Below are 1,153,433 nucleotides of genomic sequence, written 5' to 3'. Positions count from 1 at the left end.
GGGCATGAAGTTACAGAAGTCAACTATCTCCTCGGGAAGTCCCTGGATGCCTTGGCTGGAGCCCTGTTTTATCTTACCAGCATTGGGCGACTCTGTACTCTTCCACAAACCCCAACTTATTGTCGAGAACCACATCCCTGGCCAGGTCAGACCCTATCGGTGGGACCGAGGTGTCACTTACTCTTTGTTAGCTCCAGTTGTTGTTATAGGTATTTCATGGGAAAGACAGGGACAGCGGAATCTACACAGTTTGGGTTGTTGTTCATTTATCTATTTAGATACTGTATGTTTTCCCAGTGCCTATGATGGTATGTAATATTTGATTTTTCCTACCAAAGAAGAAGTGAGGAAAATGAGAACATAGGATGCTGGGCTAGGTATAACTTTCTTATATTTCCAGAAAACAGAGTTTTTCAAACTTTCCACTGGAGAACTTCTGTTGAGACTTGGGATTTGGGGGTATGGTCATTTGTAGCCAAATAAAAGCATACATTTCTTTGCAGTTTTGCATTTTATCTTAAAATGTCATGTAAATATTATATTCCCATAACACATCCATCCTTCCCCATTATGATGTACTGGGGTTATCACGTGATTTTGCAGACTTCTGGCTCAACACACAGGCCTCCTTTGTACACGAGGCCATCATGATTCTGGGACCTAGGAATGGATTATTGATTTACACATGAGTCACTTGAAAGATAGCTTTAAGCTTATCTATTTTACCATGATCAAAGAAAACAGCTTGTAAATCTTCCTTGCTTTAAAAAAAAATTTTTTTTTCCTGCATAGGTTAGCAGTTGGAAGATTTTAACATATGTCATAGTAACCACTTTGTGGGAAAATGCTCTTTAATGAAAGATTCTTTTGTTTACAGCAAGTTCCATAGAGAAAAATCATACTAAAGTATAATCGCCAACTTCTCCGGAGGGCAAAACCTACACAGGGGACTCTGAGGAAGGAAGGGAAGTAGAAGAGAGGGCCTGGTTATTTGACTGGTACAGGTTGACAGCGGGAAACTACCATTGGCTGAATATCTTTGTGGAAAATGGGGTTTTATTTTTAGAGCTACTTCCTTATGCACAATAGTACCTCTTGCTCCCAAGGCTGCGACCTCCAGCAATGCTCTCAGTTGCTCCCCTTCTTCCCAGGGTTTCTGGTTTCTTCTCCATCTTCAGCTTCTGATCTCTAGCACATTCTTTTCAGCTCATCCCAATGAAGGAGTTCAGAGATTCTGTCTTCCCATCCCTTCTGTCACTTCCTGGTTTTCTCCAGAGATGTTGCATCTTTAATGGAGTATCGATGTCAGGCTTTCCCTGAAGTCCTGACTCTTTGCTCACTTGGACTGAATGAGGGCCTTTCTCCTCACCCATTCTTGGCAGCCGGCACGCTCCTCCGTAACAAGGTTATGTTTGGCATTACCTTACCTGGGCAACAGTGAGGTTCCTCTCCCCCCGCAGCCCTCTGGCTGGAGAGCAACCCTCAGGCTCTTCCTGCCTCAGAGCCTGCTCTGATCCCAGCACTGCTCTTCCCAGGACCAAAAGGCATGGAACCACCATGGCTGGTATTGGTTTAGGATTTAGAATGGTTTCAGTGCTGGTAATGGTTCATTCTTCATGTTCTAATGGCCAGCCCTTCCATTTTCTTTCCTGGTCAGCCCAAGTTACAGCAGATAAAATATGTTAGTCACTTGTTAAAATTTGTTGATTTTGCTATGCCTCTGTTGGAGCACTGTAGTCGCAGAAATACTCAAACATGAGCCAAGAGGAAAAAATTGTGTGGCAAGCACCCAACTTTAATATCCTGTCATCTACTTCCTGTTTACTACCTAAGACTTGATGAACCTGTATGTGCTGCTGCCCGGGGCACATTGCAGTTACCAAAACCCCTGCCAGATGGCTACTTGGTTATAGAGGAGCAGGACTGCTCCTCTCAGACCTTGGGGACAAATTTCAGACCCTCACCTGCCAGAGTTATGTCCTGCCTGAGGGAGTTGGGAATTGGCTAGGAGGAAGGCAAACAGAAGCAGTCTCTTAACACAAAAGTTTACAGCAAAGGAAGTATGGCTGATGAGAAGAGCCATCGACTGTAATTTCCTGAGCATAATAAACTGTCCTGAAGGGGATAACTTCAGGGGCCACTTTGGAGACAGTGGAAACCATAGCTGGATCTGTTGCCTAACATCGGGAGTCAGGGATGGGAGAATGGTTGGGGGAGGAGACAGAAGCAAGAGGGGAAAACACTGGTGTTCCATGAGAGGAGCTCAGATTATGGGGAGAATGGAAGGAGAAACAAACTAGGTCAACTCAAAGTCCCAAGTCTTGGGGCATATGGGTTACTCAGTGGGTTAGAGCCTCTGCCTTCGGCTCAGGTCATGATCCCAGGGTCCTTGGATCTAGCCCCACATTGGGCTCCCTGCTCAGCGGGGAGCCTGCTTCCCCCTTTCTCTCTGCCTGCCTCTCTGCCTACTTGTGATCTTTGTCAAATAAATAAAATCTTAAAAAAAAAAAAAAGTTCCAAGTCTTGGATGGGCTGAGGTCCCATGCTGTACTCTGGCCAAGCCCTTCGATTCCCTGTGTAAAGTAGGGGTTGGGGGAGCCATTCAGGCAGGAGCATCTCACCCACCAGCCCAGCTTCAAACTCAAACAACAGCAGGGAGTTTGCAGAGCACGCATGATGACAGTGGCAGACCATCAGTGCAGCCTCATTGAGGAGAGAAGTAACAGGAGAGAGAAGGTGGTCCTGACTAGTAGAACGTTCCCTAGACTCCTTTTCCCACCAGCTCTGAGCTTCTGCTAACAACAGTTGAAAACAGTTACCAAAGATATGATGGGGAGGAGGCTGTGTTATTTATACTGTAACTGCCCACGGTCAGCTTTTCTAGAAAGCAACTTCAAAGCTTTCTACCCATCCATGAAAAATTGTGAATGGTCCTTTCTTTCCAAAAATAAATGTAATTTCATGAGGAGCGTATCCAAACTAACGAAGCTTTGTATCTGAGTCTCATGCCTTCACTGGATGGACCAGTTAAATGAATCGCATAGGGAGAGCCATTTAGAACTGGCCCCGTTGACAAATGCTCTTCATGAAAGGGGGCCTGGAGTGACATTGTACAAAGATGGTCTTGGGAAGCCAGGCCTTCACTGACGCTGGTCTGAATGACTCACCATTCTCTACATGTGAATGGGATTTGTTGTCTTGGTTACAGCTAACAGTAATTCATTTCAATGTAATGACATATATATATACATCAATGGTGACATCAGACTTGACCTCTTTATGTCTGAAAGGCACTGATGCCTCCCGTTGGAGGTCCCATTAGGGCATTATGAAGCACTAGCCTGCTTCGGGCTTTCATACAACCATCTGATTCATAGTTTTTGAAATCTGCTATGTGGCAGATACTAGGCTGTCACTAAAGATGCTGAAATGAAAAACTCAGTCCCTGCCCTTAAGGTGTTTAAAATCTGGTGGGAAAGTGAGACCATCCAGTCTACCGTACAGTAGGTCAGGGCATCTGGAATTGGAAGTCGCTACAAAGGCCAACCTTGAAAGGCTACACTGTTTAAAGAAGCAGGTCTAGCTTGACTCATAGGAAATGGAGTGCCTTGGTTTCCTATGGCCATTATAACAAATGACCCCCACATCAGTGGTTTAAAACAATACAAATGTGTTATCTTACAGTTTTACATATTAGAATTCCAACTATGGGTCTCAATGGGCAAAAACCAGGGTGTTGGCAGGACTTTTCTGGAGGCTCAGGAGAGAATCCATTTCCTTACCTTACCAGCTTCTAGAGGCTGCCCACATTCCTTGGCTTGTGGCCCCTTTCTTCCATCTTCAAGGCCAACATCGAAAAGACAACAATGCATGTCTCTGACCATTCTTTCATAGTCGTATCTCTCTCTGACAGTTGCTGGGACAGAACCCATGGAATCAGATTAAGCACACCTGGATAATCCAGCCTAATCTCAAGGCCAGGAAGGTAATCAGCTCTGCCCTCTACAGTAATGTATTCACAAGTTCTAAGGATTAGGATTTACATGTCTTTGGAGGACCATTATTCTACCTACTACCCTGAGGAAAAACTTGTCACCATACATCTCCTACGTGTTTATTCTGTTTTGAGCTGCTTTTTGTTTCTGGTTTTCTTTTTGTTTTTGTTTTTTTTTCCTAGCATTATCCCTTGGAGATGCTGTTTGTTATCAAAAGACCGTTTTCTGTGGTGGTAGATTCAGGGATAGGCTGCGTGGAGCCAAGGCAAGGGTTGTTTCAAAATTTCCTGGTAGAATGCACAGTTTGGAAAAGATAACTCAGTTTTAGAATTGATATTTGAAAAGACATTTTTAAACGTCATTCTCCCCTTATGCAAAGTATATATACAAAGTGCTAAAACAGAGGACAGAAGGTAACGCTCAGCCCCATTTTCTTGGCCAATGGCGCTATGCAGAGGGAATGCATTGCCTCTGTTATCTAGGATTGGGATCAGGGCCAGGAGGGGTGGGGTAGACACTTCCCTGGGGGGTTTTATTAGACTGTTTCAAAAGAAGATTGAAAAGCACTGAATTAGGCCAGGATAAAAGGCTTCTTACTAATCTCTCCACCTCCATGCTTTCTTCTGTCTAGCCCATTTTCCATTTTGTCCCCGCCCAGATGGGCCCTCCTATGAAGAGCTCTTTGCTGAGGCCTCTAATTCATATGGCAGCTCCCAGGGGGTTCCTGGCAATGCCTGGGATGAGGCAGATCCTCAGGAAATGTTTGCTGAATGAATCAAATAAAGGGAATTACTGCTGTTCAGGTCATTCCTCCTCACAGACCTGCCATGTCTCCCCATTATCTGCTGACTGAAACCTGGTTGTTTGAAACAGTCCCTCCCCTGCCCCCAAAGCCTGTTCTTCAGTCTTTCTCTCCCCATGTCTAGTTCCTTTCTTTTTAAAGAATGGTTTGCATTCATTTGGTAAGGGGGCCGAAACAAAGTGCCACAGACCAGGTAGCTTCAGCAATAAGAGATTTATTTTCTCAACAGTTCTGGAAGCTGGAAACTAGATATCAAGGAGTCAGCAGACGTGGTTTCTGCTGAGTCCCCTTCTTGGCTTACAGATGGGCGTCTTCTGCCCGAGTCTTCAGTGGTGGTCTCTCTGTGTTTCTGTGCAGATTTTGTTCTTAGAAGTTCGCCAGCCATATTGGATCAGGGCCCACCTGAGTAGCCTCATAGGAACTTGATTACCTCTCTCGAGGTCCTGTCTCCAAACATACCCACGTCATAAGGTGCTGGAATGTGGGACTACAACATGTGAATTTTTCGGAGACAGAATTCAGTCCATGTCAAAGGCCAGTCTCCTCACTTTCTTCATAAAACTTCCCATCTCTCTCCTTCCCATCTTCTCTCTACCAACTTTTTCCGCCTTGTATAATACACCCACACAGACTGTCTAAACTCATTTCTCATCTGAACAGCCATAGCAACAAATATATTTCTCGTGATGGCACTTACTACTTTTGACCTTGAATCAGATCACCTTATATTGTATTTTCTCTTGTCTTATACTACAGGTATTCTGGGTTTTAACAGGCATTTAACAGGTATTCTGGGTTACTTTCTCACCTGTAATGGAAACTCCTCCTGTACAGACTCAGTTTCTAACTAATGTGTGTCTCCCCTCACATAGCTTGATAGAGTGCCTTGAACATAGTGGATGCTCAAGAAATATCTGACGAGCGAATGAAGACAGTAGAAGATAACCATGAGGTAGTCACTTGAATATGAGATAAGTTCCATATATTATAGATGAATTTATTTCTTGCTTGAAAAATAGTTCTTAGAGGGCAAAGAACCAGAATCATGTTTAAGTTTGTGGTGAATAAACGCTTTCCGACAAGACTAATGAAGCATACCAGAAAAGCTGAGTGGTCCCAATGGCAGCGTAATTCAGAATGGCCGAGAGACAAGACATGTGAGTACAGCTGTTGAAAGCACCAGTTTAAGAGCTAGCCTTCCTGGCTTTGACCTTGATTGACTCTGTGACCCTGAAAAGCTTGTGGAAACTCTCTGTGCCTCAGTTTCTTCACTCACTAATTGAGGATTATATAACAATATGTGTGTGTGTGTGTGTGTGTGTGTGTGTGTATATATATATTTGTTTAATAGATATTAACAGATACATTTATTATATAAAATATATTATTATTATTATATACATACTTCTTCACCTCATAGGCTCCTCTGGTACTTGGACTAACATCTGGCATGTAGTAAACACTTGTAAATGTTAGCTATTATTGTCAGTGATTTCAGATGTTTTTAAAGTGTCAACCCCCTCCCAACCCCTGCCCTGCCACTCACATCCACCCCTTAAATGAGGATCATTATATTTTGGTGCGTGAATAAAGAGTTCTTCAAAACCATCACACTTCTACCCAAGGACCTGCAATTAGCCCTGGGTATAATTCTTTACGTGTGTCTGGACATTGGGGAAAGCAGGTAGATCTTGTTCACGTCGCGGATGGGCCTTTGTGAAATGTGACAGCCAAGTTCTTAATTATTCTTAGAAATGTCAGAACTCACTGGAAGCAATTGGGCTTGACAGTTCAAGGGCTAATTAACTCCAAATGCTGCTTCTTGGGTTGCCTCATTTGCAATTCTTGGTCACTTATTTTCTTATGTCTTTTTAGAAATTCCTTTCGCAGTTTTGTAGAAGGTGAGGATGCCGTGTGCAACAGATTTGTTGGTGGTGAGGGGGTGTCTGCAACACTGGCTCTGTGAAGCTGCCAGGGAGCTGCTGGTATGTGGGGGTGTCCCTGTTCAAGTCCGACCCCAGAAATGAAGAGGGGGGCCACAGTACATGCAGGACCCCCGCAGAAAATCACCCTGGCCCAGAACTGACTTCTTCTGGTTCAAGAGCAGGCTTCCTTAACCCCTCTCCCCTGACTCTCAAATGAGAGCATTTTCTTGGGGCCCGATTCTTAACCCGAAGCCCTCATTCAACACAAAGCAAAAATATGCTAAGTGAAGTAAGTCAGACACAAAAGGACAACTCTTACATGATTTCACTTACATGAAATATCTAGAATAAATAATCTCATAAAGACAGAAAATAGGTTAGAGTTTACAAGGGACAGGGGTGGGGTGGGGGAAGGGTGGTAGGCAGTGGGGCGTAGAGAATTAGTGCTTCATGGACAGGGGTTTTCTGCTTGGGGTGATATGATGGAAGGGTTTTGAAAATAGACACTGGTGCCCATAGCTTAACGCCATGAACGAAATTAATGTCACTGACTTATACACTGGAAAATCGTTAAAATGGCAAATTCTGTGTTCTATGTATTTTAACACGATAAGAATATGTTGAAAGGCAAAAGAAAAAGTCGCACTGTCCCCACTCCTGAGCCCGGCGTATAGAGTTGTTCGGACTCCCCCTGATGCACCAAATGACAAGCAGCCCACAGGACACAAGGTACTTGTGCCCCAGCCTCCATACCTTTGCACATGCTGTTCTCGCTCCCCGATATACCCCCACCATTCAGTATCTCTGGCAAACTGGCTCCATTTTTGGAAACAAGTCAGCTACTCTCATCTCTGTCTAGGGTGCTTGACCTCCTCCCTGCTCCCCTTCCAGAAAGAGCTGGTTACTTCCTCCTTTGTGTCATTTCGCACATCAGACTGTTGCTGGACAAGATCGCATTCTATCGTGCTTTATTTTCTCTTTCTGAATATCAAGTTATAATGCATACAGGGAAATTCACCCTTTCTGGTGGACATTTAGGGAAGTTTTAGCCAATGCAGTTAGTAGCATAACCAGTACCAGCATGGCTTTATCACCCCACCGCCAAAAGCCCCCCATCACACCCTTCTCCCAGCCCCTGATGACAACTATTATGTCTTGGGTCTCTCTAGCTCGGTCTTTTCCAGAATATCATATAAATGAAATCATGCAGTACATATCATGGTCTGTTGTGATTTTTTTTTTTATACCTGTCCCTTGTTTTAGACTTGAGCTCCTACCATCAGGAACCTTGCCTGGTTTGCCAAGCACAGTGTGGGGTCTGTGGTAGGGCCTTGTGCCGGTTGGTGAAATGAATGAGAACATGATGTTATCAATTGTTTCTGGTAGAAACAACCTCAGTATAGTATCCTTTGTTTGGGGAAGAAGTGGGAGGTTCCGGGCAGGAGTAGGAGCAGCTGGTAGCAAGACAGTCCCAAGCAGAAACCTCGGGGAGAGGTGAAGTTTGCGGGGCCCTTCCTTCCAGATGGCTGATTGGGAGAAGAATGCTTGAGGTGAGGCGATCAGCAACTAGCCGACTGGTCAGTACTGGTCACCTCTGAGCCAGCCCCAGGAAGCCATACCCATCAGCAGAGGCTCTACACTGGGCTGTCCGGGTCCCCACCCAGGACACTTCCTGTTTGCAGGCCCCTCTAGGACTCCAGGTCAGCCAGCCTAGGGGTAGCCTAGAAGGTCATCCAGGCAGTACTGAACAGCATCCTGGTGAGGAAAGAGAAACCAGGATGCTGGGGGTAGTGGGGTCCTGAGAAGCAGCTAAGCTTTGCCCTCGCCTACACCAGCTCCAACACTCCCCTTCGCCAAACACATACACAGTCACACTCATTCAGAGGATCCTTTTCCTGCTCTAATACTAGGCTGAAGTGGAGGGAATAAGGCATGACAAGTAGCCATGGGAGTTGCTATTTTCACGATGGTTCTCTGTTTTACCCTTCCTAGAAGACCCTGGGGAAATCCTCAACCCCACAATCTGATCTTGTAACTGTGACCTAGAAGCAAGAGCTGGCGTTCTTATATTTCTTTTCCTTCCATGCTTTATTAAATCTTTTATTAGTCCCTCAATGGGAGCTCCTCGAAGGCCAGGGGCATAACCAGTTCCCTGGGTCATTTTGCAAGCACATCCATTATTAAAGACAGGCCGTAACAGAGTCAGGCCCACGTGGCAAACACTAAATAAATATCTATTAAATAAGAGGATTCACTAATTCATGATCGACTAGTATAGATTATTGAAGCTTCCTACCTACATCTTTCTCAGACCTCAGTTTGGAGTGGCCACTGCCCCTAGAACATATCCCAGGACAGAGAAGGAAACAATTCACTCCTTACGGTATTTGTATTATGGTCCTGTATTATGGCATGGGGCTAAGTCTATTACTTCTTATTGCAACAATTGAGAATCAGCCTTAAGAATCACTTCAGAATTTTGTTTTCCTGTGGAAATGAAATTTCAAAAAAATTCCTATCAGGGACCAGAAGCTTAAGAATATTAAAAAAGAAAAAGAAAAGAAAAGAAAGAATATTTTCCAGACTTTTCATATTGGAAGTGACGTTTCTTTTTAAATTTGTAGCCCTTGCATCACCAAGCTCACAGATGTGTTTTCACTTTCTCTTTTTAACACTCAAGGCTGTCTAGCCGACAGAAATGAGGAAGTGAATTGGCCCTCAAGTCAAGCCGGTATTCCAGGTCCAGCCGTGCTGTTCAGACAGATCCCAGTCACATGTCCAGTGCTGTGATGGAATGGAGCCCAGTCTTCTTCCGGTGACGAGGCCACTGATCCAGGTCCTCTGCCCCAAATCACCCCCACGTGCCAGGGCATTTCAGAGCAATGCATCATACCCATTAGATTTGATTGATTGATTGATTCCTCAAGCATGTGCCAGGCACTAGGGGCGGACGTGCCACACTCATGATAAGTGAAGGCTGCCTGGAGGGAGAAAAGGCAGCTACCAGTCATCACTTGAAGGAACCAGAGGAAGATTCTGGGCCAGGGGCTTCACGGCCTTCCCCGGGGCCTGGGACTGTGCTACTATATCATTAGGCACCCCAGGGTGTCAAACGGAGCTGCAAAGGACCCTCTGCACCAGCTATGATCCCTCCAGCCTGAGGATCTCCCCACCAGAGGCAACAGGAAGTTGGAAAAGAGCACAGATTTCTTCTGAGCCAAATGAGCTAGCATCCCCATTCCACTCTGGACTAACTGTGAGATTTTCAGCAGGTTTCTAGAACTCTGTGAGTCTTTTCTGGAGTAAGGGGCTAATATCCTCTGCCATCCAGGAAGCTCAAAACTTCTCAGTGATGTATTATATTTAAAGAGCTCAGAAAGCACACAGGAGGCAGAATGCCCTTCTCACCCCATGCCCACCTCCTAGGAACCAAGAACCGTACAAAGCATGCCTACGTTACAGGGTGGGGACAACCCAAAACCTTACTATCAGACAGCAGAGGAAGCACATTTTAATAGGGACAGGAAATCAGGCAAAATCTGGAATGTGAAACCCTGCAGGGATTTAGGCTGAGGTTTGGCAATAACCAAACTGTGGGTAGCCCAAGGGCAATGGTTGCAGTGAAGGGTTCACTCAGACAGAGGAGGGGGGACAGGAAGAAACGAGGGTGTTACAAATAAATATGGTCCCCACACCTTGGCCTACAGCTAGCCCTACATCTGACAACGGTCCCTAAAGCTACAGCATGTGTGATGCTCCACTTGGGGGCAAAGCTTATCTTCCTTGTCAGTCCTGCACCAGCAGGACACAGGGGCTTGACTTCTTCCCTTGCTCCTCGCTCCTCTCCGAGACTGCTGATGTCCCCAGGGGTTCACCGAGAGCAAATCTGTGGCAAGCATTAAAGAAGTTACAGGGATATACTTGTAGGCAGTCTAAGGAAGTGGTCATTCATCAAGCCACAGAATCTAATTTGAAAAGCCATCTGCCTCTTCCCTCCATCAGGATGCTGTCCTGGAAGACAGAGCTGCCCCCACAACCACATCTCCTCGGCATGGGCCTAGAGAAGCCAGCCATCCGGTGACCTGGGGTAGGCAGGCATGCGCAGTGGGAAGGGACAGCTCCCCCTCCCCCACCGCCTGCTCCCGTGTCACGTGGTGAGGGGCGTGGCTCTGACTCCCGAAACCACTACAACCCCGGTCTCCTGGTGGGGATTCACTTCTCCACGCTGGGCCAACTGAACATTTTCACTCTGCTCCTCCCTATCCATTCTTTGCTTTGTGTTCTTGGCTGTTCAATTTTTAAAGGCCAGGCCAACCACCTGAATGTCTGTATATTCCCGGCATTCTTCTAGGAGAGCCTGTGTTCCTCTGATTGTATACAGGATACCTCCCCAACCCAGTTTCACGGAGGAGACACAAAAATCACCCAAAGTCTGGGGCTGATGTCACTTTGATTTACCCCAAACTCTAGACTTGATCTTGATAAGCCAAATAAATAAATGATTGATAGTCTTGCTACATAATTCAATCACACTAATCCCCATAGCAGGGAGCATTTGGTCAGGGTTGGCAATTTTTGCTAATTTAACAATTCTGACCCGCTCAGAGGTAGTACCAATAAGATATTGATTTCCCAGGGGAAATTTTCTTCTGATCATGCATACTGAGCTTGAAGCCTTTAGGCATATGCAGATTATGAGAATTTTTTTTCACCTGAAGCCATTTTTTGTTTGTTTTACTCTGACATTTCAGAGTGTTTATTATATTAGCCTGAGGAGATCTCTCCCCACTCTTTACTCTTAGGTCCTCAGTCATTTTGTCCTAACAGTGCGTGTGTTTTTTCCACTACCTTTGACCAGATCTCTAGAAGCAACAGATGGCAGCTGCCAGGGCTCTTCTTGCCCATAGTTCAGATTCAAGAACACAGGAAGGTATCTTTACCAGCAGAAAAGCAGGTGATTCAGTTTCATGCCACAAGCTTATGGAAAGGACATCTTTAAAGGATCACAACTATTATTTTCCCAATAAATCTCAATCAGAAGCTAATTACTAAGCATCTACCCACCATCTCCAAGGCACACATAGTTATATTAGATAGCCTGTAGCTAGTTAGATAAGACTCAGACCAAGATAGACTCTTCACTCTACACACCAAGAATAAATCAGTGAAGTATCATAAGAGATTCGCAAAACTTTAAGAAATCCAAATGTAAAGCTTCTTGAGTCTTTTAGCTATTGGCCTATAGGAGAAAGTCAAAGTGTAGGACTAATGTAAATCAGTCCCATTTGGACTGCTAGGGGAATGTTGCCTCATCTTTGTCACAAGGTTTGATTTGTGTTGTGCCACTCCCAGGGAAGCTGGATATGTGTAGAATCTGTTTGGGAACAGTAACCAGTGTTTGGAAACAGTTGCCAGTCCAATGGGGGTGAAGGTCTAAGTTTGGAGGAGGAGTTAAAGAGAGATCAAAATAAAGAGAGATAGGTGAATATGGTGAAGTTGTTTGCTTACAGTTTTGTACAGGTACATTGTTGGTTTTCTTCTTCTACTTTCTCATAGCACTAATAGCACTGCTACAGCCTTGGCTTAAAGAATGGGGAAGGCGGCAGAAAGCACTGGGAATGTTCTGGGTAAAGGGTGAGCACTGTGTGTGCTTGTCCTGGTCTCCCCCCGCCATTCCAGGCTGCCCCCCGACCCCCGGCAAGTGTCTGTTAGCTTATGATTCTAAGTGATCATCCATCACATACCTAAAAATCAGCTTTGCAGGGGCACCTAGGTGGTTCAGTTTGTTAAGCATCTGAATCTTGATTTTAGCTCAGCTCATGATCTCAGGGCTACGGGATCAAACCCTGCGCTAGGCCCCACACTGGGCAGAAGTCTTCTTGAGACTCTCTCTAGGTCTCCCTCTGCCCCTCCTTTTGCTCACACTCTCTCCATCTGTCCCTAAAATAAACAAAATAAAATCTTTTTTAAAAAACTTAGCTTTGGGGCGCCTGGGTGGTTCAGTGGGTTGGGGTCTCTGTTTTTGGCTCAGGTCAGGATTGAGTCCTGCATTGGGCTTTCTGCTTCTGTGGGGAGCCTGCTTCCCCCCACCCCTCTCTCTGCCTGCCTCTTTGCCTACTTGTGATCTCTGTCTGTCAAATAAATAGATAAAATCTTAAAAAAAAAAAAACAAAAAACCTTAGCTTTGCAGATGAACTTGCTCCAAAGCATTTGTGATAGCCTTTGATGGTAGAGTATAGTAAGCTGTCCTTTGAGGTTGAATTGTATCCACCAAAATGATATGCTCAAGTTCTAACCCCAGTTATCTGAGATGCATTTTAGAATGAGGGTCTTTGCGAGTATAATAAACTTAAGATGAGGTCATACTGCATTAGCGTGGGCCTTTAGCTGATAGCTGGCATCCTTCTAAGACAAGGGAAATCTAGTCACAGACACAGGCAGAGGAGAGGCCATTGTAAAGGTGAAGGCAGATGAGGCAGAGATCAGAGTGACGCATCTCCAAGCTGAGGAAGACAAAGATTGTTGGCAACTGCCAGAAGCTAGAAGACAGGCAAGGAATGAATTCCTTCTCAGATCCTTCCAGAAGGATCCAAACCTGCCATTCCTGTTGAAGGGAACCGTGTGTCATCCCAGAAGCAACACCTTGATTTCAGACTTCTGGCCTCCAGAACTGTGAGAGAACAGATTTCTGTTGTGTAAGCTATGCAATTTGTGGTACCATGTGACATTATCCCCAGCAGACTAATATGGCGGTCATCTGGCACAAAGGCCAACATAACTGGAACAAGCTTTATTAGAGCCTTTCCATGTCAAGGGAACACATTCTTTCCTAGGTGTTTTGGGGAGGTACATGCCTCTGTGCTCTTAAAAATATTAAGCGTGCATGTCCATACCCACATAAATTCACTACTCAGTTGTATTTCATCTAAAAAATACATATACCGGGGCACCTGGATGGCTCAGTGTGTTAAAGCCTCTGCCTTCAGCTCAGGTCATGATCTCAGGGTCCTGGGATCGAGCCCCGCATCAGGCTCTCTGCTCAGCAGGAAGTCTGCTTCCTCCTCCTCTCTCTCTCTGCCTGCCTCTCTGCCTACTTGTGATCTGTGTCTGAAATAAATAAATTTTTTTAAAAAGTCTTAAAAAAATACATATAGCTAGGGAGTTTCTTGTTATGAGGAAATTAATTAATTAATACATTTTCTCAGAAGAAGGTGACCCATGTTACATTTTTTTAAAAAGATTTTCATTTATTTATTTGTCATAGAGAGAGAGAGCAGAAGCACAGAGAGCTGCAGGCAGAACAGGCAGAGCAGGCAGAGGGAGAAGCAGGCTCCCTGCTATGGCCCTGCCCGATGCAGGACTCAGATCCCCAGACCCTGGGATCATGACCTGAGCCAGAGGAAGACACCCAACCTACTGAGCCACCCAGGTGTCCCCCATGTTACATTTTTAACATCATATTTCATAGCTCTGGTTCAGTGTTATTGCATTCTCTAAGAGCACCAGTCAACCCCAGACAGTGGGGACCCACACTCTTTAAGGCAGTTTGAGGAAGAGTGGTCATCCCTTGTGCGGTAGACTTAAGACTTAGATTCAGATCCACTGGAAATTGCACATATCCACCCAAACCAGAGGCCACATTCACCCATCTTGGTTTCTGCTACCCAAAAACATATAGACATCTGATTACGATTCAGTGATTTGCATAAATGAAAACTCACCCAACGACCACCTGGACCTCAAAGTTAATTTTGTTAAACTTAATCATCAGGCTTAAGGATTAATTATTTTACTGTTCGGTCTGATTTTCTATCACGATGTCATTTTTCATGGGCTCACTGAAAGAGCCACAGACTTGTGTACTCAATAGAATTCAATCCTGCTTTCCATACATTCTGTCCTATCATTGCTTTATTTTTGGCTTTTTGGTTTTTTTGTTTGTTTTTCTGGCTGTAACTGATCTAAATAAGAAGAGTAATAGGGAGCTTTTAAAAGTAATTCTATGACGGTTCATATTATCACTGGGAAATACATACAATATTCCTGTAAATGAAACAAGAAGAATACAAATCAGTTTATGATTCCTAATAAACACATTTTAAAACCAGCTTTTTAAAATGGGGAAATTTCATATAAACTCTTTAAAATCTTTTTGAACTAGACAGAGAGAACTTCTGGCATTTTCACAGTTGAGAACTTTATATGCCCTGGAATTAGCAAGAGAGACTGTCCATTGCTGGTCAGCTGGCCTGGCAGAATGAAAAAGGTAGCCTTTAAAAACAAAAGGGCTTCCTTTTTTTGTAGAAAGTGTGTTTTGCAGAAGATGGAATACATATTCATCATATATCTATATGAAATAATCCTGAGCATACAAACTGACATATATTCAATGTCAATGTCATAATGTCAATGTTAACAGGGTTATTTTAGGATGTTGGGAATAGAAATGACTTCTCTCTTTTAGCTACTCTTCTGTATTTTCTACAGAAATATGTCATTGTATTATAATCGCAAAATATAATTAATTGTTAAAATGATCTAAGAGCAAACCTGATGCTATGAAACATGTCCACAGACAGCCGGGAAACAACCACAGTTGACAGAACCTGCTGTTCCACTGTTTTCAAGGATGAGGAGTGGCCCAATTTGGGTGAAAAATGCTCACACCAAGGCCAACAGACAGGCCAGCAACAGCAGGCTCTCCAGGTGAAGCCCCAGCTGGCCAATGGCCTAAGACCAGCCTTTCCCAGGCTGGAGTGTTGTGGTGTCCAGTTGGCACCATTTTTGTGGCGTCAAGCTCATTTCGTCTTTAATCCCAGCCTGCTTTGATGTGTTCAGATGAAATGCTGAGAATTTTTAGAGCAGAGAAAGCAATGAAGAGTCTGGCTCCCCAATCTGTCCATCTGGATAGACACACTTTGAATCCAGAGAACTTCTGGCACCTTCACAGTTGAGAACTTCATGTGCCCTGGTATTAGCAAGAGAGACTAAACTATTTATCATAGGGTATTTGGCCTGGCAGGATGAAGAAGATGGTCTTCAAATAGGAAAAAAAAAAGTGTTCCTTTACTGTAGGAAGTATGTTTTGCAGAGGATATACCTATGGGCAGAAACATTAATCCTAAGGATATTAAAGGTGCTGCTGGGATGCTGAGGTGGCTCATTTGGTTAAGCATCTGACTCTTGACTTTGGCAAGGATTGTGATTTCAGAGTCCCAGGATTGAGCCCCATGTTGGGCTCCCTGCTCAACGGGGAGTCTGCTTATCTTCCTCTCCCTCAGGTCTCCTGTCCCCACCCCCCACCTCTATCTGAAACAAATAAGACTTTTTTAAAAATTGAAAAACAAATAAAGATGCTGCTAAGGGGGACTTTCATTCATTCATTCATCACTCACGCACGCATTCATTCATGCCACCAAGCATTAACGCGAGCTCTGTGCACTCGTCCTTAAAGCAGAGGTTCTCCAAGTGTGGACCCGGCAGCATCAGCCTCACCTGAGAACGTGTTAGAAACGCAAATTCTCAGACTCAACCCCAGAACTACTGGAGTACAGTCATGGGGATGGGGCCCAGCAATCAGTGCTGTGACAAGCCCTCCCCACGACCCACGATCCCCATGGACACTCAGGATTGAGGGCCACTGGTCTTGCTCACGGGTGTGTTACAGTAGGGTGGGAGGAATCAAGTATTTCAAGTAAAAGGGACATTAATAGGACATGGAGGGAGCTCACTGTTCTAGAGAAGTACAGTGTGTGGGGCTGTCCTTTGCCCGATGGACAGGGCTTCCCAAAAGTCATTTTGTTGCCCTGAATGCCTGGTTCGGTGGCAGCCGCAGTGTTTATTTCTGTGAGATTCAGTAATATCACTCTCTTAAAATGTCAGACAATATGCGATCTTCTCAATCCAATATGATATTGATTTGAAGTATTTTTTCAATTTACTTCTAGAATGAAGTCAAAGGACCCAAATTAAAAATATCTCTACTCTTTCTTGCTGATGTTCTCCGATCAGAATGTCTTTGTGCTTTTATGGAATGGCTGCAGTCCAGCCTCCATGGCCCAGTGGAAGTCTGCCAAAAGGTATTCTGGGAACTCGAAGTGGCTCTTAAAGATGTCACCTGATAGGTGGCTAGAGCCACACAGCTCCCTTGGAACAAACACTTTCCACTTACAATGACATCCACTTATTTTCTCTTTTCGTCTTGTCTTCTTTCTTCCTTATGGCACCATCCTTAGTTGGGAAAGCAGTAATTCTACCAACTAGCCCTCCTATCCAATTTAACAGGCCTGGGCCCAGCTGTGTGGGAAGCAAAGCTGCCTATGATGTGAGCCATGTTGGTCTCCTGGGTCGAAAGGACTTGCTCTGCGGGACAATATGTTGTGTCTCCCATGTTCTCTCTCTCTTGGCCGGAAGGGGCGTGGCTGTGAGGTTAACACAGCCATGCAGTGGCAGCTGGCCACTTCCTTTCTCACCTCCTAAGGGCTTCATTTTGGATCCTGTGCAAATAGCCATGTTTTGGATAGAATGTGTAAAACAATCCAACTGAAAGTCGCTTTCGTTGCATATATGGTAGACACCGTCCTCGTCGGTTTAGACAGGAGGGCTGAGGTTATGACTCCCTTTCCTATTGTGTGTCTTTATTTAAATTTCATTGCAGAACTTCATACCTACAGCTAGTCACAGCCATTGAAAAAAATCTAATCATGACCACTTATTGAGTGCTTGCAACATGCAAGGCATGATATTAGTGTTTTCTGATCTAACCCCAGGACAACTCTCTGAGGTGGGTTTTTTTTTTACCCATTTTGCAGTTATGGAAACTGAAGTTCAGAGAGGTTAAATGATCTGTGGAAGGTTACACAACAGGGAAGATGCGGGACTGGGATTGGAATTCATGTCTGACTCCCTCGTGCTATGATGCGTCTCTGATACGCCTACAGTGAAGGGGTAGAATGTGACAAGTAATTTGGCTGAACACATGATTCTGTGTTCTCTAAATGTGCTCTGGCCAGGGCTCAGACAAAGCAGTCTAAACTAATGACTACATCTCTGAGGTTTCTTATCAGCCTGAGTTTAATCAAAGAGGAATTTGCCAATGAACGATAGATTCCAGAGCTGGCAAATAAGTTCATCTCACTGATTATGATTATTTGTTAGTTGGTACCTGGCCTGCTGTGTTGAGAAGGAGTTGGAAGTCATATGTGAGCCCAGGGGGTAAGGAATGCTGTAACGCATGAGGCATATCTGTCCTGGTCTCAAGAGAAGCAATTACAATGAATCAGCTACCATATACATCCTATCTTTGATGTATCCTGCTGGGTGCCAGGATCTAAAAATGTAGGCACAGCCCCTGAACTTAGATGATACACTGAGACAATAATATTTAATTCATAATGAGGTATGATGAGGATAAGCTCAATAAAATGTGGTGTTCACCAATTCTGTGGGACTTGGGGACAATGAAACACCACAGTAGGTCAGATTGGAATTAATGATACAGGCATGCCTCATTTCAAGGAAACCTAATTTTGAAGGCCTGAACTCAACATGATAAACGATAAGGTTCTCAATTTTACAAAAGGATGGCTAAGATGTTTTAAATAATAGTATCCCACCACCATCCCAACACTTGCAAGAGGTTATTTACAATCCCCAGGACAGGGAGTCGGGCTGAGAAGCTTAACTGTTGGAAGACATTCCTTATTGGAGAGAGGTCGAGACTAGGCACTTATAAAGCTGAGACCGGAGTGTTAGAGAAGGGGAACCAGGATTCAGTGCATCAAAATTTAATGTACATGACTTTTCAAGAACAGATCTATCAAAGAAAGTCTTGGGTATCAATATTCTTGAAGAGAAGGAAAATGTCAGGGGATGAGGAAAGATCTTGATACCAAATCCTCATAGTCCGATCAGTTAGGCTGATCTTCACAACAGGAGCTCAGAAAGGATGATGCTGTCTTTGGTGTAATCCAGCATCTCCAGGAAACTTTGGCACATATGCAGCTAACTTGCCTCTGGAAACAAATCAGAGCCCCAGGGGCTTTGGGACTGCAGGTAACTCAGGGTGGAAGGCTTGCCCAACACCACCAGGGCCTCCCCAACCCATCTGTGGCCATCACCTGAGACAGGCTCTCAGGGACCAGACTTGAATGGGATGCTATCTACGTAAGCATGCTGGAATTTACAAGAGTTTTATATAACTTTGCTCAGAATACTGTGAAAAGTAGCTTCATTTTCTATCTGTTTCTGTATCTATTGGATACTTTCGACTGTTACAACTATGCAAGAGTTACTGTTCACTGATTAAAGAAATAATTTCATATTGAGAACATCTTGTACATTCAAAATAATTGGGGGTCTGTTTATATTTAGTGAACTTTCAAAGTACATCTGCAATGTACTTTTTACTACCAGAAGAAGGGGTTGACCAAATGGCATACAATTGGAGTTTGAAAGCCTGCAAAGCTAATTTGACATTTCGTTGATCATTAATATTGACTTTCCAGAGGCAGTTCTCTTCTGGGTAACGGGTCTTACAGAACATCCCAGATGTACCCAGTGCATCACGGAAGTAACCCTCCGAACAGGCTCCATGCAGGGCCAGGAAGCTCTCATTGATTGAGTAGATAACATTTTCCACATGGATGTGGAAAACTGGGAACATCAACAACTGTACAGGGCTGGTTTCTCCTACTCATTGAGAGGAATAAACCTGCAGGACAGCTGTATGCACCTATAGAAACTAATTTGTGCTCTCTGCAGTCTTGCATAAAATACTAAGAAGAATTAGGTTTACAAAAATCCCATTTAGTCCACGAAAGGACTTACCTATCCTTCCTCTAACAGTCTCTGTTTCTCTCTTCTGCTCTCCACATCTCTAGCCAAAGAAAAGAACCCGTCTTTTTCAGAGGCCTTTTCATAATATATGGTGAGAAATACATTTCACACTATAACCACGTACACATATTCATATATGTATTATGGAAACAAAATACCCATGAAAAAGTAGTTATCCTTATTCTATAGAATGTACTCTGACACTTTCTATTTGATTTCATTTTTTTTTTTTTTAATCCTGGCAGTTTGGAACATCTGAGTAAGAACATGATGGAAATGTTCTAGATCTGCGCTGTCCGTATGGTGGCCACTAGCCACACAGGGCTATCGAGCCCTTGGAATGGCTGGTGTGACTGAAGGGCTGGATTTTACATTTTATTTCAAGTAAAATTTAGATAGCCACATTTAAATTTAAATCACCCCTGAGGGTGGTCTCTGCCTAGGGACAGCATTCTCCCTGTTTGGGAGCATTTTCTCAAGCTAAACATTTACTAAAGCAATTCCAGTCCTAGGAACATACCCAAGGAAAGAAAGTAAGTGCCTATGTCCACTAAAGGACATATAATAAACACGTAAAATAATGGCACAAAACCCAGAATAAGCCCAAGGTTCATCACCGATAAAATTAAAATTTTTAAGTATAGTAATTCATACAATAAAATACTATAAAGCTGCCTCCAAAGGAAAAAAAAAACAATAAAGAACTGCTATCATATGGGTATAATGTCTGGGTGAAAGAAGCCAGACAGAAGAGCAAAGCTGTATGTATGATTCTGCTTACATGATGATTGAGAATAGTCAAGATTATTAACCTCTGGTTATCAAAGTCAAACAGTGGCTGTCTCTTTATTTTTTAATTTAATTTTTGTTTTCAGTGTTCCAAGATTCATTGTTTATGCATCACACCCAGTGCTCCATGCAATATGTGCCCTCCTTAATACTCACTACCAGGCTCACCCAACCTCCCACCACCCGCCCTCCAAAACCCTCAGTTTGTTTCTCAGAGTCCAGGGTCTCTCATGGTTTGTCTCCCGTTCTGATTTCCCCCAACTCCCTTCTCCTCTCCAACTCCCAGTGTTGGAGGGGGTGAATATTGACCAGGAAGTCACCTGGAGGAAATTCCTGGGGGGCTGGAAATGTTTTCTATCTTGATTCAGGTACTGGTTTTATGGATATATACCTATGTAAATGACTTACTATGCCATATGTGTAAGATCTGTGTACTTTAGCGTATATATTATACTTTGATAAAAAAAAGTTTTAAAGAACATTGGTTCCCAACCACTGAACTGATTGCATGATCCTCTCATGGGTTGGGAGCTGCGGTTTGAAGAACAGAGCTAAACAGACAGATCTCAACATCCCTCCCAAGAGCACCGTTCCTGCTGGAAAGGAAGTTCGCGGAGTTTTAAACAGTGTTTTCTTATTCCAGCCTGGATTTCTTTAAATTTGCTGCATGGCTCTCATTGCTGTTCTGCCTTTGCTTAGAAGAGCTGATTTAAATGTATATAAAATCAAATCAACTCACTCATTATCCCCGGTTTGTTTTTCTTCTGTTCTGCTTCTCCTGCCTTTACCTGCTTTGCGTGGTCACAGTATGAAGGCACTCTGTAAGCATGAGCTGGCACTTTAGTTCACCTTCTCCTCCTGCTGCTGCCTCTGGACCACTGACACAGAGACAGTGAACTCATCTAGAGGCCCACCGGCACAGACAACTGAGTGACAGGAAGTGCTGTCCTCCCTGCCTGGCCAGAAGGGCTTTGGGTCGGCACCACACTTCCTTAATGGCTGACGTTCCACCTAGCACTGCCTACTTGCTTACAGAGGATCCACAGGGCTAGACATGCCAGCGCCACAAGAGGCTCACTGGCCATCTGAAGGAAAGAGCAGAAACATCACAGAATGTTTGCCCATAAAAACACTGTGGTGGGAAGTGCCCAGGAAGAGAGAGAAACTAGCAAAGAGCACCTCAAGACCCAAGGGACAAAGAAGCAGGAGAGAGTGACAAGGTGGGAAATGCAAGCCTTGCCAGCATGGAGCCCAGGAAAAATGGAAGTGAACAGTGAATGAGAAGGCAGTTTGGGCAGATGCACACAGTGTGAGACCACCGAGGGAAAAAGTTGGGGAGCTCCTTAGGGCAATAATGAAGAGAACTGAATATTATTAAATGCCTATTATGTGTAGATTCTTTAATTATTGTGATCTCATTTAATTTTCATAATAACCCTGTGGGAAAAGTGACATTCTACCCATTATACAGATGATGAAGTTGAGACATATTTATGTTGAAGACCTTGGTCAAGGTGCATAACAATTCCTTGAGTGACCCTCTGCCAAGACAGTAATAATCTTCACCTGGACCATCCACTTCCAGCCCCACCTTCCCAGATCTCAAGTGGGCCTTTGAATTAAGGGAGCAGCAACTTAGTAAGGAGTAAGAAGCATGCTCCCTGATGTTTGGCAAGCAAGAGGTGATCTTGTGTGATTATATCCATGCTACTCCAGCAATTTGAGGCCAAAGAAGATTTCTGGGCTATTGGATGTTCATTCTGGTCTGAAAACGTTCCAAGAGGTTCTAGTTCTCTGTAAAGAGTCCTTAAAGTCCTGCCCAATCCAAAAGGATCTCTGGAAGGGCAGTACGAGGTGTTTCCTGTCCACTCTGAAGGGTATTCTAGAAGGCAGAGCAAATTCCTCTTCTAAGTTTTCCCAGGGACTTCCAAACCAAACTGTGTTGCCCTAAATCTTGATGTCTCAGGGCTTTCCACTGGAATTTCCAAAGTAAACCAGGAATCAAGAGAGTCCCTGCATTTTCCAGGATATGGGCATATTCTTTGGTCCAACGTTGGCAACAGTGAATTTGGTCACTGTTTGGTGATTTTGAGTCTAGATTCAGATTTGATTAATGGTTTACTAAGACCTACTAGGTGCCAAATGTAGTCATATATATTATTTCATTCTTTCAATAAGCCCAGAAACAGTGTGATTATTTCCATTTTATAGATGGAAATAAGAGAGATGAAGACATCCATCCGATATCAAACTGCTCATGAGTGGGGACTGGTCACCAAGTCCAGGTCCTCCAGGCACATGATCTGAGGCCATCCCATTGTGTTGCTCCTCTTTACATGGTGGGTCTCCAGTTGAGGGACCTTTACTGTATCATCATGATCCTTTCTTACCAGGCACTAAAAAGCTCATGATAGTCTGTTAGAGAGGAGATAAAGAAGGAGATAGAGAAGGAGATACACCCAACTCACTAAGAGTTCTATCTTTCAGATGGCTCATAACCAGCACCAGAGTGTTACCAGTGAGTGCCTGTCCTGCACCAGGTCCTCAGTCCTGACAGTCAATCTCTGATGTCATTTAGCTTTATGATAAGAATACAAATGGTGGTATGCCTGGGTGGCCCGGTCAGCTGAGCGTCTGCCCCCAGCTCAGGTCATGATTTCAGGGTCCTGGGATCGAGTTCCGCCTCAGGCTCCCTGCTCAGCCGGGGGTCAGCTTCTCCCGCTCCTTCTGCCCCTACCCTTCTCCTGCGCACACACTCACTCTTGCTCTCTCTCAAATAAATAAATGAAATCTTAGGGACGCCTGGGTGGCTCAGTGGGTTAGGGCCTCTGCTTTCGGCTCGGGTCATGATCCCGGGGTCCTGGGGTCGAGCCCCGCATCGGGCTCTCTGCTCAGCAGGGAGCCTGCTTCCTCCTCTCTCTCTGCCTGCCTCTCTGCCTACTTGTGATCTCTCTCTGTCAAATAAATAAATAAAATCTTAAAAAAAAAATAAAAATAAAAATAAATGAAATCTTAAAAAAAAAATACAAAATGTTATATACCTAGAGTTCATCCCAGTTACTCCTCAATCTTTTGCTACTTAAGATACCTTTGCGATCAGCCCAATAGAATCTTTAAAATTGAAGTGGTATGCTAAGAATCACTTTATTCCTGGTGATCATCATAGGGCTGCAAGAGATGGCATCTTGAGTAGTATTCTGGTCCCTTAAAGTAAAAGAAGTTGTATTTTTGAAGAGGGAGTCAGAATATATATATATATAGCTGATCCCTATCTGAGAAAGCTTCATAAAGTAATAGAACTAAAAATAGTCAAGTATTAACCAAACCTCAGTGGTTTCACCTCAATTTTCTCTAGAACATCTGGCAACCAGATGACAAGATTTTCCAGTTTTGTTCAAGTATGTATGAGGTAGATTATTAGCCACATAACAAATTAAATCCACCCTGCCAACATGGTTTTCCAGGTTTTGGGTCAAGCCTAACCATCCCTGAACTGTGTTCAAAGTTGGTGAATACCTCTTTTGTAAAATAGCATTGACTCCAATAGACCCTAAATGATCAGGCCTTAGCTCATTGGTGATCATGAGATAGATGACTGACAAAGTTTGGAGTAGGATGCAAATATTGTTCCCTTCTACTCAATAAGTAATTTTTCTGTAGGGCTTGGTGATAAACATTTCATTTACCACACTAGAAAGGGAAACTTAAGTGGTGTTTCTTTTTAAGTACATATAAAATACATATTTTATATAAAATCGGTATAATTTGATTATAATATATTTTTAATTACAAGAATTGGAGTGGGAAAAGGCTGGACATATAGTTATAAATATTTAAAAATATAATTCTCTTACATATGTAATATATATCATATGTAATTTATTACATAATTATATAAAATACCAGCCCCTTAATATGCAGAGTGAAGTTTCATGAAGATAAAACAATGGTCTATTTGCAGTAATGGCGGCTAATCCATGCAGAACAGAGAAAAGTTGAATTAATTTAGGTAAAACAAACAAAAATGTTTTTTGTTCTCTCTTTAAGATTCAGTCAGTAAGGACAACATACAAAATGTTGGCAGTAGAATTTTGTGATGTTTGCCATTTATATAAAAGTCTGATACAGTCAAATTTTTTAAAACCATATTCCAGAAAGCTGTCACCTGATTGTGTGAAAGTTCCGGGTTTTCATCATACATCCTTTGGTACAATTACGTTTTCAATTGTGCTGTTGATGCTGCCAGTTCACAGCTATATTTGTAGCATACGTGGGGAGTGAGAACGCGAGAAAAATAAGGATAATGAGTTTAAATGAAGTTGGCATCAATGATGGCTGTAGATCTTAGAAAAATGTTTCCTTTGCCAAGAAAAAGGAAGCTATTAAAGTGTGAATAGATCTCATAGAGAGTGTGTTGAAAATCCACTTGAAGTGGGTAGTGCGACTAACCACCAGCATCTGGGAAACCAGAGTGGTTGCTACGCAGAGTCAATGGGACCAATATGCCATCAGCCAGGTCTGAGGCCACGGTCACAGGCAGTGTTAGGCCCTTGAAACAGATAATGGACAACGATGCCTGTGGAGGCTTCACATAAATCACATTCAGCAGAGGGTCCAGGACTTTGTTTGAACAATTGCTTCCACAATCATGGGGCAGCCTGTCCTGATCCAACCACTCCTTTCTTCTTGTTATTAAAGCAACCCTGGGAAGACATAGGTTAGCAATTAATATTGCATCACTTTCTATTGGCATCCTCAAAGGTTTGGTAAAGCCTTTGTCTTTCAAGGGTGGAAGAGAGTTCTCAAAAATTAAAGACTTTTAAAAATTCACGTGAAGGTGAAGGATGGACTGAGACAAGGAAGTACTTACCATCCTCATGAGTGACAGACTATGTCTATACAAGACCAACCATATGGTGGAAAAGAAGAAATTATGTCTTCCAGATGTTTTATCTGCATAACATGAAAAAGTTCTTTGATTGAATTTTTCACTTTCATTCATGTGTTTGATGTTCTATGGACAAAGTCACAGATAGGAGAATATGAGAAGAAAATGAAAGGTGTGCAGAAATACATCATCAAAAATGCTTTTTGATGATAATAAAGTTCCCCTTTAATATTTCAGAGTTTCCTTCCAAGCAAGATTTGACAGGTTTGATATTTATATAAGACATACATTAACATGTTTTTTGGCCTTTAGGAACTGTTGATCTCAATGTCTAAAAATCAAAGAGGAGAGAGCCACAGACTGAGTTTTGGAATGTCCTCATCATAAAAAGCTTGCTCCTGGTGGTTGTTTTAGAAAATAAGCAAAGGAGAAGCTAAAGCAGGAAAACAAAGATTAAGGGGGAGAAAAATCATGAAGTTGGAGGGAATGTGTATAATAAAGGCAGCAGAAGCAGAAAAGCAGAGACACACAGCTATGACACACAACCCTGGAAAAGTCCTTGAGTTGGAAGCCTTACCATAGAGAAATTTGGATGTCAGGTTCAGGAGCTTGGGGAGCCATTCAATATTTATTTTTAATTTTTTGTTTATTGGAGTTATCAGTAATAGAATTCCTTCTGCCTCACCCAAGCTGAAAGAGAATTTAACAAGCAATATCAGGTAGCCTATAGAACCTTCAAGTGAGCCAAGGAGTCTGGCTCTAAAACTAGGTAACAGGAGCTACTATCATAAAAACACCACCAACACTCCCAAAGATCCAGAAACCTCCCACACCACCTTTGACAGAAGAATGGATCCCAGTATGCAGCTACCTCCTCGTGTTGCTGACTTCTGGTTCCACTTCTCTTGTGGAACCTGAAGCACTTGAGATCTTACAGAACAGAAATCATAAACCTGAACCTTAGCTGCAAGGGAGTCTGGGATATGAGGTTTCTCCTTGAGGAAGCCATTGACCCAGACGGTGGGAAAATGTTCAGCAATGTTGGGCAGCCTCTAATGAAAAATGTCCACTATAGAAATGAGATGACCATAGCTGTGCTTTAGAAAAATTAATTTAGCAGGATTTGTGTGGAAGGACTGGAATGGGAAAAGGCTGAACAGGAAGACAAGTTGGGATCCTGTTGGCAATTGTCCAAGGAAGCATTAATAGGATCTTTCATATTAATGCTGTTTGTGGTGGGAGCACAAGAGAAGGGGAAGATTCTGGAATCACTACAGAGATAGAATCAATGACATTTAGCAATGATAGCTGAGGTCAGTCGGCAGAAATAGGGAAGTCAAGAGGAGGTGCCACTCTGAAGGGGACAGTTGAGTCCAGCTTGGGACACAGCAAAGTACACTTGAGGTGGACGAATCCAACAGGCCATTGTAAAGACCCGGAGTTCCAGAGAGAAGTATCTAGATACAGGTATTAGAGTCACCTACAGAGGAATGATAGTTGAAAGAAAAGGACTCAGAAGGTACAGTTCAAAGTTAGTGCTTTTATTCCTTTCCAAAACTGGTTTCTTTTTTTGTACCACTGTTTCTGGTTGTCAGCTTTAGTGATTTTAAGAGACCTTAACCCGGAGCCTTTTCTCCCCCAGCAGAAGAGGAATGAGTGAAAGCCTCGTTCTTATCCAAATAACACATTCTTTTCTATTGTGAGGAGCCAGCTTTCAAAGGATTCCCATAGTCTTAGTAGAACTATGTCTTGGGGGTTAGAAGACTTAATTGTTTGTGTCCAGGTGACAGGATGGATCATAAATAAGGAAAACCAAGGCTGCTTTTATTGCGGTCATTTTTCACCTGGTCTGACAAAAAGCTAATGACACAGTTGGTAGATCAAAAGAGTCCACATCACAGGAGAGAAAGTTTCTGAATCTCCAACCTGGACAGGGCTCTATGTGAAAGGAGAGGGAGGGGCTTGTTCCCACATATTTAAAGTGCCACAAGAGCTCACAGCACGACACCTTGCTGTCCTACATTTCCACTTTCCAGTCTCCTAACAGTGAGGCTTTCTCTGAGGAAAAAGACCCTCTGGGAAGTGAATGGGAAACTTGTGACCCACAAAGAGTGAACTAAAAGGTTGGGACCAGCATTTTCTTTTAAATCAAGGGACACTTGTTTTGAAGGTTGAAACTGTCTCAGAGCGGCTGAGCTGTGGTGCTGGGATCAGGAACCCAGAGTCCCCGGGCATGGGTCAGGGTCAGGGTTCCCCAGACCCTGGAAGGATCCTGAAGCTGCACCTCCCTGGAAAATGAGGGTCAATCAGTTGCCCTGGGTTGGTGACCTGGACACATTGTCACTGCTACTGACTTCCTTCTGAAATCTCACCTCCTGATGTGGAATCTTCTTAGGAGATGCATTAGAGAGACCAATCCACCCACACAGGGGAACACCCTGCCCCAGAACCAACTCCTAACATGCCATTTATTTAAGACCATCTGCACAAGTGCCCAACGGGGAGTCACCACGGAGACCCAGTGGTTGTGTCTAGCCAGACACGGCTTCTCTAAGGGCAAACCACCCAAACTACGTACCATGGTACGTAGTAGATAGTTGAGCCCATCTTCGGAACTCTGTCTTCCCAGAATATCAGGCAAAACATAGCATTATTATTTAATATCTTGGAGCATCACAAATGTGCATTATTCCAAACAGTAACAAACATTGTTCCCGAGATAGAAAGTCCTCTGCCCAACTCAAAAGACACAATAGGACAGCATGGCAGGGCAGGGTGGGGTTTCCTTCAGGAGGCCAGATGGCTGAAGAGGGTCAGGACTGGTATCTCTGCTCTGCTTAAACTCCAATTGTATACTCTTTCTGCAAAGGTTCACAGACGGTTCTAGATGTGGTCACAGATTAGTAAAGGGAAAGGCAAAGACTTGCTTGGCAGGGCTTACACTTCTCAAGTGTTGACCTGGGTTTTAGATTTTTGCGACTGTAATTTTAGATGGTGTGGGACACTCAACAGAAGCCGCCTTAGAGGTGTCAGGAGACAAGGAAAGAATTGCTGTGGACGCGGTCCTCAACACTGAAGGCAGACAGTAACACACAGGGCAGAGCACCACGAAGAAATCAGTTGGTGGGATATGAATAGGAATGGATTCCTTTCTTTCCCAACTGGGGCATATTCTTAGACTTTTGTGGAGGCTTCTAGGTGCCCCAGTAATGGCTGCATTACCATGTTGACCCTCACAATGTCCCAAGGCACTTGGGCCGAGACTCAGAGTGCTTCCATCCCGCAGAGGCACCGTGGAGGAAAAAATGTGATGGTTCCTGCGGAAACCTTCCACATCTCCCAGCAGTGGCAGTAAATCTGGGGTCCACTCTTCTTTTCTTTTCTTTTTTTATTTTATTTTATTTATTCATTTGACAGAGAGAGATTCATCGAGAGAGGGAACACAAGAAAGGGGATTGAGAAAGGGAAAAGCAGGCTTCCTGCAGAGCAGGGAACCCGATGGGGTGCTCGAACCCAGGGCAGACATTTAACAACTAAGTCACCCAGGCACCCTGGGGTCCACTCTTCTGCCCCCTTAGGCATTAAGCAAAGCTACAGGAAGAGAGTAAGAAAGATTTTAGTTGGTACTTGGCCCTGCAAATCATGAAGTTTATCCCAGTGCTCTCAGAGGCAACCCCCAGAGGAAAAATCAGGATTACAAAAGGGTAAAGGTGTCAGAAGAGAGGAGTGAGAAGTCTGAGTCCTCAACTTACTCAAGAAAGGTCTAGGACAAAAAAGAAAGGGAGAACTTGGGGGTGGGGTCAGCACAGGACGGAGCTCCAGGGTGGCAGCCCCCTGCTACTCCTTGCTTCACACTAGCCAGCCTTATATAAAGATGTCCTTTACCCACCAGCACTGAGCAAATGTCCCTTCATGGGTGGTCTGATCTGGGCCATAGGTGGAGATGGAGAGAATAAGATAAAGACACTATGACTTCAGCCCACTAACCTTTCCCCTTATCCCCTGTCTGAGGGTGGTCTGGTTCTCCCCAGGGCTTCAGAGAAACCAAAGTGGCCTCCTTCTTAACAGAAGCAGCTGGAAGCTTTGCCTTTATATCTGGCCTCCTTCCTCTGACAGGCTGTTGGCCAACAGCACCGTTATATCTGCAGATGTGCTGACAGACCACAGAACACGTAGGTACCCATGACCCTCACCACAGCCCAGTGGGTGCTTATGGTCTTCATGTTCTCCGTGTGGAGCCTGACATCCAGAAGAGTTGAAGAGACGTGTTCAACACCTGAAGAAAAAATTACTAAAATCTAGATTTCTTTTAGCCCAGAGTGTGGCGGGGGGTGTTCTTGTCCCGGTTTGTGGACGGGGAAGCTGAGGCACCCAGGGCACACCCACGTATCTTGTCCTTGGACTCGGCCTTCAGTGGGAGGTATCAGAGGATGACGTTCTATACTACAGCTACATTGTATTGTTATCTGTCTACCAAAATCCAATTTCTCTCCCCCTGCCAAAAACTCTTGTCCCCTCCCAAGCATACTACTGCCATGCATACTCCTAAATGTACCTTTCTGCTCAAATCTGACCTATTCTGTGGTTGCATTAATTTGAGCAATGGTCCCCCACCAAAAATGAATATAATAATCATCTGGGGAGCTCTTTCAACACAAAAACACTCGTCTCAATTGGAGATTCAGTATAGCAGGAACGGGGCTGGGGGTAAGCACAGAGTGATTCTTTGCTGTTTCTGGGATAAATCAATCTATCCTTTCAATTCACCCATTACCCAACTGATCTAACAACAGCCAAGAAATGGGCTAGCAGAATCAGAATTTGTGGGTGGTGAATACTCATCCTGAATGTTTGTTCTTTCCCCCCTGTACGGGATAGGTCCATTTCTTTACCAATCACACAGTGCACGTGCAAAGGATTGGCTGTCCTGCCTCCACCCCACTCCCAGTGACACAAATTCCTAACCAGCGACTTCATTCTCCTGTCACGTGTCAGCCTAGCCAATAGGCATAAATCTGAGTCTTTCTGGAAAGGATCAAAATCACTTCTGATCTAATAAGTGTAAGGCTGAAGGAGCATGGATGGCTTTTCTCTCTCCCTTGGAGCCCTGAGCCCAGTAATCTAGCTGTTCTGAGGCTTAGCCTGAGAAATAAGAACTCTTTAAGAAGAGTCCTTTCTCTTTAAGGATTTTCAAAGACCAACCCCTTATGTGCTTATGTTTTCCCCTGACTTTTTTCCCTACAATTCCAAAGAAAGCCTCACATTGAGGAAAGCTAGAAAGGCATGATTCAGTGATGTCAAATGCTCTCAGGATTCTTCCTTCCAAAGTCTTTGTTAATTGTGCCCAGTATCTATAGTGATAAATTTAAAGACACCCGAAGCAGTGAAGCAGTGGGATCCCAAAAACACTAGACTATTGTATTGTCCCATTAAGTTGAAACAATGGAGCAGAGTCTTGAGCCTGTCTCCAGGGCAACTGGAAATGCCAGTCACCGTCAGGTGGGCTTTCTGATGAATCTCTTAAAATGGACTTCCATGTACTTGGTTATTTTAAAAATGGAAAAATTATCTCATAAGTATTTAGATAAAATTATGAATACTTTGAACCAAAAATAAATCTTCGCTTTAATCCTTTTTTGGGGGGACACTTTGTTGACCTGTGGCAAAATAAAATTTCTCAGATCAGGAGAAAGAAAAGACCCCATGAAAAACACAAAAGCAAAATATTAGCAAAAAAGAAAAAAGAAAAAAAAACAAGCCAAAAAACAAAACAACCAACATGCTCCCCTTTTTTTAACTTAAAAATCTATTTTCGTATTTAAATATGACAACATTGTGTAATGCTGGCATTCTGAGATGTCTTAAAATCTCTATTGCCAAAAGACTTCACTTTGTTCTGGACATCAGGCTTGGACCTTCCAGGAAGGCTGAAACAATCGGATGTAAGTGAGGAGCTCTTAAAACACAGCTGTAGGCCAAGAGCCCCCGAGGCCTGTGTAGGGGAAAGCATCATGGCATCCTTTTGGACACTCTGCCCCCAGCCTCTGAGTCTGATCTTGTCTCTCTCTGGTCCCAGCTGGTCCCCTGCACTCAGCTTTGAATCCTTGCCATGACCTCTCGTGCATGACCACACATTTTGGCAGCATTTTTCTTGGCTGACCTCAGTATTCTCTTTTGGATACAATTTTAAATCCTTGCTCTCCAGACACACTTAGGATGACTAGGAATAAGAACTTCTAGAGCTGTGCTATCCAAGATGGTAGCCATTAGCCACATGTGTCTACTTAAAAAACTTAAAAAATTGAATTAAATATAAAAATTCAGTTCCTCAGTCACACTAGGCACATTTCAAGTGCTCAATAGCCACCTTCCCTTCCATACAGAAACTTCCATGGAACAGTGTGGATTTAAAGGTATTCCTTATTTCATTCCAACCTCAAGGGATTGACCAATTTGACTTTAGTTAACATCTTCTCCAAGTTCTCCCAACTCAAGTAATAGGAAGCCAAAATCACTGGAGTCCGGAATAATCTTGTTAGTCTCCTCCTGAGATAGCTCCAGCAGTGGTTCAGAGTTCTTTCAGATGACTCCAGAATGACTACAGCACCACTTTGTCCATCTAGATATCTAAACATTTCAAACACAGCATAGCTAGATCATAAGTGATCTAGCTCATTCAGAGCAGCATGGAGAAGATGATTCAGAGAATAGCAGAATACCACGTTTATCACAACATGTATGGGCAGAGCCAGACCACATTAGTTTGCTACTTATTTGTCTATTTATTTGGCAGGGTGCCTGATGTTCCACCATTAGAGTTTTATTCCTTTGGGTGTTACAGGTATCGTCTTTTGTCTCTAGACTGGGACAGGGCATGTGGACTACGCTCGTGGGGAGGTGAGAGACAGAACTCTAGGGCAATAAGGGTAGTTGTTGATGTTCTCTTGACTTACTGCCACCTAGAAACAACCCTACAGGTGAGAGAGAGCAAGAATGAGGGCCAAGAATGTCTCCTCATATATCATATATGATGAGTGAGAAATTATGCTTTAATGTTACTTGTTATACACTCTGCATAGTGTTGGGTCCATAGATATTCAACACATATTTGTGTTGATAGATAATTCAATTTTTTTTAAAGATTTTATTTATTTATTTGACAGAGAGAGATCACAAGTAGGCAGAGAGTCAGGCAGAGAGAGGGAGAGGGAAGCAGGCTTCCTGCTGAGCAGAGAGCCCAATGCAGGACTCTATCCCAGGACACTGGGATTATGACCTGAGTCAAAGGCAGAAGCTTTAACCCACTGAGCCACCCAGGTGCCCCGATATTCAATTTTAAGAACAGTTTTAAGATGACTTTAGCATTAGAATCATTCTGAAGCACTTTCATCTACCCTAAATTTTAAACTAATCTCTTAAGTACCCAATGCAACTTTTTTCGATACTTTTTTGGCCTAATGAGTGAAAATCTTCTCTTCCTCATCCCCATCCCAAACAAAATTTCATTTTATTCACTCATTTGTTTATTTATTCATTCAGCCGCTATTTTGTGTACATACTCAAACACTGTCCAGTCTCTGCAGAGAATACAAAGTTGAATAGTACCACTTGGTCTAGAAGCTTGGTGGGTGACCATACAAACCCAATTTGGACCTGAATCTTCTAGAAGAGAAGATTCCTAGCTTTGCTATCTCTGTTTTGTAAACTCCATCCCCAGTCCTGAATCCCAGTCTTTTAGTTGGAATTCATCTTGGGTGCCTAACTAAGGAAAGTCTAATAAAGTCCACACCAGATGGAACTTTATTTCTCCTTAGGTAAAAAACCAGAGTTAGACTTCAGGACCAACATGGCAGCTCTTCAGAAATCCAGGATCCTGTCTTCTTGTTTCATCAACCTTATTCCACGCTTTCATGATCTAAGATCTACGTTCCAGATGACAGAAAGAAGAAAAACAGAAGAGCATCCCTTCACCCTTTGGGGGTTGCCTTCTTCTTAATCTCATTGGGCATAATTTAATCCCATGGCTGCATCTTGCTACAAAAGAGAATGGGAAATTCCATCTTTTTTCCATCAGGCTTCTGTTCCAAAAGAGAACATTTACAATGGGTGATGGGGGCAGGGGCGCCTGACTGGCTCAGGCATTCAGGGGAGCATGCAACTCTTGATCTCCAGGCTGTAAATTTAAGCCCCATGTTGGGTATAGAGTTTACTTAAAAAATAATAATAAATAAGGATGCGTGATAGAGTAGACACCTAATAATCTCTGCCACCTGTCACAGACTGTGCCTAAGGCACTGTCCCATCTAAGCATACTACCTTTGGAGGCAAAGGTAATAATCCATGCCCTCTGCTGATGGAAGCAGAAGTCATTAACCTTGAGTGATATTATTCACATCACCAACATTCTTTCAATTGTGCATATTGCAAAATTCTAATCTCATCTTCTGCAAGCTTGTTACTGTGACATAGGAATAAAATGGATGTCAGCGGACACAACTACTAAAACCTTCCATAGATATTAAGACAAAACTCTTGCAGGGGCAATAACAAAGTCATAAAGCATGAAAAGCTGTAAAATTAGAACATCTAGGTTTTTCATAAAAAGTAAAACAAAACATTAAATTGGTCATATTGACACCATGGTATTTTAAATTTCCAATTATCCTGTTAATTTCAATAGCTTAGAATGGGAAATGGAGAAGTAAATTAATGTTACCAAGAGAACCCTAATTTTTTAGACCATAACTTTGAAATAACTCTGTGTCTTTAGTTTTTACGCATAAAAGGAAGAAACGAGCACTGTGGAAAACACTAGCCTGTGGAATACAAAGACAAAGTCCATGGAGGCTTTGATGTTAATATATGACAGAGTTTAGAAAAAAAAAAAAAAAGGCAGCGGGGGGAACCAGATCAGACCTTACTTGCTGCTGTTATTCAGCTGGGGATAATTAAACCACTGCCAGGTTTCCCAAGCAGAGAAGAAAGGCATTTTCTCATGAGAAGAACAGTGCTTCTCTAAGTTCTGTTCAAATCATACCCTAAATACACTGAAAGAACTTCTCTTTAAATTGAGATTTATTGGGGTGTCCAGGTGGCTCAGTCAGTTAAGCGTCTGCCTTCAGTTCAGGTAATGATCTCAGGGTCCTGGGATCAAGCCCTTTGTGGGCCTAAGCTCCCTGCTCAGCAGGCAGTCTGCTTTTCCCTCTCCCACTGCCCCCCGCCCCAGCTTGTGCTCTCTCTCTTTCTCTCTCCCTCTGGATCACTCTCTCTCTCTCTCAAATAATAAAATCTAAAAAAGAAAGATAAATAAATTGTGATATATTGAAGATTTTAACTGCTTGTAGCCTATGCTTCATTTGCTTTTGCCCCAGTGGTTAATGTCAGATTCCTGCCCAAAGCAAAATCCCCTTCTCTTGTCTCCAAATGTTTCTGAGACTTCAGGTGTTCCCTGCACTTGTAGAAAAGCCTGGTTGAATCTCAAGAGGCAACTGTGGCTCCCCAGGATCCTGACCCTCCTTTCCCCTAATAGAGTGCCACACCTATAGGCCAGTGAATGGTGGTCATGTCCATGAGTGCTGTGGCTCCCCCAGTACCCTGCCAGCTCTGCTGGTCACTCGCAGGCTCTCCAGCCCCCCACCTCACTGATACAAATGATAGATTCCTGGCCAGTACTACCGGCCAAATCGGGAGAAAGATAAAGCACAACTGAAACTCAGCAGTGGGATAAGTACACAAGGGAGTTATAATCCTGTGGCAGAGACTTTTGTCTCCCAGTATCCCCCCCCCCTTTTTCTGTAGTAACAGAATTTTTGCAGGATAAACTAAAGAATATACTTTCTAGCCTCTTCTCCACTTAAACGTAAGAGAACATGACTACGTTCTGGCCAAAGAGATATAAGTGAACATGAAAGAAAGGAGTCCTGCCCCCTTTTTTATCCTTTTCCCTTTCTATAGGTGAAAATGTAAATGCAATGGCTGGAGCTCCAGCAACAGTCTTGAGCCATGAGATGACCTGGAGAATAGAAACTGTATACAAGAAAACAATTAAAAAAAAAAAAAGGAGTTTAGATTCTCCTGACACCACAAAGTGAATTCTTTCTCAGAAGTAACTATCTCTGGACTTACAGAACATATGAGAAAAGCACTCCGTTTTGCTGAAGTCACTGTTACATGTTACCAGCAGGTAATTTAATCCTAGCTTTATGGTACAAATAAGAGCTAACCATAGTCAATACAGCAGCAAGGTGGATTGGTTTTTCATCTTCTGGGTTCTCTATTACAATTTTTCTCCCCAGGCTCCCTGTTCTCTGATGCCTTCTGTCTGCCTTTGCACAAATGACCTCCAATGAAGTAGTCATGCTCTGAAAATTTTCCAGTCATTCTTTTTCTATACAGATTTACCAATCCTACAACCCATTCTTTCGGGATCTGGCAGGTGACTGAGTAGGTAATGTGGTAATTAAACTTATATAAGTTATTCATGTGAAATAACGAGTGTTTTAATTCTAATATAGCATTCTAATAGGGGATTGGGTGACGAGACTGGAGAAATGACTAAACATGGATACCCTAGCAGGTAATTATGGTAGGCATTTTCAGACAGGCAGGCTTTTTGACATTTGATATAAGAAATACAGTTCTGCAAACTGTCAGGCAGCTGCAAGGTTACATAGCACGTCAGATTCAATCAGGGTTCCCAAATGCTTATCTCAACTTGTTCCTTGTACAGCTTGCCCATATAAAGAACCACACCGATGGTGTTCAAAACAAGATACATGGAGCCTGGGTACGATGCATTGTGGAAGTTAACAGTTGGAAAACTCTTTAAGTTTTCAGAAATGATATTCTTTTGATTTTCCTACCTTGGAAATTAGAAAGAGTATTTGAAAATTCCAACATCCAACACAATGATATGTGTTGGGAAGCTTCAGGCTCCTCCCATAATCTCCATCAGCTAGCACTCAACCCGCCAAATAAGCATACAATCTAAGTGCAAACACCACTTCTAGACAAATCCAGGCCTTCCAAGACAACCATGACTCCCCAACACCCTCCCCTTCGCAGAAGATGGGGCTATCACGGGTCGAGACAATATCATTTTTTTTCCTGCATCAAAGTCAAATCTACTGATTATGTGTGGCGCGGTAGCGATTTATGGTTATTTCATCCTTTATGTTCATGGGCTTTCCTCTAGCTTCTTATAACTCGAGCTAGCTCACAGGGAACTGTCTACTGAGGATATGCGGGAGACCCCTGAGTCTTCGAATGCCGCCTGAGAAACCATCCACTCTTACCTAGACTCCATTGGCCTCGCTTCCCACTAGAAATATGGTAATTTGAGCCTGTGTCTTAGACCCTACAGCAACAGCTAATGACCAACATGTAATTGTAAACCAACTTCCTTGAAGATAGCAGTGAAATGTGAAGCAGCCCTTGGAAAGGAGGGAAGCAAGTAACCTCCCGGTGACCTCTTGTCTTTCCTTTCAGCACCCCTTATCTTGCAGCCGTCTGTCTTCCCCGCCTCGTTCATCCCGCTACTGTTTATGACAGTGGACCCCTGGCAGGAAATGAGTTAAAAAAAAAAATCTATCAAAATATCTTGTTACCCACAATAAAAATAATTGTTTTAGTTGCTGTCTCCTCTCATTTTCCACTTTGAGAAATGTCTCCAATTCTAGAATTGCTGTTATTTTTTAGGCATTCAATCCTCCGACCCCAACCCAGAGCATTGCTCTAGAAGCACGCCTTTTGACTGACAGGCACTCTCCTAGGCATTGTGGGGACGTATGAGTCATCTGGGACACCACCGCCCCCATTAGCTGGTCGCCTTGTGGGAGACAAGACAGGATGGATGAAACGATTCTTAAACAATGTCAATTGAAGATAATGAATAATGATGTCATGCTATGAACTCGTCCTTGAAACAATGTACATGCACATGCCTAAAAATAGAGCTCAGGTGAGTCAGGAGCTAGGTGGGTGGAGAGGTATTAGAACGAGAAAGGTCCAGCGAGGGCCATGTGAGCCATGGCAACTTCAGAGAGAGTTTGAGGCACTGCTGAAGGCGATTGCTTTGGCCAGAACTTGATCCTGTGAAGGTCTTTGTGCATTTTCAGTTTTCTTTCTTTCTTTTTTCTCTTTCTTTTTTTTTTTTTTTCTTTTTTTCTTTTTCCCCAGTAAGTCTAAAGAGAATTTTCAGTTTTGAGGCACTCAGTAGTGGTTAAAAGGAAAAGGATTCTCATGTATGCCCCTTCTTGCTTGTCGACTTGTGGGAAAGCCACTCAGGTTACTGCGTGGGAATGACCCTTCACCTTCTTTTGTGCCCACCTGCAGGAGAGCTTGCTTCTCCTCTTTGGCAAAATCCTTTGGGATTCAAGGAAAGGAAGGAAAGAGAAACACTTCCACTAAAAAGCTATTAGAGGGAAGGCAGTGAAAATGAAATGAGGTTTTAATCTTACTTCTAAGCCATATCATGCATATATAAGGTTTCATTCTAATCTTTCTGTAAATGAGTGATAATTTGGATGCTCTAAAGTCAATATTTAATTACCCCTGAGTTCAACATAATTTGTCCCTTTGAAAATGTGAAATTCTTGCCATTAGGAAGAAAAATCCAGTCTAAAGTAAGATTATGCTTCTGACTCTAGATTTAAATGAGGGTTTCCTTTAAACACAGTTTGAATTACTGATTTCATAGTTTATGACATTGTGTTAAATGAGGTAGAGAGTAAAAAAGCACACTGATTGACCATGTTGTGTGGCCCTCAATAAATGTTAAATTTATTAATGTATAACAAAACCATATAAACTATAATCTGCAATAATACAGATTTATTGAGCATTCCAAATTTCTCATTAACTCACCTTGTGTTTTTCCATTTAGATGAGCTTAAAGAGCATAATGGAAAATGTTGGAAAATGTTCATAGTTGTAGATTATCCTGGACTCCTGAAACTATTAGCTTGAGATTCTGCTTTAGAACTAATTATTCTTGGGGCTCCTGGGGGGGGTCAGTGGGTTAAGCCACTGCCTTTGGCTTGGGTCATGATCTCAGGGTCCTGGGATCGAGCCCCGAATCAGGCTCTCTGCTCAGCGGGGGGCCTGCTTCCTCCTCTCTCTCTGCCTTCCTCTCTGCCTGCTTGTGATCTCTGTCTGTCAAATAAATAAATAAAATCTTAAAAAAAAAAATCCTCAAGAACTAATTATTCTTTGTATCCTTTTGTAACCAGGCTCTCTCGGCCAAGAACTCAAACCTGCAACTTACTATTATCATACCATGTCAAACAGGTCTTCACTGACTGACAAAACCATTTTGCTTCTCCAAAGTGGGGAAGGGATTTTTGCAGATATGTATGGATAGAGGGTGTCTGTGGGCCATTCATGTTTAAAGAAACTGCTGTATGTAGATCTGAGTTTAACAGCTGTTACCTTTCAGACTTTCTTTAGTGAGTGATTAGCATCTTTGGCCATTTGCAGAACATTGTTGGCTTTACCAGACAGAAGGACTCTTGGTATAACTGAAACGTAGGGAAACCAAACTACTTTAAATACAATAAAGCTTTCAAACAAATCCCCTGGTTGCGTCTTTGCAAAGTGAAAGACTCTTTTACAAAGCCAATAATCACTTCCTAGTGCATGGGTTTTGCCAATCTGGAATTTAATCCATCAGATTTACTTAAAACAGGTAGACCCCTTCTTTACTTGCTACTCTGAGAGCTGGTCTTTTGGCTTGATTGTAATTTAAAGGATAAAAGAATCAAGATCACATAGCTCCAGTCATGCTGTGGTTTTGGCAGGGTTGATAATTCCTGTGCAAAGAGTAGTAATTTGGTGTCAGTGGAAGGGAACATAAGGTATACAGGTGGGCTGGTGGGACAAGGGGGGACTATGCCACAGAACCGTAACGTCAAGGTCTTAGCACAGCCAAAGTTAGGGTACCTTTGATTTTCTTTTTCTTTTTTTAAAGATTTTATATATTTATTTGTCACAGAGAGAGAGAGAGATCACAAGTAGGCAGAGAGGCAGGCCGAGGGGGGCGGGGGAAGCAGGCTCAATCCCAGGACCCTGAGATCATGACCTGAGCCAAAAGCAGACGCTTAACCCACTGAGCTACCCAGGTGCCCCACGATTTTCTTTTAATTTTACCAGGCTGTTTGGAAAAATTACATCCTACAAAAACAAACAGATGAACACAAAGCCCAATATTCCGCACAGCTGAAAAAGCGGAAAGAGTGGAAATAAACCTCTGATTCTGTTCATGGAGTGGTAGCAACAAGAGTGGACAAATTCAGCACAAAAAGAGGTGTCGGCAGAGCAAGGAAATATCTAAGTTGATGCTGTGAAACAAAACCAAGGAGATGGAAAAGGACAAAATGAGTTGCAGAAGCATGTTTTCCTAACCTGGAGAATAGAAAACCAAAGAGCCAGACCTTCTGCCCATAGAGAAAGCCTGGCCTGTGTGCTTTACATTTCTCCTTTGTGCCCCTCACTCACAGGCTTCTGTCTTCTGTTACCGCCCGGCAATCCTCCAGGGAGAAAAAGAATCTTGCTTTGCCCCTGCCAGACCTTCAAAGCAAACGTAGCCCTTTGTTTCAGAGCTCTTTCACCTTCACAAAATGCTGATACAGTTTCTACAAATCAGAGGAAATCTGATGGTGGGAGTGGGGGCAGGTTTTGCAGAAAAAGAATTTTCTTTCCTGCCACCAAGACAGGATACATTTAAAGTCATCTACTCTGGGATAAATGCTGATATGTTGGTGGCCTAGACCCTATATGCTTTAAGGATTCCTTTCTGGAACTCTGTGCCAAGCAATGAAGGAATTAGCAAAAAGAAAAAAATATATATTTTCCACCTAAATGCTGCTCCTTTCTCTAGCTATCTAAATGTTTCTCAAGATTTTTAGCTGAGTGTTCTTCAAGGTGATGTATTTTCAAAAGGAAACCTCTAATTCTGACTGTTCAGCTCAATCAACCTCTTTGAACTTTCCTTTTGGGTTCTCAAAATCCTCAGTGTGCTTTACTGCTAGAAATTGAGTGAGAGGGCATTTCAGGGGATCAATCAAAGATAATAGGAGGGTTCTGAGCTTTTACAGTTGAAAAGAATGCTGTTTTCAGAAATCGTGAACAAGAGCACTATTATGAGCATTTAATTATTTCTATGAATATATTACAAACTCTTCCATCACTAGAATGTAATAACTAAAAACTGCCTTATAATGAAATTTAAATGAACTTCATTCCATGAAATGAGACTTTAAAATCAGCCAGGCAAACAATGGTATTTTTTTTTTCCTGTTGGCTCCTCAAAACTCTTGCTCCATCAAAACACAAGAGGAATGTTGTTCCTGTCATGTAAGCATGCTATTAACATAACTTTCGTCAGAGCTCTGAGACCCTGGTTATGTAATATTTCCAGGGCAACTCCTCCAACTACTGCAAGGTTATTGTGAAATCCCTAAAAAAAAGACAGAAGGAGAAAGAAGAAAAAAAAATGAAATAGATTTGAATACACATTGAAAAGATAGGTGTTATGAAGGATTTTTAGAGGTAGAGGCGTCGATTATCCACAACATGAATGTCTTTATTTTTCTGTGGACATAGTCAAAATATAAATCTGCCAATTGCTAAGAGCTTTAAGGCCTGACACCTAAAAGTGTTAGATTGAGCTTGAAATATCAAAAAGTAAGAAAATTAATGAATGTTTGAAATGCCGTCGAAGTTGATTATTTAAGAGTTATGCAATTTCTGGACCTTTTGTTTTTCTTCCTGATTATGTCTGGACCTTAGGCCATTGTTCCTTAGGATCTCCCCAAGATGCTGGATTTGGCAAGAGAGAGGATAGGATACCAAGGTTCATAGGCAGGTAACTGTTCCAGCTCAGATAAAAATTGTAAAGGGAAATATAACTATAGAATGTACATACGTGGTGGCATGGCCTTATGATAGAACAATATGCAATCTTTCACTATAGTGTTTACAAAGAGTTATGATACTGACAAAGTGTTCATGGGAGTGAAAACAGAGGCAAGAATCCAAATTCCATGAGTACAAGCCCAAACATTTAAAAGAAATGGGGAAAAAAAACAGATGGAGAGGGAGCAAGGGTAGAGGTTAGGGTGGTGGGGAAATTTGTTTTCCTGGCTTTACGTTTTTTCGAATGTTTCTAATAAGGATATATCACATTTGTGGGATTCTTAAAGTTGTAAAGGATAAATTCGTGTCTGTGCATGCTTTTTCTGGACGCAGTCATTCTTAGTTAATCCTTTTGTCATGTTTGCAAAGGTTGGATTTAAAGAAGGCCTTTAGTTACAGATACAAACAGAGATTCCAAAGGACCATTATAGGTAAGACCCAGTTTCCCAGACACGGTGGCTCGGAAGGCTAACTTAGGCAGGATCCATCTAGATGTATTACTCGGTACCGTGTATGTATCTGTTACATGGCTGTCATGATTATTAAGGATTACCTTTTAATGGGTAAACAAAAGATACTCTTTTTATTCCTCTAGGAAAAACCAGATGGCTAAGAGTCTAGGGAGCAACAGCTTTAAAGGGAACACAGACAGAGAACAGAGGACGGTTGCAAAAGAGAGACTTGGTGTTTATTTCAATGGAAGCTGAGAATCAGAAGAGAGACCTTCTTCTTTGGGTCAGAGAAGTTGAAATGGGAGCCCAGCCAAAACTGGAACTGGAATCAAGGGCCCGGCAGAAACCCTGGTTTGGCATTCAGGAAGAACATCTCGGCCTAAAGAGGTCTTCACTGGATGGACAAAGATCAAGACTTCGATGGAGTCAGGCAGACATCAGGATGACGGTGGATGAAGACCGAGTGGACTTACGAGGCTGGAGAGAGCTCTCCACATCACAGTTTCTGAGTCACCTGAACCGAACTAGGCTCTATTTTATTACCTAGAACCACCCACCCTGGGACAGATCGCACTCTTGTCAATTACCATCTGGAAGAAAGTTGTTTTCATCACCATGTTCACAAAGACTGGCCTGCGTGTGTGGTTAGCATGAGGGTGACCTCCCCAGGAGAAAAGTACAGGCAGGCCGGGAGACTTCAAGACAGAGGGAGAAGGAAGACCTTCAAGCTCTTCAGGAGATAAAAGCAAGGACCCAGACTCCTTTGTTATTGTACCGTGCTCCTGGATATTCCTGCCATAAGCAGCTACGCTAATTAAATTGGCATTCCTTATAGCCACTGCTCTAGTTTCCTGGGAACATTCATATTTTGACATATGAGTTTGTCTCTGTAATACTATCAGTGCTCTTAAAATATTCCTTTTCCTTCTATGACCACCTGCTGTGGCCGCTAAAGGGGAACAGTTTGGTGGGCCTATAGACACTACCTTAACACATCCAGAATCCTCCCACCTAGATAGTTCAAGTCATTATCTTTTCTTACCCAGATAATGATTAAAAAAAAGGGTGGGGGGCGCCTGGGTGGCTCAGTGGTTTAAGCCGTTGCCTTCGGCTCGGGTCATGATCTCAGGGTCCTGGGATCGGGTCCCGCATCGGGCTCTCTGCTCGGCAGAGAGCCTGCTTCCCTCTCTCTCTCTCTGCCTGTCTCTCCATCTACTTGTGATTTCTCTCTGTCAAATAAATAAATAAAATCTTAAAAAAAAAAAAATCCTCCAGATGGATGTCCCTGCTTCCTCTCATACCCCTCTATAATCCTTTCTCTATATAGTAGTCAGAGCGATTTAAATAAAACCTAAGCCAAGCATTGACACTATTCTGCTGAAATCCTCTGTGGTTTCCCTGTGCATTAATCTCAAGCCACACTCTTTGCCCGGTCTCTGAAAACCTGCGTGAACTCCTTGTGCTGCCCTCTCCGCCGTCTCTCCCACCCTCTGTCAGGCTCCACCTGTCTCCCCATTTCTTGAACTCACCAAGCCTGTCTTGCCACTTCCTGATGCCTTTGCTTGGAAAACTCTAATCTCTACTTGCTCTCTCACTATTTCTTTAATTTGATTTTATCACAGATATATTTTTTTAAGATTTTATTTTAAGTAATTTCTATACCCAACCCGGTGCTCAAATTCCTACCCAGGATCAAGAGTCCCACTCTCTACCAACTGTGCCAGCCAGGCACCGCTATCACAGATATTTTTTTTTTTTAAGCTATGTTTTCAAATACAATTAGCATCTGGAACTACTGTGTAAAATCATAACATTTTGCTATGTGACCACAGTACTTCGCAACCGTGTCCAAGTCGGTCAGAGTGCACAGTGAGGTAGGCGAGGAGGGGGGTGGCCCCCTAAGACATCTCCTTGGTAACTGTACCCACATCCAGGTTCTGGACTTCAGTTTTCTCTGGGTTCTTTACGTGGCTTTTCTTCTCGCCATCACAGATGTCCCTCCTCAGAGAGAAGCCTCAGTCACCCAGTCTAAGTTAACCTCCTCCCATCACTTCATCCTGTCTCCCAATGTCATTTTATTCATAGCACTTAAGGCATTCTGAGGTGGCCATACTTACTTAGTTACCACATTCATTTTCAAGGGTTGCCATAATAAACTGCCACAGACAGGATGGCTTCCGCAACAGAAAGCTTTTTCCTTGTTTATTGAGATGTCATTGGCATACAGTGCTTTGTAAGGTTAAGGATACGGCATAATGACTTGACTCGTTTAGATATCACAGACTTATGTGGCAGCTTGCAGGAAAACCACGGCTGCCTTCCTCATGGGGTCACCACACTGTGCATGCATCCCTTCTGTCTTCCTGTGAGCCCTAATCTCCTGGTTTCAAAAGGTCCCCCCAGTCAGATTGCAATAGGGCCCATGCCAACGGCTTCATTTTAACATAATCACCTCTTCAAGGCCCATCACCAAACCAGTCACATTCTGAGGTACTGGTGGGACTTCAACATAGAATTTTGAGAGGAATGCGATTCAGCCCTTAACAATGATTTATTTGCTCTTTCGCTTACCTGTCTACTAGGACCTCCCCATACTAGAGTTTCAGCATCGCAAGGGCAATGATTTCTCTCTCATTCACAGCTGCAGCCATGATGCTAACACCATGTCATTTCATGGGAAGTGTGAATTGTTTGTACTAAAGCAGTGAACAGTCAGTGGTTTTGAATAATTTTTTTATTGCCTTTCCCCAATGTACCCTATTTTTCTGAAAGCTTTTTGTCTCCTAAAATGCACTCATAAAGTTTTTATTAATAGATTTTCTCATGAGATAATCAACACCATCACATTCCAGCCCAGACCCAAGAAATCTGACATTTGAGTCCCCTGAGCAGCCTTATCAGTCAGATGTATACAATTTCTATTAACCATTTTAAAGTGTCGAAAGTATCTCAAGGATCCCTCCCTCCTTTCTTCCTCATCACCATCTTTTCAGATCCCTGGTGTGAAGAAATCCGAGCTGGAAACCCAGTAGGTTAACCCTTCTGGGTTTTGCTCTAAATTTCTCTGATTATGGGACAGTAGATTCCTTCTATGACCAAACTGACCAAAACCTGAAAATGTCACCCTCTATGAGAATCATGTTTTCCCAGGTCTGTGGTAGTTAAAGCGAATTCCAGACCCTCACCCAGTCAGTGTAGCTGAGCTAAAAACAGGCTTCAAGGAGATCACTCACTTAGCTTAAAGAATCCATGGGGAATCATCCTATAAAAAAATGATCTATTTCAAAAACAGTAGGTCCCTTTGCTTTGAATGCTTTGTCTTATCTCGCAGTCAGCAAAAAGTTTTTACAGGAATGAAAATAAACACACCCATGGTGCTATAAATAAAGGGTGAATCGGGAGCTAGCTCAAAGGCATACCAACCCACTAAAGCATAGGGGATCACAAGACAGCTGTTCTGAGAGCCACAGCGCACCCCTGACAATGGAGGTACCGACGGTTTATAATGAAAGACTTTAATTTTATACTTAGACTCACAAGAATCATCACTACAGCAATTTGTTTGTAAACTCGAGGCTTCACACATTTGATTGCCACAGGAACTAGGACAAAAAACACACACCCACGTAGAAAGAACATACACATACTCTCATATAATTGGAGTTTATATTTTTGGGGAAAAAAAAAAGACCAACCTCCAGCAACACAACTGTCTCAACAACAACAACAACAAAAATGCATTATTATAATTGTGATTTGGCATATTCCAAGGGGATAATTTTAAATCAGAGTAAACCTGTCTCTTAATTTAGAGACCCTACAGTATAAGCCCCAGAGAATAACCCGATGAGGGGTAAAAGCACACTCGGGCTTCCAACAGAATCATCCTTCACTTTGTTCAATGTGCAGCCTGGAAGAGAACTTGAATTTGAAATTTGACAAAGACTTCTTTAGAATATTCTAAAAAAAAAAAAAATGAGCTTTGGGCCACTGGCTTACATATCCTAGCAGGATAGCGCTTGCTAGAAAAAGAAGGGCAAAAAGTCACAAGATCTGTCCGGGCCTTCTGAGCATTTTACAGCGTCAGCAGATGTGTTTAAGCTTGCCATCATTTTATTCTAATAAATGCTACTGGTGTGATTTGGTTTCAAATAAATGGTAAAATTTTATTCTGATCCCATTTATGCTTTATAAACAAAGCTACCTGTAATCCTATTTGTAGAAACTCCCTTCCAGGAATAAGACAAACCCAAGAAGAGATGTGATGGATAAATTATATCCTTACAAGAAAGTAAACTCAAAGTCCAGCATTTTATTAAGCCAATAACTTATTTCCGGGTCCCTGAGGCTACTTATCTGTTTTTGCTATTTATGGAAGAGAAGCATATATGCATGAACTAAGGAGAGAGAGGCTTATGTTCTTCTAGGATTTTAGCTCTGCCCGGCATCAGTGAGTTAGCGCAGACTGTCACACAGAACTTTTTCTAATTGTTACCTGCTTTTACCCTCAATCCTGCTCAGAATGAAACAGACTATATATATGAATCCCAGTGACCTTGACAAGGTTATCTGACTTCTGAGCTCTTTTCCTCATCTGTAAAAAATGGGCAGTGAGGTGACTTCATGGGGTTGTCATAAAGATTGTAAAAACTAGCATTCTTTACGCCCTAAATGATGCCTGACGCAGAGGTCATGTGGGGAGGGCTGGCGCCGTCCAGCTGTTTTTTAGCTGCTGTTCCCTTTTCTCTCCATTCTCCTCTTGTCTTTTCCTTCTCCTGTTCTTGCTTTCTGTATGCTTAAGACAGGCAGAGAAGTGTTGAATCCAGGAGAGTTTATGAGGAGTTATTCCACATTCTTTGCCCATTCTGCTATTTGATTAAAGCCTCATGCAGTATGAAAAAGGGCAAGTAAAAGAGCTTCACAAATTCATTCATATCCGTGACTTTGTAATTGGTGCGAATCCCCTTGTGCAAATTAACGAACAGCCTGGGTGTAATTTACAGATGGAAGTGTTGAGAGCTAGGAGGAGCCGGAGAGGCTCAGGGGAGAAGCAGAACCACTAAAGGGGGTTGCCTCCACACTTTGCCTCCTGCCCGGGGCATCTGTTCTTGTCGCTCCTGTGTTGCTGTTAACTTACTCTTTTGCAAACTTTACATCTGGGGGTACAGCTCTGTTTCTTTAATTTCTCTTCTGTTTATGTTTGACTTTTAAAAAAAGATGTACTTATTTATTTTAGAGAGAAGGAAGGAGAGAGCATGAGCAGGAGAAGGGGCAGAGAGAGGGGGAGACCAGCAGACTCCCTGCTGAGTGCTGACCACCCCACCCCACCCCCAGATCCTAGGACCGTGAGATCACCACCTGAGCCAAAATCCAATGTATCAAGAGTCGGTCGCTTAACTGACTGAGCCAGCCAGACACCCTTATATTGGACTTTTTTATGTAGCACATAGAAGTATTTGGGGCAAAGTGTGCTCTGAGCTCCTTAGATTGAGGGAAGACATGACTTTGTTAAAAGATAATGAATCATGGAGATTTTCAGTAATGAAAACTGCTGGGGTTCACTATTCAGATCTTCAGACTATCGTGTACAACGTGAACTGCTCCATCTACATCTTTGTTCAAATTGCAGCTATGTTTTGAAGTACTCACAAAATAAAGTATTGTAGGGAAATCCCATGTTAGATTGTTTATCAGTAGGCTATAACCTTTTACTTCAACCTTGCAGGTGATTTAAAACCCATGCATGTTTTCATTTTCAAGCTCAATTGGACAGTTTATGATTTCACTTCTGTTCTAAGATGGCAGACACAGATTCCACTAGCTAGACTTAGGAAATGTTCTTCTGGGGCTCTAAGGAATGGACAAAATTACTGTGTTTCTCTTCCATGAGCTCCGGATCTCACCAAAGTACTTATATTCCTACTTAAGGTCACTTGGGTATAAGATCAGGGATGGAAATGTGACGAAGGAAAAAAATGACAGTGGGAAACATGCAGTGAAACATTTCATGAAAAACCTACCCTCAAAGACAAAATAGAGATTTCATCTCCAAATCCCCACAGAATTTTGAAACTCTCAGGACTGGCCGTACCGAGGAGCCAGAAGCAGCTTGGCTTACAAGTCAGAAACATCCTAATTCCCCACTGACTCCATTTTCTTTGCCTACCCAAGACAATCCAATAAATCTTGTAAAGCAATATTTTCCCAACCGGAAGGATGCTAGAAGATTCCTAAGAGATGCAGACCCCAGTCACCTAGACTTCCTAGTTTCTTTGGCTTCACAATCTAACTCATAGAGTTTATTGAGCAACTACTATGTGCCAGATTGTGACAGCATATCAGGTAAAGCTAGGAATTTAGATGCTTCTAATATTTCCTTTATGTGAGGAATACCTGCCACCTTCTGACCCCCAGATCTTCACTTGGTTGATCCTTGTTTTAATTTAGTTGTCAGATCTTTTCTGAGAACATTGTCTTTTCTAAGGTCTCTGACCACCCACCCTAGAGCCACCCCCAGTCCCCTGCACCTGTCACTCTTCATTTCACTACTTTATTTTGTTTTTATTTTCTTGAAACATTTATGACTTCTTAAAATTATCTTGTATATTCATGTTTTTACTTTTTGGGTATATTAGCTGTCTCCCCAACTAAAATACAAACTTCATAAGAGCTGGGCCTTTTCTGCCCTGTCCATGTCCTCACCAGGGGTCTGACACTAGTAGGCAAAGGAAGGCCAAAACATAGTACATTCCTATGAAGGCCATATTCAAGTGATGCCCCTTGGACAAGGTGGTCCCCAGTGTCTTCCACTTATTATTTCTGAGGCTGAACCTATGATTGAGATTTGGGAAGTATATGGACTATTTCTGGTGAGGCACTGAGTTTCAGAGGATGAGTAGGAGTTAGTTGGGTGATGACAGGGGAAAGATACACCGAAAGAACAGCTCACACAAGGGTAGGGACCCCCGAAAAGTTCCCAGATTTGCAAGTTTTTTGTGCAACTGTAAGAGGCATTGAGGGTGAAGATAAGTAAAAAATTAATGAGGGGGAGAGGGAAGAAAATCAAGGAAGCAGGGACCAGACACGGAGGAAGACTAGCTAGGGGATTTGGGATGTGGTTGAAACATTTTTTTTTTTTTTTAAGATTATTTATTTATTTATTTGACAGAGAGAGAGAGATCACAAGTAGGCAGAGAGGCAGGCAGAGAGAGAGAGAGGAGGAAGCAGGCTCCCTGCTGAGCAGAGAGCCCGATGCGGGACTCGATCCCAGGACCCTGAGATCATGACCTGAGCCGAAGGCAGCGGCTTAACCACTGAGCCACCCAGGCGCCCCTGGTTGAAACATTTTTAAGCAAGGAAACAAAAAATATAGTGGGGAAGACTAACCAGAGGGTCCTGAGTGAATCAGACCTGGGTCCAAGCCCCAGATGCCCAGCTTCCAGGCCACGTGACCTACTGTCTGTGCAGCTCTAACACAAAATAAGACTAGAACTCACCTCACACACTAACTTTGAAGGTCAATTTATGCAAAGTTACTTTGCCTTGTGGTAAGCACATAAAAATGTGCAATCACTTTATGCTTGGATGATGATTATTGGGGACAACAAAATTGTTTGTACATTTTAGAAAGAGTGCTCTGGAATCAGTGCAGACTAGATGTGATAAGCTTTAAGATCTCATGACAAAAAACAGTTCACTTGGAGGGGCCTGGGTGGCTCCGTCCTTAACCATCTGCCTTCGGCTCAGGCCATGATCCCAGGGTCCTGGGCTCAAGCCCCTCATCGGGCTCCCTGCTTTGTGGAAAGGCTGTTCTCCCTCTCCTGCTCTCCCTGCTTGTGTTCCCTTTCTGGCTGTGTCTCTCTCTGTCAATTAAATAAATAAAGTCTTAAAAAAAAAAAAAAGCAAACCCCAACAACAGTTCATTTGTTTGTTTCTTTAAAACTTTATTGAAGCAGAGTGGATGCATAATGAACTATACATTTTAAGTATATTATTTGACAAAACACTTTAAGGGTATTTGGAGACCAAATAGGAAAGTTAATTCATTTTAAAATATACATAACAATGATGACCTACTATCGACCACTTCAAAAGAAATTGTTTTAATGCCAAAGAAAAGTTGGGAAAACATTCTCTACAAACAAATAGCAAATGTTTAAATTGGAATACATTACTTCATGGAAAAACCTACTGCATTATTTTCAACATTTTCCCACAGATCAGAGAAAGCCCTATCCTGCATTGGTGTTTGCAACCTCTGACATTCAGACTTTATTAAAGGGTATGAGCCTGGATGCAGGGAGGCAATCTGGGGGGCAGTTGGTCCCAGGAGGAGCTTATGAAGAAATGGACCCAGGTTATGGGAGTGGGTACGGAGATGAGGGTGATAGATTGAAGAAATACTAGGAGGACAGAATCAGTGGGAGTCGGATGTTGGAGGTGAATAATGGAAAAAGTCAAAGATGGGCTAACGGAAGAAGGATGTCCAACTCAGGAGAAGGAGGAGGCTTAGTGGAGAAGCATGTAATGCTTTGATTTGTCATATGTTAACTCTGGAGTCTCTGTGGGCCACCCTAATAGCGAGATCTGCTGGGCCATTGAGATGCATGGATCTGGAGCCCAGGAGAGAGGTCTGTACTTGTGAAACAAAACTGGACACCATCAGGTTCAGTGAGGTATTTGAAACCACTGGAGTAGAGGGTGTACAGAAGGGGGAGGGAAGAGCAGGGGAAGAAGAGCCAGGGGTATTTTCTTAATTAAGCTTCTCTGACCCAGGGAATTTTAATAAGCAGTCAGGAGAGAAAAGCACCATAAAAAGAAGCAGGTGAGATATTAAAGTTTGATAGGAACACCTCATATTTGTAGAGGGATGTAAAGTTTATAAAATTCTTTTTCATATATTGTCTTATTGAATATTTGCAATCAAACTCCGAGGGGAGAAGTACACCCACCCAGGTAAAGAAACAAAGACCAAAATCAATATTTAAGGATCAGATATTAGCATAGAAATTGGGGAAGAAGATGGGGAAGGAGCAAAGTAGTAGTTGGAAAATCCGGGAAGGGTGGTATTGTAGCAAACTGTGTGTCAATTTTTTAAAAGATAATGATAGTGAATGTTTCTAGAGTGCCTTTTATCTTTCAGACATTGTGCTAAGTGCTTTACAAAGGATTTCATTTGACCCTGAGAACAACCCTCTGAAGAAGATACTATTATTAACCATATTTTACAGTTGAGATGCTCACATTTGGCTCGGATTAAGTAAACTTGTTCACAGTGCTGTGAGTGGCAGAGCTGGACTCCAGTCCCGCCAGGTCTGATGCCAAACCCGTACAAGAGCAAAGGAGCAGCCATTATGTCAAGGACTCAGAGACCTGGTCAAGGATGACCAGGCCTGAAATTCGTCCACGGTATTTGGCAGTTCAGTATCTTAGCTCAAGAGTCTGGGGGAAGGAGGAGGGAAAGCAAAAAGGACGAATGCCACACTGGCATGGATAAGGCTATCATGTGTCATCTTGAAAAATGTGTGTCACCTTCATTACAAGAGGAGTCACTCTTGTGAGGTTGAGACAGCCCCACACCACAGCCCTGAGTGAGGGTTAGACGGAGTACACAGGACACACTCCCGTATACTTTAGAGAAGCTGATGATAAGGGAAAAAAGATAGTTAGGAGTGGGGCGCCTGGGTGGCTCAGTCGGTTAAGCTGCTGCCTTTGGCTCAGGTGGTGATTCCGGGGTCCTGGGATTGAGTCCTGCATCGGGCTCCTTGTCCAGCGGGGAGCCTGCTTCTCCCTCTGCCTCTGCCTGCGACTCTGCCTGCTTGTGCTCTCTCTCTGACAATAAATAAATAAGAAATCTAAAAAAAAAAGTCTTATAAAAAAAGATAGTTAGGAGTTAAAAAGAGTACTGAGGAACAAGGAGACTCTTTTAATTAATTAATTAATTATTAAGATGGAAGAGATGTAAGCATATTACCATGGTAAAGGAGAGTTTGCCTGGGATAGTCCCGGCTCCCTGGAAAATTGTCAGCAAGGTCCCCTTTCCTCTAGCTTTTCCAGGTTAGGACAACACATTATATGGTCATCCTAGGTAGAAGAAACTTGAGAGGGAGAAGCAGAAGAGAGAAGTGTTATTTGTTGGAACAAAGTTCTGGAGACAGAGGGAGTGGCTCTGGGTAGGTAGGAGGAGGGCCACAGGGCTTCCCCCGGCGCAGGAGAGCCATGAGGTGAGAGTAAATGTAGATGTTAACAGGTCATGGGCTGGATGTAAGTTTGTGAGATTTCTTGCTTGACCCTTTCCTCTGGGAAGTGAGCAGCCACGGGATTAGAGGTCAGCATTCAGATTCATGTTCAATTTGCTTTTCAGTCTGTTAGCTCTGAGGTCAATCTTTTCCCATAGGTGTTTCCATTGGTCTCCGTAATAAAAGGCAGACAGTGTGGGTAGATCTGAGCTAAGCATGAACCACTAGCTGAAAACATGTGCCCTAAAAGAAGGGAATTTATTCCTGTTACTATGGCTATGAAAATGTTAGCCCAGCAGCATAATAGTGTGAGACAGTTCTACACCACGAATGATTGAAAGTGTCTATCCTATTCCTTTGTCATTACAACAGCAGCTTATTACTGAGAGCTTACTATGTGCTAGCAAGAGTTCTATTTTAGATCTAAATTTTAGCGTAACATTGTAAACGTACGCACTTTTGTATTTTTATGACTCTCCCTTTTTTTTAATTGATGAGAAAATCCAGTAACTCATCCAAGTTCACACACCTAGGAAATGGCAGAACCCTTATTTAAATTCAGGGCTCACACTCATATCCACTAGGTTATCTTCCTCCTGCTCTCTGTCATTACAATTTGTTGATTTAAGTTCATTTTAGGTCTTCTCCTTTTATCTGCGGCATTAACCAAAAGTTGTCATTATGATACAAATGACCACTGAGACCCCCAAAAGAGATGAGACAGTAATCTGATGCGAAGGCTGCTGGCCCGTGGGACTAGAGGCACTGTTAAAGAGGGAATCGGTGCTTTGATGGTTGCTAGCCCTTTGAGACGGCCAGGCTCTGGATGCTCTGTGAGGTTTCTGGTGGGCATGCTCGAAGAAGCATGCGAGAACCGGATCATTCGGTTTAGGAAACATGGTCATAAAATCCAGCCATGTGGGCCTTTGCCCAGTAAGGCCTGATCAAGAAGTGGCTCTGCGATGACAGAGGCCGCTCTCTGGCTCTGGTCCTTCTCCAGCTGTGGTGAGCTCCCTGGTAATGCAGGGCACACTGGAAACATTCAGGAGCAAACACAGGGCTTTGGAGAAATCTCTCCAATTTGTTATTCTGCTCTCTTAAATATTAATATAATACACAACATGTTTGTTGATAGACAATGTCACTGTCTCCCTTGGTAAATAGGAAAACAATTACGACAGTGTGGGATAATTATGGATCAATCACTCAAAAAAACTAGTGTCAAAAAATGACTAATAGTAGAGGTTACTGGGGTAAAAAATAAATTGAATTTACAGTTCATGCCACAAGGTTAGTGGTAAGGAGAGTTCTCTTGTCAACACCGATGGGAATATAATGCTGATTTAAGATTTTAATTTGTTGGGTTTTTTTTAAAGATTTTATTTATTTAATTGAGAGAGAGCACAAGAGGGAGAGGGAGAAGCTGACTCCTCACTGAACAGGGACCCCAATACTGGACTGCATCCCAGGACCCTGGATCATGATTTGAGCCAAAGGCAGATGCTTAGTGAATTAAACCCCCCAGACACCCTGGGATTTTTTTACTTGGATAGATTTTTACTACTTTTGTCCTTAAAAATTTTTTTTCATTGAATAACTCTATGATGATGGGCTGATTTGTATGAGAATGAAAACCAAGAATAATGTGTTTTATGATACAAATTCAATAACACATCTTATGCTCCCTTGGTGTGTTTGTCATAACCTAACTCAAAATCATAAAATAATTCAACAATTACATAATGTCACTAGGAACCATTTCGTCTCTTTGTTTCTTGGAACATCTAGGAGGAAACTCATTCTTATGCATATTTGAAAATTATAGAGAAACTGTGGCTGCTTATCAAGAAGGTTTTATTGCTTCATTTGTTAAAAAAGATGGAGATGATAACAACTCTAGGTCCTTCTAGTTTTAGCTCTGGATCTTCAATAGGTGAGCAAAAGTAGGGTCAGGTCAAGAAGGAAAGCATTGTAGGACATTAGTAGGAGGCAGAACACAAGTACTACTTTTCTGGTGGCTGATGAATTCTTAGACTGCCCAATTCATATTGTTGAATGTTGAAAGAAAGACAGAGCTACAAATATGTTACTGTTAAAAAATATATTTTGTTTTTTGTCAAAAGTGAATCCCAGCCTTCACACAGAAATTGTCTTCTTTTCTGTTGGTGTATACTCTTAATCATGGAAGAGCAAATGAGTTAAGCCTTTAGTATCATTTCTGTGTGAATGAGACACACTTTAGGTCTGAGGATAATATGATCAGATCATCCCTGATTTTACAGAAATGACAGGAGTAGGAAAGTTCATCTCTTCAAAGTATGCATGGACAAGTTTTGGGGGGTACTATAGATCTCTGTCAGGCTCTGCGCTATAAAGATGAGTACATCCCAGCTCTGGCCCTTCAGGAGTTGGTAGCTGGGGTAGGTGGAGACCCAGCGCACAGAGGGAAAGGTGGATGTAGACTATGAGATGAATAACAAAGCTGCTAATCTGTAGCAAAACTTGGTGCGGTCTCCTCCATCCCTGATGCGGTGGCCCAGACACTGTGTTATGTCAGTATGTTTTTGGAACATAACTTCAGAATTTCATCAAATTTATATTTGTCCTAAGATGACCCTTTAGGGTTGAGAAAGTGAGTGTACAGTCCAAAAGCAAGCTCTCAAATGAGTGGTCTTCTGAGGAACTAGCAGGTGAATGGAAGTCCTGCTGCTGTCCTTGTGTTGCGTCCTGCATCTCTCTCCCATGTCCAGTGGGATGGAGAGGACCCTCATTTCACCCCACATCAGGGACGGGTCAACAGATGCCCCAGCTGTGAAGCAGGCCTGCTGGGCCTCGTCCTATACCTGCCCCAGACATTACCGCATTCGCTGCTCTGTTTCTGCTTTTTTTTTTTTTTTTTTTTAAGATTTTATTTATTTATTTGTCAGAGAGAGCAAGCGAGAGCGAGCACAGGCAGACAGAGTCAGAGGGAGAAGCAGGCTCCCTGCGGGCCAAGGAGCCCGATGTGAGACTCGATCCCATGACGCTGGGATCATGACCTGAGCTAAAGGCAGTTGTCCAACCAACTGAGCCACCCAGGCGTCCCTGTTTCTGCTTTCTTAAGTCAGTCCTTCAAAAATGTTTATTTCTTAGGCACAGAAAAAAGACTGAAGGGGCACCTGCGTGGTTCAGTCGGTTGGCTGTCTACCATGGGCTCGGGTCATGATCTCAGAGGTCCTGGATTGAATTCCCCATAGGGCTCCCCGCTGGGCAGCAAGTCTGCTTTCCCTCTCCCTCTGCTCTTCATCCTGCTGTGTTCTCTCTTGAGCACACTCTCTTTCTCTCTCTCAAATAAATAAATAAAATCTTAAAGGAAAAGAAAAGAAAAGAGATTGAAATCTTTGAAGTGCAAAATGAATAACCACAAAGCATAGGGGTTTTTTGTTTGTTTATTTTTGTGTTGTTTGTTTGTTTGTTTAGCTTAATAAATTAGCAAAGATAGCCAGGGCCAGCTCCCCAGTGTCTAAATATGAGGGGTTTTCTATCTGGTTGGAATGGGTGTGGGTGTGGGTATAAAGCTGTGTTTGCTATGCAATTTGTAGTGGGTTTTTTTTGTTTTGTTTTGTTTTATATATGGAGTGTATCTTTTTTACTTGGAGTGTACCTTTCCTTAGAGTCGGGGGGAACTGATGACATTATCCAAGAGGGGCTCATACCTCTCCCTGCCACCATTGTGCACTGGGGCTGTGTCAAGGGCATATGTATTGGACCAGAAACAGGTAGGTCTAGCTATAGATACATGTAAGGGCTGGAGGTATTAATGTGCTCAGTGTTCTCATTCATAGGTAGCTTTCTGAGCAGGGAAAGAACTTGGCCCTGTAGTTTAGGAACCGCAGGAAAGCTCACAGAATTTGACTTGGTAATAATAGTATCTGGACTCTGTACTGAACAAGTAATTCAAAATGCAGAAAGGTTTACATGCACAGAAACCAAATAACTGGGAACAACTCTCTGTATGTTCCTAAAAAAAAAATGATTTCCTAAATTGTAGCATACTGATTCCTCATTTAAAAGTGAGGAATAGGAAGGTTAGGTAGCCATTTGAAAACATGTACATTTTGTAATGCTTAAAAAATGAATTTTTATTTAGTATTACAAGAATAATATTACAAGGTAATATTATAAGAATAATATTTAATATTATTTAGTATTACAAGAAAAATATATGTATGCCATAAATATAGAAAGTCATGTAACCTGAAACCTGGAAGGAAATACATAAAAAGTGAAAATAGTTTTTCTAATTTCCTGAACTTCTGGAAATTAGAATAGTTTTTCTAATTTCCTGAATATTGATATTACTCTTTATTTTAGAAATAGCAGACAACCTGATGGTTTACGTAGAAGTCCTAAAGAAGTAAAACAAACAAACACCACGAGAACTAAAACAGAGGTTTAGCAAGGTTCTCAGAATACAAGGTCAACATATAAAAAACCAACTAACTGTATTTCTACATACTGCTAATAAATAACTGGGAAATTTTTTAAAAATTCATTTCTAATAGTGTCAGTAATAAATAAAATTCTCAAGAATAAGTTCCATAAAAGACATGTAGAATGTTTGTACTAAGAACTATCAAACATGACTGGGAGCAATTAAAGAAGACCTAAACAAATGGAGAGGGGTATCATGTTCATGGAGCAGAAACTCAATAGTGTTGAGATGTCACTTCTTCCCATATTGACTTATAGAACCCATGGAACCTCAATAGCAGCAGACTGCTTTTTAAAAATAGAAATTGACAAGTCTACTCTGAAGTTTATACGGAAATACTAGGCATCTAGAATGCCAAAACAATCACAGAAGAGAACAGATCTAGAAGACATATACTGCCTGACTTCAAGACTTGGATAGACAAAGAGTTCAATGGGATAGACCAATGCAGCCGAGCCCAGGAATGGACTTATTCTCATAGAGTCAGTTGATTTTAAACAAAGTTACCAAATAAATTCAATAGAAAAAGAAAAGTTTGGTCATCAAACAGTGCTAGAACAACTATAAAAATAAATAATAACATAAATATAAGAGCGGAAACAAAATAGGGAACACAAGATAATATCTTCATGTCCTGGAGGTAAGTAGGGAGACAGAATATCATTGAAGAAAAATACTGGTAACTAAGATTTCATCAAATGGAAACAATCATGCGTATCAAAAGATATTGTTAAGAAAATGAGAAGGCAAGCTAAACTGGGGAATATATTTACAAAGGACTTAGTTTTAGAATACCTACAATGGAATAAAAGAAAATGTCAAGAGAAAGAAAAATACTATATAATCTCACATTTATGGAATATTAAAAAAAAAAGCCTAGAGAAAATACATCCTGGGTTGAATATGTATCATGTAGTGGGATGACTGAAAGAATTTGTTTTTGTGGAACTTTGTTGGCAGAACAGGGAGTAGTCGAACAAGCACTATTTAAGGAGTTGGTTCTGGTCTCCCATGAAACTAGTGTCTTCCTGATCTGTGAAATGAAGAGTTGGCAGGTTTGACAAGCTCCAAGACCCCTGAAGAGCTTTTAAATTATGTGGATCCAAGAGGTCACATAACAGGACAACTAACTCAATACAGACAAAAGTTACCATCAGACTTTAAGGGCTTTCTCATTTTTCTATGAAAACAAATATTATCATGACACTTCCATTGGCTCCACTTGCTCTCACAGTAAATCCCAACTGCTTACTTAGCCTAAATGGCAAAGTCCTTGGGGATTGGCCTCCAGTTTCTCTAGTCCCACCCCACCCCTACTCCGAAGCAGCAACCTGAACCTCACTCACCTCCTCTGCCTGCACCCCTCAGCCTCTAGCCAGGTCTTGACCCATGCATTCTCTTCTCAACCACCCGGCTTGCTCAACGGGCCTTCACCTGGTTCAACCCCAGATACCTCACTGCTGAATTTGCCTCGTTGCCTACGTGCTTACCAAGTGCCCAGTGCTTATTCCTACAGCTCATCACATGGTATTTTAATTTCACATTATCTGTCTCTATCTCTTCCTAGACTCTGAGCAAACGAGAGCAATGTATTGAAAGAGAGAGACTGAGGCTATCAGAGGTGAGGTCAATGCCCTGGTTGCTAATGATTACAGTGGGGTGGGGCAGGGGGTGTGAGAGACAAGTGTGAAAGATTATTCCTTAAACCACTATGTCTGCGGCCAAAGGCCACCTGGACAAATCACGGTATCTCCAGGTTATCAGTCCTATAAAGCGAACCTGATGGGGAAAAAGGAGGGAAGCTGGATGGGAAGGTATCTGGCTTACCTTGTGTTTCTATCATGGTTGCACATGAGAATTACTTGGGGGAGCTTTGAAAAAATACCAGCTCCAGGTCTAGCCTTGGAAAGTCTGTCTTAGTTGTGCTAGGATAAGGCTCAGGCACTTGTCTTTTTAAATGGGTCCTCGTAACTCTTATGAGGATCATACTGAGAATCTCTGATTAGGGAAGTGTAAGGTTAAAAGGGCGGGCCATTTTTGCAGTGTGTGTAGGGGGGCTCCTGGGAGTAAAATTAAGTCAGCCGGAGTGTCCCATCTATTTCCATGATATACACGATTCAATTCTGCTCTTCAGATCCCAAACTCCTTCAGATCACAATTCTCAAACCAGAGGAACACAGACGTTCATTCTGCTCCTGCAAGAGTAAAGACTAAAGACTCACTAAATCAGTAAACAAATGATTTCTGCTTTCGGAGAAAAGACCTTGGACGGTTGCGGCAGGGAATTAACATTTCTTGAGACCCTCTTCTACATTAGTGGTCTTTACATTGATATTAGGGGGCTTCCTGTAGATTGTCTCAAGAGAAAAAAAAATGTCTAACTTACAAAATGAACTATTGAAATGATTCCTCCACTGGAACTAAAGAGGACCAGACCTGCCTTGGGCAAAGTTGGACAGAGGTGGCAAAGGTTGTCTTCAGTGCTCTTGCTTCCTTCCATTTCCGGCAGTCCTGTTGTGTCCGTGCCTCCTTGGCCCTAACACCCCCTGCCCCCAAGCATTGTTGCTGACCTTCCTTTGCCTCTTGTGGCATTTTCCTAGTCCCGGATCTTTAATAACTGAGACCGGACGGAATAATGAGATAATCAGCCCCAGTAATACTTGATTAAAGGTTACTGGTCTCACAGAAAGTAATACTTCTGTCTAGTTAAAATTCATGAGTTGGCTTGAGAAGGCCCTTAAGGAATGATCTTAAGATGGGAATCATTTCAGACCCTTTACATGGCAGATGGGGGAGAAACAGTTTTAACGGCTTCATTGAGATACAATTTACATATTATAAAATTCATGCATTTTGCAATAGCCAAAAGGTGGAAGCGACTCATATGTCCATAACGGATGGATGGATAAATACCTACAATGGAATATTTATTCAGTTTTAAAAAGGAAGGAAATTCTGACACATGCTATACAGGATGGACCTTAAAGACATTATGTCAAGCAAAATAAGCCAGTGACAAAAGGAAAGTTACTGTATGATTCTGCTTATATAAGGTACAAGAGCAGCCAAATTAATAGAGTCAAAAAGTAGAATGGTGGTTGCCAGGGGCTGGAAAGAGGACGGAATGGGGAGTTGTTCAGTGGGAATGGAGCTTGGATTCTGTAAGATGAAAGAGTTCTGTGCACGGATGGTGGCAATGGCAGTACCCCAGAATAAATGTATAGAGTGCCACTGAATTGTGTACCTAAAGGAGGTTACGATGGTTAATATTACGTATATTCTACCATAATTGAAAATAAAAAAATTAATTTGCCAATTTAAAGTGTACAACTTAATGGTTTTCAGTATACATACGGAGTTGTGCAACCATCACAATAATCTAATTTTTTAAAGATTTTTTAAAAATTTTATTTATTTCACAGAGAGATCACATGTAGGCAGAGAGAGAGAAGGGGAAGCAGGCTCCCTGCTGAGCAGAGAGCCTGATGCAGGGCTCGATCCCAGGACCCTGACATCATGACCTGAGCCGAAGGCAGAGGCTTAACCCACTGAGCCACCCAGGTGCCCCACAATAATCTAATTTTAAAACATTTTCATCACCCACCCCAATTCCCCCCAAGCCCTCCTCATACTCATGAGCAATCACCTGGGGAAGATATTTTTAACATGCCATAGGTGTCACTCAACACTCATAGACTCTTAGAAGGAACCTGAGAGATTTGGTCTTACCTCCTCAGATGAAGAAATTGAGGGTCAGGTAAGCAGAGTGTGTTGTCAAAGGTCACATAACTAATTCATGACAGAATCAGGTCTTGATTTTCTGGGAAGTTCTTTGTCTTGCTACAAAAATGCTGTCCCTCACTTTCTTCAAATTGATGCTTATGATAGACAAATAGTATCTGGAGAGATTACTGCTCTCCACTGAGGGCAACTGGGCTCTTTCTTCAGCCTCCCTTCACATCTGCCTGAGCTAGAAAGCAGAGAGGAAAAGAGTATAGTGGGGGAAAAATGGAAACTGTGTTCAATAATGCCCCCTGATGCCTTAATTACATTGGGGAAGAGTCATAACAAGTTTTACTGAAAATCATATCTCAGCCCCTCATAGAAGAATGACTGGAAACACAGCTAGGTGCAGGGATCTTACTTTTGAAGGATGTGGTGTTTATGTAGTGGAGACAGGGGCAACTGGCAACAAACAGCAACATCATGGGTCATCAATGCCAAGGTCCTGGGCTGGCCGTGGTGGTCACAATGCCCCTTGCTGTCTGGCTGTTGGAGAGTTGCAGAGGAAGTGGGGGCTGCAGCTTCTGCAAGTCTTGCAATCCTCTGCTTCCTGTAGCATTTAGGCCCAGCACGGGCTTGACCAAGGAAGTCATTGGATAAAAGTTGGGGTTAAGGGAGCAGAGGATAACTAACTTTGTGAGTGAAAGCCTTCCAAATGTGTTCCAGTATTCCTTTGGAACTCATTGTCAACTGAAGCATTTTCAACTGTCCTTATTTCCAGGAGGGCTGGTGGGGAGGGCCTGTGGTTGCTAATGGTAGGGAATGAGCAACCAAGTATGAGAGGCCATGGAAAATCATGTAGCTGTAGATCTGGAAATTTCTACACCAAGTCCTGAAGCCTAATTGTGAGATTTGGGCCTCTCTCTCTCTCTCTTTCTCTCTTTTTTTCTCTCCTCTGGTTTCTCTGAGAATTTGAGCTATCCTCCTCCTTCCTGGTTACCACCCTAACTCACCACAGGCTGATGTAGGTCGCTTGGAACGTCTCCATCTGGGCTACTCAAGAGGCAAATACTCTAAACTCCTGTGAGTTTCCACCCTAATGAGACAAACCTGACTGGAGAGACTGCCGTGGGGAATGACATAGGTTTCTAGACAACAAATTCCCTGAGGACAGTGTCTGGATTATTCATTTTTACTGGTGCCTAGCAGAGTGCCTGGATCATGTGTTTGCTGAATGAATGAGTAGTAACATTTCCTATCAGATGATGCATTATTACTTACAAAGTGATTTATTTCCCACACATTAACTCATCCTTGCAACTGCTCCTACCTTACCCCTGGAAGGTAGGCAGCAAGACTGTTTTATATATGAGGTCACATAGCTGTAGGTTAGCTTTCAGAGTCTAAATCCGTTGGCATTCTCATACAGGTGTCTTGAGACTGCCCTTGCTAAAATATTCTGCCAAAGCCCTGCAAGATCTCAATATGGATTCAGATAGACATTGGTGGATTCTGAATTTTGTTCCTAAATTTGGAATAGACATATTCTTCATCTAAATATAGTCTCACTAATGGTATGATTTTGTGCTATTTGCTAATCACTGTGGGTGTGTAGGATTTTTTATAATTATTACATTTTGAGTTACATAGAATGTAGGGGCTAGCCTGGTAAACTGGTGAATCCCCATGTAGTTTGTAGCAGCTATTTCCTGATATAGATTTGGCCTGATATACTATTGTACCTAATACAGTTTTTGGTGATTTCAATTAACTAGATTGTAGCTTTATGGACCTAGGTCTTCAAGAAACACATGTTCAAACATTCTCCCTCCTTAATGAGATCCTTGTTCCTGTTGAACTTCTGTGACCTTATTGGAAATCAATGATTGCTTCTGATCCTCCAAATGTAATGTTGAAAAGACCTAGATGAAATCACTATACAAAATGCTTTGAGATTGCAGGATGTGGAGAGCATGCTGTCATTAAAATGAATGATTCTGCTTGGAGGTAAACCGTATTTTCAGTCTGTGTGTATATTGCGCATGAGGGAATTTCTCTGTGCAGAATGATTTTCTCCAAATAATTCGCACGCTCACAGCACTGCTGGTAGCAGGTATCACCTAGCTCCTAGGTGCAGCTTGGCTAAAGCAAGCTTTCCTTTCCTAGCAACTGTTGCTAAGAGGGGCGTGGCTAAGGAGTCCAGCTAGGACGCGTTAGGCCGCCCCCCCCCCGCCACGACTACACTTCCCATCATGCTCGAGGGTGGTCTCCGTAGTGACGCACTGGGTGTCCGAGCAGTGGGGAGGAGAGGCGGGGGCGGTGGCGGCGGCAGCGAGGAGGGGCCGTGCTCTCCCCGTGTCCCCGACTTGCGCTCGCTCAGGCAGCTGCCGCCGCCATGTTGGCTTGAGAGGCGATGACAGGAGGCGGCTGCGGCGTTTGGGACTGAAAAGTGGAGGAGAAGGAGAGACAAAGCTCCGAGAGGAAACCATTCCCGGGCTGAGGAGAGGGAGGACCCGGCCTCTTCCGGGGACCAGCCGAAGTCGGCGTCGGAGGGGAGGGGAAGGTGGCGGCGGGGGGGAGGCGGAGGCAAGAGAGGAGCGCGGAGAAACCGGAGACGATGCGCAAGGAGACCCGACGCTCCCCGGAGGCGCCCGCGGCCTGAGCCCCAAGGGGCCGTGGGGTCTCCCACCCGGCCCGAACGCCCCGCGCCCCGCGCTCGCCGCCCCGGGCTTTCGCTTCGGCTCCCAAGTAGTTAAATGCCCTTGAGCGCGGGTTTCCGCGGCCCGGCTCCCAGCCCCGGCAGCGCGAGTTGAGCTGTTTCCCCGCGCCGTCCGCCGGCTCCAGCGCGGCCGCCACTCACTGCTCACGCGTCCATGTGTAGCCACATAGTTATCTATGTACATCCACGCTGGGGCATTTTCCTCCTGCTTAATGAGGACTTGACTCGGGAGCAAGTGTGAATCACTGCCGGGCTGGGAAAGGAGGAAGGCGGATTTAACCCCCTCCCACCCCGCTCCATGTCCGTGTGTCACTCGGCTGGGTCTACCTGGTGCGGCCGGTCCTGGGGCTGCTGCTGCCGCTGACGACGACGGGGGCTGCTGCTGCTGCTGCTGCCGCTGCTACCGTCCCGGGAGTTCTCTCCGGCTTCGGCCACACAGCTCCTGGGGATTGTTCTCTTCGCTCGGAACCTCGGTCAGGCCGGCAATTTGGCTCCGAAATAACTTATTTTTTGGAAGGCACATCACAAACCAATCAAGATCGTTAAGGTTGATTGCTGTACCTTGAAGAGTTCTCCTTTTTGTTTGTTGTTGCTTTTTTTGTTTTTGTTTTTGCCCCCGGTAAACATCTCTGGGTGTATATCAAACGGCAAGATGTCCAGTAATGTCCCGGCAGATATGGTAAGTGAAGGATAAGTTACGACATTCTTTGATTTAATTGTGGTTTCCAATCTTATTTAATCAGAAAAGATGCAGGCGTGGGGTGAAGGTTTGCAGGGGACTGTTGAAAAGCCACGGTGCTGGGAGATTTGGAGAAGTTGGAGGAGGTTCTGGTTCCCCCTCTTAGGAAGTACAGCTTTTAATATGGCTTTTCTCATTTGGTTGTGTTTTCTAAATCATCAAAGACAATGGAGAAGTAGGGGAAATGTGGCAGTGTAGGTCGAAGTGGAGAAAATATCTCCCTCTTTGCCAGAAATCTTTGAACATTTGTAAAGCTTCTGAAAACGTCAGTGACAGGAGGCAGAGCTGAGGACGGGTGTCCCTACTACATACAGAGGTAGGCAGGGAAACTGGAATCTTGTTCTTTGACACTGACGAGATCATTAATGCAGTAGAGACAAACTTGATATTTTCAAGAAAACGGACGTGTATGTCTTCAAGAAAAAGTCTGCTAGAATTTGCTGTGAGCTTTTTGAAATGTCTGGGTGAACAACCTTGGCAACAGAAATACTGAGATGTTTTGGAATTTTTGGAAATCTAGACTGACCGTCTATTGGTACTTAAGATTTTCCAGGACTTTTAGTACCAGATATTTAGTAGTATTACATCATTGGACTTTTAAAAGCTAATAAAACACAGTATTGAGCCTTGATCTTTGAATGTTGAGAACTTGAAACAAAAAGTACTATTGTTTCTTGATGCTTTTCTTTCTGTTTCTAAAGGTTAATGTTTGTTAATGTTCTGAGTCTGTTGGCTAACAGAACCCTGTAGGCTTACAGTGAGGGGAGGTGGTGGATTTGTGAGTTGAAATTTCACTTTGCAGTCCTAGGGACAAACATAATGCAATTAACAGGAAGATCTCTGAAGAATTGAAGTTAACATTAGTATTTGAGTGTTCGTGTATTCCAGTGAAAAAACAAAATTGAACTTGACCGATTAAATTTTTAAACGTCAGATAATTTCTGTAGGAGCGAACCTCATTTACAGACTTAAAAACCACCCTAACTGGCTGTAAATGGCATATTTTGACCTTGGTTTAAAGCCGTTTTGCTTACGTTTGATTTGCCATTTGATGTACTATTTTAATGTATAGGAACCACAGTGTTCTGTTGTGTGGCCACACAGCAACTTACACTCTCCTTCCTGAGTCTTAAAACTCGTGAATTGCCCCTTTAGTTTTTCCCTTCCCTCCTGGTGTGCACATGGGAGAATAGTCTCCTGACCGACTGAGGATAAGCTGGACATGGTTTCCTCTACCCCAAGCTTGAAGTTGCCTGGAAGGGTGTGTGGACTGAGTTGGAAAATGTTATTTCCCCTGTCTGATGAGTGTTTGGGGGGCTAATCGCTTACAGCACAGATTTGTTCTCTAAAGTCTCCGTTTTATATTGTCGGTGGTGCAAGACATGTTCACTCTATTCTGTCATAGAAATTGTAATGAAATAGATTTGTGTCTTTAAAACAGTGCCACTACTTTCTTTAGGCCCAGTGATGAAGAAAAGCTGGAATGTGCGTAGCATCAGTTAAAAATTGAAATGATTTGGGGAATACTGTTTCCAAGTCAGAAGAAGGTTCGGAAGCTAATGTTCAGAACAGGGGAATGGGAAGTAGTGGCAAGATTATATTAATAGGTACAATTATAAAATATAACTATTTCTGTTTTAGACTGTATTTTAAGGCCTTGATTCGGTGGTGCTTTGAGATCCCTTGATTAAAGGTGATATGCAAGGGCAAAGCAGTATTATGTAATAAACATATAATGCCCTGATGATGCTGTTTCAGAGTATGTCTAATCTACAGCTCAGATTAGATTGTTCTGAGTATTTTTTATGTCTCATTTTCGAATTGCTCAACTTGTTGGAAGTCTTGAGGTTTTTTTCCTATGTCACAACCTCTTAAGCCTTCATTTACTCTTACTTATATCGCATTTTTGCTTAAAAAGTACCTTTATTTGAGAAGTGCCTGCGATTCTCCACTTTTTGAAATATAACATTATATGGTTAAAAGTTGTTGATTAGATGCTTTTTGTTTTGTTAAAGTCTTCGTATCAGTAATTGACAGTTTGTGTTTACATTTATGACTTAAAGTAAGAACCATTTCAGCACTTTGAATCTTGAACAACCTTAGCCTCCCTACCCCCACCTCCTTCCACAAGCTGACGTTTCTTTTGCAACGTAACTCCTAACTGATAAGGATATGTACTCTTGGAAGTATGAATGCATACATTTTTTCAATGTGCAGTAAAATGTTCAAGTTTCTAATGGTGACAGTCTGTGCTATGTAGAAACAAATGTTACGCCCTTTTACATGTTAATGGTGCTTGTCCTTCTATAGGAAAATCCTAGTTGGGAGATGAGGTGGGGCAGTGAAATTATAACCTCTGTCATTTTTTCATTAGAGATAATTCATTGTTGAGCTACAGTAATTGCTAAATCAATTGAAGTTTTTGGTAAAGTCTTCATATGGCAATGATTGTGACTGACTTTAAAACCAATTTTTTTAGCATCTTTTTTTGTTTTGTAAATACAACTCCCATTTCAAATTTGTTTCTAAACATTCAGTTAAGTTCTTGTGTACCATAAGGAGTCTCTCTTTTTTTTTTTATAACCTGAATTCAGCAAGTTAATCTTTTTGGAGAGGAGTGGCACCCCTAGTGAATGGATTGCTATACTCTTTAAAAAAATTTACAGTTAGTACTTTAGCAATTAACATTCTGTAAATATGTACTATATATAAGTGTATTTACATAAAATATTGGTTTTTCTTTAGCTGTAAGTGATTGAGTTTGAACCAAAAGATATACTAGCATTCCAGTATAATAACTTACTTGTGGAAAAAAAAAACCATAAAAATACTGAAGAGAATATCATTGTAGTACATTGTATTTAAATGATTCATTTCCTTTATTTTTTTTTTCCAGCCCAAATCATAATTCATGATGGGGCAGTATTCATTGTTGATAATTGTAGGACGAATTATGCTAATGACTATAGGTTTTCTGAAAGAAAATGTTTACTCTTTCTGTTAATGGTAAGGCCTAAGCCTGGATAGATAAGGTGGTTAATTTTGTTTTCTGGACTGGGAAAATTATCAAGAAATAAATTATTTATAGGAGTATTATAGAAAACATCTGAGCTACTGTTTAGAGTTTTGAACTAAAATTATATTTTATGATATTTATAAAATTGAAAGCCCCTATGTAAAAAAGAAATTGACAGTGTGAGAATATTAGCAAAGCAATTCTGGTATTTGAAACATTTTAATTCATAAAACAAAGAAAAGCCCTGTATCTTTTTAAGCTATTAATATAGAAATTGTAATAGATACAACAATTTTTAGTCTGGGGTTAAGGATAAATAATGAGAATTTGAGTTTTTTCGTTGGTTAATGATTATTTTTTTTGTAATGTTATATCTCTTTTATTTGTGGAGAAATGTGGGAGCCCTCTGGTGGACAGGAAATTACTAAAATGAATTTCCTTTCAAATTGAACTTTTATCATTTTTCCAAGTTAAAGTAAAGTGACAGATGTAGAGTATGCCAGGGGACGATGTCATGCTAGAAAAAGGTCCAGAGAAAAGAAAATTTTTAACTTTGAAGAAAGAATATATTAAGATCTAGTGCCCCAGATATTCTCTTTACTTATAGCTTCTTTTAATTTTTCTTTCTCTTGCTGGAGCTCTTATTTCAAATATAAGTGGGGAAGTTTTATGAAGCTAAAGGGTAGATAATATGTTTACCTATGTAAACTTGTGACAATGAACAATTTAATAAATAATATAGCTCAAATGGCATGTTCTTCTAATTGTTTTACTTGAATATATCTTACATTTTATGTTCTGAATTAGACGTTTTTCATTAAGAAAACAGAAGACAATTTACTTCAGCTTTGAATGCCTTTTGCTTTCTGGCTCTAAATCCTGTTCCAGCTCATGTCCCCCTCCTGTGAAGATCGCTTTTAGTTCATTTCTAGCCCTCGAGTGTGAACCATTTTGTCTCAGTGTGTTTGAGAGTCTTCTTATACAGTGTCAAATTTATATGGATATCTGTCTTATATTACATCTCCCATGATTTTTAAAACAGACATTTAAAAGCCAGTGAGTGAGTTTCTTAACTCATGGAGCATTACTCTCTTTATTGTAAAAAAATAAATATTGTTTCCTATTACTACTACTGATTTTATGAAGTGTATGATGCCTGCTTCTGTTACTACTTTGAATATGGAAAATGTATTTTTAATATTAAATCTTGAAATTCTTTTAAATTAGTGGTTGGTTACTGATGGCTCTAATTTTCTTAATATGGAACAGTAGATATATTGTAGGAAACTCAAGTATATGCTTCCTAAATATATTCTTTAAGAATTCCTCTCATTCTGGGGGAAAAGCTGAAAGTGTCTATAGAATTCCTGGTAACTGGAATCCCTGAGGAGTATCATTCTGAAACAGTAAATTTTCTGATTTCATGAAGGTTATTTTGGAAACACCCGAATCTAACAAATAGGACTACTATCCTATTTACTTGAGCATGATATACTGCACATAATTCACCTTATTTTCGATGACCTAGAGCCATCATTTGAGTAATATTGATTCAGTTCAATGTATGTTCTTCGTTGAGTACTTCTCTGTGTAACATATGATTATTCTATAAGCTACAACTTCAGATCCTGAGCACTTAATATGGATTGTGAAGCTTTATGCCCCTTTACTGGGTCAATAAATTTACAAAGTGACATGAGGCAAGTCAGTTGAGATGTGAGAATAAAAATATTAGAATTCCTATTTATTATTTTTTGCTCCAAAAAGAGGAATTAAGCTTTTGTATTAATACATGGATTGGCTTTGAGGCTTTTCTGGGTCCACATTCAGATGGTTACAACAAGTGTGGTTTGCTGAGGGAACTTGTGTGAGTTCTGTAATGTGGAGGCCAACAGTAGCACATGACTTTCTCAAAGTTTTTGTGGTTTTTCTGTTACAGTATATTATATAGTTACTTTAAAAAATGCTTTTTAAAAGAATCTGTGATACTTTGAATTGAGATAGGGTGCAGAGGTTCACTGTCAGTGTTTAAAAGAGTTGCTAAAAAAAACAAGTAAAACTCAAAGCTGAATTACATATTTTTATTTCACAAAAGAGGAATATTATAGACGCTGATATTTTCCATGATGACAAGAAGCTATCAATATTATGCTACCTAGCAGATATTGTTGAGAAAACAAACACTAAGTTGTCTCTATAAGGCAAAATTGACATTTTAATCAATAAGTGAGACAGTATCTGTTTTTCAGAAGAGACTAAGGTTATAGAGAGAACATTTTGAAAACATGTTTAGACATTTCCAGTCTGTTGAAAAATCTTACGGAGAATTTCAGTGGACTTTGGACCCATTTGTTAGAAACCTAGAAACACATTCTACCAAGCTTTCAAAAATATCTGACATCAGGAAAAATAAAATTTTCATAGCACTGACATCTGGTAACTGACTTTTAACAAAAACTTGTGTATATTTGGTGATAGAATAGAAGAGTGATACAATTTAGTAAAACAGTAAGTGACATATTCTTCTGTAAAGATCGGTGCATCTTTGTGAACTAAGTTTTTCAGTTATGACTTAAACAACAGTTTTTAAAATATCAAAGTACGTTGAACTTCACAAATTAGGAAAGCAAGATTTTGAAAAAATAAAGAGACATATTGAATAATAGCGCTCTCACTTAAAACGTTAATAGCAGTAGCATTTTTAGTGATTTTAAGATCAAAACAAACGAGTATTTAACATAGTTAATAGTTAAAACAATATTAAAATCTTTTAATTTCTATTTTAGTATTTGTTTTACAATATTTATAAAATATTTACAAATGAATATACATATATTGGAGGTATATGCTCAAGTATTTTATAGTTGGTGTGTTCAAAAAAAAAAAAAAATTAAGAGCACCTGGGTGGCTCAGTCAGTTAAGCATCTGACTCTTGATTTCAGCGCAAGTCATGATCTTAGGGTCTTGAGATCAAAACCCATGTCAAGCTCCCCACTCAACCCAGTGTCTGCTTGGGACGCTCTTTCACTCTCCCTCTGCGCACCACCCCCCTACATATGTATTCTCTCTCTCTAAATTGTTTTATTATTTAAAAAAATAATAAAACAAAATTTAGAAGCCATTGTATAAGATGACTTCAGATTTTTGAGCATTTTAAGTTTTTGTGCTTGATATTTAGGTTTAATGTTTCCTGCCTTGACATTTTTGTGTGGTCAGTATGCCTACCTATTCCTCTCTAGCTATTTATAGTTGCTAATTCTAATTTGCTGTGGGTGTGGAAGGCAGATTTTCAAAGTTTATTAAAGTATATTAAGAACATCAAATGGTGTCCAAGTAGGATTTTCAGGAGTTGCCCTATAGTAAAGTGCATAATCTTTGTTTCATGGACTTAAACATGTCTGTTTTGGCTGCTTAGAGTTCTCTTTACTTGAAGGGCTTATTTTCTAGCTCTTAACTGTGTTTTGTTTTGCAGAAATGTAGGTTTTTGATAGTGAAGAACTAGGTAGATGATTTAGAAAATAAAATTAACATGTACAGCTTTATTTTGAGCACATAGGAGAGAGAAGGTAGTATTTGTTGTGCACTTGCTGCTATACTAGGCAGCTGCTTGGCATTTTACACAATAACATTTTATTTAATCCTCACCATGACCCTGGATAAATACAGTTGGTATATAGGGAAAGAAGCTGCAAGTGCCTGTCAGGAGGGGACCACCAGGAATGCAGAGGTAGTGAAACAAAGAAGGTTAATGACTTGCTGTAGTGAGGAAGAGCACACGCCTGAGAAAACCTTGCCTAGCCTCAGTAATAGGAAATGCAAAAAGTTTGGGGTAGGGTTTGGGTTGTGCTGAATGATTCTAATGAGAAACCAGGCAAAGTAGAAACTAGCTTTGGATTGTGGACTATGGGCCATGAAGTGGAGGTGGGTTTAGTAATTGGATCTGTCAGTGGTCTTTGTTCAGGAGGCAGGAGAAATGAAGGGGGCTGGGGCAGATCTAAGTCATTTTGGAACTCTAGTGTGGTGATGGGAGAAATTTTTGTTGCCTGTTGGTCTTCTGTTGGCCTTGTCTGTGTCTTTTAGAAACACCACAGTGTGATTATCAGCAGAGGTGAGTTTTACTTTCTCACAGTCTAGGTTTAGAGGGGATAAGGAGGTCAGAGAAGCTAGTGAAAAGCAGAGCCAGGATAGGAATTTGGGTCTGATGGCAATAGTGATAAACATGGGAAGTTCTTTCCCCCTACCATACCTGAGCTAAATCCCTGAGGCAGAATACCTTAGATTCCTTGCCCCAGGCATTCACCACTGGCTGGTCTGAGCTAGCCTGGTAGAGTAGAGATGACGCCTGTTTTGTATACCTTCCCCAACTACTATGTAATCTCTGGGTTGGAATGATTTTAATGAGCATGGGTTGTCTTATTGATTGCTAAAATAAGGGGAGTTTTCTTTAAATTTGTTGGAACTCTGAGTCTTATGTATATACAATAAAATACAGTACAATAGAATTTTTCTATAAAGGTACCACTTTTAATGTAGAAACTATTATTGCTTTATATATCTAACACAGATTTTTAATGGATTCAGTGCTTTCAGAGTATTTTGTTTTTGTTTTTATACTCTAGCTACTTATGTATGGTGCAGATTTTTTTTTTTTTTTTTTTTTTTTTTTTTTTGGTGCAGATTTTCTATTGACTGATTCAAACCCAGTAGCATTTTTTTATGGTCTAAATAAAATACATATGTGGGCAATTTTCTATGATGAGATTTTGAGAAGAAAACGTTCTTTCTGCTGATGAAAATTGTCTAAGTTAGGCATTATATCTTTTGTTTATCAACTTAAATTAAGATGGCAGTTCATTGTGTCTAGACAAAATGTTCTCATGATATATGTTCAGTTTTTTTCACTTTTATATGAAATTAGTGTTTTTGCCTTAGGAATATTCCTACTTCTATATGCTGCTTTTTTCATTTAGTTGTGTATTCATGAACAGCTATCCATACAAATAAGTATAGAACCATGTTACAATTTTGAACTGATTCTGATAGATGTACATAAATTGTTTAGCTAATTCCATATCCATGGGTATTTAAAAGCTATTATAAGCAATGATATAATGCATATTTTATTTATTTATTTTTAAAAGATTTTATTTATTTATTTGACAGAGAGATCACAAGTAGGCAGAGGCAAGCGGAGAGAGAGGGGGAAGCAGACTCCCCACTGAATAGGGAGCCCAATGTGGGGTTCAGTGATCCCAGGACCCTGAAACCATGACCCAAACCGAAGGCAGAGGCTTAACACACTGAGCCACCCAGGCCTTCCTATGTAATGCATATTTTAAAACATAACTCTATGCCTTGCTTGACTCTTCTTTTTTTTTTTTTTAAGATTTATTTATTTATTTGAGAGGGGGGTAGAGAGAGACAAGAGAGCGTGCTAGTGTGAGCATATGCCCATTGGGGAGGGGCAGAGGAAGAGGGAGGGAATCCCAAGCAGACTTCCGGCTGAACATGGAGCCCACAGTTCTGCTGGATCTTGAGATCATGAGATCATGACCTGATTGACTAGTAAAGATTTAGTTATCAAACTTATGATGTCTTCATAAAATAGGCTGGGAATTGTTTTTTGTTCTTTGTAATAAAGACTGTGAAGATTAATTTTATTTCATTCATAAATGTTTGAAAGAATTCACTGGTGAAGCTGTCTGGATTTTACTTGTGGGGATTGTTGAATCTATTTCATATATATATATGACTATTCACAGTTTCTATTACTTTTGTGTCGGTTTTGACAAGTTTTACTTTTCAGGAGATTTGTCTATTTTATCTAAATTTTCCAACTTGGTTTATGATTTTACATGCTTTGTATTTATTTATCTTGATGTTCATAGTATCTAGTGATACCTGCTTATTGATAATTTGTGTTTCCTCTTTATCTTGCTCAGTTTTCAGAGAGCCAATTTAATTTTCAATTTTAAAATGTTCTTTATTTTCTAATTGGTTCTGCTTTTAGCTTGCTTTCTTCTAGTTCATTTTTCTATTTTTTTTTTTTGAATTTGCTGTTCTTTTTCAAGTTTCTTGAGATGGATACTCAAATCATTAACTATCTTCTTTTTTAAATGTATGTATTTAAGTCTATGAAATTTCCCTCTAAGCAACTTTTCCAACAACTTTAGCTGGATCTCACAAGTTTGATACATCGTATTTTTATTTATCACTCAACTCAGAATATTCTAGAATTACCTTTGTGGTTTCTTCTTTGATCCATGGGTTATCCAGTAATCTATTACATAATATCTAAACATTTGGGGATTTTTTTCTAGCTATATTTTTTGTTGTTGATAACCAGTTTAATACAACTGTGGTCTAGGATTATTCTGTGATTTTACTTGTGTGCAATTAATTGACACTTGGTTTATGGCCAAGTTTTAGAATATTTGTGCTGTGCTCAGTGTCACTTAAGTCAATTATATTAATCATGTTTAAATCCACTGTATTGCTACTTTTTTCTTTTTTCACTCAATTGAGAGAAGTGCATTAAAATCTCCAACTGTGTCCTCTTCATTCTCTGAAATTTTGCCTCATATATTTTGAGACTAAATTACTGACTGCAAATAAATACACAATTATATCTTCCTGTTACTGTCATTCTCTAGTAATAATCTTTGTCTCAAAACTCATTTTTTTGGATGTAGTGTGCTTTTCTTTCGGCTTTTTCCTATCTTTTTACTTAAAATCTTTCTTTGTCCTTAGAGATGAAGATGAATCTCTTCAAGTATCATATAGTTGGGGTTTGTTTTTTATTAAACTTGATAATCTGTTGTTCTACATTTAATTGCCTTAATACATTTGGGGGGCTTAAGTTGACCATTTTACAATTTGTTTTCTACTTGTACTGTCATTTGTTTTAACATCCTCCCTCATTTCTTGCTTTCTTTTGGATTAATCAAACTTTTTTCCCCCTCATATCCTGGCTCTTAGCTTGTTGTTATAAATTCTTTTATTATTTCCTTATGGGTAACCTTAAGTTTGCAATTTACATCTTTAGCTTGAATCTGCCATCAGTTACTTCCTTTACCTTTTCCAGGAAAATGCAAAGGCCTTAAATACTTGAATCCCATATCTCTCTTCCATGCTTGGTTTTAGTTTAAACCTCCAAAGACGTCATTATGGTTGCTGTTGAGATAATAGTAACACTACGTAGTAGTAGTAGTAGTAATAACAATGTTGTTATTAAAATAGCCATTACTCATTTCACTTTATCCTTACATTTACCATTTTGGAAGCCTTCATTTCTTACTGTTTTGTTTTGTTTTTAATATTTTATTTATGTATTTATTTATTTGACAGAGAGAGAAGTCACAAGTAGGCAGAGAGGCAGACAGAGGGGGAGGGCGAAGCAGGCTCCCCGCTGAGCAGAGAGCCCCACATGGGGCTCAGTCCCCTAACCCTGAGATCATGACCCGAGCTGAAGGCAGAGGCCTAACCCACTGAGCCAGCCAGGTGCCCCCATTTCTTCCTGTTTTACTGTATTTACTTCTGGGTCATTTTCCTTTGATATGAGGAACTTTAGTATAACTTTGAGTGCAGGTCTTCTGGTGATAAATTGTCTGTCTTCATATGCTTTAAAAATGTATTTTTTTTACCTTCATTTTTAAGGGGTCTCTTCTTTCTGCACCTTCAAGTTATCTTATGACTTCTGGCTCCCACTGTTTCTGTTAAGTCAGCTTTTGGTTTTACTATTGCTTCTTTGAGGTTAACATATTTTCCTTTGACTGTGTTTTAGATTTTATCTTTGTCTTTGGTTTTCAGCAATTTTACTATTGTATGCTTATGTATGACTTATTGTAATTATTTGTAGAGTTTGTAGAGCATGTTGAGTCTATGGCTTGTTATCTTTTGTTTCTTTGGGCGTTTTCTTAGCTGGTATTCTTTAAATATTGTTTCTATCCAGTTCTCTCCTTTCCTTCTGAGACTATAGTTATATGTATGTTAGGTCATTTCATAGTTTCTACTCCCACCCCTACTCTGTGTTAGTTTGGATATTTTATACTTATTTCAACTTAGCATATCTTCTCTGTCTAATGTCCAGTTATACCCAATTATTGAGTTCTTGATTTCAGATTTGTATTTTGTATTTCAGGCCCCAAATTGACAAAGGCTTAAGTTCTCACAACATTTTCATCAGTTTTCTTGAGTGTATTAATCATTGTAATGTTCCTGTTTGATGACTCTGATACCTAGATTACCTATGAGCCTATTTCTCTTGCCTGGTTTTTGATCATTTGATTCTTTTTTGTAGGACTCCTGGTAATGTTTTATTAACATTGTGATGAAAAGTTATAGAGGATCTGAATGATGTTATCTTTCTCCAGGTAGGCTTTAATATTCTCTGACAGGCAGTTAGAAAAACATAGGTCACTTTGATTCATCAGTGTTTGATATGACATGAGGCCGAATTCCGGGCCATCAGGAAATTCAAATAGTCTTGAAGTACATAGCCCTTCTATGGTCTCACTTGAAAGTTTGGAGTAATTACCAAGATGCTTCTTTTTTGATTAGCCTTGGCAGTTTTAGGTACAGTGCACCCTGGAACAACACAGGTTTGAGTTGCACAGTTCCATTTACACATGTGTATTTTTTCTTCCTGTGATTTTCTTAATAATATTTTCTTTTCTCTGGCTTACTTTATTTGTTTGAATACGTACATAATATTGTTAACTTAAAAATTATTGGTAAAGCTTCTAGTCAACAGTAGGCTATTAGTAAAGTTTTTGGGAAGTCAGAAGTTATATAGATTTTTGACTGCTCAGAGATCAGCACCCGACCCCCATGTTGTTCAAGGGTCACCTGTATTGCGAGGCTGATGAAAGGCCTGCTTAAGTTTTTGTCTCTTCTAGTCTTTTTGCTGGGTTTTCCTGTATTTTAGTCCATTTTGTTTATGATTCAGCACATTTCTGGGAGGCAAAAACTGAGCAGAATGTTGGGCTTGTTCTTTAAAATTCTGTTTTATCTGAGATTCTCAATTCCTGGCTACCTTGGAAGTACAGAATTCCAGTTTCTGTCTTTCTAGTCCACTGAAACTGATGCAAACTCCAGGATGTTGCTTTCTGCTTGGCCTTTATGCCCTGTACTGATAGTTGGCAAATAACCCAAGGGGAAAAAGTAGAGATCTCAGCGTGTTTTCCTTCTCTCTGGGCTCTTGGCTCCTAATGTCCTGGTTCTCTTGATTGTCTTTCTATGTCTTCAAATAGCTGGGTTTGCTTGTTTAGTATTTTGCTGTTTTTTATAGTTTTCAGTGGGCAATATGATTGATACTGCTGTTCCCTCATAGCTTGACTATGGTCCTTCAGAGTCATCATCTGGCTCTTTCTTGTCCCTGAGATCTTCTCTCATTTGACTTATGAGGCTTCAGTAATATTGAGTTCCTCTCAGTTCCTCAAATAAGCTCCAGGCTCTTTTCCACAGCTAGGCTGAGTCTTTGTATATTTTAATCCCTGTGCTTGCAACACTTATTAGTATACTTCTGTGCCCTCTCTATATGGCTAATGCCTTCTTATTTTTTCTCTCCACAGAGATACTTCCTGACCGTATCTAAAGCTGAAGTCCCTTGCTCTCTGAGTTTATGCCTCTGGACTCATTAGTGTCCTCCATAGAACTTGTCACACTTTGTATTTATTTGTCTTTCCCAGTAGACCATAGATAGAGTCTGTGAGAGTAAATACGTTATCTTTCGTTTGTCACTGTAGCTATTATCTAGTATGGTTCCTTTTGTATAGTAAGTTCTTTGTGAATAGTTGTGTATTAAAGGAATACATGACTCTTATAGGCACTGTACAAAGCTTATTACTCGAGAGGTTTAATCCTCTAAGAAAATTCTCAGAACAAGCCCATTAGGTAGGTAGGTTCTAGTGTTAGTGTTAATTTATTCATAAGGAAAGTGGGATTTAAGATTTTGCTAATTTTCCTGAAGCTACCAGCTAGGTGGGCTTTTTGTGTTCTTGGATTGTTTTTTACTTCTCTAACTTTTGGACCTTTATTACCTTACTTATAGCATATCCTCTTTACTATGTCTTAATGCTAATTTCTGTGATTATACAAATATTCTGGTATTTTAACTTCAGCTTCTTGCCTTTACTTAACGAAGGATTTTTGCCGCTATCAAGTATGGTGAATGATTTTTCAAGCTATAAAATCTCTCATTTTATGACTGTAAATAGACTGTTACAATCAATTATATATATTTAAATATATTATATATATTAAGCACGTATTTAAAGAAAACATTTTGTCTTTTTTACTTAAAGGACTATTCAGTTATACGGATTTTTTTAAATGCTCAAAATAATAAAATTTCTGTGATAGGTATCATTTTATATCTATATTTATTAGTGTGATATAATAATCCTGCCCTTTTTATGTATTTGCATTATTCACTCAATCAGCAAGTATTTGTTGAGCAAATGCTATATGCCAGGCACTGTTTTAGGCTTTGGTGTACAGTGGTGAATGAAACAAAGTTTCTCTCCTAATGGAGCTTACATTTAAGTAGTAGGGAGACGACATTAAATAAGCAAGTAAAAAGTAGAGTATAGTAGGTGTTGGTAAGTACTACAGAGAAAAATAAAGCAGGAAAGGGGGTTAGAGAATGCTAGGAGAGTATGCCTGTCTTGGCCAGTTTTAAATATTGTGTTCAGGGAAGAGCTCACTAGGATAATGACATTTTTATATGGATCTGAAGGAGATGGGGAACAAGCCATTCAGTTATCTTAAGAAGTCATATTCCAGGCTGTGGGAATACTGCCTCATGATTTGTTATTTGATTGTCTCACTGTTTCTTCTGCCAGTCTTTACCTTAAATTTTTGTGTTTCTTACAAAACAAAAAGTGGTTTTTGTTTATTTTCCTTCTGTGTGAGCTAAGTGATTATTACCTTCCTCACAACTTTTTTCTTGCAACAAACATTTATTGGAGTCCTTTGTGCCAGATAGATTCTGTCAGTAGTTAGAGCTGATCAATTTTATTTAGTGTATCCCAAGTCCGTTTCCTCTAAATGATCTCCCACCACCTTCAACCAAGTCTTCATTCAGACATTGGTTCCCTTTATCCACTGCTATCCACCTTTCACTCAGGTTTGTCTTTTGAAAATACAGATCTCGTCCTTGGACTATTCCTCTTACTAATGGCTGGCTGTCACTTACAGGCCAATCCTGGCCAGACTCCTTAGGTGGTAGCATTAAGGCTCTTAGCAGTTGCCTTCCATCCATCCTCATCTCTTGCTTTTACCCCTTTGTGTTGTGATGAACCCCCTGCTTGACACAAATCTTTCTGTTAACTTTTATGCTTCTCTCTGAAACTTGCATAGACTTCTCTTTCTTTACCAAATGCACTGCCCCTCCTTTTTGCACCATTTGTACCTGAGACTTGTTCTCAATTGCAGGGCTAATTCTTTGGTAATATCTTAAAACTTTGTCAGCCACTCAGTCACCCTAAGTATAGCACATGCTGGAGGCTCCAAACCAAGTGACAGTTGAGGCAAAGCTGCCTTCTAGGAGGGACCGGGGAATTAGAGTAACAGGACGGATTTTTTTCCATCAAGTGTTGGCGGCAGTGTAAAGCACCAAGTCCAAAGAGATGGAGCTTACATCCTGGTTAGGGCTTAGCATCTCTGGTTCTGAGCCCAGAAATTTCTAGGTACTGATGAGTCTTAGCATTTCTTGGAGAACCATCATACCAGCAGACAAACAAGGCCCAGTCTACAGAAGTGCTAGATGAAAGCATTGGAATCCTAGTTAATTGGGCTGGAATTAATCTTATTACCTCTACGCTAGTACTTATAAATATTTTTAGCTGCTTCTTCTGCTAGATGGGTGATCTGCTTTTTGAGGGCCGAGAGGAGCCTTATCTTACTCATCTCTCCCTGTACCTAGCACAGTGCCTGTTATATAGAGAATACTCAGTGAATGTTGAATTAGCACTGCAGCTTTGTCCAGTAGAACTTTCTGCATTGATCAAAATATTTATGCTGTCCAGTAAGGTTGCTACTGGCTGCATGTGGCTTTTGAGCACTTGCAAAGTGGCTGGTGTGACTCAGGAACTAAATTTTTAAATTTCATTTTAATTAACTTAAATGTAAATAGCTATGTGTGGCTAATGGGTACTGCATTGGACAGTGCAGTTATATATGGTTTACATAATTAATTCTCTCAGTGGGTTAAAAAGATCACTGGGTTTTTGGCTTGTCTTCCAAATGGTCCCAAATTACTGAGCGTTTGGTTTTATTTTTTGTGTGTGATTTTTCTGTTCTCTTGGTGTCAGCATTAATTTTTTGCTGTTCTCATTATGTATGCTGTCATCAGCCTCTCTTTTAGCTTTTTGGATGTTAGTCTAAGTGGCATAGAAAGACATGTAATCAAGCTTATAGCATTCTCTTTAAAAAGAGCAAATAGTAGGAACCTAGGAGTTGTCTTTGACCTCTCTTTAACCCTAGTAAGAATGTGAAATTAGCCCTAAGGAAAGAAGAGAGGGCTGAAAATATAAATTAGTGTGCACATTCAACTGAAGAAAAAAATCCTATCAATATGACATTACATGAATTCATCAAGGGGGAGGTGGGACAGCCCAAAAGTACAATGCCTCCATTTAGAGATAGGAGAATTTAAAAATGAGAACAGGAATAGAGTTAAGGGAAAATTTTTTTTCTAAGTTTCATTATTATGAAAGCCATGCAAGGAAAAACTCGAAGAGGAATAGTGGTGGGCTACAGCAGATATTGCAAGGAGGTGAAGAATAAGGACTAATTGAAGTCCATTTGGGGTAATGTGGTGAAGGCTAAATGGATCTTAACTCATTGTCAAGTCTTTTACTGTGGTTAAAATAGTGTTTTCCTTGTAATTCTTCCATATTGAAGTGCTAGGCTTAGAAGGATTCATTATGGTCACTCTTTTTGAAGTCAGTACTATTTTTTAGTTTCTGTGTCCCACAGCTACCTTTTCTCAACCTTTTCTGTCAAAATGTTTTGCTTTGCTAGTGTAGAATCTGGATAGGCATTAATAGTACTTTTTGCTCTAAAATTGATTCTTTTTAATCCTGTACAGGTGAATTTCTCCATTACCTCATAGTAGGGCTGTTGTTTCAGTAGTGATCATTCAGTTCATGCTTTGATGCAGGGTTTACTAAGAGATAGTGGTTAATGGTTTTTTGTTGTTGTTGTTGTTAAGTTTCCATACCCAGAGAAAGACCGTTTTGCTAAAAATTGGGGCATCTTGCCTCTTAGGGGTGCTTTCACATTCCAGCTGGCATAGGAAGCAAGCAAATGGCTTTTTCATTTCCCGAAGTATTGTCTGCATTACTCCTTTGAGACTTAGGACAGGCAACTAAGGGGAAAAAATGAGGAAAATATTTTTCCTACATATCTTTATTCTAACGTAAAGACGAAGTCACTCTTAGGTTGTGCATAGTGCAGATGTAAGCGTATTGTGTTTTTATTTTCAAGTTAGGCCAAGACATGAGTCATTTTTGAAGTCTTTGTTACTCAATTAGAACCACTACCTATACAGCTGAAGTCTTCTAGAATAGCTCAAGTAGCCATTCCTGTTGGACGCAGGGGAGAGTCTGCCCTGAAATTGTAAAACTGCTTTCTTGTTTCCCAGGTGACTTGACTAACTTATGTAAGTTAGTGTTACCTGGGAAATGCACCAGATATAGTCACAAGTGCAAAAGAGATGTCTGAGAATGGGTACATCAGATAGTAAAGTGGCAAGAAGAATAGTGTCCGCCACTTCCATTTTATTTGAAAACAGCACAGTATATTAATTTTAGCTAAAGAATAACTTTCCTAATTTGACCGTCCTTGTTTTGTAGCATCTCTTTTTTAAAATAAACTATTTAGAAGGAAAGGTAATCATAATTATGCATTATTGAGTAGGTTAATGAGCTTGTCACTCAGTAGTAAATGAATATAATATCTTACATAGTAAAATGAAATGGTATTTATCCTTTCTGTGATCTCTTTTTTAATAAGATATATTTAATTATTTTAGAGAGAGAAAGTGCATGCATGCGCGCATAGGGGAGGAGTGGAGGTAGCGGGGAGAGAGAATCCCAAGCAGACTCCCTGCTGAGGGCACTGAGCACAACACAGAGCCCAATGCCAAGCTCTATCCCAGGACCTTGAGATCCTGATCTGAGCGGAAATCAAGAGTCTGACATTTAACTGACTGAGCCACCCAGGCACCCCCTTTCTGTGATCTCTTCATTTACCTGACCAGTATTTTCTAAAGAGAAGTATTTATCTGGTTTGTCTTATTTTGCCATTTTTTGGCCATAATCTGTTTATTTAGTGTGTTTTTATTTACGAATCTGAATTTCGTTGTTTTATTATTGTCTTATTCTAATTTTATACCTAATTAGAAAGCAGGAGAATTATTGTAAAACTTGTAAAAAAGAAAACATTTTAAAGAAAATAATGCCATTTATAAACCATTACTTAGTACGGATGCTTAATGTTTTTGCTTTCTACCCTCTAGCTTTTTTGAGTGTGGTATGTGTGTGTATGCAGTTGATGATTCATTTTAGAGTGTTCTGATTTGGAGAGGTCTTAAAGATCAAATTTAACTATGTGTAGGCAGTTTATATTGACTCATTAAAAAACCTGTAAGTCTATGAGTTTGTACAAAGAATAAAGTAAGTTTCTTTTTAACACATCATATGTATACCATTACTTTCTTTTAAGATGCAGTCTTTGTGGGCATTCTGTAGAGTCTAATATGAAAGTGTCTGAAAACATTTTGCTAATTTTAATTCAGTAATTTCTGTAACATCATATCAAAGCAAAACTTCACCTAAACCAGAGTACTTTAGTAGAATCAAAAGGAGGAGGAGTTCGAGTTTATTTATAGTTGAGATTTGCAGAAATGCTTATTTAATGGCTTTCTGATCTCACCAAAGGACTCAACTTTCTTTTCTTTCTTTCTTTCTTTTTTTAAACCCCCTCCAGTTAGTACTTTGCTTTATCCTATTTCTAGTTTGGAAATACATATATGGTATATGATAAGATCTATATATATATGTCTTTATAGTACACAAGATTTTTTTTTTAAAGATTTTATTTATTTATTTGACAGACAGAGATCACAAGTGGGCAGAAAGGCAGGCAAAGAGAGAGGAGGAAGCAGGCTCCCCGCTGAACAGAGAGCCCGATGTGGGATCGGGCCTGAGTCGAAGGCAGAGGCATTAACCCACTGAGCCACCCAGGCGCCCCTACACAAGATTTTTTTTTTTAAAAATCCTATACTTTGAATTTTGTTATAGTTTATTTACTCCCCTGTCCAATTGTCAAAAATAAAGTGAAAACAAATTCTAAATGTATGCTTTACAAAATTTATACATTGTGTTTACTTTTTAGAAATGACATTTGTGTAAAGATTATGACTTACTGAGTTTAGTTTCTGCCAGTTATGAGCTACTTTATTTGCCAGATATATTCAGCCAAGGCAGTGTATTCCAGTGGTGGTATTGTTAGTTAGATCAAAATCAGTAACATCAGCACTGTTTCTCAGTAGTCCTGAGTGAGGGATTTCTACATCTAACTGAAGTAATTTAGCAAAAGGCTTTAAAAAGACCAGTTGCAGTCACCTGGTGACTACTTATAAAATACTTTTGGTTACATCTAAATTCCTAAAGAGCATGTTTGTTAATGATTCTGTTTGGGGAATTTTTGTACAATCAGGTAATTCAGATTATGTATTTCTTTATTATGTCAGTACAGTACCATTAACCAAAAGCAAGTTTAAAGAAAGTTAAAGTTTTTGTTTGGCCTTGTACTAGAGAAATATTAAGGAAGTAAAATTGGCATACCAAACCTTATTATCTGTGGAATATATATTCAGCAAATAAAGGATACATTCAATGATTAAAGAATGAACAAGAAAGATGGTAGAAAATTCAAAGAAGTTAGCACATTCTTTTGGGAAGAACAGAACCTTTAAGTTCTGGGTGAAATTTAAGATCTGCAAAGAAGTAGTAGCACAATATTTATTTGAAAGGTTTTAAAGTAGCACAATATTTATATGAAAGGTTTTAAAGTTAGGTCTACCTAATAAACTTGCAGAATGGCTTTCTAAGCAATTTGATTAGTTATCCAAAAACTGTGATTACTGTGAAATGGCATAGTAGAACTGTAAATAGTAAACATAAACTCAGTCCTGGTATGTGTGCAGCTTTGCTATGTCATGAGGAAAGTATTTTCTTTTTCTCTGTGATGAATTTAGTGTAATAAATCAGATACGTCATCTGCAAATAATAGGTTTAAAAAGCACACAGGCCTCAGATATATTGAAACTTTGCTCAGATTTCAGTCTTTTGGAGCTTAAGTCATTAAGCCTTCTTGTCTGATTTATGTTATTTGCAATATGTAAAGACGGTTTAGATAAGCACATAACTGAGTGGCCAGATGGGCACTGTTCTAAGTGCATCACACATGTATTAATTCCATAACATTTCCCTAACAGTGTCATGAGTGGGGTATTGCTGTTACCCCCATTTTACAGATAAGGAAACTGAAACATGGAGAAATTATGTAATTTGCTTGTATCTGGAGGAGTCAGGATTCAGACCCAGTCCTTCTGTATCTAGAGCCTATTATGTAACAATGTAACATCTCTGGGTTTCTGGGAAGTTGTGTTATATTATTAAATACTACATATATTAGAAATGAAGCAGTTCATTTTATTTATGCATGTGGTAATATTACAGAGCAATATGGCAGCATTGATTCAGCGAATAATAGCAGAAAAGCTAAAGGATTGACTTTAATATCTGTAGTATGCAGTTAAATTTACAAAGCTAAAGGGCTGACTTTATTATCTTTAGCATGCAGTTTACTGTTTTTAGCATGGTTGTAACCTAACATGTTGATTTGAACAATGTCCACAGTTGATTTTTTTAGGTTGGAAGAACAAAAGTAGCTTGGAAAAAACTCGAGAAAAAACAACAACAACAAACCCTTTAATATAATGTTTTAAAATGTCTAATACCACTTGAAATATAGGAACCATGATTGTACAATAAACTCCAGGACTGCAAGGAATCTGGGAGTAGCCTAAAATTCATTTTATGTTACTATAAAAAGTCCGAGGACCTTTCAGATGCTGCTGGTCTCTGGTACATCTTTGTTGCTGAGTCCCTACACTAAAACGAGGATCTTTATTAAAGATGCTACTTCCATGTGTTTGAAGTACTGTAAGTTAAGAGACATTGTTAAGCTTATCCAAACACCATGAATCATTCTATTAAGTTTATTCGTCAGATCTTTCATATTTCCAAAGTGGTTGATATTTCATCCTTGCAGTTGTCTATAGGAAAATCTGGGGGGAAGGGGGTAGGGGAAGGGGATGATTGTCCTTCCTTGTAATGGAAGTCTCTGGCCTTTTTTGTTTGTTTGTTTTGTTTTGTTTTAAGTCTCTGGTCTTTTAATTCGCCTTTAATAAATGTTGCTCCTTTTGAGGGGTTTGGATTCTTTCTAAATTGTTTCTCTCCAAATTGTTAATACATTTCTCTCCTAACTCCCCCCCACCCCTTAAATTGATGTCTGTTCTGGTGGAATGAAGAGCACATTTTACTTTAGAAAACTGCTCTAAAAAAAGAAATCTACTTAATTTGCAGTACCCTGGTATTTTAATTTATTATTATAAGTAAGCAGTAGGTATCCGGGATGGGTTACAGAAAATGTAATATTATATCAGGTCTTCTAATTCCATGAATAGGTGGCTTAATTTTTTCCAAATACTTGGTCCTATTAAAACCATCTCCTTGGTTTATGGACTTGGCAGAAACTTGTGTTCACAGGTGGCTGTGTTTCTTTTGAACTATAACCATGTTTCTTTATTCCAGGACTTCTGGAATAGATACATACTGCAACAAAATAGTTAGTCTTGTTTGGCCTTTCCTCTTCAATCTTACACTGACTGCACGTTTTCTGTCCCAGAGCTAAGTGATCAGTTGTACAGTTTGACCCAACTCTTTAAGATTATAACGTTGAGAAATGGAGAGAATAGTATGATGAAACCACCTGTATCCATGTCCCAACTTCAACAATTAGCAGCTAATGGTCAATAATGTATCATCTGTAAACCTACTCTAGTTGCTCCTCCTGGATTATTTTGAAACAAATACCAAAATTATGGGTGATATTATATCATATATGATATGAGGATAATATGATATAGGATAATGACTCTTTAGAAACTACCACAATACTCATCACAGGTTTAGAATTAGCAGTAATTACTAAATTACTAATATTACTAATATTACCATTACTAAATATTATCGATATAAAGGTAAGTTTTTATGCTACCTTTTACCTGAAAATGCTGAAAAATTAACATTGCAAAACGTATTTAGCATTAAAGTGGTTTTTGTCTTATGAACATTGAGAAATAGAAAATCCATAGGAAAGTTCTTTTTAAATCCCACTTTAGACGATATTCTTAGAGTTCTCAGTTTTTCTCTCGTACATCAGAAAGAAGTAAAAAAAAAAAGTATTTTGACTGTACTGTCAGAATATATACATTGGCCAGTAATGTCAAGCACATACAAATTTGTGATATACGTATTTTGTAAAGTAGGATTTTTTTTTTTTTTTAAATAACAAGCTCTTTGAAAGGCTAAAGAAATTGCCACAAGATTTAGAAATAGTTCTGGAACAGAGAAATTTCTTTCTGATGATTGATTGGCTTTAGTTTGGGAAATCATTAGGTTGCTGTCTTCCTTTTTTATTGACAGGAAAAGGAAGAAAATAAATAGTATTTTTACCTCTGGTCAAGTGACCTAAATAGTTTGTTCTCTTTTTCCTTTGCTCTCTAATAGATTAGTATTTATTTAAATAATTGATGTTAAGTGTCCCTGAATTCCTGTGGTTTGAAGGCTTTCTCTTCCTGAGTGGAGGATGAGCATGATAGTATCTTTTTTTACTTTTGGTCAGTCTAAAATTAGACTTCTTAATCATGAATTAAAAAGCTTGTGAATGTATGTGAACTAGAGGTAAAATATGGCTGTATTCTTAATTCTTCGCTTTTTCTGCTTAACTTCCTTTTTTCACTCTTTGATGCAGTTAAGGGTTAATGGAGAGCTAAATATAAATGTTTATAAACAGCTCAAATTAGAAGTTATTTTTTGTGTAACTTTAAACTGAATAAAAGCAAGTGTTTAAAAAATTCTTTGAATCAAATTTAATTTGGAATTCTTGGCTTACAGAGAAAGCAGTTCTTTATGTCTGGTTGCCATTTACCAGGCTCCTGCTTTCCCATCTCTCAAAACCTTGACCCATTTCTGGACTGGAGTAGGGATTGGCCACATGTACTTGTGAATTTAACAAAATTGATCTTTTGTTGACTAGAGATTATTTTTTTCTCTGATTACTTTCCGCTTTTAGAGTTGTACCACAGATTGATATTTAAAAAATTAAAAACCTCTTGAAACCTTATCCTAATACATTTGAACTGTTTTGTTTATGGCCCCTTCTTGTGACTCCCTTGACTCTGTTCTCTCGTTCCCATCACTGCAACTAGCCTTTTCATCATAGCCCTATATCTCTACCCCCAAGGTGGGTAAGGGACTAAAGCAGTGACTAAAATGTGAGAACAAGCCCAAAATGGCTTAAGTCATATTTTTAAGAATTTAGGGTTTCTGCTCCCTCTACATGCCTGCCTGACAAGAAGCAAGGTAAACAGGGACACTGAAATTTAATTATTACAATTTATATTTTCATTCTAAGCATTTAGCATACTACTTTGGTAACTACTAATCTTTCCTTATTGACCTTCAAAATCTAAACTAGAAAATACTCTTGTTCCTTTATTCCAGAATTCATGCAGTATAGCAGACAGATTAAATTTATGTTTTCACCTTCTATTCATGATTTTAAAGATGGGAGTGGCTTAACATTTGGCATGGTAGCTTGGAATCAAACAGTCCTCAGCACAGAATGTCCAAGGATAAAGAGGACACATCATACCAGCATTACCACAGGCTTTGTCTTGCTCTTGAGGATGTTGCATGCCCTCTAGGTAACTTGTGTTCCATATCTTGAATCAAGAAATGATGCAACATAGGATAGATAATTCCTGATTTGCGTAGTGTTTATGTGTATAGCAATCCCCGCTACCTACAGCTTAGTCAGGACTAACAGAAGAGCAGCAGAGGTCTCCAAACAGCAAAAAAATAACACCAATTCTTGTAACGTTGATGAAGTTTATTACTAGAAGATTTCAGACTTCAGCATTGATGGCACTCTTCTAGATCCTTTTAAGTCAGTGTTGGTACTTTCATGTTAGAAATAGCTTAAAACTGATTACCTCAGTTTTAAGATTAAGATTTTGATTATCTTGATTATCATCAAGAGATCCACTCTCTAGGTAAGACAGAAATGCTGCCCAACAAGGCATCTTCTCTGAAAAAAACTCCTTACTATATTATTCATTGGTTCCAAAAGTAAATTCCCTAAATTCTATTATTATAGTCCCTAATCTAGTCAGTTTCTTCAGTACATTGCTTTAGCCAAGGGGAAGAAGGGAACTTATGCAAAATAACATAGTAACAGTAACATTAATATTAAGTAATACCAAAAAATTGTAGTATATTTACAGAGTACTTTACAATTTACAAAATGCTTTCATATTCTTTTTCTTTTTATTTTTAAAGAAGATTTTATTTATTTATTTGACACAGAGAGAGAGATCACAAGTAGTCAGAGAGGCAGGCAGAGAGAGGGGAGGAAGCAGGCTCCTTGTGGAGCAGAGAGCCTGATGTGGGGCTCCATCCCAGGACCCTGAGATCATGACCTGAGCCAAAGGCAGAGGCTTAACCCACTGAGCCACCTAGGTGTCCCTATCTTCTTTTTAAAAATAGATTTAGATTTCTTCTGAGTCTGAGAAAGGAAATCCTAAAAAGTGGCAAAATTCCTAGCATAGTGCCCCTGCAAGTTTAGGAAAAATATCCCTGAACACCTTCTTAATTGGTCCAAAAGGCATCATTGTATGATAAATATATCTACAGTGGCTATGCAGACTGATTATTTGATAGTTATTGAAGGATGCTAAGCATATCTGCATTAGAAATGTGTAAATTATGCAACTGTTCACAACTTGAGTTGACTTCAGAAGATAAAGCTGGTATAGGAATGTATAGGTTGTTTTCTTCATTGCATTCGAGTTCTTCAGACATCTTCAACTGAGTGCTTTTCTGTTTGGATTGGAGTCCATTTGATCAACCTGTGAATCATAGTCAGTTGTTTGCCCATGCATTGAACCTAACTTAGAGATAGATCTCATTGTGGTTCAGGAAGCACAATTGAGAATTTCCACAAAATGCCAGTAATGTTGCCTGAAAAAAAAAAATTTTTTTTTTAAAGAGTGCGCATGCACACGAGGGGGTTGGGAGGGACAGAGGAGGAGAGCGTCTTAAGGAAGCTTCATAGCCAGCACACAGCCTGAGATCGCAAGACCCTAAGCTCCTGACCTGAGCCAAAATGGAGAGTTGGACTTTCAACCAACTGAGCCACGCAGGCACCCCAACTGGAATTTTTGCCCTGTGGTTCTCATTTGAGAAGATAATTCATATTTGGGGCATTCAGAAGACTGAATATAAAGTTGTATTTTTAGTTTTGCTGTAGGTTGTGTATATTCCATGGCTTCTGGCCCTCTCACGTTTATTTGTTCAGGAAATTTCTAACTTAGTGAAGTAGTTTTAATGTTAATATCTTTTGATTTATGGCAGATTGGTAATTCATGGCAATTTTGTGGGGAATTTGTATTTATAATTTTATACCATTCAGACTTAGAGGATTTCAGAAATTTGAAGCAGGTTTATTTTAAGAAGTATCCCAACCCATCTCTCCCACTGCCCACCCCAACCCACTTCCCACTTGACTAACTCCTATTCTAGGTCTCAGTTTAGGAGTCTCTTTCTCTGGGGTACTGTTCTAGACCCTTTTAAGTCTGTGTTGGTGCTTTTTCTGTGTGCCTGATGACGCAAGATTTTTGTTGTAGTGTTGAGCTACATTTCAGTTGCTACTTTTTTGCCCAGAGTTAGGCCAGTTTATGTGGATTGGGAACTAACAGCATTCTTTAAATATTTGCCTAACATATATTTAATGGAAAAGGATAAATTTTTTGTAATGTTTTTATATAGGAACAAATACCTTATTCATTTCTACTGGTTGAAGCAAGATCAATTTTATAAAAATACTTGGACAAAACATTTCGCAAATCTTGGTAGTTTTAATTTATGATTTTTCTGAACCAGACAACTTTCTAGAGGGCATTTAAAATTTAGAAAAAATCTCTAACTGTTCACTTGTGGAACTTGAGCTCACTGCAGTCAAATAATGGCCAGTATATTCCAGTGTTGCCTTAGTGTCCCTTGTAGATCTGAATTCCTAGGCAACAAACAGCCTACCTGGGCCATGCTTTCATCAGACTCTGGTCTCTCCAATGAGAGCATGGGACACATCCAGCTTAGAAAAGAGTGGGTGTTCAGTAAATACGGGATTAACTGTTGAAAGAGTATTAGTTTTTCTGTTACCCTGTCCAAAATTTGGCTTGGAATTTCAGAAATAAAATTTTTACCATTGTTTCTTATTACATATTAGTGTGTATCTCTGTATATTAAGTGATTTATTTATGTGAAGAATAGAAACTTAGAGCAAACTTTCAGGTTGTTATCAAGAGTTTCATTTCTGGATTAAGTTTTCTTTTTGGTTCAATAGGAATTTGTTTTTTCTTTTTCTTTTTCTTTTTCCTTTCTTTCTTTCTTTCTTTCTTTTTTTTTTTTTTTTAAGATTTTATTTATTTGAGAGAGAGTGGAGAGAGAAAACAAGTAGAAGGGAGGAGCAGGCTCCTCTCCATCCCAGGACCCTGGGATCATGACCTGAGTGGAAAGCTTACCCACTGACCCAGATGCCCCAGAAATTTGTTTTCTTTGTAAGCCAAAAAGTGGGCTGTTTTAGTTAAGGAATGAAGAGTAAAATATGTGAATATGTAAAGATTTTGTTGCTACGTATGATACTTGAGGTAATTAGATCTACCGATTATTGGCTGTAAAATAAATAATTTCACAAACTCTATATCCAGATTACAGTACGTAATTTTTTTCCCCCTGAAGCTTCTAAGTTAGACCCAAAACTCATCTTTCCTCTTAGGTTGGTTGTATTCATTCAGAATAGGAATGAATTCCCATGAATAAATTGAGGAGCCTGATTTGGATTCTTTTGTTACGATAAACATTATTTCATCAGATAGGCAGAACAGTGTCACTAATATTCACCCATGACACCTTTTCCTCCAAGGATTTTCATCTTATTTCAAAATGATTTTGGTTTTCCTTCTCCAAAATATATGAGTATTGTGGTACGTTGATTAAAGTTGCTTTATTTTCACTGAAATAAATGAACTATGCATAGTGCAATAGAAAATGAGAAATAAATGAGAAAGAGCATTTTGAAGCATTGAATACAATTTTTTATATTTTCCTTAACTGAGTTTGCCTTTGTCTTGAGTTGTTTTAGTGTTTATCCAGGCTTTGATTCTTATTCAAGGTTACTTCTGAACTCATGACAACAAAAAAAAGGTGCGTCTTTCAAAAAGAAAAATAAAATCTGAGCAAAGAAAAAAGGGAGAATACTAAGTAATGGTGGGTAGAGTCCTGTTCCTGTAGACTCTTTACAATTATTAAAGTTTGGCTTTTATTTGGCTCTGAGCTTCCTGTGGGCAAAGAAAAATGGATAACTCTTTTATAGTAAGATTAAAATTGTAAAGCAGAACTTCACCAATTACTTAGGAAAAGGAAATTGTTTTTGTTGGCACTAAGTGTGAAATTTGTGAGATAGGTCTTTATAAAACAGACATCAAGAAATGTAGTAAGTAACTCTCTCCAAGTAGATACAATAGGAAGTTTTGAATATCATAAATCCTATTCACAATTTGTTTAAAAATGATTATTTAAAGAACAGCACTGTCAGTAAAAATATAATGTAACCAAATATATGTAATTTTAAATTTTCTGGTAGCTGCATTAAAAAGTGAATGGGTGAAATAATATTTTAAACCCAATATATAAAATACTATTATTTCAACAGGTAATTAAAATAAAATTAATGGTATTTTACAGGTTTTTTTTTAATACCAAGTCTTTGAAGTCTGTTTATAGCATATCTCAATTTAGATGTTAAATATTCATCAGAAATAACTCAATCTGTATTTAGATTTCATTACATTTACATTGATAATTATAGTTGAATATAATATGGGATATATTCAATATTATTAAGAAATGCAGCCCCTACAGTAGGAAAAAAAGAGGTTATTACAGTAAAGCCTAAAACTGCTTCGTTGACACAGAAGCTACTGAATAAAGCATTACTAATCATAAAACAAAAAAAAATGAATTATGAGTATGCACGTGTATCACTGAGTCAGGAGAGAGGACAAAGCCAAGGACAATATATCTTTTCAGACAATGGCCATGTATCCATAGAAGCAAATTTTAGAATGGAGTGTTTTTTAATACCTTTTTATATACAGTTTGTATTAAAGCTAAAGAACTCCTCACTTAGTATTTATAATGAAGCAAATATTTTGGTACAATTAAAAAAGGCATTAGACTGGGATCAGTAAATATATGGCACCCTTACATTTTAGCTTTGCCCACCCCTATGGTCCCCTAGCCATATACTTTGTCTATGATAGATGTGGGGTCACAACTCATGTTATACTCAGCCCAGAGATGGCTTCAGAATCCTTCTAAATGGAGCAGTTTTAGTATCTGCTATAAAGCGGTAGGAATTGGCAAGAGTTCTAAACCCTATTTTCCAGCCTGGCGTTAGATATTTTCTGGTTATTTTCTTTTCTAAAGTAGACTAATGTAAAGATTAGTATGTCATCAATAACCATGAAAGAGGAAATAACAACCCACTAACTGAGTAAAAGGCTTTTTTCCCTCCATGACACAGTTTTATCTAATTGAATGACTTCCGTGTAATTTACTAACTTAGGATGCAAGATGTTACTTAGGATGCCCACCAATTCATTTGAGAAAGGGATTTCCAATGTCCCTAGTTTTTTGTAAACCCTTCATAGTTTTCTTTAAAAAGTAGACTTGCTTATTAAGAGTGTATTTTTAAATCGAGCCTGTGTGTAATTTAATGTTGGATTAATTGAATGAAAATGGCATACAACGAGTATTTAAAATCATGCCCTATCATTTCAACTTCTTGAATGTTGTGAGGGTTCAGACATTCATTCAGTACAAACTGTGGCAGGACAAATTATGTGGAAATTTAGTAACAATGGAATTCATAATATTTCTTTCAGTTGTACTTTCTCAAATTGAAAGGGACTAATTTCTATGAAAAGATACAAAGCATTTGTAGCCATGTTTCTCAAAAAGAAGGCAGTATTTAAGGTCCCTTTTCAAAGTAGAAATGACCAGGATTTCATCCAAGAGGACACATGAGAATTTCTCAAGAGAGGGTCCAGCCTATAAATATAATTTGAAAAGTCTCCCTACATGATTTTAAATCTCTACTGCTTGAGGGACTCTTGAGATTTGGGAATTTAAAATTTGAGTTTATTTTTCAGACAGAATTTTAAGGTGAGAATTACTGTGGAAAGCTGGTGGGCCATTTATTTAATTGTTCTGTTGTCATGAAATAGCAGACATGTGTTTAGTTTGACACTTATGTTTTTCATAAATATTAGTGTTTCTGAGATTTTAAATATGCTTCAATCGTTTCTACTCTCTATGGAGTTTTTTGTTTTTGTTTTTTTTTATTTTAATTGTTTAGTTTAATTAAAATGGTCCTGTGCTTCTGGATCAGTTGACAGTTTTCATATTTAACTTTCTGGTTCTTTTGAATTAATTCTGATGCTTGCAATACAAGATTATGTGTTATCAAGTTGTTATGTATGTACGTACATGTATTTGTGGGGCCAGATACACTTATATTTTGTATGTCAGGTCAAAGCAATGTAGAATGATTGAATATATCTTAAACTCTGTTTTCATAATCTTTGTTGTTTATAAAAGTGTAACCATGCTTATTTTAGAAGTTTGGGAAAATGCAGAAAGGATAAAGTAGAATTTCAAAATCACTAATTATCCTATCAAAGGTATCCATAGTCCACAAATATTCATAGTATCCCAGAAATAAGAGCTATTAATACTTTACATGTTCCCTTATTTATCTTTCTGTCATGCTATAAATACAGTTTCATGTTTTGCTTTTTAAAATCAGCATTTTGGAATGTTCATTTTTTTCAGGATACTAAATATTCTTTAAAAACACTATTGTTGAGCCTTACTTTCATAAAATATATATATAAAATGTCTAGCATAGTGTTGACACGTTAATAAACATGAAACAAATATAAGTTCTCTTAGGTTGGAAAGGTCTACAGGTTATTTTGAGTCTAGTTTAGTATTCTAGCTAGTACATAAACAAGTAGTTACTGTCTTGCCCTCTGCAAGCATACTTATCAGGAAGGAAAACTTTTCTTTCTTTCTTTTTTTTTTTTTTTTAAGATTTTTATTTATTTGACAGATTACAAGTAGACAGAGGGGCAGGCAGAGAGAGAGAAAAGGAAGCAGGCTCCCTGGCTTGATCTGAAGATCCTGGGATCATGACCTGAGCTGAAGGCAGAGGCTTTAACCCACTGAGCCACCCTGGCCCCCCAGGGAAACTCGTTTCTTCATAAGCTAGCCTGCTTCTTTTATTTCCGGCGCTGATGATTTGCTTTCCTAAAATCACCTCCCATTGGTCCCAGGAATGCCCTGAGAACTACCAAGAATTAGTCCATATACATTCCTCAGTGACAGATGTTCAAGTCCCTCTGAAGGTAATTTTCATGTCTACTTTTCCCAGTTTTTGCATCTCTCTTTCCCCACCTTCTAACTTTTATTTTACTTACTAATGTAATTTTTAAAAAAAATCAGAGTAAGGTCAGTTAACCCAGTCTCCCCTTTTCCACACAGATCTTTTCTTTTATAGGTTCAGGTTATTCTTATATAATTTAAATCATAGCTTAATTTAATATTCTACTTGATCCCAATTCTGATAAGTTGTGGGGTTTCCCCTTCTATTCTACCATTCTTTCTGTGCAGAATACATACTTTAAAAATCATAATTAAGTTTTACTTTATTTTGTTTTAAGATTTTATTTATTTATTTGAAGAGATCACAAGTAGGCAGAGAGGCAGGCAGAGAGAAAGAGGGGGAAGCAGGCTCCCTGCTGAGCAGAGAGCCGGATGTGGGACTTGATTCCAGGATCCCGAGATCATGACCTGAGCCGAAGGCAGAGGCTTAACCCACTGAGCCACCCAGGTGCCCTTAACTTTTACTTTAAAAGATATAAGTGCTTAATATCAATAGGTGTTTATTAGCTTTTACTTTTAAAGAACTAATTAAAACATACCAGAATTCAACTTTTAATATAAATTTTGCAGTTTCAGCATTTTTTTTTTTCTAATACCAGATGAATCTGAGACAGTTCTAGCCTTTTCATTCATGGAAAGTTAAAAAAATGTTTTCAACTCTTTCCCCCACCCCATATGGGAATAACTCATAATAATAAATGAGTCACTGAATTTTTACATTCAAATTTTTAAAATCATGCCACGTAGACATAAACAATGTAACCATCCAGTTCAGGCGGCATTTGGTCACAGGTTTATTTAGGTTGATTTCTGACTGCTCATCCGTTAAAATTTCTAACACATGCTCATTACCCAGATAGCTAATGCCAGTTAACAATGGTCATAAACTAAAGCAAAAAAAACTAAAAAGAAGCTTAGTTTTATAACTGAAATATGTCATATCATAGGATATATCATATAAAATAAATGATAATCTTTCTTTGGTAGTGGTTCTTTGGTGTCTGCCTAGAGACTGATGAGCTTTTTTCCCTCAGCCTCTCAGTGTGCTAATTAAGAGAACATCATTTATTTGAATGAACACGTGTCTGTAGGGCACTGTTGCTAAGCTAGTTGACAGACTGGCTTGTATTAGCATACCAAAAGATTGGCTTGACTTTTTCCATCCATATTTTCCCATGTTTTAGAAATTTTTAATGGCCGTATTATGTTCCATCAAGCTGGTTTGCCATATTTTTCTTTTATCTTTTTTTTGGATATATTAAACCCATACTTGCCTTTTCATTTTTAAGATTTTTTAGAGGTAAAGATTTTTATGTCTTAACTTTGTTTCTTCTGCTTTTGTTTCGTAATGCCTTATATCAAATGAATTTTTAGGAGTGGAATCGATGAGTAAAAGAGGAAGAACATTTTTTACAGATTATAATATTAATCACCAAATGACTTTCTAGAAGTGTTTACACTGTTTGAGCTCCTCTCCTGAAATTTGTCCAACCATCAGCCATCGGAGCTCATTCATTCATGTGTCTAGAGTCAGAAGTGGAAATAAGAAGCTGAAATGTAAACCTCTTCTCATTCATGCAGTTAAAGTGAGAAGGGGAAATAAGCTGAAATTTAAACCTGTTAGTCGTAATATTTTTTTGGTATCTCTTGTCAAATATATAGGAGAGGAAGATTCCAAAACTAGTATTTCAAAGACATTTTAAAAATTGTTTGTGAAATTCAGGGCGTCTGGGTGGCTCAGTGGATTAAGCGGCTGCCTTGGGCTCAGACTATGATCTCAGGGTCCTGAAATGAGTCCTGCATTGGACTCCCCGCTCAGCGAGGAGTGTGCTTCTCCCTCTGCCTGTTTGTACTCTCTCTCTGCTTGAACTCTCTCTCTCTCTGTGTCAAATAAATAAAATCTTTAAAAAAATAAAATAGTTTGTGAAATTCAGTGACTTATCTGTTTGAATTGACTGTATTTGGAGAAGTAAAACCCTTAGATGATCATAAATATAAACATGACAAGGAATGACTGCTCAGCAATTGGACTTTGAAATAAGCTCTTGAAACCATTGGGTATTAGTATAGTCATTACTTCCCGTTCCCCTTCATCCCAGAATCGTTTTAGGAAGTTTTATCCTCAATCCATTTATTCTGCCATTGTATTAAATACTTTTACTCTTTGGACTTTTTCTTTCAGTATCCATATTTGTGGCAAGCCTTGTCCTTTAAGATCTGGGTTTATTTTGAAAGCAAGCAAAAGTCATTCAAAACAAAGTCTGAAATAAAATGATGATGTTAAATGGTGTAATATTTCTCTAGGCTAAAAGAAAAAGAAACATAGGTAAAACAATAAGGCAAAATTTGTTTATGTATATGACATGGAAAGGAGGTGATAAAGAACAAAAAAAGAAAAGTAGTCCTTAACTGGTCTGAAAATACTTTCAAAATGCGAATTTTGATTCCCCCCCACAATAGCAGCAATGGCCTATATTCTATCTAATGGGTTACCTGACACTCATCTGCATGTAAAAAGGATTTTTTTTGTCTTTTGTTTTTTGTTTTTTTGTTACAGAGTCATAATTTTATGGTCTTTCTATATGGAGCAAAGAAAATAAAACACAATAGTGTAATTTGTTGAATTTAAATACCATTAAAACATTTTTACTTAACCATAGAATATCTTCAGTTAGCATTTTTTTTCAGTTGATCTTATTTCAAATGATTTGAAATAGCCTTTTTTGCTGTGTAGTTTAAAAGATGAAGTTACTCCATTGCCCTGGATTTCTCCAAGAATGTGGTTTTGGTGATTCAGCAAGTTAAAGTGGTTAGTCAAGTGATATTGCCCCCTAGGAGACATTTGGCAATGTCTGGGGACTCTTTTTGTATTGCCCTTATTTCAGGGAAGGCCAGGTCCCACTGGCATCTAGTAGGGAGAGACTAGTGGTAATACTACACAGCCTTTTATGCGCAGAACAGCCCCTCACAATAAAGAGTTCATTCTAAAATGCCATTCATGGTGAGTTTAAGAAATCCTGTCTTAGCCTAAGGTCTTGGGCTCAGAGGTAGTCAGAGCTGTATTCAGTCTTCCACTTCACATTGGCAAGGTGTTTAAGCTCAGTTGAGCCTCAGTTTTCTCATCTGGAAAATAAAGCTAATAATAGCTGTTTAATGTAATTGTAGTTAGCATGGTTTCTGACATATGGTAAGCAGTCAGTAAATCTTATAATTGTTATGAGCACCACCAATAGTAATATAAAACATGTCAAAAACTACTAAAATGGTAAATTTTGATGAGTATTCAATGAGGATCGCACAGTTCAATTTCTTTGCTGAATTCCCTCTTTTGAAAAGTAATTCATTTATATAATCTCTGTGTAATAGCTGTGCTATAGCATATTTAATAGTTTTCATTTTCTGTGTATCTTATATGTGTTTCAAGCTACCTTATTCAGATTTAAATTTTCGGAATAACCATTGTTTAAAGATTGAAAAATTTATAGAATGATTGTAGATGTTCCGAGGACCTTGAGTCTTTGGAATAAGGATTGTTAGTAAGCATATGGACTGTAGCTGCTTCTTTTTAGAGCTACCTCTTCTGTCGTTGCAATAGAGACTGCATTGGTGATCATGGTAATCATGCTATTTTTCTCTTTCTCTCTAATGGCCCCCTGATGATTTTATTGACGTATGTTGGGGAAGATAATCAGCTGGTTCAGTACTTGTACCATGCCTTCATTAAGGATATTTAATAGTGCTACCAGAAATACCCACTCTTTGAAACACTGACTAATGGAGAGAGGAAGTAGAAGGAAGTAAAGACACAAATGCAAGAGATGGGATTGTGATTCTTGCCCTTGAGAAGTTTATAATCTAATTGAGGTGATAGAATTTACTTACATGTTTAATTAATATTCAAAGGATTTATAGGCTTAAATGTATGTTAACCTCACTTATAAGACAGGAAGTAACTGAGCAAGGTTAGGAAAAGGATAAATCGAGGGTTGCCATTTTATTTTATTGAAGCCGATTATTTCTTTTACGTAAATATGAGTCTAACAGCACTTTAAGGTCTTAGAATTTACAGCAAGTGTTCATACTTATTTTATTCAATCTTTGCAGTAGACATAAAAGGTAAAGTAATAGTTCTTAAAGTGCTTCCCTAATATGCATGTAATGTGAATGAAATTATGGATTTGAACATGTATTGGGGAATGTCTCTGTGGAGTACAAGAGTAATAATGTTTCCAGCACTGCCCTGGCCAGTGGACATGTGTTAGGAGACCTTAATGAAGATTAGCAGTGTTCACCAGGTAACTCTATCTTTTCTTTTCTTTTTTTTTTTTTTTTTTAAGATTTATTTATTTGAGAGAGAGCATGCCTGAGCGTGAGTGTGTAAGTAGGGGGAGGGGCAGAAGGAGAGGGAGAGCATCTCAAGCTGACTACTCTGAGCACAGAGCCAGAAGGGGGACCTGATCCCATGACCCTGAGATCATGACCTGAGCCAAAACCAAGAGTCAGGCACTTAACTGACTGACTGATTTCAAAAACTAAAACCTAAGTAAACTTTTAAAAAGAATTTTCTGTGTATAAAAACTACCCCTGCCACAGAAACTACCTCTGAGGGTTCCAGAAGCAACTCAAATCTTTAGCCAAAAGGCTAAAGATCATGGCTGAATTTTTATCATCTAATTATTTCTATTAGGCCAGCTCTAACATGCCTCTTCCTTTGCAATGGATTTTTTTTTAAGCTTTATCTTTTGTTTTCTGTTTTCTTCAGTAGTTAAGAATTGAACAGCAGAACTAAATTATTTTTGATGTCATTGAAAATAAAGACTTTAAAAACAAAACAAAACAAAACCCAAATACCTACTACTGCTACCACGGTTTTAAAAATGGTCCTCAGTATTAATTTTATAGCTAAATGGAAACTTTGACTTAATAGAGAGCTTAGAGTTTTAGTTTAACTTGTGATTGACTCAATTACTTTGATTGGAGCAATATTGAATAGGTTCCATTTGACCCTTGAACAACACAGGTTTGAAGTGCACGCACGAGTCCACTTATATGCAGATTTTTAAGAAGTAAATATATTGAGGGTGATGGGTGGCTCAGTTGGTTAAGCATCTGCCTTCGACTCAGGTCATGATCTTAGGGTCCTCGGATCAAGCCCTGCATGGGTAGGGGTTCCCTGGTCAGTGGGGAGTATCTGCTTCTCCTCCTCCCTCTGCCCCTCTCCCTGCTTGCATGCTCTCTATCTCTCAAATACATAAAATCTTTTTTTAAAAAGTAAATATATTAGAAAACATTTTTGGAGATTTGCGACAGTTTGAAAAAAGACGTGCAGATGAATTGCATAGCCTACAAATATTTTTAAAAATATGTTTTGCCATGAATATATAGAATATATATACATACTATTCTGTTTTATCACTTACTACCAGAAAATATACAAAAATCTATTATAAAAAGTTAAAATTTATCAAAACTTATGTAAACAAATGCAGACCATATATAGTGCCATTCACAGTTAAGAGAAATGTAAACAATAAAGGAGCAGTATTAAATCATAACTATATAAAATTAACTATAGTACATACTGTGCTACTATAATAATTTTGTAGCCACTTCTGTTTCACATTATCTTTCCATTTTTGATATCTATTGTTAGTAATACATGTAGCATCTATAGTGTTTTGTATCATATAAGATAGTAGTGATGTAGGTACTGACAGATGATTCATCATGTAAATAGATGACATAAGCTTACAGTATTGAGAAATATAATACTGTATATCGAATTTTTCTTATGATTTTATTAATAACATTTTCTTTTCTCTAGCTTACTTTATCGTAAGAATACAGTAATACATATAACATGCAAAATATGTGTTAATTGTTTATGTTATTGGTAAGGCTCCTGGTCAACAGCAGGCTATTAGTAAAGTTTTGGGGGCAGTCAAAAGTTATATATGGATTTTTGACCATGTTGGGGTGAGGAGATGGGTGCCCCTAACCCCCTGCGTTGTTCAAGGATCACAACTGTATATACTTAAAAGAAGCAATTTCAAGAACACCAGCATGATTTCAAGGAATTACATACTGTTTTCAGATAGATTTGATTACTCTGAAGTCAAGTCTCAAGACAAGAGAGAAAGAGGCATTGTTCCTAATTTGAGGGTTCACATGGTGTGATCAGTCATGTGTCCACTCCTCTTCCACCTGGAGGGAAATTTCCCACTAGTCTGTTCACTTATACCTGGGTTGAGAACAGGATTTTTATTTCACACTTTTGTCCCCACACAAGGTGGCCCAGGGATCCAGGACTGTTGACCTCAATTGTCCATGAGTTATGAGACCAACAAATAGTCCGTACACCCCTCGTCTTTGAGTCAGCGATTTCTTTTCCCTCTCATTTGGGGACTCTGTCTCTTCATTTCTTTCTCTCTTGTTTGAATCATCACTCAGCTTTCTCTCCATTTTCCAGCCCTTCACACCTGCCCCAATCTTCTTGTCTTCATGGAAAAACTAGTCCAGAACCATCCCACATGCATTGTAATACATTTTTCTGATTTGAACCTATGTTAGTACTTTGTTTGAATCTCTGTTTCTTGGGGTGAGGAGATGATGCTACCAAGATTTGTATTACCAAAAGCAGTCAGTTGTGGAGGGAAATTTACAGAAAATGAACAAATGAAAATATGAAGCTATAACCCTACCTCCCGTAACTATAACATACAAGACAACACTAAGAATTGGAATCAAATGTTAATTCAGTATATTTCTAGAGTGATTTTATAGAAGTTGTGGCAATATTTGTTTGCCCTTACAGTTAACTTCCTAACAGGTGTTTTGTTTTTAAAGCCAGAACAAGTCAGATTTATTTATTTAGGAAGCATATGTTTTGGAGATGAATGGGGCAGTTCAAGAGCTTCAGCTTACCCAGAAGCTTTGACATATAGTGATCCTGAAGTAAATTCTATATATATGTATGTGAGCAATTAAGTAAATAACAGTGAGGGAAGTAATAAAACCATTGAACTTCAGAAGATCCTGAAATATCAAATGAGTCATTTGAAGTAAAACCATGATGTACTCGAAAAAATTTGAATGCTCTGCAGGTTAAACTACTTAAAACTTTTTAATAGTTATAGGTAATTTAATGTAATTACTAAAAGCAGGGTTGAGTTGAAACCCAGTTCTGGTATTTCATAGCTCTTGGACCTTGGGCAGGCTCTTGAGTCTCTGCTTCAGTTTCCTCCTCTGTTAAACATGGGCATAATGATAGTTTTCCTGTAGGGTTGCCACAAAGAGTAAATGCTAGATTCAGGAAAAACATCTAGAAGAGGAGCACGCGCACGTAGTAAGTTATATGTGTTTGCGATTATTTTCACTGCATATTAGGTATATTTTAGTCATATTATTAGATAAAATAGACTCTTAGGAATTCTCTGGGAAATTGACAATGCATATATAGACTTTTTTCTATAGAAAAGTAATCTAGGTTACAAACAGTGGATTTACAAATGAAACCTTGGGACATAAAAGTTCATAAATTAGAATTGGTTAGGATCCAAATTATTTAGTATTTGCTAAATTAAAGCCATTAATAGTAGTTGTTCCCTGAAGGCACAAGGTCCTATATACATAAAAGCTTATGTAAAAGTGATCAAAATCACTATCTCCATTCATGAGCGAATAGCCTGAATACTTGGATGTGAAAAGAATTGTTTCTAGTATTCAAAGTTTAAGAGCGGCCAATAAGAAATTATTTTGGCTTCAATAGGTAAGAACTATAAACAGTAACTTTGGGTAGAATTGTGCCTTTGTTATTTTGTAGGCCCGATGCATTTAGTTTTCCCCCAAAACTGCTGTCAGAAAACATAATCAATGTGTAAGCCAATTTCACGACCTTAGAAGCACAAACTAAAGTGTACCTGCTAAATTCTCTTGCTTTTGGAGGTCTTGAATATTTAAGGATGCGCATAGTATGCCTGTGATAAGTGCCCAGTATATATTTGTTGTATGGATGAGTTTTCATACACAGTTAATCCTGTAAGCATGGGAGAAGGGGACATAGAATAATACCCAGGATGACCAATGAGTAGATAACTCGTGATAATGGTCCGAAGTAGGATGTTGATAGAGGGAATGGGGGCTCGGGATAGGGAAGGAATAGATGCAGTAAACACTGCAGAAGAAAAATTAATCAAACCTGGTAAATGAGTAGCTGTGGAAAAAATAATTGTGATCAAAATAACATTTAAAATCATATTCACTAGCAGCCTCCTTTGTTGAGGCATCATATGTTCTTCATATCTTCTTCTAACTTCTTAGATTCATTATCATATTCTCTACATTAACCTTTACCTGAGTACTTACTTTTCACCTAGCAAACAGAACTAAGCTAGACCAGGAAAGGTCAATATACACGTGGGCATGTGTGTGTGTGGTGTGTGTGTGTGTGTGTGTGTGTGAGAGAGAGAGAGAGAGACAGAGATGGGGGGGGTTGGGGGAGTGGTGTTAATAGAGAGTGCCTCTTAGCATTGTTGAATTGCTTCTGCAGAAAATTGGGAAAAAATGATTTTATTATATTACCTAAGATAGCAGCTTTTATGCCAATAGTCATACTTTATACAACTTTGAAGATGGATTAAGGACAGTACCTTAGGGACTGGTAATTATTCAAACATGAACGTCATGAATATTCTGAAAATAAAAGAAAATCTAATTTAGGAAATGAAAGTGATAGGAACACTGTCATTAGTTCTTATAATAAGAGGTCCAGAGACTCATTAAGTATCTTTCCCAGACTTTTATATCTGTTTTATGGTGTTAGTTACTCAGAGTTATTGTTGATATAAGTCAGCAACTCCTGAAATTTCTCACATATTCTTGCAGATGGTGTTTGATAGACAGGAACAGGCTATTTCACTCGTTAAAAAAAAAGCCCCAAAACATTGCTCAGCATCTAGTCCAAGTCCGAGAGTTGTTGTACTTAACTGAACTACATCAATTGAAGATTTCTGTCTCCTGGTTTCTTCATAACCTTACACGAATCTTCTTTATCTCTGAACCTGAATTTCTAAATTTGCAAAAAATATAATGTGGTATTTTCAGCTCAGTGCCAGGAGTCCTTTAGTTCTTGAATTAATTCTCTAGCAAGGATACTTCCTGCTCTTTTCTTGTCCATGTATTCAGATAATTATCTAATCTGCTCATAACAATCTTTCCTGTTTATAAATATTTCTTCTCTTGCTGTTAGTCATTTACTTTTTCCCAGGAGCTCACCTGACCCTTTCTTAAACTATTTCTTTGTGAACATTTCCCTTTTAGTTGTAATTTGTACTTTATTACTCTGTAGTTCTCTTTTTCCCTTCTTTGAAACCATCTGCTGTCATTTGTTTTGCTTTCTGTATTGTAATACTAAATATTTTTGATGTTGCTGGCTTTATATTTTATAACAACTTTTTATGAACTTTCAGGTTTTTCATGTGTGTGGGTTTTTTTTAAATGAATAGTATGCATTCACCTCTAATGATTAGCACTCAATGATTGTGTTAATTAACATTCTTAGATAGTATATCCTGCATAGATCTTATGCTGTATTTTACTGATTATTGTATCTAATGTTATTTGCTGATATGGATGCATTTATCATACTCGCTTGTTTTGTCCCCTGTTTGTTATGTAGAGCTCTGCTGCTGAATAATTCATCAGCCTAATCCTAAGTAAATCGATACATTATTTGTTAAAATTTCAAAAATTAATAAATAAATAATTAAAGCACGCTTGTATTCAACTAAGAATCCATGAGTATTCCAGAGACATTAATTTATAAGGGAGAGCCTCCATATTAAGAGCACATGAGGTCATGGCTATCTGGGGCACCACTAAGTGACAGTATCACTAGTCACAGGTTGAAGCAAATTGTCTATGCGGGCTGAATAGGACTGCAAAGCACAGACAGCCTGGAACAATTGTTTTCTTCATGGGCAGACAAAATGTATTCTTCTTAAATAGGAGAGCCTGCTATCACTTTTGAATAATGAGTTGACTGACAAACATATTGTAAAGAATAGGATGATTTTTTAAATGTCTTTTTCTTTCTGCCCTCTTCAGAGCAACTGTTTTTCATTACCACTGTAGTCTGTTTCAGGGCTTATATTCCATAATAGTTGTATATGGAAAATGGTGAGTCTGTCATCACCTAACTGTGTAACAGTAAAAAATACTAAAGTAAAATTTTTCTTGGTAATTATTGGTAATCTGCTTGTAATCTTGGTAATCTGCTTCCTGGTTATACTGTTATAGATACATTCTCAAAATATTTAAAGAATATTGTCTGTAGTCTGGCATATTCTGCTACATTATTCATTCATCTTCCAGCATATTAAGTACCTACTATTTTTCAGGCAAAGTAAATCATATGAGGTTAACTCTATGAATTAATTTAATATGCATTTTTCTTCTTTTGATTTAAAATGAAGATTCAGTTGGGAAACAAAAAACAGCCAAAGGCGTCTCATTTCCACAACTGTTCTTGTTGATATCAGTTAACAACTTCTGAAGGAAGAGAACTATAAAGAAGTTTCAAGATTGATTTACCACCCTCAAAGACCATGATTTAATTGGAGAGTTAAGACATATTTATAAAATGTATCTTGCTACAATAAATGATATGATATGTGTAGGATGACCTTATAATGTATTATGTAGGTTGAAATACTTTTGAGAGTAAAAGGGAGCACTGTTCATCAGAATAGTAATACCACAAGTGTAAATCAGAGTCGTCCCAGGCAAACATGGATATATAGGACTGCTTCAGCACATGCCCATGATTGGATAGAAACACTGAGTGAGGAAGGGGCAGTGCAGGCTAGAGTGGTCACATAGGCTTCAGAAGGAGGCAATAGAACTGAGTGAGCGGAATCAGGAATTCATTCCTGTGATTCTCTCTCAGCAGGATAGGATTTATAATGAATTTATCAATTTGGCTGGAATAGAAATTTGTTAAGGAAATAGTAGTTGGATTGGACTGAGAAGTTTGGACTATGAGCTATGAGATCTTAAGTTACTTAATATCAGCATCCCTGCTACAACAGGGAACTGGTAATACCTAGCTCCTAAGGTTGTATAACATAACTGTATACCTCATGCAAAGTACTATATACTTTTGACTGCTTTTGAGTGATCAGTAAGTGATCAGTAAATGTAAGTGTAGTGATCAGTAAATGTTAGTTACCTGTAGCATAATGACAAAATTTTAAACTGTCAAAATTGTCCGACAATGTGCAAGGTGAAGTTTGGGGATGAGAAAGGCAGCACAGAGAACTTGAAAGAATCTAGTAACCCAGTAAAGGGGGAAAAAGAGTAAACGATGACGCTGAGCCTTCAGGCCTGAGTAACCGAGAGACCAGAATTTAGCAGAAATAAGTAAGTCAGGAGGGATACCTCTGATTTAGGAAGAAAGAATTTTAAACAGATCAATTTTGAAGGGACAGCCGGCAGTTGAAGAAATGAAATTTGTGCCCCATGGAGAATTGGTTTGGGAATGTTCCACATAGGTGGCCATTGAATGAAGGGGGTTAGATGGGATCTCTGACAGAGTGTTGGAGAAGAAAAGATTGATGAGGGAACCTAGGAAAGCCCATATGTGGAGTATAAGAGGGAAAAGAACAACTGAAAGAGAAGGTCGAAAGCAGGAATAGTAGTATTCCCCAAAGCATGTTTTACCAAAACCTAGATCTGTGGGATAGTAACAGGTACTATGGGAAAGAAAAATTGGTTCTATGGTTAAATACTGCAACTGTGTTAAAATTAGATGAATTTGTTCACTGCAAGAATTCTCTGGGTTTTTAATATGTTAACATATATGGCAAATTTCCAAAACAGGAATATATGAAGCAGTGTTTTGCAAATTCACCTGACCACTGAACTGTTTTCTCTCCCAGAATACTTCATGGAGTGTAGTGTTTCAGAAAATACATTTGAGGAATTACAAAAACCTAATGAGGAAAGACTTTCAAGAAGGAAGGAATAAATTGTGTCAAATGTTACAGAGAGATTAAGGAAGATGAGAAAGGAGAAGAAGCTATTTCATGTCTTTTACTAGATGGTCGTAAGTGACCTTCAAGAGTATGGTTGAGTAAGTGTGGTTTCAATAGGCAGATTTATAGGGAATTAAAGATCAGAGTTAGTGATGAGGAAATGAAGGCACTGGGCTATTAATTCAAATAAAAAATGACTGATTGGAATAACCTGGTCATTATTGATTGCTAATGTATTCTACACATTTTTTTTAATCATATATAGTAGAATTGTTTTATTTCTAAATAGCATGCCTATTTTATATTAGAGCTGGAAGGGACTTTTAACAGTCATCTAGGACAGTCCCTCAGAGAACCATTAGTTTCACTTTTCTAGGGCAAAGGCACACATTAAAATTATTTTGTTTTCTAGCCACAGCCATGGCATCAAGTCTAAGCCATTTTCCAAAAAAAGATTATGGAAAAATAAGGCTTTCAAATGTGTGTTTTCAAGGTGTCCATCTTAATGTGAGTTTTAGTCAAATATTAAAGACCATCTCTGGAAATATCTTATCCTTTCATACAGCAGTGATGCAGGTATTTAATTCACAGTCATAACTACAAAAAAAAAAGGTCACTTTGGCATCCTCTAACAAAAGGTATAAATAGGTTATTTTAACATTTTTTATGATAAAATATTATGCCATAAGACTGATGACTGATTTTTCATTACACTCAAATGAGGCTCCACATCAACATATTATGCCCAACAAATTTGAAATTCAGTAAAGAAACTTTTTCAGCGGCTGCCTGTGTTAGCCCCACTGCCTGCTGAGGCAGTTGAATGCTTTATAGCAAATTCTGTACTGATTGTGTTTTGGTCATCTTTGTTTCTTCTGAGGCATCTTGCATAGTACGTTGTTTATAGTAAACATTTGTGTATTCCATCATTTGAAGTGTCATCTGAAAGTAGAATCATAGGTCCTTCTTCCCCTTATAGATTCACAAAGTCATTTTGGCATATGAAACATTCTGAGAAGTTTTGCAGTGAAGAAACTTGGAATATTTTTGTAAATAGTTTTTGGCTTTCAAATTGTAGTAAAATACACATAATATTTACCATCTTAACTATTTTTATACTTTGTATAAAGTGAAATACTTCATTATATCAGAATTACTTAAATGAGATTTCTCTCCAACTGTTTTATTATATTTCAGTAATTTAAAACATCAGAGGATCAAGATTAATTATTAATGGGGAATTATTTTTTCAACAAACCATTGTCTTTGTGATCTTAGCCATTTTTAAATGTACAGTTCAGTGTATATTTGTAATGCACAACCATCACTGCCGTCCCATTTCCAGAACTCTTTTCATCTGGCAAAACTGAAAGTCTGTAATCATTAAACATTAACTCTCCATTTCCCTTCCCACAGCTCTTGGCAGACATCTTGTTTGAATTTTTTAACCTGGCATTTCCAGATTTATTTTACAGTATATAAGAGTGCTTTTTTTTCTCTTAACATTTACTTATATTCCCTAGAAGTTCTGTCACTCAGAAAAATAGAATTAGTTTTCAGCTAGTGTGTAGCAGATTAAGGAGTATTTTGTCTCAAAAGTTGTATGAATCCTAAGAGAAAAGCAAGACCTTCTGGAGTGGCTATTTGAATAAGACGTAAGTCCAGTATTTAGGAGGATGTAGGGGGACCTTGGGAGGGTGTTTGGGGAGACACTGAAGTGTGCTAGAACAAACCGTGACCTCAGAGAGAAAACCTGGGCTGTACTCTTCTGCTTCACCAATAACTAGCTAGTCTCCTGGGGCCTCTTTTTTCCCTTGTCTATTCGCTATCTGCAAACTGGATGCATTCTGAGACTCCTTCTAGTCTTAAGTATTAAAAGTTGAATGAGTGAGGAAAATTGTAAAAGGCATGAGATTTAAAGTAGTACTGAGAATTTGATAATGGCATAGAAGAAGTATGAGTGAAAGAATCTGGGAATTGATACCCCCAGCAAAAGGGCAAGTACTCACCTTGAGGGGAATATGGTGCAAGGCTCAAATGATGACAAGCCCAGACAAATACAAGAGATAAAGAAATCTAAAAGATTCTTCCTGTGTCCTACCCTGTTTTCTTGTAGTTCTAGGTGATTAGAGGCAAGAGAAAGAACTATATAGTAGATACTAAAATAGGATGTGTCTAGAACTACTCAGATGAGATACTATCTGTAAGGAAAACTTCTGGTGTATAGTTGATATTCAGTAAATACTAATTTCCTTCCCCATGATTTTAGGCTTTAAGCCAAAAAACGTACACTGTCCTATTTCTACTAAGAACAGGAGATAGAGAACAGAAAATTGTCATCCTTCTGAAATAATGTGAACATAATGTTACGAATATAGGAAAAGGTACTCTCTTCCTTCCCCAGTGTCCTCCTTATTGCTTTGCCTTTGCCAGTTCTCTTTCTCCTATCTATCATTTAATATCTTCAGTGCTTGGTTGACAGAAACAGTTGTACTGAACGAACTGTTGTTCTTAATTAAGTGAGTCATAAGACCTGAAAGTCTTTCTCAAAACAAAGGTTTCCCTAGATACAGATCCAGTGTCCCAGAGAGACTACTTTGGTTTCATTCAAATTCACTATTTAGTTGATAGTATGTATAGGAAATTAGACAACTACACTTGCATATTGAAATCTGGTTAAAGCAGCTAGTTTGAATCCTATAGTCAGGTTTTAAAGTGATATAGAACTGTAATTCAATTTCAGAACCCACATGTTTTCTATTTACAGAATTTGGAACTTGAAAAATTGTAATTTTAAGAATAATTTGCAGGGTTTCTCAAGAAAATACATTGTTCAGCCTTCACATGAAATTTTAATTATAAAAAAGTCTCCCAAACTTATTTTAAAATAAATGTGTATTATAAAGTATTTAAAGAGAGAGCATTGTATTGTTGGTATAATGTGATCTACTTAACTAATGATGGTTATGAGGATAACAATGATTGATAACTTATGATAATAGCTAATTAGGCACTGACTGTGTGCCAGTGCCTTATAAATGCCTTATAAATTTTGAGTTACATTATTTGATTCTGAACTGTACTTATAAGAACCCAGTGGTTTCTTTGTTTCTTCAGTGATGAGGAAAAAAAATTAATCTACATTTTCTAGCTGGCAAGTAGGCTAATTTAATATTGTTGTTAATTCATTTGCATAACTCAACAGTTTCTTGTTTGTGTTCAGTGCTCAAAAAATAATTTAATGACGAAATAGTTGACAGGGTCATATAATTTAAAAAGCATTAAATGTTGAATTGGAATGTTGTTCTCTACCTGTATTTTAAAAATGAGTTAAATATTCTGGAAATTCACATGCCAACCAAAATGAGATGTCGTAAAAGTTTTACTTGGGAACTTAAACTGGAGAACTGTCTCGCCTCCCCTTTGCCTGTTGTTCAGGTTAGGTAAGTGTTTTTACAAATAAAAAGGAATTCCACTGAGTTTTTACCTATAAAGATTTCATATTTCATGTATATTAGAATCAACATCATGCTGAGTACTAAAAAGAATATAGAAAAAGATACTGTAGTTTCAATCCATTTAGCAAATCCCAGTGTACCTTAGTTTATGACTCCATAAACAAGTAAATTCATAGACAAGAATTCGGGTGTATTTTCTTAGAAGTTAAAATCTGTTTCCATGGATGCTTTATATAACTTCTTCATAAATAGGATTGCTGCTATTCCAATGGGGAATAGGAATGCTTCTTAGCTTCTCTAATTCTATTTTGAAATTCTTTTTCCATTTCTTCAAAAATTTAGTTTCATTATTTCATCTAGGAGGATGAGGCTCAGGAGGATTTGTTCATGCTGTCCTGTCTCAAACACATGTGAGCCAGAGCGTGTGTGGATTGGGGTGGGGAGTGTGGGGCACCAAGCATTCCATGCACAAGAAACCACCTGTGTAAAGGCCTTAAGACAAGTAAGAACTTGGCACTTTCGAGCAACTGAGAGAAGGTACCTGTGGTTGGACCATAGTGAGGGCAAGAGTGGTTGAGATGTTGCTGGAGAATAATATGGAGACATTGGTAAGGAGTTTGCTGGGACCACCTGGTTCACTTGACCCGAGTGGTTAACATCAAATATTGTGTTGTTAGCACATTCAGGTTCAAATCTTAGCTTGTCCACTTACTAAAGTCTCTAAATTCATTCCTACAACTCTAAAATGGGGTAGTAATACCTGTTTCAGAAATGGGCTAGGTGAGTCGTAACTAAGGGCAATACCCGAAGGACAGTAAAACCACACAATAAGTGGCAAGTGTTAGCATTTCTCCTTCTTTGTTCACTGTGCCATATAGACCTTACTCTGGAATGTCAGACTCACAGGTCCTCCTTTTGTTGTTTTAAAAATTAATTCAGCTAATATTTATGAGCACTTAAAATTTTATATCCTAGCTACCCTCTCCCCCATAATTATGTTTTTATGTCTTTCTCACAGCTTCAAGGTTACAAAATCCTTAAGGCACCAAGCACAGTGTCTGTTTCAGAAAATGCTTGAATAAATGAACAACTAAAAGAAAGTTTATGAAATATATGATTACCATATTTTAGCACTGCAGTTGTTTGAATAATTTGTTTTAAAACAGTCCTATGTGAAAAAAAGCACATTTCTCCCTCATTCCATTTTTCTGTAATGTTTAGTAAAAATTCAAAATATGTCATTTACAAATCTGTAACTCTAGGAACAAGAAAACATGCTTATCTATTTTTAAATTTATACATTGTCTTAAAATAAGTCACTGGTAGACTTATATCCTTTTTTCTAGATCAAGTAGCTATTTTCATACAATGTAATTTTTTAAAAAGCATTATTCATCTTCAAATGCAAATAAGAATAAGACCGACATATAATACTACATAAATCTTCAGCCAGTTGAGTGCCAGTTTTTTAAAACATCTTATTTGGAGATATTTATAGATTCACATGCACTTGTTACAAGAAACAGTACAGAGAAATCCCATATACCCTTCACCTGGGTTTCCTTGCTGGTACTGTCATCTTACATAACTGTAGTATAGTCTCAAAGTCCACAGATTCATTCAGATTTCTCCAGTTTTTCATGCACTTGTTTGTGTGTATGCATTTAGTTCTGTGTAGTTTTATCACATGTGCAGATTCATATGACCACTCAACCACAGTAAGAGACAGAACAGTTCATCCCAAGTATCCCTTGTGCTTCCCTTTTATAGATAGAGCCACCCCTCCCCCTTCCCCTCTTCCTAAAACCTCACTACCACTAACCTATTCTCCATTCCATAGTTTTGTCATTTCAAGAATATTATATATTTGGAGTTGTATAGTATGTAACCTTTGGGGGTTAGCTTTATTTACTCTGTATAATCCCCTTGAGTTTTAAATTGAGAGCTTTTGAAAAGTGACTTGCAAAGAAAGTCTAACATCTTTCCACTGGCCACTTGCGCTTGCCTTTTAGCAAAGAAAGGCAGGAATGAGCACTACAAAGGCAAAAATTTCTTCATTTGAATGTTGGGAATTCCTTCCCTCCTTCCTTCTTTTTAAGATTTCATTTATTTGATAGAATATACTAGGGGAGGGCGGAATTCCTTTTCTGATCAACCTGTTGATCTCTTGGTAGAAAACAGTCACTTTTCTTTTACAGGGCATGGTCTATCTCCATACTTGTCTGTTTCATTTCCAAAGACCACTCCAGTTCATCTTCCACTTTCCCTGTTTACTTCCTCTTTTTTCAGCCTGACAAGTTGAAAACAGATTGTTGTGTGAATTAAGTTCTAGAGATGTCTCTAGATTGTTATAGCCTGACAAATAGAGATAACAATTTGATCAAAAACTTCTTTTTTTTTTTTTAACTGAAATACATGCATAGGAGTTTGTGTCATTTCCATTGGCCTTACAGGAAATGATTAAGGTTGCTACCTCACTAAAAGTCTTGTTTGGATTTTTTTTTGCCTCAAAAGTAACTATGAAATGTATCTTTCATTTGGATAATCTGAACACCATCCCTTGGAAATTTTATTACATAATAGGAGCTCCATCTCATATCAAGTAATTCGGAGTCTTGATAAACAGTTTTATTTTTAGACAAGTATGTACATGTAGTGTATCACATTTTAAGCTGTAAATAAGAGTTGTTTTTAATCCATTGTCAATGTGTCAAGAATTCTAGGACCCCACAAGCAAAAGTTCTTTTAAGGTATTTTATTGACTTAGCATGGCTTCAAAGAAGTAAAAAAAAAATTTCATTAATATTTAATGGAACATAATCTTTTAAGGGAAACTAGCTCACATGTATAGGAATTGCCATACATTTACTGAGAGGAACTATAATTGACATTATTTATCTGAATGAGCTTGAGAAAGTTCTTACTATTATATAGGAGTAATTAAGTACTGACCACCCTGTGTATCCAGATGTTTATCTGGGTGATTGCTTTCGAGATTTTTTCTAAAGAAAGCATGGAAATTTAGTGTTTTCCTCCTTTGGTGTTAACAGCCCTAAGGTACACTTGCCTGTGTACTGAAGCAGATGTATACTTGTAGTCTCGGAGGAAGGTTGTCACCCAGACATAAACACAGGAACAAGTCCAGACTCATCCAATAATCTTCCATATCAATAATCCTGTCTTTAGCTTCATTTAAAAATTAGGCACAATTAGAAATAATTTTGCTTTTGAAAATGCCTTACTAAATTATAGTATTTCATATAAACATGTTACTGACAGTGAAGATCCAAAGCCTAACAAATTAAGCACTGAGGTGTTTACATGTTGGAACTATCCCTCTGTCCATACAACTACCAAAAAATGATTATTAACCATTCCCATTCTTTTTTTTTTTTTTAAGATTTATTTTATTTATTATTTTAAGAGTGGGGGTTGGGAGAGGGAGAGAGAATCTCAAGCAGAGTCCCTTCTGAGCTTGGAGCCTGATTCTGGTCTCCATCTCACCACCCCTGAATTCATGACCTGAGCTGAAATCAAGAGTCAGACCCTTAACCGACTGAGCCACCCAGGTGCCCCCTCCCATTCCCATTCCACATAACACAGCATTTGATAAAATGTCCAGAATGCTGAAACCTTCATTTGAATCTTAGTGCTGATCTTTCCAGTCTACATTTCCACTTGCTTATTGAAACGAAAGAAACTAAAATATTAGTCAACAAATACTGAACACCTACTATATATCACCCATTGTTCTAGGCAGCAAAAATGTTTCAGGCAATGTGTGACTTCACTCAGCAATTTAAGTTTGTGGGTTTATTGCTGTTATTTTCAATTTGGGACATAAACTTCTTTCCTGAAGCAGTCTTTAACTGATTGTCAGTTTTAGATTGTTTTAAATGTAATATTTGATGATTTCTTAGATTTATGTATTTATAGACTTAGAGTTTTCATATTTTCTTTTTTCCCTACCCAAAGGGGTAATTAAGTTCTCAGTAGATTTTGAAATCTTACCTTGCATCTTGTTTTGAATTTGTAGCCCAGAGCTCTACCATGAGTTACAAACTTTAATGTTTTCTGGGGCCAGGCAGGTATCATAAGTGTATGCTATGAAGAAGGCCAGTGTGAGTAAGTAGGGCTCAGTAGGGTCTGTGTCAAACTAAAACGTTTATGTCCCCCTGTAAACATTAAAAAAAAAAGTTTTTAAACCTGTCAAACACAGCGAAGGGCCCAAAGTTTCCAACATTCTGAAAATCTAGATGCGCATGAATTCTTTAGACCATTGATTTTGAAACACAAAAATGAAATAATCATTTTACTGGTAACAGTGATATATATTAGTTTTAAAATAAATGCTGGGAATTTTGCTGCATGAACGATTTATGGTGTGGGTGATGTGTATTATTTAGTTTAATATATTGTGGATACCTTTCCATGTCACATTATGTAGATCTATACCTCGTGTTGTTTAACAACTAGAGATTTCTATAGTAAGGATATACCATCAGCTATTTTTCCATTTCCGTATTGATGGATAATAGGGAAAGACTGAAGTATGCTTTGGCATTGTCTTTGCAGATTCTAAGAATTAAGTCCTTTTTCCTCCCCTTTTTCTTTGTTACTTTTAAACATTATAATTTGAATAAAAGCCCAATAGAGATTAGTTCTAAACTTAGAAGACGATTCTGAGAAAAAGTAGATTTATATCATTTATATAACTCTTAGGAAGCTTGAATTTAATTATTTTTTTTTTCTCGTTAAACACATGGCTGAACCATTATGAGGGGCATAATTTCTTGGACATTAATGGCTGAAGGATCCTTATATAATAGTTTGATTCCATTAAAAGATTCCATATAAATTCAAAGTATATAGTATATATTTATCAATATCACATATAAAGAGACAGCTATAAATAGTATATCTCTTGAGAACTGAAATTCATATTGTAGAGATCTTGCGTTCCTTGCTTTAAGAATCACTCATTACTTGTTTGTTTTATAAAATAAATAAGTGGTGCTTCCTTTTTTTTTTTTTAAGATTTTTTTATTTACTTATTTGACAGACAAGAGATCACAAGTAAGCAGAGAGAGAGGAAATGGGCTCCCCGCTGAGCAGAGAGCCTGAAGCCGGGCCCAGGACCCTGGGATCATGACCTGAGCTGAAGGCAGAGGCTTTAACCCACTGAGCCACCCAGGCGCCCTAAGTGGTGCTTTCTTAAAATTTAATCATTCTTATAAACTTACTTGAATTTTGTTCAGATGGAACTTAAAACAACTTTTTTAAGTTGTATTACTGTATTACTGATTGTATTACTTCCTGTATTACGCTTTGGTCTAATTTCAAATTTCATTCTGATTTAAAAAGGCAGCAAGAAATTCTTACTGGACATATAGAAAGAGCTTTTCACCTGGAATATAGATTTCTTTTTCTGTTATCTTCTAAAAAACTTTTCATGGAAATAGAATGCACATACAGTTAGAATATAATTTCTAGTATAGAGTCTAGTTCTCCTCCATCTAATGTGGGATCCAGTCACATCCCAGTAAATGAGAAATTGTTTGTGCTTTTAGCACTTTTCTAGAGGAGATATTTTATAACTTTCAGTACATTTGAGGCATTGGGAATGGCATTGGCCATGTTGGTGGTAGATAGTAAACCAGTGACCTGGCCTCTAAATGACTCTGTGGTAGGCACCAATTTATTCATTGTAGACTTGGCCATCTTAAAGATCTTCTGGTATTTTTTTAGAAGCAAAAAGTATTGGTAACTGAAGAAGAGAGCTTGGCTAACCTGGGACCAGGCACAATTCAAACCGGTACAATGACATTCTCTGTTGTTTATATATAAAGAAGCTGGGCTAGTCCCAGGACTCAGCTCTGGACTAGACTCAACTTTTGGGAAGGCCTTATTTCCTCTCTTAACAGAGGCCCAGAAGTATAGAAAATCCCACTTGCATTTCTGTAACTTATAAGGAAATGAGTGATGTCACGGTTTTTAAAAATAAATCATATAATTATGGATAGAGAAAAAAATTTAAAAATGAACATTTAGAAATGTTTTACAAAAGGTATAAACAGACATATTTACTTGGAAGTGTAAATTCACTGGACCACAAAAATTTTAATTCCATTATTTACCTTGGGTTATTCACTGAGGATGAATCTCTGTCCTTTGTCACTCATAGCTTCTCCTCTGCCCTCCCACAATAAATGATTGGGCGTTTGGATTTAACATATTATTGATTCCTCCTTTAACCATTGTAAAGTTCTTTACTGTTTCTGGTTAATTTGTTTACATTTGAATAATTTTTGTAGGATAAAAAGTTATATTGGGGCACCTGGGTGGCTCAGTGGATTAAGCTGCTGCCTTCGGCTCAGGTCATGATCTCGGGGTCCTGGGATGGAGCCCCGCATGGGGCTCTCTGCTCAGCGGGGAGCCTGCTTCCCTCTCTCTCTCTGCCTGCCTCTCCCGTCTGCTTGTGATCTCTGTCAAATAAATAAATAAAATCTTAAAAAAAAAAAAAGTTATATTAATTCATTGTTTTTAATTCATTATTTTTTCTAAGTAGATTATCAACTAAATTTTTCTTCTGTTTAGTGATGTGACCTGCAGCATCACCACTTTTGTTAGTTTTTCAGTGGAAAATATGTATGCTAAAGTAATAGTGATAACCTACAAAAGCCCAACTCTGAACATTGTTGGAGTAGTTAAAATATAAAAGCATAATGAATTTTGGTTTTCCTTTTATTTATTATGACAAACATATCTGCCCTCCCCCATATATTTAAACAGTGGAAATGAAATCATATGCCAAATTGTCATTCTTTAAAAAAAAAAAAAAAGTCTTTACAGAATTTAAATAGATAAAACCAGAAAATAGCATTAGTAATAGTTCAGAATGTGATTGAAATGAAAAACCTAGGAGTCATTTTTATTTACTTTCAAAATTTCAAGATTTGTATTAAAAGAATCCTTGTCTTCTTTCAGATAAATTTGCGCCTCATCTTGGTAAGCGGGAAAACAAAAGAGTTCCTGTTTTCTCCTAATGATTCTGCTTCTGACATTGCAAAGCATGTGTATGACAATTGGCCAATGGGTGAGTGGTGTTTTTCTCTTGAGAATGAATAATGTTAATTCTTTATGCCCTACCTCGTTTCACAAACATTTTGAAAAAGTTATGAAGACTTTAAAAAAAACAGATAATTGAGAGATTAGTCTTGGGAGTTAAAGGGGAAGGAACACTGTTATTTGTCACTTTGTTCTTCAGCTACTTTATTGCAAAATGGGGAAGGAGCCGGTATGCAAAATCTGTTTTTGCCTTAGAACCATTTTAATATGAATGAAAATTGTTTTTTTAAAAAAAACACAAAGTAGCTAACAGATGCACATAACTTTCATATCAGTAAATCTGTTTATACCAAAACACAAAGTAAAAGATAATAAAAATTATTTTTAACAAGTTAAACTATTTTCTCATTGGTCTATCCTATCTATAACTATAACCTATTTAAAATTGAGTTTGACATAAGTTAATCTCTAATTCATGTCACTTCGTGTGTCCTCTGAACGACAAGGGCGGCAAGAAGGTATAAAATCCATTTATGCATTGCATTTTCAAGTCAGTATCCATGACAAACAAAATTTGAGGGAGTCGAGGAGTGGTATTCTTACTTTCTCTGATTCTTTACCATGTGATAGGACTTTGCCTTGCCATCCTACAGTGAGTCTTTAGCTTGTTTTTTTCCTTCGAACTTTCCCTAAGTCAGCTTGGTCCTTTTTAGGGCATGTATTATAGTGATATCAATGTTTCAGCTGATTTAACTTAATTTTACTGGCCAAAGCAGTTTGGACTTTTAAGGGACAAGACTCATTTCAACAAAGAACACAGTGTATTCAAAATGAATCAATCAGATCAGTGTTTCTCAACCTTAAATAATATATGGAACTCCTTTAGAGGAAAAAATTCCTATAGATTCCCTAGTGCTGACTTAAATTATTTTTATTACAATTTTTTTTAAAGATAGAAACATAAAACCCATTTAAGATGCTTTATCCTTATTAACGCATTTACAACCATAAGACTAAAACAGATCTAGAAAGAGAATGCAAATATACTTCTAAAACCAATAATGTTTAAAGTAACAGCATTAATGATATATTTTTGCTAAAATCAACTCACTGCTTGTGCCATGAATATAGATAGTACTGTTGAGATTGGCATGCCTCTGCTCCTGCTTGCTCTACAAGGACCCAGTTCTCTGCAGATTCACCACAAAACCTTCATTTACATTGTGCCCGATTGTCATTTAGCCTTCACTTAGCAAGAATGCATTGTTTATGTATTTAGTGAACCTCTGTTCTTTTCTTACTAGCCTCTTGACAATTAAAGAAGTATGCTTGGCGCCATAAACTGCATATCTGGGCAATAAATCCAAAGACTGTAGTTGGTTATAAAATGATTATTTGAATTATCTAGATATTCTCTTCCAGATTATCATTAAAATGAAAACATGGTTTAAAACTTCTTGAGGAGGGCTTTCAGAACCATGCCTCTGTTGTTCTTGAACTCAGGATTCATAGACATACATTTAAGAAAAACTGATCTGGACAAATACTTTCAATTGACTGGATCTTTCTTCCCTTGATAATTAAGGGACTAGTCAATGTTAGTTCCTAAATCAGGTTAGAGGTAAGAAAGGAATTCAGAAAAGCTGAAGTAGACTAAACTTGGGGCTCTTAGGATATGGGAATTTCCTCATAGCCAGGCACAACAGTAACTAGGAAAAGCTTTTTTAAATACTTGTCTAATAGCGATGTTATACTAAATGTGATGTAGAAGATTACTTTTGTGATATGAGGAGGAGAGGGTAAAGATCAGTTTTGACATCTATGGTATTGTAGAAAAGATTACACAAGACAAAAAAGGGCAGTTCCTCTAAAAAATTCATGTTTAGGGAGCAGCATTATAACTTGTGGTTAAAAAAAAGTACTTTTACCTTCATAATTGTTTGACTTAGATATTAGAATTCCTTAAGAATTCCTGCAGGACTCAAATGCAGGTGTTTGTCATAAATAGTGTCCTAAATCAGTGAGCCAGCCAACTCCCAGCATTGGAAATTGATTTTATCAATCCCACCTTACTTAGTTTCACCACACAAATTTTTGAGCCCGGCCTTTCCTAAGTTTGCCACTTCACCCAGCAACTTTGGGCAATGCAGGGAAAACAATTTTTGTTTTACCTAAAATATTTAACAATCTAGTTCTACATTTTATCTCATAATAGGTCAGCAAATGTAAATATTTGTTGGCGCTAATAATGAAAGTATAGTAAATATTAAATCCAGTAGAAGAAAACACTTGGTGCCATATAATTTGGAAAGAGTTTTTCTTGGTCTGCTCTTAGGCAGTTTAGTGGAATATAGTTAATAGGTAGAATAGCTCTTACCAGCTCAGAGGTCCAAAAAAAAATCTGCTAAATATATGTTACCAGTTCCTGAAATGCCTCCTTAAAATATTGTCCTGTAGGTCTCTCTAAATTACAGATCCTCTGAGAGGAAAAGGTAGATAGCATATTAAACCCAATGAAGTATGTAGAAATCACAACACTCTGTATAAAATAGTGAAGTATGTAGCTTCAAGTTTTGCATCTCAAAAAAATACTTACAGATTTTTAGAGTATTTTTTTCTAATGAATTAGACACTGTCATTTGTCTTTATATGTATAGACACTTCAATCTTGACCTGGAATAGTCTGTTAAATGGTAATTTTGGGAGCAATGAATTCAGAGTAATCCATACTGAGGCTTAGTTGATCTTTCTTCTAGAAGAAGAGTTACTTGGGAGCACTAGTGTCAGAAGGCAACAGAGGCATACAAGTTGGGGAGGAAGGACCAGGAGAAAAAGCACCCGGGGCGGGGGTTGGGGGGTGCTAGAGAAGAAAGGACTCTGATTAATTTCTCCTGTCCCATTTCTGTTGTTCTGAGTCAGTGGGAGGCACACTTTTATCAAATTCATATTCATCATTTTGAACACTCAGAAGGAAAAGTGCTCTACTTACATCTATTCTGTCGCTTCTCTTCAGGATATTTTAAACTCATCCTTGTATTGACAGCTCCTTCTTTAGGAAACAAACACATCATACAAGAATTCTTGAGAAAGATGATAATGGAATTCCTCAAACCTTTGTCACAATCAGAGCTTAAATTATTACATCTACCAGCTAGTGAAATCACTAACCCTCTACCCTATCACAATATAAGTGTCCTTAACTCAGTATTTTAACAGAGTAGTATTCCATATTTCATTATAACAGAAGTTGTACACAAAATGAAATATTCTGCTACCCATATTCTACTCACCAGTTTGTTTTTTGATTTTCTTTATAAGTATATTTGTGTATACCTTATAATATTTTTCAGTTTTCTTCTGAATATTTTGGGTAAAGTGAACTTAGAGTAGTATCTTCTATAATGTTTATCACTTGGTTTCAGAAGACAGAATAATAAATCAATATTATCCAAAAGTAAACATTGTTAATTTTTTATTTTTAAAATTTGTGTTCTCTAGTTTTATTGAGGTACATTTTTTTGTTGTTATTCTATCAGTATATTAAAATCTTTGTTAAACTACTTGTCTCTAGCTTCAAATATATATTTTAACAGGTACAAAAATTGGAACATTATAGTATTTTCTGTTAATTACTGGTAATAGTAATTAATTTTCAAATGACATTTCTCTTTTCCTAGGATTAGATTTTCCCCAACTCGTTCATTTTAATCTTTAAACTTCAGGACTATAAACAATGCAATAATACCTTAACACTGTCTCGAAATACACCTAACAAGTTCACTGCTTCTTTTCAGACTGGGAAGAAGAGCAGGTCAGCAGTCCAAATATTCTACGACTTATTTATCAAGGACGATTTCTGCATGGAAATGTCACATTAGGAGGTAATAGTCACCTTTGTAATGGGATTTAATGTCTGTCTCATGGCAGTAGCATTCATTTGTTTGTTTCAATGCTGTTGGCTGATTTTACAAAAAAAAATTATTTCAAACTCATGAATTCTGCCTATTTTGGTAACTCTACTTCTTTACATTTTGCATTCTGTTGAATTTCATTTTAGCACTGTGAGAAGTATTTACTCCCTTATAAAATAAACTCTCTCTCCTTAGATGTAGGAATCCATACCTATTATTTTGTAATTTTATTGTACTTCTGGATACTATATGTTAGATGTAATAGTTTTAACTTAAAGCCAGACACACAGAGTAGGTAAAGTTTATGATAATGCATTTTCAGTCTGACTCTGTTATAATTGCCCATTTAGCAGAAATGAAGGTAAATGAGTTTCGCTAGAGAGACCTTGTAGTGTGAGGATTCAAAGAGCAGATTCAGAACCTGATCACTGGAGTTGTGCCTTGGCTCTGCTGCTTCCTGCTGTGGAATCTTGGGGAAGATGCTTAGCTTTCTTCATTGATAAAATGGGCTAACAATATTGCCTACCTCCTAGGGTTAAATTATATATTCAAAGCACTTAAAACAGTACTTGGCACACAGTGAACGCTTCTTTGGTATCACTGCTCTTTATATGTGATTGGAGACATATAGCTCAATAGTGCCCCCTTATGGGGTACATTCTCTACCATCAGCAGGTTTATTTTGTTTTTAGTTCCTGTTTTTCAAATATACTCTGATAATTAGAAATTTGTAGGTAAATGAAGTGATCCACTTTAATATTTTTCTGTAAATATAGTCTGACTTTTTTTCTCTAAACCTATCAATGAAATTGATCAATATAGCTGGGTGTTTGGTAAAGGTTGAATAACATCCAACTATGTGGTTTTTTTGGTCACAATTTTTCTTTTTAGTTTCCCTGTGTTCTTGAATGTGAATAATAAAGGAGAGAGTACACAGGGTCATGGTAATTATCTTCAAATACTGGAATGGCTGGTGTTGAAGAGTAGGCTAGCTTTGTATGGCTTGAGACTTGCTCTGTATAACCTTGAATTAGACTTAAGACCAACAGCTCGGGATCAAATGCAGACAGATACTATTCACTACAAAATAGAATTATTTGAGCATGTCAAGTTGCCTCAAGAAAGAATAGACCACTAAGGGAAAAGAGTGAAATCCTTGTTACTGGTTACATATAAGCAGTAGGTACAGCCATGGGTGGGGTTCAATCATTTTGTGGACCGTTAAACCAGGAGACCTGGGCATTCTTTGCCACTCTTGGGATTTTACGGTTCCAGTAAGTTTCAGATTTAATTTCTTTGTTACCAGGTTTCTTAAAACATAGCTCTGAATCCCCCTTTTTTGAGATAAAACTTTTTAGTTCCATAGAATTTCAGTCTACTAAAGAAAAGGTGTGATAACAGTCTTGCTAAGGATAAAGAAGATCAGCTACAAGTTTGACACTCAATACATTGCTGTTCATTCCTTCCCAAAATGTGATGGAGACTGTGGCATTCAGTCAGGAATCAACTAGGATACTTACTTAGAAATGCAGATTTCTACATGCTGGCTAGTTGAAGGAGAGCTCTCTCTGTCTCTGCCCCTTTCTTGTCCCCTCCCCTTTCCCCCATCGCCCAGTGTACTGCTGAACTGAAATCCTGGGTGATTTTTATGTGAGGCTGAAAACTCCTGTTCTGGGAGCACCTGGGTGGCTCAGTCGGTTAAGCCTCTGCCTTCTGTTCAGGTCATGATCCCGGGGTCCTGGGAGTCTGCTTCTCCCCTTCTCCCTCTGCCTGTCCCCTGCAACTCGTACTCTCTCTTGCTGTTTCTCTCTCAAATGAATAAATAAAATATATAAAAGAAAAAAAAAAGTCCAGTTTTAGATATTGTACAGAGTCAGAGTAGAAGCAGAAACATCCACAGTGAAGGAAAGAGAAAACCTTTTGAATTCTTCCTTTCCCTTCTTTGAAACCGTTATCATCCATATCCACTAATTCCAGTTAAAATTCAAATGGAAAAGAAAAATAATAATCCCCATCAATCAAATCTGTAGCCTCAAATGGTAAGCCACTCAGCAGCTTCCCAGGCCTGTCCAAACTTCTCTAAATGTACCTCTCCTCTCACTTACCTGTTTTCTGAGATCTGTCCTCCTCGCTTTCTCAAAATGAAGGTGATGATGAGGGTAGTATTGACTGCGTGCTTTCTTTGGCCAAAGCCCTGATCTACACAGTGGTCCTTGACTATTTCAGTTAGTCAGTACAGCTGTAAAGGACAAGTGATAGAATTACTGTCTCTGTTTGGGTAGAGGAAACTGAGGCCAGGGGAGCAGGTAGATGACTCGCTCATGACTCATCTCACATTGGCAAGTATTGGAGATGTGATTTTCAACCCAGATCCAGCTTACTAGAGTCCAGGAGATGATAGGAGACTGATATGCAACTTGAAGTTCAGTCTTTCCCAGTATATTTGACGAAAAACTTTATAATCCAAAGCTCTATTATTTGCATGTTAATGTTAAATAAGCCCTAGGGGATGATCCAAAAAAGGCCTCCTCTTATTTCATCAAGTATGTATTTATGGACCATCATACTTCATTTGAACTTGAGAACTTAAGAGAATAGACTAAATAATGGCTGGCCAACTTTAAGTGAGCTAGAAACTCACCTTGATTATGAATAATATTGAAGATATTTAGGAGCCTTTTTCAATCTACATGTTAACCACCATCCTATGGAGCAAGACTTAAGAAGCAGGTAGCAGGAGGATGGTACTTGCTAAGTGATAATGGATGTCATAACTAAATCATCTCAACTATGGAAATAACTTTAAAAGTTAGATATACTGGCTGCTTCTAATTTTACACACAGAATAACAAAGCAATTCACCATGAAACTTAACGTCTGTATTTGCTTAAGTGGTTCGTGGATACATGGTGTGTGTTATATCTATTCTGTGTCTGAAGCATTTCATAATAAATTTTCTTATTATGAATGAAAAAACCTTTTAAGTTAAGACTTGATTAGATAACAGTGATTATTAGTAATGCCAAGATAGTGGTTCTCTTAAATTAACTGTTTAAAGAAAATTGTTTTCTCATTGAAAAATATAGGGTTGATAATAAATATTTAAAATTGAGTTTGTTGCTTTTTCTATTTCTACATTATAGTTGCCTGTTCAGTGCAGTAATTTTATTAGGTGCTGCATATTAGACAGATAATTAGATTCAGAAACAAATGTCTCTTAATCTAAACTTTTCCCTAATCTAGAAAAGGTATTCTCAGAAACTTTTTTTTAGCTCCTTTTCTCCTCTGAAGGTTATCTCCAATATTAATTAATGACATATTTTCTCTCGTCCCCTTCCTTCAACAGTATGATTATTGGTGTCAAACTAAGGGCCATAGCTGGGCACAATAATTCCTGAATTGTTTCTGATAATATTAACCCAATTTCATTTTCTAAGAGATGCTCTCACTGGTAAGAAGTTCAGTCTGCTGAGGAGGTCCTGCAAAGAGCGATCAGTTCTTTAAATGGTTTCAGTTCTGATTAGTGATTTCAGTAGGTCAGTATATATGTAACAGACTATCTTCTGTTTTTCCCATAGCATTAAAACTTCCTTTTGGCAAAACAACGGTGATGCATTTGGTGGCCAGAGAGACGTTGCCAGAGCCCAATTCTCAAGGTAATCCTCACACTGGAGAGGCTTCTCGCTCAAGCTGCTGAGACAGGCACTCAAAAATGGTTCCGTGTTTTTGGACCTTCTGAGGGAAAGGAAGTTTTCATTGTTTATGATCAGAGCTTGTTAAGCAAATAACCAGACATCCTGGAAACGGGCTATAATTAAAACAGCTATAATTATCATTATAGCTTTTTAATTTAAAAAAATTGCAAACATTAAAAAAAAAATTCTTACTATGTTTGGATGCCCCCCTCCCCCCACCCCTTAATTTGAGCATTTTTATAAATCAGGCTTTTCTGCATTTTCTCCAGGTCAGAGGAATCGTGAAAAGACTGGAGAGAGTAATTGCTGTGTAATCCTGTAAACACTGTCCGCTACGTGTGCTGTGATGTAGTCTTTGTCTTTCATGCTGCTGGGACGGAAGAGACCCAACATTGCTTCAGAATCCCTTAGGGAGAGTCTGCCTGTAAACACATGGAACTGAATGATCTCATGAACACTGTCATCTTCTCGCATCAGAGTAAAAAGAACCAAGAACATTTTTCACTACGATTTTTTATTTCTAGTGTCTTTGTTTATGTTGAGCAGTTTTAAAATATGTTGGTTTATGAATGCTGTCAATCTCCGGGGGCAGAGTTAACAAGTTATCTTCCCTAGCGGAAGCCATTTTGCTGCCACAGAAACGTTCATCACCAGAACTAACAAATCAATATAGTTTGCACTAAAAAAGATTGACATTATTTTCTTCATCAGCAGAATTTGCAACATGGTTTATGGCACCTAGAAATTCTCAGAAATACAATATTCCACACTGGAAAACACTCAGCAATTAATGGAGTTAATTAGTGGGCCAGCTGGAGAGGGAGAAATGGAAAAGAAACTGAAATGTCGGGGGCGTTCTATCAGAGTCAGCCCCGGTGGCTGCACTGGCACAGAACACACAACTGAGTGTGACTGTTTTCATCGCAACACATGGAAAAACAAAATGTGCCTGCTGTTTAAAGCACTCAGCGGAGAGCTGATGAAACAAATTGCTTTTCCTTTCACACACGCACTCCTCAGTCACGCGGTCACCGAGTGCTTGTCCACGCAGCACAAAAGGAGTGCGAGTGCGCTTCCTAGCCTTAACGTGGGAGGGTCAATGCCATACTCGTAGACTTGCATTGCCGCGCAGAGATCATAGAAAACCTCATTTACTCATCAGTTTCATGTATTTGAAGATCAGCAAATTGAATTTTTCCATAATTATTGCTCGTCTGTAACTGTGTCCAGTGTCACACTCACTCATTAGAGTTCAAATGAATTCTTAAAATTAAAATAGTTCTCCATAGTAACTAATTTTGTTTCTTTATGTAGTTTGCATTTGGTATTAGTGCTTGCAATTGTATTAAAATCAAAAGCTGACTTTTAAGGCATCCCACATGATTGAGGATGCCATTCTTTTGTTTTGTACCAATAATTTAAAAATTGATATGCTAAACCAATTTGCACAGCACTAAAGCATGAGCTAGTTTCATCTAAACCTGTAAAAATATAAAAGATTTTATATTTTTTCACTGGGAAGAAATTCTTCCTGGATGAAATTACAAATATGTGTAGAATATATTTAATAAAAAACTTATAAAATACCTAACTATAGAACTTAAATATAGATTGGCGTGTAGTATATAGAACAATATTCCATATAAATAACTTTAGCCTTTATAAAAACGAAGTTGCAGGCTGACATTATGTTCTGTACTTAAGTAAGTGTCCATGACCCTTAAAAACATTCAGTGTAAATGGTTTCAAAAGGTCAGCTTTGTCTAAAGGTAATCAGGTTATTTTGTTCATTGTCAATGCTTTGATGAAAAGGCTTTATATGCAGTAGATCTACGAAAATACTGTTCATACTGATCAGAATTAAATTTGTATAGAGCAGAGTTTTAAAACGAATGTAAATAGCACCAAACATTTTCTTTCTGCAACCTGTACTTATAGATTCTTTCTGTAAACTAAAAAAAAAAAAATATATATATATCGTAGTGCATTTCAGTGCTAATTTTAAAGGTCTTGGTTAAGTCAATTATTGTTTAAACACCGTCTTATCCATGTTAAAATTTGTTTTCTACTTTTGTTTCTGAATCTTTAAGAAATTTGTTTAATATTCTCTTGTTAGTTTCAGGAGTATTCACAGTGTATCTTTGATATTTAACCTGGTTAATTTGCACACAGAGCAACAATGGATAGCATTATGCAGTCTCTGTTATCACTAAAATGTTGTATTCGGATGTTAAATATTTATATGCTTTGTTGACTAGCTCAAATGTGAATTCAGTTAGTGTTGACTAAAGAGGAAACTGATAGTTACTTAATTGGGCAATTAAGCCATTTATGGCTCTATTCTTCTTTTGTAAAACAAACTACTGGTAATTATTTTTAATACCTATTTTAATTCTAATTACTCTTCTGTCTTTCCAAAGTTAAAGACTATTAGTTAATTATGATTGAATTTTTATGATGGTTTAAAAATAATTATCTTTTAGTTTTCAATATATTTTTCTGTGTGTTCTCATGTTCTAAATTTCCCTTTTACAAGACCTCAATTTAAAGTTTGCAAAATGGATAAACCGGTTCATTAGTAGAGAAGGAATTATGTCGCTTAATTCCTGATGACATTAACATTGTTGTGCAAAATGGAGAACAAAATAAAATAGCAGTAAAATTATATACTGAAAACACCAAAAATTTAGATGCCTTAATAGTATATCCATGAAAATACTCAACTATCCCTTTGAAAATAGTTCCTTGGACTGCCTGAGGTTAAAATATGATTAATCATATCCAAGGCTACTATTTGAAGATCCCTCTGCCAAAAATAACAGCTCACTTACCGAGAGGTAAAGGCTGCATAGATCCGTAATGTAAATAAAGCCTGAATTATGGGCCTGTGACCCTGCCCAGTGCTTGGTATCTAACTCACCTCTTTTACCTAAATTATCCTAGACTTTGTTAAGTGTTCTGGACAAGGCAAAGCTTTTCTTCTTTATTAAAACCTCAGCATGTCTCCTTGATCTGAATTATTTGCTTTCTGTTCAAGATAGGTTGTATCTTATCCTATCATGAAAAATAGAGTATCTAACATCGTCAGTCACATTAAATGAGGTTTTCTCATAACAAACATTTATCCTTAGTTTTATGTCATCTTGACCAATGTTGCAGTAATTTCTGTTAGCTGATTGTGGTAAACAATGTTTAATGTGAAAACAAATTAAAACTTTCTTCATCTGTTGTAGAATATTTTCTTCTTTTAAATGACTTCTATTTGCAATTTTGGTGTATTTCCCTGTTCTTTGTTTCTATTGCTTTTCTCTTCAATTTATTTTTATTACATTCTCTAGTAAAATCACCCCGCACCAGCCTTTATTCTTTCATTTTAACCAAAATCAAAGAGAAGTGATCAATCAGAATTTAGCATGCCTTCACACCATCCTTATTGGTTATTGTCACTGGCATGTCTCCAGTTTCTTTCCATTACCATTTTGTAATACAGTCGCTTGTTAGCCGAGCCGCAAACAGGTAGGAGGAAGGCTTGAGAGAAGAGTATATAACCTAGAATCGTGCCTGAAACAAGTATAGGCAGCTGGCTGCTCAGTATGGTCTCCCTGGCCCCGGGGGCAGTGGGCTTCTTGGTCAGGACAACAGGTGACCGCTGTGCCTGCCCCCCACCCCCGCCAGCCTCCTGGTGCGCTTTCTTCCCAAGACTGCAGCACACATGAAGCTCTTTGAGGGACTTGGTGGGAGGGGCATGTCTTCTGGAAGAGTTCACCAGCAAAATTTATGAGAAACATACAATCCTTGGAGAGTCCAGTTTAAACCAGCACTAGAATATGAAAAACTTTCACTTACCATTTGGTGGTCTTTGACCATTCTATGTCAAATGTTCATCCTTTAATATTATTTTGTGTGTTCTGCCTCTTTTTCAAAATCACAACTTTCAAGACATACTGCGTAGTGACACCTGGGTGGTTCAGTTGGTTAAGCACATCTGTCTTTGGCTCCCCTCATGATCCCAGGGTTCTGGGATCAAGCTCCACGTTGGGCTCTCAGCACAGTGGGGAGCCTGCTTCTCCGTCTCCCTCCGCCTGCTGCTTCCCCTGCTTGTGCTTTCTCTCTCTGTCTAATAAATAAATCCAAAAGAAAAAAAAAGGCAGACAGTGAGGAGTGCTTCAACATACTCCCCTCTTGCACACTAGCTGGGTTCTGATGTTTTTACACCGTTTGACCCTACCCCTTCATGTGGCCCAGCGAAGTGTGTGCTTCTCCCATCACCAGGACTTAAAAAAGCCCATTCCCTTTGGTGCGGTCGGTTCAGGAGTGGGCATGGGACCTATCCTGGCAAGTGAAACTTGAAGGGAACTCTGCTGATGGTTTCTGGAGAAAGTTCTCACACCCAAGGCAGCCTTCCAAGAGTCTTTTGCCTCTGGACATGATTCTGTCTGGATGACCTGACTGAAGCCACTGTGGTCTGGGGGCAAAGCCGGTACCCTGAAGTTGCAGAGCAGAGGGAGAGAAAAACACCTGGTCCCGGAGGACATGGCAGAGCTGTGGGGTTTGCCCACTGTGGAGCCCGAGGCGCGCTCATAAATTTATTAGGGTTTTTCCCCACTTCCACTCATACATTCCTAATGATACATAGAAAGGAATACTAGACAGCAACATATACTCCAACTTTATGAAATTAGCTTGCAAAAGGAGAAAAATGATTCTGTGTTCACATCTCTCAAAAGTAAATCTCTGACTAGATAGTTGCCAATTATCCCGAAGGTGAAGGAAAACAGAATTCTTAAGACACCATCATGGCCACAGCCCAGCTCCACAATCATATTTTTTTAAACGGCACAAGCAGAAAATGAGAGTTTGGACATGAGATCAAGATGGAGATAGTAAGTGTCAAACACCCCTGTGCATTGTGTCAGAAAAGCCTGGAATGAACTGGCATTGACCAAAAATAATGAAAAGTACATGTTCACTCTGCTTGAAAGAACAAAGCAGGAATACACCACTGCTTGTCACTGGCTGGGCCTTAGAATCATTGAGGGAATATATATATATATATATATATACACTTTTTAAAAAAATATTGATGTCCAGGCCTCTCACATCAGCCAAATTAAATCTGCCTACTTGTGGCTTGGAGCTGTCGCCTGAATTTCTGCTGATGACCAAAAACAGAACCACTTCAATACCAGGAATACGAGGGAACACAGTGGAGGGGTGGGAGTCAGTACATTTCAAATGGGACTGGAAACCCAGTGAGATGGTGGACACAGGAAGCAGGGGCCAGCTACTGTAGGCTCAAGCACCCAGACCCAGACCACTAGCATTTCCCAATTTTAAGGGAACATGGGCGAAGGCCAATCCTGTTCTGTTGTCAGGAGCAGAGGGGAAGCCCCAGACCCTCTCCACTCCTAATGGCCTTGGCACATGCTGGGACCACAAGAAGGCCCAGACAGCCCTCTCAGTATCCTCCCCGCGATCCCCAACCCCCATGTGCCTAGAATGCTGCTTTGTGTTCCCCACTTCCTCTCCTCATTCCAGAAACCCTGTTACCTGGCCCTGCGGAATCCAGAATCCAGCAAAAGCCTGCCATATTGCCGCAACCTGGAAGTTCTTGTTCATCTTTGAACCCTCCCTTGAGGGTAGGTTACTACCCCTCGCCTGTAGTCCTAGAAGTACTGTGCTTTCAAAAGTGGCCATTGACTGAGTGCTTGCTTGGTGACAAATACCACTCTATGCTCCTGACCTGGGCTCATGCAACAGGTGACAAAACAGGCCCAGAGAAGTATAGTTTGTTTTTTGAACATCAAGGTTCACTTTCCCGGGCAGAGACTGTTCCTGAAAATATTCTTTGTTGTTCTCTTTTGTTTCTAAAATTAATCTTTGCCCATTGTAGATCATCTCATGACTACAGATGAGTATGAGGAGAAAGAAACTAACCCCATCATACAGTATACACACTTTAAAAAAATATATACACACTTTAAAAAAAAAATATTGATGTCCAGGCCTCTCACATCAGCCAAATTAAATCTGCCTACTTGTGGCTTGGAGCTGTCGCCTGAATTTCTGCTGATGACCAAAAACAGAACCACTTCAATACCAGGAATACGAGGGAACACAGTGGAGGGGTGGGAGTCAGTACATTTCAAATGGGACTGGAAACCCAGTGAGATGGTGGACAAAGGAAGCCAATTACTAGTATCTTGGTGAATTTCTTCTAGTCCTCTTTATTAATATGTACACATTAAAATAAAAACAACAGACACAGTATACCAAATTTATATACTATATAACAGACTCTGTATACTGAGTTTATATACTATTTTTCTTCTTTGACGTAAGTATATCCCCAGAATATTAAATCTCCTTTGAAAACATTTGTTGATAGCTATGTAATACTCCTTTTATAGGCATATCATTTTCATGTATGCATTTAATAAATGTATACTGTTAAAATTACATTGGAATAACACTACACCCTCACCAGCATGGCTAAGGTTAAACGGAATGAGCATATCAAGAGTTGGCAAGGATTTTAAGCAATGCTCATATATTCTTGGTGAGAATGTAATTTAGAACAACTGTTATACAAAACTATTTTGTGGTATCTACCAAAGCTAAAAATATGTATATCTTGTGACCTAAAAATTCTACTCCTAGATGAATACTCAACAGAAAAGAACATGTTTGTCCATAAAATACATGTACAAGGAAATTTATAGCCACTTTATATATAAACAAGAAGCAACCCAAGTGTCCATCCACAGTAGAATGGATTTTTAAATTATGGAATATTCATACAATGAAATATTATTAAGCAGCATAAAACAACAAATCTCTGCTCCGCTATGTGCAACATTATTAAAGGAAGAAGCCAGACATGAAAGAATACATGCTGAATGAGCTCATTTAGGGGAACCTGGGTGGCTCAGTTGGTTGGGCAGCTGCCTTCAGCTCAGGTCATGATCCTGGAATCCTGGGATCTCGTCCCTCATCAGGCTCCCAGCTCTGTGGGGAGTCTGCTTTTCCCTCAGACCTTCTCCCCTCCTATGCTCTCTCTCACTCTCAAATAAATAAATAAAATATTAAAAAAAAAAAGAAATATTGAACATGTGCTGAAAACACTCACCCCAGGAAACACACAGGCCATTGGGGATAGAGGTACAGTTGGCCCAGGGCACCTCCAAGCTTCATGCCCCTCACCCAGGCTTCTAATGATGGACACGTAGGCAATTTCAAACATTTCTACACATAACCCAATACAAGAAAATACGAAGAGGGTGCCCAGATGGCTCAGTCAGTTAAGTGTCCAACTCTTGATTTCATCTCAGGTCATGATCTTCAGGTCCTGGGATCAAGCCCCATGTGGGGCTCCACCAGGCTCCACGCTTGGTGTGGAGTCTGCTCGAGATTCTCTCTCTCTCTTCCCTGTCCTTTGCCCCTCCTTGCAATACTCACATGCACTCTCTTTTTCTCAAACAAACAAAAAAAGAATAAAGAAAAAAGGAATTACTGAGAAAATGTCAAATGTTTGACTATATGAAGAATGAAAATTTTAAAAATTTCCCCAACTTTGTATTTGAAAAATTACAAAACCTACAGAAAAGTTGCGAAAATGGTCCAGTGAAAATGTGTATATCCCTCATCAACGTATCCATCATTTGTTACCATTTTGCCACGTTTGTTTTCTCTACATATAATTGTATAGAGAAAGAGGTACTTGGAATACAAAGATACAAAGAGCTAGGGGTGAGTCCTGAGACTTTGAAAGTGCAGATCTTGTATCTCTTTACCTGGAAATCCTATGGTATCTATTTTCTAAGAAATATTCAAGAAATTCCTTTCATATTCAGGAAATTTAAAGTATATTACTTATAAGACAGCTGATATTGAAATTTCCACAATTGTCCCAGTAACATCCGTTAAGCTGCACCTCCCACTCCCTCCACCCGCATCAATCAAGTATCACACATGTCATTTGTCACATCACCTGATCTTTCTCCCAGGGGAATTCCCTGTGCCTTTTATCTTTCAAGATATTGATATTATTGAAGGGTCCAGGCTAGTTGTGCAGCCTCTCGAGAGACTTTGGAATGTTTTTACCCCTGCCTCCCTGTCCCTCTTGCTCCTGAGGGACCACTGTCCCTCCCCAACTGTGACTCTCCTGCCATCAGGCAAGAGTATCCACTAGCCTTTCTCTGTAGTCCACAACCGCACTGCAGGGAAATGGACTTCTGCGCTCTGGAAGTGGAGAGAGCCACTCAGAGGTCTTCAGTCTGCACTCAACGGCCGTGAACACAGACCACCCATCACACTCAGGGGCTGGGACCCATAAGCACAGTTGCCTAGGAAAGTACATCTAAACATAAGAAACAAACTACCAAGAGCACTATTATTGCTTTGAAATCTTATTCTGAGAACATTATATTCTAAAATTGAATTAAGTGAAACTGGAGAAAAGTGAGAGGAAAGTAAAGCCATGGAATGTAAGGACCCCAGTCTCTTGTATGGAGCCTGATTCAAACATGTTTTCTTTCCAGATTCTTTTCCCATTGCTGGCTCCAGGCAGCAGGGTGCAGAACATCTGTGTTGTACAAATATACCACAGTTAAAAATCCATCCTACTATTGATGAGCATTTGGGTTGCTTCTTGTTTATGAATAAAGAGGCCGTGAAGATTCCTGTATGTGTATTTTAAGGACAAACACATTCTTCTAATATATCCCTGTTTCACCCCCATGTTGGATCAGAAAATTGGGCACATGTATGACTTGGTAAGCTATGTGTGATGACTAATTTTGTGTGTCAACTTGACCAGACCGTGGGGTTATACCCAGATATTATGCTGGGTATTTCTGTGAGGATAGTTTTTGATGAGATTAACATTTAGATGAGTAGACTGAGTCAAGCAAATTTCTCTCTCTGATATGGGTGGGCCTGGTCCAATCAGTTGATGGTCTTAATAGAAAAAAAGTTGCCTGTCTCCCGAGTGAGAAAGAATTCTTCCTGCCTGATGGCCTTCAAACTTCCTTTGGACAACGACTAAAAACCGTACTTCCTACATTTCAAATCTGCTGGCTTTTGGAGTGGAGCTATACCATCAGCTTTCTCTGAGTCTCCAGTTTGCCAACTTCTGATCTTAGGACTTGCCAACCTCCCTAACTGCATGAATCAGTTCCTTATAATAAATCCCTGTCTCTACATGTACATGCATCCTATTGGTTATATCTCCTGGGAGAACTCCAACATACTATGCAGCTGATAATTCTTAAAGGGATAAAGATTCAGCCACGTGGGGGTGGGGCTGCTACCATAATAGCTCCCAAGGATGTGACATCTTTAGAGATTCCTATCTCACTATTTCTTTTTTGTTTAGCTCTTTATTTTTGTTGTCTGCTTTCCGTAGCAGGTTTGAACTCTGGTAGGTCTGCATGTTAGAATGTGTGGGATTCTTATATTCTTGACCTCAGTGGTCCAGCTGTATTACTAGAATATGCTGCAACCTTGGACAAGAAATCTCTTTCCTAAATATAATCAAATGTTGCCTGTGTCCTAAGCATTTGGTAAGCCACCAGGGATCCTGAGTGGACTGGAATGACTACTGCTCTAAAGAAGCCAATAGAAAGATGCCGAACAGTATTTACATGTCAGCAATTGTGGTACAACTTGAGAGATACAAGGGTATAGGCACAAGATCTCATGAGGACACAATGAGCATGTACAATTCAGGGATGGCTCCTTGGGGGAAGATAATGTCCAAGTAGAATCTTTAAATAAGTAGGATTTGTACATCATTGTTCAGTGTTCAGTCTTGTTCACAATACCGCAAAGGTAGAAGCTATCCAGATGTCCATCAACAGAAGAATGGAAGAGCAAAAGTGGTACTCTGTCCAATGGAATACTACTCAGCCTTGCAAAGGAAGGACATTCTGACACATGCTATAGTGTGGATGAGCCTAGAAGGAAGGAAGTAGACACAGAAGGACAAATACTACATGATTCTGCTTACACAAACGACCTTGAGGAGGCAAATACGTGGAGATAAATAGTAGAACAAAGGTTGCCAGATGCTGAGGGGAGGGGGGAACAGGGAGTTAGTGCTTAGGGGGGGACAGAAATTCAGTTTGGAAAGATGGAAACCGCCCTGGTGATGGATGGTGGTGATGGTGGCACAACGGTGTGAATGTACAGGATGCCCCTTAATGGCACACTTAAAAATGGTTAAAAAGATAAATTTCGCGTTCTTATAATTTTACCACCATAAAAAATAATAACAAGGGATTTCAAAAAGAGGAGTAAGCATAATATAAGAAAAGGAGCATGGCCGAGTGCCCAAGAGGGAAGGTAGAAGGGGGTGCACAATCAGAAATGAAGAGGCCATGAGAGCGGGCCACCTGGCTGGGAAATTATGAGTGGCTCAATATGCCTTCAGCATGGAAGGCATGACCTTCATGGAGGAATGAAGAAAGTGAGGGGTGCAAAGGTCTGCAAGGAATGTGACCTGGGGAACCTGGGGAGACCTGCCAATGACTTTGGACCTTTCTGGAGATGGTTGCTCAATTAGGTATCATCCACACTTGCATCACCCGGAATGAACTCTGGTCATCATCTTGGCACAATTCCGCCAGCCTTTCCATCATAATAAATTATAAATTATTGCTTTTGCTTTAAAAATCTTATTATCCAATCTCAGACCTATAAATACAGAGAACAAATGGATGGTTGCCAGAAGGGAGGAGGGATGGGCAAAATGGGTGCAGGAGAGTGAGAGACTCAGGCTTCCGGTTGTGGGATGAGGAAGACGGGGATGAAAGGCACCACACAGGGAATACAGTCAATGGTGTTGTGATGGCGCTGTGTGAAGACAGAGGGGAGCAAAGCCCAGCATCACACAAAGTTGTCCAATCACTCTGTTGTGCACCTGAAAGTAGCATTATGTGTCAACTCTATTCAAACTTAAAGATTTTAAAAACAAAATAAAACAAAATACGTTTTGTTATGAAGAATTCAAACAGTCCTAATGCAGAGACAACCTCAAGCCCATCACTCACAAATAAGAACATGGTCTGAGTATTTTCTATTTATACAGCTGGTGGAGATAGTTCATGGGCACAATCACTTTTACACACTTGGGATCATATCACAGAAGCTGTCTTTAATTTTTCAGGTATTTAGTATCAGTTGATAATATAAACCAAAGTGAAGCTGAAAGAATTACTAAGGTCATATAAAAGTTTTTCAGCACAAGAGGGCTTTTTCCCAAAAATCCCTAAAGGATTAAAAAGAAAGTGATTATGAAGGAGAAAGGAGAGGCTTGGTATTGTTTATTTCTGTAACTTTCTGAATCAGTTTCAGATAATACTGATTGACTCCTTTCTCTAACAGATGAAAATGTTCATACTTCTTCCATTCAACAACCCCTGAATTTTGTAGGTTGTGTGATAATTTCAGTATTTTCCAGATTCCTAAGGCATACCCTCTGCTCTATAATTACATGTTCTCATAATTATTTAGTTTTGACTCTATATTTAAGTGAATTCCATATTCACTTGTCAGTCTTTTATCAGAGCTTCCTTACCCTTGATGGCTTTTGTTTGTTTTGAAACCATGATTTATGTATCAGTTAGTAAGGTTTTCATGTAAATTTTTTAAAAGAAGACTCATGATACTGTCTAAAGATGTCTGTTGCCTTTACATTTGAATGGCATCTGGACAGGTTATAATAATCTTAGGTCACACTTTGTTTCAGAGCTTGGCAGACATTGATCCACTGTGTTGAGGCTTTGACGGCTGTGAGGCATTCTGAGGTCAGTCTCGTTTGTTTCTGTTATAGTTGATGGTGATCTTCTGGATGCCCAAAGTTTTCCTCATGTGTGCCTACAGTTCAAAAGCTTCTTCAGGGTAAGCCTTGGAATACAGCCTAGAGTATGGAAATCTCCAGGAATGTGGAGTTTGCTTTTAACCTGCACAATCAGTTCTGTCTGGGAAGTTTTTCCATATCTTCAAGTACATTTTTTTCTTCATTTGTCAATCCTATAGTTCAGGGACACCAATTATTCTTATGTTGGATTATCTTCATGTCTGCGCCACAGCTATTCTCGTCCCTGTTTGCTTTAACATTTGTGTCTTCTCCGTTTACATTCACTGAGATTACTGCAAGACTTCCTTCTGTGTCAGCATTTTGATTTTCAGCTATGTCTGGTCCTTTGGTTTTTAAATGTGTACCTTAGTTCTCTAATTATGATGCTCCGGAGTTTGGGGAAGGGGGCAAGAGGAGGCGGGGAATGCAAAGAAAGAAAACTCAGCTGCAGTGGTGTGCAGTCCCTGTGGAGAAGTTCTACCCTGCCCTCTCCACTGGCATGTCGCTGAGTGTCTGGAGTCAGGGTTCCCTCCATCTGGCTGGGGGCACTGTACACTTCCATTTGGGGCTACCCTCAGGGTTCAGGCTGCTCTCCCAATGTAGACATAGTCCTGAAATTCTCATTTCTGCTGCAGAATCAGCTCCATTGGTTACGTTCTCCTTTTTCTCCCCCCCTCAAGCTCCTCAGTCTCTCCCCTGACTCTTTGTAAAGTGCTCTTTCTGTTTGCTTCTCAGGCTACTAGAAACAAAGAGGGGATAAGAGCAGCACTGGCTGACTTATTGCTTCAAGTAGTTATTTGCTCATCTGCCTTCTGACAATCACATCCCATCTTTGACTTATCCTTCTTGTTCACTCATAAAGCATATATTGAACACCTACTACAAGCCACTCATTGGGAAAGACACTGAGAGTCAAGAACAGACGTTACAGTCTCTGTATGCAGTTTAGGAGTCACTTTGTTACCCATCTCGTCAGTCATCACACATTCTCAACCTGCTGTTAGTTACTACTCTCCTCCTCTCTACCCCCATCACTCCCACTCTGTGCCATCAATATCTCTGACTTTAGAATATTACAGCAACAATCTCCAAGACTTCTTGGAGACAAATCTATTCTGAAGAATGTTTTTCGATAAGTCTTTTCAAAATCACTGGCTTCCTAAAATACAGATTCAAAAGGGTACAATGCATCCTGATGTTTATAGCAGCATTAGCAATAATAGTCGAAGTATGGAAAGAGCCTAACTGTACATCAACAAAAAAAAATCCATGGCTAAAGAAGATGTGGTGTATTGTAGACACACACACACACACACACACACACACACAAGAATATTACTCAGCTTTCAAAAAGAATGAAATCTTGCCATTTGTAACAGCATGGATAAAACTAGTATGTATTATGCTAAGTGAAATAAGTCAGTCAGAGAAAGACAAATATCATATGATTTCACTCATATGTGGAATTTAGGAAAGAAAACAGATGAACATATGGGAAGGGAGGAAACAAAAAAAGGAGAGAGGGAAACAAACCATAAGAGACTCTTAACGATAAAGAAATAATCTGAGGGTTGATGGAGAGAGGTTGGTGGGGGATGGGGGATGCCATTAAGGAGGGCATTTGTTCTGATAAGCAGTGGGTGTTGTAAGTGATGAATCACTAAGTTCTGCTCCAGAAGTCAATATGGTTCTGTGTGTTCACTAACTAAAATTTAAATTTAAAAAAATCACCGTCTTCCTGACTTCCCTCTGGCCAAGAGCTCATCAGCGACCGTTGACTTTGGACCCCATAAACCCAAGCTCCTAGGAACAGCTCTCTGTCCTGGGACTCCAGGCCCTCTGTCTGGAGTGAACACTGTGGACTGGCTTCTCCAACATCCATTCCAAAACCTCCTAACTTTCCTCCCACAGCTGAACGAGTGAAGGCTAAAACCACATTTTCCAGACTCCCACACAACTGGGTTCCAGCTCTGATTTAGGTACCCCCTGTTGGAGGAGGAGGCACCCCAGGGATTTCCATGCAGAAGTGAGGTAGGAGGAAAGATAAACAGGGCCCAAAGCATCCACTCCACTGGCACGGGTTGAGGCAGGGGTGTGTGGTGGGGGTGAGGGTGGTTCTGGTTTGGAAGCAGTGTGTGCTGGCTGTGTGTCAGCGTCTTGTCTGGCAGCTTTCTGATCCTGACAGAGACCTCAGCTCTCCTGGAGCCCAGTCGGGGCAAGGCTGCAGGAGTCATTCTCGAAGGCTCAACTCAGAAACAACGGGCTTCTCCTTTCCCATAAGTGGGACGTGCGGCTGCATCCCCTCTGCTTACCCAGCTAGCATAGGCCCTGGCTTCTGTAGTCATCACCTCTGACCAACATACTCAGCTCGGCTTCTCCCTTCTTTTCAGGCTGGCCTCCCCCCTGGCCAGGGAACCACTCTATGTGCTCTGCTCCATGCCTGGTGGCTAACCCTCTCCCCCCGGGCCTCCAATTCCAGATCCAGAGCTAGCCCTGTCTCCTCTGAAGCTTTGGCCCCTTTCCACCGCCCCCCCTTGCCCTGTTGGGCCCCACTGGTCCTCTTCACTGTTGGGGAGCACCCGAATGACACAGCAGGCTGCCGTGTCACCTCTTCTGTTCCAGTTGTGATCCCAGAAAAGCTAGTCTTCCCTCTCCTCCGCCGTGAAATGGAGGCCTGACCATGTGAGCAACTCCTTCTCTTCCAGTTCCAAAGTCGTTGAGACTCTGAACCTCGCAGAAAAGCCACTTCCCAAGTCAAGAGAGCCAAGCTGCTCTTAAACACATTTCATGTCAGATTCTGTGGCGTCTTGATTTCCCGACACCTCTTCCCCAGGTCGGCTGTGCACATGTGGGATTGTTTATTTTAATTGGCGGGACGAAATCCCTGCAGCTGGCAGAGCCAGGCACCGAGGGATGAGGAGCAGCATTCTTCCTTAAGACCATTTCCCCCTCAGCGCGTTCCCGGTGTCCTAGACAAAGTGAGCAGCGCGCATGCGTCGGGTTACCCAGCTAGTCCGCCCAGCCCCCCGACCCCAGGCCTGGTCTGGCCAGGGAGGGTCCCGGACAAGCTCTTGTACATGTTCCACGGGACACGGACGACCAGGCCCAGACGACAGGCTCTGGCCACCGCGGCTCCGCGGAGATCAGCGCTGAGGAGCACCCCTGAGTGAGCTGGGGGGACCGACCTGGAGAGCCACGAGGCCAATGTGACGCCCTCAGTCGCCCTTCTGCTCCAGAAAAACAGGCTGCTCCGATTCCCTGGCTCCCGCAGGGCCTCGGCGGTCACTGGGAGGACGGGCTGCCACAGAGGAATAATCTCGGAGACCGTCCGCAGGTACGTTCAGCAGGTGGTCCAAGGACACTGGACCCCGCACATGCGCAGCTGCTTCCATACCAGTTTGTCCCGGCTCTTTTTAGGCGGCTCTACACCCAGGGGCCACATCCCCTGACTCGCGCCACCCGCAGGAAGGGCTTCCTAGAACTAGACTGGGGTAAAGTGATGTAAAAAGTGGCCAGTTGGAAAATGTCGATGCCTGCTTATTTATACGTCTTTATATATGTACCCCAAAGCGGCTACTTAAAATGAACAAAACACATAAGCAGATGACCTTTGGGTCACGGATGACTCCAGATTTGCCCAGTTTTCATCTGCTTTGACCTTTCCAAGAACTTGTTCCTGGGTTTATGGACGCGCATGCGCACAACTCGTGCCCCAGCCCCAAACCCACATGACTTGGAGACGCAGCACCGGCCTGGTGGTTCTGATTCTGGCCTGGCATCGCCTTGGCACCCTGCTTCCGGGGCTTGCCACCCACCTGCCTACACTGCCCACACTCCCTGGTCACCTCCCACAACTGGATCCACTCCGTCATGGCCCCCACTTTATCAGGGAGGGAGATCGGACAGTTCCTGAGCGGTGGGGGATGTCAGACATAATTATATCAGTGCCATAATTACCAAAGATGTTGAGTGAATTTGTCTCTTTTTCTTAATGAATTGCTTTGGCCTATTTATCAGAGGAGAGCCCAGTAATCTGTTCGTTGGCTGCCTGGAAACTCTCAGCTCTGTTTTATACCCATTTACAGCAACGATCTATGGCCTGCTTTTCTCTCCTCCTTGTCTGCACGGCTGCCCAGCCTTTATGTAACCTGTTGGTAATGTGGAAAAGGCACAGGCCCCACCGTCAGGCAGATGCGGTTTTTGAATCCCTGGCTTACCATAAACGAGTCAAATGAATGTGGGCATGCAATTTAACTTCTCAAAACATCAATTTCAACATGCGAAAATAGAAATGCAATACCTAGTCTCCAAGTGGGTTTTCTCTTTCTCGAGATTCAGTGAGCTAACGTCTGCACAGAAACCCACACCTGGTGCGTGCCCCAAAGATGTGAATTCCATTTCTGTTTTCTTTTTTAAATGAACCCATCCTAGCTGTGTTTTGCTTACGGGTGCATTTGCAGATACCTGTGAGGAATCCATCGTGAACAAAAAAATCACCATTAACATCCGGACTGTGTGGTGCCTGGCCCATAGCTGCTAGGATACCTGACTTGTAAGCAAGAGAACATTCAGAAGCTAGCCCTCAGCCGGATGGGGTAAGTGCATGAGCCACAAATGCAAATTGGGTCTCTAGCTCAGTTCCCCCAAACTGCTATGGGGATCCCCAAGGCCAGCTCCAAGGAAGAAATGTAGCTGTGGCTGCAAAGCATCCAGAATGGTCTCTGAGCTGATAAACAAGCTGATAAACAAGCATGAGAGCCAGAAGGACCCCAGCCTGGCCCAGGAACCCATGCTGCGCTCTTTGAAAATCTGTGCCTGCAAGTAGGTCTGTGTGGCTAAGTTTGAGGTATAAAGTACGTGTCTCCTCGTCTGAAGCCTTCTTTGGGTTAGGCATGACTTGGAGCAAACGGCAACGTCAGCACTCAAACACAAATGTTCGATTCCCCAGAGGTAGAACGAGGCATTCTGGGCGGTGCCAGAAATAGGCCTTTTTCCTGTCACCCAGAAGCCCGCACCATCTTGTCAGGAAGAGAGACAGCCCCCAGGGGACAAGCCACTGAAGAGAATCCCATTCAACAGTTACTTAGAGGAAGGGGAACCACGTAGCCCCAGGATGCCTGCTGTCTGAGGACACTTTCTGTAAGGCTTTTTTTTTTTTTTCCCATTCTGTTTATTGATACACACTGTGTCAGTTTCCTGGGGCTCCCAGAAAGTACTACAGACTGGGTGTCCCACACACAGAAACTGATTGTTTCCCAGTTCTGGGGTCCAGAAGTCCAAGATCAAGGCACTGGAAGGACTGGTTCCTTCTGAGGCAGTGAGGGAGAATTTATTCCATGCCTCTCTCCCAGCTTTTGGCGTTGGCTGGTCATCTTTGACACTCCATGGCTTATAGAAGGATTGTGCCGATGGAGGTCCTCATGGTCACATGGGTTTCTCCCCATCTGCAGGCCTGGGTCCAAATCTTCCCTTTTTTTAAGGACACCAGTCATTTTGAATTAGGGGCCCCCTAAGTTGCATGTTAGTGAAACTGAGGGGGACTGAAGTATCTGAGATTTTATTTACCAGAACACATGTTTAAAGTGCTCTTTGGCATAACTTCTGGCCTCTTTGTAGAGTAAAACTACACAGTCACCATGAAAGCTGATAGGCTATGGAACCCACACAGTCCGGTCTGGAATTCAAAATGAAAATGCTGGAAGTTTCAAATAATCAGTCATGGTAAGAGTATAATTTTAGTTTAAATTGTTTTGGAAATGTCTCGAAGTAAGGCTGTAATCAGCGTTCAGATGTTCATGAAGGATTGCTCTCCTCGTGAGGTTTATTAAAATTGTGTGGCATTTGATAGAAACAGCCTGAATTCCCATAAAATAAATAAAATAAAATGAACATCCTCTGGTGCACGGCTGAATGGTGTCCCTGTGCCAAATTCATCTGTTGAAGTCCTCACCCCTAGGGCCCCAGGACGTGACTGTAGACAGATAGGATCTTCACAGAGGGGATTCAAGCTATAAGGCAGCCTATAGGCCGGGCCCTAGTCCCATAGGACTGGTGTTCTTGTTAGAGGAGATTAGCACTCACAGGGGGAGCCCCCGAGAAGAGCACCCACACAGAGAAAAGGCCACATGAAGACAAAGGGAAGAAATGCCGCCAATGAGAGAGGCTCCAGAGAAACCAAGCCTGCCCACACCCGGCTCTCTTGACTCCTAGCCTCCAGAACTGTGAGAAATCAAATCTCTATTTTTGAAGCCTCTGGCCACAATTTTGTTGGGGCAACCGTAGGGAACTACTACATTCTTTGCTAGTTTAGGAGCCCCAGGGTTCTTGTTTGCTTGTTGGTTTGTACTTGGTTTTGCTTTGCTTCGTAATAGCTAACTTCAAAATAATACCCGAATCCTCACCTTTGTGCCCTCTCCCCCCACCATTTCCTCTTCCCGTGAAGCCCTTGTTATAGTTTGGAGTCTGTGAATCTATGCATCTAGAAGATTCTTTTTTTTTAATAAATCTTAGGGCATTATATATATTGTTCTACACATTCTTTTACTTAATTATATGTCTCTGGGATATGTTGTATTTTGACATTTCCTTATTGATATATTTTTACATTGTTTCCAGTGTTTGCTAAGAAAGCCTTTGTTTAAAAAAAAAAAAAAAAAAAAGCTCTTTGGGTCTAGTTGGTAGTTTATACAGTCCGGTTTCTTTTAACTCTTAGTAAGGGAACAGGAACAGTATTATCAGCTCGAATAAGCGGTCATGCCTTTGACAAATGCAAACATAACCAAATGTCCAAACCAACCATAACCAAAGTCCTCAGTTTAAGAATTCAATAGGGCCATATTCTTTAGTGGTTTCAGTGATAAAAACCAAAAAACTGAAACTCCAGTAGAACAATGCTCCTTTTTTCAGCACATACAACTTATACCCAAATCCAAATTGGTTTCTGGTTTATTGGTGCTTAATTCCTTAAAATGTTGATTGAGGATGGCGATGGCCAGTCAGGCCCAGTGGGACTCCACTTCTTTAGTCTTCAGCTACAATCTTGGAAAGGTACAAGGCCGGATGACCATTTGCATTTTATTGTAAGTTGGTGTGGAGCCGAATTGCTTTGCATTAGAATCAACTCCTAGGTTAAGAAAGGCTGATATCATTTATTTCAGACATCAAGTGACATACAAGGTGTGACAGCCCCTCTGATTTGCCTTTACCTTGGAGAGATTTAACTGTGTTTTACAACACTTTCAGTGCATACCATTGTTTTATTCTGTTTCCAAAGGGCTGTTACTTTAATGAGTCATGAATGTTTTGTCAATTATTATTTGCACATTCTACACGTTCAATTGAGCAGCAACTAGCTTTTAGTGGAAGCCTGCAACAAAAGCCAACACAGGAATCTGAAAGAATGGGTACCGATTAAAACAAATCTATGAGTTTCTTTTTTTTTTTAAATCAATCTGAGGCAAGCAGTGTACAGCAGGTCCTAGAGCAAGTTGGTAGTACATTCCTACTAGCTTGTAGTTAGAATACACGACTTCAACTAAATACAGTGATAATTTAGACTTAATTATTTTAAATATTTAGAGGATCAATGAAAATGTGACTTCTGTGGTGCTGAACACTGAAAGCAAGAAAAGCTTTCATTTTCGGTTGTCATTTACGCTCCCCTATCAGAGCTCTGTCCAAGGCGCCACCATGTTCTCAGCAGAGTCTGAATCTACCACGAAGCTGCAGTCAAAGACCATTGAGCCAGGCATCTGAAAACCTTCAGCAGTGGAAGCAGTGACAGTGACGTTAGCAGTAGGAGCAGGAGTACTCGTGACCCAACTTAACAACGGGAACATCTGTCATTAAAATTTTACGGGAATTTGAACTTGAGGTAAGCCTCTGTAGGTGTTCCCATAGATGAGGTTCTTGTCCCACCAACCAGTGGGTTAACCATCCTAGGAGGCAGACGTGAGAAGGAGCAGACCTTTCTCCATTTTTTACTGGGCTAAGAGCATGCTGCAGATGGGAGGGTGCCTCGGCGAGGGGTAACCAGTTCCGTTGTTGAGATCACTCTTCTCCCTCTGCAGCTCAGGACTTGGCTCTCAAGTTCCATCATGGTTCTAGGACAACACAAAACCAATTTGGCCCTTTTTCCTTTTCTCAGAGAGGCTGGGGCTGTGTTCTTGCAAAAGCACAATTTTGGGTGATTCTTGCCATGAGCTAGGGAGGCAGAGCCAAAAAGGCTTCGATGCCAGACTAGCAGGGTCTCAGTTCCTGGTTCCTATACTCAGTAGCTGTGGGATCTTGGCGGAAACTACTTGACCTCCATAAGGCCCAATGCCACCCACCACATAGGGTAATGTAGTGATTGAGACACCTGCCATATGTTGCATGAAGGTCTAGGCTCTTCCTCTGGTTGAAAAGTCACACGACCTCAGTTTGGATCAGACATTCCAACCCAGTCAAGATCAGAGCAGGTGAGCTATGACACCTTCATCCACAAGGCCGATCAAGGTCAGACTCCAATTAGGATCAAGTGTCATGTCATAAACAGGGTACCCAGTGGCTGGCCAGTCTCCACCTCTCACTGCTGTGGGCTGCTGGGGCCAGGCAAGAATAGTGATCACAGAACTGAAACAAAACAACAATGTGGGTGTGTTGTCAGTAACACTTTAGATTTATAATGAAGTATTAACATTAACACTGATAATATTTTATTTTATTTTTTTAATTTTTTTTAAAGATTTTTATTTATTTATTTGATAGACAGAGAGAGATCACAAGTAGGCAGAGAGGCAGGCAGAGAGAGAGCGGGGGAAGCAGGCTCCCCGCTGAGCAGAGAGCCCAATGTGGGGCTCGATCCCAGGAACCTGAGATCATGACCTGAGCCGAAGGCAGAGGCCTAAACCACTGAGCCACCCAGTCGCCCCAACACTGATAATATTTTAAAAGATTTTATTTATTTGAGATAGAGAGGGAGAGAGAGCACGAGGGCATGAGCAGGGGGAGGGGCAGAGTGAGGGGGAGAAGCCAATTCCCCACTGAGAAGGGAGCCCTACACAGGGCTCAATTCCTGGACCCCGAGGTCATGACCTGAGCCAAAGGTAGATGCTTAACCAACTGAGCCACTCTGGTGCCCCAGCATTAACACTGATATTTTCATGACTGCAAAACTTATTAAATAATAAAATCAGTGCAAACAAGTATTTTACATCTTACACACAGAGAAATTATAAACATATTACAAGTAGCAATAAAAGCACATATAATTGTTGTTTTATTATTCAAACATTAAATTATTAGGCAACCTCAATGAACACTGAAGTGTTTAGAAATAAGCCAAAACTGCATAAAAGGAAGAACACTTAATTATCAATAATTGTTCTTTCTTTTCAGATCTCAGTCGTAAGAAACAAATGGTCTAATCATATCACTGTTGATGATGAACATATTTTTGTTGAAATTTTTGCAGCTACTAGGAAAGCTCATTTTTCAACTTATGCTTATTCTAAGAAATTGTTAGAAGATAACTATGAACCAAATTCCATCTTCAAACAGTCTTGTCCCCTATTTGATAACTCCAAGGATTCTTTGAAATAACTTTTTGGGTTTTGTTGGGAGGATGGCCATCAGCAACTGAAAGTTATTGCTGACAGCAAGTTGTAGTTTTATTCCCCCAAAGACCATCTTGGTTTTATCTTTACCCTTTTCCTTTTGTTGCCTGTAGAGATTCTAATTCAGTTTCCATATTAATTTCAAAGCTATTCCACAGATATGCTACTTACTAGAAACTTTTATTATTGGAGTATGAATCTTCCCATAGAAATGTTCCTGCTCTAATGTCTTCTACAGAACTGTAGCTTTGTTCTACTTGAAAATTAATCCGGCATGGAATTCTCTGAGTATATCTTAAGACAGTGCATGATCCCAATTCCAGACTATTTAAATATTTTCCAAAAAAGGTCCACCAACACAAGTATCTATAGTTCAGTAGTCAAAACTAGAGCCCCAAGTGACATACTATTAGCTACCATTAATGCTGTTTTTATGCATTCATGCAAAAACCATTCCTTGAGCCCATATGATCCACCAGGTGTTCTGCTAGCCATTAAGGATAAGTGACAGATGTTATTATCCCTGTCCTTGTGATGCTTATGGTCTAATGTGAGGTGAAGTAAACAATTAAATGAACAAATAATTGCAAATAGTGATTTGTACATGAAGGAAACAACTGAGTGCTGGGGCAGAGGATAATGTGATCAGCAAAGGTCTTTCTGAGGACGTGACATTTTGGCTGAGTCACAACTCAAAGATAGCAACAAACGGGCAATAGAGGAAAGTGGTCCAGGCAGAGGGAAGAGTGAGTGCAAAGGCCCTGGGGCAGGAAAGAGCTTTGTGTATTCTAAGAGTTTAGGGATGGCCTGTGTGCCTGGAATGGAGTGAGTGAGCAAGAGGCAGGCAGGGATAAGATCATAAATTTAAGAGGAGATGCAAGAGGAAGCACCTGGGGGATTTGGAGATGATACTGACCTTATTTTCAATAGACAATCACTGAAGGATTTTAAGTTGTGAAGTGACATAATTTGCCTTTCAAAGAATACTCTGTGGAAAAGTGGTTGAAAGAGGCAAGAGGGGAAGTAGTGAGACCAATCAGGAGGCCGCTCAATTAACCACAGGAGACATGACAGTAGCTTTGACCCAGCTGGTTGTGTTGGAGACCACAGGGAGATAGGCTCATAGCAGATCTGTCTGAAGGACAGCCAGCAGGACTTGCTTTGGGGTTGGATAGAGAAGAATGGAAATGCAAGGGGTGAAGGATGGTCCCCAGAAACTTGGGGACATTAGTAGTCAGGTGGATGATGGCAGATGCTTCACCCTGAGGAGTGGGAAAGAGCCAGATGTAGACTGAGGGGGGTGCATCAAGGGTTCTGTAGGCCTGTTTTATCCATTAAGTTTGAGATGCTGAGGAACAATCAAAGTGTTTGAGATTGGTAAAGAGAATCACTCAGAAAGCAAGCATGGGGCGATGGTGTCCATGATCAAAGGAGTGAGACTGAAACAAAGTGAAGGTCAAGTCAAGCTTTATTTCGTACCAGCACCGAGAATCAAACCGACCGGCCGGGGCTGTCTCCTACAGAGAGAGCCCTCACCCCCAGCCTCACAGACTAGCTTTTATAGAGCAAAGGCCATGTGGTTGAGCCTGGCCAATAAGATTGTAACACACAGAGCAAGTTGTATAGTCATGTTAGGTCACACACAGGTGGCCAGTTGAATTACAATTTACCCTATAGTAGCTGTTTGAACTAGCCTATCACTCTGGTCAGAATTGGCACCCTAGTTTGGTGCCCAGAAGGCGGGGTTTACATTCTTTGGTGGTTAGGGAGATGTGTATGTGTGCTTTACTGATTGGATGTCTCGACCTGGCCTGACTCGTCCTTGCATTCTGGACTCTGTTATCTCCACCTGACTGACCCGTCCTTGTATTTGGGCTCTGTCCTCAGGGACTGGTTGATCATATTTTACTGGTTTCCCAGACTTGCTTTTAAGTAAGTTCCCCTGGGGGGCGGGCAGGGTCAGTTTAAGTTTTACTGAATAAGCAACACAATGGCTGTTTAACCGAGATGGAGTCGCTCTGGCTAAGTAGGCCCCTACAGGGAAAGACTGAAAGAGGGCCCAGACCAAGCCTTGACAGAGTCCAATACTGAGGGAACAAAAGGAGGAGAGAAGCCAGCAGAAGGGAACCACAGAAGGGTCCGTGCAGTGGAAGAAGAACGTGGACAGCGGGGTGCCCTCGATGCCAAGGGAATAGTGCTTCAAGAAGGAAGAGGTCGTCGAGTGTGTCCAATAGAGCGACATAAAGGCCATCAAGTACATTAGGTTGGGCAAAATGGAGGTTGTCGGTGACCTATCGAAGTAGTTTCAGAGTAAAGGCAGATATGGGCAGTGCCTAGAAACTCCGGGCAGTGGGTTGGTGCAGCCTGTGTGAACAGCTCTCTTGAAAGCTTGTCCTTCTTGCCAAGCAGGGGGGTCCGACACAGAGCCCTGTACCACTGGGCAAGAGGACAGTCATTTCCCCCAGTTAAGCACTCTCACTCCCTCAGCCCAGACACCTCTCCCAAACACCAAAGCCTCTTTGTCCCCCTTCATTGCCATCATCCTCATAGTTACACTGGTGAGGGCAGGAATGAGACGGAACCACTCGTTTTTGACCTCTAAGGTAGACATCTCTTGTTTTGTTGGCCCAGATCTCGTCTCGCAGTTTTTCTCACATTTTTCTTTTTCAAATTGTGTTTTGTTAAACTAACCACATTACCAGAAATTGCCAGTGGAGGCATATTGATCTTTCAAAGCAACGCAAAGCCTTAGGAAGAGATGACATGCTGTTATCACCATCACAGAATGGCTTTACTTTGTGCCCTCTGTGGTGGCCTGGGGGAAAGGATGCGTACTACATTTTAGAAAACGGATGGAAGGAATTTCATGAAGGGTACGATGCTAGAACACGAAGATTCCAGCTCTTACGTAACTGAAGAAGGATAGAAATTGCCTTTCAGGAACAAAAGGAAAGAAATGAAAGAAGATGTGACAAACTTAACTGATGCTTGTCACCAGCCAGTTAAACCCTCCTTTGCAGATCAGGCATCTTTTCTCTGTTTGCAGCAAAACTTCAAAGCCACAGGCTGGCGTTCTGCCATGAGAGTCACTCAGACCACAATGATGACATTTCTTGGAGTTCAGCATCCAACCCTCGTCCCTCTCTCTCTTCATCGTCCCCATCCTGTCACCAAAATGAAGAAAGATAGAAAAGGAGAAAGCTGTGTCATTTCCCCTTTTAAAGCTCCCTGGGCCTCCCAGGAATGTAATATATCCCCCAACTTTCCCTAAATCTCCAAGTCCCAACACTTCCAGGCAGTTATAAGCCATGAGAATCGGAAGACCCAGAAGAACATATGTCTTTTGCTTTAAAAGCTCTTGTGGAAAGTCCCCCCTATTCTACAGGGGGAAGAACACTATATGCTTTGTTCATTTTCTGTTTCCAATGCCTAGTACCGTGCCAGCTCCAGGATCGACAACCGTGTTTCTTTAATGAATAAACAGGCAAATGAGCGAAGCTTTCTAAGTGGACATATTCAAATGCTAAACACTTGGTCTCTATGTCCATGTGCTTCTACTGGCTCCTAAAGAACTTCCCTCTATTTGCTTTTGTATCTTTATTCCTGGGGAGCAAGAGAATCAAAACAGCAAAATGACTTTTTGCTGGATCACAAAGCATGAAAGTAAAAGTGTCAGAGCGTGGCAGGTCTGTGAGGCTGATGACAGCTTTGATGGGTTGACTTCTCTTCCAAGGTCTGGTTCGTAATCTCTCCATCCCTCCCCACCTCTCCACTTCTTTGACTCCCTGCTGCCCCGCATTCCCCCTGAGATTCTCTCTCTCCCTCTGCCCTTCCCTCTCATGCACTCTCTGGGGCTCAGCTGTGAATCCAGCTGCCTAACGTATAGTTCATGAAGACTAAATTCTTTTAGGATTACGTGAATTTCCTAAAAGACTAGGAAGATAAAAGATAGAAGATCCTTGAGCTCAAAGGAATAACACTGCATGTGACAATTTCCAAAGGGTGGGAGCAGGTGATTTAGGAGGACTTGATTGTCCCACCTCAAATTATTCCAAAATGGCCTCTATATATTTTGGCCATTCATAAGACCCAGTCTGCTCATTGCTCACTCTGATGGACCAAATTGGGTTAGGACCCAGAGTTGCAAGATCATTTTTAAAAAGATTTATTCATTTATTTCCGAGAGGAGAAAGAGAGTGCATGAGAGGGAAGGGCAGAGGGAGAGAGAGAATCTCAAGCAGACTCCATGCTGAGCACAGAACCTCATGTGGGGCTTGATCCCAGAACCCTGAGATCATGACTTGAGTTGAAACCAGCTGACCACACCCCACCCAGGCACCCTGCAAGATCATCTTTAATGAATATCTACCATTCCTGAACCCATCCATTCATCCATCTATCTCATTCATTCATTCATTCATTCATTCTCTGAAGGGCAGTGGCGAGTACAACAAGGACAGATCAGATCACTAGCAACTTACAGACTCGGGGGGAGAGAGAGTAACCAAATAACCCAGCAACTGAAAGAACCCCTCAGATAAAAGGAGTTTATACAGAAGAACCACAGAGGCTGGGTGGGTCTAGAGGTGCCTCCCAGAGGAAGGAGGAGTGGGAGTCAAGGGTGGGTAGAAGGAAGGCCTGATTGGAGAAGGAGCTCCTTGAAGGTAGAGAAAGCAGCTGGAGTGACTGCCATTCAGACTTCTGGGTATACAGTTAGCTGGAGATGAAGGCAGAAGCCAGGCCATTTAGGCTCTTGGGGACCATATTTAAGAGTGTATTCTTTATCTTCAGATCGATAGGAAGTTGCTGAAGGGTTTTAAGTGGGAGAACAGGGGCATCATCCTGCCTTGATACATTTTCAAATATATTCATGTGTTGCTGTGCTTTTCTTCTTTTGCATTTCTAAATCAGCACCTCTATTGCTGGGGAGAATTAAGACTGTGCTCTTCTGGATAGCAAAGACAAAGACAGTGTCAAGGTTCAGCCACTGACTTTCACTTCAGAGATAATAGTTGTAAAAGCCAAAGCTTTGATTTATAAGAGCAGAGCTTTTAGTGAATCCAAAGGCAATGTCCAGAAGAGATTGGGGGGGGGGGGCGATACAGTTTACTTAAATGAGTAGATAATAAACTGGACTCTCGGGGGGAGGAGGGGAGTGATGAGAAGCAGGAGGGCTGGGGCCAGAAGGCCTTCGTGGCCAGCAGAAACCGCACAGAGGGAAGTGTCAGCATGGAGACCCCGCCCCACATCTGCCCTGGCAAGCATCAGAGAGCCAGGTGGGAACCTAGCAACACCTGCCGACTGTCTACTTGTTGGAGAGAGAGCAAGGTCTGAAGGTGGCCGGGGACGAGGAGCTTTTTTTCCCCCCGCTGCCTGCACTTCACCCATCATTAGCTCCACAGGAGTGATTATCACCTTTCGACTCACACAAACTCTCCCCACCGGCTCAACAGCTCATGACACACATCAGTCCCCTGCCCTGAGAGAGAACAGTCAAACAGTAACCTAGCTCTCGTCAAATGGGGTACAGCGATGCTGTGGTTGGGAAAGCCCCCTCGTTATCTCTCCCGGGGTGAGAATAACAGAATCACTCAGATCGAGAGAGTGGTGAAACCCAGCCCTGTTATAAATGAGATTGGCCATTTTCAAAGGTTAACCTAGTTGCTGGCTGGAGAGCCGAGAGAAGCCATGCAAGGATGAATCATGAACAAACAATTCTATCTACCTTAAGAATCAAGGAGGCATTCTAGGTCTCTGGCTTGCCCAGCTAGGTAGAGTGTGGTGCCCTTTCTTTAGAAAGGAAACACAGGAAATGGAAAAGGCTTGGGAGAGGCTATGTGCTCAGTCTTGGATACTTGGTTTGAGGTGTCCTTGCATACAAAAGCGGCAGGAGCTACAGAGAAGCCTGATCTGGAGGGATGCATTTGGGAGATGATAGCAAAGACTGCCATCTACTTACTCCTTCTTCTTTAGCATTAGAACATCTCATTTTTAGCTGGAGCTGGGGTAGTCGCCTGGCTAAATTTTAGCCAGTGAAATATAGGAAGTGTCTATGACTTTCATGAAGTATCCTAACAGGATAGGGTGTGTCTTTCCTCCTGCTGTATTTCTCGCTGCTGGCAGAAATGTGGTTGTGGTAGCTTAAACCCAAGATGCCATCTTGGAGCATGAGGTAAAAGTCCAATGTTGAGTGAAGATGGCAGAGCAATGAGACAGAAGGAGCCTAGTTCCCTGAAAAGAAATACACTTTAATAGTGTTTTGAGTTACTGTCACCTCTAGTCAAACCCCATCCTAACAATCATCCTAACAACTCGTGAGAGCAAGGAAGTGCTGGAAACCACTGAATTTAATATCAAGATTCCAAGAAAAGAGTATGGAATCAGAAGTGAGGAGAGCCTAGGATGGAACTTCTGGTAGCTCCAACATGTCACCGCCAAGTAGAGGAGAGAAATACCTTTGACAGAGACAGAAAGACGCAGACTGAGAGATAGAAGCAAAGTGATACTGAAAGGATGAGAGTGTTTTGAGGAGGAAGGAGTTGAAAGTTGGAATCTAGCCGATAATTCAATGGCAGAGGGTATGAACAAAGTTCATAATATGACAAGGACATGAAGGCATCATGGTCTTTGAGCTAGAGAATATCCTCTGAAAGACTTAGGAGTAAAATAAGACTCTATTAGGGCTATTAAAACATAATTCCTAAAAAGAAAAACAACAACAACACATAATTCTAAATATTCTTAAACCACCAACTGTCCAGAGTACTACTGTTCAGGGTATGTTCAGATACCTTCTGAAAGAAGATGAGCAGAGGTGATGGGAAAAAATTGACGAGACTCAACATGACTGTTTTTCCTGACACATCAAGTTTTCCTCTCCACTCCACTCCCCACCTTTGCCCCAACCTCCGCCATCATTAGGCCTTCGAACAAGCTTCTACCTTGCCTACCCCTTGTCGTGGGCCCACACTGCTTCTCAGGTTATTGTCTTATGAAAGATACGAGAACTTCACTCTTTAGCTCAAAATCCTTCCAGGACTCTCCACTGACAATCTTGCAAAGTTTCAATTCCTTCATCAGGCATATTAATATTAGTCTTTCAAGATTCAACCCTGACTTTCTGCTCTCACCTCTCTTACACATGCTGCCTCGGTCACATCAGAATATGAACTCTAGTCACATGAGAAAACCTCCAGGGAGTACTACTCATCTGTGACTAGTCAGAATGAAAAAACGTAAAACAATGCCGCTTTAAGACACTAAGTTTGGGGATGGTTTGCTCCACAGAAGTAGATAATCAGAACAGAAATGGGTACCAGGAGGGGGATGTTGACATTAAAAACTTGAACCAGATGACATTGGCTTTGGAACGGGCCATGGCCTCTGGAGTTTCAGAAAGAAGGTTATTGGGGCCCATAAGAACAGTGAGAAAATTATTGGCAGTGAGAAAATCGTTACTGGAAACTGGAGAAAAGACCCGAGAGGTGTGGCGGTAGAAAGTTAGCAAGGCTGTCACCTGCAGTAATGTGGAAAAGGAAATATATAACTAATGGATAGTGAAACTGGCGAAGGAGATTTCAGGCAGGCTGATGAAAGTGTCAGCTGACTCTTCTCAGCCATGATTGATAAGGGGCAGATAGAAATGAACAAAAGGGGGAAATTGTTAGGTTTCAGATATAATTCAGAGTACATGAAGAGAATCCAGGACTTTCTAGGTTGTGTCTTTCTAGGTTCAAAATTAAACAGCTTGACATTTCCATCCTCCCCAGAGAGTAAGTTATTCACAAAGTAGGACAACTGAAGATTCTTTCAAGGATGTGGCTCTATTTTAAGACTTCAGAAATACTTAAGGGTGTGCCTCCTAGACCTCTCAGCTAGTCAAAAGATTTCTGAGAATTTTAACAGTGCCACACAGAATCCTAACTTTAAGCCCAAACCAGACAGGGTCTTGTCCTCAAAAATATTTCTGAATGTGGGTTTTGTAAACGCCACACAATTCCTAGGAAACCCACAATGTGTTTGTGAGTTTAAACTAATGACGGCACCATCACACTGGACCAGAAGGGGTAGAGATGATTGAAAAAATGAAAAGAAGCCTCTAGAGCCTCAAACTTATATGGACAGGAAGCAGGCTAAGGAAGCTCTTCAGTGGCAAACATGAGCCACTTCTTGTAGCAAAGAAAGGGTGATTCAGAGGACAGAATCATGGGAAGTAACTCACTGAAGGTAGGACATGACCCAAGATAGAATAAGAGGAATACTGCCTTTGGCTCAGGTCATGATCTCAGGTCCTGGGATTTAGCCCTGCGTTGGGCTCTCCGCTCGGCGGGGAGCCTGCTTCCTCCTCTCTCTCTGCCTGCCTCTCTGTCTGCTTGTGATCTCTCTCTCTGTCAAATAAATAAATAAAATCTTTAAAAAAAAAAAAAAAGAACAGGAGGCATATATATAGCTAGATTTCTGAATTACTACAGACCAGTGACTGCTATATGCCTCCCATTCCCCCTACTCTTTTTGAGCAAGAGTGTCTTCTAAGGGCTAAGGGTATCTTGTACACCTCATTGTTTATTGGTGTGTGTGTGTGTGTGTGTGTGTGTGTAGGCCCCCCCCATAGCCGGTCTTTAACTCACAGTATTCCTGTTGACAGGAAACAATTTGAGGAACCCCACCCAAGGGGGGAGCCATTTGTGCTTGCATTGTATTTAGATGACAAGATCTGGACTTTCCCATCAGATCCTCCTGAGTTTTGGGAGCATTGCAAAAGGGTTTGGATATTTTTGCATGTGGCAAGGATGTGAACTATTGTGCCCGGAGGGCAGCTGGGATTTTTCAGAGACAGTCACAATGGTATCTCCATCCCACAAACTGCACTGGGAACTCGCCACTCCCTCATGAAGGGATGAAGATTATTTCTCTCTTGACCAATGGAACGCGGCAGAAATGGTGCTGGGCCTCTTCTGGGCATGGCAGCTTCCATTCCCTCTTGGGATTCCCTGCCTGAACCCAGCCTCCATGCTGGCCCTCCGTGGGAGGGCCCACAGAGCCCTCCACGGAGGGGCCACAGCCAACAACCCGCATGAACTGTCAGCCACATGAATGCGCCATCTTGAATGTCCAGCTGTAGCCGACCCCTCCATGACTGTAGCCCCAGCTGACATCTGACCAAAACCATGTAAGGGATCCACATGAGAACAACTCACTGAGCCCAGTCAACCCGCGGAGCCAGGAGAGATAATAATAAATTGTTATTTTTACGTTACTAGGTCTTGCAGTGGTTTGTTCAGTCCTTAATACTTATTCATTGACTTTCCCACACAATTCACTGCAGCTTGGAATTTCTGAAGCAAGTAATGAAACTGGGAACAAACACAAATAATTTATACCACGTGCCAAACAGCTTTCTGGCTTTAGGTGATAGATGACCCACCTGTATGTGGCTTAAATTAGGGTTGGCAGACATTTTTGTAAAGGGCTAGAAAGAAAGTATTTTAGGCTTTGTCTCTGTCACAGCTATGCAACTCCGCCATTGCAGCAAAGGCGGCTGTGGTCGGTAAGTGAACGAAGAAGTGTGCCTGTTGCCCAAGAAGATTTCACTCATAGAAACAGGCCGCAGGTAATTTGGCCCATGGGCCATAGTTTGCTGACTCCTGCCTTTATTTTATTTTTTTTTTAAGATTTTATTTATTTATTTGACAGACAGAGACCACAAGTAAGCAGAGAGGCAGGCAGAGAGAGAGGAGGAAGCAGGCTCCCTGCTGAGCAGAGAGCCCGATGTGGGGCTTGATCCCAGGACGCTGGGATCATGACCCGAGCCGAAGGCAGAGGCTTTAACCCACTGAGCCACCCAGGCGCCCCTGACTCCTGCCTTTAAAAAGAACAGGGATTTATTATTTCGTAACCAGAATTGAGATTGGTTAATTCAAACAGATCAACAATATAAGCATGAACGTGGGTTCTCTCCACCCTTCTGCTCTGTCATCCCCGATTTTGTGGGTTTAGTTCTCAGGCTGGTCCCCAGAGGCGGTCATGAGGTGGCCGCTCCAAGTCCAGGCATCGCGTCCGAACACTCACATCCCCAGTGGGAAGAGAAGAAGGCTTCTCTGCGTCCTATTTAAGAACCACGACAGCTTTCCCAGAGGTCCTCTGGCACACTTCCATGCCTCATTGGCCAGAAGCGCATGGCACATCCATCGGTGAATCAGGAGCTGCCATGGACTTAGCCTTAGACTGACTCCTCAAGCTTCACCCCATCGGAAGCCTTGCCTGATACACGAACAAGGTGGGGTTCCCTCAGCAAGGAGTCTAGCTACGGGGTGTGTGGGGGGGACCAGCAATGGCCGCCAGCCACTCAGCAGGGCAAGTAGGGAAGGAAGAGACACAGAAGTCATAGCAGGTTTCAGACAGAGCAGGGGCTGGAAGATAAAAGTACAACAAGCCTTGGGCAACCTGGAAAAGAAAACAGTGAAGCAAAATAAAAAGATTCACTTCTGGGCAAGCATCCAAAAAGAAAACCGCCCTGGTGTGGGCTATAGCTGGGCGGAGTGGAGGACTTTGCCCCTGGACAGCCTCCCTTCCCTGGCTGGGGAACAGCCCCATGGAGCCCCAGGATGAACGGGGCTGGGGAAACATGCGGCTGACACAGAACACCACGTTTCCAGCTGCATGTGCCCAACCCAGCAGCCGGTCAATAAAAAATAAGCCACACCACCCTGGGGTTCTGGATGGGCCTGGCCATGTCCCTGGGAGACCCGCAGTTCAGCACCCCAGGCTCGCACTGGGGACCTTGGTCCACTGCAGAACCCCACCTGGTGGGGGGATCTGCAGGCGCTGGGAGTTTGAGGAGGGATGGCCTCTGTGGGACCTAGGAGAAGTTTCCTTGTTTACCGAAGGGCAGGGAGGGGCCTGGTGTGTTTGACGCAAATTCCTCCAAGCGGCAGCCTCTGGATTGCAGGGGGCAAGAGGCATGTGGTTCTCGGGGAAACCCGGGCAGACGGGCCTAGTCAAGGCCACATAGACAAAAGGCTCCAGCCCTTCGGTGATGGCAAACAGTGCCGTGTGGGCTGCCTGAGGGGGCACTCGAATCTCCACGCAGATTCTCCTGGGCCTTCCCTCCTTTGGTCCTGGCACCCTCAGCCCTGGGCCCCACACAGTGTGCCTTTGGCCTGCTTGTCTGTGCACTGCGCGCCACCCCCCCCAAACTGGGACTTCCTTATTTGGACTTTACCTAAGGCTGCGGCCATTCTCCGGCCACAGAAGGCTGTCATCCATGTGTCCACCAGGGGCGATAGGTGGCTGAGGCCGTCAGCTCTGCCAATCCCCTGGGTCGTTAGCGCCATGGATGTCATCTCTCCCTCACTCCCCTATGCTGAGCTGTGGCCTCAAGCTCGCAGGTTCGTGCACGTGAGCTAGGGGCCCGTCAAGCTGAGAAATCCACGATGCTTGTTTTCCCTTCAGTTCTGGCCAGATAGGAGCCTTGTAGGCAACGGTGGGCAGCAAACTTTTAGAAAAGTGGGGCCATGGGCTTGACCCTTCACTCTTACCACGTTCCTTCAGATGGGCCCTCGGCCTTGCAGGATGACTTTCTGGTGGAATGTCGCACGTCCTCAGCCTCGTTCTGGGGTCCCTGGCACATGGGCACCTGTCACGCTATATAGGCTGTGTGTGCTTTGTCTGTCTCTCCCACACCATGACCAGCTTTGTGAGGCTTGATGTGTGTTCAGGATCGTTTCTGAGCCTGGGAAGCACATGATAGATGTTTGACAAACAGATGAACAGATCAATGTCAGTGATGTTTCTGTTACATACACACTCCCCCCTCCCTTTTTAAAAAGATTTTATTTATTTGAGAGAGACAGACAACAAGCAGTGGGGAGAGGCAGAGGTAGAGGGAGGCAGACTCCCCTCGGAGCAAGGAACCCACAGCAGGGCTCCATCCCAGCATGCTGTGGGGATGACAGGAGCCAAAGGCAGATGTCGAACCGACTGAGCCCACCCCTTCCTGGCAACACCTCCCCCACACATACACACACCCACATTTCAATGACCCCAGAATCGGGTGTGTTGGAGAATGCTGGTGCCTTTTTTCTTTAACTAGCTAACTCCTAGCTCCTCTGCACAAAGCCAGGGAGCCACCGCCGCCGCCGGAGAGATTTGAACAGAGAGCCCTTGCCAGGGATCACCTGCTGACCTACCCCGAGGCCTCTGGGTTCCCCTGCAGCCATACCCAGGGCTCATCTGGCCAGGACCATGCTGATGTGTGCTGTCCTGGAGACGTGGTGGGACTCAGGAGAGGGGCCTCCCTCCCTCACTCAGGGGTGGCCGCCCTCCTCCTGTATCCTCCAGCAACACAGGCAGAACCCGGGTCCAGGCAACCTACAAGTCCCAGAAATCCTGCGAGGTACAGAGCTTGTATCGTTGCACTTCACACACCAGCTGTGATGGGAGGGTTTCACCCAGGCCATGTTATTGGAAGTGGGTCCCAGCCAGTCACCGTGCTCTTGTTCTGGCCACTTTTTTGTGCTCCTGGAAGGATGGCGTCTGTGAGGTCAGGCAGTTCACAGAGGCCAGCCCGAGCATGGGGGGCCTCAGGAGCCCGATCCTTGCCATGCCCCAGGTCATGAGCAAAGGGATGCCCAAGGCCACGGGAGGGCCCCTGCTTATGTCTTTAGACCCCCCAGCCCTTCTTTGGGAGGAAAGTCTGACTGGAAGTACAACCAGACGAGCCTCCCCTTCTGCATCCACCTCGTCCTCCTCAGCCTTGCATCCAGCCACGTCTGAGACTCCCGCCCCTGTGGCCCCCGTGGCCCAGTTGGGTGACTTGGCCCAGCGTCACACACAGTGCATGCCTGGACCAGCGAAGCACCCTCAGCTTCCACAGTAGCTTCTTCCTCTTTCCGGGAGTATCTGGGATGTAAACAGATCACAGGGGCCCTAAACAGTGCAGCTCTACACCTCATGTCGAAGAAGTCATGGCCAAGTTCCCTAAGCATCCGTCAGCCTCGTGTCTTCCTCTGAGAAACGAGGATGAAAACAGCAGCTACTTTTCCTGAGACTGTGGCAAAGACCAAATGACAGACAGCGTGGAATGCACTTTGCCCACTGCCTGGCACTGGGGGAGACTGCCTTTCAGGGTCCCCACCGGGGAAGCACACTCAGAGTGGTGTGCGTGAGAAACGGCAGGGCACCTCCCCTCTGCTGGCTCAGAGCCTCTGTGAGCTCAGTGTCTGAGTGCGGGTCACCTTGGAAGTGTGACCCTCCTCCCTCCTACTGCATAGGCTACCTTAGGAAAGTGGTATTTCTCAGAGTCTCTGTGCATGGGGCTCTGCTTACCCACACAGGAATTCAGCTTCTGGTTCCAAGCCACATCTGTCCCCAGAGCATGGCCTTCAGGGAACAATCACATTTGAGCAGAAAAGTTCAGCAGGGCTTTACCACACAACAGTGCAAACACACCACAGCCTTTACTTGTGCCAACATCAGCCTCGGCCTCCCCGTGCCCACCCCATACAGGGACTGCACTAGGCTGCCCGAAATGCGTAGTCAGACCCAGCTTCCCGGTCTCCCACCTTGAGCACCACCTGGGGGAATCCCGGGGGAATTCTGTTGTGCAAAAAATGTCAATCCCAAAAGGCAACGACCTCGTGATCGCATCGATTTAACACTATGGACACAAGCAAACAGAAACCAGGGTTGTGGTTTGCGGGGGTTAAGTATTGAGTGAGGGCTACGGAAAGACAACCTGGGCAACCCCCGTGGGGACTGAAATGTTCTGTGTCTTGACTGCATGGGTGTCAATATTCCGGTTGTGATTTGGTTTTTTAGAATACCACTGGGGAAAACTGAGTCATCTCTCTGAATTATTTCTTGCAGCTGCATGTGAACCTATAATTATCTAAAAATTAAAACTTTAATTTAAAAATACGCATAATGGTTATCTAGTTGGATCTGAAGTTTATAAAACAGCAACCGTGTTTACTGATTGCTCGCATCTGTTTATCTGTTTTGCTCATTTACTCATGCAATGTACCAACTGACCTATTTTACTGATAATAAAACTAGGTACTGGAAAAATTAAGGCCATAAAATGTTAGAGAGTCACTGCACCCAGGTCACCTCTGATAAGGACATATGGCACATTCAGGATTTGAACCAAGTGGGGCTTACTCCTCAAACCAATTCTAGGTACACTTAGTTAAGTGCAAAGATCACTGGCCAAGAGAAGACTAATTCAAAATTATTATTGAGAATTCCTTTGGGGGATGATGGCAATGTTCTGGATTAGATGGTTATGGTTGTACATATCTGAGGATGTATTAAAAACCATACACAGAATCGCATACATTAAAAAAGTAAATCTCATGGTTGTGTGAATTGTCTCTCAATTTTTAAAATCTATACCCTCAACAAAAAAGTTCTTACTGTCTGGAAATGAAGAAGCTGATCTTTGGTGGTAGTGGTGGTGGTAAGAAAATCTCCAAGAAAGAATTCACTTATTAATTAAAGTAGGAACCATGACAAAGACAAAGAAGGCATCTGAGGTCCTGCCTCTGGTGACAAGAAGAAAGGGGTAGGAGGAAAAGGAGGTCACAGAAGGGTGTGGAACTTGAGATAACAGCAGAGGACCTCTAGTAGACCATTAGAAGCCCACATTCGGAAGCAAGGGCACAGAGGTTTGGAACCCAAAAGCAGGCGAAATATCTCAGGGAGAAAGGATCAAGATGGTAGAACATTTATTAGGGAGAGAAGGTGGAAGGCATTAATCTCCAACAGAAAAATAGAGCTGAGCATGTAAAACCTGTCATCTCTAACCACAATTGTTCTTTCCTCCTACAAAAGGCTAAACCAGATCCATTGAGAGAACAGGACTCAGAAAAGCAGAGTAAGAAAAATCACATTCCCTGGGGAAGGACGTCACCTGGTTTCCCTCATCTACCTTTGTTATTGGAACGTTTTGGTTGTCCCAGAGGAGACTCTGAGCACAGAGAAGGCAGCTTCAGTGTGGAAAATTAATAGTCCTTTTTTTAAGTTAAAATATTCTAAAACCCAGATTTCCTTGAGCTTTCAAGTTAAACTTAACGAATCTTATTACTTTACTTACAAATCTATTTAAAGTCACTTGATTATTTACAAGAAGACTTCAGAACATAGTTAATTAAATTCTCTTGACCATTATGGTGTATCTTTATAATCTAAATAGATTTAATTTTCCTTTAAAATACATCAACTGTCAAATAAAACTTCCCTAAATATTTCAATAATGCTTACAAAATGAGTAAGTCAACCTTTATACATATGGTGAGAATTAGCTGCTTCTTCTTCTTTTTTAAAAAGATTTTATTTATTTATTTGGGAGAGAGAGGGAAGCAGGCTCCCTGTTGAGCAGAGAGCCCAATGCAGGGCTTGATCTCAGGACCCTAAGGTCATGACCTGAGCCAAAGGCAGAGGCTTAACCCATTGAGCCATCCAGGCACCCTGAGAATTAACTTCTCTTAAAAGAGGGGCCACTGGCTGCCTCAGAGGACCCCACAGAACCTAATAGCCTAGGAACAGCCTGTCAGGAGCTACTTTTAGGAGAGGCTGGGCTCAGAAAGGCAGCTGTTCCTCATAAAAAGCAAGAGAACCGGCCTGGAGAGGACGTGGTACAAACCTGCCCACAGGAAAATCGAAAGTGGTCTCTAGAATTGGTCCTATGTTAGGCCACACCTTGCAACAGGAGAACTGAGCAGAATGACCTTCTTGTACCTGATTCACATGTCAGATTTAGAGTACCATCCCTCTCTCGCCCTCTGTTTCTGCCCACCACTCAGCACATAAGTCCAGACTTGTGTCTTTGACTACCTCGGTCTCCAGGAATGGCTCCATCTCTGAACTTTGGTTTGTATACTCTCTCTCTCTCTCTCTCACTCTTCTTTAAATATTCCAGATGTAAATATCCTATCAACAAATTCGCACAGTTCTTAAAGTAATTTTTACCATTTTTAAAAGTCCCACAGTGCTTGTCACAGAGCTAGCCACACAGTAGAAACAGTATTCAACCCACACTCATCAACTGATGGGAGCCATAGTAACCATTGGTGGGGTAGCTATAATTCACTTTATTTTTTAAGATTTTTTATTTATTCATTTGACAGAGAGAGAGAGAGATCACAAGTAGGCAGAAAGGTAGGCAGAGAGAGGGGGAAGCAGGCTCCCCGCTGAGCAGAGAGCCATATCAGGCTCAATCCCAGGACCCTGAGACTATGATCTGAGCAAAGACAGGGGCTTAACCCACTGAGCCACCTAGGTGCCCCTATAATTCACTTTAAAACAGTTTGGTATAAACTGCAGGATATCATGCAGTTGTTGGTTAGTTCAAGGTTCAATTCTACGGAAATCAGTTTCATTTTTGGGAATTCACACTCCAGGAATATTGGATTGATCCTCAACCCAAAGCTCGGATACCCAAATCTTGAGCAATATCTGAGGCTTTAGGAACATGTAGGGTGAATGTCTGAAAAGCGTATTATTAGAAAAATTAGTCCCTAACAAATTAACATCATGAATATGAGAATGAACTTGTTGATACACGTGATCCTAGCCAAAAGGTCCAGAAGCTATGGACTTCACTGATGCAAATAGAGGTGTTCAGAACTAGAAGTTGGCAACAATATTTGAAGGACACACTCCCACCCTAAACAGAGGGTGTAAGTCTCGTGGTACCCATGGCCTGCGCTGTTCAGGACAACATTCAAGCCTTAATCTGTGAACAGCCCTGTGTCCAGCCATGGATTTAGGAGCATTCCTGAGCCTGATGCTGACCATGAATGAGACAGAGCCTGCATTAGAATGCTGTTGTGTCTGTGTGTGTTGGGGGAGTGGTCAGATGGGATAGGAGGTCAGAACACCTAAAATATGGAGACCTGGGTCACCTGCAAACTTAAAAATAGATTGAATGTACTATTTTGTAACTTTTGTTAATTTTTTTTTAATGACCGTGACTGCTTTTAATTATAAGCTGGTAGGAAGGTTGTGGGGAGGGCTCTCTCCCATCAACATCTACCAGAAAAGACCCCAAGAGCTGGGCCTGTGCATGGCCCAACAGGCTGCCCTCTCTTGTTTCCAGGAGCCCATTTTGGGAGGGTCTGACCAATGAAGGGGGTTCTGTGTTTAAAAAAAAAAAAAAAGCTTAGCAGGAAAAAATTCCTCTTTATTTTCCACAAGGGTCCTGGCATATCTCTGAGGGAGCGGAGGCTCAGCCTTGGGTTATGGTCCCCTCTAAATCCAGCAGAACTCCACATGAACACAAATGCCTTTTGGGTCAAACTGCCTTCAAATGGTACCCATTACACTGCTCTAGGAAACCAACTCTTGGTGACAGACTTCAAAACGGATTTCCCTTTTCCCACATTCGAATCAGTAGTAAATAGCAAGAGTTCAGATCCTAGGAACATTTACCAAACACCTGATATGCATAAGGCAGTTGCATGTATGGTTTCTCCTTTGCACCTCAGAGAAGTCTTGTGAGAAACTTCCTATTGTCCCCAGTTTGCATCCGAGGAAACAGAGGACTGAACAAAGACATTTTCTTTGCAGCAATTTCCATGCCTGATGCCCATTTGATGACAAGCCTCCTCCCTCCCTGTCATCTCTGAGCAATGACGCAGAATATTCGCTTGTCTGGCAACCCAAGGAAACCCAGATGCAATCCCTCAAACATATACATTTGGCCGGAGCCACGGGACAGTGCTTGCGATCCAGTCCAGAGGGTTCTGTATTCTTGGGGGGAACAGCTGGGAGGTCAGGAGGAGGCCACCAGTGTGCGCAGATGGTCAAGGCCCAAAAGCAGCAGCTCCAAGGCCAACAGGGAACCCCTCTCCCCGCCAGCTCGCCACTCACACTTCCACCGATTATTCACGCTTAATTTGATCGCTATTCAGGGAGGTGCTCAAAACTCACGCACACTTTATTCTGGATGAAATGTTGGACCAGAAGTCTGGGAGACTGTCATCACAGCTCCGCTGACGACTGAATCCTGCGTGCTCGGCCCACGCCAGCCGTGACCCCCCAGCAGAAAGCTGCTGGCGTTTAGAGCAGTGCACACAGCGCGGTCCATGAGCACTCCTGCTGTCTCTGGCTCTCCTCACAGACAAGGCCCTACCGGTAGTGTCAGCAAGTGCAGACCTTATAGTTCTAGGGCTGGGGATCTGTGGGCACTGATTTAATAAAAGGATAAACTTGGCCATTTAAAAAATAGATCTCTAAGACTATACTTCATTGGACTCTTGCCACGAGGGGAAAAAGGAGCCAAGTCTAGCTCCTGCTGTCAGTGGGCTGGCCGCCTTGGGGAGGACAGAAAGCTGGGACACTCCATGCCTTCTCCCAGGGAGACCCGGAGGATGTAGGGAGCTGGAACAAAAGGATCGAGGCACACAGAATTAGAGATGCTGCATCAAGTGGGACAGGTCAGGGAGGTGGTGGGAGGCCCTGGGGTCAGTCTAGGAATGCCAGTCCCTGAGAAAGAGCCTCAGAGATTGCCCTTGAATAATTCTCTGAACCCTTGACGCCACTTCAGCCAAGTCCAGGCAGTGGGGGGGCAGAACCATCTTCCGTCCTGGCTTCTCCATTGTGGCCAAAGCCTGAAAGTACAGAGGCCCCTCCCAAGCAGCTCTTGGTAGGAAGCAGAGAGGTCTCTACGGTAAAGGCCGACAAACCTGAGAGGTATATACTCTCCCAATGTGTGGAACATAGAGGGAAGCCAAAGGCTTGCACCCCAAGACTTCGTTAGGAAGCAACGGCCATGACTATGGGTCTAGTCCGGGTAGTAATGTGGATCAGGGAATAGCTGAGGTCTTAAAGCCCTTTTATGAACATGAACACAGGCTGACTATTAGGGGTGAGAGGCTGAGCAGTGTGCCCATGATTTTTAAAGCCTTCCCTTAAGAGTCAGGGTGACTTGGCTAAAAGGACGCGAAGGCAATCCCTTCCGATTTGCTGGGACAGTCAGCGTTTGCTTGCAATAGCTTCCCCTTTCCGTTGGAGCCCAGGGATGCATGGTCACTCTGCCTGCAGGAATCACTTATTTGGAAGTCATTTATTTATTTATTTTTTAAAAGATTTTATTTATTTGACAGAGAGAGATCACAAGCAGGCAGAGAGGCAGGCAGAGAGAGAGAGAGGAGGAAGCAGGCTCCTCGCTGAGCAGAGAGCCCGATGCGGGGCTCCATCCCAGAATCCTGGGATCATGACCTGAGCCGAAGGCAGCGGCTTTAACCCACTGAGCCACCCAGGCGCCCCTGGAAGTCATTTATTAATAGGAATCTGCACTCATATCTTTAAAAGAAAAAAAAAAAAAAAGGTGTGTGCTGACACCCATGTATTTGTTCAGATGAAAACCGCAAAGGTATTACTAACGGTGAGATGCAGGCAAGTTATTTACCTTTTTGGGGCCTCTGTGAATACTAGCTTGCAGGGGCTTGATTGGATAGCGCAGGGCAGTGCCTCTCAATTTTTAATGCATTTACAAATCACCTGAGATCCGGATAAAGTGCAGATTCTGTTCCAGGAGGTCTGGGGGCCTGAGAGTCTGCATTTCTAACATGCTCCCAGCTGATGCTGCCACTGCTTCTGGTCAGGGGACCGCACTCTGAGGAGCTGCCCTACTAGAACACCGTCCTATGCAGGGTCTTCCCAAATGCTGTGCCCTCCCACAGGAAGGATCCCCACCTGTGGCCTGAGTAAAGGTTCATTACATAGTATCAAATGGATTATATATATACATACATATATGAACTATAACATAGTTTAGGGTAATGTTGACAATTGATAAATGAGAGCTAGTTTTATTTCACCAATAGCATTGGGACAGGGGCGGGTAATACTTGATTCTTCTCTTTTCCTTAGACTCTTGGGCTAGTGGCTCCCCTGTGACTTGGGTCAGGGTGAGACTGTTTCTCTGCCCTCAGATTTGATCAGGGACTTTTCAGGCAGCCTGTATGCCGCATAGGGAGTGCTCCCTCTGGATCCCATGTGTGATGACTCCTCCCTCTGCTCCAATCCCCTGGACTCTCACTAGACCCATCCCACCGGGGTGCCAGGTGGAACATTCGGCAGACAACTGTGGGGGGCCACGAAAAGCTCTGTTTGAAGCTAAGAATTCTGGGAGATAACACAAGGCAGTGCACCCTGCGTTGCTGACTCCCTGCCTCAAATTCACCTAGAGGCTCATTTAAAATGCCGATTCCTGGGCCTCACCTCAAACCCATCTAAATGAGGTTCCTGGAAGTCGACTGGAGGGTCCTTTGTATGCTGGATTCTGAGACTTGCTTCTCTGTCAGCAGCCGGGTACGGGGCAGGGGTGCAGGAAGCATTTATGTGAGTTTGGGAGCTGTGGATGGTTCTCCTTGGAGTAAGGAATTCTGGAACATCTTTATGTTTTCTCCAGGGACATGAACACGAGTTCTGAACCCACCTAAGGAATCCATTTCCTTCCCTGGTGGTACAGAGATAAAACTTTTTCTCTTGGAATGCCACACCCATTTCAGGGCAAGCCCCTTCCTGGACCTTTAGGATGACACTGGAGATGTTGGTGTTATCTCGCACATGCAAGTTCCCTTGGGAATATGGAGGAATCTGGACACGAGCAACAAAGTGGGGAACCTCGTGCTGACAAGAAAACCCCAGCTTGCCAGCCTTGAGGGATCAGGTGGGCAATCGCTAGGAGACCCCTCTGCAGGGACTTGCCTTCCCTAGCAGGTGTGGGCAAGGACTATCACACCAGGAAAGAAGAGCCCCCTGCTCTATGCCAGACCTGCTGGCCGTGTCAGAGGCTGGGTGCTCTGACCAACAAACATTTAAGACGTTTTCCACACTCGTATGAAATTGATGCCTCCCCCCACCCCCATGAATGGATTTGGAGATTGTGCCAGAATCAGAAAAGTTTCTGTGGATTTCGCCTAGAATTTCAAGGGTCTGTAAATCCTACAGCTGGCTGGGAGCCTACTTTGATTATTTTTAATGCAGAAGAGGATGTTTTTGAGCATCTGGCCCCCAAATCGACTAAATCTGTCTATAGCGTTAATTGGTTCGGAAAGAGCTGGAAGACACATGGAGGCTGGTGGATGTAAACAGGAGAAAAGGTGGCAGAAGGGGAGCCAGATGGGTGAGCTCAGACGTAAAACACATACAAACAAAAGCTGCCCGAGAGAGCAGAGGGGCACATTTGCATCTGGGGTCCAGAGTGGACTGGCATGCTGGGCTGCCCTGGCTTGGAAGCATCCAAACCCAACGTCTGGCTCCCAGAACAGAACCTGTGTCTGAAGAGCAGGAGTCAAGGTCAACTTCCATCCGGGGCCACCCTTGACCACACAGGGACAGGGGGTCCCACGGGGGCCTTGCTGGTGAATTCACAACACAAAAAATCAGATGAATCATTCGGTTCCTTAGAGAGCTTGGGCTCAAGGCTGAGAGGCAGGGGTGTGGTCGGAGCCAAAGATGAGGGGCAACAACTTTTTGGTGACTTTATGTAATTGTCCCTTTTATGTGGTGACATTCCGAAGCAGCATGTAGCAGAGCATCTTGCACGTGGTGGGACATCAGTGCGTATTCGAAGACAGCGATGCTTCTGTTCGGCGATAAAGAGACGTCCTTGTTCTATAAAGCCTTGTTGTGGCAAGCAGGGAATAGTAGTTAGAAACATATCCCCTGATCTGTATCCCCTGCTCATCTGTTGAGAGCGTATCGTCCAACAGACACAACTTCTAGCTCTACCCAACAGAGACTATAATTAAAAAATAAGACATTTTTTGTTTGCTTACAAACACTGAAAACCCTTTCCAGGAGGATCAGGAAGAACCTGGGAGGGAGGGTGGAAGTGAGAGGTGACATTGAACGAGGCACCTGGTTAGCAGCACCAGAAATAATGACAATGGCCCTTTCAGAGCCATGACCATGACCGAGCCCACGAAGCTCCCGCCAGCCCCATTCTGATACCCTCTAGTTCACGACAGCCCCTTCACGCTTGTCATAACATCATTGTTTTCTGAGGCTGCTCCTTTTGGAGCTCCCACTGCACGCAGGCAAATTTCATGCTTCCAGGATGAAAAATAAAAATGCCAGTTCTCATCTCTTTAGGGGAAATTAGTCTTATTTCTCCCATAAATCACAAGCATGCTTCAGCTGTAAACAGCATTAGCAATTGTAGAGGTAAATGAACTGCGGTTCCCGGGGAGACCCGAGGTTCCAGATGGATTTGGTAGTTTCGACTTAGGGAAGGGGTGAAGTGGGGTTATTTCACCACTCCCCACTGAAGGCGGGGTGCATGCCTCTGCCAGGACGGCCCTGGTTTATGCCTTTGCTGCAGTGTAGGGATAAAGGGCACCAATCCCTGCCACCCGCCATGGAAAAAGTCTCAGTTTGGTTGATAAATTATCACTCCAGGAAAGCACAGATGAAGTAAGGAGCAAAGCCTTGTTTTGTGCAAGCAGCCAGACACAGAAGGACTCCTGTCACATGATTCCATGCGTACGTGAACATGAATATGCATTCCCTGTGAATTGTGAGGTTAAGCAAATCCATACAGACGGAAAGGAATTTAGCAGCAGCCAGGGTTTGGGGGTGTTGGGAGAAATGGGGTGTGACTGCTAATGGGTAAGGAATTTCTTTTGGGGATGAGGAAAATGACCTCAAGCCGATGATGGTGATGGTTGCAAGGCTCTGGGAATAGACTAAAAACCACTGAATCGTACTCTTCCAATGGGCGAGCTATACCATATATGAATTATATAGCTCAGTAAGGCTGCCATATTAAATGGAAAGTTAATAAAGAGTTAACCCACAGAAATGCTAGGAGGGACGATAAAAAAAGCTTGTGCTCTGTCTTTCTGCCAGTGGGCAAGCACTCTGTCCTCAAGCGCCTGTGTTTCCACCAGAGAGGCCAGTCAGTCATTCTGAGAGGATGTTGTGACTCTTGTTGGCCTCTGGAGGGCCCTTCACACACAACTCCTGCATTTTTATGAGGCTCATCGGAACCAGAAAAGGAGGGTGAGGTTCCCCACGGTTGGTCACTGCTGAGCAGCACAGTGTGTGGGTTGGCCTTGAAATGGTGGAAGATGTCAGTGGGGACCAGCATCCTGAAAGCAGAGATGAGCAGATACATTAAGAGTCTAGTAACAATGGGTGGCCAGAGGGAAAGTGGCAGAAGATTCTGATTGGGACTTACCCTTCTTCAATCATGTCCCTTACCAGTGGGCTCCCACTGAGGAAGGAGGAGTTACAGGTGATGGTGGAAGTAGGTATGGGGAGAGGAGTTTGTCTCTCCAGAAGAATTCGACCTAGTATTTCTTATGTAGCACAGAGTCAGAGTGGAGACAGATCTGCCCACTTTGGTCAGGAACTCTAGGAAGCAAAGGGCAGCAATGAAGAATCTACTTGGCAAGACGACCCTTCAGTCCCAGGTCCTTTGAAAGAGATTACAGGATCTAGAATACACCCAATTCCCAATCCGTCTTCCAGAATGGAGATCCTCGTTCAAGGGGAGGAAGTTGAACTTGAAACCTGGAAGAAGACTGAATTTTTACCTTGTACTCTTCTCTATCCTCAATCCCTGGAGACAGCCTGGCACTTTGCAGTGGCTGTTTGGGTGTGGACGATGCACACAGGGTTCGCATGAGCAAAAACAGCTACCTAGGTCTCAGACCAGGGTGTTGGGTCGAGACCTCCAATAGAGGGTGCTATATGCCTGGGTATAAGCCTGGGTCCAGCGCCAGAAGCATGGCTGGCATGGACAGATGATGGAGCTCTTGGCTCAGCGCAGACCCGAAGTGGAGATGTGGCATTGAGCACAGAGCTGGGGCAGCCGGTGAACTCAGTGACCATACACACGGGGCAGGGAGGAGACAGGCCCATTCTCCAGCCCGGGGCTTTCCTCAGCAGTAGGGAAGGAAAGCCAACCCTTTGGGTGGTGGAGAGGATCCACATGGGTTTTGTTCATCAGTCAATCCGCAAGTGTCCAGCGTGATGCCTGGTGCAGAGAAGGCACACAGTACATATCTCTCCCATGGACTGATTGAACACATGAGTTGGGAAAACGAATCTCGGCTGGACCATATTATTATTATTCTCAGACTAGATCTCCATACATAGGTTCTTCGGCTATACCTCTGGCCTTTGCCTTGTCTGTCTCAGAAACCAGAGTTACACCTACGCCTTCCCTAGGCCACCAGTGGGGTCTGACCCTGGGCTGGTCTTTCCACTGGATAGAGCTGAGCCCTGACAAGACCAATGGCTTTGCAAAGAGGGACATTTCTGGGAGATCAATCCCTACTCACCCATCCTCCCCACTCCCCAAACCACATGCAAAAACACAGGGTGGCCAGACCAAGGGGCAGCAGGGGAACGAGAGCAAAGCCCTCCCACTGGGGCCACAATGTCTTCAGGGGAGGGTGTCCATCTGACGTTGGAGATGCACCCAGAAGGGAATCCAGGAACCACCGAGGTGGGGCCGAATATGTCTGCTAGAGAGTACCTCCCCCTGTTGGCTCCTGCTTTTTCACAGTCTTGTCTGTTTTTGCCTTTGTTGCAAGTCCTTGATTTTCCAGTCTATCTTTGTCATGGTCAAGGACATCTGAAAGAAGTGTGCAGTCAGGATGGATGGGAGGGCTCCAGAATGAGGAAGCAGAGGCGCTACACCAGGCCACTCTCTTCCCACCCTGGGCCAGTGGCAAAGCACAGCCATCCCCAGGCATCCCCCTCCTGGCCACAGTCTTGTCTCTGGGAAGGTCACTCAGGGACAAAGTTCCTGAAAACAAAACAGGTGAGTCCCTCATAGCCAGCACATTCTACCTGAAAGGGTTGGTTGCTGTGGACAGTGAGAAAGAGGATCCGAATGGTTTCTTTTTTCTTGCAGGTTTGGAGTTCTCTGTAAGCCTGAGTTGTAGAAAGCTCCTGTGAACTCGTTATTTCTTCTCTTAAATTCTCTTGGAATGAACTCCACTGAATCTTTTTTTTTTTTTTTAAAGACTTTATTTATTTATTTGACAGACAGAGATCACAAGTAGGTAGAGTGGGGAGGGGGGAAGCAGGCTCCCCTCTGAGCAGAGAGACCCATGCGGGCTCAATCCCAGGACCCTGAGGTCATGACCTGAACCAGAGGCAAAGGCTTAACCCAGTGAGCCACCCAGGCACCCCTGAGCTCCACTGAATCTTAAGATGTTAGCACTAAAGAGGACAAAGAGTAAGACTTTCAAAGTCTCTCCCTTTATTTACAGTTAGAGAAAGCCAACAACTTTGGTGACCAGTGACTGACCCCCACCTCAATGCACACAGATACACCGCCCCCCTTCTCTAGGGCACACGCATGTGCACACACACACACACACACACACATGAAAGGGGAAGAAATAGTAAGAATGACTCTTCTGTATGTTAAACACCAACTAAAGATCATCATTTTGGCTCCTTGCTTTTGGCTATCCTGCTCACATCAGGGCGCCCTGTTGTACGCCATGGTTTTTCGTGCTAGTGGAGCCCTGTCGGCCATCTTACCAATGAGTGTGGAGTCCCAACCACCCGGTGCCTCCCCTATTCTTCAATAACTTGGAAATTGTTTTTAAGTGAAACTGAAAAGTCCCCCTGTAAAGGATGGGATTAGCCACCTGTGGAAATGGTTGGTGAACATGACCAAAGACATTGGAATCATCCAAAACTCAAGGTGACCCCAGGAGGAAAACTGGCCTGTGCTGATAATGCAGTAAGTGGGGTGCTGCTCATGCCCTGTTCAGAGGAGGGTGTTGAGCATCGCGGGAGTGACCCTGTGGGCCTAAGTGCAGCACAAAAAGAGGAAGTCAGTGAAGCCAAATTGATCATAACACCCCAGCAGAAAGGAAGTCTGCTGGCTAGACCTCTGCACCCTGCCTGGTAAGGCTGACCCCTCCCACCAGAGCTGGGCTGGGAGAAGGGGGCCCTCTCCCAAGGCCTAAGCTGGGAGGCCTTTCTTTCTAAAAATGAACTGCAGCCAGCCTTTGATGTTCTGCCCTGGGCTCTGCCTGTCTCTGTTGTAGTCCTCACCATATGTAGGTAACCCCTGATTCTCAGAGTGTGTGGGGATGGGGTGACTGGTGAATCAGGCCCCGAGACAAGGAACAGTAGTCTCCTATGTGAGTTTCCTCGGAATGGCTTCACAAATGAACAAAAACTTGGTGGCTTAAAACAATGGAAATGAATCCTCTCACACTTCTGGAAGCCAAGCGTCCAATATCAAGGTGTCAGCAAGGCCAACACACCCTCTGAAGGTTCTCGAGGAAAATCCTTGTTCTCTTCTTCTGGCTTCTGGTGGTTCCAGGCGTTCCCTGCCTCGTGGCTGCCCCACTCCATCTCTGCATCTGTCTTCATGTAGCCCCCTTCCTTGTGTCTGTGTTTCGAACCTTCCTCTGCTTTTATTTTCTGAGGACATCCATTATTGGATTTATGACCTGCCTGAAATTCAAGGTGATTTCATCTCAAGATCCTAATACTCGTTACATCTGCGAAAACACTTTTGCCAAATAAGGTCACACTCATGGGTTCTGGGAGTTAGGATTTGGGCATATCTTTTGGGGGACACAACTGAACCAATAACCACACCGATGCACACCAGGGACCCCTCTTCAGGTCTGTCAAGCAGTGCCAGACTCTGAAAGGTGCAGACTTTCTCAGGGAGAGCCAACTCATGGGACTCTCTGGGGGACAAACTGCTTTCACTGAGGATGACCATTAATGTTGCGTCTTGCCCTTACATTAAACTGATTTTGCCATTGGATCTGAAAATGCCATTTGTTAGGACCTGGCTGGCCCACGGCCTCTTCTTAGACCAAATATTCAGCCTTGAGGATCACATCACAGGAGACAGGACCTACTTTAATAAAAGGTGAGACAAATTTTTTCCTCTGCAGTTAATTTCTCAGCAACTACCTAGAAAGAAGCTTCTAGAGAAAGCTGGGCATGGAGTCCACAAGAAGCCCAGTTAAACTCGTTCATAAAACACAATTTCCTCATCTTTTCCCCTTAGGGGGTCATAAAAAGAATTTGGGCTAGCTCTGCCAATCCTATGTTGTCCTTCTGCTTTGGCTCTCAGCCCTGACAGTGCAGCTCAGTGCCTCCAGGATGGTGGCTCCTGCTAGGACAGGCCCCAGCCTGAGAGCAGGATCCTGCAAGAGCAGAGCAGATCAAGAGCAGAGAGCAGAGCCAGAAGCAAGGAGAAGTACTGAGAGGACACGTACTGCCGCTGAGTGCCTGGGACAGACATGAAGGGGCACAGCCTTTACTTACAGGCCGTGGATAAGTCCCTAGTCTCCAGAATCAGTCTGGGTTTGAATCCGAGATCTGCCACTGATCAATAGCTAAGTGATCCTAGGCCAACTCCTCAGCGTCCCCAAGCTTCATCTGAAGAATGGGTGGTTGAGAACATTGTTAATTTTCCAGGTAGACTGCTCAAAGTGTGCCTAGCTCTCAGTGTGTGTGCTCAGTAAGGGCCTGTTGATATAGTTATTACTACTCAGAGGAAGGAAACTGGTCACACCCCTTTATCTGACCCCCCCAAAGCTCAGGGCTAATGGATTGGAAACAGAACCAGGAACCAGTGCCCTCCACCCCATAAATCCCCACTTTCTAGCCTAATTGTCATTATAAATGTTTTTTCAAACACATAGAGACATTGAGACGTTCTCTTCATGATCAAATTTATGTAAAACACAAGGTTGGTTCTAGATAACAGGGAGCCAGGGAAAGAAAGTTTTTAGAAAATGCTCTGCCTTGTCTCCTGACCATTTGTCCTGGATATCTGGAAGAGTTTCTGCTGCCTTCTCAATCTGCAGCTCTCTCATTATGTTCTCTGAACAGGAACTAATTTCTCTCCAACAAAAGAGCCCAGCATGGCATGTGGAACATTTGACAGAAGGCCTGGCAAGTAGAACTCCGCTCTAGTCTGTGGAAGAAAGGACCAAATGCCTCCCACAGGCAGGGTCCCGACCACATAGCATGACAGGGCCCAAGACACACGGCACTCTCCCAGCTGGGAAGAAATCAGGATGAAACCTGCCTCTCCTCACTTCCCACACAACCCTGCAGGTATTGACGTGTCCCACTCACTCCTCACTTACCACCCCCTAATCATGCTGCTTTTCTTTCTTTTCCTTAAATGCCCAAGTTGTTCTCGTCTCAGGGCCTTTCCATTGCTTGTGCCTCCTGCTAAATATACTCTTCCTGGGACCTTTGCAAGGCTGGCCCCACTTCACCAATTAGGTCTCAACTTAGAGGTTGAGTTGACGGCATTAGGCGATGCCATCTAAATGCCAAATGCCCAACAAATATCTGCCATCCTTCATTTGCAAGTCAAGAAGCTTGTTTTCTTTTTCTTCTGTTGGGGAACAAGATTTTTCTCTCTCTTTGAAGGTCCCTCCAGCAGGATTAACTATCAAACTGACATGAGACAGCTTAATAGGAGAAAATCAAATTTAATTTTGTACCTACAGGGAATCCCCGCAGACCTGGGAATTCCAAAGTCAGGCAGGCAAAATGAGGTATATGGGTCCTCCTGAACAAAGGAGAAGAGGGTAGGGGAGTTCAAAGGGAAGGAATGCAACTCACAGGGAGATGAAAAAGAACAAATGTTTGGTCAAGAAATGTTTGCTGGGCCACTTGGAAACAATGGGACAAAGAGGACTTTGATCAAACAGGCCTTTCCAGGTCCCTCCCTGTCCACCATACCTAGTTCACAGTATAATGTAGTTATCTATGGGGCTAGCTCTCTTCCTGGAGCAAGTCCTCTGTCTAAATTCTTTCTAGGTGCTTGTTAGGGAGGGCCCTGAATCTGCTGGGATTTGATTGCTTTTTAACCCAACATAATCTTCATGACAAAGTGGCCCTCTCAGGGTGGGATGCCCTTGGCCCCTACACTTCACAGTGCTCTGTATTTTATGTTGTCTTTCTGTATATTTTCAAGTTTACTGTCTATCTTCACCTCTGTGGAGGGCAAGGATATATGTCCTGGCAAGTGGTATGTACTGTAGGGTTTCCTGCTTGCTGAGGGTAAAGAAGAAGGGGGGGGGATACAAAGACAATCTCATGGGTGTGGTAGCTACTGGACTGTGAATATCGTCTGGAGAGCTGAAGAAGAATGGAGCACCTTTTCGAGTGACGGCACCAGTAGAAGTGAGAGCTCTGAGTCTGGGATGATGGTGAAAGTTTTGTAAGCACAGTGGGTTCATACTGAGGTTTAGTGAACAACATCTACTACTATTGCTCTAGAACAACAAGTGCTCCCCAGGGCCTGGATTGGAAGAACAGTGAGGAATGCACCCAGGAGGGTTTTGGTGGAGTCCTGGAAGCCAGGGGAGAGGCCAGGGAACAGTAGTGGCTGAGGAGCAGAGCAGGAGACACAGGACCCTGGGGTCCTCGCTGTGTGCTGGAGCAAGCCTGGGAGCAGGAAGTGAGTCACCAGAGGCCCCCAGGGCAAGGACAAGCGGCTCCTCCAAAGTGAGAGCCCACAGTCAAGATACAAGCCCTGACTCTCACTGGGAGGGAGGCGTTCTTTAATAGCTATCTGCTGAGTGAATGGCAGGTGAGTCAATCAGAGAAGGGTGGGAGAGGCGAGCTCTTGCAGTGCTGATCCCTGGCTCCTCTCATGGAAGTGCATCTGCCTCTCTGCCAGGAACCAAGGTTGCTGCAGCTCAGCAACAAGTAGCCTGTGCTTCTCTTTCTCTTTGTGGGATTAAGCTGAACAGTTTACTCCCCACCTGTCTCTTTAGGAAACTGGGAGGATTATCTGGTTAATCTTTCCAAAGCTCTTTGTAGACCTTTCATACAGAATGTACCAAAGATTTCTGGAAGAGTGATACTGTGTTTTGGATTCATGTGGCTTTTTTCTTCAGGAAAACTTGGATGGCCTTATTGGTGATGGAGTGGGTTTTCTCACAGTATGGTTCCATTTCTGTTTTTTCACATCCAGAGACTTATAAGGTGAACCGTGTCTTTATGATCTTAATCAGGATCATTTACTCACTTATTGGATTGTCAGCCTTTTTAATTACTGTGTTGTAACAGCTCCTGCCATGTTCTAAATATAAACCCTTTGTCAGATATAGATATAGTAGAGATATGTAGCATAGATATAGCAATTTTCCCCCAAATCTATGGTTTACCAATTTTCTCAATGGTGTTTTTTCATGGGTAAAATATTTTAATATTATCAAGTCCAATTTATTCATCTTTTCTTTTATGTTTAGTGTTCTCAGTGTCTTAGCTAAGTCATCTTTTCCTCCTCTGAACTTGCAAAGATAATCTCCTATGCCTACCTCTAGGAGCGTTATAGTTTTGGCTGTTATATTTAGGATTATAATCTATCCAGAATTAATTTTGGGGTAGGGTTAAGTGGGGTCAAGATTGATTTTTTCTATATGGACATCCAACTGTTCCAGCACCATTTGTCAAAAACATTTTCCTTTTCTCCACTGAATTGCTTTGGCCGTCGTATCAAATACAAACTGATGATTTAATTGTGGTTCTGTTTCTGGACTCCACTGATGTACAGATATATCCTTATGCCAATACTGTACTTTCTTGGTTAATGTACCTTTGTCGTGACTTTGAAATTTTATTTAAAATTGTTATTATTTTACCATTTATAGTTATTTTAGGTAACTTTTGAATCTTGTTCAAAATTGAGTATTCTAAGTCCTTTGTACTTGCTTATAAATTTTAGAATCAGCTTGCAAATTTCTACAGTAAAAGCCTTCTTGGATTTGATTGGGATTGCACTGAATCCATTGACCAATAAAGAGAAAAACAACATAATAATGATATTGCTTTCCAAACTACATACATGACATACTTTCCTATTTATTTGGATCTTCCTTAATTTCTCTCAGAGGTGTTTGTATTTTCCAGTGTATACATCTTGAACATATTTGTTAAATTTATCTCTAAATATCTTGTTTGGGTATAATTGTAGTGTTGCTGTATTAAATTTCATTTTTAACTGTCCTTTTTCATATATAAAAATATATCTAATTTTCATATGTTAACTTTGTATCTTGCAACCTTACTAAATTTGCTTATTATTCCTAACATTTTTTCATGAGGTAGGGGGTAGATTCTTTGAGATTTTCTAAGTATGCAACCATGTCAAATGTGAACAAAGACATTTCTCCTCCTTTATGTTTTCCTTTATTGTACTGTTTAAGCCCTTCAGTACTATGTTGTACTGAAGTGGTAATAGTGGAAATCCTTGCTTTGTCCCCTATTTTAAGTGGAAACACTGAATTTTGCATCAATATGATGTTAGTTGTAAATTTTCACGGATGTCTTCTCTTAGGTTGTTATGAGCTGGACGGTGTTCCCTCACCTCAATGCGTGTATCGCAGTAACACCCTGCGCCTCAGATGGGACCATACGGTACGGAAGGCCTCCAGAGTATTTGGAGACAGGGTCTTTACAGAAGTGATAAAGCTAAAATGAATCATTAGAGTGTACCCTAATTCAACAGGACTGGTGTCTCTGTAAAAAGAGGAAATTAGGACTCAGGTGGATAGAGTGAATACCACGTGAGGACATAGAGAGAAGGCCATTTACAAGCCAGAGAGAGGCCTCAGAAGAAACCAAACCTTGTGACACTTTCATCTTGGACTTCGGGCCTCCAGACTTGTGAGAAAATAAGTCTCTACTGAGGAGGCCACTCAGTCTGTGGTACTTGGTTGTGGCAGCTCAAGCAAATAGAGACATTGAGAAAGTATCTCTTATTCCGAGTTCACTGAGAATTTGTATTTTTTAAACTTACAATCAAGTGTTGGATTTTGTCAATGCTTTTTTTGTTTTGGCTTCAACTGAAATGATTCTTTAAAAAATTCTGTTAATGAGGCAAATTACACTGATTAATTAATTAAAATAACTAATTTGCATTCATGGGATAAATTCTAATTGATCATGTTATACTGTTCTTTTATATATTGCTGAATTTGGCTTGCTAATGTTTTGTCAAGGATTTTTGTGTCTATGTTAATGAGGAATATTGGTCTGTAATTTATTTATTTTTGGTAGTATTGTTTTTTTTTTTTTGAGATTTTATTTATTTATTTGACAAAGATCACAAGTAGGCAGAGAGGCAGGCAGAGAGAGGGGAGGAAGCAGGCTCCCTGCTGAGCAGAGAGCTCAATGCAGGCCTCACTCCCAGGACCCTGGGATCATGACCTGAGCCAAAGGCAGAGGCTTTAACCACTGAGTTACCCAGAAAACCCGTTTTCTGGTTTTGATGTCCGTATCATTCAAAGTTGGTTTTGGTATCAGCATCATTCAAGGTTGAATCAGAGAAACAGAACCAGTAGGAGATGCATTTAAGACTTATTGCGAGGAAGATGTGATTGTAGGGGCAGATGAGGCAAGTCTGAAATCCATAAGGCCAACAGGAAGGCAGGCTAGGACTCCAAGGCATGAACTGAAACTGCAGTCCACAGATAGAATTTCTTCTTCCAGGAAACAAAAGCTCTGATCTGAGGGTCTTTCAAGTGATCAGATCAGGCTCACCCAGAGGATCTGGAATAATCTTCCTTGCCTAAAGCCAACTGATTATGGACTTTACTCGCATCTACAAAATATCTTTGTAGCAATCTTAGTGTTTCATTGAATGAACATGTCTAGTCAAGTTAGTGTATCAAAAATGCCATCATAGTGTTATGCTGGCCTCATTAAATGAGTTCGAAAGGATTTCCTCTTTCTATACTTTTTTTTTTTGAGATATCATTCATATACCACAAATTCACTATTGCGAAGTGTACAATTCTGTGGTTTACTGAAGATTTACAGAAGATTATTCAATGATCACCACCATCTAGTTCCAGAAAAGAAACCCTGTGTTCATGAGCAGTCATGAGCATTTACTCCTTCCCTCAGCCTCCTGGCAACCACTAAACTACTCTTTATCTCCAGGGGTTTGCCTATTTGGGACATCTCATGTTAATGGAGTCATTACAAATAGGTGGTCTTTTGTGCTGGGTTTCTTTCACTGAGAATAATATTTCCCAGGTTCATTCATGTTGCAGCAAGTATGAGTACTTCTTTCCTTTTTAAGTCTAAGCAATATTCCATTGTATGAATGTACCGCTTTTGTTTATTCATTCATCAGGTGGTGGACATTTGGGAGAGGGAGAGGGAGAAGCAGACTCCCTGCTGAACAGGGAACCTAGGGACAGGGAATCATGGGTGTGATCCCAGGACCCTGAGATCATAACCTGAGCAGAAGGCAGACGTTTAACCAACTGAGCCACGCAGGCACCCCTAAAATGCAATTTATTTAAATTAAAAACAAAAACATTTCACTAATTTCTCCCACCCCTCCACCCACCACCATCTCTGGCACACCAATCTGCTCTCTGTATCTATGAGCTTCATTTCTTGGATTCATTTGTAAGATTCCACATATAAGAGAGATCATACAGTATTTGTCTTTCTCTGACTTATTTAGCATAAGGCCCTTGAAGTCCATCCATGTTGTCACAAATTGCAAGATTTCATTCTTTTTTTTTTTTTTAAAGATTTTATTTATTTATTTGACAGAGAGAAATCACAAGTAGATGGAGAGGCAGGCAGAGAGAGAGAGGGAAGCCGGCTCCCCGCTGAGCAGAGAGCCCGACGCGGGACCCAATCCCAGGACCCCGAGATCATGACCCGAGCCGAAGGCAGCGGCTTAACCCACTGAGCCACCCAGGCGCCCCGCAAGATTTCATTCTTGATGTTATATCTCTTCTCCTCCTCCTCCTGTTCCTCCCCCCCCCTCCTTCTTTTTTGCCATTCCTGACTCTTGTGATTACCTCAGTATTTCTTGGTATTCAGTTTTTCTTCTTTTATTCTCATTTTAACTCTACTTTTTTGTTTCATTTTATTCATTTATTTGTAATATATTAATAGAGTAATTGATTCCTTCATTGGGAATCTATCTCTTGAATCTCACACCAGCCATTAAATTTCCTGAAGTGGCATGAGCAAAATTAGTAGAGGGAAGTTCCCTAACTCTAGGGAACTGGACCACAATAAAATGAGAAGCTTAGAGAAGAAAAGGAGATTAAAAGGTGAGCAGAGAGATGGAGGGGAGAGCCAGAGGAAAACAGGGCGTTGGCAGACAAGAGTTTCAAGAAAGAAGTGATGGTCAAGATGTGACTTGAATAGACAATTGTCCAAAAAAGACATACAAATGGCCAATAAGTACATGAACAGATATGTTCAACAACACTGATCATTAAGGAAATACAAATCAAAATCACAATAAGATACGAGGTCACACTAATTAGAATTGCTATTATCCATCCCTCTACCTCCAAAAAAAAACCCAGAAAGTAAATATGGGCAAGAATGTGGAGAAACTGGAAACTGTGCATTGTGGGTGGCAATAATAAAATGGTTCAACCACTGTGGAAGAGAATATGGCTGTTCCCCCCAAAATTAAACACAAAGTTACCATATGATCCAACACCCCCACTTCCAGGTGTGTACCCCAAAGAACTGAAAGCAGCTGACTCAAACAGAAATTTAAACACCAACGCTCATAGCAGCATTATTCACAATAGCCAAAAGGTGGAAACAAATAAAAAAGGCCATTGTCAGAATACTGGATAAGCAGAATGTGGTATATACTGAGAATATTATTCAGCCTCAAAAAAGAATGAAATTTGGATACATACTACAACACAGATGAACCCTGAAGACATGCTACCTTAAACAAGCTGGACCCAAAAGGACCAATATTGTACCTAGAGTAGTCGAATCCATGGAGACACTGGAAGAGTGGTGAGCGGAGGCTAAGTGTCAGTCAGAGTGAGGGGTTCGTGTTGAGTGAATGCTGAGTCTCAGTTTAGGATAATGAGCAGGTTCTGGAGCTGAATGGTCACGATGACTGCCACAGTGTGAATGCACTTATTACCTAAAAGTGGTTAAAATGGAAACTTTTATGTTAAGTACATACAAAGGAAGAAGTGCCAGCAAAGGCACTGCTTTCCTTATTTTCCAGATAAAGGAAACAAAACAGAGACATGGAGGAAACTACTCAAAGTTGCACCAGGAAAGGGCAGAATTCAAATTTGCACACACAGAGTGAGTTTAAAGGCTGTGGTCTTGACAATTCACTCTATCGTTTCTTTTTAAGGCATTTACTATGGTAATGTCTATAATAGCAGAAATATGGAAACAACTTAAATGTCTAAGAATACAGCTCAGTTGTGAACCATCCATTTAGTATGAGTATATAAAACCCTTAAATTTATGTTTGTAAAGAATTTTCTAATGACATGGATATTTATTTACCCATTAAGTAGAGAAATGGTGGCACACTAAAATGAATTTACATTATGAGCCAAGTTATAGATTTTTAAATATCCACACTTAGTTTAAGGATGTTGAGCACAAAAAGAAGGAATCCTATCCAAGTTATGAGAAAGTTATTTTAAACTTGTAAGATTTGAAGTGATTTCTTTTCCATCCTTTCCCTAGTGTTTTTCATATTAGTTACCCAACTGCTGTGTAACAAATTACCCCCAAACTCAGTAATTTGAACACACAATGAGTACGTATTTTCTCTCCCAGTTTCTTTGGGTCAAGAATTTGGGAGCAGCCTGACTGGGTAGTGGTTTTTTTTGTTTTTTTTTTTTTGTTGTTTTTTTTTGGCAGAGAGAGATCACAAGTAGATGGAAAGGCAGGCAGAGAGAGAGAGAGGGAAGCAGGCTCCCTGCTGAGCAGCAGTCCCTGCTGATGCGGAACTCGATCCCAGGACCCTGAGATCATGACCCGAGCCGAAGGCAGCGGCTTAACCCACTGAGCCACCCAGGCGCCCCCTGACTGGGTAGTTTTGACTTGCAATTTCTCATTGGGATCAGTCAGAGGTCAGCAGATGCTGCGGTCACTTAAAGCTTGACTGGGTTTGGAGGATTTGCTTGCAATGTGCCTCATTGCCATGGCCGGCAAGTGGGCTCCTCTCCACAATTATCCTTGAGTGTCTTCACAACGTAGCAGCTGACTTCCCCCAGAGTCTGGGCTACCCTTGAAATTCAGCAGAATGGCTGCAATGGCAATGCCTTTTATGACCTAGCCTCTGATGTCACACACGTTCCTTCTACAATATTCTATTAGCCATACAGACTCATTCTGAGTCCTGGAAGGGGACGACACAGGGGAATGAATTCCAGAAGGTGGGCATCATTTTGGAGGCTGGCTCCCCCAGGTTCACACTTTGTAAATGAAAGGATGGGAAACAGCTGGAGAGTCATGATTAGAGGTCTGGGTTCTGGAGCCACACTAGGTAGGGCACATCCTAACTCATCCACTTAAAATGGTTGAATAGAATATCAAAATGTAGGGGCGCCTGGGTGGCTCAGTGGGTTAAAGCCTCTGCCTTCAGCTCAGGTCGTGATCCCAGGGTCCTGGGATCAAGCCCCGCATCGGGCTCTCTGCTCAGCAGGGGGCCTGCTTCCTCCATTCTCTCTCTCTCTCTGCCTGCCTCTCTGACTACTTGTGATCTCTCTGTCAAATAAATAAAAAAAATTAAAAAAAAAAAAGAATATCAAAATGTATATAATTCGGAGCAACATACTTAACCCACATGCTCCTCACTCTCTTCATCTGTAAAACGAGAATGAATATAGTAACCAGCTTACAGGACTGTTGTAAGGATTTGATGTAAAGCCCTAGAATCCCACGGAACCCGTAGTAAGTGCTACGTAAGTATTGGCTATTATTATTATTACTATTATTTTTAAATGTATTTATTTATTTATTTGAGAGAATTTGGGGGGAGGGAGAGAGAGAATCCTAAAACAGACCCCCTTCTGAACATGGAGCCCAGGAAGGGCTCAATCCCAGGCCCCTGAGATGGTGACCTAGCCAAAAATCAAGAGCTGGCCACTTAACCAAGTAAGTTACCCAGGAGCCCCCTAGCTATTGTTATTTATTACTTTTAAAATCAGAAAATTGATTAATGAATAATCATTTTAAAGTTGTTTGTAGAGTATGATTCTAATCGTGTAAAAAATCTATGTATGCATAAAATGGAACTTCACCATTATGTTAATGTTACCTGTCTCTAAGTTGTGGGATTATGCAGGAGGTATGACTTTTACTGTTTTTTCCCCCCACCTATGCGATATCTGTGTTTTCTACAGAGGGAATTATTATTTTTATAATGAGAAAAAAATATTTTATAAACATTCATATGACATTCAGTACTCATTCAATTGTTTCTTTGTTTATATCAACAAACATGGAATAGGTGCACTGGAAATGATCTAGTTAAAAATTACTAGTTTCCCTCAACCCAGACTTAAAGTCCCCAAAGCCAACATCAGCAAAAAGAGCTGAGCTTCCTATCCGCTTGGGATGTATTTTTTCTTCCCATCAAAGTAAGTGGCAACTCCAAACTGGTAATAGTAACATGAAGCCTAGCAACTGCTTCTATGAGCTAAGTACTGTGGTAAGTACTTGAAGGGACTAGGTCTTCGTGTTTATTTTAATATTTACTAGCAGAAAGGAATCGGATATTGTGATTTTGTGATTCTCTATGCCTCTAGCTTTGTAGGCTCAACCCCAAAGAAGTTCTTGCACTTCCCCCAAAGCTGATTATACACCATAGGTAGCTGTCTATCCTTCAACAAAGCCATGTAGATTAACCACGTTTAAACAAGATTCTAGCCAAAGAGCTGGTAGGAAGCATGGGGCCAAGTGGTCAGGATCAGGCCCTGCCCGAAGCAGGTGGTTCTCCTTGGCACACATGACTTACCTTTAAGTTTTCAACTTTATTATGGTGAAAAGAAGATTCCTCTTGATTGCTACCATAAATCCAAATGGATTTACCTTATTTTACCTTTATTACCAAATACTTACCTTATTTTAAAATGCACTTCTTTTTTAAAGAAACTTTTTATTTCAGAATCATGAGAGTTGCAGAGAAAAATGACAAATACAGAGTTTCCAGATATCCTTCAGGTGCTTTCTACTAATGTTACATCTTTATCACAATGGTACATTTGTCAAAACTAAGAAATAAACATCGGTACAGTACCATCAATGGAACTCCTAGACACATCTGGATTTTATCCATTTTTTTTCACTGATGTCATTTTTCTGTTCTGAGGTCTCACCCAGGATCCTGCTCTGCACTTAGCAGGTCTCTTCAGGCTCCTTTGATTTTTTTTTTTTTTTTTTAAAGATTTTATTTATTTGACAGAGAGAGAGAGATCACAAGTAGGTGGGGGGGGGATGTAGGCTCCCCGCTGAGCAGAGAGCCTGATGCAGAGTTCAATCCTAGGTCCCTGAGACCATGACCTGAGCCAAAGGCAGAGGCTTAACCCATTGAGCCACCCAAGCACCCCCAGGTTCTTTTGATCCTGAGAGTTTCTCCATCTTTCCTTGTTTATTCATGAATTCGAGAGTTTTGAAGAATGTTGTCCAGATATTTTATAAAATGTTGCTTTTTTTTTTTTTAAATAAGATGTATTTATTTGAGAGAGACAGGGTGTGCATGTGAGCAGGAGGAGGGGCAGAAAGCACAAAGCCTGACGCTGGGCTCGATCCCAGGACCCCAAGATCATGACCTGAGCCGGCTGCTTAACCAACTGAGGCAACCAGGTGTTCCTAGAAAATGTTGCATAATTTGGGTTTGAGTGATGTTTTCTCTTGATTAGAATAAGGCCACCGGTTTGAGGAAAAGTCCCCAGAGGTAAAGTGCCTGAGGGGGAATTTATATTTTCCAAGATTATTCAAGACTTTAACACTAATGGGATGTTATGTACGAATTCTCAAGAGGGAAAGCTATTTCTTAGGGAATAAATTTCAAGGAAAAATACCAAAAGGTAACTTTCTCGTGTCTCCTTTGTTTTCCTATATGTTTTCACCCAGGTCACATTTGCTCATCGGATGTCTGAGTTTTCCTCAATGTGTGAAAGCTGGCTCAGCAATAAGGGTCTTGTAGCTCCTTCCATACTGAGCATCTTCAGTTGGGTCAGCTATAGGGGAAGGGGCTGGAGTCAACGATGATTAAGATAGGCCCCCACCCATCAGCTCACCTTTAGTTGGAGAGACAAAGTGTTGCAAACTGATCTAAACCAATTTGGTTTCATGATCATCAAGTCCCTTTTGGGGGATGGCAGTAGCTTCCAATGATTAGGGTATAAGGAAGGATACAGCTGTCCACTGGCCCACCCCCTCCTTACCAGGTGCTATGTTAAAATGAGGTCACATCTTAGGTCACTTTCTTTTTTTTTTTTTTTTTTTTTTAAGATTTGATTTATTTATTTGACAGACAGAGATTACAAGTAGGCAGAGAGGCAGGCAGAGAGAGAGACGGAAGCAGGCTACCCACTGCACAGAGCCCGATGTGGGGCTCTATCAGGACCTGAGCTGAAGGCAGAAGCTTTAACCCACTGAGCCACCCAGGTGCCCTCTTAGGCCACTTTCCACAAGGTGAACCAACTTTTATTAGCAAGCAAGTAAAAAACAATCTCTTAACCTATTCTATAATTTTGGTGAAGTTATTGGTCTCTGTTCTTTCAGACTCTCTGACACCTTGCATGAAAGTTCCACTAGAGACACAGGCAACTGCATCCCGACAATAGATCAACTCCATCAAATCAGATGGCAGAAGCCTCCAGTAAGTGCAGGACCCAGGGCTGAGTGGCGTTTAGATTTCAGGTTCTCTCTGTTCTGCCCACAAGAGGACAACAGATGCTATACAGGTCCTTCTGGTCCACTGTATAACCTGACCACCACCCATTCTATAAACTAAAAATTATTTCCACATCCTGTACTCAAAAAGCACGTCATCTGGTGCAGACTTAAATAAGAACATTTGAAGTTGGGCAACTTTTTAAAAGTTCACCTACCACCCTTGATATATTAACAAAAAGCACCAGGTTGTGGATGAATATTAATTCAGACACATATATTTCACTGTTAAAAAATAAAACACATATTTATTGGGGCGCCTGGGTGGCTCAGTGGGTTAAGCCGCTGCCTTCGGCTCAGGTCATGATCTCAGGGTCCTGGGATCGAGTCCCGCATCAGACTCTCTGCTCAGCAGGGAGCCTGCTTCCTCCTTTCTCTCTGCCTGCCTCTCTGCCTACTTGTGATCTCTCTCTGTCAAATAAATAAATAAAATCTAAAAAAAATAAAATAAAATAAAACACAAAAGTTGAAACAAGTTTACCATAGTGTGACAGGAAGAGACGAAGGTCTCTATAAAGTGGTGTGAAAGTCCAAGCATGGAGCTGGGAGGGGTCCTGGTGGGGGTCACAGTAGGAGTGTAGAAAAGTTTACTGAGGGGTAGTCTTAATCAGAGTGGCTTTTTATCAGGGGGCCCAGGAGAAAGGGATTCTGGATAGAGGGAGCCGCCAAGAAAGGGCACAGAGGCTAGACAGTGTTTGGTGTATGCATGATATAGGACTGCAGAGGGAGGGTGGTGATAATGGGCGCTGGAAAGAAAAGGAAGGTCCAAGTCTTGAAAGTTCCCGCAAACTGAGGAATATGGATTTTATCCAATGAGTAACAGGGAGCCCTTAGATTTTAAGTAGGGTTTTTAAGTACATGACCATATTTCTATTTTCAGGACATACTTGAGGACAGTGGGAAGCAGAAGGAACTGGAATTACAGTGACCAGTTAGAACTTAGGGTGATGGTTCTGGCAAGAGATGCAGACAACACAGCCAGTAAGGGAGAAATCATAAAGCCCTGACTCTGAGCTGGGCCCTATTCCAAGTATTCGCCATATATTACATCATTTCAACCTCACAACCTAAAGAAGCTGGTACCATTCTCATCTCATCTGAGAAATAAAGAAAGTGAGGCCCAGATCATTTTGTCAGATAAAATACTGGATGCCCAATTTTATGGAACCTCAGATAAACAAGGAATCCTTCAGGATAACTAGGTCCACGCAATATTGGGTTTGTTAAAGCTGGCACTCCTGGGTGCAGAAAGGTGAAGTAAGTTGCTCAAGGAGTCACAGCTGCCAAGGGGCAGTGCCAGAGTTGGAATAGGGGGGGCAGGTGGGAGCGCACGCTGGGCTGTGCCCTCCCCACCCCGCTGCCCCTGCAGGTAGAGGCAGCCCAGCTAGGCTGTTAGTCATCAGGCAGCCCTTCGTTTGCTCTTTCAATCTTCCTCAGAGGGCCTATTTTCTTAGAACAGGTCTACAAACCTCCCATAAGCCACCTTAATGCTTAGAGCAAAATCCGTGCCCTGTGACTAAGTAACTAAAATCCCCTGGATCTCCAAAGCTCTCTCTGCCCTAAGGGTTCTGAACCTTTTTAAAGGTTTCCAGTTCCTCTCTCCAGCTAAGCACCGTAATTAGGAACTTATTCAGACCGGATCTGTACACGATATGCATTTACAGCTCTACCTACCTGTTGTTACTGGCCTGGGATATAAAACACAGAAACATTTGAACAGATTTAATAAGGTTTCACCAGAGGTGCACTAGACAATTGTACTTTCAATGTTGGAATGTTTCAAGTATTCAGCAAGTGAATGCTGGGTGCTGGCAATGCAGTGAGGCCCCGGGACAGGATTACTGCCCTTAAGACATTACTTTTCAGAGATTCACGAAAAAAGACAGATATAAAAAACAGACCCAGCACAATGCAATGGATATTATGATAAGAGGACGCAGAGGAGGGGTCAGGAATCCACAGCTGGGAGCTTCAAGCTTGGCCTAAGAAAAAGATCTGGAGGGGCCTGGCTGCTCATACTGCGATCCTCAGACCTACACCACCATTGGCATCGCAATGGATGTTAGCAAGGGAGAGTGGGGACCCCACCTGAACCTACAGAATCAGAACCTGCATTTAAACAGGACCTAGAGCTGACTCCCAAGCACACTGAAGTTCGAGAAGCATTTCCTTGGCGAACACCAGAGATGGAGGAATACATGAAACTGATCTGGAAGGATGAACAGTTGTCCACGTGGGGTCCAGAAGCAAAGACCTTAGAGGGAGGGAACAGCATAAGCAAAAGCATGCAGCTGTGACAAGTAAGATATTCAAGAAATGACGGGAAAACCATGGTCTATCTAGAGCCCAGTAGTACATGGGAGTGATGGACAGGGAGACTGGAAAGACTGGCAGACAACCGCAGAGGGGGAAAGATTGGGGGATGGCTTTGTTGCCATGGTGAAGGGCTTGAGTTTTTAAATAGAGTTTTCCAATCGTATAAAGATGTGTAACTAAAAAGTACAAAATTAAAGAATAAGTGTAAGGTATAACGAAGACATTACAGACACAGCCACCTGTCATTCTCACCCTCCTCCGTTTCATTCACTTCCGTCCTTCCTAGACCTAACTACTCTTCTGAGTTTGGTGCTTAGCATTTTCTGATACGTTTTTATAATTTTCATACATATGTTTATATATGCAAAAACTATGTACTTGACTACAACTTGATTTTTTGCTTCAACTTTATGTTCATAGTTGAGGTTTATCTGCATTGATACACAAGGCTCTGGTTAATTCATTGTTACCTATCATACAGTACTTGTTTGGATGACTATGTCACTATGTCACTATGTCTATGTCTGTGACTATGTCTTTGTCCAGTCTCATAATGATGGATACTTTGTTTCCACCACAAACACTGCTTGAATAAAGGTATTAGGGGTCTCCTTGCACACATGCTTGAGTTTCTCTAGGAAACATTTCCAGGAATGGAGCTGCAAGTCCTCGAGTATCCTCTCCAGCTTTGCAAGATATCATCAGATTCTTCTCTAAAATGCTTGTACCGGTTTACACTCCTACCAAGAAAGTATGAAGGTACCTTTTTCTCTACATCCTCTCTATATCCTCTCCAACATTTTAAAACTGTCCCATTTTAAAACTGTGGCCACTTTGATGAGAGTGGGATGGTAGATCTCACTTTCCTTTATCTCACTTCCCAATAACCAGTGAAGAAGAACATGACATTTTAAGTTGCTGGTTGCTCAGGCTTTCTCTTTGGTGAATTGCCAGTCAATATCCAATGCCTGCTTACCTACTGGCTTGGTTGACTCATACCAATATGTAGGATTATTAACATATTCTGGATGCTCCCCCTTATTAGTTAACTGGACTTAAAATTTTTCTCCCAGACTTTGTTTACTTTCTCATGTTGCTTATGGTGTCTTTGGCCGCACTCAAGTTTTTAAATTTTGGCATAGTTGAATGAATCTCTGTTTTCCTTTGTTGTGTGTGCAAATCTTTGACTTTATTTCCTTCCTTGATGTTAAAAGATAATTGTACTAGATTTTTCTTCTAAAAGTTTTAAGTTTTGCTTTTCACATCTGAGTCCAATTTTTATGTTTTTGCTTATTGATAATCATTTGTCTCATGGCCATTTACTGAGTCTTCCATCCTTTCCCTCTGAGTTGCGCTGTCCCTCTGTCATTGACCATAGTTACATGGGTGCACTATCAGCTGCTGTTCTGTCCACCAGCCTGTGTGTCTTTTCTTGCTCCCATGCTACATGGTCCTACTGACAGAGCCTCATAACAAGGGACGGCATTGGAGAGGCAAAATTTTCAATAGCCCCAGTGATTCATTTAAAAAAAAAAAATTTATTTACTTGCCAGAGAGACAGTGAGAGAAGGAACACAGCAGGGAGAATGGGAGAGGGAGAAGCAGGCTTCCTGCTGAGCAGGGAGCCTGATGTGGGGCTCCCAGGACCCTGGGATCATGACCTGTGCTGAAAGTAGATACCCAATGACCGAGCCACCCAGGCACCCCTCTTTTTTATTTTTTAAGATATAATTTATTTATTTGACAGAGAGAGAGTGATCATAAGTAGGCAAAGCAGCAGGCAGAGAGAGAGGGGGAAGCAGACTCCCTGCTGAACAGAGAGCCCAATGTGGGGCTCGATCCTAGGACCCTGAGGGTCATGACCTGAGTCAGAGGCAGAGGCTTAACCCACTGAGCCGCCCAGGCGTCCCAGCCCCTGTGATTCTTGACCCTTTGCTCTTACACATGTACTTTAGAGTTACCTTGTTAAGTTCCACAAACTCAGATGTGGGCACAGATGCAAGCATGTGGACACACACATGGAATCACTGAAGAGATGACTTACGGCACTGAGCTTATAGAATAATTTGGGAGAGATCTGGGTCTTTGAGAGTCATGCCATCCACAAACACGGAGTAGCTTTTCCTTTGTTAGGACTTGTTACATTTTACTATATAATGTTTTATAATCTTGTATGTAAGGGTATTGCTCATCTTCTAATTTTTTAAAATGCCTTTTATTTTCTCTTGCTATTGTAAATGATTTATTTTAAATTATGCTTTCTAGTTTTTGTTATTTTTTTTGATGGTTTGTGCTTTCAGAGCAAGTAACTTATAAATATGAATTGATCATTATACTTATAAATATAAGTGGATTATTACTAGGTCCTGTTGCTGACTTACCTGTCCAGTGTTCAACTATTGATACAACCCTCTTGTACAAACTCATTTGGTCGTCTGCCCATTTACAAATCCTTCATGTCCCAGTCCCACTGTGCCAGATGGCCTCTTCCATTCACGAGCAGTTTCATCTTCTATTCCTAGAAAAAGCAATATTATTTACTTGTCTCCGTGAGTTCTGGATACATCCAAGAGTCATCTGTAAGAGCAGTGTTAGTTCAGTTAACCTCTTCAAGCAGCAAGGACTAAAGGAACCATCCAGGTGGCTCTTTCCACCTTCCAGATCAGCTCACAGGTTGAGAGCACATTCTATGAAGCTGCCCTGAACCCCTAGAGTCATGTCATTAAAACAAAGAGTTTCAGAAGAGATTTTTTTGCCCCTCTAGGTCTTCCACCTTCATTTTAACTCTCCTGCGAATGTAAAACACTAGAGGCAGGAAAACTGTGATCTGCCTTGCAGCCGTCCACCCTAAGGGATAACCTGGACCCCACATCTCTCAAAAGGAAAGTTTGTACTGGACTATCAAGTCCCCTCCTCTCCATCCATCCCCACACGGACACTGCCTCATTCCAGCTCCCCTTACCTGCTTTTGTGGACTAGTTTCCTATTGTTGCTGTAAGGAATTGTCACAAACTCTACAGCTGAAAACACTGTAGAGCTATCTCATGGTTCTGGAGGTCAGAAGTCCTATGGATCTCACTGAGGAAAATGAATCAACACTACCTTCTTTGAGGATGCCAGGGGAGAATCCTACTCCTTACCTTTCTATGTTGGAGAGGAATATGTTGCTTGGCTCAGGGTCCCCTTCTTCAAAGCCAGCAATGGCCAGCTGTATTACTCTGTATTACTCTGACGCTGATTCCTTCAACATTCCTTTCTCTTCCCTTTTCCCCTCATAAGGACCCTTGTGGTCATGGTGAGCTCACCTGGATAATCCAGGCTAACCTCCCATCTCAGGATCCTCTGTGTAATCATTTCTGCTAAACCCCTCTTGCTATGTGAGGCCACATATTCCCTGGGTCTGGGGATTAGGATGCAAACATTTTTGGGTGTTATTACTCTACGTACATGTGCTTAGGCCCATGTTTTTTAAGCTAAAAGTTGTGACTTTAATCCATTTCATGGTTTGGAAGCTGTCTTTTTTTTTTTTTCCAGTTCCATTGAAAAATAATTGACATATATCACATAAAAGTTTAAGGCAACCAGTAAGCCAGTTTGATTTACATCTATTGTGAGTTGATTACTGCAATATGGAACCAGCATTTAATGAACAGAGTGCTTTGTTTCTAGTAAGGTTTCATTGACTAAGGTTTTATATTGTTTCATGGACTTCGGGTTTCACATAGATAACATGCATACATATACAACTGTGTTTATGTGTGTGTGTGTGTGTGTGTGTTACTTGGTCAGTGTTATAAATATAAAATCTATTTCTCCTGGGAATTTTGATGTTTAAAAAAAAAAAGGAAAGCAACTCTGGAACTTACATAATAGCCTTCTAATTGGTCTTTCTGCCTCCAGGCTCTCCAATCCATCCTCCACACTGCTGCCAAAAAGTTGTTCCTACCAACTAATTGGACATGTCACTCTGCTGAAAAATCTCTAATGGCTCTCATAGCTGAGCTAGATACTCTCTGCTTCTGCTCCAGATCCACGCTATCCACTGTCTCCCGTAGGGCAGACCATTATCGACACCTTGGCTTTGACTTCCGTTGGGGTGTGGACAGGGGGAGGCACTGGAAAAGGTCAGAGGGCTGGAGGAGAGAAGTTTAGGGCACTCCTCCTCAGTTGCTTCTCTGCTGGGTAAGACCAGCTTCATGGGACCTGTCTAGCTGCAGAGTTTAACGCTCTGCTGGCATCATCTTGGAATTCTTATTCATTTTTGAACAAGTGGTCTTTTTCTTTTTTTCATTTTGCACTGGGCGCTGCAAGTTACATCACCAGTTCTGCTTTCAGGCCACACACTGTGGAGACAATGTCCCTTTACTGCACTGCTCCTGTCTGAGACCCCTTTCCTATGAATACAACCACTGGGGTCCAGTACCTGCTCATCCACCTGCCTCAGCAGTACTGGAGGTGATGACAGCTTCCTGCAGTTGCTGGTCCAGGGGTCCGTGGCCATCCCATGTGCGTTCTCTTTAGCCCTGCCCACCCTGGACACAGTCTCTTCATTAAATTTACTACCTCGCTTTCAAGAGTGTTACCTGTTTCCTCTCGGGACCTTCACTGATGGGCTACAGGATTATATCCACCATCTTGGCATTACTAAGACTTCACGAAGTAGGCCCTCCATATCTTGTAACTGATCTACCAACTTATCTTATTCACATGGTGACCCAGCTCCTACCTTCTTGTGGTTTCCACAAGTATGCTATTCTTTCTTAGGTCTTTAGTGTTCTTCCATAGAATAAAATTTCAGCTGGGCACATAGCTACACAGATTAAGACAACCTATCTCAGCTTCTCTTGCAGTAAGTGTGGCCATGGGACTAAATGCTGGTGAATGTTATGTAAGTAGAAGTTCTTGTGTGTGTGGCAGATTCCAGGAATCTTTCCTAACAGTCTCCTAGAATACTTCCCTGGCTGGTTCTTCTTTGTCCTTTCTTCCACCTTGAGGTCTGAAATGTTTATTTTTTTACTTAGTCATTTAAAGATTAGGCAGATGAAAAAATAATTTTGGGGGCACCTAGTGACTCAGTTGGTTAAGCATCTGCCTTTGGCTCAGGTCATGTCTCAGGGTCCAGGATGGAGCCCCACATTGGGCTCCCTGCTCAGTGGGGAGTTTGCATCTCCCTCTGCCTCTGCTGCTCCTCCACTTGCCCATATGCTCTCTCTCCACTTGCCCATATGCTTGCGTGCACATTCTCTCTCAAATAAATAAAGTCTTTATAAATAATAATAATTTTGGATATAAAAGATCTATTTTTTAAATGACATAATGCAAATACTCTATACCATAAAACAGATTTTAAAGCTTTTGAAAGTACCCATGTGCTAGGTATATGAAAGGTTAGATAGAGGGTATATGGGAAATCTCTGTACCTTTCCCTCAATTTTGCTGTGAATCTAAAACTGCTATAAAAAAGAATTTTTTAAAAGCAACTATTTTCTGCATATCTTCATAATATCTTCAAACTTTAAATACAAGAAATGCCTTGAGAAGTATATAAAGTATATAAAATATAGAAGTATATAAAATATATAAAGTATATAAAGGCCTTAAGAAGTATATGAAAAACATGTTCAAATAACACAATCTAATCATTATATTTTAAAACTAGAAATCACTACCACAAAATATCTCTAATTCTCTTAAATAATACACATATACCCATATATACACATCATACATGTTTCTGGGGTTAAAGAGAAAACCAAAATTGCATCAACATAATATTAAGAATATAGTCATAAAGAGGGGTAACTGGATGGCTCAGCTGGTTAAGCATCCAACTCCTGATTTCAGTTCAGGTCATGATCTCAGGGTCATGGGATTGAGCCCTGCATCGGGCTCCTCCCTGAGTGGGGAGCCTGTTGGAGATTCTGTCTCTCCATCTCTCCCTCTGACTCTCCACTTCCCAACCCCACCCCGTGCACACATATTCTCACTCTCTCTCTCATAAATCTTTTTTTAAAAAGGAATATAATCATAAAGAGACCATTACAGATCTATTTTTTAAATGGATGAGGATTCCAGTTCTGCTTAGACGTACCAAGCTACAAGAGAATGTTGCTTCCACCCCTAACAATGACAGAAAGGCTTGACGATCTATAAAATCCTATCTCTCTCTGGGATCATTTGAGAGTTAAGGTTGGAAGGTAAAAAACTGAATTAAATTCCAGTGGGTTATAAGCCTTCCAAGGAAGATGGGGCACATGGACCATTTCACCTTTGTCAGAGTACAGGAAGAAGAAAACAGCTCAAATGTAATGCATTCTTCAAGGCCAAAAGTAGACTAGACATGACAGTTTGGAGTCCCTGAGAGCCCTAAATGCAAGGTGCATTCAAACTTCCTCATCAACTCTTTTCTGTCGGTCTCTGTCAGATATTCACAAAAAAGACTGGGGCAGAGCAGGGGACCTGAGGGTGTTCCCTCCAGTGACACGCAGGCACAAAATCCTGCCCACTTGCCTGACATTTCTTTCCTGCCCTAAAGACCAAAGAGAAGAATCAGGGTTTCTAAGGAAGGAATAGAAGTAAAAGCTGTCTGATTCTGGGGCTGGGGAAGAACTCTGTCCAGGCAGTTGATCTTGAAAACAGAAGCAGTAACTCACTGCTGTTGGAGGAGGGGTAGGAAACCCTCCAAGCCCATTCCAGACAAAGGTACTGAGGACTGAGTGGAAGTGAGAGCCAATTTCCCAGGGGAAGGGTCATAAAACTATTGAAGCTGGGGGGAGGGGGGGTGGGAGAAGGGGGGTGGGGCTATGGACATTGGGGAGGGTATGTGCTTTGGTGAGTGCTGTGAAGTGTGTAAACCTGGCGATTCACAGACCTGTAACTCTGGGGATAAAAATATATGTTTATAAAAAATAAAAAAAAAACTATTGAAGCTAAGGTCTTGTATTGACACAAAGCAGAGGTCTGCTACCCTTGGGAGAGGGAGAGGGAGCTCTCACCCACCCAAGACCACCCACAAATACACTGCAAAGTTGTCTACCCTTGGGAATGGGTACAAGAATACTGAGAAAGCCCTACCTCCAAGGTTCAAGTGCATAGGGCCTTCCTAAGACTACAGATACACCTGGTAATCCAAGAACTTGCCCCTTTGCCTACCATTAACCTCACTGAGTAACAAGTGGCAGCCATGTATCCCTGAGGGAAGGGGAAGAGCATAGAAGAGAGACTCCCTCTGTGGCTCAGGTGTGCAAAACACTGAAAGCAAACAACCTGGCAGCTCAGTCCCCACCCTACATGCAGGTGCTTTACCTGGGTACTCTGAAACACGTACAGTATTGTGGGTAACTACAGTAACAACAAAATATTTTTATAGTAGTAGAAGAACTGTCAACCCAGACTTTTATATCCAGTGAAGCCATCTTTTAGGAATGGAGGTAAAATTAACCCATTCTCAGATGAAGGGAAATTCAGGTAATTGTCAACAGATATTCTCTAAAAGAAATGCTAAAGTTCCTTAGGCTGAAGAAATGATACCAGCAAGGAAATGGAATCCAGGAATGAAGGAGAAACAACTGGAGTGATAAATATCTGGGCAAAAAATACAATAGGTGACTTTTTCCCTCCAAAGTTCTTTAAAATATTTATGACTGTTGAGGGATGCCTGGGTGGCTCAACCAGTTAAGTGTCTGCCTTCAGCTCAGGTCATGATCCCGGGGTCCTGGGATCAAGGCTCACATTGGGCTCTCTGCTCAGTGGGGAGTCTGCTTCTTCCTCTTAGTCTCTAAAATAAAATAAAATAAAAATAAAATATTTTTGACTGTTGAAAACAAAAATTTATACATTATGTAGGAGGGTAATTTCAGTATATGTAGATAGAATTCATACAACAACTATAAAACAGAGGGGAGAGAATAAAGGAATCAATTTTTGTAAGCCTTCCACATTTTATTTGGAGTGCTAAAATTAGCTCTAAACTAAAAAGGTACATAAAAATCTTACAGCAATCACTAAGAATATAAAGAGAGAGGCGAGAGGCCAATAAATAAATTAAAACAGAGGCACCTGAGTGGTACAGCTGGTTAAGCATCTGACTCTAGGTTTTGGCTCAGGTCATGATCATAGTTGTGAGACTGAGCTCTGTCAGGCTCTGTGCTCATTGTGGAGTCTGCTTCAGATTCTCTCTCCCTCTGCCCCTCCCACTCATGTTCTCTCTCTCTCTCTCTCTCTGTTTCTAAAATAAATAAATCTATGAAAAATTTAATTAATTAAAATAGAATACTAAAAAAAGGTTTAGGTAATCCAGAATAAGACAGGGAAAAAAGGAACAGAGGAACAAGAATTTGAAGAGGCAAATAATAATATGGCCTATGTAAATCCAATTATATTAATACATTAAAATATTGAAGATAAGGCATCTAAGAATGCCAATTAAAAACTAGTGTCAAGTTGGATTAAAAACAACTGCATGCCATCTTATAAGAAATGCACTGTGAATATGATGATAATGACATTAAAAATAGAAAGATGGGAAGAGTTAGTCCACGTAAACACCATTATGAAATGTTGAGATGACTGTATTAATATCAGACAAAAGAAACTCAGAACAATGAAAATTACCTGAGATAAAGAAGGACATTACAGGGGTACCTGGGTGGCTCAGTGTCTGCCTTTGGCTCAGGTCATGATCCCAGGATCCTGGGATGGAGCCCAGTGTCAGGCTCCCTGCTCAGTGGGGAGTCTGCTTCTCCCTCTGCCAATCCCCTTGCTTATGCTCTCTCTCTCTCAAACAAATAAATAAAATCTTTTCAAAAAGAGAGAGACATTACATAATAATAAATGTTAATTTTCTAAGGCAATGTAACAACCCCATATGTGTATGAACTAAAAAACACAGTTCCAAAATAAATGAGGCTTAAAGAAGAAATAGCCAGGTCTGCACTTAGAGTTAGAGACTCAATACTTTCCTTTGTTCTATTTGATAGAACAAACAGATAGACCATCAATATGCATAGAGAAGACGTGAACAATGAATGCAACCTATCTGACATTTCCAAGTACTATACCCAAAAACAGAACACATATACTTTGCGAGTTCACATGGAACTTTCACTGAGACAGACCATGTTCTGTGCTCCAAGACTTACCTTAAATTTAAAGAAATTGAAATTATTCAAAGTATGTTCTCTGACCATAATGTAATAAAACTAAAAATTAATAGCTGAAAAATCCCCACATATTTTGAAATTAAACAACATGCTGCTAAAAACAGAACACATAAATCAGGAATATATTTCAAGAGAATTTCAACAAATTTTTGAACCAAATGAAACTTAAAATACAACATATCAAAATTTGTGGGATACAGCCAAACCAGTGTTTAAAGAGAAATGTATAGCATTAAGTGCTCACATTAGAAAAGTCAAATTAAACCTATTCCTAGCATAAGAAAGGAATTAATAAAATGAAGAAATCAATGGAATTGAAAACAGAAAAATACTAGAGAAAATCAATGAAATAAGAAATGGATTCTTTGAAATAATATTAAAGTTGATAAATCCCTAGACACATTAAGAAAAAAATGAAGATACAAATTACTGATCTCAGGAATAAAAGAGGTGACATCACTATGTGTCTTACAGATATTAAAAGAATAGTAACAAAATTAGGAACAATGTTATTCTAATACATTTCATGACTTATATGAAATGGACAAATTCCTTGAAAGACGTAAACTCTCAAAAGTCACTCAAGAAGAAACATCATTGAATAGCCCTATATCTAGTAAACAAATTAAATTTATAGTTCACATTCTTTTTAATTGACAGAGAGATGCACAAGTAAGCAGAGCAGCAGGCAGAGGGAAAGAGAAGCAGACTCTCTGCTGAGCAGAGAGCCCGATGCAGGGCTCAATCCCAGGACCCTGGAATCGTGACCTGAGCTGAAGGCAGCCGCTTAACCAACTGAGCCAACCAGGCACCCCTATAGTTCACCTTCTTCCTACAAAAACCATCCCAGACCCAGATAACTTCCCTGATAACTTCCACCAAATATTTAAGGAAGAAATAATACCAATTCTACACAAGTTCTTTCCTAAAGGCAGAGGAGGAGGGATCACTTCTCAATTCATATAATGACACTATTCTGATACCAAAACATGATAAGAGCATCACAAGGAAGCTACAAACCAATATCCCTCATGAACACCGGTGCAAAAATCTTGAGCAAGATACTAGCAAATGAAATCCAGCAAGAGAGGATGTCTTACACTCTTACAGACAAGGAAGTATTTTAAGACTACAGGAGACATTTGAAAAGGGCACAGGAAATGCCTTAAAAGAGTTCCCACTGGTCAAACTTGGGACAGGTTTGAACATCAAAAAGAATAATAACAGTAATGTTTTATTGTGTATGGAATAAGAAAGAACATGTGAGCTTAATACTGACACTAAAATAAAAGTACAGGAATAAAAGGGTTTCTTTACAAAAGCACACTAGCTGGTCAGTATAGATGGAATCCCAGCAAGTCTCAGGGTAGTAACTGCTCCAAGGAGATCACGAATGACTGCTGAAATAATTGAGCAAAATGTTCTTGGATACTGGATATTCACAGGGTGATGAGGTATCATCCTGCAGATTAATTATAAATTACAAAGATTTAAAAGAATTTTTACATTGGAGAGTTCTGGCAGATGACAACACAAAACAAGTAACCAAATTTATCAGTCATTGCTTCCAAAATACTGTATCATGCACCATCCCTAAACTCAATGACTTACAAATCATAGTCATTTATTTTGCTAATTCACATATCTGTGAGTTGGCTGGCTTTTGGCTGATCTAGGCTGGGCTTGGCGAGGTGGTTCTGCTGATCTTGGCTGGGCTCATTCAATTATAGCAGGGCAGACAGGGAGCTCTGCTCTAGGCTTGGCTGAGGCAGTTCTGATCACACGTGTCTTTTCCTACTCCTGGACCCAGCAGCCTGGTCCAGACATATTCTCATAGCAATAGCAGATGTACAAGAGAGCAGGTCCAACCACATTAACACTTCCAAAGTTGTTTTTTTTTTTTTTTTTAAGATTTTTGTCTTTTTTTATGTGACAGATCACAAGTAAGCAGAGAGAGAGCGAGAAAGAGAGAGAGAGAGAGAGGAGGAAGCAGGCTCCCCGCCGAGCAGAGAGCCCAATGTGGGGCTCGATCCCAGGACCCTGGGATCATGACCTGAGCCGAAGGCAGAGGCTTTAACCCACTGAGCCACCCAGACACTTCCAAAGTTTTTGTGTCATATCTGTTAACATCCCACTGGCCAGAGCAAGTCACATGGCTGAGCCTAGGAGCGGGAAATTAATTACACCTTACCGTCTCCATGGGATGGTGCTGGAAAATTATGTTTGACTTTGGTTTAATTAAAAGTTGAGGGAAAAGGAGGGGATGGAATTCAGAGATGCTAAGATCTCTTTGGGAGCTCACATTTTAGGATTGAACCAAATGGCTCTTTTCCCAGGAATGGGGCAAACAAGAAGGGAGATGGGCATAGAGCATGGGTTTTTTGCCCGCTTCAGGTCACTGGGGTGGCTGGAATGGTCCTGTCAATAATGCATCAGAAGTGCCCCTACCTGCAGCCTTAATCTCACTTAAGTTATCAGAGAAAAAAATATTCATTATATTTTATAAATACATAACCACTCACAACATATTCACATATTCATTCAGTATGTCATTTACAATTCAGAGTAATCATAGTGGTGTATTTTAAATCAAGCAGAGGAAGATACATAATAAATGCATGTATTTTTAGAAGCCTGGTTCAGTTTCATGGAAAAAAAAAAAAACATATAGCCGAGGGACATAATTGGAAAAGAGATGTAATTCAGTCGAGGCCAGAAAATTTAATTCATTCTAATATGTGTAAAAGAACAACACGGTGGCTAGAGATTTCTAACTTCATTTCACGTGATTCATAGGCTGACTCATTTCAGTGTGCTGCCAACATCAGGGATGGATTCTGAGGTGGCAAGGTGCTGCCCCATAATATAAGAATGAATAAAAATTCACATCACAGGTTCTATTATGAGGCTGTTGGTCTCTGCGGAACTGCATACGCAACCTCAGAGGAGACATTTGGGCAGCGGCGGGGAAGGGAGAAGTAGCCTGCTTAAAATGAAGCCTCACAGGGTTCCTGGATGGCTCAGTGGGTTAAGCCTCTGCCTTCAGCTCAGGTCCTGATCTCAGGAATTGGGCTAAGCCCTGAATTTGGCTCTCTGCTTGGCGGGGAGCCTGCTTCCCTACCTCTCTGCCTACTTGCGATCTCTCTCTCTCTCTGTCAAACAAATAAATAAAATCTGAAAAAAAAAAATGAAGCCTCATGTGTCTGAAATGGAATATTACGGACTCTAAAAATAGGTGCTAAGTAACCACTCTGTCAGGAAATGATGTATCACAAAGTTAAGCTTTCCGCTTAGGGAATGTAAAAGGACTTTTCTTTTTCTCCGTTGTGTTCTGTCTTACGGGGGAAAGAGTGCCTCTCAGAAAGAGAACTCAAAATCTGTACACGGGGATTCTGTACCTTCTTCATTCATAGCATTTTATTATTATTTTTTTAATGAGATGTTTTCGGATCCTTGAGCCGACAGTAGAGTCTCTGTTATATTCTTGGACCAGGGTTCTGGGGACCGGATGCCTATGAAGCCAAGGCCTTCACAACAAAATACCCACACCCCAGCCTCACCCTCACCTTCAACCGGTGCTTTTATCAGGTAAGTATTGCTGAATTATTCCTTTGAATTACAGATCATCCAAACGTAAGCCATGGCCAACGCTGACAGGAAAGGGAAGGGGTGTGGGTAAAAAGGATTGGGCAAAGGGAAGCATTATGGACTGAATTACGTACCCTCCTCCCCAAAATGCGTATGTGACACCTTAAGCCCCCATGTGGCTGTAGTTGAAGATGGAGCCTTTAAAGAAGTAATTAAGGTTAAATGAGGTTTAAGAGTGGGGCCCTAACTCAACAGAATTGTTGTCCTTATAAGAAGAAGGGACACCAGGACACTGGGATAGAGAAGAGGTCACGTGAGGACTTAGCAAGAAGGTGCCATCTGTGAGCCAAGGAGAGAAGCCTCCAGAGAACCAAACCTACCAACATACGCAACCTTAGAGGAGACATCTGGGCAGCGGGGAAGGGAGAAGTAGCCTGCTAAAATGAAGCCTCACAGGGTTCCTGGGTGGCTCAGTGGGTTAAGCCTCTGCCTTCAGCTCAGGTCCTGATCTCAGGAATTGGGCTAAGCCCTGAATTTGGCTCTCTGCTTGGTGGGGAGCCTGCTTCCCTACCTCTCTGCCTACTTGATCTTGGATCTCCAAACTCAGAACTGGGTACATGCCTGTGGTTTAAGCCCCCCAGTATGTGACAGTTTGCTATGGCAGCCAGAGCAGACTAACATAGGAAGTAGCACTTATTATTCATGCACTGGGTGGTGAACCCTAGGATAAACACTCAATACATGTCATTAACTTAATCCTTTAACAGGCCTGTGAGCTGGGTAAAAGTAGCTCAGAGGGCAGGAGCTTGCTCAAGGTCACAGAATGGCAGACTCTCTATTGGACCTCATGTCTACTCGATTTCAAAGCTCAAACTGTTTTTACTGCATTAGAGGTTCTCAAATATTGGTATGCTTCAGGATCATCTAGGGAGCTTGTTAAAAGTTCAGAGGCCTCTATCCCACCCAAGATTACTGAATGAGCTTGAGGCAGAGGACCCAGGCTTCTGTATTTTTAATAAGTTCCCCAGGGAAGGCTGGCACCACCCCACCCCCACCCCGCCCAACACCTAGTTCATGTGGCTATGTGAGGAAGAGTTTGCTGTCTGGTGGTTTTTCAATGCTGCATGGGGAGACCAGCAGCTGTCTAAGACCAATAAAGCTTGTTTAGCATCTTTCTCAACCTCTCAACTTCACAGGAACTCCAGAAGCTATAATTTTCATGAGCTTTTATTGGGGGAGGGTTGGTTTCCAGCAATGTCAATTTAAAATGCAAAAATCCACTCTGAATTGACACATGACCTTGGGTAATCACCTATACTGATGGTCCTTGATTTGCTGAGGTTGTCTTACTCTACAGTTTGGGCTATTCATGCTATGACTCAGAATTTTTAACATGGCCATTTCTGTGTTTTCTGACCTATTTGCTGCTGTCAGCCACATCCACTGCAACAAAGTTTCAGCAGGACAAAAATGCCAAATTGTTTTGGAAAGCTAATAACTGCTCCTTAATTCTTAATGTTTTATGAATTTGGAATTCTGTTTACTGTATTCCCATAAAGTTTAGTGCACCCATGGTTATTTCAGGCCACTGAATTATTATTTTGTGCAGGGAACCAGACAAATACCAGATATTCCTTCCCTGACAAGGCTTCCTGAACTGTCTAATTAGTTTCAAGGAGAAAGATACTCACTTGTACAAGCCAGCCCATTATTTTCTTAACATCAAGGAATATCCTTTCTCAGCATATGTCATCCCTGAAGCTGTGGATTTGCAGGGCTGTCTCACCATCAGACAGGAACATAATTTGCTTCTGCGTGGTATTTCCGAGGCCCGATTTCTTATTTCTTGTCCACTATTTTAAGAATGCGATGAATTCAGAAACTCAGTTTGGCTTCAAGGATTGTTAGCTATTTCCTAACTGTCCCTCTAGGGAAGGAGGAAGTAAGAAGAACGGAGAAGGCAAAAATCAATAGAGTCTGCGTGAATTAGCTCTCTCCCTCCATCAGACACCATGCACCTGAGTGAAGTGCAATCATGGTGTAGCAGAAGCCAGTGGGCATCAAAGTGCCAATCAAGCGCAGGTGTGAGGCTATGCGGGGCTCGGGCAGAGGCAGCCACAGGGAAGAGCTGACTTTCCGCTTTCTCGAAGCTCTTCTTTGCCAGGAGGAAACAATTACAGGAAGAACGTTGCTCCTCCAAAGAGTCTCTACAGAGAACAGCTTGCAGCACCTGGAAGAAAAATAGGCTCTGCTAAAGGAATCTATGTTAAGGGCACGGAACTATGCACCTTAAAATGTTGAACGTTACGGTATGTAGATTATTATACCCCGTTTAAAAGAGAGGCTGTAACTGGGGTGCCTGGGTGGCTCAGTGGATTAAAGCCTCTGCCTTCGGCTCAGGTCATGATCCTAGGGTCCTGGGATGGAGCCCTACATCGGGCTCTCTGCTCAGCAGGGAGCCTGCTTCCTCCTCTCTCTTTCTCTGTGCCTGCCTCTCTGCCTACTTGTAATCTCTGTCAAATAAATAAATAAAATCTTAAAAAAAATAAAAAAGAAAGGCTGTACCAGAAAAGAAAATACATTAAGGGATTTTGCTTTATATACACAAAACAGGAAGAGAGAAGTGTGAGGGAAGAGTAAGGAGACACACAGACAGACAGACATACACACATACACACATACACACATACACACACACACACACACGCATGAGCACGCACGCACAAGGAACCTGGAAGTGCCAGAAGACTGGACACCTGGCTCTCCACTCACTGTTTGCATATAGTATGTGTTTACATATCCCCTGCCACGTGTGGCAACTCTTACCTTATGTCAGGGGATTCTTATTCCTATAGAGTCAAAGGACAAAGAGCTTTGTCCCAAAGGCAGCCACAAAATGACAGGCTCCAGGATTTGACTAGCATTATTTATTGATTTGACTTATATTATCACTAATTTGACCTATATCTTCTGTTAGTACCCATAGGATAAAAGGGGACCCCTCTTTAGGCTGGATCATGGGACCACAGCCTTGCTCTCTTCCTCTGTGACCCATGCTTCCCTCAGCAGTGGCTCACCAAACTCATGACCCTTATGAAAAGCTACTTCACCTTAATTATAAACTAGTCACATTCACAGCATCTTTGGGCTCAGCTTCGGTCATAAAACCAGCCTCTTTGCTTAGCTTTGTCCTGTGTATGCCTAGGTCATTCAGGTTCCACTTCTCAGTCACCAGCCCTCGAGCCAAGGCATATGCTGGTCCTTCAGGCACAAGTGACCTAAAAGGTTCTAAGGACCCCATCTTGGGACCTCTGCCTACCTTGTTCCCTCACTTTCAATGTCCTGGCAAATCAGTGGGCACACAGTCTATGGCAAGTTTAACCAGTCATGGTTCTCTTCAAATATTTTCCTACTAAGGTCATAGCTGTCTCTCTCTCTCTCATTCAAGTTTTCCTTGCAGACATTCCTGTCTCTTCTAACCCAGGGCATCAGTCTTTTCTTCTTGCTGAACATAAGTGATCAATGCCCAGGACATTACACTTAACATTAAATTACATTTATACATATGTAAATATATGCATATATATGTATATGTACATATATGTAAATATATGCACATATATGTGTATATACATATATATATATGAAATGGTCTGGGAGGAGATACATAGAGCCAGAAAGAGTGAGTATCTCTGAGAAGGGGAGTGAAGCTAGAACAGGGGTCCAAGAGGAACTACTACTTGGTCTTTGCTATTTGTTTTTATGTGTATCTTTATAATTTTTAAATTAGCATGAAATGTTTGATGAGTGAAAAAAATTTTTAATTGCATGAAATAATTCTTGCCTGAAGCTAAGAAAAGGGGACACAGACATAAATAACTTAAGAGGATCAAATTAGCTCCCCAAGCCCTCATATTTGAGTCTACTTTTCTTAAAAATAATACACTGTGCAGTAGTAAGGATATGCAAAAAAAAAACAAACATAAAGAAGGTAATGATCCCAAGTCGTCCTCATTTAACTTAAGAAAACAAAGACTGCCAATACAATGAAAGTGTCCCCCCTACAACCTCTTCCTTGTCACCGCTACTCAACAATTACAAGAGAAGCAAGAACTACTTGTCATTCCATGACCAACATAGTAACTGATGTAGGAGCTGGCCTAAGTTTTGCAGATGGGAATTCCAGAAAATGCTTCTCAGGAAGCAGAGAGAAGAGATTTGAGCAAAGCCCTGGGCTGATTTGTTATCGTTTTGTGTTATCTGTATAATGCTCTCTTCCTTTGGCAAGAAGATATTAGTTGGGAGGATGTCTGAATCAAAGTCAGCAACAAGCTCTGTGGGCAGCAGCCCCCGCACCATGACTGGCCCTGCTCCCTGGGAACATGTTTTCCATGATCACTGTGTCCGCCGTGCCCATGGTAATGAGGAGTTGGCTGTCATCCACTCATTTTGCGTGTACGTCACGGCAGGCCACCTAATCAACATTCCACCGGAAGGCGGCTCTGTGACCCTGCAGTTGAATGACACTGTTGCTTTCCAAAAACAGTAAATCAAAGGAAATAGAGATTGCTGGTGAATGAAACCTTTTATGTTCTTTTTTATTAGCACTTGAAGTTGGGTTTTCTCCAGTATCTTTTTAGGGTCTGCAAACTCAAGTGTGATGGATATGTCTTTGGAAATTTGTGACGTAATTAAAGACTCTGTCCCCTCTGGATCACCTGCTGGTGGTTACAGGTGTTTTTCATCTTCTTTTTCTTTCAGTGGAGTTGATGAAGCCCAAGCTGATTTTACGTAAAGGATGCTCGCAAAGAATGGATGTAAGTGAGAACCACTTCTCCTAAGAGTGAAGATTCTGTTTCTGATCATTCTAACCATCACTCCCCCTATTTGGGGGGCCAGTTATTATTTCCAGCTTTCTTTGTTGTTCGTTTTCCTAAAAGAAATATAATTTAAATAATGCTAAGTACATTAATTTACAGCATGCAAGTGCCTGGTGATAAGGCTTTTAGTTCCCCTCAACTTTATAACTGTATCTAGGCCATAACATAAATTGCCTGAAAAGTACCTAGTGCTCTGCCAGTTGGCAGCATCGGCTTTACATGTCAATTTGAAAAAGTTTAGATGTAAAGCTATGACATACTCATACCAGAATGATCCCTGTTATGTTCCCATAATTAAAGAGAGGTGTTCACTAGGTCTGTCTTATCCATCCATCATGGAGTCAGAATGGGGAATGGAAGTGGCTCATTGATCAAAATATCAGAATTAGATTGATCTTGGTTCAGATCTCTTCCCTTAACACCATCCAGAGAGTTACTAACTTTGAAAATTAAGAAGACACACACAAAAATCAGGTGAACAACTGAAACATTATTCTTTCTATCTATCATCTATCTATCTGTCAGTCTGTCTATCATCTATATATCTCTATCTGGAATCATAATAATGACATGAATAATCATATACATCTTACTATGTAACTTACTAAAAGTTATGTAACTTACTAAAGTTATATAACTTACTAAATTTACTTAACTAACTTACTAAAAGTTAACTTAAATATAGCCAAATAACCAGATATACCACAATTTCAAATAACAGTTATGAAGAATGGTCCTGTCCCCCGCCTGCCCCTGTCCCTGGCGTAGGGAAGCCCTTGCCAGGGCACAAGACAATGGGGTCCGGCTGCAATAATCCTTTTCCTTCACCTTCCTAATTAAGTGTGTCTGATCCACTTCTCAGTCTCATCCAAATTTTATGCTGATGTGGTCATAACATTTGTCCTAACAAATCAGATAATATTAATGAGCTGTAATTATTTTACCCTCATTTTATAGACAAAAAATGAGGCCAGAGATGCTCTGACTTGCCCAAGATCCTGTTAGTCAGTGGTGAAGTCAGAGGTAGAATTCCAAATTCCTAGCCCCAGTGCACTATGCTTCACCCCAGAACACTCTTATCTTATAAGACTGAAAGATACTAATTAAGAAAACACTAATTAATGCTGCACTATGGGGAACTCCCAACAGTACATTAAGGAACATCAAGAGAAAACATATCCTTGAGTAGACCTCATCTTTGACATCACGGATCTTCTTTGAGACAGTAAAATCACAGTCTTAGGATGTTTTTAGTGAGGATCAACACTTGCTAAAAGACTGTTTCAGTGAATCGCAGAAACTCTGAAGTCCTGTGGATTTTGTACCATGTTTGGATTTGCCATCAATTTCTCAGTGACTGTGTTAGCATTTCAAGCCAGCTGGGGATAGGCCAGAAAATGAGAAAATTAGCTAGAAGCATCCAATGCCCTTGATTTAATAGCTGCTTTCATGGAGCTAACATCAGGCTCGTTTTTGACCAGTCATGATTAATTCTTGCAATGATTCAGTTCTCTTTTGCCGCGGCTTGTCTAAAATACTTGGCTTGCATAATCATCTGTCAGAACTTTACTGGTGAAAAAAAAAAAAGACTAAGACAACTAACTAATATAAAGGAAACTTTGTAGCCACCTCCACAGAATGAAGTTAAGCTCAGGACCCCGCTTCGCCTTCACCCTGAACTGGACTAGTGCTCATGGAGTTCAACTGTGCAAGCAGAGCAGACATGTAATCCTATCCAACTGAAGCTAACTGTCCTTTTCCCGTTGAGAGATGGTACCCCAGAAGCAGTTACAGTAGGCTGAGCTGGCCATTGCTCCAGAGGCAATGGGTTGATTGAGCCCCTCAGCCGCACTTTGCAAGACAGTTCACGAGAGGGAAAGATTATACCTCTACTTTAACATAATAAGGTTTTCGATGGGATGGAGTGGGTATACCCTCTTTGGTTTTATTCCTACGGTGTCTAAAGCTGGTCCTAATTCTATCTAGACTCCAGGGAGTGATCAGGGCTAGACCCCCTGTCTCTTGCAGGCTAACAGGGCTCTGGAAGATTCGTGAGGTGCCGCCCCCTGCATGGCTGGGTCCCTGGGATACAGTGCGGAGGTGTGGTGTTGGCATTTTCCACGGCACTGAAGCCGAAAGTCTACAGATCTTCTGAAGAGGACAGAGGGCTGACCAGAAAAGAGGGCTTAAGTTTACAGATTCCTATTCGAAGCCCACAGTCTTCCTGTAGATGAAGGGATTTAAATATACAGTGTGCATGAGACAGGCCATACTGTCCTGCGACCTCAAAAATAAATCCAGCCATCTTCAACCTCCAAGAGATAGCTTTGCAAGATGAAACACTTCTGGGGATGTTGTACAACAGCATGCATATGCTTCATTCACAATATTGAACTCTATACTTGAAAATGATTAGGATAATACATTTTGCTATTTTCATTACAATGAAACTTTAAATATTAAAAATAAGTCTCTTGGATGACCACTTTCAATTTCATTCACCTCCCTCGAGGTGCCATCTGCTTATTTATTTGATGCAACTATTTTTCTATGTGTTTACATACACACTTACATAAATAAAAAGGAATAAACAATTTGTGTGGATTTTTAAATTTAACATATATTACATTGCATGGCATATATTTTCATCAATCTGCTTTTTTCATAATGCTGGTATATATTGATCCAGCTTTTTTTTTTTTTTAAATTGCTACACCAACCCACAGTGTAGGAGTATAATATATTTAACCACACTACTTTTAATGGACATTAATGGTTTCTAATTTTTGTACTGTAACAATATCTCTTTAAGCTTATGTGAGAATATTTCTCTATACTAGATAGCTAGAAATGCATTTTTGGATCACTGGGTATGTGTATTTAACATTTTATACCACTGTGTTGCTATCCAAAACAGCTGAACCATCCACAGTTCAGGAAAATCCATTTCCCCACTTCCTCATTAACGCTTGCTATTATCAGTCTCTCCAATTTTTGCCAAACTGATGGTTGGAAACAATAGCTCATTCCTGTTTGATTTTCGTCTTTCTGAATGCTATTGAAATTGAAGATTTTTTCATTTAGTTGTTGGTCATTTGTGTGTTTTTCTCGCAATTGTCTTCCCACATCCTTTGCCCACTGCCCATTTTTCTTTTGTGCTTTCTCTTACCAAGTTGTGCTTTCTCTTACCAATTACTCATATATTCATCTCTTGTCTTTTAGAATATGGGTTGCAGATACCTTGTGCACCATTTATTTTCCAACAACATTTATTGAATTATTTTTACTTGGTAAAAATATATCAAAATATCACTTTTGTCATTTACTAAACTCTTGTATATACATAGGTCTGATTCTGGACTCTGTCTTTCGGACTCTATATTTAAGAGATCTGTTTCCCTCACCCTTATGTCACATTTTGAAAATTACTATAGCTTATAATGTACTTTGATGCCTTCAATACTCTTCTTTTTCTGGTCTGGTGTATACTCTCTTTCAAATGAATTTTTGAAAATATTTGAGATGGGCTGGAAGATTTGGGCTGGGAAAAGGAGTTTTGGCTGATATTGCAATGGATTTACAGGTTAATTTGGGGACAGCTGACATTTTAAATATATTGAGTCATCCAAACTAGGAACATGATTTAACTCTCCTTTTATTCAAATGCTCCTTTTGGTCATTTAATAAAATGTAACAAGTCTTATATTTTGCTTACTGGGTTTATTCTTAAAAATTGTAGAAGCTTTGTTGGTGTTGTGAATGGAATTTTTTTTCAATTACATTTTCTAATTGCCTTTGGTTAGCATACAGGGAAGCTATTACTTTTGATATGCTGATTTTATATCCATCCACACAGATACATTTTTATTGGCTAAATGGGTTTTAATGTATTCTTTTGGATTTTATGAGTGTATAATCTGTCAAACTATGTCAAAGACATTTTTGTCTTCCCTTTCCAATATTTCTATTTCTTATCAAATTGGCTAAAGTCTTCCAGCACAATGAGTGGTACAGCAGCCTTTTGCTGCTGTTGTTCTTTTATACCTCTAATTTTTTGCCATTTGATATGGCATTTGCAGTAGATCTCTGGCACATATGCCTATGCAGACAGACTTCCAATAAGAAATTAATGGCATTCTGAAATAGCATAATCTGAGAAGAATTTGTTTATGAAGGGAATAGAGTTAATCCTCATCATTCATGATTCCATATTTGCAAATTCACCTGCTTGTTAAAATTTACTTGTAACTATAAAGTCAATACTTGTAGTGCTACCACACTAATTCAGACAGTGTAGAGTGGCAAAAAAAAATTTGTAACTGACATGCACCCTCCCAGCTGAAGCAGAACAAGGCGGCATTCTTCATTCTTGTTTTTGCTCTCCTGCTGCAAACAAGTGTCTTTTCACAGTCAACTTGGTGACACCTTTTTTGGATGTCTGTACTTTTGTTGACAATTTTGCTCTTTAAAAGGGCCCCCAAGCATAGTGTTGAAGTGCTGTCTAGTGTCCCTAAACACAGAACAGCTGCAATGTGCTGAGAAAATGTGTGTGTTCATTCAGGCATGAGCTATAATGTTGTTAGCCATGAGCTCAATGTTCATAAACCAACAGCATATATTAAATAAGGTGTCTTTAAAAAGAAAACAGATGTAAAACGTGGTTCTGTATTGATCAGCTGACAAAAATGTTGTGACCAGAGTTTTGCAGGACTCTACCCCTATATTTCCAGGGGGAGCAGTGGTTTAGTATTCCTAATTCAGTGTTCTCCGCAACTTTATAGAACAAGACTACTGTAAATAAAGAGAATCTGTATTTACAAAGATTTGGGTGCAAAGTACCCTAAAGGCTAGTGCAGCAACCCAGGTCTTAGAAGCAGCGACATTTTCATCAACGCTAAGTCAAAGAAAGGATGGAGGCAATGATTACCAGAACCCGGAGGGCAAGAGTCCTGGGTAGTCAAATGTCCTGAGAGGTATAGTGACAGCTCAGGTGACCTTGCAGGGATGGAAAGAGAGGAACACATCCCTTGACCTCACTCCTCTCCTTCCCTCAGACTTCTTGCTGATGTTCCTATGAGTCAATTTCAGCAGGAAAGCAGCAGATGCAGCAAGAGACCAGAAGTGTTCATCTTATCTACACAGATGAGTGAGGGCTGGACTTTAGGGCACAGAAAATACAGCAGATGATGTATCAACTGAAAGTGAGATCCTTATTTCTTAATTGGCTGCTGAGCTTTAAAAAAAAAAATTACAGGGTTACGTGGGCGGCACAATTGTTTAAGGGTCTGCCTTGAGTTCAGGTCATGATCCCAGAATCCTGGGATCAAGCCCTGCACTGGGGCTCCCAGCTCAGTGGGGAGTCTGCTTCTCTTTCCCTCTGCCCCTCCTCCCTGCGCCTGCTGTCTCTCTCTCTCAAATAAATAAAATCTCTAAAAAAAGTTTAGGATTACGGCTGAATTTTATCAAATTATTTTTCAGCAACTATAGTTTCTTCCATTACTCTGTTAAGGCTGTCAATTATATTAACACATTTTCTAATGTTAAGCTACCTTGTGTTACTAGGATAATTCAACTTGATCATCTTGCCTTATCCTTTAAATATACTGATTCAATTTGCTAATGTTTTAGATTTTCGCATGAATAATCACTCTAATTAATTTTCTTTTCATTTTTGTTATCTTGGTAAATCTAGCCTCCAAAAATTAAATTGGAAGGTTTCCATTTTTCCTAGACTCTGCAGTAGCTTTTATTACATGGGAATTATCTCTTCCTTGAAGATTTTTTAGAACTCATAACATTTTCTGGGGGTTTTCTTCTTATAGCTTTATCGGTTTCTTCTTCCCACTTCACTTTCTTCCCTTGTTTTTCTTTCTAACATTATTCTTTAATTGCCAGAATACATGCGATTGCTATAACATGCACAAAATTTCACAATATGTCTTCAAAATAATGAAGCTTCCCCAACTCTTGCTGTCATTATCACCCACTAAGATGACCATTATTGATTAATCTGGGTTTGTCCTATCCCATCTTCACAACACTCACAGATATACGGAAATAGTGTTTCTTCAAAAATAGAACACACTATTGCAACCTCCTTTATACCCCATAAAAATATATAATATATATCCCTTCAGCTAACAAAGTATAAGCCTCCTGTATATCTCATGAACTATATAAAATATACATCCCTCAGCTACCAGAGAAAATATAACTCATTTTTAATGGATACATAATATTCCATTGTACATATATAGCATGATTTGATCAAGCATTTCCCTCATTCCTTTACAGATGGAGAGTTAGGTTCTCTTTCTTTATCCTTCCTCCCTTTTTTCTTCCACCACAAATATTGCTTCTATAAATATCTTTATAGGCCAGTACTTCAGTTTCTATAGAATAGATCCCCAAAAAGGGCAAAGTCAGAGAGAATATAAATTAACGAGATGTAAAACAGGACTCAGTTTTCATCAGAGGTCCCAAGAATCTGAGAAAAAGGTTTCACATTCCACATGCCAACGGATATGCTGGGCTTGTAAAGGTGGTGGTGAAAGCTGGTTTGGAAGCCTTTTGGCCAACACCCCCACGTAACAGTCAGAAGTCGGGATAGGAGAGGCAGGGGCTGAAAGACAGTTTCTCTGGAGAGAGTTCTTGGACAGCAGTGGCACCATCCTTCTCGTCACCCCAAGGGAAGCAGTGCTGGCATGTCCTTCCCACTTCAAGCTAGTGATGGCTTTTGGGAGACCACTGTAAGGACTCTGTGTGTGTCCTCTGGACTATAACGTCATGATGAACTGGTTTCTGACACTTGACCCCAAATAATTCTGCAATGAAGAGGTTGCCTGCCATCTGCCCTGTGCCTTGTTTCCACTGATGGAGAGGACAAGAAAATGTGGGTGATTCCCGAGGACCAGATTTGGTGTGTGTAGGATAAGGGAAGCCTAGAGCATGTTTACACCCTGCTCAAAAGGTGCCTGTGAAGTCAGGGGAATCTTCAAACAGAATGTGGAAGGCACCAGTCAGGCTGAGGTAGATATTAAATATGGCCCATGCAAGTGGCCCTCTGCATACTGTAGAAGTAATGACTGGAGGTTCCTGGGGGCCAAACCCTGAGAAAGCGCTCCGTGGGAACAGAAACGTCAGCTCTAAGGCTCTACCAAGTCCAAAGCGCACCCATCCCTCCTTTTTAACAGCAAGTACCTAGACCAGCAATACCTCTCCTGACCTCCTCATCCTTACCTCCCCTTCCCTAACTCCTGCCTGGGCCAGGAGTGGAGGCATGCAGGGAAGCAGAGGAGAAGCCGGACCACCCTTCCTTTCCCTCTGCAACACCTGCTGGGTGCAGGGAGAAGCTTTGCACAAAATCCAGGGTTTTGACTTATCTGCAGGACTGAACATATTAAATGTTCTTAATAAAAGTGACCAGAGAGGCTTTTTTTCTTTTTAAGCGGGAAAAAAAGTTATTATGTAAACTACCTAAAATTTTAACTAGAGAGAAGGAAAAAAAAATCATAGCAGAGGTCTGAGGGGCCAAGGAGGGAAGAGAAACAAGTTTCTTTTTCTTGCTTCCTTTGGTGGCCTGCTTCTTTACTATTAGGGGCAGATGAGTTATCTAGTGGAGGAGACATTGCCACACTGCATAAGTTGTAGCAAACCACACACCTAGTGGCAAATCATGAGAATACTTCTTTCCCTGAACCTTTGCTAAGGCTACTTATCTCCTCTATCAAAACCTGGATGAAAAAAAATTCTGTTAATTTGCTGCTCTCAGCTCACAGATAAGATCAAGTTCATCACAAAAGGACAGCATTTGGAGGCTGGACTGGACGTTAGAAATCCCAAAACTGAGAGAGACAGAGGGCCTCTCAAAGACTCGAAGTGAATTGTCACTACCGTTTATTTAGTAGAAGAATTCTTAGCTCTGTGCCATTCACTGGACACAAGATTCTTCCTGAAAATTCACCTTTTAAAAGGAAAGATAATCTGCTATGACCCTAAAATTTCTGGCAATATGGTCTCATCATATCAAGATCACTGATTATAGTTACTGGTTCCCACAGGATGCATCTCAAATATTTGGTGCTTTGATGTGCACTAACGTCCAGATATATTTAATGAAATCTCACTGACTTCTTCTCATTTCACTTTTATTTTGTAGCTTTCCCTAATTTGAAACCTCCCAATTGTTCACTCTGAGAATCAAGGTAGGACCGTTTGTGGTTGGACAGATGACAAGTGTGAGGGCAAAATGGTCCCCAACACGCACAGCTTTGTATAAAAGCCAGTTGCATAAGAGGCTGCCATTACATACATATTTTCTGAAAAATGTATCTAGCTTAGTGAGTTTTATGACTTCATGGTGCATAATTTCAAAGCCATTCACCTGTGCCTAGAAGGCAGAAGGAGAAGACTTCCCCTACGACCTCCCACCCATGCCTTCCTCTTCCTGTGGATCAGAACATGCCAGCCAATTGGACCAGAAAAAGAAGAACAACCAGGGTAGATTTTTGAAGAGTAAAACATGTAATTATTTACTCTCCCACAGAGGAAATAAGAACCGACACACCACAAGACATAGCGTGGGTTTCTCCTTCTGCAAGAGCCTGACTCTTCTTAAGCCTGTGGTATATTACCTCTCTCTCCCCACAAACACAAATTCATCCCAGTGTAGCTGGTCTTAACTCAGCACGCGTTCTTAGGATTTCTTTATGTCTGACATCCAGGGAGACTGTATAGATTTTGTATGGATTTTAAAGATATTTTACACAACGCGCATGTTTACTACGCAATCTTCTCAGGTCAGCCTCCTTCCAATTAATAGCATATTATTATCACAGTTGAATTTGTCACATACACATTTCTCTCATATTATCTACTCTGCCTATGGCCAAAAGTTAAATCCCAAGTCCTGCTGCAGGAATATAAAATAAATAAAGCGATCCAATTGCTTCTGAGGGTCGTTCATTATGAATCCCATTAGCTGAGACACAGGTGGCCCATGATGGGGCTCATGGACTTTTCTAACTGAAGAAAACCATTTTAGTTTTCACAGAAATACAGTCACTGATAGAGCTTAAGAGTACACATCTACAAATGCGAACACCTTCCTCTCCCAGGGGTATTTATTCAATACCTGCTCCGTGTTCTTCCAGCTGGAAGCCAACCTTTGTTTCCTCACAGCCCATCTCAAACACGCTCTGTCTCTTGCAGGACGACCGTGCCCTCACTTCCGCCCCTCACTGTGGTAGGACACACACCGTACCTACAGCGCATGCCCCGCCAGCGCTCCCAGACACGGCTTGGGCGCCACGCACGTGCCCACGTGCCCACGTCTGCCCGCTCGTCATCCACGTCACCACGCTCTCTATCGCCTTGGCAGTCACTGCTGCCTGCTCACGCTTTCCTGATCTTGATCTTGAAATCACCTCCTTGTCTTCCGAGCTTGAAGGCGACTACCCTTCCCTCCCCTTCGCTTTACTTGGTAAGTCTCTACTCCCTTTATTCGTTTGTTTTGTTGTGAATTTCAGCAATGTTGTACAGCTTGTAAAAACGTCCACCGGAACCGTGCCGTCTGTGTGCAAAGCCCTCCACTGCATCTCTTACCGCCCCCCTGTCTCTCCCAGGAGCCACTGCTAACAGTTGTGCATTCTTATCAGTCATACTATGCAAACAAACGTCTGCTTTTGTAGAGGTCTTTTACCCTGATGGGAACCTTTACACAGTTCTGTGGATTGCTTGTTTCTTTTTTGTTGTTGTTTTCAAATCATTCGAAAAATGGAAATAATATAGAAGCATATGCTATACAACATAAAAGCCTCCCTTGTGGTATATTTCCCCATGAAGCCGAGTTATGTCATCATTCTGGGTCACACACACACACAAAGTGATAGAGAAAAAAAGTTCATTATCCAAAAAAGCCCATAAAACTATTTGAATCTTTATTGAAGTCCCTTTTTTTTGTCTCTGCAACTCCTTTCCTCTTTACACATGTGTGTATCTGTGCACACGTGCCTCCCTGCCCCCGCCCCCGAGTACTGATGGACATTCAGGTTCCTAGCTGATGACTAGCAGCACTGCAGTAAACAGCTTCATGAATATCCACCTTTGTGACATGTGACTACTCAGCAGCACAGATTTTCAGAAGTGAAAATGCTGTATTAGCATTTAAGTGACATGCATTTAAAATTATATTAGATCTTGCCAAATTGCTTCTCAAAACAATTTGGTATCTCACTAGCAGTGAAGGAGACTATCTTCACATCCACATGAACACGGTGCTACCAATCTTTGTGAAGTTTTTTCTTTCGCCAATCTCATACATTTAAAGAAGGATCCAGTTATTTAATTTGAATTTTTTCCTTCCTTTTTTTTTTAAGGTTTTAATTTATTTGACAGAGAGGTATCACAAGGAGGCAGAGCGACAGGCATAAGGAGAAGGAGAAGCAGGCTCTCCGCTGAACAGTGAGCCCAATGGGGGGCCTGATCTCAGGACCCTGGGATCATGACTTGAGCCAAAGGCAGCTGCTTACCCGACTGAGCCTCCCAGGTGCCCTTGAATTTTTTTTTCTTCTGTTCCATGTTTTACAAGTATTGTCAATCAGCCTATTGTTTACCTTTAATTTCACTTGTGATGCGCTTCACTGTAAGGAAGTGGTTAACTTTAATGTTGTCAAACTTGTCAAGATTTGCCTTTATGTTTTCTTGTTCTCCTTTTGTCCTAAAAAATTCCTTCCCCAGGCTAAGCTTACTAAATACCTTTATAGTTTTATATAAATACTAATTTAAAATGTGCAAAATGGATGTGTGTGTGTGTCCATGTCTATGTATTTCTGGACTTTTTTTCCATAATGCTATGAATTTCAGCAACAATGCCACTGTATTGTAGTTACTATAGTTTTATAGTTTGTCTTGCTGTCTGATGTAGAAAAATTCCACTTTATTGCTCTTCTTGGCCAATTTCAGGAAACAACTTGTCAAAATCCATATTTAAAGTCCCAGAAATTTTTAGTTAAATCTCCTTGAATAAAAATTATTTAGAATCAAGTCCATAGGGAGGGCGGTGAACATCTCCTACATGTTTCTGTGAACCCAAAAGACTATGTGTACATGTAAAGTTGTGTGAATGCCTGGGGTTGTGCACACTCCCAGGAACACCTGAAAGAGCCATGTGTTCCTTCCTCTGGCTGATCTTCAACCTCTGTGTAAGCAAGAACTAGGGCAGAGTTCTTGCAGGAGCTTTGAAGATGTGTTTACACACACACACACACACACACACACACACACACACAACCAAAGAATGAGAAACATATTGGGTTCAAGGCCTATTAGCTTTAAAGGCATAAAGGTTAAGGTAGCTTTCCCAGAAATCCAACCCAGAGACTTCCATTGAAATCCCAGTGATCTGATCTAGGTCTTAATGCCCACATTTAACTATAAAGACATCTGGAAGAGTGAGTGTTTTAGATCCACACACTCCTGTTTCCCAGGAAGTCAGTGTTCTGTGCATAGGAATGGTAGGCTTATCATTGGCAGGGCAAAAAGCAGTACCTCCACAATGTATTCAATTTCTACTTCTTGTAATTATCTTGTAAACCAACAAACAGATTTTTCTAAAAGTCTGTGTGGTATGAGTTAGATGGTTACAGATTTTTTTAATGAGTCAATTAAAACAAGATTCTCTTTAGTATATTTATGTTCTTGATTATTGTTATCAGAAGAGATGTGTGAGGGGTGCCTGAGTGGCTCAGTCATTTAAGCACCTGTCTTCACCTTGGGTTATGATCCCAGGGTTCTGGGATCAAGCCCCACATCCGCTCCTTGCTCACTGGGGAGTCTGATTCTCCCTTTGCCTCTGCCCATCCCTCCACCAGTGTGCACTTGCTTGTGTTTTCTCTCCCTCTCCCCGGCGAATAAATAAATAAATAAAATATTTTTAAAACAAGGTGTTTTAGTCTCTTGCCATGATTGTGTTTTTTAGCTGGCAATACAAGTCCCTTAGAATGCTTTTACTGAGCATCCTAGTTAACACTCCTAAAACACTTGCTCTATATCAAGTACTGTTTTCAGTGGTTAACATACATATTAGCTAATTTATGTATCACCATAGCCTTATGAGCTTGATACTGTTACTATATTCATATTAAGGGACATATAAAGACATACAGAGATGTTGTTTAAGTTGTCCAAAGCAAATTAGTAAGTACTAGATAATAAGTACCAGAGTCAAGATTGCAACCAAGGCAATCTGGCTCTGGTATCTGTTGACTAATCCACTAAGCACCCCTCAAACCTGACCACCCATCCAGTTGTTCAGTATTTTAGGTTCTAGTCTGTTACTTTCATCCCCAAATTAGACATTACTTTCTTTTATTGTATACCATCTATATTTATTTATATTTAGCAATATCTTTGGTCACAATTTCTGGTCTCAGACATTCTAATTCCATCTGGTGTATTTTCTCCATCTTTCCTTAGAAGTTTCCTTTGTGGGTACTTCTTAATTTTCTCTTAGTACATTGAAATTAATTCACTGACTGTGTTATTGTCACTGAAAAATAAGATTTTACTCTCAGGACAGTTCTTGGTACGTAATCTGTTTTTTTTCCTTGCTGTTTTCTAAGTCTTCTTTTTATCTTTTAAGACCTACAGTGTCTCTGTGTTTTATCTAGCAGTGGACTTTTTTTTTTTTTTTTTTTTTTTTTACTACTTGAGGTTCATTTGGCTTCCTGTATTTGAGAATTTAGATCTAGAAATACTTAGAAAAAATCTTAGTCATATATCTTTGAAAAATTGTCTCTTTGTACACGCTAGAACTTACAACTGTCATTTCCTTGTTGTTTGGTAGAGTTTCATATTTTACATGTCTTTTATTTTTATTTTTTTAATTTTTTAATTTTTTTATAAACATATAATGTATTATTAGCCCCAGGGGTACAGGTCTGTTAATTGCCAGGTTTACATACTTCACAGCACTCACCATATCATATACCTTCCCCAAAGTCCATAACCCCACCACCCTCTCCCTACCCCCCTCCCTGAAGCCACCCTCAGTTTGTTTTGTGACATTAAGAGTCTCTTATGGTTTGTCTCCCTCCCGATCGCATCTTGTTTCATTTATTCTTTTCCTACCCCCCAAACCTCCAACGTTGCATCTCCACTTCCTACATATCAGGGAGATCATATGATAGTTGTCTTTCTCTGATTGACTTATTTTGCTAAGCATAATATCCTCTTGTTCCATCCATGTCATCACAAATGGCAAGATTTCATTTCTTTTGATGGCTGCATAGTATTCCATTGTATATATACACCACCTCTTCTTTATCCATTCATCTGTTGGTGGACATCTAGGTTCTTTCCATAGTTTGGCTATTGTGGACATTGCTGCTATAAACATTCAGGTGCACATGCCCCTTCGGATCACTACGTTTGTATCTTCAGGGTAAATACCCAGTAGTGTAATTGCTGGGTCATAAGGTAGCTCTATTTTCAACATTTTGAGGAACCTCCATGCTGTTTTCCAGAGTGGTTGTACCAGCTTGCCTTCCCACCAACAGTGTAGGAGGGTTCCCTTTTCTCCGCACATCCTTGCCTGCATCTGTCATTTCCTGACTTGTTAATTTTAGCCATTCTGACTGGTGTGAGGTGGTATCTCATTGTGGTTTTGATTTGTATTTCCCTAATGTCGAGTGATGTGGAGCATTTTTCATGTGTCTGTTGGCCATCTGGATGTCTTCTTTGAAGAAATGTCTCCTTATTTACATGTCTTTTAGATGATATTCCAAGTAATTCCTTTAGTTCACTAATTTTTTATTCAGCTGTATCTAACCTGCTCTTAAATTTTACTGCTTTGTGACACATTTTTGTCAGTTGTATGTGTTGCAAATACCATCTTCCATTTTTTGGCTTCCATTTATGTTCCCTATCTTTTAGTTTAATAATATCATCCTAATCAGGAGATAGTGGTAAAGCTTCACAGAGAGATGATTCTCTCCCTTACTTTGAGTGTAACTTCCAGAACAGGGAAGTAAGGACATCTGTAAATTTACTTCTCCAGAAAAACAATGAAGACACTGACAAAAACTGGCAAAAAATAACTTTTTTTCCAAAACCCTGGGAAGTAAGATCTTCAGCAAATTTATGAGTGCTTATTCAAGAAAAACAGCTGACTCTCAGTAAATGCAGTGGACTTGTGACATTTCAAGTTGTGTTCATCTCACAAGCTTTTCAGTGGCCTTGAAAACTAAATACAATAGCTCTGAAAACCAGCAACCTAACAGATACCAGAGGGGACAAAATGAGTATGGAGCTCCCAAAAGGACCACCCCTAAGAATTGTCACTACTCGATCTGTCTCTCAGCCTACTGAAAAGTTCAGCTCTCAGGGCTTCTTTTTCTTTGTCTTGTTCCTGATCTTAGAAGAGAAGCTTTCAGCTTTTTATCATTTATGATGGTAGCTGTGGATTTGTCACTTATACCCTTTATTATGTTGAAGTATGTTCCCTCTAAACCTGCTTTATTGAGAGTTTTTATCATAAACAGATGTTGAAATTTGTCAAATGATTTTTCTGCATCTATTGAGATCATAAGATTTTCATTTTTCAATTTGTTAATATGTTTTATCCTGTTGATTGATTTGCATATATTGAACCATCCTTGCATCCCTGGAATAATCCCACTTGATTATGGCATATGGTCTTTTATGTATTTCTGAATTTGATTTGCTAATATTCTGTTGCAGATTTTTGCATCTATATTCATCAAGGATGTTGACCTGTAATTTTATTTTATTTTATTGTGGTGTCTTTGTCTAGTCTTAGACAAACTGGTCCTGGACTTTTGTTTGTTGGGAGTTTTTTAAATTACTGATTCAATTTCATTGCTAATAATCAATCTGTTCAAATTGTCTTTCTTCCTGATTTAATCTTGGAAGGCTATGTTTCTAAGAATTCATCTATTTCTTGTAGGGTGTCCAATCTGTTGACATATAATTATTCATAGTAGTCTCTTAAGATCTTTTACATTTCTGCAGTATAGATTGTAACTCCTCTTTCATTTCTGATTTATTTACTTTGGCTCTCTCTCTTTCTTTTTTTGGGATATAAAATTCTGATTTATTAACATAACACAATAAAAAATAAAATTCTGATTTATTTATCATGCTGAAGATAATTTTTTTCTCATCTACTGTTCTTTTGATTAGAGGGTCATATACATGGTTTAACAGTTATAGATATTTTTTTCCTGATAAACAAGTTATAAAACAAATAGGTTTTAACAGAAATAATTTAAGGCTATTTTATCTACATAGCCCTTGAAAAAAATGTAAATCATATTATATATTAAGTGCCACAAGTAGGTTAAAAATAAAAGTCCCATATTTTCTTCCCAGGGTACAATGTAGCTCATTGCTTAAAAAAATAATTAAAAAATAAAGACCATTTCTTTTTTGTTTTTATTTTTAATTATTTTATTTGAATTCAGTTAGTTAATGTATAGTGCATTACTAGTTTCAGATGTAGAGCTCAGTCATTCATCTGTTGCATATCACACCATCGCGATATTCATTACATTACATGCCCTCCTTAGTGCCCATCACCCAGTTACCTCATCCCCCCACCTACCACCCCTCCAACAACCCTCAGTTTCTTTCTTATAGTTAGGAGTCTTTTATGGTATGTCTCCCTCTCTGATTTCATCTTATTTTATTTTTTCGTCTCTCCCCCTGTTTTGTTTCTTAAATTCTACATATGAGTGAAACCCTGTGATAATTGTCTTTCTCCAATTGACTTATTTCACACTAAAAGAAGAGAAAAAAGAGCAATGAAACGAAGAGTTGTTTCTTCAGAAACAACTGTTTCTGATATTTCTTCAGAAACAACTGTTTCATATATTTCTATTTTGATCTTTTTTATTTCCTTCTTTCTACTGACTTAGTTCCTTTAGGTGTAAGGAACTTAGATCATTTGAGATGTTTCTTGTTTCTTGAGGTGAGTCTGTATCACTATAAACTTCCCTCTTAGAGCTGCTTTTGCCAGGCCCCATAGCCTTTGAACTGCTGTGTTTTCATTTTCATTTGTCTAAAAGTATTTTTGATTTCTTTGATTTCTTCATTGACTTATTGGTTGTCTAGTATCAAATTTTTCTTCCTCTTTATGACTGATTGATATTCCATTGTATGGACATATTGCATTTTATTTATCCGTTTATCCATCAGTGGACACTTGGGTTGTTTCTCCTTTTAGCAACTGTTAATGGTGCTGTTATGAATGTTGATGTATAAAAAATGTGTTTGAGTTCCCATTTTTCATTTTGGGGGGATATATACCCAGAAATGAAATTGCTGCATCGTACAGTAGTTCTGTCTCATATTTTGAGGAATTGTCAATCTGTTTTCTAGAGCAGCTACCCCATTTTACCTTCCTACCAAAAGTATGCAAGGGTTTCGATTTCTCTATCTTTGCCAACACTTGTTATTTTCTGCTTGTTTGTTCTTAAAAATAATCATCCTAATGGATACAATCAATTAAGTTTTTAGTTTCAGTGGTTATATTTTTCATTTGTAAAGTATTCATGTTTTTCAAACTCCTATTTTATTTCATTAAGTAACACTAAATATAATTCTGAATGTTGTATTTCTCTATTTGAAGTTTTTGTATATCAATTTCTATTGTCTTTTTTACTTCTCATTTCACTCATGGTGTGTGTTTCTTCTCTGTTTAGTTTTTAAATTATTATTATGAATTTCTCATTTCCTTATGCATTTATCTGTGGGAATTCTTTGAGCTTTTAGTTGAAGGTGAGTTCCTCCAAAAAGGCTTTGTTTTTACTTTTATCAGCACCTGGGAGGACTTGATAATTTGGGCCTATTTTAAATTTAATTCTGGCTTGAGGTTGTTTAGATTCATAAGTAATATAAACTTGTACTAAAATTTATGTGGGGAGCAGACTGAGATTATAAATTCTTGAGACTTTTACCCCTTCAATGGACAGCAAGGTCAAGCTTTCTCCATTGTTTCTTTCTGCATGTTAGTTTTTATTTCTTTTTCACCCTAATAGAGAATATCACTCTTGTGTCCCATTTGAATGCAGGAAGGAGTGTCTCCTATTATATTTGCTATTTTAGAAGGCTTTCAGCATTTTTTCCCCCTTGCCTGAACCATAATTAAGATGAGAGATATTTTACATTCCTAGTGGTAAAATAAACCACAGCAAAGGTACAAATTCTTCTCAAATTATTTTGTACTTTAAAGGAAATTCCATTCAACATTCCAGAGTTATGTGTGGCAGGAAAGAAATATTGTAAAAGAATTCTAAGAATAAATTCAAGTGAAGGGGAAGAACTTGAGAAAGAATAAATAGGAAGAGGGAAGAATTTGCCTACTTGATATTGAGCTATATCATAACGCTCTCCAAAGGAAATAGTGTAATACATAACTAATAATAACTCAGCCTAGGGGCACCTGGGAGGCTCAGTCAGTTAAAGCAGCTGGCTTTGGCTCATGTCATAATCCCGGGTCCTGGAATCAAGCCCCATGTCTGCCTCCCTGCTCAGTGGAGAGTCTGTTTCTCCTTTTCCCTTTGCCTGCCCCTCCCGTGCTTGTACACACTCTCTCTGTCAAACAAATAAAATTTTAAAGAAAAATCTAAAAAAAAAATCAGCCTAAATAGCTTAGAAGTAGACCCTATAAAACATAAACTTAATGTATAAAGGAGAACTTATCACAAGTCAATGAGAAAAAGGTAGATTATTCAACAGATGCTGTTGGTCAACAGGCTATGTGGTGGGGGAGGTCTATATCCTCACTTTATTGTACATATTAGATAAACTATAATTGACAAATATAATTGACTATAGAAGCAGCTATAAAGTCATATATTGTATGAGTGACTCAATCTCTGGTCAAGAGAAGTTTCTGAAAACAAAAGAAACTGCAGACATAACATAAGGAAAAATAACTAGATAAAAATAGAAAGTTTGTATGGCAAAAGTCATAGAATTAAAAAACTATCACCTAGGGAAAAATCTTCAACATATAAAAAAGCGAAAACAATTTCTCTGTCCTTATGACATGTGACATTGCTTTGTTAAACTAAAATATTTTAGTTTCTGCTTTTTCCCCCAAACTCACTTATTTTCCACTCAAAATGTTGCTTCCAGGTATCAAAAGTGTGTCTGCTAACCTGGTAAAAGCATTATGACGAGATGCTTTCTTTTACTTCCTGTAAATTCAAGTCTCAATTCATTATAATGTCCCTTCAGCCCAAAGAACATTTTTAGTTTTAGGAAACACTAGTGCCAATCTGCTGGCAACAAATTCTTTCAATTCTCCTTTATTTGAAAATGTCTTTATTTCGACCTTAAGATATATTTTTTGCTGAGCACAAAATTATGGGTTCACTGTTTTTTGCATTTTGTTTATTTGTTTGTTTTCTAAAATGTCACAGTTTGTGATCTGATCAGAATCCATATTTTTTTTCCCATTTGTGGTATGTTCCTGCACTCCCCCACCTTAAAGAATATCTCTGAATTTCTGCAGTTTGACTAGGTAGGGTGTTTTTACTTTGTATTTGTCCTGTTTCTAGTTTGCTGAGCTTCTTGGATCTATAAATAAATACTTTTCCTCAAATCTGGATTTTTTTTGCCATTATTTCTTCAAATACCTTTTACTGCTAAGTGTGTGATTGTAGGCAGCAACAAGTTTATCTTAGGGCCGCATAGTGTGGTGAAGGGGCTGGGATTGGGCTGTGAGGCCCTTTGGACAAATCATTTAGACATTTAATTTCCTCTTCTCTAAGACAGAAAATTGTAATCTTCACCTTGTGGGATTTCTTTGAGACTTAAATAGAATGGTGCTTTATAGTGGCACTTTGAAGGTATGAGTAAATGATGTGCCTTATTCTGTTTAAAGCATTTCTCCAGGAGGAGAAATACACATATATCAACACATATATCTATTTACATATAATCAGTTATCTTCTATGAATATCCTAAAAGACTCATTTGTTGAGTTTCCTGGAAAAAAGCAAGGATTATATATACATATTCTGCGGTTTTCAGAGGGGGAAACACAGGAGTTCCCAGCGTGGGCTCTAGAGCTCTGGGAGACTTTGCAAAGGCAAATGGGCATGCACATTCCAGCTTGTGTTCATCAGCAACCTGCCTTTCCCCAGCTAGGAGAACTGGTCCATTCATCCTTGCTATCAAATATGTACTGCACATGAAGGAATGTGCAAAACCAGAGATGTCTGTATTGTAGTCTCTGCTACCACAAACAAAACAGTAGGACAGATTTACCGTCGGAATTAATGTCTTCCAGGTCTCTCAGTTATCATTGGTTTAATCTGACAGTTGTTTGCTTTAGACTTTGATGCTTTGTCTCTGTGTAATTTTCAGTACCAGAAAAGCAAAGGGGTTGTAACTGCAAGAGATATATAAGGTTTCTAAATTACCTATTTCACTTCTCTATGTTGCCTAGGATGCTAATGTCAGTTTGGAAAGGTTGGCTCATTGGGAGGGAATGTGTGTGTCTGTTGGAGGGGAGGGCTCCTAAATTGCTGTTTCCTGAGTGATTATTTGTGTTGGGCAGATGGAGAGCAATGCTAGAGATGAGTGGAACTGAATGAATTCTACCGGGAGGAAAGATGTGCAGATTAGGGGATAGTGATGACATGTGTTGGAAGGCAGGGGAAGAGAATTCATGTTAGGTGAGAAGAATGGGAACCTGGCCACAACATGAGTCTGCATGCTCGTTTGCTCATTCTGGGTGAACGAGTGTAAAAATGTATTGAAATGCTGCCCATGGTCTCTGCCAACATCGATTTGCATATTATTGTTCCTTTTGATTGGCAATATGTCCCATGAATGGCAAGAAAGTTTTGGTACAGACAGAAAGTCAGGCACCACTGCAAATATACTTGGGTCACTGTAGATTCAATTAAGATGTTTATCTTTCACTTGAAAAAAATTCTACCCACAGTCAATTAGTAAGTCAACCCTTATATTGACTGTACATCAGTGTTTTACATACAGGGCTTTAAAAACTTAAGATTATTACATGGGAACTGAGATAAACAAATCGAAGCATCTGCCCCCAAAGAAAGAAAATTCTAAGTAGAGACATTTGTACTTTTTGGTTCTGTGACAACCAGTTAGAATAACCACTGAGCCAACCTGATAGATGATCAATGGTGGAGTAATAAGCTATTCAGGACAACTAACAAATAAATCTGTCTGGTGACACTTAAATAGGAAATCGATTCAGAATAAAATATTCTTCTGAAAATTCTTTAAAACAAAACAAGATGAAAATTGGGACACCAGGCTGGCTCATCTGATTGAGTGTCCAGCTCTTGATCCTTGTCTGGCTCAGGTCATGATCTCAGGGTCTTGGGATCGAGTCTTGAGTAGGGCTCTGCACTCAGCAAGGGGAGTTTGTTAGAGATTCTCTCTCTCGCTTTCCCTCTGCCTCTCCTTCTGCCCCACCCGCTTGCGTGCGTGCACACTCTTACGGGCTCTCTCTCTCTCTCTAAAATAAATAAATAAATCTTTAAAACAAACAAATAAAAAAAAAAAGAAAGGAAAAGAAAACCCAAAAGTACAGCAGTGATCTCAGCATTATGGTATGCTGAGTTACCCAGTTTGATCTAGTAGGAGTGTGGGGTTGGCCTGCCTGAAGCTTACTGGCATGAGAGACAAAGGAAGCTTCTAGAATGGCACTCAGCCTAAGGAGAGAGAGTTCACGTCCGCAAGTTTGGTTCAAAGCCAGTATGAAAGAAAGAGGATATTTCTCATAATAGCCAGGTTGCTCACATTGCATCCTTCAGCCTTGTTTCCAGGATTTCATGGGAGAGGAGGCTAATTAATAGAAGGGGTAAGACATAACAAGTCTCCAGGCAGTGGGAGCACAGAGCAGCACTGGAGTGTGGTTTGTGCAAGTGTGTATCAGGACTAGCATAACTGAATATCAGGCATCTTTTCTCCACCTGGTATGAGCACAGGACAGATGTGACTGGGGAGACCTCTGGGTCTCCCCAGATGGGAGAATGCCCATGCAGTCTATAGATCCTTCTGGGCACACTGGGAATGGTTTGGGACACATCTGAGCAAGTAGAGGAATGGGAATAGGTAGTGCACAGCACTTTCTATTTTGTCTGCTCACATTCCTTCCATTTGGGAACTACCCCTTCCTCTATTTCCATGATACTGGTGGAACCACCATTCAACCTAGTCCCCGCATTGCCACCATGTCCCACAGAGGTACACATGTGACCCAGGCTAGCCCACAAGAGAATTCCATTGTGCCGGAATCAGGGAAAGGTGCATGTCTTGGGCTTATGACCCAAGTAGAGCATATCACAGTGTTTCTGTGGGGTTGATACAGATCCCATGCTGCGCCTCAAGGAGCATCGTTTCTATCCCTGGAGAGATTTGGCAGAAAAATATAGCTTTTAGGAAAACTGTAAGATGGAAGAAACAAGACAGACTTTGAGGACCTGACTTCAGCCTTAAGGCAAATCCTAAACTTTTCAGTTATATAACAATGAAATTTCAAAATTTCCCTACAGTTGCCTAAATTAGGTGCTATCGAGTGATTCTTGACTAACACGGAAAAGTGATCATTTGTTTCTGGTTTTGACTATTTCAAACTATGGTCAGATGTGACCAACAAAAACATGAATCTCAAAGAAAGAGGTCAGGGACAGATTGTTTTTTCCTCAGTTTTGTGCCCAATGTCTCCTAGGGAAATTGTTAGTGAGAACAGCACTAACATCCTGGGACACCTGGGTGGTTTAGTCGGTTAAGCTGCTGCCATCGGCTTGGGTCATGATCCCAGGGTCCTGGGACGGAGTCCCTCATCGGGCTCTTTGGTCAGTGGGGAGCCTGCTTCTCCCTCTGCCTGCTGCTCCCCCTGCTTGTGTCCTTGTGCAGTGTGCACACTCTCTCCCACGAACACATAAAACCTTAAAAAAAAAGAACAGCAATATTTATCTTTGGGCTTTTTAAAAAACTTAATGGTTTAATGTGATAATTGCTAAATATGATATGCCCAAGAATATTTCCTCTGAAGTATCCACATTTCCCCTTTCCTTAATAGAGTCTCATAACTTGGAAGTGGGGACACTGATCTCAAACAGACCACAATGTTCTCATTGCCTCTGTTTCCCTGAGAAATGGGGAGAAGGGTTAAAAAAAGGTGGAAGACGTCTTTGGGGGAATAAGATTTCTAATTTGTATTCAGCTGGAGAGGAGTTGAGAAAAGACAGTGGAGCTTTATCCTTTCCATCATTACGTCGGATAGAATCTATGATTCTTATCTGAAATCCCCTCAAGTAATTCATCATTCATGACTTAACAAATGTTTACAAGCCTCTTCTGGGCAGGCACTCTGCTTAGCACACAACCATGGACAGGTAGGACAGGGCCTTGCCTTTATGAAATTTCAGCTTAGCTGGGGTAAGATAGATAATTAAACAATTAATTTAAATGAAATGTAATGTGTGTTATGAATGGGGAAGTATGGCATGCTAATCAAAACCCTTAATAACAAGTGAGAAAAACCAAATTCAAGCTAGCGGAGGTAAATGACAGTGTAACAACCCTGGGTACCTCTGTCTTCAGGCTTGCCTGGATCCAGGGTCCCAACAATGTAATCCAGTCTCTCTGTCCCCATTATCCTCATTCCCTTACCTCTATCGCTGTCTGACCTTTGCTTTCTTCTATATCTTCTCAGGCAGGCTTTCTTGCTGGCAGAGATAGCCTTGGTTAACTCTAGAAAAACATCACCTTTAGTACCTGAAATCTCCTAAAAAGAGAAATCCTTTTTCTCCCAGTCCCCATAGCAATCTCAATTATTCGAAAGCTTTTTTGGGGGGTCTATGCTTACTACTGTGTCAATAATTGTGCCCCGAACTTTGAGGTTTTACTCCTGGCAGGTCCTGTTTGTGGGTCTATCTTGAGGCTGCTCTAAGAATCTATGAGGTGTACTCTGGAACATTTTTTGGCAATCCCTGCAGATAACATGTGTAGCTGGTTAAGAGTATCAAGAAAGGTTTATTGGAGGAAACTGACATGGGAAGGATGAATAACAATTCTTGTAACAATAGCTAACATGTATTGCCTGCTTGCTGGGTGCCAGACACTGTGCCGAGCAATTTATGTATGTATTCCCATTAACATTCACCACAACTTCTGAAGTAGGAGCGATTATTTTGTCCACTTCAGAGAAAAGGAAATTGAGGCACAGGGAAGTTAAGTAACATCCTCAAAACCCCACAGATAGTAAATGAACAGAGCATTAGATAAGTGAATTGGGAGGGGGGACGTTCCAGGTGGGGAGCTGCATGGGGGCAGACCCAGAAGTGCCTCTGAGAAGCAGGCTTGGTGATAGCTGTGAGCTTACTGGGGACTTTAGCATCCCTGTTTCTCCACAGCCCTTCACTTTCTTTCAGAGCTTCGTTTCCAGAGACTGATAAGCCCATTCAAGGACTAAGGACCCAGATGATAAATGGCATTAATTTCCCTACCTATATCCAGAACCTTGGCGTAGTGTTCTTACCAAACACCATGCCTCTAACTAAATGGGTCTTTTTGGGAAGGTTCACCATGGTGGCCTGTTATTTCAGTGGTTTTAACAGCGTTGCAACAACTACGTGGTTGCCTATGGCAGTTGTGCGATTCTATTTGGTAGATGGGCTAATCTTAGAGAGTAACTCAACCTAATTAATCTTTAGTTTTTCCTTGGATCCTGAATTTGTTGGTACTGCCATTCCCCGGGTGTTCCCCCATCTCCCTTTCCCCATGTTGGAGAACTGTTCCAGACATGGATCAAAACTGGTAACCACATTTATGGATGTCTTTCATTTTGTAATAGGTCCCCATCTCTACTGCAAGCACTCTGGGACCCAAAGTCTGAAACCATTATTTGGAGAAACATGGTATGCATGCATCACCCTAGAGCCTGATGATACGTCATCAGAAGTGGTATATTTCTATTTACAGAGACATTTGGAGAAGAGTCAGCTCTTAGCACCTGTTCTGCACAAGTCCAGAACCAAGTAATAGCTTGTGGTCATCATTAAGGACAAGCAATCTGAAATACCATATTGTACCGTGATTGGGAAAGATGAGGAAGAAGGTAACAGTGAGTGAAAAGACCATATTGAGATATTGTTGGAAGCCTTTGAGGTGGAATGACAACCATCTGACTTTTAGCCACCATGATATTCTTTGGATGAACTTCGCCTTCAGTACATGAACAACTAAGATCTGCTTTAACCTTGGCTTCTTGAGAGAAACCTCAGCCTAAGGTTCACTGTGATGCAGGAATTATATTAAGCATATTTACTAACCAGTACGGCACAGGCACCAATCCATTGGAACAGCTACGGGACCATAAACAGTGGTTCAGTTGGACCAGTGCCAGCCAGCTGAATCCCAGCCCCACCTGCGGTGATCACATATTCCCTTTTCACCTAAGAGACAGCACTCAATACCAAATACAAGACAGTCAGATGCCCCTCAATGCCAGTGGCTCTTAAGGCGGGGGTGAAAAGGGGGTGATTTTGCCTTCCAGAGGCCGTTTGGCAATGTCTGGAAACATTTTTAGTTGTCGGAGGGTGCAGCCATCACCTAGTGGTAGAGGTCAGGGATCCTGTTGACTTTCGTACAGTACACAAGGCAATGAAGAATTCTCTGGCCCCTGACATCAATAGTGGAAAGAGTAACAACCTCAGCTGGGTACTGTTACCTCAGCTATTACCACTGGGTAATAACCTCAGCTGCCCCACAGCTGCCCATGGCCTGCATAAGGACCAGTCTTCTGCAGACAGCCTTGTTGCTTTCTGCTTCTCAACTTGGGGATGTGCCCTTGGTTCACATTCAAAAGCACTTCGTAAATACTATGCCCCTGTGGCTTTTTTCTCCACTAAGCCTCTTAGCAGTCAGGGCATAAAATGATGAGGCATTAATGAAGGTATTCTGCTGCTATTTCCTTTTATGTGAAGCTTGCATTGACTGAAAAATATTGATGATAGTAATAATAATGATGGGTAGCCTTTATGGAGTCATTATTATTATGGTCCAGGCACTGCACACAGGGCCTTTCAGGCTTTTTCTCAACTCTTACAGCAGCTCATTAGCTCATTAGCTCTCCTCTATTTTTTTAGATGAGGGAACAAAGGCCTGAAGAGGTCAGTTACCTACTGAAAGTCCCCCAAGTAACTGCCACTACCACAAGTAACTGTTCTCAGCCACTGCATGGGACTTGTGGCCTTGATGGTCCATTCTCGTAGGAGGAATGTTCCATGTAAGAAGCAAATGCAGAGACCTCATCCCAAGGCTGTGAGGTGAGCGTAGTCAAGGTAGGCATGGCTAGGGATATGGGCACACCGCTGAGAAACCCAAAATGTCTTTGCATAAAAGTTCTACTTTTTTTTTTGCCAAGTAGAAACTTCTGGGATGTTTGTGTGAGCTGAGATCTCATACATTTTTTTTTTTTTTAAATTTTAATGCAGCAAGGAAAGTTTTATGAGCAATGAACATTTCCAGAGTGCAGGAACCACTGTGCTAGGTTTGGCTGAAGTTGGTATCTCCCTGCAAGTGACATGTCTTTCTAGAAATCCAAAAAAAGAGATGGCTTCTCCAGATCAAATTACTGCAGAAATTAGCTAAACCCCACAAAGGGTGATGCTGGTGAGCTGCCTCCAGGGGCTACGCAGAACCCTAATGTCTATAGGCAGACCTTCCTTGGTTGAGTCAGACAGGTGGAAAGGGCAGTGGAAGAGAGTTACAAGTCTGGGTGTCAGGGACCATGATGTATTCTTTGATTGCTGTTCTTAGTCAGAATGGGAGTAGGAGAAAGAGTAGGAGGATAGAGGAAAGAACACAGAGTAAGAGGAATCTAGTGTTTGTTGATACCTCCCCTTTCACACATCATCACATTTTATCCTCTCAACAATCAGTCAAGGGTAGAGAGTGTTGCCCTCTTTCAAGGAGACCGTAAGAGGTTAAATAACTTGATCAAAATCACAAGCTGATGAGCAATGGAGTCCAGAGTCATGCCCATGTCTGATGCCAAAGTTTGCTCTTTTCCCCACTCTGCCACTCTGCTTGCAGTGCGAAGTCACAGCTTTTTGAGGCTCATAGCAGAGGGCGCCCATCAGCTGAGAGCAAGTGGGCTGCCCATTATGGCAGCACAGCTAGGAGACTGCAAATGCTATAGACAAGGAGGATGTGGAGAATCTCGAAGGTTCTCCTATCATCTGCACTGGGCACAAGCGTCGAGTGGAAGAGAGCAGCTGTAGGAAACACCTTTATGGCAACAAATTGAGTGATCTGGTCTTAGGTGTCAAAGAGCCCCACACCGCCAGTCCGATGCCCTGACTGTGCCTCCACTTGGTCCTATGACCAGGATGGGCCCCGCCCCACCCTGATTCTGCACAACCAAAGGTTTGCGCTGCTGGTGCTTAGGTCCTGACATTTGCAGCCCTGACAGTCCTTTGAAAATAAGATTTCTACCATATATTAACTTGCTAGGGCTGCCATAATAAGGCGGGGGCCCTTAAACAGCAGAGATGTATTTTCTCCCAGTTTTGGAGTTAGGGAGTCTAAGATCAAGGTGCCAGCAGGCTTAGGTTCTTTTCTTTTTTTTCCCCCCACACATTAGAATTTTATTCTTGTGTACACATTTGTCTAACAGATAACAAATTTCTAGGCCAGGTTCAGGTGGCAGAAGAGCCTTTATAATTAGTTTATATTGTTTTGATCTGAGGTAGGCCGCAGACACAGTCTGGAGTGAAATGGGAAATAACATCTTTCTAAAGCCAGACTTAGAAATTCTGATGCAAAACTAAGCCAGACTTAGAATCTTCTGATGCAAAAGGTGAAGATCTTTCTTTCTTAGAATCTTAGATTCTAAGCCAGACTTAGAATCTTCTGATGCAAAAGGTGAAGATCTTTCTTTCTTAGAATCTTAGATTCTAAGCCAGACTTAGAATCTTCTGATGCAAAGGGTGAAGATCTTTCTTTCCTCTGGTCACAGGGCTGACTTATACCTGGCTACAAGGCCACCATTCACAGGTAGAGCCAAGAAAACAGGGTACAGACCCCTCACAATAAGACCAATCAATCGACTCATGTTATGGTACAGATTTCACAATTCCAATCATCCGTATTCAAAGGTAAACTTAACCGAACCCTTGTAGGATGCTTCTGCCGTCAAAACTGGGATCACTGCCATCGGTGAGCCCGCAGCTGTGATCAGCCATACAAGCCTGTGTCCCCCTTAAAGAGGAGTTGAAAGAGACTGTTTGCTGTGAGACCACAGAAATAGCATTGAGTCTAATATAGGTTGACCCATGCTCAAGTAGATTCTTTCTGCTCTGGAGAGTTAGTTAATTTTTCTGGTTATGATATTGATAATTAAGTTTTCCTTCTTCTTGTTCATGATTTTCCATCTAAAGCCTTATGCTGTCCTCACAGCAGCTGGCGCCTCCAGCGGTCTTCCCCCGCCATGCTAGGGCTCACTCCAACCTTTGCTCAACTGGCCCGAGTTCGGCCATCTTGGGCTGACACACGACCGAGGTGAAAGCTTAGTTTCTTTCTGAAGCTTGTCGATGGCCATCTTCTCACTGTGTCCTCACATGGCTCCTCCTTTGGGCTCACACATCTCTGATATCTCTCCGTATGGCCTAATCTCCTTTTCTTATAAAGATGCCAGTCATGTTAAATTAGGGCCTCATTTAATTTAATCACTTCTTTAAAGGCTCTATCTCCTGGGGCGCCTGGGTGGCTCAGTGGGTTAAAGCCTCTACCTTTGGCTTAGGTCATGATCCCAGAGTCCTGGGATTAAGCCCCCAGTCAGGCTCTCTGCTCAGCGGGGAGCCTGCTTCTTTCTCTCTCTCTGCCTGCCTCTCTGCCTACTTGTGATCTCTGTCTGTCAAATAAATAAACAAAATCTTTGAAAAAAAAAAAAAAAAAAGAAAGGCTCTATCTCCAAATACAGTCACATTCTGAGTTCTGGGGATTAGGACTTCAACATTAGAGTTTTAGGGGGACACAATTCAGTCCTTAACACACTTTATAATCCAGAACGTTCTCATGTGTTTTCTAAATTTATATGTCAATGGATATAGTATTGGACACAGTAAAAGTATGGGAAATTAGGTAAAAACCTTTTCATGGAGCACAAAAAACACTTTGGGAACCCAATAGGAAACATGTACCATTGGCCTTCACATTTGAAGCAATTTTAAACTGGAAAGGTGAGTGGGGATGATTCCTCTGTCTGTGCTGACTCTTGCCAGAGCTCAGGTTAGAGCTAACTTATTCTTAGTACTGGAGGGCTAGCCTGGCAAAGCAAGTCCAAGTCCAGGGCTCTAGTTAAACAGGGGCTCCAAAAGGTTTTCGTATGAAGAAAACATAATGTTAAAGAAAGAAAAAACATTGAAGGTGGGGTGCCTGGGTGGCTCAGTGGGTTAAAGCCTCTGCCTTTGGCTTGGGTCATGATCTCAGGGTCTTGGGATCCAGCCCTGCATCGGGCTCTCTGCTCAGGGGAGAGCCTGCTTCCTCCTCTCTCTCTGCCTATTTGTGATCTCTGTCTGTCAAATAAATAAATAATTCTTAAAAAAAGAAATTGAAGGGAATTGGAGCAGCAGGGGAAAAAATGGAAATGGTTAAACTTATTTATATTTGTTTATATGTATGTATATTTTAGAGAGAGCAGGCTTGTGGGGGGGGTGGGGAGGGGAGTGGAGAGAGAGGAGGGGTAGGGGCAGAGGGAGAGAATCTTAAGGAGACTTCACACACAGATGGCAGAGCCCAATGTGGAATTCAGTCTCAGGTCCCTAAGATCACCACCTGAGCCCAAATCAGGAATTCGTCCTTTAAATGACTGAGTCACCTAGGCACCCTATTATTTTAATATTTCTGTGTGTATGCAGGAGACAGGATATCCTCAACTTCTCAGAGCTCATGCTCTGGGGTCCCTGGTTATCTGGCACTAAATGCTTGAAAAGCTTGTCGATTTAAGGATGAAGGCATCGGTATTCTTTTACTACATAGATTTTGGGGGGAGGTGGGGACTGGAGGCAGAATTTTATCTTTTGTTTAGATTACAATTCTGATTTTTAATAACATCTATTGAGTTTGTTGTAAATTTTCAATGTAGAATATTGAGGTGAGTATACAAAACAATTAAAACTCCTTCTAGGGACAACATTTTTATATTTCCATCTTGTTTGTATATATTGTGTGTATAGAATATCTGCTTATCTACATGGATATAAGTGCATGTGTATATATAGAAAATTTTGCAGAATTAGCCCATTCTTATAATCTGAGTACTTCCCACAGCATTAAATATTATTTGAAAACAAGAAATGTAATGGCAGCTTAGTATCCTTTTCCATTTTATGAATAGATCTGAATGTATTTAATCAACTCTTCATATTTGCACACTTATGAACTTTCCTCTTTTGCTATTACAAATAAATTCATGTGGACATAAATCTTTGTGGGCATCTCTCACATTTTCTTACAGCTATATATTCTAACAAAGATATACATTGTAAGAAAGGCCCTTCTGCTCAAGGATAGGCACACTGTCTTTGTGGTAAAGAAAAAGCACTTTCTACCATAACACAGTCGTGTATACAGCTGGCTTCAAAGGTGAAATCGACTTCCTGAAAGTCGGGCAGAGATCCGATTTCATTCTCTGTTAGCTAAAGAGAGTCTAATTCCCTAAACCCAAGGGCTGTACTTTTCAATGCTCATGGATGCCAGGCATGTCACTGTCTCTTCCAAAGGGGTGATGTTTTGTCAAGGTGTTTATAATTCTTCCCAATCTAGCCCAGGGGAGAAAGTCCCTAGGATAGAAAAGCTGTATTAATCAGGTTTCTTTTGGATATAATTGACAGAGACCCAACACGAATGGCTTTGGCAGAAAGGAGTATCTCTCTGACTTCCCCAGGTGGACAGCCTCCGTGAGCACTGGAATGGGGACTTGGTGACTATTAGCACTCTCTGCATCTCTCACCTTAGACTTCTATGTGTCCGCTTCATTCTCTCGGGCTGGCTGATTCTCCACAGCTGCGATGATGGCTACTGGTGGCACCTGGCTGATACCTGTCCAGTTCTGCAGTCAGGGAGGAAGGAGACTTCTCTTCTTTCCAGTATTTCCTGTAGCCAGGAAATAATTTGCTTGGATCAGGGGCCTTCCACCCCCAACAAAATTTCAATGCTGACAGTGATGGGGTTCTGTGACCTGGTCGTTCCTGTTGAAGATGCAAGAGTAGGGGAGGTTGGGAGAGACAAGAGCAGAATCTCCCAAGAAAAGGGATAGTCCTGGTTCCAGCAGAACAGAAAGGAGCTGGTCAGGTAAAAGCAGAGGTCTTCTGAAGAATGCAGTGACAACTATGTTCTTTCCCTCCCCACCTGGACCCCCAGGGAATTAGGAGAGTGATGGCTTAACCACTCAGTCCTTACAGGGTCAACTACTGACAGCCTTTTCCTGCAAAGTTTCTGGTTGTAAGAACACTCCTTTATTATGAATGGTGAAATGCTCCAATTTAGCATTTGCATGACCCCACAAATCAGTCTAGTTGTTGAACATTAATAGTAATGTTCTCTGGGTATTTGTTATGGTTCCAGATAGGATGTTAAAGGCTTTCCATGAATATCGTCATTCATTCATCACCAGCACCATAATCCTCGTTTTAGAAATGAGGAGAGTGAAACTCGGAGGAAATGAGGTAATTTGTCTAACTATTTGTAGCTTAGCAGTAGCAAAGTCAGGATCTAAAGCCATATTCTTTAACTCCAGAGTCCACATGCTTAACCAATCCAGGAAGGACACAGTCTTCAAACTGCAGAAAATGAAGCAACTCCGTTTCTTTGATCTGCTTAATAACAACTACTGCCAAATGAATACTTTCAATATGTAGACCTATACCAAGTGCTTTACATATGTGTGTATACATATTCATTATGCACACACATATGCACAAGCATATACATATATACATATTCATTATATTACATATAAATGTAGATAATATAAAATAGTTGATCCTTCAGCAACATATATGTGGATTTTTTATATCCACATATATGTGGAAAACTGTAAAAAAACACATATATGTGGATATGTGGATATATGTGTTTTTTTACAGTATAGCACTGTATATATCCACATATATGTGGATTTTTTACAGTATAGCACTGTAAATGTATTTCTTCTTCTTTATGATTTTTAAGAACATTTTTTCTCTAGCTTACTTTATTATAGGAATGTAGTATATAATACATATAGCATACAAAATATATGTTAACTGACTGTTTATGTTACCCATAAGACCTCCAGTAAATTGTAGGCTATGAGTAGCTAAGTTTTGGGGGCACCAAAAGTTATACACAGATTTTTAACTGCCTGGGGGTGGGGTGGGTGGTGGTGGAGGGCATTTGGTCCTAGCCCCATTTTGTTCAAGGGTCAAATGGGTAGTCTAATTATATATATATACACATATATATGTATATATATATTTTTTTAATATATAATAAGTAGTATATATGTCAATGTATTTTATATATACATGGTATATACTATATACCATACATACCACAGTTTTAGGTTTATAAAAAAATCGAAGATTATATAAGGAGAGTTTCCATATACTCCCTTTGCTCCACTCAGTTTCCCTTATTATCAACATCTTGAATTAGTTTAGTACACTCGCTACAGTTGATGAGCCAACATTCAATCTTATTGTCTAAATTCTATAGATTTTTTTTTAAGATTTTATTTATTTATTTGACGGAGAGAGATCACAAGAAGGCAGAGAGGCAGGCAGAGAGAGAGTGGAGAAAGCAGGCTCCCTGCCGAGTAGAGAGCCCCATGTGGGGCTTGATTCCAGGACCCTAGGATCATGACCTGAACTGAAGGCAGAGGCTTTAACCCACTGAGCCACCCAGGCATCCCTAAATTCTATAGTTTTTTTAAAAAGATTTTTATTTATTCCTGAGAGAGAGAAAGAGAGAGGCAGAGGGAGAAACAGACTCCCTGATGTGGGACTTGATCCCAGGACCTCAGGATCACAACCTGAGCTGAAGGCAGATGCTTAACACACTGAGCCACCCAGGCACCCAATTCTATAGTTTATATTAAGGTTTACTCTTTGTGTTGTACACTCTGTGGGTTTTGACAAATATATAATAACATGTATGCACCATTACAGTATCATTTGAAGTAGTTTCACTGTCCTAGAAATACCCTATGCTCCACCTACTCATTCCTCCCTCCCCCCATAAACCTTTGGCAACTACTGATCTTTTTATTTCCCTATAATTTTGCTTTTTTCCAGAAGTTCAAATCATATAGTGTGCTGCTTCTTCAAACTGGCTTCTTTCACTTAGCAATATACATGTAACTTTCCTCCATGTCTTTTCATGGGTTGATAACTCCTTTTTTTTTTTTTTTATCAAGAAACAGTATTCCATTGACTGGATGTATTGCAGTTTATTTGTTCAGTCACTTATTTGAGGACATCCTGGTTGCTTCCAAGTTTTGGCAATTATGCATAAAGCTGCTATAAACATTTGCATATAAGTTTTTGTGTGGACACAGCTCATTTGGGTAAATACCAAGGAATGCAGTTGCTGGTCTCTATTGTAGGACTGTGTTTTGTTTTGTGAGAAATTGCCAAAGTGTTTTACAAAGTAGCCGTACTATTTTGCATTCCCATCGGCAATGAATGAGAGTTCCAGTTGCTTCATATCCTTGCCAGCATTTGGTGGTATGTGTGTTTTGGGTTTTAGCTATTCATTGGGTATGCAGTGGTATCTCACTGTTTTAATTTGCAGTTCCCTAATAACATATGATGTTAAATAACTTTTAATGTGCTTATTTGCCATCTGTATATCTTCTTCAGTGAGGTGTCTGTTCAGGTCTTTTGCCCATTTAAAAAAACTTTTTTTTTTCTTATTGTTGGGTTTTAAGAGTTCTTTGTATCTTTGTATATTTTCTCATTGTTGGGTTTAAGTGTTCTTTGTACATTTGTATACCAATATTTTATCAGGTATGTGTTTTGTGAAGATTTTCTCCCAGTCCACAACTTGTCTCTTCATTCTCTTAACAGTGTCTTTTTTTTTTTTTTTAAAGATTTTATTTATTTATTTGACAGAGAGAAATTACAAGTACACTGAGAGGCAGGCAGAGAGAGAGAGAGAGAAGGAAGCAGGCTCCCTGCTGAGCAGAGAGCCCGATGCGGGACTCGATCCCAGGACCCTGAGATCATGACCTGAGCCGAAGGCAGCGGCTTAACCCACTGAGCCACCCAGGTGCCCCAACAGTGTCTTTTATAGAGCAGAGGATTTTAATTTTAATGAAGTCCAACTTAATCAATTTTTTCTTTTGTGCAATGTGCTTTTGGTGTTGTATTTTAGGAAAAGTCATCACTAAACCAAAAAATCACTTAGGTTTTCTCCTCTGTTATCAACTTATGGCATTTTTTTCATTTTGTATTTTATACTTAGGTCTATGACTTATTTCGAGTTAACTTTTGTGAAAGTTATAAGATCTGTGTCTAGATTTTTTTTTTTTGCACGTGGATGTTCAGTTGTTCCAGCACCATTTGTTGAAGAGACTATGCTTTTTGCTCCTTTGTCAACGATCAGTTGGCTATTTTGTGGGTCTGTATCTGGTGTCTCTTTTTCTGTTACACCTTCACGCATATTTTTCTCCTCAGCTTTACCAACTACATATTTTTTATTGTCACCATGAACTTATGCCCATCTAGCAGGTGTTAAATCCTTATTTTGCAGATGAGGAAACTGAGGCTGAGAGAGGACAAACATAATTTCCCCAGGCCAGTGGCTAGACAGAAGTAGAGGCAAAGTTGAAAACCACGTCTGTCTGACTCTGATTCTCTGCACGTTTGTACTCCCCCATGCTGCCTGATGGTGCTAGGCTGGGACTTGGCGTGTCAAGCTTAACCTTACAAAGGGCTTTCCAGGGCCTGAATGCCAGAGTCTCCTTTCTGTACTGGTCTTTGAAATAATGCTTCATCTGCTCCTTGATTCTAATCAAGGTTGCCCTTTGCTCATGGTCCTTCAGGACCTGCCATGTGAGTCCTAATCTGCCTGAAATTTAGCTTTATTAAAAACATTCAGCCAGTTTATTTTTTTGAACTTTCCCCCTAACTTTTTGCTGAGATCTTGACCATAATTGTTTTTTCTCTGGCTCACACTGAATCCTTTTTGCTGTGAAGTTGCTTGCTTAAATTCCTTATCACTGAGATTCTCCTAACATCTTCCCGAAGACAAAGCCTGCTGGATTGGACTGCTAAACTGAGCATTTAGTTAAAAATCCTCTTGGTTAAGTTCTCCCTATATACCCATCAGTGCCTGGAACACTTGCTCTCAGAATTTACACATCAACTCTACATTCCCTCTCTGTGTTGCCCAAACAGGGCATCTCTACAACCTACTAAATTCTATTTTACTGCCAAGAGATTTAAAAAAAAATCTCACAATCATATTTTAAACACTAAGGGATAGGCTTCTGATAAGAGCACAAGGTTAAAAAAATAATACAAGGTTTATCACTCCCAAACAGAGATGAAATAGCTTGCAGAAGATAACACAGCAAATGAGATGGTGGAATTGAGATTCTAATCAAGATCTGGCGCAAAGGCAACGAGGATGGTCCTTGAATCACAGCAGGCTTCCTTCTGTGGATGGCTATGTCAGCAGGTGAAGGGGGCTGTGTGGGATTCAGGAAAAGCCCCAGAACAGGAGGCCTCCATAATGCAACTCGAAGGCATCATTTCACCACCTCACAATTGAAACTGTTTTAAAATAGCACATACCTAGTTGCTTATTATGACTCCAAACTGTTCATTTTGACACTGTTCAAAGTGCTTTACCAATATTAGCTCATTTCTCTGTGTTCATGAATATCTTTCTGAAGCCAACACCGTGCAGCTATGTATTTTATAAACTGCTAGTGTAGTTCCAAGACAGTTTCATATCCAGTAGCTGACAGTGAGTCCCAATTACTGACCAAAGACACTGTACCTGGGGGATGGAGGAGGGAGGGGGTTTGATGGTGTGGCCAAGACTCTGAGGCCATGAACACTGTGCTGTCATTTTTCTGTGCTTTTTGTTTTGTTGTGTGTGTTTGTTATTCACAAAGTTAGAAGGAGGCTGGCAGGATTAATCTATGACTCGCTCACGTCTCCCATGGTACAGATTACTGGATCTCTATAGGTTGTATTTCTTGTGTGGGGTTTTTGCAGCAAAGAGAGACAACAAAGAGGCAGCTTGTGCAGTGAGCACTGTGGGATTCGGTTCTAAAGTTTTTGCCATCTAGGGGAGAGTAACTCTGGAAGTAAGCCATTTTGACTAGCCAGCCGGTCAGGTGTGCTTGTGACACAGGCCGATTCAGGCTTCAGGGCCCTTCCTGATAAGGGGCAAGAGTAAGTTATTTATTAAAAACAAAGGAATAGCAATAATAAAATAATCCAATGACAAGTGAAGATTTACTTAAAAAAAAAAAAAAAAGAACTTTTGAAGTGCTTCCCAGATGTTTTATCTCTGGAAAAGGAGCACTGGTGGCGAGCTCGGTGTCAGCTCCCTGGGGCCCGCCGCTCTGGGCAGCACTGCCCTGCGGGCGCTAACCCGGACCCGCGAGGTTCCGGCTGTCAGAGGACCCGGGGATGCGATCGCGCCGCGGGCTCGGATTGGCGGAAAAATGGCAACAAGAGGGCGGAGCCGAAGCGAAGGCGCGGGGAATAGCCGCCGGCCCGGGGAACCCCAGCGCGGACACGGTCCTCCCCGCCCCTCCGCCCCGCCCCGGCCACCGCCTCGGGCCTGCCGTCCCGCCGCGCCGCGCTCCCATTGGTACCCGGCGGTTGAAGCGCGCGATTGGACGGGGGCTGCCGGGGCCGCGGGGCGGGAGCGAGGGGCGGGGGCCCGGCGCGCGGCTGATGAAACCCGGCGCCAGAGCCCGCCCGCTCTCCACGCTCCATTCAGTCGGCGCGGGCAGGTGAACTGCCGGGCGGGGCGCGAGGCCAGCCAGCGTCCGCTAACCGCAGCCGCAGCTCCCGCTCCCTACGCGCCGCGCCTCCGTCCGAGCAGCCGTCCTTCCAGCGGCGCGTGCCGAGCCCCTCCGCGGACTAGTCCGCATCCTGCCACCCGCCGCCCGCCCGCCGCCTCGGTGAGTGCCCGGCCCCCGCCGGCGCTAGGGCAGCTGCTCCGCCCCGGGTCACCTTGGAGGGGTCCCCGGCGCCGCGTGGGGCCGCGGGAGGGCGGCTCCGGGAGCGGCGTGGGTCCGGCGCCGTGGGTGCTGGCATCCTCCGGGGTGGGCAAGGGCAGGACGGGCGCGGGGCTGTGCGCGCGGGGCCGGTGCCCATGCGGCTGTCTCCTCCACCGGAGTCCATTTTGGTTCCCTGAAGGCGCGCGGCGTGGTGCATGATGCAACACCGAGTGAGTAAGCGTGGACGACCTGGCGCCGCCGTGATGCCCGCCGCGCGCGCCCGCCAGCGACCCCGCGCCGGGACCGTCCGGGTGGTCGCGGTGGGCAGGAGGCGGGACTGGCCGCATCAGCGGGCATGCGGGCCCGGCCGGGAGGCATCCGGAGGCCTGCCCTTACATGGCGCGGAGCAGAGCACCCCGCCCCGCCACGAGGTCTGCGATGTGTCATCGTCTTGGTGGGAGCCTGCCCTGTGGCCGCGGGGGTGGTCCCGCGGCAGGTGGCCGGCCTGGGCACAGCGGTGCACCCCCGCACCCTGCCTGCGGCGCCCACCTCTTATCCCTAGAGCTCGGGTCGCGCCCCGGCCCGCCTACACCTCTTGTCTGAGTTTCCAGGGTGATTTCGGGTAAGTTCCCCCCTGGGTGGGCTTCCTTGTAACCCGATTTGACACATGAAGGCTGAGTTCTTCAAGCCTTCCAGATGGTTTGGAGGGAGAGGAAGTTATTCCGGCTTAATAAAGACAACCTTTTCCCAGTGTGTTCCTTTCTGCGTAGTAGAAAACTTCCCAAACTGGGCAGGTCGAGCAGGCATTCTAAACCCGTGTGTACACAGAGCGGCCCTTGTGCTGAGTACTACTATGAAGTGCTATTTTAGCTCCTTCCCCTTTTCAGTGGGTGTGGGAGGCAGATACTGGTGGTATTTGTCTGGTGAGATTAGGGTAGTAGAGACATGTGCCTCCAGGAAGAAAACTGCACCTCCCAATACACATGGTGGGGCTCTCTCTCTCTCCAGGGAAGAAACCTAGACTTATGTTCTGTTCCAGGTGTAGTTATGGGAGGAGAGGGTTGGGATTTCAGTCCCTGGTATATTTCCTTAAAAATGTGCTCTTTAGGGACACCTGGGTGGCTCAGTGGGTTAAAGCCTCTGCCTTTGGCTCCAGTCATGGTCCCAGGTCCTAGGATCCAGCCCCACATTGGGCTCTCCGCTCAGCGGGGAGCCTGCTTCCCTCTCTCTCTCTGCCTACCTCTATGCCTACTTGTGATCTCTGTCTGTTAAATAAATAAAAATTTTTTAAAAAGTGCTCTTCAAAATTTGGTCAGTGGAGAACTTTTTGTTGGCTTGTGGCTGAATTTTCTAATTGTCTTTAATTTGAATTATAATTTACTTGGGAGTTGATAGTAACATTTCTTGCCCTTTATGTTTGGTTCAGATAGTAGGAAACCATGATACATTTATTCCCCTGATATTTTTAGTTGGTCTCAGTGGAAATTATCATTATTTTTATATAAACACACCCTTCTGTCATTAAAACAAAAGGTCTTATTTAAGCCACACAATCAAAATAGACGTTAGGGGACAAAGTCAACAATGGATTAACATAGTTTTCAAAGGTTTAGCATATTACAATCATGTTAATCATTATAGATAAATTTAAAGAGTGTCAAAGGAGTTCTGACTAAGCAAACAGGACAAAACTTAATAGAGATCAGAAATATACGCAGTTGGTTGAATCTGGATTTGGGCCAAACGAGTGCTCTTATCTATATAATAATTTGCTTTAGAAGGAAAAAGGCTTGGAAGGCAAGATTGCCAACCCTGGGGAGCTTGTATTCTAAGACACATGTTAATTATATTTGGTATAAGTACATGCTTATTGATTGTTCTAGTCTGGAGCTTTTTTTCTACTAAGATCAGTAAAAATATGTAATTATGTTGGAGGGCCCAGTATTATGTCTAATTGGATTAATCCTTTTTCATTATTAACCATGTATTTGGAGGTATTGGTTTATTAATCCTATGGGGGAATTTGAAATAAGAACAAGTAATGGAGAGAAACATTTTTCTATATCCCAGATGCATCTTGTAGCTGTTTATCATTTTATCGGGTTCAGGTCCAAGCAGGACCTGTGGATGGGACCCTAGTGTTATTCTGTATGATTGGTCTCTTCACACCTGGGGCCCATCAGTATCACTGCCCTCTTCCAGTTGAGGGCAGATCGCATGAACCATGAGGACTTTGCTTTTACTTTGGATGAGCTGGAGAACCCTCCGAGGATTACTTTAAATGCTGCATGGAGATTATATGGAGGTGCGGGAAGTGGGCAGGCATAGAAGCAGGGAGAAATGTAACTTAAGTCTGGAATACAATCCAACTTCATGTTGTATGTGCACAAGAGAGAGTGACCATATGTCATTTCCTTGAGCGGCGATGGCTTGGGCTGGGGTGGTAATGGTAGAGATGGGGGCGGGGGTTGAGTTCTGCTCCACCTGTAGACTTAACTACTTGTTCCAACTGTAGATTTTAAAGGGAGACTCAACAGGCTTGGCCCGGGAAGTTCACGTGAGGTGTGAAAGGTCAAATGCGATTCCAAGAAGTAGAGCTGCCATATGGTATTAACGAGATGGGAATATGGAAGAATGAGCATGTTGGGAAGGACTCTTCTAAAAGTCACAACTGACTTTTTTTTTTAGACATTTCTGTTCTCAAGGTTGAACTCTGTCTGCTCAGGGGCCCCTCTCAGGTGCATGACTGCATTGTAGCAACCGGCCCCAGTATGGTGGCTTCCTTCTTTTTCACCTAGCTGTCTTGCTTCCTTGAACCTAATGTAGGGATCTCTTGGTGCTTGCAGACTCCCTGTGCCCCTCTGCCACCTTCCAGTAAGCACCTTGGCTGTGGATTTGTCCCATGGCCAGGACGGGGACCCTCTGCCACACGAGGTATACCTCCTTTTTCATTCTTGGGCCTTCAGGGCACCTGCTTCCAGGGGTTTCTTGTGTCTTGGGGCAGTGGAATTGGTTCCCAGGCCAAGGTTGTATCCACCACAAGGATTCAGGTCTCTTCCAGCCACAGAATAGAGGCGTACTATCTCCCATGGCAAATTAACAGCCCTGTAGTACATCTCTCTCCTCTTTGTCCATAATCTTTCTCCCCTGACTCCAAAGCATCTTTGAAAAGAACCATCCCTGCAGTTGTTAATACTGCATTGGAATCTGTCATGGGAGGTTTAGTGCGTTTGCCACCTGTGAGTCAGAAGAACAGGTGACAGATTGGTAAAACAGTTTGGAGGACTGCTAAATATGTTCATCCCACTCGAAAGGCATTCCTTCAGATCTATGGCATTGGCAGAGCTGTGAGGAAGGCTGGTTACTTTACCCTTGGTCTGGAGTCCTTCCTTCTAGGGACACCAGCTCTAGGAAAGACATTTCTGGACACTGGAATCGATTCTGGCATAGGGTTGACCCATCCTGCCACACCCAGTCTTTCCTTTGGCTTTTCCCCTCTGTTGATTGTCAGTAAGGGTTCAGACTGCCAGATGGTACATTTGGTGACCGAATGGCGTGAATGAATTCGAGTCATGTGTGGTTAGGGGCCTTTCCAGCTTCAGTGCAGGCTGAGGTGAGGTGCGTTGAAAGGAAGGAGGCTGCTTTGGGAGCTGAGGACAGGTAGGAGGCATGCTGGGAACAGCGCCCCTGTAGGCTTATGGTGTCTGGCTTGGCCACTCTGTGGGCAGCCCGCTAGAGTGGCATTCAGACTCTCAACCCCGTGGACTCGCTCTATCCATAGATGGGGGAAGCCTTCCCTCTCAGCCTCCGGATAACGAAGCTCACAAAACTACGAATTCCATAGTATTCTTTGGATGAATAAAGGTCCCGGAATCAATATTGAGAATTCTTTCATGAAGTAAGTTTTTTCTGTTACCAGTCTACTGTTCTGACTATGGCAACCAGAAATCAAGCTCAGGGAAGCCTTCAAAGGCTGCTGCCAGGGGATTGTATCCAAAGGTGGAAGAGAGGATGTCCCACAGCTTCCCTGAGCTTGTGCGTATTTCTCTGTCCTCTCTCCCTTTCTCCCGAGTGGATCGTGAGCTTGTTCTTCCCTTTTCTGGAGGCACAGAGGGCATGGACAGCTTTGTTCCCTTAACGTCCTGTATTTCTCCTCTAGTGCTTTCTCCAGAATGTTTGTTCAGATCACTTGACTGTGAGAACGAACACATCCTTTCCCATTTGTTCAGGAGTGGGTCCTACCCTCTCAGTGCTCCATGTGTCACGAATTCTCTATTGTAGCGACCAGCTCGAAGTACTGACTCTGGGCTGCCGGGGAGTGGCCTCTGCTCCGCGTGGCCAGCCTGAGTTCTCCAGGGATCATGGGCTGTGGGGGTCACAGGAGAGGCCAGGGCCCCTTGTGTAGAAGGGGCTGGGTCCCCAAGTGGGGTCTACTGACAGGGTCAGTGCCTTTTCTAATGTATTCTCACGTGTAACTTCTTCACCATATTGTTTGCCTAATAATCAGCTTCTCCTGCCTATCTTACAGGATCGAGAGGATTTAAGTGAGGTATAATCTATGTTATGTTCTTGACACAGCTTCTGGCACGTATCAACAGCTTAAAATAAGTGTTAACTATTGTACTGGAAAGAAAAGTCAGTTCTTTGGTTTAGATGTGGAGGAAATAATTCTTGTAACAAGTTTGTTTTGCTCTCCCATTCTGCCAAGGGGTTAAAATATAATCCCTTTTCCTTGGAATTAGATTGCTGGGGGTGGATGGAGTGCCAAGGTGTTGGGGGGACATTGAGCCTCTGAGGCATCTGCTGACCCAGGTCCAGGATCAGTGAATGTGACCTTAGTTCCTGTACCATTGTCCCCTCTAGCCCTCTGGGGCTCTGTTCACCACTGACCTTTTACATTTGGGGTCATGGGGAGCATTCTGTAGCCTTTTTGCCACAATGGTGAAGGGAGACGTGAGAGAAAGAACTGTAGTCTCTGGGCCTCTGCTGGCTCTGACTGCCTTGATGACCTTGAAGCCTTAAACTCTTTGGGGACCAGGGACCTCCCTGGGTGTGTGGGGAGTCAGATTCCTTTCAGTCTCAGATCCATACACTTTGGGTTTAGCCACTCCTCTGGAAAGCTGAGCTCATGGCTCCATTCCTAGTGCTTGCTTGTCAGTGTGTGTCTGTGTGCGTGCGCATATAACACCGAGTAAGTGTGTGTGTGTGTGTGTGTTTGGGGGGGCTTATCTGCCCTCATCATAGTCATCCTGACACATTTTGTCCAAATTACCCTGATGGCTTTGGGTATAGAAACCAAAGCCAAACACTTCCACCTCTGTTTTCCATCTTATTTCATCCCTTTCCTGGAGGTGACAACAGAAGGTCCCCTAGGGCCTTGGGGTAGGGGTGCTAGGCACCTCCCCTGGGGCAGCAGGGGAACAAGGGAGCAAATCCACGCTTACCCACTCTTGCTGTTGCTTCCTTACAGTGTTGTAACTGTTGTCTTCCTATCTTTAGGTCTCTTGGAAGTGTATCTTCTATTGGTCAATGAAGTGCCATTAACCAGAGTCTGTTGCATCAAATAGGAAAGAAGGGAGAGGCCGGGACTGGGTATGATCAGGACTCACCAGTGCTTACTGAGTGCTCACTGTGTGCTTGGCACTTCATGTGTTCTGGTAATCCTCACAGCTGCCCAGTAAGGTTGGCAATACTGTTTTGAGTGATGTGAAGCAGAAGCTCTGAGAAGTGACACAAGTTGCCCGTATGTATGCACTTGGGCAGTAAGTGGCAGAGCGAGGACTTGAACCCTAGGGGCCTGGCTCCGAGTCCCGACCATCAGTGTGCCTTGGGTGTGCGGGTGGCAGCCTGTGCCAGGTGCCCGCCTCCCCTGGGACTGTGTCCTGGCACGCCATGTGCAGCGGGTAGTGCCCGGCCGGAGATATAGCACGCACACTCGCCGCTGCTCGGTCCCTCGCTCCCCCTTGCTTCTGAGTGAGCCCTGGAGTCGCTCCGCTGGACAGCACCCTGCTTTCCTTCCGCTCCTGCCAGCCTGGAACGCAGTGCAGAGCTTTAGTGCCTATAGACAGCCATGCGGGGCGCCAGCCAGACCTGGAGCTGCTGGTGTGTGTGGCGGACACTGGCGAGGTGGCAGGCTTCCTGGGTCGCGGTCTGGCATCCTGGTCAGAGCGGAACTGGATGTGGTACTTGCTGCCCAGGCCACGGGGAAGCCCTGTTTCACTCCTGCATGTCGGGCCATCTGGGCTCCAGGAGAGCCCTCTGCAGGACGTCCTGCGGGAACTGGGAACTTCACAGGGGGGCAGTCAGCCTCCTTCTGGGGACCACATCTTGACTGCTGACTTCCCTAGTGTGCTGTGGTAAGCTGCCCCAGCCAGGGTAGCAGTCAGGGCCCTCAAGCTGGCAGTTGTTGCAGGGACAACTTTATTACTTCTCCTGCCTTTCTCTTCCTTTTCTCCTGGCTATTCCTGCCTTGTTTGCAAACATTGCAAACTTAAAGAAAAGTGGCAGGGGCAGTGCAAGGAGCTTCAGTCTACCCTTTTCTCAAGTTCACCCCAGTAGTTGTATTTTGCTTCTTCTACCCTTTCTATGTAGGTATCTACGGCTCCATCAGTCTGTCTCTACACACCCATATGTGTTTTTTTCCTGAATGATTTGAGACAGAGCTGAAGACATCATGCCCTTTTATTTAGACTCCTTCACCCTATAGACTTCAGTGTGTATTTCCTAAGAATAAGGATGTTCTCTTGCATAACCAGAGTATGATACCCAAATGAGGAAGTTGAACATTGATTCACATTATTATCTAGTCCACGGTCTGTATTCGACTTTCAGTTGTCCAAATAATGTCCTTTATGGCCATATATATGCATAAATACAATTTTTGTGTGTTGGGGAGAGGATCTTTCAAAGGAACTATGGTCTAAATTTCTATCTCACAAGCCTCTTTAAGAAAAAATGTTTCTGAAAGTTTGAATGCTCATTGTGAAAAATTTGGAAACTACAGAAAAATGAGAGAAGGGGAGAATAAAAATAATGTGGAATTCCAGCACGGAGGCTTAGCGCCAGGCTGGGTGGAGGGCTTGCGGCAAGGTAGGTGTGGACAGCTTTTGCACAGGAGACCTACACCCCAGACACTCAGGGCAGGAGCCCATGGTGTCCTTGGGCTTTGGGGAGGAACAGGCTCCCTGTCTGGAGCAGAGCAGAGGGGAGTGTTTTTCCTGCTCCTGCCCACCTCCTGCTCAGGTTGCCCACCTGAGCAGGTGAACTTAACCACCTTGGGGTAGGGGAGGGTGGAAATCATTAGTGAATACCCAGAACTTGTTCAAGATGTGAAAAGAAATGATGCATGTCCTGCCTTGTCCAGTATATACCCCTGACTTCCTAGACCTAGCAGAGGGGGGGAATATGGTCATGGGCTTCAATCCAGAGAAATGGCGCTACCCTCTTGGCAAATACCTGTGGTTTTTTAACGTGCTTGTTAGGCTCGCCTCTTGTTGAACCTCTTGGGCCTCTGTGAGCGGGCCAGTGGAGAAATAGGAGGTGAAGTTCTAAATGGTGAATTTTGCTCTTTGTCTGTGACTTTGCTCCCCAAAAGTTCTTGGGGGAAGGTTTCAAAACTTTTCTATGAAGTGTAGATCTTGCTCCTGCATTTCATTTATCCAGGCTGCCCTCTTTGTCATCACGAGTGATAACTGAAAGGGGCTCACTTCTTTGGGCCCTGGAAGGGGTCTTCACTGAGTAAATCTGGACTCTAGAATGGTTTTGCTCCAAGAAGCTGCTATCACCTTGTCCATGGCTCCCCATCCTTTTGTACCTCAGTTTCCCTGAGCTGTAAACCTGCATTATGTGTGAAAAAGGGCATCTGCAGGGCGGGATCAAAAGCCTCAAGTGTTTTTCCATGTGTTTATTTTTTCTTCTCCTGCACCAGACCCTCTCCTTGAAGGAGCTGGCCTTGAGAGTGACAGGGTGGGCAGCCGCCCAGACTGTGGACACCCTGCTGAGGCCACGGAACTCCTAACCTGGATGGGCCAGGACTGGAGAGCTGCTCTTCAAAGAAACCCTTTGAAGTGCAAACATTTCCTTTCCTGAAAAGAAGGGAAATTGAAATGAAAACCTATTGTTCTGTGCAGACAATGTTCTCTTGGATCAAAGAGAGAATGAGGCTTATAAAGGGAGATTCACAAATTAGTCCTTAATGTGGTGCATGGTGATGAAGGTGTGACTGCATTGGTGTCCACTGCCCACGCTCTGTGAGTTGGTAAGAACGTGTTTTCCTCCCCTACCTAAGGTCCTAAATCTAGGTTTTTCATGCTGTATTTAACTGTCTTGTTTGTGCTTTTGTCTTGTGGTAAGCATTTAGAAATGTCTTTTCGTAAATTGACACCATCCAGGATGGAATATTATGTAGCCAATGAAAATGGCATTTTCTCCCCCCCCTTTTTTTAAAAGATTCACTTTTTCATTTTAGGGGGGCTGAGGGGCAGAGGGTGAAGGAGACAATACCAAGCAAACTCCCTGCCGAGCATAGAGCCCAAGGTGGAACTTGATTCCACAACCCCGAGATCATGACCCAAGCTCCAAAAGTTAGACGCTTAATGGACCGAGCCACCCCGAAAATGGCATTTTCAAAGAATACTTGATCTTATGGGAAAAACTTTGCTGTTAAAAGTGAAAGTAAGGTCTGGATGCAGTACTGTTGTGTTCATTATTATGTTATCTGAGATATATATTTGCACAGAAAGGAAACACTGTTAAAATTGGACTTCGGTTTGTTCACTGATCTGTGTGTAGCACTTAAAATAGTGCTCAACAAGTCCTTGTTGGGTGAATATTTACATAATTAGTAAAAATAATATTTTTTTACTTTTATTTTTTTTTTTAGAGAGAGTGCGTGCTCTTGGGGAAGGGAAGGAGGAGCACGGGGAAAGGGAGAGAGAATCTTAAGCAGGCTCCATGTTCAGTATGGAGCCTGACTTGGGGCTCCATCTCACAACCTTGAGATCAGGACATAGGCCAAAATCAAGAGTCAGACATTTAAACGACTGAGCCACCCAAACACCCCAATAAAACAGCATTTTAAAGGCGGAAGATTTTGGACTAAATAGTAACATTTTGGCAGGTGGAAAGAACAATACATTATTTTAAGTTTGTTGTACTGCTGCCCTGACATTTCAATTTGGGGTTTATTTTGTTTTTCAGTACAAATATGTTCCACATTTTGTACTTTGGTACAAATCATACTGAGAATGAGTGACTTTGACATTTCTAGTTTTGGAAGAATCATCTTCTGTTGAAATTAGACTATCAGAATGTTAAAGTTTTTCCTGGGTTGGCTATGAGGCACTTTCACAGATTGGGTAAAATCGTATGTTTTCATATACTCTCTAGCTGATGTACCATTGGAGCAGCTTATCTTGTCCTGTTGTTTTTGCCGGGTTTGTCCAGGATGTCTTATTTTTGAGTATTAATATTACCATGAGACATTGGATGTACGTTGGCCTGGTTTTGTTTATAAGTTCTTTAAAAAACACAGCATCTCACCTTTACCTGCAATGTAAGTTAGCTTTGAAAATGGCCCTAGTGTTGGTGGATTTTTGCAGGGCAGGTGAATGGTACAGCCATCCGTACCTGGCCTAGGTGAGATCATTTCATTCCTGTCAGAAGGACACAGGTTCTTAGTTTTCAGAGCTGCATTGGAAGCCTTTCCACCGTGCCGTCTGCACAGGGTTCTGGAAGCCTGGTCTTTGGGAAGTCTTCCTTGGGGCTGTTTGCGATAAACTGGTGGCATCCACACACTGGTTCTCCTGTGGATGGCAGCTTTCAGACTCCTGCGGCTGCAGTCCATAATAACAAATCAGTTTACACCGTGATCAAGTACACATATCGGGGCACACCATGTCTAGAGATTAAAATGAAAGTTTTCATGAAGCGTCCTTCATTGTTGTACCTGCCGTGCATCCTGATAATTTTCCTTTTCTATTACATGTTTAAAAAAAAAAAAAATCCTGCTGGCAACTTGCAGTTGGGCATGCTAACCTGCAAACCCGCCTGTCCCCCGCCCCCCGCCCCCTTGGTGGCCTGAGTTTCAGGTTTGCTGGGCTGGGGAATGGGAGGAATTATCAGTCCAGGCCGGTTTGGACAAAGGCATTCAGGGGGTAGAGGTTTCCTTTCGTGGTGATTTGAGGGTTTCTAACTGAAATGGATATTCTTTTTGGTGATGATTCCCAAGCAGGTGAACAGGGACACAGGGCAAGACCTGTGTGAGTTCCCGGTGTGGTTTCCTGCTGATGCAAACGGTGGGCTCGGTCTTTTGCTCCCCTCACGTGCTAGTGCTTTTGAAATTGGCCTGGTCAGGTTTTTTCATGTGTGGTTTTTTTAGAGATGGCCTGAACGTTTGTTAATTCTAGCACTTTGAAAAGTCTTTTTTGAGTATATTTTATTTATTGTGATTTGAAGAAGAACCTATCTGAATGATAAGCCTTTCAGAGTTAAAGATTTATGGGAAGATAAGGGAGAAAAGATACTCTAATAGAAATACTGATTTTTGGACTTTTAAGTCTGATGGATTAAAATTGAACAGAGCATTGAATATATAATATTAGTAATAGCGGTCATATCATTAAATAGTTTGCCTTGAAAACTTTGAATGGATTTTGCATAAACTTAAATCTTGCTTGAGAGTTGTTCGATTTATTTATTTTTATTTATTTATTTTTTGCTTAGAAAATAAATATTTTTTAGGTAAGAAGCCTGTGTACATTATTTTATTTATTTATTTATTTATTTATTTATTTGGGGGAGTTAGTGATGGTCAGAGGGAGAGAATCTCAAGCAGACTTCCCGCTCAGTGTGGAGCCCCATTTAGGGCTCAGTCCCAGGACCTGTGAGATCATGGCCTGAACCAAAACCAAGAATTAGATGCTTAACTATCTGAGCCACCCAGGTGCCCCTGTGTATATAATTCTTAAAACAATTGTAAATCAAGGGAATTGATTCTGTGAACTAGAGCACAGTAACAGAACAGAATTAGAACAAGATAAGTTGCCTGCTTTGTTGAAACATTGTACAAAAGTCTGTCCTTGTTTCTTGTAAACTTCTCTTATTTATTATGCTTCTCAATAATAATAAATTTATTGTAAGAATTCAGAATACTTAGTTTATAGTCTTTCAAAAATTCATCTGGGGGTGCCTGGGTGGCTCAGTGGGTTAAGCCTCTGCTTTCGGCTCAGGTCATGATCCCAGGGTTCTGGGATCGAGCCCCGCATCGGGCTCTCTGTTCAGCAGGAGCCTGCTTTCCTTCCTTTCTCTCTGCCTGCCTCTCTGCCTACTTGTGATCTCTGTCTGTCAAGTAAATTAAAAAAAAAAAAAATTCATCTGTAAGAAACAAATATTACTACCGCTACTGATACTATTAGGGAAGAATCCTCATGAACTTAATTTTATGCTCTTATATATGTTAATATTATGTGACATATGGGATAATCTGTTATTGTATTTGCATAACACATCCCTCGTAAATCTTTAACCCCAATTTGTAGCAGCTGGTTTTGTTAAAAAAGAAAAAAACAAAGCACTTTTGTCAGGAGACATTTCTTTCTTTCTAGAGAGCAATCTTGGGTGATATTTGGCAAGAACACTCATTAATTCTTTGAGTAGTCTGAATTAACTAGGAAGAATGTCTCACTAGTCTCAGAGTTGGATACCATTGGAATTTTGGAAATTATTAGGTGTCGTTCGTGGCCAGATTCAGTCCTAATTACTGAAGGACTCTCTCAGGTCTGGGCTGATGAGTCAGGCAAGGGAATTGCCACCCTGGATTTCTTGGGTGATTTTGAGTGAGGGCAAGAGGCTGGGGAGGAGAACATACTCTGCACAAAGACATTCCTGTTGCTCCTGGCTGGCTGTTAATTGTATTGCCTTGACAATCTGCAAGGGAGTTCTTGCTGAATCACCTCAGAGAGCCTTTGAGCTGGTGGGAGGTTTGGAGCCTCTTAGGGGAGTGTTGGCTCCCCAGCAGGGGTCTTTTTCCAGTGAGGTGTGTGACTGTGTGCATGAAGGAAATAATATTTGCCCTGGAGAAATGGTGGGAGCAAGAATAGAGAGAAGGGGGGTGATCCCTCCATCCTGATGCTTTGTAGGAACAAGCAGCACTGTCCCAAGTTCAAATGAGTAACGACTCAGAAACCGCCATTCTCTCCCTTTCTAGAATTGCTCCTGCTACTAGACAGAAGCTGCTCTTGAGCTAACAGGACTTTATGGCTCACTTTATTCTGTGTGTGGGCATGGATATAGGCTCCTCTAAAATTCTGTGGCCTGAAACCATAGTCCTGCTAGGTCTGGACATCCACAGGAGGCCCGCACTTACAGATGCACTTGTACACTAATCAGATAAAAACTTAAACTCAGGGACGAGACTAACCGTGTCATATTTTGTAGCGCACAAAGCAAGAGACTTCGACCGTATTGTGTATGTTGGATGGATTTTGCAGTATGCCCCTTACTTACTACTTTATTCTTCCGTCACTGTCTAGAAATCATGGAGGTAGGCACACACGTGGATTAGGCAGATGTAATAGGGCAGATGTTAAGGAGAGAGCAAAGGGATGCATTTCAATAAGTATGTAAGTTAAATAACTTGCATAATGAAATAGTGCTTTTCGTAGCCTTAAGGTCAAACTTCAGGAGGCTCTAAACTACCTAGACCAGTACACACGCATACAGGTCCTTCCCTGGAGATCTCCCAGAAATGCAGATCTGATTCAGCAGGTCTGGGGTCGGCATTTCTAACTGACTCGTGGGACCTCTTGGATGAGCAGGCATCTGCCTACTGCTAGAGCCTGGAACTAATCAAGGAGACGTAAGCTCCCAAAGACAGGGCCTGGGCACATTTGTCTTTGTGGCTCCAGTACCTGGGGGCAGTGCTTGGTATTGAGTAGAGGCTCAAAAGGTAACCTTTTCAAGAGCTCAAGCAGTTACTGTCCCAGAGCCCACAGGCTTCAGGGCCCCTAGGATGGGAAGGGTGTGGGGGCCCACTGGTATACTCATTTCTGACCAGCCCGATTATCTGTTTACAGCCAATTGCAGATAGGAAGTGGTAAGTCAGATCGTAGAGGTGGGGCTTCTAACCCTGGAGACAAGTGATAGCTGGGGCCCTAGCAGTAGAAAGGCAGCAGAACAACATAAAAGGAGATGCAAGAAGTAAATAACCAGTGTGGTTTGGGATACTTAAGCACAGCGGCCCCCAGCCCTCCCCACTTCAGGATGTCTATGTGCACAGTCAGTTTCCCTGTCTGAGAACGGGTGAAAGTTACAGTCTCTCACACTGTAGACTGTGTTGAGGTTTAAATACACCAAGTGAGTTGAGACTCTTGCCCAGTATTCCATAAATGTGAGCTATCTATTTTGTATCAGGGTTGATATAGAAAGGGCATAGAAAGGGTTAATCCTCAGCTATCAGGGAGGTTTCTGCCAAGTGAGAAATCCGGTTCCAGAGGCTGCACATACATGTGTTATTACTTGGCTGGTGAAGGAGTAGGTGTAAATTAACATGCGAGGCGATTCCTCCAGAAGGCTGGGGAGTGGTGCAGTGGGCTCAGGAGAGGTTCCTGCTTATTCTCTCTTAGTCAGGAAATTCTTCATGCAAGAGATGAATGTCAGGAACTTTCTAATTAAGGGGCAGGGGGAGATGTGCCAAGGGATGGGGCATGGCGGTGCCAGAGTGGGTATGAGAGGCGAGGTTCCACAGCCTCTGCTCAGAAGATATTGAGCCAGGATGCCACTTAGCAAAGGAGGGCATGCATTTGAGTGGATGCTCAGGTATTTAATCTTGCATTTCCTTGTGGTTGATTCAGAGCATTTGCAGAGATGGATGGCTGAAGGTCAAAGGGGTGCTCAGGCACAGATCCCATCCACCTCCCAGAGGCACTAGGCTTAGCCAAGGGGAGAGACTTGCCTTTGAATAGTCGGGGAAGAACTTGGCTGCTTTTGATAACCATTCAGTTAGAGGCTCTGTGCCTAGTACACATATTGGCATTGGGGCATTTAAAGTTTAAGAAAGAAGGAAAGGCAGAGCAGTTTCTTAAAAAGCTTTGGTACAGTCCTGTTCCTCCATGTTTCACTGCAAATGCTGTGAAAATGTCCAGAAGTCTTCCAAAGTCCTTGATCTGAATGGTATTCTTGCACCTCTTCACAGGGTGGGAAAAAGGGTGGTGGGGGGGTGGGGAGAAGCCATGGGAATGTTATTAAATTCCGTGTGTATTTTTATTTTTTTTTAAGATTTTATTTATTTATTTGATAGATCATAAGCAGGCAGAGAGGCGGGGGGAGGAGTGGTGGGTGGGAAGCAGGCTCCCCACTTAGCAGAGAGCCTGACGTGGGACTCGATCCCAGGACCCGGGGATCATGACCTGAGCCGAAGGCAGAGGCTTTAACCCACTGAGCCACCCAGGCGCCCCTGTGATTTTTATTTTTGCTGTGTTTCCTGGGTTCCTTAATTCATATGCTTATGAGAAGTCTTTCTGTCAGACGGCATATAGAAACATCCTTTACATTTTTCTATGAAATTTGACACTTGACATCACTTCTGTAAACACTTGTGAGCCATGACTGGACCTTCTTGGGAGCTCTGGGGATGGCGGTGGTGACGGTGGGCTCAGTGTGTGGGATTGGGGACTGACCCATGCCCTGTACTCCATGCCCTTTGGTAGTTTCTGCCTCTTGCCTCCCATAGGTGTTGCCTTTATGATATTCCATGATGGCCTCTTTTCTTTGGGACTATCAGGTTTTATTTATGGCACCTCATACAGGAATGTGGAGGGTGGTTTGCAATCAGCCTTTTTATACTTTTCAGTCTCAAGAAACCTGCACATTCTTTATTTGTCTCACCAGGCAGTAAGATGAGCGACTTATATTGGGTGAAACTTTGCAATCTGGTCTGTGAATAATCACTTTGCTTTTTAGCACTCGTCATGTTGGCAGAGATAGGTCTCTAGTTAAGCAGAGTGGCCAGGTAAGGAAATGAAGGCATGTGCTAAGGTGTAAAAAATGCCTTGTAAAGAAGAAGGTGCAAGTTCCACTCTTCATGCACGTCTGTGTATTGTCTGAACACCACAAGGGGTAACTTCTGGAGTAGGGGATGTTTTATGAACGTGCAAGGAAGTCATGTGTGGTAGAGGGACAGCAGGTGTCCTCAACACAGCCTGGGGAAAGGTGGTTAGCTCCTGGAGCCCTTTGTCCTTTGTTGCCTAGACACAAGGTCCTCTTTGGGACTCATCACATCATCCTCTCCAACTGCCCCCTGGTTTGAGCTCCCCCGTCAGTCCTCCATGCCACTGGCCTAGCCATGGACTAGTGCGGTTCTGGGCAAGACTGAGCACTCAGGGCCCCATTTTCTGCTTTTGAATTTAGAAGAGATTGGGTTAGGATACTGTCTTTGGGGGTTTCCAGTCCTTAGCAGGAAGTTGGTGACATTGCACAATTATGGAGCCACTAAAAAGCTCCATGAGGTTTGATGTCTATACTATAAAAAGTAGGTGTGGAGTGGGAATAGTGGTGATCTGCTATAGCAGAAAACAGAAGGTGTGGTGTTAGGTTGGTGCGAAGATCTTGACTCAGAAGGGTCACCTTGCCTGTATTAGCTCAGAAACAATGAGCTAGGCTACTAGTGCAGCCACGGGAGCACAATGGCTCCTGTAAAAAAAAAAAGTACCAGGTAACCAGCACCCACATGGTCTGCCCGACTCCCACTGGTTCCCCCCCTGGGAATGCTCCAGAAGAACCATGCTGGTCACAATTGTGTGTTTCCTAAGCTCATTTCTGGAAAGAGTGAGCAGTCCTGGACGCATGTTCATGGTCCCCTGCCGGGCTGGTGGCTGTTTATCCGGAGACAAGGGCAAGAACTTCCTAGCAGGGGCAGCCAGTTGCTGGGGTCAGGTGCTTGGCAGCAGTATCCAGTTGTGTGGGGCGTCTCTCGCGGAGGTTTTGGAATGTCGGGATAGGCCATGAGAAGCTTTAGTCCCAAAGGATCTCCCTGGGGAAGGAGCTTGAGAGAGGTGATTTTTCAAAGGACAGCCAACCATACACATGAAGACAGACACAGGCCCCATCACGGGAGAAAGTAAGCAAGCTGGCCCATGTTAACCCGCCTGGCTTGAGTTGGGCATGGCCTCTCAGCAGCAGCAGCAGCGAGAGTGGTCCTCTGCTGGAGGCTGGGTTTCTGGAAAACGCTTGCCGGTGTTCTTGCTTTTGCTTCGCCTCTACCTCCTCGGAGAGACCTGTTTCTCCTCAATGGAATGAAGAAAGAGGTCTGATAGAGAAGGTTCCTGCTACCAGGAACCGTGTGCAGAGAAAAGGGAATATGGGACTTTTTAAAGTTTGCTGCTTTTGATGGGTTGTGACAGAGAACAGTACTGAAGTATTGAAGGGTCACTGCTTTGCTAGTGGTGGTGAATCTTCCCGGGACATGGAGCGCCTGACTTCCAGGAGGAGGTGGCAGCTGAGACCTGAGGGTCAGCTGAGAGCCTCACATTAGTCTCTGCTGGGAAGAAGCCTTCCCTTTGTCGCTGTTCCTCAGCCCTCGCCATGTCCTGGAGTAGACTAGCTTAGGGACAGATGGTGGGACACCTGGCTCCTTTCATGGGCTGAACTGCAAGGACCCTCTTCTAACGGCGTTCTGCCCAGGGTCCTTTAGATTCACCCTAGTGGATGCGATCCGGCTGATGACGGAGCTTTCTCAGTTAGATGTGCAGATGTGTGTGTATAAAAATAACACACCGGTGAATTGAACAGCGCACACTCAGCTGTGCCACCGAGTTCACGTAAGGTTCAGAGGAGGACAAAGGATGGCAGATAGTCAAGTTTGCAAAAAAGAAAAGACTTCGCTTGTACAGCTGAAGTTCAGATATCTTAAATATCTGCTCTCTGGACAGAAATCCGATAAGGGTTGTATTACAGAAGAAGGGAAATTTCTAGTCTGTAAGTCCCCAAGAAGGCTTTGCTTTTGTTTCAGAATGGAGGGGGAGTTTATAAGACGGTTTGCTGGAAGATTTGGGACTGCCCGGTGTGGCAATGCCAAGGGAAGGGAGTTTGATTAGCATCTGAAACTCCCTGCAGGCCACGGCCAGATGAGCCGCAGATTGCTCAGCCAGCTCTTGAAGTTAGGTTGTCCCTTGTCCAGACTTTCACATGTCTTAGAATACAAAGCAAATCATGCTTTCTGCCTCTGGTAACAAATTGACAGAAGCAGAGGGAGTAGAGGCCAGAAGGGAAGTGGGCTCAAGAAGAATGTCGTTATTGATAGGTGGGGGGAGCCAGGGGTGTTCGGAGTTTATCACCAATCTTTTGCAAATGCTATCATGGGACATGCCTGCTAACAAAGCAAGCTTTGTGGCCAAAGACAGGACTCTTGGCTGGAGTGCACCAAGTCTGACTGAGATGTTATGTCTTACGTTCTTGGCTCTCCAAAGCTGGGCTGCTTGACATTTCGGACAGGAGCAGGACAAACTCTGGGCCTAGGATGCCCATCCGAGTTGTCTTATTACATTCTGTGGTCCTTATAAAGTGAGTTGCAGCCGCAAGATGGACACAGCCCCCTCTTGGCACTGAATACCTGCAGATTCCCCAACCCTATCTGGGTGTTCCCTTCCATCCTGTCCTCCCTCACCTGGGACCTGAGAGGGCTGTGCCCACACAAGCACGGCAGCCCTGACCTGGTCCTCACCTCTTCGGCAGCTCTGTGTCTTCCGCGCCCGCTCCCACCCCCCAGTGCAGTGCTTTTAATTGGCTTGTGCATTTGGCTGCAAACGTGGGAGCCCACTGAGCGAGTCTCCCTGCTCCGGCTGACCCTGACCGAGCTGGGTGGGAGTATGGAGTTAAGAGCTGGAGTCCAGCCAGATTGCTGGCCAGAGCTATGGAGAAAGCTCGGGATGCCATCAGGAGCAGTTCCTACTGGAGGGAAGGTGGCCTCAGAGAAGAGGCACAGGAAAGGAGAGCCTTCAGCCCCATCTGACTGTCAGGTTCACTGCCCCTTTAACCAAAGCAAACCCATATGCTATGTATAGAACTTTATTTGAATTCTAGAATTGACCTTGTGTTTCACTGTTGATAATTCATAAAGTTTCATACTGGCATTTAAATGTAGATCATTAATTTAAGAGCTCAGCAATAGACATGACAAGACAGGGCTAAGGCCTCCTCCAACTTAGAACTACCTGGATGGACTGTGGTGCCAGATAGGCCTGGGTTTTGGCTCTGGCTCCAGTGCTGACCTTGCACAGGGACCTGCTCCAAGCCTTGCTCCGCTCATCGTTCAGATAGATACAGGCTTTCGGGGCATCGGATAACCCAGGGAGCGGCCGACCGGTGCTCTCGGCTCACAGCTACATCCTTAGCTGTCAGGCAGTGGATGTTGGTTCCCTGTGTATATCACTCCCCAGTTTTCTGTTTACCTTCTAATGGTGGTGGGGATGGTACATTTGTTGTCCAGAAACGCACACCACAATATATGCTCCTCACCCAGGGTTCCTCAGCCAATGAAAGGTAAGAACCATCAGTGCAGGTCCAGCGGACAGCTCCCTTGCAGCTTGGGTATTCTGCAGGATACACATGAAGGCGTGTTGGTGTCAGCCATTGGAAAGAGGGGAGAGTTGGGGATGTTAAGAAACATGTCAGTTGCATTAGCTAATTCCTAACTGTGAGAAAACTGGTCAGTCTTACATATCTGAGGTAGCTAATGGTTCTTTCTGTAGAATGCTTTTTATTTCTTGCCTTTGCCCGTCTCATGAGTTGATGGTCTTATTCACAGTAGCAGTAGGCAACATTAAGCATTAATGATGTTTGTTGTAGGTTAATAGTAGAAGGTGTATCTTCAGCTCTGCCTGAGGAACTGTGGAGCCTTTTTCTGGAAGTTGTAAGGCAGGCATGTGGCTCCTCCATGTCAGGACAGAGATCTTCCCTTTGGACCAGCTTTGAAAAAATTAGTACTAAGAACATAGACTCCATTTGGAATTTAAATCTTTCAGGCATTGGTATGAAAAACCTTTGAATTTAATTTGCACATAAACTCCCTTTCAGCTTAAGTCTTTTAACTAGGTCATAAAATACCTAGAAGTCTAGCGGAGGCATAGAGTGTTTGTTTTATGCCAAGAATTAGCATATCCATAAGCTAAATACAGCTTTCACTTTGTCCGGGCACGAGTTTGTTTGTAATTTCTAAATTTGGGGCCTTGTAGCACAGTGGAAAGTTCCACAGTAGCAAAGCAAATAAAGGGTTGGTTCTTTTCAAAAATTCCAAATATACTGTGGACTTATCCTAAGTTAGAAGTATACAGTACTCTTTATAAAAATATATGTCCCCCCTCCCTTTTTTTCTTTTTCTGAAGTTTATTGTTTTAAGGCGTCCCTGGGATTTCTTCCAGCACAGATCAAGGGAAATTGGTGCAGGGTTGAAAATACTTTTATGTTTAAATAAGAAAATTGTGTTGTTCTTAGATGTTTGTTTGATTAAGGGCTCCCATAACTAAGGAACAGTTACAACAGTTACATAAAGGGGCATAGGAAAAAAATGGCATTCTGAGCTAGATTCACTTTAGTTTGGAGGTGGTGGCCTTTCTTCTCTGCTTTATTCATGTGAATCTTAACATGTGCTTCATCAGGCAGCATTGCAGGTGTTTTTGTTTGTTTGGTTTAGGTTCTGCCCAGACACTTGTGATTCCTACCACAAACAATCCTCCACTGACAAACTAAAGAGCAAAGACTATTAGCTCCTGTGGTGATGGCCACAAAGTGTTAAGATTCACCCCAGGCTCGTGTTTTCAATAATCATTATGAGAATTCAGATTTTTAAAACAAACTCTTCAAGAAGTATAGAATCCATTCATTCATTGAGCAGCTATTGCTTGTGTGTGGAAGGTGCCAGCCCTGTGTTACCAAAGTGCTTGCCCTTTATGGGGCGGAACTCCTGGGGTTCTCTGCAGATACCGCCTTTGCGGCAAGCAATTGGCTGAGAACCCTGTTTTGTTTTGTTTTTTAAATATCTGATAAATGGATTTTTAAATTTTTAAATTATTTTTAAATTTTATTTTAATTTTCAGTGTTCCGAGATTCATTGTTAGAACCCTGTTTTTTTAATGATGAAACCAAGGAGAGTAAATGCCGTGTTTGATCTGAAACCAACTTTGATCTGAAAACTAAGCTCTTACTACTGTCCTAAGACTGCTCACAGTTGCCTCTTTCTAATGTGATTCAGTGAACTGTCATCATTCCTCACCCCCATTATCTCTCGGAAATAGTTCATATGGTTGGCTGTTCCCTTTTCCCGCAGACGCTCTCCTTTTCTGGGTCTGCGGCAGAAGGCTCCCTCCAGCCCGCGTGCGAGGGCGTCACCACTCAGCTGCTGGGACCAGGGAAGAGCCTTTGTGGGGAGGCAGTCAGGACATTGGGGCTGATGGCTGTGGGCAAGGAGGACATGTGGTGGGGCTGAGGTGATCAGGCCTGAGCCGTCAGCACCAAGCTAGGGTTATCAGATTTCGCAAATGGAAGTACTGGAGGCCCCATTAGATTTTAAGTTATAGATAAGCAATGGTTGCTTTTCTAGCATAACTTTTTTTTTTTTTCCTCTAAGAAAAGTATTTTTTGGCATGCTTAGGTCACCATTGTGATACATTGGAAAGATACTTACACTAAAGCTTTATTCTTTGCGTGAAATTCAGATTAATTAGGTTTCCTATATTTGGTCTGGTGGCTCTCTGCCAAGCTAGCTGAAGACCTTCTGTGTCGTGGCTCCTGGAACCTTCCAAGGGTGAGGGTGTGGCCGGCCAGGAGACACATGGAGCCACACTCCTTACTTCAGAAGGTCCATCTGCTTGTGGACTTTTCCTAGAGTTGCTCTCTTCCTCTCCACTCCCTTCTTAGCCTCCCAGAATGCAAATGTTCCCCACAGTCTCTTACCTGCCTTGCTGTCTCCCAGGGAGCTCTGACCCATGAGCACGCCCCTCTCTCCGGGAAGCCCCATCCGGAGCCGTCATGTCAGACTCTCATGCGCCCAGCTGCTCGTGGGCAGCCCCGGGGGCTCTGCTGGACACTCCGTTTTGATCTGAGGATATTTTGACTATGTGAATATACACGTTTTCTTAGCAATATCGTCACAGATAAATTGTTGATGAATCTATTTCCCTGAGTGAATTTCAGTTTTAAGTCAGTTAAGTTTCTTTGGAGCACCTCTTAAATTTTGTATTTTTTTCCTGAAAGTGCTCTCATCAGGTTAGATTATGTTCCATTTACATTTTCAGGAAAGGTCTTCTGCATCTGTCAACCATTCTCTGTGGCCGACTCTACTCAGTGTAGCTTCTGCTGCTGTGTGTTCTGTGCCTCTTGTTTCTTCCAAGTCTGGTTTTATCCTGGATCACATTTTGCAGAGTTGGGTTTTTCAAACTGAGTTGTCCTCTGTTGGTTGTGTGTACGAGTTAATTGTCTCTAGATGGTCTGTTTGGTCTACCATGTTGCTCATTCTTTTCTCTCATAGGCTTCTAGCCTGTCGGTGTATTACGAACGGACGCAGAGAGAGACTGGTGGGCTCAAATGGTCAGGGCCTCGGTACCTCGGGCTGGCCTCACTCTCGCCTCAGTCCTGATGCTTCCAATCCCAGACTTAGGATTCGCCTCCCAAATGTGTTTTTCTTGACATCACTTCTTAAGGAATCCTCTGTGTCCCTGTCAAGCGTACTTGAGGTTTTAGAGTTCACTTTGACTTGCTGTCATCCCCTGCCTCTAATGTCCAGTCATTTATTGCATCCTGCTGACCCTCCCATTCCCCACATGCCTCTTCCTTTCGAGTCCCACTCCTATGGCAGTGACCTCAGCAGTAGTGGCTTTTGGCTTCCCAGCCCTCCATTCTTCGGAAATCCTCCTGTGTGTTCTCTTGGTACGTTTTTCCATACTTCCTTTCTGCTCTGTTAAATGATAGGCCCCCCCCGGGACAGGAACCCCGTAGCTTTCTCCACACCCTGCAGTTCCTCACGGAGTGCACAAGCCGTGGAATGCTCAGGAAGGGCCTCCTAGATGAAGGATCGTGTGCTGCCAGAGGGCCTGGGGCTGGGCTTCAGGACAGGGCTTCTGAGGGCGTGGGTGTGCCCAGGCGTGAGAGCAGGCAGTCGGCTGTGGGCCTCCTCACCTGCCTTTGGCACCTCGTCACACCGCCCACAGGTAACCTCAGCGCTGGGAGCCGGTGCCTGCTTGGCCAGTGGCCATCTGGCATGCTTCCCAGCGACATTTCATTTGACCTTTCCTTTGAAGAAGGGTTTTGAAGCAACACTGTACATGTAAAGGTCAACAAAGAAGAGTGGATGATATGCCGACAGAATGTGAGTTAAAAGGCAGGAAATGAGGCTGCTTGATATGACCAGGTTGGAGGGGATGAGCGGAAAAAAATGCCCCCGAAATAATTCTTTAATCATTTGTCTTTAGAGACGTAAAGTGGGACATGGAAAACAAACATTTCCATTCAATGTATACACAGTTTGGCAAAACAAATAACTGGGCTTTGTGAGCGTCCAGACCTCCCGGCAGGAGGAAAGCGGCCTCTTGACTGGGCATTCTTTCCCCACCAGAGTTCAGGGTGGAAGAAGTCAGAGGAGCTGCCCCAGTGGTAGAGCAGGTAAAGCAGAGCATTTTATTTTTCTAAATGAAAGCAAAAACTTACAGATTTGTCCCAAAAGCCAAACTAGTGAAGAGGTCTCTGGGTGGCTTGGTGTCGTCCAGGGGAAGGACCCGCTGCCTGTGCCACATGACCTGCTCATTTTTAAAGGAGTGCTTGCTGAGTGTTTCCTGGTGTCCGAATGACATGGGGAGGTCTAGGACGGCCGGCTGTGGTCCCTGCCAACCCCCAGCAATGCACACAGCAGAGGAGATGTGTCTCAGTGCTACAGAAACCAGGATGTTTCAGTCTTTTAAAATAAAAATCAGTGGCTAAAAACTCAGTTATTGTTAATTATACCATTTATATAAAATTCATATATATTCTATCCATTGGTCTTATCTTTTTGATAGTTTTAAGCCAACTTAAAGATTTCTAGGCAACAGCCCTGAAGTCTTTTACCATCTGAATAAGGGAAGATAGAAATAAATCAGTCAACTTATCTTTATGGTTTCAGCTATGTATTTGAATAGTGCCTTGTCAATTACTGAATACCTTCGTATTATAAAAGTGCAGTTATTTTGAGTACGTGACCTTCACATCACTTCGCAGGCTGGCTGGTAGTAAGATCTTTCATAAATTAAGAAGCTAATAAAAACAACAGCAAACATATAGCACTTACTGTGTGCCCGGTGCTCTTCAGGGCAAATGTTAATTCATTTGGACCTCTCCCAAACTCTGAAGTGTCACTTAGTACTACTGTCCTCATCTTGCAGAGGGAAAAAAAGGAATCTGGTCTTATCTGAGACTTTAATTTCTGTCTCCCCTCTCTGTTCCTTGGCTCTCGCAGACGGGAGAAGCCAGGGGTGGGCTGAGGTATAGATGAGGTAAGTAGTATCCTTATCTCAGTTTTCAGGTGAAACAGAGAAGTCTGGTGACTTGCCCGTGATCGCACAGCCGAGGGCAGGCAGGGCTCCTGATTCCTCAGGTCAGTGAGCAGGTATAAAATGGGACAGAGGAAAAAACTTTTCCCTCTCAGTATGCCTTCAGGTCAATAACGTAGCTTGCTGGGAGTTGCCAGGCCTTCCCACCCAGGCGCAGGGAGCTCTGATGTTCTCTCCCACGCTAGGCTCCTAGACAGAGAATGTTCACAAGAGGGACGACTGCCCGCAGCCGCCATTTCATTTTATGCCGTAAAGACGTGGTGAATGCGCCTGCCTAGGGATTTGCACTCAGGCAGGAGGTACTGGGTAGTTGGCTTTGTTGGCTGGTCCAGGTGATGGGCTGATATGCAGGAGGCTGCGGGTCAGGAGGCCTTCTGCACCCGACCCTGGCCTTCTCCGTATCGTGGGACTGGGCCGGCTGCGGACAGACTTGAGGGTGGCCTTGCTGTGTTGGCGAGGGCACCGTGGGGGTGGTATGGAGGGTGTTGCTGGCCAGCCACGGGGTGACAGAGGGGGCTTCAGGTTGGGGGGAACCTGGCTGAGTAAAGAGCATTTGGGGCGACACTCACACAACTGCTTAGTGACTCCCACACAACCGCTTAGAGCTCCGACGAGCACCACAGCCTCTCTCCGAGGCTCAGTTTTCTCATTGTTGATTGGCTGTGCGTCTGAAACTCCGAGCACAGAGTCTGTGACATACCAACTGCTCAGATTTTATTAAGTTGAAGGCTTAGGAAAAAAAGCCTTTTTAAAATGCGGTGTCTTGTTAAAACTCATCACTCGACTCTCTCTGGGCATTTTTGAGACCACACTAGGTCTAGGGCAGCTCGGGGGCAGCTCACTTTGGAGGAAGAGGGTGAGTCATCAGGTGGTCCAAGCCCCGTCCAGCTGTGCAGTTCTACAATAGAGGCATTGTGCTCCGAGTAGGCCCAGGCGGCCCACATTCCCAAGGTGGCAGAAGCAGCTGCAGACATCCAGAGCTTGCTGCCCCTAAGGCCGGAGTCATCAGGGCCCCCACAGGGAACAGATGGTGCTCTCAAGCTGGGTAATTGGTGGTGAATTTAGTAAAGCGACTATTTACAAAGTCAAGGCCAAGGTTAGGGGTGGTCCGACCGTGTTAGTGGCGTGGCCTGGCCTTGCCAGGGGGCCCTCAGTGGCCCCCTACCCTAGGCCTGGACAGACAGGGGAGGGTTTGGTGACCACAGCTGGCTGTGTTAGAGAGTGTCTTCCTTCACAGAGTCTCTCTCCTCCTGCTGGCCCTGGAGAGCTCAGGGTGCACACAGGTGGGCTCCCGGTATGTACTGGAGAAGGGTGGAGGGTCCCTGGCTCTGGGCACACAGAAGAGGAGGTGATTTTAGGTGTTGGAGGACAAAGACCATTTAGGTGAGTTGTGTATCCTGACATTTTGGTTTGCTTTAGATAAGACTCAGTTCTTAAAATGTGGTTCAGATGAGGACAGGGGTTCATTTTGAAAACATTTAAACTGATGGCTTCTTTGGTAAAATTCCTTCAGTTACTTAGAATCCTTAAGACCTGCATGCAGGTGCTTCTCAGTCATTCAGTGTGTCTGGATTTGGGTTGTCTCACTGGTAAACTTAAAGGAATGGGTTAGGGCAGGGCTTAGCAAACTGGTCTATAAAGGGCAGGTAGCAAATGTGTTAGGCTTTTGGGGCCAGATGTTTTGAATGAGAATCTTTCTCTTCCTCTTTTTCATCCTCCTCCTTAAAAAAAAGAAAAAGGAAAGAAAATTTAACTGTGAAAACCACTTTTAACTTCTCGTCGGTAACAAAAGTGAGCCACACGCTATAGTTTGCCAACACACAGACCGTGTCTCTGTTTCCCTAAGTGCAGTGTGTGTACCATGTGTGCAGTTTGAGGGAGGGCACAGACAAACATTTTTATCTTAATAGTATGCTAAGTAGCAATGGATGTTCGAAAAAATAGACACGTCTGTGCTCACTACCTGTACAACTGTAGCCATCAGGATCTCTGCAGGAAACAGACGGCCCTTCTGCTGGGTAATGGAGCTGAACTGAATATTTGAGTTCAGATCATTTTGGCGGGACTCCATTTGAGAGTAATACAAAGCTTTCTACAAAAAATATTTAAATTACGGAAGAGGTAGATACCTTTAAGGAAGGATATTATAAAGAACGGTATGCACGCTACAAAGATAACCGCAAAAACTCACGAAGGAGGTGTGAGAATAGATGGGTTTGGAATGTATTAAATTTTCTTGTGACTCTTTCCTGCCACTGGCATTTCTTGATGATTTTTTATTTGGGAACTGTTTTACACAGATGAAAATGTTCTCAAGAAGTGCCTCAAGAAGAGATTTTGTGTAAGTTAATGGGAGAAAACAAGAGGACAGAGCCGTTTCTCAATTGAGTCCCGGCTGATACACATGGCAGGCGTGTCTGGTGCCCCGCCTGCCTTGCTCCCCTCTCTCCCAGGGAGAATGGTTCCCTGGGTGGGAGCCCTGTGGAGTCCTAAATCACATCCTGCCCCCTTAGGTTTCCCTAAGCATTCCTGTATAGAATTGCTCTAACACAGCCTGCTATTTCGCCCCAGGAGAACAAATTAAGTCTATCAAAGTACAGAAATTCAGAGGGCAAGGCTTGCAAGTGCTTGCTTAATTCCCTCTGGTAATCACTGGGCTGGCGCAGGCAGGCTCCTCTTTTCCTGGACCTGTGCCCCTCCCCTGGCCACATGCAAGACTTATTTGTCTCCATCGGCTTCCTTAGAGCTGCCGCAGGGTCGGGGACATGTCCATAGGAGGGCAGGGGCGGGCTGACACCTGCCTGCGTTGAGTTGTACCCAGGGCTTGTAAATGCCCAAGAGAGTAGTATGAACTCACTTGTTGGGTGTGCCTGGGCAGACAAAGGGCTGCCTCCAAGCCTCCTGAGCATGCCAAACATTCAGTGCAGGAAGTATCCCGAAATTTGTTTCCCATACATTTTTCCTTCTAGCTCCCCAAGTTGGACATGTCTTTTCCCTGCCTCACTGGTGATTTATCTGTCTTGGTAGCGCACCTTGATGATCTTTGGAAATTCTGCACTAGTGCGGAAGAGACCTTATTGGATTTTTTTTTACTGCTTGATGATCTTTCACTTCTGATCAGCTATGAAAACCTTCCCATTTTCTCTGAGATCCAGGCCACATACGCACAGAGTGAGGGGTGTTTCCCTTGTATCCTGTTGGAACTCAAAGCTTAACAAAGTATATTATGTAATGGACTGTACTCTTCTTCAGTTTTATTATCCTGTGCCCTGTCACAACGAAGTATCTTGGCCATGTGTTAGGCCTGGAGCTCATGTTTGCCGTGAAACAGAATGAGAAAAGACCTAGTGCTTGCAGGGAAGGTGTATTACGCCAGAGATAATTGCCCATTGGTGAAACGCTCAAAGCAAAATGACTGTTACGTACCATAAACGCCTTGTGTAGGGAGGTGGAGCTCCTCTTACCAACTGCAACCAGCACTGTAATTATTGATTTCTGGGTCAGAGGGTCAGAGGTAGAATTTTGACTTGGGGTGGAATTGAAGTACATGGAGAAAGTGCTGCTGTTGCATGGAACTTGCATGGAAATCCTGGGATCTGCCCAGGTGCCCTTCGTAGGAAACCATGCCGCTGTCTTTGGTGGATTGGGCTCCTCCTAGCTTTTATTATTTTTTTAAACAACTTTATGGAATACAATTTAGTACCATAAAGTTAATCCATTTAAAGTATAAATTCAGTGTTTTTTTTTTGTTATAGCCACAGTTAGGCAACTATTATCACAATTTTAGAACATTTCCATCACCCCTAAAAGGAAGCCTATGTGCACTAACAGTCACTCCGCATCCCTATTCTATCCCCTTCCCAGCCCTAGGCAACCATTAATCAACCTTCCGTCTTTATGAGACATTTCGTCTCTCGTGACTAGTGTCCTTCCCTTAGCGTGGTATTTTCAGGGTCCATCCACATGGTGGCTTTTGTGTCAGTGTTTCACTCCTTTGTAAGGCTGAATAATGCTTCATTGAATAGGTATTTTGTGTTTTATTTATTCATCATTTGATGGACATTAGGGTTATTTAACCACTTCTTGGCTATTCTCAGTCATGCTGCTGGGAACATTTGTGTACAGGTTTTTGTGTGGATACATGCTTTCGTTTATCTTGGTTGTATATCTAGGAGTAAATTGCTGGGTCATATGGTAAGTATTTTTTTTTTTTTTAGGAATTTTCTTAGTTGTTTTTTTTTTTTAAAGCAACTCTGTTTTTTGTTGTATATTTTGAAGTGTATATTTCAGTGGCATTAAGTACACTCGCATTGTTGTGCAGCCGTCACTGTGTTCCTCCCCATAGGTTTTTTTTTTTTAATAGTGATAAAATATACTTTTATTTACTTTGTTGAGTTAGAGGGTTGTAAAAAAAATTATTGCTAAAGTAGATATCAGGCAAACAGAAAGGTGCTTTAGAAAGTCCAGTTACCTTGGAGTTTATTTAAACTAAGAGGAAAAGGTCATAATGTTTTTATGCAATACATACTTGGTTCTTTAAATAACCATTGTGACAAATAACAGAAAGAATTATGGAATGCTGCACTTGTGAGCCATACAAAACACCAACATTTTGGATTGTACATAATTTAAAGAAACGTCTCAAACACTTTTTGAAATACTGTAGTAGCCAATACACAGAGGCATGCTGTAGGTGGGCACAGGAATACAGTTTATAAAAGAAAGAGAAACATCACACCGGAACTACTCAATTTCTTCAAAATCACTGAGCAAGAAAAGCAACATTGAACTTCCATACCGATTTTACACAACTTTTATACAGTACCTTGACTTAAATCCAAGACTTTCCTCCTCTATTTTTGGTAAACAACTGCATGGTAAACTTAGATGACTTTTCCCCCTGGATTTTACCTGGGAGTGGCCTTTTTAATTTTTTATTTAAAAGAGGGCAGGTTTGGCACTTTTATTCTGATGTCACCAATGTTAATATTTCTTGGGATCTCAGGAAGATTCATATTCTTTACAGCTGATACAGCATGGGCTGGAGCTCCCGCTAAGCCAGCCTCAGATTTCTCCAGCTTATTTTGTGCATCAATTTGAGTAACAATCTCATTCATGTTGGTCTCCAGCACCATTCCCCCCATCATCATTTCTGCAAGAATATTGTGAACCTTGTCTACGTGGAAAATTAAATCCAGTTCACAGACATTTTCAAAACACTTGTCTAATGTTTCCACAAATACTTGAATTAGATCTAAAATGCCAAGTTCACTTTCTGAAGAATCCACACAGAAGACAAAATATAATGTTGCATAATGTCAGTTTGTTATCAGATCAGTTTGTTATCAGATCCTCCAATTAACAATCCTCCTTCTAGGAAATTACAAACATTTTCATCTCCCTTAGATACCAAATGGAATGTCTCCCTGATGATTTGCTGTTGTGTATCTTCACTGTAGGGCTGGTAGAACTTGGAGAGCCATGGCTTCCCCTGGTTGTTGAAGAGGAGGATCGCCTTGATCATGGCTGAGTCGGGCCGACGGGGTGGGCGCTGGGGGCCAGTGGGGGGGCGGGCGCGTGAGCCTCGCCTCAGGATCACACCGGTGATCCTTCCCCACTCCCCATAGGTTTTTATGAAACAATCAGCACGTCTCTTGGCCCCCAGAAAAGAGAAGTAACTTTAACTTTGACTTGGCAAAGGGAAGGATTAATAAAATGCCAAGTCACTGCCTTTTGAGAGGTAGAACAGGTGAAGGGTCCTTGGCTCAAAACCATAGCATCTGTCTGCATGGATGCTACTGCTTTCTTTTTTCTTTCTTTTAAACATTTATTTATTTATTTTAGAGAGAGTGTGTGTGGTGGGGAGGGGCAGAGAAAAAGAGAAACCCAAGCAGGGTCTGTGCTGAGCACAGAGTGCAATCTGGGGCTCTGTCCCACAACCCTGAGATCAGGACCTCAACTGAAACCAAGAATCAGAAGCTTAAGTGACTGTGCCATCCAGGTGCCCCTGGTTTAAAAAAAAAAAAATGTTGGTTAAGAGCAGCACTAGGGAGGAGGTGGGTGACTTGAAGAGGCTGCCTGAGAACTGGGAGTAGGGGAACTAGAGAGGTGGCTACTGCCTGTATTCTCTGGGAGCGATGACGCTGTCCTTCCCAGGCACCTCTCCAGGCACACAGCATGAGTTCAAGAGCCTTATTTTCCTGCCTGGGCCCTTACAGGTGGCCCAAGAGAATCCTGAATAGAAGGGATCATTTGTAGCATTTACTGAGTCTCAGGAGAATGTATCAGTGTAGGGCCAAAATACGTGTGTGTGTTTTTAGGGGAAACCAATATAGAGCTAGAAGAGATCTTGGAGAAGGTTTGCATGGACCATGGACAGGAGAGCCTTGACTTCCTTCTGTCCATGCCTTGGTGGGCTGGCCCCTTTGCCCTCTCGGGACCCCCTTGTGTTTTCCCACACCTCCAGATTTCCATGCTGCTCAGCCCTGTCTGGGGAGTGCCTACCTTCTTCCCTCAGCCTCGCCAAACCTTCACCTTGGCCTCTGTCTCCCCTGACCACTCCTTCCTGGGTCTGTTGCTCTGAAATTCCCCCGTGTCTCCTTTCTCTGCTGCTCATTTGGAGAATACCCTGTGGTTTTTGTATTGTATGTGTATGTTTCGTGAGTACCTCTTTTTTTCAATAATATGTCACTTCCTTACTGGCAATGATTGTATTTTATTAAACTCTTTGGGTTCAGTTACTGGCAGAGAGAAACAGAGGGTAAGTGCCACAGTCTACCCCCGCAGCTTGTAGTGAGATAATACTTTTAAAATATTGACAAACTGTGTAATTAAGAACTGATTATTCACACATCAAACAATTGTTCCCTTCAACTGGAGAATTTCTTAAAATAGCAGCTTCCCCTGGCTGCATTTATCTATTTATATTGCTCATTAGCTATTTGGTGGAGAAATTTCAAAACGCCAAACAGGAGCCAGTGCATATGCAGAACGGGATGAAATGAAGGCAGAGTATTTCTGAGATGATATCACTTATTCAGGGACAGTCTCCCAGGAGTGTAAGTACTTTAAAAAATACAGATTATATTTATATGCATAATCTCAATTTATTACTGTTTTTAAACAATTCCATGAGCTGTGCAGTAGTTTCCTCTTGGGAGAAGTGAGGAAACAGTTTCAGAATAATTTGCCCGAGCTCACTGAGCCGGTCAGTGGTTGAGCAGAGTTTGAAACCAAAGTCACCTTGAAGACCTATCTTTGCCGCCTCGCTCCCTCGCATCTCATTGCATTTGCTAAGTGGGAAGATCCCCCTTATGTCTGATTAAAGTTTTACTGTAATTATATCATGACCCACTGCCGTGGGGGACCGATTATACATTCACGTAGATTTTCAGTAGCATTAAAGGTAATGGAGCGTCCAAGTGGCTTTGGAGTCAGGTGCGCGCAGGTTTGAACCAAGGCTCAGCTTTAAAACTACTTTACAGGGCTGGCTTGCCCTCAGTAAGATGGGTGCAACAGCTGTGTAAACGTCAAGGCCTGGTTTGAGTGTTAGATGAGGTCGTGTACATAGAGCGCCTTACATGGGGCTGGCACCTAATAGCCATTTCATTGGAATGTGAGCCATTCTTCCTGTTCTTGCCTTGGGGGATATGGCTGGCTTCAGATGCGAATGCATTACTCCAAATGGAGGCAGAAGTCAGAGGCTGGTTGGTGAGAGCTCCGAAGGGGGAGGGAGGCAGGTGGCAGCTTGGAGAGTCACTTCTCTGTGCCGCCTCACCCCCCCCCCCCCCCCCCCCCCCCCCCCCCCCCCCCCCCCCCGGCAGCACCGGTCCTCCCCTCTCTCTCCTGTCAAACCCATGACAGCCTGGGGGCACTTCTGCATTAGGTGGTGAGTTGGTTACTTCCAACTCTGAATTTATTATTTCGTTTTTCAGATCTCAGGCATTAAGAAATAGAGGTTCATGGCTCCTTGGCAGGCAGAAATCTCAGGGAGAGAAGTGGCCATCCTCCTATGCTGAACACTGCCTCGTCTCTGTGCTTTCTCAGAGCTGCAGAGTAGAGATATCTTTCCGCTCCAACACTGAACCCGTGTTTTGCAGAACAAGAGGACTGTTTAATGAAGTGGCAGTGGGATCTTTCCGTCACGGTGGGGTCCTTCCCTGAGCTCCTGCACCTCACCTGTGAAGTGGGATGAGGCATTCTTTCTGCGGCCCTTGTGAGCACGTGGGACTCAGCCTGCTGGTTCCTTTCTCTCTCAGGGGACTTCCCTGGCCATCCCAGCTCTTCCAGGTTTGACCTTCACCTTCCAAGCAGAGTCATGCAGAGTGCCTGGGTCTCCAGCCTTCTACAAGATACCAACTCGCCCTTAGGAATGAGAACTCATTAAAAAGTGAAGCATGGCTTAGTCACCCGTGTTTTTTAATTGTTTACTCTTCCCTGTCTTCTGCTTGCCTCTTCGTTATTCTCAGCCCTGGTTTCAGGACAGTGGAGGGTTCTTCAGCAATGTTGTGACAAGGTTTCACTTTCTCAGTGAATATGCTTGTTTGCAGATGTTATTGGAAGCTTTAAGAAAAAAAAATCTTAAACCAGTTCACTTAAAAAAGTCCATAGAACACTTTGCAGCAGACAGTTTCACACAGTAAAAGGCACGCTTTGTCTCCCTCAGTGCTCTGTTGGTACATCTCTGCTGCGGACGCTGCCCCGAGCGCCATAGGATGTTGAGTGGTGTTCCTGGCCTCTGAGCACTAGATGATGACAACACCCCCCTGCTCCTGACTTGTGGCAACCACAGGTATCTCCAGGCATTGCCAGATGCCCTTTGGCAGGAGCATAAGCAACCTTGGTTGAGAATCGTTGCCCTATAACCTTAGACCTGGCCCCTCGCAGCTTCTCTTGCCACCCTTCCTCTTCCCTTGGCATCACCAGGAGACATAGGCCAAGGGGGAAGAACGGCCTTCACTGGCCTGTTGCAGTACAAAGAAGATTTGGGAGGGCTTTTTGTGGAGTATTTTGCCTCTTGGTGGAAGGTTGAGTCATCAAATTGTGAGTCCAGTGACCTTTACCTTGGTGTAGAATGGCTGGTGTAGTTTTAATTATTGAAGGATTGTGGGGAGGATAAATATCTTGCTATTTCCTTGACCACATTTCCTTTACCATATGAAATTTTTTCCCCTCATAAATTTTATAGAACCACAGATGTCTATATGGAGTCTGTGGTCTTTCAAACAGCATTTAGGCTGTAGTGTTATTGCTGTCTCAGGGAGGGGACAGAAACTGGTGTAGGTCTCCAGTTCAGGTAGGATTCGGGTGGGCATTGGAGATTGGAAAAAGAGGTAAGGCATTCACATTCTCAGGTGGACGCTGGAATCCAGTGTGTGAGTTTTCCTGGGAAATCACTGAGTAGCAGCTGTGAAGCCCATGGTCAGGGGTAAGCCCTTATCATTGAGAAGCCGGGAAGCAAGCACGTGTTAGGTGGTCATGGAGCTGTGGTAGTCCCAAATGTGGGTCCAACTGAAGCATAGGGGAACGTGATCTGTCAAAGTATTGTGGTTTCTGGCGCCCTGCAGGTCTGCTCCTTGGGAGTGAATTATTTCAGTTAATAAGGGTCTGGCCATTCTGGATAGACCTAAAATGTGGTTTTAAGACTGGGAGGCTGAAGGAGAGAGCAGGGTTGGCTCCCATGTTCCTGTGGACCTCTCTGCGGGGTGCAGGCACAGCCGCTGGGGGGTTCCATGCTTGATGTGGTTCCTGCAGTTCCCACACAGCAGGCTCCTCGTGGAGCAGGGGATGGAGTCTGAGAGTCTCTGGGCACAGGGTTGGATCCTTCCCGGATGCCTGGAGGCCTGCCCCGCTGGCTCTGGGGACATTGCACGCTCCTTTCTGGACTTCAGGCTTTCGTTCCATTCTCCACTTCTTCCCTTGAACAGAAAACTGATGTCTGTTTAACTACTTGGCAGCCTCTTAGCCTATGCTCCCTTTTACTTTTTTTAAATTTTAAAAAAATTTTCAAAGATTCTTTATTTATTTGACAGAGGGATAGCACAATTAGGCAGAGCAGCAGGCAGAAGGAGAGGGGGAATCAGGCTCTCTGTTGAGCAGGGAGCCCGATGTGGGGCTCGATCCCAGGACTCTGAGATCATGACCTGAGTCGAAGGCAGCTGCTTACCGACTGAGCCACCCAGGCACCCCTGTTCTCTTTTAACCACCAAATATCTTAGGCTGAAATTTGAAAACTATTCATGCCAAAGAAAAGAATTAATCAGGGTTTGCTTTTTTAAACTACAAATGCTCCCCTGCCAGGATTTGGACATCCTCCGTGCCCACTCAGGGTCTGGCTTGGCCCTTCCATAGGCACTCAGCCATTCTGAAGGAGCTCTTGGTTCAAGTCAGTAGACATGATAGAGATCGCCTAGTTGCCTTGAACTGTGCTCCCTGTAGCTTTGTTCCTTACCACAGCCCTAGCATCTGCCCTTCTTGTGGGGTGGAGCACATATTTGTGTCACTGGAGCGCCTCCTGTATCTGAAAATCTCATGGAATTGCTTTAGGAGAGCAGAAGCATGCTTCTTCCAGTTACTATTTCACCCGTTCTCATTTTTCAAAGAGGGGCTTCCAGTCACAGAACCTAAGCTCCAGGAAGTCAGGGGTTTGGGTCTGATCAGGCCCCTGTTGCATCCTGGTCTCTAGAACCATATCTGGCACCCAGAACATTTGTGGAATGAAGAACAGCATAAAAACACACTCATAGGCAAAGCAGCTTTTAAGTTGCCAGAAAGTTGGGCATTATGTTTAAAAAATGGCCAAACATTTTTGGTGCTTCATCAGTGTACCTAATGAAAAGATCTGATTCCTTCTGATATCTAAACTGTTCCATAGAAATATGCCTCTGATATCTAGACTGTTCCATAGAAATACACCATAGAAAAACGTGCTGTTTTCATGTTGCTGTGCATACATACGCCCTGTCCAAGTGCCGGGTGCCCCCATTACACAGAGCCCCGGTGTCACGGCCTCACCTTTCCAGGCCAGCTCGTCCGGTGTGCTTGCTGCTGGCTGTGTTTATGAAATACAGGAGATCAAATCCTTCAAGTGTGAAGTGTATGTAGCATTCTCATTACTCTGTTTTTTAAAAAAAGTGAGTTGTCAAATCTGCTGAAATAGAATAAATCAGCTAGAACATTCTTGGATTAAAGAAAAGCGGTACTAATGAATGTATTTGCTATGCATTCCAATCCTATTAATCCTGATGAGTTCAGCCTGGATTAATGTATGGCATGCTTTTCTTCAGGACCTCTGAGTTGGGCATTAACTGCTTGTATACCAGGACAGGAAAGTGTGAGCAGAGTTTTGTGACATGAGCTTGGATCCAGCGTGGCCATGTTCGCTTGACTGGACAGCCCAGAATGCAGCAGTTCTCAAACCGCTTGGTCTTGGAACCCCCCTGTGCTCTGTAATTGTAGACTGTGGAGGACTTGAAGGAGTTTTGCTTATGTGGGTTGTATGTATAAATGCTTATCATGTTACAAATTAGAATCTAAAACAACTTCAAGTGTTTATATACTAATCCATCTAAAAATAACAACAGTAAATCATTTTATGTTAGCATAACATTTTTATGGAAAATACCTAGTTTCCAGAACAACAACAACAACAGAAAATTAGTAAGAGTAGCGTCATTTTATATACTTAGCAATCTTTTTAATGTTCAGCTTAATTGAAGACAACTTGATTCTTATGTCTGGTTATGCATCAGTCAATTTTGATGTGTTGTTTTAGTTGTAATATATAAAGAAAATGTGACCTTGGATAGGTACTTGGAAAAGAAAGAGGACTGCAGGAGTCTTTATGGACAATTATGGGTATTCTTTTTTGATACTGCACGAAAACTTGAAAGGAGATAGTTGGTTCCACAGTAGAATCTGAATCCATACTGATAGGCTTTTTTTTTTTTACTGGAAAATGGGTCTGTTTTGTACATTAAAAAAAAATCCATTTTCTCCTTTGAATCAGTCATTTTTCCATGTATGATTTTGTTTCAGTGAATTACTGTCTTACTGAATTACACAGATCTTCCAGAGGTGGACAGATTTTATCACGTAATTGTTTTCTAAAAATCACATTTGTTAGTATCACCACCAGTATCATCAGAAAATTCTCTTAAGTTTTGAGAAACTTTCAAGTTCTGGGTGACGGATCCAAGTTTCCCAAAATTTTAAGTTGTTTGTTTGTTTGAAAGGTCAAATTTATCAATGGCAACCAACATTATCAGTTGTTTTTCTTCTAGATTCTGCTCCTTTTATTCCAGATAGAGATCCGATCATGGCTCTTGGCTCTCTCCCTTCCCCAGAGAACAAAGTGTAGTTTTCTTGGCTTGGCCATAAGGGCTTGCCCCCATCTCCCGGCGCTTTGACAGTTTCCAGCCTTGTTTCCAGCCTCCACAGTTTTTTGTTTTGTTTTCTCATTCACTTAAAACCATACACATTTATTGTCTTCCAGTTCTGGATGGAGATCAGAAGTCCGAAATAGGTCTCACCAGGCTCAGGTCCAGGTGTTGGCAGGGATGTGCTCCATTCCTAAGACCCTGGAGAGAATTTGGCTCCTTGTTCTTCCCAGCTTCCAGAGGCTGCCTGCCTGCCTTGACTCCTGGTCCCCTGACACATTCAGAACCAGGGTGGCTGATGGAGTCTCTCACATTGCATCCCTCTGACACTGACTCTCCTGCTTTCTCTCCCATCTTGTAGGGACCCTCACTGATTCTATCAGAAAATCCTCCTATTTCAAGGTCAGCTGATTAGCATCTTTATTCCTCTTGCAACCTTTATTCCTCCTTGCCATGTAACCTAACCTAGTCACAAGTTCCTGGATTTGGGATTTGGACTTTTGGGGGGGTGGGCAGTATTCTTCTTGCTGTCACATTCAAGCCACTCTTTTTTTACATTCAGCTCCTGCTCTGTATGTGTTGGCTAGACTCATCTTCTAAACATTACGTCATCGCATAAGCCTCTTCTCAAATCTCCAGGTGGAGCCCTCGGAGGTGGAGACCCCCATGTGAGCCACACCATCTTGGTGCCCTTGTCCCGGAAATGTGTCTGTATGTCTGTCTCCCCTGCTGGACCGTGGCCCTCTAAGGGCCCTTGTGGTTTTTGGCGCATGAGAGGGAACAGCAGTGTGTTGTTTGTTTTGGGCTGTGTTTGAGATGCTACGGAATGAATATCTGTTTCTTTGGTATGATAATGGCATACCAAAAGTGCCGTTCTCAGGTTACCAAAGTGCTTAGAGGTCAAGTGTCATGGTAGCTATCATAGCTCACTCTCAAGTGGCTTCTGAGAACAGTTTATATTTATATAAAGATAAAGAAGATAATAGCAAATGTTAAAATTGGTGAATGTAGGTGAAGACTCTGTAAATGTTCATTTAACTTTTCTGAGGGTTTGGACATTTTCAGAACAGAAGGGGAGGAGAATGGAGTATTGATGTGGAATGAGTGCAGGTGAGGATGGAGTCAGATTTTGGTTGTGGGAAATCCGTGTGCTGCTGCCGAGGTTCTGGAACTCTCCGCGTTGATTTGCATCTTCTTGTGCCTCTTTGGCATACTGATAATCCTCTCTGGGTTCACAGTGGTGCAGATTGTATTCAGGAGGCTTCATTAGACCCCTCCAGCTCCTGGACAAGCCCATGAGTGTGTAAAGTAGAAATGGTAAGATGGAGGAAATGAAGGACTGTGTGCTACTCCTCGACAAGCCTCTTCCTAGGATGCCCCCTTGTGAAGGTGACTGATCCCACTTGCAGACGGTGGTGACTCCAGTCACTCGATCGCATTCGTTGTGGGACTGTAGGGCACTCCGCCAGCTTGTCACGAGAGCACACATCCTATGTTTAGAGCATCCCAGCCCATCCTGGTGTCTGCCGAGCAGGGCTACACTGGAGCCCATTGGGTAGCTGCTCTGGGAGAGTCTGCTGCAAAATGCCTTTCACGGATGGTGTCCCCCTGTTTCCTAAAGGACCCAGCTGAGGCTGTCTGCCTCTGCTGGTCTCAGTGCTCAATGCCATTTTCAGAGGGGGGATTTACTCCCCTCACAGCTCCTGGCGAGGGCCTCAGAGCTTGTACTCACCTGCCCCTATGTCCTAGATCTGTGGAGGTGGCCTGTCTGGCTGATGCTTTGATACCATCCTTGTTTGAGATAGGATCATCACCGATGGAGGTCACGTTGTAGGATCACTGGTTTGGAAGCCACCTTGTCCGGTTTCTTGTCTTGTTTCCCACCCAGTGGTGCTTCACTCCGACCCTCACCATCTCAGTTACCATGCCATTCATCTTTGTAAGGTGGGGTGTCCTTCCTGCTGCTGAGCAGGATGGAGTCATCCCTCCTTGTCGCAGCCAAAGGTGTGGTGGGGCCAACAACCAACCTGATGGGGCCTAATGATTCTTCTTTACTTTCCAGGAGCAAGAAGCTCCCGTCTCATCCCTCCTGAGACGTCTTTGCTCCAGGACCCAGGTGATCCTCAGGTGACGAGGTGACGAATTCTTACGTCCTATTTCAGGTACATTCTGCCCACCTGCACATCCTGCAGGACCGTCTCTTGGGTGCTAGAATATATTGTCCATTTAGTCCTTCTGTTGGCTGTTGACTTTATAGGTTAAGGGACAGCTACACTCTATGTCATCATCTTTTAAAGCTTATGACTACTCTGCCTTTTCAGAGTCCTCTAGGTCTTCAGGCCCATCCACTCAACAGAAGACAGATGTTTCTCCTCGCTTTCATGGTTTTATTAAATTCCTACATTTCCTTCAAACAGAACTCGAAATACCCTGCAGATGACAAGGCTTCTGAACAGAGGCCACCAAGGCATGCTGTGGAGAGATCTGTCAGAGCCTACCCCTCCATCCTGGTATAGATGCTGGTGTGTGGCATGGTGTGTGGGACTTGGTGGGACCTGCTCTGGGCCAGGGCCCCTGTGCAGTAGTCCTGATGCACTGTGCTGTGGTCCTGCCTTTGACTCTTGGAGCCTTTGCTTCGCAAGGTCAAGGGCTGGCTCCAGTTGCCTTCCTGCTCTCAAGCTTTTCCTCTTGCTTCTACCCCCTCATTCCTCAGATTTTCCCTCTTTTACTTAGGGATCTTCCTGTAGCTTGTTCTTGGGTTCAGGTGCTGTAGTGATCTGCCATAGGTCAGTGTATTTCAGGTGGGTCCTGGGAGCCCCAGAGTCCTGAGGAGGCCAAGGAGCCAGGCAGGGAAGGTGGGGGAAGGTCAGGGCTAGCCAGTGGGGCACAGTGTCTCCTGTCTGTCTGTGTCAGAGTGGTTCCAGTTTTATCTGATTCTCACAGTTGGGTTCAGCAGAGGAGGTGGTTTGGGAAAGAAGGGTTCTTCTATTAAAATAGTTAAAAGCTATCATTCCGGTTATTTTTTGATTGAAGTAACAAGTTCACCAAGTATGGGCACTTCATTGTTATTGTCACTATTTTGTGCATTTAAAAAAACGGAGGTAAAGTTTTTCAGGCATGTGTGTTTATAAAAGAACCTCACCTGATGCTTCTCTCTCTCTCTCACATTCTTACAGTCCTTTGGGCCATTCAGACTCTTAATTCCAAATATAGCTCTATCAAGAATGCACCTATAATCAAGGTCATCCTTCATCAGAGGGACTTTGCAGGGGATATGGCCCATGACCTTTGCCACAGGGAAGCATCTTCAAGCAAGTGGCCTTGAAATTAGGAGGGCTCCCCATGGCTTCTATGTCCTTGGGAGACTCCCCCCTTGTTAATCAGGCTATTGCAACTGGTCAATGTCAGAACGAAAGTGTAGGTTACCAGGTGCACTTTTGTGAAGACAATCAGGAAAACTGGATCCTTGCCAGCAGGGTCATGGGAGGCTATCCTGCGTTGTGCCAGAAGCCATTGTGGACCTCGGATGTCCTTTTCTTTCCTTCTCCTTTCAGGTCTTATTTAGTAAAAGTGCTTAGAGTGAGTTCATTCTGCACTCTTCCTCCTCTTCCTGCAATAGGCAGATGTGTCTGTGCTGTCTTAACAGACTATTTTAGAACCTCTTCCTGTTACCAAATACCAGAGCTTGGCCTGTGTGTGTGTGTGTGGAGGGGGGTGGTGCTGAGTGTTCACCTTGGGGTGAAAAGTCTACATCAGATCTGTTTCTCGGATCAGGACACTGCGACAGAATGCGTGGGGAAGCCATCCTTGGTTCTCAGGCCCTTGGGCTTTGTCGTGAACTGCACCTAAATCAGGGGAACTAGAAACCACCAGGAGGTAGGCCCTTCTTGAGTGAAGAGAGTCCTACCAGGTGCCAGATGGTGACAGAGGTGGTACGCCCCCTGGAGGCTTTTTGGTCTCTGCCACATTTGTTTGTGCTCCTTGGTTTATCATAACCGTCTTCCTGCCCAGAGGGCAGGCCACCAGGTCGCTTGGTTCCCTTCCCTGGTGTTTCCTCAGCACCTAGAAGGGCGGGGAGGCATAGAGTAGGCCTAAGGCAAATATTTGCCTAATGCTTTGATGCTTGCTTTAGTCTTCCTTCCCAGACTGTGTGCACTCTGAGCCCAGGGAGGGTGCATTGCTTACCTTTATCTCTCCTATAACTCCCAGGAGAGGGGCCCGGGGCAGACACGCCATTCTGTCAAAATGACATAATAGTCATTTAATGCATGCCATTTTTCCAGAGGAGGAAATGGCTTTCAGATCACTTAGACTTAAAGAAAAAATAGTTGCAATTCAAGGAAACGTTAACGCCACCATTAAAACAGAGAAAGTTAAAGAAATGTTGGGCTCTGGTTTTTAGCTTCTTGAAGATTTAAAGAGAGAACAGATGCAGACTCACTCCCTGCCTCATGACTGGACCACGGGAGAATAACAAACCACCAACCCAGAGGCCTGAAACAACACCCATCTGTTTCATTGTTCCTGTGGTCAGAAGTCAGGGCACAGCTTGGCTCACAAGCCTAGAGTCAAGGTGTTGACTATGGTTTGGTTCTCATCCGGAGGCGTGGCTGGGGTAGAAGCTGCTTCTAAGCTCCCTTAGGTTGTTGGGCAAATCCATGTCCTCAAGGTTGTAGGACCCCAGAGCCCTGGCCTTTTGCTGGCTGACATTCATGGCCATGTGGCTTTTCCAAGTGTGGCTCCTTGGTTTGTTAAGCTGGCAAGGAGAGGCTGCTAGCAAGATGGAGCCTGATGTCATGTCACGTAATCACCGAGTGACGTCAGTACCGTTGCCATGTTCTGCTGACTAAAAGCAAGTCCCAGTTCCCCCACACACTCAGGGAAACACCAGGAGTGGATCGTGGGGCCACCTTAGAGACTGCCGACCACAGATCACCTTCTTGAAAAGCGATTGCCATCTACTGTCCATTTTTGTGGAAAGTTATTTTAAAATGCTCCTTTGTTTTCTCCAAAATGACCCATGCTTTAAATCCTTTAAAGGATCACAACTCTATAGGGTCCATTCCTTCTTCTAACCCACTCGGATGTCCTCTGTGCCGTCCTGACCCTGCTGGGTGGGGGTTGCCCCCAGAGCGCTCCAGTCCACAGCAGGAATGTCAGGTGAAGTTGCTGTTTGTGGAACCTGGCTTTGGATTCCACAGTCCAAGCTGGTTTGGAACCTGGCTGTAGTTTGTCACAGTGTTTGTGTAGGGAAATGTGGTCCTGAGTCTCAAGTGTGACTTACTGGCTGTGAACTTTTAGAAGGCAAGACGCCCTCCTAGTAATTTTTTTTCTGTGGCAGTGTCTATGTAGACAGCGTTATTTGGGGCGTAAGTTGTGATGTCTGTGGGTTACCCTTTAAAAATTCCTTAAAAATAACAGGAGTCTGTGCTGTGTCTCCTCATTCTCTGGAGATGTGGACCCTGATTGTTATAAAGCAGTCACCAAAGAATGGAGAGTTTCATGAACGGCAGTCTGGATGATTGACTGTTGTTACATGGAGAGGCTGTGGGGTCACATTCAGGTAGCATTCTGTAGGGGACAGGGTGATTGGATTGCCCTGGAGTCTTCCATGAAACACAGCAGGTGGCGCTGCCTGGGACAGAGGATGCATTGGTGCTCCATCTCACACACTGCAGGAGCACCCGCACACTGAATGCTACTCTCTTGTCTGGTGCAAGGAGCGACATTTGTCCAACTTCCTGGGCTGCCTTGCCCATCTAATGGCAGCCTGACCCGCTGGTAGTCCTCCACCAGCATTTGGTGGTTTGCTCCAGCATTTTGTGGTGCACGGACCCCTGTGGAACTGGCCATTTTCTTCCGGGACTTCAGAGTCATTTCTCGCCCAGAGAACAGAGACCATTCTGGCCCCACATAGCGGAGGTTTCCTCCCAATATATTCTGGAAGGTAGATGAGTGCAGCAGGTCATTGCCGGACTTCAACAAGGAAGGTAGCTGGCCGCACAAGGAGGCTGTGACATCTCTTTCAACATTTACATGCTTTTCTTTTTGGGATGAGGGCTTGCGATTTTGGCTACTGGTAAAGTGTCATTACAGGAAGACCAACCATAAAATGCGGCATTTCCTGCTGAGGGGTTATTCGCGCATGACATATGCCACATAGATAATTCCCATGGTAACTGTGGGTGTGTGGAGTCTGTGTATCTTGGGGCTCTTTGAGGAGAAAGCCCAGACAGGGAGCAAATGGCAGGTGAATGTGAAAGATTAGAGCCTTTGCTTGTGCAAAAGTGCTTTATTAGTAAGATTAAAATATCATGCTCAAAGGCAAACATAATTGATTTGCTCCCCAGAGAAAGAAGGCTGAGCCACGAGCAGTCAGCTGTCCCGGTGCTGTTTCCCTCTCCACTCTGTGTTTCCTGACAAGACCAGAGCAATCCTTCTAAGAGAAGGTTTTTGAGATGGTCTTCCTTCGCTTAAAAATTTCACGTCTGAGTGTCAGTTTCTCAGCTTGCCATTCAAGACTCTAGTAAAAGGATGGTCCTGCCCCACCCGCCTGTCCACCATGGTCACCCCATTTCACCTGGGTCATCTGATGTGTGTCACAGGCAGTTCAGTGGGCCTGTGCCTTCCCTCCCTGGTCACCTCAGCAGTGACATGTGACCCACAAGACGAACTCATGTCCCTCATGGGTACACAGAATATGCACAAAAACACACATGCCTACGAGTGTCTCTCTTTCAGCTACTATAAGCTCTGAAGAACCTCTGAATCACTCCTTTTTTCCCCCCTTAAATCTCTTCGTTGGAACCCATGTTGCCTTTTCTGGTTTCAGTCTGCTTCCCCAAATTTGATACAGACTTCGGCTCAGAGGATGCGTAGGAACAAGGCTGGTAAGAGGTACGACGAGGTCTGCCTGTGACAAACCCTTTACTCGTGGCTGTTTTTCTAGGTTAAAAAAAATAGCTGAATATTGATAATTTCATATGGTTCAACCTAATCCTGTGTTAAAGACTATTTAATTAGACTCCATGGCTTATAGCACTGGGGGACTCTTCCGGTCCTGGAGGTAGGGGTTGATAAAGGTTGTGGAAGAATTTCTTCTTTGTTTTCTGGGTTAGCCCTGAGTGGGTTCCTTTCTTTTCACATTCACTTTTGGAAATTTCCAAACATGCACAAATGTAGGGAGAAAGCGTAATGAAATCCCATGTACTCAATTATTCACATCTCCCAGGTAGACTCTTGACATGGATTTAACTTGTCTTTGGACGCTTATGCCTTCCTTTTTTTCCACTTGTTTGTTTGTTGGTTTTATTAGAATATTTCCGGGGCGCCTGGGTGGCTCAGTGGGTTAAGCCGCTGTCTTCGGCTCAGGTCATGATCTCAGGGTCCTGGGATTGAGTCCCGCATCGGGCTCTCTGCTCAGCAGGGCACCTGCTTCCCTCTCTCTCTCTCTGCCTGCCTCTCCGACTACTTGTGATTTCTCTCTGTCAAATAAATAAATAAAATCTTAAAAAAAAAAAAAGAATATTTCCTTCCCCTTAACTCAGAAGCAGTCCACACTCATAGAAAAAATTATCCATATGCAGAAAATAAAAAATGTCCTTAATCACCTGTTGAAAGACAACTACTTCAGTTTCCTTTCCAGGCCATTCTTCATATAAACTCATATTCAGTATGTTATTATTATTTCCCAGAGGTGCTATTTCATGTTTCTCTCTCTCTCTCTCTTTTCTTTTTCTTTCTTTTTTTTTTTTTTTTTGGACACTTTCTCCCTGCTTTTTTAAGGGATATAGTATCTCCAACATAATATCTAATCCATCTGCTTTGGCCTGCTCTTTCTAACACATACTTTTCTAAGCCTTGCTGTCTGTATACTTTCCAGAACATTCCCTGAAGCCTTGGTTGGGTGCTGGAACCCAAAATTCCCACCTTTCCTCACTCCCAAATAAAGTTCCTATTGCCTCAAAGCCCATGGGTCTTGCCCAGCAGCTGGAGGGAAGTAGGTGGATTATGTTAATTTACTCCACCATTTGAATAACTAATTGACTTAATTTTTACAGAGGAGTTGTCATTCAAGAAGAGGGTGTCACTTAACCCTTGTGAATCTTTTATTTGTAGGATCAGGTGACCCATTAAGAATTGTCAGAAGCATGGAGAATAAGTTTGGTCGAAGTTGAGTCCATTTGGCACCTGGCATAGATAGGGTTTCTGGAATCCAATGCATATATATATATATATATATATATATATATATATACATGCATATGCGCGTGTGCATGTGCATAAACTGCCTTCTAAACTCCACTCTTACTCTCCTGAGAGGAGTAACAATGCTACTGTTGGTCTCTGGTGGGGATTAAATGAATTTGCAATGTGTTTCTTTTGAGGAGCTGGTGTAGAATGTTCCTTGTTTCCCAAGAACCCTAACCTCTTTGTGAGTCTGTTCTCCAGCTCAGTTCAAGGAGCTGGACCTGATTTTTCACAGCTGCTTTGTCTACCTTGGAACCAGTGCATTTCTAGAAATTCCAGGTTTTTTTCACAGAGTTGCTTGTGACCGTGGGAAGATGGGGAAGCGTGGAAATTTACTGGAACTTGGTGTCTAAATCTGTGAACTGCCCGGGTTTGTTGAGTGAATGCATTAGTAAATGTAAAAATAATGGGACTGTGAGTGTGCAGTGAAAGATCAGTTTTGTGTGGAATCCTCTGCTTTGCTCCAGGTCTAGATGCCAGTTCTCCTTGTGCTTTTTGTAAGAGGACAGTTCTGGAAGGAGCTACAGAAAACTCTTTCAGGATACCTTGGAGGCCTAGAGAATTAAAGAAGCAATGTTGAGTTAGTAAGTTTGAATTCTGATATTAGGGGAACTTTATTTAAGCATTGCTTTTCTACTTGAGAGACAAACATATAACAGCTTTTAAGGCCCAAGTGAAGTGCTTAACAGTTCATGTAAAGCTGACTTAATTAAATCCCCCACTCTGCAGGACCAGGCTCCTGTTCAGTTCTGGTTAATCAGCATTGTACTAGAGATGCTCACAGAGTTTGTAGCTCACTTGGCTTCAGATTCCAGATACAGAACGTTTTTGTCACATACAGCAAAAGTAGGTATGATTAAAGGCATGTATTAGAGGAGCTCTGAGCTCCTGATGGAATGCGTGTTTTTGTCGTAATGCATTTCTGTACACGGGGCCAGGGCCTCTGTCCTGATAAAGGACAGCCTTCCCTAGTGATGGAAATGCCATCCAGAGACATAACTACTGTCTAATCACATCCTGTTGGCTTGAAAAGGAGCATTTCTAGATTGTATCTGGGTATCTGGTTTTTGTGAAAATGTGCTTCGTAGTTCTTCCCCTGGCTTCTTGTTTTTTATATTATTCTTCAATTTGACTAGATAATATTGAAAAGATTTGACTATAGCTAAGTTGGGCAAGTATCTGTGTCAAAGCCTCGCTTAAAGACAGCCCTGACGGCGGGAACCCTTCACTGATGGGGATTACCTGCCTTCTGCTACCGGGAAGCAGAGACAGCTGACAGTTTGCAAATTGATGTTTTGAAGAAAGAAATGAGAATGAGGAATGGCACACCAGAATGCCGACTGGTGTGGCAATAATAGCAGCTCTTTGCATTGGAAGAATAATGGATTTTGTTTTTCAGTGAGCTCTTTAATGCGATGTCTCATTTGACCCTCATGTGTACCTGCAACAATGGGACAACAGTGCTGTCTCATCTTTAGATCTGGAAACTGAGGGGCACCTGGGTGGCTCAGTGGGTTAAGCCTCTGCCTTCAGGTCATAATCTCAGCATCCTGGGATTGAACCCACATCGGGTTCTCAGCTCAGCAGGAAGCCTGCTTTCCTCTCCCTCTCTGCCTTCCTCTCTGCCCACTTGTGCACTCTCTCTCTGCCAAATAAATAAATAAAACCTTTAAAAAAAATCGTTAAAAAAGATAGATTTGGAAACTGAGAACCCCAAACACTGACTTAAAGATAATGAATTACAAAAGCCTAGGCTGAGGGTGTGACAGGTACTCAAGCTGTCCCACTGTGGAGTGGAGTGGGGAAGCTGTCGCTCAAGGTGAGACAGGAGATGGGGATAGAGCACACCCCGAGACACTTTCTTGTGAGGAAAATGGGAATTGTTTCAAGGCTTCGTAGACAAGACTATGTTGCATAGGTTGAATTTGAACCCAACTGACAACTTTTTACATTTTTGTTTGTTTGGAGAAACAGAAACATACTCTTTAGTAGCTCAGACCATTAGATAGAGAGACCCTCCTGAGTTGTTGGAGAGTAATGGCAGTGATTACCTAAGATGACGGTCGGTTTCCTATCTGCTTCCTAACACCGAGTGTCTGCTCTGGGTGCTCTGTAGGATGTGGTCCTGTGAACACTGCTCCGTGCATCCTGTGTGCTAGGGGATGGAGGAGCGCTTAGGCGCCACTCTCGTGGTGGGACACACAGAGACCTTTCCCTCCGCCGGTCAGCCCCGCTTCCTGCCCCTGCTTCTCTCCTGTACCAGCTCTCCACACCCTCCGTGCCTGTTCTTCAAACCTGCAGATCCTGCTTCAGAGGATGGGGCAAGTCTTTGGGGCAGAAAGACTTGGGCTTGAACCCTGATTCCATTGTTCACTGGCTACATGCTCTTCGGCAAGAGAGAAAGTCAAAGGAATGACTTGGTCTATGGTGGGCTGGGCATCATTCATTTAAAAAAATCTTACCATGTGATTCTCTTGCACACCCAAGGTTGTGAATGACTGTTTTCTGGTAATGCTGGGTTTCCTTATTTCTGGAATGCAGAGTATTGCCAGATAGATAAAGTGGTGTGAAGATTAAATGAAATAATTTATCTAAGGGATCTTTCATTTGGCTGATGTTCCAAAATGTTAGTTGTTATTAACTAGTGCTATTTGTTTTCTGCTTTAGAAAGTTAACACATCTCATCACAGGCATTATGACAAATACAGAAACGAAGAAAACAACATGTAATCTAAAAGATTATCTCAGTGTTTTGGTCCTTTACACACCCCTCCCCCTCACCTACGTGCTCACTGGGATAATAAAATGGGCTTTTTTACTTGATATTTTCCCAGAACATTAAAGCTGTTGAAAACGCTTGTCTGCCTGCATACCATTTCGGCAACAGATTTGCCCATGACAGATCTTGTTCTAGTTCTTTGGTTAGTATGGCACTGTCCACTCTCAGCCCCTTGGGTGCATGATCTGCTTGGGTCTCTGTGCTTCGTGAGCTCATGGGACTGTGGCACCACTCAAAGCTACCACGGAGCCTGGTTCCCTGCGCCTTTGTGTTCCTTGCCTGGCTGAGGGCCCTCTCATGGTCAGTGTCTGCATTCCTGTTCGCCTTGCTCTTTGCCATTTCTGCTTTGGAAGCTCTCTTGAGTACTTTCCTTTTCCCTGGCTGACTTCCTGACCTGTGCCGGGAAGCTGTGCTGCCCTGGTGGGTGTGCACCCGAGGTGGGTCCTCATGGCCGCCTCCTGGCCTGTCCCCCTGTGGCTTGGAAGTCAAGACCGAGGGGCAACACCTCTACTTTGCTGCCTCCTCCTGCTTCCCTCCGTCCAGCAGCTCTGCTCCACTGTGCAGACAGACTCAGGGCTTATGGCCACGTGTCGGGCTGTCCACACTGCTGCTGATGGGACATCAGAAGCTTCCGGCAGCTTTCTGCATTTAGCCCTGTGGAATCAGTAGAAGGAGGCAAGCCATGGACGGCTGGGCTCCTGGGGCTTTTTCTGATATGGCCAGAGTGTTAAAGTCACCGAGATTTGGACGACGGGTGGGCGCTGTGAGGGCATGTGATCACATTGGATCTTGTGCCTGCCCATGCCAGTGAGAAGCCACGTTATCTGTGGCCTGTGATAGAAAAGCATAAAGCATCTTTATTACTGAGGCTTCCGATGGAAGCAAGGAAATGCACAGGTGGACTTACGGACCGTACGCCTCTGTCCTTGCCTAATGAAATCACACGTCTTTTCCTCAGGAAAGGACAGGTGTCCCATACTCTTTAAAGATTTGCATTATGACACTCTGCTATTACAAAGTACTACTTGTTTTTTATTAACCGAAGGAAATCGGAAGATTTTCGCGTTTACAAAATAAAGTCAAAAAGCAAAAATGGCATTCAGCATTTGTTTTGCAGCGCCAGAGCTCTGAACTGTATCTGTGAGTAGCTCTGCTCTATCTCAATTTTCTTGGTGTATCCATTAGCAAGATGTGTCCGAAAGTGTCAGAAAAGACTAATGGAGGTGATTTTTTGGGGGTCTGGGAACGCTCAACAAGTTTTCCATGTAATTAATGGTTGTTTCTTTGCTTTACACCGTTTCACTCATGAAGGGTTCCATAACAACACGCTACTTTCAGATGGCAAGGGGGGAGGCCTGAAGTGGCCTTTGAGATGGACAGTGAGACCTTCTCCTTTGGAGTTCCATCACCCGATGGGCCCAGCTTCTGGAGCTGTCGTGTGTGCTTACCTCTTCCCACCCTGACACTCAGCTTCCTGGGGTGGGACCATGGGTTTATGCATTTCCATAAATCCTGGCTGTGTTGAGCTTAGGGCATCAAAATGGAGTGAGATTGGTGAGATGTGGTGGGATTTAGTGTAGCTGTTGATCATTGTACAGATTCCTCCCCACAAGAAAGGATGACCTAATCTTCAGATAACACTTTCAAAACCTCTGTGGCAACTTTCTGCATAAACCCCAGCAGCAAGAAGTTCATAACAACCCACCATTGTGGGAATTTGAACGATTAGATTAGGTTTATGCAGATGGGTGTTCTTTCGTCTCCCTGTTGGTTGAATGACCACCTGTGGGGTTTCAGCATGAATAGAAATAGTGGCATAATGTGTACAAAATCCTGACAGTTGATGCCACTCAGAGAATATAGTTTTATGCTACTTCTAGGGAGATGGAAAGGATATTCCTTAAACTTGAACCCAGGACATGGCAATTATCTCATTTTCAGCTACCCTGCTACTTGGAGACCCGTGCCTTCCCTGGGCCATCCACTCCGGTCCTCCCAGTGGCATTTGGCTGCATTGTTTTTCCAGCGTCTTCCAAGGGAACTGAGCTTGCCCTTACCCCCAATGGCAGGTAGTACTTCAGCAGTAACCAAGACACGAGCATCACTTGTATGCCAACTGCACGGCAGTAGTAAAAACTAAATAAGAAAAAAACAAAAAGAAAAGTAACCAAGGTAAAAATAGTGGGAAGTCTCCTGTCACAAGTCCATTCTGTGCTCCCCATGCCGTGTTCACAGAGCAGTTCCCCTGGGCTGCAGGGGGCAAGGAAGGGGCCCAGAACTGTCCCTAGAGAAGAGAGATGCTGTGTGCCCATTTAGGGGAATTGAATTGCGCCTGTCTAGTCACATTTTGTACTCAACAAAGACTTCCCTTTCCACATTACGCTTGAAAACCAGTATCTGTATCTAGTTATGCAATCCAGTAAACTGCCCCCTTAAGTCGAAGAGGGTACTGCACCCCCAGCATTAGGAAGTGAGTTCCTTGAGCAGGTTTCTGGCTGATAGGCGCGTGCCCACCTGTTGCTGGTGGTTCATGGGCATTTGTGCTCCCCCTGCCCCCACAGCTCTGCACGCCCTGGGGGCTCGTTTTGGCCTGGCACGATCATGGCACTCTTGTTTGCCTTCTGTTCTGAGGAAGCTCAGAAGTGTGTCCCCCGCATATGTCTGGGCTCCAGTAGCTTTTGCTTCTGCTCCAGACAACAACGGACTTTGGAGAAAGGTGTATAAATTATGGACCAGCCCTTCCAGAGCCCAAGACAGAATGGGTCTTATCTTTTAGAGGATGGCAGATGGCTCATCCCACCTAACCGCCTGGGCCCCCGCTCACTCTGTGAAAGCCCAGGAAAGAGGATGCTGTTTAATTGCCCTGTCCTTGCCTTGCACTGGCTTTTATTGTTTGGGGGGTGGGGTGCACTTACTTTAGGCAGAGGACTTCTAGGAGGGGCAGTAGGCACTCTCTAAAGGTCAGTGGCATTTACCAGTCAGGTCAAAACCGGTGTGCGTCATAAGGAGCTTCCCCCAATCCGCTTCTCTTCCCTATGAGATTCCTGTCTACCTACAACACTCCCCTCCCTGCCAAAAAGGATGTCCAGGAATGATTTTACAGGGATTTTGCACATCCCCTAGTGCAGCCTCTTCTGCCAAGGGTTGTATTGAAATGTGGCCTCTTTAACTCATTATTCAAGCCATTGTTTCCTGAGAGTTTTGTTAGGATTTACAATCTGACTTGAATAAATCCAGTTAATCCCCTAAGGAAGAAAGGGAGAAAAGAAAAGGCAGTTCTAGGAGGAATTACACCCTGGGCTCTCTCACCAGTGCTGGTCCTTCCCCAGGCCCTGGGGCCCCAGCAGGTCTTGACTCTCTGGGAAACCTGCTTGCCCCAGGTATCCCTCGTAGCCTCACCTCATAGCCTCGGAAGCAGGCCAGCATGTGGTCTGCTGGGCTCTGTGCTTGTTCTTCCCTTGCTCACAACGCCTGCCCTTTTCTGCTCCTGTCACACCCTCCTGTCTGGGGTCTTCCTGCTGCACTACGCTCCACAAATAATGTCGTCTTTCCTCACTTCCTCCCCACCTTCCAGCACAGTGATATCATTTCCTTCCCACCTGGAATGCCAGGGCCCTCGATGAGCACTTGGGGCCCAGTGCCTTCCGAGCTCCATGACCTGGTTTGACCCTCGACTCTCAGAGTTATTTTTCCTCCTCTTTATAATGAGATCAGAACATATGACTGTTATTCCTAGCTGAAAACTTCTGGGTCTTGAAGAAGCTTTTTTTTTTTTTTTTTGGTCTTCTCTTGGCCAGTCAGATGAAGTAGAGAGAGGCCGGTTCCCATTCCTGTGTGACCACATGGAGCGCCATGGCCAGGGGCTGGGGGTGGGGGTGGGGGGTTGCCAGACCACTCTGTGCCCGGTGGCTGAGGCTACAAGGTGTGGGCGGGCAGTCGGCTTGTGGGTGGTTAGGTATGGACTTTGCTAGATCTGTCAGTCGCCGGTTAGATTACTGTGTTTTCTGGTGTCTTGATTGTAGCAAGGTGAGGTCAGTACCCATCCATGGATGATCAAGATGAAAAAGCAATGATGTTTTTTTCCACCTCAGTAGCTAGATAGCTTCTCTCTGCACAAGCTGTTTTTTTTTTTTTAAATAAACTCTTTAGTTCAGCACAGTTTTAGATTTATAGAAAAATTGTGGCGCCAGTACAGAGTTCCCATACTCTTCGCACCAGCTTCCTCCATTGCTAGCACCCTACATTAGCGTGTGCCCCGATCTAACTAATAACCCTACTTTATTTAGATTTCCGTAATTTTCCCCGAGATCCTTTTTCTGTTCCAGGACCCCATGCAGGACCCCACATGACATTCAGTGGTCATGTCTCCCCAGGCACCTCTTGCTTGTGACAGTTTCTCAGACTTCCCTTGTTCCTATGGCCCTGAGGGTTTTGAAGAGCACTGGTTAGGTGTTTTATAGGATGTCCTCCATCTGCCGTTTGTCTGGTATTTTTCTCCTGATTGGATGGTTTGGGGAGGAAGATCACAGAGGTCAAGTGCCCTTCTTGGCACATCCCATAATCAAATGTTTGTCGTGGTTGATCGTGGCCCCCTGGTCTAGGCAGTGTAGGTAGAAACCTAGTTAGGTTTCTCCACTCTTTTCTGCCCTTTTCAGACTGGCCTCTGTAGAAATAAGTCACGTGTGCAGGCTACTTGAGGCTAGGGAGCTCTGTTCCATGTCTGTGAGGGTGGGCGCTGGCATCCTGGCCCCTTTGGGACGAGCTGCCCAGGCAGGATTGGCCTGTGTGTTAGCGGACGGGGAGTGGTATGTTGGCACAGGGTGCGGTCCGTGGTCTGCACTCATCCTGGGACCTGCGCTCGGCTTGTTCCGGGTGACACGGGTTGGCTGACAGCAGCTATTGGTGAATGTGTGCCCTCTTGTGATTCCTGCTCAGAAGTGGATCCTCTAGCACATTCTCCTAACATTTTAGTCCAGAAGAAAAGGGCTTCCTTGGAGGAGTAACAGTTACTCCTAACTTACAATAATTCAGCATTTTTTCTGTTCTGGACCTGTATTAACCTGGTTCTTGCTCTCAGGGGATCCAAGGAAGGTCTAAAATAGCATTGCCGGGGCGCCTGGGTGGCTCAGTGGTTTAAGCCGCTGCCTTCGGCTCAGGTCATGATCTCAGGGTCCTGGAATTGAGTCCTGCATCGGGCTCTCTGCTCAGCAAGGAGCCTGCTTCCCTCTCTCTCTCTCTCTCTGCCTGCCTCTCCATCTACTATCAAATAAATAAATAAAATCTTTAAAAAAAAATAGCATTGCCATTGCTATTCAAGGCATCTGGGTTTTAATAATTAAAATATGGTTGGGGTTGTCTTCCATAACCTCATATTTGGAATAACATCTTGCTTTTCCAGGGGAATTGCGAGATTATTGAGGACAAGAATTATGTCATTAATTTGTGTTTTTCATACTGTGCAATTTCTGCCTATAGACGGCTCTCCCTTAAGAGCTGCAATAAATGTGGAAGTTCAGAGACCTCAAAGTCAAGGCTGCTGGAGGAACTGGCCTCCTGGGCATTTCTGTCCATGCTGGTTAGGCCTGAGAGGGGTAGAAGTCATAGGTGGATGTTCTGATGACCAGTTGTGGAATTCTGAGATGTAAAATATTTTAGCCGTCAGTGATGATAGAGGACATGGTGGCTGTCTGTGTTGCAATAGGAGGAGGTTAATGCATTGGGTAAAAGGCAATAATAAACGCTTACATTCTTTTTCTCTAGCAGAATTGAACAACACGATGGGGTGCAAAGTTCTGCTCAACATCGGGCATCAGATGCTGCGGAGGAAGGTGGTGGACTGCAGCCGGGAGGAGAGCCGGCTGTCCCGCTGCTTGAACACTTTCGACCTGGTGGCCCTGGGGGTGGGCAGCACGCTGGGTGCCGGTGTGTATGTCCTGGCCGGAGCTGTGGCCCGTGAGGACGCGGGCCCCTCCATTGTCATCTCCTTCCTGATCGCAGCGCTGGCCTCAGTGCTGGCCGGCCTCTGCTATGGCGAGTTTGGCGCTCGGGTCCCCAAGACAGGCTCAGCCTACCTCTACAGCTACGTCACCGTTGGGGAGCTCTGGGCCTTCATCACTGGTTGGAACTTAATCCTCTCCTACATCATCGGTAGGTCCTAGGAGGCCTGGAGCCTGCCCCCTTCCCTCTCTGCTGTTCTCACCTCCAGACCACAGCCATGCTCTCCTCTGCTCCCTGAGTGGACCGAGACTAGCTCCTCTCTACGACTGCCCTCCTCCCTTAACTGTTGTACATGCTTCCTTTCCCCTTTGTTAGGGGGGCCTGCCTCGGGGGTATCGCTCCTCCTTCTGGTATGTGCATCGGACCTAGTGGAGATGAGCCAGGCCAGCAAGAAGGTCAGTCCTGTGAACACAAGAAATGGAGGTTCAGTGCGATGTCCTTACTGCTTAAAAGGAGTGTAGTCCCTTTCAGTATTTTTGATTATTGATGACTAGAGTAAACATATCACTGATAAAGGAAAATTTAGGAAATACAGAAAAACGCAACACAGAAAGTAGACATTGCCGAATCTGACAACCCAGAGAAATTAATGGTTATCCATTCACTCCTTCTTTCAGCAGCTATTTCTTGAGCTCCTCCTCTGTGCCAGGCATTATGCTGGATGTTAGGAACACCATGGAAGGAGAAGACAATCTCTATTCAGAAGAGTTTAGGGATCTATTAATATTTCTGTCAACTTAAATTTTTTTTTGTCCAGTATGTCTCTTTATTTATAAAACAACATATAATAAACATTTCTCATCTATTAATGGTTTTTCCATAGTAATATTCCAAATGATTGCATATCATTACGTAGTTTTATGTATGTAGCATAATTTTTTAGGTGTTCTCCTAGAGTACTTAGATTGTTTCCAGTTGTGTAATTATTGTTATAAATAGTTTAATGTCATTTAATGTCTTCCGGCACGGCCATGATTTTTTTCCTTTAAAATAGTCTAAGAAGCAAAATGTGTAGGTCAGTGGGCCCGTGTCTTTTAAGGCCCATGTTGCCTGCAATCCTCCAGACGGCCACAGGCTGTCTTCCTCACATACTCACTGACCCTGAGCACCAGCATTAAAAACAACCAACAAACAAAAACACTCAAAATATAAAGTCTTCTTAGTATGGTAGGTGAAAAGCTATTGTTTCTTTTGATGTTGTTTGTATTTTGGTTACAACCAAGGTTGAACACATCTTAAAAGACTTAAACGAGACTTAAAAGAGACAAACACCTGAATGTAAGAATAAGCAAAGGATATGAATGGCCAATTCCTACAAGTAGAAGTATAAATAGGCTCTAAACATTCCATTTCTATTTCAGCAAACTTTTTGTAATATTTTCAAAACACAATAAGACGTGGTAAGTGGATCCCAGTAGGCTCCTGTGTTCCCTACACTGGGAATGGCGTAAGGGTCTATGTGCTGCCTGAGGGGATGCGGGGCCCAGGGGCTGTGTGGGGCACCTGCTGCCGCTTGCCCGGCTGGCGGAGGGCTCCTGCCACGCTCTCTGAGCAGCACCTTCCCTCTCTTTTCTGGAGCTCGTGGTACCTAATGACAGCCAGCATAGCTTATGCTTCTAAGTTTGAAAATACAATTCATAATTTTTTTTTTCAGTACAGCACTAAAATTTATAATCACAAATGCTCCTGCAAGCTCAAGTGTCTGAGTGGGAATGTAGCTGTTTTAAATGGGTTGTTATGTTCCCTTCGGATTTACCTGGGCATAAAACAAAACCTGAGCAGGAATCGCCCTCTGCTTCTATACCAACAAAGGAAAGACTCTTTGCCAGCGTGCTGTTTGCTTATGTGAAACTGACTCATGCATGTGCTACTGTGGGTCATTCTCGGCCTCAGCTTTTGGGAAGGGTAGTTTTTCTCAGCAAACGTGGGTTTTTTGAAAGCTATGTTTCAAAGATGGGGAGTGAAGGAGGCCAAGAAGGAAGGCCGGGTAGCCCCTCTCACCCCTCACAGTAGGTTTCGGAGCCTGATCAGCTGTGGGCTGGCCTCTGTTGGGGAGAGGGGAAGACCATTTTTTTCCCTTGGGCTGGCGATGAGCAGAACTCATAACAGCCTGGATGCTGAGGATGAAGACACATGGTTAAATTTTTGAGTTGTCAGACACACACTCAATAGGAGACCCACTAGCAACATTGAATCTCGTCCCCCAGCCATATTCTATGGGTGATCCAGACCACAGTCACCGGCGAGGTCCCTTTTGAAAGGAAAGGAAAGTGCTCTATGTGAATATTGGAACTGTAGTGACGTTTCCTTGAAAAGCAGTGATTTGATTCAGGTTGAAAGAGCATGCAGTCAACAGCTGTTGGCATTTGGGGTGCTGTGTCCGTTTGTGATCCTCAGGGTGGGGACGTGGGATGGAGAGGAGGAAGGCTGGGCTGTGGCTGTGGTCAGACACTTGGGGACCTGTGGGCAGGTAGTGGGAGCCCAGGTTTGGGCACAGAGCAGCAGAGGGGGCCGGCGCCAGCTCCGGGGTGAGCAGGTGACTGTTGCTGAGGGGGATGGTCAGCACATGTGGATCTCCTTGTTCCATTCTTACTGGGAGAACAGCATTCCCTGGTGGGTGGGGACCCTCAGCTCTGCTGTCGGGAGGGTCTTAGAAGAGAAGCTTCCAGAGCTAGATGTCTCAGGCTGCCCACCATAGTCCCTAAGTAGATCACGAAATCAGCTTCATGGTTTGCCACCAGTATTTCTTTTAATAATGAAATAAAATAAGTAGAGTTGAAAAATACCACCAGCGTGCCCCTCAGGTGCTAAGGGTAAATAGCACTGTTCTGCAAACTGTTGATTATTCAGTTGTATATTGGAAACACAGTACCGTGAACATACTGGGTTGTGGTGGGAAGTGTGTTTCTCTCCGGGCCTGTGAGGCTTCCCCAGCCCCATCACTTTGCTGCAGGCACTAACTGAGCCTCACTTCTGAGCTAGCACAGACCGGGGTCTGCCTGCCGCCACTGGGTCCCAGCGCATCGTCCACGACCCCTGGCATGGTAGCTGTGAAGTGGAGCCTGATGACAAATGCTGTTCATTGTTTTCCATCAATTTCCTCTGGTGCATCTGTTTCATGACAGGTACTTCAAGTGTAGCGAGAGCCTGGAGTGCGACGTTTGACGAGCTGATTGGCAAACCCATCGGGGAGTTCTCGCGGACGTACATGGCTCTGAATGCCCCTGGAGTGCTGGCCGAAAACCCAGACATATTTGCTGTGATCATCATTCTTATCTTAACAGGTAAAGCCACGCAGTGGGACACCTCGGTTGGGGTAAGGGGCCTGAAGTGCAGGGCAGGCTCCCATGAGGCCCCTTTCTAACTTTTCCTCATCTTCCTTTCCCCTCCTCTTGTTTCTTTCTGTGACGAATGCAGGCATCTTGTTGGTCTTAGCCGCTTCTTGTACACACAGGGTGGACCCATTGACTAGCTGTCAAAGCTGCTTGTCATTTAATTAAAAAAAAATCTCAGGTATTTGTATAGCTATTTGTAGAGTGGGATTTTGTTAGTATGGTGGGCTTTATTGTTTAAGTGACCCAGGAATTCCCCTGACTTCGTGGAAAGCATTTGTAAAGGGAAGTGGCATTCTTCCTCGGGGAACAGAGAGGGGAAGAGGTCGGGCTGGGCACCAGTATGCGCCTTGGATGCTCGAGAAGTCTTGGATGGTTTTACACCTAACAGCCAACAAAATGCCCATTAAAGAAATGTTTCACGGGACATTGGGGTGGCTCAGCTGGTTGAGCGTCTGCCTTTTGCTCAGCTTATGATCCCAGGGTCCTGGGATTGAGTGCTGCATCGGGCTCCCTATTTGGCAAGGAACCTGCATCTCCCTCTGTGTCTGCCTGTGCTCCTCTGCTTGTACACTCGCTCTCTCTCTCTCTCTTTCTCTCTCTGTGTCAAATAAATGAGTAAAATCTTTAAAAAAAAAATTTAATGGCAGAGTCACGGGTACAGAATTTTAAAATTACAGATAGTGCTTGAAGATGACTGAAGGCAGCTTCCTCTTAGTGATGCTTATCCGTGTCCCGGCCTCGAGGATGGGAGTTTTTTTTCCATGTGGCACTTAACTGTATAAGCATTAAGCTGAATGCAGATAAATCCCCCTTTGAGACTAGAAGATCTTGGATGGGTTCTAAAAACAACATGCCTTATTTTACGCACCATGTAATTGAAATCATCTTGCATAGGACAGTCTCAGCAGTATTTCTGGTCCAGCTGGCAGGAACGTGTATCAGAAATTAAGTTTGCACTGGGAGATTTTCATAAACACGAGAGGGAGGGACGCCAGAGAGAAATAGAGCACAGCACGAGGAGGTGTTCCCTGTGATTAATTGCTCACTTCCCTTCTAGCACCTTCATTTCAGAATCAAATCTTCTATTGTGAAATGCATTTTTTTATTTTAAGTTTATAAAAGGTGCGCATGGCAGGGCAGCAGTCTCAAGTCATAAGTGGTGGTCACCTGTCACTTGGACACCTTTCCATGTCTCTTTTCTTCCCCAGCCAGGAGTTTAGCCACAGCAGTCCCCAAATGGTGTGTGTACCCACAGGTGATGATGTGGCCTAAGTCTCCGAAACAGTGTTGTCATGTGGTTTCCATGTGTTTTTATCACTTGGGTCTTTTTACTTTTTTTAATGTGAGTTTATGATCCATCCGTAACTTGTCTAGCTTAGACGTCGTTTTACATGCACTGAATCTGATGACGAACCTTATGGTTTGTGGTGCCGCAATCACAGAAAGCTGCCATTGCTCATACTGCTAACGTTGCACGGTGAATCTGAATAATCTTCCATTCTACCAGCAAACTCACTCAGCCAGATGTCTCCTCCTTGGAGAAAAAAAAAAATCCCACTGTGCCCTCAGGGGAGTCCCAGGAAGTTATGTCAGTGAGTGGAGAGGGTGCCGGGAGAGGGCCTTCTCTTCATCCCTGGGAGGGGGTTGTGCTCCAGGAGGGTGGGCTATGGTGTTCCCTATCGCTGCAGTCCTTGGGTGCCTGCCGGGTGGCACCCTTAGCTCCAGAGGGGGCCTGCGAGACCAACTTTGATGGCTTTGGGAACCACTGTGTGGACTTTGGTTAGTTTGATCCCTGCCTCTAGAAAGATGACTAATTCAGCCCCATTCCCAGAAGCTCACCGAAATCTTGGGAGGTTTGGTGTCGCTTGGATTCTTCTTAACTCACCCTCTCGTCCCATCCCTGTCCCTGTCCCAGGAAGGACTCCTCAGGCACAGAGTTCACACCATCAGGCAAAATTTTCTTGTTTATGCGCTTTTTCAGGACTTTTAACTCTCGGTGTGAAAGAGTCGGCCATGGTCAACAAAATATTCACTTGTGTCAATGTTCTGGTCTTGGGCTTCATAATGGTGTCAGGATTTGTGAAAGGATCGATTAAAAACTGGCAGCTCACAGAGGAGGATTTCCAGAACACATCCAGTCATCGCTGCTTGAGCAAGTGAGTTGTTTCTCCTTCCTCTCAATATGTGACATTGATTCGTACTTGGTACTTAAACAGACACGCACGTTGGGGGCATGTAATTGGCCAGAACACTACATGCCTTTTTTAAAAAAGTAATTTGAATTTGAATTATTTTTTTTTTGTGTAGTAAAATAGCCAAGGGCGTTTCTTTGGTTTGAAATTTTGTCAAGTTTCATTTCCCTGAACTCGACAGTGTATTGTCTGATAAAGGAAGATATTCAGGAAAACAAAATCTTCATTCTAATTCTGAAATTGTACATAGTTGAAGATCGTTGTCAGACTCCCTAAGTAATCTATTCCTCAAATTCTGTTTCTTGACCAACCTCTGAATTTGGTTTCAGAAAAGCTTTTCTCGGCAAAGCCATGGTGCTATCCCTTGATTATGATTCCTTCCTATTAATAACATAGACAGAAGAAGAAACCTGGAGGACTTTTATCACAGGCTTTTATCAGAGGCTTTCAGAATTACTGATTTATGAAAATGTGATTATAATAGTCTTTCTCCCACCCTCAACTTGGGGTGTGTCAGCCCTGAAAACCCCAACACCCTTATATTCTCTGACTCAAAATAACCAGGATGAGGGGCAGGTGACAGGCCTGCTCTTAGACCTGTGCTTTTTTAGGACCCTCAGGGAAGCCTCATCGACAAGCTCCAACTATCTAGAAAATAAAAGCCAAGCAAATTAGGATGTATCTTTTGGATCTTTTTAGGTCAGATTTTTTCAGGGGAATCTTATGGTCCTAGGATAGAGAATGGGGAGTGAGATTTTTGTCTACGGTTCTGTTGTAATTACAACCAAGGGTTACACAGCTCTGGTAAGGAGAGCTTCCTAAAATGCAGTGTCTTTAAAATGATGTCTCAGCCCCTGACATGAGTGGCCCAGGTTGACTGGCCCACGAGGCTGCACACAGGCTTGCAGGGATCCAACAGGTTGCTCCATCCCACCCTAGGATGGGGTCCTCCTCTGTGTGGTCAGAGCTGGGCTCTCCTCGAGGGAAAGAGGGTATGAGAGAGACTGTGCCCATGCTTTGGAGGGCAGATCCGGAAGACACACGTATGTCCCTTCTGCCAACATTCTGCTGGTGAGAATCCAGTGGGTGGCCACATCTAGCTGCAAGGGAGACTGAGAAATGAGGTCGTCCCACACTGGGGATCTGAGTGGTCACTCGTGAACTTGGTCTCTGGTTCAGGCCCAGATGTATCTTACAGTGATCTGGTCACTGGACAGGCATTGATGTGTGATGAGTTCACTACTAGAACACAAGCAGGAAACTGTTGAATGTATGACATATTATATGGTTAACTGTTCAAATAAAAAAGAGTCTTCCTTTTGGAGACTAAATCACTACAGAGAAATGAGGATTTAAAAAAATTTTTTTAAAGACTTTATTTATTTATTTGACAGGGAGAGAGAAAGGTCACAAGTAGGCAGAGAGGCAGGCAGAGAGAACGGGGAAAGCAGGCTCCCCGCTGAGCAAGAGGCCCTGATGCGGGCCTTGATCCCAGGACCCTGAGATCATGACCTGAGCTGAAGGCAGAGGCTTAACCCACTGAGCCCCCCAGACGCCCCTTTAAATTTTCTTTTTAAAAGTGAGTTCTATGTCCAAGTGGGACTAGAACTCCCGACCCGAAGATCAAGGGTCACATGCTCTACTCACTGAGCCAGCTGGGCCCCGCTGAGAAATGAGGGTTTTTAATGTGGCATTCCTAAGCTTTCCTGAGTCCTATGTATGCCGGATTTATTGGTGCTCAGTATCTCAGGGTAGAATAAAGCCAGTTCAAACTAAGCTTGGGAGTAACAGTAGATTTTGAAAACTCGGGACGACTCTCTTGCTGGTGATGGTTCACAGGTCACGAATTAAATCTAGATGGCGTGTCTTTTTCCTGGTGGTCGATGGAGATTGAATATTATTGTTTTCATGAAGAGCTTGTTTGTGCCTGCTGATAGTCTTTCCTGTCCTGGGTAGTCCTCACACTCTGGGTCCCGGTGACAAAGGACTGTGCTGCCCCCAGCCCCCAGAGCCCTGCCCTGAGGTAGAAGGCTGCCAGTCTGGGGCACAGTTTGCTCTTTGATTTTGTCAAAACCTAGAAACTTCTTTCTTCCCCTTTATTTGCAGCCGTAGATTTGTATTTCTGAGCATGGCTACGTAGTCTTTCATGAAATTGCTTGTCTCTCTGAAATAATAGGGCATTTCCCAGCCAAACCATGCAGCTTGGAGAGCTTCAGCCACAGTTGGTGGCCGTTCTCACCCCACCGGGTTGTGATTTTGTGATCTGGTCTCCATGACTTGGCTGTGGACGCCCCTGTGAACCTGGAGTCTGTCTGTGGCTTGGCCTGGACTGGGAATATGACCCGACAGCCTGGTGGGTTCCTTGCCGCCTTCGTCTCCTGCTACTTCTGGCTTTCTTAGCCAGAGTCCTACAGATGGGCCACAAGTGTAGCAAAGGGTAAAGCCACAGCACGACTTGGAACCGTGGTTATGTTGCATATGGTTTCTTGTCAGGGAGGATGGAAACCCAAAAATAACATTGGCTTCCACGAGATAAAGGTTTCGTTCTCTTAAGTCAACATCTGCAGGTGGTCAGTCCAGCGTATGGCTTCGGTGGGCCGGAAATCCAGTTCTTCCGTCTGATGGCTCTGTCCATGGCCCACATTCCCAGCGTCACTCCAGGGTCCAAGATGGCGCCCAGCAGCAGGAAGGAAATGAGAAAAGGAGAGGAGCAGCCTCCCTCTCCACTTCATTTCCCTGATGTTTCTCAGGAGATGCGTATCTCATGTCTGCTCAAATCAAGGGGCCACAGCTCGCAGCTGGAGTTGGAGAAACACACTGTCTTTATTCTTAGTGTTCCTGTGTCTAGCTAAAATAATTAAGTTCTATTACTGTGAGGAAGAAGGGGGTATGGCTTTTGGGAACAACTAGCAGTATATGTCAGGGTGGCAGATGGAAGTCAGAAGAACAGAATCTTAGCGCAGGATGCTTTCCACGGATGCTGTGGGAAAAGGCCACGCGGGGGAGAGGACCTCCCGCATCCGCACCATGGAGGCTGCCTGTCAAGACCTCACCCCAGGCTCGCAGATGTGGTGGCCACAAGACAGCTTTTCTTTCCTGTGCCAGTTCCCCTCTTTGCTATCCTGGGTGACTGGCTGGGTGGCAGGCGGAAGAGCTGGGCAGCCCAGCTGCAGGAGTCGGGGCACCGGGCTGAGGTCTGGCTTTAACCTGCTCTGCCAGCTGATGTTGGCCGGGTGTGGGCCACGGCAGCCCCTGAGAGCTTGCTTCCCCGGGTCTTCGTGTGTTGGTGGCTAGATGCTGACTGGGCGCAGCCCCCACACGCGGAGAGCACGTCGATGACAGATTCACATAAAGAGCCTTCACAAAACATTTGTAAATGCTTTGGTTTGAGGCCATGTAGAACAGGTTGTGTGACTATTTCATAGCGAGCCGCTGTCCCGGGAGCAGAATACCCAAGTTAAACATCGAATTTAATTTTTTGAGTAGGTAATGTTTTCTCCTGGTTCATTTGTCATGATGTTATGAAAAGGTTTGTTTCGAGAATTTCTGTTCCCATTCCTTTCTTCATCTGCCTCATCTCCCACCCTGCCATGGGTAGTCATTTTTATCATTTCTGTGTGTAAGCTTCCAGCTTTTATTTGTATAAATACAAGCAACTACAAGTATGTATTTCTATTTATTTTGTATATTATGTATATAACTTTCATACATAATTTATGTGTATAGTCCCTCTCTTCTTACATAAAAAGTAACATTCTGTCTCCACTCTTCTGCACCTTGCATGTTTGCCTTACTAGCACATTCCACAGGGCTTTTGTACGGGGACTGTGTCCTTTGTTGTGGTGCGTGGAGTCTGAGCACCACGGGGCGATGGAGGATCTGGAGGAGCACCCACAGCTGGTTTCACGGCTGGTGGCTGCGGGAGCTTACATAGGAACAGCCCTTTCCCTGTGGCTCCCCTTCCATGGGATTCCTTCCCTCATCTCTCTCTGAGGAGCCGGGAAGGATGCCCTTGTCTTGTTCCAGCTCTCCATAACTCCGTGCTTTCACCGTTACTCCTGCTTCCCCCGGCTGCACGACAGAGGCATGTTCCAGCCCTGGTCGTCTCTCGCAGGGCCTCTTTTTGGGGTTGGACGTGTGTAACAGCAGTCCCGACACTCATTTATTCTTCGCGGCTGTTCCGTAGCTCTTGGTGTTAGAGGGCTTGTGGTGGCAGGCGGGCATCCAGAGGGTTTCCGTACCTGTCTGTCTGTCTGTCTGTCTGTCCCGGCAGGCACAGGGGAGCTGGGCCCAATTCCAGGTCTTGGCAAAGACGTTCCCATGTTCTAGTTGGGGGTCAGAAGTTGAAAGGGTCTGCCAGGAGCCCCTCTGATTAAGAGTCCCCCTCTCCTGAGCTATTTGACTGTCAACTGTTTTGTTTTAGGCTTTGGCCTCAAACATTTTATTATAGGAGTCAGCTCACCAGGGCATTCTGTGTTCTTTGTGATTTATGGATGTGGTGGGCACGTCCTGTGCCTTGCCGACTTACTTGTCCTGGGCCTCCATTTTTGTATTGTGGGTGGGGGTAACTTCCCTTTGAGTCTTGCAACAGTTTTTCCTACATCTCTCACTTGTGGGTTTCTTGGGGTTTCCCTCACGTTGCTACTTACTGAACTGCCATGAGTCCCAGATTGAGGACCTTACTCATGCTCTGACTTCCAGATTGTGAAATCAAGGATCCTCTAGAAATCAGTACAAGGGCTCAATCCCCATTACACAATAATTGGGACCAAAGTGGCTGTCTGTTTTATTAGTCAGTTGATGAATCCCTCTGAAAGCAAATTGGGCCAATGAGTTGCTAACCCAATTGACATCTGTTTATAGGACTAGAATATTCTGTATGGCTCTTCTAATGTTAGGAAGCCAGGTGGTCTGGGGCAGGTTGCCCTGCAGAGCTGGGCTGTCATCAGCCTGCTGAGTTAGGAGAGGCGATGGGAAGGTGGTGACCATTCTCTGGAAACTGCGACAGGACGCCTGCAGCCCTGTGGCCAGCCAAAGGCATGGCTGGTGAGGGAGGAGCCAGGCCATCCTTCCTGGGGCTGGGAATTGGGCTGTTTTTCAGGTGGTGGCAGCGGACCAGGGTGTACACGGCTTAGAGCCACTTCGTGATGGGCAGGGCCTGGAGTGGCCATCCAGAGTGTGAGTGGTGGCAGGCCGCGAGCTCATGTGGCTCTTCTCGGCGTGGGGCACACTGTTTCGAGTCAAGGTTCCACTTCGCTGGAACTATTTTCTGAACCGTAAAGGATTTCTGGGGCTGACAACCTGTATATGGCCGTATATTCATTACTTCAGCAATTATGTCCTGAGCCCCATCCATGTGCCCTTGCCATACTGAGCTCTAGTCCCCACCCATGTAGACATCCCTGTTTACCGTGTGCATGTGAGTGCTTGTGGGCAGGAACCATTCACTTTCCTTCACTGCAGTGTCTCTGAAAATGTTTGAGACTGCAGTTACTGGTAAATATCGGAGACTTTTTGCATTGTGTTCCTGGGGTGGGGGCCACACACCCATTTGGCAGCTCTTCATTTGACAGTCCTGGGAGAGAGGCCTCACTTGCTGGTTTCTTCCCTCTTTCCTGTTGGACACCCTGTGTCACAGTTTCTCCCCTGTCCCCAAAGCCAATATTCAGGGATACTTCTGGAAAGAGTTCAGTGGGTGCCCTTGTGGCTCTGGGCTATGTAAAGGAGGGAGGCCTGTGGCCCGCGGGGTCTAGGGACAGCTGCCTCGGGGATCATTTACTAGGCGTCTGGAGGGCCCCAGGCCAGCAGTGGCCAGGGGTGGAGGGGACACACTACTGTTGGGAACAGCTTTTCTTCAGGACTGTGAAGTGGGTGTTATGATCTTTGGCTCTTTTTCCCTAGTGACACAAAACAAGGGACACTTGGCGCTGGTGGATTCATGCCCTTTGGATTCTCCGGTGTCCTGTCTGGGGCAGCGACGTGCTTCTATGCCTTCGTGGGCTTTGACTGCATCGCCACAACAGGTACGGCTCCTCCCTGCCCGCTGGACGGGTCCTCCTCCCTCGTCAGACAGGCTGGGCTAATTTTACCCAGGGGTGCTGTTTTCCTTCCTGTGGGGCAATGCCGGCTGCTGCTCTTTCACACGTGAGTAACGTGTAGGTCTGTAGCTTCCTGCTAATCTTTTCCCCCCTTTTATCACTTCCCCAAGTGGCAGTGCCTGGCAGGAAAGCCTGCATCACAAACGTGACTAACTGGTGTGCTGCTAGGACAGGATAATGACAGCGTCGCTCAGCCCGATTTCATATCTGGGCGTCATCAGGGAGAAACGAGGCCATTAAAAATATTGTTATCCGGGTGATTGAATAGGCCGGGCTCAGTCGGGCCTCCTGAATTTTTTCTGCCAAAGGAAACAAGTCTTTTTTCCTTGGCTGAACCGGGGCCTAGAGGCCGAGAACACCCTCCCTGGGCACTATGGGTCCTCTGATCCATGCGCGGAGGGCCACCCATGGTTCCCAGAAGCTCGAAGACCCCGGTTCCCATGGGGCTGAGCACGTCAGGGGTGTCATTCGTGGGTGGCGCGGGCATCTTGTGGGGCTGGGGGGTTGCCCCTTACTGTCTTGCCCTCCTGGGCCCGATTCCTTGCTGCTTCTAGGTGAAGAGGTCAAGAACCCTCAGAAGGCGATCCCCGTGGGGATTGTCGCGTCCCTCCTCATTTGCTTCATCGCTTACTTCGGGGTGTCGGCTGCCCTCACACTCATGATGCCATACTTCTGCCTGGACAAGGACAGTCCCTTGCCCGACGCCTTCAAGTATGTGGGCTGGGAAGGTGCCAAGTACGCGGTGGCCGTCGGCTCACTCTGCGCTCTTTCCACCAGGTGAGGCCTTCGGCGGTGAGGCTCTCGGGAGGGTGAGAGGTGGTGGGCTGTGTGCGGCCTGACACACAGGCATGCCGCTAATCTCGCTTTTTTCCCCCAAAGAGCCAGCACCCCAACCCTGATGAGGTGGTTTCTCCTCCTGCTGTTAGCAACCATCCCGCAAGTTGTTCTTGGTATTTTCACCCTGAAGACTCTGAGGCCTACTTTCTGACATCTACTCAGCAAGGGTCTGGCTTGCTGTCCCCAGCCTTGGCCCCTACAGCAGGCCACCTCTTTGAACACTGTATTTTGGCCCTTAGTTTTATCATAAAGCGGAGGCTGCCTTAAAAAAGGGAATTAATGTCTTTTTTTTTTTTTAAGATTTTATGTATTTATTTGAGAGAGGGACTAAGAGTGAGAAAGCACAAGCAGAGCGGGAGGGGCAGAAGGAGAAGGAGAAGCAGTCTCCCCACTGAGCGGGGAGCCCGAATCAGGGCTCAATCCCAGGACCCTGGGATCCTGACCTGAGTGAAGGCAGACGCTTAGCTGACTGAGCCCCCCAGACAGCCAAGATAAAGTGGCTTTGAATAAGAAACATTTTGCCCCTGATGTTTGCTATTAGCCTGTACATACAGGAAACGTTTGCTAATCGTTGATTTACCACAGAGAAATCCTCATGAGCCCAGTGAGGCTTTTATATTCTGTTTGATTCAGCTAGAAATACTGTGGGAATAAATACAAAATTTCCTTTTCCTAAGAACTATGAAGAAGATCCCATGCATGTTTGTTAGGTTAAGCTGTTCTTTCACTGAGCACATACAGTAAGTGCTTTTTCTGGGGTTGATGCGATGAATTTTGTCTGCCAGTCATGGGCTTCCCCTAGTTTGGAGGGTGGCATTTCTCGGTGAGGAGTTCAGGGCAGCATGGTCTACCACGTAGTGATCACGTTAGGAGGCCTCTCTTCCTGATGGGATAGTGTTACATGTGCTTTTTGCCTTTCCCTCCCGTGCAGTCTTTTAGGTTCCATGTTTCCCATGCCTCGAGTCATCTATGCCATGGCTGAAGATGGACTGCTATTTAAATTTTTGGCCAAAATCAACGATAGGACCAAAACACCAATAATTGCCACGTTGACCTCAGGTGCCATTGCTGGTAAGAACTGGAACTAATCCCACCTGCCAGTATTTTAACAGTGGAGTTACTGCTAGTCCCTAGGGAAATACCTTGAATTGTGCTGGTCTGTGAGAAGTTAGAGCTGGTCTTCTTAACTTTTGGTTTTCACCCTTGGAACCTGATTTCCTGCAAGATAGCCACCCTTTTGACTAAAAGCAGAGGCCAGTTTTACAGAGGATGTGATGGAATTCTCAAAAATGTTTGAATCCTTTTATTATGATTATCCTCTCATTGGACAGAGCTTAGAACACCCACTATCCCTACAGAGCCACTTGTGTTTCCCATTTTCTGAATGTTCCTCAGTAGACTTTGGTGGGATGACACCTTCTTGCATGGTAACAAGCTGGAAGACTGTTTAGTTAGTACTGGAAGTTCATTCTCTGTGTCTCTTAGCCTGTGGATCCTCACGGTAATGAGAAGCCCTTAAGATCAGTGTTTTAGGTAATGTGCTACCTGTTCTCCAGGAGATATCGGGGGTGTTGCGGGGGAGGCCGATTGCTATAAGTTTATAATGGCAGGCTTAGAGAAGATTTATCTTATCAAGTATAAGGTTCCCCACCAAGAGGATGGTTTTGACAGCTGAAATCCATACACAAAGAACCTTGGGGCTCTGTGATATTCCAGGGGCCCCTGATTAAGAAAAGGGGAGCATCGAAGGACTGTGCTATTGGTTTTCTATATTTTCTCCCCCAATAATTGCTTCTCCCAGCCCCAAGAGACAGCCATAATCCAGCCTGTTGTACAGAGAGGTTAAGTGAGGGGGTATACCCACACCCAGGAGACCTGGCTTTCAGTTCCTGATTGGTTTTTATGCCAAAGTGGCTGGCTCCTTCCACGGTCTTTTTGGGATATTAGGACATATGATACCAGTTCACCCTCTGTACCGCAGGGACTAGTCAAATAGCCACTGGTAAGACATTTGACCATCTTAAATGAATGGATTGTTAATAGTATCTACCCCTTTATCAAAGTGTGTTTAGTATTGTGAATTAATGTCACATAACGAAAGAAAGCTAGTTTTTCATTATTTAACAAATTTGTTGTGTAATTGTACATTCTTGACCACGATCTCAATGTTCAGGTTAAGGGACACCACATGTCAGAATATGACCAATATATTTAAGAGATGAAGAACGGGAACTAGTTAATATTCTTTCAGGATTTACATGTAATTTGATCATATTAAAGACTGGACTTTAATTCCCTTCCTGTGCTGATCAGAGGAGCTCAAACTATAATCTTTAAAGTGACTATAAAGTACGTGCATTCACCAAACCAGGATTTACTCTTTCTTTTCATTTGGCAGGAGTGGTCAATGGGTATTTGGTTTTCTGAAATCACCCCACATGGAAAAAGTCTGGCTGGAGTTTCTTTGTGGGTGGGGACATAGGCATCTGCAGCCTGCACAGCTGGACACTGTTCTGACTATCCAGAAGGCCCGGCATTGCTCTTTGATCCTGTTATCTACCCTCAATGTAAATTTGTTTTAGTTGGAGTAGTCCGTAGGGGCTTGAGAAATATTTGTGGAAAAGGAATGGTTTTGTGTTTCTGTTTTAACTTGTGTTGATTGCCTATGATTTGAAAATACCCCAAAGTAGATCTATCCAAGTTGTTTAAATGGGAAACCAGACAAGTGTACCCATATAAATAGAGAGATAGACTCTCACAAAAATTACAAAAGATTTTCAAATAAGCATGCATGTTGTAGATTTTTATAAATGGGGTCATGGTAGAGGTACCAGTATTGTTTGGAGATAGCACTGCTTTCCATACTCAGCTGTCTGGGTTAGGAGCCCCTGTGGATCCTCCCAGAGCACTGGACTTGACCTCATCCACCTGCTCATCACTGTTGCCTACTGATGCCTGTGTTGGATGATATACTCGGGGAAGCTGGAGACTCTCTGGTCTGCCCACTTTGATGGTGTACATCTTTGCTGGGGTGCGCTGACCAGCGTATTCTCAGTGCGTGCCAGATGGATGATGAATGAATGGGTAGGTGATGGCCGAATGGATGGATGGGTGATAGGTGATGGATGGACAGAGGATGGATTGATCCATGGATGACGGGTGGATGGTTTGTGGGCAGATGGATAGATAACATGTAACTGTCTATGAGTCTGTGCAGTGCAGAGAAAGATGCACTGGGCTCCGCCACAAGAACCTAGTTGAGATCCTGACTTTTCCACTTCCTAGCTGTGTGACCTTCAATAAGTCTTCCAACATGTCTGACTTCAGTTTCTCTATCATAGTGTAGTGATAGCTTGCAGAGTTGCCATGACGATCAAGAAAGGTCCTGTTCATGGAAGTGCTCTTCATATAAATGTTAATTATTGTTACTATCTGCTGAGGACCGTTAATGTGATTTAATCCTGAGCATTTCTTCTCTTTAAGCAATGTCGTCACAGTGTCTTTCCATGGAAAGGGCTGGGGTGAGGAAGCAAGTAAAAGCAGCTCCCCCTGTATACCCTGGATCGTGGGTGGGTGGTGGTTCTGGCTATCTGTGATTGTGGGCCATCTGTGGATCCTGATGCTTGTCTCCTCCTCAGCTGTGATGGCCTTTCTCTTTGACCTGAAGGACTTGGTGGACCTCATGTCGATTGGCACTCTCCTGGCTTACTCTTTGGTGGCTGCCTGTGTGTTGGTCTTACGGTATGTATGGCTTTTCCGGATTCCATGATAGATAGTGAAGATGTACCCTGTTAGCCTTTTGAAAGTTCAGGTTAATGGTTTATAAGGTGTAATTTCAGGTTCTTGTTAGTTCCTTTGGGAATTGCCCTAGAGAGTGTGGGATTTGGTGGTTGAGAGTCTAGTCACAGAAAACATCATTGAAAAGAGTCAGGGGGCTCACCTTTCACTATCACGTGCCCTCATTTTTCTGGCGGGATGTTAGGAGGAGGGAGGTGACAGCTTCTCAGCCTAACTGTTGGGCCTGGTCCAGGGAACAGAATTTTTGAAGGCTTAGGGTAATGATTTCAGTTTGGTCCAGGGTCTTAGCTTGGAGGGTACTGGGGACTAATCCTGGTGGGAATTGGGAGAATCCTTGTATGATTCTTAGGGCAGTGCTGTCCTATAGCAACACCGCAAGCTGCCCCAAGAGGAGTCAGTCCCAGTACATGGCACTGAGTGGCCGAGGTGAATGTTGAGCAAGACTTCCCAGGCTCTGGCCGTGTCAGCTTTGTGGACGCTGGGCCAGCCCCTGGATGGCCGAGGTAAAGCAGTTCAGGGCCCAGGAGTGGTGCCCTGTGTTCTCAGCTCCCTCGGTGTACCCCCTTCCCAGGCACAGCCCTGGGCTCCAGCTGTCCTTCGCTCTGAAAGGACAGGGTTCTGCTTCCTCACTACCAGGAAAGGCTCAAGGGAACATTTATCATGAGAATATGGAGTCCTGGAGACTCAGTGTTGGTCACCTGGGAAAAGCCTCATTACTTCCTTTCGGGCATTTATACTGGCAAGGGCATTTACTCCATTTGTCCCATTTCAGGAATGCTTAGCACCTACTCTGTGTAAAACGGGCTGAACCTCAGCCGTGGCCGTGTAGCATTGGCTAAAACTAGTTTGCTAGTTCTGTGACCGTTTATTCCGTCCTGAGGGCTCAGCCCTGGAGTCTTCTCTGAGGTTCTCCTTACACTCTCATTTGACCAAATGGTGTTGACATAAGTGAATCAGTAAAAAATGGTTAAATATCTTTATGCTCACACTTAGATTAGATGCAAAATAATTCAGAAAGCACTCTGGTTTTCGTCGCTGGTAGAAAAGATTGGAGCTCTGTTCATTTTGGGTGGGAAGATAAGGAGCCTCGTTTAAAATGAATGCTTTACTTGCAGGAAGCTTATGTCTTGGAAATCATGCCACAGGCCCAGTCTTTCGGCCAGCTCTGTAAAGTTGTTTATTCTAAGCCATTTGGAGTTTTAAAAATAAATTGATGCAATTAAGTCTCACAAAGAGAATTTCTCAAATCCATCAGCTTGCCGACACATTTCTCTGGCTCTTGGCACCAAACAGGATCCTAATGTCACAGCTTCCTATTTCTGTTTGTACTTTTAGCTCCCTTCAGCTGTAGTTTTGTTGGAAGTGGCCAAATATTGTAAGCATCCAAGGGCCAGTACTATTACTCAGAGCAAGGGAAACCATCTCAGGATATTCCTTTGGGCTAGTTCATGGGGAAGGTCAAGTTGCCTCAAATTGAGACCCCAAGGAGGAGGGTATTGCCCAGAAGCAGAAACAGAAAGAAGCCGAGGACTCAGGTCTCCTCCTCTGTATCTACTTTGCCAGAGAATGCATCGTTCTGACCATCTTCTTCCCATTTTATGCCTTGTGTCCTGGGCAATTTACCTTTGAAAGCTTACTAAGAACTTGAGTCAATATGTATCCTTTTGCCCAATGAAAGCACATTTTGATGGTCACACAATACCTTTCTTTACAGGTATCAGCCAGAGCAACCTAACATGGTATACCAGATGGCCAGAACTACCGATGAGCTCGATCAAGTGGACCAGAATGAATTGGTGAGCACCAGTGATTCCCAGACAGGCTTTTTACCAGAAGCAGAACGGTTTTCTTTGAAAAACATACTCTCACCCAAAAATATGGAGCCTTCCAAATTCTCCGGGCTAATTGTGAACATTTCAACCAGCCTCATAGGTAAGAGCCTGCCCTTCCCTGTAAGGTGTTTGGGGTCCTGCTTGTTGGTATTGCAGGGTTTCTTGTCCCGGGTGGTGGAGGCAAGTGCTGGAAGGGATAGAGATAAGCATCTGTCTTGCTCCTGGACTGTGATGTCAGCTGCTCTGCCCTTACCGTAATTGGTGGCTGCAGAAATGGAGCCTCCCTCTCCGTGGGTTTTGGGGCTATCTGTGGGGATCTGAAAAAAGATTGAATTGCACCCCTCTCTCCCTCCTTCTTAGCAATTCTTATCCTCACCTTCTGCATTGTTGCCGTGCTCGGAAAGGAGGCTCTGACAAAAGCGGAGTTGTGGGCCATCTTTGTGCTTGCTGGATCTGTCCTCCTCTGCTCCCTGGTTACCATCATCATCTGGAGGCAGCCTGAGAGCAAGACCAAGCTTTCATTTAAGGTGAGCAGCTCTGCCCGCAGGGAACCTCCTGGTAGGCTCTGTGGTAGGTGCCCCAGATCCCAGGCCTCCTGCGCCCTGCGTGAGCTCTGCCAGGCCAGGCTGTGTGGAGCAGAGGGGCTGGCCGGCCAGCCTCAGGGACAACGGGTGGGGACCCGACCCTGGAAGAAGGCACCCCTCCCTGCTGTAGCTCTTAGGTGTCAGTGACGCAGCTCACTGCCGGGGTAGCTCACATGTGTCCATCTAACGTATGTGGCTGGCGCATCGCATTACTAAGCCTTGGAGGTGACCAAGGTGTCTGCATTTTAGCTTACACAAGTAATGAAGTAGTTCAGTGTTGGAGATAAGGAGAAGTCCCTCTTCTAGCCCCTTCTTAAACAGGAGATTAGCAAGAGGGGAAAATTAGAGTAGAGTCCACATTGGCACTTGGTAGCCTAGAACCAAACCCCCACCTATTAGAGTTTGCCGGTGCAGGGGTGCGGCTGTGCATATGTGTGTGGGTTGGGGTGCACTCACCTTCTCTTCCCCATATAAAGAGCGCAGTCCATCTGTTTCAGGGGTAGGGGCTTTTCTTAGGGCATTTTTGCTAAATGACTCAAAGGCAACACCCCCTGCACTCCACCCCCTACAGACTTGACAATGCACCCCCCTCACCCCACTCTTCTTTGCAGGTGCCCTTCCTGCCGCTACTTCCCGTCCTGAGCATCTTTGTGAACGTCTATCTGATGATGCAGCTGGACCAAGGCACGTGGGTCCGGTTTGCAGTGTGGATGCTGATAGGTATGTGAGGTCAGGGTTTCACTGTGATGGCCTCTCTTGGAGGCCCCTCTGCCCCAGGCCCCAAACCTGTCTACGCTGGTCATTTGTCTTTTCTACAACTTGTGCCTCTTGTCACTGAGCCTCTCTCATTTCCAATCTCAAAGCATAATGAAAACACATGTAGTCAGGGGTTTTCCCTCAGTGAGGAGCTCTTGTACATTGTGGGTCTCCCCTCCCTTTCAGATACTTTTCATTTTAATTGCTCTTGCCTGAGCTAGTTATGTCATGGCAAGAGTTGAAGGTAACAAAAACAAGGCAATGGTCTACTGTTCACAAAGCACCAGTCTATCTCCCTGGACCATGACCCTCCCCAGCCCAGCAAGCCCCTGCCCACTGGCCCATGTGGGAGATTTGGGGTCACCGTTTGGGTGCTGGCCCTGTTGTAGGTCACCCGTGGCCTACCCCCTACCTGGGTATCCAACCCAGGAACTGCAGGAAATGGACTCAGGCTCCTTCCTCAGTGCTGGTGACCAAGGAGTTTCCTCTCACCCTCAGTGTTGGTGACAAGAGCTATAACGCCAGGACTTTGTTTCTGCCAAAGCCTCCGCCCTGGGTCACCACGCTTGGGGGCAGATAGCTGCCGCCTGGAGATCCTTCTCTGCAGGCCTCACATTGTCTGCAAAGTGTGGCTTGCAGCCGGTTGGACAGACGTCCCCTGTAGAGCCTTCCTGTGGGAGAGCTGGTCAGTGTGTGCAGTCGTGTGTGATCGGCACACATTCCTCCACACCGCAGGGTGAGGCACACATTCCCCTGCGACGGCGGACGACCCCTGTTTTAAGCGTACTAGACATGAGTCTTGGGCTCCAAGCCGTTAGCTTAGTTCCAGGGCTTTGAGGCCTGCCCTCCTTATGTCTCTGGCATGAAGGTTGCCTCAGGGCCAGACGACGGTAGTGCTTGAGCGGATGGTTAGAAGCTCAGATCTCTGGGCCCCACCGAGGGACCTCTGGAGTCCTGGACACCAGAACAGACTGAACTCCTGTGTTACACACGCTTGCAGGCGACTTGAATGCCGCCTCCTATCTGACAGCCACATAAGTAGAGAAAACAGAGACAGTGGGCTTCCGGAGGCCGTGCGAACAGCTTGGGGAGCCGTGATGCCCGTTGGAAATCCCACCCTGGCAGGGAGCAGCACGGGCCCATCAGTAGCTCCAGGGCACAAGCTGGGTGGCGAGCAGATGAAGCTGCGGGATCAGCACTCGTCCCGGGGCCCCTAGCCTAGCTGCTCCCCCTGCTCAGGATCCAGCCCAGTGTGAGGCTCTCCAGAAGGGCATGTGCCCTTGCTGCATGTAGAGGTGGGAGAGCTGCTTTTGCAGATGTTAGTCAAAGTTGTGTCATTTCTCCGAGGGCAGAAAGTTTGCCCGTGGGGGCTGCTTGTGCTGGGTTCGGGCCCAGGACAGGCAGCGTGGAGAGGCTTTCCTGGGTGGGCTCCTCCACCAGCTGTGTTCACATGCGCGCTCTGCTCTCGGCCTGCAGGCTTCATCATCTATTTTGGTTATGGTTTGTGGCACAGCGAGGAGGCTTCCCTAGCCGCTGACCAAGCAAGGACTCCTGACGGCAATTTGGACCATTGCAAGTGACATGCAGCCCCTCCCTCAGAGGTGACCACAACCCCGAGGGATGCCCGCAGAGGTCCTGGGAGCACCTCACTCTGTCCACCAGTGCATCAGGACCCACCCACATCTACACAGCCCCAGTGCAGCAGACGCTGCAGCTACCTGAAACGCAGCCTTAGCCCACAGCCCGTGTGTCCTGCTTAGACTCGCTCCGCAGCAGGTGCACAAGGGCCCGTCATCTCGGACAGCTCCCCAGCAGGGGCCGCTTGGCCACAGCTAGCCACCGCGGCTCCTAACACCCCTCTGAACATGGAAAGTGGCCCCGTCCTCTCCATCTCCGTGTGCATGCTGCTGTGTGCTCAGGCAGAATGGAAGTCACTGTTTCTCGTCACCTTGGGAATCCGGGCCTCCCTCCCTAGGGACCATTCTGGTATTAAACATGTGCACACTCCAGACTCTCCATAGCCATCTCCCCAGGTGGCCCCCAAGGCCGGCCGCAGAGGCAAGGTGAGTACTCCAAAACATACGTCCCCAGAAGTCTTGCCCCTGGAGCCAAAGGACAGCAGTTTACCTTAAAAAGGAAAAGCAAGACTGGTTTCCTTCTCCCATTCCTGTTCCCTGCGTTGCTTCCAGAAGAGGCTGTGAGGACTGTAAGCTCTCTCCTCCTTCCCCTTCCAGTCAGGGGTTTTGCTGCTACACCGGACAGCCCCGCACACTCCAGTGGTGCTAAGGGCAGGCGTTTCCGTCACTGACCAGGAGGAAGGGAGCGCCGCTGTGGGGACGCGGCAGCAGGACCAAGGCAGGGCCGCCTCTCCTGGTGCCCAAGTGTGGGGACCTCCCCCAGCCGCACTCTCTCGCTCCAGACCCCAGGCTGGTTCTGGCTGCTTCTGGTATCTCTCGCCAACAGTTGTGTGTCCCAAGCAACTGGAGTGTGGCACTGCATTCCTGTGGGACTGGCCTTAGATTAGTAGAGCTTAGAACGCTGTATTCTGTGGGTCTTTGCCAATCACTAAATCCTGCCCTCTGATGCTTGTGGGTTAGCATTTCGAGTCTTGTAAGGTTCTCAAGGCAGGTGTCCACTCATTCTGAGGTGACAGTGGCCGGCCCTGCTCGCTGCTTCTGGTCCCAACATGATCTGTTTGGCCCCTCCTTAGATAGAATCAAACCGAGTCCTCTGTTAGCATCTGCGAATCACTCCAAATTAAGTTGGCACTTAGTGTTAACTTGGAAAATGACCAAATATTTCCTTGGTGTGTTGTTGCAAGCGTGGGGTCTGCGCGTGAGAATGTGGGGGTCATACTGCTGTCCAAGCGTTGTGGATTTGTATCTGGATCGTAACCTGGCCCTGGACCCCCTGCCTCTGTCAGTCACAGAGCCAGCTTGGGTCCCTGCAGCTCCGTGCTCCGTGCTCCCTCCCCGGACCCTGCAGCACCCCACACTCTCACCCACTCTGCGGAGAGGAGCCCAAGGAAACGAGAACACTGACGCAGTCTTCCTTCCCATGAGAACGTGACTTGGGAGACAGAAGGGCCTCACGTGAACTGGAGGGGAGGGAGGAAGGCATGTGGACACCCTAGAAAATGTAAATGCTGCTTTGCAGCTCAGACTCCCACTTCTTCCCTCTTGTCCGACCTTTGACACAAATCTGGTAGAAATAAGCCTGGTAAATTGACGGCACTTGTCTGATCTCCCTCAGTAGGTTCGGAGAGAATTGCAAGAATTTGTGGGCCAGCCAAATGGCAGGGTCGGTCAGTGGAGGGCTGGTGGGCCGGTGGCCAAGAGCTTGGCCTCTGCCCCAGGCCCTGATCATCTGCCTGGAAGCTTTATTCTAAATATCATTTGTGAATGTTATAGAGGGAGGAGCATAAGGGCTCAGAGCATGGGTTTCCAAAGAAAGGTATTTAAATTTATGTAGATTGGTGCTGTATAATATTTTGATAAATATTAACTTATTTCATGGGGTTTTGGTTGTCTGCTGTCTTCTTAGAATTTGTTAGCTATTTGTTTGCTTGATTTGTCTGTTACTTTCCCACATAGGCAAAGAGAACTTGAGGGAAAGGTAATATCTGAGAAAAGTGTAGGGGAGAGAGAGAAAAAAAAATTTTTTTTTACCTTAATATCTTTTTCTGGCTGAAATTTCTGTGCAAGACAGCAGGCAATAGACTGTATACAGATGACATTTCAGCTGGCAACGTGTCTCCTTCTGCCGACTGACAAGATGTGTTCGCTGATGCCATCCCACGGAATGCGAAGCTCCTGGAGTGGGAGGGTCCTCCTTCCTCACCCCAAAGTGGGAAGTGCCTCCAGAAGCCTCGGAAAAGGACACCTGAAGGTCCCGCAGAGAAATAGTTGTCATGGTCACTGTGCTTTTATGGAGACTAACTTCCGTTCAGTTGCCAGGGGTTTTTTTCTTCTGTGTATGAGGGTGGTAATGTAAGGAATGATGTTTGGGGTCAGTCTCCCCAGCGCTGTTAGGCTTTTTCCTATCCCATCCTTCATTCCTTCCCCAGAAATAAACACATACACGCGCCGGGGCATGCACACACACAGGCAAGAAATAACCACCAGAAATGCCCAACAATTGGCCTCCCTACCCCCCAAGCGAGAATATGATTATCAGTTTCATGGCTTGGCCAGTATTTTCTATACCATCAGAAATTCCACACTTCTAGAGACATGCCCTTTGGAAATGTTGTGTCTGCTTTTATCTGTGACCCAGTTGCAAAAAGCCATATTGGTAAGACCCATTTGTGTCAAACAAGTACCCCTTCCTGCCTCCCGAAGTGCCCTCTGCCCTTCTGTTTTTGTGACCCCATGAAGACTCACAGAGAAGCCAACAGCAGGGCCTCAGGACCTCTGCTGATGATTGAGGAGTGTGAGGGGTCTCCAGGGAAGCAGTCAGACCCTGTGGGCCAGTGAGGCTGAGCCTGCTTCCTGGAGGGGGCCTTGGGCAGGAGATAGGGCCTTTGCATTCCCTCACCCCACCCCACCAGCTCACACCCCTTCCACCCAACTTGGGGCCTGATTTGTTTTTCCAAACCTGTAAGAGTAGATAGGGCCATTTTTCCTAGGGTGTTTTGGAAAGACTCTAAATCAATACTGTTGTCAGAACCTCTCCCTCTCCAGCTCCCCAACCTGTGGTTCGGTTCCACTGAGTCATCTCACTTAAGAGATCGGCCTCCTGGTCCTGTGTGCTGTGGTTTGGCTATCACAGGCTGCCTGCCTGCCGTGTGTGCATATTGGGGGCTTCAGCTGCCCCCAGCTCTCGAGGCTCTGGCACACCCTGTTCTGTACCTTTGGCACAGCCTGTGTGTGCCCCCGGCTGAGGCCCCTGGCCCTTGCTTGTTGGGCTTCGTCCATGGCAGTGGGCACGAACTGAACTGCATGCCCTCCTTGCAACACCCAGCGGGTGTTCAGAGCTGAGTGAGTTCTGCAGTCTGCCCGGGATGGTCTCTAGCCTAACACTAGCCACGGCTGTGAGTCCAGGGTCCAAGGGTGGGTTCCTTGGGTGAGTGTGGACATGCCTCGGAACGGCCCCAGCCAGAGTATAGACGGACTCAGGCATTTTGGGGCCATCACCAGGAGAGGACACCTGCCAGCTCTGAGCCGGGACCGTCTTCTGATCTGCGTGTCTCACTTGTATACATCTCATCAAAGTTGATTGTCCTGTCAGCACCCAAAAGCCATGATCACCAAGATGGGAGTGAGGAATCTTCGTGCCAGGCCCCATCGCCGATGTGTTCTCGCACGGACAGAGATGTGTGTCTGCAGGCCTGTCTGCACTCTGCTGGCCATAGGTGTGCAACATTTGTGTGCCTGTGTGTGGAACTGTTACAAAGTTCTTGGCAGATAGAACTAAATATATGCTATGTGTGGTTGTTCTGTATAACTTCAGATATATGTTTGACATCATAATGAGAGTATTGTATGTAAGGCTCCTCAGGGAGTGAGATAGACATTTTGTCAGACTCCTATGGACTTTTTTTGGTAATGAAATGATTCACTGATCCAGTGCTGCAAGAAGCTACACTCCATATTTCATCATCATGGTTATGATGCCTGATGGGTTTTTATGGCAAAAGAAGAAAATGTCAACTGACTTTGATATTCGTCACTATAATCCAGTCTTTCTGTGCCCGTTGCTTCATGGAGCAGCAGTGCTCTTTTGAGTGGGACACTGACCGGCCAAGGGCCTCAGGGCACAGTTATCAAGGAACCCCCTTCCCCTGACCCCGATGGTCCTGTAAGTGTGTGGAACTGCCGGCCTAAAAACCCCCATGAGATCAAGACCTTGGCTGTGAAGTCCAGCAATTGATCTTCTCAGGGTCTCAGGGTATGAGCAGGAAGCAGGGCTGGGAAGATGTGCTTTGACTGTTAATTAATTAACAAGGTATACGATGTTGTGTTTCTTGATGACAAACTTTTTAAAGCTTGGGACTTATTTTCGATTTGAGAAGTTGTAATATATATTTAAAGTAAGTTTCCCGCTTAAGTTGTGCCTTCCAGCATCGATGGGTCTAAAGCACGGGATGATGATCCCAGTGAGGGCTGGTTTATTATCAAACCCACAGAGCTGTGGTTTCTCCAGTAAACTTTTTCTTCTACTGAACATGGAGCCATTATTAAAAGAATTGTGTTTCTTATTATGTAAATGGTATAATATTTTTGCTTGTTTGATGTTCTATTTTTCTAATAGTTTTCTTATAGTTTCTTATAATTGTAATACTAGATTTAGAATCTGATGCCCACTGCAAACCAGGCTGTCTCTGCTGGTCTCTCCTGTTTTTATTTTAAGGACAAGCGTCCATGTCCACCCCTTAAAAAAATGTGAAATTCTGCTCTGTATCCCATTTTTGCTGACAACACTGTATGTTGACAACTTCCTACTATATGTTGTAAAATCAGATTATTTTGTGGTACAGTATCTCATGCTTCTGCCAACTCTAATAAATTCTATGGCTTTGGCATGCACAGTGTGATCTCAAGACTACCGCCGGTAGGGTCCCCAAGCTTGGCAGCGCCTCACAGAGAGTTCCAGATCCTGCCCTTCCCTTCTTTAGCATCCTCTGTTTCTCCACAGCCGGATGTTGTGATGTTTCATTGGCCTTGGGGCATTTGGTGCAAATGCTCATTCCAAAGTCCAGTCCCTCAACCAGGGAATCCCCCAGCCCTCAGTTTAGGATCCTCTCATGCCATCTCCCCACCTCCCACTCCTTCCAGACCTGGCTTGGGTTTGAGCGGGGCTGTCTGTGCACCAAGATTGCTGCCCCCCAGGGGCATAAAGCCGCTCATCCACCGAAGCCCTTGGGTGCCCATGCGCCAGCCGCCTCGCACCACGTACACCTCAGCCCTGCCCTGTCCTCTGCTGCACACAGTCTGTGCAGGAGGATGGGGTGGGGGGAGGGTTGCAGCTGTCCCTGGGGCTGCATCTCTCCCGCATCCCCTCCACCCCCAGGGAAGGAAGCCTTTTCTTGGACAGGAGGCCGACTCTGTCCAGGGGTCTTAACTCTCAGACGCTACCAGGCAGCGATTCAATGACCAAACGGAGAAGTTGGTTGCCAGCGGAAGGCAAGGCCCAACCTGGGCGTGTTCTCAGCAGACACCGGAGCCCTAGGAGAGCAGGGCAGGGGGAGCTGCGGCCGGTTCACACCAGGTTTACAGGAGAATCAGTCTGCAAGCCAACCCCCGCCGCCCACCAGCGCCATCCTCCGCTTGGCACCAGGCCCCAAAGCTCGGACTGTGTGCCGCCTCCCTGCTCCACAGCAGCCAGAGTGTGCCCTGTGGCCGGGGCCGCGGGCTGGCAGAAGGCGGACCCCCGCAAGCGATCGCTCGGTGAGAGGTCCTGCCGACAGCTTGCAGGCGCCGGTGAGCCGAGCGCAGGGTCCCCGGCCCCGGGGAGTGGCCACGCGGGCAGATAGCGTCTGGCTTCCTGAGCCACCAGGCACCTAGAGCCCACCTCCCAGAACACGAGCCGGAGCTCGGTTCCCGCGGCGTCGCAGCGCCACCTAGTGGCCAGCGCGGGGTGGGCAGCCCGAGGAGCAGCCCCGCCCCCCCGGCCCCATCTCAGCCATCTCTTAGGGAGCCCTGAGCCCCGACTGGGGATTCCAGGCGGGAGGTCTGATGGGGAGCCACCTGGAGCAAGCTTTCCCTGGAAGTGTGGTTATGAAACACTTCTGGGGAGTCAAAAGCTGCCTCAAAACAGCTGGGCATCGGCAGCTCCGGAGGAATCCTCCCGAGCTCCTCACTAGGCTGCGTATTCCTGCCCAGCCTTGAAAACAACCAGACAGAGCCGGCAGGGAGGGTTGGGACGCCAACTGTGGGTAACCCTGTACGCCCTTCTTCAAAAGGGTACAGTTTAATTTTACCAAACTCTGGCTGCCCACTGAGCCGTAAACGCTGCTGTTGAATAAAATGCAATGTGAGTAAAGGCTCAGCGAATAAAAACAGGTGCCGCCGTTGCTAATGAAGGCAGCTCTCTGGCCAACCCGTCAGCTCCGGATCCCCGTGGCTCGGGACTGAGTTGGGGAAGAGATACCTGCAGGTTAGACTTTCCCATGGATGCTTGGAGGTGTTGCTCCTTGAAACAACGAAGTTACTGAGTGCCTGCGCTTTACAGTGTGGCAGGGGAGGGCCGATGGCAGCACGGCTCCACTACATTAATTTGGGTGCAGTTAAGACAAGAACACACTGTGCGGACAGCAGCAGCTGTACGGGGGTCTGGGAGTGGGTGCCTCAGGCCTGCTACCCTGGGCTGGAGGCACAGAGCACCGGGCGGGGCCCTTGGTCCCATGCAGCAGGCTGGTCCCAACTCAGAGCTGCACACCATCTGATCCCCACTCGGTGCTGGCACGGGTGAAACTGGGAGATGTGGTGAGTGAGGCAAAGGAGCCCATCCCTCCTGAGTGCATCTTCCCTCCCCGCTGAGTGGGAGAACCCGAGCTTGGTGGGGTGCTCAGGACACCTTGGGTGGCCCTGTTTTTGTTTCAGGAAGTTAAAAGACATTTCGCCAATTTAAGTGAATGAACACCCAGGAAAGGCTCCCAGCCTTTGGTGGTGGCTTTCTTTTTTTAAGTCTGGGGGCCCAAACTCTCCAACGGGCAGCACTCTGACCCTTGAGGACCATGGACGTGATGACAGGGTGTGGTCCCCGAATTGCCACTTGACAGCAGGATACGGATGCTGCATCATGGGCACCAGCCATGAGAACAGCTCTCAACTCCAATAGCAGGCGGCAAGTGTCCGGCTTTGAGGTATCGACCCACACTTAACTCCTCCACCACTCCCCTCCTGATGCGCCAGTCCATATCGCCCCTGCGGGGGTGGCGGGCACAGAGGAGGGCGCTGAGTGAGCTGTCTTCAAAGATCTCCTCTGCCTGCTGCAGGTAACCTAGGGGAGGGGCCGGAGCTTTCTACAGGCAGGAGGAAGCCAGCGCTGACCTCTTTTCCTACATGTGCCAGCGGGCGAGTCACTTCACTTTGGTGAAGTGGAGGTGCTGCTGGGCACCTTGTTTCCCTCGTGTGTAGGGGGAAGGACAGTGAAAAGTAATGGCTATAAAAGTGGAAGGCACAAGACACCCCGAAAGAAAAAAAGAAACAGTTTGGGACAGGTTGACCAGGTTTGATAGGTTGATGACGATTAAGATCGTTAATCAACAGGTAGTCAGCATCCACCATCTGAAGGCGTGGGTGGTTCAGAGGGAAACCACGGTGGTCCTGTCACATCCTGAAGTGACTTGACATGATTTATCGCCTGTATGGGGTCCCTTGTTCGGCAGCTGTTCTGGAGGGCGGGCTTGCTGGGGTCTCTGTAGAGTACCTGTTTCTCCCACATGCCTGCAAAACCCGGGGGGTCTCCCTTGGAACCCCAGGAAGGGCCAGGCCCACCTGGACACTGCAGGGTCAGCTGGCCAACCTGAGGCGGGGGAGGGGTGAGGGCAAGTGCTTTCGGGTAGAAAGAGGTGTCCCGCCTGCATTTGGGGGAACTACTCAAGAGCCCCCCAGGGTCCTGTGCTCCCCCCACACCAGGCCCCAGCCCCTCGGCTTGGGGAAAGAGCTCATGATAAGGAACTGCATGACAGTGGCCGTTGTCACTGGAGAGACAGATCTGTGTTGATCCAGATAAAACTGACAGGCTTTACGACACATCATACTCTCTTTGGGGCAGAACCATAGATCTATTTAGGTCTGATTTTGAAATCAGTGGTGAGGGGATCGTCCTCAGTCTTTTGTGTCCTTTTCCAGCCCTGTTCCTGCGGGAACATGCCCCAGCCCATGAAGATGGCCTTGCCAAGCAGAGCCTCTGAGCTTTTCCCGAGTATAGGGCAGGGCTGCTGGGGGGTCTTTGCTGGAAGACAGCTGCAGGGCCCCTGGACCTGCTGTGTCTGGGGAGAGGGGTTCTTGGTGACCATCAGTTGACCCTGACACACGCAGAAAGGGAACGTAGCCTGCCAAACTTCTCCCTGCCTGGGATCCCAGCCTCAATTTCCTGGAGTCCAACAGGGCCAGGCTGACAGGTACATCAAGTGCATATCACAGAAGGTCCCTCAAGTTCATTTTAATATGCTTCAAACACAAATATGCAACACAGAAACTGCAGGGGCCAGATAAATAAGGTGTGACCCCATTCCAATAATCACCAAGTGGGCCAGCCCATCAGCTCCCTCCCCTCCGCGGACATTCCCCCACCCTCGCCCCGGAACCTCATCCAGTGTGTGGAGGGCAGGGGTGGTTGCAGGGCTCAGACATGTCTCCCAAACACTAGGAAGAGGCTGGTGAGGGTTGGTGGGTCCTAGGCAGTGGGGAGGCTACAGCGTCGGTCTGTAGAAACCACTCCAGCCCAGGAGGAGAACAGCCGGGAGATTCCATGTTGAGAGAGGTCCGGGTCCTAATGGTGTGTGGGGCGGGGTGGGGGGCAGGGGTTGTGAGGATGGGACACAGCGTCTGCCGTGCCCCCATGTTTGAGGTTAAGAGCAACACGTGATGGGTGCCAACGACGAAGGAACGAAGCCAGGGCAATGTGGGAATTAGCTCAAGTACCGAAGGGCAGGGCTGGTGAGGGCAACACTTCAGTTCACCCAGTGAGGGGTTACTTAGTTCTAACATCACTATGACTTTGACTGCAATAGGCTAACACACGGTAGCACATTCTAACATAACACTGACTTCTGTATTGCTGTGTAACTGCGTTTAGCAGGTGTCCAAGTGGTTCCTCCCGGGCGGAGCCGAGCAACCGCCAAGCGACGTTTTCGAAGGCGGTGCCTGCTCATAGAATCAATAATTGTGTATTTAGTCAACGTGGCATGATCTACTCTAGTGGAATGCCCAACTCAACATCACAACACCATGCAGAGCTGCTAAAGGAAAAGAGACATGTTTCTTCAATGGGGATCTACTGTGTATGTCCCGAGGATGGGCAAAGACCCTTGGAGGTTTGCTAGAAATGAGATGTCCCTGAGGCCAGCAAGCCCAACCTTGACTCACACGAGGAACACAGACCGGGCCTATCTTCCGGCGGGCCGCGTGCGAGCCGAGCAGGCGGGGCCCCGGGTAAGGTGGCCCCTCCCGTGGAGCCATTGCCTCCTGGCTCTGGGGCCCTGGCACAAAGGGCATCCCTGCATGAGTCTGCTTGCCTCAGGCAGGCTCGGAGGCAGCCCTGTGCTCGGGACCATTCTGAGGGGCCGTCTGGAGAAAGTGCAGGGTCTTTGTCGCAAACAGGGAACAAAGGCATCGTTATCGTCACCATATCAACTGTTAAAACTACGTCTTTCTCTGTGTGTCATGCTCCTACCATACCACAGCACTACGGGGAGAGCGTTTGTTCACATTCTACGTCTACCTTTTCCAAGACAAATGCCAGTCCAGGAGCCAGGGACCGCCGGCTGGCCTTTCCATCAGGTTCCTCTGTTGGGAAGAACCTCCTGGGCCTAAGAAGGGACCTCTGTCGGCTGTGGTACTGCTTGGTCATCAGGCAGAAAATACGCCTGGCTTGGTTGTGTGATGGTCGAGCACAGCTTGGAACGGATCCCAGGATGGAAGGGTCGGTGTTCTGGAAGCCCCTGCTAGAACCCCTGAGCCATCTCAGAGTATAGTGATAGGGTTGGGTTATGGAACCAAACTGATGGGAGGCTGGTTGCCTATGAAATGGGGGCCTGTGGGTCATCTTATGGTGGGATGACCATTTAGAGAATCACATCGGAGCACCCCGGGGGGGATCCCGGAGGACGCTTTCCTACTCTGTGCTCCGTCCGAATACAGATCCTATCAGCAATTTCCCTTCTGGAGGATGGAGCGCGGACGGTCTTGGCCAACTCCAAGGTCATCCTCACCCTCACTCCAGAAGGTCATGCTCCTCCATATTTTCCGGAGGGTGTAGTAGCTTCATGATGGATTCCAAGATGCCACTTAGGAAAAAAGCAAAACTTGTGTTTACAAGACTGGGTGATTCACTGTCGTGAGTATCATCGGCAAAACTGCTAAACCCTTCAGGGCATCCTGCTGCTGTCCTTTAGGCACTCACGACAGGAGTATTAATAATCAAAACTGGCGAATGGAATAGTAGTGACCTCACATCATGTTGACTAAGAAGCAGACTGTTCCAAAGGCAGTTACCGTTCACAAATCGCTGGTGTTTGTGTTAGAGTACCACTTCGTGGTAGGCGGAAAGGCGCTTCTTCTTTGTATCTTTTTTTTTTTCCTTTTTCTATTTTGGGTAGAAATATTCCTGGGAAGCTAGATAGAAATGCATTTTCATATCCCAATAATTCTTAGGCACAAGTTAGAAAACTGCTGACCTTCACCAAAATATGTCAGCACATCATGTTATAAAAAAATGCAATTCAGAACCGCTGCATGTGTATATACGTGTATCTCAATATACACACAGATCGGTGCAGTACACATGATTATTCAATGTATATTCAAAACTGAGCTATTTGTAACTAACCTGAAATTCTGCAGTGAGAGTTCATTGCTCGAGAACAGCTGGGAGTTTCTTTCTTTTGGCTCTAACTACGGTCAAACGTTTGCACACCAGACACTACTGTTTACGCTTTCCTAAGTGCCAACACCAGGGCAGTCTTATATGAGGATCAGAAGAGGACTTTGCTTAGGACGCAGCTGTGCAGCTACTGAGCATGCGCGCAGGGCCCGCCGCGGGCCGGCCCCGGGTCATGACTCCCTCGGGGTGGAAGCTCGGGGTTCGCGGGAGCCACGGCTCCCGCAGGCTGCGTGGTGCGGCGTCATCTGGGCGTCGTGCTGACTCTGGCGGGAGAGGAGGGCCCTGAGGAGGAGCCACGGTAAGTGGGGGACGTGGGGGAGAGTTTCACTGGGCTCGTTGGGTCCCCCGTTTGGAGCTTCCAAAGCAGCTCTTCGTTAGTTCGGCTCAATCTCTTCTTCTCCTGGGTTTCCTTCTCGACGTATTCCTGGAGATTAGCATTTTCCTCCGACAGTTGTCTGCGTGAGGAGAACAAGAAACAGTCAGGTAGCAATCCTGCGGCGGCGGGGGGATTGGGGGGCACTGATCGTGAGATTCACCAGGCTGGTGGGCTCGGGGCAAGGTAGGAGGCGGTAGGCACCTGCGGGAGGACAGGGGCAAGTGGAACTGCGGTGACCAAGAGCCATGGGCTTGTGGTTTCCACTTGTCCCAGGAACACATCTGCTCCCAGTAGACTCCCCATCCCTCTGCCCCATCAGGGGAGGCGCTAGCTGTCCACCGGACAGAGCAAATGCTGAAGGCAGAAGAGGAAAGTAGGGAGGTGGGGAGCTGGTGTGGGTGTGCCGCCAGGAGGCTGGCAGTCAACGCGAGGACAGCACAGGACGGTGCCGTCGGCCTCAGGGCCCCTCCCGGCCTCCCTGCCCCTGGTTGGGGTCTCCATGATAGCACTAACTTCCCTGGCTGCAAAGGCTGATCTGTGCACCTGCCCGCCTGCTGGACCGGGAGTGCAGGGGGACAGGGACCAGAGCTGCCTTCTTTGAATCCACAGCGTCCAGCCGGGTGTCTGGCACAGAACAGATGCTCAGTTGATGTTTGTTGAGAAAAGGATGTGCTAAATGAAAAACGAATCAAGGCATCCGTGCCATCGGTCGTGAAGTGTGAGTTGCTCTATTTGTCATATTTTTTTTAATAAATGACAGCACCTGTGAGGAACCGAGAGGGTGAAGCCCATTATGTATTTTGCAGCTGGGTGAACTTAGCCCGGGCAGCCAGCTCACTTGGATCAAGCCTGGACTGGCTCTTTGAACCAGGGTGCCTCTGTGATTTCCTGGGGAGGCACAGTGGCTCAGGTAGAGCAGAGGCTCCGGCCCTCCTGCCAAAGTGGGGGGAAAGACCTGCTTCCCTTACATGGTCTCCCCTGTAACCCTCTGGGATGGGAATGGGCCGCCAACACCCCGAGGTCAGCTGTAGGGCAACATGTGTGAATGTGTGAAAGCATATGCGTGGGACCTGGGAGGGGGGTACACACAAGAGCATGTGTGCATTCGAGGGAGCATGACCGTGCAAGTCTGAGAGCGTGCACACGAGTGTGCATGTGTGTGACAGGAAGCACAAGGATGTGTGTGAGTGTGTGCACAAGTGTGTGCTTCCCCCAGTGACCCACGTGGATCCAATAAGGAGTACAGCTGAGGAGTGGGCCAGGGCTTGGGCGTGGGGCTCAAGGAAAGGGCTCTGTCCTCCTGGACAAAATGCAGGCACACCTCATGGTACCAGGCTTCCCTTTACTGAAACTTGGCAGACACTGTGTTTTTTTTCTAAGTTGAAGGTTTGTGGCAGCCCTTGGGAGAGCATGGCTGTCGGCGCCAAGCTTCCAGCAGCGCTGGCTCACTTCACGTCTCTTGAGTCATATTTTGGTATTGTTGCAATATTTCAAACTTTTTCATTCTTGTTATGTTTGTTAGGCTGATCTGTGGCCAGTGATCTTTGAGGTTACTACTGTAATTGTTTCAGGGTGCCACGAACTGCACCTGTACACGATCACAAACTTAACCAATGAATGTGTGTGTTCTGACCGCTTGGTGGACCAGGCTTTCCCCATGGCTCTCCTCTCTCCTTGGGTGTTGCCCTATTTCCCGAGACACAACAATATTGAAGTTAAGCCAGCGAGTAACCTGACAGTGGCCTCTAAGGGTTCAAGTAAAAGGAAGAGTGGCATGTCTCTCCCTCTAAACCAGGGTTTAGTAAGGAAGGCATGTTGAGAGCGTTGATGGGCTGAGAGCTGGGGCCTCTTGTGCCAAACAGGCAGCCCAGTCGGGAGTGCTAAGGAAAGGTTCTTGAAGGACATTAAAAGTGCTGCTTCAGTGAATACATAAATGATAAGAAAGTGAAACAGCCTTTCTGCTGATACGGAGAAAGTTCGAGTGGTCTGGAGAGAAGAGCAAACCAGCCCCAGCATTCCCTTAAGCCAAAGCCTGACCCCGAGCAAGGCCCTAGGTCTCTGTGATTCTGGAAGGGCTGAGAGAGGTGAGGAAGCTGCAGAGAGAAGTCTGAAGCTGCAGAGGCTGGTCCATGAGGTTGAAGGAAAGAACCAGCTCCGTAACAGAAGGTACAAGGTGAAGCAGCAAAGGCTGGGGGAGAAGCTGCAGCGAGTTCTCCAGAAGGTCCAGCTATGATAGTGATGAAGGCAGTTACACTCCAGTGTAGACAAGACAGCCTTCTACTGGAAGAAGATGCCGTCGAGGACTTTCAGAGCTAGAGAGGGGAAGTCCGTGCTGGCTCCACAGCTTCAGAGGACAGGCTGACTCTCACGTTAGGAGCTAATGCAGCTGGTGACTTCAGCTGAAGCCGGGGCTCACTGACCATTCCGAAAATCCTAGGGCCCTTCAGAATTACTCTAAACCTACTCTGCCCGTGCTCTAGAAATGGAACAACGAAGCCTGGGTGACAGCACGTCTGCTTACATGTTTTACCGAATATGTAGAGCCCCCTGTTGAGAGCTACTGCTGAGAAAAACGATTCCTATCAGAATGCGACTGCTCACTGACAACGCAGCCAGTCATCCCAGAGCTCTGACGGGGACATACAAGATGAATGTTGTTGTCGTGCCCGCTGACACAACAGCCATCCTGCAGCCCCTGGATCACGGAGTAATTTTGACTTTCAAGTCTTAGTCTCTAAGAAACACATTCTGTAAGCCTATAGCCATAGACAGTGATTCCTCTGATGGATCTGGACAACTGAAAACCTTCTGGCAAGGATTCACCATTCGAGATGCCATTAAGAACATTCATGATTGATGGGAAGAGGTCAAAATATCCACATTCACCGGAGTTTGGGAGAGGTTGGTTCCCACCGTCCTGGAGGACATGGAGAGGTTCAGGGCGTCCGCAGAGACAGTCACCGCAGAGGTGGTGGAAACAGCAAGAGAACTGGGGTTAGAAGTGGGGCGGGAAGATGGGCCCGCACGGCGGCCGTCTCATGATCAGACTTGGACGGACTGAGGAGCTGCTTCTCGTGGATGAGCCAGGAAAGTGGATTCTTGAGCTGGAATCTGCTCCTGGCGGAGATGCCGTGAAGACTGTTGCAGTGACCACAAAGGATTTAGAATCTTACATCAACTTAGCTGAGAAAGCAGCAGCAGGGTTTCAGAGATTGACCCCAGTTTAGAAAGAAGTTCTGCTGTGAGTGAAATGCTGCCAAACAGCATCCCACGCTACAGAGGAATGGTTGGTGAAAGGAAGAGTCAGGCGATGTAGCAAACTTCACTGTTTTAAGAAATTGGCACAGACCCCTCCGCCCCCCACAGCCTTCAGCAGCCCCCACTCTGATCAGTCAGCAGCCATCCTCAGTGAGCCAAGACCATCCACCTGCAAAAATGTGACAACTCGCTGGAAGTGTAGATGACGGCTTGCCTTTTTTAGCAGTGAAGTATTTTTAAATGAAGGTGTGTCCATTGCTTCTTTCGACATAACGGTATTTCACACTTAGTAGACTCTAGGAGAGTGTAAATGTGACTGTTCGTTGTACCGAGAAACCATTCATTTGGGGGAAAAGTCATTGGATGGCTTCACTGAAATACTTGCTTGACTGCAGTGGTCTGGAACCGGAACCACAGAAGCTTTGAAGCCTGCCTGGAAGCTGCACCTGGCTGATCAAGCCCAGACTCTGCTTGACTTTGCTCTGACAGTGGAGGGGAGGACCCCCGCATCCTTCCTGGAAGGTTGCAGCCCCTCAGAGCAGGGGATGGAGATGGGAACGGGGTTACTCAGAGCAGCTTCATTCGGCTGCAGGCTTCGCTGGCTTGGTCACTCCTTGCCGTCCCCACTGCCATGACCAGGCTGCCCCAGGACCACAGCTCGGCAGCCGAGGCCCTGTGGTCCCCGCGGCGTGTTTTCTTCTTGTCTTCCTATGCAACATGCCAAGAGCCTGTGTGGGGGGAAGCCTCCCAGCTCAGAGGAATGAGACGCAGTGGATGCCGGGATAAACACAGAGCCCTCCCAGGAGCTTAAGAGCAAAGCCGTGTTGTAGGTGATATGTGCTTCGTTAAGCTCAGACACCCAGGCCCACCTACCTTGTGACAACGGTGTTCTGGTCAATCCTTGCTTTGAGGTCTTCATTCTGCTGCTGGAGAACTTGGATCTTTTCTTCTAAGATAATGTTCTTTTCCGCCTACAAAGAAAGCAGTATAAGAGGTTCTCAGCGAGCCCACGACAAAGATAAAAGACCAGTGCCCTTGGCTTCTGACCTTTGGAGGATTATCAAGAATAGTGCTTTGTGGGGCACCTGAGTGGCTCGGGGGGTTGGGTGTCCAGCTCTTGATTTTGGGTCAGGTCATGATCTTGGGATCATGAGATGGAGCTCCATGTCAGGCTCCATGTCAGCCAGAGTCTGCTTGCCCCTCCCCCTCCTCACACACTTACTCTGGCTCTCTAATAAATAAATAAAATCTTCAAAAAAAAAAAAAAAAAGGAACAGTGCTTTGCAAACTGCAGTTTGCAATGTATTAATTAGTGGGTTGCAAAATCAAGTTAGAGAGATGTGAGTAGCATTTCTTTTTTAAGCAAAATAAAACAAAATATCAGAGTGCATTCTATATAGTAAAAGTATTTCTTATTCATATTTTAGCTATACATGTTTTTTACATATATGTGTGTGTGTATCCATCAGGTTCCTGTGTAGAATACATTTTTTTAGAGGTTTTACTTATTTGAAAAAAAGAGTGAGTGAGAGAGCACAAGTAGGGGGAGTGGCAGGCAGAGGGAAAGGGAAAAGCAGACTCCCCGCTGAGCAGGGTGCTCGATTCGGGCCTCAATCTCAGGACCCTGGGATTATGACCTGAGCCGAAAGCAGACGCTTAACTGACTGAGCCACCCAGGTGCCCCTAGAATATGTTTGTTACAGTGTGTGCTCCTGCAGTCAGAGACAAGTTGTCAGACGTGAGTGGACACCATCAGGACCTAGTGTGGCCGATGGCCTCTGGTTCTTCCTGACAGTCAACTGCATAGCATCGGCCTCCCTGGCCCCGGCGTGTATGCTCGATATGACATTCTGAATTAACGGAGGGATAGAAATATAAATAACATGGACACATTTTTTTCCTTCTGAGCGTATGGGCAGCCAGGAACCTGAAACCTGAGATGGGCTTGGTATATGATCCAAAAATAACATTTTCCATGGCTATTATTCTCCTGCAATTTATGCCTTTTTCTCTGTCTGTGTGTCCCTTAGGGCCTTGTGGAAGTACAGTTCCATTCTAAGATAAATTCAGAAATAAATAATAAATAATTAATTTATTTTAAAGGTTTTATTTATTTATTAGAGAGAGAGAGAATGAGAGAGAGAGAGAGAGAGAGAGCATGAGAGGGGAGAGTTCAGAGGAAGAAGCAGACTCCCCACTGAGCAGGGAGCCTGGTGCGGGACTTGATCCCGGGACTCCAGGATCAGGACCTGAGCCGAAGACAGTTGCTTAGCCAACTGAGCCACCCAGCTGCCCAGAAATAAATTATTTCTTGAAGAGAAAATGACAAATTCACTGTTGGGTCTTAATCTTTGAGGAGAACTGTCGCCCTTCCAGGACCAGGACTAGGGGTCAGAGCCAAAGGGCTGGGCTCTGTCCCACAAACTTCCCTACAGCCTTCATCTTTGCACTCAAGAAATGGGAAGTGATTACACTGCTTCTTGCTTTATGCCTAGAAAGATTTCTGGAAGGAGAAGTCATGACTGGTTGTAGAATGCCTGGAACATTCTGGCAAAAACCAGCCAAATAAACCCTAAAGTTTGTGGGGGACTAGACAACTGAATGCGGACGGCTCAGCCTGGAGGGTCGTCAGTCCCTGTGTGGGCCTGGCTGGGAAGGACAGGGCTCGGACCTTGCTGGGAAGTTCTGGGCTGTTGGGAGGCACCACAGGGTCACCACGGCCCAGGATGCTGGTTAGTGACAGCCATACTGCTGTCTGCCCCCATCCTACCTGATAAGCACGTGCGGTATGAGACGTCTGCAAGGAGCGGGGGTGCTAGATTAAAAGGGGACATGACAACTGAATTCAATAGGTGCATCTAGACCGGCTCCAGGGTTGAGAAATCCAGCTTCAAGGGATATTTCAGACACAAGCAGGGAACTTTACAAAGTAGATGAGATGATCCGTGACTGAGATGGCAAGTACGATCTGCTGGCTGGGAGAAAGCAGGATACAAAGTTCTCCCTGTGTGGGGCATGTCCACAGTACCAAGGAAAAGTTCTGGGAAGTACTAACAGCACTTGGAGATATATTCTAATTTTCTTGATTTTGTTTATCTTCTAATTTTCATAATGTATGTCTTTTCTTTTTATAGCATCAACTTAGATTTAAATATAACAGTAAAAAAGGGGAAAAAAGGTCTATCTGAGACCCTTAGGCCAACTTCCACATCAAGATAATGTCTCCTTGCAAGCTAGCTTCTCTGCTACCAACTTCGAAAGACTTGTCTCCAGCTCTAGGTTTTGCACCACCCTTGTGCCTGCCGGGGAGGGGAGTGAGCTCAGGGGGGCTCCATTTCCCCAAAGGGGCGCCTTTTCTAGTTCTGTGGAAGCCAGCTTGAAGGGGAGGCAGAGGGTTATGAGACCAGGCACCGGGGCCTGGGCCTGGATTCCCAACCTCTGGGTGAGATACGCCCTCTGCCTAGACCTCCATCTGCATCTGAATCTATGAAAGGAGACTCTGGATGGTACCTGCTCCAGTAGACTGCTGTCAGGGGTTAAAGAACAAAGACTTAAAGTGCTTTGCGCAGTGCCTGGCATACACCTCCGTGATGCTGCACTTACGTTGGCTTACCACCCGTCCCTCGCAGGGAGGAGGGAGGAAGCAGCAGTCCGCCAGGGGAGGAGGGATGGATGGGGAATGGAGGCTGCAGTTAGGAGGCCTGCCCAGTTGTGCAGTACAAGGCCACCTCGGATTCCTTATCAGAATTCCTCCCTTCCTAAGAAGGGTCTTGAGACTTGGCCATAGCATTTTCTGCTCAGGTGTCAGGGATGGACAGGGAAGGGCCCAGCCTCTGCAGACAGTGAGTGAGGACGTCTGTGAGGCCCACATGGCATACCACTCAGGTTACTGGGGCTCTCCCAAGGAGGCAGGCTGACTCACCAGTTTTTCCAGCTCAATAATCTTCTTTTCCTGCTGGTGTATTTGCTGATTCTTCATCTCTAATACCTGCTTCAGACTCTTCATGTCTTCTTCCAAGTGCTGATAGGGAGCCAATGCGATCTACAACAGCGGAGAGCAAGAGCTATTTACCAGGGGGCCCAGCAAAAGCCCAGTATTCCCCAGTGCCATGAATTCAGCAAAATCTAGCCTTCTGTAGCAAGCTTCCCGGGAGGCACTGGAGTGTGAATGTGAGCCCACTCACAGCCTTCCCTGATAAAGATGCTCACTGGTTTCCCACTGGAGATGCTAGGAGAAATCCAGCTCCCTGGGGAATGAGAGAGGTAAAGCTATCATCCACCAAAAAGTCTGGATTCTGGGAGGGCTGGATGTTACCAGCCCATCCCCCAATGGGAACCCTTGGGGTCAAAAGTCTAAATTCATCACTAGCTTTTAACATGGACCCAGACTGCTTGATTCACCAGACAAGTTGTGATTTGCAGGTCTCCCCTGGGCCCACGCAGAGTGGGGGTGGGGCATCCTTGTAGGGGAAAGGAGCAAAGTAGTTGAAAAAGCAGAAAAGGCACTTCAGAAAAAGAAATGCTACAGTGAAGTTGCTGGGTATAATGACAAGAACGACAACAACAAAATATAGGACATTGAGTCAAGAGTTCCCAACAAACCACCTTTTTTTTTTTTTAAGTATAAATATTACATGGGATATACTTATACTAAAAAAATTCACCTCTTTATAATTCAAGTTTAACTGGGTGTCACATATTTTATCTGGCAACCCTCCATCAGTGGGAGGGAGTTTTGCCAGCTTTTCCGGAAACCACTCCACTCCCCCCACTAAGGCAGGTGTGAGTGGTGCCCCCTGTACCAGTGCAACCAAAGCTGGGGGAGAATGGAGTGGAAGGGGGGGTCCCAGCTGGGGTGCAGAGCTCCCAGGAGCTCTGGGACAGCAGCTGGGGAGCAGTGTGCCATCTGGCAGAGATAACATGTCATTGGAGAAACCCACAGCTGTCTTCTGTGTCAGAAGAGACACAGACAGGGTACTGACAGGGACCTCTTCTGGCCGGCTGTCACTCCGGCCACAGATCCACACAGAGGTCCGTTCCAGGGAAGATTGCTGAGGGGACTCCCGGGGTGAAGCCCCCCTGGGAGCCAAGAGGCCTGGGGAGCATGACTACCTCCAGCTGTTCTTCAGTGTTCTTCCTCAGAGCCTCCTCAAAGCGTCTGGCTCGGTCCCGCAGAGACTGGCTCTGGAAGGTCAGTGTGTCTACCTGGTCCTGCAGGGAATGACAAGAAGCCCAGCTTAGTCCGCCGCAGACACAGTGGCCTGGGCAGCTATGAGGGAAGGGCTACCCGGCCTGGTGCACTCTCTGAGGGGTCAAGAGATCAGAGGCTGCTTGGATCACCTGTCCCACGGGCGTCACCAAGAGGGCGTCACATGGCATTGAGACTGCGCATGAAGCGTCCTGACCCTGGGGTGTGGGAGAACTCAGAGCAGGTGTCTCGACTTCAAGGTGCCTCCCAACATGAGTGTGCTGCCCTTCCTCTCCAAATCGGCAGCTTGTTGAAGGGAGGCAACACACCAGCCATGAGGCAGCTCTCTGTGTGCAGGCTGAGATGATGGTGATTCGGAGGAGGAACCATTTCCTGCCCTGGCTGCTGGGCCAGGTGCAACTGCCCTCAGCCTCCCCTGCAACCCCAGCAATGCCTGATCACTGCTGCCAGCAAAGGATGCCAGGCAGTGGGCTCTCTCGCAATGCTAGATGGTGCCTCGATTGCACAGAGTATCCCAAAGTTCTCCACCCCACGGCACCGTTTCTGTGACATTAAAATGAAGGGACTTAGGGTCTCCCCAGGAACTCTTCTGACAACAGAAACGGCCTCATCTCCCTCATTTTAAGAGCAAGGCATTGTAAATTATGTAATCCCACATAAAAACCCCGTCCTGGAGGAAGCCCTGGCTTGCCTGCTTTCTCTATCTCCCCAGAGGACCCTGTTCTGCAAACCATCTTTGGCAGGTGCTTTTTCCTCTTTTTTTCTTCTCCTTCATTCTTTATTTCCTTTTTTTGTTTGTTTGTTTGTTTGTTTCCAGTTATTTCCGATTTCATTTTTAAGAAAAAGAAAAGCCCCCACAGTGTCATTAAACACAAAGTCTGGTGCACTAGGGCGACAGAGTTGTCATGGGTGGTCTGCACACACACGGGAGCTGGGGAATGTAGATCCCAGCCCAGTGCAACCCCGGCTGGGGTCTGGCACAGTCACTGGGCGGTGCGGTCATCTTCTAGAACGGGATGACACACAGCTGTACCACTACCCAGCTCCCACACCAAACTTGTCCACACTGTCAAAACAATGAAAGACGCATCTGGCCAACGCCCCCTGGGGATGGATCTAAAATGTCAAACTGTGTTTTTTCTGCCTTATTCACCAGGACTCAAAATAGATCCACAAGCACACAATGGTGCCCTCCAGCAATCAGGCAGAAGAGACTGTTTTTCAGCTTGGGGTGGCTCCTTTGAGTCCAGTGGAGAGGCAGAAAGGCCCAGCTGGTGACCCAGCATAGCAAGGGCCACTCAGGAATTAACCAGTGGCGTGACAGTAACAGCAGTAAATGTAACAGTGCTGAAACTATTATGACAGTGACAGCAGCTCCTTACTAACATCTACTGTGAGCCAACCTAATGCTCTGCACTTTACATCCGTTACTTCCCTTAATCTGCTCACACCTTGAGGAATGTACTGTTATCGCCCCCATTTTACAGATGAGTAAAACAAGGTTTACAGAGCTTATGTGACTGTCCATGAGTTCAAAGCTACTAAGAGGAGGTACACTGGGCATTTAAACTCAAAGCTTACATCGCTTATCCCCAGACCTGTTGCCCTAAGCACCAGGAGCCCAGAAAGTTTGGCTTCAACAATCTCATCCTCTCTGTACCAAACAACCCAAATGAATTCTGCCCATTGAGCATTACAACCAAACTGTGTACAGTTCATGACAATTTAATGTTAGTGGCAGAGTGAAGACTCACATGTGATAGAAAACCCTCACTTCTTTTGGTTTTGGGACTGGAGGGGTTTGTTACATCACGATGTGGTCCTGGTTTATGTCCTGGCAAGGAGTGCATCTGATGGTATGGGATGTGGGGCACACGAAGGCAGTTTGGGGTTAGATGCTGCAGCTGAGCCATGTGAGGACTGTACGGGCAGAAGCATCAGCGGACGGATGGATGAAGAGGTAGGGGATTGGGGGGGGGTGGGCTCACAGCAGGTGGTTGCCCATTTTAAAACTTCTGCATATAGTACATTCAGTAGCTGTGACGCTGGTTAGCTCCACAATCCTGGGTTCTTTTCTTGGAGAGCAGGCTCTGTGCAATGAACATTGCCAGGGGAAAGTATACCCTCAAAGAAGCAAAATTCCTACAGTTTGTCTTACAGTTTTAGTCATCACCTTCCATAATTTCCAGATGTGAGTGCTCCTAATAATTAACAAATAATCTTGTTATAATTGAGGCAACCTTAGTTGGGAATGGAAGCCAGGCCACAGACCTTGCCCTTGCTTCCCACGCGGCTCCGTCCTATGGGTGGGGGTGGCCTGGGTCCCCAGAAGGAAGGAGGGAGAAGCACGTGACTGCGGAGAGCAGTCATTCTCCCCGTAGAGGTCAGAAGGAAGCCAGGCAGCTCCCTGGCCTCTGAGACCCACATTTTCTGCAGGTGGACAGTGGAAGGCAAAGAAGGTTCTTTTCATCTCACCCACCTCCAGGTGATTAAAGCCCCTTTTGTAATTCCCAGAACATATGCTATGAATGACCCCTTTATTCCCCCTGCCTGGAATGTTCTCCTCCTCAAGTCCTCCCTTTCGTTTGGACACAGCTCAGGTGCCCCTCTGAGCATGGCAAGTGGGGAGCAGTGTCTTGGAACTCCTGTGTGCTCACTAATGGTATCATTCATGGGGTGTAGGTCTGTGTTACCTTTCGTGTTGTCTGTCACTGTTCAGGTCACAGCTGTCTGAGCAGACAGTAGCTTCTCAAAGAGCAGGGAGTCTGTCCCATTTACCTCTATATTCCAGCGCTTAGTATGGAATCCAGTACCCAGCAGATGCTGGGTCAATGTCGGCATTTATCTAGATATCAGAGTTAAGAGAATGAATATTGACCTGTAAGGACAGCCGCAGCTTTTCAAAATTTTCTTCCAATTCTTTCTTTTCAAGCTCGTGGGTAGACATCAGTTCTGGAGAGAAGAGATCAGAGAGTCAAGTTGGTCTTTTGAAAAGGATCAAACAAGACTCTGCCAGACTTAGGATGTAGGTATATAAGGGACACTGGCCGATAGCTCCATACTTGGAAATCAAATGCAAAGACTAGGACAAAGAAGGAAAAGAAGGGAAAGAAGAAAGAAATGAGGGAGGGAAGCAGACAGAACACAATCGTGTAGGGGCACCTTGGTGGTTCAGCAGGTTAAGCATCCAATTCTTGATTTCCTCTCAGGTCATCATCTCAAGATCATGAGATCGAGACCCACATTGGGTTTTACGCTGAGGGTGGAGCCTGCTTAAAATTCTCTCTCTCCCTCCACCCCTTTCCCACTCCCTCTTAAAAAAAAAAAAAAAAAGCCACAATCGCGCTCACAAGCACATACACACCCGTTCTTTCAACCTGCTCTACCACCACTCCGTATCTATCTGTATCTATCTCCACGATACTTGTCATTCTCCAAGTTTTCCTCAGGTAGAACAGCTGGGTCACCAATGTTAAATCACTCCCCTTTCCACTATGATGCAGCAATCTGGGGCTGAAGAAGGTGGCCTTCCAGGGAGCGTGTTGCTGTGAGCGGCCATGCTGCCAGCCTGGGCTTGCTGGGGAATAGCTGTGTGAAGGGGGCCAGGGCTGCATCTGCAAGGACACCTTGGTGGCCTCTGAGCCACACTTTGGAAACAACAGATCTCAAAGATTTGCTTGAGCAAAGAATTGATATTAAGACACTCGGACAGAAGGAAGGACTAATTGAACTGCTTCCTCTTGGAGAGTTGGGAACAATTCTATGCTGTGAAAATTGTCATTCCAGTAATAATTTGCAAGTTAGGCAGAAAGAGATGTCATATAAGAGTTATTAGTGAGTGGATTCTATTTTCCTCCAGATGGAAAGAATCTTATTAGCTGGGTGAGGTGTATCTCATTCTAGCTACACAAGCAATTTGTTTTCATCTCATAACTGCATGGAGGAAAGGTCCCATTAATCAGCCAGGATCACATGCTTAGAACAGGAGAGCACTGGAGGCCAGCAATTATGATTCTGGCTGGCATGAGCTGCAATTAGGAAAGACTTTGTGGTTTCCACTGACCCAAATCTTTTAAGTAAGGATGGCAAAAGTCTCTAAGAAATCCAGTTGTTTATAGCTGAAATTTACATTTGGGGAAAAAAAAAAGTTTGTGCTGATTTCACTGACATAAAACCATGTAGGCTTCTGGTCCACGTAGCTCTGTCTACATGATTAGTTTTAATAGTCATCGAAAGCATCGCCCTGATCATAGTAATGAACTTCTTATCTATCATTAAATATGCCTATGTTCCCTTGACATTGAAATGACTTGGATGTGGTATCTAAGTGAGATTTCATTCACCAGAAAACTCTACCAGGTCTATTTTTATGAAAATACAGAAGAAAAGGCAGCAAGCACTGCGGTTCATTGCACTATTTCCATTCATATTCCCTTTCCAGAGACCATTTTCCTACAGTGCAGTGATGGATTTTAGAACACTTTCAGATGATCCCCAAAACCCAAGATAAAAGCTAGTACCTACTCTGGAGATGGTATAAACCATCACTAGTATCTATAATAAATTTCATTATTTTATGGTCATTACATTTTGTCCCATGCTTAATACTGTGCTCAAAGACAATGGTTCTCAAATTTGGCTGGATGTTAGAATCATCTTGGGTGATTTTAAAAATCCTGATGCCTAGCCTGCACCACAAAGCAATTAAATTAGAATCTCTGAAATGGGATTTACACATCAGTATTAAAAAAAAAATCCCCAGGTAGTTCCAATGTACAGCCAAGAGTGGGGATTGGTACTTTAAGTGGGAGACATGCTCTCAGGACACAGGTAATACATTTAAGTAGTTCTCAGGGAAGTACTCTTCCTGGACTTTTTTTTTTTTTTTTTTTAAGATTTCTTATTTATTTGACAGACAGAGATCACAAGTAGGCAGAGAGGCAGGCAGAGAGAGAGAGAGGAGGAAGCAGGCTCTCCGTGGAGCAGACAGCCCGATGTGGGGCTCGATCCCAGGACACTGGGATCATGACCTGAGCCAAAGGCAGAGAGGCCTTAACCCACTGAGCCACCCAGGCGCGCCCCCAGCCTGGACTTCTTCATGTACAAATAAATCCCAGAGATGGTAGGGCTGGTGCTTGAGGGAAGCAAAACATGAGTACTGATTGTCGCACAGTGGGCTTTGTGGTTTTCAAAGAACATTTAAAAAATAAATTTTAAAAAATCTGATGTTGGGGGCGCCTGGGTGGCTCAGTGGGTTAAGCCACTGCCTTCAGCTCAGGTCATGATCTCAGGGTCCTGGGATCGAGTTCCGCATCTGGCTCTCTGCTCAGCAGGGAGCCTACTTCCCTCTCTCTCTCTCTGCCTACTTGTGATCTCTCTGCCAAATAAATAAATAAATAAAATCTTCAAAAAAAAAAATCTGATGTTGGCCACAAATCAATGTGATACAACACATTAATAAAAGAAAGAAGAACCATATGATACTCTCAATAGATGCTGAAAAAGCATTTGACAAAGTACAGCATCCCTTCCTGATCAAAACTCTTCAAAGTGTAGGGATAGGGCACATACCTCAATATTATCAAAGCCATCTATGAAAAACCCACTGCAAATATCATTCTCAATGGAGAAAAACTGTTTTCCGCTAAGGTCAGGAACATGGCAGGGATGTCCATTATCACCACTGCTATTCAACATAGTACTAGAAGTCCTAGCCTCAGCAATCAGACAACAAAAGGAAATTAAAGGCATCCAAATTGGCAAAGAAGAGGTCAAACTATCACTCTTAGCAGATGATATGATAGTATATGTGGAAGACCCAAAAGACTCCACTCCAAAACTGCTAGAACTTGTACAGGAATTCAGTAAACTGTCAGGATATAAAATCAATGCACAGAAGAAATCAGTTGCATTTCTCTACACCAACAACAAGACAGAAGAAAGAGAAATCAAGGAGTCAATCCCATTTACAATTGCACCCAAAACTATAAGATACCTAGGAATAAACCTAACCAAAGAGGCTAAGAATCTATACTCAGAAAACTATAAAGTACTCATGAAAGAAATTGAGGAAGACACAAAGAAATGGAAAAATGTTGCATGCTCCTGGACTGGAAGAACAAATATTGTGAAAATGTCTATGATACCTAAAGCAATATACACATTTAATGTAATTCCTATCAAAATACCAACCATTTTTTTCAAAGAAATGGAACAAATAATCCTAAAATTTATATGGAACCAGAAAAGACCTCAAATAGCCAAAGGAATATTGAAAAAGAAAGCCAAAGTTGGTGGCATCACAATTCCGGACTTCAAGCTCTATTACAAAACTGTCATCATCAAGACAGCATGGTACTGGCACAAAAACAGACACATAGATCAATGGAACAGAATATAGGGCCCAGAAATAGACCCTCAACTCTATGGTCAACCAATCTTTGACAAAGCAGGAAAGAATGTCCAATGGAAAAAAGACAGCCTCTTCAATAAATGGTGTTGGTTTTGGGAAAATTGGACAGCCACATGCAGAGAAATGAAATTGGACCATTTCCTTACACCACACACGAAAATAGACTCAAAATGGATGAAGGACCTCAATGTGAGAAAGGAATACATCAAAATCCTTGAGGAGAACACAGTCAGCAACCTCTTCGACCTCAGCCGCAGCAACATCTTCCTAGGAACATTGCCAAAGACAAGGGAGCAAGGGCAAAGATGAACTATTGGGATTTCATCAAGATCAAAAGCTTTTGCACAGCAAAGGAAACAGTTAACAAAACCAAAAGACAACTCACAGAATGGGTGAAGATATTTGCAAACGACATATCAGATAAAGGGCTAGTGTCCAAAATCTATAAAGAACTTAGCAAACTCAACACCCAAAGAACAAATAATCCAATCAAGAAATGGGCAGAAGACATGAACAGACATTTCTGCAAAGAAGACATCCAGATGGCCAACAGACACATGAAAAAGTGCTCCATATCACTTGGCATCAGGGAAATACAAATCAAAACCACAATGAGATATCACCTCACACCAGTCAGAATGGCTCAAATCAACAAGTCAGGAAATGACAGATGCTGGCGAGGATGCAGAGAAAGGGGAACCCTCCTACACTGTTGGTGGGAATGCAAGCTGGTGCAACCACTCTGGAAAACAGCATGGAGGTTCCTCAAAATGTTGAAAATAGAACTACCCTATGACCCAGCAATTGCACTACTGGGTATTTACCCTAAAGATACAAACGTAGTGATCTGAAGGAGCACATACACTTGAATGTTTATAGAAGCAGTGTCTACAATAGCCAAACTATGGAAAGAACCTAGATGTCCATCAACAGATGAATGGATAAAGAAGAGGTGGTATATATACACAATGGAATACTATGCAGCCATCAAAAGAAATCTTGCCATTTACAATGACGTGGATGGAACTAGAGGGTATCATGCTTAGTGAAATAAGTCCATCGGAGAAAGACATCTATCATATGATCTCCCTGATATGAAGAAGTGGAGATGCAACATGGGGGGTTAAGGAGGTAGGAGAAGAATAAATGAAACAAGATGGGATTGGGAGGGAGACAAACCATAAGTGACTCTTAATCTCACAAAACAAACTGAGGGTTGCTGGGGGGCGGGGGGTTGGGAGAGGGGGGTGGGGTTATGGACATTGGGGAGGGTACGTGCTATGGTGAGTGCCGTGAAGTGTGTAAACCTGGCAATTCATAGACCTGTACCCCTGGGGATAAAAATATATTATTTGTTTATAAAAAATTAAAAATTAAAAAAGAAAAATTTGATGTTGGGCCACCGGGGTAGCGCAGTTGGTTAAGCATCTGACTTTTGTTTTGGCTCAGGTTGTGATCTCAGAGTTATGAGATAAATCCCTGCATCAGGTTCCGTGCTTAGCGTGGAGTCTGCTTGAGATCCTCTCTCCCTCTCCCTCTGTCCCTTCCCCTCATGCTCTCTCTCTCTCTAAAATAAATAAATACAACTTAAAAAAAAACCTCTATGTTAACTTTCAAACTCTTAAAAATCATTAATCTATTTATTGAATTTCATTGCTTTTAATATGCTTTAACAACCAGTTAACTAGGGAAAAAGATGAGGTGGGGAGAGAAATTGAAAAATAAATTATATATACTAATGGAAATGCATGTCAAAGGTGTAAAAAAGCTTCTTTCACAAAGTAATAATCTTAGTAAGACATGGTAGATGTTGTTACTGTTGTCATGACCCACAAAAAACCTCTACATATTGAAAGATCATTCAAAGTTACAAAAAGTATAAAAAGAAAGATTTGGAACTCCACGGGGAATGTGGTGTCCGAGTATGAGGTATGGAGACCTAGATCCAGCTGGACTCTGCTGTGGCTCTGAACACACCACAAGTGTGGAAAAAGCCCACCCATCCGGGGGTCGCCATTTTGTTTTAAAAGGCCACAAGACAAGGTAAAACACAGGATTTCCAGGCCTACTTTGAAAGAGTGGTTCTCCAGCTTTGAAACACATTAGAATGATCTCAGGAAGCCCACAGCAGCTACAAGGGATTCCCAGGTGGAACCCAGGCTGGTGTCCGTCCCCTGGCACAGCTCCTTGGGGTTCTCATATCCGGGCAAGTTTGACAGTAAATGCTTCTGAGGAAAGGAATAGTTATCTGGATGGATGCTGGATTTTTCATCTCTTCTTTCCATAAGAAGCAACACAAAAGACACACCAGGATGGAGAGGAAGGGGAAACGGGAAGAGGAGCAAGAGAGGAAGGGGGGCAGCAACATCTTGGCTTGCACAGCCCACCACAAAAGGCTGCCCACATCGAGGCTGGTAGCTACCTTGGACTTTGTGGTGGTGGTCATCCTGTAGGATCGCAATGGCTACCGTGTGGTTATTTTCCATCTCTAGGAGAGCAGCCTCATGGCTGGCCGTGAGATCTTCTACCTGGAGGAGAACACAGCTATAGTTACACACAGAGATGGAGGAATGGGTGGCAGGAGTGTCCTCGCTGCTTGGAGAACGCAGTTGGTATTCAACTAGTAGAGCGATCTGTGACCAAAACGTCGAGGACAAGCCATTTCGCTGAGGTCACATCCATCTTGGTCTTGCACCAAGGCAGGGGAGCCAGGATTTGGTGATGATGTGGTAGCCCCCTAAGTCAGGGGGCAGTCACAGGGAAGTCACCGCTTCAGCCCAGCTGTCTGTAGGAGGCTGGCAGCTCCCAGTAGGGGACAGCTGCCTGAGCCAGCTCTTCACTGCCCAAGGCCTAGCTTCTGGCCCACCCCCTTCCCACTCCCATTCCTTCTACCGAATCCATCATGGAGAAAATGGCAGATAAGGAAAAGAAGAGGGCCTTCTGCTGGATGGTTGGCTCTCTGTTACCCAGTGGCAGGTGGACAAGACAAATGGAGGGAACCTGCATTGGTTCCTGCGCTTAACTCTCACAGTGACATCACGAAGTAGGTATTTTTATGCCCATTTTATAGACAAGGAGACCGAGGCTTAGAGGGGTTTGAAATGTTTTGCCAAGAGCTTGTAATAGGCAGAGCTGGCCATCCTGCCTAGGTCTGTCTGACCCCGCTGGGGAAACTCTCTCAAACACACCGTTGTTGTAGCCTACCCCAGCAAGACCCTCACCGGAGCTTCAGGATGCTCTCCCCAGCGCCAGGACTGGCCGGCAGATCTGTGTGTGCTCAGCGCCCCTGCTCCCTGTAACCTTACCCTCCAGATCGCAATTTGGACTCCCTCTACCCCCTGCCCTGGCAATGTGGAACTACACTTGTTTCTCTGGCTGAAGGCACATTTCTAGAATGTAATCACAGGCAGTGTGGCTGCTCCAGGATTTTTATTTTGACCCCTCCTGATCTCTGCAAACCGCCCCACCCCCAGTGTGTTTACTGTTTTTGTTATTGTTGTGACTGTTGCTTTACCCTCCAATGGCTGACTTTAAGGAGTAATTTCAACACCACCCCCCCGCCGCCCCACAGTAGCAAACCAGAACAGCATTTTCCCAAAATTTTGTCAGTGAACCATTGTTATAAAACACCACCGTACCTTGCACTGTGCATGGGCACACGCACAAAACCAAAGTTCCACGATACAGCCGGTTCCCTTCCTCCTTGAAATCACCTGGTCTTAAAATTTCTATCTCACTTTTTTTTCAAAATGCCGGTTGCAAGTCATGAAATGTATTTCACGGCCTACCAGTGTATCAAAGTCTGGCATTTGAGAAACACTGAACCAAAAAAAGGGCCCAGGGCCTGACGCTCTTGGACTGACAGGTGAGAACACATTGCTTCTGGCAGGTAATAGCCAGCCATCTCTTAGAGTCCTTCCTTTTTCTGGGGCTGACCTTTGACTCGAAGGGAGGAAGGGCACTCCCCAATAAAGAATACCCACTCGGGGGGTGCCTGGGTGGCTCAGTGGTGTAAGCCTCTGCCTTCGGCTCAGGTCATGATCTCAGGGTCCTGGGATCAAGCCCCACATCAAGCCCCACATCGGGCTCTCTGCTCAGCAGGGAGCCTGCTTCCCCCTCTCTCTCTGCCTGCCTCTCTGCCTACTTGTGATCTCTCTCTGTCTATCAAATAAATAAATAAAAATCTTTAAAAAAAAAAAAAAAGAATGCCCACTCGGGAAGTGGATGCATCAGAGTATTTTTATTTTAAAATGGGAAGGATTCCCATTCTGGATAGTGTAATTGCATAGGAGAATTTGTCGGACTTCTCTTTCCTATGGAAAATGAGAACTTTTCACTGGCAAAACCAACAATGAACTCTACCGTGTGAGGAAAGCTGCCCAATCATATGCAGACGGACATGGTATGCAATGATTTGCTTTTATTTGCCGGTCACTCTTGATTAAACAATCTTTTACTTGAGGCTCAGAGCTATGAATGTACTCGGCAGAAAGGCTGATTACCACAGTACTTAATTGTCCAATTCCTGTTTATATGAGGTTTTCATAGCATCTTTGTCCCGAGCCTTTTAGTCTCCTGGAAAAATAAATCACTGATTTAAAAAAATGAAAAAGATGGAATATCTTTTCTTTCTGCTTTATTACTGATGTCAGTTAAGCCCATAGGACACTGTAGAAACAAGTAACTCCACATTATTTGGAGTTACGTTACCCAGTTTGGAATAAAGAAACATCTTTCATCCATCCTTGGTATGGTTCTAATTTATTAGGCTCTTATATAAATTGCCATGGTTGGTTTCAGGAAAGACAGATGAATGCAAAGGCTAGGTTCCAGAAAAGTCCCGTGTGCCCTCGGAGCTGAATATGCCTTGACTGGCAATTCTACGTTATGTTTGTGGCTAAACACATGCCCTTCTGGTTTGTTTGAAGGAGGGTCTTTGACTTACTGGTGATAAAATACTGCCCCCAATACGTGAAGGGCACGAGCTCTCTGTTACGGCCTCTCGGAGGTGCTTTTATGAATGAAATACTAAGTCTCTAACTCGGAAAGGGCATATGCAAGGAATGGAAGGCCCAGTACCATTTCAAAGGTACTCCCAGTTTCGAAGGGAGCCAATAAGCCAAAAATTGGGCACAATAATCCTTACTCTTCAGTATTTAGTAATTTCAGTAAGTTCTATACATCTTTATGGTTTTTAAGGCATAGAGAAAAGAAGGGGCTGTCCACTCTTGGCATGCCCTTTCTCGTCATGGTATTAATCCCCACATTTCCCATGGCTCCTGGCTTCTTTCTGGAGCACAGGTTCCCCCTCCGAAGCAGCCAGTAAGGTCTCTCAGCCTGAGAAGACTGGAAACCTTTTGAAGGCAAGTGAGGAGATTCAGACAAGTTGAACCAAGGGAAATACAAGGTCATTTTGGGCACACAGATCACCCAGTCAGAGGCTAAAGGCACTAAATTAGCAGACTTACGCTGGGTGAAGCATCCTTCTTTTCCATCTAGAACCCTGGGTAGGGGTCCCTTGAACCATACCTGGGCCACCCTTCTCTCTCTAGCAGGCAGAGGGAACTGTGGGTTGTGCCACAGAAGAGGCTATCGATGTGCCCTTGGAAGAGCCCTGGCGGGCCTTCCTTGAGGCAGCTGTTCCCTGAAGCTGGCTACACTCCCCCAGCTGCTTGCGTGGCTCAGCAGGGCTGAATTACAGCAGAGCAAAAGGTTGGAAAAACCACCCTCAGATGGGTAAGACTGCAGCTGTGGGGCCATTTGCAAAATACAGTTGTCTGAGGCTTTGGCAATTCACCTCGAAAAGACTGACCTTTAGAATGAGAAAGTCTCAGTTTCACTCATTAAACCCAAACCACATTCAACTCCCATCTGTGCCCACCCCAGACTCTACATTCATAGCTGGTTAGAGAGAGGGAGCCGGCCCATGTTTACTCTGCCCAGGGCTCTCTTGACATTCCTTTCTAGGTAAGGACAAGCCCCTCCTTCCCTTCCTATCCTGGTACAGCCTCCCAGCCAGACTGCCCAGTGTGACTTCATCGCGTCCCTGGGGTCGCTGTCCCCATGCAGCCCAGCACGTGGGCAGCGCTGCCCGGAAGGCCCTATCTTCTCTGCACTGCCTCCCCACTGCATGCAGGGGCTCTGGTACTGGAAGACAGCAGGCCCCCGGGGACGTCACTTGGTTTGATTAGGGACAGCGTGGTTTCTGCTGCTGGCCACTGAACACCAACCGCACATGACCGACGTAATGCAACATGATGGACAAAGTGGCCTCTGTTGGTCTTGATTAAGTGTGGGGAGGCTGAGCCTGCCAGCTAGTCTAAAAGGGTGATTTTTTTCCAGGAAAGGATAGAAAGTATGTCCTGGAGAGAAGGCTGGTGGGAACTCTGAAGAACCAGCACAGCCACTCAAGAAAAGGCTCTGCTCAGACTTTATTGAGCAGAATCCATAATGCATCTACGAACCCAGTGGTCCCCAGAGAAGAGTGACTTCAGGGCCAGGTCAGGGAACAAGACAAACTGACGAAGGGTCAGGAAGCACTGGGGTCAAAGGTCACAAATCTGGTCACTGACTACCAGGCTGTGTGGTTAAGTATCCATGGGGGACAGCCGCAGGCAGCCTGGAAGGAAGGGCGGCAAGCTGGACAGAGAAACCATGACGCTTGGGGTGCACAGGGAAAAGCATGTGCGTTGATTGTGAAAATCTGTCCTGCGTGCTCTATGTGCTTTGAGAAAGGAGAGCTTTGGCGATCTTTTATTAATGTGAAGCAAACTAGAAAATGAGAGCTGATTTTAATGACCTTTTACTCCTGCTTTTAAAATCAAAGTCCTACTCTATCTTGGAGGTCACCGAGGAAAGCCAAGAGGCTTTCCCCATGCCCCCCGCTCGTGCCCCTAACCAGAGACTGCAGGACAGGGCCCTGCTTTTACAGACCAATGATGCCAGGCCCCCTCAGCAATTCTGATTTAACTCCTGTGGGGTGAAGATGAGGAGGGGCGTTTTGTCAGAAGTTCAGGTGTAGGCAGAGACAGACAGTCTTTGCCCCTCCAGGCGAGCAGATGGCTGGATCTCTGCTACGGAGTGAAACTGCAGTGAACTCAGAGGTCAGCCTGCCCTAGCAGTGAATTCCTAAGTTGGGTTAAAGCCCCCTAAAATCCTACACGTTGAAATTGACACTGCCTCCCCATTGCCAGCCTGGGGCACTGGGGCACAAGGAGAAGCCAGATTGTTTAACTTGGTTTTTAAGGCTCCAGGAGCACAGACATGCTGCCACCTGCAGAGTTAGCATTGCCAAGTGTAGCTGTCCCTGATAAGGAAGACCCACAGGGTGTGGAAATCCCCACATGGGTAATTCACACCCCAGACCATCCAAATCTCCATGGTGGTCATGCCCTTGAGGCTTCTCCTGCACTAGACCAACGGGCATTGATTCTGTCTGCAAACTGGGAGTGCAGGACTGACATGCATTTCACCTTCCTCTCCACTGCCTGCGTGCTCTCTGCTGAAGAAGGGGAGGGTCAGGATAGCAACAGAACAATTCATAGATTTAAATCGCCATTCCTCACCCACCCTCAAACCAACAGGTTTCCATAGGTCAGGTTTACCCGCATAGAAAGTCTTCAGAAGCTATTTCCCTCATAAAGCTTTCCCCTCTCTTATAGCTGGAAGTAATCTAAATTCCTAAATGCGCCCTCTGTAATTCTCACCCAGTATTACGGTTCCTTGGGTCCTTGTCTCAGAACTGCCCCCGATCCCTAACCTGCAAGTGCACACGTTCTATATCTTGGTATCTCTCCCAGTCGCCTGCCATAATGCCTTGAGTGCAGTCGCATTTGCTAAATATTCTTTGCACTGATGAATGAATAAATGAATCTCTAGCTCTTATGAAGAATTGAGAAGAACAGAACTCAGAGCCTTCCTTAAGGTAAATCTTAAATGTGTGGCTTATGTAACTCATTCTCAAGGGGAAAGTCAATCCCTCCAATCCCTCCCAGTATTAAATCTCTACAAGGCTGCTGTGGCCCAGCCCAGAGGCCGGGTGAGAGCACATCTCCCAGTGAAACTCCGTGAGGCACCCCCACAGTGCCCCACCAGTGGACAGGCTCCACTCAGCTCTGGCTTCAGCTCTGTGGTTCCCGTACACAGCACCCCGACATGACCTCTGCTCGGAGGACTCCCTCTAGGCATCTTCTCCTCCTTGCCCCCTGGCATCTTCTCAACCAACCCCTAACTGCAGATCAAAAATCTTTTAGTGGCTACGGCAGAAAATACGTTCGTTCTGTGTAAAACGGGGAACGAACAGCCCAGGGATACAGAGGCACAGAACAAGTTGGTCTCTGCACGCATCTGAGAGGTACCGAGGGGCCAGGAAATCGGGACGGCTATGGACAGCAGCAGGTGCGAACACCTGCTCAGGGGAGCGCTTCTCCGCAAACTTAGGAGGCAAGATGCTGGGGCTCAGTTTCTGATCTTTGCCGCAGTGGGTAACCCTAGCTGCCAGCTGCTCTGTTTCCTGGGCTCAGGGTTTAATGCACCTCAAGCAGGCAGGTGTGTCTGGTTTCCACAGGCTTCTAGAAAAGGAGATCGCTAACCTGAGAAACCGAATAAAGGGCTGTCCAGTGGGAGATTTCCAATTACAATAGCAGTGCTTATTATTACTCTGAAATGATACTTGTGCCTTCTGCGTTCACAAGCCTCCGGGGACGGCCATCCAGGATGTCTGTCTGTAAGGTGTCCAAGGAGAGCAGCCTGGACACTCACTATAATGAAGGGCCGCTCAGCACACGCCCCAGCATACAAGAGCACTCTTCACAAATGCCAGTCTACTTCAGCGATGTCGCCGGCAGACGCCGTGAACTAACACACCTATTAGAAGCGGGCATTAGGGCATCAGAGCCTTGGAGGCTTGGAAGGAAGAGCAGAGGCAGGAGCCGAACTAGCTCTCAGGGGACCCATGTCTTGCTGCCCGAGCTGCAGTCCTGGAGGGGAGCTGGCTTGAGGGGGTGGGCATGACCCCGGGAACCCTCCCCAGTTGCTCCAGGGTGCACTGCCCTCTCCAACAAGACTGGCCCGCTGAGGTTAACTAGAGGAAGTCATCCCTCATTCAGCAGGTGCGAGCTGAGGGCAGGCATGGCACAGCGCATGAGGCACCGATAGACCTAGCCGAGAATTTGAAGTTCGTGCTGGACAGCATGGGACCCCAGAGCCAAACTGAGTTCCACCCTGACTTTTCTGTGCCCTGCCCTGTGAGTTCTGGCTGGTTATTTAACCTCTCGGTCTCGGTCTCCTCACCAGTAAGATGGGGGTGATCACAGTACCCACCTCGCAGGGCTGTTGCGAGGACTAGGTGAGTTAGTATATGAAGAGAGTTAAGAGCAGTCCCCTGGCGCATCACAAGTGCTAGGGGCATTTCCTTATGATAATCACTGCCCTCTGTGGAATATACAGATGAGAAACAGGGGACCTGAGTCAAAGGCATAGTTTGTTCAACAGTGATACGCGGCTAGAGTAGGGAGGAGGCAGGAAAAGTGCGTATGTGGTGGGGGAGGAGCTGTAAGTTTCGAGAAACAAAGAGCCTCATGGAGAAAGTGACTTTGGAGAACAATCTGGATGAGAGGGAAAAAGGGAGTCATGGAATGTCTGAGAGCATTCCAGGCAGAGCGAAAAGTACTCCCCACCCTCCCACCCCCCCCACCCCCCGCCGCGCCCAGTGGGAGTGTGCCTGGGAAGTAGGGAGCTGGAGGCCAGGGTGTCTGTGGGGAGAAGAGAGGGGACAGCAGGAAGAGGTCGGAGAGTGAACTTTCCAGAAGCTCACCTCCTGGAGTGGGGCTTCTTGCTAAAGCAGTGCTGGCTCCCCTCCACTTTGCACCCGTGTGTCCCGACAGCAGAGCCGGAGCCCCAGGCGGACTGACCTGCTCCTGGTGCTGACACCGGACGTGCAGCAGCTGGGCGTGGTGCTCCTCCTGCAGCCGCACCATCTCCGCCTCAAATTGCAGCTGCAGCCGCTCCTCCAGGTCCTGCAGCTCCGCCTGCTGCTGCCAGCCCAGCTTCCGCACCTCCTCCTCGAACCGCCTCTCCAGGTCCTCCTTCTCCTTCTGTAGTTTCTCGCACTTGGCTGTGTGGAAGGCTGGGGGAGGAGTGGGGGGGAATAACCCCTTTTAAACAATGGGTTACGGGACCAAAGGCATCACACCCAAGTGTCTTTACTCCCTACCGGTGGATCACCCTGGTCACCGTCACAACCTGTGCACATCCCCTGTGTAGGGGATGGGGACAACCAGGGCAAGCTCCTCTTACTCCTGCTTCTGGAGAGCTTCACTGTTTGCAAAGCGCTTTGCCCTCTACCACATTTGATCCTTACAACAGATGCTGGGTGTTGAGGTCGAACCTGAGCCCCAGGGTGCTCATGGGACTTGCCCAAGTGTGCGGAGAGAGAGCTGCGAAGGCAAACTTGGGCTTTCTGACCGCAAGCCCTGTGTACCTGGACTACAGCAGGGCGTCTCCAAGAGCCCACAGACCACAGCCATCAAGATACAGGGTATTGGTTAAAAATGCCCGCTCCTAGGCATGCTCTGAGTGGGTCAGAGTCCCTGGGGCAGGAACTCAGGATTTACTTTTCACAAGGTCCATGGTGACTCATGTCCATTGAGGTTTGGGACCTGAGTGTCCCTGGAATCTGGGGACAGGATGGGGAGGGGGTGGGGAAGTGAGGACAGAGAGGAGGGAGGACACGCAGATACTGAAGGCTGTTCCCTTGGGGCTGAAATGCCAGGTGGGACAATCTCAGAGAAAGTGCAGGGATGTGGAGCTTCACAAACCACCATTCTTCTCCGCCAGAAGGAACAACCGCTCAATACCCCTTGGCGTAGGCATGATACCCGGCAGAGCCGTGGTGTGTTTTCTGTGCAGGGGATGGGGACAGTGGCACAGCCCATACCCAGTCGCCCCAACCCTGCCCCTGCTCTGCTTAGCATTTGTGCTTCCCTAAGGCGACAGGCAGGAGTGACGGCTTCCATTTTCAAGATCGCTGCCTCCACTGATAACTGTTTTCAAGAAGGAGAAAAACAGCCTGACATCTATCTGCTCTGCTTAGGCCACCTGGAGTTGCTCACACCCAGCACACGCACACAGAAAGGTGCTCACACACAACATGTACGTTCCACAAACGCCCTCCGCTCTGCTCGACATGCTGGGGAAACACGGTCACGTACTTTGTAATGGTGTAAACGCCAGCTAAATGGGATCTGCACCGTGTGTGTGTCTGTGTGTGTGTGTGCACACGCGCGCACGTGCGCGCAGGGGGGGGGGTGGTCAGGAACACACACCCAGGGGAAGCGAGACTGCATTTGAAACACCCTGATCAGAAGTCCCACCCTAAAGAGGCAGCTAGTTCAAAGGCTCCTTTGTCATGTTCGGCTCTAAAAAACGTTCTTATTCAGCATAGGGATGTTTAAAAACATTCTTCCCCTGATGAGATGAGTGGTGGATTGGCTGGACAGCACGCAGACCCATTGCACAGTGTGTAAGCAGCAGGCCAGCCCAGTAGCCGAAGACCAACCCCAGCGGCCTTCCTGCTCTCCTGCTTCACCTGGCCTAGGGTCCCAGGTCCCGGCATGGCATCGGCTGGAGGATTCTGAGGCGTGGTCTGGAGAAGCAGTTTGCAGGATCTGCCAAGGTAATGGGGGGAGCCCAGGGTGGGACGGTGGGTGCTGTCCCCTCCAGGTGCGGGAAATCAGAAAGCGTACCGTCTTAGAGAATTTAAAAGCAATAACCAAATGGACTTGGAGAACTCTCTGCCTTTTAAAATTACCTGGTACCAGCAATTTTGAAAAATGTTAGTGAAAAATAATCCTCCCCAACAAAAGTTGGCCTAAGTTCCAAACAATTACTATAGTTACTGTTGCGGTTTTTAAAAATAATTTTTGCGCTTCCAAAAAAATCACGGAGAAAACTTGTATGTACAGGACAAATGATTGTACACATGACATTTGTCCCCTAAACGATTTGAGAATAAGGTGCTACCTGTTGTCCCACTAACCCTGAATTCCTTAGTGTATATTCCCTGCAAACAAGGACATTCTCCCACATGACTACAATGTATTCATTAAGATCAGGACATGGACCCCGATCCACAATCCAGTAGTGCCATCCAATGTTCAGGCCCACTGAGATTTCACCCAGTAATATCGTTTCTAGAGAAAGGATCCGGTTCTGAATCATCAAGTTGCTTTTAGGTGCATGGTGTCCTCACTCTCCTCCAGTCTGGGACAACACTTGGTCTGCTCTGGACTTTCTGGACCTTGGCACTTTTATTTTATTTTATTTTTTAAAAGATTTTATGTATTTATTTATTTGAAAGAGAGAGAGAGAGAACACACAAATAGGGGGAGCAGCAGAGGGAGAAGCAGGCTTCCCGCTGAGCAGAGAGCCTGATGTGGGGCTCGATCCCGGCACCCCAGGATCATAACCTGAGCAGAAGGCAGCTGCTTAACTGACTGAGCCAGCCAGACACTCTGAACTTGGCACTTTTAAAGACTAAAGGCCATTATTCCAGAACATCTATGGATTTGGTGTGTCTGATGATTCCTCATTCCTAGGTTCGGGTCACGCGTGTTTGGCATCACAGAAGCGGGATTGCATTCTCATTTGAATGTTAACCAATAAAAATGAAATTTCTTTTTCAACTGGGTGTGTAGTGAGTCGGGAAGATAATGCTTATTACTGATTATTGCAAGGTTATACGAGAAGTGATCCATGGTATAAAGGAGCAATGTACGAATGATCCATCTGGAGCGTTACATACACTAGGGATGTCCTTAATATTGTTGTCACCTCCACTGAGAGTCAATCTTTTGGGCAAGGTTTACCTAAGGGACAGATTTCTGGGGCTGCTAACAAATACTAGCGTGAATAACAGACTCAGTCTGAGGCTTTCTGGTGCCTGGTAGTGAGGTCGTGGTGGAAAAGGTTGAGGGTTCTCCCTTACACCTGATTGCTGGAGGCTACGGTCCCTATAAAAGGACCTGACAGTAACTAACAGCCAAAGGGGCTCTGGTCTGGAAGTAGCAGTGGGGAAACACTTGCTCCCAGAAGTTCTGGCTCACTGGCTTTAGCCTAGTTCTGGCTTTTCCCAAAGACCCTCCAGCCAGGGAAATTTATTAGCGGTTTCACCAGGGAATTTAGCTGGCAAATAAATAAATAAATAAATAGGCTCTCAAGATCCACAGACCAGGTAAGAGGTGTGTATATAAAGACAGGTTTATCCTGGGGTGACTAGATTTTATTTTTAAATTAAAAAAAAATATTTAAAGGATTTTATTTATTTGAGAGAGAGCCAGAGAGCATGCGTAGAGAGGGGAGGGGCAGAGGAAGTGGGAGAGGGAGAAACAGACTCTCTGATGACTGGTGAGCCTGACACAGGACTTGACCCCAGGACTCTGGGATCAGGACCTGAGCAGAAGGCAGACACTTAACTGACTGAGCCACCCAGTTGCCTCCTGGGGTGACTAGATTTTTTTAATAGCACAGAACAAAGACCACAGAATGTGCATTTAAAAAACAGTGATTGGGAAAAAATATAGCGGTTGATGGACTGAGACAAAGTCGAAATGAACCAGAGGGGCGCCTGGGTGGTTCAATTGGTTCAGAGTTGGGATCTTGATTTCAACTTGGGTCATGATCTCAGGGTTATGAGTTTGAGCCTCATATGAGGCTCTGTGCTCAGCACAGAGTCCGCTTGAGTTTCTCTCTCCCTCCGCCCTTCCCCCAGGTTGTGTGTGCTCTCTCTCTAAAATAAATAAATAAATCTTTAATTTATTTATATTAATTATTTTAATTTGGAGGCAAATAGAGGAGCTGTAATTGTACCTACACTGGGGAAGGATGGGAGTCATCTGACAGAAGTAGCAAGGACACCACTAGATGACGGCTGGGGACACACAGGTAGCCTCAGGGCAGTTTCTGGATTCCGGGGCCTGCTTGGAGGACATTCTTTTTCCTGTAATTTGGGTGGACTAACTTCACTGTGGTCTCTACCCCACATAGCATGCACCAGTGGATGGGGACAAAGTAGTGACAATATGTTTGATTTTATTTAAAATAGGTCTATAAAGCACTGCATAGACAGGTGACAAAGATGGCCAAAAGGTCATGATGGTCAGCACCATTCCTGATTAAGCATATGCAAACCAAAGTAAGAAACGATCTTTCATCAATAAGGCTACAAAAGATGAAATATTCTGATAACACAGGGAAGATCTGAGAAAGTAGAATCTAATGGACCATTCGTGGGAATATGATGGATAAGCCGCTTCCGAGGGCAAGAACATCTTTCAACATTGACATGCGAGGGGTGGGAGCCTTTGGGGTGTGACAGCTACAGAGCACAGGTTTTTTGCGGGAGTGATGAAAATGTTCTAAACAGATTGTGGTGGCAGTTGCACAACTGCAGATACACTAAAAACCACAGAATTGTACACTTTAAATGGCATGATAGGGAAAATACCTCCGAGGATTAATGTAGATTTTTTTATGGAAGGAAAGGTCATATTCTGATTGGAAAACATCCGTATAACAAGGACAAGGATACATGCTGGCAAAATGAAACAGAAATGCAAACCCCACCAATTCACTGTCTTACACACACGCACACATACACCGATACCTGCGGAACATGACGGAACATGAGGGAAGGGCAGAGGGAGAGAGAAACTCAATTCTTATTGCCTCTGAACTAGAGATAGAGCGAGTATATAGAGCTCAAATGAAAATAACAAAACATGCTAATCATGTATTTTGGTTTTGGTAAGTGCTATTTTGTATGGGAAAAAATTTATTCATTATATAGTACTCCTATCAGTGTTGTTAATTCTAGGAGATTTAGGCAGTAAGTTGACGCTACAGATTGTGTAGTTGGAAAGAAGCAGGTAGAAAGGTAAAGAAACAAATGAAAACCAATCAGTTCCCTGGAGAAAGAAATGACATGATGCCCTTGAAGCCTACAATTTTGCAAGTGCACAAAGTAGCTCTCAGATGGTGACTGCAGCAGGATTTGCTTTGGGGAAGCAGTCTGGGCTAGTTATAGAAATGATCAGTGCAATATACATGTGGGACAAATCCTGTATATAAAGCGATATGGGTAACCAGCAAAAAAAATTAGGTAAATCTTTTTGTGTCATTATGATATCTGTAACATATTATTAAACAAAAAAGGTATGATGCAGAAACAGTGTGATGATGTAATTCTATTTGGAATGAAATATATCTTTATTTCCACTTCCCTTATTCAGGGGGTTGTGTGCTTAATTATAGGACTCCAGGTCCAATGAACACCTGCAACAACATACATTTAATTAAAAAAAACTATTATTTCTTTATGTTTCAAAAGTTAAAAAAAATTAAAAATTACTATCATAACTGGGACACCTGGGTGGCTCAGTGAGTTAAGGGTCTGCTTTCAGCTCAGGTCATGATTCCAGGGTCCTGGGATCGAGCCCCACATTGGGCTCTCTGCTCAATGGGGAGTCTGCTTCTCCTTCTCCCTCTGCCCGCCACTCCCCCTGCTTATGCGCTCTCCCTCTCTCTGACAGATAAATTTAAAAAAACCTTTTTTTAAGAACTACTATCATAATGAAGAATACAGGGTTTGAAAAGGTTATGGCATCCAGTGGTCAGAACTAACAAGACTCTTCTATCTTACTTGTTATTTTATTGATATTAGTGGCAGGATGATTCATGGGACTGGGAGTCAGAGACGATTGGTTTTCATCCAAGAGCTGTCGCTGAACTACACTGTTGCCTTAAGTAAATCATGAGCTGTGAAACCCTCTGTTTTGCTGTCTATAAGGTGGCAAAGTAATCATTTTTTTCACATAGAGCTCCAATCCCCAAATTCCCAGTTGCTATTAGGTACAAGTGAGGGGACACCTCTAATTTTCCCATGCCGCCCTGTTGTAAGCCCTGAGCCTGCAGAAGACACTAGATAGAAGAGCAGCTGGGACCCCAGGAGGACAGCTCCAATAAGGGAGTCCCCAGAAAAAGAAAAGTCACATCATGTCTTTCTTCTGGTCAATCTTCAAAAATATATCTATTCGGACATTTTGTAGACAGATTAAGGTAGGCTAATTTAATAGCCTTACACAACATCTGGAGTCTTACTTTCGTTCATTCTTTCTTTTTTTCTATTCTCGTGAAAGCATTTGGTACATTATAGTGGGAGACACACACCATGATAATACATCCTTAGAACCTAGGAAGCTGAGACAATAATTTTGATTGGTTAATAACATATAACACTTGTAATTCACAAGCATGAGTTTGAAAAGCAAAAGCAGGATTAGAATCTGTGGTGCAGTTAAAGCCGAACACATAGGGCGGTGTATGTAAGAATGTATACGGTGGTGTGTATGTGTGCATATACACTATAAGACTATATAATATTATTAAAGCTGCATTTAGCACATCCCCAGATATGCATAATACCACGATACCAACCCATCAGCTGGTGAGTGGGACACATGAAGATGTAGGGATCCTTGGGACACTGGCAGAGAAAACTGCTGCGGCACCATTTGTAAAAAAAAAAAAAAAAAAAAGTACTGTGTTGGGGCGCCTGGGTGGCTCAGTGGGTTAAGCCATTGCCTTCAGCTCAGGTCATGATCTCAGGGTCCTGGAATCGAGTCCCGCATCAGGCTCTCTGCTCAGCAGAGAGCCTGCTTCCCTTCCTCTCTCTCTGCCTGCCTCTCTGCCTACTTGTGATCTCCCTCTGTCAAATAAATAAATAAATAAAATCTTAAAAAAAAAAAAAAGTACTGTGTTAACCACAGCTCATAATCAACTGAAAGGAGCGGAATTCAGTGAGTAAGATCAATTTCCTGTAAACAAATGGCTGATGGTCTTTCAAATAATTACAACTTTTTATCAGTTTGCCAAAGAGGTAGCAAAGATAAAAAAAAGATAAAGGTAAATACCACGCAGGCTCTACTGCTCAGGACAAAGGTATACGGAACGATATTACACTGCCTTCTGCATCATAGCAAGGGCTTTAGTGGACACAATTATAAAATCACCTAAAAATAAAGAAAGGAGGGCCACCTGGGGGGCTTAGTGACTGCCTTGGACTCAGGTCAGGATCCCAGAGGAGTCTCGCATGGGGCTCCTTGCTCAGCAGGGAGCCTGCTTCTCCCTCTGCCCCTTCCCCTGCTTGTGCTCCGTCTCTCTCTCTCTCTGACAAATAAATAAATAAATAAATAAAATCTTTAAAATAAATAAATAAATAATGAGAGACAATACTTTGTTTATAAGTATTTGTACAGTATATAAGTATTATAATAGTATAAGTATTAATAGTAACCTTATTATTTACTAATATACTTAATAAGTATATAATAAGTACATAAATAATAAGCACATATTAAGTATGTAAGAATCTAGTATATCCTATGTCAGTATCTAAGTATTATAAGAGTCACTGAATTCCTACACTGAGCTGTTAACCCCCAGTACCTCAGGATGTGACCATGTTTGGAGATAGGATCCTCACAGAGGTAGTGAAGTTAAAATGAGGGCATTAAGGTTGGCTCTAATCTAATCTGACTGGTGTCTTTACAGGACCCAGATGCCTGTGGAAGAAAGATGATGTGACAGAAGGGGTCCTTCTATAAAACCCAAGAGGAGAGAGGCCCCAGAGGAATTAGCACCCTGCCAACACCTGGGTCTTGCACTGCCAGCCTCCACGACTGTGAGAAAATGGCTTTCTGTTGTTTAAGTCCCCCAGCCAGAGGGACCTAGTTAAGTGCAGCCCTAGAAAACTGAAGGAGTCACCATCGTCACATACAGATGGAGCGAGATCCCACAGTTACAGAGACTATTAAGTTGCTTCTTTAGGGAGGGGGGATGGTTAATTAAACAGACATAACAACTTTCAAGGAAAAAAATTAAAAATTAACCATGATCTCCCTACATAGAAAAGATGAAATTTTCAATTGCAGGCTCCCTTCATAGCTGTTGCCGTGGTGTGAATTCTTAATATTCTATTAAGAAATGTCCTAATGCTTTTAGGAAGTGTCCTGATGCTTAAAATTTTCACGGCTTCCTTAGATTCTCTGTTGATGTACCACAATTTATACTCCTTTATTGCTGGAAATATGGTCCATGTCACCCATATATTATTTTGCTTTTTCCATTAGGATAACTCCCCCAGAGTGGAAATTATACGGGGTTAAATTTTATGAGCGTCTTTACACTGTGAAGTTCTTCATTTGGGTTTTTGTTTTGTTTTGTTTTTAATGCGGTGATTTTGTAACCAACGAGTGCCCACTAGGGGGAGCCATACTGCCTGAAAAAATGCCCTCTGGTGGCGAATGCCTTTGTCTGCACTTGTCGGATCCCAGGGACAGGCAGAAGGCTAACAGGGTTGGTCTGCAAACAGACTGCGTGAGTTCTGGCCACAGTGTCCTTCACAGCCCTACCCTCAGCTTCTCTGTAAGACCTTCGTTTTGATGAAAATGTCAAGGAGAGAGAAAAGGACATGAAAGTTCCATTATTGAGCAGAAAAGAGACAGAAGGAGTCAGGGAGAGTCCTTTACCTGTCTGTGTTCCTACCAGTGGGACAGGGTCACACCCACAGGCAGGCCGACAGTTAGTAGACAGTGACTGAACTTACTGAGCACCTGCCCTGTGCCAGCCCCCCCGCAGCCCCCCATTCCATGGCATGGTGTGAATAAGACATACGTCATGGGTGTCAGAAGTAAGTGAACAAAACTTTTAAATAGCAATGTTTTCGCTAGCTAAAGCTTTTAATAACTACAGAGAAGTAAAAGAAGGATGACACTAACAAAGGACCAGTGAAAGGGCCGGTTAGGCTGAGGCAGGATGGACCAGGGAGGTCTCTCTGGGAAGGCAACATCCAGTTAGTTGTGAACGACAAGAGAGAGGCAGTGCACGGAGAGCTGGAGGCAGGGAGACTCATGTGCAAGGAACAGCAAGTACAAAGGTCCTGAGCCCAGAATGTTTCGGGGTCCATAAGGAACAGAAAGACTTCCACGGGGCTTGAGTGTCCGTGACAGGGAGAGTAGAGGGAGGTGAAGTTCAAGACACAGGCAGGGTCAGGTGGTGCAGAGCCCGAGGTGTCTGAGGAAGAGTTGGGGCTCTACTCTGGTACAGTGGGAAGCCCAGATAGTCTCAAACGGGGGATAACAAGAGCTAAGTAAGCTTTTACAGGATCCCTCTAGCGGCTGCAGACTACAGGAGCCAAGGATGGGGACAAGAGCAGCAATGAGACGATACGTGTGGAGCCCTGACAGAGTTCATGGTGAGGGGAACTAAGTCTACAGCAGGCTGAGGGATGGATGGACAGGTGCTGTATTTGGGAGGCAAAGCCACCGTGACGTGCTCAAGGATTGGAGGAAAGAGATGAAGGAAGTCAGGAAGCATGAATCGGGTGACTGGTCTGAGCAGTGGGGGACAAGGGTGCCATTTGAGGAGATAGGAACATGGCGGAAGGAGTCCCACCAGAGAGAAACACCAGGCATTAGGCATCAGACAAAGCTCTCCTGGATTCATAGATGAATGCATACACACCAGAGGGCCCACAGTTCACAGAGGCTGGGGTGGGGGGGTTCTCCTCTAGTCCACCGTACCTGGGAAGGGCTTTCCCTTCAGGATCCTAAATTCTGACAAGCCACTTTAATGATGAACGAGGACAGGCTGTATTGCAGTGATTCGTAGGCTGTGGTCCATTTTATAAAAGTGTTGAGGTGTTCAAAGCCTGACATCTCAGGAGAGATTCCAGTTAGTAAATCTCTCCCAGGGAAGCTGGGGCAGTTTGGCAGCTGTGTTTTCCTCCCTGTGGGGGTGGACATGGTTTCTGAAAGAATCCACAAGATCTGGCCGTGGCAAGAGAAAGAGCATTTTCCAGATGTTAGGAGTTTTGGTAGCTATGGGACAGATACAGAAAGGTATCTTCCTGAGGTGTTTCACTCTGAACATTTCACTTACTTATAGGTCAAACTTTGGGAACACAGCCCCAAGAGTGGATGATGATATACAAGACACCTCAAATTCCCGAACATACGTCATGATGCGCCACAGCCCACTCCTCACCACTGACACGTTCACCCAGGACTGAGTGTGAACAAGTCTTCCTGTGCCCTGACCCTGAGAAGCACAGTCCCCACACACCAGAAGGTGAGGATGGTGGGTGCCGGGGCGGGGGGGAGGGCGGTGTTGTGGGGAGAAGGGCAAGTCCAAGGGGGAGGAGTTGGATGGCGCCTAGGAAGGAGAGGGGAATGGAATATTAATGTTTTAAATCTTCAGGAGCTGATTTTTTTCAAACATGGGCATTCCCCTATGAACTCATCTCAGCCTCTCTTCATTACTACCAAATACAACGGATCAATTCTAAGCAATAAAATGCACCACCTCAAATTCTTCCTACCCACAAATTTTTAGATATAGACGCAGAAGGACCAGTTTTCACGCAATCGGCCATAGCCCAAGAGTGTGTTTAGGATTAATGGAAACACCTGCCCGATGCCCTGGCTAGACCCATTGCCTTGACCAGTGGACTCCCATGCCACTTAGCAGAACACCAGGCCGCTCTCTGTAAACACATGCTTTCTGGAACAAGACTGAAGGATCCCTCCCTGCAGAGTCAGTCGGTGCGGGAGAAGGCAGCATGGGAAGCCACTCCTCTTTCAGGAAGCCTGGAGTGTTCTCACCTTCAGACTTCAGGTTATCCCAGTTCCTGGGAGGCAAGGCAGGGGGGTAGGAGGGAAGGAATGGGGCTGGGCTCCAGCCTCTGCTGACACCGCTATGGGAATTTTAGCACATCGTTTAGCCTCTCTGGGTTTCAACATTTTCATCTATAAAATGAGGAGGTAGGGCAGACACTATTCTGGGCTGACTATGTCCCTGATCCCCCAGATGATATGTTGAAATCCTAACCCCCAGGACACCTCAGGATGTAACTGCTTTTGGAGATAGGGACCTTGAAGAGGTGATTAAGCAAAAATAAGGCCCTGATTTAGAGGGACAGCTGTCCTTCCAAGAAGAGGAAGAGACAGCAGAGATGTGCATGTTCAGAGGTCAGGTGAGGACCCAGGGAAAAGACATCCACCTACAAGCCAAGGAGAGGGGCCTCAGCAGAAAACAACCCAGGGGTGTCCAGCCTCCAGAAGCATGGGGAAAGAAATTTCTGTGGTTTAAGGCCCCCTCTCTGTGGTGTTTTGCTAGAGTAGTCCTTGCAGACTGATTCCTATGGGCACTTGGAGCGCTAAGCCCCCTTCCTCTCCTAGCCTTCTAGAATTCTATGGATATTATAATGGTGACCCAGATCCTCAAGAAGAGTCTTCCTTGAAGAAGACAGGGAAGAGTATATGAATTTTTGTTATGACCCTCCCCCAATGGTTCCCTAAAGAGATAAGTTTCATCTGCAGGGAAAATGTACACAATCACTCAACTCCATGACATGAGACATTAAGAGTGATAACAGTTCTTGGCATGTGTATGTATTTTCATTATAAAGTTCTTTAACACACAACACTACCTTGTTTAATCTTCCCAGCAAATTTCCAAGCTGGGCAAAGCAGCCATTTCTGCTTTGATTTTATAGAAGAGGAAACAGAGGCTCAGAGGGGTGAAGTCACTTGTCCAAGCTGACACAGCTAGAAAGGGACAGCCAGGATCTGATCCATGCAAATTTCGGAAGTGCTCTTTCCAGTAATAACCGGACTGCTATTCTGCCTTATATTTTGGAAGAAGGGAAACAAAGAGATATAAGGAAAAAAGATAGAGAAATCCCAATCAGTAAGGCTCTTTCACAGTAAGAAAAGCCTCGTGCCATTTTGATGTGTTCTTTAAGACAAAGGATGAGCATTTCAACAAAGGGATAATGACTAATCTCGTAGGTACAGATAATGTGCAATGCATATAGGTAATCTTCTTGGTCTGAGAGGAGAAAAACACAAGGATGATTTATGGAGGCAAAGAACGAAATGGAATTAAGAGGGTGGTTATGATCATGTGTTTTGAAAAGCAAAACAATGCTGTCCACATGAGAACTAATAACATTACTGCTCATCAAGAGGAAATGGCTTGATGTGGAAAATGGTTTTGCACAGAGCTGGTTCTTCTTTTCCTCCAGGTTAATTTGGGCTTGTGGAGTTTTAAAGGCCTCTCCAGGGCACACGCTCATCTAACACACTCCACAGGGACCGTCCTGAAGGTCCAGCTTTAGATGGGACAGGTAATGGCTTCATGTGGTTGTCGGGAATATTTATTGCTTTTATTTTTTTTTTCCCTTTGCAAAATGGCATTGAAAAGAGGACCCTTTAATTTTATCTCAAATGAGTCCTTGTTACATAAATTGTACGAGTAACATCCTCTCTATGTAAAACATCCCTTTAGAAGGAACTTTTAATAGTGTCCTGGAAAATGTTTAAACAATATAAGCTGAAGTTCTGAGCTGCTCTTTACGATGGAGAAAACTTGCCCTACAGAGAGGTCTAGAAAATGAGCTCCCAGGACTCTATCATGTAAGAAGCCCCACAACTTGGAGTGACCCTATTCTAGAGCAAGTTGCTCACTTCAATCTTCTGTCCCAGAGTTTGGCTGGCCCCTGCCCCTTCTTTGCTCCTAGATGAGTATGAGGATCAAATGTAGATAATACATTTTAATGCATTTGGTGGTAATCGGCTTAAATATATTCCTTCCTTCCTTCAGGTTGTCAGATACAAGCACCACCTGGCCTTGGGTATTCTGTGTTCTCCACGGGATTTGGGAGATGCCTCTTTGAGGTTTTCCCAGGCCTGTGATCATCTTTATTTTCTGTCCAAGCCTTTACTGCCTTAATTTTTTCATAGGAATGGAATATTAATGTTTTAAATCTTCAGGAGCTGATTTTTTTCAAACATGGGCATTCCCCTATGAACTCATCTCAGCCTCTCTTCATTACTACCAAATACAACGGATCAATTCTAAGCAATAAAATGCACCACCTCAAATTCTTCCTACCCACAAATTTTTAGATATAGACGCAGAAGGACCAGTTTTCACGCAATCGGCCATAGCCCAAGAGTGTGTTTAGGATTAATGGAAACACCTGCCCGATGCCCTGGCTAGACCCATTGCCTTGACCAGTGGACTCCCATGCCACTTAGCAGAACACCAGGCCGCTCTCTGTAAACACATGCTTTCTGGAACAAGACTGAAGGATCCCTCCCTGCAGAGTCAGTCGGTGCGGGAGAAGGCAGCATGGGAAGCCACTCCTCTTTCAGGAAGCCTGGAGTGTTCTCACCTTCAGACTTCAGGTTATCCCAGTTCCTGGGTTGCTGTCTCTATGGTAGGGGCAAACCCCATTTAATTGGCAACAGTGTCTTGAATAGAACAGCCACTTTACTGCATCCGAGGGAATCATGACATCCTCGGTGGTGGTTTCCTATCAACCTGCAGACTGTTATAATTTATATGGTCACCAAAACTGAGGGAACATTCAGAAAAATGGCTTTCAACTAAAAAAATGAAGATAGCTGTACTTCACCGAACAGAGCCAGGATGAAATACAATCTCTGTGTGTGGAGCAGCCGGCATGGTGTCTGGCTGGCTCAAGGCTCGCCCTCACTGGGCGGCGTGCTGATGACTTCCTGCTCCGAGTGTGGTCCCCTTACCTGCGCGCTTATTAGACATGCAGAAGCTCAGGCCCAGGCAGATGGACTGAATCAGAACCCGCATGTAACCAAGATTCTGGGAGATTCCCATGAGAAGCATTGTCTGAGGTCTATGGGATACCTGAGGGCAGGCGGGAGGTGAGATGTCACCTTTAGTGGCGGTCCTCTCTCTGAGCACACAGCTGCCAGGTAGGTAAGGAACTGGCTTCAAGACTGTTGATAAAGCAAAAATTCTCAGTCCTGAAAACCCACAAGTACGTCCTTTGGCCACAGTTCACATTTAGTGAGGACGTGTGGCACCAAAGCAGCCAGCCTAGACCAAGACCTGCACGGGGGCTGCAGGCAGCGGGGTGGGGGGGAGGTGGCAGTCAGCATGGAGGGTGGTGGTGGATCTGGCTTCTTGAGCTGGTCAAGTAAGAGGAGGAGGGACTGATGAGCTTTAGAATACAAGCATGGAAAAAACAGCAAGTTAGAGAAAATAAAATCTAAGAGAGACCAGATGATGAACCACACCAACCTCTTCTCCTGGTAGGAAATAGGGGCTGGGTGTGTGATCCCAAACAAAACCCAGCAATATCATGAAAAGGTTACAATGTTAAGGGTACCTTCCTGACAGTGAGGTATAAAGTATACAGAGAGACCTGCCCCTGTGGCATTTCATAGAATACTGCAGAAAATACCAAGACAACTGTGTGTGACACAGTTGGAACATATGATGTGAAGGGGGGTACTTTTATTTTGGTTCTTTGCCTTGCCACCCTCTGGTGCTCAGAGATTGTGGAGAACCTTGGCTCACGAGCACAGGCCCTCCTGTTAGAGAAAGACAGAAGTTTCCTTGATGGTGGAGGCGTGAAGGGCTTACTATCTCTGGCAATAAATAAGAAGCGGGTCAGGTGGTGGTGGCCCATGCAGTGTCTACTATATCTGACAAATCTCAGTGGGATGCACTTGCTAGATGTAGGGGGTTCTTAAAGTGACTTTGAGCAAAGTCAAACTTAGAGAGCACTGGGAGAGATGAGGGATCTTAGCACACACTGACCCAGGGATGGACAGAAGGGAGCTTAGCACTAGGATCCCAGCTGGGTTGGAGGAGCCATCCAGCTGGCCTCAATAAGGGTATAGGTATCCTCAGTAGGGGACATCTGGAGATTCAGATCAAATCCACCTTGTAGCTCTTAAGGCAAGTTATGATGTAATTGCAGTTAGGGAAGTTCCTCAGTTATTCGGTCATTCTTAGTTAATCCTGTTATTGTCTTTACACAGTGCTGGGTTAGAGACCTCCTCCAAGTGCTGTGGCAGGAACATGGGCTGTAATGTCCAACAAATTTGGGCCTGAGTTTATTAGTTGATGCTTGTGTGAGGGGGATTAATCCACTGAGCCTCAGTTTCCTCTTCTGTAAAATGGGGTTCACACAGAGACTGCCTCTTAGGGTTAGTGTGAGGTTTACATGGAATAATTGAGTGTAGGTGCTTAGGATCTTGTTTGGTCTCTACTAAGCACAGGATAAATGATTAGTGATAAATATTAGCTGTTGATTATTTTGGGAGGGTCAAAGAATCATTATAATCTTATAAATGGGAATATTTTCCACATTTCATGAATGTTTGGCTGGGACAAAGGATAAAAAAACACACATTCCATGCACATATCTAGAGGGAGTGGGCCCAACTTGACCTCTGAAGGTAAGACTTGGGTACTCAATGAGGGTGTAGGAGGTCAGTGCTGCCCTAGCTAAAAATTATTTTCACAGTGTTTGTTATTATTGCTTTAGATTGCTGCACATCCATACATACATATTGTTTGAGGACACAGTTACCAGATAGGACCTGACAGCCCCATCCTGTGTCTCGTTAGAGGCTGGGGAGTGGCTGCCTGTATCAAAGCGAAAGCCTGAGATGACTGTGTCCACCTTACCTAATGGACCTGAGGATGGCTGGAGGCAATCCTCATTAGCAGAGAACTGTGTGATAATTCTTAGAATCCCTGAGAAGATAAGTTCCCCATTTTGTTGGCTAGTTAAAATATTACATGTTTGTTTTAAAAAACCGAATCACAGAGAAGCAGGAGGGGTTTCTCAATCACATGAGGTCCCAGAAAATGCAAACATTTCCTTCTCTTCCAGTTTCCCAGAAAAAGGTCTCATGTAGAAAGGAAGGAAAAGCACATCTGACCAGGAAAGGCACACCGTGGATGGCATCACAGCTAACAGGTACTGAGCCCTCTCCACGGGCTGGAGGCGCTCCTGAGTGCTCTACGTGGACAGGTTAACTGACCTTAACTGACCTGCTCAAAATCCCTACGAAGTGGGCAAGATCTCTACTCTGTGATCCTGTTTCATACAAGAGGAGCTGGAGCAGCAGAACCAAGTCAGTCCACATTTGTGGCAATCTCAAGTTCATGCTGCTACAGGGTTTTGGCAAAGCCAGAGGCTGTCAGACTTGAGTGAACATCAGAATCACACGCGAGGCTTGCGATTTAGTGGGTCTGGCGGGGGGCGGGGGGGGCTGAGAACCTGCATTTCTAACGCGTTCCCAGGTGATACGTCAGCTGCTGCTGGTCCAAGTAGCACGTTGAGAAACACTGCTATAAACATACAGCGCTTCTGTATTAAACTGTAATGCAGGCCATCTGAGGATCTTTTAAACATGCACACATTGATTCAGAGGTTGGGGTGGAGCGTGAGAGTTTGCATTTCAAACATGCCACCGGCTGGTGGAGGATGCTGCTGGTCTAGGGACCGCCCTTTGAGTAGCAAGGCCCTAGACCCAGTGCTCAGTACTCAGGCCTGTAGAGTGCTGCCTCTGCTGAGGGGTGTAGAAGACCCACAGCCTTGACCATCAGTCTGGTATCTATCCCAGGCTATAGAACCTGCTCATCGCTGCTACTCTGAGCCTCTGTCTGTCTGACCACACACCTATCTGTTCTCTCTTACCTGGCCTGAGATTCCCTTGCTGACCTTGAGCCTGTGTGTTCAGACTTAGCTCTGAGGCTATGCCCTCTTAGCTAGTTTGAGTCTAAGGATACTGACTTTCCTTCAAAGTTCCTGCCGGTGGCTTCCCATCTTTCTCCCCTCATAGTTGGAATCCTACAGTGACACCTTAGCCTCCCCATCATCATGCATCCTGGGCAGGATGGAGGCCGGTACGTGCTTGTAGCCTCCTCTCCACACCTATTTTCAGCCTCCCAGTATGTGCCTGTGACATACCCATGAATGGCCTGTCCAGGACCATGGCCTTTGGACTGTTCTCAGAGCTGGCAACCATAGACTCCACCAGCACTCCACAATGGTGGTCATTTCCATGCCCTTCACTAGGCCTTGGAGTCCCAGAGATGGCTCCAACTTAGCCTTCACCACCGCTCAATGTTGATCCCTTCAAATGCTCTCATTTCGTTGCTCAGAAGCAGCTACTTGGAGAAGTGGTTAAGAGGGTGCGTTCTGGGGTCAGACTGCCTTAGTTTGAACCCATTGTTGTGGTCTCAGGCAAGTTAGCTACCTCTCTGCTTGCTTCAGCTTCCTCGTCCATAAAGGACCCTCACCGGGCATGCAGCCTTGACTTCTACTTCACTGAGAAAACTGAAGTCAACAGGTGTGGAACCCTACAGTTTCCTATCCTGAAACTTAAAAAATGAATCTTTACTCTGGAAGATTGTGTCTTGTTGGAGGTAACCCTCCTTGTTGATTAGTTCTCTCACTCTCCTGTCTCCAACCCCTGCCTTCATTTCTTGCGGCTGCTGTAACAAACCTCTATAAAATTAATGGCTTAGGGCACTGGTGGCTCAGTGGATTAAGCCACTGCCTTCGGCTCAGGTCATGATCTCAGGGTCCTGGGATCAAGTCCCACATCAGGCTCTCTGCTCAGCAGGGAGCCTGCTTCCTCCTCTCTGTTTCTGCCTGCTTCTCTGCCTACTTGTGATCCCTCTCTGTCAAATAAATAAATAAAGGATCTTTAAAAAATTCACTTAAAAAAATTAACGGCTTAAAACAACTCAAATTTATTGTCTTAACAGTTCTGTGAATACAAGATGGGTCTCACCGGGATAACAACCAAGGTGTTGGTAGGGCTGGGTCCCTTTCTGGAGACTCCAGGGAGAATCCATGGCCTTGCCTCTCCCAGCTTCTTGAGGCTGCCTGCATTCGTTGGCTCATAGCCCCTTCCTCTGTACCACTGAGTCTCAAGGTGGCAGCCAGAGAGAATCCTCGAAGACTGTATCAGCCCCCTGCTCTTCTGCATGAAGCCCTCACCTCACTCAGGGTAGAGGCCATGTCACCATGATGGCTTGCCAGGTCTGCCAGTATCTAGGCCCCATGGCCTTGGGACCTCGGCTCTCCTCTCTCTCTGTTCACTCTGCTCCAGCTACACTTGCCTCTTTGCCACTCCTTGAATGCTTTGAGGACTGCGGTTCTCAAAGTATGATCCCCAGGCCAGCAACTTCAGCAGCACCTGATTACTTGTTGCAATGCTAATTCTGGGGCTCCACCCCCTAAGGGCTGACTCAGAAACTCTCAGTATTGGGGGTGGGGGCTACAATCTGCTTCTCCAGCCCTCTCCGTGGTTCTGATGCTAGAGGGAGGACTGCTGGTCCAGGCACATTCCCACCCCAGGGCTTTTGCACTGACAGTTTCCTTTGCATGGAAACCTTTTCTCCCAGCTCCTCCCCAAACACCCGGCTCTCTCTCTTTGGCCTGGCTCTCAGCCCATGCTTCTCCTCCAACTCCGCGATCAGCACTCCCCATCAGAGGTTTAAGGCTCAGCTCTGTGAAGGGCTTTAACCAATCTCTAAGGTTCAATCATTTTAACCTCAATCATTTGAGAGTACCTGCACCTTCTTCCTACACTTGCTACCTCCATGATACATCAGAGTGCTTGTTTTGCCTTTTGGTTGCCGATTTAACAATCATTTATGTTAAATTCTCACTGGTGAAATAACTGGCATGGCTTCTGCCTGCCGCCTGACCGGCCGTCTGGTGAACTCAGACTATAGGGAGAGCAAACACAATTGTCTGCTCTCCCTATAGTGAACCGTGAGGGGAATGAAGGGAAAACCCCGTCCTTCCAGTAGGTCTCTGCCGGATGTGTTTTGATGTACACTTTCTTCATGTCTGGATGTGTGTGTGTGTGTGTGTGTGTGTGTACACTGTGGGGTTGTTTCCTTAGATTAAATGATTTATTATCTAAAGTCAAGTCCTTTAAAATTCCCCCTATGAAGCCTTCTGAGTTAGAACATCACTGAAGAGAATAATCTTACAGAAAAGTAGGAAACTTTTCTCTGTACAGAAAACTTTCATCTTTTTTTTTTTTTTCCAGATTGCTGACTTGGAGAAAAGGTAGTGGAATTACATTAAATATGATGAAAGTTTTTGTGAACATTTTTTATGAAGAAAAAAATCAGTTTATCCCCTGATCTGACTAAATAAATGTCAAGAGGGAGTCCCACACTTTTAGCTTTTCCCGGACACCAAGCATCTCCGTCTGTGGTCCCTCCGGTCCCCCACCCCCCACCCAAGTCCACCATGATGTCACATCAATGTGATAGGGGAAGCCTTTCATGAACTAACCCCTGCTGTGAACAGCTGAAGAAGAAGAAACAGGGTTTGGGTAGAAAAGGGAAATAAAGCGGATGGCAGAGCAGGAGCAGAGCCTGTGCACAGAAGCTCTGATGGGAAGAAGAAAAGTAAACTCAGACCTAAACACTGAATGCACAGCCTGTTAGGGGCAGGGAGTGGGGCAGCAAGCCCCGGGAGCTGGTGCCTGTGTGTTTGGACTGTCTTAGAGTGAAGAGGTGCTTAGTCCTAACCTGGGAACCAATACATTTGAGTGGAGAGGCAGACAGTAAAACAGGACAAAAGCATTGTCTCTGAGCTGATGTGAGAGGTAGAACACTAAGGGAAAAGCAGGCATGGGTTTGGAGTCTGGGAACCCCAGTTCAAATCCCTGCGGTAGAACATATAACCCAGGGCAACTCGATGCTTGTTGCTCTGAGCCTCTGTATTCTCATCTGTAAAGTGGGCGTACCTCGCAGGCTATTTTGATTATTAGAAACCATGCATTTACCCTCCTGGACATTTCACAGGCATACAATAAATGGCAGCTCTGATTATGTAGGGCGCATGCCTTATCTGTAAGCATCTGCCACAAATCACAGGGAGAAATAGCCTGGAGTGCCTCTGGTAAGAGATGCAAATGGGAATCGATGTAAATGTGCAGAATGGCATAAACATTATTCTTATTTAATCCACTGTACTATTTTATTTAGTGATGAGTTTTTCTTGTAAACTCCATCTCCCCGCATAATTTCCCCATGTGACCTTAAGCTCCTGGAATACCAGATCTCTTGTGCAAGGTATTCAGAAACTAAACACAGTGCTAAACACAGCCCCTTTCCTTGGGTGGCCCTGGTCTAGTGACAGGAAGTGAGAATCGGATGGATGGACGATCATTGACAGCAATGTGACAGTAATACCATGTGCTATGGCCACAGAGAATTTGCCACTGAGGAGGAAGGCCCCGATAGGGCACTGTGGAGATAATGGTTTCCCAGCAAGCCTGGGGAGGTTGGTGGGTGAGGAAAAGGAGACCAGTTCAGGAAGAAGCAACAGAAGCTGGCAGGACTGGGACGGGGAGTAGCAGGAAGTGTGTGTGGGAGGGCAGACAGCAATCCTGGTAGGCGTGCTAGAAAGTCTGCATTCTATTTATTCTATCCAGGATATAAACCTACCAAAGGATCTTTCTGTATCATAGTGTTTCGATTTTCTGGATGAGACAAGAAAATTCAAATAACATGGAAGGAATATGGTGAAGAGTGATGGATCTTCTCACCCAGACCCCCTAGCTAGAGACAACCATGTTCTTCTCACAGGCAAACGTGGTCCTGGTGACTGATGGATTTTAATCAGGGAAGGAAGAGAGAATGGACTCTAGGGGTAGGAAGGGAGGCCAGGGGACTTGTGAGGAGGTTTTTGCAAAAGGAGAGACTACATCATTATAGGAATTCGAATGAGGACATACTTGAAAAGTACAGTCAAGAGGAGCTAGTGATTTGAGTATCGAGTATGAGGAGTGGGAGAAACGGTGAGGACTCCCAGCCTTCTGTGTTAGTGTATGCTATGAATACGCCGTCAAGAACAGGGACAAAAAGTTATGGTTGAGCATAACTGTCTCCTGTCTCCTTTTCTTTCTCTTATTCCCATACTTACCAAGTTTTTTTTTTTTTTTTTTTAATTGAAAGGGCTGCCATGCCAGTCTCCCTGGTAGTTCTGTGTAGCCACGTGACTGCTTGGGCCAAAGGAATGTGAAGAAGTGATACAGCAATGTCTAGATCATATTTTTAGAAGGGAGCTCTTTGCCCTCTACTTTCTCTCCTGCATTTTCCCTCAGACCCAAATGCTCTCCTTCATGCATCAGCTCCAAACATTCAGAGACCACGGCTTTCAGGACAGTGGAGCACACTATCCAGATGCATAGCCATCCTTGGGTCTCTCCATCTTTAGACCATTACATGAGAGAAAAATAGCCCTCCGTCTGAGGAGGGCTTGTTGAGTGTCCTACAAAATGGTACATCCATTCATGTGGGTGCCTCATTAGCTTAGCTTGTAACTGAATGAAATCAAGAACATAGAAGGAGAAGTAGAGATTTCATTTTGTTTTGCTTTGATGTGGGGAGTAGGGGTTGGGTGGAGATAAAACTATTTGACTATGAGGAGTGGTATTGCCTGTGATTCACCAAGAGATGACCTCAAGAGAGACCACGGCTGGGGACCTGGACCTGGGAGGGAACAGCTTACGTGGTTGTTGAAGCCATGGGAGTGGATGAGATCACTCCAGAGCTTGAAGAGACTAAAAAGGACAGAGGGCCAGAAAAGCATCAGGAGCAAACAGATACTATAAGCAGAAAGCCACTTCCTTCTTTTTATGTTACAATCATCTGCTGCCATGCCTGTTTTCCCAACTGATTATAAACTCTTTGGGTTCATGGATTAAAACTTACTGATTGCTGAGTGAAACACCTAGAATACTTTTACACAGAGTAGGCATTCAAAATTATCTTAAGAACAGCACCTCAAAATGTTTTGTATCTTAGCAATAGATTTGCTTTCTATTTTTCCTATTCATGACTGTAGACCATTCTGAGTCAGTCTGTAAGTGCTGCAATTTAGAAGACAGGTCACAAACACAAATGAGTGGGGCACCAGGAAGGCTCTTGGCAACCTTGAGTCTGTGTGCCCAGATGAAGGAGGTGGCAGGTGAAGGGGGTGGTGCCCAGGTGAAGGGGGTGGCAGCTGTCCAGTAAAAAAACAAAGAGCTCTCAAAAAAATGGGCAGCCAACACTTCACAAAAGACATTCAAATTGCCAGTTAGCACATAAATGTGTGCCCAGGTGGAGAGGGCGGCAGCTGTCCAGTAAAAACACAAAGAACTCTCCAAAAAATGGGCAATCAACACTTCATAAAAGACATTCAAATGGCCATTTAGCACATAAAAAATCTTCAACATCACTAGTGAACAGGGAAATGCAAATAAAGACCACAATGAGATAGCCTTCACACTCACTAGAATGGCTAAAACAGTAACAACAGAATTACTAACAATACCAAATGTTGACAGGACAGGGAGGAACTGGAACTCTCACTATTGAGCGTCTCACAAAATAGTACAAACATTTCGAGAACCGTTTGGCACTTTCTCCTAAAGTGACGCACACATCTATCCTATGATCCAGTAATTTATAATGTGGTAACTTAGCTGAGAGAAAGAAAACACAAGATTGTGCAAGGATATTCCTAACAGCCTTATTTATGAGAGCAAAAAAATAGCAATCCAAATGTCCACCGCAGACACACAGACAGATTGATTTTAGTGTGCTCATGCAAATGCAACATACTAAGCAATAAAAAGGAACACACCGCCGATTTACTCAGCTATGTGGATGAACCTCTCATGTGGAAGAAAAGCATCTAGGAACAGAAGAGTATAAAATATCTGATCCCATTTACAGGAGTTCCCAGAACAGGCAAAAACTGATCTATGTTGACAGAAATGAGAAAGTACTTGCCTTAGAGATGGGGGTGGGGGATGGAACTGACTGGAAAGAGGCATGAAGAAACTTTCTGGAGGGAGGTGAATGTCATAAATCTTATTTGGGGCAGTGATTACATAAATGTATTCACAGCAAGAGATAATCAAACTGAACATTTAAAAGTAAACAGATTAAGAAAAACAAAACGAACAGACTTTTATATTTATCCACGTGTTTATCCTTTTGATAATCTAAATTTAGTCCTGTACATCCAAATTCTTACCATTTTCAGAGGATATTTTTCTCAGTATAGAATTCTGTGTTGATTTTTTTTTCTTTTCTGTTTTCTCAGCACTTTAAAAATGTCATTCCAGTGCCTTCTGGCCTGTTTTGTTTCTGATGAGGTTACCTGTCATTCATCTCTTCATTCCCCTGTATGTAATGTGTGTCTTTAACTAGTTGCCTTGAACATTTCCTTTTTATCTTTGGTTTTCAGTAGTTGATGAGAATGAGCTCACGTGTGATTTTTATGTTTGTATTTATCCTGTCTGAGGTTCATTAGCTTCTTGGGTCTGTGGATTGCTCTTTTACTTATTTTTTAAATTTTTTTTAAAAAGGTTTATTTTTCTATTTGAGAGAGAGAGAGAGAGAATGGGGGGCAGAGGAAGAGGTAGAGAGAAACCCAAGCAGACTCTACACTGAGCGCACAGCCTGACATGGGGCTCAATCTTGCAACCCCAAGATCATGACCCCAGCCGAAACCAAGAGTCACATGATCAACTGACTGTACCACCAAGGTGTCCCATGGGGGTTGCTCTTTTAAACCAAATTTAGGGCATCTATGCCCACCATTTTTCAAGTATTTTTTCTCTCCAATTTTTCTCTCTCCCTCCTCCTTTTGCCAACCCAATTACACACCTGCTACAATCCTTGATGGAGTCCCAAAGGTCACTGACACTCTGCTCATATTTTCAAACTTTCTCTCTATTCCTTTTTTTTTTTTAAAGATTTTATTTATTTATTTGACAGACAGAGATCACCAGTAGACAGAGAGGCAGGCAGAGAGACAGAGGAGGAAGCAGGCTCCCTGTGGAGCAGAGAGCCCGATGCGGGGCTTGATTCCAGGACCCTGAGATCATGACCTGAGCTGAAGGCAGAGGCTTAACCCACTGAGCCACCCAGGTGCCCCTCTCTCTATTCTTCATACTGGATAATATTTGCTGATTCTCTCCAATTCACTGACCCTTTTTCCTGCAGTCTCCAGTCTGCTCTAAGACCTATCCAGTGGATTTTTCATTTCAGAGCCTCTACTTTGTGGTTCTAATGTTTCAATTTGGCTCTTTTTTATAGTTTTCATTTCTCTCTTGTGCTTCCCTACCAGTTTCTCATTGTTTGCTTACTTTTCTAAAAGTGCTTGAATATGTTTATAATAGGTTTTACTATTATAAAATAATAAAAGTTCCAACATTGTGTTATTTCAATATGCATTTCTACCATCTTTTTCCTTGATTATGGGTCCTGCTTCTTTGTATGTCTAATTTTAAAAAGTTATATGTTCAGCATTGTGGGTGATAGATCATAGATCTCTCCACCTTGGCTGGGCTGGAATTCCAATGTCTTCCAGCATGATACAACCTCTGACACCACCATTCAGCTCCCAGCCCTGCAGCAGCCGCTCTCTGCCAGGCTTCCCAGTGCACACACAACCTACCCTTCATTGAAGAACACATGGGAAACCCCTATGCAAATTTCTGGGGCCCTCCTCTACTCAGCTTACTCCTTGCCAGGCTCAGTTCCACAATTTCTAGCCATTTTAATCAGCTCGAACTCTGCTATCTGCTTCTTCAGGTAAGCGAGATGGTGGTCACCATCTCTAAAGCCCCGCTCTGTGCCAGGGTCTGGGAAGTGGCCCCAGGCAGAAAGCTGGGGTGAACATGGGACTCACTTTGTATGTTTCCTTTTTCTCAAGGACAGCAGGTCTGTGGTGCTCCCAGTGCTTGGGAACAGGTATCTCATATATTTTGTCTGTTTTTATGGCTGTGTACAGTGGGAAGTTGAGTCCAGTACTGTACTGTGGCTGGAAGCAGAAGTCTGGACATGGGTATTTGGTAAAAGCCCCCAGGTTATGCTAATAGGCTTCTATTTCCTTCCGTGGGATCCCCGGCTAAGAACTGAGTCCTAGGAAAGAACAGGTCATGGAGATGACTGCCCAAGGCTATCTCAGCAAGATGCCATTATTATTTCCAGTAAATTTTTTACTTTGGTCCACTCAACAGTCTTTTTATTAGAATTTTAGCTTTCTAGAGAGACTTGCCTATGAGGGATATATTTGCCACTATAAACTAGTAAACTGTTATTTTTTGTTTTCTCATCACTCTCTAGTGAACTTAGTTAAAAGTGTTTCCTTGAAAGTCAGAGTCCTTCCTGGTATACTTGCAAAAAAAAAAAAAAAAAAAAAAAAAAAAAAAAAAGCTGGATTACAGCAGACCCACGAAAGTAAATGCCCTGGACTCAACTGCTGGCCTGGCCTCTCCACCTTGGTACCATCATTCTGATTAGCTGAACTCTGACCATATTTGTCATCATGAGCTTTTGGTTTATTTAATTTTGTTTTGTTTTGTTTTGTTTTTAAGAAGATAGTCATGCTAAGGAGCCCTGAGCTCATGATCAGGTTTGTTATTACTGAAACCTAGTAAGTCCTTACTTTGTTACTTGCAACACAGAAATAGTCTGTTTTTCATCTTCTTCATCAGAATTAACTTCGACAAAACCTAGCTGAAGAAGTACAATTTTAATCAAAAGAGTGACCTGAATTACAAGCATATAATATAATGTAATTTATGGTACTTTGTTCAAATAAACTGCCAAATTAAGCAAATAGATTAATAGTACTCTTGGACACCTGAATATGGCCCTGGTGATATTTGTAGCTATTTGAATGCACGAGAATAACTCATCATGTCATTAGACAAGAAAAATCAAATGTTAAAAAAAGTCTGTGAAAAGAGAATCATTGGAGTCTTATATCCCAAACACTGCAAATAATTTAAAGAGTTTCATAAACACAACTCATCTCATAAATCCAAACTCCTTCCTCTTCTTAGGAATAGCCACATGGAAAATCTGTCTTTACTGCTTTTTCCCATTTCCCAATGGAGAGACCAAATAAATGACATCATTAATGCTGGTTTTGTAATTGATCTGGTGTATGGAAGAATCACTTCTTCATTCCTTCATTTCCTGTAAGCTCAGCTGTTTTACCCCAAAAAGCTTTTGCTGGATCCCTGTGTAGGTTACAACCCCTGCTCTGAGCTCCCAGACCTCTAGCCCCTTATTTAGTACACTGGATTTTAATTATCTGCTTATGTCTGTCTCTCCAATACATAAGGGTTCCACAAAATCAGAGATCACATCCCATTCCCCTTCCACTCCTGGAACACTGATGGGTACCTCTTCTGGGTTCAGTTAAGTTTATAAAGTGATGCAGTGAATGGTCCACATTCACTGCACTAAGCTCCGAGCCAGAGTACCCCACACAAAAAAAAAAAACAAGGGGTCATCCACATATGAGAAATTCATAAGTGGGAAGCAATTATGCTTGCATAATTGTCATGTCATTTAAAATACATATTTTACAAAATGCTCTTCAGCAATTTTCAGGTTAAATTGATAGCATGTCATGTCTTTCTCTTGTTTTTTAAAATTATCTTCCTTTGCTATTAGTTGAGATCTTATAACACAAAGGCAGCATGCTATGGGCATGGTGGAATGAGAGAAGGATCCAGCCCTGTCATTCTTTACAGTTACGTCGCTGGGGGTGTGCTTCTACTTTTTATGGGCAACATTTACTCACTGTTAAAACAGTGGTGGCATTATCTATCTTACCTATCTCTTAGGGTTACTATTAGGATCAAATGAAATAATATAGGAAAGAGCTTTGTAAACCATACGCCACTTTAAATATCAGATTTATAAAGTCACAACTTTTATGGAAGCAGCTGCTTCTGAGTTTCAAAAAGTTACTTATCCTCAGGGTAATCCAGGGCAGCCCTTGGTATCTTGAGCTCTTCTAGTCAGTCAATTCAGGTTAGTTAAGGATTAAACTGACAGAGTTAAAAATATTAACACGTATCAGAAGAGAAAATTATCATTATTCATAGTATATATTTTAGGGAATTACCAAATGGACATCTCCACAAAAAATAACTAGGATGTTCTGTGTATATTGACTTAAAAGTCCTTTATAACTATCAAAAAAACATGTTGCTGCCAATTGGAATAAATCATTGTCTCAGAGAAAGTAGCAGTTTGGTAAAATTGTAGCTGATCATGTATTTTCCATGGCAACCAAACCCAGCCTTTGGCATATTTAAGGGAGTCTGCAGTTTTGGTATTACTATGCACTGGTAAGCACCATTTGGGATGGAAACTAAAATGACTTTATGAAATTACATTTACTGGAATAAAATCTAATCATGTCAGTTGACATCACTGGTTTGAATTTTTCCCAGCTCAGAACTAATATCATTTCCCTATAGAGGGGAATGCATTTCCAGAACCTAGCCATGCTGAGTGGCTCATCTTGCAAAGAAAACAGTATATTTGAGGCTCTACTGTGATGCTCTGGTTTCTGACAGGAGACTAAACCTGTTAGATCAAACCCTCTTTCAAATAACACTGCTTACCTCCTTGTCAGAGAGCCTAGGTCAGTGATAGTACATACTGGGTCTCTCCCACTTTGTTCAGCAAATTTAGTAAGAGATCAGCTTTGCAATTCAGAGAGAGTTTTGCATCCCAAGGATTTTGATATATCGTGTTTTTATTTTCATTCATTCAGTATATTTTCTAAATGACCTTGTGGTTTCCTCTTTGACCTGTGTGTTATTTAGAAGTCTGCTGTTTAATTTCTAAATGCTTGGAGTTTTCCCAGATATTTTCATGGTACGGATTTATCGTCTAGTTGTTATAGTCCAAAACATTTAGTATGATTTCAATTCTTTTATATTTGTTGAGGTTCTTTTATGGCCCAGAATATATTCTATGTTGCTTAATGTTCCATGTGTATTTGAAAAGAATGCGTGTTCTGCTTGTTGAATGGAATGTTGTATCAAGGTCAATTAGGTCAAGTTGGTTGATAGTGTTGTTCAGGTCTTCTGTACCTCTACTGATTTTCTTCCTGCTTGTCCTATCGATACTGAGAGAAGAGGGAAGTCTCCAAACTTAATTGTGGATTTGTCTATTTCTCCTTTCAGTTCTATCCGTTTTTGTTGCATGTAATTTGAAACTCTATTGTTAATTACATCGGTATTAAGTACTGTTATGTCCTCTTGGTGAGCAGACTCTTCTGTCACTATCTTTTGGTAATTTACTGGTCTGACAGTTACTTTGCATGATATTAACACAGACACTCCAATTCTTGGTGTTAGCACAGCGTATCTTTTCCCCATCCTTTTAGTTTTAGGTTATTTATGTCTTTATATTTGAAATGTGTTTCTTTTAAGCAGCACATAGCTGTGCCTTACTTTTTTTTTTTTTTTTAAATCCAATCTGACAAAACTGTCTTTTAATTGGTGTGCTTAGAAGAGATATTTTTATAAATCAGAAAATGTGCATTATATTTTTGTGATCCCAAGATTCATTATTTTTTCTGAGATTCATTATTTTTTCTGAGATATCTTCTTGGTTTTGCATCTTGACTCAGGTTTTTTAAAGCTGTGAAAGGAAGGAAGACAGAATCCAATCTGACATTTAAGGGAATTATAGCACACTGAGCCCCCACTATTCTGCCAAACACTCTGCTAGATCCTTTGCTCTCAATCGCCTGGTGCGACAGGACTGTTTTCCTCCATCCATCTCACTAATGGAGGCAATGGGGGCCCCCTAGCACAGGCTGATAACAGCCCCCAATACACATTCTCCCCTTCTTCTTAGTAACAAAATAATTCACCAAGGTCACCAAGAAAAAAAAGCACATTTCCCAGTCTGATGTGGCAAGGTTTGCCTTGGAACTTAGTTCTGGCCAATGAGATACAAACTGCAGTATAGATCCTGGAAACTTTCCCCCAAAGGCAGCTGACCCACACTCTGTTTCTTTGTTCATTCCTTCCTCCACCCTATTACCTGGAATATAAATATAACGACTATAGCACCAACTGTCACACTGGGCCATGAGGAAAATGGGCACAGTCCTGGGGTGGTACAACAGTGAGCTGTAAAAGACCTGGGTCCCCTGGGGACTTTGTAGTATAAAACCATACCTGCCCATGGGAGCTTACCTCCTGATTTTTACATGAGAGGGAAGAAAAAAGAAAAGCCATCTATCTTGAGGAAGCTACCATTTTGGGAGGAGTCTGTTATTTGTCCTGAACTCAATCTGAATGGATATAGCCTCAGGCTAATTACAATCACAGTGTTATATAATTACACTGTAATTCCTATTTTGACAGATTCATACTAACATCTCTTACAGTTTTGTGGGAAAGTTGTATAGAAGTGGGAGAAGCAGCTATTTTACTTTGTTTATTTGATTTTTCAATTTGCTAAATTAAAAATGACCAAAAATCAAAATGGTGGTGGGGGTGGGGAAGCCACGGTAAACTTAGAATTCCAGAACCTGACTCCACCCAAACCAGCTGTATACACTTAGGGAAGTCACTTAATCCTTCTGAACCTCAAGTTCCTATAAAATAAAAATACCAACACCTACTTCCTTGAGTTGTCTGAAGAAGTAAATAAGACATATCATGAAAGTCAATCATCACATGGTTTCACGTATTTGTGAAACGCAAGGAATAACACAGAGGACATTAGGAGAACCAAGGGACAAATGAAGTCAGGGAATCGGAGGGGGAGACGAACCATGAGAGACTATGGACGCTGAGAAAAAAACTAAGGGTTTTAGAGGGGAGGGGGTGGGGGGATAGGTGAGCCGGGGTGACGGATATTAAGGAGGGAACGTATTTCAGGAGCACTGGGTGTTAACATGCAAATAATGAATCTTGGAACACTACGTCAAAACTAATGATGTACGGTAGTGACTGACATAACAAAATTTTTTTAAAAAGTCTATTTTGGGGGCGCCTGGGTGGTTCAGTGGTTTAAGCCTCTGCTTTCAGCTCAGGTCATGATCTCAGGGTCCTGGGATTGAGCCCCGCATCGAGCTCTCTGCTCAGCGGGGAGCCTGCTTCCTCCCTCTCTCTGCCTGTCTCTCTGCCTACTTGTGACCTCTGTCTGTCAAATAAATAAATAAAATCTTTAAAAAAAATGTCTATTTTGTCCAATATACACAAACACACACACAAAAGACATATCATGTAATAGAGCTTGCTAAGTATAAGCACTACGTAAAGACAAGGTCTTGTGATCATAAAACCAGAAGACATTTCATACATAAAATCATCTTGCAAATATACTTCCAGCGGTGGGTAGGTGTAGGTGTGTGTTGCTAATTATAAATGAAAATAAACTGAAAAACCTCCTCTAGTTAGGAACTTAAGAGCATAATAAATAACACCTCAGTGCTTACTGCCACAAACTTAGATTTCTATATACCTTTATATCAAAACACTCACAACTCTTTAATATCTCCTTTTTTAAATCATAGAAAACATTTAAGTATTTTTTTGCTTTGTTTCAATAAGCTGACTTGAATCAAAATGTATTTAATAATTTAGCTTTCTCTATAATACCTTAGAAACTTAGCCAGAGTGATTGCTTTGTTAAACATTGCATGCTTTTTAAAATTTATTATTTATTTATTTATTTTAAAGAGTTTATTTATTTGACAGAGATCACAAGTAGGCAGAGATGCAGGCAGAGAGTGAGAGGGAAGCAAGCTCCCCGCTGAGCAGAGAGTCAGATGCTGGGCTGAGATCATGACCTGAGCCAAAGGCAGAGGCTTTAACCCACTGAGCCACCCAGGTGCCCCTGCATGCTTTTTTAAAAACTGTATTTCATGTTAAGTGTTTTTAAAGTGTTCAAAAGAGATAAAAAGGCGAAGTCTACCTTAAGTCTGAAGCTGGCAGAAAAAGAAAACCTGTGTGCTGGACTTGGGATGGGGACAGCTAGAACAGACCTTGTTTGTAACAAGGTCAAGAGAGGAGGGTCTCATAGCTGGTGATGGAAGACGCACCGGAAGCAGAAGTTGGCTCTGTCCACCAGCATTAGGGCTTGGGGGCAGTGGCAGGTAAATAAAGCCAGAATGAGGGCTACTGGGGTGATCGAGAGCTTTGAAGACGAGAGGCAATTTCACACCAAATCAGAGAGTCCCAGCTTTGCGCAGACCTGAGGCAGGAATCCGGGGGAAGGTGTACAGTGGGGTTAGTGTTGGTCCACCTCCAACCTGCAGGACTTCTGGCTGAGTGAGCATCAGTGCACCTGGGAGTGTGAGCCAGAAGGCTGTTTAAAGCCGGCTGTGCATGCATGTTTTTTCTATCTGGTGGAGTTCATCTAATTCATAGATATGTTTTTAAGTAATTCATACTTTTCTTAAGGTTCAGGTTTCCTAATAAGGCAGCCTTGCTGGAGAGAGGACCATAAATACCCACCTGCTGGTGGTCAGTAACTTGAAGCATAAGATCTCGAAAGAAGATAATCTGTGTCTAAGAAGAACAGCTTATAAATCTATCTCAGCATTTACAAATATAAGTATGACCCTTCAATTATTCATTATTTGATTTCCCCATTTGGAGAGCACCACTTTTTCTAAAAATCGAGGTTTATATTTTAAGAACTACATTTTCTGGGAATTTTAAAGACGTGATTAAAAAATCAAATAGCTATTTCTAGCCTCTTTACTCTTTCTCCCCTGGATGTGGTGCTGGATTCTGGTCCCCTGGAGATCTAAAATGCCCTTCATCCCACAATCACTACTGTTTGGCTCTTCCGAGGACAGCCCCAGTTAAGGTCAACTCCAAACACAAGAGAAGACCCCAAGTCCCTGAAGGGTGACTTGAGGATGAGAAGCTTTCAAGAGGAGGATGAGCTGAGAGCCTTGTCTCCACATCCACAGGAGACAGGACGTAACACAGCTGATAGCAATTTTAGCCACTCCGCAGGGACTCGACTCCTAGACCACAAAATGCGCCACCCCAGACTTCACCCTGGTACATAATCGGGGATTCCGGTTTCTCCTCAGGTGTGTGTGTGTGAGTGTGAGAGAGAGAGAGAGAGAGATTGGGGAGAGAAGAGACGGGGGGCGAGAGAGAAGGAAAGGAGGGTGGGAGAGGGCGGAGAGAAATACTGATGGAATTTCCTCTTCATAAGGCAACCTCGCTACACGGAGACTAAATCCACCATAATCTTTTATCTTGGATTTATAGAAAAAATATCAGACAAACACAAAAACACAGAAACACTGGTGGAAGAAAAAGATGGGAGAGTGGTTATACTCAGTGTGGGCGAGGAAGGTTGTTTTGATTCTTCCTGGATGTATCTTGATATCTTTGTTAAAGGACTCAACTACCCTAAGATAAAGGGGGATTAAAAATTGGTTTACCTAAAAAAAAAAAAATAATAAAATTGTTTTACCTATTGGGGTAGCATTGATTGGGGAAAGGGGATTACCTTAAAGTTTAACTCTATATGAATATTAGAAAATAAAAATAAAAAAGGAAGAAACTAGACTAAACTAAAATAAAAAAAAAAGAAATTTAAAAAATAGAAATGCAAAAGGAAAACACAGGTGTATGTATTAAAAAATTCAGGTTAGAAGGTTATTATGGAATTTGATGTACTGGACATCTCACTGTGATGGTAAATAGGTTAAAAAATTATCTATATAAAAAAAAATGAGCCAGAATAGTGGGAACAAATTAAAAACAAAAGTTGTCCTATGAAGTAGTGGTGGTTGCTCTCTTGTCTTTTTTTTTTTTCCTTTCCTGGTTGGTATTCTGGGAGAGGGGCCTGCCACTTGGGTTTTCAGTCAATGATGTTCTCTGAGTTAAGTCCTCCGGCCCCCCTCAAGGGGGTGGGCTCTGAGGAAACTGGTGTTTTCAGGCTTTTGTTCTCTGGAGGTTTTTATGTTTGTTCACTTTGGTTTTTCTCTCTCACCTTGACAGTTTTTGATGGTTTTTGTAGGTTTAGAGGAAAGCAAACTGCACCCTGTTCTCCCTCTTAGAGAGAAGCCTCAGTCTGGCTGCAGAGCCCAAATAAATCCCCCCTTGGCCACTGGCAGAGCAGGTTCTCAGTCACGATCCCTGGGGACGCAGGATTTTTTGCTTGTACCCAAAACCATGGCAGAGGCGGCTGTCTGGGCAGCTCCAGACCACCAGAGAAGTTCCAAGCAGCAATTGCACACTGAGATTTTCCCGCTGGCCCCAGCTGGGGGCTGGGAGTACCTGGTCTTTCCGGTCTGAGAGCACCTCTCTCAGGGGAGGGCGCGGGGCATGACTCGGACTCTGATGGCACTGCAGGGCACTCGAGTGGGGACAGCAAAAAGGCTGTGCCTCTGTTGGCTGGCGAGGCTCCCAGCCCCTCACGGGAGCTGGGCCCCACACACTCTCAGGCGCGCTGTTGGCTTGGGGACCAAGACCTGGTTTCTCCGCCGCACTCTCTATGGCTCTGCGCCAGGGGTGGCTGTCCTGGGTCTGGGGACTTAAAACCCATATACACTATGGAGTATTATGCCTCCATCAGAAAGGATGAATACCCAACTTTTGTAGCAACATGGACAGGACTGGAAGAGATTATGCTGAGTGAAATAAGTCAAGCAGAGAGTCAATTATCATATGGTTTCCCTTATTTGTGGAGCATAACAAATAGCATGGAGGACAAGGGGAGATGGAGAGGAGAATGGAGTTGGGGTAAATTGGAAGGGGAGGTGAACCATGAAAGACTATGGACTCTGAAAAACAATCTGAGGGTTTGAAGGGGTGGGGGGCGGGAGGTTGGGGGAACCAGGTGGTGGGTATTAGAGAGGGCATGGATTGCATGGAGCACTGGGTGTGGTGCAAGGTTTACGCTGAAAAAAATAAATTAACAAAACAAAACAAAATATATCAAGGATCTGTCACATACAGATGAGTTTAGAACAAACGTGAAATCTATCCAAAGGATTCGTCCACACTTTGAGACTATATTCCCAAGAAAATGACACGAGGAAAACAGTAGTTTGCATAACACTGCAAATAATAGCCAAAAATGGGGAAAATCTAAGGGCTCCAAGGAGAGATGTAACTTCTAGTTTGGCAGCATGATTCAATGTTTCATATAACTTAAATGGTAACTGTGGAAAGTCTTTCTCCTCCCTTTTTTTTTTTTTTCGTTCTTTCATTCTTTCTTTCCATGAAAAGAGGGAACAAGTAGATTTTTTCTTTCCATAGGTGTGCAGAATGGGCCAGACCTGTGCTCTGGTCATTCACTAGGGTAGCAGGTGCTCAGGAATTGTGCTCTTTCCTTTCTTACAGGCATCTCTCCAGATCCTAGTCATCCTGCAAAGTCCATCTCAGACAGCCCCTCCTCCATGGAGCTTCAATTGTAAGCTACCTGAGGACACAAGTGAGTCTTGGTCACCACTGACCAGTATATAGTTCTAGGTCACAGCTAGCCCTCATGTTACCTTTGTGCAAATCCGGAAGAAGTGCTCCTTCCTCTGGTGGGAGTGGCCCCACGTCCGGGCACAGGGCTTGGTGAGTGGCTGAAATGTGGATGCATGTCATCCTCTACTAAGAGGGGGATGCCCCATTGCAGGGTACAAACGACCCTACCATCCATGGTGACCCTGCCTGGCCTGTGCTTTATCTATCCTAGGTGTTCAATAACCCAACCAGGGAGAAGGGAAGCTTGAGACTGGGTTATAAACACCCTTCCAGGCTGGCCAACGCATCAGGGAACTGGCAGAGTAAGCCATCTGGAGAAGACACAGAAGCTTCTGGACCCCCTAGCCCCAGGCCCCAAATATGCGTCCTACGCGACTGTGCAAGTCTTACATTTGGCTGTTCCTGAGTTGTGTCCTTTCTAATGCATGTAAGTCAAGTGTTTTCCTGAGCTCTGTAAGTCATTCTGGTGAATTACTGGACCTGCGAAGGGGGTGGTGGAAACCCCTGGATTTGAAGCCAGTTGTTTAGAAGCACAGGTGGCCCCTGGAGCGTGTGACCAACATGCAAAGTGGGGTGGGTCTTGTGAGAGTGGTCCTTAGCCTGTGGGGATGCCCTAACCCTGGACAGTTAGTGTTAGAATTGGATTCAGTTTGTTGGACACCTAGTCAGTATGGAAAAAATCTCCCACACACTTCATGTCAGAAAACATCACGCGTTAGGAGATGTTCTTGAAGTTTATGTAAATCAAGTGCCTACTTAAAAAAACTATTATAATCAGGTTTCTCCATCAGTGTGGGATAACATACATCAAAACCTCTGACTGAAGCACTAGTCAAAATATATACCTTCTAGACGATTCTGTGGTAGCTCCACCAGACAGGTCACAATTGAAAATGTATTGTTAAATATGAAGTGTGCCAGCAGACACACCAGGGATCCATTTCTGTGGTTGGTCCCTGAAAGCCCATCTAATGGAGCTGGGAGGGTCTCAGAGACGGACAGCCCTAGCCCGACAGGCCAACGTGAAGAAAGGGGGAGGATATTCTTTTCCTTTTTCTGGGACTCGGGCCAACTCGATGCATAATTTCAGAGCAGGTGGAATTTGTCCTCTGCATCTTTCCTTTCTGCACCCTTTCCCCTCCCACCTGGGCTTCTTTCCCTAGGCTCTCTAGCTGCCCAAAGCTCTCCACTGGGGGATCCCCACCCTCCCAGGACTACCCCATATTCCCTACAGCCCACTCCTTGTCTCTGATCAGAAATCCCCATTCCTTCAATGTAGTTCATTGGTTCTCAAATTTCACTGTACTTTATAAACAGTTGGGAATTAAAGGAAAACAAAACAAAAAAACTCAAGCCCCATTCTCAAATATTTTGATTCTGTTGCTCTAGAGGTTTTGGGAACTGTTATTTTAAAAAGCATTGCAGGTGATTCTAATATGCCCCAGGGCTGAGACCCACCTCCTGCCATCACCCCCTCCACCAGCTAAGGGGATTCTATCTAGATACCAAAACCCTTTGAATGCATTTATTCTTACCAAGGATGTAAACAACTGATGTGTACTTATGAGGAGATGGTGGAATTCAGGGTTCAAATACAACAGGTTTGAGTGGAATGTTTAGATCTGGGGCACAGGCCAGCCCTGTTCTGGGATCTGCAGTAAAGACTTCGAAACCATTCTGGTTGGTTGCTGCTTCTTCCTCTTCCATGTCTGATTTCACAACACATGGAAATACCAGCTCCCCCCAGCCTCCCCTCTGCTGCCCCTCATGACCCCACATGATGCCCCACTCCAGTGGCCCCCATCTGATTCTGCTGACAGGGCTGCTGCTAAGTAGACAGGATTGCCCACCTCTAGATGGGCAGTCTCTAGACGACCATTCTAAAATCAACTTTATAAGCTTAGTTCCCTTTTCCCTTCGGGGATATGCCCTGCTGGCCAAGATCTGAGAACTCGCAGACTTTAGAGTTCACAGTAGCTCCCCACACTGCACTGTCTGTCTTCTCTCACGAATGCAGGCTCTGCATTGGCTAAGGAAGTTGCAGCCGAAGCATCCACTGGGCTGAGTGAGGGGTAGAATGGTCCAGGCCCTGCTGTTGCCAAGGCCTTCTGCACCCCCATCTCACCCCACCGTTGATTCATTTGGCAGATGATTTCTGGTTCTATTCTTAGCGCTAGGGCAGACATCAAATAAGACTGAAATACAAAAACTCAGTGTACTCCTTGCGTGGTTCCTGCTGACTTCAGAAGCTTCAGGAAAGGGCAGAGGGAAGCAGCACTGGATTGGACACATCCCATCTGGTAGGATCAGGATGCACATCCCAGAACCAAAGCTTATCCGTGGGGGTGCCGGCATTGTTCTGGGGAGAAATTCAGGTGACAGTGGAAGATTTTGTCCTCTATTTTCAGATTCAAGGTGCTCCACAACTAATAGGGAATCTCCTTTACAGACTGCTTCATCAGCATTACCCTCTTTAATCGACTTTCCTTTTTAGGAAGGGGAACCTGAGGGACAGAGAGATTAGCCAGCTTGCTCGACCTGAACTTGGGTCATTGGCCTGCAAAGCCCATGCTCAGAACCACTAAGTCGCAGACAGTTTAAAAACTCATTTGACAAACACACTCACTCGTGGCCCTGGGCTTCCCGGGAGCCCCTCTCACAAACTCTACCCCGCTCCGCAGGCCTTCCTTGGGAAACCTACTGTATAGGGAGGGGCTCAGGCACGGGGGCTCCTGGTCAGGGGATGGCCAGGGGCAGAGTCCCCTGCAGCTGGGTAGGGATCACACACAGGTAAGGCTAGGAAGGAGGAATGGTTCTTTATGGCTTTCCCACAGGGGCCTGCTCTCCCCAGAGGGGAGAAAAGCCCATCATTGACCTATCTCAATGACAAAAGAAGCAGGAAACTCACAGTGAAGTAGAAATCCTCAATTAAAAAAAAAAAAAAAAAAAGGAAAAAATAAAGGGGAGGGGAGAAGGGAAAACTGTGTCTGGAAATCACTGTGGGGTCCACTGCACGTCTCAGGCCCACATTCCCCAGGGACGTCTGGGCTTCCGATTCAAGGCCTGTTTGCATGGCTGGCCTGAAGGAAAAGGTGCGATGCCACCTGCCAAGGGTGGCTGGGACCGTTCAGGTCCCTTCACTCGTGAAGGGAGCCACACCTGTGCTTGGTGGGCTGCCCGCACGACCACATGGGTTGCAGGTGAAGTGTTCTCTGTAAAGAGAAGAGAGCAGGCCAAGGGGGAAAGGCCACCCTAATTTCACCTTTGCTGACTGATTCCTGGGGAGACAGCCGAACACATCCCCAAGAGACACATGGGATCAAGAAATTGGAACACAGAGGACTACCTGGGTGGCTCAGTCAGTTAAGCAGCTGCCTTTGGCCCAGGTCATGATCCCAGAGTCCTGGGATTGAGTCCCGCATCTGGGCCCACCCCGCCTGCTCAGCAGGGAGTCTGCTTCTCCCTCTGCATGCTGCTCTGCCTACTTGTGCTTTCTTCTCTGTCAAATAAATAAATAGAATCTTGAGGAAAAAAAAAAATAAGAAATTGGAACATGGAAAATAGTTGGTCTGCGCTTTGGGTTAGAGGTGAAATCCCATCCATGTCTTGGACAGCCCCAGTCTGGGGACCATCCTGTCATCTGCAAGGTCTCTTCTGGTTCAGAGTGAGTATACCATCAACTAGCCAAAGACTAGGAGTTTCGACATGAACCCTAGCATGTTTAATCCGTCCAGGCTCATGTTTCCGATCTCGTTTTATATCATAGCATGTCTCATGGCTACGGTAGCAGGAAGCCTTGGGATATCCGCAGAGACAGACTGCAGAGAGCACCTCATGTTACCCAGCAAAGCTCTGCTGCTTCCTTTGGAGCTCTGCCTGTGCCGGGGGTACCAAGACGCAGGGGTACTGCTCCCAGCACACCACACTGACAGATGTGTGTGCTGCCATCTGCAAAGAGTGCAGTCGAGGCCAGATTAGTTCCACCGTGAACTGTTTATGAAGCTGTCCTTGTAACAACAGAGACAAACAAATTACGGCTCCCTGCAAGGCTTCCCTAACCCACCGCTGTGCTGGGAAAGATGCTTCATTTTTCCATGCAGCCCTGCCCTGGCTGATCACAGGAGATATAATTGCTTTTGTTAACACACATTCACAGGTATCAGGAAAAGACAGTCTTTAGGCTCCTCATTGTCAATGCCCTACTTACCAACTTCATCCCTGATGTTTGCAAGCTCGATTGACAGCTCTTTTTCTTTCACAAGGACACTTTCATTCTGCGAAGACAAAATGGATACCGAGAGTCCCCTAGTTTTATGCTAGATAAGCATTTTCATATGTTTCATTAATGCATCATATTAAGCAAATATTTCTAAGTGTAGCCCATAAGGGGGCGATTTTCTCATTATATGAGCATAGAAACAAATCACAAAGAAGAGTCTGACTCGTTCATTTGTATCACATTCAAATCGCAAAGCTTGCAATATAATAATAATACCCCTGGTTGTGCTTTTCTCTGTATTGTTCTCTTGTCTACATCGTCCTACAATACTTTGTGAGCCTACGCCCCGCACAGTAATCACCTGGTAGGTGTTACGATCCCCTGTTAACTGTTATCACTAGTAGGAGATTTTTGACCATGAAGACATCCATGCCGTACTTCTCTGAAGGGAAAATGCTTATTTTACCATCTGTCCTCTTACACTTACCCTTTTGTCCATACATACATGGTCAGCTACCTAATAATGAACAGAAAACGTAACATGAAACAGTTTTCTTTGTAAGGAGCCCAACACCAGCATTCAAGGTTTCCAAGTTTTTTTGTTGCATTTGTCTGCAGCACTAGAAGGAACAAGAGGAAAAGTCCCACTTAAATGCTCCTTAGTACAAAGGGCGTCATATGTAATTAAATGACTGCTAAGTTGTTTACAGATCATATGTCTTCCCTGACATAAAACAGGAGTCCCTGAAGAAACGCTGAATTTGTAATCTGGGTTACGGAGCCACCAGAAATAGTGACATGTGTTATACTTTCATGGTTACTAATAATAACGAGGCAAGGTGAGCTATATAAATCCTCTTCACGTTAGAGATGTAGGCCTTCACAGAAAGTCTCTTCCTTCTGTAGAATGTACTCCCAGAGCAAACATTTCCCAAAAGGGAAGTGAAGCTAAAATGTGTACCATATATTTAGCATGAATATTATCAGGGTGTTTTTTTTCTTAACCTCCTTTGACTCCGACCACAGCCCCTCCAAAGAACCGGTATCCAATGGAAATCAGCAGTGCGCACCATCTTATGTCTGTGGCTGTGGTGTCTACATCCAGGTAACATGTGCTACGTTGGGTCGATGGGATGAATGGTCCCAGGTTATCCAAAGGGTGTTTGCTATGCAATGTCATAATGTCACAATACCTAAGTAAAACTCTATTTGCATAATAAACTGAGAGCTATTATAGTTGCAGCCATCAATGATTCTTAGCTTATGTTTTCTTTTTTAAAGAATAATGTAGCAAAAATAAATCCTCTGAAGGACGGAGGACTTCCATTTTATTCGTGAAGCCTCATTCCTTTCATCTCAGCCCACAGTATCTTTGTCTTTCCTGAATTTGAAAGCTAGCAAACACACCTGAGAGTAGATGTTTTCCTAATCACTAAACAATGCTGCCTCTATGTCATGCCCACCGCACAGGGTCATTATGAGGGTTGAAGAAATTAATATGTGCAAAGTAGTTAGAAGGTTGTCTGACACTTAGCAAGCTCTATATAAATGTGAGTTGTTATTCTAACTCTGTTGTTTTCCCTTCATTTCATTTGCAACTGGATAATATCCTACAGATACTAGGGACTTCTCCATATTTAGGATCTAAATGTGTTTAGAATGGGCATATTCTTCTGTTCTGTTTTTTGTTTTGTTTTGCTTTTTAAAATACCTTTTTGGGGGCACCTGGGTGGCTCAGTTGGTTGAGCGACTGCCTTCAGCTCAGGTCAGGATCCTGGAGTCCTGGGATCGAGTCCCACATCCGACTCCCTGCGCAGCGGTGGGGTCTGCTTCTCCCTCTGACCTTCCCCCTCTCATGCTTACTCTCTCTCAAATAAATAAATAAAATCTCTAATACCTTCTTGGGGCGCCTTGGTGGCTCAGTTGGTTAAGCATCTGACTCTTGATTTCGGCTTAGGTCATGACCTCAGGGTCCTGGGATCAAGCCTTGTGTGGGGCTCTACACTCAGCACAGAGTCTGCTAGTCCCTCTCCCTTTTGCTACTCCCCCAACTCGTGCTCTCTGTCTCAAAAAAAAAAGGCTTCTCGGCTCTGACCTGAGTCTATTCTAAGTTTGAAGTCTGGTTAACAGGGAAAGAGTGAAAGAGTTCAATCAGGCAGATCACAGGGATTTTCTATGCTTGTTCTAACTCCGCATAATGTGGCCAACTGATATTCAACTTGTTACTACAAATTAAGAAAATGTGGTATTCCAGAGAGGGTAAATTTCAGTATCTACCCTGAGATAATCTTTTTTTTTTTTTCCAAATATGGAATGGCTCATGGATTTGCATGTCATCCTTGCTCAGGAGCCATGCTAATCTTCTCTGTACCCGAAATAATCTTAAACTAGTGAAAAAATTAACTTGTTTCTACTATCAAGAATAATTTTTTGGGATGCCTAGATGGCTCAGTCAGTATAGCATGCGACTCTTGATCTTGGGGTTATGAGTTCGAGCCCCATGTTGGGTGAAGAATTACTTAAAAATAAAATCTTTAAAAAAAAAAAAAAAATAATTTTTTTGATCCTCAGTTCCTAAGCACAGCCAGAGAACAGAAATAAAGCTGACCATTGCACAACACAGGTTTGAACTTCCTCGTGATTTTTTAAAATATTTTCTTTTTCCCAATTTATTGTAAGAATATCATTATCTAATACATATAGCATACAAAATATGTGTTAATCAACCATTATCAGTAAGGCTTCTGGTCGACAGTGGGTTATTACTCATTAAGTTTTTGGGGAGTCAAAAGTTATACACAGATTTCTGGTTGTGCAGGGGGTCAGGGACCCTAATCCCCGTGTTCTTCAAGGGTTAACTGCACTATACTTATCCGTCCCAAAATAGCATTATTCAAGTATTCACAGTGAGACTGCCGAAAGATACAGACTTAGATGAGCTTAGGCAATGAACAACCAGAACTTGAAACACAACAAACCAACTCTAATTTCTAATGCTCTCATGCGGGCCAACACTTGCCTCAGCTGAAACAGCAGCACCGTCTCCCAATCTGGTCCCAGGGAAAGAAGCCCTGAGTGGATGTTAGCAGTGTCCTGTCCAGCCATCTCCCAAATGACCATAGATCCCTCTATACTTTCCAGTCACAGGAAAATAAGACATTTGAGGAAGGAGCGGCTTAGAGGTCCAGTAAGGAGGACAGGCCTCAGCGGGAGACAATGCTGATGATGGTAGAGGCTGCCGGTGACCTTAGACTTGAACCACTTTGATGAAAAGCTGATGCCCAAACTTCCCACCAGGCCTATCCCTCCTATCTTTGCTTTAGGAAAAAGACGCCAAGAGAATATAAGAAGCAAAAAAAAAAGAAAGGGAGTAGACTGGAAGAGAAGAGAGATGGAAGGGGAAATAGGCAGGGGCCAGGGGGACTACAGATCCAGCACCCTCTCCATTTTGGGAGGCAGCGAGGGGGAAGCCTGAAGGAAGATAACCTGACCCCACCGGCCTCACCAAACGTTTGCAAGCATGGCCTGTAAGCCTGTAATACAACCAGTTTCAAACTAGAGTCCTCAAGTGGCGTACTAAAGAAGGACTGATCAGCTGCCAAAGACTAGCAACCAACCTGAAGATGTCAACGTCAAGGAGAACTAAACTCTCGTAAGGTCTGACGAGTTACTACACTTATATTAGTGTGAACCTTTCCAAACACTTCACTCTGCCAGGCACAGAGCTGGGTAAGCCCTTGACCTCGCTTAGTCCTCCAAATGCTGTCAGGTGGGCCCTGGGTTCTATTTCCTAGTGGAGAGAATTGAACTGGGGCTCCATGGCTAAGCAACCAGCCCCTGCATGCCTGGTTAGTAAACGGTGAAGCCAGAGTCCATACTCTTTGCTGAACACTGGGAGGGCCTCCTCCTCCCCATGCTTATACAGACACAGCATCAAGATCCAAATCACATGGATTCTCAAATGGGACCTGAGCACAGTTTCATACCTAACTCTGAGTGAGTCAGTGTCAGCTCCCGACTACTTTAAAAAAAAAAAAAAAAAACCTTGGTTGGATTCACACCCATCCTACCCCTAGAACTACCATCCCGTCTCCATGGTATTGATTTATGGGTCTCGTGCCAGTACCTGTCTGGTACAGCATCCCAGGGCTGTACGACCTGCTAGGGTAGCTATTCTGTTTTCCCCGTCAGCTTGATGAGGGAGCAGGAGGCTGGCTGAGGACAAAGCAAAGGCTGGCACCTAGCACCCCCCCCTTCATCCGCTCCCCTCCATAGGTGTAGCATTCCTCAGGCACCCCTGACTGCCATAAAATGATAAATAGTTAACTTGCTGAGATCACAATCCTACAAGACAGGAGTCTCCCTTGGTTTGCAAATGTCCTTGAGATTACAACAAAGAAGTTACCTTATCAATAGCCCAATTTCCAAAGACAAAGAACTCAGTTTCTCAAGCCTAATGTCACCCTCCCCTCCATAAAAAACCGAAGGAGGTGGAGGTAGAAGGAAAAGTAAATAAAGTTAAATTTCTTCTAAACCTAAATCTCATTAACAAGGATGCTTGATAGCAGGAATGTAACATTCCACCAGACTTCCAATTGTCTTTACTTGATAGCAACTAAGCCTTCAATATCCTGATAGTATTCTTTGCCCCAATAGCCCTTCTGAACACCCCTTTGTCCTCACCTACCCAACTCCTGTGTATATAACCAACCACCCCTAACAACCCGCAGCAGCAGCTCTTCCTGCCCACGGGTCCTGTCCCCGTGCTTTAATAAACCACCATTTTGCACCAATGACGTCTTAAGAATTCTTTCTTTAGTCGTCGGCTCCGAACCTCCTCACCCCACCGAACCTGACTTAGGTTCTGGGACTTCATCAAGCTGTCCCTAACCCCTTCTGGGGGCCCGCTAATTCATTCCTCCTGAAGATGCTGGCTCAGCCCAGCGCCACTTGCTCAGGCCAGCCTGTGCGGATTGGCGACAGTCCTTCCTTCTTAAGTGCTTGGTTTTGAAATGATACCAACTCTTCTAATTTATGAATTTTCTGCATCAGTGAAGTCACTTTTTGTTTCCTGCAGAATGACGTAAGGCTGCCCTGCGATGGAGTGAGTCAACAATGAGAACTGTAGGAACTCCCTTCCTTAAGGCAAGAAGGGAACCTCACGAAACCTTCCTTCTGTTCTCTCCGCCTGCCTCTAAGTTACCCTTCCACCCATCGTGGCTCAACAGATTCCAGCAGTGATCTTGCAAGACCCCTAGGTTCTGTTGAGTACCCAGGAGGAAGGCCGCCCCAAAGGCTCCCTTCAAAAGGATGTCATGCCACTGCTCCCCTTCGCTCCCCAACCTAAGCCAGTCCAGCGTGATGACATGGTGGGATGAAATTTGAGCAAGGCCTCCTCCGAGGGCCCAGTGTGAGATCAGTGCTTCCCTACATGGGGAACGAGTGGAAAATTCCTGACTGGTGCCAAGCACATGAGCTTCTGCTTTCACTCCAAAGGCCTAAAAATAGAACACAGTATTAACCATCCAAACTAGCTGGGTGATACTGTCCAGAAATCACCAAGTCTAAAAGGCCATTCCTCTGCAATTACTGTTTACTCTAGGACAGGCTTAACTGGAAATGGACCCTTGGGGAACATTCATCTAAGCCCCATACAACAGCTGTGTCTTCTTAGCCACCTCTTTTATTTATTTGGTCACGCGCATACCCCTCTGTTGCACACTGAGTTCTCTATTCTCTTTAGCGTGATAGGCTGTATTCACAGATGGAATCTGAGATGAGCTAGCCCCATAAAACATCCAACTCTCCCCCTCTACCTCTAGCCTGGAACAGACCACCGCAAGTCAGCTACAGCTGACGCCTACATTTCTTCTCAGGTTTGGCTCTCCGTGCTAAGGTGCTCACAGACCTTGCGGGGGGAGGGTGGGCACTGCTTTCCATCTTTCCTAGTGACACAACCCTGGCAAAGCATACAACCTGCTAATCATTCCACTAGCTTCAAGTAACTGGGTACGTGGCCAAGCCCGAAGCCAGCCTGCCACATGCTGTTACTGTAATGTGCTCGGTCAACAGGAGTTATCTGTTCAGTTGGCCGATGTTACCCATGTGAACTTGGTGGTAACAGAAAGTGAAAACGTCCCTCCTTGTTAGCCTCGCCCATGCGATTCTACCCTTGGGCATCTGCCACCTAAGCTCCTCCTTGAATCAGAAACCAACAGAACACTCTGCTTCTTATTAAAGCTGAACGTTGGGGGAACGGAGGTATCTTCACCCCCAACCCGTCAATCCAGAAATAGGGAATCCATACAAAACAGCACTGCTTTACTCAGTGCCTACCATGTGCCAGGCAGACATACCAGGCAGGATATTTCTGCCTTCAAGGAGTTGAAGAGTCTCCCAAAGAGTCAGTAAGTGAAAATACAATTATAAAACAATGCGTCAGAACTCAAGCCCGCGGGGCTGTCTCTGGAGAATTCCTGAGCGGAGGATGAACATGCAGGAGGAATGTTGGGAGCCCCCGGGTGAAAGCCGGGAGGATCCTGACACAAAACAGTACTGGAGGCTATTTCTGGGAACCTGTGTCACCTCTATCATACAGGTCCTTCTCTTTCTCTCCCCTGTTCCTGCCTCTGCTCTGTGATTCTCCATGAAGGAGCTCTTGATCAGCTACAAGGGGGCTGATGACAACTTCATAAAATTCACTACAATTCTGAGTGTTTTAACCAGCTGTCCTCTCCTCCAACCACACACACACATTGAAAATAGATACATGTTGGGGCATCTGGGTGGCTCAGTTTAAGCATCTGCCTTCAGCTCAGGTCATGATCCCAGGGTCCTGGGATCAAGACCCATATCAGGCTCTCTGCTCAGTGGAGAGCCTACGTCTCCCTCTCCTGCTGCCTGCTTCTCTGCCTGCTTATACACACTCTCACTCCCTCTCTCTCCCCACCCTCTGTCAAATAAATAAATAAAACCTTAAAAAAACATTAAATTAAATTAAAAATAAAAATAAAAATATATACATGTAAGCCCACAGACTCCCAACTAATATCTCATTTTTTTTTCTGTCCTTTTACCCTGCCCTGGAGTCAATGCAGGTCAAACCAATTCAACTATGCAAGCTGGGCCACCTTCTCACAGGCTAAACACAAGAACCACACGGGGAATTAAATAAGACATCTATAGAATTAAGCTGTTTGAAGAAACTTCCAGATCTTTTTTTATTGTGCATTTCTGAAGTTCAAAGTGGACATTCACACACATGAAGTTACAAAGAGGTTAAGTTTTTCATTCTTCCCAGAAACAATACTGCTTTTCACCCATGGCTCCATAAGCTCAGATTAGGCTTTAATTCTACATGGCAGAACTTTGTCTTCCTAGGGAAATATTTTCTTTTGTATTTGAAAATGAACCAGTCACTAGGTGACATCAACAGAGCGCGTACGTCTTCAGTGTTGTTTTCGTACCACCTTTGTGAATGCTGCATTCATTTTCAATATTAATACTGGGAAGATTGGCCAGATTCATAACATGGCTCTGTGGAAAATTCCTTTGGGAGGTGGACTGACCTTTTGTTTTTCATTTCAGTTATTATGGCTTTAAGGCAGCATCAATGCCCTGCTTTGACTCAGTCAATAAATATTATTTTTTCACCCATAATTAATATAAGGCACTGTATTTTTGTGTCTGCTTTTCTACTCTGCAATAAAATTTAATATAGACTGGTCAAGGGAAAGTATCCCTCACATTTAATATTCTTAATTACATGTCAGTGTCTACTTGTGTGCAAAATAAACAAAACCACATCTTGCTTTAAAAGAAATCAGAAAGACTAAACTTAGGGTGCCTCACCCAGGCTTTTTCCTGTGTATTGGTGATTACAAAATATCTAGCTTCCTAAGATGCTGTACTTAATAAGGCAAGGCCATACCCCACCTGGATTACTGATCAACAACTAGAAAGGACAGACTCTTAGGGGCCGCAAGGTGAAGGAATGTGAATCCACGGAAGTAATGCTGGGACATTCTGGATCTCAGGGAAAGCAAAAGAAAGGAAAATGAGCCAGTGCCATGATTTTTAATTCCTTTATGCACCCCTACAGAAGTTTCTTGACCTTCCTGGATTTTATCTTATCACTTTCCCAAATTTATTACTGTCAGGTACTAGATGCCTGAGTACAGTGAGGTGCCTTCTCCCAACCCACACCCCTCCCAACAGTGTAGAGAAAAGACCAGCCTTTGAGATTATAATCAACACATGTAAGATTAGGGTGGAAATATGCAAAGTAACCCCCAAGGGGATATAGCACAGTACCTAAGCCAGCAAGACAAGGTGATTTGTGGAGAGAGCAAAAGGAGCTTAGAAAAGGCCATCATCGGGGCGCCTGGGTGGCTCAGTGAGTTAAAGCCTCTGCCTTAGGCTCAGGTCTTGATCTCAGGGTCCTGGGATTGAGCTCCGCATCGGGCTCTCTGCTCCTTGGAGAGCCTGCTTCCTCCTCTCTCTCTGCCTGCCTGTCTGCCTACTTGTAGTCTCTGTCTCTCAAATAAATAAATAAAATCTTTAAAAAAAAAAATCTGTATGTTAGTAAGTTTAAAAAAAGAAAAGTCCATTTGTCAAGGCAGGTGACAATCACGTAGCCTTCTCAAGTACATTTCCGGCTGGAGGGGTGATGGGACACGGACACATAGGCTCTGAGGCCACTGAATGCCTAATGACCATAACTTGCTGGCTCAGATTCCATTCTCATCAAAGCTTCTTATGAAGCTGGACTTTTGACTCTAAAAAGAAATACATGTTTCTCAGGCTTGTTATCATTTGTTTGCTTGTAAGTGACATTTCTTTTTCTTTTTCTTTTTTTTCTTTTTTTAAAGATTTTATTTATTTACCTGACAGACAGAGATCAGAAGTAGGCAAAGACACAGGCAGAGAGGAGGAAGCAGGCCCCCTGCTGAGCAGAGAGCCCGATGTGGGGCTCGATCCCACGACCCTGAGATCACGACCTGAGCTGAAGGCAGAGGATTAACCCACTGAGCCACCCAGGCGCCCCAGTGACATTTCTTATTGTTAAAAAAAAAAAAACCAAGTTGGCACTCTAGTTTACATCCAATTTATCTGTCTCAATAACTCAGTGCTCTTAAGAATGATCAGCTCTGGAAGGCTAAGTGTAAAGGGTTTCTGGGTGTGCAGGAGTGCTGGCTGGATCCTGCACCCAGAGTTTGAAATCCATCTGTGTGTCCAATGGCCTTCCCTGGTTACACCTTTCCTTTCAAAATACCTACAGAAAGAGTCTTTCTATACATTGACTCTCTGTTCGAAATCCCAAGATGGATTTCTACTGCTTATAACTCAAGTTTAAAAACTGGCTTTCTGGCTTTCAGCCTGGAAAATATTTCCCGAACACTCCCTGTGTGCCTGGGTTTCCCACTGTGTTTACTCTCTTCTTTCATCAAACGGGGCTAACGCACCTTGACTCATGCACTCCTTGCTTAGAATTACATTCCTGTTCCTCACACAGTTCTTTAAAACTCCACCCCCTTCCTCAAAGTGTAGTTCATGTTGCATTTTTTCCAGGAAACCTTGCCCAAGATTCCAGCATGGGTTTCTCCTTTCCCTAGATTTCAGAAACAGGCATGGTCAGTATCACACGACTTTCATACTCCAGACTTCTACACATGTATTAATTGGTTCACATGTGCTATTTTTGCCTCCCCAGCTTGTAATTTCTCTGGGCAAGATGGAAGTACGACCTACCAAACTGGTCAACTCCTCAGGGCAGGCTGGGCCCTTCTGAGACTTCTTTGCAGCCCCCATAATAACTGGGCAATAAATCTTGTAGATACTGTAAACCAGTGATAAATATTGTCCATGAAGAGATTTTTTGAAAAGCTGAAAATACATATAGCACAATCAGCTTTAAAAAACCACTTGTTCATTTAACACATTTTTATTTATTTTATACTTCAGGCAAGATTCTGTACTTTCTCCCAGTAAATAAAGGCAAAAGCAGCATCTTCGGGTTTACATTTCTTAGACTCATCTCTGAAACTATTACTTTAAAGTATCTTTAATTGTCCCACGACTCTTTATAGAACATATTGAAGCTACACTGTAATTAGAAATTGTTTTAACATTTCAAAAATTGAGTTCTCAAAATTAAGTTTTTTTATTTTGTGCCCATATAAAGTTCTGGGGAAATGTTTCTTTCTTTCTTTTTCTTTCTTTCTTTTTTTTTTTTTTTTTTGTGTGGTTGATTAGGCTGGTCTAAAGGAAGCAAGACTTATCAATTATTTCATCAGGCCTCTTTGAAATGTTGATACTGGGATTGTTAGAGCTAATGAACAGACTGGTAGATTTTTTACCTTGGAATTTAAAGAAGCTGGAGACTGGAGAGGAATCCCGTAATACCCTCAGCATCCAATGCCTGGCCCTATAGGTAACCGCTGAATAAACAAATGATTTTGGCATCCTGCCTGTGAAGGTATCCTTACGGGCAGTCAACTAAATAAAACAATGGCTTTTTTTAATTTTAAAAAAGAAAATCCTCAATTCCTAAGATGAGCACCTATAACTATGTGGTTTCAAAACCTCCCTAGGGATATGCTCTGAACTATGGCAAAGGAAAGTCAAGACATATGGTTTATACCTAATGAGAAAGTTGACAGATGGCAGTTTTTAAGTTTTCGTCCGGAAAGAATAATTTGGAATAAGTTTGAAGTTGCAAAGTAGAAACATTTAAAAGTTAACTTAAACATCATACTACTAAAGAGAAGACATACTATTTGACTTCCAAAATCTCCAAATTAAAGAATGACACAGGGATGATTATTTTCAAGAACTTGATTTGAAACCCAAAAGGAGGACGGAGTCACTTTAAACTGTATTTTCTCAAAGAAGGCCTGAGGATGTCAGCTTCTATTTCTAAAACCTTTGAACCATGACTTAGGAATCTGGACATTGTAATGTTGTTGTACATTCAACAAATTCTTCCCTTTTATTACAACTACCGTGATAAAGCTTCTTTCAACACCTTTTGGTGACCACTTCTCTTGAAAAAGGGCTTAATCACTTCGATATCGGATTTGCAGTTAATGGAGTGCAAATGTCTTTTATTTGTATTTGTTAAAAGCTCATGAATGTGTATATAAATATTTTAGTGCATACTCATGGTAGTAAAAGCAAAACCCATTGAAATAGTTACCCCTACTGGAACCAAAGTACGGGTAACTTTTAAAATATCAGTGTAATTTTCCTAGGTCAAAGTTCATAAACAGAACTGATAACGAAGATGTTCCCAAGTGACCTCCTTGTAATGAGTTTTATATTAGGCTATTTATTTTCCTTCACCTGGTCACACACTATACCTCAAGCTATCTATAAAGCCAATGCCCATGTGGGTAGGGAAGAGGCAATTTCAACCCTTTATTAGGTCCCATTTCATGCATCTTGGAGAAATCCAAATGTATGTGAGGAAAAAAAAAATCACAGAGACAAGATTTCGTGCTAACATAATTTCTAGTAATGAAATTAATAGCATCTCCCAACCTCTCTGTAAGCTCAGAAGCAAATGTCAAAAGCAAAGAAAGGCTTTGTGTTGGAATTGTCATACAGTTCTCACTTGCTCCTGCTCTATTCTCAGGTCCCTGGCTGTGAATTTTCCTTCCAGTGAAGACTCGAATACACCCTCGGACTCCAGGGCTGCTTAAGGTTTTGCCTCTATGTTATTCACCCCTGTGTGATGCAAAGAGGTCCAGTGAGGACAACAGCACCCTGCTTTCTTTTCTGACCTTAAGAATATAAATTACAAGGATGGATGTGGTTTATAAAAAAGAGTGGCAAACTTTCAAAGTTAGCAGTTGGCCAAAAGAAGCATGTCTAGCTCATCTAAATTCCCCACTGGAGCGTCTGGGGTTTCACAGGTACATTAAAATGCATTAGGAATATTCCAAGGATTTCTTGGCAGTCTGGATTTCAAGATGTTTGAGCGGAGCCCTGCTGTTTTGGGCAAATGCAACAGCTGCATTTAAGACTGTAGGAATAGAGAATTATGTAAGGCACTGCAGAGTAGGTGAGACCAAATATTTCTGCAAAAGGCACTCACAATTCAGCACACTGGAACCCGTAAGGGCAGCCTTGGGCTCACCAACAAAGCGCACACACATAGGAGGGGAGAGAGACAGAGGTGGCTGGCTCAGGCTTTCTCTCTGCTCTTTCAAAGGAGGGAGGGGAGAGGAGGGAGGAGGAAGGCAAGTACCGTCTTGTCCAGGCACTGAAGGCAGTTATAAGGCTTGGAGCAGCAGTGGCCCATCCCGGCAGGCTGGCTGGCAAGGGGCCCTCCTTCATTCAGCGTGTCAGCGGGTAATTCCTAAGGCGAGGTAATGGCTCAGGCGAGAGGGGTGCGCCGCCGGGAGCTGTCACAACTTCCATGTGGTCCCCTCGGCTACCTTATTTCTCCTAATAACTTCAGGAATCCGGAGCCGGAGGAACGGGAGGAGGAGCGCAGCGCGGCGGCGGCGTTAGGCTCCTGCTGCTGGGAGGGGCAGGGCGGGAGCTGGGAAGGGAGGGACAGGCGGCTGGGAGGGTCACTTTGCCCCACGAATCCTCTGAAGGAGGCAAATCAATAGTCGCAGAACCAGCGAGCATTTCCCAGCGCCAGCTCCCTGGGAGGCCAGCCGCCTGCCCTTCCCGGGCGCCGCGGCCGCTCCCACCCTCCCCTGAGCGCGCCGATGCGCCTCTGCGCGCCGCAGACACGCCTGGAGAGGACGCAGGAAACACAAAAGAAGAGCCTGGTCTTCCAGGGGAACTCTGGACTGAGCCCTGCGGAAGGCGCCGGGAGGGACTGGGCTCTGCTCAAATACAGACTTGCTGTGTTCCTGAGAAGTACAGAAACCTACAGGCGTGAAGTGTATGGTCTTTCCTCCATGGAGCTCCTCCTCTGAGACCTGCTTGCTGCTGGGAACCACTCATTTTCAAATTTGCCTTATTTGATGGTATCTTTGTAATTGAGATATCAGTGTAGAATCGCTTGCGGAGGTAGACGTGCACAGACCATTCAAGTGGTTTAAGTAATTAAAACTGGGGTTGGGGGCAAATCTTTCTGCTGGGCATATTAGTATAAAAGCCCTAGAGGACTTGATCTTTCTAGGAGATGAGCAATTTTTCAAAACAGTTAAAAATCAGAAAGAGAAGGAGATGGAGGCAAAAGCCCCCCCCCCAAAGAGATGTGGAATTGAAAACATATATATTTATGTAATCTTAAAAATAAAAGAGGCAAATAAAAATAAAATAAAAGAGGCAAATGTTTACGAGGTCAACTTGGTAATTCCTGATAACTCAAAGAAGAAACCCTGCAATGTACCACATGAAGAAATGTACAATTACCCCTTGGCCCGCTAAATTTGTAAGATTATGAACAGACAATAGTTGTAAAAATTAGATAATTTTACTAACTTGAGATCTTCCAAGGAGGTTTGAATTAAGGAGTACAAGCTATTTCAATTTGCTTGGAGAGAGGACAAGGATATTTGGTGATCAAATACAAACAGACTGAAAAGTGTGCCTTAAACTTGAAAAAATAAGTTCAAACCTTTCTTCAAAGCTCACCGGTAAACACTTGGGTAACAACTATACTCAAAAAAACCAAAATAAAACAAAAACCTAACAGGTAACTTAGCACAGTTGTTTAGGAAGGAAATATGGCTGTATGTACCAAAATTGTATGTATGTATTTAAATTAAATTCCTATCAAAATTTTAAATGTATATCTCCTACATTAATACTCATGTAAATATGCATAAGGAAATTCCATTTAGCACTATTTCTAACAGCATAAAAATGGGAAACATCCTAGATATCCAGCACCTTTCCACCATATGGAAACATTGTTGAATGAGGAAATAAACTTTTATAAAACACAAAGCCAAACTATACACACAGACCCATTTGTAAATGTCCAAAAGAAAGCTTCTGGGAAAATGCACACTGTTCAGAGAAGAACATCTTACCCTTGGGAAATGGGAAATAGGAGTAAGGGAGCAAATTTCCACTTTTTTTTTTTTTTTTACCCTCTTGCCAGCGTGTTTGTGTGTGTGTGTGTGAGAGAGAGAGTTTTTAATTAATTAATTAATTAATTAATTAATTTTTATTGTTTCAAAATAGAGGAGGCTGGTGGAAGACAGTGAGCACAGCCCAGGCTAGGGCATGTCAGAGGCAAAGCCTCCCTCCCTCTCACACAGGCTTGCTCTCTGAAGCAGGAAGCCTGGACACACCTCTCAGAGGGAGAGAAGCTCATGTCACCCTGAGCTGAAACCTGCACGGAGAGCTGTTCCTGGGACTTTTGAAACCTTGGGAGAAGACCTTTCTATTGCAAGGAGCAGTGCCTTGTTGCACCCAGGTTCACAGCAGCCCAAAGGTGGGAACAACTCAAGTGTCCACTGACTGATGAATGGACAAGATGTGATTTATTCATACAGTGAAATATGATTCAGCCTTAAAAAGGAAGGGAATTCTGACGCATGCCTCTACGTGGATGTAACTTGGGGACATTAAGTGAAGTAAGCCAGTCATGAAAAGACAAAGAGACTGTATGATTCCACTTATAGGAGGTACCGGGAGCAGTCAAATCCATAGAGACAGAAAGTAGAATGGTGGTTGCTAGGGACTAGGGGGGTGGGTATTTGCAAGATAAAAAGAATCCTAAAGATTGGTTGCATGAAATGCAAATGTGAGGCATGCCCCTGAGCTCAAGTCCACTGAAATGGTTAAAATGGTAAATTTTTTGTCATGTGTATTTTAACCACAGCTATCTATCTATCTATTTTAAAGTGGTGGTTTGCGTTCTACCTGGAGACAGACAGTCCTTGCACAAGAGGTACCTATCTGATCAAGTCACGGATAGAGCAAAGCCACTGCTGTAGAAGGAACCAGCAGGACCTGGGGAGGTGCTAAGAAGAACCACCATAATGTACTTCTCCCCACAGTAATGTAAAGCACGATTTCTTTGGCACAATTGTCTTTCTGCACCTTAGGAAACTGTTTCTTTCTCCATTAGAATGTAGATTGCACCATACTAGAAAATTACTTCTTGTTCTTGGATGATGCATGGGAACGCTTGCCCACCCAATGGCCCATGGGAGATTAGGGTGGGATTCAGGAGACTGCACAAGAAAGCCAGGATTCAGCTCCCCCCGCCCTTTAATTCACAGCTTATTATTTTTAACACTTACTAATAGGAGATATTTAAAACCACTGTACTTTTTAATTTGCATTTCTTTGCACAAGTAATTTGTTCCTTAGCAATACGCATTTTCTCTTTTGTGAATTATGTATCTATAGTCTTTGCCTGTTGGTATCCTAGGGTTTTTAAAGTTATTTCTGTAAAGCTGCCTGAATTTTCTTTTTTTATCAGTTTCAGAGGTAGAATTTAGTGATTATCAGTTGCCTAAAACACCCAGTGCTCACGACATCAAGTGCCCTCCAGCTTCCCTTCTTGTGCAGAAGGCAGTAAGCGCAGGCGACTGGGGTGGCCCAGCCCATCCTACAGGGAGTTGCTGAGATCACAGGCATGGTAAGATCTCAGGGCAAATAACCAGGATTTTGAGAGATGCACTAATGTCCTAGAGTTGTGCCATGTTTCTTTCCTTATACGTTAAAAAGCTTGCAATCTACTCAAAAATGGAGAGATAAATACAAAGGACCTTCATATACCCATTTCTAGTTTCAACGGTGGCAGGCGAGAATTCTACCACCGAACCACCAATGCTCTGGTTTCAACAGTGGTCAAGATTTTGGCACATTTCCTCTATTCCCTTTTTTTCCTTTTTTTTTTTTTCCATGCCTCCAACCCCCAGATTCAGCAATTACAGAGATTTTTCTTACTTTATTTCCATGTGTCCCTTTGATTTTCTTAAAGTATTTTGAAGCAAAAACCTGGCACAGTTTATTATGCACTGGTAATAATTATGAACATTTTTATATAATCACAATGTCATTAAAACACCAAACAAACACCAAACAATACATCCTTGGCATCTAATGGCTACTTCATAACAAAATTTTCCTGATTTCTCAAATTATTTTACTGGTTTAGCTGATTTTCTTGAGAAACTAGGTCCACAAACTACACTTGGTGTTGTCTCTTAGACCTAGTTTGTTAACCCCAGTGCCCTCCCCCGCCCTCCCTTTTTTTTTTTTTAAGATTTTATTTATTTATTTGACAGACAGAGATCACAAGTAGGCAGAGAGGCAGGCAGAGAGAGAGGGAATCAGGCTCCCCGCTGAGCAGAGAGCCCTATGCAGGGATCAATCCCATGACCCTGAGATCATGACCTGAGTTGAAGGCAGAGGCTTTAACCACTGAGCCACCCAGGTCCCCTACGCCCACCCCCCCTTCCTTTCTAAGCAACCCCCAGCCCCGCCCCAGGAGCTGACTTGCTCAGAAACTGGGTTGACTGGCCTGTAGAATGTCCCACATTCTGGTTTTGCCTCTTTGCTTCCTTTGTCATGCCATTTCCCTTGTACCTACATCCCTGAAATGAAATGTTCTTGCGGCTGGATGAGATTCAGGTTTCATTTACTTGGGCAACAATATCTCAGCTGTGATGTTGTGTGCGTACTATATTATATCCCACCAGGAAGCACATGATGTCTGGCTGGCCCATTTTTAGTGAGGCTACAGTGGATCCGATGTGACAGCTTCACCTCCTCCTTGTAAAATTCCCCATCAACCTTTCCTCTGATGGTTTCATCTGTTAGTGATTATTCCTGAATCAATTATTTCACTGGGACTTAGAATAGGATGTTCTGATCCCATCACACTTCGGCATTTACTAGCTGGAATTTTTTACCTAAGAAAAAATTTTTCATCATCGACTAGAGTGACTTCAGTTCCCTGCAATACAGTTTATTACAGGAAAGATGGGATCAGTGCTCAATCCTTTCAAGTGCCAATTTTTTGAAGGAAGACTTGGTGTTGTGATGGTACCCAATGAGGTTGTTTTCTTTCTCTCATGCTTTCAAAATATCATTTATAAACATATTTTTATGTTAATACTCACAATGTGTCTTAGTCAGTTGCCTTTATTATCCTTTCTAGATGCTCAGTTGATTTCATCCCTGGCCAATGAGAGCACCTTCTTGTTGGTCCCTGTGCTCTTTTAACACAACTCTACACTCCTCATCTTCTGTATCCTCGGCTCATCTCGGATATTTCCTGTTCAGATCTGGGAGCTGCCATCCCCTCCATGAGCCCTGGCTCCTTCTAGTTGGGAATGAGAATTAGATATTAAAATCCAGTGCCGGGGCACCTGGGTGGCTCAGTGGGTTAAGCCGCTGCCTTCGGCTCAGGTCATGATCTCAGAGTCCTGGGCTCTCTGCTCAGCAGGGAGCCTGCTTTCCTCTCTCTCTCTGCCTGCCTCTCCATCTACTTGTGATTTCTCTCTGTCAAATAAATAAATAAAATCTTTAAAAATAAATAAAATAAAATCCAGTGCCTGTTTTTTGTCTTTTGAGGGCCACCTGGGAGAAGTAAGATTTTCCTTGCAGGAAGTGACCACTCCCCACCCACCGCCCCCAGACAAAACGTCCTTAGAAGAGGTCACTGAAGAAATCGGGATGGGGTCCTGGGCTGGGGATAGGAAATGACAGCTCCTTCCCTTGGGCCTTTAGAAGTGGAAAAATTGTCAGTGAAACTTCCTTTGAGGGAGATAAACTGGACATGTAACATGGTAGCAAGCCCAGGGCTAGGGAGGGAGGTACCCTCCACCAAAAAAGGCTCACTAAGGAGTCTCCAAAGTGTTTGAATATCTGAAAAAAAAAGACTGAACTTCTTGAAGGCATACAGAATGGGGGTTTAGACTACTGTAATTTGGCATAAAAGGAAGCTATGACCTCATAGGCTGATGAAATCTGGGACATTTTAGTTCTCAATATTTTAAAAAGTTTGAGATGGTTTTAATTCTTTGCATATTTTCATACACTGGAACAGGAGTGAGCCTTTAGAAAAGTTAGAAGTTCTGTTGGCATATATCTTCAGAGAAAACCTTATAAATGCTCTATGTTTTAGAGCAATAACTAATTTATTTTAATTTTTAAATTGTATTTATTTTTATTTTTTATTTTTAACCAAAGATTTTTATTTAACTATATTGTTTCAATTTTGATAATAATCATACACTATCCTTAAAATTAAAAATAAATTTGAAAATTTTTGAAAAATATTGTCACTATGTACTATAACAAAGCTATATAAAAACTGGGAAAATGTATGTTTTTCATTCATTTTTAAAACTTTTGAAGTTTGAATTTTAATTTCTCTCTCTCTCTCTTTTTTTTTTTAACCAATGATGAATATTCACTGATTATTAACAGATACCAAGCGCTGTGCTCAGGGCTTGCAAAAACCCCTCCTGAAACCCTCACAAAACCATATGAGATAAGCCCTATTATCCTCTGCATTTTGCAGACAAGAAAACGGACGCTCAAAGATTGCACAACCTAACCTGCCAGGTGAACAATAGAGTGCAGTCTTCAACCCAGATCTGACTCCAAAGCTTACTCCCTCAGCTACTGTGTTTTACTTAACTGCATTGCACTTGTTGAGTTCAAGGCAGTTTTTTTCTTAAATCTGTAAGCCATATACAATTGCCAGTTTGTGTTATGTTTTAATCTAGATAAGGGATCTGAGCATATGAAAATATAAAAGGAAATTCAAACACATTTATGAAATAAATATTTTCAGAACTTGGAACAAGCATCTCTACTGTAGTTTTTTTTTTTTTAACATACATCTACAAACCCATGCACAAATCACTTTAAATTGACATAGCAGAAACCATGTGTATGAGTCAGTGTTAAAATGTTCAATTTTATTTTTTCTGTTTGTCTTCCTTAAAGTTGGACTTCCTTACCCCTCTCCCACCCATGATCACCAGAGTAAGGTTCAAATCTCCTGCTCAGACTGGACTCCCCTGTCCCAGTCCAGCCACTTCCCCTCCTCTGCCCTGATCCTCCCATTTAGAGGAAATTTTCTCCTCTCTGTGACATCATGACATTCTGTAACCTTGCTCTTTCTTTCTTTCTTTTAAAGATTTTATTTATTTGACAGAGAGAGATCACAAGTAGGCAGAGAGGCAGACAAAGAGAGAGGAGGAAGCAGGCTCCTGGCTGAGCAGAGAGCCCGATGCAGGGCTCGATCCCAGGACTCTGGGATCATGACCTGAGCTGAAGGCAGAGGCTTTAACCGACTGAGCCACCCAGGCGCCCCAACCTTGCTCTTTCTAATGACATTCTGCTTCACGTGGTAGTAATTGCTCCTATCTGTCTTCCCCTAAATATCACAGCCCCCTTGCCGTACCTCACTTGTGTTCACACCCATCACACCCACAACACTAGCAAGCTGCCTGGACAACAGGTCCCAGAGACATTTCCTGGGTAATGCGGGATGGGACTTCCAAGAAATCAAACCAGATAAAGGCTTTCCGGCAGAGGCATTTTCATATTTTGTGCAGTTTGTAAGCCATGGGGTCGCTTGCAGGAGGTTGACGAGGTAGAAACTGTATCACTGTCTCACTATTTATTTCAAAAGAAAACCATGAAAAATCCTTATGAAAGAGCCTCTTACAGATTGTCAAGGCAACCATCTGTTTATTTTGGTTCCACAGTCTATGCCCCTCCTTTTCCCATGCATCTAAAATACGAGCTGCAGTTCTCACACTGGATTATAGCAAAGGGGATCGCCAGGAAAATATGCGTATCTTTTACCAGACACAATCCATCTAGAGATTTAATGCAGTGGGACCAGGCTGAAAAGGGAAAATACAAAACAGAAATCTTGAACTGGAAATGATAGGGGCTTACGATCACCCGCATACAGACAAAAGATGCTCTCAATTACCTTTGATGTAATACCCAGGATTTAGAATATTAAAGCGATAATATGAAAAAAAGAAACAAATGACACATGTACTATTCTGTTCTTAGAGACTTGTAAAAACAGAGTCATAAAAATGGCATTTCTCTGTAATATCCAAGTAGGAAGGTTGCTACTTCTGTAGGACAATCTTTTTCCTAGTCTGCTGGTCTTTGGCAGTAACTACTATTTTTTTTTCTGTTAAGTCAGTGAGCAGGGTGACTACAAGAGACGCATCTTCCTTAAGTTTCTGCATTATATTCAGAAGAACTGACAAGTCTTCGAAGAGCAGTGAAATTCAAAATGATCTTTACTAGCTGGATAAATAAGATGGACATGATTGGAAAACTGATGGGTAGAATCAGATACAGAGATGGGAAATAGCTGGCAGAGCCCCAACCTGTATCTGTTCATCTGAACCATATCAGATGAGAAGGCTGATCCCAGAGGACATAGAGCTGAACCAACAACCTAGCTGCCATTATTTAAAAAAAGGATGAAAGAATAGGGACATTTGAGTGGTATCTGTGACCGATCTAGGATCCATTCCAGCGCCCTCACCCTCCTTATTCTATTGTAGGGCAGCAGCAATTTCCCCAAGACTAGACTGGGGCCACTGTAGAAAGGGAGAAATGTGTCACTGATTTCAGCATATAGCTTCTTACCTTTGGTTAAGATTAAGATTGTTCTTGACCCCTCAATGAGGTTAAGGTCCTCAGAGAAACCTCTATTTTTCCTTTGTAGCATTCCTCATTAAGGCAATTAAATAGTTATCCCATATGTTAAATGTCTGTCTTCCTAGTAGGTCACCAGCTTCATGAGAGTAGTGACCCCATCTGCCTATAAAGATATAACTATATCCTTAGCACTTAGCACAGTGCCAGAGACATAGTAAGTACCACTAAATGTTGAATAAATACATTAAAGGTTGAGTAGATTTACTCTAGTTAAGTTGAAGAACTTCAGGATAGCAAGACCTGCTGATATACAACAGCACAGCTATTGCTTTAACATCTGGAGGGTATTTAAAACCTTTGAAGAACCGTAATCCTCAGGTCCAATGGCCTTAAAGATAGATCAATAATCTGACCATCTCCTACTCCTCTGCTGTAAGTATCCTGGTCCAAGCCACCATCCTATCTCACTTGGATCATGGCAATAGTCTCCCAACTGGTGTTCCTGTACCTACGTCCAGTCTATTCTTAACAAATTTGACTAAAAGTCAAAGTGAAAGTCACTAGAAGTGAAAGTCAGAGTACGTCCCTCCCCTACCCTCTATCCTCTGATGTCTTCTCTTCCCTTCTCTTCTCACTCAGAATGAAACCCAAAATCTTTTCAATGGCCCTTCATAAATTGGCCTTCTTTTACCTCTCTGACCTCATTATCTAGCCTTCTCCCCATCAGTTAGCACAGGCCATGCTGTGCTAGCAGAAGGCCATGCTGGCCTTCTTACTGTACCAGCAACATAGCAAGTCTTTTCCCATGCTGGCATCTTGCTCCCATTGATCCTTATGCCTGGAAAACCCTTTCCCCAGATGCCCATATCTTGTTCCCTAACCATTGTCACCTTCTCAGTAAGCCTTTTCTTAACTACATATGTACATTTACATCATATCCTCATCTACTCCAGTACTCCCTACACCTTTTTCCCCTGATTTTCTTCTCCGTGGCACCTACCACAACATGTTTATTTGTTTGTTTCTGTTTACTTCTACTTTTGTTTAATTCACTGGGATTTTGGCAGTCTGTCACTGTTATATTCACCACTTTGAATGCCTATTAGGTGTCTATTAGGAGTACTACCAAATAAATATTTATTGGGTTAATGAATAAATGAATAAAGGCTGAAAAGTGACTCAAATTAAAGAGAAAAAAGGTAAAAGGTACAAATAATGTCTTTAAGAAAAAGGAGGAGGCACATTCTACTGATACGGTAAAGATACAAAAAAGAGAAAGAATAAAGACAATAGAGCTATGTCCATAGCTCCAAACATTTCTTCAAAATTGACAAGGCATAACAAAAAGGAAAAAAAAGGATACATAAAAATCACATTCTCAACATAATTTATAATTTAATAATATTTATTTAAGAATATTTATTTAAGAATATAATTTAAGAATACAGAATGCTTAGATCCAAGTGTGGTCTAGCAAATAAAAACTTGTAGGTATGTATGATCTCAAGTGGCAGTCTTTGCAATGAAGAGCTGATGGGGAAGCAGAAAGGCACAAATGAAAGGAGAAATACCTTACGGCAATTAGGTGGTGATGGGAAAAGAAATTTAGAGGGAAGTTTAGGGCCCTGCAAGATAAAGAACATTAAAAAATCAGAGGAGACAAATCCCTGGCTCCACTCAATGCCCCCAAACCATTCAAGAATCCGTACTTTGCTACACTGATGGAAGAGGGCATTACTACAAGAAGAGCCCAATCCTACAAAACTGGGCAGAAAGCAATGAATAAGCAAATACAGACTTCTTACAAATAATCCTAGTAAGATCAAAACTACCTCCACTGATTAAAATTCATGGAAAACAACCATGAAGCAGAAGAAAACTATACAAGAACACTCAAAACTGAATTCAACATATAAAAAATAGCATTTGGAGACATGAAAGAAAAGATTTTACATGAGAAATGCATGCACTAAGAGCACAAATGGACAAAACCAGGAAATAATAAAAAGATAGTGAGTTTCAAAATGGAAGAAAAGATAATTATCTCAGAAATGAATATTAAATTACAAGGTGCCCAACAAAATAAAATTATTTAACAAAGATGCTTAGGTGGATCATTTGGTTAAGTGCTCAACTCTTGATTTTGGTTTAGGTCTTGATTTAAGAGTTATGAGATCCAGCCCAGTGTCAGGCTCCACACAGGGCTTGGAGCCTGCTTAAACTCTCTCTTTCTGTCTCTTTTCCTCTGCACCCACCTCCCCTGCACACACCTGCTAATGTGTGCCCATGACTCTGCTATCCTTTCCCTCTGTCTCAAAACTTATAAATAAATAAATAAGGAATAAATAAACACAAAACAACTTAATTTTTAAAAATGTGTAACAAGGATTTTCTACAAAGTCAAGCTATCCAAGTATCAAGGCCATAGGAAAAGTTGGGAACACATAGGACGTGAATCTTTTTTTAGGAATAACATAGAGCCTAGAGTATGAGGTTCATCAGACTAAGAGGTGACTGGAAAACTTGCAGCAGAAGAACTGATGTGAACATTTATAAAGAGGATTGTCGACCTAAGCCAAAAACAAATGTAAGAACAAGGGTAGAAGACTGATGTATAAATGCTATACATCATAACAAATAGAAATGATACAAATAAAAACTGGTAAGGGATGGAAGAGAGAATAAAGAAAGTAAAATAATCTTATTGGTTTTCATGTGGACAACAGGTGGGAGTTAAGGATCTAGTTTTAAATGACAAACCAGATGGTCAAACGTTACCTAAGAAAACGAGGGACTTTGAACATTCTAAAAGGTGTAAGTATTAACATAACAATGTGAACAAAAATAAAATGCTCCTAAATTCTATTCTTTAAAATTATAGGACCATAGGGGCACCTGGGTGACTCAGTCAGTTAAGCATCAAACTCTTGGTTTCAGCACAGATAATAATCTTGGGGTCATAGGATGGGGCTCTGAGTTGGGCTCCATGCTCAGCATGGAGTCTGGTCAAGATTCTCTCTCCCTCTCCCATCTTCTTCCCCATCACCTCCTCACACAGTTGCATGCACTCCCTCGCTCAAATAAATAAATATCTTTAAAAAATTAAAGAAGCAACAACATGAATGGACCTTATGTTAAATGAAATAAGTCAGACAGAAAAGACAAATATTGTATGATTACACTTATATGTGGAATCTATAAAACAAAATAAAACAGAAATAGACTAGAGTTACAGGAAACAAATTGGTGGTTACCAGAGAGTGGAGGGGTTGGGTGTGGGCCAGCCACACCCATTTACAAATGGTATAAATTTCCATTTACAAAATAAATAACCCATGGGGATGCAATGTATAGCATATGGGATATAGACAATAATATTAAAATAACTTTGTATGGTTATAGATGGCAACTAAACTAATTGTGAAGGCCATAAATTAAAGAGCAAAGAACACAAATTTTTAGAAAAAGCAGAAAATATAATATAATACATGCAATTATAAAATATTATAATAGAAACTAGATCTAACATATCAGCTATATTGATAAGTGTGAAGGACTAAATTTACCAATTAAAAGCAATAAGATCCTCAATTTTGCTTAAAATGTAAAACCCAATTATATGCTATATCCTCCAAATATATAAAACAAAATGATTCAGAAGAGCAAAATATAAGTAGATGGATAAAGGTATTCCAGGAAAATGGACACAATAACAAATAATAGTAGCAATCCTGGTGTTCAACAAATAAGAATTCAAGCCTAAAAGTGTTAAAGATAATGAAGAAGGTAACTTTTATTGCTGAAATCCAAGTATACAATGAAGATATAATACTTATGAATATCTATGCTCCAAAGAACACGGCAACAAGATCTATGTAGGAAATTCACCATTCCTAGGTCAAGACAGATTAAGTGGACAAACAAAACAAAACAAAATCAGTTAGGTAGGTCTTATAGATATATACTGCACTTTGTATTTTGATAATGTAAGTAAACATACCTTTTTATCAAGGGCTTTTGAGCCATTCATAAAAACTGATCACTAGGAAAATATCTGAAGGTTCCATGAATCAAAAATATTACAAACAAAACTCTCTGATCACAATGTACTAAAGTAGGAATTATTTTTTTAAAGATTTTATTTATTTATTGGACACAGAGAGAGAGAGATCACAAGTAGTCAGAGCGGCAGGCAGAGAGACTGGGAGGGAGAAGCAAGCTCCCTGCTGAGCAGAGAGCCCAACTCAAGGCTCAATCCCAGGACCCTGAGATCATAACCTGAGCAGAAGGCAGAGGCTTAACCCACTGAAGCCACCCAGGTGCCCCTAAAGTAGGAGTCCTTAACCAATGAAATAAAAACAGAAATTTTAAACAAAACTAAAAACAAAGAGGTCATCCATTTGAAAAATTTAAAAAGCCTCCTATGTGACCACTCTTACATAATAGTAAAAACACAAAGTGAAATCAGAGTTGTCTTTTTTAAGCACAAAAAACAAAAACACTAACACATGGGATACACTTAAAGCAGTTTTTGGAGAAAAACTCATAGCAGGAAATGCTTTCTTAAGTAAAAAATAAAAGGGTGTAAATAAAAGGATATAAATACTAAGCTGAAAAAAAACTAGCAAACAACAACAAAGTAGACAAAAGAACAAACTAAGAAGGAAATAGTAAAGACAAAAGCAGAAAGTAATGAAATAGAAAATAGGAAACCAGTAGACTTAATTGAAAAAACAAAACAGCAAACCACTAGCTAACCTGAACAATAAAAATAGAGGGAAAGCACAAATAAAATAAAAAATAACAAAGAGTGAATGGAGATAAGAATTCAAATCATAAGAGGCTTTATTGCAGACCTCTTTACAAATATATTTGCAATTCTACCTTAAATCTATTATTATTATTTTTAAGATTTTGTCAGAGAGAGAGGGAGAGAGAGCATAAGCAGAGGGAGTGGCAAGTAGAGGGAGAAGCAGGCTCCCTGCTGAGCAAAGAGCCTGATGCGGGACTTGATCCCAGGACTCTGGGATCATGACCTGAACCAAACACAGAGGCTTTAACTCACTGAGCCACCCAGGAGCCCCACCATGTAACTTTCATATAAACAAATGGTATCTAGAGAAAATATGGAAGAGAAACTCCAATTTACATTAACAACAAAGAAGATTGAATATATAGGAATAAAGTTACCAAAAATATATAAAACTTATAGGAAGAAAACTTAAAATTACTTTAGAAAGACATAAAAATAGGCAAATGGAAAAGCATCGCCCATGACTAAAGGGTGCTTCAGCATTCTAAAGATGCTGTAAAGATACAGCATTCTCAGTTAATTGATGCAATCCTATTAAAGATACCAACAAGCCTTCGTATTATGGAGTGAGACACATTGATACAAGATTATGTGGCAAAACAAACATGTAAGAATATTCAGGAAAATATTAAAAAAAGAAAATCTATGCCAGGGGACTAGACCTATCAGACATTGAAACATACTACAAATCTTGTAAAATTAAATAGTGTGGCATGGGCCTATGAATAGACCAGAGATCACAGAGCAGTAGGAGAGAACAGGAAGCCCAGAAATAGAAGTGAGGATGGATGGAAATTTAGTATAAAATAAAGATGGCATCTCAAATCATTGTGACCAAGATAAACTTTTAATAAAGGAGGTTGGGTAGCCATTTGGAAAAAGATACAATTAGATCTATACCTCATGTCATACCCAAGAATAAACTTCAGATGAATCAGAGGTCTAAATTTAAAAGAAAAGCCAAAAAAAAAAAGTTCTGGAGAAAAAAAAAAAATGAGTGGATTTCTCTATAACAGTAGTGTGGGAAAGACTCTAACTATGACTAAAAATACAGAGGCAATAAAAAGTTTGTATAATTTTTTTGTAAGTTTGAATGGTAAAAACTACCATAGACATCATCAAAAAGCAACTATCAAACCAGAGGAAAATATTTGTGCATGTGTTACAGATAAAAGGTAATATTGCTAGTATATAAAGAACTCTTTGAAAATGAAGAATCATGGATAAAAAACCCAGAAGAAATAAAGGATGTCAATAATTTATAAAAAATAGAAAAATAGCCCTTAGACATAGGAAAATTGTTCAAAATTTCTTGTAATTAGAAGAATGCAAACTAAAACAACCTTGAGATACCATATTTTACCCACTGGATTGCTAAAATGAAAAATATGATAATATATTTGACTGGCAAAACTTTGGGAAATACTCTCTCACGTTGCTGGTGGAAATACAAACTGGTACAAATCTTTCATGGGAGGGTTTGGTAAAATCTAACAAAACTATAGATGTTCTGACTTTTTGACCTAGAGATTGCACATCTGGGATTTTACTCAAGATAAATTTTTAATGACACACAACCTTGTTCATTACAACATTGTTTGTAGTCAAAACATACTAAAGAACAATCTAAATGCCCATTTATGGGAGAATGGTTTCCTAAGTTATGATACATTCATGCAATGGAGTTCTATGCAGTTTTTTTTGTTGTTGTTGTTTAAAATGGAATGAAGATTTATATACGCTTATTTAAAATGAGTTGTAAAAATGTTGCTAAATGGCAAAACAGAAACAAAAAACAAGGAGCAAAAGAATATCGATACTGGTAGTATGCTATCCTCCAAGTAAGAAAAAACAAAAGGAAATAAATATATATCTTTTCCTTTCTAACAAGGATAATGGACAAAACACTAATCTCACCCCTCTAGGGTGTTGATGGGAATGAAATAGAAAGAATGAGGAAAGGGAGTATGATAGAAGGGATGAAGAGAGCAGCACCTCTTTAAGTATACTTTCTCATGTGTTCTGAGGGTTCAAGTCATGTCAATACATCACATACTCATTAAAACAAAGAAAGAATGAAAATCAACAGGGATATGTGGGCAACTCAAAATGGTATACATTTTTGTTTTTGTTTTTGTTTTATGAATGAATAACACGCCTACACTGAAGCAAAGGGGGAAGAAGAAAATACAGTAACTTTGGAACACATTATCTTGACTACATGTTATAAGGCTAAAAACAGCACTGTATGCAAGTGGGTGAACAACTGAAACTACTTTGTGTTTATTCTAAGAAAGAGTGAAAAAAAATAAGTATATTGTAGACAATGAGAACCATGATTCTCACTGTTGAGGAGAGGCTAGAATAAACTCTAAAGTGCTGGGTTAGAATTGGAGGTCTCAGAACAAACCCATGTCTTAAACCTAAGTACATAGAAACTTGGTAAACGACATTGATTTCATTACACACAAGTGAGAAAAGGATGGATTTTGGGGGAAGGATGGTGTACCATTTAGTTTTGTTCTTTCCAAGACACAACAAGGTACAAGCAATAAAGAAAAATGGTAAGTGGACTCCCATTAAAACTAGAAATTTGATTATCAAAAGACACTAAAGACAAGGTGACAATCAGGTCAGAAACTGGAAGAAAATTATTATAATACATAAAAATTACAAATGATGAGTATTCAGAATATGTAAAATTATATCTAATCAGTAAGAATAAGACAGCACAATGGAAAACAGAACAAAGAATCTGAAGAAGCAATACTCAGAAGAGGAGACCCAAATGATTGGGAAAGATAAAAAACATACTCAATCCATAAATAATCAGTGAACACAAATAAAAACTACCATGAGATAACAATTCACACCAGCAGACAGATAAAAATTCGAGTCTGATATGTCTGTCTTGGTCAGGATGTGGAGTAAAGTCCACATTCATCATAGTTGGTAGAATAAATTAGTATAACACTTTGGACAACAATGTGATTGATTATATGAGAAAGCTGAAGATATATACACACTTTGACTCAGTCATTTCACTTCTAAACATATACCTTAGGGAGAAGTTTTTGTACATGTACACAAGTTGACATGTTTAAGAATGTTTAGTTCATTCTTAACAGTGAAAAATGAAAAAAATCTTAATTAAATACTGGATATCTTAATATGGTATAGTAACACAGTGGAATTCCATACAGCAGAAAAAACAGATGAATAAGATAACATGAATCAACATGGAAACATATCAAAATCATGAGTTTGTGTGTAGGATGATATATACAGTACAATGTTTCTGTAATCAAAAACATGCAAAAAGCAATGTCACATATTGATTGTGTTATAAATATTTATGTGGTAAGAATATAAAAAACTTTTTGGAGTTGTAATACCAGCTTTCAAGATGGCCCCCAATGATTGTCCCTTCTGGTATTCATTGCATTGTGAAGTCCTGTCCCACACTGTATTAGGGTTGGTCTCTGTCATGAATAGTTCATGGCAGAAATGATGGTAAGTCACCTCCAAATCGGGTTATAAAAAACTGTGGCTTCCATCTTTAGCAACCCATTTTCAAGTTCTCTCTGATATGTAGCTGGAGGGGGAAGCAAGTTTCCATGTTGTGAGCAGCCCCAGGGAAATGCCCACAGGGTGAGGACTGAAGTCTCCCACGAGCAAGGAACTGAGGCCTGCCCACGTGTGAATGAGCATGAGGAGTATTCTTAGCCCCAGCTGAACAGGGAGAAGTCTCAGACAACAGCCTGACAGCAACCCCATGAGAGAGCCTGAGCCAGAACCACCAGTCTCGACCAGCTAAGTCTCTCCTGCACTCCTGACACTCCTCCTTTGCTCCTCCTCGCCTCCCCCTCTCTCTCTGTCTCTATCTCTCTAAAATAAATAAAATCTTTAAAAAATTGTGATGCTTATAAACTTTCTAAAAAGCCCTCATATCTGGATAATAAATACATCAAGAACAAGTTGTCAATATGCTTTAAAGCTGAAAAAATTTTATATGGGTTCTGGTAAAATTATTTAATTAGGAAACAGATCAAAATACTTAAGCCATAGCTACTTAACATGATTATAAAGTGCTGATTATTCAAATGAAATCAATTAGTCACAAATTCCCCCAAGAACATAAAATTACTCCCTAGTGGCAGAAATACTGGCAATTTACTCTTTCGTTAAATACATGCTGGGCTATTTTCTTTTCCTGAAAATATGGCAAGCAACTGAATATTTACTAATCAGTTTATACAGAAAGATCAGTTCTACAAGCAATATAGGAAAGGTGAACCACAAGAAAAACTTCTTGGGGCCTTAACTCCACGTAGAATTTTTTTTAAACAGAAAAAACAAAACAAATGTCCTGTCATTAGTGAGATTGTCACCAGTGGCCCCTCACCTGGAGTTAAAGATTCCAGGAGAATGGGCTATCAGGAATGCAGAAGGAAAGCTGGCTTCCCTGCTTATTAGAAGTTTAGCTTAAAACCCCAATTTTGAGCATATCTACTTTTTGGTCATTGCCCAGCAATTTTTCCTTGCCTTCTGTTTTGTTACAAGCACAGGCACTAAAGGGAAGAGGAGAAAGCACATCTGGTCTCTACCCAATCTTCATCCTTTCTTTGTTATGTTCATAATCGAAGTCTACACTCCAGAAATGGTTCTGGAAGGCTGAGATGACAAGGGGATGACACAGGTGTTGGTGAAGAACTGAAACTCCCGGTTAGGTGGCCTCAGTCTGGGGAAAGTAAGCCATGAAAGCCTTCTGTGGTTCTAAGGGCAATGTTCAAATGGTGTCTCGGTAGAAAGAAATGAAGCTTGGATCTCAAGTCAAGTTACTTGCCCTTTATTTTGCTGACCCTCTGACCCTGGAGAGCATCTAGAAGATTTTTAATAGGGAAGGGACATAAGACTGCTGTTTTAGGTAGCTCCCTCTGTGAAGCAATCAAAACTTGAGACAGTTGACACACTAGACATACATGGATGGAATGTCCTTAAAAAGATAAATATAGATGTAAGAATATATATTTATGAGGAAAAAATTGGAGAGGAAAAAAGGCAAGGAGGGTTTATTAGTCCAGTATATGCAAACCAAGTTATGTATATAATGTATGATGTATAATTTTACAGAGTAAAAAATACTGTTCATGTAAAGAGATTTATTATGAGGAATTGGTTAATGAAAGCATGCATGTTGAAATGCCCCACGATCAGCTGTTTCCTAGCTGGAGACTTGAGAGGGCTGATCCTCTGGTTTTCATCTGAGCCTGGAGGCCTGAGAACCAGGAGGGCCAGTGTTTCCATGGAGCCTAAGGGCGGAAGAGGAGGGTGGACAGTGTCCCAGCTGAAGGCAGTTAGACAGAAGGAATTCTCTCTTACTCAGCCTTTTTTGAGTAAAAGGCTGTTTTGGATCAACTGACTGGGTGAGGCCCACCTACATTGGAAACCGCATTCTGTTTTAGGCAGTCAACTCTTTCAAGTGTTAACCTTATCCAGAAACATCCTCGCACATACACCAGAATTATGTCAGAGCAAATATCTGGGTACTCAATGACCTAGTCAGGTTGACATAAAATGAACCCTCACAGAAGGTTTTGATAACTATGGTGCCAAAATGAAACAGAACAAACAAGGTTAGGAGAATGGGGGCAGGAAACTGATGAGCGTTATCTGGGATCTGAAACCACAGGCAAGATGGTGGATGTACAAAGTGGGATGGTCAGGGCTAGAGTTTGGGGTCACACATGTAGTGACCAGGACAGGATTACCCAGGGATGAGGTGAGAAAGAGTAAACCAATTAAAAAAGAGAGTGAGAGAAAAGGTAGAAAACAAGGAAAATCAGAAGAGTGTTTATCAGAGGCTAAGGAAGTAGTTTCCACAATTCAGGGGTGACCACAGTGGTCAGCGAAGAGATTCAGGTTAGAGACTGAAAAATATCCTTCAGTTCTGGCAGTCAGGCTCTTGCTGAAGATGCCATCCTTCAGTGAAAGCAGTGCCCACAGGGAAGTGGGAATGGAAGCTGACAATGGGTGGAGGCAGAGGGGGGACGTGGAGTGCAAGCGCTGTATTTTTAGGAAGTAAGCATGTTTGGAACATGAGACCAGTTGGGAAGGAAGGAGAAGCTAGAGAAATAAGTGACCAGGGACGGTGAGTGGAACAGGGCCCCAAAGCAGTGGCCAGGAACTCTGATGAAGAGGACAAGCATGCATGTGGGGCCAAGGGGCAGGGGGAGAGGAATTAAATTAGAATCACAGGAATGTGCTACTCATCCTCTGAGACTGATGATAAACAAACAAGAATTCATAGAGATGTATATGATTTTGTAGGGGAGCAAGGGTGGGAGAAACTGGGGGAGATCATGCTTAATAGTCTTATTCTTCATGAGGAGGTAGAGGGCAAGGCCTTTTTTGCTGAGAGAGAGGTGAGCCTTTCATTTAAGAGGGTGGGTGGAGGATATGTCTTTAACTCCCCTTCTTCCCTTCCAAAGTTCAGGTTTAAGTTTGTAAGTATTTATTGGAAGGAAATACAGAGAAGTGAAAAGACAGTATCACAGACCAACTTCCCAGAGGACTGGAATATATAGAAGACTTAACAGCTCTGAATGGCTCAATAATATAAATTATTCAACAGGCTGTCCTTGCGATCTTATCATCCCTCAGTAACAGGTGTTCCTTGCTTCCTCCTCTTGCTACTGTGCTATACGAGCAATTCAGCATTTCCCTACACTTTCTATTTGTTTTCCTGCAACGGCTACATTTCCTTTCTCTTTCATGTTTTATACTTACTCATGGATTGCATTCCTTGCTGCTTTCTCTTTTTCAACTTTGGGTTCTCCTATCATCTGCTGACTTGATTATTATACCTCAGAAACAAAGTCCTTATGAGGGAGGCTCCTTTGGTTCAAACAGACATTCTCTAGTACAGCACATGCCACTGGATAGAGTCCTTGTCTCAGGCAATGGTCAGATTTGTTGGGGCTTTGGGGTGGTTTCGGTACGAACCATGGTGACCTAATCAAAAGGCACTCAAATATCATAGGTAACCCTTACAGAGGTGGTTGTGAGCAGAATTTAAAAGGAGTAACAAATCCATGCTTGGATTTCATATTCAGAAATGTGCAGAACTAAATGAAAAGGATATGGATAATATCTGCAGTGCATATTATAGGTAAAATGCTAATATTTCTAATATGTTATTTATCATAAATCAAAAAAGCAAAAGACAGCCAGAAGGGGACAAAGTGGAACAGAGGATGTGGACATGCCCTATCTCCTTTGAAGAATAGCAAAGAGCATAAGATTTGAAATTTTAAAAAGGTATAGCCATGCCTACTCTGCCAATGGACCATGTGTACCTCTAAATTACTAAGCATGCTATTTTCTGGGGAGAGAGTACGCTTAATACTCTCTTGATAGGAATGAATGCAGTTTAGCCTTAATCCTGGCTATTGTTGACAAAGGGACATCTTATGACCCCTCATTCAGTACAAGAAAGAAAAAAAGGCCAGATTTCAGATTCCAGAGTAAATGATAATGTGCTCTGATTAGATATTGCCTTTTCAGTTTATTAAACAAATGTCACAGTAATAACATCACAAGATCTACTCTTTCCCAAAACCTTGGGTCTTCACCTCTTCATAATTTCTGCGCTGTCCAGAGATATTCTTAAGGTCTCCAACACATTCATGGGTCCCTCAGATGCAAAGTCCACATCATTATGTCTTCTTTACTGCTGCCCTCTCCATTGTCTTACTGGAGTTTCCCGTTCATACTTCATACTTGCTGATCACTTGCTCATATATACATCTATTTCCGGATACAACATTCCTTCTTCCAAGTCAGACCTGCTTTCTGAGATTATTTTTTTCTCATTTGGAAGTTCATTTATTGACAGCCAGGAGATGGATGACATCTAAAGTTGTCTAAAAATGTCTTTTCCCCCCCAATTGTTGAAAGACAGTTTCACTTGGGAGTTCTGTAGCAGGCGGATGGGTAATTTTTCCCAGCATTGTTTATTCCACTGTTCTCTGATCTCCATCATCTCTAAGGAGATAACTCTCAGTCTGTGTTGCTGTTTTTTTAAATTAATTTTTTATTTTTTTAATTTCTTTTCAGTGTGCCAGAATTCATTGTTTATGTACCATACCCAGTGCTCCATGCAATACATGCCCTGTATAATACCCACCACCAGGCTTACCCAACCTCCCACCCCCTGCCCCTTCAAAACCCTCATATTGTTTTTCAAAGTCTGTAGTCTTTCATGATTCATCTCCCCCTCCAATTTCCCCCAACTCCCTTCTCCTCTCCATCTCCCCATGTCCTCCGTGTTATTTCTTATGCTCCACAAATAAGTGAAACCATATGATAAATGACTCTCTCTGCTTGACTTATTTCACTCAGCATAATCTCTTCCAGTCCCGTCCATGTTGATACAGAAGTTGAGTATTCATTCTTTCTGATGGAGGCACAATATTCCACAGTGTATATGGACCAAATCTTCCTTATCCATTGGTCCATTGAAGGGCATCTTGGTTCTTTCCACAGTTTGGTGACCGTGGCCATTGCTGCTATAAACATTGGGGTACAGATGGCCCTTCTTTTCACGACATCTGTATCTTTGGGGTAAATACCCAGTAGTGCAATTTCAGGTCTAGGGAAGCTCTATTTTTAATTTCTTAAGGAATCTCCACGCTGTTTTCCCGAAGTGGCTGCCCAATTTGCATTTCCCCCAACAGTGTAAGAGTGTTCCCCTTTCTCCACAACCTCTCCAGCACACGTTGTTTACTGTCTTGTTAATTTTGGTCATTCTAACTGGTATAAGTTGGTATCTCAATGTGGTTTTGATTTGAATCTCCCTGATGGTTAGTGATGATGAACATTTTTGCATGTGTCTGATAGCCATTTGTATGTCTTCCTTGGAGAAGGGTCTGTTTATGTCTTCTGCCCATTTTTTGACATGATTATCTGTTTTGTGTACGTTGAGTTTGAGAAGTTCTTTACATTGATGCAGAAAAAGCATTTGATAAAATCCAGCATCTGTTCCTGATTAAAATGCTTCAAAGTATAGGGATAGAGGGAACATTCCTCAACTTCATAAAGTCTATCTATGAAAAACCCACAGCAAATATCATCCTCAATGGGAAAAAGCTCACAGCCTTCCCGTTGAGATCAGGAACATGACAAGGATGCCTACTCTCACCACTCTTGTTCAACATAGTGTTAGAAGTCCTAGCAACAGCCATCAGACAACAAAGAGAAATAAAAAATATTCAAATTGGCAAGAAGAAGAAGAAGAAGTCAAACTCCCTCTCTTTGCAAATGACATGATACTTTATATGGAAAACCCAAAAGACTCCACCTTCAAACTATTAGAACTCATACAGCAATTCAGTAATGTGGCAGGATACAAAGTCAATGTACAGAAATCAGTTGCTTTCTTATACACTAACAAAGAAAATACAGAAAGGGAAATTAGACAATCAATTCCATTTACTATAGCTCAAAGAACCATAAGATACCTAGGAATAAACCTAACCAAAGAGGTAAAGGATCTGTACTCAAGGAACTACAGAACACTCATGAAAGAAATCGAAGAAGACACAAAAAGATGGAGGACCATTCCATGCTCATGGATTGGGAAAAAAAAAATTGTTAAAATGTCTATACTGTTTAGAGCAATCTATACTTTTAATGCCATTCTGATCAAAATTTCACTGGTATTTTTCAAAGAGCTGGAGCAAACAATCCTAAGATTTGTATAGAATCAGAAGAGACCCCGAATTGCTAAGGAAATGTTAAAAAAGAAAAGCAAAACTGGGGCATCACGATGCCTGATATTAAGCTTTACTACAAAGCTGTGATCACCAAGACAGCATGGTACTGGCATAAAAACAGACACATAGACCAGTGGAACAGAGTAGAGACCCAGATATAGTGATCAACCATATGGTTACATGGATCAACTCTATGGTCAAATAATCTTTGACAAAGCAGGAAAAATATACAGTGGAAAAAAGACAGTCTCTTCAATAAATGGTGCTGGGAAAATTGGACAGCTATGTGTAGAAGAATGAAACTTGACCATTCTCTTACACCATACACAAAGATAAACTCAAAATGGATAAAAGAGCTCAATGTAGGAGAACACAGGCAGCAACCTCTTTGACCTCAGCCGCAGCAACATCTTCCTAGGAACATCGCCAAAGGCAAGGAAAGCAAGGGCAAAAATGAACTATTGAGATTTTATCAAGATCAAAAGCTTTTGTACAGCAAAGGAAACAGTCAACAAAACCAAAAGACAACTCACAGAATGGGTGAAGATATTTGCAAACGACATATCAGATAAAGGGCTAGTGTCCAAAATCTATAAAGAACTTAGCAAACTCAACACCCAAAGAACAAATAATCCAATCAAGAAATGGGCAGAAGACATGAACAGACATTTCTGCAAAGAAGACATCCAGATGGCCAACAGACACATGAAAAAGTGCTCCACATCACTCGGCATCAGGGAAATACAAATCAAAACCACAATGAGATATCACCTCACACCAGTCAGAATGGCTCAAATTAACAAGTCAGGAAATGACAGATGCTGATGAGGATGCAGAGAAAGGGGAACCCTCCTAAACTGCTGGTGGGAATGCAAGCTGGTGCAACCAGTCTGGAAAACAGCATGGAGGTTCCTCAAAATGTTGACAATAGAGCTACCTTACAACCCAGCAATTGCACTACTAGGTATTTACCCTAAAGATACAAACATAGTGATCCGAAGGGGCACATGCACCTGAATGTTTATAGCAGCAATGTCTACAATAGCCAAACTATGGAAAGAACCTAGATGTCCATCAACAGATGAATGGATAAAGAAGAGGTGGTATATATACACAATGGAATACTACGCAGCCGTCAAAAGAAATGAAATCTTGCCATTTGCAAGATGACATGGATGGAACTAGAGGGTATCATGCTTAGTGAAATAAGTCAATCGGAGAAAGACAACCATCATATGATCTCCCTGATATAAGAAAGTGGAGATGCAAAATGGGGGGTTAAGGGGGTAGGAGAAGAATAAATGAAACAAGATGGGATTGGGAGGGAGACAAACCATAAGTGACTCTTAATCTCACAAAACAAACTGAGGGTTGCTGGGGGAGGGGGTTTGGGAGAGGGGGGTTATGGACATTGGGGAGGGTATGTGCTATGGTGAGTGCTGTGAAGTGTGTAAACCTGGCAATTCATAGTCCTGTACCCCTGAGGATAAAAATATATTATATGTTTATAAAAAATAAAAAATTAAAAAAAAAACTAATAAGAAAAAAGAGCTCAATGTGTTGCTCTTTTCATAGATACTCTCCCCACTGCAATCCCCATGATTGCTAGAACAGTCTTCTGTTTGTTTTCTGTGTTCAGCAGTTACACCACACAGTACTTAGGGAGTGTATTTATTTTATTTACTTTGATTCTTTTTTTTTTTCAGTCTGAGGATTCATGCCACTTATTAATTCTGAAAAATTCTTGGTTATTATCATTTTCAGTAATGCCTCTCCCAATTCCCTCTATTCCTTTTTTTCTGGAATTCTCATGACATACATTGGTCTATTTCATTCTGTCTTCCAAGTCTCTTAATCTCATTGATATTTTCCATTTTTTTTTTGTTCTTTTGGGCTACATCTTGTGTAATTTCTTCAAATCTGTCCATGAATTATCTGTTCCAAAGAACTCCCCTATTAAGTTTCAATTATTATATTTTTAAGTTTGAGAATTTCTACTTGATTCTTTGATCACTTTTTACAGTCTCTAAATCATATTTTGGATTCTGTCTCTTTAAAAAACCCATAATATGCATACTTTTTTTGGAACACTGTTTATGATCATTTTAATATTGGAAATCTTCTGGACGTGGTTCTGTTGTTTGTTATTTCTGCTGACTTTAATATGAGACTTCTTGTGGATGTGTTTTGTGATTTTAAAAAATATTGTGTGCTCCTCATTTGGAACTCTATCCACAAGAATTCTTTGAGGCCTCATTTGAGGATGAATTCCTCTTGCGAGGTTTTGCTTTTCTCCAGACCCCAGGTCGTTTCAGATTTAAATTTTTGGCTTACAGTTTTTTAAGATTAGGCAAATAGTATAACGAGGAACATGTGGGCTGGCCAGTGGTCCAAAATTATTAGGAAAATTTTTCCAATTTTTCTTCGTACCAATGTGATCTTTAAATTTCATTTTAAAATTGTACAGTACAATGTATCCAATACGCAGAGAAGTATGGCAATTAATACAAGAGAGATGTGGACATATAATAATACCAAGATCAAATCAATGGTTTTTGTTTTATTTGTTCCACTTTTTTTTTCTTTCAAATTTAAAATTGTTTCACAATTCTCTTTCTTTCTTGGAAAAACATGTCAATTTGCATTAGCAAAATATAAAAATTGCGTTCAAAGAGATTGAATACATGAGCCAAGATAATGATTTTATTTGAATACATATTAACTCAGTTATTTATGAGTAGGATTAGGGATTTGCATTAGGGCTTGAAGGGAGTGGTACGCATTTGGAATACTTGAGGGGAAATGGAGGAGAGGATAAAAACAAATAAAAGGGTTGATAAGCAACAGCCCCGAGAGCACCACCGCCGTTGGAAGCTCACAAACAAGGACCCATGGGGCAATGTCCACATATGACTGTGGAGTTCTTGGTGCGTCTGGCAGAAGGACAAAGAGCTAGGGAACCCATAAGCAGAGTTTCCAGAGTGCTTCTCAGATTTAAGGTAAATACAAATCTGGGTATTTTGTTAAAATGTTGTATTTTGTAGAAAGGGAAATACCCAGACGTTCTGACAGAATTTGGCTGCAAGGCCATGGTAGACACTGATACCCACTTTCCAGGTGTACCCCCTATTAGATTAGGAGCATATGGAAGTCAGATAATGGCATTGTGAACCAGGTTCAAATAAAAGTGGGTCCCCGGAGTCCTTGGACCTCCGTGATTATTTCCTTAATTCATAAACGTTATGATCAGAATGTATGTACTTAGCAATTAACAGACCCCTCACATTGCTTCTTTTGCATGCAAAGTAAGAACTAGTGAAGGAGCAGTCCATAAATTGTCTCACCCTGAGTAAGGTAGCAAATTACAAACAGAATTGTATCCTAGAAGGAAGGGCAGAGGTTAGTGCCACTCTCAAAGACTTAAAGGATGCAAGGTCACTGTTCCTCATCATATCCCCTGTTTGTGTGTGTGTGTGTGTTTTAAGATTTTATTTATTTGTCAGAGAGAGAGAAAGTGCACAAGCAGGGGGAGCAGCAGGCAGAGGGAGAAGCAGACTCCCTGCTGAGCAAGGAGCCCAATGCGGGACTTGATCCCAGGACTCTGGGATCATGACCTGAGCTGAAGGCAGATGTTCAACTGATTGAGCCACTCAGGTGTCCCTCATGTGCCTCATTTAATTCATCAGTCTTGCCCCTGGGAGGGGGCGTGGAACAGACGGATCATGGTGAAACACACTGCCCCACCATAAACCTAACCAAAGAACAGGCTGACTACACCTGGTGTGGTAATATTTACTAGAGTGGATGAACATAGATTCTGGTGTGTCATATGTGGCTGTTAAGTTAGTAAAGGCAGTCTTCATGCCAATCAGAGCAAAGCATCTGAAGCAGTTAACCTTCTATGGGATGAACAACATTACTGAGTTAAACCATGCCCCACCATCTTGATGGTTCTTCTGTTCACTGTCATAGTAAGGTCTGTGGACTTAGGCCATGGAAACATCTGCAGAATTGGGCCACTGAATTGATGAAATCATATTAATCCAACCAGATGGGCAAAAAGTGGCAAGTATAGTGAAGTTCTTGTTAAGACACATGTGGTCCAGAAGGAAGTGATAAACTCTTCAACGATACAGGGAGTCAACACACTGATAATGTTTTGAGGGGCACAGTGGTCTATGGCAAGGCCCAACATTTCCTCCAAAGTAAAGGATCACTTATTGTACCTTGTACTTCCTAATGTTAGGAAAGAAATAAAATCCTTGGTAAGCTGCTTTGGGTTTTGGAGGCAGCATATTCCTCACCTGGAAATGCTGCTATGGCCCATTTACTAGGTGACATTCAAAGAATTCTGGAGTTGGTCTCAGCCATCAGAGCTCCTAAGAGCTCCGCCATTTTGCTAGCTGGCTTTCCTTGCTCTCTTACTGGTTTTCTTGGCACACAATTCACTATAATTCATATGCTCTCAGATCTGTGTCTCAGACTGCTTTTGGAGCACTCAACCCAAGACCAGTTCATGGAAGGAATGAGGTAGTTACAGGTAGGTGGGGGAGGGCTGGGTTTTATTTGATGGTCAAGGAGTACAGCAATGAACACAAACCACTGTTATATGAAATTGGCCTCAAGTATCCTAACTGGATGCAGATCCTGGACAGGGGCTGCCTCACGGGCCTGGGTAAGGACTGCCTCCCAGTGAGCAAACAGTCTGAAAACCTCTTTCCGTTCCCTGGACGCCAGCCTATCATCTCCCCAGTAGCATTTAGTTTTAGGAACTGCACACATGCCGTACACATATTTGGAGAAAATAGTTCTGAACAGAGGTGTCTCAGTCCTTCCTGCAGTCCCGTGTGGCTGACTTGGATTTCTTCCTTGGATTCCACATAGGCACGATGGTAGCTACATAATAAATCCTTCTTGATTTAATTTCATTTAAAAACTCTATCTAGCATCAAGCACTGTGATAGTCACAATCTTCATTCCCAATATTACATTTTAAAAATATATGTTACAAATTGTGTGGTGTTTTGTAATAATTATTTTCATGTCATTAATTCATTCAACAAATATTACTCTATGTTTTCTATACATCAGGCACTATTCTAGGCTAAGCTAATAGTGACTCTGGGATTTTTGCCACACAGCATTTTACTATACAGATTTAAATGCCAGAGAACCGGAGTTATTACAGATTGATGGTATATTCTCTGTGTTTGTGTTTTTGAGTGTTTTGGGAGGTGGCACTCTTTCCTTCTTTAGATTATACGCTTCGAGATAATGCAAACCATGTGTCTGTGCTTTTAAAAAGTCTTTCATCATGTCTGGCACTCTTCTGTCCCCAGTGGGTGACTGACTGACATCTCAGCCACAACTGAGGACAAACACATAAAAATACAAGTTCTTAAGTCCGCAAACAATTACGATTAGTTTCATGAGGCTTGTAGAAACAAGACCCCGAGACTGTCTCAGTGTAGTTGGGTGCCATTTAATCCATTTCAAATCTGACAGCATGAGAGACAGACAAGGACTTTTCTCTTCTCTTCTCAGCTTTCCACTGATGAATTTTGCAGGGCCCCAATTTTAAAAAGATCTGAAAGACACCATATTTTGAAAGCACAACACGACAATATTTCCCCTACATAATGAATATATTAATGAATTCTGACAGAAAGAGTTATGTTCCTGTCTTCTTAAAAAAGCCATTTAAGCAAAACAAGTAGCATCCCCTGAAGGGTTTGTTAAGTTGCAGTACAGCAGAGCCTAGAGGCCTGATGATAAATATGGATTTCAGGCAATCTGATTAATAATCCTGGTCCTGCCATGCATAAACGCCGTGGATTTTCTTAATAAAGCAAAACTCAGCTGGGACTCCATAAGTACCTCTCCAGCGAGGACATCTTGCCTTCTCAAGTGGCCCCATCCCCCAGTTTTCTCGTCTCACTAAACAGCACCACAAATCACTCACCATCCAGACCAGGAACCAAGACGGTATCTCTGATTTCTCTCTTTGCCTTCACTGCCTCCCTGAAATCTAATCCACCCACACTGTTCGCTCCACCTTCACAATATATCCAAATTCACTTTTCATCCCCTGCACCGTCCTCCTGGTCTGACCCACCAGACCTCCTACTTGGGTTATGTTCCCCATCTCTAAACTGATCTCCCTGCCTCCCCTCTAGCCTCTCCCCCGTCGTCTTCCGCAAAGTGGCCTGGGTGTTCTCTCAAACACATAAATCAGTTCATGCGCTATCTATGTGAAAACCACCCAGCGGCACTTACCACAACAAATAAGCCACTTGATGGATGATCTGAGTCCTCCGTAATGCTTGAGCTTTATTTGCTTCTATTTGCCCCCTTATTCCTGGCATGCCAACCACACCTTCTTGTTATTTCTCGAACACCTCAAACCCATTATTGTCTCAGGACCTGTGCATTTCATGCTTCCTCTGGCTGGAACATTCTTCCCTCCACGTTTTCACAAGGTTGAATCCTTCATAGCATTCAAATCACCTCTTCTCTGATTACGGCCAAGTAACCCACCCGACCCTCAGATACTCCTTATGCCATCACCCTGGCATTATTGTCTTGGTGGTATTTATAATCATATGAAATTACATTATATTGTACCTGTGTTTATGTCTTTCCCACTAGAATACAATGTCATGAGGACAGAAACTCCACCTTGGCTCTCCAGAACCTAGAACAGTGCCTGGTATCCTGTAGGCATTCAGAAATATTTGTTGAATGAATTAATGATATGAAAGGAATCATTGTAAAATGATTTGTTGCATACTTTAAAAAATGTAACATTAAAAATAAGATTGTGCGGGTGCCTGGGTAGCTCAGTGGGTTAAGCTGCTGCCTTCGGCTCAGGTCATGATCTCAGGGTCCTGGGATGGAGTCCTGCATCAGGCTCTCTGCTCGGCAGGGAGCCTGCTTCCCTTCCTCTCTCTCTGCCTGCCTCTCTGCCTACCTGTGATCTCTCTCTGTCAAATAAATAAATAAAATCTTCAAAAAAAAAAAAAAGATTGTGACTCTCACAGTGCTTAACAGAGACCTATTTTTAAAATTCTATCAAACTCAGGAAGGATTGGTGGCACAGTTACATGTGCTCATCACAGTACTGCCCTTGTGGACAAAATCTAATGGGAAAACAACCTGAGTCCCATCTTCAGTGTCACCCAAGAACTGTGTCCTCAACCCAGGTAGGGTCTGGCTCTTGGTGATTGGTTGGCTACATGACAAGGGAGGGAAGAACTTGACATCTCACGGAGATTCTGCACATAGATCACAGGGAGATCTGCAGACCCACCAGTAATAATTAGGAAGTTAACGAGTTAATGGTGAGGATCCATTTTGGGGAGAGAAGGCTAAGCTAAAAATTTTCCAAGGTGATAGTTCCACTTGGTCTCCACAAAACACAGTAATAGGTTTGCTCAAGGTCATTCCAGGGATTACTGTCAGAAAAGGAAAAAACAGAGGGCTATGGACTTTCGACTCTGTGCCACTTTCCAGATCGAAGTTTGACAAGCTGGGCAATATTTTGGACAGGCCTAGGGATCACTAGAAACTGCAACATATCAAAACAATAATAAAGGAATCTAGAAGTTTTGGTAGACTACAAGTTGTTACCCTGCCTTCTTTGTGACTTTGCCTCCAGCTGGCCCTGGAAAGAAGACGTGTGTAGTTACGTTACCTTCACTCACACTTCATTGAGGAATCCTGCAAATATGTTATGTATGGATTTCTCCAATTCAGTCCATGAAAAGGAAGAGACAGTTTTTCTTTCTTTGACTACAACCATTTTGGATTCCCGAATATCTACTGTCACTGCACAGGTGATACACTTAAAACCATTTTCAAGTGTACAGTTCGGTGGCACTAAGGACATTCATATTGTCATACAACCACCACCATCATCTCCAGAACTTTTTAGTCTTCCTGAAATGAAACACTGTCCCAGTCACACACTAACTCCCCAGCTCCTGGCCACCAGCAGCCTACTTTTTGTCTCTCTGAATGGGACTACTCCAGGTACCTCACACACACCCACTTCTCAGTTTTATCAATTGCTGAGCTAGGTATGTTTTAAAATGTTACTGCACCAAAACTCACATAAATGGGGGCACATGGGTGGCTCAGTGGGTTAAGCCTCTGCCTTCGGCTCAGGTCATGGTCTCAGGGTCCTGGGATGGAGCCCCACATTGGGCTCTCTGCTCAGCAGGGAGCCCGCTTCCTCCTCTCTCTCTGCCTGCCTCTCAGCCTACTTGTGTGCACTCTCTCTCTCTCTCTCTGTCAAATAAATAAATAAATAAAAATCTTAAAAAACAAAAACTCACATAAATGTACAGCAAAAGTGTGAAATTTACGGTATGTAAAGGATTCCCCAATATATACTTGACTTAATGAAAATTCTTGCTTGATTTCTCCAGGACCAGATTGGTCCAGAGAGGATGTGATGGGAGTTGAGGACTCTTGTCTCAGCTGAATGTCCCTGTGGTGTGGGGACTTGATTCTGTTTTCCCAGTGCTCTGCAGAGATCTTGAAGACCAAAAGTGCACATGTGACAAGGATGAACTTGGAGGACATCACACTGAATGAAAAGTACCAGATGAAAAAGGACAAAGACTGTGTGACTGCACTCATCTGAGTATGAGCAGTAGTCAAATTCACAGGGACAGAGAAGAGAATGGTGGTTGCCAGGGGATGGGGGGAGGGGAAACTTGGAGTCAGAGTTTAATGGTAACACAGTTTCAGTTGGAGAAAATGAAACAGTTCTAGAAATGGATGGTGGTGAAGATTGCACACAGAGTACTTAACACAACTGAATTATATGCCTTAAAATGGTCAAAGGGTAAATTTTGTTTTATACTTTATTTTATTATTTTTATATTTATATTTCACAATTAAAAACTGAAAACATTTGAAAAAGAATGGAGAGTGTTATGAAGGTCCCTAAACCTCTCAAGGGTACTCCCAATCTAGGATATTCTGCCACTCCCAAAGCTGTCTAAAGATCAGACCTACCTAACTTAACCCTCCTGAGCAGTACACACTGCATGTGACCACAGTAGAGTTCCTGTCACACCATCACCATAGCAGAGGACTGGGGAAGGAGTAACCCTGGTATTGTGACACTTGTTTCAGGTGTAACCAAAGCTCTTGGGGTTCCATTGAGCCTTAAACCAACCATAACTATGAATAACTCTTCAGGGATTTCTCAAAAGTAATACCATCTGGTAGATGGTAGAACCATCTGTAGTGGCTTTGCTCCTAGCCAACACCTATTTCAGCCCAATAGGAACCCCAAAACATCTTTTCAGGCTCAGTGTGAGAGCAGCTCGCAAACCCACTGTTTGATCAATTGATTTCACTCACAAGCTATTCTTGATGCTCTCATAAACCCCTAACCTGTTTCCCTATACTTTTTTCCTTCCAGAAGTTTGTATTTTTTAAAAAAAAGGACTACTGTCAAAACAACCTTTGGTTTCTCCTTTCTATTGGTAAAAGGAAACTATGATTAAAGCTTAGATCAATTTCAATGAGAACAGAGGCATCGAGTATGTAACCATGTGCATGAGATCTTAATAAGCTTAATTTATAGGTTGTTACTGTTATGAGAAAAAAGGGGGTGTGTAGATGCAGGTGGCCCTTTGTAACGGCAGTAAGAAATACTGCTGGGGGTGAGACAATAGCCTTGAGCAAGTTATGTACAGTAGTAAGACATAAAAATGGATCTGCCTTTTTCAGTTCATATGGATACAGGAGCTGAGAATGTGTCCACCAAAAATCATACACCAATGGAGTCAAACTCAAATTCTACTCAGAGGTGATAATCCAATATAAGTCATTCATAAATCTAAATGTCCTAAGACATTTTCCCTATTTGCAATGCCGGCAAAGGTGGTTTAATTATTTTTCAGTTTTAAAATAAAATGACCTGTAATGGGAAATTCAGAATTGACTTTGATGATTATAAAGAACAAACCTTTGGGAAAATGTCTATTCATGTCTTCTGCCCATTTTTTAATTGAAGTATTCATTTTTGGGGTGTTGAGTTTTATAACATCTTCATATGTTTTGCACACTAACCTTATATCAGATATGTTATTTGAAAATATCTTCTCCCATTCCATAGGTTGCCTTTTAGATTTATTGATTGCTTCCTTCACTGTGCAGAAGATTTTAACTTGATGAAGTCCCATAGTTTATTTTTGCTTTTGTTTCCCTTGCCTCTGAAGACACATCTAGTCAGAAGTTGCTATGGTTGATGTCAAAGAGGTTACTGCCTATGTTGTCCTCTAAGATTTTAATAGTTTCCTGTCTCACATTTAGGTCAATTTTGCATTTATTTTTGTGTGTGGTGTAAGAAGCAGTCCAGATTCATTCTTCTGCATACTGCTGTCCTGTTTTCCCCACACCATCTGCTGAAGAGACTGTCATTTTGCCATTACATTGTCTTTCTTCCTTTGTCAAAGATTAATTGACCACATAGCTGTGCGTTCATTTCTGGGTTTACTTATGGCTTTTCTATTCTGTTCCATTGACCCATGTGTCTCTTGTGCCAGTTCCGTGCTGTTTTGACCACTACAGCTTTGTAATATAACTTGAAGTCTAGAATGTCTCCAGTTTTGCTTTGCTTTTTCTTTGCCTTGGCTATATGAGTTCTTTTGTGGCTCCATACAAATTTTAGGACTGTTTGTTCTGGCTCTGTGAAAAATGCTGTTGGTATTTTTTTAATTTAAATTCAATTAGCCAACATATAATACATCATTAGTTTTTGATGTAGTGTTCAATGATTCATTAGGAGCTGTTGGTATTTTGATAGGGATTGCAATAAATTTGTAGATTCTTCTGGGAAGAATAGACATTTTAACAATATTTGTTCTTCCAATCTATGAGCATGGAATGTCTTTCATTTGTTTGTGTCTTCTTCAATTTCTTTCATCAGTGCTTTATAGTTTTCATGGTACAGGTCTTTTACCTCATGGTTATCTTATGGGTTTTGGTTCAATTGTAAAATGAGACTGATTCCTTAATTTCTCTTTCTCTGACTCATTATTGGTGTATAGAGATGCAAGATTTCTGTACATCGGTTTTGGATCCTGCAACTTTGCTGAATTCATCTGTCAGTTCTAGCAATATTTTATGAAACTGTTATGAATTGCTAAACTGTACACCTGAAAATAATATTAACCCTGTATGTTAACTAACTAGAATTTAAATAAACACTTAAAAAATAAACAAAAACCTCAGTTTTTTGCTGTGTTGATAACTAAGAAACCAAAATAAAATAAGAAACTCAAGCTCTCTGTGTGTAGACAGAGGCAGACTTTAGATCCTAGAGAACAAAGATTATTCTCAGTAATCTCTTTGCCTCAGTAGATTACCAAGGAAAGCAACTAGATGCCATTTTGTTGGCCTCCTATCTGTAGACATGATCTTCAGAGCCACAGGGCTGCAATTTCATAGGCCAGTATGACAAAGTTCTGTGCCCCAGTAAATGCATGCACAGTGAAGCATCGGCACCATCATATGGATGTGACATGTATGCGCTATACATCTAGGTGTGACAGGTGAAGAGAGTTCTCGGTTTTTATATTAATAGGTGTAAATGTCAGTAACAGGATTTTAAAATGCTGACTGCTGTTAGGACCTCAGTTCCCTAGACTGTGGAATGTACCATTTCAGTCTCGGTAAATGGCATCATCATCAGCCACCCAGCAAAGCAATCAGAAGCCAAGCTCTCCCTAAACACCTCTCCTAAGCAGCCCCAGTGCCAATGCTGCAACCAGTCCTACTGACTCCTACCACCCAGGTATCTCTTCATGTTATCTGCTTCTCCCCACTCCACCGTTATCCAGGATGCTGTCATCTCTTGGATCCTCACTGTAACAGCCCCCTCCCCCACTGACCTCTCTGAATTCATTCTCTCCCTCTCCCTCCTAGGAGAGGTCAGCTCTGCTCTTATGTGTCCCCACTGTACCATGTGCCACTCCACGGGCCCACCTATTATAGTTCTGATCTTACACTTACCTGTAAATTCAATGAGTTGACTTATAACCTGTTACCCCCTCCCCACCAGCTCCATCCCCAGTGTCTACCATCCTGCCTAGCACACAGCGGGCTCTCAATAAATACCTGTGGAAAGGAGAAATGAAAAAGTCAAGATTCTGGGGATTTAAATGTTTAAATCCTTGGAGTGGGAGGTCTACCAAGACATGTGGAAAGACTTATGGGCAAAAAGAGCTGGTCCAGAGACACTTCCCTTGGTATATGGGTGGGAATAGTCCTATCAGGGACAGTGAGACTGCTTTCCATATAGCTCTAAGCTCTGCCACACATTCAGGAAAGAGCTGCCATGACTTTTCTATTTCTAAAACCTTTATTTAGAATGCAGGCTTACTAGAGTTACTCTCTTCTGCGGGAATAATTGGGCAGCTGGACTCAGTTGCTGAAGTATATGATTATGTGTACATATACCTGAAATGAATATAACACTGTATGTTAATTTTATTTGAATAAGAAAATGTAGAAAAAATTCAACTTCTCATTAAAACTTGCTGACAAACACAACATGACGAAAACTCTGTCCTTGACCAAACTTTAGTCCAGCTCTCATGAGTCCTCTTTATGACTAGGCTTCTGTGGACCTTCTTTTTAGCATGCCTAGCACCCTTTGGCCACCAAGAATCATACTTTATTAGTTTCCCAAGAATCCCCCCCTTCTCTGATATCTTATCAATCACCTTTCACATCTGATCAAATTGCTCATCACACCCTTGATACCTGATGGCCTTGGGCTGCCTTCAAGAAGAATCTAGTCAAGTCCTTTTAGCAAGAATCCTCCTGCCCTTGAGGTCTTCTCTTGGTAGTTTTCCATCTCCTCCTCCCTCACTCTGCTCCTAGACTGTAATTCCCAAGCTATCTTTGTTGTATTTGGAGTCAGTCCAGTCTCTTTCCTCTGTAGTGATAGTCATGATATCTGTCATGGAAGTCCTGAATAAAATCGTCCTTACCATTTTCACAAGTAGCAGAACAAGTGTTTTGTTTTGTTTTGTTTTGTTTTCACAAAAGGAAAGCTTTACCTGGTGAGGGTCCTACACTTTGGTGTGTTCTCTCATTTGTTTATTCTACCCATTCATTTATTCAAAGCATTCTAAGTAGGTAATTCTTTCATCCTTCTCACAATCAGTGAGGGCCTCTTGCAAGAACAGGCTTCTTTTGAAATAAGCTCTATGTAGTGAAGCGGGGTGCTCTGTTTGAGACCTAGTCTACCTTTCCCAGTGTGGAAAAGTGCTGGGAAGGATTTGATCCAAAAGCTAAAATAACCGTGATTTTCTCTGAACTGGTGGGAGTCTCTCTTCTCTTCTGGCAAACCAGCCCTGAAGACTTGAGTACGGGGATACGGGGACCCACTGCCAAGTGTGGCTGTGATGGGGTAGAGAGCTAAGGGAACTCTCTACCCCCCCTTTTCTGAAGGGTAGAGGAAGACAAATAAGGAAAGTCCTGGAGAAGGAAGCAACCGAAACCTTCTTGGTTATCCCCGACATCGGTACCTATTGCCCATTCTCTACCTGGGAACTTGGGCAACTAGATCAGGACAACTCAGTTATCTGGGAGTGTGGCATGTCCTGCACCCAGGGCTGTCCCACCATCATTACTCAGAGGGCAGGGTCAGGCCCATAGCGTTACCCTAGGGGCCAGAGGGACACTGAAACCAGAAATGATCTTCTGGTTGGACCATAAAAGAACATGTTTTGGGAAAGCATTCTGATAGAATGACCTTGTGTTTCTTAAAAAATGTTGACTTTATTTTCAGCCTGCCTTATGGGGCTCCTAAGACTTTATCTCATCTTGATAAACTGTACTCCGGAAGCTAGTGTGGTCTTGTTCCCTGCTGGACACTGAGGCCCCAACACCACGTCTGGCACACCTTTGACAAAGAAGAAGAAATTAAGGAATGGATGAATCTAATGGGTTGGGATTAAAATCCGGTCCCAAAACAGGTGTTACAAACTGATACAGTGGTTCCCCCTGCCCCCCAATCGTATTTTTAAAACTACACCTAAATGCTTTTAGGCCACTAGACTACTTAAGCAGGAATTAGAATCTGTTTTCAGCTGGAAATAAGTAAGGTTAGATGGCTTCAATGAAGACAGGCTGGTCATAGGAGCAGGACCAGGAGCATTGCTGGCTGGGGTCCAAGCCTGGGGATGCCATGTTTGACTGGTTTGCAAACTGAGCAGAGGAGGCTATGTTTTGTGGAGGCATTGGCTCTCTGCAGTATGTGTCCCTGGAGTGATGTCAGCAGCTGTGGCTGGACAGACCTCATGTACCCAAGCTGTTGTCAGGACTGAGATAAGGGAAAATCCATAGAGAACATGATACTCAGCAATCACAAATGGCAGAGGCCTTGGTTTTCATGCTGCAGCTCTCAAGGAACACAGACGAGTAATGGACATGGGAATTCTTTCGAGCTCTTCTCATCGACTCTTTGGATTCCCACTCTCCGGACTGGAACAGTCCCCAGAGTGTGAATGCACACGCAAAGTTCTGCATCAAGCAGAACTTGGATTACAAAAATATGGTGCTTTTACTGAGTGCGGACGTAAATCATCGTTATATCAGAAAGGTCAGATAATATCAGGAGTCTGATGAACATAAGATTTCCCCTGGGCTTGGATAAGTAAATGGAACCCATCATTACTTTGTTTTGTTATTAAAAAAAAAAAAAGTCTCTTCCAGGAGAAGAGATGATTATTCTTTTGGCTGTCACATTTCCCTTGTTGCTTTTCTCTCACAAAATATATTCATGCAAAGAGATGTTTTATAAATACACACAGATTATATTTCTCTCCTTCTTTGGGAATTTTGCTGCGGTGCACTGAAAAATATTCCTTAGCGCAAATGCATTTTTCAAAATGCAACCCGTACTTGAGGTTTAATTATATACAATATAGGTCAACTTATTTTAAATGGGCCCCAAAGTGACTGTCCCTGAACTAGTTTTATGTTCCGCGCCAGTAAGTTTCCCTATTACTGAGACAGAGTGGACAGTTAGAAATTAAAGACAAATGCTTCCTCTCTGCACGTGGCCTGTAGATGATTTCCAAGACAGTGTTAAGCTGAGGGAACCAGAAATGCTGATCTGCCGGGTGTTAGTCTCCTCTTCTAGCAGATTGGGAAGCAAGTCCTCCTTCAGCATAGACCATGCCCACAGCTGCTGTCCCACTCTGTTCCCATATACATGCCTTCTGAGGGGCTCGAAACCCATGCCTTCTGAGGGGCTACACCGCTTCTGACCCCTGCAAGAGGGGACAAAGACAGCAGGGCTGATGGGACAGGAGTGCAAAGCTGAGAGTCCCAGAATGAGAAATATTCTTTACACAGACATAATTTTTATTCAAATCAGAAGACATTTTTCCACATGTCTGAAAATTTGAGAAGGGCTGCTGTTCAGTCTTTCCTTAGAAGCACATTTCTGCCTTGGTTATGTATGTTCCTTCGCATGCAGGGTCTCCAGGTGAGATCACAGAGTCACCCCCAGCAGGCGCCCCCATAGTCTCATAGATAGGACTGCGTGGAAATGGACATCATCTCCATTAGACCCTCACATCTATGTTAAAGTTTCATTTTTGCCAATTGCTTAAAGCCTTGCATGAGGAAAAAAATATATATAAATACATACACAGACTTAATTTTCATGTCATTTGAACTTGTGTTTACCATTTTCAGTGAGTGACCTGTCCTTTCCCAAGACCAGATGCCAATGAAATAGAAAGCCAATTCTAAGAATACACATCCTGTCTTCAGATACATCAGTTAAGAGGCTGGACTCTGTGACCCAAAGCCATCTCATGTCCACAGTGCCCATGGTTTTAAGAGTGCTGGTTCTATTTAACCTACTTGACATCTTTGCCTGACGTCTCAGAGCCACTTCAGACTCTCTGTGTCTGACAACCCAATTTATAAACCTTTGCAGAGACCTCTTGTCTCTTCATTTCCACCTCAGCGAATGGCACCCCCATTCACCTGGCTCCCCAGCCAGACACCTAGACTTCAGCCCTGACAGCTACCTTTTCATGACCCTATTCCTTTTTTTTAGAGTGGCAGGAAGGAGAGGCAGAGGGAGAGGGAGAGAGAGAATCTTAAGCATACTCCACACCCACCCAAAGCAGAGCCTGATGGAGGGCTCAATCTCACGACCCTGAGAGCATGACCTGAACCAAAATCAAGAGTTTGATGCTTAACCAATTAAGCCACCCAGGCGCCACTACCCATATTCCAACTCATCACCACTCCCTACTCAACTTTCCTCCTAAACATCTCTCCAGTCATCCATAAACTTCTGTCCCCACACCCGTCATGTTGGTCCCAGCCACCACTAGCCTCTCCCATCTAGACTACTTCCACAGCCTCCTGGTTGGTCTCCCTGCACATCTGTTCTCGAAATATGAGTCTTCTCAGATCACTATGTGGAGACTTCCTTTCACTTTTAGATAAGGACCAGGATCTCCATCATTGGTAAGACTCTGGACGATGTGGCCTGTCCACCACCTTCCCAGCTCCAGGCTCTATTGGCCAACACTCACCTCCTTCCACTCTATAAACCACCACATCCCCTCCCCTCTGGGGTGATTTTTGCACATAGCCATATCACCCCAACCCAATGTTGGCAATTTGTTCCCTGACCTCCTCCTTTATTCTCAGAGCCCACATCCCTGATCTCCCAGACTAGGTCATAGACACCACTACTGCTTTGTGTATTAATTACTGTGGCAACTTGACCCATCCTTCTCCCAGAATCTGAGCTCTATGAGCACACAGACCTTGTCTGCTTTGTGCCCTGTTGTATTCTTCTGGGCACAGTTCTGGCCCAGAGCAGGTACTTGATGAGTATTGTTTGAGTAGACAGTCGTTGTCATGAAGTGTAGCATATTTGAGCCACGTTCACATACACGGTCTCAATTCACCTTCATAAGAGTCTCATTTTACAGATGAGGAAACAGAGAGAGGTTCTATGAATCTCCCAGGTTACAGTGATGATAAGGATTGGGGATGAGTCTGGTTTTCTGATCCCCAATTCTGTGCTGTCTCTGCTGTCTTCTCTCACTTTCATCATACTAAGTGTCATGCTAAAGGTAAACTACTAGAAAGCAGCAGAAGGCAGCAATGAAAATGGGCTTTACCTTGAAAACTACCTTGCTCCAGATTTCAGCTCTGTCTTGACTTACTTATGTGACTTCATGCAAAGCAATTCACCTCTTGCTAATGACAGTGCCCACCACAAGGTTGGGGAAAGGACTAAACAGGACTATGGGCAGGGAGCCCATACCCAAGTGCTTGGTGCATGGTAAGCATAGAAGAATGTTAGCTAATGAGAATGACAGGGAAATAGTACAAGAGTCCCTCTTAGTTCTAATGCCTGTAAGTAATTCCTAGTATTCTGGCAGGTTATATTCCATCCTTAACTATGCTATATGCTATAAACTCTATAGCTTCTGATTACATAGTAACCAACCCCTTTGTTTCATTGCCCTAGAAATCTTAGCCATTTTTCTTTGTTGGCCACAGTTGCAAACTTTCTCTTTGCTCAGTCTCGTCTACTTTATGTGCTCCAGATTTTTTTCCTGGCACAGAGCTTCCACTCTGTTCCTCAACTCCAGCACCTCCTGCATCTGGGCAGAAGCCCAGAAATCCACCCCGTTAGGACCCTTGCTATAGATTTCTAGCAGCAGCAGAAAAGATTCTAGCCAGCTGCAGATTCTGATTTGTGCTGTTCCACTTCTTTCTTTCCTCACTATGTTCAATCCTCCTAAAGTCAAGGTAGTTTTTCCTAGAAGGGAATGTGAAAGCAGACAGTCACAGCTATCCCCAGCAGCGGTGATATTTTTTTATTCTGTAGCAGCGTAAACTGACCTCTGTTTCTTCTTTGCTGATAAAGGGGAGCGACCCATAAGTCATCTTGAATCCATACTTGGATGCAAACTATTACAAGTAGAGGTTTATGGCACATCCAACACTCTACACCCCCCTGCTTATGCCAGAGAAATGAGTATGTTGGGGGAATCCCCCTTCCTCTTGGGAACTCCTCTCTTCAAAATCTGTTGTTTTTAAAGTTAAAGCAGATGTTAATATGTAATGTAATTTCATATTACAAAAACAGCTTCCTGGAATACCAATAAGGTCAAGGTTTGAGACTTTTCTCTAGTGTCAACTCAGACTTATAGCCACCCAGTGGCAGGACGAGCTGGCCACACGGATGCCAGCATTACTGTGTCCTTCTCAGGCTCTCGACCTCCCCTGCTGTGGGATAGAGGTCCCATGAGAACTGGGTGACTGGTTATCTTCTTGCTGTGTGAGAGTGCTGTGGAACAGAGTCGAAGAACACAGGTTGAGGGCCAGGTGCCTTCAATTCCTGGCTCTGCTGGAAGTGTTGGCTAACTTAGCCTCTCTGGGCTCTGTTTTTCCAACTGTGGAAAGAGACTGCCTCATGTACATGGCTGTAGCTATAGCTCTGGGACCTCATCTGGCAGCTAGAACCTATTGCCGGGGCAAAAAGTTACTGAGGCCACCATTGTAACAGTTTTTTTTTTTTTTTTTAAGGTATGTTATAGATATGAACTTCAAGAATTCAAAAGTATTAAAAAAATCTTACGCTCTGCCCTTAATCTCTACCCTTGAGCCTCTCTTTTCCCTCTGTATTGGGAAACATAATCTAGTTGCTTTTAGGTGAGAGCGAATTCCATTTGTCTCAAGTTAGGTTTACATAACTCAGCCACTTTCTAGCTTAAAAACCCTCCTCCCAGGGGTGCCTGGGTGGCTCAGTCAGTTGGGTGTCTGCCTTGGGCTCAGGTCATGATCTTGGGGTCCTGGGATTGAGCCCTGAGTTGGGCTCCCTGCTCAGCAGGGAGTCTGCTTCTGCTTCTCCCTCTACCCCCTCTCCCCACCTCCCTGCTTGTGCTCTCTTCTTTTTCTTGTGCTCACTCTCTCAAATAAATAAAATAAAAAATTTAAAAATAAATAAACAAACATAAAAACCCCCTCCTGGCTTTTTCCCCTTTCCACTCCATCCTGGGTTGATCCCAGGGGACTCATGACACTGATCTTGGTAAAGCAAGGACTTGCTGGCTTCTGGTTCTCCTTCCATCTCCTTTCTGGGCTGGCAACCTTTGAGCTATGACTCTTCTGGAATAATCCTGGGAGTGTGACCTTTCACATCACACCTGCTGCTGGGTAAAATTATACTTAAAGGTCTGTGGTCCCTGGCTCTGTCCTCACAGCATCCTAGAAGGACTGAGGCCTCTATTTGTTGGGTTCATGCTGGTCTCCTTCTCTATCTTGTATTGGAAGATTCTCTATTTCCTGAAGCTTGCAGGATACTTGTTCTGCCCTTACTACCACTCTCTAGCAACCTCTGTTTCTACACTGTGGCTGCAGAGAAGTCAGTAAGGTTTGCAACTACCAGGAGTCCAAGTGGAATGAGCAAGGTAAAGGTCCCCACCACTCTGGGATCCCCTAAATTATGGTGGGGCTTCCACTGAGTTTCAGTCCCTCCTCTAGGACTCAGCCCTGAGGCAGGTGCAAACAGACTAAGGCTGAATCTTTAGATTCTTCTGGAACCTTATTTCTCCTTTCCAGCATGGATAATTGCACTCTAATTGAGGGAGAATGGGAAGCCAGACATTAATTTCAGCCCCTTGGAAGACTTCATGGTCTCTCAGGTTTTTCAGGATGAAGCTGTGAATATGTGTGCTCATTGAGCTCTGTGGCATGCTATGGGAAAGGTGCCTGTGTGCCCAGATGCCCAAATCAGGGGCAATAAATGCTTTGAATAGTACTTACCACAAATGAACACTTCATACCATGTTCTACTACAGATGCAACCTATTTCCATACAGAAGTGAAAAAATCACCCCCACCAAGCACCAACTACATTTGCCTTTCCTATAAGTTTCAACCGAGTAAGGCTTAAAGGACAATCAGAAAATGATGCTTTTTTCTTTTTTCTTTTTAAAAAAAATTTATTTTAAAAATTAACAGAGTAAAACTGACTATGTTGTGTGTGCATATGTTGTATGTGTGTGTGTGTGGTTCTATTCATTTTAAAATATTTCTAGATTTATGAAACTACCATTGCAACCAGGACACAGAAAGTTCATCAGTCATAAAAAGTCTACTTTGCAACCCGCCCCCCAACTGACCCTTGGCGACTACTGATCTACCTTCTATCACTATAGTTTTATCTTTTAGAAAATGTCATATATATGGAATCAAACAACATGTAACTTTTTGAGACTCCTTAGTTCACTCAGCAGAATGCCTCTGAGATTCATCTAAGTTGTCCATGTATTAATAATTTATTCCTTAAATATTTGTTGAGTCTGTGGGAATATCCCCTATTTCATTCCTAAAGCTGGTAAGTCTCTCTCTCTTTCTTTTCTTTCCTTCTCTTTGTTTCTTTCTTTCTTTTCTTTTTCTTACTTTCTTAGCCTCATGATAGGTTTATCAATTTTATTAACAGTCTCAACCAGTTTTTGGTTTTATTGAGTCTCTATTATTTTTCTGTTCCCAATTTCATTGATTTCTCTCCCTACCTTTATTATTTCCCTTAATTTGCTTACCTTGAAGAATTTTAGTGCTATAATTATGCTATATGCTATAAACATATATATTCTTTTCATTCAGTGTCTTGAGGTGGAAACTTAGATTATTGATTTGCAAACTTTCTTCTTTTCTGAGAATTTAATGTTATAAATATCCTTCTAAGCACTATGTTAGCCATGTTCCACAAATATCTGAATGTTTTATTTTTATTTTTCCTCAATTTAAAATATTATCCAATTTCCCTACAAAAAGACTGGGTTTTGGCCCACGGGTTATTTAGAAGTATGTTATTTAATTGCTAGATGTTTTAAGATTCTCCTGTTATCTTTCTCTTACTGATTTGTGTCTAACTTCATCAAAGTCAGACAACATACTTCACATCATTACAATTTTTTTTTAAGATTTTTATTTATTTGACAGAGAGAAATCACAAGTAGATGGAGAGGCAGGCAGAGAGAGAGGGAGAAGCAGGCTCCCTGCTGAGCAGAGAGCCCGATGCGGGACTCGATCCCAGGACCCTGAGATCATGACCCAAGCCGAAGGCAGCGGCTTAACCCACTGAGCCACCCAGGCGCCCCAATTACAATTATTTTTAATTAACTCATTTTATGACCCAGAATATGGCCTATCATTGGCAAATGTTCCTTTCTTATACACTTGAAAAGAATGCGTATTCTGCTACTGTTGAGTAGAATATTTTATAAACAACAGTAATATCCTGTTGGTTGATGGTGTTATTCAGTTCTTCTATATCCATGTTAATTTTCTCTCTACTGCTTCTGTTTATCATTGAGAGAGGGATGTTAAAATCTCCAAACATAATTTTGGATTTCTTTTTTATCCTTTCAGTTTTCTCTATTTTTGCTTGATGTATTTCAAAGGTCTGTTGTTAGCTACACAGGCATTGAAGATTGTTATGTCTTCTTGGTGAGTTGGCTTTTTTATCATTATGTAAGAACACTTTCCACCCTGGTAATATTTCTCTGCTCTGTCATCTACTTGTTATCAGTGTCTGATATCAATACAGCCACTCCAGTTTACTTCTGATCTGTGGTTCCATGTTATATCCTTTCACTATATGTGTGAGTGTGTGTGTGTGTGTGTGTGTGTGTGTGTCTTATTGACAGCATATAACTGGGTTATGTTTCCATACATACTCTGACAATCTTGATCTTTTAGTTGGCGTGTTTAGACCCAAGGTCAGTAAGCTTACTATAAAAGCCAGATAATAAATATTTTGGACCTTGTGGCCTTTATAGTCTGCTGCACTACTCAGCTCTGCTACTGAAGTGAGAAAGCAGCTGTAGTGAGTATAGAAAGGAGAGAGTTTGGCCATATTCCAAGAAAACCTTATTTACAAAAACAGATTTGGCCCATGGGCTGTTGTTTGCTGAAATCATTACATTATATTTAATATAGTTATTGGCATGTTTAAATTCAGAGCTACCATTTTATTCCTTCTGTTTCTTCCTTCTGGTTTTGTTCTTCTTTTTCTACCTCCATGCCTTTTTAAAGATTATTTGAACATTTTTTGTACCCAATTTTAACTTATTCATTGAATTTTTGGCCACACCTCTTTGCATAATTTTTTAGTTGTTGATTTCAGAACTACAATACACAAATTTAACTTCTCACAGACCAGTTAAAATCAGTATTTTACTACCATGAGAAAGAAATGAAGAAAACTTACTGCCACATAGATCCCTCTGCCCAATTTCCTCTGTGTAGTAATCTTGTGAATCACATCTACATATGCCAGAAACCCCATTAGATTATTTTTGTTTCCAGCTTTTACTGTATTTTATTTTTTAAATAATATGTAAAATATTTCATTTATTTGAGAAAAAGAGAGAGAAAGAGAGGGCTTGAACACAGCAGAGAGCCAGAGGGAGAAGCAGACTCCCCGCTGAATGGGGAACCTCATGTGGAGCTTGATCCTCAAATTTTGGGATCATGAGCTGAGCCAAAGGCAGGTGCTTAACCAGCTGAACTAGCCAGGTGCCCTGATTTTACTACGTTTTAAAGAACTCAATAGGAAAAGTATACACCCAGCTATTTGTTATTTCTGTTGCTCCTCATTCCTATTGCTCTAATTCCTTCTGGAACTTGGATGGGTGTCATTTCCCATCTGTCTGGAGACTGGTATTTTAGATTGGGTCTGCAGACAAAAAATTCCTTTATGTGTCCTTCATCTAAGACTGTCTTTCTTTCACCTTATTTCTAAAGGATAGCTTCCCTGGCTACAGAATTCTCGGTTGATGGTTGTTTCTTCCAACATTATGAAATGTTCCACTGTCACCTGGCCTCCATGGTTTGTGATGAGAAGTCTGCAGTCATCTGAATTGCTGTTCCTTACAGGTAATATTCAATAAGGAATTTGAAATTCCTTACAGGTAATAATTTTTCTCTGATTGTTTTCAGTATTTTTTTTCTTTGTCTTTAATTTTCAGCAGTTTGATTATGGTATGTCTGGGCATGGATTTCTTTGAACCTGTTTGAGGTTTACAGAGCTTCTTGAATCTGTAGGTTTATGTCTTTCCCCATTTTGGGTGATTTGGGCCATTATTTCTTCAAAATTTTTTTTTCTGCACATACTCTGTCTCTTCCTCTGGTACTCCTATGACAGAAATACTAGGCCTTCTAATATTGTCTCACAGGTCCCCGAGTCCATTTTTAAAACCTGTTTTCTTTCTATTGTTCATGTTGGATGATTTTTAATGATCTACAATTTCACTGACTCTTTTTCCACTGTCTTCTCTATCTACCAAGTTTTTTATTTTGGTTCTTGTATCTTTCAGTTCTAAAATTTCCATTTGATTCTTCTTTATATCTTCTATTTCTTGGATAAGACTTTCTATCTTTCAATTCATTTCATGCATACTTGGCTTTACTTCTTGGAGCATTTTAAAAAGTGTTTGAATTTAATGTCTTTGACAAATAAATTCAATATCTGTATCATCCTGCCTATTGGCTGACTTTTCTCATACAAGTTGACATTTTCCTGGTTCTTTATATGTTGACTGATTTTAGATGGTGTCTTGGGCACTTTGAATTTTATAATATATGACTCTGGATCCTGTTTGAATCCTATGGAGACTTGATGGTAGGCAACTGAACAAGAAGAGTTCAGGCTACTAGTTTCATCCAGCCTTCTGTGGGTTGTGCTTCTAGTGCCAGTTTAGTGTTCAAAGCCTTTGAAGTGCCATTAGAATCTGCCTCACGTGTGCACAAACAATGGCCAGTCTGGCAGGTGTGTAGTGGCCTATCCTGGAATCCAGTTCTCAAAGTCTATGTATGGTATTAGGGTGAGATTCACACATACATAACTCAGGGGTCAGCCCAGGGGTTCATAAACCAATGTTAAAGGGTCATTTTCCCAAGTTCCTTCATCTTCCCAATGCCTCAGTTGTTTCCAGTTCTCTGGGGCTGCCCATTTTCATCCTGCATCCAGAAAACTGGGACTTTAATTATCCCACTGTGCTGTGTACCTCTCACCTTATGCTCATATCTGTGGCTAAATGACAGATGTGTAAAGAGGGAATAAAAGCAATGGGGATTTGCCTCACCCTCTTGGAATACAGCTCCTCCAAGCAGAGAGGAAAGCTCCCCAGCCTCAGGATCTGGCTTTGGCAGGTTCCTGCTGCCACCACTGCTGCAGTCATGACCACAGGCCATGTGTAGGTAAGGGGTAGGAGCAAATGAAGAAAGAATAATTTACTTAACTCTCCCTGAATACTAGGAGTTCTTTTTCTCACTTTTCCTGAAGTCCCCTCTGCTCACGTCCAGTCTATTTCCAGGTAGACTACACTGAGTGTAGTCCAGGAGATATTGGAGAGAAAAACTTGTAAACTCACACTAGTTCTGTGACACTTCAAATTCTGGTCTTCTTTCCAGTCTACCTGAACATATTACTTCTCAGAATTCTCAAATAGTTACTCCATGCATTCTGTTCAGGTCATACAGCTGCATTCAGTGGGAGAGATGGGTTGGAATGTGAGTTCTCTATCTTGCTCAGAACCAGAACTCAATTTTGGATCTTTTGGATCACTTTCTTAGTCTTCCTATTGTGTTTTCACACAAGAAATGGTCATTATGAAGGTTGCTTATTGTCAAAATATAAATGAGGATCTGAATAAGAAAAAAATTCTGATCATTTATAAAAGAAAAATTTCTGAATATCTTAGGTCTGAAAAATTGCTCAGGTTTTTACTTTTGGGGGGAAATATAGCATCTCATGGATCTTATTTAATAGCCATCTGGGGCACCTGGGTGGCTCAGTGGTTAAGCCTCTGCCTTCGGCTCAGGTCGTGATCTCAGTGTCCTGGGATCAAGCCCTGCATTGGGTTCTCTGCTCGGTGGGGAGCCTACTTCCCCCTCTCTCTCTGCCTGCTGCTCTGCCTACTTGTGATCTCTCTGTGTGTGTCAAATAAATAAATAAAATCTTTAAAAAAAAGTAGCCATCTGAATCTGTTTCATGACTTGTCCTGGGCATGGCAGAAAGTCTTCCAAGGATGGGATGTCTCGAGGGGTGGAGCAGAGTCCCGACCCTCACAATTAATCTCAGTATAGCCAACCTCACAGTTAATCTCAGTATAGCTACAGTTGTTACTTAATTTAGGTCAATAAGAAACCAGTAAGGTACAAGTGCTCCTTCACTCACAGTGCCAAATTACTGAATGAAGCATGTTTTATCATTGCAGCAACTGAACACTGTCCTTCATTGATTTGTCAGAAGTGTGACGTCCCAGCATGAAATCAAGATGCTATTTTGCCCTGAGATTTTGTTCTGTTGCCATTGCCAGACATGCAGGGATAAGGAAAATCAAAGCAGAAATGCTCTCACCTCTGCCTGAGAAAAGGTTGTGGGTTAATACCCCAGTGGTATTGGAGAGAACTGTCACTTTCCATGCAGCCCTAGTCAGAGGCAAGGGCTGCATTAAATGTTCGACCTGGTTTCTTCTTATTGTAATGCTGGTCAGCAAAATGCCTTTCTGTGTTATTTTGACCATGGTAAATCAATTTGATGTTTTTGTCAATAAAATATCATGGTTAAAAAAGTGGAAAGAGCACGTAAATTGGAGGCAAGAGGCCTTAATTCTATTGCTTACTGGCCATCAGACCTTGGGCCAGAAACAACTTCTTTTTCTGTTTCTTTTTCTGGAAAATGGGAATACTCCCTTGAGCTCTCCCACCTGTCTTTCTGCTAAGAGAACAAAATGAGGTGCTCTGAAACTCTGCTGTGGGATATCTGGGATTTTTAAAAAAGATTTTATTTATTTATTTGACAGAGATCACAAGCAGGCAGAGAGGTACGCGAGGGGGTGGGGGTGGTGTGGGAAGCAGGCTCCCTGCTGATCAGAGAGCCCAATATGGGGCTCAATTCCAGAACCTCAGACCATGACCTGAGCTGAAGGCAGAGGCTTAACCCAGTGAGCCACCCCAGTGCCCTGGGATATCTGGGATTTTCTTGAGGCGATACCCTGTATCATATCCCCTTCTTTATTCTGAGACTTTCCAGGTGTGTGTTAAATACTGATGCATGAAATAAAAAACAAAATGTTATGTGATCAAAGCAAGCTGAGTTATCTATAAAATGGGCATCAAAACATCTACATTAGAAGGTTAATGTGAAAATTAAATGAAACAATGTAAGATATATAAAGGTCCAAGCAGCACCCAGGATACATTTGATGTTTATTATTCCTATCCCCCACCCCCCCAAATCCTGAAAGCTTTATAGAAGATTTTTGAGATGAAAGCAACAAGGTTCTCAGGATCGCAACAAGTGAACATTATCTGAATGCAAAAGTCACTAGACCCAAACAGAGTCAGCCTAAAATACCAACAACTACCTTAATGCCTTCCTTGTCTTTGGAGAATTGACCCCTTCATCATTATAGTGCCCCTCTTTATTGCCAATAAACTTCCTTGTTCTGAAGTCTGAGTCTCAAATTAGTATAGCTATTCCCTCTTTCTTTTGATTAGTGTTAGCGTGGTATATCTTTCTCTATTCCTTTACCTATAATCTGGGTCTTTATATGTAAATTGAGTTTCTTGTGAGTGGGTGAGCCTCAGTGGGCCAGTGGCCACCCCACACTCCTGCTGGCTACAAGCAAGCTCCTCAGAAGTGGGGGGAAGAGGGCAAGTGCTTTCATACCAGCCTCAGCCCCACTTAATATTCCTGGTCACCTGCTGGAAGGGACCTCCATACTGCCTAGCAATGCCCTGTTTCTTGGACCCCCTGAAAGTCCTTCTGCCCCACTAGCTCCGCCCACTACCCCAACTCTGCACTGCATGGCCTGCCCACCTCAGCACACCTACAGGGGCCCCCTCACCATTGAAAAAGCAGAAACAGCAAGTGGTGCACCCCATCTTAGCCCCCTGCCATTAAATCCACAAACAGGAAAAAAAAAAATAAATAAATTTAGGTTTCTTGTGGACACTTAAGTTTAAAAACATCATATATATATATAAATACATAATAAAAATATATAAAATAAATATAAAATTTAATATATAAAATATATTACTATTATATAATAGTATTAATAACATAATATTATATAATTATAATAATATAATATTATATAATAATATTATACTTATATGGATATATAAAATTTAATATAAAAATATAAAATAAAATAAAAATATATTTTATATATATATATATATATACCCACACATATTTTTTTTTAGAGGGAGAGAGCATGAGCAGGAGAGAGAGAATCTTAAGAAGGCACCACACCCAGCATGGAGTCTGATGGGGGGCTCGATCTCACAACTGTGAGATCATGATGTGAGCTGAAATCAAGAGTCAGACTCTTAACCAACTGAACCACCCAGGTGCCCCACTATCTCTGTATTTTAACTGGTATGTTTAGACCACTCATATTTGATGTGGTTATTGATAGACTTGGATTAATATCTAACCATCTTTTCCATTTGCTTTTCTAGGTACTTTTCTATTAATTGCATTTATTCTTTCTCCTCTCCCCCTTTTCTTGGGCCTCCTTTGTGCTTATAACATAAATATATCATTCTGTCTCTGTGTTACTTTTAAAAAGAAACAAGGGGCAAAGTCAGTTAAGCATCTGACTCTTGATTTCAGCTCAGGTCATGATCTTAAGGTGCTGAGACTGAGCCCCTTATCAGGCTCTGTGATCAGCATGGAGCCTACTTGAGAGTCTCCCTCTTCCTCTGCTCCTCCCCTGTTTTCTCTCTCTTTCAAAAAAACATATATTTAAATTGAAACCAAAATTGGGGACATACTTTGAGCAGTTATATCACCTCCTATCTATTGTGTTAGTACAGACAGTATTTATGGTGATAAGTCTCTGTTTCCAAGACAACACTGTAATGTAATAAAGTCTCAACACTTTTGAATTTCAAATGTTTCTCTTTCTGTTCCTGGTAGATTAAAAGTGGTGGGCTTTCTCTCTCCAGGAAGTAAATTACAGATACAGACTATTTGACTCTTGGGTTTGTGTGAAATGTAATTGCTTTTATGAATTATCTCATAGGCAAACTGCTTGCAGTGTACAACATTTGTTTTAGTTTTGCAGTCTCAGTAATTTGATTGTCAGGAATAAAATGAAAAATAAAAGTGGTTGTGTGTTTTTAGTTTCAGACCCAGTTTTAATGAAGCTTGTGGAATAGACGGGTCTGTAGTTCACGTGTTCGTGAACAGGAGGAGGGCAGCGCTTGCTTTTTGTAAGATTTCTGGGAATTTACAGTAGTGTTTGGCATGTGCTCTTCTCTCTGGGCACAGACTTTCACTTCCAGACATTGCCTGTAGATGTCACCATTGCCACTCCCAGGGTAAAGTGCTTGGCTTCAAGGTATTAAGGAAGAAAGCCCAAACTCTGAAACCAGCTGATTGTGGAGAAACCAGGACAGTCTGGTTGTCCTTGCCTGTTCACGGGCTCTCCTCTGAAACTGTCAAACTCCTTCTGTATCACTTTCATCCTCTGTCTGGTACCTGGTATTATAAATCACTCTCCCCCTTGCACAAATTCCTCCCTCATTTGCCTTCTGTGAGGTGGGATTCTGCTGTGTTTACCACTCTTTTCTTTGTTTCCCTCTGGCCCTCACAGGAACGCTGTTGTCTTTGTCCCTCTGTATACACTCTCTTGTCACTCTCATTTCTTTCTATGTTGCTTCTATATAAACGGATCCCAAGTTTTCTAGAGCTTCTTTTTTCTCTCTTGATATCTAAACCCATGTTTACCTCCCTAAGAAGACTCCAGGATCAGAAAACAGAAAGAATCTTGAAAATCAACCGAGTTGGGGGCAGGGGTTATACCAGGCATGGAGGGAGGCAACATAGTCAGCACAGACAGAATGACAGTCATCCTTAATTGAAATAATTTAGAAGCAGAAATTCTGAACCATAGTTAACTATATAAAAAATAGAAGCTCCTCCCACCAGAAATTCCTAAGAGAATAAGAGAGACCTAGGATGCTCCTGAAATGAGGAGTGGGACTCTAGACAACTTCTTTTGAACCTTAAAGATACATGTGATATTTGAGTTAAAAGCATATTTTGGGGAAAAAAATGCCTATCCCTAAGGGTCCTTTGGAGCTGGATCTTAAGAGTTCCTGGATACAGAGTATGCAGTTCCTAAGACACTTAGGAGAGAACCCATGACGTCTTTAAACATTTCTGAGTTATAAACACAGAATAGCTCTAAAGTTCTTAACACTTTCCATGTCACAGTGTTGTGATTTTTGCTTGGGTGTTGTCGGGGTTGGGGTGGGGAGGGTTTATCACTCATCCTCTAGAACATCTTGTCCTAGTTCAAGCCTCAACGAGCTCCCCAATTGGTTCACCGCCTTCGTTCTTGGTCTTCTATCTACTCTCTCCTCCCACCAGACCCCTGATCCTCATTCTGTCCCTCCTCACCTCTTGCCTGGATTATTAGCAATACTAGCAGAGCCTCCTAATTGTTTCCTTTCCCTGGATTTTTCTTTCTACCGTCCATCCCATATGCCACTACCATAATGATCTTCCTAAAATTCAGCTTCAAACACTTTAGCCAAAACTGTCCAAAACTCTCAGTGCCTCCTGACTGCTCCAAAGAGAGTCCCCTCTCTTCACTTTGCTGTTCAAGTCCCCAAACCCTTCTGCCTCATTCCTGCATGTCATCAGTCCCAACTCCAAACTTTAGGCAAAAGACTCTCCCCCCTTTATAGAACTGTCCTGTCCTTTCCCAGGGCTGTACCACCTGCAGCATGGGATCCCTCCAGCTCCACCTGATGAAATCCTATTGCTGTTGGAGGCCACTTCATAAGCATCTGTCCTCTCTGACGGACCCCAGTGACCCTGGCTGGAGGAATAGCTCCTTCCTGTGTCTCCCTTAGTGCCCTAAGACGTCCACGCATCATGATCTGAACAAGTGTATCTCCTCGGGAATTAGAAGTCAGAGTCTGGGGGCGCCTGGGTGGCTCAGTGGGTTAAAGCCTCTGCTTTCGGCTCGGGTCATGATCCCAGGGTCCTGGGATCGAGCCCCGCATTGGGCTCTCTGCTCAGCAGGGAGCCTGCTTCCCCCTCTCTCTCTGCCTGCCTCTCTGCCTACTTGTGATCTCTGTCTGTCAAATAAATAATAAATAAAATATTAAAAAAAAAAAGAAGTCAGGGTCTGACACGTAGTTTTTTAAATGTTCCATTTAACAAAGAGGTGTTAGGTAAAACAGTATGGTCAGGGTGGACAGGGAAGTGTCCTTGTAATGGGACATAATTTGGACTGTATGTGGGTTGAGGAAGAGGCAGAATGCGAGCCATAGAGGGAGGCTCTCAGCATTACTCTCTGCAGGCAACAGGTGTCTCACGCAAGTCCATGCTCCCCACTCTTGCCCCTGGTGGAAAGGCACAGAACAATCCACCATGACACCTGCCCCTTTCAGGAAGCAGACAGATGTCAAAAGGAGGCAAGGAGAGGGCTCAGCCTCATTAGGCAGCTTTCTCTCTCTCCCAAGTAAATAAATAAACAAATCTCAAAACAATTAACAATAACTGAGATTCAGAAAAGTTAACAAACTCCTCTCTCACAGGAAAGAGTCTGGAGCTGAGGCACCCATATCTCCCATCTCCCAAGCCAGTATTGCTCCATTAAAGTTATCATTCCAGGGTGCCTGGGTGGCTCAGTCATTAAGCTAGCCTGCCTTCTGCTCAGGTCATGATCCCAGGGTCCTGGGATTGAGCCCTGCTCCCTGCTCAGCGGGAAGCCTGCTTCTCCCTCTCCCTCCACCTGCAGCTTCCCCTGCTCTCTCGCTGTCTCTGTCAAATAAATAAATAAAACCTTAAAAAATAAAGTTATCATTCCTTTGACTTTCTTTTACTTGGAGGGATGCTTATAGCAATTCATTTATTTTTAAATAAATTTCCAGTGACACAGAAGCAGAGACCGTCAGAGGGCATGGGTCTAGATCAGTTGAGTGGCATGGCCTTGTGACGTGCCATTTCCACTTGATTCTGCTGCCTCCCTGGCCTAGAGGAAAATGACACCAAATTCTGGATCTCAACATATTTTAAAGGCATGCACTTTTACTACAGAACACCTTTAACCAACTGCTGACCAGGCACTGGGGAAAACTTCTTCCTTTCAAAAGCAGCAAATGAAACTCATCTTTCTTCTCCCTTGGCATCCATCTGTATTCGAAAGGGGTATCATTTAATTTAAAAAAGGAAACTACTTATGACAAAGTATAAAAGATGAACTGAATGGGAACAAATTCTGCCTTAGTCAAATATCTATTGTTTCCTTATTTATTTATTTACTTTTTATTCTGTTCAGTTAGCCAAGATATAGTACATCATTATTTTTGATGCAGTGTTCAACAATTCATTAGTTGGATATAACACCCAGTGCTCATCACAACACGTGCCCTCCTTAATACCCATTAGCTGGTTGCCCCATCCCTCCAGCCCCCTTCCTTCTGTAACCCTCAGTGAGAAAGGGGAGCCCTCTTACATTGTTGCTGGGAATGCAAGCTATTATTTCCTTATTATGAAAGTTATGATTTTATCAGTGAAGCTCTTATTAGGGACCAGTACTGGGTATCTTCCGAAAAAGCTGAGAAGACTTTGCAATTTTAAATTTTATTTTCTACCTACCATGATGTTTTCCATCATGGACATCTTAGGCCAGGGGTTCTTATGACTTCAAAGAGCTACTTGGCTTGGTTGGGAGTTCTACCTTTTGATACTGGGAATATATTGAAGTTTGGGGGCTGTGCTAAGAATTTCCTTAGGCTAGAACCATAAAAGTAAAAGCAAATATTCACTGTTGTCCCAGGAAAGTACTGTAGCCACATTTACTTTGGTGACACATAACATTCTTCCAGAACAGCTATCACTGAACCGTCCATATACTAATTTACTAGCATATCCCACTAGTTACATGCTGAAGGATCATCAGAAGTGCTTGCAGTCTCTCTAAACCTTCTTTAGTCAAGGTAAAATTAAGGGAAGAGAAGATAATCACAGAGCATTATCTGTAAGGAGAGGGACACCAAACACTATATTTAAATGGTCGTTTTTTTGGGATTTAGAGAGCAACAAAGAGCTTACTGCTTTCAATGCTGATTCAGCTCTGAGAGCTCCACTCAATGGAAAAGTCTCTAAAATACAAAATCCTTTGGCTGGAGGATATAATGGCTTCTCCCCTGTGTTTGGAGCTCTAGGGCAGACATTTATCCTGATAAATCCCGGGGTTTTAAAATCTGAATGTAGCAAATGGCCAAAGCCAGCAAGCATTTATTTTATGGAGGGATGCTCTGCCCGTCTTTTTCTCCTCCCCTTAGCCCACACCCTACTCTGACCAAACAACAAAGCCAGGTGCTCTGGAGCATAAAGATGAATCTGGGTGGTCTTCCTGATGAGGAGCTTTTGACCTGTTACAGAGTAATTACCGCATTTTGGAAATGATTCCTGAGTGCCTAGGTCCCTATTCATAAATCATTAATATACCAGGAGCTTAAAGAGAGGCAGGACAACAGACTTTGAGTGTCCCCTTCCCCCTTATGCATATGCTCTTCCGTTATCTTTACCCATCTAGAATCCCACCCGTATCCATCCCGGCTCTTCCAAGTCTGCTTCTTAGACCACTCACAGTGGCCTTCCCATTCACAATAATTGGGCTTGCGCTTGTGCACATAATCCCCTTTTTATGGCAACAGGTTAAATATTGCCTTAGACAGTTTTCTGGTATCATCCTGTATAAGTGTTAGCTTTGTGATAACTGTGGCACTTTCTGTTTCTTCTAATTATGTTTTTTCTCCTTAATTACAATAAAGGCATCTTGAAGGTAAGAGAGGGAGAGAAAGAGATAGCACATAATCTTGTGGAAAAACATGGGTGTTGAATATGGAACAACCTGTCCTGGTATCGTGGCTCCCATCCCTTTCTAATTATGTGGTCTTTATTTATTCATTCATTCATTTATTTATTTATTTTAAAGATCTTATGTATTCATTTCATACAGCGAGAGAGGGAACACAAGTAGGGGGAGTGGGAGAGGAAGAAGCAGGCTCCCTGCTCAGGGCCTGTGGGCCCGATCCCTGGACCCTGGGATCATGACCCAAGCTGAAGGCAGACACTTAACAACTGAGCCACCCAGGGGCCCCTAATTATGTGGTCTTTGGAAGGGCTACATAATCTCCCTAGGCTCAGTTTCCTCACCTGTCATATCTAGACCAGGCAGGGTTGTTGTGAGGGTTATAATAATATAAATATTATAAATATTTATATAATATATATTATATAAATTATATAAATGTTATAAATATTTATATAATATAATAATATAAATATTATAAATATATTATATATAATTATATATTATATCTTTTTTTCCAGAAGATTTTATTTATTTATTTGACAGAGAGAGAAAAAGACCACAATGGGGAATGGCAGGCAGAGGAAGAAGAAGAGGGAGAAGCAGACTCTCCACTGAGCAGGGAGCCCGATGCAGGTCTTGATCCCAGGACACAAAGGCAGACACTTGACTGACTGAGCCACCCAGGCACTTTTATGTCCTATGTATCTTATGTATAGCATATTACATATATTGTCATATTTACAAAATATGCTATATTATGTATACATATATATACATATCAAATATATCTAAAGTGTGTAGGACATTGGAGATGGTCAATAACCAGGAGTGATATTCTTTTTAAGGAGTTCTGCCTTTTGCTTTTTTTTTTTTTTTTTTAAGATTTATGTATTTGACAGAGAAAGACACAGTAAGAGAGGGAACACAAGCAGGGGGAGTGGAAGAGAGAGAGGCAGGCTACCTGCTGAGCAGGGAGTCGGATGCATGGCTTGATCACAGGACCGGAGGATCATCACCTGAGCCAAAGGCAGACCTTTAACAACTGAGCCACCCAGGTGCCCCTGCCTTTTACTTGTTGAATCCTCCACGGAAACATTCATAGGGTAGAAACAGCGTTAATAAAAATCTACCAACAAAAGTGAGTTGAAATGCTGAAGTTGAAATATATAAACTATATTTAAAAATATACACCCTAACTAACAACAGAAACAAAGATGAAGTGAATAGTGAATATAGCAAAATGTTAATATGTATTAAATATAGATGATGGGTGTTCAGATGTTGTGCTTTCTACCCTTTTGAATTTAAAATTGTTGTTTGATATAAGGTCAAACAGTAAAAGCAATATATATATATAGTACAGGGGAAAAAGAAGGCTGATGCATTATGAGTTTTATTATAAGCTTATATAGTACACAAATGTTTGACATTAGTTTTCAACTCTTTTATGCCTAAACTATTTAATACTAAATTTTAAAAAAACAAAACCCATCATCTACTATCACATTTATAAAGCCAAAGATAAAAATGATGCAAGTCAATTTGAAAAATACTGAAAAATATAATAAATCTTACTAAAAATAAGATAAATGCACCCTCAGATGTAACTTGTATAAAACCTGATGGTACGTGGCAAGGCGCACCACTTAACAAGGGACCGTCATCTGGATTATTTCCCGGATTGGCCACCAGGGGCTGCTAAAGAGTAGCATTCCCGGAAACCAGGCAGCAAGAAAAAGATAAAAATCATTCAACTTGACCGTAAGAAGTGCAGAGTCCGAGAGTGATGCTCATTACTACACCACCCGGAGGTCTGGCACCACAGACTTCAGCAGATCTGTCTGGCCTGTGGTGAGGACGATGCCTTGCCGCAGGGGCGGAGCTGCCTGGAACCAGAGCAAGCCTGAGGCTGCTGTTAGCACCTCAATGTGGCAGCTTGGAATCCCTGGACACTGGGCTCAGGCTGTTCCCAGCTGACAATTTTCACAGCTGCTCTGCCAGGAGCTGTAAAGCATGGGGACGGAATGGAAGATTCTTATCTAGGCTTCTATCTCCTTTTTTCTAGGGACTTCACATACACGGAGACTTACTCTCAATACTTCCTTATTGGTATCAGCACATTCTGGAAAAACATACAGAGCAGCAGCTGAATAGCTAGACTTGAAAATTATTTCCATCCTAAAGTACACTCCAGGCCAAACTCTTTATGAACAAGTATAGCAAAAGAAGAAGAGCTTTGTAGGTCTAGTCTAGGTCTTATTCATCTCAACTGAGAGTAAAATATTTGAGGGCACAGTCTTGTCAGATTTCCTCATACTCAAAAAGAAGGTTTTGCTCAATAATTATTTGAAGTAACTTCACTCATTCATTTATGACATTCTCACAATAACCTTGTGAAGCATTATTAACCATATTTGAAGTTAAGGAAACATAGACTCAAGGATGACCAGTCAGAGGGGACTTAGCTAATGGAGCCGGAGCAAGGGCAAGGATATTACTCCTTTTGGTGATGTGATGAGACTCAGAGAGGGGCAGTAACTTGCTCAAGGTCTCATCTGTAAACAGAGGCGAAGAGAGAGCTGACTCCTTGCTGGTCCCATGCCCTCTCTACCATGCCATGCTTTACAGACAGATCTGCTACGGTATAGAAATAATACAGGCGCAGACTTCCAAGACACATGGTTGAGCCTTCTAACCACAAAAGAAAAGAGATACTGCCTTTTCAAGCTGGCTATGGAGGTGTGCCTCTGTTTTCCTAGGTGCTCCCACCCCCACCTCCCACCTCCTGGTCTAATCTGGTACCACCGGGCAAATTCTCAAATCAACCATCTTAACCATGTAGGACACATGGCAGCCTCTGTGGAAACCACTTCTGTTCAATTACAGACTTTTTTTTTTTTTTAACACGCCCATTTTTAGTTCTGGGGTTTATCTGGGGAGAGACTTGAGATCAGAAAGACAGAAAAGCACACGACGCTGTGTGGGAGGTGAAATGCCATGGTCGTTTGGGAGGCCTGTCTGGGGTTGCTGGTTGTGATTTACTGAAAAGAACATGAAATTCATGTCTTCCATCCATCTTGCTGAAATGTCATGCTGAGTGCAACTCGAGTAGTAGGGAGGTCTGAAGGTGATGCCTACAAATCACCTGCTAGACCTTTGTGGTCTCTGATTTAAGAGCCATGTGTATTCTGTGGAAAAATAAAACTCTTGGTCCATGGGCCAACAAGGAATATTCCGGGTCATAGAACTACTTAACTATGGGGAACCAACCCTTGATTTCTGCCCAGGAACTCTCTTTTCTGCCATAATGCCATAAATGGGGTCCAAAAGTTCCAACTTGGGAACACAGCACGTATTACCAATATGTTATAGCAATGTCTGTTGATATGTCTAGCCATGGAAACATCTCTCAAGGATTGGTTACATGATGAATACTGGGTGATGTATGGAAGAGTTGAATCATTATATTATACACCTGAAACTAATGTAACACTGTGTGTTAATTATAGTGGCATTAAAATTTTTTAAAAAAGGATTTGTTAAGACAAGTGTAGAAGTAACAGAAGAGCAGAGTAATGACATCAATGTTATCACTGACCCTTGATGGACAACCTCATTCTTTTCTCTTTATTAAAGATGTGACAGTCAGAGGAAAATACATATCAAGCTAAAGAACAGAAGATAGGCCTCTCTTTCTCTCATAAGAAAACTGCTCAATATGAACCATAGCAAGTCAGGCCCTTGGCCCCTCCAAAATGTGCCTGTAATTTTAATTCTTACAGGGTTGGGTGTAGAGTGACCTGAGCTTTTCAAGGCTGGCACCCATGATATACCTGCCGGAAAGGAAGGTATGCAATTCAAAGTGGTCATTCATTGTGAACATCATGGTTGGGAAAAAGGCTGAAACTATGGGTAAAACTGAATTCTGTTCTTCTTGTCTTTCACTACACCAACAAATTGCTAACTGTGTCTTTCTGCTGAAAGTCTCAAGCGAAACAGAAAACAACCACCACAGCAAGGCAGGCTTCTGTACTGGGAGGGGTGGATGGGGGTGCATAGGATGTCCTCCATACTTTAGTGTTCAGGTGGTAAACAACACCAGGGATGTAGGGCTATTTAACATTCTTCTGCTTTTCTTCTTTAAAGTAGCCAGACACTTAGCTAGCTCATTTTCTTATTTGGAGACAAGCATTTGCAAAGTATTTTTACTTCTTCCCATTTATAGTTACCAGAAGGTCCATATATGAAACTCAGAATGCCTTATGGGTTTTTAACATGCTGACTCATAATGTTTAAACCTCGAAGGTAAATGTTCATCTTCTCCCCCAAACATGCCTTGGCTATTTCTTGCTGGAACACAAATGCATTCCTTCAGACGCCAGGCTCCCCTTAACCTCTGTTCCACAACGACTAATGGGAAAGCTGAGCTACATCATGGCTAATAACAGACTCAGTGTGTGGATGGCTCCAGGAGCCTCTGGACAACTTCTCTGCTGAGAAGGAATCAGCTCTCTGCATTTTCAGAGAAACCAAAAGAGCAGAGAGGGTGCTGTCCACCCCATGCTGCTCCGTGAACACCGTGAGCATGGCCCCAACTCCTCTGTCACGATGCCCCCAGACCTGGCACATTCCATCTCCTTCCAACAGCTATGGTGGAACAGCACAGTGGTCCTGCCTCCCTTTTATTTGAAATGTGAGGAAATTTTAGAATTTGGCCGTTTCGTCCCTAAAATGACAATCTCATGTTCTGTTTTCTTCCAAGATCTCACCTTCAAAACATTCATTTATATCTTCTTTGTTGTTGTTTTACAAAACTTTCCCTTTTGAAATCACGGTTACTCAGTCATTCTTCCCAGACCGATTTCTCTCACACATACGTATAAACTTGACTTCCAGGACGTTAGATACTGCTGCTGGAGATTTGTATGACCTTCTGAAAATCAGATCGCTCTCTAACCCTAAACCCAAACTAAGACTCCCCCCCTTCACCCCCCCACACAACTACCACCATCACCACCCTCTTCTCCAGCAAAAAGCCCCTCGACATTCCCGGAACATGGCCTCACCTTTCTGGAGAAATACTGAGTGGACACGGCGAGCGCCTGGAAGCCGCACACGGCTCTCCGCAGCTCCCCCTGCACGAAGCCCAGCTGCCGGGCCTGCTGCTGGCACCTCTCCTTTAGCCTCTGGACCAGCTGTCGCTCAGCTTCGCGGTTCTGCAGGTCTGGCTTGGGGGAAAACCCATTTCGGGGCGCGGTAGTCCTCTGTTTGGGGTATCCTGTAGAGAAAAAACAGAAACAAAACCACAAACAGTTGCTTCGTGAAAAAACATTCATCCCAAATGTGACAAAAGCTCTTGGGTACAGAAGTTTCATTCAGAGCACGTGGCTGAGAAGGTTGGTCATTTGGGTACTGACAAGAAAAAACAGAAATGGACTTCCAAAGTTTCCTCCATTTATGTGGTTCTCAGCTCAGAGTTTCACACTTAGGAAAAGATTAACAGACAAAACGGTCAGCTTCCTTCCAGCTCGCTGCATTTCTTCTAGGTCTGCTTAGAGAGACGGAGGCAAGTTCTTGTTTTCTGTTCTTTGGACTTTTGAGGTTTTTTGCTTTTCTCCTTCAAGGGGATTACTCTATAAAAATGTCTATGGGAAATAAGTCAGTCAATCCAGCTTGAAGTCCGAATTAGAACCTAGCGGCCTTTGAATTGGGCATCCAGGAGTAATGCCCACGCGTCTCCCTTCCCTCGCTTGCTAGCATTGCTCTACAGACCCTCTCTTGGTTATGAGTCAAGCCATACCTCTCATAACCTCTGCCCCAGGGATTTCTACTTTAAATTCCTACAGCCTCAGTGTTCTCCAAGATATTCCCCCCACGTGTTCACTCACGCCACCCCAGGGCTAAAGGTCCAGTCCAAGCCCCCATAACCTCCACCTTCTACTGGGAAGCCCTGCTTCTTCTCATCTTTCCCTGCACCATAGTCAGAATGATCTTTATGAATAAGTACTCTATGGTGACTAACATAACATAATAAAAAATTAATTAAAGAAAAAAAAAAAACAAGGTTTAACCTTTCGTCAAAAGGAAAATAAATAAATAAAGCAATCCTTGACCTGTGTGTACCCCTCCCTGCTGTTGTGCTCCACTGAAGTAAAAACGAAGCGCTCCTTCCTTCCCACGGCCCACAAGTCCTCTGATGTCTGCCTCCTGCCAGGAAAACAGTAGGTGTGGGGAGGCCACAGAGGAAGGAACCAGAAACTCCACCTAGTGCTGGGGATGGGGTAAGGGATGTTTAAGGAGAATGACTATTAATTAGGTGGAAGGTTGGGGGGCAGGTAAAGCAAGGCCCCTAGGAAGAGCTCACTGATACGCAGTGCACAGGTCAAATGGTCAAAGACTTGGGGGGTGAGCGAGAGTCTCTCTCAGAACCCCCGTGCTTCCGGTGTGAGGCTCAGACCCAGCCTGGCACCCACAGAAAGCCTCGGTGGGGGACGGAGGACCTCTATTCCCCAAGAACATTCCTTCCTTTCCTCAAGTAGAGAACATGATGTGGTCACTGAGCACAGAGCCATAAACAAACTTTAATATTTCAAAAGTTCTTTTGTCTCTCCAGTCCCTCCAAAATATCAGGAGTAACACAGAAAATAAATCAGACAATGGTCACTTGGGTACCCGATCTACTGAGAGACAAGGGTAGCAGGCTTAATCTATTGAACACTTCAGTGCCCTTATCTTTTAAGGGCAAAAAATGGTTAACTGATCTAAACACTTCTTCTGATTGTTAACTTAATGGCAACTGTGCTAATTTTAATTAAATCTTCCTCTTCTTAAGAAATCATCAGAGATTGTAAAAAGCAAGCTCACGTATGGCATATCTTCAATTATTATGGCTTAATGAAGTAGTAGAATGTGAAATTAATGCCTCTTTAAAATGATCTTTATGCCAGTGGAATACATAATAATCCAGAAAATTCACTTGCACGTTGCAGGCAAATGAATTTTAATATGTGCTCCATCCTGATATCCTCAATACTGATAACAAAAGAAAAATACTTATCAATGAAATGTGTGAGGTTTTACTGCTGCCTGCATTAAACTCAAAGACATAGCCTAAGACCCAAGGTAGATATTTTCATGATTACTGTTTTCCAGGTTACTGGTGGAGCTGATTTTATAAAACACTCCAGTGTTTTAATTAATGTGTTGGGGTACCAGGTGCCCTACACCATAATATGTATCTTATACATGTGTAATAGAAGGCATATCTTTTAGAAATCTAAAAGAGATAATGAAAGATACTTCTAGCTCAGTGAATTACAGCTAATTGCAATCTACAGCGTATAAAATCATCTCTGAATTTGTGCATATTGTAAGCACTCATTTTGTGTGGTTTTGGCTGTCAGATTTTTATCCTGTTATTATTATTATTACTATTCTTTTCATCATTAGCATTAGTATTGGGTTAGCAACGATATTCAGTGATGAATGGACAACATACAGAAGGATTTGGTGAACCCTATTCTTGGTGTTCACTGATACCAGTATTATTGTGATATTGCTTTAATTCCCACGTTCAAAAGTCCCGTGTTCTACTGAACGCCAGTACACTCAGTCCACATTCTACTCATGGGGCCACCAAATGAGCCAAGACAGATGTTCCCCTGAGAACATCAGCTTTTGGTATCAACATACCAAGTGTAAGATTTGCAGCTTTCTGACACCTTGTGAAACAAATCTTTGTTAGGGACTCCTGGCCAGCAACACATTGGCCGCCAACAGCACAGACTAAGACTCAGGCCCCGGCGCTAAGTCTTATTGGAAGGAAACCCAGAGACACAAGGTTGGTTGTGGAGTCGTCTGTAGCTTTAACTGAAAAGGGTCCTGCCATTTTCTAGATGGATTGGCGAGAAGTCTGTCTAGAACCAATAATCATTTCATTGCCAGTAGCGCATTCTGGGGCCTCGCCAGAACCAGTATTCTTCCTTGTGCTGTCAATGTGTGTTAAGTACTTCTATAGTTAACTCCCTGAAGTATTGTTCTGTCACTTACTTTCCTGTCCACCCACATGTCATACTGTTCCCAGGACGCTACGTGAGGACGGCTGCATGGCCTCATCGACTAGAGAACTTATCTTGGAGACAGAGAACTTATGTTGAAAGAAAAATGACTGACACACAGCCAGCTTCACCTGTTTCACTAAAGATTAAGGAGAATTTTGTTTGTTTCTACTGTCTTCTCCTAAAAGCCAGCACATAATGGAGCTAAGATGCCAATTGGCTTTGGAAGTGAGGCTTAGTTAAGGGAACATGACAGAAAACTTGCAGAGGGCAGTGGCGCCATGGAGTTCACGGAGCACATGCTTGGCCCTGTGATGGGATGTGCGGATGGTGCCTTACTTTTGACCTCCTACAGCCATGTGTCTCTGGAAGAGCCAATGAAATGCTTTAACTGAAGGATATGCTGTGCCACCTGAGCACACTTCAGGTGCTGGAAGGTTTTGTTATCATCTCCTTCGGTTCCTTGCAGTGTTTATATTACTTCCAGGGTGGCTGAAGTTTCTAAGTTTTGAAGGCATGCCCCTGACCTCTCACCACAGTCAGACAGAGCCTATTCCCAGGTGTTTGGTCTCTTTCCCAAGAATTGGTCTCCTACAATAGCCTTCTGATTTCCACTCAGTTGAACAAGGAAGCTGATTTAATGAATATAGACCTTCCAAATAAGGCTTATTGATGGTTTTGGAGTCTTTAAATGAAGTGGAAAAGATTAGAAATAACCAGTTTTTTACTGACTGGTTCTGGTAGTCTTCCTAACTCTTCATGAGGCTTATCCCCTCAGCAACTCTTTGACATGAACTATATGAACAGAAACACCTAGACCAGTGTCTTGCCACGACCTACAAATGAGAGCTGATTTCATATGCACACTTCATGTCTGTGTTTTGTGGGGAAGCAAAATATTGGACTGCTTTTATTGAACACCTACTCTGTGGATGACCTGTGTAGTAAGCCCCAGGGGGAGGGCACAGCAATGAGGCCCCATCCCTGACCTGAAGTCATCCATGGTCAGAGGGGACCCTGCTGCGTCTGGATTCCACATTTCTAACTCCGTGCCCTCGGCTTTTCCCACGTCAGCACACTGCTGTCATCTCTGACAGATCTCACAGGTTTGGGGCATACTCTAAATCCAGAACATCCTCCCGTTATCTCAATCTCCCCCTAATCCCAACTCCTCTTCAGAGATCCTACTGGCTGAATAACTCTGATTAGGGGCAGATAGAATCTGTGATGATCCCAGCAACAACTGGTAGCTCAGAGGAAAAAGCCAGTAACCTTAAATTCTCACAAAGGTGAATGCAAGCTGTTTGCGTGCAAAGGCAGAGCACTGGGGAGAACGCAGCCCTTGAAAATGGAAAGAGAATATTAAAAATTCATCCGCAGCCACCCGCTCACTATCTAGAGGATTCTAATGGATGGAAAAATGTGGTTTAATCTTAAAGCTGGAGGCTTAACTGACATGGTAAACAAACAGGCAGCACTGGAATCTGCCTATTTACAACATCTGAGAAGGCCCTTGACCTTAACCCTTGTAAATAAGAATGATAGGACGCAACTTGGATAGATAACTTCCTGGCTTAAGGAAAAAGCACTTCATGAGTTTCGCCAACGTCCTAGCAGAAAGGAAATCTGATTCTTGCAAACAGGCACCAGCAGACCCCTTAGGAAGCACAGGTGCCCAGTTCTTCATGGTCTTGGATAGGCTTTATTTTTCTTAAATGGATCTAAATTTATTCCGGAAAATTTTGCCAGGTAGGACACTATTTTCCCATCTAGTTCTGACATTTGTTTCCCTGAGGTTGGCGAGTGGTGGGGGAGGTGGGCAGCAAATGGCGCGAGGGTAGGAAAATTCCTTCCAGCCAGTTCTGAGCATGAGTGAGGGCAGGAATGACTAAAATGGGTATCAACCAGTAATGCTCTAGAAAGGAGACTTTCTCATTTCCCTTTCCGCGGAAGGCGTAGATTCTTTGCTATACTGATGTATAAATGGACTTTAAAAAACCCCAGGAAGTTATAATCAGGGTTTCCAAAGCCAACTATGAAAACTTTGTCACTATCATCCACTCTCCAGGCAAAATAAAAATTGACATAAAAATATTCTCATTTTCAGGAAATTTCTTATTATTTATAAGAAGTACAAATATCATGGTAAATGTGAGTGTTTCTCCAAGGGTTAAAAATCATGGTTTAATAGTATTATAACATTGCTAAAATTTTATATTAAAATAGAGAACTGCTTTTTGCCAAGATGGAATGAGAAGGATCAAACTTAGCCTCTGATCTGAAATTAACCCCAAAAAAAAAAAAACCCTCAGTCAAAATAGATAAGACTGTGGTTTTCTAGATATCAACATTAGGCAATGAAGCACAGAGATCCCTGAGCTGGAAAGCAAAGGAGATGATCAGCCAATTTCCTGGAGTGACTTTCAAGACCAGGGAATGAGGCTGGGACCTTGTGGTTTCCCTAACTTGAGAAAATGGAGTGGAGGGCTCACGGAGCCGAAGGTACAGAGGAGAACATCAACACTGAGAGAGCACTGTGGACACGTGCAGAAGCTCCCCTTGAGTTTTCGGACAAGGGCATGACTGAGAAGGAAGTATCCAAGGCCAAGGAAAAAAATTTCACAAAGGACTACAGGGAATAATTCCTGTGACCTTATGGTGGTCCAGAATCTGTTCCTGTTTTCATCAGCCAGAGTGGAAAACCTCATAATTCATGAGCAATAGGTTGAACACCTAGAGGGGTAGTTAGTAAAATTAGCTCTGGATTGATCCCTCGTTAACCTGCCTAACAAAACTCCTTCCAAGTAACATAGTTTTATTTAAGAATAAAAGCTTAAGAATAGTTACAGGAATATAAAAAATCCACTAGCCAACAAGGAAAATTTTAGAATGTCTGGCATCTGAAAGAATCCTCAGGCATGCAAATAAGCAGGGATATATAACCCATAATAAGGAGAGATGTGATCAATTGAAGCCCACAAGAAATGACACAGATGATTAACAGTTATTTGTAACTACATTCCATATGTTCGTGAAGCTAGCAGAACTGCTGAATATGTCAAGTACAGACAAACCAGATTTTTTTTAAAAGGCCTAAATAAAAATTCTAGAGATTGAAAGCTCAAATGTCTAAGATGAAAAATACACAGAATGGGATTAAGAGTAGATGTAGACATGACATAAGGAAAGGTTTTAACATGAATGTTCAAAGCAGCATTACTCAGAGTAGCCCCAAACTGGACACCGCCCCAATGTCCATCCATTGATGAATGTAAACCAAATGTGATATACCCCCGTAATGGAATGTTATTCAGCCCAAACCAGGAATAAAATACTGATTCGTGCTTTGACATGAATGAACCTCAAAAACATTATGCAACATCAAAGAAATCAACATAAAAGGCTCCATGCTACACAACTCAATGTTTATGTAATGTCTAGAATAAACAAATCCACTAAACAGAAAGTAGAATAGTGGCTGTCAGGGGCCCTGTGAGCTGAAAATGGTCCCTAGCTGACAGCCAGCAAGGAGGCAGACACCTCCGTCCTTCAACTGTCATGAAGTGGTTCTATCAATAACCCAAATGCATTTGAGAGTGGATTTTTTCCCTAGAGCCTCCAGTCAAGAACTTAGCCCAAATGACATCATGATTTCACCCTTGTGATACTCTCAACAGAAAACCCACCCACACCAGATCTGGGTATCTAATCTACAGAACTGTGACCAGTAGAAGAAACAAATAGGTGTTATTATTTCCAAAAAGAAGAAGGAAAGGAAAATTAGCAAGTATACCATAAGAAAAACTCTCCAAAATGAAACACACAGAGAAAAATGACTGAAAGAAATGAACAGTATTGGAGTGCCTGTCAGTTAAAGATCTGCCTTCAGCTCAAGTGGAGATCCCAGGGTCCTGGGATTGAGTCCCGTGTCAGGCTCCCTGCTCAGCAGGAAGCTGGCTTCTCCCTCTCTCTCTCCCCCTTCCCCTGGCTCATGCTCTCTCTCTTTCTCTGGGTTTCTCTCTCTCTCAAATAAATAAATTAATAAAACCTTAAAAATAAATGAACACTGTTATCTTTGGATAGAAGCTGTGGTCAACTTCAAGTGGCCTAAAGTTTGTACAACTGGAGTCCCTGAAGAGGGCTTAGGCCTGAACATTTCTGAAGAAATGATGGGCAATAATTTTCAAATTTTGTGAAAACTGTATATTCCAGCTCTAAGAATCACAACAAACCTCAAACACAAAACCAAGAAAAAGAAGATACCAAGGGGTAATGTAATCACATTGCTCAAACCAGTGATTAAGAGAACAGCTTCAGAAGAGCCAGAGTAGAAAAAGACAATTATGAACAGAGAAACAGTGATAAGGATAGCAGTGTGTTTTCACTGGACACCATTCAAACCAGGAGACAGCAAAACATCTTTAAATAGTTCGGGACGGGGGGATGCTAACCTGAATTCTGAACAAAGTGACAGTACTTACGAGAAATTAAGGTAAACAAAAACAGAAAGATTCCACCACCAGAAAAGATCCACCACCAAGAAAGACAAAGAAAATTCTTTAGGTAGAAGAAAAATGATACCAGATGGAAATCTGGATCTGCATAAAGGAACAAAAAGCACCAGAAATGAGAACTATGTGAGTAAATCCAAAATAACACTTTTCTTTTTCTTTTTTTGAACTTCCCCAGATGAAAACTTATTAAATAAAACAAATCTTACTTAAATTAGTAAGTAAAATAAATTAGTAATATAAATTTAATATGTATGTTAATCTGTTTCCTTTTGAGATACATTTTTGTTATTGTTCTCTTTTCATATTTAAAATTTAAACTTTACTTAACTATATCCAATTTCATTTTTTGTTTTTTTTTTTCTGGATATTCTGATATTTTTTATTTGCTTTTAACTTGATCTAACTGTTGCTTAACAAATTTTTAAAACTTTTCTTTTGCTGGAATATTTTTAAAAAATATTTCAGCTAGGGGACGCCTGGGTGGCTCAGTGGGTTAAAGCCTCTGCCTTCGGCTCAGGTCATGATCTCAGGGTCCTGGGATTGAGCCCCCGCATAGGGCTCTCTACTCAAGTGGGGAGCCTGCTTCCTCCTCTTCCTCTCTGCCTGCCTCTCTGCCTACTTGTGATCTCTGTCGAAGAAATAAATAAATAAATAAATAATTAAAAAAAAATTTCAGCTATTAATTTCTACAAGTAGTGTACCATGGTTAAATAATCTCTACTATTTCTGTTTACGATAAATAAGTCCTTTTTTAGCTTGATAACTAGCTATTTTTTCTTTTTTTTAAATAGCAATGGTTTATTAAAGTTACTAGTTAGACACATTTTTTTGTTCTTTTGAAATTTAGTTATGATTCTTTTACTTTTATTTTTATTTTATTTAAATTCAAGTTAGTTAACATATAGAGTATTATTAGTTTCAGAGGTAGAATTTCATGATTCATTAGTTGCATATAACTCCAGTGCTCATGACTTCAAGTGCCCTCCTTGATGCCTGTCACCAATTATCCCACCCTACCACCCATGTCCACCCCCCCAGCAACCCTCAGTTTCTTCCCCAGAGTTAAGAGTCTCTGGGGAGCCTGCATGGCTCCGTCAGTTAAGCTTCAGCTCAGGTCATGATCTCAGAGTCCTGGGATCAAGCCCCGAGTTGGGTTCCCCACTGAGTGGGGAGTCTGCTTGTCCCTCTCCCACTCCCTCTGCCCCTCCCCCCCAACTCATGCTTGTGTTCTCTCTCTCAAACAAATAAATAAGATTTTTTAAAAGCATCTCTTATGGTTTCCTCCAGCCCTGTTTTTATCTTATTTTTCCTTCCTTTCCCCTATATTCATCTGTTCTGTTTCTTAAATTCTGCATATGAGTGAAATTATATGGTATTTGTCTTTCTCTGACTTATTTCACTTAGCATTATACATGCTAGTTCCACCCGTGTCATTGTAAATAACAAGATTCCATTCTTTTTCTGGCTGAGTAGTATTCCATTGTATATATATACCACATCTTCTTTATCCATTCATCTGTCAATGGACATCTGGGCTATTTCCATATTTTAGTTATTGGGGTAATGGTTGCTATAAACATTGGGGAGCATGTGTCTCCTTGAATCACTATTTTTGTATCCTTTGGATAAATACCCAGGAGAGCAATTGCTGGGGCATAGGGTAGCTCTACTTTTAATTTTTTGAGGAAACCCCATACTGTTTTCCAGTGTGGCTACACCAGTTTGCATTCCCACCAACAGCATAAGAGGGTTCCCCTTTCTCCATATCCTCACCAATATCTGCTGTTTTCTGAGTTGTTAATTTTAGCCATTCTGACCTGTGTGAGGTGGTATCTCATTGTGGTTTTGATTTGTATTTTCCTGCTGATGAGTGATGTTGAGCATTTTTTTGTGTGTCTCAGCCATTTGTATATCTTCTTTGGAAAATGTTCATATCTTCTACCACTTTCTTGACTGAATTTTTTTGTTTTTTGGATGTTGAGTTTGATGAGTTCTTTATAGATTTTGGATATTAGCTTTTTGTCTGATATATCATTTGCAAATATCTTCTCCCATTTGGTAAGTTGCCTTTTAGTTTTGTTGATTATTTCCTTTGCTGTGCAGAAGGTTTTTATCTTGACGAAGTCCCAAAAATTCATTTTTGCTTTCATTTCCTTTGCCTCCAGTGATGTCTTGTAAGAAGTTTCTGTGGCTTAGATCAAAGAGGTTGCTGTCTGTGTTCTCCTATAGGATATTGATGGAATCCTGTCTCACATTTAGCTCTTTCATCCATTTTGAATTTATTTTTGTGTATGGTGTAAGAATGTGGTCCAGTTTCATTCTTCTGCATGCTGCTATCCAGTTTTCCCAACATCATCTGTTGAAGGGACTCTTTTTTTCCCTGGGGTGTTTCCTACTTTGTTGAAGATTAGTTGACCATTGAGTTGAAGGTCCATTTCTGGGCTCTCTACTCTGTTCCACTGATCTATGTGTCTGTTTTTATATCAGTACCATACTGACTTGATGATGACAGCTTTGTAATAAAGCTTGAAGTCAGGGATCGTGATGCCTCCAGGTTGGTTTTCTTTTTCAACACTACTTTGACTATTTGGGATCTTTTCTGTTTCTGTACAAATTTTAGAGTTGTTTGTTCCAGCTCTGTGAAAAAATGCTGGTGTTATTTTGATAAGGATTGCAGTGAATGTGTAGACTTCTTCAGGTAGTATAGACATTTTAACAATATTTTTTTAAGATTTTTTAAATTTATTTGACAGATAGAGATCACAAGTAGGCAGACAGGGAGGCAGAGAGAGGAGGAGGAGGAAGCAGGCTTCCTGCTGAGTGGGGCTCTATCCCAGGACTCTGGGATCATGACCTGAGCTGAAGGTAGAGGCTTTAACCCACTGAGCTATCCAGGTGCCCCAACAATATTTTTTCTTTCAATCCATGAGCATGGGATGTTTTTCCATTTTGTTGTGTCTTCCTCAATTCTTTCATAAGTGTTCTGTAATTTTCAGAGTATAGATCTTTCACCTCTTTGATTAGGTTTATTCCTAGGTATCTTATGGTTTTTGGTATAATTGTAAATGGAATTGATTCCTTAATTTCTCTTTCTGTTGATTCATTATTGGTGTAAAGAAATGCAACAGACTTTTGTGCATTGGTTTTATATCCTGCGACTTTGCTGGATTCTTATATCAGTTCCAGCAATTTTTTTAGAGGAGCCTTTTGGGTTTTCTACATAGAGTATCATGTCATCTGTGAAGACTGAAAGTGTGAGTTTTTCTTTGCCAATTTGGATGTCTTTTATTTCTTCTTGTTGCCTGATGGCTGAGACTAAGACTTCCAGTATTATGCTGAACAGCAGTGGTAAGAATGGACATCATATGGTTTCACTTACCTGTGGAGCATAAGGAATAACATGGAGGACATTAGGAGAAGGAAAGGAAAAGTGAATTGAAAGAAATCAGAGGGGGAGCTGAACCACAAGAGACTGTGGACTCTGAGAAACAAACTAAGGGTTTTGGAAGGGAGGGGGCTGGGGGGATGGGTGAGCCTGATGGTGGGTATTAAGGAGGGCACTTATTGCATGGAGCACTGGGTGTGGTGTATAAACAATGAGTCTTGGAACACTGAAAAAAATAAAATTAAATTAAGATGTTTAAAAAAAAGATAACTTAAAAAAAAAAAAAAAAAGAATGGACATCCCTGTCATGTTCTTGACCTTAGAGGAAAAACACTCAGTTTTTCTACACTGAGGATGATATTAGCTGAGGGTCTTTTGTATATGATCTTTATTATGTTGAGATATGTTCCCTCCACTTCAGCTTTGTTGAGGGTTTTTATTGCGTTAAGGATGCTGTATTTTCTCAAATGCTTTCTCTGCATCTATTGAGAGATCATCTGGTTCTTATCCTTTCTTCTATTAATATAGTGTATCATGTTGATTGATTTGTGGATGTTGAACCATACCTGTAGCCCAGGAGTAAATCCCACTTGGTCATGGTGAATAATCTTTTTAATGTACTGTTGGATCCAATTAGCTAGTATCTTACTGAGAATTTTGCATCCATGTTCATCAAGGATATTGGTAAAAGACATTTTTCTTATTTAAATCTCCTTGAAAGAAAACAGCATTGATAACCAACAATGTAGTATAGGTTTATGGTGCATGTGGAAGGAAAGGGTTTGAGAGCTTGAGAGCAGCACAGATGCCAGAAGGAGAGAGACGGAAGCATACAGTTGGAAGATTCTTAGAGTTGGCCCTTGAACAACATGGGGATTAGGGGTAATGATCCCACATGCAGTTGAAAATCCATATATCACTTCTGGTGATTCCCCCCAAACGGAACTACTCGTAGCCTACTGTTGACTAGAAGCCTAACCGATGACATTGATTAACACATTGATTGACTAACACATATTTTGTAAGTTATACGTAGTAGATACTGTAATCTTACAATTAAGCAAGCTAGAGGGAAGAAAAGGAAATTAAGAAAATCATAAGAAGGAGAAAATACATTTACAGTACTGTATTTACTGAAGAAAAGAAAATTGGCATATAAGTGGACCCATTCAGTTCAAGCCTATGTTGTTCAAGAGTCAACTGTACTATATGTGAAGTGATACAATATCACTTCAAGCCGGAATGTGAAAAGTTAAAGATAGAAACTATGAAGCCTAAAGCAACCATTAAAATAACTCAATAAGATACAGAGAGCTAATTCATCAATAAAGGGAACAAATGGAATAATAAATATTCAGTTAATATAAAAGAAGGCAGTAAAATAAGGGGGAAAAAAAGAAAAAAGAACATGTGAATTGGATAGAAAATAACAGGAAGGTGGTAGACTTCATCCCAATCAAATCAATAACATGATATGTACACCAAAGGCAGAGCTTTCAGATGGGAGAAAAAATAAAGGAGCCATTTACATGCTGTAAGAAACCACCCTAAATATAAAGAAAAAACAGATGAAAAGGAGAAGTATGGAAGGAGGTATGCCAAGCTGAACTAATGGAAAACTGGAGTGCACAACTAATACAGAATAAAGTAGATTTTAGGGGAAAAAAATACTACCAGGAATAAAGAGCTTCATTTCCTAATGATAAAGGGGGCAATTCATCAAAATGATAAGCAATCCTCAATGTGTATGTACCTAGTAGCAGAGCTTCAGAACACAGGAGGCAGATAATGATAGAACCGAAATGAGAAACAGATAAGCCCACGATTACACTCTAAGATTTCAACAGCTTTTTTCAGTTATGAATAGAACCTGTAGACAGAAAATCAGTAAGGATATAGAATACTTGAACTATGCCATCAGCCAACTTGACCTATGGCATCTGTAGAACACTTCACACAGATACAGCAGAATAGACATTTTTCTTAAGTCTGTATGAATCATTTACCAAGACAGACTTTGTTGTGAGTCATAAAACATGTCTCAATAAATTTAAAAGGATTCAAGTCCTCCAAAGTATGTCCTCTAACCACAGTGGAATTAAATTAGAAATAAAATCACAAAGGTCTCTGCCAAGTCCCAGATATCTGCAAACACAATTCAAAATAATCATGAGCAAAGAAGGAATCATAAAAGAAAATTTGAAAACAGTTTGAATCCAATGAAGGTGGAACCCAATATATCAAAGTTTGTGGACTATAGCTAAAGCAGGGAATAAAGGGAATTTTTTTTGTACTAAACGTACACATTAGAAAAGAAGAAAGATTTTGAACTAATGATATCAGCTAGCTAAACCCAGCTGAAGCCCAGTAAAAGAAATCAGGAGCCCGATGTGGAGCTCGATCCCAGGATCATGAGATGGTAACCTGAGCTGAAGGCAGATGCTTGACTGACTGAGCCACCTAGGTGTCTCAACTTTAAATCTTTCAGAAAGAAATGTCGAAGAAAATCTTTGTGATCTAGGGTGACACAAAGATTTTTTAGATAACCTCAAAAACATGGTCTATAAAAGAAAAAAAATATCAGTTGGACTTCAGGAAACTTAAGAATGTGTACTCTTCAAAAGCACTGCTGGGAGAAGGCAAAACAAGTGTGGGGCAAGATTACAAATCATGTAGCTGAAAAAAATTGTATCCCAAGCACATAAAAACTCAAAATTCAACACAATGGGAAAGCAGCCCAAGTAAAAATGCAAAATACTTGAATAGATGTATATTTTTTAAGAGAGCAGGAGTGGAGGGGCTGGAGGGAGAGGGAGAGAGAGAATCCTAAGCAGGATTCTTGCCCAGCACAGTCTGAAGCAGGGCTCGATCTCACAACCTGGAGATCATGACCTGAGCTGATATCACTTAAGCAGACACTTAACTGATTGAGCCACCCAGATGCCCCTTGAATAGATATTCTATCCAAGAACATATACAGATGTCAAATAAACTAAAAAGATGTTCAACATCATAACACCATTAGTTATTAGGAAAATGCTGGTTAAAACCACAGGCAATATCACTTCATACCTATTACAATGCCTTTAATTAATTTGACCATACCAAATACTGGCAAAAATGTGGAGGAACTAGATCTCTCACACACTACTGTTGGGGATATAAAACGGTACAACCACCTTGGAAAACCTTTCAACATTTTTAAAAGTTTAAACAAATAACTGCCATATGACTTGGGCATTCCTCTCCTAGATGTTTACCAAGAGAAGCGAAAACAGATGTCCCTATCAAGACTTGTACAAACAAGCAGAGCAGCTGTACTTACAATACCCAAATCCTTGGGGTAGAAACCCAAAGGTGCCCTAATGGGTCAATGGATAAATTGTGGTATCTGCACACTGAAATTTTATTCACCAATAAAAAGGAATGGCCTACTGCAAGTAATCATGCTGAATAAAAGAAGCCAGAGAAAAGCAGAGCACATACTACATGATTCCACTTATAGGAAATTTTAGAAAATGTAAACTAATGTATAGAGATAGAATGCACCTCCCTTTGTGGGGTGCAGAGGGATAGGGGCAGGATTACATAAGGACGCAAGGATACGTTCTGGGATGACAGACATGTTTGCTATCTGGATTGTGGTGATGGTCTATGTACATTCGTGTCACAATGTATCAAATGGTATGCTTTACAAATGTGTGGTTTATTAATTATACCACATGGAAGATTCTTTGAAACTGTAACACTGCACACTTCCCCTTGTTCAATATTTACTTGGTATAAATATATTTCATGTTTAACCTTTCAATATTCTTCTGTTTTAGGTGTGTACTTTGTAGGCAGTCTAAAGCTGGATTTCACAGCGTATACCGTGCACTTAATAAATACTTTTTGACTGTTCAATAAGGGAATCCAGGCTGGTAATCTAAATTTTTGATTTAACCTAGAGAATTCAGTTCACAGACCTTCATCATGACCTCTCTAAGTTCATTTCTCAGGTCTTGCTCTGTCTTCCAACTTCCCCTCTCCCTTCCTTCCTTTTAGCCTTCTTTTTTCTTTCTCGCCTTTTCGCCTTCACTCTCATTGACTGAAATATTTTCCCCCTCATTCTAACCTTTCCCTCTCTACTGGTTCAGAGCTATATGCTCTCTTTTATTGATTATCCTAGAAATTTTAGCACATATAGTTTGACTGAACAAAGTTAAAAATTACCCAATACCTTTACTCTCGGCCCCTGGAATTGAAGGACCTTACTCGGTGGCTTATTTCCTTGAGTGTATAATGATGTTTACGTTTTATTCTGCTGTGTGCACACAAGAGCTACAGCGTGTTAAACTGAATTTTCAGACCACAGTGGCAGCATGGATTTCGGCTCTGAAGTTGAGGCAGGGCAGATTGGGGGTGAGGAATCCCTAATGGAGAACTTGTCTCTCTTCCCTACCTTCTCTCAGAGCCAAAGATACAAGAGACTAGGCTCGTCCTATGGGTGAATTTTCTTTTTCTTCCTAATTCATCCAGTGAGAGTGTGGCCCTTTGGAAATTTCAGATGTATACACGGTCCTCCTCCCCGCCAACCTCTCACCCTATTTAGGCACATAGTTTTGTCTTCTGACCCTCTACCGTGGGGCTTGGCTTCTTTCCTGTATATTTTCAATTAACCGGAAATATTAGCTAGTTCTCTATTCTCCAGGCTTTCTGGTTAATAGAGTAGTGACTAAGAATGCAGCTGTGGGATTCAGAGTGGCTGGAATCTAATTGAGTCTCTACTATTTATTTCCTGTGGCTTTGGGCAAATTAATGAAAATCTCTGTACCTCCATTTCCTCGCATGTAAAAGGAGAGGCAATAATCATGCCTGTCCCAGGCCTTGCAGGCATGGAATAAATTAATACATTTAAAGAGCTTAGACCAGTACCCAGTGTCCTGGGCTACAGTAAGAACTCAAACAGTAGCTGCTATTATTGCTACATTTTTGTGCCTACAGAAAACATTCTGACGTTAGACTGCATTCTGTTCTGCAAAGGGGTAATGCCTCACGATATGAATTTTCATGATATGAATGATTTTCAACTCTCAAATGATGTTACCTAGTTTATTCATCTCTAAAGGTAAATAAATGCTTTCCGTTGATGAAATTGCAAGTATTTGATATCTGTTGTTTCTCAATTTTTATTCTTTTTAGAAAATATGATTATCTCTGGAGGTTAGATTTTCAGTCTGTTTTTCGATTATAAACTATTTCTACATGCTGTCGGAATAGCAGATACTCCTACACGAGAAGATTCTACCACTTAAAAGTAGCACGGTAACATTTCTTTTTTTTTCCAACGTGAACCAGATGATGATGCCAACAGCTGGTTCATTTCATCTCGAGTCAGAACACACCAGTGTAGTTACGTCAAGCTCTGGAACGTATCACACACATCACATGGGCTGGCACTGCTCTATTAATGACACGTGAACCAAAGAAATTACAAGTCCAAGCCTTCTCCCCAAATGGCACCGATCATATTGCTTAAATACCTGGTGAATGAAGCTTGGTGGCTGAAGTCACAGCTCTCTTAGGAGATGAAACAGCAGGTTTGTTAACATCTTGATCTTTCTGTCCTTCTTTCTTTGATCCTAGACCTAGTTGAAAGAGAGAAAAAGAAGGAAAAGAGCTAGTTATAATTGAAACGGTAACACAAGTTGTTTGTGGCAAGGGAGGCTTCACAAAAGGCAAAGGGAACAAAGTAATATTTGGCTGATTTGTTGCTATGGTCACCACCCCCTGTGCTCCTGGGAGGACATACGCAATTACAGGAAAGGGAATTTCCTTGCAGTGGTCAGGGGAATCAGCACACTGCTGCCGCTTCTGACTTGATGAAAAACACCCTGTCTCTGGGGGGTCACTGCACCCCAATGACTCTGACAAACTATCTGGGAATTAAACTTTTAGCCTCCTCAGCCACCAACTCAGTCTGCCCGCCTCTTCCTGCCCCAACACATTTTTCAGAGGACACAGATGGAAGCTGGAGCCGAACTCAGCTGCTAATGACTTCGGCATCCCTGAGACCCGAGCCACGGGGGACGTGGTCTGCTTCTAATTAATTTCCATGCAGCTGGGCCACAGAGGTGACCTGGAGAGCCTCTGAGCTTTCTCAGCTGCAGCTGAGCCTTCGTGGGACCTGCTGGCAGAGCTGGCCCCGGCAGAATGGGTAACCTGAGCACAAGCGATATAAGGACAGCATGTTCTTCTGTCCGGGAGCACAGCGCCGTTTCCTTGTGTATGCCGGCCACAGATCCTCATCTTCACATCATCTTCGTCAGAAAGGCCAAGGACCATGGATGGAGGAGTAGAGAAATAACCCAGACCTGGACGTACCCAGACCTGCCTCCACAATTTATTATGTCATTTTAACAGTAAAGCTTGGGGATGGTTCCTGAGATACAGAACATATCCCAGTTCCCACTTCCTAAAGCCTGTTACCTCATTCCTCTTCCACAGCTGTTGGTGGCGATTTGATGGTTATTCTTCTAGACCTCTTTTTAGGTTCTTACAAATATTATCTACACAAATACAAACACAAGTGTTGGCTAGCTAAATGAATCATATATGGCAATTTCTTTTTACCCATCCACACTTTTAAAGATCTTTTTCCTATCGGTGTATTTATAGATCTTTTGAAAGTGCCACATATAAGTAGACCAAAAAATGCATTGTGATTTATTTCCCCACCATCCTACTGATGAGCATTTCGATTGTTTGCAAGTTTTAGTTATTTAGATAACGACATGTGCTATAATACACATTCTTCTACTTGTTTCTTTGTATACAGGGACCAGTATCTTTACAGGAAAAATACATACAAGTGTTTTTGCTGGATTAAGAGTCTGCTCATTTGTTGTATTGCTAGACACAGTCCGGCTGTCTTCCACAAGGAACTAGAAATTTATGCCCCAGCCAGGAGCGCATGAAGCTAACTCTTTCTGCATGCCTCAGACCCTACTGACATCAAAGCCTCAATCATTTTCACTTTTGCCGAACACTTAGAGTCTTTTCATATTGGTCATGTGCATTTCTTTGTTTGAAAATAGCCTAATTAAATCCTCTGCCTATTTTTCTTACTGATGTATTAGGAACCCTTCGTGTATTCTGGATATTAATCCTTTCTTTGTCTGCTATATAAATTATATTTTCTAGCCTTTCACTATTTGAAATTTATCTATAGTATATTTCATTGGACTGTGATTTTAAATTTTAATATGTTCAAATATATCAATTTTCCCCTTTCTATAAAAGCACCATTATAGCTGATTTATCTGTATGTGTGCATATGGATATATGATGGTGGGGAGAGATTATTCCAGGAGTTTGGAGAGAGGGGCAGGTATGTGGATCCAACCTCCCCATCTTTCATTCTTTTCTGGCCTGACTGGGCTCCCATTTCCCCCCACACCATCAGACCTGCCTCACTACCCCTTCATCCTTGCTCACCGGCTTTCTACTCATCCACGCACACGCCTATCACCATCTCTGCTTTACTGCTTTTCAACAGACTCTTTTTGTCCCGTTGATTGAACCCTTCTAAAGCCTGAATTCTCTCTTGTACTTCTCCCCCTCTGCTTTTTTCCTTCCTACTCTCAATATGCTTCACAGCATTTAGTTAACATACCCCCAGTCTTTCACATCACAGTAAGTGGCACCATCATTCACTCACTGTGCTCAGGCCCCAACACTAGGAGTCATCTTTGTTTGTGTCTTTTCTCCCTACCCCTCTTCAGCCCATTAGCAAAGCTCATTGTTTCTCCTCTGAGTACATCCCAGGGCTGCCCTCTTCCCTCCCCTCCCTGCCTCTGCACAGCCCAATGCTACCACTTCCTTGTCCTCCCCCACAAGAGCCTCCTACCTGATTTACTGTTCCTACTCCTGTCCTCTGCAGCTTATTCTCCCACAGCAGCAGAATAATTATTTCAAATCTAAGTTAGCACAAGTGATTCCCAATCTTGAAATCCTCCGATCACCTCCCAGGATACTCAGAATGAACTGTAAACTCCTTGTCACATCTATGAGGCCCTGGAGACTGCCTCTAGCCAACAGAAATAGAAAATGAGCAGCTTATATCATGTTAAATTTCCTAGTAACAACATTTAAAAAGTAAAAAGCGTAATGAAATTAACTGTAATAACATTTTTATTTCACCCAACATATTCAGTATCACTCTAACATCTGACACTGACCGCATTTTGAGTTCTCAACAATGGCCCATGAACCACCAGCCACCATACCCAGTAGCTCAGCCCCAGATGATGTGATCTCCTGCCTATGCCACAGACACTGTGGTAGCTAACTTTATGTGTCCACAGGACTGGGCCATAGGGGGACCAGATGTTTAGTCAAATGTTACTCTGGGTTCTAGATTAGATTAAATTTAAATGGTAGACTGAAAAAAGCAGACTGCCCTATCCAATGGGAGTGGGCATCCTATGATCCGCTGAAGGCCTGAGCAGAACAAAAGGCTGGCTAAGAAGGAACGCTGCATGCCTGACTGCTTGAGCTGGGACATCAGTCTTCTGCCCTCGGACTGGAACTTACACCACCAGCTGTCTCTGGGTGTCTGGCTTGCCCATTGCAGACCTGGGGACTTCTCAACCTCCATAAATATGTGAGCCAATGCCTCATAAGAAATCTCTTTTTATATATAAAGTATTTACTTATGATAAGAGATTTTTTATTACACAATACATAAATTATATATATTATAGCATACATATTTTCTATATAGTCTGTCTCTCTTTAAAATGTATCCCATGCACATGTATGCATATCCTACAGGTTCTGTTTCTCTGGAGAGCTCTAACACACACTTGGCATCATTTTGCCCCTGCTCACTCCCTCCGGCTATACTATAGTGCAGGCTGTGCTGAAGCCACGCCTCCTCCCATTCTCCATTCAGCTCCATTTAACTGGAGTTCCCTCTGCAGAGAATATGCTCCCCTGAGATCTTGAGCACAGTCCATGCATCCATTCATTCAGGTCTCTGCACAAATGATAATCCTCAGAGAGGCCATGCCTGATACTACAGGTTAAACAGCCCTCCTGCCACTCTTCCCTATACTTGCTTCATTATTCTTCATGACATGTATTGTACCCATAACACATGATACCTCCTCTGTTTGTTCATGGTCTGCCTTCCCCACTGGAACGTGAGTGTCAACCCTAGGACCACACTCGTCCTGGCCCAGTGTGGTCATTCAGTCAATTCTGCCTCCTGTCCCCTCCTTCCCACTGGGCTTCTTTCAAGATGTCCTGTCCAGGCACATGAGGGCTTACAGAAGGCGGGAACCTGGGTCCTGAAAAACATCACCTCACTCCACTGAAGCCAGACCCACCCTTCAGAGGACCCCATCTATGGCTCACTTTACTCTTCGCATCCCGCCTTCTGCTCAGATTTTAGGCATCAACAAATATGGAAAACTAATGAGACTCAAGGGAGTTGAAATGTTAAAAGCCAAAAGTATGCATTAAACACATTATTTCAAAAGAAAATTAAACATGAATATTTATTCAGTGTTTCAGTATTTTTTTTTTCATCCTTCATGGAGTGCAATTTGGCTGCTTCTTTCAAAAATTTAAATACTGATATACTTGACCTAGCAATTCTGCTCCTAGAGATCTCTCTTTGGAACCTCTGAGTGTTACCTTCCATGGCTGTCGAGGTTTTGCTGCTGTGCTTAAGGGAAAAGGTTATGTGCAATGAGACTTCATACGTTATTCACAATAATAAAGGAGAGTAAATCATCAAAATGCACACTGGGAAATGGTTAAATAAATGGTGATATATCCATACCATGTACTTTTATGCAGCCATTAAAAAGAATGAAGTAGTTCTATATTGTACCAGCATAGAAGATGTCCGTGATGAAGAAAAGAGCTAGCTATGGTCCCATTTTTATACCACAAAATATTATCTGTATTATATTTTATATAAGAAGATTTGAAACAAAGGCACCAAATTGTTAATAATGGTTACCTCTGAGCAGCGGGATTGAGGAGATATTACTTTTTATTTTACCCTTTTTTATGATGACCACATGTTACTTTTATAATGAGAAATAAACAATAAGAGCAGTGAAACCAAAACCAAAATGAAAACAATCTGTCTGATCCATGAAAGGATGAGGAGAGAAAATGAACTTATGCAACTAATTCTGTAAGAACAACTTTGATGGAAGGTTTCACGGTCCCTCCTCCAGGAACACAGTGCTGCCTAGAAAATTGCTGCATGGTTCTGGGAATTCTTGATGGCACAGAAAATCACAGCAATTAGTCAATGCTTTCCGTACTTTTTCCAGTTTTCTTGCAATCCAGACTCAGCCTTAATGATTCTGAAGTGTACTGTGGGCTCTCACCTAAATCTAAGATGGCTGAGCATCTAGGAATGCCAGAGTGGGTTGTGGTCTCGTGATTTTCCTCCTGTCCCTCTGGGCAGTCTCTCTCTTCTTCACTGCAGCTTCCACCTTTGCCTGTACTGGAGGAAAGCTGCCCCAGAGTCTTAGCTTTCTCCCATCCACTCCTCTGGATGTTCTCAACTGCTCAGTAGGCTTGCATTCCTAAGTTGCCCATGCTGTTGGACATCAATTCTGTCATTTCCAATCCAGATGGGCCCAGACCTGTTTTTAGCTGCCAACTAGACATTACTACAAGCTACTAGAAGACCAGGTCACCATGCCCCACCTGGAACGAATTTTCTTCTTCTCAAATACTCCTCTTCCTAGATTTTGTTTCCTGGTCAGTCATTCCCCTGGTTACCGAAACCAGAAGCCAGCAAGTCCTCTTCTCTGTGCTCCATCAGCCATTACTTGTCTGTCCCATAAAGCAGCTCCTGAATCAAGCCTGGTCCCCATTCCCACTTTTTACCCTAGCTCAGTTCTCATCATTTCTCACTGGGACAGCTGGAAATATGTAAGTGATTCCTCAGTCCCCTCTCTCACCATCTTCATATTTACCTGGCTCATCCTTCTTACCAGTACCAGGAATATCTTTCTCAATCATTACGGAGGCTCCATGATTTTCCTTTTAAAGCCTTTCTAAAGCTTTCCATGGTCTTCACTAGAGAGTCCCAACTCAACGGCATGGAGTACACAAGCTCCAGAGTTCTGCTTCCTCTGCCATGGGCCCCTGCAGTGACAATAATTTCCATGGGACATCCTGTCTTCACCTGGGCTGTTGTCTCTGGCTGGAGCACCAGATCTCTCCTTTGTCAGCTTTGGCCCATTCCTGATCATCCTCAGATTCAGCTCACCTCTTTTCATGGAAGGCTTCTGTATTATCCCCTGTTGCCACTGGGACAGATGACCACAAATGAGTGGTTGAAAATAACACAAATGTCTTCTCTTACAGTTTATGGAGGCCAGAAGCATGGAGTCAGCCTCAATGGGCTAAAGTCAGTGCACCAGCAGAGCTGATTCTTTCTGGAAGTTTCAGGGATATATCTATTTCCTTGTATTTTTTAGCTTCCAGTGTTTCTTCATGTGTGGCCACCTCGACCATCAAGGCATAGCACTCCGATCTCTGCTTCCGTCCTCACATCTCCTTCTCTAATGGCTCCCACCTTCTGCTTATCAGGACCCCGGTGATTACAGTGGGTCCATCTAGCTAATTCAGGATGGTCTCCCCATCTTAAGACACTTAACTTAAGCACAGTTGGAAAGCCCTAGTGGTCACGGAAGGTAATACTCTGCGGTTCCAGTGACTAGGGCATTATTTAACCCATGATAATATCTTCTGTGTCTAACTGAATGAATAAATGAGGAAACTCTTTTTAACTTGCCAAAAGCACACTAATTTCTTGGTCCTTCCTAGTCTCCTGAGTCCCTATCACTTCTTTATGAAGCTTTCCTTATTTTCTCAACTCCTTTTGAATATTTGTCTTTCCTTAAACCCTGTTCAGCCTTCCCTATTTCCCCTAGTGCAGACTACATATCTCTAGTGGACATCTCCTGTTTGGCCTGATCAGCTTCTTTTAAAGCACCTATGCTCACATAAGGGGGACTAAATGGAGGGGGACTAACACTTCCCTCCTCATGGGCCATGTGAGGTATGTGTTGAGCCGGGGGGGGGGGGCGTGCGCTGACACACCTGGATCTGGAGGGGGGCCTGTGACCCAGGCCTGCCCAGTCAGAGCTCTGCATCACATTGGCGTGATAGACCATCCTGGTTTGAGAAGGAAAACAAAACCCAGATTGAAATAATGAGAGCCTTTAATTTAGAAATTTTGCTGGAATTACTAGAAAAGGATTCTTTTTTTGCTAGATGCCTGAACTGGTAGGATGTAAGCCTGAGCTTCCCTTGACTATCTCTGACTCTGTTTAGGAAGAGCCTTTATGGGCACCAGCCAAGAGAGGGGAACGTAGGGACAGGAGACCAAAAAAAAAAAAAAAAAATTCATGATGTCATTGTTTAAGGATCTGGGTACAGCCGTATCTCACATTAGTAATATCACCTGAACTTTTCAGTTACGTGATCCCAAATCCTTCTGACCTTTTGCATTCTTTTTTTGGGTAAGCCAGTTTGATTAGGTTTTGGGGACTTGCAATCAGGCAAGGCCTGAGAAGGTCCACTGGAGAAAACAGCTCCTTAACAGATCTATATATGCTCATTTCTTATGGGTTCATAATTGGCCAAAGCTAATTCTTGTGTACCTCAGGCACCTAGAGACTCAAGAGCTATATAAAAGAACATATGTATACAAAATCCAGAGCCCTCTCGTGCTTTGGGGGAGAAAGGAAGAAGGCGCCAGGAGGGGGAAGAAATGCCAGCCTCATTGGAATCAAAGGATGAGATCACAGTTTTGATTTGAAGCCCTGTTACTGATCAGATCCACCCCAGACAATGACTGTACATTCAAATGGTCTTAAAGTATTAATGCCATACACAGAATGCAGCAAAAAGCCTCCCAAAGGTCTAAGTTGAAGGCTTCTGTCTGGCAATCCATATACAGTTGCTCAGGGGAAAAAAAAAAAAGAAAAATAGTGTAAAAGCTCAGTTTCTCACGTGGACAAGACCCTCCACAGTGACATGAGTGACTATTGCAGCTGCGGGGAGAAGATCCATTTGGTGTTTTATTCCTGAGCTGGACATCATAAAAATAACTAACACCTCCTTCATCATGGATGCTTAAGGCAGAGACCACTAGTCAGGCTGCCTGGGAGTCACGAGAATATGAGGAAGGCTGCCCCGTGGAGAATGATGGGCTTGCTCTGAGAATGAGGTTGGTATCTTAGAAACAAAATATGATGGCAAATGACAGTGGGTCACTCAGAGCACCTTGAAATGGGGAAAAAAGAGATTTAAGATAATGGTTAGAAGAATGCTATATATGTTTTCATAAAACTGAATAAGCACGTTGAAAAAACTCAAAGGGGATTTTCACAGGCTCTGAACCTCACACACAAGAGGCCACATGTGTGTGTGAGTCAATCTCAGTATAAGGAAGGAAAGACAGGAAACAAAAAAGGATAAAGAAATTTACAGAGCAACAGACTTCATCTCCCACCTGTCTGACATTCACACACTATGCACTTGTCAAAGCTGACCCACTCCCAGACAAGGAACATGCAAAACCATGGAAGGAAGGTGGAGAGGAGCCAGAAGAAAACTGAAATGCGAATGTGGCGACAGCGCAAGTAATTATTATAGAGCCAGCGTAACCGAAAAGAGGTAAATAGGGAAAAAACGAAGGATGCAATCATGGAGCAGGGATTCTACTGTTACTCATGAGACAGATGGAATGTGGGAACATTTCAAGGGAAGATTTATAGAGTTTGAATAGAATCAAGCATAAAAACATTAGATAGGAATGTACCGCATAATATATTGCCCTGTCCCGTCCCCAACATAGGCTTACTCATTCATTATTAAGCACCAGATACACATCAGGCACTGTTCCAGTGAAAGTCAGTGGGATGAGCTGTCTTGGAGGTTATACTTCCATTGAATGTGCATATTCATGTTTATAAATGCTGGGAACTAGCTTGCAGTTGCCTCCACGTGTATGATTTCACTTTACCCCATTTCTAAACTCTGTTGCTGTTGCTGCTGGTATCATTACTTTGCAAACGAAGAAAGTGAAGGTATGGAGGTTGTAACCTGTCCCCATTTACCAGTCCATAGCTGAACCGAGCTCCGGACCTGTGACTTCCTGCTGTTATTTTATCCTGCAATTCCTTGCAATGGCCCCAGTGAGTCCTGAAACATAAGGAATCCTATGGCCTGTCTGCCCACCTGTACTCAGAAGGACAACGAATCCAGTGAGTCTGACCCCCTGTGAGAGGTAGGATAGGGCCCAGGTGAGAATATTCAGAGTGGAGTCAGGGGAGGGGGCAGGAGCATGTAGATGCCGAAAGTCTTCTATTTGGGGCAGGGACTAAGAGACCTAAGAACAGCTCGAGACATTTGCTTTCTAAAGCTGGAGGCCAATGAATCCCTACCTCCTTTCGACCCCATGACCCAGCCTGGGGTGGGTCTTTCTGTGTTCATAGTACTGGGCATGTGGTAGTTTTAGTCTACAAACCCTCATCTTCTGAGTTCTGGGAAATCTCTTGAAGTGGTACTCGGGCAATTTCCTCCCTTCTGACTTCTCTTGTTTCCCTTTTTATGGAACTCATATTATTTGTACTCCAAATTTATATCTGTCATTCAATCAATCGATAGAATTAAGTACACCCCCCCCCACACACACACATCCATCCTATACATAAATGTCTCTTTTGGGTTCTCTCCCATGCACAGGACACTCAGTACACTCAAAATTGAACCTGTTACCTAACAAAATGTGTCAGTCCTGCCTTCTCGCAGTAAATGTGTTTTAGGGTTAAACCAGAAACGTCGCTTTCATCCTCACATCCTCTCTTTTCCTCACTTCTTCGCATGTAATAAAATGCCAAGTCCCGTGAAATATAAGCACATCTCTCTCTTAAATTTAGTCCACTTCTGTTTTCATAGTTATCATAACTTCATTCAGACCGGTGTCACTTCTCTCGCAGAATTCTGGAGCAGCCTCCTTCAGCCTCTGGTCTCCAGTTAGCTCTGTTCCTCCTTATCCTTCAGATCTCGACCTAGAGGTCTCTAGATGCTGCTGTCATGCTCTGTGGCCACACGTTTCTAATACTCTAGACCTTCTACCTGTCTACATTCCCCATTAGACAACACATTACAGGAGAATTACCCACTCAGTAAACATTCATAGACAAATGAGTTGGTATTATTCCTAACTAATTATGTTCTTCCTCTGGGGGAAATGAAATCAACCTTCAGATCTGACGGATTCCTGACATTTTGAAATCTCTTATTTTCTTCTTATTCCTTCTCCTGTACTTCTCTCTCCCTACCTAATAAACAGGCATGTCCTAAGTGAGTTACGAGAAATCCCTTTACGCACAGTTAGAAACAAAACGAGTGAAGCTCTGAATGTGACAGAAGGAAACAACCAACTCTCCCGGGGCATCATGATACCGCATGATCTCTTAGGTCCCGAGGAAATGTGAATAAGTCAGTTGCGGTGGGGAAAATGCTTTGTATTTTTGAAACTATACAAATAGAGATTAGGGCTTTTTACTCATTGTGGCACTTTCAGCGACGTGAGGCTAAAAGAAAGAAATGGTCTGGATTATTTGTCTCATTCGACCTAAAGATTTACTTTCACATTAATTTGAAAGCATAATAAAATTGTGCTTTTCAGAGCTAACATTTTCTGTACTTCAATAAAAGTCCCTATCATGGTCTACTTAGAATAAGTACCCTCATGTTAGTATTCTGCTGTTTTACTCCACAGGCTCCAGCAGCCCTTTCTCATTTTCTGAACTATTTATTCCTTAAAAGATCCTTCACATTCCTTTACTCATTCATTCATCGTATATTTATTGGGTGGCCCCACTTTATATGGTACTGGCTGCTATAGATTCCAAGGTGAAAAGACAAAATCCTTTGTCTGAAAGTCCCCAAATTCGTGGGACATGTAAATAAGTAATGACAAGAGAATGTAGCAAGTGCCAGCCTGGAGGCCTGAGTCAAGATTTCTCTCTGGGAGCTCCAAGGAGAAGCCGGGTAGGGTTTCCCCAAAGAAAGTTACTCTTGAGCTGAGATGGAAGTATGCAGAATTGCCAAGAAAGAAAGGGTACAGTCAGGATGGGGATCATGTGCAGAGATAGAAGAGGGTACGGGCCAGCCCACTCAGGGCCTACTGGAGTCTGAGACTGGAAGCTTTAATTCTTGGGTCCAGCCTACCTTGTCTCTGGCCCTGCCAGCATCTCCCACTTCACTAGCAAGATGAATATTCTGTTTCCCTCCAGCATTTCTGAATTCCCCTGAAATCCAATGCAAGGCTAAAAATTACCATGGCTGAGTTACATACTTAATATGCTACATATGTACTTATGTCCTTTTTTATACATGTGAAATTATAAATGAGATTGAGGTTACCAGTGAATGGAATGATGACTAATAAAAAAAAGAAAAAGGAAACAGGAAGTTAAACTGTTACTGGCTGCTGCTGCATGGAGTTTAAGTTTTCTGACTAAGGAGATAGATCAAGACTCAGTCGTCGCATGTCAATAAATATTTAAATACGTTACTTCCATTTTTATAAAATGTTACATGTTCATTGTAGAAAAATGAGCAAATGCACTTTTTCTTCATTTCTGCCATTTCCTCACCTAACAACAGCCACTATGAACCCACTGAAATGCATTATTTCAGACCACTTATATGTGTATACATATATTTTTCTTAATATTATAATAGTTTCAAGCACTTTCTACTGTGAGACATACTACTTAGAACTTAGTAATACTGTTTAACAAGTAATTGAAAGCAACCATTCATGAAGTCGTCACACAGGTCAAGAACTGGAACATTCAGACATTACTGGCATCCAAAGCTCATCATGTCTCAGGCTTCTTCCTTCTCACTCGAAGCCACTGTCATGCTCGTTTTGGTCATGATTCCTTGCTCTTCTTCATAGTTTTGCTACTCCACATGCAACCGTAAGCAATATCTTAAGTCTGCTAAGTCTTAAACTTTTTATCAGTGAGACCATACTGTAAATATTTTCCTGCAATTTGTACTGAACATTGAACATTGAAACATTCATGCAGCCCTAGTCCATGGTCACTGCAAAACAGTGATCCGTGGTGTGAATATATCACAGGGTAGCTGTTTGTTCTGATGGAAATTTGAGTTATAAGCAGTGCTCCTTTGAACATACTTGCTGTGTCTTTTGATACGTGTGTGTGCACGCATCTCTCATAGACATACACACAGAATTCTTTTTTTTTTATTTTATTTATTTATTTGACAGACAGAGATCACAAGTAGGCAGAGAGGCAGGCAGAGAGAGAGGAGGAAGCAGGCTCTCCGCGGAGCAGACAGCCCGATGTGGGGCTCGATCTGAGGACACTGGGATCATGACCTGAGCCAAAGGCAGAGGCTGTAACCCACTGAGCCACCCAGGCGCTACACACAGAATTCTTAAGTCAGGTACAAACATTGTAGGGCAATGCCACAGTTTCCCAAAGTGGCTATGCCCATTTCCCTGTTTCCTGGCTAGACTGAAGAGGAGCTTGTCACGTACTACATCTTCACCAACCCTAGGGAAGTTCAGATTTTAAAAGGTTGCCGTTCTGATGTGTGTACATCCCACTATGATTTGAACTGCATCCTCCTGGTTACCGATTCAGTTCAACACCCTTTTCAGATATGTACGGGACATTTGTTTTTTTTTTTCTTTTGTGGAATATTGGTCAAGTCCTTTGTTCCTTTTTTGCCTGCTTTGTTTCGCACTGACTTGTACAAGTTCCAATATAATTTTGTGACCTTTTAAAAAGAACTTAATACGTTATGATCATCTTTCAATGAGAATACTCATCTACAATATTTTTCAAATGGAAGTTATTACTAATTTGGTAGCTTAACACAAAATTGAGAGGTAGACATTCTAAAACAAGGAAATGTGGTTAAAAATACCAATTATTTTAGGGGCACCTGGGTGGCTCAGTAGGTTAAGCCTCTGCCTTCAGCTTGAGTCATGATCTCAGGATCCTGGGGTCGAGCCCCGCATCAGGCTCTCTGATCAGTGGGGAGCCTGCTTCCCCCTCCCTCTCTCTGCCTGCCTCTCTGCCTGCTTGTGATCTCTCTCTGTGTCAAATAAATGAAAAAATCTTAAAACAAATTATTGGACATATTTAAGTTGGAAAAAAAAAGAAGTTGGAGTTGGAAGTAGGAAGAAGACATTATGGGGAGGAGGTTGTTTTTTACATTAGCATATCTGTTTAGGGCCCTGATGCTCAGCTCTATTGTTTGCTTAGTTGTGTGACCTCAGGCAAGTTTCTTAAACTCTCTGAGCCTTGTTTCCTCAGGTGTAAGATGGGAAATAATAACCATAGCCTCCAACACTAGGGAAGAATACAATGGTATAGTGCATTAAAAGTGTTTACCATGGGTCGCGTGGGTGGCTCAGTGGGTTAAAGCCTCTGCCTTCGGCTCAGGTCATGTTCCCAGGGTCCTGGGATCAAGCCCCACATCAGGCTCTCTGCTCAGCAGGGAGCCTGCTTCCCTTCCTCTCTCTCTGCCTGCCTCTCTGCCTGCTTGTGATCTCTGTCTGTCAAATAAATAAATAAAATTTTTAAAAAAGTGTTTACCATAATGCTAGGCACTTTTAAGCATGCCAAAAAACAGTACTTACTAACAGTACAACAAGTTAATAATTATTATAGGTATTTGTCTAGAATCTATAGATTATAAGCACTGTACTGGTGTATGAAATCATTAGTGAATGAGGTTGCTGTTATTCCCTTTTCTCCAGTGAGATATCCAAGGTCAGAAGGGTTCAATAATTAAGTCAAGGTTACATAGCTATTAGAAGTGTGACCACAACTGGAATCTACATCTAACTTCAAAACATATTCCCTAGTTCCTCTGCTGTCCAAATTCTACATGATAGAAATTTACTGTAGTTTATTAATAAAGTTGTTCCATTCACTGGAAAAATTACATGGAGAAAGAAATGTCCAAGGTGGCTTTCATTTTTTTAAAACCTAAAGAGGTATAGCCAGTTAAAAAAAAAAAAAAGATCAAATTTTAAAATTTCAAATAAAGGTCCTAGAATTCTACCCACCCCCACCGCCCCGGTCATGTGCAAAAACGTGTTGCATGCTGGCAGCCAGAGCAGGCTGGTCCTCTGGTGGATGGTGTTGGTCACAGCTGCCATGTGAGGGGGCTCACTCACTGTCCGAATTACCCAGAGCCAGGGCTACAAAATGGGCACCAGGTGCAAGTGAGAGCTTTGTAGTCTGCTGTCCAGGCTTGAATTCAACCCTGACCTCTGGTTTTGTTGCTTTGGGCAGATTACTTGATTTCTCTATTCCAGCTTTCTAATCTAGAAAATAGGATTAAGAAGAGTACCTATGTATCATGGGATATATATGAGAAATGAGATGATGGGTATGCCTAAGTATACAGTAAGTACTCAACAAGTGCTGATGGTTATTATCATGGTTGCTCATCACTGAGCCTCACCTCGATTTGACCTGTATGACATTGAACCCATGGTCCCAGCTCAGATCCACAGCATGACTTTGTGATGTTGGTTTAAGTTGCACATATTGAGTAATCAGACATTCTACTCTATCCTTTCCCCAGCTTTCTCCTGTCATGTAGACTGCTCAAGAGGCAGAGTTTCTTCTGGGGCCAGAGGACTCTGTATTTCAGAGTCCCATCTCCAGTGGCCATTACTGGCTTCTCACCTACAATATGGGGCCCAGGTAACCTCAGGGAAGCCATAAATAAATGAGGTGACACATGGTTGCCAGCAAATTACTTTTCTTTATCTGACACAAGCATAGTTCTAACCACATTTAGGCTTCTTGGGGTCTCATCTTTCCTCTAAGCCCTTATATAACAAATACGGCTTCCTTCGTAAGAGGAATTCTACTTGATCTTCTTGTGATATTATATATTCTAAAGTCCTACATCTTAATCAACGTCATATTTAACCAACCAATCTCCCAATAGATAAATGAATGTAGGATGTTAGAAAAAGAAGAGGCTTTGGAGGGAGACCTCAACTAAAATCTTGAGTTGGCTACATAGTAACTCTGACATTGGGAAAGTCAGCTTTCATCACTTTTAAGAAAAGAGGAAAGAGATACTCCACAGTCCTGCTCCTGTGTTTAGGAAGAGCATGAGTTTAAGGCAATTAGGGCAGAGTCTAGTACTTAATACTAGGCAAAAAATTGTAGAGATCATGTTCATGATGATGGTGGTGGTCATCAAGATGGTCAAGACTTGGGCTAGTGGAGGACTCATCATAACTAAGCAATCAATACATGGTCATCTTGAATGAGAATCAGATGTCTGGAAAGTGATTGGGAGAAGCAGGGCAAGGAGAAAGGCATCATAGAGAGAAAAGTTTGAATGAGGAAAAGCACAGAGACATAAAGTGCTTTGGCTTATTTAGGGAACCAGCAGTGTAATGTGGTGTCATGGAAGAAAGAAGGCTAAAGTGTTAGGCAGGCACACTCAGGAAGTGCCTGTGCCAGGCCCAGTGACACCATACCCCACAGGGTTAATGAGTTTAAAATGGTCACCAGTAAGACCTCCATGGACCTCCCCCTTCTTCTTCAGAGGAACATTAACCCTATCTTTTAGAGGAATGGGAATGAAAGGGAAGAACTCTGGCTGGCCTAGACCCATGGCCTCAACCACTTGTGGCCAGATGGACCACAGGGTGTCTGACAGTTACCCCGCCTCATTATAATATTAAAATCTCCACCCAAGAAAGAGTATAAACCTCATTAACATAACATGATGCACGTATAGACATTTTTCCTAAGTATGCATGTACCACCTAATGGCTACCTCTACATGCAAGAACAAGACTCCCTTTCTAAATATTTATCCTAACCCTAAACAAAAGAAACCCACTCACCCCACTTGGGGAGTCATGGCTTTGTAAGTTATTCCCCTCAACCTCATTTGCTGCAAGTAAAATTTACTCTGTGCCCCAACTCCACCTGGGGTAGTCTCTGCCTACAGCTCACCGAGGAGCAAAGTCAAGTTAGTTGGGTTACACACAGAGTCTGGATCTGTGCCTGGAAGTAGGGGGGGACCCACTCAAAGGTCCTAAGCAGGGGTGAAACAGGATAAAATCTGGGTTTAGAAAGGTGAAAGGCTGCTGGTAGCAGTAGGGGAGAGTGACAGGGAGGGATTTAGATGCCTATGGGCTAGGCTGGTTGGGTGATTATTGATTAGTAAAGTGTGGGGTCCAAAGCAGTTACAAATATGCTGATTAATGGATTAAAAATAAAAGTCTGAATACTTTCTAATGTCCAAGAAGTATGCCATTCTTCTTCAGTTATATTAGAAAATGGATGACTGGCATTTGTCTCTTTCTTATATTTGCATTTTTTTCAACTCCCCATGAAGATCATAATTAGTATGAGGCAGTTCACCAATGTAAGCTAGCCAGTAGAATACACAAATCTAGAGAGAAATGGAAAGTCTTAAACACTGACATGTAATTAAAAGTTCCACGTTCATCGTGCTAAGAGATCACACGACATCATGGTAGTGATTTGCATAACAACACATTTAAAGCACCGAAGGCAGAGTTGTGAAACACATAAATGTCAGAAATCACAATGGAAAACGCAGCTCAGAAAAACCATTTGCATTCATTACTGCTGGGCCAGCTCCCGTAGCTCTTCGAGGCTGACAAGCAGAGTGGCCAAAATACCAGGTGCATAACCTTTTAGATACGTGCATATACTCTTAAACGAAAGTTGGGTTTTTGTGCCCTACTTTTGAGCATCCACCACAAAACAAAAGGTTTCACAACAGCCCACGGGGTGGCTTAATATCGAGGTGAGTCATAGCATTTTATAAAGTCTCCTCTGGGACTATGGGTTGTCCCCTAATGCTTCCTAAATTGTCTATAATAGTCTTATTGTTTTAATGAAGGAATTTGAAAGACAGCCAAGGAAGACAAATATTTCTTTCCCCTTATGGGATCATTCTATGGCATTTAATCAATTATAATTAGTAAACAACACTCTAGCCCACTAAACTGTCAACAGTGGATGAGGTCATCAAGAGTTCTAAAGCCAAGTGCCCTAACAACAACAACAACAATGAAACCATTCCAAGAACCTATTTAAGGGACAATTTTTGCATAATGATTAAAACCAAGGTGGCCTCAGCAATAAAATCAGAGATGTTGAAGCAGTTACAAATTTGCTGTGTCATTTCTTCTTCATGTGGTCTTTTGACTATACCATAGCCAGCAAATTCCTCCATAAGAGGTGTGCAGGGGGGAAAGGTGTGTGAATAGCTTTTCAATTTCAGTTCTAATTGTTAACAGCCCTAGTCCATGATTTTGAGGGGAGTACGCCTCAGGAACCCTAACACTGACAAAGATGAAATTGCTGTTTCACCTGCATGGAATGCTGTTCCCCACCACTGCTCTCCGGTACCTTCTACTGATCCTTTAGGTCTGTGTCTGTGTGTTTTCAGCACACTACGTTGTCTATATAATATGCCTTCATTGTACACTCATTCCCCTTTCACTGCATAAATATAATTACATAATTTAGCATGGAAGTACAACATTCTATGTTTTTCTCTTACACCCTCAGATCCACAGGGACAAAGACTGCTTGTCTCATATATATCATGATTTCCCCAAGTATCCAGCACAGCACTCAACTCAAAGAAAGGGCTCAGTCAATATTTGTTGAGAGAGCAGATGCTCAACAACCAAATTCGGCCTGTCCTCTCCCCACAGATGACTGTGAGTTGACACCGGTGTCAGAACTTGTGATTAACAGCACTTCTTGGCCTGCTGTGAGGGGCTAGGAACCACCCCACTGCCGGCCAGGAAGAGCAGCAAACAGTTCTTCTAGGACACCCAGCAATGATGAAGCAGACAGCTCCTCTTTCCAGACATTCCATGCATCATCCCAAGGTGTTTTTCTGTCTCTGTGACCTCATGCAAAGGAATGGTCTCAAACTTATTGTTTTTATTTTTCTCCATTAAAGATTCTTTCTAAACACTTCGACTCTGCTCTACACTCCTCTATCCCCAACCTACTGCAGCTCCCCTGTTGGCTTCACAATGACAAATACGTTGAAGCTGTGTTTGCAATGGAGACTCAGCCTCAGGCAGAACACAGTCAACACAATACAATAGCATGGTCTATACTGAAAAGCCCAACACAGCTTAGCTGCTTTGAACTTGCCTCCTTCAGGGGCCACTCCAGGGAGGTTTCTGAACACTCCTGAGTCAACATGAGCTTCCATATTGTGAGGTGCCATGACTCATTCACTATCAGAATAACAACATGTTCTTGGAGCTACTTCTTTTAAAAGAGCATATATCACAGGCTACAGTAAGAACAATCTTCAAATCTTCTAGAACTAAGATTCCAGTAGCAGCTAAAGTGATCCTTTCACCTGCCCTGTTTTTTTCCTAAAGCGGAATATCTTATTTCATCAAGCTCTTCCTCAACCTCTTCATTTAAGACATGCTCAGAAAAGAGAAGGAATATTTGGCCAGACTAGAGGGATGGCGGGAGCACCCGGTGAGTAGCTCTCTCTGGCCCACACGCACGTCGAAGGCTCAGTAAACACACACTGTAAGACTGTGGACAAAATACTTAGATTTTTAAATGATAGTCTCCCTGGAAATACTTAAACTTGTGGAGTTTAATTCAGAAATAACAATCTGCTTTTAAAATCATAAAATGGAATTCTCATAATACAAGTGGAGTTTCTGTAGCTTGCAGAGTAACAGCCTCAGTATTCCCAGACCTTTTTTTCCCTCAGACAACAAGCTACCAACTGTTCCTTTTCTATATAACAACAGGAAATCCTTCCATACCTTAGGCTGAATAAAGTAATTTTATTTTCTATAATATATCATGTCAACAACAGAATCAGAATGCATATTGACCAAGAAGTAATCGATCTTCAGATCAATATTTTCAACTGCAAGTATTTTCCTCTTTGCTACAACAGTTGCAAACCAGTTTGAAGAGTCAACGAGTGAAGTTATTGATGTAAAATTATAGGGATCAAGGCACTGTTGAGATTTTGTATTTGAAATAAACCACAGAAAAACTTTTCATGAGAATTTTGAGAAAAAAGGACTATTGAAAAACCAAGGCTACACTTCCAAAACTCTCAGGAACCTTCCTTTTGCACACCCATTGATAAGATACTCAGTATTTTTTTTTAATGATGAGCATTCAATCTAAAACTTGCTGTTGTCATTGCACTGATGTCAATGAGGTAATGATCATGATTAACTTAACAGGAAGATAATATTATGGGAGTGGGTCATATTTTACAGCTCCAACCATATTCAGTACAGCTTAATAGCTCACAGCCTGTGTCTGAAAACCCAGGGAAGGAAGGGTATGGGTAGACCATAGAATTATTGTAACAGGGTTGCCTCGGTGGCTCAGTTGTTAAGTGTCTGCCTTCAGTTCAGGTCATGATCCTAGGGTCCTCAGGTTGAGCCCCGTATCGGGCTCCCTGCTCAACAGAAGCCCATTTCTCCCTCTCCCAATCCCCCTGCTTGTGTTCTATCTCTCGCTGTCTCTCTCTCTCTCTGTCAAATAAATAAAATCTAAAAAAAAAAAAAAAAAGAAGAATTATTGTAGCAGGTCTGAGAAACTCTTTGGGAGGTCACTAGCATTGTCCTACAAAGAAGAACTCAAGTCTCTAAGATGTAATTTTCAATGGTAGTTATTTCAATAAAATGTAATTAACTGGCCTCCACTGGAGTAAGACTATTTAAGGAGCATGGCACAGAGGTTAAGTATGCAGGTTTCAGAGTCAGACAGACCTAGCCTGATTCCCACTCTACTATACAGAAGCTATATGACCGTGGGTGGGAGGTAGTTATCTAATGTTTCAAACCTCCGTTCTAGAATTAAGTGAGGCAGAGTATATCAACTTCTAACCATCCTGCATGGTACATAGAGGATGCTTGATAAATAGATCTTTAAAAAGGAACAAAAGAACAGGAAAAAAAAAGGACTTAAAAAACAATTTTGTTACTTATATGCTTGGTATCTGAAACATTCTGCATCCTTCCAATCAGCAACAGAATACTGCACTTAAAACAAATTAATGTCAACTTCTTTGTCATCATAAATTAAACCGAGACAACTCTCCCTTGGGAGAGCCAGACTATGCATATGCTAACCATTTCCTTCTATGGCTTCTCCAAACTGTTGCTTATTGAGGAAGATTCCATAAAGGCACTCCTAGATCATATTATTTTAGTTTCAATTTAAAAAACCTCTTCAAACAATTTCTATTTAATATTGTATCATTGATTTAATTGACTTATGGCTATAAGAAATAGCTACTAGTCAAATTATGTCATGTGTAAAGCCATATTCCAGTGTGACTCAGTATTCCCATTTTTAGGAACCTATCATAAGAACACACATGCATGGGGATGGGTTCATGTAGTAGGCTTGGGCTATTCAAACACTGCCCATTCTCAGGAAGGGCCTGTTTTAATAGACTGGCCCTTGGCTGGCTCCTGCAAGCTGAGCCTTTGGAATGTTCTGACTGATAAAGTGTTCTCTAAGCCTTCATGAAGCCTTGAGTCACACTCCACCAGTTTGCCTAGATGGTTTGCACATTCAGTAGGTGGTACATCTCTGTGACTGACCCATAATAAAAACCCTGTACAATCAGGCTCGCGTGCTATGCTATTACACATCACTGTGGGATCAATTAAACACATCCGTGATATTCCACTGAAGGGATTCTTGGAAGCTTGTGTCTGGTTTCTTCTGAATTCTGCCCCATGAATTTTCTCCCTTTGCTTTTTCTTCTCTCCTCTCCCCTCCCCTCTTTTCTTTTTTTTTTTCTTTTCTTTTCTTTTCTTTCTTTCCTCCTTTTCCTTCCTTCTTTCTTTCTTCTCTGGATCCTTTCACTGCTATAAATTGTAACAAGAAATAAAGCAACCTCTGGGTCCAGTGAGTACTTCTAGGAAATCATCAAGCCCGTGGGGGTCCTGACAAACCCAACAAAATGTGCTTTTGCAAAATAAGTTTATTGCAATTAATTGTTTCATGATATTGAAACACTGAAAACAGTTTAAATGAACAGGAGATAAACAGTTCTACAAATTAGGGTAAATCGATATAAAGTTTTTGTAATATCACTAAAAGCAGCATTTTCATATATTTATCATGACATTGCAAAATGCTTGGGATATAAAGTTACCTGAAAAAAAAGCAAGATCCAGAACTATATGTAAAGCCTCAATCTAAGTATGAAAAATTTCCCTACTTGTACAGAAAAAGACTGGAAGGAACTATGCTCATATATATTAGAGGCTATTCATGGACAATGAAATTATGAAATATTTTATTGCTTCCTTTTTTTCTATATTCTTCATGCTTTCTCCTCAGAGCAAATTATTATCCCATTTTTACTGAGTTATTTTTATATATTTCAGTGATGAATGAAAGATATGTATGGAAGACTTCTAACAATAGAGAAAGAAGATTAAAACTGAAAAATGAAAAATTTCTTCTTATTACAACTTCTCCTTTGTTGGATACCACTCTGCTAATAGCTGTTAACAACTTAAATGATAGTTTCTACACTTTTTCTATAAATACGCAAAAAAGCATAGATGAAAAAGATCTATTTTTAGTTTGGGTTTAGCAAAAAAGAGATTTTCTGCAGCTTTTTTTCCTTTAACAACGTACTATGAACATCTTTCCATATAGAACTGTCTCATTCTGTTGAAAGATTACATAACAATCTAGTGAATTTATGTATCATAGCTTATTTAAATATTTTGATACTGACAAATATTTAGATTGTTTCCAATTTTTTAGTATTATAATCAATGTTGCAAAAAAAAGTTCTTGTACTTACATCATTGCTGTCTAAGCAAGAATTTTCATGTGAGAGATTCCCAGAAGTATAAACATTGGGTTACACATTATATACACTTAAATCTTCATGGATGACAAACTGCCCTCTAAAAGCTTATACAAATTTATATTCCTATTAATGCTACTATAGTGTTAATTTGCCATATTTTTACTAATGCTGGTTAAAATAAACCTTTTTAATTTTTTCTAATCCAAATGAAAATGATGGTATGTCACTAAAAAAAAAAAAAACCCACTGAATGTATTTAGTTTCTAATGTTTTTGAACATCTTTTCATATGTTAATGGCTTTTATTTTGTACTTCTACTGTGTGAACTGCCCATTAATATCTTCTACCTATTTTTTCCAATTGAATAGTATTTTTTGTCGTTTGCTTTCATGTAACACTTTCTTGCAACATTTTCATTGAGTTTATCTTCCTAATTCCACGATGCCTTTCATTGTAGAAATAATTATTGAAATAATTATACAAACATAATTAAGTTTTTATATAGTTAAATCTATCAATTTTTAAACATTTCTAGGTTTCTTTCTTTCTTTCTTTCTTTCTTTTTTTTTTTTTTAAAGATTTTACTTATTTGTCAGAGAGAGAGTGTGCGTAGTGAGCACAAGTACAGGGAGCAGTGGGTAGAGGGAGAAGCAGCCTCCCTTCTGAGCAAGGAGCTCCATGAGGAACTTGATTCCAGGACCCTGGGATCATGACCCGAGCCTAAGGCTGACGCTTAACCAAATGAGCCACACAGGCCTCCCTCCAGGTTTCATATCATGTTTAGAAACGCTTTCCCTATTTCAAAATTTTAAAACTACTTTTTAATTATTTTATTGTCAGAATAGCTATGTTTAAGACAAAATTGTCACTATGTTGTTCAACATACACATTTTTTAATTCACAGAAATAACTCTTAAAATCTTAAAATTTGGACTAAGAAACAAGCTTCTCTCTTCTGAAGAAGTGACATGATCCCCTACTCTGTTGTTTTTTTTTTTTTTCCATCCCAGATTGTTTCTTCTTTTGCTCTTGTGGTCAGGAAACTCTGGGCCTAGTTTTATCAGGGTTTTCTTTTTTTATTAATTAGAGTTTTATTCTTGAATCTGTGTTATTCTGTGCCCGTTACTGAATGCTACATTGGATCTTTTCTGAAGTTAGGAAGCAGTTAAATTTTAAATAAATTAGAAAATGATTAAATAAATAACAAAGGGAAAGTGATTACATGAATAAAAAATAAAAATCTATTATATTTAATTTAAACTTTTTCAGGTCATTGTTCTTAATCCACTTTATTATGAATTCTTGGTCTGCTAGAATTAACTGGAATCCTACTGATAAGATTATGATCTCTTGCTATCACTCTATTTATTAGTTCATAATTGTTTACCTTATTGTGAGCTTCTTAAAAACTAGAACCATTTTAATTATCCCTAAAGTCAAGTCACCCTGTGGCTTAAAATAAGCACTTTGATGTTTCTTGAATGAAAGAACCAGAAAAAAGTCACTCACAAAAAGAAAGCTCACATCAGAAATCTAGTTTAAAGACTACAGCCAAAGTACTCTCCGGGTATGTTCTATTGTGGGTATGTGTTGTATCTACAATTGTGGGTGACAGTAATTGAGCAGATGCCCTAAAGATACAAGAGTTCTGCCATCATTAGCCTAGACTCACCAAGGGAAAGAAGCAAAACACTGTTAGAAATGTTTCCAATAACATGGTTTAAAACAAGGGTTGGCATTATCTAAGTAATTAAGAAACCCAAACCCCTTGCAGTCCCAAGAAATCCAATTATTTGGGATTTAATTGTAATCTGTATGCCTACCTCCTACTTTTTAAGTAGCAGATGACACAAGGCAATGTGAAAACTGATTTTGTTTCCAAAACTAGATTTTATTTAACTTAGACATCCAAACCAATGGAATAAATGCAAAGCTAAAATTCAGTGATAAAATTTTTCTTTTACCAATTTATTGTTTCATATCCTAAGTCTTGGTTTGCTTATCTGTAACTTGTAAAATAATACTTTTCTCCCTACCTCTCAGAGTTTTAAGACAAAATTAGATTTAGTACATTAAAATGTATTTTTTTAAAGATTTTATTTATTTATTTATTTTTAAAATTTGACCAACATAGATCACAAATAGGCGGGGGCTACGGGGGAAGGAAGCAGTCTCCCTGCTGAGCAGGGAGCCTGATATGGGGCTCGATCCAGGACCCTGGGATCTTGACCTGAGCTGAAGACAGAGGCTTTAACCCTCTGAGTCCCCCAGGTGCCCCTAAAGTGTATTTATAAGTAATACAAAGTAGAAGAGAATTCCTGTTATCAAGATCACATGGCTTTCAAAAATCTGTCATGTGGTTGAAACATTTAAAAAATTAATGAAATTTTATGGGCCTCAATAATGTCACTTCCTTTCTTTCTCTCCTCCACACCTGACGTATCTGATTTCCATTTAACTGGACTTCAACTAAAACAACCACTCTTTCAACACATTTTGATCTATTATTACATAATACCTTCAGTATATACTAGAGATGCTAGTCAAGTCAGTTTCATGTATTCTATTGATCAGCTTCAACAATGTGTAATATACAGTGTTGTTTCATGTTCTGTAAACACACTCACTCCACCTGCCATCATCCTGAGTTACTTCGAAGTAAATCTCAGAGAGCCTATCATTTCAGGTGTGAATGTTTAAAATACAACTTTTTAAAAACATAACCACAATTACTACATCATGCTTAAAATACTAGCCGTAGATTTACATTTCCTCAGTTATCTTCAAACAAAGTTTTTTGGGCGTGTTTATTTGAACTGGAATGCAAAATAAGATCCATATTTTGCAGTCCCCCTCCGTCTCTTTTTACTCCCCCAAATTGTTTCTTGCTTCTTGTTTTTTTATCATTTTTGTTGTTGTGTAAATCAGTTGTTTTGTCCTATCACATTTCCCACCATCAGGGTCTGCTAATTCTATTTCCATGGCACTATTTAATATGCTTCTCTGCCCTCGTGTTTCCAGTAAATTAGTAGTTAGATCTAGAAGCTAGTTCAGATACATTTTGCCCCCAAAACTAATTCACAGACAATGTACAGATTTTCATCAGTACAGTTTATAACACCCAATTGTATCTTTTTTACCTTCATCCCTGATTCACTAGCAGCTGTGAAAAGATATGCTATCCTATCTTGTTAACCAGAACACTTTTATAAGAGAAACTTCCCTTTATTAACCATTTCGTTGTGTTGAGGTACAGACCGAACAGAAGCTGAAATGTTCTATTATTTTCCCTATCTACCAGCTTTCAAAAATAACAGGTGGTTTCCAAGCATTCTCCAAAATGATGAGTTTCTGCCTATCTTTTGTATCATTATGCCTTTGTGGATATACATATATCTTGGTGAATATTAATCTGCTGCAGCTGTTATCTTATTGCTACTCAAACTTTTTTTTTTTTTTACCAGTAGGAGTTTATTCGGTTTGACACTTGAGTCCTTTTGATAGAACTCTAGCAGTCTTTGAATTCTTCTTGGCTTTCTGGAAAGGAAAGATGCTCTACAGGTCCCCGCAGAAGCAGGCATTTCTTCAAGGACCCCTGTCTCCCTCTACTGGGAAAATGTATTTAGATATCACAGTCTGGGCACTGTTTATGCCCTTTATTCTTCCTAGTCTACCTTTGGAAAAGATTCCTAGAAGTGGCACTGCTAAGTCAAAGAACAAAAATGCTCATGCGATTTTATTAGATAATGCCAAATTCCCTGCACCAGACATGCCTTAGGTTGTGTCCCACCCATGACGTATGAGGGTGCCGCTTTCCCTGCAGCTTCCCAACAACAGATGTTTTCAATCTTCTGGAATTTTGCCAATCTACTAGGTGATATATTATAGTCCATTGTAAATTTACTTTACATTGTTCTTATCATGAGTGAGGTAGAATACCTTTTCTTTCTTTCTTTTTTTTTTTAAGTTTTATTTATTTGAGAGGAGAGAGAAAGAGCACAGGCAGGGGAAGGGGCAGGAGGGGTGGGAGAAGCAGACTTCCTGCTGAGCAGACAGCCCGACATGGGGCTCGATCCCAGGACTCTGAGATCATGACCAGAGCGGAAGGCAGATGCTTAGCTGAGTGAGTCACCCAGGCGTCCCTACATTATCTTTGCATGTGGCTTTTTCTAAGAACAACTGCCCAAATTCCTAGCCTATTTTTCTACAACAGTGGTTCACAAAATATGACCCCTAGATCAGTAGGAGTAGCATCACCTGGGAATTCATTAGAAATGCAAATTCTCGGGCTCCATCCCTGGTCTACTGAATGGGAAGATGTGTCCTACTAGAAGGTGATTTTGAGGGCCTATCATTACTTGATAAAAGCAAGGTAGAGAAAAGTATGTACAGTAGACTACATTTTTCCTAAACAATAGGGACATTTTATACATGTAATATTAATAATTATTATTAATTACTGAATGAAATACTCTAGGGATAAGGCCCACTAATCCATGGTCTAACAAGCCTGACAGATGATTCTAATACCCGAAAATTGGAGAAACTTGCCTAAAGGGTTGACTCCATGTCTGTATTTTAACTTCCCTTAAACTTGCCTAATTATTTTCTATTGAAACTAAGGCCAAACGGTTAGTTTGTACACTGGAACTGAGAGAGTCAAACACCATGTGGCATTCATACATGCGTTGGTTGGTGTATCCAACCTTGAACGAGTAGATGTTAGGGATCACTATAGATTACTGTGGCAGGCAGCGGGGATACCAGGCTAAAACAACACAGACATGGTCCCTGGCCCCCAGAAGCTTTCCTTCCACCGAGAGAGAACAAAATAAGTAATTTAAGTCTTACCAAAGAGGGTTCCAAGGTGCTACTGCATCCTAGAGCAAGGGGCTCCTGCTAGTCTTGCAGTCAGGGAAATGCAAATTAAATGAACATTGAGGTAGTACTCTATTCCCATCAGATGGACAAAGGATCACACCTATTCCTTACAGGGATATGGGCAGACATGTAAACCACTACAACAACTCTGAGAAAGAATCGAGCATTACCTATCAATGCATCAAACACAGCCATCCATTCCCAGGAATCAGTCACCAGAAAGAACGCCTCTCGTTCAAGGCCATTTGCTGCAGCATTGTTCATAGGGGCAAAGCTAGTTACAGAGTGAATGTCCACAGTGGGGACATATGAAACATCATGTTATATCCACACCAGGCAGCCACTGAAAAGAATGAGCCACACCATGATTTGAAGGTGTTTCTATGATGTACTCTTTGAATAAAGAAAGCAACATGTAGAAAAGTGGGGATAATAAATCCTCAGTTTTAGAAACTCCCATAGGCCCACATGTGTATGCTGTACATGATTATTTGAGGATAGAAGAAAAATACGGAAGACTAGATACCAATATGGATAAGCCTTCTACAGTGGATGAAGGCTCAACATACGTCTTCCCTTCTTCTTTGTGTACTTTCCTATCGTGCAAGAAGGTGGAAGGCTCAGAATTGCAAGCTCGGGCACCCCGCAGACAAACAGATGTACTTGGGTGAGATGGGGGCCACATGTAGGCTGCCTCGACAAGCTTTGTTACACCTTTGCACCAGCTGACAACCCTGCTTCAGGTCACTGGCTTCCTGGGTGTGGAGGGGCAAGTCATCCCTTCTGCTGGCCTGGATCCAGCAGAAACAGCTTGGTTCTGGAGTCCTTCTCAGGTAGCTGCTACTCCTTGGATCCCAGCTTTGGAGGCATGAGCCTGGAGCCAGGGGTGTGGAACAGAACTCCCAGATCCCTGGCCAGCGGCTCGTGTGGGGTTCCATGACTCACCCCTGGAGGTGAAGTTGGAAGCTTGGTGCTATAGTCCTTCCAGTGATTTCATCCACGTGGGGCTCCAGAACCAAATGCCAATCTGCCCTAAAATAGTTTGATTCTTTTTTTTTTTTTCCTCCTTGCAATCAAACTACATGATTCAATAGGTTACCAGCTGGGGGAGGAGTGACAGTTGTGAGAATTTAAACATATGAATATAAGAAAGTACCTTGAAAATAGTGGTATATTGTTGTTATTAATTTAAATGCCATTTAAAACTCATCTGTCATTCCATCTAAGTAACTGATGTACAGGGGGTGGGGGGGCTTTGAAAAGACTCTTTAATGTAGGAAAGGCACTCCACTGTGGGGTTTCTCCAGGGCACACAGTCTTACCAGCGGGTGTAGATGTGGATTTTGGTGCCGGAAGCAAACTCCTGCGGGGTGTTGTCACACTGGGGGTTGCTGGAGGGGCCGCCCGGCTGGCCCCCTTGGGTGTGTCTTTGGAAGGCAGAGCTGCCTTCAGAACCGGCTGGTCTTCATTCCCAAAGGTTGACCCTGTGGGAGGCAGACAGTGTGTTAATTATAACCTCATGAAAAATGGATGGACCCTTCTTGCCATGTGCAATTGCCAGCCAATCCCAACACCGTCATCTGCTTTAGAGCTTGATCTGACTCTTGGTGAGTGGCCTTGAAAAACGTTTCCCTGGGACCAGAAGTGGAGAAGAGCTCCCTTTAATCACCACAGCAAAGTCTGTCATTCAAATCCTCTGTGCAAGGGACACCACAAAAGACAAAAGCAGCCTCTGAAGATTTTATACATGTATGTGTACATACACACACGCACACATACACACACACACACACAATTTGCTTATGTGGATGTGTAACTGTACATATGTACAATGTGCATTTATTTGATAACTCACAGAAGATGAGCAATCCTATTTTTGAAAACCAGTGTGTGTGACCCAGGAGAGGTGAGAGTAAGAAAAAAGACTCGTGCATGGGCTGCTGCTCCAAGAAGCTTATGGAGAACATCCTGACTTGCAAGTTATTTGACCTTCAGAACAAGAAGCTTGGGGTAAAGGTAGAAGGGTATGGAGCATGGGGCCAAAGAATCTCTCTGACACCCATGAAGTTTTTTGCCTGAAAAGCTGAGGTATCACCAAACTGTGAAGCCCTGAATTAGAGCCTAGCTTATTGCAAAGGCATATGATGCCTATTGATATTTCAGTTTACTATTCAGTATAGAAACAGACTCTATGTCTAAGGACAGTTTGTTTACAAAGGACTGCTCTAACACTCTGAACATATGGCATACTGGGATATGTGTCAGGTTTAAATGTACAAGGCCCCAAGTTTTCTTCCAGATCTTTCCAAACCTACTGTGGCTTATACATCTGTCATCTCTTAAAGACAATGACACCATCATCTATTCCCTGTTAAAGGACCAGTCTTTTAAGTATACCTCTGAGTACGGCTGAAAGGCCTAACGCACGAAATTAAGCTTGAATGTATTGGAACCACGGCTTGTTTGGAATTAAACTATCCAGTTAGAAACGTGACCATCTACCGTGGAAAATATGCAATGACAGCTGGAAGAAGTATACAGAATTTTAGCAAAAGATTAAATTTTTTGTTTTTATCATTTTAAAAGGATAGGCATAACATTTTATTTAGATAGGGCCTGCATTAAATGATAACATTATTCAAATGGCTTTAATATTCAAAACATCCAGGAATTTTATTCAATCACTTAGTGTAAGAGATTACTGATTTCCTCCCTCTGAAGACCTGAAAGTCCATTTAAAATCGGTGAGATTTGTTTTGTTTCTGAAGAAAAGCATATTTAGGAAAGAAAAAATAAAGAATGCCCTATTTCCCAGCACAGAGCCTATGTCCTACAGTTCTTTTCAGGTCTGTGCAAGCTTTTCCATAGTTCTAAACAGGGCTCAAGAATGCATTAGATCTATGCCAACAGAACAAATGCATCGAAACTTCATGAAAAGGATCTGCACTGTATCCTGAATGTCGAATACAGAAGTAAGCACCTGTTTGATTATAACCTCATGAAAAACTTCTTCAGGAAAATGGACATCATGAACCCGAAAAAAGTAAGTCTTAGCTTCTGAATCATTCAGAGGGCTCACTAGTCCAATCCCAGAATCTAGAGGCTCTCTGGAGGTTCGCAGGACATTATAGATGGAAGGAAGGGGCCACTGGATGGATTTCACATGGAACTCTGCACTGCTTAGCTAACCACTGACATACTGCTGGAATAATCTACTCACTAAAATGTGTAGTGGAAGCTGAATTAAACATTAAAAAGTTTCATACGGAATCTTTCACTTAATTATTAAAGTTTCTTAAGAGGGAAATGTTTTGTATCATTTGTAAAGTTCAAATGCCCTTTTATCAAATCCTCTTGCACCTGGCTTCATCCTCAGAGGTGAAATTTATTATTCAGAGAACATGTCAATTTAGAGATTTGGCAGCTTTCCAGGCTGGGAAGGCAGCCTATTTGAAGTACGAAGTGTCAAGGAAGCTATGTGGGTGAGGTACGCTCCTCTGAGAGTGGTCTTGAATTAACAAAAAAGAAAATAAAGTAAAATAAAATAAAATAAAACTCTATTCTTGTCTATCATTGTGGGACCCGACTGGCAGTTCACAGTATTGCTCTTTGAAAACCAGCTTAAGGCAGCTAGTAATTAAAGACCCATTATTTAGGAAATGAAAAGTACTCAGAATGGCTGCTGAATTCTAGAACCGTTCTGGCTACTTCACAACCATGCAGGCAGCATTAAACCATTGCTTGATAAGAGGAAGAAAATAACTGGAAATAAACAACAATTTGTGTATGAGCCAGAAAAAGAGTGGCGGTGTCTCACAAGTCTAATCCAGTCCCCGAATCTGGCCTGAACGATCTAGGCTATCCCCTGGATGAAGGGTGGAGTCTGAGGAGAAGGACAGCCAGGGCTGTTTCTCCACCTCCCACCTCTCTGCCCCTGCATTTCTTCATCCGCAAGTGGGGACACTGGGCATGGACCTCACAGAGCCATCGCGGGAAGTAAAAGAGTTAATACAAGTGGATTTTTAAGTGTCAAGGCAAGAGTTAGTGCAAGGAAAGGGTGGTGTCTGGTGCATAGTGAGCTCTTCTGTGTTAGTTACAAGCACACATGGGCTAGTTTTTAGTTCAGCGGTTGGTCATTACAGCAAGTCAGTTTTTCGTGGGGAACTTGGAACAAATCCAGGGACTAATATCAGGTGGTGCTGCTCCAAGTGAAAAGAAAGGAAACACTAAAATAAATCTGACAGCAACTGCAGGATATAAGGAAATATAGTATGATTGTCCTTAAAAACCTATGACGAGCTACTTGAGACACAGGAAAAGGGGAGAATCAGGACATAAGGGACCACCGGGCTTTAGAATATTGGACGCTGCAGGTTCCACTCTGAGCAACACTGTTGGGACCCAGGGCATGAGCGTGGTATCAAAATGGCTGTCTGAACTGCCTGTCACAATTCGCACCCACCACAGGTACTGACTGTCAGACCTTAACGAATGAATGAAATTGGTTTTAATTTATATGTCTCTGACAGGCAGTGAGGTGGAAAACTTTTTTCAAATTCAAGTTTTTTCTTCCATAAGATACCCACTCATAATCTATGCCCTTTTCCTACTAAAGTATTTTATTTTCCTAATTGACATATAGGAGGTGTTTTTTTTTTTTTTAAATATTCTGGATATTGATCCTCTCTAGGTATATATTTCAAATATCCTCTCAGTCTTTGACTAGCCTCCACAGTGATGGTACCTTTATTCAGAAGTCTTTCATTTAATTAATTAATTAATTTATTTATTTATTTATGCTTTTATTTACTTACTTGACACAGAGAGACAGCGAGAGAGAGAATACAAGCAGGGGGAGGGAGAGAGGGAGAAGCAGGCTTCCCGCTGAGCAGGGAGCCCTACTCGGGGCTCCGATCCCAGGACCATGAGATCATGACCTGAGCCAAAGGCAGATGCTTAACTGACTGAGCCACTCAGGCACCCCAGAGGTCTTTCCTTTTAATGTAGTTGATTTTTCTCAGTCTTTCCCCCACTTGATTTGCACCTTATGTGTCTTAGTTTTTCATTGTCTACCTCAGATAATAAAGATTTTCTCCTATGTATTCTTCTAAATGGTTTAAAACTTTGTTTTGCACATTAGATCACTAATTCACCTGGAACAGAGCGCGGAGTAGGGGCTGGATGTGTGGTTGCTATTTTCTATATAGACAGCCAATTATCTCAGCCCTGTACATTGGACAGTCCATCTCTTCTGCAATATCTGTACTTCCTTCTGCTGTGTGTCAAGATTCATACAGGCCTGATTTTTAGTGCAAGCTAACAGCCGCCAAATTGAGGTAATCTAATAGGGTGCCTGGGTGGCTCAGTCAGTTAAGCATCTGCCTTTGGCTCTGGTCATGATCCCAGGATTCCATCCTGGAATGGATCCTCAGGATGGAGCTGAGCGGGGAGCCTGCTTCTCTCTCTTTCTGCCCCTCCCCTCCCCCCTTGCTCATTCTCTCAAATAAATAAATAAAATCTTTAAAAATTTTTTCAGTAATACAACATAACAAAAGTTTCTCTCTCAATCATGAATCGTCTCATACAGGCAATCTGGATGACATGCCATCCTGGGGAGCTTTAATCCAGGCAGGAGCTCAGGGACTCTGGCTCCTTCCATCTTGTGTTTCTGCCCTACTCTGGGTTTCTCAAGAGACATTAATATGCAGCTGGCATATGGGGAGGAAATGAATTATTCATGGAAGAATTTTGGGGGGTCAGGCCTGGAAACAGAGTGTATCACTTCTGCCATGAGTCTAATGGCTGGGAAATGTCGCTTAGTTTATGCACAGGAGAAAAGGGGAATCATTGGGTAAACACCTAACCCATTCTGCCACATGAGGCTCCATTTCTGAACTCTATATTCTGTCTCATTGATCTCTTTCTCTATCACTATACCAATACCATAGCAGATATATTTACTGTCATGCAAGACTCGTACTGGCATATTGAACCAGTATAAGACAAGTACCTCCAACTTGGTTCTTTTATTTTACAATTGTCTTGACCCAAATATTGGGTCATTGACCTTTCTCTTACATATAAATTCTAGTATCTACTTGTCAAGCTCTAGGAAAAGTGGCCAGAATTTCCAATTAGATACGATTACATCTTCTTTCTGAACTGCAACATGCTTGAAGGAAGAGCAAGCACAGACCCCATGAAGAACAACAAACCTTTGCTGAGCACCACTTATACTCTAGGAGTCATGTTAGATGAAAGAAATACAAAGAACATGGAGTTCCATGAAAAAGCAAACACCAAATAAGTTGTTCTATAAAGACGCAGCACTAAATGACACAATAAAATAATAATAACAAATAAATAAAATAAAAAGAGGCAGCACTGGTCCTTAAGGGATCAAAATCTGGGATACTTTGGGTTGAAGCAATATTGGCATCTAGTGGGTAGGGCTGTTAATACCTCTGTTGAGAAGACATGCAGAAATATAAGAGACCATGGAGAAAAGGGGCTAATAATTGTTAGCTGAGGGGTATGAGGACAGGGAGAAAAGATAACATTTTTTTGTAAACAGTCATATGTCATAAAGGGGATTTCTCTACACCATTCTTAACTCTGTGAGTTGCCAGCTTATTCTCCTTCATTCTTTCCTTTTAAATGCCAGTGGTGCACCCTGGACTTGTTACATTATCACCACTGAAATATGAAGGTATTCCTCTGATCATAGAAACTAAAGGACAATAGCCTCCTATTTCACTGCTGGACCCTGGCCATCTTTTTGTAAATACCCAAATCATCATATCATCAACTTACTGCTTGGAAGGTAAGCTCTCCTTCATTAGAGGTATATGTAAGGTATATGTTCTGCATGGTTACAGACTCCAGCCAGGTCCAGGTGAATATATAAACCAAATTGTGTTGTATTTTTCTCTTTAAACCACCAGGTTTGTTCAGCACTGAGAGTCCTAGGATCAAGTAATTTCTTTTCTCTTTCCAGTACCACTCCTAGAGTTCCTTCCCTGCAGTGCTTACATCCCTGAACTGATGGATCAATTCTATCAAAATCCCATGGAGTTGAACCCCTACCTCACACCATATGCAAAAACTAGGATCAAAGACCTGATGTAAGCACTAAAATTAGTGCTTGTGTTTTCTTAGAAGAAAACACAAATGTAAGTCTTAATGACACTGGGACTAGATAATCATTTCTTAGATATGACACCAAAAGCACAAATAACTGAAGAAAAAATAGATAAGTTAGACTTCATCAAAATAAAAGTCTCTGTGCATCTGAGCATACTATTAATAAAGTGAAAAGACAGCCTACAGAACTGAAGAAAATATTTCCAAATCACTTATCTGATAAAGGTCTAGTATCCAGAATATATAAAGAATATTTATAACTCAACAATAGAGACAAGTAATTCAATAAAAAGTGAACATAGAATTTGAATAGACATTTTTCTGAAGAATATATACATATGGTCAAAAGCACATGAAAAGATGGCCAACAGGGAAATACAAATCAAAGAAACCATGGGAAACCCACTAGGATGGCTATAATAAAAAAGACAGACAATAGCAAGTTGTTGGTGGAGATGTGGAGAAACCAGAACTTCATACACACTGGTGGGACTATAAAGTGGTGCAGGTACCTCTGATGGCATAAGACAGAAAAAAAAATTCCTCCAACTCACTATTGCAGTCCATCCATTATAGCAAAACAGCAAGTTCAGACACGAGGAGGATGATACTCAACTCCTCCCTGAACCCCTTCACCCTCCTCATCTACTCTCACAAAATTAGGTGTAAGTCTGAGCTTCTCTGTCTGACACCACAGAGGGAGGAAGACACAGGCAAATTCAGGCCACAAAAGGTGGTCCTAGAGGCAGGCACTAGGGGGAGGATGTGTGAAGGTACAGGGCACCTAATATTCCCCTGCGAAAGAAGGAGAGATGTCTACTCCACCTTCTCAGACAGGTAATTCTGGCTATGGCTGAGGTCAAGGAGAAAAGTTGCGTTTTGTGATACATATTCCAATGTGCTCTTTCACTTCTTCATATATTGGAATGCCAAGAAGTTCACTTGATTCTTAGAAAGAAGAAAGAATGGCAATGAGAGATAGATGCTAACCAGACCAGAATGAGGTTCTTAAGAGGAAGGCTGTGGAAGAAAAGCAAAATTGTTATTAATAATATGAAGGCATTACAGCCAAACCTTAAGAAACATGTTTCATTGATTTTGAATATTTATACATATTATAATGATTAAACTACTCTCTTCACTGATTTTTTTTTTTTTTTTACAATTCTCGGCAATCAAGTTGTATAATGTTCTGGCTGCATGATTGCCTAATTGATGCATATCTCAATGATTTAGCAGTAGTTATCACTCAGTGGCAAAATTTAGTTTAATTATTAGAGTACCAACTGAATATTTCATTTCCCACCTTGTGCATATTTTAACCTAGGTGTTTTATTCACACATTAAAGAGCTAAAGGGAACCCCCTATCTTAGCATTTCACCAAAGTTAGTTCTTTTTGAAAAACTGAAGTAGACTAAGCGCCCTAGGTTCCAGGCTCTACACTAGGCAGGGAGCTCAGGGCAGACATGGTCCGACCTCATACAATGTACCTTTTCCAAAAAGGGAACACCCAGACCACAAATAGGTACACAGACTGAAAGAAACACAGGGGGCAGAGCTAGAGGGAGACTCAAGGGTGAAGATCAAGTATTTGGAGAAGGCGTCCTAGAGAAGAGACACCTAAAGGAAACATTTCTCTCAGGGGCACACTAGCACCGGGAACTCTTTTATTCTTTAATATTAATGATATCAGCATCGTTCTAGAACCTTAGGATCAGAGTGCCAAAATCATCCTTGAATCTTTCTTTCCCTTTCTTCAACCAATGCAAGTCAATATGCTTCCATTTCCATGCCAGACTTCATATTTCTATTCCGGCTCTGCTCCTGTGGCTAGCCTCCAGGCAGTCCCTTGTCACCTCTTGCAGAGACAATGGTGTCGACTCCTCTCCTCCACCCACCCCACGCCATTCAGTTCAGCCTCTTCACTGTGCCCTGTTGTTCTTCCCAAATAGAAGTGGCTCGACATAGTCTTCCAAGTACCTCACAAACTGTTTTTTGCTGTTCAAACCTTCCCTTATGTGGTCCCAGCTGTCTTCCCTGCCTTACTTCCTGATCCCACATCAAGGGCAGTATAAACTGGAGGCAGGATTCCCCTGGCACTTACTGCTCTGCTAGAATTAAGGCTCTTCTTGAGCCCTGCTGTACGAAAGAAGAAAGCAGTCAGTGCCACAGTGTCCTGGGGCAAGCGCTTCCTGTCATAGACACCTCTTTTTCTCAACTTCTGAGACCACGGGCTCTTGAAAAGCTTCGCATGTTCCCCAACTGCACCCGTGAATGTAGTCACGTGGAATGAGCACAGCCAAGGTGGGCATTTGTTGTTTCAAGGGTGGGATTGTCTGTGGTGAGGTACGGTGGGGTTTGAGCACTTCTGAAGACAATAAACAGAAAGGCAAACATCAGCACTTAGGCAAAAATGGGTGAAGGGGAGAGGGAGGTAGAGGCTTCCAGGGGCAGAAAGAATAAGTCCTGGGGATGAAAGGCACATCCTAGGGGATAAGTCAGTGTTATTGAAGTGATGTGGTCTGGTGACAGAGGGGAGCTCCACTCCCAGGAGCACGGCATAGCGTATAGACCTGTGGAGTCACTGTGCTGTACCTGAAGCTAATGGAACAGTGTGTGTCCACCATATTCAACTAAAAATTTTTCTTGGGAGAGGAGTCAAGATGGCGGCGAAGTAGCAGGCTGAGACTACTTCAGCTAGCCGGAGACCAGCTAGATAGCTTATCTAAAGATTGCAAACACCTGAAAATCCATCGGCAGATCGAAGAGAAGAAGAACAGCAATTCTGGAAAAAGAAAAACAACCACTTTCTGAAAGGTAGGACCGGCGGAGAAGTGAATCCAAAACGAGGGGAAGATAGACCCCGGGGGAGAGGGGCCGGCTCCCGGCAAGCAGCGGAGCAACGGCAGCACAAAATCAGGACTTTTAAAAGTCTGTTCTGCTGAGGGACATCGCTCCAGAGGCTAAACCAGGGCAAAGCCCACACGGGGTCAGCGTGGCCTCAGGTCCCGCAGGGTCACAGAAGGATCGGGGGTATCTGAGTGTCGCAGAGCTTGCGCGTATTGGAACGGGAAAGCTGGCTACAGAGAAAGAGCCACAGTAAGCTCGCAGCTCGGGGTGACCTTGAACCGGTCACAGGCTCGGTGAGCTCAAAGCGCGGCCGGAGGTCAGGCAGACGGGAGTAACTGGGCGCTGTTCACTGAGGGCGCACTGAGGAGTGGGGCCCCAGGCTCTCGGCTCCTCCGGGCCGGAGACCAGGAGGCCGCCATTTGTATTCCCGTCCTCCGGAACTCTACGGAAAGTGCTCAGGGAACAAAAGCTCCTGAAAGCAAACCTGAACGGATTACTCTGCCCGGCCCCTGGTAAGGGCGGTGCAATTCCGCCTGGGGCAAAGACACTTGAGATCACTACACCAGGCCCCTCCCCCAAAAGATCAACAAGAAATCCAGCCAAGACCAAGTTCACCTATGAAGAAGTGCGGTTTCAATACCAAGGAGAGCAGCAGAATTCCAGAGGAAGAGAAAGCAAAGCACGGAACTCATGGCTTTCTCCCTGTGATTTTTTTTTTCCCTGTGATTTTTTTTAGTCGTGCAGTTAATTTTTTTTTTCTATTTCATTTTTATTCTCTTCTTCTGCTAAAATTTTTTAAAACTTTTACCTTTTTCTTTTTTAACGTTTTTAACTAGTTTATCTAATATATATATTTTCTCATTTTTATATTGTTCTTTATTCGTTTTCCTTTTTTAAATTCTTTTCTTTTTTCTTTTTTCTTTCTTTCTTTCTTTCTTTCTTTTTGAACCTCTTTTTATCCCCTTTCTCCCCCGTCACAATTTGGGATCTCTTCTGATTTGGTTAAACCATATTTTCTTGGGGTTGTTGCCACACTTTTAGTATTTTACTTGCTCTTTCATATACTCTTATGTGGACAAAATGACAAGGCAGAAAAATTCACCACAAAAAAAAAAACAAGAGGCAGTACCAAAGGCTAGGGACCTAATCAATACAGACATTGGTAATATGTCAGATCTAGAGTTCAGAATGACAATTCTCAAGGTTCTAGCTGGGCTCGAAAAAGGCATGGAAGATATTAGAAAAACCCTCTCGGGAGATATAAAAGCCCTTTCTGGAGAAATAAAAAAACTAAAATCTAACCAAGTTGAAATCAAAAAAGCTATTAATGAGGTGCAATCAAAAATGGAGGCTGTCACTGCTAGGATAAATGAGGCAGAAGAAAGAATTAGTGATACAGAAGACCAAATGACAGAGAATAAAGAAGCTGAGCAAAAGAGGGACAAACAGCTACTGGACCATGAGGGGAGAATTCGAGAGATAAGTGACACCATAAGGCGAAACAACATTAGAATAATTGGGATTCCAGAAGAAGAAGAAAGAGAGAGCGGAGCAGAAGGTATATTGGAGAGAATTATTGGGGAGAATTTCCCCAATATGGCAAAGGGAATGAGCATCAAAATTCAGGAGGTTCAGAGAATGCCCCTCAAAATCAATAAGAATAGGCCCACACCCCGTCACCTTATAGTAAAATTTACAAGTCTTACTGACAAAGAGATAATCCTGAAAGCAGCCGGGGAAAAGAGGTCTGTAACATACAATGGTAAAAATATTAGATTGGCAGCTGACTTATCCACAGAGACCTGGCAAGCCAGAAAGAGCTGGCATGATATTTTCAGAGCACTAAATGAGAAAAACATGCAGCCAAGAATACTATATCCAGCTAGGCTATCATTGAAAATAGAAGGAGAGATTAAAAGCTTCCAGGACAAACAAAAACTGAAAGAATTTGCAAACACCAAACCAGCTCTACAGGAAATATGGAAAGGGGTCCTCTAAGCAAAGGGAGAGCCTACAAGTGGTAGATCAGTAAGGAACAGAGACCGTATACAGTGACAGTCACCTTACAGGCAATACAATGGCACTAAATTCATATCTCTCAATAGTTACCCTGAATGTTAATGGGCTAAATGCCCCAATCAAAAGACACCAGTATCAGAATGGATACAAAAACAAAACCCATCTATATGTTGCCTCCAAGAAGCTCATTTTAAGCCTGAAGACACCTCCAGATTTAAAGTGAGGGGGTGGAAAAGAGTTTACCATGCTAATGGACATCAGAAGAAAGCAGGAGTGGCAATCCTTATATCAGATCAATTAGATTTTAAGCCAAAGACTGTAATAAGAGATGAGGAAGGACAATATATCATACTCAAAGGGTCTGTCCAACAAGAAGATCTAACAATTTTAAATATCTATGCCCCCAATGTGGGAGCAGCCAACTATATAAACCAATTAATAACAAAGTCAAAGAAACACATAAACAATAATACAATAATAGTAGGGGACTTTAACACTCCCCTCACTGAAATGGACAGATCATCCAAGCAAAAGATCAGCAAGGAAATAAAGGCCTTAAATGACACACTGGACCAGATGGACATCACAGATATATTCAGAACTTTTCATCCCAAAGCAACAGAATACACATTCTTCTCTAGTGCACATGGAACATTCTCCAGAATAGATCACATCCTCGGTCCTAAATCAGGACTCAACCGGTATCAAAAGATTGGCATCATTCCCTGCATATTTTCAGACCACAATGCTCTGAAGCTAGAACTCAACCACAAGAGGAAGTTTGGAAAGAACCCAAATACATGGAGACTAAACAGCATCCTTCTAAAGAATGAATGGGTCAACCGGGAAATTAAAGAAGAATTGAAAAAAATCATGGAAACAAATGATAATGAAAATAGAACAGTTCAAAATCTGTGGGACACAACAAAGGCAGTCCTGAGAGGAAAATATATAGCGGTACAAGCCTTCCTCAAGAAACAAGTAATGTCTCAGGTACACAACCTAACCCTACACCTAAAGGAGCTGGAGAAAGAACAAGAAAGAAACCCTAAGCCCAGCAGGAGAAGAGAAATCATAAAGATCAGAGCAGAAATCAATGAAATAGAAACCAAAAAGAGAGTAGAGCAAATTAATGAAACTAGGAGCTGGTTCTTTGAAAGAATTAATAAAATTTGATAAACCCCTGGCCCGACTTATCAAAAAGAAAAGAGAAAGGACCCAAATAAATAAAATCATGAATGAAAGAGGAGAGATCACAACTAACACCAAAGAAATACAAACTATTATAAGAACATTCTATGAGCAACTCTACGCCAACAAATTTGACAATCTGGAAGAAATGGATGCATTCCTAGAAACATATAAACTACCACAACTGAACCAGGAAGAAGTAGAAAGCCTGAACAGACCCATAACCAGTAAGGAGATTGAAACAGTCATTAAAAATCTCCAAACAAACAAAAGCCCAGGGCCAGACGGCTTCCCGGGGGAATTCTACCAAACATTTAAAGAAGAACTAATTCCTATTCTCCTGAAACTGTTCCAAAAAATAGAAATGGAAGGAAAACTTCCAAACTCATTTTATGAGGCCAGCATTACCTTGATCCCAAAACCAGACAAGGATCCCATCAAAAAAGAGAGCTATAGACCAATATCCTTGATGAACACAGGTGCGAAAATTCTCACCAAAATACTAGCCAATAGGATTCAACAGTACATTAAAAGGATTATTCACCATGACCAAGTGGGATTTATTCCAGGGCTGCAAGGTTGGTTCAACATCCGCAAATCAGTCAATGTGATACAACACATCAATAAAAGAAAGAACAAGAACCATATGATACTCTCAATAGATGCTGAAAAAGCATTTGACAAAGTACAGCATCCCTTCCTGATCAAAACTCTTCAAAGTGTAGGGATAGAGGGCACATACCTCAATATCATCAAAGCCATCTATGAAAAACCCACCGCAAATATCATTCTCAATGGAGAAAAACTGAAAGCTTTTCCGCTAAGGTCAGGAACACGGCAGGGATGTCCATTATCACCACTGCTATTCAACATAGTACTAGAGGATCTAGCCTCAGCAATCAGACAACAAAAGGAAATTAAAGGCATCCAAATCGGCAAAGAAGAAGTCAAATTATCACTCTTCGCAGATGATATGATACTATATGTGGAAAACCCAAAAGACTCCACTCCAAAAGTGCTAGAACTTATACAGGAATTCAGTAAAGTGTCAGGATATAAAATCAATGCACAGAAATCAGTTGCATTTCTCTACACCAACAGCAAGACAGAAGAAAGGGAAATTAAGGAGTCAATCCCATTTACAATTGCACCCAAAACCATAAGATACCTAGGAATAAACCTAACCAAAGAGGCACAGAATCTATACTCAGAAAACTATAAAGTACTCATGAAAGAAATTGAGGAAGACACAAAGAAATGGAAAAATGTTCCATGCTCCTGGATTGGACGAATAAATATTGTGAAAATGTCTATGCTACCTAAAGCAATCTACACATTTAATGCAATTCCTATCGAAGTACCATCCATCTTTTTCAAAGAAATGGAACAAATAATTCTAAAATTTATATGGAACCAGAAAAGACCTTGAATAGCCAAAGGGATATTGAGAAAGAAAGCCAAAGTTGGTGGCATCACAATTCCGGACTTCAAGCTCTATTACAAAGCTGTCATCATCAAGACAGCATGGTACTGGCACAAAAACAGACACATAGATCAATGGAACAGAATAGAGAGCCCAGATATAGACCCTCAACTCTATGGTCAACTAATCTTCAACAAAGCAGGAAAGAATGTCCAATGGAAAAAAGACAGTCTCTTCAATAAATGGTGCCGGGAAAATTGGACAGCCACATGCAGAAAAATGAAATTGGACCATTTCCTTACACCACACACGATAATAGACTCAAAATGGATGAAGGACCTCAATGTGAGAAAGGAATCCATCAAAATCCTTGAGGAGAACACAGGCAGCAACCTCTTCGACCTCAGCCGCAGCAACATCTTCCTAGGAACATCGCCAAAGGCAAGGGAAGCAAGGGCAAAAATGAACTATTGGGATTTCATCAAGATCAAAAGCTTTTGCACAGCAAAGGAAACAGTTAACAAAATCAAAAGACAACTGACAGAATGGGAGAAGATATTTGCAAACAACATATCAGATAAAGGACTAGTGTCCAGAATCTATAAAGAACTTAGCAAACTCAACACCCAAAGAACAAATAATCCAATCAAGAAATGGGCAGAGGACATGAACAGACATTTCTGCAAAGAAGACATCCAGATGGCCAACAGACACATGAAAAAGTGCTCCATATCACTCGGCATCAGGGAAATACAAATCAAAACCACAATGAGATATCACCTCACACCAGTCAGAATGGCTAAAATCAACAAGTCAGGAAATGACAGATGCTGGCGAGGATGCGGAGAAAGGGGAACCCTCCTCCACTGTTGGTGGGAATGCAAGCTGGTGCAGCCACTCTGGAAAACAGCATGGAGGTTCCTCAAAATGTTGAAAATAGAACTGCCCTATGACCCAGCAATTGCACTACTGGGTATTTACCCTAAAGATACAAACGTAGTGATCCAAAGGGGCACGTGTACCCGAATGTTTATAGCAGCAATGTCCACAATAGCCAAACTATGGAAAGAACCTAGATGTCCATCAACAGATGAATGGATCAAGAAGAAGTGGTATATATACACAATGGAATACTATGCAGCCATCAAAAGAAATGAAATCTTGCCATTTGCGACAACATGGATGGAACTAGAACGTATCATGCTTAGCGAAATAAGTCAAGCAGAGAAAGAAAACTATCATATGATCTCCCTGATATGAGGAAGTGGTGATGCAACATGGGGGCTTAAGTGGGTAGAAGAAGAATAAATGAAACAAGATGGGATTGGGAGGGAGACAAACCATAAGTGACTCTTAATCTTACAAAACAAACTGAGGGTTGCTGGGGGGAGGGAGGTTGGGAGAAGGGGGGGTGGGGTTATGGACATTGGGGAGGTATGTGCTTTGGTGAGTGCTGTGAAGTGTGTAAACCTGGCGATTCACAGACCTGTACCCCTGGGGATAAAAATACATGTTTATAAAAAAATAAAAAATTAAAAAAAATTTTTTTCTTTAATGTTCTTTGTCTTTCTGCCCAAACACTATGATCTTTCTCCCCAAGAGGGTCCCATTTACCTAATCCTTTTCTTCTCTAACACATTTCAAATTTTGCTTTGGTCTCACCTTAAGCATGAATCTCTGGGTTTTTTAAAGTTTGAAAGGCTAATAGGTAAGTGGTTAAACTGCCTGGGTTCCAACCCTGGAGCAACTTCTTACTAGTTGTCTGACCTGGACAAGTTGTTTAATTTCCCCGTGCCTATTTCATCATCTTCCAAGGGGGGATAATAGCAGTACCTACCAGTTAGAGTTGTTGTATTGTAAAAGTTATTACATGTTCAGAATCAAGTGTTCAGAATAGCGAATGGCACGCGTAAGTGCTCAGCAAATGGTAACACTGACATCTGTCCACTAATCCCACACGGAGCCTCATGTGAAGCCCATCAGCCCCATCAGCCTATCCCCTCCTCCCTCTTCTTCCAGCCCCCCATCTCTCATGGCTTTGTATCTTTCCAAGGCATTAACTGGGATCCCTTCTGGGGGTCTGGTTCTGAACAGGCAGCTCTAGGGAACTGTGGTTCTTTTGATAGCCACCTTTCCTCAGTAGCCTAAGTCCTCATGAAAGAAAGAGAAACATATTGTCTGTTTCGCTACTTCCTCTCGACCTAGAGCAAATGGTGACTTCTCACTAAGCCAGGAGAGGGCCTCACAGTCTTTCTTAACACACACTCCAGGAAGCCAATAAATGATCCCAGCCCTGGACCAGAGAACATACATATCTTCATACCGTATCTTCATATGCTTACCACCCTTACTGGGTGGGACTTATCCTCATACACTCAGCATTCTTACTAAGTAGCAGGGCATACTTCTCTAGGTCAGGGGCTGTGGGGGAGACGATTCCTGTAGGGCCAAACAAACTTCCTGGACTCCTGAGGCAAGACCTCAGCTCTTAAACAGCTTTTCCAGCTGGGCTGTGACAGAAAGATTAACAGTAATAATAATAAAAGTACCATATAGCACAGTCATGAACACTAGAGGCTCTGTCCAAATTCAATGCCAGATTAGAAAGTTACTAGTAACATTTTCTTTAAAAAGAGCGTGTGTTGCGGTGAGCCTGGAAGTTATGCACAACTAATGAATCGTTGAATGATACCTCAAAAAATAATGATGAACTATATGTTTTTTTTAAAAGCTAATTAAGCCTCTTTTATGAAATGGCTTCTTAGGTACCCTCCATCTTTAGGTTACTCTAAAAATAAAAGGAGAAAGTGAGCATTAAGCACTTTTGCCGCATGTCTTATACTTGATAAATGGGAGCTCTCATCGGCAGTGGGAGCCCCGGCATCTGCAGGTAAAGCTCTCTTCTCAGCCGGTTTCTTCAAGCCCCCTGTCTATCCCAATGATACCAAATAGCACCACTGTTATGAGATCCTATTCCCTGCATCCCTGTGGAAGTACCCTCAAGACATCCCTAACCCCACTAGATCCCCAGCGAAGTCGATGGTTTTAGCGAGTAGCGAAAGCCGCCATCAACAGCATCTCCGCCTTGGCAGATTCCTACCGCCCCAACAGGCAGTTTTCCCAGTGCCCCCTAGGCCAGGCATAATCCCCCATGTTTTCTTCTTTTGACCATGATCACAACTACAGCATCGCAGAAGAGAAAAATACCCCCAGTTGTCTATCCTCTCGCTGCCCCCAGGCACCCGAAAAAAAGCTCCCACTTTTCCCTCCAGAGTCCATACTAATAGCAAAGAGGGTCTCTTTTCTATTTCTTTGCAGGAAATTGGGGGAATTGGGGTGCAGGTGAACTGATGAAGTGCGATTCAGAATGCAGGAACACAAATGTCAGAGGGAAAGCAGGCCTGGTGAATGGTCTCCCTGAGTCCCCCATCTGAGAGACCTGTCATATTCTGTCACTTGGGCAAGTCCATAAGGCCTTCACAGCCTGTTGTTTGTTTGTTTGTTTGTTTATTAAAGATTTTATTTATTTGACAAAGAGAGAGAGCACAAGTGGGCAGAGTGGCAGGCAGAGGGAGAGGGAGAAGCAGGCTCTCTGCTGAGCAGGGAGCCCAATGTGGGGCTCGATCCTAGGACCCCGGGATCGTGACCTGAGCCAAAGGCAGTGGCTTAGCCGACTGAGCCACCCAGGTACCTCCCTTCACAGTCTGTTTAAATGTCTCCTTCAGTATAGCATCTTCTCTCCGTTCCCTTCTAGGTAACAGAGCTAGTCTAAGGAAGACCCAGCTGGTTAACAAAGAAAGCAAAGGCCCGGGGGTAATAAAAGCATCTCTCTTAAAACCCACAGACGTAGCCAAGGAAGATGAAAGCTGGCATCCCCCAGCCCAAGACTTCTGAACTCTCAGCACACAAATCACTTAAAACTTACTTTTAATTTGAGAAATTCTCTTTAATATTTACTGAGTCACATTTGCAAAGGAGAGGAGGTAGTCAAATATTGATGGAGGTTAGTTACTTAAGAGACCGAGGGCTAATATGGCACATCAGGAGAATTTGGGGTAATTAAAAGCAACTTTTTACCATTCCCCTTTTATATCAATTAGACCAGTTGTAACAAATCCCTTTTCCCTATCTGAAGTGCTTAAAAGCTTGAGCCATCATCCATGAACACTCTGGTTCATCACTGTGTGAATCTTTTAGTAGTTAATACCTTGGGGAAAATATTTAAACTGGAGCATTTTAATTATACACTTAATATGGGAGTTGTTAAAAGATAAGAGCATCTGATTTGAACTCAATTTAAATTCTGCTAAAGTTATTAATATGGTATAAGAAATTATAGGAATGATCAAGGGCTTCTGTACTAGCTTTTATTAATAGAGCAACAAGAAAGTTTAGCTGTTCCATTTCTATAGCTCGGGTCTGGTGCTCTATTATCGTCTCCTTTTTTATGTCACAGATTTAATTAGCTGTTTCCAGGTACCTGGGGGACTTGTGGATTATTCCATGTCAAACACGGCTTTAGTGAGCCACAGTATGGCAGCAGACCAAGATCAAACCCTGAAAAACAAGTCAAATGTTGAAAAGTGGCTCAGTGCAACTGAGCCCCAACCTCCTTTCCCATATATTTATCAACACTAGAGGGACTGCGAGAAGCAGTCAGATTGTACCATCTAGCAAGAAGTTGTGGCACTCTTAAAAAGAACCTTCCTACTTAGTAGTTTCTGGGGAATACGAAACTTTTAAGGAGCAGAGCCTCTTAGGAGATGACTAGCATATTGGCTTTAAGATGTGTCAACTTGTAAAGCAAAATAATATTCATCCCTTGGTCTCTACGAATTTTCTGCTTAGCAACATCGCTGTTCTCTATCCACTAGATACCAATAGCATTCTCTCCCTGCCCATCCCCAGATTGTGACAATCAAAAACTGTCTCCAGATGTTGCCAAATATCCTTTGGGGACAAAAACCATTCCCAGTTGAGAACCACTGCTCAGGAAGAAAGACTAAAACATTTAGGCAAAATTGGAGTATTTACTTGTCTTAGTGGAAAGTATTTACTTGTTTAGTCTCATTAGACTAGTGATCTAACATCTTGCTGGGTTGCCTTGATAACTAATTTTTTAATAATTCTCAATAGTGAATTTCTGGTTAACCCGTTGGATAAATGAGGACTATATAAATATGCTGCTTTGATATTTAACGATGTTTTAATAAAGCTCCCCTGCTTTTCCTATGTACACTCAGCTCCATCTCCATGAAGACTGGGAAGCTGGGCTGCAATCTTCATATTTCTGGTGGCCTCAGTCCAAAACCTTGAACCTCCAGAAGCTGCACTAAAGTCCAAATAAAAATATCTTGAGAACATGCATAGCAACTGATGTCAACTGAGATGGCATGGTGGGGGGGACCCCAAAAGGAGACAAATGGTGACGCTCTTTGATGGGTTTAAATCATCATGGTTTAACAGAGAAGTGTCATTCCTTGGAAGCATCTCACTGAGAAATAAACAGTTTTTGAAGCACTAAGATTGGTGGACTTACAAGTCAAACCAAAAGCAAAACCCTTTGGTTTCCTTTGGCTGTCTGTGTATTTCTGGCTATTGGCTCGGAGGAAAGAGGACCACGGTCCTGGAACCCCATGAGAACATGGAGGCCCTGAGACAACCATTTTTCACCCATGTCCTCAAAAGAAGCAAGCACGACTGGGATCAGCAGATCATGCATTTCGTATTTCATACCGGTAAGCACTAAATAAATCGTAGTCTCCCCTCTCCAGGGTTCTGAAAAACATTATGCTCATTTCTTAGCTTATGAACACAGTCCTCTCTTGAAAGCCTTTTCTAATACAAAGTTTCAAAAACTGAAAGTCCTATTTCCATTCTTTTTTATGGGCTTAGCTATGTCTGGGACGTGCTCTCCCCACCATCATTCGTGTCAAATAAAATCTGCACTATTTAAAGTCTATCATAAAATCATTCAAGCATCATTCAAACTGTTTTTGCAAATTACGATAACCTTATAAATGGACTTTACAACCCCTTTAAAGCCTTCCAGATTTGTGAGATATAAGCAAAGGCTCTATTTATTTATTTATCTATTTATTTTTTTTAAAAGATTTTATTTATTTATTTGACAGAGAGAGATCACAAGTAGGCAGAGAGGCAGGCAGAGAGAGAGAGGAGGAAGCAGGCTCCCCGCTGAGCAGAGAGCCTGATGCAGGACTCGATCCCAGAACCCTGAGATCATGACCTGAGCCGAAGGCAGTGGCTTAACCCACTGAGCCACCCAGGTGCCCATAAGCAAAGGCTCTAGTTGGCCACTTCACACAGGGTATTTCCTCAGGGAAGGTGCCAGCAGCCTCCACCTTAAGCCTAAGGCAGTGAAGCCAGGCCAGTCTCTTGCCTTCCAGATTTTATGAACCTCTGAAACCAAGCTTGTGCCCCACCTCCACCCCCCCCCCCCCGGGGGGAGCTTTGACTATTGTGCTCATTCCTCTCTCTCCCCGCATCCTGCAAAAGAGCCAGTCTTGGGCCAGATAATGGTGAGGGGGCCACACCAGACCCAGGCAAACACCTAGGTCTCCCCGAGTCTCTGATGGGCAGGGCATCACACCATCTGTGCTGCATCTGGGAGTCACTATGCAATCATGCCTTCTCCCCATGTCAGCCCACAACCTGAGCAAGGACCAGCAGATGAGTTCCCTTAACCTTTTTGGTTTTGCTGTTAAAAAAAAAAAAATCTAAAAGACTGGAGAATGTTTGTAAATAGAAAACAAGTATAAATACCTATTATTCATAGAGTTCAAAATTCATAAATCAAGGTTTATAAGAGGAAGTGTTTGAATTCAGAGTAAAATCTGGATTCTTCATTAGTCATAACATATGGCTGAAGAAAACAGAATCGTGAGAAAGCTTTGCCTTAATTAAGGGGCAGTAGCTGTGGGCCTGGTAGGTATGGGTAATAATGCCCAGAACCTTGTTGTGTTCCACCCTGAACAGTAACACCCCAAAGGCTGTGTGTGCAGAAAGGAAAGAATGGGAGAGTCTGTAGCCTTGGGGCTCAAGCAGTCTTGGAATAAATTGTTTCCTAAAATATGTATGAAATGCAGCACCTGCCAAGGTCTCCTTCCCTACGGAGGTTTCTGGTGATGTGGTAGACAGCAGATAGGAACAAAATGCTGGGCTACTCCAGCGAGGAAATCTTTTTATTTTAAGTAGTGGCAAATTCTGACCATAAATGTGATCAAGGCGTGTGTGGTAAGCAGGATTTTAAGAGGTTTCTCAAGATGCCTGGTCCCTGGAGTACATCCCTTGCATCATTCCCAGGGTGGTGAATATGATGGACACTACTCCCATGACTAGGTCATGTTACATGGGGCATTTGCCATCAAGAAATGGAGAATATCTGGGTGGGCCTGACCTAATCACATGTGTCCTTTAAAAGCATAGCATCTTCTCCAGTGGAAGGCAGGAAAGAAAGTCAGAGATTCCAAGCAGGACAAGGACTCAATACAGTGTTGATGTCCTGGAGATAGAGGGAACCAGTAACAAGGAAGGAGGGCAGACTCTGGTTGCTGAGGGTAATTCCTGACTGATGGCTGGCAGGAAGAGGGGGAGCTGAGGCCTAGACCTGCAAAGAATAAATTCCGTCAACTGTATGAGCCGACAAATAGATTCTTTCCCAGGTGTCGAGGGCGAATGCTCTAGGGGCCCGGAGATCCGTCAACCGCAGAGCTTTGCAAAATGACGCCTGGCGATTTGCCAGAAGGTGTGTCTAGAGTGACTGATCATAAACAGGAAGTAATACCTATTGGCTGTTGAACTATTGGTATGCTGTGGGTACTTGGTAACAAGCTTAAGATTGGTGGATGCATATCGCTGTCTATGCTGATTGGCTTAGCTTCCCTATATAAGCGGTGGCCATATGAAATAAAGAGCCCGCTTTTTTGGAAACCCAACTGGACAGAGGGTCGTTATTATCGCTGCTGGACGGCTATACCCAGGGCCCTGGAGAAGAGATTTCAGCCCTCCTCAAACCTGGATTTCAGCCTTTGAGGTCTTAAGCAGTGAGCTCCATTCTGCCATATGCGAGCTAATAAGCAGGCGCTGTTTCAAGTGGCTAGATTGGGGGTGCCTCTGTCCGGTTAAGTGTCTGTCTTCAGCTTAGGTCATGATCTCAGGGTCTTGGGATCAAGGCCCATATTGGGCTCCCAGCTCTGCAGGGAGTCTCTCCCTCTACCTCTCTACCTCTCCCCTGGCTTGTGTGCTTTCCTACCACCTCCTTGAATAAATAAATAAAATATTTTAAAAGTTTACCAGGTTGTGGTAAGGCAACAATAGCAAACCTCTGAAGGTTCCTGGTGTACTGGGCAGGCACACATGACCAGAGCTAGTCCAGCCTGGTAAGAGGAAAATGCGGTTCAGAGGAAGGCAGGGACAGACGGGGACCCACCCTGGCCACAGTGCCCCACATGGACTTGTCGAGGCAACGCGGACCCCCTGAAGCCGGTGACCCTAATAGAAAGTGCACCTATGCTACACAGTCTCAGAGAAACCTCTCAATCTTCCCGAATCCAAGCTTCCTCATCTGTAAAATGGGTTCTGGTACAGACTTAAAGAAATAAGCCAGATCAAGTCCCCAGCAGAGTTCCTGGGGCAGCAGATACTCACTGAAGGCTACCTTCTCTCTCGCTTCTAGTCTCTTTGCCATCCTTCTCGTTCTAAAACACAAAGCTAATCATTTCCCAGTTGCCAACCATTCAATGATTCCTCACCTCTAATGTAGTAAAATCTAAGCTCCTCAGGAGCTCCGAGACCAACCCCCTCCTTGCATCTTATGGGCCAACCATACCGGACTAGTTACCATGCTGTGAATCAGTCATGCTGGGGTTTGGTGGCTTTGTTGCCTTTAAACAGGCAGTTCTTTCCATCCTGAGCACATTTCCCACTCCTCTCCTACCAGATGAACTTTGTTTCATTCTTTAAAACCCAAGTCAGGTATTACAACTGAAGTCAACCGTTCTGAGAAGGTTGCAAACAATGGTCCTTCCACCATGCTCTGACGTACCTAAGTCCTCGGCACACTTATCTACATGTGGACTTGCCACATGGTTGTGTTACCAAGTTCAGGCTCAATCCTGAAGGAAACAGAAAGCCACTGAAGGGTTTATTCAAAGCAATGACATAGGTGTTCGTTTTGGGAAGATTGCCACAGTCATGGAGTGGGAACATGGATCTGACTGGGACAGGACTGGAGACAAAGGAATCATCTGACGCTGTCTCATTACATTGGTGAGACAAAGTCAGGATCCAAATGAAGTAAGACCCATCATAAAGAGTACGGGGGTACATTAACTGTTTTGGAATAATGATGGGAAGAAGACAACTTCAGGGAGGAAACATTTAGAAGCAGGTGAGAGGGGCCCACAGCTGTGCCCACATAGCATCACTGGTTTGAGAAGACCAGCTGTTCTAAGTCTTTAAGGGTCTACAATGTTTTCATGAGCCCTAATTTGGACCGGCTCCAAGCTGTGACAGGATCCTGAATGAGGCGTGAGGGAAGTTCATTTCCCTATAGAGAAAACCGGTTCAGGATCAATTAAGATAGGAACAAATCATGGCAATTATAAATGACTTACTTGTCCTTCAGTAGTGGAGATGCTGTTTTCTTTTTGCAAAGTGTCACCCATTTTGAAACACTGGTATTAAGTCTCCTCTTTCTTTCCTTCTCTGTTTTTAGCGAATGAAATACCAATCTATTCTGTTCAAGATAGTCTCAGAGCCATATATACGTACAGATCTGATAAACACCTCGGTAGTGAGAATATAATGATGATGATCAAAGGCACCACCCTCTACACCCCCCTGCCCAGGCTCAGCCTGAGCCCCTCCCTGTGGCCCCTGTGCTCTGAGCTGCTAGCACTGGGGCTCAGGCTCACCGACCTCCCCCCACAGGAGCTGGCACCAAGGCCCACTTCAATGCCTTAGTACGGAGCACTGTGCCTTCCTGGGGAGCTGGCTCAGGGCCAGATGTCCCAGCATTGGCCTCCAGATTCCTGCTCTGGAGTTGCTGTCTGGCAGATACAAAGACACAGCCCTATTATCAACTGGCTCTTCCTTGCTCTCCGCCACCGACTGTCATTTTGATAAACTCTGCGCATAGCTGGGACACCAAGTACCTTTCGTTTCTGATTTATTGCTTGATGCTACACTAATACTCCAGTCCCCTTCTAAGGGAAAGCCTGCCACTACTCTGATGTCAAGGCCTGGGAGAAACAGGAGCCCGTACTGACCAAAAGGTCTAATGCTGGTCAAATATTTTTATTAAGCACCCATGTACATAAACTCAGTCTCTAATCTTCTGCTCATTTTGCAAAAACCGAAACTAAGGCCGGGTCATTTGAACCACACCAGGTTACAAAGGCAGTAAATGCAAACTTCATATTGAAATCTGTCTGACTCCAAAGTCCCAGTCCTTTCCACAATTCAAGCCAGCATGTCTGGAAACCAAAGGTGGCTGGGCCTGGTATCTATGAGTTCACCATCAAGACATCCCTCTCCCCACACCCGGAGTTCCCACTGCCTCCGGCCAGCTCCCAGGCTGGGGCTGACAGCTACCACACAGCTCTGCCTCATGGACAAGAGTTTTGACCAGAGAACAGCGCTCTCCTGTCTTCTTCAAATCTCAAAAGTGGAATCCTAGGATTTTAAAGATTTGGTCCTTTGGAGAGGTTTTTAATTCCTCACAGTGTTACTTAGTCTTTGATTTGATCTTCGAGACAAATGTATCAGCATCACAGAACCACACCATCAAATGAACGGAGGAGAAATTTAGAACCGGTATTGAATATGGGTGAGTTCTTTTACCTTTGTGTGTAAACAGTCAGAATTTCAATTCTGGGATGACAGTTTGACAGATGGACCCCAGGGAGCTGCAAGCAATCAGCTCTCTAACACAGGAGGAAATCCTTACTTAAGCTTGTCTCAATGAAAAAGCCCCAGGATTAATCCCCCAAACAAAGGCCAAGGTTGATCCCCATCCTTGCCCTACCCCAACTCTTCATCTCCACTCCAGGGAGGCGGCTTCCCTTGCCAGTCTTGCTTACACCTGCCTCCAGCTCTGGGGGTGGGAGGGGGTGGGGATGGGGGTGCAATTAAAGTGGTGCATTCCGAGAGTATTAACCTAGGAACAGCTTAATGCTGGGGCAACGTTGCGCTGGGGGCAAAAATTATTTTGCTGGTAAGCTAGGGGATTTTCAGAATTTGGCATCTCTCAGGGGGAAAAAAAATCAAAGAACACATTTGGTTCAAGTAAGCAATTCTGTGCGAGGAAAAAAAACCTTTTAAAGTGCTGGCATGGGTCTTATAACTTTAAAATGACTGAACAGGGGAGAGAGAGGGAGAAGGAAGGAAGCAAGCGGCCTGTGAGTACCTGGGTTGACTCCTGGCTCAACGGGCCACTCTCTAGCTTGGGATCAACAGCACTGAAAGCGGAAAGCACGCAGAAGGAGGTGAGGTGGAGGTAATCTGAGCTGGCAGTGTTTGCATATTCTGGGAAGTGCTACCCTATTTTCTTGTCACAAGGAAGGAAACACTGGGCCAAACACGAAAGCTAAATGGATTGGAGGGTTAGAGGAGGTAAGAGGCACTTACTTTTAAACTTAGGTGGGAGTGGGAAAGTCATCTCAGAAGGGAAATCCCACTGCCTATGCCTGTAAAATTTGGAGAAGGTTTAAGGGTAAGCCTCTGTGAAGCTGCAGCCAATGGGTAAGTGTCTCCATCTTCCAGATAAGAAACCTCAGTGTCATGAAGCCTTAACTTGCATTGTACTCTAGGTCAAGGCCGCTAGACAGCCAAATTCAGCCGCCTGGTCCTGCCTTAAACAGTTCTCAAATCCATTCTTCCAATCCATCCCACAGCCTGGGTCTGGGTCCAGGCCATGCTATCTCTGTCTTCCTATCTGTTGTTTGTTTGTTCACTCATTTCACTCATTCACTCATTTATCTCATTCAATAGACCCCTTCTATGCCAGGGGAAGACCACAAAATGCAAGTCCCAGTGGAACCAAATACAGCACAAGGAAGACATTACACATGTAATAACACCAACAGCCCCTCCCCCCCGCGCCCCACCAACTTTGTCTCCACTCAGATTCCCTATTTGATTTAGTTCTTTTTTCTAGTTCTTTTCCACAGCTTTTCCTGGCTCACATTTATTTATTTATTTTGAGGGGGTTTCACCCTGTTAGAATGGAAATCTGAAGGATGTTGTCTGTTTTGTTCACTGATACAGCTCAAGCACCTAGAACCTTGCCTGGTTCGTAGAAGACATCTGTTAAATATCTCTCAAATGGATGAATGAACATGGTAAAGCCTATAGAGGAAAAGTATAAGAGATTTTGGGAAAGAGTAACTATAAATTCTAACCTAATCTGGGGATACGGAAGGTCTGGAAAGACTCTTCAAAAGTCACATGGAGACTGAAACCTGAAGGATGAAGTTAGCTAAGAAAATAGGGTGAGAAGCGTTCAGGGAGGTGGGGAGCATGTGCAAAGGCCCTGTGATGGGAAGGAAGGATGGCAATATCAGGAAATGGTGACACGAAGGATGGGGGGTGGTGATTCTGGGTGAACCTGAGTCTGGTAAGGCAGGACCTAGACCACAGAGGCCTGTAGATTATGGTAACATATCTGGCTTTCAACCTAAGAGCTATGAGAAGCCACTGAAAGGTTCTCCCAGAGGAGTGACAATCTCATGTGCATTTTCCAATCATTTTTCACTCTGGTTTGGGGAGGAGACAGCAGGGCAGTTATGGAGAGAGAGGTATGTTTTTGTGGTAGTCCAGTCCTGATGTGAAAGTCATAATGGGAGAGACAGACAGGAGGACAGATTCAGGAAACATCCAGCAGGTAAAATGGACAGGAATTGGTCGTGAATGGATGTGGTGGAGGAGGAAGTTCTGGCAAATGTCTCCCAGGTGTTTGCCTTCAACAGCCTGTAGGATGGTCATATCACTTAGAAAACATGTCCTAGGGCAGCGGCCGATTGCTGGGAAAGAGGGCAAGTCATAGATTCAGCCTTGGGTGAACAGAGTTTCAGATGCTTGGCGTCATTCAGATAGAATTTTGAGAGAAATACTCCATTTCTGCTCAGACCTTCCACCCTCAGGGAAGTCTTCCTGAACCATCCTCAGAAACACCCTCGCCCAATTGTATGGAGCCTCTACTACCACGGCAGACCCCCCAGCAAGGACTGTATCTGTTTTGGTTGCTGCCATATCCCAGCATCTAGAACTGTGCCTGGAATACAGTGAGGACTCAGTAAAATGTATCAAATGAATAAAGGAGCTCAGGACTGCGCTGGAGGTAGAGAGTGGGAGTGGGCAGTGAATAGAGATCCTCCAAGGAGCCAGTGGATGGATAAGATTATTGGAAGAAGGGAAAGGATCCAGGATAAAACCCTCAGGAGAAATGAGAGAAAAAAAAAAAAAAAAGACACCCAAAATGTAAAAGAAGGTGTTTATAATAAAAGTCCCAAGGAGGCACATTTAGTAGATATATTAATCTCTCTCCAGATTACCCTTCTGGTTGAATGTTCTTCCTGCTCTAGCTCATCAAGAAATTTTCTTGCAACACCTAAAATCTTACTTCCATTTCAAACCAATGTGTCCTCTCTGGTCACTCATCTTTTCTCAACATGCAATCCCTGTGGTGTACTCACTCAGTGCGGCCAGGACACTCTGCGTAGAAAAGGTTAATTCCTGGGGTGAGTCCCAAAGGTTTATGTTTATGTATTATTATTATTGTTTGGTTATGTGATGTTTTAACTAGACCTGGTTTAAAAACTCAGAAAATATAATGTATTCAAGTAAATAAGTATTTTTTTGTGTTATGTTGGTCACCATAACAGTAAGTATTTTTTTTTTAATATTTTATTTATTTTTTTGACAGACAGAGGTCACAAGTAGGCAGAGAGGCAGGCAGAGAGAGAGGGGGAAGCAGGCTCCCCGCTGAGCAGAGAGCCCAATGCAGGGCGCGATCCCAGGTCCCTGAGCCGAAGGCAGAGGCTTAACCCGCTGAGCCACCCAGGCGCCCCACAATAAGTATTTTTTAAAAGACTTTATTTATTTATATGAGAGAGAGGGAGTAGGGGGAGGGCCAGAGGGAGAAGGAGAAGCAGACTCTCCGCTGAACACAGGATCCAAACTGGGGCCTGACCCCAGCACCTTGAAATCATGACCTGAGTCGAAATCAGATTCTTAACTACCAAGTCACCCAGGCACCCCATAAACAAATATTTCGTGCTCCAACTAGAGCCATGCCTTGGAAGTACTTCTCCACCAATCTGGAGAAAAGGGATTATTATAAGTGCAAAACTAGTTTAGACAAGAGCTAAGGATGAATGGACAAACAAAATGTGATACTTACAGCCAATGGATTATTATTCTGCCTTAAAAAGGAATGAAATTCTGATCCATGCTACAACATGGATGAATTTTGAAGACATGCTAAGTGAAATAAGCCAGTTGTAAAACACAGATGCTCTATGATGCCACTTAGAGGAGGTACCAAGAGTAACCAAATTCACTGAGACTGAAAGCGGGAAGCCTGGTGGCTGTCAGGGGCTGGGAGGGAGGGGAAAGGGACAGGTAGTGTTTAATGGAGACAGAGTTTCAGTTTGGGAAGATGAAAGAGTTCTAGAGACAGATGATGGTGATAGCTGTTGAACAGTGTGTGAACGTACTCAATTCTACTGAACTGTACATTGAAAAATGGCTAAAATGGCAGGTTTTATGTTATGCCTATTTTACTACAACTGAAAACATACAAGCAAGCAAACAAGCCAAAAACCTCATAACACTCCAGATGAGAGGCATTACTAGCCTGATTTCACAGGTAAGAAAGCCAAGGCTAAGTGATAATAAGAAACTCACCTGAGTTAGGTGCCGAGCTCTGGTGTTCATTTCATGGTGAATTATGTTGTTTGTACTAACTTGGCCAAGAGATCTGGTGTTCCCACTGCAATTTCTGACCAAGCATCATACACAGCTTTAAACTATAAAGCACATATAGTCACCTATTTCTTTTCCTTCACTTCGAAATGTCAGTGAAAACAGGGAGCATCTCATGAAATTTGAAAGACCTGGTGACTGAATGTCTGATGAACACTCGCCCCAAGACATAGGTTGATGCTATCGGCAGGGGAGTAGAGCTCCGTCGATATGGGCAGTCTGCTCAGTCTATGGGGATCTCACACCTTCTCAGCACTGAACATTATTTTTTTTCATGGGTAAGTGTTAAAATGGAATTTATGGATGATAAAAAAAAATTAGAATTTCTTGGTACTTAACTAAGAAATTTTCCAATGTATATTCAACTTGTAATTTTATCTGAAGAGACTAGAGAATGATGCCGGTCAACATTTTTTCAAACTGAGAAGATATATTTAAATGAAATTTAAATTCAAATTTCCAAAAGCCTAAAATCAACACCATTCCCTGCCCTCTGAAAATGAGGGCGAGGAGAGAAAAGTGAGCACCTCCACGTTCCGTGGACCCCAGTGTCTTCAGGCCCTCCCTCTAATGAGGCACAGTGCCTCCATGGGGAGTGGAACTCAGCGAGAAGCTCACAGGTCATCTCGGTGCAAAATTTGGCCATGCGGGAGAGAGAAAATAATTCTGTTGTTTCCAAAGACTTCATGGATGAAGACAATGGGGCAACTCTTAACTTTTCAAGTAAATGAGAAGCACATTGTTCTGAACAGCTGTGATCAATAGCCCTGTTCTGAGGCCTTTAGGAACGTGTGCTGGTAGTGAAGCTCATTGATTTTCCTGTTCGAAATCGTAGAGCCAAACTCTCTGGGATTTTGGTAACAGAATAAAATGCTCACTGGACAGGTCAGGAGTTTAAGAGTCAGTGCAATCACAACATAATGCAAACATTCTCCATAAGCATTTTTTTTCCTCTTTCTCTGTTGAGAATACTATTTTGTCACCTGTTTGCCCCTACCCATTTCTATAAAAACCTCAATATTTCTCTTGCTTAATTTCATTGCTTACAAATCCAAGAGCCCTTCAGCAACCGTTAACTCAGAAACTTGTTCCTAATGATGTGAGTGTTGGGAAGGAAGAAAGCCACAGCCGGGTGCTGGGTGGTTTCAGGACGGTGATGTCTGTGGTTGTCTCTCTCTTAAGAACCTTCATTAGTGACCACAAGAGCTGCTCACTCACTGCTTGGCAGCACACCCTAGATTACCCGGCTCTTGCCTTGTCTCTGAGTTCCAAGTCTTGTGCACTGTGAGATCCAAGCCAAGGAGTTCTGGGAGCTTCTGGTTCTTGACATTCTTTTTGGGGGGACACTGGAGGATCTGGATTACCTAGGGCCAAGGAGGCTAGTCTCAGGGCACTCCCAGATAAGTCCTTTCTCTTCTCACAATTTCCATTCTCAGTCTCTGGCCCTGCCACCATATCTGTCTCCTTGCTTGCCAGAAATTTCACTGCATCTTGTCCTCTGTAAACCATCCACTGGGTCAATACTTCCAAAAGCGCAGTCGCTCCTGTACCACCGGTGCTATTTTTGCCACCTCTTTTTGCTGCGCAGCCATTATTTACTGAATATTCAGAAAATAAACTCATGTTGTAAAAACTTAAAATACATTTTTATAATGGGTCTTATATCACAGCATAAGCACACCACTATCATTTTCCATAAATGCAAAGTAACTATTCAGTGAGATGCTAACGAGACCATATTAAAGTCTAGCTCTATCCCTGAGGCTTATTCTCTCTTTTTCTCTGCTGGGGGAGGGGGGGAGACTATCTTGTGTTGGAGGGGGTCTTTAAGGAATGGCAGCAGAAATGAGGACTTTCTCCTTATTTAGCAGTAAGGACAGAAGGAAAACTGAAGCAGGAATCGAGTTCTTCCACTTAATGGTCCCTGTGACCTAATGCAGTTCTCATTTACTCATTGCCTAGCTATGAGACTCACTTCCCTTCCACACCAGCTCTGCCTAGAATACACTGTGGACTTCCTTGCTTACCCAACACGGATCTCTTGGAAGGATTCCTTTTTCCTCTGCAGCCTTCTCCCACCCTCATTCCAATGCTCCCCTCATTCCAACCCAACCCATCAAGGAGCTGCCACCTTCTTGTGAAATTCTCCACTCACCTGAGGACCCACCTTTCCTCGTCTCAATAATCCTGTCCCGCTACGACAACTATTCCATCTTATTCCTCAAAAACCATGGCATCAGGCTCATCTTTTAACATCTCAAGTGAAGCCCCTAACAGGATACTTCCAAAATCCAAATAAATAATCCATCTAATACTCTAACCTAGTAGTTCTTTTACTTGTCTAATCCGACACACTTATTACTTTTAATCCATCTCGTTCAAACTTAACCACAGCCAAGCACCCCCACCTTGGACCTGATCCATATTAGACCATAAATCCCAATATGCCACACCTGGAAGTTTCCCTTCTTCCAGTGTTCCCTTGCCCCTAACCTCACAAACATTTTACTGGATGGAATCTCAGGGGCCCATTCAGTCTCCATACCCTCGTGTTTTCCCAATCAGCCTCCTCCTGCTTTACTTGCTTCTCTGCTTATCCTAGATTCCGTGGCTGAAAACCGAACTGTTCCATCAGTAGGGTCTTTCACTTCACCGTCCCATCCTTACGGAGGCCCTTTTTGACAAAATCAGGCCCTGGATTATGAATACTAAGTGTTTTCCCTCCTTGCTTTTGGGCAGCGGGAGGAAATGGCCCGCCCATGTCCATATATCTGTGTTAGAGCTGCAGTAACCCTTGTGTCTCTGACTGCAGAAGGGCTGCGAGCACCCGTGGGCCACCGCTTATCTGCCTGTCCACTCCCTTCAGCGTGTATTTCAAAGTTTTGCCTCTTTTCCCAAGCCATCTAACCTCAACACCCCGCCCTGTGCGATTCGCCTCACCCTTCAGTTGACCAAGTGGAGGTAAATAGGCCCATACCTCTTCACCTTCCTACTTCTGCAACCGTAAACCTGTCTGCGCACACAGCCACGCTCACCTCTGGTCTCAGATTCAGACACCCTCCTCTGAGTCGAGGCCCACCCCTCCACATTGTTATTAGTCCCATCTGCTACCATCTCCTTTAGAATATCATTCCATCAATTATCTCAGGGCTTTTCAACCCTGCTGCAAATTAGGATCACCTGGGGAGCTGCACAAAGTGTATGAACATCTGAGCCCTACTACCAGACCAGCTGCATGTGAGTTTCTGTTCTCCTTAAACAGCAAACCCCTTACTGCTCCCAGCCAAGTGGTTCCAATAGGCGGCTGCGGCTGAGAACGTCTCATCAGTCCTTCCCTCTTCTGTCTGCAACCCTCTTCCTTCCCTGGCTTTCTGCTTCAAGCTTATAAACACTCTCAAGTCGGTTATATTGAAAAGAAAATCTTTCCTTGATGTTCAGAGACTTCAAGACTTTAATCCATAAAGCTCTTGAAAGAGTGGCCCTTACTTGAGATCCTATCAATCACAACACAGCAATTTCTTTTTTTTTTTTTAAAGATTTTATTTATTTATTTGACAGAGAGAGATCACAAGTAGGCAGAGAGGCAGGCAGAGAGAGAGGAGGAAGCAGGCTCCCTGCTGAGCAGAGAGCCCGATGTGGGACTCGATCCCAGGACCCTGAGATCATGACCCAAGCCGAAGGCAGCAGCTTAACCCACTGAGCCACCCAGGCGCCCCCAACAACCCAGCAATTTCTAAAGCCACTACAAAATGGTTTCCCACATCTCAAAGCTCTGAAAACATGTGTAATCAATAGCCTCCACATTCCCATACCTAGGAGACATGTTTAATCTCATCCTCCTGGTCTTTCCGTTGCATTTCCTGCTGTCCCCCACCTTGACAGTCTGCCCAGGGGCTTCTGTGGCTCCCCTCTGAGGGACAGAAAAAATAATTCTTCGAAGGCAGGGATGATGACATATTCCTTTTTGCATCTGCAGGACCTAGCACAAAGATGCTCAATATATGTTAATATGAACAGAAATAGAAACAGCAGGGCTTCCAAGTGTTTTCTACCTTGGAAACCACCCGGGGACAGGTTGGATGATAACCAGGGTAGTGAGGTAATTCAGAGAGGGAAAGGGACACTGAAATAAATATACACTGTTTTTGAAATATTTATTACCAAATAATCAGTTTTAAATTGTAATACAGTCCTATTCTTTTTTTTTTTTTTTTAAGATTTTATTTATTTATTTGACAGAGATCACAAGTAGGCAGAGAGACAGACAGAGAGAGGGGGAAGCAGGCTCCCTGCTCAGCAGAGAGCCCGATGCGGGGTTCGATCCCAGGGCCCTGGGATCATGACCTGAGCTGAAGGCAGAGGCTTTAACCCACTGAGCCACCCAGGCGCCCCTGTAATACAGTCCTATTAGCTGCATAGATAAAATGTGATATATCCATAAATTTGAATGCTACTTAGCAAAAAAAAAAAAAAGGAATGAACTACCAATACATATTATGACAAACCTCAAAAACATTATCCTTGGTGAAAGAAGTCAGACACAAGAGATGATATACAGCATGGTTTCACTAAGCTGAAATTTTCAGAAAAGGAAAACTTATAGAGATAAAAAGCAGATACCTGGCCGGCAGCATAAATGGGCATCAGGGATTTTATCAGGCAAGTGAGGAAAACGTGATAAAAGTGGATATGGTGTAAAACTGAGCAAATTTACTAAAAGATCATTGAACTGTGCACTTGAATTGGGGAATTTCATGATATGCAAAACATACCCTCATAAAGCTGTTAAAATTAGATACAAATTTTTTTCTGTTTATAAAAAATAGAATCCAGTTTTAATAAAAACTACTTTCAAAAGTAAAATTACTTCTTAAATTTCAAAATAACACATATCTAAGATGACCACTAAACCGAATGGGACAATGAGGTAAGCAGAGGTGAAGGACAGAACACATCACAGACCAGCAACTCTCTGCCAGCAGAAACCGGCTGGTCTCTGGGACTAACGGGACAGAGCACCAGGGAATAAGTCAATTTACCTACTGTGTTAGCCCAACACCCACCATTTTTCCTTCACTTAAGAATTAAGCATCTGTTATATCCTAGCCATCATCCTAGATGTTAGGGATAGAAGATGAGTAAGGAAGGGTCCTTGCCCTACAGACACTTGATAGCATACAGGACAAAAAAGACTTAAAAGCAATCCAATGCAAGATGTGCTTTTTTAGAAATATGCACTGAGTAGGTAGGGGTTTGAAGACAGACCAAAGTGTCAATTCTACTTATGAGGAGGAGGAAGGCAGATCATAAGGCTTCCAAGGGGAGGTGACCCTGGAAGGAACAAGAGGGCAAGCTAGCATATGGCAGGCACTTTACAGGGCACCGGGCATGGAAATCCCTGTCCCTCTTAAGTGAAAAGGCAACAAATGAATACGCCTTTACAAAATGAGCTGATTGCTGAGAAAAGGCAAGAGTAAGGTGTTGGGTGGCCTGATTTTCATTTAAAGTTGCTACAGGAGTATGTCAATTACAGAGTTAAGAAAAGAGAAACCGAGGGAAGTGGAGAGCTCTAGGTAACACAGAAGGTGGCAAAGCTCAGAGCTGAGAACAGCCTCTGGATAGTCTAACCCAGGTCTAGGGCGCTTTCTTGTTGAATGATCTCCTTTTCATAATTACAGATTAGGACAACTGCCTTTGATTTATGTTAAGTTTAAAATTATATTAACTTTTTTTTCTCTTTTGTCAATATTATAATTTAAAAACAAATATTTTAACGTCTTTTAAAAAGCTAGCAAGAAAGAGAATGGAGGAATGAGGCATCTCTTGCCATTTAAAAAATATATATAATTTTTCTTTTCTGGAAGGTTCGCTTTTATGTATAAAAGTTCTCATGAAATTATCACACCTACTGACTCTTAACCAAAAACCAAAAAAAGCAAATCAAAGGTAAAAGGACAGATTAGAGGTAAAAACAAAAAGTTCATCGAAAGTACTCTTTCTGAGATAAAAATCCCAAGGAAGGTAAAAATTGCATTTGTTTGCTGAGAATACTCATCCCATAATCAGAACCTCACCAGGTGGGAATTTTAATCACACAGGATCACTTGGCACTGAATCACTTACTGATGACAATACACTGAAATTTTAGAGTGCACTGAGAATCCAATTAAAGAAAAAATTAATCTTTTATTTATTTTTGCCTTACACTGACAAAAGCTTAGCTCTAAGGGCTACAATTGTGATTCATGCCGTGCAAAGGCAATTAAATAACAGCAAAAGTGGGAGCAAACTTACTGGGCACTGGAAGCAAAGATCAGATATTCACTATCATGCTAAGATTCCTTCCATCATCATTACAATGGTATCAAGCTTGCAGATGGCTTCTACAGCAGCACATCAGGTAGTTGGGATTTCATAGGCTAGAATTCTTAGTGTTGACAAGAGTGCTAATTAGGCCAGAGTTGTCAGCACACTGCCTATGGGGGTTGGGAGGGGGCTGGGTTTACAAACACCTCTGCGGTAGATAATGCTGGGGACCAGATTTAGACAGCGCTAGGAATAATAAAATGTATCTTGATGAAACACTGGTCATGTTGACTGCAATTCTCAAGGCACCCGTGGTGTCTGTTCACTGACTGGGCCGCTGAAACAAAATTATTTCTCTTTCCAGAAGGACTTGCAATCCAAACCTGACAGGTTTATCTTGCTTTGACTTCAGACTTTCCTAACCCTGAGAGGTCTAGAGAGGGGCTTCAGAAATCCAGAAACCATGTGCACATTGAATGAGTATTTTCCTGAGAATCAGGTCCATAGGTTTTTGTTTGTTTGTTTTTTAAGATTTGCAAAGGAGTCTGGGAGCTCCCCAAAATTTGAGAATCTCTGGGAATGCACCCACATCTCTCTAGTTGGTGAGTTCAACCCCAAGAATCCCACAAATGGCCTGTGACCCTAGTTACCCCAAGTAGCACAGAAAGAAATGCATACTCTGGGTATTCTAAACTCGCTCTGTCCCTCCCACTAGATCATGAATCCACTGGCGATGAAGCCTCCAATGCAGTAACAGCCCTGTGATGGGTTCTCAATAAGAATCAGTTAGATTTAACTGAAGCGAATTAGTAGAAGGAGCTATGTCATGTATAGATCATACAGCTATATATTTATAGAGGCCCCAAACCAAACCATTAATCATGGGATGAGTGTGATCATTAATCCAGGCTCCCAGACAAGGGTGTGCATGGGCCTAGAAAGTAGGGATGCTCTTCCCTTTGTTTCTCAAATGTAAAAAATGTGGATAAAATAGAGCAAAATAATTCTTAAGCCACATATTTGAGCTGAAACCAAGAAAGGGAAATTTCCAGCTATAAAACATCAAGAAAGAATCAATATCCCAGAAGCAAGCAGGAGTGGAAGCCGAATGACTCAACTACCTACCATGCCTTTTGTGGGGTCCTGACAGCTCTGTGGGAGAGTCCAAACCACAGACCACAGGAGCCTGGACTGAGCTACTCACCTAAAACAAGACATTCAAGGACCAGAGGATTCTACCTTCACCTTAGAGAATCAGCAAAGAAGCTTGCGGCTTGTATGAGGCCTGGGTAGCTGGGTCACCAGATTAATCAGAGCCCCTTGGCCTGAAGTGGGTTGGATACTGAGGCACAGGAAACCTGGACTGAGAAATGATCATAAAAATGGATCCAGAACTAGCCAAAGTCCCGGGGGGCCCTACTGGAGACACAAAATCATCTATAAGGGTATTTCTATGACCCAGAGCACACAGGAATGTTGTGGAAAGCCACTACACAGAACATGAGCTTACAGTCCATAAATTAAAAACTGTTAAAAAACTTTTAAATCACTTCCAATGTTCACTGTTTTATATAACTGGACATAAATACCTAAAAGAAAAGGGAACCAGATCTACTGGAAAGTTTTTATTTTTTTTTATTTTTTACTTTTTAAAAATTGCCTTTTTTTTTTTTTAAGATTTTATTTATTTATTTGACAGGGAGCGAGATCACAAGTAGGCAGAGAGGCAGGCAGAGAGAGGGGGGAAGCAGGCTCCCTGCTGAGCAGATTGCCTGATGCGGGGCTCGATCCCAGGATTATAACCTGAGCCATCATGACCTGAGCCAAAGGCAGAGGCTTTTACCCACTGAGCCACCCAGGCGCCCCATCTATTAGAAAGTTTTTAAATGGTTTTCGAAACAACTCTTAGATTAAGTAATCATCAAAACCACATGAAGACAGCAGACCTCTAGGAATAAACTATGCTTTTTTTTCCTCTATTCATCTTTCTACCTATTTCCTGCTCTTCCCAATGCACAATAAGAACTGGAGATTTTCTTGCCTGACAATACCTTTCTCTGTTTCTATTTCTCATAGTGCTGGGACTAGACTTTTCTAATATTGTATGGGATTTGGGTTTGCATTTTGAAAGGAGTAACACAGACCTTACTACTGCCATTTATTAGAAACTAGTTAAGTCTATTCTGGCTAGGAAAATTAGTGTTTTTTACTGTTCATCCTAGCTTTCTGAGCGCTTGAGTCCTCAGGAACCTTGTGGGAAAAGGTGATTGGCTGAAATTCAGGATTCTGTGTCTTTGTAGTTCTAGACAATAATATGATTAAATAGCACAATCTCACCCTAATTGTTTAATAAAACCTACAGAATACCCTCAAAGATATATCAGGATGAAATATACCTTCTGTGCTAAGAGAGAATGAAATAAATAAAGTAAACAATGAAGAGAAGAGGCTATAAAAAGTGTAAGGAAATATGCCCCTGGAAAGCCAAAAGGCTGATTTAAAGACTTGAAGAAAGTAATTAACTAGGAAAAATGAAAATAAAAGATTGATTAATAAATTAGTTATTTTTTTTGAGAAAACAACCTCATATGCACTACAAACCTCTAGTTAGCCAAAAAAACAAAAAAACAACCCTCCCCACAAAACAAACAAAAAAACCCCAAAACAAACCAAACAAACAAATATAAAACATTGGCTATATGAAGGGAAGATGGAGAAAGAACTCTGTTCATGTGTTAGGGAATTTGAGCAAGGTGGGTAATTTTGTAGGAAAATGTGTTATAGAAATTAAGTGGGATACTTACATAGGCCAAAAAACAAAGGTGTAAAGTCCTGCAGGCGAGGTGAACATAACACCAGGCAAGGTGGGCACAAGGCAGTATTTATTGAAGGCACCCTCCGGTGAAGTTTCAGGGCTCAGGAGAAGGGGAGCCAGGAAAGTCGCACCGAGAGGAGGTGGGCACCCTCCGGCGAGGTTCTTCAACTCCGGAAAGGGGAGTGGGGGAAGTCGCACTGGGAGGGAGTTGGCGGGGGTCTTTTATTGGGCCAAGGCAGGGCATGGGCTCACATCCATATTTGGTGATGGGAAGGTAGGAGTGAGGGCTCCTGATACTTCTGTCTCCTACAGACGTGACCTGGGCGTACACCCTTTTGGAGGGAGAGTCTAGGGTTAAGGAAGGGGGGGGGGACTGGAAGATGATGACCCTGGCGGTCATTCCTGTTATTCTTCCTGCATTCCCGGAACCGCCTACCCAACAAAAGGAATCACTAAAGAGCTGGAAATTACTGATTTGTAATAAACTCCAGGCCAAGACAGTTTCACAAGTGAATTAGAAAGAAACAGTATGCCAATTGGTTCCAGAATACAGAGAAAAATAACTCAGTATTAGAAAAATCTTAAAAAAAAAATGGACTACATCAAAAATCAAGGAGAAAAATTACAGGAATCTGTTGATTATTGACCAAAGCAAATACCTGACAAAATTCAACATTTATTCCTGATTAAAAAAAAAAAAAAAAAGACTGAGTAAAAATGGAATAGGGATAATTGGTTAAAATGACAAAAGTATGTATTTCTCACCATTAGCTTGAACCATTAAGATTTACACTAGAAGCATTTCCTAAAAGCCCAAAAATGTAATAAAAGTATTCATTTACATCATTATTTAATATGACTTAAAAACTGCAGCCAAGTTTTGAATATTGGAAATGAAAATTAATTATTATTTGCACATGATATACTAACATACCTAGAGAGTCCAAAAATAACCAACTGAAAATATAATCAGCAAGCATTCAATTAAATGATGAGCTAAAAATTCAAATAACATAGTTTTCTTAGTTTAGGGAAGAACATAAAAGATCTCCTTCAAACAATTTACAAATAAATTTTTAAAAATTATATACACATTTAAGAAAATGAGACTAATAATAAAAAGAAGTACTAATTCCTCTTTTGGGGAGAAGTGACCTTGAAAAAGTGGTTGTGACAGCCCTTCTTGAAGAATAAATTATGAGAGTAGCTGGGGGCATGCGGAATAGAAGAGGAAGAGTAGAGGGGGGTGTACCGCCACCAGGGATAAATGCTACAGTATTATATGGCGTGAAATAGGCAAATCCTTAAAATGGAGAGCCCAGAAGGAGAGCCCAGCAGGTGATAACAGTGGTATTACAAACTGATGAAATAAGGACCTATTCCCTAAATGTGTAATTGGCTGGTTATTTGACTCCAGATCAAGTTTGACCCCATTCTCAGGCTTTCCACCAAAACAAATTCTGGCTGAACCAAAGAGTTCTATTTTAAAGACTAGAAGGAAACTTGGCTGAGCAAAAACCAAGATCTGAACCAAAATAAATAACTGAATATGCCAGGAAAGGGAAAATCTTTGTTAGCAGCATTAAACAACAACAAAAACAGAATTAAAGATATATACATTTTACTACAAAAAAATAAAAACTTAAAACTCCTGCTGTAAATGAAATTAAAAATATAAACTATATATGTAGGAAAAACATTTATAAAATATAAGATACACGTTTTTACTAATCCTAAAATAAACTTTCTATAAATTAATAGGAAAAAGATGAACATCCAAATAGAGAAATAGGTGAAATATACATAGGTAATTTATAAAAGAAGAAATACAAAAGGGCAATAAATGTGAAAAGACAGACTCATGGTTAATCAAGAACACACAGGTAAAATTATGTGATATCATTTTCTCCTCATATGACTGGCAAAGATACAGAAGTCTGACAATAGTGAGTGTTGGTGTCAGTGTGTGGAAACAGGCAAACTTGTCCATGCTGGTGGAAGTTTAGTGACCTTAGCATAAGGAAATTTGGCTAATTATATCAATTAGCATTTTGCATAATCCTTGATCCATTTAGAAGAATCAATCTACAGAAGGCAACTGGTCATATACAAAGTTGAGGTATTGTTAATAACAGTGCAAAAACCCCCAATAATCTCCCCCCTACACAAAATCAAAGACATGCATTAAACAGAGATTTCAGTTTCCAGTTCAGAATGTGAGGAACTTGGAAGTCATCACTCCCACCCACACAGCAAGAAATAGCTGAACTTCAGATCAGCAATTCTTCTTAGATCCGTCAGAAAACCGAAGTCACAGGGCAAACAACTTCCCCCCAAATTGGAGAGTTGACAAGCAGATACGGAGACTCACAATGTCCCAGAGCAGAAGCCCGCAAGCAGGTATCTCTCTAGAAACCAGTGTAGTGGTATGAAGACCCATAATGTAACTGGGGGGGTTATTAGAAGCTTAGTGGGGACATGTTTGAAAGTTAAAAACTCCAGTGATATTCAGTCTTAAGGGAGCGCATACACTTCTGTGAGTTTCATTTACCTCCAGGAGTCCTAGCAAGTTTTCACCCTGATAATCAGAGGAAGAGCCCATGTCCTTCGGCCAGTGGGAGGGGCGAAGCAGGCATTTTTAAAATAAGCCCAGGGCCTTGTATTCTTCTTAACAAGGCCTGCCTGCAAGAGAAATACTTGACCAGAGCCTAACCAACTGATTGCTAGAAACATGGATGTTAAAGGCTCATGAGGAACATGTTACTGGAAACTAGGGGGAAAGTGATTGTTGTTATAAAGTGGCAGAGAACTTGGCTTAATTGTGTTGTGCCATGTTGTGGAAAGTAGAGATTGTAAGTGATGCATCTGGATATTTAGCTGAGATGAGTTCGAAGCAGTGTTGAAGGGGAGGGCTGGTTTCTCTTTGCTATTTATAGCAAACTACAAGAGGAGAGACATATATTTAAGAAAGAAGTATTATGCAAAAAGGAACCAGAACTTGAAGATTTGGAACATTCTCAACCTATCTGTATTGCAAACAATGAGGAATCATGAGCCAGAGAGAACATGAAAGTGGCAGGTAGACAACCACTGCTTAAGGGCAGTAGGCATCCAAGTTGTGGGGCCAACCAAGCATCTGAGGAGAAGTCTATTAGTCTAAAAAATAGCAAAAGTAATTAAATAAATAAAAATTAATTCTAGAAACAATCTACATGTTTTCCAGTAGGAAACAATGGTAGAATCACACAACTGAACACTACGTTGTCATTAGAGTGTGATACATGGTCATATTCATCAGTAAACAATCTCCTGTCAGATCATATTATGTTGCAAAACTGCTCATGTATTATGACACAATCTTTTACAAAATTAACTATCCTCTGGTTTATGTGCTTATGTCAATATAGAGCAAGGTCTGGAAGAACCAGGCAGTGGTCAGAGGGGGCAAGGACCATGCTTGTCTGTACATCACTGAATCCCCAACACCCAACCTGCACAGAGTAGGTGCTCAATAGACGTGTCTGAAGGGAAAAGTTGAAATAAATTCTTTTGTATAGTTGTGTATACTGTTTGACTTTTTTTTTTTTTTTTACATGAAACCATATTATCACTGTAGTGGAACAGGGACTGGAAGCTATTTTCACTCTAGAAAAGTCTATCTACATACTTTAGAGTAAAACTGGTGATTGGCTCTTGACACTGTTTGAAATTCATTGAGTAACTGCTCAATTCCCTATTTTATCTTTGAATGTAGGTCCAGCCCTACGTAGCTTTTCTTTCCAGAAGCACCTTACAAAAATAATTGCCTATTACTTCTCTTCACCATGTGAGGTACAGCGGTGGCAATATTCCATTTCAACGGTTCAAATATCTTTTTTTCAGATGAGAATAACCTTCTGAAATGGGAACGACTAAAATGGCTTATTTTTTTTTTCCTTCCAAAGCATTCAAAGCAGTTGTATTCCTTCTTTTTCTGTCCACATCCTGGCGATATGGTAGATTTACCTCTCCCTTTCCAAATGATGGCAGAAATGTTTCCCTGGAAATAGCAACTTCTTAGAATTAAAAAGCTGAGATTGGATCACCACAAATACGGCATGTCTGTGTGCAACTGAAAATACAAAGTCACATTTCTGCCAGCACACACTTTGAATTACAGCTTGTCATGGCATCTCCAGTGGACTACTGTTCACCATTAGCGATAATAAAATTGCTTATCTTTGTGCTTCAGCTTATTAAATTGATATAAAAAATCTATAATGACATCAATATTGACTACAATATTATCTAATTTACTTCTAGGAAAATTTACGTTGGGCGCATTGTCTGATTCAGTCCCAAGAAGCCAGTGGGGTCAGGGGTCACCATCTGCACTGGTGGCATCCTGTCTGTTCTCCCTTCAGGACTCTGCCTGGGCCAACTCCACCCCTTACGCACCTACTCCCCACCATGCCAGGCTCAGGATGCTTCCACATCACCAACAACTTTTTTTAAAAAGTGCAAAAACCGAAACCCTCGATAAATGGCACTGGGCAACAATAGTTGAACCATCTCCAGTTGGAAGGAACAGCGTGGAAAGAAAGGTTAAACTTTGTTTACCTAATTTCTAAAAAGGCTAACAGCAAGGCCAACATGATTGTGCACACACCTTTCCCGGGATATTCGTCAGCTCTGCTGTGAAACAACCTCAGAGTCAGTCCAGCCCAATGCCTTCATGTACCTCTGGAAAGGGCACTCTGAAAGTTTAGGACACTCACTGTCAAGTCTGTCTGGGTTCAGCTGAACCACAACATTAAAAACAATAAAAACAAAAAGCAATTCTAAATTCAAACACCCTAACTCTTATGAGGAATGCTGTACTCCTAGAACAGGTCATGTGGACATTTCTCTTGGAATAGTGTTATAAAGTAAGAAAAACAAAACAAAACAAAAACTAGCTACTTGAAAGAAAGCAAAAAGTGGGTGGTAATTATACTGCTTAATTCTAGTTCTGATAATGTGGGAAACCCAGACAGTACTAACTCCCTCTTGTCTCCCACAGTCATATCACTTGGGATAAAAATGAGAAAACATGGCTAGAACTCCTCAGTTAATTCAGGTAAAAAGCTGGGCATTTACAACCACCAATCACCAGACCTTGAACATTTTTGCTTTCACTATCTGGTTATAGCAGGGTTTTGCACTAATGGTACAGATCAAAAATATTTTCTACTAAACCTATAATGTCCCGAAATGGGAGTCAGGAGTCTAATTTCTGGTCTGAATTATTTCCCTCATCTGCTGTTTATTTTTGATAAGCCCTAAGGTTCCTTCCAGCTCCAACATTCTTAGAGTCTATGATCATTCAATACCAAGGTTCCAAAAGGACACCTGCAAGCCAAATCAGCCCAAAGACACATTCTATTTGGCCCAACCAATGTTTTTGGAAATTACAGAATTGATTAACAATATTCAAAATTGAGGGATTTCACCCCAAATCTGAATTTCTGGTTTTTCTTTTTGTTGTTGTTGTTTTAAATCACAAGATCTGGAAACACTAAATGATCCCCGGCTGGAGCTGGGCAATGGCTTCCATCCTTAAACAAGACACTGCCTCTTCAGTTTGCCACAGTCCCACTGCTCTCTACTGTCCACACAACTCAGAGGTCAAAGTCAGTTCCCATCAGTTGTCATGCTATGATGCTTCTCTTACACTTGAATGGAAAGAAGTGAAAAATTTCTTGTATCCATATTAAAAGCAGAAAAATGGCAGATTCAAAGAGCTGAATGTGCCATAAAAAATGTGAGAAAGTAATATTCTTCACTTCCGCATAAAAATATGGTGGGTGTTTAATATGCAAATAAGCGTGTCTGCACTGGAAGAACACAACATAAGCTGCCACTTTGAAATGAACCACAATAAATGCTGGCATTTGTGATGAAAATTAGTAAAATGAGAAAGCGACCTATTTTATTTGTTCCTATTAGACACGATGAGATGGGTTTCTGAAAGTGAAGGAAATGTCTGCCGCAACTCTGAAGGAATGGATTGGGTGAAAAAGTGTCTGGGCATTCAGCCTCTTAGGGGTGGTGGGTTTACAAAAATGTGTATTGAGTGTAGCTATAGTTATGTATTCTGAACAGGCAGGAATGACCTTGTATAAATGTAAGTGCAATCTGAAACAGGTGTTCAGGATATTGACGAATTAATAGAAACTTACAAGCTATATGAAGAAGACAAATCACTTGAGATATTTTCTAGTGCGACTGATGAGAGCATCGTAAGCCACATTTATTTGTGGGGCAAAGACACTTTGGTGTGACTGAATTCTTAGACATGGTGCTCATGAAACGGCAGCAGGAAATTATTTTGGTAGGTTGAAAAAATTTTAATGATTTTTTTTTTTAAGAATTTTAGCATAGTAGGCATATCTAAAGATAATCTTTCTGTGGGTGGTAATTTCATATGTCATCAAACAACATATTCACGTTATGTTATGTAACATTCAACAATATTTTTTTTAAGATTTTATTTATTTATTTGAGAAAGAGGGGGAGAGAGAGAGAGCAGGGGAAGAAGCAAAGCGAGAGGGAGAAGCAGACTCTACAGTGAGCACAGGGCCAGACGTGAGGCTCAATTTCATGATCCTAAGATCATGACCTGAGCTGAAACCAACAGTCAGACACTAACTCAGAGGTATCCCTCAACAATATTTTGAAGAAAAATTTAAGTCACTTTATTGACTAACTCACCAAGAAAGGCTTTACCCTGAAGAGTTAAGAACAGAACATAATAAAATTCTAAGTTAGAAACAGTCCTATGGCTTGAACCATAGCAATTCAGTTCTTGGCTGGATGAACTGGATATATGATACAGTATTTAGCTGTGCTATATAAAGTCAGGTAGTAGTGCTGGATTTTTTTTTTTCAGTGTTGAAAGGAATAAATTTATTTTCATCATGCAAGCAAAACTGTGATGGTGAAAAAGTAGATCAAAGACGTGGCATTCTTGGTGATGCTACAACTCATCTAAAATACTTTGAATGCTCTTCTGTTTAGATACTCACAAGCAACACATGAATATAGGGATTGACGGGTAAAGTCATCCAGTATGAATGATTCAGTTCATCTTCCTATTCTCTAATCAGTCTCCAGAAATTAAAATGAGGGCCTGAACTCTAGTCCCCAAATTGTAAAGTTGAAAACAATTCCTCCAAGTTGTTATCTGACTTCAAAACTTATGAGAATAAATTACCAATGTGTAATTGACATTTTTCATTATTATATGTGTTCAGTCTGCTTCTGATTATGAAGGAGTTAGCTTGTATCAGGTCAACTTTCCAAATGAAAATATCAACAACCATAAAAAATATACAAAATAAATAATTTAGCTTCTTGAAAGCATTAGAGAGCAATTAAAGTAGCCAGGATTTGAACAGACAACACACCAGCATGAAGAAAAACACAGAAGATGTTTTTCTTAGATTCTTCCTGTGCTTTCTCCTCTTGGAGTCTTTGCTGATCTGTAGTACAGAGCAGCAACCTAAGCTTCCAGCAGTCTCACAAGGTGATATTGTCTGTTTTTTTGTTTTTTGTTTTTTTGTTTTCCTTCTCAGATTTCGGTTATTTGGTCCTCTCTTCTGGAATTCCTGGTAATTTTTAAACATAATGCTACTCTTTGTATACGAAACATCTTAGAGACAATGTTTTCTCATCAAGAAAGGATCTAGTTTTTCCTGGCTGCCAATAAGAGAATAGGCAGATGGACGATCAGATTTAGACAACATAAATAAAGAAGAAACGTACACAGATGAAAATGAGCCACCTCTGGAGACAGTAAGTTTCTTATGGTGATAGGCCAATGTCCAGAAATTTGACCAAGCACTCTGTGGAAGTGTTTCATAAAGGATTATGGTATGTGAAGTATGGCTGGATTAAATAATCCTTGAGATTCCCTTACAAAAATGATTCTGTGGATTTTGGGTGGCAAATAAACTAACATCCTAAAATGAGACAAAGTATAACCCAAATATCCAAATTCAGCTAGATTTCATGTTTCTAAAGCAACATAAAACAGGGAACAGATTCATCTATATCTCTGTTGTTAGCAATTATATAGCTGTTGTAGAAAGGTCAAGGGGAAAGGAAATTGGATTTAATATGGTACATATTAAAAGTATCCTTGATTCTGGACCATGGCAAAGCAGATCAAGAAGACAGGCTGTTCTTATTCATGACCAAGAAGAGAATAAAGGAAAAGATGAGACCAACGTGCTTTACAACAACAACAAAAGAATGGCTCAGATGCAAAAGTTACATAAAAGCTAGAGGTCAAGACATGATTAAAACCAATGACCAAGATGGAGCTGAAGAAAAAACCAGGATTCACTGCCAAAAGCTAGAGGTCAAATCAAGTGATGCATCAAAGGTAGGAGAGCCGTCAGAAACTGAGCCTCAGAACCAATGTACCGAAGTCTAGTGAGCCTTAAAAATGACCACAGCCAGGGCGCCTGGGTGGCTCAGTGGGTTAAGCCTCTGCCTTGGGCTCAGGTCATGGTCCCAGGGTCCTGGGATGGAGCCCCACGTTGGGTTCCCTGCTCAGTGAGGAGCCTGCTTCCTCCTCTCTCTCTGCCTGCCTCTTTGCCTACTTGTGATCTCTGTCAAATTTAAAAAAAAAAAATGACCACAGCCTACCTCCGTCAAGAAGCCCTTTTATGGGGGCGCCTGGGTGGCTCAGTGGGTAAAGCCACTGCCTTCGGCTCAGGTCATGATCAGGTCCCGCATCGGGCTCTCTGCTCAGCAGGGAGCCTGCTTCCTCCTCTCTCTCTCTCTGCCTGCCTCTCTGCCTACTTGTGATCTCTCTCTGTCAAATAATAAAAAAAAAATCTTAAAAAAAAAATAAATAAATAAATAAATAAAAGAAGCCCTTTTATGTTCACATCGTGGCAGAACCAAAAGAACTTCCCAAGAGTGCAGGTATGTTAGCAATTGGAGGCAGTGTAGTGGCTTATAGCCCTTACATCTTTACAGTATAGATGCTGCCATGCCTGTGTACAAGACAATGTCCAACAGCTCATAGGGCAATGCTGTAATGGGGTAATGAAAATATGGGGCGCCTGGGTGGCTCAGTGGGTTAAAGCCTCTGCCTTCGGCTCAGGTCATGATCCTAGGGTCCTGGGATCGAGCCCCACATCGGGCTCTCTGCTCTGCAGGGAGCCTGCTTCCTCCTCTCTCTCTCTGCCTGCCTCTCTGCCTACTTGTGATCTCTGTCAAATAAATAAATAAAATCTTAAAAAAAAAAAGAAAGAAAGAAAATGTAAAGCCACCTAGCATGAATTTTCCAAATTTGTAAGAAGGAAGACAATGCGTTTATTTAAAATTTGTATGACATATATATACTACATATACATTTCCAATTCCACGTAATTATATAAATGCAATATTTCCTTCTCTTTTTTGCCCTTTTTTTCTGTTTCCATGCCTCTCCCTCTATCTTTTTTTGCTTCTCTTGTCCTCTACTTTCGCTGCATCCTTCTACTGCAGGCAGCCTGTTGATTTACTTACTTCCTCATGCAAATGTCATTATTTCTAAAACATACAGAAACATATAGGGTTATTTTGTCATCAGTCATTTTACATAAATGTCCTCTTATATGCACTTTTTTGCATTTTGCTTTACTCATAGATAGTCCTTCAAGTCATGTGGTAGAGTTCTAATTCATTCTCTCTCTCTCTTTTTTTAAGGTTTGTTTATTTTAGAGAGAGTGTGAGTGATGGGAGGGGCAGAGGGAGGAAGGGAATCTTAAGCAGACTCCCCACTGAGCATGGACTATGATGCAGGGCTCACTCCTACCATCCTGAGATCATGTCTTGAGCTGAAAACAAGAGCTGGATGCTCAACAGACTGAACCACCCAGGTGCCCCAATTCACTCTCTTTATAATCAAATTGGCAAAGTTGATGATGAGGTGGCCCCATGATTAATAATGTATTCTATCACTTACTTGTTGAATGCCATTCATTAGTCCAATTTTCCCCATGTAGTAAATATTGTTGGGTCGGTGGCTCCGGGAATGCAGGAGGAGCGAAAGAAATGACCGCTGGGGCCGCCATCTTCCAGCCCCCTCCCCCACCCCTTCCTCAACCCTTGAGGAAGGATGTATGCCCAGGTCACGTCTCCATAGGTAACCCGATACCTTTGCAGGAAACAGAAGTATCAGGACCCCCACCCCATACCCTCCGATCACCAAATACCCTACCATATATGGATGTGAGCCCATGCCCTGCCTTGGCCCAATAAAAGACCCCCGCAGACTCCCTCCGAGTGCGACTTCCCCGACTCCGCTTTCCAGAGTCGCAGAACCTCGCCGGAAGGTGCCCATCTCCTCCCGGCGCACGACTTTCCTGGCTCCCCTTCTCCTAAGCCCTGAAACTTCGCTGGAGAGTGCCTTTAATAAATCCTGCCTTGTGCCTACACTGCCTGGTGTTGTGTTTACCTTGCCTGCAAAACTTTACAAATATCATTATACATATATTTTACTTAGTAATGCTTTTACTTCTAGGAGGCAATTCCCAGGAGTAAGACTGCCAGGTGAAAGGGCACATATATTTTTAGTGTTAACAGGTACTGCCAAATTGCTTACCAGAAGGGCTATAACAATTCACAAATGTAACAATGTAATTCTTTTAATATAAAACTGGATATATTTTGGGAAAAAAATGCAAATTTCACATTATTTTTTTGGAAAACATATAAACCAACAATGAGTCATGGGACTTTGAGCCATCCACACCATAATATTCTCTAGGAAGTGGGCTTTCCCTTCTCTGATATGTTTGAGAAGTCCCAGATTACATGAGAGAAACAGTGGGTTAACCTGTAGGAATGGTATGTAACTCTTGTTTGGTGGCGTGTACAACAGCAAGCCTGACACCATTCCACTTGGGGGACAAAATAACTTCTCTCTCAGAGATTAGAGTAATAGCAGCCCCTCCTGTAATTTTATCCTCCTGTCTTTGACAGAAGAGAAGACTCAGAGCCCAAGTAGCACAAGTGTTACTCAAACTTTTCTCAGCATGATGGAGAAAAAGATGTCAAGGGACAACTTCTTAGCTCCTCCCTGGCTGGAAGAGAAGCCAAAAGGCTCATGTCTCTCTCTGCAGTCACGGGAAGCAGGGTCTTAGGTCATCTGCCTTAACATTACAAATACATCCTCCGTGAGACAGATTCAACAGATGGCTGGATCTATTGAGATCTCCATGTTTCCTGAGATAACAGGGACTTTTCTGTTTGCGATAAAGCCACCTCTGTCACCTCCAGATCAGGATCCCAGAACTAAGTGAAGAAAAGAAAGAACTCAAGGATTTCTGCTATCATTCAAAAAACTGTAACTGCTTTTCTTGAAAGAATTCTAAGATCCAACATCATCTTTACAATGGCTTAGTTTTAGCCTTGAAGTAAAGCTTTACAAGTCACAGCGCTTATCTGTGTGGTTGTTGATTTTCTCTATATATTCAAATGACTTTCTTTGGCTATGCAAAGACAGAGAGATCCCTTTTCCTCAGCAAAGATTTTAATATTAAAGAGGCCTCGGGTGTAAATAAAAGCAATTCAAGCTTTTAAGAATTTACTTCCACATTCTATGAACCCTGATGATCTCTACTGAATTCTACAGTCTTGGAAGCTTTGGAGGAAAAAAAAATGTTTATTTCATGTTTAAAATTTAAAAAACATTAAAAAAAGAGAAAAGAATCTAGACCTTGTTTTGGGAATTCACAACGGAGCTACCTTGAAGTATCAAGTGATGGTGCGCTTTGACAGTGTGTCTAGCTCTCTGAATTCTTCATATGAAAAGCTTTGATATTTTAATATTAAAAATCTAGTGGTGTCATCTTTTCCTCTCCATGGTATAAATGAGAACATGAAAAGCAACTTAGAAGTTTAGCAGTTAACTTTGGCCATAATGTCAAATATTATTTGGCAGAACCCACAATAAATTATCCCCAAGTATTTTACACCATTTTCATCATTTAAAGGTGCAACTTTTTATTGAGCTAAAAGTGAACATAAATCTGAGAGATCTATGAAGAATCTGTAATGTTATCTTTTTTAATCTGAGAGGGGTTGTTTCATTAGCATATTCTAAGATAGGCTGACATGATGATGATGAGATACAGGCTAATATTAACTCAGCAAAACGCCACAAAAGTGCAGCCAGCACTAACTTAAATTTAATATAGCATTTCGGGAGACACATCCTTAATTCTAACAGACATACCAATTACAGGTTGATTCTATTGTTCCACTAGCATCGTGGAGTAATAAAAACAGAGAGTTTATTAAAGAGAAGCAAAACTTATTTACTTCGACTGTTGACAAATTGTTTAAAAACAATTACACAGGCTTTAGTACATCCTGGATATGAATTACTCTTAATTATAAATGTCATCTTATTGTTCTTGTTCCAAAAGGCAAACCAGATATTTAGTAACAGAAAGTATTCTTTCCATCAGCAGATGAACACAGTGATAATTTATCACCAGCAAAGCTGTTAGACTTTCTGACACCACCTTACCTAAACTGGTAAAAACACTTTGATGCTAATTTGGTAAGACAAGAGAACTAAAGAGAATTCATCTCAGTTATTTAAATCCTGTCACCGATGTCCATGCCTTATGGCCCAGATAAACTATTCAGATGTCTCTTTCTAATCATGCTTCCTGAATTAATCTTTCAGCTGCTGGATCATGATATGATTCACTGAAAGAATACCACCCTCCATTCTACGACCATAAAGACAGATGGAAGCAAGGGTTGAAAGGATACAGAATTGTACTGTGGTGATAGACAAATGTTAGGATAACACCATACAACTTTGAAAATTATTATTTTTTTAAAATCAGGTTTGAGGACAAGTCGAGAAAGCAAAATATAATCACACTTTGATGTATATGCTCTGCTCCCAACATATGCCAACGACAGATTTAAAATATAAATAGAAGTAACCATGGTCATCTTCCAAATGAAGACAGAATTGTGAATCAGAATTTGAACAGAAAAGGAAGCTGTGGGAAGGACCCACAAGGCTCCCAGTCTGTAAGAAGGCTCCTATGGGACGAGGGACACACACACGGCTGCACTGTCTGAGGCAGTCATCAGAGAAGAAGCTAGCCTTGTAAAGGATGCTGAACAAACCTGCTGCTCACTGCAGACCTACAGAAGTTGGAAGAAGCAGATAGAGCCTGATGACCAGGAACCAGCAGCCCCCTCACCTCCCATGATGTACAAGTATGGTGACTGGATCAGAGATAATAGCACAGGGACTCAAATCCCCTGCCTGGGAAGACCTCATTCTGGATTGGAGAACCCAGAGTTTGGCAGGCAGACACAACCATAAATAAGGAAGGTGAACATGGTGAGAAAAAGAAAAACCACTGTAACAACTAAATGAGCCAGCCTGTAAACAAAAGCTGCAAAACACAGTAACACCTTTAATGCTAAGAAAGACAGCCACCAAAATCTACAGTTTACAGTGAATGAGTTCATTTTACAGACTAGTCTGACAAAGGTTTAAAATAAGTATTTTCTGAGAAATAAGTTAAAACATACCCATTTTAAAAAAAAACAATTAACAATAAGACATTATGGGATGAGAAGAGGCAAAAATGAAACAACATATGGATACAGAAGGGAACTGATTGGAATTTTTGGACATGGAAAATTTAGCCATTTGAATAAATAAAGCCAGTCCATATGGGATTAACTCTAGTCTGGATAGTAGAAATGAGATCTGGTGAATCAGAAGAGTTCTGGGAAATCCATCACACTACAAAAAGACAAAGAGGTAAAGAGAATAGTTAAGCAATCTGAGATGAAATATAGGAGAAATATTTGAAGAGATAGCAGTTGGGAAATTATAAGTCACCCTTTTTGAAGGACCTTTTTGAAGGACCTTTTTGAAGTAAATTACAAAATGTTACCAGGAGACATTAAAATACATTTGAATATAGGCAAGGATATACCATATTCAGGGAAAAGAAAACTTAATAGCATAAATATCAGTTCTCCTAAATCATTCTATTAGCTCGAAGAATGACTGGACAAAAAGCCTAATGCTTTTATTTTTTAGCTGAACAAGTTAATCCTGGATTTCACATGTAAGAACAAAGGTCCAAACATAGGCAAGATGGTAAGAAAGAGGAGTGAAAGAAATTTCCTTGCCAGACCTAAAAACTTAGCATAAAGCCATAGTAATTAGGACAGTGCAGTGTTGGCATAAGAATAAGGAGACAATCCTACACACATGTAAAAAGTGGTGATGTGGCAATGAAACACGGGCATGTATAAAGACAGACTCCTCAATAAATAGTTCCTGGATTACAGGCTATTTCAAAAGAGAAAAGTGAGGGGCGCCTGGGTGCCTCAGTGGGTTAAAGCCTCTGCCTTCAGCTCAGGTCATGATCCCAGGGTCCTGGGATGAAGCCCTGCATCGGGCTCTCTGCTCAGCAGGGGGCGGCCTTCCTCCTCTCTCTGCCTGCCTCTCTATCTCCTTGTGACTCTCTCTCTCTCTCTCTCTCTCTCTCTGTCAAATAAATAAATAAAATCTTTAAAAAAAAAATAGACTATGTATCCATCAGCAGGAGAATGGATATGCATATTGGAGTGTATACCAGGAACAACATAATGTCCATCAGGAAAAACTCAAGCTACATATCAATATGGATATATTTCACAAATATTGAAGAATTTTTAAAAAGTAAGCTGTGAATATTACATTTAGTCTGATACCACTGGTGTAAAAGTTTAACACATGTAAGAAATACATATTTTAAGTATAGGTACAAGTATGTGTGGCAAAATATGAAACGCAAGCCAGGGGATGATAAGCAGCAAATTCACGACGGGAGAGGGGAGTGGGGTTGACAAGATGTTCACAGGAAAATCCAACTGAACTAAAATGTTTTATCTCCTTAAAAATCAAATCATGAAAAGTATTACTATCTGTTAAACATTTCTGGTTGGAACATGGGTGTTTGTATTATTCTTTATACTCTTCCGCATGTTTAAAATAGCTCTTTATTTAAAAAAAAAAAAGATGAAAGAAATCCAAAAGTGTAAAGTCTTCACATTTTCTGATCTGTCACAGCTGCAATAGTTCAGTTTGTGTAATGTCGCCTTGATTATTCTGACAGCCTCTGTGATTCTGGGCTTGTAGCTCTCACATTCATCTTCCTCCCTTCCCTGTTGCCAGAGTGAGCTCTTTAAAACATAAATCTGATCACATTACACAGGTCAGCCTGCAGAGGAATGGTCTTTCTGATTCTCTGTAAGCACGCAGCCTTTGATGCAGCCCAGACATCCACGTCTAGCGTCATCTCCCAAGTTGCCCCTCATCTGGTGTTTCCAAAATGCCAATTTCTTTTAGTCCTTTTGAACACATTACACTGTTTTGCTACTGTCCTTTTGTTTCACTGTCCTGAAACACGGCTCTGCCTTTGCCTTCCTCAGCATGAACAGTTGATTGGTTCACGCTGGGTTGGGAACCCTCCTCCTGCCTCCATGGAGCTTTTGACTGCCTCTTTTTTGGAATTTGACACTTTGTGTATCTTTCAACACCAGTCTGAAGGATGCTGACTTATTGGTTACTGTAGTTCTTCAGACTTATACAGTGCCTGGCCCAGAAGTACTTATTTTTTTTTTTAATATTTTATTTATTTGACAGAGAGATCACAAGTAGGCAGAGAGGCAGGCAGAGAGAGATGGGGTAGGGGATGGGGAGCAGACTCCTCACTGAGCAGAGAGCCCAATGCAGGGCTCGATCCCAGGACCCCGGGATCATGACCTGAGCCAAAGGCAGAGGCTTAACCCACTGAGCCACCCAGGCTCCCCTGGCCCAGAAGTACTTAACTGAATCGAACGGGGTGTTCTATATTTACTGCTACTTTGCTCTTTCTTTTCTGGTTCTCCCTGATTCAGTATGCTGTCTCAGTGCATAAGAAAACAAGAAATAAACTAAGGGACAGGGGTGGTCACTCTCCTATCAGCTCCTATGTTGGTTAGAAACCAAAGAGAGACGGTCAAGGTATATTTTAATAGGATTTCTAAAGGTAGAAGACTGGAAATGACCTCTTTCCAGTGTTCTCTTCATTGGCCTACAATGTAATTTATGCTATTGATTCAGTCTCCCAAAGAGTTCATCTTGGAAGAAAATATGGAATGCATTGTTTGGTTAGATCCTCTCTTCCAGCACTTCCCCATAGCATCCTCCTCCCACCGCCTCCCTTCGCACCCAGCATGCCCTGCTGCCATTCTCTTACCTTTCAGTTGACCTTCCCTGCGTTTCATCTACTCTGGTCCTTACATAATGAATTAAACTGTAGAGTGCTGTTTCCAGAGAGACCGTAGGCAGCTTGACAGACTATACGGCCACAGAGATAATGTACCATTTAGGTTTAGAAATAAATGCCTGAAATGTGATGTATGGGAAATGTGACAGGCTTAGCATTTTTATGGGGCAGGTTTTGTGTCCTGAGCAGAATCACACACTGATTATTCTGTCTACTTACTAATCCAGATCTTTTCCAAAACAAATGTCTCACTAAATTGGACCAAAATATTTAAGATCTAGATGAAGTTTATGAGCATACACACAAACTTAATTACTTAATTTGACTGATTTACCACTCAATAAACTTTACCCAAGTACCATCAGTGCTATAATAAAATACTATGGCACAAAGTAAAATTTGAGATTTATGTTCATCCTTATGGATTTCTGTGCTATTAACATCCTCTCCCAGCTTATTTACCACTTGGGAAATAATTCACTGCATTATGCTCACCGCTTTACTGACAAATATGTTTTTACAGAGGCCATGCACAGTCTTATTCTCCTTGTATTGGAGACTTCACTATGGTGAGAGGGAAGGTATAGAAATTGATGATAATGCAAGTTCATAGTCATGACCAGCTACCACACAACCACAGTCATTCAGAAAAATCAGGGAAGACACTCAGGGAAAATATACCCATCCTTCTAGGTCTTAATAGGAAGGTTCTTGTGAGCAGGGATAATTAGCTCCATCTCCAGAATTTCCCAGGCTTATCATCCGGTGAGAAGCCTGTGGGTTCAGCATCTCCTTGATCCAGCTGTAGTCTCTTGGGCATAACGGCCCAGTCATCCTATAGCCCTAACCCACCAACTGCACTCTAGGTAGCCTGCCTTCACAAGCGCTGCAAAAGAGTCTCCAGAAGCATAGAGAACACAGATATATGTCCCAGCTGCCAAGATATCAAAATCTCAGCTATGCTGATACCCAGGGAGATAGGCTTTAATTATCACCTTCTACCTTAACAACTACTGCTCATCACTGTTTTTATACCTGTAATTCTGTTCCTCAATTAGATTCCCTGTGAGTCAATTAGGTAAAAAAAAGACAAGAAAGAAAGAAAGACAAACAAACATTTGTACATTGGAGATGTTAGTGGCAGCGATGGAATGCAAAGCCACTGAGACGCTGACATTTTTCCGCCATTTTCCCATTTTTCTACAGCTTATTGTTGTCTAAAGAGATGCCCTCAAACTCCAACTGGATTTCTGAACTCCCAACAACAGCGTGACTTATAACGAATACAACTTGGGCAAGCTGAAGCCCTAGGAAACTGTGGAAGGAATATTCGAGAATGTCTATGACCATGATCTTCTGGGCTTCTCCACTTGCAGCTGTGCAGCAGCTGTAAGGTGGTGCTACTGGCTTCTGCACAGGACTCCGGCAGCTCTTCCTGAGTGAGCACACCTACATTGGCAAGCCAACAGTATGGAATCTTCTTAGGGTAAATCTCTTAAATTTGGTTGTCTGTATTAAAAGGGAAAAATGCGGAATGAAAGAAGTCTACTACGGTGATGATATAGATCACGGTAAATGTCCCCCTGCCAACCAGTAGTCAAGGTTTCACAGTCCAGGAATACCTGGAAAGCAGCCCTTTGCTGACAGATTGCCACAACACTGTCTCCCTGGAATGACAATAAACTAAGTTATATATGTGCAATGCTCTGGCCTGAGAATGACAGTGTGGCAATTAGAAAAATAATGCCAAGGGAGTACACCTCTCTTCAGGCAGCACTGAACTGCTGCATCAGAAACTAACATAGTGCATTTCCCTGTGCTCACCCATGCCCACCATCCACAGATGTCTCCAGGGAGTCACTGCCATGGCCATACTGAGGCCAAGCCAATTCCAAGACAGGCAAGTTCACCAATCAGCTCTTTGGCACGGACTTAGCAAAGGTGACAGAGCATGTGGACCATGGATTCTGGAGCTGTGTGACCTGGGTTTGAATCCCAGCACCACCACTTGCTAGCTGCATTAATCTGACAGGTTACTTAAGCTTAATTTACCTCAGTTTTTCCATCTGATTAATGGGTTTAAAATAGCATGTAACCCATCGATGGCAGAGGGATTGAGTTAATATGTGAAAAGCACTTGGTATTAAAAGTGCCATGTAAGTGTCAGGTATCACTGTGTTATTTTTCTTGTGACTAGAGCATATCAGAGCAGAGCAAACAGGTGGGTCCCTTGAGGGCTAATCACTGAAGAAACTTTCTCCTCCCGGCACCATGAGCCTAACTGCCTAGGGTTCTACTCAGCTGTGAAATAGAGCCTACCAACTCAAAGAACAATAAATTATGGCTTCAGTAAAACAAAGTGAAACAAACCACAAGATATATAGTTGAGCTACATAAAAGAGCAAAAGATTAGTCAAGTAAATTGGTAAATTAAATAATTAGAAGGGAAGTATCTCTTTTTTCTCCAGTGAATTCCTTTTTTAACTGCCCCCTTGCCAGGGCTAGAGAAAATTATTTTCATGTTAGGTGGATATTACCAGCTTTAATGGCTTAACTAAAACAAAGGTAGCTTTATAGTTTTATAGCCTTCATATTATGAGAACACGAAAAGTTATTATGACAGTTTAACTCATGGGACCATGGTTTAACATATATATTAAAAATCATAATTGTTTCTTTCCTGAGGAACAAAAAAGATCTCTAAGACAAAAAATTTACTTTTGGTTTTCTATCCTCTTTAGAAATTTCTAAAAGTTCCCAACAACGAATTCTGGGACCTAATGTTTTTGAAAATCCTGAACATTCTTTCCCATGGTCCTGTGAGCCACACCTTCTAGAGATGAAATAAACACATAATTTATAGATGTAGCCCAACAGCCCAGGCTCTTGTGGGGGTTTCTGGGGACCTTCTGCATAGTGACCACCCACTGGTGTTTCTCATTTTGATGTTTTCTGACTTCCAGAATCTGTGCATGGTCTGTTTACCCCTATGGTGCCTTTGCAGGGGGTCGAGGAATTTCAGGGCTGAGCAAGAAGGAAGATGTGACATGAGGGGGTTGTAGCACACACATGCATTACTGAATGGTGCTCTGACAGCCTTGCATGCAGGGGAGGCTTCTCACAGCAGGAGACTGTCCAGAGGCTATTATACAGGGTTGCTACTTAAAAGGGAGAGAAGGCAAAGGAACTCCTTGGGAAGAGAGGGATGGGAGAGGGACCTTGTGTCAAGTTGCTCCGCGGCACATTAGAAGTCTCAGTGTCAGAGTGCTCTGCAGGGCAGCAGCTGCTTGGAGTCCTCACAGCCCACAGCTCATTTGTGGTTTGTAATGTTGGGCACAGTTTTACTGGGTATGCGAAGCAGGCAGGCTCTAAATGGCTAAAAGTCTGCTTATTTTGGGTTTTCAAAACAATTAAATGTGTAAAAATTTATGTTTGGTGCTAGTGGGCTTTTGATCTAATAAGTCTCAGCCTGCTGTGAAGAAATAAACAGCTTGGGAGCCAAAATACAAAGGCCATTTTTGGCTCATTCACAGAACACACCTATTTGGCCAAAGGAACTACAAGAATTGCAAATGACAGTACAGATAAAGGGCTATATAAAGAACTTCTTAAGCTCAACACCCAAAAAACAAATAATCAATTAAAAAAAAGAGAAGAAGACATGAACAGATACTTCTCCAAACATGACATATGAATGGTTAACAGACACATGAAAAAATATTCAACATCATTAGCCATCAGGGAAATTCAAATAAAAACCACATTGAAATACCACCTTACAGGGTACCTACGTAGCTCAGTTGTTAAGCATCTGCCTTCTGCTCGCGTCATGATCCCAGGGCCCTGGGATTGAGCCCTGCATCGGGCTCTCTGCTCAGCGGGAAGCCTGCTTCTTCCTCTCCCACTCTCCCTGCTTGTTTTCCCTCTCTTGCTGTGTCTCTCTTTGTCAAATAAATAAAAATCTTTAAGAGGGAGAGAGAGAGAGATCACCTTACACCAGTTAGAATGGCAAAAATCAACAAGGCAGGAAGCAACAAATGTTGGGGTTGATGTGGAGAGAGGGGAACCCTCTTGAACTGTTGGTGGGAATGCAAGTTGGTACAGCCACTTTGGAAAACAGTATGGAGGTTCCTCAAAAAGTTAAAATTAGAGCTACCTTATGACCCAGCAATTGCACTACTGGGTATTTACCCCAAAGATACAGATGTAGTGAAAAGAAGGGCTACATGCACCCCAATGTTCATAGCAGCAATGTCTACAATAGCCAAACTGTGGAAGGAGCTGAGATGCCCTTCAACAGAAGAATGGATAAAGAAGATGTGGTGCATATATACAATGGACTGTTACTTGGCCATCAGAAAGGATGAATACCCACCATTTGCATCAACACAGATTGGGCTGGAGGCTTGAGGAGCTTATGCTGAGTGAAATAAATCAAACAGAGAAAGTCAATTATCATATGGTTTCACTTATTTGTGGAGCATAAAGAATAGCAGGGAGGACATTAGGAGAACAAAGAGAAACATGAAGGAAGGAAACCAGAGGAGACAAACCGTGAGAGACTATGGACTCCAGGAAATAAACAGAGGGTGTTAGAGAGGAGGGGGTGGGGGGATGGGTTAGCCCAGTAATGGATATTAAGGAGGGCACATACTGCATGGAGCATTGGGTGTTATATGCAAACAACGAAACATGGAACACTATCTCACAAACTCATGATGGTTACTAATATAACAATAATAATAATAATAATAATAATAATAAAAAGATATACATCTTCCTGACCAGTATAATTTATACTGAATGGCTAAGTCATTAAACCTAGGGACTTACTGGTAATTTCTGGTTCTTTTGCTATTCTAACACTTCACTTTTCTGAATAAAGCCATAGTTCCTGAGTGAGAAACTCATGTTTACTCCACTTCTCCTTGATGCCTTGCAGTTGAATCAAGTCTTAGAGAAGACCCATGGGAAGCACCTGAGTTCTTTGATAAAAATAAAGATTCTTGGATCCCAGCTGCCCAATCAAATCTGTATTCCTGGGAGGAGAAAAATCAGTAATCTCTAATTTTTTTTAAGTTCTCCAGGTGATGGGAAGCCAGGCTGTAAGCCAAGATCCTAAGAACTTCCACGGGGAAATGCAAGATGTGATTTCTGCCCTGAAGGAATTTTCTTGTTGTTTTATTGAAACAAGACAGATGCACTTTGGAAACAGAAGATCAAGGGAAAATCTTCCATTTAGGCAACATAAAATCATGAATGAAACCACAGAAGTCAGCACAGAAAGTCACCACAGAATGGGCCATTGAGAAAAGCACCATAACCTCTATCAGAGGTGTGTATTGGGAAGTAATGAAATATTCAGGCTGGTAAGTAGGTTGGACTGGAGTCATACTATAAAGTTGGTCAGAAAAGAGAATACTGACCAAGTGTGGCAGGAATAAGAAAACATCAAAAGATAGGAGAGTGACATCAACAAAATACCAGTCTGAATAGAAAGCCTCTTGCCAAGACCAATGGGTGCACAGAAATGAAATGAAAGACTTGCTGGAACTTTGCTATTAGGAGAGGTTTCCTTTTGTCATGAAATGCATACTTTTAAGATGCTGTACATTTGAAAGAAAAATAAAGAAAACACCTATAGAAGCAATGTACTACGTGTATGATTAGAATAGAAACTGTATCTGAAATACTGGAAGTACATGTATAATAAGAAAACATGGGGCTAATCCAAACTGAGATGTGCTATGAAGGGAAAATACATAGTATGGAACAAAAAGATATATATAACATGTCATATTAATAATGTTTATATTGATCACATGTCACAATAATATTTTAGACCTACTGACTTACATAAAATATATTACTAAATTAACTTCACCTGCTCCTTTTTACTTTTTTTAATGTGGCTACCAGAAAATTAAAAATTACCTACGGGGCACACATATGTCTACTAGGAAGTGCTATCCTAGAAGTTCTCCAGCTGGATTCTATGCCACCCCTGAGTATACTGGAAATTTCTTTCTGAAACATCTTTTAGATGGTAAGACTATAAACCCAAAAATAAGATGTTGTGGTAGCAACTTTGGCTCACATAGTCTTACCTCTGGATATTTAGGAAACTTTAGGCATTGATGCTTCACTTGTCCCATTCACATTGTTACTGACTAGGCAATGCATATAGAATAATTAAGGAAATGGTGTAAGGGACCCACAGTGCATCAGCCTCCTATGTTCCCAGAAGCTTTTATAATTATACTCTTCCTACCTGGATAGTATTCAAAACATACACAATTAAAAAATGTCTGTTACTGTTGTTTGGTGAATGCAAATAAGAATTATCTTTTAACATCTAGCAGCCAACTGGAGAGTGTTTTTCTTTTAAAACTAAGTTCTGCAAAATATATTATCAGTTTATATCTTAACAAATCATTGTTTGCGTGACTCCATTATTTTGCTTTTTCATCCTTGCTGCAAAAGATTTTTTTAAAAATCACACTGAGTGAATGAAAAGTTCTCTCACTTTCTCAGAATGGCATAGTCAGCTTTCTTACTTTGCAGTGCTTTGTTCAGTTGAGGATGTTATTTTTAAGGACAAAGCACTTAATTCCAATTTTGTGTACTATATATACTCACGACTTCTAGTCAAATGTTAAAATAAAAGTTTAAACAGAAGCGTTACAGTATCTGGAGGATAGATGCTCTGAAATTCTTTTCTTACCCTTTGCCCAGTGGAATAAGGAATTGCATTATTAAAGATACTGACCTACAATGAGTATCTAAATCTCTCTGAATAAAACTACATTACAAGGTCAAACTATCAACAAACAAGACATTTTAACATCTAAAAAGGGAATAATTATATCTTATATTGGCAGGGTACCTCAATTATTTCTAATATTTCATCTTTTCAAACCTTGTGAGGTAATTTAATTTTATTGATGAAGCATTAATTGATTTCCTTAAGGAAAGGAGGGAAATAAACACTTGTTGAAACTCTGTATGAGAATATGGATTAAGCACTTTCATAAAATTACTTCATTTAATCATATCTAATTCCAACAGCTTTGAGACAGGTGAAATTGACAATTTCTAGTTGACAATACAGAATCTCAGATGGCTAACAACATAATAGTGAGGAAGAAATTACAGATATCAGCTCAGTTCTCTTTGTTCCAAATCCAGTATTATTTCCAGTGCTATGAAACTGAAAGCATACAAGAATTACATTAACTCTTTTTAATACAATGAAACTACTATGAAAAGGAAAGCAATCAATGCTAGAAGACAGAAATGCACGAATTTGGAAATGAATCTATATAAGCATATCAGGGTTCTTAAAACCTTTTTTTGAGGGATAGCAGTAAGATTATTCATTCTGTGATTCAGTGGTTACTAAAGGAATAAAATAAGAAAAAAAAAGAGAAACAGATGTGGCAGGAAAGCATAAAGAAGAAAAATGCATAATAAAACCTTGGAGGGGTGTCAATGCATTCAGAGTAAGTCATACAGAAATGAGGACCATTTCTGTTCCAGTTTGTTCTAGCCCAGAAGGGAATTATACCAACAAGGTTGAGATGTCAACTGCAACCTTGAAATGGGGTAGAAGGAGGGAGCTAAGTTCTTGTTTCTTCTGGTTATTATAAGGCTGTCATTGAAGATTTTAGGGCAAAAGAATTTCAACATAGATTTTTAGTCTTTGTACAACCAGGTTCAGAAGTTAAACCAAATTAAATTAATTCTACTAAGAGGTAAAGCAAACTGCAATGGGAACTGAAGTACCGTCATGGGAATGTGTTGTGGCACGAAGACAGCTAGGAATGAGTAAGTTTCAGTGTAAAACTAGCTAACATTCATTTAGCAATAAGCATGGGCCAGTGCCTATAATAATAGCTTTATAAACATCTCATTTAATGCTCAAGGCAGTTTTCTTTCTAGGAATTTGTCCATTTTACCTACATGATCTAATTCTTGGTAAACCATTGGTTATAGGATGCCCTTATAATCCTTTTTATTTCTCTAAGGTTGGTAGTAATGTTACTCCCCTCTTCCATAGCTGATTTTAGTAACTTGAATCTTCTCTCTCTCTCTCTCTCTTTTTTGCTGTTTTTCAGTTTTGTTTTCTTTTTTCTAAGAATCCACTTTTGGTTTCATTGATTTTCTCTATTTTTTCTGTACTCTGTTTCATTTACTTTGTCATTAAGGCTTAATTATGTCCTTCCCTACACTTGCTTTTTATCTTTGTCTGCTCCTCTTTTTCTAAGCATAGAAGGCTATAGATTTGAGATCTTTCTCATACTTTAATATAGGCATCCACAGCTACAAATTTCCATCTAATTATTGCTTTGGCTGTATGCCATAAGTTTTTGTTTGTTTTATTTCTATTCATCTCAAAGTATTTCCTAATTTTCCTTTGTGATCCCCCCCACTTTTTTTCTTTCTTAAACTCATTGGTTATTTAGGAGTGTTTGGTTTTTTAATTATCCAAATTTCTTTCAGTTATTTATTCCTAATATTATTCCATTGTGATTCAATAACATGCTTTGTTGTTTAATCAATTTGAAATTATACAAAACATTATTGAATGTTTCCATGGCCAAATTAATTTATGAAATAAGTTGAACCTTATAATTAAGAAAATTAATTTTAAATTGATTAAGGCTTGCTTTCTAGCTAAACATATGGTTTGTCCTGAAGAATGTTCCAGTGCTCTTAAGAAAAATATATGTTCTACTGTTTATGAGAATGTCCTGCAGAAGTCTATTATGTCTAGATGATTTACAGTGTTAACAGTTTTCCATTTCCTTGTTGATCTCTCCAGGTGCTCCATCTATTATTGAAATATGAGTATTGACGTTTTCAACTATTATTGTTAAATTTTCTGTTTCTCTCTCCAATTCTGTAAGTTTTTGTTTCATGTTTTTCAGGGCTCACATTATTTGGTGCATATATGTTTATAATTGCTATTTCTCCTTGATAGATTGACCTTTTTTATCATTTTATTCTTCTCTCTAGTAACAACATTTATCTTAAAGTCTGTTTTGTCTGATATTAGTGTAGACACTCCAGTTCTCTTTTAGATACTGTTTGTATATCTTTTACCATCCTTTTATTTTCACCTATTTGTGCCAAAATTAAATGTCAAGTACTTCTTTTATAGATGACATACACTTGGATCACATTTTGTTTTGTTTTTAAATCCAGTGTTCAATTGCCTTGTAATTAGAGTGTTTAATCCATTTACATTTAGTATAATTATTGATAAGGCAGAATTTGTTTGCTGTTGCTATAAAATTATATCTTTTTTATTTCTCTCCTCCATTATTGAGGGCTTTCTTTTGGGTTAAATAGGTATTTTCTAGTTTACCATATTGATTCCCTTTTCTTTTATTGAAGGACTCTTTTTAGTATTGTAGGGAAGGTATAAGAGTGACAAATTGAGTTTTTGTCAGTGTGGGAATATTTAGTTTCTCCTTTATTACGGAACAGTAGTTTTGCTGGATTTTGGTTTATAGTTTTTTCTTTGAGCATTCTGTTTCATCTACTGCCTTCTAGCTTCCATGGTTTTTGATGAGAAATGAGCTATTAATATATATGAAGATCCCTTGAACTTGTGATGAATTGTTTCTCCTTTTAAGATTTTTTCCCTTTGTTTTTAAAAAAATATTATTTATTTTAAAGAGAGAGGGGCAAGTGAGTACATGTGATGGGAGAAGGGCAGAAAGTGGGGGGTGAAAGAGAATCTCAAGCAGACCCCCACTGAGCATGGTGCTTGACCTGGGGCTTGATCTCATGACCCTGAGATCATAACCTGAGCTGAAATCAAGGGTTAGGAGGATATGGACACAGGGCAAGTAAAAATGCCATAAAACTCATTGGTCTTACTGAGATCTGGCTGTTTTCTTTCTTTTCTTTTTTCTTTTAGAAATATTTAATTAATTTATTTATTTGAGAGAAAAAGTGTGCATGAGCAAGGGTGGGGCATAGGGGCAGAGGGAGTCTCAGACAGGGCTCAATCCCACGAGATCATGACCTGAGCTGAAGGCAGATACTTAACCAACTGAGCCATCCAGGTGCCCCAATTTGGTTGTTTTTCTTGAATCGACAGTCCCCAGGTTGTTGTAAGCCTTTGGTCAATTTATAGAACTCTGAAAAGGTTGACTGTGATCATTTTTGCCAGTGTTTTCATTGCTTTTATGAAGGGGAATATTTTCAGTAATCTCTCTCCACTCTTTTTGCTAACATTACCCAGTCAAGTTTTCACAAAAGTACCAAAGCAATTCAATGAGAAAGGGAAAGCATTTCCAAATATATTATATTTGGCTAAGTTAATAAACTGAGTATTTCTTTTAAAAAATGAACCTTGGGGCACCTGGACTGGTTCAGATGGTTAAGCATCTGCCTTCAGCTTAGGTCATGATCCCAAGGTCCTGGGGCCAAGCCCCATATCAGGTTCTCTGCTCAGCAGGAAGCCTGCTTCCCCCCTCTCTCTGCCTGTCTCTCTGCCTACTTGTGATCTCTCTGTGTCAAATAAACAAAATCTTTAGAAAGAAAGAAAGAACAAACCTTAACCCTTAATATTTACTATAGACAAAAATTAATTTTAAACTGAAAAGTTTAAAATATAAAATTTTTTTAAAGATTTTATTTATTTATTTGAATAAAGAGCAAGAGAGAGAGAGAGAGAGCACAAGCAGGGAGAGTAGGAGAGGGAGAAGCAGGCTCCCTGCTGAGCAGGGAACCCCATGTGGGGCTTAATCCTAGGACCCTGGGATCATAACCCAAGCCAAAGGCAGCTAGTTAACTGACTGAGTCACCCAGGTGCCCCTAAAATACAAAGTTTATAAGGAAAACATTAAAGAATATCTTTACCACTGAAAATAGCACAGGTTTCTTTGACTCAATACAGAAAAGAAAACTATATGGGTTTCCCCATTAAAGAAAAAAGCATATATTTTAAGATAAAAGAAACCATAAAAGAAAAAAGCATATATTTCACTCAAAATTTTAAAATTCTCTCATCAAAAGACACTGGTCATAAAGTGAAGAGACAAACCACAGATTATGAGAAAATATTTGTAAAACATTTATCTGACAAAGAATTTGTATCTAGAATATATAAAGAGCTCTTACAACTCAGTAATAAAGACAAACAACCAAATAACATGGAAAAGTGTTCTGATCAGATATTTCACAAAGGACCATATATGGAAAGTCAATACACACAAGAAAAAGTGCTCAACATTAGCCACAGGGAAATGTAAATTGAAACTGCAAGAAAATAATAGAAACTCACCAAAATGGCCAGCACTGAAAAGACTGACAGCAACAAATGTTGGCAAGAGTCTGGAACTACCAGAACACTCATACATTGTCACTGTGAGTATAAGATGATACAATGACTTTGCAAAAAGTCGGAAAGTTTCTTCTAAATCTAAGTACATACCAGGGGTGCCTGGGTGGCTCAGTGGGTTAAGCCGCTGCCTTCGGCTCAGGTCATGATCTCAGGGTCCTGGGATCAAGTCCCGCATCGGGCTCTCTGCTGAGTGGAGAGCCTGCTTTCCTCTCTCTCTCTCTCTCTCTGCCTGTCTCTCTGTCTACTTGTGCTCTCTCTCTGTCAAATAAATAAAATCTTAAAAAAAATGATAATAAATCTAAGTACATACCTATCTAGCAATTCTACTCTCATGGGTTTACTCAAAAGAGATGAAAACAAGGGTCTATCAAAAGGCTGAACATCCTTAAAACCACTAAATTCCAATGCAAAAGCAAGTAAACTAAGGACTTCTTGCCCCGAAGTCCTTTGTTTGGGGATTAAAAATAGTAACACTTTGCTTAGAAGAGCTATGGAGCACTGGCATTAAGACTCCACCTTCCTACAATTACAGTCTGCTCACATCAGGGCTGGGGTCCAATATGGTTAATGGGCAGACTCAGGGGTCTCTAGGAACTCAGGTGTTGATAAGGCACATGCAGCAGCTGGCCTCCCTGACCATCACATCATTCCAGAAAGGGTGTCAGTTTAGAGTGCCTGAAGAAAATTACACTTGTCCCCTATGGAAATGATGGACCTATCAGTGGGGCACTCTTTGCCACCTGGGGCTGACAAGACACACAGTTAGTAGTGAGGACCAACGTGCCGAAATGGTAACCACTGGGCTGGTCAGGAGAATGAGGTTGTGGTTGTCATGGCATCCATGCCTCACTCTCTGATGCTAGGTCTCCACAGTTTTTTGAAATGGTGAAAAGGGACAGAATTGCATGTTTGCTTTTTTGGGAAGATTTTAACACCTTTCAGATCTAGCCTACGAAAGAGAGGAGAGAGTGTTGTCACGGGTGAGATAAGGATTTTTTGAGGAGATACTAAAATGGGCAGAGTTAAAATTGAGTGGATATACATAAAATCACTTTTCAATTAGGCTCTTAAGACTTACCATGAATATCTATGTAATAGAGGAGAACATATTTATGGAAAATTACCCTGTCATTAGAAGACACGGGCACAAGTATACTAATGAGGTCAGAAGGCCTACCTGGAGACATCCCCTCTTACTTGGCACTGTCCTACCATCAGTAGCCAAATCTGATAACACATGACCAACCCTGTCTCCTTGTTCGTAACAGACTGGACCAGAGGTGACCGCAGCACTCAAGGAAAGCCAGTCTGTAAGTTGGTCGGTGACCTGTGACCTGGAACTAAATGATGAGTTGGGATAATTGGAAGCTTGAAGAAAATAGACAATAGATAGGACCACTGTGTCAAGTGCTGCAGATTTGTCTAAAGATATAAACATGTGTCCACAGATACCCATAAAAGTCCAGTCTCTCAGGAGAAAGATAAGGCACTTAGTTTCCAAAATTGTGAACTTAACTTACGATTTGCCAATGTAGGTCTGCAATTTAATTGAACCACAGCTTCTATCTTTGCCCTATATCCCATTTTTCTTTTTTTAATCTTAGGGATGTTTGCTTTTTTACAATAGTTGTGTTGGGCGATTAAAATCAATATTGTGTATATGTGTTCTGTGGCCTACTTCCTATGTGCTTGGAGGTCCTAGGGGTCAATGACCCACTAAGCATGTGCTTCATGAGGCATCTCATTGTGAGTGGAAAGATCAATCAGCCATGGCAAAGTGGTTATGAAAAGCCTTTGAGGAATAACTTCTCTCTCCAATATTAAAGATGCATAAATTATTCAACCCTATAGAAGAAGGTTTTACAGAGAAATATTCAAAGTTATTACAAATCACTTTTCCTTTTGAAAGAATATCTTCATTTGGAAAGCAACCAAAGACAAAATAGTTAATCAACCAAACTTAGGACTGAAAAAGCTTTCTTGTCACTTAACACATTTTATGTTCTGATTTCTGGATAAAGTTTGTTCACCTCAAACGCCTACATGGTATTGATGCTTAAGAACACAGCAACTGTTACTAGTTTTTAAAGAATTTATTTATAGCTCATCTATAAAATTTCTCCTCAGTCTGAGAAAGAAATTCCAACTGATGTTTTTAAATGAAAGAACCTGTTTTTATACACCAAGTGACATAAACCAAAAAATGTGTAAATCTAAACAACGTGGTCAAAAACTGTAGGTCTAGAGGCGCCTGGATGGTTCACTCAGTTAAACATCCTGGGATTGAGCCCTGGGTCCGGGGGAATGGGGGAGTCCCTGCTCAGCGGGGAGCCTGCTTTTCCCTCTCAATCTGCCCATCCCCATGTTCATTCTTTCTCTCTCTCAAATAAATAGGTAAAAATCTTAAAAAAAAAATCATAGGTACAAATTTTAAGCAACATTTTATCTACTGGAATCAAAGTGCAAATCAAACGTATTTTCAGATTTTCCAAATAAATTAAATTTATATAATTATATATATTAGTATATATAATTATATTAGATAATTATATATTAGATAATTGTATATATTATATAAATTTAAAAATCACTAATTTTTCAGTTTGTTTTTAATTGATTAAGAAAAATATTTACTGTGGTGCCTGGGTGGCTCAGTTGGTTAAGTGTCTGTCTTCAGCTCAGGTCATGATTGCAGGGTCCTGGGATCAAGTCCTACATCAGGCTTCCTGCTCAGCAGGGAGACTGCTTCTTTCTCTCTCTCTCCCTCTTCCCTACCCCACTGCTTGTTCTCTCTCTCTCTCAAATAAATAACTTTTTTAAATTAAAAAAAAATATTCATTTCCTTTTTTTCTAGAAAAACCCATGGGTTGACGATGCATAATGTCATTGTACAATATTTAGTTTGCTGAGACTAGGGATAGGAATTTCAGAGTCCCTAACTGAAAACCCCTCCTCAGTCATCCAGAGAGATGCTTTCCCTCTCTCCTCTAAGGAGAAAATTCTCCGTGGTTAGTATCACAGCTGCTGCTAAATATTTCCAATGTCATTGCCCCAAATAACCTTTTTTTTTTTTAAACAAAATTTGGTCCAGTAATCAGGACTGATCTGTTAAAATCTTAACTACCTTTATATTTAGGTTTGCTCATTTCTTTTCAGTCCCATACAACTACTTTGCATCAAACTACACTAATCCATGTTCATCAATCCCTTGTATGTGTTTAATGTAGAAGTAACCTTGGACAGTAATAAGAGGCTTATGCTTTCTAAATTCTTGGGCCTTTTCTTTTGGTTCATCAATACCCATGTGTTATTTCCCATTTTGACCTTTGGCCAATGTTCTATTAAACCAATGAATGCAAATAAAGTTATACTACAGAAATTTCAGAATGTGTGAGTAAAGATTCCCAGTCAATAGCACTGATCTCTGAAAAACAAAAAACAAGACAAAACCAAACCAAACCAAACCCAAAAAACACAGAAAACAGTGATGTAGGAAAGGCAAGGCAGACATCCACTCGGAGAGTTCACACATCTCTGGGTATGTATCACATCCAGCTCAGAATCCACTCTTGTGCCTGATACCCAATTTGTTTATATTCTGGTGCTCCTGCCTGATTTCCCTAACCTTATTAAATCTTATTCCATGAGTATAAATCCCTGCCACATAGTCCTAAGAGGCCACCATATTTTCCTATATTATCATGTCAAATGTGATTTTGTCAATTAGACTCTCTAGTCCCCAGTGCTTCCCACATAGCAAGGAGAAGAAAAAGCATTTGAGAGACTTAAAATCTATATATATAAATGAGAATGTCTTAAGTATATCTCCTAGAGAGATTAGAAGTCCTTTATGTTCCATTAAACCAATGGTTTTCCATCAGAAATGATTTTGCCTTGCAAGGCAGTGCCTAGAGATATTGTCTATCATCACATCTGGGGTAAGGGTGACATTGGCACCTAGAGGGTGCCAGCCAGGGATGTTGCTAACCATCCTATAATGTACAGGACAACATCCCACAGAAATATGTTGGTAGTACTTGGTACTTTAGTACCAAGTAGTACGAAGTACTAAGGACTTCAGAAAACTTGCTTTTACAGAATAATTCCTAACTCTATAGTTTTGCAATTCTTTGAGTATCTCTGAGCATTCAGATATTTTTAATTTTTAAAACTAATTATAATTCATTTGAATTTGGAAAACAATATAAGCAATATGATCATCTGAGTAGGGCTCACCAAACAATGCTGGCAAGGCAACAAAACTTAACAAGTTTCAATTTCATGGATATAAATGTTTTAGCCAAATTAAACAATTAAAAAGATGCGATTAATGCTGCTCAGTATTCAATGTGGCTTGACTCATAAGCCAAATGTCCAATAGTTCACTGTGAAGTTCTATAAATAAAAAGTAATAAATATAAAGCAAATCAGGTGATTAGAATGAGCTCTCATGAAGGTTCACAGGCCAGTGTCTGGACTCTCCAGATAAGAATACAGTTCTAAGACTCAGACCTTTTATGTTTTGCCAAGACTCCCGGATCCTAGAGGGATTTACTGTCATCATATATTCAAGGCTTTGGATCTCTTTTATTCTCAGAAAGAATGGAAAGAAAGCAGTGTATAAGAGGACTTAAAAGATTCTGGGAGATAACGGTTGAAGGTCTCCTTATGTCTAGATTCCCCCAGTGATGTATCTCAGGGTCCTCTTCTGAGCACACTTTGGGGGTTCTCTCTGATGTCACAGGCAGTCCCATTGCCAGAGCTATACTGACTCAGACTTAGAAGGACCCATTCCGGTCTGCAGATCATGGTTGGGTATTTTCAAGTGTTTTAGGACAGAATTCTCCAGGAAGGAAATGGGTTTACATTTTAATTTAAACCGATTGCTGTTCTTCCTACTCTAAAATCTATTTCAGAGTTGGCAAACAAGTTTCATTGTAAGTGCCAATTTCAATCTGTTGAAAGCACTGTGTAGAGTAGTGTAAGATTTCAGGCCCTGGAGGAAAGAGTTCTGAGGTCAGTCAGTGAAGGTTGGACAAGGAGAAGTAGCTGCCCTTTTAGATCAATTTCCTGTAACTTTCCGGAATGAGAGTTTAACATCCCACCCAGCCCTACAGCCTATAATGATTTTCTTTAAGTTATGATTATTATGTATAGTAGCTTCTTCTCAGTTGTTTTCCTCCTTTAAATGAATTCATTTGTCTCTTCCCTTTTCTATCTACACTTACTCTCCTTGTGATCTTATCCAGTCTCCTGGCTGGAAGGATGACTTAAAGCCTAATGACTTCTGAAATCTTATCTCCAGCCCAGACCTCTCCCCGCTAAACTCTAGACATGTGTATCCAATTGTCTCCTCTACCCGTATGTCTACTAGGCCTCCCAAATGTAAGATGTTTAAAAGTAAACTTCTGATTTCCCCCTCAAACCTCTTCCCTTCTCCAACATGGTGGCCATAAGGAGAGTAAGGGTGATATCTGGATAAATCATGGGGTGAGACGACCCACAGCCAAATGCCCAAGTATTGGGGCATGGAAGAGGTCTGAAAATCTTTTCACAGTTTCTCTAAAGGAAACAGAAGACAGTGGAGGGTAAAAAGTCACCATGTCTGCTAACAGCCATGATATAGGGCATGGGAAGGGAGGGTCTCAGGGCAGCTGTGGTGCCAATGAAAGCCACGAGATGGAGATGGCCCAGCTAACCCAGAGAGCTGGTTAAGCCCTGGGAGCAGTTCCATATGCCGCCTGCACCAAGAGAAGAGACAATGGAAACCACAGTGTTGCGGGTGCTGTGATCATAAACGCTGATATGAAAGGCCAATCAGGATGAGACCACTCACTGTGCTAGGACAGTATGTGAACCAGACATGTTTGTCCTTCACCATGATGTCACCTAACCTGCTCTCTGTAACTGACCAGTGGGGTAGGGGGGAGGTGAAAGAAAAAATTCTAGAGGAAAAAGCAGTGTAGTTATAGAGTTTTAAAACTGTACTGCAAAATAAATAAATAAATAAATAAATAAAAGGGAAAAAACCCTGAATGAATTGACTATTATCCAAAAGACATTTTTGACCCTCCAAAAAGAGCTATCTGAAGCAGCAAAACTGTATTATCTGTTATCAGCAGAAACGGCTCACGACTAAGTTGAGCTCAGCTATAGAGAAATGAAGGAAAATACGACTATCTTTATGACCAAGTTGGGACTGTAAATTTCAAACCCATTAAACATATAAAGAGAACATATAACTACACGTGGCTTTGGGTGAAAAGGCCAGTCTGTCTCTTCATACTTGTACTTCAATGTTTACAGAAGTTATAAATTGATAATATGTGTGAAATTTAAATAAATGCTCATCAGCCACCACAGGATGCAACCAAGTCTCTGTTCTAAGTTTTAAGAAAAAAGAGACATAAAGCATGTTACTGAGAGACTGTATAATTGAGCTTTGTACTTCCAGAAAGCGTTTGTTGATGTGCGCATGAAGCCAAAGGTCTATTTCTGTTAGTAATACCCTATTGTCTTGCTCAGAGGCAATCATTAGTGTGTTCAATACACCCAGTGATCTCACAAAACATGGGAAATATTGTAACCCTCTAATGCCACAATGCCTCCCCAAGTCATCAATGTCTGCACAAAGCAGCGAAGACAGATATCTACACAGGCTGCTTTCTTTGTTACCACCCTAAAGCAGCACCTTTGTTACCACCCTAATTTTTTTTCCAGCATACATATCAAGTGGAGACTATACATTGTCTAATGGTGATTGCAACAGAGCATTGTCATTTTCTCTTCTGTTAATGCCTGTGCAAGTTTCAAATGGAAATGGCCTATAATCATAAAGGGAGGGCCAACAAATCCACCTCCCTGGGGGAAGAGCAGAATCAAACCTCTCTCCTTTATAATTATCCATAAATATTTATGTTTTACTGCCCATTAATCTTTACATTCCAAAATAAGAGACATATTCTTATAATATGCCTTTATTCTTATAATATGCCTTTCATTATTCAAAGAAAAAAATTAAGCTTCATGTTTGTAATGTACAAATAACATTGGATTTCAGCATCAATGTTTCTGTTTCAAATAATTTTCGGCTTGTAATAAAAGAAGGGGAATTTTCTAAAAATAGAATTAAACCAGGATATGGTAAGAATCTAAAAAATATGATTCTCAGGTCCTGGATATGTATAAGACTTGCATATTCCACCAAGATTCAAACTACCCATTTGATTTATGAACGTGTTATTGGCTGAAAATATAACTGAGGCATAAAGAGACTGAATGATTGTCAGCCAAAGGAATAGTGGGCTGTTCTAATTTAAGGGCTGGAAAGATGCTGGCCAGTCCCAGTGCAGCATTTTACATCCACTCTGCAAATAGTTAATCCTTATAAAACATAAATCTTAGGGAACTTAATTTTCATGAAACACTGGCCATAAATAATCATCATTGCCCCTCTGAGACAAAGGAACGAGCCCTTCAATTTATTTCACCCAAGTTCTGCAATACTATGCAGAAGGGAAATTCTTGTCCACATCACCACTGAGTGTTAGAAGGAAACTATAATTTGCTGCAAACCAAATTAGGCAATAAAGTCCCTAATCAATGGAGGGCAAATATATTTATTAGGCAAATGTGGGGTAATTTTAGAATGCAGTACAGAATGAAGTTTGGCTGATCTTTGATTCACGGATCACTCATTTTTACAGTTCAAATCCAACCCTGTTTCCATGGAATAAAGTCTTCCTAAATTCCATAATTCAATATGGACAACCATGACAAAACTAATGAACAGAGCCATGCAAGGTACTGTTCTTGTTCTGATGGCTCACTGGTTTTTTTTTTTTCTTCTTTTTTATTTATTTTTTTTTAAATGTCAAGGCTTTAACAGTGTGAAGGATTTCTCAAGGGTAAAACAGTAAATAGAAATGTGCCAACTACCATGGGGCCTTCCTTCTTCTGTCATCAAGAAATTGGCTTCTTGATGATCTCAGAGGTAAACAGCATACATTAAGAGTACACCCAAACAATATGTCCCATTATGCAAAATAAATGGGCTAGGCATATCGTTACGTGTCCAGGTAGCACAGAAACATCTGGGATCAATGAAGCACAGTTTCCCATAAAGTAAAGAAAAGCTGATTTAAGGGGGAATGAGCATGAAATTACTATTAACTTATGGCATGTTGTTTCAAATTAATATGAAATCAAATGAAGTCAGACCACCTTTGCTGATGCAGTCTGTATTCCCCGAAGAAAACAGGGAAATACTGTCTAAATATTCACATAGGAAGAAGAGACTAAAAGTAATTAAAATCTGAGTTTAGGTCTAAGAGGCTATCAGAAGATAATATATATAAAAGATATGTTTTGCCGTGTTAATTTCAGGAAATAAACAAAGGGGGGTATTTTTAAAACAAAAGTTTATTTGAGGCACAAAATAAAAGTCAGAAGAGCAATATAATCTCTTTGAATGCAGTCATATTTTCTAAGAAGGTTTCGAATAATTCATCATCTTGACCTTCCCTGGGTGGGAATCGATATGCTATTTCCATCCTACTCATTCACCCTGAGTTATATGTTTTTTTCCTAACGAAATGGGAGATGTTTAACACAGTACCAAAGACCTCAATATCTCAGATTACTAAACTACATTTCCACTCATGGATGAAAAGTGCAGATAGCCAGGAAGTAACCCAAAATCTGGAGATTTATAAGTCAATATATAAATTACAATATGAGGTAGAACCAATTCTCAAATATTCAATGTCACACAGATTTCAGAAGTTTAGTTTATTTCCTTAAGACCATTAAATTAACATGGAGACCTAAAAAGAAAACAAAATAAACTGTAGAGCTGAAGCAAGTTGCTGGAGAATTGAAACCAACAAGCCCTTTAGCCTTAGTTACTTAGTTCCTACTCTGGGACGTGAAATGGCCAAGTATCCAATCCTTTCTCATTTTCTATTTGCAAATCGAGAAACCTTCAGAGTGGAATGTCTCACTCCAAGAAGAGAAGATTGAGTATACAGAGATACTGATTTTAATCTTTTACCAAATATCAACAAAGAAAATTAAGCTACTGAAAAAGAATTGTTAAAAAAAAAAAGAACAGGTGCGATTATTTTTAACCAAAACAAACAAGTCCCAGAGAAAAGAACTCACTAGAAGGGTGCCTGGCACATATGAGGCAGGCAGAAACAGAACAGACAAATGGGAGAATGTCATTCAATGATTCCTATGCTCTGTAACTGTGATGTAATCTATAAGCTCCATCCAAAAATGAAAACGCAAGTCCCCTTGTTTAAGCATTATTGCCGATTTCAAGATGGTGAGAGCTTAGCACTGAACCAAGCAGGGGGCTCTTCTGAATTCAGGGCTCAGTGTAGCTGCCAGGGGCATACACCAGCCAGGCTGGTCCTGTTCCTACCTGGATCATCTGAGCTATCTCCTGGGGCTCTCTCATGCTTCCAGACCATCCTGAATCTGAGTGCAGACACAGCTCTTTCCTCTTCCTTCCCCAAAGGTTCTAAACACACACACAGGGCTTCATCTTAATGTGCTCCTTTGGGTTTGGTCCTCAATCTCCTGCCTTCCTTTCTCACTGCAGAATAGTACGATCATGCTATCTCCACTCTGTACCCCAGCCACTTCTCACCTACTCCCAGATGGCTTCTGCCCCCTCCACAACTTCAGCACCTTGCAATTTCTAAATCCAATGGACACTGTTTATTTCTTACTCATATTTATATACATTTGTTTACCACACATGCATTCATTTATTCAACATATACTGTGACTCAGTTATGATGCTATATATTTGACAGTGTTGACAGTGGTCAAAAACAATAGTGCAGATGTGGGCAAACACACACAGACTGCTCCCAGTGGAGGGACTGTACCCTGACTTCCATGAAGCATTCTTCTCCTGAATTCCCTCCTCCCTGTCAGCCCTCCTCAACTCCCTACATTAATTCTTCTCCCCCCTGAATGTTGCCATCATCCAGATTCCCCAGTCTATGCCCTCTTTCTGGGGCTCTGACATTCCCACCACTTACACACCAATGGTTTTTATGGCTACATATTTACTGAACTTGACCTAGTTCTCTGCCTACATATCCACTTTCCTGCTGTCTATTTTCATTTAGATGGCCCACATACACTCCAAACAGAGCCTGTCCTGATCTGAACTCATCTGTTTGAGCTTCGTTTTCCTTCTCTTTGTAGAAGAGATCTGCTGCATGGATCACACCTTAATGTGATTTTGTGTGCTTGTCTGTGACCCCACACTAGCCTGGAAATGTCTCTTTGTCCCTAATACAGTGCCTGGGACTTGGTAGATGCTCAAATTTTTTTGTTGAGATAAACACTCTCCCTGCCTAGGGCTCTTTTTGTCATTTTATCTCCTTGAACGATTTCAAGCTTGAGTGTGCAATTGAATCTTATTATAATAAATTATAATGCTAATTTCAGTCAGAGCCAAGAATCCTAAATTGGAGAAGACACTGAACTGGACATTGCCAACATTTAATTCCCCATGAAATATCAGGCCTGACTAATCCTTTAATTCATTACACCATTTTGTTCAGTTTATTAAATGCTTCAATTTACTGGGTGACCTTTTCTTTTCACAGGCCAAAGTGCATTTACATGGACAATAGCAAGTCCTCGATGTATTGGATCCTAAATAAGTAAAACCATGAATTGTTTTGGTCCTGTTTTGATAAACCACTTTCAGGAGGAAAGAAGACGGTATGTTTGAGGGGGAAGCGACCTCAGAGATCATGGAGTTCTGCATCAATACTTTAAAAATGACAGGACTGAGGCTCAGTAAAGTGAAATGACCTGTCAGTTAGTAGCAAAGCAGTCATGAGATTCCAGACATAGATTCCTAATAGGAGGTGTTGTTTTCATGACCCGCATGACCCCCAAATCACCCTTTGTCTTCAAACCTGACGGCAGAGACTGCTGGCTCTTTCTCTATTTGCGCGTTCTCCTTTCACAGTGTAATATAACCCCATAATTTTAGTGTGGCACGTGGCCAGCTAGAAGAAAGAGAACACTTCTCAGCCTCCCCTGAAGTTAGGTAGGACCACATGGCTACATTCTGATCCAGGAAATGTTAAGTGGAATTGTGTTGAGCATCTTTCGGATACCACTACTCACTAGAATGCTGCCATAAGGATCAGAGTTCAGGCAGTCATCCTAGACCATGCGCTAGAGACACTGACCTGAAGCTGGCAGAGAAATATAATAGAAGGAGCTTGGCTCTCTAACGCCAAACCAGTAGAGTCTTCCAGATTCTCTAGGTCCCTTTCGCATTAGAGAAAAATGAATTTTATCTTGCTTAAGCCTTAATTTTTTTTTTTTTTAAGATTTTATTTATTTGACAGACAGAGATCACAAGTAGGCAGAGAGGCAGACAGAGAGAGAGGAAGAAGCAGGCTCCCTGATGAGCAGAGAGCCCAATGTGGGGCTCAATCCCAGGACCCTGGGATCATGACCTGAGCTGAAGGCAGAGGCTTTAACCCACTGAGCCACCCAGGCGCCCCTTAAGCCTTAATTGTTACGGATTTTGTGTTACAGGCAGACATCCCTAATCCTGACTGATAATAACCCACATGCCCTATCTTTTCCTCATTTCGCCTCCTCTACCTGTGGATCTCCCTTTTGCCACTACAATCAGGTCCATTTTATCTTCCTTATGGTTCAGAACAGCGTCATGTCTGCCCCTCCCACCACATAAATCTGTCACTGCTCACTCAAAAGAGGAAGTTGTCATACAGATTCTGTTTCAGCCTCATCACCTGTGCCTTCTACATCAACGGCACACGAAGTCTGCTGGTGTTGAGAATGCGTATCCTCGGCTCCTGCAAGATTCTTATTCACTAAATCAGGATTTAATTGTACTCAATATTCTATTTTTGTAGGACAAAGAGAACAATGAAACACTGCAGAAAGGTTTTTGACTAGAACCCAAATGAATAAAGATTCTTACCAGCTCTACATTAACTAGAAAGTCTAATTCACTAGAATCCCTCCCCGACCCCCACTCACCAAGCCTTCCGACAAAATCAAAATCCTGTATTAAAAAAAAAAAAAATTCTGTGTTTCCAAGTCATCCTGATTAAAATATGTACAATATCCACAGTTTACAGATGAAAAAGAGAAAAATGGAGAAGATATAGCATATTTCTAAAAGCCAAACCACCAGGCAGTGAACTTCTTATCTCTTCATGTAGACTGACAGAAAAGTGATTTTTGTTCCCTTTCAGTTCAAGCCTGGAACAGCTGCCACACTTTGGAAAGATGGTTTGTTTGCTTGTTTGTTTTTTAATCAATGGCCTCTCAATATAGAATTACTTTACTGCAACAGCAACAAAACAAGAGACACACACTTAATGAGGAAGAGAGCACCATCGTCATCTGGGGCTGGGGGTAAAACTGGGGTCCTTAGCATTTCTCCAAGCTGCCTGTTAGCCCTAATGTGAGCTGAGAGCCTCACCAGATACACCAGAACCTGAGAGCAAATGCCCAGCCCCATTCAAGAGAGTAGGGGCAGTAGGGAAACCAGATAGGTGAGCTCTGTGGGATATGGACTTAAAGTTACTAATACTTGTCCTCAGTTTTACAGACAAGGCATTTCTATATCCATCCTGTCACTTTCTTTTCTTTAAGATTTTATTTATTTGAGAGACAAAGAGGGAGAAGGAGAGGGAGAAGCAGACTCCTTGTTGAGCAGGGAGCGGAGCCCAACTCAGAACTCGATCCTAGGACCCCAGGATCATGACCTGAACCAAAGGGAGACACTCAGCTGACTGAGCCACCCAGGCAGCCCTTGTCCTGTCACTTGATTAAAGAAATTCAGCCTCAGTGTTTCTTTCTGGAATGATGACTAGGAGCATAGGGTTGATGAACGGCAAGTAGAAATTGACCTCTAATGCGTCGTGCTCAATTTTGTGTAAGGGTGTCAGTTTCATGGGGAAAAGTTAAATATAATAGTCACAGTGATAATAGTAAGAAGGTTATCGTGCAAGCTCCCTTGCATTTTGCAGGCAAATGCTCTACCACTGAGCTATACCCCCGCTCCCTCGCATTTTGGAAACCTATTATCCTATGTTTTTTGCTTCTCAGGTTGATTACATTCTTAGATGTTTTCCTCCACCTTTTCTAAATTAGTTGTTCTCCTCATAGTTGAGCATCTTCCTGCCCAAGGCTATCTGTCTGTTTCAAAGTTCTCATTTCTACAGGCTATTCTATTAAGCCTTTCTGTATTTCTCCATGCTCTCACTAATCACTGCTGTGGCTTCTCTTTGAACATTTTTTGATATATTGCCCCTCTGCAATGTTCCTTTGCAGTGACGCGTCCAGGGGTCTCTTAACAGGGAAACACTCAAGAGTTGACCAGCTTAAAAGACGAGGTACTATGAAAGCCCATATACAAAATGTCCAGTCTTCCTTCTGGGAGTGTCTGCTCCTTGCTTAGCATTACCTTTACTTCCTACAGATTTGGCTGGATGTCCTTGTAATGGATGAGAGGGCAGCAAGTGAGAAGTGGATGGAAATGTCCTCAACTGCTCATCAAAATGAAGTAGGCCAACAGAAAATTAAATATGTGTACAGTGAAGAAGTAGGCAAAATGAGGAATGTTTCTATATCGAGTGGAGCATACAGTCATACTTATATGTATAAAATATACACACATATCTAATTATCTATCGACCTACCTACCTACCTAATTGATTTATAATTTGCCCCCGGCCCCAGCACAGTCCCCTGTATACAATGCAGATATCCCACTAACACTTCTGACATACATGCAAATAACAAGCCTGTCTCATCTTTCTGATAGAAGCTTACTCCAGCAAATACTGTCTCTTATATTATTATTTTTTAAGATTTTATTTATTTATTTGACAGAGAGAGAGATAGGCAGAGAGGCAGGCAGAGAGAGGGGTGAAGCAGGCTCCCTGCCGAGCAGAGAGCCCGATGCAGGTCTTGATCCCAGGACCCTGAGATCATGACCTGTGCAGAAGGCAGAGGCTTAACCCACTAAGCCACCCAGGTGCACCGTGCCTCTCATATTCTAACATCCAATATAAAAGGATGAATCACATACTCCAGACCATTTGATTTCTAAACAACAATTTTTATTTTACATTTAAATGCTAAGAATCTGTTACCTAGAGATCCACACCCTTTCTGTGTGTTTCGCTTTTGTTTCTGTGAAATAGAAGGACATTATACCAGCGGGCCTATGGAACATCCCATCCTGGGGTTAATTTTCCACTTTATGATCAAAGTTCACTTTTATGAAATGCCAGGCGATGATCTATCCTCTTGTCTTTGCCATCTATGCAGTTTCAGGAGAATTAGCGAGGTCTACTTTGGATTTCATGTGCTGTTTTCCCCCCAACAAGCCCGGGGCACAGATATCAGAGCTGAGGCAGCTGTCTGTCAAAAGCGTTGGGCAGACAGATCACAAGCCTAACAGGAAAGTCACCTCTTTGGTGAGGACTCTCTACATATGATTGAGCTGCTGGTATCAGGGCCGGATTGACAAGCACATGACCTAGAAATGATAACGACGGTACATATTTTTTCACACACACGGATTAATCAAGTGAGAGGAGCCAAATGTGATGGTGTATGCAAAACATCAGCATTCTCCACCCCTGGGGGCAAAACTTCAATCGCAGAATCAGGGTTTCCCAGCTTGAATTCTTCCTCCTGCTCTGAACTGTAATGAGTGATCCAGGAATAACAGGAATAAAGATGAAGGGAGGAATGAAGAAGGGGCAATTTGTTCACAAGCCTGGAAATAAAATATTTTGGCTGTCAGTCCTGTCACATTTGAATGCCTAGCCCAGCTTCCTGCCTGAAAATGAGGGCTTCCTTGTTTGTTCTGGAAATTACCAGATAAACGTGGGTAAATTTAAGTAAGCGAAGGTACAAGCAGAGATTTTTGAATTGTGAATTCTGACCCTGGCTTTCACACTGCCTATGTATTGATAGGTTATTTAATCTCTTCAACTAGAAGATGAAAAGCGAAAGGCAATTGTGTTTCTTGAAAGAGTGCCGAGGGAGAGAATTCACAAAAGAACACTGGCTTGGACTGTCAAAGCCAAAGGTTTTGATAAGAACAGAGCATTATCTCATATTATTTACTGAGAGGCTGCAGAACGACGTGCTTTCCTAAGCACCCAGACGTGCAGCGCTCAGCTGAAGTCTAAAATGTCATCAACGTCTGTAATAAGCACAAATCATATTCAAGGGCTGTGAGGTTTGGAAAGTCAGCAGTTTCTTGTTTAGTGGCCTAAAGTCAAAGACAGTCATTTGCGTAACAAAAAATATTCAGATAATGTTCTGAATAAACTCTCCTCTTCATTTTCTGGGATTTAGTAGGTTGTTTTGGATTGTTTCAGTGTTAGCTCATTAATTTAAATATCAAATAAATTTGTCATAATAGGTATACTATGTGTCAGCTGATGTAAATGAAAATGATAGTAGCCCAACAAAATAATTTTTTGCTATTTATTTTTATTTATTTATTTTTTCAGTGTTCCAAGAGTCATTGTTTATACATCAACCCAGTGCTCTATGCAATATGTCCCCTCCTTAATACCCACCACCAGGCTCACCCATTCTCCCCACCCCCACCTCTCCAAAATAATATTTTTTACCATGTGCCTTTTGTTTTAATTGAAGTATAATTAACATATAATGATGTATTAGTTTCAGCTGCACAATATAGTGATTCAACAATTCTATATATTTCTCAGGGCTCATCTTGATAAATGTTCTCTTAATCCCCTTTATCTATTTCACCATCCCTCCCCCACCTACCTTCCCTCTGGTCATATTCAACTGGTATGTTCTCTGTATTTAGGAATCTGAGTTTTTTCTTTTTCTTTGATTTGTGTTGTTTCTTAAATCTCACACATGAGTGAAATCACATGGTATTTGTCTTTCTATGACTTATTTCACTTAACATTATACTCTAGATTCATCCATGTTGCTGTAAATGGCAAGATTTCATTTTTCATGGCTGAGTAATATTCCATTGCATGTATATAGCACACCTCTTTATCCATTTATCTATTAATGGACCCTTGGGTTGCTTCCATATCTTGGCAATTGTAAATAGTGTTGCAATAAACAGATGGTGCATGTATCTTTTTGAATCAGTATTTTCATTTTCTTTGGATAAACACCTGGTAATAGAATTGCTGGATCACATGGCAGTTCTATTTCTGATTTTTTGAGGAACCTTCATACTGTTTTCCACAGTGGCTTCACCAATTGCATTCCCACCACCAATACAAGAGAGTTCCTTTTTTTCCATATCCTTGCCAACACTTGTAATTTCCTGTGTTTTTGATTTTAGTCTTTCTGATAGGATTGAAGTGATATCTTATTGTGTTTTTAATTTGCATCTCCCTGATAATTAGTGATGTTGAATATCTTTTCACATTTTTCTGTTGGCTATCTGTATGTCTTCTTTTAAAAAATGCCTGTTTCGCTAAGCATGATACGCTCTACCTGTACCCCTGGGGATAAAAATATATGTTTATAAAAAAATAAAAAATTATTAAAATTCTAAAAAAAAAAATGCCTGTTTAGGTCCTCTGCCCTTTTTTAATTGAATTATTGGGGTTTTTGGTCTTGAATTGTATAAGTTCATTATATGTTTTATATATTAACCCTTTATCAGATATATCATTTGCAAATATCTTCTCCCATTCAGTAGGTTGCTTTTTTGTTTTGTTGATGGTTTCCTTCACTGTGCAAAACTTTTATTTTGGTGCTGTCTCAACAGTTTAATTTTGCTTTTGTTTTCTTTGCCTGAGGGGACGTATCTAGAAAAATGTTTCCATGGCTGGTGTCAAAGAAATTACTGCCTATGTTTTGTTCTAGGAGTTTCATGGTTTCAGGTCTCACATTTAGGTCTTTAATCCATTTGAGTTTATTTATGTGTATGGTGTAAGAAAGTGGCCCAGTTTCATTTTTTTGCATGTAGCTGTCCAGTTGTCCCAGCACTACTTATTAAAGCGACTATCTTTTCCCCATCATATATTCTTGCCTTTTTTTGTCATAGATTAGTTGACCACAAATCACCATGTCCCTTTTGTACTTTGGTAAAAAGGACACAAAAGCAGTGATTTTTGCTTCCCTCTTTTCTTCTGTTCATATACCCCTCTACTTCTTTTAGTATTATACATGCATGAATTTGAGAAGGTAAATGTAAAATTAGTTACACTCTTTATTGTGGTTTATTCTTAAAATATACTCTCATTTTAACTTGTCTGGTTGAAATAAGACAATTTGGAAGATTTAATTTTTTTTTAAAGATTTTATTTATTTATTTGACAGGGAGAGAGCACAAGTAGGCAGAGAGGCAGGCAGAGTGAGAGGGGAGAAGCAGGCTCGCCGCTGAGCAGAGAGCCCAACAAGGGCTCCATCCCAGGACCCTGGGATCATGACCTGAGCTGAAGGCAGAGGCTTTAATCCACTGAGCCACCCAGGCACCCCAGATTTAATTATTTTCTAATGGTCAAATTTAGAAGCCATGTAGATGTTCTTAGTTACCATATTTAGAGAAAATGCAGTACAATTCAACTTCCTTACAGCACTAAGCTAGTTTCATTTAGAAAGCAGTTTCTTAAAGAGAGAGAGAGAGAAAGAGAGAGAGAGAGAGAGAGAGACTGCATTATTAGAAGTACTTTGTTTTATCCTAGAGGAGAACATAGATAGTAACCTCTTCAACATCGGCCACAACAAGACATGTCTCCAAAGACAAAGGAAATAAAAGGAAAAAATGAACTTTTGGAACTTCATCAAGATCAAAAACTTCTGCACAACAAAGTCAACAAACAAAGAGGCAACTCACAGAATGGGAAAAAATATTCACAAATGACACTACAAAGGGCTGATATCTAAGATCTATAAAGAACTTGAACTCAACACACACAAAAGAGACAATCACATCAAAAAATGGGCAGAAGACTTGAATAGACATCTCTCCAAATGGCTAACAGACACATGAAAAAAATGTTCATCATCATTAGCCATCAGGGAAATTCAAATCAAAATCACATTGAGATATCACCTTACACTAGTTACATTGGCCAAAATTAATAAGACAGTAAACAACAAGTGTTGGAGAGGATGTGGAGAAAGGGGAACCCTCTTAACTGTTAGTGGGAATACAAGTTGGTGCAGCCACTTTGGAAACAGTGTGGAGAATCTTTAAGAAATTAAAAATAGAGGCTTCCCTATGAACCTGCAATTGCATTACTGGGTATTTACCACAAAGATACAAATGTAGTGAAAAGAAGGGCCATCTGTAACCCAATGTTCATAGCAGCAATGGCCACAGCTGCCAAACTGTGGAAAGAGTCAAGATGCCCTTCAACAGACGACTGGATAAAGAAGATATGGTCTATATATACTATGGAGTATTATGCCTCCATCAGAAAGGAAGAATACTCAACTTTTGTATCAACATGGACAAGACTGAAGGAGATGATGCTGAGTGAAACTTTCAAGCAGAGAGAGTCAATTATCATATGGTTTCACTTACTTGTGGAGCATAAGGAATAACATGGAGGACATTGAGAGAAGGAGAGGAGAAGGGTGTTGGGGGAAATAGGAGGCAGGAGACAAACCATGAGATACTGTGGACTCTGAGAAATAAACGGAGGGTTTTGGAGGGGAGGGGGGTAGGAGGTTGGGTGAGCCTGGCGGTGGGTATTAAGGAGGACATGTATTGCATGGAGCACGGGGTGTGATGCATAAACAATGCATCTTGGAACACTGAAAAAATAAAATTAAGTTAAAAAAAAGTACTTTGTTTAAAAAAAAAAAAGTGTTCGGTAAAAGTTTTTGTTACCACTGCATCAACTTTGTGGAAATTCAATTTCTCATGGTACTTATCTTTTCCCTGCTGTCCTTAGTAAGAAAAAATAAAAATGTGTAAGAGCAGTAGGAATAGCTTCTTTTTTTTGCTTTCACCCAGAATTCAGTGTTGTTAATGTTGCATGGATAGCAGCCAATTTCTAATCCACAAAGTTGATGCAGTGGTGACAAAAACTTTGACTGAACACATTTTTTTATTTTTTTATTTTTAAAACGAAACACTTAATGTCAAGGTACAGCTACTGGGGAAAACAGAATGCTGCTTTGACTGTCAAAAGAATGGCCTGGACACTCATCCTACTTAGAATAAGGATGCAGAGTTTTAAGTTTTGTGCAATATCTGTTTTTCTAGGACTAGGATTTTATGTTAAATAACGATACTTCTGGATTAGAAGCAGCCAATGTAATTGGCAGCCAAATAAATAAAGAGAAGATTCTACAGTGAGATGAGAGAGGGGCACCTGGGTGGATCAGTGGGTTAAGCCTCTGTTTTCAGCTGGGGTCCTGGGATGGAGCCCCGCATCGGGCTCTCTGCTCAGCAGGGAGCTTGCTTCCTCCTCTCTCTGCCTGCCTCTCTGCCTACTTGTGATCTCTGTCTCTCAAATAAATAAAATCTTTTAAAAAAGTATTAAAAAAAAAGGTAAGAGAGACCTAATGCACAGCACAGTGATTATAGTCAACAATACTGTATTATGTACTTTAAGTTGGTAAGAGACTAGATCTTAAATGTTCTCACCGCAAAGAAGAAAATTCTGTCACGTGCTTAAGGTGGTAGGTGTATTGAATTAACACGCTGTATGCCTTAAACAGTCATGTTATGTGTCGGATAGATCTCAAAAAACTGTCTCTGCTACAGGGTCTTCTCATCAAAACACAAACCCTTTATCTGAAACATAGAAAGAATTCTAAAAGAAATTTCTTTATATCGATGAATTAGCCACTAAAAAAAGGACTGGTCTCACAGTGATTGTCTTCACTTCCTTCCAAAATTTTTATTAAAGCGTCAGGATAGACAAAAGAGAGTATCATGATAAGCAACTCTTAAGTGACTCTTGGACTATATACAGGTTGAGAGAGATTATTAAACCATCTCAAATGTTCTAAAAGTGCAGCTCTGATAAAAGCTATGAAGGAAAGAATGCAAAGGGGATATCCTGTGTGTGGCTGGGGTTGTGCGTATGAGGGTTAATCTAGTGGAGAAGGTCAGGACAGGCTTTCCTGAGGATGAGATGCTTGATCTGAGATCTGTTAACTTTATGAAGAACAAAAAGAAACACATCTGGGGGTGGGAGCAGAATATGCAAAGGCCCTGGGTCAGCAGGGAGCATGTAAGCACCTGAGGAATGGTCAGGACTGCACTGGTGGACAGAGTGAGGGCAACCTGGCACTAGAGAGCAGAGAGGAAGCAGAACTCATGGTACCTCAGGGATCCTGCTACTTGGAATAGTTTTTATTCTAACAGCCATAGCAAGCCACCTAGGTTCAAGCTTTTCAAAGTTTTCCTGATTACAGAGAAATATTCAACTCTGTTCTTAAATATATAAACCTTTAAGAAGTTTTTCAGTACTTGTAATAATACATTTCTACCTCAAGTGAAACTTCTTTTCCATAATTTCAAGGGTTACATAGAAAAAAAATCTGTATGATTAATCTTTTCATTTATCATTACTAGTAGAGTAATAATTTTAAATTATTTTTACGTAAGGTGGACAAAAATTATTTCCTACTTGAAATTGATTCATAAGGCTAATACATAATTATTTGTGGTGTTAGGATTTCCTCAGGGGAAAAAATTTTTTTTTCATGAAAGTACTATTTTAAATATTTAGTGAAAGAATCTTATCATTAGTCATTTTCTCTTTGCGATTATGTCACCAAAATGCTGTAAATTAAATTCTCATGCATATTACCCCTAGACGAAGGATGGGAATTCCTCAAACCATATGACGTGATAGATTGACACGAGAAAGGGTTTTCTCCAAAAACGCTATCAATAATCAATTTTAAGACCAACATCCTCGAGTACCACAGTAGTTTACACTCACTGAAATCATTAAGATTTATGTAAAACACCTGTCTTCCCACCATGGTTCACATTAGCCAAAATTGCTGTCAAAAGTGTAAGCTCAGTGCATAGTGCTGCTGAATTTAGGACAGAAATAACAACACAAACCATATGAGCAAATAAAATGCCACCAGGTAAAAACAGTGCTGAAGAAGCCTGGAAAGCAAAGGAAGAAGGGACCCTGCAGTTGATCGGGGGCACAGGGTCCCTTCTGGTTGGGATTCCCAGGGCAGTGTGTCTCATGTGCTGTTAAATCCTGCTGTCCCGTTTCATCCTCCAATCCTCCAGTCATCTTGCCTAAACACCCATAAGCAGGTTTGGGTAGATCTTGTGGTGTCAGGTAAGAGAAATGCCACGTAACAATCCATTTATCTTCCCCTATTCTCTTGGGGATGGGGTTTGGGTGTGGGGGACCTGAACTACAGACTTGCTCTGGCTTCTCAGAGTTGTTTTCAAGGCAGTTAAGAAAGGGCAAGAACTGGAGGAATCAGCAATATTCAACAAAAGGGTGCTTGAGCTCTGGGCACAAGGATGTCCTCATCCACATAACGATCGAGGACTCATGATTCCTGGTGTGGAGGGAAAGATCACAGAGATTATTCTCAAACCCTTTCCCTCATAGATATAACTGCCTTCATTGTGAATTCCAAACAAGTCACATATGTGGATTGCAATACCGGTTATAAGGAGCTATAGAGAATGGGCTGCACATCCCTACATGGGCCTGCTTTGGACACCTGGACCACCTGGGGCCATCCAGGATGGACAGGCCCTTCTAGAGGTGCTGAAATGAAGTCAAACCCTGGGGTTCCTCTTCATTTAATCTGCCCAACCTCCATGTAACCATTCAAAGAGGCCCCAGAGCCAAACCCAGAGGGGAAGTGAACACACAAACGCACGTATGGGCACACCCACAGGAGCATACGTGTACACCGGTGTGCTGACCCATCTGCAGAGTGAGGCGAAAGGAAAACTGGGTGCTCCTTTAGAGCCTTACTAAACAGTCTCCTGTATTGCGAACCAAGTAGAAAAAGTTAATAAAAACTGACAACAAAAAAGTTAATAAAACTCGATACCCGCTTGCCTCAATCTGTTCCTACACAATTGTCAGCCTCATGAACCACCCCAAGGGGGGATGGAATGCCTGGCCACACGGACCAGGAACAGTTGGCTGTTTCCCATGCACAGTAATAGTGGGTCATAAACCAAACTAATGGCTTCTTTTAATTAAACATTTGGTATTGTTTGTTGTGATATTTTAAACATTATTATTTTTTTTTAAATTTTTTATAAACATATATTTTTATCCCCAGGGGTACAGGTCTGTGAATCACCAGGTTTACACACTTCACAGCACTCACCAAAGCACATACCCTCCCCAATGTCCATAATCCCACCCCCTTCTCCCAACCTCCCTCCCCCCAGCAACCCTCAGTTTGTTTTGTGAGATTAAGAGTCACTTATGGTTTGTCTCCCTCCCAATCCCATCTTGTTTCATTGATTCTTCTTCTACCCACTTAAGCCCCCATGTTGCATCACCACTTCCTCATATCAGGGAGATCATAAGATAGTTGTCTTTCTCTGCTTGACTTATTTCTCTAAGCATGCTGCATTACGAGATTACTTACTTGATTACCTCTGGTACCCAAGGTGAGCCTTGCTCACCTTGCTCACAGTACACAAAGGCTATACTGGACAAGATCTCACTTTTAGGGAGCGGGAGAGACAAGACACAAAGTATATTTTCCATGGCCTTCAGAATCCTTTTGGCTCTCTGCTCCTTCATAGCCCCCAGCAGACAAGAATCAGCTGTGTTAAGGACCAACAGCCAGCCTCAAGCACACTGGGTTTTATTGAGATCCTCCTGGGTTTGATGCACTCCAGTAACTCAACAGTCCACCAGAAAGCTGGACATGAGGAAGCTCTCATGTGCATTTGCCACGGCATGGATGGAACTAGATGTTATCATGCTAAGTGAAATAAGTCAATCCGAGAGACAATTATCATATGATCTCTCTGATAAGAGGAATTTGAAAGGCAGGGCGGGGAACCATGGCGGGTAGGGAGGGAGAAAATGAAACAAGATGGGATCAGGAGGGAGACAAACCATAAAAGACTCTTAATCTCATGAAACCAACTGAGGGTTGCTGGTGGGTAGTCATAGGGATAGGGTGGCTGCGTTATGGACATTGGGGAGGGTATGTGCTATGGTGAGTGCTGTGAAATGTGTAAGACTGGTGATTCACAGACCTGTATCCCTGGGGCAAATAGTACATTACATGTCAATTAAAAAATAAAAATAAATAAAAATAAAAATTTAGGTTTAGAAAATAAATAAATAAATACAGATAAAAATCTTTTGCTCACCATACCTGTACACTCTCACTTAGATTTATGCTGTCCCTTATCACCAAGAACCTTATCAAGTTAACAGTGACATTTTCACTTAAAAAGAGCCAGAATAATATGATTTAGAAAACACAGTTTTTATTTTCAGTGGACAAATGAGGTCTCTGTTTTAACTTGATCACAGTGGTTTGTATTTGCCTATTTGTTCAATAAACATTGTCAAAGGAACTGACTGTCCACACACAGACCACCGCTGAAGGGTTTCAATAAGCCCCTTAAATTCATTATATGATATATGAAGGTGCTGTTTAATATGATTCTACTCTTTGCTAGGAACAGACAACCCCCTCCCCCGAATGTGGGATACATTCAGACCCAAGCAGAAAAATTCCTGTCTCTAAGGAAATTAAATTCTGTTCCATGCAATAACAAAATAAATCAATTATAGAGTTATATGGTATGTGGACGGGTGGCATAGTGTCCTCCCAAAATTTATGACCATTGGGAAACTGTGAACATGACCTTATTTGGGTATAGGGTCTTGGCAGATGTAATCAAGTTATGTTGAGGTCATACTGGCTCAGTGTGGACCCTAAGTCCAGTAAGACTGATATACATATGAGAAGAGGGAATTCTGTACACAGAGAGAGACATACAGAGGGAAGACAAATGATGCTGTTGGGCCTAAAGTGGTGGGGGTTATGTTGACCTCATGTAGCTCACTGGTGGTTTCAGGATCCTTGGATAAAATCCTTATTAAAGTGGGTTCAAAAGAGAACGGAAGAATTTGGTACAATGAGTACAGACAACACTATCATAAAGTTTTGCTGAAAAGAGGAACAAATTATTAATGTTACCTTATAACAAAATACTGGAATATATCAAATTGGTCAAGTTCTTCAAGTGACCATATTAGTAATTAACCTATTTCTTATAAATACCAAGCCATAACAGAATACATATACTGTGTCATATATAAAAATAGATGCTAAATAATTATACAAATATATGCTACATCATTAATGCAAACATAAAAATTATGTAGCTTTTTAAATTGAGCTTTTTATTTTGCGATCACTGTGCACTCGCAAGCTGTCATAAGGAAGAATACAGAGAGATCCTGTATACCATACACACAGTTTCTCCCTGTGGTAATGTCTTGGAAAACTACAGTATAATATCACAACCAGAATATCACCATTAATACAACGCCCCAAAGTTCAAATTTCCCTAGTTTTACCAATATTCTCATTCATATGTGTATGTGTTTGTACACTAATTTTATCACCACCATAATTAAGATACAGAAGGATTGCTTTAGCTGTCCTGATAGGTGTGGGAAGTGACATTGTTGTTTTAATCTGCATTTTCCTAATAGCTAATGAACTTGAACGTTTTGTCACATGCTCATACACCATCTGTGTCTCTTCTTCAGTAAGATGGCTATTTGTGATTTTTGTCGGTGTTCTGTTTGGGTTTTTTTTTACTGTGGAGTTGTAAGAGCTCTTTATGTATACTAGTCCTTTGTTAGATGTGTGGTTTGCATATATCTCCTACCAGTCTGTAGCGTGTCTTTTCATCCTCTTTCCAGTGTCTTTTGCAAAGTAAAAATTTTGCATTTTGATGAGGTCTAATTTATCAATTTTTCCCTTTATAAATTGTGCTTCTGAAGTCCAATCTAAAAGTTATTTTCTTAGTCCTAGATCCTAAAGATTTTCCCCCATTTTTTTCTTAAAAGTTTAATGGTTTTATGTTTTAAGTCTGGAGTATGGATGTGCACATGCATGTACATATGTATACACACATATGTATACATACATCATTAATGGGAGTCCAAAACTTATTATAAAACTACCCATTGTTTTTTGGCATATGTCCTTCTACTCTTGTATTTGTGTTATAAATTTTATACTTCTATGTGTTTTCTAAAAGTTTACACACACACATATTCATCAATGTATGTGTATGTAAACTTTAAAAATACAAAATTAAGATTATATCACCTGACTCTGTAAAGAAATTTTATTTATTTATTTATTTATTTATTTACACAGCGTGAGCAGGGAGGAGGAACGGAGGGAGAGAGAGAATCTCAAGCAGACTCCACGGTGAGTGTGGAGCCCGACACAGGGCTCCATTTCATGACCCTGAGATCAAGACCTGAACCCAAATCAGGAGTTGCCACTTAACCAAGCCACCCACGCGCCCCTCACCTGAGCTTTTCAATAACAATCATGAACATTCTCTGTAACAACGTTTTCAAAGCTTCACAGTGTCCCACCATACAACTGTTCCAATCCGTTTACTATATATTCCATGGTCAGTTTCCAAAGTGAGGTTGTTTCCAAAGTGCTGCTCTACCAAACTGAGCTTCTACATTTTCTGGGCTCTGCTGATTTCTGCCAGGGTCTTCTGGTGATATGCCTACTCTGGAGGTGGGAGCTTGGAGGACAGGCCAGATGTGCTGAAGAAGAGACCCTGGTCTCTATCCTTGCTTCTCATTTCTAACATCCTGGGACAATGGGTTCCCTGAGTATCTTGAAATTTAAAGAATTCAAAACTCCAGGGGGTAGTGAGGAAGGCTGGGGACAAGGACACCAGAGCGGATTTGGAAGCCAGCCAGCTGGAAGGAGTTGTTTTTCCTTTTCCCCCACACTTGTCCCTTCTTGAGAGGTGGGCACAGCGTGTGGCTAAACCAGTGGACCGAGGCAGAAGTGACAGAAACATGTGCCCTCCTTATTTCTTTCAGACTTCCTGAATATGACAAAAGCCAAGGAGGTGTTTTTTCTTCTGTGGCTTCCTTGGTTGACAGAAAATAGCTCTCCTGAATTGTTAGGCTTTTCTCTCCCAGTCCAGCCCTCTCTATACTCCTGGTACTGCCAAGATCTGAGAAAACAGCAGTGATTTCCAGCTTTCCAGACTAGCCTGGGCTGAGCCCTGGATCTGCCATTTCCTACCTTCTAACTGGCAAAAATGAAGTAATAACTCACCTTATGGAATCATCCTGAGGATTAAATAAGTAAATAAGTGAAAAGAACCTAGTCCCCAGCATTTAGCAGGTCTTCTAGAATTGGCAATGTTTTGATCGATCTTGGGGATTCCTCCCAGGAATCAAAGTATTCAGCCTCTTGGGGGCAGAGACACTTAGGGCCAGCCCCCATGAAGGGAAGCATTTTGATTGTGCCTGTGCAACTGCGTTTGCTGTAGTCACTAAGACTGTGATGTTAAAATCCACCATGAGGAGGCGCTCATGCCACGAGTCAGTGTTGAGTTTTAAAGCCCTTCAACCTGGTTTTCATGTTTCCTTAGAACTTCTATTTTTATTGTCTTTCAGAACGCTTTTAACAAACTTGTTACAATGTTAATTGGTGTTTTGTCCAACACCAACCTTTCCTACCTTGTTTTGAGAGCAGTGATTTACACGTGCTCACCTAAGTGTGAAGATTCACCTTTAGGGTGTGTGTTGGAGATGCAGACTTCTGGCTTAGCCTTGCTGATTCTGACCAGTGGCCACACACAGTATTTCCTGTTTTGCTCCTGATTTAGGGAAGTAAGTCTCTCTAGGACAGAGCAAGATGTCTGAAGACTGTAGAGATCATGGTCAGGACAGGCAGTGTTGGGACTCAGTGTCATGGGTACTCTACCCCTTCAGGGTATGTACTGAGTTTGGTTACCATGGTTCAATGCTGAAACAAAAATATTACCATTTTCTACATTATGTAAAATCTGCATATTTATTTGTGGTTCCGTTTTTCACATAAAGATATTGAAAAATCAAAACCACCAAGTGTGGGTGATTATGTGGAGAAACTGGAACTCCCATACACAGATGGAGGGAGTAGGGCGAATTGTCAGAGCTACTTAGAGAGCATTTTGCTAAATTAAGAAAGAGTGGAGATGTGGAGATGTGCAGGTGACCAAACAATTCCACTTCTAGACTCACAGAAACAGTCACACACACACAAGGAGATGAATGCAGGTAAGCTCATTAGAGCACAGTTTGTAACAGCCCCACACTGGGATCAAACCTCAATGCCCACAAGAATGAGGTGAAATAGACACGAAGGAGTTTGTCAAGCGTCACTGCAGTAAGAAAAATTAGAGCTGTGGGTATGATGAACAGGGATGAGTATCACAAATGATGAACAAAGAACGGAATACAGACCCTCTGATATCTCTATCTAGTATTTAAAGACAGGATACTCTATGTTATGCGATGATACACGTTATTTCCATGATGTGCCCAGGAAGTATACGCAGCAGTGTCAGACTCCAGGGTGCCTTGGGAAGGGGCTCTGGGGAGTGTGACTGGGAGAATCCAAGGGGCTTCCCCTCTGTCTGCACTGCTTTATGTATTTCAAAGGAGATTTCAAATAAATTTGGCAAAAGTTAAGATTTACTCACTGTGAGTGCCAAGTAGATGGATGGTTGCTATTCTTTAGTTTTCTGTGTTTGGAAAACCTTAGAATAATTTTTAAAAGTGATCAATACAGATATTTTGCAATTCTAGGTACTACACTAGGTAGTGCAATTACCTAGGTAACCGCACTAGGTAATAATTCTTCTCATTCCAAAGGGCTAGGGAGCTTATGAGGCTCTCCACCGGGATTCTCAGGGTAGCCCTAAAGTAATCAAAGGGAAATGGCTCTCTTTGAAGCTCCAAGCAGCCAGTGACCCACTCTAGATCACACATCCAGCAAGAGGAAAGGCTAGGATTCAGACTCAGGTTCCAAACCTGTGCCTCTGCTCCCTCTTCATCCAACACCCTTCTAGACCCCTTTGTTAGTAATGAGCACTTCAGTGTCTTGTAGTGCATAATCTGAGATAACCTGAGAGTCTTCTGTCAATGGCAGGTAGAATTTTCATTTGATATATTCAAGCAATATATTCAGGGTCATATAGTAAAGCAGTGCTGGAACCTGTAACTGCCACCAATGAAACACTTTTGTGATTTATTCTTTTTTAACCACTGTCAACCTGTCAGTTTTTAGAACTAAAAACTAGGTTTATAAACATTTATAATCCAATTCTTAAAAATACTTTAACATAATTTGTTGGTTACAAGATTATTTGTGATCCTGAAAAATGGCAGCATCCTAGATTAATTAACAGTAGGGCAAGGGCAGGTAATGAACTGTGCCATTAACGTTTTAGTCATGGAAGTTGCAGCAATGGGTGAGAGTAGTAGTTAGCCAGTGTGCCTGTGCACTACTTACGGCTAGCATCCATTCTGATTAGTTCCTGCCCATTGCCTCCCAAGTCAGCATCTGTGGTCTGCCAGTTGTTAAATATCTCAATATCACCCCACTGTGATGCAACACCAAGTGGGAAAAAAACAGAAGTCAAATTTTATTATGCTATGATTACAGTCATAGGACATATGTATACATATAAGAAATATCTGTACACACACAATTGAGTTAGGTGGTAAGAAAACTGGACAGATATGTGAAGAGAATGAAACTGCACCACTTTCTTATCCCATACACAAAAATAAACTGAAATGGATTAAAGGTCTAAACGTGAGCCCTGAAGCCATAAAACTCATAAAAGAAAATATAGGCAGTAATCTCTTGCAACATATTTATAGATATGGCTCCTCAGGCAAGGGAAACAAAAGTAAAAATAAACTATTGAGACTACACTAAAAAAAAAAAAAAAAAGCAAAAGCTTTTCCACAGCAAAGGTAAAGGTAAACCTACTGAAATGTGAGAAGGTATTTACAGGTGATATATCTGATAAGGACTCAATATCCAAGTTATATAAAAAGCTTATAAAACTCAACACCAAAAAAAGCACCCACAAAAACAAAAACAAAAAATCATCTGATCAAAAAATAGACAGAAAACCTGAATAGACAATTCTCCAAAGAGGACATACAAAAGGCTAACAGACATATGAGAAAACAGTCGGCATCACTGATCATCAAGGAAATGCAAATCAATAGCACACTGAGACATCACCTTACACCTGTCAGAGTGGCTAGTACCAAAAAGACAAAAACAAGTGATGACAAAGACATGGAGAAATGGGAACCCTTGTGCACTACTGGTGGGAATGCAAACTGGTACAGCCATTGTGGAAAACAGCCATGGATTTTCCTCAAAAAATTAAATACAGAAATACCATATGATCCAGTAATTTCACTAATAGATATTTGCCCCCCCAAAACACTAACTCAAAAAGGTATAGGCACCCCTATGCTTATTGAAGCATTATTTGCAATGGTGAAGATAGAGGAGCAACCAAAGTGTCCATCAATAGATGAAGAGATAAAAAAAGATGTTTGATTTATATTTATTTACACTTTTAAATATATGTATGAAAAAATATGTGTGTGTGTGTAATATTACTCAGCCATAAAAAGAACGAGATCTTGCCATTTGCAATAACATGGATGGACCTATGTTAAGTGAAGTTAAGTCAAAGGAAAAAGAGAGGGGTGCCTGGGTGGGTTAAAGCCTCTGCCTTCGGCTCAGGTCATGATCTCGGGGTCCTGGGATCGAGCCCTGCATCGGGCTCTCTGCTCAGCAGGGAGCCTGCTTCTTCCTCTCTCTCTCTGCCTGCCTCTCCGACTACTTGTAATCTCTGTCTGTCAAATAAATAAATAAAATCTTAAAAAAAAAAGAAGGAAAAGACAAATACCATATGATTTCACTTACATGTAGCATCTAAAAAATAAAACAAATGGACAAACAGACAGACTCATAAATAAGAGAAGTCGGGGTTGACAGAGGGTGAGGGATGCGTGAAGTAGTTGAAGGGGATTAAGAGGGACAAAATTTCAGTTATAAAATATGTAAGTCACAGAGAAGAAAAGTGCAGCATAGGGAATATGGTACATGATACTGTAATAGTGTTGTATGGTGACAGATGGTGACGACACTTACTGTGATGAGCACTGAGTACAGACTGTGTGGGATACCTGAAACATGCAACATTGTATGTCAAATGTACTTCAATAAGAAAAAAGAGTAATGTTCTGAAAGAAAAATATGTCTACACACATAGTTGAGTTCGAGTGTTAGAATTCCTGGTGGTTTTCCCTCGACAATGCAAATTTTTTACAGTCTTACACTGATTTTGTAATTTGAAGATTAAATATTGGAATCCTTTTTTGGATGGTATCTAAGTTCTGAGTCTGCTGCTATATGATCCTGTCTTTCCCTTTTCACTCCATTCTGCTTGTCCCGTGAGGGCACAGTGTGTGTGCTGAGGCACTGAAGCCTGGCTGGCGTGTCCCTGGAAGCTGGCAAACAATGGGTCTACTTTGTTTCCAGTGATAAGATCAAAGTCACTAGACTTACTTTATGTGTTTCTATTTTGCCAAGGGCACTACAAATTATATAGAGATATGGAAAGACCAAATGCTATCAGTCCCTTTTAATGAAATTCTGATCCTGTTAAGCTCCCCCCTTCACTCGAGTTTTATTTTCTTATTTTCCCTATTGGGGGGTGAAACTCACACAACTCTTCAAGACTAAAAAAGCACATGGAAGAAAATACAGTTTCATCCACTAAAGGTAAACCTTTCAAATCTTCTAAACCCTTGTGATGGTATTATATTTTATCTTGATCAACCTTCCTAACCATGAGAATGCATTCTTACAATTTGGAGAAATGAAATTGGAACTTTAAAGTATAGGACCAGTTTTCTTGTTTCAGATCCCTGTGTTTAGGATGCCTTGCTCATCTCATGGCATTTTATTCCATCAGCAGGAGCCGGCATCAGTGAAACTAACATTCTTTTTCACTTACAATGTTGATACAGGCTATTTTAATGTGACTTAATCTTTGTACCAATGATTTTTCTTCTCTTCTGGAAATAATCGGTTTCATAAAAATTATAGATTCTATATATACAGTTATGAATTGTTAATAGGTAATACATAAAACCCAATCTAGCCTCAGCCATATTAAATAATTTCAAGTGGGATAAATCTATCAGACAATTAACTATATAAGCAAAAGCTGTAGCATATGGCATAATGACAGGTCATTTGAATTCGTTTCATGCATTGCTTTTCCTGCAGAAGTATCTAGTAACGTCCCGGTACTTGGCCTTTTATCTGGCATTCTAATATTAGCTGTGCAGAAATCCCATTCTAAACTATCACTGCAAAAGTATATTATTTATGAAATTGATTCCTGGCACATTGTGTTGGGAGAAGGTTAACGGTTCATTGATTTAGCCAGTGGAAGGATTTGCTATGTTTAATAATGCATAAGATGATGGCCTTTTAATTCACTTATATTTCTAGAAAGACCATAAACTTCCACAATATTATAAGCAAGATAAGTAAAATGATTACATAGATTAGTTCATGTTGCTTTTAAATATTTGAAAAGCATCTGCAAATTGAAGAGTAGCCAAACAAATGAATTCAGATATTAAACAATGATACAGTTCATGATGAAATTCCATAGTTTAAAACTTGTTTTCCCACAAATCTTAGATGTCCTCAATGAAGAATTTATTTTCTATTAAATTGGTCTACAAAACACAGTATTTGTGTGTAATTTTCATCCTTAGAACCAGTGAGTACTGTGACAGCAAAGTCACAGTTGGAACACCATCATAATGCACAGACCTCCAACATCTGAATACTTTAATTTGCCTCCCACCCTTCAAGACCTTTTGAATGAGGAAGATTAGAATTGTTCAGGAGCCTATGGCTGGCTTTTCTTCCAGCCATGTGGCTACACTTTCGACTCTTAAAAAAAACCCTACAGCTCTATCTGTCTATGTTCCTTCCAACCAAATAAAACCCAGAGACTCTGAAATGTTACAAGATAAAATACTACCTAATCCTTTTTCTTTTTTTTTTAAAGATTTTATTTATTTATTTGACAGAGAGAGATCACAAGTAGGCAGAGAGGCAGTCAGAGAGTGAGAGAGAGGGAAGCAGGCTCCCTGCTGAGCAGAGAGCCTGATGCGGGACTCGATCCCAGGACCCTGAGATCATGACCTGAGCCGAAGGCAGCGGCTTAACCCACTGAGCCACCCAGGTGCCCCCCTAATCCTTTTTCAACCAAAGTGAAACACTGTTAAATAAACTAGAAGGGGAGGAGAATTGGAGAGAATAAGGGAGGGGCATACCATACTCAGCAAGAGCCAAGCCAGAGAACAGGCAGAATGGGGTCAAGTCCATGGCATGCAGGCAGAAGCCGAGTTGGGTTGTCCCAGAGCAGGAGGCAATGCTGAGAAAGGGGGAGCCACCAAGTGTCGGGCACCCTTCTCTTCCAGGAGATGGAGGCACACAGTGGGAAAGTGTTATGGTCCAGGAGTCTCTGGGCAGCCTTTTCAAGCATTTGTAGTTTTAATACTAGATCAGGAGAGGTTCCCCATGATGGTAGAGAGATGTTGGCAGAGTGGCAGCCAGAATGTGTGTGTGAGGGTGGGTGGGGCAGAGTGGAATGGGCTAATTTGTTCTCAAAGGAAATAAAATATGTTAACAGTAATGACATGGCAATTATCCTGTCCTGTCTAACCAGAAAATTTAGCTTCTCTTTGAATGTACCACTACAGTTCACCCAAGTGTCAAGAACCACCAGCCAATTTAAAAAGAATTCTGGACCCTTAAGTGGAAAGCATTTATGGAATTCATCTGGAACAACTCAAATGTTGTGTGTGTAAACTTGAAATTCACAGGGTTAGGGGATTCTTCCAAGGTCACACAAAAGATCAGTCTCCTAAACCCATCAAGCTCTTTCCTTTCACACATTAAGCCTCCCAAATAAGAAAAATGAAAGCATCTCGATCATACTTTCAGGAAATTCCTCTCTATCCTAATGGCTCTTAAAATATTTATTATGGTGATTATTTAGTCCCATTCTTTAAAGAAAATTCATTGGAAACAATCGATTCAAAGTGAGTATTAGCATTGTGCATATAAAATCCTCTTTCACATGCTCTATGGTCTGGAATCCAGGAAGAATCTGGGTGCAGATTGGGACTCCGACAGACCTTTGGAACTACAGAAATCATACATGATCAGTTAGCTGATGGTTCCCATTTTATCGGCTACATAAGTTTTCCAAGGAGAGGGTTGGTATGTGGATATCAAAAGGTGCCAACCATTGAATTTAACCTAAAGAATGTTCCGAGGCTCATCAGATGAACATTACTTCCCCCTGAATGTACTTCACTGATGGTTAATGAGTGTGCCTTGAATCACCTAAGTAGCAGATTCTGCTTTGACCTCATGACATAGAGGCTGTATCTGAATTTCTTTTACAATGGGTATCATTACAACCACCTTGCTAAAGTTAACCAGAGTATCTGCATCCCTTGTGGCTACCTTTTAGTCCTTCCTTTGATAGCTCATTGGTGTTTCCATCCTGACTGGATGGACTGCCCCACAATAATAATTCCCCAAGGTATTTGTTCTTATTCATTCATTCATTCACTAAACATGTATTGCATACTTAATATATCCTACACTACATTAGGCATTCTGCACAAATTATCGTTCATCCTCAAAACAGTCCTGCAACATAGATTCCATTGTGCTTCCCATGTTAATGATGGGAGACCAACGAACTCAGGTCTGTGTACAACAGTGCACCCCAGTCTGCTTCACCAAGAAATGTGAAGATTACAAGCCAAATGTCATTAGTCTTCATACTGGCCCTCATTCACACTTGCATAGGTACGAAGTAGCCTTTCTTGTTGGATAATTTATTTTTCCCAGTTGCCAAGCAAACATTTTACTCCTGGAGTGTTTACCCAACATTAAAAAGGAGGTCTGATGTGGAGTTCAGAGTGGCAAACACTGTGCAATTCTAACATAATGATGGCAGCTGCTACTTTGGTTGCATGATTACCTAGAATATGAATTGTTTAGTAATTTTTGTTTTAAAAACATCTGTAAAGAGCTGACATCTTTGGATCAAGAAACAGGAGTGTAAATCTGTTTTAAATTATAGTAAGTGCTTCTCAAAGATTTAATTCCCAGATTCGTTCTTAAAATGATCTTGTTTCAAACTGAATAAGAAAACCAGGCATTGATAAGTATTAGCAATGAAATGCCTGATACCCCAGTTGCAAAAGTAGTAATATGTCAAGAATATTTGCGTCTCATGTTGTGGCTGCGCACTTCGGCCAAGGCAAAGGGGAGACCCTCAGAGATCATGATTCCCTCTTGATTACAAAGGTACTGGTATTCTTTGAGTAGGGGAAGGATTTATTTGACACTTTATTTTAACATGAATTTTTATGAAGTGAGTTAAGTAATGAAATGAGAGATCTAGAGACCAAAAACAACAATGAGGGTTTACAACAAATGCAGAGGCAACACTTCATAAGACAGTGGGAGACAGAGTAGGTTACGGCATCACTCCCCTGGGTCAGGTGGACCAGGCTGCAACTTAGGGACAGACGTTTTGCCCTGGTGTCTGAGCCAACCATGTGAAGGTGTATGTTTTGTGTTACCGTGAATTGGTTATGTTTGCTTTAAAATGATTTAGGCTGACCGTATTTACTATTGTAGCTGAAATACAAGTACACACAGAGAGATCTCTATGAAGACATTGAATGTTTTGACAAAAATTACAGAGGTGAGTTCCCTAAAAATTTTATAGTATTCTTAGAAGACGATGAGAGGGCAGGGTGGGGGACAGTAGGCAATGTAACACTCTAGAAGCATTCTCTGCTGGGCTTACTTCAAACCTGTTTTTAAGAGCTCTTTGGCTGAAAAGAAAACTAAACTGAAACTTCACTTGTATCAAAGTTCATAAATAAAAGCAATGAGATTAAGTGGCAATAATAATTACCATAGTAATTGTTCTCATTGCTCTTATTTGTGAACTTTGATACAAGGTAACAGCAGGACAACAAAGTACAACATGAGGAAGACAGTCCTACCAGGTCCAACAATGAAGCCATCCAGTAACTTATATTTGAGGCTGTAACCAAAAGTGCCAAAGAGGTAGATGAGTAACATACCTGATAACCTCCTGAATTTGTTTCTGATATACTCTTTGTGGAGAAACCTCTAGTACATTACAGTGGCAGACAGACCCTAAGGTGTGACCATGCCTCGTAACTCTATCTCCGCTGTTTACGAACTGTGTAGTCTCTTGATCTTGAACACAGGTAGGACCTGTGACTTGTTTAAAAGGAATAAAATATGGCAAAGGCAAGGGAAGGTTGTCTGGAGATTAGTTATGCTACACAGTGTCCGTCTCAGATGGGAGCAAGAGTTTCTCCTTGCTGAGTCTGAGGAAGTAAGTGGTCATGCTGAGCAAGGCCATGTGGCAAGGAGCAGATAACTTTTAGGAACTGCAGGGGACCTCTAAGATTGCAGGTGGCTTCTAGGAGCCAAAGATGGCCTCTAGACACCAGCAAACAGCCCCAAAGCTCAGTTATATAGCCTCAAGAAAGTAAATCCTGTCAAGGACCTAAGTCAGCATGCAAATGAATTCTCCAGTTGAGTGTCAGGTGAGGAAAGAGCCAGTCAACACCATGACCACAGCCCTCTGAGACCCTAAGCAGGGAACCTGGCTGAGCTGTGCAGTCACTCTTGACCTATGGAGATTGAGAAATAAGTTTGGTTGTTTGAAGCCACTAAGTTTGTAATTTGTTACACAGTAATAGAAAACTAATACGATTACTTACTCGAGGGGCGTATAGTCACATCTGTTTACTTTTCTATCCTTGTCACTGGACTATGAGCTATTTTAAAAAAATAGGGGCTGTGTCTGGATTTACTTGTATTCCTTACTCCCCTTGGTGTCTGACACACAGACAGTAGGCGTGTGCTGAATGAACAATGAATCGACGCATGAAAGAACGGATATGGCGCTGTGGTGTTCCAGGGCATGTGCTGGCTACCATGACACACTGCTCTTCCCTCTCATATCTCTTGGTTAGTCAACATGCTGAGGAAACTGAGCCTATTTCCTTTTCTCAGCAAGTCATTTATCTTCATTAAAATGGAGCTGCTGTCCTATTTTCTGGTCATACTGTTTGATCAGATCCTTCTGGAATATTTTTGTAGAATTCTCTGTGGTTTTTCCCAGTCTACATAATTTTAAGTCATCAGCTACTTCAATGAGCTAGCTACTTTCCTGCAACTAATTATTTCAAATGTTAGGCACCAATTCCTGAGGCACCCCATTAACTTCTTTCTATGAGGGGAATTTGCACAAATTTCCTTTCTCTGAACCAATTTAAATCCACACGAGAGCTTGATTTCTCATTCTGTCATTAGCAGTAATAATTGTATTCAGATTTTGGATGATGAAAATAACTTAAACCAATTATTTTGTTTATTTGTGTCATACCCAGTGATAGCCTTGCTATGTAATCCCCATTTTTTAGATAAGACAAGAGAGACAGAAAATGGTTTTGAAGTTAACGTGTAAGTCACGTATTTGTTCATCGAATAATTTAAACATTGACAATATGGAGCACCATACTTCGAAAGGAAGGAAGGAAGCCTGACAGATCTGTCTTGTCTGCCTTATTAAATTCTAAGCTCTCCTGTTTTACTTGTGCTTTACCTGTGTCTTCAATTTTATTTTTTCTATTAATATTTCCACACAAAAAGCTAGACAGAAGCCTTCATCACCTTATGCCTAGAAAAATACATCTTTCTGTTTGTCTTTGTGCTTCTAGTTTATCCTGGCCTTTGTTTATCCAACTCAGGACTTAGAGAATATCTTGCTAAGCCCAACTGTAATGCTTCTGAAGACCTTATAAGTGACTTTCTTAGGCCTATTATTCAAAACACAGGTATTTTGGTTCGTCAAAGACCCTTTCAGACATGTCATTCACCATTCCTTCCCAATCTAATATTCTCCATTAATTTTTTCCTTTATTTCATAACCAAGAATTCTCTAGGTCAGCCAAGATAACCAGCCTACTGCCTCCTGAAGCAAAACTCCTCATCTCCTTGCATTCTGTGCCATCCCTTCAAGCTAACGTGGCCCCCGGCTTGTGCTTAACAATCTGACTTTTCTATCCTCCCCTAAAAGTAGGTACAACATTCACCTGTGATTCGCCTTTCCTACTCTCATTTGACCTTAACTCTTTTTCTCTCCTACATCTGAACTTGCAAAATGTGCCTGTATTTTTATCAGCGGTCCCTGGGCCAGCAGGACTAGCATCACCCAGGAACTTCTTACTGGAAACACAGCATTTTGGACTCCACTTCAAAAGCACTGAATCAGAAACACTAAGGGTAAGTCCCAGAAAATTGTTTTTACAAGCTCTCTACATGACACTGATGCACTTTAAAGTTTGAGGGCCACGGACTGATACATGCATGTAAATATATAAGGAAAAATATCCACGCGCACACATATGCATACACACACACATACAAATTCCAAATGGTTTGTCAATGTAAATAAAGCTAGATGCCCATTTATATTGTAAGCTGTTTCAGATGGCAGGAAACATAAAATTTAACTAGTATTATGATTGTTTTTTTGAATGCCCATTGCAGCTAGAACAGTTTCTTGCACAAATTCAATGCTCATTACATATTTGGCCAAATACCACTTGACTCTTTATCTTGGTTCATGAACATTTAAGCATCTTTGACCAAAAGGGCACACAGGAAAGAAAATAAATGAAGCACATTACTCCTATTAAGTATGTATTTGCAGCTCTGATTAAGGCTGGGAAGACCAAAATTTGTCCTGCACACATAGCTCTTTGTCACGGGGTTCCTACACACTTGTGTAATTACATCTTCTTCCCAAGGTTCCTGTCACACTGAGCTGTTTGGTACCTCCCCCAACAGCATCTCTAGGTATAACTTCTATGTGGAATGTCCCTCTCTTCTGTTCCCTGTCTGCCTGGTAATTCCTCTGTACTCTCCACAGCCCATGTCAGGAAGCTTCTCTGCTCCCCATTCCATCAGAGTGAGGCACCCCTCCCTGTGCTTCTGGAATACCCTGTATTTAGTCCTATTCAGTCACTAACCATACTCTGTTGTGAAAACATTTCCACCCATCTGCCTGTTCCACTGCATCTCGAAGCCAGAGCTTCCACAGTCACACTCCAGGGTGTGTCATATAATTGGTGCTCCACATTTATGACTGAGAAAAAAAAAACAACCAGTTAAGATTTATGTCAGGTGTAATTAAGTTGGCTACACTTTAATTTCCTCAAGAACCAAACATGAATATATTTCATTCTAGCAACAAATTTAGGTTCAGAATTAGAATGGAATTTATTTCCTTAGGTCCCTGAAGGGGCTGGGGAGACCCAAGGTTGTCTCTGTCCCACTCCTGATACCTAGTGCACGCGGACACGGACTCACTCCAGCAGGCAATACCAGTGGTCCAGAAGCATGACGTCAGACTTGGGATAAGCAAGTTCATAGAACTTCACTGTACTTTCAAGTACAAGCTGCCGCCACCATGGAGATGTTTGCATACAGCTGGCTCCCACGAGGAAACCCCTTTGACTGCCCACCACATGGGTTTTACTTAAAATTGTTCACACCATGGGTTGTCACGCCCAGCAGAGCATTCTCTATTGACTGGGAGTTTCTCATCCCTTCACAGGGCATGCAGGCGGGCAGAAGTGAACGAACAAACAAAGACACCTTTGGGTGATCATCTCCCATGCCAGGAAACCCTTGGTCTATCACTTGGGGACGGAGAACAAATTGTTCAGAACACCACCAGGCACTAGCGAGCCATTCCAAATTTAGCCGCAGCACTGAGGAGTAATTCCTGTTCTCCTTCACTATCTCTGGCAGGCTGTCTGACAGGACACGGGACCGCAGAGAGGTCAACCTCACAGCGAAGTCATGTTTTCCTTGGCTCACTACGGTCTGTGAGCAGTGCCAGAAAACACAGGGGCGCTCGGAGCAGCCCAGAGAGTCTCTGGGGCCAGTACCCCTGTGGGAAGTTTACCTTCACCTTCAGTGGGCACTGGTCTTTTCTTGGCTTTTTCCTAGAAGTCTGAAGACTCCGAATGTAACATTTTTCCTCATTTATTTTTTTTTTTTAAGAATTTATTTATTTATTTGACAGAGAGAAATCCCAAGTAGGCAGAGAGGCAGTCTGCCTTTTTAGTGAATAACTCTACAATGGCCTCTAAGTGTTCAAGTGAAAAAAAGAGTTGCAGGTCCCTCACTTTAAGTGAAAAGCTAGAAATGATTAAGCTTAGCGTTAAGAAAGTCCGGACAGGCCAAAAGCTGGACCTCTTGCACCAAACAGATAGTCAAGTTATAAACGGAAGAAAAAGTTACTGGAGGAAATTAAAAGTCCTACTCCAGTGAACACACAAATTAGAAAGTGAAATACCCTTACTGCTGATAAGGAGAAATTTCAAGTGGTCTGGAGAGAAGAGCAAACCAGCCCCAGCTTTCCCTTAAGCCAAAGCCTGAGCAAGGCCCTAGGTCTGGGAGGGCTGAGAGAGGTGAGGAAGCTGCAGAGGAAAGTCTGAAGCTGCAGAGGAAATTCCGTTCAAGGTGAAGCAGCAAGGGCTGGGGGAGAAGCTGCAGCGAGTTCTCCAGAAGGTCCAGCTACAACAGCGATGAAAGCAGCTACACACTACAGCAGGTTTCCAGTGTAGACAAGACAGCCTTCTACTGGAAGAAGATGCCATCAAGGACTTTGAGAGCTAGAGAGGAGAAGTCCGTGCTGGCTCCACAGCTTCAGAGGACAGGCTGACTCTCACGTTAGGAGCTAATGCAGCTGGTGACTTCAGCTGAAGCCGGGGCTCACTGACCATTCCGAAAATCCTAGGGCCCTTCAGAATTATGCTCAACCTACTCTGCCCATGCTCTAGAAATGGAACAACGAAGCCTGGATGACAGCACGTCTGTTTACAACATGGTTTACCGAATATGTGACGCTCCCTGTTGAGAGCTACTGCTGAGAAAAACGATTCCTATCAGAATGCAACTGCTCGCTGACAACGCAGCTGGTCATCCAAGAGCTCTGATGGGGATGTACAAGATGAACGTTGTTGTCATGCCCACTGACACAACATCCATCTAGGAGTAACTTTGACTTTCAAGTCTTATTCTCTAAGAAACATTCTATAAGCCTATAGCTGCCATACACAGCGATTCCTCTGATGGATCTGGACAACTAAAAACCTTCTGGCAAGGATTCACCATTCGAGATGCCATTAAGAACATTCATGATTGATGGGAAGAGGTCAAAATATCCACATTCACCGGAGTTTGGGAGAGGTTGGTTCCCACCGTCCTGGAGGACATGGAGGGGTTCAGGGCGTCCGCAGAGACAGTCACCGCAGAGGTGGTGGTAACAGCAAGAGGACTGGAGTTAGAAGTGGGGCAGGAAGATGGGCCCGCACGGCTGCCGTCTCATGATCAGACTTGGACAGACGAGGAGCTGCTTCTCGTGGATGAGCCAGGAAAGTGGATTCTTGAGCTGGAATCTGCTCCTGGCAGAGATGCCGTGAAGACTGTTGCAGTGACCACAAAGGATTTAGAATCTAACATCAACTTTGCTGAGAAAGCAGCAGCAGGGTTTGAGGAGATTGGCTCCAGTTCTGAAAGTTCTATTATGAGTGAAATGCTACCAAACAGCATCACAGGCTACAGAGAAATCATTCATGAGAGGAAGAGTTGATTGATGCGGCAAACTTCAGTATTGTCTTATTTTAAGAAACTGGCGCAGCCACCCACCCTTCAGCAACCAAACCCCTGACCAGTCAGCAGCCATCGACATCAAGGTAGGACCCTTCCCTGGCAAAAAGATTATGACTCACTGGAAGCTCAGATAATGGTTAGTATTTTTTAGCAAAAAAGTATTTTTTAATGACGGTACGCACATTTTTTAGACATAATTGTATTTACTGCACATGTAATAGACCACCGTATCATGTAAACACAACTTTCAAATGCAATGGGAAGTCAACAAAATTCATCTCTTTTTTGTGCTATTCGCTTGTTACAGAGCAAACCTGTAGTATCTTTGAGAGATGCCTGTATTCAAAATCTAAGCGTGTTCCTGCTCCCTTCAATAGCAGCTTCCAGGGAATGCTCAAATCCTGCTCTCTTCTTGGACGTTATCTTGCCCACCTTACAACAGGAGCAAACCCTATCTTGATCCTCCTGCTATGGCTAAGCAAAACTCATGGTCACAGAGCACTCTGAAAAGATGAAGAGCAAAGTTTCCATGATAGCAGTGATTAACCAACAAGCTGAAAGGGCTACTCCAGTATTGACCAGTGTCCTGGGGTTTCATCTAAGTGTAAAAATAAAACCAACCCTCCTATGTAACAGGAGAACTGGCCCATGATTTCCCCTATTCCAGACCTCCATTTTCTTTCCTTTCCTAAAAATTACATGCCCAGAAGTTATTTATAATTGGAATTTTATATACCCCTTGATCACTTTCACTCATTTTTCCATACCCTCTGCTCTGTCTCTGACAACTACACCAATCTATTCTCTGTTTCTACAAGCAACTTTTTTAAGATTCCACATATGAATGAGATCATACAGTATTTGTCTTTCTTGTCTGACTTATTTCACTTAAAACAATATTCATCCACATTGTCATAAATAGCAAGATTTCATTCTTTTTATGGCTGAATAATAATCCTCTGAGTGTGTGTGTGTGTGTGTGTATCTCATATTTTCTTTATTGATTCACCTATCAATGAATACTTAGGTTGTTTGCCTGTCTTGGCTACTTAAATAATTTTGAAATGAACAGGGGAGTGTAGAAATCTTTCTGAGACAGTGATTTCATTTCCTTCATATTTATACCCAAAATGGAATTGCTGGATCATAGGGCAGTTCTATTTTACATTTTTTGAGGAACCTCCAAAGGTGGCTGCACTAATCTATATTCCCACTAAAAGTGCATTAGGGTTCCCTTTTCTCAGCATCCTCACCAACACATTATCTCTTGTCTTTTTGATGAAAGTCATTTGAACAAGTACGAGGTGATTATCTCTTTGTTGTTTTGATGTGCCTTTCCCAAATGACTAGTGATGTTGGGCACCTTTTCATGTACCTGTTGGCTATTTGTATGTCTTCATTGGGAAAATGTCTATTCAATTCCTCTACCCATTTTTTAATCAAACTGTTGTTTTCTGTTGATGTGTTCTGTTGTATGTGTTCTTTACATACTTTGGGTATTAACCCCTTATCAGGTATATACTTCGCAAATATATTCTCCCATTCTGTAGGATCCCTTTTCATTTTGTTGGTAGCTTACTTTGCTGCACAGCTTTTCAGTTTGATGTAGTCTCAATTTTTTTTCCCCTTTTGTTGCCTTTGCTCTTAGCGTCAAATTAAAAACAAAATCATTGCCAAAACCAAGGTGAAGGAGCTTACCTCCTATATTTTCTTTCAGAAGTTTAATGGGTTCAGGTTTTATATTCAAGTCTTTTAATCCACTTTGGGTTGATTTTTTTTTGTGTAGTGCAAAACAGCATTCTTTTGCGTGTGACTATCCAGTTTCCCCATCATTTATTAGATTATCCTTTCCCCATCCTTCATCATAATTTAAATGACCACATATAACTCCATCGTGTTCTGAAGACAGTATTTCCTACTTCACAAAATTAGCACCCCACACCAAACATAAACAAAAGGGGCTGCCAAAACCATCATCCTAGGCACAGAATAACTTCCTTTACTAGCCATGGCTCATTTTGTCCTCCTGTCACTCACAGTCACCTTCCCCCAGCTGCTGAAAGAGCATGCTTCCCCAACCAGGTGGAATCTCATTGTTTAAATAACGATGATATGCAGAACACCAGGAAAATGCATTCTAAATAGATGACCACCTGCATTCTGTTGCATAGGGAAGTCGGTCTTCAGAAAAGGTTGCCATCATGAACCAAAATTTTTGGCTTATAACTCCAATTGTGAAAAGAATAATAGGGTACTATCCTATAAAGTCTGGGCCCTGGTCCAATGACAGAAAAACAGAACTATAGTTCTCTCCAATAACACAGCTAAATGACAGCCAGTCCTTTCTGAATCTTAATGTCATTCCACATGAAAAAACAGAGTGCCAGAGAAAAATGGTTCCATGACAATCCCTGGGTTTATGAGTAACCACAGTACTAAATATTTACAAACCAGAGAAAGTGTACAGAGGTCCATAATTCTGTAAAGTTGTGCTTGCCACAACATTTGTAATAAAGAAATGCTCTACAAGGCCCCATGTTTAGGGCAATGGTTTGAACAAAGCCTTTGTTTTATCATTTTCAATCTCCTTTCAAACTGGAGCCATCTTTTTTTTTTTAATTTTTTATTTTTTATAAACATATATTTTTATCCCCAGGGGTACAGGTCTGTGAATCACCAGGTTTACACACTTCACAGCACTCACCAAAGCACATACCCTCCCCAATGTCCATAATCCCACCCCCTTCTCCCAAACCCCCTCCCCCCAGCAACCCTCAGTTTGTTTTGTGAGATTAAGAGTCACTTATGGTTTGTCTCCCTCCCAATCCCATCTTGTTTCATTTATTCTTCTCCTACCCACTTAAGCCCCCAGGTTGGAGCCATCTTTTGATTTAGAATATAAAAGCATCAACAAGGAGACGTTTCTTCTTTCTTCAATGTCTCATTTAATCATGAATATATATATATATATATATATTTTTTAAGGTTTTATTTATTTATTTGACAGAGAGAGAGCACAAGCAGGGGGAGTGGCAGGCAGAGGCAGAATTCTGCAGGCTCCTCTCTGAGCAAGCAGTCTGACATGGGACTCAATCCAAGGACTCTGGGATCATGACCCGAGCTGAAGGGAGACCCTTAACTGACTGAGCCACCCATGTGTCTCAATCACTGAATATATGTGTATGTGATCATTTTTACATATGAGTGAGACACAGGAGAATCAAAGCTGTAAATGGCCCTTTTTGATAAACAAAGATGAATGCAGTATGGCATTCTTTTTTATGTGTACTAATTGCACAAGTACTACAGGACTGTCATCAAAAGTTTTAAATAATGGTAAGAAAAAAAAGAAAAAATTAAAATTGCCACAGATTAAGAGATATTCACTATCTGATTTGGGGTAGTGACATTTATCTTCATCTTTGCTCATGCAGACATTGACAGGATTTTTCTTTCCTTTTTATTGAGATATAATTCACATTCCATAAGGGAGTGCTCTTTAAAAAAAAACAGTATTGAGATTTCATCTATATTCAATGAAATCTATTTTTTATCCCTACATTCTAGGGTACTTTACAATTTAGAAAACGTGATAATCCTGAAGATCTCTTATACCCAGCCCTTCCTCCCCATCTGGCCACTGTCCGGTTATGGCACCCGACACCTGTCCCTGGGCTACTTTCTGGTCTCCTCTCCTTTAGTTTCACCTTCCCCAATCCACTCTCTATACTGTCATTCCTGTGGTCTTTTTAAATTCACCACTCTGAGTCATTCCTTACTGAACCTTCTTTCACAGGGTTCCGTGCACTGAATGGTTGCATTACCTCTAGTACTGAATGTCTTGCATGGCGGCGCACCTCTTAGGGTCTCATCCTTTTGGCTTTCCACACATCAGGCCTCTGTGAATTCACAGTGCTATTTTGTCTGTTCCATCTGAAAAATTCTGCTTTTCTTTCAAGCTAGTCTCGCCTTCTTCCCCCACCTTTCCAATGTCCCAAGCAAACTACACACTTCTCCCATAGGCTCACTTTCTCAGTACACACTTCCCTTAGAGCATCTTACAAACGTCTGCTTCATTGTTGCTCGCCCCAGCTGACTGCAGCTCTCATAAACTGGAGATGAGGTCTTTTCAGGTTGCTATGTATAGCTGTACTAAGCGTGTGGCATACAGCAAAGAGCCGATAAAAGCGTTTGTTGAATAGATTAATGTTTTCTCTCCAGTTGTACTGAGGAGTAATTAACAAGTATAATTATATATATATATTTAAAGTGTACAACATGATGATTTGATATATGTATACATCGTGGAATGACTACCAAGGTCAAGATCATTAGCACAGCTGTTACCTCATACAGTTAACTCTTTTCTTTTTTGTGGTGAAAATGTTTAAGATCTAGTCTCAGCAACTTTCAAATATATAATACCATGAATAATAACTACAGTCACTATTAGATTCTCGGAACTTATTTTTCTTACAACTGATCATTTTTACCTTTTGGCCTGCATCTTCCCATTTTGCCCCCATCCTCAGTTCCTAGCAACCACCATTCTCTTTGTTTTTATGAAATTGACAGCCCCCCCCACTTAGATTCCACATATAAGTGAGATTATACAATATTTTCTTTCTCTGTATGGCTTATTTCACTTAGCATAATGCCAGCCAGGTTTATCTATATTGTCAAAAATGGCAGAATTTCTCTCTTTTTTATGGATAAAATGTTCTGGGGTGTGTGTGTGTGTGTGTGTGTGTGTGTGTGTGTGTATCACCTTTTCTTTATCCATTCATCTGTTCATGGACACTTATGTTGTTGTTTCTGTATCTTGGAATTTTCATATTACTTCATATTATTTCATATTATTGTAAATAATGCTACAGTGAACATGGGAGTGAAGATATCTCTTGGATAGTCTGTTTTCCTTTCCGTTGGATATATATCCAGAAGTAGAATTGTTAAATCATATGATAGTTCTATTTTTCATTTCTTGAGGAACACCCCTACTTTTTCCTTAGTGGTGGTACCAGTTTACATTCCCAGCAAAAGATCACAGAGATCCCTTTTCTCCACATGTTCACCAGCATTTTTCATCTTATCTCTTGTCTTTTTGATAATAGCCATTCTAATAGGCATGAGGTGATACCTCACTGTGGTTTTGATTTGTATTTCCCCATTAATGATGTTGACGATCTTTTCATGTACCTGGTGGTCATATGTATGTTTTCTTTAGAAAAATATTTATTCAGATTTTTTGTCCATTTTTAAATTGAGTTGTTTTTTTTGTTTTGTTTTTGCTTTTGGATTGTATGGATTCCATAAATATTTTGGATATTAACCTCTCATCAAACATGTGGTTGCAAATATCTTCTGTAGGCTACCTTTTCATTTTGTTGATACTTTTCCTCTGCTATGCAGAAGTGTTTTAGTTTGATGTAGAATGCCTTTTTTCTTTGTGTTGTCTTAAGTTTAAGGCATAATACTTACATCTTTAATCATTTTAAGTTTTGTGTATGGTGTAAGATAGGGGTTCAGTTTCTCCAACACCATTAACTGAATTTTCCCATTGTATATTCTTGGCTCCTACATCCTAAATAATTGATCCTATACACATGAGTGTCTGTTATACGCCACTAACATACTGTTTCGATTAGTGCTATAGCTTAATACTATAGCTTGAAATAAGGAAGTGTAATGTCCTCACCTTTGTCCTTAGTTCTCAATATTGTTTTGGCTATTCAGGATCTTTTGTGGTTCCATACAAATTTTAAGATAGTTTTTTCTACTTTGGACAAAATATCATTGAATTTTGATAGAAATTGGATTACATCTATAGATCATTTTGGATAATATGTACATTTTCACAATATTAAATTCTTCCAATCCATGAGCATGGAATATCTTTCCATTTATTTGGGTGTTCTTCAATTTTTTTCATCAGTGTCTTTTAAGTTTTCAGTGTACAGGTCTTTCACCTCGTTGGTTAAATTTACAGTTAAATAAATCAGTTTAATTTAATTTAAAAAGTCTTTTATTATTTCTATGGTGTTGTAAATGGGATTGTATTCTTAATTTCTCTTTGAGGAACAGTTCATTGCTAGAATATAAAAATGCAACATTTTTGTTTTTTTGTTTTTTAAAGTAGGCTCCACCTCCAGCCTAGAGCCTAATATGGGGCTTAGAACTCATGACCCTGAAATCAAGAACTGAGCTGAGATCAAGTGATGCAGAACTGACTGAGCCATCCAGGCACTCCTGCAACTAGTTTTTGTATGTTGATTTTGCATCTGGCAATTTTACTAAATTCATTTGTTACTTCTAGCAATTTTTTGGTGTAGTCTTCAGGGCTTTCTATACATAATAATCATATCATTTGCAAACAGGTAATTTATTTCTTCCTTTCTAATTTGGTTACCTTTCTTTTTCTTGCCTAATTATTATGATTAGAATTTTCAGTACTAAGTTGAATGGAAATAACAAGAGTGGTCATCCTTGCCTTGTTCGTGATCTTAAAGGAAAGGCTTTCAACTTTTCATCACTGAATATGAGATTAGCTCTGGACTTGCCAAACATGGCCTTTATTATGTTGAGGTACCTTCCTTCTATAATTTGTTGAAAATTTTTAATCATGAATGAATTTTGCAAATGCTTCATCTGCATCTACTGAAATAGTTTTATAATTTTTAATCCTTCATTATGTTAATGGCAGATCACATTTAATGATTTGGGTATGTTAAAAGATTTTTGCATCCTAGGGATTAATCTCACTTGATCTTGGTGTATGATCTTTTTAATATGCTCTTGAGTTCCATTTACTAGTATTTTATTGAGAATTTTTGCATCTAACATCATCAGGGATATTGGCTTATAATTTTATCTTCTTGTGGTGCCCATCTTCTTTTCTTTTTTTATTCGGCCTATAATTAACATAGTGTTATATTAGTTTCAGGTGTAAAATGCTCATCATGATAAATGTACTCTTAATTCTTTCACCTATTTCACCCATCCCCCCCAACCACCTCCCTGCTGACAACCACTAGGTTGTGCTCTATATTTAAATCTGGGTTTTTGTCTCTCTTTAATTTGTTTATTTATTTTATTTCTTAAATTCCACATATGAGTGAAATCATATGGCATTTTTCTTTCTCTGACAGACTTGCTTCACTTAGCATTATATTCTCTAGGTCCATTTACGTCATTGCAAATGGCAAGATTTTATTCTTTTTATAGCTGAGCAATATTCCACTGTATATATGTATATGTATATTGTATATATGATACTTTCTTTATCCATTTATCTATTGAGGGACACTTGGGTTCCTTCCATATTTTAGCTATTATAAATAATGTTGCAATAAACATTGGGGTGATTTATCTTTTCAAATCAGTGTTTTGTTGTTGTTGTTTTTTACAATTATCTGGTGCACTTTATCAACTGTGGGAATTTATGTAGATAACCAACAATTTAACAAATGTTTAATATTTAACAAAAAAGCCTTTATGTACATTTACTTTACTTTGTCCAACCAGAGGAAGCTTTCAAAGATAGTACCTTTGGAAAAAACCTTTTTATATTATTCTATTTTATGTCCATGAAAACTTGAGAACTCAAGCTTATAGAGTTTGGCAACATTTTAAAGACATATTTATCTCCTATTTTATTTTCTTTGGATAAATACATAGTACTGGAGTAACTGGCATATGGTAATTCTGTTTTCTGTTTTTTGAGAAACCTCCATACTGTTTTCCATGGTAGCTGTAAGAGCTTCATTCCCACCAACAGTACACAAGAGTTCCTTTTTTTTCCAAAACCTAACACTTGTTCTTTCTTGTATTTCAGGTTTTGGCCATTCTGACAGGTGTGAGGTGATACCTCATTGTGGCTTTGGCTTGCATCTGCCTGATGATTAGTGATGCTGATCATCTTTTCATGTGTTTGTTGGCTACCTGTATAACTTCCTTTGAAAAATGCCTACTCAAGTCCTCTACCCATTTTTTAGTTGGATTATTATTTGGTGTTGAGTTGTATAAGTTTTTTTTATATATTCTGGATATTAATCCTTACCAAATATATCATTTGCCAATATCTTCTCCCATTCAGTGGGTTGTCTTTTAGCTTTATTGATGATTTCTTCCACTGTACAAAGTTTTTCATTTTGGTGTGGTCCCAAGAGTTTGATTTTGTAGTGCGCATCTTTAAAACCACACCATGTCACAGACAGGATGAAATTATTACTCCCATTTTCCACATGGAAAAACTAAAGTACAAGGTGATTTCATAACTTTTGTTTTACAAAGTTCTAAGTTCAAATTCTTTTTGTGGGACCAAAGCCGGCCTAAGCTGTTGTTAGGATGGGGAAACTCAACCTAATATCCTGGCTCTCTTCCAAGCTTTGTGTGGCAATTACATCTATGCCTTGTCAATCTGCATGGGGCCACCACATGCAAAGCTTGCATTCTGGTGGGGATAGCATTGCTTAATGTCCATTAAATGACTAAAGTTCAAACCCAGATCACTTCCATATCCTAAGTCTCTCTTTGCCCTCATCCGTGTAGGTGGGGTGCCCTCACCCCACCTCCTGCTTTCTCAGTCATCATGCTAAAGCTCTAATGATCCCCTTTGGTTGAGCCCACTATACCTCTTTTTTGGTGTTGAGCCCTTCCTTCTCTCTCAGGGCCAGAGGGGCACAAAGACTGGATAGGATCCTTGGAAGACACAAAACACTGGCCTCCACTGTCTGATCACACTGGCTTTCCCTTGGACTAGAACCAAAGACATTATTTCCCAAAAATCAGGAGGCAGAATGAATAGAGTTCCTTCCAAAAGGAGAAATGCCCAATACATTTCTCTCCCTGCGAAGTTATTTTTAGTTCTTCAAGTGTCTCTGAATCCAAACAATTCAAGGAACTGCCCAAGTTCATAGTTTCAACACGTTCCAACTTTGACAAAATACATTACCTCATGCAGAAATAGATCCAACCAGTCCTAATTGTCTTGTGGACCCACAAAGCCAAGTCAGAAATAGGATCTTTATCAGCCCTGGCAGTGTCTAACGATGATTTCTAAGTACTGGTGGCTCCCTCAGCAGTGAGTATCAGGAAGAACAGCAGGGTTTGGCTTTGTACTAGATGGATAATCAATGAAGAAATAGCAGAAACAATTATCAGTGCAATACGACTTCCAAACAGAAAATAAAGATGGAACATTACAGAGAAATCTGAACCTTCAAGTAAGTACACATCACAAATCTACACAAGCATCCTCAAGAGCTTATCTGGCCTCAGCCTGGGTTTCAAAACAAACCTCCTGCCAAAATTTTCAAAGAATCCTATTATAGGAAGAGAAAAATTCTTATGAAGGATGAAGTAGGAAAAAGAGTCATCTGGCTTTTAACAGCTGTTTTATAAACTGTTCCCATCCAAAAGATACACATGTAGGAAAATTAAATAAGGGTTAAATCCCACCATGAGTCACAGAGAAGTGAAAATCTCTGAAGCCAGTGGGCAAGTGGAAGGCAAAGGTAACAACTTCAATGCCTAATGGCCAAGACCAGGAGTGAGAGAGAGACGGTTCTGCACGGACTCCATAGGTATGGGTAATGAGAAGTAATCTGACAATGAGGAGAGCTCCTCTCTATACATAATCCTTTTATTATGCTCAAGGATATGGAATTACACATTCTGACTTGCCCCAGCATTCATTTATTCAATATAAATTGAGTTGTGGGATAGAAATGTGGAGGGACATGGCTCCTGCTTGCAGACAGCTGTCGGAGCAGAGGAGAGTCAAAAAACAGGGTACAATGCAGCATGTGCCTTCTAGGAGAGGCTGAATCAGTGAGCCCTCTCCCAGGGAACAGAACCAGTAGAAAATGAACACATGTATACATGTGTGTGCATGCATACACACATTTTCATACAAGTGCCTATATCTGTATCTACATATACACATACACACAGAGATACACACACACATACAGAGAGAGAGATTTATTTCCAGGAACTGACACAATCATGGGCTGGCAAGTCCAAAATCCCTACTGTAGGCCCGCAGAGCAGAAACTCTGAGGCAGGAGTCCACATTATAGCCTTGGGGCAGAACTTCTTCTTCCTCAGGAAACCCTCAGTTTTGTTCTTATGGCTAGTAAAATTATTTGATGAGGCCCATCCAGATTTTAGGGGATGATTTCCTTTACCTAAAGTCAACCAATTATAGGTGTTAACCACATCTATAAAATATGTCCACCGCAACACCTGGAGCAGTGTTTTAGGGAATCACTGGTACCTAGCCATGTTGACGCAGATAACTACCACAGGGTGGGGGGCGGTGGTCTGGGGAGCTACAGGAGAATAAGGATGAACTCTCACATTTGAACTGGTGTGTGTGTTGGGAGGGGATGTAAAATCAAGTAAGGCTTGTCTGAAGGAAGAGCTACTAGAGACTGAGAGGTTGGAAAGCCAGTAAAGAAGTGGTGTGGGAAGGGCCAACTGCTAAAGTCATAGGTAGGAAGCAAGGGGGCATGTGAATGGGACCCCCAGGGGCCCAGAGCCAGCGCCAGAGGCAGAGGAGTGAAGGTGTTGAAGCTGAGCACCACAGTGTTGAACACAGATTGAGAACTATGTGCCAGACACCACTCAGTGTAGTTTACATGCATTCTTTCTTTGACTCCTCATAATATAGGAGGGAGGTACGCTACTAACCACCTTTTGCTGATGAGAAGTTGGTCTACAGAGAGGCCAGATAAATTCCCAAGGTCACATAGCATCTAAGCATATAAGTAGAATCCTAACCCAGGCCTTCTAATTAAGAGTCGCTGGGTTATAGAAGGAACTAGGTACAGATGGAGAAAGTACTTTAGATTTGGATAGAAACAGGAAAGAAACAGCTAAAGATGAATACACAGAGAGGTGGAGAGCAATCAAAGAGGCTTTCCAGAGAGTGGTGGAGGCTTAGAGTAGCCATTTTGGCTAAAATGGGGTGAGAGAGGGAAGGAGGGGAACTACTGCCACAGATAAGCATAGAGAGCAAAGATTTCAGAGGCCAGCCCCTTCCTGGTGTGCCCATAGGTGGGAGGTGTTAGTGTGGAATTGAAATTTACTGGAAGCACATAGGCAAGGAACCAAGAAGACAGGGTCTGCATGGGTTGACCACCTGCGCTCCCAGGAAAGGGCAGAATTTAGGTTGAAGAAGTCCCAGTGCTATGACTTCCCACCAACCTGACTCTGGGCATTTAGAGAGGGGAAAAAAAAAAAAAAGCAAGTGTCAACATTAGTCACATGCTTAACTATATCCTACCACCCTCCACCCCGCCCTGTTCTGCTCTAGATACCATCATTTAAATACAGTGAAGACTGTAGTCACAGCAAAACACAGCTCTTGCTCTGAAAGGAAAAAGAATCCCCTATCTTATTTAGGTATCCCTTTGCCAATCCAGTTGAGGGACATCAATGTACATTTCCCACAGGCTCTATTTTTGTGGATCACAGCCATTAGTAAAGGAAAGTTCACTCATTTTAGTCTATTCTGTTACTTTGCATAGGAAGTACAATGAGTAATCTAAGTATTGTCTTCCCTGCCCCCCATCCCCCCAACCCCCTCAACCCCTGCCTAAGCTTAACCAAAAAGAAGCCCTCTGGATTTAAAAATCCATCCTTAAAGAAGGTTTGCCATTTAGTGGCTTTATTACGCTGAGTGATTTTAGAGCTTCTCATATAAAGCTATTATTCCTCACAGTGTCAGTTCACATGTTACCTCCAGTCTCCTGAAAGCCCTAGTGTGCTTCAGCAGAGAAAAGGAAACATGGGGCAACCTCATGAAACACTCTTCTTGTAGAAACAGCACAGCACTGTTCTCAACAATCCAAGTGTTTGTATTTTTAAGTAGAGTAGGTAAAAATGAAAACATTTAGATTCAACATTTCTTCTAGCACCTTAAGAGCTATAAAATTAATGTCAGATTTGTTCTTCTTGTCAGCAGTGATACGTTGCTTGGCAACCCCAAGTGTTTCTTGGGTTGAAACACAAACTACTGGAGCAGCTACTCATGTTTAAATCAATGAAGCTGCTCAAGAAGCTGAATGAGATGCTTATCACAAACCCACATCTCATATTAAACAGAATATTTATAGGTTAAGCTGCTCCCATTATTAGATGTAATAATGATGCCCCAGTCACCCTACAAACTCTTCCAAAGTCATCAAAATGACATACTGGCCCAGCTGATCAAGTTTTCTACATCCTCAGTAGCTACTATATCACTGGCTCTCCCAGATCATTTTGTTAATTGTGTTAAGATACACATAAAATTCACCATCTTAACCATTTTTTAAGGGCGATGTTCAGTGGTATTAAATACATGCACATTGTTATGCGACCATCACCATTATCCATGCGCAGAACTCTTCTCATCTTGCAAAACTGAAACGTTGTATCCCTTCAACAACCACTCCCCTCAACCTTCTCCCCCAACCCCTGGCAGCCACCATTCTACTTTCTGTCTCCATGAATTTGACTACTTTAAGTACTTCATATATGTGGAATCACACAGTATCTGTCTCTTTTTTTGGTCTGACTTATTTTATTTAGTATTTCCTCAAGATTCACCCATGTTGTAGCATATTGCAGAATCTCCTTCCTTTTGAAGGCTGAAAACTATTTCACTGTACATATATGCAACATTTTGTGCATCTCTTCCATCATCAATGGACATTTGGGTTGCTTCCACTTTTTGGGTACTTTGAATAATGGTACTATGAGCAGAAATATACAAACATACAAATATCTATATATACAAGTATACATATATCAGCTTTCAGTTCTTTGGGATATATACCTGGAACTGGAATTACTGGATTATACGGTAATTCTGTTATTATGGGAGAAAATGCCATATTGTTTTCCATAGTGGCTGCACCATTTGACATTCCTACCAGCAAAGCAGGAGGGTGCTAATCTTTCCACATCCTTACCAACACTTCTTTTCTGTTTATTTTTTTTCTTAAAGTAGCCATCCTAATGGGCGGAAGATATCCTTTATCTTTTCATTTCTCTACCTCTGCAGGCACTGCATTCTCTTGTAAGGATTCACATTAAATGGAATATCTATCCCCTCCTCCACTAATCTATGACCTCCTCAATCACAGGAACCAAGTCATATTTATTCTGAATACCCCTCACTCAAAACAGAAAGACAGCAATATGGAGGGAGGAGTCAAGATGGCGGAGAAGTAGCAGGCAGAAAGCCAGCAATATGATATAAATTTCCTGAATATCTTCCCCATTGCTCATTACTAGTGGAACATAGTTTTCAATTGTAAATTCACAGGATACTGAGAAAGATCTTGAATTCCAGGCTAAGATGTTTACTCCATCAATAAGTACAAACAATTATTGTTATTTCTGCAAAAGTTTGCTATAATCAAACCACTGGGTGAAGGTGTGGTGACCAGAGCACCTAAAGTCAAGGAGTCTAAATACCTAGCTATGCAGTGACATCTCAGGTGGGGGCAGTGTGTGCCTGGACGTGGATGGCAGCTTAGAGAATGAAGCAGAAGCAACCAGGGGAGAACCAGGACTGTGTTCTGAGAAACTACAGTTTTATTCTGGAGGGGAAATGTCCAGTTTAACATAGAGGGTCTCAATTTATGATTCAAAAAATATATTTTTTCCTATTTTTTAGTTTGTGAATATTAAAAGTAGAAATATTAATTTGGGATGGTAATAAATGATAAAACCTCAAAGTGAGAAGAAACAATGGAAATTGAAACTAAGTACGTGATGTACCACAATGCAGTTAAAAATCCATGAAAAACAAGAACATAGAATTGGTAAATGATACAAACAAGAAACAATCATTAAATATTAAGTCAGTGAAAGGAAACGAAAAAGATACTCATTAGAGAAACAAAATCAATGAATGTTGATTATAAACTTAAATGTTTCGAGTATTGATAGAATATTAACATAAAACAGGCATTAAACAACTGAGTCATATGAGAATCAAAGATAAAGAAAATAGGTCAGAAATGATCATTTTGATCCTTAACCACGTTTTTTTAAAATTACTTCCAATTTTTAAACATTTATTTAGCACCTAGAATACAGCAGGAATGGAATGAGCCACTGGGGACATTGCTGAGCCAGCAACTGGGAAGCTGACAGTCCAGCCAGAGGACCGTCAAGTACTGGCCACAAAAGCTCCATGTGATCAAATCCCTGTGACAGAGCTTGAAGGGACTAATGGAAAGAAATGGCAATATGAATGGGGACGTGAATTTGTTTTATCTCAACAAAGTGTCATCATTTAATTTCTTTTCTCTGTTTCTGATGGTTAGGCAGATGGAAGTTTCAACTCCTATCAGCATCTCCTAAGAGATAATTAAAGAGCTGTGTTTGGAGCCTGATTCTTTACTAACTTACCTGTCTCCTTTCTTCAGCTAGGCACTGAGATTAATAGAAGTGGAAATACATGAAGTAGATTGTAGACATTATAAAAACATGATGTCTTGTTTCAATGAACAGATGCCACTGAGACGGGAAATAGAAGGAAGCTAGGTCTTTCCAAAGTAGCTACAAATATGGATGTGAAAATTATGTCTTGCACTAAATAACAGGAAAACATATTCTCAGTTTAGTGATCAGCAAGTGAGAGGAAATGTGGCTGTAGGCGGTGACAACCCAGAAGGGTGAAGGCCAACTTGGACACCCTTCCTCACTAACTACTCTGCCATTCCATCAATCCAAAGACCACTATCCTCTGAGACCAAGATAGCTTGGTGCCTTCTGCCTCCAAAAAGCCTCATCTGCTTAGCTAGGCCAGTTTCTGCATTCTATTGAGTCTTTGCCCCCACAAGGCAAGGCCCCTTGTCGGGGCAAGGACTCAATTCAGGGGAAACTGTGGCATCAAATGAGTACAAATCTATGCTCAGAATATATTTGTATAATTTGGTCATATTTGAACTACAATTTATAGCTTCTTGCGCCCAAAGAGCCCCCACTTCATGCTGTCCTTCCCACAACACGATGGAGGATGAGGTCTAGGGTAGGTTTGTGGAGTGGCATCTCCTCCATGGAAGTTCTGTGCTGTTTCCATGCTGCTGTATTAGCATGAACTACACCATGTGTGGAATCTAAGATTATTAGTACAGTTCTTTATAAAATTTCCCATATTTACCTATATGACATGCCTGTACAAAATCAATCTATATATAATTCCTTACCTAAAATTAATTTTGTACAAGCAAGTCTTTTCTTAAAAAGAAAAAGCAACATAAATATGATCTCTTTAATACCTAGCCCTCAACTACATGTATTTCTGCCCCATTACTCAAGGACCTAGCACAGGATGAAAGCAGTATTTAATATTTCTCAATATTTCTAGAGTTTTGTTTTGTTTTGCTTTTTTGGTTTGTTTTTTTTTTTTTTTTAATATGAGAGCAATCGGAGACATTTTCATGGATCATGCCTGACAATATCTGTCAAACCTGAACTGAGGTAGTTTTCTTAGGGATAAGTGCAAATTATTTCTTATTGATATCTCATAAAATATCTATATTGTTACCTCTTGAGAAGTAATAAGGAATTATGGGGAATTTTATCGTCACTGAAATAACATTCCCTTGAGAAATAGAGAAGGATGGGAAAACCTCAAATACTCTTACATTTCCTTAGGGAAGTGATGTGGCATTTTGTTCCATGCACTGTCTGTTCCAGAAGACGACATAACTTATAAAAGAGGCTTTTATCAAAGTCTTCTCTGAACATATGCAGCTTCTGCTTTTTTCTTGCTATATTAATTATTTTATACAGCCTGCTTTCATCTTTTAATTTTTTCAGAATGTTGTAGAGATTATTTCTGCCTCACTTTGATCTCTGCTGCCAGGAGCACCTGAATTCTATCATAGAAGGGATTATAATGCACAGCAGGCCCCTGGGGGGCATCAGGCCAACCTTAGGTGACAAACACCCCTTCACTTCACACTGAAATGTGAACTCCCTCTCAAGTCCCCAGCAATCGGGAGTCAATTCACACATTAGGGAAGGGGTTTTCTTTATGTCCTTCTTTTAAAGACGTGGTATATTTCTCTCTTCTCTTGTCTTTTTTTCTCTTCTCACTTCACTTGCCATGTTTAGAAAATACAAGTGAACAAACATTTTTAAAAGTTTCTAGTAATCCTATTAACATTAAAGTTGAAATGAATCCAGGCATTTACATTTTTTATTGAGATAGAATTGATATGTAACATTGTATTCGTTTTTGGTGTATAACATACTGAATTGATAAATGGATGCATCAATAAATGGTCACCACAGTAAGCCTAGTTAACATCCATCACCTCACATAATGAAATTTTTTTCTTGCGATGACAACTTTTAACATTTACTCTTTTAGTAGTCTGCAAATATACAGCACAGTACTGTTAATTATCATCGCCATGCAGTATACTTACCTTTGTTTCATTAAAAAAAATAGGTTCATGCATACATATTGATTCGATTTTTTCCATTTAAATTATCTTGGATATTTATGAATAAATATGTATTTATAACAACACTTTCAAAGTTTTCATGGTATTCAACCATAGGTATGTATATGCTTTGTTTAGCCAAATATTCCTTAGTTGTTATAATATTTTGCTGCTATAACAAGAATGAATGGATTTGAAATACATAGATATATCTGTTGGACTACTTCCTTAAGATAAATGCCTTAAGTGGAATTGCTTGAAACAAGGTATTCATGATATTATTATTCATGATATTAAATATTTTAAATATTATGAAAGTACCTTTCTTAAATACTACACCAACTTGTGAATTCAGTATCAGGGTATAAGGCACCCAGTTTCACAAACTTATTATTACTCTTGTCATTCTTTTCAATCATTATCAGCCTAATAACAGGAAAATGATATTGTGTTTAACTAACTTATTTTATCATATCAAAAAATTAAAAGTTTGTTGGTTATTGGCTTCACTTTTTTATGAATGTCCACTTATGTTCTCTGCCCTCTTTGCTACTGAACATGATTTATTTAGCTGTTTATTTATTACTAATTTACAAGAGTTCTTTAAATAGTAGGGATAATAATCATTCTTCACAATGGTTTATAAGTGTTTTCCACTTTATTGCTTGCCCCATATTTTTTATCATCTATAGAGGTTCTTAATTTTATTTGTACTAAAAAATTGAAAAGAACTCTCTTTTTATATAGATTGAAGTGACTCAAATGTTCTTTTAATCTTTTCCTATATGGCTTCTGTTTTTGGTGTCATGATTGAAAGAACTTTCTCTACCCTTAGGATTACACAAGCATTTCCCTATTCTTTTCCAGTGTTCTATTTTTGTTATGTTTACACTTAGGATTCATCTTGAAGTTATTTGTTGTGATATGATAGGTATAGAGATCTAACTTCTTTACCCAATTCTACTTATTCAAAAACCCACCTTTTCCATACTAAATATATAGCATATATAAGGGGTATAGATACTGTATATCTACTACATCTAACTGAAGAGACTGAGTGACTGATCTGGGTTTATTTCTGGATCTGCTATCCCACTCCTCCGAGATGACTATTTATATTTTAATAATTTCAAATCTTTCAAAACATTTTTTATTTTTAAAAGATTTTATTTTATTTATTTATTTTAATTTGTTAATTTAATTTAATTTATTTAAATTTATTTAAAGATTTTATTTATTTATTCATGTGTTTATCGGACAGAGAGAGCACACATAGGAGGAGGATCAGAGGCAGAGAGAGAAGCAGACTCCCCACTGAGCAGGGAGCCCGATGTGGGGCTTGATCCTGGGACCCTGGGATCATGACCTGAGCTGAAGGCAGCTGCTTAACCAACTGAGCCACCCAGGTGCCCCACTTTCAAAATATTTTGAAGATTTTACTTATTTATTTATTTTATTTAGAGAGAGAGAGAGAGAGAGAGCATGCAAGCAGGGGAGGGGCAGAGAGAGAGGGAGAGAATCTCGAGCAGACTCCACACTGAATGCAGAGCCTGATGCAGGGCTGGATCAATCTCATGACCCCGAGATCATGATCTGACTCTTAACCAACTGAGCCAGACAGGCAGCTCACTTTCAGAACACTTTAAACTGGAAGGGCAAGTGCATCTTCATTACTTTTCTGTTTTAAATATTTTCTGGTAATGTTCGTTCACTTTTTCTTAGAGATGAATCTTAGAATGCCTTTGTTCAGTCCTACGGGGAATTATCATTGCCACTGTGGGTAACACACCCCTTGGGTGAACAGAGGGGGAAGGTGTCCACAATCTTCTGACAGAACGAAGTTTTGCCATCCAGGAACAAGACATGACCCTCCATTTATTCAAATCTTCTTTTCTATCCCTCAGCACCGCTGTAGATTTTCCTTCACATATCCGATCGTTTAGTTTACTTTCTGGATTTTTGTCTCTTTGTTATGATAATTCAGAGCTCTTTTTTCCACCTTATACTTTTGGCAGTTACAGAGGAACGTTACTACTTTTTTTTATCCACTGGCCTCTTTACTAATCGGTTCCGAAAATGTTTCAGTTCCTTTGACTTTCCATGAACGAGATTATCATCACCAAAATGACTGTCTCCTCCTTTGCAGTATTTACATAATGTGGCTTTTCTTTGACTAATTGGCTTTGGCCAACATTTTTAAAAACAATAGAAACTAACAGTGGTAATGGTAGATTTCCTTGCCTCACTCTTAACAAAGGAATGATCTGGCCCTCTGCTGACATTTGCTAATTGCATATCTTTATGAAATTGTATCATCTCTTGGGGCTATAACTATAGACTGATACTTTGGATAAAATTTTACACAACCATATGCTTATAAACTAGACAACACACCACAGTGACAAACCTGAGGGTACTTTACAGTATCAGAGTCTGGTCAGTCATAAGTCGCAGAGGCAAGTAAAAGCTTTCGAGGAGAGAACACTGAATTAGAAATAAGGAAAGTTCTTTTTGTTTCCGATTTTCCTACAGATTTTACTTAGCTTTTCACATTCACAAGATCATAATATAATTTCAATGTGTCAGACATGTAAGTTTATAAAACTTAAGAAAGTAAAGTTTTAAAGATCAGAAAAGATGTATTTTCAAAATACCACATAAAAGAATATATGAAAACTTTATGTCATATGTGATTCTGGAATTCAAATCTTATAACATTAGATCTGTAATTACATCACAGTATACACTAGACTATAGCCCCATACCTTTTTTAATGAAATACATGTAAGATACAGCAAGAAAGAAAACTCTCAGTATAATCCTACCACTATTTAGATTTTTTTTTATGTTAGTTTTTAAGCTGTTTTTTCCTCAGTTATAGTGGCCTACTGTATATTCATGCACTGAGACTTGGCACTTTATCCTCTAAGCAATGTTACTGAAAGAACTTAGGTTTTCTTATGTGGGAAAATGTAACATTAGTATTTTAGGGATATAGCTCTGTAATTATTAATTTTTACTGACTGCACTGTGTAGAGACAACACAACTTGTATGTTCTGAAAATGTGATAAAGGAAAACATATGGGAAACATCAAGGTTTTTCCTTACAGTTCTTGAATGAAAATGAGCAAAGGAACAAACTCATGTTCTAGGGGCATGGGAACCCCGAGAACCTTCTGCTCTGGGTCTTAGGGCCAGAGATGCAGAACCCATAAAGCATTTCAGAAACTATGTCCCAGCTCTCACTTTATAGGCAGGACACGGGGCACCAACATGGATCATGAGGTTTGTCCAAGGGGACAATCCAGCTCCATACTTACATCTGTGTTCTCCTAGTCACTGTTCCTTCCACTTCGCTGCCTTCCCAGAAGTCCCTGAGGAGCACAGAGCCCCCTGATTTCTGTACTTAGCTTTCTGTACACACTTAGATTTCTGTACATATGCTCATTGGCCTCTGGGAATTGCTCCCAGGGAACCACACTGTCAATAGGCTCCCATGCACTGGGGCCAGCTGCGCTCAGCTTCCTGTTGGTACTCGGCAAAGGAAACATCGCGGGAAAGGTAGACTCTAGTCACTGCCAATTCCTGTCATAGGACCTCAACGATGGCCTCTCCCAATTCTTACACTCAAGTTACTCCTAGACCTAGTGCACCTTTCTCCAGAAGATCCCAGAGCAACATTTAGTGCCTTTCGCCCTCGTGTGCATCATGGGAGGAAGATTTCAGAGCTAATTCCCAGCCCTGGGTCCATGACTAACTAACTCACCCTGGGATGGTGACAAAAGTCAGCTCTCTTCTCCTGACATTCGTCTCCTCCTCCAAATAGTGATAGTGATCACCTGGAGGATACCTAAGCTGCTAGTGTGGACATTCTGGGCTTCTGTGATGGTAAACAGGAAGAGACAGCAGAGGACGTGCGGAGAAGGGAGCCGGCGCTGTGTACTGAGGTGTGCCCAAGGGATAGAAAGGACTACCTGGAAAGCATGTACATTCCCTGCAGAAGTAACCGGTCTCTAGCCACTGAGGACACCTTTCCTCGACTGCAGCAACTGCTGGAAACACTGCTTCTTGACCTCTGGCTTAATTAGCATATCTAGTCAGTGAAGCCCATCTGACAGGCTCCATCTGGGCTCATTTGCCTCCCATAACAAATGTTACCAGTGGCAACGGACGTCTCCTATGTCAGCACCAACTTTAGAGGCCCACCTTGGGGCTGCCAGCTTCCGAGACGTGCTGGGGCTTTTCATTCTCTAATCAAAGGGGTCCGAGTAAATAGGTGTTGGCAGCTGACAGCTGAGGCTGTGTGTGGTGTCCACTCCTCGCCACACACGGTTTCTAATAAAGAGTGCTGGGAAAAAGATTTAAGCCTCAGATTTCTGTCACAGTGGCTGTGGTAAGAGATTCCGGGGTGGTCGCTTTCCTGTCACACTCATATGTGGCCAGGGCCAGAGGTGGGGTGGGGAGCCTTCACTGGGCCTTCAGGCAAACCCGCAGTGAGAATGTATGCATACACACAGACACACCTATATGTACAGGAATATGAGTGAGGATCCCTGGATTAGCGCTGTCACAGTTTTTGGTAGCCAACCTTATCCGGGGAGAGTGTGTCGGGGCGGGCACCTAATACTTAGCCACACCCCCATCCAGTCTCCTTAGCACACCAGCAGGGCAGTTACCTGGAAGGAGAGGAGAGAAAGGCAGCCCTTCCCTCCGCTCTTGGAGCTGCTGGTGGCCCCTCCGCTGCCACACAGGGGTGCTTAGAGGGACGGGCCCTAGGCAGGCTCAGGCCAGGGAAGAGCAGGCTTACCCAGTAGTCCTCCTGACTGGCAGCAGGGAGATGTAAAATGCTGTGGCCACAGCCTCCACGTTTCTGTCAGACAAATCCATCCATCTTTACCTCAGACCCACATTAAGAAGCTGCGTAAGGAAAAGGTTGTAAAATACTTCATTCTTTGCCCACAGAAATGTCAATACATGGAAAGAGGAAAAAACCACTCAAATTAGAGAAAACATCATGGACACGGTAAAGAAATGCTTTCACGTGGAAAGGAAGAGGGGGATTTTCAGAACTTATTGGAGAAGTAACCCCCCTTAACAGTACTGCAACAGAACACTTTGCTTTGAGTCAACTTTGAATAGGTACATAAATAAACCATAGACCAGGGGCCCTGATACAAGAAACCAAAATTGCAATGTCTTAGCTATACTGGGAAAGGGATCTTACCAGTTCCTTGGGGAGGAAGAACTAGACATTTATATCAAAACCTACCACATATAATCTAAATCTATTGTATAAATTTAGGGTGAAGAGAATACATAGAAAATGCATCTAATCCAATCTTATACATTTAATTATTCTCAGCACATCTTGGTTAATCTTCACAAAGTTCTGAATTGCTTAGAAAGTGAGTATCAGAACTAAACCCCACAGAGCAGAGATGCTGGGGGTCGGCCAGCAGGTGTGGAAGCAGACTTATGGGAGGTTGGCTCACATTTCGTTTATGCCTTGATGTACTCTAAGTTCAAAATAGCACATTATTCACAGATATCCATACATTAAAACAGTAATGACTCATCAACGACGCTATAACACCCGCTTGAGCTGGTTGAGATCATATTCTGTTATGGCCTCACAACTATTCACTAGAATAAATACATACATCCTGTTGTTCAGCTTAACTTTATGAGACTTTTTTTTTTTTTTTTAAAGTCATTTAGAGAGGGGAATCTGGGTGGCTCAGTGGGTTAAAGCCTCTGCCTTCAGGTCAGGTCATGATCCCAGGGTCCTGGGATCGAGCCCCACATCGGGTTCTCTGCTCAGCAAGGAACCTGCTTCCTCCTCTCTCTCTGCCTGCCTCTCTGCCTACTTGTGATCTTTGTCTGTCACATAAATAAATTAAAAAATCTTAAAACAAACAAACAAACAAACAAAAGAGTCATTTGGAGAAAGGGTTACATATCACCAAGCACAAATGCTTCATCTGAAAAACCTGAGACCAAACAAGCGAAGTGGTTTGCATAAGGCCACAGAGCTCCTTAGTAAGAGAGCTGAGGTTAGGGCCCAGTGTCCCCAGGGACCCATTCGGGTCTTTTTACATATCACTACCTTGCTAATTAAAGGGGATGAGAAAATCACAGTGAAATGAATTTTCATATATAATTATGAAAGATGGATTTGATAGAAAGCTACCAAAGATACATTATCTTCAGTGTGTATACAAACAATCTTTCCAACATTTCAACCAGTTTTCCTTTTGTGTGTGTGTGTGTGTGTGTGTGTGTGTGTGTCTGTGTGTGATTTTTGACAAGCCCAACTAAATTTAAAGGAAAACGAAGAACAATGCTAGGTCTTATGACTCTGGCTATTGGTTACCCCAAAGCATGTGGCTGGGAGGCACGCAGCCTGGTCAAAACCATCCTTACATAACAAAGTCAGGAAGGAACTTTCAATGCCAATGACAAATTCATAAGTGCATACACTGCACAATGACATTCAAACCCCAGCTGGTGAATCTATTTTACTGAAATCACCAAAGGAACCAAAACTGTCTCATATAAAACCTACATATATGCAACTGTGTAAAAACATTCAACAAAATATGTCAGCTTAGCATCCAAAGTTATCACAGCCACCAGAGAGAAATTTTGATGTCTACTGGTTGAATAGACACATAATAACAGCAGTAATAGCATTAATGGGATCTAGACGCTCTTGATAATGTCTACAATATTCCATTTTAGCTGGTGGCACTTGCTAGCAGATAAAAAATCTATACTTCATTTACATGGTATGTTTCTCTCATATTCCGTCTTATTTTCTATTCAGGCTGCTCTTGTTCAAGAATGTACAATGCAAGGTGCCTAATGTGATTTAATAGTTCTATTATCTGCCCAGAAAATTCCACAGGGTGAGATCTGTATTTCACAGAAATGAAGTTCTCTTTTTAACTTTAAGCACCCACTTAAGAATTTTTTTCTGAATGGCTAAACAATATTTCATTACTAGTCCAGCATCTCTCTTACTTGAAAAATACAAATTTCTGCATCTCAAGAGATCCAAAAAGCTACCTGAACCCTGGGCTTTTGCTTTAGCTCTCATTGTGTCCCCGCCTGGTGGGAAGGAAGGGCAGGGGAGCTGCTGAACCGGAAGTCTTCAAGACAACCAGAAAGAGATGGATGGGGCACTGACAGCTCCATATCCCTTTCTTGATTACTCCCCACCACAGATATATTAACTCTGCACCTCATTCCCCACACTTTCCTTCCTTTCTCTCCCCCTCCAGCTTTCTTTTGACCTAATATGTTATCTTTCCCATGCCCCTTTTCCCTTCTAGTTTGGATCCTATCTAACTTTTCCTAGATATAGTGGGATTAAGTTAATATATTTACATTCCATGAAGGTATTCTAAACAAAATGTTAAATTACACATACTCTGCTGTTTTTGTATGTTAAGACAATGACTCTGACCCCCATCATTATGGACGACTTATTCCATCTTCTATGACCTGGTTTTATGATCAGTGCTATAAACATATGAAACAATTAGTTAGGGGTACAGGCAGCATCTGTGGTTTCAGAAAGGTCTCCTCACCCCTAACATCTACACAAGACTAAAGGGATCAAGTAAGAGATCTTTTAGAGTCATTCCAAATCCCAAAGATGTTAGCATCAGAAATATTATTATATCTTTTAGAAAATCCAACATGATTGGATGGCACTGTCCAATAGGATAGCCACTGGCCATGTGGCTATTTAAAGTCATTAAAATAAAAGGAAATTTAGAAGTCAGTTTCTCAGTTACCCCAGCCATATTTCAATGGCTCAGTAGTCCCATATGACAAGCAGTAGTCCCATATGACAAGTAGTCCCATAAGACTGTACCGGGAGCATAGATACTGAGCACGTCATCTTCATAGAAAGCTCTACTAGGCAACAATATTCTAGAGACAGGTGAGGACCCTATTACAAACATGCAAGTATGAAAATCCCTTTCTTGCAATAATAATTAGGATTTTTAATTTTAGAAGAAAATTTTATCCTTTTGACCACAGTAGAGAATTTTGTCTCCAGTTCTTGAGCCAACGGCACATACTTGCCTTAAAACCAGGATTTCTGATGGTCATCCATAGAATCTCTCAGGGCTTGGTACAGCAAGACCGGACAGGGAAGGGGAGAGGCAGAGAGGGCTTGAGTTGCCCTACTACCCTTGTCAACCAGCATCTCTGTTTCCAAGGAGTTGTATTTAAATACCCGTTTATGACTCAAAGCTCCTGAGAATCATTATATATTCCCTCTGGAATTTGAATTGCTCTAACTTACAGTATAACAGGGACAACACATGGGAGAGAAGTGTGATCCACTACATCACTGGAGACAGTCGTAAAATCTGATAGATTGTTTCCAGTACACAATCGTGTTCTCCAGCCTCAAGCTAGCCTTTCCCAGCCCCAAGATTCTCCCTCCACTTCTTATCCATGCATACTGCTTTAATCCAGGTGACCATTACATGCCTTTCTGCTTTATGAAATCCCAACTGCACCATGTTTGCTCTTTGCAAAAACCCTACTTTGTAATTACCTGGGACACATGAAGCTATCTCATGTGAAACTCCCCTGTGCTCTTTCCTCCTGTCCAGTTTTTCTCTCCATTCGTCCTTCATCCCTTTCGTTCTTTCTTTCTTTCTTTCTTTCTTAATGGTTACCTTTCTGAACTTGTATTTGATGTTATCCCCTCCTGTTTGCTCCAGGAATTACTCCATCCATCATCCTCATGGGCTTTTATCTTTCATGGCTTCTTCATCACTAGAGCCTTCCTCTTGGATCATAAACATTCTTATCTTTGCTTTTTAAAAACGAGGGGGAGGGTGAAACTTATCACAAAACAACTTTCTCTGCTCCTCCACTGGCTGGGTCTTCATTTTTCTCCACCAAACATCCTAACATTCACATGTTTTCTCCATCCTCACCTGCCTTACCCCTTGTAACCTGATTCCTGCCTTCATCTGTCTGTTCAAACTAACATCAAAGCTCCCAGTGACTCCTAATCACTAAATCTGCATTCCCACTCTTCTCCATGTTGAGAGGGTCAGTCTGTGCAGCACAGACTGCATTGACTGACCATCTCCTTTCCATGAATGTCTCTCCTCCCTGGGCTCTCCTGGTACTCCCCCCCCACTCACTGACCATGCCTTCCCTGGTTGTTCCCTGCTCCTGATCTAGACGGTCATGCCCTGCATGTGTCCCATCCCTGTTCCCACCTGAGGGCACTCACGGCTGCTCTCCTTAATGTCATTCCAGTATGTCTGTAAATCTGGATGAATTTATAGGAATGCTTTTCTGGGACCCTGACATGATGAGAGCCCCTCAGACCCCACTCCCGAGCCCACAGTTCTGCAAGCGGTGCCCTCATCCTCATTCTTCCTGCCACTCACCCTCACAGTTGCTCTTGACCTGTCAGTTCTGACTCTCTCACATTCAGCCCTTTCTTTTCATCCCTACCACTGACCCCTATTTCGGGTTCCCACTAATCTTCTCCTCCTAACTGCTGCCTGTTATGGGACCAGAGAATCCACTGACATCATGAAATTTATTCTCTTTCTCACTGAAAGCAGAAGGAATTATCAATCTGTGACCCCTGTCTACCGCCTTGAGGAAGGTATTATTACAAGGATCGTTATGAACCTTCCCAGAAGACAGCCTGTGTGTGTTATGGCAATACAAGAAAGCATGTACTGTTGGCAAAGTTCCTGTAAGAAGTCAATATGAGTCTAAAAGTTATGCTCGATTGCTTTTTATTTCTCCTCTGTCACTGTCCCTAGTGGTGTTAAGTTGTGATGGAATGTTACCTCTGACCTATCCTTTCTGTGAAAGCTAAAAGCAATCAAAGGCATGAAAACCCCTGCCCCCACACTTCCCATCTCTTGTAGTCCTTGACGATTAATCCAAGAGGCGCCATATTAGGGAGAGTACAGAGGCAAAAAGGGGACTTCCAAGAACCTCATAGCCCTGCATCTCATAGATAAAAAGCAGGGCAGTAAAACCTTTGGGCTGCTGTTTGTTAGTGTTCTGAAATTTCTGTCTCATATGACAAAGAAAAAATAACAAAAGGAAGGTCTGGTCAGAAGGAAAGCATCCCTAATTTTGGCAGTGCTAAGACCACTCACACCCAGTCTCCCTTGTCCAAATGCCTTGGCTCACAATTATCACAGTAATTGTTCTCAAATACTCTTCTGATTATTCACCACTCAAGAATCGTAAATGGTTCCATAATTTTAACAGAGTGAAATCACAGGATCCTAGCTATTGAGAGCCAAAAGAGGCCAATTTGTTTAATTCAATCTCTTCTAAATTTATAATAAAAATTGAGTCCACTGAGGTTAACTGACTTTCCCCCAAATTATTCTATTATCATAAGTGCTGATTTGAAGCATGTTATGTACATAAGTGTGGCATATTTCTTACCTTGACCACTTTTCCATAGTTCAAAGTATCCTCTTTTCATTAAATATCTTGAATAAGCTACAACATGCTAGACTACGGCACTTATAAACCTTTGAGGGACAATGTGACTTCTAACATTGTGGCTCACATATCTGAATCTAGGTGGATAAACTAGGTGTTACTCAAGCAATAAAGAAAATACTTTCACTCACAGGCAATGCTGCATAGAACTCAGAAGAACATCTTCCTGTGTAAATGAGTGTGAAGGAAGAAAAGAAAGAAGAAAACTGAATGTGTGGGAAGAATCTGGAAAAATAACAGCAAGATTCAGTGAAAATGATTCTATTTTTTCCTTATAAAGAATACTTTAAATTACATAATTACAGATCCCAGGGAAATAGATATTTAAATCCATCAGTGACATGTGTTTGACTTCCTCATTTCCAGAAAAAATCAGAGGCTTATTTTGGTTTTTGTTCTCACTCTTCTCTTTTCCCCACCCACCTACACCAGACTGAGATCTCCGACAAAGTAAAACCCTAGTACAATAGAAATTAGACTCTAGCAAAATGAGAAGGTGAAGCTGCGTGAGGCTCTTTACACACGACAAAATCAAACGCTCCCACTTTTTCCTAGACATTAGAATGGCAAAGAAATAAAATCAGATCCAACTCTCAGTTTCTATTTCTAGCAGAGGTTCTAAATGCCATCAGCTTCAATTAATGGGCTATGTCTTAGTCACCTTGCATAAATATGTTTCATTTAAAAGGAACCCAAGTGAAGGTATTTCCTTAAATGATCACATGCTAAATAAAGGCTTGGCAGAACCCCTTTAGATAAAGAAAACAAAATGTGACTTTCTTTGCCCAAATTTATTAATTTCTGAACAGCCTGAAGCTTACAGCCCAAAAGAGACCCCCATGAAAATCGAATTCTAGAACTGTCACCTTCATGCCACATAAATGACAGATGTTTCATCTTAATGTTCAGAGACGTATTCACCATACATGGCAGACAGAGGGGAGTATAAAAATTTAGAAATGAAAAAGACGTCGTCTCCCTGAATTCTATATACTCATTAACACGTTCTTTACCCCATGTCAGACACAGTTAAGCCATCATGGTCATTTTTCCAACTGAGCTTTTAAAATCCTTCTCCACACAGAACTTTAGGCATGTGGCCAATGAATGGAAATGATGTTGAGCCACTGTCATTATGACTATACTAGGCTCTTTTCTGAACACTGTGCATTCATTAATTCCATTTAATATTCCCAATCCTACAGTGTTTTGTTACACTTCCTTTTAATATTTTACAATGAGAAAACAGAGCATGGAGAGATTAGGTAACTTGCCTGAAGTCACAGAGCTAGCAAATGGCAGAGGGGAGATGCAAACCCAGGTAGCCTACCTCCAGAGACGACATCCTTCACCACTATGCTACAAGGTTTCTTTTTTTTTTTTTTAAAGATTTTATTTATTTATTTGACAGACAGAGATCACAAGTAGGCAGAGAGGCAGGCGGTGGTGGGGGAAGCAGGTTCCCCACTAAGCAGAGAGAGCCCGAAGCAGGACTCGATCCCAGAACCCTGAGATCATGACCTGAGCCAAAGGCAGAGGCTTTAACCGACTGAGCCACCCAGGCACCCCGCTACATGGTTTCTGAAGAAATGAAAGCCAATACAGAAGGAATATGGGATTTTAATCTTTTATGGAAATTTTCAAATATACAAAAAAAGTAATAGTACATGAAACCCTCATAGCACCATCATCTAGCTTCAAGGATCATAAAAAATTTACCTATCTTTTTTCATCTTTTTGGGGGGAGGAGATGGTGCCTGATTATTTTAGCAAAGCCAGAACACTGTTGTTACTTAAAATGTGGAATAATTAAGTCTGAAGATAAAATGCACTAGCGCTGAGATAGCCAGGAGAGGATCTGAAGGGTATGAGGACTTTCCTCACCCTCAACTCAGGAAGGTTAGGGCTCCCCTCTTCATATATCCCCCTTTTTTCCCCCACCCACCAAATGCTGTGCAATCTTCAGCCACAGCAATACTCACAGTTCCCTACATGGATTTCTTTTCGTGCTTCTATCTCCCCATTGGATTCTAACTTTGCAGGAGTAATATCTTGGTGTCCTGATCACAAGAGCTGCAACACTGAGCTCTGTGCTTACCCTACAACAGATGTTGAAAGAGGGCTGGACTGGGGAAGGGAAATGGACAGTCCTGATAGTCACAAAACCAGATAGCCAAGAAAAATGAGGCAGTTCAACTAGACATGGTTTCTACCACAATCCCCCTACCATAATCCTACCATAATCCTACCTACCTATCACCCCCCAAATTTCACTTTATCTTACTTTCAACCAAAAATGGTCAATTTAAAAACAAAACATGCTAATGCCATCTCCGGGTGGACATGGACATGATCATTATCCGGAGTGTTTCAAAATGGAATGTACAATGTCAATGAGGCTTAAACTCAAATATGCAAGAGCGTCTCTGAAATCTGACCACACAGGTTCCTTTAGGTTCCTTTTATCATGAATAAGAAATTACTCCCTCTTTGCCAGTGGAACACGAGGCAGATTAATGGTTGTTTTGGTAAGAGTTATTTATGATACTTCTTGCCAACCCTGAACTTACTTAAAATTCATGTTAGATACAGAAAAATCAAATGTATTATTTATGTAAATGTATTTTATGATATTCATGAGCATGAATGCTGAAGTTAACATTACAAAAAGCTTTCATATTAACCCTTATTTTCATTGATTAACCTTCTAAAAGGGCTAGTGATTTTCCATTTCAGATTATTATCCCTAGAGCCCAAATCCTATTCGATAATTAAAAGAACATCTACTTACTTAAGTATTAAAATAAGAAATAAAACTATAGGATTTAATGAAAATATCTAATCTCTTCAATTGAGAGGTCTGATTTTCACAACTCTGAAATTCTCTCATGAAAAGTCTCAATGGCAGGGTTTTGGACCAATTCTCTGGGAGTAGCTAATTACATACAAGGAGATACATAGGTTATTAGATATATGTGAGACTATTAGATCAATCTACATGATGATTCATCTCTAAATACACTTTAAATGGCCTATTATCTTTTCTACTCTTCGAGTAGCATAAAATATCTCTAAGTATACCACAGTCAAGAAAAGCAACATTTTAGAGATTCTAGAAAACTTTGACAGCCGCAATGATGATGAACTCCACCAACTATCAAGACCCGTGAAGCTCTTAATTAAAGTGAAAATAAGTTCCCACTACAAAATATTTCTGAAAGCTGCTAAACTTACATTCAGGGGTCTCTCTTACATAAGAGAAAATGTAAGAAAACTTCTATTGGGAAAGAATTTCTCCTGAAATTCTTCTACTGTAAAGGTCATGGTAGGTAGCATGAAGGATACTAAAATTATTAAGACATAGACCCTATCTTCAAAGAGCTTATGATCTGCAGGTTAGACAGCCCAGAGAAACAAATAAGTACAATGAAACAGCATGTGGTAATCCACAAAAGGGATGCAAGCAAGGAGCCATAGAAGTTCCCAGGAGAAAAGATGGCTTCAGGTTCACGGATGAAGGAAGATTTTTTTTTTTTTTAAGAGGAAGTAGCATTTGAATTGCACATGAAAATGGCAGAATCTTCAGAAAAATTTGGTTGGGTGAAGAGGGAGAGCATTCCGGAGATGGTTTACACCAATGCCACAAAGGCAGGAAAAGCACAAAGCCCTCAGAGAAAAAAGTGAACAATTCTGGTTGGCCAGTTGGGGGTGTACACGAGGGGATGATATATGGGAGAGGTGAGAAGGGAACCGGACAGGTCATGGAGGACCTGAAACATCCAACAAGGAATGGTAGCAAGCACAGGGGCACCATGGAGCCATCAAAACAGGGTGAAAGGAAAAATTGTTTAGGACCATGTGCCTTACAAATTACAGCATGACGATTTATGAGGAATGCTTTAGGTGAGAGGTACTATAGATTTAAACTAAGATAACGAGAAGAACAAGGATGGATTACATGACAGAATGAGACCTGACCAGATTTGATCGCTGAATAGAAAGGAAGGCAAAAAGAACGTGAGAAGCAATGCTGGTCCTAAAATTTCCAGGCTCAGTAGTTGAATCACAGATATAATTAACAGACAGAACAATGGTGAAAGGGGGTTCCAGTCTGTAAAAGATAACAAAATATTCATTTGGGGGAAATGTTCAGTTTGGGGCAACCCGGGTCAGGCTGCTGGAGATGTCTGGCATCATATGAAATGGGGATGGGTAGTTCTAGAAAGAGGTCAGCGTGCAGATATTGAGTTGGTAGTGTGGCCAAAGTGCTGAGAGCTGAAAGCACGGATAAGATGAGCAAGGGGAAGCCTAAAGAACTGGAAGAGAATGCACCATGAGAACAAACCTTGGGGAGCTCAAACATGTTGGCCTTGGTGTACAGAAGACGGGTGATGCTATGATGAACCGTCAGGTTGCACAAGAAATGGAAAGCCCTTTAATTCAGGAGGTTTTCTGGATGCACCAACAGCTCCCTTACAAAAGCTCTCTCAGAGCCCATCTGTACTTCCCAAAATGCAACCCCTCTAAGAAAGTCCCCGATCACCCTAATCAGAAACTAAAATCCTCTATCCCAACCCAGGAATGTTGATCCAGGTTACATCATTTTAAAGCTGTGGACATATGCCCTTGTGCCATGATCATTTATGGCAGTCTCTCTGTCCCCCTCTCCAGCTGCATTTCTACCTCCCCCCACCACTCTACTACCTCCCTGCATCCAGGGTGGTAGAGGATGGATTCTACACAGCAGAGACTCAGGTCTGGGGGGCCCATGCTCTCTCCATAATCCATGTTTATTGTCACCTGCCCCTCAGGACCCAGGAAAACCAGAGAGAGAGAGCTGTAACTAAGCCAAAGTCATCCAGGAAACACTAAGTTCTTAAAGAATCACTGAAAAGTGTCCTAAATACAGCATGTTTCAGTCACTGTGAACACTGTTCAGACATTTCATACACACATGAGTATCTAAAAATATAAGCCATACACTTCCAAAGAGCTCCTTATTATAGTCATGCTTCAGATTTTGAGACACCTATTGTGCCACATTATAATTCCTAATGACTGTGGTATTCCTAAAATGAATCCTACGTGCATGTGTTGTTTGAAGAAAGGCCAATGTTCCAAGAAGGAAAAAGGAACCAATTCTGATATCATGCTAGCTGTTTTGATGAGCTAAACCCACAAAGCTTTGCTCCTAGGGTTTGATTTCAGGACTTTCAGCTCTTTCAAAGGCTTCATATTTTACTTAATCCTCATCATCAAAGCAGCATCTCTCCACTAAAGAACAGAAACAAAATTTTTTTTGACATTAAATCTAATAGCAAGTATAAGCAGAGTGTTAACAGTACTAAGATATCAATTCCAATAAATGAGAAGGTTTTCCATGGTCTATTGGTGAAGTACAAATTTTACATCTAGTGAGGTGGAAAATAATTTCAAGTCAATTCTAATTTTTTTCTTTAAAATAGAATTCTGAATACATATTACCTTTATTTTTTTTCTTTTCAAATTTTTATTTAAGTTCTAATTAGTTAACAAACACAGCAATATTGGTTTCTGGAGTAAAAGCCAATTCAGTAATTCATCACTTACATGCAATACCCAGTGCTCATCACAAGTGCCCTCCTTAATGCCCATCTAGCCCATCCCCCACCCACCTCCCTCCATCAGCCTTCAGTTTGTTTTCTATCATTAAGAACCTCTTACAGGTTTCCTCTCTCTCTTCCCCCCTCCCATATGTTCATCTGTTTTGTTTCTTAAATTCCACATATGAGTGAAATCATACAGTATCTATTGTCTTCTCTGACTGGCTTACTTCTCTTATCATAATATACACTAACTCCATTCATATCTTGCAAATGGCAAGATTTTATTCTTTTTGATGGCTGAGTAGTATTTGTGTGAGAGTGTGTGTGTGGGTACATGTGCCTGTATACCACATTTTCTTTATCCATTCTTCAGTTGATGGACATTTAGGTTCTCTCCATAGGTTGGCTATGGTTGATAATGTGGCCATAAGCAGCAGGATGCATGTGCCCCTTCAAATCTGTATTTTTTATTCTTTGGGAAAATACCTAGTAGTGGAGTCACTGGGTCAGAGGGAAGCTCTATTTTTAACTTTCTGAGGAACCTCCATACTGTTCTCCAGAGTGGCTGCACCAGTTTGTGTTCCCACCAACAGTGCAAGAACATTTCCCCTTTCTCCACGTCCTCACCAACACCTGTTATTTCTTGTGTTCTTAATTTTAGCCATTCTGATGGGTGTGAGGTGGCATCTCATTGTGGTTTTGATTTATATATCTCTGATGACGAGTGTTGTTGAGTATCTTTTCATGCGTCTTTCAGCCATCTGGATGTTTTCTTTGAAAATGGTCTATTCATTGTCTTCTGCCCATTTCCTAACCGGATTATTTGTTTTTTGGGTGTTGAGTTTGAGAAGTTCTTTATAGATTTTGGATACTAGGGTGCCTGTATTGGGGTGGCTCACTTGGTTGAGCCTGTCCTCGGCTCAGGTCATGATCCCAGGGTGCTAGGTTCCAGCCCCACAACCCCAGCTCAGCAGGGAGTCTGCTTCTCCCTCTGCCTCTCCCTTTGCGTGCTCCCCCTTGCTCATGTGCTCCTTCTCTCTCTCTCAAATAAATAAATAAAATCTTTAAAAAAAGATTTTGGATACTAACTCTTTATCAGATAAGTCATCTGCAAATATTTTCTCTCATTCTGTAGGCTGCCTTTTAGTTTTTTTATTGTTTCCTTTAGTGTGCAGAAGCTTTTCATCTTGAGGAAGTCCCAATAGTTTAGTTTTGTTTCTGTTTCCCTTGCCTCCAGAGACATGTCTAGTAAGAAGTTGCTATGGCTGAGGTCAAAGAGGTTGCTGCCTGTGTTATCCTCTAGGATTTTGATGGATTCCTGTCTCACATTTAAATCTCTTAACTATCTTGAATTTACTTTTGTGGATGGTGTAAGAAAGTGGTCCAGTTTCATCCTTCTGTATGTGGCTGTCCAATATTCCCAGCATTATTTGTTGAAGAGACTGTCTTTTTTTCATTGGATATTCTTTTCTGCTTTGTTAAAGATCAGTTCACCATATAGGCGAGGGTCCGTTTCTGGGTTTTCTATTCTGTTCCATTGATCTCTGTCTATTTTTGTGCCAGTACCATACTGTCTTGATAAGTAACAGCTTTGTAATGTAGCTTGAAGTCTGGAGCCATGTTGCCTCCAGCCTTGTCTTTTTTTCTTTTTTTAAAGATTTATTTATTTATTTTAGAAGGAACATGAGCACAGGGATGGGCAGAGAGAAGGGAATAGAAGCAGACCCTGCAACTGAGCACAGAGCCTGACATGGGGCTCAATCCCACAAGCCTGAGATCATAACCTGGCTGAAATCAAGAGTCAGATGCTTAACTGATTGTGCCACCCAGGTGTCCCTCCTTTTCTTTTTCAAGATTGCTTTGGCTACTTGGGGTCTTTTGTGGTTCATACAAATTTTAGGATGTTTGCTCTAGCTCTGTGAAATATTCTGGTGGCATTTTGATAGGGATTGCATTAAAAGTATAGAATTGCTCTGGGTAGTATAGATATTTTAACAATGTTTGCTCTTCCAATCCCTGAGCACGGAATGCTTTTTCCAATTCTTTGTGTCCTCTTCAATTTCTTTCATAAGCGCTTTATAGTTTTCAGGGTACAGATCTTTTATGTCTTTGGTTAGGCTGATTCCTAGATATCTTACACATTTTTGGTGTGAATACGTATTACTTTTAATATGAAGTCTTTACAGTAGGAGTTGTTTTCCCTGGCACATTATGGCTCTTGTCTCTCAGGGTGCTCAGTATCCCTCTCTGGTGTCCTCTGAAGCAGAGGTGGGAAAAATGCCCTAAGTACACCTGGAATTATTCTGTCCACACCTGTCAGCTCTTCTTTAGCAAAAGCTGCTGCCATGGGAACAAAGCTCAATTCATCTTATTATTAATTTTTTAAGAAATCAAGATGTTAGCATCTTCCTTGGAAAGATATATACCATGTGAGGTTTTTCTGCTTGTTTGTTTGTTTTATTTTGTTTTAAATCACTCATGGTCCCTCTAAAAGAGAAACATGCCACTGGGAATTTTACTACTAAAAACTATGACAGATAGTTGCTCCTCTATTTAAAAATTTTCAGACTGTCAATACACATACACACATCTAAAAATAGGAGTTCCATATTTGTAAAAAGTTCTTTATTGTAGTCACATTTCAGATTTGGAGACATCTACTGTGCCATGATGAAATCCATAATAACAAGGGTATTCCTAATGTGAATCCTGTGTGAAAGCAGGTCAGAGATGCAGCATACTGAGGAAACCAAGTGAGCAAAAAACCTCTCAGAAACTGCCTACAAACACATCCAGATATCATGTAATGTACTACTTTGAGGAATAACTAGGTAGACCAAAATTTAGAACTGTAGAAGTACAAATGTGGCGCACATCAGCTCTCTAAACCCAAGAAAGACTAAAAAGCAAGCTCAGAGAAAGGAAATTAAAAAATCAACCTCACTCTCAAATTCTACCTTCACACCCCATCCTGCTCTCTGTCTCTTTCCATTACGACTTCAGCCTGATTCAACTACTGTAATCCCTCCCAAACAGCCCTGCACATGAAAACCTCTAAGACTTCCCCAGCCTTCCGGCAAGTTCTTGCTAACCAGCATCTGAGATGTCATGGCTTCAGATCCAATAACAATGACTTTGAAGTTGACAGGATGAGATGGGCTTTGGTCATCAAAGGCTCAGCTGAATGGGGCAGCCTCCAGATCTTCTTTAGAAACAGTGGCTGTTTGTGATTTAGTCTGAGACTATTAATTCATATAACTTACAATATCAGTCTCAGGAACCAGGCCCAGAGTAGCATCTTTCAGCTAAAGGGCACCTTTCTGGGAACAGAGTGAAGAAGTTCAGCTGTGCCTTTTTAAAATTTTCAACATCATTTGGTTAACTTTTAGAAGTCCAGCCAAGTGTTCCACAAAATGAAGGCATTACAGGTAATCCCAGGTAACTAAAAGGATTCTCACCACCACTAATTAATACATGTTTCTTGTAACACCTGATTTGGATCTTTCTTTGACTTATGTAGAATCCATGGAGCAAAGGCCTCCTGGAATCAGTCCCTGGACAAGTCATTTTCTATATTTAAACGTCCTTTTCTAGCACGTTAACTCCTCGTAACTGAAAAAGGATAGAGCCAAAAGCCTTTTTTTCTTCAGTAGATTATTTTCTAAAATCCTAACAATGGTAGATTAAAATAGCTAAATCAAATATTTCACACACAAAGAAATGAAACTATTACACCCGCATGCCAGTCCACCTGCCCCAGGACGGCCAGAGGGGCGTATCCCACTGGGGAGCAGCGCCCCGCCCACTTACGGTTGGCCAGCCGGCTCTGCTCAGGCTGTGCGCTGTCCACGGACTGGGTGCTGGAGACCGAGGACACGCTGGAGCTCCGCACAAAGCCAAACGCCGCCAGCTTGGCTGCAGGGAGACGTGAGTATCCGGGAGGCCGAAGTCCAGATTTGGGTAGATTGGATTTTGCAGCATTTGAACCGGAGGCTTTCTTTAAATCCGCTATAGTGAAGGAAAACCAAGCCAAACAAACAAAATCAGTTGACAGCAAGATAGAGAATACATGGACAGTCAATATTAATATGGCTCCATCATAAACAGGCCACAATTAATCTTGTAGGATGTGCTTAAGCACATTCACAAACACACCTTTATGAAAAGGCCCCTCACAGTGGGAGCTTCACGGAACTCAAACAGAAGGAAAGGCAGCAGGCAGGAGAGACAAGAACAGACAGCTAGTCCTATGATAAATAAAGGTATACAGTGCTTAGGAAGCTGAATGGAATGAACACTTACTGTTGCACGTTACCCAAGAATTGTGAAATTGACATACATCTTGAAATCTGACATGCAGTGGGCAAAGAGCAACTTCGTGGCAAATATTCGTCAGGAATTTTAAACAGTATGTGGTAATTCATGAAAGCATGTACAAATAATCTTTTGCTAACATTCTGTTGGTTGTAGGAATGAGGTGGGCACAGACTGTAGAGCTGTTGGGGTTGAAATCCAGTCTTGTCATTTATTAGCCGCATAACCTTGGGGAGTTCACCCAACACTTTAGAACTACAGTTTCCTCCTACAGAAGGACTGGAGATGATAAAACTGGCCTCAAAGGTGAAATATAAATATTATTGCTTGTAACAGAACTTTATAGATGCTCCAATTAGTGTTAGTTTTTTTCTCTTTTCTCCACGATCTGCTTTTGTGTTAAACTAAAATTCAAAAAATAAGCTAAACTTCAAAATTAGTTCCCAGATATGTGCAAAGCCAGCTAATTTTGAAATAATAAAACATCATGCTATAAATCTACCATCTCAGCATGATGATATCCAAATTGGGCTCTGTTCATGGCCACTGCAATGATCATCTCCACTCTATAAGAAGTCTTTCAATATCAGACAGAACCAGGATGTTATCACACATAAATTCTCTTTAATATTCCTTTAAAAAGAGTCAAATGTCCTAATATTCTGAAATAATTGTCCCAGTCAAGCCATTTAGCACCTTTCACCTGAGTGCTGATATACAGACCCTTCAGGAAGTGTTCCTCATTCTTTATTATCTTCTGAAAGATTAACCAGGTTGCAGAATAATAATTTAAAAAAAAACATTTCTTTTAAAAAATTGATTTCTAAAAATCAATGAGGAATCTACATTAGAAATAAATCTATGTATGGAAATCTGTGGAGAACCAACAGAGGCCAATCTGGTCCAATGGTGCCTCTTCCTCTACAGGAGTCCCCCTAGGAATGAGGCTGTAGCCAGTTGTATACCCAGATGAAAGCAGAATATGCACAACCATGGTGTCCTGACTTCTGGGTCAGGACTAGGAAGAGGAGGAATCAGATAAGTGCAGAGGGAAGAGGGAACAGGGATCTGGGGTTGCAATATTCCCAATTCTGTTCTTCTGCTTGGGAAAAATGTTCAAATATGATAAGAAATAATCACTGTTTATTTTATTTTTTAAAAAGACTTTATTTATTTATTTTACAGAGAGTGATCACAAGTAGGCAGAGAGGCAGGCAGAGAGAGAGAGAGGAGGAAGCAGGCTCCCTGTTGAGCAGAGAGCCCAATGCGGGACTCAATCCCAGGACCCTGAGATCATGACCTGAGCCAAAGGCAGCGGCTTAGCCCACTGAGCTACCCAGGTGCCCATAATCACTGTTTAATAAGTAGTAATAGCCCTTCTGTAGCAGCAATTAAATGTCAGGTCAATGTCTTCAATTGCTGTTCTACCATTTTGCATACTCTGAGATGATATCCCCAGGACAATGAAAGTGTCCCCAAATATCAGATACATTTTTACAATAAATTTATACCAATGCAATTTTGGATTGCATTTGTACATCAGTAAAACATATGTTAAACAGTCACATGTGATTTCAATAATCATGTATAATAATCATTTCATGTTTTGATACTAATTTCAGTTATAGAGGAAACGAGTATAACTTCTTTCCAAATCCAGTTAATCAATAACTGATTTAAAATGACATAAAATCAAGTGAGAAAAATATGAATAGATGTTTTCTAGAAAACTCATATTTCAGAATAAAAGAAAGATCACAATTCCTAATAGGATACCTTGGCCTATAATACACATTCATTTACTATTTATTTAAGAATGAAAGCTAGACATTCCTGGGTGGCTCAGTCAGTTGAGCATCCACCTCTTGATTTTGGCTCAGGACCTGATCTCAGGGATGTGGGATCAAGCTCTGCATAGGGCTCCATGCTCAGTCAGGATTCTGCTTAAGATTCTTCGCCTTTCCCTCTACCCTTACCCCAGCTTAGGCACTTGTACATGTGGAGTCTCTCTCATAAATAAACAAACAAATAAATAAATTCCTTAAAAAAATGAAAACTAAGATTATTAAATCATTACTTAAGACAATAAAGACACTGAAAATATTTGAAGAGGAATTTATTCTATCCTACCCTTACTTACATTTAATGATTGTTCATGTCATCGGTAGAAAGGTAGCCTGAGCATGTAGAGAGGATCTCAACAACACAAGAACCCAAGTAGACATGAAGAAAGCAACTAAGGGAGTTCTGGGCTTTCACTTTCCCTAGTCAATCTTTCCCTTTTATTTTTTAATATATTATTTATTTGACACCCAGAGAGAGATCACAAGTAGACAAAGAGAAGGGGGTAAGCAGGCTCCCCACTGAGCAGAGAGCCCAACGTGGGGCTCAATCCCAGGACCCTGAGATCATGACCCAAGCTGAAGGCAGAAGCTTAACCCACTGAGCCACCCAGGCACCCCCCCATCTTTCCCTTTTATTAAAGGCACATATTGTGAGTGTGTGTGTGTGTGTGTGTGTGTGTGTATGTAGGTTACTTGTAGAAGTATGTCTTACCCCAACTGCCTACATAATTTTCCTAAATTTAATGTAATCCATCAAGTTACTATCCAGTGGCCTCTCATTCTACCAGATACATCTCAGGGTTTGGAAGAACAGGTCTCATTCTTTGGAAACCATCAGTGCCTAGCACAGTGGTTTTGACAAATTATTCAATCAAATTTAGCTAAATCTGCAGTAGCCAAGCTTGCATGACACGAATATAGCCTGTTGTGTCTCTCCTGAATGAGAACTATGCTGGAATGGGGCTCTAAACTTCACTTTCTAAACAAGCACCTCCATCATTCTCATTGAAGTAACCCACAGAGCACACTTAGGGGTGACGACGTCAACAGAAGATGCCGTATCAGCCTGGGAGAGGTGCTTTTCATTACATATGGCTGCTCTGACTGAATGTGCCTTAATTTAATCTTAGTTTCTCAATAAAGGAATTTACTTATAAAAATGTGTACTTTACTATTTCTCAAGAGCAGCATGTCAGAAGAATATATTTTTTCAAGTATGTAGTGTCCTTGGACTATTCAAGAATACTGTCTTTGATGGAAATAGCATATCAAAGTGCAAAATAAGCCCTCAATAAACAAATGATAACAATTAATGTTAAAACTGAGCAGACACATAAGAGAGTCATCTTCCACGATGGTGACATGAGAAGCTGAGAAGCTTCATGGACACTTTCTTCAGTGAAACAACCATAATTAGTTAAAAAATTATTTTTAAAAAAACCACCACCATTTAAAGGTTCTAGAAATTGTTCTAAGTGTATATAGCAAATAAAGAAACATTTATATATGAAAATCTACTAAATCTCAGTATGAACAGTCAGATTGGATGACCCTTGAGCCTGACCCTCTCCTTTCCTCCTCTGTAACCTTGTCCATCTCAGCATGATGAAAGCTCTACTCTGGGTGGCTGGGACCAAGGCAACAGCATTCCTCTTCCCCTGGTTAAGAGCTACCATGTCTCACTGGGAGAGGGAGGCCACCACCATTTCCCTTCCCTATGCCTTCCCACCAGGTGCATGTTGCAGAGACTAAATGACATGAAAGCAAAAGGCTGAGGTTGGGGGCCCTTCCTTCACTCCAGCCCCAAGTAAAAGGACAGAGGCACAGCAACCCCAAAATACTGGAGCCCTAATCACTGTTGCCCTGGCTCACCTGCAGGCTAGGGGTTCAATATCAGGAGAGGTAAAGCGAGAAGGACAGAAGCTAGTGCTCCAGCCTGGCACCCACCTGTAAATCAGGACTGACACTCCTACAGCAGCAGACCACTGTCCCCACCACACTCCCCCAGCAGAGACATAACTAAGTGATTTTCCCAAAGGCTGAGATAGGCCATAAGAGCAAAAATCACTGCAGCGCTCTATAATGTCCATATTAACAAAGAAGAAAGATGTCACATCAATAAAATAATCTTCCATCTATAGACACTGTAGAAAGAAGAGCAAACTAAATGTAAGCAGAAGGAAAGAAATAGTAAATATTACAATGGTAATAAACACAACAAAATAGAAAAGTAAAAGAGAAATTCAACAAAATCTAATTTGGCTTTTAGAATGATCAACAATGTTGACGAACTTTTAGTTACACCGATCAAGTAAAAAGGAAAGAAGACTCAACTTGTTAAATGAGGAATGAAAGAGGGTACATCACTACTAATCTTACAAAACTAAAAAGAATTATAAGGGAATATTATGAACAACCTAGTGAAATGAACATGCTCCAGAAAAAACACAAAGAAAAAAAAAAGATACAGAAAATCTGAATATACTTACAGCAAAGAAATTGAATTACTAATCTAAATTTCCTCCAAAAAAAAAAAATCCCAGACCCAAATGTATCAATAGAGAATTTTATCAAGCATTTAAGGAATTTGTACCTGTTCTTCACAAATTATTCCAGGGAGGATGGGGAAGGTAGAGAGAGAAACACTTCCAAACTCATTCTGAGACCACTGTTATTGATAACCAAATCAGACAAAAATATCATGAAAAAAAGAAAATGCTTACAGATGCAAAATTCTCACCAAAATATAGCAAACTGAAATCAGTTGCATATAAAAATCAGTTACATACCATAACCAAGTGAGATTTATCCCCAGAATGAAAGATTGGTTTAACATGGAAATCAGTATGTCATATGAAGAGAACAAAGAAAAATCACGTGATCACCTCAACAGATGCAGACAAATCACTTGAAAACTTCCAAGAACATTTCATGACAAAATGTTTAACAAACTAGAAATAATAGAAAAATGTCCTCAACTTGATAAGGGGATGGAAAAAAAATCCACAGCTAATATAGTCAATGGAAAAAGAACAAATCCTTCCCCCATAGATCAGGAACAAGCCAAAGATGTCTGCTCTTATCACTTCTACTCAGTATTTTATGGAAAGTTTTAATCAGGACAATTGGGCAAGAAAATTAAAAAGCAGGCAGATTGGAAACAAGAAGCAAAACTTTATCTGTAGATCACACAATCTTGAATACAGAAAACCCTATGAAATCTACTAAAACCTTATAATAAATGAGTTCAATATACAAAAATCAATTGTATTTCTATGTATTGGCAATAACTAATCCAAAATGAAATTAATAAATTTTCATTTACAGTAGCATCAACTAAATAAAATATTTAGGAAATGTAGTAAAGGGTTGGACTCCCCCCCCCCGCCCCTGCTTTTTTTTAAATGTTTAACTGCTAAGGACTATCAGGTTTCAAACACCACACCCTTTTTACACTGCCCACCCCCTTCCAACCCCATATCTGGAAAAGCTGATACAAAAGGCCAGGAGTGTCTCCTTTGGCTTTGGCAGGCAAGTCAAACTACACAAGCCCCTTCCCACATCCTTGAGAATTCCACCTTGAAAACAATAAAGTAAGTTGAGTCAGTGTCCCTCCCTTGCTCTCTCAAAAGTCATTTCATACGTGTTTGAGAGGCCTGCACTGCTCTCCCCAGACACCTCAGTTATGTGAGTAATAAAGTCCATCTTCAGCCACTTTGTATATGGCATCATCGGTCTTGACATCCAAACCAAACCTTGGGTAGAGGTCCATCCTATCTCTTCAGGGTGACCACAACATCAGCTGGTATGACCAGGGTGCTGAGACAATGACCCCACCACCGGGAGCCTTTCTTCATGTTTTCTTGCTAGCTGACCCTGCTGCCTAATAGAAAACACACACTGGGCCACCTGGGTGGTGCAGTTGGTTAAGCTCCTGACACTCGGTTTTGACTCAGGTTGTGACCTCAGGGTCATGAGATCGAGTTACATATTGGGCTCTGTGCCGTGTGCAGAATCTGCTTGAGTTCTCTTTCCCTCTCCTTTTTCCCCTTCTGCTTGTGTGGCTCTCTGTCTCTCTCTAAAATAAATTAATAAATCTAAAAAACAAACAAACAAAAACAAAAACAGGAAAGAAAGCATGCACTTGGAGCTGCTGCTTGATGGCTAGCCTGTGCTTTGAGCTGTGCTGCTCTGATCAGCATTGAGTCCTACAAAACCTCTGTCATAGATTAACCTGACCCTCGTTAGAAGTTTCAATAATTATTTGGTTTTTCAGAGACAGGAATATGATTGGGATGGGGTCCTTTGTGTGGCCTTGGGTCACGTATCTTGGCCTGCACCTGTGTTTTAGAATGCGGTTGTTAACTGATGGCAGGCTTGGGAGAAAGACTACCTTTGGCTGCATACAGGTCCCCTGGGCAATCACTCATGAAAAAGCAGTACTTAGAGGGAAAAACCACACACAAAAGAGAAAAAGCAGTTTGTGAAGTGCTGAGGTCTGCACTCCTGAAAGCAAATGGCTCCACAGGCCCCTTAATTACCTCTGTTGCTGCTGCTGCCTATGTGTTTGTCCCAACCAAAGTCCTGATCCTCGAGGTTAGAGAGAAAAACATCCAGGGTATCTCTGTAGTACAGGGTTAACTCAAATCCTCCTTAAGCTTGGGATCCTTAAATCCCATAAAATAACACTGTCATGGGAGAGGCCTCCAACCCTGATGATACCGATCAGAAGCTCTCGGCTGGGTGGGGTGGTGGGGGGGTTCTACAAATATAAGGGGAGTAGAGAGAACCCACAGTAAAAACAAGGGATAAAGGAATACAGGGGTGGAGGAAGGAGAGGGGAAGAAGCCTGGTTTGGGCAGAATTAAAAACAAAACAAAACTGAAGAAGATGTCTACATATGGACCCAACTGGAAATTGAAAATTTACTAAAAGAGTTTATACTCCAAAAGATAAAAGAGCACTGACTTTTGTACATCTTTTACATAGCTTCTGAATTAATCTTAACATCTCCTTAAATGTACTAATTGGCAAAACTTTATGACTTTAATCAATACTGGGGCTCAAACTGTAGTTATACCTGGGGATCTCATTAAACTTAAATAATATATCCCCCATAATGTTCTATAATCTTAAGGGAGTTAACGAATGAGAAATAAAGGAAACATAGATATGCTTCATCTTAATTATGAGAATTGTCATCTTGCCTCAGTTTCTCAGAGTCAGAGCATCCACTGCCCTAAAATATCCCATAGTGGGCATGAACACTCTGTGATTAATAAATAAAGAGAAAATTAAAGTTTTGACCCATAAAAACTTGGCTTGACAAAATGGAACCCTACAGACCATCAAATTGAAGAAGTTGAAGAAGTTCATACGACTTGCTATAAATTAAAGCAAGGCCTGCAAGAATTGAAACATGTTATATAAGACCCTACTGTTCATTTAACAAGACAGTCTGGCCCATTCTTAGTCCCTCAGTCCCAGTTTCCCTTCACTTCTGAAAGGACACAACATACCTTTACATAGTGGCTACCCCCATAGGACCTCCACAGTCTTGCCATTGCACACAATCTTTATGGGCTAGATCTTAACTGGATCCACCTTTCTCCAGGAGCACAGGTCTGATATTACAATGATGACATCTTCCTTTGAGGACATTTATATGACACTCTCATTCAAGACATATAAATACAAAGACACTCATCAAAAAGGGATAGGCCACTGTCTAACACTGTGTGCAAGGCCATGCCACCCTAATTAAATTCTTACAAATTATTTAGTAAACTATGGGATACTCCATCCCTGACACTGTCATGAAACTGCTAGTGATTCTATCAACACCCAAAATATTAAAAGAACTCTGGGGTCTTTTAGACTCCTTTGGTTTGAGAGATAAAATATTCTTCATTTGCAAATTTTACGTAAGCCCACTTATGCTGTTACTTGCAAAGTGGCTCACCTTTGGTGGGATCCCTTCCAACAGAAGGCTCCAGAATCTGTCCAAAGTGCAGTCAGTACATACTTTCATTAGTGCCCTCAGAGACACTTCCACTGTAGAGGCTTTAGCAAACTCTCTAATCCCTTTTGGAGTTCCTAGATCACCAGTAACGGTTTTAAGTTGCTCATGGGTTTCTGGTCTAAGAAACTGACCTCCTTGGCCCTGCAATATAGAATATCAGAGCGGCACTGGCTGGGCACCTACTGGTCTCTCCTGAAAAGTAAAGCTCTCATCTGCCCTGAACTTGTAACCCTCCATACCAAGGTCCCCAACATGTCTTAGGTTATAAAAGTAGCATCCCATAAACTCAGCATAGGTAGCCTGGACTTCTTGCTACAGGATGGAACCAAACCTGGGCCCTATGGCATAGCCCACCTGCAGAAGGCAGTAGCCTCCCTATCCTTGGCCCCTTGCCTGATGTCATGGTGTTAGAGGACATCACTCTTCTCCCCAGACCCACTGGCTATCTGTAGAGCCTCTTAGAATCAACTGATGAACAGCAGTGGAAGTTGGTACACTTTATACAGGTGGACCCCTAACTGTCACACATGACATGAGCTGCTGATTTTCATCCTGTAACCAATATGGTCCTGAAAAGGACTCAACCCAAGTGTACCACAATTAGACAAACTCCAAATCACCTAACACTGGATGCTCTGGTCAAAGTCAGACCCATCTGCACGTTTGTACACTCTTGGGCCATTGTCATCGGTCTGGCTGTTTGGTCCAGCCAGTGGCAGCAGCAATTTCTTATTCAGAGTTGTGCTCTTTAGGGTTAAAAAATTAGAATTTTTTTATGTTACAGAGACCCAAACAATAAAATTGAGGTCACACATATTTCTACACTCCCTAGAGCCACAATGCAAGCTCTCACCATGACAGTCCTTATCCACTTCTGGAGTTCCAAAAATTACTGATAGTGAACAAGGCAATCATTTTGCTTCTCAGAATAATTAACACTGGGCTCTTGGACAAGACATTCAATGGACTTTTTACCTTCCTTAATGGCCTTAGACTGCAAGCCTCATAGAGCACTATAAGGGCTTACTAAATAACTTCAAATTCAATTAAATACAGCACATTTCAATCACCAAACATCAGGGCTCTCTGGCTCCTTCCATCTGAGAAGGCTCACAGGCAAGCATGGTATTCCCCTCTTGGCACCTATGGGAAGTCAAACCACTCAAACACCGGCCTGGGTATGGTATACTCCAAATGCATCTCCTTTCTTTGCTCTCTTTCAAGCCATTTGGACCTCCTTGGAAGATGTGCTCTGCTCTCCCTGGAAACATGAATATGTACCTATGTTATAGAGGTAATAAAGCTTTTCACATCCTCTCGAGGTATGTTTGTGGCATTACCAATCTCCACTGTGAAAGAGAAGCAAATGAGGGCATCCCAGCTCATTGCCTAAGGTAGCTATGCAATCGCTTCACTGGTAAAGTTCCAATTACAGCTGCACTTTAAACAGTACAGGTTTGAACTGTATGGGTCCACTTATACGTGTTTTCTTTTTTTTTCAATAAATACAGTACAGTATTGCAAAAGTATTTTCTCCTTATGATTTTCGTAATAACATTTTCTTTTCTCTAGCTTATTCTATTGTAAGAATACAGTACATAACATGTATAAAATACAAAATATGTGTTAATCAACTGTATGCTGGCTTCTGGTCAACATCTAACAGTAGTAAAGTATTGTGGGAGACAAAATTAACACACATATTTTTTATTGCACTGGGGAATTGGTGCTCCTAACCCCCACATTCTTGAAGCGTCAACTGTGTGTGAGAACCAAGGTAGAGGTTTTTGGGGTTTTGGTCTGTGTGAATTTTACTTATACCAGCAGGTTGGAAGTATGAAATGCACTGCTTCTACACTATAAATCTATTTAATGAAAAAGCTACTCTGTGAGATTTCATTTTGCTTTACTATAAATCAAAATTACCTGAGTATTTTCCTAATACTAAATGTGAATCTGAGCAAATGTGGGGGTTTATCTATATTTTTAAGGTGGCTACACCAGAAATAAACTTAACAAAGTGTAAAACAAATTCTCTGAAAACTAAAACATTATTAAAATAAGTTAGAGAATCCACAAACAGAAAACATTTTATGTCCATACATTAGAACATTCACTGTTGTTAAAATGGCACTACTCCCCAAACTGATCTACAGATCAATGCAATCTCTACCAAAATTCTAACTGGCTTCTTTGCATAAACTGAAAAGCTGATCCTAAAATTTATGTGGAAATTAAAAAAAACACCAAATAGTCCAAATACTCTTGAAAAATAAAAACAAAGTTGGAGGGTTTATACATCTAATTTCCCAAAACTCAGTACAAAGCTAGAGTAATCAAGGCTGTGTGGTACTAGCATAAGAACAGACACAGCTTAATTAAGAGAATTGAGTTTCTAAAAATAATCCAATATTCATGCATTTTTTGCATAATTTATTTTGCAATTTATATATATATAAAAATAAATTTTATATATATATAAATATTTGCAAAATTTTGCAATATTTATTGCATTTCGATAAGCTGCTGTGTCCATTCAAGGGGGAAAAGAACCGGTTTGTCAACAAATGGGTGCTGGAACAACTGGGTGTACATATATGTAACAAGAACTGTAGACCACTACATCGTGTCATCTTAAAAACAACCTCAAAAATGGATTAGAAACTTCAATAGAGATGCTAAAACTATAAAACTCTTAGAACAAAACATAGTTATATATCTTCATGACCTCAAATTAGGCAATAATTTCTTATGTATGACACAAAAAGCATAAGCAACAAAAGAAAAAAATAAACTGAATTTCAACCGAAGTAAAAGCTTTTAAAATTAAAAGCACCATGAGACAGAACCTCATGCCTGTTAGAATGGCCATCCCCGACAAGATAAGAGACAAATACCAGTGTGGAAGCAGAGAAGAAGGAAACCTTGTGCACTGCACTGGTTTGGAAATTGGTACAGCAAGTATGGAAAACAGCATAGAAAGCTCGCAAAATGCTAAAATGATCCAGCAATTCCACTTCTGGGAATATACCCAAAGGCAAGGAACATTAAAAAAGATATCTGCACCCCCATGTTCATAGTAGTATCATTTACAATGGCAAAGACATGGAAACAACCTGTCAATAGATAAATGGATAAAGAAGTTATTTTACACAGACACACACACAGAGGAATATTATTCGGCCATTAATAATGAGAAAATTTGTTGGGGCGCCTGGGTGGCTCAGTGGGTTAAGCCGCTGCCTTTGGCTCGGGTCATGGTCTCGGGGTCCTGGGATTGAGTCTCGCGTCGGGCTCTCTGCTCAGCAGGGAGCCTGCTTCCTCCTCTCTCTCTCTCTCTCTGCCTGCCTCTCTGCTTACTTGTGATCTCTCTCTCTGTCAAATAAATAAATAAATAAAATCTTTAAAAAAAATTTAAAAATAAAAAAAAATGAGAAAATTTGCAACAACGTGGATGGAATTTGAAGGCATTATGCTATTGAAATAAGTCAAAGAGAGAAAGACAAATACTGTATGATTTCACTTCAATTTTAAAACAACAACAACAACAACAAAAACACAAAATGAATTCACAGACAAAAGATCAGACTTGTGGTTACCAGAAGCAGGAGGCTGCCAGAGGGGGAGCTGGAGAAAGATGGCCAAAAGGACAAACTTCCTGTTATATGATAAATAAGTACTGGGAGATGTCATGTACACCGTGAGGACTACAGCTAACACTGCTGCATGATATACAGAGAAATCACCTAGATCCTAAAAGTTCTCACCACAAGGAGATAATATTTCCCTTTATTCTTCTTTCTTTTTGTTGCATCTGTACAAGAAGATGGATGTTAACTAAATCTCTTACAGCAACCATTTCATAATATATGTAAACCATACCATCATGCTGTATGTGTCAAAGTTGTACAGTAATATACATCAATTCTCAGTAAAACTGAGAAAAAAAATGTGGAAGTTTTATATTCAAAAGACACTATCCAAGAAGTGGGGGGTAAGGACCAACCTAAGAATGGGAGAAAATGTTTGCAAAATATATATCTGATGGCTTTCTAGTACCCAAAATATATGAATAACTATGTAACTTGACCATGAAAAAAAATAACTGAATTTTAAAATGAGGTTATCATATGAGTAGATATTTCTCCAAAGAACATATACAGAGTACCAATAAGCTTATGGCAAGATGCATAATATCCTTGGCCATCAGGAAAATGCAAATCAAAACTATAATGAGAAACCGCCTCATACTCACTAGAATAAATGTAATAAAAAAGACAGACATGCAGCCACTTTGGAGAACAGTGTGGAGATTCCTTAAGAAATTAAAAATAGAGCTTCCCTATGACCCTGCAATTGCACTACTGGGTATTTACCCCAAAGATACAGATGTAGTGAAAAGAAGAGCCATATGTACCCCTATGTTTATAGCAGCAACGGCCATGGTTGCCAAACTGTGGAAAGAACCAAGATGCCCTTCAATGGACGAATGGATAAGGAAGATGTGGCCCATATACACTATGGAGTATTATGCCCCCATCAGAAAGGATGAACACCCAACTTTTCTGTCAACATGGACGGGACTGGAAGAGATTATGCTGAGTGAAATAAGTCAAGCAGAGAGAGTCAATTATCATATGGTTTCACTTATTTGAGGAGCATAACAAATAACACGGAGGACATGGGGAGATGGAGAGGAGAAGGGAGTCGAGGGAAATTGGAGGGGGAGATGAACCATGGGAGACTATGGACTCTGAGAAACAATCTTAGGGTTTTGAAGGGGCAGGGGGTGGGAGGTTGGGGGAGCCAGGTGGTGAGTATTATGGAGGGCACATATGACATGGAACACTGGGTGTGGTGCATAAACAATGAATTCTGTTACTCTGAAATTAATAAAAAAAAAAAAAAAGACAGACATTAACAAGTGTCGCAAGACTATGGAGAGAGTGAGACCTCATACACTGATGGTAGGAATACAAAATGGTGCATCCTCTCTGGAAAACAATCTAGCAGTTCCTCAAAAAGTTACACATACAGGTAGCATATGCTAGAACAATTCTACTTCCAGGTATATTCCTGAGAAAAATGAAAACACAAGTCCCCACAAAAGTTGCCCATGAATATTTCATAGTGGCATTGTGCATAACAGACAAAAGGTAGAAAAATGCAAATGTACATCAACTAAGGGATGCATAACCAAAATGTGGAATGCCAATGCCAATATACTAAAATATCTTTCTTGCCATTAAAGGGAATTAAGTACTGATACATGCCATAGTACAGACGAGCTTGAAAACATTAATGAAAGCGAAAGTATCTAGACACAAAAGGCCACATATTGTATGATTCTATTATATGAAATGTCCAGAATAGGCAGATATGTAGAGATAGAAAGATCAGTGGTTCAGGGGCTGGGGCTTGGGAAAATAAGGAGTACCTGATTATGGGTATAGGGTTTCTTTCTTTTGGCGTTCATGTAGATGTTCTAAAATTGATTGTGGTGATGGTTGCACAATTCTGTGGATATGCTAAAATCCACTGAACCATATCCTTTAAAAGGGTGTGTTCTATGTAGCATATGAGTATATCTCAATAAAGCTGTTTTACAAAACCAAAGTTGCTTTTTTTTTTAATGAAAAAACATCCTGTATTTATGGACTGGAAGACTTAATATTGTAAAGATGGCCAAACTACACAAAGTAATCTATAGATTCAGTGCAATTTGTCAAAATCCTAAATGCACTATAAAACAAAAGTTTTTAAAGAATAGAGAATTCCTGCCTTTGGTTTAATGATAGGCTCACACTATGGTAGAGCACTGGCTATTCCAATCTCTACCAGTATCTTCCCTGTCAAAGGGCCTGTATCAGATAAAGAATTTGGCCTATCATTGTGAATCCTCCCCAGAAAAACGGGTAAGTGAATGTTATATTTGGAATAGCAGATCAGAAACCCTCCTAAATGAATATACCATTAACTGAGAAATTAATTAAAATAACTTCAAAATTCATAAACATCCAAAAAAGTCTTTTCTAGCATCCAATATCCAAATCCCATGTACAGAAGCCAAGGTATATTCACTTAGGTTTATCAAGGCTTTATATTCTTGCAATATTTTCTCAAGAAAAATGATAAAAATTCCTGTTTGAACAACAAAAGAAGTTTTGCTGTCACTGAATGTTCAAATGACATGTTGCTCTTTCAAAGTAATACTGTTTTTCTTTTGAAAGATAAATCTTTGGAAGAATGCAAATCTTCACATTTCAATAACAACTGAAGCACTAGATTTGTTCTTACCTTTTTCCTTTTGTGATTCTACTTTGAGTATATATTTAAACAAATATCTCTGCAGAAATATCTTAATCAGCTAGAACCAGATTATAGTGCTTTTACGATTCAATATTTTATTGATAAACGTCCATCCATCATTGTCCAGCATTCTTAATATCCCCGGCAGGAAAGCAGACTTTAAAAAAGTAAATGCATATTAATCCAATTCAATATGTATTCACAGACTCCTACCGGGAACAAGCACTTCACGAGGTGCTGGGGGAAATTCAGAAACAAAGAAGGAGTGCTCCTCAAGTGGGGCTTACAACCCTACTGATGCAGAGAGGAGAAGGGAGTCGAGGGAAATTGGAGGGGGAGATGAACCATGGGAGACTTGTGGCTCGCAAGTCCCCACAGCCTGAGAGAAAAGGGAGAGTGAGGTTGGAACAGAGGTGGGCCCTAGTGCTACAGGAATGAAAGAACTAAACCAAGAACTAAACCAAGGTAAAATCAAGCAGAATGATTCAGGGTTTGTCTTCAAGGCCCATTTCTTCCTTATAATTTTATGTGGGAAAAATGCTTTTTTTTTCCCTGGCACATTAATAACCTATAATTAATAATGGGCAAGGTATTATTTGCACCAAACTATTTTATTTATTTATTTTTTAGATCTTACTAGATCTTCCTAGTTGCTTTGGTAAACAGCTTCTTTTTTTCTCAGATCTTCTGTAGAGAGGTGATTTGCTTTGTTCACAGGGCTGAGAAACAATTCCTCTCTCACCTTGCTGGGGACCAAGCACAAAGAGCAGCTGTTTTTACCAAGTCTCCTTCACAGGGGGAAGCTGTCAACAGAACTCTTTAGTATGAATTCTGCAACTCTCCCACAGGAGAAAAGGAGGACACAATTAAACAAAGCAAGGGAAGTGGCATATTTCAGGATTATACTCCAGATCTGGGTTTGATACAATTGCCCATCCAGTGTATAATCTCAGGCCAGCCTCGAACTCCTCAGTCCCCTCAGGATGGCTGTTCTCTATGATGATTTTCACCTCCTAGCATCCCTATCCTTATACAGTCCCCTTCCGCAGTGAGTCTCCTCCTACTAACCTGTGTGACTCGGAGAACACTGAGGGCATGAAACCCCTTGGGCTATATTGTAAGCAGCTTGCTCCTCAGGTCTCTCGGGCTGCTCACCTTGTGGGAAGCCAACCACCATATCATAACCCTCAAGCAGCCTTGTGTAGAGACCCATATGGGGGGGAACTGAGACCTTCTGCCAGCAGCTAGCACCCACTTTCCAGCTGTGTGAGTGAGCCACCTTGGAAAAGGGTCCTCTAGCCTCCAGGTTACAGATGACTACAGATTAGCTGACATCTGACTCTCTGGATTTGAGGACATGGCTCAGCTCAGTGGAGCATTCTCTCTACCAGCTCAGGCATGCCTCAGCTTTACCCAGGGGTGGTCTCAGTTTTAGCTGTTAGAGTCCCAAATCTTGGGAAACCCCTGAACACCACCAGGCAGACCAGGATGGCTGATCGCCCTAGATTTATAGCTCCCAGGCTTAAGTAGCAACTTCAACATTCACAGCACAGCTGTGAATCCGGATATAAGTGGAAGCCCAGAGTGTGAAGAATGATGAAAATAAGGGAGATATGCCAATAAGAATGATATGGAATGAGCTGCCAGCCAGAGGGGAGGGCATATTCTCTGCTCTGACGATAATCTCCTCATCTCAGGAAAACCAGTGTTAAATCATTAACACTGAAAAGAAGAGTGCCAGTGCTGGGAAAACTTATGAGTCACATACAAAAGGATGTAGCTGGATCCTCACTTCCCACCAAATGCAAAACTTAACTCAAAATGGATGACCGATCTAAATTTAAGAGACAAAACTCTAAAACTCTCAGAAGGATAAACAGACCTAAATCTTCATGAACCTGAGTTAGGCAGGGCCTTCTTAGATATCATAACAAAGGCATAAGCAACAAAAAAAAAACAGAGAAACTGGACTTTATCAAGGATTAACAACCTTGATTAACAAACCTTTTTTAATGACTTTTCTTGACTCCAAGAAAGTCAAAAGACACCCACAGAATGGGGGAAAATGTTGCAAGTCATATATATAAAAAAGAACTTGTACTGAAAATATGCAAAGAACTCTTGAAACTCAACCCAATTGAAAAATGGGCAAAGGTTCCAAGTAGACAATTCTCCAAAGAAGAAATACAAATAGCCAATACACATGTGAATTTTCCAACAAGCACATAATCCCATGCTCAACATCACTAGTCATTAGGGAAATGTAAGTGAAAACTGCAACGAGATATACTTCAAACCAAGAGGAGAGTTACAATTTAAAAAGCTGAAGATAACAAATGTAGGAGATGCTGTAGAGAGATCAGAATCAGGCACTGACGATAGGAATGTGAAATGGTACAACAGCTTTGGAAAACAGCCCAGCCATCCCTGAAAATGTTAAGTATGGAGTTACCTACAATATCTCAGAAATCCTACTCTTAGCTACACACCCAAGAGAAGCAAAGACAAGTATCTACACAAAAACTTGTATAGACACATTTACAGTGGCATTATTAATAACAGCCAAAAGTGGCTAAAAGAATTCAAACATCTATCAGCTAATGAGATTACAGATAAACTGTGGCCTATTCATACAATGAAATATTATTCAGCAATGAAAAGGAATTGTTACGAATGGAATTGTGTTACCCCAAAATGCATACATTGAAGCCCTAAAGCTCAGTGTGACTGCATTTGGAGACAGGCCTTTAAGGAGCTCAAATAAGGTTATAGGGATGGGGCTCCAATCCAATAGGACTGGTGTCCTTACACAAACAGGAAGAGACACTAGAGCTCTCTCTCTCTGTACATTTTTGCAGAGAGAAAAGACTGGGCAAGGACAGAGAGAGAAGGCGGCCATATGCAAACCAAGAAGAGAGGTATCACCAGAAACTAATCCTGCTGGCACCATGGTCTTGGACTTCCAGCCTCCCAAATTGTGAGAAAATAAATTTCTGCTGTTTAAGCCACCCAGTCAGTGATACTATGTTATGACAGCTGAAGCAGACCAATACAGGACTCACGTACTTATATACACTACAAATCAGATGAACCTTGAAAACATGAGGGCAAGTGAAAGAAACCAGACCACAAAAGGCCACATATTATAGACTCCATTATATGAAATGTCCAGAATAGACAGATCTACAGAGACAGAAGGCAGATTAATGGTTACCAGGGGCTGGAGTTTGGAGAAAAGTGAGGAGAACCTACTAATGAATATAGGGTTTCTTTCTTTTAAGAGTCACGAAAATGTTCTAAAATTGATTGCACAACTCTGTGAACAGACTTGAAACCACCGAATTTACCGTTTCAATGGGTGAATTGTATGGTATGTGAATTGTATTGCAATAAAGCTGTTACTTAAGTTGTTATCAAGAGAAACAGAGAGACAGAGACAGATAGCATGAGAGCTAGCCAGCTAGTTAACTAGCTTCTGGAAAGGAGATTAAAAAGGCAAGACAGAGATACAGGAAATGAGGCAGAAGATGGATGACTAGATGAGACTTTTGCAACCCAAAGGAGAGATGAGTGATCAGAGGTATTTGTACCATCAGCCAGCAGCATGGACACTGGACACCAGCAGGAAGGGCCATGGAATGAAAATTGCCTCAAGGAGGGTAAAACTGGGGAAGTAGGAGTAAGAAGAGAAAGAGAAGAGAGCTGTGCTGCCTCTGGCTTCACTCAGTGCAGCTGAGCTCCAGAAACACCCAATGAACCTACACCAGGTGTCCTGCAAGCTCTCGCAAAATAAAAATAAATAAATAAGATCTAGTCACCACTCACATGGGCATAAGACTCATATCAGAAAATCCCAATGAAATGTGCTCAGTGCAAGAGAAGCAGGAGCCCAGAACTGTGGGAGCACAAAGGGGACGAGGTGCTGAGCCCAGCCTGGGCCCACCAAGATCGAGCTGTTGGAAGAGAGAAGCTTGAGCCAGCTCACAAAGGGTACACAGGAGCAAGCTGAGTGAGGTACAGGAAAAGGGAACAGGGCGTTGCAGGGAGGAGGCTGCTGAGTAAGGCAGGGAGAGCCAGGTCTGATGGTGGAGAGGGAGGCTGGAGGAACATGACTGACTTAAGGTGCTTGGGGCTTGGTCTCTCTCCTGACCAATCCTGAGCATTGCAGAGCCAGGAAAGAATTTTAAAGGAAGGAGAATGGGTTTGATCTGCTGTATGAAGGATGGGTTGGAGATGGGCAAAACTGGATATAGGAACTCAGCTGGGAGACAGTAGAGAAGGCCTGGCATTCTGAAGGCAGAGGGGAGTCGAGCAGATGTATTCAAGTTACAGACCCAGCAGGCTGTGGTGATAGATTAGCTGGGGGGCCATGGGAGGGTGAGGAAAAAGTGATCATCTCTGTTATAGGAACAAGAAAAGACCTACTACCTGCAAAATCTCGAAGGGAACCCTAGTAGTGAAGTCATGCCCCACTGAGATCATGCACACTTGAAAAATGGTAATTTATAGGACTTTAGGAAAATCCTTCTCACTTCAAAAAGAATCGAAGGGAGCTTTGGCCAGAAGAGTCCAATGGAAGGCTCTCCTACAGACGTGCTGGATAGCCCATGGGGTTACGGCCTGTGCTCAGCAAGCAAACCCCAGAAAGACCCATAATGAAGAGCATGTGGACATGTGATGCCTGGACAGGCAAGGATGTGCACATATTGGTGGGGGGAAGGGGGGTCCGATCTTACACAAAAACTCTGTCTAGCCAGAGGTAAAGGGCAAAAATGCAAGAAGAGCTTTGGCTAACCTCATTACAGATCTGTCCATGATCTGAGAACAGTGAGAAGAAAAATGTAACTGATAGTGGTGACTCACTGTATTATTGTTACTCAGGGCAGAAAGTGCAATGACTCCAAGCTGCCTGGTCCGGGCGGGTTAATGTGTTTGGAGCTATGAGGAGATTGGTCAAAGGTGAAAACAGAACATTGTCCTAAATGAGCAACAGATCTGCAAAACCAAATGACCTATCCTAGTTATTCAGTGTGTCTTTAACTGAGGTCCAAATCTCAAGATTTAATATCTTATAATAATCTAAGAAGCCAGGACTAAGCATTTTTGGATGGTTCAGATAACCAGGATCTGAAGATCTGCATTTGCATTTGTCTAGATGCTGTTCAGGCATCTAAAGTGGCTGCATTTAAGAGAGTCACAAATATCCAGTGGCGTATTTTCCATTGCATTAGACTAAAACAGCCACTAGGGAGAGTTAACCTACGCATTTGGTCTGCGTATAAATGAATCAGAGTTTCCGCATAGGAAAAGGGACTCAGAAAGGGGTAGGGTCAGGAACAGGCATAAAAGAGTGCTGCAAGCAGGAAGGAAATCAGCAGAAGGAACAAGGAATGTAAATGCTACAAATGTCATACTTTTGATGCTGGACAGTTCTGCTTATAAATAGAAGCTGTCTGAAAAGAAAGGTCAAACACCAATGACCTTGTACGGGGCACACCTTACGGAAGTAGAAGAATTCATTATGTTTAACTGATTGTAAGTCTAATGCTCCTCAACTGCTGGGGGACACATGTGGACTGATAATGACCTTGGATCCTGTTTCTGTGAGTGATTCTCAGGGAAATCAGCAGAGACTCAAAGCTAATTGAAAGAAACAATATTTTTATGAGCAAATGCTGTCAAATCATTGGTTTCTGACGAAAGGCTTTGGCATTTCAAAAAAGAGGCAAATTTAAGCACTTGCTCTATCGGCTAAGGAAAAAAAACTCAGAAAATGATAACGTGATGACATAACATGTCTTTTCTATGGAGTGCATTTAAAAACACAGTTCTCATAAGACCTTTACCATCCTGAAAAAACAGATTCATTTTATGGTCCTGAACGGCACTCTGAGAGGGGCTGCTCGTCCACACTGACTAGATTTAAGGAGACTGCCAGCTTGGGGTGGTAGACAGAACACAGGAATGCTTACCCCCTTTAATCAAAGATGTCTTGCATTGATAGTCATTCAATTTTAAGAGGTACAAGTAAGAAGAACAGCCAACATTTACTGCGTTCTTTCTACTGAGCACTTTACCTATTTCAACCTAGCATGACAGAGAGAGAAAAGAGAAATGTACTTACTAAGCCAGCTGTTTCAACAATTCTAGGACCCGGAGTGCAGATGGAGGCCCCTGGCTGCCTGGCCAAGGAAGAGAAGCAGAGCCTGCAGCAGACTAGAGAGCAGTGCTGCAGTGGAGAAAGCAGCCTGCTGACCTCCCAGCCGGGACTGCCAGGGGCACAGAGATGTACATCCCGGTGCGGGGTGGGGAGGTGAGGGGGGAGATCTTGGAAGTGAGTGAGGGAGCAGCCTCAGGGAGGCATGCAGTGTCCAAGACCCAGGTACTTAGTCCCCAACCCCCTCCTCCACCCCGACCCCCCACCCCAGCCCCAGAAGAAGAGGAAAAACACTTCTAAAGAGTTTGAGCAAATGAAATTCAAGTTCATCCAATTCCACAAGAGAATGATCACGAATAATTTCAGGAAAATTTCCAGCATAAAACCAACCACAAAAATTAAGAAAACAAAGAGAAAGAAATGGCCCTAAAGATAGAGAGAATTCAAGCAACAAAATCTATCTTTAAAGAAAGGTCTAATGAGTATCTTCAGAGAAATTTGGGAAGATATTACAACAATAAAACAAAGAACAATATACTATGAGAGCAGCACTCAGAAAAGCGTTCTTGGAAATACCAGAACAATTCAATAGCAGGATTAGAAAAGAAATCCAGAAAGGTTTTCTAAAATGAAGGACAGCATGAGGCAAGAGAAAACAGGTAAGGAAAAGCAGACACAAGTTATCACCTTGGGAGGTCCCCAGACTAAGTAGTAGAAAGTCCAGGAAGAAAGAGAAAACAGGGCTGTAGAAATCAACAACACAAGATGACTGCCCAAAGCTGAAGGGAGACCCAGGTCTTCTGACAGTTTAAGTACTTTGCAAGATAAATCAATCACTCCCTCCCTTTTCCCTCCCTTTCTCAACCCCAGTCTCTCCATCTGTCCCTGTCTCGCTCCCCTACTCCTCCTCTCTGGTGGACACATGAGCACACACATGTGCACACACATGTGCACACAGGCTTGAGCGCACACATGGAAATTTCTAAAACACTAAGGACAAAAGAAGACGCTAAATTTTTCAGAAAGGAAAAAAAAAATCAGGCCTCCTACAAAAGAGTATTTCTCAGACTGGCATTAGGTTTCCTTTGAAACCTAAGCTCTGGGAGTCTTTACATTTTGAAAGAAAATCATTTTCTACCTAGAAAATAATTTTTAATCTAGCAAATGCAAACTAAAGATCATTTCAGAAATGCAAAAACTCAGCTAGTTTGCTTTCCGTCAACTTTCTTTTTGGATATCACTGAGGATGTATTCCAGCAAAACAAAACAGGAAACCAAAGAGGTGGGGCACATGGATCTATCCAAGGAAAAACAAAAATGACAAGAAGTTCCAGAAGAACAACACGTAGCTGAGAGGGCCAACAGAGCTGCAGGATTGAAAGTCCCAGAGAGGGGGACGAGGAGAAACAGAAAAAAACATTCTGAAATAGAAAGACCAGGACACAGTGGGTGTCCAGAAAATATTGATTACATGATTGCTTCTCTCACTCCAGTTTGAGATTCTACCCACACATACCACTCAATACTCTCCAACTTCGGAACCTGTGCTTTGAAGTCATGTTTTTATATGGGCTTGGACTAAAGAGAAGAATGTATAAAGATGTGGACATGGCCCCTTGCCATACTATATAAAATCTAGGAAGACAAACTTTGCGCTAGGGGCTCACACAAAATGATAAATCAGACACATGTCTTGAGATTCCACATCAACAAAGGTCAAAGGTGGTAGAACAATAAAATCTAGATCATGCGTCTTCATCTTCTCCATCATTTTAAAAAGCAAATAGTAATGGACCAAGAAATCACAAGGGCCATACCCTCAGCTGGGTCTCATTAGAATCAGTAGTGGATTTTTATGTCTGTACGGGTGGGCTATAGCTGGCATGCTCTTCCTTGATTTTTGTTCTTTAATTATTTCCCCTCCCAGTCTATTCTAGTGAGAAGTTCACTCACGGGTCATGAGTTAGTCAAATTCACCTCCTAAAACCCATCTACTACTCTCCAGTCCCCACGTACCACCGCCTGATAGGGGCTACCATTTCTGGTGCATCAGCTTCCTTAAATGGTCTGTGTCTCTAATACCTCTTAACCCACTCCACCCCATTCCTGTCCCTCAATCCATTCTCCAAACCTCAGTCTAAGTGCTATTTTAAAAAAATGATGTAGGGTCTTGTCAAGACATTGGTTAATACTCTTTATGGCACCATCTTGCTCTTAGGATGAAAAGCAAATTCCTTGGGCCACTTAGGTGGCTTCGCTAGTTAAGCATCTGACTCCTGATTTCCACTCAGGTCATGATCTCAGGGTTGTGAAGGGTTGTGAAATCAAGCTCTGTGTCTGGCTCCACACCCAGCATGGAACCTGCTTAAGATTTTCTCTCTCCCTCTAAAATAAATAAATAAATAAAATAAAAGGGGCCCTGGGTGGCTCAGTTGGTGAAGCATCTGACTCTTGGTTTCAGCTCAGGTCATGGTCTCAGTGTCATAGGATCCAGCCCTACATTGGGCTCCTTGCTCAGCGGGGAGTCTGCTCAAGGATTCTCTCTCTCTCCCCCTCTCGCTCTACCCTTCCCCCTGATCATGTATGCACAAACTCATGCTCTCTCTCTTGCTTTCTCTCGAATAAATAAATAAATAAAACTTTAAAAAAATTTAAAAATAAAAATTTTTAAAAAATTATTTAAAAAGACAAATTCCTTAACACAGCCTACCAGGTCTGCAGCAACATCTTGTTTCTCATCTTTCCCTAATATTCTGCATTTCAGTCATACCCATCTTCACACATAACCATTCCTTCGGCCTCAAATATCCTCTTACTCCCACCATTGCCAGAGCTTCCCTCACTCCACACCTCAGATCCTTCACCCTTTACACCTTACTACACTGAACAACTTTCTTGGACCCACTCTAGGTTAGATTCCCCTCCCGTGTTCTGAGCTCCAACCATCGTCAGCATTCATTTGCACTATATCATAACTGCCTGAGGGATCTCTTCTGTCTTGTTCAGGGTTGTATCCTCAGTGCCTAAAACAACTTAACACACAATAAGTACTCAGTAAATGTTTATTAAATATACAAACAGTATTTGTCCAAGTAAACAGAAAAAAACAGTTGTTATGCTGTAACCCACAACCACTGAAGTTGACCTCTAGGTCTGGGCTTTCTAGGTCTAGGTCTTGAATTTTGAATAAATGTCTCCAGGGCATTATCAGGCTTGCTGAGTTGCAATGAAAGTAAGCCAAAGCTAGGACAGCTTTGTTTGCTGAATGCACAATGAAAATACACCCACTGTCAACGTCCTTTCAATAGTAGGTAGAAATGGGTAATGTTGAGAGATATATGAAGACAAACAGCAGAACAAACTGAATGGTTCAAACCAAATGGCTCTTCAGCAGTCTCCAAGATAAGTCCCAGGGCCATCTAGTGTCACTAAGACACCAAAGGAATTGTATTTAGGCGACATTCTCTTTTACCATCTCAGTAATTCACCAGTTTGTCTTGTGGGGGTGTTTTCCTATCTGACATAAACCTTCCTTGCTAAATTATAGTGCCAATGAAATTGAATAAAGCCCGGTGATAAAAATAGTGAAATGGCATTTAGGTGATGTTGATAAACTGTTCTCGTTCTTAACATGGGGATCAACACTTTGCCCACTCTGCTCTTCACCTATTCCTCTCCTTTGTCTTAGAAGAATCGATGTCCTACTTCTCTTCCAAGGTTTACCCATATGCATGAGACCTTGATCTCATTATTTACCACCTTCTGGGGATCCTGTTCTAACAGTTATCACCACCTCTCTCCAACTTCTCCCGATAGGCCACGCCCTTGCAGTTCAAACTAGCTCCGATCTCTTCAACCAGGCTCTAAAAAGTAAAACAAAACCCTCCCTGGCTTCCCCCTCCAGCTAGCTCCCATGGCTCTGTGATCCATCAGCACATTTTTAGAAACAGCAGAATCTATCCTCATTGCTTCCACTTCCTCAATTTTCATTCACTTCTCAGCCTACGAATAGGTGACTTCCACACCCACATTTTACTAAAATTGCTATTCAAAACTAGGTCACCAACTGCTTCCTAATTTCCAATCCCAACAGCCTCTTTGCATTTTTCCTAGCCTTCTTGTGTGAGACAGTTTTGACCATTTTCTCTTTAGCAAATTCCCTCTTCCTTAGATTCAAACACTACATTTTCCTGGAGTCTCCCTTTTCTTCATTTTACTTTCCCTTTCGGTTTCCCCCGAATCTACACATCCATTGTCATAGCTTCAACTCCTATCTAGAGGTAATGATCCCCAACGTTTACCTTTGTTCAGATTTCTCCCCAGTCCCAATTTATGCTTTTTGTAATTTTTGACCTAAGTATCCCCTAGAAACCTCAAACTCTGCATAGGTCAGATAACTAGCTATCCATCACCACTCCTCATTCTATAAGATATCCCCTAGTGCTCCTTACTGAGTAACTGGTCCCTATAAGGGATCTGAATCACCCAAACTAGAACAGGTACACATACTATTTTTATCTCTTAGCCCGGCAACCTATTTTCCTTCACTCATCTCCTTTAGAAAATCTTTCCAGAGCCCCTATCTGCATGGGCAGAGTTGAGTACCCTTCCTCATGTGTATTCTGTATGTCTCCAAGCATTCCTCACCTCCTATTATAATTACAAATTCATCTCTCATCCCCACAAAGTCATGGACTATACCTTTAATCTCTGTAGCCTGATACACACCAGCAGTCCACATTCCATAATAGGTCCTCCAAAAAAAATCTTTGAATAATTGAATAGTTGAGTAAATAATATAGTGAATAAAGGAATGAATCTGATCATCTCAAAGATTGGCAGTTCTCTAGAACAGCTGTCTATTGGTCAGCAAACTAGCCCACCACTACTACTACCATAGGCTAGTCATTTGTTTTTACAAAGAGTTTTATTGGAATATAGCTATGCTCATTCATTCACATATTGTCTGTGGTTGTTTTTGCATTACAAAGGCAGAATTCAGTACTAACAGAGACTGTATGGCATACAAAGCTTAAAATAGTGACTATCAACATTCTACTTCTATTAGTGCTGGAGTGATAATGATACTGGAAAATGTTTGCTCAATGAATTCATGCTTCACCAAGCCTCATTCTTTTTATTACTAACCCTGCTAGAATGAGAAGAGGCACAGAAGGTTCTGCTGCTCTCTGGGGTTATTTTGGATACTGGGATATCCAAAGGACTTCACACCAATAATCCTTCAAAGACGCTAAATTCGTTAAGAATTAAAATTAGTCTTCTAGCACAAATAAGATTAAGAATTATTACGTTTTGGCACCAAAAAGGCAAAAGTCATAAGGGAAAAATAATGCCATGACCTTAGAATTCTTAACTTCAAAATACTGAGCATAAGCCTAAATTTTGCTAAATAACTGATATTACATGATGACCATGTAGACTTTTGAACAAATATTAACTGTGCTTGTGTTTTTAATTGCTCTGATCAAATTTACTTGCTCTTTAAGATATGTTATATTAGTTTCATTATCTGCATTTTAAAATGTGGCATGATTCATCCTGCCTTTAAAAAAATTAAAGACGGGGTGCCTGGGTGGCTCAGTTGTTAAAAATCTGCCTTCAGCTCAGGTCATAATCCCAGGGTCCTGAGACTGAGCCCTGCATCAGGCTCCCTGCTCAGCAGGAAGCCTGCTTCTCCCTTTCCCACTCCCCCTGCTTGTATTCTCTCTCTCTGTCAAATAAATAAAAATCTTTTTAAAAAATTAAAGAGGAAAGCTTACACAGTATGTTAATTTCTAAAATAAAATTTATTTTAATAAGCAGAATTCATAACAAAACTGTATGTAAGCTTGAGAAAACTTGCCCCAAGTTCTCTTATCTGATTGAACCCCTCTGGTTACTTACAGAATGGAGTAACATAAGAACAAGTCACCTTCTCAGCAACATTGGGTATATTTCTTTCCATGAGCACAAATTACATCCTGACATGCTGTACACTGTATAGGTTAACATATTTTACATAATGTTTTAGGTCATAAGAGATTTTTTTCTGGGAAAGAACATAAAATACATAGGTCTACTTAAAAGGCAGTGCAGAAAAGTACTATCCTTTTAGTCCTTAGAAGTGAGGGACCTAATAACAAATTCTTTTATACATGATCTTGGGTTTTACTAACACAGATTTTATGTCCACCTGAAGGGAGGTAAGAGTTCTGCTATACTCTGAGCACTAAAACAGCATGTTCAGTTTCGTACCCAGGCCTGATGACTAAAATTTCATAGACTTATGTATGACTGTGAAACCAGAAAGCACTGCATATAAAAACACAGAAATGATGTAAGAGGTAAGGAAGTGCTTAGGTTCATTTATCCCTCCATGGACGGTCATATCAAGATCTGTAAGACTAAAGAGTCTTAGGAAATAACATTAACTTACGACATTGAAACTCTGGAAGAATCTGTAATGGGGGTAGTATGTACTTAATGCATGTCTCAATTCTTGGGCCCCTCTAAAGCCATGATGCACCTGATGGTACCCACTGAGTCAACACAGGAGTGGAAACATCAGGAATTCTTCCTGAAGTCTAAGTCACAGCTTACTTGCCCGTTAAAGACCTATGAGTTTTCCTGAGAACTGAATAAATGTAAAATATGCAATTTATGTATCAAACCAGGTCTTAGAATCCAGAATAAGGGAAATCACTTAAGTTTGGAAAAGTACAAATGCTGAATTACAGGGTGCAGCATAAGGGTTGTTTCTAGCTCTGGTTCTCATCTGCCAGTGTGATGATGAGTGACTATGTGAAATAAAGATATGAGAATAACCAAAGTAAGAATAACAAGGGAATCCTGACCTGTTGAATATGTGATTGAATATCTGATATCAGGTAAGGACAAAATACAACCACATATAGACACATTTTAAAAGTATTCTTGAAATAGTAACAAAAAGAGCCCCAATAACCACTACATAAATAGCCTGGAACTGAAAGAGTAAACACAAAAAGAAAAAGGTTTTATTAGATAAAACAAACACTATCTGATGTTATGTAAAAAAATAGTAGAATATGTAAAAAAAATAGCTCCAACTGTGAAATTTTAATTGATACGGAAATTGCCATAAACAACTAGAAAACAAAACATATGCAACTAATGTTTTCAGAAATCATACAACAGCTGGCACAGGACTATGACCCCCTCGAAAAGGAAAACAATGAGGTGAGCCCCATCATTGCTGACCTTGCTGCTACGGAACACTTTCCACACCACAGCACAGGAAAGAGAGACTCAGAGAGTCCATCCACCACAGTGATTAAAGACACAGAGATCAAAGTTCAGAAACTCCAAGGCAGTGAGAATGTGCAGAGGGAAATAAGCAAACAAAATGTTCCAAAAATCTGCATTAGAGCCTCCCCTTGAGTTTTTGGATAATTACCAATCTGTGCATGTGTAAAGCCAAAATCCCATAAGACTAAGAACAAATTTTGAGGAAAAAACAATTATTAAGGAGCTATGTGAAAAACAATTCCCAGAATTTACACAGCCAGAAATTGTTCCACTTCCTTACAGGCAGAGTGAAGAGACCTTATTGAATGATGAGAACTCAACAGAGACTCCAGAAGTTAACTCAGATTAAAGATGACTTTATACCTCCCAAAAAAATCTAAAACAAGCCTTCCTGGATCAAACTAATCAGTGAGTAAACAAATTGCCTGCCAGAAAAAGTTCAATACTCTAAGAAAATAGGACAAAATGCAGCATCAAACAAGGTAAGATCCAAATGTCCAGAATTACTAGAAATTGCTACAAATAATAAGATAGAAATGTTACCCATAAACAAAAGAAAAATCCAATAGAAACAGACTTCAAAAAATGACAAAGATGATGGGATATTAGAAAAGGACATGCAAAGTTTTTAAAAACAGGCTCATATGATCAGAGAGGTAAATATAAAGCTGAACATCACAGGGGGGGGGGACTGAATTATATTTAAAAGACCTAGGGGTGCCTGGGTGGCTCAGTGGGTTAAAGCCTCTGCCTTCGGCTCAGGCCATGATCTCAGGGTCCTGGGATCGAGCCCCGCACTGGGCTCTCAGTGGGGAACCTGCTTCCTCTTCTCTCTGCTTGCCTCTCTACCTACTTAATCTCTATCTGTCAAATAAATAAATAAAATCGTAAAAAAAAAAAAAAAGACCTAAATGGAAAGTCTTAAGGAGAAATTTAAAAATATATGAAATGAAAAGAGAGACTGGAAGAAATCAGAGGCAGATTAGACACTGCGGAAGAAAAGTAAACTTGAAAATGTAATAAAAACTATCAGAAATGAAGCACAGAGAGAAAAGGAATGACAAAAAATTAACAGAGCCTCAATGACTTATCAGGTCAACATACACATATATATGTATTTATATATATTTATATATACTATTTAGAAATACATACAGATATAAATATGCAAAAGTACCTACATATATAAATATATACACCTATATGTATCTACATATATCTACTATTTATCTATATATATCTACTTAGAAATACATATTTATATAAATATATAATATATATAAAATACATAATATGTCTATACATGTGTGTATATATGCATTCTGTATAAATCTATAGAAATATACATACATGTATATATACATACATACATATACATACATTGATACATATATAGTTATGTATATTGTGTATATATTATATATAGCTATATATTCAGAAATACATATACATCTGTATGTACAGACATATATATACACAGAAATAACACATACATAGACACATATATGGCTACATTTAAACATAAAATATAACAATATAGTATATAATATATAATATATTGTAACAGTATAAGATATGTAATATATCCAATATGTTTACACTATATATTTTATTTTATACATGTTATTATATATATTAGTACTTATGTATTTGTAATATTGTATATATTCACCATTTGATAACTAGAAATACACATATCAAAGAAACTTGATAAATGCTGAACAGAATAAACAAAGGAAACAAGCCCAATGCACATGCTAAGCAAACTGCTGGAAACCAGTGATAAAGAGAACCAGAGACAAAGAAATATAGAAGACTTCTTGTCTGAAACTATGAAAACCAAAAGACAATGGAAGAAAATCTTCAAAGTATTGGGAAAACATTTTCAATCTACATTTCAATACATAGTGACATGTTTTAAAAAAGAGAATGGAGGGGGCGCCTGGGTGGCTCAGTGGGTTAAAGCCTCTGCCTTTGGCTCAGGTCATGATCCCAGGGTTCTGGGATTGAGCCCTGCATCAGGCTCTCTGCTCAACAGGGAGCCTGCTTCCTCCTCTCTCTGTGCCTGCCTCTCTGCCTACCTGTGATCTCTGTCTGTCAAATAAATAAATAAAATCTTTAAAAAAAAAAGAGAGAATGGAATAAAAAGAAGAGGATGGAAGACTTCTATGGACTTATAAACAATGGAAGAACTAATCACCAGAAGCCCACATAAGAACTTTAACAAGAAATGTTAAAGGAAGCTCTTAAGGTAGATAAAAAACGATACCAGATAGAAATATGGATCAAAGAAATGAAAAGCAACAGAGGGGTGCCTGAGTGGCTCAGTGAGTTATGCTTCTGCCTTCAGCTCAGGTCATGATTCCAGGGTCCTGGGATCTAGCCGCACATTGGGCTCTCTTCTCAGCAGGAAGACTGCTTCCCCCTCCTTCTCTGCCTGCTGCTCTGCCTACTTGTGATCTCTCTCTCTGTCAAATGAATAAAGTCTTAAAAAAAAAGAAAAACAATAAAAATAGTAAAATATGTAGTTAAAAATAAATGATATTTTTCACATTTTGAAATCTTTTAAAATATAATAACTGTTTAAATCAAAATTAATAACAATATATGTTAGGGATAATAATATAAGTAGAAATAAAATGTATGAAAATAGTAACAAAGAACAGGAGGGTTCAGAAATGGAAGTATATTGTATTGAGATTCTTATACTATCCATGAAATGGCATAATATAATTTAAAGGTAGACTATGGTAAGTCAAAGATGTATATCAAACTTGTAGAGTATGGATTGATAAACTTTTTCTATAAATGGCAAGGCTGTAAATATTTTAGGCTTTTTGAGTCAAACATCTGTGTTGCAACCACTAAAATCTGTCATTGTTGTATACAAACAACCATGGACAATATGCAAAGGAAAAAGCTTGGTTATGTTCCAAAAAATCTTTATTTACCAGAAAATAAAGCCCAATAACAAGTAACAAGGTAACAGGTAAACCGGTAGAAGCCTGACTTTTACCCATCAAACAGTATGTCAACCAGTGGCATAGGGCAGTCACTAAAAGAAAATAAGACAGAACTATGTCTAATAAGCCAATAATTGAGACAAAATGGAGTCTAAAGAATGGTTAATCTAAATGAAGATAGTAAAAGAAGAAAAACCAAATGGTGAAGATATGGGTCAAATAAAAAACAAATAACAAGATGGTATATTTAAACACAATCATATTGATAATTTCAATAATTATAAGTGATCTAAAGACTCCAACTAAAGAGCAGAGATTAGTGCACTGGATTTTAAAAACCCACTTTAAATAAAAAACATAAATATATTAAAAGTAAAATAATGGGAAAAGATTTACCAGGTAAATACTAATCAAAGAAACTAGAATGGTGCTATACTATTATCAGACAAAGTAGACTTCAGAACAAGGAATGTTACCTGGGATAAAGATGTATAATTCATAATGAAAGCAGTAATTTTAATAAAAAGCCATGAAAATTCCAAATGAGTTTATACAAATAATAACAGATCTTTAAAATATTAAGCAAAAATTAGTATAACTGAAAGAATTTTTAAAATGCATGATTATCTTTATTAATTTCACCACTCCTAAGTAAGTGATAGAATAAAATATAGTAAAAATAAAAGATCTTAAATAATACTACCAATCAACTAGACCTTCTTAACATTTATAGAAAATACAACAACATAAGCCTATTTTTGGTCATTAAAGTAACCTCAATGAGTTAATAAGGACTCAAATCAAATAAAGGATGCCCCCTGACCACAATGGAACTAAACCAATAATCAGTAAAAGGGTATCTGAAAAATGCCTAAATTTGGGGGAGTTAGCAACACAAACTAAAAAGTCACGAGAGAAATTAGAAAATCTTTTTAACTGAGTGATAACAAATACAAATACTCCAAAGCCACAGGATATAGCTAGAAATTAAAACAATAAAAACAAAAACACCTTAGCAATAATATAAAAGAACATAAAGTATATTGAGGTTTATACTTGGGAGTAAAATGCACATGACATAAAATTTATCATCTTACCCATTTTTAAGTGTACAGTTTGTAGTGTTAAGTAAATTCCCATTGTTGTGGCACCAATCTCCAGAAATTTTTAAACTTACAAAACTGAAACTCTATACCTAATGAACAACACCCCATTTCCTCCTTCTCCCCAGCCCCTGAGAACTACCATTTTACTTTCTATCTCAATGAATTTGACTACTCTGGGTATCTCATGTAATTGGAAGCATATAGTAATTTTCTTTTAATGATTGCCTTATTTTACTTGATGTAATTTCTTCAAGTCTCATTCATGTGTCAAAAATTACTTCATTTTAAAAAAATCTCCTTCATTTTTAAGGTTGAATAATATTCTATTATATGCATATATCACATTTTGTTTATCCAGTCATACATGGTTACAGGGACACTGGTCTGCTTTTACTTCCTGGATATTGTGAATAATGTTGCTATGAATACACAGGAATTTTTTAAATGTTTGAAATGTTAATCAACTAAAAAGTCATGCTGAGAGAAATTAAAGAAGGTCCAAATAATTAAGAGCTAGACTATGTTCAAGGATTAGAAATCTTAAGGTTGTTAAAAATCTCAATTCTTCCCAAATCAATCTCTAGATCTTACAGTCTCAATCAAAACCACAGCGTGTGTGTGTGTGTGCGCACGCGCACACGTGTGCCTGTATACATACATATATAGATATGTATATGTATACACACACACATATATACTCCCACACACTTATTTATTTATTTATTTATTTAAGACATTGACAAGCTGACTCTAAATTATGACTGGAAACTTAGATAATCCACAATAGTCAAACAATTATTATGAAAAGAAATAACAAGTTGTGAGATTTATACAGCCTGATTTCAAGATTGCTTACAAATCCATAGTATCCAGAAGAGTGTGCTACTGGCATAAGGAGAGGCATGTAGATCAATGGAATAAAATGTAGGGTCTAGAAATAGACCTAAATTTACATGGCCAGTTTATTTCTCAATGAAAAAAAGGATAATACTTTTAAGAAATGGTGTTGGGAAAATTGAACATCTATATGACAAAAAAATTAACCTTAATCCATATTTCACACCACACATAAAATTAACTCAAAATGGATCACAGCCTTAAAACTATGGAACTTCTATAATATACAGAAAAAAAAAAAGTTGGAGACCTTGGGTTAGGCAAAATTAACTAGATAAGAAACAAAAATCATAAATCACAGAAGAAAAATCTTAACTAGAATTTGTCAAAATTAAAAGACTATTTTTTAAAATGAAGAAAATAAAAAGAAGCAAATATTTTTGAAATACATATGTAAAAGAATATCTATATTTGGAATATATAAAGACCTTTTACAACTGAATAATAAGAAAAACAATCAGATTTTTTAAATGGTCACAGGATTTGAACAAATACTTCACCAAAAAAGATATATGAATGCAAATAAAGAGATAGAAGGATGGCCAACACCCTTAGCTTTAGTGAAATGCAAATTAAAACTAAACAATCTTTGGGGTGCCTGGATGGCTCAGTGGGTTAAAGCCTCTGCCTTCGGCTCAGGTCATGATCTCAGGGTCCTGGGATCGAGCCCCACATCAGGCTCTCTGCTCAGCGGGGAGGCTACTTCCCCCTCTCTCTCTGCCTTCCTCTCTGTCTACTTGTGATCTCTGTCTATTAAATAAATAAATAAATAATCTTTAAAAAAAACCCAACAACTTAACAGTCTTTATAACTGATGCCCATTAGAATGGAAATATTAAAAAGACTAACAACACTAGATATTGGTGAGGATATGAAACAACTGGAGCTCTGCAGACTCTTCATGGCGATGTAAGATAGGAAAGCCACTTTGGAAGATAGTTTGACATCATTTAAAATTGGACATATTATAAAAATCAGCAATTCCACTTCTAGGTATTTGCCCAAGAGAAATGAAACCCTATGTCCACAAAAAATCTGTATTTTCATCTGTTAGCCAATAACTGACAAAGTCTATCAATAAGTGAAGAGATAATCGAATCGTGGCACCCCCATCCATTCAATACACAGTAATAAAAGGAATGAACTATGGAGAAAGGCAGCATCATGGTTGGATCTCAAAAATCTGAGCGACAGATGCAAAAACGGGACATACTGTGTGATCTCACTTATTTGAAAATCTAAAAATGTAATTTACAATAACAGAAAGCAGACCAGTATTTGTGTGGGGTGCAGCAGTAGGAGTGGGGATTATCTGGCAACGGGCAGAAGAGAAATTTCAGGAGGAGTGGAAAGACTCCTGTGTCATCTCTGTGGTTACAGAAGTACATAGAAGGTATAGAAAGGTATACTAACTTTGACAGGCAACCCTCTGAAAACTGGATCCTGGCATTTGCCCCTGGGGAAAGAGTGAAAGGTTCTGTCTAGCTGCAGCTGAATGGCAAGGCTCTGTGATCCTGTGGATTTATAATGTGAACTGCTCACCATACAGATCCCCGTTTGGGTACAATTTCTCTGAATTACGAGGTTTTGTCTAGTAATGTTACTTTTTGACTAGATTTTGACTAGAATGTTACTTAATCACTTGAGTCGTATCTGTGGAACACAAAAAACAATGGAAAAAAAAAACTCACAGCAAGCAACCTCATAAGTTTATACACTAAATATTATTTTATATAATAATCACTCTGCAGTTGTAATTATCATGCCTGTCATCATTATGCATAAGTTGTCAAAATAATTCTGTCTACAAGCTCAGCCTTAAAACAAGCCATTCCTCTCACTCTGCCATGACATGGTAACTTTTCTCCCCACAGCCTTGCTCTAGGCATCTCTCCCTGCTCAGACAACAGCTTTCTTAACTTCTTTTTTTAAACATATATTTTAATTTATTTGTCAGAGAGAGAGAGAGAGTGAGAGTGCGCACAAGCAGGGGCAGTGGACGGGAGAGGGACAAGCTGGCTTCCCACTGAGCAAAGAGCCCATTAGGGAACTCGATCCCAGGACCCTGGGACCATGACCTGAGCCAAAGGCAGATGCTTAAACGGCTGAGCCACCCAGACATCCCACTTTCTTTTTTTTTTTTAAAGATTTTATTTATTTATTTGATAGAGAGAAATCACAAGTAGAAAGAGAGGCAGGCAGAGAGAGAGAGAGAGAGGGAAGCAGGCTCCCCGCTGAGCAGAGAGCCCGATTCGGGACTCGATCCCAGGACCCTCAGATCACGACCTGAGCTGAAGGCAGCGGCTTAACCCACTGAGCCACCCAGGTGCCCCAGACATCCCACTTTCTTAACTTTCATTTATTTTCTGAAATGTTGTAGCAGTACGGCATTTGTGTGGACCATTTTCATTTAACTTTGTTATCTAGGCCGTCTTTTCCCAGCTATTTTGATTTTCTTAAAGCTGAGGAAACAGACCTTAGAAAATAACTCTAGGTGCTATTCAGTGTACTGACAGCAATAAAAGTATCAATTACCTGCAAAGTTAATGGATTTTTATTGTGACCCATAGTACTCTTGAGGTCAGCTGACAGTGTTGTCTCTGGGTCATATGCAACAGAGAAGCAGTTTCATGGGAAATTCTGTGCATTAGTGCACAGTCATTCCAAATTATCACAAATATTTTTCAGATGCTCTGAACAAAACAAAATCATTCTCGTTTCCTCAAATCTTGAAATAACTGCAAGTATATCTAGCATTTCTGCTGTTTGCTTCCTACATTCCATACACATGAGTAGGCTACACTTGAGGGTCCACTTCCTTTTGTCTCTCCGGCTGAGCAGCCTTTTGTCCCCATGATTCCATTTACATCGCTCTTGTAAAGACAGTTAATGACTTCCACATCGCCTCCCTTTTCTGTCCTTTTACTACCCAGTTCCTCAGTGGCTATCAAAATCTCTGACCATTCCTTGCTTCTTTGATATACTGCCCTCTCCTGGCTTTCAGGACAAAACATTCTCCTGGATTTCCACTTTCTACCCTGGCTGCTGATTCCCGGTCTTCTTTCCTAGAACTCTGTGACTCCCCATTTCAACCCGTTTCTCTCCAGACAAAGAAGATTGGAAGCTGTAGAGTTGCTTGTATTGTAGCGTCTCCTGACACCCAACCTTGCAGACTGATTGTAAAGATACCTATTTTCTCATTTAGCCCTGCCTCCCTGCTGTTCTGTGGTGAAAACTGGGACCATGGACACTCCTGACTTCTGCACATGTATCTCCCCCCCCCACTGTTCCAAGCACAGATTCCCCACAGTGAGTCCCTGCTCTGTGGGCTCCACTGACCTGTCCCCCACCTGAAGCTAAAGGCATCCTCTTCAGGGGCTTTCCCTACTTGACAGCCCCTGCTCAATTATTGTGGTTTAGATACACAGATATTTCTACATTTGTTAAAGACAGCACCTACATTATCTTCCTGGTGTTTGAGGGAGAGTCTTGTGAGAAAAGAAAATGGTGAAACTCCTTAACTCCACCATCTTAATTAAGGTCATCTCAAGAAAACTAGAGGTGTTAAAAAGAGATAGGAGAAGAAAGAAAGAAAGAAAGAAAGAAAGAAAGAGGAGAGAAGAAAAGAGAAGAGATGAGATAGGAGAATAGCCCTAGAGACTCTTCTAATGGTTCTTTCATTAGATTCTTTGCCAAGCATCTCCACCAAAGGATGTTTAAGACTGACATTTACACAGCTTTGATCCTGTGGCTCTCCAGAGGTACATGAACTCCAAACTCTAAAGTTTACAGTCCCTGCAACCCCACTTTGCCTTTTTGGGGCCTCCCCAGCATCAGTACTCCACTATAGCCCCTGTTGCCTTGTGCAGGGTCAGCTAAATTCCCCAGGGAGAAAAAAAAAATAAGCAAGCAAGCAAACAAACAAACAAAAAACAATGGATGTCCTTGGAAAATAGATTAATTTTTATTAAATGGATTACTAAAATTTAAATTCACCATGCCTCCCAGACATAGACTTCCATTGTGCCAAGAGTTTCAAAACCTTATAAACTTTTTCATATACTTCTTCAGTCTAAAGGGTATCACTGTAAATGGTAACTGGTATTATAATTAGGCAGGTGTCGACAAACTTTTTTCTTAAAGGGCCAGAGAGTAAATATTTTAGGCTTCTGGGCAATATCTTATGTCTATTACAATGACTCAACTCCAAAGGCAGCCATAAGCAAAAGGAGAGAGAGTGGGTGAGGCTGTGTTCCATTAAAATGGATTTACAAAAATAGTTGTCTAGCCTAAGGACCGTGGTTTGCCAGAAAATCCATGAACACTGCTCTTATTCTTGTTTTATAAAGTAAAGATCCTGCAATGTAGTAAGATTTGACACAGGCAGTCTGATGATGTAGTCTAGCGTGGGGGTTAAGAACATGAACACAGAGACAGTCTTGAGTCAAACCTCTGCTCTAGTTTATAAGCTGCATGATTTAAGTTATTTCACCTAAATTCCTCTCCCTTCACTTCTAATACAAAAATAACAGTCATACCTAGCTCAACCTAACATGTGTTGTATAACCCTCCAGCAGAACCCCTCTACCCCATTAACACTTCTGCAGCAAGATGCACAGATATTCACACGAAGCAGTATGAATGAACATACAAAAATTGAGAATGGTTATGGTTATGGTCAGGTAATGCCAATGAATGAATGAAAGCCTTTTGTTTTCAGTTTTTAAATTTCAGAATTATGTATTTAGGATCTTTAAACTTGTGTTTATCGGTTATATCTTCTTTTAAAACTCATTGTGGGTTTTTTTTTTTTAAAGACTTATTTATTGGAGAGAGAGAGAGTACACACATGGCCAAGCAGGGAGAGGGGCAGAGGGAGAGTGAATCCTGAAGCAGATTCCCCACTGAGCACGGAGCCTGATGCAGGGCTCCATCCCAGGACCTGAGATCATGATATGAACCAAAACCAAGAGTTGGCCACCTAACAGACTGAGCTACCCAGGCACCCCTAAGTTCATTGTTTATGCCCTTTCATTGTCAGTCTATTGGAATCTTGATGTTTTTCTTCCTGATTTAATTGTATTGCTAAAGAGAAGTCAATTTTAATGTAACCCAATCTGCCCACATTTACTTCTGTGATTTGGGCTAACTCACAGTAAAGATGCAATCAGGGATTACTGAGCAAAGGAATGAGTTTTTCTTTTCCTCCACAGCTCTGTGAATCCTAGTCTCTCCCTGGCTGGAAGATTTCTTTCAGGGAAGAAACAAAATGAGAGACACCTTCCAGAGGTGGCCAAAAAGAGCACATGACAGGAAGTGATATTTCAGACTATTTTACCATGGAATCCTAGCGGTCTGGCTTTTCCTTACCCTTTTGACTTCCTGAAGGGTGGTATGTAGCTATTTCCCTTCATTTCCTGGAGAGTCAGAAAGTTAAGCCCTCCTACCTCTCAAGTTAAAAGACACCATTAGTAGTTTTTTGGCAGATAATGACTTTGGCTCTGCATTTAATGGATCTTCATGAAATTTTTTTTAAAAAAGATAATATTGGAGGAGAAAGAGATTACCTCCTCAGAAAACATGAAGAAAAACAGAAGGATTTCTACAGAGAGAAAAGAGTTAAGTGAATCAAGCATATTGCCAGAGCAGGTCCTGGTAGCCTGGGGGACTCGAGCAAAGTTGCCCAAGAAGGGAAAAGGCCTGCTGCCTAGAATACACCAAGCAGACCAAGCAAAGGGCCACTGGCCTGGCTCCAGGGCCCATGGGCTAGTGGGAGCACAGTCATCCACCCAAGCCCCCAGTCTCTGGAGTAAGAACTTCTCTGTCTCAGTATCTAGTATCTGACAAGATCTTCTCTGTCTCAGGGCCTATGCCAGGTGATCCTTCCAACAGAAGGAAGAAAGGTTTTCACATTCTCAGTGTCTTGCAGAAGTGATACCCATCATCGTCACAAGGCTTTGTTAGGTCCTTAACGATTACCCATGTGGACACATATGTCTCTAGGTATGTGAGATAGTTGGGAGTCTTGAAGGAGCAGAGGTGGAGGAGTCCCTTATATGCATACTTCTGGGGCTGAGCTGAACTCTGAAGCAGTGTCACCCTTAACATAAATAAGTCATCCTCAGAAAGAGCTCAAGCTGCCATGTCTTCTGGGCAGTGGAATTTTTATGCAAATGGTATATACATAAAGACTTCTCATTCCCCAAAACTTGACTAGTGTTAAATAAATCTCAACTAAGTGGGGTGCCTGGGTGGCTCAGTGGGTTAAGCCTCTGCCTTTGGCTCAGGTCATGATTTCAGGGTCCTGGGATCGAGCCCCACATCGGGCTCTCTGCTCAGTGGGGAGCCTGCTTCCCCCTCTCTCTCTGTCTACTTGTGATTTCTGTCAAATAAATAAATAAAAATTTCTTAAAAATCTCAACTAAGTTTATTTTTAGTATTTTTAAATTTTTCCAAATTTTATGCATAAAGTAATACTAATAACCTTGGGTACATCCTGCTATTTCAGAGCTCATAATTCAAACCCATATCAAATTTATCAGTTACCGGTGAAGGTGAAATCATGCTGGAAAGAATTGGTGGCCCAGTGGAGAGGAGCACCATAGCTTTAAAGACCAGCCATCTGCTGACAACTAATGCTTTTGGATCTCCAGCCAGCCCTGTCCTCTCAACGCTGGCCTCCTAGATGCAATGCTTTATCCTATAGGATGGCTAAGGGCATTTCAATGGCAACATGTCCTGAGTTAGCTCCTATCCTCCCCTTCTAAACCAGCTTCTCTCCCTCTAAGTGGCAACTCCATTCCCAGGGAGCCATTTTCCACTGCCCTTTTTCTCTCAGAGCCCACATGCAGTCATTCAGGAGACCTGATGTGCTCTACCTTCTCACTGTGTCCCATCACTGCCTGCGTGACCTCTTGCCTGCTCCTCCTGCTTCATGCTCTGTCCTCATAGACTCAGAGGGATCCTGTGCCCACAAAGGGCAGACCACGCTGTCCCAGGCCCAAAGCCTCCAGTGGTTTTCTCAGTCAGAAAAAGTCAAATCCTTGGAACGGTTCTTGGGTCTTCTGTAATTCCCCCCTCCCTGACACACATGCGCCCTGCCAACCTTCTCGTTTCCCACCTCCCCTACTCACTACCTACTCTTCCTCTGCTCCAGCCTCCAGGCCTTTCTGCTGTACCCAGGCTCCTCCCTCTGCCTGGACACTCCACCTCTGATAGGTATGTGGTTCCCTCCCTCACCTCCTCTGGGGACTGGTTTAAAAGTGAAGTCCCAAGCACCCCATTGAAAATTGTAGTCTCCCTTCTTCCTTCCTAAACCCCCCATATCCCTCCTCTATGTTTCATTTCCTTCAATACTAGTTGCCTCTTCCAACACACCAGGTAATCTATCTGCTCATTAAAAAACAAAAAAGGCTGTCTCCATACTATAATTCAAGCTCCACGGGGGGCAGGGATTTTTGTCTGTTGTTACTGCTTTATCCCTCACACCTAGAACACTGCTGACATGTAACAGTCCCTCAGTAATAATTCTTGAATGAGGGACTGAATCACATAATTAACTTACAGCACCTCTGAATAAAAGAGGTAGGCCCATCACAATATACATATATCATGAGAACCATCAAAAATAATTTGATTTTTATGAAAGTGCTTGTCAAAAAAACCATTAAGAAAATCTACTTAAAAGTTATTCTCGGTCAATAATTACCTCAGTAAATGACAAATTTATGAAGTAATATAATGGAAAATAGGTTAAAAAAAGTTCCCTTCCACTGACAATAAAAGAAATGCAATAATAATAATAATAACAGTAACAACAACAACAGAAGGAGGAGGAAGAGGGAAAGGTGGAGGAGGGGTAATATTCAACACTGGCAAGGTGTGCAAGAAGAACTTCCAAGAAACACTCATATGAAAATGGTTATTTCAAGTTTTCTAGAAAATTCCTTGGCCTTAAAAGAAGGTTTGGATATGTTTTTATCCAATCATTACACTTCAAATGACCGAGCCCAAGAAAACAATAGGAAAGAAGACAAATAAGTATATACAAAGACTCAAATCACAAAACTACTGAAAATAATGCAGAGTAAGCAGAACTCAAGTGCCAGTAATTGGGCAATGACTCAATCAATTGGGACACTATTCCCCAACTTCTCCCATTCTTCCCATTCCTCAAACAGGCTGCCCCTGCCTCCATCCCATCTATGTAATTCTTCTGGCTGTGATTTCTTAAAATACTGTGCTTCTTGCTTTCATATTTATAATTATATATCTATTTTTTGGCATTTTTGGTCTATTTGATCAATCAGACTATAAAACACATAAAAGCAGGGCTTCGCTGGTTTGTTCACTGCTGGAATGAACTTAATTTATCATTTCTGGCCCATCATAAGCACCCCAAATTTGTTGAATAAATGAACACAACAGAATATTATGCTGCCATTTAGTATTTTTGGAATACTGATGACCTAGGGAATGTCTACAATGTATTAATAGAAAAAAATACAAAATTCACATTCAGCATTATTTTAATTATAGAAAAATGCACAGAAAACAATCACACTGGAAGGAAAAACTCTGTAATAATAACTCTGGCTGGGTGCTAAAAATATGTTAAGTATTATTACTAACTTTGCCATATTTTTCTATCTTCAAAGTGTTTTACATTGGGGATGTATTAGGTCTATAATGATACCTAAAGCCTAGAGGGAACCTCAGGAGAAGAAGACTGGAGACAGACAACAAGTCAGTGCAGAGAGACTCAGGAGGGGACAATGGCCAGCCATGGTGGCCGGAGCAGGAAGACAGGGCTGGGAGAGGCAGCAGAGCCTTTCTGTAAGTAATTAAGGAGCAGTCCAGATTTGTGAACAGATGAAGGGTGATAGGGTCAGTGCCGGGCTGTAGGAAGATCTCTCTGGCAAACTACAGCCCCCTCTCTGTTTCTGTGAATTAAGTTGTATTGAAACTCAGCTACACGCATTCACTGATGTGCTATTTGTGGCTGTTTTTGTGTTCGGTAGTCACAACATTGACCATTATAGCCCAGAAAGCCTAAAATATTTACCATCTGACCCCTTACAGGCAAGCTCCGCTGGCCCCTGGCCTACAGGCTGTATCAGAGAAAAAAGAAACCGCAGGAGGTGAGGAGGTGGTTGCAAAGGCCACCTCTTTTTTTTTTTTTAATATATATATTTTATTTATTTATTTGACAGACAGAGATCACAAGTAGGTAGAAAAGCAGACAGAGCAAGAGATGGGGAAGCTCAAGAGATGTGGGGCTCAATCCCAGGATCCTGAGATCATGACCTGAGCTGAAGGCGGAAGCTTAACCCACTGAGCCACCCAGGCGCCCCCACAAAGGCCTCCTTTTTAAAGGTGATGTGGAGGATGACTGGTGCAGATGGACGAGTCTTGACAAGGTATCTGCATCAAGAAGCAGATGGAAGAGCAGAAAAGGGCTCGTCTCAGAAGGTGAGAGGCATTCGTAGATCAGATAGCTCCTGCCCTTTTAGAGAGTTACTATTTACAACTGCAGCTGGGAAAAGCAGTAACGGCTGGTTCACTTACCTGCAGAATCGGGGCTGTAGAGGGTGGCCGCTGCCGCGATGGGTCCCGGTGGGTGGATGGCACTCGCTGAGGACCTCTGACTCGCAATCAGGATCCTGCTTTTTGCAGATGGTAAACGGGACATTGCGCCCAATCCCAACTGGGGCTTAAGGAGCATGGCTGACCGATAGAAAGTTGGCGGAACTTCATAATGAGTATAGGAAGGAGAGCAAAATTCTTCTTTTCCGGGCCGTTCTGTAACCTATGATAAATGAGCAGAAGCTTAATCAGAGAAGTTCCCATCCCAGGACGAGTATAGAACACGGTCCGGGGACCAAGGCGCCAGCAATGGCCACTCCACACCGTTGAGTTGCTCTGCCACTGATGACTTACCTTCTCTGGGCTCCGGGGTCTTCAGCTCTAAGTTAACAATACAACCGGATGACCTCGCAGCTCTCTTCCCATTCTAAAGCATTATGAATCCACATTTCACTGGGAAAACAACTCACTGTACACGATTTTTAAATGATTGCTACAAAATCATTGCGGTTTGGCCAAGTAGTCAGTCTATAAATAAATAATTTCAGTGAAGCAAGGAAATAGTTCAGCCAATGTCCATAGATTATGAAAGTCTAAGGAGCAAGGGCACAATATTTACAGTAACCTACTCTTAAGAAAAGTAGCTGAAACTTACCAATTTCTGTTAGGTCTTTACCAGGCTATTTAGGAAATAAAATATGCATTGTGAATGTGCGAGAAAAGGCTGCTTGGAAGAATAAAGCAGTTGATGGAAAAATATGTTTTCAGGCCTCTACAATTTGTTTACTAATTAAAAATGAGAGACTGTTAATCACCTCATCTGTCCTCCCTAGGAAGGTGGGGTGTCCACGAATGTTTGATAAGTTTCACTACAGTGGAAGTCCCAGGACAGAATCTTGTTGACTGCTAGAATGGTGCCTAGTACGTGAAGTTAATAAATACTTATTCAACAAAGGAATCGTGTTTCTTCTTACCTAAATTTATAATGCAACAATCCCATTACATTTCCCTATAGTTAACAGTCTGGGCTAGAACACAACCTATATGCCTTTTATATGTATGTAATTCTGTATTAACAAAGACTGTTCATATTATCAGTCTTTCTTCATATTAAAAATGAAAAAAAAATGAGGCAACTAAATAATTTTTATTTCCTTTAAGTTTAAAAAAATATAGTGCCAGAAGCTATGAACAAAAAGATAAACCTGTGAACTCTGCTCTATATCCTAATACATTTCATGTGTCAAACGTTTATCCATTCAGGAACCACAAGCATTTAACAATATTCTTTAATAGGGGCTATAAAGCTTTGATCTAAGCTGCCGAAGAGAAAAACTCCTAATTTGATACTCTTTTAATGTTGAAACAGATACAAAGTTTTTCCCTAAAACCGACATTATTGAAACAAAAGATTAGACCTTTAAAGTTTTATCATAATCACAGTGTAACCCATGCATGATTGCTCTAGTAGGTAGGCTGAATTCAGGCCACAGCAAATTATATTCCTGTGAAAGACATTCTATTTCTGCTCTCTGGTAAGACTTTCACCATTCCCTGCTTACCCTCTTACTATCAACCTTTGGCTTTTCTATTGTACTTTGTTCCTCTAATTTTTTTTGCTGTAGTTTCTAAAATTCTGGTGCCACTGCTCATTGCTTCTAGTACATTCCCTCAGGAAGAAAGGATCTCTATCCCACAGATGTCAGGTTCCCAGGACTACAATGTGCTGATGTCAGTAATTATTCAGTTCTTGGAAACTGGGGAGTAAAAAAACCATCATGCTGTGTCACTCAAAATGACCTTAATGATTTCAGCCACTTCATTGCCTGTCACTTTGTTGGGTAGTTTGTCTCTGATGAGATGTAACAAGTTCTTCATGAAGGTGAAAAGTATGCCTAATTTGTGTGTTTTTGACAAGACAAGGAAATCTACCAAAAACTTCACACTCATTTCTTTCATCTTTATTGACAGAATATAACAGGTGTCACAGCATACCTATGAATACATAGCGCTTCACCCCAAATGATTTTTTTCCCTCCTTCTCTAATGGAGTATTTTTAGAGAAATAATTTTGAAAGCAAGCTAAAAGATCCTTGTAATTTCAAACTCCTAAAATCAATCAAGGTATACAAACAAGTTCTTAGCAGAACCAAGAACTTAGTTATTAGGTAGATTGAGTTCTTAGTAGATTGTCCTAGGTCATATGTGTCCTGTCCTGCTTTCAGTGTGTTCGGCTGGACTGGGCAGACACACGGTAAATGAGAAGGCTTATTTGAGAAGCCACAGAGAACCCATTGGGAGAGCTACTGGGAGAGAATTTGTGACAATCTGGCTAGGTCATGGTACGCAGATATTTGGTCAAAGATTATTCTAGATGTTTATGTTTTAAAGAAGAGATGAGCATTTATTTTTTTATATATTTTTTAAAAGATTTATTTATTTATTTGACAGACAGAGAGAGAGAGAGATCATAAGCAGGCAGAGAGGCAGGCGGAGAGAGGGGGAAGCAGGCTCCCTGCTGAGCAAACAGCCCGATGTGGGGCTCAATCTCGCGATCCTGGAATTATGACCCGAGCTGAAGGCAGAGGCTTAACCCACTGAGCCACCCAGTTGCCCCGAGATGAGCATTTAAATCAGCAAGCCTTGAATAAAGCCAGTTATTCTTCATTATGTGGGTGGGTCTCACCTAATCAGCTGAATGCCTTAATGGAAAAAGACGGACCTCCCTTAAAGAAGACAGAAATCTGCCAGCAGGTGGCCTTTGAACTTGAACTGCACCTCTTCCCTACCCACCCTGCATACTTTGGACTGGCCAGCCTCCACAACTGCACAGGTCAATTCCTTCAAGTCTGGATAGATACTTACATGATACATACACATGTCCCTCTATTATGGGAGTAGGAAAGATCAGCCCAATCAGACATCTGTATGTTGCAAATAAATGACCTCACCTCTGTCCTCTCACCCCTACCCCCCTCTTCCTTACACCAAAAATGCAAAGGGATTATTGATGGCATCAGTAGGAAAAAATGCCCCAGAGACTTCAGGATAGGTGCAAGCAGAAAACAGTCTAAACCAGGAAGACACCTCGCCTTCCCTGAGACACATATTTTATCATCCTGCCATGAGCAGATCCAAGACAATCTTCAAACCCACTTCTGGAAGCTCTAAATGCCTGTATTATTCCTGTCGATGAAGAAAGGACACCCTCTCTTAGAAGAGCCTTTCCTGGGGCACCTGGGTGGTTCAGTGGGTTAAAGCCTCTGCCTTCGGTTCAGATCATGATCCCAGGGTCCTGGGATCAAGCCCCGCATCGGGCTCTCTGCTCATTGGGAAGCCTGCTTCCTCCTCTCTCTCTCTGCCTGCCTCTCTGCCTACTTATGATCTGTCTGTCAAATAAATAAATAACAATCTTAAAAAAACAACAACAAAGCAATAAAAAAAGAAGAGCCTTTCCTCTGATTTCTTCATTTCTACTAATGCTAACCAGCAAGAATCCGTTAATAATGATGAAAGAGTCTGGAGCCGGTTTGGGTCTGTACTGTTAAGACTTTCTCATTTATTAAAAAGATACATGATTTCTACAATTAAAAAATACTTTCGTTGCAACTAATTAGAACTGTGTTCTTTCCCGTGAGACTGGGTGAAGCCATCCTGCGGTAAGATGGGATTCAGGGTTCACTGGCAGGGAGGGTGGCTTTGGAACCTCCCTGCATCAAGCCTGAACACAGGAAGGGGACCCACTGGGTTTCCTCAAGTTACAGCTCTAGGAGCAACGGCCAAGGGCCAGTCTATTGATTCAAAGAGGATTACGACAGAAATTAGGTGGATAAGGTTTTAGAAATTTGAGAAAGACTCACATTAACCAAGCTCAGAGACTGATGTATAAGAGCAGATGGAAATCTGTCCACTGCTGGTGAGAGACCATGGCCTAGGGCCAAACTCTTTACGTCCTTTGGCAAGAACATCCTCTCGCTACACACCTCAGACCTCTGTGTGAGAAGCGCACCTAAAACAGGATAGCACACAGTCCTGAACAGCAAAATGAGCCCTTGCTGCAAAGACTGGACCCCTAGTCTCTCTAACTGGCATTCCCTCTGCAGAGATGTGTGGAGGGAAGCCTCTCCAGCAGGCCCAGAGTCAGAAGACAGTGAGTGAGCTGTGCGATTCAGAGCTAGCAGCCTGCCCCAGGGCAGAACAGACGGTCAGCTGCTGGGACACCTGGTCAGTGCTAGCCTTGGTCAAGATCAGCTGCTTTAGAACAGATTCACCTCTTTTGTTGTGCCAGAGCTGACAACTTCCACTCTGAGCTGTACATTTATAAATATGTCAATATACTCAGTCAACCTGAGGTCTAATTTTGGATTGAGACTTTCTATTTCTAAGAAGCTCTGATCAACTTTTGTTTGGACCCAACATACATGAGTTCATAATTCAGCCATTATTCAACATTTTCTGACCACATCATTATGTCAAGCGGTGCTCTAAATTCTGGGGATCCAGCAGAGAACAACAACAACAAAACAAAATAAAACAAACAAAAAACCCCAGAAAGACATCCCTCTTCTCATGGATTTTACATTCTAGCTGATGCAGCAAAACCAGGAAAAGTATATATGCCTGATGGAGATAAGCACTAAGAAGAAACTAAACCAGAGAAAGGCATCTCAGGGAAGGCAAGGTGTCTCTCCAAGGAAGTGATATTTGAACAGAGAGAAGAAGTAAAGGACTCAGCCACTGGGGTGTCTGGAAGTAAAACTCCAGGCAGAGGGAGGTGCAAAGACCCCGAGGCACCAGAGGAAGAGAGGGTGAGCGGAGGAAGGAGAAGAGGTTGGGGAGGTTAGGAGACAGACTGCGTCCATCCTAAAAGCGGAGCCAGCCTACATACTTAAGCCTGTGTTCTGAGCTGGCCTGGGCAGACCTGAAGGATGTTAGGGAGAGAAGTGATCTGACCTAGCTTTTACCTGACCACTCTGGCTGCCATGAGGAGATTGGTTCAGGAGGCAAATGTGCTTTCTGAGCTCTGAGAGGAACTCACCATTGCACACAGAAATGGGGATAGCACAGTGACAGAACTGGGAGGGCGAGAAGAGCACCTCAGCACTGCCCTTCTTTTCTGTGGCTTTAGCTGAGTTACTCAAATCCCTCCAAAACTGCTTCTTCATGTATACAACGACAAAAACTATAATCCTAACCTCCAGAAAATCACTCTAAGGACTAGTGAAGATTGATAAAGATGAAATGTTATGTTATGTAGGCTCAAGGCATAGTAGGTACTCAACTAAATGTTAGTTATAATCATCATTTTGACTCAAAACAAAGAACCCAGGCCTAACTCAGTATTTGCTATTCACTGTGGTTTTCCCATGTACAAAAATGTGAGATTCTCCCATAAGGAAAATATTCCCCCTGAGAGGATGAAGTCAGACCAATTTGAACAATATATTTATTTTGGCCTTGTCTTCCCCTTGATCTGGCTTATAAAAGACTTATGCTGACTTGTTTAAACATGGAAGCCAATTGAAATGCACACTTATCTAACCTCTCATGTATTATGCTGAGTGGAATTCAAATGAGTCTCCTTAGAGGTTAGCTACATCCCATCATGACCGTCAAGCTCTTCTGGTCAAAAATGGCCACTTGGCTACAAACTCTTCTAGTTAAGACATCCAGTTCTGTGCACGTGTGTCCATCAAAATCCGCAATTTGCCAAGAGAGGATATTCTGTTTTCACAGTTCACACTGAAAATATATAACAAACTTTACAGTGTTTGACTGAAGGGTCACATCACAATGACATTCTCTTACCTCCTGCAAAAACTTTTCATTCATTTGACTGAAATGGTGTCCTGGGGGCTTGATCCCGGACACCATCAACCCAGAACTGAAGACCCGCGGCTTTTGCAAGTCTGGCTTGTACTTCTCGTAGAGGCTGGCAGGTGGCTTCAGCTCACTGCCTGCCACCTTCTCCTCTTTGGGAAGAGGCATGGTACATGTGGGCGGAGCGTAAGGAAGCCCCACCGGGAGCAGCGAAGTGTCCACCTGGCCAAGGGCCTGAGGACTCCTCCTGATGTAGGTGATGATCTTGGGCCTCACGTGCTTGGGCTTAGGCAGAACGATGGGCTTGGGTTCTGTCCTTTCTTCTGTTTTTTCACCCTGGTGGTTCTCCATCCCTTCCCGTGAGGAAGGGGTGTCCTCAGAATGTGGGAACACAGGCTCGGGGATCCCAGGGGCGCAGGTGCTCTTGTCAGGCACTTTTGGGGAGGTGTCCAACAACCGCGCATTATTGGTGGGGGGCGCGGCTGCCGAGGGTGACCGGGCATCTGCACCTAACGCGCCTGAGTCCTCAACACTGCTACTAGGTGGTGGAGGCTGGTGGGTCACATTCACAGTTGTCTCTGGGTGGAGGGGTGCCGAGCCACTGAGAAGAGCACCTGCTCCCCCTGGGGTACTTTCAGTCTTTGCTGCATTTTCTAGGAGGTTCCTATCTTCTGCAACAGATGTAGTGGTCTCTTTGCTGTCCCCTACTTCTGAGCTGCTGCTCTGAGGGCCGAGGGGTTCAGGGACCCCCGTGTTGCTCTGTCCAATGGAAGGATGGGAAGTACAAACCGCTGTACTGTCCATGTCCCCACTGACCAGTGCGCCATCCTCACTGATGCCTGGGGGCCTGCTGTCAGGTGGCTCATAAGGAATAAAAGGTACACGCGCATCACCTGCTGAAATGCCAGCAGATGCCACTTCACCCAACTTCCTAGCTGCACCTGATGACATTTTGCCAGTGGGCTGCTTCTCGGCTCCCCAGGAAGCAGGGCCTTGTGCAGGGGTGGTCGGAAGAGAAGCCTCCTCACCTACGTGGACGGCTCTCTTGTCCTGCTCGCTGCTGCCTCTTCCCACACCAGTGTGGTGGCCACTGCCCTGGGACAGGACAAGGGCCCTGGGGACGGCCTCCTGTTGTGCTTTCCCAGTTGGCTCCTTCCCCTCGAGGGGTAACATGCTCCCTTCCTTGGGGCATCCCAGACTGGCCTGGATTGACTTGAGCTCCTGCCCAGCCTTGGGTGGGACCAATTTCAGCTCTGACTTGAGCTCTCCCTTTCCTGGACCTAACTGTGCTTCTGGCTTACTCAAGACTCCCTTCAGGGCTGAAGCTGAATCTGGCCGGGGCTCTGGAGGGGCGGAATGTGATGTGCTCCCGTTGCTAACTTCTGGTCCATGCCCCCCCACCATCTGGGTCTCTGAGAGGGCAGTCTCCTTGGTTGCTGAGGTAGATGGTTTAGGATGACGTATGCTCTTTCCCTCCGAGGTGCTGTCTACTCGAAGAACAGTTGCCCCTGGAGAGGGGGCGATGCACATCCTCTGAGGCCCCTCCCCGCTCCTGGGCTCAGGACGTGGGGCTTCAGGGGAGTCAAGGGGCATGGGCTGCAGACGCTGCCAGGCCACGCTCCCGCCACGCTCCCTCGTGGACCCGTCCATGACCATAGCAGGGCTGCCTGCTCTTTCCAAAGAATGCCTTCGCAATTCCTCATTGTCAAGGGTCTTTGCCAACTTATCCTTAGGAGCATGGCGGAGAAGGTCAGTGTCCCTTGAGGCCAAAACCTCGGGACTGGCCTCTGCCATAACGTTCCTCCAACTTGACAGACTTGGTCCCTGAACACTGCGAGGGGTCTGTAGGATATCTGCACCTCTCTCCACTGTGTGCTCTTCATTGAGTCCTCCGTGGACAGTCGAGGAATATTTAAAGTCTTTCAGGCTGGCAGGGCCAGCCTGCGATCCTTTCCCAAAGCCCTGAATTTGGTGGAATTCCTTATTGAAATGGGTACTGTTCTCTGGCTCGCTTGAATTTGCATTTCCAATTTCATCTGCCCGGTCATGTGTCTCAGACTCATCATGAGAGGAACTGACCTCCAACATGATTTGATTGGCATTTGTATCTCCCAGACTTAGGATACTCTCATTATTATTTTTCACTCCATTTCTGTTGTCCCGCAACTGAGCATAACATGATTTCTTTGGAGCCACTGGGACGCTCATTTTCAGCCCTTCAGTGGGGGCTGCTGGCCATGCAGTCCTACTTAATGGAAAGGGGCTTCCTTCAAGCTGCTATTTGATTAACAGGAAATTGTCAAGCTGCTTGTTGCCTCCTGACAATGTCACGTTGCCATACTACTTTAATCATTTTCAGAGCGGTCTTAAAACCAAGCATTGTCTTGACATACAGGGGATGACTTATCTGTTAGGTTCCTGCCGAATGAGAGCCAATTAGTCCATACGACCTAGAGAGAAATAAAAATAAAATCGTGTTGTTGGCACTGACAAATAGAGATTCTCAGGAGAAAAAAAACATGGAAAACACAGATTTATTCATCACTTTCATATTATTATTTCACTCACTCAGCCCATAAATTTCTCAAAAGCCTTTCCGATCAGGTGCCTGCTGGCCAAATATAGGGAAATTAAAACATAAAAATGATTAATGTCAGAAATGTGTTATAAAACATATTAAATCTTAAATTCAAATTTTAAAAATCCACAGGTTCATACTGAGACTGATCGAAAAGGCTGGAGGAGAAGAAAAAGCCCTTCTTCACAAAATAATACCAACTAACATGAGAAAAACCATATAGTTAAGGGAAAAAAAATCACCATTTTGCAATCACCAAAGTAATCATTATCTTGCAACCAATGGTTGCTAAAAAACATCATGTGAAAGATTGTTGGGGAATAGGATATTCACAGAACCTTAAGGTACCATTCTCCAGATTGTTTTTATTTATTTTTGAGAGAGAGAAAGTGTGGGTGCATGTAAGCTGGGAGTGGGGAGAAGCAGAGGAAGTGAGAGAGAGAGAATCGGAAGCAGGCTCTAAGCTCACCATGCAGCCCAATGCAGGGCTCAATCCTATGACCCCAAGATCATGACCTAAGCCAAAACTAAGAGTCAGACACTCAAGTGACTGAGCCATCCAGGCACCCCAAGGTTACTTTATTTCTTACAAAAAGATAATGTTATCTTTATAATGGAGAAATCTGGTAGATCCCTCCCTTAACCAAGTGATCAAGTTTAACACCCATGACGGAAACTGATCTCACGTGCTCCTGATTTTAGGTAGTTCTCAGGGCCTGGTATTCTTGCTATAAACATTCAACCTCAATTTAATCATGAGGAAATAATCAGGCAAATTTAAATTGATGGACATTTTACAAAATAACTGGCCTAAACCTACCTGCAAAATGCCAGTGTGTATCTGCATATAATGTGTGCTCCCTGACTGGATCTTAGATTAAAAAAAAAAAAAAAAAAAAAAAAAGTTAGGAGTGCCTGGGTAGCTTAGTCAGTTAAACATCCAACTCTTGACTCTGGCTCAGGTCATGATCTTGGGGTGGTGAGAGCAAGTCCTGCATCGGGCTCCACACTCAGTATGGAAATCTTAAGATTCTCTGTCTTCCTCTCCTTTTGCCTTCCCCAGCCCACCCCCACTCTCTTTCCCTCTCTCTCTCTCAAAAAAAAAAAAAAATAGTTAGCAAAGGACATGATTGGGACAATTAGAGATTTAATATGTATTGTATATTAGGTATTTGATCAGTGTTAACTTTCTTAGATGTATAACAGTATTGTGAATGTATCAGAGATCTTCTTTGACCTTGGAAGAGACATGCTTTTAAATACGACATGCCTTTAGACAGGGCACATGGTAACTTACTCTCCAATGGTTCAGCAAAGAGAAAAGTGTGTGTGTGTGTGTGTGTGTGTGAGAGAGAGAGAGAGAGAGAGAGAAAGAGAGAGAGAGAGAAGGAGAGAGAATGGAACTGTGCCAAAAAAATTTGCAAACTTAGGCACCCCACTCTACAAAACCTGTAACTGTTCTACAGGTTTGAAAATGTTCAAAGTAAGAATTTGCGGGAAATCTGATCCTAGCCTTCAGGGCCTGCATGATCCAGATCCTATACATCTTCCCAGTCGCACCCCCTACTACTCATTTTCTTACTCTACAGGCTACAGGTACACTGTCTTCATCCTTCACATTACCGGGCACCTCCCTTCCATTTCTTCCATACTCTCCCATCTACACAGAATGGGGACTCTTCTCCCAACATTATCTAACTCCTTTGTGGTCTTAAGTTTACAGTATGAATACCTCTTCCTCCAGGAAGCCTTCCTGACCCACTAGAACAGATTAGGTCTTTCTATGATGAACTGTCACAACATCCTATATTTTTACTTAAAAAAAAAAAAACACAAAAACTTCTAAATGTGCTAGACACTGAAGAAAATATTGGTTCAGCACCTAGCATATGCATTAGGTACTTCATATGTATTTGTAGCATGAATGAATGAATATATGAATGAGTGATGAAGATCAAGGTTATTTCTGCCCTCAAAGAACTTTAAATCTAATAAGAGTATTTCAGTTTTGATCAAAGTAGATTCATGGATCATCAGTAAATCACTCAATTCAAGGCTAACATTGGTCTATGTATCACTGTAAGTGCCTTTTATTAGGCACTGCGGATGGAAGAGTTGAAAAGTAACAAGGTTCTGCTCCATCCCCAATTCCCCCAGGGGGGATTCAAATTAAAGTCTCCCATACCTTCCTCTTCATCCATAAAAACACACATGAATACATATGTACACACTACCTGGGAGATGGCTGTTATGTTTCTGCTGAATTAGGTTACATGGCAACCCACCTGTCTCCCTTCATCACTGTTGACTATGTAACTTCATCTATTCAAAAGATTACATGTGCATGCATACAAACATACATATTCATGTATATACAGACACATACATACATACGAATGGATGCGACCCAGAGAATGACATCACAAACCCGAGAACAGGACTGAAAAATCACAATATGCAGCTCCCTCCATGCTATTCTCCAGCCCAGCCCCCTCATCTCCTAATGTGATCTTTCATTTGACACCCTACCATTGACATCCCCCAGAACCTCAGCTGATAAAGCGTTTTCTTTCATTTCTTTTGCATCTACTATATAAGCATGTACTTTTGACATAAATGAGATCATTTCCTACAAGCTGGGGTTTTGTGTGTTTTATATGCCCCCTTCTCCTCTCACCCCAAGACACATTAACATCCTGATGTGGATTTTTCTATTCTCTTCCCCACATCCGTCTAATCCTACCCAAACACACACACCCCCACACACACGAAGGCGTTTTTGTTGCCTGCCATACTGCTCCTCTGTTCCTTTCCTGTGGCACTGTCTCCATCCTCCCTCCTCTGCCTTCATCCCTGTCTTTCACATTCCTCTTGTCTTTCTCTGGCTTCTTCCAGGCCTATCTTCAGTAAGCCAGGGGTGCCCTGGGTCCACCCCCACCACAATACAGCCCTCCAGCCTAACAAAGATGCTCATACTCTGCGGCCTCAGTTCTCTGACACAGAAGGGATTCTCAGTGAACCTATCTTTATTTCTTTATTCAAGTTAAAAAGTGTTTTCCTTGAAGATACACATATCCTCTGGGCACAGATATAAAAAGCATGTAGGCGAATCAATAAGACAGCAGTTTAAAAGTATGCTCTCTGGATCAGAAAGCAGGTATCCCAGGAAGCCAGGGAGAGCAAGAAATCCCACAAACATGGGCCATCCTCAGAAAGGTAGTGTCTCTAATTCTCTGTGGGCGGAATTATAAGCATGAGACCAAGAGCCCTCAGGTTTGAATTATCAAGGCTGGGGGAAAAAAAAGAAATGAATTCTTCTCAACAATGATAAACAAAACCAGAGTATGGTACACAGCAATCCACAACGTGATTGTTAGATAATAACAAATAGGTGTCAAATCCGTGTCTTGCTAGAAAGAGCTGTATTTTAATTTTTAAGGAATTACATAATAGATACTTTTTTGTCAGTGAGCAGCAAACGTTACTGAATGGTAAGGGAGTGGAAAGCTAGAACCTCCTAGGGGCCAAGTATTGTTCTCAGTTAGAATATATATTTGTAAATTTTAATTTAAATTTTAAATTATAATTTTATTTAGTCTTTAATTTTAAGGTAGACTATTTAATCTTTGTAATGGCCTCCAGAGACAGACCTTAACATTCCCTTGCTTTTTCCTTTCTTTCTGGGTAAGGACATGAAAGCCAAGAGAGGATAACATTTCCAAGGTCACTGAGCCAAGAAATGGCAGGACAGGGACTGAGACAGGAAAAGTAAAATCCATGCAGAAAGTGGAAGCTTTAAAAGGAAAAGCTGGGGCACCTGGGTGGCTCAGTGGGTTAAAGCCTCTGCCTTCGGCTCAGGTCATGATCCCAGAGTCCTGGGACTGAGCCTCATATCGAGCCCCACATCAGGCTCTCTGCTCAGCAGGGAGCCTGCTTCCTCCTTTCTCTCTCTCTGCCTGACTCTCTGCCTACTTTTGATCTCTGTCAAATAAATAAATAAAATCTTTAAAAAATCAAAAATAAAAGGAAAAGTTGCCTCTTGGTGAAACTACACAGGTCACACAGTAAGAATAAAAGGGAAAGACACGTCATAAAGATAAAGAATAGAAAAGCAAAACCAGGGCGCCTGGGTGGCTCAGTGGGTTAAGCCTCTGCCTTCGGCTCGGGTCATGATCTCAGGGCCCTGGGATGGAGCCCCGCATCAGGCTCTCTGCTCAGCAGGGAGCCTGCTTCCTCCTCTCTCTCTCTCTCTCTGCCTGCCTCTCGGCCTACTTGTGATCTCTGTCTGTCAAATAAATAAATAAAATCTTTAAAAAAAAAAAAGAGAAAGAAAGAGAAAGAAAGCTCACACAAGAAAAGAAAAAAAAAAGAAGAAGAAGAGCATTTAAAACCTTCTCCAATTACAGAAGGCAAAATTTTGTATAGGAGGTAATGTTTCCTGGTTTCCTGTTTCTTTCCCTTTTTCCCAGGCTTCACATCTTCCTCCTAGAGTTCCATCATACGGCCAGAAGTCAGTTACAGGGTCAATGTGAACAAGTTTTTGTTTTTTATTTTTCCTGAATCTGGACTTTATCCAGGTTACCCTATTAAGATAAAGACTTTTTCCCCCAAAATACAGAACATGATCCTACAAATTCAGACTCATAATACTATGTGATTAAATAAGAAATACAAATATGTCAACCAACCATGCTAACCACCCCCCATGAGGTGTATTTCCTTAGAGTAAGACATGTGATTTTCATGTGCTTCACATCTGTTACTATAAAAAGTTACAAATGATGACCTAGAGGTAAGTTGGTATTTTATCTTGGGAAAAAAAAATACATTAATTAACTCCAAAAGGAATTTAAAGATTTCACAGGTTTATAAGCTGTATGAGGCTTAATAGCCTTCCAAGTATTGCTAGGGTGAAAATTCCAGTGTCAGGAGATCCATCAGCTTTCTTGACAGCCCATCAGCCTTCCATGCAGAGCCACCATCAAACTAGCCCAGAGTGGAGATCTGCACCTGTAGAGCAGTACAATACATCCTTCCACCAGAAACAACCATTCAGGGCGCCTGGGTGGCTCAGTGGGTTAAGCCACTGCCTTCGGCTCAGGTCATGATCTCAGGGCCCTGGGATGGAGCCCCGCATCAGGCTCTCTGCTCAGCAGGGAGCCTGCTTCCTCCTCTCTCTCTCTCTGCCTGCCTCTCTGCCTACTTGTGATCTCTCTCTATCAAATAAATAAATAAAATCTTAAAAAAAAAAAAAAAAAAGAAACAACCATTCAGGTATCTGTAAAGAGCTACTATGTTCCCTTCCTCCTCCAAACTGATTCTCCTTATTAAAGAACTTAGATTCTTCCAACTATTGGAGCAGGTTTAAGAGACTCCCACCATCTAAATGTACACCTTCCAAAGCCTAGATACTCACAGCTGCATACAGTACTCCAGCTCTAGGGGAAAAGTCCAGGGTCTTGGGAAAGCAAGATCTTCGCTCACCTGGTTATACCTCTAACCACATGATCTAAGAGTGGCCTTTCCATGGAAAGGCCACATGAATCACCCTGTTAATTCCATATCATCAGTTAAAATGCCAAAGTACCATATGAGTCACCAATAAACTACAGAGACTCAATCCTAGAAATCTGTAACTGGCTTTATGGAGGACCATGAATTTATGGAATTTCATCTTGTTGGTCCAGGTTCACTGTTCTATCCTATTTAAAATTTGGGGGGCCCATCCTTAATTTTTGATCCAAAATATGAGCTATCCATTCTGTTTTCAGACTCTGAAGAAGTTCTTGTGCCCTCCTGATTATCATTCATTTCACTGATACCAATGTCAGCAAAATAGGGCAGGGGACAAAGCAGCAACACCTGGCACCAGGGAGAAGTCATTCCGTGATGGTCCTCATCTGCTGATAAGCATTCAAGGGGCACGTTCAACAGGCACCGTTCCACCCACTGGGCCTGGCAGTTACTACCCATTCCCACATTGCCCATGAGATGTTCTAAGAGGAGAAACTTCTAACGTGTTGTTGAAATAACTATAATGTTGCCTCTCCTCCAACAGAGAAGGAGAATAGACACAAGTGAAGAAATCTACTGCAGGCTGTTCTACACATTATTCAGTGTTCTCCCTGAGGATCACTGTTCATTTTTCTTGGTACTCATAACTCAACAGTTACCAGTGCTCTTTAAAATCCAACATAAGCTCCCCATCAGGTTCACCAGGATGTAGTTTCAGCACTACATTGTCCCATTGCCAACAAACAAAATGAATTTTTCCATCTTTATCGATCAGTCATGGTTGCAGCTCTCCCCAGCTCACAGTCTCCCCTGATGGGTTTGACCATCTCATCCAGAACTCATTCGGTTGATGCATTTACATTTCTGAATCATTAAGTGAACTATAACATTGTCATGCTCATACGCAATCTCTTCATCCAGCTTGCACTTCAATTTCCTGTTACCATGTTTGTTCTGCCCAGCACAGCAGGAAAGGCATTCTCAGATAAAGAGAAACTCAGTAGACCTCTGTGCCACCCACTAACACGATCAGGAGTGGCTGAATGACAAACTTCCCAGCCTGACATTCAAGGTCTGATGACTGCTGGGCCCATATATGCTTCCAGACTTAATCCCTCTTGCTCTTCTACTTGAAATTACACCCCCTACCCAAGAGCTTCACCTTCTGAGCTCAAAGGCCACCTTCTCTGTGAAAACCTTCCTAAATTGTCCCTCTCCCCTCCTAAGAAGGTCAAGAGGCTACATATTGTGTCTCCATGCCATGAATCCCCAGATCTTTCCTTTTAGCACTATGAAACTATGCTTTTTAAATGATAGTTATATATACCCTATTTTTTTATAGTTAAGTATGCCTTTTTATTAGATACATGTGACTTATTTTTATTATAGTTACATATGTATTACTAATTTCTTTATTAAGCTACGAGCTCACCAGCTGGGAGGTTAACAGCTCAGACACTTCTGCTTCCTGTGGGGTGTCCGGGACAGGCACACAGGACTCAGGCACTCGGGATGAAGCAATCTCTTCTCAACCAGAGCTCATGTTTAAATCACTTTCAGGAAAGCACAGGCTCTATTTTTTTTTCCTTTTCAGTCTTCTAAGATGAAGATTCTAAGGCCACCCTTCCCAGCAAGTAACTGATTAGGTATCCTCACCCCAGGAGGATTGTACCAGAATATTCAAGGGAGATTATGTAGAAAAATATACTCTGATCATCATTATCTGATTTATATTTGCTATAATATTTAATTTGAAAATAAATAAAGTTGAGGGGATCTTCGTGGTATTAAAAAGGGAGCTGGGTTTTAAAAGACTGTAAAACAGTGTTGCACAGCCTCCTTTAGCTGCCAGGTCTGCCACAGAATTCTGTATCAGTGTATGAATTTTCATATAAATATTCAAGTGCTGTGCCTCTGAATATAAATGCAATTCCATCCAACTTAATAAAATGTATCTGCCAAAGAAGCTCCAGCTGCAACTCCTACCATGTGATAAATTATCCTTCAGAACTTCAGGATACTGGAAAATATATTAAGATAGGGACCCAATATTTAACAGTAAATATAACAACAAGGCAAAATAATCGAATTCCCAAATTTCAAATTTCAGTTGACATTTTTTATGGACCAGAGATTTGGGGTCTATAATGTTCCACCCACATTTAGTAGGTAATTTTATGTGAAATTACTTGTGAATACTTACAAAGTCAATGTATTCATCTGCTTTAGAAAGTTCATCTGCCTTTTCTGCAACTGTAATTGCTTAACAACAGCCAGGTTCTTGGTCCTATCATAAGGCTGTGTTTATTTTCAACAGGCACAGTATAGGCATCCTAAAAGGTGATGCACAGCCGACCAAATGTGTTACAAATTGTTTCACTACAATGTGGTTACAGGTTGAATTACTGGTTGAGGAATGGTAAATATGTGTTTGGGGATGCTGTAGCTATCTGTGGTGCTGAAATCTGTGAAAGCACGCGGAATCATGTAACAATATAATAGCTCTCTGGAGCCTACTTTACTCTCCTTATCGATGTACATCACATGAGTAGTACATCACATTTTATTCTAATACAGAAACAAGACTATGCTCAGAAAGAATATGTATGTATTGGGGGGGTAGTAGCAGAGGCTATTTTATTTTTATTTTATTTCAGTAAAAAAAGAGTGAAGAAAATACATATAAATGAATTGCTGCTATGTGCCCCTTTATAGAGATCCAAGAAAAGGGGCAACTTGACTTTTTGTAGGTTAGATCAATCATATATTTAAGAAAAACATTAAACTGATACCTAAGGATTCTCCAATTAAAAACACTGCATCTTTCTCTACAATAAGCCTCATTTGCATCTGCCAACAAAAAGTATCCCCTTAAAAAATGAATTCTTCCCCTGCAGGACAGAATTTCACTCAGAAAATATAGGGTGTTCATTTCTTGCCTATTATGCTTAATAATTATTTCGCTTTTTTTTTCCTTAGATGACATTTTTTCCAAAATGGAAAATGCTTACATTGCCAGTTATCAAAAAAATGGACCTTGTATTAAAAAAGAAGTTAAATATATCAAAGTCCCTTACTCCCACTCTAAGAACAGAGTTTCTCATTCAGTACCCCAGATTTTTTTTAATACTCAGGGAATGAGTTCTATAACTCCCAATTTTTCACTTTGCATGTCATGGATAACATCCTCACATAAATACATATACTAAATATTCTTTATCATTTTTTAAAATGGTCACTTTTGGGGCACCTGGGTGGCTCAGTGGGTTAGGCCTCTGCCTTCAACTCAGGTCATGATCTCAGGGTTCTGGGATTGAGCCCCACAGCGGGCTCTCTGCTCAGTGGGGAGCCTGCTTCCCCTTCTCTCTCTGCTTGCTTCTCTGCCTACTTGTGATCTCTCACTCTGTCAAATAAATAAATAAAATCTTTTTTTAAAATGGTGACTTTTACCATAATTTACCAGCAATCTCCCTGTTGTTTAGACTTTATTTTCACCTTTGCCTTTTAAAATAGTTTTTCACAGAAAATTAGTAAATGCTTATGTCTATTGAATCCCTTATTTTCCTAAGATCTATTCCTTTTCTTAATTTTTAAAATTCAATTACCCAACACATAGTACAGCATTCATACAGTATTTTAATACACAACTCTGAGCTCCCTGAGGGGTTCTGTTCTGTTTACAGGTACATGTCCCGTGCCTAGATTATATGCCAGGGCCTGGAACTTATGGATGCCCTGTAATAAAATGAAGACATACGGCTCTCAAGAAAAAACGTCTCAGTGTTCAGTCTATCCCTCCCTTCCTATTTCCTGTTCCATCTCCTCTCTCTAAAAACTTTGTAACTACAATGACCAGATCACTTACCATTCAAATACAGGCAATTTTTTCTTGCATATGAATTTTTTCTTTTTTTTTAATTAAAATATTATTTATAAAAAGTGAAGTTCACTCTTCTTACCACACAGTTCTGCAATTTTGGCCAACGTATATCGTCCTGTGACCGCTACCAGCACAATCTGCGAGCTCTTAAAAACTCCCAAAGCCCTTGTGCAAGTCAACCATTCCATGATCCCCAGCCCCTGGCAACCAGTCAACTGATTTCTGTTCCTACGGTTTTCCTCTTCCAGAATGTCATTTAAACATAACTACACAGTATGCAGACTTTGTGTCTAGCTTCATCCGTGCATCTGAGATTCAACACGGAGCCTCGTCTGTCAGCAGTCTGTTCCTTTTCAGGGCTAAATAAGTTTCCATGCTCTGTACCACAGTTGGATAATCTGTTCTCCAGCTGAGGGACATCTGGATTATTTCCAGGTTTGGGCAACTACAAATAAAGATACTAGGCATTCACATACAAGTGTTGGTGTGACACTGGACCCCTTTGGAGAACTCAAACATGCCAAACCACATAGAATGCCGTGACACCAACCATAAGCCAGACACATAGTCGCCCTGTGGAGAACACACCTCTTGCCACCCAAGATTACCTGACCCTTGTGTTTATCTGTCTGTTTATTATCTGCTTCCCCTCATCCCATATAAGCTCTGGGAGAGCAGGCCCCTGCTCCTCTGTTCTCCACTCTACTCTAAAGCCTAGAGCAGTGGCTGGCACACAGGAAGGATTCAAAAGCATTTTTTAATTGGATATCGTTTGCTTAACATGGGGAATTCATTTTCAACACTTGAACACCATTTACTGCTACCAGGTGCTGTTCTCAATGCTTTGTTGTATTTAGTCCAGAAAAAATCCTCTAACTAGATATCATCACCTCATTTTACTGATGGGGAAACTGAGGCAGGCGGAGGTGAAATAACTTCTGAAAGTAAGTGGAAGGCTTGGGATCTGAAGCCCCGTCCATGTTCTTAAGCCACCATGCCACGCTTCTGTGGAATCATCAATTTTTGAAGTTGAAAGGCTAAAAAGAAAAGCCTTGTCATTTTATTACTTTACCTCTGGGAAGGTTACATTTCATATGCCATTTGCATTTCTTCTCTCACACTACATCTCTCCAGAGTGAAATTATTACAATTTTTCAAAGAAGATTCCATGTCCACTGTGGAGCCCAATGTGGGGCCCAAACCCATGACTCTGGAATCAAGACCTGAGCTGAGATCAAGAGTTGGAAGCTTCACTGACTGAGCCACCCGGGCATCCTGAAGTGAAATTATTTTTAACAGTAAACGTGGGAGACAAGCTCTTTCCAGAATTCAGAATTCTAGAAATTCTCTCTAAAGAGAGAACAAGGTATGCATGTTTAAGGATCCATTCCAGGGAATGAGGGCTACACAAAAGACCTCCTGGCCACCCCCTGCCTCCCAGTGCCCATCCCCAGCCCTCCCAAGCACTCCCCTTTCTGGATTATTAATGCCATCATCTACCTCCTTGCCAAAGATGGAAATCTAAAAGCTTCCTTGCCTGTTTCTTTCACTCACACACCACCACCACCCTAAGGGCTATCGGATAGACTTCCCAAGGTCTTTACCAACCCATCCACTTTTCTCTCTCTCTGCCACCACATCATCTCCTGCATCTGCCACTTACAAATCTTCTACCAGATCTCCTGGTTTCCAGTCTTGCTTCTCTAATGAGCCATTTCGCCTTCACAAGGCATCCAGAGTGATATGCTGGCATGTGAATACTCATTTCACTGCCTCAAAGCCCTCCCATGTCGTCCTCTCTTGGACTTGTGTGGCCCTGCATGGTCCTATGAAACCTACCCTCTCCCCACATTTCTGCCCGGCAGCCTGTCCGCAGCCTCTGCATGGCTCTTCCCTGCTTACACACTCCATGTCTGGCCCTCCACATGGCTGGACCCTTCTTATGTATCAGGCTGGTCCTAAATGTGCCTCCCCAGACAGGCTCTCCATAAGATTCATCCTCTGCCCCCAGTTATAGTCCCTGCTTCTTCCACAGCCCACCTTAGTTATTCTACATGTTTCTTTGTTCAGTGTCTTCCTCTCCCAACAGGACATAAGCTCCATGCAATAAGGATCATATCCACCCTGCTCACCACAGATCCGCAACAACCGGGACAGTGTCCAACACACCGTAGGCACTCAATAAACATTGTTTGGTTATTAATATGGTACCATAATGGAATCTTTTCTAACTTACTTAGCTCCCTGGGTGATGCCTTGCTGAGCATGTATCCATCACAGAATATCACTGAGTATTTGAGATGGAAAGAAACAGAGACATTAATTAGTTCAAACCTCTCGTTTTTACATGAGGAAGCTGCAGCCCAGAGAGACTTAGTCCAAGTCCACCAGCTGCGGCCTGTCACAGCCGTGTGGGGGCCGGGCTCCCCACGTCCAGGCTAGCACTCGGCCCCCTTCTACAAACTGCAGCTTCCCCGAAACAGGGGAGAGGAAGGTGAGAGAAAAAAGGCAACAGGGACAAGGATTCAAAGGGCTTGAGACACATCCAACTGACTGAGCATCAGTTGATAAAAAACACAGGACAGGGAACAACAGGAAATAAAAGATAAGTAAAAGAAAGGTCCTAATCCTCAGAGAAACTGCGATCTTCTGAGGGAAAGGGGATACAATGTATACACAGCTAATAACAGTGCTATTAAAAGCAATGCAGGGTGTAATAAAATATGCTGTTAAAGACAAGACAAATTCTAAGCACCACGTAACAGCAAGAAGAAAGCAAAAATTTATAATGAGGGGCTGGAGAAAATTAGATATTTGCCCCTTCTTCCAATTTATGAATGTATGCATGTGGTGGGTGTGTGTGTGTGTGTGTGTGTGCGCGCACGCACGTGTGTAGATGGTTTGACAAAGACTCCAGCCAGCCACCAGACACACACATACACCAGAAGTGTTGTGGCATTCAAGGCCTGGGTTTTGGATGTGTAGATGATGCTGTAGATGATCCTCCAGTGACCCAGTTCTTTACCATCTCTTAACAGGTTTTCCCCCACTGGTGAAGAGCCAAGAAAAGGGAAGTTTCCAGCAATTGCACTACTAGGTATTTATCCAAAGGATACAAACATAGTGGTTCGAAAGGGCACCCTCACCCCAATGTTCATAGCAGCAATGTCCACAACAACTAACCTATGGAAAGAGTCCGGATCTCCATCATCAGGTAAATGGATAAAAAAGATGTGGGATGGTGTGTGTGTGTGTGTGTGTGTGTGTGTGTGTGTGTGTAATTTTATGCAGCCATCAAAAAAATGAAATCTTGCCATTTGTAATGACATGATGGAACTACAGGGTATCACACTAAGTGAAATAAGATAATCAAAGAAAGACAATTATGTGATTTCACTCATATGTAAAAATTAAGAAACAAAACAGAGGGTCATAGGGGAAGGGAGGAAAAGATAAAATAAGATGAAATTGGGAGGGGGGGAGACAAACCACAAGAGACTCTTAACCATAGGAAATAAACGAAGGGTTGCAGGAGGGGAGGGTAAGTGAGAATGGGATGGGGCAACTGGGTGATGGGCATTAAGGGGGGCGTGTGGTGTAATAAGCACTGGGTGTGATATGCAACTGCTCAATCACTGACCTCTACCTCTAAAACTAGTAATATGCCATATGTTAATTAACTTAATTTAAATAAAACAAAATAAAAATAAAAATAAAAGAATTCCAAGTCTAAAGAAAAAGAAAGAAAAGAAAAAGAAGGCTCTATGAAACTCCAATCTGGTTGCTCCAGAAAGGATTTCATGAGGAAAAGGGACAGAACAATAGCTGAAATGAAGCCAGGGGATTATCTATGGCTCTCCTATCTGCTTACTAGAAAAACAAGCTTATCGGTTCTGGTGAAGGAAGAAAATGCTGTCGTCTAGTTTAAAAAACTGGCAGCTTCAAAAGGTAGCAAGAACAACTGAATCTGACTGTCAAGAGCTGGTGATAAATTCTCTGCTGTTCTTTGAGACTGCTGAGAAAAGCTGATATCCTGAAGACTAATATTCTATCTACAAAATACTAGATAGGTTCCAAACTCCTGCAATAACATTATTAGGTGCTTGTGTTTATTAATAGGAGACTAAAAAGAGACAGAGACATTAAATCTAGACATTAAATCAAATACTTTTTGATTTAAGAAAATGGGAATATATTTACATATAAGCATTTCCACTGGCATCCCAAGGGCTCAGTCAGACGAGGGTTTTTGTTATAGTCTTGCTGGAGGAATGTTTCAAATATCGAGTTCAAGTATACGCTTTCAGGGAATATGCTTTCTCCTCCAGTGGCTAATTGGCCTTTTACTGCACACCTGGCTGCTTCATTGCCTGGCACCGGAAGGCAACTGAGGACCTACTCTTAGAGGATCTCTTCTTACTTACCTGCCCAAGTACTCGTGTAACACTCTGATATTCCTTAATACATTTCTTGCTTCATTTCTAACCACAAATACCTTATGTGACTATTCTCCACAAACCCATTCCCTTCTTTCTTTCCTGCCACTAAGTTTTATGGCCCAGTCTTCTTCTACAAGGTGGATGATGGGCCACTGACTTACAGGAGAATCCTTAAATCTACCTGAGCAGGTAGGATGAGAAGCTGATTCCTGGCAGGGTGTCAGGAGTATGGTTTGTCTTCATGAACTCTGAGAGGGCATGCAGCTAATTCCTCAAATTCCTCTGCTAGGCCCCACTCAAGCCAGCATCTCCAAATGGGTTTATTTCAGATCAGTAAGCATGCTTGAGCTGTACATCCTAGACTCTCTCCTGCGTGTGTGGGTAGGTCCCTGAGAACGGACATCAACATTCCTGACAGTGATGGTACATGACCCTCATTTATCTGCAGGACCACAGCCTATATGCCTCGGATTGTCCGCTATCTGAAAGGAAGTGAGAAATCTAACTTCATCAGGGATAAAGTGAGAATCACCTCCAGCTCAAAAGCCCGCACCGGGTCACTGAAGATGGGGCTCTTTCAAATCGTTTTCTTTCTGGAAAATGAATTTCTTCTTTCATCAGAAGCACATAACCCATCTTCTGTCATATGAACTAGATAGTTAGAAGGATAAGGCTAAAAACTTAACACCCTGATGCAGCCCAAGCAAAAGAAGTCTGCAAACAACCGGAGAGCAGATAAATGAACAGCATGGTGACCTGCAAAAAACTCCCAACTGCATGAAAAGGTATTTACTTTCATGCTCCAGGGCTTTTTGTTCCATGTCTCTGTATTTTCATTAATTACGCTATGTAACAACAAGGCATTTTGGATCGCCATGCTCGGAATGTCTTTATCTTTAAAGAAGAGATAAAGAAATGAAGATAAGCAGAAAAGGAAAGAGTATATCACTTAGTTTTGAACCAATTTGGCCTAGAAATATGCAAGAGAAATGAATGATATATGCAGGGAAGAATGAGTAGCTTTCCTATACAACTGAGATAAAGGAATGATATTGCTTTAGTTGACGTGATGGAATCCTCCATTTAGCAGAACTTGAAGAAAAGTAGTAAAAAACAAAAACAAACAAAAAAAAAACCACAAAAAACAAGCAAACCCTTATATTCCCAACAAAATTCAAGATAGCTTTCTTTCAGAGTAACATGTCCATGTGTATTCAAACAGACCCAAACTATAATCCCAGGGTGGAAAATTGCCTTGCTGGCACTTCCGGGGTAAGGCACAGGCTTCATGCATCCTAATGATCAAAACAGATAAATTTCATAAGCAACAAAAATCAAACATTCCCAGAAAGAACAAACTTGAATAAGCAGAATTTTAATGGGCATGTTTTTAAGATCTAAAGTCACAGTTTAGAAATTCACTGTTAAATAACATGAGATACGCCCAAATCTATTTCAATCCAAGACTTTCAAAGAAATGCCATTAAGTCTCATGCTTATCTTTCAAATAAAACTGCCAAGAAGCTACTCATTGATTCACAGTCACATCCTCTTCTATGTATGATCTGTGTGGCATGGAAAAGGGAGCAAAGTGTTAAAATGCCTTCCCTGATGCATGGTTCTGACAGCTTCCAGAAAAGTCCCTGGCCCAGTGTCCCTGGGCACTTCTCCTCTGACCTGGGCAGCTCTCCAAGGCTGCAAAAGCAACCCAGACAGTCCTCCATCCAATTTCTGGGACTAGCATATTTACACACGGACTAGTCTCCTCCTGAACAGAGAAATTTGTTCCAGTTTTACTAGTAGGGGCCCTTCCTAAACTAAAGTGTGGAGAGATCTCTAAAGGGCAGGAGAGAAGAAGAAATTGTTTGACACTGCTCTCGATGGGAGTACTCTCTGACCTCAAGAGGAGTCGTGGTGCCGTGAGCAAATCAGAAGAAAACCCCTCCCCAGCAGCTTCCTGACCACGCAGACCATTGGGCACAGGGCTCCTGAGAGGGGGTAGTGGTGACCGGCTGGACTCCAGGGGAAGGAAGTTAGAGTGGCACTAGCCTGAGGAAGTAAAGCTCTGCAGCCTGAGATCCTGTTGGGGAAGAGGGAAGGAGAGTGGTAGCCCTCTACGACAGGTCCTCTCATTAATGAGAAAAGAACAAAATAATACTGGACAATTGATACAAATTTGCCGTTCCCTGCCAAGAGCCAGATTTTGAGTCCAAGGAGGCCAGGGGAGAAAAGAAAAGGAAAACTCAAGGAACAATGAAGGTGAAAATGAAGATTTAGGGAGCAGGGATGCCCTACGTCTTTGCTTGGAACCCCAAGTGTGTCTGTGTGTGTGCATGCATACACCCATACATATTTGTAAATATTTTATAACTTTATAACCGTTCATCCCCATGCTGTCAACACCCCAGCAACAGCAAGGGCACACAACACAGAGTGCGTGGCTCCAGATGTCTATCTCATTCCTAAATATGATTGAGCAGCTAAGAATTCCCAAACCTGTAAGGAAGCATCTAATCAAAAAGACAAGGCATTTAAAAAATACCCAAAACAGAAGAAAACCTTCTAAAAACTCGTTTTAATTTATATAAACAAAATCCATTTTTATACTTTGGTGTATAGTTCTGAGTTTTGACACCTGCAGAGTCGCCATCAACACAATCAAAATACATTACAGTTGTACCACCCCAAAATTCTCTCATGCACCCCTTTACCTTCAGCCTCTCCACCACCAATACTAATCTATTCTCCATCCTGGTAGCTTTGCCTTTTCCAAAATCTTATACAAAGGTAGTCATAAAGCATGTAGCCTTTGAAGTGTGGCTTCCTCACTTTTAATATAGACAAAGGTAGATAATAGCATCATTACTAATAGTGTTAGTTAATAATAGTGTTTTGTTGTTAATAATAATGTTTTATATGAATATTATATGATTATATGAATATTAATGTGATTATATGAATATATAAATGTGATTATATGAATTATATGTGATTATATGAATATTAATATTCATACAGAATACATACTGCATTCTAGATCTATCCACATTATTATATGTATTAATAGTTTGTTCCTTTTTATTACTGAGTGGTAGTCCCCTGTATGACTATACCACAGTTTATTTATCCATTCGCAAGGTAGAGAACAAAAGAGAACATTTCAAAGTTCTAGTTAATTCCCTTAGAGATATGAGTGTCTATAAAACAAGAAAGGGACAGAGAAAAAAATCAGAGCTCATAAAAATGAAAAATAAATTAAAGTGTAAAAGTCAATAGAAGGCTTTAAAGATAAAATCTAGAAAATCTCTCAGAAATTAGAACCCAAAAAGGAAAGACTAACAAAGACAAAATAGTTAGTACACCAAAGTAGAAGCTCTAAATTCTAATAGAAATGCAGAAATAAAGGAAAAAGGAAAAAAGGAAAAAACACAGGGTGAAAATTACCAAAGAAACAGAACAAATTTAGCACCAAATTCTTGGCACCAAAGATCACAAGTTTAGAAAGGCCACCAATAGTCTAGAAAATAAAAATTGTCATTTGGCAAGTCTCAGTACCATGTAATTTTAGTGCCCCAGGAATAAAGAAAAGTTCCAGAAAGATAAGCTAGATCACAGATAAAAGGAATTATGCTGGCAACAGATTTCCAAACAGTAATAACAAATATCTAAAGTCAGGGGAGTGGTTAACACTTTAAGAAATAATAATTTTACTTCGAATTCTTTATCTTGCTAAACTATCAAATCAAGTGTGAGTACTGAATAAATTCATTTTCAAATATGCAATAATTCAAATGCATGTATTTCCCAAATCTCTAAAGTATATGCTTCTGGAAAATGAATATATATGTGAAGAAGTCAGGGGATCCAGGAGAAGGGGACCAAAAGAAAGCCACAAGAAGACAAGGGCACCCAGGTCCAGAGATAAACCCATTTGGTCTGGGGCAGAAGGGTATAGGTGGCAGATCAGGTGAGAAAAATGCAACTGGTGGCCCTGTTGTGTTTGGATATTTGTGTTTACTAAGCATTCTGCAAGTTCTTCGAACTCTTTTCTCCAGCTGACAGGGGAGGCTGTTTCTTCTTTGTTTGTCCAAGAACAAAGAACTCTTCCCCAGAAATAACCCCTACAGGCTCCCCCTGTGGAGGGCAAGGGAAGTGGCCCATGGTGACAGGCTTGGAAATATCAGAAAGGACTGAGTCAAGTGCAAAGGGGTGGACATCAGAACAAAATCAGGCTCTAGCCAGCAAGGAAGAAGAGGAGATGGTTGTTGGACAGCAATTGGCCAAGCCCCCATGGGGCTAGTATTAATCTGAAGGAGCCAAAGTGACATGAGAAAAGAAAGGAATTATCATAGTATACTAATGGGCTCATCAATCAATTATATGTAATCATGTACAGAGTTACTGCTGACTTACCCAAATTTTGGAAGACTGGGGAAAGGGAAAGCATGGGAGTCTTCAGTAGGGGAGTTGAACTCCCTACTGCTGTGAGGAGAAACCAAAGGATGGTACACAAGAGAAGATCCAGAAGGAGATCATATTTGGACAACGGTGGGGCTGGAGATCAGAAGAACCACAAAATGATTTGAAGTCTGTTGCCTCTTTGGAGTAGGGTTTGAAATAGAGAAGGCAGGCAGAGGACTGCCCTTTCTTGTTATAAGCTTTTTATCACTATAATAAAAGCTTAAAAATTTTAAACCACAGATTCCTTATGGAATATTTAAAGAAAACGGAAGCCAAGTGTGAAGATTTAGAACATTTTAATAAAGAACTAAAGTTACACACTCATTAAAAAGACCCACAGAGTGACTTTTCAGTTTTCATCTAAATTTAAAAATTAAGTGATCTAAGGCGATCGCTCTACTGGATGCCCAAAAACCCACAGATTGGCGGTTCTTACCGAAACAACAAGACAGCTGAAGCTGAAGCTGAGTCAGCAGGAGGAAAAACACTCAAAATTCTGGTTTGCTCAGAGAATAGCAGACTGTAGATTCACTAGTGACCTGAGCAGGTGAATTGAGATGGTATTCCTTCTGTCCCTGAGCTCAGTGGGTGGATTTTGAAGGAACGCTCAGCTTATTTAAGGAAGTCACAATTTCAGAAGAGAGTCATAGATTTGGATCCACTTACATCAAATTTTAACACTTTCCAGCTGCCTGGAGTGGAGTGGCAACTCTGAATGACCAGCATGGTCTATAAGATGTCATGCTACCCAGAAGACCCCTGTATCATCACTTAGAAAGAGAATAAATATCTGCCTATTGTCAGAATGCCATGTGACCAACACGAACATAAACTCCAGCCCTCTGGAAGCAGGAATAAGGTCCTCTCAAGCATGGCACCCTGTGCTTTGGATAGGCTGCTGTCATCCTCTGGCTATGCCATTGCTTGCCAATCTCAGCCTGTTTCCTCAACTGCATTTTAATGTAGACTAAAATAGCAGCTAGTAGTAGCACATTCTGGGGAGGATGGAAGTAAGACATGTAACACATGGGGTGGGGATTAAATAAATGATGCTATTACTGCACCGCGTGATAAAAGTATGTACAGCCTCATGGCTGATGGTTGACTAGGCAACAGAAAAGGTAACACCCACAGGTACAAGAGCAAGTTCAGGTCCTGTGTATCCTTGCTTGTTCCTATCAGCATCTGAGCAAAGCGCCCTGGATTCACACCTAACTTTTGCAGCATCCTCCCTTTGCCCCTTGCTCTTCCCTCTCTGGGCCCATTCCCAGCCTCAGCTCTAGAGCTGCACTTGCCTCCACCTCCCCTCTTCCTATGTTGTCACTCTGCCCCATTCTAGAACTTACAAAGCCCATCGACACAGGACGAACATTTAGTTTCGGTTCCAGAGATGAGCTCCCCTGAACAGTGAGGCACTGGTGAATGTGTCCCTTAGGCAGAATCTCATCTTTGAAATGATGGGCTATAATCAGAGAAGACAAGAACTGGCACCATGGACCATCTGCCAGGACAGAGAAATAGTTTCATTTTGAAAGAACGGATTTTATAATTCTTCCTTTTCAACATTCTCTCCATGGCACATGTTTCCTGGAGAGCAGATGCTGTGCCTAGCAGAGTCTTAGTACCTGCAAACACTCTGATGAATACTAGGTACTCAGTACTAGGTTAATTTTGGTTAGGGAGAAACAGGGTGCCAACTGTAACATGGAGAGCATAATAAGCCCTGTGCGCTCCTGCCAAAACCAAGTTCCCCCACTTGATTGTGGCCAGAGACCAAGGGCCTACACTTTGCGGCTATGCCTTGCTCACGGCACTTACTCCCTTTGGTCCTGACTGTGCATAGTTATTTCTGTGTGTGCCTGACCTTCCACACCTCCCCACCCTGCTTTGTTCTCAAGACCTGGTTGTTTGGTGAGGCGGCATCCTTGCCTTTCAGCATCTAAAAATCCCTTTATCAGACCTTTCCAGGAATAGGCATTCCATTAATCTCTGTTGAATCACAGATAAAACTTGTGATTTCTGATGGGGGTGGGGATGGGCAAGCACTGCCCTCCAGGCTCTGACTGCTGGGCTTGGTACTCCCCCTCTCCTGTCCCCCAAACTTCCACATCCCTCTCAGCCTCCACAGGGGCTTGGACCAACCAAAGATGGAAACCCTCACTGCAGGACTGCCCTTCCCCCTCCCTGGTCTGTAAGTGTGGCGTCCCCATGACCTCATCAGTCACACCAAGGTGCACACCAGGTGACAGGGAAATCTCTCTCCCACGTGCTGAACTCCAACTCCTTTGGGCCTCAGAACCTCTATCAAGAACCAGGCACCCATGTTCCTCAGAATTCCTAAGCATTTTCTTTATTCCTTTCTCATGATCCAGATTGCTTTCTACCTGGTACAACTATTTTCTACATCCTTGTCTCTTTCCTATACTAGAGTTTCATCGTCTTGAGACCAAGAGCCCTGCCCAGTTCATCTCTGTCCCCCTCAAACACTGGCAAACTGCATCATCCAGGGCAGGTTCCCAGTCATATTTGGTGAAATGAATATTGCTGTTTAATAGGCATGAGAAATTAAAACCCTTCTACTTACTAGCAATGGTCCTGGATTTAAACTTTCCTGCAGAGCATACAAACAAACATTCTGAACTATGATATTGGCTACTTTTAAAAAAATATTTTATTTATTTATTTGACAGATGGAGATCACAAGTAGGCAGGGAGGCAGGTAGAGAGAAAGTGGGAGAAGCAGGCTTCCTGCTGAGCAGGAAGCCCAATAAGGGGCTTGATCCCAGGACCCTGAGATCATGACCTGTGCTGAAGGCAGAGGCTTTAACCCACTGAGCCACCCAGGCGCCCCTATTGGTTACTTTCTGCTGATACAATTGGATTTCTGTTTGGAAACCACAAAGTGTATCTTTCCATTACAAAACAGATGCATACTTTCTTCTTTTTTGTCTATTTTGGTGTCAAGGCAGTAAGTATCATTCTTCCTGGATCTACTTGACAGTCATTTAAAGAGCAGAGTTGTAAAAAAGGTCTTGTACATAAGTAAGCATTTTGTGCATAAAGCTACTCATTGTAAGTATTCTGAATATACTGCACAGAAAACACGGTAGGGCAAGATTTTCAAAGTGAAGTCAATGTAGTAAGTCATGACCCACATTTTAAAAAATGAGAATGTAATAGCCATGGGTAAATATTGTTTCCTGGATACTTTTTCAGCTAAGACTATGTGTGTATGTGTGTGTATATGCATATCCTTTCTGGGCTGCAGACGAAAATGTTTGAGCAACACTGTTGCAGGGATATTTGTCGTCATTTCTGCCTGCTGGGAACCAGACAAACTTCCTATTTTTGGGTAATTCTCAGTGCTGTCCGTCTTGGTGGAGGTAGGGAATCTCCATCCCATTCAAGAGGCAAAAGGAGGGAACTCCCCATCCTGCTTCCTCCAGGAAAGCGAGCCAGCCCTGGTCAAATGGATGCTCTCGCATGGGGCTCTTGAATCTCAGCAGGATACACAAAGACAGAGATGACTGCGAGGTCAAATGTGAGACAGCCCCATGAGAAGCTGCGCAGGAGCAGAGGTGGTGCCTGGGACAACAGCAGGGGCAGAATGAACAGTTGGTGCAGACCAGGCAAAGGACAGGGATTTGAATTAGGACAAAGGGTGTTAAAGACCAATCCCATGAACACCTTCTGTGTGGACTTAAGGCAGAAGCAAAGGAGACAGGCAATCCAAAAGCGAGCTGAAAAGGTACAGTGAAGCCAGCCCAGGGCAAGGTTAAGAGCAGGAACTCTGGAACAAGGCTCTCTGGATGTGAAGCTAGACTGACCAACTGGGTGAACCTGAGTTACTTAATCTCTCTGTGCCTCGGTTCTGCCTTCTGTAAAATGGGAACAATGGTAGTACCTAACTCAAAGTTGCTGTTATGAGAATTAAATTAGCAGATCTATGCAAAGGCCTTTAAAAAAAACGCCAGGTACCCAGGAAGCAGAATAGGATTGTTTGTTGTAGAAATTCAAAGAAAAAAAAAAAATCCTGTCCAACCCAACTGCTACAGCAAAGCTGTTGCTTTGGGTCTAATTTGGGGAATGAACTCCTAGTATGCTGTTCTTCCTGGGCTACCTTCACTCTACTTTGAGTTCTTTGAAATTCTGTAGGGAAAGGCTTTCACAGTAGGATCTATGCACAATTTAGAAACTAATATTCAAATACCTCACTCACATTATCATTTGTGAATTTAATCCAGAGCCAAAGTTCAGTGACCCTTATACCTGGCATCACTGGGAAACTTAGGTGTTTCACATAAGTTAATTTTCTAGCAATTGAAGCACATCTAAAAGCCAATGCCCATAAAAGTTTGAATTATGTTAACAGCTATATTATATAATTTCCTACTTTCTTCAAGTAGTGCATCAAAACTAATCTTGTTTTTCCATGTGGATTTTAGTTGATCATTTTTTTTTAATTTTTTAATTTTTTTATAAACATATAATGTATTATTAGCCCCAGGGGTACAGGTTTGTGAATTGCCAGGTTTACACACTTCACAGCACTCACCATAGCACAAACCCTCCCCAATGTCCATAACCTAACCACCCTCTCACTCCCCCTCCTCCCCCCAGCAATCCTCAGTTTGTTTTGTGAGATTAAGAGTCTCTTATGGTTTGTCTCCCTCCTGATCCCCTTTGTCTCGTTTATTCTTTTCCTACCCCCTCCAAACCCCCCATGTTGCATCTCTACTTCCTCATATCAGGGAGATCATATGATAGTTGTCTTTCTCCTATTGACTTATTTTGCTAAGCATAATACCCTCTAGTTCCATCCATGTCATCGCAAATGGCAAGATTTCATTTCTTTTGATGGCTGCATAGTATTCCTGTGTGTGTGTGTGTGTGTGTGTGTGTGTGTGTGTGTGTATACCACTTCTTCTTTATCCATTCATCTGTTGATGGACATCTAGGTTCTTTCCATAGTTTGGCTATTGTGGAAACTGCTGCTATAAACATTTGGATGCACGTGCCCCTTCGGATCACTACATTTGTATCTTTAGGATAAATACCCAGTAGTGCAATTGCTGGGTGGTAGGGTAGCTCTATTTTCAAATTTTTGAGGAAACTCCATGCTGTTTTCCTGAGTGGTTGTACCAGCTTACATTCCCACCAATAGTGTAGGAGGGTTCCCCTTTCTCTGCATCCTTGCCAGCATCTGTCATTTCCTGTCAGTCGATCATTTTAAAAGAACATCAGTCATTGGGCAAATGGTGTATTATACCATTTGTTAAGGAATAAGCACTGTGGTGTAAAGATCTGTTTGTCCCTGAACTATTATCTCAAATACAACTGTCTCTTTCACTTCAATTATTTTCTGCATCTTTCCCTGCTAGGACTTAAGAATTATGCCTTGCAGCTCTCACTACTCCTGCCTCGTAACATAACTTTTCCTAGTTTTCTACAATCTGCAACCACATTGCAACAGATATGAAAGTTATGTATTAAGCAAAATGGGTCCACTGTCCATTGACTCTGGTGTGGGCATGAGACTCCAGCGATAGGCAGGAAATTTACACTGCACATTGTGTCGAATCTATTTAGCCTACTTGCTAACAACCGCACCTGGATTTTTACTGTTCAGGACAGCCAAGGATGCTGAAAGGGCACATGGTTTTGACTAGTGATGAGTGGCAGTTGAAGGTGAGGAAGGCAAGCATCCTTTAGCCCCAGATGCATATAGAAGGCTGCCTACTCCACATCTCCACTGTCATAATTTCATATTGCTTCTGAAGCAAAAGACCATAACTTAACGGCTTAAAGCAACACAAATTTATTACCCTGCAGTTGTAGAGGTCAGGTTCCTAGAGGCTAAAATCAAAGTGTTGACAGAGCCATGCTCCTTCTGGAGACTCCAGCAGAGAATCTACTTCCCTGCTTCTCTCCCTCTAAAATTCCCAGCTAGAAGCTGGGAAAATGGATTTCAGAGAATGCACAAAGGTCACCCACAGTGCTTGGCTTGTGGCACCTTCTTCCACCTTCAAAGCACTTCCCTGATCTCTGCTTTGATCATCACAGCTCCTTCCCTGACTTTGCCATGCTTGCCTCCCTCCTATAAGTACCCTTGTGATGACACTGGGCCCACCTGCCTCACCCAGGATAGCTTCCCCGCCTCAACATTCTTGACTTAATCACATCTGCAAAGTACCTTTTGACACAGGCATCCCCAAAGCCATTATTCTGCCTGACACACCATACAGGCATTGAACACATACCCCATTCAGCACACGGGAAATTAAGTTGCTGCTCTTCCCATCCAACCCCACCACATCTGCCCACATCTGCTCCATCCACAGGCTGCCTACATTTTTGTTGACAGCATGCTCATTCAACCAGCTGGCTTAGGACAGATAACTTGAAGTTATCATCATCAAGTTCTGCCAATTATTCTTTCAAAAAAAACAGCTCCAGCATCTGACCTCCTCTCCTCACTTCCATGGCCACCATCTTCTCTCAATGAGATCCCTGAAACAACCTCGCACAGAGTCTCCCAAATCCTGCCCTACAGTCTAATTTCAATCCTGCAAGCAGAGGGAGACTTTTAAAATACAAATTAGGTCATGTCATGCCTCACTTCAAACCCCTCCAGTGGCTCTTCATCCCATTCAGAGGAAAAGCCAAAGTCCTTATGACAAGTATCCCATGGACAAAGGCTCAGAGGTGAGAAAGCACAGTTTCCCAGGAACTGAACACAGTTTAGTGCCCTGAGCAAAGACGAGACAGGGAATGAGAGATGAAGGTGTGCATCTGGGCACAGACATGGTCCCCACGTTAAGCGGCCTGACTCTACACTAAGGGCATGGGAAGCTGGTGATGGGTGTTCAGCAGAGCCCGGGCACACCCAGCTCTGCCATTTGGGAAGGCAGCTCTGGCTGCAGCTTGAGGTGCGATGGGATGACAAGGAGGGAGGCTTTGGGCTGAGCCTGGCAGAGGACAGTGACGGCAGAGTAAAGGGGGCAAGGCCAGCTTCCTGGCCATTTAGGAGGTCAAAGGTCAAACACTGGTGAAGCTCAGATCTGAGGTCAGAGATGACCTGTGAGTCTTGACACAACTGAATGGGTATCCAAGATGGCAGTGTTCATCAGCCTGATGGGAAAATCAGCAGCTGCACTGACTGGCTAGGACATGAGGAGACCAAGTGTGGGAGATATTCATGTCAACAAGCTGGAAGGCAAACGACCATATGGAATCTGGTGATAAGAAATGCTGGCTGGAAATGTGCATTTGAAGGTCTCTGGTTTGCAGCGGGTTATTTAAATACGGAAATAGATAAAACTATCCCAGATGGGCCTACAGAAGGAAAAAAGAAGAGGACTCAGGACTGAACTCTGGAAGGGGAAGAGAAGTCCACAAGGGAGACTGAGAAAGAACAGCTGGAGGATTACAGGGGAGATCGCAGAAGCTGGTGTCGCAGGCTGTGTGCAAAGGAAATCAGCATTCGTAAGCGGAGCCTTCACCAGTGTCACATACTGCCCGCAAGCTTAGGAAAAAAGTCCTGGAAATGTTCTGCTGGACTCAGCATCAAGTATGTTGTTAGAGACCCTGACAAAAGCAGTTTTCGCAGAGTTCAAGCCAGACTGCAAGATGTTAGGAGAAGGGAAGAAAGCACGAAAGAAGAACTCGTGCACCAGGCATGGCCTGGAGGAGATAGGGAGCATCAGACAATGTCAAGGAAGAACGGGTCTTGGGGGTGGGGACAAGGGGCCGTCCAAGGAGCTTTTTACTTCCTCCATCTTCTTTCTTTCCTTCCTCTCTTCCTTACCTGCTTTTGAGATGTCAGTGCTACTCGTGGTTACATTCTGATGGAAGGCAGCTATCAAGGAGACAAACAGGAGATCATCGATGTGTGAGGTCTCTGAGGAGGGAGATGGGACCCAGAACACAGGCAGGAAAAGTTACCTTCAGGCCCCTACCCAAGTGCCACCTTGTCAGAAAGCCATTCGCTGACACTGTGAAAGAGCCCACCCATCTCTGTGCAAGGCACTGGGGATAAAATGGATAACGAGATGCACCCCCACCCCACTTTCAAGGAGCTTCCAGCCGTTAAGGGGAGTGGAGGCCACTTAACCAAGTAATGCTGACAAGTCACACACAGTGTGGTAAGTGCTCTGCTGGGGCAGCAGGGGTGTGATAAAAGCAGCCAGGCTAGAGTCTTCCAAAGGCCCAAAGGGGTGCGGGTGGATGTGGGGCTGACAGCTAGACAGAGTCTGGGACCATCCAGGCACAAGCCAAGCTATCGGGGTGGCTATGAACTACCGAAAATACAAATACGAAAGAAATATCCATTAGCACCTTCCTGGAAATGTGACAGGCATAGAATCTGTTTACAGCTTTCAACACCACTAACATCCAGTTCTCATCGCTCCCTGCATATGAGGGAGGCTGTGCCAAGGCCTGCATTCCTCTCCTGTCTCCCATGGGAGTTCACAACCTGTTCTCACCCTCAAGGAGAGAACAGGGCAGCCCACACAGTGAAGAACACTGTCCTTCTGAGCTGGGCATCCCTCTCCCAGAAGCCCTGTGGGGCAGGGAGTGGGGCAGCGGAGGAAATCTCCTTACTGGGGCAGGCAGCCCTGGACACCAGCACTCCTAATGAGCAACCATGCCCAAGACCAAATCTTCTCTGCATTCCTGTCCCTGAAGAGCAGGTGGAGACCATCTCGTTTCCCCTCTGCCCGTGCCCCTCCCTCCCCTTCCACCCGCTGGCAAGGGCTGCTCAGCCAGGCGGGTCCCGGATCCCCCTCTCCCTCCTTTCCCCCAGTTCTCACATCTGCTCCCTTTTGGATCTGAAGCCAAATGGTTACATCCATGTGTCAAAGAAAATAAAACAGTCAAAATTTAGCATTTCTTTCCTTGGGTGTCCCTTTCTCTGCTTGCCTCCCTTGGGCAGATCACTGGCTCTATCCTTCCCTAGCCCAGGAGAGGTCTGGGACTTAGAAGGAGGAGGGCAGGTGCTGCCTGTAAGACACTTCCCTTCCTGGTTTCTGTTTCCAAATCCCAAATCCATGGGGACAAGAAGGTTTCAGGCAGAGGAGAAGCCTCCAGTGAGAACTACAGCCAAGTGTGTGTATGGGTGTGTGTGTGTGTGTGTGTGCGCGCACACGTGCGCATGTGTGTGTCTGAATGATTTCCCCAAAGTAAATTTCTCAGGCCTGAGAAGGAAAGAGGGCTGGATTCCTGGAAGAGGCTGGGCTCTGTGCGGGCCTTGGTCCAAAGCCAGCAGAGCCCAGGAAAGAAGGGCTTTGACAGAGCCGAGGCTGGGCCCACCTGTTGACAGGCTCCTGGTGCAGAAGACAGTGAGCAGAATGGCTAACCCCAAGGGACTCTGCACCATCTCAGAGGTGACTGCTTTGAACCCTAATACCCATGACTAGAGAGCTGTCCCTCCTGCCCAGGCGCTGCCTTCAAACCCAAGACTTCTGCACAGAGAGGAAGGAGGGAAGAATATGTTTAAAAAAAAAAAAAAGCTACGATTGAATCTCTGGCTAGCCAGAGCAAGAAAGGCACTCAGAGTCAAAACAAAATTATAGAGAATGAAGAACCATAGCTGCGTTTCGTAACTGGTATAGCACCTGGAAGGATAAAAGCAGAGAAAACATACTGAGAAGTCAAGTCCAACACCTGCCTGGCTTGTGCTGGTCAGCACAGGTAAGTCTGGCTCACACACGAGGCTCTGCTCTATTCCCGACGTCCTGTCCTGTGTGACCACCGGCCCCCCAGAAACCAACTGTGTGTCTGTAAGTCGAGCCCTTACAGTGAGCATGCTCCAGCCCACCTGCTGCCAGCCAGGCCTCGGGTCTCATCTGGCTCCTCCTTCTAGCACCAGCCAGAGGCTTCTTTCAAATACATGACTGTGATCATGTCACTTGTCCGTGGAAGGCTCACTCTTGCCCATACAGCACAACCCAAACCATAAAGCCCTTCCCTCTCAAGCCACAATTGACCTTGCAATATCATTCTCCTCCTCCCCACTTCCATTCTCCCATTTGGATTTTCTTTTATTACATAGAAACATGCCACTCTAGGAACATACCAGCTCCTTCCAAAGCCCTAGAACTCTAAAGTCTCCCTGCCTGGAATCCACATGCCTCCAGCCCACCTTGTGGCTGGCACAGGACAGTTAGTCAACAAATGTTGAATGAATGAATCACGCAGCGAACCCCCAAACCACCAGACATCTCCCAGTATGTCTCATGGGCAGTGCCTCATGGGCAAAAGATTCTGGTGTCCTCTTTCCACACAAGCCCCTAGTCAAGAAGCAGTCCACGGGCATAGGGTGCAGACCATGGGTCAGTTCTGTCCTAAAGAGGCGTTTTGACACTCCCAGTGGAATGATATAAACTCATTATCAACAAACATGAATCAGGGAATTCTCCGTAAATCAGGGAATTCTCCATAAATCTCCATAAATCACCTAGATTCCTGACTTACTGGAAATGAGGCACAGGGCACAGATGGCCCAGTGACCCTGCATAGTGTTCCCCCCAGCAACCCCCCCACCCTCACCCTCACACTCTCCCCCAACAGAAGGTGTAAAGTGGCAACCGCCCAGCCTCATCCTCCCAGCTAGAATCCAGCACATAGACCCTGTATGGCCCCTGCAGGCACCCACAGATGCCTCTGGAGCAGGCAACCCAATCCTTATCACTTGCTGACTCTGATTAACTGACTTCTTCCATTCTCATCACCCATAGCCAAATCTAAGCCTCATCCACATCTTAAGAGTTTGCTGGGGGGCTCTTTTCCTGGGTGTGGGAAACTGGTGATGGACTTGACCACGAGGCCGTTTTTTTGTTTTTGTTTTTGTTTTTTTTTTGTTTTTGTTTTTTAATTTCTTAGCTGTATATCTGAACTGTATGTGTTTGCCTAATATTCCTGCCTACATTTATCCCTTTTCTAAAAGGATGCCACTATCTTGGCTTCATTTCCATAAGCTTCTTTCCCTGGTTAGGTCTGGGGCAAGATGAGAAATCATCCCCAGGGACCCTGATTATCAAGCAAGGATTTTCCTTTGCTGCCGAGAGTCCCGGACTCCTCAAACCAGCAGCCAACCCCACCCGCAAAATCCCAGCTCTCCGCGCTCTCTGGACCTCGGGAATTTTATAATGCATGCCTGACAAAGCATCTTAAATTACAGGGAATCAATATAAGTCTCCCTCACAGACACGTCTAAGCCGATGAAACTGTTGACAAGAAAGCATTTGCATCCCTTGATTAGAATCTGGTCCAAAACCAATTGAATCAAAGCCCTGCAAAGCTGTTCCACAAACAATTGCTTCTGATTACAAGGCAAGTGGAATGAGCAACAGCTTCATGCTGTAAAGGGACTTGCGTCTCACATTAAACTAGTATTTCAGGCATGAGCTTACATCAAAACTACATTCCATTCAGGGGGTAAATGCAACTCCATCCCCCCGAATTACCCACAACCATCTCTAATTTTTAGTATACATAAATATACTCCCCTTTAATAAAAATGCTTTATCTGAGGAACACCTCGGGTCTTTGTCTACTCCTAATGCATCTCTTTGAATGTGTGATCATTAGTGGACAGTTAACATTCTCGTACTTAAAGTGATAATTACATTTTTTGAAATAACTGTCCAAATTCAGTGAATATTTTGGACTTGTTCCATTCACTAAGAGCTCCGTTACTGGCTATGTTTAGACTTTAATCTTTTTCCTGATTCATCTCTTTGCTCACAAATGCTTTTCTCGAATTTTCTGTTTTCTCCAAAAGGGATTTGTAGTTGCTTTTTGGTGGGGCCAATAGACAAGAGACTCCTAGAATTTTGCCGTCCAGAGCTGGGACACTTGGGCTTTACAACACATTTGTCCAGAGTCCATTTCTGAGGTAGCAGAGGACTTGAAGCAGGACTTGTAGCAGGACTTGTAACAGGAACATGAAGACATGGGGTGTTGGGGCTGGGCAGGGACCTCTCTCCTCCTGCTCTGCTGGAGAAGTGAAGCACGAGCTGAATGCCCACTGTGGACACAGTGGAAGTCTCTGGATTCTTACGGCAAGAGCCTCTGGCTACTAATCTTACACATGAAGTGCACACGTCCTCACTTTTGTCCCTGCAGTCCCAGAAGCTGAGCGGTCCCTCTCTCTGGGCTCTTAAGCTGTCCCTTCCAGTCTCTTCAGGGTCTTTATCCTCCAATTATTTCAGCTTCTATGTCAGAGACTCTCAAAGATGGTTATACACAGAAACCACCTGTTTATTTGAAACAAGGCTGATGCCCGGGTCCCATCCTGACATGTTCTGACTTACCTGTCCCAGGGTATGGCCCTGGGCTTTAGGATTCTATTGTTCAGCCAAGATACAGAGGCACTGCTCTACAATGACCTATCCCCCTAGCTCCAAAGTCACAAACTCCAGCCTATGTGTCAAAATGGCCTAGGGACAGGGGGGGGGGAGTGCGATGGAGGAAGGGGGAGATGTAAAATTCACAGAACAAAAACTGGCAATTTTAACCATTTTTAGGTATGCAGGTCTGGGTCATTAAGTACATTCATGTTTCTTGGCAATGGGATATATTTTTTATGGAAAAAATTATCACATTTTTATGTGCTTATAATTAGAGATGCCGCACATAAAAATCCAGATATCTGGAATCTGGCAGCAGAAAGCTACTACAGCCTCCCGGCAATAGTCACCTGGAATAGTGTGACTGCTGCCCCTACAGACATGGCATGTGTCCCAGGGTTGCTAGTGACCTCACTGATCCCCTTGAAACTACTCCTACCCTGGCTCCTACTGACAGGCTTTACTTTGGTCTATCAATAGAGTCAGACCTTCTAGGCCCTAAAAATGCCCTGTGTCCTTTGATCCCAAGTCTCTCTCCAGCAACCCCTGTCTCTTTCACCTCTCTCCTTTACCTCCCATTCATCACTCAGAGCCCTGAGATCCAGCTTGTTTCCCTTCCACTTCAATGAGCCTACCCTGGCAAAGATCAATGATCTCACGTCACCAAACCCCAGGACACTGCAGTCGTCCCTAATTCCCTGTGCTGCGCTGGACAGTCTCAGATACTGCATCCTTCTGGAACTCCTATGTCCTTCTCCTCCCTCTCCTTCCCCTCTTCTCTACATTGTCACCCAGGCTTCCATCCTTGGCCCACAGCAAAGGAAGACTCCTCGCATGCTTGTAGTTCACCTCAACCCACAGGACAATGAATCCAAACACAGTGGATTACTTAGGGACTCCGGGAGAGTCTGAGACCAGGGGTGAGTTCCCAGCTCTGTCACTTCTGAGCTGTCACTTTGGGACAGTTATTCCGCTCAAGCCCCAACCAAAACAAAACAAAACAAAATCCCCAAGAGGATAATAATTCTCACACCAGAACACATGAAAGAATGTGTACAAAGCTCCAGATTAGAACCATGATTGTCCAAAAGAACTTTCTGTGATGATGGAAATGTTCCTTATCTATGTTGTCCAGCATGGAAGCCACCTGCTACATGCGTCTACTGAACACTGGGAATGTGGACAATGTAGCTGAGGAATTAAATTTTATGTAGTGTGAAATTTTATGTAGCTTTAATTTTATGTAGTGTGAATTCATTTTAAATCCCATAGTTCCCTGGGGCTGGCGGTTTCCTATTGGACAGTGCGACTCCGTAGTGATGAACACCAAACAGGCATCAGTAAGCACAGCTATTATTATTGCCGCTATTAACAAAGGGAAAGATGATAGTAAAGGTCTCCACTCAGCCCTCCCAGCTTGAGCATCAGCCTCTGCAGGAACAGACCTCAGGCCACTTGAGGCTGGTCCTGTTTGAGGAGCCTACGCTCCCGTGACCGACATTCATCAGGGGCCACAGTAAACATGCAGGAATTGTTCTGTCCTGGTTATTCCCATCTGGTGAAGAGGGAGGCCTGTGAACACAGTCTCCAGGACCCTTGGGATGGCATCTTCACTACAACCCACCAGGAAGGGGCCCCAGCAGCTGGGCGCCCCTCTGGGGCCAGAGGCAGGTGACTGGCTCTGCCCATGTGGCATGTGCAAGAGGGGCTATGCTCTATGCAGCAGAGGAAGGTTCCAGGTCCTGTGTCAATTAACATCGCTTTGTGACTCCCCATCACCCTGTGATAACCACAATCTAGGTGTCCTTTGGATACCTCCCTGGGTATGCCCCTCAGGCCAGCACTAGCTCTAAACTGAGCCCAGAGTTTCTGTCCCCTGGCCAAGGCCCCCTCGCTCTCCTGATCCAACCTCCCAAGCTGATGGCCTGAGCCATCTTGGCACTTTCTGAACACCAAACCCAGATGCATTAGATCCAAATATGTTGTAGCATTATTAAAGGAAATCTTGGAGTTCATCTTCTATCCTTTGACTGTGCAAATTAAGAACCCAAATGAGGTTAAGAGAGGGTGTATTCATCAGGGTTCTCTTGAGAAACTGAACCAATAGGACAATGGGGTGCATGGGTGTGTGCTTGTGCAGAGGGAGACAGCAAGAGAGACTGTGGATTGATTTTAATGAACTGGTTCATGCATTGATGGAGGCTCGTTAAGTCCAAATCTGCAGGGTAGGCCAGCAGGCTGGAGACCCCGGGAAGAGGCAGTGTTGCAACAGAAGTCCAAAAGTCAGCTGCTAGAATTCCGTCTTGCCAGGGCTAGGAGTGTTAGGGCTGGGGCGGGGGGGTGGGGGAGGGGGGTGGATGCAAGGTAGGGCAGGGATGAGACAGAGCAGTCTTTTGTTCTATCCAGGCCTTCATCTGACTGAATGAGGCCCACTCATATTAGGGAAGGCAATCTGCTTCACTCCAAGTCCACTAATTTAAATGTTAACCTCATCCCAAAGACACCCTCCCAGAAACATCCAGAATGATGTCTGACCAAGTATTTGGGCACCACAGCTCAGCCAAGTTGGCACATAAAATTAACCATCATTTATGCTGACCCATAAAATTACCAAGGTCACGGAGTTAAAATCCAGGGAAAATCTAAGATAAGCTTTAAGAAATACAAGAATATAATTTCCTCCTCACTAAAAGTCTTCTAAAACATAAGAAGCAAAATCTGATAAAAAATAATCTGATTTGTCAGAGAAAGACAACTATCATATGATCTCTCTGATATGAGGAAGTGGAGATGCAATGTGCGGGGGTTGGGGGGTAGGAACAGAATAAATGAAACAAGATGGGATTGGGAGGGAGATAAACCATCAGTGACAAACCACCAGTAAATAAATAAATTTATTTATTTATTTTCAGCATAACAGTATTTATTGTTTTTGCACCACACCCAGTGCTCCATGCAATCCGTGCCCTCTCCAATACCCACTACCTGGTTCCCCAACCTCTCACCCCTCGCTGCTTCAAACCCCTCAGATTGTAGCATGGAGGACAAGGGGAGTTAGAGAGGAGAAGGGAGTTGGGGGAAATTGGAAGGGGAGGTGAACCATGAGAGACTATGGACTCTGAAAAACAATCTGAAAAAACATCAGTGACTCTTTTTTTTTTTTGGTGGTTTTTTATTTTTATTTTTTATAAACATATATTTTTATCCCCAGGGGTACAGGTCTGTGAATCACCAGGTTTACACACTTCACAGCACTCACCAAAGCACATACCCTCTCCAATGTCCATAGCCCCACCCCCCTTTCTCCCAAACCCCCTCCCCCCAGCAACCCTCAGTTTGTTTTGTGAGATTAAGAGTCACTTATGGTTTGTCTCCCTCCCAATCCCATCTTGTTTCATTTATTCTTCTCCTACCCACTTAAGCCCCCATGTCCATCAGTGACTCTTAATCTCACAAAACAAACTGAGGGTTGCTGGGGGGAGGGGGGCCAAGAGAGGGGGTGGGGTTATGGACACTGGGGAGGATATGTGCTATGGTGAGTGCTGTGAAGTGTGTAAACCTGGTGACTCACAGACCTGTACCCCAGGGGATAAAAATACATAATATGTTTATTAAAAAAATTAAGGAAAAAAATCTGATTTGGCATAAGAAGAAACAGTATAACTTATGAACATCATTACAATAGTAACAAAATAATACACGGTTACCATTTACTGAGTTACTAAGGACCACACACTTTACACACAGTGGATGATATTCAATCATCACAGCAAACCTGTAACATCGTTGTGTGTTTTTGTACTAACTCTGGGTTACATTTTCCTAGAAGTAAAACTTTGCATAGCATGCATGTCTAGCCAGATTCAAGGATGCATTCAAGTGATTTTTTTTTCTGTCTAAAAATGGAAACCTCAACATTCGTCACCGATATCTAAGAACGTCCATATATCCTTCTGCACACTAAAATACGTATCCTTAGGTTGCTGGCATCAGTATCAACCACTAAATGCTGCCATATGCCTCAGCTCTTTGGAATCCCCTCCCAATCGAGGGCATTCCTCAACCATTCCAAAATAAACCAAAGCTGTACATTGCTAATCTGAGTATATTCCATTATTTCAGACAACACAGTCACTACCAAAGTCCACAATCCCTTATCCGCAATCCTGAACACCAAGGGATCGGAAAGCTGAAATGTTTTTATAAATCATTTGAAGGCAAAACATTACCTAAACTGATAGAAAGCTATATATAGTCTTTTCTTCAATCCCACTTAGCAAAGATGTCCAGAGCTTTTATCTCAGAACTATTAATGCATCTGATTGCAGGATGTTGCCTGAGGCCCTACTGGAATGTGAGGTTCTATATAGCAGAGAGACAATCCAGAAATCTGAAAAAATACAAATTCGAGCACATATTTGGCCACAAGGATTTTATACAAAGTATTAGGGACCCACATTATCCCTATTTCAAAAATGAGACCACCAAGGTTCAGAAAAAGCCCAAATGGAACTTCCTTAGAGGTCAAAGGCAGTCCCAGCATTCTTAACACCACTGTATCTTACCTATGATGCCCTTCTACATACGACCCAGAAGTGAGCTGCAAGCTGTGTGCCGCACTGGAAACCACTGCATCTGTTTGGGGGACTGGGAGTTAGAAGCACTGAAACAGTAAATGATTTGCTCAAATACATGTGGTCTCATCAAAACCGGATACAGAACACTCATGAACACCGCTTTTATTGGGAAGAAACCAAATTTTCCCCACTAGAAACAAAGGGAGGGAGGAACATTTTGGTTGGGGAGGGGTCTGATTTTCCCCAAGAGACCCAACTACGTAAGATTTCAGTAATCACTGCAGACTCCTACCCTTCCCCTGAGGTCTTGAAAGTCTTCTCTTCTCTCTGTCCGAGTGGAAGGAAGGCACCATTCAGAATCCACCAAATTCCCATGATTCCTCAACAATCATTAACTCAAGGGCATTAAGTAGCAGCAAGAGCCAGGGAGGCGTGGAAGGACTGTCTCGGGGGACAATGAAAAGGGAAAGCCAGACTCTGTCATCAAGTTCTCCTGAACACGGGGCTAGATACAGAAAAGAAACAAAGTGGGTCAGAGGCCAGATGGGTAAAAGAGCAGAGAGACAGAGAGAGCCCAGAGCAAAGCAGGAAGAGTCCAAGCCACAGCTGCCATTCTAGGGACAGTCAGCCGGCTCACCCTGGAATGAGCTGTGATTCAAGGTCAATGTGTTTAGCAGCACTGATAAAGCAGTCACCCCCTTACAGTAGTTCCACAAACACCGCAGCATCCATTCACTGACCGGGATTGGCTCTTCCTTCTTACCTCCTTCTATCGTAAATGCTTTCGGTAAAACAGCTGGTGACCTAGGAAAGCACTGAGAGAGAGTGGCTTCAGAACCAAAGATCCCAAACGCGCACATGAATCACCGGGTTAGTGAAGCTCAGCTTCCTGGGCCCCACCGCATGGTTTGATTGCCTGGGCCTGGTGCGGGGCAGAAGAATCTTTCTCCGGATGCCGCTGCTGCTCTAGAAAAATGCCGACCAATGAAATAACTGTGAGCCATGCACGTAATTTTAGATTTTCTAGTAGCCACACTTGGAAGAGTAAAATCCAACCAGAGAAATGAATTTTAAGAGAAATGTATTTTACTTCACCCAATATGCCCCAAATGCTATCCTTTCAACATATTAGATAAAATAATAAAGGACGCATTTTATATGTTGTTTTTCATAGTAAGTCTTCAAAATCTGGTACGTATTTTGCATCTGCAGCAAACCTCATTTGGACTAGCCATCTTTAAAGTACTCGACAACCACACATGGCTTCTGGCTATAGGTACTGGACAGCATAGAAGATGGACACTGTATGGGAATAACAATGGACACAGTGGGGGGATTAGCTTGAGCCCAGGTAACAGTCACACGATGTATGAGAGACATTAGACATCTGGGAAGGGCTGGAGAGGTAGACAGGATCTCCTGGGGAAATAGATCCTAAAGGACACAAGAGTGAGGGCCCTCACAATTCACTCAGCAAGACAGGAGGAGACACCCTGGGTCCTCATGAAGTCTACAACACAGAGTGTTCTCTAGCCCAACCAGGGCCTCTGCCGAAGTCCTAGGTGGAAAGAGCCTAATGCTAGAGAGTGAGTAAACCCTTGAACAGGGGCTTTGTCAAATACAGCAGTAGGAGTTCAAGGAAGCCCCTTGAGGTAATCCATGAGTGGCTCAACCCTGCTGCTGCCTCCTCCCTCCCAATGAAGTTAAGAGGGATGTCCTGCACTAGATGGCTCTGGGGTAGGCCTGGAGGTCCTCTCCTGCACTTCCAGCCTTAGACCAGAGAGAGTGCATAGGTGGTAGGATCTAGGCCACCACCAGCCAGGACCAGCCTGAACACGAGCAGGAAAGCCCCGAGAACCATCTGCAATTCATAAGACCCTCCCTGGGAGGGCGCAGGCTTAGGAGGGTTTGAGAAGGACCAGTGACCACTCACTCATGGCTCTCTAGAGAACCAGGAAAGGACAGAGGTAGGAGCAGACACTGACCACTGAGCCTGGCCTCCGGCTCCAGTTCTCTCAGCACTCTGGCTTTACCTTCACTCCTAGGACAGCTCGCAGGGTACGAAGGACACCCAGCTTCACAGAACCACAGTGCATTTGCCTTTAGTGACCAAGACTCTCTATGAACAAGAAGTGAGCGATGATCCTCACAGGTGTGGAACTGGCCCTCATCACTGCGCTGGTGGCCTCCTGGAGACCACCTGAGAGAGGCTGCAGGCCCACCTGCTTCAGCTTCCTTCTCTAGGCCTTGTTTCTCTAAGATTCTCTTTATGGGAAAATACACATAACATAAAACGTACCACTTGAAGCATTTTTAAGTGTACAACTCAGTGGTATTGAATACACACACATCGTTATACGACCATCACTGCAATCCATCTCCAGAACTTTCTCATCTTCCCAAGTGGAGACCCTGTCCCCACGACATATTGACTCCTAACTCCTCATTCCCCTCTTCCACCCTGACCATCAACAGGAATCCTCTGCGTCAGCCTAGACTGACCCACGGCACAAGAATCCTTTCCCAACACCAAGAAGAAATGAGATAGAATCCTCAGATCATGGCGGCGGGGGGGGGGGAGGCTGAGCACTGGAAAGGAGTCCTTTGACTTCCTCCTTCCTTCCAGATAGAGTAGAGAACAAGACCTGTTAGTACCCATGTGAGCCTCGCAATGGCACTCTCCCGGGCCAGGCCAGTCCTAGACTCCGACACTGGCATCTGCGAGCCCTGAGAAAGCCAGACAAATCTGCACAGAGCCAGGCTTTCTTAAGGCTGCAGGACCACCACCAACCAGAAGAATGCAAGTAACACAAGTGGCCACTGGGCAAGAGGCCCAGTGACAAATGGCACTCAGGTCACGCTACCCTTACCCAGAAAAGAATGCCCAAATCGGGCGTGACATCTTTGCCAGATCTCAAGGGACTCAATACTGAGTAGCTTTACTTTTTAAATTCCATTTCTTTTTTCCATTTGTTTTTATTAAGGTATAATTTACATACAGTAAAATGTACCCCTTTGAGCATACGGTGGAGTGGTTTTGGCAAACACATACACAGCATACATGTGATGATTACTACCATCAAGATATGGAACAGTTCCATCACCCTTCAAGATTCGCCTCTTTATAGTCAAAGATCCTTGTGCCCCCAGCTCCTGGGAACCACTGGTCTATTTTCTGTTTCTAGTGTTTCACATTTTCCAGAATATCTTAGGAGTCAAATCATATGACAGGTAGCCTTTTGAAGCTGCCTTCTTTCATTATGCATAATTGCTCAAGTTTGACCCATGTGGCTTCATGAATCAGTATCTTTTAAATTTGTATTGTTTTACTGCAGTAAAATATACATAGCATGCAACTTCCATTCCACATTTAAGTGCACAGTTCAATGGCATGTTGCCCAGCCACCACTGGTAACTTTACTTTTAAAGGCTGGTCTCAATAAATGATTATTTTTGAATTTTAATTCCATCCAAGGTCCCTGGAGAAAAATGTGAAAGTTTCATAGCACATTCTGTTGGCAACACTATGAGTAAGTCAAGATATGTCCCAGGTGGCCAGAGAAGTCCTGGCTCATGCCTGTTGGCCCAGTGTGATTATTAATAGAGTCACTTTCACTCTTAAAAGTTTGGATGATAAGCTACATGGCCAGACAGGCCACAGGGAAATAATTTCTCCCAGACATTCCTGGTAAGAGACTAAAAGAAAAAAATTTAAATGACAATGTTATAGTCCATCAAATTACAACTGTCAAAATTACAAATACATTTACCTTCAATCCAACGATCACATTCCTGAAATTTTATCCTACAGACACGCATGCAGTATTATAGGAGTGTTTGTAATGAAAAACACTGAAAATGATCCAAGTAGCCATCCATAGAAAGCTGATCACATTAACTATATGGCAAATCTACCCCAACCCCAGAAGAATTACTATACAAAATGCAGAAATGCTCTATGCTCTCATCCGGGAAGAGCTCTAGAATATACCCTTACATAAGGATGTAAGGAAGAACAGTGTGTATAGTGTGCTACCTGCAGTGTGAAGAGGAGGGTTGGAAATATGTTTGTATGTGTTTGCATACACATAAAGAAATCCCCCTAAAGATACTGGGAGTATAAACAAACAGACACTGGCCCAGCTACCTACAGGACGGAGTGCACAAACAGGATACACGTGGCAGTAAGTCTCCTGATATCTCTTTAGATTTTTTCAATTCTAATTATAGTATTCGTTTAAATGATTAAAAGGAAAAATGCTGAAAAAAAAAAAAACAAAGGGTCAATTGTCCCTTAGGAAAAGAACTAAATTTGATGGCCTAGACTGGTTATTATAATCAGTGCATATCCAATATTCACAAAATTAGTAAGTTGACCTGTTAAACACTGAATGTACCCCCAAAGCCTCAAAGAACCTAAAAAAATGACATCCTTTTCAAAATCCATCATGTAGTTGAGCTAAACACAAGAAATTTCCTTCCGATGATATGCTTGAAATTTAAACACGTCCCCCCAAAAGAAAAAGTATGTCTCCCTAATTTTCTTCTGGATGCCATGTTCAATTCTTTTGAGGGAACAATGTTTCTTGACATTGGAATCAATGTAAAGCCTCTCAACAAGTTCCAAACTTAAAAACATTTCCTTAATTTGTTTCAGTGTGTGCATTAAATGTTATCATGAAAACAATCTGTAGCATCACGAATGTTCTATGAAGTGATGAGTACAAAAGATTGCTTGGTATTTGGTAATACCTGAACTAATTTTTAAGTATGCTTGGGTGTAAAACATAAATGTATTAATTTTATATGGCTATTTTAACACAAACCCCCGCCCCAAACTTAGAAACTTAAGAACACACACACACACACACACATTATCTCACAGTTCTGTAGGACTGTGTACTGACTAAAGTCCATGTATACCATGGTCCAAAGAGATCCTCTGTTTAGAATCTCACAAAGCCTAAATAAAGGGCTGAGTTCCTTAATGGTAACCCTGGAGAAGAATTAGTTTCCATGTCCATCTGCTTGATTACCGGCCAAATTAAGCTCCTTACAGTTATAGGACTGAGGTCCTGTTTCCTTGCTGGCTCTCAGCAGGTGGTTGGTTTCTGCTCCAACATGCTGCTCATACTCCTCCTCATCTTTTCCATGTGGCGGGCCAGTCCCTCGTTTGCATTAAGTCTCTGATTTCTCTTCCTTCTGCATCTCTGAACCCACCCACAGGAAGTTTTCTGCTTTTAAGAGTTTATGTGATTGGCCTGGGCCCACCTTGATAATCTCCCTAATTTAAGGTCCATAATCTAAATCACACCTGCCAACTCCTTGTGCCATGTAGCATAGAAAGCTCACAGGTACCTCTCTGAGGGGCCATGCCACTTCCCACAAAGATTTTTTTGAAATGCAAATGTGATGAAAACCTGTAAATATAATAAATAATAGAAGGCAGGACATAGGTTGTCACTAGTGTACCCTAAATGTGTGTGGCATATACGCATGCTAACCATATACAAATGGGTATAGACATACATGTGAATACTTCTATACAGTTTATACTTTTTTCAAGCATCTGGTATTTTGTTAAAACCATCTGGCAACTCTACACGTGACGCCAGCTCAGCAGAAAGAATTGAAGAAGAGACTTCACAAACCAAGCTAACCCAAATCAACTGCTCAAGACAGTAGTTATGGGACACAAATGAATGCCAAGAGATAAGTCACCACGATTATCTACCATAAAAGTAGGTCAAGGGAATCAAGAAAAGAATTGCAAAATTGAAGCCAAAATCGAAGCCCCCAGTTCAAAACCCACCTACTGACAAGGCCACTGGAAGACATCGTTGTGTCCAACAGGCAGAGGCCTGTTATGCTACAGCTTATGCTACCGGGTATCTTGAGAAATTGGGCATTTCCCAAGGTACTAAACTCAGAGCCTTACCTAAGCCTGCTACTCTTCCAGATTCTTTTTCCATTTTGAATTCAGGAAATCACTTTGGACCCAATAGAGCCAACCCTAAGATCACCACAAAAAACTAAACTGATGGTGACTATATGTTTTACCATTAGACTCTTCTCTTAACTTCCCAATTTTATTTCTAAATCTTATCCTCAAGACAATAGAACTAAATGTTCTTTCAAAAAAAATTAAAGGACTGTTTCCTTAGAAGAAACAATATACCTTTAAAAATCCAGTGTATTATTTAATTTTCATAATTTATTCTTTAAAATGGAAAGGGCCTGATAGTGTTTTCAGGACAAAAAGACACCATTAATTTTCGATGATAAGTCTTGCTTATAACAGTGATTTTTGGAAAAGGACAGGGCAACTCTAATTAGACAGATTTCTGGTTGAATCTATAAAAATAAATATAAGCCAATAACAACATGGCTATGGAAGTCATACCTCTCAATTTAGAGTACTTAACAAAGGTTTTAAGCCCTCAACTATGGTTAGTCATGCTACCTACCTAAAAAAAGTCTCTCTCAATTAAGCTATAAGTTTTTTTCATTATGTTCAACTAGCCAACGTACAGTACATCATTAGTTTTTGAGGTAGAGTTCAACGATTCATTAGCTGCATATAACATCTCTAACCTAAGTTCTTAGGATCTGGAGTCATCCTAAATGCCCACTGGTACTCTTGGCAAAGTCTGATCCAGCATCTACAGAAGCTCTGGGGAGTAGGGGAAGAAGGGACTTGCCACCTTTCTGAATGATTCCTGGACTAATGAGCAGGTTGCTTTCCACAGCCCAAAGGAAAAGCGGTCACATTGGAAAGGTCACATTGAGGCGGTAGATCCCAGGAACACTGCCACCCTGGCTGGCTGGCCTCCAGTGATCTCAGCTGTCAGAGCCTAACAGATTTTGCTAGTGTCCCTGGCAAAGACTTTGGCAGATGGTGCAGAGTCCATGTGGCCAGCCATGGGGTGTGGGAGGGGGGCTTCGGGTAAACAAGGCTGGAGAACCAGGAATGGAGCCCATTAGGTCACTGGGGCCAGAGGATGTGCTGCTGTCTTACAACAAAAGGATACTATCATGAGTAATTACACTCCGCAGGACATACATTCCTATAATGAATCTGAGTTTCCATTTTAAAATAGACTGTAATCATAACCTTCCTGTCACAGTAATTTTCTATAGGCGAGAGTGATTTTCTCCATCAAGTTCCAAGTAAGAAATTCATTGCTGATGAAAGCAGACAAGAATGCCATAAGGATCCATACAAGCCCAGGAATATTATTTCTACATTTTAAGAAAGAAACAGAGGCATAAATTATGCTCCCCTTCCCATTCTTTCTTCCTGCAAATAATGTTAAGCTCTTTGTTTTATGTTGCTTAATCCCATAGTCAAAGCTTGTATTCCTCAGTCTGCTTTCCTGGATATTCTACTTCATTATTAATCAAACTGTGTCTACAAAGCAAGGGGTCAGGGCTCAGTCTAGATCATCTTTGTCTAAACTGTTTTGTGGAACTAGGAAAGTCCTCTTTTCCCTAGTACATTAGCTAAGACATTTACCTATTTCACTAAACTTTCTATGTTCTTAATATACTCTAATGAATGTCAAGTGTTGGAGGAATGCTTAAAGAAAGGAAGAGCAGATGTGGGAAGAGAAATGCAGTAGAGAAAATACAGTTCTTGAATTTGGCAAAGAAATTCTACATTATGAAGGAATGTCCCCATGCTTTGTGTAGTGTTGTGGTTCAGAAGTCATCTTTCTACCAGCATGTCCACTGCTCACTCAAGAATCTCTCAGAGAGCACATGGCAGCCCTGGAAAGAGGTAGCAGACCTATTATGACTGGCATCCAAGTTGTAAGGCTGAGAGGTTAGGTTTATAAATTGGTATTTGTAAACGAAGAACAGTACACAAAGATGATACTTTTCTGGATGTGTAATGTTTGAATTTACCATTAATAAGAAAAAAATGCATCCTGAACTTCACCCACTCATCAACTGAATCAGCAAAGTAAGTGTTCTAATGATCTTTTTCTCTGTCTGCAACCCAATGAAGGAATATAAGCATTTATTTATCATTTTGGTTGTAGTAAATGTTTTCATTTCCACCTGATATGATAGCAAAATAACCTTAACGATGAATGATGTTCATGTGAAGCTATGAAAGGTCTGTAAATAGCTGTTACTCACAAAATCTGTTAAGTCAAGTAAACACTTAACAGAAATCAGGTAAAGATAGTCACCATCTTGCCAAATAGGTTATACTCTAAAATTTGGGGTAGAAGATGTTAGGAACTAAGAAAATGATCTCCCATAAAAAACAGAAGAGATGGTGTTTAGGTTTCCAGGTTAACTTCCCAGAGTCAATTTAACTCATTAAAAGCTGACTGATGGTAACGACTGTTTGAGTTCCGGTCATTAAGATTTTCCTTCTCTTCTCCTAAAAAGTATTAACCTTGGACAAAATTTTTAGAAACGCATCAGGTGTCTTTGCTTTCCTCTGAGCTCACTTTTAAGTACCCCCCCTCATCCCCCATTCCTAGCATTGTCCTCCACCACCCACAGCGGCCCTCCCACTGATGGCAGTCCAACTTCCCTAAACTGGTCCATGAGGCAAATGGCGCATTTCTCAAACTTCTTGATCCCAACCTCAGGAACCTGATTCACAGAACCCTGGAGCTGGGGGCACATAGAGAACCTCTGATCCAGTCTTTCCCCCAAACTTACTCCCCTAGAAGTAATCCACACCAGTGTAAGCATGCCTAATCAATTCATAATCTATCCGAAGACAGCTGCATTTTTTTTAAAAAAAAAATTGATTATTAACCTAAAGGATTATGGAATTCCTGGAAGTATAAGCAACAAAACATAAAAACATCTAAGCCATCTACAGTGAGACATTTTGAACTCCCAAAAATCCAAAACAGCAGGCTGCCCCAGCATCAGCTCTTCTCAAAAAGCACCATTTCTCACACCTACTACCCCTCTCCACCTGTGAACTCACAGACCAGGGAAGAACTTCCACAGGTTCCACAAGAGCTGACAAGGAGGCACACAACCTCTGGAAGGAGGGGGTGAAAGAGGGAACATGGGGAGAGGGGCTTCTAATTCTGGAGTTTACAAGGGGGTAGGGGAGGAGAGGGGAGGGGAAGACGCTGGATCTGTTACTGCGGCTGAAAGAGCAGCCGTCCTAGCTGTCTTCTGTCCTGCAAGAAAAGGAATCTCACTTAACTAAAACGCCTACTTTCCTAAAACTGGTGTGACTCAAGGTCAACCTATTGGGCTGAAATAGCTGAAAACAGTACATTGCATGATTTTCAATGAAAAAGACACAGTAGTGAGATTTTTTTTTTATAAAATTTCTTGAACCTAGTGGGTGACTCACTGCCTCCTCACCCCTCCTCCGCCCGCAACCCAACCTTACGATAAACCTGCTTCCTTACCTGCATTCAGGAACCCAGGATCGTATTTAACTTCTTCCTCTCTCTCTCACGTCTCAGACCCCATTCACAACCAGGCATTTGCTAAGAATAGGAAATCTAGGGGCACCTGTGTGGCTCAGTCAGATAAGCATCTGACTTCGGCTCAGGTCATGACCTCAGGGTCCTGGGATGGAGCCCATTTGGTGTCCCTGCTCAGTGGGGAGTCTGCTTCTCCTTCTTCCTCTCGCTCTGCCCCAACACTAATTGTGCTCTATCAAATAAATACACTCTTTAAAAAAAAAAAAAAAAAAAAGAATAGGAAATCTATACCCATGGCACAAAATTTAAAACATGGGAGGATCTACCAGGCATTGATGAAATCCAAGTCCCCTTCCTCCTTCCCTTCCCCCAACCATGTATTTGTCCTGAAAGAGTCAGGTTCTTCCTTCTAGAGTTAGTCCATGCATACTCTTTCTACACAATCAGGAGTAGCATAGTATGCACATAGTTTCTGTATCTTTCTCTTCATACCCTCTTCCACTCTCTTGGAAGCTGGTCTGTCCCAGTCCACGTAAAGCTGCCTTTTTCTTCGTAACAGCTTTTGTAAGCCATTGCGGATATGTAACATAATCTAACCACTCGTTCACCAATAATCATTCTGATTATTTCCAATAATGTGCTGGTGTTATTAACATGCCCTTCAGACTTTAACTTTTAAATGTTTCTCATAACCACTCTTTCTTGTATCATCTTGCCAGGTGTATTTCCACTGACTTTATTCGTACCTCACCAATCCCCTGCCCTCACCCCTCTATGACAACCATGTCACTGATGCCCCGATTCTTACCTTCCCCAGCCACTGTTGCTTCTCCAAAATGAACTACAAGCCACTGAACTACAGGGCTGTGCATTTCTGTCCCAAGCTTTAGATTCTTCAACAGTCATCGCTATATACTCGGTGAAGACCCAGCTAATCAGCCCTGTCCTCTGTCCCAACCACCATAGTCATATCAACTTAATAACACCAGACTGTTTCTGATACATACAACATCCAACATCAGGCTGCTTCACACTTCCCAGCTTTTGCCTGTTCTGTGCCCTCATCCTGGAACACGCTCCCATCTTCTCTCATGAACCTTCAAGACGGCACTTGCACCACCTCTCACGAATACATCTCTGAACAGTCAGAATGGCTGATGAGCTTCCGTAGCTGCCTGCACGATCCTCGGTCTTCTGCTGCGTGACGTCACAGTGAAATCACTACCCAACTACCTTTTCTTCCACTGTCCGATGCAGGAAGGAAGGAACCCTGCACCTTAACACTGAACAGCAACAGGCGCTGAAATGTCTACTGCAGTGAGTTGGTAGGGAAACAAGAGAAGCTGAGTTTCAAGATGGCAGAGGTGATCAAGATGTCACTGAGCCTCAGTTTTCTCACTGCAATAACTGGAGATAATGACATTTTCCACAAAGAGTAGTGATAGAGATTAAAGAAAGTAATACTCATCGAGCCCTCGGAAGAGTCCCTGGCATACTGAAAGCCCGTGACAGATGTGGTTTGGTGTCAAGAAGAAGGAGGAGGATTGGAAAAAGACCTTTGGGTTGGTTGGCCAAACTGTGACCATGGTCCTCTGAAGAATTTTCCCAGCCTAAAGCAAGCCTGCAGGGATGGCCATGGTGCTGGGCACATGACTGGGAGCTCCTGCTGTGGGACGGCTTTTAGAAATCACCACAGAGCATCAGGGAAGGAGCCAGGAGGAGACCGACAGGATGGCTGCACAGTGATGGCAAGGGTCCTGCTGGACACGTGGGTGCCTCTGTGACCCAGGCCAACAGGGAATTGAGTTAACAGGAGGAGCAGCTGGAGGCTGCTGCAGAGGAGGGTCAGGTCCTGGCGGGGGAGGGAAGGGCGCCGACAGGAGGAGGGGGAACCAGGGAATGGGGAGGAAAAGAACTATAAATGGCTCTGAATTCATTTTAGAATCAGGACACTTGCATGTTACATTTTGGTGCCTCTCATTGCTAGGGTTTGGAAAGGGCTGTGGTGAAAACTCCAAACTCAACACTAACAATTTCAGTGACATTCTGCTGCCACCAATCCAGTTGGGCTGCCTACTGAGTTAAGTGCGGAAGAGTGTTAATTGTTCTAGAATTTCCTCAGCACTGCAATTTCCTGGGCTTGATCAAATGCCCCATATGGAACCTCATTTTCTTCTTTTATGACTGAAGGATTATCACTCAGGCCTCTCGTTTCCCCCAGGGAAGCAAAGGCTCCAGATGGGCCAACCCCCGTTATATGATTTTCCAAGAGCTATGCATATTTTCTTTGTATACAAAGCTTTGCCATTTATTATTCATTCTACTGACTATCTAATCTATTAATGTGCTGAGCTTTCTTTATAAATCATGAATTAGCTATGTGGCATTTTGGTGAACAGTAAAACTGTCAGGGTGTGACATGTGGAGAGTCTTATATAGCAGAAATTTCCCTTTGTTGTTAGACCTCAGAAAACAACACAAAACTGAAAAACAGTGACTACATCTTCTTCTAACTCTAAGATCATCAGTTTTAAGAGAACATAGGAGCTGCATGTTTTCATTATTCATGTATTCATTCATTCAACAAACATTTATGACAAACCTACTAGAAGAAGATTGTGTTAGCTGTTAAAGAACAAAAACAAAAGTAATTCAGTATTACACACATCTTTCAACACCCATTTATCCAGCTTCAAACAAGGAAAATGACAAATTAGGGCATAAGCAATCAACTTTCCTTTTCATGATTTAAAAAAAAAAAATTTTTTTTATTTCTTTTCAGCGTAACAGAATTCATTGTTTATGCAACACACCCAGTGCTCCATGCAATACGTGCCCTCCATAATACCCACCACCTGGCTCACCCAATCTCCTACCCCCCAACCCTTTCAAAACCCTCAGATTGTTTTTCAGAGTCCACGGTCTCTCATGGTTCATCTCCCCTTCCAATTTCCCTCAACTCCCTTCTCCTCTCCATCTTCCTATGTCCTCCATGTTATTTGTTATGCTCCACAAATAAGTGAAACCGTATGATAATTGACTCTCTCTGCTTGACTTATTTCACTCAGCATAATCTCTTCCAGTCCCATCCATGTTGATACAAAAGTTGGGTATTCATCCTTTCTGATGGAGGCATAATACTCCATAGTGTATATGGACCACATCTTCCTTATCCATTCATCTGTTAAAGGGCATCTTGGTTCTTTCCACAGTTTGGTGACCATGGCCATTGCTGCTATAAACATTGGGGTACAGATGGCCCTTCTTTTCACTCCATCTTTATCTTTGGGGTAAATACCCAGTAGTGCAATTGCAGGGTCATAGGGAAGCTCTACTTTTAACTTCTTGAGGAATCTCCACACTGTTCTCCAAAGTGGCTGCACCAACTTGCATTCCCATCAACAGTGTAGGAGAGTTCCCCTTTCTCCACATCCTCTCCAACACATGTTGTTTCCTGTCTTGCTAATTTTGGCCATTCTAACTGGTGTAAGGTGGTATCTCAATGTGGTTTTAATTTGAATCTCCCTGATGGCTAGTGATGATGAACATTTTTTCATGTGTCTGATAGCCATTTGTATGTCTTCATTGGAGAAGTGTCTGTTTATGTCTTCTGCTCATTTTTTGACACGATTATCTGTTTTGTGTGTTGAGTTTGAGAAGTTCTTTTTAGATCCTGAATATCAGCCCTTTGTCTGTAAATTTTAAGCCATTTCACAATTCTGCTCACCTAACACAGAAACTGCAAATCAGTAACCCACAGACTAAATTCAGATAGAGTCTGGTTGGCCTAATTTTTTGAAACTTGGGTCAGCACAGACACCTGGGTGACTGAGTCAGGGAAGCACCCAACTCTTGATTTCAGCTCAGGTCATGATCCCAGAGTCATGAGATCGAGCCTGAATTTGGTCTCCATGCTCAACAGAGTCTCCTCAAGATTCTCTCCCTTTCCCCCTCCAAAACTCTCTCTCTCGCTGGAGATTCGATAGATAGATAGATAGATAGATACACATACATACATATACACACATACATATATGTATGTATACATACAGACAGACAGACAGACATTGGGTATATACACACACACACACACAGTGGAGATATATATATCCATTCCAATCACACACACATATACACACACACACACACACACACACATATCCATTCCAACCAAAACAAAAATATATACGTCAGTATTTTAAAATCAAAATCAAGATATTTCACAAGAATCTTAAAATTATTTCCACTTTTGAGGAATTTGAGAGACAGAGTAGGGGGTTGGGGGAGTAGGGAGGAAAAAATGAAACAAGTTGGGATTGGGAGGGAGACAAACTATAAGAGACTTTTAATCTCACAGAGCAAACCAAGGGTTGCTGGGGGTAGTGGGTAGGGAGAGGGTGGTTGGGTTATAGACGTTTGGGAGGGTATGTGCTATGGTGAGTGCTGTGAAATGTGTAAGCCTGATGATTCACAGACTTGTACCCCTGGGGCAAATAATACATTATATGTTAATAAAAATAATTAATAATAAAAAATATTTCCACTTTCTCTTAGAAACACATGAGAAGATCTAGTAACACTGGGTACACGTGGCCATAAAACAAGAATCCCCTCCCAGACACAGAGCCGTCCCTTTGGGTCCCACTACCCTCTCCAGAACCCATCACTGCCCATCACCTCTGAGTCAGGGAACCTGTCAGCCACCATTTACCACCCCTGCTAGTTCTCTGCATTCACACAGGTATCACAGGTGGAAATAAAGCATAGACAGAGAGAGCAGTCTGACTCAAGGAAACTGAATCACTTCACTTTCCATCGGTGAAGAACTGTCCTACATGTAATATGTGCAAATACACCCAGCACACTTCACTCAGTTATTCAGAACTATAGGCTCCTGACAGCATCTATTTTCAGCAAGGATAACCAGGCTTATAAAACCAGTCCCATCAGATGCTAGACAGCAGCGAGCACCATGATTCTTATCCTTTTCTAAGACTAAAGTCCTTCACATCAGATAAAATATTAGATATTCCTCACCTTCCTTCTTCCCTATAAAACTAGTAAGGACCCTAACCACCACTTTGCACTTGCCTTGATTATTTTTCCCATGGGTATCCAATACTGGGCTAAGATAAAAAATATACACTTGCTCCCTGTTCACTTCCAACACTCAGAAACGACTTGTCCTCAGTCTCACTGGTAATCAGGAAAAGCAAGCTAAAATTACAATTAGAAACCCAGGTCACAAAAATCCAGCGGTAGAATGTGGTAAAACACAAAGGAACACTGAAAATGAAATATAGTCACTTTCAAGAGTAATTTGGCAACAATCAGTAAAGTTGAAAATACATACACCCCATGACCCTGCACTGGGATTGGTCCTGCATGCCTGAGAATGGTGGGTTTCAACCTTCTCTTACCATTGTACTCAGTAAAAAATACAACTGACATCATAACCTAGTGCACCTGCATACATACACACCTGCCCCCAAATTTAATCAGACAACTTACCTTATAATAATATATAGTGAAATTTTATTTTATGTAATATATAATTTATATCTCACCTTTCTTGTTATTACTATTCAATGTTGGTTGCAATCCATTGATTTCATGACCCCTTAATATATGTTAGTTTGAAAAAGACTGGCCTAGAGGCCCCCTATCATAAATGTCCATGGAAATCCTATGTTTATCAGAAATCCTGTCATATTATTTTTGCTAAAAGTGAAAAATTAGTTTCAGTGTTCATCAGAGCAGATAGGAAAAATAAAATTCCATATTCATATCATATTCACATCACAGAGCAGTGGAAATGAATAAACTACATCCAGGTATCCACTTCAATAACCCTTCAAATTAGTATTAGGTTTTCTTCTGAAAAAAAAAGAAAGAAAGAAAGACAGACAGACAGACAGACAGACAAATTACCTAATGCAAAGTGAAGTTTGACTTAATAATTTTATTTTTCTCAAAGATTTTTTTTTAATTTATTGGACAGAGAGAGAGATCACAAGTAGGCAAAGAGGCAGGCAGAGAGAGGGGGGAAGCAGGCTCCCTGCTGAGCAGAGAGCCTGATGCAGGAGTTGATCCCAGGACCCCGAGATCATGACCTGAGCCGAAGGCAGAGGCTTAACCCACTGAGCCACCCAGGTGCCAACAGACTGACTTTTTTTTTTTTTTTCAACAGACTGACTTTAAACACAAAAATAAGAGTATTTCTTTGGATACATGTGTATCAGTAAAAGGATAAACCCGTTCATAGAAAGAATTCATACCTACTTCTGAATAGCAATTTTCATGTGGAGGGGGGTGTAGGGAAGGGATTAAGGTAAGAATTTGAGAATGTAGCTATATCTGAAACATTTCTTTTAAAACCTTCAGCAGATGCAACCACAACAACAAAAATCCAGCAGCTCTTAAATTTAGGGGTGCATACAAGAGGAATTATTGTCTTTATTAATAGGTGTTTAAAATCTTTCATAAAATAAAATTTTAAAAATAAGTTTTAAAGAATTACCTTTTCAAGGTACATATGTCTCCCATAAGGCAGGAGGCAAACCTCAAAGGATGAGAAGGTCATCCTCTATCACACTGCAGTGTTCAAAACTTGGGACGTCAATAAAATTTGGGACCTTTAAGATTTAGGTCCGACTGCATCATGAACAAGAAGGTATAACTAAACAACATCGTTGTGCTTTTAGAATTATTTACAATTAGACCCTGCAAGCCTAAGATCATTTGGGAGTTTTGAACATTAAAGGGTTCCACTCCCAAATGCACGCTGCTTATTCTGAGGCTTCGATGGTTGAAATGCTGCCTGGTGCTGAATAGGCATGATTTTAGCTGACTCCTTGCAAGGCCACCTGCTGAAATAATGTAGAAGGACTTTGTGGGGACCAGTTACTTTGTAGATTAATAATGCTGACTGTTTTCTGTGGTGGAGGGTCACTTGATCGCAGAAGCCATCCGTGACTGTACCTGTGACTGCTGTGATCCCAAGGGTGGGCATCTCCTCGCACATCCTCACCTGCAGACAACATTCCCCTGCCCTCTGAAGACAGCTTTGTGCAGATCTAAGATGCTGAGCGTTATTCAAAATCGGTTTGATCGAAGCAAAGATTTCTTTCTTCCCAATAGTCGGTCTGTTTGTAAAGTCTTAATATCCTATATCCCTCCCCCAGACTCAACCCTATCTTCATCTTGTGAAATTTAGAAGTTCTCCTAAATATTAAAATCACAATTCATATGTTGGACTTGACCTTGGCTATTAACACTTGGGATCAAGCGTTACCATGAATTATTTGGCATAGCTGCTTGCATGCAGCACATGAATTTCATCCATGACTTTATTTACAAAGGAAGCTTTGGTATCACAGAAAGAATGTGAAAAATGGGATAAGAACACCTAAATGCCTGTCCTGTTTTGGTTGTTATGGAGGCTTTCTGACTTTGGTCAGTCCCTTCATTGTTTAGGACCTCAGTTTCTTTGTCTACACTTTCTTGCATGTTTAATGAGAGCTAAATGAGCCCGTCTGTATGGGGGAAGTCCTGGGGAAAATAGAAAGCATTATAAAAACATAAGGTGATGTTATTAGTGCCAGCAGCAGTATATGTAATGTCTGTACTCCATTATATAATGCAAATAAACACCTGAGATTGCTGTATTTACACATAATGGCTCATTCAATTTTTCTAAAGTTCCTCTTGCTAAAATGCTAATGGGTTTAACATTTCTCTCAACTATTAATTTGAATTTATTAAAATTTCTTTTTCAGCTAGCAAACGAGAACATGCACTCAGTTTATTTCTTAAAACAAAACTCTGAGGATTCCTTTGCATGTTTCTATGCTCCTTGACAGCAAAGATGATGCATAGAGTTCCATGCCAAAATCATGGGGCTAGTTTTCCTCAAGAAACAGCTTATTCTGGTGTGTTTCAGTTGCCCTGAGCCATGTGTCTGGCCTCAATTCACCAATATTAAAGAAAAAGGACTACAGATAATGAGTCAGTATAATGTTATTACTTAAAAAAGAACCCTAAATCCAGATAGCTTTAAAATGTTTTTGAATGATCAAAACAATGGCCACAGTTGCCAAACTGGAAAAAACCAAGATGCCCTTCAATGGACAAATGGATAAAGAAGATGTGGTCCATATACACTATGGAGTATTATGCCTCCATCAGAAAGGATGAATACCCAACTTTTGTATCAACATGGACGGGGCTGGAAGAGATGATGCTGAGTGAAATAAGTCAAGCAGAGAGAGTCAATTATCATATGGTTTCACTTACTTATGGAGCATAAGGAATAACATGGAGGAGATGGGAGACAGGGAGGAGAAGTGAGCTGGGGGAAATGGGAGGTGGAGACAAACCATAAGAGACTGTGGACTCTGAGAAACAAACTGAGGGTTTTGGAGAGGGAGGGAAGGAGAGTGGGTGAGGTGGGTGAGCCTGATGGTGGGTATTATGGAGGGAAAATATTGTATGGAGCACTGGGTGTGGTGCATAAACAATGAATTTTGGAACACTGGAAAGAAATAAAATAAAATGAAAAAAAAAGACCGAAACAAAATTCTCCCAAAGCATTTTTAAAATTCTAAATCCAACACTAATCTCTACTTTTGGGGGGCAGGGGGAACAGGTTTGGTAAGGAATATGCGGCTACCCTTGCTAATCACAGATCCGGCATGATAAAATGCCTCACAGGTGCTGTCACTCTGGCTCCTGCCCACAGCACGAGCACAGGGGGACCCATAACTGTAGCATCTCCCAGTCACTTACACCCGTCAGGACTCAGAGAAACATGTGTGGCCTCATCTCTGGCCTCATGGCCTCAAATAAAAAGTGCCAGAATGCAGTCAAATTTGGGGGCTATACTGCCCAGCTGGGACTAGGTGCTGTGTCAGAGAGTAGGGACATGTCCAAGGCAGGGACACTGAGGTAGAGCAAAGACTCTGTTTTCAAATCTTTCCTCTGAGGTAACACAAACAGAATCATTCCATGAAGAAAAGATTTCCCAGTGGGGTCAAGCCTCCAGTGTCTTGCGTCTCTTCCCGTTCTAATTCATTGTGCTGGAGCAGAGGCAGGCAAATCATCCCGGAAAGTATGGATAGTCGAGTCCTATTTTATAGTAATATATTTACTTAGAATAAGTATTGTAGGTTTTGCAGGCCACGTGGTCTCTGTCATGACTGCTGCTTTAGGGAAGAATAATTTTATTGACAAATTTGATTTCGTGAACTACACTCTCCAGTGTTTTTTTCTCCCACCCCAGCTTTACTGAACCACAGCTGGCACATGCTATTGTGTAAGTTTAAGGTGTACCATAGGGTGACTTGATACACCCGTGTACTGCGAAACAATTACAATAAGGTTAACGTGAATATCTTGTGAATTAACGTGAATTATCATTAATGTGAATTACCTTGGGGTGTGTGTGTATGTGGGCTCGCGTGTAGTTAAGAACATTTAAGATCTACTTTCTCAGCAACTTGCAAGTACATACACACAGTATTAACTATAATCACCCCTGCTGTACATTAGATCCCGCAAACTTGTATCATTTGACCAATATCTCCCCATTTCCCGCAGCCCAACCTCAGCCCCTGGCAACCACCGCTCAACTCTGTTTCTGTAAGTTTGGCTTTTTTAGAATCCACACGTAAGTGAGAACATACAGTATTTGTCTTTGTCCCACTTATTTCATTTAGCATAATGTTCTCAAGGTCCATCGATGTTGTCACAAATACAGGATTTCTTTCCTCCTCGTAGCTGATTAATTTTCAGATACACCACACTTTCCTGATCCAGTCATGCACAGATGAGAATTTAGGTAGCCTTCTTCTATAGTGAAAAACGCTGCAATGAACAGGGTGGCGCAGATACCTCCTTGAGATAGTGATTTCATTTACTTTATTTTTAAAGATTTTATTTATTTGGCAGAGAGAGTGAGAGAGTGAGAACAAGAAGGGAGAGTGGCAGGCAGAGGGAGAGGGAGCAGCAGGCTTCCCACTGAGCAGAGAACCCATTGCGGGGGCTCAATCCCAGGACTCTGGGATCATGACCTGGGCCAAAGGCAGATGCCTAACCAACTGAGCCACCCAGGCACCCCGAGATTTCATTTCCTTTAGATGTAGTCCTAGAAATGAGGTTGCTGGATCACATGGTAGTTCTATTTTTAATCTTTTGAGGAATCTCTGTACTGTTTTCCATAGGGCTGCACCAATTTACATTCCCACCACGAGTGCACAAGGGCTTCTTTTCTGTACATTTTCTTCAACTCTTGTTTCCTCTAGTCTTTTTCGGTAAGAGCCATTCAAATAGGTATGATATCTCATTGTGGTTTTGATTTGCATTTCGATGATGTTAAGCCTTTTGGCATGTACCTGTTGGCCATCTGTATGTCTTCTCCGGAAAAATGTCTGTTTAGATTGTCTGCCCATTTATAATTGAATTATTATTATTATTTTGCTACTGAGTTACAGGAATCCCTTATATATTTTGGATATTAATCCCTTCTCAGATATATGGCTTGCAAATACTTTCTCCCATTCTGTAGGTTGCCTTTTCATTTTGTTTCTTTTGCTATGTAGAAGTTATTAGTTTGATATAATTCCACTTTTCTCTTTTCGCTTTTTCTTGTTTGTGATTTCTAATTTTACTGCATAATTTGAATCTTTTAGAAGAGAAGGTAATTTAAAAAAATTTTAATTTAGAATTTTTACATTTACTTTTTTAAAAATTTCAGGTTTTATTTTAAAATTATGAAAGTGACATAATAATATACCAGAAAGCTTTTGAAAAGAGACATAGTATACAAAGCCAATGACTGGTATCATTTGTGTTTCACTCTTTTCAGTCTCTTTATTTGCATATGATGCAGTCATGCACATGGAATACATGGCCTGATTTTTTGCATGTAAAGTTAATTAATTGGCATCTTCTGTATTTTTTTATTAATTTCTTTTCAGCATAACAGAATTCATTATTTATGCAACACACCCAGGGCTCCATGCAATACGTGCCTTCCATAATACCCACCACCTGGCTCCCCCAACCTCCCAACCCCCGCCCCTTCAAAACCCTCAGATTGTTTTTCAGAGTCCATAGTCTCTCATGGTTCATCTCCCCTTTATTTACCTTTTGATGAAATATATTTACATTTCCCATGTTTTGGATACAATTACATTTAATTTTTTAATCCTTTAGATGATTGGTAATGGGAATTAAGTGAAGAGTATTTTAGGAACAAATCTTCAAAGTAAAATTCAGAGAAGAAAAAGATTAAAAAATTAAGTCTTCAAAGAAAGAGTCTAAATTTTTAAAATGTTAAAACATAGTGACTTGGCTTCTAGAAGTACATTACTCACATAAAATTCATGAACAGCCCGTTACAAATTATTTAATGAAAATCTAAAGTATGAGTTCTGAACTGGTAAGAAGAAATCTCAGGAACTTTATGTTCTTTATTAAATCAAGATTTAATTCAATCACGGGCCCATTATTCTGCATGTACTAGTAATAGTACAAAATAATAAATTCAGTCAAATTTGATATTTTTCTGACATTCATTCATGTAAAAAATCATAATGTTATATGTCTTTATTTTGTCATTGCAACAACATATTTGTCAAAGTAGGGCAGTAAAACATATTTTATTTAACAGATTATTACCTCAAATTTTAAATAAGTAAATGGTATGAATTCTCCATGTGTACTTTGTTCCAGCCTCATGGTATAAAACATACTTTGGTTCACCCAAATAATGAAAAATATATAAATGTTAAAGGTTAATTTTTGAATACCATTTTTTGCAGAGAAAGATATTTGAGATGCAATGTTAGCTAAACATGTTAAGAATCACACTCTAGAAACTTTACATGTAACTAGGCCACAAGAAGATACTTGAAGAGACTTGAAAGAATTACGCCTTAAATGTTATTAGCAAGGATATTCTTGTGTGGTGGCATCATCATTAATTTTTATTTACCGCATATTCCAGTTGTATAAACAATAAGCCATTCTTTAGATAACCAAAAAAAGCAACACATTTTATTAAAATAAGTAACAAAGCTTATTTTGAGCTCTTCCCATATCTTCAACATGATCATGTTCATACATGTTTTTATATAATGTTGTATCCTCAGAGTAAAGTAAGCTAAAAAAAGAAAATGTTATTAAGAAAATCATAGGAAGAGAAAATATATTTATACTACTACATGGTATTTATCAAAAAATTCTGCATATAAGCAGAACTGAGCATTTCAAACCTGTGTTGCTCAAGGATCAACTGTACTTCCTTTGCAACAAATTGCTTTCTCCATATACATAGATTCCTGATTTCCAGAACATGTGCTGAGATACTCTTTCCAGGGATGATTGAAGTTTTGCACAGACATGTCATCTGGGTGTCAAGGGAAAATGTGTGTGAAATGGGTAGCTTGGGCAAAGGGAAATGAAAATGTCCTCAGGGCTCTAACTCAAGATCCCACCTCCATTTTCACCAATTTTCAATGCTATGAGCCAACTAACTAGCCACGGTAGTGCTTTTGGTGAAGAAGAGCTAGAATGTCACTCAAAACACTGTGAGAAGCTTTTTCATGATAATGACAGTGATGATGACAAGGATGACATAAACAGTGATGCTTTGATTCCTCCAGCCTGCCTTCCATTGGGTAAAATCAAGAGTTCCTTAATAGACCAGCAGGACTATGAAGATAAAAGTGGGGTAGAGTACACACAATAAACCATAATTATACAACATGTTGCTTTAACCTTCCTGGAAGCTTCCTGATTATGAATAGACAATTTCAGCTAATGCCTCCCCTGCCCCATTCTAAACAGGAGCATGCTGAAGATGTGGTATTAATATAGTAATCAGGCGCAGGGGGTGTTACATGTTGAAAGCAACAGAAGCTAAACTTTTTTGTATAACAATCATCTTAACGACTAATGACACTACTGATTCCTGCCCGTGATAGGATTAATACAGTAGTAACTTACTTGAACTATATTATCCACACATTGCAAATATAGTGCCTGGTATGTCTTACACGGAGTTTCATGACGCAGTTAATGATTTGTAGCATACAGAACTGCTATTCAATGCTACTGCTGCCAACCCATGGTAGTAAGTATTCAGGATTTACTTATATTTACCACATCTAATCAAGGGGAATTTTGTCACTGTTCTCAATAAATTCAGCTTGTTTAGGTTTCCCCTAAGGAAGATTACCCCCACATCAAGAAACACTGCATAATTTGTAAGCCTCTAAAATATTTCAGAATGGGTATTATTTCCATAGGGTATAGCAGGTTTGTGATGACAAGCACTGAGCAACTTCTAAGTTTGGGAAATGTTTAAAACAGGGTTATCACTTACTGAGTTAAGGTGGTGGGTACTAAGGAGGGCACGTATTGCATGGAACACTGAGTGTGGTGCATAAACAATGACTCTTGGAACACTGAAAAAAATTAAATTTTAAAAAAGAATTAATTAAGACACCAAAACCAGTATTATCTAAAAAGGTTTATTTTTAATCTAGTAATTTCCAAATCAAAGATGTGGAGGTAAACTGAACATCTTCAAGCAAGCCTCTCAAATAGGAGTTTGTGACCATTAGAATCCACTCTTCTAAGCACCTACAGAATTTTCAAGGAATTAATAACTTTTTGCTATTTTGGTGAGGTCATCTCCTTCATTGACTAAGTACTATTTGTAGGTTATCATAATAGAACTAAATGACTGAAGGATCTTGTTTTTAATTATTACCTTACTTCATTATTATTATTTGGTTAACAATGCTAGGATAAGTATAAACCTTTTGTTTTTACCAAACATACTAGAATTCTCTTTGTAATTATACCAACTTTGGTCACTGTCTGGTTAGCCCGTGTAATGGTTAATTTTATGTGTCAAATAGGCTGGGTTATGGTACCCACATTTGGTCAAATACTAGTCTAGATGTTTCTATAAAGATATTTTTAGATGAGATTAATCCTGAAATCATTGAAAGTTGAGTAAAACAGATTATCCTCCATAATGTGGTGAGCCTCATCCAATCAGTTGAAAGCCTTTAGGGAAGAGACTGAGGCTTCCTGGGGAAGACATTATTCTATCCCTAGCCTGCCTTCAGAATCACGCTGCAACATCAACTCTTCCTTGTGTCTCCAGCCTGCTGGCCTGCCTGTGGATTTTAGACTTGTTCACCTACGGAGATGAGCCAATTCTCCTTCATCCCTCCCTCTGCCCGCCATATATATATATATAGAGAGTATGTGTGTGTGTGTGTGTGTGTGTGTGTGTGTATATAGATAGATAGAATGTATACTATCTATATACAGAATCAATAGGATGTGTGTATGAATGTATATATGTGTGTGTGTATGTATGTGTTTGTGTATATATAGATAGCACACATACTATTCATATACATTCATACACACATCCTATATATATATGTGTGTGTGTGAATATATAGATAGTAGTATTAGTTAGGTTTCCAGAAAAACAGAATCAATAGGATGTATGTGCACTATCTATCTATAATATACACACACACACACACACACACACACACATATATACATTCATACACACATCCTATTGATTCTGTTTTTCTGGAAACCCAACTAATACTACTAATCACAAAGGCATGGAATCACAGAGGCATTGAATTGTGGACATTCAATGCAAAGAAGCTTCCAAGTGTCCTCTTTCATAACCAATGTATGACCCGTTACACACCACAGATGGGAATCACTGCCCACGTAAGACAGGTGGACAGGAGCAGAAACTCACTTTAAAGTCCAAACATGGAGAGTTCAAGATCTAAGTCCATACATTACAAATGACAGAACATGAACAAGTGATTTCACTGCTACATCAGTTTCCTCGTGCACTGAACGGGGCACCTGCTACCACTCCTGTCTACCTCTGGAGGCTCTAAAGAAGATTAGGCTTACTAAAAGAACTTTGTAAACTCTAAGGAAATGTAACATTGACAGGAAGTGCTAGAAGAATACAGATGATAAATCACAACCACCCCTTGAACCTCATTACGATGATGTGGTTATAACAAGAGACTCTTCCCACTTTGTTACTAAAATGGAAAGTGACACACATATGCCATAGGGTGACTGTAATTGCTTTGCTGTTCATCAGCTAAAGGGAGCAATCACACACAGACCACATGTTTCTAAAATGGGAGCCACATCAAAACTGAGAGAACATATGGGACTATCAGATATACATGCACAGCACAAGACCCTGCCAAGATGAAGTGAGTTTGAGCTTAGGGATATAGTGATTCTGATCAGATATGTACAATCAAGAAAAGCCAGCCATTATTACAAGGTATGGGCCTTTGGTCACTTGGGTTCTTGAACCCCCCAAACAGGTGTTAAAAGCACTTAAAACCTTCCTATACATGACTAAATCTCAGACAGACTAGAATACTAACCCTATTCACTTGGGGTCTCCCAAAGCAATGCACAGAAAGTGGCAACAGAATTATTTCTCTTCAGTAACAACTGTAACTCTGTAGACAAACCTGTAGTGACTGTCCTTTATAATTCATTTGAAAACTATCCGAGTACCTCCTAAATGTCAAGAATGGCTTAAGGACTATAGCCTCAACAGTGACAAGACAAAACTGGTAGGTTCGAGGACATTTCCCCAAAGATAAACAAAACGCCAACAGACATGGGGAAAATTGCTCATCACTAATCATCAGGGAAATTCAAATCAAAACCACAATGAGGTTATCACCTCACACCTGTTAAGATGGATATTATTGGGGGAAAAAAAAGAGAGAGAAGTATTGGCAAGGACGTAGCAAAACTGGAACATTTGTACATTATTGGTAAGATTGTAAAATCATGCAACCGCCATGGAAAACAGTACAGAGGCTCCTCCAAAAATTCAAAATAGAACTTCCATATGATCCAACAAGCCCACTTCTTGGTATTTACCAAAAAAACTAGAAGCAGGATCTCGCAGAGCTATCTGTTCTCTGATGTTAACTGCATGGCTATGCACAATAGCCAAGGTATAGAAGCAACTAAATGTCCACCAGTGGATGGGTGGTTAAAGAACATGTGGTATATACATGCAATGAAATGTTTTTCAGCCTTTAAGAGAAAGGACATCCTGCCATATGTGACAACACAGAGGAACCTTAAGGACATATTGCTAAGTGAAATAAGCCAGTCACAGAAAGATAAATACTACATGATCCCATTTATACTAGATATCTAAAAATAGACAAACTCAAAGAAGCAGAGAGTAGAGCTGTGATATCCAGGGTTGGGGGAAATAAGAAATGAGAAGTTTCTTATCAATGGGTACAAAATTTCAGTTAGGGACTTCAGTTTTTGGTTCGATAAGTAAGGAGCTTGGAAGTCCCCATTCTATCCTAACAATAAGTAAAACTGAACAGACTGAAACATCCACAACTCTTCTTGGATCCAAGACTGGAGAGGACCCAGGGAAAACCTAAGCCCCCAAGAATGGATAGATAGGCAAACACCACTTTCCTGAGCAGGGATTCAAGAGCAGAAACTGCCTCAGGAACAAGTGCTTGGGTAGGAAAACCTGGTAGCTGATGGCTGCTGGAGGCTCAATGGAGACAACTCTAAGAGTTAAAGACTATAGGAGGACCCAGTCCTGGGGAGCCCCCCAAATACTGTGAGATTTACCTCCAGGAACTCGACCAGGTTCCCACAGAAAATATCAGAAAAACAAAACAAAACAAACCCCTCTTGTTTCTGGCAGGGGGAGGGGAAAAGCCTGAGTACTCTGTTCTTAACAAGACTTGTCCTCAGGGGGTATGTTAACTAGTTTCTGGGGGAAACTATTAACTGGACCCTAATCTGTTGTGGCATTCTAGGGGTTGAACCGACCTGGGGGAAGGGACGTACCCAACCCCAGCCAACCTCTCCCCTCTAAGAGGGTAAAATAACTTAAGAAACTCTTGTAAAGCTCACAGTGCACAGGGACAGGCTTGCTAAGAGACTGAGACCTAAGGACAGGATGACAGAACGCTCCCCCTCCCCCATACCTCACCACCATCTCACCAGAGGCCTATTTACAGCAGAACATCAAGCCTGACTGTGAAGAAAAAATCACAAGGCACACCAAAAGGCAAAAAAGACAATTTGAAGAAACAGAGCAAGCATCAGAACCAGACATGGCAAGGATGTTGGAATGATCCCACCAGGCATTTGAAACAACTATGATTAACATGCTAAGGGCTCTACGGATAAAGCTGCAGCATGCAAGAACAGATGGGCATCATAAGCCGAGAGATGGAAATCCAAAAGGAAAAAAAAAAAACGAAAAGAAATGCTAGAGATCAAAAACACTGGAACAGAAATGAAGGATGCCTTTGATGGGCTCATTAGTAGACTGGACACGGCTAAGGAAAGAATCCCCGAGCTTAACATCTCAATCAGTAAGTTCAAAAACTAAAAAGCAAAGAGAAAAAGTTTCAGTGGCACAAGATGAATAAATTCTAGAGATGCGCTGTAGGACATTGCACCTATTGTAGACAATGATGGGTTGTATGCTGGATTCCTTTGGGTTGATAATTTCGGATTCACTCAGCTTCTTGAATCTGTACATTTATGTCTTTGGACAAATTCACAAAGTTTTCAGCCATTATTTCTTTAAGTGCTTTTTCAGTCATTCTTTTTTTTCCTGTTTTTGGAACTCCAGAGACATGAATATTACATCTTTTGTTAAGAGTCCCACAGGTCCCTGAGCCTCAGCTAATTTATGTATTTTCTCTCTGTTGTTTGATTGGATAATTCCCATTATTCTATCTTCCAAATTTACTGTTTTTTTTTTTTTTTTCTCTGTCACCTCCATTCTTTTGTTGAGCCCATCCATTGAGTTTTTGGTTTTTTTTTTAACTTCAGGTATATTTTTCAGTTCTAAAACCTCCATCTGGTTCTTCTTTATAGCTTTTGTTTCTTTTATTTTCTTTCTATTTTTTCTTTTTTTTTCATTTAAGTATGTTTGTAATTGTTCTTTGAAACACTGTGTTTACTGAGATTTAAAATTCACCCTTTTAAAGTAGAAAAATCAGTAGTTCTACTATGTTCACCAAGTTGTGCAACCATCACTACTACCTAATTCCAGAACATTTGTATCACTCCAAAATGAAACTTCATACCCATTAGCAACCATTCCTCTTTCCCTTCTTTCTCTTGTCTCCAGAAATTATTAACCTACTTTCTGTCTCTACAGATTTGCCTATTCTATATAGTTCATGTAAACAGAATCAAAGAATGTGTGGATTCTGTGATGGGCTTCTTTCACTTAGCTTAATGTTTTCAAAGTTCATCCATGTTGTAGCATGTATCAGTAGCTTTTGCAATTTTATGGCTGATAATTTTCTATTATATGGATATATGACACTGTTTATGCATGCACAGTGTTTCTAAATATGTAGCCAAATTCTTTCAATTTTTGGCTATTATGAATAATGCTGAATATCCATGTACAATTTTATGTGTGGACATTATGTTCTCAAATCTCTTGGGTACATACCTATGAGTGGCATTACTGGGTCATATAGTAACTGTTCCACTTTTTGAAGAACTGCCAACCTGCTTTCCAAATTCCTACCAGCAATGCGTGAGGGTTCTAATCTCTTTACATCCATGCCAACAATTCTTACTGTCTTTTTGACTACTGCAATCTCAGTGGGTATGAAGGCATAAATCAAACTGCAGTTTTGATTTACCTTCCCCTAATAGTATTGAACACCTTTTTATGGTGTTGTTGAGGTATTTTTTTATTGGCCTCTTTAGTCTTTCTCAGAAAATTCTAGCATTGTTCTCATCTTGACAGTGACATCTACTGTTTCTCTCAGTTTGAGATCTTCCTCGTTCTTGATGGGACAAGAGCTTTTTATTGAAACCTGGACATTCAGAGTTTTATGTTATGAGAACCCTTTATTTAAAAACCTACTGACAGTGCTCTGGCAGAAGAAAGTGAGGGTGAGGATACTTGCTACTTTACTGATAGGATGGGCTGTAAGTCAGACTTCCCATGTGGCCTCCAATGAACCATGCAAGGATGTGTGGCCTCACTATCGCTAGGAGGTCTGGACTTTCCACTACATCTCCATTGACACCACCGTAGTTGGGAAGCAAACATGGGACTTATTATTTGCAGGTGGGGTGGAACTCTAGGCTCCTTCCAGAGTCTTCTCCGACACCCTGGCAATGTTGGGGAATACCACTGCGGCCCTACCAAGGGTGAAAATCTAAGCTCCCCATTGGGCCTTTGCCTGTGTGGATGGGTGGAGAACACACTTTCCTCTGTGGCATCTGACTTGAGTACAAGGGGTTATTGTCTAATGGTTTTCCGTCTTGCTGATGTACTCTTTTCCTGGCCCATGGCTAGAGAAAGCAGGCTTTTTCGAGACTTTTTAATCTGTGTCCACTGACCATTGTGGTTTGCTGGCTTCTTCTGCTCCAAGTCTGGGATATAGGAGTAAATTAAGAAAACCCAGGAAACTCACTGTCTCCTTCTTCAATGCCCATAGCTGGCTTGCTGCTTTCTCCCCACCTCTGACACCCTTCTCCTGTTTGTTTTTTATATAAAGCACAGTTTTTAGTTGTGTTTGGGAAGAACATGGAAAAGTAAGCCTATGACATCTTTTCAGAGGCAGAAGTCTTTTAAAAGTTTCAGCCTATCTTTTTAAATCAAATTTTTTTAAAAAAATAGGGGGGGCTAAATCTTTTTTTTTTTTTTTTAATTTTTTATTTTTTATAAACATATATTTTTATCCCCAGGGGTACAGGTCTGTGAATCACCAGGTTTACACACTTCACAGCACTCACCAAATCACATACCCTCCCCAATGTCCATAATCCCACCCCCTTCTCCCAAACCCCCTCTCCCCGGCAACCCTCAGTTTGTTTTGTGAGATTAAGAGTCACTTATGGGATCGCTTCTCGGCCTTTTGGCTAAGATCAAGTGAAGAGTCACTTATGGTTTGTCTCCCTCCCAATCCCATCTTGTTTCATTCTTAAACACAGACATAGAACTATGTATTCTTTTTTTTTTTCTGTGCATATATTTTTTTTAATTTTTTATTTTTATAAACATATATTTTTATCCCCAGGGGTACAGAATTATGTATTCTTTTATCCTTTTGCAACACAGGCCACTAAAATTAATTTAACCTTCCTGACAAGGCTCAACAACACAAATATCCATGACCATATATTTATTCCTCTAGACCCACTTTAAGTTTACTGTGCAATAAGCACTTTTCTGTCACATTAAATAGGACCTGTTGACCCAATTTTCGAAGTTCCTGTGATTGCTTGTTCCTTTTTCTATTTCTCGCTCTCGTCAGTGTGACTGCCTCCAGAGAATCCCCACACCTTTTAATCTGCTACTTCTAACAGTGTGCAGGCTGAGAAACCAGACAGCCAAATCTTTTAGAGATATTTTTAAACAATAGTAAACAGACGAAGAATATCAGACTCCCCCCGCCCATGCACATATTTCCCAACATCTATTTGGGCTACTCTGATGTCCTTTTGGTTTATCTACAGCTACCTCATTATATCTCAGTGAACTGAAGTCAGACAATAAATTATTCCAAATAACATGAAGTGCTATGGTATGGAGAGCTTCAGGTCACCTTCATCAAGATCAGACCATCACACAGTAAGCTTTGGAAAACCAGGACACCCATGTCAACTACAGACTGCTGGGGAAAGGTTCTCCTGATGCCATCACCCTGGGCAGGTGGCCTGAGAGCATAGACAAACTGGAAACTGGGGATTCTAAACTACTATGCTAATCAAGCAGGAGGAACAAGTCATATGCAGGTCTCTAATAAGCACTTGAATATTTTTGTTCTTCCTTTATTACTGTTAGAGCATAACCAAAGCTGACAATTCCAGCACAATGGGTCAGAGGGCCTGTTAGTTTCCAGAAATGTGCTCTTCTCAGAAAACATGTCCCAGAGGCACATTTTTTCAGGCTTAAATGCTGAAAGTATGGTTTAGCCTCATGCCTTGTACCACATGCATATCACTAAGCATAACACTATGTTTCTGAGTTCCACAACACACACATTCAGTTCCTGACATCAGACTGCAGACAACATGCCCAGCCACACACTCCTGTGAGAGAATATTAGGTCACAAAGAGAGTATGAGGGCTAAAGTCAGAGGTCAACATTTACCTCTTAGCCCTAGCAAGTTATCTAATATAAGGAAAATACCCCAGTTTTACTGAACTTTGGTGAACTTTAAGGATGTCCACTCTCACCACTTTTATTCAACACAGTACTGGAAGTCCTAGCTACAGAAATCAGACAAGAAAAAGAAATAAAAAGCATCCAAATTGGTAAGGAAGAAGTAAAACTTCCTCTATTTGCAGACAAACATGATCCTATACATATAGAATACCCTACAGATTTTACCAAAAAACTACAAGAGCTGATATATAAACTCAGTAAAGTTACAGATACAAAAACTATGTACAGAAATATGCTGCATTTCTATACACTAATAATGAAGTAACAGAAAAAGAAATTAAGAAATCCTTTTTTTAAAATAAGATTTTTGTTTATTTATTTGACAGAGAGAGAGAGAGCGCCCAAGCAGTGGGAGCAGCAAGCAGAGGAGAGAGAGGGAGATACAGGCTCCCCTCTGAGCAAAGAGCCTGACATGGGGTTGGATCCCAGGACCCTGGGATGGTGACCTGAGCCGAAAGCAGATGCTCAACCAACTGAGCCACCCAGGCACCTCAGAAATTAAGAAATCTTATGTATAACTGCACCAAAAAGAATAAAATACTGAGGAATAAATTTAACCAAAGAGGAAAAAGACCTGTTCTCTGAAAACTCCACACTGATGGAAGAAATTGAAGATGAAACAAATAAACGGAAACTTACTCTCTGCTCAAGGATTAGAAGAACCAATATCTCTTAAATGCCCACACTACCCAAAGCAATCTATATATTTAATGCAATCCCTATCAAAATACCAAAAACATTTTTCATAAAACGAGAACAAAAAATTCCTAAAAATGATGTGGAACCGTGAAAGACCCAAATAGCCAAAGTAATCTTGAAAAAGAACAAAACTAGAGGTATCACAATCCCAAATTTCAAAGCTATAGTAATCAAAACAGTATGGTACTAGCACAAAAACAGACACATAGATCAACATAACAGAGAGCCCAGAAATAAACCCATACTTTTATGGTCAATTAATCTATGACAAAAGAGGCAAGAATATACAATGGGAATAAGTTTCCTCAACAAATGGTATTAGGAAAACTGAACAGGTATATACAAAAGAATGAGACTGGACCACTTTTCTATACCATACACAAAAATAAACTAAAAACAGATTAGAGATCTAAATGTGAGACTTGAAACCAGAAAATTCCTGGAAGAAAACAAAGGCAGTAATTTCTTTGACATCACTGTATAATCATTTTTCTAGATATGTCTCCTCTGGCAAGGGAAACAAAAGCAAAATTAAACTATTAGGACTACAACAAAATTAAAAGTTTTTGCACAATGAAGGAAACCCTCAACAAAATAGAAAGGCAACATACTGAATGGGAGGAGATACTTGCAAAGCATATACTCAAGAAAGGGTTAGTATCCAAAATATATAAAGAACTTAACTGGCACACAAAAATAATCCTATCATAAATGGGCAGAGGTTTTAATTTGTATTTCCCTGACGACTAGTGATGTTGAACATTTTTCATGTACTATACGTTAGCCAATTGAACATAATAATTTTTAAAAATGGGCAGAGGACCTGAATAGACATTTTTCCAAAGACGACATATAGATGGCCAACAGACACATTGAAAAAAGATGGTCAACATCATCATCATCATCATGGTGATGCAAACTAAAACCACAATGAGATATCACTTCACACCTGTCAGAACGGCTGAAATCAAACACAAGAAATAACAAATGTTAGAACGTTGTGGAGAAAAGGGAACCCTTGTGCACTGTTGGTAAGAATGTAAATTGGTACAGTCACTGTATAAAACAGAATGGAGGTTCCCCAAAAAATTAAAAATAGAATTACCATATGATCCAGTAATTCTACTATTGGGTATTTACCCAAAGAAAATGAAAACCCTAATTTGAAGACATAGATATAGATACTGATAATGTGTATATATATATAATGATATATACACATACATACATACATACCTATACACACCCCTATGTTTATTGTAGCATTATTTACAACAGGCAAGATATGGAAGCAGCCCAAGTGCCATTGACAGGAAGAGATAAAGAAGGTGTGATATATACATACAATGGAACATAACTCAGCCATCAAAAGGAATTCGATTTTGCCATTTGCAACAACATGGACAGACCTAGAGGGTATAACACTGAGTGAGATAAGTCAGTTGGAGAAAGATACCATATAGTATCACTCATGTGTGAAATTTAAGAAACAAGGAAAACAAAGAAAAAAAAAAAAACCCAGATTCTTAAGGAGAGAGAACTGATGGTTACCAGAGGGGAGGTGAGAGGGGGGATGGGTAAAATACATCGATGGGATGAAGAGTACACTTATCTCAACGAGCACCGGGAAATGTATAGAACTGCTGAATCATTATATCGTACACCTGAAACTGATATAACACTGCAGATTATACTTGAATTTTTTTTTTTTTTTTTTTTTTTTTTTTAGAACAAAGCAAGATGTCCAGGTTCCCATGACTGGCAGAATGGAGAGGGAGCATGTCATAAGGTTCTGCAGGAGTCCTCTTACAGGCAACCGACTGGGCGCTGGCAGGCACTTCTCTTCCTGTGCCGGGTCAAGTGGGTGCTGGAATTGTGGCTGAGATATGAGAGAGTGAGTGTCAACTATAACCTCACCACAGATGAGGGCAAAAAAGAATGATGGAGACAGTGAAGTCTGAAGGGAGGTGTAGGTAAGAAATGACGGGCATGGAAGTTAAGCCTTCATTCCAGCAGTGAAACCCATCTCCTCCATAAGCATTAGTTTTCCCAGACATGGACACCCAGAAAACCTCATAAATATGGGTCACTCTGAGCTCCTCAGTTACATCAGAATCTTTTTATGGCAGCACCATTAAGCTATTTCTAGGGAACAATTAAAGATAGCCTAAGTGGGGGCCACCACATTGCTATCTGGCTGGCTCTGGCCCGTGTTAGTGTAACACTAACAAGACAAATGCCTTCCTTAAATGCCATGCTACATGAAAGCCTACTCGGCATACTTCTAAATCTGTCTTTAATTTGTATTTATATTTTTAAGTCAATTTAATTGTTCATGGGCTGCGTTATCCATGAGGTAAGCTACATTACGTGAAACTTCATGAAAACCATTCAAAGCCAGGCAGCTGGCGAGCATGCAGAGGTAACACACATGCAGGGGATGGTGTGGGAGGGCACGAAGGGCACAGCCTTTGGACCTGAGCAGACTAGTCTGAATCCTACCTCTGCAAATAAACATGACACTAGGAGAACCACTCTCTCGAACTTCCATTCCCTCACATGTAAAACTAGGACTTATTCATTGACTTTCCAGACCTTTTGTATATAAAATGCCTAATGAATTTTGGCAGCTGGCCTTGCTCAGTGAATGACAGCTGTTTTAGAAACAATCAGCAGAGCACATGACAAATGAAGTCAGGATTATGAAGGGATTTCTGGATATATTCCTCTTCCACTACCCTCAAGGGGAACTTTCAGAAATCAATTCAGGGGCATCTGGGTGGCTCAATGGGTTAAGCCTCTGCTTTTGGCTCAGGTCATGATCTCAGAGTCCTGGGATCGAGCCCCGCATTGGGCTCTCTGCTCAGCGGGGAGCTTGCCTCCCCCACTCTCTCTGTCTGCCTCTCTTCCTACTTGTGATCTCTCTCTCCTTCTGTCAAATAATTAAATGAAATTAAAAAAAAAAAAAAGAAATGAACTCAGCCTCATGGATGAGTCCCCAACTCTGACCACTTCTTCTTAACCTGATCACTCCCTCCCTCTCCTCATGCACCTGATAACACCCAATGATCCCACATACACACCTGCTTCCAACTTTCATGTTCCTGGAAGGGCGCTTTCCCTCATGCTCCAAATTATTACCAGCTCAAAATCAGACCTGTGCTTCATGGACCCACTCAGATGAGATCTACAAGGAGAGGCCCACCAAGATACCCTCACAACCCAGAAACTCAGAAGTGACCACACCCTCCAGAGTGGTCACTAGGAATACATTAATAAACGAATGAATCATTCCTCTTTTCAAATTTAGTCTAATTGTGCTCACTTAGTACCAGAGGCTCTGGGAGCACGGCATAAGAGGTGGAGAAACTAATGGAAGCTGACAATTTTGTTTTGTTTTTAGCACGGAAAACTTGAGCAGTCTGTATCATCTGCAACACTTTGAAATTAAGAAGTGACACACTGGGATCTTAACTCAGACTTGTCAGCACTCATGGTGTGAAGCCAGATTCTATCAAATTCCCTGACATACACTTAAGCCACTGAGAATTTCTTGAGAAAGATTCTATATTTTTCTGTGGAACTTATTGGAAATGACATAAACATTTATCTGCATAATTAGTAAAAATGAAGGTACTTTGAAAACCCTTTTTTCCCTGAAATTTTAAGGTAATGGGTAAAACCTAAATATAACACTCTCTACCAATAGAATTTAAATATCACTTTGTCATATATTAAAATTTTATTCATACTGGTATATCTCAGGAGTCTCCATTCTGTCCCACTGATAGATTTGCCTATTATATTGATATTATTATAATAGTCTTTATAGTATGTTTTAATATCTGATTAGAGAAGTTTCAACTTTCCTTTCAGTATTTTTTTTTTTTTTGGACTTTAATAAATGGTGCTGGCACTTTCAACTGTCTATTTGGAACAAAATAAATTTCTTACACCACATGTAAAAATAAATCATAGATAAAGGAAAGGCTAGCTGCCAAAAATGAAGCAATAAACTCTTAAAAGAAAATCTAGGAGACTGTGTATATAACCTAAAGATACATGGAGATCTTTTTATTAAGAAAATAAAGAAATATAAAACAAGAGATATATTTTACTACATAAAAATTTAAAATTCCTGTTTAGCAAAAGTTATCACAAGCAAGGTCAAGGTACAAACAATAGGTTTGGGGGAAAATAGTTGCAATAAACATTTTAAATGTTACTATCAATAGCATATAAAGCCCTCCTAGAAAGAGATACAAAAAAGAAAAATAACCCAATAGAAAAATGTGCAAAAAGATATGAATAGGCAATTTGCAGAGAAGCAAAGATCTAAAAGACCAAATATATGGAAAACCACTCAGATTTTTTCCACCCAGACTAGCAAAAATTACAAGGAAGATTTAACACCTACTGCTAACAGAAATGTCAAGGAAAGGACATGTTCCTAAATTGCCGGTGGCAGTATAAATTGCTACAGAACTCTTCGAAACAATCTGGCAGTATCTGGGGCTAAAAATACACTTTGATGAGATTCCAACTACTGTATCATTTTCTTAAAAATAAAAACAGTACAAAAGAATAGATACACAAATAATGTTCACTGTACCATGATTCCTAATGCCAAAAGAAGAAAACAAAAGGAATGTTTATTAATAGGGTAAAAAATAAGTAATTTTGGTTCTGTACCATGGAGTATTATACAGCCATAAAAGAATGAATTAGAGCTATACTAGTTAAATTGGAGGTACTTCTATGAAGTTTTGTTAAATAAGAAAATGAAGATACAGAAAAGTATGTCAAATATGATACCAGTTAATAAAGGAAGTAATTATTCCCAAATCCTCAGATATTTACAGGTTTTAATGTTCATTTGTGATTATCTGGACATAGAGGAGAGCACAGGAGGATACATACCAGGTAATTAACAAGGTTACCTAGGGTGATGGAGGGAAAGTAAGTGCAAACAGAAAAAAAAAAGCCAACAAACACCTGATGCATATATGATCATATGTACATATACACATACAAGCTGTCCTCATAATCTAAAAAATCTTTTGAACATATACATCCTACTACCTATATCTGTGCTCTTTTATAGCCTATAAAATCCATGCATGCATGTGCGCGCGCACACACACACACACACACACACACACACACTGCAAGGTAAAAGAAAACTGAAGCTCAGAGATATTAAGCAGCTTCTAAGATTTACAAGTTAGTAGCCCAACAAGGTAGTGGGGAGCAGTCCAACCTGTACTTGGGTTCTGCACTGATCTTATTATATATACATGCTCCAGTGAGGGTAGTGGGGAGTAGACATCTGTTACAATAGAGAGAGCTGTATGCGGGTCCAGGAAAAGTTGGTTCCTTTCCTCCCCCCAACACCTGTGAAACGAGCAGCAGCTGACATTATCATAATGAAAGCTATGTGTTACATGTCCAGCACAGTGCTCTAAAGTATGTCGCCAACAAAGTTATAAGGCCTGTTCTGACATTTAAACAGATTGGAAGTAGTGATTTTATGAGATTTATAGAAATAAGCAATATTGAAATGAGGAAAAAACCCTTAGAAGCCAACAAGACTAATTTTCTACCTAATAGTGAATCCCGCCCACAGATTCTCTGGCAGGTAGATGCCTGCCATCTGCTTGAGCACTTCTAATCGAAGGGAATGTCACTGTCTAACAAGACAGCCCCTTCTGTCGTTGAACAGCCCTGAAGAGTTATAAAGTTCCCTCCTCTATAGAAACAAAAATTGCTTCCCTGTGACTACCACCTCGTGACCTCAGCCTTATCTTCTTAAAACAGAGCTATTATTTAAAATGATTCGGGTTATTTAGAATCATTTGAAAACACTCCTATCCACCACGAGGTAACATTATTTGCTTGGAGGTTATGCGTTAGTCACACGAATCAGTAAATAGTCTTTTAGTGAAGTAGCTGGGCACGAAGTTCCCACTCTGAAGGAGGTCAGGTCCAGGAAAATTAGTTTGCTAATGAAAAGGAGTTAACATCATGCTCGATAATTTGGACTGCGTTTTGACTGCATTAGCCTTTTCACAGGCTAACTGTGAAAATGAACCGTTATCGCTGAACAAGAAAAAGACAGTCTGTAAATTCGGTTTGAATTTCTTTTTTTTCAGATGTTATTTATTTCAGGGAGAGTGAGGAAGAGAGAGAACACAAGCAGGGGCAGAGGGAGAGGGAGGAACAGACTCACTGCTGAGCAGGAAGCCCGATACAGGACTTGATCCCAGGACCCTGGGACCATGACCTGAGCTGAAGGCAGATGCTTAACTGACTGGCAGAGCCATCCAGACGTCCGTCAGTTTGATTTCTAAAGAAAATCTCCCTGAAGGTATAAACAATATCGTATAACAAATTATAGTTTCAATGGGCTCACTGAAATGTACAACTGCCAAGAATAATAAATTGTTTCTTTCTCCCACTATCCCCCAGAAATTACCATTGGGAAGGTGTCTTTAACTCCTGTGTGAAAATTTAACCATGTAACCAATTCCTTCCCATTTCTTAAAAAAGATTTCAAAAGTTCCTACCAAATCCTTTCTCAAAGAAAAAGTGGCATACAATTATTATCATTTTCCTTTCTGTTGGAAGATACAAAAAAGGAAAACTAAACAAAAAATGGGCTCCTCAAGGGGTTCCTTAAATACCACATTTTCAGTGTCCATTAAAGAGCACCGCCAGGAACAGAGGGGTGATGGTGCAAGTGCTATGGGGCTGGATTCCTTACCCACTAAGCGTGTACTTCAAAAAATGCTTTTTGTTCAAGGACTGCTTTGGGCCACAGCAAGAGCTCACGTGTCACTTGGATCCATTAATAGTTACAAAGTTGTTTGGGGGTTTTTCTTTGTTTTTCGTTTTGTTTTGTTTTTGTTTTTGTTTTGTTTTGTTTGCAAAACCTGAAAGATCTCATGTAACTTTGGTGGATACTTTGGAGATTCCTTTTTTAAATGACTAAATCACTCACAAACATGTTGGATATGCACTTTTTTGGTGCTTTATCAAAATAAAATTATAAACATATATATATATATATAATTTTTTTTTCTTCAGCGGTACCTTTCCATAAAATCAACACTAGCGACGGTCCAGCCCCCATCTTTCATTCCTTTTCAGATTGTGTAACCATCACATAGCACCCAGGAGCAGAATGCCAGGCCTTCAACACACTCCATGCATTCAAGAAGCAGATATTCCTTTCAGCTGCATGGCTTAATACCCAAAACACTAAATTGTGGCAAAATTTTAATTACCAAATTCAAGACTCACATCAGGATGCTCATATAAAGTAATGTTAAGCCGTATGTAAGCCATGGAGATGAGAGTGAACTTAATCACAATAAAGAAACATATTTAGTTAAGTATTTTAATTATTTTTTATTCAGAGGTGCACATACGTGGCATCAAAGGCAATTAAAATTCTCCATAAATGGAAAAATGGCCCTAGCATATTTCTTCACTTACCATCCTATAGCCTCCAATTAATTTTAATTCCCTAAATACCTGCTCACAACCTACTCGCATACGTTTTGCTCCCTCTTGAAAGAAGTCTGCTCCTCTGGCTGTACTAACATCCCAGGAAAAACGGACCAAGTGAGCACACTGCGCAAGAGTATCAGATGTGCACACTTGATACAAGACTCCATCCAGGAGCCTATTCATAATGCAGACCCGTAGGCTCCCCCCACAGACTTCATGAATCAAAATCTGCATTTTAATAAGATCGCCAAGTGGTTCCCAAGCATGTTAAAGTTTCAAAAGCACCTGCTTTGGACCAGTAGGTCTCAGAGGGTGGTCCCAGGACCACCACCAGCAGCAACAACATCATCACCATGGAATTGTTAAAAATGCAAATTTTTGAGCCCCGCCCTACTGAATTAAAATCTCTGGCCCATCTTGGGTGTTTTGACAGACTCTCCAGGTGACCCTGGTGTACTGGAAGATTGCTTCTTAGAAAGACAAAGAAAATTTATATTTCCTTAGACAAAGAAAAAACTATTTCTGTGACCCACCACATAGTAAATTTAGTACTGAATGATGTGGTTATAGCACGAAAGCAGGACTAGACAATATGTAAGCAAATGGCTTTAGCTGGGTTCCAATAAAGCTTTACTTAGAGACACAGGAACTCAAACCGTATATAATTTTCATGTGTCATGAAATAATGCTTTTGATTTTTTTTTCCAATCATTTCCAAATGTAAAAACCATTGTTAGTCAACAGGGCACACAGAGACCAGGGGTTAGCCAGACTGGCCTGTGGGCCCTAGGTCACCTATCCTTGCTGTAGACCATGGGATGATTGTCCCTAGTTCCCACTGACCAAAGGACTTAGGTCATCCCACAAGGTGGATGCAAAGCAGAACAGTAAAGCAACCTTGCTTCTCAGCAAAACATTAACATTTAACACACACACATTAAATTAAATTAAAAATATAAAATAAAACACATTCTGTGATTTGGTGGAAACCTTGCTGAGAACATTATCCCAATTCCCCCATACTAATAATGCTCAGGAAATAAAGTGAGAGTCCGTTGAGAAAGTGTAATAATACTTGTGAGCCTTTCAAAACTTAATTATAAATGTTCACAGGGCTAAAAAAGCAAATGAAAGAACCCAACTGATTCAGATGATCTGAGTTCAGACCATCTTTCTAATCTCATCTCTATATCCTAAGCTCCAATTGAAGGCAAACCTCTTAACCCAAACCCACAGTCCAAGTAGGCCCACGGATCTCTCCAGCCCCTGCTTCCATCTGAAAAGTGCTGCTCCCCTAGCCCCATGGCCAAGTCCAAATCCTACTCATTCCTTAATGTCTGGCATCAATTCAGCTCCTCCACGAAGCTCTCCCAATCCCCCAGCTAAAAAATAATCCCTCTATAGTCTTGTATCTCTATTGATTCTGATTACCATATCCTATGCTTTATTTGTAGGCTTTATTTATTCACTAAATTATAAGCTCCCTGAGGGCAGGGATATCAAATTCATCTTATATTTCATTAAGCACATTAGGCCCCTAGCAGAGACACACAGTAGTTGCTTACATATTTACTGACATGGTGGGTATTTAGCGGAAGTGTTAAAAACTATCACAGAAACAACAGCACCAGCTACTCTCATTGTATCCCCACACCCGACACTTTATCTCCAAATTGTAAAAATAACTTCCTTGTAAGGTGGGAAGTTGTGTGCATACCCACAAAGCTGACACTTGCAAACTGAGAGCGTAGGTAGGCTGCCCAGTTCAGAAGGTCTCAAGGCTCCAACCGCTGCAGAGCATCAGCTGGAAACTAGCCAGGAATACAATTCACAAAGCCCACACCCCACTCAGGTGTTTCTTTTTACTTAGAGAAGTGTCGGGAGCCAGTACAGGAGGCCTACTATAAGAGCTGTAAGGAACTGAATTTGATTGGCTGTTCATTTAGGTCCACTCACTCGGGAGGTGCATGAGCACTGCATGAACACAGCATGGCCATGTATGGTTATGTTTGGTGATCGTGCTCTGATTGGTTAACACTGCCTGCATAAAAACCCATGCGCCGGGGTTAGAGGAAGAGGAAGAAAAAGCGATTAATAAAAAAGGTTCGCTGCTACGTGAGTCTCCGAGTCGTTCTTGCTGGCGAGAGCGACAGAGAAGGATACTGAACTTGGAAAGTTCTTACCATGGCCTTTGAGTGAAAATACAGATAGATGATTCTTTGATGTTGTTTCTTTCAGTTACTCTATGGCTCCACAAATCCTTCGAAGATTTTGAGTTTACCCAGTGCTTACCCCTCATCCCAACTCAACCTGACTATCCAAGCACAGGCTCACAGCACATGTGAGCAATCCAGCTACTTCCATCAGGTAAATGGTTGGAATGAGCGTGGGCGTTCTGGAAGCATCTCATTATCTCAGAAGGCCATGATGGAACGAAATGTCTGTAATGTACAGAAGGCAAAAAGAAAAGACAAAAAGATCACAGAATTATTGATTCCAGCTGGTACTAGCTGAGGAGCCATTATTTGGGAGAGCAGAAGTATTTCCTAAGTCCTGCTTGGGGGAGGGGTTTAATTAGGCTAAGAGTAAAATGGCAGGCTTGAAAATCAAAAAGATTTTCACTACAAAACTATTCAACTGGGGTGGGCTGTTCTGCCACATTGGGGAGGGGCGATGTTTACTGTGTATTTATTAGACTTGCTTTGTTTCCTGCTTGTTATAATGAGACTAAACTAACTTATGCCCAACAGAAAATGCTAGAAATAAAAATAAGAATTTCCTTCTGGTAAAGAAGTGCTGGTATATATATACAATGGAATACTATGCAGCCATCAAAAGAAATGAAATCTTGCCATTTGGAACGATGTGGATGGAACTAGAGGGTATTATGCTTAGCAAAATAAGTCAATCAGAGAAATACAATTATCACATAATCTCCCTGATATGAGGAAGTTGAGAGGCAATGTAGGGGGTTTGGGGGGCAGGAAAGGAAAAAATGAAACAAGATGGGATCGGGAGGGAGACAAACCAAAGAGACTCTTAATCTCACAAAACAAACTGAGGGTTGCTGGGGGGGGCAGGGGGAGAGGGAGAGTGTGGCTGGGTTATGGACATTGGGGAGGGTATGTGCTATGGTGAGTGCTATGAAGTGTGTAAACCTGGCAATTCACAGACCTGTACCCCTGGGGCTAATAATACATTATACGTTAATAACAAATGTAAAAATATTTAAAAAAAAAAAAAAGCATTTCCTTCTGAGAGAGATTTTACCATGTGTTTTGATTCTTTCCCTTTGCCATGCATTTTCCTTCACAGTGGTGTGCGTGTCTATTTCAAGTTAACTTTAAGAATTGTCTAAACTATTTAAGTCAATATTTACCAAAGATATGAAAGAAACATGTCCACATTCATGGACTCTGAGAGATCTCAACTGAGACTGACTTTGCAAAGTCCAAAAACAATGCCTACCATTACACAAGAGCATCAAAGAGGAAATTCTGGCACCAAGAGGAGCACTCATGCAAGCCACATACTGAATGCAGCCCCGCTAAGGAGAAATTCAGTGAGAATTGTTAATACCAAGTGGTGAGAGCCTGAAATCTTCTAAAAGTGGAAAATGGAGCAGTCTGATCTACAAAATCATGTGTTCCCTTTAGTGCAGCTGATTCAAATGGGCACAGGGTTCCTCTTCCACGGCCACCTGTAATAACAGATGACCTAACCCATGGACAGACAGCACTAGGAAAGATACATATGGCAAACTCACAGGCTGGCCCCAGGATAGAACCTAAGGGAAAGATCATCAATATAAATAAAATGTCTGAAGTAACCTTCACTACAGTTGTATATCTGTAATGCATTTATAATAATAATTAATTAAAATAAATATGCTCCTCAAAAGAGCAATTTTAAATACAGATAAATCACCAATTTTTATAAACAGGAATAATACCAACAGATGGATCACCATTATAATTGCAGTGATTCTGCTTGTTTTCATCTTATAGAAAACCATGAGGAATAGCTCTGGGAGAACTCTGACAAATCTGAGACACATGGTAGTGAGAAAGGGACATCACTCTTGCTTGGGGATGCTTCTTACTCTTTCTAAACCTGGGTTTCCTCATTTGTAAAAGGTAGTGAATTTTAATACCTAGCTCACAGGTATGTTGCAAGCATCAAATGGGTTAGGAGATGAGAAAAGTGCTCTGAGAACGCTAAAGCTCTCTAAGAATGAGCAATTTCCACATGGGCATAGTTCATGTCAAATGAATGAGGGGCAACAATTAAAAACAGTTGACTAATTTCTGTAACTGCTATTCCATTGAAACGAAGTGATAATATCTGAATTTCTAATTGAAAAAATAGCTAATTATTCTTAATAGCAACCTCCAAAACACTGAACATTTTCTAGTTATATAAACAATCTGCCCAAAGGCAAAGAGCAGACACGTGATACAACACAGATGCTGCTATTGGCCATATTTAAAGTATGCTTACAATGCTGATCAAGCAATCTCCCTCAAGACACAGGCCCTGACACCCTTAGAATCTACTGAAGAGTTACATTGGTGAATTGCACAGCTTACAGCAGTCCTATTCCTCTGTACCCCTGAATACCACTCCTTAGCGTGCACTTATGTGCACACCCCTATACCCACGTGCACATATGCACACAAGCACACCAACACACACACATGTACCAGGGAAAGTAAAAGCACGCTGACAACTCTAGCTGGGTTAGTTAATTCAAAGCATCCTCCACTGCCGGTTGTTTTTAACTGAGTCTTCCAATCGATAAAATGTCAATAACAACTTATTCTGCATAGATACTTTGGCTCAACCTGGCAATATTAAACAATAAAAACATGAATCTCAAAGGAGGACCTGCTACAGAAGATCCCTTTCGCTTTCTGTTCCTGGGCACTAAATAAACGCATGACTAAATGAATCACCATCCATAAGCCACAAGCCAACTGTGTCTCATGAGACCAGCACATACATTTTTTTTTTTTAAAGACAGAGATATTGTCTGTAAACACAGTCTTTAGTAAATACCATTCCAGCCTGGATTTCAGTAACAAGCTGTAGGATTTAGCCAGCTCAGACCATTCAAAGGACAATGTAATCAGGAGTTTCAATTTTCTTATTTTTACTGAGGTATAATTGACATAAAATATTAGTTGCAGGAGTCCAACACAGTGATTTGACATTTATACACATTACAGAATGAGCACTATATATCTAGTTACCATATGTCACCACACAAAGTTAATCTACTGTCCATATTCCCCAAAGTTAATCTACTGTCCATAATCTATTGCGTATTACATCCCCGTGGCTTATTTATATAACTGAAAGTTTGTGCCTCTTGATCCCCTTTACCTATTTTGCCCACCCCTCACCCCACCTCTCCTCTGACAATCATCAACCTGTTCTCTGAATCAATGAGTCTGGTTTTATTTTGTTTGGTTCTTCTGTTTTTTAGGCTCCACATGAGTGAAATCATCTGGCATTTCTTTTTCTATAATCTATTTCATTTAACAAAAGAGCCTCAAGGTCCATCCTGTTGTCGCAAATGACAAGAGTTCATTTTTTATGGCTGAGTAATATTCCATTGTGTATAGAGATAAAATGTATACATACCACACCTGTGTTCTCCATTCACCTATCAATGGACACTTAAGCTACTTCCATATCTTGTAAACAATTGTAAATAATGCTGTGATAAATGAGATGCATACATCTTTACAAGTTAGTGTTTCTGTTTTCTTCAGATAAATACCCCAAAGTAGAATTACTGATCATACAGTAGCTCTATTTTTAATTTTTTGAAGAACTTTCATATTGTTTTCCATAGTGGCCATACCAATCTACATCCTCACTAACAGTGCACAATGGTTCCTTTTTCTCCACATCCTCACCAGCACTTACTTCTTGTGTTTTTTACTTAAGCCATTCTGACAGGAGTGAGGCGACACCTCATCATAGTTTTGATTCGCATTTCCCTGACGACTAATTTTTTAAAGATTTTATTTATTCATTTAAGAGAGATAGAGACACAGAGAGAGCATAAACGGTGGGGGTGGTGGAGGCGGAGAGGCAGAGGGAGCCCAGCCTGGGGCTCGATGTGGGGATAGACGTGGGGCTTGATTCCAGGAATCGCCAATAACCACCTTAACCTTCTGAGCTGTTAGGTGCCTATCTCTGATGATTGTTAATGCTGAGCACCTTTTCATGTGTCTGTTGATCATCTGTATGTCTTCTTTGGAAAAATGTCTATTCAGATCTTGTGCCCATTTTTTAACTGGATTATTTGTTGTTTTGTTATTGATTTGTATGAGCCCTTTATATATTTTCAATATTAGCCCCTTATCAGATACATGATATGCAAATATTTCCTCCCATTCAGTAGGCTGCCTCTTCATTTTACTGACAGTTTCCCTTGCTGTGCAAAAGCTCTTTAATTTAATGTAGTGCCATTTGTTTATCTGTGCATTTGTTGCCTTTGCCTGGGAGACTGGTCCAAAAAAATACTACTAAAACCCATGTCAAGAACTTACTACCTATGTATTCTTCTAAGAGTTTTATTGTTTCAGTTCTTACATTCAAGTCTTTAGTGCATTTGAGATAAGTTTTAATTTTCAAACAAAGAAAGAGAAACTAAATAATCATGATTTTTCATTTATACCCACAGTTACTTAATAAATTTTGTGGCATTAACAATGTTACATTGACACAAGAAAGAGTAATAGAACAGAATAACTCAGAAATAAACCTCATTATATATAAAAATGTAATATGTGACAAAGAATCTATCACCAGGAAGGGAAACATTGTTTAATAAATGGTTTAGGGAGTACTAGCTAGCAATTTGTGTTTTATATATATATGTATGTCTATAAAATTCAGGCACCCCGTTCCAGATATACAAAATTAATCTGATGCCATTTCATATTTAAAACGATAAAAATAAAACCATAGGAAAACAAAAATAAAACACAATTAAAAATATCTCAGCCTCTAGAGGTGATACTTTCTTTGCTTAGAAACTGCAGAGAAAAAGCAGCACAGACTTGCCTACATAAAAATTTACCACCACTATGTTTTTTAAAAAAGCAAAAAAAGACTACAAAAAGTAACTTTATTAAATAAGACAGTTTTATTTTTGTTAGATAAACTGATTTTTTAAAAAAAGCATTTACCCTCAAGAGTTAAGTAAAGGATAAAAAGCACTCTGATGTGTCCTGTAGGAAAAAGCTCCTTAATTGGGCCCCCATCTTTCAGAACTCAAGCTCCACCTTCCCATCCTATCATATCTCTAGCCTCCAAACCCTGCATTCTGTGTTCCTGACACACTAAACTACCTGTGGTCTCCAGATCAGTCAAAGGTCTCTCAAAGCCCTGCCTTTGCGTGTTCACTGTATGGAGTGGCCATTTCCCATTCCTGCATCTAAAAATCTTCTTTCAAAACAGCTCATCTTGGGGCACCTGGGTGGCTCAGTCCGTTGAACATACAGCTCTTGATTTCAGCTCAGGACATGATATCGAGAACATGCGACTAGAGCCCTGAGTCGAGCTCCATGCTCAGTGGGGAACCTGCTTAAGATTTTCTCTCGCCTTCTCTAAAAAAATAAAAAATAGCTCAACTCACCTCTACCAGAACACCTGTCAGTATCCAGCCCTATCACCACACATAATCTGTCCTGCCCAATACAATTCAGAAGCACTTTCTGTGATGGTGGAAATGTTCCTATCTGTGCTGTCTAATATGGCAGCCATGAGCCACATGTGGCTATGAAGCACTTGAAATATAGCTAGTGCAAGTTAGAAACTGATCTTTTAATTTAATTTGAACTGCCATATGTGAATAGTCACTCCCACACTAGACAGCATGTATATCTAGACTGAGGTCTTCAGGAGTTCCCTGACTTGTCTTTTTATCTCTGTGTCCCCATCACGAGACAAATGTCAGGCATACAAGTGAGAAGGTGGCCCTCTCCAAGAAGAGAGCCCTCACCAGGGAACTGAAACTACTGGCACATTCATCTTAGACTTCTTAACCACCGGACTGTGGGAAAATAGATGTTTATTTTTTAGGCCACCCAGACTTTGGTATTTTGTTTTGACAGCCCAAGCTAAAATAAGCAATATGTCCCAGATTATACAGCTAGTAAAAGTTTGGGAAGGGATTCTAAACAATATCCCAAAAGAATGTAGGTATCATGTTTAACTATCTTTGTAAGCTTTTAGTGATATGCATATGGTTAAATTTCTAATTTAACAATAATGGGACAATAATATAATAGGACAATAACAACAATAATAGGACAATAAGATAAAAAGATAAAATAAAAATATTTTATTAAAGTATAACACAAAAAAATCAATAAATAATTGTCAACCCAAAGAGAACATCCCAATGCAACTACAATCCAAATCATAAAATCAAATATTCCCAGCACTAGAGAAGTCTCCTTATGTGCCTTCCCACACTCTTTCCCGACTCTTACACTGCCTTCCTTATAAGCAACCACTATTCTGACATGTTACACAGTGTTATTGGCTTTGCTTATTTTTGACCTTGATAAACAGTGAACTCATACATTATATACTCTTGTGTGCCTGGCTTTATTCACTCAACACTGCTCTTGAGATATATCCATATCATTGTATCTAACAATAGTTCTGATTGCTACAAGATTCCACTGTAAGAATATCCCACAGATTGCTGCTGGTTTATTCTCTTACTGAAGGACATCTGAGTTGTTTCCAGTTTGGAGCTGATAGGAATAATGGTGCCATGAACATTCTTGTATATGTCTTTTGATGCACAAACAGGAGTCCCCCACCTTACCCACAGTTTCACTTTCCACAATTTCAGTTTCCCTTGGTCAATCACTGCCTGGAAGCAGATGGTCCTCCTTCTGACATATGGTCAGAAGGCCAGGAGTAGCCTAACACTGTTATGATGCTTGTGTCATTCACCTCACTTCATCTCATAACATAAGCATCTCACAAGAAGGGTGAATACAGTAAAATATTTTGAAAGACCATGTTCACATAATTTTTATTATGATATATTATTATAATTGTCCTATTATTGTTATTAAGATCTTACTGTGCCTAATTTATGAATTAAACTTTATCATAGATATATAGGTATAAGAAAAACGTAGCATACATAGGGCTCAGTCCCATCTGCAGGTTCAAGCATCCACTGAAGATCTGGAACATATCCCCCAGGGATAAGCGGGTGCAATGCTATATATGACACATTTCTCTTGGCTATATTTCTAGGAATGAAACTGCTGGACTATAGGGGATTTAAATATTCAGCTTCTAGAAGTTTTACATATTGGTATACCAATTTATACTCCCATCAGCAAAGTATAAGAGTTCTAATATTCTCTCGTGCTATCAGTATTGATATTTTCATCTTTATAACTCTAGGAATTCTGGTGTGTGTGTGTGTGTGTGTGTATCTCATTGTGGTTTTGCTGCATTGTCCTGATGACTAATGAAGTTGAGCATCTTTTCTTTTTTTACTGGTCATTGGGATATTCTATTTTGTGAAGTATGTGTCAAATCTTTTGCCTACATTTCTATTGAGTTGTTGGTGTTATAAAAGGAGTTTTTTAATATCATGAATATTATATCTTTCTCAGTTGCATGTATTACAAATATCTTCTCCTCCTGGCTTTCCATTTCAAACTCAATCATCTTTTTCTGATAAATAGAATTTCCTCATTTTAATGCAGTCCAGTTATTTCCTGATGAGACTGTTGGTAGTGAAAGTGTCAATATTTGAAAACTCTGCATGATTCAGTGGATATTCCCCCAAGTGACCAAATGCAAGACATTAAAAAATCATGCATGAATAAAAGAATATTCAAAATATAAGATGAATGAATTTTAACATAATATATTATGAAAGGTTCACTGAAATGATTTCACATTCCACTCTCCAACAAAGGTTTACCATTTGTCAATGTGGTATGTATTAGAATACTCACAATTATGGGAAAAGCCATTAAAATAGTCTTCCCTTTCCCAACTATATATTTTTATGAAGCTGGATTTTCTTTATATAGTTCAGCTAAAACAACATATCAAAGCTATCAGATACGTTGTCTTTTGTTTCTGTATCTTCTATTCATCTATGAAGCCAGACATTAATACAATTTATAAAAATATAAAATGATACTCTTCACATTAAATTTTTGCTTGAAAAATAGTTATTTTCCATAAAATTGTGTTATTTGTATGAACATGCATTTTGCTTATTGTTGTTTTAAATATATTTATATATGTTCAAAAATGCTTTAAATGTTTTAATTTCTATAAAACATACCCATACACATTATAATACTATAAAATACAGTAAATATTCAAAAATATAACCCACATAAACAAAAGCTTTTTGGCGTTCTCAATAATTTTTAAGAATGTAAAAGGTACCTAAGGTACCGAAATATTGGGGAAGTACTGGTATAGCTGTTCTGTCAATTACTGTGAGAGAGATGTTAAAATTTTCAACTGTGATGATGTATTTATCAACTTCTTCTTCTAATTCTGATTTTTTTTCTTTATAACTATCTATTAGTTACCTGTTTATTTACAATAACTATCATTCTTTTTTGATCTCCAGCAATGATCCTTATCTTAAAGTTTATTTAGATGATAGTAGTTTAGTTATACTAGCTTTCTTTTCCCTCTCTATGATTTTAGCCATTATTGTTCAAATATTGTACATCCATCTCTCTCTTTCTCTCTCTCTCCCCCTTCCTTTCTCCCTCCCTCTCCCCCTTCATTTTCTAGGACTACAGATACATCTATAAGGGATCTTTTTACCATGTTCTATATGTCTCTTATGCTCTTTTCTGTTTGGTACTTTTTCCCCCTAATTCTTTTTCATCTCCATGCTTTAGCCTTACATTATTTTAATCTGTTTTGCAATGTACCATTTCTCTCTTCAGTTGTATCTAACCTGTACTTAAGCCCACTGCTGAGTTGTTAATTTAATTTATTTAAACCCAGATTTTACACTTTCAATTTCCAGTTCTATTCTCTGATAGTCTTAGTTCTAGTCCAATTTTCCATCTTATTTAATTGCCTGGATATGGTAATCATAGTTAAAGCCTGGGTTTGATAAAACCAGTAACAGTGTAACCCCCAAATAGGGTCTGTTTCTTTTATCTGTTTTATCTCTCAGTTTTCAGTCAATTCTTATGTTTTCCATACTTAATTATTTTTTTATTGAAGGCTAGAAATTGTGCATGAAAACTGGTAAGGATAATCTGAGACTCTGAAGAACTATTATATTTCCCAGAGGGGAATTTACTTTTGCTTCTGGCAGGCAATCAGGGGAGAGAAGATTGCTGGATTGAATAAAGGATTGTGCTAGGCTTCTGTTCTTGCAAGGTTTGGCCTATTTTCTGCTCACCCATACTTCTAGATTATAATCTTTTAGGGCCCCATATAAATGCATGTATTTATCAGAACCCCTCATTTTTGGTGGGCTCTGAATTGTCTTTTTGTGCCCTGCCACCCATGAATCTTCTAGAAGCTTTATTGAGTTTAAAAGGAATATGCCCCACAAGGAAACATGGTGCCAGTAATCAAGCTTGCTCCTCTGGGATCTTGACTCCACTGCCCTTATTACACTGCTAGCTCTCCAGTGCACTTCAAAAAAGCATTGTTTCTTTAAATCATTACTGAGGTAAAACTCAATAAAATGAACCATTTTAAATAAACAACTTAGTGATATATAGTACATTCATAATGTAAAACTACCACTTCTATGAGTTCTAAAATATTTCTTTCACTGCAAAAGGAAACCTCATACTTAAACAGTTACCTCTTAGTACCCCCTCTCCTCAGCTCCTGAAAACATCAATCTGCTGCCTCTATGGATTTACCTATTATGACTATTTCATATAAATGAAATCACACAACATGTGACCTCTTATGTGTCTGGCTTCTTTCACTTAGCAAAATGTTTCCGAGGTTCACCCCCACTGTAGTATGTATCAGTACTTCATTCCTTTTCATGGCTGAGTAATATTCCATATTGTGTGGGTGTGTCTATGTGCATGTTTGTGTATACATATATACACACATGTGTATGTGTGCATATATATCACAATTTGTTTATCCTTTCATGCACTGAGGAACATTTGAATTGTTTTGACCTTTTGGCTACTGTTTAATAGCACCATGAACATGGATATACAAACATATGTTTTATTTAAATTTGGCCTATATTTTTTTAGCTTCTCTAGTTCTCAGCAGGTGAATTAGTTTGCAGCAAATCAGTCTGCAATTGACAGAAGCATAAATCAGATTTAAATCTTATTTTGAATAGTTACAATATAAAAAAATTGATCTTCAACTAGTCATTAATAAAAAGGCATTCTTTGGAGTATAAAACAAATACTCAATTTTAAATAATTTGATAAACATTTGGAAAGTGCTTTGTTGATGGTTTTTAAGGACTATCTAAACTTTCCTTAAACCTAAATACAGAAACGATTCGTAGTGTAAAAAGCATTCAGCCCCAGAGACATAAGCTACATGAATTAAAATACAAAAATGCCCTTTCATACAAAAAAAAGATATCCTTGAGTATTTCACCTTTTATCTCTCAAGTTTAAAAAAAAAAAAAAAAAACAGATGAACAGCAGGAGGAGGGAAAAAGAGAGGGGAGCAAACCATTTAGACTCATAACTACAGAGAACAAACTGAGGGCTGCTGGAGGGTGGTATTTGGGGGAGGGGGATAAACAGATGTTGGCGATTAAGGAGAGCACTTGTGATGAGCCCTGGGTGTTACATGTAAGGGATGAATCACTAAATTCTACGCCTGAAACCAATAGTATACTACATGTTAACTAGCTAGAATTTAAATAAAAACTTGAAACAAACAAAAAGAAAGTAAAAACAAAACAAATAAGAAATTTCCAACTATCTCTTGCTCCCACACGAAAAAAGTAAAACAGTGGCTACAAGATACTGACATTTAAAAATTTAACATTTGACAGAAAAGAAATGATGGGATAACATACAGAACAGTAACTGGACACAAGCAAGCCAGACTCTTAGCCCAGCTGAGAAGAGTAGGTTTCAAGACAGAGAAAGCCAAAGGTACAGGGTGAGACACTTTGAGGGTTGCGAGGAAGATAAAATGCAAATACAGAAACAGACTTGCTTGACAAAGAAGACAGAGATGGGTAAGTGCTGTCCCTGATTACTTTGGTTAGTTCCTCATGAGTCTAGAAATGTCAAATAGAAGGAAAAAAATCACAAGTGTAGAAACCTGATTTCATGCATTCTCTCTTATTACTGTATACCTACACTATTGAAATAAATGAAGGGTTAATTTGACAAGCACAACATTAAACGAAGGGTTCACTTTTAGGATTCCCATTTTATTTTTTTTATTTACATATTTTATTAACTAGTTTATAAAATTAAAAATAAATGGATAATAAAAAGTCTAATTTTATTCAATGGTAAACAATGAAAAGTAAGTCACCTTCCCATTCCAATAGGATTCCCATTTTAAAATAAATAAAATTATCTCACTTGTCTTTCAATGTCCAAAAGGAAAGTCCTAGTAGCCCAAAGCACTTAGCCCGTTGGCTTATTTAATTAGTCTCTGGTGATATAGATGACTGGTACAGTTAAACAAAAATACTTGGACTTTTTGTGGTTTTCTGCACCTCAATTTCCCCAATAACAAAATCCTTTCTAGTTCTAGAACCAAAGATCCCATGTAGGATGTTTGGGAGAATCTCATAGTTCTGTACCCTATATGCTAGTAAAAAAAGAAAGTGAGGAAAAGTATTTTTAATATAAATTTTTTTAATGTTTTTATTTCCTCCAGATTACAACCCCTATAAACTCTAACCCTCTTTGTGATAAAGAGGGCAAGAAAACATTCTCACTTTACCATAATAATCAAAAGAATAGAGAAATCCTTCTCTTGCTAAATTCTTTAGGGAAACACAATATATTTTTAATGAATTCAGTCATGTTTAACAGCAAATTAAACTTTAATTTTCCTATTTTTAGTGGTCTCCATGCCCACGGGGTTGGATTAGGGAAAGATCTTTATTCCTGGGCATATAAAACCAGTGGATAAACGGGGAGATTTGGGTCAGTGGTTGGCCATCTACAAAAGTTGCCCTTCTTATAAAAGGATTCGGGTGGCTAAGGTCCCTGGTCTATTCCCAACTTGGTGTATTCTCCCCAAAACATATTCCAAGCCGCTGCCTTTTGTCCTAGTGATTAGCAGTCCCAAATACTGGAATCTCTGGTCACAGCAGCCTCGACTGCCCAACTCAGAAACCATATCCTGCAGCCACAGGGAAAGCAATTGGCTCCTGCACCCAAGGTCACTCTAGGCCATGCTCCCAGGGCACACACAGGGGTCAACCTTCCCTGGCCCAAAAGAGCCAGAAAATTTGGCTTAGTGCCAGGATGATGTCAGCAGTGGAGAGTTAGGGAATCTATCTCATGGCTTTCTTCTCCTGAGTACCCACTTCATTTTTTTTTACCTAAACTCATAAAAAACTACTCCCTTCAATTCTTCGACTGAAACTATTCCTTCCACAACTGTAACAGCTTCCTTAAGGAGAAAAAAAACTGCCTCAGACATAGAAACTCATGTCATATTCTTATAGCACACAGGGACAAAGTAGAACTGCCAAGAAAGTGAAGTTAATAACATTAGAAAATATTAACAGATGCGCTCCCCTTGTCCTCCGCTACCCACACTTCCAGTGCAGTCCCACTCAAACATCCAGGCATTCTGCACCATCTCATCAGGATCCACATCTCAGAAGAAAATAGAGATAGCCCAATCCATTCTTGGTCTTTGTGTTTGCAAAGCCTCGGGTGACAGAAGAGAACACCTGCTGAGGAAGAGACTAGCTTACCTCATCCACACACTCCTTCTACCAATGCTGCAAGACAGGAGAGATTCTCTGTGCTGAGTGAGTCAGAGGGGAGACCAGGAGAGGGGTATATACCTGGTTCCTGAGGAAAGTGCTCTGCACACTTCCTCCCCACAGTCCACACTGGACACTTGAGGCCTCCAGCAAATGAGGTGACAGAAGGCCCAAGTGCATGAGGAAAGGAAAAGTCCTCAGCACCACCCCTCCTTAGTTGTGAGCTACAGACATCCCTAAAGACTCCTGGCAACAGGCGCAATTGGAGGCAAAAAGTAGGTCAGAAGAAAAATTAGAGAAATCATTTTTATCTCCGAGTAATATATGCAGCCAAGGGAGACTTGCATTACAATAATAAAAAGCAAAAAAGTTACAAATCAAGTGAACTTGCAGACTTGTCAGAGGGGCTGGGGCTGGGGAAGGTGTCAGAAGGTTGGTGCGCTCCCCCTACTTCCCTGTTAACATCTCAGACCCCCGTGAGCATCACCACATCTCGCAAAATCTCTGTAGGGACTGCAAAGGAGCACAGTGGGAAGTAAGGTCAAGTCAGAGTCACTCTCTTTATTTCCCTAATACAAAATCTGGCCTAAAAAAAAAAAATCAAGTCTGGTCTTGGGGCATTTTCCAGAAACCAAGCAAAGGCAATGATAAGCACTTAACGCCACCTCAGCATCCAAACGTTTGGAACATTACAGGAGAAGATCGTCAGAAAGCAATCTGCGGAAACTTAAGGAAAGGGCTTGCCAGGAACAGCATAAAACTCAAGAACTTAATCAGAAGGGGACAGCATGTGATAATTATTCTGTCAGTAAGGGTAACTTCTACAACTCCATAAATGTCTTCAAGAGAACTTATCTACAGAATTTTTAAACCCAGTCGAAAACAAGTGTTGGGGAGGATGCTGAACTACTTAAAACTATCACACAGTGCTGACGAGGGTATAAATTGGAATAACCACTTTCAAGAACAGTTTGTCAGTATCTCCTAAAACAAAACATATGTGCACCCTACAACTGAGCCTTCTCAATTCTGAGTGTATTCAAAGAGATGTTAGTACTTACATTCACCAAAAAAAATACGTACGAAAATGTTTATAATGCATTATGCAAAACAGCCAAAAGACTGGAAACAATCCAAATGTCCCTCAACAGCAGAATAGATAAAGTGCAGACTATTCATACTTCACAGTAATGAAGAAAAAAAAAATGCCATATGCTGCCAACACAATGTTCAGCAAAAGAAGCCAGACACGTAAGAGCATATACTCTATGATTCCATTAGCATGAAGTTCAAGCACAGGGAAGACAATTCTATAGCAATAGAATAGTGGTTACCTTGAAGTGGGGAAAGGATGGGCACTGGGGAGCTGCTGGAGTGCTGGAAATATTGTGTAACTTGATGTGGATACTAGTTACACAGATTTATGCATATGTCAAAATTCTATGCCATTCCTTCAAGCTCCGTGCATTTATTGTATGCTCTGTTTAATCATGTGCTTTTTTAACACCCAACACAAAAGTAAACTTTTTAAAATGCCAATTACATAACATATTCACCACTAAGATGGCCTGCTATCAGCAATATTAAACAGTACCTGTGACCTAACAGTATGATGGTGAGGGAATCAGAAAGGGCCCTTCTCTCTAGAAACACAAACTAGAAAACAGACACAAACACGAACATGCAAAACCACTTAGGGAGTACACAAGAGGGAGAGAACATGTGAAAATAGGAAGCAATGGAGGGGATAAAATTTTAGCAATCAATATATCTCCATTATGTACATTGGGCTGACTTTGGTACCACAGTGCACAATTAATCTATTGTTTACAGGCATGTGTAATAGATTTATTTCATTTTATGGCAAGAACCTTAACTTAATTATGGTATATGGTAGAAGAATGAGGTCTAGTTCTGTTAACTCCACTCCTGGGAAATGTCATCTGATAACATAAAATGCACGCACATAAAAGCCTTCAGCATTTGTTGCATTTAAAATTTATATCAATAATTTCCCATTTCATTAATCTAATTGACTAACAGCTACCCAGGCGTGAAGTCAAGACATCATGAGTCAATTTCTGCCCAAGAAACCCATATAAACTGCATCTCACAGAACAGCGGTCACCATCATCTGGGAAACATTTACCTGAAGGCGCAGCACAGGGAGTAGAGATCATAAAAAGATCTCTGGATCAGACAAGTGTGTGGCCTCGGTGAAATGACTTATTACCCTGAACCTTGGTTTTCTCGTTTGCTAAACGGTGGGAAATAAGACACATCTTTAAAGTGTTACTGTACAAATGAAACAAGGTAGCAGTCCCAGGACTCTAAACTCCACGCCAGCAGGCCCCAGGTCTGTTTTGCTTCACCTCGGTGTGTCCAGTACAGTCACACAGTAGAAATCCCATAAACATGCGTCACAATGGTTAATTTTGAGTGTCAACCTGGCTAGCCTATGGCACCTGCCAGCCCCTTCTGGCTTGCCAGGTCTCTATGGACAGGTCTAGTGTTATTCTGATATTCCTCACTCCATAGGTAAGGCATCTCTTCCTCCTAGCTGCTCTCAGGATAGCTGCCTTGGCTCTAAGATTAGCAAGTTTTACTATTACATACTGGAGAGTTGGTCTGTTTTTATTTATCTTGGGAGGGGTCGTCTCTGCCTCTTGGACACCGATCCTTCTTTTCTTCCCCAGTTACATAAGTTCTCAGCCATGGTCTGCTCAAGTATATGTTCTTATCCTCTCTCTCTCTCCACCCCCTCAGGGATCCCAATAATTCTGACTTTAAATGTTTCATGGTGTCATTGATCTCTCTACTTCTGATCTCATGAGTTTTAGTTGTTTATATCTATCATTCTTGACTTCCTTCCTTTCTATCAGCTTGTCTTCTAAATCACTAATTTGTTCTTCTTTCTCATTTACCCTGGCATTCAGAGTATCCAGTTTAGATGGCCTCTCCTTCACAGCATTTTTAATTTGGCTACAGCAGCTCTACATTCTGCCCTTAGAGATTCTATACTGTTGCTAATACTTTTCTCAACCTCAATAGCAACTTTATAAATGTTACTCTGAAATCTTTTTCTGACATCTTCCTTAGATCCATATCCATTAAGTCTATGGCAGAAGCCGTTGTCTCTGGTTCTTTCCTTTGGTGGGAGTTCCTCCTCCTAGTCATTCTCTTGAGGGATGATGGTTGAGGGCATGTACAAAGACCAAAATATCAACCACTACTCAGGCAAGATAAACCCAAGGAAAATCTGGAGCGTCGGAAGCTGCCAATCTCATGCTGATTTCGTGGGTGTTCAGGATGGTTTGGTAGATATCCATCTCAATTCAGGGGGCCAGTGGCAACGAGGTTCCCTACCCCTCTGCCATCTTGCCTCTCTCCTCGGGTTTATTGGTTTTAAGAAATTGGCTCTGGATCATGGGGACTGGCACATCTGCAATCTGTAGGGTGGGGTTTCTCTTGCAGTCAGGGGATGGAATTCCTTCCATGCTGAGAAACCTGTCTTTGTCCTTAAGGCCTTCAAGTGATTGGAGAAAGCCCACCCACGTTATGGGTAAGCTGCTTTCCTTAACTCAACTGATCACAGATATTAACCATACCAAGAAACGTTCTTTCACAGCCACATCTAGACTGGTGTTTGACCAAACAAACACCTGTTCAGGGGCTGGCAAGATATAATCAGAGTACTAAGTGACATGAACATGCAACTAAGAATACTTTATCAAGCAGGGCTGTCATTCAGAATGGATGGAGAGACAAAGAACTTCCAGGACAGGCAGAAAGAGAAAGGCTATGTGACCACCCAAGCCAGCTGGGAGGGGAGGGGATTCTATAGAAGACAAAGACCCCAAGAGTAATATAGACTGGAAAGTAACAGAGATAATCTACAGAAACAGGGACTTCATAGGCAATATGATGTCACTAGATTCATACCTTTCAATAGTTACTCTCAACGTGAACAGCCTGAAAAATGAAATGGTACAGGGTTTCAGACTGGATAAAAAGACAGGACCCATCCATATGCTGCCTACAAGAGACTCATTCTGAACCTAAAGACACTTCCAGATGGAAAGGAAGGGGATGGAGAACCATTTATCATGCAAATGGACCTCAAAAGAGGTCTCATATCAGACAAATTGGATTTTTAAACCAAAGACTGTAGTAAAAGATGTAAAGAAACACTATTATCATACTTAAAGGGTCTATCCCACAGGAAAATCTAACAATTTTAAGTATCTATGCCCCCAACATGACAGCAGGCAACTACATAAGCCAACTGTTAGCCAAAATAAAGAATCATATTGATAATAATACATTAATAGTAGGAGACCTCTCAGCAATGGACAGGTCATCTAAGCAAAAGATTAAAAAAGAAACAAGAGCTTTGAATGACACACTGGACCAGATGGACTTTGTAGATATAAAACATTCCACCCTAAAACAACATAATACTCACTCTTCTTGAATGCACCTCCAGAACAGATAACATATTTGGTCACAAATCAGGTCTCAACCAATACCAAAAGATTGAGATTATTCCCTGCATGTTATCAGAGCAAAATGCCTTGAAACTGGAACTCAATCACAAGAAAAAATTTGGAAGGAATTCAAACACGTGGAAGTTAAAGAACATCCTACTAAAGAATGACTGGGTCAACCACGAAATTAAAGAAGAACTTGAACAAATCATGGAAACTAATGAGAATGAAAGCATTCTCTCCAGAACCTATGGAATACTGCAAAGGCTGTCCTTTCAACAATGTGGCAGGATACAAATCAAAACCACAATGAGATATCACCTTACACCAGTTAAAATGGCAAAAATTAACAAGACAGGAAACAACAAGTGGTGGACAGAATGTGGAGAAAGGGGAGACCTCTTACATTGTTGGTGGGAATGCAAGCTGGTACAGCCACTCCAGAAAACAGGATGGAGGTTCCTCAAGACATTAAAAAGAGAGCTACCATATGACCCAGGAATTGCACTACTAGGTATTTACCCTAAAGATACAGGTGTAGTGAGAAGGAGCGCATGCACTCCAGTGTTCATAGCAGCAATGTCCACAATAACCAAACTGTGGAAATAGCTGAGAGACCCTTCAACAGATGAATGGATAAAAAGAAAATGTGAATCATATATACAATGGAATATTACTCAGCCATCACAAAGAATGAATACCTACCATTTGCATCAACATGGATGGAACTGGAGGAGATTATGCTAAGTCAGGTAAGTCAAGCAGAGAAACAATTACATGGTTTCACTTATATGTGGACTATAAGGAATAGTGTAGAGAACTATAGGGGAAGGGATGGAAAACTGAAGGGGGAGAAATCGGAGAGGGAGATGAACAATGAGAGACTATGGACTCTAGGAAACAAACTGAAGATTTCGGTGGGGGGCTGGGGGGATGGGGTCACCGGGTGATGGGCACTAAGGAGGGCACATTTTGTGATGAACACTAGGTGTTACACACAACTAGTGAATCACTGAACACTGCATCAAAAACTAATGATGTACTATACAGTGGTTAACTGAACATAATAAAAAAATGAACAATTAAAAAAAAATAAACCAATTAATCAATCATGAGAGAAAGAAAGGGGAGATACTGCTATCTCTTATTGACTCTGCTTCTCTAAAGAACCATGACCAAGACACACACTGAATGAACATAAAGCATCTAGAACCAAAGTGAGTCTGCAGCATAAAAACAATACAATGTTAGAACCTTACCTTTCTACCACTTCACTGGGTTAATTCTCCACTGTGCAGAAAGTGTGCCCTTATTTTGCATGTGTATCTCATGTTTTAATTATTAAAAACAGCTGTAATGTATTGATTGCCCGCTAACGAGGAGGTGAGCACTGTACTGTCAAGACTGTTTTATTTTGGGCACAGAACAACAGTGTGAAAAGCAGGTAATTCTAGTCTTGTTTTACGGACGCGGACACAAGCACGGAATGTTAGCTCTCAACTGCTACAGTAATACTATAGCATATAGTATAGATCTCAGTGGCTTAGGACCCCCATTTATTTTCTTATCCATGTGCCCATGGCTGCAGTGGCTCCTGCAGGCCCCAGGTTCAGTGGGTGAGTCCACTGAATTTCTCATCCCATGCCACGTTCTTCTCAGCACTCATCACCTCAACACGAGCCCAGGCACACAAGTGCATTCAATCTCTATCTGCTTTTCACTTGCTGATGCTTCACTAGCCAAGGCAAGTCATGTTGGCTGGGCCCAAGGTCAAGGACAACGGAGGGCTATTTCCAACAACACACAGCCACAGTCCAAAAGTATAATGCAGCAACAGCAGGTGAAATGTTGGGCTTGATTATCCCAACTACCATCATTACCTTGTCCAAAGTCATAGGGCAGCCAGTTAAAAAGGACACTGGTCCATCAGACTCTAGATCTGCCTACCTGATAGTTGTAGTTCTTCTAGGACAAATGGCTCTAAAAAGGCAGTGATTCTCAACCTCACTAACAGGAGCTGTTGCAATTACCTGTATACGGTTTTCAGCCAGCAATGGCCCATCAGCCATCCTCCATCCACAATCCCATGGGTGCCTTATGGTCATTAATAAGTGTGCCATCCCTCAAGTGTGCTGGCAGTAATACTAACCACCATTAACTGTACCCAACCAATTAAAAACGTTCACACTCTACTCTACTCCAGTCCATGATCCCAGTAGAATTCTACTCAGGAAACAAGGCAGGTAGTCAAAAAACTCAATGACTGCTCTAAACTAAAGGTCCCTGGTCTTATTCAAAATATCAGTGCCCCAAGAGGTTTTAAAAAAATCCCTTAGATACGTATTACGTTCCTCTTCATCAAGTGAACAGCCGTTTCCCTATACACTTCTTCCATAGTAACCTTCAGTTCATACCCAAACAGAAGGACCCAAACTCTGAATCTGCCCAGTTAGGACACAGAAGCACTATGGAAGATCATGACTTGTTTTCGTTCCTGGCCCCAAAAAGAGAGAGCAAGGCACACAGGGCTCTACCTCACCACACAATACCATGTTCCCAGGCCAACCCCAGGATAACAACCCATGGATCCCACCCGGCTTCTGGGGAAGGCCCTCAGTCTACCTACAGGATTAATGACAAGAAAATCGATGCTGTAACTGTTCAGTCGTGCCCAGACAACCACATTTTAGTGGATAAAACACAATACCGGTTTTCTCAAAGACAATCTTCTCTTTAACAGATGATGTGTTACAAACACACCTACTTTTACCACATCAGACTAAAAAGAAGTTATCCTGAAGAAGGGGAAAATTGAAGACCACAGCTCACAAACCTCTTTTTCCTGGAAAGTTTCTCATATAAAAAAGAGAGGACTCATGACTGAAGTAGACCTTCCAGAACTCAGTGCCATCTGGGATTATGCTCTCTCCCCTCCACTCCCTGCCCTGCCCCCTCATCCCTTCATCGCAAACTTCTTGTTCTGTGCTCCCTGCCTCTCTTCCCTCCTCATCCATCCACCATTCCCCTGCCCAGCTCACCAGACCTTTCTTCATGAAGCCCCATCCAGATCACGAAACTGTCACCCCCAAAAGTACAGGATGGCTCCCTAATCCTTACACAGGCCTCCCTCTAGACCCTGTGTTTTTCCAGAATCAGCTGTCCAAAGAGTAGGGGTTGTGTGCACAGTGACCACCACCATGGCCCACACAGCCAGCATATACACCACACCCAGAAGGTGATGAGAAGTGTTACAGTGACCAAGCCTGGGTTTCCAGACTCAGTTCCTACTAAATAAAGCTCCCTCTCATACACCCTGTATTATAACCAAGTTCTGCTGCTCCCTAAATGTGGCACACCCCCACCTCTATGCTCACCCTGGGCACTCAACCTAGAAGGATATTTTGACCTATTTTCTATGCATCAAAATCCTTATTTCAGGTCAAGCTCAGATGTCAAGTTTCTGGGCTTCTCAGATTTTTCCACTGAAATCATTTTATCTCTGTCTGGAACTAATCTCCTAGTGTTTTGTATTATTGTTTATCTGCCTGCCTTTTCCATTATAGAGAACTTAAAAGCAGCACTTTAAAAAAAATACATCTTTGTATCTTCCTTGTGTTTAGCACAGCAATTCAAAGACAGTAACACATACAAAATTTTATTAAATCTTAGGCTGCTACAAAGCTCATAAATTATGCTTCTATGTACATCAACCAAGAAATATTCATATGCTATACATGCTGTATGTTTAAGTTAGAGAAAAATTCATGACTATAAACACCATAACACCTAGTTATATCCCACATGATAATAAAATCTTGATTATCTGGTATCTCCTAGTCCCCAATATCCTAGTAAAACAAGAATCTAATGAACTAACAAAGATCAGAATCCCATTTATTCCCACACTGCAACAACAAACAAATGAACAACAGTACACATAAAACTAAAAAAGCTCAAATGGTCTACAGAAATCATATTCTAGAATAAATTACACTATTGTTACTTCAGCAACTGAACAATTTCACTGATACAAATCTCTTACATCAGATTTCACATTTTGCATTGCAAATTGCACCATAAAATTTTCAGTACATTTTCATAAAGATGATTTGTGGGGATTTCTTAGCAAAAATTTTGAATATTTAATAGATGACTGAGAAAAACTGTTTTCATTAAAGAGGTTAATTCAGAATGCATAATCAAGTACAAAATTAATTCTATATTTTTAAAAATAACAGAAAAAGAAACCACCATTAGACAATAAAATGGCTGGCTGCTAGCTTCTACACCATCCGTGACTAAGTTTATGGGATTAAAACGTGAAGGGGAATTTACCTAATTAAAATTAAGTACAACTTGTCTTATTTGATTAGCTCTCTCCTTCACACTCTTGGGCCCCATAACTAAATGCCCTGGTGATGGCTCTTATACACAGCTGTCATTTTAATGGAAATATACTTCAGTAAATTCAGCATATTTCTGTCCACTTCCAATTGTTAATCCATGTCAATCTCATTTAACAACCAGAAAAGCCATTATGAACTTGTCAGCACTTTAATTTCCCTAAATGAATTTAATTGATTTTTTATTACTCATTTGGCATTAACATCATCTTCTCCGAATAATGAAGTACAACAAAATCAGCTGTCATAAATGCCCACTATGTTTAAACCATACCTTTTAGAAACACATTAGATGGGGATTTGTGTTTTCAACAACTTGCCTCCAACTTGACTATTAGGACGAAGAACATAATGATGAGAATCTGAGAATGCCTGCCCTTGGGAAGGAAGCAGGAAGGCAGGGTATCAAATGTGGGAAAGACAGCAACCAAAGCAAGGCACTGTCAACTCAGGCAGGACAACATGGCAACAAGCTAAATATTAGTACGCAGCATTTGTATAGCTCATCCAGAGTATCAAGATCTTGGTGATGAATAACAATGCCAAGGTGGCTTTCTCTTCATTTTAATTCCCACAGTCATATCTACTTTCTTTTGGTTTCATAATACTAATAACCATGCACCACAAGAAAAACACCTAGTATATGTTTGCTATTAGCAACATAATGTTCTAAGTGCTTTGCACACATTGTTCCATTTCATGCTCTTAACACATTTATATATTTCTGCAATGAATATACAGAAAAGAGAGAAATCAGAGGTGAAGTACCTTGCCCAAGGCCTGAAATTTAACAGTGGAACCAGGATTCAATGCCACGCCATGGACTCAGATCTGGGTCCTTAACAGCAAAGTACAACGGCCTTCACCAGTGTAAGAAGTCCTTGGCGTGGGGAGAACAAGACCCACCACAGAGGATGGAGTCCCACGAAGCTGCCCAGATGGCCATTAGGATTTAGAAAACATAGTACTAAGTATTTCATAAATGTGTAAATACCTTAAAAGTAGCCTACAACTAGTATTTCTTCCTAAAGTACAATTAACGGTCACTTCTTAAATTATTTTAAATGGCATTATATGTTCAAATACATTAGCATCAAACTCATTTTCATTTATTCAATGAAAATATCAGTCTTACATAAAACAGAAAATACAGGACCTTAATCCAGAATTCATCAACTGTTCCATCGTTAAATGAGTAGAGGCAGAATCAATGTATTTCAAATTCTCTTCTTGAGGGAATTTCAATCCTATTGACTTCTGCAAAGTTAGGAATGGTCAACAGCTTTCTGTGTCAGAATAATTAAGCACAACATTCTGATTCTGGGTAAAAAGCAAAACTGATCCAGAATTGCCTTGTTTGACCAAATCGTGCTGACTGAAAGGCAGCCGAGGCATCTCTCATCTCCTTCTCATCTCAGCATTAGAAGGAAGATCTAAGATAAGTAACAGAAATAAAATCCTTTCCTTTGAATTAAAGTGTATAATGAAACCAATCTTACTAATGGAGCACATCTTGCCTAACAAGACAAATTTGATGCTGGTTTATTTTTCCAAGTAGCAGGCAATGTATGAGCCCTTTTTTACAGGAAAAATGGCCATCAGGTAAAGATCTCCTCTGCTCCTCTACTAATTCCGACTAATCTTAAAGTGATTTCTATACTTTTTCCACTCCTTTTCAGCGCCCAAAGTACAAGAATTACCTCAAAATAATCTAAAGATTCTCCCTTGACAGAGGGCTACTGGGCACTGCTTCAAGTGACTGAAACTGGGAGACCAGATGGCCACCATACTCCCCTTCAGCCAGGACAAGCACTGACCACAAGCACGGTGCCAGAGAGGAAAGGGCAGTGCCAACCTAGCCCACCATCCCCACAGAGGGGCAGCAGACCTCCCTCTCCTTTATTCCCAATACATATGGACTTAAACTTTTGTTTTTATATTTTTATAATGAAATGACTACACCAACAAAATAAATTTAGTCTCTGGAGCTGTCACCTTGGTCAAATACAGCCAGGGTCCGTAAGTTTGTATCCAGGAACAAGAGGATACTGTTTGACGGCAGAATTGCTCTCAGTTTTCCAAACAAAAAGAGGGAAAAACAAAACGGAAAAAAAATGAAAACTAAACAAAAAAAAATACAAGATAAAAAAATACAAGTCTGGACAAGATGGCACAGTCTCATTTCTCCTTGCCCCTCCCCACTAAATATGAGCCATGTTTGTAAGGACTTCACAATTCCCAAGAATTAAAAAAGGGGAAAAAATTCCCTTTGATCAACTTAATTCCTTTTCCTGATCTTCCCTCCCTTGCTCCCTTTCCCTTCCACCCTCTTTTCCAAGCTGTTCTGCTTTGCAGTGTGTTTCTGGTAATGAGCCCTGGAAATGAAGCAAAGGTCACCCAAAGCAGAATGTTGAAAGGTGTACAAAAGGAGGTAGATGCTTAGGGACCCTAGGACTGAAGGAACAACAGAGCGGCAGAGTGCCTTAGGATCCCCCATCCAAAAGCAGAAGGCAGCCCAGACGTGGCATTTCCTGATTTTCAATCTAGCAACCGAGGGCAACCCATGTAGATTTATTCCTCCCTTGAATCACAAGGGAATCCTACTGACAACACCATGTGAGTCAGGCAAGGGGGACAGATAGAAACCCCTGCAGACAGTAAATGGCCAGGGGAAGCATTCTTCTCCCAGTTAGGCAAGAATATAACCTCCACTGAGAAACATGGGGGGATGGGGTGATACCTTCAATAACGGTGATTCTATTATAGAAGGTGCCTAGGAAGCATCCTTTCCCCTGAGGGCCCAAGATTCCCCTATCCCCCTAGAGGGACAGGGGGCCAGGAACCATGGGCAAGAAGGATCCCTCCACAACAATATCAAGCCTGGGAAGTACTCTAAATCCCCACAGGCAGGGGATCCAACTACCACAAGTTATCTAGCATGAAAGGTTACTTGTTCCCATGGGCTAGAGACTCCCTTCCCTGCTGAGAGACACCGTGCATCTGGAAAGCACCAGTAAAAGGGATCTCAAGACAATAAACAGCCAGGCAGAGGAAACATCACTGTCCCCATGAACCAGAAACACTCTTCTTCCATCTAGAGGCACAAAGTGGGCTGATATAAGCAACTTCCACCTCCTCAGGCAGCACCAGCAGGGACCAGTGGGAGACCCAGTGGCACTACATACACCAAGCACGCTTAAGAATTAAATTACAATTGGAACAGAGCCCACAGAAGTAGGCCAGGATCTGTGTACTAAACCTAAAAAGCATGACTGCCTTCCAAAATAAAATATTTAAATAGAATTGAGAGAATTTTAACAAAATAGCCCAAACATCCAAAATACAATTGAAAATCACTCATCACTCTAAGAATCAGCAAAATTGCAACTTGATTTGAGAAAATACAACCAACTGGCATAAGCATTGAGATAAATAATATGTTGGAATTATCTGTCAAGGATTATAAAGCAGCTATGATAAAAATGCTTCTAGCTATTACACATTTTCTTTAAAAGAAATGAAAAAATAGAATTGAAAAATGTAATAACAGAAATAAAAAACCCAGTGGATGGGCTCAATAATAAAGTGGGATGACAGAGAAAAGAAACAGCGAACTTGAGGATGAACCAAAAAGTCTATCCAGTCATAACATAGAGAAAGTAATCTGAAAAAAAAAAAAAAAATTAGCAGAGCCTCGGACACCTGTGGGACAATAAGAAAAGATCTACCAATCCTATCTTTTGGAGTTCCAGAAGGAAAAGAGAAGGAGAGCAGACTGAAAGAGAATTTAAAGAAATAATGACTAACAACATCCCACATTTGGAATCTACAGGATTAAAGAAGCGGATGAATTCCAAACAGGGTAAACACAAAGGAATGCTCACCAAAACACATCACAAATTTCTCAAAACTAAATACAAAGAAAAATCTTGAAAGCAACCAGAGATAAACAATAGATTTGGGGAAATACCAATTCAGTTTTATTCATCTGAAACCATGGAGGTCAGAAGGAAATGGCACAATGTTTTCAAGTGCTGAAAGAAACAGTCAATAACAAATTCTTTATCCAGAAAAACTCTCCTTCAGGAATGAAAGATAAATAGACATTCTCACATGAAGGAAAATTAAAACAATTCATTGCTAAAAGACCTACCCTTAAAGGATAGCTAAAGGAGGTTCTTCATACAAAGGAAATCATAAGGTCATAAAAGAAGATATCTTAGATGAAATGGACCCAGTTTCCAAAAACCACAAACTACCACAACTCACTCAATATGAAAGTGATTATTTGGGGGAATGCTATAACTATTGAAGGGTTTAATTCATAATGATAAGACCTCCCAAAAAGGAATCATCAGGCCCAGGTGGTTTCATTGGAGAATTCTATCAAATGTTTAAAGAATTAACACCAATTTTATACAATCTCTTTCAGAAAGTAGAAAATAAGAGAATACTTTCTAGCTCATTTTAAGAAACCAGTCTTTCCTGATATCAAAACCAGACAGTACAAAAGAAAAAAAGAAAAAAAAAAGCAAACAAACCCCAAAACTATAGACCAATATCTCTCATAAATATAATTATAAGACTCCTTAACAAAATGCTGGCAAATTTAATCCAGTATACAAAAGAATTCACACCATGACAAAGCTGGATTTATTCCAAGCATGAAAAGCTGACTGAACATCTGAAAAATCAATCAATGTAATCCACTACATATACAGCCTAAGGAAGAAAAGCCATACCAATTGATGTAAAAAAAAAAAATAATAAAGCATTTGACAAAGTCCATTCATGATAAAAGCTTTCAGCAAATTAGGAGTAAGGGGCACTTCCACAACTTGATAATAAGAGTGTACAAAAAACCTAGAGCAAATATGCTTAACAGTAAAAGTCTGATGCTTTCTTCCTAAGATCAGGAGGAAGTCAAAGCAGTCCATTCTTCTCACCACCTTTATTCAGCACAATTCTTGAAGTTCTAGCCAGTATAATATGACAAGAAAAGGAAATAAATTTGGATGGAAAAAGAAGCAATAAAACTACCCAAATTTGCATATGACATGATTTACTACATAGAAATTCCCAAGGAAACTACAAAAAAAAAAACCCTCTTGGAAATAATAAATGAATTCAGCAAAATTGCAAGCACAAGATCAACAGATAAGTATAAATTTTATACCTATATACTAACAAAAAGCATGTAGTAACTAAAATTAAAAATATAATACTATTTATAATCTTTCCAGAATAAATGAAACACTTAGGTATGCACTTAACAAAACATATACGGGATCTTTTTGGTGAACACTATAAAATGCTGATGGAAGAAATCAAAGAAGATCTAAGCAAGTAGAGAGACATATCATTTTCATGAATTTGCAGAATCAGCATGGTAAAGATGTCAATTCTCCCCAAATTGATCTGCTGCAATTACTATCAAAATCTTAGTAGGGTTTTATTTTTTTGTAGACATAAAAAAGCTTATTCTAAAATTATACAAAAAGTCATAGGCGCTAACCATAGTTAAAACAATCTTGGGGGGAAAAAATATAATAGAAGGAATTGCACTACCCATTACCAAGATTTACTATGCTGTTACAATAATCAAGACATTTTCATACTAGCAGAACAGACACATTGGTCAATGGAACAGACTAGAGAACCCAGAAACAGACATGAAAATATGTCCAATACATACTTGACAATGGGGCAAAAGCAACTTGATGGAGGAAGAATAGCCTTTTCAACAAATGATACTGGAACACTTGCACATCCACAGCCAGATTTAACCTCAAACTAAAGCCCACATCTTACACCAATATGGACCATAGAGGTAAATGTTAAAAAAAAAAAAACTGTAAAATTTTAATTTAAAAAACACAGAAGAAAATCTTTGGGGATCTGAGGCTAGACAGACCTCTTAGGCTTGAACCAAAAGCACAATCACATAAAAGAAAAAACTGATAAATTGAACTTCATCACAATTTAAATATCTGTTCTGTGAAAGATCTTGTTAAGAGAATGAAAAGACAAGCTACACATCTGTGACTTGCAAACCACATATTTGAAAAGGAATTCATATATAGAATACATAAAGGACTCTCAAAAGTCAACAGCAAGAAAACAATCTCCAATTCAAAAATGGGCAAAGACATGAACAGACTTTTCTCCAAAGAGTATATACAGATGGCAAATAAGCACATGAAAAGAAGTTCAACATCACTCACCAAAAGAGAAATGCAAGTTAAATCTGCAATGAGATATCATTACACATTTGTCACAATGACTAAAATAATAAAATGCTGCTGAGTATGCAGAGACACCAGATCACTCATCCATTCCTGGTGGGAATGTAAACCAGTTTAACCACTCTGTGTCACTCCTTGGCAGCTTAAAACAATAAAAACAACCACAACACTAAACTTGCAAATACCATACAGTCCAGCAATTGTACTCTTGGGCATTTATTTGAGCAAAATAAAAATGATATTCACAGAAAAACCATACATGAATGTTATGGGCTGAACTGAGTTCTGCCTACCTCCAAATTCATATGTTGAGTTTGCTAACCTCCAATATCTTAGTATGTGACTATTTGGAAACAGTGTCTGTAGAGAGCTAATAAAGGTTCCGTGAGGTCATTGGGGTGGACCCCATCTAATATGACTGATGTTTTTATAAGAAGAGAAATTTGGACACAGGCACACATGATGACACAGGCAGCTGGTGACCATCTATAAGCCAAGCAGAGAGCCCTCAGAAGAAACCAAGCCTACCAACACCTTGATCTTGGACTTCTAACTGCCGAAAGTGTAAGAAAATACATTTCTTTTGGTTAAGACATTCAATCTGTGGTACTCTGGTACAGTAGCCTAGGAATCTGATCCAATGAATGTTCGTTTTTATTTGTAATAACCCCCAAAAGGAAACTACCTAGGGAACTTTTAAACAAATGTGGTACATCCATACCATGGGATACTGCTCAGTGATACAAGAAGAAAATTATCAATACACACAACAATGTAGATTAATAATCAGAGAATTAAGCTGAGAAAAAAAAGAGACAATACTAAAAGATTACTTAGTGTAGGACTATAGTTATTTTGTCTTCTTTTTTTAAGATTTTATTTCTTTATTTTAGAGAGAGAGAGAGAGAACAAGCAGAGAGAGCAGCAGAGGGAGAGAGAGAAGCAGACTCTCTGCTAATCTGGGAGCCCAATGAGAGGCTCGATCCCAGGAACCTGAGATCATGACCTGAACTGAAGGCAGAGGCTCAACCCACCAAGCCATTCAGGTGTCCCAACAATTACTTTGTCTTTAAATAACACAATTATGGACATGAAGAACATGTAAGAGGTTTCCAGGGTTTACAGATAATGGGGGAGATATTTTAGTGAGTGTGGTTATAACATGAGGGATCCCTGTGGTGATGGGACTTCCAAATCTTGATGATTGCAGTTGCGTGTGAACCTATATAGCTGATAAAATTACAAAGAATTAAACATAAGGACATGAATGAATACAGGCAAAACTGTAGAAATCTGAATAACTGGTGGCTGTATCAATGCTAATACCCTGTTTGTGATCATGTACCACAGTTCTGCAAGATATTATCATTGAGGAAAACTAGGTGAAGGATAATATGCTATATGTCTATTACTTCTTATAACTGTGTCTAAATGTGCAATTATCTCAAAATAAAAAGTTAAACAATGCCACGGGGAAATGTGTTTATTGCCTAAAGAAGTAAAACTGAGACACCACCTTTGCTGGGCCAGAGTGGATGTGGTAGACTCTGAAGAAAAGGAATAAAGAGGAATAAAGAGAATCTGAATTCTTTGCTAAATAAAAGGTTTACATCTTCGTCAAGTCTGCATTATTCAAGTATTCTCCTTAACTACCCAGAGAGTAGGCAAATATTTGAACTCATCATTACTTCACAGGGAAAGGCTACGCACTGACAGATGAGACATTCAACCAAAGATGACACCACACATCACAGCTCATGCGAAGTCACACTCGAGTGCCCAGAACTTCCAGTCTACTGCATATATTATTTTTTAAGTATGTCTAAAATAAAAATATGTTGCCTCCACAGTGATTTCTATCTTGCTTTTTATACTTGAAGTGATACATTGCTTTGAGGCATTTAAACCTAAAAGGGAAGTTTTGGTACAACTGTCACCTAACTCCCTAATGGGTGCCAAGTCCCCAGCTAGCGCGGCAGTAAGCTGGTTCTTTCTAGACACCATCATTCATCTTCTTTGAAGAGATAACGTTTGCAATCAGTAGAGAGGAAGGGGTTGGTCATGTAGCTATGCTTTTCATCGTGTCCAAAATAATAACACTGTCTTCAGTGTCGTGCTCAGGACGGGAGGAGGAACCACTGGGTGAAGAGAAGGCTTCTGGCTTCAACAACCCCTGAGGAATACTCCACACCGTGGGAGGGCAAAGCTGAGACAAAGAGAAGTTTTAAGCTCTAACAGAGCTTCTGGCAACATTCCTTAAAACTCATCTGTGGAGCTCATTAGAGCCTCATCAGCTCAGCTTATTCACCCTCCCTCAGTCCAGGACCAGCTTCACAGGCAGGCATCCTATCCCAGCGCCCCATGTGTGGCCTAATGCGCTGCTGTCACAGTCTGGGCATTCCTCATAATTTTTTTTTTAAAGATACTTATTTCTTTAGGGGCACCTGGGTGACTCAGTGGTTTAAAGCCTCTGCCTTCAGCTCAGGTCATGATCCCAGGGTCCTGCTCTGGCAGGACTTGAGCTCTCTGCTCAGCAGGAAGCCTGCTTCCTTCTCTCTCTCTGCCTGCCTCTCTGCCTACTTGTGATCTCTGTCTGTCAAATAAATAAATGAATAAAATCCTTTTAAAAATGGGTTAAAGATACTATTTATTTATTTATTTGACAGACAGAGCAAGAGAGCACCAGAGAGAGAGGGAGAAGCAGGCTTCCTGCTGAGCAGGGAGCCAGATGCAGGACTCCAGGATCCTGGATGCAGATTCCAGGATCCTGGGATCATGATCTGAGCCGAAGGCAGGTGCTCCACCAACTGGGCCACCACCCAAGTGCCTCTGGAAATTCTTTTTTTTTTTTTTTATTTAATTATTTGACAGAGAGAGCAAGAGAGCACAAGCAGGAGGCTAGCAGAGGGAAAGGGAGAAGCAGGCTCCCCACCAAGCAGAGAGCTTGATGTGGGGCTCAATGTCAGGACCCTGGGATCATCACCTGGGCTGAAGGCAGAGGCTTAATCCACTGAGCCACGCAGGCGCCCCTGGAAATTCTTGATAAGTTTTTTACAAGACAATCCCACATGTTCATTCTGCCCTTAGTCCTACAAAATATACAACTGTTACTGCCTCAAACACATCTTAGAGTGTCACCCCTTGCCCCTTTCCCACAAAACTTCCAATCCATTCTCCTAGAATGCCTTCCACTTCACTGCTTGCCAGAATCTAACCTCTTCCTTTAACCTCCAATAAAAATCCCAACTCTTCTCTGACCACCTCTGCCTCATGTCCTGTATTATCTATTACCTGTATAATTACTTCAATAATCAATCACAGCCTACACCAAGACATGGCTGATAAAACGTTAATTACATTTTCTTTTGTCGTCTCCTTTTCACATTTTTTTTTTGGTCCCGGATCTCAACTCGATTAAAATTCAGTGAAGGCAGAGAAAATCGTCTCGCACAGCACTGTCAGAACTTACTGCGACAATGAGAAATGTTCCCTACCCCCGCTGTCTCTGAGAGCTGAGCTACTACACCAAATGAAGACTTGAAATGTGTGTGGTGCAACTAAGCAACAGAATTTTGTTACTTCGGTTCACTTTAATGAATTAAGCTTAAATTTACATGTGCACTAGTGGCTAGTGTCTTGGATAGCACAGGTCTGATGCTTCTCTGTAGCTTCTCTAAGGCCAGGTGCAGAGATGTGCGCAGAGGGAATGCCTCAGCCATTCTGATTTGATTTCTCAAGAACTTAACACTCACTATCATGCAAAGTATATAAAAGTTTTTCAGGAAACAAGTGTTCAATAAGCTATATTCTAATCTTCCTATGGCTTTAAATACTCCTGGCAGTTATAGACTATCTATTAATATTAGTTCATCTAAAAAATGAATTCAACTCTCTAACTTACTCAAGTTAATACTGGGGAATTGTGTGGCTTCAAATTAAGGATACCTAATGTACCATTTTCTTTTGATTACAGAATTCCTCAAAATATCATCCTATATCCTAAAATTCCAAAAGAAGCCCAGCTCATTATTGCACAAATTAAAAAAAAAAAAAAAAGTCAAATAAAACTCATGAAATACTGCCTAGTCCTTTAAGAGCCTAGGACAGTGAAAGGCTGATGATACATTCTCTTCCAACATGGCTGCAGCCTCAGAGATCTGTGAAACCACTGCCTAAAGACTCCCCCTGTATTTCACATCTGTGAGGTACAAGAACCCAGCTAGGACCCCCTCCACATACTTCCTCCTTTCCCCTTTGTTGTGCTACACAGAATTTGGCACACACGAGGCTGGCCTTCAGACACGGAATGGATGATTTTTTAGGAGAGCTAAAACTGACAGGTGGATTTCCATCTTTTTGAAATGCTTTCATGCTTCTCTTGACCTTTACTGTCTCAAATTGTTTTATCTTAGGTAGTTCTCCTATTGCTCCAGGACCTCCAACACTGATAATAATCGGAAAATAACCAATTCATTAGTCTTCTGGTATATTCAAGAACTTTTGTATTTAAACATTATGCCAGTTAAGTTGGTTAAGTAAAAAGTTAAATTAGTTAAATACCCAAAAGGCTGGAAGTTTCCATACCTAAGGCAGATAGTGCCCCAGGTTCCAAGGACTTTTTTTAATTATTATTATTTTTAAGCAATGTATCTTCTCTCTTTTACTAGAATTTGTCTCACACACAGACCCCAGTTTTTGCCTCAGCCTGTCTCTGATATTTATATGCCAAAAATGCATTATTAACACAATCTCAAAAAGAAATGGTGGAACATTTCTATGTGCTAAACCCATGATTTCTAACCTTCCATTGTACTTTTTGCAAGTCCTGCTTGTGGTGGGACCATATTCATCAGTTCAGGGTGCCGTAACAAAATATCCACAGACAGACTGGCTTAAACATCAGAAATGTATTTTCTCACAATTCTGGAGGCTGGAAGTCCAAGCCCAAGGTGCCAGCTGCTCTGATTTCTGGCAAGAACTCTCATCCTGACTTGCAGATGACTTCCGTCTCCCTGTGTCCTCATGTGGCACACAGAGCAAGAGGAAACTCTGCTGCCTCTTGTTTATAAGGGCACTGATCCCATCATAAGGGCCCCATCCCCATGACCTCATCTAAACCTAAGCACCTCTAAAAGGCTCCATCTCCAAATGCCATCCACCGGGAGGCTGGGGCTTCAATTGATGAATTGGGAGATACAATTCAGTCCACACGAAGGACAGTAATGAGGACAAAAGTTAAACACTAAGTAGTGACCTTCCCCAAAATAAATGATACAATCCTAAAAGTTCTCAACAACATCTTATTCTATGTGCCTTTTGCCCATCTCAGAAAAAGAAACTGTGACTTGCTGTACGTGCAAAATCCCAAGTCTTTAACAAATGCAAAATGATGTGTGCCTGGATCCTAGCTCTACTATATATTTCTTTGAGTCATAAAAATTTGCAAATCTGCACATGGCAAAAACTAAGCCTCATAACTCAAGGATATAAATAATTATAATCATGTTCTATTCATATGGAAAGCCTGTTTAACCTGTCTTCTCATTCAGCCAGCTGTAGCTTTAAAAGCCATTTGGAGGGTATCTCAATACTCATGCAATCTCTCTTGGATGTTTCTGAAATCTGAGCTCCTCCAAGGAACCAACAAGACTCAGTATCTTGGGAACCCCTGTGCTTCATGGGGGTACTCTTATATTTCAGAAAGAGTCTCAGAACTACTTGTTATCCAAACCACAGAAAAATTACCAGGCATAGTGAACCTACAAGAGATGTATATAATGATTCAACCCACACCCGGCAGCAATAAGACTCTTCTAACCACAGAGCAGATCAGTGGACCAACGGCTTTGCCTTTAGGTCTTAGGAAATGATTACCATTCTTATTGTTGTCTTGGTCCTTTCCCATCAATACCTGCCCTGTGCCACTTTCTACATTGAACTGGGCACAGAAAGAATCCTGAAAGATCTCGAAGCATTGTGTGGCCAGGACTAACTTCCATCCTGCCTCTCTGGGTTCTTACCTCTTGTCAGTTCACTTACTGAGCATCTTTCCAAAGTAGTTTTGTTTCTGGTTTTTGGTTTTTGGGGTTTTTTTTTTGTTTTTTTTTTGTTGTTGTTGTTTTTTTTAGTTAAGATACTTGACTCTGACTATAGCTCTGATACAGCAAAGGCATGCTAAACGTCTGCAGTGGCTTCCCACTGCCTGAAGAAGAAAGTGCAAACTTCATTCAAGAACCTCATACCAGGGGCACCTGGGTGGCTCAGTGGGTTAAAGCCTCTGCCTTCGGCTCAGGTCATGATCCCAGGGTCCTGGGATCAAGCCCCACATCGGGCTCTCTGCTCAGTGGGGAGCCTGCTTCCTCCTCTCTGTCTCTCTCTGCCTGCCTCTCTGCCTACTTGTGGTCTGTCAAATAAATAAATAAAAATCTTAAAACAAAACAAAACAAAAAACAAAACAAAACAAAAAAAACTTGTACTACCCATTATTTAACCCTCCAAGGTTATTTGCTGCTACTCACTCTCTTGTCCAGCCACACAGAATGCTGTTGGCTCTTCATGACATTCCAGGCTATCCTGCCTTCAGACACTGGCTTATGCTGTTCCCTGTCCTGGGAATGCCCACCACCCTCACCCACCTACTTCCCAACCATCAACATCACTACACACCCACCTAAACTCCACATGCGGAATAAAAATGATCCTCGCCCTGGAGCCATCTCTGGTTTCCTCCACATGGAAGTTCTCCCCACTATGAATCCTCCTAGAACCAAGCAAGTGTTCTCCTGCAGATTTCAGCACCCTCTGCATTGCAGTCCTGTACATGAGGTTCATCTCCAGGCCCTAAGCTCCTTAGCTGAGTCCCCCAAATGTCTGGACAATGTCTTCTGCACAGCAGGATCTTACAGAAACAAGGAGAGAAAGAGAAAAGGAAAGTGAGAAAGAGGGAAAGAGGTGGGTCAGGAAGGAAAAAATGCCCAACCCCATGAATCTCTTATCCATAAACATCAGACAATTCAAAATGTAACTGCAAATACATGAACTAAAGAATGAACTCAGAGTAAGACATTAGGTAGGTTCTGCAAAAAAGATATGTTTCTGTCTGGTTTGGGGATCGGGGTAATGCTGGCTTCATAAAGAGTCTGGAAGTTTTCCTTCTGCTTCAGTTTTTTGAAACAGCTTCAGGAGAATAGGTGTTATTTCTTCTTTGGAAGTTTGGTAGAATTCCCCAGGGAATCTGTCAGGTCCGAGGCTCTTGTTCTTCAGGAGGTTTTGATCACTGCTTCAATCTCGTTACTAGATATTGGTCTCTTCAGGTTGTCAATTTCTTCCTGATTCAGTTTTGGAAGCTTATAGGTTTCCAGGAATGCATCATTTCATCTAGGTTGCTTAATTTATTGACATATAACTGTTGATAAGAATTTCTGATGATTGTTTCTATTTCCCTGGTGTTAGTCATGATCTCTCTCTTTTCATTCATAATTTTATTAATTTGGGCCCTCTCTTTCTTTTGGATTAGTTTGGCCAATGGTTTATCAATCTTATTGATTCTTTCAAAATACCAACTTCTGGTTTCATTGATACATTCTACTGCATCTCTAGTCTCTGTGTCATTGATCTCTGCTCTAATCTTGATTATTTCCCTTCTTGTGTGTGGGATTGCCTTAATTTGTTGTTGATTCTCCAGTTCTTTAAGGTGTAAAGAGAGCTGGTGTATTCTGGATTTTTCAATTTTTTGTGAGGGAGGCTTGGATAGTTATGTATTTTCCCTTAAAGACTGTCTTTGCTGCAACACATAGGTTTTGGACCAAAGTGTCTTCATTCTCATTGGTTTCCATGAATTGTTGAAGTTCTTCCTTGATTTCCTGGTTAATCCAAAGCCCACCAAAAAGGAGAATTTCAGACCAATATCCCTAATGAACATGGATGCTAAGATTCTCAACAAGATCCTAGCTTATAAGATCCAACAGTACATTAAAAAGATTATCCACCATGACCAAGTGGGATGTATCCCTGGGAGGCAAGGGTGGTTCAACATTCGCAAATCAATCAATGTAATAGAACAAATTACTAAGAGAAGAGAGAAGAACCACATGGTCCTCTCAACTGATGCAGAAAAAGCATTTGACAAGATACAGCATCCATTCCTGATTAAAATGCTTCAAAGTATAGGGATAGAGGGAACATTCCTCAACTTCATAAAATCTATCTATGAAAAACCCACAGCGAATATCATCCTCAATGGGGAAAGGCTGACAGCCTTCCTTTTGAGATCAGGAACACAACAAGGATGCCCACTCTCACCACTCTTGTTCAACATCGTATTAGAATTCCTAGCAACAGCCATCAGACAACAAAGAGAAATAAAAGGTATTCAAATTGGTAGTGAAGAAGTCAAACTCTCTCTCTCTTCACAGATGATATGATACTTTATATGGAAAACCCAAAAGATTCCACCCTCCCAACTACTAGAACTCATACAGCAACTCAGTCATGTGGCAGGATACAAAAATCAATGTACAGAAATCAGTTGCTTTCTTACACACTAACAATGAAAATACAGAAAGGGAAATTAGAGAATTGATTCCATTTATTACAGCACCAAGAACCATTAAGATACCTGGGAATAAACCTAACCAAAGAGGTAAAGGATCTGTACTCAAGGAACTACAAAACACTCATGAAAGAAATTGAAGAAGAAACAAAAAGATGGAATACCATTCCATGCTCATGGATCAGAAGAATAAACATTGTTAAAATGTCTATACTGCCTAAAGCAATCTATACTTTCAGTGCCATTCTGATAAAAATTCCACCAGCATTTTTCAAAGAGCTGGAGCAAACAATCCTGAAATTTGTACGGAACCAGAAGAGACCCCAAATTGCTAAGGAAATGTTGAAAAAGAAAAACAAAACTGGGGGCATCATGTTGCCTGATTTCAAGCTTTACTACAAAGCTGTGATCACCAAGACAGCATGGTACTGGCATAAAAACAGACACATAGACCAATGGAACAGAGTAGAGAGCCCAGATATGGACCCTCAACTTTATGGTCAAATAATCTTTGACAAAGCAGAAAAAAATATACAGTGGAAAAAAGACAGTCTCTTTAATTAATGGTGCTGGAAAAATTGGACAGCTTTGTGTAGAAGAATGAAACTCGACCATTCTTTTACACCACACACAAAGATAAACTTGAAATGGAAAAAAGACCTCAACATGAGGCAGGAATCCATCAGAATCCTAGAGGAGAACACAAGCAGTAACCTCTCTTCTGACATCGGCCACAGCAACTTCTTTCAAGATATGTCTCCAAAGGCAGAGGAAACAAAAGCAAAAATTAACTTTTGGGACTTCATCAAGATCAAAAGCTTCTGAACAACAAAGGAAACAGTCAACAAAACAAAAAGGCAACCCACAGAATGGGAGAAGATACTCATAAATGACAGTACAGACTGTACAGGGCTGATATCCAAGATCTATAAAGAACTCTTCAAACTCAACACACACAAAACAGATAAGCACACTAAATAATGGGCAAAAGACATGAACAGAAACTTCTCCAAAGAAGATATAAAAATGGATAACAGACACATGAAAAAATTTTCATCATCACTAGTCATTGGGGAGATTCAAATCAAAACCACACTGAGATACCACCTTACACCAGTTACATTAGCCAAAATTAAACAGTAAACAACAAGTGCTAGAGAGGATGTGGAGAAAGGGGGATCCTCTTACACTATTGGTGGGAATGCAAGTTAATGCAGCCACTTTGGAAAAACAGTGTGGAGATTCCTTAAGAAATTAAAAATAGAGCTTCCCTATGACCTTGCAATTGCACCACTAGGTATTTATCCCAAAGATACAGATGTAGTGAAAAGAAGAGCCATCTATATCTCAATGTTCATAGCAGCAATGGCCACAGTCACCAAACTGTGGAAAGAACCAGATGCACTTCAACAGATGAATGGATAGAGATGTGGTCCATATACACAATGGAGTAGTATGCCTCCATCAGAAAGGATGAATACCCAACTTCTGCATCAACAAGGATGGGACTGGAAGAGATTATGCTCAGTGAAACACATCCAAGCAGAGAGACTCAATTATCATATGGTTTAACTTATTTGCAGAGCATAAGGAATAACACAGAGGACACGGGGAGACGAAGAGAAGTGAATTGGGGGAAATCAGAGGGGGAGACAAACCATGAGAGATAGTGGACTCTGAGAAACAATCTGAGGGTTTTGGAGGGGAGGAGGGTTGGGGGTTGGGTAAGCCTGGTGGTAAGTATTATGGAGGGCACCTGTTGCATGGAGCACAGGGTGTGGCACATAAACAATGAATCTGGAACACTGAAAAGAAATTTTTAAAAGATGATATGTTTTGGGTTAAAATACATTTTTTTAGAGTTGGTGGTTGTTCTAAAATAGTAACCTCAGCCATGCCTCAGGGCCCTTGCCTTTGCCTAGAGGGTTGCCCCTTTCCTCTCAGCTTAGCATATGTTCATTGAGACCTCCAAATGACTCAAGCACCAGCTTCCCCACGAAGCCTTCACAATACATTATATGACAGCCTCAAACTCTACCCTGCCGAATGTACTCATTCATCAATGAATATCCCATGCATTCTCTATGCTGGGCAACATATGGATTATGGTAGATATTAGGTAGTTCCTGGGAACAGAAATACTAATGAGACAGACGCTGCCTCAAGGAGTTTGGGGTAAAGAATTTGATGGGTAGAGATGATTATAACAGGCTACGATGCATCAATCTGGAAGTCCAGACAGGATGCTCAGGAAACAGGATGGGAAAACTTGGCCCCAGCCTGGTGGAAACGGTCAGTGGTTAAGGAAGGCTTTCCAGCGGAAAATAACACCTAAGTTGGATCTTAAAGAAAGATTAAGACTCTGACAGACACGATGGGATATGTGGGTGGTGGAGGGAGGGTAGCTGCTAGAGATGAGACTTTGTTGTTATTTTTATTTGTTTTCTCCTTTCAGAAGGGCTGTTCATATTACATTTTTGTTCCCTTAGTCAGGAGCTTAGCCTTTGCAAAACACCTTTATATCATTTTTTCAAGATACTTCCCAGGCTAATAGTCTATGATTCTGCTCTTTCATACATGCACACGAGGTTTTTTAATAGGTAACACACTGGATCTATAATGCTGGGAAGATTAAAGAGTTTACAGTACAAGGTAAGTTGGCCAGCCCAGCCCTTCACAGAGGCACCACAGGTACAGATTTCCACGACTTCTTTAAATTCATGTGCCTGCCTTGTAATGGAAACATTGGCTCCTTCCACTTCTCACCTGCAACTCTGGCATCTGAAAAAGCACTGGAGGCTTCCAGGCACCAGGTGCTCACAAAATTTACGAACACTAATTAGTACCAGCAAAATGTGTGCCAGGTGTCCTAGGACAAATCTCCGCTCCCACAGCTTCTTCGCATGTAAAGGGATAGCGTTGCACAGAGCAAGTCAGGGCGAGTTCAGAGGAAAAGCTGACAGTTTGTAGGAATGAGAAAGAGAATGCTCCAAGAAATGGGGCAGCGTCCTCCAATTATGTATGAGACTATACTGGAGAAGAGAGATTAGAGTTGGTCCCCACGACGTCAAAAGATAAACTGGAGAGGAGCAGAGGCAGCTATGGGGCCCCATGGAGGCTAAGATGGGGTGGAATCCCCTCACAAGGGAGAGAATCAAGCACAGAAAAAATGTATGAGACCGGATGACAAGATCAGTGCTTCTCAAAGCAAAATACATATCCCCCTATTAGAGCATGATCTAATTCTAGCAGGTACAAAAGTGATTTTTTAAAAAAAATATTTTCATGGTTGTTACAAAAACACAGAATAATAATAGCTAGGATTGTATGCACTTAATATGTGCAAGGTACTATGGTAACTGCTCAACATCCTTATTTTTTCACTGAATCTTCATAAAAACCCAATAAAACCAATCATATTATTATCCCCGTTTTACACTTGGGAAGCAGAGACACTAAAAGATGGAGCCACTTGCTCCAAGTCAGTATGACCGGACAGAGGTGGAGTGAGAATGTGGGCCTCGGCAGCCCAGCTCCAGAGTGCAAGCAGCAGCAGCACCAAATCCAGGTATCATGCTTAGGATGAAACTAAGCCAAACATAGGATACAATCTAGAGGAAAAACTATTAAGTAACTAACAGTGCAAGTAGTTCTCAGAAGTAACAAGATCCGTGCAGGTAGTCTCATCAAGTCTGAAATGCACTTATCTAGATGTTTCTATAGGTCCCTTCCCGTCCATCGTCTAGAATTATAATATAACCATGAAAAACTCATAATTTAGGCCATTCTGTGGTTACAGAATGCAAATCCTTAGAAGTGAAGCTGCGTGGCAGAAACAGACGCTGCTCCAGGGACACTACTAGGCTTTAGCGTCCAGTAAAAAAGTCACTACATCATGCACAAACAGTCCTACTAAGCTCTCCGCTGGAATGCAGATATGGCCCCTAGCCAAGGGTCATTGGAGAATCCCTAGCATTCTGCATCCACTCACCCCAGCCTCACACACCCCCCACTACTATATATGGAACATACATGCCCTCTCATGTTCGAACTCTACTTAAGAGCAGAAAACACACACACACACACACACACACAAAGAGGGAGCTTTTACAAGTTCATGCCAGGTTTCCATTTGCTACTCTTTGAGATGGACCCATTTTGCTACTGGTTATGGATACACTTAGAATGACAAATTTGAGCCTTTTTGAGTATGATGCTTTTCCCATGACTCCCCAGGCATGAGTACCATTCTCTCCAAGAGGGGTCAAAGAACCCTCACCCTTTCTTTTGAAATACAAATCCAGTGCACAGCATGAAGCACTGCTCTGTGTTTAACATATGTTTGCAATACATACATAAACAGGAAAAACGTGGAAGCCTTGAAAACAAGACACAACCATATTCAACGCACATTTCCGCTTCATTGCAACTTCATATGCCCTGCAACAGAGTGAGAGTAATTATCTAATAACTACGCAGCTCACCCAAATCTGTGATGACTTGGCTATAATTAGAAAGTCAGAAATAATGATCAAGTACCTGCAAGCCCAATGCAAGCACAGAGGAGAAAACACCGGTGTGCGAATGAGTCTAAGTTCTCCAGGGTAGGAAATGCATGTGTTAATTCAATCATCTCCTCCAGTCAAATGAAGCCCTAAATGCCCCTTTTCCCCCACCTGAATGGAACACCACCAACACAAGATCCTTTTTGTTTTTCCTGAAGCCCGTCCGGGAATGGGGAGCATGTGAGAAGCTACCCTCCTGGGAAGGGCTAAGAACAAGTGAACAATGAGCCTGTCACCTCCATTATCACAAAGATTTAAAAGGAAATTAAAATAAATGGATTACATGATGCACCCTCCATAAATACTAATTACTTCCAAGTAGATTCTTGGTTATCAGAGTTCACGATCAATTACTATTTTTATTGGGGAAGGGCAGTCAATCCAGCGCATAATTTTATTTTTTTCTTTAATGAACCTTTTCAAATGAAGCAGTTTATCCCTTACCCTTTGCCCTGGACATTGACAACACAATCTTAAACGTAAAGGATGAGACCCAGAGGTTGATTGTAATATCTCAATGGACCAATTTTCTCTTGAAATATCTCTTGCTTTTCAGATGTCATAAGATCTATGCAGGGCCTCCAACCAGAGTATCAACAACATCTCTGATAAAGATGCCATAGGGGAAACGAGATGGGTTTTCTTCATCTGATATGGTCTCTTTCTATATCAGGCACCACTCTTGCCTTTTTCTCTGCTTTTACTGTCCTATTTAGAGCATTTTCATCAGTGTTTCAATATCTATTTTTGTTCTGCTCATAAAAGTCATTTAGTACAATGATACATCCAAATATCCTGCAAGCACCAGGGAATTAAGCTCTAGAAAGACTCAATCCACTTAGAGCACAAACACACAATGGTCAATAGTACAAACCAATGGGGTTAACAGAGAAATGGACTGTGTTTTGTAGGGTCACAGCATTAATTTGTTCTGCCACAGAAGACAGGGGTAGAATTAAATGGCTAGGGAAGGTTTTGCAGAAGAGGAGCACATTAGCTGTGTTTTGGCAGGAAAGAGAGGGTGGAAAGTTTTGTAGGACCAGAAGAAAAACATGAAGATAAGCAGAGCCCCAATGTATTTATTGTCCTGGAGAAAAGGCCAAGTAAGCAGATACTTCACAGAGTTTGGGACATGCTAGATTAATCATGCCTTTAGCATATGCAGGTTGGGGGTCTGAGGAGGAAGTCTGGAGGCTATAGGAGAAGGAAGAGGTAGAAATCACTGCCCAGATGACAGCCCTGAGAGGGAGTGCCATGAGAGAAGAGGTCAAGAACAGACCTCACACTTCTGTGGTCACACCGGACATTGTTTCCTCTCCCAGTGCATGAAGGCTCATTCCCATCACGGGGCCTTGGCACACACACCCTTGGTCTAGATTGCTTCCCCCTTCCTTTCACCCAATATTGCTCAGGTCTCACGAGGCCTACTCTGAACCCTCTTCTCATTGCTCTGTAGCTTTCCTTCACAGGGCTTAACAGACTTGAAATTATGGAGTTGTGTGTGGGATTATTTATTTCCTGTCTGTTCCCCACTAGACCCGCCTGGCTTTGTCTTCCATGTCCAGCATGAGCTCAGGCACACAGCAGGTGCTCAATAAATATTTCTTGAGTAAAAGAGAAAAGAACTGTGGTCAGAGAGACTGGAGGTAAATCAGGAATTAGTAGCCTCCAGGGGGCAAGAGGGGACCATGTATCAGGAAGAAGATAGTCAACAATGAGGAAGTTACCCAGAGAATAAGCATGGTTAAAACAACAAAGAGGTTTACCTTTAGAAAACCTAATGGGCATGATTAAATTTCCCAAGACAATAATCCAACCATAAATCAAATCCCTTCAGTCATGGCATATTATCTATAAAATTAAGGCCAAACTCCCTAGCGGGAACCCAAGGCCTTTCTCAACCCACCAACCTCCGACTCAAACCTTCATGTTGGCCAACATGAGTTATTTCCCTGGCTCAAACATTCTGACTTCTGTCCTTAGGCCCTCTGGCTCTCTGACCTGCCAAATCCTGCAGAGATTTCAAAGCCATGGGAAATGCCAGTTTCTCACCTAAGCTAGCCTACTCCTCAACTGTTCTAGCCCATCATGATCATGCATCTAAAATCCTAAAACAGCTTTGGTCTATATCACTCACATACTTTATATATTTTTTAAGTTTGTACATGCTTTATCTCTGGGCAAGTTCCCTGAGCAAGAACCTCTTCTTGAGAACTCACTTTTATCTGCTCAAAAGTGCCACATTGAGGATCTGCACACAGGTTACACTTCCCTGTGGAAGGTCACCCCAAACTGAGCTCCCCCTCTGTCCGCCCCACCACTCTGTCCCATCTCAGCTCCATCTCTTTCCCTTTTGGAGTCTTTTTTGATACCTCTCATTCTCGTCCACCTTGTCTCTAATCCTTCAGCAAGTCCTGTGGGCCCAGTGTGGAAATATATGACCAGAACCTGAGCACTCACCACAGCCAGCACCAGCACCCTGAGCCAACCCTCTGTAATCTCCTGCCTGCATTACTGCCACAGCCTTCTACCCAGCTCCCTGCTCCCTTCCCAGGTCCCTTCATCCTCTTCTCCACAAAGCCCCCAGTGATTTTTTCCAAATTAAATAAGATGATAATTCTTCTCTACTTGAAACCCTCTAATCTCCTCTAACCTTAAGCAGTCAAGCAAAAATTCTAACAAGAGCTTACAAGGTCCTTCCAGTGTGGCCTCTATATTCTTGTGACCTCATTCCTGACTGCTTCCAGCCTCCACTCAGTTACTGTGCTCCAGATGCACTGGCTGCTTAGATGTTCCATGCATACAGCCCATCTCTGGGCTGAAGACCTGTTGTTCCCTCTGTCTGGAATTCCCTTCCTCAACACGTCTGCAAGCCTCACTCTTCACCACATTCAGATGACTCTATGAGGCTCTCTTTAGTGACCTGATTCAAAACACCAACCTGTCCCAACACATCCTATCACCTATCCCTTCTAAATGTTTTTGTAACCCTTATCAGTATCTAGCAAACATGTAGTTTACTTATTTTCCTTGATTTTGGTCTGGTTTATCCACAGCTATATCCCCACTGCCCAAAATATAGCCTGAGACCAATTAAGAACTAAAAAAATATTTATTGAATGTGTATCGAATCAATATTCATCTGCTCTCTGAAATACAGTATTTACTATTCATCTTTAAGACAGATCCATGTAAATATGTACTGTACATACTTCCTGCTTATAAATCAGGGCTGTCCAGAGCTAAAGAGGAGTAAAGATGATGAAGACTGTCATACTCCTAAGCTTGACCCAAAGCCTGCTCATAGCGCACACTTTGCTGCCTCTCCCAAACACGTCTGGATCCCAGTTCAGGTGTGTATCAGCTCTCTAACCTTGGGAAAAGCATTACATGTGCCTGGGCCTCAATTTTTGGAGGACACTTAACCCCCAGGAACAGGGCATGTATAACAGTATCTGGCACAGTAGCTAGATTACAGGCTTCAATACAATGTTGACAGTCAGTGTTAGCTCCTCATTATCCCCTTCATCCACAGAGGTAGATACTATAAATATTCTCATTGTTAGCCTCATGGCATCATTCAGTCGCCAAGAACGTTTTTCAATCTAGTTGAACACAAAAGTCTGTATTCTCATCAAATTTTCTCACTAATATTTACCAGATGAGATGTGTGTGTGTAGTCATTGCAAAACAAAATGTGAGGGGCACCTGGGTGGTTCAGTGGGTTAAGCCTCTGCCTTCAGCTCAGGTCATGATCTCAGGGTCCTGGAATCGAGCCCCACATTGGACTCTCTCTGTTCACCAGGGAGCCTGCTTCCTTCCTCTCTCTGTCTCTGCATCTCTGCCTACTTGTGATCTCTCTCTCTGTCAAATAAATAAATAAAATCTTTTTTAAAAATGTGAATGATGTTTTTATTAAAACACACCTGTATAGCTGTACTCTTTCACATTCTGAACCCCAGGCAATCACTAATCTATTCTCCATCTCCATACTTTTATTAAGAATATTATATTAATACAGTGGCTAACTGAGCATAATTTTTTTTAAAAAAAAAGAATGTTGTATTAATGGAATATTTAACCTCTGGAGATCCTGCTAAGTTGTTATATGTATTAAGCATTTGTTCCTTTTCATTGCTGTGTAGTAGTCCATGGTGTGGTCATACTACTACGCAGTCCACCCACAGAAAGGACATCTGGGCAGTTTTCACTTTTTTGCTATTCTGAATAAAACTACTGTGAACATATGTGGACAGGATTATGTGTGAGTGTAAGATTTTATTTTTCTAGGATAAATACCCAATAGCACAATCACTGGGCTATACCATGAACACATGTTGTGTTACAGGAAACTGACAAAATGGATTCTGGAGTGGCTACACCAATTTACATTGCTACTAGGAATATATCTGTGACCCAGTTTTTGTGCATTCTCAGAAGCATTTGATATTGTTACTATGTTTGTTTTATGAATTCGATAGGTGTATAGAGATGTCTCATTGTAGTTTTAATGTGCACTTCCCTCATGGCTAATGATTTGAACATCTTTTCATGTGCTTATTTGCCATCTGTATATCCTCTTCAATGAAATGTCTATACAGTCTGTTCAGGTATTTGTCCTTTGCCCATTTTCAAACTGGATTATGTGTTCATTATTGTTGAGTTTTGAGAGTTCTTTATATATTCTAGACATTGTCTATTTTTTGGTATGTTTAGAAATATTTTTTCTCCTAGTCTGGAGTTTGTCTTTTTATCCTCTTAAAAAAATATTTTGTTGAGCAAAAGATTTTTATTGTGGTTTGTCTTTTCATTTTCTCATGCTGTCTTTTGAAAAGGAGAAGCTTTTCATTTCAGTGAAGTCTGATATATTAATGTTTTCTTTTATGGGTTATACATTTTATGTAGTATCTAAGAAGCCTTTTCTAGTGCAAGGTCATACATAAAAGGAAATTTCTAGGAGCTTCACAGCTTTAACTCTTACATTTAGATCCGTGATTCACCCTGAGATAATTTATGTGTTTGGTATGAGGTACAAGTCTAAGTTCCCTGTTTTGCATACAAATATCCAATTGTTCAAGCAATGTTTATTGAAAAGATTTTCTTCCCTCATTGAAATACTCTGGCCCTCTGTCAAAACTCAATTGACCACAAATGTATAAGCTTATCTCTAGACTGTATTTTTCTCTTCCATTGATCTTTATGTCCATCCTTAAGCCAATACCAAATTTGGTAGTATAAGTTCTTAAACTGTATTCTTCTTCAAAATCAACTTGGCTATTCTAGATCCTTACCTTTTCCATAAGCACTCCATTTTTATAGACTTAGTTTCACCAAAAATATTTAATCATAAAAATAAATATGTAACTATAATCTGTTCTAGAACTCAACCTTTTTTCGTAAGATTTCTCTCAACAATAAACCATACTAAACTATTAACTATGTGAAACTGCCATCCTTCCTTAAACTGTCCACCTACATTTTCAAGTAATACAAATGGTTGAAACTTAATCATATTAGTCCCATAATAAAAGGGGGGGAAATCTATGCACAGAAAAACAGAAACTATAATGAAATACTCAAAGCATAATCTGATTACTGTTGAATAGTATAACCAATGGCAACTTGTTTTTCTTTTCCTTTTTACATATTTTCCCAAATATGCATATGTTACATTAAAGTTTTTATATCATAAAATACATAGATCTTTAATATTTAATTTTCCTTTTCTTCTAACCTTTGCTTTTTGGTGGATAAATACAGTGTTAACCTCTGAGCTGTTAGCATGAATATGTTAGAGTGTTTACTGTGAGTCCTGGACTTTGCTTTATCATTTCATAAAATCTAAGATAGGACAACCAACTTTATTAATTCTCTACTCTATTCATTTACTGCTGTGTTCCATAAATATTCAGGGATCATCATTGCTAGATTTATTCTGATCTTGATAAAATATGTTTTATATTTTCTCATTAGCCTAGAGTAATATGCAAATAGGAAATAATAACAAGCAGAAAGGAGGGAAACAAGACTTCCATTTCCCCTATGATAAGTGCTTTTTTCTTATTTTTCAGAGTTGGTATGAATTAAACACAATGAATATGGATTTAAGCACAATGAATTAAACACAGTGAATACAGATTTCTTCCTTAACTCATATTATTAGCCAAAATGTGTTCAACAGAAATGTTAAGACCAAATGTTGGTGAAATAAAATTTCAGCAAAAGGTGCCTATCTGAAGAAAATGGTGGAGTCTTTCAGTAGCTGAATATCTCTCTCTTCTTTCAGTATATCCTATCCCTCCTAACTTCATTTGTCTGCCTCAACCCCATAATCTATCACTATCACTTCAGATGTTATTAGTACAAATATCTTCACCTTGCCCCCTGTCTCTCTCACCTGTATCAATTCATCCATCTCTACCTTCTCTGTCTTCCTCTCATGGGTTTTTGAGCATTGACTCTGAAAACCACATAGCTCTGCCAGCGGTGCCTAAATACATCCCTACTGTCAATGGCCCTTGGGCACTCAACACTAAAAGGAAAGTCATTTCACTTCAAAGAGTTCTCAATCCAATCAATTTTCAACATCTGCTAGATCATCAGAGGCTCTATTATTCAATGAAGATCGCTGAAAACTCTCTTAAAGCATACAGGACAATATACCCTGTCTAGAAGACATCCATTCTCTTGGATTTGCAGCAACATTTCAAGAATGTATCCAAATACAGAGAGCCCCCAAGTCAAGTGTTCAACATCAAGGTTTCATATCACTGTACATGAAATAACAGTCCAGGAGAAGTCTAATGGCAACCAATGAAACACGCATTCTGAGAAGTAAAATGATACCTCATAGACCCTGCCCCAACTTTTTAAAAAGATTTTATTTATTCACTTGAGAGAAAGAGAGCACATGTTGGGGACACAGGGAGAGGGAAAAGTAGAATCCCCACTGGAAAGGGAGCCCGGTGCAGGGCTCGGTCAAAGGACCCTGAGATCATATCCTGAGCCAAAGACAAAGACACTTAACTGACTGAGCCACCCAGGTACCCAGACCCTGCCCCACCTTTAACACTATATACGACCCTACATTTAGGTTCTAAAGTTTGAACATCCTTGTTGGAATTAGCAATACAGAGGAACATCAAAGTTGGGGGAAGAAAAGTAGGTTTTAAATAGTAACTAAACTTTATTTCCCACTGGTTCCAGAGGTAATCTGGGGAAAAGGTCATCCCACCTAAGTTTTCCTTTCTGCCACCAGGGACATCAAGAAAATGTATTATTTTTCAAGCCACAACCTCAATGTTTGAAAATGTTCTGGGCCATTATGCAAAAGGCCACTAAAAAGTAGGGTTGATCCTCACATTTATCAATTAAATTCTTTCAGACCAACAAAGCATGCACCCTAATCCACCAGCCATTTCTAGAAGGATCAAGTGCAAATCCTACACCATAACCAGAGAATACACAGAGGCCATGGTCTATACTCAGAGGGCCAGTAGTTTCATTTGCAAATGCAAGGGAAACACAGTTTGACAGTGGTGAAACAGAAAAGCTAGCACCTCTTAGGCCTGTGCTGCCTGCAAAAAATCTACTATCTGAATATATTTATTTTAAGTAACCCAACAATGGCATTAGCAGTATTAGAATTTAATCATAGTTTATGACATTGGAAAGTAAAATGTGCATGTGCCCAATATTACCACAGATCTGTGGGAAGTTTCCGTGTATCTTCTTATAGATTCGTTTAACTAAAGCAACCTCATCACTACATTAGTTACAGGATTTACAGTAAACTCACACTAAATTCACTGCTTTTAACTGAGCAAGTGTCGACAAGTGATGTGAGATTTTATGGTTCCTACCACATGCCATCATTATAATATGACATTCTCTGTTATACTTCCACTGACTTACAAATTATAAATGATGGATCTGGTTCGCTTTCTTAGTTTTACTAAAAATAAGCCCTTAGCCTGGGATATGCTAGTCAAATTATCTAAACACTTACCTATCAAATTGTTTTAATCATGTTATTTTTAATGATTCTATTAATTATGAAATAACAACAGTCTATTTTTTCAAATGTTTTTAAAATAGCATTTAAAAGTAAGAGGATGGGGAGACAGAGGAATCCTCTTACACTGCTTGTGGGAATGCAAGTTGGTGCAGCCACTTTGGAAAACAGTGTGGAGATTCCTCAAAAAATTAAAAATACAGCTACCTTATGACCTGGGAATTGCACTACCAGCATTTACCCCAAAGATACAGAAGTAGTGAAAAGAAGAGCCATATCCACCCCAATGTTCATAGCAGTAATGTCCACAATAGCCAAACTGTGGAAAGAGCCAAGACGCCCTTCAACAGACCAATGGATAAAGAAGATGTGGTCCGTATATACAATAGAATATTACTTAGCCATCAGAAAAAGAAAGGATGAATACCAACTTTTGTATCAACATGGAGGGGACTAGAGGGGATTATGCTGAGTGAAATAAGTCAAGCAGAGAGAGTCAATGATCATATGGTTTCACTTACTTGTGGAACATAAGAAATAGCATGGAGGACATTAGAAGGAAGGGGAAAATGAGGGGGGAAGTCAGAGGAGGAGACAAACCATGAGAGACTGTAGACTCCAAGAAACAAACTGAGGGTTTTAGAAGGGAGGGGGTGGGGGGATAGGTTCACCTGGTGATGGATATTTTTTTTTTAAGATTTTTTTTTAATTTATTTATTTGACAGAGAGAGATCACAAGCAGGCAGAGAGGCAGGCAGAGAGAGAGAGAGAGAGAGAGGAGGAAGCAGGCTCCCTGCTGAGTAGAGAGCCCAATGCAGGACTCGATCCCAGGACCCTGAGATCATGACCTGAGCCAAAGGCAGCGGGCTTAACCCACTGAGCCACCCAGGTGTCCCTAGTGATGGATATTAAGGAGGGCACACATTGCATGGAGCACTGGGTGTTATATGTAAACAATGAATCTTGGAATACTACATCAAAAACTAATGATGTACAGTGTGGTGACTAATGACATCACAAAAAATAAAATAAAAATTTAAAAATAAGACAGTAAACAAGCAATGTATAACTGTTTATACAGGAAACAAAAGCAAATATATGTGTCAAATATTCTTCAATAAAGAATTAATTAATATGATATTAATTAGCTTTATTTTTTAAGACTTTTTAAAATTTTATTTACTTGACAGACAGAGAACACAAGTAGGCAGACAGGCAGATGGAGAGAAAGTGGGGGAAGCAGGCTCCCCCCTGAGCAGAAAGCCCGATGTGGGTCTCGATCCCAGGACCCTGAGATCATGACCCAATCCGAAGGCAGAAGCTTTAACCCACTGAGCCATCCAGGTGCACGATATTAATTAGTTTTAAAAAAGCAAATATAGAGTTTGAGAGATAAAACCAGAAGATAAAAGCAAATTCATTTAATAAATGTTGATTAACAACCTATTATGTGCCAGACACTGTTTCAGGTACTGGGGACATAACAGGAAGTGTAAGGCATACTGTTTTGGTCATTCATCTCTTTCCTAATAAAACCTTGATTTGTTCCAATGCATCCCCTTCAGAAGCTGGCCCCACTCCAATTTCCCCTGGTGGTCCTGACTGACCCAAAGATAATCCCACTTCTATCACCAAAGATGGGTTCAGGAATGAACCTGTGACTCAACCTAGACCAAAGATACACAGAGAGTACTTTGCTGGGGATTTCTGAAAAAGACTCTCCTTGATCTTGTGGAGCTTCCAAGAAGTAACTCTCTTCTCATCTGGACAATATGTTGAAATAAGAGGCTGGGAACCGCTGCAGCCATCCCTAGGATGGCTAGAAGATCTGGAGGATATCCACGTGACAACGTGGCTGGAACCTCTAGATGATGTCACACTCAATCCTACCCCACCTTTAGGCTACCATATTTATGTGGGCTAATAAATCTCATTATTTAACTAATCTGAACTAGATGTTCTTATGAATGCATATGAAAGCAACTCTTGAAAGGAAGACATAGCCTCTTTGCTTCAGAATATATAATCTAGGGGAGAACACAGACACTGTCCAATATTCAAAATTGGGCTCCTTAATTCTGAAGGAAGGCAGGGATGGGGGCAAAAGATAAGAAGTGTGAAAATCCTCCTGGGAGAGAGAGTCATGTTTCAGCTGTTAGTTTAAAGATTTCAATACAGCATCTCAGAATAACAGTACACAGGCAGCTGTAGGAACTGGGGCCTTTCTGGCATTCCGCCACCCATCCAAGTCTCATCAATTTTTAAATCAAAAAACATTTTAAACAGGTTTTAGTAGGCAAAACAAGTGATGAATAAAACATCCTAGAACATTACAATAAACAAACTTACAAAATAATCACTTAAAAAATAACTGTAAATCCTTACTGGTATAGTCTTAGTCTCAATAAACAGAAACATATTTTTTTAATTTAAAGATACAGTTTTATCTTTCTTACTAACCCCAAGTTGTTGAAATTGTCACCAGTATTCTTGAGTCACACCAAGTGATCAATTACAGAGTTCAGCTGAACAATTTTCTCCCAGGGAAGATGCTAAATCCATTATCAATCCAAGAGCACATATTTACCTACAGCATATATTTTCCTTCCACAGTAGCAAAGATTAAGTTAATCCTTTAAAAATTAAACAGTAACATGAATACAGAACACTCAGCACATAAGCTTAGTAGAACCGCAATGAAAGGGCATACCCTGGATACTAAAAACAAAACAAAAACTGAATCTATTTAACCTAAGTTTTGAGTTCCTCCAACAAAGAACAAGTTCAACTGGACTCATGTATTCATTTATTTAATACATTTTTATTGAGCACCTATTATGTGCTAGGTATTGTGTTACCTTGCTGGTTGGCAGGGGTACGCTGAATCCTTCCTTCATAAAACAATGTCTTGAGGGGGTATATAATAAAATTATGACATAAACACATGTAAATTACAAATATGATAAGAATTTCTACAAAAGAACAGTTTGGGAGTCCCTATTTATCTCAGAATAATTGATACCAAACCAAGAGCCTTTAGAGTGAATCCACTTACAACAAAGTTCTCACAGTAAGTTGAAAAAAGAAAGGATAATTTAGGTGATATCCAATGCCTGGAATTGCCTACAAGGACCTATGACTCCTAGCATTCTTGTCCTTACAGGTTTCCACTCCACAGAGAACAAGAGTTGGTCTCATGGAAGTGACAGTTTGGGGACTTTTGATGTTTGGCCATAAAAGGCATTGTACTTCTGCTTTGGCTTCTTAGAACACTTGCTCTTGAGAGGGCTGGGCACTGTGCCATGAAAACATTCAAGGACCCTCACAGAAGGACCCATATGGGAGCAACTGAGTCCTGAGATAAAGAGCCTGGAATACAAATGAACCATTCCAGCCTATTCATGGCTACAGATGACTGCAGCCTCAGCTAATATAGGACCACAGCCATCTAAGAAACTCCAAATAAGAACCACCTAGCCAAGCCCTTCCTTAATTTGAATGGAGTAAATAGTCCCTGGTAGCATGTTCAAGAATCTCAAAGATGTGTCATTGAAATATATAGATATATAGTGTTCCTCCCTCTACCTCCATTCCTTCATTTTGGTCTGCTGGCAATGCATTTTCTAAAATTTTCATTCATCCAAAAATGTCTTCATTTTGTCTTTGAAGGTTGTTTTCATTAGATCTAGAATTTTAGGTTGGCATTTATTTCCCTTTAGTTTTTTAAGCACATCAATGCATCTTCTTCTGGCTTTTATTGAGTCTCTCAAAGTCACATGTCAGTTTCACTTCTCCTTGTCAAAGGGGAAAGTATATTTGGGGTTTTGGGGGTTTATGGAGTCTCTTGAATCTATGATGTCTTTCACCAGACTTAGAAAATTCACAGCCATTAACTCTTCAAGTATTGCTTACACCCCTCAAATCTCCTGTTGGATGGCTAACATGGATCTCAAACTTAACATATTCAAAACAAAACTTTTGGTTTTCTCTCCAAAACCTACTATTCTCCAAATCATCCCCAACCAAGTCAAGATCGTCACTTCTACACCACCACTCAGGACAAAAACCTAATTATGCTCCTCAATTCCTCTTTTTCCTCTAACCTCCCCCCACCCCTTGAATCCACCAACACACATCTCTCAAAACATGTTTTAAACTCACCCAGTCTCCCTCAGCTGCCGGCCATCACCCATCTCATATTAGACTTTGTCCAAGGGCCTCCTCACTGGACTTTCTGTAGTCCACTGTCCACACATAACCAAGGTCGTCTTTCTAGAGCATGAATCAGGTCACATCCTCCTTCCTTGCCTTCCAGACAGTCCCCATGTCTTGTCCCCCTACAATCTCTCTCATGGGCTGCCCGGACAAACTCCTATATCTTTCTAGGCACTGTCCTTGACCAACTGCAAATTAAACCAAATTGGATAAATCCCAACTAACCGACAAGCTGAATCACTACCAGAGGCATGATTACTGATAACTGAGGATCACCCATGCAAGGAGATGGTGAACAGCACAGCAGGGAGCTTGAGTGGAGAAGGGGCCAGATGCTGTGATGTGCAGTTCCACTCTAGCATGCCTTCTTTCCTCCTCCCACATTTGGTCTTCTTTCCTCCTCCCCTGCTTCTCCCAGGGAGGCCATTTGTCCAACCATTTGGATAATGGAAGTAATTTCAAGACTTTTTATTACTCAAACAATAACAAGATTTGGATTCTTCTTTAAGACCAAAGTTTCTTTTTAAAGTCAAAATTTCAATCTAATAATATTCCACATACCATTTTACTACTGTATAAAGAAATCAGAGTCCACATTGGCCCACAAGTGAACATTTGAAAGTAATTCAGATACCTGAAGTAATCGACACTTCCTATGTTGTATAGAAAACAGTCAAATAAACAGTCAAATAAAATACAGGGATCTGCTCTGTTCATTTTTGGTTTTACTGCTGCGTTTTAACAAAACCCTGTGAATATTACTGAAAGAGAAAAGAGTCCTTCTTAAAGCTAATAATTGATTTACAAATGGACCAATGAAAGTCTGGTGATTGTAAAAGCACGTTAAGGACCAATTAACATGAACTGGAATTTAAAAGCTTTGTAAGGGCCCTATGAGCAAGGCCAATTTGAAGTCCTCTGAAGAATGAGCTATCAAACTACTCAGTGGAAGTTAGGAGAATCAGCTTTAATTACTTAGCTTTGACAACTGAAAAACCCGGAGCAAATTAGGAGAGTGAGGTCCAACTGGGGTAAGAGTTGGAGCCAGGGTCAAGATTCTGAAGAGCTCTTCAAGAGCTCTAAATGTGCCTTTCCTTGGAGGAGGATTTGCAACTGATTTGTAGACAATCAAATCAACCTTGTGTAAACATGACATCTGTGTGGTTTTGAAAGCGGGCTTTCTCTTGAGAGACTGTGAACTCAGAAACAACCAGAGGGTTTTGGAGGGGAAGGGGGAGGGGTCTGGGTGAGCCTGGTGGTGGGTATTAAGGAGAGCACAGATTGCATGGAGCACCGGGTGTGGTACATAAACAATGAATCTTGAAACACTGAAAAATAAAATTAAATTTTTTTAAAAAAGAGGGCTCTCTGGCACTAGTCCTGTACTGCACTTATGTTCACCAACTTTCTCTTTCCTGCCTGCACCCAGGAACTAACAGAGACCAAGAGAATCCAGCACACATGGACACCACTGAGAGGAGTCTGAGAGATCATGCTGCCCAATTCTTCCTGAACTCTGGTCTGAAATAAAGTTTTTATTAATCAGCCTATGGTTATTAAAAAAAAAAAAAAAGACATGCTGTGAACTCCTTCTAAACCTCCATCTCTTCAGGACTGACAGTCTGGGATTACAGCTTTCCTACTTTTCTGAGGTTAAAATGTCCTTTCTTTTATGAACTCTCAACAGGCAATAAAAGCAAGGAGCCCATGACCATAGTGATGGTGGTGGATGAGGAGGAGTCTTTTTTTTTTTTTTAAGGAAAGGTTATTGGCAAAAGAAACCCTGGACCATCCAGTCCCTAAAATAAAATAAAATTTTAAAAAAAGTTAAAGATGCACTGAACTATTCCAATCTTCCATCTCTAAGGTCTGAGTCCTACTAATGAATGGAAGTCTAGCACCAGGAATGATATAAGCAATAGTAAACCATAGCAAACTAAATGGAAGGAACACCCTAGGCAGATGGAACCCAGGGCCAACAGCATAACAACTGGGGGTGAGTCACCCTGTTCTTCCCCCTGCGGATCCAAGTCCAAAAGATGAGAGAAGAGCTTACTAGATCTCCAGCATAAGTGAAGAAGGAAACTGTCAGTGCTGTCATTGATTATGGTATCTCTTAATGACCTGGGTGAACGTTAAACCACCACAGAAATGTAAGTTCCAATGAAAGAAACAGACGAATCTGTCATACAAGATAACATGGCTATAAGCTAATAAGTTACCCATTATCCTAGTACAGTGTGGATTTCCACCTGAGTAAGCTAAAATGAACATCTAAAACTGACTAGGTTCTTAATTTGGGAGAAAACACTGTTTTTCTGACATCCATTTTTTGACATCCTCCTTTTTTCCTTAAAGTAGCCCTGGGGTCCCTTCATCTCTTTTAGAGGCAACGATGAACAATATAAATAGAAAGTTCTTTGAATTTCTGAGGAGTACGTACAAAAACTATGCAGTTGACCATGTGTGCTGGTGTTTCTGGGATGTCCTTCCAAGGATCATAACTGTCCCAGGACATCAAACCACCAGGGCCCTGGCGTCTGAGCCAACAGCATCTATCATGGTGACAACAGTTGTGCAGAAAAGGCTTGGCACTTCCAATTGCTACCCTGGGCCCTTCTACTAGAATTTCAGGAAAAAGAAAAGAAGCCGATCACTGTGACAAAACAGTAAACATGGGACGTAGGTATGACGGTGGCCTACATCCTCCTGACAGCTGAACAGACCCACTCTGCTAGAATCACAGCCATTGGCTTGTGAGCAAACCACACTCCCTGCCCCACACAGTAACTTCCAATATTCTTCACCTCATTATTGAAGGAAACCCACACACATGGAGTAAGAGATACAAGAGAATTTAAATATCATAGAACTGAAAGAAAACATGAGTATTCTAGTATGAAAAACACTAACACTTCCTCCCACTGGATTTTTCATAAGCAATACGAAGTGATTCTCTGGCAGAAAAGATAAGAAAATCATTGGTGAAACTTTCTCTAAGAGATCTATTAAAGTTCTGAATGAGACTTCTCCTTCTCCAGAAGCACCTGGCTACATTTAGCAGGTCTAGAACTTTCACTTTGTATTGTGGGTCAATGTAGTGCCTCCCCCTTTTTTTTTCTTATAATTGTCTCTTAAACTTTTAAATCCATGGTAAATCAAATATAAAGGGGCAAGTAGAAAGAAAAGGAAAAGAGCTTCAGTTACATACCTTAAAGGGTTTGAGACATAAGCAAGTTTTATTTAGTAGTAGCAAAGATACACATCATTGCCTAATATAAAAAAACAAAGGTCTTTTAGAAGCTAAACATCTGGCCATTCTTGGTAACTGCCTTACAGGAGATCATACTGACATATTCTCTCACTACCCATCTGCCCTCCTCCACGGACCGTCTGCCACTAAAGTACAATAGGCATGATTTAAGACTTTTACCTATGTTTCCTGGGCTTACAGGGATTTAGGGATAATTTACATAACTTGAACATTCACTCAGATAGCAGGTAAAAGAGACTGCATTTTGATTCGTTCCTGATCCTGTTACTATCCTTAAAAATTTTACTAGCATTTAAAAATTCTTTCTACAATTTCAATAAACTGTACATATGTTTTAAAAGGAGGATGTAGAAACTTTCTATTGCAGCCATGGAAGTCATAGACAGGAGGATAGCCAATAAACCTTCTATCAATCCTTGTGTCAATTAATACAAGACAGAAAAACATGTCTAGCCTAAATTAAAACCATAAGTTAAAATGAAAATTACACAGCTTGTCCAAAAACATTCTTTGCGACCCTTCTCTCCATCTTATAATAAAAAACTCTCTTTAGAATGAAAAATACGTGAAGAGAGTTTAAAACTAAGTGGCTCCTTCAAACCATTTAAAAATTAAATTTAAAACTGAGCTGAGAACTAGAATCATTTTAGTATTTTAATACAGCCCATTTCCAAGCCCTGGTTTCTAGCAGTCAAGAAGCATGGAGGCCACAGGGAATCCATAATCAAACCCAGAACAAGCCCTGTGCCAAGAAGCAGGAGGCAGCATACCGCTCTTTGTTCCTATCATGCCCTTACCTGTCACTGCGATAATCATTTGTGCTTCCCAACTGTTCGAAGTTCAGGAAGATGATGCTCCAAACATCTGAACTGCAGCAGCAGCAGAAGGAAAAAAAGGTCACTTGCCTTAAGATGAGCTGTGGTCAGATTCACCTTTAAGCTCAAAGGAGATCAAAACGGGAACTGGAGCTGTAAATGGCACCAGGGACAGCAGCCACCCTCTCATCCACAGGCACAAAATGCCGAGCACACATGTGCACACATGGGCTCCCGTGCAGATAGTGAGCATCTTCTCGCTAATTAGCATCAGAACCACCTAGCTGGGGAAGCACTAAAATGCAGTCCTCATGAAAAATTAAACGCGCCGTCAGTGGATGCCCGTCCCCCTGCATTTATACTTGTAAGAAACAAGGACAACAACAACAACAACAACACACATTTTACTGGCTTTTGAAATGAAGAAAAGTGAGAATCCAAACTCCAAGCAGAATTTCTCCAACAACCTCCGATGGTTTGTTCCCAGTTTTGTTTTCAAGAAAACAGTTTGTCTCATTTGTCAAGGAAATCACGAGAAAAATCATTAGGAAGAGCAGCAGCAGCTGAGCTCTTAAGAGACCATCGCTCTAGTGCACCCTGTCCTCTCTAGAATGTCACCCTGGGGAAAACCCGAGGGGCTGTTCCCGTTGACACTGCTCTTTCTGTGCCAGCGCAGTCAATGGGCTCCTTTGGAGTGCAGTACCCTCGAAATACCACGGCACAGTCCCTCTCATGGTACAGAAGATCCCGCCATGGGCCACAGTCTTGAATGTTACATAGCACAGGTTACATTTTCTCCCCATTGAAAATGTGCAGCCCGTGGTGGCCACTTCGTGCTTAAACATTTTGCATAACTAGGCTCAGCCGCTCATTATCAAGCACTTACAGAGGCATCATAAAGTCACGCCTGGAAGCACAAACGGCTGAGTGCTACATGCCAGTCTGCCAACTTAATACAAAGATCTCGTATTTTCTGAGAGTTTCATCGCTTTAATTTGGTTCTGATGCATGAGTGAGATTCTCACCCAGTGGACTGGGGAAAGGGCTAGAACCAGAATGAAAATCAAAGGGACTCTGTTAGTTCAGCGTTCAAGGCTCTAAAGTAATGTCTCTTTAAATCAGGGGCCTTCATGTCACCTGCAGCCCAATCTTTAACAGTAGTTATTAGAAATGTAGATTCCTGGACCCCAACCTGGAGCTATTAAAACCAGAGTCTCAGCAGACAGACCCTGGAAGCTGTACTTATATTTCTTATGCACATTCAGATTTTTTCCATGAATGACCAACTGCTTCAGAGACAGTGTGAGCTCCTGAACACACACACACACACACACACACACACACGTGCACGCACACATGTTCACTCCCTTGCAACTTTGCAGTTATATTCGCTTGAAAGAATTTTATATTTTATTTCAAACTTGAAGTCAAGTGAACAAATAGTGTTTCATATTCTTTTTTTTAAAGATTTTATTCATTTATTTGATAAACAGAGGTCACAAGTAGGCAGAGAGGCAGGCACAGAAGGGGGGAGAGGGAAGCAGGCTCCCTGCTAAGCAGAGAGCCCGGTGCAGGGCTCGATCCCAGGACCTGAGGTCATGACCTGAGCCGAAGGCAGAGACTTAACCCACTGAGCCACCCAGGCGCCCCGTGAGTTTCATATTCTTTATATGAGAGACAGAGATAGCAAGAGAGTAGGAGCAGGGAACAGAGGGAGAGGCAGAAGCAGGCTCCCTGCTAAGCACCGAGCCCAATGTGGGGCTCAATCCCAGGACCCTGAGATCATGACCTGAGCCAAAGGCAGAAGCATAACTGACTGAGTCATCCAGGTGTCCCTGGTCTCATATTCTTAAAGAGTTGCTGTGTCTAGACTGACCAAAAAGTTCAATTATTGGCAGCTGTAAACTATGTGCATGGGGCAAAAAAAAGTAATAATAATAAAAGAACTGTACAATGAAAAGACACAGAATCGGCCAATTGCTTCTCCCAGGGGAAGACTACAGTGAATAATCCCCCCCCACCCTCCCCAAACCCCCTGACCCTCAGTTTGAGCGGAGAAAGGGGAACCCTCCTACACACTAACTGGTGCAGCAAATGTTGAAAATAGAACCCCTATGACCTAAAGATACAAATGTAGTGATCCAAAGGGACACATGCACCCGAATGTTTATAGCAGCAATAAGTGTATGGAAAGAACCTAGATTCCATTGTGAATCAAGAAGATTGTTTTATAAAATGGAATCCCAGCCAAAAAGAAATGAAATCTTGCCATTTGCAACAACCCCATGCTTAGCGAAATAAGTCAAGCAGAGAAAGACAACTATCATACCCTTGAGTTTTTTTTTTCACATGGAGGCTTAAGTGGGTAGAAGAATAAATGAAACAAGATGGGATTGGGAGGGAGACAAAATGCATTCATAAGTGCGGTTTCTTGTTCATGTTTTTAAAAATCCCACCAAACACCCCCCCCCCCCGTGCTCCATGTTCAAAATGCAGGTGCCCATGCAACAGGTGCCCTCCATAATACCCACCACCAGGCTCACCCAACCCTCCCCCAAAACCCTCAGTTTGTTTCTCAGAGTCCACAATCTCTCATGGTTTGTCTCCCCCTCCGATTTCCCCCATCTCACTTCTCCTCTCCATCTCCCCATGTCCTCCGTGTTATTCCTTATGCTCCACAAGTAAGTGAAACCATATGACAACTGACTTTCTCTGCTTGACTTATTTCACTCAGCAAAATCTCTTCTAGTCAAGTCCATGTTGATACAAAAGTTGGGTATGCATCCTTTCTGATGGAGGCATAATACTCCATTGTATATTTGGACCATATTTTCTTTATCCTTTCGTCCATTGAAGGGCCACAACTCTTGATCAAGCACAATTTCAGACCCACGCCTTTGAAATCTTCTTTTCATTTAATTTGGCCATTGCCACTACCATCACTGGGTTTTTGAAATTCATGGTCCTTAGCTATTGATTTAATGAATATTAACTTTTGTTTTATCAGTTTAGGACCTGTTTGACATATATTCAGTGGGAAAAAAATAAACCAGAAAAGCCTTTTGAAAGTTTTTGTTTGGTTGGTTTTTCTCCACAGCTCATTATAAAGCATTTCACATACCACTGAGAAGGAAAGTCCCCTAATTCTTTACAGGTAACAAATAAACTGGATTATAGATTATAGAACAGTCCAAGCTTTATTCAAAGAAACTAGATTCAGGATTCCACACAGCAAATCCTAAAACAGGATCCTCCCCCCTCCCCCACCAGAACTTCCTCACCTCCTCTTCTTTGCCCAAACTCTTCCTAGAAACCTACAGGACATAGTATGCTCATTTTGACACACTTACATCCTGAAATTGTCATCTTCGGTATTCATTTATTTTTATCTATCTCATTCCAAAATGGGAACGGAGACAGTCTATATAAGATCATTACAAATACTGTCGCTTCAAACAGACAATCGGCGCAAATAATGCCCAGAGATCTCACATTTATTTTGACTCAAAATATTTTATTGAACCCCTAAAATATTCTGCTCCTTCTAATTCTTGTCCTCCTACACACACATGGCATCGCAGGAAACAGGGTTTTATTTTTAGAAGCTATTTTAAAAAGAAATGAACACATTTCCCCATGTCCTTTTCTGTTCTGAAGACCTCTGCTGTGTTGATGGTTGGCAGTCTCAAGTTGTTTTGTTGGGTTCTGAGGATATGACAAAGGACTGAGTACTCCTTTCAATGCTTTCATGGAACACTCCATAAGGAAGTTTGGCTTTCAATCACTCAGATGATAAATTCTTACAGAAATGAATCCAACAGAACATAAAGCCCTTACTCCATTATATTATTCTGAAATGGAATACTAAATCAAGTGGCTACCCTTCTTGGCCAAAAAAAAAGAAAAAAAAAAAAGGACCAGAAACATCACATACACCACATATACCATCCGGAGATGGTGATGAATTGAATTCAGCCACCCACAGTCTAACTTGGGCCTCTTGGTGACCAACAGTATGCAATGGTAAGACATCTAGCTGGTGTTAGGGGTACTGCCTGGGAGCGTGTCACTCCCAGTGTTTTTAAAATGGTCCATATGAGGACTGGATATAGTTCCAAGTCAACCAATACCCCTGTTTAATTAATTGGGTTGGCCTTTTATAGCTAGGTTCAAGACGTTGACAAGTAAACACAAGGTCAGTGATGACAAATAATGGGAACTCAGTAAAAGTGTGAAATGAAGAAATGAAGGAAGTCAGTGTCTCAGAGACCTGAGGATCCTTCAATTACCTCCTGTCCCCCCATCTATCCACTCAGTTTTTCGGGTGCTGGGTAGGACCTTGTTAGCAGTGACAAGAGTAGGACCTCGTTAGCAGTGACAAGTATAGAAACCTGGTAAGTTACAACAGATGCTCCTCACCTCACCTACCTGAACAGCCTGATGAGCCTGGGAAGTCCAATAGCTACAGGTATCACACACTTGCTGTGATACCTTCTTAAAGCATGGACTCTCCTGTCTAGATGTGAGGATAGCTCAAATTTTGACTTAGGTGGGTAAATCTGATAAAATCTGAAATCAGGTTAGTCTTTCTTTCCCCATAAAATACTGTAGAAAACAACCCGTGTCCTTTTCCCCTCATGGACCCTTATACTTGTGGTGGTTACTAGGCAGCTAGCAATTGTTCTGTAGCGAGCTCATAATTGGTATATGTGCAGGGAGCTTCTTCCATTTGTGAATATATGGGGAGGTGAGGATGATTTGAGACTCACCTAAACAAATCTTTATAGGCTCTCTAAAGTGGACAAAATAGCAGAAGATGAAAACCAGAGTCATGAGAATAAAATTAGTGATTCCTAACCCATGACTTCTGAACTCCAGAGAAGGAACTGTATGGGGGCTAGAAGCTGAAAATCAACTTTATATTAAAACACATCTGTTTTCAGCACAGCCAACAAAGCCTGTGGCACCTGCAGAACATCCTTCTGTTAAAATGAGTGTTCTTTCCCTCCCTGGAAAGCCTACTCCAGGCAAGCAGGAGCAGGTGCACAAACGTCTTGCTGGACCCACCGCAGAGGAGCAGAAATGGCTGCCTGTTAATATTAACCTTTTTCTGTCCAAGGTCAAAGTCCCTCTGGCTATGCTGGAACACTTGCAAGGCTGGGTACTAGAATGCCTGAAGTAATGCCTCTGAGGGTTTCTAAGTGATGGCTCATGGAGGGAACCTCGGCTCAAGCATGATTTGTGTCCATCTCACCAGTTTTCCAGTGGGCTGGCTGTGTCCCTCAGACCAACGCACTGTATGAGTGGGAGGCTGCAGATGACCAGAACCTTGGGAATCAGGGAAGGGAGTGAATTTTAATAAATTATCTCCCTGTCTGTGATACAAAGCAGCCAGCAGGACAGCTCCTGAAAGAAGAAGCCAACTTCTCAGGAGACAGAGGAAGGATGGAAAAGGAGGAAGAAGAGCAAAAAGTTGAATGTGTTGAGCTCAGGACCCCTCTCCCTGGATAAAAATGAAGCTTTGTGACCAGAGTGCTCTCCTGCACAATACTGAATTGTTTAGGAACAGAGAGGAGACAGCATGTGAAAGACAGTTTTTATATGTCTGTCTTTTCTGTAATTTCTTCTTTCTGATTTCCCTTGGTAATGATAATTACCTAAATACATGCCATTTGAAATTATGAAACAAATAACAAAATGTTAGCATCATCCCTCTAATACAAAGTATTTATCATTATGTATTTCTTTTTTATTCATGACATTTAGCTGAAGTCATTTTGTATATAAGATTTTTACTCCTAGTTTTCAGTTCATAGCACATGAAATTTTTCCACATTACAATGCTGTTCAAAATCACTTTCAATGACATCATATTCATCTAGAGGATGTGTTCCACTCCCTTAGCTTTTAAGACATTTCCAATTTCCCACTGTTACAAATTAAACTACAACAAACATCCTGTGGGTAGATGGGTTTCCTTTCTGGGACCAGCTCTTTAGACAAATTCCCAGAAGTGAGACACCAAATCACTAGATATTCACACACTGACTGATCTAGGGATTGCCTGTCAAACCACTTTCCAAAAGTTTTACACTAACTTAAGGTGCAACCAAGAAACGTGCAAGAGTTTGTCTTTGCCAGCCCAAATATTGTTTTCATTGATTTTTTTTCAAGTTGAATACATAAAAATAGTAGCTTCTCTCTAGTTGCATTTATTTGACCCTACTGAGACTGACCTACTTATCAGACATTTATCAGCTCCACTTCTTCCAAACTGCCTATTCTCTTTTTTTGCCATTTATCTATTTATCAACTTGGATAAGCTCTTTGCATAAGAGACATATTAATAATTGATCATATTGGCTGCAAATATGTTTTCTACTCTGGCCACTTTGTTTTCACATGAGATTATTTTATGTACTCCATCCCTTGGTCTCTCCTGGTCCTTGAAAGTCATCTGTTCTCCAGGGAGTTCATAAATATTACATTCTATTTTCTTCTAGTCTTTCTAGTGTTGGAGTGTGTTGTTGTTTTTCCTTATTACTTAAGCACATGGAATTTGGGTATATTCTATCAGGTGTCACCCTCGATAAGTATTTTGCAAATTTCAAACCAGCTAGGTCACCAATATTGTTGAATAATCCAGTTCAGACTGATTTCTGTTCAGACTGATTGGTCAGACTGATTTATGAAGTCCCCTTTCATACACATAGATTAAAATCATGTGTGGGGTGAGGAGGGTGCATGTGTGTGTGTATGTTGGGGTCTATTTCTGATGAAGTTCTTTTGGAAATATTAGCTTCTCCTATGTTAAGAACAAAAATAAAAAGAGTTTTGTTTACCACAAAGTTTTGGAAGTTGGGTGTATATGGGGAGGAGAGTTGCAGCAAAAATCTAAACCTAGAGAACCTATGGGGAGTTCTCTGGGAATCTCCAGGAGCTAGGTTCGGGAAAACAAGGCCGGGGCTTTCCAAATGGCCACACCTCCTTTCGAACCACTAGAGCCATTCCCTTCCAAACATGTGTTCCTCAGGTTACTGAATGGGAGAATATTTGCCTTCTAAGTTTCCCCTAATCCTTCCATTCATCAGTAAGTGCCAAGTGTCTACTACGTGCCAGGCACTGTTCTAGGCTCAGCAAAAACTCCTGATTTGTGAAGAGTATTCCCAAAGTTCGTATTTTGGGCTTAATACAATAGCAGACACTGCCCACTGATTGTCTATTAAGTGCTATTATAAATGCACACAATCATCTCATTTAATCTTGAAAGCAACTCTTGGGCTGCTTGTTCTCACCAATTTAGATAAAAGAAACTGAGCCTTGGAAGAGCCAAATGCCTACACAGAACTAGGAAGCAAAGGAACTGTACCCACACCCGGCCTCCCAGCCTCCCAGCCACATGCAGGGCTCCATGTGGATGGGGAGGCTACCTGCAGTTAGTTCTCTGACACGATGCTGGCAATCACTTATTAAGCAGGCAATTAATCTACAGAATCTCACATGAATATTTTAAAAGTACAAATGCACTCTGCTCCACCACATATCACTTCCCATTTTATGCCTCATCCTCGCTCCTGGGGAATACTTGCTCTGTTTATGCTGGGCACTAAGAAGACATGCCCCTGTAAAGGCTGAAGGAGACACTCCCCAGCATGGAGCACGGCCCTTGACTGGTCCTGGCCCCGAATAGCAGAGGTTCCCCGGACTGTACCTCCCCGGCTCTCTGAGACTGATAAGGTTCTTTAACAGACTGTTCATCTGGTAAGAGCAGCATTTGTTACTGGTGGAAGCACAGCAAGGGACCATCCGCATGCCACTGGCGGGAGGACTCCCAGAACCCAGCCACGCTACGGCTGTCCAGCAGAGCCACCACGGGCATGACAGCTTACACGAGATGTGCGGGCTGCAGCACCATCCCATCTCTCCCCATAGGGAACAAAAATGTCTGCAAAGACTGTGTCCAGGATGCGATTTCACAGGCCCATGAGAAGCTCTCCCTGAAAGCAGTACAAGAATGGCCTGTCCCAATTCCTCCAGGATCTGCACACACAGAGAAACATGGAGGAGCGTGGAGGGAGCTAGCAGACTCCAGCAGCAACTTAGGGCTAAAGGAATGAGCCTATAGCTGTCTGGGTGGCTCAGTCCATTAAGTGGTTAAAAATGTCCGACTCTTGATTTTGGCTCAGGTCCTCCTGGTCTCAGGGTCATGGGATCGAGCCCCATGTCGGGCTCCGAGCTCCAGACTTATCTGCTTCTCTCCCACTGCTCCTCTCCTCACCACCCCCCCTTCCACTCATGTGCTCTCTCTCTCTCTCTCAAAGAAATAAACAAAATCTTTTAAAAAATAAAAATAAAGGGATCAGCCTAGCACACACCCCATTTTATACCAAAATGAGCAACACACAGTAATGTTTTATTAAGATGCTCCCTACCCCTTGCTTTCTCCTTAGGATTGAAGGCAACATAGCCCATCCCCAGTCAGGGTTTCCATGCTCCAACAATTACTCTGGTTCCTCCACTGGTCTCATGTGGCGTGTCTGAAATTGTCAAGACCTGGGTCCCCATTCCAAATCTCTCCTTCTAGCCTCTCAGCTGAAATGATGATCCATACATCCACAAGTGTTCCCTGCTCTTATCTTCTCAGACACAATCTTTTTAGAAGGAAGAAAGTCAGATGCCCTGATTCCCGTGCAAAGCTGGCAAGAGGGTGACTGCTAGGAGTGCTGACTCAGTACTCTTCCAACAAATGAGGTGTCTGCTTGTTTTCACGGAAAATGAAAAGAGTTACCTGGAAAGAAGCAACCGTGCTTGCTTAAGGGAGGAGGACCCTCAGTAAAACCTAGAGATATTACTTTGATGATCTCTCCAAACGGAAGCTTTCCATAAGGATAGCAGAACACCCCGGCAAATAGCATTGAAACCAATTCTAAACGCATCTTGTCAAAGACCTCTACCACTTTGCCTAACTGATCACAGCTAAATGCAAGCTAAACCCCTCCCCCTGACTCAGCCTTCCCCAGGCTCAAGGTTTTGCAGCACAAATAGGCAGAATGGAGTTTATTGATCAGCAAGATTAATTCTGAAATAAAAGCCAGCGGTCTGCCTCTTACTGAGCTTCAAGCTATCTGCGCTTTGGGGGAAACATGTTACAAGAAAGGCTTGTGTCCCTCTCCCCACGTGATCAGCAGGCTATGGCCACGAATCTTGATCATCCCACAGAAACATTTTCTTGAAGCAACATACACATTGTCCACACTATGTCTTTTCTCTCTGTGTTCTGGTTATCTGTGTGCTCCTTAAGTAAACACAGTCTTTCTTAAATCAGTTACAGGATGATTACCCCATGCCTTTAAAAATTCAGGAAGTTTTACCTCAGTAGTTAAGTTTAATAGTAGCTACTTGTGCTCCACATTACATTTGAGTGCTGCTAACTCATAAAAGCCTTAATTACTAGAGTTTAGAAAGCTGGCAGACATCCACACGCATCGGGCCTCCAGAAGCCAGCATATGCCTAATGAACACCGAGTCCTAGAAAGCAAAACACCACCCAGACAGGCCCAGCTTACAAATGGGTCTGTAAACACGTTTCTCCATAGAAATGACTAGATTGTAGGAATGAAGTCCCCTAGCAGTCCCCAATGGGTGTTTGTTCATGATGTCTGCGAAGAATCCAGCCATGCTAAAAAACTGTGGGGACTTCTACAGACATAACCCAGGACAGCGCCAGCAGCAGCTCATGGTCCTCACACACTGTACCCTGGCCTGAGGTGCGGATGACCCCTCGGGGCACTGCAGGGTGAGGTCTTACTGGTGTCCAACCCCTTGGCTCAGTTTCTCCCTTGGTAAAATGGAGGCAGCAACTCCTGATTCAGAGCTACAATGGGCACGACACCAAACATGAGATGCGCGGACTGCGTCACTGTCCCATCTTTCCCCGTGTGGGACAGCAGTGTCCGCAAAGACCGTGCCCAGGACGAGACTTCACCTTGTAAACAGCAAATGTGATGACCGCACAGGGCTTAGCTCTGCACCTAGGCTTGAGAAAGGCTCCAAGAATGACAACTTACAAATCACATACCATTTACGTTCCTCCTTTCCCCAAAAGGCAACCTCTTGATATCAGTTTAAAGCCCTCTTGCTTCCTGGTTTCCTCCTCTACGTGTGGTGGTCTTTACCTTCTCCCCCCTTCTCCCCTGCCCCTGCCCACCTGAATGCAGCCTGATTCAGGAAATGAGCACAGAAGACAGATCAGAAGATCTGGTTTCAACTCTAGCTTTCCCACCTCCTCATCCAGCAAATCTTACCCAGTCTGAGCTTGCCCCCCTCCCATCCTGCCCATTTTCCAACTAAATCTTAAACATTTTTCAAAATTCTGCAGAAAGCCGCCCCCACCACATGCACACACATTCCGAGTTAGGGCCTCCTACCTCATACTCTGATGACCCTCATGCATGGCTCAAGAGAAATTAACATCTTATATTTGAAAGTATTGTTCCCCCCTCTATAGGTGGTGGGCACACATTATAATCTGGTTTCTAATGTCTAATGCAGCAAAGTACTCAAAATGCATTTTTATAATAATGCATAGTGATAATAATAATAATGGCTAATGATAATGTATTATGATAAATAATGGATAATGGTAATATTGTCCTGCCTGTCCTACCTACCTGGGATACCTAGGGTGGATATACACATTGGAATAACTACATGAAAGTGGTTGGCCAACTATTAATTGCTCTGTAAATGTTAGTGTTGATATTATTTTATACAACAGGTCAGTGAAAAAGAAAATTTGCAATTCAGTGTTCCTGCCTTTGGCCACAACCGTGGTATAACTGACCTGTTATAAATATAGTAGGGGAATACGATGTGAGGCAGAAAAGCCTTTGGATCCCTGCACAACTTCATTCAAGAATCCTTCCTATAAGAGAGCTCCAAACTCAGGGCAGATGTACACTTCCTTACACTCCTGAACAAATGAGGACCTTGCCTCCCAGGGAAATGGCATACCCTCACCCACTGGCTTCTTTCTTCTCATTCTTTGATTAGCTGGATCCCCCCATCACCCATCCAGAGCACCACTCAGTGCTGCTGTGACAGCAAACTGGCTCCTGTCATGGGATTAGGACAGCAGGGATCACGAGTGGCTTTGTGTGCCACCGTGTCCTTAGTGCCCAGCCCAGGGCCTGGCACACAGCAGGGTCTCAAAAGTACTTATGGAAAAAATGGGTAGACAGGTGCTGACTACTAACACTGCAAGTACCAAAGTGAAACTCTAAGGTTAGAATCTGGACAGAAGCAAACTTGGACTTGAGTAGGCCTCTCCCCTGAACTTCATTTGTCTTTGTTCTCTCATTCCATACATACTTTACCTACTGATCATCAAAGTTCCACTAACAAGATCTTCACACTTGTTACTTTCACAGCACTGTATCAAATGTATTTTTGCTCCTTTTTTATTTGTTTAAAAGAAATTGAAAAGGGCAGCTCTGTAGTTTGACTTTCAAAACTAATATCTATTTCCCTCTTTCCTCAAAAGACAGCCCTGGTACTTGCCACCTCCTGGTGTTAGTTTAAAACCTTCTTGCTTCCTCTTTACCCTACTCCATCCGTTTGATATATTTACCTTCTCTTTAAGAGCCAACTTTGTTCCTGTCCAGTCACTACTCCAGTTCCCCTATGACCTCTTCCTGAAAACTAATCTCTGATCTTTAGTCCCACCAGAAAGCTCACAGACGGTATGACTTCAATCTTTTGGATTTTTAAAAAGGATCATTAGCTGGAAAGTGAAATTTCTAAGTTGCAGAAGCTTGTCTTTGTCATTCAGAGCTATTATCCTCCCAAATTTTCTCACTGATTCAACACTCCCTGGGAGAAAGCCCCAATTTTCTGCCAAAGGTGGCTCTCTTTCACAGTATTAATTGCTATAAATTAAAGTTAACCTTGCCTCAATACATCCAACACCAAGGTCATACCCTCCCAGCTGAGCCAAGCAAATGGGTGACCAGCCTCCGTGGCAACATCAACACCTCCTGAAAGAGTCAGTGGCGAGGGGCACCTGGGTGGCTCAGTCGGTTAAGCATCTGGCTCTTGATCTCAGCTCAGGTCTTAATCTCAAGGTCATGAGTTTAAGCCCCATAATGGGCTCCACACTGGGCATGGAGCCTACTAAATTAATGCATATGAGTGAACTCATATGATATGGTTTTGATTTAGTGGGTGAGAAGTTGTGTTCTGACCTGTCGGAATGGCTAAAATTAACAACCTGGGAAACAACAGATGTTGGCAAGGATGTGGAGAAAGAAGAACCCTTTTATGCTGTTGGTGGGAATGCAAACTGGTGCGACCACTCTGGAAAACAGTATGGAGGTTCCTCAAAAAGTTAAAAATAGAACTACCCTAGGATCTCGCAATTGCACTACTAGATATTTATTCAAAAGATAAAATCTTAGTAATTCAAAGAGGCACATGGACTCCCAGTATTTATAGCAGCAAAGTACACAATAGCCAACATATGGAAAGAGCCCAGATACCTACCAACAAATGAATGGATAAAGAAGATGTGGCGTGTGTATATATATATACACACACACACGCTAGAATATTACTTGGCCATCAAAAAGAATGAAATCTTGCCATTTTCAACAACGTGGATGAAACTAGAGGATATTATGCAAAACAAAATAAGTCTGTCAAAGAAAGACAAACTCCATATGATTTCACTCTTACGTGGAATTTAAGAAACAAAACAGATAAACATAGGGGAACAAAAGAAAAATAAAATAAGATGAAAATTGAAAGGGGGGCAAACCCTAAGAGACACAACTCTAGGAAACAAATTGAGGGTTGCTGGGGAAGAGGGGCTGGGGGAGGGAGGAACTGAGTGATGGGCATTAAGGAAGGCACTTGATGAAATGAGCATTGGGTGTGATATGTAACTGATGAGTCCCTGAATTCTACCTCTGAAACTACAACAAATAACAAGCAAACAAACAAAAAGAAGTTGTGTTCTGGAGCCAGGTAGCCTGGCTGAATGACAGGTAGGCCTTCTATGGCTGTGTGGTTAAGCAAGTTTACACGAGTCTCAGCTTCCCCGTCAGCAAAATGAACTCAGTAACAACATCCACAGGATAAATTCATGGTGAGAATTAAGTGTGCTGGAGAACATGGCACTGGGCACATTGCCTGGCCTGCCCGGGCCCAGCCCAGCCACTCTCCAGAAATGACAGGAGTCTCCTTCTGCGCAAGTGTTGTTTGGGTTTGGGGTCTGTTTTTGTTTTGTTCTCTTCACCTATTTTGTGTTGTTTGGGTACTTTAAACTCCCTTGTTCTGCTTCAGTAGGGATTAAAGTTCAGGATACGTGTGCAACCTAACAAAACCGCAGAGAAAGCAATCAAAGATGCTCTGTGGTACTCCTCATAGGGAGGAACTCTGTTCTCTGAGTAATGAAAGTAGTCCTTTTATAAATCCTCCTCAGGCTATTTTCAGATTAGTCAGCTAGCCAATAAATGCACAATTTGATATTCTGTGAACAAATTTGTCAAAGAGATTTCCCCAGATCAGCGGTAGAGCTCCAAAGGCAGGCGCAGATGCACACAAGTGCAAACATCAGCAGTGGCCCGGCTGCTGGCGGAGTGCGGAGAGCAGCTGTCTGCAGCCGATGGATGTTAGCGCTCGCCCAACCTACCCGCCGCCAGCTCTTCTGTGGCTGGACCTGCTCTGCCAGCTGCCGGCCCTGGGAGATGCCCTGTCCAGGAGCCAGGAGCTACTGCCCTGAGACGCCACTGATTCGGTACACATCCCACTTTAGCTGGGTTTTCCAGATGTACACAGTCACCCATGTACTCAAACAGTGTCATGTATGCCAGCTAGATGCAACGAGTCTGACTTGGAAAGGCAGCATTTTCCAAACTGGGGCTCACGATGACTTCTCAAGGATACTCACTGAGAAGGCATTGGTTCATACATCCTTATCTTCTCTTTGCACTTTTCCCCCAAATTGTACTGCCTCGGGCCATCTTTCCTCCACACAATCGCCCTTGTTCTGTTTTTGTTTTTGATTTTTTTAAGAGTTTATTTATTTGACAGACAGAGATCACAAATAGGCAGAGAGGCAGGCAGAGAAAGGGGAAAACAGGCTCCCACTGAGCAAAGAGCCCGATTTGGGGCTCGATCCCAGGACCCTGAGATCATGACCTGAGCCCAAGTCAGAGGTTTAACCCACTGAGCCACCATGGGCCCTTGTTTTTGTTTTATAAAGAAAAGCACACCCTTCACACACCCTGAATCTTTCTACAGTGCACTGATTTGGGCTTTAAAATCCTCCAGGGACAAGGGGACAATTCCAAATACTGGCCTATCAATAAAGACTGGAGTATCAGCACCAGGAAAACAGAACACAATTGAAGTATCTGCAGCAGAGGGAATCAACTCAGGGAACTGGTCACACAGATACAGGAGTGACTAAGGGAACTGTGGGGCAGGACGGGGAAGCCACTGCGGGGAGCCGCCACCAGCCATCGGACCAAAGCCTGGGGCCAGCACCCCCAGGAGGGAGCCAGGACCGTGAGGCCGTTCAATGGGAGAAAGAACCACAGGGGATGCCACCAAAGTCTGTGAGGGAGAGAAGCAGAGTGATGGCGGGGGCTGAGAGGGAGGAAGGAAAGAGAAGAAATGAACTCTGGCTCTTCCCATTCACCAACCCCCAGTGAGATTCTACCAAATCACCTGGCAATTTTATTCCAGGAGCTAGATTAAGAAGAGTAAGAGTGATGTAACCAGTTTTATTTTAAAACATCAATATTTATAAGAACCTAGGGATTACATTGCAACTTTTTAGACTTATGATCAAATTTCCTCATACTCACTTTTTTAAAAATTTAAATTCAAGTAGCGAGCATACAGTACAACATTAGTTTCAGACATAGTGTTCAGGGAGTCATCAGTTGTGTGTAACACCCAGTGCTTATCACATTTAAAAATGTGAGGGTATATGTGATTTTTCCAAATTCTTTAAGGAGGTACATGAGCAAGAAGTTTATAAAGACCTCTGTGCTACAAAATATAAAGATAAGCTTTCCCTCCTTCAGTGGGTTCCCAGACTAAGGAGAAGCAGGAGAGGGAGGAGGGACTGAAGCAATCCTAACTGGGCTCCTCCTCTCCACATCTCCTCTCCCCGCGATCCTGACAAATAACCTAAGAGGCCACATCTACTTTACTGACCGGGACACAGGGCCTCAGAGGTTCAATAAGCTGCCTAAAGTCACATTTGTACGTGACAGAACAAAGATTAAAACCAGACTGTGGGCTATCACTCATCATCAGGAACATGCACATCAAAACCACAATGAGACAGTCCCTCGGTTCTGCTAGAGTAGCTATTATCAAAAAGACACAAAAATAACAAGTGTTGGTGAGGACATGGAGAAAAAGGAACCCTCATGTACCGCTGGTGGTGCAGCCACTACAGAACAGTATGGAAGTCCCTCCAACAGTTCAAAAGAGTCAGCTGTACCTCATTCTTTAATTTTTTAATTTTTTATTTTTTATAAACATATATTGTTATCCCCAGGGGTACAGGTCTGTGAATCACCCGGTTTACACACTTCACAGCACTCACCAAAGCACATACCCTCCCCAATGTCCATAATCCCACCCCCTTCTCCCAAACCCCCTCCCCCCAGCAACCCTCAGTTTGTTGGTGATGCAACATGGGGGCTTAAGTGGGTAGGAGAAGAATAAATGAAACAAGATGGGATTGGGAGGGAGACAAACTATAAGTGTACCTCATTCTTTAAAAAAGAGAAATTAAAAATAGAACTACCATATGATCTAGCGATTCCATTTCTGGGTATTTAAACAAAGGAAACAAAAACATTAAACCCAGAAAGATTAATGAGCCTCCATGCTCACTGCAACATTATTTACAAGAGCCAAAACATGGAAGTTCCTAAGTGTCCACTGATGGGAGTAATGGATAAGGGAGATGTGACATGAGGATGCCTGGGTGGCTAAGCTGGTCAAGCATCAGATTCTTGATTTAGGCTCAGGTCATGATCTTAGGGTCATGAGATCAAGCCCTGCATCAGGCTTCATGCTCAGCAGGGAGTGTGCTTAAGACTCTCTCTCTCCTTGTACCCCTCCCCCACACTCACACAAGCACACAGGCACACGTGTACTCTCTCTCTCTCTCAAATGAATAAATCTTAAAAAAAAAAAAAAGAGACACACACACACCGAAATGATTTTCAGCCATTAAAAAAGAAGGAAATCTTGCTATCTGCAACAACATGGTCAAATCATGAGAACATTAGGCTAAGTGAAAAGTCAGAGAAAGACAAATATCATATGATCTCACTTACACAGGGAATGTTTTCAAAAGCTTCACAAATACAGAGAACATACTGGTGGTCGCTAGAAGCAAGGATAGGGGAGGTAGGCAAAATGGGTAAAGATGGTCAAAAGTTACAAACTTCCAGTTAAGTAAGTCTTGGTAATGTAATGTATAGCATAATGACTATAGTTAATAACACTGTGTTATATATTGAAAATTTCTAAGACAAATCTTAAAAGTTCTGATCAACAGCATGATACTGGCACAAAAACAGACACATACACCAATGGCACAGAGTAGGGAGTCCAGATATGGACCTGCAACTCTATGGTCAAATAATCTTCGACAAAGCAGGGAAAAATATCCAGTGGAAAAAAGACAGTCTCTTCAATAAATGGTGCTGGGAAAATTGGACAGCTACATACAGAAGAATGAAACTCGACCATTCTCTCATACCATACACTAAGATAAACTCAAAAGGGATGAAAGACCTCAATGTGAGACAGGAATCCATCAAAATCCTAGTGGAAAAACGTAGGCAGTAACCTCTTTGACATCGGCCACAGCAACTTCTTTCAAGACAAATCTCCACAGGCAAGGAAAACAAAAGTAAAAATGAACTTTCGGGACTTCATCAAGATAAAAGCTTCTGCACGGCAAAGGACAGGTGAGCCTGGTGGTGGGTATTAAGGAGGGTACATACTGCATAGAGCACGGGGTATTATACATAAACAATGAATCTTGGAACACTACATCAAAAACTAATGATGTATTGTATGGTACCAACATAACACAATAAAAAAAAATTCTATTTTGGAGCACCTGGCTGGCTCAGTCTTTAAGAGTCTGCCTTTGGCTCAGGTCATGATCCCGGGATCCTGGGATCAAGCCCTGCAACAGGCTCCCTGCTTGGTGGGAAGCCTGCTTCTCCCTCTCCTGCTCCCCCTGCTTGTGTTCCCTCTCTCGCTGTATTTCTCTGCCAAATAAATAAATAAAATCTTTTTTAAAATTCTATTCACACATTTTTAAAAAGTTCTGATTATAAGGGAAAAAATTATAATTATGTGTGATGATGGATATTAAACAGACTTGTTGTGGTGATCATTTCACAACATATATAAATATGAAATCATTATGTTATACACCTGAAAGCAATATAATGTTATATGTTAATTATATCTCAATTTAAAAAAAAACAGACTTTCCTAATTCTACAGTTATGTGGGGGGAAATCACTCCCTGATTTCAAAAGCACAGAAGGAGTATGATATAAAATGTGCCCTTAACCAGCATTTCCCAAACTATAATGTGTACACAAATCACCTAAGAATCTTGTTGAAATGCCTATTCTCATTCCGGAGGTCTGATATGGAATTCTAAGATTCTGCATTTTTAAAATGTTCCCACGTTTGGGGACCACACTTTAAATAGCGCACCCCTTGAACTGTGGGCAGGAAGTTTTCTTGGGTAGACACCCCTAACAGAAAGATACTTTGAGCATGCATCCTGCAACAGTGTATACTTATTTATAAAGTGCATGTATATATACATACATATGTAATTATATACATGTATAAATTGTATACATGTTTTCTGACCTGTAACTAAAATGACAAGACATACTATCCAACTGGGACAAGCAAGCTACATTGCTGCAATAACAGCCATAAATCCTCATCTGAATAATCTTCTTGAGGATTTTGAATTTTTGGCAAGTCTTGTCCAATAGGATTAGGTTTTCATTACTTCTTAGTTGGTTAAGCAAATGCTCAGGCAAGGAATAGAAACAGTGTCAGTTCTGCCATTTCTTGATGTTCATTTCCACTTTCACTTTTTAGTATCATGGTATATTTCTATTCTTTAAGCCACTTACCTATTTTTTGAAGGTTAATTTAATTAAAACTAGATAATGTAATCTGTAAATCTACTTAACCCTGCACACACAGTCTGCAAAAGGGACAAGGATCTGCAAAAGGGACAAGGATGTCTCTTCCAGACAGACATGACCTCCCAGCTGCTCCCCCTGCATATCTCAGTTCAGAACATTACAGATGACCAAGTGAAGCTGTGTGTGTCCACCCTTAAAGCAAAATATAAAAAAATTTAGTTTCTATTTCATCCTCCATCCCCAAAGGAATTTTACGGCCTCCCCATGGCACCCACTCTGGACCCAGCCCACAAGAGATGAGGCTCTGTGTATTCCTCCAAGAACACAAAAAATGAGATCATTTTCACAGTCAGTGTGCTGCTGCCTTCATGATCAAATGCATGTTCAACAGTTTAACAAATGCATAATTAGTAGAAAATATTTCATATGGAATTTTTCTTTAGGCACCTGCATTTTTTAATTTTTTAATTATTTTTTGTTAAGTTAGTCACCATACAGTACATCATTAGTTTTTAATGTAGTGTTCCAGGATTCATTGTTTACATAGAACACCCAGTGCTCCATGCAATACCTGCCCTCCTTAATACCCACCACCAAGCCAACCCATCAGATTTTTTTTAACCCTTTAAAATCATGCTCCACACTTACACACACACTTTGAACCTCTCCTTACCTCTCCTACGTTTAAAACTTCCAACTAAATCTAAAGTATTTGAAACAACAAAACATTTTATGTAAGTGTTAATTCCAACACAAAATCAGATCTACTTCAGATAATCTGCCACTCCCCATCCACAGATATCTGGCAAGGAAATTTTTTCCAAAGAATTTAGAAATCTTCTAAATTTATATTGCTGGGAAACAAATATACTTAGAGCCTTTTAAAATACTTGGAAGCCCACATTTTAATTTCATTTTTTCACAAGCCATTGAAGACAAACCTCCCAACTACCATCCCCAAACCATGTTTTCCCCTTAACCTCATTCACTTTGTCATCTAACAGATATTCATTCTCTCCTGTGAGCCAGATCCCACCCTAGGTGCTGGAAACAGAGCAGAGGACAAGACTTGCTTCTAGAGCTTACACTGCAGTTGAGGCAGATGAACAAAGGGCTCAGTAATGGAGGAACAGTGTTCAGAGGAGAAGTTAGACTACAGAGGGCAGAGAATATGGGGGTGCTACAGATCAGGGCTCTTCCGAGACACCCCCCCCCTTCAAAGCCGCTGCATACTATACACGGGCAAGGGATCCTGCAGGCAGAGGGGACCACACAGGCAAACGAAGACAGGATGTGACTGTTACGCTTGAAGAACATCAAGGAGGCCAGTAGGTGGCCCATTCGGAGCATAAGGGTGAAGCCCTGGGTAGCTGCGAAGCCAGTGAAGAGTTGTAAGCAGAGCAATGATGTCTGAATGAAGTTCCAAAGTCTCACTCTGGTTTCAGTGTGGAGAAGACACTTAGAGGAGCAGAGTACAAATGACAGACACCTGCAGTTTGGCTCCTTGGGGAAGCAAGGCCCATAGCTCTAAGACAGGCGCAAAGTCCTCTGCAAGAGCTTCCAAGGGGAAGCATCAGGGGCTCCTCACCTGTACACGCCCCTTCCAAATAAACATGCATCTCTCTACCAAATCCTCTTCCTGTGATGTACAATTTTAAGAAGCATCCCCAGAATTAAATACACTTCAGGTCCCTGGTTAGAGCCCTTTTTCACCTGTACCATAGTTGCTGCTCCTTATATCTCCTCCTAGACTCTAAGCTCCTGGAAGGCAAGGACCATATCACCTAAACATATTTACATTTGTATCCAGGACATACACATAGTACCCAATACAAAATAATCAATAAATATTTTCCAAACTATTGTTTTAAGATTTTATTTATTTTTTTGAGAGGGAGAGAGCGAACACAAGTGGGTAAGGGGCAGAAGGAAAAGCAGGCTCCCTGCTGAGCAGGGAGCCCAACACAGGGCTCTATCCCAGGACTCTGGGATCATGATCCAAGCCAAAGGCAGACACTTAACCAAATGAGCCACCCAAGTGCTCCAATATTTTCAAAACTATTTAACACACACAAAACACACATGTGGCGGCTGGGGGTGGGGGGCGGGGGGCTGTTAAAATGTTTTCAAAACAAGTCGTCTGATTTCCCTTCTTGTAAGTCAGAATCAGCCCAAGGCCTTCCAGTACACTTGGTTATCTAAGATGAATTCCATCAATATCAGTATCGAAATGCATGTGTTTGCATGATGGTATTTAAATATACAGTTTAGAATCTTTCAGAATCACTAGTCCTGCAGGTAAATTACACAAGCATTGTGCGTTTATTTCTCATAGGTCCACTCCAGATACATTTCCTCACCTTTCTCTACTTCCTACACCAACATAAATAAAGGTTTTTGCTGGAACAGGAATATACTTTACTGCTAAGAAACAGGAAAAAAGACAGCATTGAAACAACCCTCAGAGACACCTCACAGCTCTTACAGAACAAACAAGCTTCAGGCAAGAATAAGCTTTCATTCTTTTCAGAATATGTTTTAACTTGCAAATAAATGATCATTGCATTTAATAGTGATATTTCTCTCCTCTTTGGCAACTGAGAGATACACTCAGCTGCACACAAAAAGGGGAAATTTACATCCAGAAATAAACGAAACCATGGTAAATGGGCAACTGAATATTCTGAATACAAAAATCAAGGTAAATTTTCTCTACCCAGTGGTCTCATATGAATGGAAAACAAGTACCCGTAATAAGGACAGGTTTGATAATGAAATTTTAACACCCAGCATGAGGTTTAATTTTAATGTATCCGTCTAAGATTTTGCTGTAAAATGAATCAACTGTCTAAAGACCGACCTCGGGGATGGTTTAGACATCCCTAAGAAATGCTGCACAAAGAATGAAAGTTCTCTGTAGCAAAATTAAACTTCATTTTTACAAGTCTCTTCTTCCTACTACTGCTTCACATTTTAATGTTAAGCATACCCTCTGGGCAATTTATGTTTTTAATATCGCTCTTCTAAATAGAGGTGATCAAACCCATTGCCGTTGGGAATTTTTTCCAATATCACTAAATTCCCAGCTAAATTTGCTGGGGAGAGAGGGTCCCTGGTGATTCTGACAGGAGTACTGAGCCCAGTGGGGTTGGCTCCGGCCAATTAGCAAAGCGTGGCCTCACTGCCTGAGCTTATACCAAGACCGGGGCAGAGAAGGAGCTGTTCCTGCCTTCCATGTTGTACATGGACCCTGAGGAAACAAGGACTGGCTGATCTCTACCTGTACCCAAAAGCTAGAATGTGGTCCTGTCAATAGGGGAGATTACCTCTGCCTAATATTAGGATAGCATTTACATTTCTGTCTGGGGTTTGCAAGACAAGCTAAAGCACTTGGCACCCCTTCTTTGTCCAGGTAGGTTCTGTCAAAATCAGATCTTAAGCCAGCGGGCAGGGTGCTGAGCATGGACTCTGGCTAAAAGTCTCTTGCCTGGCAGGCAGTCATCCAATGGCTCCCTGCTGGACAGAAGGGCAATGCTTTCCTGTTCTTACTGCCTGCTTCAGTGATCATAACAAGATGAATTTCTCTCCAGTTAATGTTTTTCTAAACACCTGAGGTTTCTATAGAATGGAGTCCTCCTGATGCTCTCCTTATCTCTACCTACCTCCTTGCTCTGGGATTCACATCCCACATGCAATGTACTGGCAACTGTCCCCTGTAAGTCCTGATCACAAACAATGACTGCAATGTTATTGCCTGAATTCAGAGAAATGAAGGGATATATGACCCACTTTACCTCAAATGGTTAAAAATTTCTGATGCAGACAAACTAAGAAAGGATTTCATAAAAGACATAGAACTTGGGCTGAGTCTTGGGAAAAAAAAAAAAAGGATGGGAGGCATGAAAGTGGCATTCTGGACAGAAGAACGTGGTGAGCAAAACCAGGTAGAGGCAGCATGAAGCATGTTTGGACAGTGAGCAGGGAAATCTGGTTGGAGCAGAGGGTTCCTTTAGGAAAACAAGCAAGAGAGACACTTGGAAAAAGCTTTTCCCAGCAGAACCAGCACAGATGGCAGCCATGAGGCAGGGCCGGGATCCTCTGAGCTTGCTCTCATTTGATCGGTCTGCGTCCCTGGCCGACAGTAGCACTACCATTAAGCTGAGTTTCTATTTCCTCCAGGGACTCTGTATTATGCCCACTTGTTTTCCTACCATAGGTCTCTGTTGAGTTGGCTTTTTGGTACAGCTGTTTACTTGTACCATACATATTCCTCTGTGGCTCCATACCGAATGGGCTCTTGTGAACTTCGGCTGTGCTTTCTGCCTGTTCAGCTTTCCAAACAAGCTGATATTACAGTCAGTGACTTTCTAGCTTCTCCCTTTGCGAGAGCCAGGTGTCTTATTTTACTGACTTAACATTCGCTTTGAATCTTTGAAATGACTTTGTCAACCTTGGCAGCACACTTTTCATTTTGCTACCTATGAAAGTACAAAAAGAGTATTTGGGAAACAAATAAAATGCTATTATCTCTAGGAATATATGCAATAATGCATTCATACATTCATCCAACAAATGCATATTAATTGTGTACTATGTTACAGGGTCTGTGCTAGACACTAGAGATATATTTCTAATGTTCTCCAGAACATGCTAAGCAATAAACAATGTATCTTATGAACTAATATAATAAAAGCAAGCTTGTTAAGGCCTTAAATGACACATCAGAACAGATGGACAGAATAGATCGCATAATATTCCATCCTAAAGCAGCAAAATACACATTCTTCTCAAGTGCACATGGGATATTCTCCAGGATAGATCATGTTAGGCCACAAAACAAGTCTCAACAAATTCAAGAATAATGAAATCATATAAAGCTTCTTTACTAGCCACATGGTATGAAACTAGAAATCGGTTACAAGAAAAACTGGAAAAACTATGAATACATGGAAATTAAGCAACATGTTACAGAACAACTACTGGATCACAGAATAGACCAAAAAAGAGACACTCCCTGAAGTGCCAGGCCCTGGGCACTATGCGACCTCTTCATAAAGCCATTACTTTCAATAGTAGGAGACATACTGGCTTTTCTAACATAGAGAAATAGGGAGAGACTTAGACAAAATGCCAAGATAGAGGAATTTATCCCAACTGAAAGAACAAGTTAAGGCTATGCCCAGAAATCTAAGCAAAAAGAATATAAGTAACATGCCTGATGGAGAAATTAAAGCAACAATCATAAGGATAATTCACTGGGCTTGAGAAAATAGAAGACATTGGTGAGACTCTTACAACAGAAATAAAAGAGTTAAAAAAGAATCAACCTGAGATGAAGAATATAATAAATGAGATTGGAAACAGGCTCAATGCAATGAACAGCAGGCCAGAAGAAACAGAGGAATGAATTAGTACCCAGAAGACAAAATGGAAAATAAAGAAGCTGAACAAAAGAGAGAAAGAATTATGAAACATGAGAATAGAGTAGAGATTTCAGTGACTCCAACAACCATAATAACATTTGTATTATAGGAGTCCCAGGAAAAGAAGAGAGAAAAACGGGGCAGAAAATTTATTTCAAGGGCGCCTACGTGGCTCAGATAGTTAAGCCTCTGTCTTTAGCTCAGGCCATGGTCTCAGGGTCCTGGGATTGAACCCTGGGTGGCTCAGATGGTTAAGCCACTGCCTTCAGTTCAGGTCATAGTCTCAGGGTCCTGGGATTGAACCCCACATTGGGCTCTCTTCTCAGCAGGAAGCCTGCTTCCACCTCTCTCTGCCTGCCTCTCTGCCTACTTGTGATAAATAAATAAAATCTTAGGGAAAAAAAAGAAAATTTATTTCAAGAAACAATGGCAGAAAACTTCCCTAATCTGGGGAAGCAAACAGATATCCAGATCCAGGAGGCACAGAGAACTCCCATAAAAGTCAACAAAAGCAAACCAATGCCAAGACATATTGTTATTAAATTTGCAAACTATAGTGATGAAGATAAAATCATAAAAACTGCAAGACAAAAGAAGTCCATAACTTACAAGGGAAACACATAAGGCTAGCTGGAGATTTCTCAACAGAAACTTGGCAAGCCAGAAGCATGATATATTCAACATGCTGAATCGGAAAAATCTGTAGCCAAGAATACTCTATCCAGCAATCTATCTCCTATTCAGAATAGGAGAGATAAAGAGTTTCCCAGGCAAACAAAGACTAAAGGAGCTCATGACCACCAACCCAGCCCTGCAAAAAATACCAAAGGGAATTCTTGAAGTGCAAAAGAGATACCAAACTTTACAAAGACAAGAAAGGATCAGAGAAAATCTCAAAAAAACAACAGCAACAAAACAGTAATAAAGTGGCAATAAATACATATCTATCAATAATTACTTTGAATGTAATAGACTAAATACTCCAATCAAAAGCAATACTTATATCAGATAAACTAGATTTTATTGTTTTTATTTTGTTTTTATCCTGCTTTGGTATCAGAGTAGTACTGGTCCCATGGAATGATTTTGAATGTGTTCCCTCCATTCCATTATTTGTAAGATTTTGATAAAGACTGTTATTTATTTTTTTAAATGTCTGGTAGAATTCACCAGTGAAATCATGTGGTCTTGTGCTTTTCTGTGCTGGGAGAGTGACTCCTAATTCAATTTTCATTCTCATTATTGATCTAAGATTTCCTATTTCTTGGATTCAAGATTCATGATGCAATCATGGTAACTTGCGTGTTTTTAGGGAATATGTGGATTTTTTTCCTAAGTCATCTGATTTGTTAGCATATGATTGTTTATAGGAATCTGCTATCACACTGTGTATTTCTGTGGTTATCTATTTTGTATTATTTTCTCTTCCATTTTTCATTTTGGTTTTTGAGTCTTTTCTCTTTTTTTCTTAGTTAATGTAGTTAAAGCATTGCCAATTTTGTTGATCTTTGGAAAAGCTGGTCATTACCTTCAATGTTACGTTATTGTTTATTCTGGTCTTTATTTTATATATACCGGATTTTCTCTGTTATTTCCATCCTCTATTAAATTTCAGCCAAGTTTCTTCTTTTTCTATTCCTTGTGATTTAATATTGCTTTTTTGAACTTTTTTTCTTAAAACAAGCATTTATTGGATAAATTTCATTCTAACACCCACTTTTGCTACATCCCATAGGTTTTAGAATATTGTATTCTTTTCTTTTGTTTTGAGACATATTTTGATTTGCTGTTTGATTTCATATTTGGCCCACTGCTTGTGCAGCACTGTGTTATTTAATAGTTATATATTAAACATTTAATATTTACCAAAAAAATGTGAGTTGATGCAGCTATTATGGAGAATGGTGTGGAAGTTCCTCACAAAATTAAAAATATAACTGCCATATGATCCAGCAACACCACTATTGGGAGTCTATCTAAAGAAAATGAGAACACCAATTCAAAAAGATATATGCTCCCCTATTGTCCACTGCAGCATTATTTATTAAAGCCAAGACCTGGAGATAACCCAAATGTCCATAAATAGATGAAAAGATAAAGAAGGTATGGTATATATACAATGGAATACTACTCAGCCATAAAAAGAATGAAATCTTGCCATTTGTAACAACATGGATGGACCGTGAGGAAATTATACTAAGTGAAATAAGTCAGAGAAAGACAAATACCATATGATTTCATTTATACATGGAATCTAAAAAACAAAACAAAATGCAGACTCCTAGACATAGGGAACAGACTGGTTGTTGCCAATTTTGATCTAAGATTTCCTATTTTAGTGGAGGGATACAAAATAAATGAAAGGGATCAAGAAGCACAAACTTTCAGTTATAAAATAAGTAAGTCATGGAGATTAATGTACAGCACAGAGAATATGGTCAATAAATGTGTTAACTTGGTAGGGTGACAGGTGGTAACTAGACTTATCAGGGTGATCATTTTGCAATGTATACAATATCAAATCACCCTGTAGCACACCTGAAACTCCTAAATTATTATGTCAATTATGCCCCAATTTTTAAGAAAGAAAAAAAGCACCAAAAAATAAGGGAGGTCACCAGTGAAAAACTGCTACTAATCATCTACATGCAGTGTTGCCTCCAACCCCCTTTTGTTCAAAATCATCTTTTTAAATATCTTCATGGGAACACCTGATGTGGGATCTTGTAAAATTCTATAGTGAGTATAAGCAATATAGTCTATTCATTCAGACCAAAATTTTGCCACATTGGCACAACTGATATTTTGGGTCAGAAAATCCTTTGTGGGTGACTGTCCTTTGTGTTATAGAATGATGAGCAGCCTTCCTGGCATGCCCAGTCATGACAACCAAACATGTCTCCAGACATTGCCAATTGTCCAATGAGAGAGAGAGCAAAAGTACCCCTATTGAGATCTAGATCATTCAGGCCAAAAATATTCTTTAGTCAATAGCAGAGAGACTGATGGAGGAAAAAGGCTTAGAATATTGTCAAGTAATCATTAATGCAAAGCTTACCAAAAGACTCTTCTATTCAATTTTCTTTAAACTCAACAATCACACCCTCTTTTATTGAAAATATTCCAAAATACAGTTGATCCTTGAACAACATGGGTCTGAACAAGTCTATTATATGTGGATTTTTTTTTTACAGCACAGAACTGTAAATGCATTTTCCTTATGATTTCCTCATCAACACTTTCTTTTCTTAATTTATTGTTTTTATATTTTATTGTTAGTATATTTATATTTTTTATATTTATATTATTTTATAATATAAAAATATATATTATATTTATATTTTATTATTATTATATTTATAAGAATTTAGTATATAACATATATAACACAAAATATAAGTCAATCAACTATTTATGTTACCAGTAAAGCTTCGGGTCAGTAGCAGACTATTAGTAGTTAGGTTTAGGGAAATCAGAAGTTACATGTAGGCTTTCAAGTGCACAGGGGAGACCCTTCTCTAACCCCCACATGTTCAAGGATCAACTGTGTTAGTCTCTTGTCCTGCCCCACTAGACACCGCTGTGAATAATTTATTTCTTTTGACTCTTCTAGCTCTTATAGTAGCTAAAATTATTTTTCAGGACAGCAACTACTGTCATTCAGTAGTACAGATATAAAACACCAATATCAAATCAATACTGATTGATCCCCAAACATACTAACTGTAAGAGGCTTAGAAAGAATGGAGGAGAGGTGACCTGTCAGTCTCAGTGCCATGCTTCTGCTTTAATCCATTGTTTACATATTGGTCTACCCCATCAGACTGTAAATTCTTAGAAAACGGAAACTGAATTTTATTTCTCTTATGTTTTGAGTACCTAGCATAGTAAGTATCACAAAACAAACATTCAATATATATTTATATACCTGAACTACAGAAAGAGTAGGGAGCAGGAAATATAGATAAAACATGAGTGTGCAGAAGGCCTTACATTTCTGCTGAGGATTTTGACAATACCCTGTAGGTCTACATATGGGGTGGTCAGATATGAGGGCTGAGCCCCACCAAGGGAGAAGGCTCAGGTAAGTAAATGACAGTGTCTGCCATGGAAGAAGGCCTAGCTGCAATTCTCATGCCCACTCTCCCCGCAAGGCTGAGTTTTGCAGACAGTGGACACCCAAATGCTGGAGTGATACGGATCCCACCTGGCATTAGAGAGTATAACTCCAAAGTGGCATCGATCTTCAGGGAAGCTTCCTGGTTTTCTCAGACGGTGCAGATGGAGGAATTAGGCCAGGAAGGGAAAGAAATGAGGCCTTCCCAGCAAAACCACCCTCCCAACTCCTCACTGATACCCTAGCATTTGCCAGAGCAATAAACAAGACAGAAGACACAGTACAAATAACAAACAAGAAAGATAGTGACAAATTCAAAAGAGTCATAAAAGTCTCAAAAGTCACCTTTAATGTCTTCTGGAATCTACTCTAGGCCTGATAACCTGAATCCACCTCCTGACTCCTTCCCGACCCGGGTCCTTTTCCCTTTTCTCTTGGACCAGTCACTGTCCTTATTCCCTTGCAGGGCTCCCATGCTCCCATTTCTTCCCACTGAGAGGCAAAACTGTAAATTCCACACTCATCCCCACCTTCTTCTCTGCACTAGATCCAACCAGGAGAATAAAGATGCCATCAAAAAATTCAAATGAGGGGCACCTGGGTGGCTCAGTGGGTTAAGCCTCTGCCTTCAGCTCGGGTCATGATCTCAGGGTCCTGGGATCAAGCCCCACATTGGGCTTTCTGCTCAGCAGGGAGCCTGCTTCCTCCTCTATCTATGCCTGCCTCTCTGCCTACTTGTGATCTCTCTCTCTCTGTCAAATAAATAAAATATCTTTTAAAAAATTCAAATGACGTTGACTCTATTTACAGAGACTCCAAACGGTTCATGCCTGTTTCAGCATATCCCCACTTACTCAAGAACATTACCTAAGCTGAGTTGCTGGCAGACTTCTCTTACCATCCTAAATACAGGCCACTGCATTGGCTCACCCAAGATCTACGGACATCAACTCTTCCATACCATTCCCATCTTAAATGATGAAAACCACAAACAACGAATCCAGCCCTCTGTGCCTTGCTCAGTGTTTTCATCCACCAAATATTTACTAAGGCCCATTATGCGCAAGGCATTGTGTAAATAAAACTGGAGTGAATGAGACGTGGACCATGCCAGTGAAGAGGCATAGTGTCCAGTAAGGAAATCACATATCTGTGAATAACTACATTATGGGGTAGAAGGATACATCCCACACAAGACACTGATGAGGTGTTACAAAGCCGGGAGCTTCACAGACTGCCATTTCTGTCATGTCTGACTTTTAGGAAGAGGATGAGTCCTAATACCCTTTTCCTACTAAAATTCATTGGTTTTTTTAAGTGTACATTTTCTTAATAAATGAAAGACTGCTTTGTTTTTTGAATGCACAACAAGAACTGCTTCTACATGAAGTGGAAGAAAACACGAGTTCTTCTGACAAGCAGTCTATTAAAAAGCCACCGTTAAGTGGCATATTGTTTGCACATTTATAATAATCTGTGAGGATGAACTTGCTCAGATAATTTAATTTCTTTTAAAGAGGAAAAAAAAGAGAGTACAGAACTAAAATATTGCAAGGACACATACAGCTTTTGACTTGATGGACTCAGAAGTATATCTGTACATTCTGGCTGATGTTAAAATGCTCCAATGAACTGAAATATATCTTAGAATTTACAATTGGCCAAGTGTTTCCAATCTAATTCTTTCATGCTTTTTAGTTATTACAGAAAATTGTTATTCTTCTAAATTAAACTCTGAGGTGAAAAACGCCCTGGATTGGAGACCTCAAAACTTAGTTTAGATTTCCCCATGGTTTGTTCTCACGTGGCTTCTACTGGCTTTGATGTTTAAGAATGTTGGTTCATTAACAAACTAGTTCAGCACAGTTATATAAATGTATAAACAGGCTCCTTGGTGACAAGTCATAAATTGAACAGCCCTCCTCCTGTATAAGACTCTTTAATATATCTTATTTTGAGAAAGGAGCTGGGGAAAAAAATATTTTTTTAAAATATAAGTTTAGCAAGTCTAGTAATGTCAGCTTCTCAAAGGAGACTTTTAAACATGATCTTACCTGGAAGGGAACGTACCATTTCCTTTGTGCCCAGCACTGTAACATTACTAGATGCTCTCACTTGTTAACTCATTGGATCCTTCCAGAACTACAGGACAGGTGGTAGCCCATTTTAAGGGAAGAATGCAAGTCAGATCAAATGCTATGATACAACCCAGAATGTCACCAAACTCCACAGCATCCTTCATCATGGCTTGCCCATGACCAGTCTAGTTCCAAGTGACAAACACAACAAGCAGTCTCTGTGTAAAAAAGTGGGAAGAGGAATCCAACTTATCAGGGACCCTCCAACAAAGCCAGTACTTGAACTGAGTAAGTTCTATGCCATGAATAAAGGATTGTTTCTCTCCAGTTTCTTAAATGAAGCTTAGGTATTGCCTTGATCTCTCACTAGATCTCTGCTGCAGAAAGAATCAGAGGACTATGTGCATCTTTAGTTGAGATGGAAGAAAAAGGACCTCACTTCCCAGAGCCACCAGCCTCCAGCCTGTCTTACTCATTGTACAAACATTCATTGAATGCCCAGCATGTGTCAGGCATTAGTGGTGGAGGTATCAGGAAAACAGCAGTGAAAAAGCAAACAGCCCCACATCAAGTTTACATTCCAGTGATGAGCAGGGTCTATAGGAGCAAGATCAGAAAATGCCGGAGACCCCTGCTCTCTCCACCACCCAGAGGCCACGGCTGCTCCCCAAGCTACGCTGGTCAACAATCACTTCTGAAAAGGCCATTCTGCCTATCCTGACATCTAAGGGGAATACCCTGATCCTAGCAGCTGAACATTACACACAGACACACACACACAGACACACACACACACACACACACACACGGCATTTTAAAAGATCGGGATGCTAAGCATAAGGAATAATAACCATAAAAATATGATGAAAAGTCAAATACAAAATCCTTTTTAGACAAAGGCAAATCTTAAAAAGCCATTAAAAAAAGTCATTTAATTCATTCTCTGATCGTTAGATAGAACCAAACTCAACCTTCAAAAGAAGGACAAGGAAATGATCTCCAGCTGATCTCTCTACCCAAGATCCCACGCTGCTGCCCCCAGGAAATCCCTGCCAAATGGCTGATGTCAGCTCAGTTTCTCAGTGTTTCCAAGAGGAAAGGGGTAGGAGGAACCCACATTATACTAAAATGTACTAGAAGTAACTCATAAAACATGTGAATAACCCAACCATTTTAAATTCTCCTGTAATTCTGTGATAATTTTAAATACAATGAACTCATCTGACAGAACATGAGTATCACAGGAACTCTTCCAGGAACCCCATTGTAAATCATCATTAACTGGACACGTGTTCCCGTATCACCCAGCTCCCTATTATCTGCCTCGAATAGCAGGAGGGAAGCCATTCCGTTTGCCTACTGGCGCGCTTACCCATTTAATTACCAAAGATGCCACAATGCCAGTGTGATCCAGGCCCCCGTGTGTGTGTGCCCTGATGACCTACTTTAATAAAATCTGGCCTCACCTCAAACAGAACACAGGTTTAATTCCCAGCTAGAGAGGCCAGATAACAGTGTGTATCTTAACAGTATGAGCAAGCAGTGCGCGGAAAATTGTGCAGTCTTGTGCACATATAAAAACAGACAACAAAGAAACCTATGTGGTTTCTATCATCTTAACAGGACCAACCAGGTAACGTTTATTGACTCTGCCTCTCCTCGCCCCAACAATCAATTCCCGAAAATTCTGGGCTCTGGATCTATGAACTTAAATATTAAAAATGTGTCTGGCCTTCTCTTCTCCTGTGTTTTCTTTTTTAAGATTTTATTTATTTGAGAGACAGAGACCACAAGTAGGCAGAGAGGCAGGCAGAGAGAGAAAGGAGGAAGCAGGCCTGCTGCTGAGCAGGGAACCTGATGCGGGGCTCGATCCCAAGACCCTGGGATCATGACCCGAGCCAAAGGCAGAGGCCTTAACCCACTGAGCCACCCAGGCGCCCCTCTCCTGTGTTTTCTAAGAAAAAGATGGATATGGGAAAAATACTAACCCCACCTTCCCTGAAATAATGGACTTTAAGACCCTGGAGCTTCTAATCTATCCTCAAAATAATGCTAAAGCAGAAAATAAGACACACAAACTGCTGAGTTTCTTCATATCCTCAAACATCTGAGGATATTTCAGTCCTAGTTGACATTTTGATATTTTAGAATCACAGGACCTTCTTTGGTGGGGGGAAAAAAGCGCCAACATATTCTTTAAAAACCTCTGAGGCCTCTGGGAAACAAATTGCAACCGACAATTCCCTCACATCTCATTATGTGGTGCAAATTTATTTTTAGGCTTCCTCTGGCCTTGTTCAGCTGGTGCCCTCTAATGATAGAACTGTTTGCTCAGTTTTAAAGCAATTCTGTGTATGAAGCTATCGGGCTCCATATTATGAGGGCCGAGCAGGCTGATCTGAAACACATGGAATCTGAGAAAGGGAAAGCCCTTTCAGGAGTCTCCTGGATCTCATCCAGAATCCAAAGGGGCAGCGCAGCAAACGTCATGGTGAAGGGCATGGCTGGCTGCACACACCACAGCTGGAAAATGAGGGCGATGGCATCCTCACAGGGTGTTTAAGGGGAAAATGAGGAAAACAAGTGTGATGGGCTCTGCACAGCACCAGAGCAAGTGAGTGCTCGCTGTGTGTCACATGTTATTAGCATTTAAACACTGTCAAGTGATTTCACTCCATTAAGCAGCCATTAAGTACATGGCGTTAGATACCTAATAAAACCACCTCCATCACATGAGAACCTGCTAACATTCCTTTTTAAAGAGCTACTCTTTATGTCTAAATCTCTCTCACAGCAGAGTATGTACATCTTTATATCATCAACATAAAGAATCTCTGATTTAAAATAATCGAGACAATCATTTGGATCATGTAGTGACAACTGTTTTAATCCAAAAATTATGGAGATTAATGACAATGAGAATGCTGCATTCTCATGTTGTTAAATATGTTATTCTGTGTCATTTTAACATTTGTTAGGCTAGTGCTTTCACAAAGACTTCTTTAGCATTTTCTAACAGCAAGTGTCATTTTCCCTACTGAAGGGTAAGGAAAAAGGAACAATGAATTTATTAGCTTAATATCACAGGTGCCAACTATTAGACCCCAAAACATCTTCCTATTCTTACTCTTCCCTTGGTATTCTAAAGGCAAAGGAAAAAAACAGGCATAAAATCCAGACACCTAAGCAATCACCTGGAGGAGGAGGAGGGTACTGATTCATAAAAGCCTCCTAACCCACTCACCCGTTTTCCTTCTGCTCCCTCCAGTCATTAAAAAAAAAAATCTACATCATATCTTTCTTCAAAACACAGATCATGTATGTATGATGGGGTAGAAAAGAAAGGTTTCAGATGTAAATAATAACAGGGCTCCTTCCCCTATAAATGGTTCTCTGAATGAACATGTGTTCCTCTACTTCTGTATTCAGAGCATCAACCCCCACCACACACACAGACACACACACACAGAGGAAAGAAAGGTGAGCTGTGAGCAGGGGGATGGGAAATAAATGTTGACGTTCACTGGAATTACAACAATTCTCTGAAGTCTCTTTATTGTTATTCTTAATGTAAGCAATGTCCTTTGGGGGAAGAAGGGATAGGTAGATGATAAAATAAGAAAACTAGCTTAGCATTCCACAAAAGGGAGCCCCTTGAATTTCCCTTTAATCAATTCTTGCATCGACACCAAGGAAGCAAAAGCTTCTTCTCGGGCCCTGTTGGTTTTTCCGTGACCTGGCATCTTCTCCACCTTCCGTTTCCTCCTTCAGAGGAGTCAACATGATGGCAGCCCCCACCGTCCCTCCACCAGATCCCTTGCAGCTGCCACCACCACCCTGAACATTCCCACAACCATTACCATCTATCCATATCACATTAAGTTTTTTCCCCTATCTGTTCTTCTTGTCCTCAAGAACACACAAGTTATCAACCACCTTCTCCACCTGTCGCCCTATCTCTCACCCTAAAATACTGCTGCACCCTCCTTACCCTGTATTTGTCAATCAATATCTACCCATTAACATCAACTTAACAGTTTTTTGTCTCATCAGAAGATTAATTTAAAACTCTGTTAAAGGGACACCTGGGTGGCTCAGTCTGTTAAGAGTCTGCCTTCAGCTCAGGTCCTGTTCCCAGGGACTTGCACTGGCCCCTTGCTCAGCAGGGAGCCTGCATCTCCCTCTGCCTGCTGCTCTCCCTGCTTGTGTGCACACTCTGTCTCTCTCTCTGACAAATAAATACATAAAATCGTTTTTAAATAAATAAAATAAATAAATAAATAATAAAAATCTGTTAAGTAGGGAAGACCCATCCATTCTGAACACCCTCAACATTTTGAAACAAATTCCTTTAACTGGGGAGAAAAAAAAAAAACACTCAAGTTTAAATAGTTTTTGAGAACACGACCACCACAGAAATGGTAATCTACAGAATAAAGCCCACTTGAGTAATGCTGGGACTCAGAAAGTACATATTCTATAGCACTAAATCACAGGAACTCAGTCCTAAATTTGATATAAACATACAAGTTTAGGTTTTCATTTCCTAGTTTTACCCCTAGAAATCTCAGGCTACCAAAACCACAGAAGCTGCTGTCCCTCTAAGCTTCTTCCATGTCACCCAAGTGTCCAGTGAAAGCCATACCCCACACTGTTGTTTCTCTCCTCTGTCCTCAATGACCACACTTAATAACAAGCTTCCCTTCCTTAGAGTCTACCCTGAATTGAATCCCAACAAAGCAAAGCCAGCCTGGTGGTGGTTCAAGTTGTACACTATGCAAGTCCACCACGTTTAAGGGGCCACTAATCACATCATTAGCAAAACTATATATCTTTGTTACAACATTGAGGATTTAAATATGGATAATTTTATTATTTATATTAAAATTTTCCAGCATATGGCAAGAAAGTGTCTTGTTCTAAAAATCAGTATAGTTCAATGATTTTCCATCAGATGGAAGAAAAACGTCTGTGGAAGGGGTGCCTTTGTCTAATTTGCACAAAATGCCATATGGGCCAGCAGCAGCCCTCGGAAAAGCTTCTCTCAAACATTTTAAACTTTCTGCGGTCTTGGCTGTTCACTAAAGCGTCTGCTCTTGGTTTCATAAACTCTGTTTGCACTGCATTAACTACCCCCCTCCCACCAATCTGGGCTTTCTCTCTCAATAACTTCAGCTATCAACCACATCCTCTCCTCAAAGCAAGCCCCTAAGTACTAACTGCATTTTCTTGTCCTATTTCTGCCAACTGATATTACTAAACACATGTTAACAATAAAATGATAACCTTTTGTCCCAGATTAATTACCGCTAGGAAAGAGATATCCATTATAGACACATTCCACAAATTTAACATTATTAACAACCATGTTGCTTGAACTTGGATTTCATCAATATCTGAATAGATTCCTTACATTTTTTAAAGATTTTATTTATATATATAGAGAGAGAGCACACACATGTGTGTGTGAGCAGGACGTGGAGCAGAGGGAGAGGCAGAGAGAGAATCTCAAGCAGACTCCAGGCCCGGCACAGAGCCTGACACGGGGCTCAATCTCACGACCCTGACATCATGATCTGAGCCAAAATCAAGAGTCAGATGCTTGATTGACTGAGCTATCCAGATGCCCCAGATTCCTCACATTTTTTTAAAAAGCAGAATTAAAGTTTCCATTTCAGAATTTATTTTAATTGACTTTTCTCATCGATAATATTTATCCAAAATTTACCACCAGCTATTTCCTTTGCATGCCAGGGACCCAAGTCAAATAAAATAATAATAGCGAGCCCCGTACTCACCTTGACCCCCAGAAAAGGAGTTTTACTGCCATTGGTGACAACTTGCCCTAGTTGACAGTCCAGGTGTGGAAACCTTAAAAAAGCAAAAGACAGAGTAAAACTTAGAAGAAAGGAGACAGATTTAGGAAAACATAACCAGTTACTCCATGGTAATAATGCTTCTCCCTGAAAAAATAAAGTTAGTTCAGGAGTGCTCTCATCTCTGCAGTAATTGTACCACAAACAAACTCTCCATAAGTGCTCTTCATAAGTGAAGTTATTTCACAAACTCACCATTTTTCCATTAGCTGCATCTGGGATTTCAGAGATTCTTCATCTTATTTTCAGATTAATCCTCAATGAATACATGACTTCAATTTTCTTTCTTTCTTAATCCCTCAAGTAGTTAATGACCTGAAAGCTGATTCTTAAATACACCCTATAACTGAAGCATCTTAAGAACCTAAGACTTGGCTCTTGTCAGGGGAAGAATAACTCTGATGCATGAATAATTATGTGTGTTTGGTAGTTCCTAATTTTCTTAAAGGGCACCAAATTTATACTTTGTTATACTTCTTATTTTCTTCTTATTCAGAAAAAAATAAAGAACTAAAAGAACTATGAGTCCCATAATATTTTTTTTAAATGGCTCCATACCCAGCACAGAGCCCTTTGCAGGACTTGAACTCATGAGCCTGAGATCAAGACCCAAGCCAAGACCAAGAGTCAGATGTCTAACTGACAGAGCCACCCAGGCAACCCACAAGTTCCACAATCTTAACTACAGTAATATTAATTAAGTCTATAATAAAATTGTATTTTAAAAAACAGCAAAAATTACATTCCTCTCTAACTTGTCAAGCAACTTTAGTTTTAGGTAGTAGAAAAAACACAAATTTTCCTCCAAGATGCTACTGCAGTAGATGTCACAGAATGTCTGCTATTATTAACCGAAGTCATAAAATTTGTGATATCCAACCATCATTTACCTCAAAACCTGATAATTTCATCACTTTTCCAAGCCAAAATAAACAAACAACAACAAACAAAAACAAAAATAAAAAACAATAGGATTGGACAACAACTTAATCTTCAAAACACCTATTGCTCAGCACATGTCATTTTCCTATGCACATCAGTGGTTTGGGCATTAACAGCTTCCATTAGAACCTAGCATCTTCATCGTACGTGAAATGTAACAAGTGAATTGCCTCTGGCATTTGGAAGGGCCTGAGCATATCTCCTCAATTCTTTTTTCCAACTCAGTCTATTTACTGCCAACTCCCTCTCAGCTTCCTCCTTGCAACATTAAGAGCCTTTTCCAAGACTCTTAATGTGGCAGAGAGAACAGCTGAGGGCTAGAAGGCAAAAGGTGATGGTAAGAATGCATCTCTATAAGAAGGGAAGGCCAAATGGAAAGCATGTCATAGTGAGTGAGGAACAAGGAGCATGGGGAGGAAAGCAGAAGGGCTGCCCACTCACTAATGCAGTCCGTGTACGGTGGTGAGCATCACACCACACTGGGAAAATTAAACAGGTCCAAGTCCAGATGGGAAGAAGGGAAAGTTTACTTCTGTCTAACATATTTGGTAACCCATCTTATCTTAGGAGCTACAACAACCAGAACTTCCAGGCCATCCCACCACTGCTATGAACACCTCCACTACCACATGACCCTCACAGCCACCCTCACCACTATAGATGCAATGCAGACATGCACAATACTATTGGAACTACAAACTAATAGAATAGAGGCCATGTGAATGCCCTAGATACAAAAATGTACCTCTTTACACAATTTATTTTCTTCTGAGATGGAGTAGAAACCGCCCTAATGATTTCCCTCCTACCAGGAAACCCATTCAATGAGCAGCCTACATGAGCTGCTTTGTTTCTTGTTGTGTTTTGTTGCAAAAATAAGCAGCCAATTGCAAAATAAACTTTTTGAACTCTTCTTAGTACCATTTATCTAGTTCATGTTCCCTATTTTTTATATATTAATTTTTTATTTTTTTAATTTCTTTTCAAGGTACCAGAATTCATTGTTGATGCACCACACCCAGTGCTCCCTATTTTTGAAAATTAATTATCTGAAGAAAAGTTGTGGGGTCAAAATCTGCATTTTGACTGCAGAGCCCCAGCTGACATGCTAGGTGCAACCTATTGTTTGTTCATATCCAATCAGATTTTAAAACACATAGGACCAGGAAAGGAAATGCACGAATAGTAAATCCTACCTTCAGCGGCACTCTTGACTGTTCTAGTACCACCCTTCCCTTTAAAACAGAGGTATTACGATAAAATGTGGATCACTATAATGCAGAAGATATATGTGTTAATGATGGAAATAGCTAAATGATAGCACTAATAATAACAGAGAAAAGAAATCATTATTATTATGATAGGTATGCCAAAAATAAAGAGCTACTACAAATATAAGAGCCTGTAATTAACGGACCAGTTGGAATTGCACCACCCATTGTGAAAGAGTTAGAAACTGACATTATGTTAATACAGTGATGGACTAAGAGTATGAACATAGTTAAGGAGTGTTAGCTAAGGTATGTGAAGACACATGCATGCATGTGTGGAAGCTACCAGGTAATAAATAACTAAGAAAAGCCACTCTGTGAAGAGCCAGGGGCTGCCTAAGAACCAACTGGTCAACCTCTTATGGAAGAGCCCTGGATCACTTTTAATTACTACTGAGATTAGAACAGGGTCGGGATGCCTGGGTGGCTCAGTTGGTTAAGCCGCTGCCTTCGACTCAGGTCATGATCCCAGGGTCCTGGGATCAAGTCCCGCATCGGACTCCTTGCTTGGCAGGGCACCTGCTTCTCTTGCTGCCTCTGCCTGCCTCTCTGCCTGCTTGTGTGTACTCTCTCTCTCTCTCTCTCTGGAAAATAAATAAAATCTTAAAAAAAAAAGATTTTCTCCATTAAAAAAAAAAAGGAAAAAAAAGAACAGGGTCTGCAGAACATCAGCAGGCAACAAAACAGGGAAGCTGACATAAAAGACAAGGAAAGCAGGTGTTACCTAATGCCTTGGAGTCCTATATTAAAAAGACTATATAACTCAACACCAAAAACAAAAACAAAAAACAATGAATAATCCAATCAAAAAATGGGCAGAAGACATGAATAGACATTTTTCCAAAGAAGACATATGGATGGCTAAAAGACACGTAAAGATGCTTAATCACCAGGGAAATGCAAATCAAAGCCACAATGAGATATCACCTAACACATGTCAGAATGACTAACATTAAAAACACAAGAAACAATGAGTGTTGGTAAGGATGTGGAAAAAAAATAACCCTCATGCCCTGCTGGTGAGAATGCAAACTGGTGCAGTCATTGTGGTTCACAGTATGGAGGTTCTCCAAAAATTTTTAAAAAGAATTACCATCTGATCCAGTAACTCTACTACTGGATATTTATCCAAGAATATTGGAACACTAATTTGAAAAGATTTATGCACCCCAATATTTACTACAACATTATTTACAATAGCCAAGATATGGAAGCAACCCAAGGGTCCATTGATAGATGAATGGATAAAGAAGATGTGATACACACACACACAAACACACACACACACACACACACACAGATTACTCAGCCATAAAAAGGAATAAAATCTTGCTACTGGCAACAACATGGGTGGAACCAGAGGGTATAATGCTAAGTGAAATCTGTCAAACAGAGAAAGAAATACCACATGATTTCATTCACGTGTGGAATTTAAGAAACAAAACAAATGAAAATTTTAGAAAAGAGACCAAAAAAAGAAAAAAAAAAAAAAAGAGACAACGACAACAACAACAAAAAACCCACTAATACAGAGACTCTTAATACAGAGAACAAACTGGTGGTTGCCAGAGGGGAGGCAGGTGGACAGATGAGTGAAACAGTTGAATGGGATTAAGAGTACATTCATCTTGATAAGTACTGAGAAATGTATAGAATTGTTGAATCAATAAATTGTACACTTGCAACTAATATAACACTGTTAATTATACTTGAATAATAATTTTTAAAAAGAGGGAAAGCTAAATTTAGTTAAAATGGTAGGTAAGTTTAATGACTATTTTTTGAATTCATATAAAAGGACAAAATGAACAGAGAAATTGCAAACAACCATATCTTCCCCACACAGAATGGTTCATTTTTGGAGTGAGCAAAAAACACAAAACCCTAAGGCATAATTTTCAAATTCAGAAATTACATCAATCTGATCTTGGTTTTGAGCTACCGACAATATTTTCAAACAACAGGACATAAAGTCAGGGAATTGGTATGCAGCTCTCTTAGCAGACTGCTTATAAGTTTGGTTTGGTTTGAGATCAGGAACAAGACAAGGATGCCCACTTTCACCACTCTTGTTCAACATAGTATTAGAAGTCCTAGCAACAGCAATCAGACAACAAAGAGAAATAAAAGGTATCCAAATTGGCAATGAAGAAGTCAAACTCTCTCTATTCGCAGATGACATGATTCTTTATATGGAAAACCCAAAATACTCCACCCCCAAACTACTAGAACTCATACAGCAATTCAGCAACGTGGCAGGATACAAAGTCGATGTGCAGAAATCAGTGGCTTTCTTATACACTAACAATGAAAATACAGAAAGGGAAATTAGAGAATCGATTCCATTTATTATAGCACCAAGAACCATAAGATACCTGGGAATAAACCTAACCAAAGAGGTAAAGGATCTGTACTTGAGGAACTACAGAACACTCATGAAAAAAATTGAAGAAAACACAAAAAGATGAAAGACCATTGCATGCTCTTGGATCGGAAGAATAAACATTGTTAAAATGTCTATACTGCCTAGAGCCTCTATACTTTTAATGCCATTCCTATCAAAATTCCACCAGTATTCTTCAAAGAGCTGGAGCAAATAATCCTAAAATGTGTATGGAATTAGAAGAGACCCCGAATCGCTAAGGAAATGTTGAAAAACAAAAATAAAGCTGGGGGCATATGTTACCTGATTTCAAGCTTTATTACAAAGCTGTGATCACCAAGACAGCATGGTACTGGCATAAAAACAGACACATAGACCAATGGAACAGAGTAGAAAGCCCAGATATGGACCCTCAACTCTATGGTCAATTAATCTCCGACAAAACAGGGAAAAATATACAGTGGAAAAAAGACAGTCTCTTCAATAAATGGTGCTGGGAAAACTGGACAGCTGTATGTAGAAGAATGAAACTTGACCATTCTCTTACACCGTACACAAAGATAAACTCAAAATGGATAAAAGACTTCAACGTGAGACAGGAATCCATCAGAATCCTAGAGAAGAACATAGGCAGTAATCTCTTCAATATCAGCCACAGCAACTTCAAGATATGTCTCCAAAGGCAAAGGAAACTAAAGCAAAAATAAACTTTTGGGACTTCATCAAAATCAGAAGCTTCTGCACAGCAAAGGAAACAGTCAAGAAAACAAAGAGACAACCCACGGAATGGGAGAAGATATTTGCAAATGACAGTACAGACAAAAGGTTGATATCCAGGATCTATAATGAATCCTCAAACTCAACACACACGAAACAGGCAAACATATCAAAAAATGGGCAGAAGATATGAACAGACACTTCTCCAATCAAGACATACAAATGGCTATCAGACACATGAAAAAATGTTCATCATCACTAGCCCTCAGGGAGATTCAAATTAAAACCACATTGAGATATCACCTTACACCAGTTAGAATGGCCAAAATTAACAAAACAGGAAACAATGTATGTTGGAGAGGATGGAGAAAGGAAAACCCTCTTACACTGTTGGTGGGAATGCAAGATGGTGCAGCCTCTTTGGAGAACAGTGTGGAGATTCCTCAAGAAATTAAAAATAGAACTTCCCTATGACCGTGACTTACTTCTTAAGAGTTGGTGCAGCCACTTTGGAAAAGAGTGTGGAGATTCCTTAAGAAATTAAAAATAGAGCTTCCCTATGACCCTGCAACTGCACCACTGGGTATTTACCCCAAAGACAGAGGTGTTGTGAAAGAAGGGCCATCTGTACCCCAATGTTCATAGCAGCAATGGCCACAGTCACCAAACTGTGGAAAGAACCAAGATGCCCTTCAAAGGATGAATGGATAAAGAAGATGTGGTCCATATACACAATGGAGTAGTATGCATCCATCAGAAAGGATGAATACCAAACTTTTGTATCAACATGAATGGGACTGGAAGGGATTATGCTGAGTGAAATAAGTCAAGCAGAGAGAGTCATTGTCATATACTTGTGTAGCATAAAGAATAACATGGAGGACATTGGGAGAAGGAGAGGAGAAGTAAGTTGGGGGAAATCAGAGGGGGGAGATGAACCATGAGAGATTGTGGACTCTGAGAAACTGAAGGTTTTGGAGGGGAGGGAGTACGGGGTTGGGTGAGCCTGGTGGTGAGTATTAAGGAGGGACGTTTTGCATGGAGCACTGTGTGTGGTGCATAAACAATGAATGCTGGAACACAGAAAAGAAATAAAATAAAAATAAATAAATTAACACAAAAATGAACCACATATACATGTAAACATCGTAAATCTATTTTAGAGCAAGGAAAAATAGATAGCAAATTTCAAATAGTTACTACATTAAAAAAAAAAAAAGAGTTCTTTAGTGTTGCCCACTGCCTAATATGTAATATATTCTAAACTCCTTTGCAGGTACCCTCCAAAAACATGGCTCCCGACCCTACTTCAACCACACCACTCCTTCAGCCACCCATTCATAACCATGCTCTGGCTAAACCAACCTTCTAAGCAATTTCCTGGGCAGGACTAGTTTAAGCCTCCCTTATTTTGCCTTTGTCCTTTACCTACCTCATGTTCCAGGGTGGAGTTCAAACTTCTCTTCTTTATGAAGCCCTTCCTGACCACTACTGGTCCCTACCCAGTTAGAACTCACCACTTCCTCTGATGGGCACTATAGTAGTTAGAACAATAAAGTAGGACTTTACTTGTCTCCATTATTACCTGTCTGTTCATAGATATGGGCTATATAAATTCTGAGAACAGATATCAGCAAATGTTTTCAAAATAAATGCAGTGTTAGAGCCAAAACCAGAATCTGAAACTGGATCCAACTCAAAACCAGTGTACTACGCTGTGTCTCTTGAATCTGATTTTATAAAAATAATTCCATAACCATCAATACAGTAGCCACTTAGCCACGTATCTCTACGGGATGCTTGGGAAGTGGCTAGACTGAACTGGAATGCACTGTAAGTTTAAAATACACACTTTGGGGCACCTGGGTGGCTCAGTGGGTTAAGCCGCTGCCTTCAGCTCAGGTCATGATCTCAGGGTCCTGGGATAGGGTCCTGGGATGGAGTCCCGCATCGGGCTCTCTGCTCAGCAGGGAGCCTGCTTCCCTCTCTCTCTGCCTGCCTCTCCATCTACTTGTGATTTCTCTCTGTCAAATAAATAAATAAAATCTTAAAAAAAAATAAGAAATAAAATACACACTTTGAAGATTCAGTATGACAAAAGGAATATAAAAGATTTCAATGTGGGGGCACCTGGGTGGCTCAGTGGGTTAAGTCGCTGCCTTCAGCTCAGGTCATGGTCTGAGGGTCCTGGGATTGAGTCCCGCATCGGGCTCTCTGCTCAGCGGGGAGCCTGCTTCCCTCTATCTCTCTCTCTCTGCCTGCCTCTCCGTCTGCTTGTGATCTCTCTCTGTCAGATAAATAAATAAAATCTTAAAAAAAAAAAAAGATTTCAATGTGTTAAAATGATAATATTTTGGATATGTTTGGGTAAGTAAAATGTGTTAAAATCAATGTGTTTCTTTTTGTCTTCTTTATTTGGCTACTAGAAAAACAATACACATGTGGCTCACGTTATATTTCCATTGAATGGTGTTACTCTATGAAGTATGACTTTTCTCACTGATAAATCCGTTAGGATGATGCTAACTTTTCCTAGAGATTACAGACCACAGACATCCAACTGCGCCACTGTGTCACGTGGCATGGCCCTGCTAGATATACAGAGTTTGTGCCTACATTCCAAACTCACAGAATATTGCTTTCAGAGTTCTGTCAGCTCGCTGGGGTTCTTCTCCACCATCAGCTGTTGGTTCTTCCACACGTAACTCCTAAGGTTTCTAATTCTCCAATATAGTTATCTTATGAATTCTGAGGCAAAGGCCAGTAGAAAAAAGCAGGGCCAGGACTAGGGAGAGGCCAACCACTTGCCTCAGGCACAAAATTTATTTACTTTTAAGATTTTATTTGTCATAGAGAGAGAGAGAGCATGACTGAGTGCATGAGTGGGGGTCAGGGGCAGAGGGAGAAGCAGGCTCCACACTGAGCAAGGAGCCCAATGTAGGACTCAGTCCCAGGACCCTGGGATCATAACTGAGCCAAAGTGAGATGCCTAACTGACTGAGCCACCCAGGCATCCCTCAGGCACGAAATTTAAAGGAAACCAAAAACTCAGGAATAGAGAAAAACACAGGAATCAAGATGAATAATAATAACAACATTGTCACGTAATTCACCTACTGTAAAATTCACCATTTGAAAGGGTACAATCCAGTAGTTTTAATACATTCACAATGTTGTTTAACTATTGCCAGTATCAAATTCCAGAACATTTGCATTATCCCCAAAGAAACCCCATCTCAATTAGCAGACACTCTACCGCTCTCTCTCTGCCCACCCCAGGCAACCACTAATCTGTTTTCCATATAATTTTGCCTATTACGGACATTTGATATAAATGGAATCACATAATATGTGGTCGTTCGGGTTTGACTTCTGTCAGTTAAAATGTTTTCAAAGTTCACCTATGTTATACCATGAGTCAATATTTCATTCCTTTTTATGGATGATAATAGTTTATGAATATACCACATTTTGTTTATTCATTCATAAGTTAATGGGTATTGGAATTGTTTCCAGTTTGGAGCTATTAGGCACACATTGGTGTACATAAATTTTCAATTCTCTTGGGTATAAACTTAGTAATGAAATTGCTGGGTTATCTTGTAACTCTATGTTGATAATTTGAGAAACTAGTAACTGTTTTCTAAAGTGGCAGCACCATTTCATGGTCCCACCAGCAGTATATAGGGTACCAAGGTTTCCATATCTTTTTTTTTTAAGATTTTATTTATTTATTTGACAGACAGAAATCACAAGTAGACGGACAGGCAGGCAGAGAGAGAGAGAGGGAAGCAGGCTCCCTGCTGAGCAGAGAGCCCGATGCGGGCCTCGATCCCAGGACCCTGAGATCATGACCTGAGCCGAAGGCAGCAGCTTAACTCACTGAGCCACCCAGGTGCCCCCAAGGTTTCCATATCTTTACCAATACTTGTTATTATCTTCATTTTTTATGTTAGCCAGGTTAGTGAGTACGTTAGTAGTATCTCATTGTGCTTTTGTTTTCTTTCTTCCTAACAACCAATAATGTTGACTGCCTTTGCATATGCCTTGGCCATTGGTATGACTTCTTTTGCGAAATGTCATCTCAAGTCCTTTGTTCAATTTTTTAGTCATTTGTCTTTATATACTGAGTCATAAACATTCTTAAATATTTCAAGTATAAGTTCCTTATCTGATACATGATTTGTGAAAAATTTTTTCCAATTCTGTGGGTTGTCTTTTCTCTTTCTTGATGATATTCTCTAAAGCACAAAAGCTTTTAATTTTTATGAAGTCCAATTTATTTATTTTTTTTCTTTCATCTCTTGTGTTTTTGATGTCCTATCCAAGAAATTGCCTGATCCAAGATTGAGAAGATTTACTCCTGTTTTCTTTTAGTTCCTGCCTTAAGGTCAATGATCCATTTTGGATTAACTTTTGTGTATAGTGTAAAGTAAGGCTCAGCTTCATTCTTTTGCATGCGGGTGTCTAGTTATTCCAGCACCATTTGTTAAAAGGACGATTCTTTTTCTACCAGATTGCCTGGTTACCCTTGCTGGTAATCAATGATCATAAATGAAAGGGTTTATTTCTGGACTCTTAATTTTATGCCACAGATCCTTAAGACTCTATTTATGCCAGTACCACACTATCTTTATCACTGTAGCTCTGTAGTAACTTTTGAAACCAGGAAGTTCAAGTCCTTCAACTTTGTTTTGGTTTCTCAGGATTGCTCTGGCTACTCTGAGTCCCTTGCATTTCCATATACATTTCGGGATCAGCTTGTCAATTTCTGCCCAAAAGGGAGCTAGAATTTAGATATGAATTGCACAGACTCTGTAGATGGAGAGCACTGCCATCTTGACAATATTGTCCTCCAATCCATGAGGAAGGAATGTCTTTCCACTTATTTAGGTTAACTTTAATTTCTTTTGTGATATTTTATAGTGATATTTTATTGATAAATATAAATATATTTAAATATAAATATATAAATATAGTAATATTTTATAGTTTTGGTGTACAATCTTATGTGTTTTTGCTAAATTTGTTCCTAAGTATTTTATTCTTATTGATGCTACTATGAATGTAATTTTGTTTCATTTGCAAATTATTTGCTATAAACATACAGAATTTTTTGTTTATTGATCTTATATGCTGCAATCTTGCTAAATTTATTAGTTCTGAGTGTGTAGCCCTGAAGATTATCTACATATAAGATCATGTCATTTGCAAACTGAAATAGTTTTACCTCTTCCTTTCTAATCTGAATGTCTTTTATTTCTTTTTCTTGCCAAATTGCCTTGGCTAGAATCTCTGATACAACACTGCATAAATATGAAAAAATCAGGCATCCTCATCTTTTCCTTATCTCAAGGGGAATGCATTCAGTCTTTCAACAATAAGTATTACATTAGTTACAGGGTTTTAGAAAATGCCCTTCATTGGCTCAAGAAAGTTTCCTTCTATTCCTAGTTTTGTAAATGCATTTATCAGGAAGTGCTGCTGCAATATGTCAGGTGCTTTTCCTGTGCCTATTGAGATGATTATGCAGTTTTTGTACCTTATTCTATTAATAAGGTATATTCCAGTGATTTTCACATGTTAAGCCAATCTTGCATTCCGCAGATAAATCCCACTTGGTCATGGTACAGAAAACTTTCCCTATGTTGCTGGCTTTGGTTGACAAGTATTCTGCTACAGGTTTTTGCATTTATATTCATATCAGTTTATAAAGTTGACCCTTGAACAACAGGGGTTTGAACTGTGTGGGTCCACTTACATACAATTTCTTTCAATAAATAGAGTACTGTAAATGTATTTTCTTTATGATTTTCATAATAACATTTTCTTTTCTCTAGCTTACTTTATTATATATAACAAGTATGTATAATACATATGACATACAAAATACCTGTTTGTTATCAGTAAGGCTGCTAGCCAATGGTAAGCTATTAGTTAAGTTTTGGGAGAGTCAAAAGTTACTCGTGGATTTTCAACTGCATGGGAGGTTGGTGCCCTTCACCCTTGCATTGTTCCAGGTTCAACTGTACTTTTCTTGTGATCACTTTGTATGGTTTTGTTACACTGGCCTCAAACAATGATTTGGAAAATGGCCCTTCCTTTTCCATTTTCTATATGAGATTGTGCTATACTATTGTTAAGGCTTCTTTACACATTTGGTAGAATTTATCAGTGGAGCCATCTGAGCCTGGGCTTGGCCCTGTGGGAGTTTTTTCATAATAGTTCACTTCAAAGTTTCTATTTCTTCTTGAGTAGTATGGTCGTCTATGTCTTCATAGGACTTTGCCCATTTCATCTAGGTTATCCTCATTTGTTGACATAAAATTATTCATAATTTGCTCCTTTTTATTTCTCCAAGGTGGATAGTGTTGCTCCTTTTTATTTCTGATTTCAGTAATTGAGTCTTTTCCTTTTTTCTATTGGTCAGCCAGATAATGGTTTGTCAATTTCGCTGGTTTTTTTCCAAGGGACTAATTTTGGTGTTCACTGATTTTTTTTTTATTGTTTTCTATTCTCCATTTTATTTATTTCTGCTCTAGTCTTTATTATTTCCTCCCTTCTACTTTTTTGGTTTTCATTTGCTCTTCTTTTTCTACTTCCTCAAAGTAAAAGGTTAAGTTTGATTTGTGATCTCCCCTCTTTTGTTTTTGGGCTTTTCTCCCCCAGTTTAAGTTACAACTGACATACAGCATTGCATAAGTTTAAGGTGTACAACATAATTACTTACAATATATTGACTTACATATATTGTGAATTATCACAGCAAGTTTAGTTAACATCCATCATCTCATACAGATTAAAAAAAAAGGTTTTTTCTATCTGATAAGAACTCTTAAGATTTACTCTATTAAGAATTTCATATACTATGTTAACTATAGTCATCATAGTGCACATTACATCTGCAATATTTACTTATCTTATAACTGGAAGTGTATCTATTCTGTATATTTTGGCCACCTTCATCCAATTCTTCCACCCCTCACCACCACACTACCTCCAAAAATCACAAACCTAATCTCTTTTTCTATGAGTTTGGGTGATTTGGGCTTAGTTTGTTTGTTTGTTTGTTTTTAGGTTCTACACATAAGTGAGATCATATAGCATTTTTCTTTCTCTGACTTATTTCATGCATTATAATTCCCTCAAGGTCCATCCATGTTGTTGTAAATGGCAGTATGTCCTTCTTTTTAGGCTGAATAATATTCCTGTGTATCACAGCTTCTTTATCCATTTATTCTGACTAATGGGCACTTGACGTTGTTTCCATGTCTTAGATACTACATATAATGATGTTATGAACATGGAGGTGCAGATATCTCTTCAATATAGTGTTTTCATTTTCTTTGGAATTCTTTCCTTTGGATATACTCCCAGGAGTGGAATCACTAAATCATGTGGTAGTTCTATTTTTAATTTTGGGGGTAACCCCCTACTGGCTTTCATAATGGCTATACCAAGATACATTCCCACCAACAGAGCACATGTGTTCCCTTTTCTCCACATTCTTGTGTGTGTGTATTCTCGTATATAACCCCTTGGCAGATATATGGTTTCTAAATATTTTTCCCATTCCATCGGTTGTCTTTTCATTTTTCTTACTTTTTTTCTTTTGTTAGTATAGGCATTCACAGCTATAAATTTCCCTCTAAGCACCAATTTAGGTACCCAATTTAGGGCAACCCATAAGTTCTAGTACGTTATGTTTTTGTTTTCATTCACCTCAAAGTATATTCTAATTTCCCTTATGATTTCTTCTCTGACCCACTGGCTATTTAAGAGTGTGTTAATTTCCACATTTTGTGTATTTCTGAATTCCCTTCTACCATTGATTTTTAATATCATTCCACCATGATCAGAAAACACTTTGTGTAATTTCAATACTTTTAAATTAACTGAAACTTGTTCAGTCACCTTATATGACCTACAGTCTATTCTGGAGAATTTCTATATGCAGTTAAGAACAATGTGTATTTTGCTGTGCTTATCTGTAGTGTTCTTTAATGTTTGTTAGTTCTAGTTTATAATGTTGCTCAAATCTTCTACTCTTTGTTGAACTTCTGCATTGTTTCAATCCATTATTCAAAGTGGGAAATTAAAATCTCCAACTGTTATTGCTGAATTTTCTATTTCTCCCTTCAATTCTTTCAGTTTTTGATTCATATATTTTGGAATCTGTTGCTATTTACACATTTATTTGTAAATGTAATGTCTTCCTGATAAATTGACCTTTCTATCAATATGTAATGACTTTCTTTATCCTTTGTAATAATCACTTACTTAAAGTAAATTTCTCTAATATTAGGATAGCCACTACAGCTCTCTTTTGGTTACTGTTTGCATGGTATAGCTTATTCTATCCTTTTACTTTCAAACTATTTGTGTTTAAATATAAAGTGATCTGTCATAGGGAGAATGTAGTTAGATCATGCTTATTTAATTTGTTCTGCCAATCTTGGCCTTTTTATTGGAGGGTTTAGTCCATTTACACGTAATATAAAAAAAATTTAAATCAGCTATATCATTATATTTTATATATGTCTTGTGCCCTTTTGTTCCTCTATTGTTGTTTTTTTTATTTTTTGATCCCCTGTTGTTTTTTTGATATGTGTTTTTTTAGTTATTTTCTCAATGGCTTATACTATCTTTTATGTTTTTTTATGTACTTACCTTTACTTACATTTTTATATTTCTTCTATGAATTTGGGTTATTGCCTAAGTTTCTTTTGTTACAACTAAAAAGATTCACTTTCATATTTTTTGTAGGGAAGTCTGCTAGTGACAAATTATCTCATTTTTCTGAGATGTCTTAATTTTTTGTTTTGAAGGATATTTTTGCTGCATATAGAATTCTTGATTGGTCCTTCTTTCAGAACTTTGACTATGTCATCCTATTACCTTCTGGCCTCTGTGATTTCAGATAAAAGCTAGCTATTAATCTTATTGAGACTCCCTTGTACACAATGATTCACTTCTTTCTCACTACTTTATTTTCTTAGCTTTTGACAAGTTTGACTGACTAAGTATAGATCACTGTGTTTATCCTCCTTGGAATACATGGAGATTCCTGGGTATGCAGATTAATGTTTTAAATGAAATTTGGCAAGTTGTTGGCCATTGTTTCTTCAAGGATTCTGTCTCTTTCTCACTCTTCCTTCTGGGACTTACATTATGCAAAAAACAAAAACAAAAACAAAACTGTATAATTTCCATCAATTTACTTCCAAGTTCACTAATTCTTAGTTCTGCCTATTTAAATCTGTTGTTGAGCCCATCTAGTCATTTTTTGTCATTCCAGTCATTGTACTTTTCAACCTCAGAATTTGTTTTGTTTTTAGTAACTCTTCTTTTTATTAATATTCCCTATTAGGTAAGACATCATTTTCATACTTTAATTCTTTAGACATGAATTCCTTTCATTCTTTGAATACATTTATATTCACTAACTTAAAATGTTTGTCTAACAAGTCCAATATCTGGGCTCTCTCAGGGACACATCTGGCTTTTTTCCCTGTATGTGGACTATATTTTCCTGTTTCACTGTATGTGTTATGTGTTTTTAAATAATATGGCAATTCTGAAAATCAGATTCCATTCTCCATGAAAGGTTTATCATTAGTGTTTGTTGATTTGTTAATGACGATGCTGTTTGTCCATTTCCTGGACTAATTCTATAAAGTCTGTTCATCACATGGAGCTGCTTAAGTCTCTGCTCAGTCTGCTTTAGTGATCAGCTAATAATAAAACAGAAATTTCTTTAAATGCTTTGAACTGATGTTTCACAGCCTTTGTTGAGGAGTTCTATGTATGTCTTCACACATGCTTTCTATGCTCTGATACACAGTTTACAACTCTGCCTTAGCTTTTTCTTCTTGTTTGTTTTAGAGCCTCAGTGTCAGCCAGAGGTAACAGATTAGGGCTTTCTCGAGACTTTCTCGAGACTTTTTTGATGGCATTAAAATATCATTTCTTTTTATTGCTCAGTTTTTTGACAACTCTTTAAATTTTGCACCAGAGGTAAGTGTCTGACTAGCCTCTCTCTAGTCCCAAACTTAGAGAAAGGCAATTTTCAGACATCTCTGCTTTAAAAAAAAAAAATCTCCAAACTGAGATATTAGCTTTAATTCACTTTTATATTCCATTACAATATCCTGGGCTGTCATCAAAATAATAACCCCAAAATCTAGGTTTATACATATATAAACCTGCACATATACAGGGGCGTTCTAGATACCAAAAGATATGTCAAAGTTTTTCAAATCCCATGGATATCTCCTATCCCAATTATTCCTTTTTGAGGTCAACCTCTTGTCAACCCCAACTGGTACAGTTGCCTCAGGCACCTGCAATGTTAAACAATTGCTGCTAATTGTTTGTAACAAATGCTCTAAGGCTGTTCACACAGAATGAGTTCTGAGTCCAGTAAAATAAAAACAAGCTCTGAAAATGGAGGTTTTCAATAGCTACCAGACAGGTCCTATAATGACAATTTTCTGATAATGGGGCTACTGAAGAGTTGAGAGCCTGTGCTGTCCCCTCCACTAGCTTTTAGTTTTCAAAGGTACTGTGCTAGGAAGAGATAATGGGAGTAAGTTTAAATGTTACAAAGTTCATTGTTCTGAAAGTCAGTCTATTTTCTTGAATAAATGCTCCTGGAATTTTTGTAACTCTTTGAATCAATTCCAGAGTTCTAAAATAGTTTATTTTGACAGTATTTGCCTCAGTGAAATTTTGTTCTCACTGCTATTTTGGAGGAGAAGACTTACAAAAAGTCCTTACTCTAACATTCCAGATGTGACTCCAAGATAAAGATTTCTTTTAATAAAAATACAAGATGAACGAGATATCAAAATTTTAAATTAATACATAATCAGTAACAGTGCTGTACCATGCCATACTGGAGACTGACATTAAAAGAAAAATCCATAACACTGATCTTGCCTCTTTAAAAATTTGGCATTTTTATAATGAATTTTTGCACTAATTTTTATTTTATTTTTTTAAAAAAGATTTTATTTATTTATTTGACACACAGAGAGAGATCACAAGTAGACAGAGAGGCAGGCAGAGAGAGGGAGGGAAACAGGCTCCCCGCTGAGCAGAGAGCCCTATGCAGGGCTCGATCCCAGGACCCTGAGATCATGACCCGAGCTGAAGGCAGAGGCTTAACCCACTGAGCCACCCAGGTGCCCCTAATTTTTATTTTTTGATGGCATTAAAATATCATTTCTTTTTATTGCTCAGTTTTTTGACAACTCTTTAAATTTTGCACCAGAGGTAAGTGTCTGACTAGCCTCTCTCTAGTCCCAAACTTAGAGAAAGGCAATTTTCAGACATCTCTGCTTTTAAAAAAAAAATTCTCCAAACTGAGATATTAGCTTTAATTCACTTTTATATTCCATTACAATATCCTGGGCTGTCATCAAAATAATAACCCCAAAATCTAGCAGAAAAATTTCAATGCAAAGTAGGAGTAGAGAACAAAGTAGTTATATTAAACTATTTTCTTAAATCTTTTAGTAGAAGCATATTATCTCACTCCATATAAAGCTCATTAGTAGTTACCAGTAAAACTAAAACAATGTGAATTCTTTTTAAAGAAATACTTGTTGGAGTCTGTAGAATTTATAAGTAATCTTTGGTGTATCTGCCATACATATTTCGTAAGATATTAATGCAACACTAACATAAAAATGCATCAGGCTTACAAATCCCAATTTCAACCAAAGTATTCCTTTATATAATTTCAGTTCTCAAATTAGCATCCCCAGAAAATAACTAATGGAGATATAAGCATTAGGGACAAAAAACATGTTTGGCTTAATATGTGGCAACATTTCCAACCTGAGAAGACAACTATTTGTGGAGAAAGACTGCCTGTCTTGACAAGCTATTCTGAGTGAGTAATTTCAAACAACATAATACAAAATAATTAATTCTGAATGATTTGAGATTACTTCCCCTACACTGGCATTTAAGAGATAGTGTTCATATTAGGTTTTTAGATTAGTACTCTGCTGTAATAGTCTGGTTAAGTGTGGAAATTTAACTTCCCTATTAAGTGTTCATTATTTGCTTCTGCCGTTTTGTTATTTCTTGTAATCCATGACTCCATGCTCCATTTTTCCCACTGTGCTTTTGTAAAGCATTTAAAATCACTATATCAATACTAGCCTATTTCTGGACAAATTTATTTACCTTATTATGGTCTTTAGAGACGCTAATACACCATGTTGGCGTTTCATTTCTGGGGGTGAGTCAAAGTTCCCCAAATCAATCAATATCAACCCGTCATTAATACTGGCTTGGTCCTAATCACATACACCACTGACAGCTTTAATGACTGTGTGTACACAATGTGTTTTGGTTACTAGCTATCAGGCAGTCATCTGGGCATACAAGAGCCTCATCAGCCGAAGAGCAATTTCCCCTCCTCAAAACCTAACCCGAGCTGCCTTTAGGCCACAGGGTTCTCTCCAGCTCAGTTTCACCTCAGAAGCTGTTCTAGGTTCTCAGCATCCCCACATTCCCCAAGAAAGAGTAATGTGGTTCCCTTTGTCAATATCCTTATTCAGGACAGTTCTACTTGCTCCTGGGGAACTGCAGGGAGCCTAGGCAGAAATGCAACTTTCCTGCTGGTCCCTTTCCTGCAACAAGCCAATGGGAACCATCAATGAAGACAAACAACCTCCCTCCAACTCTCAGTTCATGTAATGGTGTAGACTGGATTCCAAGTCCCCGAGAGGCCCTCAGTTAGAACCAATGCCAAGCCACCACACCACCCAGAGTCCCCAGAGCAACACCGCCACTCTCCTGACACAGCCTTGGGCTGCTGAAGATGAGTGTCCAAGGGTAGGCCCAAGACACCACCACAACATAATTATAGAGATGGGCTGCTGTTATGGGGAGGCACTGGCCATCAGCAGTAGAGTCCCCCACAGCTGTCTGCAGCACCAGACCTCCCTGCTGCTCCTCCCATGTGCCAGGGGAGTTTTGGTCTGAGGGCCATATACAAGCTGTTCCCCAAAGAGCAAAACGCTCCCCCTCATATGGCCATATGGCTCATTCTTCCATCTCCTTCAGGGCTCCACTCTACATCCCTTCTCAGAGACGCCTTCCCTGACCACCCTCCTCAACCACAGCAATTCCCTGCCCTGTAGTCCTTTCATGATTTACTTTACTCTGAAGCACTATCCCTACCTGATACACTGAATATTTATTTAAATTTACCCATTACACTGTGAATTCCTTGGGGGCACAGTTTTCATCTGTTTTGTTCACTGCTCTGTAATACCTAATGCCTAGAATAGCACCAGACCCATACAGACACTCTAGACCATGTGGTGGATGCTATTATAGAAAAACAAAGCTGTGGGGCACCTGAGTGGCTCAGTCGGTTAGTCATCTGCCTTCGGCTCAGGTCATGATCCCAGGGTCCTGGGATCGAGACCCACATTGGGCTCCCTGCTCTGTGGGAAATCTGCGTCTCCGTCTCCCTCTGCCCGCTGCTCCCCCTCCTTGTATTCTCTCTCTCTCTCTCTCTCTCTCTGTCAAATAAATAAAATCTTTAAAAAAAAAAAAGTAAAGAAAAGAAAAACAAAGTTGGACACTAAGGGCAGTAAAGGCAGATTTTATTCAGCATATACTGCAAAGGGGGAAAGAGACTTCAGTACAGAACTGAGCTTACCTTCCATCCAGGTAGAGGTGACTGGGTGTTTTAAAAGAAGAATGGGGGAATAAAGGGGAACAAGCAGAATACATAAGCAGAGTCAAAAAGCAGGGTAGTCAAGGAGTCAGTGTCAAGGCAATTAGGCCATCTGCACCTGCTAACTGGCACTTGTCAAAGTTAGGCTCCCATAGAGACTGGGAGACAGAGGCCCTATTCTCCCTAATGATTACCATTCAAAGGAATGGCGTTTAGGTCTTTGAGAAAGACACTCCTGATTTGTAGGAGATACATCTACATCTCAAAGGGGCAGAGAAAGGATTACGGTTGTGTTTTTCCTATAAATACTCAATGAAAGGGAAGTCAAGGGCCCACATTCAAGTGTTGGCTGGTACAAAGAGTAAATTCTTTTGGCAGCCTTGGGTTTTTTCAAACAGCAACTCAAGGGGGGGATGGGTCATCCCAGGGACATGTCTTAGGCTGCTAGAAGCCATGTTAGGAGTTTTCCAGGTGTCTTAGTGTGTGTATGGGATAGGGTGTGGGAGGAGTGGGCTACAAGTTGCAGTTCTTACAGGCCAACGCTGGGGTCAAGAGGGGTCCTCGAAGGAGCCTCACTAAAGTTTAGTCAAGGAGAGCGTCTTTGTGCAGGGGAGTGAGGAATGGATGGATGGGGTTTAAGGGTTGGTGCAAAAGGGATCAAAAAGACAAGAAAAGGGGCGCCTGGGTGGCTCAGTGGGTTAAAGCCTCTGCTTTCAGCTCAGGTCGTGATCCCAGGGTCTTGGGATCGAGCCCCACATCAAGCCCCACATCTAGCCCCACATCGGACTCTCTGCTCAGCAGGGAGCCTGCTTCCCCCTCTCTCTCTGCCTACCTCTCTGCCTACTTGTGATGTCTCTCTGTCAAATAAATAAATAAAATCTTTAAAAAAAAAAAAAGACAAGACACGAAGGCATCTGAATAGGAAGTAGAAATCATGTCAGAGAAAAAGGAACAATCCTCCCCTCTTCTCAACAAGTCCTTTTCAAACATTCCAGCAGTGGACATAATCAGGTTGCTAATGGGGCAAGTCAACAGTGCATGTGAGTTCTCCTGACATGCACTTGTTTCCCACAGAATATTCTCCATCCCTGAGTTTGCTCCCTATTTAAAATTAATATTAGCGACAGATCCTGAGGAGTTTACAAAAAGATCTCCTAATGGAGATGATGTTATCTCTTTCTATTAACATTTTATTAATGAAGCTTCTTGTGGTAATTTCTTACTCTTTCCCCTTGGCAGCCTGCCTCTGAGACGTGGAAAGGCTTTAACCCACTTCCTCCCTTCCCCACTCCTGTCCCAGCTTTTCTCCTCTTCCAACTCACACCCAGATCCAAAAAAGCCCCATTTGTGCAAAATCATGAGGCAAAGGTTTGGTTCTCCAGGTAACCAGCCCCCAGCCCTGGGTTATAGCACTTCTCTCTTTTTTAGCAGGTCAACTACAATAGTGACCAGATTTCAGTTTTTGTCTTTGTATAAGACTGTAGATGGTTAAAATAAGAAAAAGCATTTTTATAAGTTAACTTAACATTCAAACATAATTGAGAGCCAGAACAGATTCTGAGTTTGCAGAGCATTACATTTATATGATGGGAGGTAGGGGGGCGGGGAGAGCATCGTTCTTATTTAAAAAGCATCCAAAATGCAAATATAAAATTAGGTATGACCGTGTGAACACATTGCTTGTAGCCTTCCCAAGGGGCTCAGAAGAAGCCTGCATGAGGAGCCCTGAAGCTTAAGATTCATTAGCTTTCTGGTAAATCCGCCTCTACTGGGAGAAATAAAAGACTACAGTGGTTTATACCGCAGCATTAAAATCTCTAGAAAACCGCTAAGCATAACAGCATTCTATTACATCAGTCCTCTAGATGCTATTCTTATCTCTCTTTCACAAACCTCCATCCCTGCCGTTCCCACTAATTTGGCAGCAGCAATTCATTATAAAAGTACATGGGCTGGGTTGGGGTTGTGCATCCTTCCCCTATTTGGGCTCTAACAATCTAGTACTGTGTCAATTATGTAATAGCCAAAACAGGGAGTTTCACAGAGTAGGAAAAGCATAGTCGTAGTTCTTACATAAGCCTTCATAAACCATCCATAAGAACTGAGTATTTGGAATTATAAGGTAGACAGAAAGCACTGAGTCAGCAGCCAGGTCTATTACCAACCTTAAAAACAATAAAAAGCTTTTTGCACTTCATTTACTAGTCTACATTAAGTTTTTAATTAGTTGTTTTGTTTTGTTTTGTTTTGTTTTAGTAAGACCTGATTATCTTTTCGTGCACACAGAAGGAATACCTTGACACTACTTCTCAACTTCACTCTTACCTTGGCGCAAGGAAATGTCCCACCTAGGATTTCTTTATGTATTTCACATGAAATTATAGGTCCCTGACAAAAAACAATGATTTCTACATGTTTAAAAAAATCATCAAGGAAGACATTTGGATAAAACACAAAAGTGTACATGCTATAATTCTTTCCAATACCATTTTCCTCTCCCCCAATTTTCAACCACTTTTTTTTTTTTTTTAATTTACCTTACACCCCTGTAGCCACGTGCTGGGCTACAAAGCGACAAATTAAAAGAGACAGTGCTATCCCATGGATCTCAGCCCCGGCTGCACAGGAGAATCACCAAGAGAGCGAACATTACATATGCCTCAGCATCAACCCAAACCATGATATATAAGTTGAAAACAGAAAGGAATAAGAGGTGAAGGCACAAGAGAGGGGTGCCTAGACATCAGAATTTCTGATGTTTTCTACTTTTATCTTCTTCTTCCCTGAAAAAAAAAAAAAGCCATAAATACGAGTAGAGATTTTATTGAGGGGGGGGGGGGATCTTTAAAAACTGAGAGCTTACAATTACTAAGTTTCCATCAGATACTAAAAGAAAAATCATTCAATAGTTTGAAAGCCATAAAGGATATCCGTGGGATCTTTTTTTTTTTTTTTCATCTTTATCAATCAGTAGTCAAAATTTTTCACCAAGTTTCTTAATAGCCTTTACAGAATCTATTTTACTTTTTCATGTTTGGCAATTCTGTCGATTAAGTTCAGCGAAAAGGCCCTATATTATCTTAAGGGTACCTCAAGCTAAGATCGTGCTTCTCTTCAAGCAAAGTTTTGGTCTGAAAATACAGTTCTGACTTATCATCAATCCTTCTCCTCAGATGCTCTGGTAATCACTTTTATAACTTTACCAATGAGCAAATATTTTTTTAAAGCACTTACATAACAGAGAGTACAGGCGTCTTTGGTACCCTGCCAAGAGTACTTCTTTCCATGTTTGTATTTAAAATAGAATGGTAGTAACATCACTTGTGTGCCTGAAATTCCTTCTGTGCACAGGCTCAGAATGGAAAAAAAAAAAAAGAAAGAAAGAAGAAGGAAAAAAAAATGGATGTAGCAAACCGCTTCACTGCTTTACCATCATAAAGCTCAGAGGAAATAACACATTCATACTAAATTAAGACGAAGACACAGAACAAATTATCCCAAGCTGGAGGTGGGGGGGAAGGACTCGACTCAACTAACCTACCACCCCCCTGAAAACAGAGGATGTTTAACCTGGCAGCGGCGAAGGCGCCCCCTGAGCCGCTATCCCTCCGCCCAAGCAGGTGTGTGGGCAGGAAAGAAGAAGTGCTAGGAGGACAGAAACGCCGAAAAAAGACTGCGCTTGCCCTGAGCCCGGCTGCAACCGCTCCCTAACTCCGTGCACCTGCCTGCCGGCGCGAGCCAGAAGACAGGCTTGCCGACCCAGCCCGACCCCCGCTGGACCGCGCGGGAGAGGATTCGCTCACCTGGCTGGGAAAGAGCCAAGCAAGATGTCCAAGGAGCCGCCACTGCCCTGAATGGGACTCTCATTCGGGACCCGGTTCCCACACGCTTCCTCCGCCGCCGCCGCCGCCTCCTCCTCCTCCAGCTCGAGTTTTCTACTGACCGACAGGTCTGGACTGCCCGGACCGGCCACGGAGGTCCGAAAAGGGAGGGGACGCCCGACAAACTTGCCAAGAGGAGCCCGCGGAGGCGGCGCAGCCAGGGACGCCTCCGCACCTGCGGCGCGCCCGCCGGCGCCGTCACCCCGGCCGCCCACGCCCGCCGCCGCGCCCGCAGCGCCCGCTCCGCGCCCCCGCACTCACCTCGCGCAGGCACCGCCCAGGCCGCCGCCCCCGCTCCGGGCGCTCCCAGGCCACCGGCGCCCGCGGCCGGGGCCCGCCGACAGCCCGCCCGGGCGCGCCCCGGCTCGGCCGCCGCGGCTGCCGCTCCTCGGGCCGCCTCGCCCGGACAAAGACGAGCGACGGGGCGGGCGGCGGCGAAGCCCGAGCCTCGGAGCGCGGCGCGCAAGCCGGGTGCCTCGCTCGCAAGGTGCGGTCCGCGGTGACAGCCGCCGGGCGGCGAGCGGGCCCGCGCTGGAGGGCGGTGCGGGGCGGCAGAAGCGCGCACCCTCTCCCGGCCGCCCGGAGACGCACACGCCGGGGCCCGGGCACCTCCTCCCGGCCCGGCGCCCCGCCGAACGCAGCCGCAGCGCCCTCTGCCGGCCGCCGGGCCTCCGTGCGCGCGCCGTCCCGCTCCAGCTCGGGGCAGGCCCCTGGGCCCGACGCAGTCCCAAAGCGTCGGCAGCCCCCAGGGAAAGGAGTATGACAGAGGGGTCGGGGGCTGCGGGGCAGGGGGCTTCGAAGAACGGGATCTGCTGGTTTTCTTTTAGGACAGAAGAGGGAGGATCTTCGAATTCTGTGCAGCTGGGGGAATTTGGGGTCAGCAGTGGGAAAAACCTGGAGGGCAGTAGGAGTCCTGATTCACAAGAAGCCCGAAGTTCATCTTTAGAAATGGCTGCAGAAAAAGCAGGCGTTTGCTTCTAGAATCAGGTTTTTCTGTGCCTGACACTGTTCCTGGGGTTCCAGAGAACTTCAATAAACACATTGATGTTCCCAAGACCCTGAAATGATCCCCGTTTCCCTAAGTAGTGCACCTAGAAGGTTTGAAAAGGCGATCGAGATCAGAGAACTTCTCCCTCTGTGGAGGGAGTGGAATAAACCGCAATGGAATAAACATTTACCACTATGAAAATGAAACGGTGATGCTGGCCCTCATACTATTTAGGCGGTAAGAGAAGGTCTTTTTCCAAACTACCATGCTAAGCAGTGTTTTATACAAGTTAACTCTTAAACAAGCAGAACTACTTGGTGAGGGAAAATCATGAACTCGCACCTTTTTTCCAGTCTTTTGAAATCATTCTATCAGATCTCCCTTTCCCCCTGGAAGAATCTAGGGCAATTTTCATAGCTTTTCTTGTCACTGTTAGGTGTTATTAAACAGACTGATTCGCCAGTATTAAAAAGTCCAGTCCAATCCAAATCAAAACTTAGTCTCACTCACTTAAACCTTCCTCCTTCCTCTCCCAGCAACCACCAGCTGGGCATGACCCAAGCTGAGAAGCCTGCATTGGGAAGGTAACATCTTCTTTGTTCTACATCCTTCCAGCCAGCTCTGTGAAGGCTGGTTCCACCAGGACGGCATGGTAGGGAAACCCTCCAGGTCAGCTTTTGCTCTGGTGGCCCACCTCACCCAGACCTTCTATGTCTTCTAGTCCCTGTGCTCGTCAGGCTGACCTAGCTAGCTAGTTTCCACCATGCCCATGCTGACCCACAGAAAACATCTGGCATTTTTTTGCCCATCAGACTAGAAGCACAGATCACTGCCCTGCAGTACACCCCCCTCTTTCTCTGGTGGTAAGCTCTGATGAGTCTCTCTCTGTGAAGATTCAAAGGTATGATTCAAGCAGCCATCTCTGGGTTCAGGCATGGTCCCGACCCCCAAATGAAACACACTAAGTTCTCCAATTAGTTCTCCAGGAGCATACCCTTTTTTGCATCAAGTGGCTGAGTACTTCTGCCTCGTCCCCAACAGCAACCTGTAATTCTCATTGCCAACTTTCGCCTGGATCACTGTCCCCTTTCCTTATATTTGGACCAAAAACAACAGAACCTATACTCAGTAAATCCTACAAGGATGGTCCAATGCCTCTATTTAAAATGTGGAGGTTGCCTGCGAGGCTCAGTCAATTAAGCATCTGCCTTTAAAAGTTCCTCATGATCTCCAGGTCCTGGGATGGAGCCCCACGTGGGACTCCCTGCTCAGTGAGGAGTCAGCTTGTCCCTCTCTCTCTCTGCCCCTTCCCCCATCTGTGTCGGCCATGGAGGCATGACACTCCTATCTTCAGTGTATAGCTGACAGCCTTCGGCTATTACACCTTTTGATCTACCAGAGCGCTCATGCCAAGGTCATACAACGCCCTTGACACTTGGCTGAGCACGGTGGGAACACCAGCACCAGGCCAATGGAAGACTGATCTAATGCGTAGCTTCTGTTCCAGAATCCCCATCACCCTGGCTCTCTCAGGATAGCACAACACTCTGAAGCTCCTCCCACCTAATCTTTCCCCCTTCTCTCTCTCCTGCATCTCCAGCCTTGCATGACAGTCTGAAGGCTGTCCTCACTTATATGCCAACCTCCTCCTCCATCCTGCACAACCCTAGACAGGTATTTTCTCAACATCTGTTTGCACGTCTACTCCTTCTTGTCATCTGCCCCCTCAGAGGTCCCAAACTGGGACAGTTCCCAGCAGTTTACTCCAAATAAGTCCCGTTTTAATATCTGGTTATGCTTACATTGAGGAACTATGAAGGGGCGCCTGCGTGGCTCAGTTGGCTGGCTGACTCTTGGTTTCAGCTCAGGTCATGATCTCCGGGTCCTGGGATCGAGCCCTGTGTGGGGCTCCCTGCTCAGTGGAGAGACTGCTTCTCTCCTTCTCCCTCTCCCTCCACCCTTTCCCAACACATGTGCACGCTGTCGAGCTCGCTCACGCGCTCTCTCTCTCTCTCTCAAATAAATCTTTAAAACAAAAAAATCTGTGAGCAGAAGAATAGACAGTTCTTTTGAGGAAAAAACATCATCAGCAGCTATCTTAGTATAGGTTTTTTCTGCCCCTCCCCCAAAGAAGAACCTGATAGAAGGACTTGGATGCAGGGAGATTGTTTTGGTAAGTGAGCCAAGGAAGCAGGAGTGTTAACACTGAAACACTGAGACAGGGAAGTATGAAGAGTCAATTTGAAGGTGTCTCTTCAAGGACACTGCTATATACAACAATGCTCAATATCAATGAAATCTCCAAGAAGCTTGCACAGTTCTCCAGGAACAGTCACTCTAAAGACATGGGGCTGAGCATCTACCATCCGGCTCCTGTTCTTTGTGAATTGGAACTGTTTTGGGGGCTTTAACTCTCACACATGACCAGGCACCCACGACGTTAGCAGCGGCTTTGAAGCAGAAATACAGAGTGACTCGTGGCAGCATCTTGGAGGTGGGACACTGTCACCTTGAGTCCCAGTTCATAACTGGGGCCATCAGAACTGTGGGTCAGGGTGGCCAAGGAGATGTGGGACAGGGCGTCATAAATGTCTGCTCTAGCGGGTCTCAGGAGTACTTTCCCACTGCCTTACCAGACTGGGGAGCATGTAGGTTAGACTAAAGGCAACTGCCTTGTGCAATTCCAAATGACAAAAATGCCAGTGGGAAAACACAGAAAAGGGGTAGAGTCGTGTCTGCAAATCATGAATGACACTTCACCAGATCCAGGTGTCTTAGTCCGTCCAGGCTATTATTACAAAAATACTAGACACTGGGTAGCTTACATACAACATGCATTTCTTCCTCACAGTTCTGGAGGCTAGGGAGCTCAAGACCAAGGTGACAACAGATTGGATGTCTGGTGAGGGTCTGCTTTCTAGAGAGCTGTCCTTCTGCTGTCACTTCACAGGACAGGAGGATAAGGGAGCTCCCTGGAGTCTGTTTCATAAGGTCTCCCAGAATTCCTAACAATGGAACCATTTGAGCTTGCAAGCTAGTACACGCAGGCTCTAGCTCGTCACTCTGTATGCGGTCCGGAGTTCTACCCTCATGACTTAACCACCTCCCAGGGGCTCCACCTCCAAATACAATTACGTTCGGGGTTGGGTTTTAACACATGAATGGAGGGGAACATGACCACGGTAACCAGTCTGCCATATGACAGGACATTATTAGGGGTCAGTGCCTATAAAAAGGAAAGGGATCCAGGATTGGACAGGAGAGTAATCAGATTATGACTCAAGCCCAACACAGCCTCCGCCAGACCCTGGGGGAGCTCTGGAGCTCCTGAGCACGAACTGGTCCATTTCTAGGAATTCTGTGAACCAGTTATTACACACAGCCACTATAAGAGATTAAATTATAGGGGTGCTTGAATGGCTCAGTTGTTTAAGCCTCTGACTTAATTTCAGCTCAGGTCATGATCTCAGGGACCTGAGATCCAGCCCCGCAGCGGGCTCTGTGCTGAGCCTGGAGCCTGCTTGGGATTCTCTCTCTGCTCCTTCTGCCCCTTCCCACTCTGCCCGCGCCTTTGTCTCTCCTCTCAAAAAAAAAAAAGAAAGAAAGAAAGAAAGAAGAAAGGAAGAGAAGAGAAGAGAAGAGAAGAGAAAAGAAAAGAAAAGAAAAGAAAGGAAAGGAAAAAAGAAAAGAAATGAAATTATATAAACTTACAGGAGCACCTGGGTGGCTGAGTCACCTGATTTTGGCTGGGATCATGAGATCAATCCCACACCAGGCTCCGTGCTCAGTGGGAAGTTGGCTTGTCCCTCTCCCTCTGCTGCCTCCCACTCGCACCCCCCATTCATGCTCTATCTATATTAAAAGATAAAAAATTATCTAAACTTACAATTTTATATATACAATATTAAAAGCAGAGTTAATAAATGCTCATCACTTCCATGACTTTGCTCCTGAGTTTACTTACAGCTAGCCTATCTGTAGAGTGGCCACACTGGGCTGTGACAGTGGGCTCTCTTTCCAACTTTGCATTTAGTGGAGCTTGAAATCATTGAGGGGGACATTCACAGCACAGAAATCAGCAAACAGATCTGGGTTTCCAAGAAGCCGAGTGTTAAACATTAAAGAGCACGCCGCTGCATAAATGACAGGGTCAGAGCTGTCCGAGAGTAGGCTACCTGGCCGGACCTTCATGTCCCCACTTGTGTCAGTCACTGGAGAAGGTGGGCTTTTGGACCAGAGGGCTCTGTGCAGGCTCCCAGGGAGCCAGCAGGAGGCAGGCAATCATGGCAGCCCCGGCAGCTGATGCAACAGGCCCCTCACGGAAGGCGATCGGGGACCAACCATCTCTGTATTCTCCACAACTGACATAAGGTCAATTAGCCAACTTTCTTATTAATTTTAAACACTTGCTACTTCTGTAGTTGCATCCATTTTGTTTCCAATGTTGTGTCAGTGTGCCTTTTCTTCTTAGTTCACTCTGCCCAAGCTCGGCCTCCGTTTTGTCTTTTTCAAGACACCTTTTGACTTTGTTGATTCTACTGGATTTTATTTTAAAAATTGTATTAATTTCTGCTCTGATGATTACTACTTCCTCTGCTCTGTGTTCTCTGGGTTTATTCTCTTGCTCTTTGCCTAGCTTCTCAAGCTGAAAGCTTCATTCGTTGATATTTTCAGTCTTTTCTTTTTCAAATAAATTCCCCGCACATTTTTCTATGCGGTGCTTCTGAGATCAAGTTGTAAGTTCTCAATTTCCACTTGCATTGCTTTCTTGACCCTGAATTATCGAGAAGTGTCTTTTTACTTTCCAGATATATGAGGTTTTTCTAGATATCTTTTTCTTATGCATTTCTAACTGACTTGCATTGTGGTCAGAAAACATGTTCTCTTTGATACTGCCTCTTTGGAATTGATGTAGACCTGATTTGTAACCTTTCCATAAAGACTTGATGTTCTTCAGAAAAATGCCTAGTTTCTAATTTTTAGGTTCAGGGTTCTATGTGTGTTCACTGGGTCAAGCTCTTAAATTTTGGGTCCAGATATTTTATATATTTTTCCAATATTTTGTCTCCAAGAGCTCTGCATCTCCAAGAGCTCTCGATCACTGAAGGGGAGTGTTAAAATCCCCTGCTATGATGGTGAATTTGTCCATTTCCTTCTACAATCCCATCAGCTGCTGCTTTACATATGCTAAAGCTATGTTATTAGGGGCAAACAAGTTTCAAAACATTAGACAGCCCCAGTAAATCATAGATTTTAACAGTATGTAATGGCTTTCTTTCTCCCTAATACTTTTTACCTTAAAATATATTTTTTCTGATATAGTCTTCTGATGCAAATATTGCTATAGTCGCTTCCTCTGGATTAACAATAGCCATATATCTTTTTCTGTCTTTTAAACCTTTCTGTGTTGTTTTGGCTGTGTTTCCTATAAATTTGCAATTTCTGGTTATTTCTAGTCAATCTGACAACATCTTTCTTTTTATTTGTAAATATACCTCATTTAAATAATTATTATGCAATTATATCATTATTTATATAATTGAAACTATTTCTGCCAAAAATCTGTGCTTTGCATTGATCTTGCTTTTCTTTTCTTTTCTTTTTTTCTTTCATCTTTTTTTTTTCTGCCTCCTTAGATTGATAGAGGGAAATTTTGCACTGGTTTATATTTCCTGTTACAGAAATTATACACTCTATTTGTTTTCTTCCAGTAATTATCCTTAAATTTATAACATGTATAGCTAACTGGAAATTCTAATTTTTTTAAGATTTTATTTATTTATTTGACAGACAGAGATCACAAGTAGGCAGAGAGGCAGGCAGATAGGAAGAGAAGCAGGCTCCCCGCTCAGCAGAGAGCCCAATGCAGGGCTCGATCCCAGGACCCTGGGATCATGACCTGAGCCGAAGATAGACACTTTAACCCACTGAGCCACCCAGGCTCCCCTGGAAATTCTAATTTTTTACATCTCTGTGCTTCTCCTGAACAATAAAGGACTTTTGAGCACTTAAACTCCATTTATTCCCTGCCCATATGATATCATGCAATATTTCAGTGGACTTTTTACGATGCAAATTAGACAATATTATAATTATTTTATAGTTAAGAGTTTGCTTACCAGTCCTTCTCTAATCTCAGATCTTCCTTCTGGGATCAATTTCCTTCTTTCTGGAGTACATCACCAAGAATTCCTTTGTGAATGCTTACTGGCAATAAACACTTCGCAGTCTGGTTTCCTAAAGACATCTTCATCTCATTTCCATCATTGCGCAGTTGTTATCCATGTCTAGGATTCTAGGTTAACAATTACCTTCTCTCTGGGCTTCTCGTGCTGCTGTAGGGAAACCGGCTACCCCTCCAGTTGTTACTCCTTTGAACATGACCTATCTTCTCTCCATCTACCTTTAACGTCTTCCCATCGTCTTCGCTGTTCTGTTGCTTCTTCATGTCTAGGTGTTGCTTTTGCATTATTCCTCTTGTTTGTGATTCACTGTATCTCCTGCATGTAAGAATTCTTGTCTTTTACTAATTTTGGAAAATTCCACAATACTATCTTCTAATATGATTTTCCCTATTCTGTCCTTCTGGAATTCCAACTGAAAGCATGTTATACTTTCTTATTCTAGCGTCTTTTAGTCTGTTTTTCTTACTACCCATTTCTTTTCCTCTCTGCTGTCTCTTGTTAATTCTTTACAATTCCCTCACACCTCTACTCCAGTTTGCCAATTTCTCAGCAGTAGTGTCTGTTCATTAGTTTCATTCTTTAAAATTTTCTTAGTGGTCTCTTTGATTCTTTTTCATTTCTTAATGTTTCTGTTTACATTTCTTCAAATCCTAGTCAGTTCTTTTTTAAATGTGTGTGTTTATTTTATAATCTTTTATTCTTTTCTCATATTTTCAATTCTCTGCTTATTTTTAGTAAACCTGTTAAGAATATGTCAATATTTTTTTACATTTGATTATTCCAAGACCTGAAGTCCTCAGGGGCCTAATAATATTATTTGCTTCTTCTGCTCATTCTCACTGATTATGGGTGATTTCCTCCTATATTTGATAATTTTTTATTTAGAAATTGTATTTGCTTTCCTTCTGGATTTCTTTTATTGTTGGGTGGGTCTTTTTACAATGAGGTAGCCCTCGGAGGCTTTATGCAAGTGGTCTTAGCTCCAGCATCTCCTCCTGTCTGAAAAAAACCTACCCTACCCGTTCCAAAGGAGTCCAAACCCTAGTTTTCAGACAGCCTACTCACTTGCTTCTCACTGAGTACGTGCTTACCATTCTGGCTTCGGTCTGTCTTTTTCCCTGAGTCCCTGGTCTATTTCTCTTACTCTCTTATGAGCTTAACTGTGCACTGAGTTATATTATTATGGCCCAGGTTCTCCTAAACACAGGACATGAGAGTCTTATGCGCAGGTCGTTTATTTGAGAAGTGATGGCAGGGGGCAACAACAAAGAGACCAAGGAAGGAAGAAAACCAACATTAAAGCTCATTATTAGACAATATCAAAAATACCACCACCAACAGAATTGCTCATAGAACAGATTGTGGTTGCCAGGGGTAGATGGTGCAGGGGAAATGAGGAAAGGGATCAAAAGTTACAAACTTCCAGTCATAAAATAAATTAGTCCTGGGCATGTAATGCATAACGCGGTGGCTACAGTCAATAATACTGCATTGCATATTTGGAAGCTTCTAAGAGAGTAGATCTTAAAAGTTCTCATCACAAGAAAAATAAGTTGTGTAACTATGTGGCGATGGATGTTGGGAGACTTATTGTGATGATCATTTCACAATATACACAAATACTGAATTTTTTTAAAGGCTTTATTTATTTTTTTTTTGACAGAGAGACAGCAAGAGAGGGAACACAAGCAGGGCGAGTGGGAGAGGGAAAAGCAGGCTTTTCCCACTGAGCAGGGAGCCCCATGCGGGACTCAATCCCAGGACCCTGGGATCATGACCTGAGCCAAAGGCAGACACTTCACAACTGAGCCACCCACAAATATTGAATTTTAAGAGACTCATTACAGAGCTAGTCACTGCCCCAGAGGACTTCTGTTCAATCTTTCTGGGGTGTTACAGAATGCATCTGAGCTACGTCTCGTGGCACCACTCATATCTCAAATGCTTTCCACTAAGTCCAGTCGATCACAGCATTCCCTTCATGGTGGTGGCTGGTAGTAATCTCTATGAAGAGTTAATACAAGTCAGTTAGTGGAACAATCTGTGGTCTCTTCTGTTGCACCCATTTCCTAGAAGGTCACTGATAATTAGCATCTTTGTCTTCCAATTCCTAGTCCAGATTTTCTTTCCCCCTGCTCAGACTTTGACCAGGCTAGGTTGCTCAGATGGTAGGGTAACCCTGACCTTCCTCCCTAAAGGGCCTGACCCTTAGTTTGCTCTGCCTGTGTGAAGCCATGACTGCTCAAGTTGCCCACTTGCTGTTATTGCTGGGCATAGATGCACCAAAGGATGCCCAGTCAATCTCCTGCCTCCCAGGCATACTCCCTTGTGCCCCTACTGGGCAGCAACAGTTCTAGTTCCTCTTGATAACCATGATCAGCATCTCCTTCCCTTGACTGCTGGTCTATTGCCATGGGAATCTCAAAGTGACAAGATGGTAGTTGTAGCTTCAAGTACAGTGACACCATTGCAGTGAATCAGGGCCTCTAATCCTGCAAAGTTCAAGGTTTCACAGGAAGCATGAATGATGAGTGGGTCATGGGGAGTGTTGGTAAGAGGGTCGAGTTCTACTTTTACCATGTGGTTCCTGAACCAATGCACTCTGGCTAGTGATCACGTACCACCACCCATAAACCAATCATTTAGCACATGTACCACTGTGAAAAACCACAAAATAAATGTTTGTGTGTGTGAGTGTGTGTGTGAGTCTGTGTGTGTAAGCTATTTTTCTGTTCCGGCTGAGCTGAGAGCTGACTTTGGAAACCAGCCTGGGGCAGCAGAGAGATGGTGTGAGTGGATCTTAAGAAGCCCAGCATAGTTCTGTGAGGCCTTTGCCCTAGGTGAAACTTTTACTGGCAATCAAGTAAGCAGAAACTTCTGTCCTCCAGCAAGAGTGAAGGGGCTGCTTCTACCAATCCAGATGGTTCCAGGAAGTCTGGACATTCAAAAGACAATCTTGCCCATGCAAATACCTCTATCTGTGACCTAAGACCCCACTTGTTTCTCAGCAGGGTCTACCTGACATGAGAGGCCAGTTGAGGCTATGCCTTTAGTTTCCTCTGTCACTCTGCCATAGCTCTGTTCATAGTTATTTTTGCTCCAAACTGCTAAACACATAGCCCATGCTTATCCACTGCAGGACAGAACCCTAATTGTGTTGATTCTATGGCATGCCAGGATTGTCATTCTCAATTTAGACTAGCAATGGAGTCCTTACTGCTCTCTGATGAAATAGTGACCCAGCCCAAATCCCATCCTAAGGATCTGCTCATTTCTAGAATTGCATGGAATACCCTGAAAGCAGAGCCTGGGGGAGGCGGGGAGGGAAGCTAGCGTCCAGAGAGTTTACTGGGTAAGTGATTCTAAGAATGAGTTATATGGAGGAGAACTGTAGAACACGAAAGGAGAGGAAACTAATAATGAATGCATTACTGAGTTGGCCAAAAGGTGAATGGTATTAGGTCTTGCCAAATCTTTCTAAAGAACCTTTTATGGAATGTATCTCAGAAATGTCCTCCTGGAAGAAGGACTTTATTGACTGACTGGTTGATTGATTGGCTTCCATTGATTTGTTGGCTTCATTTCCTTTTGGCCAAAGGTGGTCCCATGAGTTTTAACTCACCCGCTCTTCCAGAGTACACATGTGTGACAGATGCAATGTTCCTATGGGTACCCAGGCCATAATGTGGGCTGTTCCTTCAGGGAGGAAAACAAGAAATGCCCAGGGCAGAACCAAGGTGAGGTGGTGTCTGGTTGTATTGAAGTAGAGCTGGTCTAAGCCTCGTGAAGTTGGTTACTGCAATAGCAGCTGGAGCAAATGGTGAGACCAAGAGGATCCATGGAGGTCCACAGCAAATATCAATTCTGTATTTCACAGCAATTTTAAATGTCTGAGCCAGTCCTCCCATATATCTGGAAGGGGGAAAATCCAACTTATCTCTGTGAATGCATCTATGGAGGGAGCTAGAGAATTTCCACACTGTGATGGGAAAAGCACTGAATGTGTCAAAAATCTGAAGGTGTTGTATCCAGTCCAATGTTGACTATGCAACCTAAGCAGGTCACTTAGTTTCCAGGCGCCCATTTCTCCATCTGAAAAGGGGAATAACAACACATGCACAATCCCCTTACAGCCCAGGAATCAAAGAGATTATGAGTACGAAATCATTTTATATTTGGCAAAGTGCAATATAATAGCAATATAATTTATGATGAGTATAAATATTAAGGCTTATTCTTAGTGGCCTGATTGATCCCTGCACCCATCCCCCCAAACCATAACTATGCTGAGTCCTGAATTTTCAATAAGAAGAAATTGACATAGGATAAATGCTTGAGCGAAGGAAAGAAAAAATAATAAAGCAGCTATGATGGTACTCTTCAAAATGAAGCAGATATGTTGCAGTGGTGTACTCTGTCACATAAAATGTAAGCAGGGGCTAGGATGTGGGAAAATTGGAACCTTGGGCACTGTTGGTGAGAATGTAAAATGCAGCAGCTGCTCTAGAAAATAGTATGGTAGTTCCTCAAAAAAAAAAAAAATGAATTACCATATGATTTACCATATGATTCAGCATTGCTCCTTCCAGGGATATACCCAAAGAATTGAAAGCAGAGACTAGAAGAGGTATTTGTACACCCCTGTTCATAGCAACAAGATTCAAAGAAGCAAAAAGGTAAAAACAAACAAACAAACAACAAAACCCCAAGGCTGAATTGACAAATGAATAAACAAAATGTAGTACATACATAGCATAGAGTAGTATCCAGGCTTTTAAAAAGGAAGGAGTTTCTGATATATGTCATAGCATGGGAAAAACTGGAAAATACTGTAAGTAAAAGAAATTGGTCACAAAAGGACAAATATTATAAGGACAAATACCGTATACCACTTACAGGAGGCACCTGGAATAGTCAGATCACGGGGACAGAGAGTAGAAAGGTGGCGGCCCGGGGCTGGAGTGGGGAAGCGAGGGTTGTTATTTAACGGGGACAGAGTTTCAGTTTTGCAAGATGAAAAGAATTCCGGAGGTAGATGGTAGTGATGGTCGGATAACAAAGTGAATGTACTTCGTGCCATAAAACTGTACACTTGAAAATGGTTATGATGGCAAATTCTATGTTATGTATATTTTGCCACCTTTTTTTAATGTAACCAATGAATGGAAGAAGCAAAGGGATGGTTTTCATAACAAGAGCACCCACTGCATCAAGAATCCAGGGGATCCTCCCTGCCTCCTTCCCGGGCCAGGTGACCTAAGGCCTGCTAGGCAGTGGGGCCTGGTCCTGCGTTAGGCGTAGGCTGTGCGTGCAGACCCTGCCCCATCAGGGACAGGAAGCCCTACCTCCCATTCTGAACATGGCCTCTGGCTCCTAAGCCGGTGGACCACACAGAGCCTACGGGCAGGCTTCCCATCACTCCGGGTCGTCGCACAAGAGGCTCTGGACCTCCCGGCTGTTCCCCATCCCTCCACCACCTGTTCTGCAATTCCAGCCTGGCTCTGGGAAGAATGGAAAAGCTTTCACTCAGAGCACAGGAAACAGAGCTGGAGACTAGAGGCAAACTTCTCAGTCTTCTAACAGTCTCCCGAAGTTGGCCTTAACTGTCCATCTTTCTCTTCCTTATTAGCATGGTTCATTCATCCCTGACTACAGTTTATAAACACTTATCAACACCACCTCCCGTCGGTATAGATCCCCTAGTTGGCCGCCATTCTCGAAACTTGCCTTGATTCATACTTGGCTGTAACATCCAAGAGTTCAAAGACTTCTCACTTCCTTCTAAAAATCTGATTAGACTTTACACTCCCACAGGTAATAGCCTAAAAGACAGGGCACAACTGGGTTGACTGGGTTTTGCTCCAACTACGCACCTTCTCTTCTTGTGTTTTCCCTGAGAGTCTGTCGTCCAATCTGAGACTGCTTAAATGATACAAATGGGACAAAAATAGTAATTTCTGTCCCTAGACTCAAGAGAAATCCCCCCCGGGCAGTTATATTCGGAATGGCTAAAACAGCAGTAAAATAAGAATGGTTGCAATCCAGTTAATGCTATGTGGATTTCTAAAGCATTATGAGTCTCTTGAGGATCTGGAGAGAATAAGCAACTTCATGATCTTGAGCACTCCCCTCCAAAAACACATCATTCCATTTTCTTGGGTGTTCTTGAACGTCTTCCAGTAAGCTCTTACAATATTCTGAATATGGATCTCAAACACATTTTGCTAGAGCTATTCTTCACGTGGCATGTCACCCATTGCCTCCAAAACATTGCCTCCTCCTCTTCCTGGGCATAGAGCTATCCAACAAGTCTATAGATTCCGGAGTGATGGTGCAGCTTCCAGGTAGCTCCTGCTTAAAGAAACATTGCTTATCCCAGACTCAGCTTTTCTTCACATTGTACTGACCACAACAGTGATGTGGGAGTGGCCCAGCTTTGATCATTCAGACAAGTACACGGCTCTCTGAAGGACCTGACAACGAAGTAGAAGGACCGTAGATCTCTAGGTGACCTGTTGCATCAGTGCTGTCCCACTAGCCTAGATGAGCCTCACATAAAAACCTCTCTTATTAAACCATGCTATTTGGGTATTTATTATGGTGTGCTATCTTTCTTATAACATTGTTAGATTCTGTTTAGAATATTTTATTTAGGATTTTTACATCTATGCTTAAAAATGAGAACTATAATTTCCCTTCATTCTAGTGTTCTTTTCTTATTTTGATGTCATTGTTTCCACTCTTCCCATCCTCTGGAAGAATTTACATCAGATAGAATGATCTGTTTCTGGAAAATTTAGTTGAACTCATCTTTAAAATCATCTGGATCTCATGTTGCTCTTGTTGGGAAGAATTTTTACTATCGAGTAATTGGATTTATTTAATATTTTTCTTGTTAATAAATAAAAAGTGCTATTTCAATGCAGTTTTAATTTCTGTTTTTATGTTACTCAAGAGGTTGATCATCTTCTGGTATTTTGTTAATTGCAGGTTTCCTATTTCATGGTTTACCAGTTCATTGCCTTTTCCCATTGTGATCATTTAGATTAATTTTATTTTCCCTCTCACTGTGGATAGAATACCATTCCCTACCCCAACGATGTTGTGCCTGGCCATATGACTTGCTTTGCCCAACACAGTGTTAGCGGACATAACATAAGCAAAAGGCTTTATGGCTCAGTTGGGAGAGCATGCAACTCTTGATCTCAGAATCATGAGTGTGAGTCCCATGTTGGGTGTAGAGATAACTAAAAAACTAAAATAAATAAACTTCCAAAAATAAAAATAAAAAAAATACAGGATGAAATGTAAAACTTAAAAGGGGGCTTGGTGTTAATAAAAACAGAAGATGTAAACCACAACAACAACAACAAAACAAGGACTCAATTTCAAAAGGTTTTAACTGTGCTTGCTCAGACTGGCTAATAATCTTGCACTTTTATCATCATCATCATCAGAACCCGTCCTGAGAAATCATTGATCTTAGAGTGATGACAGACACTTGGAATAGACCTGTACCCCTACGGCATCCTGGAGCCAAACCCCACAAACTTGCACCCTGAAGCAGAGTCACCTAGCGTCATCCAACCTAAACCAGTCAAACCAGAGTCTGACTTAGGCTAGCAGACTTATGTGAGAATAAATGTATCATTAGCCGCTGAGTTTTAAGGGGATTTGTTATGTGGTGTTATTGCAGTAACAGCCAACTGACACATCTATTTATTGGGATGTCAGAGAATCTCTTATCAATTTTCTGTAATTATTACCTTATGTAATCTTTATATACAGTTATAATTAACTTTATATAATTGCTAGTTTAATGCTATAACTATTCCCCCTGTGTTTGGTATTTTGATGGTGTTTCTTTATTTTACATAAGGAAACTCTCATTTTTTTACACATTTTTAAAAAAAAAAAAACCTATATATTATGGAAATGTTCACATATATACAAAAACAGGATAGTTCTCTAGTATCCATTATCCAGTTTTAACAATTATTAAACTTTGGGGATCTAGTGTGTTTGTGGTCTTTAGAAGTTTGTAAGTCTCAAAGAGATAAATGGTAAATTGATTCATTCCTTTACCTCAAAATAGACTTGAAAATAGACTTTTTTTTTAAGATTCCTTTTTCTGTTTCTTTTTTTTTTTTTTTTTTTTTTTTTTTTATAATTTTTTATTTTTATAAACATATATTTTTATCCCCAGGGGTACAGGTCTGTGAATCACCAGGTTTACACACTTCACAGCACTCACCAAATCACATACCCTCCCCAATGTCCATAATCCCACCCCCTTCTCCCAAACCCCCTCCCCCCGGCAACCCTCAGTTTGTTTTGTGAGATTAAGAGTCACTTATGGTTTGTCTCCCTCCCAATCCCATCTTGTTTCATTTATTCTTCTACCCACTTAAGCCTCCATGTTGCATCACCACTTCCTCATATCAGGGAGATCATATGATAGTTGTCTTTCTCTGCTTTGACTTTTTTCGCTAAGCATGATACGCTCTAGTTCCATCCATGTTGTTGCAAATGGCAAGATTTCATTTCTTTTGATGGCTGCATAGTATTCCATTGTGTATATATACCACATCTTCTTGATCCATTCATCTGTTGATGGACATCTAGGTTCTTTCCATAGTTTGGCTATTGTGGACATTGCTGCTATAAACATTCGGGTGCATGTGTCCCTTTGGATCACTACATTTGTATCTTTAGGGTAAATACCCAGTAGTGCAATTGCTGGGTCATAGGGCAGTTCTATTTTCAACATTTTGAGGAACCTCCATGCTGTTTTCCAGAGTGGCTGCACCAGCTTGCATTCCCACCAACAGTGTAGGAGGGTTCCCCTTTCTCCGCATCCTCGCCAGCATCTGTCATTTCCTGACTTGTTGATTTTAGCCATTCTGACTGGTGTGAGGTGATATCTCATTGTGGTTTTGATTTGTATTTCCCTGATGCCGAGGAAACTCTCATTTTTAATTAAATTTGTACATCTTTTCCTCTGCTGGCTTATACTACTTTTGAACCTAAACAGTCTTTCCCAATTCCGAGATTTAATAAATAATCAATTCCATTTTCTGTTCTTCTAAAACTTAAAAGATAGATACATAATTCTGTAATCTATCTAATTCCAGATGTAATCTATCACTAATTCCAGTGAGGTATATTAATCATTCCTAGATCTTCTTATTTTTTTTCCCTTGAGTTCAATGGAATGTATCTGAGAGTCTAAAATTAATCCTATTTTGAGTTGGAAAAAATGTTCAAATTGAAAACTCATTAAGATTATAACACAGTCACCCTTTCAGCTAACACATTTGTTTTTGCCTTAAATTTTTAATTAAATTAGCATACCGATTTAACGACTCCAATTACTCTGTGCTTAACCACGCTGAAATTAAGCTTTCATTTGCTGTTCAATCCCTCTAGACAATTTAAATTCACCACAATGTTCTAATAATCCACATCACTGTTCCTTACTAACCAAAATAATTCAACGTCTTCCCCAAAATTTTTACTAGTAAATGTTGGTTGACTGATCAACAGACTGGAAGATTGTACGGCGTGACACGAACAAGACAGTGGGCTGCCTGTTTGATTAGCTTCTTGTCTGTTTCCTTTCTCAGTTAGGCCACGACCCAGATTTAATTCATTCAAAATCTTGTACCAGGTCATTTTGTATCTCTCATTCTAGGTAGTTCCTAGAGGGCCCAAATACCACCACCTAAGAGATAGGAAAGTGGGAATAAAATATATTATCCCCAGTTTCTAAACAAAGTTATTCCAGCAATGTGATAAGACAAAGAGCACTGAACTAGGGCTAAGAGGACTCGGGGTCTAAGTCCAGTTCTCCTGTGCACCCAGCTTGCGGCTGGCCACTTTATTCCTCAGGGCTGTAATTTTGCTATCTATAACTTGTAACATGCCATTGCATTATACAGTCGTTACATCCTTCCTGGTAGTCTACTGCAAAATTAATCAGGATTAGAGTCATTTCTTAGGCAGCCACGTTGCATAGCAATGAACACGGGGCTTTGGAGTCAGACAGATCTGGCACGGAGTCCAAACTGTCAGTTACTAGGTTAATAATCTTGGGTAGGTTATTGAACCCCAGGGATGCTCAGTTTTCTGTGGGAAGTCGAATGCCTCTCTTGCAAAGTTGCAGCGAACTTTAAATGAGAGGAGTCAGATGGAATTTGTGCTACAGTGTTGCATGGAAGGCCCTCAGTTGTGTTGAGGACACCCAGCCTTACACACAGGACACAGAGGGTGACCACCATGCATTTATGCTCCACATACATCTTCCCCTCCACACACACACAGTAAAATAACTGAAGACAACAGGGGTCCACCAATTTTAACAGCGTTCTTTCTTACGGTTTTGGTACCATCATTGCCAAAAAGACAGTCTATCTTAGAAGCGGTGATTTAATGGCTAAATATTAAATTCTTGGTGTATTGCAAACATTAAAGAAATATTCCCTAGGTAGTTCTCCCTATAGCCAATGAAATGAAAAATTGCCAGATATGCCAAACTTGGAAATTGGAGTGATTTGGTCCTTTAAATTCTGAAAAATGGTACTATTAATGCGTAGGTCCATTCCAATATTTTTTAATTGTAAGGAACATTTCATACACATTAAGTAATATTACGTGATAGCACAATAAAACAGAATCACCCACGGTTCAAAATGCGGTTTCTGCTGTACTTCACATCACACACCAGGAAATTAAGGTTTTGTGATAGCTCCTTTCCAAACGAAACTCACCTACCTACAAGCATCTTACTTAGGAACTGGCTATTCAAACCTACAACAGCCTTCAAAAGCCTGGAGGGAGAACATCAATGATTATTTCAATTGTAGTTTCGAAGGGGTTTTGAATTTCTGGATTGGAAGCATTTTCTTCAAGATTTTGAGGTAGAGGTAATGCCTAGTTTGCCCAGGAGAGGGCAGCAGGACCCACAGGAACGCGGCAAGATGTTCACTGGGTTTTAAAACAAGGTCCTAGCCTAGCGGGATGACACTGTTCCTGACCAAGGAGGGCACCAGGGGTCACTGCAAAATGAAAATAGGGATCCTTTGTTCAAACACCAAGAAGAAAGCTTGTCTTTCTTCTGTAGTCTCTCTACCTGTCATGTGTTTAGTTATTTAATATCAGCTCCCTCAGGCCTAGGGATCTTCCCGCCCTTACCCCAACCTGTGACAGGCAGAGGGTGCGGTCTGACCACTACTGGCCCTTCTACCACCGGACTGGACCCCAGGTGAGGATAGCTGGGTGACCCAGCACGCAGCTTAGGGGCAAGAGGCGGCAAGAGGTAGAACCCCACATGAACAGAGGCTCTAAGCCCCTGGCACAGGTACCATTGGCCCGTGGGACTTTGCTCAAAGACCACAAACACAAAGGTAAAACTATTTAGCATTTCAAGATGACTACCAGGGAGCCTTAAAGCCAAGTGGGGGCCCCTTTGGAGTGTGTGGCCCTGTGGACTGCCCTGGCCTGGGACACCATCCACTCTCTGAGTCCAGCCAATGCTAACCACCTAGGAACCCCTAAATCCACAGTGTGCTGTTACCTGTGTGCTTTCCAGCAAAGGGGCAACAGCTCCCCCATGATCCTTCCACCGTCAGAACAGAAACCACTACCACTGCTCAATCTCTTGGCCTCTTCATGCCAAACCCACTGGTCTCCTTGATGTTTCTTGAACACCCCAAGCTGCCTCTCAGAAACCTTTGTCCTTAACTTCCACTCTCCCCTCCCCCCCCCCGCAGACTGTTCTTGCCCCAGACTGGGGACACCCTCCCCACTTCATGCAGAATTCAATTCAGATGTCACCTTATCATCAGGGAAGGCTTCCCAGCTAAAAGAGCAATCCCCTTCCCAGCTGGATCTGATCGCTTAACCAACTTTATTTTTCCTTAGAGCACAGTCATCAATACCTGATGTATTATATATTGTCCGACTGGAATGTCCCCAGGAGCAGGATTTCTGTGGGATTTTTGGTCCACAACTGTATCTCCAGCTGCCAGCACAGTGCCTCCCATATGCATAAACACTCAAATATTGAAATGAGAATAAATGTCTTGACAACCCACTGTCTGCTGGCAGCAACGCCCACCCATGAGACAAAAGTAAAGACCAAAGAGCAACCAGGGCAGGTCCTGCGGGTGTACCTGTCAGATCAGCAGATGGGATGGGAAAGAAGATCCCTGCACCTGTGTGCAGAGTTGCTCGGAAAGAACAATGCCGACTTTGTGTTGTACATTTGTATTTTCCCATCGCCAAATCTTGACATCTGTACGACGTCCTTGGAGAGCGACTGCTTCATTCCATTTACAGGCGAAATAAAAATAGCCCAGAGAAGTAAAGGATCTTACTTAAAGTCACACAACTCTGTAGTGGCAGAGTCAAATCTAGAGACCAGAACCCAGAACTCTTGACTTTTATTCTTGGGCTCTTTTCCGACATCAAGCTGTCCTATACCTGAGCTTTTCATTTCTATCCCAGAGTCAAGAGGCTAGACTTGCTGCCCCCAAGAACTCTACCCATGGCCCACAGCATCTTGGGGAGCTTCCTCAGCCTGTTTGCAGAGAATGGTCAGCTTGGCCTTGGATTCAGTTCAGGGTTAACATATGAACAATTCTTTTTTTTATTTTTAAGATTTTATTTATTTATTTGACAGACAGAGATCACAAGTAGGCAGAGAGGCAGGTGGGGGGTTGGGAGGGAGCAGGCTCCCCACCAAGCAGAGAGCTCAATGCGGGGCTCAATCCCAGGACTCTGGGATCATTACCTGAGCCGAAGGAAGAGGCTTTAACACACTGAGCCACCCAGGTGGCTCAACAATCCTTCATCAGCAAGCCCAAGCATATGATGTTTCCAAGCAACTACAAATCTAATGTCAAGAGAAAATACAGGGAGTGCATTATGTGTTGTGAAATATTGCAAGAGACAGGCATAACCTAGGTTTTGTGATTCTAAGTGTTTGCTTTCTAAATGATCACTGATTTCTGGGCCCTGGGGAGGTCATTGTCTAGCCCTGAGCAGGGCACTTGTTCCAGCCCCATATACTTGAGCTAATTAGCCACAACTACATTTCACACGAGGGTTCCCTTTGTGGTGATAGTTAATATTCGGCAGGAGAATAGACACTCTTTATTCCTTTAATTGTGTTTTCCTAATTAAATTGCAAATAGTAATTGCTTCTTACTCTTGAACGAGAGATCTTAGATTTCATTATTGGGTTCCTATGCTCACACTTTATCTTAACTATTTTTAAAATCTTGACACAACTAAGTAATCAAATAAACTTTATGTCATAAACATATTTTGGATAAATGTAAAATTTCCTATTTGACAATAATCCTCACAACATGGTTATCTAATAGTGTTTGATGTATGATTATTATAAAAGGGGTAAGAATAATACTCTTCAGTGTAACTATACAAAATGAAATGTACCATACCCTTATCTTTGAACCGCTGTTTCTTGTTTCCTAATCTTTAAAAGGGAAGAAATTTCGTCTATTCTTCTCTACTTAAAGAAAGATGATGTTTAATTTAACCCTCTTGGAATAAACAAAAATATTATAGAATAAATTCTGCCAAATAAAGGTATCATATTAATAATATAATTATTTACAAGGTAGCTATCTCATAACAGATCAGTAAAGATGATGAGATTTGTAGCATGTGGAATTTTAAAAATGGAAGAGACCCCAAAGGTGGTCTGGCTCAAATTCATTTAATAGAGGGATAAACAAAAGTGCAGGAGTAACAGATTACACCTATTTTAAAGTTTTTCTTTGATAGACTAAGATTTTTTTGTTTTGTTGCTTTTTTATGTTCAGAGTTTTATCTAAATTTTAGTTAATGTAGGGCCACCTGGGTGGCTCAGATGGCTAAGAGTCTGCCTTCATCTCAAGTCATGATCTCAGGATCCTGGGACGAGTCTCATGTCAACCCCCCACTCAGAGGGGAGTCTGCTTCTACCTCTGCCTCTCCCCACTGTTTGTGCTTGCTCTCTCTCTCTCTCTCTCTCTCTCTCAAATGAATAAAAAAAATTCTAGTTAATGTATAGTGAAATATTAGTTTCAGGTGTAGGACAAGTACCTCCTTAATGCCCAGCCCGCCCCAGCCCGCCCCCCCCATCAACCCTCAATTTGTTCTCTGTAGTTAAGAATCTTACAGTTTGCCTCCCTTTCTTTTTTTTTTTTTCTTTCCTCTCAGTTCATCTGTTTCGTTTCTTAAATTCCACATATGAGTATAATCATATGGTATTTGTTTTTCTCTGACTGACTTACTGTGTCTTCTTTATCCACTCCTCAGTCGATGGACACTTGGGCTCTTTCTATAGTTTGGCTATTGTCGATAATGCTGCTGTAAACATCAGAGTGCAGGTGCCCCTTCAAATCCATATTTTTGTCTCCTCTGGGTAAATATCTAGTAGTACAATTGCTGGGTCGTAGGGTAGCTCAATTTCTAACTTTTGAGGCGCCTCCATACCGTTTTCCAGAGTGGCTGTGCCGGTCTGCACTCCCAATAGACTAAGATTTTATAACAAAGTACCATTAAAGAGGGAATATTATTCAACTCATTTAGAACACATCACAAGGGTGAGACAACTAACATCTTTTATAGGGGCTCCAGATTGTTACAGAAGCTTCTTTAAGTATTCTTCATAGATCAGTTTTTCCAGATCCTTTGCCATCCTGATTGCCCTTAATAAAATCTTAATTGTCAGTATCCTTCTCAAAATCCTAAATTCTCAGTCCCATTTTCACCACTACGGGGACTGTGGGGTTGGTGAACCTTTGAAACCTAGGCGGATCTAAGTAATGCAAACCGAAAGTACATCTGTTTTTGGAACCCCGGCACGAGCTAAAACCCCAGGCCTCAGCTAGGTAAACTGCTTTACAACAAGGGGTGTCTCTTCTTTTTGTCTGCACGTGTCCATCTCTCCTACTTCTGCAACAGCACCCCAGTTTCCCTTGGGGGAGTTACCATGTCATCATTGGAGAGAACCCTGGAGGGACAGTCAAGCCAGATGGCCCTCCCTCCCCTGACCAAGATGTGGGCATGTGACTCACGCTGGACCAGACAGCCACTTTCTCTCTGGCATTTTGACCAGAGCCGACTGTCTTGAGTGGGGATGCGGAAAGACACTTATGGTGTCCGAGATCCTCCAAGTGATTCTGTTATGGGAGCTCCCAAACCCTGGTTCTTCAGCCTCTCCTTTCATTCTTTGAGTATACCATGCGTTCCCAATAAAATCCTTCTTTTTGCCTTCTGTTAAAACAAAGTCGGTTTCTGTGGCGACCAACCAAGATCTCCACATAGCACCGCTGGCCTCTGGGCTACTTTCTGCTTGGTTTCCCTTTGTGATTTCTGCCCTTCATCCTCTCCCATCAGAGAAGGGACTGTGTCCACGCTGCTCACTGCCAGAGCTCCAGAACGGAGAATTGTGTCCATTACATGGGACGCTCTGAAGAAATAGATGTTAGATGCATGACTGACACACCATTCCCTAAATAATCCTGTTGTTTTGACAACTTTGTCAACATACTTTGACAAGTAGCTTGGGATATGAAACCAAAGAAAAGGATTTTTTTAAGATAGTCTGTTTCTTTATAAACACGAATTCATGAAAGAAAGGGAGGACAGAGTATTGGAGGGTCCGTGAGAGAGCGTTTAAGAGCTGGTCCTCGCTAACTAAATGCAGGTCCTGTTTTCCGCCAGATTAGCCTCAGATCTGAGCAGCTGGGCAAAGGATGGAGCAGACCTTGGGACTGAGTGGGTGGTCCAGCTCATTGCGCCTTGGAGGAACTGGGCCCCCGGGTGGGGGGGCGAGGGGGGCAGAACTGCAGCCGTTGTGGCCACAAGCACCCTCCCCCAATCCCAACAAGCCAGGGTGAAAGTGGTTCAGCAGAAATGATCCGTATAGAAATGGCTTTGTGTTTCTGAACTTGCTTTGTAACCCAGGGTGATTTTACTATGGGCCTAAAGCCAGTCGTGGTTTAAAATGAATGAGGAGAAACAGTAAGAAAGCAAAGAGACATGATGGGATGGTGATGGCTTGCAGACCAAGATAATTAGATAAATACAGAAGATGCAGGCACAGTAAGGAGATGCTCAAAGGCTTCCCAGCCCCTGATATGATAGACACAAAACGGGAATCAGTAGCATGGCGGAGGCCTTTAAAAGGACTATCGAGAGGATAGAGAGTAAAAGCCCTATATTAAAGAAGAAGCCTCAATGAGCTCTTAGGCCTCGCAGAGGCCTCACCAGAGATGCCCATTGATAATGACTAATGTGAAGTGAATGTCTGTCGTGTCCCAGACTTGAACTATGCTGGGGAATTTGCATGCATTTTCTTATGTGCCTGCACAGTCTTCTGGGATGGATACCACCACAATCTCCCATTTTGCAAGTTGGGGAAAGTGGGGTTTAGAGAGGTGCTCAAGGCCACACAGCTAGCAAGAGTTCAAGTGGATAGAAAGAGATGCTAGTCTGGAAAAACGGATAAAAGAGAGAGGCTAGTAAGTCCATTTATCAGTCCACATTATGACTGTGAAGGAGAAATTTCTGGAAAAGATTATGCAAGGAGAAAACCAGCGTGGAGTCTAATAGGATTCAAACTGCCCAGCTTTAGTGGGGACATGGATGTGTCCTGAGCCCTCGCAAGGGGCTCATTTACCACCTCTTCCCCTCTCTGTCGGTTGCTTTCAAACCATTCCCCATCTACCCTCAACCAATAACACCTGCCATTCTTCTGTAGTGGCTTAATCTAAGAAACTGCCATGAGTTCTGTGGGTGTTTCACTAAAAAAGAACAAGAAGTGTTTACTTCAACCTGTTCTCAGAAAGCAATCATGTCTCCGAGTCTTGGAAACTTGACTTTACCCTTGACCCAGAGAAGCAAGAACAGGTCTTTGGAGTAGCCCTAAGTTTGCAGGAAGAGAGGGCATGACCCTGTAATACCAAGAAGATCCTCTAAGGAAAGAGTCTCTCAAAATGCTGTCCCTTAGAAAAAATAATTATTTTGACCCTTTCAAGTGGTTCCAGGAGGTCAAATCTATTTTCATAATAATATGATGTTCTTTTTCACTTTCAAGCTCTTGATCAACAATGTACATGGAGCAGTCCAGAGGCTACCTCCTGCGGGAAATCACAACACAAAAGCAGAGACAGATATCAGAATCTAGATATTAAGGTGATTTACAAAAAGGTAAAAAAAATTCTTTTTAGTAAGCTTTTTTGCCTTTAGAAAATATTAATTTTATGCACAAAAAAACCTGTTACTTATTTGAATATATAATGGGCTTGTTAATATTTTTTAATAAATTAATAAAAATTTTGAAACTTTCTCAGTTTTCATTTCTGGCATAGTAAATATTGACCGCCATAACCTCCACAGACAAGAGCTCTTGGGAGTGCTCTGTAACCTGTAAAGCAGATGTGATGATTTCCATGAGGGCTGGAAGCCTGAGCCCTGCTTCCATGCGTCCTGTTGTGGCTGGACCCCCATCAAGATGAATGGATGTGGAGGCTGGAGTGTAAATCCACAAGGCTCGGGGTCACCAGTGAATGTCTGCCATGGTTATACAGTCACCAGTGGGGAGGCCCAGTGGGTACCATGGGCACCACTCCAGTCCACCTGAGCAGCCAGCTGGACTGGACATCCACATTGTACAATGGAAGCACAATCTGGGATAATGAGAGCCAGTAATCTACACCTCTGAGACCATGTAAATCCTGGAATTCTGTCAGACAACTCAATACAGGAGGGTTCCATGAGTCCCAGTAATTACCAACATCGGCTATGCCACCAACCAGGAAGTGGGGACTTGGAGCCAGATTTGGTGTGTCATAAGACAAAAAGCCATGTTTCGTGCACCTGAACATGATGAAACAAATCCCTACCTACTGCACACTTTCTTTCCACACTGCTGTCATCTTCCAAACTTCCTGTCTTGCTCCATCATTTATTGAAGACTCCGCGTTCTGGCTCAGTCTTCCTTTCTGCTTCTAGGCTGAGGAAATGAAACATCTTTTAGAATGACCACAAAAACCTAAGTCTTCTATTGTCTTGACCTCTTATCAGCAGCAACCTTCTCCTCGGTGGCCTTTACACTCCTTTCCTCGGCCATGACCTGGACCTTCCCATCGCCTGGACCTACCCATCCCCTAGAATCCTAGCTCCAGCATCCATGTTATGACCACACCCTCATCCTCCTGGCTGGATGACCCAGTTATTTTCTCAGCATCAGTTCTTTCCCTTTGTCTGGCCCTCTAGCCCCTTCACCCTTCTCCCTCACCCCTATCTACCTCTCCTGTCAACACTCCCTTCCTAGCTTAGACCCAACATTTCACCCTGTCAAACATCTCTTGGCATTCTCAACAGGCTCACATCATCGTCTCTCCATCACAGCCACCTGATAAAACCCAAGCCCTGCATCACTCCCAACTATTGGTCTTCTTGATGCTCTTAAGCGCTGAGGAAGAAAACCACACAACCCTGCAGACTGTGGTGTCTGACCCAAACAGGGCTCACAGCCTTTCCAGCTAATTCTGCCAAGTTGCTTTCGATTGTTGATTCTTGATTCTCTGTTGATTGTTGATTCTCCTTCTCCTCTTCCACGCTGACTACCTCAATCTCCCTCTTATTTCCTCAAAGCACTAACTCCACCACTGTCCTCTTCACTCTTGGGTGATGATCTGGCCTCTCACTTTTCAAAGAAAATAAAAGATAATGGAAAGGAATCTCATAAACTTTCTGCATCACTCCCACAGACTTAGTTCCAATCATATCTACCTCCTTCCCTCAGTTACAGTAGAGAAGACCATCTCTTGTTCAAAATCCCATCTCTTCTTTCCTCACAGACACATATCTATCAGTCACCCCCCTCTCTGTGCTGTATCTTCAGCTTCTACCTCCAGCAACACATAAATCTCAGTATCTGAAAATAAAGAGAAAGGAAATCTCTCCCGAGCCACACCCTCCTCCAGCCATTTTACCATATTTCCCTTTGTCACTTGTCTGTACTCCTTCTCCTCTTATACTATACTCCTAATCTGGCTGAAAGTCAGCAGATGTGTATATCAATTACAAGTCTTTATGTTCAAGTAAGAGAACTCTAACTGCCTTAGGCCAACAAGGAATCATTAAGAAAGAAATAGAGCAAAAGTCATCAAGAATCTGGATGACCAGGGTCAAAAGAAATGAAGAAACCAGGACAGCTCTAGGGGGTTGGTAGCAACAACTATTCAACAGCCTGGTCAGAGCCCCACTTTTGAAGTGAACGAACTTTGGACACATTTCCCATTCTTGTATCTCTGCTTTGAGATCCAAAGTCCCAGGAGACTACCCAGAATGCACACAATGGTGAAGGAAGTTGTCTAAAAGAAAATGAAAGTGCTATAATAAAACTATAAATATTTATTTATAAATAAAACGAAAGGATACTGGGTGGCAAAAATAAAAAGCAAATGTCCACTTCAACAATGTTCAAGCTTTTTTAGCTGACATCTTTGCAGTAGCGAACACTGCTTATTTGTGGTTAGGAGACCAAATGTGAGCTCCATGAGGACTGCATCTCCAGAATCTTGGACAGAACTTACTACATAGAATGTGCTCTCTTGTTGAATGTCGACCACTCATCCTCTTGAAATCCTTTCTTCCTTGGCTTCCATGATATCATGCTTTCCTGACTTTTCTGAGTTAGTCTCCTAGATCTGGTGTAACAAATTACCACAAACCAGGTGACTTTAAACAACAGAGATTTATTCTCTCACTGTCTGGAAGTCAGAAATCTGAAATCAAGGTTCATCAGGGTCACGCTCCCTCTGGGCCCTAGGGAAGAATCTATTCCTGGCCTCTTTCAGCTTCTGGTGGCTCCACGCTTTCCTTGGTTTGTGGCCACATCACTCCCTTCTCTTCCCCCATCTTCACATCATCTTCTCTGCATATATATAATCTCCCTCTGCCTTTATCTTATAAGGACACTTGCAATGGCATTTTTCCCTCATGCAGAAAGTCCAGAATAATCTCAGCTCAAAATCCTTAACACCCTCCTACCTCTCTGGCCATTCCTCACCCTTGTTTCCAAGCTTCTTTGCCTGGACCTGAAATTTTGGTTCTCCCCAGAATTCTGTTGAGCCCCATTCTTTCTCATTCCCCACCCACCAAGATCTCCATTACCAACTACACATTGATAATTTTTAAATCAATATCTTTAGATCAGAACTTTCTCCTGAAAACTAAACCCATATAACCAACTATTAGAAAATTCGGCTTGGATCTTGGGTGTCTCAAAGAAACTCTAAATGTAAACATCCAAAAATGAGCCCATTGTCTTCCCCCAAAACTATCCTGTTCCTGTGTTCCTGTCAGTTAATGGGACCAATTATTTAAGCCTGAACCTTGATGTCTCCCTCAGCTTCAAATCTCTCATACAGTCAGTCCTAACTCTTGGTAATTGCACCTGTGAAATATCTTTCCAATCTGCCCAGATTCCACACTATCATCTTCATTCAGGACAACCTCCTACCAATCTCTCTGGTTCTAGTCTTAGCTTATTTCAACTAATTCTATCACTATGGCCAGAACGATCTTTCCAAATCAAGAGTCTGATCCTATTACTCTCCTTGCTTAAAAGCTTTCAATGATCCCCCAGGGCAGACTGTATTTTCCAAAGACGTTTACGGTATCTTCCATCCCACATGATCATTAGTAATATCACCCTCTCCCTCATCAAGTGGTAGAAGCGACTTCCTCTCCACCTAGAACTGGGCTGGTCTGTGGGACTTGCCTGTAACCCATGGAATGCAGCCGAAGGGATGCCCCAAAATTAGAGTAGAAGGAGCTTGCAGCCACTGTTCCTGTCAGAACTGCTGACTCACAGAATCTCTGCACATAACAAAACGGTCATTGTTTTAAGCCACTAAATTTAGGGTGCTTTGTTACACAGAGCTAGATAACTGAGACATCCTCCAATATCTCCAAGGTAAAATCCGAACTTACTGATCTGTCCTTCATGACTCCCCCACCTCCTCCAACTGCAGCTCTTGCCATTTGCCCACTGCAGTGCACCCTCCAACTCTACCAACCTCCATGAATCTGTGAATTCTCTGAACAAGCCATGTGCCCCCACCTGCGAGTTTTGTATGCTTACAGCCACCCTGATCGGCTGATGCATGCCCTCGCAGTCTCTCTCTTCCATTTCCACTACAAAAGCCAGAGAGGAAAACACCTTCACCCAGCCTTCTTGGCAGCCAGAGGTGGTCATGTGTGACCCTGTCTGACTCATGGATAATGAGCCATCATCTGCGGGGAGCCTCTAGGAAGGCTTCTGCTTTCCTGATGGAAAGGATAGACATTGCTAATGATACTTCCCCATTTGTTGTGCCTTCTAACACAGAAATGACACTAGGGTGGCCACAGTGATCTTGCAATTGTGAGGAAATGCCAAGAGAATGGCAGAGACGTGCAGAGATCCTCAAGATGCAGAACCAACGCCAGCAGCTAACTATGCCAATGCCCTGTGATGTGACAAGAAATCAGCTTCCGCTGCTTCAAGTCAGTCTTAATCAGCCCCTCCTCCTTGAAACAAAAATCATTCCTAACTGACAGCATGTGATTCCTTCTGCCTGGATACTCTGCCCCTTCCCTCTATGTCTTTTCCATGCTTCCTGTCCAAGCCGAGGTTTTGGCTCCTCCAGGCAGCCTTCCCTGTCTGCACCCACACCTGATTACTGTCCCAGGAACTTCCCCACAGCATCTTGTATTTCCCTTGCTCTAGCATTTATCATATAATTTTTTTCTTTCTTTCTTTCTTTCTTTCTTTCTTTCTTTCTTCTTTTTTTTGTGTGTATCCCACTATGTAATAGGCTGAATTGTATCTCCCTCCCCACCCCGAATTCATATGTTGACATTCTAAGCCCTAGAACCTTAGAATGTGATTGTATTTGGAGATGGGGCCTCTAAAGAGGTATTTAAGGTTAAATGAAGTCATGTTGGTGGGCCTTAATCCAATATGACTAGTGTCCTTAAAGAAGGAGAAATTTGGACGCAGACACAGAAAAAGAAAAGAGGTTGTGAAAATGCCTTAAGAGAATGACTATCTACCAGCCAAGGAAAGAGGCTGCAGAAGAAACCAACCCTGCTGACACCTTGATCTTGGATTTCAAAATCCATGGGGAGGAAATTAATTTTTGTTATTTAAGCCACCTAGTCTGTGATATTTTATTATGGAAACCCTAGTAAACTAATAGACTGGCCAATATGGCCAAGTTGATGGGACATCACTGCCTTGATTTGACTATGTTATGTAAGACTCCATCAGAGCTGCAGAGAGTCTCCTGGCCTCTAAGACACAAACAGCCATGTTGTGGACCATCTATGGAGAAAACCAGATGACAAGGAACTACAAGGACATCTAGCAACTGAAGGTGGCCTCCAACCAAATGCAAGTAAGAAACCAGGGCCCTCAACTCTATAACCAAGAGGAAGTGAATTCTACCAATGGCCATGAAAGCCTGGAATACAATTTTGAGCTCCCAATGAGAACAATGCCTGGTTGATTCCTTGATTACAACCTTGGGGAAAAGAAGACCCCACTAAAACATGTGTGGACTCCTGACCCATGAAGAAGGTGAGATAATAAATGAGTATTAATTATGGGGCACCTGGGTGGTTCAGGTGGTTAGGCATCCAATTCTTTATTTCAGTTCAGGTCATCTCAGGGTCGTGAGATCGAGCCCAGCCTCAGGTTCAGCAATCAGTGGGGAGTCTGCTAGAGATTCTCTCTCTCCCTCTCCCTCTGCTCATGAGCTCTCTCAATCTCTCTCAAATAAATAAATAAATATTTAAAAATAAATAAATAAGTGGCTAAGTTTGTGGTAATTTGTTATGCAGCAAAGAAAATGAAAAGGTGTCTGATGATGAGATTTCCATTTCCTGGTAGGGGAGATGGGGAACTGGTGGTATCCATATGACTCCATGCTAGGAATGTTTCACTGGAAACTCAAGAATCACATCGAGACCAAGAGGAGAAAGGAGAATGAGAAATATAGTGCAACTCTCTACCACCCCAAAATATGTTTTCTTCTCAAGGTTTGATGGGTAACTAACCAGTATAATATAATTTGGGGAACACTAACAAGCTATCAGCCCCTAAATTTTTGCCCCCACCTACCTGTCCTGACTTCTAAGATATCCATCTGCAAGGCAAGGAAATCTTTATGCAATAAGAAGCATTCTGAATCCTTATTTAAAATGCACAAGCCTGGGCTCCTGGTTGGCTCAGTGGGTTAGGCCTCTGCCTTCGGCTCAGGCCATGATCTCAGGGTCCTGGGATCGAGCCCCACATTGGGCTCTCTGTTCAGCAGGGAACCTGCCTCTCCCTCTCTTTCTGCCTACTTGTGATATCTCTCTCTCTGTCAAATAAGTAAATAAAATCTAAAAAAAAAAAAAAACACAAGTCTGAGCCTCAGCCCACTTCCAAATCTCAGTCTACATTTTTAACCAAGCGTATCAGCTGATGGTACCCCTAATATTTGTTTGCATCTAGGAGCTATCCTTTGAGGAACACTGCCTTATACACCTTTAGGAGACATGCACATTGCAATTGGAATGATATGGTCAGTCTCTTGGACATGTAGTTTTTTTAAAGATTTTATTTATTTATTTGAGAGAGAAAGAGAGAACACAGGTTAGGGGAGGGTCGGGCCAGAGGGAGAGGAAAGGAGAGAATCTCAAGCAGAACCACATTGAGCACAGAGCCCAACTCCAGGCTCCATCCCAGGTCCCTAAGATCATGGCCTGAGCCGAAATCAAAAGCTGGATGTTCAGCTGACTGAGTCACCCAGGCGCCCCTCTAGGACACGTAATTTATTTGAACTGTCTTGAGGAGAAAGCTACCCTCCCTACTCTGTCTCAGAGCTCATATGGGAGCTGCTTCTCGCTCTACAACGTCCCTGGTCGGGACTTACTGCCAGGTTTTCTGGCTGCCAAGGACTTCAGAGGAGTGTTGCTGATTCACTCCATCCACACTCCACCTCCTCTTGCCCTCACCTTCCCTGCTGTATGTGGATTTCAGATGTCTGACCAGTGAAGCTGAAGGACTTCCAAAGGGCAGCTGTCCCTTATGTTTCAAACTAAATACGAGAAATGCTATCAACGCCCTCTGGCAAATTGAACCAGCTTGGGCTGAAAATTGTGTAGGCACTTGCTCACAAGTTTGTTCTGCTTTTCACCCAGAAAACTTGAAACTGCTTCCTCCAAATATCATGACCTGGGATTAATCAGCATTTTGGGGAGAGTCCAAACATCTCACTGAAAGACTTTTTTCCCTTGGTTTGAGCTACTTTGTGTAATAATATATGTAGAGTCTCAGGGAAAATGATGTTTGAAAACAGTGGCGGTGAGGGGCACCTGGGTGGCTCTGTTGGTTAAACATCTGCCTTCAGGCTCAGGTCACAATCCCAGGAACCTGGGGATTGAGCACCTGTGGGGCTCCCTGCTCAGCCCGGGGTCTGCTTCTTCCTCTCCCTCTGCCCCTCCTCCTGTTTGTGCTCTCTCTCTTGCCCACTCTCTCTCAAATTAAGAAAGAAACAAAGAAAGAAGAAAGAAAGAAAGAAAGAAAGAAAGAAAGAAAGAAAGAAAAGAAAAGAAAAGAAAAGAAAAGAAAAGAAAAGAAAAAAAACAGTGGCTATGAGATGGGCTATAGGCTGAGCTTGGTCTCTCCCTGACCCCAAAGGATAGAATTAATTGTGTGCTAAGAGGAAAGGAAGTTTTTTGTCTCTGAAAATTAATTTACATCTTGGACAAGTATTAATTTTGCCAATTATGAGACCAAACCATATGGAAAACTTTGTGCTTCTGCCAGTGACTTAAGAAAAAAAAATAACTTAAACCTTTGCATTTTATTATTAGAACCAGAGAGTTTTTTCTATATGAAATCACCACTGAAATAATAAATTACATAGGACATGTAATTCTCATTTATTGCAAAATCCAGGTCTATAGAATATTCTGTACTAACAATAAAAGCAACAGCCATCTCACATTTTTGTTTAACTCTACAATTCACAAACCCATTTTACGTAACCTCACGGTTATCCAGTGAGGCAGACAAGGAAGAGAACAAATGAAAAAGAGCCTCAAATTTAGACCTCTCTGCTTGCCCCACGTACTTCCACTCTTTTATATCTATTCTTAGGCTCCTGGAAATGACCCTGACGATAGTTTCTTCTGGCCCTAACTTTATTTTGTTACAGGAAGAGAAAACAATTTTGAGACAAATCAACGCATTAACCTTCAGAAGGAGAATTATTTGCATTCATGTCTTTTTCCAAAAAGGCATTTAATTTATGACTAAGTTACCCTGTTTGTGTTGTTGCTACTTTGTTTTGCTTTGGTCTCTTTTCCTTCCTTCTGAGTCTCCCCAACCCTGCAATCCACAGTACTCTGGGACAGAATGGATCAGTGACATAAAGGTGTCAGGCCACCAGTGAGCAGTTGTAGTTAACAACTGCCCCCCAAGTCAGGAAACTTATTAATTAGTAAGGGTTAACAATATGTTTTATCTTCAATTATCTCAAAGATCACTGTCCATCCACTTCATGGCTCATGTAGAATCCCATGGCTCATGTAGATTAGGGTATGATGCTAAGCAAAATAAGTCAATCAGAGAAAGACAAATACAATATGATTTCACTCATATGTAGAATTTAATCTACATGATTACATTCTTTTAGATTGAGAGCAAATTTATGAGTAAAGTCCATGGCTCAGTCAGCCTTTGGTCCCACAAGATCTAGTGAAGTACGTGGCTACTCAATAAATGTGTGGTAAATCTGATTGGATTGGATTGCAAAATTCTAAGTCCTGCCAATGCAGCAATAACCAAGGAGACCAGATGTGGTATGACATATCGCTAAGTCAACCAAACATCCCTGGCTGGTTGGTTCTTCTCATGGACTCCCAGTCAATTCCTTTGCCTATGGTACTCGTGCAACTGCACTGCCCTATATACTTCTCTCTTTCCCTGACCAGACTATGAGAAGATAGGAGGCCAGAGAAGGGATGAAAATACCCAAAGAGACTTCCTTGCACTTAAAATGGCTCATCCTGGCCTATTTGTATCCAGAACTGGCTTTCTGGTATCCAGAACTGAATATTCTTCAGTGACCGTCTATCATTTATAAGTATCAAGGTGCATACAACCATCTTACAGAAAAACAATCTATGTATCTAAAATGCTTCTATTTCTGGTCAATATTGAAACCTGAATTTTTATACAGCTATAATCAATGATTTATACTATACATTATGAGTGGGTTCATTTTTTACTGACTGTAATCTATATACTTGTGACATTAATGGTTACACAGAACTTTATTATATTGATGTATCATTATTTGCTTAACATTTGCTACGCACTGCTTACTTAGGCTGCTCCAAATTTCACTGGCATAAATTAAGCTATGATAAACATATTTGTGTAAACTGTCTTCTTTGTATTTTAGTTTTCCTTAGATTTATTTCTGCAGACTATATTCCTAGTAATAACATTAACAAGGCCAAGAAATGAAAGGGCAGGCACACACATACATATAGCCATGTTGTTTTACAGAGGTTGAGAACAAATTTTTGGTTTGTATTTGGCACCTTTTTTAAGGCAAGACTTTTATTTTTTTTTCAAAGATTTTATTTATTTATTTGAAGAGAGAGACCAAGTAGGCAGAGAGGCAGGCAGAGAGAGAGAGAGGAAGAAGCAGGCTCCCTGCCAAGCAGAGAGCCCAGTGCAGGACTTGATCCCGGGACTCTGAGATCATGACCTGAGCCAAAGGCAGAGGCTTAACCCATTGAACCACCCAGATGTCCCAAGGCAAGACTTCTAAAAATCTTACTTTAAAAAAGTTGAGGTCATGGAGATTCCTCAAAAAGTTAAAAATAGAGCTACCCTATGACACGTCAATTGTACTACTATTTATCTATCCAAAGGATACAAAAATAGTGATTCAAGGGGGCACATGCACCCCAATGTCTATAGCAGCGAGGTCCACAATAGCCAAACTATGGAAAGAGCCCAGATGTCCATCAACAGATAAATGGATAAAGAGGATGTGGGGCATGCGTGCGCGCACACACACACACACACTGGAATATTACTCAGCCATCAAAAAGAATAAAATCTTGCTAATTGCAATGAGGTGGTTGGAACTAGAGAGTATGATGCTAAGCAAAATAAGTCAGTCAGAGAAAGAAATACCATATGATTTCACTCATATGTAGAATTTAAGAAACAAAACAGATGAACATAGAGGGAGGGGAGGAAAAATATAAAAACAGAGAGGCAAACACCATAAGATACTCTTGACTATAGGAAACAAATTGAGAGTTACTAGAAGGGAGGTGGGTGGGAGATAGGGTTACTGGGTGATGGGCATTAAGGGCACTTGATGTAATGAGCACTGGGTGTTATGTGCAGTTGATGAATAACTAAATTCTATCCCTGAAACTAATAATATACTGTATGTTAACTAAATTGAATTTAAATAAATTTTTTTAATTTAATAATTAAAAAGTTGAGGTCTTTAGGGTGCCTGGTTGGCTCAGTTGGTTGAGCATCCAACTCTTAATCTCAGTTGAGGTCTTGATCTCAAGGTTGTGGGTTCAAGCCCTGCACTGAGCTCTATGCTGGACATGAAGATTATTTTTTTTAAAATTGAGATATTAGAATTTAAGGATTGGAATGGAAGACTTTTAAGAGGTCATTTATACCGGCTCCCCCAAGAATTCAAAAAGATGCCTTCTTCATCACAATTTTATGTTGTCACAATCTGTTGTGATATGTAGTTTAGGTTGAAGTATATGAAGAAAATCTAAACACACAAATATATAATTATAAAAATATAAGTATTTTAATCATCTTTTCATATAACTTTTGGTGATACTACCAGAAATTATGACAAATGATTAGTTGCAGTGTAGAGTTTGAATCTATATCAGTAAAATTTTCATTCTCTGTTGTGTTAAAGTTAATTGATCTGTCTTGCACTTTGAATGATACTTTTACTTTTACTTGATTTTGAAACATCATAAATAGGTCAATTGGAAAATTTGGGTTCACTAGTAATAAGAGATCCTTCAAATGTAAACATATGTTTTCTATAATTAAAAAATCACATTGGCCCAGGACAAGATGGTTTCACTGGAGAATTCTGTCAAACATTTAAAGAAAAGTTAAAACCAATCCTTTTCAAACTCTTCCAAAAAAATGGAAAAGGAGAGGACACTTTCAAAACTAATTTTATGAGACCAGAATTACAATCATAACAAGATCTGACAAAGATATTACTATAAAAGTAAACTATGGATCAATATCTATGATAGATATTGATGCAAAAATCCTCAACAAAATACTCAAAAAGCATATTCAACACACATTCAAAAGATCATATACTATGACCAAATGGTATTTATTCCTGGAATCAAGGATAGTAAAATCAATCACTGTAACACACATTAACAGAATGAAGGACAAAAACCACACAACCACCTTAATCAGTGCAGAAAAATCATATGGCAAAATTCAATAGCCTTTCATCATAAAAACACTCAATAAACTAGGAAAAGAGGAAATTACCCCAACATAATAAAGGCCACTCTATAAAAATCCCATAGATAATGTCATACTCAATGGTGAAAAACTTTCTCTCTAAGATAAGGAAAAAAGCAAGGATGTGCATTCTTGCCACTTCTATACAACACAATACTAGATGTCCTTGCCAGAGCAATTAGACAAGAAAAAGAAGTAAAATCACCTAAATTAGAAAGAAAGAAGTGAATCATCTGTGTTTGCAGATAATATGACCTTAGGAAACCCTAAAGATTACACACATGCACACACACACCTGTAAAACTAATAAACAGATTCAGCACAGTTGTAGGATACCAAATCAACATGCATAAATCAGTTGCATTTCTATTAATTTGTATACACTAATGAACAAGTGAAAAGGAAATTAAGAAAACATCCCATTTACAATAGCATCAAAAATTAAATATTTAGGAGTAATTTTTTTAGGATTTTATTTCTTTTTTTATTTTTAAAAAAATTTTATTTATTTTTTAAATTTCTTTTCAGTGTTCCAGAATTCATTGTTTATGCCCCACAACCAGTGCTCCATGCAATACATGCCCTCCATAATACCAGCCACCAGGCTCACCCAACCTCCCACCCCCTACCTCTCCAAAACCCTCAGATTGTTTTTCAGAGTCCACAGTCTCTCATGGTTTGTCTTCCCCTCCAATTTCCCCCAACTCCCTTCTCCTCTCCATCTCCCCATGCCCTCCATGTTATTTCATATGCTCCACAAATAAGCAAAACCATATGATACTTGAGTCTCTCTGCTTGACTTATTTCACTCAGCATAATCTCTTCCAGTCCCGTCCATGTTGACACAAAAGTTGTGTGTTCATCCTTTCTGATGGAGACATAATACTCCATAGTATATATGGACCACATCTTCCTTATCCATTCATTATTTAGGAGTAATTTAACCAAGGAGGTAAAAGACTTGTACACTAAAAACTAAAAACAAAATAATGAAAATTTCAATGTAAAAAGAAAATTTTAAAGACACAAATAAATGGAAGGACATTCCATGTTCATGGATTGGACAACTTCTTATTGTTATAATGTCTGTGCTACCCAAAACAATATATATCTCACTGCAATCCTCATCAAAATCTAAATGGTATTTTTTGCAGAAGCAGAAAAAAAAATCCCTAAAATTCATATGGAATCTCAAAGGACCTCAAATAGCAAAAACAATCTTGAGGGAGAAAAAGAGCAGGAGGCCTCACACTTCCTGATTTCAAAATATTACAAAGATATGGTAATCAAGAGAGTATGGTATTGACATAAAGACAGACCTATAGACCAATGGAATAGAATAGAGAGAGCCCAGAAACAAACCCTCACATATCTGATCTTAAATGATGGGGAAAGGATAGTATCTTCAGCTAAATGTATTGAGAAAACTGGACACTCTCATGCAAAAAAAAAAAAAAAAAAAAAGAAAGAAAGAAAAGAAGTTGTTGAATCCTTATCTTATACCATCTGCAAAAATTAACTCAAGATTGATTAAAGAGCTAAATGTAAGCCCTGAAACTATAAGACACCTAGAAGAAAACATAGGAGGAAAACCTCATGACATTGGACTTGGATATGAAACCAAAAGCATAGGCAATAAAAGCAAAAAATAGGTAAATAGGACTACATCAAACTTTAAAACTTCTGTGTGTCCAAGGTAACAATTAATAATCAATAGAGTGGAAAGACAACCTGTAGAGTGGGAGAAAATATTTGCAAACCATATGCCTGATAAGGGGTTAACAACTAGAATACATAAAGAACTCCTACAACTCAACAGTAGAAAAACAAAAAATCAAAATTTTAAAATGTGCAAAGGACTTGAGTAGATATTTCTCCAAAGATGATATACAAATGCCCAACAAGCATATGAAAAAATATTGAACATCACTAATCATCAGGGAAACGCAAATCAAAACCACAATGAGATATTATCTCATACCCATTAGGATGGCTACTATCAAAAGAATAAATGGAAGACAAGTGTTGGCAAGAATGTGAAGACACTAGGACACTCGTGTACTCTGGCAGGAATGTAAATGGTGCCACTGTTCTGTGGCTCCTCAAGAAATTAAAAATAGAATTACCATGGGATCCAGCACTTCATTTCTAGGTATATATCCAAAAGAATTGAAAATAAGATTTTTGAAAGATAGGTGTTCATCGCAACACCATTCACACTGCAAGTCCTGTCACTTGTGTGCTTTGAAATGACAGGGTCATGTCATTCCTTCTCAAGAATACGAAATACTCAGGTATTCAATTTGACTGCTAAGCATTCTTTAAATAAAACTGGTGCCCCACAGGAAAAACAAAGCAGCTAGTGGAGTTCACATGGCAAACAACCGAAGCACTCATCCATCATATGTCAGTGTACAGCAGAAGTGCTTTCAGTGCATTTCCATTTCAGCACAGAAAATACTAAAAAGACATGTAGTCAAGGGATGATGTTTAATAAACTCAATTTTTACTGCTTCATCGAGGATGTTCTTAAGTGAAATGCATTTTTTTGAACCAGGAGTCCACGGTAGTGAAGAATACAGTGGCTACTGGTATGGCTTGGGGCCACTGCCTCATTTCAGAGGTAATCATCACTGTACCACAACAGCTATGGTAATCACCATAGCCCTTTAGAATTTACAAAGTCAATTTTTCTATGACTCCCATTTAATACTGACCATAACACTTATCATCATTCATCCTTAACGGATCAGGGATCCAGAGCTTGAGAAATTTCCCTCCAAGTCTTCAAGGCTATCAACTGGCAGAGCCAGCTCTTCTGACATAAAATCCCACCATATTTTCACTAGGGAAATCACCTCTTATCCCATGACGTGGCCCCTCAGAGCCACACACGGTACAACGTTGTGAAGGAAGGTCGTGTGTCTCAGGGCCTCTTCAGTTCTCTTTCCCCTTTCTTGAGACGGGACGTGCTCCTGCTTCCAGACGTTTGTCCCATCCCTCCACCCGTCTTCATTCTCCTCTCCTGAAGCCTTCTTTCCTCTGCCTCCCTCAATAGCGACATTTGTTCCATGCATGTGAGTTTGATAAAGCATGTCCTCATTTATCATCTCCTTTGAATTTTTTTAAATGGTATTAAGTTTTTTATTTGAATTCCAGGGGCATTAACTTTTTTTTTTTTTTTCATCTCCTCTGGATTTTGATCTTCAAACTACTTGTGAAACAGTTTCCCATTCCAACCTCCCACAAGGGAAAGGTACTCTGAGGGGGTCATTTGCCCAAGTTCTTATAGCTCATCTTTCTAGGGTCTAAGGAAAGGGTTCCTAAAGATCGTTCCAATCTCTAATAGACTAAAGGTTTCAAGGATGGATAACTCCTTGACATGTTCCTTCCAAGAACGTGCATTAGCTCTACAAAAGAGAGGTTTAAACAAACAAACAAACAAACAAACAAAACATTTGTGTCTATGAAATAAGTTTCCAATCTTAAGAGTCTTGCCTAACCTTATCATTTATGCCTCTCCAGGAGAATAACTACACGGACATCTGAGGCTGAACCACGGAGAAATACAAATGATCATAAATTTGCAAGCAACGCTTTCATGACTATACATTTTTGCAAATTTAAATAAAGAAATCTAAATATTTACACTCAAGAGGGACAATATCATCCACAGCCTACCTTCTGCCTCACGATGACATCTGAACGAGGCATGTGTCCTCCTCAGAGGCTCCAACCCCCAAGAATAATACAGTATGTAAGTTTGGTGGGATACCTGCGAGAGCATTGACAGAAACTGGTCGAAGAGAATTTAACAAACACGTTCCTTTCATCGCCACAGAACATTCTGTAGGATAGCTAAATGCCCAAACTAAACCAAGAAGAGTTCAAAGAAAAAAGCCGAGGAGCCTAAACCTGGAAGGCCGAGCCTTTGAAGTTCTTTTCCAAGGCTGTGGCCCGGGGAAGGAGTCCTTTAAACTGAGGAAACAGGAAGTACCTAGATTAAAAAGTTTGTGACATTTCCTAGAGGGGGGGGGGTGATCTTTCTGGAAGCGCTCTTCCAGGAAACCGGTCCTTTCCCACCTAGATGCTGAGGTTTCCTGAGAAAAAGTAAATAACCTCTCCTTGCCACCGTGTGGAGGATCAGCTAGTCAGCGAAAAGCTGAAGGAGAGCTGGCCCCCTTCTAGATGTTATCGGCACAAAGGAAGGGGAGGGGCAACTTTGAAGGAAGGGCGAGGGGAGAGAAGGGCGGCCTGAAGAAGGTGGGAGAGCCGGCCGGTAGCTGAAGGCACTCGCTGCAGCACGTGCGCCCCTCGGGGCCGGGCTCCACGCTCCCGCGGAGCGCCGAACTGGGCCCTACGCACTCCGCAGGGATGCCTCCCTCGGGGCCTGGGGCGGGACATCCAGTTAAGACACGCACTGGGGGAGGGGCGCCTGGGTGGCTCAGTGGGTTAAAGCCTCTGTTTTCGGCTGGGGTCCTGGTCCCAGGGTCCTGGGATAGAGTCCTCCATCGGGCTCTCTGTTCGGCGGGGAGCCGGCTTCCTCCCCTCTCTCTGCCTGCCTCTCTGCCTGCTTGTGATCTCTCTCTGTCAAATCAATAAATAAAATCTTAAAAAAAAAAAAAAAAAAGACACACACTGGGGGACTGAGCCCTGGAAATTAAGCCATTCTCATAGGACTCCAACTGTCTCCTAGACGCACCGAAGCACCCGGGCCAGAGGGCAGCGATTTTGCGTGGACCACAGGTGTCCCCTGGTGGAGGCGTGCTTGAACAGCAACCCTTTGGGCGGGGGGCTGGGCAAGCCGGGCGTGGCGGGGGAGGTGGGGGGAGTATACCTCCAAGATAGGATGCGACTTGTTTTACACGTAGCCTTAGTCCATCTCCCCAAATATCAGCTTACTTAGTTAAAATATGCTAGCTGCATATATATATATACACACATATACACACACATGAGTGTACACATATATATGTGTACATACATATATGGACACACACTCTGCTTCTCTTTTAAAGATTACTTCCCCCACTCATGTTCCGCTAAAGCAGACTTCCCATGGCATTTAACCAGTTCCACTCTTCCCCTGGTTGTAGATCACTCGGAGGTCTCTCTTTCTCCATATTTTACCCTTCATGCTCCTTAGATACCCCCTTCTCCAGCTTCTCCAGCTTTGTCTGTCCCCTGAAGCCCCAGGATGCTTCTCCTATTCTTATCGGGTATAAACCCAGCTTGGCTGATACCTCCTCTTCCCAGGCCCCTTCTGGTCAATCCTGCCAGGCCTGGGACAGAGGCAATGTCATGCAGGGAACACATCAAGATTTCTTAGTGTTGTTTATATTTGCCCAAAGCTTCAGATACATTGCTGGTATGGCCAAAGGGCCCTCTTTAGTCACAGGTGAGGCCATGAATGCTCAGAGGGTCCGTCTGCATGGCTTATAAACTTACAAACTGATATGACTCTCTTATAAACTCAGGGCATATGAGGACAGCCAGGCAATGGCTCAGACGTCCCAAAAGTGGAAAAGCCGATGAGAACAAGGGAGCAAACACGTTTCCATGCAGGGTGTTTGTTTCTGAATATATGAGATTCAGCATCATTTCTGAATAAACTGAATAGACGGTATTTTTAGAGAAGCAATGTTAGTACTTGCCTTAAACCAAGAAATCTGATTTTACATTTGTAATAGTTAAGAGATAAAAAGAGACGCTATTTTCCTTGTAGTAAGTCTATTTCCATACCTATAGTTATTTTTAGGGACCTTTTCCATAGAGAACTGAGATAAATGTGGAGTTTCTCAGAAGTGTGAAGAACAGTTAATAATGTCTGCTGAATCCTGAAACATTTGGAGGTCTCACAAAAGAAGACTTGTACTATTCTTTTTTTTTTTAAGAAGCAGATTTTATTTATTTATTGAAGAGAGAGAGAGAGATCACAAGTAGGCAGAGCAGCAGGCAGAGTGGGGGAAGCAGGCTCCCTGCTGAGCAGAGAGCCCAATATGAGGCTTGATCTCAGGACCCTGAGACCATGACCTGAGCCCAAGGCAGAGGCTTAACTCACTGAGCCACCCAGGTGCCCCAAGCCTTGTACTATTCTTTTGATAATTAGAAAAGCAAGTAGGAAATAGAACTGAATAAATATATATAAGATAGGAAAAACTAGTCACTGTAAATTTAAGAAACAAGGTAATTCTTTTAAACTTCCACTGTAAAATACATCTCAGACCAAAAAAAAAGTACTAAATTTAACCCAAAAAAATCTCATCTTAGGTATCAGAGGCATGCCCTTTCTGGCAGAGGGTCAGGGCATGCAGGAAAATGTGGGCATCTGAAAGATGGGTTATAACATGTATTAAAGAACTAAGGCAAGCCTCAAATTTATTTGGCCCCCAGAAAAAATGTTTGTTTCTTGGAGAATTTCTGGGAAATGACATTAGATCATTCTAAAAAATAATCCCTGGGCGTTGCCTTGTTGACAGCCAGCATAAACACTGCATCCCCCTGGATCAAAGCAACGACCCCATCAAAGAAAAATTAGGCAACACCAGGAATTCAATCTTTCAAGTGATTAGGTAAATGCCACAGAAAGGAGAGGCAAGCATAGGATTCTGGGAAGGAGGTGGTAAATTTGTTTCTAAAGCTGAGAATTCAAAGCACATTTTTTAAGTTTTTTTGTTTGCTTGTTTTGTTTTGTTTTTGAGAGAGGGAGAGACCCTGAGGGAACACAGGCAGAGGGTGTGGGAGAGGAAGAAGCAGGCTTCCCGCTGAGCAGGGAGCCCAATGCAGGGGTCAACCCCAGGACCCTGGGATTATGATCTGAGCTGAAGGCAGATGCTTAACACCTGAGCCATCCAGACACCCCTTAAAAAGAAATTTTTTTAAATAATCACAATAATAGTAGTAAACTAGTCTTTACTGAGCATTTTGGAGGTCCCAGCACTAGCAGCTACAACCGTCACACATACTATCTCATTTTTGCCTCACAGAAGTCCTCCTGTAAGGCAGGTACTAACATTAGCTGCACTTGATAGCTGAGGAAGTGGACACACAGAGAAGTCGGAAGGCCACAGAGGCAGTCTGCTCCACGGTCTGACACTCGGCTGGGCTACGTTGCCTCCTTTTTGGGCTGCTGAGGATGCTGACACTTCTAAGTATTTGCTAAGTAAGAAGCACTCTTCCAAGTATTTTCCAGGTAATAACTCACTGGATACTCACAGTAGCCAAGGAAAGATACACTGTTGTAAGCCCGTATTACAGATGGGACATGGGGGCCCAGAGAGACCCAGGACCTCATAGCGAGTTAAGTGCCGCACTGGAATTCAGACCCAGGAGATCTGAGCTCCAAAGCCAAAATCTCAGTCACTTCCTAACACTACTGCTCATGTAGAACAAGAAATCGGTTTCAGTGTCCGCGAATGGTTTCTGAACGGCACCCTACAGAAGTAAGTCAACAATTGAAAGCAAGAGGAAGAAAGTTTTCTTTATGCACATTCATTTCAAACCCAGGAAGGACTAGAGAAAAATGTGGTAGGGAAGGGCCACAAGATGACTAGATTTTACATTATCAGCTACTGGTGATGTCAGCAGATGGGACATGGTGAGTGGAAGATTTTGGAGCGGGATTGGTTGATCACGGAGTCGAAGATGCGGAAGGCCACGACAAGGAGGCAGCAAAGCAGGACCTGAGATTCTGTGCCGACCACAAGGATCCAAAATTAATTACTAAATGGGACAGAAACAATAAAATAACCAAGTTGTACTACTTAATTCCTCCCCCACCAAAAAAAAAAAGAAGAAGAAGAAGAAAGAAAAAAAATGCTTACTTCAGTGCACTTGAGTTAATCCTCCTTCTAAAGAAGACTGTATGTGACCCTATGGTTTACTGCATCTGTTTAACCGCTGCACCCAGTACAGGTGTGACCTTGAGAGAGGTGATGGAAGCATGAACAGGAATGCATTATAGACATTTAAAGTTAATTTTGTTAATAAATATGTTTGAAGTCCTTACAATGTACGAGAACTAATTTCAGCTCTTAACTGAACTAGGAGCCAGCCGTTTGCGATGAGGAAGTGATTCCTAGTGGTGGTTATAACAACAGTTTCCTTCTACTTGAAAGAACTTGCCCCTCCTTCCCACCCCCTACCTCACAACAGAAAATGAAGACCATACCAAACAGACCCAAAAGTTGTTTTCCTAGCAGTTTTGGGCTTGTGGATGATGGATTACACCATCAGCTGAATGCCAGTGGACCAGTCAGCAGAAAATAGGTTAGGCTGTAGGAGCAATCCCCCCAACCACAACACACACACACACACACACACACACACACACAACTCTCAATGGCTTAACACAACAAAGGTTTATTGTAGTTCATACTACATGTGCAGTGTGGATTACAAGATGTGGTGATGAGGGCACTCTTCTTATTGGCACCATCCAGGGTCCCCGGCTGCTGGCTGCTGGGAAACCCCCCACCCCACCCCACCCCAGGGAATGCTTCCATGATACTAGAGGGATGGGAAGCGAACTGTGGATGAGCTCTTAAGGTTGCCTCCTGGAATAGCATACAAGTCCCACCCACATGAGTGGCCAACAGAAGTCACATGAGATACCTAACTTTAAAAGAGATGACAAATTACAAAGTTAGCAGGTGCCCGGAAAAGGAGAGAACTGGACTGTTTAATTAGGCACAGCCCAAATGATTATGAGGTTGAGTAAGGGCAATTTGATGCCAGAATCAGGACCTTTTGATTATCAGAAAGGGCCGGCCCCCTTTGTGGATCTCAAACTAAAGGCCTGTGTAAAGAGTAATTTGAGAGGATAATAGGTAATGTTTCCATAGAGTGGTTTCTATACAGGGAATAAACCCAGTGGAGCTGGTAGTTGTCAGTGAATAGAGAGACAAGAACAACAGAAACCCATTGCTGAAGAACTTGCAACTGAATCCTGAAGTTGCCAGATGCCCGTGGACCGGCGGTCTCAGAGGGAGGGGCATATACGGATGTTAGGTAGAGGAGACATCTGAATCTATTTTGCAAGCAATCCTCTGACACTGAATAAAATATGATTCTTTAAAAAATTAAAAATTTTTTTAAAAAAACGCAAAAACAGGAGTCTTAATGAAAGCAATCAGGTAAAGGGCAAAAACTCTACTCTGGCAGAATTTGGCACGTGGCCGCAACCTCTCCACCCAGGACTTTATGACTTTGACCTTGATCTTTGACTCACTGAATTTCCAAAATTCCTGGTGATATCGATGCCAGAATACGAGGGCAAAATGAACTTTCATTCCTGATAAAATGTAACTAACACCTGGGGCGCCTGGGTGGCTCAGTGGGTTAAAGCCTCTGCCTTCGGCTCAGGTCATGATCCCAGCGTCCTGGGATAGAGCCCCGCATTGGGTTCTCTGCTCCGTGGAGAGCCTGCTTCCTCCTGTCTCTCTGCCTGCCTCTCTGCCTACTTGTCATCTCTGTCTATCAAATAAATAAATAAAATCTTTTTTAAAAAAAATGTAACTAACACCTTTTGTGAAATACAAAATTCCTGGCAGGCCACGAATATGGGAAGAAAAATGAGAGCTCATCATGAGAGGGACGTGTTCATTGTGCTGCCGATCCCCCCACCCCCCAGAGGAGGTTGTTATCTGTAAGGCCTGGATTTCTCTGTAAATTGGGAACACTGTTGTCTTAGACGAAGCTGTTGAGTTACCCACCATCTATGCCCGTCCCACTGCTTTCTATAATCCCACTAGAAAGCATAAAGCACATTTTTAAATCTCAAAACAAGGATTCAGCTTGACTGATAACAGAGCAAACAGGTGGACGGCTGAGAAGGTGAGGTTATTAGGTAGGGCCCTCATCCTGCCCCAGCGTAGGGCTTTCTGCTCTCAGGCTAGGAGGGAACGCAAAGCACCAGTTTGCCTCTCCTGCTCTAACTCTGACTACACGCCGCTCCGCCCCCCTCTGCCCCGCCCCGTGCGGAATCAGCCTCACCTCTGAATTTCATCCAAATAGAGTCCCAGGCTCCGCCCCAGACATGCTAAATGGCAACCTGCCTTTTAACAATTCCCCAGGTGATATGTAAGCGCTCTGAGGTTTGTGAAGCTTTGTTCTCCAGAGTTTTAAGCCACTCCTGAAAGAAGCTCTCTATCGAACAGAAGAAGGAAGAGGGGTCAACTTTTTCTGGCCCTGCCTCCCTTCCCATCTTGCTGTCAAACAGTCAAATTAACACCAAACACCCAGCTAATAATTCTCCTGCCTCAGAGCCTTTTAAAAAACAGTGAAAGACAAATGCCATATGATTTCCCTTATATGTGGAATCTAAAAAAACAAACAAATGAAAAGCAGAAGCAGACCTATAAATATAGAAAACAAACAGTTGCCAGAGGGAGAGGGGCAAAATGGGTGATGGGGAGAGTGCAGATGAAGGCTTCCAGTATGGAAGGAGTAAGTCACCAGGATAAAAGGTTCAGCACAAGGAATCTAGTTAATGATATTGTAACAGCATTATATGGTGGGGTGAGGGTGAAGATACTTACCAGCATAGTATAATGTATACAGTGGATGAATCTCTATGTTGTATGCCTGAAACCAATGTAACCTTACGTGTGAACTGTAATCAAATTAAAAAAAAAAAAAAGGCTTCTACTTGCATGAATGGAACTATACCTACCACAGACAGTTCCATTTCAGTATGTCCCTGTAGAAACTAAAAGTATAACTTTTTTCCCAACGCTTGGCTCCATATACATAAAATTACCTCTCCCAGACAATTCATTAGGCACACACATCTGACCGTCTTATGTCTAACTTTATTCTTCCATCTACCACCATTTGCCAAGTACAAACAAGGATCAGTGACAGAGTACATACCTAACATGTATTTCTATTTACAGGGATTCAATGGAATGTTGTCTTTTTTTTTTTTTTAATTGCTTTGTTTGTTTTGCTTGCGACTAGCTGGGCAGTCTGGACTGTGTCCTGCTTCACTGTACCCATCTGGTCTGGTCTTGTGTCCATGTCTGAATGCCGAGAGACGCCACTGGGGAAGAAAGCTCAAGTGACCTAGTCTCCTTTTTAAAACAGTTATGAGCTGTCACATTTTACTTTAAAATATTAATGCTTGATGTCAGAGCAGTTTTGTTTGAAAATAAGGTTTTGTTGTGCTATGGAAAATGCTATCATAATGTCCGTGTCCATTACACCTCCACCTGCTTTGGGAATTTTTTTTTTTTAAGATTTTTATTTATTTATTTGACAGACTGAGATCCCAAGTAGGCAGAGAGGCAGGCAGAGAGAGAGGAGGAAGCAGGCTCCCTGCTTAAGCAGAGAGCCTGATTCGGGGCTCAATCCCAGGACTCTGAGATCATGACCTGAGCTGAAGGCAGAGGCTTTAACCCACTGAGCCACCCAGGTGCCCCCTGCTTTGGGAATTTAAATGAGGCAAGAGAAGTAGATGTTATACTCAAACTCAAGGAGCCTCAGTTTAAAAAGATATTTTTGTTTCACTGTCATTTGCTTCTAAATGCAAGACTCCATTTTCTGCCTTCAGAAGCTGAAGTTGGTACCGTTGGTGCACATGTGTATTTCAGTAGGTGGCAACCCAGAAACTGTGTTCTCTGGAAGATTTCCATGACATACTGTTCTCAAAAGCCTTTAAATAATCCCTAGTAAAACTGAGAGACTACTTCCAGGTGACAATAGGACTGGAAGCGATATGACGTTTGTACGTGATGAGCTACTCATTTTTCTGAAATAAAGAATCTTGTGAAAAGAGGAATTATGACTCGTATTTACAACAACTTTTCGTAAACATCCCCAAATTCCAGGCACAAGACAAAAGGCATGACTCATATCACAGTAGGCATTACAGCCAGGGAAGTGGCCCTCGTGAAGATTGCTTCCCTAATGCCTGAGAATGGCTCTGAGGAGATCTGTAGGAAGCTGATAATAGGTACTTCATCGAGGATCCCCAGTTGAAATCTGGTTTTTGATCAAGAGCATTTCCTTAGCTAAAAATGTCCCGTTTCCAGACCTTAATTTGATTTTTTTTTTAGTGGATGATGACTGAGCAGACCAAAACATTGCGGGGGGGGGGGGGCGGAAACAGTATGAATGACTGTAATTCTTTAACTTGGGTGGTCATTTGAATCCTCTTGAGGAGATGATCTTGCCGGGTCTAGCTTGAGTTGTCCCACATGCTGGGGTTTTTCAGGGGGCTGGACGGTGCTCTCCCTCTCAGATCTCCTCAAAGTCTCGTCAGCTAGCCCACCACCTCACCTGCAGGAGACATTCTTATGAATGTAGGTGGCAGCTTACACAGCAGCTCGCTTAAAAAGGTCGCATTCAGAGGGCCCATTCTGTCTGAGTGGGGTGAGGAGTCTCCATTTTTACAGACATTCCAGATGGTTCTGAGGAGGTGATCCTCCTATAAGTTTAGAGAAACATGGGCTACTACCTAGTTAATTCCTTATCTTTTAAAAAACTTTACACCAAAACTGAGAAAGTAAGTGTTGACGAGAATGCAGAGAAATTGGAACACGTCAAATTGCACAAGTGCTATGGAAAACAGTACGACGGTTCCTCAAAAAGTGGAACATAAAATCACCGTATGATCCAGCAATCCCACTTCTGGGTACAGACCTGAGGAACTGAAAGCAGGGTCTCTTAAGAGATATCTGTACACCCATGTTCATAGCATTATTTGCAACAGCCAAGAGGAGGAAGCTACCCAAGTACCCATGGGCAGACGAATGAATAAACAAAATATCACATACACACAGGCAGACTGGAATTTTTATTCAGCTTGTAAGAGTTAGGCAATTCTGATCCGTGTGGCACCACAGATGAACCTTAAGGGCATTCTGCTCAATGAAATAAGCGAGACACAAGAGGACAAATACTATAGGATTCTGCTCATATAGGTCCCTGGAGTAGTCAAATTCAGAGACAGAAAGTAGAATGGGGGTTTCCAGGGACTGGGGGAGGACAGGGGAAATTAGGAATTATTGTTTAACTGGGTACAGAGTTTCAGTTTTGCCAAATGGGTGGTGGTAATGCTTGGACAACAATGTGGATGGACTTATTACCACTCAACTGTATACCTGTCGTGGTTAAGATGATAAACTTAATGGGGTACGTGTTTTACCATAATTAAGTACTGTAATTAAAAATATTCCAAGCCCCTGAAAGGGAAAGAACATTATGCAAATAACAAATGATGGGCTCTTGCATTTGCATTTTAGGTAGGTCAAAGTGCCCTTAAGGAATCCAGGATCCACAGAGCATGAAGTAACTTGTTCCAGGTCAGCCAGCTAGTACTGGCAGAGCCAGGATCTAAATCCTCTGTGCCCATCTGGAAGTCTCCACGCCCATGCCCTCTGCCGTCTCTGGCTCATTTCTGTGTGGGTATCAAGGAGGGTAAGAGAAGAGTCATCTTTGGGGCCTATGGCTGAGGCCTGTGTTGGGGCTACTGGAAGACAAGGCATTAGCTGTAAAAGTGGATACAGGGAAGAGGATGTTATGGGGCAGAGGGTTGTTGGAAATGTTGGAAATGTTGGCACGGCATTGGAGAGGGTGGATTTGGAAACTGTTGTTGGGCTAATTAGTAAAAGTGCAAAACAGAAAGTAGATAAGAGAGAGAAGAAGGAAAAAGGCAGGGGGCACCTGGGTGGCTCAGTGGGTTAAGTCTCTGCCTTCAGCTCAGGTCATGGTCTCAGGGCCCTGGGATCAAGTGCTGCATTGGGTTCTCTGCTCAGCAGGGAGCCTGCTTCCCCCCTCCCCCTGCCTGCCTCTCTACCTACTTGTGATCTCTCTCTGTCAAATAAATAAATGAAATCTTAAAAAAAAAAAAAAAAGGCAGAAATGGGGAGAGTGAGAGAAGCCAAGAATCAGAGCTAGAACCTGTGGAAATGCCCATTCTGTGTTTAGGGAGCAGACTAGGAAGCAGGGTGCAGTGATGGGGAGAGAAAAAAGGTAGGGGGAGCTTCACAGCCAGGCTCTTCCACGGCAAACCACAACTCAGGGGTTAGTCGTGCAAATTAATATTTGTACAGATACCCCAGGCTCCACCCATAGGAAATCTTCATGAGAGCTCTGTGAGGTCAAGTAGAGGATGCCATTGTGCTCATTTTATAGACAAGCAAAGTGAACCACAACAGTATTGGCCAGTTTCTCAAGGGCATGGGCGTGGAGACTTCCAGATGGGCACAGAGGATTCAGATCCTGGCTCTGCCAGTACTAGCTGGCTGACCTGGAACAAGTTACTTCATGCTCTGTGGATCCTGGATTCCAAATCTTTCACGTTCAGACGCCCTTTCTTTTCCATTACCAAGGGGGCACAGGAGCCACAGCCAGCTCCTGGTCATAAGGCGATGCATCACTGTAGGGACAAAAATGTTAATCAATAAAACAAACTATAGATCAGTCTGCTTACATCAACACGCACTGACATTTCTACACACGGTTCACCTCTGTAAAAAATCTTTCCGTGGGAGAGCACAAACAACTGCTGTGGTTATTGGTGAATTTTACTGATATAAAGAAGCTTCCCACAAGCACACCTCAATTACTAAGCCTTCCGCAACAATGTATTCTATAAGGAAGTTAATGTGGAGAATCCCTAATTATTCTGACTTACATGGATTCATCCACAAGCAGCCCTTTGGACGATACCTTGAAAAGGGTATGGCCTCACTCAAGTTCACTTTGGACTCATTTCTGGTCTCCAACCCTGTAATACAGCATACTACTGTGTTCCAACCGCAGATTCAAAATAAGCAATGACAGGATTGTGATGATACAAATGAAAAAACAACTTACTTACTAGGATGTTATTTTACATAACCATGCAGAATTCTTTTGTGTGTTTGAAATGTAAGAGTGATACCGTGTGGCAAAGTGCAATATTTTTGTCTGATACATGCAGATTTTAGTTCATATCTAAACTAGCTTACTAAATTTGGATCACCTTCCCACCCTCCCCAGCCTCCTGTTGCCCAGGACCTGCATCCACACCTTGAGAAGGGTCAGGGGGATGCCTGGCTGCACAAAGAGGTGGGGGCCACTGCCAGGTTCCAGCCCTTTTCCATCTGCTCCTCTATTTGGCCTGCAAAGACACCCCGCCCCCAGCAAGGAGACCCTCCAGCTGCCAGAGCTCCCAGGCTTCTGCCGTGGCATATCAGGATTTTCTCTGTCACCTCTCCCCCTTTACCTGAAGAACAGAGTGCAGAAGGCTTTGGGAAGTGCAAAACAGCTTCTCTCAAACAGGCTAGAGCTCCATATTCTAGAATGGTTAAAAATAATCTCAAGGTCTAGGGGAAGAAGTGGATCCCAAGAAAGCATTTGTCCCAGGGAGCTCACACAAATAGCAGTCCATTTCCTAAAATGTAGCTTAAAATAGAAATTGAGCAAGCTAAGCATTTTAAATTCATCATTAAAAGATTTCCATATTCTGTCACAAACACATTTTTTTTTGGTCTTGGACAAAATTGACATGTGTGTTCCCATACTCAAGTTTTATGATTATGTATAGCTCACAAACTTTTATGTATCCTCACTCATGTACATATATACATCCACATAAATAAAATTAATACTACAACATTCACATATATAAACATGTATTTAATAACTCTATCTTTCTTTTTTAAGATTTTATTTATTTGAAAGAGAGAGACAAACGGAGATAGTGAGATAGAGCACAAGCAGAGAGAGGAAGAACCAGGCTCTTGCCGGGCGGAGAGCCTGACATGGTACTTGAGCCCAAGACCCTGGGATCATGACCTGAACCAAGGCAGATGCTTAACCGACTGAGCCACCCAGGCACCTCAATAACTATATCTTTCTATGTGCATATTAGTCTGGTCTCATGTGTATCTACATACATGTCTATTTACGTCTACAAAAATCAAGCAGATGCTGGTTGGGAGTAGTATTTGGAAGAAAATCTGACATAGGAATGCAATGTATTTTCAAGACACATCATTAGACGAATAGATTGTATGCATTCTTCCTCCTAGAACTTACTGCAAAATGCAGAAAAGGGTTCAGTTTCCTCTAGAAGTTTAAAAAAAAAAGTTTACTTCTCCCCCACAAAAAATTAAAAGAAAATAATTCCTAATAAAAGAAGACTTACAGATGAATGTAAATCATGAAAAAGAACTGTATGAAATTATCTTCAACTGAGTATTAAACTGTCAAGGGTCTGAGGTAAGTACAGTTAAGCAAAGATCCAAATACTACCCTTAGGGAGTGCTCTAGTAGTGCACATGGATTAAAAGGCTCTAAATAAGTACTGCATGCCCAAGGAGGGCCCTGAACCTGGTAATACCTGACCCACCAGCCAGTCTTGGGGTTTCAGGACAAATCTAGTTCAGACTTTGAATCCCCAGACTTTGAATCAGGATTGGAGTTGCTTCAGAAAATCCTTGAGAGAAGGCAATTTAATTTCTGTGGAATCTCCTTATGTTTTTATATTGATTTCTAAGCATATATCCCAACTCTGCCCAAATCTGCCCTGGTCCCCATTAGAAGCCCCCAGTGGACATCTAGAACCTCCCCATGTCCCAAAGCCTTGAACCTTCACCAAAATCAGAGAATATGGTAGTGGGTCCTGGCAGCCTGGTCCTGAGAGAGTTCCAGAGCACTGGCTTCAGAGCAATCTCAGAATTCATGTCAAGGCTCCCTGCAGTCTTTCACTGGACTTATACCAAGGTCTGTAGGATCCTTCATTCTTCGTGACATCTTCCTGCAGATAATCCCAGCAAAGGTGGAGGAAAATGCACACTGTTCTGCTGGGGCTCCAGTGTGAGGTGACAGAAGACAGGGGATGCCTCTAATAGTGAAATTCTGCTGCATTCTCCCGCATTCTGAAAAGGTTTTCCTCTAAATCTTTGAGTTTCCTGTGCCTATTACGTAGGTTACGTATTTGGCTCAATGTGATTTTTTTTCTTAGGTACATATATAGGACTCCTAGAGGAAACAGGACAGACATAAATATACTAACTTCTTGTTGAGGCTATAGGTTCTGTGAACAATAGCAGCTGCCAGTATGAACAGAACAACTGAGAAATGTTACTCTTTTTGTATTAATATTACAAACATAATGGTTATGTTTACTCCATAGCTGTTTCCAAAGAGTTCAAAAGACTCTTCAGATAATTTGCAAGAGGTTCTCAAACTGCTGGTTGTACCAAGATCAGTCTGGGAAACCGTGGTCCTGGGCAACTGAAGATTTAGTCCCCTGCATCTGCCTCCAAGGTCACTATTTTGCAGAGTAAGGACAATTAAGCATAAATCTTTAACTGGTGCCTGTTGAAAGGTATGCTGCATTTAATGACCAGATAAACAGAGATAAATAGATTCCCATGGCTGGGGTGACCCTTGGTAGCAGGACCTAGATTTTCCCTGATTTCTGGGAGCAAGGCCTCCATCACCAGGTCCTCCCTAATGTGATCAATGGCCTCCTTCCCGGACACTCTCCCATGGTAAGTTTCAATCTGAATATAACTTCTGCATATCACTTCTCCATCTGCTTCGTAGCAACTTTAGAGCCAGATTTTTTTTTTTCCTTTACTTCTTTCCTATTCCCCATGGTAGAGTGCTCTACTTAGAACAGATGTTCAATAAAGAGTACAGTCTCGATTAAATTCACTCCCTGGTAATTTTTCATTGCTGTGATTTTGATGACCTGAAATCCTTTCTTGGTTTGTACAAGGGTAGGCAGAGAGAAAGTGAAACTGTATTGGATCTCTGGGAGCTACGGCAAGGAGCTAACTGTGGCCTAAGAACAGCAAAATCAAGCACATGATGTGTAACTTTCACTTTTATTTGAGCCCCTGCACCCTTTGACTATGTCAGGTAACAATGTATTAGTCCAGGCAAGTCCTATAAAAGGGACCTCAGAGACCACCTAGTGAAACTATTTACCTCCACTGAAGCCCCTCCAGCAGTAAGTTCTGTTAAATCTAGAACTCTATGCATTTTGAGAAAGCTTTACTTAAAGATCACTTGTTAGGCCACAAAACAATCTCAACAAATTCAGGAAGATTAAAATCATATCAAGCATCTTTTCTGACCATAGTGGCATGGAACCAGAAATTAATTTTAAGAAGAAAACTGGAAAAACACAAATATGTGGAAACTGAACAACATGCTACTAAACAATCAATGGGTAAATAAAGAAATCAAACAGGAAATCAAAAAATAACTTGAGACAAATGAAAATGGAAACACAATTTTCCAAAATCTATGGGACATGACAAAAGCAGTTCTAAGAGTAAAGTTCAAAGTGGTACAGGCCTACCTCAAAAAACAAGAAAAATCCAAATAAACAATTTAACTTTGCACCTAAAGGAACTACAAGAAGAACAAATAAAGCCCAGAGTTAGTAGAAGGAAGGAAATAATAAAGATAAGAATGGAAATAAATGAAATAGAAACCAAAAACAAAAAAAGAAAGCCCAACAATAGACAAGATCAATGAATCTAAAAACTGGTTCTTAAAAAGATAAACAAAATTGATAAACCTCTGCCCAGACTCATAAAAAGAGAGAGAGGCCAAATAAAACCAGAAGTTAGAAGAAGTTATAACTGAAACCACAGAAATACAAAGGATCATAAGAGACTATTATGAATAATGCATACCAAAAAATTAGAAAACCTAGAAGGGATAAATTCCTGGAAAATACAACCTTCCAAGACTGAGTCATGAAGAAATAGAAAATTTAAAGAGACCGGTTGTAAGTAATAAAATTGAATTCATTTTAATTTTTAAATTCCCCTTGTGCTCGCTTCGGCAGCACATATAATAATTTTTAAATTCCCCTAAAACAACAGTCCAGGACCACACAGCTTCACAGATTAATTCTACCAAACATTTAAGGAAGAGTTAACACCTATCTTTCTCAAATTATTCCAAAAAAATTGAAGAGGAACGGACATTTTGAAACTCATTTTATAAGGCCAGCATTACCCTCATATCAAAAGCAGACAGACAGCACACAGAAAAAAAAAAAATTAAAGGCCAAACTGTTGATAAACAGAGATGCAAAAATCCTCAACAAAATATTAACCAAATTTAACAATACATTAAGAGAATCATACACCATGATCAATTAGGATTTGTCCCAGGGAAGCAAGAATGGTTCAACATCTGCAAATCAATCAACATGATACATTAACAAAATGAAGGATAAAAACAATATGATCACCTCAATAGATGCAGAAAAAGCATTTGACAAAATTCAACATCCATTTATGATAAAAACTCTCAACAAAGTATACACAGAAGGAACATACCTCAACATAATGAAGGCTTTATGTGACAAGCCCACAGCTAATATCATACTCAACAGTAAAAAGCTGAAATCTTTTCCTCTAAAATCAGGAACAAACAAGGGTTTCCACTCTCACCACTTTTATTTAACATAGTACGGGAAGTTCTAGCCACACCAATTAGGCAAGAAGAAGAAATAGAAATCATTCAAATCAGAAAAGAAGTAGTAAAACTGTCATTATTTGCAGATGCATAATATTATCCATAGAAAACCCTAAGGACCTCACCAAAAAGCTGTTAGAACTAATAAATGAATTCAATAAAATCACAAGATGCAAAATTAACATAGAGAAATAGTCGTTTTTCTATATACTTATAATGAGCTATCAGAAAGAAAAATCAAGGCAATAATCCCATTTACTATTGCATCAAAAAGAACAAAATACCTAGGAATAAACGTAACCAAGATGAAAGACCTGTACTATGAAAACTATAAGACACTGATGAAAGAAATTGAGAATGACACAAATAAATGGAAAGATATTCCACACTCATGGATTGAAAGAATTAGTATTGTTAACATGTCCATACTACCCAAAGAAATCTACAGATTCCATGCAATCCTCAATCAAAATTCCAATGGCATTTTTCACAGAACTAGAACAAAGAATCCTAAAATTTGTACAGAAACACAAAAGACCCCAAGTGAGCCAAAACAATCTTGAAAAAGAACAAAGCTGGAGGTATCATTCTCCCTGATTTCACACTATACTACAAAGCTGTAACAATCAAAACTGTATGGTTCTGGCATGAAAACAGACATACAGGTCAGTGGAATAGAACAGAGTGCCCAGATATAAATATATATATATATATATATATATATATATAATCAATTAATCTATAACAAGAGGCAAAAATACACAGTGGAGAAAGGCAGTCTTTTCAATGAATGTTATGGGGAAAACTGGACATGCAAAATAATGAAACTGGACCAGTATCTTGCACAATATGCAAAAATAAATTCAAAGTGGATTAAAGACTTGACGTAAGACCTGAAACCATAAAACTCCAGAAGAAAAATAAGTTCTTTGACATCCATCTTAGCAATATTTTCTTGGACCAGTCTCCTCAGACAAGAGCAACAAAAGCTAAAATAAATGAATAACATTCCATCAAACTAAAACGTTTTGCACAACAAAGGAAACCATCAACAAATTGAAAAGGCACACATCTGATAAAAGGTTAATGTTCAGAATATATTTAAAAAACTTATATAACTCTTACCATGATGAGCACTGAGTAATGTTGAGTTGTTGAATCACTATATTGAACACCTGAAACTAACATAACACTGTATGTTAACCATATCAGAATTAAAATAAAAAAAAAAAACAAAAACAAAAACACTAAGCTGAGAAATTTATGGCCAATTATTGTGACATTTCTCTTCAGCCAAGTAACCAAGTAACTAATAAGAGACTGAACAAGCACCTAGGTGAAAAGATGTCTAATAACTAACAAGCCTCTCTGCCGTATTAGAATTAAATTATTGGGGCAACTGGGTGGCTCAGTGGGTTAAAGCCTCTGCCTTTGGCTCAGGTCATGATCTCAGGGTCCTGGGATCGAGCCCCGCATCGGGCTCTCTGCTCAGCAGGGAGCCTCCTTCCCTCCCCCTTTCTCTGCCTGTCTCTCTGCCTACTTGTGATCTCTGTCTGTCAAATAAATAAATAAAATCTTAGAAAAAAAAAAGAATTAAATTATGGCAACCAATTAAAAATACTATCAATTTTAAAATCAAATAAAACTAAGGCAAACATCTTTGGATTTGAATTTTCAAAATTGCCATAAATTAAATAATTCTGACCAAAAAAAACCCAGATACAACAACTTAATATCAAAAAAGAAAACAACCTGATTATAAAATGGGCAGCAAATTTGAATAGACCTTTTTTCCAAAGAAAACATACAGATCACCAACAGGCACATGAAAAGATGTCCAACATTACTAATTATCAGGGAAATGCACATCAAAACCACAATGAGGGGGCGCCTGGGTGGCTCAGTGGGTTGAGTCTCTGCCTTCTGCTCAGGTCATGATCTCAGGGTCCTGGGATTGAGCCCCGCATCGGGCTCTCTACCCAGCAGGGAACCTGCTTCTGCCTGCCTCTCTGCCTGCTTGTGATCTCTGTCTGTCAAATAAATAAATGAAATCTTTAAAAAAATACACATATATATATTTATATATATAAATATATTTATATAAAACCACAATGAGGTATTGCCTTATATTTGTCAGGTGAGCTAATATCAAAAAGACAAAAAATAACAAGTGTTGGTGAGCATGAGGAGAAAAGGAAACTGTTGTGCACTATTGGTGGGAGTTCAAACTGGTACAGCTGCTATGGAAAACAGTATGGAGATTCCTCAAAAAATTAAATATAGAACTGCCAGCAATTTCACTTCTGGGTATTCATCTAAAAAAGCCAAAAACGCCAGTTTGAAGAGATCTATGCACACCTATCCCCACTGCAGCATTATTTACAAGACTTGTAGCCAAGATTTGGAAGCAACCTAAGTGTCTATCAACAGGTAAATGGAAAAAGAAGATGTGATATATATAGACAGACGGATAGAGATAGATATAGATATATAGATATATATCTTACCCATTAAAATAAATGAAATCTTTCTATTTGCAACAACATGGATGGACCCAGAGGGTATTATGCTAAGTCAAAAAAGCCAGACAGAGAAAGACAAATACCATATGATTTTGCTTATATATGGAGTCTAAAAAACAAAACAAATGAATAAACAAAACAAAACAGAAGCAGATTTGTAGATACAAGTAACAGACTATTGACTACAGAAGGGGTAGTGGTTGGAGGCAGGCAAAATAGGTGAAGCAGATTAAGAGGTACAAACTTCCAGTTATAAAATAAATAAGTCATGGGGATATAACGTACAGCATAGAGAACAATAACATTGTGATAACTTTGTATGGTGATAAATGGTAGCTAGACTTATTGTGGGGATTCATATTATAATGTATAAAAATATCAAATCACTATGATATTCACCTGAAATTAATAGGATACTGTATGTCAGTTATACTCTGTAGGATGCCTGGCTGGCTCCGGGTCATGAGTTCAGGCATCACGTTGGTGGGCCTACTTAATTAAAATAAAAAATTATACTCCGATTAATAAAAGAAATTCCTCACAAAACTGAAAGGAGGACTTTAACTCTCTCCATTCTGACCAATCTGTATTTTCTAACTAAGTTCTCCTTTCCAGTTTATCTCAACTCAGGCAAAAGACACAACGGGTAAAGCATCTTGTGACGGGAACTGAAGCGCCCCCTCAAGCAGTAAGGACTGCCCTGAGCCAGCAAGACCCTGTGTGATTAACTCCAGGACAACGACTGACCCAACTTTACTGGCCGCCTGCGCACACCCACTGACTTTTGTACCACCCTTTCTTTACAGAAACCTGGAAGCATTTTCAGCACTTTGGAGACAGTCTTTGAGATGCTAGTCCACTGTCTTCCCAGTGTTGGCCTCACTGAACTAAATTCCCTCCTTGTGTCACCACCACTAGGCTCTGCCCTTGCATTTTGTCAGCAGTGCCTGGCTGAACCTGGCCTGTTTAGCCCTGCCCAGAGCCAGGGGCTCTTGCCTATTATAAAACAACAACTAGAACAGAAGCTATGTGAGAGCCTGGCCCTCGTCTCTCCATTTCCCACACTGCTGCATCCCTAAGGCCTGGCACAGTTCTCAGCACAAAGTAGGGGCTCAATAAATACTTAAAAGGGGGGAGGGCAGAGAAAGAGACTCCAGGGATGGGCAATTAGAGAAAAGGCCATGTGAGGACACAGGGAGAAGACATCCAACTACAAGCCATAAATATAGGTCTCAGAAGAAACCAACCCCACTGGCACCTTGATCTTGGATTTCCAGCCTCAAAACTGTGAGAAAATAAATGTCTGTTGTTTAAGCCTCCCAGTTTGTAGTATTTTGTTAGGGCCACTGAACAAACTATACACACCCTCCAGGCCATTTTTTGGATATGTCAGTTGTGAGTTGTCCTCGGGGATAGGGACATCCTGACGGGTGAGGCAGTTCCCCTCATCTGAGGCACTGATTTCCCAGGCAAGGTCTGGATCAGCTGCTGAGAGAACAAGGCTGGGTCCTGCGGGGTCTGGGCTGTACCCCACGGCACCCTCTGCAGCAAAGCGCCCCAAGAGGGCGATGAGCCAGGAGGACTGAGATGGTTATAAGGAAAATACAACAAGGATGAGGAGAGCATTATAGGAATCAATTCAGTGATTTGCCATCAAAGCCAGGCTTCACAATCTTAAATAGATCTGCATTCACAAAGCAGCATGTCAGAATCTGGAGGAATCTTAAAGACCATCTCAGCAAAACCCTTATTTAAAAGCTGGGGGCAAAGAGACTCAGAGAAGTTGAGATTCTCTCACGACCCAGAAGGAACATGAAAATCAAGGTGGACCCAAGATTCCGGCTTCCCAAGGTTCTCTCCAAGACACCCTGTCTAGCTAAACCTGATTTGGCAGTCACCACACCACACTGGCTGTAAATACAATTTAAAGTTTCCGGCTTAAAAACAAAGCCAAATATAAACTGCACTCTGTGTAAATTTGGCGGAGTTAGTCATATGACTCTGTCCCGGTGAGGAAAATTCGCAAGAGCTCAGTATTCATTTCACAACATGCGTTGACTGACCCAAAACAGCAGAAAACGTGGAGCGAGCTATTTTTTGTGAATTTGTTCCAGGTGGAAACAAGATAGAACAGATCTCTCTCTCTCTCTCTGCCTTCTCTCACCTTGTTTCCTCTCCCTTCCCGGTCCCCCTACTCCTCCTTCCCTCCCCCGCCCCTTTGCTGTCCCTCTCTATTCTGTCACATTATCCGGACATCTTAGGTAACAGAATCTCATTGTTTAATACAAGCGGACAGAGTTTCAGTTCAGAGGAGATTAAAAGCTACAGAGCCGAATAGCTACCAGCCCTCAGTAAATGTTAATTTTCTTTTTTGCTGTAATATTTGTGCAACATCTGCTTTATAAATCATTTTTTTTCCCTCTTATATAGATTTTCCCAGAATAACTATGAAGTCCTTACTGAATCAGTGCATTGCAGATCCTACTATTAAAGGCTTCGGACTTCTTTCAGACGCCCTGACAGAATTCTCTCCAGAATGGGACAGGGTATCAACAGCTGACTCAGTTGCCTGAAAGTTGCAAAAACTCCAGACACAAGTGACTTCAACAGTAATGAATGTATTTTCTCACATAAAAATAACTGCCGAAGGAGTGTAACCCTCTCAGTGAAAACAGCATTTTGCTGGATGTAATACGAAGGACATTGGCTGAAAAAGGAGAGAACTCGTAAGTTGGCAGCAAATGCTCAGACCAAAGTGGAGAGAAAGTCTGAATCCAGAAAGGGAAGGGAATCCTCAGTCACTCTGCCCCAGGACCTTTGCTGCATTAAGCACAACAAGGACTTCTCAGATTTGTGTTTTGAGGCCTTCCTTCTCTGAGGGAGAAATCAATGCCCAGGCAGGAGTCTGATTGAAGTGCCTCCTATAGGCTGATACTCCGAAAGGTCCCCTGCCAAGGTAAGTGTGAACCAGAAACAAACCTTCCCTTTCCCCCAAGATCCTTGGGGATCTCGCAGAAAGTTGCTGGCCACTGATTACAACTAGAAGAAAAAGAAGAAAGAGAAAAAGAATGGTCCTGCCTAGAGGGATCCGGACTGCAGCCCCACCCTCATTGCCTTGAGCAGATTTGCAGGCCTAGTTTCGTTCTGTGATTTCAAGCCAGGTATTTGGTTTAAATACTGACGGGTAGACCCCCCTGGACATCTGGCAGAGGCAAAAGCAAATCCTTTGTGGAGGAAGCACCTCTATCCTGGCCTCCCAGAAGCCCTAGATATTTTTCTAGGGCCATGGCCTCTGCATAAAGATAAATGGCAAATCAGGAAACAAGGCTCCATGAGAAAAAGCCAGCAAAAACAAGAAAGAGCAGGGGTGCCTGTGTGGCTCAAATGGTTAAGCGTCTACGCCTTTGGCTCAGGTCATGATCTCTGGGTCCTGGGATGGAGCCCTTCACTGGGCTCCCTGCTCAACAGGGAGCCTGTTTCTCCCTCTGCCTCTCCCCCACAGCTGGTGCTCTTTCTCTTTCCCTATCTCTGTATCAGATGAATAAATAAAATCTTCAAAAAGAAAAACGAGCAGAAATAGACCTACACAAACTTTTAGAAGTGTATCAGACACAAATTGTAAAGCAACTATATTGCTGTGTTTCAAGAAATAAAGTCCACAGGAAAGGTTGTACCACTGTTGCACAGCTCAGCAACTCAATAATTCATTCAGGTGTCTACTTCTTACCTTTCTACATTGGCTGCCATCCTCAGCCACTTGTTTTTCCTCCACTAGCTCTCCTCATGGTCACAAGATGGATGCAGCTGCTCCAGGTTTCACAACCACAGAACTTCCAGAGACAATAAAAGAGAGGATATGTTTCCACAAAGCCTCTTTTAATAGTTAGTGAAGCATCCTAGCTGACTGGGAATACTTCATGGGCCAGGATTATACCCCATGGCCATGGCTAAGTTATCTACAGAGGAGGGAAATGTTTGAATGAGATCAATAATGATTCAGCTGCTGGGACTCGGAAGGTGGTCCTACCCTAGGGCATTTGTGGAAGAGGATAAATATATAAACAAAACTCAAGCTGTAACAGCAAGGTTAGAAGAAAAAATGTATACATGATGGGGAGGGATGGGAACAGAAGGAGGAACTCCTCTGAAGCAGCCTCCCTTTTCCCAGGTTTTCAGTTGCTGATAACATTTTCTAACACTATGACCTTTGGCCTCCCTTCCTTTGACAGTTGCTCCCGGTTGAGTTTTACCTCTGTTATCCCCTGCCAAGGAAGCTATTTCAACACCTGTGGGATGAGCCTGTGGCTTTTGTTACTCTTGTGCTGATTATTAACAGTTAACAGGAGGGGTGCCTAGGGGGTCTCAGTCAGCCGAGTGTGTGACTCTTGATCTCCGGGTCATGAATTCGAGCCCCCTGTTGGGTGTAGAGATTATTTTTAAAAAATTAAAAATAAAATTTTAATAAAAATTAAAACTATAAAAGTTAAACATTTAATATGATAGTCTTCCAGTTCTGTTTTCCGGGTTCTCTTTTATGGCTTGTGAGGAATGACACTTTGTATAATCTACTTTCAAGGCACAGAATTTGCTGACAAGTTTCAGTTCTACATGAATCGATAGTAAGACTGAATTTTGATTACTGAACGGTTCAAATATACACCTGAAAGCTTGGGAAGAATTAAAACTCAGTGTGTGGAACTTGGAGGAGGGGAATGGGTACTGGTGGCCTGTCTGGGGCTGCCAGAGTAATACAGAGACTGACCTTTCAAGGGTGTGTCTCATTAACTTCCGCCCCCTCTGAGCCCCAGCTTGGCCCAGGAGAAGGATGGTGGAATTCCGCGAAGAATCTTACTTCTCAGAGGTCAGGAGGATGATACATCCCCAGGGCCCACAACCAGGCTTATTTACTGAGCTGTCCCTGGCAATAACGCCATAAATATCAGAGTGACCCTACATCCTGGTTTCCTGGTACGCACCTGTTGTCTTGGCGCAGTTACTATGAGCAACCTTGTCACTCTAAGAAATGTCCATGTCTGGAAGAGAAAAATATGTGGTCGCCTTCCCCAGAGTCATGAAATTGTCCATATCCTATGACTCTGCTCATTCAGTTCCTGACCCACCCCTCAACTACTGAATTACCCACCACACTTCCTATGGGTGGGGGGCATCTTCCCCAGGAAGCCAGGGTATAGGCTTTAGACAGCCCCTGAGATCCTGGCCCCAAACTCGGGGCTATGCTTACCTTTCTGGGCCCTGCTTTTAACGTGTTGTCATTTCTGCTTCTATTGTTGCTTCATCCCTTCATTACTACAGGTACATTTTGTCTTGGAATTTTAATATTCTTGCCTAAACAGCCCCCCGGCTCCTCTTCCTGTACTTTGATCTGATATACATTATTAATCCTATGTTTCAGACTTGCCAACCAGAAAAATTCAGTTCCCCAGTCAATTAATAACTGTTTGCCAGGGATTTTGACTTTAAGAGAAAATTAAATTTGCGTACTTCTAATAACCCATTTAACTCCAAAATGTTATGGCATTAAATGCCTAAAAGAACACAAGGAAATATGACAGTTAGGGACTGAATTGTGTACCCCCCAAATTTATACTGTGAAGCCCTAACCCCAAATGTGACTACTGGGGGATAGGGCCTTTAAGGGATAATTATGGTTAAGCAAAGTCATGAGGATGGGGCCCTAATCCGTATGACTGGTGTCCTTGTAAGAAGAGGAAGAGACACTAACGATGCTGCCACTCAGAGGAAAGACCACATGAGGACACAATGAGGAGATGGTATCTACAAGCCACGGAGAAGGGTCTTAGCAGAAACTAAACCCACCGACACCTTGATCTTGGACTTGCAGCCTTCAGAACTGCGGGAAAATGAACGTCTGCCGTGTGATCCTCCCAGTCTGTAGTATTTTGTTATGGCAGCCCGAGCAGACAAGTGTAAGATCCACTTCTTTCTAATTGTTTACCATCCACTCATGGTTTTCAGACACAGGGGAAAAAAAAAAGGTAGCCAGGAAATACTCTGGGCCTTCTTGGTGCACGACTTTCACCTTCTTTAATGTCATCTTTAGTCCCTGTCTTAGACCGATCTATGCAATACTGCTGTATGTCAATTTTGTGTCTTTGTGTTCTGTTGCTATTGGTCAACCAAGAGCCTTGGAATTACATGGACAGCTCCCAATATGCTAACCTAGGATTCCCCGTTAATTCCCTGTCTACATGAAATCACTCAAGCCCCACAAATCCCGCTCTGTGGGGGCTGCCGGGAGTCCTGCCCAGGGCCCCTGCAGGTCTGAAGTTCTTGTTCCCCAGCTGCTGGCATATTGGCAGTTCAGGCTTTCTCCTTCGGAAGATAGCAGCCTCACTCAAGGTACACCCCACGCCAAGGGCAGCCTCTGCTCCCTTCTCCTTCTCCTCCTACAGTCTCCATGTCTCCACTGCAACAGGCTAGGGACATATCCACGCAGGGCCTTGTCTTAGCTGGTCCCTTTGTGGGAATGTTCTCCAGCTACCTACATGGCAAACTTCCTCCCTTCCTCCAAGTCTCTGCTCCCATCTCTCTTCTCAGTGAGACCGTCCCCAACTACCAGCACAATCCTATAACCTGCCCCACTCCACTTTACCCCAGTGCACCTGGCTCTCCTTCCTCCCCCATTATTTCTAATCTACTGTGTAGTTTTCATGTTTGCTGTCTCCCTCTACTAGCAAGGCAAGAGTCTGTTTTGTTCATAGACGTCTTCCAAGCACACAGTGGGTACACAAGAAACCTTTGTTGAATTTGTGTGACAAATTCTTCATCAGCTTAAGCAGGGATATGACTTCATTCTTCATAGGATCTAACTCCCTAACATCAGAAAAAGCCATGAAGAAGAATATGCTGTCTTCTTTACACATTGGAGACCTTATGCTACCTCAGAAAATTCTGAGTCTCAAGGTCAAATGCCATAAAAGCAGCGCCATACTTCCTAGCATATTCAACAACTATGACAAGTTGTTTTTTCATACTCCCTTAACTATAAATAACAAAATTATTTTCAGTAATTACCAAAACTAATTCCATGTTTGTACTTAATTTTGTATTCGCCTGCTTGATTCCTTCTTTAGTTTTAAAACAACAATAAAAAAAGAATAAATTTTCATTTAAAGATAGAATTCAAACTCTGTGAATACATCATGTGGGAACCAAACAAAAACATTAAGTCCAGCCCACACTCAGGAGGAAGAAAGTGGGATCCACATATTGAAGGGAGGAATATTGAAGAATTTGTGGACATATCTTTGCCACATATGGAAATTATTTAGAAGCAACACACAGATTCTGGAGAGAGAAATATTTTATCACTGATGTTGTTTAGAACTGCTGGCCGATGGGATGCCTGGGTGGCTCTGTTGGTTAAGCCGCTGCCTTCGGCTCAAGTCGTGATCCCAGGGTCCTGGGATCGAGTCCTGCATCAGGCTCCTTGCTTGGCAGGGAGCCTGCTTCTCTCACTGCCTCTGCCTGCCTCTCTGCCTGCTTGTGTGTACTCTCTCTCTCTATCTCTGGCAAATAAACAAAATCTTAAAAAAAAAAAAAAAAAAAAGAACTGCTGGCCGAAGTGGGTAACAAAAGGCAACCATCTTTTATTCATTTTTATTATGTTTTCACCTCACATCCTTCACAATAGACCCCTTGCCTTTACTCAGGCAGAAGATACCCCCTTCACTGTTGTTGGCAAACCATGGAATAGAAAGAAAACATGGATGTAGAAGATGTAAGATGTTATGGGTTGAACTGTGTTCTCCTCCAAAAAGGCATTTGAAATCCTAACACTCAGTACCTCAGAATGTAACCTTATTTGGAAACAGGGTCATTGCAGAAGTAGTAAGTTAAGACGAGGTCATGTTGGAGTAGATGGCCCCTAACCCAATATGGCTGGTGTCCGTGCAAGAAGAGACGACACAGAAACACAAGACACGTATGGGGCGCACTCCTTGGTGTTCTTACAATGATGCATCTGGAGGCCCAGTGATGCCAAGAATTGCCAGTGACCACCAGAAACCAAGAGAAGGGCATTTTTCAAAAGAAACCAACCCTGCCAACACCTTGATCTCCGACTTCTAGCCTCCAGAATTGTGAGGTTAAATAATTTTCTGTTAGTGTAAGTCATCCAGTTTGTAGTCCTTTGTTATGACAGCCCTAGCTTTGCTATGACATGTAGCTTTCCAGGAAAATCTGCAGTCGCCATTTTGTTACTTGCGCTACTCAGCATGGGAACACCATTCCTATGAAACTGAAGAGAAGCTATTCCCTTTTCCCATCCCCAAAAGCTGCATTACGGACACCTCACCCAAGTGTGACAAGTCAGATTCTCCCTCTGAGACTCTGAATCTTGAAAGAGGTACTAAGTCATCAATTTGTGATTGTTGGCAGTGGCTGTGCCAGTAGAGGAACACTGCAGCCAATGTGCCAAGACAGCTACGCCAACCTCAGTTCTCAGTGGACCATGCCTGTGCCAAGTTCTTGGCTTGGTCTTTTCCATGACTCTGCAGGCTTCCTATTGAGTCTGTGAGCTCATAGCCCTCTAGAAAATTCCATCTCTTCTTAAGTGAACCGGAGTCAACTTGTATTATCTGTAACCAGGAATCCTCACTAAAACACCCGGGAAGTGGGTTTTTAAGCCAAATGCCTATTGTAGTTTGGTTTCTTGTATTTACCTATTTCTTTCCTGCTGTAAAAACTTCTGCATTCATTCATTCATCCATCAGATGTTTACTGGTTGCCTTTATAGCCCCAAATAGTAGGTGTTTGGAAAACATGGCCTATTAAGACATGACCCCTATCCTTAAAGAACTACAGCCTAGTCCAGGGTAGAACAGTCAAGAAAACAGAGGATTATGATACACAGTGGTAAGTGCTACGGTAAATAGAAAAGGTACCTAACTGATACATGGGGAGAGGAAGGAAGATTTCGTTGTGGCCACTGATTCCTGAACTGAATCTTAAAGGATAAATGAGATGCCTTGGCGAAGCAGAAAAGGGAAGAGGAGGGACATTCTACTAAGTGGAGGGAACTTGGCAGATCAGAACATTAAATACATGACACTCTAGGTATGGAGTGGTAAAAGTTGAAGCTGTATTTGGACTTTATCCCAACAGCAACCTACAACCACTACATTACAGAGAAAGCAGCCAGTTTTATATCTGAGATTGATTTTTTTCTGGCGATAGGGCCAAGAATTAATAGGAATAGAGCAGGACTGAAAGGTAAGAAGACCAAATGTGAAAGTCTAAGTCATCTGGGAGATTTCAAAAAGGCAAAGGCCACAATGGGGAGGGCAGCAGATGGCAAAGATGGGAAGAATAGGACAGACTCGAGATGAAAGGAGGTATTCTGAACTCTCTGCTTGCAGTAAGCAGGGCACCTCTAGAAGGACACAGGCCGCTTGTCTTGTTCATCACTGCTCAACGCAGTGTCTAACACACAGAGGCAATCAGTACATTTGGATCTGCCTTTAAGTGCAATGGTTCTTTTCTTGGCCATGTTCAGTCTATTGTGGAGTCCATCAAAGGCACTCTTCATTTCTGTTACAGTATTTTTTATTTCTAGCATTTTCTTCCAGTGCTTTCTTAGAGTTTCCAACTTGCTGCTTTCCTGACTCAACTGTTCTTGCAAGTTGTCTACTTTTCCCCAAATAGCTCTTAAAATATTTATCATAAGTATTTTAAATTGCTGGCCCAATAATTCCAAAATCTCTGCCATACTTGCATCTGGTTCTGATGTGCTTCAGATTGTGTTTTTGCTTGCAATTTTTTTTGCTGAAAATCATATGTGATGTGTTAGGTAATAGGAACTGACATCAACAGGCCTTTGGTAAGAGCTCTTCTGTTAATCCAGAGAAGGTTTTAGGTGGTCTTTAATCTCTGTTATAGCTGCAGGTGCCAGAAGCCTCAAAGTTTATAGGGCCTGTGCCTTACAGCTCTTTCAGTTACGATCCACTTCTGTTTTACTGGAGCTCTGCTGGTGCTGGTCAAGTGTGGGCAAAGGGAAATGTTCTTATGTAATTTTGCAATTAAATATCATCAGTCCTTAAGTGGACCTGTGTTCCTAGGCTGTGACCATCGCAAGTATTAATTTTTTTTTTTTGCTTCCCTCAGGTGAGACAGGAAGGCCAGAGGGGGCTGGAGGCGGGGAAATGCCCTTCTCCAGGGAGGACAATCCCTTCCCTTATAAGGTAGGCCTTTGTTATAAGAATACTCTGGACATATATTTTTTTTTAATTTATGCATTTGAGAGAGAGAAAGAGAACGCAAGTGAAGGGAGGGACAGAGGAAAAGGTAAAAGGAGAGGGAGAAGCAGACTCCCTGCTGAGTGTGCTGATGCTGGGCTCTGATCCCAGGAGCCAGGAGCTGAAATCTGAAATCGGGCACTTAACAACTGAGCCACTCAAGTGCCCCTAGGCATAATTTTAAATGGTAAATACTCCCCTTCCTCTGCCAGAGCCATTTGGGGATCATTTTTGGCTCTTCATCCTGAAAACCTGGTGAGGTTTTTGGAGATAACCCCCCACCCCATAAGGCCAGACTATACCGGGCCTCCAGGAATTTATCTGAACAGTCAGTTAAGTGTTCCCACCAGTTTATGGCTCTAGTGTCTTCCGTACAGATAAGATCTTGGTTGCAACTCTGGATTGGCCTGTCTCTCCAGACTGTGGGTTGTAGCTCTGCCCTCTGACCTCCAGCTCTGCTGGGTTCAAGAGAAGACATTTTCAGCTTGTTCAGCTGTTTTTGCTCTAAGGATGGGAGTGATGACTTGCAGCCTCTTTACACATTGGAGCTGAAACCAGAACTCCCTCAGTACATTCCTCTTGAATGAATAAGCACGGTAAAAGGTGTGAATAAGCATTTGTGGAGGGAATGTATTAAAGAGAGGATGAAGCCTGCGTCTGGCTGGTGTGAGAAGTGGAACACTAGATAGGGAATATAGTGGGATAGCAGATATTTGCGAAAGGGAAATTAAAAAACAAAAACAAAACCCTTAACAGAGATTTCTGCAGAGCGCCTAGGTGGCTCATTCGGTTAAGCGTCTGACTTGGGCTCAGGTTATGATCCCCAAGTGCCCAGTTGGAGCCCTGGCCCACATTGGGCTTCCTGCTCAGTGGGAAATCTGCTTCTCCCTCTCCCTCTGCTCTTTCTCCCTGCCACCCCTGCTCGTGCTCTCTCTCTCTCTCTCCCTCCCTCTAATAAATAAATACAATCTTAAAGAACAATAACAGAGAGTTCTGCTTAGTTCTGAATACTTGCTCTGGTTATCTTTCTGCACTTTACAAATCTATTATCAGAGTTATGGGGGGGGGCGAAATAAAGTAAACCATAATCCAGGAGCTCAGGATTGGTGTGAATGCTGGCAAGACAACTTTTCATATCTCCTTTCATTTGAAGATACCCATGGGTGCGCCCCCCCCCCCCATCAGTGTCAGCCAAGGTGGTGTGACTGCCCTGTTTTTGTAACCTCTGGAGTGCAGCGGCCTGGAGGCCACCGTGGTAAGATCTGAGGGACCTGGGAGCAGCCTCGGACTGGAAAGATAAGACAGTACACTTTACCTCCTGGGGCACAGGCATGGGTGGGAGGCTCTCCTGCTGGCAGCTCCTTCTTAAACTTCTTAAATGCCTTCTACACTCCTCCTTAAAAACTCCATTCATTTTCTGTTTAAAAAAATAATTGAGGAAGGACCTTCAGCAGCAGGGTGGGAATTCCCAGGAGGATCCTTCCCACCTCTCTGTGAGCACAGCACTACCAAACAGCAAACACAGTGTGGGAAGAATAACACAGTCACTCACTTGGGCTTCAGTTGTCTTATGGGTAGACTTAAAAGTGTGGACTAGAGGGTTTCACATTCTTGGAGTCTCCACTGTTGTGTGCTTCTAGTTTTCAAGAGGTTGACCTAGGCAACCTGAAAGTTCACCCTGGCTGCTCCATTCATTTCACAATAGGTAGTTCTCATTCTCGGGGAACTTTTCTGGAGAAAGAACTCTTGATTGCCTGTCAGGAGTTGGCTTCCATCCTGTCTTATCTTGGGTCACCTGCGACAGGCCTGGGATGTCAGTTTGCCCTGTGGTTGCTGATTCAACTCTGAAGCTATAGTACTTCTTGGAAACAAATCAACTTTTGAGAGTTCTGAGGGCTTTTTTTTCATAAAGCTTTGTAACAAATGTAGGTGATTTTTGCATGTTTTGTTTTTTTAGAATAATTTCCCTCTCATTTCTTTTTCAATAAATTCTTAAAAAAATAAATTCTGATTACAAAAGAGTACGTGTTCATTGTTGAAAATGTGGAGAATGCAGAAAATTACACCATCTGTGATACTGAATACATAATAAAAATTGTTAGTAAGCCTATCATTCGGAGATAATTGCTATAAACACTTGGTATGTTATGTTATGGGCTTTTTTCTCTACATTTACATGTATACTTACATTTTTTATGGAAAATTGTAATATACTCCTTTTAATTTCCTTTTTGTCTCAATGTTATAGTATAAAAAAATTTCCATGTAATTAAATGTGTATAAATATAAATATATATTCCATGTAAATAAATATATATAAATAATATAAATATAAATTAAATTTATATATGTAATAAATATATTAAATATATATACTTATACACACATATGTATACACACTGTACTAGCCTTTCTATACACACCATTATATATATATGCACTATTCCTCTGTTATTTTATTCAAACAACATAGTAATAGTTGCATGGTGTTGTATATTTGGGACTTTTCAAATTATGAACAACCTTGTAAAAATCCAAGAAGCTAAATTCCTCTATCAATTTATTATTATTTTATGAATAGAACTTGCTGGGCAGATAATGTGGATCTAAAACATTAAGGATTTCAGTGAATTTTGTTAAATGATATTTCTGGGGGAAAAAAAAGAACTTTAGCCATTGACTTTTCACCAACAGTGTACAACAGTGTGTTCCTTTTGCCTCAGACTGGTTAGATGAATTTTATCTTAAAAATAAAACCTTTGCCTATTTTGAATGTGGAAGATGACATTTTAATTATCCTAAGATGAGTATATTTGATTACTAGTGGAAATGAACATTTTCCCCCCTCTTTTTCTGGTAAAGAATAACATTTAAGATAGAATTACAATTAGTTTTGAAGTTACACATTTTAGACTGGTTTTATGAATAAAACCTTTTCATTTCTGTCATAATTACATAATATGCTTGAATATTGTTTGTAACCACAGTTTGCTGAGTACTCTGGTACATATTTCTTTTAAGTGATTCAGCAAGAAAGCATGCAGTCATAAACTCAGTCCCTTAGAAAAATAAATATATCAGATAATTATTCTCTGTGGTTCACAAGGGCAGATTCTGTGTACAGTTCCACAACTTGGGAACACTGAACAAAATCATCTCATTTCATTCATTTGACAAAGATTTACTGAGTTCCCACCACTGCTGTAGATGTGGACAGTCTTGCATGAGTCAGTCATGGTTCTGTGCTTGCAATTCTAGTGCAAGGAATAGATGACCCAAAAAAAAAAAAAGGGCAACATACAAATAAATAAATATTTATTTATATTTATTATATTTTAATATAATAAATAAGTAATACAATAAATATATGATATATTTATTATATAATATAATATATATATTTATTATATCATAATACAGAATGTGAAGTCTTAAACAAGAATCTGTTGAATTGGAGCATAGCAGAAGAGAACACACTTTACTAGTTGGGCAGGATGCTCAAAGAGGACTTCCCTAGGATGACATTCAAGTTAACACCTAAAGGAGACGTGTGATAACCCTGATGGTAGGAAGGAGTTCAAGGGCACAGAGATGGATAGTGGCCAGATCATTTGGGGCCTTGCAGGGTACAGCAAGGAGGGTAAGCTTTGTTCAGAATTCAATGGGAAGCCACTGAAGAGTTTCAGGCAAGAAGATGGTGTGATCCTTCATCTATCTTAAGATGACCGTGCTTTGTTGCTGTGTGTAGAATAGAGTAGAGATGGAGTGCTTGAGTAAGAATCTGTTGCAGCAATGTAGATGAGAAACTATGGGGGCCTGAGGGAAGAAGCTGGACACAGGAGGAGGAATAATCCTAGAAACATGGAGTCACACATGCATGAATTTAACTGACTCTGCTGACTCCAAATCCTTCCCATATCCAACCTCACTAAAAATGGGACTCCTCTTAAGAGAGGAAGATGGCAGTTGCTCTGTGGGGTCGCAAAAGTAAATGCCAACTGGAAGCAGTCACCGGGTTCTTCCCTATAATTTCTCAAACATGGTAATATGTGTGTCTTATTAAACAAGGTTTAGATTCAAATCCAAACATCACTGAACACCCACCGTCAGACTGTGTTCTAGAAGCTTTCATATATACCCTATTTCACCTGCTATGACTGAAAAATAAAGCCATGCTTAAGTTACCACATAAATAAAGGAAATTTGATTTACAAGAAACCTATTCATTATTCTCTGAGCACTCCCTTCCTTGGAAAGTAAGACCTCTTGCATGCATACTTTGTCCAAATGAGTCAGTCTTGTTTACTTCTGTTATGCTGAAAAAAAAAAAAATTGAGAAGTCTGATCTGACTGCCTAAGTTTCTCACTTCTGTTTTTGTGAGGCTGGTACAGAAAACAGTACAACCAGCTGTCACACCTAAGGACCTCCAGCCACTGCACAGACCCAATTACAACTAAAGTGACAAATATTTTAATTAACAGAAAAATAACCATTTTTCTTACGGAACCCCAAGGTCCAAGATGGTGAGTGAGAACAGGATATAACACCATTACTTTGTTCTCAATTGACCTTCCCCTAAGATCAGACAGGCCCTGGCATTGCCCTGGCTTTCCAGCCCACCCCTTTCCCTCCACCTCTACCAACACTATCACCATTATGGTGGATTTCTTCTTGAGGGCCATTATTGTCCATTTCTAACACTTAGCTTCTTCTGAACCATCCCAGCACATCAAAAGGGTTACCATAACTTGAAACACCAAAGGGAAAGAGCCAGGATTTCTGACTGATTAGGGAAATCCTTAGTCCCTTTGTTAAGATTTTCAAGAAGAGAATATCTATTTTGGACATTTAAATCTATGCAGTGGCTCTTTAAAATAGCAGGTGGAAACTCTGGGTGTCAAGTTCAAGAGCAGCAGATGAGCTTGAGATTTGGCGGTGATGGCTGTCTTGGTAGTTGAGTCACAAGTGAGGATGTGATGAATGCAGAGAAGATCTGAGGAACTGGACGTATAGTACAGTTTGAAAAGCAAGCCCACCAAGGAAGCTGAGAAGAAGCTCTTAGGGTGGTAGAAAGATACAAATGTGTCATGGACCCCAAAAGGAGAAAAGATTTCAAGAAGGAATTTGTTCTACAGCATCCGAGATAACAGAGGTCAAGAAGCCAAGGACTGAAGTCAGGTTATAAATTTCTCGGATATATAAAACTTATTCAGGTCTGTTTTGGCATGTTATTGATCAAGGTTATATGATTGGATTACATTCCCTTTCAACAATTTGTGCTTGGAGTTGTATAATTAGACTTTTATCAGCACAGTACTGACAATCACCTGCTAAGTAGTAATCGGTAAAATGAAGGTCATTTCATCACATCTTACTCTGCTGATTTTACCAGAAGTGAAAAAGCTACTTTCCACTTAAAATATTCTGTTTTGGTTTTGCCACTTTTCTATGGCACTTCCCTGTACAGCATGGGTTCTTCTGAGTTCGGTATATCTATTCACATAGCAGGTAATGACCCAATTCTCCCACACTTTTTCCCAGAATACTATGAAAACATTTTGAACAACATGATAGTACATACTCTGGTCTCTACTTAGCTTGGGCATATCATTTATATATTTAGTTCACTTCTTTTCTCTTGAGTCTGACATTATTAACGTACTTCTTGTTGGACCCAATGTGATCATAAGCAAAAATACAAATGCACATGATTTCAAGTGTCAATTTCAGAATATGCTTACAATAAAATTTCTTTGGTTCACTGAACTGAAAACACAAAAATTCAAAATCCTCCTGGAGACCAGGTGACTTATGTTACAGAACACGGCCAGGGAGATTATGCCCAATCCATGGACACTCCTCCTTTCATGCCTAGACCTTATTTTTGATTTCTGTCTTTAAGAAGGCTTGAGTGGGAACCCATGAGGGGCAACAACAGCAGTAGGTGAATAACAATTACTGGTCTGTGATGATATCCATAGACTTCGTTTTGAATCATTTTTACTCCTTTCATATATTTTCATCTTTCCTAAAAAATAAATGAGCGTTTCTTTGGTAATTAACTAGGGTGTGTTAACTTTTTTTGTTTCATCCTCAGCACCTAGTAGAGTGACAGATTCCAACTGAGAGTTGGTAAATGTTTTTTAGCTTAATACACACTCAAGCACTTTATATTATTTGGGGGGGGGAGGAGGAAAAAGGCTCGCATAACAAAAATTATCACATTGACATATGCAGTGGAGAGTAAATTAAGAAGGCCTGGCTCTCTCCACGTGTAAGGGCAGGGAGAGCAAAGTATGGAAGTACATTGACTGCTAATTGTTCCTGCCCATAAGACAGAGTATCTCTTAAATGCCTTTTCCTTTCTCTTGATTTTCATGAGAAATCACAGCCTTGGGGACAAGGACCGCATTTAGAGCTAATTGCTGACATTACTTCCTCTTTCTGAGTCTATGATAGGTTTTCACTTTTTCACATGGCCCTGTGGCTTGTTTGGACCAATCAAATGTGAGCAGAAGTAGTATGTATCATTTCCAGGGAAACCTGTAAAAGCTGGTATCAGATTCACCATATTCTGTTTTCTCTGCCTTGATGCCAGTGATGATGTTAAGATGATGGCTTCATCAATCTGTGTCCATGAGTAAAAGTGATAAGGAGTAAAGTTTTCCAGTGACTGAAGATGGACAGGAAGATCAAGAGATATACCTTTGTTGTTTTAAGATACTGAGATTTGGGGCATGACCTTGACCTGCTTGATTTTATAGACCAATCACCTGAAGTGGTCATTTTCCTCCTATTTCAACAAGAGGGTCTAAGTGGGCTAAAACCATTAGGAAGTGGATATGGCTAGCATGAAAAATAGATATTTTAGTGGGAGAATGAGATTATGCTGTGCTTTACAATTCTGAAAAGCATTTTTGCATAGGTTATTTCATTTCTTCTCTCTTGTGATCTTGGAAAGTCATCAGATCTCTACCTCTCCCTTCTGGACCAACACTCCTTGGTCAATCGACTGCTCTCCCTGCCCATCCCACTTCTAATGTGCCCCTAATTTAGCACTTAGTACAGTGTACTGCAATTTTAAAATATAATCTGTCTTCCTAGGAAACTGTGTTCTCTTCATCTTTGTGTACCTTCTCTCCAACCAACACCCATGCCTCCCTGTTTCACACTCATGACAAGAGCTTCATAAATGCTCACTTGAAGAAGCTGAGAAGTGGCAGGTCCAAAGTTACAAGTAGCAATCAGGATTCAAATCTAAGACTTCCTACTCAACATTCTAGGGACTTAACTAGCATTTACTTAGCATGAAGGAAGAGAGCTCTGACCTCTGGATACTGACCTCGATGTTGCTATGAGCTCCTCTGGACCACCACGTTCTGTGGAATAAAAAAAGATTTCACAGAATAACATCAAAGCCATTCAATCACCATGGTCAAGAAAAAAACAAAACCACTCCACAATCTTGTCTGAACACAGACCAGGAACATTGCTTAAACTACAAAAATGACCCAAACTGTCTACTACAAGCTGCTTCTTCATCAGTTATGGCTTTAACCTCCAACTAGTGTTCACTACTTCTTACTAAGGATTAAAGATATCCAATCATAGAATCATCCCCAGTTCTTGACAGCATCCAATACAGTGCCAGGCTTCGCCTTCTTGAACGCTTTCCACAGTCGCACAAGCCCAAATTCCCTAACCAATTCTAACACCGTTACTGAGATACCCCATTGTTCCCCCATTATGCCTGTCTCCTCCTCACCAGAACTAACCGAACTTCAGGTGTGTTCTGGTGGGCTTGTTGGAAGACATGCCCAGTACCTCCTTTGCTCCAGGGCTATGTTGTACACACACATGTTGAGGGTTTCATCAGAAACCCTCATTAGGTGTGGGATTGTAACGCCCAGTTGATAAAGAAATGGAGGTCCAAGGACATGAAATAATTTGCGCCAGCTCACACCACCCGGAAAAGCCAGAGACCATATTTCAGACCCTTTGCGAGGAGCACTCTCTTTCCCCTACCCTCCATGGGAGCTCCCCATCTTCGGCGTTTCTTAGGGTACTTGCCCTGCGACCCGGATGCTACGGAGAACTGCACCCCAAACTTGTTACTTTTGCAACTGGTCTATGTGAAAAACGATATTCCGGCCCAGAGACGTTTTCCCATTGCAGAGCCCTGCAGGGAGCCGCTGGAGCTGCCCAGCTGCCAGCAGCCGGGAGCCTGCAGCCGGTAGACGCGGGATCAGCCTGGGCCTCTGGGGCCGGGCTCACGAGAGTGACGTTGAGCGGACCAATCCCCGCGAGGGCGCCAGCCACGGGGCCCAATAGCAGGAGAGCCTGGCGGGACAGTGACAGCAACGCCGGCGGCAACGCCGGCACCCCAGCGGCCCCGCCTTCACCGCGGGCGGTGGTGGTCGGCGGGCGGGGGCAAGTCTTTACCGCGCACAGGACCAGCTGTGGACCCACAGACCCACCCGCCGGCCCCCGGACAGACTACGGACGGCGCAGAGAGCAGCCGCCGGTGCCTCCCGCAGCTCCCTGGGACCGAGTCCGCAGGGCCACCGAGGAGCTGAGCGACGGCTGCGCAGAGAACTGTCGCCGAGGCCACTCTGGACGCAGGAGTGCGCTTTCAGTGGTTTGCTTTAGAATGAGAGCTTGAGTTTCCCCGACAGGTGCATTTGGTCGAATTCAACGGAAATTCCCCTCCCTGTCCCTGCGCGGAGGTGCCGATCCGGCGCCCCACCCAGACGGCGGTCAGTGTCCCCGGGGCGTCCCGGGCTGCCTCGGCCTCGGGAGCATTTGCTGCTGGGGGGTGCCCTGGGAGCACAGAACACCCCCCAAAGAGAAGACAGCCCCCCGAGAGCCCGGGCCCCCAAAATGACCGGACCTGCTTCTAACCTGGCAGGAAGACTGTAACCGTGGGGTGAGTTTAAACGAGAGAAAAAAAATCCCTTTACGATTGAGAGCTGCTTTTTAAAGGCCCCCTTCCTGTCCTGTTAACGAGCCGCAAAATAACAATAACAGTTGCGCAACTGTCGTGATCTCAGAGGAACCTCGCTGTTTCCCTTATGAAAACCGGCTGGCAGTATACAGTGTGGGGACTGTAGTGAGATTATTCCAAATGAAAATGAGTGACAACTTATTAAAACTATTTTAAGGTGGCATGAGTCCTAAAAGGTCCTCTTAAAAATAGTAAGTACGACAGTCTGAGGTTTACTGCTACCCTATTCCAAAGTAAAAATTAATCTCTTAGGAAGTGCTTACTGCTTTCTACTCCCTAGTTTGCCTGTTTACTCCACAAAATTCCTCTAACATCCCCGTTCTTTTTCATAGAATTCAGCTACCTACCCAGGCAATATGAAGATTTTCTTTGTAGAACCTGCCATTTGCCTTAGTGCATTTGCTATGACTTTGACCTCTCCACTGACAACACAATATGTGTATAGGAGAATATGGGAAGATACAGGCAACTACAGTTTTGTATCTGATAGCAATACTTCTGAGTGTGGAAAAAACAAAAGCAGCCCCATTTTCGCATTCCAGGAGGTAAGAAATTAAGCTATCCCTGAAGTGTAATAAAAGGGGAATGTGTAATGGGGTTTTCAGTGAAAGAGGGCATTGTGCTCATCATTCGTTGATCTCTCAAGAGTCATCTCAAAACTCTAAAATCCCAAGTCAAGAGCCTTTATTCAGTTCTCCTGTTTGAAGTTTCATGACACCTTGATACCCCCTTCTTCTGTGACATTGGCTGTTTTCTGAGAAAATTTCATCCTAATCTCATCTCCCCAGTGGCTGTCCCCTTTCTCCCTCCACCACCACCCCCAGCCCCCCAAAAGCCTGAAGGTTGGACCAAGGCCAGGTGGAAGGAATACTGGGTGGCCTCAGTGGAGTCAAACAGGGTGCTTCTGCCTTTCCTCTTTACATGACCCAGTTTTCAATGACCCTCGGAATGTAGCCTATCACTGAACACTGTGGGCCCTGGGGCCAGTGTCCATCATGGGCTGGTCATAAGGCAGCATATGTCATTCCTCATTTACTCTTACCAGATCAGCTCTGACTCTCAAATGTTGAAGACGAGGTTATCTGTGGAGGAGAGCACTCACTTTGGTGCTGAGGGTACTGAAAATGTTTAGCCAGACATTACAGAGCCTTTCCTTCTGTCTCTCTAGCCTCCTCCCCCAAATTTTTATTTAAAACAGGAGGTACATCGCCATTCTCCTGCTCCCTCAGACAGTTTTTATCAAAGTCTGCCAGTGTCCAGATGCAAAGGTGATGCATTCAGATTTGGAATCCGCCCCCCCCCCCAAGAAAGCCTTAAAAGCAGACCACACTTACAAACGTTGAACTGTTCCCCTAGAGGATATTTAGTAATGGCAAAAGAGAGCCTTCCCAAATCAAAGAACAAGAAGAATTTAAGGGAATTCAGATCACCTGCCAGCTGGCCCCAAGATTTTCTCCTCAGCAGAAGAGAATTCAGGTATGACTGGAAGGTGAGTCTGAGGCCTGGAAAAAGTGGCAAAGGGCCTAGAAGGAAGGCTCTAGCATTTCCGGAGGTGTTCCCCAAGGTGTCAGGTATAACCTCACTGGACTGAGGCCCGGCTGTTTGGCACAGCTTCTGCTGTTCCTCATTTTCTCTTTTCCATGGGAGAAATTTTCTTGGAACTGATAATTACTGGGAAGCCATGCAGACATCAAGGTTCTGGCCTAAAGTGAGGTCATAGAAATAGAAGGGCCAAGGGTCTTACCTCATGGTTTTGTCTCCTGACTTCAAGAATGTTTATCATTCCCAGGGAGTGAAAAGGTTCAAAAGTCTCATCAGTTTCTATATTGGATTCTGTGCTTTCCTTCAACAGATACCCAGGAGCAATGGGAGGGACAAAGGGGAAGAGGACATGAATGTCTGGAAAAAATCTCCCATCCTGGCCCTCCTAGAGTAAAGGGAGACAGGCTGTGGTTCAGTCACCTTGGTGGCCTCTGTGACTGTGCAGGTCACATGACTATTGGGCCCTGCTGGCCTTACCTAGTTGCTGAGAGCCCCCCCCCCACAGCCCAGAGCAGTGGTCTCATCTTAAAGATTTTTGCTGAGCGTTTAAGTTGATTGTTATTTTATTAATTGTTTTTTAATTAGGCTAGTATTCAAGAGAACATACTGCTCTAGATCCCCTCCCTTAAAGTCAGTGCTCTAGAGCTACAAGTGCTTTTTCTTAGACTGGGGAACTAGAAAGCACCACCGTCTCCACCCATAACCAAGACAGGTCAGGTGGGCCACTCACCATTAGCTCCTCAGGAAGGAGGAACACTTCTGCTTCCCAGGAGGCACCACCATCACCTTCAGCAGTTCCTTCTGGCCCCTTTTCTGGACCCTGCTTCTGCTCAGTATAAGAATATTCTCTTACCTCAGGCGGCTGGGTGGCTCCATCAGTTAAGCATCTGCTTTGGGCTCAGGGCATGATCTGAGTCCTGGGATCCAGCCCTTGCTCAGCGGGAAGTCTGCTTCTCCCTCTCCCTCCGCCCCCCACTTGTGTTCTCTCTCTCTCAGATAAATAAAAGCTTAAAAAAAGAAAAGGTTATTCTTTTACCTTTAAATCCAAGACAAATGCTCCCTGTTTTATGAGTGTCCTCCTCAATTCCCAGCTCTCCTTGGTGGGTGCTGACCACTTGCTGACTAAAAGAAGTTTAGGAGTTTGAGAACTGTTCTTATAACCCTAAAAACAAAATTTCATAATACAGGGTCAGGCCCTAATAAAATAAATGATTTTGGGGGGGGTTCAGGTTTTTCTTTGCCACTCCCCCAAAGACGAATTACTTATAAGAAGAGTGCATAACACAATAATGTATTGAACTTCTTACTGTTATACTGTTATTTATTTATCCTTCTATAAAACAAATATACACATGGGCACATGTATTGGAATGCAAGATAATAATATACATTTCAGGGTTCAGATATGAAGAATAAACTGGGCTATTTCACTTAACATTTTGAAAGTCTGTATGAATAGAAGTTTTATTTTTCAATCCATTGGGATTGAGATATAGATAGATAGATAGATACACTCACACACATACATGTCCCTATAAATATTGATCTAATCTGTTTTTCAAAACTTTGAGTTTTCTGAGTCTTGCGACTATAAGGTACACCCACATACTTCTCTTGGATAAGATTAGTCTCTAAAGGATGTCTTAACAAAATGGCAAGTCTCTGGGAAGGAAATTCTTGGCTGAGGAAGAAGAGGTAGGGATTCTAGGCATGTTTGTCGACTTTTGCAGAGGAAGGAATTTTTAAGCCCCTTCCCAGATTAACTGACTGGTTTTGAGGTATTAAACTGACCATTGTGGTCTGTTCTCTTCAGGTACTCTCAAGATAGGGACCCTGCTGTTTGAGGGGACAAGTTGGCATTAACCAGATCATGAAGTTGTTCTTGTTCAGTAATTTATTTATAAACCTTTTTTTTTTAAAGAATTTTTTTCAAAGATTTTATTTATTTATTTGACAGATAGAGATCACAAATAGGCAGAGAAGCAGGCAGAGAGAGAAGAGGAAGCAGACTCCCCGCTGAGCAGAGAGCCCGATGCGGGGCTCAATCCCAGGATCCTGGGATCATGACCTGAGCCAAAGGCAGAGGCTATAACCCACAGAGCCACCCAGGCGCCCCTATTTATAAACCTTTTAATAACTAACACAATCCCTTATTACCAGCAGATAGGGACTATTTTCTACCTAATTGTAATTACACATTTTAGCCTATGAAATTGTGACTTTTTAAAAACTGATACTCCTTTCCTTAAGTTATACCTGTCTCTATCTTGTCATTCCGTTCAATCTTGACAGGAAATAGCACTTCTTACTCTGATTTCTCTCGTCTACCCTTATCTAATATATAATTATTGTTCTCCGAGTGTAAGAGGTATAGTTTGCACACAGGAGACAGAAGCCAGGATGTGGGGGAGGGGTGGAAATGGGAGGAGGAATCCCAAACTGGAACATCTTATTGACAAGTTGATTAAAAGATAACTGTTTCATTTACTTCTTTATTCAGTAAGTATTTACTTGCTGGCTTTTATATCCATACAGACACAGAGATGTGCTCAGGAAGCCTGACCTAGTAAAAATGAAAACAGCCGAAGTTGATGAAGCACTAATGTGCAATAGATCTGGGCCGTGTGCCTTATATTGACAGAGTGACTCGAAGTGTAACTCTCAGGAGAGCCTGCAAGATAGGGACTCTGGTTACCCCTCTTGTCAGATGAAGCTATCAGGATGAATGATTTGGTCAAGATCACACACAGCTAGCGAATCGCAAGGCCCATTTTACTTGCTTATTCATGTATCCATGCTCCTAGTATCTAGGGCGCGCTCTGTGAAGCACTGTTGTTGGAATGGTGATACTGTGGTGAAGAAGACAGGGTTCCAGCCCTCCTGGAGCTTAGATTGTAGTGGAAAGGGCACCGAGTGCACAGTTCAATCAAAGGAATTCATCCTGTTGAGGGGTGGCAAGTCTCTAAAGAAAATATAGCCAGACAAGCTCACAGAGCACTGGGTGAGGGTTAGTTTGGTTGCTCTGAATTGTGTGATTAGTCAGAAGGCTTCTGAGGAGGTGGCATTTGAATTGAGGAAGTGAGCTGTGTGACCAGCAGGCAGAGGGAACAGCAGGCACAAAGGCAAATAGCATGGGAGGTTTGAGGGATGGCACGTGGCTCAGGGGAGCGAGGAAGTGGAGATGAAATCAGAGAAGTCATGATGCTGGCCACCCACACCATGGCAAGGAATTCGGATTTATTTTTGCATAAGGAAAGCCACTGGGGGATTTTGAGCAGAGGAGTGACATGGGCTGATTGTTTTTAAGGATCACTCTAATGTGATCTATGTGAAGAACTGATGACATCTGAATCTAGATTGACCTGACTCTTAATCCTTACGCCAAAGAGTGTAACTGGGAAATGGTAATTGCCATCCGAGAAGGTTCAACAGAAGGAGAGATTACATCTGTTTGGGCATTTCAGGGAAATCTGAGTGGGACTTGACTATGGACTATGCCTATAACATAGGGTCCTGGGGGAGTGAGTGTAGATAATGCAAAAAGAGTGGGGTTGGACTGCATCTCGGTGGTCTCACGTAACAGACAAGGAATGTGAACTTTCTCCAGCAGGCTGTGGGCTGAGCAGCTCAGAGACATGCTGCTGGTGTGTTTTGGCAAGACGCTCCCACCATTAGCGTGTATGATGTGCGAAGTGAGGAGGCTGGCATCATAGACTGCACTGAGGGGAGAGCCAGCTAGATGCTGGGGCAGTCCAGGTGAAAACTATAAACCCTGTCCTCCCAGGGGCAGCTCTCAGACTGTGAAGAGGTAAAGGACATGAGAAGCACTGGGTATTGGTGGCCCTGGGTGAAGGGAAAGGCCAGAAACAATGATGACTGAAGTTTTGAGTCTGAGTGACAGAACATTCCCTGACCATATGAAATTGCTTGCATTGTTTGACTACATAAAAATAAACGCAGGCTCACTCTTTAAAAAAAAAAAAAAACAAAAAACAAAAACATTAATTTCAGTATTTGATATCTTTGTGGTTCATCAGCTATTTTAGGGTGCTTTCTAAATATTACATGAATCTATTTTTAAAAATGAGTTTAGTAATCCCTAGTAGAAAAATGACATACTATTTATATAAAATTTGGAAGATACAGAGAAAAGTGGCAAACAGGACATGCTTTTAAACCACCCAAAACTCTTCCCACCAAATAACTAGCATAATGATTATAATGTCTTTCAGTCTGTGTGTGTAGCTGGTGGCTTTGGTCTTTGGCAGAGTCAGGTTTATTTTACTCCTCAGTTCGGTTCATGGCATGCTACCATCTTTAGTCAGTGCAAAGCTGCTCTTTGGGTTTTATCTTATTTTTTAGTAAGTAAAGAAATAGATTAGAAGAAACTTATTTGTGGATACACATAAGAACAAAACCGAGTGCTTCCTAAATAAAGGTCTATCAAATATGATATTTATATATGACACTCATTCGCCTTTAAGTAGACAGAAAAATCTATCACAGGTAAGGGTATTGCTCTTGCTTTCAGCAGTGGGCATGATCTCAGTGCTAAGCTGTTTAGAGAAGACAGAAAAATCATTATATGACTAGTTCTGGATGTATTAGGTCTGTGGATCTCTATATAAGAAAGATACACACCAGTACACAATTTTCTGTTTGTGAGTTCAAGTCCCCACCATGGTACTTGCATATGACACCTGAGCTTTGATTACTGTACTGCCTCTTGGTATTTGCTTTGTGAACTGGATGAAGATTCAGGCTGTATCAAACCCACGTTCCTTATTGGTGACCTACTAGAAAGGTAAAGAAAAATATGCACTGGAATATTTCTGTGAATTTGTCTATATTTCTGTAAACACATCGTCTTCTTTTTTGTCTCTTTGCAGGAAGTTCAGAAGAAAGTGTCTCTTTTCAATCTGCAGATGGACATAAGTGGATTACTTCCTGGTCTGGTGTCTACGTTCATACTTCTGTCTCATAGTGATCATCGAGGACGAAAATTCCCTTTGATTTTGTCTTCTGTTGGTGCTCTAGCAACCAGTATTTGGCTCTGTTTGCTTTCCTATTTTGCTTTTCCATTCCAGCTTCTGATTGCATCTACCTTCATTGGTGCCCTTTGTGGCAATTATACCACATTTTTAGGAGCCTGTTTTGCCTACATAGTTGATCAATGTACAGAACAGAAACAAAGAACAATTCGAATAGCTATAATCGACTTCATACTTGGACTTGTCACTGGATTGACAGGACTGTCTTCTGGCTATTTTATCAGAGAATTGGGTTTCGTGTGGTCCTTTGTAATCATTGCTATGGCTCTTACTGTTAACTTGATTTACATTTCATTTTTTCTTGGTGATTCAGTGAAAGAATCTTCATCTCAGAATGTTTCCATGTCATGTAGCGAAGGCTTTAAAAACCTATTTTACCGAACTTCCATGCTTTTTAAAAATGCTTCTGGTAAGCGACGGTATTTTCTTTGTTTGTTACTTTTTACAATGATGACTTACTTTTTTGTGGTAATTGGTGTTTCCCCCATCTTTATCCTTTATGAATTGGATTCACCACTCTGCTGGAATGAAGTTTTTATAGGTTATGGATCAGCTTTGGGTAGCGTCACATTTTTTAGTAGTTTCCTAGGAATATGGCTTTTTTCTTACTGTATGGAAGACATTCACATGACCTTCATTGGAATCTTTACCACCATGGGAGGAATGGTTATGACTGCTTTTGCCAAAACAACGTTGATGATGTTTCTAGGTAAGTCACAAATGTAGCCTTAGAACTTACCATGTATTTATGTTTATACCAAATGAATTTAATCTGTTGGGTGATACACTTTCAATATAAAATTCTCTAACACATTCTAGTTCAAGTAAGGCATTTTGTTAAAAGCCACTTTGCCTGAAAGTGAAAGCCAATTTGCTTTTTAAAAAAGCAATTCACTGAATAACCACAATTTCCCAAATTTGCATACTTGCCAAAAAATTGTTTTTGAGGAACATTCTTCTTGTGAGTCAATTCTTTAAAAGAGCTTTCGCCAACTTGAATATTTCTTGAAATGCTGAAGGTTGGGGCACTTGGGCGGCTCAGATGGTTGAGCATCCAACTCTTGACTTTGGCCCAGGTCATGATCTCAGATTCATGAGATGGAGCCCGGCATCAGGCTGTCCACTTGTCCGCTAAGCAGGGAGTCTGCTTGAAATTCTCTCTCCCTCCCCACACCCGCCCCTCTCCCTCTCTTAAAAAAAAAAAAAAAAGCTGCTAAAAAAGCTACTTTCCATAAAAATTTGAAAAAGCATTATCTAAAGTAGATTCAAAAGATTTGTAAAATTCATGTGTATTGAATATATTCAAGAAAATTCTTTAAAGACAAGATTTTGCAAATTGATCCTTTCATGAATTGGCTTTTGATAAATCCCTTTTTGCCAAATTAGGCTTCTTCCTTAACTAACTGTTCCAGAAGTGGCTTCTGTAGGCCTTGAGTGAGATGCTGCATTTGAAAGAACTAAGGGATCTATAAAGTGGGACGTAGAGAAAGGTCCAATTCCATCTTTTTCTACAAAGGCACTATCAACCTCTGACTACCTTGCAGGGAAGCAGGGTGACCAAAGAGAATTGGGCTTAATATCCATTTATAGTACCAGGTGATCTGGGCAAGTTACTTAACTACTCCAGGCCCTCATTTGCTCATCTGTAATATGGGCACAGTAACACAGAATTCACCAGGTTATAATGAATATTAGAAGAGATCACTGTAAAGCACTTAGCACAATGCCTTGTATTCAGTAAATGTCAGTTCTCCCTGTCTCCCTTAGAGTTTCCAAGACCAAGTAAGTTGATCTATGTGAAAGCACATTGAAAATTATAGAGTCATCAGCAAAAATAATATACTGCTATTTTAGCATATAACTAGAGATGTTATTGACTATTAGGGGCCCATAATGTAGGAGGAGAAGCAATCTGTGTTCATGAAATTATTCCACATAAAGATGAAGAAGCAGAAAGATAAAGAACAAATTTATCAATACGTGCATCAAACTAATAAAAGAATGTGGAGGAATGCCAAGTCTGAAAAAGGAGAAACAGAAAACTAATGTGAAAAACTAAGTCACACCTCGCTAAATGAGAGTTTGCTACAATAATCAGGGAAATAGTAGATCAGTCCCAGCTGGCAGATTATATAGATTTGGACCTCAAACCTCCCTGAACTCGTTCTGAGCACTGAAATAAGAGGGTAAACAAAACTTGAACTGGTCTGTCTACAGGCTACCTGTGTATTCATTAAACAGAAGTCTGTAATTAGTTACTTCAGTCTTTAGGTGCAGTGAGTTAGGATGCTTAGAGAGAAAACATTTCACATTGAAAATTGACCACAGGTTTTTGGATTTAGCCTGTGATTTCCCACCATTTCTCTTACAGTGAGGCTGCCGTTCCTTTTCACTATCGTGCCACTCTCTGTTCTACGCTCCATGGTATCAAAAGCAGTTCGTTCCACTGAACAAGGTGAGTTTAATCTGCCGAAGGAAAATCATGAATTTACAATCTGTACCAACTCAAATCTATATATGACCTTTGTTTGGTTCTTCAGAATATTCTACAGCCCTTTTCCTGCTCAGAACTTCTTTAGAACTAAGTGGTAAGTTCTGTGTTTGGAAGAGGTTTATATTAAGGCAAGGCTGCCCCTGGCCCAGGTCTCCTGCTTTGGAGGGCTTGCTGTGGCCAGACCCTGCCCCAAGAAGAGAGGAGTGCTCAGAGCTAGGCAGATGCTGACTGGGAGCCCACCACACCTACCCCTTCTAGACTACGTTTTGGGTACCAGGACCCCTGTAATTCTCAGCCAGATAGCTCTGGGTTCATGTCCGTGAGGGCCTGACTCTTTTGCCTAAAGGTGGAGTGACCCCATTGTGCTCCCCCTTTAGACCATAGGGTTTGCCTCTATGGGTTTGCTCAATCCCAGGACCCTGTGAGATTATGACCTGGACTGAAGGCAAAGGCTTAACCCACTGAGCCACCTAGGCGCTCCTCAAAATGGGATATTTTCGTGAAATGTTATAAACTTTCAAGTAATCAGAGAGGGGAAATACTGCATAGGGTTTCACTAGCCTTTCACTATCCCTATTACCTTGAATAAGAAAGGAGAGAAAACTAGATTTGGGTAATTATTTTGCAGTCTCTGCTCTGTATAGCTGTGAAGCTCCCAGCTAAAGCCACCCCAGATGACCTCTTATCTGGTCACTACCTGCACACTCCTTGTGATTATAAATTGGAACACCATAAAAACAGACTTAACTTTAGAAGTCTATTGAATTTTTTAAAATAAACTAACCTGCACTTATTATTTAATCCAGTTTATCTATGGCGACTGTTAGACAAGTTGAACTGCTTGTAGAAGTTAAGCAACAAGCAAACCCTACTTTGTAATAGTGTTGCTGTTTATGCCAGACAGACATACCACATGACCAACTTCTGTCAAGAATGGATTTAAGCCATTGCATAATAGGACTAGAACAATCCAGTCTTCCATGGCACTGTGCCTAGCTGTAGCAAGGGATCAGAAATATAAGAAAATAATAACACAGTTAGATAGGGAGGAGTATTTCCTCCCAATTAAACTGAACTTCATGTCTTATCATAAAACATGGAGATAGTATTGTCTTTATGCTACTTGCTAATTGGTAACTGGGCTCTTGAATTAAGCTTTTATTCATTCACTTGACAAATATGGATTAAATAGATCTACCATGTGCCAGGACACATTGTTTACTGCTGTGTACAACAGTAAACACAGTAGATGCACACTTGACATGAACAGAGCTTTCGTTTTAGTTAAAAGAAGACACATATATGAAAATACAGTATTCTTCAGAGCTATGTTTATGTTTTTTGAACATATGTTTTGTGACCTGTCATTCAATGAAGAATGAGAAACAACCTATGAGAATATATACTAGGGTAAAAAAAAGTTTAAACAGATAAAAATCAACACACAGCACAGCTACTAGACTAAGACCATGGGGAAAATGAGAACATATACATATGAGCCATAATCCAGTTATGAAAGGTGATCCTCAAGCTTGCCTTTTCCTTCTCTGTCCAATCAAATACAAGTATTTACGTGATTTGCATTGTTTGTAAGAAAAATACATTACCATTTACCATGGAGAAGTAAACTTGGCAAAGTGAGGAAGAAGCACAATGGCTTAATCCAAGAGCCTGCAGAAGCTCCACAGGAACGTATCCTGGGGACATCATGGAGCGTGGAAAACTGTCACAGAACTTTGTATCTGGTGATGCTAAATTTCACAAAGAGGAAGAAAGGTATATCCTGTCTAGAGGTTTAACTGCTTGGTCAATGTGGTCTTGGATTCCAGACAAAACTAAAAATCGGTAGAATGAATGAGCCCTTTTCTATGATTATGAGCCTGGACTAACCATGCAGCCACATTGTGCTTCTCGAATAATGTTCCAGGGCCTACTGCCCTCTCCCAAACGTGGGAAGAGCAAGCATGACAGACAGCAGCAGTCTCCCCACTCAGTCTTGCCAGCCACTTCTGAATGGAGGCGGTTTCAAGCAGGGAAGGCAGAAAAGAATCACGCAGCATCAAACCATGGCATAATGAGAACACAGAAACTTAAAGAGTCATGCAGAGGAATCTTGTGGACTGGATTTGTTGTCACTTTCAGGGGAGGGCTCAAATTCAAACTGCAGAACCTATATGCAATCATCTGTCTTTCTCTGCAGCTGTCACTTTTGCCAGATCTGAGAAGCAGATGAAAAGAATTGCTTTAACTTTCAAAAGGCCCCAGGGTGGAACCTTTGCTGGTGGGAGCCACCTGAGCATATCTATATGGAGCATGTCACAGATGTCCCCAGTTTAGGGATAGAGTGGGAGATAATCTTGAAGAACAATGGTAGCTGTGGCTATGTGTGCGGCTGTGTAGGGAGAGGAGACTGTGGATTTCAAATGGGTCAGCTGCTGTTGCCTCTTAACTTTGCCTTACTGACTCCAAACTGTTGTGTTTTCAATATCCTCACATCCTCATATTAGGTCAAGGAGTACTGGTGACCTCAGTTTCTTCACCTGCAAAATGGTTACCGGCTTCTCAGGGATTTAGAAAGTATAGCTTTAGCTCCCCAAGCAGTGCCCCACGTTTGCTTTCTTCAAGGAGGAACATTTTTTTTCTTTTCTTTTTAAGGTTTTATTTATTTGACAGTCAGAGATCACAAGTGATCTCTCCTGAGAGAGAGGAGGATGCAGGCCCCTGCTGAGCAGAGAGCCCAATGTGGGGCTCAATCCCAGGACCCTGGGATCATGACCTGAGCCAAAGACAGAGGCTTTAACCCACTGAGCCACCCAGGTGCCCCAAGGAGGAACAATTTCTCCCTCATTTTGTTTATTGTTTTCTTACTCAGTCATTTCCTTTTCTCCCTCCACACCCCAACTCCACACAGGCACCCTGTTTGCTTGCATTGCTTTCTTGGAAACACTTGGTGGAGTTGCTGCAGTTTCTACTTTTAATGGAATTTATTCAGCCACCGTTGCTTGGTACCCAGGCTTCACCTTTCTACTGTCTGCTGTTCTGTTACTAATTCCAGCCATCAGTCTATGGTATGTAATTATTTCTAATCATTTTATCAAAGGATAGGCAGATTAAGTGAATTCCCTAACCTCAAATTACATAAACTGTTAAAGTTGTTAAAAAACAAAATTCAACTGAGTAACTTTTTTTTTTTTAATTTATTTTTGTTTTAGAGAAAGAGTGAGTGGGTGGGGAGGGCCAGAGCGAGAGAGAGCCTTAAGCAGGTTCCATGCTCAACGTGGAGCCAGATGTGGGGCTGACTCTCACAACCCTGAGATCATGACCCGAGCAAGAACAAGGGTTGGATGCTTAACCGACTGAGCCAGCCAGGCACTCCTCAACTGAGTGACTTTTAAAGATCTAATTGGCTCTACTAATTGATTGATGAATTAGGCAGCATCCCATTTAGCAAGCAGAGGGGAGCTCTGCAGAGCTGTGCTGAGCAGAAGGTTTTCACAGAATGGAGGGTGGATCAAGAAGTTATTAGCCAAAGAGCAGAAACAATTGTTTCAGGCAAAGTCACCTTCCCTTAAGGAGAAGAGCAGGGGGTCTTATCGGGTGGATGACCCTGTCTTCCTCTGGGGGATGGAGAGGGCTTATGTGGCAGGGCCACTGGTACTGATCAGAAAACTCTTGCCTGAGTCGTGAAGATTCTGCTTCTGGGAGAGGTTGGAACTGCAGTTAAGTTACATTTTCAGTCCAGGTTTGGTAACTTGGCCTACCTGATGCCATTTTGGGCCTGTGGTTTTCTTTTTAACAAAGTTTTGCCTCAGAATGTACTTTTCTCAATAACTTTTAGACATGAAGACATCTATTGATAATGTTGGAAACCTAAGAAGAAAGAGACAAATGACAAGGCTGACCAGAACTAGGAGAAAGAAAGACTGGGTCAAACTATAATTAGCTACCCCATCTCTTTAAATATGAACAACTGATTAAATTAGCAATGAAGAATACATACATGTATATATATATAGAGAGAGAAAGATTCAAACTATGATTTCCTAGAGTATAATATCCTCTGAGGGTCAAAGATTACTATAAGTCTTGGGTTGATGACAAGAGCAAGTAGTGTACACTGAATATCAGGAATTTTCTTTCTAGAGAGTTGGCTTATTTAATGACTCCCTTTTTAAAGGTAAATACCCAAATAAATACAAAATACTAAATTCTATTTGTGAATAGTACACAGAATAAGAAGACCAAAGTCATACACATAAGAGAAATACTTATATCTCCCTTTGCCTTTTGGTTAATGAGAAGTATGATCTAACTAGGTTAAGTGTTTGCTAACATGCCCAGGCATCAGAGTCAGCACATTCTGTGGGGCCAGCACATTGAGCTGAGAGTACACCACCTTTTCTTCGCTGGGCTTTGCCCATTCCACGTGGCTAAGAGCATAGTGCAGTGATGGGAGTCAGTAGCAAGTGGGGCACAAAAGGCATCTCTGCTTTCTCCTGAGCACTGGGGTGGGCTGGGGTGGGGTGAATAAGGGTGAAAAGTACCAGTGTACTCAGGCCTTACATATTCTGCCAAGACTGTGAACTCCTTAAAGGACTGCCCTACATTTACTCATAGTAGGACCGCAATATGTATTATCTCTACTGAATTTTGACCCCTAGATCTGTGTAAGAGTATAATAGTATTTACAATTCCTCTGTAATTTTGATGAAAAGTTATTTTTACTAGGTATCTTTTTAAAAAAAAGACTATTCACCTATTGAACTGGCAAAATTAAAAATACTTGTTGTGCTAATGAGTACACAATGAGACAATCTTACACATTGCTGGTAGTGGTATTATTTGGCACTATCATTTTTGGAAGGCAATTCATAAATGTATATCAAAAGCTTTTTTAAAAGTTCAAAGTATTTGACCCAGTGATTCCTTTTAGAAACATATCCTAAGGGAATGGTCAGCAATGTCAAAAACTTATATACAGTTGACCCCTGAACAACAACGCAGGTCTGAACTGCATGGATTCACTTGACATGCAGATTTTTTTCAACATATATAGTACTGTAATGGATTTTTCTCTTACAATTTTCTTAATAACATTATAAAAATATTATTATAAAAATATTATAAAAATACAGCAATTATATATGTTATATGTATTAATACATATATATAGAGAGAGACATATCATATATGCATATATATAGACATACCAAATACATGTTAATAAACTGCATTATGTTACTGGTAAAGCTCCCAGTCAATAGTAGGCTATTAGTAGGTAAGTTTTTAGGGAGTCAACAGTGATATGAACTGCATGGTCACCCCAACCCCTGCATTGTGCCAGCGTCAACTGGTATAAAGATGTTCATTAAGACAAAAAAAATTTTTTTAATGACCAAAATGAGAATGATTAAATAAATGATGGTGCATTCATAGCATGAAAAAACTTTAGTAAGAATTGGGGAGTAGAAAAATGGGTAATTTTAATTTTATTCTTCATATATTTATGTATATCTGTTATGAACACATATACAGCTAGCTAAAAGATAGTTATCCTTTTAATACTGTTTCTAATGTAAATGTAGATGATCTTCTGAGATTTTTTTTAACCCAATACTGTTCAATATTTTTTTTAAGATTTTACTTATTTATTTGACAGACAGAGATCACAAGTAGGCAGAGAAGCAGGCAGAGAGAGAGGGGGAAGCAGGCTCCCTGCTGAGCAGAGAGCCTGATGCGGGGCTCGATCCCAGAACCCCAGGATCATGACCTGAGCCAAAGGCAGAGGCTTTAACCCACTAAGCCACCCAGATACCCCTATTCAATATTTTTAAAAATAAAACTACATGCAGGGTGCCTGGGTGGCTCAGTCAGTTGGGCATCTGTCTTCAGCTCTAGTCATGATCTCAGGAGATCAAGCCCTGCATCAGGCTCCTCACTCAGCAGGAAGTTGCCTTGTCCCTTTGCCCGTTCAGCCCCCTGCTCGCGCACTCTCGCAAATCTTTAAAATAAAACTACATGCTTTTTTTTTTTTAAGATTTTACTTATTTACTTGAGGGGTAGGGAGGACAGAGGGACAGGGAGAGAGAATCCTAAGCAGGCTCTGCACTGAGCACCAAGGCCCGACACAGGGCTCCATCTCACCACCCTTCGATCATGACCAAGATCATAACCTAAGTCAACCAAGAGTCAGTCGCTTAACTGAGTCACCCATTCCAGATGTCTTCTTGTCCCAGCTCAGTTACAGGTACTGAATATGAATTTCAGCCATATCTATAGTCATAACTACTTTTTGTGGACTATAGGATAAACAATGGGACAGATGGACATTTTAGGTACCTGAAAGAGAAAAAAAAAACTGTATATTTTTTATTTTCAGAATGCTATGCATAGTGAAGTCAGCTAGACTCAAAATGCCATTACGTTCCGTCTACATATAATTTGCATAATTTATTGGAACCCATATAATCAGGGGAAAGATAGAGTATAGGTTATTTATTTATGTACTGCCTTCATCACAATTTTAAAATGTCTTGTTTGCTTTTGCAGTGTGGTCAAATGCACCAGCTGGAATGAAGGAAGCTATGTACTTCTTACAGAAGAGGAATCCAGTGAAGACACTTCAGAGAGATGATTGTGATAAAAAAAAAAAATAACTGAAAGTACACATCATATACTCTGACTTCTGAGGAATGTAAACTGGTTCCATAATCAATATTTCATGACTAATCAATGTTACATGTCCTTTCTTCTAAGCTGAACAGTGAGAGAACTAGCTCTTGGCTCTAGCTTCTTACAGTATCATGCACTTTGAGCACTCTATGAGTATCATGTGATAGATTTCCATAGATAGAAGAACAAATCTCAAAACACTTCCCATTTTTGGATTTAGGAAAGAAACTGAAACTTCACAGTATAAAGAGGGATTAAGAAACTTGACATAATAAAAAGCAATAATCTCCTGACATACTCCAGTCTCATGCTGGGACCAAGGAAGGAGAACTAACTCTATACCTCAGTTTCTTCATCTGCAAAATGGGTTTGTGACCTCTTGAAGATTTCAAAGGCTTAACTGTTCAAAATTATGATGAATGATTCACTGACAGGAAAATAATGATAAAACATTCAAATATTTCTAGTACAATCGTACCTCTGCTTGGATAATGCTTTGTTTTCTAGAGCCCATCAGTGAAAGCATTTAATGGATTCAAAAACCTTAAAATGGAATCACTTTAAATGACACATATTTTCACTTTTCCTAATATGTTTCATCAGCGACAGGCATGATAATAATTAGATAGGTAACACGGGGTCACTGGAAAAAAAAATCATAAAAAGTTGTTTATAAAAAAATGTAAAAACTGAGCAAACAATCAATCAGGAACTAATATTACAGAGCCAATATTCATTCCTTACTTTTTATCAAAGAATAGCCATTTCTTACTGCCTTAAACTCATCCTGAGACCCACCCTAGTCCCTGAAAACACATTCTTTCATGCCTTCTGTCTTTCTATATGCTGTTCATTTGCCTTTCCTCCCTTGGGACAATGAAACTTGATTCTCAGCCAAAACACTGCTTCCTCTGTATAGTCCTCTTGACACTTCTTCCCTACTCCTGTAGTCCCCCCAATCCCTGCAGGGTGCCCACAGCACTTTCTGTATACTTCATCCTAGCATCTTCCATTGTCTTCTAATATTTGTCTTCCCTACTTGAAATGAGCACCTTGAGGACAGGGACAATCTTTGATTCCTCATTTTATTTTTCTCCTCAATAAATGTTTGTTGAACTAAATACAAAATTTTGTTTTTACTTGTAAAAGTAATTTAAAACTCCATATTTAGTAATGTGTCGTGTGACACTTTTAATAATGTGTCATGAGAGTAGCCACTGGTATCATGCCATAGCCATTAAGCCAGCCTGAAAAATATGCTAGCCTATACACTTTTTAAATTGTTTTTTTTTTTTTTACCAGTCCCTCAATGTCTTTTATGTTTTAAGTTACCATATATAGTAATGCAAATGCCTTGAAGTACAACTAGATGATTCTTCCTAATTTCTCTTGACCATGGATAGAGTTTTCCATTCGACAGCACTGCTTACACCTTTTCCTGTAGGGTAATCATGATTGCTGGACTAACCAAGAGCACTCAGTGTAAAATATTATAAATGTTTATTTCCAAGACTATTCCTTTTAAGTCTACCTAATGTCTCTTGGAAGCCCAGGTAAGAACTGAGTGCTTTCTATATATATATATGTAATTTTTTCTCCCTTCCAATGCTCTTTCCACACCAAAAAATATTTTATGGCTTGCAAAGTGTTCCTCTGTATCAACTTACTATATACTCTCTTAATAACTCTGACAAAGTAGATATTCATTTTCCTCATTTTACAGACAAGGCAGGTAAGTCTCCGAGAGACCTGGCCAGTTATTCAACTACTACTAAGCAGGAGCATCACTCAGAGATGGTCTTGGCCCTGCTGAGATTCTTCATAGCTAAGGTATACATGTTACAGATTGTAAATCCAAAGGAAGGTGGAATATGAAGTGCCCCCCAACACATCAGCACTACTGTATACAACTAAACTGCCTACGATATTGCCTTTTTTGTGGTTAGACATGATGGTCTATAAAGTCCCTTTCAGCTCAACCTTCCATGATTTTATACTCTTCATCTAAACTGAAGAGATTATGGATGGTGTTATTTCATATAGATAAGAGATAAAGAGATGGGTTTGTATTTGGGCAAAAACTATTTGAAATGTGGTAAATCAGGGCATTGGACTGAGATGGCCCAGGGTAAAAATAGAGAATGAAGGAGTTTAGTCATTTCCAAAATACATATCCTAAGATACGGATTAGTAAATGTGATGAAGACTAGAGAAACACATAAGCTGATCAGGGTATATAATCAAGCCAGAAATGAAAAAGAAAAAAATGCCACCACCTAATCTCCCATAATGTGACCTAATTACCTGATTATCTGAAGGAAGAATTAATTAAATGATTTGTCTCTGTAGAGTCCATATAAAGGGAACAAAGAGGAAATTCATGTTCCTTTTTATCCAGCTCTGTACAAGGGGGGTTAGATCTACAATATCTAAGAGAAATGAGTACTCCTATCACGACAGAGGGAGTATTTCTATGAGGTTAGACTATTCAATAGATTCATTTATACCCCGCATTGCACAGCGTCAAGAAATCCCTTTTCTCTTAAAGAATCAATCCCATTTACAATTGCACCCAAAAAATTGTAAGATACCTAGGAATACACCTAACCAAAAGGTAGAGGATCTGTGCTCTAAAAACTACAGAACAGTTACAAAAGAAATGTGTCTTATTGACACAAAGAAATGGAAAAATGTTCCATGCACATGGACTGTAAGAACAAATATTGTTAAAATGTCTATGCTACCCAGAACATTCTACACAATCAATGCAATCCCTATCAAAATACCATCAACATTTTTCACAAAGCTGGAACAAATTATCCTAAAATTTACACGGAACCAGAAAAGGCCCTGAATAGCCAGAGGAATGTTGGGGAAAACAACAACAACAACAAAAAACCCAAAAACTGGTGGCATCACAATTCCAGACTTTAAGCTTTATTACAAAGCTGTAATAATCAGGACAGTATGGTACTGGCACTAAAACAGACACATAGATCAATGGAACAGAACAGAGAACTCAGAAATGGACCCTCAACTCTATGGGCAACTAATCTTCGACAAAGCAGGAAAGAATATCCAATGGAAAATTGGACAACCACATGTAGAAGAATGAAACTGGACCATTTTCTCACACCATACAAAAAGATAAACACACAATGGATGAAAGACCTCAATGTGAAACAGGAATCCATCAAAATCCTAGAGAACATAGGCAGCAACCTCTGGGACCTCGGCTGCATTAAATTCTTGCTAGACATGTCTCTGAAGGCAAGGGAAACAAAAGCAAAAAGGAACTATTGGGACTTCATCAAGATAAAAAGCTTTTGCATAGCAAAGAAAACAGTTAACAAAACTAAAAGGCAACCTACAGAAAGGGAGAAGATATATGCAAATGACATATCAGATAAAAGGTTGGTATCCAAGATATATAAAAAACTTATCAAACTCAACACCCAAAAGACAAATAATCCAATCAAGAAATGGACAGAAGACATGAATAGACATTTCGCCAAAAAAGACACAAAATGGCCAACAGACACATGAAAAAGTGCTCAACATCGCTTGGCACCAGGGAGATACAAATCAAAACCACAATAAGAGACCACCTCACACCAATCAGAATGGCCAAAATTAACAGGTCAGAAAACAACAAATGTTGTTGAGGATCCAGAGAAAGGGGAACCCTCTTCCACTGTTGGTGGGAAGGCAAGCTGGTGTAGCCACTCTGGAAAACAACATGGAGGCTCCTCAAAAAGTTGAAAATAGAGCTACCTTATGACCCAGCAATTAGTCTACTGGGTATTTACCCCAAAGATATAAAAGTAGTGATCTGAGGGGGCATCAGCACCCCAATGTTTATAGCAGGAATGTCCATAATAGCCAAATTATGGAAAGAGCCCAGATATCCATCTACAGATGAATGGATACAGAAGATGTACACGTGTACACACACACACACACACCCACACACACACCACTGGAATATTACTCAGCCATCAAAAAAATGAAATCTTGCCATTTACATTGACATGGATGGAATTAGAGAGTATTGTATTGAGCCAAATAAGTCAATCAGAGAAAATAATTATCATATGGTTTCACTCACATGTGGAATCTAAGAAATAGTGCAGAGATGAAAAGAGGATGGGAGGGAAAACTGAATGGGAAGAAATCAGAGAGGGAGACAAACCACAAGAGACCATAAGAAACAAACTGACGGTTCCTAGAGAGGAGGTGCGTGGAAGGATGGACATTAAGGAGGGCATGGGATGTGATAAGCACTAGGTGTTATATGCAACTGATGAATTACTGAACTCTACATCTGAAACTAATGATGTACTATATGTTGGCTAATTGAATTTAAATTTAATCCTCTGGTTATTCAACTTCCAAAAATCCTGCTGATGAGAAGAGGGTATCCTAGGTTCAATTCTCTTTTAATGAAATGCCTGCATTATCAGAATCACCCCAAGGATTTTTTGTTGTTGTTTTTTAAATCCCTAGATATTCTGATTCAGTCCGTCTGGAGTGAGGTCTTAGAATCTATTTTAAAAATTGTGCCAGATGGGGCGCCTGGGTGGCTCGGTGGGTTAAGCTGCTGTCTTCGGCTCAGGTCATGATCTCAGGGTCCTGCGATCAAGTCCAGGCTCTCTGCTCAGCAGGGAGCCTGCTTCCTCTCTCTCTCTCTCTCTGCCTGCCTCTCTGCCTACTTGTGATCTCTCTCTGTCAAATAAATAAGTAAATAAAATCTTTAAAAGAAAAAAAAAAAATAGTGCCAGCAACTGATACACATCCAGATCTGGAAACTACTGCCCTAAATGAGTGCTGCTCAGCCCTATTCTAAATGTACATTAGAATAATTAATGTGGAATGGGCAGTAAAATAAATACAAGTAACAACCCTTTTCAGGGTCCAGTGGTTTTCAGTCTTGGCTGCCACAGAGAATCACCTAGGGAGGTTTTAATACTGCCAGTGCCCAGATCCCAGTCCAGGGCAACTAAACTGGAATTACTAGAAGTGGAGGGAAGACATCAGTATTTTTTCGAATGTTATCCATGTGATTCCAAGATGCGGCCAGGGTTGAGAATCATTGCTCTAGATGAAGGGTCAGCACACTTTTCATGTAAATGGCCAGAGAACAGAGAATAAGTATTTTAGGTTTTATGGGTTATACAGTCCATCACATTACCTACCTGCCACTGTAGCACAAAGCAACCACAGACCATACATTAATGAATGTGCATAGCTGTACTCCAGTAAACAAAATAAGCAGCCTGCTGAACTGGGCAGTCGTTTGCAGAATCTCTGTTCTAGATGGAGAACATATTCTGGTTACTGGAAACTGGACAGATATATCTTAAATATTGGCATTTGAAATCACAGAATGAATAAAATAAATATGTTATCTCTTGGTAAAGTTCTGACTCAACAGGGGCTTGAAAAAGCAGTCTCATTTGATTAGCTCAAGACAGTCCCATGATCCAGATGGATTCTGGCTGTTCTGACAGAATAAGTTTGTGGACGTACATAGCCTCAAATCATTACTTAGGGACTGCTTTCTTGGGGATGATATGTAGCTAGAATATGATCAAGATGGGACCTAGCCCAAGTGGTGTCACTGCCAAACATTTAAGGAATAAACAAAGCAATTCTACACAAGCATTTCCAGAAAACAGACGCAAGGAACACTTCCCAACTCATTTTATGAGGTCAACATTATCCTGATGCAAAACCAGACAAAGAAATTACAGAACTTCCTTGACTTATGATGGGGTTATATCCCAAGGAAGCCATCATAAGTTGAAAATACCCTAAGTGAAAAATGCATTTAATACACCTAACCTAAAATTATAGTTTAGCTTAGTCTACTTAACCATTCTCAGAACTCCTATATTAACTTAGAGTCGGACAAAATCATCTAACACAAAGCCTATTTTATAATAAAGTGTTGAATATCTCACGTAATGTATTGAATACTGTACTAAAAGTGAAAAACAGAATGGCTATCAGTGTGCTGGTTGTTTACTCTTATATTCACGTGGCTGACTGGGAGCTACTGCTGCCCTGCATGGCGACAGGATCCTACCATGTATCACTAGTCTGGGAAAACATTAAAATTCCCCAAAACCAAGTGCAGTTTCTACTGAATATGTATCCCTTTCACAATAGCGTAAAGTCAAAAAATCATTAAGTCTAACATTCTAAGCCGAGGGCTGTCTGAACATGAAAAGTGAACTATTGTTAAAAGAATAAAGAAGTCAGGTTAGGTGACAACACTTTAACACTTCCTGAAGGTAGGTCTCCATCTGGAGATTGACAAAACAGTGTGGAAGGCAGAAAGGTTTTACAGAAAAAAAAGTAAGGAATGAGGAAATAAATTGAGAGCCCAGAGTCAGCTTGGGGATTGGCTGCCTGGATATACAGCATTTCCGATCAAGCAGGGCATTTACAGAGATACATTTCAATACTACAGACTAGTATCTCCCATAAACATAAACAAAAAATTCACAACAAAATATTAACAGATCAAGCAATATATGAAAAAGATAATACATCTGACCAAGTGGAATTTATTTGGAAAATATAAGGCTGGCTCAACCTTTGAAAATCACTTAATGCACATACTAACAGACTAAAGGGAATTAAAAAAAAAAATACCCACAACTGTATCAATAGATGCAAACTTTTTAAAAATTCACAGTCCATTCATGATAAAATTTTTAAGAAACTAGGATCAAGCTGATAAGGGGCATTAAGAGTAAAAAGACTGGACGCTTCTTCCATAAGATTGGGAATAAGGCAAGGATATCTATCAATTTTATGTAAATTATACCTCAATAACCTTAAATTAAAAAGCCTAAATTGATACCTTGAAGCCGGCACTAATATATGTTTGACGCCCTTGGTAAAGATATCATTCATTACCTAGCTTATCTTGGGAAAGCCAGTTAGGTAGCCAGTGAACAGAGAATTTACATAAGGAAACCAAAAAATCCAAAGTTTCTGTCTCTCAAAGTATTTGACTTCCTCCCTCTATACCAGCTGTTCTCAGAGTGTGGTCCCTGGATTAGCAACATCACCAACACCTAAGAATTTGTTAGAGATGCAAATTCTCAGGCTTCAACTCAAACCTCCTGAATAACAAGCTCTGGTAGGGGGAGGGGGGCTCAATCTGTGTTTTTAAAAGCCCACCCATGATCCTGATGCACAGAACGTTTGAGAACCACTGTTCTACACGATACTAAGGACCTCTGGCATCTCAGCTTTATTTAGTGTGGCCTGTGTTTAATCCAATTTTGCAAAGTATTAAAACTACATCTATCTTCTTGAGTTAAATGTATCTAAAATGACCTTGTATAAGGGGATCATACTGATATTCAAAAAACACATTCGAAAATCCATTCTTTCACCTGTTCTGGAAATTTCCGAAGATGTAAATTAACAGTCTCTCTCGGGAATTCTTCCTACATGTTAGATTTCTTCGGATTTGGCCTCCAGGGGGCATGCTGGGCTCTTAACCGTAGATATGGGTTTGGGAATAGAATGCCATAGAGTGCTGTGGCAAGAGTAATTGTTTTTTTCTGGTAAACGGACACCCTCAGGTGAAAATTTCTTAAAAAAAGAAACACCCTCCTTCTAAGTGAAGAAATTGCTTCCTTCCTCAATCATATACCCACTAAATTCTCAGGGTCCTAATCTGTGCTCCAATTTTCATACACCTGATCCTGAAAGGCAGTGATTTCAACAGCTGTGCTAATTCTGGAGCCTCAGATTTGTTTTGGCTAAGTACTATACCTATAAGAAATGGCATTCTTTAGGCTTCTGTATGTTTTGCTATGTGGATTTGAAATTGTTACTTACTTACTCCAAACTTTCCAATACTGCCAGAAGCTGCCACTCCGCCATCCTTTTTCACATTCTTGTTGCCTAGAACCTTGCTGTAAATTGGGCATATGATTTCATGTGGCCAGACAGCATAGCTATTTTACAACTGCCAGCTGAAGATAGCTAGATTTCCCACCTAGATTCACTGCCTAATATAGCTTGGATAACCAATTCCTACTTCCCACAATTCTCTGAGGATGTGTTCCCCGTAACTTCAACTATCTGATGTCTATTACTCATTCAGAGATTCTGACCAGAAGCAACAAAATGTACTGTTTATCGTAAGCACATTGGATTCACTGGCATGCCAGCACAGGCTCACAGCTTCAATAAAAAGCCAAAGAACAGGTAAGAAGGCAATCAGGAGCCAAAGAAAGCTACAGAGATAAAGCAACAGCAACACAGCAGTAATCAAGCAGCACAAAAGGGCACTGCTTCTGCCAGGGATGACTCACCTCACCGTCTTCTCCTCATGCCCTTGAGGAGTCCAAGTCCAAGAAAGGAGTTTGACTGGGCGACTCAGGTCACATACCTGGTCCACAGGGCACCAGGAGCAGAAAGGCATGCCCTCTTAGAATCTAGAGAAGGAGGCGCATGCAGGACCTTCCTCAAGACAATGCGCAGTGGAGGAAAGGTAATTCACCTCAATAACTGGGATATACAGAACTAATGAATTGTTGAACACTACATCAGAAGCTAATGATGTACTATATGCTGGCTAACTGAACATAATTTAAAAAAAATAAACAAAAACAAACACACACACACAAAGACCTCAGAGTGTTCAGAAAGTGAGTGTGAATAGACAAATGAATTCTACAAAATGGAAGATGAAATAAAGGGTATTGGAATGCGGAATAAAGCAAGCCTTGCCTATCTTTCCTCAAAGCTAAACCGTTACAGAATATTTAAAAAACAAACCAAGAAAGTCACCTTATTTTCAAAATGGCTAAAAAAACAAAGAAAGTGTTATTTTTCCTGTCTATCCTGTATCATATAAATCTACTCCTAGGTAACCAAATGGTAGATGGCAGTAAGTTTCCTTCTAAGTAAATATTTTGGCTAAAAAAGCGAAGAAGGAATGACAGATTTAGAATCACCATTTTGCAATCCCTAATAAAGAAATGGATGTATGCACTGGGCATGGCTGCCCTTGTGTGTCCGGATCTCGTGACTTTCTCATGTGATCAGGCAAAACATCAGTAGTATCAAGTTCAGCAATGTTTCTTTCCCCTTGTAACTAACATATTTCTTTGATCATAACTTCTTTGATAACTATGATTACGGTAACTCTGATAACTAAAGTATCTTAAGTCTATTCAATACCCTATGAAATAACAAATTAGGAATGCTAAAAATTACATCAAGTACTATAATCCCCATGTAACTTTCTTTTCAAATTAAAGGTCTGTGTATTCATCAAAATGGTTAGGTTTAGGGGCACCTGGGTGGCAGTTGGTTAAGTGTCTGACTCTTGATTTTGGCTCAGGTTGTGAACTTGGGGTCCTGAGACTGAGCCCCACACAGGGCTCTGTGCCAAGTGCAGAGTCTGCTAAAGTTTCTCTTCCCTCTCCCTCTGCCCCTCCCCACCTCGTGCACTCTCTCTAAAATAAATAAAAATCTTTTTTTTTTTAAGATTTTATTTATTCTTTTGACAGAGAGAGAGAGATCAAAAGTCGGCAGAGAGGCAGGCAGAGAGGGGGGAAGCAGGCTCCTTGCTGAGCAGAGAGCCCGATGCAGGGCTTGATCCCAGGACCCTGAGACCACGACCTGAGGCTTAACCCACTGAGTCACCCAAGCACCCCAATAAATAAAATCTTTTTTAAAAATGGTTCCATTTAGGGCATCAGAGTAATGACAGATAGGGGTTATAAACCTTTGGAATCTCCTCCATAAAGACAGAAAGATAAATGGAGGGAAACTTGGTTTTAGAAAAACTTGTCAGTCCATAAATCTAGACGAAATAATGACACCAGATTAAGTAATTGAGGCAAAGATTTTTCACAGATGCTCAAACCCTGGATGAGAGGTTCTTAGGGAACAATATACACAATGTCCCAAATTACTATTTCACTGATTATTTATTAATTGTAAAAAGGAAAACTGTACTCATACAATAGAAAGTTCTGGCAGCCACCACCTGTTAACCAAGCGATCATACTGAACAACAGCAATCGATGAGACAACCTAACATTTTATGGCTCCTGATGTGATGCAGTTTTAAGTACCTATCACTACCTTTGTAGACTGCTTCTATTATAGACTGAATCTATACAGAAGAAAATAAGGCAATCTGATAATACGCGAATCTCCATGATTACGTTGGATGTTTGTATTATTTGTTCAGTTTTTCTCTAAGTTTGAAAGTTTTCAAAATAAAAAGCTGGTGAGAATATAAGTTATGTTTGTAACATTTCCATATAAATACAGAAAACAACAACAAAAAAAGGGTGGTGTAAGTCTTGAGTTGAAATCAATCCATCTTTCCAAAAGTAAAAAAAGCCCAGGCAGAGTTGAACCAGAATTCTGCCTGGTCCTTCAATGACCCAGAGCCATATCCTCTGTGACCTCTATTTTGTCACAGAGATGAACAATATAGCTTTTTCCTGTCTCCGCTAGGTCAAGACACTGAAAAGAAGCAAAAACACAAAGTACAACTGACAAAGCACGTCTACCAGCTCCAGAAATAAATTCGAGATCTGGAAGCAAACTCTAAATTTTCAAAACTTGATTTATCTTTAAAAGAAAAAACATGTTAAAGTTTCTTTTACTTTTTCAATCAGGAAATAAAACAAACCCTGCTGAAATCTGATTCAAAAACTAATGAATGGTATTTCATATTCTTTAATATGACTTTAAGGATCTACAATAAAATAAACGAAGTATAGGTTTAAGTAAGCATTTATTGCACATGAAGGAATCTAAATTTGTTTTGAAATCATGAGCTAAATTCTAAGTTTCATTAAGTGTCACACCATTTTTGTTTTCTTTTCATTGAAATAGCAAGTCAAAATTTAGTTAATATATACTTGGATTTTATGTGTTTGATAAAAAAATTTAACCAATTATAAATTCCAGTGGAAGATTATACACAACATAGTGTTTTTCAAAAATAATCTACTTCTTCAGATCATATTTAACATTCTTGAAATGTCTGCACTCAAAGGAATAACAAAATACAGGGAAGCTCTGGGTTATACTTATGTGTACTCCTGAAAGAGGCTTAACACTCAATGTAAAAGACAAAATTAGGAAAAATGGTCACCCTTTCATCTTTATTTTGTACAAATGGTAGGAATGAAAAGGTCTGTTCATAGTGAAAGCTATCCCACAGTGTGTATGCCAAACAGTGCTTACTTTTTTGCCAGCTCCCAAACACTTCCAGACAATAAAATCTACAAATTCCTTTATTCTCATACATACTGGAAGGATTAATACAGAATTAGATTGCATCCTCATTAGGTATGTTTCTATCCTTTAGTGTGAATTTTGTCATTTTAATCTTAATAAAATGAATTTTAACCAGCCACCAATCTATGAAGTTCCTCATGAACCGAAAGCTGTTTTGCATTCAAAACAGAAACAAGGAAAATAGTAAACTAATTCTTCAATAAAACCACAGCATCTAAAAGAAAAAAAAATGCCTAGAGTCTGACACCTAGGCAAGTAACTCAGATCTGTAGCTCTTACAAAGGAACCCAAATAACACCAACTTCAAGCACACAAAGACTGAAGAGATTAAGAAATAGCAAACTTTTCAGCATAGAAATTAGCAGATGCTAATGACTATTGCTAATATAGAGGCAAAAGCAAGCAAAGAAGAAAGCAAGCATTAAGAATCAAAGGTTCTGAGGCCTGGAAAGCTTTTCAAAAGTACACTTCCTGGGATCCACCCCAGACCACTCCTGTTGGAATTTCCAGGATTCAGACCCAATACCAAAATTTTTTCATAAGACTCCCAGGTGATTTTTTATGAATCCAGCGGTAAAGGTCACTGGTATAAATACAAAGAAGGTATAAAAGAGAAAAAGGAAAGAAAAAGCAAAAAGACCTTCAGAAAGCACTAATCACAATTACCAACTTCTGTTTAAAGGACCAGCTTTTCCATTTAAAGCATGCTCATTAATTTCACAGTACCCTCTACTTATCAGGAAGGATACGTAGTATTCTTAAAACTATGGTACAGGAGAAATTTCCCACTTTATTGATTAGTTGAAAGAATAGATCTGGAAGCAATTAGTGAACCTTCATTACTTAGTTTCTCATAACAAGTGTAAAATGGTTTGGCAAATACTGTAGTAGCAAAAATGTTTTAAACTTAATCTCAGGGGCGCCTGGGTGGCTCAGTGGGTTAAGCCGCTGCCTTCGGCTCAGGTCCTGGGATTGAGTCCCGCATCGGGCTCTCTGCTCTGCCGGGAGCCTGCTTCCTCCTCTCCCTCTCTCTGCCTGCCTGTCTGCCTGCTTGTGATCTCTGTCAAATAAATAAATAAAATCTTTAAAAAAAAAAACACAAAACCTTAATCTCAATACTTAGAACCAATTTTTAAAAATGTGTCATATGATTTATCTCAAGGTTTGTCATCCTTGACACTACTGACATTTGGAAGCAAATGATTTTTGGTTGCACAGAGCAAACTCTGAATATTCAGTAATAAATTTCTTGACATAGAAGACTGTTTCAATATAAATTATGAGTTTCTAAAATGATCTTCCTTTAGTACTTTTGTTACATGGCCATTAACTCTGTCTTTTCTGTTGTAGAATATTTTGCAGCATCCCTGGCCTCTACTAATGTGAGTAGCAGCCCTTCTTCAAAGTTGTGAAAACCAAAAACATCCCTACATATTGTTAGATGTCCCCCACCAACCCCCAAAAGGGGAGGGGCAATATGGCCTTCAGCTGCAAATCACTGAACTACCCAATTCAGATGTTCCCAAAAAATTGATAATCAAAAGATATTTTTTAATTAGTGAAAGAGGACTCACTTACTAATTAAATCTAAAATTCATGATTTTTGTATACCAGGTTCATAAAGAATATCTCATGAGAAACAGAGTGAAGATTTATTTTTAAACAATAATGGAATTTGTGTGTACAAGAATATTCTAATTTTCTTCAATCTAACCATCTTGTGATATATAAATCTATGCAGTACAACAGCTTAATCACTGGTTGCTTTAATTTTTCACTTTAAAGATAAGACTAAATCAAAACCTTTGAACTTAGTATACTTTTCAACCTGAAAGAACCAAAGAATAGCTACAATTTTAAAAGCCACAATAAATCCAATATTATTCTGATGAGTATCAATAGGCTATACTGAAACAAGGTGAAATATAAATATCTTACTTTGTACTTAATTTGAAGTGTTGCCACTGAAATCAATTACAGATGTTTATTCTGAAAGATGCTACTATGAAGGTTGCAGACTCAAATGCTGATAATGGTTCTTCAAAATTAAATTTATGGAACACCCAGAAAACAAGCTGCATTGGAACCTGTAGACAGTTTTAAAATACTCTTTTCCAACAATTTTTTAAAGACACAGAAGGCTGTTGTTTTCTGTAATTGGGAGTTTTAAAATCATCTCCCTTTAGTGCTTTCCATTGTCACATGGCCATAAACCAAAGACCAAATAATTTCAAATGATCACAGATAATATTTAGACAAAAATTCACGTGTCAGTACTTTTAATGTTGTGTACATCAAGTTATAGTAAAAAGATGACTATAAACAACATGCAGCCCCTCTATTTTCATGAACAGCACAACACATTACAATAAACCGAGTTTATATTCCACCATCAAGTGTGGTTCTCCCATTAGTTCACTTTGTGACGGGTCTGAAAACAAACAAAAACAAACATATTAAAGATTCTCAAAAAAAAGATAAATTCAATGATACTACCCACATGAAAATCTAGAACAGGCAAAACTGACAGAAAAGAGACTAGTGGCTGCCTAGTGGGGTCAAAGGTAGGGAAGTGACTGCAAAGGGACCAAGGAAACTTTCTGGGGTGATAAGCATTTTATATCTTTACTGGGGGAACACTTACACAGCAGTACACATTTGCTAATATTCACAGAACCGTACACTTAAAATGAGTACATTCTATTATACGTCAATTATATCTCAATACAGTTGTTAAAAAAAAAAAGCCAGATTGAAAAAATTCTCCTTTTTCAAAATTCAAGCCTTCCAGTGGCTTCCCAGATGACTCTAGGAAACAATCTGTAATTAAAAGATTGAGCAAGTCTCTTAATCTAGTTTGCAAAAACATTTTATTTCTATTGTTTTGTGCTCTGTTACATATTATATACACATACACAAACATAAATCAGAATTCAAGACCAAGAAAATCTTTAAAATCTTCACTATCCTGCTTTTATTTTTTATTTTTTTTTTTTAAAGATTTTATTTATTTATTTGACAGAGAGAAATTACAAGTACACTGAGAGGCAGGCAGAGAGAGAGAGAAGGAAGCAGGCTCCCTGCTGAGCAGAGAGCCCGATGCGGGACTCGATCCCAGGACCCTGAGATCATGACCTGAGCCGAAGGCAGCGGCTTAACCCACTGAGCCACCCAGGCGCCCGACTATCCTGTTTTTAGAGAGCAATCAGAAAAAGTCTTATTCTAACTGAACAGTACACATAAGGGAGCTTTTAAAATTAATGGCAACAGTAAGCTTCCAAAAAACAAACAAAGCCTTTTCCTGTTTCTGCCCCCTATTCGGATAAAAACCCAATGAACTATAAAATTAGTTTGTAAAAATAAATAACCATCCATATTAAAAATTACAGGTCTGGATGATTCCTCACTGATCTCCTCAGAGACTAGATTCTTATGTCACACCAGTTCAGCAATCTATACACTCACTCTCTACACTCATCACACATCAAAGTAGCCTCAGCAACAACTACCGCTGCTATCCTCATTAATAGCAGAGTAACTGCTATATAAAAGGCATTCAACATCTAAACTTATTTTAAAAAAATGTCTCTACCATGAGTACAAAGAATAGGCAAAGATGTTTGCTTATAGCACTGTTTTGTGTTAAGTGAAAACAGACGGGCACCTGAGTGGCTCAGTTGGTTGAGCGTCCAATTCTTGATCCAGTTCAGGTCATGACCTCAGGGTCATGAGTCTGAGCCCTGAGTCAGTCTCCGCACAGAGCCTGCTTAAGATTCTTTCCCTCTCCCTCCCCCAACCCCACTCACACACACCTCTTTCAAAAATTAAATTTAAAAAAATAAAAGTGAAAAAAGCGTCCAGCAATAAATGCACTGATGTATCATACATACTTTAAGATATACACAGTACACCAGTCGTGTTAAAAAAAAAAAAAAAAACCACTTAGCAATGCCGAATATTTCTGACTATATATATTAGTATAAAAACACACAGAAAAAAGTCTGGAAGGAAATATACTAAATGAAAACAGCAAGTAACTGAAGAATAGGAAAGAGAAATGGGTGTGGGGGGAATCACGGAAGACCCGAGTTTCAGATGTAATGTTTTAAAGTGTTAAACAATACATTAATTTTTACGACAACTTTCTTTTAAACTCTACTTTAAGCTCTGACTTTAATGACGTGCATACTTATTAAATAAATCACTTTCACCAGAAAACAACATACCACATGAGCAAGGTAATGGCCTGTGGTTCCAGCACCTGCTCTGCTACTACCTTGCTGTGAGAGACTGACAGGGAGGACTGAGCCTCTCCATCAGTCTGTTTAACCACCTTAAAGTGAGGGAACTCAAGTAAACAGAAGACCCCTTCCAGCATTAAACGTCTAGTTTTGATTTTACTATTGTCCCTTCTCCTCCTTATAAAATGTGCAGATTTTTCTTGGTCAAGTACTTCCCTGATGAGTAAGCAAAACCCTATCACTTCCAACACTTACCTCAAAACCCTGCAGCCATATGGGCCTTCTTAACACACTCTTGTGTGTGTTGGGAGACAATTCTCTATGGGTCTCTCAAAATTCTCTTAGATACACTGCCTGCCTTTGTTCTAGACTCTCTCTCCAAAGTTGCTTCTAAAGTGAACACCCTCAGAAGACAAAGATCATGACTTTTCTGGAGCACAGAACAGAAAGACTTAATGCCTATTATAAAAGATTCAGATGTCCTGATCTGGGGGCTCCTCTACCTGTAATAAAATACACCATATATGTGGTATCACCTGACCCTCTTCTTGCTACTCTTTGGGAGCTGGAGCTGAGGGAACCAACAGGAAAGCTGATACCCCAGCTACTGCTGCTGCTGTGAGGAATAAACTGTCCTTTGACTCTAGGAGTCTTGTCTTCTGCCAGGATCTATGAAACCAAGGCAAGCTAACCAGTTAGCTTATAGATAAGAAAACATCTTAAAACCCTTCAGAGTTCGGGTGCCTGGGTGGCTCAGTGGGATAAGCCGCTGCCTTCGGCTCAGGTCATGATCTCAGGGTCCTGGGATCGAGTCCCGCATTGAGCTCTCTGTTCAGCAGGGGCCTGCTTCCTTCCCTTCCCCTCTCTCTGCCTGCCTCTCTGCCTGCTGTGATCTCTTTCTGTCAAATAAATAAATAAAATCTTTAAAAAAAAAAAAAAAAAACCCTTCAGAGTTCTTCAGCTGTTCTCTCAGGTTACAGACCTTTAACATATGGATTGCTTCTTCTGCCTAAAATAGTCTTCCCTTTACTTTCTGATTAACTAATTCACACATTTTTAGGAAATCAAGTTATCTGTCATATTCACAGAAGTGCCTGTCTCTCCCATCCAACAATAAACTATACCATTATCCCTTTTTATTCCTAGAATTTATCAAAATTCGTAATTATATGTTTGCATTTATCTGTTTAGTGTTTACCTCCCCACGTAGAAAGCACAGTTTGTCTTGTCACGATTGTATATTTAGAGCTTAGTCCAGTGCCTGACACATAATAAATGCTTGACTGAGTAAATACTTAACAAGCACCTCTCGCTTTCTTTATACAAAATTGCACGAGTTGATTTTTAAATGAATGTATTTTTGTAACTAATTTAAAGACAAAAATATAGTGACAAGAACTATCACCTTGGTAATTTAAAATGAAGTGTGAGTTCAATGTAAAAAGTTTAGGAAATCCAGATTTCCCTGCATTCAAAAAGCTCCCTCAGGAACGATTTTCAAAGAGGAGGCTTCCCAGACTTCTGCCGTATCTAAGCATTTCCTTACCGGACACCAGCAGCCAAGCAAAGCTACTATAATTTAATCCTGTTGGGTTTTTCTGTTTCTCCTGAACTGCTGGGGCATAATGAACAGATGCAATACTTAACAGAGTTATATTTGTTTATCTTCCCCAGAACCAGAAAAAACAGAGGATGCTGTTTGGATTGTTCGTACTTAAAAAGTATTTATCTCATACATAATAAGGTTTTTGTTTTTTTTTTTTTAACAGACAGAGATCACAAGCAGGAAGAGAGGCAGGCAGAGAGAGAAGGAAGAGAGCAGAGAGCTGAGCAGAGAGCCCAACGTGGGGCTCCATCCCAAAACCCTGGGATCATGACCTGAGCCGAAAGCAGAGGCTTTAACCCACAGAGCCACCCAGGCGCCCCTCTCATATATAATAAAATTATTCAAGGAATTTTGTTAAAAATGACAGATTCTGGGTGCCTGGGTGGCTCAGGGGGTTAAGCCTCTGTCTTCGGCTCAGGTCATGGTCTCAGGGTCCTAGGATCGAGCCCCGCATCGGGCTATCTGCTCTGCGGGGAGTCTGCTTCCCCCTCTCTCTCTGCCTGCCTCTCTGCCTACTTGTGATCTCTCTCTCTGTGTCATATAAATAAATAAAATCTTTTTTAAAAAAAAAATTTAAAAAAAAAAAAAAGACAGATTCTTCTTTCCTGTTCACCAGCTACAGAAGCACAAAAACTCTCTGAGGGGAGTTATTTTTTAAAGAAAACGTTTCTGACTTTTTCTAGTCATTTTAAAAACTCATCATATCCCATAAATATTTTGAATACTGAAACAAAAATCATTGTTTAAGCTATCCTTGTAATACTAAATTAGATTTACACATCAGACTATAATTGCAGGACATGAAATGAAGGACTATCATCAACTGACTGTAATGACTACAACCTTGAAACTCCATAAATTTCTCCTTTAAAACCAGTTAAAGAACAGTTATTACCATTAAATATTGTCTTACAGCAATGAATAAACATAAGCGAATCAATCCAATGAGCTATAAGTTCCATAAGGATGAGGATGCTACAGGTTTTGTTTGTTTCCATTGCCTTGTACGTTATTAGGACTCCATAAAAGGTGCTGAATGACACTTACCATTAAGAATATCTTCAAATCCAATAGTCTCATCATTACCTCTCAAAATATCCAGTGAAAGGTTTGAGCTTGGAAGAAATGGAAGACGCTGAACCTTCACAAAAAATATGAAAGGGCAAAATAAGAGAAAACCAAGGGGAGAAAGAAAACAATATATAATCTAATTTCATCCTCCTCATTCTTTACGTGTAAAATTCACAAAGCTACAAATAAAACACCAACATAACCAGTGGCAAAAACACCAATTCATATTTTAGACCCAAATCAATTTTTTAAAATTCCTTAAAACTTTATTCCAAATATATAAAGACACTGAAAATTAGTTTATTAACACTTAATAATCCCATCGACTTTGCATATATTTTGGGACTTGGCTTCTGTCCCAAGAAAACCACAGTATACACGTGATGAAATGCAAAACCCCAGATCTAACATCATATCTATTTCATAATAAAAGTGGGATAATCAAACTCCTGAAGAAATTCCAACTCGGTAAGAGCATTATTCTACTTAGTAAACTGATCACTTCACTTTGTATGTTGTTTTGTATTGCTCATTATAAAAAATGTAAGTTAGGATCCTTAAAACAGTTTGGCTAACCAGAAAGGAAGACCAAAGACACCTGTGGGGCCTTTAAAAAACACAATACCATCCTGAACTAGCGTTATTTACCTTTCTCAAGAGTTAAATATAAAGAGAGCAGACTGAAATGTAAGTACACAGTGAAGCAAGCACGGGCTGCAGAGTCAGAGACCTGGAATCAAACTGTTCTACTACTTACAATACTAGTTACCTGATCTGTCTCACCGTCAGCTTCCTCACCTGTGAAACAGGGTAATACCATCTTCCTCTCAAACATGCCAGATGATATGGTGTAAAGGATGTTTATAGTATAGTCACTGGCATATACTTGGTATTCAATCAACTTTTATATAGCCAAACCAAATTTTCAGTTTGTGTGTTGTTAGTTGTCTAGCAGTCATAATCAGAAACAATGCAGATTACTTTGGATATTGACAAAAGAATGCCAAGAGTAATAGGTGGTCCATACTACCGGATACTAGTATTTTAAAATAATCATAACTCTGAAATCTAAGGGTGCTGTTAAGATAATTTCCCCCAAGAAGATATATCCAGACTAAATATATTTTTAATTACTAATGGCCTATAGTGTTTGGGATGAAAAAAATTCTCCAGGTTGTCAAAATTAGAAAAATATACCTATTACTTAAAATATACATATGTTTTTATTTATATTTACTTATAAATAAATATATATATATCTTTCTTTCTTTCTTTAAAAGGAAAGTAGGGATGACAGAGGAAGAAACAAAAATGGAGCTTTTAAGTTAATCCAAAGAGTAAGGGCCTGGCAGGTACAGTTTGATCAGATATAGCCCTGAGAAAGGACCAAAAGCAGGGATGAGCAGACAACTATTATACATCCCCATAAGCAAGAACTGCAGTAGTACAGGGATAAGAGGGAAAAGGGAGGGAGCAGAATTTTGGGCAAAGATTTCTGAATTAAATGGGATTAAAATGTTAGGGCTGATATATAAGCCATATGTAGCTGGAATGTGAACAGCAGGAAAATCAAAGCGAAGCTAGCGAATCTGTGCCATGTTTGTGTTATTTCAATCTTCAGAAGAACCCTAATAACACACACTGTTGTTATGGTTAACTCCATCTCACATTAAAAACAAACAAATGGGGGCACCTGGGTGGCTCAGTGGGTTTAAGCCTCTGCCTTCGGCTCAGGTCATGATCTCAGGGTCCTGGGATCAAGCCCCAAATCAGGCTCTCTGCTCAGCCAGGGAGCCTAATTCCTCCTCTCTCTCTCTGCCTGTCTCTCTGCCTACTTATGATCTCTGCCAAATAAATAAAATCTTAAAACAAACAAACAAACAAAAAACAACAAACAAACAAATGATCTGAGGCTCAGAAAGGTCTCTAACTTATTTAAGTTCTTAAGAGTAGTAGATGGTGGAGCCAAGATTCACATCTAGATTATTCTGACTTAGAGCCAGACACGCTCTTTTAGAACTTGATCATTGGAAAAAAGTCTTGAAATAGCTTCTTCAATGACTTAGCTAACATAGTTGATGGCACTAGTAGAATTTACTGAAAAAGACACAGTAGTAGGAAGAACATTTATAAAAGCCAAAAGGTGAGAGAAAAACTGAATCAGGACATGCAAGTAGTTTTAGGAGGCTATGAAGTATGGTGGAGAACAAGGAGAGGCCAGTTCATGGACAAAGCCATGTTAAGGAGCTGAGTTTTAATTTAAGGGCAAAGTGAGGGGAGTGACATGGTCAAATCTGTATTTTAAAAAGATTATTGTGACTAGAGCATGTACAATGGTGGGAGGACAGCAGTGATTCAGACAAAACACAGTAGGCAATCAAAACCAATGTAGTAGCAGTGGTGAGAATATGTAATTGACTAGATGGTGGGAGGTATGGGTGGAGGGTAGGGATGTAGTGCAGGGTGAGATAACCACAGCTCATGCTCCAATCTCTGCCTTAGGAAGCGACCTATTCATACATGACACATGTGAGTATGTGAGAAATAGGGAGTTGTTCTGTACTTAGACATGTTTACAGCTCATGAGAATTAAAACTTGGGGGTCATCGGGGCGCCTGGGTGGCTCAGAGGGTTAAAGCCACTGTCTTCGGCTCAGGTCATGATCTCAGGGTCCTGGGATCGAGCCCCACATGGGGCTCTCTGCTCAGCAGGGAGCCTGCTTTCTTTCCTCTCTGTCTGCCTGCCTCTCTGCCTACTTGTGATCTCTGTCTGTCACATAAATAAATAAAATCTTTAAAAAAATAATAAAAATAAAAATAAAAACTTGGGGGTCATCAACATATAAATGATACTTGAAGTTATAGGTATAGACAGGAAATAACAGGATGAAAATAGGACTAGAGATGGGAACTAAAAGAACAGAATTTCAGGGTACAGAAAAAAGCAAAAGGAATCTATGTGGCAACACCAGAGAACAAGGTTTCAGAGATAAAGACAATATCAGCAAAGTGTGGTGTCCTAAAAGCCAAGGGAAGGAGTCACTGGTGTAACATACCACAGGGAGATCAAACAAAAGGGCATACAGATATCCACATTGTTTAGGAGCAGCTTCACTGCTTTGATGGGAGCCAGAAACCAGTGGGTTGAGTGAAATAGTAGGTAAAGGAGTGTACAAATGGAGGCAACTTTAAGGCGCTCAACCTGCAAAAGCACACTTAGTGAGAGAAAAGGTGCTATAAAGGGACTGACAGAAATTTTGTTTTAAGAGACAAAAAAGATTAGAATGAATGTAAACACTGCTGATGAGTCTGAGCAAAGTAGAGAAAGAGGATAAAGCTATCAGCTATAGGAGGATCCATGAAAAGGGAGTTCCCTGACCTAGTGTGAGATGACGGAATCCAAAGCACAGGTCAAGGCAGGTCTTACACGCTTGGAAGGACATTTTTGAAGATCTTATTCCTGAGCAACAGGTGCACTCGGCTACATACAAACTGCCTACATATAAACGTACAACCACATGCATATTCCTAGAGGTATTTCAAATTCAATGTAGCCCTCCCAAAAAGAGAAAACCATGAAAGTAGATGCAGAGAAGTTTTGGCACAGAGCTCATAATCTGAAGTTTTCCACATAATGTCTTCTTTATTCTCTATAAAGTAGAAATCGAGGTCATATCCTGAAAAGGAGCAAAGTAGAATGGATTGCAGAGAAGGTAAGGGTTATGGGGCAAGTCCTAGAGAAGAATCCTTCCAATCCACAGCAACACACATGTCATAAGTGATATCCATCAACTCACCTGCTGCACTGCCTTGAATTCCATTTGCAATTTTAGTGGAGCAAACAGACCCTGGATGTTTCTTAGTGTAGAAAAATTCATTTTATCTTGGTTGAGCTGAAACTACGAAGGCAAACAATGTAATTTCAAATGTTACACGCAACATTCTGCTTTCCAAACAGCACAAATACGTATGTAGCACAACACTTTAAGAATTTTAATATCCATAACTGAAATTAAAACTAAGTTCTTTTATTAATTTTGTCAATAAATTTTAGAACATAAATGTCTGTTTTATCCAGCGTGCACGTGTACTTCACCAATGTAAAATTATCACTTAAAATTTGGATTTAGAGAAGTGATAAATGTTCTGTAAGGAATGTTTTTCACATTGAAAAAAACATATTTACAAAATATTTCAGTGTTTTTTATTAGAATTACCACAAAACTGTAAAACAAAGGAAAGGTATAAATGAGAAACAGTTACACACAAGTGACAAAAACAGTGAATTTCTAAGTATGCAAGTATGTAATTCAAAAGATTTCACAAAGGAAATAGTCTAACCCATGATACCACCCTGTTAATTAAGTACAATGTTTAAACTCCACTTGGGGTAATAGATTCCCAGGTGGCAGGGAAACCCAAAACTCTAGAGTTTGTCCAGTTTGTATTGGGTGCTAATAAGCAATTTTTTTCCCTAGAATCATACTTCTACTAAACACTAATATTACTTCTAAAAAACTGATTGTAATCTAATGTACTTTAGGCAAAATGAATCAACTTGACCCATAATCCTAATTTAGTTTCCCAAAATGGGTAGTGGATATGATTTGCAGACTACTACAAAGGTTTGTCCAAGTTAAAGTACTTACAATAAGATAAAGTGACCTCTGATCAATTTCCATTATACTACATTCTCTTGATAAGATTTTTAGGTCATGGGCATGGGGAATAATTTTGATCAAAAACCTACTGAGAGATTAGTGCCCACTTAAGACATGACCAGAGGCCATATACATTAAGTCTAAGATAAGGTACCCAGTGACATGGTTTTTAATTACTTTAGCTAGAGTATAAAATTTTAACCCTTATTATGGGTATATAATCTGAAATTCTCACTGAAGGATTTCTGTTAAATACTGAGCTATCCTCCTAAGTAAATACAGTTTTATGTAAAAAATTCTATTTTATAAACTTTGATGAATATGTCCATCTTTAAATATGATGTCAAACTATAATTATCAATCAACATGTATTTAATTATTAGCAACCACAGGCAAAATGAGGATTTAAAAAACTGATTGTAGGGGCGCCTGGGTGGTTCAGTGGGTTAAGCCTCTGCCTTCGGCTCAGGTCATGATCTTGGGGTCCTGAGATCGAGTCCCACGTCGGGCTCTCTGCTCAGCGAGGAGCCTGCCTCCCTCTCTCTCTCTCTGCCTGCCTCTCCATCTACTTGTGGTTTCTCTCTGTCAAATAAATAAATAAAATCTTTAAAAAAAAAAAAAACTGATTGTAATCTAATGTACTTTAGGCAAAATGAATCAACTTGACCCATAAACCACAAAACAGTCTGCCATGGAGGAGGTTATATAATCGAATTGGGAAGACATTACATATAGATCCGGGCTTCTCAACCCTTGGCACTGCTGACAGGGTGGGCTACACAATTATTTGTTGTGGTGGATGGGGACTGTCCTTTACATTGCAGGATGTTTAGCAGTGTCCCTGGCCTCCACCCGATTGATGCCAGGACCAAAGACCCTTCTCTCCCAATACTACTTGTGACAGTCAGACATTCTAAATGTTCCCTAGAGGAGGTAAAATCATCCCTAGCTGAGAACCACTGGTATAAATAAGGATGGTCATCTTCCATCACCATCACTACTACAGCTCCCGATCATGGAGAGCTACTGTAAGCCAGCATATGCAAGGCATGGGCTATTACTAACTCCATTTTACAGATGAGGAAATGAAGACTTAAACAGAGATTAAGGAATTTGCCCAAGTTCACTTAGCTGCTCAGTATGGTGTCAAGAATCTAAACTTACATAGCTCAATTACACAACCCATGCCAAAGGACTTATAATAGTTAATAAGTGGCACAGAATTTCAAGAGGCTGCCATTAGCTGATTAAGTGATTAAGGAGACTACACAGAAGCAGCTGATGTAAACTGAGTCTCAAATGATCTATGTAATTTTTAAATTCTTCATCATCATTTGGGCCAGTGTCACTCTGATTTGTCAATGTCTCTCTTAAAATGTATTGCTCAGAACTGAATCAATATTCCAAATCTAATGGCCAGGCTAATACTTGAGAAAGTGAGAATGTAATCTCCCTTGATTTGAGCCCCATCTTCCTGAGTAGTAAGATACCTCTTTCTTCCTGCTCTGAACGTGTATTTATAAAGTCTCTGTCTTTAGAACATGTATACAGGATATATCCTCTTCAGGGGTGACCCTTCCCTATCTATTAACCTGGTTAATACTGGTCCACAGCTATTCAAATGTCTACTCCTCTACAAAGACTCCCAGCAGCCCTCTGCACAGGTGGCTGCTCCATCTTGGTCCTCTATACCATTTTATGAAGCCCCTAGCCACTGCTTGTCCTCCCATTAAATTTTCAGCCCCTCAAGGATGGGGATTATGTCACACTCATCTGTGTACCTACTGTGCCTAGCAAGAGAATACGACCCTCAGTAACTTGGAGATGCAGGGCTTGAGAAAGAGGTCAAGGCTAGAGATTGGACTGGCAGTCAATAGCAAAAATGGCAGAGGAAAATTATAAAGGAAAACAGGGTCATCAAATGAGGAAATATGAGAGGAATGGAAAGGGGGATTGGTCTTGAGAAATGTCCATACAGGGGCATATTGACTGGCTCAGTTGGTAGAGCATGGGACTCTAAATCTCAAGGTCTTGAGTTTAAGCCCCATGTTGGGAGTAGGGCCTAGTTAAAATAGTCCATAAAAAAGACTAAAGAAGAATGTAGAAAAAAAGCTTTAGTGAAGCAGTTTAATGATAATTCAAAGCCTGCTCTACAAGGATATTGAAAGTAAGTCCTCATATTCTTCATGGTCAAATGCTCAACATTAAAATTATCTTAATAAATGAAACTATGTATTACTAAAAGTATATTCTTCTACTAGAGGATAAAAATAGAAACATGGATAACATACTTACATTTTTTTCTGATAATTCAAGAGGATGACTGGGCAAAAGTTCATTTTTCACACAAGGTAGGCTGAAAAAAAATATTTAAAAGCGAGATTATAAATCACTCAACTGCATCTATCAACAGGTATAACTGGTATATCAACAGGTATAAAGGAATGGCAAAAGGGAGTTTTTAGGAACAATGACACTTCTGTATCTTGATTATAGTAATGGTTGCAGGGATTGATATATTTATTAAAATTCATAATACTGTGAATTATAACATAATGAATTATATAACACTTTTAAAAAGGTCAAATTTACTATATATGATAAATGTTTTAAAACATATCAATTAGGGACGCATGAGTGGCTCAGCTGATGAAGCGTCTGCCTTCAGCTCAAGTCAGGATCCCAGAGTACTGGGATCAAGTCCAGAAACAGGATCCTTGCTCAGCAGGGAGCCTGCATCTCCCTCTGCTTGTGCTCTCTCTCTGACAAATAAATAAAATCTTTGAAAAAAGCAGCAATTATAGATACTAGTGGTCAATTCAGTAAGGTGAACCCTTCGAAAAACAGTGTTAAATGATGCCCTACATCTGGAAGAAATTTAACAAACTATGTTTAAAATTACTATTATTTGATGACATGCTTCCTATATTATATAAAAAAAATCCAGTGGCACCTGGATGGCTCAGTCAGTTGAGTGTCCAACTCTTGGTTTTAGCTCAGGTCATGATCTCAGGGTCGTGGGATTGTGCCCCGCATCAGGCTCCGCACTCAGTGAGGAGTCTACTTGAGGATTTGCTCCCATCCTTTGTCCCTCCCCCCACACACATGCCCCACCCTCGAATAAATAAATTAATCTTAAAAACAACTACACCTCTTCTGTTCAGGTCTATGCATATTCAATATTTAATGTATTTTTAATAAATACATGCTGAACAGTATATTTGACATTTAATAAATACCTACTATATAAGGTCATACATTATTAGAAACAGGCCACTGGTCTTTAACACTCTAGATACATAAAGAGGACTATGCTTATTGCCAAAATGGGATTTGAGAGCTGAAAAGAACCTGCAACAATCATTCACTGCATATTGTCTTTGTACAGAACATTATCCTAGAAGCAGAATTTGAAAATGGCTGTGTTCACAGCAATCTTAAAGTCTAACCGGGAAGAAAAAGAAGCCTTTTAGGCGGAAAAAAGTAAATATATAAGAAATCATCAGAACCTGGTTACTGGCTAGTTTTATGAATTTGATTATACCATACCATAAATCAAATTATATCTCCAATTCCAAAGACTATAAACTGCATCTTTCACTAGAAAATGGAAAGACAATAATGAAGCATTAGGTCTGTCCCCAGACACCACCATTAGAATGACATTTTATTATAGTAAGACCAAAATACCTTAAAGTTACAGATAAAATTCAAAAATTCACAACAGATGTTTACAGGGGTAGGCAACCTGTCAATAAGTACCAGAAATTGAGACCTAAACATATAGAAACATGGAGGAAATCAAAGGAAGGGGTACAACTGTGTGCTGAAGCTAGAAAAGTAAAGTAACAGCAACTAACACTTACTGAGGGCTAACTAATGTCAGGTACTGTTCTAAATATTTTTCATGTATGAATTCTTTTATTTCTCAAAATGAAATTTATTACTATTAACAGCCCTATTTTACAGATATAGATATTAAGACATAGAGCAATTAAGTTACCTGCCTGAAGTCACACATCTAGTAAAGAGCAGAGCCAGAATCAAAACCCAGGCATCCTACTCCTGAGTAGGCTCTTAACTGCTGTGTTCTAGTTTCTCCCAGAGAATTACTCCAGTAGTTAATAAGGACACAAACGGCTCTCCAAGTTAGCAGTAGCAAAAAGAACAGTACCAAGTCATGCCACTGGGTAACAGCTCCTTGAAGGATGCCTTATCCAATCCTACGACTGTTAAGACTTCCTCTATTACAAAAAACATCCACTCCCACCCTCCCCACGTCTAAGGTATACTATTTGCTATGTCCCAAATTAAATATATATTTATGGTCTATCAAAATAGTTAAAGAATACTGTGAAAAAGAATTCACAGAAACATTTTATTGTAACAAAGTCAAAGTCACAATTCCCCCATATACCCTTTTCGAAGAAGATCATGACTTTCAAAAGGTCCACTTGCTGAAAGTTCAGTAACCGGAATACTGTCCTTTAACTGAGATCCAAGTCCTCTGGCATTCTACAACACAAATAAAAACACTATTAAATACAAAAAATGTTTTAAAACTCACACTTAACATCTACATAAAAAACACTGTATATGCACTAGACCAAAAAAATAAAGTCTCTGCCCTCAAAGGGCCCACAGTCCGACAATTATGATGAGCCTTTACATTATGGTAGAATGATTATACATGGCACATTAAATAATATCAAATTTGGGGGTAGGAAGGATTCCTGATTGATCTCTGAATACTGTCATACTGAAAGGCATTCCAGGAAAAAAGAATATGGGTAAAGGTACAAAAATATAAATAAACAAGCTATAAGCAGTTTAACATGACCAGCTAACTACATATCAAGTAAACCAAAGCTGGCAAAATGAAAAAAACAAAAAGGCTTAAACAATCAAAGAAATTCAGGTTTTATTCTGAAATTGAGAGAGAGCCTCTGAGGGTTATGACAGGATCAGATTTACTCTCATTGGAAAGATCCCTTGCTTAGGTTGGAATGATTAGCACAGAATGAGAATAGTCCAGGACAGACTCCTGGGAAATACAATTCCTTAATGAAGAACAAGAGAGTTGGATTAAGAACAGGCTAGCTAGAAGAAGGTGGTCACAGAAGCCAAGGGAAAAAAAGAGAGACATTCAGAAAGTATTTGGTCTTTAGAACAGGGTACTCCCTATGAAAAATCAATCTAATCAGTACATTATAAACAAAACCAAACAAGAACAAAGACTCCCAGTATATCTGGTATTGGTTTATCATCACCCTACACATCTATACCATAAAAATTTGATCACCAAATATTTATTAAACATCTACTATGTGGCAGGTACTCCGGTAGATGCTGAAGATATACACCTACCTTCCAGGGTTTAGTCTAATGAAGATAAATTAAACAAGCAAATAAATGCAATAAACATTACAACAGGTAAAACACAAAAGCTGACTTCTAATCACTTGTTGGTCAAGTACAATACTGCTGTAATTCTGCAGAAAAATGTAAAACGGCTACAGGTAGTTTGGTATCCCCTTCCACTATTCTAGGAGAAACCACTCTGAGAAAACAGCATTTTAAATTGATTTCTTAATTTATCTGTGTGTATTTTATATTGTCAGGTACTTTAGCCTGTTCAGAGTTTCTTCAATCTACCATTCTACTTCAGGATCTCACACCTGGGTAACTTTAACAGCACCTGACTGGGTCTTGCTGTGTCCAGACTTTTCCATTTCCACTTCCGCAAATCAAGGTTTTCCTAAAACGTACAATATCTACCACCAAGCTGTTACAAAACCTTTCACTGATTTGCCAATGTCTTCTTTGAAAAATAAGTCCAACATCCTTAGCCTGGAACTCAAGAACCTACAAAACAGGCCTCCCTCCAAAGAAGTCAAAGTTGATCAGGAAAAGAATCTTGAACCTAGTGCAACTGTCTCTAACCTATTATGTGACTATGATCAAGGCATACAATCTCTCTGGCCCCTTTTACTCATCCCTCCTGGTGCCTGAACTCTTTCCTCATCTAGAGTTATAGGACTGTGCCTTTCCAAATGCATCTCCTGGTACTTCCACACATAAACATTCTCCTGCTCTCAGACTGCTTTATTATAAAGCAAGAGAAGAAAAGTTTCTTCTACACACAAAGAAAAGAAAAATTCGGATTTCTGGGCTTTACTGTCATGATTTCACCCAATTTCCTTCTGCCAAATATCAGGATTGGTACCTGATGTTTCTATTAAAGCAGCAGAGAAAAACAAATCTATGAGAAGTTAAGTACCACTAGACCTCAGAGTGTTTAGAAGACCTCTTCACAATGATCAGCAGTATTTCCAACAGAAACTTTCTAGAGTTAGATGGCCTCGTATCAGAGTCAGAGGCCGCAGCCCTTTAGGAGTCTTTCCCAAGCATCCCAATTTTAAAGTTAGAAAGACAGAAAGTGGATGGTAGTGGGGAGGATGCACTAACAATACTGACAAACGGGGAGTAACCAACGTCTCGATTTTTTCCCCCTCCAACTTCTGGCATACTACAGGTTCCCCAAAATGTCTGTAAAGGTGAGAGATAAAAAGGAGACTTTATAGCTGGGTTTGTTAGCAAAGCCGTTCCGCGGCCTGGGGTGAGTGAGGAATTCGAGGGCTTTGGGCCCCCAAGGTTTGCCCCTCAGGGGGAGGGTAGTCAGTCGGCGGCGCCGCAGCACACACCACAGAACAACGCTGCACTTTCGGATTTGTCCTTGCCAGCTCGTCGCCAACTATGGGGAGAGGGCCGGGGCGTGCTGGGGGTCTCCAGGTTGAGACGGCGCACATCGAGAGAAACAAGTGAAGGAAATGAAGCCGAAGCGCTGCTCGCGGGACTGGTGCCGGAGCCCAGCCCGGGCGACAGCCGCGAAACCCCCAACCCCGTGACTCGACAGATCATGGCGCCCGAGGCCGGCCTCATCCTCCCGCCGCCGCCGCCGCCGCCACCCCGGGACGAGATAGGAGGGGGCGGCCCATTTCTCCCGGGCCAGGATCCCGAGCCCGCCGGGAACTCAGGTCGCCCAGGGTCTCACTCACCATCTTCACTTGCTCTGTGAACAGCCTCTCAGCCCCGTTACCGTCAGTCGACCCCGCCGCTCACTTCCGTTTCCGGGGTCCCCCCCCCCATCCGCCGGAAGTGCGTCCGTCCGGGCAAGGAAGGAAGGAGGGCGCGGGGCGCCGGGAGGGAGCCGCGCGGGGCCGGGGCTCCCACGCTTGAAGTCCCGAGGGACCGGGGGCCAAGGGCTCAGTAAGGGTGTGGGCTGGGTGGAAGGCGGGGTCGGGACGAGACGTGCCGGAGGGGAGGGAAGACGAGGACCTCCGCTTGATTAATAAACATCTGCCATGGGTACAGTATTTGAAGGTGGGCAATGTGCTTTGGTAGATGTGTCCCGTTATTTAATACAAAAGCTCGTTAAAGTGGGTACTACATTTTTCGTGAGGGTAAACGAAGCATAGGTGGGATGAATAATTTTCAGTCTTTGAGCTAGTAAGGCAAACGGAGAACACGAGGCTTTGCCAGTTTATTTATACAGATCATATATCAAAGACCTGCTATGTTCAAAATCCTGTCCCAAGGCCAAGAATACAGAAGTGAATGTGGCTGATGTGGTTCCTGGGCTAGAGAAGCAGCGAAGTGGTTGGGGTGGGGGGGAAGGGTGACATAGAATGAGGTATGGTTGATAATTACAGACATATATTGGGCTTTTACTTATAGCAACACAATTCTAAGTGCTTTACATGAACTATCTCCTTTAATCCCTTCAATATCTTATGAGGTATGTACCACTGTTGTCTCAATTTTATGGTCAGGGAAAGCAAGACAAAAGAGGTTAAATATACCGAAGAACCCATAATCCATTATCATAATATCACACTGTGTTGCCTTCCAAATATAATGTGATAAAATGGACTCATACTCTGTCACCGTATAATGGAGGTGACTTAAGGAATCCTCGGGCTGATAGTGAAAGGATAGAATGAACTCGTTTGAGGTAGGAGAATATATGAAAGAAAATCACGGGCATTTGCTTAGGTAAAAAAAAAAAAAAAAAGGGTAGGGAGGAAGGTATGTAAGGCTGAAGTTCAGAAAGTAAGGTAGAGTAGTGGGAGATGAGGCTGTAAGTAGATGGAGGCAAGTTTATTATGGAGTCCTCTGTGCCAGTTAAGGATGAGGCTTTCAGAAGCCATTGAAGGTTTTCTAAGGAAACATATCTAAGGTCAGATATGTTCTGTGTATCTACAACCATGGTCCTACAACCTTGAAGTTCCAGGATAGTCCAGATTTCAAATATTCTGCACTGTTGTCCTTATCTTCTGACTCTCCATATCTACCTTGAGATGTGAGTTTGAATGTTTTATTTGCATCTTATTCCTTACACTCAGTTCCACCTAAGGAGAAATTTTAAAACTGCAGCTCTTAAAAAGAAATCACTTTAATGTTGATTATTCACAATTGAGTTATTAAATTTTTGTTGAGCTTATGATTCTGGAGCTAAAGAGAAGAAAAAGCCATTTCCCTATACTTGGGATGCTTTTATTTTCCTTAGGGAATAGACATGGTAAATTAATGTGGTAAATGCTTAATAGAGAAAGGGAGTTGGATCAGGAAGTGGTTGGGAACAGGGAAAACAGGCTTTTGAGGAAGAGGAAATGTGGAAAGGCAGAGATTTGCCAAACGGTATGTTGTAATATGGACAATGAAGTTTTCCACGTGTTTGGAGTTCTGGGTGAGTAGGAGAACAAGATGAAATGAGATTGGGGGGGGATTGGTGGGGGTAAAATAAAGGGACTGTATAGTGTGCTGAAGTTTGGGGCTTTTTCTTTTTTTCTTTTTCTTTCTTTTTCTTTTTATCTTTCTTTTTTTTTTTTTTTTTTTGAGAAAATAGGCAGTAATGGAGGTCTTTTCACAAACATTTAACATTAAAAAAAATTCTGAAGAATATACTGGAATTGGGAGAAACTAGGAACCAGGATACAATTTAGAGTATTGCAGTAGTCCACAGAAGAGATAGGATAGAAAGGTATCATAGCACATTGCAGAGACTTTGAGAAGCAGTGAAAAGTAGTATGGACCTTAAGAAATACTAGAATTCATGAGGCAACCATTGGAAAGAGATCCTGCTGTGGAGACAAAAAAGAGATGGTCAGAGAGGTAGAAGGAAAATCAAAGTGCCACCAAAGAATCCAAAGGGGAAAAGAGTGTTGAGAGGTTGAAAAGTAGTTCAAAAGAGAGGTCAGAAAGTAGTTTTAAAATAGCTTTAAAAGGGGACACCTGGGTGGCTAAGTGGTAAAGCCTCTGCCTTCGTCTCAGGTCATGATACCAGGGTCCTGGGATCAAGCCCCGAATCAGGCTCTCTCCCTGCTCGGGAGGGAGTCTGCTTCCCTTCCTCTTTCTCTGCCTGCCTCTCTGCCTACTTGTGATCTCTGTCAAATAAATAAATAAAGTCTTTTAAAAAAATAGCTTTAAAAAGCTCATGAAGTCCCGAAAATAGATCTTTAGTGACTGATGTGAAGGTAATTTCAGTAGAAAAGCAAGGAGAAAAATTGCCTTCTTTTGAGCCATATACACACACCCATGTTTATATCCTTCTAAAAAGGTTTATTATAGCATTAACTAATACAAGTCAGTGTTGAGTGTGCTAGTTTAAAGAATTAAATTAGATTGGATATTAGAATGGTTTAATATGTTTGCTTAGGCTCTATGGAGAATAGACTATTAGTAATTGTTAACATCTGCTATATGTCAAGCCCTATTCTTAGTTCTTGACATACTTCATTTCACTTAATCTTTGATTACTCTATGAGGTAGGTACTACTATCATCCACATTTTACGTAAGAAGCAAGCTCATGTGCATTGTAGCCCAACAAGTACTCTATTTTACTTTACTTTTTGTTGTCTTCCTTGACTTGACTCTTAAGCTCTTCTGACAAAAATATTTGTTGAATGCATGTTGTTGAACATAGCAGAAGAAACCCATCTAGAATGCAGGGTGAGAACAGGTGAAGGAAGACAGCCAGGCAACAGCTCAGGCTGATGTAAAAGCATGCTGATTTGAAAAATGCCCATGGCATTGGTTGAGTTTTCATCCCTTCAAAAGTGAAGAAAGGGTGGGGTAAAGCAAATGTATGCATTTCATTGTTTTAAAAGAGTTTACTTATTTATTGAGAGAGCCTGAGCAGGGGAATGAGAGACGGAACCCAGTGTGGGGTCTGATTCCAGGACCCTGAGATCATGACCTGAGCCAGATGCTTAACTGATTGGGCCGCCTAGGTACCCCACCAATGCATGCATTTCAAAGTAGAGGTAGTTGAGTAATAAATGATCAAGCAGTAAAGTGGGGAGCAAGAAGTTGTGTTGACATTTTTCTTGCTCTGTAAATTAGGGAAATTTTAAGATTTGTACTACTTTGGGCAAAAGAGGAGACACCACTGGACAGGCTTTTGAGGAAAGTAGCATCGTTTATGAGAAACCTAGCTTTCTTAGTTAGGGCTGAGATGTGGGAAGGGAACTTGTGGCAAATTAAAAAACAATACTGGAAATCTAGTTGAATGATCCAGGGGACTTAGTGGTGGGCTTTCTGAAAGGAAGACCAGTGAGCAGCAGGTTCAAGGGATGAGCATTTAATGGTACCAGAGAAGTACAGGGAGTAGAGAAGTCAAGGTCCTCTCCTTTATGCACTTGATGTGACCCGTACACTACCATAACCTTTAGCACCTAGTTGTATTGATCTATTTCCACATCTATTTCTTTTCAACAAGCTTCTGCACTCAGGGGCTATGCCTTACATATTATTGTATCTATCTGGCACACAAAGAACCAGTAAATGTTTATTGAATGAAAAATGTGGGAAAGAGCAGATAAATGGATAGTTGTGGCTAATAGGCAAGACTAGGCTGGCTCATATGGTTGGGAAATAGGTTGAGGTAGACATGGGTGATCCAAGAAAACTTATTTGAAGAACTTTCCAGAAGCATCTTCCTGGGCCTGGAGCCCAACATTAAAGCTCAGCACTATAAGCTAAGGCCCTAAATCCTTATCTGGTTCCAATTATCCCCTTTCCCTCAGGGCTAGACTCAACAAAAACTGGCACCTTACCAAAAAGTCTACAATTCTGACATCCACTAGCAGTAAGAGCCACAGATGTGTGTGTGTGTGATGCCCCCCCCCTTTCCTCTCCCCCTCCCAGCTACAAATTCTGGCCAGTTCTGCTTGGTCTTTTTTCTTCCTGGTCTCTGACAGTTCTTAGCCAGATGGATTCTTTTGAGCTCTGAAAGCAGGATGGGGGGATTTGGAGAGGGTCAGGCGACAAGGGTTGGTGACAATGGTTTTCCCTCAAAAATTTGGTATAAAAGGATGAGCACTCCATTTTTTTTAGAATGATGGAAGGGAGAATTAATTGGTGTAAAAACTTTGTAAAATATATTCTCTAAGGTACCTATTGTAAGGCTGTGTAAGTTTCAGATACTATGTTCCCTTATGAGGTTGTGGAGGGAATTTTTGTGAAGAGGTGATACAAATCTCAACTAATAAGAAAGTTACTATGTCTCAGAGGACCAGAAAAGAATATATAAATTACAAATAGTACACCCAACCCTTCTTTAAATGATCTAAATTCTTATAGTGTTGGGGAAGGCTCAATGTGCTTAATTTCAGATAAATCATATTTACACATCTGTCTTTGCAAGTCCCTTTATAAGTGTTAAGGGATGGAGAAATACTTTACACCCAGTTTATTTGACAGACCCTTTTCTTTAACCCTAAGAGATGAGTGTTTCATATTTCTCTTGAAATACTTGCTGACTATGATTTCAGATGGAGTTGCTTTTAAAAGAGTTTCCTCTGAATATGAAAAGCTGGGTTTTGAGAATAAGTGCTAAAGTAGACTCTTGAATCCAGGTGTTTTGTTTTACTATTTTACATCTGCATTGCATCAGACACAGCAGAGGTTAGCATTCCATTTTCCCTGCTTTTGTAGCCCCATTTCAGGTCTGTGCTTTTGAAAACGTGGTTTATACTTTCATCATAAAGAGTATTTATTTATTCATCTGTAGAGCATACAATTTTAGATTATATGCAACAAAATTTAAATTTGAGCCCCATTTCTATTACCCTTCATTTACCAGCAGCCCACATGTAGAAGCATAGAGTCACATTAATACTAGCTAAAGAAAAATTTACTTCGGAAGGCAGATCTGTGAAAAACATCATATAGTTGCATATAGAGCCAAGTATAATATACGTGTACACTGGATATTTTCGGTTCAGATGCTGTTTTTGGATTCTAGGGTCAATCTTCTCCACTGGCATGAGTAATTGAGGGGAAGCTTTTGTATTTTTGAAAATTCAAAATTTTGTTCCTTGAAGACAGTTAAAAACTGGAAGAGAGGGGCGCCTGGGTGGCTCAGTGGATTAAGCCGCTGCCTTCGGCTTGGGTCATGATCTCAGTGTCCTGGGATCGAGCCCCGCATCGGGCTCTTTGCTCAGCGGGAGCCTGCTTCTCTCTCTCTCTCTGCCTGACTCTCCGCCTACTTGTGATTTCTCTCTCTGTCAAATAAATAATAAATAAAATCTTTAAAAAAAAAACAAAACTGGAGGAGAGAAAGTTTACCTATGTTCAAAGCATACTTTTGAGGAGTTTACCTCAAAAACAGCTTACACTAATCTTTTTCAGAGTCAGAAAGCTGATTTAGAATCTAAAAGCTAAGAAAGACAGCCTGAATCATTCTGATTGTATGGTTGGTCTATTTGAGGGTTGTTTGTTTGTTTGTTTGTTTGTTTTTCCTCATGGGAGCAATACATGCTCATTGTAGAAAATTAGAAAACACCAAAGGGCAAAAAGAATGAAATCCAGAGCAGAAAGAACCACTGGGAATGGTGGCTTGGAGATGTCCTTTTATATGACAGAATATATTTGTTTCTTAAAAAAAAAAAAATAGATTAACTCTGCTTTCTAAGTGAGTTGGGAAGTTTTTTCTTGGCTTTTTTCATGACCATGTTTTTATTTAATGAAATATGTCATTCTGCAGCCTTAGAAAACATCCTTCCTTTACTCCTTCAAGAATGGTGAATTACACGTAGGCTATTTACTTGACATTTTTCATTCTGTCAGCATGGTAGGATGCCAAATGGCTGTTCCGAATAATTTTCAAAGGTATGTTTTTTTGATACTTTGCCAGGGAAATCATAACTCTTAAGTGCCCTGTAACCCTAACCACACAATTGGATTTATGGATAGATATTATGTTCCCTGTTTTGTTGTTTTCTCACTATTTTAGTATCAGGGATTGATGCCAGAGGCTAGTCAGCCTCACTCCATCTATTAAATTGGAATGTACAACTAAGTTTACACAGTAGAGTATAGAAGAAAAAAAGAAGACCTGCTTGTTTATTGTTCTAGTTAGGTGTTTTTACATCAGCAAGAAACAAAAGTATTACTTCTCAAATATTTAAGTGAAATTGCCTGACAAATAGTGTATCATAGTTAACAGAATAATTGCCTGACGCCTGGGTCATTAGGAAGAGCTCCCTGCCTTATTCCAAACCATCTTCCATAGTGCTACCAAAGATGTTTTGGCCCCTAAAATTCAAATCTATTACTTAAAACTCTTCAATAGTTTCTTATTGCCCACCCTACAGGGTTAATTTCAGATTCTTTAGAATAGCAAGCAGGCCTTTTGTGATCTGATGCCAACTTCATCTCATTCTTAAATCCTTTACTCTACTCATATTAAATCCCTTGGAATTCTTTGAAAATGTTGTGAATTTCACCTACCTGTAGATTTACTCCTGTCCTCCCCTTTTTCCTGGAAGGCTCTAGTAGCAGTGTCTTGGGGCAGGCATCACTTTCTCTAACGAAGCCTTCCCTGGCTTCCTGTACAGTCCTGCTTTTCCCCTTCCAGGGAGATGAGATTTGTGCCCCATTGCATATATAATACAGAAATTCTATCACAGCATCTATAACACATTGTTGCCCTTCTTGGTTTCACATATGCCTCTCCTTGTTAGACTTGTAGAACTTGTAAACTCGATACACCATCTTTGTTGGAGCTGATTGTATCCTTTGGTAGCTCTCATCTTTCATTAGGAACATTGTAATAGCCTTTCAGCTGGCCTGCCTGCCTCTCCTGGCTCACCTGTTCCCTAATCCATTCAACACATCATCCCCTCATTCATAGATTCAATGAACAATGGCTGCATGTTTCAAAGGTCTGGTGGTTGAGACTGGGTGAAATTAGCCCAGGGTCTGATTTGTTTCCTACAGTAAGTATGAAGACTGCCTTGGTCCTAGCACCCTGCTGAGACATTTCAGAAAGCAGTGGGGGAAGAGTCAGGAGTTAGGTAGGAAAGTACCTGTGAGAAACTAATGAAGAATCATGCAAGTCATAGATCCAAAAAGGTAATAAAGTGTAAAAAAACAAAAACACAGTCCAGGGGATGGAGGAGCGAAGGGTGGTTAACTAGGTTATGGGAATACACTTGTCATGATGAGCACAGGGTGGTATACAAAAGTGTTGAATTACTAGATTGTAAACCTAAGATGAATATAACACTGTATGTTAACTAACTGGAATTAAAAATTAAAAACAAAAACAATAAAAACACTGTCCAGTGACCTTAAGGAATTGCAAAATTCTTTGGAGCTCAGAGGGACCAACAGTGTGAAGATACAAAGAGCAACAGAAGTCAAAGTCTTGTCAAAATAAATTCCATGAGAACCTGAAATTACAAAATAGTGTGATTTGTGTATGACTAAGTACAATACAAAATAATTTCTTCCTTTACCACTATATTTATTAAAGGATTGTTCTGAGACATCCTCTTCTTAAATAGATGAAAAAAGTGATTCAGAATGTGTAAATGCACATTTCTATCAACAATTAATTTTTTTTTTAATCTGATGAGTGAGAAGTGATGGCTTATTGTTACTTCAGTGTGATTCTTCCTGATTGCTGGTAAGATAAAATCGCTTTTCATATTTATTTATTGTTAAGATTTGCGTTCCTGGAAATGCCTATTCACACATCCTTTGCTCATTTTTCTTTTTCTTTTTCTTTTTTTTTTTTTTTGAAGATTTTATTTATTTATTTGACAGGCAGAGATTACAAGTAGACAGAGAGGCAGGCAGAGAGAGAGAGAAGAGGAAGCAGGCTCCCCGCTGAGCAGAGAGCCCGATTCGGGGCTTGATCCCAGGACTCTGGGATCATGACCTGAGCCAAAGGCAGAGGCTTTAACCCACTTAGCCACCCAGGCGCCCCCCTTTGCTCAGTTTTCTATGGAAAATCTTCCTCCTATAAATTTTCCTCCTATAAATTTTCATCTTTCTCATGTAAATTTGTAGGTGCTCATATACTATAAATGTTAACCTTTGTCTTATGCATCTCAAATATTTTTCATAATCTGCTATAGTATTTTTCTTTCAGTTTGGTATATTCCAGCTATATTTTTTTTTAAGATTAATTTATTTATTTGTGAGAGAGAGGGTATGTGTGCAAGCATGAGTGGGAGGGGCCAAGAGAGAGGAAGAGAGAGAATCTCAAGCAGACTCCCTGCTGAGCTTGGAGCACAATGAGGGCTTAATCCTGTGACATTGAGATCAGGACATGAGCCAAAACCAAGAGTCAGATGTTTAATAGCCTATGCCACCCAGGTGCCCCATACATTTTTTAATAAATGTTTCTTGTCCTTTACAACTTCCTGGCTAACTTCCAGTTGAAAATACCTCCCTAACTCCTAGTGTGCGAATTTATTCTCGAATTTTATTGTAAAATACTATTTTTCAAACTTTGTTTTTAATTCATATGGAATTTATTTTTCAATATGGATTAAGAGAGGAGTCTGACTTTATTTTCCTCCAGAGGCTATATTAAAATCCTATTTACACTAAGAGACATTTTGAGATTCTCCATGCTAATGATCTAAAAAGAGTTTTCCAAACAACAAAAGTAGCTTACACTTATTATGCCTGTCTGTGCCAAATACTGTCCTAAGCACTTTACATATTTTAGCCCATTTAATCTTGGCAGCAACATCATAGGTCAATTCTGTTATTCCACATGAACTTTAAAATGCTTTTACCAAATTAAAAAGAAACCATTAGGATTATGATTGGGATTACGTAAAATTTAATACATCGATTTGGGGAACATTCACAAGCTATCTATCCTTCAACAATATTTTATAATTTTCTTCATATGTCTTAAACCTGCCTTGTCAAATTTAGCCTTAAATATTCTGTACTTTTACCACTGTAACAAATGGAATATATGTCTTTCCATTTTTATTTCTGTCTGGCTACTCCTATCAGCATTCTTAGGGGTGCCATAAGGATGGTGGGCATATTAGTTGCGTTAGGGTAAATTATGCTGCAGTGGCAACCTGAAGGTCTCAGTAGCTTGTGATGACAGTCTCCTCAAATTGCATGTCCATCACAAGCTGACAGCAGTTTGACTTCACACCATCTTCACTCTGGGACCCAGGCTAATGGAGTAACTGCTCAGCACGTTGCAACCTTGTAGTAGAGGGAAGGAAGTCAAGGTACAGCATCTCCTGGCTCTTAAAGCTTCTACAAAGAAGTGTGCCACATCCCCTACCCTCACATTCATGAGCCAAAGCAAGACATATATATGCTCATATCTGATATTGAAATGTCAGAGACCCAGAATCCTTTTACAGGAGAGGCCCCTTCAAGTCACAATGCCAGTGGGATGGAAATAATATTCCAGACGGGAGGACAGCAAATATTTTTGATCAGTAATAAACCATCACAGCATTTAGTTTTTAAGTTAGCAAGATTGAGAAATCCTAGAAAATAATTGTGTGATAGACATCACTGTTCAATAATCATCTCCTCTCTACTTCTAAGCATGTAAAAAGATTACCCTTTCTTATCTCTTAAAATTAGATAGAGCTGTGTGACTAATCCTGGACAATGAAAATGTGAGCTGAAGTGATATTTTTCATTTCTGCATGGGAACATTAAGGAGTTGGAGCATGATTCTTCAAATATCTTCCTTGTCTTGGTAGTTATGGAAGTTTGTGTTGGTATGGAAGTACCAAAAGACCAAAGTAGCAAGAATGCTGGGTCGTAATGTAGAAGATAGTTGTCCCAGGTGCTATCCAGATGAAGGGCCTTTGTTGTTTTTAAATCACTGAGATTTAAGGGTTTGGGGGGGTTGGGTTTTGTTTTGGTTTTGATTTTGGTTTTACTTCAGCATAACCTAACCTATCCTGACAAATAAAGCATATGGATTTTAAACATTTTAACATATATCATATATATATGTATATACACACACACATTTATGCATATTGTTATATAGGACAAAGTCCTTTGTTTAAGTAAGGGTCCACTGCTTTCAAATACCATGATATTTTTCTTGCATAAACCACATTCATAATGCATCCTATATTGGATGCCTGGGTGGCTCAGTTTGATAAGCATCTGCTTTGGGCCCAGTTCATGATCAAGTGCCAAGTTGGGCCCCCTGCCCAGCAAGAAGTTGGCATCTTCCTCTCCTTCTGCCCCTCCCTGCTTGTGTTCTCTCTCTTTCTCAAATAAATAAATAAAATCTTTTTTAAAAAATATAATGCATCCTATACAATTTGCAGTTTAGATTTCTCTACCATGGGTCAAGAACTATACTTGGAGTAAAATGTAAATACAGAATATTACAACTTCTCCCTCCTGTTTTATAATTTCACACCCAAAACAACAGCATTGTTTGTAACTTGCCTTTATTGGCCCTTTCTAAAGTTTTTTTTTAAAGATTTATTTATTAGAGAGTACAAGGTAGGGCAGGAGAGGGAGAGGGAGAAAGAGAATACTAAGCAGACTCCATGCTAAGTGCAACACCTGATGTGGGACTTGAACTCAAGACCCTGAGATCAGGACCTGAGCCAAAACCGAGTTGTATGCTTAGGTGACTGCGCCACCCAGGCACCCCTTGAATCTTTCTAAAGCAGACAACTTAGTTTTCATAAAAACAATTCATTCTTTTCACATTATTGTTTGTTGGATTCAGTAATATTTATTTAAATTACTTAGTTTTAATAGCAGTACACCTGTCCTAAAAAAAATTTAGGAGAATACACAACTGGGTATTAGTAAGCATACGGCTCAACTAGTGAAGTGGAATACATGTTTATCTCACAAGGTGAGGGCGTTTTTCCTGCCATGGGTGATAGTTTGCAAGTTCTACAAATGAAACTGAGAACTTGTGTAAATCACACATTTATGCAGATGTGAATCAAGAGAGCTTCTACCATAGAGAGAACAATGCACACACACATATTTGTATGCATATTTGTATATGTATATCTCTATTATATTTATCTTGTTTCTAGCTACATTACTCAATTATCTTGTTAATTCTAGTAGGCCCTTTTTGAAAGCATATTTGGGAGTTATAAATATGTAATTATATTAGCAACAAAAAGATATTTAATTTCTTCTTTACCAAATTAATATTATTTCCCTTCCTTATCTCACTGCACTTGCTATAACCTCCAAAATAATTTTGAATAAACAATAGTGATAGTGGGTCTGCCTTTTTCTTGATTCAGTAAATATAATACTCTACATGAACTTTTTAAAATATTTTTGTTAGATTTATTAATACACATTTTGTGCTATTGTAACAGGTATCCTTTATAACTTTCATTTATTGATCCTATAGCTTTATCTTGATAAATTTTTCTATTATAATTTGTGGTAGATTCTTTGAGTTTTTTACATAGTTATTTAATTTGTAACTAATGACAATTTAGTCTCTTTCTCTCCAATTCTTATACCCCTTTGCTATTTTTCTTGATGCTCTGCAATGGCTAAAACTCCAGGATAGAGGAATTGGGAATGATAATAGTTTATCTCCTTGTCTTTGGCTTTATTTTGAAAGGAAATGCTTTTAACTTTTTTACTGTGGAGTAGTATACTTGCTGGAGTTTTTGCAGATACCTTTTATTAGGTAAGCTAAGGATTTTCTTTTCCATTCCTTTTTGGCTACAAGTATTTTGTTTGTTTTTATTATAAATGGCTTGTGAAATTTTTTAAAAATGTTTTTCTATCTCTTTTGAAATGACTGTATGATATTTCTCTTTTAATCTTTTAATAGGGTAAATTGCATTAATAAAACTCTAATAGTACAACAATCATCTACTCCTGGAGTAGACTCAATTGGTCATTATCTTTGTGTGTGTGTGTGTGTGTGTGTGTATCACTTGATACATTTACTTATATTTTGTTGAAGATTTTTGCATCCATGATGAAGAGTGAGATTGGATTGTGAATTTTTTCTTGTCTGGTTTTGTGTATATAGTTATACTAGCCTCATAAAGTCAGTTAGGGGATGGATGCTCATCCTTTTGTATGCCCTAAAAAATTGAAGATTAGAATGATCTCTTTCTTGAATCTTGGTAAACTTGCTTATAAAACTGCATGGAACTGGTGTTTTCTTTGTGGGAAAATTTTTGTTAATGGTTATAGTTTGGGGGATAACCAAATTATTGAAAAATCTATTATATATGGTCACACTAATAATCAGAACTGACCCTGGCCCTAACCAAACAGTATAGTTGTATGACTACATACAAACTAAATATAAGACTTGTTTACAACTTCAAATTTCTTTTATATATATATATTTATTTTTTATTATTTATTTATTTTTTTTTTTTAAATTTGACAGAGAGAGACAGCAAGAGAGGGAACACAAGCAGGGGGAGTGGGAGAGGGAGAAGCAGGCTTCCTGCTGAGCAGGGAGCCCAATGAGGGCATGGGATCTGGGGACCTGGGATCATGGGATCATGACCTGATCATGACCTCAGCTGAAGGCAGGTGCTTAATAGCTGAACCACCCAGGAGCCCCTATAATTTTAAATTTCTTAAGTCAGCTTTGTAAATTTGTATTTTCAGAACTTTGCTTTAAATTTACTTGTTTTTAAATTTATTTTAAAAATTGCTTGTAATATTTTACCTGTTTAATTACTATTGTATTTGCGATTTTCTTTTCCATTCTTTTTTTTTAGAGATTTTATTTATTTATTGGATAGGCAGAGAGGTAGTCAGAGAGAGAGGAGGAGGCAGGCTCCCCGCAGAGCAGAGAACCAGATGTGGGGCTCGATCCCAGGACCCCGGGATCATGACCTGAGCTGAAGGCAGAGGCTTTAACCCACTGAGCCACCCAGGTGCCCCCCTTTTCCATTCTTAAACTTGTATCTGTTCTCTCTCTTTCTTCATCAGTTTGCTAAGGGTTTGTCAATTTTATTCATTTCTTTTCAATGAATACACATTTTCATTACTGATCCTTTCTATTGAATATTTAATTTCATTAATTTTTGCTCTTTTTATTATTTCCTTTATTCTGTTTTTTATTCTTTTTGTAATCTCAACTTTTCCTTTTTTATTACTATCAGTATTATAAGGTTATCACTTCCTCCATCTACCACTTTAGCTGTTTCTCACAGGCTTTCCTATAGAATTGCTATTGTTGGTTCTAATTTTCTTATTTCATTTTGCTTTTCTTTTTTGACCCATAAACAATTTAGAATTATACTTTTATATTTCCAAAATTTGGGGATTATTTTTTGTTATTAATTTCATTGTGGTCAGAGAATGTATTCTACATGATAGTGATTTTTTTTGGCCTTGTTGAGACTTACTTTATAAGCTAGTACCTAGTCAATTTTTATAACTATTCCTGGGAACAGAAAGTGTAATCTCCAGTTTATTGGATATAGACATCTATATACGTTTATTAGATCTGGTTTGTTTATTGTAATGGTCAAATCATCCCTATTAATACAGATATTTTTATCTTGTCAATTTCTGGCAAAGATTTATTAAAGTTTACCTCCATCATAGTGTATTTGTCAATTTCTTTTTCTTGTTTTGTACTCTTTTACTTAAAGTTTTTTGAAGCTATCTTATTAGAAGTATGTGAGTTTAGAATTGCTTACATTTTTCTAAAGAATTTGACATCCTTAGTAGGTAACAAACCTCTATCGTTAGTAATGTTGTTTACTTTTATTTTTTTTTTAAGATTTTATTTATTTATTTGACAGACCGAGATCACAAGTAGGCAGAAAAGCAGGCAAAGAGAGAGAAAGGAGGAAGCAGGTTCCCCGCTGAGCAGAGAGTCCAATGCGGGGCTCGATCCCAGGACCCTGGGACCATGACTTGAGCTGAAGGCAGAGGCTTTAACCCACTGAGCCACCCAGGCGCCCCATAATGTTGTTTACTTTTTTTTTTTTAAGATTTTATTTATTTATTTGACAGAGAGAAATCACAAGTAGACGGAGAGGCAGGCAGAGAGAGAGAGAGGGAAGCAGGCTTCCTGCCGAGCAGAGAGCCCGATGTGGTACTTGATCCCAGGACCCTGAGATCATGACCTGAGCCGAAGGCAGCGGCTTAACCCACTGAGCCACCCAGGCACCCAATGTTGTTTACTTTTACTTGTAACTTTTCTGTGAACTTGTTTTACGGTGTCTCATGTAAACCACATGTAGCAAGATTTTGCTTTCTACTAATCTGATAAAAAGTTTGGCTCACTTTCCTTTATTATTATTTTAATTATTTGAATTTCATTTCTACTGTTTTATTTTATGCATTCTATTATTCTGCCTTCCCTATATTCTTTTTTCATTTTCTTGGCTTTTGGGGGGGGGTGTTGTTTTGTGTTTTGGCTTTTTTCTTAATCTATTTTCCCCTTTATTAGTTTGGAACTTATACCTTTGTTTCTTAATATTTTACAAAGTGTTCTATAATTTTAACATACATATGTATATGTGTAATTTAATAAAGTATGTAACTAGTAAAGTGTATAATTTAATAAGTTTTGAAATTAGTGTTTTACCCTCCTGACCAAGTACAGAGCGTTGAATGACTTATTCCTGATTATCTCCTCCCAATTTACATGCTGTTTTTACTAGCATTTTAGTTGTGTATAATTTTTTAACCTTATAATTAAGACATTACTGTTGTTGTTTACTGAACTGATTGTCTAGATATACCCATGTGTTTATTATTTTCTTTGCTATCTGCTTTGGATCTGAGACCTTCTTTCTGGGATGAGTTTTCTTCATCCTGGAGTATATCCTGTAGAAATTCCTCTACTGAGTGATAATAAACTTTCATTTTGTGTTTTTTGGAAAATGTTTTTATTTTGCCTTCATAGAAGATAGTTTCAATGGCTATAGAAAGCTAGCCTGTCAATTATTTTCCCTCTGCATTTTGAAAATATTGTTCCACTGCCTTCTGGCATCCATTGTTGCTGTTGATAAGTATACAATAAATCTATTTTTCCCTTGTGGGTAATCTGTATTTTTCTCCCTGACTGCTTTAAGATTTTCTTTTTATCTGCATTTGTCCACAATGTGTCCTGGTGTGAATGCCTTTTTATTTCTCCTGCCTTGAATTTTTGGGGCACATGGTAAATTTCATGATAAAATAGGAGGTCCACTCTAAAATGGTCATGTTTTACCCTTGCCTATCTTTAACCCCCTACAACACCACCTGCTTTGAATGCAATTGTGAGCTCATGAAGTGACAAAAACAATCATGGAGAAATGGAACCCATGTCCTTGATAACCGCACTGAACACAGATTGCCTACCTCTAGACTTCATGCTAGAGGAGAAAAATAATTGTCTTTTTTGCTTAATGTCTACTCTTTAGTCTGATAATCTGTGGCCCCAAAATAATCTTAAAACATAATGATTTATTTTTCCTGTGAAATGCAACAGAACATTGTTAACAGAGTAAGTACTCAATAATGTTTTTCAAATAATCACTGATCATTTTGTATCATGTACTTGAAGAAATCTGTTTTGTTTCTGTGCATATGTATGCCTAAATTAATGACTAGTAAGAAAAGATTAATCATGTATTAAAAACAGCTTGTAGGGTTTCTCCTTCCATTGAAAATTTATTTGGAAATCTGTGTATATTGAGATTACTTATTAAAATGAGTGTTGTGACTCATGTTGTCATTTAAACAGAAGTCTTAGGTCTTACAAGTAAAAGGAGGATCATTTTAAAGTTATTTCTGCTGTTGTTATTTCCATATCATGCCATTCTTAAGGAGATTTGTTTTAAGTGGGGAACACTGAAAATATATTTGTCTCGTTAGGACAAAAAGTCATGCAAGTGCAGAAAAATAATTTTATTAGTTAAAATAAATGAAGAGTCTGGTTTATGGATATGTATAAAAACTGCTCTTTTGTCTGAGTGCCCTGGTATAGCAACCTTTAAAAGATTGAAAATTCTGGGTTGCCTGGGTGGCTCAGTCTGCTAAGCGTCTGCCTTTGGCTCAGGTCATGATTCCATTGTCCTGGGATCGAGTCTCGCATCGGCCTTCTTGCTCAGTGAGGAGGGTGCTTCTCCCTCTGCCTGATGCCCCCCCCTGCTTGTACGCACACTTTCTCTCTCTCTGACAAATAAATAAATAAAACCTTAAAAAAATTGGAAATCCTGTTAAAAGATCTAAGTGCTTAACTCCAAATACTTTTTTGCCTTTTGTCTTTATAAATCTGCACATTATATTTCAAATAATCAGCACTTGATGTTTGAAAGATAACATCCCAACTAACTACTCCAAACAGAATTTAATAATTGAATAGTTTAGAATCCCAAAATTCTTCCATGTGTATTAACTCGTTGTTATTGGTGGTATTTATCCATACTTCCCATTCTTTTGCCAGTGAATAACTATTTCATTCATTCACCAAATATTCATTTATTAAAGTGTCTACTGTTAAAGTAACTACTGGCAGGGGGCGCCTGTGTGGCTCACTTGGTTAAGCAGCTGCCTTTGGCTCAGGTCATGATCCCAGGGTCCTGAGATCGAGTCCCACATCGGGCTCCCTGCTCAATGGACAGCCTGCTTCTCCCTCTACCTCTGCCTGCTGCTCTGCCTACTTGTGCTCTCTATCTCTCTGTCAGATAAATAAATAAAAATAAAATGTTTTTTAAAAATTATGGAGTCATAATGCCTGCCAGATATGATTCTGGTCCTCATGGAATTTCAGCCTTGGAGGGAAGCCCCTATGAATCAAATAATCAAATAAACCAAAAAATGTGGCTTCAGCAAGTGCCACAAAAGAGAAATAAGTGGTTCTAATAAAGGAGATTTGAACTAGTCAGCAAGGTCAGAAAAGCCTTCTTGGGTCTGATGAGTAGAAGTTCGCTGAGTGAAGCAAGGAGAAAGTGAAAATAGACATAGGCAGGGTATTGTGAGAAAAGATATAAGAGGAAATAAGAGAAGGCCAGTGTGGCTAGAGCAGATGTGAAGCAGTTACAGGTGGGTACAGGCAGGAAAATGCAGGGTCTCACACATAGAGGGGGCACAATAGGATGTGGAGTTATGACGCTAAAACAAAGGGTGAGAGAGTAGCTTGAAGATGGAGGGAAGGTGTATTTGAGAGCTACTTAGAAGTCAATAATTACAAATATGAGTGGTTGTAGGAAATAAGGCAGCAGCAGATGTCAAGAATGACACAAGTTACCAACTTCTACAACTTAATGGATGTAGCAGTAGCATTTACTCAGATATGGAACATTGGAAAGGTACCAGGTTTGGGGGGAAATTCATGAGTCCCTCATTAGACATGTTGGGTCTGAGATACCCAGAAGGAAATCCCAAGTAGACACCTGGATATACAGGCTTTTAGAGCCCAGGAGAGACATCTAAATGAGAGAGAGAGATCTGCATGTAAGTGGTAGTTTAAGCCTAGGGCCCAGGGGAGACCTTTCAAGGAGATAACACTTTAAGATCAGGAAAAGAAACAGGAGTTAAAGGGAGAGCACCTACCACCTGAAAGGACTTCTCAGAGCTCTCCACTGAAGAACTTTTAAAAGCAGAAGAAACTGAATATGAATAAGAAGTAATCTGTGGTCAAGACCCAAAACTGTTGGTGGCCAGTGTGAAATTTGGGCACACTTGACATTTCAGGAGTATCTGATATATCTTTGGTTTCATGTAACAATAGGAAACAAAACTTTTGGGTTTTACCCTGAAGTGAAATTGATAACTCTGGAAAGGTATTTCTCTCTGGCTATGTACATCCTCTGATAAAATCCTTAACTCCTCTGTCTGGATGGCCCATTTCAAGAATCATGAAAGTACAATTCCTTTTTAGAAAGCCAGGAAATTGTAAACCCAGAGAGGATGGGAGACTGTCAAAGGTTATACATCAAATTAGTAGCAGAATGCTGACAGAGCCTGGCTCTCAGGATTCTTAACCATTGTTCAACCCATCAGCAAATATCAAATGTCAAACAAAAATTAAGTTATCAAACACTTTCTGAGATCGAGGTAGTGTTCTTTCCACTACACCATAACCATGGCAGACTTTGCTGTCATTGTAGGACCCAGCAACCCAGGCTTGTGACGTGAAATACACAACCCTTGTGTCACTAAGCTTGATCTGTACTCAGAGACTAATCGTTCATTTAGGGAGAAGGAGACAAAACAGATGAAAATCAAGATGAACTCGATGATCTGGCTTGAGGGGGTTGTAGATGTAAGTGGGAAGAGAAGGAGAGAGAAAGAAAATACAAAATGGGAAGGAGATTAAAATAATCAGTCCTCATTATTCTTTTTCTTCTCTCCCCCAGTCAGCTCCAACATCTTTTTGAAAGTAGTCATATCTTTCTAAGAAGGACCAATCTGCAAGTGAGCTCAGAGGCAGACATGCCTCTGGTCGACCTGTGGGAAACCCTCATGGTCATCCAGTGCTAACTGCATTCTGGGAATACCAAATGCAGTTCTCGAGGTGAGTTTGTGGGGACAGAATGTGACTGTGTCCTGCAGTGGGACATATAGTGCCAGCATGCCAGGGAAACCCTGAACTCATATTAACCTCCTTCTTTCCCTAATACGTAGACATAAGAAATTAAGGAGCTGGGCTACTGCAGGGGGTTTCTAAAGCCAAAATATACTTGAGAAGTTTGTTTCACTGCTGGATTTTCCCCCTCGTTCGATGTAGGAAATCCCACTTTAAGTTTCTGGATAAACAGAAATGTTCCAAGGGCCAGGGTAGTCAGTGAAGACTCAGTAGTGTTACTATAACAGACACATGGAGCTAGAGAAACGTGCAGTCTTGCCTGGGCTTTAAAAGCTGATTCTAGGGGCACCTGGGTGGCTCAGTGGGTTAAGCCGCTGCCTTCAGCTCAGGTCATGATCTCAGGGTCCTGGGATCGAGTCCTGCATCGGGCTCCCTGCTCAGCAGGGAGCCTGCTTCCCTCTCTCTCTCTCTGCCTGCCTCTCTGTCTACTGTGATCTCTCTCTGTCAAATAAATAAATAAAATCTTTAAAAAAAATAAAAAATAAAAATAAAAGCTGATTCTACCATTGACCAGGCTCCTACAATCCCCATGACGAACGTGCAAGTAAGAGGATTCCACTGGTCCATGTACTTCATGATCCTTGATTGATGTAGTCCAGCCTCCTCATGGGGTCAAAAGGTCACACACATTTTTAAACAATTAAAGCCATCATATCTTAAAATAGGAGAAGCAGGAGCCTTGTTGAACATTCCCCCAGCAGCCATTTCTGTCATGAGGAAGATTGCAGCTTGACCTGCCGGTGAGGAGAATGGCTGCAGTGGAGAGTTTGGATTTCCTTCTCTTTCCACTATGTCCCGATCATTAAAATGGGGGATCTCCACAGAGTTAAAGGTTATTTTACACAGGAAGCACATTCAGTATTAGTACAACAAATGTTTTCCTTTCTCCAGCTATGGAAGAGCTCCACTCACAGAGTCGTGATAAAGGAGAGCATCAGCCCTTTCCGCTAGGATGCCAATAAGTCTTGCACTTCAAAATTGCTGACCTAAAAAGGATACTTGAGAAGGAGCAGATCTTTTTTTTTTCTTTTAAAGAAAGCAACACCAGAAGCAGTCCGATTTCCTTGTACACTGAGATGCGTACAAAAAAGAAAAGTGAGTCACTCTGAGTTTCTAACTTTAGTTTATAGAAACAAAGCACTGAATCATGTAACCTGTCAAAGAGGACCAGATATAGTTTTATCTAGATAACACTCATATTAAAAGAACCTGAAAATCTATTTTGGTAGCAGAGTTATGGGATTGCAACTACAACGGTCTTCTCACTATCAGTTTTGCAGATCAGGATGTTGCTATAAAGAAACTTCCAATAGAGGTATTATGGGGCCATCTTATAGCAGAGCCTATATTCATTCAGAATCAGCCATCATCAGGTCTAAACTTCCTCACATCCAGAACTGAAACGAGATATGAAATTGACATTGGGAAAAACACTGTAGACGCAGTCCCAATACTAATGTTAATCATGCTGTGGGTGTAGTAAAGGGTTTTTAAAACTCACTTATTCAGTCGATTGAAAAGTAAATAAAAACATACATGAGAGGGGCCCGGATGGCTCAGTTTGTTAAGCATCTGACTTCGGCTCAGGTCATGATCTCAGGGTCCTGGGATTGAGCCTGGAAGTTGGGTTCTGGGCCCAATGGGGAATCTGCTTCTCCCTCTTCCTCAGCCCTTCTTTCTCTCATGCTCTCACTCTCTCTTTCTCTCTCTCTCTCTCATATAAATAAATAAATAAATAAATATTTTTATTGTTAATCTTTATTTATTAAAAAATGTGGACGTAAATATATTGAATAGATATAACCCAAACTCAAGTCTTTCTGCAAACCAGAACAACTCTCTTAGACACCTGAAATAACAGAATTAGTCTACTCAAAATAGTCTTATTTCCCAAATCCTTCCTTATAAAACTCATCCCCTATCATATCTTTGATACTTTTAAACTTCCTTTTATTATCTCTAATACATATGAAGTGCCATTCTAGTCCTTCTAATGGGTATATAATTATAAAATGTCAGCCAACAATCACAAGCAATTATTGATAACAATATTGTGAAATAACATGTAAAATAGTGATAGCAGTGGAGTTGCCTCATTTCACCACTCTGCCCTACTGCCTCCCATTAAAGTACACTTAGAAAAACAAAGTAAATTTGCTGATTCAATGCATTCCAAAGCCACGATTTAGGGAGTACCTGGTGTTTGGAATATTTGCATTACTGTCCTCCCAACCATGAGAGGTTTTTTTGCTGTTTGTTTTCTGTAAGATTTCCTGAAGTCATGGTATATCATTTATCACACACATCGCAATTAAATCCAGTCCCACGTAGAGATTTTTAAAATGACTGGTTCAACAAAACCCTTTTCAGCATGACTTCTGTCATGTCTATGTTTATCAGGGTCACTCTTCTTGCTTTGTGACCATCCTCCTCACAACAGGAGCCTGTAGACTGCCTACAGATGAGCATTCTGCTAAGAACTTCAATACCATTCCATGATATTATCACAGAAAAGAACCAAAGTCAAGGGAGAGGTAGTGTTAGACTTCCCTCAACTACTGCCTAACATCTATTCGGTTCTTTGTAACTGATTTAAGGTCTTGGACATATGTCCTTACTTATCATAAGAAGAGTTGCCACTTACTGCCAGGTCCTGTGCTGAGCTTGTTTCGTTACCTGTGTTCAATCCCCACAACAACTTTTGAGGTTAAATACTATTACTACTTGCCATTTTGCAAATTAACAAATTTGGTGACTTGCCATTGACTTGCCCAGATCTTGCCAAGTGAGTGACAGAATCCCTGTGTCAGAATCTAGAGTTCACGCTCTTAGCCATTCTACTATGCTAACTGGGTGGAAAATTCAGCAACACTTTCATAAAAACAGAGAAATCACTGTGTAGCCACACACAAAATAAATACTTGTTGAGAGCTTTCATAAAAATTAGCAAATGTATTTTGAAGCTGTTTGCCAGCAAGGCATACAGGATAAAGAAAAAGAATCATTGTTTCTCTTTGAACAGCATTTTTGTAGCACTTGATAGGGCCCCTAAGATAGCTGTAGATGGGGGAGGACCAGATATTGCACTATCCAAAAGTGCTTTGGCTGATTACAATGGTCCCATAAAGAAAGGGACCACCACTCTTCAGACTCCTGTTTTACAAGCCATCACAAACTCAACTGAGAATGTATTTCTACCTTGTCCTATTCTGACATTTTAGCCCATAACTGACTTAACTAATCAGACTTAAAGAACCCCAAATCTGTGGGTACTTAGAGTAAAAAGGCTTTCTTTCTTGAAAAGCCCATATCTTCCCTTCTTTATCAAAGGTCGCCCAGAAATCAGCTCAACATGAAAAGTGAACGGAATTTAGAAACATTTACATACAATGAGACAGCAACCCATTCAATTTAGTTCCCTGCTCTGTGCTGCGCTGATTACTGACTTCCCATACACAAAATAAGGCAAGCCCAAGGTATTGTCTCTCTCTCCCCCATAATTTTAAATATGATTGAAAGCATGCTCAAGAAAGCCATTGGCTTGATCCATGTTCTGTCTTCCATCAAATCTCAAAATCCCACTCTAAACACCCAGTATACCTATTTTAGTGTCAGTAAATATTCAGCACTGTAAATATGGGGGCTAGGAAACCTTTGTCTTGGTGGGGGTGGGGAATACAAGCCTTTCCTCCCCTCCTTCCTTACCCATCAGAATCCCTTAAAGTGAAAGTACTTGTTATTTGTCTTTAGCAAATAAAACAAACAACAGTCCTTTGATTCCTAGGAAGCTCTTTCTTGTTAAGGTAACATTTTGTCTGACTTTTATGTTTCAGCATTCATTGTATATTTAATTATTTTTAAAAAGTTTTGTTTTAAACTGTTACACTTTTTTCATAACTTAAGATAAACATGGGCAGGCTTTGTTAAGGATTAAAAATAAATTTCACACAAAACTGCAAAATGTGACAAAGATAATACCACGTGGGGTCTGTGTGTTCCAAAACACGATTCTCAGGGGGCCCCTCTAAACACGCTGCTTCATTAGAATTCTTGTTCTGAAAAGTTTCAGGAAGCCCCTGACTCCAACCCACCCTTTCCTGAAACTGGTGAAAGTATTAAAAAAAAAAAAATTACCACTGAAGTGAAAGAAAAAAAAAAGGCAGAATTTCAACACATCAGGGAGGCTCTTTTTTTTTTTTTTTTTTTTTTTTTTAGGTTTTATTTATTTGAAAGAGAGAGTGAGAGAGAGAGCACTTGGATGGGTGGGTGGGGATTTGGAGGGGTAGGTGAGGAGCAGAGGGAAAGGGAGAAGCAGGCTCCCCACTGAGCAGGGAGCCCTACACAGCTCTCTGATCCCCAGACCTTGGGAACATGACCTCAGCCAAAAGCAGACGCCTAACAGACTGAGCCACCCAGGCGCCCAGGGAGTCATGTTTTGTCTCTTTCTAGGCTGTTAACCGTGTTCAAAAATGCATTGATTCTAACTCTGTAATAGCCTTCAAACAGAGAACACACTAGGATAACAATTATAAAAAGAAATATATTTATATCTCTGAAAAGAAATTTTATCAAACGACTGATATTAATTCAACTTGAGAATAATTAGTCGATCATATTACTACATGGAAAACGACATCCGTCTTCAATATTTTGGAGTTTGGTTGTAATGTTGTAAAAATAAGTCTTCCCTTTTGGGAATATCAAGGAGAACCAGGTTTCCCTCTGTTCCTTATTTTTCAGGATTATTCTCCAGAAACTGTGAATTTTCTTTTCTTTCTTTTTTTTTTTTTAAAGATTTTATTTATTTATTTGACAGACAGAGATCACAAGTAGGCAGAGAGGCAGGCAGAGAGAGAGAGAGAGGAGGAAGCAGGCTCTCCGCGGAGCAGACAGCCCAATGCGGGGCTCGATCCCAGGACCCTGGGATCATGACCTGAGCCGAAGGCAGAGGCTTTAACCCACTGAGCCACCCAGGCGCCCCTCTTTTTTTTTTTTTTTTTTTTTTACGTTTTATTTATTTATTAGAGAGCAAGAACACAAGCAGGGGAAGTGACAGGCAGAAGGAGAAGCAGGTTCCCTGCTGAGCAAGGAGCCTGATGCTGGTGGGACTCTATCCCAGGATCCTGGGATCATGACTCAAGCCAAAGGCAGACACTTAACCAACTGCGTCCAAGTTATCTGTGAAATTTCACTTGCTCTTTTATTTTATCCTTTCTCTCTATAGCAATACATTTCCTCCTTCTGCCATTGGGAGAGCCATCTCTCCTCTTGGATTTGGGACTGGGATGTCTAAAATAGGAAGGCAGTTTTTGGAGCTGTACCTGGATGGCTCAGGAAGTGGAGCACCCCACACTTGATTTCAGCTCAGGTCATGATCTCAGGGACCTGGGATTGAGCCCAGTGGGACGTCTGCTTGGGATTCTCTTCCCTCCCTCTCCCTCTGCCCTCTCCGTCCCATGCCTTCTCTCTCTCTCTCTCTCTCTCTCTCTCTCTCTCTCTCTCTCTCTCGTAAATAAATCTTAAAAGCAAGGAAAAACCTAATGCAGTTCTTGGAACAGACAGTAGGTGGAGTTGAAAAGCCATGCCTCTTAGCCAGCCTTCGTTTCTGGAAGTCCCAAGACAAAAGTGTGAGAACTCTGATGTAATGGGGGATAGGGGAGAAGAGAAGCCCAGGAGAGAGCAGGGGACAGACTGGAATCAGAACACACGGCTGTCTCCTCCTCCCTTAAGTACCCACGTGTATGAATAGGACCCAGCTTCCTTACTTCCAAATGGAAAACAAGGTTTTATTTATTTGAAAGAGAGAGACCCAATTTAGGAATTCTACCCCAATTTAGGAATTCTACTCCAGCTGAAGCAATTCAGTATTTTAGACCCAACTGACATTTTGCACAAGGATTTTACATACTAATGCCAATGATATTACAACACCTAATACACCAGTGTCGTTTGCTAAAACGAAGCAAAGATGTACACATGTGAATTCAATAAAGTATAGAAAGTGTTGTTTTGTTTTGTTTTTAAAGTTCACAAACACAAGTCCTTTTACAGATTGTCTCCTTAGCCTCGGGTTCCTGGAAGGAAATATTTTCCATGGGGAATAGTGAAATAGAAAGGTTTTCTAGGGTTTGCCCAAGAGAACAGTTAGAAAACAGACTGCCCAAAGATGTAAAAATGGAACTGTTAACTATGGTACTTGGCTCAGAATGGAATGTGATAGGCCATCGGGAAGGAATGCTATCTGTGCTCCCTGGAATGAAGTGGGATTTATTAGTTACTCTTTCCCAGGACGAAAAAATTGGCAATTGGTTGGCCTAAATGAAATTGTCACTGTTTGGACAGAGTTGTGGGAATTCAAAAAAAGATGTAGAAAGTTACAAGTTTAAACACATTGTGGTTCTGGCATCAGGCCACTGCAGTCCGTGAAAAGTAGGACCCAAAGCAAATTAATTCAGGGTGAAATCTTCATAAAAACTGGAATTATATAATCTTGGAATTGGAGATCACGTGTTCCGACCTCCCTCCAAAAGCAAAAACCCCCAGAAGGACATCTCTGAAAGATGACCCTCAAGATATTTTCTGGGACACGTTGAGGAAAAAGCTCTCACAACTTTTCAGAATGCCTCATTCCATTCTCGAACCCCTGATTTCAGCATTTCTTAAACCATGGTGGGGAACCTGGCACACACAGACATATTCCTGGAGGTCTAAGAGTTGTATAAAAGACTGGTAAATTTTGTCTTTTCATTTGTACAATGAACTAGAAAGAACACATACGTAAGCATGTTATGGTGACCCCTTTTTTAAAACGAGACTTTTGTTGTTTTGAGCAGTTTCAGGTTTATAGAGAAATTGAGCAAAAAGTATAGAGTTTCCGTATACCCTTGACCACCATACCTCTAATCTCCCTGTTATTAATGACTTATATTAATGGGGTACTTTTGTTACAATTGATGAGCCAATATTGATCAATTATTGCTACATTTTTAAAGTTACTTATTTATTTATCTAAATAATCTCTACACCCAATGTGGGGTTCAAACTCACGAGCCCACGATCAAGGGTCGCATACACAGCTGACTGAGCCAGCCAGGTGCTCCTCTACATATTACTCTTAACTTAAGTTCAGACTTTACATTAAGGTTCACTCTTTGTGTTGTACATTCTATGCTCTTCGACAAATGTATTGATATCTTTTTATCTGAGGACCACCAGAATATATTTGTCAGTGCTTACTTTTGTTCGTGGGTTATAAGAGTAATTCTACTTATCTGGGAATAAGAAGAAAAGAACAGTTGTTGAAATCAATAGGCAACAAATGGTGTCAGTTTTAGTGAAAGAAAGTGACATCACAGCATGCCTCCTAAATGAAGGTTTCTCTGTCTAGAAAAAGAAACAGGTTTGGGTTATCACAATTTACGTGGTGCTCTGCACCTGCCCGAGACAAAAGCCACTGGTACCATAGTCAGGTTCTGAATGGTGACTTTGTTTCAGCAAAACAAAATAATATGTCACGTTAAAAATAAGATTATTTAAATATTATTGCCATTGCTTTGTTGGCTTTTTTAATTTATAAATTGCAGATGTAGTTTGTACCTTTAATTTGTAAATTTTTGTAACGTTAAGCAGAAGGACTTTCTACCTAGTTGTATGCCTATAATTAAGAAACACCATAGGAAAAAATGTTTGTAAATCTTTGGGATTTGCAAGAGTATTTTTTCTCTGTCAGGAGGTCTGTATATGACTCAGATTTAAGAAACTCCTTTCTAAGCATTAGTTTTTCCCTATATGGAGTGCAGAGCTGCCTCCCTGTGATCCACACACACTTATCCAAGTTTTGACCCCTGTAGTCTAATGCTTCCTCCACTTCCAGCCCTCTAAGTACTGAAGTGGAACAGTTGATCAGTTTGTATCTTTCTCTTTTACAGTGCAAGTGGCTGCAACAGATTAGTATAGAATGAATATATATTATCATTCCCGGAGGGCAAATTATAACCCTAATCCACCCCCTTCCATGGATTGTTATACACCAAGGTATTAGAGCTGAGGCTAAGATCTGCTTCTCTCATTTACCAGCTCTCTTGAAAGTAAAACCAAGCTCAGTCTGGCCCGATTTGTTCTTAGTGAGTTCATGTCAACTCTTGGGATGCTTCCTTTTCTGAATGCACATGGTCATGTCCAACTGAAGGGTTATAGTTTCTGTAATCCAGCCTTCGTCCATTTGAAAACCGGGATGATGTTTTTCTATAACTAGTTTTCTGAAAACTCTGATTCTATATAATTTCCCAAAGAGAACTGGGAATGGTTCTCTAAGCAAGACCTCATGTTATTTTTTTCCCACTACTGTTATAATTACCTGGAATGAAGGATGAGCAGAGCTGGCTGGAGAGTACTGAATCACTGATAACCAAAAGCATTAAGAAGTTACTGCCTGGAGTCTTTAAAGCTTTAGTTAAAGTTGCGACTTTGGGTTTGGGGTCAAGGTAAGCAGGACCTAAAGACTTTGTGGAATTGGAAGAGGTATTAGCTGGTTGCTAAAACAAAATAAGGACTTTATGAGAAGAATCCATTCTTCTTCTAGCATGAAAGAGGACAGCGTGTCTCTTGTCAAAAAGAGAGCCAACAGAAAAACCAAAGAAAAACTAGAAGTCAGTGACCTTAAGAGTTGAGAGTAGGTTGGCATGAGGTAGGAGGAAAGGTTTCCTACATAGGAAGTTGACAAATGAGCACATAGGAGAGCATATCCTGAAGTACCATGTATGGGGATGCCCATATGAAAGGGGTGTGTGTGTGTGTGTGTGTGTGCGTGTGCCCATATGCACGTGCACGTGTATGTGTGTGTGACCCAGAGCAGAACTGGAGGGGAGGCAATTTTGCAAGCACTACACAACCTAACCTTCAAAGAATAGGAGAAAGAACATTCTTACCAGCTACCTTTCAGTAATGTGATTTTGACTAATGTTTGCATTTAATTAGGGACCTTTAAGAGGAAACTACAAATTTAATCATTCAGAGACAGGAGGTAACTCCTGTTGGAATCAATATTGATGAGAAAGACTATATAGGACAGCCAATGTCTCCCAAGGCCAACTCTTGCTAATTCAGGTATACTGCTTGGATATACTCTTGGTTACATAAAGGTAAGCCTGGGTATTCTGCATGTAACCAAGGAGCATAGATCGTGAAGACAGATAAGTCTACATAAGGTTCCTTGCTCCACCATTTACTAACCTTGTGATCTGAGCAAATTTGCTTAACTTCTCTCCTGCACATTTGATCCTTGGTAAAATGGAATAATAATAATATGCTTGGCTCCCAGGCTTGTGGAGAGAATGAAGTGAGTTAAGGGAAACATGAAATACTTAACGAGTAGCTCATGGTACACATGTCATAATGTGTAAGAACTATTATTTGACCTGGCCTTCCTTACAAAGGAAGCTGGGAACATGGGTATGTGGCTAACATAAAGGAAGTACTGCAAGTGACTTAAAGCAATCCTGACTATCCCCTGGTGGTGTCACTGGGCTGCTTTCCCTGGGAACAGGGATTCCTCACCTGGCAGCTACATAAAATCTGAGCTATGTCAGCAAGGACAAAGATGGAAGGTGGTCATGGCGGTTGGAGAAGTTGTCGACTGTGTTTGTCACACACTTTGATGTACAGGTGAGGCGCAGAGAAGCACGAACCCTCCCCAAGGGTCACAGCTCTTTGGAAGTAAACCATGGCAAAATCCAGGGCTCTTGTTTCAATATTACTTTTTGGTACAAAACATGCTTCTGAACTATCATGGTCCTGGTATAGTTTTGATATAAAAAATGTACAGATCCTACAACTTTGGAAGAACAAAATACAGGTCTCCCATGAACATGCACCAGCCACTTGAGTGACACTCAACAATGCAACCCACTCGGACCATTTCCTGCATAGGCTACATGGTCATGATTCCCAGGGTGTCTTCTTCTGAGATGTTCTGCTTGACTTGTTTGCACAGACATCTTCCAATATCTTTAAGAACATATGACACTTCTATTCCTGGGTATCTGCTCCCTGCTTTTAGAGTTCAGACAGAAATGACTTAGCTACTTGCCAACCCACTCATTCCATTTCGAAGCAAAGTACATAGCCAATAGTAGAGGGATAGTTCAATTTTGATTCCATTGGGAAATATGCGGAAATTTATCTCATCACTGTAAAGGCTGTGTAGCAACAAGGAAGTGTTGGTGTTGTAATTAATGTTAAATAAACAGAGCAAGATAGCAGATACTCTGGGTCCGCCCATGTCACTCAGGACTCTCAGTCGTCCCAGCCAAGTTCCAGCTGCCAGACTGAGCATCTCTGAACCTGGGGGCTCTTTCCCGACCATCCCAACTTGAGGACACACACCAGCTGAGGAATTAGCTCCCCTTTCCATCCCCTCCCCCCAGCCGTCCTCAAACAATGACTGTTCATCACCCTGAAATAGAATTATTTTGAGGTATGTGTTTTGCATCAAGTCCCACATTTTCTTGGGGAACAAGCTTCTGTCACTTCCCAAGTACACTTTTCCTTGGCTGCTTCTCCTCCCTATAGTGCTTCCCCACTACCCTAGCAGCATTGCCTGTATTTCCCACAGAAATTACTGTTTCTCAGTGTCTGTTTCTGGGCACATCCAAACCAAGACCTGCAGAGTAGGGACAGGCAGGCCAGCTCTCTTTGCCACAGTAGCTGATGCAGGCCAGGATGAATAGAAAATACACAATGGTGGAAATACGCAATAGTGGGCATTAAATGGGGATGGTGAGAGCACGTTAGATTTTATCCCCTTGATCTTCTCAACTGTGGGTGGGGGGGGGTTGTTAGATGAGTTTTTAAATTGTTGTTTTCTATTTTTAAAGAGCAATGAAAACATCTTCATGTCCCAAATTCACATGCCCAGAAAGCTGGAAACAGACGTGAGCAATAGCTATGGACGAAGTGGGCTGCCCCCAGAATGGGCTGCTGTAAGGAGAGCAGGTGAGAACACAGGAGGCACTGAGGTTTGGGAGCAGGTCAAGGGTGGAAAGATATAACCTTGTAGAAACCAGACCTCAATCTGGTCCATATCTAACATCTACCTAAACTCAAAGTGTACATGGTTTAGCATCCAGCATACAGAAATGTCTCTCTCTCTCTCTTTTTTTTTTCAAAGAATAAACTACAAATACAAACACATATTGCATTCATTTCTGGTTTGTTTGTTTGTTTTCAAAATTCTAAATAATTAAACTTTTCTGGGGGGAAAATTCCTTGGTAAGTAAGTGAAATCATTTCTGTTTTAAAATTTTGATCTACATCACATACAATCAGGGCTTCTTTCATTTTACTGAGTTAGTTCCCATGTATAGCCTATTTTAAAAATTTATTTGACAGAGATCACAAGTAGGCAGAGAGGCAGGTGGGAGGGGTGGGGAACAGGCTCTCCGCTAAGCAGAGAGCCCAATATGAGGATCGATCCCAGGACCCTGGGATCATGACCTGAGCCAAAGGCAGAGGCTTAACCCACTGAGCCAACCCGGGCACTCCTGTATATCTTATTTTTAATCTGAACAGGTAAATTTAGTTATCTTGCTTCTAGAAAAATTATAACAGGCTGTAGAAACTAACATATTTTTTAATTTTTTCATCATTGTCTTCTGTAAAGCATTTGATTTAAAAATACACACACACACACACACACACAATTGATTCAATTGCAAAGGGTATTTTGGTCCCAACCCAAGAGCTAAACAGATGACAGGTGCAGAGCCAAAGTATTTGAACGTGTGGTATCTGAAAAAATATTGTACCCAACAGTATCACTTTGAAATGGAAAGGAGTAGATAGATTGCCTCTAAGAGAGTGATTTTATTTGAATGGCTAATTAACCCAACTTACAAGTTTTTCTTCTGCTATAGACAAAGAGAAGGTGGGGCAACCTTCTACCAGTAAAAAAGGAAGGAAAATGTGCTCTTTACTTCCTATTATCTTTATCTCATGGGAAGACTGATAAAGGCTTCAATAAAGTGCTGAAAACCATGTGTTTCAGAGCTGGAGAGATGTAGGTTCAAATCCTGATTCAGCCATTCTTTGACCGGGAGACCTTGAAGAAGTTTCTTAACTTCTCAGGTCCTCAGTTTTTTTCCTCTTTAAAATCCACATTACAGGGGCGCCTGGGTGGCTCAGTGGGTTAAGCCTCTGCCTTTGGTTCAGGTCGTGATCTCAGGGTCCTGGGATCGAGTCCCACATCGGGCTCTCTCTCTGCTCAGCAGGGAGCCTGCTTCCCCCCCCCCCCTGCCTGCCTCTCTGCCTACTTGGGATCTCTGTCAAATAAATAAATAAAATCTTAAAAAAAAATCCGCATTACACCCAACAGAGACAGACTCATCAAAACAAAACCAGAAAGCAACTGCATTGCCCGTAAGTAGGAGAATGTGAGGGGGAAAGGACACAGGAGAGAAGGGAAAGGAACCACGACACCTTGTGAAAACATCGGTGAATGTAAGGAACACGATGCTGACTGAAGAAAGGTGTGCCACTGTTTTCATAACGTCCAAAAGTTATGAAAACTCAGCCATAAAGTATCAGGCAAACAATAGAAAGAGAAATGCAGAATTCTGGATAGTGGTTATGTGTGGGGAGCGCAAAGAAGAGGATGGGAGGAGCACAGAGATGAACGATTTAAGTCAACGTGAATGTTCTTGTTTTGGGGTCGGGCAGGAAGTTCATTGGCAAGTTCATTTTATTCCTTAAAATATAAGTAAAGATTTTGAGAGAACACGGAAGTTCCTTGAGATTATTATGTTAGACAAAATAAGTCAGACTGAGAAAGACAAAACCATCCCAGTTCACTCATAAGTGGAATCTAAAAAATAAAAATTAAAAAAACCCCAGAACACAGAACAAACGAATCAACAAACAAAAAGCAGTGTCAGATCCCCAAATACAGAGAACAAACTGATGGTTGCCAGAGGGGAAGGGGATGGAGGGATCAGCAAATTGGGCAGAGGGAGCAGGAGCCACAGGCTTCCAGTTATGGAAAGAATAAGTCACAAGAAAGAATGCACAGCATAGGAGATAAAGTCAATAGGATTGTCATCGTGCTGTGCGGTGACAGGTGGGAACCCCACTTGCAGTGACCATAACATAATGTATAAGCTTGTTCAATCACTATGTTGTACATCTGAAACTGATGCAGTGTTGCATGTCAACTTTATTCAAAAAATAGATGAATAAATGAAAAAAAAGATGAATGAAAAAGGGGTCATGCCTGGAACAGTGACAGAGCACTCTGAACTAAAGATTGCAATTAGCCCAATGTTGTGTGAGTGCATCTGAATTGAAAAAAACAAAATAGACCAAACCATACCTACTTCCTAGAGTTGCTATAAGAAATAAATGAGAAAGTGCATGTCAAAGGCTTAACGGATTGCCCAGAAACTAGTACATCTTTAATAGATGATATCTCAAGTTGCTCTTCTGCAAAACCATAGTTTCTAGACTCTTTCAGGCATTAGAAACGTCTCATATATTTAGCATATGTCAATTTCAAACAAGCGATATTAAAAATAAGACCATGTTGTCAGGTGGGTTCTGTAGGAGTATCACAGAAGAATAGAACAGAGAGATCCCTGCATTCAGCCATTGCTCTTCTAGGGCTTACAATATGCTAGGTATTGTTCTGGGTCCTGAAGACAGTGGTGAGCATAGAAGATCTAGTCTTCACCATCGTGGGTGCCCAGGGTGTTGAAGAAGAAAGCAATCATGCGGCTGTTTGGGTGATCGGGGCTAGGAAGGAGAAGCACCCAGGGTCAGCTGTGAGTGTGCACGGCTGGTCCTCAAAGAAGCAGCATGGCATAGGGTCTGGAGCAGGGTCTAGACCACTAAAGGGTCTACGGTCCCCACTCCAGCTCCTTGGGCGAGTGATCAGCCTCAGGATTGTTATGAGGGGCAAACAAGTTATCCTGAGTTGAGCATTTAGAAGAGTGCCTGGCACCTAGTAAGTATTGTGTTGGTATTAGAAATAAAACAAAGCGGGTCACTGAGGTGGCTCAGTCAGTTAAGCGACTGCCTGAGACTCAGCTTGTGATCCCAGCATTCTGGGATCAAGCCCCGCATCCGGCTCCCTGCTTGGCCAGGAACATGCGTCTCCATCTCCCCTTCCTGCTTGTGCTCTCTTGCTCGCATAGTCTCTCGCTCTCTCTCTCAACTAAATAAAATCTTTAAAACAAATAAAAAGAAATAAATAACACAAAGCAAGTGTGTATCCTTAAGACTTCAGCTCCCTCCTTCCAGGCTTATGCAATGCATGCAAAGGTCTCTCATCCGTAGAAAGGGATTGCCTTATCCATTCAGGCTGCTACAGGAAATTGCCACAGGGATGGATGGCTTATAAACAGCAGAAACTTATTTCTCAGAGTTCTCAAGGCCACACAGTCCAAGAGCAAGGCACCAACAGACTCAGGTCTGGTGAGAGCCTCTTTCCTGGTTCACAGACAGCACCTTCACGCTGTGACCTCACATGATGGAAGTGGGGAGGGAGCTCTTCAGGGTCTCTTTTATCAGGGCAATAATCCCATTTATGGGAGCTCTAGCCTAACGATCTAATCACCTTTCAAAGGCCCCATCTCCTCATACCATCACCTTAGGGATTAGGTTGCAATATATAAATTTGGGACAGACACAAAATTCAGTCCGTAGCAGTGGACCATCATACCTCCCTCCTATGGTATTTAGAAGCATTGAATTAGATAGTGTGTGTGAAAGGCTAAGCACGGCTGTGTCATTCACAAGGTCATTACATAACTGTTACCTTTTTTTTTAAGAATTTATTTATTTATTTCACAGACAGAAATCATAAGTAGGCAGAGACAGGCACAGAGAGGGGGAGGCAGGCTCCCTGTCAAGCAGAGAGCCCGTGATGTGGGGCTCCATCCCAGGACCCTGGGATCACAACTTGAGCCGAAGACAGAGGCTTTAACACACTGAGCTACCCAGGCACCTCCCGTAACTGTTACCTTTGACTCTTGCACAAAAAAATCTTGGAGAATGATCAGCTATTCTTTAACAGGCAATGCAAGGGTACGGTTCCAGGTACCCTCATCGGCTGCAAGGTCACATCACCTGGTGGGGGTGGGGGTGAGTTGTGAGCGGAAAGGACAGCAAACCTCCACCTTGGCTCTTTTATCCTCAGCCTCATGCGTGAGTCTGAGTGCAGACCCCTTCCATGCTCCCAGGGCCTGACAGCTCAGGATTCATTTTTGACTATTTATTGTGGATGGACATAAACATAGGCTTAAGATCGTTCCACAGCCGAAGGCCCCAAGGGTCTCCCTCACCTTCCTTCCTTTCTCCCCACTCCCTAAAAGTCAGCAAGAAACAATTTGACTGGGCAAATGAGGTTCACAAACTGGAAAACCTGCCTTATCATATAAGAACAATAACACACTGGATAAAAAGGTCAGATGGGGGGTGCCTGGGTGGCTCAGTGGGTTAAAACCTCTGCCTTCGGCTCAGGTCATGACCCCAGCCAGGGTCCAGGGATCGAGCCCTGCATCGGGCTCTCTGCCCAGCAGGGAGCCTGCCTCTCTCTCTCTCTGCCTGCCTCTCTGCCTGCTTGTGATCTCTGCCTACTTGTGATCTCTGTCTGTCAATTAATAAATAAATAATACTCTTTAAAAAAAAAAAGGTCAGATGGGCTTAATATAATAAGCCTTAACATATTCCATCCAATGAAATTGATAGTGACATTTGCCTGGAATCACTGAGACAGTTTTCATTCAGTAAGTCTTTCTTAAAACATCGCCGTGCTCGATAGACACTATATAAATATGTATTTGCTTCACTTACTTGGAATAAGTGTACTCCTAATAAGCTTATGAGATTACTCATAATAAGATTTTAAACACATTTCTCTGCTTCTGTGCTACACACACCTGTTTGCATGGGGGAAAGGAAGCATGAGCACAGGGAAGATGAATTCTTAATCATCGGAGAGTGAAGATCTGTGACTCCTTAATCCAATACTAACATATTCTATTCTTGGCTTGGATGCCAAGAAGGAGGTGGGCCAGGTCTGTACGCTCATGTAAGTTAAGAACAAGTTGGGTTTGCATCTTCTCTGTAACTCTGAAAAAGGGTTAGATAATTATGACAGTGGGTATACATTTTTGGAAAACACTCTCCCTATAGAAGGTAAAGCAAATTCTGTTGAGCAAGGCATGATGGGAGTTTAACTCACTAGATGCAGAAATGCCCAGCAAGGGACCTGCCACTTGGAGCCTCTTGAGATGATGGCTCTACGTACCTCACCTCTGACCCCAAGTCACCCAGGCCCAGGGCCTGGTAAGACAGGAAGCTGCCTTAGCCTTCCCACTCTGATTCTGATCTAAAATAAAAGAAAAGAGAAAAACAGAATCTCTTTACTCTCTAAATTCCACATTCCTGATATATACACGGGCAATATAATACTTGAGATTATTGAATCCTTTCATTTAAATCTCTACTGTCCTGTTAAGCATGATTTGTCTTCTCTGTTCCTGTCACTGTGGTTTCTCCTGCATTCAAGAACAGAGCCCAGCAGGCAGTGAGGGAGGTGGGATGGGCTGGCCCCGGAGGCAGGGGCACCGGCATGGGCGCATCCCTGCTCCTCCTTGCATCCTGGGTTCTTGTCATGAAAGTGGTGGGCTCCACCTTGGCAAGAGCTCTGGTCACCTCCAGAGCCCCTGCCAACTCCAGAGAACCTAATGCACGAGTCCTACATTTCTGGTGCTCTTTGCTAGGGGCACAATGTGTATAGAGAAGAGGAATTCCACAGACGGTGATGAAGGCAGCTCTGCTCCTCAGCCCGGTCTCCTCACCGCATTGGAAGCCTGGATCTGGCCAATTTGAGTAACCCAGTCACTTCGGTTTAAGCTCTGTCACCTTGGGCTAATCCCTCAGTGTGTCCAGGATCCAACCTTTTGATTTTTCGTTTCCTCCTCTTGGGATAGGATCTGGCTTAGGAAGTCTTAGTTAACATTTCGTCATGTCTGTGATGGGGTAGGGGACAAGAGCAAGTTCTGACTCTTCTGAGGTTGTCTTTGGCTTCCAGTGAGCTGGGATTGGCCTCTCGGGTCCAGAGTATGGCCCTCGGTCCCTGCTGATGGTGAGTCTTACCCTGGTTGTGATGTCCCGCCCATGGCATCTTTCTTCCTTTGGCCCTTCTTTGTAACTTGAACTGGGGGCAGATGGTATTGGGGGACCTATAAAATGCTCCCCAGGTGTCATGCTAAAGTTGGGGGGTGGGGCTTGTGCACATTGCTCTTGGCTTCGGAGCCAAATGTAAGCCAACATCCTCATCTTATGAGGGACCTCTCTCAGGGCTTGTTTTGCTAAAAAATGCTGCCCCTTTTTTGGGAGCCCATCCACGCCTGGACCCAAGCCCCATTTCCTCCAGTTCTCCATCACTGACCCAATTAAACTCATCTTGGCTGGAAAAACAGCTCTTGGGTTATGTTGACTCCCCTCCCCCCTGATGTTTATGGTATAATTTATTTATGGTATAATATGGGCTGTGAGAGTGAGGGAACCATTTGGGCATATGAACAGCAGGCCTGGCTAATCCTCAAAGGAACTTGGGTGAGAAGATATATATCCATATACCATTCTAGATATATATAAATCTCCATATCAATTTTAACATGTGTATAAAGAAACATTAATTATATTGAAATCTGAGAAAGGTCAGAAATGACCAATGACACAACAGGGGTGGAATTCATCTGAATTGCAAACAGCAATCCAAAGAGAGGGAAGGAGAAGAGAGCGGGGGTTCCCTTCAGCAATGGAAGAGAAAGGAGCCCCAGGTCTGGAGGGGGCTCAAGTGAACATCCACAGGTTAGAGGTGAATGTGGAGTGCACAGGTTGGGGTAGAGATGGGGCCAGGAAATACTCTTGATCAGAACAGAGCTGACAAGGAGAGTCTAGGTGAAGATGGAGAAAGCAGGCAAGCAGTGGGGGAAGGTTTGAGCAGGACGGTGTGGAGTCTAGTTTGATGAGATGCTAGGGAGGAGGCCAGTGCAGAAGATCAACCTGTGGGAGGAATGAGGAGGTTGTTCAAGACTGCTGGGGTGGGAGAGGGGGTGAGGAGGGCAGTGGCGGGTTGAGGAAGGTGGGAATGTGCAGGGAGTGGGTAGGAAGAGCCATGTTGCAGCTGCAGGGACAACAGGGCCCGGGTCAAGGCACTCGGAGGGGACTGTGGAGAAGGGAAAGATCTGCGGGGCTGCGAGGTGGGCTGCAGAGAGGGAAGCCGCCACCCTTGGCAGCTGCAGGTGAGTGCTGAGACTGGAGAGGCGGCCAAGATGACTGAGGTATCGGACTTGCAGGAGCAGCAGGACACTGACACAGCCCAGAGGACGAGGTTGGGCAACAGGGAAGGCTGGGTGAGGAAGGGTGGGGAGTTTGAGGTCTCAGGGATGTTTACATTGAGCTGGAGACGTCCTGGAGCCCTTGGTACGTGACTTAGGGAAGAAGAAAGACCAGGGTGTGTGCTGGGGTAGGAGGGTGGTGGGAGGCAGTAATGAGTGGTGCCAAGTGAGCAGAGGAGTGGGGCGCTGGACTCTCTCTGGTGAGAAAGACGGGCGTTTCGGTGTGTATGGCAGTGAAGGGCCCTGTCAGCCCTCTGTCCCTCCATCTCCGAGCTCAGAAGGCTAAGAACCAGAGCCAGGACACTACCATCTCATTTCACTTCTGTTTCACATGTAAGGTGAAGTTTGCTGTTCTCTTGAACTTATAGCGCTGACATGGTAACTCACAAGGCAAGAGCATAGGACTTGGAGCCTCACAAGCCTTGGATTAAAATCCTAGCTCTGGAAGTCAATGTAGTATAAACATATAATGGAATATTAGTGAGCCTTAAATAAAGAAAAGAATTCTGACACGTGCTACAACTTGGAAGAAGCTTGAAGACATCATGCTCAGTGAAAGAAGCCAGTCACAAGAAAAGAAATGCCATAGGATTCTACTTACATGATGGACCTAGACTAGTCAGCTCATAGAAACAGAAAGTAGAATGGTGGTTGGCAGGGGCTGGAGGGAGGATGGGTGGGAAGTTCTTGTTCAATGGGTATAGAGTTACAGTTTTGCAAGATGAAAGATTTCTAGAGATCTGTTGCACAATGTGCTATATATAGTTCAAATATAGTTAACACTACGGTACTAGAACCTTAAAAATGATTAAGGTGAAAAATTTTTTGTGCTTTTTACCACCATTACCATTGGGGGAAAAAATCCCATATGATGGGCATAGAATATGCACTTCATAGAGATATTCTAAAGATTAAATGAAAGCAAGTATGTGAAGTTCCTAACACACCGCTAGCCCATAAGAGGTAGTCACATTTTAATTAAATGAAATACATGCAATTTAGTTCCCTATTATTCATACCTGAATGGTTTTCTTTTTCTTTTTCTTTTTTTAAGATTTTATTTATTTATTTGACAAAGAAAGAGAAAGAGCACAAGCAGGGGGAGTGGCAGGCAGAGGCAAAGGGAAAAGCAGGCTCCCTGCTGAGCAGGGAGCCCAATGTGGGGAGCCCAATGTGGGGTTTGATCCTGGGACCCTGGGACCATGACCTGAGCCAAAGGCAGACACTTAACCAACTGAGCCACCGAGGTGCCCCATGAATGGTTTTCTTTTAAGGATCTAGACCTATTTCAGCCTTTAGCAGCCTGTCACAGTGCAGCCCACACAAGAGTGAGGACAAAACAGTTAATAGCAACACCCCTGAGCTCCTATACCCAAAAGAATTTGTAATGGAATTAAACAAGAAGATCTCAGCATCTCTGTTTTTGATCTGAGGAGGGTCCCAAATAAAGATGTCACTATTACCACCAAAAAAACCTGAATGAAATCACTTCCGACTACATGAATGGGCAGAATTTAAATGCAACTGGCCAGAACACCAGTTTACAGACTTGCAAGGCCTTGAAAACATAGAGAAGCCCTTTGCAAAGCAGAAGTGATGAGCAACAGGCATTTGGGTGAGTCTATGGGAGAGAACAAACCTCTTTAGGAATTTTACTACTACATATTTAGGGTGTAATGTATAATTTGAACAAGTCCCAATGTAGAGACCAGATTTCACTGGAGGTCTGTGACAGATCAATGTAGAATATTCTCAGGAGAATCACCAGAACTTGGAAACCCAAGACCTAGAGGAATTCAGAGCAGACTGGAACATTCTCTTAGCTATCCCTGGTTAAGACTTTTTCTAACTCCTTAGAAGGATTTGGAAGTTGACACCAAAGTGCCTTTCTGTATCACCTGCAGCTTGCTGCGTGAGATTTTAAGTAAACCGGAAGTAACTGGATTGGCCTTATTTTGCACCATGAGTTCGAGCTCTCTCGATACTTCCTTTTGTCATCTTCTTTAAGTCCTGGGTTACAGACAGCCACCAGCTATTATTATAGCTAGATACCTGCACAGGGTGGACCCCTTCTGACTCTTACAGTTAAAATCCCGGTGCCCGGAGTTTCCAGGTAAGCAACAACCCTCACACAATGTTGTCTGGGTGTGCGGCCTGTAACAATAGTGTACCACACCCAGAAAGACAATATGCCAAAATATTAAAATATCCTACTCAGGCACTATGTCACGTAGAACACGCATGGCCCAGGACAGGTCAATCCCTCCTAAGATGTCAGGGCTCTTGAGAGGGTCAGTCAGACTAGATGTGATACTTGCTTATTGCTCTTGCCTTTCTTAGGTTTGTTTGTTTGTTTGTTTGTTTTTTGAAGGCATTCTGTGGTCTGTCCCACCTTGAATGACAAGATGGTCGAAGGGATGGAGCAAAGGGCTTTGCTAGCAGGCGGAAACGAGTTGACATCTCCTCTCCACTCCTGTAGTGGCTGTGCGAGCTGATCATGTTACTTAATTGTCTGAGCCTGGGGATTCCTGGCCCTAGAGGAGAATCCTAGAAGCCCCCTCAAGTCCATGGGAAGAAGAGAGGCGATGCAGCGGAAGGGTCTGGTACACTGCCTGAGCCACAGGAGCTGCTCCCGAAGTGTCACTCGCTGTCCCAACCCCTCCCTGCGCTACCTTCTCATTTCCCCTGATTCTGAGTCTTGCTTCATTCTTTCTAATCCCAAGAACCTGCTCTTAGGCCTTGACCTCTTTCTTTGATGAGTACTTGCGTTCTTGGGCACTCCCGTTCTCACACACACTCACAGACTCTGATAAACAACCTCTTCTGTTCCTGCAGATTTCACCTTCCTTGCTTTGCACACGCTCCCCTCGCCCCTCACCCCCCAATCCATTATTTTCCCCTGGTTAAGAGAAGAGCTGCAGGCCCCTTGGTTTCACAGCTGTCCCAAGTGCCTTGAGGGCATGTTCCCGGCTGGCTGCTACTTCAGCGTTTTCCCATCTTGCTCCTGTTGGGACACAGATCTCTTCCCCTTATGCTTCCTACCATTAATGGGTCTGGGTTCCACGGAAGGATCATTTGTTTTGTGTCCCCGTCCTCTGCGTGTGTGTGTGTGTGAGAGGGAAAGCACGTTGTGTTTTCCCAAACGCGGCTGTGTTTCCCTCTTGAATGCCAGAACCACTTTTTAATCTAGACCCCTGCCTCCCATTTGTCGTCAGAGACCCAGCAGGACCGTGCAGCCCTGCGTGCTCTGGTGGGCCCCTCCTTCCACCTCCGTATCCTGCTCCGGAACTCTCCTCGTAGGCACGGTTAATTAACTCGGGCTGAAGCCCCGTGTCCGCAGCTACGTGTTCAAATGAAAGGGCAACGGAGACACGGAGGATCCCCCTGCTTCCTGCGGGGAGAGAAGGTCAATCTCCCCTTCCCCTTGACCTCCAGCCCACTTCCTCCCGGAAGTCAGGCGCGCCGTTCCATGGGGGGCTTTTAATCTGAGGAGCCGAAGGGTTTCCACAAGCCTTCCAGAGCGGGTACTCTTCCTTCACCCCTGCCCGTGAAATGAACGTCTGGCTCCTGGAGGTCCTGTTCATGTAAAGCGTGTCCGTGTTCCAGAAACCACGACTGCACTGCGTGCTAGCTACCTAACATTTTATGAGGGCTGCCCTGACCTTTAGACACGGGCTGTGGGTCCCCGCAGTGAGCTCCAGCAGGACACGAGGCTGGAGAAGAGGGCTTGGAGAGGGGATTTGATAAAGCCTGGGGCTTGGCCCCCTGCAGCTTCTAGAGCTTGTGCGCGGTGGAGGCAGCCGCTGTGAGGACAGGCAGCTTGTTTGTGTTCAGCTCTTCCCCGGAACGCTCTCAGGACACACAGGGTGGCTGTTTTTGTTTTGACGAATTTTGATCTATTATTTTTAATGCCCTCATGCTTAAAAGAAAAAACAAATCTTTAAGATGATCTCATGTTTGTCCAATGTTGCTTCCTGGGAAATCACCAACCTCCAGGGAGCGCGGAGTGCAAGCGGGCCCGGCGCGGAGGGGAGGCTGGGCTGGGAATTCGGGACCTTCGGAGCTGGGTCAAACGGCCGTGCAAGTACCGTGTGAGTCGGGACCTCGTTCCCCGGGTGCAAAACCGAGAGTTCCCGTGTGTTGGCTGCCAGGTTGAAACACGGAAGAAATTTCACAGTACTTGGGGGAAGAGGATAGAGAATGATCGAGGCAATGATTATTACAACGATACTAGGTAATATAATAGAGGTAGGGCATTCATGATATTCCTTTTCATTCTCAAGCGCCCCCCACCCCAAGTACTGTTATTACTCTCACTTGACCGAGGAGGGGCCAGACTTTTAAGGAGCACGAGCCAGGGCGGATGGCAACGCCGTCCCCTCAGTCCTGCTCTAGTGGTTTTGCCCTTCAGCACCCACACTACTGTGGTGGTTACCTCAGCGTTGACTTTTGTAAATACATGATCAATCACAAATATAATTCATGTTCATTGTGAAAAAATCCGAACAACAGGAACACTGAAAGTAGTTACAGCAAAAAGGGATAGGATCGCCGCCTCAGACAGGGTTTGGCGTTTGAGGGACATCCGCTCGGGCCTTTTCCCAGAATGCACCCCGAGGGCTGTGTGTCTGCTTTAACGCAAGTTGGATCACACTCTGTGCCTTATTCTGTGTGACATTATGTCCTTGCGGGGGGGGGGGGAGTGGGGCAGAGAGGCAGGCGGGGGGGGGGGGGGGAGCAGGCCCCCCGCTGAGCAGAAGCCGATGCTGGGCTGGATCCCAGGACCCTGAGATCATGACCTGAGCTGAAGGCAGAGGCTTAACCCACTGAACCACCCAGATGCCCCGACATTATATCTTTATTTGTCAACGGAAGTAATGTGGGTTAGAGATCAGTATAGGGCTGATCTACTGGCTGTCTGTTCTGGGGCAAATTACATAACTTCTTTGAGTTTCACGCTTAAAATGGGTATCACAGGGGTGCCTCGGTGGCTCAGTGGGTTAAAGCCTCTGCCTTCGGCTCAGGTCATGATCTCAGGGTCTTGGGATCGAGCCCCTTCTCGGGCTCTCTGCTCAGCAGGGAGCCTGCTTCCTCCTCTCTCTCTCTCTCTGTCGACTTGAGATCTCTGCCTATCAAATAAATAAATAAAATCTTTAAAAAAAAATGAGTATCACGCTACTTCTCTTTGAGAGCTCTTATGAAGATGAGAGGCGAAATATGTAAAATGCCAGACACGTTAAATAGTGGGAATCATTACTAAGTCTAATGAACTATTTAAATTCTAGAATATTTTTTATTTTTGAGCTGCAAAAATACTATATTTTTCTCTTGATTCGAACAAGATGGATTGTAATTTATACAGTCTTCAATGCTTTATTCTGATACATTCCCAATGGGATTTGTTCCTGTTTTCTTTTTTTAATATATTTATGTGTATATTTTCTTTTATTTAAATTCAATCAGGCAACATATAATACATCATTAGTTTTTGGTGTGCTGTGTTCCTGTTTTCTTTGTTTAAATCAGATTTTTTAACCTTTGATACGCCTTGGAATTACTTGGGAAGCTTGTAAAAACCCCTAAAGCAGGCCAAACGGCAGTCCAATTATAGCACAGTCTCCTTAGTTGGAAATGAAGCTCCAGTTTTCTACAAAAGATCTGCAGGTGATCCCAGTATCTGGGTAAGGCAGAGAATCATCACTTCATAGGATGTTATGTGTGTTCTCAAGAAATGAGCATATAATCAGGGAAATACAAATCAAAACCACAAGATACCACCTCATACCAGTCAGAATGGCTAAAATGAACAAGTCAGGAAATGACAGATGCTGGCAAGAATGTGGAGAAAGGGGAACCTTCCTACACTGTTGGTGGGAATGCAAACTGGTGCAACCACTCTGGAAAACAGCATGGAGGTTCCTCAAAATGTTGAAAATAGAGCTCCCCTATGACCCAGCAATTGCATTACTGGGTATTTACCCTAAAGTTACAAACATAGTGATCCGAAGGGGCACGTGCACCTGAATGTTTATAGCAGCAATGTCCACAGCAGCAATGTCCACAATAGCCAAACTATGGAAAGAACCTAGATGTCCATCAATAGATGAATGGATGAAGAAGATGTGATATATATATATATATATATATATATATATATATATATACATATAATGAAATACTATGCAGCCATCAAAAGAAATGAAATCTTGCCATTTGCAACATGGATAGAACTAGAGGGTATTGTGCTGAGCGAAATAAGTCAATCCGAGAAAGACAACTATCATATGATCTCTCTGATATGAGGAAGTGGAGAAGCAACATGGGGGTTTGGGGAGTAGGAGAAGAATAAATGAAACAAGATGGGATTGGGAGGGAGACAAACCATAAGAGACTCTTAATGTCACAAAACAAACTGAGGGGGGCTGGGGGGGGAGAGGGTGGTGGGGTTATGGATATTGGGGAGGGTATGTGCTATGGTGAGTGCTGTGAAGTGTGTAAACCTGGCGATTCACAGACCTGTACCCCTGGGGCTAATAATACATTATATGTTAATAAAAAAAAAGGAAATGAGCATATAGGCAAGAATGAAATTGGATTTCATTTGTTCAGTGTATTTGTACTAATGGAAGAGCTTACTGCCTTTCCTATTTAATGTTATTAGTGTATTAAATATTATTAATTACCCAATACTCAGTATTTAAATACACATGTGGGCTGAATGCCAGAAAAAGACAATGAGATCCAATAGCGTATCATAAATTGTAAGGTACACATATTTTAATTATAAAGCATGTTAAAGAGTGTTTCAAAAAATAGAAAAAAAGAAAGAAAACAATTACTAATAGTCTCACCACCTTCCTATCTATCAGTTTCTGCTGGTATACTAGAATTAGTATATGTATTCTTTCTATCAATATACTTTAAAATACCTAACTATCCTATCACATGTCCTTTTTAAATTATTATTATGTTACGTTAGTCACCATACAGTACATCATTAAGGTTTTTTTTTTAATTTCTAATTTTTTTTCTAAAGATTTATTTATTTGACAGACAGATCACAAGTAGGCAGAGAGGCAGGCAGAGAGAGGGGGGAAGCAGGCTCTCCACTGAGCAGAGAGCCCGATATGGGTCTTGATCTCTGGACCCCAGGACCATGACCCGAGCCGAAGGCAGAGGCTTTAACCCACTAAGCCACCCAGGCGCCCCTAATTTTTAAATTTTTTTATAAACATATAATGTATTATTAGCCCCAGGGGTACAGGTCTGTGAATCGCCAGGTTTACACACTTCACAGCACTCACCATAGCACATACCCTCCCCAATATCCATAACCCCACCACCCTCTCCCCCCCCAGCCCCCCTCAGTTTGTTTTGTGACATTAAGAGTCTCTTATGGTTTGTCTCCCTCCCAATCCCATCTTGTTTCATTTATTCTTCTCCTACCCCCCAAACCCCCCATGTTGCTTCTCCACTTCCTCATATCAGGGAGATCATATGATAGTTGTCTTTCTCGGATTGACTTATTTCGTTCAGCATAATACCCTCTAGTTCCATCCATGTCATCGCAAATGGCAAGATTTCATCTCTTTTGATGGCTGCATAGTATTTCATTATATATATATACCACATCTTCTTCATCCATTCATCTGTTGATGGACATCTAGGTTCTTTCCATAGTTTGGCTATTGTGGACATTGCTGCTGTGGACATTGCTGCTATAAACATTCAGGTGCACGTGCCCCTTCGGATCACTACGTTTGTAACTTTAGGGTAAATACCCAGTAGTGCAATTGCTGGGTCATAGGGCAGTTCTATTTTCAACATTTTGAGGAACCTCCATGCTGTTTTCCAGAGTGGTTGCACCAGTTTGCATTCCCACCAACAGTGTAGAAATGTTCTCCTTTCTCCACATCCTTGCCAGCATCTGTCATTTCCTGACTTGTTCATTTTAGCCATTCTGACTGGTATGAGGTGGTATCTTGTGGTTTTGATTTGTATTCCCCTGATGCCGAGTGAGTACATCATTAGTTTTTGATGTAGTATTCCATGATTCATTATTGGCACATGTTATAACTCTAAACATTTGTGATTAGTGAACAAGCAGAGTGAACAATAGCATTGTAGGGCCAGTGGCTTCAGGCTAAGAGCTGGGCAGCAAGGAGAGCCCCACCCACCTGGCTGAGCACAGCTCCTCACTAATGTCGCCCACAGTGACCAGGCTACATTCATTAAAACCCTTTTGGTGACTTTAATTCATTTTCTCTTTCAAGGTGTAATCCCTCAATGAGAATGTTGGAGAGGTACCAGGGATGGGCTGAGAGCAGGCAGTAAGGACAGACAGTCATTTCCACATGTAACCAAAGCTGGCTTCTAGTAATTAGTTCTCCATAGAGAAACCTCACTTATTAAGAGGCTATTCATGAAACCTCTGGAAGGATGGACAGGCCACAAGCAACAGTGGCTATCTGCAGAGGGGAAATGTATGAATTTGCCCTACACGCTTCCATATCATATTCATATATTCCTTCTCCAAAATGGTAAATAGAGTTTTAAAGCATCTATTCTTCTATTCTTCTGTACCAGTAAGTATCTTCTGTTGTCCCTTCTCTGGAACAGGTGCTGTATTTTCCCATTTGCTTTATTTATACATCTACTTTGTGATAATAATTGTGCAAATAAATGGACAATTCTTGACCTCTGGAGGCTTACTGATAAGCTTGCCCATAGGTATTCAGAGGAACCCAAGGACAAACAGCAGACAATTCACTCAATGTCAACCACAAGGCAGGTGTATTTGAGGGAACAGGTCGTGGGAGGAACATACTTGGACAGGGTGGAGTGAAAGGGAAAGAACCTTTCTTACAGAAGAGATTCCGGGGAAGGAAGGAAAATTTCAGAGGTTGTTTCAGTGGCAGAAGAGAGGTTTGTGCAGTGCGGGGGAGGAAGCCCATTCCAGAGACAGGTGCAGCCTTGGAGGTAACCTAACCAGAGCAACACCACAACTCATGAGGGGGCCCGTTTATCTTGGGGTACCATGATTGACAACTTCTTCATTGTAAAATGATGTGTGGGAATTTTAAGATGAGCTTAGAACAGTGCCGGTTCTCAGTAAATGGGTGTTAGCTAACTGCATTTATCTAACCCCAGGAGAGGGGAGCCCCCTCATTTTAGAGGGCCCTCTCCCCTGCATTGCACAGTCTGGGAAGATAGCACATTTAAACCTATTCTCCTAAGTGAACTGAAGACAAAGGAACAGAGACATTGAAAAGTAGGCTGGGACAGTTTAGGCAGCCCAGAGCTGCCCAGTGAAAGGCCTGGAGACAGAAGGAGAGGCTCTTGGCATCTCTTGGAAGGAGAATGGTCAGTGATTAGATGGAAGGGAGGAGAAGTTTTAGAGTAAAATGAATGTCCCCCAAATAAAGTACTGATGATGATTCTCTGGTCAGGTCTTCACCGAAGAATTTCTAGGTAATTGTCATCAGCCCCAGGGAAGAAGACAAGAGAGGCACAACCTTGACCATTTTCATGGCCCCCTCGACCAACATTCACTACACAACTTGTCATCTTTAATTAAGTGTACCTTTCACCAGATTCATATCGTTTTGCTGCAAGTAGGTGCCCTCAGTCTTCAGATTTTATTACAACTTGCAGTGATTTTAACTCTTTGTCTGTTTTCTTTTTTTTTTTTTTCTTTTATTCCCTGGACAATGAGCTCTGTGCGGGTGGGAAGTAGGACATATGTCCAGGTTAATCATCCCTGTGACTTGCACAGTGACTGACACATAGTAGGCACTTAATGAATATTTAATGCATTAAAAGAACAAATGAATATTAAAGAAGAAGTGAGCAAATGAAATTTATTAACTTAGTCTAACACAAGATTAAACTACTAATCACTCTCCTGTTTTTTCCTGTTTCATTCCATTCTAGCTTAGACCCATGGCTTCTATGCTAATCCCAACACTTCGGGGCACTACTCGATTGTTTTTTATCTGCTTCAACTGCCAAGAGAGACTGATATGGCAGGTAATATTCCAGAACTAGAAAATTTACCCCTTCATCTCTGCATGATCTGGTCCCTCCAGCTTCACTTCTCATCCCTTTGTGACATGTTCCAACTGACCCAAAGACCTTTCAGACTCTTGAGTGCACTATGTTCACTCTCTTTTGCCTCCAGGTGTTTGCACATCTGTTTCTTCTATCTTCCTTCCTGCCCCTACCTTTGACGCCCACATCTGAGTTTAGCACCCTTCACCTAGGCTCCTATCCTGTATATCTCTGATTTCATCCTTAGCTCATTAACCTGGAATTGCATTTTTAAGTAATGTTTTCATTTGCTCATTCATCAGTAAATATTTATTGTGTATCCATGATATATCTCAGGCACCGCTCCAGGTACCAGGGACCCAGTAGTGAACAAAACAGGCAAAATCCCTGTCCTCTGATACTTACTTACCTTTTGGTGGAAAGAGATAAGCAATTATCAAGTAGAGACACAGCTATATAATAGGTCGCATGTTAAGTGCTCTAAAGAAGCAGGGAAGACAGAGGGAAATAAGACAGAGGGAAATAGAAGATTATTTTAGGTGAAGTGGTCCAGAAGGGCATCCTGATAAAAGAACATTTTATCATCAGCTCACAGGAATCAGGAGAATAAGCCATGAAGATGTCTGGGGACATGTATTCCAGAAACAGAGCAAAGGCACTGAGGCAAGAATGTGATTGACATATTCAGAACATTGAAGAAGCAGGAGGTGATGTAGCTAGAACAGAGTGACCATGTCTGCCTCTAGCCCAAGCTGTAAGCTCCATATGGTGAGAGATCATGTCTGCCTAGCACAGTGTTATATTCTCCAGTATCTCTCGTGGAAACTGGCACATTCTTTCAAGGTACTGTATGAACTCATCTTCTTGGAACAGCTTCCCCATTTGTCTGGCTTCACCCATCTGGTCCTGAATGGGATACACAGGGAGGAGGATGTTGAACTTGGACAAGGGCAGGTATGGTCGATAGAGGAACTTTATAAATAAAAAAGAACAGGAAAGGGTTGAGGGACTGAGAACCAACTTGAGGGTTCTGCTTCATGCTCCAGGGATCAAAGCGGACCATAGGACAGTGCTTTGGAAATGGCCTCTTGTACCATATCACATCATTAAAGCTGTACTCTTTAAGTCACAAGTAACTTCGTATTGATTCAATCCAGTATCCTCTCCTTACTACATGTTTGATACTGCACTGAATATTTTCCCTGGATTAGTTTAGCATGACTGTTAATGGAGATTATTTGAAATGATATCTCCATTTTACAGATGAACAAACTGACATTTGGAGAGTCAAGTAACCTGCCCACCAACCTACAACTGATGGCAGAGACAAGCAATGAACTCAGGTGACAGGTTTGCAAAGGCTTCACTCTTAAACCCTGTACTGCAAATACCTCCCTCTTCCTCCTGCCCTTTCATGGTGAAATGATCTTGTTATTGTTAGACTTGCAGCTAAATGAAGGGACAGAAAGTAAACAGATCTGAGTTACACCTGATCCCAAATCAGTGTACTTCCAAATCATATGATAGCAGTTACCCCATGGTTTTGTTTGTTTGTTTGTTTTGTTTTGTTTTCTGGATTGAGGTCAAGCCTATAGGGATGAGTGCAAGAACCAACCACAGTGAAAGAGAAGGCTTTGACAAGGAATCTGTGTCCCATGAAGCTTCAAATTGTCTGACGACAGCACACCTCATGAGGAGGGAGCCTGGTGGTAAAAGCCAGTTTTCCTAATAAGAGAAAGTCTGGAGATTTTCATAAAAAATGGCAGCACAGTTCTGGAAAAACCCTGTCATGCTCTATCTCTCCAAGACACAGATGAGATGTGTGGTGCTCCCACTGGGACAAGAACTGACAGGAATTCTGGTTCTAGGAAGGACAGCAGCACCCACCATAGGGATCAAGATATGCCTCCAAAAACAACAGCTAATGATTCATTCGCTTATAATGGAAAGGACACAATGGAGATGTTTTGGCTGTTGATGCTGAGCCTCGCTATACAGGTCCCACAATGTGAAGTAGGAAGGAAATGGTTGAGTGGAAGTTCATTAGATTTCTCTAAGTAACCTCTAACACTACCACAACCCAATTCAAAGAGACTGTGGAATTCAGGATGACTGACTCAAGCCCTGCTAAGAGTGGTGAGTTCCCCAAGAAAACCTTTAAAGGAGCGGTATGGGCTTTCCCATCTCTATCTGCTTCCCTCTTGAGATTCTCTAAAGAAGAAATCAAAGAGACTAAAGCCAGGAAGTGGCCTTTATCCTGTGATCTCACTACATCCCACTTGGTGTTACAGTGCCTAAAGGGGGGCCTCTTCCTTGAAGCGATAAGAAGAGCTGCTTGCTTGAAGATATCAGTGGTCGTTGGAGCCTATGGTAGACTTAACAGAACAAGCGGCCTAAGTCATAATCTCTAGGAATCTCCTGTGGCTAAAACTGTGAAGAGAGTTGGCATGTGGGCAAAACAATGGGTGAATCCATCCTCCAGATTGGAGGAAAGTGAGCAGACACAAGAAAGATTCTTAGGCCAGGCCCTTACATCTCAAAAGAATTCAGAACACCAGATCAAATGTCCTTCCTGTCCTTTAACATTCTGGGCTTTCAGTGAGAACACTGATGTCGTTATCAAAGAAGAGGGAGGCATGAGCACCATTGCTCAAAAAAGAGAGAGCCTGTTAAAACCCATCAGGATTAAGACAGAACACACCAGACCAAGCTATCATGGGGAAAACTACAACATCTGCTTCTAACTGGTCTAAAGACCATGTGGTTAGTGCAGCACGTGGCCCTGTAATTTGGAGCCGACTGCCAGGAATCCAGTCATTAGTCTCTGTGAACCACAGCGTGAATTCTGTGTATTTGAGGACACGACGTTGGTTTTTATAATTGTAAATATGTTCAGTCAGAAATTGAGTGGCAGTTGTTAAAAGGAAGCCAGATCTCATTTCCAAACACAACACAATTTTGTTTTGTTTTGTTTGTGAATGAGGTTCCACTGGTGCTCGGCAGCAGAGAGAGCATCTGGCAGAGGGTTAGGAAACCTGGAGTGGGGGTGGGGGGGCTGTGGTTTTGCCACTAATTGGGTGACCGCTGGCATTTCAAATCATTCAGGATTTTAGAGCCTACAGGGTGCAGTTCCTTGGGTTTACCACAAGGAGAGAGAGAAAGATGTATAATCCAAGGCATCCAGGTCCTGCCTGAACTGGCGTCCATGTGGAAGAGAGAAAAAATCTGAGAGCAGAAGAGAGGGCATGATGGGTGCTATAGTAAAAGTACAAAGTTTAAAGAAGAGACCAATTTCAACTGGGCAAAATATTAAATAAGCATATACAGGGGCATTCTAGGTAGAGGAAAGAGCATAAGAAAAACCCCACCATGAGATATCATCTCATGCCCATTACAATGGCTACTACAAAAAAAAATTGCAGAAAATAACACGAGTTGGTGAGCACGTGAAAAACTGGAGCCCTCATGTACTCTTTGGGGAATGGAAAATGGGGGAGCTGCTTTGGAAAACCATCTGCCAGTTCCTTAAAGAAATTAAACATAGAATTCCCATGTGATCCAGCAACTCCACTTCTGGGTACCTGAAAACAGCAACTTAAGCAGACATTTGTATATTCTCATTCAGAGCAACATTATTCACAAAAGTCAGAAGGCAGAAGCAACCCAAGCATCCACTGATGGATGAATAGATAAACAGAATGCAGTCTCTGCATACAATGGCATTTTATCTAGCCTAAAAAAGGTAGGAAATCCTGATCCACGCTCCAATATGGATAAATCTTGAGGACATTATGCTAAGTGAAATTAGCCAATCACAAAAAGACAATTTCTGCGTGATTCAAATTAGATACATGGAGTTGAAGTCGTCAGAGCCACAGATATAGGAAGTAGAATGGTGGTTGCCTTGGGGCTAGGGGTCACAGATAGGGGTTTGTTGTTCAGTGGGGACAGTTCCAGTTTTGCAAGATGCAAAGAGTTGGATGGATCATGGCGGTGGTTGCACAACAGGGTGAATGTAGTTGACGCCATTGAGCTGCACACTTCAAAATGGTCATAAGGCGGTAAGTTTTTTTGTGTTGGGGGGGGGAGAGGACACAGAGAGAATCTTAAGCAGCTTCCATGCCCAGCACAGCCCTTTACTAAGACATGGGTGGGGGAATCTCAAAAAATAGAGCAGAATCTGGAGGGAGTAGTAGAGACTGTTACCATTCCTAGACCTGTAGAGTAAAGGGAGGAAGCAGTTACTGGTTCAAAAAGGAATGAGTCCTGTGGCTCAGAGGCTCTCCTGAGAGTTACAGTGACCTTTGATGCAGGGACACTTGCAGTGGTAGACAACCCCACAGGAAGGTGACCTGGGGAGAGGGAGGGCGAGGAAATGCCCTCACTCCCTCCTCCGTCTTTCTGGGATCTCCTGCCAGGATTCCCACTGGCCAAGGCCCAGCTGAAGCCAGAGGTTTAAGGAACCAGCCCATGTTATCCCGTGTCTCCTTGAGTGAACACCAGCCTCACCTGGAAGACTCCGTCAAACACAGTATCCTGGAGCCCCGCCTCCAAGTTTCTGATTCAGTAGGTCTGGGGGGTGGGGCGAGTATTGGCTTGTTTAACAAGTTCCCAGGTGATGCTGATGTTGCTGGTCTGGGGACCACATCTTGAGATGCAATTCATGTTTGGTCAGCCTCTCACAACAAACAGGAAGACAGATGGAGAGGAGACCTGGAAAGGCAAACAGGCTTTAATGAAAGGTATTGCTGGACTCACGTTAATGTCACAACCTTGGCAGGCCTCAGTTTCTTACCTATGAAATGAGAGAGATCTGCAAGGTCCCTCCTAGCGGAAGTACAGAATCTACAGTCATATCTTTGAGTGAGCACAAAGGTGACACTTCTTAAAGGTAAGGCAATTCTTACCGCTATCGACTGTCTGCGGTGGATAGTAGTTCATGGAATTGGGCATGAAGTTATATGGATCGATTCGTATGTCTGTTTTCTGATTGTTTTTCGTAGTGGGTGTAGAGCTATTTGGGAACAAGATATAAACAGTTGACTTCTCCATCTTATTTCTCTACAATGAAAGGAGGCATTCACTGCATCAGATAAGCTATGTTCCAAAATTGGGGTGGGGGGCACTTCGATTTGTGTAAAATCAGTCATCAAGGATATACCACAGGAGGATATATCTAATTAACAAAAGCCCAGTCAGTTTATACGAATGATGCCTATAGAATCATTATTTGGCATGACTTAAGAGATACTTTTCTCTTTTCAAGAGCTCATTTGTTAAAACCAGAAGAAATCAGTCATTTTTCTGGGAATCCGTGGCTGTGCACATCTGTTAGCCCGTGTTTGGGCACACAGTGTTTATGCATCCCTTGCCGTGTGTTTGTCCTTGTGTGCCGTATTATTTACAGCAATGCAGATGATGTAGAGGCATAGCTGAAAGCCTTTGGAAAATTCCCATCTGTCCCTTGGTTCCCCTTTGTCTTCGTTCTATTTTGTAAAAAAATTTTAAAAAATTAAAAAAAAAAAAAGGAAGAAGGAAAAAAGAAAAAAATTCTTAAATTTTTATGCAATGTCTGGCTAAAAATAGTCTCCCTTGCAGCAGTCATCACAGGCAACTTCCAGGAATCCTAAAACATCTTTTGCACAATCCTTCTGCTTTCTCTTCAGGGTATTTCTGACCCAGAAATTGAAGCTGCTTGTAAATTACTAATTCATGTATTCATTCATTCAACTGTGACTACGAAGGCAATTCATGGCTGAAGGACACGTTAGTTAAGTCAGGGGGAAGATGGCAGTTGGGAATTTGTGTCCCAATTCTGAGAGACGGAAGAGTTTCAGCTTTCTTTAGGGTAGATTTTCATGAGAAGCTTTCAGAGGCCTGGGCCTATGGAATAGTCAGGGCTCTACAGAACTGGTTCATTTGTTGGACAGGTTTTATTGAGTAACTATGGCGGCTGAGGACCGGTGCTGGTGTCCTGTATGAGCTCCTGGTGTCCCAGATACAGACATGTGCAGGAGGAGCCATAACAAGGTGATGAATTCTTCCACCACATTTCTAAGGTCCTTGAGGACAGAGACTGAGTTGGGCATTTTGTGACTGTAGCTCTAGTAGTCTAGCACATAATGGGTGCTCGGTACGTACTTGCCAGCTGCGTGCCATAATGGAAAAATAAGCAAAAATCTGTGGCTGCACAGAGGAGGTGCTGACGAGTCCTTCAGGGGTGGGGGAGGAATCCCAGCCCACTAGGGGAAGACAGAAGAAGAACACCCTTACCCCTGCCTTCCTCAGAGGCCCTGGGCAGCCCACATTCTATCTTAAAAGGTTCTATTCGTTTCGACAAACAAAGAAAAGAGACCAGCCAAACAAGCCCGGATTCTGTTCTAAACACATTACCTTGAGCTGTCAGACTGAAAATGCCTGTAGCATTTTCCATGTAAATTCCATTCTGATGGGTTTCACTGGACTCTAGGGTGGAGGGTGGTTGACTCAGGTCAAATTTCTTCTGACTTTGAAATAGACTCATTGTGAACAGAAGAGAATTGAACATTACCTTTCCAAAGAGTGTGGCGAAGGCATTTCACTTACTGCTGTCCCTACCTGCCTCCTTCTAGTTCCCTTATTTCTGGGAGCATGGGCAGGATACTAGGTAGGGGTATAGGTGAATATGGTCAAAGCTGGAAATCTTATTTAAATACGAAGAAAAAGAAAACTCCCAATTGATTTACACTTTTCCAGGAGTTGCCTGATCCTGAGTTAGGCAGGGCATGAGTTCGGCAGGGCATCCTGCTTTGTTAACAGTGGGGGCTGGCAGGGTTAGGAGGTGAGAGGGGAAACTTTGACCACCTGTCTCTCTCTTCCTCTGACCAGCCACAGACTGAGACACATGAAAGAACCAGTGGTTGCTGGAGCTAACTGGATCAGTTCTTGAGAGCCAGTTATTATATTTTTGGAAATTTTGCCAAGTCATCATCCATTATTAAAACTAATTATATAAGCTTACCATTTAATAAACTATTTGTTTATAGAAGGTATTGAATGATTGAAACTCTTTGCTTCCTAATTATTTTACTATATCTTGCTATTGCTTATACTTTTAAGGTTATTTACATCTATTGTATTGGAATGGTAGAAATACTACATGATTGTATATTACCACCTTTCTTGTCTCCATTTTATATCTTGTATCCATTCAGCAATACCATGTTGGCAGCTTAAAATTGTCCACAGTGGGAACTTCTACACCAGAGAAATTGACAGTGCTAGAAATAGTATATATGTTTTCCCAACAGTGAGTCAGTTATTAAACATTTACTAGCACACCACCGTAAGGGACCTTCTGAGATTTCTTAGATACAGACTTGATTAAGTTTCCATAGACTTTGGGGTGCTATGTACAGCCCAACTTGGTGAACTCTGAGAATAAGACAGAGATCCTGAGCAATGTTGGCTGGACCATAATATTGGGTCTATTCCTAGCAGGCTGGTTGTTCTGTACTGGGCTAAAACCTCATTCTGTAGTTGAAAATATATAATTATATGATAGAATATAAGTCATATACCACTTATCTGTGCACTTCAATGATTTTTAGTATATTCACAGAGTTGAGCGCATCAATTTTAGACCATATTCACCACTCCCAAAGAGATCCTGTGCCCATTAGGAGTCAGTCCTTACATCCCCCAGTCTCCTCTTTCCCCTCCAAACCCTAGGCAACCACCAATTTCTGTTCTTTCTCTATAGATTTGTTTATCTGGTCATTTCATATAAATGGCACCATATACAAGGTGGTCTTTCTTGACTGGCTTCGTCCACAAAGCATAACGTTTTCAAGGTTTAGCCATGCTGTGCCATGTGTCAATCCTTCATTCCTGAGTAATATGCTATTGTGGGGACATACTACATAAATATACCCTTGCCATCAGCAGATGGATATTTGGGTTGTTTTCACATTCTGGCTACTATGAATAAGGCTGCTATGTACATTCATGTGTAAGATTTTCTGTGGATATATGCTTTCAGTTCTCTCCTGTGTTCCTTTTTTTTTTTTTTTTAAAGATTTATTTGTTTGAGAGAGAGTGAGAGCAGGTGGGGGAGTAGAGGGAGACTCCCTCCCAAGCACGGAGCCCAACGTAGGGCCCAATCACAGGACCCTGAGATCATGATCCCGAGATCATGACCTGATCTGAAACCAAGAGTGACCAGTCAACTGGCTGAGCCATCCAGGTACCCCTTATATGTTTTCAGTTCTCATGCGTATACACATACCAAGCAGTGGAATTTCTGAGTCACATGGAGACTCCATGTTTAACCATTTCAGGGACTGTTGAACTTTTTCCAAAGTGGCTGCCCCAGTTTATATTCACACCAGCCATGGAGGATGTTCTACTCTCCATATCCTTGATAACACACTATTGTCTTTTTAAAAAGATTTTATTTGTTTGTGAGAGAGAGCACAAGCAGGGGGCTGGAGGGGAAGAGGGAGAAGCAGACCCCCTGCATAGCAGGGAGCTCAATCATGGCGCTCAATTCCAGGACCAAGGGATCATGACTTGAGCCAAAGGTAGATGCTTAACCCATTGAATCACCCAGGCACCCATGTCTGTTTTTTTAATTTTAGTCATCCTAGTGGATGCGAAATGGTATCTCACTGTCATTTTGATTTGCATTTCCTTGACTAATGGTTTTGAACATATTTTCATTGCTTATTGGCCATTTGTATATCTTCTTTAGAGAAGTTTTTGTTCAGGAGTCTTTTAAAAAATGAAGGAATTATAAGTCTCTCGTAAACCATCTGCTGTCCAAATTAACTAGTCCCCAATCTCTTTGGCTTTTCCTCATGAGGGCTTCAACCCCTACCCTCTTTGGAATGGCTCCAAGTTCCTGCACTTCACTCTAATTGAGCCAATGCCCATGGAAATTTTTTTGTGCATTTCTGAAAGACTCACTTTTGCTGCCAACTTTGCAGAAGCTTCACCCAAAGATCCCACCTGTCTTTCATTATAGACCAGTGATTTAGTCCTTCCTTACCTATTCTGAATAATGTTGGCTATAGTTGGTATCTCCTCTCTTCTGTAGTGAGACCCTCTCTGTCTGTCCTTGGAACTCTCTCTTAGGCCACACCCTGTACCTGAAACACTATTTCATGGCTAGCTCAAAAACCTCCTTCTTCTGATATTCCAATAATCCTAAAATCAGACTTTTCTCACAAAGCCTTTCCCAATAAGCTAGACCAATATGGTGACTTCCTACTCTTTTTCACTCCCCACTAAAATCCATCTTGTCTGAACTTGTCATCCACACAACCACACCAAAAATTCTTGCACCATTCCTATATTCATTTCATTTCACTAACTAACACATTTGTTATTTGTCTGGGGCTGGTTTGCCCAGTCATAGCTGTTAGTCTGAATCAGTGAGTTCCACCTTACATTGAGGAACTTCTAGAAGAAAGGAGCTTTTCATCCTTGGTTACAGCTGCTAATGAGAATGTTCTGCTTTCTGGGTGCCTAGGTGGCTCAGTCGGTTAAGCATACCACTCCTGATTTCGGTTCAGGTCATCATCTCAGAGTCATGAGATCAAGCCCTACATTGGGCTCTGTGCCTAGCTTGGCGCCTGCTTGAGATTCTCTCTCTCCTTCTACTTCTGCCCTTCCCCCTGTTCATGCTCATAAAATAAAATAAAATAAATAAAATAAAATAAAATATTCTGTTTTCAGACCAGAGAGATTTGATTCAGGTTTTTGTCTGTGGTCACTAGAGATACAGAACTGAAGTGATACTGTTTGTTCCCATAGCACACATGTTAACTAGAGGAAAGGAAAGCAAAGCTGAATGAGACCAACATTCATTAAGACCCTTTTTCATGTGCCCTGCCCTGTGTTTGATGCTTTAAACACAGCACCTTACGGATTTTCACCTGAACCCAATGAGGAAAGTATCATCATTGCCACTCAAATGAGTGCCACTCAAAGCTCAAAGAGGTTAAAGAATGCACCTGAAATCAAACCACAAGTTCAGTCCATAAGTTCAGTCCATAAGTTCAGTCCATAAATTCAATCCATAAGTTCTGGAACCAATATGCAAATTTATGTCTATACAAATTTCTCTGTTTCTGTGGTTTCCCTAAGCATATATAGGAGGTAGTACTATTCACCATATTTTTTTTTAAATATGGAGCCTCAGAGCTTTCTCAGTGCATATATTGATCACAAGGGATGGAAGATAGCAGTGAAAATCCATCTGGTCTATAAAATTTATTCAGTTTATATATTGTACTAATGATGGTTGAGGAGTTTGATGTAGATACAAGGAAGAAAAAATACAATGAAGTATGATGGTTCTAAGTAATATTTTCATAGAGAAAAGCTATATGGATCATAAGAATAAGTTTTTGACCCAATTCTTTCCTGCATGATGGTAAGAATAGATTGCTCTGGGGAAAGATAATAGGCTACTATGTATGGACTAAAAACCCTTTAAAGGGTCCCTTACTCTGTGCATTTCTGGGTTTGTAAAGTTTTTTGCTGTCTATAGCAGTGGGCCAGTTAGTATCCAGTTGAGTGGAAAAGGTTTTAGGAAAGATTCCATTAAAGCCACAGTGAAAGTCTTTCTCACCCCCTAATTATGAGCAACTATTATTAGAGCACCATCTGGGCTTGTAGGTGGAGTGTAGTTTATTCCAGATGAGACTGTGTCTCTCATCTATCTCGCCTTTTCCTTTCAGGCCTGTTTCCGTCTCAACCCCTACTTGGAGAGTGGAGAGGTGAAGGGTAGGACAGAGAGGAGAAAACAAAACAACTCTTTTGACCTATTCCTGACGATTTCGCCATTGGATCTTAACACTTTTATACATCTATTTTTTATTTTTAAATGAAAATTATATGAAACATTTAAGCTGCCATCGAATTTTACAAGCAGTGTGATTGAATTTAGACTATTTCTTGAGAGCATGTTTTGACAGACCAGCAGGATGGGGCCAGGGACAGGACTGTATAATACGTATATGTGTGGGGGGTGGGGGGGATAGAGATGGTGGAGCTGAAATTTAGAAAGTAGCCTTGAGGTCTGGAGCTTCTGTTTCTCTTGATTTGTGGGGACAGAACTTGACGCAGAATGATGGCAGTGGTTGAAATTTCTCCCAGTCACCAGGAAGGACTGGGAGAAAGTCCAATGAACTTTACCAATGAACACACCATGTGAGCCATAAATATAAACCATGTATGTAATTTTAAGTTTTCTAGGAGTCATATTTTAAAAACATTTTTAACATTGTTAAAAAGAAACAGATGAAACTAAATTTAATAATATACTTTAGTTAGGGACACCTGAGTGGCACAGTTGGTTAAGCGTCTGCCTTTGGCTCAGGTCATGATCTCAGGGTCCTGGGTCTGAGCCTTGCCTCAGGCTCCTTGTTCAGTGTGGAGTCTGCTTCTCCTTCTCCCTCTGCCCCTCCGCTTTGCTTATGCTCTCTCTCAAATAAATAAATAAAATCTTTAAAAAAAATAATAATATACTTTATTAACCTGCTATATTTCAAATATTATCATTTTGACATGTAATCAATTTTACCTCCTATACTTCTACACTTAGTGAAGGAAGAATCTCCTGGGGTATAAAAGGTCAAGTCCCAATGTATTTTTGCTTTCATATCATTACTTGCATCACATTGCCAACATCCCTTTGACCCAAGCAAGTTGTATGGCCAACCTTAGTGTCAGTGTGAAAGGGAACAATGCAATGGCATAGATTTAGGGAGTTGTGATTCTTTAGGCTATTTCTATAACAATTTACCATACCATACTTTATAGAATATATGCTATTTGTGTTTCATGCTCCCCACATGAGCAACTTTTTATTTTGGAAATATTGGTTCTTAGAGTGTCTTGTTTTCTGTTGTAGCCAGTCTGGAAGATGGTCTCCAATGATGCTTCCTACCTGGTTTTTACATCCCTAGGTACTAACTACCCTCCCATGTTGAATAGGGTGACCTGTGTAACCAATAGGTTACTGTGAAAATTACAGGGTATGACTTCAGAGGCAAGGTCATAAAGGACATTACAGCTTTTGCCCTGCTTACTTGGACCACTTGCTTTGGGAAAGTCAGCCACCATGTTTGAGGACACTTGATCAGCTATATAAAGAGACACACATGATGAGGCATGGAGGCCTCCTACCAATAGTCACATGAGTGAGTCACCTTAGAAGCAGACCCTTCAGCCTCACTCAAGCTTCAGATGCAACTATAGCCACAGCCAACTTCTTGACTGCAACCCGATGAGACCGTGAACTAGAGCCACCCCTGAAGCCATTCCCAAATTCCTGACCCATAGCAAGTCTGAGATAGTAAATACTTATTGTTTTAAGCCTTTTTTTTTTTTTTAAAGATTTTATTTATTTATTTGACAGACAGAGATCACAAGCAGGCAGAGAGGCAGGCAGAGAGAGAGGAAGGGAAGCAGGCTCCCCGTGGAGCAGAGAGCCCGACGTGGGGCTCGATCCCAGGACCCTGGGATCATGAGCTGAGTGGAAGGCAGAGGCTTTAACCCACTGAGCCACCCAGGTGCCCTGTTTTAAGCCTTTTAAGCCACTGAGCTTTGAGATAACGTGTATTGCGACAGTAGGAAACTAATACAATTGCCTACTAACTTCATTTAGAAAAGAGATCAAAGGCCTGAATTAATCTATGTCATATTTTGGTTACATAGAGAAATAAAATATATTTGTCTTAGATACTAAATCTAAATGTTTTCCCCAGAGGTGAAATGTAATTTGCCTTTTATATAAAAATGTATTTTTCTTTTTTTTAAAGATTTTATTTATTTATTTGAGATTAAAGGTGGGTGAGCAAGAGAGAGTGTGCGTGCAAGCACAAGCGGTAGGGGTGGGGGAGTGGGAGAGGGAGAAGCAAGCTCTCCACTGAGCAGAGAGTCTGATGCAGGGCTCAATCCGAGGATGCTGGATAGTCACCTGAGCCAAAGGCAGACACTTAAATGACTTAGCCACCCAGCCGCCACTATATAAACATATTAAAATAAAAAATAAAAAATGAATAACCAAATTTCATATCTTGAGCTAAACATATCCAGCACCATGAAATGTGTATTTCCATGTAACAAATGAAACTAACAAATCTTTGCTTTGATTTTTATACAAAAAAGATATATTTTTTAAACATTTTGGAGTATAGTGAGCTAAGGAATTTAGCTAAACAGCATGTCCATGGGGACTTCTAAATTTTCTTCAAACAAATCCTAGATACAAAAATGGTTTGTGGAGATTCCCTTGGGAACTCCCCTAAATCCTGCTTTACTGCTTGGTACATTATGTGCTCTCAGTAAATAGCGTTGAGTCATTCAAGATTTAGGCAATACAGTGTTGTGTTGCTTTTCCTTCCACTTCTTTCTGCCTTCTTTTATAATGTCAGGAAATGCATATAAATGCAAATGGCCTTCAGAATGATAAAATCTGCCCATATATTAAAAATTCAGGCTTTCAAAGCTAATGGCCACAGCTATTACAACACAGCCTAACCCCATATACCCACATCCTAACCCTCAATCTGAGAAACTGAGTTCCTGAACTCGTGACAAGTTGAGAAGCAGCCTAGTTATTGTGGAGAAGACCCCAAACATTTAATAATTGGTAATATTTCTGAAAATGGTTGTGGAGGTAGAAATAAAAGCAGAAGGAACAATTGATTATCTATTTAAACAGTATTTAGGGTTCCAAATACCCTCCTTACCTCCGTAGAGCAGGTGGTTGCTGTGTCTATTCTCACCCTAGCAGAAGTTTGGGGTTTTATTCTCTGGAGAGGTCTCTTAACTGCAGAATATCAAGAACATACCCTTACCCCACCCCTAACCCTAACTCTAGATTTGAAAAGAAAAGAAAGAAGATGTGGTGTATATAGACAAAAGAATATTACTCAGCCATCAAAAAGAATGAAATCATGCCATTTACAACAATATGGATGGATTTGAGTATTATGCTAAGCAAAATAAGTCAGAGAAAGACAAATACCATATGATTCCACCCATATTTGAAATTTAAGGAAGAAAACAAATGAACAAAGAGGGAAAAAAGGAAAGAGAGAAGCAAACCAATAAACAGACTCTTAACTAAAGAAAACAAACTGATGGTTACCAGAGAGGAGGTGGGTGGGGGGGATGGATGAAATAGGTGATGGGAATTAAGGAGGGCACTTGTGATGAGTACCAGGTGTTATATGGAAGTGCTGAATCATTATATTGTACACTTGAAGCTGATATTACACTATATGTTAACTAACTGCAATTTAAACAAAAACAAAACAAAAAATAGCCTAACCTTGGAGTGTATGTCAATTGCCAGCAATAGAATTTATACCACAGACTTATTTTGATAGTACTCTTAATTGTATAACCTCTTCTCTTATTTTGTTTCTTTTCTGGTTTTTTTTTTTTTTATGCTTCCTTTTTGCTTTCCAGAGGTTTCCATGTTTTATAACCAGCATCCTGTTTCCTCTTTAGTAAAAACTTCTAAATCTTGAAAAATTAAAAATCCAGTTAAGATATTTGTGGTTATGTAATGAATGGAATGTAACCTTGTTTATCCAATCCTAACCTTAGAGTCGTCCTACCTTTGTTTTCTTTGGGTACTTCTCAAGCTTCTTTTTAAATATTGTTTTTCTGGGCCCTTTTCTTGACTTTTAATCTGGGAGCTAAGAATTCTGCATTTTCAAAGCTATTTCTCTTCCTCCTTTTCCATTCTGACTTCAGGGAAGCTAGCTACTTCAACTCCTTCCCATTTTTGTTTTTGCTCTGAGGATGCATTTTGGGGTTCAGCTATTTCTACTTCGGAGTCCTTAGACGTGGTCCTGGGCCTTTGCGTCTTGTAGGTGCTCTGGCAGCTTGTGTCCGTATTCAGCGCTTTGACCCCAGCGTATGCGTCATTCATTCATATTCCTCCTCGCTCAGGCTTTCTTCTTCCTCTTTTTCTTTTCTCCTGTAACAATGCTATCACGAGTTTCCTTTCACTGCAGATACATCTGCTTAAATATTAAATAAACAACTCACCAGCTACTCTTTGGGCAGGAAACAGTTGATTTTTACTGTCTCAGGGACTATATCAGGTTTTCTCCGTGCCTCTTATGGTGGATAATGTAACTGACTTGGTTGCCAAAATGTTTCTTACAGTTTTTAACATTTGCTAAATTTTTTTTTCTTTTTAGAAATTGGGCTTACCTCAATAGGTTTTGCTACTTGTTCCTTTGCTTCCGATTCCACAAAGGCAGATCCCACTGGATCTCCAGGAGTTCTACAAAATAGTACACTGCTGTAAACAACATTGTCACATTTCCGAAACGCTCTTTCAGTGCAGCTGCAACTAACATTTTTTTGGAAAGTAACTTCCATGATCATTTAGAAGCAGCGTTAAATATGTAAGGATTTAATAACTATATAGATTAAGTCTTCAGAAATCCTCTTAGAAGGTCAATGAAATTTACCTTGAATATAAAATATGTATAATCTATAGCTATCTATATCATATCCAATCTTATCATATCTATCTATCTAATCTAATATATAATATCTAATCTAATATCTAATATTTTTAGTGTTTTATTATAGGTAGTACATGGAGCTTAAGGACTCAACTTTTAGAGTCAAATGGAGCTGGAGTTGAATCCTGGCTCCATGATTCATTAAAGTAATTTCTGAGCTTTGGCTGCCTCATCTCTCCATGGAGATAATAATGGGTATCATGTGGGGATTATATGAAGTAGCATATATAAAGTACTTAGCATCGGACTTATGCAAATCAGTGGGATCTGCTATTATTATCTGCTTTGTTGGGCTATGCTCTATGTGTTTCTTGACTCTTCCATATCATACATTTGTTTTGTGCCAAGGAGTATGTTTCCTTAGTGGAAAAATTTATTCAATATTGTACTTATTGCCCTGATGGTCTAACATTAACTTTCTGTTCGTAGGTATGATTATAGTTCTTTCTATCTGTGAAATAAACCCAAAAGAAGTTGAGATATTCAATTAATTAATAGAGAGTCTCACCTAAGACACAGGGTCATTAAAAAAAATCAATGAGCTTATGCCAATTGCCAATTCTCTATGTCACATGAAATCCAGACTCTTCCCTATTTGGAATACTTGGGCTGGTAGAACTTAATGGTAGGCTTAATCTGGCCATATTTTACTTGAAGTTTCATTCAATAAATGAAAGAGAAAGACCCACATAATAATCAATTATGAAGAGTGAATGGGCCAAACCCAACCCTAATCCCAGTCTCAGTTCTGCCTTTTGTCTACAAGTTGCCTACACTTTATCTGATGCCACCCCGGATGTGGAAAAAGGAGTGAAAGAAAAGATAAGAGAAGATGGACCACTTGGGCAGCCAGGGTCACCTCCTTTGACATGGAAAGGACATATGGATCTCCGTGGTTTTGGATACAGTTCAGAAAATGGCTGGGCTTTAGCTATCTTCAGGTACCCCACCCAGAGATGTGTCCTCCAGGCTCGGCAACCCTAGAAGCTATGTTGGGACTGTGGGTAGAAAGAGCTCAAACTTGAACTTGAGCCAGACCTCCATGCCAAGGAACTACACAGCAGAGAAGGCCGTCTGAAGACTCAACCAGGGAACCCACAGATGTGTTCCAGCAGAGATCCAGCATGCAGTTCCTACCATACGAAAGTCAGACTGTGTGAATTCAGAGAAAAAGTATTGCCTTTCACTCAGGACAGCCCAGCAAGGAGCTGCTCCCCCTCCTGCCTGCCCACTAAATAGGCCAAGTCACTGGATGAGGGTGAGTGAAAGTGTTTGCAGACCACCCTCCCTTCCCTTATGCTGAACTGTGGGGGAAGAAGAGAAAGGCTTGGAGTGGAATATAAAGTTAATATTTTGTGAGGAAAACATTTAATTGTGCAAAATAGCAAATGTAAAGATCGGAAGAATAATGCAGTAGCTTCTACCAATCAGCATCAGTAATTAGGAACTCAGCCAAGCACATTTCATTTATGCCCTCCAACTTCCTCAGCCCCAATTATATATGAAGCAAGTCCTAGATATTATACTATTCCACCCACAAATATTTTAGTATAAGTCTCTAGAAGATAAGAACTTAAAAACAACCACTAGATTCCTGAATGTTATCACATGTTCCCTGAGTGTGTCATACCTTGTAATGGCTTGTTTGAATCAGGACCCAAATAATTCCATACACTGCAATTGGTTTTTATTTCTTTTTAGACTTTTACTCTATGGTTTCCTCCTACTACTACTTTTTTCTCTTGCAACTTATTTATTGAAGAAAATCTGTTGTTTTCCTGTAGTTTCCCACAGTTTGGATTTTGCTGATTGCTTCCATGTGATGTTGTTGAACAAGTTCCTCTGTCCCTGCATTTTCTGTAAATTGGTAGTTAGATCCAGTGGCTTGATCAAGTTTAAATTATTGTGACTTTTTTTTGGCAAGACTGTTTTGTAGGTGATGCTATATTCCTTCCTGGGAAGACTGTAATAGCCAATTGTCCTGACCTCTCTCTTTTTTAATTGTGGCAAAAACATATATAGATATGTATATATAATTTCCCATCTTAGCCATTTTTAAGTGTACAGTTTAGTAGAGTTAGGCACATTCACATTGCTGTGTAGCCAATATTTGAAGTTTTTCATTTTATAAAACTGGAAGTCTATGCCCATTAAATACCAGCTCCCCACTTCTCCCTTCCCTCCAGCTCTCAATAATTCTCTCTATAAATCTGACCACTCTATATAAATGGAATCATACCATATTTGTCTTTTTGTGACTGTTTTATTTCAATTAGCATCATGTCTTAAAGTTTCATCCATGTTGTAGCACGTATGCAAATTTCCTTCCTTTTTTAGGTTGAATAATATTCCGTTACACACATTTTGTTTATCCATTCACCTGTCAATGGACATTTAAATTGCTCCTACCTTTTGGCTACTGGGAAAAGTGCTGCTATGAACATGTGTATACAAATAACACTTTGTGACCCTGCTTTCAATTCTTTTTGGTATATGCCCAAAGGAGGAATTGTTGGATCATATGGATATTCAATTTTTTTTAAGTTTTTATTTATTTATTGGACACACAGAGAGAGAGACCACAAGTAGGCAGAGAGGCAGGCAGAGAGAGAGGGGGAAGTGGGCTCCCTGCTGAGCAGAGAGCCCGATGTGGGGCTTGATTCCAGGACCCTGAGATCATGACCCGAGCCGAAGACAGAAGCTTGACCCCCTGAGCCACCCAGGCGCCCCTGGATATTCAATTTTTAATTTTATTTTGGGAACTGCCATACCGTTATCCATAGTGGCTACCCTATTTTACATTCCCACCAACAGGGCAGAAGGGTTCCAATGTCTCCATATCCTTACCAACACTTGCCATTTTCTGGTGGGGTTTTTTTTTTCCTTTTCTTTCATTCTCCTCCTCCTCCTCATTTTTCTTCTCTTCCTCCTCCTCCTTTTTATTATTATTACTTTTGGCTGTAGTCATTCTAATGTAATGGGTGTGTAGTGATATCTCGTTGTTTTGATTTGCATTACCCTAATTTAGTGATGTTGAACATCTTTCCAAGTGTTTGTTGGCCATCTGTATATCATCTTTCAATGTCTATTCAAGTCTGGTCAGAGATATGATTTATAAATATTCCCCCCCATTCCCTAAGTTGTCCTTTCACTCTGTTTATTGTGTCCTTTGATGCACAGAGGTTTTTGATTTTGACGTAGTCCAATTTATTTTTACCTTCATTGCCTGTGCATTTTGTCTTATCCAAGAAATCCTTGCCAAATCCGTTGCACAGCTTTTCCCCATTTTCTTCTTTCTTTTAGTCATCATTGATGATCATAGCCAAAATAACTATTTCATCAGAAGTTCCAATATTCCATTTCTGTTCTTCTTCATTGTTATCAGCTGGAATGTTTCCATGAAAAGAATTTTCTTGGGGCACCTGGGTGGCTCTGTGGGTTAAAGCCTCTGCCTTCAGCTCAGGTCATGGTCTCAGGGTCCTGGGATTGAGCCCTGTATCGGGCTCTCTGCTCAGCAGGGAGCCTGCTTCCTCCCTCTCTCTCTGCCTCCTTGTGATCTCTCTGTCAAATAAATAAATAAAATCTTAAAAAAAAAAGAAAAGAAAAGAAGTTTCTCCTCATCAACTACTTTATTACCCCGAGCTTCATTTTAAACACAAAAATGCATACTTTCTCTCTAATTACAAGTTATCAAAATGATGTCTTAGTTCCCTAGCATCCTCATATGAGACAAATGAGTTGAGGATTTTTTTTAAGTTTCATTATCAACTAACAGCCTTAATAATATATGTGTTTAATCCACTGCAGTTATTATTTTTTTTTATGATTGATCAAATGTTTCCACCTTTAGATTCTTTAAGTTGACTCCCAAATTATTTTGGCAGGGTCCCAGAATTCTTCAATTGATTCCTTGATTTCTGGTGTCCTAAGATTTTTGAGGCCTATCTTCCACATTTTCTGCCCCAGACCTGAATTGACCATTGAGATAGTATTTAAGATGGGCAGTACTGAGATTTTAAAATCTAGCATGAGACAGCTTTATTAAGCTCAACATTGCACAGTTGGACCGAACCATCCCAAGATTCTTGAAGAACAGCATAATTGGGCAGCCATGGGAAAACATAAAATGATCTCATGTTTATACCCTCCAATGAATTGAAAATTCTCAATAAATATATAGACTCCAAGTGGAGTGGTCAAGGAGGCAGCTGGAGACATAAGTTTTGAGCTTAGGGAGAAAATCTAGGCTGAATGCACAAATTTGGGAGTTATCCACAGAGACTTGTAAGTAAATCTTAAAATGTTTAGCAAATTAGGAGGAAACCAAGATACTAAAGTAGTTTTGAAACTAAGAGGAGAGTATTTCAAGGAGGTCAGTGCTGTTAAAGAGAAAGGTTAAGAGAGAAAAGGACCAAAAAGTGACTCTTGGATTTGGCATAGTGAAAATCATTGTGACATTGACAAGGAGTGTGGCTGGCATCAATGGAGTGGACTGAGGAGATGGACTATGTCCTCATGCACATTGCAGAATAGTGGATTCCAGCTGTGCCACCAAACGAGAGATCAAGGAGTCTCATTACCAAAGGCCAGTCCTCCAAACAAGAAAGCAGAGGACAATGTTTGAGTGGACAGCTTGGAGCTAGAAGAGGATAGCAAACTAGGGGCACACCAGACTCACAGCTTGTCTGCTTATTTTTTAAAATTGTGGTTTAAAAAATGCACAGTTTCTTAGTCATTTTGAAGCATACAATTCAGTGGTATTAATTGTATGTACGCTGTTGTGCAACAAATTTCCAGAATTATTTCATCTTGCAAAACTAAAACTCTGTCCCTTGTAAACAACAACCCTCCATTCCCCCCTCCTCCCAGCACCTGGAAGCCACCATTCTTTCTTCTGTCCCTATGAATTTGACTACTCTAGATATCTCCTATCAGCTACATGCTTGCTTAAGAAGGCTGAACTCAGATCCCAGAGAGCTATGTGGGAAGGTCCCTACAGAAAACTATTCGGATGATAGTTGCAAGCACAGACTGGCAAGTCCCAGAAGAGGGACTTTTTGCAGCTAAGCAAAAGCAGCATTTTGGGAATCCAGGGATAAAAGAGAGACCACTGAGTGGGTGGGATATTTCCATAGCCTGCAGCGGCCTGAGGAATGAGCCAGGGTGAGCTAAGGATGGACAGGGAGAGGAGTAAGATTCCAATGGCCCACGTGGAGAGAAGCAGCAGACGATGGCTGTTGTGACACGATTAGGGAGGGGAGAGAAGCAGGGTGGCTTCAGCAACAGCTGCACAGAGGCTCAGCTGTGAGGACTTTGCTCAATCTGTTCCTCCTCTCAACGGACCAAATGGTGGAAGAGCGGGGTGAGGTCCATAACCAATGTTTCTACCTATTCTCACTTCAAGCAGGCTCCAATCAGTCCCTCGGCTTGGGAAAAAGGACTCAGCCCTCCTACAGCACTCTGCCCAGGGCGGCAGGGCTAGGAGGCCGCTTCAAGAGACAGAATGCACCCAGCACACTTAGCCCATTCAAAAGGCTTGAAGATGATCTGAAGTCAAGGTGCCAAATGTTGCAACCAAAGTCTCAGATTTTCCAGTCCTGGTGCCGTAACATGGGATGACATAGGCTGAGTTCCTTCCTTAGTTACTTCCTGAGAAGCCTATACTAGGGGGAGGCGGTGACAGACGAGTTCACTTGTTCATTCAGTGTGCTCATGTGGTAATGGCACTGTATGAATTTTAACCATCATACCAGTAGCCTGACATTTAGTGTTGTAGACTGTTATTTAGCTTGCTTCCTGGTAAATTACCCAGAACCCAGGGGCCCCTGCTTCTTTTCCCAATCATGCCACCTACTAGCTGTACGACCACAGCCAAGTCGTTCAACAACTCTGAGCCTCTGTAGCAGGCGTATGATGAGAATAAATAATACCTGCCCCACAGAATTGTTTCATTAAATAAAAACCTGTCTATAAAGCTAATTTATTAACTGTATATTACCAAACACTTACATCTAATTTTTTATCCTTTAAAAGATACAACTTGTCAAATTGTCAATAAATTGAACTCTTCCCATGACTTCCCATTGCCATGGAATAAAACTCAAGCTCCTTACCAGGCATTAGAGTCCATACGATTTCATCCCTGCCTAATTCTCTGACCTCATTTCTTAAGGTCCTCTTGCTCTCTTTCATGCAGATTCTTATCACATTGAAGTCTGTTCCTTAAGCATTCCAATGCTGTTCCCACTTCAGGGCCTTTGTAATAGTTCTCTCTCCTGCCTGTAATGCTTTGCAGTTGGCTCAAAACTTCACCCACACTGGTCCCAACTGAAATATAATTCAGATTGGTTATCATAGCTAATGTTGTTCCCTGAACCGTTGATAGTCTCTATTACAGTAACCGATTTTATTTTCTTTATGAAATTATCGCTCAATTATCGCTCTTAAGTATGTTTTGTTTATTGTCTATGTTCCCTACCAAAAGGAACATAAAGAATAGAATTTTGGGGACGCCTGGGTGGCTCAGTTGGTTAAGCAGCTGCCTTCGGCTCAGGTCATGATCCCACATCAGGCTCCTTGCTCCGCAGGGAGCCTGCTTCTCCCTCTGACTCTTCCTTCCACTCTGTCTGCCTGTGCTCGCTCTCACTCACTCTCTCTCTGATAAATAAATAAAATCTTTAAAAAAAAAAAAAAAGAATAGAATTTTGTCTTCAATATCTCTGTCTCTCTCATCTAAAATGGTGCCTGGCTTGTAAGAGGAGTTTAATAAGTATTTGTAGAAACTATTTACTGCTAAGGAGATTCTTTGTGTTAGATTTTTAAGGAGCTATATTCATGGAAGCAAAATAAATTGGAAACAATAATTTTATATCACAAAGAATATGGTTTTTCAAATATATCTCTAGTTTTTATATACAACATTATATTAGATTCAGGTGCACAACAGAGTGGTTGGACAATTCTGTCAGGCTCCTCCCGAGCAGAGCTCCCATCTGTCCCCACACAGCGCTCTCCCAACACCATTGACTGTATTCCCTGTGCTGTGCCTTTCATCCCCATGACTTACTCATTCTATAACTGGAATGAATTGTACCTCGCACTCCCCTTCAGCCGTTTTGCCCATCCCTCCACCCTCTTCCCTCTGTCAGCCATCAGTTTGTTCTCTGTATTTATGAATCTGTTTCTCTTTTTGTTCATTTATTTATTCGTTTGTTTTATTTTTTAGATTCCACATATACGTAAAATCATAGGGTATTTGTGTTTATCTGTCTGCCGTATTTCACTTATCATTACCATCTAGGTTTATCCATGCTGTCACCAATGACAAGGTCTCCTCTCTTTATATGGCTGAGTAACATACATAATTTTACGTACACACCACCTCTTCTTTATCCGTTCATCTATGGACAGACATTTGGATTGCTTCCGTATCTTGGCTATTGTAAATAATGCTGCAATAAGTATAGGGGTATGTATGTCTTTTTATATTAGTGTTTTCATTTCCTTTGAGCAAACAGCCAGTAGGGGAATTCCTGGGTCATATGATATTTTTAATTTTAATTTTTTGAGGGACCACCATACTGTTTTCCACTGTGGCTGCACCAATTTACAGTCCTACAGACCGTATACCAAGGATCACTCTTCTCCACATCCTCCATGGTCCTGGAAGAAAAATAAATTTCAAACTTAATAATTTTATATAACTGTAAAATAACTATGATTTACATAATATTTTCATTTTATTAGAATGATAATTTTATGTAAATTTTATAAGTAGGTTTATGTGCTCAATAATTATATCACAAAGAATCTGGTTCTTCGTGCCTATGTATTTTTTAATCAAAAATTAAGTTTGTATTGAATGTTATTTTGTAATCTACTCTTTCATCTGTGACCCTGATGTTTCTCCTACAACTTTTTTAATGGTGACATGTGGATGAACCATATTCTATTTAGCTAATTTCCTGTGGTGCATGTACTAAGGAATGCTGGGTCCTGATAAATATGCCAAATTTCCCTCCAGAAGGGCTGTGCCAATTCACTTTCCTACCAACAGTGTAAAAGAGGTACATTTTCCTGAACCCTACCAATACTGAATTTTATCACTCATAGAGCAAAACAAATTTTTTTTTGCTAATGTGAGAAGTGAGAAACTATCTCTTTGCTTTATTTCGTGTTACTTTATCTGCTTGTAAGTATGAACTGTTTTTCTTTGCTTTTCCATCATGTTGTATTTCTTCCCTTATGAATGTTCTCTTCATTTTTCATTGGGTCTGTTTGGTTTTGTTGCTGATTTTCTATGGTAGTATATTCATCTTTTATTGATTTTTCAAGAGCTCTTTTTATAGTAAGGTGATTGACCTTTGTCACAAATTGCAAATATTTTCCCAATAACATTGTTTGCTTTTTATTTTGGTTTTGGACCTGAGGTCCTGTAAGTCTCTAGTCAGGCTCTAGCTTGGAACCTAAGCCTGCCAGGAGGGAAAGTTCAGCACAAGGAAATCTAAGTCCCAGCAACAGCAGGCCTGGGGTCCTGGATAGTACAAGTTCAGGGCAGGGTGTATGAGATGTTTAAATAATTCGGAGCTAAAGAATCCTAAGATAACCTCTAGAACAACAAGTTACTCTTTACTTACTGATGGACCTATGGAATACCCTTCACTTCTGATCCAATTTTGTTTAAATTTTAAATAGGAACTTGAGGGCGCCTGGGTGGCTCGGTGGTTAAGCCGCTGCCTTTGGCTCAGGTCATGATCTCAGGGTCCTGGGATCAAGTCCTGCATCGGGCTCTCTGCTCAGCAGGGAGCCTGCTTCCTCCTCTCTCTCTCTCTGCCTGCCTCTCTGCCTACTTGTGATTTCTCTCTGTCAAATAAATAAATAAAATCTTTATAAATAAATAAATAAATAGGAACTTGAGAGATACAAAGGAATGAAGCTATAATGATGAAATGATAGGTATTAGAAATCTTTTTAAATGATTTTACATACTTTCTTTCAAAAAGCAGTCTTCCTCTGCCTTTTCAGAAGGCCAGTATGCAATCATGGCTAGACCTATGAAGAAAGATTCTCAGTGAGAAATATTTAGTGTGTATGTGGGTGTGTGTGCACATGTGTGTGTGTGCAAGGAGGAAGGGGAGTACATCATATTACCTTCCATGTCCAAGTGATCATTTTTGATAAAATGCTTTTTGAGTAAATACATGAGTGGATATCCTCAAAGAGGTGAGGCTGCTTTTCAGTGTGGCATGACAGTTAGAACCCATGACTCATCTTTTGCCAAAGACTTCTGGAAGATGGGCGAACCTTTCCTTGGTCGACTCTAACTCCACTTGGAATGTAAACCTACCCTTCTTGTCCCATACCAGTGGAAAATGCTCCCTGATTCCTATCATCAACCCTTGGGACTGTTATTAAATATCGCTCCCCTGTCCCACGTTGGGACTTCAATATGGCTGCTGCTCCTCTGGCCTCTCTGCCTAGCAGAGGGCTTATTTACCAAACCTTCCCTCAGCCTATTTCATCGGTAACTTTCTATTCATTTCTGCTGGTTCTGCTTTGTGTCAAAAGTGTCAGAGAAGAAGGAAGATGATGAGTTACAAGGTGGTAGGCAGGAAGAATGTGAAAATAAACAGCTAAGGCCCCAGGAGCAATGACCCCACTGGGTCAGAGTCCAGTTTTCTCCTGCTCCCTGAAGCCCTTGCTGACATCCCACAGAACCCCCTGGTGCCCCGAGGGGGCCTTTCCATGGTCAGAAAACCTTAGGTATCAGCAACATGGAGTCTAGGTGGTGAGGAACCATGGTGTTTTCTAGCTGTATGAAAAGCACAGTGTCTCGTGCTAAATACGGTTCCCTTCATGAAGCACGTGACAAGAATCATCTAAGAGCTTCATAAACATAGTGGGACAAAAATACTGGATATGAACATTTTAATCAGAACATGTGTTTCGACAGAGGTGGAAGTTCCATGTGCCAAATATTCCTACATAAACCCCCCACCCACACTACTCCGTTAACATTACTAGCGCATCCAAATATTGCAGGCTTTTACAGGATTTGCATGTGTGTCTACAAAGCTTTAACAGACCTTCAGAAAGCCAAACTTTGTAATTAGAGCCTACCTTTCCTAAACCACAAGAGTTATTTAAAAAGCAGATATTCCTCACTGCCCGCGTCCCATTCCGACCTCTAAACTCACTATTTCCTATAGACCCAGGTTCATCATCCCTTGTTTATTAGGCATAAATACGTTTCCATCTGTGACCTGTGGTTCACTGGTATTTGCTCCTTTATGATCTGTCACTTGTGTCCTGCGGCTTGAAGGCCTTTTTTTTCCCCCTTAAGGTAAAAGAGCAAAGTTTTGTCTGCACATCTTTCTGTTTTAGCATGCAGGTAGCAAGCAGGATGCCTGGAAGAGATACACAATGACCCACCAGAATCTCTCCATCATGAAACTCTTCAGATCCTAGAGAGCTGGTCCTCATATCGCATCAGGTAACCATCTTGAAAGTAAAACTAATCTTACTCCCCATCCTAGGAAACACAGTTTAATGTGGCCAAAAGTGACCATACATGTCTTTAATCATTTCAAAGGTATTTTATTGAGAAACTACTGTGTGCTGATCATTAGTTGAGATTTGGAGGAATCTCAGTAGAGATTGAGATTAGTAGAAATGGGCAGGAAAGGAAAAACCCTTTTCTGATGTTAATCCTTCTTTAGACTGGCAAATCCTACCTTTCCAAGTTCGTTAGAATAGGAATAGTCTCACAAGGGGGAAACCCACAAATATTTCCCCAACCAGCCTGTTCGATGTCCTAGATGTCTCATACAACCCTGTCATCTTTAGGGTCTGTCAAGGACAGGGTAAAGAATGAAGCCAAGAGGAAGAAGGGCCTCAGGAACAGGACAGAGCCCCACTCCACCAAAACCTCAACCAGTTCCCAATTTTGATTCGCCTCTCTTCATTTCTCTCACACATTCTTCCCTAATCTCGAGTGTGTTTTCCACCCCACAGCATTTCCAACAATTCCAACTTTCTCCCCAGCTAATAACATCCTTGGTATTTATAAAGTTTGCTGGTAATGCCACCAATGAAATTAGATTATAACAACATCTATTCAACAAAGCAAGAGATCTCTAAACGCTATGCAGCCAGACTCTCTCATTGGAAGTCATCTTTGTTATGATGCATTTTATCATCTCCTCAAGTTTGTAGTATTGTGATTTGAATCATAATAGCCCTGGAATGTGGCATCAGGTCCCATTTTATCTTGTAAATTCCAGAAAACTGAAGACCACAATATATGGTTTTGGTGGTCTCCTTGGAAGACTGGCATGGGTCCTTACATGCTGACTACATGCTATTTGGGGACACTGTCCATGGGAAATTGACTTAGATAAACTCCATTCACACATCTCTTGAAACCATGTAGGGTAAAAGTACTTAGATTCATTTGTTAACATATTCAGCATGTGTTGACTGTGGGGTTTTTCTTTGTTATACTCCATACAAAAAGAACACTTGTGGATGGAGGGCAATCTGTAGGTGTTAAATGGGAACCAGCCAAAATGGCCTGGTCTCTGCACTCAGGGCACCTGGTCCAGTATGGATGGAGTCTATCGCAGGTGCTGGGACACCATAGTGCCAGGCAGAATGTGTCTGGTGGAATGAGAAGCATGTGACCTGTGGTAGGGAGTTCAGGGCAGGAGAGGCCCCCTTCAGCTGGGGCGAGGAAGCCAGCTCTACAGAGCACAGGCATGTTACCCAGCAGAGTGGAATAGGGAGAGAAGCCACCAGGAGTCCACAGCTGCCTGCTGTCCCATTGGGAATGGAATGGAATGGAATGGAGAAGAAGGGAAAAGAAAGGAGAGGAAGAGAGAAGAAGGAAAAGGAAGGGAGAGAAAGAGAAGGGAGAAGACAGAAGACAGAGAAGGAAGATTACATAGGACTTGTCTAGGATCTAGTACAGAATGGGAAGAGGCAGGGGGCAAAACTCACTCACTTGGCTTTCAATAATAATAATTGTCATAACAATAGCCATTGGTTGAACATTTAATATGTACCAGGCACTTGGCTTTTCACACATTAATTCTAAGGAACCCCTCTCCACACACACACACACATTGGCCTGGTTTACAGATTAGGACATTGAGGCCCAGCTACTGCATGTCAGAACTGGGGTTTGACTGGGCATGTCTGACCCAAGGCCATGTTTTTCTTCCCTCCATTGTGTTGCCAACTGACTGCTAGAACGGTGATTTCTGAAGGTTTTACAGAGCTGCTGTGGTACTATATCTGTTTATTTGCATGGCTAGTCTGTTCATTCTTTTATGCAATCTCCTCAGTATTTTGGTTTCCTCCGTGTTGCTGGGCCGCAAAGTCTGGGTCCTCCAGATTGCCTGGCCAGCGGATCTGAGTGTTGAACAGCTTCCCCCGCACTACCCCTCCCCCCCAACCCCTATGACAAGACAGTGTTTACTTAACTGGAAGTGCTGGATACCACGTGTCCCTGTGCACACTGACAATCCCTGGGGAGTGTCAGTCCACAAAACCTTTCCTTCTTTTCCCAAGCAAGTGTGTGAGGCCTTGAGGTGCCCTGGATTCTGCACTCACTGAACTTCCCACAGTTGATGAGCGCTGGATTGTGGTCGAACATTCTCTCTAGTCTAGCCCCTCGGGCTGCTTCAGGCTGTGATTCCTTCATTTGCTGCCCACAGAGCAGACAGCCCGGGCCTGCCGCCAGACATCCTGGGCACTCACCACCCATGCAGGCCCTCTGATGTGGCAGAGGCCCTCAGCACCTGGGGTGCCGTGTTTTCCCCTGGATTGCTTTTCCTCCGCTTCTCAGGCAGCGCCTGGCCTGCTCCATCCCCCAGGCACCTGGAATGTAGCACATCCCATATCACCCACATTGCATAATTCGACTCTGCCCCTGGAGTCGAGCCCCTTGAGGGTCGAACTGTTTCTAATTCAGCTGAAAACGGTGGGACCCCCCCCCCTTCATGCGCCCAGGATTTGGCACTTTGCTACATTCCATACATATTTGCTAGAAAAACAAATACAGAGTGTTCAGTGAGGTAAGGGCAAGCCCTCCAAGGGGACATGCCTGCAGGCTCTTTGGATCTGGGCCACTAAAACTTTGGAGAAAACGCGGGTCTAGGGATAGAACTTTGCAAACACAAATATGAAGAGGATATCTGATCTACTGAAGGAAAAACCAGTGAGAAAAAAAACTGGGCCATCCCAGAGCAGAGCAGAGGGAAAGGCACACACCAGACATCTCTTTGAGTTTTTCAGTTCAGAAGATATTGAGTAGATTATATCATGAAAACATGAAAACGGCAATGCAAGGTGAGGCTTCCTTTTCCAGTGAAAGAGTGGTTTGTGCTACGCTAAATGCGTTTGCTGGAGATCTAGAAATACAAAATGAATTTGAACCCAGGTCTCTCAGCCCTGGGGAGAAGAAATAGCATATATGGAGTTCCTATTTTGTCCTTTACCACTTTTGTCATCATCCCAGCAACTTGGTGAGGTGGTTTGGTCCCAGCTTTTGAGGACATTTAGTCTTGGAGAAATTAAACAATGACCCAGCATCCCTCGAATGGGAAGTCTGGTCTCTCTGACTTCAAAGAGCTCAATCTGCTCCGTTTTCAGCTTTAAGGCAGGCCCTCCCCTTGGCGTCAGACCTTCTGTAGCTTGCTCCTGGAGAAATCCCAGCTCAGTTCAGCCACAGGAAAGAGACCAAACTTCAAAGTCCCCTGGGGATGTTACCTCATCTGCTCTGAGGTCAAATACTTTCTTTTCACTGTCATTCACTTGTGAGTCCATTTTTCCAGCCCCAGCTGACATCTCTATCTACGAACCGGGACCGGGACCTAGACAAGGGGACGGAGGTTGCACCTTCCCCCACTGCCCTGAGATTCCTGGGCTCCGTGAGCCTCCCCTCGGCCCATCCTGCTGCTTATCTTGTGCTCTTAACAAGTGGCCCCTGGACCTTTCCCCATTTTGCTTGCTTCTTGAGACGGAAGCTCTTAAAAAACAAACAAACCAACAGTAATTTGAGGTTATGTTAAAAACCTGTTAGAGGAAACCAACTGCCCTTGATGAGTCATCTTACATAAAAAAGGGAATGAATTTTATGGCATAATGAGCACTCACATGCTAGCTAGGGGATAATGGTGGTAATCAGGCACACCGTCTCAACCCTGCTGCGCCTGGGGAAGGGACTATAGCAGAGAAGCCTGCCCACCCCGCTGGTGGGGAGGAAGGAATGTGGGGCTCCCCTTGCCCTGCTCCTTACTGGCTCAGCACTTTGGACCAGACTGTAACCTCACAGAACTTACAAGATATAGAGGGAGGGCTCTTTGTAAATGTTAACACTTTTTTTTTTTACCTTCCCATTGTTGTTTCTATCCCAATCCACAGGGCCTCTCTAGCTTCTCATTGGTGATTTCAGTATATTTGCATGTATTTTGGTAACTGATCTATTTTGGACTTATTTCTACTACCCCATTTTTGTTTTCTATTTGCCCTGTTTCCTTCCTGCCTCTCTCTCTCTTTCTGATTTTAATTAATGGATAATTTTTAATAATTTGTTTATCTAACTCAGGAGAGCTGTTATACTCACAGTTATGGTCTTTGCAGAGAAAGGATACAGATTAAAATCAGCAGTGGCCAAAGGCACATGTGTGGAGTCCAGGAGGACCAAGCATGAGCCTCCAGCTGTCTTCTCCCAGAGGATTCAAGCACACGGCATTCTGTTCTCCCAGCAACAATGGGTGACACACGCAGAGGCTAACTCTGCTAACTAGGGAAGCTCTCATGAGTCTTGGTGTCCAGGGTTTTTGATGGGGGTAAGTCACTGCGACACTTTTGCTATGTGGGCCTTCGGTGTCATAATCAACAAATCACTGCCAAACCTGATCCTGTGAAGCTTTCGTCTTACGTTTTCTTCTAAGAGTTTTAGATCTTACATTTAGGTCCTTGATCCTTCGTGAGTTAATTTTTGCATAGGGTGTTACATAAGAGTCCAGCTTCATTCTTTTGCATGGATGGATGGATATCCAATTTTCCCAGCACCATCTGTTGAAAAGACCATCTTTTCCCACATTGAACGGTCTTGACACTCTTGTCAAAAATTATTTGACTGTATATATACACAGGCTTTTTTCTGGGCTCTCTCCGCCTTTAATATTTTATCCCCACTTTTTACCTCTGCAACTTTGGAAACACAATATTCTACTTCTAATTCTTTAGTGGTTCTCCAACTTGATTGTGCACCAGAATCTCCTGTAAGACTTCCCAACACAGACCACTGGACTCCTCATCCCATGATTCTGATTTAGCAGATCTGAGATGGGGCCTGAGAATTTGTATTTCCCTTCTGTCTTTCCTTCCTTCCTTCTTTCCTTTCTCTCCCTCTGTCTTCCTTCTTCCCTCCCTCCCTCCCTACCTTCCTTCCTTTTTTAGAGAGAGAGAGAGAGAGAGAGAGAGAGAGAGAATCTCAAGCAGGTTCCACACCCAGTGTGGAGTCCAATGCAGGGCTGGATCTCACGACCCTGACATCATGACCTGAGCCGAAATCAAGAGTCGGATGCTTAACCAACTGAGCTATACATGAGCCCCACAATCTTTTTATGACAAGAAAACTGAAGCACAGAGAGATAAAATGAGTTTCCCATGGTCATAATGCTAATGGCTGTGATTGTTGACATTTGAACCCCAGCACTCGCCTTCCATCCCTTGTTCTGTGCAGTGTCTTCTATGGAAACAATAGATATAATGGTAATTAGAATTGCAACCAGAAAATATGTCAATATTTGTGTCACTTGCCTCACTCAAATTTAGCTAAGGAGACCCAAGGCAAATGAAATCGTATTCTGACTGTTGCTAGATTTAGTTTGCTTTTTCCTACCTGCTTCCTGTCTTCCCAGTAACAGACTAGGAATAAGATGGTGGCCCCATGAAAGTGGGGTCACAGGGATCATGTCACACAGTGGGAAGAAGGTCAGTTTTGCCATCAGCTCGCTGACCTGCTACTCCTGATCAGGGTATCTTGGCAGTGGCAGACCCTGGAGAACACATCCTCAGAGGTCATTTGATGTTGACTTTATGACTTCACTCCCCTGAAATTTCCTAGGAAACGTTGGCTGTCCTATTACCATCACAGATGAAGGGTCTCTTGGTATTTCTCTACTGTGGCTCATTAACCACAGGGCAGGGCTGGTGAAAGCGAGGTACATCTGGATGGATTATGACTCAAGACCAGTGTTTTATCCTATTTTAGTTTCTATATATTACCAGTTTATTTAGGAATCTAAACTCATTCCTTTAAAACAGAAAATGTTCAAAATTGTTTTCTAATAATTTTGTCCAATCAGTCTTGTCAAACTTTACCAACAAGTAGCTCATGCATTATTCATACTTTTGTCAAATTTTGTAATTCTTAGGTATTCTTGAATTAGAACAGTCTCATTTTGATATTTAAGGCTCATTCACTCCTGTTCATTTCCAAACTTCTACCTCAAAAATCATTCCAAGCTTTCCCTGCCTCATCTACCTAATACCAAGTAGACCTGCCTTGGTTCATGGGGCTTATGAGGTTAAATGTGGTTTGTACAAGTGGGATTGAAAGCAGGTTTGATTCCCCTGACAAGATCAGATTTGATTTAGTAGGCAACATTCCAGACCACATGGCTCTGTAAGTTATGCTAGCTTCTCCTCACCCGCCCTTCTCCCTGTCCCTGTCCATACCAAAGACGCTCCATCTCATACCTCTTGATCCTGGGATTACCCTTTCCTTCAGGTTAACTGTCTTTGATCCAGTATCAGCAATGTGACCCAAGCCTAGTTCTTTTCACTGGAGTCTGTTGGACCTCTTAGAAACATGCACATCTTTGTCTAGGCAGATGGTGAGTGTGGCTGTTCCACTGCAGAGACCTCTCTCCATCTTGCCATCATCCTGAAGTTTCTCTTCCTCTTGCTCAACTAAGAGGGGCAGAGTAGAACCTCTACTAGATAAGCTGATGTTCAACCAGGGAATAAAATACAACTCTCCCCTCTTGCAGTCTTCCCAAACCTTTAGAGCTGATTCTCTCTTGGGGCCTTACCGTTGGTTTTAGAGAATGGAAGGAAATAACTTCTCATAAACACTGTATTAGTGAAAAACCTGAGGACTACTTTACCTCTTAAATTTTTTCTTATGGTCACTGGGTTTAGGGTGGGGTGGGAAAATAGGATTGGCTCTGAACTGGTGCCTTTCATAGGCTCAGAGGTGAAGAGATAACCCCAACTGTTGGCAACTCTCTCAGTGTGGGGTACTTAATGCCTCTGGTTAATTCTAGGACACTGGAAAAATTTCACTTGATGTTCTGTTATATATAATGGCATGTCTTAATAGTTTTGAGCAGAATTTATCCAAATTATTTTTCAGCAATAAAAGCCCAACTTACTAAGATCTGTGTGCTTAGTATGAGGTCCAACATCCATTTTTCCTATCCTCTTTGCTAGCAGAACCATGATTTTGTTCATGAAGAAATCCTCTTCTCTCTCCTATCTCTCTCTCCCATTATTTTTCTGGATCATTAAAGAGTGAGACACAAACATGGTGTTTCATCATTCCTAAATATTTCAGTGCATATTGTCTCAACTCAAGGAATTTTCTTATAAAACCACAGGACAATTATCTAAACCATCAAACTAATATTGATTAAAATATTATTCTCTAATCTATAAACCATATAAATATTTTGTCAGTTAATCCAATAATATATGTTTCAGAAAAAGAAAAACCAAGACATTTAATTGTCACATTCTTTAGTCTCCTTTTAATCTACAACTGCTCCTGAGTCTGACCTTGTATTTCATGACATCAATCTTTTTTAGGCGTATAGGCCAATGGGTTTATAGACTGTCCCCAGTTTGAGTTTGGCTGGTGTTTTCTGGAGATCAGATTCAAGAATTCACTTTAAGAGTGACCTGTTGATTATGCCCATTGGGCAGAGAATTCAATTTCTTTTTATTTTTTTTAAGATTTATTTATTTTTGAGAAGAAGAGAGAGAGAGAGCAGTGGGGAGGACAGACAGAGAGGGAAAGAGAGAGACTCTCAAGTGGCCTCCCCATTGAGCAAGAAGCCCAATGTGGAGATTGATCCCTCGACACTGAGATCATGAACTGAGCTGAAATCAAGAGTCAGATGCTTAACTGACTGAGGCACAGAGGGGTCCCAAGAATCTGCCTTTCTAATAAAGTCTCCAAATGTTACTGAAGACACTCTTGTAGGGACCACAGTTTAAGAACCACTGTTTCAAAAAAGATTTGTTAACTTTGGGGTAAAAGCTACTTTCAGTTTCTGATAAAAAAAAATGATCATCTCCTTCCCCAAACTATAATAGTACCTATAAAATTTTACATTCAATCTTCAGGATCGACACTCCTTCTACCCAGGCTAATTCATGTATGCTCTGGGTATTCCTAAGGATCTTTAGAGGCTGGTTGTATTACTTGGGGAAACGCAAGTATTAAAATGCAGGATTTTCCATCTTAGGATGCTACAGTAAACTGAGAGTGCATATTCAGTTCTTTCATTCATTGCTTTAGCCAGAAAATATTTCCCAAGCTCTTAGCAGGTCCCAAGCATTGTGTGAGGCAATGAGAATAAAATCCGAACCTCCACAGAGGTTACATAAGGCAACCTCCACAGAGGTCACACATGTGACTTGGACCTATAGGCAATTGTACCCTTCATGATAAGTACAATCTCAAGGAAAGGAACAGGTTAATAATGGCAGAATCATAAAGCCTTCCACCCCAGACCCTGCCAAGTCAAAGAGGCAACCCCACCCATTTTTAAGTCAAGGCCTATAGTCCCATTTCCAAGTGTGTGCTTATTTCAATCCTTATTCTGTGACATGGGTGACTGGTGTTTCCATGTGAAATTCTTCTGCGTTTGGTCCTGGTGCTGTGAGGTCAAACGAATGAAGCTCTTAAACAAGAGGGTCGTGGAAAGTTTCAGAGAGAAAGTGGTGTTAAAACTACAATCTCAGTGAAGAACAAGACTTACTTATGCCAAGGAACATAGGAATGGGGTAAATGTGTTCCAAATACTGAGCATGGTATATCAGAAAGTCTAATGCTAAAATTCAGGTTGAAGCATTTGGACTTTTTTTCCTTATTTAAAAAAGAAAGAAAAGAAAAAGAAAGAAAGAAAGAAAGAAAGAAAGACAGACAGACAAAGGAATGTGAGCTACTGAAAGATTTTAAGGGGAGCAGGAAGAGCTGGCATCAGGGACAGATGGGGCCAGTGCAGTTGCATAGGATGTGTACTTAGATGGTTGGAGTTTAATGATCCTGTAGTCACTATATTAAAATTCTTAAGAATTCTCTCTTTGAATGTGTCTTTTGTAGGTGAAGTTGAATGGGACAGTGGAGCATGTCAGGAACTTGGAGCCTCTGCTCATACATGGTCCCAACTCTTGATACTTTATTACTTCCTAGAATATATGCTCAGCCACCTATTTCCTATGCCCCGGTGCCTGGCCCTGTCTAACTCTCTCTCCTGACTCTTGCCATACTATGGCTTCTGCCCTCCACCCAGGGAAAGGGAAGCAGGAGGAGTCCCATGCTCTGCTATTACCTTCCATTCTTGGGAGGGGTCCAGGTGCACACATGTGGAAGGTTCATGGCATCTTGGGGCAGAGCAAGGCAGTGGGCATCCCCACCCCAAATTGGCAGCCCCATGGCACACCCAGTGGGCAACCCAAGCAACACAGGGTACCAAGTACATCCCAGTGTGAAGGTTGCAGCCCCTTGGGAGGTCACCATTGGCCATGGGTTGGGAGAGCGGACCCTGTGAAGAAAGGAGATTAATTTCCTTGTCCCAAGCTAGGTCCCCATATTTCCCTGGTCCTGGCAAGAGCTTTTAATTTCCTAAAGATGAACACAGCTGTGATGTCAATGATGTGAACATAGGTAGCAGTGGGAGTGAGATGGGAGAACAGGAGGGGAGTTAGGACATTTATGAATGTGAGTGACCACACTCTGAAGGAAGTGTCAGAGAAGAGGTAGAGGGCTGGATGAACTTGACAGAGCTGGCTGAAAACCAGAGGATTTGGAGATGAAGGAGTCAGATGATTGCACATTTCCAACCTGAGCAATGAGGAAATAGTGCTATAATTCTCTATTACAAGGAAGAAACATAAAAGGTTATGAGTATGGGGAAGGGGACATCCCAGGGAAGGTGGGAGTTCGGTTTTGGACACGAGTGTCTGCGTTTTCCATGAACATGCAGGTAAAGATGGCCAGCTGCCATTTGGGTGTGCGACTCCCAGAGCCTGGATCTGGAAATCCAGCATATAGAAGAAACTGAAGGATATGCATAATGTCTTCTTGAGAAGAAGCTTTCTCTAGGGTTTATCAAAAGGAGATGGCTGTTCTTTCCTCTTCTCAAGGGGACACTGTTCATTCCCAACCCTTCCTTTTACTGTGGGCCCAGGAGAAGAGGTAAATGCATGAGAATGTTCTTATCTTCCTCTTGTCATTTCAGGCCGCCATCCTCTAGCTCCCTATGCAGAGGTTAATGCCCCACAGGGGAACCAACCCCCAACCCTACCTGTTGTCATCTCCCTTCCCATTCACTTTCACACTAATGATTGATAGTTTGGGTTCTGAGCTCTCAGCATGCCCTCCACCCCTGTGTTCTTGTAAATGATTCAATTAATCCTCCAGCCTTGTAATTTCTTGATTATTCATTATTTCAAAGACCTTCATGATCACAGTACTTGAGCTACCACACCCAGGAGCAGCTCACCATAACCCTGAACAACTGTGCCACAGAACACATGGACCTCCTGATCTTTCCCCTACACCCTCTAATCCTTCCATTGGTCTCACTCTCTTGTTCCCAATATACCTCTGCCTTGACTGAAGTGAAACTGCACCCTAATGTCTACTCTATTTTCTGAAAACCATTGGCTTCTTTTTATTTCCTTTTCTCTCCAGCCTATACCATGTGACTGACATACCATTTCAATCCCTCTCTCACTCATTACATCAGACCTTCTCCCTTGGCTCTCTGCTTCACCCACCCTGTTCACCTCCAGTCTACCCATTTAAGTTGCTGGTGAGCAGAGTGTTCAGTGTGCCTTCTTCACTTAGCTACCGAGCACTGCTAAATACATATCGCACTACAGCCCTTGACATATGGCTTCAATTTAGCTGAATCCCACTGAGTCCAGCTAACATTCTACATGTCTACATGTCTACATGTCCGCTCCTCTTGTTCTCGTTAGTGGCGAGATGAGGGAGTCCTTAGTGTTGCTCACTTATAATGCTGCAGGTGAGCCTGGGGTGCTTGAGAACGGATGTGAGAGAGAGAGAGAACCCCATGAACTCAATCTGAGCAGAGCAGAGAGATCTAGGGATGGGCCGGGAGGAGGAGCTGAGAGAGTGAAGGCTAGAGAGGAGCTCAGAGATCCAGTTAGATGTCCCACCCAGGAGTCCAGACTTTATCCAGAAAGTTATCAGAGCCACCTCGTGACGTTCAGCTGAAGAGTTACATGATTAGATTTGTGTTGTTAAAAGATGCCTCCATTTCAGGGGTACCTGGGTGGCTCAGTGAGTTAAGCCTCTGCCTTTGGCTCAGGTCATGATCTCAGGGTCCTGGGATCAAGCCCCACATCCGGCTTTCTGCTTAACGGGGAGTCTGCGCCCCCCCCCCGCCGCCGCCTTTCTCTCTGCCTACTTGTGATCTCTCTCTGTGTGTGTTAAATAAATAAATAAAATATCTTAAAAAAAAAAAAAGCCTCAGTTTCATATGAAAGTTGAGTCACCAGGCTTGAAAAGACTGGATGAAGGTGAGAGGTGATGTGCAGAATGGGGGAGGTGTCAAGAGATCCTAAGGAACTAGAGTCAACAGGACTTAGTCACTGCCCAATCTATGACGGGAAGAAGCCAGGAGTCAGATGAAGACCATTCAGTTTCAGTGGGGCTCTTCGCCATGACAGGGGTGAATGAGTTCAGCATCGGGAGGAATAAGCTCAGTTTGGGGGAAGATCCTAGCTTCACTTTCTTATCAGCTGTTCCTCAGTTGACTGCATATGACTTTTATCTCAACCACTGAACATGCTGTTAGTAAGGTTCCCAGTAATTGTTGACAAGCCCAATGACGAGCCCAAGCCTATATTTTACTTCTCAGAGGCATCGAATATTATGGATCACTCTGATACTAGACAAACCCACCTGGGTGTCTGGCACCACAACAAAATTATCAGTCACACCCCCACCCAACTCATCATCTGCCTCCTTGAACCCTCTGTTGTCTTGTATTCCCCTTGGGACGGTGCACCCTCTCGGGCACTCCCTTCCAGCCAGAGCTCTGCAAGTCCCTCTTGTTCACCTTCCTTGTCTCATGGGCTATAAAATTCATTTCCCCACATATGTCTTCAGTCTGAACATGCTCTTCCTTCACGAAGCCCCAGTCTTGGTTCAGGCTCTCATCACTTCTCACCGGATTCCTTCACGTGTCACTTCCCTGGTCTCCCTTGTCCCTTTCTCCTTTCCTTGTCTTCCACCCTGTGACCTGAGTTATTTTTTTCAGAGGAGACTCTGATTCTGTCCTATCTCTGGTTAAATTCTTTCAATGATCTTTGTAATTTTCAAGACCAAAGTCGAAAGCCTTAGCGCACAGGTCTCTTTCTGACTTGACTCTTCTTACCTCTTCAGCATCATCTCCTGACACTTCCCCAGAGAATGTTCTCCCACCTCCTCATGCATTTCTCACCTCTAGGGGAAAAGAGAGCTGTTCCTGTTCTCCTGGCTTGGAAGTGCTTCCCTCATTTCTTCATCTAGAACTTAAATCCTAGTTAACACTTATTTGTCCTTCCAAATGTGACTCATTTCAACAACCCAAAAGTCTTCTCTGAGTCCTTATTCTGAATTCAGTGTCTCTCTTCTGGACCTCTGTATCACTGAGGTAGTCCTCTGTCATACAGCTTACCACAATGCTGTGTAATAATCACTTACCTCTCTGCTTTTCTCTTAAACTAGATTTTGCCCCTCCCCCCCATTGAGTATAGTGTCTGGCATATAATAGATATTCCATAATCAACTGTGTAGCAGGGCTGCTAATTCATGCATGGTATCCTTTGATGCGTAGACAAAAAAATAGTGACTTTGGTCTTTAAATAACCTTATCATTTTCTCATGCTACTGGGAAATTTTTAATTAAATGTCTCATCTCGTGTAAAGCTTAATCTATCTGGTAATTGACATTTTTCTTCAGGTAGCATTTGCTTCTCTTATATAATTGTTCATTCTCTCACACAGGAGGCCTCATTCCCCCTGCTCCTTTCCCCAAGATGGTACCCGATGTTTGGGGAAGAGACATCTAGCTTATTTGTCCTGTGGTAGTGAAGAAAGAGAGGTTCCCTGAACTTCTGCAGGCCCTAAGGTCCATACTCTGTGCTATCTGCTGGCCTTTGGTGTAAAGACCCTCTCTGCCTGATTGTCGCTTGCCCAGCTTATCCTGAGTCTGTGGCTGGTGAGTTTATAATCTGCCTTTCTGCCATGGGGAGAAATCATAGGCCTTCAGCTGGCTCCACCTCCCCTTATTTTTAACGGATTGCGAAATGAGATTTCACTTCATCCCCCACAGGACAAAATCAAGTATTGCATTTTTCAAGACTCAGTTATTAAGTTTTCTGTCAATGCTCCCCCATGCTGCGTTCTCACTCAGAGTCTCTCCTAAGTTCTCACCATGGGAAACATTTTGTCCAGGCTTACCTTCTGTGGATTTGGACTATCGAAACAGTATTAATGTGAGATATGCCCTCCCCCAGAAACATTGCTCTGCTGTCCCTAATTGAGCATCCGTGATAGAAAATCAGCCCACCAATAGTGTGTGTGATAGCATGCCCCCAGTGGTGTTTCACCTACACAGGAAACACCAAAAACTTCCTGTTCCCAGGGGAAAGGATTTCTCCTAACATTCCCAATAAAAGCTAGTAAACAGAGGTGTGACTCATTTCATTGAGTCCTCTGAAGAAAGAGTCAATGAGTAAAGACTCTTTTATGAGTCATTTGGTTATACTATTCGACAAGAACCATCTCAAAGCAGTCACCACAGAGGCAATCTGAGAGATGTGTCAAACATTTCCTCTTCCTCCACAACACGTGTTAGAGGAAGTCTATGCCCTGGGTATACACGACGCTGTGGTTAAATATTTGCTGCTGGGCCCACACTGCATCTTCAGCTTTGGGTTCCTTTTCTCACTGTGGGTCCAGAATCACCTCAACAAGGGCTCCAAGCAGAACTGGAACTCAATGCCAGCAAGTTGGAAGAAGGAGACCAGGATGTTGGAAATGTGGAGAACTGAGGAATACAACAAAAAACCACAGGGACAGTAGGTGAAGTGAGGTGAAGTGAAGGGGATTGTTGGGAACATCATTTATTCTTTGACTCTTTCTTGTCCCTCCAAGTAAGACCAGATAATCAATCACCTCGCACCCACCTCCCACGGTCCCACTTCTTCACACTTTGTGACCCTTGCCTTCGTACTTGACAATGAAAATCCAATTAAAATAAAAATCCTTAGGATGCCTGGGTGGCTCATTTGGTTAAGTGTCTGCCTTCAGCTCAAGTCATGATCCCAGGGTCCTGGGATCGAGTCCTGCATCGGGCTCCCTGTTCAGTGTGGAGCCTGCTTCTCCCCCTGCTTGTGCATAAGCTCTCTCACTCACTCACTCTCTCTCTTTCTTTGAAAAATAAATAAATAAAATCTTAAGAAAATAAAATAAAATAAAATTTGGCACCCAAAAGAGGAAGACTTGGAGGTACAAATTTAAAAGTTTAAAAGACCCGTATGGACGTGGCCCTAGAGGTAATCTTGGAATAGGCTTTAGATTTGTATCCTGATATTGAATAGGCCATATCTAGAAGTATCAAAATGCAGGATGTAACAAGTAAAGAAAGCAGAGGTGGGGTGGGGGTGGAGGGAGAGTCAGACAGACAGACAGACAGACAGAGGTGTTACTCAAGATAGGAGGAGAATGCACTGGGACAAGGAGAACTGAGTCAGAGCCCAGAAAAGAAGCAGAAGCAGAGCTCAGGGTGTACAGTAGAGAACAGAATGTGTCCAGTGTCTTTCAAAGCTATTTGTGTATCCATGTGGGTACAGGGCTGACTTCATGGGCAGGCAAACTACCTTTCCCAGAGCCCTGCACTCAGAAGGACCCACACTTGGGTTAATGCTGTGCGGTCACCCTCTTGAAATGCTTAATCCTTTGTGAACAAGGGGCTTGTCACTTTCACTTCACCCTGGACCCCACAAATAACCCAGTCAGTCCTGGGTGAAGGAGGAGGGGGCTCTGTCTGCGCATGCCGGAGCAAAGAGCCCTTGACTCATGACAGACCGATGTCCCTGGTTCGTCCAGCGAGTCAGGAAAGGGGGTTTCCTCAGCTGTTGGCTTTCAAGCAATTGCAAAGGCCCTCATACACATTCAGTTAGCAAACAAGAGGCTTAAGAAAGATGCGTCTTCTGTTTTGTATGATATCAAAAGCCTTCTGGCAATAAAGATGATAGAAGCTGTCTTTCATCTAGATTTGAATGTGCTCATTTCTAAGAATTCCCAATAAGTGCATCCTTTGAAGAAAAATCCTCCAAAGAAATATCAGTAAGGTTGCTTTTAGTGTTTGGCTTTATATACTTGATAAATGAATATAAAAGTATATATACTTATGCTCTACTTATTTTTCTGTGCTTTTGGTTATTAAATGTTGGCATTTTTATGGTACGAGCTCTTTTCCAAGAATTTATTCTCTATAACATTACAAGCATAAGATGGAGATAAAAGCATTGTTCAAGGTAACGTGAAATTTCAATAAGTGATATTAGTATTTTCATACTATAGGTGTAGAAAATAGGTGTAAAAACACCCAGAAAGACCCACTAATTTTTTGTATCTTCAGTGTCTCACACACATATGTACAAGCACACACGCAAACATGCACACACATGCAGACACATAACCACATATGCAGAAACACATGCAAATGCACACACAAACATGCATGCAAACACACACAACCACACACACTAATATACACAGGCAAACAGACACACACACACACACATTTCTATCAACCTAAGCCAAATAGGCATATTTCATTTTTCTTCCAAAGCAATCTAGTTAAACAAGGGTGCCCATATTTTCACCATACAGAAAAAAAAAAAAAAACAGTGTATCTGTCTTGTTCATTTCGGTATTTTTGTTGCCCAGCAGAGTGCTAAATCAGTACTGTTTTTGCTGAATACATGAATGGAAACATCTGACTGAAAATGTTGTAGGTTTTTCCGCAGTTCCAATGCCAAACATTGGCATGGTTTCGAAGGATCACTTACCATCGTGTACTATTGAAATAGTGTTGGTATGCCTAGGGGTACATAGAGGACTATCCTACAAGCACTCACCAACAAGAGAAGTGCTATCTGAGAGACAGATGGGCAGGGAGGATGTTAGGAAAAAATTGGAAAGAAGAAAGTTTTTCCTTTGGTATCTTCAGCCTCATCTTTTTGCTTCATTTTTCCTTTAATCCACCTTCCCCTCTTAACAGCCTCCACTGCTTGGGGCCCCTGCTCTTATCTCCTTCTTTGCCAGTGACTCCTATAAATGGAGTATCTGATAAACTCATTCATACTAAAATATAAATGGCTACTACCATTTTTTCAATGAGCTTTCTGAATGAGTGTATTTATATTTTAATAGACGATAAAGGAATGAGTTACAACCTGGGGTACCTCCAGAATTAAGGGATGCCATAAAAATGTAAGGAGCTGGGGAAGGGGCTATAAGTTAAGTAGAATTAATCCTGTTTAACAACAACAACAAGAATTTTTCCTTTTGAAATAGAGTAACTGCCCAAGTTGGGGCATTCTCATAGAACTCCCATACTTTGCCTCCTATTTATGTGCCCCAAAGGAGCTCAATGTACATTGAGAGAGAAATAGAAAAAGAGAGGCAGAAAGAAAGAGAAGCAAGAAATATAAGAATCTGAGCCCACTGATCCAAATGAAAAATCATGTCTGAATGTCAAATCCTCAGTGGGGGCTCTGCTCTCTTCTTGGAGGAGTAAGCAGCCAGTCTCAAGTGAGTCAAGGCAGGACAAGCCCTCTTGGCTGGCTGACCACAGGGCAGGACTCTCTTCTGCCAGGCTCAGGCCATTTTGCCCCACCTTGGTCTGCTCGGACAGCCAGATCTACATTTTCAATTAGTCTTTGTCTTGTCCTTTATCTTCAGAGTCTGAACTGCCAAGACAAATCATCCTCTTGGTTTTGAAGGTAATTGCCTGGTCCAACTGGCCATCAGCCAGCTACACAACGTTTATGGAACCCCCTTCTACCCAGGGTCCCAGGACAGGGTCCGTGAGGTACGCAAAGATAAAGGAAAGGAGCTCGCAGTTCAGCTAGGAAATGAAGATCTAAGCACTTTAAAGGTAACCAATAAAGAACAACAGAATCAGGGGACTCCAGCCTCTGGTGAGAAAGAGATCCCATCACCATTTTTAGAACAGGATACAAAGTAATTGCTTCAGGGCTTATGCAAAACCAGGTTAAAGAGAAAAGAATCCAGAATTCCATTCATCCCCAACTTTGATTTTGCAAGTCACTTCAGGATGGGCCACAGTTTGCTTTCAAATTACCCAGACAAGTAAATCACTTTAATGCACAATACAACATATATGCACATTGTGTGTGTGTGTGTGTGTGTGTGTGTGTGTGTGTTTATGTATGTATAAACCCATAAGAAATACCTCTTTACCTTCATCGAGAATTTTTTTTGCTGGGGCACCTGGGTGGCTCAGTTGTTAAGCATCTGCCTTTGGCTCAGGTCAGGATCCCAGGGTTCTGGGATCGAGCCCCACATCAGGCTCCCTGCTCAGTCACAGGCCTGCTTCTCCTGCTCTCACTCCTCCTGCTTGTGTTCCCTCTCTCGCTATTTCTCTTTCACTGCATAATTGTTGATTTTGTCACCCATACTTTTATCTACATTTCTCTTGAATATATATACATACACATACACACATGCCTAATGCAGAGCAATTATTTTTCAATAGGGACAATGATCCTTTTTTTTAAATTATTTTATGTTTTACTCCTTTTTCACCGAGAGGGGAACCATCTCCCCTTAACAAAATGTAGCACTGTAGTAAAACCACTCACCGCAACACCTATGAGGAGTTGAAGTGACATCTCCCTATATCCTGCTTCTGTTTCTATCCCTCCACCCTCTCTCCCCTTGTGTCCTATCTGTCTCCCCCCATCTCATATGGATGTCTGTTCTTTAGATCCTTTAACTGGGATGGGAACAAGAAGAAGGAGAAGATGTGCATGAAGAGGGGAGGAGGGGGAGCTTGGGGGGAGAGAGAGGACTTGGAAAGCTGCCCCCTAATTCTGGCTTTGTGACTTGGTGTTGGAACTTGCTGGCAGCCTCCACATCAGCTGTAGGGCTCATTTCACCCTTTATTTTCTCAAGGTCATCAGCTGTCCCAGGGGCATCCAGCGAGCATCGAATGGGAGTTTCAGTTCGACGAGGGAGTTACGTGCAGATGAAGTTGAAGTGTATCAGTCAGAGGTATTTGGCAACACATAGTGTCGTGAGCAAAACCCCTGCGTCCCGCCAGGAGGTCGCAAGGTGTAAAGAAGAGATAGAGAGATGGATATGATGTAACTCACTTGATCTTTATTGGGACGAGGTCCGCACCACTATCGTGGCCCGGTCACGGTCTGCTGACGTTGTCAAGGAGACGTCGCCTCACAATCTAGACAGAGAGGTCACCGCAGTCACTGCATTTCCTGTAAGCTAGCTTGTGACAACAGTCAACAGAGGGGGGATAAGCCCTTCCCTCTTCGGTTATTGTTGGACGAACAGGCACTGAGGGTTTCAACCTCCGTGTTCAGTAAAGCCAAACAACAGGAGCAGCCGGGCGATGGACGCTCTCCCTTACATCCTTTTGGACAGTCACTCCATTGTCAAGGAACTGTGAAATGGGGACAAGGAACAAGCTCTCTGGTCCCCAGGTGTGTTCCCTACAGTGCAAGGGTTGCAATACTTTGCACCTGTCCTCCCTTGGAGTTCTCACGAACTTATCCTCACGGTCAGTGGCACGTGAGTTTGTTCTGTTGGAAACCAAAAGATGGGGCTGTGTCCTGGGGGATGTGAGCTTGAGAGCCCTGGGTGGGAAACAATGCCTGTCTTGGGATGTGTGTGAAAAACCCAGGCAAGGAGACCCAGGACCTAAAGTATGTCTAAAGCTGGCAGTCGGACTGTGAGGGAAGCAGAAGATGAGGAAGGTCACGAAGGAGAAGTAGATCTATGGAGAGTATTGCCCACGGAGTGGGGGCAGGAACCACACACTGGAAGGGGAAAGAACCATGTGAAACAAAGGTTCTGGCTTGGGAGTTTGACAGTAGAGACCAGTGCTGATGGGGCCTGAAGTGTCCTCTCTATTGGCTTTAAAAGGACTCCAGCTGAAGAGTGATGAGGAATAAGCCTTGTGGTCTGCACTTCACACTGGAAAAGGAGAGACTGGCTGATGGGGGTGGACAGGGGAGTGGGTCAGGCTGAGCCAGGGAACGAAGCAGAAAGGACTGAGCTTCCTTGGTGCTGGGGGACCAAGAGAAGGCTCTGGTGTGGACTTTGTGTAAAAGAAGGGGCACCCTGAAGGGACACTGGATGAGGACTGGATGCAGGATACAGGCAGTGCAACAGACATTGAAAAATGATGACCAAGGGGCACCTGGGTGGCTCAGTGGGTTAAAGCCTCTGCCTTTGGCTCAGGTCATGATCCCAGAATCCTGGAATCGAGCCTCACATCGGGCTCTCTGCTCAGCGGGAAGCCTGCTTCTCTTCCTCTCTGTCTGCCTGTCTCTCTGCCTACTTGTGATCTCTGTCTGTTAAATTAAAAAAAAAAAAAAAAGAAAGAAAAGAAAAGAAAGAAAGAAAAATGATGATGACCAAGGGTCATAATTTGGATTGGGCCTCTGGGCCACCAGTAAGGCCACCAGCTGGCTAATTTGAGCCACAGCTAGGCAACTGGTCCCTAACACTATAAAGTTCAGGCTCCAGGAGATGTTCTTGGGGCTGGCAATTCTCTCTCTCTCTCTCTCATTCTCAGCTCAAGTTCCTTCTGCATTGGCTTCACCCTCAGACCCTCTCTGCAAGGTGGCCACATTCCCCAGTGGGGTAGTCCCAGCCAAAAGAGGCCTCTTCTCCCCGCTGTTTCAGAAGAAGCTCTAGGAAGGGGATGTAATGGACCAAGCTGACTCTCATACTGTCCCTGGGCCAGTCACGATGCAGTGGCCTATGTTCATCAACCTGAGTGATCATACTCAGCCCTGGAGCTGGGGGCAGGAGGGAGCAGGGATGAGACAGAACTGACCCCACCAGTTCTCAGCTGGAATGAGAATGGTAAAATGGCTCCCTACAGGACAACCAAGGAGCTGTGATTAGAAGGGAGGATTGGGTGCTGGGCAGGAGAAGCACACTGACCCAGCGTATACCCACAACTAGACTTATTTGCAAGTAGCAAACATCCAGGAATTTCTGTCCAGAGAAATAACTTTACAGTCACTGGCTCGATCCCTATTGTATGGATGACCCATTATGAACGCACAACTTTCCAGGAGAAGCAAAAGGAAAAGGTGGACATTAGAATAGGGAGTGGTAGAAAAAGTACTCAGAGACAGAATTCAAAGGCAACTTCTGCTAAATCTATTCTATTTCAAAGTCATAAAACCTCCCAGAATGATTTGCGTATCTACGCTAAAAGTCAGCTTCAGGGGGGCACAGTCCCCTTGTTATCCTCCTGTCCTGTTGTTTTAAACCTTTTTTATTTTTTACACCCTGGGGATATAGATCCTAATCCTTATCACCATCTACCAGGTCCAGCCTCATCTTGGGCCACACTCCACATTATTCTTAGCGTGTCAGCCATCCTGGCCCCTTTCAGTCCTTCAAATAAACCACGCTGCCTCAAACCACAGGACCTTTGCATATGTTATTCTTTTGCTTGAAATGCCCTACTCCCTACAGCTCTTCCCTCCCCCAGCTTTACCTGGTTTACACTTCATCTTTCTTCAAACTCAGCCAGTCTTAACCTCCTCAAAGTGACCTCTCTGGCTGTAATTATGAATTCTCATAACACCGGGTCCCTCTTCCAGGTACCAGGCATCACAGTTATAATTTTGGCTTGTCTGTTTGTTTTGATTGAGGTAACAGTTGTTATTTAACATTTATTTTAGGATTCTTAAATTCTATCTACTACTAGACTATAAGGCCCATGGCAGAAACTGTTTTTTTTTTTCTTTTCACCATGAAGTTGCTAGCATAGTTCCTGGTATTTGGAAGGAATTTAGATATTTATTGAATGAATAAATGAATGAAAATATAATGGAAATGAGACATACTGATTATAAAAACAGTGGCTATGCCCATTAGGAGGCATTCAATTTCAGGGTAATTTCAAAATATTTAATAACCAGTACAGCAAAATCATCAACCACTCAGAACATATACTGGTATGGCTGTCCCTGTGTGTGCCAGTGGAGGGTCAACCCTGACTTAGATGATGTGGGAAAGTGCTTTGAACCATCCATGGATGACAAAACAATGTACTTTAGTGGTTACAAATCTTGATCCATGAAACTCAGAGATGCAAAAACTACATCCCCCCCTTTTAAAATTTTTATTTATTTATTTTTAAAGATTTTGTGTATTTATTTGACAGAGAGGGATTACAAGTAGGCAGAGAGGCAGGCACAGAGAGAGAGAGGAGGAAGCAGGCTCTCCGTTGAGCAGAGAGCCTGATGTAGGGCTCTATCCTAGGGCCCTGGGACCATGACCTGAGCCGAAGGTAGAGGCTTTAACCCTTGAGCCACCTAGGCACCCCCCCACTTTTTTTTTAACCCATTTTTTTCTTGAACCTCAAGCCATTGGTGGTAAGAACCTAACCACTTCAGAACAAACTCAGTCAGGATATTCTTGATAGATTTTGAGTTTTCTCTCCCTGCCCATGTACCTGGGGATAAGTCCAGGTTCTAAAATGCTAACATGCTACCCTTTCAAGGGATCAGAACAGATCCCTGTCATCATCTGTCCATTCTGGCATCGGCCAAGATGCTCCCTCTCCCTACATTGGCATTGGCTGGAATGATCACGTTTCTTCTGGTCTGTTGTTGAATCCATATGGCTCATGCTTAATCCTTCTTTGCAGGTTTATCGACTGCCTCTCAATAGGGGAAGGAAAGACGGTAAACTTTTGGATGCTTTACAAGGGGATGTCTCAGCCATTCCCCGTGTAGGTTGGCCAGGCTGCCATTTTCATCTTCCTGCTGCTCTACTCCACCACCATGAGTGAGACTTGCCCCCAGATCAGTCTCTTCTTAGATGGAAGCACATTTCTCCTCGACAATACCCTGCATCCCGCTAATGTCTTCTCCTCTGCCCACCCTATTTGGTCTGGATGACAAGAGAGTGCAAAATCCCATTCTCATCTGATCATTCATTCTCCTAACTATGTTGTTTATGGTACAACTTCTATGCCCTAAGTCCCTTTAAAACCCTGTTTTTGGTCTCAAAACCTTTCTCTTTTATCTTATCTCCACTATGAGACTCAAAATCTATTTTTTTAAATATTTTATTTATTGGAGAAAGAGAAGGATGGAGAGAGAGAGCAAGAGAGCAGGGGTGGGGAGGGGCAGAGAGAGAGAGGGAGAAGCAAGCTCCCCCACTGACCAGGGAGCACAATTTGAGGCTCAGTTCCAGGACCCCAAGACCATGACCTGAGCTGAAAGCAGGTGTTTAACCGACTGAGCCACCCAGGTACCCCTCAAGTCTATTTTGAAATCCAAAACCAAGGGTAGCTTTATTCTCTCTACGTTTCTGCTCTAACCTCCCAAATACAAAGGCAGTGAAAACAGAACATCTTACTGCTTTCTGGTTGGACTGGGGATCACAAAAAACACCAGGAAGAGAAAAACACAGATAAACCCATTGAACAAGATGGTACTACCGCAGTGCGAAGATGTCGATAGCTGCTTGCCACATGAATATATAAAGAATGCTAACCAAAAAGGAAACATCTAGATTAATCTACAATGGTCAGCAGTGCTTTGAAGCAATGTTTACGGAAAAGTCTTATTTTATTGGTCTGTACTAAATGCAAGAGTTTCCACATGTTTTCTCCTTTAATCTCTCTCTTTTTTTTTTAAGATTTTATTTATTTGACAGAGAGAGAGAAATCACAAGTAGGCAGAGAGGCAGGCAGAGAGAGAGAGGAGGAAGCAGGCTCCCTGCGGAGCCGAGAGCCTGACGTGGGGCTCGATCCCAGGACCCTGGGATCATGACCTGAGCTGAAGGCAGAGGCTCTAACCCACTGAGCCACCCAGACTCCCCTTTTAATCTCTTTTTTAATCTGATGTTTTTTAGATTGAGAAAACTCAACCCCAGAGAAGTTAAGCAACCTGTCCAGGCAGCATTGCTGGTAAGGGGCACAATGAGACCAAGGAGCAGACTTCCTGGCTTCCCATCTAGAACCCTTCCCTTGACATTGCACAACTGGAGAGGGGCAGGAGAAAAGACAGGTTGGAGTTGAAAGTGATTGCGTTGGAGCAATTCACTTACGAAAGGCCCATTAGAGAAGCAGTGTGGATCGAGTCATCTTTCTGTATTTTGGCTGTTGGGTCATCCATATCTGTCTGGGGTCTTTGGGACCACTGTCACGTAGCAATGCCATTTCTTTAGCAGAGCTCGGACTCTAATTGAGCCATGTCTGAATTCCAATTCACATCAAAATGAAGGTTCATGGATGGGAAAGTATGAAGTTACAGGAGATTTAGCTGGGTGGCCAGACTCCCAGAAGACCGTCCTGGGGCTGCCGACCCTCCTTCATACTGCCCCAGCCAAGAGCAATCAACCAACCACGTTTGGTAGGCAAGTCCTCTGAGCTGCTGGGTCCAGAAAGAAATTCGAGACCTAATTCAGTCCTAAACTTAACTTCTTGGATTGTCTACTAAAATTAGCTCTTTCTGTGATCCTCCAGCTGGCCAGAAATCCAGCCATCTCCTCACAGGCTCAGCCACGTCTCGGAGGGTAGAGAGAACAAGACAGAAGAGTCTTTGTCTGTCAAACTTGAATCTGAGCCGGGGGCAATTTGGAGATTCTTGGAGTTGCTCTAGCCCCATGCTGGTGTAGCCCCAAACCTTACTGCTGACCCTAGGATAGCTCTATTTACCTTAAATTCCTGCTAAAAGACCAAAGTGTGTCTTCTGTCAGGGCAAACCACAGAGAAAAGCAGATGTGCTGGGATATTTAATCTAAATCTGCCAGCCCCAGGCAGAACTGACCCCAAATAGAGTCCACACAGGACAGACAGGCCAGCTGGGAGCATGATTTAAGATAGCGGGTTAGCGGCATCTTAGCTGGGATGGGGTGTCTTGCACGAGGAAGGGAAGAACGTGTTTGCCTGGAGGCTAAGTGATTCCATCAAGAAAGCTTTCAGTTGGAGTGGAGGAAAGAGAAGAATGCTCAGAAAAACTGGTGGAACCAGTTACTGTGGAATATGGCAGGAGTGATTTGAGGGGGGTGAGGAATGAACGTGCAGGAGGTGCCTGGTGATTCCCAGGGGAAGGGAGCCAGAACCTCACCTTGGAGCCTCAGCTGAGGCTCTGCCAGTGCCCTGAGCAAGCAAGAGAAACAAAATAGATTCCAGACCACAGCACTGGATGGCCCCTGCAATCTCATGGGTATCACTGGCAACGGCAAGAGAGTGGCATTCTGGCAGGACTGGTGTCCAATTCAGTGAACCATGGAGGGGCCAACCATAGCAGGACAAATGCTCCCATCACAGGCACTTCAAAATGCACCTGGCCATGCTCTTCCCCCATCTCCTTACAATCCCTATCTTGAGAATAGCACCAACATGGACTTAGTCACTAAGCCAGAAATCAGCCTTCCCTTTCCCCCCATCCCCAAAGCTGATCCATCATTATGATCTATTGAGATCCCTTTAATTTCCCTCTTCTCTACAATCCCCACAGCCAATGTCCTTATTGAAAGATCTCGCCATCTCTTGCCTGACCATTGTCCCAGCCTCCCAGCGGGCCCTCCTATCCCCAGTTCTCCACACTATTGCTAGAGAAATCTTGCCAAAATATAAAATCATGTCACTCCCCACTTAAAATCTTTCAGAAACTTTTCGTTGCCTTGAGGGGGAAATACAAAAGGGCCTGCTTATCCCCCCAGCCTCACTCCCTACCCCTCTGCTACAGACGCTTTGTGCTCCAGTCATTCTGAAGGGCATGCCATGTCCTCCTCTGCCTCTGCATTTCCCTTCACCCCTGCCTGGAGTGTCCTACCACCCCTGCCCTACCCCTCAAAGTCCTGGGCCTCCAGAACTCAGTTCATGTAAACTATCTCACAATCTGTGCTGGGAACACCTGCTCTGGGCTCCCTAGCCTCCTGGTCTACCTCCCTGGGCACCTGTACACTGTACACAAGACCCTTGGCCTTGAAAACTCTGGGGAATGTGAGAATATTGGCATGGATACCCAACTTTTCCCATGTCATGTGTTTTCAGTGTAGATCTTCCCAGTATAAGCTAAATTCTACTGGACTATTTTTCACAGGGAGACAAATCTTTTCTCATTCCCAGCTTTTTTGCCTGTGACAACAAGCCCAATTATGGCAGGTCCTGGGCTCTTGGCCTCAGTGGCCAGTAGGACTTCCAGGAAAGCAGTGAATTTGCCAGACTTTCCCCACACCCTAGCAAACTACCCCCACCCTGGGAGAAGAACCAGGAAACTCACTGCTTGGCCTACTGGGTTTCTTCTTCCAAATCACCAACCATCTGATAAGCCACATAATGTATTCCTAGTAGTGAGCAGGGAGACAGAGAGAAGGTGAACTGACTCCTCCTTCATTTCCTTCCTAGGAAACATAAGAAGTGGGAGATAAGTGTGTGCCCACATCACCTAGGCCTAATTTTAACCCCCTTCATCTCTGGATCCCTGGGGTTCATCACAGCACCTAGCACATAGTAGTTGCTTAAGAAACATTTGCTGAATAATGTAATACAGGAACATCCTATTACGTGTGCAGTAGTTGGGAATGCAGGATTCTGAAATCAGATTGCCCGGATTCAAATTCAGACTCCGTCACTTACTGTGTGACCTAGAGCAAATTGCTTAACCTCTCTGGGATCTGTTTCTTCATCTGAAAAATAAATACAGTAACAGTACCTACTTTTTACAGTTTTGGGAATTAAATGACTTAATACATGTAAAGTAATTAGACAAGTGCTTGGCATGTAATAATGCTCAATGAGCATCCGATTCTTGGAAGGAGCACTGCAGATAGGACCAAGTCATTTCCAAAACCAGGCAGTCCAAGAATTTTTCTTAGTAAAAAGGAAAAAAGGAACATGATGATAACTGTATATATACATAAGTATGTATATATGTACATATGTCAGATTTTCAGTACTCTGAGATTATGTTCTTTCTGTTCTCCTGATAGAAAATGTCCTCTACTTCATGAACTGATCATGATAGTAAATGGTTAGTGTTGTACTTATTATCTTGACCAATCAAAGTATATATTGCTCCTCCAAGTGCTTTTTGAACTATTGCTAGTCTGTGAATAAGAAGCCTTGGAAAGTGTCGGTTATTGGTGTGGAGACCTCCAGGGAGTCTCTCACTCATGAGGTTATATCATCGAGGACAGTGGTTCCCAAGCTTGGCTGCATTTTAGTATCACCTGCGGAGCTTACCAAACAAACAAACAACAACAACAACAAAACACAAAAAAACCCTGATGCCTGGGTCTGACCCCCTGGGGTTCCAGTGTAATAGGTCTGGATATAGGACATGAAATTTGGCCAAGGGGAGATAGGTAAGTGATCTGGAACAAGGAACCAGACAGTGGTCATTTATTTTACTTTTTTAGTTCAATTTCAATACAAGCTCCTCTCTCTTCATTATTCCCAGAGCAGAAAATGGACCAAATAAAAACAAACAGGAGTAGAGAAGGGCCAGGAATGGGAAGAATAGACAAAGCACTTGTTTTATAATTAACTAGCATTTTGAAACACTATCTCATCAAACTAACCTTTCTCTTTATAACATCTAAGTTCAGGAATCCCTTGATTCCTAATTATATTTGATAAAGTGTCATTCTCTTATTTGATTTCAAAATGACTTTTCCTAAAAATAGTAACATGACATAAGGAAAATAATTTCTCAAAATCTTCTATAGAGCCTTTGGTATTCCTCTTCATGCCATTATTGTAACATCATCTCAAATATTTAGTCACCCAGAAATGTTCTTCCTCTCAGCTTTTAAAATTCCTTATATATTAAGATACATTTCTAATTATATTTCAAATAAGAACCAGATGTTTTGAACACTTTACTTTGAGACCTCTTCCTGAATCTTGTTTAAAAACTATTAGATGGGGGTGGCATTTTGGCTTACTCTTCCCCTGCTCTCTCTGTATATTTCCCAAAGATTTAACATTCTCAGAGCTTTTGCCTGGGAATGCAGGAGTTTGCCTCTAACAGAAAATTGTTTATAGCATTTGACTTTTCACAAGGCTCGACTGTGTGTTAAGCAAAGTGAAGGGTTAATTTTGCAGGTCATGGTATTACCAGAGTTTTCTGTAACATTCTTAGAATTAAAAAGTTGCTCATTTAGCTGGTTACTCCCTTCCCTTTATCAATCCACAATCTTCACCTTTCTTGTAAATGGAACAAGCACGCTTTGTTTTAACACCTCACTTTAACTCATGCTGTATCTTGCCTCAAGCATGCTTACAGCTCCTGTAATAAGGAAGTGCAAAATAATACGGGAACAATTAGCCATAACTTAGAATATAAATTTCTTTTCCTCCTGAGATCTTGCCAAATCACTATTGGTTGGAGATCACATGTGAACCTAGATTAAGTTCCCACATCTTGAACTGTATGGAACACAAAACCCTCACTCCTCCTGGGTGGCAATGGCTGGGGTCTGGGTGTGAAAAATAGAAATAGAGACTTCCATGTTTTCAAAGGTCAAGACCACGGCTGTGCTTCTTACTCCAAACCAAGGTTCCTGAAGAAGAAGAGCGATCAAAGGGACGGGAACTCTGCAAAGCTGACTCCAGTGGCCAATTACTCCATCCAAAGGTGGCTTCACTGGGAGTTGGGTCTGGAAAACACACCTTTAGTTTGGTCTTTTTCATTCACTTCTGGGAGCCCCCCATGTAGAAAGAGAAGGTAAGGTAAGACTCAAGACCATTTAGTCCTCTGGCTGATATACAGAGTGGAGTTAACTATTTAAGTCCTGGACTATTTGACTCCCAGAATATGCCAGTACAAAGTCAAGTCTGGCCTCCAGCTTCTACACCAACTTCATCTTCTGCCTTGCTCTCTCTTCCCTCCACCTCCTGCTATGCTTGGGATAATGCCCTTCCAGGCCTCCCTCCACAGGCTCTCCTCCTCTTCTGGACCTAGTGAATTCACAGTCAACACTTGAGATCCAGGTCCAATGTCATGTCTCCAGCACAGCCCTCCCAGGAGTCCCCCACTCAGCTAGTCGTGGCCACCGCTATATACCCATAACTATTTTAGCATGTCTCTCTTTGCATTTCCTCTTGTTGTAATATAAAGTTTGGGTCACAGCTGTGAACCTCACTAGGCTGTGGACCCTGCAAGGATGGGGACAGTGCCTTTGTGTCCCCAGGCCCCACAGTGACAGCTCCTAGGAGAGAGAACATATTTGCTCTGGGAGGGAGGGGGAGGGTGGCAAATACGGGGAGTCCTAGCGATTCTGCCTGTCGCTGAGTGACCGCAAACACAGTGCTCTCACTCTCATTTGCTGTGACCCTTGGAAGATGTGAGTGCTTTTCTTCAGTGTGAGTTTACGTCATGGACCACAAGCATACAGCAACCGTGCCTTCCCGTGTCAAGTGAAGTCATGGTGATCCCTTCCAAGGCTGGAGGCAAGACTGCTAAGAGAATAGACTGCTATCATTTATGGGCAACTTAAAAGACTTTCTAGCATAGTTCTGCCCATAAATGAGTTTGGCCTTGCATGTTACCTCAGGAATCTAAATCCATTATAGTCCTTGAAAGCCTTTTTTGCCTTTTTAGATTTTTTTAAAAAATATTTTACTTATTTATTTGACAGACAGAGATCACAAGTAGGCAGAGAGGCAGGCAGAGAGAAAGAGGAGGAAGCAGGCTCCCCGCCAAGCAGAGAGCCTGATGCGGGGCTCGATCCCAGAACCCTGGGATCATGACCTGAGCCAAAGGCAGAGGCTTTAACCCACTGAGCCACCCAGGCGCCCCACCTTTTTAGATTTGATGAGCTGCTAGCAGGTGGAAGTAAAGGGACAGACCAGAGAACTTTTTAGCACCCTCTTTCTCTAGGAGGAAAACACCAGAAAAAAAAAAATCAATACTCTAAATACACAAACATGGTTTAGTTAAAACAAAAAACACTGCATAGTGTGGCATTTTCCCCGAGGAAGGAGGGTGTGGCACTGATTAAAGTGATCAGAAAACAGCCTTGCTGCCTCCCAATAGGAGTCTTCCCAAAAAACCCCACATTTTAAAAAAAACATTTTATTTATTTATTTGTCAGAGAGCGAGCAAGAGCACACATAGGGGGGTGCAGCAGCCAGAAGGAGAAGCAGGTTACCCTCTGAGCAGGGAGCCTGATGCAGGACTCAGTCCCAGGACCCTGGGATCATGACCTTAGCTGAAGGCATACACTTAACTGACTTAGCCACCCAGGCATTCATTAATTTTTTTTTTTTTTTTTTTTTTACAAATGCTGCCTGAGGCTGACAGATACATATAGCAGAGGACACAAGCCCCACATAGCAGCCCATTATCACACCAGTCTTCCTGTCCTCACACTGGCAGACAGAGGCCTCTGCTCTAGAGTCTTCGTGAAGAAATGGGCAGATTAGGGAGCCTCAGCTGGAGCTGGAGCTGGTGCCAGAGTCACAGCTGGACCATGGTTTGAGCCTTGCTCTTGGACTTTGCTGGCAGAGCCTGAGACCATGGTGATGCACACAAGAGCACATTTCCGGAGTTTGGGGTGGGCAGTGTAGGTAAGGAGACTGAGTTTGTGATTAACACTGTGGGATCTTAGGCCTGACCTCCTTGGGCTGTAGAACAGCCTGGATAGCCTTGATAGTGCATATTCCTCAGGACCTTGAGGTCCACCCCTAAGAGATTCATATCTTTGTGACGGGTTTCTCGATGCTTTCTGTGACATTTTCGGGACTGGTTGTGCATGGTGTGGTTCTCGGACTTGGCCATGTGTGCACTAAAATCCAAGGGACCTGAAGAGAAAGAGGGAGGCCACCAGGAGATCTTCAGTCTTGAAGCAAGTTTTGTTCTATGAACTTGTGAGTTAGTGGCTGCACTGAGAGGACTTCAGGTATGCCCCCAGAATCGATCATTTCCAACTTTCTAAAGATGCTAAATTAAGAAGAGTAGGGATTGTGTCAGAACATTTCCCCCCAAATAAGGACTTTGCCAAACTATCTTTTGCCCAAACAAACTTGTTTCCTTTGACTGTTTCCTTTTCTTCATGTGTAGTCTTTCCATTCTTCGGCCCAACCAATGTTTACTAAACACATAATGTGTACTGTGCTTGGCTCTGCGTATGTGATTGTAAATGAGTCCACCATAATCCTGGGATGGGGAAAGAACCTTAAACCAATGATTACAAGGAAGAATGCTGAAGGTGTTGTGAGGAAGACAGGGTCTTCTACAGGGTCTCCTACAGGGTCATATGGAGCCCACCTTCTCTGTTGGTGGGGATGCAAGCTGGTGCAGCCACTCTGGAAAACAGCATGGAGGTTCCTCAAAAAGTTGAAAATAGAGCTACCCTACAACCCAACAATCACACTACTGAGTATTTACCCTAAAGATACAAATGTAGTGATCTGAAGGGGAACATGCACCCGAATGTTTATAGCAGCAGTGTCTGCAATAGCCAAATTACAGAAAGAATCTTGATGTCCATCAACAGATGAATGGATAAAGAAGATGTGGTATATATATATATATATCTGGAAGGTATTATCCTTAGTGAAATAAGTCAATCAGAGAAAGACAACTATCATATGATCTCCTTGATATGAGGAAGATGGAGATGTAACATGGGGGGTTTGGGGGAAAAGAATAAATGAAACAAGATGGGATTGGGAGGGAGACAAACCATAAGAGACTCTTAATATCATAAAACAGACTGAGGGTCATCAGGGGGAAGAAGGTAGGGAGAGGGTGGTGTGGTTATAGACATTGGGGAGGGTATGTGTTATGGTGAGTGCTGTGAATTGTGTAAGCCTGACGATTCACAGAACTGTATCCTTGGGGCAAATAATACATTATATGTTAATAAAAATAATTTTTTTAAAAAAGCCCGTTTCTTTCATCCTGTAGGCATAGCAGATTTTACCTTATAGAATTTAATGGTTTTTAGTACTTTTTTTTTTTAAAGATTTTATTTATTTATTTGACAGAGAGAGATCACAGTAGGAGAGAGGAAGGGAAGAGATCACAGAGAGAGGAAGGGAAGCAGGCCCCCTGCCAAGCAGAGAGCCCGATGTGGGACTCGATCCCAGGACCCTGAGATCATGACCTGAGCCGAAGGCAGTGGCTTAACCACCTGAGCCACCCAGGCGCCCCTTTAGTACTTTTTGTTAAAGCTCAGTGAGTGTAAAGTATCTAATAAGTACAACCGATTGTACTATTATTTAAAAGCCAGGTTTTTAAAAGCTTTTTATCTATTGACAACTTGAAAAGAAAATAGTGTAAACCTTTGTAATGTGTAGTTCTGTCAGCTGCCAATAAATTAATGCACTAATTTATTGCAATTTAATGCAATAATTTAATGCACTAAATGCTTCTCAGAAAATAGGCCTACTGACTTCCTTCTCTCTTCTGCTTAAGTAATTAACAGCCTGCTAGGGGAAAATACCTGACAGGACCCTTGATTCTCTGTGCCTCTGCTGAAGGAGTCATAACGTTCTGCCGCAAACAAGTGTATGGAGACATTCGTCTTGAGTGACCAGAATGACCCTCCAGCCAGGTCACCTCCCAGATGCTGCGATGACCAGCCAGGCTGTTGGGAATCAGGTTCCAAAGGAAGGACACCAACCCCACACCTCCAGGCCAGGTGTGGTGCCCACTGTTTCGGAGGATTGCATTATTTAACCTCACGGGAGTCCATTCAGTATGGTGGGGCGTGGCCACACGGTTCACTCTTTAGCTGTCAAATCCTGTCAGTTATCAAGGCTTTCTCCCAACTTCCAAATTCCCTGACTGCTGCAAACTTGAATGGGGGAATTGGGGAATGTAGTGTCCTTTGTTCTCCTCTTCACACCAAGGAAGATGGATTTTCCAGTGGACTTTTAGTGAATGTGTGCCTTTAGACCGGGAACTTCACCCGGGCTTCCTGCTTTTCTCTCCTCCTTTAGGTGGGAGAGCACGGCTAGAGGGGGCTGACATTGGGTACTTGTCTTCTCGTGGTCAGTTAGGCTTTAATAAAACCACAGCAGATGGGGGGCTGGTTAACTAATTTCCCCCAAGGGCAGACCTTGTTAAGAAGAACCCAGTGCTCTGGGGTGTTTCAAAATGGTTTCTTTTCCCCTCCTCCTGTCAGAAGCATGAAGGGATTTTTGATTTTTGATTTTTTTTTTTTTTTTTTTTTAAGCTGAGAGTCACTGAAAACCCAATAGAGCACCAGGAGCTAAAATTACCCAAAGTGAAGTGGCCGCCTGATGACTGGGTGTCCTTGGAGTTTTTAATCTCTCAGATATGTCCACACTGAGCCTCCAGCAACTCCTCCATTCAGGTTTTCCTATCCCGCCCTGGTTCCCCAGCTTCCTGCTTTGGTTAGTTGTGACTATCTGCCTGTGTGTCTTTCCAGTTTGGTAGGGGACGGGGGTGCGGTTTGTCCTGTGTCTTCACTTCTCTTACAGATTTAAGAGTTGTTGTTGACTTTTCAGTTTGTTCCGTTTTGTTTTTACTCGTTAGCTCAGAGTATCAGCTTCGAAGTTTGTGGGCTCGACCCAAAACCAAGTCCCCAGTGTATTTTTCTTCTACCTATCCACAGAGCACTCTGAATAGGTATGAGAATTTGCATAACTGAAGCTCTGGTCATTGATTTCAGATAGTCTGTGATCTTCATAGTTCAGGAGAACTTTCTAGAAACAGTTAATTATGTATTTGGAAAGGAGCTAAGTTCTCCACGGTGTTGGCAGAGTTGAGATCTCAGATCATGGGGTGGGAAGGCTTGCTTCTGGTGGAGACTTACTCTCATGCTCATAGTTTAATTCCAACTTGGTGTGATTAGGGTGCTTTATGTCCAGTCCCCCAGGGTGAGGACAGGTGCAAGGATTTTCCCTCCCACCCCTCTGGTCCATCATAACCCAAATTCAAGGCCTCTGAGACTGGTTTCATCCTCAGGACAAAAGCAGCTCAGGACTCACTTAACTCTTTGGCCTCCTCCCATCCCCCCACCCCCCACCCCGGTGATCTCAACCTAGTAAATTCCTTATTATCGTATCTGAGCTTTTAAGGTGTATGTGTGTGTTTTTAATGTAATTTACATAGCATTTTTAGTGATTTTCAGTGGGAGGGCTGTTCCAAATAACCTACCCCTACCCAAACCTGATCGTGGAAAGGAAAAGATACTCTATTTTTTTAATAGAATTTGTAAATCTGAAATTTCCCTCCTTACTCTGCTTATTATCTGACAAGTCCAATGAGATTATACACTCCATTACCTTCTGTCTGGATCATTTGTGTATCCACAAGTCTTGACTAGTGCCTGGCACATGATAGGTATCTAATAAGTGGTCATGACAGTAATAATAATAATAATAGTGAAATCATAACAGTAAAACATCTTTTTTTTTTTTTAATGTAATCTCTACCCTCAACATAGGGCTGAACTCACAACCCCAAGATGTAGAGTCATGTGCTCCACGGACTAAGCCAGCTGGGCACCCCTAACAGTAGAGGATTTTACACATGGGACACATCTGGTGTCTTAGCCGACAGCTCTACTCCAGTCCCCTCTTCTCCAAGCCATCCTACCTGTGGTGGGAGATATAACTTTGGAGAGCACATGCTCTCAATTTCAGTAGCGCCCCACTGCCTTTCCCATAAAGACCATATTTCTTAGCTTGGTAACCACACAAGACTGGCCATAAAGTGATTTTGTATTGTTTTTGCATCACATGTTCTCCCCAAAACCAGTCTATTTGGCATTTTCCAAACATGCAATGCAACTTTGCGCTCACTAATTCCCCTGCCTTGGCTGTTCTTCCCATTACCTTGTCGTTCTGTTCCAAACCTCCTATTCCTTTGACACACCACTCAAACTCCACTTCTACAATTGCTTCTCTCATCTCCTGGCAAGAATTAATGCTCCTTTCTTTAAACTCCCAGAGTGTTTTGGGCTTCCTTATATATCTCTTATCACATGTGCTTTGCATTATAAGTATTTCTTTACATGGATTAATGCTTCCCCCAAACACTTGACAGTGCTTTGCACATTGCAGACACTCAACAAATATGAATAGAAAAAGGGATAATCAAAACAGGCTTAGCTTGTGAACCTCCAATAATACCAAACAAGGGGCAGCTGGGTGACTCTGTAGGTTAAGGCTCAGGTCATGATCCCAAGGTTCCTAGGATTGAGCCCCACATCGGGCTCTCTGCCCAGCAGGGAGTCTGCTTCCCCTTCTCTCTCTCTGCCTGCCTCTCCGCCTACTTGTGATCTCTGTCTGTCAAATAAATAAAATCGTACAAACAAACAAACAAACAAGAGGATGTTTGTCTATTAGAGCCAGAAATACCTGATCTTTCAGACTCCTGGAGATTTCTGAATATAGTAGGGTCAAGTTATGGCCATGCCAATGGACGCTTACTTATTTTTATTTAAAATTATCATTTAAGGGGTGCCAGGGTAGCTCAGTCAGTTAAGCTTCTGCCTTCAGAATAGGCCATGATCTCAGGGTCCTGGGATTGACCCCTGCATCAGGCTCCCTGCGGAGCACAGACCCTGCTTCCCCCTCTGCCTGCTATTTCCCCTGCATGTTCTCTCTCTTCCTCTCTCTCTCAATCTCTGTCAAATAATAATAAATAAATCTTTAAAAAATAAAAATAAATAATAAAATTATTTAAAATAATAATTTTAAATTGTGACATTATCACAATTGCGTGGTTTGACACCTTTTACAAAATGGTTGGGGCCCATTGTTCTTTTCATTTCTTTTTCTCTTTAAAATTTTAAAGCACATGGAGAATTTCATCAGAGGACTCCCTTAGAGAATCTAGAACTAAAAGTTAATTCTAGCAACACCCACACCAAGTTGAGTCTGACTCACATTTTCTATCAGCAGTTCCTGTAACCTTGTTGAATTTCTCATTTGTACTATTACTTCACTGAATGCCACAACCCCGAAAAAGAGAAACTCAAGATAGCATTTCTCTTGTTTCCAGAGGCCACGTTCTACAGGTGGAAAATTCTCAAGTTATAAAATTGAGCATTTGGGGTGCCTAGGTGGCTCAGTGGGTTAGGGCCTCTGCCATTGGCTCGGGTCATGACCCCAGGGTACTGGGATCAAGCCCTGCATCGGGCTCTCTGCTCAGCAGGAAGCCTGCTTCCTTCCCTCTATCTCTCTGCCTGCTTGTGATCTCTGCCTGCCAAATAAATAAATAAAATCTTTAGAAAAAAAAATTGAGCATTTGAAATCCTGTGCCTTCAGCATAATAGGGTGGGTTTTTTATGTAAAATAGGAATTGGTATCTGTTATCAGTTAATTACTGCAACAGATTTCATTATCGCTTGCTGTTGACTACTAAGAATCTTCAAAGTTCTGCAGAAAAGTACTTGTGGTCAACGTATTCCCTCTGATTCTCTTTCAAAGGACTGACAGGGAGGAGTACTATTACTGGATGTATGACCACTAACACTATTCCTACATGAATCAAGGCAATTTACGTGGGTCTGTATTAATGTTTTTGCACCTCCCTGTTGATCAGGAGAAAAGTTCGAGTAATCAAAGAAAAGGCTCTAAGAAGTAGTATGTTTGAATTAACCGGAAACTAAGGGAAAACAAATCCTATTGAAGAAACACATTTGCAGATCATACATGGATAGCTTAGGAGGAGAAAAATAAAAAGAGGACATACAAAGGATAGATGTAATTAAATTTCAGAGAGAAAAACTCTCTAAGGAGAGAATGTCAGGGGCCAGGAAGTCTACATTGGATGCCAGAAATCTGGACAAGAACCCAAGAGGTCCTAACTGAAGGAAGGGGTCAGGGCTGGCGGTTGCCAAATGATGCCTGATAGACTTTCAGTCTGCTTAGAGGTTACATCAGGTAATGTCTCATAGGATCTCAAATCTGACATCTTGTTGATAATGTTGGAGGCATATTGGTGTGGAATGTGTTGTATCCCAACAAGATTATATGCTTCAAATCCATCCTTGCCAGAAATCCAAATTTCTCTGTTCACCCCAAGTTATACCCCGATAATACTGTGTGGATCCCCAGTTGGACCCCATCCCCAGCCTAACCCTTCCTCGAACCCACTACCACTCCTCCAACTGGAGCCTTCACTTTGCAATCGCAAAACCCTCCAACACATCTCCATTTCCTCACAAGCACCCAGCTCACCCTGAGAAGTCTTCACCGCAGCCCAAGCAAGTGTGCTGTTTGTCTCTCACACACATCTTAGAGCTCAGGACCAGAAGCAAAAGCCATCTTTCCTGGGCTGCCATTACCCTTTGCAGGCCATGTCTCTCTTCCTCTCTGTTGCACAAACCCCCACTTTTTGAGACTCCTACTCTTCACATGTCACCTTCATGCACAGAACACACCAGAACATGCCCTCCGCATGTCACATACACACACTCCCCTTGTATGCTCAAGGCTTTGGCTCCTGCCTTTCCACCCCAGCTCCTGCAGGATTTTCAGCTTTTTCTATGTATGTAGTGGTGACACAACCACCATGCTCGCCTCTTAGACCCTTGACTATACAACAGTCTTGAAAGCAGCCACCCCCACCCAGGTGGACATGTGGATTAGGTCATCATATATATAGCCCCCCAATCTCTAATCCCACACCTCTCTCAGCCACCACACCTTCCCAACCTTCCGCCACTTCTATTCAAATACTTCCACCACACAGTCCTTCAACTACGTGCGGCTGTCATCCACTAACAGCCATGCTCTGACAGCCCTGTCTCCCAAGACAAGAGAGAATGGGGGCTTTGGAGGGGAGCCTCCCTGCTCTTCCCATCCCCAAACTGGCAGACCTTTTAGCACGTACACCTGGTTCCTTCCCATCTTACCTGTCTTGTGTATGCTGTCCTAACACAGTGCTCTCTCTTGTTCCCCAGGATCGTTCCAATAGCTTGGTGATCTGTTTTAGTGTCTACATTCTGAGAAGGAGCGTCTCTCTGATGCACTGGTAAGCTGCAGTTGGGTCATGCTGACTCTGAAGAGTCGATTGTTAGATTTTCAGGAATCTTGCCAGCTCTTGGGCATTATGTTGGTGACTCAGAATGGGCTGTGCTGAGAGTGTTTATACCGCTGCAAGGAAGCCTCTGGTTTTCCAAAGGGCGGTTTGTTAAACATCTAGGGCACATTCCTGTCTTACTGTCATCCTCCTGCTGCTACCGACTGGTTCCCTGCGGTTCCTCCCACCTTTATCCCTAATGATGCAAATCTTCGCAGGAGCTGTCCCAGGGTTGAGTTCCAGTCACCTGTTCCCTCCTCAAGCCCACTCCAGTCTAGCTTCTGTCCCCATCAAAGCCACTGAGCACCTCCTTGTTCACTGCTGCCCAGCCTAATAAAGCCTCCACAAAACAGCCAGGGGAAACTGTTAAAAAAGAAAATCCCGGAAATTAAAATGGCTTTTACAAACTCTGAAGGGCACCTGGGTGGCTCAGTCAGCTAAGTGTCTGCCTTTGATTCAGGTCATGATCCCGGGGTCCTGGAATTGAGTCCCGCATCTCATTTGAAGAAACAATTACACTGCAGTTACAATTAGATTAATTAAGGCTTTGAAATAATAGCTGCCATTTTGTTTTGTTTTTATCTATTTAAGATTTTATTTTTAAATTACCCCTGTACCCAACATGGGGCTTAAACACAATGCCGAGATCAAGAGTCACAAGTCCCACCAACAGAGCCAGCCAGTCAGCCCTGAAACGGTAGCTCTCCCTTTAAAAACAGTAATACATGCAAATAGAATTTTAAATTCAAAGGTGTGGGGGTCAAGAAGGCACTTATCTTAGTGGGCACGGAGTAATATATGGAATTGGTGAATCACTCTTTGTATACCTGAAACTAACACTGTTAACTATGCTGGAATTAGAATAAAACAGAAAAAAAAAATGGAAAGTTTAACAACATCTTTACAAATGATCACCAAAGCCTTTTGCATTTAAGCTACCAAAATGAAGCTTCTGAATGTAAAATCTGCCTGAAATTATCTAATCAAATAAAAATTACTCGACTCATGTTTATCCTTTGCTATGGTATAAGAAGGAAATTTATAATTTTACAAAGTTTCCACATACCTATGGATTTTTGTCAATTTACTTTTTAAAACAAATCAGCTACCCCCCACCCAACCTTTCCTGTACTAGACTGGAAAGTAAAATGGCTTTTAACAATTTCAAGGACATATGGAAAAGCAATTCTCTTACCCTTGAAATTGTTGGTAATTTTTCTTTGGAAATTATAGACGTTTTCCGATTAATCCAGAGAGTCTACGGTCAGGTCACCTTTTTAAACGGAAAACAGATCGTTTTTAACACACTGCTTAAAACCTTCCCAATGCGTCTCAGATAAGATCCACATGCCTTTCCTCCAGGGCCCTGCATCTTACAGCAATTCCCTTTCTTTCAGCTTTTTCCTGTCCTCCTTTTTCTCTAATTCTGCCAGCATCAGGTACACTGGCTGCCGCCAGTCCCTGGGACACCTTCTTCCTTTACGGTTAGTGGTGCTGGTGGAAGTGGTGAGGGCTGTTTTGTTTTGCTTTGTTTCAGGGCCTTTGCTCAAGCTCTTCCCTCTGTCCAGAGGCACTTTCCCTTCTACTTTCTGCTGACTTCATCTCATCTTTCAGAGCTTATTTTGACTATCACCTTCCCAAAAAAGCCAAGCAGGCAGGGGGTTCTTGTAAAGCAATATGGATAGATTAGGTCAGCAAGTTCCTTCTCTCTCTCTCTCTTTTTTAGAGGGAGGGGAGGGGCAGAGGGAGAGGGCGAGAGAGAATCTTAAGCAGGCTCCCCTTGGGCCCAGAGGGGCTCAATCTTACAACCTTGGGATCATAACCTGAACTGAAATCAAGAGTCAGACACTTAACAGACTGAGCCACCCAGATGCCCCTCATGTCTCTTTAAAGTAAGTAAATTAATACCTTAAATTTACTATCTGGTTGATCAAGTAACACTGACTTGAATTCATTGTCTCTTCATCATTTTCTTGAGGGATGGTTTTGGCCGAGCACCCTGGGGCCGGAAGTCAATGGCAGAGAAACTCCATGGGGCAGACCCATGTTCTTCCAGCTGCCAGGGGCTTAGGAGGGACTGGTTGGTCTTTCCAAGCTCTGCTTTCTCCGTTCACAAATGTCAGCCAGCCCCACGCTGTGGGTCAGTTCCCCAGAAATAGAGCTGAGGTGGGGATTCTTGTACACGTGGTATATCGGAAATGTGCCCTCAGGAGGAATCTGTAGAGAGAGGGGAGAATCAGGAAAGGGATGGGGGGCAGCTAACAGAAGATGTGGTGTCGGCTAAAGTCTAGCCTCAGCCCTGACCCACATGAACTGTTCCTCTTTGAAGCGGAGGGTCTGGGCTTTTGTATCCTGACTCTAGTCAGTCATTGGCTAAAGGCACTTCAGTAGTGGGGAATACAGTAACCTCACAGATCCTGAGGTAGCTTCTTCTTTGCAGGAGGCAGTGGTGAGCCCTTAATAGCCAACACTCAGCAGTCCTGTGCATCCTCCAGGTAAAAGGGACCTGAGTGGGGAACCAAAAGCTATGGATCATTTTAGGGAAGGATAATTCATCCTTGGTACTATTCACATTTTGGGCTGGATAATTCTTTGCGGGGAGCAAAGGGCAGCTGTTCTGTGCATTGTAGTACACTTATCAACATTCCCTGGTCCCTACTCGCTAGATGCCAGTAGCACACCCCCACCCCAGTGTCTAGACATTGCCAGAAGTCTCCTGGAGTACAGAATGGCCTTCTCCTCCCCAGCCATCCTGGTATTCTGTGGTGTCCTGAGCCACTCCTCTGAGGGAGCTCCTAGCCATGGTACTGTCTGGTCACCAGGATACAGCGTCTCATACACACATTCCATTCTGTGTGTGTGTGTGTGTGTGTGCACACGTATGCAGTGGGAAGCCTAAGCTTCTCTGAATATGACTAGCTAATGAAGACTGGGTCAAGCCAGAGGGAAAAGAAGGATCAGTGCAATGTAGATATTTAGCAAAGAGCATGAACAGCTAAATGACTGATTAACCATGGGTGCTAAGGGAGAGGCTGGCTCCTAGGTTTCTGGCTTTGGCAAATGCAGACAGGGCAAAGAGAACAAGTTCTGGGAAGGAACAGACTGGGTGAGATTTCAGACACTCGGAGTTTGACATGCTGGAGCTCCCTTGCAGACAGGCACCTGTGGAAGGCACGCACAGACCTGAGTCGGGCTGCTGCCCTCAATCTGAGAGTCATCACCCGCAAAACCAAGGACTCAATCACAGTTGTCTAGGGAGGAGGTATTTGATGAGAAAGGAAGGGGGCTGAGGGCAGCCTTCACATTTAGGGAGAGAGGAGATGGTCCTAAAGGGCACAAAGAAGGTACAGCAAGAGAGCGAGAAGGAGAAGCAGGAAGCAGCGGGAGAGAAGCCATAAATCACAGAGACAGGTAAGAGAAACAATTGTTCTAAAAAGAAAGATACAGTCCCTTCACTGGTCATGAGGCTCCGTTCCTCCAGGATGTTAGGGTTTTATGAACACCTCCAGAGTGGAATCAAATGAAAGTGACATTCAGGCAATTTGTTGACCTGTATTTGTTCCATATTAGGCATTCCCATGCAAGAAAAACAAAAGACCTCACTTTTAATGAACATATTTTGTAAAGTGAGTGGTAAACATAACACACAAACTGCCCATAGAGCAAACAAATCTCCTACAAAGATATTCCAGAGACCCCAGCATGGCGGGAGTAGCAAGAACTGGGAACAAGGCCTTTGTGTCGAAGCTCTTGCTCTGTGCCTGCTCTGGGGAGTCCGATTTAGTTTGTTGATCATAAAAATAGGTGCTTGGATAAAGTGACCTCCTGGTGTTCCTTCTACTTAAACATCCTAAGGCTCTAACCAAATCCACACACATTTATTATTTAATATGTCAACGGAAGTTCCATCCGACTGTATGTGCATCAGAAGAGTGGTGCAAAAGGCCTGCATCAGAATAACCCAGGGAGCTTGTTGAGTCCAGGTTCCCACACAGAGGATGCTGTTGCCTAAAAGAATCCCACAATACCACCCACTGAATGGAAGGAAATTTTTGCAGATCATATACATGACAAGGGGTTAGCATCCAGAATATACACAGAACTTCTACAACTTGACCACACCAACAAAACATAACCTGATTTTAAAATGAACAAAGGACTTGAATAGATATTTCTCCAAAGAAGATCTACAAATGGCTGAGAAGCGCAGGACAAGATGCTCAACATCACTCATCATTAGGGAAATGCAATCAAAACCCCCATAAGACACCACCTCAAACCCAATCAGATGATTACGATTAAACAACAACAACAAATGAAAATAGCAAGTTTTGGGAGGGACATGGAGAAATAGAAACTCTTGTGCACTCTCGCTGGGAATGTAAAACGGTGAAAATACTGTGCAAATAAGAGTCTGTCAAATAATTAGAAATAGTATTACCATATGCTCGAACCGGTCCACTTCTGGATATCTGGATAAATATGTATATCTCAAATAATTGGAAATAGGGCCCTAAAGTGGTATTTATACAAGGATATTTATAGCAGTAGCATTCACAATAGCCAAAAAGTAGAAGCAACCCAAATGTCCACTGATGGACAAATGTATAAAAAAAAAGTGTGGTATAGAGGCTTCTGGGTGGCTCAGTCAGTTACGCGTCTGACTCTTGTGATTTCGGCTCAGGTCATGATCTCAGGCTCCTAGGACCAAGCCCTGTGAGAGAGATTCTCTCTCCTGGGGCTCCTGGGTGGCTCAGTGGGTTAAAGCCTCTGCTTTCGGCTCAGGTCATGATCCCAGGGTCCTGGGATCAGCCCCGCATCGGGCTCTCTGCTCAGCAGGGAGCCTGCTTTCCTTCCTCTCTCTCTCTGCCTACCTCTCTGCCTACTTGTGATCTCTGTCTGTCAAGTAAATTAAAAAAAAAAAAAAAAAAGATTCTCTCTCCTCGGGATGCCTGGGTGGCTCAGTTGGTTAAGCAGCTGCCTTTGGCTCAGGTCATGACCCAGTGTCCTGGGATCGAGTCCCGCATCGGGCTCTTTGCTGGGCAGGGAGCCTGCTTCTCCATCTGCCTCAGCCTGCTACTCTGCCTGCTTGTGCATGCTCTCTCTGTCTGACAAATAAATTAAAAAAAAAAAGTTCTCTCTTCTCTCTCTCCCTCTGCCCCTCACCACCTCCCCCCATGATCGCTTGTGTGCATGCTCTGTTTCTCTCTCTCTCTCTCAAAAAAAGAAAATGCGGCAGATACAAACAGTTAAATATTATTGAGCCTTAAAAGTTAAGGAAATTCTGACACATGCCATAACATGGGTGAACCTTGAGGACATTATGCTCAGTGGAATGAACCAGCTGCAAAAAAACAAATATTGCATAATCCCACTTATATGAGGTATCTGCAAGAGTCAAATTCATAGAGACAGAAAGTGGGATGGTGGTTGCCAGGGGCTGGGGCAAGAGAGGAATGGGGAGTTGCTTAATGAAGATGGAGTTTTAGTTTTGCAAGATGAACTGAGTTCTGGAGATTAGTTGCATAACCATGTGAATGTACTTAACACTACTGAACTGTACACTTAAAATGGTTTAAATGATTTTTTTTTTAATTTCTATGCGGGGCGCCTGGGTGGCTCAGTGGGTTAAAGCCTCTGCTTTCGGTTCAGGTCATGATCCCAGGGTCCTGGGATCCAGCCCTCCATCGGGCTCTCTGCTCCAAGGGGAGCCTGCTTCCTCCACTCTCTCTGCCTGCCTCTCTGCCTACTTGTGATCTTTGTCGGATAAATAAACAAAATCTTAAAAAAAAAAATTTTCTATGATAGTCGTGGGGGGAAAAGTAACATAATAAAAATAAAGTAACAGTTCTATAAATTCAAAATAGTATATATTCATATCTTCCTAAAACCCAGCTATACTCTTAGAGTAATTAGTAATAATATATTACTTAAAGAGGTCTTAAAACCTCTTTGTTTTATAATCAATTTCCAAAGACAACTGTTAGATTAGAAACCTGGAAAGTGATATCGATCCTGTGGAGTGACACTTTTCATTTAGAATGCCCTGTTCCTCTAGGATGGGAATTTCTCCTGCCTGCGTGTCCCCAGCCAGGCCTTGCCACTGCAGACCCCCAGACAACATCCACATGTCTCATCCACATGTCTGCTGGGTATTTCCTGGATGAAGTTCCCAATTCCAGATGAATAAGACTTCCTCAGAAAACTGACTTGATGATCAGGGTGATGCCTTTTCCCAGAAAAAGGATGTCCTCCCACACAACCTCCGTGTCATGAGGGATGGTGGAAAAGGCGGGTCCCTCAGACAGAAGACAGAGCATGTTTGTAAGCTTTGACTTCGTGGAGAAGCAAAACTTCCACACAGATTCATTCATTCATTCTGCAAATATTTCTTGTGTACCAATATTATGCAATTCACCAGAAAAAAAATCACTTATTAATTATTATTAATTATCAATTATTTAAAATGCAGGCAGGGGGCGCCTGGGTGGCTCAGTGGGTTAAACCGCTGCCTTCGGCTCAGGTCATGATCTCAGGGTCCTGGGATCGAGTCCCACATCGGGCTCTCTGCTCAGCAGGGGGCCTGCTTCCCTTCCTCTCTCCTACTGTGATCTCTCTCTGTAAAATAAATAAATAAAATCTTTAAAAATAAATAAATAAAATAAAATGCAGGCAGAGTTTTACTAAGGCCATTTTCTTTTTTTTGTTTTGTTTTTAAAGATTTTATTTGTTTATTTGACAGACAGAAATCACAAGTAGGCAGAGAGGCAGGCAGAGAGAGAGAAGAGGAAGCAAGCTCCCTGCTGAGCAGAGAGCCCGATGCGAGGCTCGATCCCAGGACCCTGGGATCATGACCTGAGCCGAAGGCAGAGGCTTTAACCCACTGAGCCACCCAGGCACCCCTAAGGCCATTTTCTTGAAGCATAATTTACATAAAACAAAGTTCATCCTTTCAGGTATATGGTCCAGGAGTTGACGATGTATATTGTATAACCACCACCAAAATCAAGATACAGAATATTTCTATCATCCTGGAGATGTTCTCTTGTGCCCCTTTGTTGACAGGCCCTCCCCTTTCCCCCAGCCCCTGGCAACCACTAATCTGAGTTTTGTCCCTATAGTTCTGCCTTTTCCAAATATCAAATAAACAAAATCACACAGTGTGGTAGCTTTGGTGTCTGGCGGGTTTCACTTAGCATAACCCTATTGCGATTTCTCCACGTTGTTGCCCAAATCAGCAATTCATTCCTTTTCATTACTGCGTAGTATTCCATTGCGTGGAATTTATTTGCCCATTCACTGGCTGATGAGCATTCAGGTTGTTTCCAGTTTTCAGCATTATGAATAAAGCTGCTACAAACATTAGTCTATGGGTCGTTGTATGGATATAAGTTTTCATTGTTCTTGGAGTATTATCTGGGGTGGCATCGCTGAGTCATTTAGAGAGTATATGTCTAAATTAATAAGAAACTGCCTGATTGTTTTCTAAAATGACTCTACCTTCTTGCATGCCTACCAGTAATATATACAAGTTCCCCTTGATCTGGATCTTCTCCAGGCAGACAAAGCTCTTCACAAATATTGGCCTCTTATTTAATTTCAAACCTGTAGGGGCACCTGGGTGGCTCAGTGGGTTAAAGCCTGTGCCTTTGGCTCAGGTCATGATCTCAGGGTCCTAGGATTGAGCCCTGCATCGGTCTCTCTGCTCAGCAGGGAGCCTGCTTCCTCCACTCTCTCTGCCTGTGTCTCTGCCTACTTGTGATCTCTGTCGGTCAAATAAATAAATAAAATCTTAATTTCAAACCTGTAGTAATCATGGTCATAATATCATCAGCAATACATGGTTTTATCTTGAAGCTTTTTTATCTTTTATCTTGAAGGGCCCCCAAATATGCACTGTTTGGTTGTTTCCACATGTACATTTTTCTTTATGAAACAGTAATATGGAAGTGCCTTAAAGATCTCATTAAGTTTAAGAAACTATAGCAAGGCAGAGTTAGCCCTTAGCAGATGAGAAATGGACATAGAATAGTATTTGCTTAGTGGTAGAAGGAATCCTAAAAGCCCTCTCTGTCCCAGCCCCAAGGGATGCTTAAATCCCATCTTACTATGGCCCTGTTGAGGGGTCATCCAGGTTATGCTCTGGTCATTTCTGTTTTGGGGATCTCATTTCCCCCTGAGGCAGGGTAACTAAAAGGTACAGTCATCAGGAACACTGCCAACTGTGGACAATCACTCTCATCTCAGGGTTCACTGGAGCATGGGGGCCCACATAATTCCTGGGTGGCTCAGTGGGTTAAACCTCTGCCTTCGGCTTGGGTCATGATCTCAGGGTTCTGGGATCCAGTCCCACATGGGGCTCTCTGCTCAGCAGAGAGCCTGCTTCTCCCTCTCTCTCTGCCCGCCTCTCTGCCTATTTGTGACCTCTCTCTCTGTCAAATAGATAAATAAAAGCTTTAAAAAAAAAAAATATATATATATATATATATGTATATATATATATATATATGAAAGCAGCTCTCCTGTCTCCTAAAGTCCTTTCTCTCTCCTGGACTAAACTTCACTAGTTCTCTTGACCATCCTCACCCAACATGATTTTGAGTATTTCTCCATCCTGCCCCCCTCCTTTTAACAGATACAGCTATATCTAATCTCTTCCCATATTGAGGAGCTCAGTACCGATCCCAGAACTCATACATCTAGGACACGTGGAGTAGATTCTGATCCAGGGCCTCAGTCACTTTTTTGACAGAGGTCTGTGATGCCCACATGGAACTTTCCCTCAGCCATTATTATTGTTAGGCTGGCTACTTAGTTGATCTTCCCCAATCTGTATTTGCAGAGTTAAATTTTGGGAGACTCAAGAGAAGGACCTAAAATGTTCTCATTATAGGGGCATCAGGGTGGCTCAGTTGGTGAAGCATCTGCCTTTGGCTCAGGTCATGATCTCAAGGTCCTGGGATCAAGCCCCACATGTGCTCCAGCCCCACATGTGCTCCCTGCTCAGTGGGGAGTCTGCTTCTCCCTCTGTCTCTCTCCCTCTGCTGCCCCCCAACTTGTGCTTTTGCTCAAATAAATAAATGTTTTTTTAAAATGTTCTTATTATAGATTCATCTAATACTCCAATCTGCTAGGGCTTTGGGTGACTCTGATTTTATAATCATGTTTACCATCTCAACTTTGTGTCACCTCCAAATTTAATAAGCAGACCTACAAAATCTTTGTTCAGCAATGCATACTGGTTGAGTACCCACAATGTAGGCAGTTGGGCAGGCACTGTGAATACAAAGACAAATGGGGCTGTTTCTGGAGAGGCTCACAGCAGATGAGTGGGTTGTGAACCACACTGAAAGCTTCCCATAGGATTCTGTGAGTGTAACCATCAGAACTAGAACTCTGGCTAAGTTAGGAACTCACCTACTTGCACTAGCATCCAGTCCAGATGTCCCCATGTTGCCCGCATGACTGGCATGAGAAAGCCTGAAGAACATCTAGAAATCTGGGTACACTATGTCTGTACGTGACTGCTGAGGGACCGGTCAGAATATTCAGAGGGATGAGGACCACAGTCTGCTGTGAATTGTGTTTAGTAAGAGGCCAGCCCACACTCTCACCACATCCTCACAGTCCTCATCCATTTTCCCTAATCTCAAAACAATTACCTAAACTTACTCACATGGACATAAGGATTATTGAAAAGCTACATCACTATGAAATACACAATGCGCTCCTGGAGTAGCCCAGTTTACAGGAACAGGTAAATAACACCTGCATGCTTGAGTAATGAATGGATATCCTCTCGGGGAAATTGCATCTTGGGCTGTAGCCTTATTTCAGAGTAATAGATCTCGTGTAGTGCAATTTTGGCAGTGTCCAAGAGGCTGTTGCACCTCCCACGAGATACTTCTTGGGCTGGGGAGATTGCCAGTCTAGGAACTAAGTGCGTTTTTGCAGAAGAGGAGGAGAGAGGAGGCTGGAAAAGTGCCTTGCTCCCTCACAGAAGGGGAAAGACTGCTTTGGGCACTCAAACTCCCTCGGGAGAAAGGTAAACCCTTCAGGTGTGCATATTTTATCTGCCCCACGGAGCATCCCCAGTTCCCTGGTTTGGATTTTGTTCCCTCTTACCTTTCCCCGCGGGCCACCCCCTCCCCCAGGGGCATAGCCTTTACATAGGTGAGGAGGTTTCCTTGAACATTAAGAAATCCCCAGAGAACCACAGATTCCTGAAGGTGGTTTAGGTCCCTGACAACTCTGAGCCCAAGCAGCAAACGTTGGGAAGAGTGTGGCTTCCTCAGGAAATTCTTCCTTAGCCTCCCCTTCCAGAAAACCCCCTCCATCTCAACCCCTGCTCCAGAAAGGTTTCCTCCAACGCCCAGGAAACAGGCTTCGCATCCAGAACGTGACAAGCGTCGGTCCGTGTAAAGGACAAAGTCTGAACCGTGTGCGGTTTGTTTTGTTTTGTTTCCCCCCTCATTTCCCCTGGAAGGACCCCCCCTCCTCAGCCCTCACCCCCCTCTCGTGAGAGCCCGGGCGGGGGAGCGGGGGCCACCGCGTCGGATTCTCTCTGCCGCCAAGGCTCGGTGAACTCTCTCCGGTTCTGTTGTTTACTCACTTCTCGCCGAGTTTCTGTTCGGCCGGGGAAGCTGCGCCGCGGCTCCTCAGATGTTATTTATCTTTTCCTGCGAGGGACTTGTGACAGTCCAGGGTGTCGTGTATCCTGTGCGATTGTTTATCCCCCGGCCCCGCCGGGGCCGCGAGCGGCCTCCTCGCCAGCACTCCGCGTCCCGAAACCCGGGACTACGTGAGCGAGCGAAGGGCGGGGAGGTTACACTTGGGCGCTGGGATGAACCCGCGTCCCCTGGAGCCCGCGGCAACGTGTCCTCAGGCAGAGGCGGTGACCCCGGGCGCCCAGGTGAACCCGGGCGGACAGCTGCGCGCTGCTCCCGCGCCCCCGCCTGCTCCGCGGAAGTCCCCGCCGAGCGCCCCCAACTCAGACGCTCGTCCCGGCGCGTGCGGGGCGGGGGCGACCCCCCACCCCATCCCCCCGCCCCCCGCAGCCGGTCCCCGCCCGGCCCCGGCGCCACCGCCGCCAGGCGGGGGTCGGGGCGCACCGGGCGCTCTCTGGGCCGAGTCACCAGCGGGTCAGCCCTGCCCGGCGGCTGGGCTCTCGAGGGACTCCTCCGTGAGCCGCTGCCCCTCGGCCTCCCTCCTTCCCTCCCTGCGGCGGCGACGCGCGGCTGCGCTCCCGGCGAGTTCAGCCACAGTCCCGGCCACTCGCACCGCGTGGGCTCGCCCTCGGCTCCGGGTCGGCGGAGGAGCGGGCTTGGCACCCGGGCGGGGGTGGGGTGGGAGACCTTCGATTCTGCCTCGGACCCGGGCCGATGGAGGATTTGTAATGAACCCATGGGGTGGGGGGGACTTTGGGGTGAGTCTTGTCTGTTCCCTTCTCCTTTCCTTTCCTTTCTTTCCATTTCCATGCCTTCTTCTGGGTTTTCCTGCCCTTCCCATTTTCCTTGTGTCTTGTGGACGCTTTAGAGAGTCAGGTCTCCCCGGGCATCTTCAGGAGCGTGCCCGGGGAGCGACGGCAGGACGGAAAGGGGCTGTGCCCTGGCTCTACCAGCCCATCCTAACGCCACACAGGCACACACACACAGGCACACTCACACACTTATGAGGAAAGATCAAACGCTCACGGCGGCCCGAGGTCTGTTTTCTCAGGCGTCCTTCCCCCATCACCGCATTGTTAGCGGGACAATGGGCTCCTGTGTCAGTCTTGTTGGCACCAGTTTTGTACGATGCAGGAAACAGCATTTCCTCTCGGCGCTGGAAAATTAACTTGGATCGTGCTTTTCCCTTTTTATTGAGAATCCGCACACACCCCGGGAAACCCGAGCTCCCGGAGAGGGGAAGGAGCGGCAGCAATAGACATCCCAAAGTCCTGCCCCAGCCCGTCCCCTTCCCGCTCAGCTCAGGGCTCCAGGTCTCTGCCAAAGGAGGAAACTCCCGGCGCTGAACAATAAGATGGGGCTGGGTGTCTCAGCAGTGACCCTCCCACTGGGGCCAGCAGGGCGGACTGTGCCAAGTGGCAGTCAGAGCCCTCTTGCAGCCCGTTTTATTTGGAAGAGGAACTTGGCAGAAGGAGCCCCCAGCTCCCCCAAAGACCCTCCCCACCGTCTGCCTGGCCACTGGAGGTACCAGAGGGATGCTCCAAGTTGGCTAACTTTGGGCACTGGGAGGGGTTGCCTGGGCGGTCCCAAAATGTACAGATATGAACAGCTGTTAGGTCTACAAAATTGCTGGTAAATATTATCCTACTCCCCTTAGCACTTCTATTTTGGTATTGTGGCTCCCTTTGCTCTGTCTCTTGTCTCTTGGACTAACACTTGATTGCCAAATCATAGAGACAGACAGGAGTCTTCTCTGTCTGCAGTTATCGTTCTGAATGTTTACTAAAAATGGAGACATTGGTGCCTATCCTAGATAGCCCTACTGCCATCTCGTACTGTTCACATTTGTAGGTGGGGTATACTGCCAGCTGACTGCAGAAAATACTCACAAAATTTATACCGTGTGTCATTTACATGCTATTCTCTATACATGGGGGGAGGCAGACTCCTACCACACACATACTACACTGTATGTTAATGACTGAAATACCTGTACCATCCCCATCTCCTCTACCTGCCTTGATGACGGTGCAGAGAGGAAGACAGAGGCTCCATCTCAAATCTATTATAGGCATACCTCCCCCTTCTCATTAATCTTTTGCAACAAATTCGACAAACATTTTATAGGAATTTAATTGTTGAAAATGTTATTTACCATCAAATTGTAAACTCCCCACACTTTTGGTAGGCTTTATTTTTTAGAGCACTTGTGGCTTTGCAGGAAAATTGAGCAGAAGGTACAGATTTCACATATAACTCTCTCCCCAAATATGTGGAGCCTCTGCCATGGTCAACATCCCCCACTAGAGAGGCACGTTTGTTAAAATCCATGAACTACATGGACACGCCATTATCACCCACGTCCATAGTTTACATTAGGGTTCCCTTATGGTGTACATCCCATGGTTTAAATACATGTATAATGACATGGGTCCACTATTATAGTATCATACAGAGTAGTTTCCCTGCTCTAAAAATCCCGTGTTCCATCTGGTCATTCCTCTAAATGCTCAGTTTTTTAGTTTATCTACAAGCCTAACTGATGTTAAGATCAAAACAGGGAATGTCAACAATGTACGTTGATGACTTTTATCCTATATGAGTGAGATAAATCAGTGACAGGGATCAGTGGTCTATTGTTGGCACTGGCTTCTGACATTTCAGGTTTAGATCTACTTTTTTCCCCCCTGACCATCCACATTTATCCCTTCTTCCTCTTCCAACTGCAAGAGTTAATGGTCTGCAAAGCAACACTTAAATATTTAAATCCTCTAGGGAAGCACTAAAAGGAACCCTTTGTAATGTGAAAATCATCCCCAGTTGCTGGAGTCCTGAGTCCTGAACCCAGTAAAGGCCAAGGCTGCTTAAAGCTTTGAATGAATGGATGATTGATCATATTATATTGTGTATTTACATATTATTTTATTTGTAAGCTTAGAGAAGAGATTACAGCTTTGTGGTCCATAGAAATAAATTTGGGGAGAAACAGATGGAGCGATCTCTAAGAAGGCATAAATTGGTTGCATCCTAATTATTCAACAAATATTTTGTAATAATGAAAATGTTGGCTGGTTCTTATGGTTAGTCTTGATGCAGTGAGACTTGTCCAGCAGAATGTGCAAAAAACCCTGTATGGCACTGTGAGTTTGCTCCTTAAGAGGTCCTAGCTGCTTTTGCAAAATACTGTCCCTGAAAACATTGTTGATCTTGTCTCACCATGGCTTTTTCAGAGTGCATGCAAGTCTGATTTGAATTTACCCCAGGTTTCATGTATTTGTTTCAACGGGACAATGAGCGCCTTAGAAGATCACTTTGGATCTGCTGCTCAATCATCATTTCCTTCACTTGGAAATAGATCAGTGAATGTTTGATGGTGGTAATAGGGATAAACTAGTAAGTAACCTGGTGATATGAATGCAGAGGTCAAAAAGTCATCATGTAGTAAATTAAATGATGTCTAATGCCCTCCAGTGGCAGCTTTCCAATGGTATTACATGGGTGGCTTCAAGGGACCAGTGGAGAAAAACCTTCTACTAGAGTGACTTTTGTATTTGTGGTCCCACGGTTTAGGACCATTTTGCAAACATCTATCTCAGGTGAATGACAACAACAGGCAAACGCAGATTGCTATCCCAAAGCTATTCATAGGGGAAAATATTTAAAATTGAACTTTCCCTGTCACTAATCCTCAAAAAACAGCTTTCTGAACATGATCTATGAACTAGAAGAAAGAAGAAAACTTTTCAGAAAAGAAATGCTCAGAGCTGGGGAAAATGAGGAAGGGTTTGAATCTTCTGTTCTCTTCAATGGAAATAGTTGTCTGCACCCAGATTCCTAAGGCTCCATCTGTCCACACATCTTCCTGGTGTTTCCACCTACTTTGTTGCTGCCAGTGTTCTAGAGGCAGGCTCTTCCCCCATAGACTTCTCACCAAAGGATTAGCCCAAATTTAAGCTAAATAAGTCAGGGGCTTAATGAGCTCTGGAGCTTCTTTGATAACCTTCAGTTAGGAGGATTTCAGGGCTCCCTAGCAGCTGGCAAATGCAGAATAGTCACATTTCAGCTTGCTTTCCAATGGACTGTTCATGTTGGCTTAACTTGTGTGGGTGACTAGAGATGAATCTTTTATGTTCCTCGTGGGTTGCTGAAACATATCGGTAAAGCTGTTCCTTGGCTCCGTTCAGTAGAAGTCTATATGAAAGAAATTCATTCAGTCAGGGAGCTAATAACACACCCCGTCTTACTATTTGAGGTATCCTACCACTGGCCTCCATTTCCTTTTCTATTCCTGGGCCACTGATCTGGTTCTTCCCCAGCCCCTACCCTTCATCTTCCTACCCTGGTTTCCTCCCTAGTAATCTTTTCCTTCTAGAACGGTTGCTAGGTCTCTTTTCTAGAACTCTGGTGCTGAGACTGAGACCTGTGGGGAACCCTATCAGACACCCTTTGCCTCCGCCCTCCCTGAGAAGTGTGCTCACCCTGACATCTTACTGTGCTGTTCTGCCTGTATTTTCCAGTGTCCAGTTACTTCATCTTTGGCTCCTTTCCCCACGGCTGATTAATTTCTTGGACCTGGCCTAAAGATTCTGATAACCCGTGGGCACCTACCTCTGACACAAACATCCTCAGCATTGGCGAATCCTCTCAGTTTCTGTTTTTCTCCTTTCTGGAGCTTGACTTTCCTTTGTGGGCATCAGCTTATCGTGAGTATCTGACCATTTCCCCACTGGACCCGATGACAGCTCGAAACCTTTCTGAAAAGGAGGCAGGTTTAAATTTTAAAAAATAATAATAATAAAAATAAATACATAAATATATAGATATAGATATAGATCTCAACCGAGGGTCATAGTTACAGCCCTGAAAAAAGAGAAACATGTGAGTCACGACAAGACTTGAAATACCCTGTGATGTTTGCAAGCACCTTTCAGGTTTTAGTCTGCAAGGCCAGATTCCAAGTCTGCTTCTTTTCTCCTGGGTAATCTGCTGACATTTTAGGCAAGCTGCCATCTGGAGAGCAGTGATAACTTAGGTTTTCCAATGGCTAGTTTCCCTGACAAGTTTGACTCACTGAGTCAAAGAATGACTCAGTCTTAAAAGCCACATGCCTTTCATGAATTACACGTATAAAAAAAGAGTCCTCGAATATAGAAATGCTTGGTGTATGAAACATTCTTCAAAAATCTTAAGCATAAAAAAAAAATCTAAAGCATGAATATTAAAGAGGAGTATGCAGCCCTCCTAATGTCAATAGTCCATAATATTTAAAACGTTCATCTTGGGGCATCTGGGTGGCTCAGTGGGTTAAAGCCTCTGCCTTTGGCTCAGGTCATGATCCCAGGGTCCTGGAGCCCCACATCAGTCTCTGCTCAGCAGGGTGCCTGCTTGCCCCTCTCTCTCTGCCTGCCTCTCTGCCTACTTGTGATCGCTGTCAAATAAATAAAATCTTAAAAAACAACAACAACAACAAAACTTTCATCTAAATAGCTCTACCCTTTCCTCGGTAGTTTATGTTCTATAAATGAATTCAAACTTATTTTATTACTTAGAACATGGTTTAATTAAAACACGTGGAGAAAAGATAGTAAAAATGAAATTACTTGACTTTGTTTCCCTTCTCCAGCTGCGTTGTCCCTGGTCCTACATTATGTATCTGAGGGGGAAACAACTTTTTAACTCACTTCTAGCTTTTCAGTCCTATAACACCTCTCCCACCAGCTCTTTGCCTGCATTAACTCTGGGTTCATACTAACAGAAAGGCTCTCCTTTACCCATGTATATGGAGCCTTTTTATAAAGATGCCTGTTCTGCCTCTCTCTTGCCCTCTTTGTTTCCCTCCCAAGGGCTCTGAATGGAGAAAAGTGAAATGACAGGTCCAGGCCAGCAACAGGAGCACTGCGGTAGCCTTCTTCCTTATCAGAAGAAGAATTTACATCTGGCCGTCTTTTTTAACAAGGTTCTTTGCCATTTGAAGTCGGAGTTCACGTTCAAGTATCAGACATGCCTGCACCCGTCTCCAGTCAGGTGCACGCACACACACATACACACTCTCACAGTCACACATGCACATCTATGCACACACACCTGGTCACTCTGTCTGATGCAAACCCATCCACACGACTGACAGGGCCATCAAGACTCAAGCGCCTGGAAATTTAAATCATTAAGGAAGACAGGCCTGGCGCTGGCTGGTTCTGTTGGCTAAGTGCCTGACTTGGCTCAGATCATGATCCTAGGATGCTGGGATTGGGTCCCATATCCATCAGGCTCCCTGCTCAGTGGGGAGTCTGCTTCTCCCCCTCCCTCGACCCGACCCCTCTGCTGGTATTCTCTCTCTCTCTCTGATAATAAATAAATAAATAAATCTTAAAAAAAAAAAAAGAAAGAAAGAAAGAAAGAAAAGAAAAGGAAGGAAGGAGTACAGGCAGAGTGAGTAGGTTGACAGATGAATCATTTTAACGGGGAAGCCTTACTGAGCACCTACAATGGGCGGAGGGTGTTAAGCACCCACATGCCTTTTCCTTGCAATACCCCTACGAGGTATGTGCTGTTTTTAAAGATTTTATTTATTTATTTGACAGATAGAGATCACAAGTAGGCAGAGAGGCAGGCAGAGAGAAGAGGAAGCAGGCTCCCTGCTGAGCGGAGAGCCCAATGCAGGGCTTGATCCCAGGACCCCGGGATCATGATCTGAGCCAAAAGCCGAGGCTTTAACCCACTGGAACCACCCAGGCACCCCGAGGTATGTGCTGTTTTTATATCTTAATCTAAATCCCTACCACCCAGACCTCCTCTACAGCTTCTTTTTAAAAATATTTATTTATTTGAGAGAGAGAGAATACACGTGTGCAAGTGTGGCGGGGAGGGACAGAGGGAAAGGGAGAAAGAGAATCTCAAACAGATTCTCAACTTGATCTCACGACCCTGAAAGCATGACCTGACCCGAAACCAAGAGTCAGGTGCTCAATTGACTGAGCCACCCAAGCATCCCTGCAATTTTTAAATTTTTTTCTTCTTATTTTATTTTTTTACCTGACTGAGCTGTTTCAGTCAACATTTGGGCTCTAAGAACGCTTCAGAGCGATCCAGGAAAACCTGCAGCCTACTCTGTCTCAAGAACTAAAAATTCGTTTACGCTCTCCTAAATATATAGATCAATATATTAAGGCAAATTAAGGAAAGAAGCTTGTGAAAAGAAGGAGACTAGGTAAAGAAAACTCCCAAGGTGAATAAGAAGGTAACTATTGCTAAATATTATGAATCAGGATTACTTCCAGGTTACAGTAAGCATAGTCTACAAATAGTGAAAACTGAATGCATAGTGTAGTTTTCCTTAAATTGCTAAATTAATCACCTCTTTAAGGTGAAAGTTTCTCTGTTTCCGTTCATAGGACTTGCCACTTTTTGTTTTTAATGTATGTTTTCTTTTCATTTTTTTTAACAACATAATAGCATTATGTACATTTTATGGTACTAATGTAGTTGTCCCTGTTTGGCAGACCCTGGGAAAGAGTGACCAAAATTAAGCTTCAGATTTTGGTGACTGCTAAAAATAGTGAAGAGTCAAGTTTACAAATTACCCACAAATTAGGGAATCAAGATCCTGAAGATTCATTTTTTTAAAAATAGGTTAAAAATTTTGGGGGCGCCTGGGTGGTTCAGTGAGTTAAAGCCTCTCCCTTGGGCTCAGGTCGTGATCCCAGGGTCCTGGGATCGAGCCCCATGTTGGGCTCTCTGCTCAGCAGGGAGCCTGCTTCCTCCTCTCTCTCTGCCTACTTGTGATCTCTGTCAAATAAATAAATAAAAATCTTTTAAAAAATTAGGTTAAAAATTTTTAATAGAATTTGGTATTTTTTAATCCTTTAATTGGAGTAGAGTTGACAATGTTAACATTAGTTTCAGATGTTCAGCACAGTGATTCAGCAAGTTTATACATTGTACTGTGCCCACCACAAGTGTAGTCACCTTCTGTCATCTGACAACACTATTACATATCATAGATTATATTCCCTTTGCTGTACCTTTCATCCTGTGACTTACTCACTCCAGAACTGGAAATCTCTATCTCCTACTCTTGACCCATTTTTGTCTATCCCTACCCCTCCCCTTTGGCAACCATCAGTTTGTTCTCCACTATTATGGGTCTGACTCTGCTTTTTATTTATTTGTTTGTCTTACTTTTAGATTCCATGTATAAGTGAAACTATACGGTATTTTCTTCCTACATCTGACTTATTTCATTTAGCTTAATACCTTCTAGGTCCATCCATGCTGTCAAAAGTGGCAAGATCTCATCCTTTCTTAGGGCTGAGTAATAGTACACTGTGTGTGTGTGTGTGTCATCTTCTTTATCCATTCATCCATCTATGACACTTAGGTTGCTTCCATATCCTGGTTATTGTAAATAATGTTGCAATAAACATATGCATTAGGGAGCATATATCTTTTTGAGTTAGTGTTTTCTTTTTGGGGAGACAAAATACCCAGTAGTGGAATTACTGGGTCATATGGCATTTCTATATTTAATTTCTTGAGGAAACTCCATACTGTTTTCCATAGTTGTTGTACCAATTTGTATTCCCACCAACAGTACCTGAGCATTCTTTTTCCTACATATCCTTGTCAACACTTGTTATTTCTTTTTTTTTTTTATTATTCTAGCCATTCCGACAGAGCTGACGTCTCATTGTGGTTTTGATTTGCATTTCCCTGATGATGAGAGATATTGAGCATATTTTCATGTATCTGTTGGCCACCTGTATGTCTTTTCTGGAAAAATGTATATTTGGGTCCTCTACTTGTTTTTAAATTGGATTATTTTTATTTTGGTGTTGAGGTCTATAAGTTCTTTAAATAATTTGAATATTAACCCCTTATCAGATATATCATTTGCAAATATCTTCTCCAATTCAGTAGGTTGCCTTTTCACTTTGTTGATGATTTCTTTTGTTGTGTAAAAGCTACTTATTTTGGTGTCCTAATAGTTTATTTTTGATTTTGTGTCCCTTGCCTAAAGAGACATAGCTAGGAAAATATTTTTATGGCTAATGTCAGAGGCATCAATGGGTATGCTTTTTTCTAGTAGTTTTATGGTTTCATGTCTCACATTTAGGTCTTTAACCCATTCTATGTTTATTTTGTGTATGGCAAAAGAAAGTGGTTCAGTTTCATTCTTTTATATGGAGCTGTTTAGTATTCCCAGTGCCATTTATTGAAGAGACTGTCTTTTTCCCCTCGTATTTTCTTACCTCCTTTGTTGTAGGTTAATTGACCATATAATCGTGAGTTTATTTCTGGGCTCTATTCTTTCTATTGATCTATACATCTGTTTTTCTGCCAATGTTGTTCTATTTTGATTCCTATAGTTTTGTAGTATATCTTGAAATCCAGAATTTTGTGATACGTCTAGCTTTGTTCTTCTTTCTCAAGATTACTTTGACCATTTGGGTTTTTGTGTGTGTGTGTGTGTGTTTTCAGACACATTTTAGTGTTATTTATTATAGTTCTGTGAAAAAATGCTGTTGGTATTTTGCTAGGGATTGCATTGAATCTGTAGATTGCTTTGGATAGTGTGGACATTTTAACAATATTAATTCTTCCAGTCATGGAATGTGGAATGTCTTTCAATGTATGTTGTCTTCAATTTCTTTTGATCAATATTTTATATTTTTCAGAATCCAGGGTTTCATTTCCTTTGTTAATTTATTCCCAGTCATTTTATCCTTTTTGGTATAATTATAAGTGGGATTGGGATGCCTGGCTGGCTCAGTTGGTTGGACGACTGCCTTTGGCTAAGGTCATGATCCTGGAGTCCCGGGATCGAGTCCTGCATCTGGCTCCCAGCTCCGTGGGGAGTCAGCTTCTCTCTCTGACCGTCTCCTCGTTCATGCTCTCTCTCACTGTCTCTCTCTCAAGTAAATAAATTAAAAAAAAATCTTAAAAAAATGATAATAATAAAAAAATTATAAGTGGGATTGTTCCCTTAATTTCTCTTTCTTGTACTTTATTAGTGTATAGAAACACAACCAATTTCTGTGTATTAATTTTGTATCCTGTAACTTTACTGAGTTCATTTATTACTTTTAATAGTTTTTTTTAACTATATAGTGACAGTTGAACTTCTTCTCTACCCATATGGATGCCTTTTATTTCTTTATCTTCTCTGACTGTGTGGCTAGGACTTCCAGTACTATGTTGAATAAAATTGAAACTGGAAACCTTTGTCTTTTTCCTGATCTTAGAGGAAAAACCCTAATAGACCTTATTTTTAGGAGCAGTTTTAGATTCACAGCAAACTTGGACAGAAATTATAGAGAGTTCCCATATATCCCCTGACATGTGTGGTCATGCCCCTCACATACACACAGCATCTTCTACTATCCACATCCCCTACCAGAGTGACATATTTGTTAGAACTGATGAACGTACATTGACACATGTGATTATCCAAAACCCATAGTGTACAATAGGGCTTACCCTGGTGTTGTACATATGGTGGGTTTGGACATATGGATAAGGATATGCCACCACAGTTATGGTATATGCTGGGTAGTTTCACTGCCCCAGAATCCTCTCTTCTTTGCTATTCATCCCTCCCTCCCAGCACTAACATTAGCATCCACTGATCTTCTTACTGTCTCCATAGTTTCACCTTTTCCAAAATGTCATACAGTTAGAAACAGAGTTTCTAGCCTTTTCGAAATGACTTCTTTCGCTTAGTAAATGTTGACTTATTTATTTATTTATTTATTTATTTATTTATTTGACAGACAGAGATCACAAGTGGTCAGAAAGGCAGGCAGTGGTGGGGGGCGGTGGTGTAGGAAGCAGGCTCCCTGCTGAGCAGACAGCCCAATGCGTGGCTTGATACCAGCACTCTGAGATCATGACCTGAGCCAACGGCAGAGGCTTTTTAACCCACTGAGCCACCCAGGTGCCCAAATGTTGACTTTTTAAACTAGCAAAGGAGTCTCTTCATATCAAACTTCTATCTTTGTATTTTACCTCTAAAACTTGTTCTGGTTGCTTTCTTCTGCCCTCTGATGGCTATATACATTCCCATGTCACTCTTTGTGTCCCTGAGACATTACCTCAGAGCATTGAAATGTCACAACTTTCTGTCTTTAATTACATGAAAGACAATGGAACATTTCTTTCAAAACATTCTTGCCTCCACTTATCAACTAAAGGTGACATGGACCCATTGGTGGGGTAGGGGACACATTTGGAATACATGTCTGGGGCCAGAGTATAGCAGTCATAACTATTGCCATTTAAGAATCATGAACATCTTATAAAAATAGTTCTAACTAAGGTACAAAAAGAGCATGTCCTAAAAAACATTGTCTATGTTCTCTAGATTCATTTAGTTAGAAAATATTTTATTAATGTTATTGCACTGAAAGGAAAACTACTATAAAATTTGTGTTTTTATAGATCTCAGTCTCGAAGATTCCAAGTAATTCTCCCCTATAATAACCAAAGGCTGTCACCCCAGGTCATCTTAAGACTTCATTATTTAGTAGGATTGTAAAGCTTACAGGGGGTCCAGAGCCTCTGTATCCAAATAGCTGGACCTTCCAAACAGGGACTCTCAGGCTTATAAAGATAGAGGAGCTCCTGCCTATCGTGGAGTTCTTGGAAGAATACCATGAATAACATGTTAAAATTAAGACAATAAATTCAATAATGATGATGGTGATCGTAACAATAGCTATCATTTATTGAGTGTTATTTACTGTGTGTTCCTACACTACTTGCTTTGCTATTATCTCATATAATTCCTCACAATGAGGTTAATACTATCATACCGTGATTATCCTCATTTTACAGAAGAGTAAACTGATATTCAGAGGGGGTAAGTACTTTACACCAAGCAGAGGCAGATCTGGTTTTGTGTGCCAGATGCGTATGCAATTTTAGAGGCTACCGTTAAGAAAAGGAACTCAAACCCATGAAAACAAATTGAGTGAGGACCTTGCATGAAGGGTCCAGAAGCTTAAGTTTCCTGTGTCATTGGCCTGTAGTCTAGGACCACTCAACAAGGAGATGAGAGACCTGGAGTTGAGTTCAGGCAGTCTGGCTTCAAAGATCAGGTCTTCACAGAATTTTCTGGCAAAATTGTATGCCATCTTAGCCTAGCTTGTTGTATAAACAGGTGGAAGGAGGTATCAAAGTTATGAGAAATAGTTGATAAAATATTTTAAATAGAAAAAAATTAATAGAGGAAAAGTTTCCATTAATTTGGTATTTTTTGGAAAATTTCTGCTCAAAACTTCAGTACAGTTCCTGAATACCGGAGTTTCACAAAAATATGGTTAATAACTGTTGCCTGAAACTACTCAAGAAAAAAAAAATCTTCCTACTTGTTTTGTTTTTTTAATGTCCAATTACTACATAATTTTAGGGTTATACTCTTATATTGAAAAATATTTTTAGGGATGCCTGGGTGGCTCAGTAGGTTGAGCATCTGCCTTTGGGTCAGGGCATGAGCCCGAGGTCCTGAGATTGAGTCTCAAGGGGGCTCCCTGGTCAGTGGGGAGTCTGCTCCTCCTTCTGCTTGGTGCTCCCCCTCCTTGTGTTCTGTATCTCTCTCTCTCTCTCTCTCTAACAAATAAATAACATCTTTAAAAAAATATAGGCCCAAAGTATAAAAGTGAAAGTCTTTTTTTTTTTTTTACTGTTTTATTTACTCACTAAGTTTTTAGTTTTAATTGCAGTATAGTTAACATACAGTGTTATATTAGTTTCAGGTGTGCAATAGAGTTATTCAATTCTATTCATTGCTCAGTGCTCATCATGATAACTGTACCCTTAATCCCTTTATCTATTTCAGCTATCCCTCCCTCCCTTCTGGTAACCATTGGTTTGTTCTCTATAGTTAAGATCTGTTTCTTGGTTTGTTTCTCTCTCTGGCTCTCTTTTCTTCCCATGATTATTTGTTTTGTTATATGAGTGAAATCATACGGTATTTGTCTTTCTCTGACTTACTTATTTCACTTAGTATTATACTCTCTAGCTCTATATGTTGTTGCAAATGGCAAGATTCCATTCTTTTTAGGGCTGAATAATATTCCATTTTATATACCACATCTTCTTTACCCGTTCATCTATTGATAAACACTGGGCTGCTTCCATAATTTGGCTATTGTAAGTAATGCTGCAGTGAACACAGGGGTGCATGTATCCTTTTGAATTAGGATTTTTGTATGCTTTGAGTAAATACCAAGTAGTATAACTGCTGAATCATAGGGTAGTGTGGGGCGCGTCGCCAGGCCAGCCGGAGACCCCCACTAGGGGCTGAGCGGGATGGCGAGTGTCGGGAACCCAGAACGCAAAATGGAACGACACCAGGCTCGGGAGGTCTGTCGAAGCAGGATCTCGCTTTATTGAGCAGGGCAGCGGCTTATATGGGGTGAGGGAAGGGAAGAGAGGTCAGCAAAGTGGGGGCCAATGGGGATGTGCCGTGTTGGCGGGAGTTGGGAGAGACACGCCCTGCAGGGGGTGGAGGCTCGGGGGAAACGAAACTGATGGGAAACCGAAACCGCCACTTTGGCGCCTTTGTGGTCGGCCATGTGGGTTCCCCATCCGGAAGAGAAGGCCACTGGGCGCCATCTTAGCCTCTTGGGGCCCAACAGGGTAGCTCTATTTTAAACGTTTTGAAGAACCTCCATACTGTTTTCCACAATGGCTGCACCAGTTTGCATTCCCACCATCAGAGCACAAGGCTTCCTTTCTCTCCACATCCTTGCCAACACTTATTGTTTCTTATGTTTTTGATTTTAGCCATTCTGACAAGTGTAAGGTGATAGCTCATTGTGGTTTTGATTTCATTTCCCTGATGTTGAGTGATGTTGAGCATTTTCATGTGTAAAAATGAAAGGTTTTTTTTAAACCTACTCCAAACCTCACCATTAAGAAAAAAACCATCATGAACTAGATCAATATTTATTCCAGACAATTCTTAATGCATTCATACAAAAAAATGCAATAGAAAGACTGATGAATGATGGATGAATGGTTATTTATAAATACTATTTTTAGAAAGATAAATAGGCATAGTTACAAATTTGTTCATTTTATTTGAATTTTTTCAAGAAAAAAGAGGTTAAAGAGAAAATAAATTGCAGATAAGAGAGATAATTCCTTTAAAATTTTCCTGTAGGTTAAGAAGAAAAATTTTTTTAAACATTAAGGTATTATATCCATTGTGCTTTTTTTAACTGTCTTTTTAAATTTTTTTAAGATTTTATTTATTTATTTGACAGAGAGTGAGAGAGAGCACAAGCGGCGGGGGGCGGGGGGCGGGGGGGGGCACCAGGCAGGAGGAAATGGAGAAGCAGGCTCCCCACTGACAGGGAGCCCAGTGTAGGGTGATCCACTGGAGGACCTGAATCTTGATCTGAGCCAAAGGAAGATGCTTAAATGACTGAGCAACTCAGGTACCCTCATTCTGATTTTAATTATCTTTTTTTTTTTTTTTCAAATTTTAGACAGTATCAGTTGACTCTCTGACATGAAAATATTTTATTTCCTCCTGATCTTTGCCCCAATTTGCAATATTTACATTCTAGTAAGTAATGTGTTTCCTGAAGCTGTTTACTATGTTCGTATGAATGTATGCATGTCTTCAAATGGTGTCCACTTTAAATCCTTTACCACAGTTTCCTCATTCCTGAGTTCTTCTATTTGATTAATTTTTTTAATTGGCTGGAACTTGTTGTCAAGTCATCTAGCTTTCCCCATGAAGTGTCATAGGACTGTATTCCCTGAATTCCACCATTTTCGAGAAATGTCTGCCCTTGCCTTTCTCCCTGAATGACACCCATTGGCCTTATCCAATATCCCTTCCCTTAGATCTTTGAAGGGAGTACTCTGCTGTCTTCTGCCCCCCAAGGTCATGAGGAGAGCCCTGTGGCCAGCCTAATTTCTGTTTCTTGGAAGTAATTGGCCTTTCTGCCCAAAAACCTGATAAATTATTTCTTTATCCTTAAAGTTCAATAGTTACATTAGAATGTATCTCTTTGGTGTTATACTGTATTAAATTTTCCTGAAAAACGATTTGTCCTGTTGATGTGTGGGTCAGGTTTTTATTTTATAAAAATTTTATTACATAATTCGAATAAATATTCTCTTTAATTTTTAAAGATTCTTTAATTTTGTAATTTTTCACCCATTCTTTACTTCAGGGACATCCGTTGTCTTAAGTTGAAGTAAACTAATCTTGTCTTAAGTTGAAGTAAACTAATCTTTCTTTACTTCTTTGAGTTCTCATTAGTTTCCATTATATGGTTGTCTTTTTTGCATATATTATTTCAAATGTTTTAAGACTTTCCTTTATGTTAATAATCAGGTTTTCAGTGGTACCTGTCTGTTCTCTTTGTTCCTAATTTATATACCTGTCATATAATGATGTTGTTTGGCTGCCAATTGGTTTTCTTGTGCCTGTAGATTCTTTTTACACTTCATTTTGTTGTTTCAAGATAGTAGGGTGAGCTCAGTTATGCTACAGTAACTAATTAGCCTCAACTTCTCAGGGGTTTATCACTTACGGTTTTATTTCTTTCTCATGCAAAGTGTTCCAGGGTAGTTCCTGTCCTGAGATAACTCAGAGCCCAAGATATTTGCATCTCAGAAGTCTTGTCACAGGCTAAATTGCCTTAGCAGGAGAAATTTCAGCATGAAGAATTCATATCTGCTGACCTCAAATTGGTTGCAGTTGGCCTGGAATTGATGCAGGTCATGCTCTCTACGTTTATTACCAGAATGCATGCTCTTTGCCCATGGTCATAGGAACTACAAGAACAAAGAAATGCAAAATATCTGTGTGCTGGGAGGAAGGAAATTACCCAAGCTTTGGTGAACATATAGCATTATCTTCTCCACATTTGCCATACCATCGTTAAGTTCTTGTTTTATTGTTTCATGGGTTTAAAAAGGAATTATTCTCTAGCGTAAAGAGATCAGAAGGAGTTTTCTTCTTTTATTTGAGTGAAGTGTTCTCCTAAGTTAAGTCTTTGCTGGTCTTGTGCTTGCTTGTTGCCTCTCTTCCCCTGGCTTCTTTTCTTTCATTCCCGCATACAGCATATTTGCATAGTTGTCATGCTGGTTTTTTTCTTTATCTTGAGCAATTCTGTCCAGACCTTGTATTTTCTCTGTTACAAAGTAGGTGACTTTTTTTTTTTATTACTCCATTTCCACTGTATCTAAAAATAGCTTTTCTCCTCCAAATTATAGTTTGAGGGTTAAGCTGTGCATATTGTATTTTTTTAAATAGGACTGAGAGGAGAGTGGGAAGGGGAGAGTTTAGGGGGCTGAGCAGTATCTGCTAGGCTATGTGATTGCTTTCTCTCTTCTGAGATCTTGCTAAAATGCTAGAACCAGGAATCCCAATGCCCATGGAGAGAATATTCTCAGATTTGAGACTGTTTCTTGTGATATGCTCACTTGTTTCTCTGTTGTTGCTGTTTGTCAGACAGAAAGGGGGGAAAAGGGAAGCCATTTGAACAGCTTGTCCCTCCCCAGTGTATTCGTGGGGGTCATCAGTAAAAATTCTTTTGGTTTTGGGGCGCCTGGGTGGCTCAGTGGGTTAAGCCGCTGCCTTCAGCTTGGGTCATGATCTCGGGGTCCTGGGATCGAGCCCCGCATCCTGCTCTCTGCTCAGCGGGGAGCCTGCTTCCCTCTATCTCCCTCTCTGCCTGCCTCTCCATCTGCTTGTGATCTCTGTCAAATAAATAAAATCTTAAAAAAAAAAAAAAAGAATTCTTTTGGTTTTGGGTGAAGGGGTGAAATTAGAAGTCTAGCCTTTCTATGCCTCTCAGTTCTGCTCCAGAAGGTCCTGTCTGTCCTTGGCTATTGATATTTGAAGTGTATTTCATTAAGCTGTAATTCTATCCTTGCCTCTAGATTGCTGTTACCATATATTTGGAGTATTTTCATGTTTTTTATTTTTCTTTTAGGTATTAAGGAAAGGTTCTTCTTTGGTATAACTCTCATCTCTCATTTTATTTTATTTTATTTTTTAAAAAAGATTTTATTTATTTATTTGAC

At 41.7% G+C, this 1,153,433-nt stretch overlaps 6 protein-coding genes, 8 long non-coding RNA genes and 1 pseudogene across 23 annotated transcripts; 6 read left to right on the top strand and 9 right to left on the bottom strand.

The window, feature by feature from the left end:
* The first annotated feature begins 63,226 nt into the window (after positions 1-63,226).
* UBL3 (ubiquitin like 3) lies at positions 63,227-126,832 on the top strand. Its single transcript, XM_004774812.2, has 5 exons — positions 63,227-63,433; positions 115,914-116,022; positions 119,789-119,875; positions 123,484-123,561; positions 123,870-126,832. Exons 1-5 carry the CDS (start codon positions 63,407-63,409, stop codon positions 123,920-123,922), a joined length of 354 nt encoding a protein of 117 aa, XP_004774869.1. The 5' UTR covers positions 63,227-63,406; the 3' UTR covers positions 123,923-126,832.
* An 11,641-nt stretch (positions 126,833-138,473) lies between these two features.
* On the top strand, positions 138,474-154,278 carry LOC101682276. The gene is made up of 4 exons (XR_001176706.2): positions 138,474-138,794; positions 139,921-140,055; positions 143,129-143,333; positions 153,701-154,278. It is a non-coding gene; the product is annotated as an uncharacterized LOC101682276 (long non-coding RNA).
* A 24,502-nt stretch (positions 154,279-178,780) lies between these two features.
* LOC106003938 lies at positions 178,781-214,001 on the bottom strand. Its single transcript, XR_001176709.2, has 4 exons — positions 213,834-214,001; positions 201,512-202,050; positions 189,453-189,589; positions 178,781-179,968 (listed from the first exon to the last, which is right to left on the bottom strand). It is a non-coding gene; the product is annotated as an uncharacterized LOC106003938 (long non-coding RNA).
* LOC101682472 lies at positions 181,199-186,015 on the top strand. The gene is made up of 3 exons (XR_200974.3): positions 181,199-181,229; positions 184,585-184,681; positions 185,636-186,015. It is a non-coding gene; the product is annotated as an uncharacterized LOC101682472 (long non-coding RNA).
* On the top strand, positions 199,549-207,348 carry LOC123389033. The gene is made up of 4 exons (XR_006603565.1): positions 199,549-199,820; positions 201,971-202,129; positions 204,582-204,637; positions 206,729-207,348. It is a non-coding gene; the product is annotated as an uncharacterized LOC123389033 (long non-coding RNA).
* A 26,601-nt stretch (positions 214,002-240,602) lies between the features above and the next one.
* SLC7A1 (solute carrier family 7 member 1) lies at positions 240,603-319,878 on the top strand. Of its 6 annotated transcripts, none has more exons than XM_045069774.1 (14): positions 240,604-240,911; positions 273,186-273,311; positions 278,960-279,059; positions 293,687-294,073; positions 297,049-297,207; positions 299,240-299,414; positions 305,352-305,473; positions 306,103-306,325; positions 307,317-307,456; positions 310,024-310,126; positions 311,898-312,115; positions 312,376-312,542; positions 313,211-313,319; positions 314,832-319,878. In XM_045069774.1, the coding sequence occupies exons 4-14, from the start codon at positions 293,704-293,706 to the stop codon at positions 314,933-314,935; spliced, it is 1,890 nt and encodes a 629-aa protein (XP_044925709.1). In that variant the 5' UTR covers positions 240,604-240,911; positions 273,186-273,311; positions 278,960-279,059; positions 293,687-293,703; the 3' UTR covers positions 314,936-319,878. The 6 variants fall into 6 exon arrangements, with proteins under 6 accessions (XP_044925710.1, XP_044925709.1, XP_044925707.1 ...); XM_045069773.1 differs by having other exon boundaries at positions 240,606-240,911; positions 293,690-294,073; XM_045069772.1 differs by lacking the exon at positions 273,186-273,311.
* LOC101683551 (AP-3 complex subunit sigma-1-like) lies at positions 269,373-270,044 on the bottom strand. The gene is given in 2 exon segments (XM_045069776.1): positions 269,373-269,850; positions 269,853-270,044. Coding segments are annotated over 2 exon segments (588 nt in total). The 3' UTR covers positions 269,373-269,454.
* A 5,587-nt stretch (positions 319,879-325,465) lies between the features above and the next one.
* MTUS2 (microtubule associated scaffold protein 2) lies at positions 325,466-892,922 on the bottom strand. Of its 3 annotated transcripts, none has more exons than XM_045069540.1 (16): positions 892,861-892,922; positions 869,623-869,695; positions 697,724-700,185; positions 691,898-692,138; positions 649,242-649,439; positions 506,832-506,993; positions 479,196-479,300; positions 462,781-462,992; positions 389,586-389,652; positions 351,074-351,288; positions 343,585-343,690; positions 337,629-337,702; positions 334,654-334,752; positions 333,464-333,583; positions 330,415-330,512; positions 325,466-326,362 (listed from the first exon to the last, which is right to left on the bottom strand). In XM_045069540.1, exons 3-16 carry the CDS (start codon positions 699,941-699,943, stop codon positions 326,149-326,151), a joined length of 4,131 nt encoding a protein of 1,376 aa, XP_044925475.1. In that variant the 5' UTR covers positions 699,944-700,185; positions 869,623-869,695; positions 892,861-892,922; the 3' UTR covers positions 325,466-326,148. The 3 variants fall into 3 exon arrangements, with proteins under 3 accessions (XP_044925475.1, XP_044925476.1, XP_044925477.1); XM_045069541.1 differs by lacking the exon at positions 892,861-892,922 and adding an exon at positions 892,522-892,793; XM_045069542.1 differs by lacking the exons at positions 462,781-462,992; positions 479,196-479,300; positions 506,832-506,993; ... (3 more) ...; positions 869,623-869,695; positions 892,861-892,922 and adding an exon at positions 401,848-402,356.
* On the bottom strand, positions 391,900-392,000 carry LOC123389071 (annotated as a pseudogene).
* A 21,257-nt stretch (positions 892,923-914,179) lies between the features above and the next one.
* LOC123386972 lies at positions 914,180-932,332 on the bottom strand. Its single transcript, XR_006603563.1, has 3 exons — positions 932,078-932,332; positions 917,694-917,803; positions 914,180-916,928 (listed from the first exon to the last, which is right to left on the bottom strand). It is a non-coding gene; the product is annotated as an uncharacterized LOC123386972 (long non-coding RNA).
* Positions 932,333-935,857: 3,525 nt separating this feature from the next.
* Positions 935,858-936,398, bottom strand: LOC106003942. The gene is made up of 2 exons (XR_001176713.2): positions 936,220-936,398; positions 935,858-936,118 (listed from the first exon to the last, which is right to left on the bottom strand). It is a non-coding gene; the product is annotated as an uncharacterized LOC106003942 (long non-coding RNA).
* Positions 936,399-961,953: 25,555 nt separating this feature from the next.
* Positions 961,954-972,114, bottom strand: LOC101684791. Its single transcript, XR_001176716.2, has 3 exons — positions 971,382-972,114; positions 967,976-968,012; positions 961,954-962,049 (listed from the first exon to the last, which is right to left on the bottom strand). It is a non-coding gene; the product is annotated as an uncharacterized LOC101684791 (long non-coding RNA).
* Positions 968,975-986,524, top strand: SLC46A3 (solute carrier family 46 member 3). Of its 2 annotated transcripts, XM_004774820.3 has the most exons (6): positions 968,975-969,559; positions 969,970-970,182; positions 976,069-976,939; positions 978,602-978,685; positions 981,636-981,792; positions 985,274-986,524. In XM_004774820.3, exons 2-6 carry the CDS (start codon positions 969,994-969,996, stop codon positions 985,356-985,358), a joined length of 1,386 nt encoding a protein of 461 aa, XP_004774877.1. In that variant the 5' UTR covers positions 968,975-969,559; positions 969,970-969,993; the 3' UTR covers positions 985,359-986,524. The 2 variants fall into 2 exon arrangements, with proteins under 2 accessions (XP_004774877.1, XP_044925502.1); XM_045069567.1 differs by lacking the exons at positions 968,975-969,559; positions 969,970-970,182 and adding an exon at positions 973,232-975,983.
* Positions 986,525-998,956: 12,432 nt separating this feature from the next.
* LOC101685494 (proteasome maturation protein) lies at positions 998,957-1,015,438 on the bottom strand. The gene is made up of 6 exons (XM_004774823.3): positions 1,015,331-1,015,438; positions 1,012,690-1,012,787; positions 1,010,568-1,010,628; positions 1,007,409-1,007,510; positions 1,003,589-1,003,682; positions 998,957-999,125 (listed from the first exon to the last, which is right to left on the bottom strand). The coding sequence occupies exons 1-6, from the start codon at positions 1,015,331-1,015,333 to the stop codon at positions 999,058-999,060; spliced, it is 426 nt and encodes a 141-aa protein (XP_004774880.1). The 5' UTR covers positions 1,015,334-1,015,438; the 3' UTR covers positions 998,957-999,057.
* A 69,597-nt stretch (positions 1,015,439-1,085,035) lies between these two features.
* LOC106003933 lies at positions 1,085,036-1,136,732 on the bottom strand. 2 transcript variants are annotated; one of them, XR_006603568.1, is made up of 3 exons: positions 1,136,330-1,136,732; positions 1,087,117-1,087,179; positions 1,085,036-1,085,790 (listed from the first exon to the last, which is right to left on the bottom strand). It is a non-coding gene; the product is annotated as an uncharacterized LOC106003933 (long non-coding RNA). The 2 variants fall into 2 exon arrangements; XR_001176700.2 differs by lacking the exons at positions 1,085,036-1,085,790; positions 1,087,117-1,087,179 and adding exons at positions 1,125,244-1,126,990; positions 1,127,626-1,127,934.
* Positions 1,136,733-1,153,433: the final 16,701 nt, after the last annotated feature.

The sequence above is a fragment of the Mustela putorius genome, unplaced genomic scaffold, assembly GCF_011764305.1.
Source record: "Mustela putorius furo isolate JIRA1106 unplaced genomic scaffold, ASM1176430v1.1 tig00003942_pilon_pilon_pilon, whole genome shotgun sequence".
NCBI classification, from domain to species: Eukaryota; Metazoa; Chordata; class Mammalia; order Carnivora; family Mustelidae; genus Mustela; species Mustela putorius.
This window is presented reverse-complemented; position numbering and strand designations above follow the sequence as displayed.

Coding starts and splice junctions, on each gene's coding strand:
- MTUS2 (XM_045069540.1), bottom strand. CDS start 699,943: ATGAGCGTCCCAGTGGCTCCAAAGAAATCATGTTATGCTCAGTTGCGG. Junction 333,584..334,653: donor ACACTGAAGAACAGCTGGAG/GTAGTCATGCTC, acceptor CCGCTGTTGTAG/ATCGCATTGGCTCCCTATCA. Junction 326,363..330,414: donor CAGAACACCGTTGTCACAAG/GTAGGTGGGCCT, acceptor CTCCTCACGCAG/ACAACTGTCGGAGGAAAATG.
- UBL3 (XM_004774812.2), top strand. CDS start 63,407: ATGTCCAGTAATGTCCCGGCAGATATG. Junction 116,023..119,788: donor GTATGACAATTGGCCAATGG/GTGAGTGGTGTT, acceptor GCTTCTTTTCAG/ACTGGGAAGAAGAGCAGGTC. Junction 123,562..123,869: donor GCCAGAGCCCAATTCTCAAG/GTAATCCTCACA, acceptor CATTTTCTCCAG/GTCAGAGGAATCGTGAAAAG.
- SLC7A1 (XM_045069775.1), top strand. CDS start 293,704: ATGGGGTGCAAAGTTCTGCTCAACATCGGGCATCAGATGCTGCGGAGG. Junction 294,074..297,048: donor AATCCTCTCCTACATCATCG/GTAGGTCCTAGG, acceptor GTTTCATGACAG/GTACTTCAAGTGTAGCGAGA. Junction 305,474..306,102: donor TGACTGCATCGCCACAACAG/GTACGGCTCCTC, acceptor TGCTGCTTCTAG/GTGAAGAGGTCAAGAACCCT.
- LOC101685494 (XM_004774823.3), bottom strand. Junction 1,003,683..1,007,408: donor AATTCAAGGCAGTGCAGCAG/GTGAGTTGATGG, acceptor TTTTTTGTGAAG/GTTCAGCGTCTTCCATTTCT. Junction 999,126..1,003,588: donor ATTTGAAGATATTCTTAATG/GTAAGTGTCATT, acceptor GTTTGTTTTCAG/ACCCGTCACAAAGTGAACTA.
- SLC46A3 (XM_004774820.3), top strand. CDS start 969,994: ATGAAGATTTTCTTTGTAGAACCTGCCATTTGCCTTAGTGCATTTGCT. Junction 976,940..978,601: donor AACGTTGATGATGTTTCTAG/GTAAGTCACAAA, acceptor TTTCTCTTACAG/TGAGGCTGCCGTTCCTTTTC. Junction 978,686..981,635: donor AGTTCGTTCCACTGAACAAG/GTGAGTTTAATC, acceptor AACTCCACACAG/GCACCCTGTTTGCTTGCATT.